Source organism: Triturus cristatus, chromosome 4_1 (genome assembly GCF_964204655.1).
Source record: "Triturus cristatus chromosome 4_1, aTriCri1.1, whole genome shotgun sequence".
NCBI lineage: Eukaryota > Metazoa > Chordata > Amphibia > Caudata > Salamandridae > Triturus > Triturus cristatus.
In genome coordinates, this window is record NC_140585.1 from 355197363 (window position 1) to 356230651 (window position 1033289).

General features: G+C 45.6%; 2 protein-coding genes across 7 annotated transcripts in view; both read right to left on the reverse strand.

Moving 5' to 3' along the window:
* Positions 1-30156, reverse strand: part of IPO8 (importin 8) — a 557903-nt gene extending 527747 nt beyond the window's left edge. The window contains exon 1 of the mRNA XM_085652356.1: positions 29941-30156. Coding sequence (XP_085508482.1) covers positions 29941-30024 — 84 coding nt within the window. The 5' untranslated portion in view covers positions 30025-30156. The remainder of the gene's footprint in view (positions 1-29940) is intronic.
* Positions 30157-213350: 183194 nt separating this feature from the next.
* On the reverse strand, positions 213351-913286 carry CAPRIN2 (caprin family member 2). 6 transcript variants are annotated; one of them, XM_085652358.1, is made up of 24 exons: positions 913174-913286; positions 897736-897961; positions 877152-877214; positions 818281-818367; positions 815561-815799; positions 812903-812985; positions 793808-793957; positions 757819-757865; positions 724212-724829; positions 682576-682617; positions 632882-632923; positions 600655-600696; positions 561471-561602; positions 521240-521318; positions 521003-521058; positions 487755-487859; positions 487160-487270; positions 439761-439916; positions 409634-409814; positions 375756-375824; positions 301375-301563; positions 294795-294898; positions 267551-267614; positions 213351-214197 (listed from the first exon to the last, which is right to left on the reverse strand). In XM_085652358.1, the coding sequence occupies exons 2-24, from the start codon at positions 897946-897948 to the stop codon at positions 213632-213634; spliced, it is 3438 nt and encodes a 1145-aa protein (XP_085508484.1). In that variant the 5' UTR covers positions 897949-897961; positions 913174-913286; the 3' UTR covers positions 213351-213631. The 6 variants fall into 6 exon arrangements, with proteins under 6 accessions (XP_085508484.1, XP_085508483.1, XP_085508485.1 ...); XM_085652357.1 differs by having other exon boundaries at positions 301375-301578; XM_085652362.1 differs by lacking the exon at positions 213351-214197 and adding an exon at positions 257235-257473 and having other exon boundaries at positions 301375-301578.
* Between the last annotated feature and the right edge of the window lie 120003 nt (positions 913287-1033289).

The window sequence follows — 1033289 nt, forward strand, 5'->3', positions numbered from 1 at the left end:
TTAAACTCTGGCTAACACATCGTTATTCCTTTTTGTGAATGCCATCTCTTGTTTTGAAAAACCTCACCAATGCTAGTTAACACACTTGCAGTAGTTTTCCAAACTCCAACAGAGTTCAAATGTCAGCAGGATTCGGATTTCTAGCTCTTGAGACAGAGCAGACGACATGTCTATCAGTATGTAGAAACAGTTTAAACTGGGTGAATCTTTTGATAAATGCCTTTCACACCATTATCCATCCCCCCCCCCATCTTCTCCCCCTCTCGAGACCTGTAAAAAAATGGATGGTTTGCAAATGGCGTACCTAGTAATCACAATACCCTGCTTTATCAGTAATTGACAGGTGCACAATGGGCACTTGCAAGCAAGCACATGAGGGTCAGAATGTAACTGTTTGTCCACGTAGCAATTAGCAAGATGAAAACATTGGTTTAGAGAATGATCCACATTGCATTAATTGGTTTTATAAGAATGAATAACATCAGTCATCTAATAGAACTGTAAACCACTTAGACAAGTTTGTATTTCCTAAACCTATATACAAATGATTTATACATTGTTAAAAAAGGCAGAGCCAAAGCAGTCCAGTAATTAGAAGACATCATTGCTGTGTGACTGAGCAAGTGTATTATCATTAGCCAATTACTCCAATGAACCTCTGCATCACATTTGTTTTTTCTAAAAAAAAGACTGCAGATTTACCGTCTTCCGCAGGTGGACACTTATATTATTGAGAGGCAGAGCTGAAAGCACTGTATAGATCAGTGTTCTTTGCATTACAAGTAACTGCAAAGATGTGCTATTGTCAAGGCATTTGCGCAAGACGACAAAAACCAGAGACTAGCTCAAGTTCATACACATCTCTCTGACCTTCTGCACATTGATTGTGTACTACGTTAATGTGCAGAACTTCAGGGATACATAACAGTGCTTTTACCATTTAGTCAGGGCTTCCTTTCGAAGTTCTATTCATGCCCAGATATCAACAGTGTTCCCTAAGCCTCAAGTTTACAACTATATTTACATTAATTCCAATGTAGGTGTCCATATAATTGGGGTATAGGTTAGGGGAAAGTTTTTAATTTTTGTCAATGATGATGTGTGTGCCTTTTTTAAAATATCTTTCATAATTTTAGGTTCTGCTCGAGACCTAATGATAGATTAGATCTCTCTTTTGGTCAGCTTCCTTCAGCCATTTGCAGTTCTATATATTTTTTTGAGACTTTGCCATTTGATCATTGGGCGGCCCTTAAAGCTATAGCACTTCTTAGAAGGTTACATGGGGTTTGAATTAGTGGTGTGTGGTTATCTCCACAGCTTTGATACCCCAACCACCCCCTCACCCAGAGTGCAGTATGTGGCCATAGCTGACCCCTCCACTGCTAGCTCTCTTGCAACGGCACACTAATTTGTTGTCTTTGCCAGTGCTTGTTGAATTGCTTCACAAGCATTGGCGGACCATGCTGGGGCCTGGGGACCAGCATCTTTTGACCCTCTGTTCCCGTCTGCTGGGTCACTTCACAGATCATCCTCCTGCCTAGCTCGACCATTTCTTCAGCAGAACAGGAGACGCATCTTTGGACTCTCTTTCCTTGGGCGAATGAGTGAGTCAGTCTGCGGCTGATAGAAACCACACAGGGCTACCCCTTTTTAGGTCTCGCTGAGCCAAAGGCTCGAAGAGACATTTTGTATGTGGGATTTTCGAAGTGCTACCCACAGTCTTTTGGCTGGCCTAAACCTTGAGTGCACGATCACATGCACGTGCACAGCTGCTCCCACTCCCCCCTCCCTTCTCTATAGCTTTGGCTCCTTTGTTTTTTATTACACCCTCCCTTCTCTCCCCGCTGTTTTCACACTACCCCCTCCCTTCTAATCAGTTTACTTTCTGCTCGCTTGATCGCGTCTCCGATCACTTTAACTACTTCAAATGCAGCGCGCGCACCCCTGTCTTTATTTGCTCCTCTCTGGAATTCCATGCACCTTTCCCCTGACTTGGCTTTTTATAGATCTTATAGTGGTCCGGGGAGCCGAACAACCTGCGCTTGGTTTTCCAATTGTGTCCATACAGTGCGTGTTATGTGTGACATGTTCCACAATATCCACATATGGGCGTTATTTTATTTGCTTTGACTTCTGAAGATGTTACATTTTGCTCCAATTCATCGAAAACCGGTGCGATCATGGACCACGGGTGTCGTCGTTAATGCAAGGCGGAATTAAAAGTTTCTAGTCGGCATTTTGAGCGCTGTCCAACTCTTCAACTTTCGAGAATGGTTTAATTGGAAATTAGTGCCAAATTATCATGAATAATTTTGCAATTAGGGGCCTAGCCTAGAAAGCTCCTAAACTCATTTTACAGTCATCAGTTCCGAATGGCTTTCCATTTCTTTGGTCTGGGACAGAATCCAAAAGTCGGTCTCTTAGGTGAGGCACCGATGAGTCGGGCTCAATCTACCCTCTGCCTTCTTGATTATAGCTGGTTGTGAACGTTAGTTAAAAGCTATGAGGGATAATACCTTCCTGTCCTTGTTACCGTAGTCTCTCAACCCCTATAAAGCCAAGATGTAAAGTTTCGAACGCTGGCTGCGGGCCATCGGCAGCCACCTCACGAAAACGAGTTTTAAAGCGCAAAGAATCTAGCTTGAAATATGGGCCCTACTGTAGGCGCGTAAAGGTCCTGGCACCAGGTTTGGCCGCAGCGGTGGTTTGCAATTTAAATAAGATAAACACAGAAGAGGGCGCGTGATCTAAGCCCGACACCATGGCGTCACTTTAATCTTAGAGACTAACGCCATTACCCGATTGGCGTCAAACACGTTGACGCACACAAAGGGCACAGCGCGGCTATGCCAATGTCACAGACTCCTTGGCAGGGGCGGCACCGCAGAGCCCTGACTCCCAGCTCCGTGTACCAGGGAACTGCGCCATCTGTTTGCAAACGATAATGAATTTGGCACGATAGCGATCTCAGCAAATGACCACAGCAAGCAATCAGGCCAGCAACTCCAGGGATTTTTTTAAACCACCCTTCAACTCCAACAAGCATTGGCATAGCCAATAGGTCTCGCCTTTGGGACCTTATAAGTGTTTAGCCGTGCAACAGTTGAAGTTGTTGCACCAAGGATATTGTGCTGGATAACTAAACACTTATAAGGTCCCAAAGGCGAGACCTATTGGCTATGCCAATGCTTGTTGGTTCTGCGATCTGACCTGCACCACAATGGGTAAGCATAAGTCTAGCCAACAGTGATTTGAACCCCCGCTGTAACGGCTCAACAATCATGTCTTTTCTTACTTCAGCTGTTCGGGTGATACAGGATAGGTTACAGCTGCCACTCCATTTAATACAATGTCACAAAACAAAGACAGCTTAAAGATTATATTTAATTCTGATGTGAGGTTGACTTGGAATATACTTGCGACTTAAGTGGGAGTTCATAAACCTCATGAATGTGGCTGGGCTTGTACCCCTCTACCAGCGGAAGAAAATAGGTCAGATCAGGAGTCTCCAACCTTTTTAGTAATAACAGCTACTTATGTTCAATGAAAATCATCCAGAGTTACGAACATTATCACTGTTGTAATAGTGACCACGTCAGACAAGAACATTACTGGCCACCATATACAAGTTGTGATCATCTCCGTGCATCAGACAGGGTTGCCAACAGTAATGTAAAAAAGGTGTTGCTAATTTTGAATGCATGCACTTGAATAATACTTAACAACTATGGCTGCAATAACGGTAGTTATAAGTCATGCTAGCGCAACATGATTTCTCACTCCAATACCAGCTTTTAATACATTTTGGAAATTTGCTAGTGTTTTTCCAAACAACGCTTATGAGTTCTAAAAATACACCTATTTTCTTCTTGACTGCACTCAGTTTTGGTATTGTTATATTAATTCAACCATGCATAAGCTTCTAATTTAGCAGGGTGTACTGTACACAGTAAAGCTACTTCCAAGTAGCTGGAGAGCTACCAGTAGGACACCAGCTACTCATAGAAGAAGCCAGAGTCAAATTATAGTATATGAATTGGGGTGGTTAACTCCTTGGAAGAGGGTGTTGGGGTCTGCAAGCATACGAAGAAATCCTTGGACATTTTATCTGCTAAATCTTTTAGGAGACTGAAAACTCTTGTAATTAACTCTTTTGACTCATGTAATCAGAGATTGACGAAGACTGAAAGTGCCATTTCGAATCTATCGAAGGTTGTTACATCTTCTACTAATTTAGATGCTCCTTTACCTCAGGTTGTAACAAATGATATTGATAGCCTTCGTCACACCAAGTCTGATATACAAATGCAACCACCTGTTCCCTCCCGGGCTCTTACTTTGCTAGTCCGGTTCTGATGACTCCTGGAAGAATACAAGCAGTGAGTCTCTCTTAAATGGAGTTCATGTTAAATGTTATGTTAAAAAGAATTTCTAAAGCGCACGTACACCGGATGGTTTCATGGCGCTGGCTCTATCATGTGTCGGGCCTAGGTTGGTTTACTCATGTGCCTGCCCAAACAGCCATGTCTTGAGCATTTTCCTGAACCTCAAAAGGTTGCTGCAAGACCGGATCTCCAACGGAAAGGAGTTCCACAATTTTGAGGCCAGGTATGTAAATCTGCATCCTCCCTGGCGTTTTAGCTTGAAAGTAGATGTATTAAATAGCTGGATGTGTGCTGAGCGCAGGTTGCGGGAAGGTGTATACCTGGATAACAGGCGATTGATGAATTTAGGGCTCCGGCAGTATAGAGACTTAAAGATTAAGCACCCTGTTTTGAAAGCCGTGTGTTGGGAATAGGGAGCCAGTGGAGTTTATGGAGTAGGGGTCCGGCAGATTGCCATTATGGTTGCTTATGGAGCAGTCTCGCAGCTTGGTTCTGAATCAGCTTTAGACGTCTAATTAAGTAAAGTGGCATGCAGAGGTAGATTGAATTGGCGAAATCTAGGTGTGAAAGTACCAAGGCAATCACTACCTGTATCAGAGCTGCGTGGGTGAACAGATGGCTGATCTTTTGCAGCTGGAAAAGTCAGGTCGAGGCCACTGCCTCTACTTGAGATTTTAATGAGAGATTGTCATTAATGATAACTCCTAGGCTTTTGACCGAGGGGGGAAGGGACGGGTGGAGAACCAAGTTCCGTCGGCCAGTAGTGTGGGCCCCAGAGGATCTGGCTGTTCCCGGGCAGAACTAGCACGGTCTTGCCTGGGTTAAGTTTTAGATGGTTTAGATCCATCCACTGCTGAATATGGAGCATGGTGGCCTGGAACTCCTTGATAGAGGAAGGGCAATTATCAATGGCAAAGATTAACTGAAGGTCATCAGCATAGTTGAATGTGGTTACTCCTCTGTCCTTCAGGGAACGGATCAGGGGCAGGAGATATAAATTAAACAGATGGGGGGATAGTGACGATCCCTGCGGAACCCCACACGTGGTCGCGATTTTAAGGGCGGTGAATGGGGTCAGGCAGACTGCTTGGGTCCGACCCTCGAGAAATGATCTGATCCAGTCGAGGGCTGAGACTTGAATGCCGGCCCGTCTGACATGGTCCACCAGAATTTTATGGTCGACCGTGTCAAACGCGGCCGACAAATCAAGAAGTACTAGGGCCTGAGGGGTGCCCTTGTCAGCGTTAAGAGATAACGCATCCAGTACTGCTAGGATCACTGTCTCCGTAGAATGGGCAGAACAGAAGCCAGCTTGATGAGGGTCTAAATATTCAGAGTGTTCTATGAAGTTGGATAGGCACTTAGCTACATGCCCCTCCAAGACCTTGGCCAGGTAGGGGAGCAGGGAGATGGGGCGATAGGTAGATAGAGTCAGGGGGTCGGCTCCAGGTTTCTTTAGGAGGGGAACCACTATGGCATCCTTGAATGCACTAGGGACCTTGCCCTGTGAGAGGGACTCGTTCAGAAGAGGCAAAATAGTGTGGGGCAGGACAGAGAGGGTATCTTTTAGAATGTGAGATGGACAGCAGTCCCTGGGAGAGCCCGATTTTACTCTGGCCAACAAGTCCAGGAGGGTCTGAGTGCTGATCTCAGGAAAGTGGTCTAAGGTGGACGGGTTCCTTATCGTGGTGTCGGGGGATCCCATGGAGCTGGAGATAAGGATGCTAGCTTTAATGTTTGAAATTTTGTCCACAAAGTAATTGTTCAGAGAGTTACATAATTCTTGGGTGGGAATCTGTTTAGGTAGTATTCTCTCTGCATTGCAAAGATCATTGACTACAGAGAAGATTTCCTTTGACCTATTGTGGGAATTCAGGATTCTATCAGAGAAGTGGGCAGCTTTGGCAGCGGTAATGGCATTCTTATATTCTTTCCGTGCTTTCTGATATAGGAGTTTCTCTTCAGTCTTCAGGGAAGTAACTGGACCTCCATCCCCATTCTTTTTGGCGGAGAGCTAACTTCTGGTTTTTTAGCTCCCTAGAGAAACATTTCTGGGCAGTTCATGAAACTGCCTGACTTCTAGATATGGATTTCATCATTGCAAATGCACAACGGCCTATAGGGTGACATTCGGCCTGTATTAACTCTCAAGAGAAAGCTGGCGTAGTTGGGGGTAGGTTCACGGATATTTCAAGATCATCCTCAGTGTGGTCACTCCTCTTGTTCTGGATCTGTTCCACCTCTCAAACATAAGTCTTCTGAAAATGTTACACAGTTGAAAAAAATAAAGTTGTACATTGGATAGATGGGCTATTATTGTATAGTACACAACTGTTTAGACAAGTTAATATGGTTTGGAGAGTCTCTTGGGTTGGGAGGGATCCTAGGGGTTATGTAGGCAATTGCCTTGTGGTCAATGTTAATAATGCAATAACGACTGGCAGTCTGTTATCTGAGCTTTCCTCAAGGCAGGAAGCGTATCCTGGTATTTTGCCCTTAACTTTTTTCTTTTTCATAAGCCACGTCATCTTTCTGGTCTTCGGTCGCGTCCCGTTCTAGTGACAAACTCTGCAGAAAGCACAAGTAAAGCTATCTGTAATGTTACCACTGTTCATAGGTTTGAACCTTTACACCATTTGGGCAATAATTATTGACTGGCCCAATTTACTAATTTTCACTCAGGCCTTACACTGGATGTTGCCCCGCTTGATTCTGTATGACAGAATTCATTGGACTATCGAAATTGGAATAACACTGGTAAGGAAGGGACAAGAGATGTAAATTGGTGAACCTATAAAAAGAAACTGAACATCATTTGCTTTCAAGAAACTTAAGATGTAGGTAATAGTTTTTTTCTAGGAGGCGTTAGCTCTTACTCTGTACCTGCGATTCGTTCTTCTTCAGGGAGGGATAAGGGTGGCTTACTCATACTAATTGCTTTGTGCTTAAAATTTAAAACTGAGCTGCTTGATACAGGTTCCTCTAATCTGGCTGTGGTTTTATTACTGTTTTCTAATTTGTTGATTGTTAATTATTAATTTTAAAATTTGTATCATTTGCAATGTTTACTTAACCACATCAGTTCCCTAAAAGGTTTCTTGGAGAGACATACTATTTATAACAATGTTTACACTCCTTTAATGCTGATGGGTGATTTTAATTTGCATCTTTATACTAATTGTTGCCACATTCTGTGAGAGTGCAACATTAAATGATTTGCACTTTCAACACACAATCGAGGGTGAATTAATGAACTCCATTTGCCATGACTCTAATCTTTATTTTTATTGAATTTAGTGTAAATCCTAGGTCTCATTTTGCTATACTGACCTTTGCAGGTAAAGGGAATTATACAGTGACAGATTTCCTTTTTAGGTCTCGCGAGCCAAAGGCTCGAAGAGACATTTTATATGTGGGATTTTCAAAGTGCTACCCACAGTCTTTTGGCTGGCCTAAACCTTGAGTGCACGATCACATGCACATGCACAGCTGCTCCTCTGCTCATTGCATTCCCCCCTCCCTTCTCACCCAGCCCTTTGATGCTCTGCTCGATTACTTTCACTTTTGCCGCTTTGATGTTTGCTCGCAAACGCGATCACTTCCGCTTGTTTTTTATTCTCTGGACAAGCATGGTTCCTTTAAGACGTCCAGATGGCTTTAGGAGGGCGGACTATTTTATGGCTACTCATCATTATTACCTCGAACAAAACAAAAAGAAAACATGCTGCCCCTTAGGTGGGCTTTGTCATTTGTCAGCCTAGCGCCATTTCTGGTAAGGACAAGTTCGGGGCGAGTGGGGTACAGCTGCCTTCTTACTAAAGTTCGTGTCTCCCTAGTGGACACATGCTATGGGAAGGACGCTTTAATGTAAAGATTGCACCTACAAACGCCTACCAATATTGTACCGATTCTCGGAGATGCTTTCACGTAAGAGCAGATTTCCGAGCACGCTGACACCTGATATATGTGAGCAGCCTGTGTTTTTCAACATGTGCACCGGCGGGTTTACAGTACTAACATGCCGCTGCCTCTGCATGGGTGCCGCTGAGTGACACTGCTGTGACCTCTGCTGACGAAGAGTTTGTTGACAGTGCACACTCTTGGTATCATCCTGAAGCACTGATAAGAGAAGGGAAAACAAACAACCGAGAGACCCTCTAGCACAGCGTGACCAGGTCACAGCAATAAAAGCCGGGCGCTGCATTCCTGCACTGCCACAGCTTTTCACTGCCTCTCCTTGTCCGTGTCCGCCGGGCACATAAACAACCAGCCCGCGGGAGTGTCCCCAGACAGCTTGCAGGACACAAATCTCCTATTTCTTTGTTCGTGTGCTTGATTGTCATGTGGCACATTACGTAAACTTTGCACCAGTGCAAAAGAATTGCACATTGATTTTACACGATATTTGTTCCTTGCTTCACTCGGAATTAAACAAAGAGGTTTTCCTGCAATCATGTTTTTGGAAAGATGTTTGCATTGGGCCAAAAATGGAGTAAAGTGTTTTGCTCTATTTTTGTTACTTGTAAGATGGAAATGTGCAAACAGGAGGCTAGCCATCACTGGTGCAGACACAATTTTGACCCAGTCATTTCCAGATAACATAGACTGCAGGGGTGAAATGTAGCCATTTACACTTGCACCTGGACACACGCTAACTGTATAATCTGTAAATATCGGTGAAAAATTGAACCAGAACCATTAAACCAACATCACTGTAATTCGACCTAGGTTTTACGCCATATATTTTGCTTGTTATTATATGCATATTTCCACCAGGACAAAAAGCAAATGAAATAAATAGAATGTTCTCATTTTTTTGATTTTAAATAAAGAAGAAGATAAATGCATTTTGCTCCCATTTTGAACTGTAAAAGATGAGACGATGTTTGAGGGAAAAACAGTTTGCATTATCTCAGATTGCATAAACTCCTTTTTGTCTTAAGCAAAAAGATTTAATGAAATAACATTTTGAGTCAAATCTGCTTTTCTCCAGTCCCTGCTATACAAGAAGGAAAACGGTGTAAGTTGCTTGCCACACACTGCTGCACGCCGCACAATGCTACACGAAACACTGCTGCACGCCACACACTGCTGCACGCCGCACACTGCTGCACGCCGCACACTGCTGCACGCCGCACACTGCTGCACGCCTCACACTGCTGCAAGCCTCACACTGCTGCACGCCTCACACTGCTGCACGCCTCACACTGCTGCACGCCTCACACTGCTGCACGCCACACGCCGCTGCACGCCACACACTGCTGCACGCCACACACAGCTGCACGCCACACACTGCTGCATGCCACACACTGCCGCACACTGCTGCACGCCGCACACTGCTGCATGCCTCACACTGCTGCACGCCGCACACTGCTGCACGCCGCACACTGCTGCACGCCTCACACTGCTGCACGCCTCACACTGCTGCATGCCTCACACTGCTACACGCCTCACACTGCTACACGCCTCACACTGCTGCACGCCACACACTGCTGCACGCCACACACTGCTGCACGCCACACACTGCTGCATGCCACACACTGCTGCATGCCACACACTGCTGCATGCCACACACTGTTGCATGCTGCTGCACGCCACACACTGCTGCACGCCGCACACTGCTGCATGCCGCTGCACGCCACACTGCTGCATGCCGCACACTGCCGCACGCCACACACTGCTGCACGCCACACACTGCTGCACGAAACACTGCTGCACGCCACACGCTGCTGCACGCCACACGCTGCTGCACGCCACACGCTGCTGCACGCCACACACTGCTGCACGCCACACACTGCTGCACGCCACACACTGCTGCACGCCACACACTGCTGCACGCTGCTGCATTACTCACTGCTGCATGCTGCACGGCACTGCTGCACGCAGCACACTGCTGCACGGCGCACACTGCTGCATGCCGCTGCACGCCACACACTGCTGCATGCCTCACACTGCTACACGAAACACTGCTGGATGCCACACACTGCTGCACGCCGCACACTGCTGCACGCCGCACACTGCTGCACGCCGCACACTGCTGCACGCCACACACTGCTGCCTGCCACACACTGCTGCCTGCCACACACTGCTGCCTGCCACACACTGCTGCCTGCCACACACTGCTGCACGCCACACACTGCTGCACGCCACACACTGCTGCACACTGCTGCATTACTCACTGCTGCATGCTGCACGACACTGCTGCATGCTGCACGACACTGCTGCACGCAGCACACTGCTGCGCGCAGCACACTGCTGAACGCCACACACTGCTACACGAAACACTGCTGCACGCCACACACTGCTGCACGCCGCACACTGCTACAAGCCTCACACTGCTGCACGCCGCACACTGCTGCACGCCGCACACTGCTGCACTCCACACACTGCTTTTATGCGAGTTTATGCTACTGACATTGTAAATGACAAAGCCTTTTATTTGTTTTAAAACCAAAACATAAAAGGCATTGTAATTTTACAATGCCAATAGCTCAAACTCTTATAAATGCGAGACCTATTGCATTGCAAATACTTGTTTGTTTCTCCTACTCTGCTCCAAACACTCAAAAATCATGGGATGCCAGTAGCAATCACAATCTGTCAACTGCCACTTTTATATTTAGTGAGTGCTCCTTTAATTGTATAGCTTTCTTAGATGACAGCCTTCTAGATGAATTAATGCGTAACTCTCATAAGTGTAGTTGTGCCAAAGTTAAATTAATTTTGACTACCTTGGGTAATCCTCGCGAGTTAATAGTCCTAGATATTTTGATCATTGGTGTTCTAAGGCCCACAGTGATTTGGTTAAAGCCCTAAAGAGAAAACCAAGGGACAAATCAATGGTAGCCTCCTGCCTTTATTTGTAAAACAGCTCTCAAGTATCAGAAAAAAATCTTTAAGTAAGGGTGGTGGGAACAACTTATCTATGCCAGTAGTCGGAGGGATAGCTCAATATTTTGGGAAATTGTTGAATCACCCACTGTTCAGTCAAAAGGTATGGTACTCAATATCCTCGCATCTCTCTCCTAGTACTTGGGTTGGGAATTTTTAATTCATCTATGATGTACCTAAGTCTATAACTGAGAATCTTGGCCATCACTTGCCTATATGTGTAGATCACCTTCTTGTGCAAAGAGGTTAGGGATGCAATCAACACATTACCAGACAATAAGGTCCTGATGGGGTACCTGTGACTTGTTTGTCTAATCTAGAACTCTGTGCCCCTTAATTTACTTTATACATCAAAGCAGCTATTAGGCATGATCTTCCAGTTTCTTGGTCTCCATCTGTGATTGTACCTGTATTTAAGAAGGGAAATAAGAAAGACCCCTGTTGTTATCAGCCCATATCAACAATAGACTCTGTAGGAAAGATTGTAGGATAGATCGGATGATGAAGTGGGCTAATGAACATCAGATGTTAAGAATGGCTTTAGACCTGGCCTTGAGACTGCTGGCCAATGTTTAAATTTACATCCGATTATTACAAAATATGCTGTGGCCACGCACGGAATCATACACTTGGCGTTTTATGGATCTCAGCTAAGCTTTCGATAAGGTCAACAGGAACAAGCTTTGGGCTGCGTTGAGTGATACGGGGTTTGCGATAAACATGGTCTACTTTTTGCTCAACCTGCGGAAGACAGTAAACCTGCAGTCTTCTTTTCAAAAAAACAAATGTGACGCAGACGTTCATCGGAGTAATTGGCTAATAGCAATACACTTGCTAAGCCACATAGCAATCATGTCTTCTAACTAACTGGACTGCATTGGCTCTGCCTATTTGACAATCTATAATTCATTTGCAAAATACAAACATGTCTAAGTGTTTACAGATGTATTAGATTACGGATGTTATTCATTCTAATAAAATAAATGAATACAATGTGGATCATTCTCTAAACCAATGTTACTAGGTGAGCAATTTGTTCACCATCCAGTTTTTTGCATGCCTCGAGAGGGGGAGGAGATGGGAGGGATAATGGATCATGGTGTGAAAGGCATTTATCAAAAGAATCACACAGGTTGTACCATTTCTACAAGCAGATAGATTTGTCATCTGCTCTGTCGGAATCAAAATCCTGCTGCTATTTGAAATCTGTTGGAGTTTGTAAAACTACTGCATTTGTATTAACTAGCAGCAGTGAGTTTTTCAAAACATGGCAGGGCATTCACAAATGGAATATCGATGTGTTAGTGTTGTGATTTACTTTGTCATTAAATTTGCCAGCTCGTGCCTGGAATGTTATGGTCTCAATGGGAATGCTGGAGACCGGTTATTGTATGGCGAGCTGCATAATCTGTTTGGAAGCGGAATAAATACCTTGAAACATACACTGGATCAGTGCTTTAATACTGGCGACGAGGGCATGAATGGGGACAGGCATCGTGAACAACCGATTGCCCTACCGACAGAGAACTGGACCCACAATATCAAGCACAGAGGAAAGAGATTGCCTTTCAACTGTGTTAACCCTTTTAATTGCAGACACCATAGCACTGTGGAGGTGAGAAGGTGCCCTAGAATCGATAAAATGTTATAACTTACTTTGGCCTATTCTTCAAGGTGGAAAAGTTCCCGCGGCAAGTTTACCGTTATTTGAGCAACCGCGCGCGCCCTACCTCGCGCTTGCCTGAAGAATCAGGCCACCTCCAGCTTATGTCAACATTGTTTGCCGCCGGTGGACCTCCCTGTCATAGCTCTACTCTTACGCCCAAAGCTTTACGCACACGTCATGCGGCGTGCAGTCATTTTAGTTTTTGGAAATCACTTCAACTAAGTACGGAGCAAATTTTCTGAACATATGGTGAGATTTGATACTTTCTAAAAACAAAAACTTTCCGTTGTGCGTTGTTGCTGCTCCTGACATATTGAGGTACACGTCATATTATTTCAATTTTGCAACCCTCATTGTAACCATGGCTACCACCACCAGCATGCCACAGCTTCCTGCTTTCCCCTCAGAAAAGGCCAACCCTACCCTGGAAAAGATAGAGGAATCTTTTCAAATCATATATAGTGGCAATTGGTAGGAAAAATTCTCTGCTTTAAGAAGCAAGCCATTTTACTACACAATCTAAATGTTTAAGGAAGAAACATCTATGATAGTAATGAGTTAATACCGGTTTCTAACAGTGATGGGGAACCATCAGATGTATATGAGATGTCATTGACTATGCTAGAACGATACTTTAAACCCCGATTCTTTACAAGAGTGCAAGAGCCTGCGGAAAGAGTGAGCAGTTCTGTTGCATCCTTGAAGACACTAGCACGTCCATGTGAATTTGGGGCGTTATCTGACTCTTTAGTCAGAGATCAGTTGGTGAGGTGCACCAACAGTCCCAGAGTACAAGAAAAATTATTATCAAAGAATCCATCGTTAGCAGAGGCTATAGCCATTGTTGAAGGGGTCAAAAATACATCAAACGGGGTGAAATAGATGAGGAAGAATCTTGAGGATAAGAAAGATCTGCAGAGTGATATTCGTGCATTGACAGATACTGGTGCACATCAACCTTACGCTGATAACATTGCCAAGATTTCCTCTAATGTGAGGGGAAGAGGTACTGAGCGTGATGCACAATCATGTAGTCCTGAGCATGATGTGCAATTGAGTGGTCCTGAATGTGACTTTCAAGAGCGGAACAGTACAGTTTCACAGAGAGTTAGATGGTACAGATGTGGAGGTTTTTTACATTTATCCAACAGTCCAAATTGTTATGCTAAAGGTTCAGTGTGTAAGAAATGTGGTATTAAGGGACATTATGCTCATGTGTGTAGATCCGCTGGAAAGAGCCAAGTGGCAGAGAATATGTGAGAAGGTGGCCTGGTATATGATGTCCACTAATTCAAGTGGGTACCCTGTACCAGTCCACATGACCCTTAAGATGTATTAAGTCAAAGATAACCTTTAGAAAGCTATCCTAGTGGTAGCAGTGGAGAGCAGCCTTCAGGCTTAATCTTGAAGGAATGTAAAGCTGCTTGTTTTACCAGAATATCACCTTCTAAATGACTAAATGAAAGGAGAATCACACAGTAGTTGTAAGGCGTAGAGTGTCTGGTGGAATCCAAGCATGGAGTCTAGGTGAGAAGAACCTGAAAGCAGAGGGGACAGAGTCTGGGTCACTTCAGGTGACCAGGGGCTCAGTAGTCGAATGCCCACCGATGTCAAGTGCTTCAGGTGCGAAGAAGAGTTGCTCGACTCTGCAGCCATGGGGAACAGGAGACGTCGAGGACGACCAGGGTCCGGAGGTGAGCTGTCCCATGAAGGTTATCGAGTGCTGAGGTGTCGATGTCCAGCTGGAGCACCAACAAGCCCTGGCAAATGCAATCCACGCGGTTAGAGTAAACAGGTTACAGTGTGAACAAGCAAGGTCCAGGGGCCTCTCCAAGCAATGGAGAGTCAGGGCACGTCTGTAGCAACCAGGTAAGCCCAAGAACAAACATGACGCCAGGACCCAAAGGCCCACGGACGAGGGATAACGAGGAGACCTTAAGCAAGTTTGAAAAGTACAAGCCCACAGGACACTCAGTGAGTGGAGGCCTGATATCTTCGTTGCAATTACTGCTCGGGGTCAGAACTACACGGAATCCAATGCACAAGCTCGGGAATCGTCAATAAGCATATGCAAGTGCAAATGTACATGGTGCACAGGGGTTCGGATTGCACGGACCCCACAAGAGATGCTGGTCTCAGAATCGCTGAGAGGTCAGATCTACCTCAGGGACCTTCGGGAACCCACCTCCTGTGTTGCTGAAATCTTCGGAGTCCTCAGGAGCTCTGGAGATGCAAACCGGTCAGATGCGTTTATGTGCCTACTTTTGCCGGGTAGTAACTCCTTTACTCCAAGGGAGATTCTTCAGTCGTCCAGCGTCATGCAGGCGGTCAAAGTACTTGGTTTCTTCTTAGCAGAATCTTGTCCAGTTAAAAACTAAAGTGCTGTAGTCAGGTAACGCACTTTATACCCATGGGAAGGGGTGGAACAATTCTGTAGACCCTCCTAGGGGAGGGGCAGGACAGAGGGGTGGCTACACCCATGTTCTTTGTCCTGTTTCGCGCCAGTGCAGGAACCAATGGCTCCCAGAACTGTTTTGAGCTGGACTATGTACAGGGACCACCTCAAGAGTTTGGGGTTTTCACCCTTCATCTGTTTTAGCCATAAGAGGGGCTTATGGTCTGTCTGAACAATGAAGTGAGTGCCAAACAGATATGGCCTCAACTTCTTCAGAGCCCAAACCACGGCAAAGGCTTCCCTCTCAATAGCTGAACAACGTTTCTCTCTGGGGGTAAGCCTTCTGCTTATGAAAAGCTACTAGCTGATCCTGACCCTCTTCATTCAATTGTGATAACACATCCCCTACCCCCAATTCAGATGCATATGTTTGAACAATAAAGTGTTTGGAATAATCAGGACTTGGCAGAATGGGAGCAGTGCACATGGCCTGCTTCAGGTCATCAAATGCTTTTGACAGCTAACGGTCCACTGAACCTTCTTAGGCATTTTCTTAGAAGTTAAGTCCTTCAAAGGGGTCACTATGGAGCCATATCATTTGACAAACCTCCTGTAGTACCCAGTCAGGCCCAAGAAAGCTCTGACCCAAGTCTGGGTAGTCGGAGCAACCCAATCCATGGTGGTTTGGGTTTTGCTGCAATGGTTGAACCTGTCCTCCACCCACAAGGTGGCCTAGGTATACAACCTTACTCTGCCCTGTCTGGCACTTTGTGGCCTTGATAGTGAGGCCTGCCTTTTGCAGAGCCTCCAGAACATGTCTCAGGTAGACCAGGTAATCCTCCCAGGTGGAGCTAAAGACAGCAATATCAAGCTGCACAATAGGCCTCGTCCTGTGAGAACTTTATTCACCAGTCTTTGAAATGTGACAGGTGCATTGTTCAAGCCAAAAGGCATCACCATAAATTGGTAGTGCCCACTAGGGGTTGAAAATGCTGTTTTTGGCTTAGCATCCTCAACTTATATGAGTTGCCAGAAACCAGTTGTCAGGTCAAATGTACTTAAGAAGTTGGCTGAGGCCAAAGTATCAATTAGTTCATCTGCCCTTGGAATTAGATGAACATCAGTCCTAGTGAGTCCCCTGTAGTCAACACAGAACCTCATCTCTCTCTCTTACCACCTCATCTCTCTCTCTTACCACCCTGGGTGTGAGGTTTTAGTGCCAAGACTACTGGACTAGCCCAAGGGCTATCTGAGGACTCAATCACTCCCAGTTCCAACATCTTCTGGACTTCTGTCAGGTCAGGTTGCCTGTAAATCTTATATTTAACAGACAGACTGTCACCTGTGTCCACCTCATGGGTACACCAGGAGTCAGTGAAAACATGTGTCTGTACTGATTGAGGACTTTCCTACAGCAGTCTGTTGCTGTTCAGTGAGGCTGCCTGCCAAGGCTACACCATCAACTGAACCATCATCAGGGTTCTGTGAGAGGAGGTCAGGGAGTGGGTCACTCTCTTCCTCCTGTCCCTCATCAGTAGCCATGAGCAAGCCCATGTCTGCCCTGTCCACATATGGCTTGAGCCTGTTCACATGGAGCACCCTATGGGAGCTCCTGGGAGTGTCAAGGTCCACCAGGTAGGTAACCTCTCCCTTTTGCTCAAGAATGGTATGGGGCCCACTACACTTGTCTTGGAGAGCTGCTGGGGCCACAGGCTCCAACACCCATACCTTCTGTCCTGGCTGATACACAGTCAAAACAGCCTTTTGGTCATGCCAGGCCTTTTGCAATTCCTGGCTAGCCTCAAGGTTTTTGGATGCCTTCTTCATGTACTCAGCCATCCGGGAGCGGAGACCAAGTACATAGTCCACTATGTCCTGTTTAGGCATTTTGAGAGGTAACTCCCATCCCTCCTTAACCAAGCATAAGGGACCCCTAACTGAATGTCCAAACAGAAGTTCAAAAGGGCTGTAACCAACCCACTTCTGAGGAACCTCTCTGTAGGCAAAGAGAAGGCAGGGCAAAAGGATATCCCATCCATGCCTAAGCTTTTTAGGGAGACCTTTTATCATGCCCTTGAGGGTTTTGTTGAGTCTCTCCACCAACCCATTGCTTTGTGGGTGATAGGGTGTGGTGGATTTGTAATTCACTCCACTCTCCTTCCACATAGCAGTCAGATAACCAGACATAAGGTTTGTACCTCTGTCTGATACTACCTTCTTAGGGAACCCCACCAAGGAAAAGATTCACAGGAGAGCTCTGGCCAAAGCAGGAGCAGTGGTAGTCCTATGGGGAAATGCGTCTAGATACCTAGTGGAACGGTTCACCACCACTAGTATGAATCTGTGCCCAGTTGCAGTTGGAGGATCCATGGAACTAACAATGTCAATCCCAACCCTCTCAAAGGGAAACCCCACCACAGGTAGTGGTATCAGGGTGGCCTTTGTAGTACCATCTGCCTTACCACAGGCTTGTCAAGTGATACAGGAGCGGCAAAGCTCCTTTGTGTCTTCTGACATGTGAGGCCAGTGAAAATGAGGGACAAGCCGGTCCCAGGTTTTACTTTGGCTTAAGTGTCCTGCTAATGGGATGTCATGTGCCAGTGTTAATAGGAAGCCTCTAAACTTCAGAGGTATAACCAAACTCCTGGTAGCACCAGGCTTGGGGTCTCTACCCTCTGAATACAGAAGTCAACAAGCATTTGCAATGCAATAGGTCTCGCATTTACGCGAGTTTAAGCTATTGGAATTGAAAATGACAATGCTATTTTTTTAACATAAATAAAAAGCATTGTCATTTACAATGCCAATAACTTAAACTTGAGTAAATGCGAGACCTATTGCACTGCAAATGCTTGTTTAGGAGAGCCGAAACAGCTATACAGCTTGTAGCCACTTTGAAAAACTGATATATATACAGAATTTCCACATTTGTGTAGTGCTTCCCACCCTAATATGGGGCGCCGAAGTGCTTATCCACAGAGAGAGCTTACTACACTGTGTGGGGTTTGTGGATGAAAATGTGTTGCCTTTGCTTTGAGGCTATGTAGCATTTCCATGTCTTGTGTAGTGATCAATGATGTGTGATTATGGTGTTAAGGGACAGAGGGCTTGACATTGTGATGAATGAAGGCCCCCACACCGCAAAAGGTCTCATCCAGAGCCTGAAGAAATATGACCACAACAACACCATCCTGATGGAACACCATTGGCTCCCCTTCCCAGCTTGCACCATATTCAAAACCAGCAGCATAATTTACAAAGCCATCACTACCAGCACCACCGCTTGTCTTGCATATAAGTCCACCATCTCTGGTGGTTTTCGGCACGCCCTCAGTCAGGACACCAGACTTCAGACTAAAAAGTGTAAAAAAAGAAAAAACAAGACACAGGCCTTTTCCACCTAGGATCTGGAACAACATCCACATATCCATCACGACCTCTTCAGCGCCCCTCAAATTTAGGAGACAGTTGAAGACTCACCTCTTTAAACAAACACTTCATCTAAATGCATTAACCATCCACAATCCAGTTTTTTTTCCTCTTACTTGCCGACTTTAGGCATGGGGTTGACCATGTACAGTGCTCCACTGCCTTTTGGGTAGGTTCGAGCTAAAAACAGTGAATACATACATACAAGGTGTAGGAGAGCATGATGCGTTTACAGCTTCAAGTATGCTGGCATTATTAATTTATAATGTTAAAAATAAAAATATAAGTACCAAAATACAAGGTAAAAATTAACATTACGTGAGCTACTCATTCGTGACGAGGGGGTACCTGAGAGATCTGAGCTAGCTGAAACATACTGAAATAAAGCAAAATACACACATACTAAAAAACCTGTCAGAGATGGTTTGTGGATTGGGGCATTGTAATATTTTTTCTATGTCTGTAAGTTCTGTTCTTCTAGTCCCATATCTATGTTTACGATTAATTCTGGTTTGGTTTTGTGACTCTCTTGATCTTGTGTGGCCTGGTTTGAGCTGCCAGTCTCAGAGTCCTGCACTCACTGTATAACCAGACGCTTCTTTTGTCCGGGTCTACAGCAGTGAGCAAAAAGCCTCTCTGCGTACCAGTCACAGCTAAATTCACAACACTCAGTTCTCATTTCCCACTTTTGGGTGGTTGGCACAACACTCCTGCCTTGCAGCACCCTGCACACAGTACCCTCAGATACCTCAAGCTTCGTTCATTGTACCTGAGCTTGACTCTACATGCATTTTGCTTAGTGAGGTATAGAGGGAGGGGGTGGGGGTGCAGGGAATGTATGGCTGCTGTTTAGTGGGGTTCTACGTAGACCATGTGGTGTTCATAGTGAGTGCGGTTCAATTGAGCTGCAGGCTGGGATCATGATGTACACAGTGAGACTGTGTGTGGTTTAGGGAATGCTGTTGGCCAGAGTGAGCTGAATGAGGGCTAGTGGCGCCCCACTCTATTGTGGTCATGTACATACTGAGTTTGAGTGAGGTTCAGTTGAGTGTGAGGTGGAAGTGGTGCTGTGTATGTTGAGTGCGAGTGGTGATAAGAGGAGATCCAGGTTTAAGTGGTGTTGTTCAGAGTAAATGTAAGATAGAGCCAGGGGAACTCTAGACAGATGTTGGGTTGTACACAGCGAGGTCAGACTAGTGCAGTTAGGTTTCAATGTGAGGTGGTGTTATCGAGAGTTACTGCAAGTGAGTCTCAGAGGCACTCCAGGCTGAAATGGTGCTGTACAGAAGGACTATAACTGGGCCAGTGAAACACAGAGGTGACAAGGTGATCAACATAGACTGTCTATCCAAGGATCATGGCCCGTGGGGCCGAGATGGTGTTGTACAGTGTGAGTGTTATTTGGGTGCACTATAAAGAGATACTATATAGGACAGATGTGAGTAATCCATGTTTTCTCAATTGCCCCCACTGTGTGACCCTGGGCAAATCGTGTATCTAGCTGTACCATAGTCTTCTTGTCTGCTTAAATCTAGAAGCGCTTACAAACTGCATTCCTACAAAATATTACGCATTATAGCAAAAATGAACAGTACTCTGGACCGCAGATATACTCTGCTTGTGCCCAAACAGGTTGGGGATACACTCCGACTACCGGCATTGAAAAACTCAATTACGCCCCTCCCCCACTCCCTGAGACAGAAAGAGCGCGTTTGACTCACAGGATGAATAAACAGCTCTAAAGCTAGCAAGGAAAGTGTGTCCTTTGTCCACGTTGGACCGTAAAAGACAGCCACGTCTACAATACCTCAGGCCCCTAGCACCCCTGGGCACCGGTGCCACTGCACCTTAATCAGTGGCACTGCATGGGTTGCCAGCGCCTGGGGCAAGCAAAGTATCCTTCCACTTTTCTTTTGACATTTTGCGCCCCTAACAATTTTCCACCGGGGCAACTGTCCTTGTGGCCCCGCCCAAGTCACTGACTTTAATAGCTACGCCCCGGGATGGGCTCACTGAACATTTAGGATGCATCAGTGATCACAATGTCTTGAATTCGCACAAATCAAAAGCAGTGGAATTGCAGCTCATGAATGAGGTACACCTGGAGCAGTGCCACAATTTGGGAGCATTTCTGCGATTTTATTAGATACTTTACGAGGCATCAGTGACTGCAACCTCCTGTCGTTGGATGAATCAACCACGGTAGAATTCCAGAGTCGCTCGATATAGTACAGATTTCGCTATCATGACTTTAGGTGAATTCACAGCTCTAGAATGACAGAAAACTCTTGAGTATTCATCGCCACAAGTTTGGATGAGTCGACAGTGATGGAATTCCAGAGCCTGTATAAATTCTCACTAAATCCCAATGTCGCGACATTAAATTAATCGACTGGAATAAAACAGAACCTTTATGCGGCATCTGCTATTGCACATTGATGAAACACACGTGACTTCAGATCAGTGGGCTCGACTGAACGTTTATTAAGTATCAGTGGTCGCAACGTCACTACATGAACGAGTCAACAACGAGAGAATCACATCAGCTCTGTGGTGTATTATTGTTGATCGCAAATGTCACGATTTTGTTTCAGTCAACAGCGTTAATAAAATCATAAGCTGACAAGCTTCGCAACTTTGGCAATCCGTGATATGAGTGCCTTTCACCTCTGAAAGCAGGTTACTGAACGTCCTCACATGGCTGAAACTGGTCAATGACATTCAAATGCAAGTGCTATAAAGAAGTGAATATTTGAGCCCACTGTGAGGGGGAGGTGGCAATGTACGTTGTATAAAGCTTTCACAAGAGCATATTTTTCGCATTTTATTTGTCATGAGCAGACTTAAATCCAGGTTGGTGTAAGAGGGTTTGGAGACGGTCACACTTCAGCGCCGTCAATTAGCTAGCTGGGTTTCCAGTCTGCAGTGCTAGGAATACGTTGCCATCCCTGAAGCCCAGTGCTTGTCAATCACTGATCATAAGAGAACTTTTCATCGATGAAGGGGTGCACTTTACCTAATCCACCCGGTCCTTCCCGGGGGACGTTACATTTGGCACCAACATGTTCCAACACCGGTTCTTGTCCATGGGGCGCCTAGGGAAGCCTGCTTCTTTTCCTGCTGCTCCTGAGCTGGATTGGACACCCACAGCCGAGCTCCGTGTGCACCCTGCAAATCAAAACTTCCAGTTCTGGTGGGGGCAGAGTCACGCTTCCCATGAATGAATGCGTTAATGAGGTCATGAGTTTCTAAAGCGCAGCTTGAACCAGGAGGTTGCTTCAGTGCGCTCGAATTGCCGGCCAGTGATGTATCCGGACAGGGGTAATGGAGGAAGTCCGATTGGGGTCAGGTTGGTAGTCGGTTGAGGCGCCACACCAGAGCCTGACCCCGGGAGGGCAGTGGGCAGACCATGGGCTGTCTGTGCTGGCAGCCGACACACGGCTTCTGGATAGAGTACCCAGGCTGTTAGGTGGTATAAGTTATGCAGACTGTCGACGGATTATTATTGTACAACAGATAGGTATCCCCTGTTATCACGGAGCCCTGAGCACCCACATCGTGAAGCCCCCTGCGTGCATTCCAGATTCCGGGACCCAGCAATGGTGCCAGGTCCCGGACATTCCGAACACCACAGCAACGCTGGTGGCAGCGGTCCTCGTCCAGCTAGTCTTCCTTCAAATCGGTTTGTAGTCTTTTGTGGGCTTCCCCGTGGCACTGTCCTGCTGCCAGAAGCTCCTATTCTGGGGTTGTCGGATCACTCTGTACCTGCTCTTTAAGACCAGTAAACTATGTATGCCCTGCTTCTTGTCCCATCACGTGTTCGATGTAAGGTATCCGCTTTTCAGCACACTTCAGTTGACCAGAGGCCCAGTAGTCGAATGCCAACCGATGCAGAGTGCTTCAGGTGCAAAAAAGGATTGCTTGACTCTGCAGCCACAGGGACCAGGAGACGTCGAGGACGACCAGGGTCTGGAGGTGAGCTGTCCCACGAAGGATTTTGAGTGCTAAGGGGTCGATGTCCGGCTGGAGCACCAACAAGCCTTGGCAAATGCAACCCCCATGGTTAGAGTAAACAGGTTACGGTGTGGACCAGCAATGCAGGCAGTCGAAGTACTTGGTTTCTCCTTAGCAGAATCTTGTCCAGGTTAAATCTAAAGTCCTGTAGTCAGGTAACCCACTTTATACCCATGGGAAGGGGTGGAAAGATTCTGTGGACCCTCCTATGGGAGGGGCAGGACAGGGGGCTGGCGACATCCATGTCCATTGTCCAGTTTCGCGCCAGAGCAGGAGCCAATGGCTCCCAGAACTGGTTTGAGCTGGACTTTGCACAGGAAACCAAATGTGCCCCCAGTGCAGACTTTCTGGCACTCTCAGAGCGCACCCACCCAGCCCCAATACACTAAACCCTGCCTGGAAGGTGGTCACACCTCCCTGTGACAGGATGCTTATTTTCCTGCCATCCTCTGCTTGAGCTTGGCTCAGCAGCAGGAGAGCAGAATTGTGTCTGTGGCTGGCAGTGTCTATTTTGTGCTGTCCAGGTCGATAAAGCTGGTACCGGCTAGATCGGTGACCCACATATGTCCCTTTGGACGGGTGGAATCATACCTCCCACACCAGTTACTGGTGTGGGAGGTATGATTCCAAGGTGTTTGACACAAAACATGACATGTTTCTAAGCAGCCGTTTTAAAGTTAGCATTTACCACGAGGTTATAATGCACTTAAACATACATGTCTGGCTGCATCACAGACAACCCCGGAGAATGGTCTCCAAAGGCTGCAGAGGGGCTCTGCTCATGTAGGGGCACCCTCTCACGTAAATCCCAGCACCCCGCCTTCAGGACTGATAAGGCCTGCCATAAGGGTGACTGATGGGTTTTTAAGTGTAGTAATTCAGATAGCTATAGTGAACCTATATATTAAGTAAGTGGTGCAAGCACCAGCTTACACAGTCTGCTGTAGCAGGCTTGTCGTGGCAATTTGAATTACCTCTCAGGGGTGGCATAGTACATGCTTCAGTCCATGGGAGGCCTCTGGGTACCTATGCCCTGGGTACATGGTGTACCATATACTAGGGACTGATAGGGAGTATCCAATCTGGAGTGTACCTAAAGTACATACATAGCAATTTTAAGGGAGAAAGCAGATAGACTGGGGTCCTGAATAGCAGGATCCCAGTCAGACTAGTCCAAAAACAGTGTGTCATCAGCAAAAAAGTGGGGGTAACCATAAGAAGCATATACTACTTTCTTACAGAATACACCTCAGACAGAACGCACCATCGTTTTGCATGTGAATGACAAGGATGGGGAGGTGGATTCTGGGATGGTGGTAATGCCTGAGTGTGATATTGAGGTGGATGGAAGAGAATTTGTTGTGTTGGCCGGCTCGGGTTCACCTTTCACTATGATTGGAAATAAAAAGTGTGATGAAGGTGTTGGCAAAGTTAATGTAGAACTGCTCCCACATGGTATCAACCCAGTCAGCTATGGGGTTGGGGTAACGTATAAAAAGGGTATGTTGTTGCTAAAATTGAGTTCAAGGGCAGTCGAACTGTTGAAAAGGTATGTGTGGCTGAAAGAGGTGACAACTTGTTCGGGTGGAGGCACCAGCGTGATTTGGGTATCATCCTAAACCCCGGCGCCAGTGGTCCAAAAGACCTTGTTATGCTGGTTGATAATGTGGGAAGTTGTGAACAATATTTTAAGGATTTTCCTGAGATGTTTGGTGATGGTTCAGGACTTATAAAGGGTTTTGAACATCAAATCATCCTGAAGAAGGGGCCAAGCCTTGCGTACATAAAGTGTGCAGGGTACCTAACATGATGGTCGAACCACTGAAAGTGGAGCTTAAAACACTTTTGGATTAAGGCGTTATAGAAGAAATTAAGGCGTTATAGAAGAAATTGAGGCGTCAGAGTGTTTGGCCCCGGTGGTTTTGGCACCCAAGGATGGTGGCACTAGCGTTAGGATGTGTGTGGACTTGCGAGGGTTGAATGAGTGGATCTGGGTGGACCGTCAACCTCTTTCGAGTCCATTAATATGTTAAAAGGTGCAAAGGTTTTCAGTGTTTTAGACCTTTCATGTTGGAGATGTTGGGTGAGAAGGGACTCACGGTGAAAAGACAAAAATGTCGCATTGGTGTGACATCAGTTACCTATCTTGGTGATGTCATATCTGGGGAGGGTATTCAGCCGAAACTGGAGCTAGCAGAAAGCATACTGAGAGTGCCTACACCCAGAGATAAGGAGCAAGTCAGGTTGTTTCGGAGGCGTGCAAAGTTTTACTCCAAATTCGTCATGGGATTTGCTAGTGTGGCGGAGCCCATCAGAGTTTTGCTGAAGAAGGGTGTACGATTTGATTGGTCTCAAGAGTGTGAGAGAGCTTTCACAACCATCAAGTCTGAAATTGGAAAGATGCCGATGTTAGGACATTTTGACGTCAAGATCAAAACCATTCTAACTACTGATGCCAGTCTCAAGGGTTTGGGTGCAGTGCTCTCACAAGTTGTTGAAGGGGAAGAGAGGGTGGTCGCTTTCACGTCTAGAGCAATTAGAGATGCAGAAGTACACTATTCTTGCATTGAGAGGGAGGCTTTGAATGTGTTCTGGGTAGTGAGACATTTAAAATGTTATCTGTGGGGTATTCCTTTCTTAGCCAGGCCTTATCACCGGCCGTTAGTGTAATTTTTCTCTTGCCATCATAGTGATCACATGACTCCCAGACTCAAACGTTGGAGTGAAGAACTCCAAGAGTTTAATTTTCATGTTCAGTATCTTCCTGGTTCGGCCAAAAATCTGCAGACTGTTTGTCGCGTTTGCTTTTGGAGTGCGAACAGTGTGATGAGGAGGTTGAAAGTGTGAATTGGGTCATGGAACCAACCTTGTCGAAGGAAGAATGGTCACACAGAATTGTTGAAGACAAAGTGTTTTTTACTCTCAAGTTCTTTATCACCAAGGGATGGCCTGAATACAAGACCCTTGATCAAGATTTGAGGTCCTTTTGGTCGGTAAGGGATGGTTTGACTTTTTGTCAGGTAAATCTCATGAGGGGAGATAGGGTGGTTCCACTGTGTGATTTGTAAGACAGAATTATGAATCTTGCTTATGAGGGACATCTTGGTCGAAGTCTCACAAAGGCTTGTGTAAGAGAGTGATATTGGTGGCCTGGTATGGACAAAATGATTGAAGGGGTCGTTAAAGAGCGTCATCTTTGTGCAATCAATGACAAACCCCATGTTGCCAATCATGCTCCTTTGTCTTGAGTTGAAGTTCCGGAGACAGTGTGGTCCAAGTTGGATTTGGACATAATTATTCAGTTTGAACTTATGCCTTTGTGTGAAAGATTTGTGCTCCTTTTGGTAGATTACACCTCTAAGTGAGTTGTGACTAAATGTGTGAGTGTTGTCAATACTAAAACAGTGATTGAGTTTTTCAAAGATGTTTTTGTGAGTGAGGGTGTACCGAAATACTTGGTCACTGAAAATGGAGTGCAATTTGTGTCGCAAGAAATGCAAGTTTTCCTCAAAGATTTGGGGATTGTTCACCAGAAGACGGCTCTCTATGCACCTCATGCTAATGGTGCAACGGAAAGAATGAACAGGGTGGTTAAAAGTTGTGCACAGAGAGCGTTTGAATCTGGGTTATCTTTTAAGAGTGTGTTGAGGGAGACATTGTGGGCTCATTGTACTGCTCCCAATGTCATCACACAGAGGTCTCCATTTGAGGCTTTAAGGGGAAGGATGGCTAACTCTAAGTTAAATCCTGTATGGTTGCCTATTAAAAGCAAATGTGGTACTGATGACGAATTGAGGAAACCAGACTTTTGGATTATCAACAAAAGTACAAATTGAGGTATTATGCTAAAATGTCTGTTAAGGTAAAGAAATTGAATGTTGGAGACCAGGTTCTTGTGAAGAAAGCGAGACATAGCAGTAAGGGAACTTCTGGCTTTATGGGCCCCTACACCATTACAGCTATTAAGAAAAATGTTGTGACTGTTAATACTGGTAGTACTTGGAGTATGTCAAGACTTGTCAGATTTGCATGAGGGTTTTCCAATGGCAATGTTCATGAAGGTAGTGGTGGTGGAACGGACGTGTTGTGTAGACCCTCCTCGACGAGATGTAAGAAATTACCAACTAAATTAGAGACTATGTTGTACACTAAATCACATTGTTATGAATGCATAGTTTCTCCCCTTGTTGCAAGTTTCCTTTTCCTTTTGTTTTTTTTCCTTGCTTTTCTTTCTTCCATTCTGAAAGGGATGTGTTGTGATTTATGTTGCCTTTTCGTTTGCCAACTCGTGCCTAGAATGTTATGGTCTCCATGGGAATGCTGGAGACCAGTTATTGTAATACAGGCTGGCGAGTTGCATAGTTGGTGGTTTGGAAGCAGAATAAATACCTTGAAACCTACACTGGATCAGTGCTTCAATAGTTACCCTTAGAGTTTAACATTAGAGGTAGCTTTGGTCCCCTATAGTTCCTCAATAAGATACGCTCCCTGCTCTGCCCAAGTCCTAGGGCCACAGTCATTTCAACTGCTGAATACAGCTCAGATCTCCAGGCAAAACAGCAGCAGGGGATGAGAAATTACTGGATGCACCAAACAAATGATACCAAGAAAACGCCCCAATAATCTACTCTTATTTCTGAACACGTCTACATCTACAAACATCTATAACCATCCCGTCTTCACTCCTAGATTAACCAATAATTACTTGACCAGAAGTTTGCTGTTTTCCTTTAAAGTGTCTGATCCCCCTTGTCCCCTGAGTACCAAGTATTTATAACCATAAAGCAGGAAAGGAATTAAAGTAATGAGAAGAAACACCAGGAACACCCCTATGACCCAATACCATAACAAAGAGTTTTAAACAGCTATCAAGCAGGAAAAACACTTCGAAGAACAAGCACTGGCTCTTAAAAGTGGTCTTCAAGCTTCTTAATACCAGGCCATCTTTGAATACAAGAAACAAGCATTGACAAAACCAATAGGTTTCGCCTGGTAGAGATATTGGCTTGGGCAATGTTGTTTAGCAATGCCGCACAGCAGCATGGATGCTTAGCAGTATAGCTAAAACTAATTTTAAAATGATGTGCTATGACGTAGCCAGAACAAATGCGCTTTTTTTCTTTTTTTTTTTAGTCCATTAGCCCTGGATGCATTATAGTCCTTTTTATTATTATTTTTAGCAATACTACACAGCAGGGCTACAAATCATTGCCAAAGTCGGCAATGCATGTGCTGTACAGCACGAACAAAATGCAATGGCAGAGCCAATAGTCTTGAAACGAAACCTGTTGACTTTGCCAACGCTTGTTAGGTCTCAGTACAACACCCCTGTGAATCTGTGCAAATCAGTTAGTCTCCCAAGGTGTAAAAAAGAGAAGAAGAAAAAATTGACAAAAAAAAGTGTATCACATAAAGAAAGCTATCTCATCCATGTCTTAATGAAAATACATTTGGAAATAGATATCATCTATTGTCACAATAAAAGCAGATAACTACTGTCACGATTAAACATCAATTTCATAGGAGAAAATGGCTTCTTTGAAGTGTGTATGTGTGTGGCATAGTAAAACAGGCACAAATGCGATGAGGCTAAATAGGAAAGAAGAAATAATAAAAGCAGAGCCTCATTTACAGCATGATCAGCTGAAGGGCAGCAATCAACCTGAAGCAATCAGTACTTGGTCCACAATCCAGCCGAAAGAAGAGGAAGTGAATCCAGCTTGAGCTGGTCAATTGGAAGTCAGCAAATAAGAGGGACAATGAAACCAATTAATGCTAAGTAATGAGCAGGCAGCAAGCCACTTGTTGAACACAATACCTCTCGTAAGCAAGAACGCATGCAGCGCATGTGCTGTTGGAGGTAAGATCTAAATATTAGTGGGACATCCAAACCAAAAACACAATAAAACGATGGTTTAAAAAGCAGAAGTTCTTTGAAGTCACATACATCAAATTAGGAAGATTTTACTGTACATTTTTAACACGTGTAGGGCATTTTGAATGTCTTACTCCACACAGTCTTGATTCAGACACTAACACACAACAGACATTGAACTACTGAGGGTTTCGACCGACGTGTTGCTAAAACTGAAGGTGGGCCACTGAAACACTACAGTTAAATTGTTCTTGTAATGCGCTGCACCATAAACTACTGGACACTTTTAGATAAGGTATTCAGAACAGATCTATATCACTAGCTGCATCATGGATCGGATGCTTTGAGCATCAGATTTCAGAACAAAAAACGTGTTTTGACAGAAACTGCTAAGTTTAACATGGAGATTTCAAGAGGTCCCCACTCTCCTCCATCATTCTGAACCATATTTGCACTGCTACAGGATCTTACATTATTTGCGAGTCATTAGTGAACTAGAAGCATTTTAAAGCTTTGCTTTCTAAATATATTTTAAATTTAGATTAGGTTTAACTAATGTAAACTGCAGTAATTCATTGCAGTAATTTAAACTTCAGTAATTTACTTCCTCTGGAAATGCAAAATACTCGGACCCCCGCCTGTTTTCAGTGGATCACTGGCAAAAACATTCATAATCAGAAAGGTAAGGGTCCTTAATAAGCAGAAATTTGCATTTCCAAACTGTATGTTGAAATGAAAATTAAAAAGTGGATTCGACCAGCCAAGACGTGGTATTCACTCTTAGGTGCTAAGCTTCATCGTATTCCTGACAAGATACTCAGATCATGCTGTTCCAATTTACACTGCCAGTTCACGTTCTACAGTTTGCATTGCAAGTGGCATAATTCCCTCCACAACAGGGAGCTCGCTCTAGGGGGGAAAGAGGGGAGGCACAATAGTAAGAAGCGACTCATTAATGATACAAGCGAGTTATGCGGTGCCAATATGCCACCGGGGGCACTTTCTAATACTGAGAAGTTAACCTGGTTGCAGTTGATAAAGGATATCATGTGCCTTAAAATGATCAATGATGCACAAGCCTGGGATGGATGAGCGACAATAGGACATGAGGGAGTGGGGGGTTGTTTCGCCGTACAATCAAGAGAATGGGGAAAGAGAGTATACGAAGGAGCTAAAGTGGTGACGGGCAATGAGTAGGACAGCAGAACACAATCCCAGACCTCATCCCGAACCCCTTGCCCGCTAGTTCCTGTACGTTTGCTGCTTTCTCCGCTCAGTTCGCTACCTGGTTAAGTTCATTCTCCGCGGTTATCCGTAACTTGGGGTCTATGGTGCCCTTGAGAGCCTGGATGATCCGGTTCGGGTCCATGGTGATGGGAATCTTCCTGACCTGTGACCTCTGACAGATCGAGACTAAAGGCCAAGAGACCGATCACCTGCGCACCAGCAGCGGCCCGGGAGTACTCAGCACAGTCAGATTCACCGGTTTACGACACCTGCGTCAACAAACCGCAAAGCGAGAGAAACAGCAGCGCTTTACGATCGAAGCCTTGCAGGCGGCTGACATGTTGTACGATTGCACGCAGGGCGATTTTGCCCATGGATTTTAGTTAACAGAACAAGCAGCCACAGAGCGTAAGAAGTGCATTTGCTGCCGGGGGCAGCCATGCTGTACGGAAAGTTGGGGCTGTAGAAGACGACGAGTATAAACAAAGAGAGTGCTACGTCACCATAGATGTCAGTCCTATTGAGAACCTGCCTCTCTCTCAGTCTCATTCAGAGTATTTTTTTTCTTCATTTTTCGTAGGACTCGTGTTCAACTTATATACTGTGCCAAGTTATCATTTTCCTTTTTTATGTGGCATTTCCCGGTTTGAAGTCTGTTTATCAAAAAGAAAATATGGAATAAGTGCCAGAGCTGTCGACTGGGGAAGCTGATTCGAGTCCCGCTGTGAGCTCAACATCATGTGACTCTGGGCAACTCAATATCTCCTCGCCTATAAAAATGGCATTATGTAATGTAACTGGTGCGCGGTGTAAAGTGCTCAAATGTCACTGAGTGTTTATCTCACCTCTCAACCCCATTAAAAAAAAATCGCTTTACTGTGTCATGGAGCACGGCGTCACACCAGGCATAGTTAAGTATCAACCGAAAAACTTCTCAGCAAGTGCTTCATGAGATACAATCTGGAGCACTATAGCAGATAGATCTTTCCTACACTGTGTCTGCATTGAAGTGCTCTTTGGCAACTTGTGCTGCGCAACTCGCAACCCTTCTTCACACACTGTAATAAAAACAATTTTAATGATTTTATTTGATGAAGTGGGTGGCGTTATTAGGGCCTCGTACACAGAGAACGTTAATTGTGGGATGGAGACTAAGAAGGAAGGCACTTACACTTGCTTTTCATACTGGATAGTAGTGATAGGAGGGAAAGGCTGCGTGACGTTTCAACCCAGGCACACAGAGCCAGAAGTTTAGCACGCTCAGTTCTGCTAACTGTTCTATGCAGCAGGTCACACATGCTGTCAGCTGTTGTTTATGGTGGCCCTAGAGTTACCAAGTCCAACCGCTGTGGGGACATTATATCTGCTTATACATAGTGCTGATATCGGCAACCCCCCGCTTAGCAGTAATTGGTCGTGCTGCTCAAATAATCAGTCCACACAAATTTTGTTGGAAAACAGTTTTGCTGCAGATTTATTTTATACGAGAAGTATGCCAACGTGGTGGGTTAACTTATGGGCGATCCAAGGCTAAACTAATCTGCCCTGCCCGCCTGATGAGCCAAACTGCACCGTGGCCAACCCAATCAGTGCACCCATTTATGTGGGGATTATCCCCGTTTCATTCCATGGTCCATAACTTTACTCACGCCTTTTAGGAGTAGAGCGTTGCAAGGCCAGCCCTGGTTGCTCAGGCTTACAGCCGCCCGAAAGACTAGTAGGGTGCCAATGTTTTCATCCAGGGTCCTGCCGTAAAGACTCCTGGGGTTTGGCAAAAGGCACCACTCTGTGCTCCTAAAAGAGTACATCTTTGTACCAATCAGCCTTTAGATCGCCCTGTAACTCTGCCAATGCCCAGGATGTGGCCACTGTCATATCCGGGCCGCCCCACCATGGCATGCTTCACAACCACCTGTAACCTGCCGTTAGTCCTTCTAGGTAGACATCTCCTCATCTACCTCTGACAGGTGTGCCCCATCCCTATCGGGGTACCATGTGTGTTACACGAAAGAGGCCACGCCTAATTTACCCAGCCCTTCTTATTTCATATTGAAATTGAGTTGAACCATGCCCTCCTGCTAGGTGGGCTTGTCCAAGGTTATTTTTTTACTTTCTGTCGGAATGTGATGGCATCCCCGAAAGGAGGATCTATTGTTCTTTTCTTTAACCACAGCTTTATTACCCTTCAAGTTATTGCAGGCTCCATAACCTCATGCAACCTGCAGTTACCGTCCTTCTTTTTTGACCATGTCCCTATCTACCTCTGATAGGTGTGCCCGTCCCTATCGGGGAACTGTGTGGTGTTTGCGCAAAAGAGGCCATCCCTAATTTACCAAGCCCTTCTATTAGATTTGAATTTGAGTTGAACCAAGCCCTCCTGCTTGATGGGCTTGTACATGGCTTTATGTACCCTTCTGTATGATGTTTCGATGGCATCCCCAGAAGTTGGAATCTACTGTTCTCTTCTTTAACCACAGCCTTGTTCACCCTGCAAGTTATTGTTTGGGGCCACTGACCTCTAATTGTATGGGAGTGCAGTGCCAACAGGAGATAGGACCCCAAGAACATTAAAAAACTACTGCTCTTCTTTGAAACCATAGTCCTGTGTGATATAATCCATTGTGCCCAGTGTGCAAGGATATGCATTTACATTTGGGGGTGATTAAGCCATTGTTCAACCACCCCCTACTTGGCAGGTCCTACATTTGAAGGTTCAAACTGATAACCAACTGCTGCCCCAGCAAGTGATTATGGACCCCCTGGAGAGGGTAATTGGACGAGGACAGGGTGGAGTCTTGTGACCGATGGTACCACTCCACCCCGCCACCTGAACTAACACCTTGGCAGGGCCCTCTCCCCCATCTGAAACATATGACCTTTATAAAATGTAAGCTTTGCCATGCCTTCTTAGGACTTCAGGTGGACCTTCCCACCTAACCAAGACAAAGGTGGATCTAATCACGGAGGGGTGGGTCCTGAGGTCCCCTAAGGGTACTCCAAAAATTCTGCTACTTCTCATGTCCTTCTTGCCTGCACCACCCAAAGTCTGACTGTGATCTTCAGATGCTGTGTTGCCATGCTGGTGACCCCACCAAGCATATATGGCCAATAGCCAGCTTTTGTTGCAGGTATCCCAAGTGCCGCAAAAGATGCCAATGCTTTTGGATTGTGAGGACATGGAGTAAATTATATGAGCATATTTACCTTCAACTCTTAGATAGCTGTGCAGTATGTGCTCTGGATTTGTCAGAATTTGCGCTCCAAACCCATATTTCTTGACACTCTTGGAGCCACGACACTCTTTCTGGCATAACCAACTAATGAAACCCACCTGGCTGAATGACCACTGCGAGATTTGGATCTTATCCCCTGTTAGAAATAGGGGTCTCTAGTTGGCAGAGGTACCTACCTCTGCCAACTAGAGACCCCCATTTCTAACATTGGTGGTCAGCGATGAGGATTTGAACTTGTATTTGTACTTGATCCACTGTGATTGGTGTACATTACTGGACTAGTGCAGACCACTATGCAACCACATACTGCGTTTTGTTTTGGGGAACTGACACAGGGGATCATATTCCTAGTGATGGGAGGGACACTCTACTGACTCTAGATGAGAGGCTCAAGGAGAGGGGTTCCCCCATGGTAGAAGTCCTGGTGTGCGAGTGTGGAGACAGCCCAGAAGAGTGTGGGTTGAGCGACAGTCAGACACTGTCTTGCCAATCTCAGGAGAGTGGTGTGGGGTACTTGTGTGAGGCACTGGATGGTGAGGCAAAGGGTAGTTTGGTTAACAACTGTGGGGGGCTGTGTGATTCATTTGTCGGAGAGCATATTTTAAGTCCCTGTTTTCCAGAGCTATGCCAACACCCGGTGGAGTGTGAGTTCTCTGATTCCAGGGAGCTTTTGCTGGAGGCATACCTCTGGCTGTGTGACAGAGGGTCTGAAGAGGCATTTGGGAGTGATCCTGAAAGAAGTGTCCCAGGTATCTTCCAGACCTTTGTGGTGGGAGAGGTACAGAGTAGCCCAGCTACGTCCCGGTGTAGTGAGAGGGGTGTAGGGGCTCACGTCCTGTCTCAGCGGAGAAGGAGTGAGTGTGGGCTGTGTCCCAAAGTACCCAAAACCCAGTCTCAGGGCCTGGAGGGTTTCTAAGGGAACACCTTGTGGGAAGCCTAGGCTGTACTCGTAGGCCATTTGAGGGGAATCTCCTAGTTTCAGGAAAACCTGGAACATCTGTAAATGAAGCTCCAGTGGTTCTGGTGTCTGGCGGTGCCGCTCCTAAGTGGTGGGTGCAGAAGTCCAGATGGAGTGGTGAGAGGGGAATGAGTCTCCAGTGGAAGAACCAGTGGGTCAGGGGTCAGCCATAAGGGCTGGGTCTCCTAGGAGTGACCATGGTGACACCACTTCTGTCCTGGGGGATCTTTGCACTGTCAGGTGGACAGGGGTTGGGAGATCTGCACCAGGTGGACTGTTACACAACACATGAGGTATGTGTGACCCTGGTGGGAGAGTTATGTTCTGAGGGTGCCTCTCCTGGGAGGAGAGTGCGGGACCCCAGAAGGAGAGGTAGGGGGAGGAGAGCCTTGCCCGTGAGCTCTGGTCAGCCTGAGGGTACAGACCCTGGGCTGGCGGGCCAGTGTCAGGATGCCATACCTGACTTGGCAGGAGGGAGAGTGGAGAAAAGGTGCCAGGCACCTGGGGCTACTGCCCCCACTTTCTGACGCCACAGAGGTTAGAGAGACCTGACAGGCATGAGGCCTGGCTCTCATCACTGACAGCTGTCAGTAGCCACTGTGGCTGGTTGTCCTGGTGGACAGAGTTGCCCCTGGGAGGGGGGCTGGAGTCACGCCCTGGGGGTGGACTGGGCTACACCACTGTGTTGGCCAGGTGGGTACTGTCTACCAAGCTTAGGCACTGCACAGATGGGGTCCCCAGGTGACGAGAAGTGTCCCCCATAGTTTGGCTTAGTGGGCCCTGAGAGTATGAATAGAAGGATCCAGCGGGGTTCAGGAAGGCGTATATCAGGAATAGACCTCTGCTATTTGGGCCAGGTTCCATGTTCTGTCACCCCAAGCAGGGAATCCCATTGAGGTATCGATTGGTCTACCCTGGCTTTATGCTGGAAGGGGGTTGTGTTGAAAATGGCCCTTTTCGCAGGGTTAGCCCCAAACTGTTTGCTTCTTCCTCCTATTTTTTCCTGGCCTGTGGTTGTTGGCTTTAGAATTCTGGGCACTTTACCACTGCTGATCAGTGCTAAAGTGCATATGCTCTCTGTGTAAATTGTTATTGTGATTGGTTATCCATAATTGGTATATTTGTTTTACCAGTAAGGTCCTAGTAAAGTGTACTAAGTGTGCCAGGGTTGGTAACTCAAGTGCTACTACTGGGCTTGCAGCACTGATTGTGCCACCCGCATGAGTAGCCCTAAAAGCAGTCCCAGGCCTGCCACTGCAGTGCCTGTGCGCAGTTTGTTAACTGCCATGTCGACCTGGCCAGTGTGCCCACTTGCCAGGCCTTACCCTTCCCTTTTCTTACACATTGGACACCCCTATGGTAGGCCCAAGGTACCCCCCTGGACAGGGTGCAGTGTATGTTAAAGGTAGGACATGTACTAGTGTTTGTAACCTGTCCTGATAGTGAAATACTTCCAATTTCGTTTTTCACTTTTGAAAGGCTAACTTGCCCATTGGACAGAATGGGGAATGCTGTGTAACAATTTTACCAGCATATCTTCCCATAGGAATGAGATGGAAACTTGGAGTCTGGTATCCCTGAACTCAGAATTTAATAAAACATCTTTTAGGGAGGATGGTTTTTAAATTCTGTGTTTGAAAATAGCACTCTTAAAAAGTGGCTATTTTCTTTTTCAACCTTTTTGTGTGCCTCTGCCTGTTTGTGGATTGACTGTCTGGTTTGAGAGTGACAGGGGCTGGGGTGGCTCCATGAGTCTGAGTGAGTCAGCGCTAGGCTGAATAGGCCAATCTGCATTTGGAGTGGTGGGAGGAGTAGCACCTGGGCCTGAATAGGGCTGTGCCTGCCTTCCACAATGCTGGCTCCACCTCCTGCGGTTTGTCTGATGACCCTGGCCCACAGTAACAAAGGAAGAAGTTGTGCACTGGCAGAGTGCACCCAGAACTGGTTTGGACTGGGGCCAGGACCCCTCACACATAGAGAACAAAGACTTTTGGGGTATAAATATTAGAGCTGAAACCCCTGTAAGTTAGACTACTTCGTGATCAAGAGGTACCTGTTTCCAAAGAGAACAGCTGAAGAGACTGAGAAGTACTGCCCTTGCTGTGTGTGTGGGGCTGACCTGCAGTTTTTTGTTTCTACTGAGAGGACAAAGGGACTGTGCTGTGTCCCCTGCTTGAAGAAGGACTATGCTGTGTGCTGTGTCCATCTGAAGAAAAGTCTCCTAGGGCCAGAGAAGAGCTGGCCTCCTCTTTTTGAAGTCCCCGAAACAAAAGGACTTCACCCTCAGCTTCCCTGAACTTCTTTGCTGGTAGTTCTGACCTGCCAGGAGGTGCCTGTAACTGTGTGTGAGGCCCTTGCTGTTGGGAGCTGGAAGCGCGACGCAACAAGGGAGAAGTGTGTCGCCACCACAGCAGCCACCGTCACATCGCCGAGGAAGCGTGCCACCGCTTCCGCTGTCCGCCACCTCATCACCAGAGAAGCATCTCGCAGGGCCCGTTGCATTGCTGAGGAAGCGTGCCACCGCTGATTGCCGTCGCATCACCGGAGAAGTGTGTCGCAGGGCCTGTTGCGGCTCAGGAAACCACCGATTTGGCCACACGGCCATCGGGCGTGCACGAATTGCTTCCACGGAGTCGCATCGCATCAAAGACGCCATTTTCTCGCACCGCTCCAGATTGTCGCAGTGCATCGAGGCGCCATCTTGTTGCATCGTAACCCGAGCACAGGAAGAATCGAAGCATCGCCTTCTCTGCGACCCTTTTGTTTGTTCTGCGTTACGCATCCAAGGTACCATCTACAAGTTTATTTTTGCAACAATCTGTGTGGTGTCCATTTGTGGTGTTTCACTGTGTTACTGTGGGGGTTGGTGCAAATACTTTACACATTGCCTTGGGGATAAACCTGTCTGCTCATGCCAATCTACCAAGGGGGTGAGCAGGGTTATCTACAGTGTGTTTCTCCCATACACTGACTAGAAGCAAGGGTCCTTATTTCATCAAAGGTACCTACCACTGCCAACTAGAGACCCCCATTTCTCACATCCCCATACTCTCATGTTTACCTGGTGCACATCTTCTATAGGACTGGCCCCCACTCCATTTACACAGATTCCTGCAATGTACCCTTCTGCCCCTGTATGAGCGAATATAACACCTGTAACATTGTGAATCCCACCGCCCTAACATGATAGTGCGATCTGGGGGAGGAGAGGGGTCTGTACCCTTAGATTCTGCTTCATTACATGGCCTCATCGCCTGGAAGCACCCCTGTCTGACAGCGATCTTTATATGCTGTGTTTCCCAATAAATGTCTGCATTGTGGCGCAAGTCATCCAGATCCATACTTCTGCTAAAGGATACCCTAATGCAGACCTGATGAGAAAGCTTTTGGGCTGGTGGCCAGGCGGAGAACACTATGTACAGATACCTGCCCTTTCATGGAAATGGGAATAATCAATGTGTTTTGATAGTTGTGACCCTATGTGCTCTAATCAAGTGTTTCCCAGCTTTGGAACCACATCCATGTTAAGTAACAAACTTACGCAACCCACCTGGCTGCAAGGGCGATAAAGCAAGTGAAATTTAGCTTAACTGAAGCACCACTAACACGCGCTGGTTTACGGAGTCACAATTTCTGTTAGGAGACCAGACATTTGCCCAGTCATATATATTGATAAACTATGGTCGTGTCTAGTCTGCTTCAGTGAACGCTTGTAAGTTGTGCATCTGTCACCTTGATTTGCTTTCGCTGGGATAAAATTATTGCTTCCGTCACACTCCGGATTGTAGCAATGTGCTAGCTCTTTCGCTTTCTTCACTGCTTAGTGTGCCTAGTCTGTTCACAGATACACATTATGTGCTAACCAGATGTGACCCATGATGCTTAATCGAGCAATAGACCTGGTTCACTTGGTTTATCCCCGGAATTGATTGCTCTCCACCAGAATCAAGCCGGATTCAACTTACCTTCTAGTAACTTTGTAATTCAGGTTCAAACATTTTTTTCCAGCATAGCCAGGCAGTCGTGCGTATTATATTCAAGTGACCAAGTCAGGATCTAAGATTCCTAGTTTCAAGTTCAGACGCAGCGCACCTGATGTGGGTCTACTGGGACCCCTCTGCCTCGCTGCAAGTGATGCAGCGGAGTTTACCAGCTCTACACATTCATCCACACAACACTTATTTGGGCCCATATACATTCATACACACAATGAGCTGGCAAATATCCACTGGTCATCAATTTTATTTTACCCTAGGAAACCTTTAAACCAGTCTTCTTACCATTCCTGTCTCCTGAGTAAATGAACATGCGATAAGATCTAGAAGTAGATTAGAATAGAGAGAAAAGACAATAATACATTTAACTTTAATCTAAAGAACCACAGACTCAGGGGGAGTTTTAAAAGTTTATCTGAATTAATAATTTTGTGAGTCAACTCAAGATACACATGAATAGACCAGAAATCTCCATCAGGTAAATAGTACAGTTAGCTTATAATCCGTTTGCATCAATAAATTCTTGCAATGACAGCACCCGAGGAGAGAAAGGACAGAGAGCAAGTACGGAGCATTTACCCTACAGATATATTTACCTAGAATGGTGTAAGGACCCCGACATCAGATCGTCAAGGATTCAGGACAGGTTCGGGACAGGGAAAGGTGACCCCTTCTAGTGCAACGCAAGCGTTACACCCCTCTCTGGTGCTACTCTCTCCGGCTCGGGCACGTCTGGACCCCTTCCTAGATGTGCCTCCTCGGTTTCTTCAGCAAATTTTCCCTAGTGTTGGATTCTTCAGTCAGATTGCAGCAAAATCGGGCAGCATCTCAGCATAGCATCAGCATCTCCGCATAAAATGTGTCTAACTATCTAGAATTTACCTCTGTTATACCAAATTCAAGTGTATGATCCACCCCCAAATGTTTCAATTACGATGTTCACCCGCAATTTGATTGGGCCAAGTAGTGGGGTGCGGACATCACACCATACCAAGTGCAATATTTTTCCTTAGTCTATTGTCTAATCCCCCGCCCCTTAATTTTAATACCCACAAGCTTTATTCCCACAAGAATTTCATATGTGGATCGGAAAGTCTTTATACATTGTTGCCTCTTTTCTTCCTCTAGTAGGGTCAGGAGTTTGGGTTCTCATGTCCTTGTCGGCTTAGGGTTTGGCACTCAGTCAACTTTCATCACTTGTTCCAGGGCCAGCAATTGTTTGCGCATGTGTAGAAATCACAAGAGAACAGAGACATGGTCACCTTCCGAGGCCCAAATGCGAACTATTAATAAAGTCAGAAAAGAACACATTAGAATGCAATCTTAAATGAATTCACTGTATACCACTTACTTCTACTCTAACCCCATTTACTTAATAACTCTTTTGCATTAATAGCTTAGTAGAACTTGCATCGGTTAGTTTCAGCTCAACATGCGCATTAGTATGTTACTTTGAAGCGGCCATATTAGAAGCTATTGCGCAGCTGCAAAGATTTCCCCCCAAGCGACAGAAGAACGTCACACCACGTGATGTGGTAGACGCATGCGCAGAAGATTTCCCGCGTTTTAGCGGCCATTTTTAGGACACTCGAGTTACTTTTTAAGACAGCACATAGACAAGCTTCCCCTAGATATGGTTATATAAATTGTGGTGCAAAATTAGTACTCACGGACAGATTGGTTATTCGAGAGGATTGCATACGAGCAAGTTTCTTTAGATGTGTAACCTTGCTCCATTAATCCCCTCTCTGATGGCATTTTATGCCATCACTAAATTCTATTAAACCAGATGCCAACTTAACATTCTACCATTTCGATATCTTCAAATCTTTTATTCTTTCTCTAATCTTTCTTAAATTGTTATCCTTTAATTTTTTTGTAGATATTTCCCTTTAATTCTTCAAGCCGTATTTCTTCTAATTTTCTTTTCCTACCTTTCTCATTCACTTTGTACTTCTTTCTTTTCCCACTGCATTTACGACAACACATTATCATCAGAACTAACACAATTCTGCCCATTATTGGCAATAATATTTGACCTAAAATTCCTTTACCCGCCGTCGCAATCCCTGTGCGACTCCCTTGCCACTTTCTTCCACCGCAAGATAGCAGACATCCACGACAGCTTCAACACCCAGACAGCCCCAACAGACTCTCCTCACATCATCGACCACGACCCCCTGCTAGCCTGGGCCAGCGTGAGCATCGATGACACCATCAAGACCATGAGCACAATCCACTCCGGCTCTCCGTCAGACCCATTCCCGCACCACAGCTTCAACAAAGCAAGCAGCTCCATCGCACCCCACCTGCGCAACGTCATCAACCTCTCCCTCGAGACTGCAACCTTCCCAGAGAGTTGGAAACACGCCGAGATTAACGCCCTACTCAAAAAACCCAAGGCAGACCCAAGAGACCTCAAGAACTTCCGGCCCATCTCTCTGCTCCCGTCCCCGGCCAAGGTCATCGAGAAGATCGTCAACAGACAGCTAACCCGTTACCTCGAAGTAAACACAATCCTGGACCCTTCCCAGTCAGGGTTCCGCAGCAACCACAGCACCGAGACCGCCCTCATCGCCGCCACCGACGACATCAGGACCCTGCTGGACATCAGTGAGACCGCAGCACTCATCCTCCTAGACCTCTCCGCCACCTTCGACACCGTCTGCCACTGCACACTACGCGCACGCCTCCACGCCGCAGTGATCCGAGACAAGGCTCTGGAATGGACCACATCCTTCCTCTCATGCAGAACCCAGAGCGTCTGCCTCCCCCCATTCCGATCCGAAGCCTCCAAGATCATCTGCGGCGTACCCCAGGGATCCTCCCTCAGCCCGACACTGTTCAACATCTACATGACCCCGCTTGCACACGCCGCCCGACAGCACGACCTCAACATAATCTACGCCGACGACACACAACTGATCCTCTCGCTCACCAAGGACCCCATCACCGCCAAAGCCAACCTCCACAAAGGAATGAAGGCCGTAGCCGACTGGATGAAGATCAGCCGCCTGAAGCTGAACTCGGACAAGACGGAGGTCCTCATCCTCGGCTCCAACCCTTCAGCCTGGGACGACTCCTGGTGGCCGACGGCACTGGGGACAGCCCCGACACCCACCAACCACGCACACAACCTGGGAATCATCCTAGACTCAACGCTCTCAATGACCAAGCAAGTCAACACCGTCTCCTCCTCCTTCTTCAACAGCCTCCGCATGCGCCGCAAGATCTACAAATGGATCCCAACAGATACAAGAAAGACGGTCACCCAGGCCCTCGTCAGCAGCAGACTCGACTACGGAAACGCCCTCTATGCGGGAGCCCCGACCAAGCTCATCAAACGACTACAACACATCCAAAACGCCTCGGCATGACTGATCCTCGATGTACCACGCCACAGCCACATCACCCCCCTACCTGAGAAACCTGCACTGGCTCCCCGTCAACAAGAGAATATCCTTCAAGCTCCTCATCCACGCACACAAGGCACTCCACAAGACCAGCCCGGCCTACCTTAACAGACGACTCTCCTTCTACATCCCCAACCGCCAGCTATGCTCCGCCGACCTCTCACTAGCCACCATCCCGCGCATCCGAAGAACTACCACCAACGGGAGATCCTTTTCCCACCTTGCCGCCAAAACATGGAACACCCTCCCACTGAGCCTACGACAGATCCAAGACCTGCTGACCTTCAGGAGAACACTCAAGACCTGGCTGTTCGATCAGTAGCAGCCCCCCCCCCCCAGCGCCAATTGATTGATTGACCTATATTAGCAAACCAGCTACTTATGGTGGAAAAACTATTTGTTATTTTCTTCCATACACTGTCAACCTCCAGTGGTTTCAGTTCTTCTTCCAAATGTGTAATATTTTTAATATATCTTCCAATTTTTACACTTTTACCAGGTATATACTTGCAACAATGTTGTGCATTCAACATTTTACAGACTCCACCCTCCTTTGCTAATAGGATATCAAGGGCAAGTCGATTTTGCAAAACCATAGATCTGACAGCAACTAATTCTGTATTGATCAGTAGAAATCCTCCAGCAGTGTCAGTGGATAACCGATCAACTACTGTTGATAATTGACAAATTTTCTCTGCTCTGAATCTAAATTCCTACTTGAGGCACCTAGAATTAAAAGGGCCCGATTGGGGGGCAAGTCCCTTTCTTATCTGGGTCCCCGTTACTGGAATTCTCTTCCTTTACAGCTGAGGCAGTGTACGGATCATCTCCTCTTTAGGAAGCAGCTTTCTCTTCTGTTTTCAGTCTATAATGGACTGCTGTCACAAGCCGCCCGTCCCAGCGCAGAGATACCCCTTCAGGGGTCGATTCTGGCGCTCAATAAAGAAATAAACCCCCACTGAAGGTTGCAATGCACCAAATATATCACCTACTATTTCAGAAAAACTAGCTCTTTTATATCTTGTTAGTTCCCTATTGTCGTTATTGCTTCCAGTGATTCTTTTAACATGATAGACTTTAGCGTACTATTCCAAAATAGCAACTCCCATACCAGTGATCAGGCAACCTAAAATAGGCTTTGTTTCCACAAATATAATGAATTCCCGGAAATTCCTCCTTTTAGTCCCCAACCTCCAATTACTAAGAAGTTGTGTTCACATTCACTGGAACAAATAAATACGTTGTTATATTCTGTTTTAAGTCTATGGAGACAGATTTTCCCTTTCTTTTCAAAGTCCAGGGACATAGTAGCATGAGTCTTGCCAGTTACTAAAAGGTATTCCCTTTCAGCCCATTTAGGTATTTGAGGTTTCGGTTCAGAGGCTCTTCTTTGGAAATCCTGTCTCCTATTTTCTACTAAATTAAAAAATATCTTTTCTTCTTCATGGAATTTACAGGTTAAGTTGCGTTTATGTGCATCAGCTATGTTTATTGTCTTCATTGTTAGAAAATATTCACTCATGAATTGTGAGTCTCTAGTACTAAGGACAGGGTTCATGCTCTTTCACATGGTAACTTCTGAAAATATTACATCTACATTTGAATAATAATACTGCAGCTTTCTAGTTCTATCAAATAAACTAGCTAATACACTACATGAAATACCATAAGTCAATGGTAAATGATGATAAGTTACTCCTTCAGCTACTGAGCTTGGCAATTTCATGCAAACATAGCAATCACAAACTTCCATCGTGTCTACATAATGTACTAAGAGATTTGCAAATACATTTAAATCAGTTTCGTTCTTATCTACAGTGTGGTGTAAATATAGCTCATCTGGTGTTTCTAAGTCTACTCTATCTCCTTTAAGGTTTGCAACTTCTGTGTGTGTGTTAGTACTATTCTGTTTGTTAGTAACCATCAAATAGGGACTAGCTATTGCTAATACCACCCATATTATGAGGACTAATATTAAACTACATATACAGATCCTACAACACTTCTTTATACAGCTTTGTTATGGTTTTCCAGCAACATTATTATCAGACATCTTGGGTAAGAAGATTATATCTTCTTAACTTCAGAACCTTGTATGAGATAACACCTTAGGTACCTTTTTCTCTTTCAGGTCGGTCTCACTTCTTCTTTAACTTGTTCAACATTCAGTTCTTCATCACTTTCTTCATTTAAATCGAGATTTTCAAAGTCTTCAAGAATAACATATGTTCATTCAGGACCCTTGAACTTGTTATTCAATGTCTTCAATCTTTGACTTCTTCACTTTGGTATTACTTTGGAAGGTCCAGATTGACTAGTTGCTTCATTTACTTGAAAAGGTTCTTCATTGACTGTCTTAAGTCGATATCTCAGTCTTTTGATATTTCTTGGCCAATTATCACCCTTTTGACCTGTTCTTAAATTTCACTACCCTGCCAGGTTCTTCAAGACTCCTTTTATTTTCTTTAGATCTTGGCACAACTTGATCAGCTTCGTCATCGGATTTCCTCACTATCTGACCTTGTCCAGGGCTTATTATTTCAGCCTGTTCTGCCTGGATGGGTTCATCTACCTCAATCTGACCCTGTTCAGGATTAGTGATGTCTGTTTTTTCTTCTGTATCCTGAACTTCTATGCCTATCTGGTCCTGTTCAGGACTTTTTACCTCTTTACCTTCTTCTGCCTGAACGATTTCTCTAATTCCTGACTGTTCCTCCTCAGTCTCTGGAACAGTGCTTTGGGTTTCTTCTGTCTGAGTATATTGTTCCTGCTCAGGTTCCCTAACAATCGTATCCCTACTTTCCTGAGCGACTTCTTCTATACCCGTCTGGTCCTCACTCTTTTCCTGTCTATCTAACTATGTTTGACTTCTAGTTCTTATAAGTACTTCTGGTATGTCCACCACTGGGATCCAGTCGTCCTGATATGTGCTCAATTGATCTTGGGCAGCTACTTCAGGATCTTATATAGGGAGTTCTTCAGCTGCACAACCTTCAGCACCATCGATTTCTTGTTTCAATTGTATTTCTTCTTCAGGAGCTGGCACCCTTTTGGTATGGCTTGCATAAATCCAATTAGGCAACCCTGCACACTTTACAGCTGTTGAGGTAGTCAGAATAACTTGATGAGGTTTATCCCACCTTGGTGCTAGGCACAATTCTCGAGTGTGATTCTTCACAACTATCCAATCACCGGGATTCGAATTATCATGTGAGTGGCTCAGCTGTCTGTTGAAAGCGTCTTCACCAACCTGATGAGAGATGGATCGTACTCTGTCAGCCAACTCTTTGCCATATTCCAAAACCAACTCATCAGTTATATTCGACAGCTTGTGTCCTGGTACACATGCTTGTCTCATTGCTCTTCCCATGAGTATTTCATGGGGACTCATTCCAGTATTTCTGTCTGGAATACTTCTAAGTCCCATCAGAACAAGAGGCAAAGCATCAGGCCATTCCAGTGGGGTGGATGCACACACCTTTCCGAGTCTTGACTTGATTGTGCCATTCAATTGTTCTACCACTCCAGAAGCCTCTGGACGGTAAGCGCAGTGCATTTTCTGTTCGACTTTGAATGCTTCATAGATTAGTCGAATTATTTAATTATTAAAATGGGACCCTCTGATTCAGTCGTTACTGGAAAACCAAATCTAGGAAGGAGTTCTTCTCTTAAAAAAATTTTGCCCACTGTCAAGCTGTCATTTCTTTCGGTCGGGTATGCTTCCACCCACTTTGAAAATAAACAAACTATGACAAGTATATATTTCAACCCTAGACAAGCAGGCAGTTGAATGAAATCTAACTGTAGTCTCACAAAAGGACCTTCTGTCTTTCCTATCTTTCCCATGCAGACCACAGTTTTCCTGCCAGGGTTCATTTGTTGGCATATTAAACATCTCTGGCAAAAGCTCTCTGCTACATTCCTGAACTTTGCTTTAAACCAATCTTGTCCAAAGAGTCGAATCATTGCATCCCTGCCCACATGTGTATCTCCATGGTACATTCTAGCCATTGGTGCAAGCATACTGTCTGGCCTGACTGGTCTGCCATCATAACAAACCCATACACCATCTTCTGCCCTTCTCTGACATCCTATTTTCACCCACTCTTCCTTTTCTCTCATGTCTACTGCATCCTGCAGACCTTTCACCTCCTCCCAGGTTTCCACTCCTGCAAGTAGCATAAGTTGGCAGCTGATTCCACAAGTTTCGATTTCCTTGTTTAAGGCAATTTTATGCCTTGCACAGTGTTGGGCAACCTGGTCAGCATATATGTTACTGGTTGTCACAAAGTCATTTCCTGATTGGTGAGCAGCACACTTAACCATGGCTACCTCTTTTGGTAATTGAATTGCCTCCAGTAATTCTTTCACAAAAATTCAATTTTTAATAGGAGTCCCTGAACAAGTCAGGAAATCCCTCTGCATCCACAGTTGGCCAAAATCATGCACAACCCCATAACCATATAGACTGTCCGTAAATATGGTTACTCTCCAATTTTTCCCAATTTTGCATGCCTTAATTAAGGCGATCAATTCAGCAATTTGTGCAGATTTGACTTCTGGTAAATAGGATGCTTCGACGAATTCCAGTTAATGTACATACAGCATAAGCATCACTCAATCCTCCTTCCTTGTGTCTCATGCAGGAGCCGTCTACAAACAACTCATGTTCTGCATTTTTCAAAGGTTCTGCTTGTATGTCAGGGCGTGGTTTGGTGCTCAGTTCAGTCATATCAAGACATTCATGCTCAACCTCATCTCTCACTTCCTCTTCATGTGGATCAGGTAGTAAGGTAGCTGGGCTAAGAACAGTACACCTTACTATTGTCACGTTTTCAGCCCCTAGTATTATTCTTTCATATTTTGTCAGCGTACTAGGAGTTAGGTACTGTGTTGGGGTCCTGGTCAGTAGAATCACCACTGCATGAGGAACATACACCTTGACAGGGTGTCCCATCACAATTGACTCACTCTGCTCTATGCTTACACAAGTTGCAGCCACAGCTTTCAGGCAACCTGGTAATGCACAGGCCACAGGATCCAAGGTAGCAGAAAAATAGGCCACTGGCCTTCTCGTTAATCCAGGTCTCTGTGTTAGGACTGAAAGTGCACAATTACCCCGCTCATAGCAGAATAATGCAAATTCTTTCGAATAGTCAGGCATTCACACAAACATTCCCGCAATTTTCTAAAAGCTCCCATGCTTTCGTTATCCCACTCTATGGGATCTTTCTTTCTTTTTCTGGTCAGTTGTATCAATGGTTTAGCTAGTAACGCAAACCCCAGGATCCACTGGCTACAGTACCCTACAACTCCAAGGAACATTCTTTTTTTTTTTTGTTTTTTTTTTTTTTTGAAAAACCTTTATTTAAAAATCAGGACACAGCTATTCAGCCGACAACCCGGAGGTTCGGCAGCATCGATGATTAGAAACAGTGATGCGTCCCCAGTAAAGTACAAAGAGAAGTGCTAAGGTTCAATTTTAAACAAACACAAAAAGCACAGCAAACCCCAGCAAGGCAAGAACACTAAAAAACCATGGTGAGAGCCCCCAGGGGAGGCCGGACCCCACTCATCTACCAGTTACAAGATAGTGTAAGGAGGAAGAGGGGGGACGGCAGAGGCCCAAATAGCTCACAAACCAGTCTGTGCTGGAAAGAAGGTCAGGGGGAAAGCTGTTCCTCGGGCGGTTCCAGATCAGGGGCAAGACATATTCCCCCCCTGTATTGATTCCACCGCCCCCAGATGGCGTGCCACTTCCGGGGGCGGCCTCTAGAGCAGTAGACTGTCTTCTCCCTAAACATGCTCCAGTCCATGTTCTCTTTCCACGCAGTCAGTGTGGGGGGCCCCGAGGAGCCCCACAATCGCGCGATATCCCTCTTAGCGACCATGTTACCCAGTGTCACCCATTGGGTCCGCGCCTCATCGAGGTCAGTGGGCCCCCAGATATTCAGGAGACAGCACCGCGCCTCCGGCTGCAGAGCAATGCCTGTCACCTCCCCCATTACTGCATGGACTCCCTTCCAGAATTCCACAATGACACCACACTCCCAAATGATGTGCAGGAAAGTACCCACCATACCACACCCCCTCCTGCACAGGCCGTCCTCCGAGAACCCCATGTGGACCAGCCTTGGCCCCGTCACATACACTCGGTGCAGTATTTTAAGCTGCACCAGCCTCAGGCGCGACGGGATCGCGACCTCCTTAGGGGAAGAAACAGCTGACTGCCAATCCTCATCATCTAACTCGAGGCCATCCCTAGTCCACTGGTCCCTCAGCCCCAGAAGCATGTCCGCCCGGACGTTTATAAGTTTCTTATATATGAGCGAGATCGTGCTTTCGGGCATGTGGCCATCAAGGACCCAGTCCTCCAAGGGAGAGGACTCAGGCACCTTCTCACCCTCCACGAGGACTGATCGGAGGGCGTGGCGCATCTGAATATATCTGAAATACTCGGAGGGCCCCAGTTCATACTCAGTCTGCAACTCCTCAAAGGACTTCACCTTCCCCTTATGCAGCACATCACCCACCCTGGAGATGCCAATCAGGTCCCACTTATCAAAGCCTTTGGAATGCCAAAGCCTTCCCAATCTCTCCGATTCAAACAACGGGGTAGCGAGGGTGAGCTTATCCTTCCAGCCCAGCGAGTCAGTTGCCATCTTCCACACCCGCACTGCCACAGCGGTGGGCCCCGTGAGGGACGAGTCTAGGGATCGCGAGTACAACGCCCTGTAATAGTTACCACCACGCAGCAACCACCTGTCCATGGCATACCCAGGGCTGAGAGCAGGGCCATAAAGCCCATGATTGATCGCGCTCAGCTGTGTGGCCCAATAGTACCGACGGATATCTGGGAGCGCAATGCCCCCGTCGTACCATGGAAGCGTCAGTTTTGCAATAGCAATTCGTGGCCGCCCATCCCACAGCAACGTCCGTTGGAGGCCCTCGACCTCCCGAAAGTATTTGGCCGGCACCCAATCCAAGGTATTCTGTAAGGCGTAGAGAAAGCGGGGGAGAGACATCATTTTGAACAGGGCCGCACGCCCAACGAGGGAGAGCGGCAGCCTCCGCCAACCTTCAACATCGCGCCTCAGGCGTGCCAGGGGGGGGGAGCAGATTCTTCTCATAGCGCACAGCCGAGTCCATGGAGATAAAGATCCCCAAGTACACGAAACCCTGCTGGGCGATCTGTATCGAACATGTTCTAGGGATCGGGGGAACCTCGCCACTAAGAACATACAAGTACGATTTGCTCCAATTGATGACGAGACCCGAGTTCCTACCAAAAGATGTGAGTACGTCACAGACCACTATAAGTGACTTCTTGGGTGAGGCAAGATACAACAGGATATCATCGGCATAGAGCGAAATACGGTCCTCGTGTTCAGGCGACCACCGAAGGCCCCGTATATCCGGGTGCCAACGTATCCACGCAGCCAGCGGCTCAAGGGCGAGGGCGAACAACAGAGGCGACAGGGGGCAACCCTGCCGAGTACCCCTTCCAAGCTGAAACGGAGTCGACGCCCGACCATTCACCACAACACTAGCTAGCGGCTCCTCGTACAGCAACCTCACCCAGCTCACAAAACCGCTGCCAAAACCGAACTTGGCCAGCACGGCCCACAAGTATGCCCACTCCACCGTGTCAAAGGCCATCGTGGCATCAAGAGACGCCACAATAGCCGGTTCACGCAACGTGCCCGCCCTGGCGATTACGCCATGAAGACGCCTAAGATTCAGCGCTGTGTTTCGGTGCGGGATGAAGCCGGATTGATCCGGGTGGACTAAGTCGCCAAGTACCCTAATCAAACGGGTCGCCAGGAGTTTAGCCAGAATTTTCGGCTCCGCGTTAAGAAGTGAAATAGGCCGATATGAGGCGCACTTATCGCGGGGTTTACCCTCTTTGTGTATGACCACAATCGACGCCAGTCGCTGATCCAACGGGAGGGCCCCACCCCCCCGCGCCTCCAAAAACATGGCGCGCAGGTGAGGGGCGTCCCTATCCGGGAACAGCTTGTACAGGTCGATCGGCAAGCCGTTCGGTCCCGAAGCCTTACCCGAGTTTAACGCGCGGATAGCCCCCGCCACCTCGTCGACCGTTATGTCACCATCTAGATCGTCCCTATCTATAGCAGAGAGGCAGGGCAACTCGATATAACGGAGGAGGTCACACGAGTCCTCGGTCGGCCTATCCGACGCAGAGGCATAAACCTTACAGAAATAGTTCGAGAAGCTCTTCACAATCCCCTCAGGTTCCACAATCGCCTCTCCCCTCTCTCCCGTCAACTCTGGCACCACTCTATTGACCCGGTCTTTTTTGTCCAGCCACGCCAGGAGTTTCCCTGCCTTATCACCAACATCATACAGTCGGCCCTGCTGTTCCCTACTGAGGGTCTTGGCGGCGTTCGTCACCAGGTCTTTATACTCAGTTTGCTTCAAACAAAGCTCATGCAGTGAGGACTCTGTAACCTCCTCCTCCATCGCTCCCTCCAGAGTCGCGATCTCCTCCTCCACCTGCAGAATCTCACCATCTCTACGCCTCTTGGCAGCCACTACTAGGGAGAGGGCCTCCCCCCGAAGCACGGTCTTAAAAGCTTCCCACAGCGACACTGCCGAGTCAACGGTTCCCTGAAAAAAATTTCTACCTTCTTTACCAGAGCGCTGCGCATCTTGGGGTCTCGGAAATACCAAGGGTTGATAGGGGCCACCCTTCCTCCTCCCTCCCGACCTAGATCCAGCCGGATCCACACTGGCGAGTGGTCAGATATACCGCGCGCCATGTGCCTCGCCTCGGATACCAACGAGGCATGCGCGGCCAGAGTGAGCAGGTAATCAATCCTGGAGAGGCTACCATGTGCCCCGGAGTGGAACGTGTACTGGCTCTGTGTGGGGTGCCGGAGCCGCCAGCAGTCTATCAGACCAAGCGTGTCTAGGAAGTCTGGAAGCCATTTCTGAGCCCCCCCTGTGTCTCTGGGCGGGTGTCTATCCAGCAGGCCGGAGCAAACAGCGTTGAAATCCCCTCCCACCACAAGCATTCCCCCCGGGAGACCCAGCAGGGCCCCACCCAGATCTGCAAAAGTGGAGGCCTGCAGGGCCGGCGGGACATAAACCGAAACTAAAACCACAGTCCGTCCTTCCCACCGCCCCGCCACCGCCACAAACCTCCCCCTATCATCAACAATGGTGGAGTCCACCTCAAATGGCAACAAAGCTCTAACTAGGATGCCCACACCCCTGGACCCAGATGAGAATCCTGAATGTGCAATGAATTTATACCCCTTCCTATTCAGGGCATAGCACGTATTTCCTATAAGATGCGTCTCCTGCAGCAGGGCAACATCCGGAATTGATCGTTTCAAAAATTGCAAAACAATCCCCCGCTTAATGCGATCCCCCAACCCATTAACATTCCAGCTTATAACACTTAAGCCCCTACCCCCCATCCTCAAACGGAAAGAGGCCCACCCCACACCCGAGGAGCCACCATGGAACAGCCCTGGATATAAGCATCATGCCTTGCAGAAATAAACCCCCCAACAACAACCCCAAAATCCCTAAAACTCCCCCCACCCTGCACCCCTGCTGCAGCTTACAAAGCCCCCCCAACTTGCAATGTGCCTGTCGCCCTACAAAAACAAAAAGTCTACAAAAAGTACCCTAAGGGAGGAAAAGAGCAACCCTCGTCCCCCCGCAACCCTCCACAGTTACTGCACTCTATGCAAGTCTTCAAGTATAGTCAAATCAAGTCAGACCGGCTCCGAGATGTCAGCCCTGCCCATCCCGGCCACTGTCTCCATCCTCGGCTGTGTCGTCCCCCGTCCGTCGCCTGGGCAAAGCGTCCAGCCATTCGTCGGCCATAACAGGAGAGTCAAAAAAGAATGTCCGATCGTCGTGCACCACCCGCAGTCTGGCAGGGAAGAGCATGGCATACTTCAGGTCTCTTTCCCGGAGCCGCCGCTTCACCCCCAGGAAGCCCTGTCTCTGCCTCTGCACCTGCTGGGTGAAGTCCGGATAGAGATTCACCGACGCGTTCTGGAAGGGGACCGGGCCCGTCACCCTCGATGCTTGCAGAATAGCGTCCCGACCTCGAAAGTGAAAGAGCCGGGCCACGATCGGCCTCGGCGGGGCACCCGCCTTAGGCCTCCCGCCCGGCACTCTATGGGCCCTTTCCACCGCAAAGAACTTCCCAAGGCCCTTGGGCTTCAGATGGTTGAGGACCAAGTCTTCGACAAGCAGGTCAACCGAAGCCTCACCCGAGGACTCCGGGACCCCGATAACGCGTACATTATTGCGCCTGGCCCGGCTCTCAAAGTCCTCCAGCCGGCGGGCGACGAGATCACTCTCGGACCTCAGCTTACGAACCTCGGTCTGCAGTTCCGTAACATCATCAGTGAGGCCCGTGGTCTTGAGGTCCAAGTTCTTAACCCGTTCATTCGTTTTGCCCAAGGCCGCACGGATCAGGTTGACATCCACCAAAATGGCATCCACCTTATGCGCCAGGGCCTCAAACTGCCTCCCAATCGAAGTCTGCATCCCTTCGAGCGCGCCCATGACATCCTGCAGGGAGAGCTCCGGGGCCACAGGCGAGTCCTCCTTCTGGGCATCCGGCACCTGGCTCGATCCACTCGGTGATCCCTTTTGCAGAGCATATCGGTCCATGCTGTTGACTTGGGTATAGGTTCCCCGCCTGGTAGACTTAGGCTTCTGCCGATCCCCTTCTGCTTTGCCCGACATGGTTGACTCCAAGCAGGTTGGTTCAGTTAAGATGGGTCCCTCTCAAGGAGAGGAATAAGGAGTGATCAGTTCTACCGTGGACCGCCAGAGTAGCCTGCAGAGCGTCCCCGGGGTAATAAAGCCATCCAGAGCTCTCCAGTAGCAGGGCTGACAAAGGGAGCGAAATCGAAAGTGAAAGTGCGGGGACCTCCGTCCGACAGTTCACACCTCGCCTGGCCGTTGTTGTTCAACTAGGAGTCGGGCATCCAGCCAACTCTAGCCCCTGGCTTCCCCGGGAGATAGGCCGCAATCTTCCGCCAGGTGTAAGTCCGGTTCCCGGTGGACGATCCGACCGCGGGTAGCATCAATCGCCTCCCTGACCAATCATCTACACGATGCCGTGCATGCAGACAGGATTAGAGACAGGATAGTCGACGGAGGGCGCGAGGGTCTCGGGAGCTCTAAGCTCACGCGGCCATCTTGGTCAAGCGCTAGGCTCCTCCCCCCCAAGGAACATTCTTATTCTTTTTGAGTTCGTGGCAACTGCATTTGACTTTTTATTCTGATTCTTTCAGAAGTCACCCTTCTAACTCCTCTCTCTATTTGATGTCCCAGGTATTTAACAGAATTTTTACAAAACTGGAGTTTTTCAGGGGACACTTTATGTCCACCTTTTCCCAAATGATTTAACAATTCAATTGAATCAGTAACACAGTCTTCTCGAGTGTTTGACGCCACCAATAGGTCGTCAATATATGCACCAGGACTGGCTCTCTGGGCAATACAAGAGATTCAAGTCTACTTTTGAGAATCTGATTAAAGATTGAAGGGCTTTCTGTGTACCCTTGAGGCACACGATTCCAAACATAAACATGCTCTTCAAATTTAAACGAAAATAAAAACTGGCTATCTGGATGCAGTGGAATGGAAAAGAATGCATGACATAAATCGGTCACTGTGAACCATCCTTCTTTCCATGGTATCTGATAAAGAATCACAGCTGGATTAGGCACCACTGGGCAGCATGGTACAACAATTTTGTTAATTTCCTGAGGTCTTGAACCACCCTGTATTTTCCGTTAGATGTATTAATACCAATTATAGGTGAGTTACACGGGCTACTCAGTATTTCCTTCAGAATGCCTTGTTCGACCAATCTCTCTATCTCTGCTGCAACACCTGCCTTTAATTCTGGACTCATTTTGTATTGTCCAGCACCTTCTTTTACAGTCACTTTTACGGGATCTACATTTGCCATTAATCCTATCTCTCTTCCAGTAAAATCCCACATTTCTGCAGTTACAGTCAGTTTTACTTCTGCAGGTAATTCATTTTGTGTCATCATTGAATATAATTCATTTACTTCTGTTCCCTGTTTAGCTAACATGAACTTGTAAACTCCATCTTCATCTGGGGTTTGTATTGCAACACCATCCGGTGTGCAAAATATAGTGCAATTCATTTTGCACAACAGGTCTCTTCCAAGCAAGTTTACAGGGCTTGAATCGCTGACCACGAACATATGCATTTCTTTAAATTTTCCGATTCGCACCTCCATGGGTTCTGTGATTGGAGTGCTAATCCGCTTATTTAAAACGCCTACTACTTGAATCTCTTCTCCCGAGAGGGGCAGGTTAGGAATGTCTGCTGTTCTCACAGTAGACCTGGTAGCGCCAGTATCTAACAAGAAGGTAATATAATTTCCCTTTACTTTACCCTCTATGTAAGGCCCTGACTGATCTACCGGTAGGGATGTGCCAAGTACGCACTCCCCTTCCTCCACCCTCGGGCACCGTCATTCTTGATCATAATCAATCAGTGGGTTCTGCAAAAGAAACTGAGATGTTACAAAATTTTTCTTAGGACTTCCTTCTGGAAATCCGGCGTCAACATTGTACTTGGCTTGACTCACAAAATTTGATTTAGGGGCAGGTGGCAATTGACTCTGCAGCTCTATACCCTGTTGCTGATGACTCATTAACACCCTATTCTGCGTCTGTGGATCTAAATTTTGATTCAGGGCATTATTAACTTGTATGGCTTTACACTCATTCTTCCAATGTCCCAACTTCCTGCACCGTGACAAGGGAATTTTTTCTTTACCTCTTCCCGATTTAATCTTCCCCTTGGCTTTTCCCCATTATTATCATTTTGACCTTGTGCTCTTCCCTGATTTTCTGATTGTTTAGTTAATTGGAGCTCTTGCTGTTCGGCTAATTTCACTTGAGCCCACATTACTTTTTCTTCTAAAGTTTTCCGTTTGCTATCAATTTCGGCCCCACAATATTTTGCATATTTTAGAATCTCATCGATGGACTTTGACTGCCAGCACAGCATGTGCAGCTTAATCATTTGAGATATATCCAATCTCAGCCCAGACACAAATCGATACACAAAATGAGTCATGTCTTTATTTCCTAAACTCTCAAACCCACTATACTGTTTGAACACCTGTAAAAGACGTTCATAGTAGGCATGTACGAACTCATCCTTTTCTTGAGTTTTTCTGTCTATCTTTACCCAATCAGTTTCTTTCGGGGAATTATACTCTTCAGAAAGGTAATTACCTGATGATACTTTTTCATTACATCCTCTGACGGGGCACCTGTTTCTGCATCTCTTGGATATTCCTCACTAGGCCAATCCACAATAATTTTACATTTTAGCAGGTACTACTATTTCAAACAAACCATCCAGATCCTTCAATAAAACTTTCGATACTTTCACAAACCTCTCAACTTGTCTGTACCATTCCACTGGTTTCTCTCTCAATTTAGGAAAATCATTCGTAAAAGACAAAATATCTTGTCTAGTCCATGGCACATGTACGTACCCCCCTCCGGGTACTTCTCTCATCGGATATAGCCGCTCAGCTTTTTCTGTTTCTCTCATGACATATTCAGATGTCGTTTGATTTACCTGTGCTTCTTCCTTTTTCTTTGCCCGTCTAACTCTCCATCTTTCAAGATCTCCCCGTTTTTGTAACAAAAATAACAACTCTCTGATCTGCAACTTTCTTCCCGACACATTCATGTTTTCCAAATCCTCATCAGAGAATTCTGCTCTATATGGTTTCTGCAACACCTTTGATTTCCCTATGTCAATTCCCATTTCCGATGCCAAATTAGTCAGCTTTTTTCATAAAATGCCTTTGTATTTCGTGTAATGCTTCTACAAATAAACAGTAATTCTTCCTCACTGTATATTTTTAGCCTGTCCAGACCCACATTTCCGGCAACCATTTCTTCCAATTCTACCCTCAATTTAAAAATGTCTAATATTTTTGGCTGTGACTTTGGCTTCTCTATTTCTTGAGACCATCTCTCTATATCTTCTGGAGTGACTATTGTGGCACTTCTAGTTCCTGACAATGTCTCTATTCTAACTTCCTTTGAACAACTAGGCAAATTTCTTTTCGGGGTTTCCATTATTGGCTCTCTTATAGGCAAATTCATCAATGATATTACTGATTCACATTCGCTGGCTTGATCATCGATGATTACCTTTTCTTTTCTAGGTTCTATGCTTGGAGTAGGCATTACAGGAACTTTAGGACAATAACATTTTTCTACATATAATGGAACTACCGGACCTATGGTCACTGGAATGGTCAAGGCATCAGGATGTATATTCATCTGAGTTATCTTCTGTATCGGTTCATCTTTATTCTTATTTATGGCTTTCATTTCTTGAAGCACCCTGTCTGCGGTGTCATGTACTATCCGTGGAACCAAAGGTGTTCCTATCATCAGGGCACTAGGGGTCATTCTATTAAATCCTTCATTATAAGGTGGAGGACTTTTCATCAATACGTCCTCTAAATACCCTTCTTCTGTTTCTCCGCTATCTATCATGGTTAAGTGCTTGGTCTTCTCTGTACATTTACTTCCCATCTGCTCTTCTGATGTTAATACAGGATATAACCCTTCTGCCACCATGGCCTGTCTTCATTGTTTCATTTGACTATCTCTAGTTTCTCGGAGAAATTTCAGGTAATATTTGCTTAAATGTCTGTTACTTCGGGGCCTGTCACGTTCAAATGCTTCCATTTCCCATTCTTCTAAATCCTCATATTGAGTCAATCTAGGTCTGCACTCTAACTCATTCATTCGTGTTCTTAAATTGTACAGTATTCTTCCATTAATATTTCCATACTCAGGAAATGCTAATATATCATCATCCTTTGTGTATTCTACCCAATTCTAGAACCACACACAAGTATGATAGCCTCTGTCTACCATCATGTATGATGCAGGCATATTTGGAGGACGAATGAGAATCCCCTCTCTACTCTTAAAGGGTTTGTCCTTTTTGAAATAATTCTTAACCTTTTGCATGAAAGTCATTTTTCTCTTTTCTCCGTACATTGTGTGCTTGTGCTGGTTAAGGTATTGCTCGTACGCAAACCCTACAAATCTTCTATCTGGTCGAGTCCCTGTTAAGGTTGGATCATACATGCAAAATCCACTATCTAGTATAATTCTCTGGATCTCTATTTTGATGACCAATCAAACGCTTTCTTTAATTCTAAATATTCTACAATACCAGTGCGTCTTCTAGTCTATGGACCAATCAACTTTTACTCTGCTCGCTCGCTCAGCCAATGCTTGCGTGGCTTTTCTGTGACATCAATGTCACTCCTTACAACTGACCCCTCCTTTACAATTTTCGCATCAATAATACGCCCGCTGTTTCAACCAATCCCAACGCGGCTCTCAGTGACGTCAGTGCAGCACCCGCAACTGACCTTTCCTTCACAAGGTAATGCGAAAACTTATTTTCTCACAAACTTTTCACACAATTTTTCCGTTAATTAACAATGTATAAACATTCGCTATTGTGTCTGACCCACTAATTTAAAGAATAGTAAGATTTCTTTCACTGCAAGTAAAACCCTTCTGCGTACTCTTCACACACTACGAGTAAAACCTTTCCGCTTACTCTTCACACAAGCATCCGAGAACCTGCTACTCCTTCAGTATTACCCTTTCTAGGTGATATAATACCAAACTTTCACCAGCGAACTCCTCGCTATCAATTATTCTCACTAACACACAAGAAACTTTCCCTAACTTAGTGCTTCCAGTCCTGCGTAACTTTCAGCACTTTCTCGATCCAGACCAATAACCTCACTGCAGTGTGGCTTCCATTTACCACCCGCTATTCAGTATTCCCGGGAATTTCCAGACAACGAAAAACAATACTAAACGGGTTTTGATTAAAACATAAATTAATAATTCAAAATTTCAAACACAATCCTCACCTAACTAACTATACTAACCATGCCTCTGCTACCAAGTAAAACTGATTCAGCGGAGTTTACCAGCTCTACACATTCATACACACAACACTTATTTGGGCCCATATACATTCATACACACAATGAGCTGGCAAATATCCACTGGTCATCAATTTTATTTTACCCTAGGAAACCTTTACACCAGTCTTTTGACCATTCCTGTCTCCTGAGTAAATGAACATGCGATAAGATCTAGTAGTAGATTAGAATAGGGAGGAACAACAATAATGCATTTAAATTTAATCTAAAGAACAACAGATTCAGGGGGAGTTTTAAAAGTTTATCTGAATTAATAATTTTATGAGTCAAATCAAGATACACATGAATAGACCAGAAATCTCCATCAGGTAAATAGTACAGTTAGCTTATAATCAGTTTGCATTAATAAATTCTTGCAGTGACAGCACCTGAGGAGAGAAAGGACAGAGAGCAAGTACGGAGCATTTACCCTACAGATATATTTACCTAGAATGGTGTGAGGACCCCGACATCAGAGAATCAAGGATTCAGGATAGGTTCGGGACAGGGAAAGGTGACCTCTTCTAGTGCAACGCCAGCGTTACACCCCTCTCTGGTGCTACTCTCTCCGGCTCGGCACGTCTGGACCCCTTCCTAGATGCGCCGCCTTGGTTTCTTCCACAAATTTTCCCTAGTGTTGGATTCTTCAGTCAGATTGCAGTAAAATCGGGCAGCATCTCAGCATAGCATCAGCATCTCCGCATCAAGCGTGTCTAACTATCTAGAACTTACCTCTGTTATACCAAATTCAAGTGTATGATCCACCCACAATGGTTTCAATTCTATGTTCACCCGCAATTTGATTGGGCCAAGTAGTGGGGTGAAGACATCACACCATACCAAGTACAATATTTTTCTTTAGTTTATTGTCCAATCCCCGCCCCTTAATTTTAATACCCACAAGCTTTATTCCCACAAGCATTTCATATGTGGATCGGAAAGTCTTTATACATTGTTGCCCCTTTTCTTCCTCTATTAGGGTCAGGAGTTTGGGTTTTCATGTCCTTGTCGGCTTAGGGTTTGGCAGTCAGTCAACTTTCATAACTTGTTCCAGGGCAAGCAGTCATTTGTGCATGTGTAGAAATCACAAGAGAACAGAGAAGTGGTCACCTTCCAAGGCCCAAATACGAACTATTAATAAAGTCAGAAAAGAACACATTAGAATGCAATCTTAAATGAATTCACTGTATACCACTTACTTCTACTCTAACCCCCATTTACTTAATGACTCTTTTGCATTAATAGCTTAGTAGAACTTCCATGGGTTAATTTCAGCTCAACATGCGCATTAGTATGTTACTTTGAAGCGGCCATATTAGAAGCTATTGCACAGCTGTAAAGATTTTCCCCCTAGCGACAGAAGAACGTCACACCACATTATGTGGTAGACGCATGCGCAGAAGATTTCACGCGTTTTAGCGGCCATTTTTAGGACACTCGAGTTACTTTTTAAGACAGCACATAGACTAGCTTCCCCTAGATATGGTTATATAAAATGTGGTGCAAAATTAGTACTCACGGACAGATTGGTTATGGTATTACAGGTTATTTGAGAGGATTGCATACGAGCAAGTTTCTTTAGATGTGAAACCTTGCTCCATCACAAGTAACCTCTTTAATTAATGCAACTCCCCTAATGCACTTGCCTGGCACTCAAAGACACCTAGCACAACAAGACGCACTGCAGCGGGTGAAGGAGATTCAAGGCCAAATGTGCCAGTCTGTGTTTTCAGCATATACCTTATAGGGTTCCAGTTCGTATAAATGTGTGTCAATGAGATGACCAGGCAGACCCAATAGCCCGTTCTATGATGGTGACCATCCCCCAAGGTGAGCAATGGCTCAATTATCAGATGGGCTTAGAAATATGTGAAATTCAGCAAGGTGTCCTCCTGTATTTGGCCTGTGTCCCTCCTATCTTGCAGGAAGCTTGCATGATTAGTTGGATCTGTGGTGTTTTGCCCCCAGATTTCCCTGGATACTTAACTGCTAGCAATGTGAGGAGTGCAGACCTAATGGGGGGAATCTAATGGTTATAACTTGAAATTGCGATTCTCCTATTACCATGACCAGATTATCTGGATTTCATTAAAGACACGGAGGCTAACATTATGCATATTCTTTTAATACAACTTCAAGCAGCCATTTTAATGATAGTACATCACAAAGCAAAGCTCTAGAATGTTCATAAGTTGCGATGGCAACAGGGCCGGATAGATCTGCCTCTTTTAAATGCAATGAGAAACAAAGTTCAAGTATTATGAAAAAAGGTAAAATTCTTCTTTAAAAAGTGACAAATTCCAAGGAACAGAAGTGTGATGCCAAAAAACTTCCTCTGTTAGAATTCCAAGGAATAGGAAGGCGCAACGTCGAGACTTGCTTGAACTGTATCTTGATGAGGAACCAATCAGGTTGAATTATCTGAAAAAGGATAAAATATTAGGAATTGTACTTAAAGCCCTATGTAAAGGGTAGACTATTGGTGATATTAAATAGTGCATAATAAATCTAATCTTCAAACAGATGCAATAAATTATTAACATGTTAGAATCCACTCCCGGGAGGGAGGGTTGGGATAATGTTAGCCTCCGTGTCTTTAATGAAATCCAGATTCTCTGGTCATGGTAATAGAAGAATCGCAATTTCATTACAAGACCGGAGGCTACCATTATGCATGTTGGTAGTCTAGTAAAACTACATCAGACATGTGCTCGACAGGTTTGCAGTAATGTTTTGCAAAGGTATAGGAACAGGACCAGTCGGCTGCCTTAAGAATATCATCTAACTTACCTCCTTTTTAAACATAGCACCTCTTATAGAATGTGCTTGAAATCTTTGGAGATCAATGCCTGCCATTTGCATAGCTAGTTTAACCCATCTAGCTATGGAAGAAGAAGAGACGGGTTTGAAGGGTTTAACAAAGGAAATAAGAAGCTGGTTTACACCAGCGGTGCGATGTTTCTTCATCCTTGCATCATACTCCTTCATACAATCTACTATGCACAATGTTTTGCAAGCATCGAATCTAGGGTAAAAAATCATGTCAGACATGGTTTTCGTTCTTTTAATAACTTCAAATCTAACACCAAAGGCGTCATATGATCTATTAGTTATTTCCAGTGCTTTGACATCCAATACCCTCCGGACGGATATTAGACATAGGAGAGAAGCTAATTTAATATAGTTTTTATTATCTAGCAGGTTATTATTGAACCAGTTACAAAAAATGTCAAGTAATAATTTTACGTCCCATAGTGTTTCGTATTTAGGTTTAGGAGGTCTTTTAAGCCTGATGCTTTTCATAATTCTGCATATTATTGAATTCTTACCAATAGTTCTACCATTAAAAAGGGAGTGACTCGCAGAAATGGCCGATCTATAGCAGTTAATTGACCTATAGGAAAGACCTCTTTCAAATTGTTCAACAAGAAAGTTGGATACGTGTATGATAGGAGCTTCCATGGAATCCAGGTTCCTTTCCAGGCACCAACGAACCCATCTTTTCCAGATGCCGTTGTATCTATAGTGTGTACCGGGGGCCCATGATTCTTGGAGGAGAGAAGAAGCCTGCGCCGAATGGTCAGAGATTTCATTGGCTCACCTGACACTTTCCAGTCAAGAAGGTTCAAAGTACCGCTCTGAAGAAGGGAATGTTTCAAACCGTCTATGTCTCCTAGGAGCCCTGGTGAAGCTGGAAGTAGAAAGGGTATTTCGTAAGCTAATTCCAAGGTCATTGGAAACCAAGGTTGGGATGGCCAAAAGGGTGTTATTAGGATTATCGAACATTGTTCCATCCTCAACTTCTGCAGGGCGCGCTGTATCATTGCAAAGGGGGGGAAAGCATATCCCCGAATTCCTTTCCAAGGTTGAAGAAAGGCGTTCACTGCCAGAGCACCCGGGTCTGGCATCCAGCTGAAGTATATGGCTAGTTGGAACCTGAGTCTGCTTGCAAAGAGGTCTACTTCTAAGGGACCCCAAAGGTAATCTAGTCTTTTGAACACGTTTGAGTTCAGTTTCCAGTCAGTGTGATCTACTATTAATCTTGAATTCCAATCCACACAAACATTGTTTTGTCATGGAAGGTATTCTGCTCTTAACAATATTTTGTGTTCCAGGCAGAACATCCAAGGCTTTTTGGCTAGGTGAGAGAGGTCTGATGACTTGGTGACCCCTAGTCGATTTATGTAAGCAACGGCTAACATGTTGTCCATCTTGAGAATGACTGGCCTCCCATGAAGTGATTGCTTGAAATTCATCATGGCATAAAGCCCGGCAGTTAATTCCAGAAAATATATGTGGTGCAAACTCTCCGAATAGGACCATAAGTCTCCTGTGTTTTGATTCTGAAAGCAAGCACCCCAGCCATGAAGGCTGGTGTCTGATTCCAGCACAAATTCCGGGGAAATGACAAATATGGCTTTGCCATTCCATGTGTCCAGATTTTTTAACCACCAGGTCAGTTTTGTCTTGGCTTCTATGTCTAGGTGAATTTTGTCTCCGTACCATAGGCCAGATCGGCGGCTCTGCCCTTCAATCTTTGAAGGTCCCAATAGTGTAAAGGACCTGGGAAAATAGCTTTGATCGACGATGATAGGAGTCCCAGGAGTCTGGCTAGTTCTCTTGAGGGTAATAGATTGAGTTTCAGAACATGACGTATCTCTTTCCAGATCTTGGATATTTTTTTGGGGAAGTAACAGCAAAGACTTCACGGAACTCTCGAGACCTTAAGGGAGTCATGATCCATCTTTCCCTGTTTATAATAAAGCCTGTACTCTCTATTAATTCTACGGTAGTATTCAAGTCTTTCAGAATTTGAGAGTGGTCTTGAGACATCATGAGGATGTCATCTAAATAGATTATAAGGCGGATACCTCTTTCCCTCAGAACTGTGGTAATGGCCTTCATAACTTTGGTGAAGCACCAGGGGGCAGACGATAGTCCGAAGGGAAGCGCTTGGAACTGATATAAGTGATTGTTCCAGGCAAATTGTAGAATGGACTGGGATTTTTCTGCCATTGGAATTGTAAAATAGGCGTCCTTTAGGTCTAGTTTCACTAACCAGTCTTTTTCTAAAAGCATGTCCCTGAGGAGATGGATACCTTCCATCTTGAAATTTCTGTAGGTGAGAGATTTGTTCAGTTCTCCTAGATTTATTACCAGTTTTCACCATTTGTCCTTCTTCTCCACCAGGAAAATATTGCTCAGGAAATTCAGGCATTCCCAGGGGACCTCTACAATTGCTCCCTTCGTCAACATAAAGTTTACTTCCTCTGCCACAATAGACTGTTGCTCTAGGGTCAGATTTAGCACTTTGGGTGATGTAAATTGTTTGGCAATTTCTATAAAATCTATTTTGAAACCCTGAACAGTTTCTAGAACCCAAGGATCGTGTGTAATTTGCTTCCAGATGTGTAAGAAGTGTTTTAGGTGACCCCCCACTTTCTCTGTTGAAAAGGAAGGACGAGGTGAAAAAGTATTTACTTGAAGTGTTAGAGGAGTTCTGACCTTTTGCTCTGAAGCCTCTTGAGCGGAAGGGTTGTCCTCGTTGAGGAGAGAAGGAGGGGTTGGTCTGGTAGGGATGACCAAACCCTTGTTTCCTGAAGAAGGGTCTTTGGTAGGGGCGGCCGGCAGAGCGACCCCTTCTGCCGGCCCTAGCAAAAACACTCGGGTTAAAGACTCTGCGGATGTTAGCTTGCGCCTTATCCAGTGCCGTGAATGTTGCCACATATATACCTAGTCCCTTGAACATGTCCTACCCAAAATGAAGACCATTGGGGTTGAGAGAGGGTTCCTTCTCTGCCATGTCACAGAGCTTAGGATCAATTTTGGATAATACAACTTTCCTTCTCTCTGTATTAATTGTAGCATTAGTGTCTTCTGGCTCCATCCCCTCAACAAATCGATGTTTGGTGAAGAGCCGTTAATGTAGCTCTCTTCAATTAAATCTATCATTCTGCATAATGGGCCAAGCATGTCGAGCATGCGATCTTGGCAGGTTTTGAGTGAGCGCTCTATCCCCTTCCTAGGGTCCTTGCCCAGTTTAAATAGGAACTTGATAAGTTCTGGGTCCAGATTTGGGGTGAAGCAAATTTTATCTTGGACCATGGGTCTTGGGCATTCAGCTTTTAGGATACTCCTTGTGTCTCTTTCAAGGGGTTTCCTTATCCAACTCTTGATAAACTTGGCCATGTGGGTCTGAGGCCACCATTGGGAACTCCTAGTGTGTTGAATATTGTAGGGGGAGAACACTTCCCCACCTAAGGGATCAATGTTGATTTCTTTTGAGGAGGAGGGGAGTTCCTCCTCTGAGAGTTCAAATTTGGAATCATTTTTGACTTGGTCCAGGTCAAAGATATAGTCATCCAAGGACTCAGTTGTTCCTTGATCGTCGTCAGTAAAGAGGGGATCAGGTAGAGCACTTGGGTAAAGTGAGCCGCTTAGGGTATCCGGATAGGATGTGCTGTTATGGGCACTTGATCTTTTTGGGGTGCTTAGGCCTCCCTTAGTATTTGAGGTGCTTAGTCCTCCTTTAGGTTGTGAGGTGCGTATGCCTCCCAATAGGTTCGAGGTGCTTGGACCTCCCAGTGTGCTCTCTCTTTCCAAATTGTTGCTTTTCCTTAATCTTTTACCCCCACATTTTATTAAACTCCCCAAAGTGCCCTCCGTGGAGAGCAGTGGAGTTGGTTGGTTCGGGTAAAGGTCTCTTACCGGCAAGAATTTTGCTTATAGCCTCCCTCATGGATGAGTGCATTTCTTTTTGAATAGTTTTCTTAATAAGCTCCTCATTAGGGATAGGAGCAGGGGCCTGGGTCTGAGAATCGTCAGATTTAACATCAGACATAATAAATAAATAAATGAACACCGGTGGTTAAGTTATATAATAAGTAAATAAGCCCTAAGTTGTTGTCTAAGAGGGGTTAAATACTGATAAAAATATTTACTCAGAACTCGATTGAGAAAGCTTGTTTTCTTTGTGAGAATATTCCTTAAATGTGGATTTAATGTGGTTAGGAAACAGAGCAGGACCCGACCTTGAACACATCGCCACCTCCCTGGAACTTGAGTGCACCCTGTAAATAACATAGGCTGTGGTTTGCCAGACACTGTGCATGAACATGCCCTGTAAACAACAGGTTCCTTCCCAACCCCCTTTGCTGGCACCATGTAGCGTTACACATTTCTGCTATTCCTACAACTGCGACTGCTCCGCCAATGCCGCACAACGGGCTCCTACTCAGGAACCACCGGCAACAATAGGCACTTTGGGGCAAAACCCTTTAAGGCAGGGCCCACTTAGGGCATTACTGCAGAGAACACATCTCATAAGTTTCAGAACCAATAAAATGTTGCAATGTACACAAAGTTCACGCCAACACATCCACAGTACACTTGGCATGTACCAGCTGAACACACGTAATGCACCCCCTAGTGAGAGCCCGTGATCCCCCAGTACAAATAATATTTCATATTGAGGTCTCCATTAGCCCTTCAAATGAATGGCATTGGTGTGTTTACATAATGCCCTGAATGCCCCAATTATACTTTAAAGGAAGTCCCATACTCGCCATAATTGACACCCTATTAAGGCGCTGATAAACATCAGTGTGTGGACTTCAAACAATTATACGCCAAGGGGTCAGTTTTCTGATTGTGCCACACACCCCGTTGTTACATTGCGATACCAATTAATTTATTAGGCTTTGTAATGCTGTGTGACCAGACTTATCGCTTCCCGTCTGCATGCATTACCCCAAACAGATACGCATGGCCATGAATGGGCTGACTCAGGGGCTGCCAAAGCCACCACCTGCCCATGACGTGACCTGATGACTCCTGGCCTGCCCCCGAACACAATTCAGGCCCAGGGTTTTTAAAACTGCCTGAACCGCCAATAACCATCCCTTAACGCGCATGAGCCCGGCCGAGCCGCAAGCTCATTTCCCTACCAAGTTGGAGCCTGGGCAGACAGCAAGGCCGCAGGCCATCCTCAATGTTGAGCGTGCATGCCACACAGACCTTGGGCCTGCCTCCTGGGTGGACTCCGACTGCTTTGTGCACTGCTCACAGAGGCAGCTCGGCCGCTACACATTCACTCTTTCTTTCATGTCCGTCGGGCTGTCTGTGTTCAGACTCGCACCGAAGAGCACACAGAAACTCGTGAAAAATGCCTTTCCTTGAGCCCGAGGCCTTTTTCTCACAGGAGGAGTAGGATGGAGGGCCTGGGGTGACTGAGGGCACAGTGAAATGTGAGGGGGGAGCGTGGTGCTGCAGAAATCAAAGGGCCACTGAGTTGAAACAGAACTTCATAAAACAAAACCTAGGAAGTGCTATACAAAAAAACATAACTAGTTCCCATTTTTATGTCCTGATCAACTTCACAATGTAACGTTTACTGCTCGTCTCATCATAATAGGACTCTTCACTGTAAGGAACGCATAATGCCAACTTGTGACAACTTCTAATTTTAATTCATAATTGATGAGCGCCTTTTTTCAATATACATTATCTATAGCATTTATCACGGGCAGGTATTATTACAAAATCAACTGTACTAGCATTTCTGAATGATGACACATTGCAACCCGATTCCCTTCAAAAGGAGACTCCAGAGGGGCCCGCGACAACAATCGGCAAAACCATGCCTTGGAGCTGCCACTCGGCTCAAATTGTTCACCCCCACAGCGCCCGGCACCCCATGGCACCTGGATGTGGGAACCGTTGGCTCAAAGTACCTGCCAGCAAACCACAGACACTGCTCCACAAATGGCCAAGGGGGCACGACTCACCGAAGGCAACGGTTCCAGGGGGGACGCTGTCAACGCCCTCGCACTCACCACAAGAATACCAACACACGAGTCGCCAGACCAGGGGGCGCGAACCTGGACAGCATGTTCAGTGGGGCACAAAGAGGCTGGGCAATAGGTGGGGGCAGGTATAAGTACCTGTCCCCAGCACCAGAAATGATGCCGCAGAGGCCCCGGACATAGGACTCCCATGGAGAGGGGGTTCAACCGGCAGCTGGTTCGCAGGGATGTGCCTAATGTGGCACTAAGGGGGTCACCCTCTTACCATTCCCACTGCGCGCGCCGTGGGCAGCCGCATAGCCATGGTACTGCCAGCTCTGGTTGTCCTGCTAATAATGTCCAGTAACTTACAGGTAATATTCATTTCTCTGAGTCCTTGTCTTCCTCGTCACAGTCCTAATGTCGGAGTTAACTCCATTCTGCAGAACCTCGCCACTAAACTTGACTTCACTGCCCATTCCAAGATGGCCCTTGTACTCCCTCAGTACAAGTACCTCACAAGCAGGGAAGGACTTCCTGAAATAACTAAGCAAGACCACTAGTGGGGGAGAGGTGGGTGGGAACTCAAGACTGTGATAAGGAAGACAAGGAAATGGAGTAATGAATATTACCGGTGAGTAACCAGGCATTACCTCCTCTGTCTTACACTCACAGTTCTCACGTTGGAGTACACACCCAAGCCCACCACTGATTGTGAAACAATACCATACAACAAAAATAAGTGCAAAACAGAGGAAGATTTAACGACACAAAGAAAACAGAATCATTCCGCTGGAGAAACAGCAGAACTCAAAACAGCTGTACCAAACTCAGGAGAGACATCCCCTCCATCTTAATGGTAGGGGGACATGAATGTGTGGGGCTGAGCCCAAGTGGCAGCAAAACAAATGTCCTAAATGGAAGACCCTTTGAAGGATGCCCAGGAGGCCGAAACACCCCAGCTAGACCACCCCGAGAAAGATTCAGGGAGAGGCTGACCACCTCCAATAGGCATGCAAATGGCCAACTTAATCCAATGGGACAAGATGGAAAGGAAGGGCTTACAACCCCGCCGGGCTAGACCATGGGAGACAAACAAGGCATCCGACCTGTGGAAATCTGCAGTGCGCTGCAAGTAAATCGAAGGAGCCCAGTGGACATCTAGTGAGTGCAAATGCACCTCCTCAGCAAACACAGGAGAAAGACAAAAGGTGGACAAAATAATATCCGAATCCAAATGAAAGGAAGACACCACCTTTGGAAGAAAACCTGGACTAGGCTGAAGCATCACTTTATCAGGAAAAAAGACTGGAGGACAGTAAAACCCAAGTTCCCCAACTCACCTCCCCAAAGAGATGGCTACGAGAAAGACCACCTTAGCGGAGAGGAAGAGGTATTCCATGGAGTCTAGATGTTCAAAGGGAGCCCCTACAAACCATACAACACCAGCGGCAAGTCCCACAAAGGCACAGAGGAATGCACCACCGGCCTGCGAAGAGAGCAACCATGCAGCAAACAAGCCGTCAGAGTCGCCACCGACTGGATAGACTCCCCCCAAAAGGCAACAACAGCAGTCCACTGACTACGGAGTGTAGAAACAGCCAAACCGAGCTGAAAACCATTCCAAAGGAATTCCAAAACAGCAGGAGGTGCACAGGATGAAGAGGCGAGACCCCTATCCTGACACCAGATTGAGAAATTCCACCAGTGACGGTCATAAGCCTTAAGAATAGATGGCCGCCAAGTCTGGTGGATTAGCCCAGGAACATCCAATGAGTAACCCTGCCCTAAGAGAGACTGCCATTCAAGTGCCAAACTGCCAGCTTCAGTCTGCGAAGAGTGTCCAGGGGAAGAAGAGGCAGATGCAGGAAAGACGGAGGAACGGGCCACACCCAATGGGAGGAGACACAGGCGGAGAAGACAAGGAAACCAAGGGCGCTGAGACCAAGCAAGGGTCACCAGAAAGATCTCTGCACAGTCCTGGACCGCCTTATGGAAAACCCAAGGGAAAGGGGAAGGGGCGGAAAACAATAAAGGAGATCCAGAGGCCATAGAACAACCAGGGCATCCATCGCCCTAGCCCTCGAGGAGGAAACAAGACAACAAAAGCAAGGAAGAAAAGCATTCTCCTTGGTGGCGTACAGGTTTAGCCAAGGGCAACCTAACATGGACTGAAGGGAGCGAAAGACCTCTGGAGCCAGACACATCATCACCGGGGAGGGAAGCCTCCAACTCAGAGCATCGGCAGGCCCATTCTCCCGCTCCATAAGATACACTGAGGACAGAGCCAGAAGATGGGACTCCGCGCAAAGGCAAACCTCCTGAACCAGGAGAAAGAGAGAAGGACACATACTCCAGTGGCAGTTTAGGTTAGAACGGAATACTTGATTGTCTGTCTGCACACACACCGAGGAACCCACTAGCAGGGGACGAAAGAACCAAAAAGCCCGCATGCCAGCCGCCAATTCCCTCTAATTTGAAGACTAACGCACCTCCATCAAATCCCACAGGCCCTGAGCTGCGGCTTCCCTCTGAGTGGCACCCCACGCCTTCCCACTGGCATCGGTTGTGAGAAACTGGGCAGGCCAGAGTATTAAAGAAAAATCCCTGCCCAGATGAGCGGGGTCCAGCCATCACTGGCGATCCTGACAGATCTGAGTGGTCACAGGAATCAAAGCCTTATACAACTGGGGTAGCGGATCCCAATGTGCCAGCAGATGGTGAACAATGGGATAAAGGTGCAGCCTCCCTAAGAAACCGTAGCCAAACTAGAAGACATCTCTCCCTGACTGGGAAGCCAAGTCTGGGCCGAGGCCCGAAGAAGTAAAGAGGACAGATGGGAGCAGAGATGAACACAATGTTGTACTGACACCATGACCTCCCCAGGTCCACCTGGAAGCGTACCAGATGAACAGGAGATCTTGACGAGCCTGGAGCTTGGTGAACACCCAAACGGCAGGACCTGGAACTGTGAGTGATTGCCCTGGAAGGCGAATTGGAGATATCGCTGCTGGGAGGGATGTACCGGGAGCAAGCAGGTATGTGTCCAGGAGATCGATGGAGGACAGGAACTCGCACTGGCACAACAGGGGCAGAATCTGTTGCAGAGAAACCATCTTGAAAGAGACATGGGGAATGAAGTGATTCACTCTTTTGAGCTGCTCCCCAGGAGGCAAAGGAACAATGGCTGCCTTCTGAAGAAGCAACTAAATCTCCTGAAGGAGAGCAGACAACTTTGCTGGGGAATGAGGAACAGGAGTCTCGAAAAAATAAGGTGGAGGACCTTGCTGAAATGTATTTTGCAACTGTCAGAGACCACTTGGATAGCCCAGGCATCGGAGATTGACTGAGTCCCAAACTCCTGAAAGTACTGCAGACGCCTCCCCCTACTGAGTGGAAGCTGGAGCAGTCATGCCTTGGGAGGGGCGGTAGAGGAGAAGGCAAAGGAGGGCCGGGATTTTGCAGCCTGAGGGATGTCCTGGCCATGACCCCCTACCGCGAAAGGGCTGGTGTTGCAGGGTCTTACCCCCAGCTGCAAAAGCCCTCCAGAATCCAAAACCTCTGCCTCTAGAAGCAGGACGAACCAGAGTAACCAGCTTCTAATTCTTCACTGACTGCTTGATCATGTCCTCCAAGTCACTGCCAAACACCTTAGAACCTGCAAACGGCAGTTTAAAAAGGACGGCTTTCTGGGCGGCATCGGCCTTCTAAGACTGCATCCAAATGTTGCGTGGGGGGGGCAATAGCTGCGCTAGAGACAGTTACAGAGGTGCAGAGGTTATCAAAAGCGACATCAGGAAGAAAGCTCACCTGTTGCTCCATCAATGCCAACAAGGTAGAGAAATCTGTATCATCCTGTACCTTTTCGGCAAAAGAATGGAAGTCCTTAAGGAGGGACTGAATGGTGTGAGTAGAAAAAGCATTGGTCCTAATGGCAAAGTTCGAAGCCGCATAGGCACGCCTCACAGCCCCTTCCACCTTCTGGTCCACTGGATCTGAAGGCAAAGCATCCTCAGACACCACAGCCCCCTGAGAAGAAAACCCAGCCATAATGTTGTTAATTTTAATGGAAGAGGGAAATTCCTCCCCAAAGGCCTCCAAAGGGTAACACTTCAGCGAGAAACGGGGAAAAGCCTGCTTCTCCACATCTTTCCACTCATTAGCCAGCACCATGAGAATAGATGCATGCAAGGGCAAGGAGTCAGGCTGAGACCACGGATACTGGGAAAAGAAGTCGTCCTCATCAGGAACTGGAGCGGCCACAGCAAAGCCCAAATTTGCCCGCACATGTTGGAGCACCTCAGCCAGATCTCTATCCTGCACAAACCGGCCCTTCACATCCTCATCCTCCCCATCCATGGAAAAAGCAGAGGACACCGGAACATCAGAGGATGGCCTAGTCACCACTGGAGAGGTCTCGAGATCACTCATAATGGGGCTGGTAACAGGCCCCAGACACGGGCCAGATGCGATTCACAGACACCAGAAAACAATACCCCAAAGCCACCAAAGCAGGAATAAGGCAAACCGGAGCCTGCAAAAAAAAGCAAGCCTGAAATAGAGCCGCCCGGGACTGGAACATGCCTCCCTTGCTGTAAGAAGGGTCTGGCAGAAGTGCCGGGTCCCCCCGAGTCATCTTACTGCCAGACACCCTGATAGAGTCAGACAGGTGCCTTGCACTGCCTGATACAACCAGAGAAAACCACCAGGACGCTGCCTGAGAGCCCTGCACTCAGGGACAGTGACCCAAATGCAGGCAAATAAATAACAGTGCCAAAAAAAGCAAAAGAGCGCTCACCGTAAACACCGAGAGGAAGCCATGCAGCAGCCCAGCACACCCAGACTCCTGTCATGACCACACCGCCCCAGCCATTTGTGCGATCATAAAACAAAAATACAGGAACCCCCTTGCAGACCCAAACACCAAAGAAAAAAAGGAAAACATAAAAAATAAAAAAGTAAACTACTGGAAGCCAAAATGGCACCAGTGTAGGATGAAGAACACAGGTAGTCCTTCTCCAGATGTGAGGTACTTGTGCTCTGGGAGTACGGAGGCCATCTTGGAATGGGAAAGGAAGTCAAGTTTGGCGGGTTGGTTCTGCAAAATGGAGTTAACTCCATTGTGAGGAATGTGAGCGGAAACTAATGGAGGTGCAAAGTCCCAAAGGTGACTTGGACTGGACAGTGCACAGCTCTGGTGGACGTTGTGTCATTAATTAAACAAGTGTGAGGCCCAGCAACAGCAGATGTCGTTTATAGATATTACCCCCAATATCATCAGTTATGTGCAGAAGAATTAGTAGGGGTGAATAAGGGATGGCCCAACCCAAGACCTGCGACAAACATGCAATGACTCCGTGCCAAAATCTTGAGAGAGATGTGCACAGCCATGTAGTATGGAGGAAAGTCCCCCCGGCCGCCAGGCATGGCAAACAGAGTGGTGAGGCAATAAGTCCAGCCCGCCAGAGTCGATGCCTAGTATAATATACTTAAACAGTATGTATCAGAGCCAAGTCGCTTTGGCGGCACTTTGAGGGGATGCCAGCGCCTCGGTCCAACACCAGTCAATTTTTGCATCTCAAATGTAATCCCAATTTTTTTTTTCTCAAACCATACATTTTATAATTTAAGTAAACATACAATACAATCAGTTAATCGACGGAAGGTAAATTGAAGCCCAATGCATTTCAGGCTGGTGGTCCCTCCGTCAGGGGCATAACCTGTGAAAGAAAACAATTTTAAGTACAAAGGGGTTAAACGCAACAAAACATTCACATGTGGCCAATATCACCTTGAGAAGTGTTTGCATAATGCAATAGTTTTAAAGCATGTGTTACGTTATAGAAGCACTTAAAGCGGTGCACTCCCTTGTGAGAAAACGAACTGCCCACACGTCACAACGTGGATTTTAAAAGCCAGACCATTACAAAATACAATCTGCCAATTGAGCACGTACACTTTTAATAGTGTGCATATTCATAGTGTATCTAAAGAAGAATCCATTGCTGCTCGGACAGAACCCGTAACCACAACCATAACACTAAGGGTAATGGAGAGAAACAGCCAACTACTTTCAGACGGCAACTATAACAATTCTGTGAGGAAATTTGGACGGCGCACTGATGTAGCCTCGTATATCTAGATTGAAAAAAGACGATATGAGAATAGCATTCCAACAGTGTCATAAGAAAGCAGTCATGACCATTGGGCACAAAGTTACTTGTGCGTAACAGCTATTCAGTATACAATGCTTCATCCATCCATATTCTTGTTCCAATTGTTCCCTGGCAAACAAAGCATAACGATGTAAAAAACTCGGACTAAGCAACTCGCTCTCTACTTCTAGACATATCTTGTGTCTAATCCTTACCTAAAACTTTAGGCTCCGATGCGGAATTGACTCTCAAAAACCGGCGGCAGCTCGGTCTAGCGGAAGTCCTGCTTTTAAACATATCAACGCGAGACCGTGCAACGATTCTAACAACGCCCCTAACCACAGTCGCCATCTGAAAGTGTGCCTAACTTACTCTTGTCTACCAATTGATAAACAAAAGGAAGTAAGACATACACTAGCCTATAAACATTATGTGGATTCCCCGCGATAACCAAACAACATGCCATTAAGTGGTGGAATGGGGACCCAGGGGGATCAGGGCGCGAGCCGGTGTCCCCCTGTTTTTTTTCCCACGCGGTGGGATAATCCATGCTGCGTGATAGGTTAGGCAGGTAAAGGGGGCGGGGCTTATGGGTAGTTTATTTATAGGAGTGCCTTTGGCGGGAGGGCATTGCGGCGGTGAAAATTAATGGCGGACTGCTTTGTTTGAGATGTTCACCTTGTATGTCAGAAGTTTAGTCGTGGTGTGTTTTTGGTCGTTATTAAGGTAATGCTGGATATTAACATGGCGGAGGGGGTGGCAGTGAGGGAAGTGCTGCGGGTTCTCTGTGCAGCGGGAAGGGAAGATTTCTTGAGGTCCGGTGTGTCCACTGCGGTGGGGGTAGGCGCTTCGCCCCCGAGACGGAAGGCGGCGTGGGGGTGGCCAAAGCAGTAGCGGCGTGTTTACCGCCAACTGGCAGGGTTCCTTTAGCGCCAGTGCATTTGGACGGTGAAGCGGCAGTAAATCAGAGCTGCGGCCATTCTCACCTGAAGCGCAGAGGCGAAGGGCTGTTGCGGGCACGCAGTCTCTCAGCTCATGTATGTGAGGCGGGGCAGTCTCCGTCTCTCGCCGGAGCTGGGTGTGCAGAAGGAGAGCTTCTATGAAGGGTGTTGCCGCCACAAGGTAGTCATCCGCATTACCTCTTAGCGGAGGGTTGAAACGGGGCGGGGTTTTGTCTGTCAGGTCGCCATCCTCAATTTCTTTGGCGGCGAGCCCCTCCCCTACAAAGCGGGCCAGGGTACAATTAGCTACCGGCTCAAAACTCATGGAAGGTGTAAAAATCAACATTGCACCTCACGTGGTTTATGGCAGGAGCTCTGCTTCTCTGGTAGATTATTCCAGTGACAGTTGTGAAGAAGTTATAGTAGAACAGATACTGTTCCCTGCACCTGAACAGGGAAGGAATCATCAATTGTTCATTGTTGGTGGGGGATGATTCTGTGGTTTCACTGTCCCTGGTGCCTGGATTCATTGTCAGCCATACATATTGAGGGAACAAGGTCTGCGGGACAGGATTCTTCTCATAAATCTTTTGATGTCTTACCTCCTTTTTATCATAGTGCAAGTATTGAGCAGCAGTCTGAACAGCTTGGGGTTTCACCTGGGAACGAGTCTCTTTTTCCCACACCTCGTCCACCCCCTAGTCAGTACACATCTGATTTTGGCTCATCTTTTGGGCCTCAGGCGGGGCAATGGGTTTGGGTGGAGCACTCGACCCCCCCCCCTGATTACAGGTGTCAGCTCTGTAAAGGGGGTAGGGGGAAAGAGTTTGGACTCATTATCTTCCTCAGGCAAGAGCAGCTTGAAGGTCCAAGCGTCGACAGGAATATGGTCTACGGCTGGTGTCTCCAGTTCTTCGTCTATTGACCAGGTTGCGGCTTGGGGTGAAAAACCGGACAAGCAGGGCGGATCACGAGCGGATCTTCAGGCAGCGGCCGGACATTCGGAGCGGATGTCTGTGACCAATTGGAGGTTGTATGATGGGGCGGTAGGGGATGGGGAACTTCCTGGACATATCAGCCATGATTTGGAATTTTGTGATGATCAATTGGATTATGGGGAAGATTATGATGAGTTTGAAGAAGTGGGTTTGGGGAAGGAACAAGGTGATGGGAATGAACAAATTACGCTTCATGAAAATGTGGTTTCGAGGGGTGTGTTGGGGGCAACCAATGTTTTTAGTCTGTTGCAGAAGTCAGGAGCAGACAGCGCAACGGACCAAGAACAGCAGCACGGTCCTTGTAAGCGTGATAATCCAAAAGAATTTCAGAAACGCTCCGCTCAGTTTCCTAAAGGTAAGCCACATTGGTGGGTTTCATGGTCACAATTGCTGTCAACAAGCGCAATTCTCGTTCTGTGGGGGTTAGGGATGCTGTGTTGGCTCCTGACTCTGGGGTGCTTTCTGAGGAGGGTGTGGGGACTGGGAGGGGGCAGGTTCTAGAAGTGGGTAGCGTTTCTGTGGTAGGCAAGGATAATAGTCAGGGTAAAAAAGCTGATGAGGCTAATGGCTCTGTTAATGTGAAGGTGAGTGAAGACAAAAATATTCATAAGAAGCTCCCTTATATGGGTATAGCAATGCCATTGGGGAAAAGACAAAAACTAGAATTTGGAATTCATGAGCTCGTTGATGTGTTTAAGCTCTTACATAGAGATATTCAGGCTAAAGAAGGGCCCAAAGAAGAGGAATGGGAGCTTGCCAAACGCCCTAGGGTCCCTAAGAACATCGAGATTTGGACATTTACTTTCTTGATACACGTGAGTGTTTATTGAGAAAGACATCAAGACAGAGCTGTTGCAATGTTCAAATACATAGATATAATTCGTAAGGCCCCAATACACTTTGGTGGCTACGTGTGGCTTAGCTATGATGAGGAATTTAGGGCCAGGGCCAGCATATTCCACGACAAACCTTGGGGTGACGTTTTAGCAGGGCTTTGGCTTCAGTGGATGTCATCTACACAAGCGCCGGCAACGACACATACAGCAAGTGGTTTTCCAATTACATACCGGCCCTTTCAGCCCTGCCCAAATCGGGGAGGGTTGGTTTGGTAGAGGACAATTTCCAGTATCTGGAGCCTGTTGGAATTTCAACTGGGGTTTTTGTGCCGTAGATTTAAGCATGAGTGTTCACAATGTGGGGGTAAACATGCCATCACACAATGTTTCACTAGCCAAAGGTTTGGGGAGCAGGGGAGATTTCAAAGATGAAGGGGTGCAACATTTCAGCCTGTCCCAAAGGGCTCATACCCCAATTAGGCTGTCAATTCCTGAATCCTGGCTGAATGAGTATCCGGATGTTGAAGGGGCTTCGAAACTCTATTGGGGATTCAGGAATGGCTTCAAGGTTGGTTATCAGGGGCCAAGGTATAATCGATGGGCTGACAATCTTAAATCTGCTAAGGAGTTACCTCAGATTGTGCAAAAGAAATTAGATTCAGAACTGCAAGTGGGCAGAATTGCGGGTCCATTTTGACAAATCCCGTTGGAAAACCTGATTGTATCACCTTTGGGTCTAGTGCCAAAGAAAGTGGCTGTGGAATTTCGTTTGATCCATCATCTCTCCTGGCCAGAGGGTCATTCCATTAATGATTTCATTTCTCCAGATGATACTAGTGTGTCCTAGTAAGAATGGTTGGGTCTGGAGCTGAATTGGCTAAGAGTGATATTCAGTCAGCTTTTCGCTTATTACCGATACATCCATCGGATTTTGAGCTTTTAGGCAAGTACTCAACAGCACACATTTACTTTACTCACAACACAAACCTCTGTATTCCTACAATAGAACACGAGTGCGGTTGGCTCTGTTTTTCATTGGTAATATTTTTTGTCATTTTAAAGGCAATAAGATTTCTAGCATCCATTTATTAGCTGTGTTAAGGAAGGCCATGGTTAGGATTGAAAAAGAACCTTTAGCATTTAGCACACACTCTTTTCGGATTGGGGCGGCTACTGAGGCTGGCAGAATGGGTTGGGCTTGGGAGGATGTACGGAGAATAGGGAGGTGGAAATTGGCTTGTTGTAATCGCTATGTCAGGAAATGAGAGCTCAAATTGTCTACTTTATTCCTTCCTAATATTTGTTTTTTCTGTTTAGCTTGCATAAAAGGTCCACTGGCAACAAAATGCACACCTGGATAGCGGGCCACTCTTTCATTAAATAGGCAGCGATCTTTGCGGAGCAGCAGATATATGGCAGATCACTCGGACTTCCAGGCAAAGGGCATGAAGTATTCTGGAAGGGAAAAGGTGGGATGCGGTGGGCTGGGTTGTTTCCCACTTTAACGGAGCAGTCTGCTGCACAAGGTTTTCCTGGCTTGTTAATTATACATTTAGGAGAAAATGACTTAGTGCATTTGTCGGGTCTCTCCCTTATTAAACAAATGAAGTTGGACCTTGCAGTTTTAAAAAACAATTGGGCGAGCACTTGTGTGATCTGGACAAAGTCCATCTATAGAAAACAGTGGAGAGGGGCAAGGAATCACGCAGCTGTTGAAAAGGCCAGAAGGAAGCTCAGTCGAGCGATGAAGGTTTTTTGCCAAGCAATGGGTATTAAAGTTTTATCGCATGATAATATCACAGGTTCTGAGGGTCACCTATTCAGAGAGGATGGAGTGCATTTATCACAAATGGGTCAAGTGTATTATCTATTGGAAGTGAGGGATCTGCTTGCCAATTTTTGGAACGAAAATTTATGGTGTAATAAAAGTGTTTTATAAATGTTTTTCTTTTCAGCAGTCAGTTGGGTGGGGCCAAGAAAACTCTCTGGTTTTCCTGGGTGGCGTTTTTTGGGGTTTTTGGATAGTCTGGAGTGGGCTTATCCATCCCTCAGGGGTGGGGGTGGAGGGGAAAGGTCAGTAAGCAAAGGAGGGGAAAGGATGTGATGGGATTTTTGCATTACATGGGGGTTAGTTATGCAAGTTTTGTAGGAACTATTTGGGGTAATCTCATGCTAAATGTGTTGGGGTTGTTTTCAAAGCATAATGCAATAAAGCGTTTGATAATGTCAATAATTGTGTATAGTTGTACATAAAGAAAGTTTAAGTCTTACCTGTCTTAATGAAGGTGGCCTTTTCTGCTAAGATAACAACAGTGAGTGGATTGTATCATTGCGCGATGGGGACACAGCGGGATGAGGGCGCAAGCTGGTGTCCCCCTGTTTTTTTTTCGCGTGGTGGGAAAATCCAAGCTGCGTGATAGGTTAGGTAGGTAAAGGGGGTGGGGCTTATGGGTAGTTTATTTATAGGAGTGCTTTTGGCAGGAGGACATTGCGGCGGTGAAAATTAATGGCGGACTGATTGTTTGACCCACCCACCCTTTAAAAAAAAAAAACAATGTCACTTTAAGACAGGTGAGATTCCTTATAAGTTCATTGCTATGTAGCCGTTTTTGGGGGGTTTTGGATAGTCTGGAGCGGGCTTATCCATCCCTCGGGGTGGGGGCGGGGGGAAAGGTCAGTAGACAAAGGAGGGGGAAAGGAAATTATGGGATTTTTGCATTACATGGGGGTTAGTTATGCAAGTTTTGTAGGAACTATTTGGGGTATTCTCATGCTAAATGTGTTGTTTTCAAATCATAATGCAATAAAGGGGTTTTGATAATGTCAATAATTGTGCATAGTGGTACATAAAGAAAGTTTAAGTCTTACCGGTCTTAATAAAGGTGGCCTTTTCTGCTAAGATAACAACAGTGAGTGGATTGTATTATTGCGCGATAGCCAATGAAATTCTATCACATTAATTTTGTGGAAGAAACTGTGTTGACTGTAAAACTTTATCAATCCATCCTAAGGAACACAACATGTTCATTTTCTTAATCCAGAACACTTCTCTCTGCAAGAGTCTTTTAGAGTTGTCAACTCCATCGGAGATCGCTACTCTTTCTATGATTTAAAATTTGAGTTGGGCTATCGTATGCTGGGATTGTTCCCAATGTGCAGCCAAGCTTGAGATGGTATTTTTATTCCTGATTTTACTCTTGTGTTCTGTCAGTCGGATCTTCATTTTTCTTTTGGTCTTGCCTATGTATAGGAGACCGCAGGGACATTTGATGGAATAGACAACGTTGGTAGTGTTACAATCTGCACTGTCTCTACGTTTTATACGTTCTCCTGTTCTGGGGTGTAATAATGTATCACCCACAATAACATTATTACAGTGAATGCAGTTGAAGCACTTTTTCGTGCAAGTTTTCCCGAAAAACAGGCACATGCATCAAGCTAAGATTTTGTGAGTCCTTAATTGCGAATATTAAGGATTCGCAATTAAGGACTCGCAAAATCCTATGCATGTAGGAATCGCTATAATAATAGCGATTCCTACATATTCCTTATTTGCGACTCGAAAATAGCGAGTCGCAAATAAGGAATAGCTTCCCAATTGGTACTCGCAAATTGCTCATGCAATTTCAAGGGTGTCAAAAGGACACCCTGTTGCACCCCTGAAATTTATCTGTGCACAAATGTTGCGCACACACATGTCCCAAGGACGTGTGTGTGTAACCTACAACTTTGAAAAATGCACAAAAGTGCATTTTTCAAAGTTTTTGCAAATTACCATGAAGTTCATGAAAATCAGGTTCCTCCATCAGAAGTTTCCATCAATGACAAATGATGCTCTTTATCTCTTATGCTAATGTGGAATATCGAGCAACAAAAACCATTCTGTTAGCAAGTCTTGTTTTTTTTTTTCCTGCGAGAGGAAGACTGATGAGGAGGTAATGATGTTCGGGTGAGCATAGCACACAAACACATCTCAGTTGGTTGTAGTGGGGTCAAGTCCAGGCTCCACATATCGGCGTGCACTAGTGTACCTGAAGAGAATAACCCACAGATCCATTCCAACCATCCAGCGCCAGTCCGCAATGGCGATTTGACCATTCAGAGCAATGAGAGGTTGAGACTAAGGGGCATATTAACAAGGGCCGGTGATAAATATCGCAAAGCACGCTTAGCGCTTGCATATTTTTCGCCGGCTATCTCTGGAATTTATCGCCCGGTTAGCGCGTTATTACCAACGCGCATCGCCAAGGCGATAAAAATTCCAGAGAAAGTGTGGATATTGCCGTTTTCCTTTTTTTTTTTTATAATTTATTTATTACCACGGAAGTTCTGATGGCAGCTACAATTACATTCATGAACTGACAACATACAGTAAATATTACATTTGAATTCATATATTTAAGGTAATTACAAAAACTAACAGAAACCGCTGAACTCATCCCACCTCAAGGTAATTTGTAAGAGCACCCCAAATTAACAATCCGATTCGTTTCTTCCTAACCCCCTTCAAAGCTTACAAACTCCATTCTAATTCATAAATATTGTAAAGCTTGGCTCTCCAGAATTCAAATGTCGGAGCCTCAGGTGATAACCATTCCGTTGCAATACATAAACGTGCTATATTCATTGCAAGAAACAAGAAATATTTGTGCTCATTAGATATGGAATAATTACCGATTTTTTGATCTATTCCCAATAGCATAAGTGTAGAAGAAATCTTATACGGGCGTTGCAGTACCATTCCAATAAATACTTCAATACTATTCAGAAAGTGCGACAACTTAATACAATTAAAAAAAATATGCGCCATATCAGCATCCAAATCCCCACAACGAAAACATTTCCCATCGAATTTATTGCCCCAAGTTGCCATCCGTTTAGGAGTATAATATAACCTAAAAACCGTCTTATAGACTTGAGCTTTTAAATTAGCAGCCAAACATAATTCCTTAGCAAGACATAAGGTTTCTTCAATATCCACTTTAGACTCTCCTAGCTTATTTTGCCAGTAAAGGTTATATTTTGAAATATCATCCTGTTTAAACTCCGTCAAAATCAGATAAAGTGAACCAATCCTTTTTTGGAGGCGAATCCCCTCTACTAATATATTAGGAGAGACCTTAACCTGATTTTTTAAACAAAAGTCTCGAATTTGAAGATATTTAAAAAACAGAAAGTGGGGCAGCTGATATTTGTCTACCAGTTTTGCATACGTAACAAATGTAGCATTAGCATCATATAAATCACCAATTTTACTTATCCCATTTCTTGATTAACCCTTTGCCGTGTTATCCCAAAAAATAGAAGGGAGTATTTTATCAGCCCCAAAAGGGGTATAATATGTGATTTTGCTCAAATTTATCAACTTTCTGATCTTTCTCCATACTTTAAAAGCTGAAGCTAATACCTTGAAACGGGTGTGCTTGTAGTAGTTACCCTCCAGCTCCTTTAATAAACATCCTTTTGCATGTTCTCCTAATAACAGAAAAAAAATCGAGGGGGCTTCCGCTTCAACCTCCGGAGGCTCACCTGTCAGCATAAGCCTCATTCTTTGTAAAAAACCAACATAATAGTAAGTTAAAAAATCAGGTAAACCGCGTCCCCCTCTTTCTTCAGGTAACGTCAACCATTTCATAGCTCGTCGAATTTTGCCCGGAGCCCAAAAAAATTTCCGCACATAAACTGAAGTTGCTGTATATATTTACATGGAAATTCCAGTGGAATGCTCCGAAATAAATATAAAATCTTGGCGAGAATATTCATCTTAATAATGTTCCCTCTTCCTATCATTGATAATTGCAATCGGCTCCATCTCTCTAATGATTGCTTAACTTGATATATAGTCTCTTCCCAATTGCTGTCAACTATCTCTTGCATTTGAGTTTTAATTTTGATGCCTAGATATATAACTTCATTTGTTACCCGAGAATCATTAAATTGAATATTCTTTGTACATAAGACTTGAGTTTTTGCTGAGTTTAATTTATAACCTGACATGATTCCAAAGTCTCTAGCTAATAATTCAATTTCCCCTATTGCCTCTCCTGGATCAGTTGTTATTATTGCGATATCGTCCGCATATGCGAACACTGAATATGGAATTCCTTTAACTGAAAAGGGCTTAATATGAGGTGAATTTTGTAAACTGATAATAAAAGGATTAATAAATAAAGCAAAGAGCAAAGGGGAACAAGGGCACCCTTGCCGTGTCCCTCTCGTTATATTAATCTTTTCAGATTTTAAACCCATAGCAGCGATTCTAGCATTGGGTGTCTTATATAAGACCTAAATCGTAATTAAAAAAGCGTTCCCAAAACCCATCCTTCTCATCACTTCCCATAAATATACCCACTCCACACGATCGAAGGCCTTCTCCGCATCAAGCAACATCAGTGCTAGATCCTTCTTTTCTGCCTCTGCTATATCAAATAAAGTTATAACTATTAATATGTGTAACCGTACCTCTTTTTGGGATAAAGCCATGTTGATTTAATGTAACAAGTGGTGTTATAACCTTAGATAAACGATTCGCAATCATTTTAGAGTAAAGCTTGCTATCACAATCAAGCAAAGATATTGGACGGTAAGATCCCTGTAGCTCCGGGGGTTTCCCTTTCTTACTGAATACCACTATTGAAGCATCATTCCATGTGGTTGGAGTAGTTCCCCTTTGTGCCATCCTAAAAGCTTCTAGCATGACCTTTTTCAAAGATTCAAAAAAACATTTATAAACTTCTCCGGGAATTAAATCCGGTCCAGCTGCCTTACCATTCGGTATACTTCTGACCGCAACCTCCAATTCTTCCATGGAAAAAGGGCTGTCCAAAAATTCCGACTCACTATTATTTAATTGATTAAACATACCCTCTTCCCATGTCTGATCTAGTGTAGAGTTTGGCTGTTGGGTATATAGTTTTGTATAGAATTGATGAAATATATCTAATATTTCCCTAGGTTCTTCATGAATTACCCCATATTGATCCTGCAATTTGGGGATCAAACGAGAGGTCGTCTTCATTTTCAATCTTAAAGCTAAGGAGCAACCTATAGATTCTCCATATTCATAAGTATGGTGTCTATTTACTAAATATTTGCAAGCAATCTCCTCAGCCCATACCCGAATTATACTCGCTCTACATTGTGCAATTTTGGCCTCAACTTTAGATATTTCCAGTAAGTTATCTTTCCCAATTTCTTTAATCAGCTCTTCTTCCGCAGCCCTGAAATTATTATATAGCCCCCCCATATATAACCAAAATTCTGTTATCCATTCAATCATATATGTTCTATAATATTCATCAAGACAGAGCTTCCGATCAAATGAGAAGCTCCTTAAACATCCTTTCTCTTTTAAAATTGGACACTCAATTAAAATTGGGGAGTGGTCCGATGAAACTCTAGGAAATATCTGTATCTTTGTCCCGCCGTGGATAGCACTAGATGTAAAAAAGTAGTCCAGCCGGACACATTTCTTATGTGGGACAGAATAATAAGTTTATCCTGGAAGTGTAGGATAGTTTTTACTCCAGATATCAACCAGGCCATGGTCACTAACCAAATTGTGTAGAGCCTTAAAAACTCGAGGTTTACGCCCCTTATAATTTTCAAAGCCGGCCTCTAACTCCATAGTACTTAAATTAATATTCAAATCTCCACATATGATTAGCGGGGATCTCCACTTAGCAAGCTCTAAGTTTAATAATTCCAAAACTTCAGCCTCATCTGTATTAGACCTATATATTGAGCAAATTGTGAAAATTCTGCCTCCAAATTTTAATTCTGATATTGCCCATCTACCCCATTTATCGGTTATTTTGCGACCAACAGTACAAAACCCAGGTCTAGACAAGATCATTACCCCTCTAGTATTGTTAGTTTGTTGAGACGCAGCAATTAAAGTATAACCTAGCTCTGCTATGAGTTTCCTTTTGTCCCATGCCAAATGTGTTTCTTGTAAACAGAGAATATCTGGTTGAATGAAGCGGATTTCAGCTGCTATTCTCCTTCTTTTATTGCCGTTATTGAGCCCAGATACATTAAATGAACAAATTCTAATATTTCGTGACATGACTAACTATCAGGATTCTCAGATCAAAATTAATTCTTCCTAACCAACTATATATTAATTCAATAACATTTACAATGATATCTTTGTACCAAACAAAAATTTCCTTTACGGCATTGACACCTAGAATCCCCGTGGATTTTCTTTGATTTACCCCCTCGCCCCCCAAAACCCTCCACCACCTGTCACCCCCCTACCCCTCCCTGCCCCCCCACCCTTCAAAAACCCCCCCATTACCGAGGCTTTAGGACTCAGGTCCTATAGATGGTAATGAGCGACAAACCCCCTCTGTCACTCCCCCACAGGTCTAGCAAAAAAAAAAAAGATTGTATAGTTTCTTTCTTTTTACATATTCATTCGGATTAAAAAGAAAAACCTTAACTGTCGTTCCGCCAACTCAAAGAGTAACTTATTCAAGCTACACTACAATCCTGAGCAGAAATAGAACCAGCAATGCTCTCATAGTAATATAAACCAAGTGATTCACACAATCAACACTTAACTTAACAAATGTCCAGTTAATTTTAAATCTGAAAATTTAAAGGTCCTTCATAGACTGCAAATATTCCTTAGCTGCTACAACATTAGTGAAAAACCGGACTTTCTCCTTGTATATCACTTTAAGTTTCGCCGGATTCATGATATACGCTTGAGCGCCTTTTATTTGGAATTGATTCACCAACTGTCGTAGCTGCCAGCGAACATCCATCGTATATTTGGAGTAGTCAGGTGTGGCGAAAAAAGTGAACCCTTCCACCATTAATTCACTGTTAGGCCGAGTTTGCATATAAATATCTTCCCTGGCACGAAAGTTATTGAAGGCCACAAGAAACGGTCTGGGTTTAATAGGATTCTGCCCTTGTCGAGGTTGAATACTAAAAGGGTATCTATGAGCCCGTTCAATCTCTCGCTCCCAGTCCCATTTACTCAAGCCTGGAAACGCCTTCTGAAATAATTCCACGATAAATTTCCGCAGATCTTGCCCTTCCTTGCCTTCGGGAATTTGCATCAATCTTAAGTTGTTGCGCCGAGCGCGATTTTCAAAATCAGCCATCTTCCATAGTAAATCAACTTTATCACTGCTTAAAGTCTCTGTAACCGCTTTCTGTTTGACCAGTTCGTCCTCGACATGAGAAATTCTAGTTTCAACCTCGGTGAATCTCTCTCCGAAATCAGATTGTGCCTTCACTAACCTTCTAATAGAACCTTGCAGTTTGCGACAAGAGTTCTGAATTTTTTGACTTTCCAACGCTGTTTTATCCATATGGCTCAAAATAGTTTGATATATCATGACAAGAGTAATATCACCCGGTGAATCTCCTTGAAACCCAGTTGCTCCTTCTATCATAGGCGTATCATCTCCGGCTCTCACTGTAACCGGGCTATCCTCTTCGCCTAATTCGCCAGGTGTAGCCAAATCATCGTCACATTCACTCTCAACCTCCATACACATTTGTTTAGAGTATTGTATAGCCAAGTCTTCGCATGAGGAGGCTGAGTTTTCTGAGACTGAATAAAAATCCCCAGACTCAGCCTCCTTAGATAAAACGACAGCAGATTTTTCTAAAGACTCAGGAGAGTTTAACCTACTGCTTTCCTCTGATCCAGTATGGCAATATTCTTCTGGGATACTACGTTCTACATCTCCCTTTTCATTCATCAAATTAACTGCAGCAACAGTGGTGCTCTGAGGCATTGTTGAAGCGCTACCTGTTTGAGGCTCTAATTGACACGTTAACCACCTTCCCTTTTCGTTTCTGTTCCATAGAGGTGAATAAGACAGTTATAGTCTGTTTTGCTCTCCCATCCTTCTCACAAGAAGCCCCAGTTCCGAGTTTTAACAAAGTAGCATCATTTAAGTCTTTCTCACCTCCATTGGCAGACGCCAAAGCGGTAGTGAAACCCAACTTCGCCTCATGACCTCGTTTGCGCATATTTTTCGGGGCCATTACTACTTTCACTGTTCTCTCCACCCGATCAGGGTCGGCGATCAAACGCTGTTCACCGCGTAGCCAAGCCGCTGCACCTGTGAAGGTTACCGCCCACCAGGCTCTGCGGAGCCTCACCAGCGCCGCAACTGCCTCCAGCATTGGCGTTTCGGCGTTCCTTATGTTTTCCTTTTCTTCTTTCCGTAAAGAACTTAAGCCTTTAAACTAGGCACTGCAAAAGAAAGACTTTTTTTTCCTCTTCAAGGATCCTCGCAGATACTGAACTACCAAGATCTTTAAATTAAATCACGGTGGACCACGGCAGCACCACATCGTAGACCCGTGGAGCAGAGAGAGAGGTCAGCTCACACGTCCGACACGGCCAATCGCGCGGGCGCCATCTTGCCTCCGGCGGATATTGGAGGAAAACGGCGATATCCTAGATGATAGGGCCTGTGGTCTTAGCCACAGAATCCACTCCCCATGTTAAGTATGCTTTAGTCAGGAAATGAACAGACGTTAAATTCCTGCGTTAAGGCATACTTAACGCGATTTAAAAAATTGCTACCCTTCCTTGTTAATATCGCGAAGCTGCCTTCGCGATATTTTCCCTGGGTAGTTTCACAGCCACGCCTACTTTGCATCTCATTAGCGATGCAAAGTTAGGCGTGCTGGAAACGAGCGCTAGGTTAGCAAGACAGGTAATAGCGTGTCTTTGCTGATAAGGCGATGAAATTATCGCCGCTATTCGCCCGAAAACAGACGCAAAAGCGGCGATAATTTCATATTGCCGCCTTGTTAATATGCCCCTAAATTTCTATGCTGTGACCAGGGACTCAATATGACCGGAGGAGAAGTAGCCTACTCTTGTGTTGAAGGATCTGTCTTGAGGGCGGGGGAGGGGCTAGGCCGGACTGGCCATAGCGGGCACCGGGCGATTCCCGGTAGGCCGCTAGGTTAGGAGCCGGTTTTGAGCCCCTGGGGGGGCGTTTTTGTTACAGGGGGTCGGCAATATCGGCCCCCTGTAACAAAATCGGGGAACCTGGGATAAGTTGAGGTTGTTGACATTGTATGACAAGCACGGATTTGCAGAAATCTAGAGACAGGTGGTAACAGTGCTTAGACAGGGCCCTTCTGGACTTGGAATGGAAGAGTGAAGGAGTATACACAAAACATCTCTAGAAATGCGCAACTTAAATATGTGCAATTTAACTTCCTCCATTCCACTTAACTCACTCCCAGACGCTTAGCCCTAATGAAGTTCTGTGGTAGTACAGGGGACAGATTTTTGCATACTTGCACACTTGAACAAACAGGGACTCAGTTGCACACCGGCAAACATGTATGTTGGGGCTCTTTAGGGCAGATTATTGTCAACCTACATGCATGCTTATCTCTGAATGAGAAAAGATGCACAGTTATCAGCGCAGTCCGGTTGCCAGAGTTTCACTGCACTGTAAGACTTCCTGTCATCACTAGAAATGCATATCACTCTTCCGTGTTATTAGTGGCTCAGAGTGAGCACATGGGGCCTTTCTAGCATAATATGAGCTCAGTTTTCTGGTTGGTCAATCTTATCCAAGGAGGCAGAGAACGGTATATTTAATAATCGGAGCGTATGTAGTTCTGAAGAACATGCTGCCTGGCCAAAGTTGATTATTTGTGTGACAAATCCTTAGCCTTGCGGTGGTGCGAGAATGTTTCTAAAATGCGTCATCTTTATTTGTGATGCGTAGCGTTTGGTAGGCCTGTCTATGATCACCCAGAAATATGCAGCAAGAAGGTTGATCGGCATTCCGATCTGAAATGATCTTTGACAGCTTCGAAACGTAGGTGTGGTGGGAGTAGGGGAAAGGATGAGTTATGATGGCTTGAGCACCTGTGGAATCGAGTATGGAACCCTGAATGTGTGTATGCGGCTTCAGCTTGTGATGGAATGCGATGGGATTCTGAAGAGGGATGGTGGAGAGCTGATCTGGGTAGAAGTCAAGTTGGAGTAAAAGTGCCTTTGCTACTTCAGGTTGAAATAAACTTACTTTTATTATGGGTCTTCTTTGATGTATTGCTTCGATTCAGTACAAACAAGCATTGGCATAGCCAATAGGTCTCGCCTTTGGGACCTTATAAGTATTTAGTTAAGCCGCACAGTATCCTTGGTGCAACAACATCAACTATTGCATGGCTAAACACTTATAAGGTCCCAAAGGTGAGACTTATTGGCTATGCCAATGCTTGTTTAATATAGAACACAGGCTTTCTTTTGGATGATACTAATGTCAATCGTGAGTAATAGGACAATAACTGTGTAGATTGACAGGTAGGGGAGTTAAAAAACAAATCCTAATTAAGCTTAAATAACTGCAGCAGTACAGCGATTTAAGAGGTTCTACAAAGCAAATGTTTTCAAATGACTATTATACTGCAAATAGCTACAATCCATTGGACACTCAAACATGAGTAAACATTTGACAGTGAAAGCGGAAATGGACCCACTACAGCTTCAATTGTTTCACTAACCACAAAATAAAGATGGATAAATACAGACAGAAATGTCAACAAAATAAATACCATAAAATCGGGATCACTAGGTCTATAACCGAACCTCTGTGGATAGGAGGCGATATCAGATATTGGACTGTTTTCCTGAAGCAGAGCGAAGGGATGCTGGAGTCATTTCTCACTGAGATCTGTGTTTTATGATGCAGCACGACACCATGTTATGGTATGTTATGTTATAATGGACTTATACCGCGCACAAATACTCAAGAGTGTCCTGGCGCGCAAAATAACAGTGACCATCCCACTGCAGCACGGCCTAGGTGTCGCGGCAGACGCGTGGAGGTGCTGCAGGAGGGGACTGAGGTGAGGAGTGCTGCAGCACATGACTGAGGTGCATTGGAAGCGCTCTGGGACCACAGCACTGAGGCTGCAAGAAAGACCACTCTGCGCTGCTGCGGAAACAGTTCAGCGATGCTTAAGTTAATGTTCATATCTAGCACAGACCTCTGGATAAGCAGACTACAAAAATCGCTCATTACCTGGAGCAGGTGACAACTTTACTGAGTCCATCGGGGACACCCGCCTGAGCACGAGCACACAAAGGAACATGTTTCGGCTCCAGCTGCCAAAACTCCCCACATAAAAGGCATGGGACGGCACAAGCACAATTATTATTACCAAAGGCACCTTTCGCACACCCCACTCTGCAGAGCTACTCCCCCCTCCTCCTGTCTCAGCCAGACACTTCCAAGATGTCAGGCAGCAGCACCAGAGCTGTGCTTAGATAGCAAACCTGCAATAGATGGAGAAAACATCAAATACTCCCGCTAGAGCTGCACAAAGATGGAGAAAGCACCAAATACTCCCGCTAGAGCTGCACAAAGATGGAGAAAGCACCAAATACTCCCGCTAGAGCTGCACAAAGATGGAGAAAGCACCAAATACTCCCGCTAGAGCTGCACAAAGATGGAGAAAGCACCAAATACTCCCGCTAGAGCTGCACAAAGATGGAGAAAGCACCAAATAATCCCGCTAGAGCTGCACAAAGATGGAGAAAACACCAAATACTCCCGCTAGAGCTGCACAAAGATAGAGAAAGCACCAAATACTCCCGCTAGAGCTGCACAAAGATGGAGAAAGCACCAAATAATCCCGCTAGAGCTGCACAAAGATGGAGAAAACACCAAATAATCCCGCTAGAGCTGCACAAAGATGGAGAAAACACCAAATACTCCTGCTAGAGCTGCACAAAGATGGAGAAAGCACCAAATAATCCTGCTAGAGCTGCACAAAGATGGAGAAAGCACCAAATACTCCTGCTAGAGCTGCACAAAGATGGAGAAAACACCAAATATAATAATCCTGCTAGAGCTGCACAAAGATGGAGAAAACACCAAATATAATAATCCTGCTAGAGCTGCACTCAGTCTACAGAGGTGAGAGAGGGCAGAAAGACAACAATGCAGAGAAAGGCTCACTATAGAGGCCATTCAAAGCGACACCGGCTGCCACTAGCCTCGATGGAAACAGAGGAGCTGCAGTTCACAAAAAGTCCACACAGCAGTCGCACACTTAAAAACTGGAAACCCAGATACGACCCAAGACTCCCTAGATCAGGACTGACTACAAACGCAGTAGGGCACTTTTCCAAAGGACCACTAGGAACGTGCACAAAATTGCTGTGAAATCACCATAATAACAAACACCGTGTTGATTATTTGCTGCCACTTTGTTTGTGCGTGTTGTGTACAGCTTATATTGCTTTCCCACTTCTGACATTTAACTTCACCTTCACCCTTGGCACGGCTGAGCGAGAATTCACAAACGACTAGCTCAGTATGATAAAGTTTACATTCCTTGAATCTTTTCAAGGTCCTCTTTCGATCTGCCCCTTCTGTTAGTTTTGGTTTCTGTTTTGGGTACTCTCGTTTGAAGGATTTATTAAGAAACCTATGAAATGGTCATGAAATCAGATAGGTTAGCATGAGGTGATCACAAGAAATGCGGGAGAACTGCTGCCGCTGTGCACAGTGATATTACACTGTTTTCTATAACAAACATGAACAGATCCTACATGGGCATACAAATAGGCCGTGTTATCTTTGGCACCAAAAAAAGGTCAGAATGATCATTGCATTTGGGATGACATATGAAATGTTACAGTAAAAATAACAGCAATCATAACAGTCTTGTAACAAACATCGATAAAAAAGTAATTTGTTCTGAAATATGGGGTGTGTCATAATCTACTGATTACAAGCATTTTGATACTGAAACTGTTGGACCCCAGACTTTGCTCAGCAAGAGCCAATTAATGCTCACCAACCCTGATCCGGTTTATTTTTGCTAGCCACAGCCTGCTCGTGCCCAGAGGTATTACCCACCTACACCTGACAGCTAGTAAATCCGCCACTTTTTTTATCGCCTATCTGCCTGTGACACACACCAACAGGAAGCAACTCATCCTAGCCATCATTCACAAAGATTAAACATGCAGACCACAGACAACACTCCCCCTGCTTTTCCCTAAGCCTGACCGTGCATCCCACAGCCATCACATTGCTTGACTTGCAGTCTATTCCTACTGAATGTGGGCAAACAATCACCCATCCGGCCTACCTTTAGCACAGACCACAGAAAGCACTCCCTCTGCCTTCGCCCAAACTCCCAAGCCTGACCCCCGCATCCCACAGCCATCATCACATTGCTAGAGTTGCAGTCCCTGCTGAATGTGAGCCAACAATCACCTACCCGCCCGCCTTCAGCACAGACCATAGATAGCACTCCCTCTGCCTTCTTCTAAAATCCCAAGCCTGGCCCCACATGCCACAGCCATCATCACATTGCTAGAGTTGCAGTACCTCCCTGCTGAATGTGAGCCAACAAACACCCACCTGGCCTTGGCACACAGCGCCTTCACTTCGCTCTCCTTGATGAGCTCGCAGCGTCTCAGTTGTTCTATTTGTCGGTCCAAATCACTGATATTGGCCATTCTCCCTCAGCCGGCAGACAGCACCACTGAACAAGCGCTCGCCATGATGTTTTCATTTGCCTTTTTCTGCCGTCCCACTTGGACAGCCTCGCCTGCTAAAAGGTTTCTTATCTTTATGGGGCCATGTTTTTGGCCCCATAAAGATAAGAAACCTTTTACTTCAGAAGGAAAGCAGGCGAGGCCGTCCAAGTGGGACGGCAGAAAAAGCCGAGCGAAAACGTCACCAACAGCTCTTTCCCAATTGCTGGCCGCCATATAGCATAAACGGTGACGCCGGCCAATGGGAAAGAGGGGCGGGGCTTAAAGCCTTTTACTGAAAAATCCCCAAAACATTAAATCTCTCCAGCGAGACTGCGCATGTGCGCAGCCTACGCTAGCAAGACCTAAAAATGTGGTGACGGCTTGTGGAGTAAATCAAAATGAAGACTCCACAAGTGCAGTAGAGAATCTTTTTATAATGTTTGCAGTTGAATTCCTGTTGAATGGTCTGAAAAAATGCAAGAGCTATTGGCTTTCCCAATATGTTTTAACAATGTTGTACACCGGAGTGGCTGCTGTTCAGCATGGCTAAAAGTTAGTGGGGTAAAGGAGAGTGGTGTGGAGTGTCGTTATAACGAGTAGAGTGGAGTAGAGTGGAGTGTAATGGAGTGGCATACAGTGTTATGGAGTGTCGTGGAGGGAGTAAAGTTTATAGAGTGGGAGGGAGTGGAATTGAGTGGCGTAGAGTGGAGTATAGTGTCGGAGTTTAGTAGAGTGGAGTGGCATAGAGTGTCCTAGAGTTGTGTAGAACAGTGTGTAATGGTGTAGAGACTATTGAGTAGGCTGTGGTAGAGTCGAGTTTCGTAAATCGGAGTAGATTGTCATAGAGTGGAGTAGAGCGTCATAGAATAGAGTGGAGTAAAGTGGCATGGAGTGGCATGGAGGGCATTACGTAGAGCATTGTAAAGTTGCGTAATGTTGTAGAATGGCATAGAGTGGAGTAGAGTGCTGTAGAGTGGAGTGGCATAGGGTGGAGTAGAGTGTCATTGTAGCAGAGTTTAATGAAGTAGAGCATCATAGAGTGGAGTATCGTGGAGTGTGGTAGAGTGGCCTAGAGTGAAGTGGCAAAGTACAGTAGTGCAGAATAGATTGGCATAGAGTACAATGGTGTACAGTGCATTGGTTTTGAGTAAAGTGTAGAGTGCAGTGATGTAGCGTAGCGCAGTGGCATAGAATAGAGCTGTGCAGAGTAGATTACAGTGGTGTAGAGTACAATGACGTGGCGTAGAGTGAAGTGGCACAGAGCAGAGTGGTGCATGGTAGAGTCCTTAGGTGTAGAGTGGTGCAGAGTGCAGTGGTAAAGAGTGTATTGGTGTACAGTGCAGTAGAGCTGTGAAGAGTTAAGTGGTGGGGAGTAGAGTGCAGTGGCATAGAGTACAGTCATGCAGTGTCACTGTGCAGGGACGTAGAGTGATGCAGAGTAGAGTGGTGCAGAGAGCAGTGACGTAGAGTACAGTGGTGCAGAGTAGAATCGAGTGGCAGAGTGCAGTGATGTAGAGTGCAATGGTGTAGGGTGAGGTAACATGCAGTGACAGAGTAGATTGTAGAGTATAGTCATGTAAAGTGCAGTGTTGCAAAGTAGCTGCCATAGGTACAGTGGTGTAGGGTGCATTGATTTTGAGTACAGTGGTGTTGAGTGAAATGTCAGAGTGCAGTGGTTTAGAGTACAGTGGCATAGTGTTGACTGCAGTGACAGAGTGCTGTGGCATATAGTGCAGTGATGTGGACTAGATTGTTTCAGAGTGGAGTGGTGTAGGGAAGAGTATATGGGAGCATTGTAGAGTATGGTAGTGCAGGGTAGAGCACAGTGGTGTCGAGTAGAGTGGCACAGCATTGATTGCAGTTGCATGGAGTGGAGTGGCGCAGAGTCAAGTAGAGTGCATTGGCGTACAGTGCAGTGGCATAGAGTAGATTGTTTCAGAGTAGATTGGTGCAGGCTAGAGTGAAGTGGTATAGAGTAGTGGCGTAGGGTGCAGTGGTGTGGAGTGGTGCAGAGTGGAGTGGCTTAGACTGGAGTGGTGTAGACTGCAGTGTCATAGAGTGCAGAGGTACACAGCAGATTAGAGTGGCGTGGAATGTATTGGCATAGTGTTCAGTGAAGGTACATAGAGTGGTGCAGAGTAGAGTGCAGTGGCATAGAGCAAATTGGCGCAGAGTACAGTGGCACAGAACAGAGTGGCATAGAGTTAAGTGGCAGAGAGTGCAATGCTGCAGACTAGAGTGTCGTAGAGTGCAGAGGTGTAGAGTGTAATGGCGTAGAGTGGTGAAGAGTAAAGTGACAGAGTACAATGGTGTAGAGTGGCATAGAGGGCAGTGTCATAGACTAGTATAGAGTGGCGTACAGTGCAGTGGTTCAGAGTAGATTGGTATAGAGTGCAGAGGCATAGTGTGTATTGGTTTTGAGTAAAGTAGTGTAGATGGCATTGGTGTGGAGGGTAGTGGCATAAAGTGCAGAGGTGTAAAATTGAGTGGCGTAGTGTGGAGTGGCATAGAGTGGATTGCGCAGAGTGGAATAGAGTGTCAGGGACTGCAGTGGCATAGAGTAGATTGTTTCAGAGTAGAGGGAAGTGGCATAGGGTTCAGTGGTATAGAGTATGGTAGGGTGCAGTGGTGCAGAGTACATTTGAGTGGCTTAGAGTGGATTGGCGACGAGTGGAGCGATGAGGAGTAGAGTGACCGAGAGTTCAGTGGCGGATAGTGCATGTTGCAGAGTAGAGTGGCATACAATGAAGTGGCATAGAGTGGAGTGGTGCTGAGTGGAGTGCAGTGGTATACGAGTGGAGTGATGCAGAGTAAAGTGGTGTAGAGTGCATTGGCATAGAGTAGAGTGGTGTAGTGGCATAGAGTGTCATAGAGTGAAGTGGTGTAAAGTGCAATGGTGTAGAGTGCAGTCATGCATAGTAGTGTCATACAGTGCAGTGTCTTAGGGTGGTGAAGAGAGCAGTGATGTAGAGTACAGTGGTGCATACTAGAATAGAGGGGCATAAAGTGCAGTGACTTAGAGCACAATGGTGTAGGGTGACAGAGCGCAATTATTTAGAGTGACATAGCGTACAGTGCCATAGAGTGCAGTGACAGGGTAGAATGGTGTAGAGTATAGTGGCATAAAGTGCAGTGGTGCAAAGTAGTTGGCATAGGAACAATGGCATAGGATGAATTGGTTCTGAGTAAAGTGATGTAGAGTGAATTGGCATAGCGTGCAGTGGTTTAGAGTAGAGTGGCATTGTGCAAAGTGGCAAAGAATGCAGTGGCATAGAGTGCAGTGGCGTAGAGTAGATTGTTTCAGAGTAGAATTGAGTGGTGCACGGTAGAGTATAGTGGTGCAGGGTAGAGGGCAGTGGCATCAACTAGAGTGGCGCAGCATTGATTGCAGTGATGTACAGTGGCGCAGAGTGGCGCGGAGTGGAGTAGAGTGCAGTGGCGTAGAGTAGTTTGTTTCAGAGTAGAGTGAAGTGGTGTAGAGTGCAGTGGCAAAGAGTGCAGGGGTGCATCGTAGAGTGCACTGGCATAGAGTATAGTTGTAAAGAGTAGAAAAGAGAGGCGAAAGTGAAGTGGTGTAGAGTGCGGCGGTGCACAGTACATTAGAGTGGTGTAGAGTGCATTGGTGTAGAGTGCAGAACAGTGGTGCAGAGTAGAGTGCAGTGCCATAGAGTAAAGTGGTGCATAATAGAGTGGCCCAGAGTAGAGTGGCAGAGAGTTCAATGCTGCATATAGAGTTGTAGAGTGCAGTGGTGTAGAGTAGAGTGGCGTAGAGTCCAATGTCATAGAATAGAGTATAGTGGCGTACAGTGCAGAGTAGATTGGCATAAAGAGCAGTGGCATAGAATGTACTGGTTTTGATTAAAGTGGTGTAGAGTACATTGACAGAGTGGTGTGGTGCGGAGTGGCGCAGAGTGCAATAGAGTGGCATAGGCTACAGTGGCAGAGTAGATTGTTTCAGAGTAGAGTGAAGTTGCATAGAGCGCATTAATATAGAGTAGAGGGTCATAGAGTGCAGTGGTGCAGATTAGAGTGGCTTGGAGTGGATTGGCATAGAGTTCAGTGGCATAGAGTGGCATAAAGTAGAGTTGCAGAAAGTGCAGTATTGCAGAAAATACTGTTGAATAGTGGGGTGGTGTAGTGTAGAGTGGCATGGATTGCATTGGCGTAGAGTGCAGTGGTGCAGAGTAGAGTGTCATAGACTGCTGTAGCACAGAGTAGAGTGGCATATAGAGCAGTGGTGTAGAGTGATTTGGTGCAGAGTAGATTGACAGAGTGCATTGGTTTTGGGTAAAGTGGTGTAGAGTGCAGTGGCATAGAGTGCCGTGTTGCAGAGTAGGCGGACATTACGTTGGAGTGGAGCGGAGTGGTGTAGAGTGCAGTGATACATAGTAGAGTAGTATAGGGTAGAGTGCATTGGCATAGAGTAGAGTGGAGTGGTGTAGAGTCGAGAGGAGTGGAGTGGTGCAGAGAAGAGTGCAGTGAGGAGTAGAGAGGCGTAGTGTGGAGTGGTGGAGAGTTGGCTGCAGTGGCATGGAGTGGTGCAAAGTAGAATGGGGTAACATGGATTATGCATGGTAAGGTAGCGTACTGCCATTACAGACAATACATCTTCAATCAAAATGACTATCACATTTTGCACTCACATACGGTTTTACTGATAAAAGTATTCAGCGAACAAACAATGTGTGGAAATGTCATCACCCAATGTATTGAAGTAAACATCCGTACAGTTAATTTACAGACATTTAAATTTGTTGTGTGCTAGGAAAAAAAATAGAATCTGTAGAGCATTACTCAAGGAGACCCCCACTAGCCAGCATGGTTGTCTCATAAATCCTCTCAATTTGAAGCTAGAGAACGAAAACTACATAACAAGTTCCCTGAAAGACAACGCCTGACATTTGACCTCTGTCTTTGAATGCACAGCAAATGTGAAACGATAAGAACAAAATTTAAAGGCCTGTTAACAGAAAGCTAGTTTGTGGAAGAATACAGTAAACAAGGTTTGGGCAATGGGATGGACGAACTTGTGCTGGATAGCCTAAAGAAAATAAAGCCAGCAAATAGAAAGACAGAAAATGTGAGTTACAAACCACAAAGGCACTGGTAAGCAATTGGCCAAATATATTCCTAGGTCAATTTTCTTGAATGTCCCTAAGATGTCTTTGGCAAACCAGACAGCTGTGCTGTCTGGTAGGCTGTGACCTAAAAAGGAGGCCGGTGATTCTGATTACGCCAAATTGCACCCCTTATATTCCTCACTAGATTTGGCGCAGATGGTCTTTTACATACCTACTAAAAGTGGTTGAGGGGAGCAAAACAATTCAGGATTATACTTTCAATATAAACATGCCTTAAAGGACCACAGACTCAGAACTTCAGTTTTGTCGATGTATTATAAGGCCAAAAACAGTTGGATGTAGACACAGCAAAGAATCAAGGTATATAGATACAAAAAGATCAATACAGAGCCAAGTCTACGAATATAGGTTATTCGGCACAAAAGGCATAAAATGGTAAACTCCAAAATCAGAATGCAACAAAGAATAGATGCAGAGTCTAGGTCTCTTTTCATTAGGAAGAAATAAAATATCTTTCCCTACACTGCTCTAAGGGAGGTCCTACCTAATTCCCTTCCATCATTTCCCAAAGGTGTCAGCACGTGTTGACTTCCTAAGAAGTACTTGCATCAAATGGGTTGATAAGCTTAAGGCTTTGGAGCTCGCTTTAAGATGCTCCTTCTCCTCCGAAAGCTAGCAGAAGTCTGGTTTCACTATCCCTGCGCATCATACAAAAACATGCGATTCAATTGGAAATACTTCATCATAAATTTTCCATTACAACTTTGTCTGTGTGGTAAATTTCCAGGAGCCCTTTAATTAAACCTTCTTTGTTTAAATGGCCTTGGTTCCCAGATAGGCCAGACACGAAAGGCATCCTCCCTTCTTGCTTTCCAGCCATCTTCAAAGACATTCCGAGAATCTTCGTCAATCTGAAAATAACGAGTTTGCATTCCTGCACCTGCAGTAGGATGAGAACACTGTTTTTCAAACACAACATGCATTTAATTATTTATTTCTTGAGAGACCAAGAAGATGCGAAACTAAAAACAATCTGTGATTTTGAGCCTAGACTCGGGCAACTTAAACTGATCACAATTACATTATATGAATATAATATCATCCTGTACTTTGTGCATTTAGGAATTTCAATACATATGCGGTCCTACTTGAATGTATTCACTACGATTAATGTTTAAATGATTCCACAAAATACATCTTAATGATCATAAAACACTGCAAATGGTAAACTACGTGTGAGTGCGTCTTAACCATGAATATAGTGCACCCACACAATATAGAGTGCTGAAAGCGCTCCATCAGTTCCCCCCTCTTATGACTAGTGTCATAACACCAACATTATATTCTCTGACAGTTTTCTCCTTGTAGAAAAGACCGACTTAAACAGAAGCTGTAGCTTGCTGTCCCTGTCTAAATCTTTCTAACCGCTTAAGGTGCTGGTAATGACTGTCCTGCAGTCGTTCCATTTGCTGTTCCTGCTTTTTCAGGATATTTTCGTGACGTCTGGCCTTTTGTCATTTGTACGCCTTTATGGCTCCCAGTAGGACAATTGTACAAATGACAGCTATTATGATGGGTTTGAAGATGTATCCCATTATTCCTTGCCTCAAACTTCCAATTTGGTCCCAGAGTCCCTCAGCAGCCAGACTGCATAACTCTTGATGTAGATCTGACATATTATTAATATATTTCCTTATATCCTGACTATTGTCCGGTATACAAGTGCAGCACAGTTGGACTCTCAGTAATTTGCAGACTCCTCCGGCTTTTGCTAGTAACACATCTAAAGCAAGACGATTTTGAAGAACCATAGCCCTTATCAAGACCATCTCTCCATCAACTAATAGGATAATTTGGGCCATATTCACAGAGAGTTTATCTACTAATGTTGCCAACTTTCTGATTTTCACATCATTCAAAATCACACCCATATTGGGTAGCATAGCTCCAAACACATCACCAATGATTTCGCCGGCACTTACACCACGTTTTCCTCTATGGGGTCCTTTCCCTTCCAAGGGCCATAAATCATCCACATGGAAGATTTTGGGAAATACTACCGCCAAATAACACGTACCATACCAATTCTTGGGCCACTTCACATAGGCATTCTTTCCGCACACAAAATACACATTGGGCACTATGGTTAACTTATCCAAAAGTGCTTTTCTAATGGATTCTTCAATCAGGAAAATGTGTTCACAATCACTCTCACCCACGAAAATCTTGTCATAATATGTTGATGGGTGTCTAATGCACAGCTTGCCCTTCTGTTGGAAATCTAAAGCTATTGGTCCAGAACTCCCTTTTGCCTTGTGATCCAATTCTTCTTTGGTCCATGGAATAACTTTATGCTTAGGATCTGGTGTAAATACGGTCTGCCTATGCTGATCTTCTATTTGATCTACAAACTTCTTTTCAATGTCTGTTAACATGCAAGTCAAATTACGTCTGTTGGCGTAAGATGTGTCTAAAGTAAAAGTAGGCACAAAATATGTAGACATTCGCTCTACCTGTTTATAATAATCATATTTGTTCATGCACTTAAGAACTGGGACTTCGGAGAGTACCACATCATAATTTGAGAAATAGTACTCAAAGTGTGTCTTACTATAAAACATGCTACATGTAATGCCATAGGTCAGCGGCAAATGATGATATTGAATACCTTCTTCTACTGATGCTGGCAGTTGCATACACACAACAATCTTTCGCTTCCATGGTGTCCACATACTCATACATTAAGCGAGCATATGCATTCAACGTGAAATCACCTTTTGACAAATCTACATGTAATTTTCGATTCGGATTCTTGATCATCTCTCTATCTATTATGAATGGACCCTCTTCTGAATCTGAGATGGGTGTGGTAAATGTAGTGTGTTCCCCATTTATTTCAGCATCGCGAGACCCAACCAATGAGGTAACAATCACCTCAGTTATGACAATAAACACTACTACAATAAGGGTACCAATTATACACTTCTGCTTGCGTCCTGATTTTTCAGAAGCCATGTTCCACTGTTCGGTTGTGAAGTGCAAAGGAAAGTAATAAAGCCTCTTTTTGCTTTCTCTTTTCTTTGCTTTATTCTGCTATTCACAATGTCTCTTTTGATCTGCTTTATCCATTCGATTATTGCAGTATTCAGTCCATTAATACTAAACCTATTGAAGAGATGTAGTCAGCCCTAACCCTCAATTCTTCTGTTATGTGAAAGTCCCTAAATTTAAATCTTCTTCCTCTTGGATCTAGGTTATCTTCTTTCTAAGACCTAATGTGCTCTTTATTCACAGTTCAAGCTTCATCTGTAATAATTTTCGAGCCAAGTATGGTAAGGACGAATTGAAGAATCTCTGTCACGGTCTTCCGGTTCTCCTCAGGATCAGGGCGATGCTCAAAGGGGTCCACCTCCTGACATCCCCAAACTCTGATTCAAGATACCCAGAGTGTTGAGGCGATCAGGCGAGGGAAGGATAGGGTAGGGGCAGCGTGGGAAGGGACACCTGAAAAACAAAGTACATGCAATTAATAACCTCTCACATGCTATCTACTCTCATAGGGTCTCACTAGTTCTTCCTCCTACCTGCCAAGGCGTCTCCCTGACGATAGTTCTTCTAGCAGATACCAGTCGTCACTCAGAGACTGCTGTGCATTAATCAACTCCTACCCCCCCATTCTCTTTTATCCAGAAACCGATGAAGGAAGGAGAGGTTCAAAGAAAGAAGACAAGAGAACCCTTTTTGTCAGGGCTCCTCTACTTGTCAGTTGAGGAATCCTTTCTGTCTCTTAAAGTAAGTACCCAATGTTCGCCACACTCTTAGAATGTCTCGTACCCTATTAGCGTTGGGCCCGGCTCCACCTAATTGGCTGCCAGAGGGCCGATGAAATCAAAAACTCCCAAACGAAAGGAAATGGCCGGCTTCACCCACATGGCTGCCAGATGGCCGTAAACATGAATCCAGCTATAACAAGAAACGATACTCAAACACGTATGAATAGACACCTGCCACTGTCTGGGCCGCCGTGCAATCCCTCACGGCTTACCTGCCACTGTTTGCTGGTGTCCGCGCAATGCTGCGCGTGCAGCGGGTTTGCGGTGAATGATTAGAATCACCGGCTTCTTCACCTCGCGTGCTCCGTTCCGCAGTTCGCAACGAAGACGAGACCTGCTCCGCTGTGCCCTCTTCGGAACTCCTGCCGATCACCCACGGCCGTACCGGGAACTGTTTACCTCGTCTCGAGGCTCTCCTCCAATACCGGAAGAGCAGAAAAGTTGAACAGCCGCTCGAAAGCCTTCGGCTGCTCCCAGGTTCCAGAATCACGAACAACGTCCTGACGCGTTGTTCGTATTGATAAAGTCTTTCGCCCCTCCCCTTGTCTGGGGTTGCTGGGACATGTAGTTCCACTGGTTTCATCAGCGCAACTACGTAGGCGCCCTGGCCCTCAAACCCTGACAATTTCTGCATGGATTTCTCCTAATTCTTCTTCAGTGAGCTGTCGACCAAATGAAGGGAAAACAACCTGGTTGAGGATCAAAAATCGCAAACCACTCAGTCTGGGTGGAATAGGGACTGTCAGCATTAGGGTTCCAAAGGCTTCTACTTCGGGGACAAGTAACTGAATGTCAATCGAGAGGATGTCCCCTCCATAGCTCATTATTCCAGTCCCCAATCTCCCCGAATTCTTCGGTCTCTGCATCTGTAACCAGATGCATACTTTTGAAACGGTATCCTCTTTCTTCTGGATCATCTCAGACCATCTGGTCCTTCTTCTGTTTCACTTTGATCAGATTCAGACGTTTCAGGAATTGGAGCAAGATCTTTCTCAGATGCAAGCTTTATGTTCCGCCTTTCTTTTCTTGCTGACCACTTCTCTGCTCTAGCATCTGCTCTCTTCTCTTCCTCTTTCTGACCCTTCTGCGCCAAGCCGTTCACTCGGGTCTGGTTCAAAGTGCACATCCGCAATCTCGTCGATTTCAGGTTCTGTACTTAACTCTGGGGCAGTTTGCTCTCTTCTTTCCTGCTCGGTTGACTGTTCAGCCTCTTCAGAACTATTTAGAACTTGCTCTGTTCCTTCAATTTGTGTTGCATTTTCAGTTGTTCTTCTTGGAGCAAGGGAAGTCGTTTCTTCCACGGGCTCTGGAACTCAGCGAGTATGGGAAGCCTGGATCCAGTTCAGTAATCCCCCACACTTCACAGCTGTACTCGTGACCAATATCACCTGATATGGTCCTCTCCAACGAGCATCAAGGCAGCTCTTCCTCACGTGCTTTCGAACCAGCACCCAGTCACCAGGGTTAAGATCATGCAGCAGGTCTCTCGAGGTGGATTCAATTGCAGCCTCGACCTGGTGAGATACAGAACTAACCACATCAGCCAGTCCCCTACAATAATCCAACACCAGATCATCTGTAATGTTTATCAATGCCGTAGCTGGCACCATAGGCAATCGCATAGCTCTTCCAATTAATATCTCATGGGGGGAGAGCCCGGTCCTCCTGTCAGGAGTGCTACGCAGACTCATTAAGACTAGTGGCAATGCATCTGGCCATTTCAATGCAGTCGACGATCAAACCTTAGCCACTCTCATCTTGATTGTGCCATTTACCTGCTCCACAAGACCAGATGCTCCAGGCCTGTAGCTACAATGCAACCTCTGATCAATATTCAAGGCGGCACATAACAATTTCATGAGTTCACTATGGAAGTGTGTTCCTCTGTCTCCACAGAGGTCGGAAATCCATACCTTGGTATCAGTTCACTTAATAGCAGCTTTGCCAATGTGAGACTATTACATCGTCTAGTTGGATAGGCCTCCACCCAACGCGAAACGATACACACCACCACCAAAACATATCCCAGCCTGTTATTACTGGGCATTTCAATAAAGTCCAATTGTATTCTATTGAAAGGACCTCCTGATCTCCCAATGTGACTCATTGCAACCACAGTTTTCTTTCCGACATTCATTTGCTGACACGTAACACACCTGTGACACACTTCTTCAGCATTCACACAAAATCGTGTGTTAAACCACGCTTCTCTGAACACTCGCACCATGGCATCTCTTCCCAGATGAACTGCTCTGTGAATCTGCCGTGCCATCAGGCTCAATAGACCATTGGGTAATACTGCTCTGTCATCGGGTGACACCCAAATGCCATCCTCTCTCTTTTCTCAGCCTGCTCTCACCCATGAAGCAGCTTCGTCCTCTGAGACCTCATCCTGCAACCGCTTCACCTCATCCCAAGTATCAGCTATAGCTAACATCATTCTGAGCTCGGTCTCTTCTGTGCTCTCTCCAATATATTCTCCATTGAAAACACAAGCATGTATAGCACAAAAACGAGCTACTTCGTCTGTGTAATTGTTTCCCTTTGTAACAAAGTCCTCCCCACTCCCATGAGCAGCACATTTCACTACAGCAATCTCTTTGGGTTTCTATAAGGCGTCCAATAATTGGCGCACATATTCTCCATTACGGATTTGGGACCCTGAGGACGTTAGAAATCCCCTCTGTGACCATAACTGATCAAAGTTATGAACTACTCCAAACCCATATTGGCTGTCCGTATAGATCGTCATTTGGACTCCACTTGAAATGATACAGGCACGTATCAGAGCAATAATCTCGGCTACCTGAGCAGAGTATACTCTATTCAAACAGGCAGCTTCCACCACTCCCATGATGGTGCACACTACAAACGCTGCTCTCAAATACCCTTCATTTGTCTCTGAGACATGAACTATCAACAAAAAGGATCAAATTAGAGTCGGGCAAAGGTTCATCAACAGTGTCAGGTCTGGGTTTGGTAGATAGTTCAGTAACATCGAGGCACTCATGCTCTTCATAATCCTTATCATCTTCCTCTTGCGGAATGGGAAGCAATGTAGCAGGGTTCATGGTGGTACAACGTTTCAAAGTGACATTTTCAGAAGCCAAAATAACCTGCTCATACTTAGTCAGTCTGTTATTTGTCAGATACTGTGTCTTTGTTCTTGTCATCAACAGTTCTACTGAATGTGGCACATAAACAATAAATGGATGACCCATCACTATGCTTTCACATCTCTCAATGCTGACACCTGTTGTAGCTACGGATTTGAGACATCCGGGCAACGCAGAAGCTACTGGATCTAATGTAGCTGAAAAGTAAGCTACTGGTCTACGGGCACCCCCATGTGTCTGTAAAAGGACCGCTAACGCACATCCCTCCTTCTCACAGCAGAAGAGCGAAAACGCTTTGTTATAGTCTGGCATTCCAAGAGCTGGGGCGCGACATATGCTTTCTCTCAGCTCACAGAAGGCTTTCAAGCATTCTTCATCCCATGGTACCGGATCACTAATGTCTTTTCGAGTCAGTCTCAACAGTGGCTTTGCTTGCAACGAAAAATTTGGGATCCACTGTCGACAATAGCCGACCATTCCCAAAAGCATGCAGACTTCTTTTTGTGTTTTCGGAGTTCCCATTTGCAGGATCGTCTCTAAACGATCCGATGACACCCTTTGTTTTCCTTTCACAATCCGATGCTCTAGATACTGTACTTCAGGCAAACAATACTGAAGTTTGTTTGTGGACACTTTGTGTCCATTCTCTGCCAAATGGTTCAGCAAAGCCACAGTGTCAATCCTACAAGCGTCTTCGGTCTCTGAAGTGACCAGGAGGTCGTCAATGTATTGGACCAGGACTGACTTCTGAGGCATCACCAGCCCTTCAAGATTCTTTTTCAAACACTGGCTAAAGATTGAGGGGCTTTCTGTATACCCTTGAGGGATTCTACACCATGTTAAGACACGGTCGCTGTTCTGCTCGATTTTCCCGGCCTTCTTGTGTTAACAAGTGATTGAATGTGACTTCAGTCTCTTACCATTCAAGCCTAAGGGTTAGAGTAGTGAATGGAGCCTATTTACTAGGCACTTCGACAGGATTCTGTGCTCTTCCCCATAGATCAGGGCTTGCACACATAGCCTAGGGGATAGATTCGTTAGTATTAGGGATAACCTGTCCTGTAGTGAGGGTATTTCATGGAGCTGTGCTGAATTCAGGCCTGGTAGGCCTCAAACGGGAGAGACTCCATCTTTCTTTCTGCTCCGGCAGCTTGGGATTCTTCTAGGTCAAGAGTAATGTTTTAGTTATGAGGTGTTATTCGCTTGGAGAGAACCGGTTCAGGCCGGCCCTTATCGAAGGATTGTATTTTTCTTCATGCCGAAGACACTACATCAGGCCGGCCGGCTGGGAACGTGTCCTTGGTACGGGGAGGTACGAGAATTTGGTGGGCGGCAGGTTACGGGCCGGAATTTTCCATGAGGAAATGCACCTCTATATTAGTGAAAGTCTGAGGCAGTTACATGTTCAGTCCGTAGGCGGCATCTAGCCGTTAGCAGTAAAGCTACTACTTATTCCAGGGAAGACAGACGCCATCTTGAAGGCGGAGAAGAACTGAGAGACAGATGCTTTCCTAACAGAATAGCCAGAGAGGAGAGAGTAGCCGATAAGGAAGAGGTCCCAGTGACTCGGAGAAGGGTGATTCCAGGCGAGCCGAGGCACAGACGAGAAGGGAACCTAGATGACCACTGAGTGCAGGCTACATACTACTAAGGTGATGTCGACCCTTTCTTATTAGAGTGTATAACTTAATCTTTCACTTTTCTTTGCAGGTTATGTGTTATATCGTAATGTTATGTGATTGTGTATGTAATGAGTAATAAAGTATCCAGTTTGTAGTGAACCGACATGTGATGCGTGTTCTTGTATAAGAGGGTAGCCTATTCTAGTCAGCTGTGGCTACATGAACAGATGTTAACCCTGATCAGGTAAGTGGTAACTGAATAAAGGAAAGAGGAGCCCCTCGAACCTGAGAACAGGCTATGCCCGAACTGGCAATCCTTGTGTGATCTGATGAATAGTGAGACTGATTCCCTTTTTGTATGTTATGGTGATCATAGGATGAACTGTCATATGAGACTGCCGTCAAGGTAGAGAGGTCTGGATTCGTAGGGGATCGCGAGGCCGCCGATTGTGCTGATACTGTCGTATGGGCAGAGAGGTCTGGGTTCGTATGGGACCGCGAGGCCGCCACTTGTGATACTGTCGTATGGGCAGAGAGGTCTGGATTCGTAGGGGATCGCGAGGCCGCCGATTGTGCTGATACTGTCGTATGGGCAGAGAGGTCTGGGTTCGTATGGGACCGCGAGGCCGCCACTTGTGATACTGTCGTATGGGCAGAGAGGTCTGGGTTTGTATGGGACCGCGAGGCCGCCACCTGTGATACTGTCGTATGGGCAGAGAGGTCTGGATCCGTATGGGATCGCGAGGCCGCCGATTGTGCTGAGACTGCCGCCTGGGTAGAGAGGTCTGGGTTCGTATGGGACCGCGAGGCCGCCACCTGTGATACTGTCGTATGGGCAGAGAGGTCTGGATCCGTATGGGATCGCGAGGCCGCCGATTGTGCTGAGACTGCCGCCTGGGTAGAGAGGTCTGGGTTCGTATGGGACCGCGAGGCCGCCACTTGTGATACTGTCGTATGGGCAGAGAGGTCTGGGTTTGTATGGGACCGCGAGGCCGCCACCTGTAATACTGTCGTATGGGCAGAGAGGTCTGGATCCGTATGGGATCGCGAGGCCGCCAATTGTGAGGTCTTGGTATACATAGTAGGAATCCCCTGTCCTTAGGTGATAGATATATGTGGTTGCAGGATTGTAAATAGGTTCTAGGGAGGGGGTAACGTTCTGGCTGGGTTAGTGAGGCTCTGATGAGCGGGTTCTATCTGATCCGAAAACCCAAGCAGAACAGTCGCCCATCCCAAATGCAAATAAATACTGGCTCTCTTCCTGTACTGGTATGGAGAAAAATGCCTGACATAAATCTATGACTGTATACCATTCTGCTTCACATGGTATCTGGAATAGAATGACCGCTGGATTCGGTACCACAGGACAACATGGGATCACAATTTCATTAACCCTGCGTAGGTCTTGCACTATTCTGTACTTGCCACTAGGCTTCTGCAGCCCCATGATAGGTGAGTTCCTCGTATCTCCTTGAGAATGCCTTGTGCAATCATGGACTCAATGACCGGTCTTTTTCCGGCCTCAGTATCGGGAGTCAATTTATACTGCGGCGTTCGTGGGAATTCGTCATTTGGTTTGACCTGTATCTTCACAGGATCAACCCCTCGGATCAGACCTATCTCTTCACCTGTGAAATCCCACACTTTTGGGGAAATCGAGTCTCTCAAGTCATGTGGTAATTCCTCTATGTTGAGGACCACAAACTCCTGCACACATGCAATATTTGCCATTTTAAAATCGGAGTCATCATCACAGGTCTGCAAACTCCACACCTCTTGGAGTACACGAAATGGTACAATTTAGCTTACATAGAAGGTCTTGCCCTAATAGACAGACTGGACTTGTGTCGCACACTACGAATTGGTGTTTATCCCGAAACGGTCCTGTTCTCACAGGTAACTCATTCATCAATGGATTTGTCATTTTCTGGTTACTGACTCACACTACTTGAATCGATTGTCCTGAAAGGGATACATTTGGGACCTCTTACTGTAGAACATGCAGCTCCAGTGTCTAACAAGAAAGTAACAGGATGTCCATTCACTTCTGCATCTACAAACGGTCCACTCTGACCTACTTCTAGAATTGCACCCAAAGTGCAACCTTCAAGCACCCCCCCTGGCATTTCTGAGAATCCTGATTCTGATCAAATCTGTCTTGTATTTCAAAGTAAGGCATCTGCTGATATGTCTGATTATACATAGGTATTCTTGGAGGCTGAGGTATTTGTACTTGCGGCTCATACCCTCCAAACATGGACCTAAGACTAGTCACGGTATTCAAAGTCTCGGACATTTGTCCCTCTCCCTCATTCTGTAATTAATTTGCTGGATTCAATCGACATTCGCGCTTCCAATGTCCGGTTTTGTGACAATAATGGCATGTAGTGACCTTTCTTTGTTGTGCCACCCACTCGCTTGTACTCATGTCAATGCCTCTTCCTCTTCCCTGACCAGATTGGGTCACCATCTGTTGACCCATTCCTCTACCACCTCCTCTGCCTCGACCCATTCCTCCTTGCATCTGATCAGGCCTTTCGGCATTCCTCAACTGCACCAATATCAACTTGTCTTTCAATTTCTTTTGTGTCGATTCCACCTCATCACTACAGTATTTTGCATAACGCCGAATTTCAACCACCGTTTTATTTTGCCAACTTATCAAATGTGTCTGTATCATCAAGCTATTATCAGATCTTAATCCCAGCATAAACTTTGAGACAAACTGTCCCATATCTTTCTGCTCAATAGTGTCCAGACCACTATGCTGTTTAAAAGCCTCTAACAATCGCTCATAATAGTCATGTACCGATTCTTTCGGATCTTGAGTGGTGCGATCAATCTTGAGCCAATCAACAGTTTGGGGAGATACCTTCAATTGTAACCAAGTAATCACCTGCTCATATTTTTTCATTACCTCAGGTGAAGGACCATTATTCACTGGGTCTCTAGCTGGTTCTGCAGCTGGCCACTCAATGGCAATTTTACATGCAGCCCACAAGTCACCTGGAACCACTATATCAAACAAGGTGTTCAAATCAATCCATAACACCTTTGAAATCTTGACAAACCGATCTAATGGTTTGTACCAGTCAGCGGGTTTCTCCCTCAGCCCAGGAAAATCATTAGTGAATTCTGCCGAATCACCCCTGCTCCATGGCACATGTACATACCCTCCATTCTGTACTTCTCTCAGAGGGAAATTTCCTGCGGCTCCCGTCCCTCCAACCGGAGGCGGAGTATTTCCTGTCCCATTCTTGGCACTTCTCTTTTTAGTCCATCTCTCTTCCCATCTATCTAGTTCTTTCCAACCTTGCATCCCTATCACCAGTTCCTTGATGTGTGCTTTTAGTCCTATCATTCGCTCCTCTTCCAATTCCTTATCTGTGTAATTCAATTGGCAGGTTCCTTGCATCATTTTAGTCTTTGTCAAATCCACCTCATACCTTCGGGCCAATTGTGACAAGGCATCATGAACTCGCTTTGCCTTTCTTGTAATATCCTTAGCTACAAATAGCAGTTCACCTGGGTCATATGTCTCAATTATATCCAATGGCAAGTTCCCTTCAACCACCTCATTTACTTCTATCTTTAATCTCACCACATCTAGCAATGGTGCCTTCATTGCAACCTGTAAAACCTTCTGACTTCTCTCACTCCCTGAGTGCTATCTGTTACAACTTTGTGTTCTCCTTGGACCCCCACTTTCTTCCATTCTCACAATTGGGCGACTTTCTCTCTCCCAGCTTCGGCTTCTCCAATGATTGCCTGGACACACAAAATTTGGCCCCAACAGTGCTACTCTAGGTGCTTCTCGTCTCATCTCTTTCTTCATGCTGTATCATTGACTCCCTCACCGGTGGAGCCCACATTCTGATGTCTGATCTAGAATTTGCCAAAGCTCCTGTCCGTCTTCGTTCTGCCCCGCCTTCCATCCTTGATGGATCAGCCATAGCTGGCAGTGGAGTAATAGATTCAACTGGCACCTGCACTATGCCTGTCCCATTCATTGCAAGACTCCCTCCGGATATAGTCTCTTCCCCTTCTCCTCTATGCTGTTGACTATCGCGTGCTCTCTCTCTAGAGTTATATATTGAAAGCACTGGTCCAATAGTAACTGGTACTGACAGAGAATCTGGTAACTGCATATTTCCTGTAGATTCTGTTGGCTCAGAATGTGGATACCCTATTCCTCCAGACCCTCCTGGGATTCGTCTTCCCACTGGAATTCTCCCTCTTACTTTGATTGGCTGCTCCTCTGAACCCGCTTGTCTCACTCCAAGAGTTTCTTCTGTTTGTTGCGTCCTCTCTGCCTCGGACCTAGAGCACTGGGTGGAGGACGTTCGGCTAACAGTCTATCAAGAAGTCGGTCATCGGTATCACTGTCCTCTTCAGTCTTACTCTTCCCTTCCGACCCACCTTCTAACAGCCTGAATGGATACAATCGTTCTCCTTCTATGGGGTCTACTCACCATCTCTTCAACTATGCGTCCCATCTAGCATCCTGATATGCCTTCATCGCTTTCTTCATTCTTCCCTGTGAAGTCTCTCTTCTCTTCCCTAATGCTGCTCTCATCCAAGCATCTAATGCTTCGAATTGGGTGGGTCTAGGTGGAGGTTTAAGGGCAGACATTACCCCTCTCAGTTGGTACAGCACCTGCATACGAAAAGATCCATAATGAGGGAAGGACAATTCACCCTCTTTCTCTGTGAGTTTATGCCAATTCTGAAGCCACACTATGGTATGGAGTCCTACATTCGTTGCCATATAATGTGCCGGTGCGTCCTCTGGCAGAGCTTCTTCTCCAACCCGAGTCACCACCCCTGTATCACCTCTACATAAATCTCGCAACACCTTAAAGCATCGCATTATGAGAATCTATCAATTCACAACCCGCAATCCAATATTCAGCTTCAGACGAACGTCGACCAATCCCAGCGCGGCGCACACCAACCGACCTATCCCAGCACGGCGCACACTGACGTCACTGCTCACTCTTTGCAGCGGCTCACCCGCCTTTACAATTTCACTTCATACACTCGCTCGCACATTCGCACTACCAGTAACTGGATATCCAAAAGTTATTCAACCAAGTAACTGTTCCTAACACAGTCACAATAACTTAGAGTTACATAAAACAAGTAATTGTCTGTCCGCTAAAAGATCGATAGAGCATACATACAAGAACGTTCATCTGCTGTGACCCCCGACCTGTGTTGGTCACTCAATCGCCTTAGTCCACCCCGGTACCTGGGGCTTCCTACCGCGACGTATTCCCACACTTACACAAAGTTCCCTGTCACAAGTGAATCATCGATAGCGCTTCACGACTCTCACAATTCTGATCAGACAATTACAATACAAAACTATCCCGGATTCTTGGACTTCTCTTGAGTCCGTTCACCGAACCTCCTGATCCGCACGTGTTCGGACCAGTACCAATAACCACAATCACTCAACATACATTCCAACTCCGCAAGACATCACACGCTTAATTCATCACCGCAATCTAATACACCACAAAGTTCTTTTCATACTCACGCTACCACTGTTTCCTCTGCACCGTCAATGTCCGCCGGTCTTCGCCAATCTTTGCCGTTGTTCACTCCGCATCAGAAGCCGCTATTCTTCCTACTCTACACCTACTTTCTCTATACTCTCCTCACCTTTAGAGGAAAAACAACCTCTGCTACCATTTGATTACGCCAAATTGCACCTCTTATCTTCCTCACTAGATTTGGCGCAGATGGTCTTTTATTTACCTACTAAAAGTGGTTGAGGGGAGCAAAACAATTCAGGATTATACTTTCAATATAAACATGCCTTAAAGGACCACAGACTCCGAACTTCAGTTTTGTCGATTTATTATAAGGCCAAAAACAAATGGATGTAGACAGCGCAGAATCAAGGTATATAGATACAAAAAGATCAATACAGAGCTGAGTCTACGAATATAGGTTATTCGGCACAAAAGGCATAAAATGGTAAACTCCAAAATCAGAATGCAACAAAGAATAGATGTAGAGTCTAGGTCTCTTTTCATTAGGAAGAAATAAAATATCTTTCCCTACACTGCTCTAATGGAGGTCCTACCTAATTCCATTCTATCATTTCCCAAAGGTGTCATCACATGTTGATTTTCTAAGAAGTTCTCACGTCAAATGGGTTGATAAGCTTAAGGCTTTGGAGCTCGCTCTAAGATGCCCCTTCTCCTCTGAAAGCTAGCAGAAGTCTGGTTTCACTGTCCCTGCGCATCATACAAAAACATGAGATTCAATTGGAAATATGTCATCATAAATTTTCCATTGCAACTTTGTCTGTGTGGTAAATTTCCAGGAGCCCTTTAATTAAACCTTCTTTGTTCGAATGGCCTTGGTTCCCAGATAGGCCAGACACGAAAGGTGTCTTCCCTTCTCGCTTTCCAGCCATCTTCAAAGACATTCCGAGTATCATTTTCAATCTGAAAATAACGAGTTTGCATTCCTGCACCTGCAGTAGGATGAGAACACTCTGTTTTTCGAACACAACATGCATTTAATTATTTATTTCTTGACAGACCAAGAAGATGCGAAACTAAAAACAATTTGCGATTTTGGGCCTAGACTCAGGCAACTTCAACTTATCACAATTACATTATATGAATATACTATCATCCTGTACTTTGTGCATTTAGGAATTTCAATACGTAAACGGTCCTACTTGAATGTATTCACTACGATTAATGTTTAAATGATTCCACTAAATACATCTTAATGATCATAAAACACTGCAAACGATAAACTACATGTGAGTGTGTCTTAACCAGGATTATAGTGCACCCATACAATATAGAGTGCTGAAAGCGCTCCATCAATACCAACTCAGCTTAAGTGTTTTTGGATTAGCCATTTTAAGCTGTTTGTGGTGCCTACGCGCAAGTGGTGGAAGAATGTGCATCAACTAAGAGAACACAGAGGGGTATAACATAATTCCCCATCGGCATGATTACGGGTTGCGTCATGTGACCTCACGTGGCAGCTATATTGGATTGGCAACTCAGCATAGCAAATCACAGCTAGCCTCAGGAAGGACACACACCTGCAATGTTTTTTATTAAGAAGTGACAGATTCTTTAAATTGAACTAGAATGGGTTTGCGTATACATACTTACACACCCACAATGTGGGAGAATTGTTTTAGTTTTTAAATTCTGAGATTTAAGTGCATAGGAGACATTTTGAGCACAAACTGAAATTTGAAGTGCCTGTTTAAGGTATAAATATTAAGACTGATGTGAGAATTTATATCCTATAGAGCAAAAAAAAAAAGTAAAGGTACTGGAGATTTCAGGAGCATTAAGTCTGCGCTCAGGTGATTATTCCAAATGTAATCTGCCACACTTTACAGGAGTATGTATTATCAGCCACAGTAATTTGGATGTAAGCTCATCAACTCAGTTGAAAGGACTTGCACTTTTATTTTCTGCGGGGTGTAAACATGTGTGCCCAAAATTTTACAATTAGTCCACAAGGTTTTTGGGCAGCTGTGGAAACACATTTCATGAGCTGGATTGAATGAAAGTAGTATTTTCTCAATTACATCACCACAATAGAAGAACGTGGCCCAACGGCTAGGGCGGTTGAACTCGGAGCTGGGGAACCAGGTTCGAGTCTCGGCAGGGACGCTCAACGTGGCCCAACGGCTAGGGCAGTTGACCTCGGAGCTGGGGAACCAGGTTCGAGTCTCAGCAGGGATGCTCAACGTGGCCCAATGGCTAGGGCGGTTGACCTCGGAGCAGGGGAACCAGGTTCGAGTCTCGGCAGGGACGCTCAACATTCTGTGATTCTGGGCAAATCACTTATTCTCCCCGTGCCTAACAAAAAATGAATGTGCCTGTAACGTAACTGGTGCTCATGTAAAGCGCTCTGATACCTTTGGGTCTAGTTCCTGCTATATAAAACTCCACAAATAAAAAATACTATAGCTAGTGGAAGAGAAAAAGGGAGTTTTATATTCGTTGGGTCAACAATGTTTAAAGACTTACAGCTGGATACTAAAATAAGTTATTTATTGGGGATACTACTGTTTTTAATTGTGCTTTAGTGGATATGAATACCTATTTTGCACCAAAAGTGAGCATTGGAATAACTCAATATACATTTTTCCAAAGGAAAGAAATGAAAGCGGAGCTTATTGATGATTATTTATCTGTGCTTAAAAAACTTGCAATAGATTATAAATGTTGAGTTTTATAGGATTATTTAATCCATGACCAAGTTGTGATGCATATAAGTGAACCTTATATTCAAGAGACGTTTGGGTGAATGAAATTCAAAATGAAAGGATATTTTGCCAATTGGTAGCGAGGCAAAGTTGCCAAAAAGATGCACACATGTTTTGAAACATGAGTCTGAGTGTACTCCCAGTGATGTAGTAGGAAGGGTAATAAAAAAGCCTCAGCGGTGCATAAGAGACGGAAGTGTTGCAGGAAAACGAAAGAAATATTGAAGGAAGTGCTATCATGTCATATATGTAATGGGAAAAATCATTTGACTTTTAGCAAATTATGTCTTGCTTTGAGACAAAGATGAACTGTTTGTGGATCTACAGGACATTTTGCTAAAGTTTGTGAATGAAGATGTTAGTGGAAATAGCCATTCACGGTGTGAGGAAGAGAATTCTAAAGTATGTGAGGTGACTTGTAAGGGAAATTTGTAATTATGAGGGGTTGCAATCTGATAATTATGGGAAATTCTGGATGGTTGTTCGGGTCTGAAGTGAACCGTGGGTTAGTGGAGGGTGTGAGAGAGAATATTAAAGGCACTAAAGAGAAATCTAAGGCAAGTAAAGCCTGTGAGAATCCATTAAGGGGATTGGCTTCATGTGGAGAAATCTGGGAAATTGTGCAAAGGTGAAAGTAAATTGTATGAACCTATAGAAGTTGTGAAGGTTTAAAAAAATGCGAACAAGGTAAATGATGAGTGTGGAATCTTAATAGGATTGCATTGTGAAACACAGTCTGCTATAAGATGGTCATAGGACAGGAATAAGTGAAATGGTTTAATGATTCAGACTATGAGGAGAATGAGTTTGCTGGATTTGATGGAAAAGAGAAGATTGAGGGTGAAGTGTTGGGTGATCTATTGGAGGAAGACTAACTAACTAGATGGAATTGAATAGTGATAATTATTCTAGTAATACAAATAATGAATTCACATCACCTTAAATAATAGAAATGGACATGAAAATGTTGTTTCTGGAAGTGAAAATTCATATTTCAACCACAAAGAGGTTAGTGTAATATTCCAGCAGTTATGGGAAGATGTCGAAGGCAACCAAAGCGGATAGACAATTCTAGTACATGAGTAGACTTTAAAGAAGCATAATACTTTTGGTGTTGTTTTTGTTTATTTCAGTATTCTGTGTTGGGGAAATGATGTGTTGTGATGGCTTGAGCCCGTTTGGAATGGAGCATTGAAGTATGTGTATATGGGTTTGGTGTGTGAGGTAATGGCATTCTGAAGGAGGACTGTTGAATAGCTGAGCTGGGTGGAAGCCAGGTTGGACCAGAAGTGCCTTCACTACTTTAAGGTGTACTAAACGTATCTTAAATCTAGATCCTCGTTGTTGTTTTGCTGTGATTCAACACCATAGGCTACTGCATGCAATCCCAAAATTTAGAGTCGCAGTTTACTTCAAATTTATAAAAACGTATTTGACAAGCATTTGAGAGTTATTCTTAGATGCCCCCCAGCTTGTTGACATTATTGGACTGTGATATGTTGTGCACTCTCGGAAGTATGCAACAATGGATTTTGTCTTTCACCAAGACCAACCACCCTGGTGGAGTTCTTCCCACAACAAGCTCCCCAACAGTTGACATCTATTTCAGTCAAGATGTCACTGTTGATTCCACACCTCCATGTGGTCCAGCCACCATTCCATCTCCTTCCTGGCTTTCTCTGACAGTGGAATTTCCACTTTGTATGAGAGTTCCTTTTGTAGATGTTTGATCTTAAATCTCTGATAGTGTTTTCACTTTTCTGAGGGAAGCACTGGCCGTTTGTTCACTTTTAGATTCTGCAAAGCCCCAGATATGACATCTAAATAGAACTTTAAAGAAAATCATGTGTATTTATTTTAATTTGGCTTTTCTGTCTTTGTTTACTTTCATTTTTATAGGGAAAATTAAGGCAACTCTAGAATTTTATTTTTTTACAATCAAGTTTATTTGCATTTGAAAAAACAAAGTCACAAAAGGAGGCATACAATTGCAGAGTAAATCAGAGACTATCTCTAACAAACAACAAAAGCCACAGTCATGATTGAAGTACTGGAACAAGCCACCCCATTTAAAAGGCAGTATAGTGATGTATGAGAAAATCAGAACAATTAATGCAAAACAGTAAGTTCAGCCATTTGCCCCTTACCTTGTGGAACTTCCCAGGACATCCCCGGGCCTCGAAGAGAGGGTCCTCCTGGGCTGCGCACCAGTCCACCCCCGTCTCCATTTTCGCAGGGTAGGGGTTGGGCCTGAGCCCAGGCCGCCGCGATGTCTTGCTTGGCTACTGCCACGGCCATGCCCAGAAAGTGTTTGTCGGCTCTAGAGCCGTCCAGACCATCGAATACCCCCAGGAGAAGGCGTATGGGATCATGGGGAACCGGCCAACCCAGAGTCTGCGTAAGCTCAGATTCCACACCCGACCAGGACAGGGCAATACCAGGGCACAACCAGACCTTATGTAGGCACACAGGGGTAAGGTAGGCCACGTGGAGATAACGTTGGATGAGACGGAGTTTAGAGGAGGTCGTAAGAGTTTTGGGAGCCATAAGGTTCCCTAGTGAATAATGGCCCCACTACCCTAGACTCACTGAGAACCCGCTGGGAGGGAAGCGGGTTCTCAGCGAGTCCAGGGTAGTGGGGCCATTATTCACTAGGGAACGGTAAATTCGCGACACTCCTCCTCTGCCCAAGTTTCCCATCATTACCTGGGCCTCCAACGGGCTAAACTCGGGAATCGACGTACCTGGTGGAATTTGTGAGGTGAGGGCGTGGCGGATCTGCAGATACCTATAAAATTGGGAGGTGTGAAAGGAGTGACGATGTAGCTCGGGGAAGGCCCCGACGTGGTCTCCCACCCAGACATCTCTAAGGAGCGAGATCCCGACACAATCCGATTGCCGAAAGCCTGCAAAGGTAGATACCTCAGCCACATGCCATGACACAGAGGTGTATGTTGAGTAAGTCGCTTGTCCCAGTGTGCGTATCGCAGGGCAGAGCGCCAGGCTACTAGGACCGCTCTGGTGATAGGTGGGATCGCCTGTGGAATGGGAGTCCCGTATGAGTAGACTTGGATTTGCGGGAAGTCCATGGTTCTATGCTCAGTCCAATAGGCCGGGTCAGACCACCCCTAGGTGAACCAATCATGGATGACAAGGAGTCTGGTAGCCAAGTAGTAGAGATGAAGATTTGTCGTTCCCATGCCTCCATCAAAGGGCGGGATCCGGCAGGGTGCCAGGGCTATTCGCTGCCTCCCACACCCCCACAGGAATCTAGTAATTACCCCGTCAAAGTCTCGGAACCAACTACCCAGGAGATGAGAGGTGGTATCCTGAATGATGTAGAAGAAGTAGGGGAGGATCATCATTTTAAAGAGTGCCCCTCTTCCAAGGGGGTTAAGTCGGAGGGTTTGCCAGCGCTTAAGGTCGTTTTTGGCTTTCGTGACCAGGGGTGCAATGTTAAGTGCCCATTCCAACTCTGGGAGTAGAGTCACCCAGATCCCAAGGTATTTAAATGATTGTCTCCTGATAGAGATGCTAGATTGCCAATCAAAGCAAGCCCTTGAGAGATGGAGGGGATCAGAGTGGACTTTGCCGGGTTGAGCCGCAGGCCCGAGATGTTCTCGAAGGCCCGGAGCACCTCCAAGCAGCGTGGGCTGGAGCACTCCAGGTCAGCCAAGAAAAGCAGGACATCGTCCGCATATAGAGCGATTTTATCCACCTGGTGGGGATCCCAAGACCACCCTCGGATTTGGGAGTCATTACGTATGAGGCAGGCCAGGGGCTCCATCGCCAGAGCGAAAAAGAGTATGTACAGGGGGTACCCCTGACGTGAGCCTCTTCGGATTTGAAATGCCTCAGAGAAGGCACCGTTGGTCAGGACCTTGGCTTTGGGGTTGGAATACAGGACACGGATGAGACGTCGGAAATTGGGGCCGAAACCCATCATCACGAGGACGTCCTCCAGGTACTTCCAGTCTACCGTGTCAAAGGCCTTTTCAAAATCTATAAGTAGGAGGGCCAGGTATGGTGTGAGGTTGTGGCGATGGGCCAGAGCAAGGTGGAGGCGCCGTAAGCACTGCCAAGTGCCGCGTGCCGGCATGAAGCCAAAGCGGTCCGGGTGGACCAGTTTGTGCAACAGGGGGCAGAGGCGCTGGGCCAGGGCTGTGGCAAAACTTTTCATTTCAGTGTTGATTAAAGAGATCGGACAGTAGTTCGCACAGGAGGGAGAAGGTTGTTGGGTCTACGAGATGACCACTATAGTAGCCACGTCAGTCTCGGGGGGGGGGGGGGGGGGGGGGAAGGCCTCCACGGCCACGTGCTGTAAGAGGTCCACCAAATGGGGCACCAATAAGTCTCTATAGGCGACATAGTACTCCTGTGGGAAGCCATCTGGTCCTGGTGTCTTCCCAGAATTAAACAGGGAGATAGCCCCATGTATCTCCTCTGGGGTAAAGGGGAGATCGAGGCCCGTCACCTCTGCCCGGGCAAGGCAGGGGAGCCGGACAGCCGCCTGCCCCAACAAGTCGACCAGAGAGGCCCCAGGCGGGGTGGGCTGAATACAGCTGGGCATAGTAGCCCGTGAAAGCCTGGGCAATAGCCTGTGAGGTGCAATGGTGGGTTCCAGCTGCGTATCGGATTTCGGGGATAATTCTGTTGGCCTTGGGGTATGAGACTAAGTTGTGAAGCAACTTTCCATTCTTGTCACCCCATCCATAAACACGGGCCACAGAGGAGCGTCACAACATCTTGGCAGAGTCAAGGGAAATCTGACGGATCTCATCCGGGATCTCTGCAAGCTGTCAGGCGGGTTGAGCTTCGGCCGTATTTGTGGGAGTCCATTGCAGCCGCGTGGCTTGCGCCTCAAGCTGGGTCAGGCGAAGAGTCTGCGCCGCACGTTTCGTGTGCACTAGGCCTCTGGCTACGCCACGTAATGTGGCCTTACCGGCCTCCCAGAGTTTGCCCGGGGAGGGGACCGATTCCTGGTTGATAAGGAAATAATGCTGCAGCTCCGCTGCGAGCGCGTCCTTAATCTCCGTGTCCTGCAGAAACCACGCATTCAGTCGCCAGACCATCCACGTCCCATCAGTGGCGCCTCCCAGGCGCAACAAAATGGCTGAATGGTTTGAGATTCCACGGGGGAGAATAGAGATGTTAGAGACATGTTGGCAATTGGTGGCAGACAGGAGGAGCAAATTGATGCAAGAGTGAGTATGGCGGGCCGCTGAAGTGTGGGTATATTGTTTCCCCCGGGGATTCCAAATCCTCCAGGCGTCACACAGACCAAGGGCAGCTGACCAGTCCGACAGCCTCTTGGAGTGAGATAGGCGCAACGAGGATGGTTCTCCTGTTGTGTCAAGTGACAGTTGCACAACTGCAATAAAATCGCCCCCAATTACTGTCTGACACAGGGGCAGAGCGGAGGCTACAGCTGTAAGGTGAGTAGAGGGGAGTGTGGCGGGTGGGATGTATGTTGATATTAGGTTCAGGACTTGACCCTCAAGCCTACCGGATATGGTCACATAGCGGCCTTGTGTGTCGGTCGTCACCTGTGCAGGGGAGAAGGGAAGGCCCCTCCGGGTTAGTATTGCCACCCCGAGAGCCTCGCGTGAAAAGGGAGTGCCACACCCTGTCAAACCCGTATCATGCTAGAAATGGGCAGTGGGTTCCCATGAGGTGAGTCACCTGAAGGAGGAGCACATCGGGAGCGTGGCGTTGGGCGTATTTGAGGACTGCTGCACATTTGATGCGATCCAGCAAGCCATTCACGTTCCATGACAGAACGTGGAGAGATCTACCACTGGTGGGCATCTGGACAGTATGTGAAGTGAGGACAGGGAGCACCAAAGGGGCCCGAGTCCCAGGGGGGGGAGGTGTATCTCGGCCTGGATAGACAGGTGTGGCATGTGCAAGGTGATATGCGGTCTGTCGATGGCGATGTTGTGTGCAACTGGTAGGCTGTCGTTAAAAACAAAGCAATGGCTCAAACAGATCCAGGGCAAAAACAATTCAGAGGACAATGGCCCTCCCCCCAAACCCCCCACCCCCCACCCTATACTCACAAAACTGAAGCATCTGTCGACCTGAGAAAAACAAGATAACAAAAAGCTAAGCTAAAACGTTTAGCAGGGCAGTTCGTGGCAATGATGGACCCCTCCATATTGACGGATGTCATATTGTCATCAGCTGGTTATTGACATAAAATATCGCAAGAGTTCTGCCTCAGTTCCAGCCTCCCTGGAGTGCGGGGCTTCTAGACAGATCAGAGTCTGACAAGGCGGGGCGCAATGCCCCAGATGGGTCCGGACCACGGCTCAGATCATTCAATGAACTGGCTCGGCTGTGGTGGTTAAGAGCCGGGAGATGCCTCGGAATAGATTGATCCAGCGCAAACAACAACTCGGGGAGAAGTGAGAGCACAACTATCCTCGCTGCGTTGCAGACCCACCGTCACTCTAACTCATTCACTCATGCATTCATTGGTGGGGCCCATAACACCAACACTCGCACGTTTCTCTTTCACAGGTCTGCACACAGGAGGGGGAATGATGCGCCGGACATGTGGGTGGGAGTACCTTATAACCTATAGGGAAAGAAAAGTTATCTTACATCATATACATTAACATTCGCCACCTATAGATTCCTAATCCTAAACATCAAGGCACTCCACCCACTTGGTCGATTGGACCAAATAGTTGGATTGGTTGATGGTGATTTAGAACCAGCTAAAACACATTTAAGACGCAAAATCCTCTATTCTCTTTAACGAAGAACCACAAACTCATAATTTCTGTTAATCAATATTTGTTTATCTAAAATTTCATTAAATTAGCATTTGTCTCTTCAAATCTTAGATTTTCTAGATCAATTTAATTAAATCGCAGAACACCATATTTACCTATTCTGGCTATCTGGGTTTTCTCTATTTCATTGGCTAATTCGAATTTTGACGTTAAATTTTCCAAAGAACAGGCCAGATCTCAGAGTCCGAAAGTCCTTTGCTCAGCACGTTACAGTCCCAAAGATCATCAAAGGACCAGAAATCGTGCCAGCATCCGTCATCGCCTGTGGGGTTAAAGAGGGTGTGCAGTCATAATAACCGCTGAATGTGATCGAAAAGGTCTGGAAAGAATAGAGAGAGAGAGAATAGCCACTCCCTAATCTACTACTCTTTTTATAATAAATTTCGGGATAACATGAAACATTTTTGGGCAGAGAAAGGTTCCAATTGGTCAGGGAAAAACGTCCGATTTTGTATAGTCCAGGTTCACATGGATTTTGCTGATATGATTCCGGTTAAGACCAAATTCCGATTGTTGCAATATTTCGACTTCTAGTTTAACAGGTCCATTGTTCATTTATACCAGATTCTAATATCCGGGGTCTTTTTGGCAGTCCACAAATAACCTATCCTTGACAGGAACGGGGTGTACAGAGGTCGTTAGGAAGTTCACAGAGCCATCCGATTCTGCGCAGTGGACTTCGCGCTTCATGAGACGGTGGCCACTTCTGAACTCAGTCTCTGCCGCCATGTTTTCGATAGGCCAAAATGTCAACTTAAGTGAAACAAACACAAGAGAGTAATTAATAAAAAGAAATGATGTCTCTAACGTCTCACTATTCCCTTTTTGTATTAGTATTTTCCTAGCATATAGCGACATTTAAAGCAGTATATTCACCTTTACGGTCCTCCACGAAGGTGCAAACGTCACAAAAGCAACATAAAGCATGCGATATCTAATTATTACATGTACTACTGTTAATATGCGTACGTATTTTAGTTATTAGAGTTATTTTGCCATGCAAATAGCAAGTTCCCACGTATAATTTGTGTATGCACGTTGGTTAATTTTTATATATCACGGCACATTATTAGTAAATTATAATAAGTAGGTTATTCAATTAATACTTTCATGCAAAATAGAGGAGGTATACAAAATTTTGCACTACCTACTCCATCAATCCCCCCTTTGGTGATTTTTAACATCACCACACTACCTCTTCTTCTCTTGTTTTTCTATACATATTGTCTTTCCACTCTTCTAATTCTATTTCTTCAAATTCTCTTTCTTTTCTTTCTCTTTATTTCTTACAGTTTCTCTATGTGTTTTTGTAATTTCCTTTTCTTGCTACATAAACATCCTAGTCTTAGAATGAATACTAAAATAATTACACATGTTACTGGAATTAATATTTTACCAATAAAGGTACTAGCTAGCTTAAGTAAGAATTTCTTAATAGTAGAAAACTTTTTCCCAAATACCTTCAACCTCCAGTGGAACAATTTCCTCATGCAAATCAGTTATATTCTTAATGTATGTCTTCAAATCTCGACTTTCATCAGGAATGTAGGTACAACAATGTTGAACTTTCAGCATTCCACAGACTCCACCCTCTTTTGCCAAAATTATATCAAGGGCAAGTCAATTTTGCATTACCATGGCACGCATGGCAACCATTTCAGTATTTACTATTAAAAATCCTCCAGAGGTGCTTGTTGACAAGCGATCCACTACTGTTGATAGTTTTCTAATTTTGTGTACATTCAGAGATATTCCCACTGCTGGTATCAATGCTCCAAAAAGGTCTCCTACAATTTTTGACCAAGATTCTCTTTTCCTATGTGTTAGTTGACTACCTAACTCATGTGCACCATCTTTCCCTCTTCCTACATGGAATATCTTTGGGAAAACCAGGCCTAGATAACATGTGCCATACCAATGATCTGGTAATCGATAATATGCTTTATTCCCACAGATAAAATATAGTCCAGGGAAAACTGGATCATTTCCTCCTTTAAATCCCCATCCACCCATGATTCTATAAGTATCATGGCAATCACTAGTGCCTACAAAATAATTATCATAGGCAGTCTGATTCCTTCTAATACACAACTTCCCTTTCTGAGGCCAATCTAAAGCCATTGTTGGACTAGCTTCTCCTTTCAAATGTTTTTCTCTTTCAACATCCCAGACTGTCTTTTCTTCTTTTCCCTCAGATACCTTCCTTTGCATTGTCAATCTCCTTTCTTCAACCATATCCAAGAAAACCTTCTCCTCCTTCTTTAAACTGCAAGTTAGATTATTTCTAAATATTGATTCTAATGTTAATTCTTTAGTTTCTAAGAAAAATTCACCTAACACTTTTGCAGGTTTTACTTTATTCAACTTGTTAATTACAGGTACTTGTGAAAATACATTATCCACGTCTGAAAAATAATATTCTAATTTCCCTATTTTGTAAAACAAACTTGCTATTACACTACATGTTATTCCATATGTTACTGGAAGGTGATGGTAAGTCACTCCCTCAGATACAGACGCTGGCAACTGCATACAGACGTAGCAATCCCTCACGTCCATCGTCTTCACATATTCGTATAGTAACTTTGAAAATACATTGTTAGAAAAATCAGTTATAGACCTATCTTTATGTAAATAATTTCTATCTATTTTAGTCGGATATACCTTCTGAGTCTTTTCTACATTAGTTTTATTCTCGCTATGTCCATCTATTGTTTCTAGTGTAACCTTAAATGAAACCATTAGAGCTAACGCACTCCACAGAAGCATTAGTAATCCTGTACAACAACAACACATTTTGAACCATCTTCTAAGGAACACACATTTAGATTTTCTATTTTCTGTGTTTGCCATTTCGAAAAATGGTCAGTGTCTTTTGACTTAGCCTCTTCTACTTCACAACTAATTTTGTCTAACCCAAGGCTCTAAGCACCTACTTGATTCTTTCAGTTTTATGTCTTTTCCGGTAATTTATTGTTTCTCCATTTTGAACACTTATCTTTTCAATTTGGCATTTGATCGTCTTTCACTTTTCTTTCGTAGGCTTGTTGCAGAATTTCCTGAACATCCGTCTCTTCTCCGATGTCGGACAAGATAACTCTCAGGATTTCCGATTCTTCGTCTTTCTCAACCACTCCTGGTACAGTCACCTCTGGATCCCCTTGGCTGTCTGCCTCTTCTTTTATTTCAGGCAATGCCACATATGACCATTCCAGCGACTTATACTTCTGGTTAGGTTTTATCGTTCTTTTAATTTCTTCTAATGTCGTTTGTTCCACATCTTCCAATTTTTCTTGGCAAGACACTTCATTTACCTGTTCAGCCCTAGTTGAATTCACTCGTGTCAATCTGTATCTTAACCTTTTTATCTTGTTGGGCCAAATTTCATCTCTTGCTGGCCTTTTCAACTTACATCCTTTTACATTTTTCTCAGTTCTCCATGCTCTCTCTCAGGACTCGACCTTCTGGTACTTCATCACTGTCCTCTGATTCAGTTCCAACTTGACTTTTACTTTCAACTGTTCTTTTTTCCACCACTTCTGTTTTATTCCCTATTTCTGTCCCTCCTCGTGGTTCTTCCACACAATCTTCCTGCAGACTAACCGTCCCTTCCTCTAACTGGATGCGTGAGTTCCCTACAACTCCTCGGGGGTCTTCCGCAAAAATCTTTCCTTCACTCTCTGTATCTGGTACCTTACCGTCTAATTTTATTACTTCAGGTGGAATTTCTCTTGAATTTTCATTCGGAACTGTCTTATCAAAAATGTCTTTTACAGTCTCTTCACTAATTTTACTCTCTCTCTTTTGTGCTTGGACGGGTTCGGTGTCTGATTCTGAGCTGGTGTCAGAAATCTGTAACTTTCTTCTTAAAGGAAGGTTCTCTGGTGCAATAGCTGGACTTTGTTCTGATTCCCCCTTTCAGGAGTTTTCTCGTATCCGATTCAGAGCTTGTGTCTGATTCTTCAAAGTATTCTCCCTCCTTATTATCCACGGGGTTAGGAATTCACAAGGTGTGACTAGCATGAATCCAGTTCTTCACTCCTGCACATTTTACTGCTGTTGTCATGGTCAAGATCACCTGACGTGGTTTTCCCCAACGAGGGACCAAATAGTTTCGTCTTCTGTGCACTTTTATTCTCACCCAGTCCCCTGGGCTCAAATCATGAGCTGGCTTTTTTTCAAGAGTGGTGGCATCCGATCCAACCTGATGGAACACAGAATGAACGGAGTCAGCCAACCCCTTGCAATAATCCAACACCAAGTCATCAGATAGAGGCAATAGCTTGTTGACTGGTATGAAGACATGTCGCATTGCTCTTCCCATGACAATTTCATGGGGACTCAGACCTGTATTCCTATCTGGAATTGATCTAATAGTCATGAGTACCAGAGGCAAGACATCAGGCCATTTCAAACCTGTGGCTAAACACATCTTTCCCAGCCTGTTTTTAATGGTGCCATTTACTTGTTCCACCACACCAGAAGCCTCTGGGCGATAGGCACAATGTAGTTTCTGTTGTACATGCAATGCTTCACAAATCAACTGCATGATTTCATTATGAAAATGTTTTCCTCTATCTGACTCAATTGTGACTGGAAAACCAAACCTAGGAATGAACTCTCTTAATAATAGCTTGGCTACTGTAATTCCATCACTTCTTCTTGTTGGGTGTGCTTCCACCCATCGTGAGAACAGACAAACCATCACTAAAACATACCTCAGCCTGTTACAGGGGGGCATTTCAATGAAGTCAATCTGCATTCTGGTGAAAGGACTTCCTTCTCGACCTATCGTTCCCAGACTTACCACTGTCTTTCTTCCAGGATTGAACTGTTGACATACAAGACATCTCTGACAAAGACTATCAGCTACAAGTCTAAATTTAGCATTGTACCATGTCTGTTTAAAAAGTCTGATCATTGCATCTCTTCCTACTTGTGCTAGTCCAGGATACATCCGTGCCATGGCAGACACCATGCTATCAGGCATAACTGGTCTTCCATCCCGATAAACCCACACATGATCTGTTTCCCGTGGTGCACATCCTGCTTTTACCCACTGTCTCATTTTCTCATCTCCTGCTTCTTTCTGCAACTGCCTTACTTCCTCCCATGTATTCACAGTGTTAGTAAACAACAAGGGACATGAATTTGTTTCTCTTTCCCTTCCCCTATTTATTGAATTCTGATTTTGTGTGCAATATTGAGCCATATTGTTGGCAAACTGATTGCCAGCCGATACAAAGTCATTGGACTTTGTGTGGGCTGCACACTTCACAATAGCTAATTGCTTAGGCAGCTGTATCGCCTCAAGCAATTTTCCAACCACTTCAGCATTCCTTATGGGAGTTCCACTCGATGTCAAAAATCCTCTTTGTGACCAAATTTGGCCAAAATCATGCATTACACCGAAGACATATTGACTATCGGTTATCACAGTCACTCACACATTCTTTCCCAACTTACATGCTCTTGTTCAGGCAAATAGTTCAGCAACTTGGCTGATTTTACTCCTTTCAGACATGATGCTTCCAAAACAGCTGCTACTGTGCATACTGCATATGCTGCAGTCAGAATTCCCTCATCTGTTCTCAAACATGATCCGTCCACAAACATCACATAGTCACTTTCTGTCAAAGGCACATCTTTTATATCAGGTTGGGGTTTGGTACAGAAGTCAAGCACTTCCAAACAGTCATGATCCACATCATCGCTGACTTCCACATTCTCAGCATCAGGCAGTAACGTTGAAGGATTCACATTCAAACATCTCACCAAGCTCACATTTGTTGCACCTAGGATAACTTTCTCATATTTAGTCAGACGACTGTGCGTCATGAACTGGGTGCTGCTCCTTGTTAAAAGGATTGCCACATCATGAGGTACAAACACTCTCACAGGAAATCCCATCAGAATTCCTTCCCTTTGTTCCAAGTTCTTGCAAGTGGCTGCTACAGCTTTCAGACAACCTGGCAATGCTACAGCTACAGGGTCTAATATAGCTGAGAAATATGCAATTGGTCTCCTCAGTTTTCCATGTTTCTGTATTAATACAGAAAGTGCACATCCATTTCTTTCGCAGCAATAGAGTTCACATTATTTTTCATAATCAGGCATACCAAGTGCTGGTGCTTCACACAAACTGTCTCTCAATTGTTTAAAAGCCGTCAATTCTTCTTTATTTAATTCAATGGGATCTTTTACATCACTTCTGGTTAAGCGTACCAAAGGTTTTGCAATCAGGGAAAAGTTACTTATCCACTGACGACAGTATCCAACCATTCCAAGAAACATTCTCACTTCTCTTTGGGTCATTGGGGCTCTCATTCCTTTTATTATCTTGATTCTATCAGCAGTTACTTTTCTCAGTCCTTTTCCAATTTTATGGCCTAAATATTGTACTTCTTTCTGACAGAATTGTAATTTCGATGGGGATACTTTAAGTCCTCCATCTGCCAAATGATTGAGCAGTGCAATGGTATCCACTACACAAGCTTCTCGAGTTCTTGATGCTACAAGCAAATCATCTATATATTGTACTAGAACTAAACTTTAGGCATTTTTAAATCTTCTAGAGACGTTTTCAATATCTGATTGAATATTGAGGGACTCTCTGTGTACCCCTGTGGAATTCGGCACCATGCCAAGATACGTTCGCCAAACCGGAACGCAAAGATTTGTTAACTATCACAGACTCCACCCTCTTTTGCCAAAATTATATCAAGGGCAAGTCAATTTTGCATTACCATGGCACGCATGGCAACCATTTCAGTATTTACTATTAAAAATCCTCCAGAGGTGCTTGTTGACAAGCGATCCACTACTGTTGATAGTTTTCTAATTTTGTGTACATTCAGAGATATTCCCACTGCTGGTATCAATGCTCCAAAAAGGTCTCCTACAATTTTTGACCAAGATTCTCTTTTCCTATGTGTTAGTTGACTACCTAACTCATGTGCACCATCTTTCCCTCTTCCTACATGGAATATCTTTAGGAAAACCAGGCCTAGATAACATGTGCCATACCAATGATCTGGTAATCGATAATATGCTTTATTCCCACAGATAAAATATAGTCCAGGGAAAACTGGATCATTTCCTCCTTTAAATCCCCATCCACCCATGATTCTATAAGTATCATGGCAATCACTAGTGCCTACAAAATAATTATCATAGGCAGTCTGATTCCTTCTAATACACAACTTCCCTTTCTGAGGCCAATCTAAAGCCATTGTTGGACTAGCTTCTCCTTTCAAATGTTTTTCTCTTTCAACATCCCAGACTGTCTTTTCTTCTTTTCCCTCAGATACCTTCCTTTGCATTTTCAATCTCCTTTCTTCAACCATATCCAAGAAAACCTTCTCCTCCTTCTTTAAACTGCAAGTTAGATTATTTCTAAATATTGATTCTAATGTTAATTCTTTAGTTTCTAAGAAAAATTCACCTAACACTTTTGCAGGTTTTACTTTATTCAACTTGTTAATTACAGGTACTTGTGAAAATACATTATCCACGTCTGAAAAATAATATTCTAATTTCCCTATTTTGTAAAACAAACTTGCTATTACACTACATGTTATTCCATATGTTACTGGAAGGTGATGGTAAGTCACTCCCTCAGATACAGACGCTGGCAACTGCATACAGACGTAGCAATCCCTCACGTCCATCGTCTTCACATATTCGTATAGTAACTTTGAAAATACATTGTTAGAAAAATCAGTTATAGACCTATCTTTATGTAAATAATTTCTATCTATTTTAGTCGGATATACCTTCTGAGTCTTTTCTACATTAGTTTTATTCTCGCTATGTCCATCTATTGTTTCTAGTGTAACCTTAAATGAAACCATTAGAGCTAACGCACTCCACAGAAGCATTAGTAATCCTGTACAACAACAACACATTTTGAACCATCTTCTAAGGAACACACATTTAGATTTTCTATTTTCTGTGTTTGCCATTTCGAAAAATGGTCAGTGTCTTTTGACTTAGCCTCTTCTACTTCACAACTAATTTTGTCTAACCCAAGGCTCTAAGCACCTACTTGATTCTTTCAGTTTTATGTCTTTTCCGGTAATTTATTGTTTCTCCATTTTGAACACTTATCTTTTCAATTTGGCATTTGATCGTCTTTCACTTTTCTTTCGTAGGCTTGTTGCAGAATTTCCTGAACATCCGTCTCTTCTCCGATGTCGGACAAGATAACTCTCAGGATTTCCGATTCTTCGTCTTTCTCAACCACTCCTGGTACAGTCACCTCTGGGTCCCCTTGGCTGTCTGCCTCTTCTTTTATTTCAGGCAATGCCACATATGACCATTCCAGCGACTTATACTTCTGGTTAGGTTTTATCGTTCTTTTAATTTCTTCTACTGTCGTTTGTTCCACATCTTCCAATTTTTCTTGGCAAGACACTTCATTTACCTGTTCAGCCCTAGTTGAATTCACTCGTGTCAATCTGTATCTTAACCTTTTTATCTTGTTGGGCCAAATTTCATCTCTTGCTGGCCTTTTCAACTTACATCCTTTTACATTTTTCTCAGTTCTCCATGCTCTCTCTCAGGACTCGACCTTCTGGTACTTCATCACTGTCCTCTGATTCAGTTCCAACTTGACTTTTACTTTCAACTGTTCTTTTTTCCACCACTTCTGTTTTATTCCCTATTTCTGTCCCTCCTCGTGGTTCTTCCACACAATCTTCCTGCAGACTAACCGTCCCTTCCTCTAACTGGATGCGTGAGTTCCCTACAACTCCTCGGGGGTCTTCCGCAAAAATCTTTCCTTCACTCTCTGTATCTGGTACCTTACCGTCTAATTTTATTACTTCAGGTGGAATTTCTCTTGAATTTTCATTCGGAACTGTCTTATCAAAAATGTCTTTTACAGTCTCTTCACTAATTTTACTCTCTCTCTTTTGTGCTTGGACGGGTTCGGTGTCTGATTCTGAGCTGGTGTCAGAAATCTGTAACTTTCTTCTTAAAGGAAGGTTCTCTGGTGCAATAGCTGGACTTTGTTCTGATTCCCCCTTTCAGGAGTTTTCTCGTATCCGATTCAGAGCTTGTGTCTGATTCTTCAAAGTATTCTCCCTCCTTATTATCCACGGGGTTAGGAATTCACAAGGTGTGACTAGCATGAATCCAGTTCTTCACTCCTGCACATTTTACTGCTGTTGTCATGGTCAAGATCACCTGACGTGGTTTTCCCCAACGAGGGACCAAATAGTTTCGTCTTCTGTGCACTTTTATTCTCACCCAGTCCCCTGGGCTCAAATCATGAGCTGGCTTTTTTTCAAGAGTGGTGGCATCCGATCCAACCTGATGGAACACAGAATGAACGGAGTCAGCCAACCCCTTGCAATAATCCAACACCAAGTCATCAGATAGAGGCAATAGCTTGTTGACTGGTATGAAGACATGTCGCATTGCTCTTCCCATGACAATTTCATGGGGACTCAGACCTGTATTCCTATCTGGAATTGATCTAATAGTCATGAGTACCAGAGGCAAGACATCAGGCCATTTCAAACCTGTGGCTAAACACATCTTTCCCAGCCTGTTTTTAATGGTGCCATTTACTTGTTCCACCACACCAGAAGCCTCTGGGCGATAGGCACAATGTAGTTTCTGTTGTACATGCAATGCTTCACAAATCAACTGCATGATTTCATTATGAAAATGTTTTCCTCTATCTGACTCAATTGTGACTGGAAAACCAAACCTAGGAATGAACTCTTAATAATAGCTTGGCTACTGTAATTCCATCACTTCTTGTTGGGTGTGCTTCCACCCATCGTGAGAACAGACAAACCATCACTAAAACATACCTCAGCCTGTTACAGGGGGGCATTTCAATGAAGTCAATCTGCATTCTGGTGAAAGGACTTCCTTCTCGACCTATCGTTCCCAGACTTACCACTGTCTTTCTTCCAGGATTGAACTGTTGACATACAAGACATCTCTGACAAAGACTATCAGCTACAAGTCTAAATTTAGCATTGTACCATGTCTGTTTAAAAAGTCTGATCATTGCATCTCTTCCTACTTGTGCTAGTCCATGATACATCCGTGCCATGGCAGACACCATGCTATCAGGCATAACTGGTCTTCCATCCCGATAAACCCACACATGATCTGTTTCCCGTGGTGCACATCCTGCTTTTACCCACTGTCATTTTCTCATCTCCTGCTTCTTTCTGCAACTGCCTTACTTCCTCCCATGTATTCACAGTGTTAGTAAACAACAAGGGACATGAATTTGTTTCTCTTTCCCTTCCCCTATTTATTGAATTCTGATTTTGTGTGCAATATTGAGCCATATCGTTGGCAAACTGATTGCCAGCCGATACATAGTCATTGGACTTTGTGTGGGCTGCACACTTCACAATAGCTAATTGCTTAGGCAGCTGTATCGCCTCAAGCAATTTTCCAACCACTTCAGCATTCCTTATGGGAGTTCCACTCGATGTCAAAAATCCTCTTTGTGACCAAATTTGGCCAAAATCATGCATTACACCGAAGACATATTGACTATCGGTTATAACAGTCACTCACACATTCTTTCCCAACTTACATGCTCTTGTTCAGGCAAATAGTTCAGCAACTTGGCTGATTTTACTCCTTTCAGACATGATGCTTCCAAAACAGCTGCTACTGTGCATACTGCATATGCTGCAGTCAGAATTCCCTCATCTGTTCTCAAACATGATCCGTCCACAAACATCACATAGTCACTTTCTGCCAAAGGCACATCTTTTATATCAGGTTGGGGTTTGGTACAGAAGTCAAGCACTTCCAAACAGTCATGATCCACATCATCGCTGACTTCCACATTCTCAGCATCAGGCAGTAACGTTGAAGGATTCACATTCAAACATCTCACCAAGCTCACATTTGTTGCACCTAGGATAACTTTCTCATATTTAGTCAGACGACTGTGCGTCATGAACTGGGTGCTGCTCCTTGTTAAAAGGATTGCCACATCATGAGGTACAAACACTCTCACAGGAAATCCCATCAGAATTCCTTCCATTTGTTCCAAGTTCTTGCAAGTGGCTGCTACAGCTTTCAGACAACCTGGCAATGCTACAGCTACAGGGTCTAATATAGCTGAGAAATATGCAATTGGTCTCCTCAGTTTTCCATGTTTCTGTATTAATACAGAAAGTGCACATCCATTTCTTTCGCAGCAATAGAGTTCACATTATTTTTCATAATCAGGCATACCAAGTGCTGGTGCTTCACACAAACTGTCTCTCAATTGTTTAAAAGCCGTCAATTCTTCTTTATTTAATTCAATGGGATCTTTTACATCACTTCTGGTTAAGCGTACCAAAGGTTTTGCAATCAGGGAAAAGTTACTTATCCACTGACGACAGTATCCAACCATTCCAAGAAACATTCTCACTTCTCTTTGGGTCATTGGGGCTCTCATTCCTTTTATTATCTTGATTCTATCAGCAGTTACTTTTCTCAGTCCTTTTCCAATTTTATGGCCTAAATATTGTACTTCTTTCTGACAGAATTGTAATTTCGATGGGGATACTTTAAGTCCTCCATCTGCCAAATGATTGAGCAGTGCAATGGTATCCACTACACAAGCTTCTCGAGTTCTTGATGCTACAAGCAAATCATCTATATATTGTACTAGAACTAAACTTTAGGCATTTTTAAATCTTCTAGAGACGTTTTCAATATCTGATTGAATATTGAGGGACTCTCTGTGTACCCCTGTGGAATTCGGCACCATGCCAAGATACGTTCGCCAAACCGGAACGCAAAGATTTGTTAACTATCAGGATGCAATGGTATAGAAAAGAACGCATGATACAGATCATTTACTGTATACCATTCCGCATCATGAGGAATCTGATACAATGGGACAACATGACAACGATTGTTTATTCTTCTCAGGTCTTGTACTATTCTAAATGTTCCATTAGGCTTCTTCAGACCCATAATTGGTGAATTACATGGACTGCTAATTATTTCTCTCAGAATACCTTGCTTGATAATTCTGTCTATTATAGGAGTAACTCTTGCAATTATCTCGGGTGTCAATTTGTACTGTGGAATATTTGGGTAACTTACTCCTTTTAGAGCAACTTTTACAGGATCTACATTCTTCATTATTCCCACATCTTCTCCTGTGAAATCCCATTCCTCCGGCTTCACTGTCTTTTTCAACTCTTGAGGCAGCTCTTCAGGGTTAAATACAGCAAATGCCTCAGTAATCTCAGGTTCCATATTAGCCATAGTCATTTTATACAGTACATCTTCATCTGGAGTCTCAAATGATATACCATCTGGAGTATAAAATATGGTGCAATTCATCTTACACAGTAAATCTCTCCCTAACAAATTTACAGGGCTTGAATCGCACACGACAAAGCGGTGCATTTCAGAAAATTTCCCTATGATAACTTTTACTGGATCAGTGAGATACGTTTTTATCTGTCTGTTGGATACTCCAACTACTTGGATCGTTTCATCCAAGAGAGGTAGATTTTTAACATCAGCTGACCTAACAGTTGAGGGAGTAGCACCAGCATCAACTAGGAAAGTAATGTTTTCGTTATTTACCTTTCCATCCACAAAGGGGCCTGTCTTCTAGAGTTGCTCCAAGTACGCACTCCTCTTCCTCCCCTCGGCACCGTCAATACCCTTCTTCTGACTCACTCTCATCGCGTCGTAGCCAATAATGTTTAACAGCACTAGCACGCTGCAGTTTAGTTACCTGTTCTTCGTTGTAGAATCCTGTCTCATTACTGTATTTCTGAATGATTTACGCTCTGTGGAAAAGGCGGTTTTGGCCCCTGATTCTGTTGGGGAACAACCTGCTGCTGTGGTTGACAACTCACCTCTTTCTGCACCTGTGAATTCAATGCTGCATTAGCACTCGGGGGAAATTTACACTCTGATTTCCAATGCACCATTCTTCCGCAATTATGACATGGCCATTTCTTTTTTGCTTCTTCTATATTAAATTGTCCTTTCCCTTTTCCAATATTGAATTTTTGTTTCATACCTGTACCAGTTGCTTGTTCAATCAATTGTGCGTCTTGTCTTTCTGCTACTTTTACTTGAGCCCACATGGCTTTTTCTTTTAATTTACGCTGCTTTGCCTCAATTTCATCACTAAAATATTTTGCATGTCTTAGTACTTCATCGATCTTTTTATTTTGCCAATGTACTGTATGCTGTTTAATCATTTCACTTACTGCAGGTCGCAATCCATACACGAATCGATATAGAAATTGACTCAAATCCTTTTCACTCAAGTTTTCATCACCACTATACTGTTTAAAGGCTAGCATAAACCTTTCATAGTACGCATGTACCGATTCTTTCACTTCTTGATGAGTTCTATCAATTTTACCCAATCAGTCTCTTTAGGAGGTACTTTATTTTTCAGAAAGGTAATTACTTGTTCATATTTTCGCATTACTTCTGGATCAGGGGCACCTGTTTTTGGATCTCTAGGGTATTCTTGTGTAGGCCAGCTAACCATTACCTTGCACTCTGTCCATAAATCTGCAGGTACTATTATGTCAAAAAGACTGTTCAAATCAATCCATAGGACTTTTGATAATTTCACAAACCTGTCTACCTGCCTGTACCACTCAACCTGCTTTTCGCGTAGTCGAGGAAAATCATTGGTAAATGACAAAATATCTTGTCTAGTCCAGGGGACATGTACATATCCTCCACCTGGAATTTCTCTCATGGGACATTCAGTCACTACCTTTTCTTTTTCTCTTACTGGGTAAGCTGCAAACGTTTTATCCGTTGCATCGTCTCGTTTTCGAAACCACCTACTCTTCCATTTGTCTACATCACCCCATTTTCGCAGTAATATGATTAAATCTTTAATCTGAATCATTCGACCTGTCGTGTTTAGGTTTTCAATGTCTTTTTCAGAAAAATCTACTCTATGGTTTTTGTAATGATTTTACCTTTTCAAAATCAATACCCATTTCATTTGCCACTTCTTCTAGTCTCATGTAAATTTCTGGCTCTCCAGGTTATGCTTTTGCATAGAAACATTAATTCTTCATCCTGATAGTTCTTTAATTTTTCTGTAGGAATAGTCCCACTATTAATTCTTCTAATACTATTTTTAATTTGGATACATCCAAAGGTTTAGGCTCAGCATCTTTTTGTTGTAAACTTCTTAGCCAATCACTTAATTCATCAGAAGTAGGACCTACAGGAATCATCTCATTTCGTGTTTGTTCTATTCCTTTTAGTGATCCTGGTACTGACTGTCGTCATTATTGCTCTATTTACTAAACTCTGATTTACTGTCAAATTGTTGGGAGTACTTTGTTCAGAAATTCCTACCGCTGGGCCCCACAAATTTTCTCTTGTATCTCGTCTTTGTATTTCATTTTCTCTGTTTCCATTATAAGGAATCGTCAGACAATGCTCACTATCCTTTTGTTTATCAAAAATCGGCATTACAGGTCCTATTGTTACCGGAACAGTTACTGCTTCCATATTTTTAGTTAATTCTCTAATCTTCTCAGTCAATTCTAAAGTAGTAGTCTCTGCCGCCATGTTTTCGATAGGCCAAAATGTCAACTTAAGCGAAACAAACACAAGAGAGTAAGTAATACAAAGAAATGATGTCTCTAATGTTATACCCTCACTAATCCCTTTTTGTATTAGTATTTTCCTAGCATATAGCGACATTTAAAGCAGTATATTCACCTTTACGGTCCTCCACGAAGGTGCAAACGTCACAAAAGCAACATAAAGCATGCAATATCTAATTATTACATATACTACTGTTAATATGCAAACGTATTTTAGTTATAAGAGTTATTTTGCCATGCAAATAGCAAGTTCCCACGTATAATTTGTGTATGAAGGTTGGTTAATTTTTATATATCACGGCACACTATTAGTAAATTATAATAAGTAGGTTATTCAATTAATACTTTCATGCAAAATAGAGGAGGTATACAAAATTTTGCACTACCTGCTCCATCAATATCAACAACTGGGACCCGAGTCCCGGCGATCGCGCTGGCCCCCCTCACTGATCCCCCCTTCTGCGGGTCCGGGTGTGACTCGGCTGTGGCTTGGGAGGAGATGAACATGTTTGTGGAGAATCAGGCAAGGTGAGAGGGGAAGCAGATCGGGTCCGCAGAGGTGGTTCCTCAGTGAGCCAAGTCCAGGCAGCCTGCGGGGTGTCAAAACATATTGTCTTGCCTTGAAAGACGACTCTGAGATGAGCCAGGAAGAGGAGACCATATCGCATTCCCAAATTGCGGAGTTTTTGTTTGACATCTGCATACGTGCGACGCTTGGCCTGCACTTCTCTCGTATAGTCTGGGAAGAGCATAATAGTGTTGTTTTGGTATTTCAGGGGACCCTGAGCCTGGGCCTCTCTAAGGATAGCATCTCTGTCCCGGAAGTTGAGAATCCTGATGATGATGATGGGACGGGCCCCAGGAGGAGGTTTAGGCCCAAACCTCAAAGAGAGCGTTTTGGGTATCCATGACTTCACCCAAGTCTCCACAAAGGTGTCCGCCCATCCCTGCTCGACCTGTTCGGGGAAACCTACTAGACGTAAGTTGTTTCGTCGGGAGCGGTTTTCTGCATCTTCTGCTTGACGGTGTAGTTCCGAGGTTTGATTCTGCAGGCAGGCCACTTGGGTTTTCAACTGTCCCAGTTCGTCCTCAGCCGTGGAGAGATGTGACTCCGCCTCTAAAATTCTCACCATGGCGTTACGAAGGTCCTGGCAGATAAGGGCGATGTCCACCCAGACCTCGCCGATCTTTGTCTCAACCGAGGCCTGGGAGGTGCCGATAGCTTGCAGGATGGTCGAAAGGTCTCCCCCAGCAAGAAAGAGACGTATTCCTCTTTCTAAGTGTGCTACAGAATGCAGCACACTTAGAAAGAGGAAACAAGAAGGAGAAATTAAGATATTTTGCCTTGTTGCGCCTCATTTGGAAATGTTAAAATTTTGATGCATTCCCAGGTTTTCCAGTCAGTCTAAATCTGAGAATGTGCCGAAATACATGGGTGGAATTGTGGAAACACCCATGTTCCACCTATATAAGGCCTTCCTGATACAGAGTAACGCAAAGCAGCGACTTGCACTGCCTTGCCGTTACTTTTAGATTTACCAAGCAATGCAAGGCCATGCAAGGTGGCCTTGTGTGGCTTGGTAAATCTGGCTTAAGGATTGCGTTGCCGTTGCGACACCCGGCGTGATGCAACGGCAACACAAACCTTTGATAAATCTGGGCCTATGTCTTGCCAGATAAATTGCAAGAAACATCTGTGAGGTGAAAATACAGGGGCTGATAGCCAAGCATCCTTCAGGTCGAGATGAATCATCCAGTCGTCTTGCCTGAGAAGATCCCTTAAAAGATGGATACCCTCCATCTTGAAATGTCTGTGGACCGACAGCTCATTGAATTCTCGTAACTCAATTAGTGGTCTTTCCTCTTTCTCCTTCTTCACTAAGAAGAGGTTGCTTAGAAACCCTCTCAGATGAAGAAAATATCTTTCTACCATTCATTTGGCCTTGAAGTTTATTACTTCCTGATCTATCTACTTCTCCATTTCCTCAGAGGAAATAATGGGAGTCGTTCATACTGTCTGAAATGGAGGCCTCAAAACTCAATTTAGAACCCTTTCTTGGTCTGGAGGACCCATGCATCTGATGAAAATTCCTGCCAATTGCAAAAGCTTTACAAAGATTTACTAGGGAAGAATACTGAACTCTATACAAATAGTTACAGTTTCCTCTGGTGCCACTTATGCCAGTTGGACTCCTGCTGAATTTGCTTCTTGCAGATATGAAGAGGGTGAACAAACATTGGTCCTCCCAGTTTGCTCCTCTTAGGCCTTGACCGCCACCATGACCTTGAGTAAATATATTTGGATGGGCAACATCACCTGCCACACCTAGCCCACACAAAAACCTGTGGAGTGAAAGCCCCTTCTAAGGAATATTCTGCCTTATTCAGAACTATAAAGGCTTGAAAAAAGTTTGAGAGATCCTTGACAAAATCTTAACCAAAAAGATAGTCTTTGGTTTTGACCCCCACCTCCGAGGAGGCAAATTATTCCAGCTTAGTTTCAAGTCCCAGGAGGATGGAGCACCAACTTTCCATGGATAATGCACAGTTCATGTTGCTCCACATGCAGCCGCCCACTGGGCCCAACCTGAGAGGATCCGCTTTCCTGATTCTCTGTCCACCTCTGACCTCTTGATAATTTTTATCAAGGGCCCTGCCATGCCTAAATGTTTGTCCTGACAGACACGTCCGATTTTATCTAACTCTATCTTAGAATCCTTAGTCAGTTTCCCCAGATAGGTAGCAATTATGCTGTCCATTTCTGCTGTGGCCATCACTTTGCCCACAGCTGGTTTCTCACCTCCTTATCTAAAGGTTGGTGAAGTCTGTTTCAAGAAGTAGGACACTTTCAATGGGGGCTCCCACTCCAAAGAGCATGGGTGTTTTATATTTTCAGGATTCAGTAGGCCTCCTTAAGACCCTGACCCTTAGAGGGGTTTGCAAGCTCATGTTTGAGTTTTTTCTTGCCCTGCCCGAGGGATACCAGTCCCTTGTTCTTTTGAACCCTTGGTCTGAGTCATCTGAAATCGCAATATTGGTGTTCCCAATGTCCTAATCTGAGAACTAATCTTGGTCAGTGGCTCTGTGTTTTGCAACAGCACCTCATTTGGCCCAGTCATTTTGTCTCCCTGGTCATCCCTAGCTGCTCAAGTCTTGTGCAGCTTATCAAAGGGGTTTGTCTTCTTTTGGGAATGCATGGAACCCTGATCCCATCTGCGCCCAGTCGGTGCTTTAGCGCAGGGTCACTGTCTTAGCCCAATGGGGTTGCGGTAGGGGTGTCCTGCATCTTCTGTAGTGCTGTGTATATGGCTGCTTATACTGACCTTTGCTTATGCTGCCACACTCGAATTTTGAACATTGTAGTTTGTATATGGCTGCTGTGAATTTTCAGGAAAAACAGCTAAGCATAATGTGAGCATCTGTCCGGTCACATAATTCACTCCTGGTAAGAACTTGAACCAAACCTACAGACGTAGCTTTGCTTAGCTTAGACATCCGGGGAAATATTGATGACCCAGTTTGCGTCCCATTTGCACCACAAAACGTGGTACATGCGAGACGCAAATCTTAAGTGAGATTTATGAAGCCATGCAAGGGCCACTTTGCGTGGCCCTGAGTGGCTCCATAAATCTAGAGTAAAGCAATGCAGTGCAAATCACTGCTTTTGCCTTACTTTGTCCTGAGAAGGAGTTTCATGGGCCTTGTGTGTGTGTTTCTAACACAACTTCCATGGTTTTTGATGCATTCCCAGGTTTACCAGAATTCGCAAACCTGCGAATGCGCCAAAAAGATACGCCATCCCAAGGGAGGCGTAATGAAGAGAAATATCTTTATTTCATCTCATTACTTCCTCTTTCTATGTGTGCTGAATTCTCCTGCACACATAGAAAGATAAATATTCCTCAAGGGATTATTCTTGTGGAGGATGGTGCCGTTTCCTTCACAAAAACAATCCCGCATGCAAGGGAGACACCTTGGTGCAAGGGTGCATGCGTGGGCAATAGGCTGCCAAAAGGGTGCCAGCGCAGGGATAAATGCAGGAATGCACCGTATTGACTTAAATACGGTGCATTCCTCCCCTTTCCCGGTCAGGCAGTGCAGCGCAGCAAGTTGACTTGCTGCGTGACATTTTCATAAATATGACCCCTGTTTCCAAAGCGGACCTAGCAGCTTATGAGGTAGGAATAAATCTTTCTACTAACGTGGTAGCCACTCTTGAGCAGCTGCGCTGCACACACCAGGTATATACTCTGCATTTTGGCAATAATATAGTTTCATTATTTAATCTGGACACTTACAGATATGATCAATTCCGAGTGATTTTCTTCGTGTATCTAATCAAGTAGCGTTTAATTGTTATTGTATTCATTATACATTTAATATCTAAATTTAAGGGTTACCGACCTGTCATTGGTGCCAAGTCATATACACAGATGAATTATCCATGTTACATCTAAGAGGTACTGGAAATGGTAAATAAAAATAAAAAATGTACTCTAATAAACTGGGCATTGTGTGCCACGGGTGGGTAGGAAAGGTGGAGTCGCTGATGAAAAGGTGGCACCAACAGAAAGGTAGTGGAGTCATGAGGGGATTAGTCATTATTTTTAGCAAATTCTGACCCCCAAAAATACTAACAAGGGGAGAGTATAGCAAAGCTACTCTACTTTGAAGATAGACACCTGCTGGGGTGTGGTTTGGGACATCAAGTTGGCGGTCGCACTCTAAGAGTGCTCTGGACCCCACCGACATCCGCCTCCATCTACCCTCGACTGACACAATTTCTGCTGTGCTGACCTGATACACCAGTACTGCTGCTCATCCCTGTGGTCAGATTGCAGCCAAGAATACCGAAATAGGCCCCGGGAGATATGTGCCGCCACAGGTCCGGGCCATTATCCAAGATGGTGGCCCAGCGATGATTGTTGGCCAGCTGCCCCCCCTTCAAAGCTTAGGGCAGTAGAGGTCCGGGAGGGACCTGTCTGGACATCCCGGCAAGTGACCCACATCGGGGAGGAACCTCAGATGCCCTGCAATTACCAGTAAGAGGTGCGGGCGAAGAACCATAAGTAGGGTGTTCGCTCCTGCTGTTGCGCCTTCCATGAAGCTGGGTGGCGGCGAGGTGGGCCGCTTGGAGTTAGTGCCTGCAGCAACTGAGCCCGTGAGCTCCTCTACGCAAGTGCTGCACCCCCAGATTGGATCTGTCTCCTTTGATTGGTATGCGGGAGAGTGGAGGCCTGGTCGCCTGTGGTGGAGGCTCTACATAAGGCCGCTCATCTTGAAGCGCTGGTGCAAGAGAGAATGAGGGTGCCCCCCCCCCCTGACATATGTTCCACGCTGTTGTAGCCTGAAGAGAGCATGAAATCAGATGACTACTCCCGAGCTGTGTCTACCCTTAATATCCCTGACGGCAACTAGCTGCCCGACGTGCCGTGTTGCTACACTTCGCGATGGGGCCTCTATGTTCCTGGGACATGCACACAGTCTGTGCTCTTCTGTATGAGTATGGTTCTGGTTTGATGCTGCGTGATCACGGCAAGCGTGCACAAGCTGTGGTCTCCTGCTGCAGACATGGGGAAAGACAAATCCTTGAAGCCTCACTCCTCCCTTCCTCGCATTGACCAATACACCATGGGCCCTGGAGCAACAGGAAGTGAGGTGTCAGATAAAGGTGTGCTTACTGAGGGAGACTTGGCCAAGATACTGCAGGCCATGCAGACGTCAAAGAATGCAGTTGCATCTAAAACGGGAGTGGTGCCCGTTGACGTGTCACTCCTACGTCAGGCTCGAAGAAATGCCACTAGTAGAATTACAGAGGCAAAAGGGCACCTCTCTACAGTTGAAGATGAGGTATCTGACCTCAGCTCTCCTCCTCTCCCATACAGGTGAGCTACATCACTGCACGGAAGATACTGAAAATTGCTCCAGGTATATAACCTCATTTTAGTTCGGTTTCCTGTGGGTACGTAGTCTACACAGCACACCGAGTTTCTGGAACAATGGATTAAATCCTGGCTCACAATAGATAGACTCTCCCCCTGTTTTATATCCCTTTTTTATGTTACTTGTCCTTCTGTCAAGAATCTCTCATCTTTTAAAACAGCTAGCATTAAAATTCTAGTTTTCTTATGTTGTCCTTTATTCTATTCAGTGATTACTGTGACGGAGTCCTGACGAAGGCCTAGCCGAAACGAGCATAGCTTGACAACAAACCGCGAATCTCTGCACATCGTTTTGAGATTTGGATGATGCATCATGTTTGATCAATGATTATGTATTCCATGGTGTAATGAATTACTAGTTTTGCATACATGCCTGTATTATGTATCACTGTTTTGCATGTGTTCACTGAGAAACATGACAGCATAAAACCGTTTTAAAATACTCCCAAAAACTACACATATATAAAATAAATATATCTATTTATAAGATAAAAAATGTTTTTAAATTTTGAAAAAAAATGAAAAATAAATAACATTTGGATATCAGTTATGATAACAAATGTTTGTTCTTTTTAAATTGTCATTGTCTTAGAGTTTTTTTTGCCCGCACAATTTGTCAAATACCGTGCCCTGGTGTGTCTTTACATTCTTTGCAGTGGAACATGCCCACATGCGCTTATGCCTAAGCCCCCATCTAGAGCACCGCATGGGCCCATGATTGCTCGATTCTTCAACTTAAAAGATGAGATTGCATTCTAAAAGAGGCTCGGGCCCTCCCAGAACTCTGCTACCAAGACTCCAAAATCCTGCTATTTACAGATTACACCAAGGAAGTCCAAGCAAAGCGAAGGTCCTATGAAGAGGTTAAACAAAAGCTCATCTTTCATATGTGCTTCTGTTCCCAGACCACCTTAAAGTGATTTAGGCAAACAAAATGCATGTCTTTGAGATCCCAGAATATGCTTGGGACTGGCTCACTGAAGAGACGCAATGGGATGCAATGTGCTGGCCAATTCACCCTCCCCAAGCTCTGGCTCGTCGGTGCCTCCAACCCAATGTTCTGATCAGTCGCTTGACATCAGAAACGATACAGCTACATCAAACCTGCATGGGGACAGACAGCGTGGATCACCCCCCCCTTCTTTGTCCGCTGTCAGCTCTGAACCAAATAAAGTCTGGTTTCAGCGATGCTGTTGAACCCTACTCGCAGGGAAACCTGCGAGCAACCCGCACAGTGGTGAACTATTGAAAGTCAATGACCCTGCAATATGGAGGGATCCACTACTCCACAACTAAAGAAATGCTGATTTTAAGTTTTGTTGCAAGTTTCAGGGCGACAGATGCTTCTCCGTGGGAAGTAAGGGGTGGTGGGGGAGGGTTTTTCTTTGAGAATTTGTTGCTGAGGTTATGTTTTATTACCTGTCATTGCATTCCTTTCCTTTTCATTCAGGGCATCACATCACACTCACACAGCTGTATCCAATGGTCTATCACTACACCTTTCCAATAGCGCACTACACCTGGGTGCCGACCACTCTGACTATCCCCAATGGTGCACGAGTAGCATCCCTACAACCACTTACTGATGCAACATGACATTTTACCACATTATGTCGTGGAATGTTCTTCTAGAACGTGTTAAGCGCTCTGCAGTGCTGCGTTATGCCCACCGATTCCTACCCTTGGTCCTGATGCTGCAGGAGATGCATCTGATGGGTACGAAGTGTCTGTTCCTGGTGCGCCAGAGTTACGATAGAATTTATCATGCTGTTTATGCCAGGGGGTCCCGAGGAGTAGCGATCCTCCTGCGCTGTGTGCTCCCTATGGTGGTCACCCAGACCTGGTCTGACCCCCAGAGTAGGTACCTCGCTGGTGTGGTTGAAGGAAGAACACTGAACCTCCTGTGCCTGTATGCTCCTCCCACGGCGCTTGACTCCTTTCTTGGTGCGCTCACAGTAACTTGCAGGTCTTAAACTTAAAGGGGGTGACTTTAATGAGGTCCTCGACCCTGCAGCTGATTCCACCGCCCTCCCATCAGACCACTGCCGTAGCGGTGACCAACATTTGCTCAACTGGTTAAATACTTTAGATTTCTGTGATGTTTGGAGACTCTGGCACCATAGACAACTACAGTATACACACACAAATCAGCGGCCCACCACATTCATGCACGCATTGACATGATTTTCATGCCCACCGCCGACTGTCTACTGGTCTCCCAAGTACAGATTCTTTCACGAGGGATTGCTGATATCACGCATCTGTTCTTCTGCAAATAAGTGCAACAAGCGATACTCAGTGTCTCATGTGAGGGCTCAATGCATGGTACCTCCAAGACAAGACCTACTCGCACACCGTGGAACAAGAAATTAAAGCTTACTTTCAAACTGATAGTGGCACACTGTGATCTGCAGGCACCTTTTGGGCTATGCTGAGAGTATCCCTAGGGAGAGAGAAAAGGCAAGACACCACCACATTACTCAACTTAAGTGTGCACCTGCCGCTTGGAGACAACTTCCTACAGAGCCTCAGGACAACACTACCCTACAGCTGACACTGATTCAAGAGGAGATTTGGCTCCAATTGCTCGAGATGGCAAAACAGATTTGGTGTGCGTCCCCTGCACAGGTGTATGGGTGGGGGGTACAAGAATGGTAAATTGCTATATGGGTTGCCATCCTAGCCTTTAACCAGTAGATGTATACCAGAAATAATGGACCAAAATGGCCACCTCCACAATACCTCTCACGCCATTGCACAGACATTTGCTGCATATTATACTATACGCTGCAGTCCCTTCGACTTAGACCACCTGCGCCTTCCTCATTGAGGTACCTCTCCTGCAACTCTCTCACACTGAGGCACAAGACCTAGAACAAATCCTCATGATCGAGGAAATGAGGGCTGCTATTTCGGCCATGGCAGCTGGTAAGATGCCAGGCCCTGACGGCTATCCCATGGAGTTTTACATGGAAATCCTTGCACCCCCATTTACTAAACCTCTAAAAAGAAGAGGCTAAAATGGGCTAGTTCCCGCCAGATCTTGACCAGGCCACTATCATGATCATACCAAAAGTACACCCCCCCCATTCATCTTGTGTGCAGACTACCGCCCCAACTTCCTCATTAACAATAAAGTTAAATCTATGCAACTATCCTGGCCTTACGCCTTTGACATGTCCTTCAGACTCTTATACACCCATCCCAAATGGCATTGCTTCTCATTGATTTCCAGAAGGCTTTTGACGCGGTGGACTGAGGGTATCTCTCTCAGGTCCTACAGAGGGCCGGGTTGGGACCCTGATTCCGCAACCTTGTCCACGTGCTCTACTCTAACCCAACCGCCTGTGTCCTGATTAATGGGGGGGGTCTCGAATGAGTTCTCCATCTGTCAAAGGACTCTGCAGGGATGTCTCCCATTCTTTTTTCGCTAGGAATCGTGCCCCTTGCTTGGCTAATACGGCGTGATGCATAGGTCAGCGGTTGGGAGAGGGACACAGGTCATGAGAACGTATCGCATTATACATGGATGATGTCCTCTTGTACCTTTCAAACCCAGATAGCAGTGGCCCCTGTTGTCTCCAGCTTTTGCGGATATTTGCCCAGCCAAGTCTATTTTGGTGCCAGTCGCCACTGTGGAGCTGTATGGCATGGCAGGCTACTATTCCAGTGAGACACCTGAGTTTCCACTACCTGGGCATTTAGGTGACATTTCACCCTGAACTGACATGGTCGCTTAACATTACTCCCTTGACCTGTACAACCAAAGCTGACCTCAAGAAGTGGCAGTCCCCCCTGTTAAATGTATTGGGCAGGATATCCCTGTATAAAATGATGGTTCTGCCACGGTTTATCTTTTTCAAAACATTCCACAGATGCTGCCCCTCCACTGGTTTCGAGAGATGCACTCAGTGTCTATCTTCTTTCTATGGCACAACTCTAGACCGCACCTGGCCTATATCAACTTTCAACATGCTCCATACGGTGGGGGCCTTGGTATGGTTAACCAGCATCTGTATTATCTGGCATCATAGCTCCTGGTAATTAATGACTAGCTCACCAGAGGTTGATCTGACCCGGCCTACAGAGTGGAGATTACCTCACTAGGATTCCAACGAATAGTGGAGATGCTTTTATGGCACCACAGTACCTGCTGCCCTACCGGAGGTGACTTCCATGGTCTTTTTTGGGTGGAGGGCTGTGCTTCACCATACCAGATGGAGCACTACACTTACTCAGCAGGGCATATGGTTTAGGGAGGCAGTGACACTAGAAGGAGTTAATATTGGTATGCCATCGGCTTCACACAATTGGGAGATGTTTTGTCAGGGACACATGCACTCCTTTCAGGATCCAAGCAGAGTACGCATTGTTCACAACACAATTTTCATAAATATCTGCAATTACTTAATTTTCTGCGCACGCATAACTCACAGGGCACATCACCCCTGGAATTCAGCCCTGTTGAGGCAATGCTCATGATGGGTGCACTGGGGAAAGGTAGTTTCTCACAGATATACTGCACATTAATCATCATGCCCGATACACTGAGCCTTCTTAGACCTCTGTGGAAGGGCTGGCTGGAACCCTAGAGAACGCGGATTGGTGTGATGTGATGGTCATTACAGTCATCACAATATCCTTCAGACCCCCACTGGTACAAACGTACTATTTTTACTGTGCGTATCTCACTCCTGACTGTCTGTTTAAGGCAGGTCTCCATGAAAGTCCATATGCCATCACTGCTCCCAAGCCCCAGTAGTGCTAGAGGCACTTTTGTGGTCTGATACCCTGTGATGCCCTTTGACTACCTTCATTTTAATTGACTTTGGTGTGTTATTTTATCCTAGACTGAATGTACGACGTCCTGCATATGCCTTGTTTCTCTTCTTGCAGTCTTACAGTGGGAGCTGTCACACAGTAAAACAGCCTTGCCAAGAACAGAACTTGTGGGATGTGCATGCATTTGAAAGCATGAGAGAGAGAGAGAGAGAGACAGAGAGAGAGAGGTGTGGAATGTAACTTTTTGGCCTCAAAGTGCATTATTATGAGCAGTGGTGCACAAATGTGCACTGTGTTGTACATTGAGAGATACAGTATGCGATGCTATAGGCAGTGGTGCGCAAATGTGCATTTTGTTGTACATTGGCAAGAATTTTGAAGTTCTTACTATTGGCTTTGATATGGCCTCATGTCATCCTGAATTCTGACTCTGCCTTGCTTGACCTTTTTCTGCGTTCACAGACAGGCTTGCAAGTTGTTTGGGTTAATCACGTTCGAAGATTGTTTTTGTGAGAGATTGTTTAATGTACCCTGGAAGGCTTTCGTAAGCTTCGTTAAGATAAAGGCTGAAATATGCGAGAATGTAGAGGGAACGTGGGAACTGCTTCCTGCCGTGGAATGCTTGCCTGGAAGTTGGGCAGTTACAGTAAGTTTTTTTGGAGCAGAGGGGAAGACTCTTGAACCTTATAGTGTGTGTTTTGAGACTATAAAGCTGAGGTTTGACGACAGCCAAGGTTGAGAGCTCACTTACAGAGTAGACGTACTGCTGTAAGACGAACAGAACCTGAGTCCCCGTCGAGTGTCCAAGCCCAGCTGTGAACGGGCCCCCCAGCTTGAGTTGGCAAGGATGTCAAGTGAACGATCGGTTAAGGTGATTTGTTTCTGACTAGTGCCTTTGTGATGCATGGTTCCAGTGGCTGTGGTCATTTGAGGTGTTTTCATTGTGATGTGTGAATGAGTCAGAGTCCACATCCAGAGTAATCATTTGATGTATTTAGTGTATATATCTTTCTTATCTCTTGCAGGACGTCCAGTATATTTTCTTGAGTGTTTTCTCATATTATTTGCTGCTTGTTTATTCATTAGTATTAATCATGCATTTAACTGTTGCATTTACCAAGTGTGTTATTATTGCTTGCATATAAATATACATCTCTACATATATTTGAACACGCTTCATTTAGCATCTGGGAAAGCCATTCTGTTAGAGAGCATTGAATAAATAAAATCCCGTCTTATTTTAAAAAGAGAGTCTTTGCATTTTGTAAAGAGAAACCCTTTTCTATGTGTTGTTTGGTTTATGTCTCCTGCTCCGCCGTGTTTGAGCTACTGTATGGAAGTGGAATTTGTAGAATTCTGTATTATTTGAAAGGCGGAGCAAGACAGCCCCTGCAGACTTCTATCACATGGTTTGGTCCTGTTCCACCATAACACGATACTGGGAAGCAGTGGTTGCGGAACTATCAGAAGTACTGGGATGGGAAGTGGAGCTTTCCTCGCTGCCGGTACTGTTGGGGACCCCTGATAAAGTGAGAGGCATGCAAACGGACCGGGTTCTCATGCGTACAGCCATTATGGTGGCCAGACGGGATATAGCATCCCACTGGAAGGCTTTCAAGGCTCCTACATTATCTCAGTGGAGACGCGGTGTGGACTGGTGTGCCCTGCAAGAGAAGCCAGTGTATGAGGCCAGAGGTTGCCATGCTAAATATGACAAAATATGGAGCAAGTGCTGGGGGTGCGGGAGAGGGGCTTTTGTACTGAAACTGATGCTCAAATGTTTCTTTGGTCGATATGTGGACTTTTTGGGGGATGTACTACATGCTTTATTAAATGCAGGTGATAGTGCCGCTCGTTGCAGTAGGAAAATTCTGGTGTTTGTGGACTGTTTATACTCACGGGACTGCGAGGACCAGCAGCCCGGTTTTCAGCACAGCTGGGTCCTCTTCCTTGTGTCTCCGCCCTTGCCTTCTGCTTAATACTGCTCGCGGCCTACGCTTCGCGGGTGCCGCTTGTTGCAGTAGGAAAAGTCTGGTGTTTGTGGACTGTTTATGCTCACGGGACTGCGAGGACCAGCAGCCCAGTTTCCAGCACAGCTGGGTCCTCTTCCCTGTGTCTCCGCCCTTGCCTGCTGCTTAATACTGTTCGCGGCCCCCGCTTCGCGGGAGCCGCTCGTTGCAGTAGGAAAAGTCTGGTGTTTGTGGACTGTTTATGCTCACGGGACTGCGAGGACCAGCAGCCCGGTTTCCAGCACAGCTGGGTCCTCTTCCCTGTGTCTCCGCCCTTGCCTGCTGCTTAATACTGCTCGCGGCCCCCGCGAAGCGGGTGCCGCTTGTTGCAGTAGGAAAAGTCTGGTGTTTGTGGACTGTTTATGCTCACGGGACTGCGAGGACCAGCAGCCCGGTTTCCAGCACAGCTGGGTCCTCTTCCCTGTGTCTCCGACCTTGCCTGCTGCTTAATACTGCTCGCGGCCCCCGCTTCGCGGGAGCCGCTCGTTGCAGTAGGAAAAGTCTGGTGTTTGTGGACTGTTTATGCTCACGGGACTGAGAGGACCAGCAGCCCGGTTTCCAGCACAGCTGGGTCCTCTTCCCTGTGTCTCCGCCCTTGCCTGCTGCTTAATACTGCTCGCGGCCCCCGCTTCGCGGGAGCCGCTCGTTGCAGTAGGAAAAGTCTGGTGTTTGTGGACTGTTTATGCTCACGGGACTGCGAGGACCAGCAGCCCGGTTTCCAGCACAGCTGGGTCCTCTTCCCTGTGTCTCCGCCCTTGCCTGCTGCTTAACACTGCTCGCGGCCCTCGCTTCGCGGGGGCCACTCGTTGCAGTAGGAAAAGTCTGGTGTTTGTGGACTGTTTATGCTCACGGGACTGCGAGGACCAGCAGCCCGGTTTCCAGCACAGCTGGGTCCTCTTCCCTGTGTCTCCGCCCTTGCCTGCTGCTTAATACTGCTCGCGGCCTACGCTTCGCGGGTGCCGCTCGTTGCAGTAGGAAAAGTCTGGTGTTTGTGGACTGTTTATGCTCACGGGACTGCGAGGACCAGCAGCCCGGTTTCCAGCACAGCTGGGTCCTCTTCCCTGTGTCTCCGCCCTTGCCTGCTGCTTAATACTGCTCGCGGCCTACGCTTCGCGGGTGCCGCTTGTTGCAGTAGGAAAAGTCTGGTGTTTGTGGACTGTTTATGCTCACGGGACTGCGAGGACCAGCAGCCCGGTTTCCAGCACAGCTGGGTCCTCTTCCCTGTGTCTCCGCCCTTGCCTGCTGCTTAATACTGCTCGCGGCCTACGCTTCGCGGGTGCCGCTCGTTGCAGTAGGAAAAGTCTGGTGTTTGTGGACTGTTTATGCTCACGGGACTGCGAGGACCAGCAGCACGGTTTCCAGCACAGCTGGGTCCTCTTCCCTGTGTCTCCGCCCTTGCCTGCTGCTTAATACTGCTCGCGGCTCCCGCCCACTGCCTACGGGTATTATACCATCTCTATACCCGCTTCGCGGGACGCACGCGGGCGCACACCGGGCGAAGCCCGGGCCAAGGGCGGGCCCGTTTTAGCCCGTTCAAGACAGAGAGAGACCGGCCCGGGCCATTCCTCTTTTGTTTGCTGTAAGTACGTACTCTATATTCTGCAGAACCTAAGAACCAAGCGAGCGAAAACTTCTCACTATTATTATCATGGCTCACAATTTAAGGAACAAAACTTCTGCTGCTAGAGGCCAATTAACAGGAACTTTGGATAACTTCATTACTAGGGCCAATTCAGTGATTGATCAGGGGATAACCCTTATGGAGATACGAGTGTCGCAAGATCTTGTTATGGCCAACCGCTCTTCATTGGGTCATTATGCCGCTGCGCGTACACCGGAGCACGACGGCTGCACTAATCTGACTCTTGCCCAGGCATTTGTTCAATCCCCCCTCTCTTCGCAAGACAATGAGATTACAGCATCAATCCTGAGTTCAAAAACAACGGAGCCCTCAACGGACAATGATGCCCCTACTCTGGCCAGCTCCTCGGAGAACCTAGGTATCCGGAATCCTAGGGAGAGACATACAGGTGCCAAGCCAAAATCTAAGAGGTATATACCCACAAGTTCATCTCGTACTAGGAAGTTGAAACTGGTTAAAGGGTCGGGTGAAAGCGTTGTAATATCACCCACTAATGGGTGCAATGTCCTCAGTGATTCGACTAGGCACGCCCTGTCAACACCAATCGCATCGAGCTCAGGGTCGAAGGAGGCAGATGTCGCTCAGCTCGCTAGTGGAATATTAACGACAGAGGATCCTTTGTTTACAAAACTGGGCGCCCTATAGAGATCTACACTTGGACCACTAGAAGAGAGACTTGGCCGAATTGAGAATCAGCTTTCTCAACTAGAATCTGCCTTAAGTGGTATTCTGGCCGACAAAGTCAACTGGTCCGAGAGTGGATAATATTGTAACTAATCCTGTGCCCGAAGCAGCTAGATTAGATCATATCCAGTCCCAATTAGAGCTGCCCTCCTCAAATGTCAACAAAGTCCAAATTCCAACAAGGGCCGATCTCACGCCCCCATTACCCCAACACTTAGCTAGGCAGATACCGGCTCAGGTGGGATCTCAGGGGGCTACCATAATTGATTTACCGCCGCAAACCAGTCCATATCTGGTTGTTCTGGCGGGGATCCCTGAGATAACTAATTCAACCCAGGAATCGTTTGCATCATTAAAAAATAAAGTAACTCATTGGCTTAATATTAATAGACCATTACCCCTCCACATTACTAGTGAAATTCTGATGGTACGTAGGGTTTCTTGGGTGGGCCGCAGCCCCAAAACTATCACAGGTGACTGCGTGCTGATCAACTTCAGGGATCCCCGTACTGTGGAGCACATTTGTAGTTGGAGTCCAAATATCATTGGGTCAACCATCCATTCCCTTCCTCTGTCATTCTTCTATCCTGAATCACTGGATGATGGAGGTGGGTGGTCTTGGGTAACACATGCAGGTAGAAGAAAATCAGGGAGGGGATGGCAGGGGCGATTAGTCGACCAGTGTAATGTACCCACGCATAACCGGTTTAGTAACTTGGAAATGGTGGATTGACTACGGCACACTAAGTTGAACATCTCCTGCCCCATCCTATATAGGAGTTTTTCAAACTCAGATGGAATACCAGAGCTCTTTAGCATCGGTTCACTTACTTCTACCATTTCCAAGGATTTCTCTACCCAATCGCAGGCGTCCAACATGTTGTTGGCTCCCGATGTACCATGGAGTGAAGTGTTGCCTTCCATGGTACAGACCCCAGAACTGAATATTCTGGGAGAAGCACATGTGGGCAGAATTGCAATTGGTAGTGATGTAACTGGTAGTGATCCAATTGTTAACAATGTTACTCCTCTGAAGCCTCTAAAAATTTTATCATGGAATGTGGCAGGTCTGACGAATAAATTACACTGCACAGAGTGGGGGGCCCTGGTGGACCAACACGATATTTGCCTTTTCCAGGAGACCTGGGCCAGGGAAGAACATTTCAGAGTAGGATTTGCCACTTACCATGTCCCTGCTAGGTGGGGAGGGAAAGGAAGACCCTCGGGCGGTCTCACTATTTGGGTCGCACTCCACCTGGGTTGTACGGCGGAGTATCTGCTCACATACTCCGATTATGTTCAATGCATAATTATCAAATGGTCCAATTCTTTCAAGTTAGCCATTGTGAACGTGTATTCACGCCCTGTAATTCTGGCCTCTGAGTCGCCTACTATAGATGTATTATCTAATTTTCTTAGTTCACTGTTAGGTGACCGTCTCCTCTTGGTAGCTGGTGATGTGAATTGCCACTATGAGCCCCTCTTGGGAATTAACGAAGGGGCTCTCATGGGAGAGGACGACTATTGGGCTATTCCACCCTGCCAATCCCCCCCGACCAAAGATATGGTCTCCGCTGGCGACCCAGATCTTGGCCCTTACCTTAAATAACTCTTTAAGGGCTTGCAACGGGCGCACACCGTCCGACATCCCGTCGATTTGCACTTTTAACAAGAGGGGCCAAGAATCACGCCTGGACTATATTATGGTCGAAACAAGGTTGTGGTCTAGAGTTGTTGACTTCAGGGTAATCCAAAGGTCAGATAGCGATCATAATGCATTATGCTTGGAAATGAAACCTTTAGGCCCAACTGAAATTTTAAGCCCGGACTCGAATGACCCAGATGAAGGGCTGTTGCTCTCTAATAACAGACGTAGGATAAAATGGGGTAAACTATTGCAATCACGAGATGATATAGGCAAACTATATGATATTGTCCTCCTCAGATTAATGGAGGTCGAGGTCCTAATCACTAAAGTCCCTATCCCAGATTATAATGAAAAGCTAAGGTCTATTCATTCGGCCTTAGTTTCAAATCTAGCTGAAGTTCTTAATCCCCTGGCTTCAGCAAAGAAGAAAAGAACTCCAGCTGTGTCCTGGTACAACTCCACTTGTAGAAAGGCTAAGTCGAAGTTGATTTTGGCAGTCAAATCGGCAACATGCAAATCCCAGCTCAGGGACTTGCGATTACATTATAAGGGGGTAATGGCCAATGCAAGAAAAGACTGGGACATGGATAGGTGGACTAACCTAACCACTGCTCTGGAAGCTAGGGACGCCCGTAGATTCTGGTCATTAGTCAGTACAGGTTCGGGGGATCTCAGATCAGCAATAGAACCTAACATTGCTCCAACGGCATGGGAAGCACACTTTGAAGCCCTATATTCAGACAATCAGCCTAAGGATGTTGTGCTGGCACCTTTAGTCTCATCCACTTGTCCAGAGGTACTTGTCAAAGCCCACACGAAGGGGGCTCAAGGAACACTGCCAAGTCGCGCTCGAGCGCGCGGTGCCGGGAAGGAACTACAAATCCCATGAGCCTTGGCGAAGCCCTGACGGCGGTGACATGAGGACGTACGCGCAAGGTGCACACAAAGAGGTTCCGGGGCACCGTGCGAGTGCCGCTTACTCTATGTCGAGAGCTGCGCTGGACGTCGCGGAGGCTGGTAAGGGTGCTCTGAGCACCACGCTAATTTCTCTGCAGTCTTGCTCAGCTTTGTTACTGGTGGCGAGTGAAGGGGGCAGCCTTTTTTCGCCCCTTCAGGAATGAGACTCGGTTCGAGTGTCTCAGTGTGACGTTTCCCGTTGGAGTCTATGGTCTATAGACTCGAGTCTTACCCTGTTCAACCTGCTGATCAAACCATAAGAACCAGTAGAGGCTGATAACGGGAGATCTTTTGTGAATGAAATTCCTGGGTGCATTCTTCCTTCGTTGGTGAACTCTGAGGCAGAAGTTCATGCGGGGAAGAGGGGCACCATTAGTAACCTTGTTTGCAGTACTCCGTAAAAACACGCTGGGTACTGAATTGCTAAAACACTGCGCTGCTACGACTTATTGTTTGTCTTACCATATCATTTGAAGTGATTTGACTTATAGCACTACACGAGTAAGTGCCAGAACTTACCGAAGCTCGTTGTGGTTGAAGCGGATGTTTTCTGAATGGCATAAAGCACTGTGATGGAACCTAGTCACTGTCTCATGAACTAATGCAGATGTGTGTCCGAATTACACGTGCCTAATAACTAATTATGGAATGATCAAGACCTACGGAATTATACTGTTTTTTTTTTCTTTTCTCATATTATGCAGCAGGGGTTCCGAGAGTGAGCAGGAGGTCGGCTCTTCCGCTCCCCTGTCTTCTCCATATTCTTTATCTCCAGGGTAAGGGTCTTCCTGGCAATAGGGTGCTGTGAGGTCAGCGAGAAGTAAGGGTATTCGAGCTAATCCTACATCCTCTTTTACTATAGATCGCTGAGAGTACGTCCTTAAGTGTTGTGGGTTCACTGTCCGACGCTGGGTGTTTTCTTTCTTTACAGGTACCGTTCTTTTCCCTAGTATTGGGTGGAGCAGGGTAGAGTAGGAAGGAAGATAGGCAGGGAGTTACTGATTGCTGTCTCGTTCTGTCTCCACAGGTCTCCCTCCCTGCTGTCCCCATCCTTTCCTTCCCCCGCTGGACCACTCCATGGAGTCTGTAATTATATATCAGACCGTGGGGGTGTCGAGAGGTGGACCCCTATAGAGCAATGTACGATCCTGAGGATTCCGGCCACAACAGTACTTGAATTCTCCCTCGAGGAGGTAACTCGTGTGATTGGCAAACTTGCTGTGGGTAAGGCTCTGGGGCTGGACAAACTCCCGGGGGACTTATTCAGACACCAACCAGGGATTTGGGGCCCTTATTTTTTCATCCTCTTTAATGCAATCCTTAGAGGCATGCAGGTCCCAGATACTTGGCTGGGAGCAGAGATTGTCCCGATTTTTAAGAAGGGCTCTCCCCTGCTCCCAGCCAATTATAGGCCTATTAGCCTCATAGATGTCCCGCAAAAAATGTTTGCATGGCTGGTTCTGGATCGTTTGCTGGCGTGGATAGAGGAAAATGATATTCTAACTCCTCTTCAAGCAGGGATCAGGAGGAACACGTTCACCATGGACCAGATCTTTCGCCTGATACTACTATACTGGAAAACGGCAAAGATTGAGGGTGTTGGAGGAGCCTAGCGCGCAACCAAGATGGCCGCGTAGGTGCGAGGCTCCCGAGGACCTCCGCGACCTCCTGAATTAATCCTGGCGATATCCTGTCCTTGTTGAGGGGACTGTGTCGGTGAACCCGAGCTGAGGCGCCACCCGTTTTTTGGGCTCGAATCGGACCCCGAACACCGGTGGGAGCATCGATTGCGGGTTGCGGCCTTCTCCTCGCCGGCCCCCCGGATTGGAGTAGTGGGGCGATCCGGGGACGAAGTGAATAACAGCGGCGAGCGGGGCTGGGCGACTCGCGTACCCCGCACTTTCACTTTCGCCTTTGCGCCCTCCTTGCCTCAGGCGGGGTCGGGCTGCGGAGCGGGGTGCGGTGGTGTTGCCTTGTCCGAGTGCCCGGCTGACCCGCCGGCGGTGGGTTGACCCGCGGCCCGGTGGTCGCCCCCGCCCCCCCCCCTGACACCCGTGATTTGGTGTGGCGGCCCGTTTGGAGATCTTGGCACGACGGTGGAAGGGCCAGCATGTCCACCAAACAAGATGGCGACCGGGCGAAGATGAAGACAACCTGCCGTGGCACGGCGCACCAGGCCAATAGTATGGATCGCTATACGCTCCAGAAGGGTTCTCCGGAGACATCGCGGTCATCCCTGGTGGGCCCGACGGAGGCGCCTGCCCAACCGGTGGATCTGACCCTCCGGGACGTCATGGGCGCCATCGCAGAGATGAAGGCCTCAGTGGACCAGCGTTTCGATACCTTGGCGCAAAAAATTGACTCGGTCCTGGTGGATGTGGGCCTTGTGAGGGCAGACTTGTCAAAAACGAACGACCGAGTTGACTCCCTGGCCCACACCACAACGAGCCTCACTACGGACGTGGTGGCCCTCCAGAGGGAGGTGCGCCGGCTTGGCCAGGCGAGCGCCCTGATGGACCGGCGACTGGAGGATTCCGAGGGTCAGGCCCGGAGGAACAATGTTCGCATTATTGGTGTGCCGGAGGGCCGAGAGGCGGAGGCGGCAGATCTCTTCGTGGAAGAACTGATCCTGACCCATCTCCAGCCCCGGGGGCTGAGTAAGCTTTTTGCGGTGGAGCGTGCCCACCGGGTCCCTGGGGGCCGCCCTAAGACCGGTGCCCCGCCGCGGCCTATTATTGCCCGGATTTTTAATTTCCGGGACAGAGACACCATCCTCCAGACCTCCAGGCAACAGGGACCGGTCAGGCTGGACAACATGGATGTACACTTCTACCCAGACTTTACTCCGGCGGTCCAGAAGCAGCGACAGAGCTTTCTTGGTATCAAACGTCGCCTAAGGGACCTAAACCTCAAGTACTCAATGCTCTTTCCGGCTAAGCTGAGGGTGGAGGTGGATGGCCGTACGCACTTCTTCGACCGGCCCGAGGTGGCTGGGGACTGGTTAGATACTTTGCCTGGAGATCGGGGTGGGGGGGCGCGGCTGGCGGGGAGGGCCCGCCGGATCAGAATTGAGGGGTGACTGTATGGGCCTTGCTCTGGATATTGTTCCTTTACCATATATTGCTTTCGTATGTTCCCCTCCCATGGAGGTCGGGTGGGGTCTGCTGGGGGCTTCCCTCCTCCTCGGGGGGACTAGTTAGTACTTAGCTATGGGGCGACAGGCACACTGCACTTTGGGGGGGCTGTCTGGGCTCATGCAGGGGTGCAGGGAGGGGGGAGTTCTGTTGGGACCGGGGGGTGGGGGGGGTGTGTTGTTTGTTCGCACCGCAAGGCAAACCCGCAACTGTTTTGTTGTTTTTAAGATGCTCGGTGGGGGGCGACCGATTGTTTTGACTTATGATGGGGGGTAGGGATTTGACTGTGTTGTCATGGAATGTTAACGGCCTGGGGGATAGGATTAAGCGTGGTGTGGTCCTGCAGTATTTAAAACGTATTTCTCCAGATGTTGTCTTCCTGCAGGAGACACACCTTATAGGCAACACCTTTCATGCAATGAATCGGCGGGGATATCGTTTGGCGGCCCACTCCGGCTTCACTTCGGGCTCGCGGGGGGTGGGTATTATGGTCAAGAACTCGCTCCCGTTGGAGATTGACGAGGTGCGCCATGATGAGAGGGGACGTTACACTGTTCTGGTGGGACGAATGGAGGGTAGAGTGTTTATCTTTATATCAGTGTACGTCCCGCCTGGGTTACAAGCCACTACATTTGCGGACCTGGGGCGCCTCCTTCTGGACCTTCCGGGTGGCCTGTTGGTGGTTGGAGGGGATTTTAACGCGGTTGCCTCTGGGTCTATGGATCGCCATCCCCCTAGGGACCTCCCCCGGGCACAGGCGTGGCTGCCCGGCCTTTTAGACACGCTGGGCCTGGTGGATTGTTGGCGCTTAAAGCATCCCGTATTGCAACAGTACACCTTCCACTCGGGGGCCCATGGTAGCCTCTCGCGGCTTGATTACATCCTTGTCCCGGCGGCCCAGGCAGGGAGGGTGGGGGAGGTGCGCCATTTGGCACGGGGTATCTCAGACCACTCCCCATTGTTGTTGCATTTCGATGTCTTCCCGAGGGGGGATGGCAGAGTGGCCCCGATCAATGCATGGTATTTGCGCGACCCCACCATTCGTGCTGACTTGATCAAATCCTTACAGCGCTATTTCGATGAGAATGTGGGGTCGGTCCCGTCTGCCATCTCCCTGTGGGAGGCTTTCAAGGTGGTTCTTAGAGGGGAGGCCCTCTCCTTTATTTCCAATGCCCGGCGGCGCGAGCGGGAGGAGGTGACCCGGGTTGAGGCCGAGATTGCAGAACTGGAGGGTGACCTGGGGAGCGGGGTAACAGACGCCAAGTTGCATGTTTTGCACTTAAAGCAGGCGGCCTATCGGGCCCTCGTCGCGGAGGCGGCCAGGGGCCTCAGTAGAGAGCAGCAGGGGCGATTGTATGATGTGGGTGACAAGGCTGGCAAATTGATTGCGTGGTTGGACAAGAGGGAAAGAGCGAGCCGCGTGGTGCCTTTGATTGAGAGCGTGGATGGTGTGTGCGTCACTGAGCCGGAAGCCATTGTCTCCTGCTTCGCGGATTATTTCCGCGAAGTCTACTCCCCGGTTTCTCCCTGCTCGGAGGAAGATTCCCATGCCTTGCTTCGGGACATCGCACTGCCCTCCCTTACGGTGGAGGACAGGGACTCGCTGGATGCCCCGCCCACCTCGGACGAAATTGCCTCGGCTATTCGCTCGGTTGCATCCGGCAAGGCCATGGGCCCCAATGGTATTCCCATTGAGCTATACAAGCTACGCCCGGATGTGTTGGCGCCCCACCTGCGCGCGATGTTCCTTGCGGCCCACTCGCAGGGCTCCCTCCCGCCGGACCAGCGTCTGGCTACAATTGTGGTGATCCATAAGGAGGGGAAGCCCCGTGAGCGGGTCACATCCTATAGGCCGATTTCGCTTCTGAACGCGGAGCCCAAAATCCTCGCCAAGGTGTTGGCCAACCGGTTGGTTGGCGTGGTGGGCGATTTGGTCCACCAAGACCAATCGGGCTTTATACCACACCGCAACACGGCGCTTAATCTGCGGCGCTTACACGGGGTGCTCGCGCGTGTCCCATTTGTGCGGGAGCCGGCCATCTTGGCGTCCTTGGACGCCACCATGGCGTTCGATACGCTCGAATGGCCATATATTTGGGCGATGCTGGCGAAGTTTGGGTTCGGCCCGGGTTTCGTCAGCTGGGTCAAATTGCTATATTTGGGCCCGTTGGCACAGGTGGTGGTGAATGGGCGAGTATCTGCCCCATTCGCGCTGGGGCGGGGCACGCGACAGGGTTGTCCCCTGTCGCCTCTCCTGTTCGCCCTGGCCATGGAGCCCCTGGCGGAGTGGTTGCGGTGGCACCCTTCTATCCGTGGTCTCCGCTGGACCCCCGAGCATGAGGACCGCGTGTCCCTCTATGCTGACGATATCCTTTTGTATCTCGCCTCCCCGCGCAAGTCACTGATCGTCCTGGTTGATGTTTTGCGCTCCTTCGGTCGCAACTCAGGCCTGGTCATCAACTGGGCGAAATCCTGTGTCTATGTGCTCTCCGGGGAGGCCCCGGTCTTGCCACGGGACTGTCCGATCCAGATTGCCTCCCAGGGTTTCCGGTACCTGGGTATATATATCACTCTTGACCCGGAGGCCCGCTATGAGCGGAACTTGCTGCCCCCCCTCCAGCGTCTGAGGGAGGACGTGGTGCGCTGGCGGCGTCTGCCGCTCTCGCCGCTCGGCCGAGCGGCCTTATTTAAAATGATGTCCCTGCCGCGCTTCCTCTACGCCCTCCAGAATACCATGGACCTGGTCCCTGCACGCTACTTTCGCGAGGTGGAGGGCCTCCAGCGGCGCCTGTTCTGGGACGGGAGGCCGCGTATTGCTCTGGCTAAATTGACGCTCCCGTGGTACGATGGAGGGCTCGCCCTCCCGGACATCAAACGGTATTACTGGGCCTCCCAACTAGCTGCAATTAATCATGGCCTTTACGGGCCCGCCTTGAACCCGGCATTTGAGATGGACAGGACGCTTCTGCCCGGTGGCGATTATAATCGAGCGCTCTACTCTGGCGCGCCCGACTCCCGTTTGACGGGACCGACGCGTGTCATGGTGCGTGTCTGGCACGCGGCTAATGCAGCTATGGGGTGGAAGGACCGTTTGACCCGAGCGTCTCCGCTGTATGCATCTGAGAGGTTGGGCTCCCTGTGGACGTCGAAGGGCTTCGAGAAGTGGGACACGATCGGAATCAGCACGGTGGGAGATCTCTGGACGAGGGGGGGATTCAAAACTTTTGAGACGCTGCAGGCGGAGTTTCAGCTGCAGGGCAGTGAGTACTTTCGGTACCTACAGGTCCGCCATGCGCTGGGCTCCGTCTTCCCGGATGTTGCATCCATTCCGGAGTCTTCCCCCCTGGAGGACAGAGTGCTAGATGGCCATGTCCCGGACAGCACGATCTCCCTCATATACAAAAAATTGATTAACGATAGATCGTGTCTGCTGACTAGTCTCCGCGAGGCTTGGGTTGCCGACGGGCTGGAGCTGGACGACGAGGATTGGATCTCCGCGGTGGCCTCTCCGAAAGAGGTGGCCATCCCGGCTCGCCTTCGTTTCGTCCAGCTCAAGATCCTTCACCGGGTCTACGTGACGGGGCCAAGGCTTTTACGTATGGGCTTTGCCGGTGATGGAATGTGTAAGCGTGGCTGTGGTGCGTTGGCGACTTTCATGCATATACTGTGGGAGTGCCCGAAGGTGGAGCGATTCTGGCGTGGTGTGCATGAGGTTCTACGAATGGTTACGCGTGTCGCGCTGCTGCCTGAAGCGAGGAGATGCTTGCTGAATGTCTGGGAACCAAATGACTACTCGGTCCCGCAGGCGCGGTGGGTGACTTTGGGATACATGATAGCCAAGCGTGATATTGCCCAATTGTGGGGATCCCAGAGGCCCCCTGCGGTGTCGGCCTGGAAAGAGCATATGGATTGGTGTATGTTTCGTGAAAAGGTGGTGTATGTGGCGAGGGGTAAGCCTGGGGCGTGGATGAAACTCTGGGGCCCCTGGAACGCCTACCGCGGGGGTCTTTGTGAGCCGCCGCTGCTATCGGCGGCCTCGCCGGCTCCGTCTCCCTAGATGGCGCCCCTCCCTTGGCCGCGGGCGCGCGGTCCCCCAGTCCCTGAGCTACTCCCGTCCCCCTCTTCAGAATTTTGCTGCTGGTTTGGATCCCCCACTTATGGAGCACGTGTTGTCACTTTGGATCGAGGGTTGCCTTGCGGTTGTGGTTTGTTTACGTTGTTTTGCTTTAAGAAAATGGAACCGTACTGTGGGCATGGAGCTGTGAGGCCTGCTCCATTGATCACTCCTGTCTTCCTACTGTGCACCGCTGAGGAAGTTTTTTGCTGTATGTATGTAATATGCTTTTGATGCTCTAGCGGCCGGCCGTGTGGTTGTAGGCCCATACCTGTAACTTCTATAAACTGCAATAAACGGTTTCAAAAAAAAAAAAAAAAAAAGATTGAGGGTGTTAGCCTATACATGGTGTTCGTGGACCTCCGGTCCGCATTCGACCTAGTCCAACGGGACAAACTTTGGGGGGTCCTCAACAATCTTGGTGTTCCGCAACAAATTCTGCAGGTACTGATGAGACTACAGGAGGGGAACTTTGCCCAGGTTAGATACGGTAGGAATGGGGCATTGTCATCAAGGTTCCTGGTTGGCAGAGGTGTGAGACAGGGTTGTGTCTTGGCACCAACCCTGTTCTCCCTCTATGTCAACGGTGTAATTGCTCATCTGGAAAATGTACCAAACAATGATGCCCCAAGGTTGGCAGGTAGGAGGGTTCCGGCGATCATGTTCGTCGACGATACGCTCCTTCTCTCTAAGTCCCCCATGGGAATCCAACGTATATTGAATGGCTTTGAAGATTTTAGTCGAATTCGTGGTCTGGACATAAATGTCAATAAAACAAAATTCATGATATTTAATCCTCCAGGTTCCACCCGTGCTAGCCCGACCCTGGGAAGTGTAAGGCTGGAAAGGGTCACGACATTTAAATATTTGGGGGTCACTCTGGAAGAGAATCTCTCCTGGGGTCCGCAACCGCTCAAATCACAAGTGAAATCGTCACAGCTGGTGGGCGGTATCCTTAAGGTCTCAAACTCATCGACATACAAGCCAGTAAGCCCAGCCCTGGAGATTTATAAGACCCAAGTAAGGGCTGCAGCCCTCTATGGTGGGGAGTTGTGGGGGCATTTAAGTGGTTCAGCCATTGCGAAAATAGAAACCAAATTCATTAGGCAGCTCCTGACACTCCCTCAGGGCACTCCGCTCCTCCCCCTCAGGTTAGATCTGGGACAAGGACCAATAGAAGACGAGCTAGCACTAAAGCCCTTAAGATTTTGGTGCAGGCTATGGGCAACACCAGATTTGTCATATTACAGGCAAGAGCTCAAGCAGATATTAACTTATAGTAGCTCTGGGAAAATCCCCTGGTTGGCATTTATTAAACATGAATTCTTAAGATTGGGATTATCGCCCTTATGGGATAGCCCGGAAAGTTCCTGTTGCCAAGTCTCGAGTAAGTCCCTTACTACCAAGGAAGATGGAAATGTATTAGAGATGATAACACTGGTTACATTGAATACTTTGTGTGTTAATAGGTGTTGTATTGTTCGCTAGAGAGCAGAGCCCCCTAGGCTTTTACGAGGTGCAGACCTCTTTTGCTATTCCTCTCACTGTGAGGCTTCATGCTATACATCCTATAGATTTGGATTACGTTGCGCAAGACTCCATGATGCTGACACCTGTTATTTGCTTACCTTAGGTTAATCAGTATTTTTCTATTTTAGTATAGAGTAGGATAAGTTGGATTTCTTTATACTTATTAATGAGTAGGCAGGAGGATAAAATCTTTTAGTTTAATCTTCAGATCCTTTTCCTCATTGTTTGTATCACAGCCACTGAGTTCCTGTGAGGAGCAAGATTAGTGTCGGAGTGCTGTGCTGAGATTGGTTGGTGTAAATCTGCGCTGTTATTGGTCAGTAGCTTGGTATGAGAATTGTGGAGAAAAATATTGGTTTTGGGTTGAGAATAGTCTGATTCTATTGGTAACAAATTGGCTGAAAAATGAAATGTTTTAAAAATATTACATGATTTGGTGAAGGGAGATGTGACAATACCCATCAGAGAGAGAGAGAAGAGGCACCACCTGATGTTACAGCAGTGATCAATGTAGGGCTTCACACATGTAGTTGGCTTAGTCAATTGCACAAGATCATAGAGAAAGCAGGTACACTGACGTTTCCACGCTATGGTACATTTAATGTGAGAATCATTGACAATTTGAGAATAATTTTATATGAGATGAATCTGTTACCTAGACTTACACAGATTGAAGTGCTAAATGCATGGGAGCGAGCAGTACATGCCAGAGAAAAGGAGAGATATCAGGGTAGAGCTAGAAAGGCAGTGCGTGCATATGTTGATACTAGATGGGATGCAGAACAGAAAAGGTGGAGAACAGTTATGATAGAGGGAGCAAAGTTGTACCCTGCATTGACCGGAGAAGAAAGTGGGACAGGGAGAAAGGAGAAGAGACAGGTCAAAAGGAGCAGGAGAGAGGATAGTGACTTGAGCAATAGTCTTTTGGATGTGTTATTATCAGAACCTCCACCTCTGTACAATGAGCCTCACATGATGAGTGGGGAAAGAATAATGTGAGTGGTCAGACGGGAGTGGCTACTGCCCTAGCAAATGTGAATTCCAATGCCATGGGGCCTATTCCTGTGAATGTGAATCAAAATATGATGGGAGCTTAGGGATGTGTGCACCTAGCACTTCTAGAGCTCTCAATGCTCCAGACGCCCTTACTGTTCCGGTTGCTTTTGGTCCAGTGGTTCCTGTATACAATCCAAATTTTGTGGGAAATGGGAGACATAATCTGGCTCTTTCAGCTAACCCACACTTTTCAGGGAATTCTCCTACAAGTTCAGGAGTGAGAGGATTTGTTTCTTTAGTTCCAATGAATGTGAGTTCTCCTTTAGGTGCGAGTGCAGTCCCATCAATGAATCAAACTGGAATTGGACCTATAAGGACATTCCAGGGATAACCAGACATTAATACGATTACATGGGACCTAACTCTAAATGCAAATAGTAGTACACCTAGAGAGGGAAGGATGCCCAAAGCTCTTGGGAACAGTCTACTTTAAGTGCCCAAGAATTGGATGAGTTGTTAAAAACTTTTAAGGAAGCGTCAAATAGAAGTGGAGTTTAGTTAGGAATCAACCAGGCCAACCCTGAAGATAAATTTGGTGGATATAGTCATATTGAAACTGCAGCTGGATGATAAGTGGAAGTCATGAATTAACCCGAATAGATGTTTTACAGCCAAATGAACCCTTGTTTATAAGCGAGGAAGTTGCGAGTCAAGCTCATAATAAACTAATCAACTTAGTCAAAAGTATGAAGTAGATTTGAAGTGGACAAAGTCTTTACAAAAAAGCCACCGACTCTTTCTCTGATCAGGATATAGAGAATATGAGAATACCAGGGTTGAAAATGAAAATTTGAGAGTTGTGACAGAGCATTTGGATTTTGGATGCATTAGATAAATGGGAGGACAACTGGTCAAGGAAGAAGGGTCCCAAAAGATCTATGGGAGAACCTCCTCCTTTAGGAGAAAAGGGAGCAAGTACCACAAGTTTCCCCTTACGGGAAGTAAGTACCTAGCGAAGGTTATGTTCATGTGCCTTGGAGTAGAAGTGATCTTGCATCATTCGCAAATGATTTTCCGTGATTGAGAGAGAAGGCTGTGGAGTAGTACAAACAGGTTGATTGATTTGTAAAGATTTCAAAGGTATTGTGGACTTATTTGAATACCTTGTGTGACATTGTTGCTCCAATTGGTTTGTGGACTGCATGTCAAATACCCACAGAATGGTCTGAAAGGGAGCTGGAAAGAAATGCAGAGACACATGGCCCATCAGCTATGATAATGAAAAAGTATGATCAAGTGATGACTTGGTCGAAAGCTGAGGTGCCGCCACAGGATATTGACTGGGTTAAGATTGATAGGACGACCCAAGAATCTAAAGAGATGGTTCATGCATTCTATGAGAGATAATTGCAGGTTTTTAAGCAGTATAGCAGAATGGAGACGTTGGAACTTAAGGACATGGGACAGTTTGTGTCCAGATTTGTGACAGGACTGAGATCGGAAATCAGTATGATGACACAACAGCATTTAATATGCTGGTAGAATAAGTCCATTTATGAAATTTTATGCTATTTCATATACTGGCATGATGAGATTGAGATGAAACAGAAGAGGCTCAAGGGAAAGCTGATGACTGTGCAGATAAATCAGAACCAGCTCTTTACGAGAAATGTGACCGTTATGCAGGGTGTTTCTCAGCAGGGAGCTTCTATTATGCAAGGTGGAGGAGATTTTCAGTCACAGTGTAGAGGTGGAGGTATTCCTAATGACCCGAGTACTGGGATTGATGTGGCCACCTTGAAAAAGACTAATCCATGCCACTATTCAGAGCAGAGGTGGCTATACCTACATTTTACTAGACAATAGCAGTATTTAGGGAAGTACAAAAAGGGGTGGTCTTCCAGCATGGCCGGTTGTAGGCGCCAAGTGGGGATCGGGGTAGGCCCAGTGTCCCATGTGATATGCATATATTGTGGAATGTGGTCAGAGTGAGTACGGCCCAAATAACCATTATGAACAATGGAAGGTAGTAAATTGGGCATGCCCAGTATCTGATCTATTCTAACGTGCAGTTTATGTGAGTAGGAATAGAAAGAATACACTTGTGTTATGGGATTATGGGACCTCCATATATCTGCCAATCCCCATTGAAGTAACCAGCGCCGAGGCATTGGTAGAGACTGCTGTACGTTGTAAAGGAGGAAAGGAGCGGTCCAGACTTGTATCCAAGACACTATTAAAGTCACCTTCTATCAACCCCGGGAGGTCACACCACTTGTAAAGTATCTTCGAGAGCAATCGTAGAAAGGAACCTTGATCAGCATTAGGTGCATAAATATATTACCTAACAAAAGGCAACGCCCATCAAGACTTCCCCAAATGAAGATGTACCTACCCTCAACATCTATCACAACCTCTTCACCAGGAAAGGAGTCCCCGGGCAAACTCAGATTAACACTCCTTCGGGCACAAGAGGAGAAGTTTGTGGTGAAAGCCAGAACCCTCCATTTGCATTGCAATCTGTCCGCTTCTGAAAGTGTTACGTGTGACTCCTGTAATAGAGCAATGTGAACATTGTGGCACTTAAGATATGAATATACTGCATAGCAACAAGATGGGGTATACATACCGCAGACATTCCAGGTATTCATTTACGGATGTTTCATATCATGGTTGGGTGAAAGTGTATAGTACTGAAATCTGAGAGTGTACATGTGACTACATGGAAGAGCAAGGTTGGGAGCCCTCAAGGGGCGGGCACAGCATAACCAATGCAACATAAAACTTAAACCTGGTGCCAACATGGCTTATCGTCAATACCAAAAGGGCAGACCTTAGGGTTAGGCTTCCCAAACTGAGACACAAACTATGTCTAAAAGAGTGAACCCTCAGATGTGGGTGTAGGGGTATGACACTTCACAGGTCAGTCAGAGTATCATCCCCTGACATTGCAGAGAGAAAGGAGGATCCCAGGGAGCCCCCCAATATCAACCCAGCCTTAACTTCTACCTGAGCATGGCACCCATTATTAACTCAGAGACGCAAGATCTGCATGCAATAGATCATGAAAAGCAGGGGGAAAAATAATAGGCCAGCAAAAGGCATTAGACAAACCAGGGCAGTGAATAAACCAAATAATGTAATTTAAAATTTGCTGGGGGCTGTCTGGCAGGATCGTCAAATTGGTATGCGATGGAACGCTACAGAGGACTCCTCGTCCCCGGATGATCAATCAGATGATGCATCCTGGTCAGAACTAATAACGGTATTGTTAATCTGTGCGGCCTCTTGGATAGACCATCGACGTTCAGTTATAATCTGTTCCAAATTCGTCACGGCCACCGAGCCAGAGGGATGGCATTTGACGTTGCCAACCTGATTCAGGTGGGTCTCTTGTAGAGCCCCGCTCCTCTCCTCTTCTGCTCAGTTGGGGACCGGAGAACAGTCCAGAGGTCTCCAGGCATCCTGTGGCCTATCAGACAATCTTGTTTTATTAGCAGAGGCCACACGTGGCCGCACGGGGAAAATAAGGAATATTTGCTATCCAGTGTTCAAAGTTGCTGTTTTACTGCTAGAAAAGAACTGCTTTGGTGTTGCACTCATATGGTATAGTCCGGGAAGAAAATTACCTGTGTGTTCTCCAGACTGACATCCTGCAGCTTCCTAGTTTCAGGCAGTATTGAGTCTCTGTCACAATAGTGTAATACTTTAAAAATGAACGGTTAAGGGCTGGTGTCCGCAAGGGCATTTGGTGGGCCCACTCTATGGTGAAGTAAGATGACAAGGAGGATTCCGGTAGCAGCTCCCTGAGCCACCGTTCAGTGAGTGCGACCGCATTGTAACCCTTCCCTCCCTTTGGGGAGGCTAATAGGGAGGATATTGTTGTGCCTCGAGTAACCCTCTGCATCCTCCATTCTATACTCCAGGCTCTGAATTCTAGTGCCATAGTCTCATATTTGTTGCTTGCTCCAATAGTTTAGTGGAAGGTTGGATCTCCAAAAGAATTTGTTCCATGGCCGTTACTCAGTCAACTAATTCCCCTTGATCTGCATGGAGCAATGCAAGATCTGCAACCGCATTATCAATTTTGGACTCCTCCGAAACACAAGAATGTTCTATAGCCACTAATACTGCATCAAACCGGTCTCCAGAGAGTGAAAGCTGGTTCAGGGGATCTGCCTGATCAGCTCCCATAGTCGACATGGAACGTGAAGAGGCCCTGGAGATGGTATTCCGAATATGGCCCATCTCAGCAATACCGGCATCAAGAAACCTACTGCAGTGTAAACAATCAGGGCAAGAGAAAAAAGGATCCGTTTGAATGTGCAACAGTTCAGAGACCCAGTATTTGTGCCAAGGGTAGGGCAGGTGATGAGTGCAAGCAACAGTCATGTGGCTCACCTTTATTTTCCTCTGCAGTTAGGTGAGGAACCAGCTTCAGGACACAGGCATCAGGGAGGATGGCACTGACACCCAAAGATCACAGGCCCACCCGCAGTTGCACACCAGCAGTGTGGCGCACAATGCAGCACTTGCAGCCCAGGGTGCAGACGGCCTTAGCAGCAGAAACGTCTCAGCATCCTAGAGGTGTAGAAACAGTGAGGATGAATGAAGGCATTGCACTTAAGCCAGACTTCCAGCAGAGGAGTCAGGAGTCTTCAAACAGTGCCAGCCAGAGAGCCTGTGATGCAGCAGTTAGGCATGAGTGAATTGACGCAGGGTAAAAAGAACCAAAAGGAACAAATGATGATCGAAATGCTGAAAAATGCAAACATTCATCTACAATCACAAAGATCTGGGTTTAATCCATCATTCTTTTGATCACCATGCCACCCCAGTTTGGACCGAGCCATATAAAAATCAGTATTGACCCTGTTCCTCCTGAGAAAAGTCCAGCCCAAACTGCCAAGCCAGGTCCTCCCTGGACCGGAAACAAGCATCCTGGGACCGGTTTGGGGGCATCACACCTCATCAGCCAGACTAGCTTGAAGCCCAGAAACTAGTCCTAGGATGCTTGTTTATGGTCCAAGGAGGACCAGGCCTGGCATTTCGGGCTGTACTGTTCCCACGAGGAACATGGTCAAGACTGATTTGCATATGGCTGGGTCCAAACTGGAGTGGCTTAGTGAGCAGAAGCCTGATGATGGATTCAACCCAGATCTGTGACTGGGGGCGAGTGCCTGAAACATTCCAGCACTCCATCCGTTAACTTATTGTGTTTGCTATGTTCGCCCTAAGTGGCCAGGGTATGCCCAGACGTGGGTCCCTTGCTCACTTTGCCACTGGATTCAAGCTAGCTTGGCTGATGAGGGGTGATGCCCAGAAACCTGTCCCGGTATGCTGGTTTTCGGTCCAGGGAGGACCTGGTCTGGCAGTTCGGGCTGGACTGTTCCCATGAGGAGCAGGGTCAAGACTGATTTGCATATAGCTGAGTCCAAACTGGGGTGGCTTAGTGAGCAGAATATGATGGTGTATTCAACCTAAATCTGTGACTGGGGGCGAGTGTCTGAAAAGTTTCAGCACTCTGTGGAAATATGAATTTTTATGGTCAATTGTGTCCCCTATCTTAGACCCCAACGGCTCCATGTACATGCTATAAGTACATGTATGTTCCCTCCAGTTCCAGCTATAAAGACGCAAATACATGTGCGTCCAACGTCAACATGCCCTCTTTCAGATCCGCCATGAATGGGTCGAATATTCCATTCCTAAGTATGAAAGGCCACCGACTTTATGTGGTTCACTTTTCTAGTTTTGTAGTTCAGGCGAGTAGGCCCTGAATTCTGCCATCAAGCCTTTTTCTGCTTCTGCCTCTGAAATGCTCCAGCTTGGACCTGCATCCGTGTCCATGAACTTTGTCTTACTCCCTGCGCGGCTAACGGTGCCTGACGCGGCCTGTTGCCTGCCAAAAACTGTATTCAGCCTTCAAGTTATCTGCTCCGCTCCTCATCCAATGCATTCCTGTCTAGTAGTTTAGGTAAACATCCTTCCAGCTACCGAGCAAAGAGCCCGGCCTCGCTGTCTTTTTGCAAGTAATTCATAGCCCCTGTTACTATGGAAGATTCCTGCCCCCTCGCATCGCATGTAGACACAGACGCTTGTACACGCACTAACAGTCAGTATAGAATAGGATCTGTCCGAGAAGACCTTTCCTTCCAGATAATATAGTTCCTTAAACACAAGATATCAGATATGATTTAGGACTAGGTTGTCCTGACACCCCAGACTTCTGTCTCCACATGTAGGGCCAAATGTCAAGTTCCCTTCACCCTCTAGTTGTACGTCAATCACACGTCATGCGGCTGCGCGCGCATCTCTGCCAAATATTTCTGCTGACACTGCAGGATTCTCTTATGGATCCACCCACTTGTGACATCATTTTAAATGACGTTTCTAGTATACGCCTGTATTTACGCCTATTTTCATTACGTATGTGTATTCTTATCTGTATTATCAGCTGTTACGCCTCCTGCATCTGTCTTAATGCAATGCTTTTTATATATATATTGTTACTTGCCAATAATGTATTGCCTATCCCTTCCTGAACCTTCGTGGTGATGGAATAAGATTGCCTGGTTCGAACTATAATTCCTTTGTAAGGAATAAAGTCCTTTTTAGAACCTCTAATACCACGGATTCTGCCTCTTATTTTGACTGAGTTATTCTTACTAGACTTTACCGCATAAAAAATAGTACAGGTAATTTAAATATTTACCACATAAATTGGCGCCCGAATAGGGACACTTTCTCATCTCACGCGCCGGAGGTGCGTTGCAGGCCCGGTCTCCTGCCACAGCTGGACGGACAAAAACGCGTACCCGCAGGATTTCCTGTATCTCCCTCCGGCCAAGCGGGGGTGACTGAGGCTGCGATCAACACCCAGACGAGGCGGTGAGAAGTGCGAAGTATCCCGACCAGAGCCTAGCTGAGAGAGCAAGATCCGAGGTATACAGAGGCCCACCAGGTTCCGAAGTTCCGAGTCGAGTCGAGTCCAGTCGAGTCCAGTCCGGTCCAGTTCAGTTCAGTTCCGAGGCCTTCCGTTCCGTGCTACCCGGTGAGTACCGTTGCTGGGGAGGCAGTTAGACGTGCACATTAATTCGTGCCGGTCCTGACGGGTTTGGGTACACAAATCCGGTCTGCACTGTTTTAGCAGTGTATCTGTACTGTTTAGCAGTATATCCAGTATGTTCATGTATATAATTCAATATCATCTAGTATTAGTATTATGTCAGTAACTAGTTTTCTTCTAATTATCATTGGTCGTTAAAAGTTAAATGTTAAATGTTAAATGTTTTACGGTGTTCAAAAATTGTGGTATGAATGAGTGTTTATTATTGTGTTTATTGTATTCATTGTGTTCAAGTCCGGTTCAAGTAAGAATCAAGTAGCAAGGTTTAAAGATGCCGTTCTTTTCAAAATTAAGACAGATCAAAACTAGAAAAGGAGTACTCGAAGAAGCTGTTCCCATTCCACCTAGGGACACTCCAGGGTATTTTATGTATCATAAACATGGCCTAGATGCCGTATTATATCTTGACTTATGGGTGGACTACACCAAGGATCTAGCAGAAAGTCAGAGGTGGCCCGCAGCTGGGACATGGGATGCAGATTGCATCATGAGAGTAGAAGAAGAATTATGGAAAAAGAAAGCCAGACAGTCACAGAAAGATGCTATTGAGTTCTGGCGTAAAGAATCGCATAGGCGCACAGAGAAAGCGCTCAGACTGGAAGAGAAAAGTAGGGAGAACTCAAATAGAGCCCGAGAAAACGTATTAGTTGAGGAAGGTATCCGAGTAAAAACAGAACAAGTAGACAGACAACGAAACACTCTTATGAATGGTATGTATCCTCTTTTGGCCGAAGGTTTACCTAAGGCCACCCCGGAAGTACCGAAAGATTTGCCAGCCCCATTACTCCCGATTAAAGCACATCCCAAGACCGCAAAAGATATTTTCCTTTCCTCCTATTTAGACGATGTAGCTCCAGAATATGTTAATGGTCCACCACACACGCCACCTGTCGATGGTGCTCAACGCCGAGATCATCCGCCCCCACATCCGCAACAACAAACTCCTCCGCACAATCCCACAGGTCCATCTGTTTCCACCGCTTTTCCTGCATCCACAGTCTCTACCTTACACCCCACAAATCCTTTTGTGCCTAGCACCTCAGAAGGTGCGACAGCAATTTTTGCCACGCCACCATCACGAAGTAAATCGTCTCTTAGAGATTTAGCAAACCAACGTACACCCCAAATAGCAACGTCCGACATGTTTAAGGAACATCTTGTAGATTGTAGATATGATCCAGTGCCCGGTAAAAATGATAGAATGCTGCTATCATCACTACGTATACGACGGGCTTCACTATATTTAACGACGCTACCAGGAATGATTAAACATTTAGACAATATATATCGCTTTGTCCAAACAGGGCAAGGCCCTGAAAGTATTGACGAAGCCATGGAATACCAGAAAGCGGATATACAGAGACAACTGTTACGTTTCTTCATAAACTGCTTGATCAGAGACAGAGATAGGTCCGAGGTAGACCAGGATGAAATGCAAGTACTTACCCGATGGGGTCAGAATATATCCGAGGGAAAACATGATAAACAGATATGTATAGCAGCTATGTGCCGAAAGATCCGCAAAGAAGTAGAACGAACACATAAAGCCAGAATGGAGGCAGACAAAACTGAATCAGAGGGAGAGGAGGAGGAAGAATCAGAAATGCCCACAGGACAATTAGAAACGATAGCCTATGTAGGTAGGGGAAGACCTTGTAACAATACCAGATACTTTAATGACCCGACACGTCCGATACGTCCAGAATATAACAGACATTTTCAAGCCCCTATGTTAAATACTAAGTCCCCTGAACACTTATTCCAGGCTGCTGATAAATTACTCCGAGATCGAAGGGGGTATCATATGCTCGATTCTATGGATGAACAAGAATTAGCCAGGTCAGCGGTACAATGGGCTGACAGTTCTGAAAAATACAGTGATGATGCGTTGGCACACACGTTTTTGAATCTTACCCCAGACGAACAGCGTTTAGCTGGTATATACATGATACAACACCTCCTTATATTATATAGAAGCCAACACTCCGATCCTGGTCCCCTACCTGATATACTGATAGAATTACTCACGAATAAATGGAGGTTCAGGTACTGATTTAATTAAAGAAATTCTAGAATATCGACATCAGTACATTGTCTTCGTATGCCCAGAGCATGTTTCAGTTCCCCCCAAGTTGGAAAGAAAAACGTATCACATAGACAGACAGAATCCCTTACGCGAAGTGCACCCAATAAGAGGTGAGGACAATAATTTTAAACGCGTGTTTGTGTACGCGCCCATAACTAAAATTGAATTATTAGAAATGAAGAAAGTAGTACCTAGCCATGACAAATACCCAGCAGGTTTCCACCGTGAGATAAAAGACATGTTACTCATGGGAGAGTATACTTACCCTGACATTATGAAAATATTAAAAGTCCTATTACCCGCCGGTATTTACGAGAAACTCAAAGAAAAGGAATGGGAGGTGGGAGACCAAAAGATAGATTGGACAACATTAGAAAACGAAGAAAAGGCCCGAGCTGCAGGTTCAGGGCTTGGGGAAAGGACTACAGCATTACCAGGATTATTAGTGCAGGTACTACCACGTTTATTAACTACGAAAAAGGAAGATTGGGGTGCAATCTCAGCCTGTAAACAAAAACAAGATGAAGACACTAGTGATTTCTATTCCCGATTTGAAAAATGTTTTGGTATTAATAGTGGCATAAAAGCAAGTAGTGAGTCGTATCCACATCTGTTTGTGACAAAATTAGTTGAAAATTCCCTGCCCCAAGTTAAGAGTAGAGTATTAAAATTCGAGAGTACTTGGCAAGGTAACACACCGTCACAGATGTTACAAATGTTACAATATCATCACAATAGAATTAGAGAAGAACAAGAACATGAACAAAAACGTATGAAAGACACGAAAATGAAAATGCTTGTTGCTCAGTCAGTTCCAGCTGACGGTCATAAAAAGGGTATGACACAGTCCAATGATTCAGTAGGTCCTGTTAGAGGGACATGCAACTATTGTAAACAGCCAGGTCATTATATACACGATTGCGCAGTTTTGAAACATAATATCTCTACGGGTATAACAAAAGAGAGACCACGTCCGCCTAGACAGGATCAGATCCAACAACAAGTACCTCAGAATATACAGCCTTTGCCAGCTGCACAACAGACCGAACCACAACAACAGCCACAGCCTATTGCTGCAATACAAAACACGACACAACAAATGTACCAGTATGCACAAAATGACTATCCAGAGTATCAACGCTACACATGAAATAGCCTAGAGAGGGAAGTTGGCCTACCCCTTATCGAGGTTCCCGTAGATCAAGAGGGTCCTTACGTACAGAGTCAAGTATTAGGGAAAGACAGAAAGTTTCTACTCGATACAGGGGCAAGCAGAACCACTATCAGTCACAGCGAAGTCCCAGGGGCACCCCTCTCAGGCTCACAAAATATTTCCCTTGGTTTTTCAGGAAAGCCTACTATTAACGAAGTATCGCAACCACTTGCATTTACAGTCGGTCCATTAACACGGACTACAGATCTATTGCTTACGAAATCATGTCCAGAAAACTTGTTAGGTATAAAAACATTGAAGGCTCTAGGAGCTGTAATATGTTGTTCTCCGGAAGGAGTGCGACTCTTTTTGCGAGACTTTAAGGGTCACTACGTGTCTAGAGACATGGATCACCGGTTACAGAATCTACCTGCACATTTATGGGCACAAGGCCCCACTGATGTAGGTTGTATGCACATTACACCATATCGAGTCACACTCAAAACAGGAGTGGTACTACCACGAATGCGACAATACAAATTACCACCAGATGCTGTTGTGGCTTTACTGCAAATCATTGACGAGCTCATCGCACAAGGAGTGGTTGTAGAAACCGACTCCAATATATGCAATTCCCCGATAATTCCGATTCTTAAACGAACTGATCCAAAAGCACCACCAGTATATCGATTAGTTATTGATCTGCGAGAATTAAATAAATGCATTGTACCACAATACCCCGTGGTCCCAGATATCTCTTCATTATTAACGGCCATAGATTCAGAAGCAACGTTCTTTACTGTAATTGATCAAGAACGCTTTCTTTAGCGTCCCAATTGATCCGGAAAGCCAATATTTGTTCGGATTCAGTTTAAATGGACGAAGTTTTAAATTCACACGCGCACCTCAAGGATTCACAGAAAGCCCCAGCATCTATAGCCAAGCACTGAAAAGAGAACTTGACAGTATTCACATGCCAGCTAACACTGCCCTGCTTCAATACGTCGATGATCTGCTGATCACCGCACGAAGCGAACCTGAATGTGAAAAAGCATCACTGACGGTTTTACATTTCTTAGCCTACAAGGGGCACAAAGTGTCCCCTTCGAAACTACAATTCTGTGTCCAGCAAGTTGTGTACCTAGGGCACTTGCTGTCCAAATGGGGGAGACAGCTCACACCTGATCGCATCCAGTTAATTGTAAACATGCCACCACCCAAGACACAAAAGGAGGTACGGGCCTTCATAGGCCTCACTTCGTACTGTAGGCAGTGGATCCCCCAATATGCATTTTTAGCTAAACCACTCATTCAGTTGACAACACAGGAGGCAGCGACACCGACTGTCCTCCCTTGGACTCAGGAACATACACAAGCTTTTGAAAACTTAAAGAAAGCTTTATGCCAAGCACCTGTTTTAGCAACGCCATGTTACAGCAAACGTTTTACACTTTTTGTTACAGAACGTGAAGGTACTGCTTTGTCAGTACTCACGCAGGAACAAGCAGGATCACACAAGCCATGTGCTTATTTTTCTAGTACATTAGATCCCGTAGCTCAGGCTCTTCCTGCGTGCCTGAAATCAGTCGCAGCAACAGCTTTAGCAATCAGACAAAGCGACGCCATAGTGTTAGGACATCAATTGACAGTACAAGTACCACACGCAGTAGAGGTTCTCCTGAACCGGACCCAAACACAACACTTGACTATAGCAAGACTGACGGGTTATGAATTAACATTATTCCAGCCACACATAGAAATCAGACGTTGTAGTACATTAAATCCTGCCACACTTTTGCCATTAAATGGAACAGACCCATTGGCACATGATTGCATTGAAGTTATTACTATTACGACGAAACCCAGACAAGACTTGACAGATATTCCATTATCAGATCCAGACCTGACATTATATGTAGATGGTTCATGCATGAGAACAAATACAGGAGAGTTAGTGGCCGCTTATGCAGTCACAACAGATACTGAAATTATTGAAACAAATTGTATCGATACCTTGTCAGCTCAAGCAGCAGAGCTCATCGCTCTGACACAAGCCTGTATTCAAGCCAAAAATAAGAAAGTCAACATATACACAGATTCACGTTATGCATTCGGAGTCGTCCATGACTTCGGCGTACTTTGGCGAGAGAGAGGTTATTTAACTTCTCACGGTGCCCACATCCAGCACGGTCCTCTTATTCAAGCTGTTAGATGCAATACATCTGCCTACTTCAATATCTATCATGAAGTGCAAAGCCCATACGAAAGTGACGGACATTATTTCTCAGGGTAACGACCTAGCTGACAGAACAGCTAAACAGACTGCTCAGAATCAGACTCATCCAACTGACACGACAAAGACAATAGTTCAGACACCAACACACTGCATGACAGTTAAGGATCCCACCCTTGATGTAATTGACATACAGACACATGCTACACCAGAAGAAATAAAGAGATGGACTGAATTAGGAGGGATCCAAACGGATCAAGGATGGATGACGAAGGGAAAATCTATATGGTTTCTCCCCGACTCAATGGTTCAGGTCATCATTAACACAATACATAGTCCAGCGCACCTAGGAGAGAAAGCTATGCTAGACAGTATTCAACACATTTGGTTCAATAAACACTTGCGAGCAGAAGCTAAACAGAAAGTACGTACCTGTATGATTTGTTGTCAGTTCAATCCAGGAAAAGGCGTACCTGTAGACCAGGGTGGATTTCAACCCCCCGATCACCCTTTTGAAGTCCTCCAGATGGATTATATCCAGATGGAACGTTGTCGAGGATTCAAATATGTCCTCGTAGTTGTATGCGCTCTTTCCCGGTGGACAGAGGCGTATCCCGTCTCAGATTACACTGCCCCGACTACTGCCAAACAGTTAGTTCGAGAATTCTTCCCACGGTATGGTTTGCCCCGTATCGTGTACTCAGATAATGGCCAGCCGTTCTCATCCGAGCTAATGAAACATGTTTCACTTCTGTTAGGCTACCAATGGAAATTCCACTGTGTCCGACATCCCGAGGCAGCAGGTCTAGTGGAACGACATAATCAAACTCTGAAAATTAGACTGTCCAAAGTATGTAGAGAAAAAGGTGTCGACTGGATAGTAGCCTTACCAGTTGCGCTCTTTTACATGAGAATGGTAGCACATTCTCGAACAGGGCTATCCCCGTATGAGGTGATCTTCGGCAGACCACCAAATATGTGGGGGACGCCTATACCTCGTAAAATCACTGATGTTGACTGTAATATGCTGACAGATTACCTGGCTTCCTTGATGTCTGCACTACAATCTTGTCGTTCACAGGTAGCTGCAGCTTTTCCCGACAACACTGAGGTGAAGCCCCACGACGTGGTTCCGGGGGACCTCGTGTTTGTGAGGAATTTTGACAGGAGGAGCCAGCTGGAGCCTCGGTGGCAGTCGCCGAAGCTCGTCTTATTGACCACAAGGACAGCCGTGAAGATTGAGGGACGTAAAGGGTGGTTGCACTCGAGCCACATCAAAAAATGTTATGGACTACCGTCCGACGTGAACCCTCAGCCCTGCATTCCCTCACAGACTGATTCAAAACTACCCCTGGTTGAAAAAACCAAGAGTGAAAACTATAAACTGAAACTAAGGTCTAGCAAGTCAGACAATTTGATTGTTTAAGTCCTCTCCAAGGTGAATCGGTTGAATTTGTCTCTGACATGTATCCTCTAGACCGAAATAGAGAGAGAAATAGACAGAAACATGCGTACTGTAAATCACTTCGTAGTCACTGCATAGTGACATTGTTAATTATGTTTTTTCTAAGTCTTCTGATTATTATTTCCAGTATATTATTACACATGTATTACCCTATTTCCAAGCGTGCTTTCAATGCTACTGCCGAACATTCTTTTAGCGAATTACCCCCGCATGAGTTGTCCTATAGATTTGCGCTGCGCAACAACACCTTCATTAGTATGTTACATCATTCTCATCAGATCAGCAATGCTACAAATTGTTGGATATGTGGCCGACTTCCTCCCTATCAGAAATACAAGGGAGTTCTGCCCCTCTTTCCGTATCCATTCACACACAATGGCTCCTGTGGAGCATGGTTTAGTTTGATTAATTCCCTAGATTCAAATACAGTAGTTTATCAAGACAATTGGGTATGGGGAAACCTGAACCTAGTTTTACTTAAAGTCTGCTACCCTAACAAGGAGGGACTTCCCAAAAGAACAGGAACTGATCTAGAAAATGAAGTATATGGATTAGGTAACTTTACACTTAATCTCATGATCCTGAATGTTGAATCCGAAGCCACATCAGTCTTGCCCACTATGTCAGTATTTCCAGTTAGAGGCGAATTATGTGTAAGAAAGAATGGTTCAATACACATGGGCCATAGTAAATGTACCACTGTAATAGAATTCAGTGATAAAGGCGAGTCTACATTTAGAGCTTCTCGTCACTCCTACTTCATCTGTGGTCACACCGCATACATACGCCTACCCCTAGATTGGGATGGTACCTGTTACATTGCATTCCTTCTGCCACCTGTTTTCCTAGCCCCGCCTGATTATCATAGGAACACCCATTTAGTACACAATAGACAGCAGAGAGATCTCCCGATTGTCGACTACACTGAAACAGCATGGGAGAAATACACAGATTTCAATAAAGGTTTCTTTCCCTACATAGGTACAGTCACTAATAGTAAGCTGATACGTAGATTAACTAGAACCCTTGAAGCAGTAGTGAATGAAACTACTTCCGCCTTGGGCAACTTAACAGAGGAGCAGTCTGCGATGCGGATTGTTGTTCTCCAAAATCGTCTTGTCCTTGACGTCATTCTGGCCGATAGGGGCGGAGCTTGTAGGGTCATCGGATCAAGTTGCTGTGTTTTCATACCAGAAAACGCACCGTCAGTATATAAAGCCATAACTCGACTTCATAAGATCGTAAGCCAGATACACCAGAATCCAGGCACCTGGACTTGGTCCGGTTGGTTCTGGAGCGTGTTGTCAGCCTGGGGATGGAGGATCCTATCCTTCCTAGGTATTGGCTTTCTCATACTATTCAGTTGCTGCTTGTGTCTACAATGTGGGCCAGCGATTTGTGGTCTATGTGCCACATCGTGTATCCCACCTTCAAATTTTAATTCGAGATCCCGGAAGAAGAAAGAAGAACAAATGATGCTATATGAACAGATTGATGGATTGATGAAGATGGATATTTCATGAGGGTCCGTAGGGGACAAGGAGGGAATGTGGAAATATGAATTTTTATGGTCAATTGTGTCCCCTATCTTAGACCCCAACGGCTCCATGTACATGCTATAAGTACATGTATGTTCCCTCCAGTTCCAGCTATAAAGACGCAAATACATGTGCGTCCAACGTCAACATGCCCTCTTTCAGATCCGCCATGAATGGGTCGAATATTCCATTCCTAAGTATGAAAGGCCACCGACTTTATGTGGTTCACTTTTCTAGTTTTGTAGTTCAGGCGAGTAGGCCCTGAATTCTGCCATCAAGCCTTTTTCTGCTTCTGCCTCTGAAATGCTCCAGCTTGGACCTGCATCCGTGTCCATGAACTTTGTCTTACTCCCTGCGCGGCTAACGGTGCCCGACGCGGCCTGTTGCCTGCCAAAAACTGTATTCAGCCTTCAAGTTATCTGCTCCGCTCCTCATCCAATGCATTCCTGTCTAGTAGTTTAGGTAAACATCCTTCCAGCTACCGAGCAAAGGGCCCGGCCTCGCTGTCTTTTTGCAAGTAATTCATAGCCCCTGTTACTATGGAAGATTCCTGCCCCCTCGCATCGCATGTAGACATATAGACGCTTGTACACGCACTAACAGTCAGTATAGAATAGGATCTGTCCGAGAAGACCTTTCCTTCCAGATAATATAGTTCCTTAAACACAAGATATCAGATATGATTTAGGACTAGGTTGTCCTGACACCCCAGACTTCTGTCTCCACATGTAGGGCCAAATGTCAAGTTCCCTTCACCCTCTAGTTGTACGTCAATCACACGTCATGCGGCTGCGCGCGCATCTCTGCCAAATATTTCTGCTGACACTGCAGGATTCTCTTATGGATCCACCCACTTGTGACATCATTTTAAATGACGTTTCTAGTATACGCCTGTATTTACGCCTATTTTCATTACGTATGTGTATTCTTATCTGTATTATCAGCTGTTACGCCTCCTGCATCTGTCTTAATGCAATGCTTTTTATATATATATTGTTACTTGCCAATAATGTATTGCCTATCCCTTCCTGAACCTTCGTGGTGATGGAATAAGATTGCCTGGTTCGAACTATAATTCCTTTGTAAGGAATAAAGTCCTTTTTAGAACCTCTAATACCACGGATTCTGCCTCTTATTTTGACTGAGTTATTCTTACTAGACTTTACCGCATAAAAAATAGTACAGGTAATTTAAATATTTACCACAACTCCAACCGTGATCTTATTGGGTTTGCTGGGTGAAAAGAACTTGCAGCAAACCGCATTCAGAACACATATTGCAGTGAGGAGGATCGTAGTGTACCTGCCTCTGAGAGACTAAGCACCACCTGGTGCAGATTGACAGATGAATGCAGTGGCTAGCTCATATAGTATGAGCTTCCTTAGGACCGCGGGGAAGCCCAGGAAGTCTTTGAACGGGGAGCGGAGGTCAGTTCTTGTGTCTCAGGGCTCATGTGGTAGACCCCGCCCCAGGCCTCAGACCGACGGCAGTAACTCTCGCGGCGCCGGCAGTCCACTTGGCAAGCCCCATGCTGCAACAATGCAGGTAAGAGGGCTGCGAGCCAGGAGTCGCGACACGCATGGGGTCCAGCAGCAAGTATGGCTTCAGTAAATGGTGGGAGGAGGGCCGGCAGACGGGAGTGATCTTGCAGCGGGCCCCCCAGGTTACCTCATCACCCGCAGCAGGTTTTGGATCCACTTCAATACGGCCCAACGATCTCGCCTCCAAAGTACTTTGGATGCATCTTCCATCCAACGCCCTGGAGACACCACGTTGTCTCCAGTGTCCGTCACTGGCCAGCCACCAGCGCCACAAGCCTTCAGTGGGTCCTCTGGTCAGCCACTCCCAACCCCGACATTTAACTCCTTTGCCGCCACACACAGCCCTGCAAAGCCCCAGATTTGCAGCAGCTGTACACGGGTCACCATAGGCATTGTGATCGTCTCACAGAGGGGGGCATTTAGACAGCCTGACAAGATCTCTTCAGTGTACGGATGCCGCCCCTTGGGGTATAAAGATGATGGGCATGGGTGGCGGAGCAGTGTTCAGACGCATCTGCCGTCTTGGCCCTGAAAGCCAAGCCCAACCACTTATAGCATTCATATAGCATTACCTTCTATTAATCTTGCTCATGTCTGGGTACTGTCTGCATACAGTTGGCATTTTCATGATCTGTCTATACAACATTTTCAACGCATCGCAGTCTTCATCAAAGAGGATCATCCTGACCTCTTAAACAGACATCCTGAAGTTTTTTTTTAGGCAAAAATATTTTAATTATTTAACTCCTTCTGTTATAATAAGGGAAATCCCATCATACTTTCACCAAGTGAATTAAATATTTAGACTTTATAGTTGAATTACCCAACTCTCAAGGGTATACTCCACTTTTGGTGGTCGTGGACTACTTTACTAAACTGAGACAGTTATTTCTGCTCCAGAAAATACCATTCACAATAGAGCTGGCTAAAGTTTTCTTAGATCAGATGTTTAGATTATATGGATCAGCAGACATTGTCACAGATAGAGGAGTAATCCACACCACATTTTTGTGAAGAGTTACTCTCATGGTTAGGTATGGTACATGTTTGCTCCACCATTTACCATCCACATATATATGGGCAGACAGAGACCGAATCAATCCATCAAACAATCTCCTCCCAGTTTCCTTGAACCATCAGACCCAGTGGTGAAAATGGATTGCTCTAGCAAAATTCACTTACTAAAATTCCTTATATAATTGTATGGGATGCTCTTTTTACTATTATACCTTTGGCATTCATCTTCAATTGGTATGATCTTCTAGCTATCTTTCTTCTCTCCCATCTGTTAATTTGCTTTTACACCACAGCAGGGCCATATGACAGTCAGTTAGTTTTTCAACATTTAGTGAAGGCCAAACTAATCTACAAATTCCATACTGATTGTCATTGTCAGATGGTGCCATCTTACAAGCTAAGAGACATGGTCTGGCTTCCCAGGTTGTCGTCCCAAATTCTTACCTAAATTTGAAGGTTCCTCAAATCTTGGTGTAGGATTGGCCAGTGGCTGGGAAGCTGTGTTTACCTCCTCAGTGACACATTCATCCGGTGGTCTATGTTTCGCACATTAAAGCTGCCAAATCCACGACTAACAGTCACCCTCACTCACCTTGCCTGATGGTACTCCCGAGTATGATTAGAAGTTATATTAACTTCTAGGTAATGACATGAAGAATAATAGCATGACAGGGATCTGATGCTTCTGAAAATCAATTGGAACTTGCAGCTTTTGTTCATGTGGTCTGTTTGATTTAATGCTTTCATGACTACTTCCCTCACAAACCTAGGGGTGGGGAATCTGGGAGTGGCACTCACAGTTCACACAAGACAGACCGAATGGGAAACCACACACACCCTTTTGCATTCATGAAGGTGATCTATAGGAAAAGGGTCTTCAGACCTCAGCATTCTAATATCGCTTTTAATAATGAGGCAGTGTTTAAATATCTCATTGAGGGCATGGGCCCCACTCTTCACACTGTGATTCAACAAAGGTTATTTTAAAATGCAGGTATATTTGCACACAAAATTAGGTAGTCAAGATAGAGCATCAGCTGTGTCATTTTTAGGACCTGGTCTGTAAATAATCACAAGATTATAATCAATATGGGGTGCCTAGGATTAAATGCTCAGATTTCAGGAACTGCAGGTGTCTCATCAGTTTACTTGTGTATGTTTTTGTCTGCAGCAAGTAATGGATCCACTCCTCAAATGATCACTCTAAAAGCCAGAAGTTCCATTTCAGTGACTTTATAATTTGGCTCTGCTGGAGAATAGCAAGGTAGGTGATCCTGTTCAGTGCTTTGATTTCTTCAAGATAAAACACTCCTTATGATGATACAAACAACAATAAGAGAATCTTTTATATTGGATTCTGTGAGTGACTTATCAATTACAAGGTATAAGTGAAAACAAGTTCCAAATCATTGTAACAATCATAATGTCTACACAGAGGTAACATAATTGCTGTCTTCTTGTCAGAAACAGCACTGAACCCTTCATAATAAGAAGGTATTGAAGTCACACATCCTGCAATGGAAGGTATAGCAAATCCTGTTTTAACCCAAGACATTAAACATGAATTAAAAATACTAGTTTAACTATAGTTGGAATTTAATTGTGCTGATATACACAGCAGTATAACATTATTATGGTGCCCCCCCGACCCCCATCTCATTCATGAATTTGCTCTTTTCCATATTTTGATCACTGTTTGTGTGCTCTGGCCGTACCGTCACAATACATCACTATTACAAGACTTCTAGGCCTCATGCCCCGTCTATGCCATCACTTATGATTCCTATTGTTGAGCATATTCCTAGTCGTTTAGTACAATTAACTATGATGCCCAGTAATATTTAGGAAGATATAGAAGAGCGATCCCCTACATATACAACTCCCTCTGAAGTGTAGACTGCGCAATTCAGCACCCCCCTGTCGTCGTCCCACACAAGGTTCTAGTTATGCTGTCTACTTTGTGAAATGAAGTATCAAGGACTGGCGTTTACATATGTTCATCAACACTTCTTCACTATTAGTAAGATAACTACATCAAGCTTTGCAACTACGTGCTTTCTTGATGAAGATAAGCTTAATTTCTATTTTACATGTGTGCTGAGGAAGTAGAATTGCGAGTTTCCATGTCTTAGAGACATTACTTTTATTATGTAAATACTAATGCTTATGTATTCCTTAAACAAGTACGGATACATTTTATTACTGAATTGTAATGTCCTTTTAAGGTCAAGCCTAGAGTCCGCGCACATGCGCTGCTCTGCGAGACTTGGTGCACTGGAGTATGGAAGAGAAGCCCCGCCCACTCTCCGCCCATATTTTTAATTGACTTGTGTCTTTGTTCTTCGTAAATGCTGGCTTCTGATTCAGTATTCTGCTTGTTAGTCCCTCTTTAGTGCTGCTGTGTCTTCATTTATAACCTCCCATGGCTACTGGCCCTTTAACTTCGGTTCTTACACAGTACGTCTTTTTAAGTCTGCAACCACTATTTTCTTTAATGAGTTTTTACTACTGCAAGCATGACATGCTTTCCTGCAACATTCAGCACACTATGCACGCTTTCATTTTCTCGGGGGAATGCATGACATTGTTCTGCATTCTATTCATCAATTGTTCTTTTTGCCGGTCACCCCAAGTGGGACGGGTATGCCCAGACGTGGGTCCTGTGCTCTCCATGCCACTGGAGTCAAGCTATACTAGCTGATGAGGGGTGAAACCCCGAAATAGGTCCTAGGATGCTTGTTTGCAGTCCAGGAAGGGCCTGGCCTGGCAGTTGAGGGTGAACTGTTCCGATTGGGCACAGGGTCAAGACTGATTTGCATATGGCTGGGTTCAGAGGCGCAACTAGAGCCAAATTTCGGGGGGGGGGGGGCTACTAAAAATTTCAGGGGGGGGTGTAATTCTTCCAGTAATATGTAGAGGCTATAAGAAGGAGTGAAAAAACAACACAGCCTTGTTAGCAAGTAAATGGTCTCAGGTGCAGCGGCAATATGACGGAAGCCAGACAAGCCAGTTCAAGCTTACACACATGAAGGGGGGCTGAAGTCCTTTGGGCGTTGTGCACCTGGCTGGGTTCAACTGGAATGCCATGGGGAGCAAAAAAACAATGGATTTAGGCCCAGATCTCTGTACTGGGGTGAATGTATGACATTGTTCTGCATTCTGTCCATCAATTTTTCTTTTCAGATCTGCCTGAAATGTTTGTCTTTTTAATATGGCGCCCGCTTTACATTAACATGAGCACACACAATCAACAATGGCACCCGCGTTTTGCTGCCATCATTCCCATCCTGCCCCAGGGCGCCACGCGTAATGTTTCAGGACGGCGCCCGCTTTTAATTTAACATTGGCGCACACAATCAACAATGGCGCGTAGTCTACATCCCCGTCCCGCCCCCTGTGGCAGCACTTAATATTTCATCACGACAGCCGCTTTTACTTGAGACACCCTATCAACCTCGTTCAGTGAGCGGCCCACGTAAGAGTAAAGTTAAATGCAACTTGAGTGTGTTTATACTATATTATACATTCACTGAAATCAGCACAGCAATTACAAAGCGCACTGAAGATAACTCTGTCCGAGTAAACACAAAGCCAGGATAAAAACGTAAAAGTATTGCTGGCGGTAGTACTCCCTTGGCTGGAGACGGTGGGGAACTGGTCTCACGCCGCAGGGGCGACATCTGGGGCGGGGGGCGATGCCATTGAAAGGGCAAAGAAATTGATGGTTGAGCTAGGAAAGGGGAGGTAAAGTGAGGTGCCGGCAATACCGGCAGTGGGTGCAACACCAGTTGCCACAGCACTGGTCCCCAGAGACGAAGGTGTCCTGGTAACAGTCAGCGACACGAAGAACACAGAGGCGGGCAAGACGACTGATGCGGCAGCACCAGCAGGTACAAAGGAAACACTGCCTCCACTAGGCTTGGGAGAGATGAGCTCCGGGAGGGAACAGTTGGGGCAGCATTTGTCTAAAGAGACTAAGGAAAAGATTTGGAAGGGGGAATGTGTTAGCATGTTTTCCCTCTTGATGGACGAGGCAGAAAGGGAAGAGGCTAAGAAGAACAAGGAATGGACACATTACAAAGAACGGTCAAAAACAGTCCTGAAATACAGAGTAGATGAGAACCTGGCCAATTGGATACAGGGCTTCACTATATTCATGGCCGTCATGTTAGAGCGCTTCCCAGATGTTGGATCTGAGATGGCATGTTATCAGAATAGGAACACCGTTGCCCATGCTACACAGGGAGGTGATGGGTGGAAAGAATATGATAAAGAGTTTAGGAGGGCAAAAGCGCAGGATCCAACTCTAAGATGGAGCCAGACAGACATGTTTATTCATTTGAGACATTTGGTACAGGGAGCAACTGATATCGGGCGGGGGCAGGTACCTGATAACGTTCGGTTCCAGCCCTTTAAAGCAGGCCCCACCGGTAACATGGGGGGGGGGGGGGGGTCACGGGGAAGACAGGGAACACTGGTAAAAAAGGCGTCTGTTTTGATTTTAACAAGAGAATTTTCAGTAGAGCGCCAGGCACATGTAGGTTCAAGCATTCCTGTGGTTACTCTGGTAACGCATCCCATCCCGAGTCCAGGTGTCACAAAAATCCAGGGTCAAAGGGGGCAAGAAGCAAGAATAGCAATGTACACCTAGGAAAGGCCAGATCCCCAGTTAACGTTAGCGCTATGATACCTTGGTTAGAATCATACAATTGCCCCGAAGCTGCCAGGACGATCAGGGAGGGGTTTGTTGAAGGTTTCAGGATACCAGCCCAGGGCTACAATGGGGTGGCGCACTGCCGGAACCAGCTGTCAGTTAGGTCCAATGTAGACATAGCAACAGCAAAAATTCTCAAGGAAGTGAGTCTGGGTAGGGTGGCAGAGCCATTTGATGACGTCCCGATGAAGGATTTTGTTTGTTCACCTCTAGGGGTAGTGCCTAAAAAAGCGCCAGGCGAATTCAGACTGATACACAATCTTTCTGCACCAAGGGGCAGTTCAGCGAATTATGCCATCTCTGACGCACTTTGTAGTGTGAAATATGCATCGTTTGACCAAGCGGTTGACATGCTAAGGTCGCTAGGTCAGGTAACTTTGCTAGCAAAGGCAGACATTGAGTCCGCGTTTAGATTGCTATCGGTCCACTCTGTAGATTTTCACTTACTGGGTTTCCAATTTCAGGGAAAGTACTATGTCGACAAATGTATGCCAATGGGTTGCTCAGTGTCCTGCGCCTACTTAGAGAAGTTTAGCTCATTTTTAGAATGGGCATTCAGGAGGGAGTCGGGGCATCAATGGGTGCTACATTACCTGGATGATTTTCTTTTTCTGGGGGCGCCAGACTCTGGGGAATGCAGGGCAGCATTGTCAAAGTTTTGCACCTTGATGCAAGAGTTCGGTGTGCCCCTGGCACCCAGTAAGACAGTGGGACCAAGCACAGCAATTGAATTCCTGGGGATTGAACTAGATTCTGTCCAAGGGGTCTCGAGATTACCAGCTGACAAAGTCAAAGATTTTGGGGTGGCATTGCAACACTGCACCAGTTACAGCAGGTGGTAGGGCAATTGAATTTCGCATTATGCATAATCCCAATGGCGCACCCATTTTCCCGCACCATCGCACATGCCATGTCAGGCCTCAGGGAGAAGCATCCTCACACCAGGCTGTCCGGCGAAGTCAGGCAGGACATGTTGATTTGGAAAGCATTCCTGCGTGACTTCAATGGGAGAGTGGTGTGGCCCAGCCCACCTAGGTCCAGCCCAGAGCTGGGCCTAATGACTGACACTGCAGGTAGCGAGGGATTCAGGTCCATCCTGGGGTGCGAGTGGGTAGCTCAGCGATGGCCAGATTGGTGGAAGAAATCTGGGCTCACCACTAACATAAGCTTCTTAGAGCTTTTTCCAATTCTAGTAGCGCTGACTGTATGGGTGGAGGGACTAAAAAACCAGTCTGTAATATTCTGGTCCGACAACATGGCAGTAGTACAATGCATAAATAGCCAAACGGCTAGATGCGGCATGATGCTGCGTTTGTTGAAGGAGATTGTGTTGCAATGCATGAAACTGAATGTCCTTTTTAAAGCTAAACACGTGCCAGATATTCTGAATCACGCGGCTGATGCATAGTCTCGTTTTAAAATGCAGGCATTCAGGTCACACATCCCAGAGGCAGCAATGCACCAAACACCTTTCCCAGAACAGCTGTGCCAGCTTGGTGCCCCAGAGTATCGAATTTCGTGGCAGCGAGCCTAGCAGCCAGAACCAGGAGTGCTTAAGAAGGGGCGTCTGGGTCTTTTTGTTTGTTCTTGGGGGGGAATAGTGGGAGCACAAATGGCAGGATCATGAGTCAGTAGTTGAATATCTTGCTTTCATGAGGGAACAAGGGCGCACAGTGTCAGGGGTGAGAAGACCTATCTCAGCCAAATAATTTTTTGCAAAGTTAAATGGAAGAGGGGATCCCACAAGGAACTTCGTGGTACGCCAGGCACTGAAAGGATGGCAACGCCTGCAGGGAGGGCAGCCGGATGTCAGGAGACCCATAGGATTAGAAACACTAGGGTAACTAGTAGGGGCACTGCCGCAGGTTTGCACTTCCCCAGGCGAAGTGGTCCTTTTTCAAGCAGCATTCTGCCTTGCATTTTACGGCACATTTAGGGTAGGTGAGCTAGTCGCAAAGAATAAGAAAGATTGGCTGGGGGGCCTGCAGTTAGGACACGTTAACAAAGAAGGACTCAGTGCTGATTTCCATCCAAAAGTCAAAAAACGATCAGGATGGTTGGGGAAGAGAGCATAGTATTACACAGAGCAGGGCGTTCACTTCATGCTGCCCAGTCTACAGGCTTGAGGCCTTTATGGCCCAACGGGCACAAACCACGAGAGAGCCTCTCTTGATACATGGGGACAGGTCACCGCTCACGGTGTTCCAGTTCAGGAGAGTCATGCTTCTGGCATTGAAGAATGCCGGGCTAGACACTGCCGACTTCGGGACTCATTCGTTCAGGATAGGGGCAGCCACTGAAGCAGCAGCAAGAGGGCTGGGGGGCGAGCGTCTCAAGAGGATCAGTAGGTGGTCCTCTAACTGTTACAAGAAATATGTGCGGCTGCACATGCTCTAGCACGGTGTGACTGTCCATGTTAAGTGCGCAATGGGTTTGTTCCCTTCTTCCTGTGACTCAGAGAGAGGGGTACATTTCACTATTAGTTAGTGCTAGGTGCAGTTTTTGTGGTGTTTGTGTGCTGCATGCCAGCGTGGCAAGGCATTTACCTTGGCTCTCTTGTTTCCACGTCATTCGCAGTTTCTTCATCCTGTGACTCAGGAGGGAAGCCTGCACTCGTTCGCACTCACAAACCACAGGCGCAAACAGGCACGTCGGACGACGAGCTTCGGGCAAGCAACAGAAATGGTGGCGCAAGTTCACTCTTCGCACCAGGAAGATCAACATGTTTGGGTGATAGGGCACTCATATGTTACGCCGTTTGAAGAATTTCTTTTCAGGGCCTGTCAGGACTAGAGCCCATCATCTAGGGATAAGATTATCATTTATCGGACAGGGTGGCTTGTGCGTAGGTCAATTCAGGGAGTTGGTGAACCGAACTTTGAAAGCAAGCATGGGACCACCGGCGATCTGGATCCTGCACCTGGGGGGTAATGACTTGGTCCGATTAGGCAGGAGAGTACTAGTGGAAGATCTGCTCACAGAAGTGGGGTGGCTAGCGAAGCAGTGTCCTCAGTCGACAATAGCATGGTCGCACATGATCCCCAGGTTCCAGTGGGGGGGGGGGGGGGGGGGGGGTAGTCAGTTAGGGCGTTGAACTATGCGGTAAAGCGGATCAACAACAAATTTGATGAGATATTCAGGACCCCTAGATTAAGGTCCATAGGACACAGATACATCAAGGGAGAACAGTTTTTTCTGCAAGACGGGGTGCACCTCTCACAAAGGGAATCAGGCTTTCATGGAGGACATCCTAGCTTGGGTTGAGAGTATGAGGTGCAGTTCATGACCTTCCTAGTGAGTGAGGGGGAGACCAGGTAGTCTGGCAACTTCGCTGGCCTGTGGCGGTAGGGTCATGATTGGTAAGCATAGTCTTCGGTCCTTAGCGGTCAGCACCATGTAACTCCAGGGGTAGTGACAGCTGGAAAGTAGGCTGTCGGGGCGCGGAGGCCGGTGGAGTCATCCTTCCCAGTGGGCCTGGGGCCACCCCCGCACGTGCATGTGCATCAAGGCGCCATTATGCAGAAGTCTGCAGCCTCCCCGTAATGGAGTTTAAGGCACAGGGCATAGGGGGGCCCGGGGGAAACTATCCATCCAATAAGCTGTACCCCCTGCGCAACCTTATTACAGGGGTAGTATTTGCTAGAACACTGGGACCGGGTGAGCTGCCAGTCATTGACTTTGCCGTAGGCTCTAGATGGGACACGCAGAAAGTAAAAACATGCATTGATAGATTTACGGTAGGAGTGTCTTGTGTATTAGACTGTGTTAAGGTTAGCCCTGGAATATCGGTCTATCAAATGTATCTGTACTTTCTGCGTAAAGTTCTGTATATAATGTTTTCCAAATTGTTTGTTCATTTCAATAAATACGGCCGGGGGGGTTACACCACAATCAAGCGAAGGAAAATAAAACTGGGTGGGCTATATTTAACGAGGTCCAGTATACAGGCCCTGAAGTAGTTATGCGAGAAGGGTATACCGTTCCTCTAGGTGTGCAGTAGTGTGAAGAGTACACTAGTCCCTGGGATTGAGACAAAGTGGGGAATAATGTCTAGTTAGCCTGGGAGCTAATAGCATATGATGGATGGGGGAACCCACAATGGTGGAACTAAAACCCTCACACACCCAGCAAGCTAGGTGTCATGCTTCATCATCTGGGTTTTGCTCCTCGTCGGGTCGGCGCTGCAATTCCCGACGGGCACCCAAAGATGGGGCTCTTTAGCGGAGATCTTTTGTTCCTTGCCGAAGGTGAGTGCAAGTGAGGGCCAGGTAGGTGTAGACGTTGGTGAGTGTATTTTAAAACAGGGTTGGTTAGTCTGAATAATAAATTTTATTCGGTCAGTAAACCACCCTATTAAAAACGAAACGAGAGGCGGTGGTCTGGACACAATGGGTCAAGGACTACTCTGCTCTACTCAGATGGTCAACATGTTTCTTGCCTCAAGGTCAGGGGGATCCAGCGGCAATTCATCAGGACCGGTGAAAGGTGAACTATCTACAACACTGGGACCGGGTGAGCTGCCAGTCATTGACTTTGCCGTAGGCTCTAGATGGGACACGCAGAAAGTAAAAACATGCATTGATAGATTTACGGTAGGAGTGTCTTGTGTATTAGACTGTGTTAAGGTTAGCCCTGGAATATCGGTCTATCAAATGTATCTGTACTTTCTGCGTAAAGTTCTGTATATAATGTTTTACAAATTGTTTGTTCATTTCAATAAATACGGCCGGGGGGGGTTACACCCCCATAATCCCAAAATTATATCATTTTGGTGTGGTTTCCAAAAGTGTGACGCTGAAGGGAGGGAGGTGCCATCCATAACCCCAGAGTCTGTAGTTGGTGTAGGGGACATAAGTGAGTACCAGACCATGTAGGGTTTCGGCTGTGCGCACTGTCTGATCATGTATCGACTCTGCCTGTATGCCGAATGAAACTATCAGGTTATTATTCCGAGTAGTGACGAACAAGATTTGACCGGAGTATATTGGGGGGGGGGGGTCGGGGGAGTGGAGAGGTGTCTATAGCAAGGCAAGGCTGCGGCCTCCCTGGAGAGAGTGCGGTTTGATCCAGGCAGGGGAGAAAGAGACAAGGAGGCACCCTGTGCCGGTACCCACAGCTTCTGCCCTGCTTCATGAGTTGTTTTAGCAGGTACAGATCCCCGCCCACCAAAATCCAATAGAACCGTTCAGTTTTTTGACAAACCTCGTCATTTAGACTCCTGAAACATCCGAAATCACTCCAGCAGTATCTTGTTCCATTGCAAAGACAGTCACTTCTATACCATTTGCGTCAAATTCGTTTCACTTTGAGCACTATTGCCAGCGCCTAAATTCAACCTTTTGGCCTGTGCCCGAATTACCTTATCTCACTCATCAGACTAGTTTCACCATTTTCCTATTTCACCTGCATACTGACCCACGTTTTCAGATAGTGGTTTCAATATTTGAGCTTATTTTTAGTATGGATGGTTTTATTAGTCGCCTGGTTTGATTTCTTAGTTTCCATTCATTGTTGTATCTGCAAGGAAGAATTGTTCTAATCTTGTTACCAAAATGTGAGCCCATGTCACTTTAGAAAGCTCTGGTTCTACATTTGCAGTAGTAAGATGGACTTCGACACCCGTGCTCACTCCGACCGAGGCTCAAAGGCAGCACTGAGCTGAGCTTTACTCCAACTACTTCGACGGATCCGAGATAGAACGACTTATCAAAACATTTTATTAAGATCAAAAGCGGTCTAAAGCTCTGAATACGGTTGAAGGGAGTTTAAATATAGCTCACATCAATTGAGAGCATTTTTGTAAATCTTCTAAACCGGACAGTTTTCAACGAACTGTAGAAATGTACACGTGTGCCATTTTTAAAGCACTTTTCCGCTACGCCATACTTATGGAGCCGACTTTAACCCTCAAGCTGCCATTTCCACACCATTTGTAGGCCATTATAATTCAAGCTGGATACTTCTGGCAGAGGCGTATTTTTTACTTACAACTTCAGAATTCACCTAACTACAATATGAATGTATCCATTTTAACAATTGCTAATTTAGAAAGAGGTTGTGGGTGCGAAAAACAACGAGCATCATTATGCATACACTGGCATTCCATAACACTGTTCTTATTGGCAGACACAACCACACATAATTGCCTTCCCTGCTTCCCTTCTGTAACTTATGTTACAATAGTTACCATACTCACGAGACAGTGATTTAAAAGCAGTCATTCACCTCATTTACCATGTCTTATTGCCATGACTATTTAAGCTATGACTTGTGACCACAATGTGTGGAATTATTTTGAAATTCTCCACATTTGATCTGATCTGACTAAAGAAAGGATGTTGATTAAAGAATAGGCACCGTGCAGCATGAAAGAGGGTCAAATATTCAAAAGAAATGTTAACTAGCTTGAAAAACCTTCACAGAGAATTAGTACTGAAATATGTTTGCAGAAAAAACATTTTCTGATAACTTCTTTATATTTATAGACCCCGACAACATCTACATATATCACTTGGGTACACAATTAGAATGCAAGCAGCCAGTTTCGAAATCCTGAGTTACAGATAAAGGGGTACCATACATTTTCATAGGTAAATTCCAGGATGGCAACAGATTTTGTGGTGGCTTGTGTTTGGGGAAAACATGATTTATTCGAGTCGAAAATTGTTTTCCAAGTGGAGATAAAAATGGGGAAAAATGTTCGAATGCTTTTATTTCATGAAAATAAACTTTAGGGATATCCGTCAGCGAAAATTCTGAGGTATAGCTTTGAGGAAAACAGATGTGCTTGGAAATGTATCCATAATGGCATGATTTACGTGAATTCCAAAAAATGAATACCATGAAGAGAATAACCTATATATTTATATATTTTTTAATTGATCCCTTGGCATTTTAATGATATTTATGGTGCAGCTTTCTTGCTCAACGAAAATGCTATTGAGTCAACAGTTCCTGTGCTTTCCATCCAGTTTTGAGTAATGCATATTTTCAAATATGTCTGATCCAGACTTACGATTGCAAAAGCGATTTACTCCAATTTTGATTTTCGTTACTTCTGAGAAGCTGCACGAACAGTTTATATAAACCCAACATAATAGCTAACATCATGTTGAATCTGGTGCATTTTGGTTTTCATCATCCCCATGTTGTATACATCTTCATGTTTGTCACTTTCAAGCAGAAATTCATAAATAACTAGCTCAGTGTTTGACAGTTTACATGTCATGTCTATTTTTCAATGTCAATTTTAGGTCGAGCCTAGGCAACACATGCACTGCTCTGTGAGGCATGCTGTATTCGAGTATGTATTTGAAAACACGACCACTCTCCACCCATATTTGTCATTGGCATGTGTCATCGTCCTTCGTAAATGCTGGCTTCTGATTCGTTATTAGGCTTGTTAGCCCCTCCTTAGTACCACCTTATCTTCGTTTGTAACCTCCCACGAGGACTGGCCCTTTTACTTCCGTTTTTACACAGTAGTTCTTCTTTAGTCTGTAAGCACTATTTTCTTTAATGAGTTTCTCTTACTACAGGAAGGTCTCTCATGCGCAGTTGTGACCACCAGCTTGTTTAACTCGTATCCAACAGGGAGCTCTTCAAGGGTCATGGGAGACAGAAGGGAGCAATTCAGCATGCCTTCAAGCATTTGCAATTTATATATTTTATTTTCAGAGTTTTATATAGCATGAACTTGACCCGAAGGTTTCGGGTACCAGTTGCATTACATGAGTACCAGTTGCATTACATAAGGACACATTCATTTTTGATAGGAACGGGGAAATTAAGTGATTTGCCCAGAATCACAGGATATCGAGCGTTATTGCCAAGACTCAAACACGGTTCTCCAGATTTGAGGTTGACCACCCTAGCCGTTAGGCTACATCCGCTTCCCAACAGGTCTCGCATTTGCGAGAGATTAAGCTAATGGAATTGTAAATAACAATGCCTTTTATGTTTCAAAAACCAAAAATAAATAAATGCCATTGTCATTTACAATGCCAATAGCTCAAACTCGCGTAAATGCGAGACCTATTGCATTGCAGATGCTTGGTTATATTCATTCATGCTTAGTCTAGTAGGTCTGCTAAGTTCCGGTGTCTCTAACGTATTGGAGCCATTTTATTTAGTTCTGTACAATTGCACATTTTCAGTCCTGTGCAGTAAGTGAAGCCTCATTTTGAGGATTGTCCCCACGAAGCATGCGTTTTAGAAAGTAGTGGAGCCAGTGCTTATTTCAGTCTCGTAAAATCCTGACGCATATTCATTTTTTAGTTTCATTCAGTTACAGTATCAGTCACATGCTCTCATTTCTGTTCACTTGTATTGAGAAATAAAAGGGTAAAAGGTGTTCTAAACATGGATTTTAGCATTATATGCCACAACTGATTGAGGGAAAGAGCGCTGGTCTTCTGAAATGGCAACTTAAGTGAATTCTCTCATCCTATTATTGTATTAATCGCATTTTAGACTTTCCCAAGTGTTGCACTTTTTTTTTTTTTTTTTAGAGTGCCACTGGAAAAGTAATTAACAGGCATTAATAGTCTGTGGTTCCTGTGATTAGCAGTTAATAGATCACTTGCTAAAAGCCTGACCCTCGTACCTTACACTTAATCATACTTGCATATCATGTGACACAATTATCTTGATGTGAGAATTCTTCCTGGTCCTTCACAGGATTATCCCCAATTTCAAAATTCAACAATTCCTAAAAGTCTTTAGCAATGTTTAAAGTCAAAATAGTTCAGCGTTCATTTCTCAATGCAACTTGATTTGCCGAATACTTCTCAGCATCCAACAACTGTCCTCCAATAAGCTCTCAAGGAAGCAATAGTTCTATGCAAAACAAAACCCTGAATCCAAACAGGGAGATCCTGGCTGTAGCAACACAGCAGCGTGATTGCCTAGCAAAGATGCAGTGAAACACAAAGGAAGTATACCCAATGGTCTAATATAACCACCCTCATCTCCAAACAACATGAGAGTTCAGAGACTGTTTAGAAATGCAATTCCTCGTGGTCACGTAATGCAGTCTCCACATGCCTGAAGCCTCACACCATTGTGCTGACACTGAACACTGCCGGCCTTTCCTTCTCTGAAATGACCACCACACAAGCACGTTTGGAGTATTGTATCAAGTCATAAGCGACACGGTCTCCTGACACTGGTGAGCCTGAAAACGGCCATCTTCACTCCGTGGTCATTACTTGTCTTTCCTAGAGAAGGCCTCTCCTAGGTTCACTAACTGCCAACTTTAATGTCCCTTTTCATTCCTGAAACTACAGTCCATCACTGGATCTTGGCGCAGAGAGGCATGGCCTCATACATGCTTGTTGTCCTCAGGGTATAGGTGAAATTGTTGATGCTTCCAGTGTTGATCCCCTGGAGTTGTACAGGGTCACAGAGATCTCCTATTGCCTCTGTGGGAGGTGCATTTAACCTGTTTCCATAGCGTGGGTAAGTTAACAGAGCACTTTAAAAGGAGTAGAACTGTGCAGTTAACATAGGATAATAATAAAGGTCATGCGTGTAGAGCCCCCCCTTGGAATGGTGGTCTGTACAGAGCCCTTAACCCCAGACACCAGGTATTTGGTGGGAGTTTCTTTGGATCCTTATTCCTCAGTTAGGTTCTGTTTCTTAGGTTAGTAGAGAAGTATATAGTAGAATTTGATTTTACATCAAGATTTTACTAAAGTTAAAACAATCCAGAGAACAGCCAATAAATCTAAAAGTGGTGGTGAAACAAAAGTGATTGTATTTCTTCCGCTCTTTTTTTAAACGCTATGAAGGACTGTATAATTCTGACGGATGATAGAATGGCATTCCAACCATTGCATGCTTCCAGAGAATGACTGTGTTCTAGAGTTCGTACTTTTCTGAGGTTCCAGAAAGAGACCTTGACCGCTTGAGATTTGGGCACGATATGCAGGTTTTCCTGAAATAATACTTTGTGTGTGATGCAAGCAAGGATGGCGATGATTCTCAGATCAATGGAGAGTCATTTTATAGATGAGCAAGGCGAGATCCCCTCATGCTTGTGGCCAACCTGGCTGCTCTGAGAGGGGCCAAATGTAGAATATGGTTTCAAACTAGCAAGGAGATATGATAATGAGGTCTTCACCTGTCTATCTGCCTCTTTGTAACCATAACAAAGTCCCTTCCTTTCTCCCAAATATGTGAGGTTTGGCTGCATTACATTGTGATATGGACAGAGACCGCGAGATATGTGAATACGGGCTTCCTGCAAGATAAATCTCATGTAGCATAAGGTGGAGGCTCACAGCTTTAGGGTTAAGGGTGTCCTGGCTTTCCTGTACATGGAGGCGCTTCTAGGGCCTGCACCACATAGATCACATGGCCCTTTCTTCAACACATGGTACCCGGACTGAAATCAGCATTCTTCCTGGCATCTGCTCTCCAGCAGTACCTGCTTAAATCCAGTTCAGCAGTCCGAGAAGAGCAGGCCCCTGATCAGCCAACCACAGCTTGGCCACAGGTGGGCCGCCTTGCCTATCCCTTCTCAGAGGGGAGAGGGAAGAGCGAGAGAGGGAGAAAAGGGCCAGAGAACACAGACAGACGGATGAGGTGGCAGAATACGAGCTAGGGTCAGAGTAGAGTCAAAGGGCCGGATGAGAGGGAGAGAATTCAAGTTGGCTGGAGGGAACAGAATGGGTAAATGACAGCAAGGAAGTAAAGCTGTGAATTAAATGGGCAGGCACTGGCTGGTACTCAGTACCCGCACTTCTTTAATTTGAAAGAAGTGCGGGTACTGCATTTCTCAGCACTGCTGCAATACATTTGACGGGAAAGTACCAGCCCTTCTTTGGAGCCAACAGGTATTTTAAATCACAGGTATTTTAAATCGCGAGTACCTGCACATCTGTATTTCCATTTTAAGCACTGGAGTAAAGGAAGGCTGGAAAGAAAGCGGCAGGCAGATAAACAAGGGAGCGGCTGCACTTACTATTGTGAAGACTTGGTACACTGAGATTCTAAAGCATCACAAAATAGCAAAAGCATGATCAGCTCTGAAAAGGTGTGGGGGAAGGACATGAGCAGTGGCGGCAAGAGCAACAGAGCAGACAACTGCACGCCGAGCTGTGTCCCGCAGCAACCCAGGCAGAGAGCAACAGCCCCGGAGTCAGAATCCGCACAAACTGGTTCCTGTTTATTTTACAAACACTACATTTGTGTCACACGGTGTGTTCACCATCGTGTGAACGGTCACCTGAGGGGCCTCGATTGTGCCGCACCACTTTTTAAGTTGGAAGGCGAAGGGCAGGAGGAGGGACGGGCAGGGATGTGAGAGGAGTGGCTGTCGAGAGTCTGAGGGGTGCGGGAAAGAGTTGGAAAGGGGGGAGAGTAGAGACACAAGGGAAGGGGCCAAGGAGCAGGATGGGTAGCAAGGGGAGAGAGACAGCAAATCAACGAGTGAGAAGGGGCTGCGGGGCACCTAAAAGTGAGGATAGGGGAAGGGAGAGAGAATAAAGAAGATGAAAGGAGCTGGACAAGTAGGAGAGAGACAGCCAGTGTGAGAGTTAGACTAGGCAAGACCTGGATAGGCAGGAAAGGTGCAGGACGAGGGGAGAGAGCAAGCTTGGGAGACACCGGGTAGAAGAGAAGAGGAAACAAGCGCTCGCGCCTCATGCTGCAAGTTAAAAAAGAAAAAGGAGGCACGTCTGGCGAGTGGTGTGCAATGTGTGCGCACCATGACGAGAGAGGAAAGCCAGATGGCACCTCTGCTCGTCATTGTGCGCGTAACCACACACTCTATGCCACCCAAAAAGCTGTGGTCGGCTTTTTAAAGCCCACTAACTAAATGTCTCGCCAGAGCAGGCCATGTGCTGGCTCAGGCGAGACCTAAAAAGGCATGATATTAGAAGGTAGACACTAATACACACGTTGTAGGAACAAATTGTTTATTGTAGCTATATGCAAACGTCAGCCAGATTACTACAGCTTTGAGAGTTCAAGAATTCTTAAAGGAGCACTGCTATATACACCTGCCCAGTTCGTCAGCCATCCGTGGTCGGCCTGCCTGGTTCCAAACTTCCATCACCCTGCACCTCATACTGCTGAACAAGAGCATGAAAAGCATACCATTACCAGCATGCCAGAGGACAAACTGTCATGACAACACTGCAGCTCCTCCTTGCTTGGTTAATGACTCAAACATTCAGTCCAAACTGAGGCACGATGTGGAAAATGAGGGACTGGGATGCGGCGCAGAGTAACTGCCACAGATTAATTCAAGCCCACCATCCATCACTTTTTGTATACTTCAGTATGATGTCCTGAGTGGGACAGGTATGCTTAGACGTGGGTCCCATGCACACTATGCCACTGGAACCAGGATATACCCCACTGATGAGCCCTAATAAGAGCAAAAGTAGCCCTCGTTGCTTGTGTTCTGGTTCAGGGAGGACCTGGCTGGGCAGTTCGGGCTGGACTGTTCCAAGTAGAGCAAGGTGAAGATTGATTTGCATATAGTTGGGTCCAAATTGAGGTGGCAAGGTATGCAATATAATGGACTGGGATGGCGCTTGAGTAATTACCAGTGGCTGAGATTAATTAATGCATTTCACCCATCACTTTTATGCATACTTCATTAGTGTACTACTGCACCCATTGTTCGATCCACTATAGTCATAATGGAAGCATGACTGCCGGCCTAGTCTCTGTTCTCCGCTCATGCAGCTTTAAACTGCAAATTCAACTAGTCAAACTAACCCCTACTACCAGGCCTAAATCTTTGTTTTACATATGAATGAGTCACCCCTACATACGCCTTAGTGCCCATAAGGCAGGGTGCATGGTATTTAAACGTAGGACAAGTAAAATATTCAAGTTAAACATGTTCTTATAGTGAAAAGGTCCCAAACTTTATTTTCACTGTATCAGGATTAGCTATACTATATGAAAGCATTGGGTAAGAATGCCAAACTTAATAATGTTATCTCTGGCTAGAATGCCTAAAAATTTAATTCTTGGACATTTTGAACTATTTGCAATAAGCCCAATTCACTAGTGGAGTCATTTTTAATAAATATTTTAGATAGGTACTTTTAGAAAATTAGCTTTTCAACGACTCTGGATGAGATCAACTGTCACCCCAGAGCTGAAGAGTCCCCTTAATGAGGTTGCACGTGCCCCCAGAGTCGAGACAAAGGCCTTGGGTGTGGGGAGGCATTCTGTTTCTCTGGCAGCATAACCATCTTATCTGTGCCCAGAAACCTGATTAACTTCAAAGACATCTACCCTGTCCCAGGCAATTTTTAGCTGCCACTTGGCAAGGTCCTTCTTTGTTTCCCCAATTCGGCAGGTACCAATCCCAGAGGGAGAAAAGTGCCCCCAGAACTGGTTTAGAGTGAACAGAGGGGATGGGGTTGCTCATTTTCCTGGCTACACCTCTGGGGTGGGCACACAGGCTCTGTGTAACGGAAGAAGGGTTTCACCATCTTGGTTTTAGGTAGGGAAGGGGACTGTTTGCACTAGGGCACGCAAGAAGTGCTGCAAAAGTGGGTATGGTTACCCCTGGAAACTTTACACTATTGGTTCGCATGGGGCTAGGAGCCACCACCACTTACAGGGTGGTGCCAGGCACAAATGAGGCATCCCCAGTACCCTCCTCAGAACTTTCAGGACCTGGGGAAGACCAGAAGAGGACTAGAACTGCTGTATGAGAAGAGCCTAGAAGTCTAAACATGCTCTCCTCCTCCTTGTACCCAGGACAAAGAGGTGGACTCCTAGGCTGATCTCCTGTTCAAACTACAGGGACACAACAAGCTACAAAATGCCATTCCTGCCCATCTGACCAGTTTCAACTGTACCTGCTCTGGACCCTGCCGCTAGCCTCTGCTGGAATGAGTCTCGACACCCCCCAATGCTGTCCCTAAGGTCTTGTACCTTCAGCTGGTGTCAAAGTGTACTCCTCCTAACTTTTGCTGAAACATAGAAACGTTTTGGCTCCAAGACCTCCGGAGGACCAGGACTACCAGCTAAGCTGATCCAATGAAGTTGCGTTGTCGCTGCACCAAGGATACAGGTTGCTGCTGCTCGGATCTTTTCCACAGCAGCAAATCCAGTTTAGTGGAACCTCACAGGGAAGATATTGGGCCTCGTGGAGCCCTCTTTGGCTACAACCTGCGCCTTGATCCAGTAGAAAAATCCGAGCTCCAAAAAAGTAACTAAGTCTGAAGGTTGAAATCTTCACTGGGCAAAAGCACCCAAAGTATCCTTGTCAGGGAGCGAAATCCAAATATCTCCCACTCAGAGCTTTACCTCTAAAAGCCAACACCTTCACAGAGACCTCATCCAAGCAGCTATCGGACGATATGGAGCCGTCTTCCTCACAGCCTGTTGCCTTGCCCCACTCAAGATTTTCGTTTTCCATTTCAGAGACCAAGTCCGAGGGTAAAACTTCTGACTGGGTTGAACCTGGTTTTTGTATCCAACCCATACGCCATCAGTCGTCCTTAACGGTGCCAAAGTACTGGTCAAGCACAACCAAATGACCATGGTTGCTGCTTAATGCTTTTTGTGCTATTTTCCCATTTAAGCTTTAAAAATTCATAACTTTAGTTACCTTTTGGGGATTTTTGTTGTTTTGGCATCATTAAAATTGACTATTTTTCCAAATTAGTTTACTTGTGTTAGGTTTTGACTTTATTAATGATTTGGTACTGTATAATATTTACACCTTACCCCTAAACTAGACCGGTCTGCTCTGTGCTATAGCTACCAGGGGGCTCAGCTCAGGTTAATTTAGTGCCCCAGGGTTCACCCTAAACAAGGCAGCTATATGCTGGGCAGAGGAACCTAACACTGTATAAGGTGAATGCAGATTGCCTTGGTCTGTGCAATGTAATTTACCTTGCACAGTGCCTTAATGTTAACAGACTTGTTTTCTAAAAAGCGTTCGACTTGGTGAAATGGAAATTCATCTGTCAAATTGTAGCAAATCTGAAGTTTGGCTCTACATTTATCGCATACCTACATCTCTTTTACAGTAATCATGGCCACAGTTCAGGGCGAATGGTGCCTTTTCATTGCCATTCCAGATTAACAGGGGCACCACACAGGGTTTTCCACTATAGCCTCTTCTCTTTGCCTTAGCAATAGGACCACTGGCATCCCATGTATGGATTGACTGTCTTTCCCAGACTTTCGAGTAGGAGGGTGCAAATTAAACTAGTGTCTTCTGTTATGCTGACCTGCTCCTATTCCTTAGGTAGCCAAGATGAACTAGCCATGGGCTGATCAATTCAATTAACAAATATGGGGAGACCTCGGACTAGTGGCCACATGGGACAAAACAGTCATTGTTCCGAATCAGGGGGGTAAGGTGGCAACAAATTGGCAGACGCAAACAAATACACAAACTAACAGTTCTAAATATCTGGGGATACAAATTACCACAGGACCAAGCTTAGTTGGAAACTCAATATACTTTCACTTTTAGAAAGTCTAGACAAGGATATACATGGCTGAACAACCTTCTCAACCATCTTTGGTACAATAGCCTTATTTAAAAAGCTTGCACTCCTGACAGGTCTCTATGTAGTACAGAACTACTTATATGAGCTCCCTTAAACTTCCTTGATACAGTGGAGGCCCTTCCTCAGGAGTTCCTTTGGGCCGATATGCAATTCAGTGTTCAATAAACTAATGTGTTCAATCAGTACACAATAGTGGGTTAGGTGTTGCCACTATACAATTGTTGGGCAGCTCAAAAACTGGGTAACGAGTGGGTGTTTGGCCCCAAAAATTGAATAGCATTTAGACTGGAGTTGGAAAGGCCAGGAAATAACTCTTTACCAAGATTTCTTTATGGATCACGGCTGCCACAGACCTTACATCATTTCGCACATGGTATACTAAATGTCATGCCTAATGCGTTGTGCTGGACAAATTGCGACAGCAAACCAACACAAGTGACCTGCCTGTGGCAGAGGTCCCGGCCTCCTAACATACCAACACAAGTGACCTGCCTGTGGCAGGGGTTCCGGCCTCCTAACATACCAACACAAGTGACCTGCCTGTGGCAGAGGTCCCGGCCTCCTAACATACCAACACAAGTGACCTGCCTGTGGCAGGGGTCCCGGCCTCCTAACAAACCAACACAAGTGACCTGCCTGTGGCAGGGGTCCCGGCCGTATAACATACCAACACAAGTGACCTGCCTGTGGCGGGGGTCCTGGCCGTATAACATACCAACACAAGTGACCTGCCTGTGGCAGGGGTCCTGGCCGTATAACCTACCACCACAAGTGACCTGCCTGTGGCGGGGGTCCTGGCCGTATAACATACCAACACAAGTGACCTGCCTGTGGCAAAGGTCCCAGCCTCCTAATATACCAACACAAGTGACCTGCCTGTGGCAGAGGTCCCGGCCTCCTAACATACCAACACAAGTGACCTGCCTGTGGCAGGGGTCCCGGCGTCCTAACAAACCAACACAAGTGACCTGCCTGTGGCAGGAGTCCCGGCCGTATAACATACCAACACAAGTGACCTGCCTGTGGCAGGGGTCCTGGCCGTATAACATACCAACACAAGTGACCTGCCTGTGGCAGGGGTCCTGGCCGTATAACCTACCAACACAAGTGACCTGCCTGTGGCGGGGGTCCTGGCCGTATAACCTACCAACACAAGTGACCTGCCTGTGGCAGGGGTCCTGGCCGTATAACATACCAACACAAGTGACCTGCCTGTGGCAGAGGTCCCAGCCTCCTAATATACCAACACAAGTGACCTGCCTGTGGCGGGGGTCCTGGCTGCATAACATACCAACACAAGTGACCTGCCTGTGGCAGGGGTCCTGGCCGTATAACATACCAACACAAGTGACCTGCCTGTGGCAGGGGTCCTGGCCGTATAACCTACCACCACAAGTGACCTGCCTGTGGCGGGGGTCCTGGCCGTATAACATACCAACACAAGTGACCTGCCTGTGGCAAAGGTCCCAGCCTCCTAATATACCAACACAAGTGACCTGCCTGTGGCAGAGGTCCCGGCCTCCTAACATACCAACACAAGTGACCTGCCTGTGGCAGGGGTCCCGGCGTCCTAACAAACCAACACAAGTGACCTGCCTGTGGCAGGAGTCCCGGCCGTATAACATACCAACACAAGTGACCTGCCTGTGGCAGGAGTCCCGGCCGTATAACATACCAACACAAGTGACCTGCCTGTGGCAGGGGTCCTGGCCGTATAACATACCAACACAAGTGACCTGCCTGTGGCAGGGGTCCTGGCCGTATAACCTACCAACACAAGTGACCTGCCTGTGGCAGGAGTCCCGGCCGTATAACCTACCAACACAAGTGACCTGCCTGTGGCGGGGGTCCTGGCCGTATAACCTACCAACACAAGTGACCTGCCTGTGGCAGAGGTCCCAGCCTCCTAATATACCAACACAAGTGACCTGCCTGTGGCGGGGGTCCTGGCCGCATAACACACCAACACAAGTGACCTGCCTGTGGCAGGGGTCCTGCTCGCATAACATACCAACACAAGTGACCTGCCTGTGGCGGGGGTCCTGGCTGCATAACATACCAACACAAGTGACCTGCCTGTGGCAGGGGTCCTGGCCGTATAACCTACCAACACAAGTGACCTGCCTGTGGCAGGGGTCCTGGCCGTATAACCTACCAACACAAGTGACCTGCCTGTGGCGGGGGTCCCAGCCTCCTAATATACCAACACAAGTGACCTGCCTGTGGCGGGGGTCCTGGCTGCATAACATACCAACAAAAGTGACCTGCCTGTGGCAGAGGTCCTGGCCGCATTACATACCAACACAAGTAACCTGCCTGTGGCGGGGGTCCTGGCTGCATAACATACCAACACAAGTGACCTGCCTGTGGCGGGGGCCCTGGCCGCATAACACACCAACACAAGTGACCTGTCTGTGGCAGGGGTCCTGCCCGCATAACATACCAACACAAGTGACCTGCCTGTGGCGGGGGTCCTGGCTGCATAACATACCAACACAAGTGACCTGCCTGTGGCAGGGGTCCTGGCCGTTTAACATACCAACACAAGTGACCTGCCTGTGGCAGGGGTCCTGGCCGTATAACCTACCAACACAAGTGACCTGCCTGTGGCAGGGGTCCCGGCGTCCTAACAAACCAACACAAGTGACCTGCCTGTGGCAGGAGTCCCGGCCGTATAACATACCAACACAAGTGACCTGCCTGTGGCAGGGGTCCTGGCCGTATAACATACCAACACAAGTGACCTGCCTGTGGCAGGGGTCCTGGCCGTATAACCTACCAACACAAGTGACCTGCCTGTGGCAGGAGTCCCGGCCGTATAACCTACCAACACAAGTGACCTGCCTGTGGCGGGGGTCCTGGCCGTATAACCTACCAACACAAGTGACCTGCCTGTGGCAGAGGTCCCAGCCTCCTAATATACCAACACAAGTGACCTGCCTGTGGCGGGGGTCCTGGCCGCATAACACACCAACACAAGTGACCTGCCTGTGGCAGGGGTCCTGCTCGCATAACATACCAACACAAGTGACCTGCCTGTGGCGGGGGTCCTGGCTGCATAACATACCAACACAAGTGACCTGCCTGTGGCAGGGGTCCTGGCCGTATAACCTACCAACACAAGTGACCTGCCTGTGGCAGGGGTCCTGGCCGTATAACCTACCAACACAAGTGACCTGCCTGTGGCGGGGGTCCCAGCCTCCTAATATACCAACACAAGTGACCTGCCTGTGGCGGGGGTCCTGGCTGCATAACATACCAACAAAAGTGACCTGCCTGTGGCAGAGGTCCTGGCCGCATTACATACCAACACAAGTAACCTGCCTGTGGCGGGGGTCCTGGCTGCATAACATACCAACACAAGTGACCTGCCTGTGGCGGGGGCCCTGGCCGCATAACACACCAACACAAGTGACCTGTCTGTGGCAGGGGTCCTGCCCGCATAACATACCAACACAAGTGACCTGCCTGTGGCGGGGGTCCTGGCTGCATAACATACCAACACAAGTGACCTGCCTGTGGCAGGGGTCCTGGCCGTTTAACATACCAACACAAGTGACCTGCCTGTGGCAGGGGTCCTGGCCGTATAACCTACCAACACAAGTGACCTGCCTGTGGCGGGGGTCCTGGCCGTATAACCTACCAACACAAGTGACCTGCCTGTGGCGGGGGTCCTGGCCGTATAACCTACCAACACAAGTGACCTGCCTGTGGCAGAGGTCCCAGCCTCCTAATATACCAACACAAGTGACCTGCCTGTGGCGGGGGTCCTGGCTGCATAACATACCAACACAAGTGACCTGCCTGTGGCAGAGGTCCTGGCCACATTACATACCAACACAAGTGACCTGCCTGTGGCGGGGGTCCTGGCTGCATAACATACCAACACAAGTGACCTGCCTGTGGCGGGGGTCCTGGCCGCATAACACACCAACACAAGTGACCTGCCTGTGGCAGGGGTCCTGCCCGCATAACATACCAACACAAGTGACCTGCCTGTGGCAGGGGTCCTGGCTGCATAACATACCAACACAAGTGACCTGCCTGTGGCAGGGGTCCTGGCCGTATAACCTACCAACACAAGTGACCTGCCTGTGGCGGGGGTCCTGGCTGCATAACATACCAACACAAGTGACCTGCCTGTGGCAGAGGTCCTGGCCACATTACATACCAACACAAGTGACCTGCCTGTGGCGGGGGTCCTGGCTGCATAACATACCAACACAAGTGACCTGCCTGTGGCGGGGGTCCTGGCCGCATAACACACCAACACAAGTGACCTGCCTGTGGCAGGGGTCCTGCCCGCATAACATACCAACACAAGTGACCTGCCTGTGGCAGGGGTCCTGGCTGCATAACATACCAACACAAGTGACCTGCCTGTGGCAGGGGTCCTGGCCGTATAACCTACCAACACAAGTGACCTGCCTGTGCAGTCTGACTCAGGACCCCATTAGGATCTTGGCGGACGGGATTCTCTATCACAAACGTGATGGATATCCTGTCCACTGTATTACAAGTTCCATAGGATATAATGGCGCTTGTGATACAGTGGACCGGATATCCGTAACGTTTGTGATGGAGTATTCCATCGACCAAGATCGTAATCAGGCTCTTAGTAGCGAGAATGATCGGTTATCTTTAACGGGAGGCTCAAAGCTTCTAATTGCCCTGTTTAATCTCCACACATGCAGACGAATTGTCCAAGATTTGGGTGGAGGTCCCGATCACCGTGCTGTGAGATTTCACAGCTTGCTGCAAAAGTAGATCTGCTGCGTCAAGGAGGGGAAGGGACGGCAAAATACTCCGGTCAAACAGATCTGCCTACCAGATCCTCCTCCCCAGACCAGGTAGATGAGTCCGCTACACGCAAGCCAAAGAGGTCCTTCAAAGAACCACGAGGTGGGAAGTTCAGGGCATTTCCTATTCAGAGATATGGTTCGGAAAAAATAAACCTTGTTATGGATTTCCATTTACAGTAGCGTAGCCCGTGTGTTATCAAGGGCCCTGTTGCAAAGAAGGAAGTGGATCCCCCTGTCTGCTGTTTGAAATTAAAAAAAGAAATTGCTAGCGGTCAGTGGGCCCCTCAGGCCTCTGGGCACCAGTGGAAGCTCCGCCCCTGCCCATTTGTGAGCTTTTAAAGGGCAGGCAACTCAATGCATCTACCTCGCAGACAGAGTACCCACTAGATAAGCTGCACTTGGAGACTTCCTCGGTTTTTAGCCCACTGCCACAAAAACAGGGCATGTTGAGTTCGTTTCAGTGTTCTTTAACACTACTGCTGCACACTGAGGGAAGAAACTCCTTCAGACCTACCTGAAAAGTCAGTAGCTACAGCATAATTATGTGCAACAAACTCACCATCATCTCACCGTTTGATTACCCCAACCCAATAAGGTGGTGTTTGTAACTACAGTGACCTACAACTGCACAGGAACGACCCACGTGTGGTAGGGGCACATCCACCAATCGGAGTACACAAGGATCGAAAGCCCCGATTCTGAAACCTCTCATCCAAGGCACTACTAGAAGGATATCATCTGCAACTGGGTGTGGGGCAACAGGCCGTCGAACCTAAAAAGATGGAGAATTTTAGAACTGGAATGGTCACTGTAATACGGAACATTAAGACGATATACCAATGACCGAGAACGTTAAAGGCAGTAGAAAAGCCATCATGCAGGTAGTGGACAGCATCGCTCGATTGAAGGCCAGCCTCTGAGTTGGGCTATGGTATTCAACTTCTGCTGGTTGATTGAGAACCTCAACATTGGTAACAGGTTCATGGGGCACACTAACTGGTCCAGACCAAAACTAGCACAGAACTTTCACTAGACATTCGTCCAATTACAGAATTATGTTGGCCCCAGCCTTCTGAGGTAGGCTATTACAATAAGCAACTTAGTGAAGACTCAGAGCAGCCAAAATCAAAAGGCATTACAGTGACTTGGTAGAGTTTGTGACCCGGAAATCAACAGACACCATCCAGACCTGCACATTCAAGACCAGGGGGACCTGACTGACAGAGTTCACAAGCCACAAAGAACCCAAGGCCTCCATCCTTCTTGAGGACCAAGGGGTAGAGAAACTGGATTAGTGGCCTGCTCTTCCAAGGACACCATTTGTATGGCCACTTTCTTTAACAAGACCAGGACTTCCACCTCTAAGATGGAGACGCAAGAAGGGATGCTCCTCCTGATGGACACAAGATCTTCTAGAGGTGAGGCCAAAAGGGAAGGCTGTAATCCCTGGGCACCCAGTAAACCATGATTAACGATGTCACTGGATTAGAAAATGAGCACTCCTCCCCCCCCCCCCCCCCCCACCAAAGTTGATGGAATAGGTAGGGCAAATCAGAGTCTTTAATTCGGTATAACCAGCCAAAGAAGTGAAGACTCGAGCTGCTGCTTTCCCAGGTCTTTAGATCCACCACTTCTGCAAAAGGAGCAGAAGAATTTCTGCATGGTATGAACTAGCTGGGAAGAAGCATTTCAGTGACAAGTCCACTTTTTCACTGAACAGCCTCTTGCCATCAGATGGGAGTATGAGGTCTCCGAAAAACCTGTTTTAGCATATTCAGGCATGATCGCGCAAAGTACCAGCAGTAGCCCTATGGAGGACAAGGATATTAGTTTGCAACATCAATAGGGTTTCAACCGTGATACTTTTGGAAGGGACATATGACCTAGAATGCTGAATAAGTGTCACTAAAATTTTAAAGAGCACCGGACCGGCATCAATAGGGCACAAAAAAACCAAACCGGTGCCAGCGTGTCAGGCTGGTCCATATACAGGCTGGTGTCACTTCTTAGGTGGGCGAAACTGCAACTAGAGACATCTGGGGGCACTGGAGAGCTATTGCTTTTCTGGATCCAGCCTGGTGTATAAGGATATTCATAAGAGGAGAAATATGTAACAAGTATCCATCAGAAGCACGTGCTATCCTCTAGACAGCAGGCACATGTTTAAAACATTTTCCAAACCTTGCAGAATTCTAGGCAAAAATCTTATAGACCATCGGGGGCATGGTGAATGAAGATTTACTGTCGGATACTCAAACTATATTCTTGGCAGCTCTCTCGAAAAACTGGTTTTGTATGCAAGGGCGATTACTAAAACTAGACTAGCCAATAACGTGAAAGATGAAAATTCGCCATCATATGGGAATGGTGGATGCGGGTTAAGGAATTTCACCCCCTTGGAGTATCAAGTAGAGTGAAGAATAGCTTTTGTTAATTTCAAATGGTTTAGGGGAAACTATGCAAACATTAAATGTAGGCATATTAATTGATTTTTTTGTGTGTGCATATTTCTATCTTCTGCTGTGTCTCCCTTGACTTTCACCTATGAGTGGATGTATTAGGCGATCTACCACCAATGTGTGGTTTGTCAGTACCCATAATCCCCAATAAAGTGGACTATACAAAAAGCAATGCATGGAGTAAATACTAAAATGTGTACTGTATGTGTTTGACCTACACCTTCAATACACTAAACACAGACCAGGTATTCCTTGTAGTCCCTAAAGTGGACATTTAAGCCAAACAATCCATCCTCAATTTGAGTCTTTCAATTCATCAAGAGTATCTTTTAATTTGATCCTTGCCATTTTTTAAAACCGGACAAACTCCTCAACTCAGACTCCATCAAAAGACCTCTTCCTGATCAGCGAGTTCAACTCCAATTTCTTTATACTTCAAGCTCCGCCACCACACTGCTGAGAGAACACCCTCCACATTCCCAGGGACAGCAAGAGGATGCAGTGACTTGCCAGCTGTGACAAATGAGGGTCTAGTCCTCTTTCGCTTACCATTGCTGTCCACGATTGGACATATTTAGGTCAGGGCCAATCTCAAAATGTGCACACAACTTATAACACTATCTACCCAGGAAGACTTACATTGGCCTGTTTAGGTGATTTTCCCCCTTCTTGAGACTAACTCATGGAGCTCATTTAATACCTTCAAGCGTGGACGTCTGGTGATCCCTTGTTCATCAAACGGCTAGGCGTAAGGAACGAGGTGGCCTATGACCCTTCCTTCTGGCCAGCCAAGGGGGTCAGCAGGCAAATGTAATGTGGGGCCAGCCTTAGATTATGCGCTGAAACGGCCAGCTTAGTCATTAAGGCCACTGTTGAGATCAACTAATGTGCCATTGAATAAACAATTCCCATGGAGTCTTTATCCCAGTTGTTTCGTGTGACTATAGACGGATGCACGAGTTTGTGAAAAGTCATATTTATGTTCAGCGAGTCATTCAAAGTGTGTTGTCAGCAAGTCATTGACCGCTAGGTGCAGGTATGTTTGAACACTCATTCAACCTGCACAAGTTTGTGTGACCTGACAGTGTAGAATATATACGGGGTAATAAAGGGAAGAACTCGTTTTTTTAAGCTTTGAACCCATCTAGTTGCCCATGTATGGTGCAGCTGCAAGTTAAGATTGTGGCCTACAATTTGATACTGAAGTTGAGGATCCAACAATATTTGGTTATTTTTGTGACGGAGAGGGACAGCAAGGACTTGTGTGGAAGGCGTCTGATCCCTTTCTTGGAGGATTTGTGTTCTGTAAACAGGTATAGGTATACCGCAGAGGGCTCTGGAACTGGTGACAGGTAGCCAGGATAGGAAGCCGGACAAAGGAACTACGCAGATGCTCATCCAGGGGTGCCGTCAGCAAAGCCCACTCGGTCTACGTGCTGGAAAATCTTCCTTTTGAATGTCAGATTTAAGGAGGATGGCTTGGTAAGGAGCCGACCTGTGGCATGAGAACTGGGAACCCCTGGTTACTAGGATTACAGTTTTTGGGGGGCTGGGGGCGGTGGGCTGTGCGAAAAGGAGGGGGGCTAGGAAAGAGGCGAGGTGGTCAGTGATGTGACCATTGTAGAATCTGTATTGAGTGGGTTTATGGGATTGCCTTCTTGAGCAGCAGTTTTACATGTCTGGTATTACATTTTGGAAAGCGATCTTACTCTAGCACGGTCAACAAAAACAGAAATCGGAGTGAAAAATATCAGAAGCCTCTAGTATTCAACTGGTTATCAGAAGACAGTGTGGAGACCACAAGTCATGCAAAGTGGAGACTACTTTGAGTCGAGTGATGAGATGGGGAGGCAAATGTTGGCCGTTGTTGATTATAGTCTGAGTTGGCAGTCACTCGGGATAGTGGCTGGCTGTAAACGGACATACTCGGTTTACAAGGGACTCATTCACTCTGCAGGAGTGTTGTGCCTTTTTTGCAGCTCGAGGATTTGGTGTTTGATCGTTTTAACATTACAGGCAATAGCCACCGCCTGTCTTGGACAGATTTTGTTTAGTGTCAAAGTTACTGCTTAGTATTGTCTGGTGTAGACTATATATATATATATTTTTTTAAATAATCGTAATCCTCACCTTTTGCATTCAAGGTGTCGTTACTGTCAGTGCGCTAAGGGGTTTTGGAACCATTGTGCATTTTTGTGGATCATGCGAGGTCTTTCAAGGGGGGGTGAAGGGTTAAAGCGACCTGTTAATACAATACTTAAGGAACTGGTGAGTTTGCTAATTTTGGCTTAAGACTCATAATAGTTAGGATTCATCGTCCGATTCATATTAAATACGATTCAAGGTCCTTTTGTTCAGTGCTTGGGTTGGTGAAGGACAAAGTATATAAACTGGTGGTTCTCCAGTTGCAGGGGAAATGGGGGGGGGGGGTACTACAAATGATGTGGTCTTAAGTTTGCGTCACTGGTTCAAATGCATTACATTGCAGGAAGATTATAAGGCAGGTGAGTAAGGAGAACAGTGAAGTGTCTTACGAACATAATCGGCAGACACTGGGTTGGTTTGTAGTGGGCTGAAGACTATGAAAAAAATATGGTGGATTTCGAATAGCTACTGCACTCAGACAAAAGGAGTAGCAGTCTGTTGTATGCATTTATGTATACGTGTTGTCTGTAGACCCATGCAACTACTAACAAGGAACACAACATGTGTCTGTTTGAGTATGGCAGAAGGGTGTTATTTTTGTTTTTGGGGGGGTTTGATACAAGACTGGAGTTTTGCAATGTGGTGTGGCGATACTGAGTGTGTGAGTACCAGACGAGTTTGTTTTGGTGGAGAGGAGGAGCTGGAGTAATTTGGGGAGAAAAAAGGAAAGTCTGTCTGGTGAGTTTAGAAGTGGGGCTCAATGCAAATTTTGCAAGTAGACAAGAAGGGGATGCGAGTTGAGTGGCATAAGAAGGGACCTTTGGGTATAGGCTTAGAGTGACATTGAGCGCGTGCCAGGGTTGTTTGTGCAGGTTGGAGCACAGGGGGGAAGCAACCGGTTTTTAGGTTCTGACCATTTGAGCAGGGCTGGTCCAGGTTCTTGTACAAGGATGGTGTGTGGTCTGAAGATGGTTATGCGTTGTGCAGGCATGGGGATTTTCGAAATTTTAATAGTGTGGTAAAATTCATTTAAGGTGATGGTTTTTGGTAGCTTAAGGTAAACGAGTGTCGTGTGTAAGAAGTTGGTGCAATTTGCATAGTTGGATGCGAATGTGTCATGACTGAAGAAAATGTAGCCTGTGTGGTCGGTATCGTTGGGCTGTTCGGTGTGGCCACATTTAGTGTTATTGTGCAACTGATGTGCATGGAAACGCTGCAAGTTTCGACTAACATTAAAATCCAAGTACATTCACCAACCAAGTTATGGGTGTTGAGGTCGGTGATATCTTAACTATTATTGGGGCCCCTGGCAAACATTTGGGGCCCTCCAGTTCCTCACAATGTTCAATGTATTACCGATTGTCCGCGAATTCAAGCCCTCGTGATACTAAATAAGGATTCATATGAGACTTTCAGAAATGGGGGCCCACAAACACAGCCAGTGGCTCAAGCTGCCCAAAGTCTAGTAGCCAAATGCTACAGAACGCCAGCTTGAACAAGCACTGGTAAAGCGATTTCTTTCTGCACTTTGAGCTACACTCTTGCCTCGCAACAGCAATATTTGACATGGAATGCAGGGTCTAACTAGGCTGTTCCTCTCATTGTAGGAGGGACACCAAAGATGGCTCAGTGGCTATTTCATGGTCTAATATACATAATAGTAAAATAAGATATATGAATTTGACATTTTAGGCTTAATTGCTGGATATTCGTATTCACCAAATTCTCCTTCAGAACAGGCATTCTTGCTGCAACAGTAAGTTCAAAGGCCTGCTCGAAAGATTTCCACTGTTCAGTGAGGTGAAATCTGACCATTTTCTCATTCTCCTCCCCTACTTTGTCCTGCCTCTTTCTAGGAGTAAACTTCTGCCTATACAGTGACCTCCTCCACTTCTGAGTAAGAGAAATGGGAGGATTTGGGTAAAAGGAGTATAGAGAATCAGAAGAGAAGCAGAGACGGGAGCTAGAAATGAGCAGACAGGTGAAGTAAGGAGACAAGGTGAAGTAAGGAGACAAGGTGAAGAAAAAGGTGATGTCGCAAGAAAGATACAGATAGGCAGAGAAAGATGGCTAAAATTTTAGAGCAAACTAAAATTAGAGTTAGTTAGAGAAAACAAAATGTAGGGAGGAGGTGGGTGCACCGAAGGAGGAGTTCGAGGGAGGTAGGAATGGGAGGATAGGACAGAAGCATAGGGAGCTGCATGGTAAAGATGAGTGTAGGCGAAAAAAGAGAAGTGAGGTGTAGAAAGACAGGCCAGGAAAAGAAAACAGTGAAAGACAAAGGTGAAGGGGAGATTTGTTTGTAGTGAGATTAAGTAGAGGGACAGACGTCAGGTAGAGAAAGAGCAGTGGTTCATACAGTCAGAGTGGAGAGAGTGGAGAGAGTGCTGAGGAGCAGCAGAGGTACACCGGTGAGAGAGATCTGCACAACGATACAGCGGTGAGGCGGTTAGGCAGAGCGTGAGAACTGCATTAGAGGAGGTCCAAAGAGTAAATGACAGAAAGATTGTGAGTAAGGCTGAAGGTTGTGAGAGATGAGGTAGAGGAAACAGAGAGTGGTGCAGGTGAGGTGGTGAACAAGTGGTGAGGTAACTTGCTAGATCAGATAGAGAGAAAGGTATGCCGGGGTAGAGAGGTGAGGTAGAGTGAAATGAGGTTTAAAGAGTGTAGGGGGAGAGAGGTGAGGAACAGAGATTAAGCAGATGAAGGAAAGTCAAAGGGAGGTGAAATGCAAACAGTAGTGATGCATGAGGTAGAGTTAAGACAGAGGGTAGATGTAGAGCTAGGCACAGAGTAGTAGAGGCGCGAGAGTCAATCAGAAGAGGTGTAGAGCGAGGTATCAAAAGACATGCGGGTAGACAGAAGTAGTAGAGTGAGAAGAGCTGTAGACATAAGAGAAAAACCTACACAGCTGTGTAGCGAGGGATGTGGTAGAAAAGGCGAGGTGAAGTAAGGAGGGGGCTATGACCGGCAGAGAAAGAGGCAGAGGGTAGTAGGTGATCGAGGCAGTCAAAGGACCGCTAGAAAAGCGAAGCAGCGAAAAGGGGATGCATTTAGCGACTGAGGTAATGCGCTGAATCATGAATAAATGAACATTTCCAAGGCGCACAGCTACCTCTGCGGAGGTGTCCGGGCGCTGGCAACGAACTAGTGCGTGGGTCATGCAGGCTGTGATGTCTGCTTGAAGAGCCAAGTTTTTAATGCTCTCTGAAATTCCATTTCTGATTCCAACAGTCACAGGTGAGGCAGGAGGAAGTTCCAGAGGTTTGTAGATTGTACCGCGAAAGAAAGATCTACCGCCCAGTCTGGCTTTGCGGAAGCGTGGAACTTTTAGGAGTCGCAGAATTTCAAGACCCGATTTTGATGGTAAAGATGCAGCCTCTTCCGGAGGTATATTGGTCCCTAGTGGCTCTAAAATGAGAGAGAGGAATCGAAGTAGAGAAAGGCAAAGTAGAAGTGCAGAGAGATGGAATGAAGGTAGAGAGGGAGGAAAAAGTAAGCTAGAGGGAGGTACAGAAGGGTGAATAAGGTTGGAAGAGCAATACATCGAGTGATGGGGGGAGGTAGATAAAGAAGATCAGAAAGTGAGGTGGGGTTAGATGGAGAGAAAGATGGAGAGAAAGATGGAGAGAAAGATAGAAGCAAAGCAAGGGAGAAAGAGTGAAAAAGGAGATTGTATAGAAATAGCCCGGATCATTTTACTATGAGGCACTAGAAAAGTAGGGGTCTTTGACACTTACCTACTTTACTCGTGCCTTAATGTCCCTGGATGAGGGGACACTGTTGCATGTTCATGTGGCACAGTAGTAGGTATTTATTGCATGTACAGGTGAGGTTGAGTTTGAAGTTGAGGTGTTTATGTTATGGAATGCAAGAACGCCTAACCCCTTTTGACGTGCTGCTGGGCGCCAACATACTCCGCTAATTATTGTATGTCCTTCGAACGGAAACCTGAAACAAATGTAACGAAATCACTTATTTACGAATAATTTTCTATAGTGCACATTTGTAGTGGAATAAGGTGCAAAATACCTGGCAGATTTGTTGAATTTGCTCAAGAAGTCTGTGCTGAAAGGACCACACGAAAAAGAAACTGCATATTACTTTTATTGAGCACAAACAGGATTCTGATTTAACGAAAGGGGTTTATCAAAAGTAAGCTGTACTAGAATACAAGCGCTTTATGCAGGTGCAATACATAACATACATTCACAGCTTAACGAATGCCACATCATATTTCATGATGTTACTAATAAGTGCAGATTACCCCAAATGGTAAAACAGACATCTACTGTTTCCATCCAGAGTTAACCCTTGAGTGTAAAGCACCATGGACCCTCCCAGCAAGTTCTAGCATATACTCCAGTATATCAGTCCTGATATAGGAGGTACCCTGAAAATGTTGAGTATTTCCAACTGCTCCCGTAAATGGCTCCGCGATGTAGACGAAGCCATATCTGGTCTCCTTGGAAGAGCTGAAGGACAGCATGGTTACTTGCCGTCTCATGGTCCGGTGCTCCATCGTTGGCATAGGCAGATACCAGGACCTCGTCATTCTTCATGAGGTTGACATACAAGGGAACGTTCACTGCGAGCTTTAACATATGGAATATAAAGACATACGTGCCGTTCACAGGACAAGCAAATCTACCAATATGAATGTCAAATGTTTCGCCAAGGTTGTTAAGCAGCAGATCAAACACAATTGGTTGGTCCAAGGTCCCAGGGGCAAGGTTCGAGGTCCTGGCCGCAGAGAAAGCCACTCGCATCTGTTGAGGAAGTGGATAGACGTGGACCGGTAGTATAGTAGCAGCTTGGCTGGTCACTGGCATGTCCATTGGGGTCATGCTGCGGGAGTCGCCTTGTCCAGAGTCCCCGCAGTTGAAAGCTTCATGGTCTCGTTCTGGACTGCTGACCTGCGAGGAGTCGCTCCAACCTGTTAAACATGATTTTTAATGATACATTGTTACTTAGAAGCATAATTGTGAGGCCCTTAAAGCATGATTTGGAACAACTCATCTGTGCTTGACATTACATTGGAAAAACAATGTATACAGAGCTTAGGAACACAAGTGATACATGGTACATCTACACTAAGATTGCCATTCTGAACTATTAATGTGGGCTTCAACAGTAGGCTGAATGTGCAGATCACACTCCGTACAATCTACAGAAAATAGCAAAATTATTTACTTGTATGGAGACCATTAAAATGGCCTATCTCCAGTTGTATGTCAAACAAATGCCTTATAAAGGAATACGTACAATTTACACAACAAATCATTAACACAAATGCTTGCAACATCTGAATGTTCAGAGCGCCACGCGAGACAATGGAGCAGTACAAGGAGGACAATGGATGCTATGAGCAAATTGGGAATTTTTTTTGTTTCTCCCTTTTTAATTGAACACTCTTGCTTCTCTGGGATATTGTCCTTCCTTCAGCTAGGTCTGTCAAACAAAGCCCCCTCTCCACTTACAGGTCCTCTGAGGAGGCTCAGGCCTCGGACTCTGGGAAAGGGCATTTAACAACCAGCACTGCCATCAGCAGTGAACTATATTAAGGCCAGCTATAAGTCACAAACCACTAGAAGTAATCACTAGTGCAGGGTTACTCAAGTTAGGTCCTACGCGAATGATGAAATCAAAGGAAACCATTCAACATGATAGAAAACATTCATAGGAAGATAATTCAGGGTTATTGGCCGCACATAATGGCTACTAATTACACATCCCGCATTTCTGTTGCAAGCCACATGCTCTAAAGCTTTGCAATTACTCTTGTGCAGACCCCCAAAACACTAAACAGTAGGCTTGGTTGAGCCTAGATCATCTAGGAAATGGATACTCAAATGGCATGGACGAGGATTTTGGATGGCGTTTATAAGAAAGGTTGCTGAGCTTTCGGACAAGGGCTGTGCAACTATCGGGGTTGATTTACTATTTGAAGTCCCCAGGGAAGCGATTAAACACTTAGCAACAAAAGTGCTATTTGGACATGGAAAAAGTATATGATATACATCCCTACGACGTGGTGGGAGCTGGTATGTGGGCCCGTAGCTCCTACTAGTCACTCTTAATTGATGTTGGATGTCCAGGGAGGTGATTGCTGACCTCTGGTGCCCTGATGAAATTGCCAATAAATAACTGACAATGAAACATGTTGACCATCATTAAAGTGGTTCACAACATGCTGTGTTTTTAATTTGGCACAGACTCACAGTTCGGAATAAAAGTGACCAGTTTGTGAGTTTAGTCCAATTTTAAATTGAGACTTCTTGAGTCTCATTGTTTTCACAGGGACTTTATCTTCTTCACTTCCTTTCTACTGGACACATCACGGTTTCCTTTTTTGAGAAAGTTATCGATGATGATACAAACATGGGCAAGCTGGTGAGAACCTACCAGTAGCTCCTCTGGTGGTGCGCACGTGAGATACTTTCTTTCCTTTACACATTTTTTAGCACATATACACTTGAAGCTGGGGGTTATGTGTTGATTTGAGTGTACAGACTGACTACTCTTCTCTTTTTCTTTGCTTTAATTGTTTTAAAACTAATGGGCACATAGGATTTGCCCATATTTTACTATAGGATAGCTGGGTGTGGATTTAGATAAAAATATCTTTCTTCACTATATATATATATAAAATATTGAGAATGTGCCTGTATATGCCAGACTTTTGTTGTATGAACAACTATCAGGGAAGCCATATGCTGTACCCAAGGAAAATGCGAGTGCAAGGTAAACATCTACAGTAACAAGATAGTCTGTTAGGACTCAACATCTGGGACGTGGTCATGCAGCCTACTAGAGTGTACAGAATCTTAGAAATCCTCCAAAACATAAAATCAGGAAAGGACCAGGTTAGAGGAAGTTAATTGGTGCTCACAGCAAGTACCAAGAGCCATAAAATCTTACATTTAATACAGCTCACAAAGGACGTATGGTTGATAAAGGAAAGAATAGTGGGAGGGAAGTGCCAAAAGGTGATAACCACACTTTCCTGTTACATGACAAGTCTCTAGTTCATCATAGTACTCTTCTCCTTCCACATGGTAAACCAGTAATCAGTTTCTTGAGAATGGGAGCAGAGGGCCGGTAGGTGGTTTTATTTAACTGTGTTGTTGGCTAAAATCTTCAAACATCAGCCTGGAAACATAGGAGGGTGGACTAAACAAACCACTTATCAATCATTGTTGAAATGGGCACCAAAAAGTAAAGTCATCCAGGGGCCATAGAAGAATAGATCTTGTACCAGGGGGTGGGGCGAATTGTCAGGTGAAGGGGGATCCCTTGCTCCTGGATCCAAAATCTTGCACACTGTATACAATGTGTACCATCAGGGTACTTTTTTTTTTGTACCAGCAGTGAGAAGACAATTTGCGCCAAGTTTATGTTCAACTACAAAATATTTTATAGACTGAGCAGTATTTTGTGGGACACAGGCAGCGAGTGTATAGCAGTCCCACAACCACAGCTGGGAAAACCCAAAGCTATGGAGGCCTCGGTTGAAAGCAATGAATACACCTCCACTGATGACCACACTGGGGAATACAAACTTCACTGGGATTAGACTGCCATCTCATGGCCCCAGAACAGTCAGTTAATTTACATCTGTCGCAATAAGCTTCACAACTCTCAGGAATTATAGGACAGAACATAAAACGTCGTGCATTCTGGAGCGATAGATCTGTATCCAACGAGCCAGCTTTTAAGAGGTTTATTACACCACGAAGGGATGCATCAGCTCCCCAGGGATGGGGTGGTTGGTCAGTATGCCACAATTACTACACGAAAAACACTTGAAATAAGTGTCTGAAAACTGTGCATAAGGTACAGAAGCCAAGCTAAACAGGGATGTCACTAGTTGCAAAATAAAAATTAAGACTTCTGTGATGGGGCGAAGAGCGCCAGCTGTGATCACCCACCAACTCTGGGTTTACTGCTAGCATTAATAAGAACTGATGAAAAATGGAAATAAATCTCCAAGCATGAGAAGTCACTTCTGGTGTGAGCATCTAACAAAGGAAAGTACAAGCATCTATCAAAGGTCTACAGCACAAACCAAAATGCTCACTTGAAAGGAGGACAAGATCCACATCAGTCATCTTGAATGTCCCATTTGAGGGAAAAGCTGAAAATGTTAACGTCCTGGATAGTACAAATCTGTTACTTTGTCTATTGCATAGAAGTGAATATGGAAGGCCTGGTTTATCTCCGCATGAGCATTTGGTCTTTGAGACAGGTGGTTCTTCACCTAGAAAAACCAAAGGGGATGATGGACGGAGTGTTGGACATTGCAAGCACTCACACCCAGTCAACTGATCAAGTTACTCCATCATTCTTTAGCTCACTCCGCCACCCCAGTTCAGACATGGCCAAATGCAAATCAGTCTGACCCTATGCATCATGAGAACAGTCCAGCCCGAACTGCCAAGCCATGTCTTCCCTGGACCGGAAACAAGCATCCTGGGACCGGTTTCTGGCTAATCAGCCGTCATCAACCAGGCTAGCTTGAATCCAGTGGCAAAGTGAGATAGGGACCCACGTCTGGGCATACCCTGCCACCTTCTGGCAAACAACGCAAAACCAAAGGGGATGATGGACGGAGTGTTGAACATTGCAAGCACTCACCACCAGCCAACTGATCTGGGTTTAATCCATCATCATTCTTTAGCTCACTCCGCCACCTCAGTTCAGACATGGCCATATGCAAACCAGTCTGACCCTGTGCTTCATGGGAACAGTCCAGCCCAAACTGCCAAGCCATGTCTTCCCTGGTTCTTCACCTAGAACACCACCTCTAAAAGTGGTGCTAAGAGTGTAGAACCAAACCCAACCCCCAATAGAACCCAAGGGTGATAGATGTCTAAGAAAGAGACCAAACACCTTTATCCAAAACCGGTTGGAAAGGCTTACCATAGTCGGCTGAGAACTGTACATCTGATCTTTTAAGGCTGTCAACTTATGATTTTGATCCATGTGGATGATATTGTGGTATACTAGCAACAGTACTTACAGGAATCAAGAGGTTCAGTGATTATTATGGCTTGAATATCAATATGCAGACGTTTGAGGTCTTTCCACTAATGGGTTGACTAGTAAAGGTGATAGAGTTCCAACTAAAGTGTACAGGGACCTGCTGATATTAAACCAGAGGTTTTTATCCAGAGACAAGAGACCTTTGGTGATGGTGCTTCTGTATGACAGCAGGGGCCTTCCAGTGGGTTATTACTCGTCAAGTATGTTATGGAACATACTTCTTTCTATTTACCCTCAAGGGAAAAAAGGAACAGGTGATAGCTGCCACATATCTTCGATGCAAGCAATGCTGAGGGCTAAGTCAGAAGAACAGTGATGCAAGCAGATACAGTAACAAGCATTGACAAAGCAAATGGGTCTCACCTATGACAGTGATTGGCTTTGCCAAGGTCTTTTAGCCAAGTTGTACAGCAGCGTGGCTACGGTTCACCACAGCTAAAAGTTAGTGGCATGGCATAGAGTACAGTGGCAGAGTAGAATGGCATGTTCTAGAGTAGCATGGCACAGAGTTGTACAGTTGTGGGTGTAACTAAAGCGCCAATAGAGATGGCAGATAGGGTGAACACAAAATAAATAGGAGGCCGTATGTCTGTTTTAAAATTAGGAAAGAACATTACACATCCTAGAATATAAAAAAAAAAAAAAAAAATACCTTGCAAAAAGACTAGGAAATACAAAGACTATGAAGAGCTACGCAATCGAAAGATTGCAAATGAGTGATAACGAAAACAACTAATGGTATACTGTGGGCGGTTTGTAAGCCCACTGAATTCGAAACAATTAGTCTCAGCACAGCGCATGTGCTATGTAGGCAAGACCTAAAAAGTACAGGCAGTCTATCCAGGGCTTTAAGTGGGCCGGGTCTCACCGGGTCTGAGCACCGGCAGTTTAAGGGGGCCTCGAAACGGGTCTCTATCGGGCTCTGTTTGTGCCTTGGCACAGGCGGTCTGTTTTTCTCAGGACTGCAGTAACAGCAGTCTGCTGTCACTGCAGTCCGGAAAAAAGTGCCAGGGCACAAAACAGCAGGCACATCGATGTGCGCGTGCTCACACTGCTCACTTCTCACTAGTGGAGAAGTTACGGCATGACGTCATGCCAGGTGAGCGTTGTAGGGGACGGGAAATCCTTTAAAGAGTCACTCTCTTTAGATTTCCCTTCTCTTTTTGAAACTCGGGAGCAGCAACAGTGTCGTGGTGTCACCAGAGCTTTAAGTGGAAGCTTTTTCAATATTCTATACAAGCCATAGTTGCTGCTTATTTATCTTATAGAACTAACAACCATTGACAAAGCCAATAGTCCTGCCTTGTAGGTATGATGTTACATGTTGTATCGTATATCTGGATGCAATGACAGAAACAGCAAAATACAAGACGGGGGCACATTATGCCAAGCACAGATTTTTAGCTTATGTGTTTTAAGCCACGCCCTTAATTACATTGGTCACGCCCCTTTGAAACCCCCCAGTTTTTTCATCCTACTTAAAGCCCTGAATGATCGGCAACATTTTAATGGCCATTCCATTTAAACATAAATCCAATCCAGAAAAAAACAGGACATACATCTTACCTGAAAACTAGCATTACGTCCAACTTCAGAGCAAGCTAAAAAATGCTTAAGATCCTCATTGTCTGAGACTTAAGGGTAAAAAGGTCCGGAGACGAAAGATGGGCCTCGCCTGTTATTGTGAGGGGATGCTGTAGCCTTCTACCCATAAATGAAAATGTCAGTTGTCTGGGACGAGTCTGTGGTCTACCAGACTTTTTGCCTGATATTTTCTTTTGGAAAAAAGTCAAAACGAAGTATTCATGTTTTACTGCATGTTGACTTCCGTTAAGACCAAAAACAGTATTTGAACAGTCGAAGTTTAATTTTTTGAGTTTTTAAAGGCTCTTTGTAAAGCAGGTGCTTTGGGATCCACCACAGAAATTCTGTGTTTATGAATATTAATGAAAATCCCAACATGGATAAACGCTGAATCGCTCCATCCCCTGGCCTAGAAGGTCCCTGGTGCTGCATGGGGCAGTTTGTTCTTCAAGGGGCGGGCCTCGTGACACATGTTCGGCTTCCGCCATTCAGGTCATGTAATTGGCAATTTCATGTGACAAGGAGATATTGCACCAATACTCTAGTGCCGGATACCGGAGTTTAAAAACGATGTCCATTTCCTTTGAGCAGTAGCTGCATCCGCACTTCTTTTAACAGCAGCATCTGGACCACACTTTGCTGCTTCCTCTGTAGATGACCGGCTAACAGGCAATCTCTATGCGAAATAACCAGACAAGACACCTTTGTGGAGAAAATTGCTGCAGGTTTATTAGCATTACACAATGCCAAGACTGGTGGGTTAGCTTACGGGCGATCCCAAGGCAGGCAGCCCCTTGCCACCTGATGAGCCAAATTACACCGTGGCCAATCCAAATCGGTGTCAGTCAGATTTGGGGTAGGGGCAACCCCTCCCACCGGTGGACCGCCAGACCACTTCCTTGCTCACACCCCAGAGGGGGGCGGAGCCTTCCAGGCAACCCCCGGTTGCTCAGGTCCACAACCGCCCATAGGACTAACGGGGCGCCGTCGCTCCTCCAGGGTCCAATGCGAGGACCTCCCTGTGGATATTTGGCTTTAGCACCCTTACTGTGCTCGTACAGAGGGTACCCTTCTGTACCTTACAGCCTCTGGATCGCCCTGTAACTCCGCCTGCAACACAAAATACATTAGATAAAACCCAACCCCCACACCCTGCCTGAACGCCAGGTATGCGGTAGGGCGGGAAATGGCGTCAGGGTAGAGGGCAAAGAGGGAGCCCAGTGGGTGGGGAGAGGTACATGTACCTCACCCCCCCTCCACCCGGAAGTGACGCAGCACGTCAGACCCGTGAGGGTCCTTACCACTGGGAGGCTGCCTCCTGTGCCTCTTGTGGTACTAAGGCGGCCGCCCTCTTAGCGGGTCTCCTTCGTGGACCCCGGGCAGCCAGCAGCAGTAAGCCTCACATGCTCCCAAGCAACCAATCTGCACCACACAGAGTGGAATTGGAAATTACACCATCATTTACAATCCTTCGCAGCATAAATTTCCTCACTATTTCATTTAAGCCTGGACGTATTTTTTCGGCAGTAGATGTTCTGAACTATATTCAGTTGCTCGTTTTGAGTGGTGGGGGACACTAGATAACAGTGGCCACTGTACTCCTACCCCAGGGCAGAAGTTGCACAGTGAGAAGAAAGGAGCACGTTTAAGGAGCCACACATCTAGATAAAAGGTTAATTATCAGTAAGTGAATTTAGCCCAGCCCTACGTTCACATTTCGCAAGCTGGGGCCCTCGTGATATTTGGCTTATATCTCGACTAAAAAGGTGTTTAAGCTTGGGAATGATGGCAGTTTTGCATCATGCGCTGGCACCAGCAACAATGGTACAGTTTCTAGCCATCCTGTCCTGCTAGGATAACCCGCAGGCATCAATGTTGGGGCAGTCTGCTGCTAGGCACAACAGTACGGACAGACGAGGCGGCCGTAGGCAGTGAGTAGCGAGGGCGCCATGTTCTGATGTCAGTGCCGTTTGGTTGTTACTGCTACACCTCCTTGACGCTAGGAATAACGTGTCTGCTTCAGTTTTGAGGCGGGGACACATTTCAGTTACACGTGAATGTGCCTTTACTGGCTCAAGTTTAGAAACTCTTTTCCCCTTTCCTGAGCAGCTCCTTAGTGAGGTAACAGACTAGTACCTTTCTTTGCTAACACGTATTCGCCTCACTGCTAAGGGACTTGAGCAGGACATGCAAGTTCAGCGGCTAACCAGTGCACCCAACATGTTTAATAGGAGTTGTGAACTTTAGAATAACGCTCGGTTACTCACTGGTAATCTTTATTACTCCGAGCCCTGGGCTACCCATTCCGCTCCAAGGCCCGTCCCTCCCTAGTTTCTGGTTCTGGTGATTGTTTTTGGTTTTATTTGGGTTTCTGTGGTATTCTCAGGCTGTCATGGTGACGTACTTCCCCCTTTATGCATGCTGGGTAGGCACCATACTAGGGCAAGTGTTTTTTTTTTACTTTAGCTTGGTAATACGTTTCTGTGGAGCAGGCGAGCTACTCGCGGATAAGGAATGTGACAGGTAGACAGACGAGGAGGTAATAAAACCTGAATCACAAGCAAGGTCCCTCTTGCTAGCAGGTGACTGTAGCACACGACTAGGCGGGCCAGAAGCAGGCTCTGCTACCAGGCAACCCCCATGCTTGGAATCGAGCCTTCCCTGACCCGGTGATCGCTGCCTGAGTATACACAATCTTACCATCGAGCAAAACACCATTTTAATCACCTGTACCGAGACTTCAGGCAAGTAGCTTAACTCATTGGTACACTGCTATGCTTTGGATGTTTTTTTTAACTATGCTGATTTGAGAGGCTTTCTACAAACGTGTAACAAAAAGAATACAAAACATGAGGAAGACCTGAAGCCACATTCTAAAAGAAATAGATCATGAAATATAAATACTAGTAACCAACCAGATTACGTACCATGTTTGCATACGAGATAATGAAAGCATTACATTAAAAATACTTGTAGGCACCCAACTCTGTTCGCTTGGACTCTGCAACAAGGCGGCTTGGACTTATGACTTGCATTAATGGTATGGAATCAAAAGAGTTAAGTGGGTAAATTCGGAAATAAATTGGATCATCCACCACTGCTGGGTCCCATCTAAGAATCAACTCCTATGTGATTGGAGTAAATAGTCTTTCCCAAATTTCTAGGAAAGGGCAAACAAAAACGTTGCCAATGATAGAAAAGGCTTCACGTCTCATCAGTATTTGTGCATCATCCCAGTTGCCTCATCAGCAACATAGACCTTATTTACTTGTAGATGGAGGCCCAATTTGATCGAATTATATATTTTCACGAGAGGCACCTTAGAAGTTGTTGGTACACGAACTGCCTTTACAATGCTGCCTTTACCACAAAGCCTTTACTATGCAGGCAAGCTTTTGTGCCTTAACCATGCATGGTAAATATTGGGAAGTATATCTGCTCTCCATCCAAACTTGGGAATTACCCAGAGTTCCCTGCTTCCTCTTCACGCATAATTTATATGGCACCCTAGGCTTGAAAGGCATATATATATATATATATATATATATATATATATATATATGGCTTAGGGGAGCAAATTAAAGTGATTCCTCCATTTATATATACACATTTTATACATTTATTACTTCCTGGCAGTTGCCACTAGGTAGTTAGTTAGGATCATGTTTAGATAGATAAAGTGTTTGACTTGCCTATATCTTTGGCGTTGTTGGACTAATCTTCACCAAATTTTGCAAAAAAAGTGTCAGACAGTCTTGTTGTGCACGGAAAGTTTCAGGGTGATCCATCAAGCGGGATCCTGTGAAAAATGGGGATGATAAAAAAAAAAAGTGCTTTTCCCATGTTAATCCCCACAGGAGCTTTGAACACTACTACAGCCCGAGCCACTGGATGGAATTACACCAAATTTTACAGAAAGGTAGATTTCGGTACCCAGATTCTGCTTTATTTGGTTTAAATCCACTCAGTAGTGGAGTAATTTCAGGAAAATCAAATAAGGATCTCTGCGATCGTGGCTACTTCGCAAACAATAAAGCTTGTGCAGGGAAATTGTCTGCCAACACTTCAACCAGGAAGTGTTGGCAGTCATCTTGGTACTCAGCACCCAAAAACACAGGGCAGGGCAAGATTATCCTGACCCCCAAGCCTTGGTCTTGGGTGTCCTCTGGAGCCTTGCCACAGCATTAAACCGTTTGCTTTTAATTCAACGCGATTTTCGCAAAATGCTTGTGAATATCTCTGTAAATAAAAAATACATTGAAAAAGCGTAGGCTCCCGTGCTGGTTCTAATTGTAGCTGTCGGGTGGGCAAGGACCCAGGGTTATGTAGGGGATTAAAAATAAATAAAAGTTAAAACAAAAATTAAGGGTGGCACATGGGGCCCCCTCCATCCTGGGACCACCATGTCCCAGGAGCAAATTATATTAAGCGGGAGGTGGGCGGACACCACAGGCCCACCACCTCCTCTAGGCTACATATTAAATGTTTGGGGAGAGCCTTGTGTCCCCCCCCCCCCCGAGATAGACCACCACCTTCCCGGGGCTAACCAATATAATATGGAGCGGGGGCCGTGCGGACACCCTGGGGACTACCACCTCCCAGCCTACATATTAAATATTTGGGGGGACCCTTGCGGTTAATGTGTACTCATGTAACGCAACTGGTGCTATGTAAAGCGCTTTGATAGCCGATACCGCCGGGTCAAGTTTGCGCTATATAAAACTCCGTAAAAAAAAATGTTTAGCAGCTTCTTGTCTGAGAGCAATGCAGTCTCCGGTATTAGACAGGGAGCCAGCAGGGACTGCGGGGCCTTGAGGCTCTCTTCTCGCTGTATCGGGGCGGGGAAGAGAGCAGAACGAGGCAAAATAAAGGTCAGAAGGGAGCATAAAGAGTAATAAAAAGGGCAGAAAGAAGCAAAATATAGGTCAGAAAGAAGTTTAATAAAGGTCAGCAACAAGGAGAAAGGCAAAATAGAGGTCAGTGATGAGCAGAAAAGCAAGATAAAGGTCAGGAGTGAGCAGAAAAATGGCAGAAAACAGGTAGAGAATGAGGCAAAAAGGTCAGCAACGAGCAGAAAGAGGCAAAATAGATCAGAAACAAGCAGAGGCAAAAAAAAGTCCAGAAAGTAGCAGAAAGATGCAAAATAAAATTCAGAACTTAGCACAAAAAAGGCAAAGAACGAGCAGAACCCACAGGCACTCATGCACCTGTAGTATGGGTGGTGGGTTCATTGTCGACATTGCTAAGTTAGCATGATCTTCGCTGCCATGAGGCTGCTTTTGCGCACAACACTACATGCGTTTATTTTGCAAGACTTTGTGCCTTTCACATGAGAACGGCCTGCTTTTCACATTCTCTACTGTGCTCTGAGGTCTAGTCTGCACACGATGTACAAGGTCGATAAACAATGCCCCTTGTTATTCTGTTCTGGTCAGTCCCTCGCACCTAGACATAACATGATACACAGCTGCACTACTGAAAGTCGTATGCGTTAACATTGCAAGCGAAGTATTTTGTTCAGGCAGTTGGAGAGAGACCTTTCCAGAGATAAGAGCTGTGCTTGTCCTGAGATGTAAACCTTTGATCTAGGCCTTGAGGTATGGGGTCTACGACAAAGCCCAGAGGTCTTTTATATAATAAACTAGTTCTTACTGCGGGGAGGCTGGTCAGACAATGTAGCCCTTTTCCACTGCCTTTATAAAAGGATATCCCCATTTGTATTCTATGGAATTGTGACAATGCGGACTATATTGTGTTTATGCATTTTGCTGCTAGTAATGGCACGTTTACTGTGCCATAGAGCACGTTAGTTAAAATAAACATTTTAAACTTTACCGTGACGCGGATTACTCTTATTGTGGATAAGTATGAGTGAGTGAGCGAAAGTTTTCTTGTTCCCGCGATTCCTGAGAGAGTCTGGAGTGTCGTGTTCTGGGTTGTCTAATCATTGGTAGCTCCGTGGATATGTCGGAGAACGAATGAGACACTATCGTTAGTTGGTTTTTGGGATTTTTGGGCAATAAGGGGATATTTGGTACACCACTATACATCGAGGTACTGGTTTCCTGCGCATAGTTCTGTATATGTGCAGAATCCCCGCAACATGGCACTGCCAACGTTTGTCTGTTCTTATCAGCGAGACGCTGGAGTAGTGCTTGTGCTTGTCCACAATCCCCTCACTTCTGTTTCCGGAAACAGCTGTGACGGTGTAACCTCCTATATTGATGTTTTTATAGGTTCTTTCAAGCTTGATCTTATTAAAAGGTTTTTCTTTCTATTCTTAACCAGTTATTGCGGTGCAGCGCTCTGAGTTGTTAAATTGTGTTTTCCGTGATGCTGTAACTATTCCGGCTCATATCCGCGCCACACTCAAGGCTTATTTGGCTCCGTATGGAGTGCCCGACGTGAGTGTCATGCTAATCTTTGTGGTAGAAGCGAATCCAGCTTACCACTTTGAGGTGTTTTATTCTTGGGTCACTTTTGCCGGGTGGATGGGACTGATAATTTGTTCCATGAATACACTGTCATGACCCTACCGCATGTTTATCGGCCTTATAAGTCTCTTGAAGTTCCACTTGCGGCTTGGCAACACCAAATTTGGTTTAATGGTCCCCTTCCTCACCCAGTATCACCAGTCCGTTTGGGTCCTTTATCGATAGATGGGGCCACTTGGCCTGTTTTGGATGGGTACACCCCACACCCACGTTATTTAACTGTGGCAGTTGCAGACCTTCGCGTCTTACATACATCTTTAATTCACATACATAGGGCTGTTATTCAGTACGTCACACCCAATATCCAGGTGGGGCCACCTGGTGTTGCTGCGCAACTTGCTGGACCTGGCGGTATAGCTATAAGTCCCGTCATGGTTAATTCAGTAATGGGCAAGCGTCCACAGAGTACAGATGAATTGCCTTATTGGCTTGCTGAAAAATGTGGACAACTAGAAGCTGTTTTTCCAAATACCTCTCCTGTGGAGATACACAGGATATTGACTATAAGTTTGCCTGAAGACTTACTTCCCAAGTTAGCTAATTGTAACACCTGGGGCAAGGTGTTTGCAGAGGTATAGTCGAAGTGTTTGGGCACTCCCTTCATGACCGTACTCGCCTCTGTGATTAAGCGTGTTCAAGATGAACATGGTGTCGAAGCGGCTGGGGATGAGACTGGTGGGGTTGTTTGACGTGGTTGCTGATATGATCCTTGCTAACATCAAGGGCGATGCGGTAAGCTTTCAAGTGGCAAATAACTTGGAGGCTGTCCCAGATGCAGACAAGCCATGCAAATTACCAAAGATTATTGCAAAGGCTTCTAAAACCATTGGCCGCAAAAATTTGGGAGTTAAGCCTTTTACTCAAATGCGCAAACACACTCAAACACAACAGAAAGCTCAGCCTGATAAAGACAGGCGTCCGTTCTTCTCTAAAAGAGCGTACTTATGAATTGCGTGACTGCGCGAAAATTAAGTCTCATGATAGATTTCAAGTCCCTGATCAGCGTTCTTACCGTTCTTCACAGGGCACATCTGGCTCCCAGGTCGGTGGTGGGGAACGCCAGGATCGTGCCAAGAGTCAACCTGCGACACAGGGACGAGATCAACCTTGTCAGTTTGAAGGCAAAGGAAAGTAAGAGGTTCTGCCTCGTTTTTTACCTGTGTTTCATAAGAAATAAGTTGCCGCTTTAACAGCAAGGTATGCCTCAGACGGTGAGAACACAACTACTGGTTTGGACTTGGGCCGTGACTCTGCTAGACAGCGCAGCGGAAGTTACTATAGTTCGGGAGGCACTGCGTCCTTGTTTGGAGACGACAGCAACTGACACTTTCATTACTGTAGAGACGGCGGACACCCGAGTTGCCCCCCCCGATGGACTGTATAGAACAAGTTACTTACCTTCGGTGACGATGTATCTGTAAGAAACATTAGTTAGTTAGATTCCTCACCTTAGAATATCCCCAAGCGTCAGACTGGATCCGGAAGATTTTTCGTCAGCAATACCCCTTGCGCGTCGCTAGGCGTCGTCTGCGGCTCCGCGTCCGTCGTCGGCGTCGTGCGCCGGAATGACGTCGGAGTACTTAGACGCCGCCCTCGCGCGCTGACGTCAGTTCTTGTACATAGCTTTCCGCGCCAGGAACGCAGAGCCATGCAAAGACCGACACTGGTGCCAAAAAATTAAATCTAGGGGCCTGAAAAGGACAACCTTAACCCTAGATGTCAGTTCGCAGAACGAGGAGGATGGGTGGGTCGGTGAGGAATCTAACTAACTAATGTTTCTTACAGATACATCGTCACCGAAGGTAAGTAACTTGTTCATCTGAAAGAAACACGTTAGTTAGATTCCTCACCTTAGAATAGATACCCAAGCAATACCATCCCCGGTGGTGGGTCTGCGAACCAAGATCACACCAGAAAGTCCTGGAGGACAGAACGGCCAAAGAAGCCATCCCTCCGGACTTGGCCGTCAAGGCAATAATGCCTGGCAAACGTGTGTAATGAAGCCCACGTCGCCGCCTGACAGATGTCCTGCAAAGGGACTCCCCGTCCCAAAGCAGTAGTAGCCGCTGTGGCCCGAGTAGAATGGGCGCGCAGCCCAACAGGAGGGTCCTTTTTTGCCAAAGAATAGCAAATTTTGATACACAAAACGACCCACCGAGAGATGGTCCGTTTGTGCACAGCTTTCCCCTTCTTAGCGCCCACGTACCCAACAAAAAGCTGGTCGTCCACCCGGAACTGTTTTGTGCGGTCCAGATAAAAGGAGAGCGCACGTTTTGGGTCCAGACGGTGGAGCCTCTCTTCCTCTTTGGAAGGATGCGGAGGCGGAAAGAAGGTGGGCAAGGTGACAGACTGCCCAAGATGAAATGGAGTCACCACTTTCGGAAGAAAGGAGGGACGAGGCCGAAGGACAACCTTGTCCGGATGAACAGACAGAAAGGGAGGCTTTGAAGATAGAGCCTGGAGCTCACTCACCCGTCTAGCCGAGGTGATGGCTACCAGAAAAGCAGTCTTAAGAGTCAGAAGACGAAGAGGACAATTGTGAAGAGGCTCGAAGGGAGCGCACATCAGGAATGTCAAGACCAGATTCAAGTCCCACTGAGGCATTACAAAAGGGACAGGAGGGAACGTGTGAGTAATGCCTTTTAGAAAACGTGTAACCACAGGGGACTTGAAAAGAGAAGGCTGATCAGGAAGCCGCAAGAAGGCAGAGATGGCAGCAAGATAACCTTTCAGGGTGCCCAGGGCAGAGCCCTGCCGGGCCAGAGAAAGAAGAAAGAGGAGAACCTCAGAAGGAGGGGCGGAAAGGGGATCCACAGCCTTTGCTGTGCACCATGCCACAAATTTGTTCCACCGGCAGGCGTATACCGTCTTTGTGGAGGGACGCCTGGCTGCCAGAATGATATCACAGACTTCAGGAGGCAAGTCAAATGGCATCAACTGCCGCCGCTCAATCTCCACGCATGGAGGTGGAGGCTGGACAGGTTCGGGTGGAGGACCGTCCCCTGCTGCTGCGACAGAAGATCCTCCCGAAGGGGCAGACGTATCGGGGGATCGGTCAACATACTGAGTAGCTCGGGATACCAGTATCTTCGTGCCCAATCCGGAGCCACCAAGATGACTTGGGCCCGGTCGTGCCTGATCTTCTTCAGCACTCTGGGCAGAAGTGGTATAGGCGGAAAGGCGTACAACAGACCGCAACTCCACTCGTGACGAAAAGCGTCGCAGAGCGAGTGCCGCCTTGGAAATTCCAACGCGCAGAACTGCTGACATTGCGCGTTCTCTTCGGTGGCGAATAGATCTAACCAAGGCTCTCCCCACTGCTGAAAGACCTTGCGCCACTTCGGAGTTCAGACGCCATTCGTGATCCATCATGCACCGGCGGCTGAGTTCGTCCACTCTGGCGTTCAGAGAGCCCGCCAGATGTTGAACCACTAGGGTGACGCCCTGGTGTTCCAGCCACGTCCAGAGGCGCAGAGCCTCCTGACAAAGGGTCCACGACCCCACCCCGCCCTGTTTGTTGCAATACCACATGGCGGTGGTGTTGTCCGTGAACACCTGCACGACACGGTCCCTGACAGAGGGAAGGAAGGCTTTCAGTGCAAGTCGGATCGCTCTCAACTCCAACAGGTTGATGTGGAGACGAGACTCCGCCGGAGACCAGAGGCCTCTGATCTCCGCCTCTCCCATATGGCCACCCCATCCCAGGATGGACGCATCCGTCACTACGACATGCTCCGGTTGGGGAAGGGAGAGGCTCCTGCCCATGACCCACCACTGCAACTGTTGTGCAGTGCCCTCCGAGATCAGACATGGTCGGACAGGTTGCCGTGATGCTGGGCCCACTGAAACTTCAGGTCCCACTGCAGAGCCCGCATGCGCCGCCTGGCGTGATGCACTAGTAGGATGCAGGAGGCCATCAGCCCCAGAAGCCGCAACACTAGCCTGACCGAAACCCAGGATAGAGGCCGAAAGATGGGAATCAGGGCCTGTATATCCCGGACCCGCTGTTCCGGTGGATAGACCCGGAACTGCGCCGAATCGAGAACTGCTCCGATGAAGAGGAGCTTCTGAGAGGGACTCAGGTGTGACTTCGGCACGTTGATGGAAAATCCCAGCAAATGCAGGAGATCCGCCGTAGTCTGGAGGTGGGAGACGACTGCCTGGGGCGAGCCCGCCTTCAACAACCAGTCGTCGAGATAGGGGAAGACTGGAACCCCTGATCTGCGCAGATGAGCTGCGACCACCGCCATCACTTTCGTGAACACCCGAGGGGCACTGGTGAGGCCGAAGGGGAGCACGGTAAACTGAAAATGCTCTTGGCCCACCGTGAACCGCAGGTAACGCCGGTGGGCCGGCAGGACGGGGATATGGAAATATGCGTCCTGCAAGTCCAACGCTACCATCCAGTCTCTGGGGTCTAGGGCAGCTAGAACCTGAGCCAAGGTTAACATCTTGAACCTTTCCTTTCGGAGGAAGGCATTGACGTTCCGGAGGTCCAAGATGGGGCGTAGGCCCCCTTTGCCCTTCTTGGGAACCAGAAAGTAGTGGGAATAACAACCACGACCTACTTCTGGACTCGGAACGCGCTCGACGGCCCCCTTGGCCAAGAGGGCCGAAACTTCCTCGCGGAGAAGATTCAAATGATCCCCCGAGATACGGTGGTGCTGCGGTGGCATGGCTGGAGGGGTCGTCTCGAAGGGGAGGGAGTAGCCCCTTCGGACGATTTGCAGCACCCACCTGTCCGATGTAATGGACCGCCAGTGGAGCAGGTGATGGCGAACTCTGCCGCCCACTGGCGTGGAATGGGCCTGAAAGCTCGGACTAGGAAGGCTTTGAGGCGGATGCTGCCGGGGTGGATGTGGGCTGACCACGTCGTCCTCCAGATCCGCCACGGCGGAAACCGCGACCGCGCGCAGGTTGGTTCTGCGGCTGGTGGCTTGGCGGACGTGAGGAGGCGCCCCTTCCTTGGCCACGAAAGGGGCGAAAAGCGGAGGTGTGCGCCCGCGGAGCGGAGAGGCCCAAGGACTTGGCCGTAGCCCGGGAGTCCTTAAAGCGGTTCAGCGCACTGTCCGCCTTCTCACCAAACAGGCGAGTGCCATCAAAGGGCATGTCCATGAGGGTGTTCTGGACATCCCCGGAAAATGACGTGGACCGCATCCAGGCGTGGCGGCGGAGCGCCACCGTGGTGGAAATCGCCCTACCCAGCGAGTCCGTGGTGTCAAGCCCACATCGTATGGCGTGCCGCGCTGCATCCCTCCCATCGGCCAAAGCCTGGGTAAGACGTGTCCGGACCTCCTCCGGACACAGGGGCAGCACGTCCTCCACCGTATCCCACAGAGAATGGGAATAACGGTCCAAGAGACAGGCGGTGTTCAAAGACCGCAGGCCCAAACTAAGGGACGAGAACAGTTTCTTGCCAAACTGCTCGAGTCTCTTGGAATCCCGGTCCGGCGGAGCGGTCGGGAAGGAGGATTGGGAGGTAGAGGCCTGGATAACCAGACTCTCGGGGGTGGGGTGTTGGGACAGGAAACTGGGGTCGCCCGGAGCAGGGCGGTGGCGCCTGGCAATGTTCCTATCCACAGGAGGAACTGTGGAGGGCTTGGACCAGGTGCCCTGCAGAACGTCAGTGAGGGCCTCACTGAACGGCAGCAGAGGCTCAGTGGAGCTTGCTGCGGTTTGAAGCACCTCAGTGAGGATGTTAGTCCTCACAGCCACGGCAGGCAGCTCGAGCCCAAGGGCTGCGGCCGCCTTGCGCAGCACCACAGAAAATGCTGCACCCTCCTCCGAAGCCACAGTCGGAGGAGAAGTGAATCCAGTGTCTGGCGAGGTATCCAGACCACTGGCCTCCCCCAGTTCATCTGCCCAGTCCTGTGAAAGCTGCGACTGAACAGCCATAGGGTCCTCGAACCCCTCCCAGTCGCCCCCGTCTTCCGATTCCTGATAAACAGGAGAAATGATCGGAGCCGGACTGTAGAGATGATAGGTCTCAAGCGGCGCCGGACGCGGCGTCGGTCGACGCCGTTGCGGCGCCGGGTCCGGAATAGGGCTAAACTGGGGTTGGACGCCGTCCGGAGTCGGCGCCGAAGGCGTCGGCGGCGCCGGAGGTGTAGGCGTCTGCGCCGGCGGCGGCGTCGGTGGTTCATTCGCCGGCGCCGGTGGAGGAGTGATTAGGTCAACAGGCGTCGACGGGGGCCCAGGCATGGGCCCCGTGGGGACCTGCGGCGTCGAGACCGGAGTCGTCGACGGCGCCGGGGCCGAAGCCGCCGGCAGGCAAGGTCGCCCAGTCGAGTCCGCGGGGCCCGAAGGCGCGCCAGCGGGCGTCGACGGCGGGGCCAGGCTCCTCATGGCCGAGAGGAAGGCACTGACCTCCGCCGGCGTCGCGTTAGTCCCAGGGACCGGAGGGTATGGGGACGGGCGGGGCACCTGCGGCTCCGCCGGAGCCACGGGGGTGGAACCACCCGGACCCTCGGCCGAGTCGCGCGAGGGGAGTCTGAAGAGCGATGACTTCTTAGAGCGTTTGGACTTACCCGACGACTTGGAGCCCGACGATCGATGGTGGCGTCGGCTAGGGCTCCGCGAGCGATTCTTGGACCTCCTCCTGGACCGGGATCGCGCACGACGCAGAGCCGAGTGGCGAAGCTCGAGAAGGTGGCGGGACCGCTCCCGCCGAGCCTTCGAAGTCAGGGCCTGGCAATCGGAGCACGACTCCGTGTCGTGGTCGGGGCCTAAACAGTAGAGGCACCGGCGGTGGTGATCGGTCACCGACATCAGTCGATGGCAATCCTCGCAAGCCTTGAACCCAGGCATCCTACCGGCACCAGATGTCGACAGACAAGGATCAAAAGTGATCAAAAAAGATTTAGTCAAAAAAGACTAAAAAGGGGTAGCTCTCCCGGATCTGCGCTTACTGGCGCGGAAAAAAAGAAGAACCGACGTCAGCGCGCGAGGGCGGCGTCTAAGTACTCCGACGACGTCATTCCGGCGCACGACGCCGACGACGGACGCGGAGCCGCAGACGACGCCTAGCGACGCGCAAGGGGTATTGCTGACGAAAAATCTTCCGGATCCAGTCTGACGCCTGGGGATATTCTAAGGTGAGGAATCTAACTAACGTGTTTCTTTCAGATACAGTTTTTCAAATTGAATGTAACATTGAGTGTGTAATCACAGGGATTTTTTGGGAGAATCGGACCTCTTATTACGACATTTTGTTAGCGGAGGGGGATTGGCCCCCACCATTTGTTCCGGCTGCGAAGGGGGGAGGACGTGATACTTTCGAGTTTTTTGCTTTATGTCCCCAAGGAGCATGCAGAGGCCTTTGCAGCTGAGTGGGCTTTGGCCCAAGCACCGGCAGTGTACCATAATCAAGTGGGCAGGTATAAAGATTCTCCGCCACATGAGATTCCATTGTGGTCTATGCCACAACCTCAACCCCCAATATCCCATTCGGCGGGAAGCTAAAGGTCCCGTTTCAGATGTTCTAACTGAGTAGGAGTATCAAGGTGTGATTGAGACGTGTGTGCCACCGATGAATAATCCTGTTTTTACTGTATCCAAAGCCAATGGGTCTTATCACAGTGTTAGATTACCGGCATTTGAACTCTCATTGTTGTACTTTTGCGATACAGAATTCCCATAGTTCTGCACTTGTAGACAGAATTGTTCGTAAGAAGTATAAAACCACACTTGACATTTCCAATGGCTTCTACAGTCATAATCTGTCCCCTGAATTCAGTCAATGGTCAGCATTCACGGCGGGTGGAAAACCCAAAAAATTGGCGTTTACCTACGGGGTATAAGAATAGCCCCAGGGTTCGTCGTGCATGTTGTCTCTTAGTTAGACAGCATTGACCCAGATGCATACTCAAACGTTGTTGATATTTATCTCATGGACGATGAATTATGGCCACATCTATGCAGTGTTGACCGCATCATTGTAATGTTTGCGGACTATGGTTACAAATTTAACTTTGCTAAATCACACACCGCATATTATGCAGTGCTCTTTTTGGGCTATGAGCTCAATAATGAAGGTAGGGGCTTGGCTCCCCACTTTCTGGAGAAATGCGCACGTTTGCAGTCTCCGTCTACTCTGAAGAAACTTCAGTCTTTGCTCGGATTTTTAAATTTGGGGCGGTCTTACATTCCAGATTATGCCCAGCGTATCAAGCCTCTTTATGCTTTGATACAACCTACATTTTCAAAAGCCAGCTGGCTTCCGGAACATTCAGCTATACTGCAATCTTTGCAGTCTAATCTCCTTGAATCTAAGTACTTGACACGTGATAATCGCACAAACCTTGGGATGCGAGTCGTCCCTGGCGCAGTGAGTTTCACTTACTTGACGTACAATGAAGGTGACAGTACCTATTGTATACAAATCACATTTGTACACTTCGGCTGAAATGCGGTTTTCCACTGTTGAGAAAGTTTTGACAGCTGTGCAGATGGCGGTCCTGAAGGAACGCTGACTGTCTATGGGGAAACGCATTTTGGTGGTTACACCATTCCCTGCTTTATAAGCAGTGACCAAGGCAAGTGTGCCGAACTCTAAAGCATTACATTCCCGTTGGATACAATGGGCTACTTCTTTGACGTCTCCTGATGTCACGTTTATCTTTGACCCCTCGCTTCACACACAGGCGTTCTTGCAGTATGAACACGTTCATCCCCATCCTCTGTCTTCCTTTAGAGGAGTACAAATGTATTATTTACACCAATGGATCGGCGCAACCGGCCACCGGTTCTAAACATGCTTATTCAGCGGCTTGTGCTAATGTGGCTGGTACAAGAGTGAATGGAGAATTCAAGTCTAATATAGTGCATACACAGGCGCTAGGTGACTGTACCCCCCCAATTGGCTGAGCTGCGCACTCTGGCTCTTGCTCTTGAGTTTGCTGATTTAAATGTATCTACTCTCATGGTTTGTGATTCTTATTACTGTGTTCAGTCTTTTGGTTGCGGTTGATTCGTTCACTAGATTCCTTTGGGTTTGGCTACAACACAGTGTTGACGCTTGAAATGTCATCAGGGATTTGCATGTCTTTGTAGGGATCTTTGCCTGTTGCACCTTTCATTCCGACCAAGGTCCAGCGTTCGCCTCTAAGGCCTACATGGATGCGATGAAATCTTTGGGGGGTGCTGGTGCAATTTGTCTCCATACAGGCCTGAGGCATGAAGCAGGTGCTTCTAAAATGATAATATACTTGAAAAAATGACACCCCCACCCCAAGTCAGCGCCCGGTGCGGTGGCACCGATCGCACCACCCTAGAGCCGGCCCGGTCTTTACCTTTCTCTTTGTTTGAATTCAGTTCTTGTATGAAACATTACACACTAGGCCGCTTTAAACCTCTGGGTAGCACTCTTCTGCATGAATTGTGGTCTTTGCCTTTCACATACAGATTTTTACAGGAAGAGAAGGAGGTTTACCTAACAGGGGAGGCCTGTGATTCTACAGTAGGTCATTCCCTTGTTTGCAAAAACAAAGTTACACGGGGCTTGTAATGTGTCCGCTCCGAACCTTGCCTGTGTTTTAAAAGGTAATCCAGTTCCCGCAATAATCCACACATTCACTCTGCTTGCTAACAGTAGTTATCTTATTTTAAATAACCAAGAAAGCCGTGGTTTGCTTGCTGGAATACCTTACATTGTAACATTTTCATAGTGATTTGTTGTAAAAATGTACTTTTTCCTCCCCGTGTGTGAAGCTCGATAGCTCAATTTGGCCTTCCATACCAACTTTGAAAACAGATTTCAACAAGTTGAGCAGACTAAAAATGCTTTTATTCCAACAAGAAGTCCCCTTTTTTCCACACACGAGACCTTCACCCTGCAGGTGGCCAGCACAGCTAGCGAAATTCAGCCCCTTCTGAATACTAACCACCCACTACATTTTGGGGAGCTTATACAGCACATTTTTAATACGTCGGATACACACAGCCTTCAACATTTTTATTTAAAGCGGTCGGCTCTGGCCGTGACTTCTTTTCAGACAATATCTGGTGTAATACCTGCATTCATTCATTCTTTTCCAGCATCTTTGGTGGATTCCCTTTAATACTGGCTTTAGCTGCTGGAATCCTGCTTCTGCTGTGCCTGCTGCGCAATGGCTGTTCCGCTTGTAGTTCTGCACAGACCGGGCCGGCTGCAATTGCTCTGTGACCGTATGCATGGATGCTTTGGTACACTACAACTGGCAACTCTGTCTTATCGGTTGTCCTTCTGCTTTGCATACTTCACTTGCGTGCAACCAGTCTTTTCATGTTTCCGATGTCCGTTTACATAGGTGTTGGATTTATGCCTCTCCAATACGTCATGCTCACACCTGGATTTTGACCAGTTAATGGGTCCCTTAGTGGCCCATGAGCAGGACTGTTCTGGGATTGGCCTTATGATGCGTGCAGCTGCACTTGGAGTCTTGGCTCAATGGGATATCTGTGAGGCTGCACAGAATCTCCTACTTCAAAATTGCATTGAATATCACGCACGTTATCCAGCGATGCTCATGGAGGCACCCGACTGAGGAGCACGCTTGTTCATTCAGCTTGCTGAATTGGATGGCATCTTTTTTTTTTTTTACCAACAATGATGTCCTTTTGGAGGGTGTTGCATTCTGCTCATACTCTGATGGATTAACTTTACTGATGCACCCCGAGTATCTCTTCCGATTTTTATTCTCCTTACAATGTTTTTTTTTATCCCTGTCCAATTTTATTTCTCTCAAAATGTATCAACTAGACGCTTTTGAACACTGTTCACACTTTTGAACTCTGTTTTCGTCCTATGTCTATATACTATGCACTTACCAGGGGGAGGGTGTAGTATGGGTGGTGGGTTCATTGTCGACATTGCTAAGTTGGCATGAGCTTTGCTGCCATGAGGCTGCTTTTAAGCAAGACACTGCATGCGTTTATTTTGCAAGACTTTGTGCCTTTAACATGAGAACTGTCTGCTTTTCGTGTTCTCTGAGGTTTAGTCTGTACACAATGTACAAGGTCGACAAACAATGCCCCTTGTTATGCTGTTCTGGTCAGTCCCTTGCACCTAGACGTAACATGACACACAGATGCACTACTGAAAGTCGTATGCTTTAACATTGCAAGCGAAGCATGTTGTTCAGGCAGTTGGAGAGAGAACTTTCTAGAGAGAAGAGATGTGCTTGTCCTGAGATGCAAGCCTTTCACCTAGGCCTTGAGGTATGGGGTCTGCTGACAAAGCCCAGAGGTCTTTTTTATAATAAAGTAGTTCTTACCACGGGGAGGGTGGTGAGGCACTGTAGTCCTTTTCCACTGTCTTTATAAAATGATATCCCCGTTTGTATTCTATGGAACTGTGACAATGCTGACTATATTGTGTTTATGCATTTGGCTGCTAGTAATGGCACGTTTACTGTGCCATAGAGCACGTTAGTTAAAATAAACATTTTAAACTATTCCGTGACGCGGATTACTCTTATTGTGGACAGTTGTGAGCGAGCGAAAGGAGAACAAATTAGACACTATAGCCAGTTGGTTTTTGGTATTTTTGGACACTAAGGTGATGGGTTGGTACACCACTATACACAGAGGTTCTGGTGTCCTGCGCTTAGTTCTGTATATGTACAGAATCCCCGCAACACACCCACTCACAGAACTCAGGCACTCACAGCCACTCACAGACCCAATCAGGCACTCATGCACCCACTTACATAATCTGTCTCACCCACTCACAGGAACAACCCAGACCCTTTCACAGCTACTCACAGACCCAGTCAGACACTCATGCACCCACTTAAAGAATCACTCGTACCTCTCACCCACAGACCTACTCAGAGACTCCGACTCACAGAGCAACTCACTCACACATCCACTCACAGACCTACTCAGTCACACATGCACAGCACTCACTGACTGACTCAATCATGGAGGCACTCAAACTCACCCAGACACTCACACCCACTCAGACACAGATTCATGCGCTCTCAAACACATTCTCAAAGGTTACAGGTTTCAGTTAGGAAATAACATTTCAAAAAACAGAAATTCACTGAAAAATCCAAAGGTTACAGTGATGTTCTAGTTAGAAACTAGAATTTAGAAAACCTTAGAATTTCACGAAAAAAAGAAAGGTTACTGGGACATTATAGTTCGGCTCAGATTTTACTCGTACAAAACCACAGAAATTCAGCAGTTATAGTTACCTGAGCTAATTGTAATTTTATTGCAGTGCTTATGACCTCACATATTACATCACTCATGACATGGTCAGTGACCTCTTAAATGATATCACTGACTACATCATACACAGAACCACTCACACACGCACTCACCCCATACCACCTCTCATTCACCCAGACAACCACTCGCATACCCATTCACAGACCCATACAAGTACACAACCACACACTCATACATAGTCACTCACACACTCACTCATACAGCAGAATAAAGGTGGAAAACGAGTAGAAAGAGGGAGAATAAAGGAGAGAAACAAGCAGAAAGAGGCTGAATAAAGGTCAGAAACAAGCATGAAGAGGCAAAATAGAGACCGACAATCAGAAGAAAGAGGCAAGATAGAGGCCAGCAACGAGCAGAAAGTTGCAAAATAGAGGCCAGCAACAAGAAGGAGGCATAAAAGAGGTCAGCAAGGAGAGGAAGAAGCAAAATAAAGGTCAGAAGTGAGCAGAAAAAGGCAGAAAACGAGCAGAACCCACTCAGGCACTCATTCACCCACTCACAGAGCAACTCCCAGCCACTCAGACCCAGACACTCATGCGCCCACTTGCAGACTAATCCCACATGTACACCCACTAACAGACCCAGATACTCATGCACCCACTTATACAATCACTCATACTCTCTACCACCCACTCTCAGACCAACTCAGACTCATGCACTGACTCAGAAACCCACTTACAGAGCCACTCAAACACACCTACTCAGACACCCATGCACTAACTCACACTGACAAACTCATGGAGGCACTCGCAAACCCATTCAGACACACACACAACCACTCAGACATCCACTGAGACACTCATGCACTCACTGACACAAAGGTCACAGTTAGGAAATAACATTAAATAACCCTAGAAATTCACTGGAAAAGAAATGGTTATGTATGAGTGAAATCTGAGCCTAACTAGAATATCCCTGTAACCTTTGTTTTTTTCCGTGAATATAAATAGTTTCAATAGGAAAAGCGTTTTTTTGTTTTAACAATAACTTTGGCACCATTTGACCGACGTTCACGAAAATTTCTAAATTAGTATGACAGTCAGTTCAAGTTTGTGTTGAAAGTTTCAGGTTTATTCAAGTGAGGGCTTACAAAAGGGCCAGTTCCAAAACACATTTTACCCATGTAAATTTCCATAGGGATTTTAGACAAGACTATAGCCCAAACTGCAGAAAGGAATTACACCAATTATGTCAGAAAGGTAGCTCTTGGTCCAGAAAGTGACCTTTTTGCGAATTCGTGTAAATCCGTTAAGTAGTTTGAGATACTAAGGGAAATCCAAATATGTATATATGGACACGAAGGCTCCACGAACCCTACCGATCACGTGCGGATATCGGATTGGCTGCCAACACTTCAACCAGGAAGTGTTGGCAGCCATCTTGGGACACTGCTTCAGTTGAGTTCCAGAAAAAAAACTGTTAAAAATAAAAAAGAAGGGGGCAGGGTAGGAATACCTGGACCCCTAGCTGTCAGGGCAAAAAACCCTTTTTAAAAAGAAAATGTGCAGAAAAATCACGGAGCCACGTATCTGTGGCAAAAAAAAATAATATAAAATCAATCAAGCATGCTCTTCCGCACTTTTTTTTTTTTAATGAGTGTGCCAGGTCCCGGTGCATGCAAGTTTAGGAAATGGATGGTGTTGGGGGCGCATGTGGCCTGCCCCAAGGGCAATTTATGTCCCGTGGCCCACCACCTCACTAGGGTTACATAGACAATTAGAGGGTGCCGTGCACACCTCCACCTTCCCGGGGCTTTTGTAACAAAAAACCCCCAAAAAAAGAAGGGTCCTCAAAGACCCCCTCCTAGGGATTTTAGAAGCCCCAGAAACCCCCACCTCCCCAGGTGGAAATACAAAAATTTAACATGAAGGGGGCCGCCCTTCCCCCAGGGACCACCACCTCCCTGGGGCAGGCCAGTGCAAAACAAAGGAGGGGGGCGCTGAAGCCTCCAACCTGGAGCCATATATGTACCTGGGGCCCGCCACTCCTGCTATCTACTGTGGTGCCCACACTCACGAGATAGCAGTTTGATGGCGGGAGCTGTGACAATGGTACGAGTTCTTATATTTTTAATTGTTTGATTCTAGAACTATTGCAGATGAGCATTTATGCACAAATCATTCACTGTCAAACTGGGATAAACATCATGGTCCCCTTCCCTGCCTAGATCATTCCCCCACTCCTTACCCCTACCTCCCACTTTGAGTCCCTCCTCCCTCTGTATACTTATAATTGTTGAATTGTTCTGTATAGATTTATATGCAAATAAATAAAACTTAAAAAAAGGGGCGGACAGAAATTAAAGCAAAATAATAAAATGCCCATTAACAGACAATTTGCTTTACATCCTGCGTATTTTGAAACAAATGAGCAAAATCACAACAAACCCAACAAACTTAACATTGGGTTAAAAAGCATAAGCAGATATGCTGCTCAGAAACATTTCACCTTTTCCCCTTTTTGAAAGTGAGGACTATAAAAATAAACTTATCATAGGCATACAGCCTAGCAAATTGCTTCCCAAATGTTTTAGAACCATGACCCACCTTTCAGTACGACAAACCTTTGCGACCTACCCAACACTTTAATGGACGAGGCGGGTGATTTATGAATGTACCTAAAGCTTTGTGCAATAGTGCATTGTCATTCATAGACAGCACATTTTTCATTGAAATGGTCACAAAATTTGCAAAGAACGTTTAGAACAATGGAATGTTGGGAGCTCCATTTAAGACAATGAAGTGGCTGAGAGCTTATAATGGCTGGTATTAGCCATCTGCTCCAACTTTCCAATGATGGTCTTTCAATCTCTCCCTTACTAATTGGTAACATTCTACCCTGAGGATCTGGTCAGGAGGCCAGCCAACTAGACCTTGGAGTCACTTTGGTAGACCTGGATTCAAGATGCAGGTTAAGTCCTTAACTCCGGCAGCAGGGCAGCACAGCAGTCCTTTTGAGTCTTCAACGGGTACAGGGGTGTACTGAAGTTTGTCATGAGAAGGTTCTAGAGGATTCCACTGCCAGAAGTGCTTAGAATTTCCTGCCTCCCTGCCTAAGCCCCAAATTGTCTGGGGTCACAATCGACTAGTATCAAACCCTGTGCGAGTGTGTTCAGGCAGATCCTTCGTGATGTGTAAGTCAATTAAGTGACAGCTCGTCACCCTCATCGAGTCAGATTGCCCATCTTGCAAACACCTAAAGCCCTTTGTTTTACTGTCTAGGAGCAATAAACAAACACCAACTGCCAGCTACACCTAGTTATTCGACCCAGAGACAGGCTGCAGGCACTAAATGGTAAGGACAAGAAAATGTAAACTTTCTAAAAGTATACAGGTAGGTAAAGATGCCAACAAGGGATTTACTTGGAGCAAAATTTCATGTAACTTATTTTATTTTTTTATTTCACAGAGTTTTATATAGCACAAACTTGACCCGAATGGGGTATCAGGGTGCTTTACATAGCACCAGTTGCTTTACATGAGGACACATTCATTTTTTTTGTTTGTTTGTTAGGCATGGGGAGATTAAGTGAATTGCCCAGAATCACAGGATGTTCAGCGTCATTGCCGAGACTCTAACCCGGTTCCCCAGATTCGAGATCGACCGCCCTAGCCGTTAGGCCAACACCTCTCCACTTATCAAGGATGCTTATGAACATCTCAAATTTATAAATTATATACTTTCTATAGAATAATTCAAAGAAAAAAAAAATCAAATTAAAATGTAGGTGTATGTACTTTTTAAAGTTTGAAAAAAATGTGATCAAATAGTAACAGGGGTTCAAAGCAAATTTCATTGGACAAAGACAACGTTTGTTACAATCTCTTTACAAGTGTTTTGAACAGATATCAATGTACCTGTTGCCCATTTGCTTGCATACAGTTAGAGACTGTTTTTACAAAACACAAGACTCTTAGAAGGTGTTCATTTCTAAAAGTAGGTTTGTGTGACTAAGTTTCAGTTTCAATTGTTGTAGATCTGCGAGACTATCCAGAACAGCATCTTTGAACGAGGCCAACAAGTTGGTATTTGGCTGGGACAGAGCTGTAAAGTGCAAGTGATGTGGAAACTTAAAACAATTCAGAAATCCATAAAAACTGTGGTCCCAAACCAAACTCAGTAATGTTCAGCAATATTTTCATGCAGGGTAGATATTGGTAGTTCTTCAGCATAAATATGAGATCTCATTAATTTTGGAATTAAATGAAAAAGTCACTCTCAGAGCTATTCAATCATGAAGTAAGAGCTCAAAGATTCTAGGGTGTGCTGTCAAATACAGCGACTTGAATATACCTTGGTGAAAAATCACCAAGATTTTTTTTTGGGGCAGAAGTGTCCCCGAATGAAGAGGTTCTCTCAGCTTCTCTCTCTCAGCAGTACCTGCTTTTGGGTGCTGCCGGTAATGCTGAGACAGAAGCTGAGTCAATGAGATTGGTTAAGTTGAAGAACTCCCAATATGTGCCTGCACTTCTAAATATTGCTCAACATTACTAAGTTTGCTCTTGGACCACAATTTTAATGGGTTTCAGAATGTTATCAGTTTTCATATCGCTTGTGCTTTACAGCTATCTCCCAGCCAAATACCAACTCGCTGGCCTCATAGGGGGTCCTTCATTTTAATTCAAAGATACAGTCCTGGAGATGGTCTCACAGATGTGTAACAATTGAGACAACCATCAAAACAACAACCCAACTTTTATAGAAATTGACACCCAAGAGTCTTTTTTGTAAAATCAGTCTCTAGGTGTATGCAAGAAAGTGGGCAACAAGGGCATTGCTATATGTTCAAATAACTTGTAATGATTTTGTAAAACACTGTCTTTGTACAATGAGATTTAGGTTTTGATCCCCCGTTACTATTTGATCCAATTCCAATACAAACTTGGAAAGAATGTATACACCTGTATTTTAGCTCAATTACATTTTCTTAGAATTATTCTATGGAAAGTATCTAATACTTCATTAATTTGAGATGTTATTCATAAGCATAATTGTTTAATAATTATACTTGAAATTTTGCTCCCAAGTAAATCCTGTGTTGGCATCTTTACCTACCTGTATACAGTTACCCAAGCCCACAAGGGAATACCGAGTTCCCCTTTTGTGTAGAATAACTTTCTAAAAGTGGCCTTTTTGGAATTGTGAATCAAAATCAAACTACACCATTAAAGATGGCTTGATTACAATTCTTAAGACCCCAAACTCGACATCCCTACCTACTTCCAATTGAACGTTATCACTTATTAAATGTAATACGTTAACCCAATGTTAGCCTTGCCATAGACATGTAAAACTAAAAAGTACATTTTCAACTTCTTAAATGCACTGCACCCTGCCCTATAGGTTTAGGGCGCCTACTACCCAGGGGTGAGTTGTATTTATTAACCCCTTTGCTGCTAGGCCTTTTCCCCCTTGTGAGAATCCTTTTTTTGGCTATTTGGGGTAGTTTGCCCTTAGGCCCCTGTAACTTTTTGACCACAAGGTATCCACGCCAAATTTGCGTCCATTTCCTCCAACATCATGGGGATTCTAAAGGTACTCTGGGTTTGTGGATTCTCCAGTCTCCCGAGTAAAATGATATCTCACTTCTTTGGGTGGGGCAAGGGCCTGTGATGGGGAAAATCCCAAAACATAGGGATTAAGGGTATAGCACCAGGAATTCTAAGCTCCTAATTTTTTTAAAAATAAGTTTTTAGCCAATTCTGCATTGGACACCCACACAAGTGTGGTACAATTTTACTCTGGGACCGAGGGGGAATGCTGTGGGATAGGCCATTTGTGCCAGCACGGTGAGTCCACGCAAAAATGTGGAAAATTTGATTTTTTCTGCTAAATTGGAGGATTGCAGGGGATTCTGCATCAGAAACCGTAGGGGGAGGCCACGCAAGCTATACCTCGCTGGACTCCCCCGGGTGTCTAGTTTTCAGAAATGTGTGGGTTTGGTAGGATTCCTAAGAAGGCCACCGAGCCCGGGGCCAAAAACCCAGGTGACCCCCCGTGCAAAACCAGGTTGTTTTGTGATAGGTAATTTTGATGTCTCCTCAATACATAGTAGGCCCTTTCCTGTCCTGGGTACTTGACCCACCCATGCGAGTGAGGGACCATTTTTATCGGGAGAACTGGGGGAACGCTGGGTGGTAGGAAATTTGAGTATCCACACAGATTCGAGAACTTTCCACCACAGAAATGTGAGGAAAATGTGTTAAAAAAAAGTTTGAGGTTTGCAAGGGATTCTGGGTAACAGTACCTGGTGAGAGCCAGACAAGTCACCCCATCCTGTATTCCCCTGGGTGTCTAGTTTAAAAAGAAATGTATAGGTTTGCTAGGTTTCCTTAGGTGCCTGCAGAGTTAGGGTTCAAAATCTACTGCTATGCACTTTGCAAAAAGAGGGTCAGTTGTCACTGTGAAAATGTGGTGTGTCCATGTTGAGTTTTGGGCCATTTGAGGTACCATTTTTCTCTGAAGGCTTTGGGGGATGCAGGGTGGGTGGAATGTTGTGGATCCACGCAGATTCCACAACTTTCCATCACAGAAATGTGAGGAAAATGTGTGTTTGACAAAGTTTGAGGTTTGCAAGGGATTCTGGGTAACAGAACCTGGTTGGAGCCACATAAGGCACCCCATCCTGTATTCCCCTGGGTGTCTAGTTTTAAAAAATGTATAGGGTTGCTAGGTTTCCTTGGGTGCCAGCTGTGCTACGACCCAAAATCAACCAGTAGGCACATTCTGAAAAAAAGTATGTGCCTAGTGCGCTTTCTGGCGCACTAGGGAGAGGGGGAAATCGGGGGTTATTGCCCAGATATGCCCCCAAGGGGGCAGAAAGACTGGCCAGATGTTTGAGTGGGAACATTGGGATGCCCATTCTGGGCTGCCCCCACCCCTACATAATCGCTGGCGCCTAGTGGGCTCTCTGCCCCCATTTGCCTCTTGGGGGGGCAGAAAGACCGGCATCTTTTATTGGGTGGGGGGCATTAGCATACCCATTCTGGGCAGCCCCCACCCCTGAATTTTGAAAAAATATACTCCTGGTGCCTAGTGGGATTCTTCCCCTGGTGGGGCAGATAAGGGGCTACTGCCCCATCTGCTTCCCGGGGGGGTAGAAAGACTAGCATGTTTTTTTTTTTAGGTGGAGCATTATATATATATATATATATATATATATATATATATATATATATATATATATATATATATATATATATATATATATATATATATAAAATCCCTGGGGCCTAGTGGGCTTTGTGCTCCCCCCCCCCCTCCCCAGGGCGTCAGATCAGGGGCTATTGCCCCCATCTGCCTCCTGGGAGGGGGGGGGAAATGTCTTATGCCTTCTTTGGGGGGTAGGGTGGCGGCATTGGCATGCCCATTCTGGGTAGCCCCCACCCCTGGCCTATAAAAAAATCCCTGGCTTCTAGATGCTTTCTGCTCCCCGGGGGGCAATTTGGGAGCTAGTGGCCCCCATCTGCCCCTCGGGGGAGGCAGAAAGGCTGTGGTAATTGTTTAAGGGTGGGGGCATTGGCATGCCCATTCTGGGGCTACTGCTCCCATCTGCTTCCTGTGGGTAGGGCAGAAAGGCTGTGGCATTTTTGGGGGGGGCTGGAGGCATTGGCATGCCCATTCTGGGCAGACCCCACCCCGAACTTTGAGGGAATTAAATCCCTGGTGCCTAAGGGGCTTTCTGCTTCCCCCCCCCCCCGGAGGGCAGATCAGGGGCTACTGCCCCCATCTGCCTCCTCGGGGCGGGGGGGCAGAAACACTGTCGCTTTTTTGGGGGAAGGCATTGGCATGCCCATTCTGGGCAACCCCCACCCCCATGTATAAAAACAAAATCCCTTGGGCCTAGTGGGCTTTCTGCCCACCCAGGGGGGCCGATCAGAGGCTATTGCCCCCATCTGCCTGCTGGGGGGGCAGAAAGTCTTATGCCTTCTTTGGGGGGGTAGGGTGGGGGCATTGACAAGCCCATTCTGGGTAGCCCCCAACCCTGGCCAATAAACAAAAATCCCTGGCTTCTAGGCCACTTGGGCAGATTTGGAGCTAGTGGCCCCATCTGCCCGGGGCAGAAAGGCTGTCTGGCAAAATTGTATGCGGGGAGCAAAGCCCCTTGCCCAAGGGTGCTGCTCTCCCCTCCCTGGTGGCTATTGGGTGGATCCCTGCTTAGGAATCGCCCTCCTAGGGCAATCCCCAAGCAGGGATACACTAGAGAAAGGTACCATTGGAAAGGGGAGATTCTCTCCTTTCCAACGATACCCCTCCCATGTTTTTTGGTGCTTGGGCAGCTGAGATAGCCCACAAGCACCAAATTTGTTGTAACGACAAAAGCGCGCCATGCGCGCAATCATTGCAATGAAAACCCTAAACCCACCTCCCAAAGCAAAAAAAATGAAAAATTGGGAAATCCCTCTTTACAGCAGAGGATTTTTTGAAAGTGTGCTCATGACAGAATGGTTCTGTCATGAGCACACTTGAACTTGTGCTCATGATGGAACCATTCAGTCATGAGCATGGAAGGGGTTAAAAAGGAAGATTTAGGCCTGGCATAAGGTTTATTTTGCTAGGTCAAAATGGAAATTTAAAACTGCACACAGGCTGCAATGGCAGGTCTGGCATAATCAGTGTTGAAGGCCACTAGAAGCATTTAATTTACAAGCCCTTGGTTACATGTTGTGCCACTTCACTAGGGGATTAAAAGTAAATTAAACGACCACATTGGGTGTAAGCAGATTGTACTGTGTTTAAAGGAGAAGGCACAGGCACTTTAGTACTGGTTACCAGTTGTAAAGGGCACAGAGTCCCAAGGACAACAAAAAATTAGATCAGCCAAATGGAGGGAGGCAAAATGTTTGAGGGGGGAGGGGGTGGAAGACCACCCTAAGGGGGTCAGGTCTAACAACTTTAGTCTCAAGGGGTTTACTAAAGACTTTCATTAGTTAAACAATTGTCACAACTGTATAAAGATAATCAAAAGTCTTAAAGCCAAATTAAACTGATGCCATAGGCTATCTGGAACCCCCCCACAGTTTTATATGTTAGAAATAAGGAAGAAGGATGGCATTTGAAGATCTTTAGGTCCATTCATCTTTGATGACACCACCATGTTACGAGCAGGAACATGTTGCAATTCTGGTAATAGCCAGGTTTCTAACTATCTCATGTCCTCGAGCACTACAAACAATGATCGCTGACACTATGCAGAACATATACTCCATTATGTCCTAATTGTATACAACTTGAATATGCATTAAAATTTAAATACAGCCATTTAATATTCAAACAATCTGACTGCAACTCATAGGAAATGTAATTTTTGAATTGCCTTTAAAGGCAGACTGATCCATAGCCCCTAAAATTTAGAGAGGTAGGTTACTAATTCAACCTCAAATCCTACAGTACAGGGGTCTTTAGGGACAATGGCACATGGAGACATGGCTGTGTTGCATCTATTTACAACAGGCAGTCGTATCCAGTTTTAGTGGTACCTCCAAGGAAAATAGATGCTGTAGTCCTTTCATTGGTACCTCTACAAGGACACAAACTCAGAAATGGCTATGACCTTTTTCTCTCAAAATCTTACATTTGTGGAGAAAAAGCATTTTTCTAGCTCAGACAAAGTTGCAATTTAGGGAAATCAGGGAGAATACATAAAGATTCAGCCAAAAATCCCTAAATCTGCTACTGACCAAAATTCCTGACTGAAAAAGGAAGTCTCCATTGACTTATAAAAAAGGAGGAAAAACAGTAAGACTGTGCCTAATTTCCTTCCAATGGACATTTGGCTACCCGAACTGCCCAATTAAAACAGCATTGCAATTTGAGTTGGCAAAATAGCCTTGGATAGGGTGGGAAGGTGCGCACCGGCATTGGAGGTGAGGCGGGGTGTGTAAACCTTCCCTTTGAAAGAAAAAAAAAATAATCATAACTGGGCAAACACCAGCATCTAGAGTGTGTTGGTGTTTGCCTCGTGGTGAAATGCCTGTGATTCAAAACAAAAATGAGCTTTAAAGCAACTTATTACAGAAAAAAAGTCTCAAAACACAAATAGGTAAAACACATTGAGTGAAGCACAAAATATGCCACTGAGAAACATTTTACTAGATACTTCGAGATGAATGAGCAGAGCCCAGTGTTCTGGGCTTCTTCTCACAGAGGCCACCAAAAGAACTAGGGACTAACTCAGTGTAGCTGTTGGGATGGAAAAGACCTCCGCATGGTAAAAGTGTAACCCCGCCCTGAGTGACCAACAATACTGTTGTCTGGCTCAGTAAAGCAGTTTTTTTGGTCAAACTAACATGGATCATGCATGTGCACCATGATATTGGCCTGTCTCACAGACTGCGGCCTTGTTGGGCCAGGAAAGTCACCCAAAGTGCTACCCTCTGTGGTGTAAGGCTACCGCCTTCACCATAAGTTAGGCAGCACAAGCACCGTGGTGGCAGCATACCGTGTAAAGAACAGGACGTTACCATGGAGTGAAGCCTAAAGGCTCACTCACCATTTTAAAAGTTCTGCTGCTTTGTGCATAACTCCCATCAGGTAAGCTGTGGAGTGCTGTGCAGCACAGGAGTGGTGACTGCATTGGTTGTGTGTGTGCCTGGGGAAGGGTACAATACAAGGATTGAGCAGTACTGTGCAGTGCATGTGTGGTTAGTACATGTACTGGCTGAATGTATGCCTGAGAAGAATACACTGCAGGAGAGAAATAGTACTGTGCAATGAGTACGCTGGGAAAGCAGGTGTGCTTGCGTGTAATACAATAAATGAAGTGTGAAGTGTTGCGCAGCGCACACATAGTGAGTGTGTGTACTGGCAGTGTGTGTTTGTAAATAACCCCATGGTTTAGGATAGAAGAGCTTCAGTGCTGAACAGGGAGCACAGATTGAGTCTAATTACCAAAAGCTTGTGTACATGTAAGGGTACAATGCATAGAGGTAGAGGTAGCAGTGCTGGACTCGCAGTGTGCTGTGAATGTACACTCAGTGAGTATGCCTGCAAATGTACATTGTATTGATGATCCTGGTTTGTATTCTGGGAAGCCCAGGCCAGCCTGGTGAAGACATGAGGCGAGGAATCCACCCCCCTCCCCCCACATTGATGTGTATTGCTGTGTGATCGCTGTGCCAGGACTCTTATACACATGAACGGTGACCCCACTTGCCAGGAGGGGCCACCGTTGTGTGGGCGATTGCACCCGAGAAGTCTATGTTGAGTCCGTAAGGCAACGCAGCAACCCTGTATGCCAGGAAGGGTTGCTGGGACCAAATCAAAGACTTCAGTCCCGGTGATGGTCTAGACTGAGGCTTCTAATAGAAGGTCTAGCTGCACCAACTGATCTGCCCTGACTGACCCCTGTGGATCATGAAGACGACGCGCCCTTGTTGTACTCCAGTCGGCAGCCATAGGACTGACCTACCCCCTTGCAGAGAACTTGACTTACCGGCGTTGTGAGCTAGAAGCAGCCACACCATTCTAAACTGAGCCTGTGCCCACCTGCTGCTGCAGTGTGTATGACAAATAGCTGAACTTCTCCAAGCAGAATCTGATCTTGTGAGTGCCCATGCTGAGAGCAACCGCTGTAATGCTGAACGCTTCCATGCTGTAGGAGCGGGTAAAACCAACTCAGGCCTTTGGGACTCCAGGGGATTTGGTGCTGCAGAACTTTAGAAATGTTTGAACAAAATCCCGAAGAGTTAACAGGAATTAGAGTATGGTCTAATAGCATGCATTCCCTGGATGCTACCACCAGTGAAAGGGGAATAACCCAGAACACGTTAAAAAAAGGCGGGTGGGACAGAGATTTGCCCAACAACTACTACAGCCCCAACCTGATGGAGGATTGGGTTTCATTTGAATGTCGCATTTCTTTGCTTATGTAGAGTTAGAAATAAATACTTTTTCTAATCAAAGCAAGGACTTGGCTGGAGCTGTTGTTCGTACTGCTTCCACTTTGAGTTTAGTTTTGTTCACTATCCTGTATGTACATCACCCAAGAGACAGCCTTGACTGCTTGATCCCAGCGAGTGCAGAAGGGGTACTTGGCCCAGTTGAGCAGGATCCATAGTAGGTCAGTCCCTGGGACATCAGAAGTAAAAGGCCTCAACCACCAGTCGGGCCAAACAGCCGCTTGCTTGCCCCATGGCACTCTGGAACGGGTTCTGACAGTAGCATGCCGTGACTGTGGCGGTCTAACAGCAGCCTTTTAAACACCAGAATAGTTTTTTCTCTCTATATTGGATTCTATGCCTAGGACAGTTTTTCATTTTTTGAAAAGGGCAAAACACAAAGGAAATGTTGCTTGTTCCTATGGATTTAAATATTTTGCTTTGCTGGAGTTTTTCAATTCAGTGTTTATGAATATTAAGATTCCTTGACAAAACTGTCACATCTTTAACAAATGTAAATATAAGGATAGCTATATATTATAGAGGTCCACCATAATGGATTTAAAATCAAGTATTTCTTCAATATTGTAATTTCTACAAATCTTGTACCACTTCTCTTTTTCACCTGTGCAGCCTCAACTGCTAAATACCGCCTGCAGGACGTTGCATCCTGGATGAGCAACAGCTGCCTGAAGCTCAACTCGAAGAAGACAGAAGTCCACTTCCTCGTCAGCATGGGACAACGCCTGGGGTGGCCAACCGCCCTCGGCAGCCCCAGACCCCCACAGACCACGCCCGGAACCTAGGCATCGTACTCTACTCCTCCCTCTCCATGAATAGACACGCCAACACAGTCTCCTCCATCTGCTCACCCTCCACATCCTCCGAAAGACCTTCAAACGGACCCTCGCCCCCACACCGAGTCAAGGAAGACCATCACCGATGCACTCGTAACCAGCAGACTGGACTATGGAACGCCCTCAATGTCGAGATCAATATGTCTCTACTCCACAAGCTCTAGACAATACAGAACACCGCAGCCCGACTCGTCCTTGGCTTCCCCCAACACCTACGGAATCTGCACTGCCTCGTCTTCATTTTACTTAATTTGCTGCCTGTTACTGTACTTAATTGTATTGTGCCCTGCGCCGATGCGGGCCCTACCGTCTCCCATTCCCGCCTCCCAGCTGCACGTCCCTCCCCCCTCCCCTACTGAAAGGCGACCGCACAGCTGGCGTGCCAAAGGCAAGCCTATCTGTGCCTCTTTGCAACCCGAACACGGCCAGCACCAGGGACCCTGGATCTTCAACCTTCCACCGCTACGACTCAGCTGCCCTCCTCGCACTCCACGCCGGAAGGAACAACTGCCAGCTGTCCACGCCGAAGACCACCCACGGCCAGTTCTCGTGCCGCCAGCCCATCACCACTGCCCCAGCCAACACCGCCGACGCCCTCAGGTGCATCCTCCTCAACGTACGATCCCTGCACAGATATGCCATAGAGATCTGGAACCTCCTGGACACCCTCTCACCACACGTCGCCTTCTTTACAGAAACCCAGACCAATGCCCATCTACCACAGAGCCGCTACTGCACTAGAACTACGTCGCACCATCAAGACCGGCACTTTCCCCGATGACTGGAAACACGCAGAAGTGAGACTCCTGCTCAAGAAGCCCCGAGCAGAACCCACAGAGCTCAAAAACTACCATACCATCTCTCCTCCCCTTTGCAACAAAACTTAGCCGAGAAGATAGTCAACGCACAACTAACAAGGTTCACCGAAGACAACTCCATCCTCAACCTCTCCCAATCCGGATTCCGCAGCAACCACAGCACCGAGACCGCCCTACTCGCCACCACAGACTACATCCGCACCCTCCTCAACCCAGGACACTGCAGCCCTGATCCTACTAGACCTCTCAGCAGCTTTCGACACCGTCTCCCACCGCACACTCGCCACCAGACTCCACCACCCCGGCATACAAGGAACCGCCCTCGACTGGATCCGCTCATTCCTCACCAACGGAACCCAAAGAATCAGACTGCCACCATTCCTCTCCAAACCTACAGAAATCAACTACGGAGTAGCCCAGGGATCTTCGTTCAGTTCAACCCTTTTCAGCATCTACATGGTCCCCTTTGCCATCGTCAAACAGCACAGCCTCAGCATAGTGTCCTACGCCAACACCCAGCTCATCCTCTCCCTCACCAAGGACCACAATTTTGTTCCACCGACTGGCGTATACAGTCTTAGTGGAGGGACGCCTGGCTGCCAAGATTACATCGCAGACTTCAGGAGGTAGGTCAAACGACGTCAACTGCCGCCGCTCAATCTCCACGCAAGGAGGTGGAGGCTGGACAGGTTCGGGTGAAGGACCGTCCCCTGTTGCTGCGACAGAAGATCCTCCCAAAGAGGCAGTAGAATCAGAGGATCGATGGCCATGTTAAGCAGCTCGGGATACCAGACTCTTCGTGCCCAATCCAGAGCCCTGGAGACAAAAGAATGACTTGGGCCCGGCCGCGCCTGATCTTCAGCACTCTGGACAGAAGTGATATAGGCGGAAAGGCATACAACAGACCTCAACTCTACTTGTGACGAAAAGCGTTGCCTAGCGAGTGCCGCCTTGGAAATTCCAACGCGCAGAATTGCTGACATTGCGCGTTCTCTTCGGTGGCAAATAGATCTAACCAAGGCTCTCCCCGCTGTCGAAAGAGACCTTGCACCACCTCAGAGTGAAGATGCCATTTGTGATCCATCATGCACCTGCGGCTGAGTTCATCCGCCCTGAGGTTCAGGGAACCTGCCAAGTGTTGAACCACCAGGGAAATGCCCTAATGTTCCAGAGGCACAGATCCTCCCGACATAGGGTCCACGACCCCACCCAGCCCTGTTTGTTGCAGTACCATATGGCAGAGGTGTTGTCCGTGAACACCTGCACTACTCTGCCCCGGACAGAGGGAAGGAATGTCTTCAGTGCAAGACGAATCACCCAGAGCTCCAGAAGGTTGATGAGGAGCCTGGACTCCGCTGGAGACCAAAGGCCTCGATCTCCGCCTCTCCCATGTGGCTGCCCTATCCCAGAAGGGACGCATCCACCACCACTGTGATGTCTGGTTGAGGAAGGGAGAGGGATCTGCCGTTGACCCAATCCTGGTTCGTGAGCCACCACTGCAATTGTCATGCAGTGCACTCCGAGATCTGGATGCAATCGGACAGATTCCCCCGATGCTGCGCCCACTGGAACTTCAGGCCCACTGCAGAGCCCGCATATGCCACCCGGCATGATCAACCAGCAGGAGTCCATGAGGCCCATCAGCCTCAGGGTCATTCTGACCGAAACCTGGGATAGAGGCTGAAAGATCTGAATATCCTAGACTTGCTGTTCGGTAGGATGGACCTGAAACCGCTCTGATGAAGAGGAGCTTCTGAGAGGGAATCAGGTGTGACTTCAGCATGTTGATGGAAAACCCCAGTGAATGCAGGAGGTCGGCCGTAGTCTGGAGGTGGGAGACGACTGCCTGGGGCGAGCCCGCCTTCAACAGCCAGTCATCAAGATAGGGGAAGACTGACACCCCTGATCTGTGCAGATGAGCTGCGACCACCGCCATCACTTTCATGAACTCCCTAGGGGCACAGGTAAGGCCAAAGGGGAGCACGGTAAACTGAAAATGCTCGTGGCCTACTGTGAACCACAGGTAATGCCTGTGGACCAGCAGGACGGGGATGTGAAAATAAGGGTCCTGCAAGTCAAATAATACCATCCAGTCTTCCGGGTGGAGGGGAGACAAGACCTGAGCAAGCGCCAACATCTCGAACTTCTCGTTCCGGAGGAAGCGATTGACATCCCTGAGATCAAGATAGGACGCAGGCCCTTGTCCTTCTTGGGGACCAGAAAGTAGCGCGAACCACCACCATGACCTACTTCTGGGACAGGAACGCACTCAATGGCTCTCTTGGCCAAGAGAGCCTTAACTTTCTGCTGGAGAAGGGTCAGATGATCCTCTGACATGTGGTGGTATCGCAGTGGCTTGGCTGGAGGGATAGTCTCGAAGGGGAGGAAGTAGCCCCTTTGGACTATTTGCAAAACCTACCTGTCCGACATGATGGTGTGCCAGTGGGGGAGGTGATGGCAGATCCTGCCCCCCACTGGCATTTGATAGGCCTGAAAGGTCAGACTAGGAGGGTTTGGAGGCTGCTGCAGAGGGGGGAAGGGGGGGTTGGTGGACTGGCCCGCCCACTGGCCCCCGGAACTATGGCTGTTCCCACGTCCCCAGCCGCGCGAAGGTTGGGTAACTTGCTGCGGCCTGTGGCTCTGGGCGTGACGTAGCGGGGCACCCCTTCTGTAGCCACGAAGGGGGCAAAAAGCAGATGGCATAGGGTGGGTGGAGAGGCCCAAGGACTTGCCCGTGAGTCCTTGAAATGCTCTAGAGCATTATCTGCTTTGTCGCCAATAAGGCAACAGCCATCAAAGGGCATGTCCATCAAGGTATTTTGGACATTCCCCCGAAAAGCCAGTCTATCTCATCCAGGCTTAGCGACGCAGCACTACTGACGTTGAAATGGCCGTGCAAACAGTGTGCGGTGTCCAGCCCACAACATATTGTAAACATCACCACATCCCTCCCGCCGGTGACAGCATGGGAGAGCACTGCCTGGGCCTCCACCGGACACTGAGGCGGCACCTGCGCAACTGTATCTCCCACACAGTGGGAATAACGGCCCAAGAGACATGCGGTGTTTACCGACAGCAGTCCTAAGCTGGCAGAAGCAATAATCTTCCCAAGATGGTCCAGCTTCTTGGATTCCCTTTCCGGTGGAGGGGTAGGGAAAGCGCCCTTCGAAGTGGAGGCTTGGACCACCAACTCTCCGGGGTGGGGAGTTGGGTAAGGAAAGTGGGGTCGCCCGGAGCCGGGTGGTGGCACTGGGGAATCATCCTGTTGGGCCTGGACCACATGCCCAAAAGAACGTCAGTGAGGGCCTTATTAAATGGCAGCATGGGCTCCTAAGAGCTCACAGCCAGCTGAAGCACCTCTGTCAGGAGGTTAGTCCTGACCACCAACATAGGAAGCTCGAGAGCCTCGGCCACCCTACACAACACCACTGCATATGACGCTCCCTCATCCGTAGCCACAGTAGGAGGAGACATGCCAAGGTCAGGAGAGGTGTCAAGACCACTGGCATCCCCCAGTTTCTCTCCAGTCCTGCTCAGAACCCATTTGATCAGTTAAAGGGTCACCGACCCTCCCAGTACTTCTCTTCCTCCAGTTGTCAATCTGGGCGAAAAGGGACCCCGGGAGTGAACAAGGGCACAAAAACCCCTCTCGACGCTCCACACTGGGATGGAGGCCTGGATCGACAAGACCAGCGTCGGTTGCGGTGCCAAAGGAAGCGGCACCGGTGGAGGTGTAATCAGGTCAACCGGCGCCAATCCGGATCCCGGCCTGGATCCATGGGGACCTGGTGGCACCGGAGCCGACAGCGGAGAAGGCCTAGGTCCCCCAACTGAGTCCGCGGGGCCCATAGGTGCTCCGGCGGGCTCGGGTCGTCCAAAGATGGCATGCATTGCTTCGTAGAACGTACGAAGTTGGGCGGGAGTTGCTCCGGGTCCCTGGAAGGGAGGGAAATGCGGAGCAGACTCCTCCGGCTCTGCGCGCGGAGCCGTGCCACCCACATCCCTTGTCGAGTCAGCCAACCGACGGAGAGAAGTCGAAGAGCGATGAAGCTTCTTCGACTTTTTTGTGCTTCGACTTACCCGACCCAGCGTGCAAATACTTCGATGACTTGGATGAGTGGTGGTGGCTCTGCGATGGGTCCCTCGACCTCCCTCGCGATCAGAACCTCGTACGGCGCGGAGCCGACTGCCGGCGCTCAAGCAGCTTTCGGGACCGCTCCCGCAAAGCCTTCAGCACCATCGACTGGCAGTCGGAGCACGACTTGGGGTCGTGGTCACGCTCCAGGCAGAAGAGACACGCAGTGTGGATCCGTAACCGACATCAGTCGGGTACAGGAACCACAAGCCTTGAACCCGGGCATCCCTCATGCACCAGATGTAGATAGCCTCAAAAAAAGCTGACAAAAGTTTAGAAAAAGTTAGTAAAAAAAATGACTTGGGTACCGCTCTCTCCGGATCTGCGCTGGCTGGTGTGGAAAAAGAAAGAACTGCCGTCAGCGCGTGAGGGCGGTGTCTAAGTAGCTACCGCGACGTCATGCCGGTGACAAGATGCCAACGACGTACGCGGAGCTGACCGACGCCACCTTCTGATGCGCAGAGGTACTGCTGACGAAAAACTTTCCCGATCCAGACCGACGCCTGGGGGTAATTCTAAGGTAAGGAATCTATAACTAATGTGTTTCTTTCAGATACTACTGTACTAGATTTCACTTTTTTTGTTATAATTTGGTGGCTACCTTACTTTCAAATTAATCACATTTGACTAGCCCTTCTTTCCCACTACATGGAAGGTCCTCAAATCCTGGTGATTAGACAAATGCTGAATTTGATAGTTCTTAGATCACCTTCTCCTAACGCAAACTAAAATTCAAAAAGAAAAACAATACTTATTTGCAAATTACAATGAACTTATTTTATGGAAAATGTAATTATTAAAATCTTGATTGAATTAAGGTGCACACAACAGTAGCACCAATATTTACTTTGGAAATTGCAGGGAGCCTAATTAAAAGACAAATACAGTTCAAATTAATCAATATAGAAGAGAGCTTAACCAAACGGTTTAAAAAATAATTTAAATCGTCATTTTATTGAATATTACTTCCAACACAATCCTCTATATATAATTGTTACTAAACTAGGTTGATACATCTCCCTCTCTGTGCTTAGGGGTGTTTAATCTTCCGCTGTACTTCTGTGCATCCCATTGACTCTCAAATGGAAAACGTGCTTTCCTCCATTCCCTTCTTCTGAAGTACCCTCTCTCACGACCTCTATTTGGCATCCACTGATCTTCCTGACTATTTCCACGATTGGCACCTAGAATATAGCAACACCTTTAGGACAAATTGAAATTTATAGCATGCAATCTCATCTATTGAAACATATGCATTTCTTTTGAAAGGCAGAAGGATTATTATATTAACAGATCACATTTTACCTAGGAAACTACAAGACCTAGCTAAACAATTAAACCAGTGTCAGTGCCCACAGAATAACAGGTGGGCTTTAGCAACGTTTATTGACATGCTATACTTTCAAGTAAGGCCAAGAAACTGCTTTTGGAATCCTACATCCAGTCAATACGAAAATATTGAATTTTATTAAGAACCTAACAGGGTTTTCAAGAATGTTAAGATCAGATAGACGATATGGTAAGTGTCTAACAAACGCCAGTGTGTGGATACATGCCAGGTTTCCTGGATAACCAAGGAACATTTATCCAACTTTTGGGCACACTATATATAATGTATGTTGCAAATAACTGAAAATATGGTATGGGCCTAGCTTCTAGGACCTCTCTTGTTAAGCCCTGCAATCTCACAGTGTTTCTCCTAGTAACTACATAACGTCTCAGATAATTGAGAAGTTATACTTACCCATTATATGACATTTAAGACTGTTCTGACGTTATCAGGCTGGACTACCAGAAGTCAAAGGAAAATAGCAGCCACTTGGGATATAAAAAAAAATATATACATGCAGGTAATAGGGCTACAGGGATAAACTCAGCTGTCCCTTATAACTGCCTGCAAATGTATCTTTAAAACAGAACAAGATAAAAGTGCAATTTTGCTTATTACAAAAGAAATGGGTTTATTAAGGCTTCATATGCAGGAATATGGATGTTCCCACTGGTTGTGATGAGAATGTGTATTTGTTTGTAATTCCAATTTATGAAATTGGTTAGTTTGTGATTTTTTTTACTTGGTAGTTTTTGCATATTGTTTTAATTCAGTTTACGCAAATTGATCGTGTATTTACAGCTTTCTCCTTTACATCATGGGTTTTCAGTGAATTTCTCTTGTTGAATATCTGCAGAGTTAAAGCTCAAAGCTCTTTTGAACGGGATCTCTGCAGCTGTTGCTTTTGATCAGGCGGGAGAGCAAGGGTGTCTTCAATAGTAAATAAAGCAGCTAAAGATGCTCATAAGATTAGGCACAATAGTTGGTGGCTTATTAGTTAAAGCCCATATTTATTCTTTATAAAGAGCATAGCACAAGGAAGATTTAAGAAATCTTACCAGTTTTGACAGCCATATTGAATTGGGTTTAACCCAATTATTAATGTATGAAACACAATTGTGCGATAATACTGGGATGGTCTTTAGTGTAGGTGACAGGTGACGCCAATTGAGTAGGCTTGAGATAGCTTTGAGGATACAGCAAATACTTCTGGATATTGTCCAAGAGAACTTAATTATAAGAGCTGTCCACAGACAAGTACAAAAATCTTAAGGAAGCAATACGCTCTGACCAAGAGGAGATCGGATGACCCCACTTGATGAAAAGTATTGGACCCTTACATAAATTGACAGGGAAGAACAAAAGAAAGTCGATAATAGACTGAGAAAAGAGAAACATTTGGAGAAAGGTGCAAGAGAAAAAAAAGAAAGACGTGGATCGTCACAGCACCATCAAGCAGTGGTGTTCCTTCGCAGCACTATGGTGGGTGTCCTTAGCAGCACAAATGAGAATCCAAATGATTTTGAGAACGCATTATAGCGATTGATGAGTATATTTTAGCTCCAAAGGTGAAGGAGGGAATGAGAGTTTAGAAGGTGATGTAGTTACTAATAAGGAGAACATGGGTGCCATTAGAGATCCTTTAGGTGAAGTAATGTGTAATCCTAATCTTCATCCAAAAACTGCTGAATGGCGGCCTTTGTAAATTAATACATTTCTTTTTGGATGAGAAGGTCTGTGAGAAGTTGGCCTGATATATGATGTCGCTAATTCTAGTGTACACCTTGTATCAGTCCAAACAACCCTTATGGTGATTGGTTGTAAAGTCAACCTAATAGACCAGCTATCCTAGTAGTAGCATGGACAAGAGCAATTTTAAGCTAAACTCTGAATGGCATGTGAAGCCAGCTGTTATACCATATGTAATCCCTGCAAAACCAAATGAAAGGACACCACAACAGATATATATATAAAATAAAGTGTATTTATTCTAATCAAACCCTCAGCACCCTTTATGAGATTTGAGGTAAGTACAACAGTCTTATTTAAGCATACATTAAGTCACACAGGTAAGTAATACAATTAGGCCCTAGGGGCCACGCAAACCATATACTAAGTAAGTGGTATAAGGACCACTGTCACGAACACAGGATAGGCCTAGGCCATCACTGGGGCTACACTACCCTACCAACAGTTAGGAAGTGGGAGGCCCACGGGATTCAGGTGCAGAGTGGAAACACTCATGCGTAATGCGTATAATCGATAGAAATAGTACAGCTTAGAATTAATAAGATTTAGGACACTTCTGGAGTAGCTAGGAAGTCGAGACTTGAGAACTAGACACTAGGATAGTCAATACCCTGATGAGCACCGGAGTACCCAAGTTACCTAGCCCACGGGCTGCGGGTGCATAGGTGTGAACTTGCGTCGGATTTCGTCGTCGACTCCTATGGATGCCTGAAGGAAAGATGCTGACAGGCAGTCAGTGAAGAGTGTCCGGTGGATCCCAAGGTCGGGATCAAGAAGGAAGGATACCTGCAAGCAGAAGGGACAGAGTCTGGGTCACTAGCCAGTGACCACGTGGAACCAGGAAGGAACCAGGCGATGTTGGGAGATTGCAGGTGAAGAGGTGAAGCTTGTCGCAGCAGCCATGGGTACCAGGAGACGTCGAGGACGACCAGGACCAGGAGGCGAGCTGTCCCACGAAGGCTCGTGCTGTCGGCGGCGTCGAAGTCGAACTAGGACTCACCAAGCCTTGGCAAGCGGAACCCACGAAGAATAGAGGAATTGCTTCTGGTGCAGACCAGGAAGGTCTGGGGTGCTTCTCTTTTACAGAGGAGCAGGAGCCAGTCTGGAGGAGCCAAACCAGCAGTGGAAAATTGAAGGTGTGTCGTCGCAAAGGTTACTAGCCAACGGGCAAGCAACCGGACAGATGCGGCAAGCAGGAAAATGCAGAAGGTCCCCACGCAGGACTCGTGTAGTGTGGGGGGCTGATCTTCGGTGCAGATGGTGGTTGGGGCTTCTCAATCCCCGGTGCACAACCTCGAGGGTGCCTCAGAAGCTGCGCTGGAAGATACTCGCCACTTTTCCCAGGTAGCCGGTCCCACGTCTCTCGTCGCCGCCACGGATCTCAGCTCGGATGTGGATGTGGATCAGGGTCGGAGAAGTCTGGAAGTCAAGGCTCTGGTCAGGCTCTGCAGTCGGTCCCTCGTAGAACTTCAGCAAAGCAAAGGGTAAGTCTCTTGATGGTGCCTGTTCGCACAGGGTGACCACTCCTTGGCCACAAGGGACATTCTTCAGTCTTCTTCTTTCGTCGAAGGTCCAGAGTTTCTGTTCAAGTTGCAGTTTCAGGATAATCTAATCTCCTGGGGCCCAGCTACCACACTTGTACTACTCTGGGGGGCTGGGTTGCCTGCTAGGTCACGCCTTATGGGTGGGACCTGGGAGGGGGGTGGTTACACCCCCTTCCCTTTGTCCAGTTTCGCGCCAGGACTGGGGCTGGAGTGCCCCAGCACCGGTTTGAACTGGACTATGCATGGGACACCTTGTGTGCCCCAGGCAGTGTCTAGTTTCTTTCATCCCTCCCTGCCCCAACACACTAAGGCCTGTCTGGGGTGGTGCTCGCACCTCCCAAGGCAGGAAACCTGTTGTCCAAGCCTCCCGTGCCGGGATCACTCACAGTAGCAGGAGGTCAGACTTGTGTCGTGGCAGCAGCATCCATTTTGTGATGCTGGGGCTCTGGTTAACTTTAACCGGGTAAGTAGGTTTCAACATGTCTTCTCCCTCTAAAAGGGAGGGATAATATCCTCATCAACAGAAATGGGATGGGGGTATTATTCCAAAGTGTTAGACACCTTACACAACATGTTTTGATAAAGCCAAACCATAGTTACCATAACCGTTTAAGATTATAAGGCACTTTAAGAGTATATGGTAGGCTATATCATAGAACAGCTATAAGGACATGGTTCCGAAAGCTGCAGACAGGCTCAGCTCATGCTAGAGCACTATCTCACATGTTACCAAGCACTCTGCCTCCAGGATTGTTAAGGCCTGCCATAGGAGTGGCTGATAGGTACACATGTGTCTATATATAAGGTAGGTATAGGAATACTACACCTAAGCAAGGGGTGATTACACGACCTTGCCCCAGCTGAGTGATCAGCCAGTTGTGTCATAATGGAAGGCCAGGGGTGGCATAATACATGCTGCAGCCCCTGGTAGGCCTAGAGTACACCTATGCCCTGGGTACCTAAGGTACACTGTACAGGGGCCAATAAGGTGATCCTATCCAATTGGGTTATGCACCTAAAGTACATAGTATTAATTTAGAGAGAGAACAGCAGGGCTGTGGGTCGGATTAGCAGACCCACAGCCACATCTAAGTCGAAAACCAGTAAAGCAAAAGCAAAAAGTGGGGGTGGACATAGAAAGCAGACCCTACTCTCCTACAAGGTCTTTAAAGGGAGAGGCAAGAAAGATAATGAAGGCAGTGTGACCAACGCCAGTTGTGGAAAATTAGGTATGTGTGACTCCAGATTTAAACCCAGATCTGGCAAGTTTCCTTTTTAAAATGAGACAAAATCCAGGTAAAAGACAGGAAAGGGCTCTAAATCAATGGCACGATTGAATTCTGGATGTGACAGAACTTAAGAATCTTTGATATGGCAGAAAAGGCATATTATAGGCATGTGGTTGTGAATCTCCTGCACAGCTGGAGCTAAAAGGCTATAGGTTTGTCAGGGTTGGTTATGCTGATTTCATTTCAGAAAGGTGTAAGGCTGATTTACTGAGCATTAGTCGGAAACTAGGTGTTTGGCCAAAAGAATGTGAAGTGTCAGAGGGACTTATTTCGAGAGGAAATGTGAGAACTATTGGCAAATATGTTTCAATGTTCACTACACTGGATTAAGCACAAAGCTGTATCAGAAGAGTCTTTGGTGGCAGTGAAATCTTTAGAAGGACTTAAGGAAGGGGCCGATCCTTTAGCCAGGATTACCGAAAGTCCCATAAAAACCTGTAAGGAAGTTGACATTTACAGGAATTCCAGAGTAAGAATTCATTATGGAGATTGGATGTCACAATCTAATTCATTCTGAGGCAAGCAACTGTTTTTCCCCCAAAGAAAGCTAGGTGGAGTGTGTGGGGAAAATTTGAGATTAATTAAAGATAACCCTTAGGTACTGAAGAGACTGTGAAAGGTTTTGGGACTCAATTTGTGAGGAAAAATTACAGTATTTTCTAAGGAAGAGAATTCTTTGGTGAATGCAAACGTGTCAGATGTTGATCTAAGATACAGTTATACAGGTGCCAGAAGAGACAAAGACCTTTGTAAGTTTTCTATTTTTAGTACAAAAGGAGGCCCGGGGAAGGCTTCCAGCAATACATTTAAGAGATCTAAATTGACTTATCGGTCATTCTCGAATTGACCCGCCATGCTCTTCGATTGCTCATCACTGCCCTTTCTGTATTGTACAAGACCACATCATATGAAAAGATCATTTATAATTTAATGGACCAAGCAGATACTTTTCTTCTTTTATAGTCCCCCTTTTTGCAAGATGCCCCCCTTACAGTTCACTTGGACTCTTGCTTCTTTACCATCATTGTACTCACTACCTCTCCCTCCCCTCTTTCTTCCCTGCTTTGTAGTTTGTCCTTCTTCCCTTCCTCCTTGCTTTCTTCCTCTTATAGCTTATTCTCTTCCCTTTTCTATCTCTCTTCATTATTATATAGAAGTATTTTTGCTATTGGTGCATGTATCATAAAAAACAAGTTACTTACCTGTACACTGTGGTTCTCCAGTATTGATATATTTTATAGATCCACATGCTTGAATCTTCTCAGTTAAATACAGGTCTGTCGCAGCTTATCCGACCTCCATTTTACCTGGTGCACAAATGAGGGACGAAGTTCTTTTCTTGGAAGGTGGCTTCTCTCTTAGCTATCACGTCAGCTAGACGGATTAGTGAAATCCAGGCGTTCACCATAAAAGCCATATCTTCAGTTTCTGCCAGACACTGTTATCCTGCGTACTAATCCTTCATTTATAACTAAAGTGCCTTCAACTTTTCACATCAATGAACCTATATTTCTGCCTACATTCTTTCCTAATCCGTCCTCTGCAGCGGAAAAAGCTTTGCATTTGCTGGACATTAAACATTGTTTGAAGTTTTATCTGCAAAGAAGAAGGTTTTTCGTAAAGCCTCAATTACGGATATCCTTCGCTGCACCTAGTAAAGGACATTCCTTGACATGGGCTAGTATTGCTTGTTGGGTCACTCAGCGATTGTCTTCTACCATGAAAAGGCTGATCGTCTACTGCCTGCAAAGATGCAGGCTCACTCTACGAGAAGTGGTAACATCTTCAGCCCCGTTTGGAGGTGCACCTCTACCTGCAGGGCAGCCAAGTGGGCGAATGCTCATACATTCAAAAAGCATTACTGCCTCGACGGTTGGAAAAAGGCAGATATAGCGGTTGGGCAAGATGCACTTCGATGCCTTTATTAGCCTTTTTTGCTTTTATATATTTTGTTTGCTGTCTGGCATATTATATACCTATTTTGATACATCTTCTGCCTTACGGTATATTTCTTTAACTTCATGGTGGGAAAGTTCGCCTACCCACCGCCATTCTTTTCTTAGTTCTGGTGTACTGCTTATCAGTCGGACTCTAGCATGTGAATCTATAAAAGATACAATACTGGAGAAAAAAGTAACTTATGTGTACACTGAGGTTCTCTAGTATTGATATATTTTGTAGATTCACATGCAACCCTCCCTCCTCCCAAATTAGGCTCCTTATTTATATATGCACTTGTGCTCGAAATCTGATGTATGGTGGCCCTGTAGGGGAAGGTTACTCCGAGGTCTCTGCTCTAATTAGCTGAACTTTGGATGTTTAAAAAGGATGTTGAAAGGTTACTAAATTGTGGTTTCTTTTTCAAAGGATATCTATGTTTATGTTTCAGTACTGCTACTTTTACTATTAACGTGATACTCCCACCATGACAACGGGGAAGATTCAAGCATGTGAATCTATAAAAAATAAAAATACTAGAGAATCAATGTTTAAAACTCTACATGGGTATACCCTGGCCTTGCATGTCATTGTATTTGCTGTTATTTCTCAATTCTTAAATGTTATCAATAAAATAAATGATATAAAAAAAATCTCAATTGGTTTGCAGAATATTTCAAGATGTAAGGAATCCACCTGCTAAGAGATGAGCTTCAAAAGGACGTTTGGTTAGTAAAATTAGGCCTGAAAGATGCTTATTTTACAATAACTATGGATCTGGAGAGTCAGTTACCTTGCCTGGCCTTGCTTCAGCGCCTTGGTGTTTCACGAAGGTGATTAGACCAGTGGGAAGGTGATGAAGAGAAAGAGGTACATCGAAATATGTATATGCATGATTTTGATTATGTCTCAAGATTCAACGGAGTTGGGGAGTCACTTGAAGAGGACTATGCATTTGTTGGAGATGTAGGCTTTTTATTAAATTGGGAGAAATGCATTTTGGTGCACTTCAGACAACTAGAGTTTCTAGGTTTTCAGATCAATATTTTAAGGACTTTGTTATGCCTTCCTTTGAAAAAGGTAAGTTTATGCTATACCAACAAGAAGCAATGCAGTGCCCGAATCTTTTTTGAGCAAGTGAAAGGCAAATCCTCCCAATCGGTCTTCCCCAACCTGCCCCCCCCCCTCCCCCCAAGGAGTTTCCTATATAACAGGCTTTGAACAGACCAACATGGAGAGCCTGGTGATAGGTAAATCAGAAATCCTGTATCCACCCTTTTTGCAACCTTCAGGTTCACCACTATACATCGAATTTATAGTAAGCAACTTGGGAATTTCTTTTGGTGCAGAACTCTGTTCCTCACGTCAGTAAAGTAGTTAAAGAATCAAACTAAAACCTACCCTTCCTCAGACCGTTCTCACCCGAACAGAACATTGTGGAGTGGACAGGTCACTTAATACTGGCATGATTAGACTGGTGCTGACAAAACAAATTGCCAAAATGCAAAGGATTCAAAAACAGTCTGTTTGGCTTATGTGACCATGTATACTTCGAGTCAGGCAGTTGGTCTTGACAGTGCAAATTTATTTTTATTAGTCACTAGCAACTTACTTAAAGCACTGTACACCAGTAACAATATAGGCAAAGGTCCAAGATAACGAAAAAACTAACTTCCTCCAACATGTATAAAGGGATCCTGTACATCTAATACCTTAAAGAGCATTCAATTGAACATGGAGGTGGGACCACTGACAGTCAAGGTTCTACAGTTAATCCAAGACTCCGGTCTGAGTCCAATTACATGTGCTTCAGGAGAGGCATGAGGAAGGAATTATTCTGGCTTAATTTTCAGCTTCCCTTCCCAAGAATGACCTACTTCAGGATGATAGCACATGCTTGCACCTGGAGGCATCACACTAAATATAGCCTGCTTTGTTAAACTAAAATTAAACAACAATCGGTTTGGCACAACTGAACATTGTGTACCTTCAGATTTTTATTTAGGACACACCCTCGAGTAGCAGATTGAACACTCATGGCTCAGCCAAAGTGCACTTAATTCCCATTAAAATTTCTGGTAGACATTTGTTTACATTCTTTTTGGTTTTCCATTTTTAAAGCAGCATTCCTAATACTGATCAATGGTTGATTTTTTTATTTTCCCCTAACTTTCTGAACCAAATAACTTTCACTACGGGTTTGCTTTATATTGCTTATACGTTTATATTTGTACTTAAGCTTAGTTTGGACACGGAGCTTTATTTCTTGGTGTACTGGTATAATGGCTTGTTTGTCACATATACATTCTTGGGCTGCCTTGTTGCTTAACCAAGCTGCCAAAGGTTGGGCTCATCAGTAGTCTGGAATGTAAGGCCATCCTTAGAAATATTTCTTATAGGCAAGAACCAGAACCGTTTTACTATATTTTCTTTAAAGCGTTAGACTGAAGGACACAAGTTTGCAATGGACACTGCATATGCTCTTCGTTGTGACAACTGTGGAACTGGCTGCATTTTCAATGCACAAGTACAATTAATATACACTTTCTTTAAACCTGGAAACACTAAGTCACCTCCACGTCCTTTAGAGAGTATCCAAACGGAAACCAATACCACTGGTGAACAAAAGAGCTGGGAGGGCATTACAACTAACTGCTCATTGGTACTAAAGACTGGATAGATGGAAGCTGGTTAGACTTCGGGATGCAATATTACCCCAATTATCAAAATGCAGCAGGAATGAAAAGAGTACAATTTAGATAAAAATCAGTGAACAAATGTTTTCAACAGAAACACCTTATCAGAGGCAAAGCATCACTCGAACTCGAAACAACATACTTAAAAAAAAATATATAAATTTTATCTTAACAGTATTCATCTCCTCCATCCCAGCAAATCTACCCCCTGCTAGATACACAAGAATAGGCTGCTGGATTAGCAAGACGTGAAGTATGACAGCCTATCGTTAGTCCATTTTGAAAGAGCCCTCTTGGTACCCAATGCAACACCAGACAGTTCTATAAGCATACAGAGTCCAGGCAACTTAATAAAAAAAACTGTGGACCTTTTAAATGTGCCAATACACCGATATGTTGATCCTTGTGAGAGCACACATTTATAGAACTTCTACCATCCTCATGCAATGTATCTCACTAGTTTTTACACATCGGTTTGCGATATAGTTAAGGATAGTTTAGGATATGGCTTTGGGAGATGGAAATCTAGAACTGCAGCCTTTAACTTGTATCATCCTCTCTCTACAGGTTGTGATACTGGATTTTAACAATATACAAATAGGGAAATCAAACAATTCATGCATCTAATATTGGAGCAATAGGACTTTGGAACACAAAGTACAATAAGTAAAAAATACAAAATATAGCAGTAACAGATTTAACATAAGATTCTAACCTCTAGGATTTGGTCGCTGCCCACCAGATGTTCCACGTTTATAGCCCTGTTGGTAACTTGCATCCTACGAAAACAAATAGTATGTTTTTGTTAATCATGCATTCTGGCATAGTAGGTCTTTTTTGCAACAGCATGATCTCATATATAAATATACACAAAAATTAAGGTGATCAGAATTTTAACCGTTAAATTATCTGTTTAAAAAATTTCTGAAATCTGCAGCTGTTTGAACAAACACACTAGTGGAACATTTAGCTTAAACTTTTTTTTTTTTTAACCGCAAGCCACCAAAAAAGACCACAGCACAAGAGAATAATACAGTAAGAACACCAAATAGCCATCCAGCAGACACCACAAATACTGTGCCTAACAGCGAAAAAAACGATTCTATCAGACCCAAAGCTAGGAAATCACAAATGTGACCAACAAGTTCTCCTGTTTCAAGTTGTATGCCAGTTTACTCCTGCTAAAGATCCAGATAGATGCAGCTTTTGTGTATTTATGATGCATTTCAAAATCTCCTTAACTTGCACATGGAGACCATTTTTAGGTCTCAGCTAGACCACACATGCGCGGTCTCGAAGACATGGACATATTTTGTGGGCTTCAGTCCATCCATAGGCTTCCCATTTGCTTGCTCCATTGTTTCTCCACATTTGTTAATGCGTCATGCCTCTTCCTGTGTTTAGCCCTCCTCGAAAGCATGGACCATTTACTACTATCCATCAAATGCTCCCATTTCAGCCAATGTTTTAGGAACTACTTTATTTGATTTTGAGCACTTCACACTCGCTCAGAGTGCTGTTTCTGTAAAAGGCCTGTAAATCTTGTTCTCATCTCATGACATTTGCTGTGCATTCAAAGACTGAGGTCAAATGTCTGACGCTCGCTTCCGAGGGCACCGGTTACCCTTCTTTCTCGGACAGCTTTAAAACGTTTTATGCCATGAAAAATGTCACAAACGCAGGCTGACTCAATCATTTGCATGTTTAGGTATTGTGATGATTGCAAATTCAAGCCATTGCATGCCTGATGCATTAAAGCATTAAAGAATTTGAGTCATATCTGGTGCAGGGAACATCATGGACGAATACATAACACCATCTCAAACAAGGAGTCATCAGTGCCGGCCATAGCGATGTCAGCAAGAGACTCACAAAATACTAAAAGCATGAAAAAAATGTCTGTCGGGCATCGTAGTCTTACTTTGCATGGCGCGCCGCGTGGCTATGCATGTTCGCAAACGCAGTGTTCGGAGAGATTCATTTAAATGCAACAAATGGCTCTGCTTCTGAACTGAATATAGCCAGGCAGCTTCAACGAAAAATTCTTCACAGTGCCTCAATGGGGTGTCTAGGTTCTTCACACCCGACCCAAGGTCCGCGATATTGTTCCAGTTCATTGTAGAGGTTTGTTTTCAAAATAGCAATGAACTGCCGTCATTTGAGCAGTACAGCCTTTACCAAAATAGAAGGTTTTGACATGATGTACATATGCATCACTTAAGAAATTGATTTTTCTTATTGATCTCATGCTTTTTTGTCTCTAGTTCCTAAATGTTTAGTAACTCATTGTAGAGGTTTGTTTTCAAAAAGGCAATAAATTACAGTCATTGTGCCGAACAGCGTTTGCCGAAATTGAAGGTCCTGCCACGATGTATATATCTATCACTTACGACATTCTATTCGTATTGTTGCCATAATTTTGTCTTCATTTTCTTAACGTTAAGTATTTGGATGTTTTTTTTTTTTTTATTACTGGACAAGGGGTGACTACAGACGTTTAACACATTTATGTTCCTGTTTGAGGGCTTCCTCATACAACACAGCTGTATTAAAGTATCCTGCACTGGCTGGATCATAACGCTTTTTTGTGAGTTTTAGCTTTGCTGAACAGGAGAGGTGCTGCTAGATAACGTGGCTAAAAGACATTCACATTGACAGGGCCAATAGCTCAGGTAACTGCAGAGACCTATTAGCTTTGCCAATGCTCGTTTTACATGCAGATGCCAGATCTTCAGGTCAAACCCAAACTACATTGTAGCACCGCAGTATATGCTGCCCTGTATTTAGTTACTGGAGACTAGTGGCCACCGTCTTTTAAACTAACCAACCGTACAATCTCAAGGTCAATGGAATTATCAGTCATTAAAAAGACAAACGTCGTAGCTTACTTGAATTACATGAACACATGAAGTGCTAGAAAGCAGACATTTGCCCACCTGTTGGGCAAGGGCTATTTAATGTTTAACGGAAACTTCAAAATACATTGCTTTTATGGTTTCTTATTCGAGGGTCTTTACCTCTCAAAAAGAAACCAGCATCTGCAGAATCAGCTGAAGCTACGTACTCCGTAATAGAACGTGAAGCGTTAGCCTGTTGGTAGGGCATTGTTCACTTTAAACAATATTTATGAGGCTCCATGTTCACTGTAAGAGTGGACCACAAATCTCTGGTCCAGCTTTTCACTACGAAAGGAGGAGATAAAGCCACTCCTTGGCTTGCCAAATGGTAATACAGGCTTTTAGAACACAATTATGATGTTGAGTATATTCCAGGTATACGAAAAGTTTTAGCAGACTGTCTGTCCATGTTGCCCAGTAGTGCGCATGAAGTGAGTGATGAGGACGATAGGAATTTTGATTGACATTTTTTGTTACGTTGTGTCTTACCCAAATGGAGCCATTTTAGAGAGCGAAAGGAGAGATGCGTGTGATTCAGATTTAGACATTAAGAAACTTATGGAGGTGGTTCACACAGGTTGGACAAGAGAATGTTCTTACGATGATGAGCTCAGTAAAGTCAAGCATGTTTGTGATGAACTTACTGTTAATGGTCTTTTGTATCGCTCTTCTTTACTGGTGGTTCCTGTGAACATGAAAGACAAAGTTCTAACCCTAGTTCATGAAGGCCACATTGGCATGCGTGCCATGAAGAGCAGAATTAGAGAGCACTTTTGGTGGCCTGGTTTAGACAAACAAGTAGAGCATTTTGTGAGAGACTATGTCCTGCGCTGTGAGTGATACATCAAGGGACAGTTCCCAGTCCTGTTCAAGCTGTAAGCGTGCCTTCCAAGCCTTGGTCAAAACTTGCTGTGGACATCATTGGTCCTTTAACTCTGTCCGATAACGGTGTGTCTGTATATGGTATAGTTCTAATGGATTACTACAGACGTTGGCCAGAGTTGAAATTTGTTAAAACCCCAACCACGGTCTGTGTGGTAGAATTCCTTGAATTTCTATTGGCTAGAGAAGGTTTTCCCGATGAAATAGTCCCTGACAATGGTTGTCAATTTACTTCATCAGAATTTGAGAAGTTTTTAGACTTTATGGGAATAAAACACACAAGAACCTCACTTTACCACCCTAGGAGTAATGGTCTTATTGAGAGGTTTAACAGGGTAATCAAGGACAACATACAGTTATCAAACGCCAGTAGTTTAAATTGCAAAAATGAAATTAAAAATTTGTTGTGGGCAGTACGCACCACTCCCAACTTGGACACAGAGGTTTCCCAGTTTATTTTACTTAGGGGCAGTCTTCCTTCTTTGAAGTAGTTAAGGAAGTGGATGGGCGTGTCTGCATTACCAGCTGATAAGATAAAAGTAGTAAGTAAGAATAGGGTGATAGCCCAGAACAAGTATGTCCAACATAGTTCAAGAGAGTTGAATGTGAAAGTGGGTGATCGAGTTAGAGTCAAATGTTCTCGGATTTTGCCCAAGGGCGAATCCAAGTTCTCTGATCTCAAGTCTGTTGTAAGAGTGCTGTACAATTGGAAAACTGGAGATGGTGGAATAAAAACAAGATTTCGGTTTCCAAATCTTCCCATGTTTTGATGTCTGGTCGTTCTAGTCAAGGTAGGATGTGTCAAGATCTCAATAACCGTGTTCCTATTTCCAGAACAACAAGATTACCCAATAAATTCCATGACTATGTTATGAACTAAAATGTTATGTACCAGCATGTTTCGCATATATTTATACTTGCCATTTGGTTATTCTGTTATGAATTCATGTATTATGTTTATTTTAATTTGGTTCTTCGATTTTATTTTATTCATATAGGGGAAAGATGTGTTGGGTTTTACATAAGGTGGTTATTCCGTGGCCTCATGGAATCCTCACCCCGAGAGGTTCCAGAACGAGAGGCTCGGGAAAGTGGTTACCATTGTGCTGCTGTGCCGTCAGGTCCAGTGTTCCTTTGCTCTGTCCTGTCTTGGTGGAAATAAAGTTACTACTACATACCAGAAGACTGCATATCATCTTTTCACTATGCCAGAGCTAGTGGCTTTGCCAATATGCTTGAGCCATGTTGTACACCAGCATGGCTGCTGTTCAGCATGGATAAACGTTAGCTGGGTAAAAGAGTGGCATGGATTGAAGTGTCATAAATAATAAGTTACTTACCTGTAAGAGACCTAGATTAGTTATAGATTCCTTATCTTCGAATTACCCCCAGGCGTCAGACTGGATCCGGAAAGTTGTGTCAGCAGTACCCCTGCGCATCGAAAGGTGGCGTCAGTCGGCCCCACGTTAGTCATTGGCGTAATGGTCGCCGGGATGATGTTGCAGTAGCTACTTAGACGCAGCTCTCGTGCGCGGACGTCATTTCTGTACACGACTTTCAACGCCAGAAGAGCAGAGCCATGCAAGACACGGACCACTGATGCACAAAACTAGGGCACTGAAAGGGAGTCCTTAGCCCAAGAAATCAGTTCGCAGAACAGGGAGGATGGGTGGGGCGGTAAGGAATCTATAACTAATCTATGTCTCTTACAGACATATTGTTACCAAAGGTAAGTAACTTGTTCATGTTAAAGAGACAGTTATAGATTCCTTACCTTAGAATAGATAACCCAGCAATAACAACCCCGGAGGTGGGTCTGTGAACCAAGTTCACACCCAAAAGTCCTGGAGAACAGAACGGCCTAAGAAGCAGTCTCTCCGGACTTGGCTGTCCAGGCAGTAGTGTTTGGTGAACCTGTGTAGCGATGCCCACGTAGCTGCCTGACAGATGTCATTAAGGGGGACTACATGTCCCAAAGCAGTGGTAGCTGCCGTCGCCCTGGTGGAATGGGCGTGTAACCCCACTGGAGGCTCCTTCTTTGCCAAGGTATAACAAGATTTGATGCACAAAACAAACATCTAGAAATGGTCCATTTGTGCACAGCCCGACCTTTTTGGCGCCCACGTAGCCAACAAAGAGCTAGTCATCCACCTGGAATTGCTTTGTGCAATCCAAATAAAAATAAAGCGCACATTTTGGATCCAGACTGTGGAGCATTTTCTTCTTTGGAAGGATGTGGAGGCAGAAAGAAGGTGGACAAAGTGATGATCTGTCCAATGTGGAAAGAAGTAACCACTTTGGGAAGTAAGGACGAGTTCGAAGGACAACTTTGTCCGGATGAACAGCCATAAAAAGGAGGTTTGGAAAAAAGAGCTTGGAGGTCACTCACCCTGAGCGAAGAGGTGATGGCCACCAGAAAGGCAGTATTTAATGTCAGAAGCCTGAGGGGACAGTTATGTAGTGGCCCAAAGGGAGTGCACATAAGATACGTAAAAACCTAGTTCAAGTCCCACTGTGGCATTAGGAAGGGAACAGGAGGAAAAAAAGAGTAATGCCCTTAAGGAAGTGATTTACAACAGGGGACTTGAAAAGAGAAGGCTGATCTGGAAGCCTAAGAAAGGCTGAAATGGCCGAGAGGTAGCCCTTGATAGTGCCCAGAGTAAAGCCCTGCTGGGCCAAAGAAAGGAGGAACAAGAGAACCTCAGAAAGAGGAGCAGAAAGGTGATCCACAGCCTTTGCTGTGCAGCATGCCACAAATTTGTTCCATCTGCAGGCGTAGACCGTCTTAGTGGAGGGAAGCCTGGCTGTCAAGATAACATCACAATCTTCTGGAGGAAGGTCGAAAGCTGTCAACTGCCGCCACTCAATCTCCACGCAAGGAGGTGGAGGCTGGACAGGTTCGGGTGGAGGACCGTCCCCTGCTGCTGCGACAGAAGATCCTCCCGAAGATGCAGTCCAATCAGGGGATCAATGGCCAATTGTAATAGCTCGGGATACCAGACTCTTCATGCCCAATCTGGAGCCACCAGTATGACTTGGGCCCGGTTGCGCCTGATCTTAAGCACTCTGGGCAGAAGTGGTATAGGCGGAAAGGCATATGGAAGACCGCAACTCCACTTGCGACGAAAAGCGTCGTCGAGCGAGTGCCGCCTTGGAAATTACAATGCACAAAATTGATGACATTGTGTGTTCTCTTCAGTGGTGAACTGATCTAACCAAGGTTCTCCCCACCATTGAAAGAGACCTTGCACCACCGCCGAGCGAAGACTACATCCGTGATACATCAAGCACCTGAGGCGGAGTTTGTCCGCCTTGGCGTTCAGCGAACCTGCCAGGTGTTGAACCACCAGGGATATGCCCGGACGTTCCAGCCATGTCCAGAGGCGAAGGGCCACTTGACATAGGGTCCACGACCCCCACCCTGCCTTGCTTGTTGCAGGACCACATTGTCGCTTTGACAACATATGTTTATGCTACTTAAAAAAAGAAAACTAGTTACTTACCTGTAACTTTGGTTCTCCATTATTGGTAACTTTAATAGATTCCCATTGCTTGCCTCTTTCCCCGTCGTTGAGATGGGACTCCCCGGTAATAAAAAATACCATAGAGATAGGTACAAAAGAAGAAAAAAGGCCTAGGCCTCATCTCATTTTGTAGCATATCCACCTCTTTTTGTAAAAGAGACGAAATGAAATGAACAACCAATCAGAACAGCCTCACCCCATAGAACCTTCCTGAGAGAGCCTCAGATTTTCGTAGCCGTTGTGTAACAGTATCACAGAATATGCTGAAGGCTGAGCTTTCCCAGGGGAGGAGGGCGGGCGCATGGGAATCTATGAAAGTTACCAATACTGGAGAACCAAAGTTACAGGTAAGTAACTTGTTTTCTTACTCCAGTATTGGAACTTTCATAGATTCCCATTTCTTGTATCAGAATAGCTAGCAGTAAGAACACGTACATTTTGTGTAATAATACTTTGTTGAAACCTTGCGAAATGCATACAGTCAATGCCACAAGATATCAAAAAAGTAGCCAGTAAATAACATGAATTACAAAATGTGCTCATAACCAATAAAAGGAAGGAGGGTTAGAAGGGAAAGCTCACTACTTATTGGAAGAGGTTCCTCAGGACTGCTTGTCCCACTGCAGCGTCACTACATGGAGGAGTCTAAGCACTAATGCTTCGTGAAAGTATGGGCAATGCTCCATGTTGCTGCCCTGCAGATGTCTTTAATAGGCACTCCTGCGAAGAGAGCCGTCGAAGAAGAAATGGATCTCGTAGAGTACGCCCGGACCCGCCCTTCTAGGGGCTTGCCAGCCACTTGGTGACAGTATTGGATCGCGCTGGCAATCCATCGTGCAACCCCTTGCTTTGACAGGGAAACCCTTGCGAGGGGCACTGAATGCAACAAAGTTGTGTAGATCTTCTGAAGTCCTGGGTGCGCTGGAGATAGAACTTTAGACACCTTTGAATATCCAAAGAGTGAAGAGCCCGTTCCGGTGGAGTAGTAGGTCGAGGAAAAAAGGATTTTAGGATGACCGGTTCATTCAGATGAAAGTCAGAAGGAACCTTTGGGATAAATTTGGGATGAGTCCTCAGAATCAGGGTCCTTTTTAAACTGCAAAAACGGATCCTTGATCGTGAGAGTGTGTAGTTCACACACCCTACAAGCTGATGTTAGAGCGAGGAGGAGGGCCACTTTCCAGGAGAGGAATTTAACATCCGTCCTATGAATTGGCTCAAAGGGTGGCCTCATGAGTTGAGTAAGGAAAAACCCTAAAACGTCCTTTTAAAAATTGCTTCACAATTCTCGCCGACCAGAGGGAAGGTCCAGAAGAAGTCTGTCTGAATCTAGAGATAGCTGCCAGGTGCACCTTGATAGAAGGAGCAAGACCTGACTTAGCCAAAGTCAAAATGTATGGTAAAATTTGGTGAGGCGCAGAGGAGTAAGGAGGAATGTTCTCCTGTTGGCACCACAAGCAGAAACACTTCCATTTCAAGCAATAGGTTTTATTCGTACGTGGTGCACGGGCCTGAGCTAGCACCTCTACATTCTTGTGAGATATTTAGGCTTTGAAATTCTCTGTGCTCAGGAGCCATGCCGTTAACTGAAGCGATCTCGGACGTACAACTTGGCCCTGGGACATCGTCAGAGGGAATCGGGTGCAGATGAATTGAATGATCTAGGGAGAGCAGGAGAAGCTCCGTAAACCAAAACTAGCGTGGCCATGCCGGGGCCACCAGTATCATTCTTCAGGGCTCCACTTTGAGCTTCTTGAGAAGCCTTGGAATTAGTGGGATCAGAGGAAACGCGTAAACAAAGGCGCCTGACCAGGCCATCGAAAGCGCATTCCCCAATGATCCCTGATGGTGTTCCCTGCTTGCGTAGAATCGGCATTTCTTGTTCTCTGGGGTGGCAAACAGATCTATGGACGGAGTGCTCCAGAGAGAGAAAACCCTGTCCAGAGTGCGATTGTCCAGTTCCCACTCGTGGCTCACCGATTTGAGACGACTTAAGAGTATCCGCCGTCTTGTTGAGGGCACCTGGAAGATGCTCAGCCGAAAGATCTGATGTTGGATACTCCACTCCCAAAGCGCCTGAGCTTCCTTGGGTAGCAGACGAGACCTTGTTCCTCCCTGTTTGTTCTTAGCGGTCGTGTTGTCCGTACGGACTAGGCCGGTGGACCCTCTGATCCACGGAAAGAAAGCTTGCAAAGTCAGACTAATCACCCTGAGCTCCAACAGATTGATGTGGAGAATGCGGTGCTCGGGCTGCCAGCGACGCTCACCTGAAGGTCTTGTAATACCGCTCCCCAGCCTTCTAGCGAGGCGTATGTTTTAAGAATTAGAGGAGCCGGGGTGACCGTAAAGGTGAGGCCCTGAGAGATAGTGTCTGATCATCCACCAGTTGACAGCCTTCTTCATAGGCTGAGTTACCATTATTTTGTCGTCGAAAGAGCCTTCTGCTTGGCGCCATTGCAACTCCAGTTCTTGAAGAGGGCGCATTTGCAGCCTGCAATGCAGAATTAAGGGAATACAGGAGGAGATATATTCTAGAAGGGATTTGTATAGGTGAACTGAAAGTGACTGTCGTCTTTGGAACCGACGGGCAGAGGTCATCAGATGTGCCTGCCGTTCCTCCGATGGAAACGCTTTGCAACAAGTCATGTCCAGAATAGCACCTAGGAACTTGGCCGATGTGGACGGGCACAGGACTGACTTTTCCCTGTTGAGTTGAAGTCCCAGACTACTGAAGAGGAGAGTGCCAGTTTTGACTGCCTCTGAAGCTGCTCGGGAAGACTGTGCCTTTATCAACCAGTCGTCCAGGTAAGGGAAGACTTGTAGAGTCTGTCTCCTGAGAAACGCTACGACTGGGGATAAGACCTTTGTGAATATCCGCGGTGCGGATCTGAGTCCGAAAGGCAGTACCTGAAAGTGGCTCTTGGCTACTGTAATTCATAAAAACTTCCTGTGGGCCGGGTGAATGGGAACATGGAAGTATGAGTCCTCGAGATCCAGGGTGGCCATGTAATCTCCTGGATTAAGGAGACGCAAAACGTCCTGTAGGGATATCATCCAAAAGGAGAGCTTTATGAGATCGGTGTTTAGCTCCCTCAGATCTAAAATTGGGCGCCATTTTTCTACCATCTTTTGAACAAGGAAGAACCGGGAATAGAATCCCTTGCCCAGTTGGGATAGAGGCACCGGCTCTATAGCTACCTTGAGGAGGAGTTGGTGGGCCTCTAGACGTAGAAGGTGTAGATGTTTGGATTCGGTGGAGCGAGGTGCTCTGGATGGTGGATGGTGTTGAAATTCCAGTGTATGTCCTGACAAGACTATGTTTAGAACCCACCGCTCTGATGTTATAAGTTGCCAGTTGTGGAAGTGTTTTATCCTGGTGTAACAGGGGACGAAGGAACAGTAGGAAGAGCCTGGTAGCCGCTATTGGCGCTTAGAGGAATCCCTTCCCTGGCATCCCTGTCGTCCTCTAGTTGGTCGAGAGAAAAGACGATTGGCTCCGACGCTGTGAATATTGTATCCTGTAAGACTGCGAAGGCTGCGAGGAGGAATAGCGCCGCTGTTGGTATCTGCCTCTGTATGAAGAGCAACCCTTTCCTCTCGCTCCATGGAAAGGAACCTTGCGGTATTGCAAAGTCCCAAGAAACTTAGCATTCTCCGTGTCCTTCTTTATGTCCTGCAGCGCATCGTCAATGTGCTTTCCTAATAGCATCCCACCATCGAACGGAAGATCCAGGATTTTGTTTTGGACCTCCGAACGAAACCAAGTGGCCCGAAGCCAGCTTTGCCGTCGAAGAACTGCCGCTCCTGCAAAAGAGAGCGGAAAGCCATAGTAGCAATGTCCATTGAGCAATCCATTATCTCAGAGGACGAACGTTCTCCCTCCTGCAAGATCTTTTAACCTCAGTCTTTGCTTCCTCGGGTAGCTGGTGTAAATACGGGGATTGATCGCACCACATCTGGCGATCATATCGTCCCAGAATAGCCAAAGCTTTGGCCGCTCTGACAAGGAGGCTGGACATGGAAGAAAACTTCTTGCCGATATTATCTAGTCGTCTTCCCTCCTTATCAGGTGGCGTGGTAAGAGGTGCCGCCGTATTTTTAGATTTTCTTTGGGCCGCTTGCGAGATTACAGAGTCCGGCTTCGGCTGGCTGACCAGACAAGCAGGGCTGTCTTCCGGAGCTTTGTATTTCTATTCTAGACGCGGAACACGCATGGCCGTTGCCGGCGACTTCATGAACTTTATTCCCTTCATCCCAGACATGGCCCACTATAGGGATAGAGCGAACAGACTTCTTAAAAGGTTCTTTTAAGTCGTAGAGAAAACATTCCGATTGTACCGATGGAATTGGTAATTCAAAACGTTTAGACACCCTCTCCTTTAGATTGTGGAAGACTCCAATATCAGCTGGGGGAGAATCCACTTGATCAGGAGTTGGAGAGGCGGGATCCGGAATAATGTAATCATCCCATTACCTGTCCGGAACTGGGATTGACATAGTGCCCTGGTCATCATCCGATGAGTAGTCTTGAACAGTGACCACATTCTGTTGCAGTCCAGATAGCTCCTGTACTGGAGGTTGAGGGAGCTGAGGTGGAACTGGAGAAGCCAGATGAGCTGGAGGCTGAGTTGGAAGCATTTGTTCTGTCTCTTGGCCAGAGGACAGACGGAAATCGTCTCCTATAATCCGACGGCATGGATTGGAGGTCTGTAATTAGTGAAGATGGTACACAGACCATGTCCGGCTGATACCGATCCTGGGACCTAGATTGCGGCACATTGCTGATGTTGCTCCATATTTTAGTCCTCAGAGCCCTAGTTCTGATATTTTACATGCAGTTGTGATGGACTATCTGCATCCCCAGAAGGACCGTCATCCTCAGAAAGCTCCTCTTCCAAAAGGAGTGCAGGAGGCAGGGGTGTTACTTTCCTCGAGGAAGTCCTTTCTGGGGTAATGCGGCGCCTCCTTATAGATATAGATATATTTTGTATCGTCGACAAGGTCGTCGACAGAGCCACCGGCGACGAAGATTGGATCGTCGACAACTAAAGGTTCACCGTCGACGGGACCGTCGCCGAGAATGTTGTCAATATGAAGCTGGGGACGTCGTAGTCGACGGGGTCGCCGTCGACATCCTCGTCAACGTGGAAGTAGACATCATAGGCGTCGACAACATAATCAAGGGTACCTTTGTCTGTGGCTTTGCCATCTAAGTCGCCGTCGACGTAGACACTTGCGACGACAGAACTCCCATTGACGAGCCCGTCGACGAAGTTGTCGTCAACTGAGCTGATGTCGTCGTCGACTAATACATTTTCTTCTCAGCTTTTCCTTCAGGTGGAACAGAAGCTGGTTTCTTGAACATCTTCTGTTTCTCAGAGGGTGGGGAAGTAACAGAAGACCCATGGCTTGTCTTCTTACCCAAAACCACCTCAGTAACCAGTCCTTCCCTCTCCTTTACACCTCTGTGAGGAGATTTGATGGGACTACGCCTGTCTGACCTATCCAAGGTCTTTTGCAAGGCTTTGGCAGGGGGGGTCAGAAAAAGTTGAAGGTGAGGACCTACCCCTTTTTTGTGATCTCCTCGAGGATGTCGCAGAGGAGCCATCATCACTGTCACTTGACACAGGATCCTTCCGTGACTTCAATTTATGTAACTAGATGAGCAGACGTCCCCCACGGTCCCGCAAGGTCTTTGTAGAGAAGGTCCTGCAGATCTTGCAGTCAGTAGGCTTGTGGTCAGGATACCAACAAATACAGTCTTTATGTTGTTCCTCCACATAAAGCCTCTTCTTGGAGCAGGTAGCACAAACCTTGAACAGAGCTTTCTTTTCTTTCTCCGACATAAGGAAGATTTGAAGAGTTGAAATACCAAAAAGTTGAAGAAAACTGAGCAGAGCTCAGTGGAGACTCCCTTGCACAACGTGCAGTAGAAAATCTGAGGCTCTCAGGAAGTTTCTATGGGGTGAGGCTGTTCTGATTGGTTGTTCATTTCATTTGGTCTCTTTTACAAAAAGAGGTGGATATGCTACAAAATGAGAGGAGGCCTAGGCCTTTTTTCTTCTTTTGTACCTATCTCTATGGTATTTTTTATTACCGGGGACTCCCATCTCGACGACGAGGAAAGATACAAGCAATGGGAACCTATGAAAGTTCCAATACTGGAGTAACAGGCATTTCAAGCACTGACCATTTTGCATTTTCAGGTGACCGTAATCTTTAATCTTGCATGATGCCCTTGGTAGTTTTTTAGAGACCACATTTGTTCTCACTGCCAACAAGTACAGTAACTTGGGAATGCTCCTTAAGGAGACAGTGTATCCTTCTCACAATCACTTGAGGGGAAAATGCACTAACAATACCTTGTCTATGCTTCATTGTCACAGGTTTAATTGCAGGTCTTGTGGGACTTTATATTTAGGACAATGTAATGAGACTGGTTTGATCTTAAGACCACATACATTTGTGCCCCACACACGTCTCGACATTCATTAACTGAGGTTGTCTGAGCAGGTGTAGCTAATTATGGGCTACTCAGTCCTCATGAAATGCCACAGACGAACAAAAGTTACTTACCTGTAAACTGTGGTTCTCCAGTATTGGTGTCTTTCATAGATTCACATGCTTGAATATTCCTCGAAGTGGGAGTCCCACGGTACATAACATAGCAATGTAGCAATAACACAACCATAAATAGGTAAGAAAAAAAACAGAGTAGCATTGAATCAGAGCTTTTAGATAGAAAAAACTTGTCACTTTTATAACACATTACAGTCATTGTGAATAGTCCAAACTCCTGCAAATCAGGTGCCAGCACCCTCCAGAATGCTCTCCTCAGAGGCTCAGGCCCTCAGATTTTCATAGCACAAGAGTAACAAAGAGTCAAGGAGAAGAGGAGAGCCTCTGAGGGGAGGAGGGTGGGTCGCATGTGAATATATGAAAGACACCAATACTGGAGAACCACAGTTTACAGGTAAGTAACTTTTGTTCTTCTCCAGTATTGGGGTGTCTTTCATAGATTCACATGCTTGAATAAGAAAAGTAAGCAGTGATACCAAGATAATGCAAGGTACATATAAAATCATCATAATACACAGTACAAAGAGATACTGAAGCATAAAGACAAAAAAATTGTATCTTGTATACAGGAGGAGGGAAGCAACAGAGGCTCACCCTACGTAAAGAGATTACGTAGGACCGCTTGCTCCACGGCTGAATCAGCGTTGTCAGCAGCTTCCAGACAGTAATGTTTGGTAAAGGTGTGCCTGCTGAACCATGTTGCAGCCCTGCAGATGTGTTGAAGAGGCACACCAGCAAATAGCGCAGTAGAAGAGGAAACCAGTCTTGTAGAATGCACTCGAACATTTGCAGTAAGTGGCTTCCCAACTTGCTGATGGCAAAAGGCAATTGTAGTCGATAACCAGCGTGCAATAGTCTGTTTGGTGACTGGATGTCCCTTTCGCATCCGCCCGTAGGCCACAAAAAGTTGATCAGACTTACGGATACTAGCTGTCCTTTGAAGATAAAATTTCAGACATCTCTTGATATCTAAAGAATGGAGAGTCCTCTCTGACGTTTGAGGATTAGGAAAAAACGTTTTTAAAAAGACTGGCTCATTAAGATGGAAAACCGATGGCACTTTGGGGATAAAGGCCGGATTTGTGCAGAGCAAGACAGAGTCCTTGGTGAAATGAAGAAAAGGCGGTTTAAGAGTAAACGCCTGTATGTCACTGACTCAACATGAAGAAGTGAGAGTCAACAGCTGCGAAGTCTTCCACGTAATGAATTTTAGATCGACTTTATGGATGGGCTCAAATGGTGGATTCATGAGTTGTGCCAATACAATGTTTAAATGCCAAGGAGGAGGCGGTCGACAAATTGGAGGAAACATTCTAAAATGGCCCTTGAAGAACTGCTGAATTACTCTGGAGGAGTAATGAGAGGTGGAACCATCCTGTCGAAATCTTGAGATTGCTGCCAGAAAAACTTCAAGAGTAGAATGCGAGAGGCAAGATTTTGCTAGATGTAAAAAGAAAGGCAAAAGATGGTCTGGTGTGGAATGAACCGGATGTACCTGAGCAGCGTGTCACCATAGACAGAAAAGTTTCCATTTGAGCTTGTATGTTATCACAGTGGAGGCTGCTCTAGCCTTAGCAAGAACTTCTCTGCAGTCGGAAGGAATGTTTAGATTGGCAAACTCAGTTCTCAGGTTCCATGCCGCTAAGCGAAGAGAGGCTGGGTCGGGATGACAAACCTGTCCCTGATCCATGGTCAGGATGTGCATTAGTGGGCGGAGCAGAATCAGGTCGCACTGCGATAGGAGCAGGAGTTCCATAACCAGACTAGTCGAGGCCACCTGGCAGCTATTAGAAGAATGCAGCAAGGTTCTTTCTTCATTTTCTGAAGAACCCTGGGGACCAGAAGAATCGGCGGAAAAGCGTAGGCATATATTTTTGACCAGTTCATCAAAAAGGCATTCCCGCACAACTCTGGTTGGGGAAGCCAACTTGCGTAAAATGGGCATTTGCGGTTTAGATGAGTTGCGAACAGATACACATTCGGGAGGCCCATAACCGAAAGATGTGATACAGTGTGGGTTGATGAAATTCCCACTTGTGATTGGACGAGGTTGACCAGCTTAGAGAGTCCGCTAGAATGTTGGACGCTCCCGGAACATGCACTGCCGTCAGAGTGATTTGATGCTAGACTGCCCAATCCCAGATTTGTTGAGCTTGAAGAGATAGCAAGATGGACCGTGTGACCCCTGTTTGTTTATATAGTGCATGCATGTTGTGTTGTCCGTCCGGATCAACACCGAAGCTCCCTGGATGATGGCGCAAAAAGCCTTGAGCGAAAAATGGCAAGTAACTCCAGAAGGTTGATATGCCAGGTCCTTTGTTGGGCATCCCACCGTCCTTTTACGGTGAGGTCCTGAAGGTGTGCTCCCCACCCTTCGAGAGATGCGTCCGTTGTGAGAGTGAAACTTGGAGTGTCTACCAGAAACGGACGATCGGAAGAGAGGTTTGTTTCGAGAGTCCACCAGAACAGAGCCGTTTTCATCTAAGATGCGACCTTGATCATATCATTGAAGGATCCTGAAACTTGAGCCCATTGCTTATCGAGTTCCTCCTGATGGGTCTCATTTTCAGGCGGCAGTGAGGGACTAGGGGAATTCAAGAGGACAACATCCGTAGGAAGAACAGAAACTGACTTTTTTTAACCAGAGGAAGACTGCTAGGTTGCAAAGTCGTCGATGCCTTTCATCTGACAAAAAGGCTTTTGCCAGTTTGGTGTCCAGGATGGCCCCCAAAAACGTCCTGAGTTGAGTGGGGTTAAATTGAGACTTGTCCATGTTGAACGTAAGGCCCAGAGACTGGGAGAGGGACCTGCAAAGCAGAGTGTGTCGGGATGCCAGTTCAAACAACCTTGCCTTTAGAAGGCAGTCGAGATAAGCAAAAATTTGTACTCCTTGTAGACGAAGATAAGCTGCCACCGGTGCGAGGACTTTGGTAAACACTCAGGGTGCAGAACGCAGTCCAAATGGAAGGACCTTGAATTGGAAATCTCTCCCAGCCACTCTGAATCTGAGGAATTTTCTGTGTCTGGGCAGAATAGGAACATGAAAATAAGCATCTTGAAGGTCCAGTGTGGTCATGTACTCTCCTTGGGATAGTAAAGGAAGGACCTCCTGATGAGACAACATGCGGTATGTTTGCTTCTTGATGCATTTGTTTCGGGCGCGTAGTTCCAGAATAGGGAGCCATTCTCCAGACTTTTTCTGTATAAGGAAGAACCTCAAATAGAATCCTCTGCCCCTTTGTAAGTTGGGAACCACTTCGATTGCGCCTTTTCTCAATAAGCTTTTCAGTTGACCTAAGAGTTCCTCCAGAAGGGCAGGAAGAGAACCTCTGGGCGGAGAATTGGTAGGGATCTTTACAAACTCTAGAGGGTGCCCCCCTGCGCACAATATCTAGAACCATTGATCGGTAGTAATCAGTGACCATTTGTATTAGAAGAGGGAGATTCGACCTCCAACCTTTGCGAGGGTGGGAGGCATCATGAATGGCAGATGGAAAAAGTAGTTTTTTGGAGGAATCCCTTCCTCTATAAGAGGATTTACCTCTGTACTGTCTGTAAGATGCGGCTGGCGGTTGTCTGTACGATTGTTGAATCTGGGAGGAGTAACGTTGTTGGCCTTGAAAAGAATTGTATTGTCGATATGGATTGGAACCTCCCCGAAAGGAAGAGCATGAGCCACGACCCCTCGCACCCCGAAAGGGCTGTTTTTTAAATTGAAGTGTAGCGAGAGCACGAGCAGTGTCGGTGTCCTTCTTGATCGTCTGAAGGGCATAATCGATGTGTTGGCCAAACAGTGATTCACTGTCATAAGGCATGTCCAATATTTTCGTCTGCACCTCTTGACGGAAAGAAGTGGCTTTTAACCAGCCCTGCCGCCTGAGGACAGCAGCACCCACCAGTTGTCGGAAACCAGTAGAAGACACGTCAACAGCACAATCACTCTTCGAGGAAATCCTTTCCCCTTCTTGAAGAATCTTCAGCGCTTCTGCTTTAGAAGGTTCTGGTAGTAAATCTACAAGGGAAGCAACCACATTTGTTGGTCGTAACGGCCGAGGATAGCTAGAGAATTGGCCGCTCGGAACGTAGCTGCCGCCATAGTGGAGCATTTCTTACCAATGGCGTCAAGGCATCTTCCCTCATGATCCGGAGGAGCCGATACTGGAGAAGAGGGATTCCTGGCACGACATTGTGCTGCCCGAGTAATAATGGAATCCGTTTTCGGCTGTGCAATAAGATAAGCAGGCAAATTTTCCGGGGCCTTGTATTTTTTATCTAGTCGTGGCAGGACAGCAGGAATGGAATTAGGGTGTTGCATGAGCTTGAGACCCTGTTGCCAAATAAAATCTATGATGAGAATAGCACGCACTTGTTTCTGTGGCTGATCTTTAAAGTCATACAAGAAACAATCCTCCTCTCTAGAAATCATAGAGAGGTGAAATCTCTTTGCCGCCCTTTCCATGAGAATCAAGAGGAGCTGTAGTGGTGGCAGACAGCATTTGAATTTGATAACTGTCCCATTCCGTGAAAAGGGATCCATCATCCAGTTCACCCTCCTCTCTGTCATCATCATCATCATCCTCCTCCTCCTCAATGACATAAGCCTCTTGGTGTTGTAATCTGGACGCCAAAGTAGAAGGCGTAGAAAGCTGTTCTGTAGTAAGCGGAGGTGGAAGAGGCGCTTGTGGTGCTGGAGAAGCCTGGACTGAGTTTGGAAAATGTCTAATAGTCATCCAGCATGAATTGAAGGTTGTAAATAAGGGACATAAGCATCTGCGCCATTGGAATATCTGGTGCATGCTGGTTGGCAGGGTCTGAAAAGTACTCGTACTCCTGGTCGTCATCAAAATCCTGACATTTGATTAGAAGCTCAGAAGGATGCGAGCAGCACTAAATGTGTCCTCCTCCGATTCATCGTCACCAGCGTCAGAAGAGAAAAATTCTGCTGGAGGATGAGAAGCAGTTTGGATTGGCGTCAAGGTATCCAAGGTATCCAAAGAAGACAGTCGCCGTTGAAGCAGAGAACCTGAAGACTTCAAAGGAACCAGATCCATGATGCAGCCATCAACGCTGTCGCCATCGACGAGAGACGTTGCTGTTGAGCCACCGTCGACAAAGCCACCATCTACGAAGCCGCCGAAGCCACCGTCTACGCCATAGTCGATGAAGCCGACCCTTTCGTAGACTAGGAAGTGCGTGTCGATGAATGCTTCTTCTGCTTGTTAGACGCTGTCGACGAAGTCAAAGGCACCGTAGACGACAGAGGCCTCACCTTCACGGACACCAACGTAGACGGTGATGTCGCCGACGACAGGAGCATAGCCGGCATCATAGATGAAGTTGAAGTTGTAGAAGCGACGACAGCAGTCCTAGTCGACGGAGGAAACTACGACGAGCTCGTCGACGAGATACAGACAGTCTTGGACGCCTGAGAGTCAGACCTCGGGGGTGTAGATAGACTCTGAGGGGAAGGAGACACCCCTTTAGAAGTTGAAGGACGGTCAGTGGACTTTACATGATGTTTCTTAGCCACCTTGGTCTTAGGGGAAACTTTCTCCAAATCACTGGCTCTCTTCAAAGATGAAGTAGTCCGGACTGAGGAAACACTCTCCACATCGGATAGGGGGTTATCCATAGTCTTCAACTTCTGTAGCCACAGAAGGAGACGCCTCTCCCTGTCCTTAAGGGTCTTTTGAGAGAAAGTCCTGCAAATTTTACAATCCTTTACCTGGTGGTCAGGGTAGAGGCAATAAATGCACTTCTTATGAGGATCCTCAGAATGAAGTCGCTGTTTTCCACATGTCCCACAAGGTTTGAAGAGGGACTTCTTGGTTGCAGACATGACAAATAATTCTTCTTTGAGAAGAAAAATGAGAAATTGAGCAGAGCTCAGGGAGACTTCCTTCACATGACGTGTGGTAGAAAATCTGAGGGCCTGAGCCTTTGAGGAGAACATTCTGGAGGGTGCTGGCGCCTGATTGGCTGGAGTTTGAACTATTCACAATGACTGTAATATGTTCTAAAAGTTTTTTCTATCTGAAAGATCTAGGATTCAAAGCTACTCTATGGTTTTTTCTTACCTATTTATGGTTGTGTTATTGCTACATTGCTATGTTAAGTACCGTGGGACTCCCACTTCGACGACGGGGAATATGCAAGCATGTGAATCGATTAGACACCCCAATACTGGAGAATCAGACCTACACTAGGCTTGAAACATGCCAATTAGTAGACATTAAGGGTTGTAACTTGCCCTCTTGTTTTGATACTAAAGGGCCCATTAAAGCAGTTCTAAAATACCTACCTTACAATGTGTTAGGTCTGGGTGCGAGACACCACAAAAGAGGCATCAAAAGGTAAAACCAAAAATTAAGAACGACAGGAGCTCAACCCTTTGCAAACCTTGATCTTGTCCACTTGAGGCCTCAAACCATTTGATGAACCATTCCACCTCGCATGGGCAAGGTCACTGCATCTTTTTGTATTTAAAAAGGTTATTTTGAATAATACTTTTTATACAAGACAGAATCCCTCTGGATCTATTGAGACCCTGTCCGTACTATATACTACCTCCTGTCGTGCAAAGCTTCTAGTTCGTTACTGTGATAGTCACACACAGACTAAGAAGCAATGTGATTTGCTTCTTGCCTGGGATTGCTGGGACCGCTGTGCTCTGTGGACTGTGCACTCGGGGAGGCCGCCGCTTGACATCGCCATCCGGGACTGCGAAGACCAGGGTGCTCATTGTTCTTTGATCGAGCACACCTGTGAACTCTTCCCGGCTCCTCCCCCTTTCTAAATATTCGCGCAGCATAAGAGCCCCGCCCCTACGCGCCAGCGGAACGCGTCCGGAGCGAAGACCGGGCAAAGAGCGGGCCCTCTGAGGCCCTCAGAGGCACAAGGAGACCGGACCGGGGGAACCCCTTCTTCCTGCCAGTAATCGTGAGTTCTGATTCAGACGATTGCATTGTTAATCATGGCCGAGACTTTGTCCACAAATATGCCCATAATTACTGGTGGTACACACAAAAGGTACATTGGACGATTATTTTATGAAGGCTGCTGCGGCCATTGGGAAGGAGACTATGTTAGCTGAACGGAGGGCTGAGCGACGTCGGTCCATAGAATGTATAAAAAATAGGATGCCTATGGATAGCTTGCTTCCTACTACCCCTTTTGAGCTAAGTTCTCTCACTCTTACTCAGGAGGCATTAGCCACTGACAATGTTCCTATGTTGCTCCGAGACACTGATTCTCCACCTGATAAACCTAATGGTCCGTATGTTCCCACTGATTTACTTCCCTCTAGCACTTCTACTAAGGAAACTGATACGATCATCGTCTCCTCTCAACCCGAGGTTAAAGCCACTAAAAAGAAGGTGGGGAGGGTTGCGGTGTCTAAAGCTCCAAGGCCCCCTCCCACCAAAAGAAGAAAGAGGTTAGGTGATCCGCCAAGGGATAAGATTAATCATTCTGATTTTGGCAAAGGACCCATTCATATTCTAGAATCTGTATCCTTGCCAAAAGTAACACCTATTTTATCTACAGTGCACACCATGGCCACAAGTACCTCTACTCTATTGGTACCCTCCTCTTCTGACCCGATCTGTCCCCCGCATTGCCTAACCAACGAAGGTTCGATGGTAGCCCCTCTCGAGGGCATCGAACAACTGTTAAGGTCATTCGTTTTACCTATAATTGAAAGATTAAAAAACATTGAGCAACGTTTGGGGGATTTAGAATTGGCTTTCACTAAACACGCGGGGGTACCTAAAGACCACGTACATCCTGTTCTGCCCCCCCCCGTAGTACCAGTGTCACCCTCTATCTACACCAGGAAAAACGATATGGTTGGTCTTGATAGCCAGCCTATGGCCAAATCTTCCAATATAGCCCATTACCACCAAGTACAAAATGATGTGGGTGAAATGATAAAGGAAGTACCAGACCCTATCCTAGGAATGATTCCAAATGTGAGGGGTGGCATTCATCCCCCAGTTAGGGCAATAGACCGACCAAGGCATCAAGTTGACTTACCCCCAGAAGCAGTCCCATATGTGGTAGTGCTCACGAGAGTCCCGCTTCTGGAAAAGGGCAAAAAGGAAGGCTTCTATGAGCTTAAAAATAAAACCATGCATTGGCTCATGCTAAACAGGCCCCTTCCCTTTAATGTCAACGGGGAGATACTACACGTTCGGAGACTCCCTTGGTTGGGTTGTAGATCTAAGGATATTGAGGGGGATATAATCATCATTAATTTTAGAGACCCCAGAGCAGTTACCCACATTCTTGATTATCCTCTGGGTAATACCTGTGGGTCCATTAAACCCCGCGAACTGTTATACTTTTATCCAAGACCTCCAGTCTTTCATAATGCACATCCCAGGGCCTTAGCCCGAATGCCGACATACCCCCTTGCATTCTCTGTACCCTTTGATAATCATCATTATACCTATGCACCCACTCCGGCGGCCCACGAAAACGTACCAGATTGGGTCACAGTACCGCCCGGGAGGCACCGACACGGCCCTGGGAGGGCCAACTTCAGACCACCATTTACCCCCCTGGAAGTCGCAAATAGATTTGATGCCCTATCAGGCGCTGATGATTGCGATTGACAGAGGAGTCTTTCTACTAACGGGCCTAGTACTCTGGAGTACCAGGCTGTGGACACTGATCTGACTCCCTTACTGCAGATTTATTCCCCGCAACAATTTACTCCTCCTAGGCTAGCTCCATTTTCATCTGCCCCCTATGTATTGTCCCATGAACATGTTTCTGTGTCAGCAGAGGGTCTAGCTGCAATTACTGTCCCCTGTGGTTCTTCGCCCCACGATCAAGATAACCAAGTTCCTTTGACTGGCCATGTAAAAATTCTTTCTTGGAATGTGGCGGGCCTTAAGAGCAAATTGCCAATTTATGAATGGGGCTCTTTCATGGCCCTCCACGACATTTGTATGCTCCAAGAAACTTGGGCATTAGAAAGTTACCAAGCTCAGGGTTTTGCTACATTTGATATCGTGGCTAGCAAGGGCGAGAGGGGTAGACCGATAGGGGGTTTGTCTATCTGGGTTGGTACGCACTTAGGAGTAACTGCGTCACAAATTAGCACTAACTCGCAGGACGTCCAGTGTGTATTGTTGACTACACTGGACGGGCAAAATATTGCACTGTTTAATGTATATTCAAGGCCAGTTAGGCGGGGCTTTGTCTCAGTGGCCATTGAGACTCTGTTGTCCCTAATTCACACAATGGATCCATCTACTGTGTTAATTGTGGGCGGCGACTTCAACTGCCACTTTGAGCCACTTATGGATTACTCCCTTGACGATCCAGATGACATTGATTCACTGTGGGCAATCCCCTGTCCATTGGTCTCCAGGGTCAAAGTTTGGTCACCGTTAGTTCTACAACTGCAGTAATTTGTATTAACAACTTCACTTCGTGCCTGCAATGGAAGGGTGGAACCTGATAGACCGGGAAATGTGACATTTAACCGGTACAATCAATCCTCTTTAATTGATTATTTATTCTTAGAGGCTAGGCATTGGGACAAGGCGCATGAATTTAGAGTCATTGAAAGAACTGATAGTGACCATAATGCCTTGGTACTTTCACTTAGGATAGGGAGCTTCGGGCTTAAATGCCAAACTGTGGCTGAACATTCTGCCACCGTGCCTTTAATTGTCTCAAACTGTAGGCGAAGAGTTAAGTGGACGGTTTTCCAGCTGTCAGACGTAAAGTTAGCTGCCCTATACAAGATAGTTATCCCTTATATTGAAGCAATGGAAAAAGTTGGACACCTAGACAGGGCAACGGATATCCATGTTAATTTGGTGGCAGCAATTAAGGATGTTCTTTGCCCTGTGAGGAGGGCTAATCCATTAAGGACTTCGTCCCCTCAGTGGTTCAATGCTTCCTGTCGAGCCTCCAGGAAGGCTCTTTTTAGTGCCATAAAAACCAGAAATAGGGAAGACATTAAGCTACATCGCTCCGCGTACAAGAAGGTGCTCAACGATGCTAAAAGGGCTTGGGAAGCTGCCAAGTGGGAGAATCTGGGCTCTGCACTAGGCTCCAACAATTCAAAACTGTTTTGGACTATTGTAGCATCTGGACTTTAGCGGCCATAGTTTGGCCCCTGCCCCTAATATTGCCCCCTCTGTCTGGGAAAGCCATTTCTGCGCCCTTTATGGCATTTCTGAGTCTGGTGATACGGCCAATAATGATATTGAATCCCAGCAACTCCACACCTTTAATATGCCTGAAGAACCTACCCGGTCAACTGTTGCTAGTCAATGCTTTGCCCATGATGAATTATTTACCCTACGGGAGGTTGAGACTGCCCTGGGAAACTTACTCCCCGAAAAGGCTCCTGGTTTGGATAAACTGCCTGGGGACCTTTTTGGGACACAACCAAAAATCTGGGCTCCTTACCTAGTTACCCTTTTTAATGGGATTTTGTTGGGTAATGATTTACCGCCTACTTGGCTAGGAGCCGAAATTGTGCCGATCCTAAAAAAGGGTTGTCCTCTAACCCCCTCAAATTACAGACCCATCAGTTTAATCGATACTTCACAAAAACTGATGGGGAGGGTCATCTTGGATAGGATTCTCGGGTGGATTAAGGAAAAGGGGATTTTATCCACTCTGCAGGCAGGTTTCAGGTCCGGCATTTCCACCTTAGATCAGATATTTCGCCTGCAGGTCCTGTATTGGAAAACAGCTAAGGTCGAGGGTGGCAGCCTCTACCTTGTATTTGTGGACCTGCGGGCAGCTTTTGACCTGGTCCCGCGTGGGAAACTTTGGAAAGTCCTTGCGGAATTGGGTCTCCCGCCGTATTTGTTAGCCATTCTTATAAAATTACATCAAAACAACTTTGCTCAGGTTAGGTCTGGAAGGAACGGAGAACTCACAAATCAATTTCCAGTCTTGAAAGGAGTTCGCCAAGAAACGTCTTGGCTCCTACTCTTTTCAGCCTTTACATTAATGGCCTTATTGAACATCTGAAGGGTGCTCCTAATATCGATGCCCCTAGACTGGTTACAGGTAGAGTGCCTGCTCTGATGTTTGCGGACGACACTCTTTTGTTGTCCAAAACATCATCAGGCATTCAAAACATCCTTGACGCATTTGTAGAGTTTTGTCACCTTCGGGGGCTGGAAATCAACATAGGAAAAACAAAATTCATGATTTTCAACCGACCAAAACGTACCCGTCCTAATCCTGTGCTCTTTGGTAGTCCTCTGGAAAGGGTTAAAACGTTCATTTATTTGGGCGTTACCCTTACAGAGAAATTTGAATGGCACAAACATATTGCTAGATCAACACTCAGGCTCACCCAGCTAGCAGGTGGACTAACCAAAGTCTTTAGGGAATCCACATATAGGCCGGTCTCTCCTGCCCTTACTATATATAGTCGTCAAGCAAGGATGTCAGCAGTATATGGGGCCGAACTCTGGGGGCATATGCAGTCCCAGTCTGCTGATCTCAAGAGGGTGGAGCAGTCTTTTGTTAGGAACCTGATTGGTCTTCCGTCTAGTACTCCGCTGATCCCTTTGAGATTTGATCTTGAATTTATTCCAATAGAGGAGTTGATAGGCGCAAGGCCAATCATGTACTGGAAGAGGCTATGGTCTGTCCCCGAATTGGCTGACTATAGAGCTGAATTTATTGAGATTTGGCCTACTCTTAGATCCAAAATGATTCCCTGGCTCAGAAATATTAAAGCAACTTGTATCCGGCTTAATTTTCTTGGACTATGGGTTACACCGGAGATTAACTGTACTGGTTTATCCAAGAAAACACTCCTTTCCTACATTTATACGTCAAATCTCCAGACGTTAATGAATTCATCTTCTGTGGGTAGGTTATCGTCTGAATTCCTTTTAATAAAGACAGAGCCCAGGGCTGAGGCCTTTATGGACCTAATTGAACCCCCAGTGGCCCGCAAGCTGTATGTCCAATTACGCTATGGCACCCTTCCTATTAGATCTTTCACCTCTAAGTGGACTAAGTCAAATATTTCAGCCTGCCCTGCATGTTCTTATCATACTGAGAATATTTCCCACATTTTATTTTTCTGTCCCGCCTAGTCTGTACCCAGAAAACGCTGGTTGATTCCTATTTGTAGGATTCTCGGTTTTTTGCATTACACAGATGCTTGTAGGATATTAACTTACGATACCCATCCTCCCATTGTGTTTGCTGTTTCCCGTTATTTGTTGTACATGTGGCGCATTAGGCAGAACTTTTTTTTAACTTAATGGTTTTAAATGTTTTTTTCATTCTCATTTTATTTATCTGTACTTTTAATGGTCGTTTGACCGAAATAAAGTTATAACAACAGCAATGTCATTTTGTAACTTGAGGGTCAAATAATGTGATTTATTTTATCACATGTCAAAGTGGAAGAGTGCACATTAGCCAACTTTCTAGAAAATTGAAAAAGCTATTGATAATCAATTATCAGTCCACAATTCAATCGAAAGATACAAGGAAGAATTTGGTAAAACAGTTTCTGGAAAAGTACCATAATGTTTCACACTTAAACCATGATTAAGACCAGCACACGAGTGGGCTTTTAAACTGAGTGCTAACAGTCTTCTTCGAAACAAAAATGAACAAAAGGAGCAATGAGTATGAGCATTCCTTATTTCCACGATGCTGCCTCCAAGTTTCCCCACCTTCCTCAAGCCCCCTGACAAACGTGAATGTATCAAAGCTAAAACATGCTAATGACATAAGCAGGCCAGCCACTATGGAGGTTATTAAAGAGCATAGCAAATGCTATGACCCATCCCTGAGCAAACACATAGAAGGTTTGATATTCAGTCATGACAAACTTTTGAATGCTGCACTGGTTGTTTAGTTTGCTGTATAACTTTTGTTTCCTTATTACCTTGGACCTAGCAGTACTTACTGGGCAATACAGGTATAAAAGGTAGTCATACAATACACTGCTGCATTGTAATGGAAGTATGGATTACATCAAGTTTTGAAAAACCAACAAAGATACCTGAGAAAAAAAGTTTCACACATGAAATTCAAAATTAGCAAAAAAGTTAAGAAATCATCAAGAAGAGATGTAACAATTTGGTTATTACAGCATGAATGTTGGTGGATTAGTCTTCTAGAATCAATTAAGAGGATTGGCTTAAAAGGATTATCAAGATTACAGCTGAGTTGTTTAAGACCTGAAAGGCGTGGAATCTACCAAGATGGTGGCGAAAATGGAAGTGAGAACATGTGTAGATGGTATCTGAGTGTTTGGCGAAGATAATTAGTTAATTGATGATTTTAAAGTCAAGTAAGGCTCTTATATGAATAAGATAGGAGATTAACTTTATGGTGGATATGAAGTACTGAATGATACATGTGTGCTATTTTTTTTCCATAATACATTACTCCCAAGAAAGGTTCTTAAACTGTTCAAATGGTGAGAATTAGTGCAGGATCTAGTGTATGATAGAAATGCATTATATGGACGAATCACTAACTATTGAATTATACAGTTTGATAGATAGTGAAGAAATTTGATTAAAATCGATTAGTGAAATACGGTGTGTGAGAGCCCTTAATTTAAGGTGGAATTAAGCAGAGGTATGTATTACAGGATAGGATCCAGAATAGCCTAGGGAATTTTAAAGCGAACCAGCAAATAAGCAGAAAGGGGACACCTTGTGTGCAAGTGCTTCATATTTATTCAGAACCCAGATGTTCATATCCATGGACACTACACTAGCAGCACTGGGGTAGGAACAGCCACTGCTGGTGCCTAGCTATGGGACACTCAGTACCCATCAGAAACTTGGAGCTGTTAACTGGTTTATAAAGCTTTGCAAGATCTTAGAGGGATAACATGCACTTAGGTATTTACAGTTGTAGAACAGAAAGCACTATGTCCTCCATCACAGTCTGCACTCATCTTATTTCCAAGTATAGTATTAAATTGTAGCAAGGAAATACCATGTTATAATTTGTTCAGGTTTTAAATTTAAGCCACAGAGCAATCTCAATTTAGGATACTAGAAGCATTTTGACAAAGTCTAACTTCATAAACAATAGAAAGACCAGTACTCACCCTTTGCACATACTGCACTCCTGGATACTCTCGAGCAGAGTACTGCGGCTGACCACAATTCCCATTAGTCACTAATGGAGGCCCTCCTCTGTAACCATCAAAACCTAATAGAAAACAAAAACTGAAATTTAAGTCACATTGTGTAAAAGCCCAGGGAATGCCTAGAATGAAATGTGCATCTATAGTAATATCCTGGGCAGCATAAACAATATATAAAAAATGATCACCAAAATTATCATCTTTGAAAAACAGATGCCAGGCACAACAAATCAAATTGGCACAGGCAAAAAATGCTTACTATGACTGCACACAACCAAGAAAAGAAAACATTTGAGAGGCCATAAGCAGAATGTTCATGGAACAAAAATAACACATGCAGCACTCTTGCAGGGAACATATATGACTATGCGTCCAAAGTCATGGTTGCTGCAGTGGCACTGCTATGCAAAATGATAAATGCTGAATGGGGATGACCTCTTATAAAGAATATCAACAAAGAAAAAGGTCAGTTTTGGTTGACTGTTCTTTGGAAAACCATAGTGGTCACCCATGGCAATAGGACTTGGACAAAGCCACCACTATCAACTGATGTGGTTTCTTTCCAGGTCAGCAGTTTAACCTCAGTTGAGGCATGGTAACAGACTGCGAGCCAAAAACTATCGGAGAAATATTTAACCTGATTACACGGGGTTGGGAGGCTGTGAGATTTCAAGGATTTCCGTTTCCAGACTTCCTCAGCTAATATAGGTTAACTGTAAAAGACAACTAAGGTCAATCAGTAGCTCAACATTTCGACGCTGTGTCCCCTTGCCAAACAAGAGACTAATGGAAGAAATGAAAAGGGATGCATGAAGGGGGGTAAAAGAAGAAAGGTGATGAATGCTTCCTGCAGACATCAATACCCATCAAATGGCCATATTCTTTGCCACTCCAACTGCTTCCAGTCCAGTGTTACTTGCACAGTGAATGATCGCAAGAGCATCTCAAAGGCAAGCTACCATAATTTATTTTACCACTGAAACACCTTGAAATGCATAGGAGTTTAATCTTGGTCTTCCTTAAAAAATTTCAGTGGCCTCTTCTATCAGAGGATGAATACAGGTCTTTCTCCACACCTATTTGTTTTGTTTTAAAGTTGCATGGAGGCCAGCACGTTCATCATGTTTAAGTAGAGTACATCTCTACAACTATTCATTAGTCTAGATGGATGTTGACGGCCCTTATTGTGTCCAAGATATGCATTTTACAGCATTGGCATACAACACAGGTGCCCTCACATCAAGAATGGCTAGTTGAACGTTACAGATTAGCTACATAAGAACGTCGAATTTACAGAGTTCAAGATCCAATCCAGGTACTGGACGAAATTTGGGGTCCACTTTTGAACCTATGTGAACGCTAGCTGTTTCTCTGGCGTGAAGTATACTTCTTCATCCACTTAACTGTGATTGTGAGTTGTGTGCTTTCATCTGTGATGAGAGTCTGGGATTAAGTGTTTCGAGGTTCATGAAATTTGAGGATGGTGACTTTAATCATTTGTTTGTGGGGTGCATGTTATATGTGGAGAAAGGTTATCTTCGATATTGCTTAAACTTAAGCGAGAGGGCCCTTCTGTTACTTATTGGATTTTATTTATACTATTTTCTTTCATTCTTCAATTTTTGTGTTCCTTTTTGGGATGGTATTTAATATAATCTCTATGGCAGAGCGGAGTACTTTGTGGAGAACTTGGTATTTCATTACATTTGCTTTTCATGTATAATTAACATTTCAATAAAGAAATGTATAATATGCGTTTTAACCTCTTCTGTGCCCATGACGAGATGGTCTCGTCATGGAGCACAGTCGCGCTGTGCCCACGACGAGACTATCTCGTCATGACACCCACCCACTAGGGAATCGCCAGGCACAGGAGGGGAAAAGGCCTGGCACCCAAAGGGTTAAAGTACATCTCTTCAACTTTGTTGGCTGCCAGTGTTGCAGGGATTCTGCTCATGCACAGAACTATGCGCAGGAAACCAGGACCTCAGTGAATTGTGGTGTACCAAAAAACTCACCTCAGTACCCAGAACCCCTATCCGACTAGCATCAGTGTCTCATTCGTTCTCCGTATCATCGCGAAGCTACCAATGATTAGACAACCCAGAACAAGCGACTTCGAGTACTCTCAGGAATGGTGGGAATCAGAAACACCTTTTAGTTATTATTCTCATATCAGTCCACAACCAGAGTAATCAGAGACACGGTAAAGTTTAAAATGTTTATTTTTAACCACGTGCTCTAAAGTGCAGTGCTTTGGCTAACATAAGCAGACAAATGATTAAAAACAAAACCATCAGCATTGTTACAATACCATAGAAAATGAAGGGAGAAATCATATTACAAATGATAGTAGAAAACAACCACCCTCCCTCCGCTAGTAAACTAGTTTTATGAAGCTAATAGAAGGTCTCTAGGCTTGAATGGGGAACCCCATACCTCAAAGATCAGCTTAGGTGAATCACATCACAGGATCAGCTCTGCTCTGTGTCTGGAAAGGTTTTCTCCAAGTGTCTGAATCATGCATGCAAATGCAATATTAAAGGCACCCGAGTTTCAGATATTTGCAGCTGTGTGCGTGTTATGTTTAGAGCGTGGGCCGATCAACCTGAATTCAAATGCATACATTGTTATTTGACCTTGACGGCTTCTGCACACAGTGTTCAGACTAAGGTCGCGGTGCACGTCTAGGGATGTGAACAGACCGTTCTCATGTGAAGAAAAAGCAAGCAAGCAGTTTTTCTTGTAGTAACAGCTGCCTGTAGTGTTGTGTGCAAAAGCAGCAAAGTGGCAAGATGGCGTTTTACAACTAAAGCGCTTATGTTAACATAGCAATGTGTGCACATAGAACCCCATCTCCACTACACCACAAGGCAGGAAAACTGAATACACAGCTCCTGGACAAAAGCAACAAGTTTCATCATTTACAACTGCTCAACCCTGGTTTCAGGGTCCCTCAAAGGGGCAAGTTTGGTTTTCCGAATATATTCAATGTTCTTAGTTATTGATGGGGTGCAGTGAGGGGAAAGAAGCAAGGTAATATGCTGCAGCTTAGTCCCAAAAAACAGAAAAAGAAGAGAAAGATCTGAAACATCTAATTTCGATCATATGTGGCTCTGGCCACATCTAAGGACTTGTCAGCTGTGGTATGGTCAAAGGCCCACTGCGACAACAGAGGGGCCGACTATCGAGGGTTTATAAATATGGTGCTGGGCACCAATTTTACTGCACAAGTGACAAGTACTAAGTAGATTATGTATGTGATCACCCACAATATACCTTCCCACATTTGCCACCACTACTCAATTGCTTTGTTGCATCTTTGATGGCCTGCTTGGCACCTCATACTCACCATGCAAACCTGTAGCTGCCAGCTGCCCTTCACAGGAGGCCCACTCCCGGCCTTATACCTCACTCTTGGCACCTGGCTAGGTTTGTACCTCTGGCAGCAAACCTTTGTCCTTGTTTGCAGAGATAAAGGAGAATAAGAGTTTAAAGATGCAATATTGTACCGATGCACCCCCAGGGCATTCCTTCTGTCTTTGGAGAGCTTCCAAGCCAACTCTTGTTTGGTCCCAGTCAGAGTTCAGATAGTGTTGTCAACCTATTAAGGAGCAGTTACTAACTTTTTAAGAACAGCCAGTTCACTAGGCCTCATTTTCAGGGAATGTAAATGTTCTTTAGAAAGCTAATGAAAGATTAAGAGTCCAAATAATTTCAAGAAGCAGCAACCGAGAATTATTACATTATGAACTTGCATAGAAATGCAAAAGCGTTTACGTGTTTTCCAGTCACTTAAAAGCCACTTTTCAGCTACTCTTTACCATGCAGACAGAACAGAAATTTCCATCTTGGAATTTGGATCCATCTCTGGATTCTTGGAAAAGACAATTTTCAACCGTTGGTGATGGTTTCTGGAAGTCATTCAGCATGTAGTATTTTGTTGTGAATTAATCAAATTCATTTTGGGATCAATGTTTCTGCCTAATGCTCAATGTTTTATGAATTAAAGCACTATGTTTTATATTTGAATAATGTTTATTTTGACCTCTCCATTAAATTAACAAAATCGGGTTTGTGGGGTGTGCTATGATAAAGTGACCTCTTCTAATGGAAAACTAATTTTGCCATTCACAAAAATACTGTTGCTAAAAACATTAAGCCAAAGCATTCAATACATCCCAAAAAAGATAATCCCATAACAAATTAAAACCTATTACCCATGACATTTAATTAGGATGCCCTTGATAACAAGTCTGCCATAACTGAAGGGAACTTCAGAGTCTTACAGGCTCAGCAACAAATAGCACTGCCTGACAATTCCTACTGATCCCTTATCAAAGGAGCTTAAACAGAATTTTTCTCAACCCTCTGTAAGAACCACCGTTTTATATAAAGAGGAGTAGATCTTCACATACCCTTAACTCTCCACATTTGTTGCAATTTTGAGTGGCTACCTTCACCAGTAAGATCAATTCTTGTTAAAGTGAATTTAATGTTAAATGTGTTTGCTTTACCTAGATTCCTGGGAGGCTACAGTGCTTAGTTACTCTTCTTAGCGTTGCATATTCCACATCCGCAGCTTCTGCTGAAGTGCCCACTGCCAACTTTGAAAAACATCCCATCTCTCTCAAAGCATTATGGTAGGTTTTTGAAACTAATAGATCACATACAATGTCTTTAGATTTGAAGATTTTACAGGCATGTTCAAGCTAGGAAAACTTGTAACAATTTTCACAGTTCCAAGACCATTATTCATGAATTTAAGATTTCAGAGATTAAAGAGACAGATTTCACAATCAAACTATTTATGGTAGTATGCCAACCCCGGAGTGTCAAACCCATGAGAGCTGCTTCACCAGCATACATCACTGAAAAGCAACTGCGATCCGTTGGATGACTTCATCCTACTTATTTCCATCTCAAGTTCTGCATGTAGGAAGGAGGATAAATTGTGTAGTTAACCTCTTCATGAGAGAATAGTCCCACAGTGGTACTCAGCATTACTAAAACCAGCGTGCCCAAAGAATGAATGTCCTCTAACACTATCCAGTCATTTTGCACCATGTTAATGGGGGATTGCAGGCTGGTTCCAACGCATTGCCCGACTTGAAAATAACAATATTCAAAGCGATTGTGTTTTCTCTTTTGTTTTTAAAAGATGGCTTAAGGAGGCATTTAGGTAATGTACAAAACCGATCAGTCTAAAATGTCTGAAATGCATTGAAATAGATGGAACTTACGAGTAAAGATGGAAAGAGTTTAGGGCATCCTTCTGTCAAACTTATTTCAGAGTGTTTCTCTATAGCAAGTATTTCCCACATGAAAAGCACCGTTTCTCAATTATTTACACTGGCAAGTTCATGTCCAGTGAATTAGTTTTTCACCGATGTCTTTGCATGTGTGCAAAAATCATATATATATATATATATATATATTTAAGTGCCTTGTCAACATCTTTTGCATCAAATAGCCAACTAAGCTTGTGTGCCTGAAATTAACTAGACTGGCAAGGAGTCCTCTGCAAATGTGTGTGTAACCTAGAGAGATGTAGATAATAAAGGCTAGGTGCCAACAATTAAAATGACAATGCTTAATCCTTTAAACATTAACCAGAGAAAACGTGTTCTGTATGTGCACGTTTAAATAATTTATGACGACCACCAGTCACTGAGTCAACTTTCCCAATTTTGTTTCTCCTGAAAGCAGCTTTTTTAATGTGTACTCCAAGATGTCTTAGTCAAAAAAATATTTCAGGAACTCACTTTAAATTTTTAGTGCAACATACTTCGCACTATATAACCAATAACTGATAATTGGCCAACCATTTATATTTCTTTAAGCTCGTAAGTCACATTAACCCCATGGATGGAGAACTTCAGCTTTTGGAAGGCACAATGGTATGAGAAGGTCAATATGAACCCCCATAGTCTTTCATCCTTCAGAGATCAATAAAATGAGTTGAAGTGGGAAATAACTAATTTTATTCAGTGCTTAGAATCTTCATATTTTAGCATTAAGCAGTATGTATAAATGTTATTTCATCATTTTAAAATAGACTTAACAGACTTAACAAGAACCACTGAGTAGGCAAATACTTCCCAGGTTATCCAAGCTCCTTGATGTGAAAGTACTGCTAAAAACGTTTTTTCTTTATTTAAAAAGTATATGTACCAAATTGTTTTTTGCCCACGTCTCATCAAGGCTTTAAATCGGTCCACAGTCTTTGTGCAATAGGATTTGCAACTGAAAAGTCATCCTATAACACTAAGCACAATTTGGGAATATGAGGACCTTCTCACAAGGTAGGTCTCATTTCTCAAAAGTTTTATATGAGCACTAGGGAAAAAAACGGTTATGTCTAAGACGGTTAAACACATACAAAAAATGTTAAGGTGCCCAGTACAAGAAGTCATGGTATGAATTGAAGGAACAAATTTATGCCTCAAAAAAATCTACTTAAAGAGTGATAAAACAGATCAGGAATGGTTCGCTGGCTCATTATTAAGCAACACATTCACCACTTACTTCTAAGTCTTACCTTTGTATCCACTTGGGGAACGGTATGAATTGACTAAACCTCTCCCACCTCTCGCAGCTCCTCTGACTGAACCACGGCAATTTATGTAAGGTGCAGTGTTCCTACCAAAGGTGCTGCCTTGTGCTGGATAAAATAAGGCGTTTCCATTACTCATCTGGATCGTTCCATCAGGTTGATAAGGAAGAGTTACTAAAAAAAAAATGCCTTTAGTATGATCAGATACACTATATACATTAGCAATGTTAATATATTTCAAGAGTACAGAACAAAGAAAAAGGAACTATACAAAGCATTACAATCACAGTGAACAGTATGCAAGTTATTAGCTTGCAACCAGCTTGGTCTCTTGCTTAAACGCACCTTCCAGCATGAATCAGGACATCTGGCAAGCCTGCGAGTCCAAAGTCCTACTACCACAAATAACTTTTTCTAGCGGAGTTTGAGAACTTTTACTTGAAGGATTCTAGTGCAAATTACTGTTATACTTACTATATTTCAGTGTCGCAGCAAAAATCTGTCACCACACCAAGATGGATTAATAGGCATGAAAATTCATGCAGCACTTCACGATTGAGGAATCCCTTATCAAGGGACTGGATGTGCTATGATTTTTAAAGAAGTGTAAAATAGTACAAAGTTTGGCATTTTCAATCTGGCCCGATTTTTGGAACATGAAATCATTTTAGACAAATTAAATGCATGTTAACTTGCACATATTTACAAAATGGCACATGGAAATGTCAATTGGAATCTCTCCTACAGGGCCTTGCAAATTAACCTGTTTGCAAAATGTCCTCCCCAAATAAAGGTCCCAGTAGTCAAACCCCCAAATCGAAACTAGACCAATTTTGTTTTATGCACCCCTGTTTTGGCATGCCTGGGGGGGGGGGGGGGGGGGGGGGGTGTTCTTTGAAGGGATAGGGTCCGCTGGAGCACAAAGGTATATCCATTAAAAAGGCAGCCTTGCACCCCGCGCTAGAAGGCCACCCTTGACGGTCCAGTCCGGGCCAATGGGCGAATAGAAGGAAGTATGTAACATCGACACGCCAGGTGTGGCAGAGCGGGGACCTAGGGCTGCGACCAAGAATGCGACCCTAGAGGCAGCGGTGGTAAGGGGCACCACAGCACCCAGCAGCCTGGTATACCTGTGGAGTATGCAGCGGTAGCAGGGGGACTTGAGGCCAGGACGGACTGACCTCACTTAGCCGCGGAGCCACTGGTTACAGCACAGACTAAGCGTTGAGCGAAGGTGGTTGTAACTGAATCGGATGAGCCAGGTGCTCTGTCGCCCCTGTCCCGCGGTCCCTCAAAGTGCTCCAACTACCGCAGGCCAAGCTGGACCACTAGGTGCCCCAAAAGGACAAGCAACAGGGGCGCGGACCAGCAGACGGAGAGGCCCCTCTGCAGACACCCGGACTATCCTGGAGACGCACTGGGAGAGTCCAACGGCTTTAGCTCGCCCGCTAATTGACACCACCAGAAATAGGCTAAGTCCTCCACCAGGGGAAACAAGGACAAGACCGTGAAGGAGCTCTTCGCACGTCCAAGGGGGAACCCCCATGGACCACCCGCCCCTGGATGACTGCTGCGGCACAGACAGAGGACGCCAAGGAGGAGCCGGTAACACGAGCCTTCCTTAAAATCGCTGTTCATGACGCTTCGTGAGGACCTACAAACGGTCAAGAGAGACCTCACCTCTGAAATTAAGGACATCCGAAGAGATGTGTACGATATTGGCGAGCGGGTCGCGGCTCTAGAAGACAAGGGCGAAAACGGGGACACAGAATTTTCGTCCCTACAGCAGGAGGTCATCCGCATTCATGAGCAACAGGTGGACCTACAAACGCCCCTCGAGGACCTGGAGGACCGTTCTCGCTGACATAACATCAGAATCAGAGGGGTGCACACCAACGAAAAAGCCGGCGTTGTATTCAACTACGCAAGGGAGCTCTTTAATCACATCCTGGGCAACCCACCTAACACGGATCTTAAAATGGACGGAGCGCACAGGGTGGGCTCTCCCTCCCACCCCCCGGGCAAATAACGCTCCACCCGCGGACATTATGGTCTGTTCAGCACAAAAGAGGATCTCCTCCACAAGGCTAGATCCATGCATCCGATCACCTTCCGAGATCAGACCCCAATCTTGTATCAGGATCTTGCTGCGCTCACTCTGCAGAAACGCACGGTCTTCCGCCCCATCACTACTCACCTACACCAGCAAGACATCTCATTCTTAGGGGCACCCGTTTAGTCTTCTCTTTGGACTGGATGGCAAATTGTATCATCTCCGCTCACTCTCAGAAGCCAGCCAACTGCTGGGTGTCAACATTACAGAGGACGAAGAGGGAGGTCGCAGTCCCGGCCCTGGCACAGGAGATAGGCAGCCGAGATGGTGACAGCAGGGACGCTGGCGCTGAAACAAATGACCGGACACAGAGATCACAAAAGGGCAACAGGCAGTGTTGGAGGCCCTCCCGGAGGCCTTGGCGAAGACGCATGCCTCAAACATCGCAGGGGTCTTCTGTTCTCTCTTCCTTGCATCTGAGGTGGGCGGCGGGGAGGCGGGACACACACACTTGGCCACACTATGGACCCCACGAAGATTCCCTACCGATCGTCCTTGGATGGCGGACTGAACTTTGAACACTTATCTTTTCTCCTTGAGCTTGTCGGGTTTGTCTATGTAGGGTTTTATGTTATTTGGGTGCCCCGTCCACTGCTTTAGGCACGTATCAAGTTGGGGTTATCATATGGGCTGCTCGCCACACATACACACTAGCTCATACATGCGAGCCTAGCCTCAGGTTTCACATTGCATGCTATGCGCCAAGACATCTAGAGGTCTCCTAACAACCTCAAAGTCCTCACGCTTAATGTGAGGTGACTTAACGCAAATCAAGTGCAGAGCGATCCTTTTGTACCTGGAGAGCACTAGGGCAGATATCTGTCTCTTGCAGGAGATGCACCTCCTTTTAAAGGATAGCGACCGACTGAAGTCTCGCAAGTTTCCCACTCAATTCTTCTCGCCTGGCCCTTCAAAGACAGCAGGGGTCGCGATTCTAGTCTCCCAGGCATTTCAAGGGAAATTAGTGCAAAAGGTTGCGGAAATCAAGGGTAGGTTACTCTCCTATCCATTCACGATCGGGGGGCATATGCTGGTCATTGGGTCCATATACGCGCCTAATGAGGGTCAAGAACAGTTCCTTCATGAGGCTTTGATCGAGGCCACCGCTACAACAGAACACATGATCCTCCTAGGGGGTGACCTTAACCTGGTTTTTGACAACGCACTAGATAGGTTGGCCCAGCGATTTGGTCAAGTTGGCGCGCTCTCACAGAAAAGACTGAACCAAATGGCGGAGCTCAGCGTGGTGGATCTCTGGCGGGGCCAAGACCGGCAGCTCAGAGAATACTCGTACTACTCTAACACCCATAAGACTTATGCTAGACTTGACTGCCTGATAGGCTCCTCAGCACTCCGCGACATCACGTCTGCGGTGGACATCCTCGTGGCATCACTATCGGACCATGCGCCAGTAGTGGCCACTCTGACCCTACCTCCTCTTTAACGACCCACACGACAGTGGCGCCTTTGGGACACCCTACTGCAGCGAGCGGACGTGGTTGATCAGGTACAGCGCGCGATAGACTAATATTTATTACACAACGATAACCCCTGCACCCTCCTGTCCACCAGATGGGAAGCACTGAAGGCTGTGATCAGGGGCAAACTAATCGCTATCTTCTCAGCAGACAACTCTGAACGCAGGTAAAAACAGGAAGATCTAACACAAAAAGTCAGGGAGCTAGAGCAAACGCACCATCGAACAGGGGCACCCCGCACTTGGTGTCAACTGTCAGGGCAGAATACGCAGCGCTGCATTTCCGCCATTCTTTTTATGTAGGGGGGCCACAGATGCAGGCGTCTGCTCACCCACAAACTACGCGAAGCTAGACTACTGCAGGGGGTTCAGGAAATCGAGACCAGACGGGGAGGATAATCACAGAAGACGTGACTATCGCTGGGACATTTAGGGACTATTATGCCCAACTATACTCTGAGCTGAGGCTGGACGCTGCAGATACTGACGCTTATCTGATGCAGGCACATCTCCCTACACTGCCTCCGGAACAGGCGGCACACCTGGAAGGGGACATACAAGTGGAAGAGGTCATTGCGGCCATAGCACGACTCAAATTAGCTAAATCCCCTGGCTCAGCCGGTTTCACTGCAGTCTTTTACAAGCAGTTCTGCTCCACCCTAGCTCCCCGACTCACCAGGCTATATAACACTTTGGCGTCTCCTGGGGCGATTCCCCGATCTATGCTTGAGGCCGCTATTATGGTAATTCCCAAGCCAGGGAAAGATAAAACAAGTTGCGGTGCATACCATCCCGTTTCCCTTCTAAACACAGATTTGAAATTATACACTGGGATATTGGCGAGTAGGTTGGCCCCCTACATGCTGCGCTTGATCGATCTCGATCAGGCAGGATTTATCCCCCAAAGACAAACAAGCGACAATACCAAGAGGGTCTTACACTTTATAGAGAAGGCATCATGAATCCCCAGGGACTACATGCTCCTTACCATCGATGCGGAAAATGCCTTTAATCGGGTCCATTGACTGTACCTAGAACAGGCGCTGATCCGAGTTGGCCTGGGAGAGAAACTGAGGACACAGATTCTGAACTACTATCATGCCCCTAAGGCATCCGTAAGGGTCAACGGACATACCTCAGCCCCCTTCCCCATCAGCAGAGGCACAAGGAAGGGGTGTCCTCTGTCACTCCTGCTCTTTGCAGTATACATGGAACCACTGGCCCAGATAGTTAGGGCTCACCCGCATATTATGGGCATCCGTTTTGAGGGCGATACAAACACCATTAGTTTACGCAGACGATGTTCTCATGAGCTTGGCAGAACCTGCAGTAGCTCTGGGGGGCCTTTTTGTCATAGCTGGACTCCTTCGCGAAGGCCTCTGGGTTTAAAGTCAACATTTCAAAGTCGACCGCCCTCAACCTTTCCCTGTCCTCACACACGCAGGCATGCCTCCAAAGTCAGCACCCGATGCAGTGGTCTGGAGACACGGTCCCATATCTGGAAATTCTCTTAGTGCTCACTCTGCAATCCACAGCATCAGTTAACTACGCTAAACTACATGCTCAAATCCATTCCGACTTGCAGCGGTGGAAACATTACCCTACCTTGTGGCTTGTGAGGATAGCGGCTATCAAGATGACAGTCTTGCCCAAAATCTTCTCTTCCAGACACTCCCTCTTCGGCCACCCGATGGCTGGCTTATTCGGGTGCAGGGAGAACTTTCCCTTGCAAGGGAGCAAGCCACGAATGAAGAAACTAGTTAGCACCCTCGCACCCAACGAAGGGGGACTTGGGATTCCTGATATCCAACTCTATTACAAAGCCACGCAGTTACGGCATCTTGTGGAGTGGAACCGCACTGTGTCAGAGAAACATTGGCTATTTCAGGACCGGGCGGTGGTGGGTACATCCCTCAGGAAGATTCCTTTCCTCAAGAAGCTACATAGATCCCCCCCTCCCCCCAACCTCTATACTTCCCATATCACACGCACTACCCTAACAACATTGGATCAGACTAACAGGAGACACGGGTTGATGATCTTTCCCTTCCCCTCTTACCCCACTGTTTGACAACCCAGCCTTCAACCCAAGGGTAGGTGAGACCTCCTTCGCACATTGGCGAGCCACGGAATGCAGAGTATTGGGTCATTTATTTGATGTGCAGGGGGTGATCCCTTCCCTCAGCTTCAGTCAGATTATGGACTTCCTGAGTCCGAGCGGCTCCATTATCTGCAGCTTCGACGCTGGGCACTTCACCCTGACTATAGGCCACATCCGCAGAGACATTTCACCCCCTAATGAACGATGGCTACTTACACGATCATCTGAGAGAAAACTGATCTCAGATCTATATAACATGCTTCTCTCCCGATACACACATACAATGCGAGCCGGGCAAGGTGGGAGAAGGATCTGAGACGCGAATTTAGCAGTAAAGAATGGGAGAGGGTGTACTACAGGGCTCGGCACACTAAGCAATATGGGCAGCTCAAACATTCACCAAACTAGTCACCTACTGGTATTACACCCCGGAACGCTTGCATCACGCTGATCCCATGCAAAGCACGGACTGTTGGAGGGGTTGTGGGAAAACCAGAACGTTGGCCCACCTCCTGTGGGAACTTGAACTCCTACAACAGTACTGGTACCAGATTCTGGACGAAATTGATAAGCATCTTGACACAGAGTTCCCCAGGTTCCCAGCCTACATCCTCCTAGGAGTGCCGAACCCCCTAACATATCCTCTCAAGTCCAGAAGAGGCCGTCCGATAGAGAACGCTGGGCACGGCCACCCAGAATGTTCTACTTTACTGGAAGACCTTCCGGATTCCCACTCACACAGGCTGGCTCCAATGCCTCTGGCACATACTGGGGATGGAAAATATAACCCTTACACTAGCTGGGAAGGGTTTGACATTTGGAGAGCTCTGGCAACCACTCTTGGCCATCCTAGCCCAGGAGTTTCGGTAACTTACTTGCCCCAGATACCTACACCTCTTACCCCTCACCTCACCTGACACGAAGACTCCATGAGCTTCGCCTCGACTGTCAACGCTACACTCCCACCACACTTTCCAACTTGCAGTGGACAGGGGGTGGGGGGGGGGGGACTTGTTACCTTTTGTTACCTTTGTTATTTTTTTGGTTTTAGCCCGCTCAAATGCCCACTACATACCAGGGCTCTGCGTAGCCCATGATTCGATGCTTTGTGCATTACGCTTTGCTTGATTGGCTGTATACCAAATAAAAAGAGTTAAACCATAAAAACGCAGCCTTATTTGCTTAGTAAGATTGCTCAAAATCATAGAATAAGGTTACCCCTTGGCAATACAGGTTATTTTTATTAGAAGCCAATAACCCATTCTATTAACCACATTTGCCATTAACTGTCAGTAAGCCTTAAATATTTGCTAGGACAGCTTTTCACAATAGAAACAAAGATTGAATATCCTGTTTTTTGGGGTTTTGTTTTACACTAGGTTTCCTAGCAGCCACTTAGGATACACTACTGACAAGGCCCTTCAAACGCTCAGCTTATTTGAAGCCTCAGAGTACAAAGTTGATAGTAAAGTTGTACTTGTGGTCTTGTGTTCTTTGGGCTCCTCCACCAGCCTACACTTGCTGCTGGAGCTAGGTGAGGGAAGCATGTTTTCCACCCACTTCCTATTCAGCCTGTAGAGCAGGGAAGAATAGAGCACGGTGCTCCTGTTGCATCATGTGTGCCCTCACCACAAAGGGCCACGAGAGGTCAAGTCCCTCCCTGAGGCAGGAAAGGATTTTGTTCTAACACCCAACCCCCACCTCTAAAGGGATCAGGGAGGGAGTAATGTAGTTATGTGGCAATGTGCCGAGATTCCCAAGGGCACCAACTCAACAGAGGCTCCTTGAAGTGGTCCTTAGGATCACACTTTTGTTATCCTCGAGACTACATGTGCCCCAAAAATTCAGGGCACCAGTGGCAGATATTACATATGTCACACAAGCAGCAATGTGTGGTTTTAAACTAACTTGTGTCTTTTGGAAGCACTGCAGCAGGGAGTATTTAATAACATGCCGACTCCCAACATTATACTTGAGGATTTCTTGCTGCTTTCCAAAGCATCTGACACTGCTCTCCTCTTTAGCAGCAGCCTAGCTGTGGGGGGCCTGCCCTCTAGTCCAATCCAGGAGCTCTCCTGACCAAGGGGCTCTTTTGCTCCTTAGCAGCCCTCAAAAGGTCCTCAACTCTAGACTCCACAATCTAGTCTCTTAGGTCTCTCAACCTCATTCAGGTGGTCTACAGTGCTCTTCCTCAAGGGACTACAACAAGACGGTAGTCTGAGGGAACCCCTTCCTTGGGGTCTCAGTTCAGTTCAATAGAAACTTTATTCGGTCTTTTAAAACCATAAATGTATACAAACTAGACAACATACCATTCGTTAAAATGAGTAGATAAAAATAATAAAAACATCCTACCCTGTAGTTCATAACTGTCACAAATACAATCCATTAGGTTCAGCAAACTGCATGTGCAAATTGTAATCTATGCAGAAGGTGATATCTCCATATTCAATAAAAATTATTTGGGCCAATAGACCTGAAAACGTTTTAAAATTATTTTAAAAAAAGCTCTAAAAGGCACAAATCATTTTTAAGCTCATAAAAATTTGTATATTACCCTCCGCGTTACTTTTACCCTTTCATGGCTCGTTCGCCACGTAGGACTATAAAAATAGGCGGCAAAAAACTCATTACATTTGAGGAACTAACTTTTTTTTATACATTTCCCCAAGGCACAGGCTAGGTCTAAATTAATCATTTCCACTAAAAGGTTTACTGCTTGCGGCCTATTTTTAATATACTTTTTAAAAATCGGACATCAACTCTTCAGATTTCTAAAACCTTCTGGAAATCCAGTCATATATGTATATCACATCACAGGTTGTTCCTAAAGTGCAGGTGCATTTTCCCTTACTATCAGATCTTTTTACCCCTTTATTCGCATAACATGGGTTTACCCAGATTCTTAACCTTAACACTTCTCGCCTTAACTGGCAACAAGGTAGCCTGTCAATATAAGGAAAATGTAGTTCATTTTGCCATGCTAAGGCCATATAGAGAACTGAGCTTTTCCTCAAGAGGTAATCTTGGTCCTGTGTTCAAGATATTTCTTTTCCCAGGATCATAAGTTCCCTCTTATTGATCTTAAGTTGGCGGGACTGGGGGCAGAGCGTAAGCCTTATCATACGACACGCCTTATTGATAGTGGCTCTGATCCCTTTTGCCCACGTTAACTCACTGTTTACAATCTCCTTTCTGCACCATTGTAAGATTTTATGATCTCCTGATCACAAGCGCTGCCAGAAACGTAATAGAGCCATGCAAGGTGTTATACCCCATGAGAGGATTCCTAATTCTAGTCTCACTGCCTGTACCATTTACGATTTAGGCAAAGAGAATAGATTTTTCAGGGTGTTTCCGTCCTCTACGTCCCACCCATTTTTGCCACTCAAATAAAGCACCTCTGCGCCATACAAAAATTGGGGTGGTTTTGCAGAGTAAGCATTTAGGACCGGTCTATCGGACATTTCGCCATACGCACTATTAAATCTTTTTAATCTCTTCACTGAAGCCGATGCCCTCAGTTTTAGTGCATCAAGATGGGTAAGTCATTGCAGGCTTCTCTCGAACCACATCCACAGGTACCTATATTCCGTTACCTTTTCCAACTTCTCGGTGCCCAGGAACCAAGAGAACCCCGTTTTCCTTCTACCAAAACATAAGATCTTTGTCTTATCCATGTTAAGATAGTGTTTTAACATGGCAGTATTCATTAAACTTGTTTAATTTTCTTTGTAAGCCAATCTCCGTCTGGTCCTTAATTAGCAGGTCATCCGCATAAAGTAAACATGAGATGTTTCCCGTCTTGCTTCAGGCTTGCCCCTCTTGCATTACCTAGCGTTGAGGGCAAGTCTGCAATAAACCAGGAAAAAAGCAGGGGGGCCAATACACACCCCTGCCTCAGCCCATTACCAATATGGATTTTTCGAGAAACTCCCCTCTACATCTAGGATTATCTGGGCCCAATTTTCAGTATGCTGTGCTTGAATCAGGCCCAGTATATCCCCTGGGATGTTATACCCTATCAAAGTCTGCCACAGCTGATCCCTGTCCACCAAATCAAATGCTGCGCGGAAGTCCACAAAGCAGCAGAACAGACTTCCCCTCTGCTTGATTGACCAGACCGCAAAACAGTGGTCTATCGTTGAGTGTCCCTCTTTAAACCCTCCCTGTTCTGGGGGCACAATCAGATTTTCTTCCAACCAGTCCTTAAGTAATCCCAAAATTACTTTGGCAAAAACTTTCACCTAGGTCTAGAAGGTTTATTAAACTGTAATTTTTGGGGGCGTTTAAGTCTCCTTTTTTATAGATTGGCCTTTACGATAAGCTCCTCTCCAGTTATTTGGCACATTCCCTGTATTAAGGATCCCCTGGAACATATTCCCAAAGAACTCAGAGCACCACTCAGGCTTAGTTTTTATAATTACTGATGGCAAATTATCTGGACCAGCCGCATGGGTTGGGTTTAGGCTAGATAATATTTTCCTAATGTGGCTGGAGGTAAAGTGTTCCTTTATCTCTTCCCTCACTCCTGGCCGTGCTATTGTACTTGTTTTATCTAACATTGGCCACTTCCCATAAATTTCCCCCAGATAATCCGCCCATTTTTCTTCGGGGACCGAACAATGCAGAGACCCTAATACTTTACCGGAGCTTTCTTGTACCAACTTCCAGAAACCTCTCACATTTTTGGCTTCAATTACCACTAGCAAACTTGCCCAGCAACTGTCTTTGTAGGCTCTTTTTTTTATTCCTAATGATAGTTTTATATTTTCTCTTTAGTTTCTAGTGGGTAGATAACAGTCCATCATTATAACTTACTCCATGTCTTCTTTCCTTTTGCCTTATACAAGCTTTTACTTTGTGGCATTCCTCAACGAACCATGGTTTGTTATTTGTATGGGATCTATTATTACTGGCTGCCCCGGGTTTACCACATTTAATTTTTACCCTTAGACATTCTACTAATTGACTTATATTGTTTTCATTCCAGGCGTTATTGTCCTCAGATGGAGCGCTCTTTTAAGGTTCAAGTGATGGTGTCTGTTTAGAGCAGTGAGGTAGAGCATAGAACACCAGCAGGGTGATGGTTTGATGTACATGAAATTTAACAGTCTCACAACTTTCGGCAAGAAAGCTGGTGGTAGCATCGCCAGTTAGTCTGAAGAAGGTGACGTATGGGAGATTGATGCAGAGAGCCTGAAGCGCTCACACTTGCAGCACTGAATTTAAGGTGATGGGAAAAGTCTTAAGAGTAAGAAGCCATAATGGGCAGCTGTGAAGTGCCTCAAAGGGACTATACAAATATGATGACCAAGATAAGGTCCCACTGTATCATGATAAAGTGAGCACAAGGAAGTAAGTGTTGCAGGCCTTTCAGAAAACGCACCACTCCAGTGATTTAAATAGTGAGTGCTGGTTTGGCAACCATACAAATGATGAAACCGCCAAAAGGTACCCTTTAACTGCGCACAATGCAAAGCCTTGCCAGTCGCGACTCAAAGCAATGTCAGATAACATGGCCTAAAGGAGTGCCACATCACACCACAAACTTGTCCTAATGACAGGCGTATACAGAAGGTGGAGATTGCGAAGGCCTAGGTGCAGAAATTGTCCCACTGCTGGGAAGGCAGGTCCTCCCGGCAGCCTGATTTGACAGATTTTCAAGCCCAGCTGGATATCTTACTCTCCAAGCCCAATCCAGGGCCACTAGGAGGACTTTGGCCTGGTCAATCCAGATTTTGAGAACCAAGGGCAAAAGAGGTATCGGCAGAAAGGGTAGCGCTGATGAGCCCACAGGACAGGTATATGAAAATAGGTGTCCAGTGTACAGGGTCAAAAGGAGACCAGACCTGGGCCACTGTTAACAGTTTAGATTTGTCCTTCCAGAGAAAGGTGCTGAGGGGACAGGTCTAAAATAGCACAAACACATGGCCAAAGAGGAAGACCTGATGCATTGCCACGAGGAGGCAATAGTGGCCTGGTTACGACTGATACAACAGAAACATTTCCACAGTGTGTACAGGGTGTACATAACCTAACTAGGGCCAGACTAGCTAAAATGGGGAAATTCCCAAGGCTGACTGTTAATGTGGGGCCCCTATATATTTGAAATTGATGTTTTGTTCCTTTGGCCCACTGGTCTCAAAGAGATTGCACAGATATTTGGTGGTGGTGGTGGGGGGTGGGGGGGTAAGAACACTGCCTACTAAAAAACAATGGATAGCAGGAATGTACATGTGCATGAGGGTAGAAAGAAGTGTATTCATCCAGAGGATGTCCTCTGAAATGTATGTAAGTTTGGGGGCTATGGATGTCATACTATGGACTGGGAACAGATGATCCTCTGGTGAATCAGGCTGATACACTAGACTTGGATCTGCCACCCTAAGAGCCTGAGAATGTGTGTGGACATTGGGCCTTTCCTGTCCCTCTCCTGGCAGACCGAACGGGCATAATTTACGTCCCTTCGTACTTGACTGTCCAGGCAATAGTGTGAGGTAAACGTGTGCAGAGATGCCCACGTTGTCACCTGGCAGATAAAGGAGTGGGACTCCGCGTGCCAATGCAGTGGTTGCTGCCGTAGCCCTAGTGGAGTGAGCACGCAACCCTTCTGGAGAATAGCAGCCAGGCCTTTCTTGGCACCCACATAGCCCAAAAAGAGTTGATCATCCACCCGGAAGTCTTTGGTGCAATCAAGATAGAATGACAGCGCACGTTTAGGGTCCGGACACTCTCTTCCTCCTTGGAAGGGGACGAGGTGGAAAAAAGGTGGGCAAGGTGATGAATTGTTCTTCATGAAACAGTGAAACCACTTAAGGAAAGAAGGCCTCGTTCTAAGCACCACTTTGTCTGGGTGCTCAGAGAAGAAAGGGGGTTTGGAAGATAGAGCCTGAAGCTCACTCACCCTGCAAGCAGAAGGGATGGCAACAGGAAGGTAGTCTCATGAGTGAGGCGTCTGAGAGGACAGTTATGAAGAGGCTCGAAGGAAGCACACAAGAAATATGAGAACAAGATTCAAGTCCCACTGGGGCATTATGTTGGGAGATGGAGGAAACAGATGAGTAATCTGTTAATAGGATGCTTTAACAAAGACAGCTGCCGAAGAAAATCAGAGATGGCTCCAAGATAACCTTTGAGATTGCCCAGAGCAGAGCCCTGCTGGGCCAAAGAAAGTATATACAACAGGACCTCTGAAGGGCCAGAAAGGGGATCCACAGCCTTTGCGGTGCACCGTGCCACAAATTTGTTGCATCTAAAAGGCGTATAAAGATTTAGTGGAGGGACGCGTGGCTGCCAAGATGACATCACAGACTTCGGGCAGAAGGTAAAAGGCGGTAAACTGCCACTGCTCAACTTCACGCAAGGAGACTGGACAGGTTCGGGTGAAGTACCGATCCCTGCTGTTACGACAGAAGATCCTCCCGAAGGGGCAGTCAGATCTGAGGATCGATGGCCATGCTCAGAAGCTCAGGGTACCAGACTATTTGTGCCCAGTCCGGAGGCACAAGAATAACTTGGGCCCGGTTGCGCTTGATCTTCGAGCACCCGGGGCAGAAGTGGTACAGGCGGAAAGGCATTCAGGAGGCTGCAGTTCCACTTACAACAATAAACTTCGCCGAGCGGCGCCTTGGAAACTCCCATGCGCAATACTGCTGAAATTGCGTGTTCGCTTTGGTGGCAAACAGATCTAACCAAGGCTCTCCCCAGCGATTAAAAAGACCTTGCACCACCTTTGGTTGAAGACGCCCTTCGTGATCGACCGAAACCGACAGTTGACTTTGTCTGCCCGGCCCGGGTTTCAGAGAACCCACCAGGTGTTGAACCAGCAGGATCATGCCCTGATGTTCCTGCCATGCCCAGAGGTGGAGTGCCTCCTGTTTGCTGCAGTACCACATGGCAGTGGTGTGGTCTGAACACCTGCACCACTTTACCTTTGAGGGAAGGACTTCCTTCAGTGCCAGTATGATAGCCCAGAGCTCCAGCAGGTTGATATGCAGCCTGGTCTCCGCCGAAGACCAGACTCCTCTGATCTGTGCCTCCCCCAGATGGCCACCACATCCCAGGAGAGACGAATCTGCCACTACTATTAGATCTGGTTAGGATAGGGAGCGGGATCTGCCTCTGACCCAATCTTGGTTTGTTAACCACCACTGCAGCGGTGTCACAGTCCCCTCAGAGAACTGGACATAGTCTGAAAGATTCCCCAGATGCTGTGCCCACTGGAACTTCCGGTCCTACTGCAGAGCCCACATATGCCACCTGGCATGATCCACTAGCAGGATGCAGGAGGCCATTAGGCCCATCAGCCTCCGTAATTCTCACCGAAATCCGGGATAGAGGCTGAAAAATCAGTATCATAGCCAGAATATCCCAGACTCACTGTGTTGGAGGATAGGCTCGAAGCTGCACTGTGTCCAGAACAGCTCCAATGAAAGAGCATCTGAGAGGGAGTACGGTGTGACTTTGGCACATTTATAGTCAACCCCAGCAGATACAGAAGGTCCTACTGTAGTCTGAAAGTGGGAGAGGACAGCCTGGGATGAGCCTGCCTTCAACAGCCAGTCATCAGGATTGGGGAAGACTGGAACCCCTAATCTACGCAGATGAGCTGCGACCACATCCATCAGCTTTGTGAACACCAGAGGAGCTCAGGTAAGGCCTAAGGGGAGCACGGTGAACTGAAAGTGCTCGTGGCCCACAGCTAACTGCAGATAGAGTCTGTGGGCTGCCAGGATGGGAATGTGGAAATAAGCGACCTTCAATTCCAATGCCACCATCCAGTCTCTGGGGTCGAGGGCAGACAGGACTTGAGATAACATGATCATCTTGTACTTATCCTTCTAGAGGAAGTGGTTGACGGACCATTGGTCTAGAATAGGACGCAGGCCTTTGTCCTTCTTGTGCACCAGAAAGTAGCAGGAATTGCAACCACAACCTACTTCTGGCGCAGGGACACTCTATAGCTCCTTTGGCCAAAAGAGCCGAGGCTTCCTCACCGAGAAGTGCCAAATGGTCCTTGGACATGCGATCGTAAGGCGGCGGCATGGAGGGAGGGGTATAAGGAGAGTAAGTAGCCCCTTCGGACGGTGGATTGCCAGTGGAGGTGAAGCTGGCGAATCCTGCCCCCAAGATGGCCGTGGAACGTCAGACTAGGAAGATTTGGAGGCAGTGGCGCGGGGCTGGGGGAGGGGGGGAATGGTGGAATGACCCTGCCCACTGGCTCCCAGACCCGTGAGGATGCTGGGTCCCACATCTGCAGCCATGCAAAGGCTGGACAGCTTACGTGAACCGGTGGCTAGCCCCATTCCGTAGCCACAAAAAGGGACAAAAAGGGACAAATAGCAGATTTGAGTGTATGGGAAGGCGCAGTGAGGCCCAATGATCTGGCTGTAGCTCAAGAGTCTGTAAAGCGCCCCAGCGCCGAATATGCTCTATCGCCAAGACAACGAAGGCCATCAAAGGGCATGTCCTCAACCAGGCATTGCGCCGAAGGGCTACCGACGTGGCAATCATTCTGCCCAGTGAGTATGTGGTATCCAGTCCACACCGAATGGTGAATTTGGCTGTCTCTTCCATCTGCAACTGCCTGGGAGTGAACAGCCTGGGCCTCCTCCGGGCACTGAGGCACCACCTGTGCAAACGTATCCCAGATCTTATGAGTAGCGGCCCAAGAGGCATGTGGTATTCACCAACCCCAGTGCCAAGCTGGAGGAAGAGAACATTCGCTTCCCATGATGGTCCATCTTCTTGGATTCCCTATCTGGAAGAGCAGAAGGGAACGCGCACCTGGAAGAGGCATGGACCACCAAGCTCTCAGGGGGAGCGTGTTGGGTCAGGATCACTGGGTCGCCCAGGGGTGGGTGGTGCTGGCGGGCAATTGTCCTTTCCACAGGAGCCCCTGTGCTGGGCTTGGACCAAGTGCCCAGGAGGACATCAGTAAGGGCTTTATTGAATGGCAATAGGGGTTTAGGGGGAAGACGCCGCAGGCTGAAGCACCTCTGTCAGGAGGTTAGTCCTGACTCACCAAAGAAGCTCAATGTGAAGGACCTCGGCCGCTCCTCTCACCACCACATCATACAATGCTCCCTCCTCTATTGCCATGGTAGGGGGAGAAAGCAAACTAGTGCCTGGAGTGGTGTCCAGACCACTGGCATCACCCAGGTCTTCTTGCCAGTCCGGTTCCTCCAGCTTGTCAGTTAAAGGGTCCAGCGACCCCTCCTAGTCCTCGTTACCACCCTCTGGTCGATAGGGAACGCCAGGTATGAACAGAAAAGTACCCGGCCAACGTTGGTCCGGCTGTGTGCACAGCCGGTGTGTCATCGTTGAGAAAAGTCGAGAGATCAACTGGCAACGATCCTGATCCAGGCCTGGATTCACAGGGGCCCTCCGGGGCCGGGACAGGAGCCGTCAGCATCGAAGGCCCAGGACCCCCGGCCTGCTTTACGGGGACCAAAGGCACGCTGGCAGAGTCGGGCCTCGTAAAACTGTCTGAGTTGGGCAGGGGGCGCTCTGGCTCCCAGAAAGGGTGGTAGGTGCAGAGTCATCCCGGAATCATGCACCAGAGACGGAGCCTTCGAGCCACGGCGCTCTGAGTCCCGCGTCATGTCAGCCGACCGATGGGGAGAAAGTGAAGAGCGCTTGTGCTTCTTCACCTTCTTGCACTTTGATTTAGCGGAGGACCTCGATAACTTGGTGTGTATGGAGGAGCGGGGGCTCCGTGAACGGCCTCGTGACCTTCCTCTCGAACGAGACTGGGAGCGACACGGAGCTGACCGCTGGGCCGCCAAAGACTTCCGAGACCGCTCCCGCAAAGTCTTCGTGTACATGGCCCAGCATTCGGAGCATGACTTCGGATCATAGTCACGCTCCAGACACCATAAGCACACGAGGTGTGGATCCATCACAGACCTCTTGTGTCAGGAGCCGCAGGGCTTGAAGCCGGTCCAACGTTGGGACATCCCTCACGCACCAGGAGTCCAAGACTCAAAAAGACGTTGACAGAAAATTTTGCCAAAAAAAGGCTAAGGGGTAGCTCTCTGCGGATATGCGGTTCGTTTGTTCACTGATACCACATGCATTAGGACCCCATAGAGTAGAAGTGAACGTGACCAGTTACAAGACATAGCCCACAGCCCTGTACCTCTTCAATGATCCTAGCGAGATTCAAACCTTGTTAGATAGAATGAAAAGGTGGGGCACCAAAGGGAAGGATACTGGTTGGCTAAGAAAGGAGATTCTTGGAGGTAGCAAAGCTACTGCACCAGTGGACAAACATCCACTCCCTATCAGTCTATAGTCCAAGGGTGGCCCGTAGCATGTCTGATGCAGTCTTTTTATAACAAGACGCCAGACATGGAGTTTCAGTGTAATGCCATCCACCTCGATGACACGAGGGGAAAGAAGTCTCGTAAGGGAGGGTTGAACTGCTGATTATTTTGGCTGGGCTTAGTTCAAGGACATTCCGAAAGAATTCAGATACAAGTCGGGGTCCATGCCCTTCTTCACATTGCAGATAAAAGCAAACGCCCACTGGTTGCAAATAACCAGATGGGATATGATGAAAATGATGAACAGTCTGAGCTCTGCCTTAATGCAATCAAGGAAGAACTAAGTCATTCACCTCATGGTGACACAACTTGACTGTGCACGTCATTGTATGTATGTATGGCATATTTGTATAGCGCAGACTGTCACCCGAAGGGTATCCTGGCGCTTTAGACAACTATACCAACACCACGCATAGCAGTCAGATGAAATTAAGCAGGCCTAGGGAAAAGAAACGTTTTTAATTCTTTCTTAAAAGAGAGAAACTCCCTAGAGCTTCTCAACAACAAAGGGAGAGAATTCCAATATTTGGCCGCCACGAAACCAAAGGCTCGGCCGCCCATGCGAGCCCTCAATACCTTTGGGACTACCACAAGATGTGCTGACAGTGACCTAAGGTCATTGCCACCTATTCTCATTTTTGTACTTTTTTTGTCTAGTTTCCTACAAGTGGGGGTTTCCCGCTGTAAACACGCAGTCCAAGTTGGGTAGAATGCAAGTAAATAGGGAAGTAGTAATAGTTAAAACTGAAACACAACCCCCAACAATGACTGTCATGAAGTATGGGGTAAATGATGCAGTTTAAAATTCAACTGCGGAGATGTTAATATTGATGTATGCAATGATACATGTATGTACAAAAAAGAAATCAAATCACGGTTGTCGAAATCCCCCGATATGACCTCTCCATCAACCCAGAGTCAGAAATACGTGGTAAGGCAGGCACTGTGCCCTAGGCCTGAGGCTATTGATTGACAAATCACATGTGGGGTGGCACATAACCAGCACGACGAAAGCGAGAACAGGAAAAACCAAGATTAGTCCCACAGATAGGCAGCAACACCACAATGGTCCTGGGAGATTGGCCCCAATAAAATGCACATGGCCAGAGGAAAGCGGGTCCCCAAAAAGCCTAAAAGTTAAATGCCATATGATGTTAAAGCCTCAGCCAATCAGAACACAGCACACACTAATTATGTGCTCCCCATGCAGGACATCTGGGCACATTACTCAATGGCCCTTACTGTGTCCATGCAAGGTCGAGACACACCTGCATTTGCCCGTAGGTGGTGCCTCATGACAAGACGCAAATTTCACTCAAAACAGGATCTATGAATTGTTTTGTGATGCTTCAAGAAACTTATAAAAAGACATTCAAAACAATTGTAATTTGAGTCAGTCCTCTGGCCCATTTCTGTGTGCTGCACTACTGGCCACAGTGTTTAATTAAACCAACATTTACTGTTTTGCCAAACACCTCTTGTCTTTATTATTTCAAGGTAAATTCATAGTCGAGCAACTTTTCAAGGAGAGGAGTGCTGAGACAAAAATGCAGGGTCACCAGGGTCAGGGCAGTGGTGTCTTGCAATTTGGCAATTTACTGGGGAGGTGGTTTAGCCCAGTCCACCGACAGGGTGTCTGTCCGTGCCTCATTAAAAGGCAGCAGGGGTTCAGTATTGGACTGCCCTGTCTGGGGGACTTATGTTGGTACATTTCATTCGACCTCTAGAGTTTGTAGCTGTAGGTCAAAAAATTAGGCTGCCCTCAGCATGCCTAAAGTAAAGGATGTATTTCCTCAGTGGCCTGGTCTGGCAGCAAGATGAAGCCAGAATCAGGATAGGTGTCAAGGCCACTGGCATTGTGTAGGTCATACTAGTTTTCCTTGTGGTATGGTTGGCCAAGTTCATCACCTGCATATTGGTCATTATCCGAATCAGTTCCGAACAGGGAATGTAGCGTGTGGGCTTGCCTTGTGCCGGTTTTAGGGAAGGGGTATGGAAGAGGAGCACTTAGCAGTTCAAAGGCAGCAGGGTGTGTTTCAGCAGAAACCGAGTGTGGCCAAGGTCGTAGCGGTGCCACTGGAGTAGGTAGCAAATTGGGCACTGCCTCTGGCATCTACTGAGTCGGCGTGGACATTCTGGGAACCAGCATGGTTAAGGGAGCCAGCATGTGTACCAGCACCAGAAGAGGCCAGGTGACTGGTTTGGACGGCCCAACTGAATCGATATCCTACATAGAAGGCCTCTCGGCTCCATTGGACCTGTATGGACAAGTAGGAGCATGGTGTTGCTGAACTCTTGGATCTGCCTCTGTGTTAGACTACTTGGGTTCTGGCAGGACAAGTTGCAGTTCAGGCTCCAATGTCAACTGACTTCAGGAATGAGATCAAGAGGCATGGCACCTCCAGCGCAGCTTCTCAGATTTGTGAGGGGTGGGACAAGGCAGAGTCTTGTTTGAAATTATTATATGTTTTTTTAAAGATGGACTCCTGCGGCTCCTAGACCACGATCAAGACCAACCTTTGACTTCAAAAGGTCAATGTGGACTATGTTTGGCAACGTACAGCTTTGCCTTGTGTTGTCATGTGACCTTAGGGTTAATTGGTGCAGTCACTCCAGGCCGTAAGAGTTGTGGTTCAACCCCAGGCAAGCCTGAGGAGAATCTTTCAGACATTTGCTGGCAAATGTCCTTACAGGGTTTGAACAGATTCCTCATAAATACACACAAGGATTTTCAATGGTGGTCCAGGAGGACTCCATCTAGGTCAGGTTTCCAGGATATCCCAACAAATTAGATACATGCACATACAATACATTCAAATATTAAGGAATTAAAAGTTGGTAGCATGCAGGAAAAACCAGCATGGATCAGGCTCTCCAGGACTAAACAGGGACAACTGTGCCCTACATTAGAAAAGTCAATAATTATAAGAAATAAGGCCCTTTTTGGGGCCAAAAAGGGACCAAAGCAGGAGGAGATCAACTGAATTTACAGTTTTAGAAACGCCTATAAAAAAGTGTGCTCCATATATCCTAAATACATCTTCACCTGCTACATTTAAGTGCAAAACCGGTTTTTAAGAAGTTATAAATTTATTTTTCAAACTTTTGCTTCGAATGTAAAATTAGAAAAAGCATATTAAAACGTTTTCAAATACATATTATTCACAAATGAAAAACAACAAAACACTGAACTTTGCAAAGCTGTTTCCATGCAGATCCTTTAGTAGCTCAACTACTGTACTGCCACACTCAATTTAATTTTCTCCTCTCATTCTGGAACATATATACATACACACATATATACATACACATACATATTTACATACATACACGCATATACATACACACATATATATAATTCTAGCTCAGCATGGATGGCTAATCCTATGCTTAAAAACTGCTAGAAAACCACAGACATTTGAGGTGAGCAGATTCAGAGTCTCGCTGGTGTTGCATGGTGTTATGTAGTAGTTGCTCTCCACCTAAATTTGGGAACTACCCAGCGTTCTGGTTCCTATTTTGCATATATATACATATATACACATATACACATATATATATATTCACTTACAAAACCATAGGTTTCACACATGTTATAGTTAGGTGGATATTTCACTCGTAAAAAACCAATGAAATTCCCCCGTTATAGTTAGTTCAGATAACTAACTCTCGCGCCCGCAATCCACTGCTCATGACGTCACATATTACATCACTCATGACATGGTCAGTGGCATCACTCATGACATCACTGATGACATCATCCTTGTGATAGAGTGGCGGTCGCGCGAGTTATAGTTATCTGAACTAACTATACCGGGGGAATTTCATTGGTTTTTTACGAGTGAAATATCCACCTAACCATAACATGTGTGAAACCTATGGTTTTTTTAAGTGAATTTGCAAGGTTTTTTAAACGCTAATTCCTAACTATAACGTGTGTGAAACCTATGGTTTTTTCAGTGAATTTGTACGGTTTTTTAAATGCTAATTTATTTATGTATTATTTTTTTTTTATATATATTTATTTTACAATAAACTACGTATTACAAATTAATATATTTTTTGGTGGGGTTTTTCACCGTGCGCGCACCCCTGCGATTTAAAAAAAAAAAAATTAAAACTTTCTTTTCTGCCTTCGGGGTCCTTCAGGGACCCCCTGACAAAGGCTAGGGGGTCAGGAACTCTACCCTGCCCCCTTTTCACATTCGACACCTTCCTTTTTCACTCTCGCACTGAAAACAAACAAAATGGCGGCCGACACTTCCTGATTTCGACCGATTCGAACGTTGACTAACATGTAACCACCAATCAGAATTACGCTCGCGTACGTTAGGGTGCTCGCACGGTGCGCGCTTATAGATATTTATATGCTTTTAAATGCTATTTTCTCAGGAACTACTGAACAGATTAACACCAGACCTGCAAAAGGCACTTCCCTGACCTGAGGACTACCTCTCTGCCAAATTTCAAGTAATTCTGTTCAGCCGTTCAGGCTGTACCTTCAACTAAAGGTCCTATGGAAAAATGCATGGGGAAAACGCGTTTTGGGACCCCCCTTTTTTCCCCTCGGCCCCCGCTTGACGAATCACCCCGAGACTTTCAGGGTAGGAGCTGAGCGGAGCGCCCCATTAGTTTTGAAAATTTCGCGAGGATTCGTCAACCGGCGCCAAAGTTATTCAAAATAGAATTTTCAGATTTCCTATGGAAACTCGGTCCTAACTATAACATTATATATATATAATATATATATATATATATATATATATATATATATATATATATATATATATTACCTACTGGCGGTCGCCAGTAGGTAGTTATAGTTAGGACCACGTTTCCATAGGAAATCCGCAACATTCTATTTTGAATAACTTTGGCGCCGGTCGACGAATCCTCGCGAATTTTTCAAAATAGGTGGGGCGCTACGCTCCGCTCCTACCCTGAAAGTCTCGGGGGGATTCGTCAAGCGGGGGCTGAGATAAAAAGGGGGGTCCCAAAACGCGTTTTTCCCATGCATTTTTCCATAGGACCTTTAGACACAGCTACAGCCCGAACGGCTGAACAGACTTACTTGAAATTTGGCAGAGAGGTAGTCCTCAGGTCAAGGAAGTGCCTTTTGTAGGTTTGGTGTAAATCTGTTCAGTAGATTCAGAGAAAATAGCCTTTAAATCAATATATATATCTGTGACAGCTTACGGTGCGCTTACCGTAAGCGTACGGTGGCGTGCGCGAGCGCGATTTTGATTGGCTCTTAGATCTTAGTAAACATTCGAATTGGTCGAAACCAGGAAGCGGCGGCCGCCATTTTCTCTTTCGCTCTCTGAGTTGGGCAGCAAAAACGAAGCCAAATAATGTCTAAAGAGGCATTTGTGAGATCCTAACCAACCAGCATTGATATAGGGGTCCCCAAACAACCCCCAAGCCCCTAAAAATGATTTTTTATTTTTTCGGAAAATCGCCGATTACGCTTACCGTACGCGTACGGTAAAAATTTAAAAAAAAAAAAATGATCCACATTCTCCCCACCCCGTGTGCAAATGTTGCCCGAGGTGCACCATTTGGGCATGGCATATTAACGATATGAAATTATCAAAAAATACATTTCACAAAGATGCGCCTAATATGTCCCCCATGTGCGCACGGCGCGCGAAGCGCATCGTGCGTACACGGCCCATCCCGCATAACGTGGGCACGCGGTGCGCTGCGCGCACCGCGTGACCACCGTGCGTGCACGGCACTAACTGCGTAAAGTGAGCGCGCGGTGCGCGAAGCGCACCGCGTGCTCACTGTGCGCGCACGGAACGAACTGCGTTAACTGGGCGCGCACGCCACGAATGGCGTAAAGTAACTTAGCATTTAAAAAACCGTACAAATTCACTGAAAAAACCATAGGTTTCACACACGTTATAGTTAGGAATTAGCATTTAAAAAACCTTGCAAATTCACTGAAAAAACCATAGGTTTCACACGTTATAGTTAGCTGTACATTTCACTCGTAAAAAAACAATGAAATTCCCGCGTTATAGTTAGTGCAGGCAACTATAACTCACGCGACCGCAATCTTCTGCTGATGACATATGTGTCTTTATGAAAAAAAAATATTTGTAATATATGTATACCTAAAATTTAATGGAAGAAGACATGGGCAAATAAGTGTCGAAATACAGTATTGGCATCAGCAGAGGATTGCGGTCGCGTGAGTTATAGTTGCCTGCACTAACTATAACGCGGGAATTTCATTGGTTTTTTACGAGTGAAATGTACAGCTAACTATAACATGTGTGAAACCTATGGTTTTTTCAGTGAATATATATATATATATATATATATATATATATATATATATATATATATATATATATATAGTCTGTGTTGATCTCTGAGAGGAACTTAAAGTTTCAAATAGAAAATTCTCTTCAAAAGCCTCTTTATGTAATTCCACCCCATGATATTGAGCAGCCCTATTAAGTAGCTCTATATACCCTATGTTGTCATCAGGTGGTGAGTGTTTGGAAGGGTATAGATCCGGATCATTGTCCGTGATCTGATCTGTATTATAGTCCTCCTTGGGGTCATTACTGTCCTGTGGCCTATCTTCATCCCCAACCACTTCATATTGTAGATGAGGCGAGTGAGGTTGTGGAGAATTTGTGAGTGTAATGAGCAAATTTGGGTCAATGGGTGAAGGAGGTGTAATGGGAAGAGGAGAAGGGTTAGTACCCACATTGTGGCGTTTTAAAGGAATGTAGTAATGCTCTTGTAAGCCCATTTTCCTTTTCTCTGGCAGTTTCACATGAATAGGTCAATTATCTGGATGGATAACCAGTTTTTTGTTTCGGGTCAGTGTTTGCAGGCGGAACGTCGAAATGAGACTCTTTGATGGGACAGTCGTTTCCCCTGTGGGCACCGTACTTTTCTGCGTTGAAGGTTTAGGCTCCAAAGATTTACTCTTCAGTAGCGAGGGAATGGCCAAAACATGCTTTGATTTTGATGCCGAAGGTTTCGGTTCGGCATCGACATGGGGCCAACTCTATCCCGAGCTGGAAGGCTTTGATTTGTGTTTCATACCTGGACGGAGGGCAGGGCGTCTGAAAGTATTTCTTGGTTCCGATCTAAGCCCGGGTGCAGAGGAAGGACCGGAGCCTTTTTCTTCGACAAATGTTGGGACAATTGGGGGTGTCTGTACTCCCGGTACGCTGACTACGTGTCATTTGCTCTTGTTCTTCCATGTCAGATTTGGCTTCGGTCACAGTGCTGTGTTCCCCCTCTTCTTTGGCTCCTTGTGCGTGTAATTCTTCCTGGTCGGAATCTTCACCGAAGATGTCCGGTGCGGAGCCGCTTTATTGGTGTATTTCCTGACATCGAGCCCGACGGTCACAGAGCGTCTTAGTGGAGTGAACCAATCGGCATGGATCGCAGCCTTGTTCACCGTGTTCCAGGGATAGACAGAGATTGCACATTTCATGCAAGTCTGTGCGCGGAAACTTAGCGCGACACCTGGGACAGAATTAGAATGGAGTCTGTTCCATCGACTGCTGGCGAGCCAGACGCGGGTAGGCCTAAGAATCTTCCTATCGAAGACTGACTGGAAACGATACACGGAGAATTGGAAATGAGATCGAGAATACAGTCGAGGGTAGTGAATTGCGTGTTGAGGGGAACTCAAGAAACTGTGTCGAACCGGAGCGCCGCAATTCACATCCAAACCCGATGGCGGAAAAAAAAAATCTAACAATGGAGTCGATGCCCACGTGCGCAATCACCGAAAGGAGGAGTCACCTACCTCGTGACTGGAAAAGACTTCTTCGAAGAAAAACAAAGTGCAAACATCCGGACCCAACACTAGATGGCAGGATATGCAAAGCATGTGATCTACAGCTCACATGCCACGAACAAATACTTTTTATGCCAAGCTGGAAGCGTGTGTCATTCCTCATCACTACCATGACCTCTCATCTCACATTCCTGCCTACCTCTTAGCACCACACTGACCTTCAGGACTATTTTTGCTTTTAGTGCCGACTCCCACACCTCTACCTCACAGAAGAACTTAATTTCACTGTAAGACCTTTAAACAGGAGATGGAGACAAACCTCTCCAACTGTTTACATAGTTTCCAAACGACTACCAATACAATCTCAGCACTGCATAAATTAATGTTCCATGATGCATGCCCATAACATGATAGGTTGGTATTCTTCACACACAATTAAGTAGTCATTTCCACTTTGAATTTTTCTTGGTTTCTGGTTTTTCTTTTTTTTCAATTCACAAATTTTCAGTATCAAAATATTGCTTAACATAATTAAATTGCAATTATTTATTTGTCACACTTAATTTTTAGTATGGGGGCTATAACATTAAGTTTAAGCATTCCCCATTAAGCCTTCAATGCTACTTTATGTAAGGGTTTATAGTGTCCACACAGCTGTAAACCTATTCAGGAGTTCCAAAATAAGTGGTTAAGCAGCAGGTTAGATAATTCGGGAGGGAGAATATTAAGCATTGAAGACATTGGGCCATCTAAAAGTGACCAACTAAGGGTCATTGTGGTCGATATGCAGAACAAGCAGGTTGGTATCAAGGCACTTGTAAATGTTGTGGTCAGGTTACCAGCAGAGAGCACAGGTGTTTCTATGAGGGGCCTTGAATTTGCAGGGATCTCCTGCAACACCCAATCCGTGTTTTACAGAGTGACCGCAATTTCAAGAATGTTGTTCCTAGACATCTAGCAGGGTAGGTACGCTCAAAAAGTCTGGTGTCCAACTGTTAGGCCGGGACAGGGTTCTGATGTGCACTTATCCCATGAGTAGACCGGGATTTCCCAAGCAGCAAGTTAAAGATTAATCGTATACAAAGTTTTCCCTCCCTTGATTTTTTTTAAAAGTGTTTTTCTGGGGCATTCTTTTATAGATGCAGTTACAATAATTAAGGTTGACACCAGCAACATTTGGAAAAAATAAAGACCTTTGCAGTGGAAAGCCCTTCACAAGCACATGCTAACTTATTTAATAAAAATCAACATTATGTAGAAATTCCAGATGTTAACCTAACATTTTCTTGGAAGAGTTGCACCTCTGGAAGATTCCCAGCTGACCAGCATGCGAGGATGGAGTTAATGATCTACTGATCTAGAAAGAAAAAAGCGGACTGTTGGATTAAGACAATTCAACAGCATCCAGCTTTAGCAGCTCCATCAAGGTTTCTCCGTGTGTGGTCTGACCCTTACTTGATCACATTTTCACTAACTGGACTGCTTCACAGAAAGCTTCTTCCCTGTCCCGGAAGTGTCATTGAGAACCCCGAGTATAAAAAATAATATTCTCAATTTCACTGATAGAGCTATTTCATCCTAACCTGTTCCTTAGCCTAGTCAAAGTACCTCATTCAAGGAAGCTATACCTTGTCTAAAACTGAAATGTATTGTCCCATTTCCCTACTACCCTATTTAGTGAAAGTAGTGGAGACATTTTGCTCCAGACCTCTGCTCCTTTTTGGAGGAGTCCAAATTTCCCAATCCCTACCAGGCAGGTTTCTGTCTGATTCACTCCACTGAAGCGGTCATCCTCTGTGACAGATGACATGGATAAAGAATGTGACCGGGTATACACCCAGGCACATGGTTGACCATAACCTCCCAGGGCCGCATTATACATGCGGCGCATTTTACTTCATTGTGCTGGGTGGACTTTTTAAAAGGAGCGCCTAGCGCAATGAAGGAAAATGCACCGTATTATGATGATCCCTAAGGGCAGCCATGAACTCATGCGGCCCGGAGGACAGCACATTAGTGTGAAAAACAGATGCTGCTTTGAAGCCGCTCAGTATTTTCACAGTGCAGGCAGCAACTCGCCTGCACTTTGAAAGTGCAAGTCTGGGGGGGTCCATAGGACCCCATTTTCTCCCTCCCGAGGGCTGCTCTCATGGGCAGCACTGGCAGTGCGCCTCCTGAGAGCTTCTTTGCCTCTGCACCTCTGTAATATGGTGCGAGCACAGAGGCAAGGGATGTGCTCATTTGCATGGGGCAAGCCCCATGCAAAAGGATCGCCCCCTGAAGATTGTATGGGGCCACACAAGCGTTCTTTAAGAAAGAAATTATCCAATCTATCTGCCCGACTCCTTTCAACTCACCCAAAGTTCATCTAGATTGTAGAGTACTCTAGGAATCTTTCTCCACATCTCCTTAATATGTTTATATACTCTCTAGTCCACACTCAAAAATGAAGGTCAAAATCTATAATTATGCAGATGACGCGCAACTGCTCTTTAACATTGACAACTCATCTGAATCAAAGGAGGTTTTCCAAAATATAATGCTGTTCATCCGTGACTGGATGAACGGCAACCATCTCAAATTAAACTCAGATAAAACAGATTGTCATCACCAGGAGTAGGCTTGACTTTTGGTATGCATAATTCTGGCTTTCTATGGTGGATGCCCCTTCCTCCCCAAAGAAATCAGTAAAACGTATAGAGGTCCTCTGACAAGGAACTCTTTGAAACCCCCAACTTTGAGTGGTGATCACTTCATGTTTTCAACTACTTTGCAGAATCCGGGAAATTCCACATCTGAGGCCCTTAGTCAAGCTCTAATTGCCATGAATGCATTATGCCAACTCCCTCTATTTGGGCCTCCAAAGATGCCTCCATCGCAGGTTTCAAATAGTTCAGAACAAGGCAGTCCTGGTCACTGACACATCACCCCTTTGATGTCAAACTCCACTGGCTCCTGGTGGAACAAAGGACACATTTTAGAACTGACTGCATTATTTTCAAAACCCTCAATGGAGAAAGCCCAGCCTTTATCACAGCCCGAATTCAAAATTACACTCCTCAAATGAACTTTAAAATCCGCTCATATGAACTACTGGACACTACCCAAGTTCAAAAAAGAAGAGAATGGGTGGCTCCAGATTCTCAGTAATAGCACCCACATCTGGAACTCCTTTTCCCTCGAAATTAGAAAAATCTCCCAGATATATGAAATTCAGACAACCACTAAAATATGGCTTTTCAGACAGATATGACTAACGTCCCTCCAGTAGCTTGATCAGTTCCTATTACCCTTGACCCAAGAAACCGACTGGTGAACGTGCGCTCAACAAACCCCAGTAAAGTATCACTCTAATAAGAGTCTGATGTGGATTTGTAATTCAGTGGCATAGATCGGGTAGGCTGGTTGGTTGGTGCAAAGCAGATATATCAGGGATGTCTGTACAGTGTCCATGTACTGGATAAATTATTTCTGCACAGCTGCAAATTATGGGACATTTGACACAAAATAGTAAAAGATAAATGAGGTAGGTTTGCCTGAGTGATGCAAGAATGGAATAGGATTTTCAATACTGCAGATTGTGGGCAGCGCTGTAAGCCATTAACTGTTTGTATGAGGACCACCAGGTTCAATATTCCTGGTGCAGGAAAGCAAAATCAAAGTTTGACAATGAAAGGGCATAAAACATTTCCTTTGGAATTTAGCATCACTAATGCAAACTTGCCTTGGCCTTCAGAAATAAAACTGCATTTAAAAAAAGTGACAGACATTTGCTGCTGCAAAACAAAAACATGATGCTTTGATATTCACACTGGATCAGGCATGTCAGGGGCTGTAGGTCAATTATCCGTGAAGATATTACCAAGGTCAGAAGACTGTCTCATTACACTAGCCAATCTGATTGTATTGAGCTTAAATTCTCCAATAGTATTCTGGCCGAGAATCTGGTGCTCCTAGAATATCGTACCTTAGCCCCAGACCACTCCGGTATCCAGATAAGGCGTACCCCACTTTGGTTTCCAAACGATCCTGTACCAGAGGGTAGAAGGAGGATTTCTAGCAACGATTCTAACTTGAATAGGGTAGACTGACTGGTCCACAATCTTTCTCCTAAGGCTCGCTCTATGGAGCCGGTTACTATTGCTCTTAATCACATTACTACACCCCCTGAAAGTCCATCTCCCCTCTCATTGCCCTCTTTGTCTTGTGAGATGCTCCCTAATATCCAGCCCACTATTACACCCGTCAAGTCTATGCCTCTTCTTAATCTTGTGTTTGGAATGTCGCGGGGCTTCCCAAAAAGCTCCTGATTCCGGAATGGCACGATTTTATTGGCATATTTGACGTATGTGTATTCCAAGAAACATGGAGCACAATCCCTCTATACAAATCGGGGTATTCTACACACTATATACCGGCCCTAAGTTCAGGGAAAGGTCGCCCATCAGGGGGATTACATGTGTGGGTAAATATCAAGCATAATTGGCTGGTTCAGTGCCACAAGAATGTTTCCCCTGATCTTCTACATTTGACAATAAAAGGTTCACATAGTGGTCCCACCCTAGATCTTTTCAACATCTATGCTAGAGGTTCGACGGGTGGACAGACGTCTCAAACAGTGTCTGCCTTGGAGCACGAACTGACCCTCATTGACCGGAACTCTGTTATCATCTGTGGAGACTTCAACTGCACCTTTGAACCTCTAGCCTCAGAAGATTTATTGGGGTCCAGTGAATTAGATCTCACCTGGGGAATCCCACCCTTAGAGCTCACTCTGATTAAGAAATGGTCACAAAGGGCTTTTCAATTGAATGCACTCACTCAAGAATTTAATCTACGTGCAGTGAATGGCAGATCTATATCTGACAAGGGCGGTGCCTTCACCTTTAACAGGCTAACTTCACCATCACGCATCGATTATATCCTTGTCGACATCTACTCTTGGGGGCTTATCACAGATATGGTTGTCAAAAACACAATAGATAGCGATCACAACCCACTATGTTTACAAACTAAAGATCTCTGGATGACAATACCCAATGTGGACAATGAACCTCCTTTAATGGCAACCAAGGAAGTATCATTGGCAGGGTGTAGTCGACGCCTTAAATGGCATGGGATCTCACAACATGAGGAGAAGCTCGTTTCAATCAAAGAGCTCCTAGCTAGAAAACATACTGAACTTTGTGATGCTAGCACCAAAACGGATGATCCCCAACTTATAGCTTCTGTTTATCTTGATACCATCAATAAAATAGGGGATTTCTTTATTCTGGGGGAGAAAACTTGTTCCAAGGTGGACTCCACGAAAAGCGGAAACCCTTGGTACTCTAAAGATTGCAAAAGGGCCAGAGTCACTCTGTCCAAAGCCCTAAGAAAACAGGATAGAAATCTAATTAGCAAGGCCAGACAAGACTATTCGAGATCCCTGAAAGTCGCCAAACGGGAATGGGAAGAAAACCACTGGCAGGAACTCAAGGAGGCGGCCCTAAACCAGAACTCTGCAGCCTTCTGGGACCTCTTGAACAGAGCCAAAAGGGCTAAAACAACAAGCATCCCAAACCATATAGCAGAGCTGCAATGGTTCAACCATTTCTCTGCCATATATGCGGGTGAGACTGTCTCTGTTGCTCCGGTGGTGGATGATTTTCCCCCTACTGTTGAGTTCCCAGCGGAGACCAATTTAGGGACCCACGAAGCTATTTTGGCCATTAAAAGTATTGCCCCCGGTAAGGCGGCTGGGCCCGATGGCATACCAGGTGATCTTTTACACGACCCAATTCCCTGGGCCTCTTTTATCTCTGTTGTTATGAATGCCATAGCTAAGGGTTCTATAGTACCTGAGTCCTGGAAAGCCGCGATGGTGATTCCAATCTTTAAAAAGGGTAATAGGGAGGACCCTGCCAACTATAGACCCATTAGTCTAATTGACGTAGTACAGAAAGTGGTTGGCAGGGTTCTCCTGATGAGACAGATGCTGGATTGAGAACGGGGATGTTTTATCACACTTTCAAGCAGGTTTTAGACAAAAGGTAGGCACTATGGATCAAGCTTTTAGGTTTATGATATATTGGAAAACAGTAGTTTTAGGCAAGGGAACCTTATATTTAGCTTTTATTGATTTAAAGTCTGCTTTCGACTTAATCCCTCGCCAACGTTTGTGGCAGGTCTTATTCCAACTAGGTGTTCCCCATGAGATTCTTGCCTTTTTAAAGCTTCTGCATGAGAATAACCATGCTAATATTAGATGGGGTGCCCAGGGCCAGCTTACAGGGAGTGTCGCGGTGAACAGGGGGGTACGCCAGGGCTGTGTGCTGGCCCCCACTCTGTTCTCTCTATACATCAACGGGGTGGTGGATTTCCTTAGAGAGGTCCCAGCTGATGCTCCAGTCCTGGCCGGTGAAAAGATCCCCACTCTCCTGTTCGCCGACGACACTCTCCTGATCTCCAAATCCCCGGCTGGCCTACAAAGAATTTTAAATAGATTCGACTCTTTTTGCAAGTCCTATGGGCTTATTATAAACACAGAAAACACCAAACTAATGGTAATAAATCCCCCGAGACGTTTTAGATATAATTTCACTCTGGATGGCACACCCTTAGACATTGTGGATTCTTTCGATTACCTAGGCATACGCATTGCAAAAGGGATGAAGTGGAGTTCGCATCTGACCAAGATGCTTCTGTGCCACAAGAGGGTATCCGGTGCCATTATAAGAGAACAATATCTCTCTACTAGTCGACCTGTGGCACCGGCTCTTGTGGTATATGAAGCCCAGGCACTGTCTAGCTCTATGTATGGGGCAGAAATCTGGGGCCACGAAAATATTAATGATCTGGTCGTCGGAGAATAAATTTATGAGGAATCTCATCTCTGTCCCAACATCATCTCCTCTAAAACCCTTGCTGTATGACCTAGGTAGACATTCTATTCAGGATATTGCACGTTTACGACCCTTATTATTCTGGGCAAGACTGCGACGGACCCCAGAACTTGCAAAATATGCAGCAGGCTTAAATGATCTCATATCAGCAGACACCGGGAGGTGGCTAAAATGGATTACTTACATAAAACAATCATTGAAATCCATTGGATATGAAGATTGTTGGGAATCCCAGATACCCCCTTCAAAACAGGATCTCAAGAAGGCATACTGGAGCTGGGTAAACACAAGAGAGCTGACCAATCCTAAGTCGGGGAAGCTGAGCGAAGCTTTTTTCGAACATAAGCCTTTCCGCAAATTGGAAGCATATCTCGACTTTATCCAGTCGCCATTGGATAGATCCCTGTATGTACGTTTTAGACTTGGGTCCCTCCCCCTCAACTGTGTGACTGCTGGCTGGAAGGGATCTTTACCTTCATCTGTTGGTTGTCCGAGCTGTACAGCACCCAAAGAGTCCATTCCCCATTTTCTATTTGCCTGCTACCACTATCGAAGACCAAGAGCTAAATGGCTGCGTCCGATTTGTAGAATGCTCGGATGCCGGGACTATCGTATTGTGCTACGCATTCTGCAAACTGATACCTCGTCTCTTACCATTGTCTGCGGTATTGCCAAATATCTGGGCTGTGCTTGGCTGTTGCGAAAGAAAAAAATTTCCCCTTAATTGCACTGATCTACTTCTGTGATCTGTTCTTATTGCACTTTAACGAACTCCTGGCCACCAAGCACCTGGTCTTTGTTTTTTATATGCTGTTCTTAACCATCCTTTTAACCTTTTTAGATGTACCTATGATCAATTGTTTTTTATTGTCTAACTTGATCCTTTTTTATTACTGTATGTTGTGCTTTTATGATATTTATCGAATAAAGCTTTACCTACCTACCTACCTACCTATTCACAGACTTTAGTCAGATGCTTTTCACTTAGCAACCCATGCAAAACATTGCACAATTCATAGCTTGATTTTAAAATGGGTAGTTTAGGGGGCCGGCCCAGATGGTGGCGAGGTAGGACGCACTGTTCTCGGCTCCTGCCCGTCACCCGCCCGTACCAGCACAGCACGGCTCCCTTGGGGCCCGAATAGCCCGAGGTGACCCGGTGGAGTCCTGCAGTGGGCACTGGACCCGGTTCGTGCCCGAAACCCAGACTGAAACAGCCGGCGCGAGTCCCTGGCGGGAGATCGCACCAGCCGTCCCGTGACGGGGCATCCTCACCAACAAGGTGGTTGGCGGACTTAACCACTGAGGCCAGCTCCCTGTCTCCCGGCTCCCTCATTACTGGCTTCCCGACCTGCTGATCCGCCCGGTGCTGGGACCGCCGTTCATCGGGCGATCCACCGAGAGGGCTGTGCCTGACGCCACTGGGGGAGGTCGAACGGCGGCCCGCGCTGCGGGAGGGAGTCGCTCCAACGCTGCCCTTAGCGCCTCTCGACGCCACAGGAGTGAATTGTGGGGCCCCCGCTGAGCACGAACGACAGGCAGAGAGCGGACTTCGGGTCTTGCCAACGCCCTAGGCCGCAGAGATCCCCAGTCCGGAGTTCAGTCAGGCCCACAGATAACACGCAGGCCCCGGCGGCGATCTACGCAAGCCCACGGCCTTCGGGGTGCTCGATCAGGCAGGCCTGGAGGCCCCGCACTGCCCTCTGGGAGGCCATTCATCGGAACACACAGCCTGCGGCACCGCCGAAGGGGAGCCCCCGGGGGCCATCAAGGATTGAGAACGTAAGTGTGACAGCCCGGGATTGCCTGCAGGACACAAGGTGAGTGACCTCGGCGTCACTGTTCAGCGATAGTGGGGCCTAGCCACGCGGACTCCTGGGCCCGGCCTGGGCATCCCGAGGGCGGAGTGGGGGCAAATCCTGGGATCCCCCCTAGCACACCGGCACCAACAGCAGCGCCTGTCCTGCGTGGACCTGAGGGGCTGTGAAGGTATCTGGGGTGCCCCTAGACTTGACAGCGTGGCCTCCCCTCCGCGGGATCCGGCTGGGACTCTGGCCTGCAGACGCCCGGGGTGAGGCTCTACTCCCAGAGCGGGCAGCGGCAAGGCCATGGCTTCTTGGGGCGTTGAGAAAGAGGGGGCGCAGAGGAACACGACACGCACTGATGCGAATCCCCCTCTAGCAGACAAAAGCGGGAGTGCATACACAGATGGCAGTATAGAATAGGGCAGCTCGTGGCCTGAAGGGAATCCACCCCCACGGAGAACCAGTCTTGGAACCATGGCCATGGATGTACTGTAATGCCCAAAAGGGACGGAGCAGGGTGCATGCGGGATCGTCAGTGCCCCAGCTTTCCATCGAGGCATCTGCCGGTTTAGCAGGTGTCCCCTCCTTCCATTCCTCGCATGAGGGGTTGATCGCCAGCTCACTACCAAACGCCAGGAGCTCCCGGGCACATGCACAACTTTGGACATAGGTAAGCTCTCCCCATAATTGGGGCATTCAGCTTGCTGTAGAGAGGGGAGCCAGGGGAGGCCACAGAGAATACTCGCAAGCCCGACAACGCGCCAGGTGCCCCTAACCCACTGGCCCTTTCCCTGGGGGTAGCTTGTGTGATCGCCGGCTCAACACGGCACACACCAGACGGAGGCGGGACCGTATGTCCAAAACCAGGATCAATAAAGCAAAACCCCTTCAAGACATCTTTGATTTATCACTATCCATACCAAACATGGCTACTGCGACTCCCTAAGCTGGAACCTCGAAGCCCTCCCCGGCCACCGGAGATTAAACCATCACGAAAGCCTTCCTGGAGTTACTGTTCCTCACTCTTAGGGAGGACATACAATAGGTGAAGACGCAATTCGCCACGGAAGTCAGAGAGATTCGCAGGGACATAGATAGTGTCCACTCTCGAGGAGAAAAGCGACGCTACAACATCTGAAATAACCCTACTCCAGCAAGAGGTCATCCGACTTCAGGACCAGAACAAGGACATTCAAACTCACATGGAAGACCTAGAAAATCGGTCCCGAAGACACATCAGGATCCGTGGAGTAAAGTCCTCAGAAGACACCCGCGATCTATTCACATTTACACAGGGCCTCTTCCGTCACATCCTGGGGGAATCCCAGGACGCAGACATTGTTTTGGACAGGGCGCATAGAGTAGGGCCGCCACGCGCCCCCAACACTCCACCGGCAGACATCCTGGTGTGCATCCAGGACTTCAAGATCAAGGAAGCCATCCTCGCTAAAGCAACAACTCTCCACCCTATCTCGTTTCAGGCCCACTCTCCTCTGCTGTTCCAGGACTTAGCCCTGATCACCTTGCAACAACGCCGGCAGTTCCGCCCGGTGACTGAGCACCTTCGGCAGCAAGGGATATCGTATTCTTGGGGACATCCTTTTCGCCTTATCTTTGGCCATAAGAGAAATCTCCACCAACTCCGCTCCTTAGCGGAAGCATGCCGCATATTGGGCCTTGCGACGCCGAGTGAAGACTATGACGACCGTAGCACCTCCTCAGGACCCGAGAAGTCTCCATCAGGATGGCAGCGCCAAGGCAGACGGCGGAGTCACCGGCGACCGCACAACTCAGAAATTGCTAGAGGTCGACAAGCAGTCCTGACCGCAGCCACGGAGGCCCTGGCTGGAAAAGACCACCGCCAAATGATCAGCCTTACAGCGCTGAACCCTCTACTTGCCCATTTGCTGGATCTGGGGGGGCAGCGGGGGATTGCACCCTTCTCTTGATTCCACGATAGACCCCAACTTGTTGACTGACCAGTCGTCCCAGGACGGCGGACTATTTTAGCTCATTGAATTTGTTCGAACTGTTCTCAGTTTGGGGTGGGTTTTTTTTTTCCAAAGGTTTTTTTTGGGACGGTTCCCCTCGTAAGGGGGAAGGTGGACTTTACTGGCGCGGATCACCTGCTAGCGTGCCTCGATACTCTCCTCCTTGCGCTGCACTAGTGGAACGCTCCTATTGCGCAAGACATGGCCTACACCTCTCTCAAACGCTAGATGACAAACCACTCAAGATTCGAACACTCAATGTACAAGGCCTCAATAACCCAACCAAACGCTGAGCTGTCCTCAACTATCTGGAACACTCCACTTCCGACATTTGCCTACTACAGGAGCCACATATAATACCCAAAGACCACCATAGGATGAAATCCTGTGCCTTCCCCACACAGATGTTGTCCTCCAACTCATAAATCAGCAGGGGTTGCCATACTTGTTTCCCGCTCCTTCCAGGGCAGAGTTCTCCAAAAGGAGGCCGAGATCAAGGGGCGCTTGCTCACATATCAGTTTCTGGTAGCTGGGGTGTCCCTCATAATAGGCTCAATATATGACCCCAATGAAGGTCAGGACAAATTCTTTCACAACGCACTCACTGAGGCGACTGCTAACACAGAAAGACGTCTATTGTTGGGGGGAGGGGGGGGGGGAGGAGACCTGAACTTATTCTTTGATAATCTCACCGATCGCTCCTGTCAGCGCACAAGCCAGGTAGGGGCTCTCTCTCGGTCAGGGCTGGTCCGTGTCCGGGAGCTGGGTCTTGTAGATCTATGGCACCATTTCCATCCCCACAGCCGAACGTACACCTATTACTCAGGGGCCCATAAGACCTACGCCAGACTGGACTATTTCCTTTGCTCCGCCCCACTACAGGTGCTAGCCACTGACACCAAGATACTCACTCCGTCCTTATCAGATCATTCCCCAGTTCTGGCCTCCTTCCGGTTTCCACAACCACAGCGACACTGGCGCAACTCGCTATTGCACCACACCTCCAACATTGACCAAATTAAAACTGTAATTTCGAACTATCTCGCCCTTAACACCAACCCAGACACTTCACTAACAACGCAGTGGACTGCTCCTAAAGCTGTCCTGAGGGGGGAACTCATAGCCATCTCTACGGCCAGTAACAAAGAACGTAGCCAGAAAAGGGCAGAGCTCATGCAGCGGGTCGCAGAACTAGAGAGGATGCACCAACGCACTGGGGTGGCCAGGGCCTGGCGCCAACTCTGCTTAGAGCGGAAACAGTTAGCGGCACTAGATCAGGATAGAGCCGAATACGCGGCTCTCCGTCTCTGCCATTCCTATTACACTGGAGGTGACCGGTGCGGCCGACTTCTAGCTCACAAGCTGCGGGAGGTCAGACAACGTCAAGGGATACAAGCTATCCGACCCTTGGGGGGGGGAGAACCTATTGAGGACGATGTGGCCATCACGGAAGCCTTTCGAGACTTCTACGCTAGGTTATACTCGGGTGACTCTGGACGCTCTCCACAGCTCCGATTACTTGGAGGCTGCATCAATACCCACTCTTAACCCGGCACAGGCCGCCCACTTAGATATAGATATAGGGACGGAGGAGGTGATCGCGGCGATACCCCGGCTCCGGCTCGGTAAATCGCCTGGGCCGGATGGCTATTCAGCAGCCTTCTATAAAACCTTTTGCAACCAGGTTGCCCCTCTGTTGCGGGAATTGTTCAACAGCTTCACACAACAAGGAGCGATCCCTGAGGAAATGCTAAAAGCATCGATTGTAGTCATCCCGAAGCCCGGGAAGGACAAAACTCTGTAGCTCATACAGACCAATCTCCCTCCTAAACAGATATTAAACTTTATACGAGCATCCTTGCGACCCGGCTAGCGCCCTACATGCCCCAGTTGGTGGAACCAGACCAAGCGGGCTTCATACCACAAAGACAAACCAGTGACAACACAAAGAGTACTGCATCCTCATTGAGAAGGTGTCTCGCACGGATGGGGAATACATGCTACTGGCCATCGATGCCGAGAAAGCCTTCGATAGGGTGCACTGGCCCTATATCAAACAAGTCCTGCAGCACTTTGGTCTCGGAGAGAAACTGCGTACCCGCATCCTTAATTGCCATCGCTCCCCCACAGCCACAATCAGAGTTAATGGTCAGACATCATCCAGATTCCCCATGGGTAGAGGTACTCAGCAGGGATGTCCCCCCATCTCCCCTCCTTTTTGCGCTCTACATGGAGCCACCGGCACTGAGAGTCAACACCACCCCCTCATCACAGGGATCAAATTTGGTGGGGATATACAAACAATTCGTTTATATGCGGATGACATCCTGCGCTCTCTCAGTAGTCCGGCCCAGGCACTACGGGCTCTCTGTCGAACTACACTGTTTTGCGCAAGCCTCGGGTTTCAAAATCAACATGGACAAAATCGACTGCTCTTAATATCTCTCTCTCTCCGACCACGTTAGCCTACATACAGGAAGAACATCCTATTCAGTGGTCCTCCACCACGATCCCATAACTAGGGGTGCAATTAGGTTCCACCATACAGGCCACTGTCACCGCCAACTACGACAGGCTCCGCACCCACATCCGCAAAGAATTGGGCCAATGGAAACACCACCCCCTCTCCTGGCTGGGCAGAATAGCAGCTACCAAAATGACAATACTCCCCCAGATCCTCTATCTCTTCCAAAACCCTCCCACTACACCCTCCTGCTGGCTGGATTCAGCAAACCCAGTCAGACCTGGCACAAATTATATGGCAAGGTCGCAAGCCGCGATTCAAGCATGCAATCGTGATCCTGCCCCCGGAGCGGGGAGGAGTGGGGATCCCTGACCTACAGCTCTATTTCTACGCTCCGCAGCTCCGCTACTTGGTGGAATGAACCGTCTGGACTCCAAAAAGTACTGGCTGTTCCAAGACAAGGCGGTAGCGGCCAGGCCCCTGCAATGTATTCCCTTTCTCCAGAAGACGCATAGGCCACCCAATCTTTATGAATCTTACAACACGAGCACGACCATGGAGGCCTGGGACCGCATAGCTACCACCCACGAACTGACGTCATTCCCTTCCCCTCTAACGCCGCTGTTCAATAATCCAGACTTCCACCCAGGCGTGGACCCCAAGGCTTTCACGAACTGGCGCCCCACCCAGTGTCGATCCCTTGGACACCTGTTCGACCTAGAGGGATTCATCCCGTTCCCACAACTCAAAACACATCACGGCATCCCAGAAACCGAGCGACTGCCCTATTCACAGCTCAGACATTGGGCCCTTCAGCCGCAGGTTAAACCTGGCACCTAGCGACTCTTAACCCCATATGAGAAATGGCTGATTACCTGATCCTCTGATAAAAAGCTAATTTCTGATCTCTATAAACATTTATTAACAACTTCTGCACTCACATATAATGCAGGACGGACGCGCTGGGAGCGGGAGTTGGGTAGGACACTATCCCGCAAAGAATGGGACGGCATCTATTATAGGGCTCGACACTCCGCATACTAAGCAGGCCTCACTGAGACACTCAAAGTGGCCACCTATTGGTTCACACCAGAGCGCCTTCACCAGTTTGAACCCCATCTCAGCGCTCTGTGCTGGAGAGGTTGAGGGGAGGTGGGCACCCTAGAGCATCTTTTGTGGAACTTTGACTGCATCCAACCATATTGGACCCCAATCCTTGATGAAATAGATTCTCACCTCGACACGCAGCTCCCATGCTTCCCGGCATACATCCTTCTGGGGCTCCCCAACCCGATAACCTATCCTTTGAAATCCCGAAGGGGCCGACTAATTGCCATCGCCCTGGGAGCGGCCCTCCAGAATATACTGGCGCATTGGCGCTCTCCCCAGCCTCCGCGACACTCAGGCTGGCTGCAGAGACTGTGGATGATACTCGGAATGGAGAAGCTCACTCTCACACTAGCAGGCAGGGGGGCGGAGTTCCCGGAGCTGTGGCGTCCCTTCCTGACTCTGCTCGTAACTGAATTCCAGGAGTTGACATACCCACGATACCTCAGGCTTCTCCGCCTCGCAGACACGCAAATCCCACAGGAGCGTAACTCCAAAAAGCCACGATTACACCCCGTGCTTTTCCCTTTTTTCCTATTTTTTCTGTTTGGTGGACGGGGGGGAGGGGTCGACAAGGTTTTATATGTTCTGTTTCCTCAGCTCCTGCTGAATGTTTTCTCCCGCAGACCCGCTCCATTTTTTTTTTTTTTTAAAACATGTTTTTTATTGCAACATTTTCAGCAAAATAACCATCGGGGCAACCGGCACCCCCTACAATCTCCGATCACATTCTTCGGTTTAGCAATGCACACAGCCATTCAGCCCACATCCCGGGGGCCGGGCGGCATATATAGACAGTTAAGCATTGTAACACAACTATCGCCTCATAGCGGTGCCTGGATCATGCCCCATGGGAGCCTCTGCTTTTCTGTCCCAACAGCTACATTCCTCATCCAACTCAATATAGCATTAACCTCCCACCTCAGGAACTCCCCCCCCTCCCACCCCACCCCCCAACTGCTGCTGTTGTGGGCCCCTCCAGTGGTCCCTAACTCTAAGTCGTGCCATCCGTCAGGGGTTACATCTATTGTCCTCAGCCTCAAGGAACTCCGTTCTCCTCGCGCTCCCGTTCCGCCCGCTCGAGCCGGCAATCCTGCAGGGCCTGCTCGATCAGCTCCCATGCCCTTACCCACTCTAACCCCTTTTCATTGTCCGCCTTAATCGCTTGCCGCCGTCTGACTTCACTCTCGCATCTAGACCATTTTAATAACTCGGACATCCACCGCCCGATTGATGGACCCTCCCGGGACTTCCAGTGCCACGTAATCTCTCTCTGAGCCAACATAAGCCCCAAGTCAATAAATTTACTCGTCACTTTTGTCTTTGCTGTGTGAGGGAACCAGAGCAGCAGGCACGCCCCCATATCAAACTCCACCTCCCGGTCCGTTATAGTATTCAAGATCTCTCCCACCTCAGTCCAGTACGACCCAAGCTTCGGGCACCCCCACAGCATATGCTCTAGTTCAGCTCCCAGTGTGAGGCAGCGCGGGCAAGCGGCCTCCTGCACCTTAAAGTACCGGCTAATCTTTCCCGGGGTCAAATACGCCCTGTGAATGATGAAGAAGTGCACCTGCTGAAAGCGGGCATTCCCGCTACCCTTCCATGTCCTCCGCATGATGTGGCTCCAGATCGTGTCCGGAATGGGTTTGCCTATGCTTTCCTCCCACCGCTCCTTTAATGCCGCAAGCGGCTCCAGCCCCTCCTGCAGCAGTCTAGCCTGTAGGCATGTCACCGCCTTAATCGTTCCCGCCGCCATTGCCACGTACTGACAGGTTAGTGCCACAGAGGGCTCCTCCAGCCCCTTTCTCCAGTGTTTTTGTATTGCCGCGCTCACCGCCGCGTGCAGGAGATAACTCCCATCCGGGAGGCCAAACTGCTCCTGCAAAGCCCCGAAGGGGGCCAGCACCCCATCTATATAGAGGTCCCCCACCATCTGCAACCCCAGCTCCTCCCACTCCGCTAGCGGGGACCAGTCGCCTCCATGCGGCAGCGCCGTCAGCATCCCCAGCGGGATCTCCGGTGCATAAGGTCTCACCGTCTTTGCTCTCCGCATGCCCCTCTGCCAGCATAGCCGGAGAGTCCGCTCCTCGATGGACAAATCTCTCAGGTCTAATTTCTGTTGCATGACTATGTAAGACAGGACATGTCTCTGGATGCCCGTCCCTCGTCCCAGCTCCGGGCCCCGGAACACCCTGGCCACATTCTGTGTCAGCACTTGTAGCTGCGCCGCCAGGTAGTACAATTCAAAATCGGGGACCGCCAGTCCCCCCTCTAGTTTAGGCCGCAGCAGAACCGTCAGGGCTACCCGTCGCCGTCCCGACCCCCATAGGAAGCTGATGATCTGCGACTTCAATTCTTTAAAGATCCTCTGCGGGATCCATATCGGCAGTGTGCGGAAGTAATAGAGCAGTCGGGGCAGAGCCACCATCTTCAGCAACGCGACCCGGCCCAGCACCGAGAGCGGGAGGGCAGCCCAGAAGGCCATGCATCCCCTCAAAGCCCTTATGCAACGCCCTACATTACCGTCCAAGAGATTTTCGACATCGTGGTATATCCGGACTCCCAGGTAAGTAAAGCATTTAGCTTCCCATACCACATCCCGAGTGGGAGGGCAATATGGGACATCTGCCCGCAGCGGGAAAACGCAGGTTTTGGTCCAGTTGACCCTGAGGCCCGAGAGCTCGCCGAAGCGCGAGAGCATCTCCACAGCCCCCTCCAAGGCGTCACCAGAGTCCTCCAGGTACAGCAGGAGGTCATCCGCGTACAGGGATATATGATGTTCCTCCTCCCCACAACGAACCCCGCCGTACACCGCTCCTGTCCGCGCTTGCGCCGCCAAAGGCTCCATCGCCAAGGCGAACAACAGGGGAGATAACGAGCAACCCTGCCGTGTGCCCCTGCGTACTGGATATGCTGCGGACACGACCGCTCCCAGCCGCACCCTGGCTGTAGCAGAGGAGTAAAGGACCCGTGTCCAACGTCCGAATCCCTCCCCCAGGCCGGACTTCTCGAGCACCGCGTCTAGGTATCCCCATTCGAGGCTATCGAAAGCCTTTTCGATGTCCACGGCGAGCACTGCCGGCCGCTGTGCTGGGTCCCAGACGCTGTCCATGATACGGACCAGGCGGCGAATATTCCAGGCTGTGCTCCTGGTGGGGATAAAACCGGCTTGGTCCCCGTGAACCAATTTGGTCATGTGCGGTAATAATCTAGTGGCTAATATGCGACTCAATATTTTGTAGTCGACCGTCAGCATAGACAAAGGTCGATATGATGTCACATCCGAGGCATCCCTGCCGGGCTTCAACAACGGCACCACCAAGGCCTCCCTCATCGACTGGGGGAGTCTCCCCAGCTCCATGGCCTCAGTGTAGACCAGCAAGAGCCTGGGCGCTAAGGCATCCACAAATTGCGCGTAGAATTCGATCGGCAGGCCATCGACCCCCGGCGTTTTGTTTCTGGCCATCTGCTTAATAGCCACCCGAATCTCCTGCAGCGTAATGGGGCCTCCCAGCACCATCGCCGTTTCCGCATCTACCCGGGGGCCGCAGACCCGCTCCATGCATATTACTGGGTAATGCTATCATTAGACTTGGTGTCTGCATTGCAACGACTCTGGAGTTGGGGGTCTTGTAACTCTTTCCTCTGTCTGAAATCAATAAAAGATTTAAACCATAAAATGGCTAGTTTAGATTTTGTTCTCACTATAGAATGTGACTTTATTTGGAAAATGTTAAATGTGTGCATTAGAATATAAATTGTATTAGAAAATGTAGAAACACAAACGGTTCATGATTTAGCTCTTGCTCTGTAAGCTTCAGTTGACCTTCCAGATAAGCAAAGGAATTTCTCTCCATGTGAAAGACGACGCATGGCATAATTTACAGCATGCCTCCGAGCCTCATCTAGTTTGCTGGAAAAAGTTTAAATAAAGCCTCATTAATTCTTTGCTTTAGTGACAATAGAAAATACGTATTTTAAAAGTGCATTATCATGTTATGTTTAATGTTTCTTGCTTAATTAATAAGTTCTTTGCAGCTATTGTTATGTGATTAGTTAAAATAAAATGTTTCTTTAGAGGAAGATTAGGAGATGTTTATCAAATAAGATTCAGATTGTTGGGGGAAGGATTTGCGCCTGTCTGATGGATGACGTATGCAGACTGCCAAGGGGTAAAGGTGTCTAATTGAAGAATGCTGGATTCCAGTTGGATGCAGAATGAAAATCACGCCACATGCATTGTAATATTTGATATTAAGGCGTTCCGAGTTAAGAGACCTTTGCGAGAGACCAGCTCAAGCAGATTTAGAGATGGGAGGCTGCAAAGGAGGTCTCAGACTTCGATGCAGAACTGAAGGGAGCAGAGCAGATGTGATTTGCAGATGCAGGGAAGGAGAGGACAGACTGATGGAGAGCTGAACAGAGGCAGACAAAGGCAGATAAGATGCAGGTTTTGTTCCAGTCCGACTTAATAAAATCCCCAAGCTTTATGCTTTGGGTAACTGGCTTATTTGCTGTATGCTTTATTTCTCCTAATGGGAGATTCTGCAAATATTAATTGTTTTAGCTTCAAGCTAATCTCAATCTTGCTTCAATTCTTGAACTCTTCATGAGTTCTGACTGACATCACTTGTGCGTAATTTTCGTAGAATAGGGATTCTTTCCTTTATGGAACACGCAGTATGCAATTTATTATATGCTCGGCACTAACTTTATTTTTCTATTATCAATTCTGGAACCCGATTGATACCCTACTAATGAATGAAGAGTCAGAGAATCAAATTTTAATTAGAAAATAAATCCTTTTAAAACAACTCACAACTCTTGTTATTGGCTAAAATGTTAATTTGCAATTGATTAATTGCCTATGTTTATGGAGGAGCTCTTTTGGTCAAAATACGATGGCCAAGATCCGTAGCCTTGAGCGGAAACAAGGGCAATTAAAGGTAATGGTGCCACATTTTCAAAATTTCCAAAGAGATTACCCTGAGATTTCCGCGTTAACTTATTAGTAGAAATAGACCCTTCGGTTAGCAGAAGTTTTCTGGGACTGAGCTGTAGAGGAGGTAGTCTTTTTGAATTACATCAGACACTGTCAAGTGCCCGGGTTAAGCCTGGTAGGGATTAGTGCCATTTTACATGTAGACAGTCTTTTCCTAAAGTTGCCTTCACTTTGTATCGACTTTTCACACATTTACATTCATAACACCTGGGTTACTTTCAAAGAAACGGTGAGACAAAAGTTTGTGATAACATACTGCCTTGTCATCATGTACAAGGCCTTTGCGCGCTTAATACAAATGTGTTTATTACGTCCATATGGCAATTCAGCATTTAGTGTAATACCAATAGGCAACCTAATCACAATCACAGCCCGAGGAAAGGATACCCCTTTCTATATATATCCTTTTGTTACCCTATACAATCGGGGGAGACTTCTGCTGGCTTCGAGGGGTCCCTGCATGCTGAAGCTTTCGCCTAGCAGCTGATTGACATCGCCATGAGGGGTGTCCAGTTCGTGACCAAGACGGGGTCCTACATTTTTGCTCACGAGGTAAAGGAATTAGATAATCCAGAATGGGGTTTCATGGCAGACCATATATTCATACCCCAGAGTTGTAGGTTAGGGTTTGCATCGTAGGAGTATGCTAATTGTTATAAATACTGTATATGTATGCATATATCCAGTGTCTCAACAAGATGGTAGAACTCTTCGTCTGCTTCTATCACTGCAGCACACATTTTCTATACAAGAATCACTATGGGTCAATCATTGAAAAACGTCCCTTTGTATATTCTTTGTATATTTCTTGGAGCGAAAGAGCACAACTTACTGAGCAAAATGTTCTAGGTCTGTCACCATGATTCCTGGGGGAGCAGGGTTGTCATGTTCAGTAGTTGCCAGAACGGTTTGCTCCCAGTCTATGCTTAGGGGGGCTAACAGTGGCATTGTGAGCTAGATGGTCCAAGGGACAACATATCCTGCGGGGTGCATGGAATCAGTCTGGCACCATCCAGTTTGGTCATCTGCAAATGTGCAGTTCCTACCGATTAGTGGAAACTACACTACAACACTGATAATCCAAATTATTTCAAACAAAACAATGCTGTATGGTTCAACTTTATTCTATTGTAAATGTGTGTCACTAGGCAGTCCTGCCAAGTACCACGCATCAGGAGTTAGACTGACGTGAATGTTAGTACTGGTGTCCACATCACTGCATTAAAATGCATTAGACATGCATTTATAGCTTCCCAGGGACCACCCTGAAGCATGCTCTAAAACAAGGAAGGCTGCAATGCATTTAAGCAGCGAGCGCCCTGTCCTACCCCACCATGAGCTCTGCTCTCAAAATACTGCCTGTGTTGCTCATTTACTTATTGACTACGTCAACTACTTCTGCATAGGACCCCGGCTGGGTAATAATCACTGACCAGGAAGTTTAAAGGTTCAGCTAGTCAGCACCAGCTGAGAAACATGGAGGTTTAAGTCAAAGAGGATTGACACGGCCAACATTAGAGCCAGTAGACTGAGGGCCTGTGCTCAGGAGAAGGAGCACAAAAGTCTTGTCGCTTTCTGGAGAACAGCTTTTTAAGTTTAGAAACATAAAAAAAGAAAGCAGTCTCCTCAGCCAACAGTACCGGAGGCCATGCCAAACTTGTGCCCCCCAGTCTACAGAGGTAGTTCACTTTGTAATACAAACTCAGTGTTTTTTTTGGTGTATGAACATTTGGTAATATACTGCGTTGCAAATTTGTAAGTTGCTCAATGAACCAGAGTCCGGGTCACCCATCCTAGAGTGAGCATATCGCAAGCTCAGTTCTGTCAGCGAATGAAGTGGTAAAATAACAATTATCCGGGCTGCGTTATTGGCAGAGACCATGCCCCTAAATGTACTCCCAGGCCAGAGCCTTGTCTGTTGTCTTCTGGCAACACACCTCCGCCCAATGTGTTGTGCAGTGTCTCGTTGCCTGACAGAGCAGGCACTGAAACAGCAATATTGTTTTTCCTGCCATGCACAGTACCACCAGAGTGGTACCCCTTCCATGTGCAACCATGAGTTGGTCGCGCTCTCAGGATAGGATAGTTTGAAAAGTCAAATTAACACCGGCACGGTGATTAAATGAAAATATCAATCTGTTCTCACATGAACAATGCCTCTGCAGCATCAACCACAAGAGGCTGGCCAGCCAAGCAGCTTGCTCCTCAAAACACATTGTACCAGTGAGCAACAGACCATCACCATCTGAGGCTAGGAGAAGGCTTGCCAAGCAGGCCCTCAGCCAGCAATCTAAACAGTCTTCGCCCAGTCCAGCACACTAGATTTCAAGACGTTTTTTGCTGTCTCAACCTGGTTATCACAGGCGAGTCCAGCAGACGCGAGGACAACTATCTTAAGTGCTGCAATTGGGGCATTGTCAGACTGATTGGCAGGGTCAAAGACGTGGCTAAAAAGGGTGAAATATTTTTATTCTGTCACTATTTTTGTTGGCCTTCACCTTCAGATTTGAAATAATGATGCATACTTAAACCGAAAGTTAAATGCAAGCTTAAGTAATCAGTATGAAATATACTCTTACATTATGAAGTCATTGGATAATCGGATCACTGCATGTGTGCCTAAACAGGAGGGAGACTAAACTGGCTCGTGGTGGGTACAGCAGGCATTACTGAGTGGGCTATGAGGTCCCAGCCTGTGACTATACAATGCAATTTAAAAATAATGCCTTTCACATTTACTCTTCAAAGTATATACGATAGACTGCCGCACAATGTGCAAACAGATTTACTGTTCATCATGTAGGTTAGTGGTCTTCCATTTTATGAAGTTTGACAGTATCAATATCTTTAAATAGCTGCTCACTGCTCTGAAGGGTGCAATTTCTGATATTTATCCGTTTTCATGGATGTCATTGGTTTGTTTTACTGGCAAGAAAGTGTCTCTCCATTTAACAGCTTAATGTCCCTCACATATACAGTGGAACCATGGAAATGTAACAGAAGTAGCCTGAAAACGTGACCGCTATGATTAAGAACAAACAACCATTCTATTGTTACATAGGCCAACAAGGGGTGAGTTCTTTAAGGAAGGTGCCTCTAGCTCTCCTAGAAACCTTATCTCTGTGGTTTTCTCAAGGTGGTTAGATTCTAGAACCTTCCCCATTTCTAACAGAACTTGGTCCCACATGTCCTGTGTCCATGGTCATCTGAGCTAGGAAGAGGACCACCTCATCACCTATTTAGCCTCTGCCCATTTCTGCGTTGTCATCTGTAAAACATCGCCATCTGGTGTCAAGGCTGGCTTCCAGGACATGGTTATACTATTATCAGGGTTAAGTCTGCAAACTTACATTAATATTTCATCTTTTTGGGTCCGGGAATTAGGTCCAATATGCACAGCATTGGGATACAGTGTTTTATTGCCCAATAATTTAGCAATTATCACCGCCACTTTTCCCAGTAGGATAGAAGATCATGTCCGCTCATCTTTAGCCCCCACATATTTTGCTAAAATCTCTATAGGTAACCACAGATAAAGTCAATATTAATTTCATATTGTTTTCAGGGACTTTATGATGCAGACCAAATTAGCAAGTCACACACAAAATAGACAACATTTATTGAAATGCATGTCACATCGTGTTTACTAATGGCATCCCAAATGGATAATGTGTTGACTTTTTGTATGTTTAACACTAATGTAGTGATGCTATGTTTTTATTTTCTACAGACAAACAAGTGTTCGCCCTGGAACTCTGGGAACCTGGGCAATGCATTAATAGTACAAAGGCTTCTTCGGAGAGATCTTACAACCTACGCTCCCATGGCAAATTCTTAAATAAAAAAAATATTGTACACAATCAATTGTATGTTAACTATGTAAAATCTTTACATTTTTACAAACAGATATTGATACAGGTGTTCCAAAAAACAGCGTGGTGCAAGTGATTTGTGACAGAAGGGGACATTAGTCCACGATGGATATTTACAAGAGAGCTCACTGCTGACAACTGATACATTACTACAAGCACAGAACTCATACATTCACTTAACTGTACAAGAGAGCCAGCTTCCTGACAGGCAACAGTGGTATTTGTCAATGTTTCGACCCTGAAAACGGATTGCTATTGGGTCGTCATCAGGGTTAATGAACAATGGAAGTAACCATAAGTGTCCAAAAAGAACCTGTAACCATCAGAGTATTGACAGTTGGAGAAACAATTACTCCTAACCTGGAGGAGCTCCCAGCATTGGCAGAGAGGAGAGCATGCGCTGCAGCCGCGAGAGTGTGGTCTCGTCACCAATTTATTTTGGTGCAATCTGGTTAGGAGCAATTGTTGCTCTACAACTGGCAATACCCTCATATTTACGAGATCATTTTGGGACACTTCCTTATGGTTGCTACCATTGTTCTTTTGTCCCGACGAAGGCCTTGTAAGCAATCAGTTTTTGGGGTCGAAAATTCAACGAATTCCACTGTCACCTGTCATTAAGCTTGTTCTCTTGTACAGTGAGATTTATATATTTAGGAGTTCTGGGTTTGTAGTGATGTATACATTGTCAGTGATCTATCCCTTGTAAAAATCCATTTGCACTAATGTTCACTACTGTCATCAATCACTTGCACTGCTTTTTTTAGGGGGCAGCTATATTGAGTTCCATGCTTACATTAATTCTGAATATTGTAAAGTTGGTCTATAATGAGCTTTATGGCCCCCAAAACTTGCAACAATCTAAATAAAAAGCTAATTTCAACAAGCACTGCGCAACTATGAGCATATATAGAGGATTTGGGAAGCCAATGGGAAAATTAATACTTCCACCTATCTCGGTCAGTTCCCATCAGATTGCCCCACTAATTTTCTGACGAGCAAGGGGACGTTGGAAACGCACCTTACTATTCCATTTCAGAACTGACAGTAAAATATTAATTATGCTTCCCGCTGAATTTTAAGAGGAATCTTGGTGCTAGTCCCTGCCCTTTGCGACCAAAAGACAGGTCAGTCAATGCTACACATTTCTTTCTTTTGTAGATTTTTATAAAAAGGTACACAAGACCCTTTTTAATCCTGTTTTTAAAAAAGTAGTATTATAACATTAGACAGTTTACAGTAGCTTCTGAATTACAAATGTATGACCGTCATTTTGCACATTGTCTCCTTTTTATGATGGCTGTACGTGCCCATAGTTCTATGTGTGTATAATCAAGCTGCTACTATTGTCATTTTATTTATTTTAATTTCTGGTATTCATAATTTTTAGCTATTCATTGTAGGTTTCATTGTTTTTGGGGTGTATGTTACTTTTATGGGTGCTTTTGCATCCAAATAAAGTTTGAATTGATTCATTGATTGAGATCCATGTACATAAAACCATAAAGCAGAGGCTGAAAACTCTTTGTACTACTAATAGTTTTATCTGCTGCTGACTAATCGGCATGACCAACAACTTATAGGGGGGGTCACGCAAAAAAACAGATATGTGCCAAAATGAATGTCTCATGAAAGAAAATATTGTCATTGGCATAGTCATCGAATGCAGTATCCAGTCCCGGGTAAATAAGGTTGTAAAATCAAACCCCATGTATTTTAATGTGCTCATTGCTGCATTTAGTGTACGATGAATGTGCTTTTCTTTTATCTGCTACAACCAAAGAGAAATCTGGCAATTGCAGCTGCAATATTGTTAGTAAAATAACAAAAGGATGTATAGGTTCTTTGTAACCTGGTAAAGAATTGAGACTCAGTGAAAGAGCAGGGAACACATTAGAACTACTACTTACATTACCAGCATTCATCATCAGTAAATCAGCTAGTAGGCAACTAGATAAATGGTAGCTAGCAACAGGGCTATACGGTCTGAAAATATAAATCTCACTGGACTACAGGTATGTGCAAAATATTTCTAAAGCCTTGGAAATGGAAGCCAAGTCTTTCTTCCTTTGGACCTTCATTTCAAGCTCTAGCCTCCTCATCCAAAGCTCTTGGTTACAAGCTGTTGTAGCGCCAAAGCACTGTATGTTTAAAGTTAGTTCACCACTTCACCCAAAACATAGCTATAGCTTCCCTTAACTGGGCTCAGTAAAACGCTCTCCATTTTCAGAGAAGCAACCTTCCTCAGGGTCACCGGTCTTTTCTAATTCAGCTGCAGAAAAGACAACCCAGAGACCAATCGTGACCAGAGTCCTTGAGTGCTACAGGACATGCTGTGTTCCAATTATCATCCACTATTTTAAGTAAAAGCCCAAAGGAGTCCACAATCTTTGAAAACAGAGTAACACTTTCTGTATTACACATTTTGTGTCACGGTTTGACTTTCTTCTGTGTCCAATATAGAATCTTAAGACTATAGCTCTATAGATTTTTCTGAACTGGTTTATTTTTTGGTCCTTTCAATTTAGGTTTGTCTAGAACAAGGTGTGTGCAGATGGAGTACATACCATACCCTTGACAGTTGCACGTTTTTAGCTCACCACAATGTGAAGCGCTTTTCTTGTAAAGAGAATTACTGCTTTAGTTAACATTGCAATAATCGTGTAATGCCACATTTTTGAGACTTGAGTTTAAAGTATAAAGACCCAAAGACAACACTGGGGAGGCACTACTAATGGGGGGTTATTAACCATAATTTTGGTTCCTGTGAGCAATTTGGTGTACACCGCTGTACTGCCTATGCCCCTCAGGGAGTGAGTACAGGGGTCTTAATTACAAATATTAGTACGAACCAACAGCACCCTGAGATCTCTCAATCTCTGCAAAGAGCATGGATGTTGCTAAAATTTAGGGACCACTAGCAAGCATGTCATCAGTAGTATGACTCCGGGAATCAGACCAGCAAAGGGCTGCGGTATTGGAACTGTGCTGAGCAACAGGCACTGTGGATGTAGAAGAGGCATTTTCATGCTAAACCTCATCAGCCTTATAGGTATTGGACTCCATCACCTTTGGCGACCACTCAATTAACCATTCACTCAACTCTACACTCCATTTGGACATCCCTGCCAAAGGAAAGTGGCCTCCTTCCCTATCAGACAGAAAGGCTAATACCACAGGTTGATGCAACAGCCTTACCTCAAATCCTTGGGAAGCTCAGATCTATTGTGGAAAACTTGTCCTGCTCGCGCGAACTATTATAATATGTTACCTGTGAAAACATTAGCCTTTAACTTTATGCTGAGACAGGCATCTGAGTTAGGACTGTAAAAAACAACTGTCAAACAGTTTACTGGAGTCCATTATGACTGCATCTTCTTGCAATGATCATTGCTCATGTATGAATGAATAACATTCGATTTATGAAGCTCGAAAACAGCTGCTAGAAGGCATCAAACACTCTAAAGAACAAGTTACTTACCTTCGGTAACGCTTTTTCTGGTGGATACAGTATCTGCCTGTGGATTCCTCACCTTGTGAATATCCCCTGCGCCAGCAACATTCTGAAACTTTTGTAGCAGTCCACGCCGATGAGGTCGAATACGACGTCACAGACACGGCTCCGCTCGCGACTCCGCTGACGTCACCGGCTCCATAAGAAGACCTCGCCGGCGTGATGACGTCAGTTCCGCCCTTTTTTCCGTGCCTTCGAGGCACACGGACGGACTGACAGCAATATATACACAGTATACACAGTACATAATATACAAGCAACACAGTGTGGAAAAATAAACAGAAAGGCAAAAGCGATAACACACTGCCTTTGATAGTAACAAATACATTTTGAAACACCATCATATACTTAAGGTATACAAGGGTGGACAACGGGGAGGCGGGTGGGTCAGTGAGGAATCCACAGGCAGATACTGTATCCACCAGAAAAAGCGTTACCGAAGGTAAGTAACTTGTTCTTCTGATGGATACATCTGCCAGTGGATTCCTCACCTTGTGAATAGATTCCCACAGCAGTCCCACTCCCGGAGGAGGGTGTCCACCCTTCTATACCAGAAAGCCCTGAAGGACAGAACGAGCAAAGTGTCCGTCCCTCCTCACCTCAGTGTCTAAGCAATAATGTTTTGCGAAAGTGTGGAGGGAGGCCCAAGTTGCCGCCCTACAAATGTCCTCCACAGAAACACCCCTAGACAAATCAGAAGTGAAAGACTTGGCTCTAGTGGAATGGGCCCTTAAACCCTCTGGAGGTTCCTTACCAGCCAAAGAGTAGCATATCTTGATGCACAAGACAATCCATCTGGAAAGGGTGCGCTTGTGCACCGCTCTGCCTTTCCTGCAGCCAACAAAGCCCACGAAGAGCTGGTCATCAACTCTAAAGTCTTTTGTCCTGTCCAGGTAGAAGCTCACCGCCCTCTTAGGGTCCAAGCGGTGAAGTCTCTCCTCCTCCTTAGAAGGGTAAGGGGGAGGATAGAAAGTAGGAAGGGTAATGGACTGCCCCAGATGGAAGGGAGTTACCACCTTAGGCAGAAAAGCAGCCCTGGTCCCGAGGACCATTCTTTCAGCATGAATGGTCAAGAACAGGGGTTTCGAACTCAGATCTTGAAGCTCACTTACCCTCCTTGCCGAGGTGATTGCAATGAGAAAAACCGTCTTGAAAGACAACAATCTCAAGGGACACTTGTGTAAGGGCTCGAAGGGAGAACCCATAAGATAAGTCAAGACAAGGTTTAAGTCCCATTGAGGCACAATAAAGAGAGTAGGAGGAAACCTGTTTGCAAGGCCCTTGAGAAATCGTAGAATAGGTGATTTGAATAATGACGGCTGATCCGGCAAACAGAGGAAAGCCGACAAAGCCGATAAGTATCCCTTTAAAGTGGCCACAGCAAAGCCGTGCTGAGCAAGAGAAAGGGCAAACTGCAGAATGTCAGATAAACGAGCCTTCAAAGGATCAATTGACTTCCCTCCACACCAGAGTACAAATTTAGACCACCTAGATTGATTTGGTGAAATGACGTCTGGCAGACAAAATTACATCTACCACATCAGGCGGGAGAGAAAAAGAATTCAGGTTGCCCCGTTCAATCTCCAGGCATGAAGGTGTAAGCTCTGGAGGGGGGGGGGGGTGTAGAACATGCCCCTCCGATTGCGAGAGGAGGTCTGCCCTGAGAGGGAGACTGAGCGGAAGGCACGAGGAGAGGTGGAGAAGATCTGTGTACCAGACCCTTCTTGGCCAATCCGGGGCGATCAATATAACTTGGGCCCGGTCTTGGCGAATCTTCCTCAGAACCCGATGAATCAAGGGTATGGGAGGAAACTCGTAAAGGAGTCGTGAGCCCCAACTCAACTGAAACGCGTCCCCCAACGCCCCCTGCATCGGAAACTGCAGAATGACGGGCAGAGCGCGCTCTCGTGGGTGGCGAATAGATCTATCCGAGGAGTCCCTCACGTCCGAAAAACGTGACGAACCACCTCCGGATGGAGCCTCCACTCGTGGTCGGCGGAGAACTGCTGACAGACTGTCCGCACACACGTTCAGCACCCCAGCGAGATGATTTGCCATCAGACAAATCTGATTGTCCTGAGCCCAGGACCATAGACGCAGAGCCTCTCTGCAGAGACAGAGACCCCACTCCTCCCTGCTTGTTGACATACCACATCACGGTAGTGTTGTCCGTCAGGACTTGAACAGACTGACCGCGAAGGAAAGGGAGGAAGGCCTTGAGTGCCAAGCGAATCGCCCGCAATTCCAGAAGGTTGATGTGAAGCAACCTTTCCTCTGGAGACCAAAGTCCTTTGATCTCCAGCTCCCCTAGATGCGCACCCCACCCTAAAGTGGATGCATCCATTATCACTGTGGCCACCGATGGAGGTAGATGGAAGGGCTTTTCTTGAGACAGATTGCCCTCCACGCTCCACCAAGACAGATCCGCCGCAGCTTCTCCGGAGATCCTCACAGACTCCATGAGATCTCGCTTGTGCTGATACCACTGCCTGCAGAGGCACCACTGGAGCGCCCTCATGTGCCAGTGTACATGGTTGACCAACAGAATGCAGGAAGCAAACAGACCGAGCAGGCGAAGGACCTTCAGGACTGGAACGACCGCTCCATTGCAAAATAAAGGAATCATTTCCTGTATGTCGAGAATCCTTTGAGGAGGAGGGAATGCTCGACACACAGTAGTGTCCAGTACCGCACTTATGAACAGGTTGCGCTGAGAGGGCACCAGGTGAGATTTGGGCACGTTTATCGAGAAACCCAATTTGAACAACAGCTGAGTTGTATCCTGCAGATGATGTAGCACCTTCTCGGGCGACTCCGCTTTGATCAGCCAGTCGTCAAGATAGGGGAAAACGGAAATCCCCGACCTTCTGAGATGGGCTGCCACCACTGCCATCACCTTCGTGAAGACTCGGGGTGCAGTAGTAAGACCAAACGGAAGGACCGCAAACTGATAATGTTGCGATCCTACCGTAAACCGGAGATACTTCCTGTGCGACTTCAGGATGGGTATGTGGAAATACGCTTCCTGCAAGTTGATCGACACCATCCAGTCCTCCTGATTCAGCGCTTGAAGAAGCTGCGCAAGGGTGAGCATCTTGAACTTCTCTTGCTTCAGATAAAGATTCAAGATCCTGAGGTCCAATATCGGACGCAATCTGCCGTCCTTTTTCGGAATCAGGAAATACCGGGAGTAGCATCCCTGACCCCTCTTCTGCTCTGGAACCACCTCTATCGCACCTTTCTGTAGAAACTTCAGGACTTCCTCCTGTAGGAGAAGACAGTGGTTCTCTGAGCAAGCCCCTTGACAAGGAGGGTGTACCCATTTTCTACAAGATCTAGAACCCAAAGATCTGTAGTAACAGATTCCCAATGTTGTAGAAAATGGGTAAGCCGGCCCCCCACAGGACCAGCATGATCCAGAATGGCGGCTCTAGGGCTGCTTTGCGGTGGTGGGAGGGGCTGTGGAAGAGGAAGAGGAGGAGGAGGAGGAGAGCTGACGGCCACGTGTGCGACCCCTGATTCTGCCTCTGTATCCCTTGTACAGAGAGCCTTGCTGCTGTTGCTGCTGTTGCTGTTGGGTCTTCCTGTAGGAACGAAAGGTTGCCCTTCCGAAACCCCTGTATCTTTTAAACGATCCCCTTGACTGGGATTGAAGGCCCAACGACTTAGCCGTAGCCTTGCTTTCCTTAAAACGTTCAAGAGCAGCATCTGCCTCCTTGCCAAATAAACCAGAGCCATCAAATGGCAAGTCCAACAGTGTTGACTGTACATCCGGGGAAAACTCAGAAGACTTCAGCCATGCACACCTAGTGGCAACAGAAGACCCCATGACTCTTGCCACTGAATCCGCCGTGTCCAGCCCACTTTGGATCACCGGACGTGCTGCTGCATGGGCATCCGTCAAGACCTCATTAAAACCAACCCTATCCTCCTCAGATAATTTTGGTGCCAGTTTCTTAGCAGAGTCCATGAGCGCATGAATATAGTGTCCCAAAAGGCAAGTGGCATTTGTTGATTTTAGTGCCATGCTGGCCGATGAAGACCTTTTTGGCCGACTGGTCCAGCTTTTTAGCCTCTCTGTCCCCCGGAACCTGAGGAAAAGCACCCTTAGATTTTCCTGAACAAGCTGCCTGAACCACCAGGCTCTCAGGCGATGGATGTGATGTTAAGAACTCAGGGTCCCCTGGAGCTGCCCTATGCCTCCTAGCAACCGTCTAGGAGACTGCGGGAGCAGAAAAAGGCTTACGCCACACCTTCAACACAGGGTCCATAATGGCCTCATTAAAAGGCAATAATGTCTCTGAAACTGTAGTAGGAGAATGCAGTACTTCTGTCAGAATATTTAATTTAAATTCAGTAGTAGGCAAGTGAAGAGTAACAGTTCAGCTGCCTTCCTAATGACTGCATGATATTGAGCCACATCCTTCGAGGGTTCATCGGAAGGTGGAGTAATTTCCCACTCAGGAGACAAATCCAATCCACTAGCCTCTTTAAGTTCTTCAAAAACTTTGTCAGACTCCACCAGCTCTACTTCTTCCAAAAGGTACCTTCGCTCATCAAGCACCCTTTGAGCTTCCCTCCTGGACCGGATTCGTACAAACTGCGTCGGTGTTCGAATCAGACAGCGCCGGCGAACGTGGATCCACAGGAGCAATCGGCGTCGAACGAGTTTGAGCCGTCGCCGGTGAAGAAGGGAGCGGCAATGTCTTCGGCGCCAGTAGATGCAAAGACGGCGTCGCCGGAAAAAATGGCATGAAAGGGGCCTGTGGATATACTTGAGGCACCCCCATATTGAAGGCAATTGGACCCATCGGACCCGAAGGTGCACCAGTGGTGTACATGGCTCTCGAAAATACCCCGTACATAGCATTTAAATAATGCGAGGGGTCCTGACCTGGTCCAGGGAACGCAGGGTACTGATCAGGCATCACCGGACTCGGGCCAACCGGCGCCGACGGTGGAATTAGAGGCGTCACAGGCTCACCCGGTGCTTGAAGCTCCTCCACCAGAGACGGAGCCGGAGATGAACCCGGGGCCGGAGATGGAACCGGCGTCGGAGATGGAACCGGAGCTGGAGATGTAGCCGGAGCCGGTGAAGCCACTGGAGAAGAAGTACCAGCAGGCGAATTCAGCAGCAGGAATTTGACGCCGAACTCTTGTCAGAGTGACGTCGAGAAGAATGTCTCCTCTTCTTTTTGTGCTTCTTGGATCTTGAAGCATGCCCCGAAGTAGACTTCGACACAGACCTCGATCGTGACCTCGACCTCGTTCTCGACTTCCTTGTTCCTCTCTTCTCCTTTTTCATCCTTGCGATGAATTTCGCCTCCCTTTCCTTGAGAGCCTTGGAGCTCATCTTGCGACAGCAAGAGCATGCATCCATATCATGATCAGAAGATAAACACCATACACAGTCGTCATGTGGATCCGTGATCGACATATGTTTTCCACATTCACGACAGGGCTTGTAGCCCGATTTCTTTGACATTTTTTCAAAAAAAGGAACAGAGAAATCCAGTAGAAACACAAAGTAACAGTGAAGCTACAGATAGAGATTCCCGAAATCCGTTGGCGTCGATGGCGCGGCAAAAAAAGGGAACTGACGTCATCACGCTGACGAGGTCTTCTTATGGAGCCGGTGACGTCAGCGGAGTCGCGAGCGGAGCCGTGTCTCTGTGACGTCGTCTTCGACCTCATCGGTGTGGACTGCTACAAAAGTTTCCGAATGTTGCTGGCGCAGGGGAAATTCACAAGGTGAAGAATCCACTGGCAGATGTATCCATCAGAAGTAAAGGTTCCAAAGTAAGTGATCTAGATGCACGGTGATTATGGCAGCTGGAAGACCCAGGATTTCAGTTCTTCTGAAGGGAAGATGGTTGGCAATTTACTTAAGATGAGGAGGCAGGGAGTTCCATAGTTTAGCTACAAGGTAGGAAAATGCTCCACCACCAGGTCTAATTTTACTTATCGTTGGAATGATACAAGATTTAAGGAGTCCAATCATGTCAGTTGGTCTTAACGGAGTCTGATATAGTACAGTATAAGGTTGTCAAGGCTTTTATGCATAAGGCAGAGTGCCTCAAACAGGCTGCGCTTGTGAACAGGTAGCCAGTGTAGGACTTTTTGGTTACTACAGATGGATACAGTTTTAGGAAGGAAGAGTAGCTCCCTGTCTAGGCTTTGAACAATTAGGAAGTGGTGAATTTAGTGTTGTGGGCGTCCTATATAAAGGAAAGTTCCCTTAGTCCAAGTGTGAGATGAAGGCCTGTAATCACGGTTTTGTGGGTATTTTCCAGAAGGAGCAGGAGTATTTTCTGTTCAAACCTAATTATCACCAGACCGGTGGAGGTGACCTTGTTTATCTTGGCTGAGAAAGATAGTTGTTAAAGATTATACCCAGTTTGTTGACTGAGTTAACAGGTGTAGGTGAGTAACCCAGGCCAGTAGGCCACCAGGATGAGGATCAGGCAGCATTGAGTTTTCCAAGGAGAAGGATTTCAGTTTGCCATCGGTTTAATTTGAGGACGTTTTTCCTCATCCATTCAGCCACTTTGTGCATGCATTCTAGAAACTTATTTCGGATAGTCTTACAATCAGTAGCTATCATAATTTGTGTGTCATCCACATAAAAAATCCCTGAACCCAAAAGATCTTACAATATCCGCCAGAGGAGAGATGCAGCGTAGTTCTACAGGCTACATCGGGCTCTTGGATGAAGCTTCTAGGAAACTGCAGCAGTTTGGGAAGTTGAGTCCTGTTAGCCAGGAAAGAAGCGAGCCACCAAAGGGCAGAAGCAGGATCCCAAAGTCATTAAGTTTATAATAGGATATTGTTGAGTGGGAGACCATGTCATAGGCCACTAAAAGATTGAAAAGGTCAAGAGCAGCAGATCCACACTTGTGAAGAATCATTCTAAGGTCAATGATGGCAACCAGGGTGCTTTCCATACGGAGGCCTTGCTTGAAACCAGATTGGGTACTGTCTAGAAGTTGGTCAGTCTCTAGGTAGTTGTAGAGTTGCATATTCACTCCTTTTCTATGATTGTAGCTGGGAGTGGAATTGGGATTCGCTGAAAGATTTTTTCCAAAAGTGGCCTGACCATAGCGGTTTTCCAGCAATGAAGAACGACTGCAGGGGAGAAAAGAGGGGTCGCACAGACTGATGTCGTTAGGCCGCATTTTACCTATAAACATACCTAGCATATGTATCAGATTGCATATCCCGGGTACGGCTAGAGATGAAATGAGACGGATTTCACTGCATTCAGGCTGTTTAATACTGTTGAATCATGTGATGTCGGCTAGGTAGAAACTGAAGAGTTTGAATGGGGGGCCCTGGGAGGATGTCTGGAGATAAAAATTCAGATAAATATTTACTATTTTACGTTTGAAATGGTATGCAATATCATAGCAAAATTATTTGAAGATAGATGAGCTGTTGGTTTCAACTATAGGTTGTCAGATTTTGGATTAATATGGAAAGTTCACGCGTGCAGTTTACTTAAGTAAAGAGATAAGCATACTATCCAGCTCTGGCTTTTTAGCAAGGCTTTATAGGTTGCGATAGCCCCTGTTTGTATAAGATTGTTGTTTCATGATTATAGTTTTTTCAAAATGTCCTTTCTAACTTTTTTTTTCATTGTTTTGGTTTTCCAGAGTTCATCAGAAAACCAAGGGGCAGAGACTTTTGGGGTGCTCTAGTATGTAGCTTACAAAATCCAGTTCTTTAAGTCGATGGCAGCCTTGTCAATAAGTCCCTAGTTCCAGTCTGTCTGCATGGTGAAATGTAAAGAAATAGCTACATGATCAGATGAGGAGTCAGGTTATGGTTGTAAAATACTGGATCTAGCAGATCTATTACCTGATGTGTAGATGGGTTAACCAGTTGAGAAAAGCGGAGACCACTAAATGAGTCTATATGCTACCAGAATTTGTGGTCTGCCTGATTGTCAATGTGCAAATCGAGATCTGCTAACCTCCTTAAGTTAGAAAGCTTGGCTATTTAGGAGGCTATAAAGAGACAGAGTTCCTGAAAGTGCTTTTAGGTCACGGAGGTCTATAAATGAGTGCCCCAGATACACAAATGGACTTCATCTTTATAAGGAAGATCATGCCTTCAGTGTCAGGAAAAGCATCTTCCAGTAGTGAACATGCAAGACTTTTTGTATGTAGGTGCAATACCGAAACCTTTTTCTATGAGCGCAGTCTTGTCTGTTGATTTTTCCAGTTTTCCAGAATGCGCACAGAAATGTCAGAACCTGATGCTTTATGTAGCCATATTTCCATCAAGAATAAGTCGGGGGCAAAGTCGGAGATTAAATCAAGAATTTCTATTTTGGTTTTAGATAGCAATCTTACACTTGAATTTCGTTTGCAGGGCGAGGTACTGATTTTTGTCCAGATTCGGGAACTGTGCTACTGAATGGGGGGCCTTTGATCTATTGGAGGGGATGGGGGGGGACGGGTTGAGGCTGATGTCATGGAACGTCAATGGGTTGGGGGACCGTATCAAACGGGGTGTAGTACTGCAGTATTTGCGCCGTCTGACTCCTGATGTGGTGTTTATCCAGGAGACGCATCTGGTTGGTAATGTTTGTCATGCAATGAACAGGGGGGGATACCGCCTCGTGGCCCATTCTGGTTTCACAACTGGTTCCAGGGGGGTGGGCATTCTCCTGCGATCCTCACTTCCGTTGGATATCACTAGGGTAATCTCGGATGACAGAGGGCGCTATGTGTGTCTGACTGGAAGGTGGGAGGGGCAGCCCCTTTCCTTGGTCTCAGTTTACGTCCCCCCGGGCCTCCAGAACTCCACCTTTGCGGACTTGGGTCGAATGCTGCTTGAACTTCCGGATAGTCTTTTGCTTATGGGCGGGGACTTTAATTCGGTGGTTTCGGGTGACCTGGATCGTCACCCACCCAGGGCCCTCCCCGCTGCCCAGGCATGGCTTGGTGGACTGCTGGAGACCTTCGGTCTGGTAGATAGTTGGAGATTAATGCATCCGACCCAATGTCAGTACACCTTTCACTCTGGGGCGCATGGGAGTCTTTCTAGGTTAGACTATTTCCTTATGCCCGCGGCACAGACTGGTCGGATACGAGAGATTAGGCACCTGGCGCGGGGTATCTCCGATCATTCCCCGCTGTGGTTGCTCTTTGACACCGAGTAGCGGTCTGCAGGGCGGATCGCTCCCATCAACCCGTGGTACCTGCGAGACCCTACGACTCGCGACAGTCTGGTTAAGGCTATGGACCAATACTTCCTTGAAAACGAGGGGTCGGTGTCGTCCGCAAGGTCCCTGTGGGAAGCCTTTAAAACCGTAATCCGCGGACACGCCCTCTCCCAGATAGTGGTGGCTAAGAAGCATAAGAGTGAGGCAGTGGTGAAGCTGGAGACTGACATCTCGGGGCTGGAGTCGGCCTTGGAGACGGGTGTCACTCCGGACGGGCTCCATGCCCTCAGCCTGAAACAGTTTGAATACAGGTCTCTTGTCACTGACGCTGCCAAAACGATGTATAGGGAGCAGCAGGGTCGATTGTATGATGCCGGGGACAAGGCGGGAAAGTTGATTGCGTGGCTGGATAAGAAGGAGAGAGTGAATCGTGTGGTCCCGGAGCTGCGTGTCTCGGATGGAGTGTGTCTGACTGAGCCTGGCGAGATTGTGGAATGTTTTGCTGACCACCTCCGGGCCGTGTACTCCCCGGTGACTGATAGGGACGAGGAAGACTCTTGCCTTCTGCTGAGGGATATTGCTTTGCCCTGCCTGTCCGTCGAAGACCGTGAGCAGCTGGACGCCCCCTTGTCTGTAGATGAAATTGCATCTGCGATTCGGTCCCTTCGTTCGGGCAAGGCGATGGGTCCCAACGGTCTGCCTATTGAATTATATAAGTTGCGCCCGGATAAACTCGCGCCCTTCCTCCGTCGTATGTTTCAGGAGTCCCTTGAGGCAGGCTCCCTTCCTGACGACCAGCGTCTGGCTACGATAGTCGTGATCCCCAAGGACGGTAAGCCACGAGACCGCTGTGCCTCCTATAGGCCTATTTCACTGCTAAACGCAGAGCCTAAAATCCTGGCCAAAGTCCTTGCCAATCGTTTGTTGAGCGTCATCTGCGATCTGATTCATCCTGATCAATGCGGCTTCATCCCTCACCGTAACACCGCTCTTAACTTGCGGCGTCTTCACGGCGCCCTCGCCAGGGCGGCGTACCTCTCCGAACCGGCCGTGCTGGTTTCTTTAGACGCCACGATGGCCTTTGACACCATCGAGTGGCCATTCCTCTGGGCTGTCTTGACCAAATTCGACTTTGGGGAAGGATTTCTTGGCTGGGTGAAGCTTCTTTACACGGGACCCATGGCTCAGGTGGTGGTTAATGGTCGGGTCTCTCGGCCCTTCGCTCTCGGTAGGGGTACGAGGCAGGGGTGCCCGTTGTCCCCTCTGCTCTTTGCTCTTGCCCTGGAGCCGCTCGCTGCTTGGCTCCGCTGGGAGCCCTCGCTCAGAGGGATCCCGTGGGCCCCGGGCTTCGAGGATCGGGTCTCGTTGTATGCAGACGATATTCTCCTGTATCTCACCTCGCCGCGGCAGTCGCTTAATGTTCTCTTTGATGTTCTGACTTCCTTTGGGAGAAATTCGGGTCTAACGATCAACTGGTCTAAATCCTGTGTCTATCCTATCTCCGGCGACCCTCCTCTCTTGCCGCCTCGGCTTCCGATCCAATTATCTCTGTCCGGCTTTAAATACCTGGGAATATACGTCTCGATGGACCCGGTGGCTCTCTATGAGCAGAATCTCCTGCTTCCACTTCGGCGTTTGAGGGAGGACACGGCTCGGTGGTGTAAGCTGCCCTTGTCCCCGCTGGGTCGGGCAGCGCTGTTTAAAATGATGTCCCTTCCCAGATTCCTCTATGCACTTCAGAACTCCTTCGATGTCATTCCTGTGTCCTACTTTCGGGAGGTGGAGAGCCTGCAGAGGAGACTGGTGTGGGACGGACGGGCTCGTATCGCTCTGGCAAAGCTTACTCTCCCCTGGTATGACGGGGGCATCGCGCTTCCCGACATTCGCAGGTATTATTGGGCCTCACAGCTATCGGCCATTAACCATGCCACGTATGCGCCTGGCTTGAATCCGGCGTATGAGATGGATAAATTCCTGCTTCCCGGCGGAAATTATAACAGGGCACTTTACTCCAGCTCGGCTGGACGGACCCTTACGGGCCCTACTAAGATTGCGGTACGGATCTGGAGGGCGGCCAATGTAGCCATGGGCTGGAGTGAGCGATTAACATGTGCTACTCCCCTGTTTGCCTCCGACCGACTGGGAAGCCTCTGGACAACGAAGGGGTTTGAACGTTGGGACACGATTGGTATTAGTAGAGTGGGAGACTTATGGATTAAGGGTGCGGTTAAAACATTCGCGGCGCTCCAGAGCGAATACGAACTTACGGAAAGGGAGTTCTTTCGCTACGCCCAGGTTCGGCATGCCCTGCTCTCTGTTTTTGGGGAGGGGACCAAGATCCCGGCTTCTTCGCCCCTCGAGGACCGCATACTCGATGGTCATGTCCCCGACAGTACTATCTCTTTAATTTATAAAAAACTTATCAATAATCGGGCTGACCTCTTGGTGCGCCTCCGGGAGGCGTGGACGGGGGATGGGGTGGAACTGGACGACGAGGACTGGCAGTCCGCACTGTCGTCCCCCAAGGAAGTGGCCATTCCGGCCCGTCTCCGCCTGGTCCAGCTTAAGATTCTCCACCGGGTGTATGTGACGGGTCCCCGTTTGGTCTCGATGGGATTTTCTGAAGACGGGCTCTGTAAGCGGGGATGTGGGCTCAGTGCCACCTTTCTCCATATCCTTTGGGAGTGCCGCGAGGTGGCTGAATACTGGCGCCGGGTTCATGTGGTCATGGGACAAGTCACCGGGGTTGCGCTGTTGCCAGAGGTGCGTCGCTGTGTCCTGAATGTGTGGGAGCCCAATGATTATAACGCGGCTCAGACTCAGTGGGCGGCCCTGGGGAACATGATTGCCAAGAGAGATATAGCGCAGCTATGGGGTTCCCAGCGGCCTCCCACCGTGTCCGTATGGAAGGAGAACATGGACTGGTGCATGTTCAGGGAGAAGACTGTGTATGTGGCTCGTGGTAAACCGGGGGCATGGGGTAGAATCTGGGGGCAATGGAACACGTATCGTGGGGGTATCTGTACTCCCCCCCTAGTGGACACCGATATTGCTTTGTCCCCCTGACCCTTGATGGTTCCTTGCGACTTTTGGAATAACCGAATATAGACGTTCCTCTCCCGTGACCCCCCCCGACCTATCAGTACTCCTTCCTCTTGATAGCTATTTGAAGGTCTGAAGTAGAGTCCCCCGGAGGTAGCCTGACCCACACTTTGTCCTTATGCCTCGCCTTTTGTTTTTATTTGTTATTTATGTTAAACCTATGTATCCTGCTTCCCTAGGACTATCCGGAGCCGTGTACGGGACTGGGCCCCGGGAGTCGACTACTGCCTTAAGAACTGTATGATCCTTTCGGAATCTAGCGGCCGGCCCTGGTGGTTGTAGGCCCATGCTTGTAATTGATTTATTGTTCAATAAAATTTTCAAAAAAAAAAAAAAATCTTACACTTGAAAAGAAAAACCTACAGGCGGTCTTATGTTTTTGTCGGCTAACAAGGGGGTAATGTACTGTGATAGAAAGGTGGGAATAGTCTGAGTTTGTTAAAGGCGATATAATATGTGAGAAGCCGAGAGGTCTAGTGGCATACAGGTTTTAGGTAACCTATTGTAGGTCTGTAGGGCGTGAAGTTCAGTTGCAGAGTATATTTTACATGAAATAGAGGAGTCTAGCAGGAGAGCCAAGGTTACTGGTGCTGGGTGCAGTCTAGGCCCAAACCATCTTGACTGTCAAGACAGTCGTGCCAGCTATGCAAACCAAACTAAGCAAGGCCGGATAAAGCCCACCAGCGTGTGAGGAGTGGTTTCCTCAGTGAAGCACTTGCATTACATTAAGGATTAAAAAACAAAAGGGGAAGTGAAATTGGAGAAATTTAAGCCCAGTCATTCCTGATTTACCCAGAAGGCTTTCCTTCTGGTGAAGACTACTGGGAAAATAATATAAATTAAAATAAAAGGTGAGAAAAGCACAAAAAAGACAATGCAGATATTGAACGGTGGCCCTTACAAGGTGGTGCTCAATTAGACAGAACGGAGCCAGGCACCTCCAATAAACGAGCGTGCGGGCTCTGTACAAGGAAATAAGTATGCCCTTGTAGTTTGTGTGGTAAAGCCAACATCCTTGATGGCTGAATCTGGCACAGTTGTGTTATGCAATTTAGGTTATTATATGGTATGTCTATAGCACAAACCTAGCCAAAAGGTCGCTGTACATGGTCCATCAGTGCTCCAGTACCTGTCATTTTCTGTACTATCCTCCTCTGTCCCACACCCAGCAATATGTTTGATAGGACCTCTAACTTCCCTTTCACTGAATTCACTTCAGATGCAATACAATCAAAAATTTGCTTTATTCGACAATACAGGTCGTAAAAGCATTGAGCATTAAACACTGGTGAGAACAAGGAGAAACATTTATACAAATGATCTTGAATAAAAGACCAATTTATCCTGATGCATTATGATACATCAAAACCTTAAAATAGAAGGCAGGAACTGAGATATAATTAATTAATAAACATTAAAATTAATAGTTGCACAACAGCTCAATAATAAAAACTAATTTCTCAGCCACAGATTGAATAATTCCGCATTCAATCATTTACAGTCATTAATTGAGATCTTATAGACCACATCTATCTCAAAAACATTGCTACTGGAATTGCATAGCAGAGTGATGTCTGCGCCGGCCATACTTTCCAAGGGCCATTATAAGCGGGGCAGACAAACAATACATGTGAGTAGGTTTCTTCTGAATCATTGCAATTAGTACATTTATTGTCCCCTGATGTAGTCCATTTAGCAGTAAAGGACTTTAGTGGTGGACAACCCACTCTAAATTGAAAAAACAATTTATGAGCCAGGGGCTTTGAATTGCATCCCTGTAATACTCTAGGCTCACCCAGGATTTAATTTGTAAAAAGCTTCCCATCAATGTTGTGCAACCACTTCTATTTACATCTTTTTCAACCAGTTCTTAGTATCTTTCCTTGACTGTATCTCTTGGTGAGAACTGGGAGCTAGACGGAGTTTACCACAGATGCGACAAACCCATGGTGACCAAGAGACTTCTGCACGAAGCCAGCTAACTTTATGAAAATAATCAACCTCGATCATATCCCTAAGACCTTCTGCAAAGGTAGCCAGTTCCAGCGTACACCAGATTCTGCACCCCAGTATAAGATAGGGTAAAGCCTAGCCAGATCTACCAGTGATTTTCTGCCTAGATCATTCCGTAGAGGTACCATAGGCGTACTTTGTGGTAGACATGTAATCAAAAAGGAAGAACTTCTCGGATAAAGCTAGCTGTGTGAGGGTTCTCAAAGCCACATAATTCTGCCCCATATAAAACCGAGCTTTCCTTTGCATTGTAAATCTGCAACAGCGGGCTAAGAGGCTTAGTCAAAGATGTTTTAAATCAATTACTTAAAACCCCAGCTAATTGGCGGTGCTTTAGTGTCACGGTCAATATGTGGCCTCCACCTCAGTTCCTTCTGGAGAGTAATACCTTGGTAAATAAATGGGTCTAACTGTTCAAGGGGAGACCCGTCCATTACTATGCTACCCTTGAACGATCTGTGCGGATTAAAAGTCATAAACGTAGTTTTGCTGGGTTTATTTTTAAGCCCCTTAAAAAGCAGAAATATTCAAAACGCTACTGCGCACACTGACCACTGTGTGCACACTGTGACCAGCTAGGTTTAGAAATAATATGCGTGTTGTCTGCGAACATTAAAATCGGGATCCTTTTACCTGCTAAAACTGGGGCATCAGTGGAGGTGAAAGATCAACATTTAGAAACGCCATTAATAAAGAGTGAAAATAGTGTGGGTTCCTTTACATAACCTTGGCGAACTCCCTTCTCTACAGGGAAGGGGACAGTTTTATTCCCCTGTGCTCCAGAACGAATTTGTGCGAAGTTTTCCTCGTGAAGACGGACAAGTCAGGTCACAACTTTTTGGATCAAGTCTATTGGACTTACTGGCCTATAATTTCCTGGCAGGGACTTGTCCCCTTTTTTATATACAGGGATGATCTACGCCCCCGCCAGGTATCGGAATGGGGGCACCAAGGGCAATAGCATTTGCTAACATTATTATATGCCAGCTCCATTTAGCCATATCCTGCAAGAAAATGTCTGCGGGAACACTGTCCATTCCTGGCGCTCTCCCACTTGTGATGGTACTTAGGGCTGCACCCACGTCCGCTAAGTCAAATGCTTGATCAGTTGAGTAGTAAACAATCGGGATGGGCTCACAGTCCTCTGAATTATCAGCGGCATATTATGAAGCAAACTGGTTTGCCCAAGTGTGGGGATCTACATAATTTTGAGGGGAGGTGCAACTCCACCTCTACCCCATTTTACCAGGTTCCAGAAGCGTTGTGTATTATTCCTGCTACAAGGTAGTTTTAAATCCTGCCACCTATTCTCATCCCAGATTTATTTCGCATTTACCCTCACCTTCTGGTAAGTTTTTCTAGCGTTTTGCACTCTAGCTGATTTACCTGATCTAATAGCCTCCCCCAGGGATCCACAGGCTTGTTTACACCCATTGTACCAGTGGTGCTATGGCTGAGTACCTTTCGTCTTGGCCCTCATTGGTCTTTGGAAATATGAGCGCAATTGACAAATAATGCATTATGCAGTAATGTTATTTCTTTAAGAGGCTGGAAGATGAGGAGTGAGCTCTCCAGCTCTGCTAGAATATTTTCAACATCGCTGGTGATAGCAGACAATATTTCCGGCCTTTCTAAAATCATAGGCTATTTTAGTCACTGCATGTCATTGGTAGGTTGCAAATCACCAGCGGTGAATGAATTATAGGTTGTTTGTGCCTGTAATTTCCCAAATTCAAACAGAGCATAATGGATTGTGGTCACTCTCCACACGGTCCAGCGCAGCCAAAACTCAAGAGTGTGCCATAATGTTTAACTAATTAAAAGATATTCTATACGACTTGAGTGGTGGCCGTTGGTAAATGTATTAGCCCCTTGCCCGTCGGAGGTGGTTCTACCGTTGGCTGACCTTAAGCCCTGTTCTAAGCATATAGCTTTGAGTTGATTGCTACTTCTGTCCATCTTTTAATTGGAGATATTTTCAGGCATGGGATTCCCCACAGTGCATATTCCTCCCCCGTCATTTTCCTCAAAGTCAAGGGGCTCAAAAGTCTAGTTTAAGTCCCCCGCTATAACAGAGGCAGCCCAGGAGATATCTAAAAACTCCCCTAAGGCATGTATAGTTTTGGACCTTCGCCCCCCGCTATGTCCTCTTGCATATACAGGGCAATATATCATTACTCTCAATCGGAAGTGCCAGCATCTTAAGGCCAATATCCTGTCTAACCCTTATTGTTAGACCCAGATGGACGACCTTTTTCCCCTTGAATAGCTGGGATAGAATAGTTACCACGGATGACAAAGTGGTTCAACAGACCAAGTTTCTTGAAAAGCACACATCGTGCTTTTCAACAAAGGTGTTCCAGTCAAGGGAGAAAACCTTGGACCTCAGCTCTCTTTTAGCCCCAATAATGTCATTCTTTATTACAGACCGGCACCCCCTCACCCGCCGGATCCAATGAATGCCCTTATTTTTTAAGGTGTCCTCGTCCTCTTTGTGTAAACTGGGGAGGAGCTTTGGTATATTTACCAGGTATACTTTTCGTCTTATATCTGGGGTCATGGCGGAGAAGTGTGGTGCTGGGGTCATGTTTGCCTGATGGTAAGCAGAACTAGGTAGGGAACCTCGGAACTTACTAAAATTAGTATCAGTAGATTGCTGTTTTGAGCAACTCTACTAGGATGTCTAGAGTCTGGGTAAACTAGGTTAGCACTAAGAGTTAGGTTTTCACCACCTGCTCTACTTATATTATGGCTTATGTGACCCCCACTGTGACTGCCTCACACAGTCCAGCCTCCTAGATAGTTACCTGTGTAGTTAGATTGAGAGCCCAATTTTTTCTTAACATACTGCACATTAGTAAGTACCTTGCTTAGAGAATCAGAAAGACTACCAACAGTTGCTTAAAGCACTCTAATTTCCTGCACTAGATCTAATATTTGCAGGGATAATGATCTTTGTATGGATGCCTCATCTAACAGGTTTATTTGATTTGGTGGGATGTTTATACTATTAGTGTCACGACTATTTGGATGCAAGACTGGGCTTGCTACTAATTGAACGTCCTCAATTGGACGAATAATCACCTCTGTGCCCAGTTTTTGCACCCCACTGCCTGGGCTAATAGGCATGACTAGTGGATCTACATGTTCTCAAATTTGAGAAAAACTGTTGCTGCATGGAAAGGCGGACAGATCAACTGTGGGCTCTTGAGCTTCTGTGTCTCCGCTAGCAGATCTACTAGGTTGCGAGTCCGAGGTGTCAGGAACTTTGTTCCTGCTAGCAGCCCTTTCAAACCTAGCTGGTATACGGCCAGTGTGTATATGGTTTCTAGATACCTGTGTGTTGGTATATTTAGGTGAAGTATTAGGTGAGGTATTGGTGAGGGTTGGATCAAGAGGACCCTCGCATTCTGATAACAGGCTGTCAATTCGGTCTAATACTCCTCCCCCAGAGCCTGGGATTAAAGACAACATTGTCTTTCGCCTTCCTTTTGAAAACTTCCTTCAAACCTCCGTCAGAGATTTTGTGCTTTCCCATCACAATATAGTCCCACAGCACACAGGGGAAAAGAACAAGAAATGGAACACAGTAAACAGGTGGCACAGAAAAGGAGGACTGATAGTAATTCAAGCACAGTACCTTTTCGTCGTGAATGATAGATCGTAAACTGCTGGTGCGAGATGTCAAGAGGGTTGCCAAGCGCAGCCTCTTCTGGGCTGTGACGGGCGTGGACGGGCCCGCCCTTAGCCCGGGCGTGTCCCGCCAGCAGGGCCTTGCAGTCCGCTTTAGCACCTCCAGGCGCATGAGGAATGATGTGTGTGCACTCGTGTCGGCACTCGCGGTGGAGCCTGGGGTCCATGGTTCCTTCGCCCACCCGGCTCGTCAGGCAATAACCTTTGTTTAGGTCTCGCCTGATCCAGCGCATGCGCTGGTCTGGCAGAGACATTTAGTGTACGGGTTTTCCAACTGCTGCCTGTGGTCTAAAGCTTGCGTGCACGTGAGCCGCCATGTGTCTTTCCTCCACTGTGCTTGATCGCGATCACTTTCTCAGGCCGCGATTTTCATGTATCGGTCTAACATTTTCTCTTGCTCGGCACTGCTCTTTTATTATCTCTGTTTTGCTTTATCTTTTCCTCTTACTTTGTTTCAATATAGCATTTCTTTTTTATTTGTGCTTTCTATCATTTCCTGATTCTATTTCACTCGTATTCTCTTTCTCCACCTCTATCATTCCTTCCAAGGCCCTGATTACAAGTGGCCTGGTTAATTGAGTCTCGCTCAATCATTCCCTCTTATTGGGTCTTTCTTCCGTTCCATCTTTGGTTTTCATTCTGTTTCACTCGAGCCTACCCTCTTTGCTGGTTTCACTTTCATTCGCTCTCGTTCTATCATCCCCCTCAGCTTTGCTCTTTCATTCCCTCTTTCTGCATCTTGTTCTGTCGCTCCCTCTTTCCCTCTCGCTCTTTAAGCCTTTCTCCCTCTCCTACTGCCTTCTTGTTTCCTTTCCCTCTGTTCCAGCCTGTCCTCTCTGCCCCCACAGTGCTCACCAAGAGGCTGCTGCAGCCCCGTCTCCTGCAGCCAGGCTCTGCCCAGGGCCTCTCTGGGGGGAGATGTTAAGGCATAATCAGACAGCTAGGACCACAGGCAAGCCTGAGCCTGCTGCAGAGAAGGGTAAGTGAATTAAGGCTTCATAAACTGCTGCAGCCTCTAAGCCACAGTTATAGCCAGAGGGGCGCCCTCGCTGGCTCCACCAGGTGCTTGTGTGTGTGGGGGGGGGGGGGGAGGGGTGGGGGCTGCTAGTGGGGCTATGTCTGTTCCCTGTCTTACTGTGTTCCTATATTTGGTGTTTTTGATGGACAGATGCACGTTTCTCCATGCTCAGGGGTAACAGAAATGCCGGTTTACTCTGGCAATTATTGCCTCAAATAAGACGCAACATTGCTTCTAACGAACAGGCCTTCTGCAGGTTTACAAGGGTTTTTTGCTATGCGCGGGTCCCTTTGGGAATAGTATTTATCAAGAAGCCGTCCGACAAACCCAATTTCTCTCTGCTCTGGTGAAGGCCAGACTAGTACATGTTTGACCTGTTAGCAATCTCCGTTTGCCAGCATTGATTTCTGTTCTGGTTAGAGCGGTAGCTCGTACATCATCATTCATTATGTTGTCAATATGCGTAGCTAGGGCGATAGATAGCGACGTGCCAACAGATTTTGGTTTTGAACTTGCTGACCTGGTGACTTCCTCTATTACGCATGTATGAATTGCTGAGTTCTACCTTTTGTGTTACGAGAAGGATATGCACGTTGATGCACTTACGTCATCAATTCGAGTTTTCCTATTATACAGTTTCTGCAGAAACAAAAGGTTTTTTTCACCTGACTGAATGTGCGTAAAACCTGCATCTTTAGTTTTTAAATTTTTCCAGGAGCTCATAAAGACCATAAAAGAGTACATAACACAAATCAATAATATGCAGGCATTCAAATTTAGCAGTAACTTGGATAAAGGTTGAATAATTAGATCCATAAATTGAGTAGTGCATGAAAGGGAAGTAGTAACAACAACACACGAGTAATCCGGCAAATAATGCATCAAATCATTCTTATGTCTGACAAGAATTAAGACAGTTAATTCATAAAGTGACTTGTGCGTAAAGAGGAGTAGTATTAAGGCGACTAATAACGAATCCAGTTCCTTGTACATCAAACAACTCATTTATATGTACCTCTTTAAGAATACTAAAATAAAACATTTCTTGCCCACCAAATTTCGCAATCTTACAGCAGACCAGAATAATTTATGAAACATTATACAAATTAGTTCTGATTACAGTAATTGGAGAAGTAAAGCTGGCCTGCATGTTCTGATGTTCAGGAACCTAAGTAATGGGATTAAAAACAGTTCACAGACACAGTGTACAAATTACAGAAAAAAAGCAATGTAGCATTGATTGTGCTGATTGTGAATCGCAAGGCGCTAGGACCTCTTCTCCATTAACGTCTTTAGGATTAGAGACCAGAAGGGCTAGATTTGAACCTAACAAGGTAATATCTCTGGTAGTGATGTGGTAAAAGACACATAGGACTCCATGCGGTCAGTGGTAATTAAAATGTGGTGGATAGCCACTGCCTTCTTGCTACACTCTAGCGCTTCTCTTCTTTCCAACATGATAAAGAATTCTGTTTTAAATTGAGCGTATTCTAAAGCACTGATATTCCGTGGGTTATTGGAAAGTTCAGGGCTCCCTACCACGCTGAATTAGTCCTTTCTATATTTCAGCCATGGACTATTCAATGCATAGTCATGTGAAGTCAATCAGTGATTACATACTGGCTAGGAAGGGTTTCAGATTTTGACCAGATGGAAGGCCATAGCATAAGTGGTGTTAACCTGACATGATCTTCCAAGTACGGTAAACCTAGTTCTGAATGGCAGGCATATGTGGGCACAGAGAAGGGTCAAATGACAGTCTTCTCAGGAACACATTCTCACTAACCTGCATGTGTGTTGTGTTACAATTCTCCCACATCAGCACAGAAATACAGTGTGCTTTGTTGATATTAATCATCGCATCTAAGGGGTTAGAACCTAACTTTGCAGGGAACCTAAAACTTGTCTAAATGGTTAGATCAAATTCGGCTTTCATTACTTTCATTAAATTCACCCAATGACACTTATAAACATGTAACCCCAGGTACGTGAAAGGTGGTGGATGCAGATGTTTGGTCGAGGACTCATTTTGCCTGTTGAAAACAAGTACAATTTTCCCCAGAGGAAAAACTAATGGAAACCTGCGGAAATAGGTGTGCAAACTTACTTCCTGATTAGTGGGATTTGGCTGTTTGCTTTCTCTAGGTTTAAAACCAGTGGTGGAAGAGGCAGACTGCTAACATCACGTGTATTTTGATCACTCACATTACAACTTGGGGAGATTTATCAGACAGAGATATTGGAATGAATGAGTCTGCAAGTTAGTGAGTTTATGATATGGGTAGGTGCACAATTGGTAGACCGTACATCCATACCCATAATAGACTAGAGCTACAAAACTAATAGATTGTAAGAGTTTTATAAGCCTTTCTAAAATTAAGATAGTAGTTCAGCGATTTTAGTGGGACGTGAGGGATATGCATATAAATCCGCTTTCGTAATGAATGAAAAAATTATTAATTATGGCTGAGTCTGTACAATGATACGTCAGAAGACCACAGAACAATTACTATATTTCTTCTTTCGATTTTTAACATTGGTTCTCTGCAAGGCCTGTGTCTATTGAAAGCCTTTCTGCAACTTGGCACATAGATTTGTTTGCTATTCCAAATATTAGAAGCGTTGTTTAATATAATGTGCCCTTGTTTGTGTTCAATTATGGTTCGAAAAAAGGGATTGGTGGAATGCTTGAATAAATCTTAGCCCCAGGTATTGACTCAGGGCGTAGTCAGTTCATCGTTCTTTTACCCGCCATGCCACCTCAGACAAGAACCAGACACACGCAAATCAGTCACGATTCTGCTCCACTAGGTTCAGTGCAGTTTGAACAGTCAGACTAGGCTCTCTCTGAAAGGGATTACAAGCAATCTAAGACCTTATAAGTATTTAGTTATGCAGCATAATATCCTTGGTGCAACTACATCAACTGTTGCATGGCTAAACACTTATAAGGTCCCAAAAGCAAGACCTATTGGCTAGTGTAGGCCATACTGCTCCCTGCCTCCACAATGGTGTTGCTAATGGGTGGAGGAGCTGAGGGCCTTTGCCAATGCCTAACCTCTGCAGCATGTGCATGCCACACCTCGCTCCACAAGCAGCTGGTTGAGAAGGAGAGGCTGCAGCAAGTCTATCACTATTCACCTTCATTCTAGCACCAGGAAGGTCTCCCACCTCGGAGTACTCTACTTCTCCTCAGTCAAATTCATTAACATACGGAAACCAAAAAATAAAGACTTGTGCATACTGGAACACACTGTACATCATGAATAAAATGATAATTCAACCTAATCTGAGAGCAGGTAACCGGTCTCAATTATTAAAATACAAAATTCAAGTTATAGTTCAAGACTAGACTATCAAACTGACCATTTAAACGTTTAACAATTTTGCTATTAAGCTCCCAAAACCAAATAAAGCACAAATCCCTAGACCAGACATGTGAACTCTAGAGTAAGGTCAAAGTGTGAGACAGAAATTGGTCAAAGAAAACAAGTATCTTCCAATGGCTAAAAATCACATTGAGTTTAAGACAAACCTCAACTTTGCCAATGCAGACTATTTGTTATCTAATTCTTTATGACCTTTATGAAGCAAATATTGCCCCAGACAACATTTTTTTAAGGGGCATTTATGTTCTTGGTGTGATCAAAACTGTTTAGCACTACATGAGGTCAGCGCAACGCCCGAGACATAAGTGGCATGAAGTGGCATGATGTGGCCACTGTGAGCATGTAAAAAGCTTCCCTGGATCCCTGCCTGAGGCTGGGATATTTCAAAGATTATGAATCTGCGAAGAATAAAAAAAACACTGCCGCAAGAGTAAATTATATTGAATTTAAGCGGAGACCTCATTCTAGCTGTGTAAAAGACAACACACATTCTCAGATGACCGCTCGGAGATAGTTAGCTCAGTGGGTGAATACTTTGGTAGACTCACCATCTTGGTCCTCCTTGGACCGTGCTCGCTGACTCCTGCTTCCTTCCACGTGGTCTGGTGCTCCAGGGCCTGTAATTGGAGTAGGTGAAGTCATGAGGACGACGGGCTGATGCCATTTAGGTATTGAGTTTGACAAGCAGATCTCTACAAGCATCTACACAGCATATGTTTCTAGGTTCTACACTTGCAGGGTTATTCCTAGTGAATGCACAGCCAAGGCAGTGGTCTTTCAACCTACATTGTATCTCTGGCCTTTGTCTTTTTGTGAACAGGTCTGAAGATGGCTTAAGCCAAGGAATGGCATGATATAGACAGTTAATGCCAAACATTGTTAAATGAAGTACTTTATTTGATGCACATCTTACAACATTCAGATTTCATTTACAATTATCCATCAGTGCTCTGGAACACTCCAACTGAACACCAGAGTCAGGGAGCAATTTTAAACTAACAAAAAAACGGTACTGAGCAGAAAAACAGAAACACTTCACTTTGCCAAATCAATTTTCCAGTTTATCCCCAGCAGGGGTCTCCAACCTTTTCTACCATAAGAGCTAATTCTGTTCAATGAAATTTATCCCAAGCTACTTTTATTATTAGTGTTCATTAGTGACCCCATAAGAAAAGATTACATTAGTGACCACCATATGCATGATTACCAGCAGTGATCACCTTGGTGAGTCTCGCCAGTATGTAAAAAAACAAAAAACGGTCAATTTGGAATTCCCCCATGAGGGATATAGATATATATATATATATATATATATATATATATATCAGCACTTCCCTATGCTCCAAAGGGATACTATTGGTAATAGGTCCACCCAATGCTGCATTATTTATTACTCAAATATAATTTTCTCCAAACATCGGCTTATGACTTCTGAAAATGCACACATTTTCACTACAAATGCATGCTTTTTCAAGTTTGGTACATACATTCGAACAGCAACATCTTCTAATTTTGTAGGCTAGGCTGCACAGGTGAGAGATACCTACAGGTAGCTTGAGAGCTACCAGTAGATGACAAGGTATTCGGAGAGCCCTGATCCACAGTAAAGGTGTCGTCATGCTTCCATGCAGTAAACTTCAGGTCACTCCCTTGAAAGAATGTATGGAAACATGCAAGTATAAAGCGGCATAAAACAGAGTAAAAAAACAAAACAAGAGTTCAGTAAATGATGCAAGCATGAAAGTGTACACAATCCACACACGTTCTGTTTCAGTAAGGCGGACATTGAGCAGCTAGCATGCATCTAATTGAGAGGTGTGAAGCAGAGGTCTTCATTTTAAGGAATCAACCCAGCCCTGGGCTACGGAGGAGAGGTCTGGATTGGTTTGGGGCACTAGTAGGCGATTCGAATTTAACCTGGGACCACATTGGTCTGATGGAGCCAAAAAGTTTAAAGACGCTTGCCTCTATCAATTTTCACTATTAAATGAGATTTACAGTACTAACTTAGACAAAATGTGCAAGATCGAATGAAGATGAAAAACATGAGATCCTTCACTGCATCGTAAAAGCATTCAGAAATGTTTTGAAACGTAAAAATGTGATAAACATAGAAAAGAGAGCAGAGAAATAATTGAATGCTCATGAAAAGTATTAAGAAAATAAAATGTGGTTAAAGTGCTGCTGATTACCCAACGTGACATAGGGATAAAAATGCTTATAGTGAATATAAATAAATGCGCTTAAAATGTTTAGCTTAAAGATGATTAGAAAAGTTTTGTCACAATGACATAAAAGTACGTAAACCATAAGAATAAAGGTGCTATGCATATTAATCCTTTTGGAAATTAAAATGTGTGAAGAACAAATTACTTACCTTCGGTAACAATGTATCTGTAAGAAACATTATTTAGTTAGATTCCTCACCTTAGAATATCCCCAGGCGTCAGGCTGGATCCGGAAAGATTTTGTCAGCAATACCCCTTGCGTGTCGCTAGGCGTTGTCTGCGGCTCTGCGTCCGTCGTCGGCATGACGGAGTACTTAGACGCCGCCCTCACGCGCTGACGTCAGTTCTTGTACATAGCTTTCTGCGCCAGGAACGCAGAGTCATGCAAGAGACCGACACTGGTGCCAAAAAAGTCTAGGGCCCTGAAAAGGATAACCTTAACCCTAGATGTCGGTTCGCAGAACGGGGAGGATGGGTGGGTCGGTGAGGAATCTAACTAATGTTTCTTACAGATACATCGTTACTGAAGGGAAGTAACTTGTTCATCTGAAAGAAACACGTTAGTTAGATTCCTCACCTTAGAATAGATACCTCAGCAATACCACCCCCGGTGGTGGGTCTTTGAACCAAAATCACACCAGAAAGTCCTGGAGAACAGAACGGCCAAAGAAGCAGTCTCTCCGGACTTGGCTGTCCATGCAATAATGCTTGGCAAACGTGTGCAGCGAGGCACACGTCGCTGCCTGAGATGTCCTGCAAGGGGACTCCCCGACCCAGGGCAGTCATCGCCGTTGTGGCCCGAGTGGAATGGGCCCTCAGCCCAACAGGAGGTTCCCTTTTAGCTATGGAGTAACAAGCTTTGATGCACAAAATGACCCACCGAGAGATGGTCCGCTTGTGCACCGCCCGCCCCTTCTTAGCGCCCACGTAGCCAACGAAGAGTTGGTCATCTACCCGGAACGGTTTTGTGCGGTCCAGATAGGAGAGCGCATGTTTTGGGTCCAGCCGGTGGAGCCTCTCTTCCTCTTTCGAGGGATGCGGAGGCGGAATAACGGTGGGCAGCATAACAGATTGCCCGATGTGAAAGGCAGTCACAACCTTAGGAAGGAAGGAAGGAAGGGCGAGTGCGGAGCACAACCTTGTCCGGATGGATAGAAAGTAAAGGAGGCTTAGAAGAGAGGGCCTGGAGCTCACTCACCCTTCTAGCAGAGGTGATGGCTACCAGAAAAGCAGTCTTAGGCGTCAACAGACTAAGAGGACAATTATGAAGTGGCTCAAAGGGAGCGCACATCAGATATGTCAAGACAAGATTCAAATCCCACTGAGGCATTACGAAAGGGACAGGAGGAAACATGTGATTAATGCCCTTAAGGAATCGAGAAACAGGGGATTTGAAAAGAGAAGGCTGATCAGGAAGCCGGAGGAAGATAACCTTTAAGAGTGCCCAGAGCAGAGCCCTGCTGGGCCAAAGAAAGAAGGAAGAGAAGAACCTCAGAAAGAGGGGCGGAAAGGGGATCCACAGCCTTTGCTGTGCACCATGCTACAAATTTATTTCACCTACAGGCGTATACCGCTTTAATGGAGGGACGCCTCGCTGCCAGAATCACATCGCAGACTTCAGGAGGAAAGTCAAATGGCATCAACTGCCGGCGCTCAATCTCCACGCATGGAGGTGGAGACTGCACAGGTTCGGGTGGAGGACCGTCCCCTGCTGCTGCGACAGAAGGTCCTCCTGAAGAGGCAGACGGATCGGGGGATCGATTGACAGACTGAGTAGCTCGGGATACCAGTACCTTCGTGCCCAAACCGGAGCCACCAAGTTGACTTGGGCCCGGTCGCGCCTGATCTTCAGCACTCTGGGCAGAAGTGGCATAGGCGGAAAGGCGTACAATAGACCGCAACTCCACTCGTGACGAAAAGTGTCCCCAAGCGAGTGCCGCCTTGGAAACTCCAACGCGCAGAACTGCTGACATTGCGCGTTCTCTTCGGTGGCGAATAGATCTAACCAAGGCTCTCGCCACTGCCGAAAGAGGCCTTGCGCCATGTCCGAGTTGAGACGCCATTCGTGATCCATCATGTACCGGCGGCTGAGTTCGTCTGCTCTGGCGTTCAGAGAGCCCGCCAGATGTTGAACCACCAGGGTGATGCCCTGATGTTCCAGCCATGTCCAGAGGCGCAGAGCCTCCTGACAAAGGGTCCATGACCCCACCCCGCCCTGTTTGTTGCAATACTACATGGCGGTGGTGTTGTCCGTGAACACCTGCACCACACTTCCCCGGACAACGGGAAGGAATGCCTTCAGTGCAAGTCGGATCGCTGTCAGCTCCAAGAGGTTGATATGGATCCAAGACCCCGCCGGAGACCAGAATACTCTGATCTCCGCCTCCCCCATGTGGCACCCCCCATCCCAGGAGGGACGCATCAGTCACCACTACATGCTCCGGGTGGGGTAGGGAGAGTTATCTGCCGCTGACCCAATCGCGGTTCGTGAGCCACCACTGCAACTGTTTTGCAGTGCCCTCCGAGATCAGGACATGGTCGGACAGGTTGCCCAGATGCTGGGCCCACTGAAACTTCAGGTCCCACTGCAGAGCCCGCATTCGCCACCTGGTGTGATGCACTAACAGGATGCAGGAGGCCTTCAGAACCAGAAGCCGCAGCACCAACCTGACCGAAACCCGGGATAGAGGCTGAAAGATGGGAATCAGAGCCTGAATATCCCGGACCCGCTGCTCCGGAAGATAAGCCCGGAACTGCGCCGAGTCCAGAACCGCCCCGATGAAAAAGAGCTTCTGGAACGGACTCAGATGCGACTTCGGCACATTGATGGTGAACCCCAGCGAATGTAGGAGGTCGTCCGTAGTCTGGAGGTGGGAGAAGACTGCCTGGGGCGAGCCCGCCTTCAATAGCCAGTCGAGATAGGGGAAGACTGGAACCCCTAATCTGCGCAGATGAGCTGCGACCACCGCTATCACTTTCGTGAACACCCGAGAGGCACTGGTGAGGCCGAAGGGGAGCACCGTGAACTGAAAATTCTCCTGACCCACCGTGTACCGCAGGTAACGCCGGTGGGCCGGCAGGTTGGGAATGTGAAAATAAGAGTCCTGCAAGTCCAACGCTACCATCCAGTCTCCAGGGTCGAGGGCAGCCAGAACCTGAGCGAGGGCAGCCAGAACCTGAGCTAGGGTAAGCATCTTGAACCGTTCCTTCCGGAGGAAGACGTTGACGCTCCTGAGGTCCAAGATAGGGCATAGGCCCCCTTTGCCCTTATTGGGAACCAGCAAGTAGTGGGAATAGCAACCACAACCTACTTCTGGACCAGGAACGTGCTTGACGGCCCCCTTGGCCAAGAGGGCTGCAACTTCCTCCCGTAGAAGATTCAAGTGATCCCCCGACATGCGGTGGCACTGCGGTGGCATGGCTGGAGGGGTCGTCTCGAAGGGGAGGGAGTAGCCCCTTCGGGCGATTTGCAGCACCCACCTGTCCGACGTGATGGAACGCCAGTGGAGCAGGTGATGGCGAACTCTGCCTCCCACTGGCGTGGAATGGGCCTGAAAGCACGGACTAGGAGGGCTTTGAGGCGGATGCTGCCGGGGTAGATGTGGACTGACCGGCACGTTGACCTCCAGTACCGCCTCAGCAGAATCCACGTCCGCGTGCAGGTTGGGTCTGCGGCCGGTGGCTAGGCGGACGTGAGGGGGCACCCCTTCCTTGGCCACGAAAGGGACGAAAAGCGGAAGTTAGCGGGCACGGGGCCGAGAGGCCCAAGGAGTTGCCGTAGCCCGGTGTCCTTGAAGCGCACCAGCGCACTATCCGGCTTTTCGCCAAAAAGGCGACGGCCATCAAAGGGCATATCCATGAGGGTGCTCTGGACATCCCCTGAGAAAGACATGGACCGCAGCCAGGCGTGGCAGCGAAGAGCCACCGTGGTTGACATCGCCCTACACAGCGAGTCCGTAGAGTCTAGTCCACATCGGATAGCATGTCGCGCTGCATCCCGCCTGTCGGCAAGAGCCTGGGCGAGCCGTGTCCGGGCCTCCTCCGGACACTGGGGCAGCATGTCCTCCACCGTATCCCACAGGGAGTGAGAGTAACGGTCCAAGAGGCAAGCGGTATTCAAAGACCGCAGTCCCAAACTAAGGGAAGAGAACAGCTTCTTACTGAACTGTTCAAGCCTCTTGGATTCCCGATCCGGGGGCATGGTCGGGAAGGATGACTGGGAAGTAGAGGCCTGGATAACCAGGCTCTCGGGCGTGGGGTGTTGGGACAGAAAGCTGGGGTCGCCCGGTGCAGGGCGGAGGCGCCAGGCCACGTTCCGATCCACAGGAGGTACTGTGGAGGGCTTGGACAAAGTGCCCTTCAGAACGTCCACGAGTGCCTCATTAAACTGCAGCAGAGGCTCCGAGGAGCTTGCTGACGGTTGGAGCACTTCAGTGAGGAGGTTAGTCCTCACGGCCACAGCAGGCAACTCCAGCCTAAGGGCTTCGGCCGCCTTGCGCAGCACCACGGAAAATGCAGCACCCTCCTCCGAAGCCACAGTCGGAGGAGAGATGAAGCCAGTGTCAGGGAAGGTGTCCAGACCACTGGCATCCCCCAGCTCATCTGCCCAGTCCTGTGATAAGCTGGCCTGCAGGGCCAGAGGGTCCTCAGACCCCTCCCAGTCGTCACCGTCATCCGATTCCTGGTAGACAGGTGGAATGATTGGAGCCGGGCGAAAGAGGAGATTGCCACCCATCTGCTTCTGACGTGGCGCCGCTCCGACGCCGGGCTTGGACCGGGACTGAACCGGGGAACAACGTTGTCCGAAGGCGGCGCCGGAGGTGGTACCAGAGGCGACGCCGGCGGAGGGGTCATGAGGTCGACCGGCGTCTCCTGGGAACCAGGCCTTGATCCCGCGGGGACCTGCGGCGTCGGGACCGGAGTCGACGACGGCTCCGGGGCCGGAGCCGCCGGCCCGCTAGGCCCCCCCAGTCGAGCCCACTGGGCCCGAAGGCGTGCCGGCAGGCGTCGACGGCGGAGCCAGGCCTCTCATGGTCGAGAGGAAGGCACTGATCTCCGCCGGAGTCACGTCAGTTCCAGGGACCGGCGGGTATGGGGACAGACGCGACTCCTGCGGCTCAGATGGAGCCGCGTGGGTGGTACCACCCGAGCCCTCAGCTGAGTCACGCGACCGTCGAGGGGAGCCCGAAGAGCGATGCCGCCTCTTGGACTGCTTACCATGCTTCGACTTACCCAAAGACTTGGAATCGGACGAGTGGTGGTGACTGCGGCTCCGCGACCGGTCCCTCGACCACCTCCTCGACCAGGACAGTGAACCGCGTGGAGCAGACTGCTGGTACTCCAAGAGCTTGCGGGACCGCTCCCGCCTAGCCTTCGAAGTGAGGGCCCGGCAGTCGAGGCACAACTCGGAATCGTGGTCGGCCACCAAGCAGAATAGGCACCGGCGATGATGGTCCGTAACCAACATCAGTCGGTTACAGGAGTCGCAGGGTTTGAACCCGGGCATCCTACCGGCACCAGAGTAGAGTCGACAAGAGACCAAGAGAGTCAAAAAGGTTTAGTCAAAAAATTACTAAGGGGTAAGCTCTTCCCAGATCGACGCTGTCTGGCGCGGAATAAAGAAGAACTGATGTCAGCGCGCGAGGGCGGCGTCTAAGTACTCCGACGATGTCATCCCGGCGCACGACGCCGACAGACACGGAGCCACAGACTACGCCTAGCGACGCGCAGGGGTATTGCTGACGAAAAACTTTCCGGATCAAGCCTGACGCCTGGGGATATTCTAAGGTGAGGAATCTAACCAACGTGTTTCTTTCAGATAAATGATATTCATGGGCAAATTATAGTTTTGAGTCATTCTTGGTGTGAGGTCCTTATCGAAAATGTGCTTACTAAGGTTATAGGAAATGATGTATGCATGAATTTGGCATTTTCTTATTGCAGGTCCTCAAGGATTTGCCACATGTCCTCTTAACATCCGAGCCGGTTAGCTCACAAAAGATTCATCGGAGGTTCTATAGTTTGTATGTAGGTTAGTTTGATATTGGGGCCAGAGAGAAAATAAATTGAACACTAGGATGATGAAAGTAATGTGTATGTAAGAATTTTATGTAGCTTTCGCTGGGTCAGACTATCAGACAAGTTACTTACCTTCGGAAATGCATCATCTGGCAGAGACAGTAGCTACAGATTCCTTACTTTAGCATTCTCCCCAGGCGCCAGACTGGATCTGGAAACTTTCCAGCAGAACCTCTGCGCGCCAGTTGAGGGCATTGTGCAACTCCGTAACTATGTCGTCCACCGGATGAGACATCAATGGAGTTCACATAAGCCCTTGCCCGACACACTGACGTCAGTTTCTTCTGTGACTAATTTCCACGTCAAAAAGCAGAGCCACCATACAAACTGGCTATTGACACAGTGTACGCGGCTGAGAAAAAGGAGTATGACTTTGTGGAAGAGTGTGGTGTCCTCCAATGTCGACCCACCCACATACTTGAGTCCCTGTGGGGTGAGTGCTTCCATAGGGCCAGCCCTCTGCGGGTCCGATCTAAGGAGGCATCTAGTACCAGGTTAAAATCCTCACCCCCCCCATCCGGACCTTACTATCTGGTGTGGTGAGACTCATCCCAACCGCCTGACAAAGGATTCCTGGTGGTCATTAGGAACATAGAGGCATCCAACTGTGAAAGTGTATTGGTGAAGGGAGATCTGCACAGACAGTATGCAGCCCACAATTTCAGAATGTCCTTGAAGGACCTGGCCTTGGAAGTGTGCAGATACTAGGATGGCCAACCCCGCTTTCTCACAAGGCCCAATAGACCAGAACGGACAGTCAAACCACTGATCACATAAGGTTCCAATCAAACAAGCGGACCCGATCGGCTGCATAGGTGAACACGCCTTATTTTCCGCTGCCAAATGGTCAGCTTGGGATACTGCAGACCGATCGGATCTCAGAGGCATAACTTACTCAGAGTCAATGTACTCCGATCAGAGGTCTTGTGAGTAACAATCACAACCCACTACACTCACAGCACACTTTAGGGTGTGTGCTGATACTTGCACCCCACGTGGCCTCCACTTATTTTTAGGCCACGTATTTACTTTTGGTCCTGAAGAAAGCCTAAAGAACCATCTTAAAGGCTGAAACTAGTAGACCTAAATATCAGGGTTACTAGGGTACATATCACACCCTTGTAATGATCCCGATCTTGTTTTTACTCATGTCCTAGGACCCTTCTATTAAAATGTTTTCAAAAGGGCATTCCTAAGAGACATTTTTAACTCAATCACTTTTCACATAGCACGCCACTTTCCTCTCACCAAACAACCTGCTCCGCTGTAACTCAGGCGTTGTAGCACAGCTGGATTACATTAGGTAATCCAGTTGGGCCCCAATGATGAAGCATGCCACCTACTAGGTAGGTGGGTGAGGGTTTTTTTTTTTTACAACAGTTGTTTACTCTCCTTCTCACTTCCACATAAGGTAACAGCAAAAAATTGTGTGCCTGAAGATACCTTGTCAAAAGAATGTCCATTTTGTTTCTTAAAATACTTGCTGGGGAAGAGGACAAGTTACTCTTTTTTCCTTGCTCTCTTCTTGATTATATATCCAATCCTTTTACAACAAGTGGGTCTCCTGTAGGAGGCGTATGTCACACTGGATTGCCTTCAGCTGGTACAGCAGCACCATTTTCTTTGCTGGTGAGTTTAGGCCACAGGAAACCCCAGAGCAAAGAAAAGCATTTTTGTTTTCTTTAAAGAAAATTTGGCGGTAGTCACGTTGGGTCTGGGAATCCTGATGGGAAATAAACACAAATAATGAAGCTTGGGTTGCCGGGCTTCGTTTAATTAAGCCCAAAAGTGGGCCTTGGCTTGCTAGAGCGGCTGAATTTCTCTGGTTTTGTATGAGTAAAATCTACCCCCAACTATAATGTCCTTGAAACCTTAGGTTGTTTTCAGTGAATATATATGAATACATCTGAATACACACCCACCCACATACATACATACATACACACACACACACACACACCCCCCCACATACACACCCACACACACACCCCCACATCCACCCACACCCCCACCCACATCCACACAGAAAAGAATCACGCTGACGTTCCTGAACATAAGTAGTACGAGGCGGAGCAATTAGCAACATAGCACAAGAAATGGGGTAAAATATAGCAAGGGGAAATCATACCCCTCAACAGAAAAACCAGCGAAGCATAATGAAGTTTAGCTAGTTGATTAGAAGCTTGAAAAGAGACTGGTAAAAACCACACCCTGCAGAAGGCAACAGGAAAGGGAACCTTCCCACACAGAATACAAAGGTGAACTGGACCCAAAACAGGCTGTGGTGAATAAAGGTCAATTATTGGAAAATACACTGTCAAAATGAACAAGGCCATCCAACACAGAAGCCAATGAAAGTCAAAAAACACTGTCCCAAAGGGAAATTAAGCTACATAAAGCATAAGGTCCAAAATCATGATTCAACAATTAAAAAGCCAATTGGAAAGAGCAGCAAATTAAAAACTATATACTCATATGAGGAACAGCAGTTCCACAAAAAACAGGATTCAACAAAATTGAAAGAATGAGAAGGGTAACAGTTGTAAGCCCAAGGTGAAAGGAAAAACAAGCACCAGTCCTGTGCATGATATGGCAAACGCAGTAGATCTAAGAATTGATGCAACTTCAGTAAAAAGACGAAAAAAATCATTAAATGAAGACGGAACTCCAAATGTGAAACCCATGGCAATAATAGAACCCTTGAAAATCCGGCTATACGAAAACGTACATCACAAACGTAAACAAATATGAAAGAACACCAAAGATGGACCCATTGGTTAGAAACCTATAGTAAGACCAAGAATCCATATGCAGATGGATGAAGCCATTAACTTACAGAAGGAACATGACAAAAGAAGGGAAATATAAACGTCCTGATGTCATGCAACAAGAGGCAGCAAGTTAAATATGTCTCATATATGTAACAATAGTACGCAGTACCTGACAGAATGAGTCTGAACAGTAATACAAGACTGATCGTAAAAAGAAAGATCGAAAATCTGAGACTCATGCATGACCCCATCAGATAAAGAATGTGGAATAGACCACCATAAAGAAAATCAGCAGGATGAAAACCGTAGAAGTAAAGAAAACAGGGACATAAGGGAAAAAGATGCCCTAGCGGAAATCACTGGTCAGGCCCAGAACGTTGATTGCCGAGTAGAGACCCTACCAGACATTCCACTGCTCCCGTGGAAACTTCTTTAGCATAAAGGGTGCTCCCTGAGAGAACCAGGAGAGGACAACCGTGCACCAGTAGTGGCATCTCAAACTACACAACCTTTCACACGCAGAAAGCAAGCCACAGGATTCCATAAGGGATAGCATTTAGTAAAAAGAATGGCAATATGCCTACCGCAAGTGCCCCTAAGAGCAGTTAACAGGTGAATGATCTTGATCGCAAAAGAATCTCCATCAAAAAAAGATCTTGACCTAGGTGTCCTTCAGCAGAGAACAGAAAAACCTATTCAATAGGTAGTAGACCCACATAAGGTCACAAAGAAAACCTGTTGTTGACAATGTATATACAAAGAAGAATAAGACATGCAAAAACAGGAATACCACAGAGTGACATGCTATACGGAGGCGACCCACATAGGGGCCCTCCAGGAAACTTAACAGAACACAGATGCTTGTCAGTGACAACACAGAAAAACAAGCTGAACAACTCAGCTATAGAATAACAGTTCTGTTTCTCTTCTCTCAACCTTCATCAAGTGTTTGCAGTACCCCTACTGTCTCTGAAACAGCGTAAAGCAGGTTCAGCTAGGGCGTGAAATAAATGGAGGCCATCAGCAGTCATGTCAACTAAAGTGGATTGGACTGCTCCTGAAAACCCAGTGGTAAGAAGTAAAGCCAGCTGGTGCAAAGCCACAGAAGAAGAAATGGCACAGCCAATGGTGGTGTTCATTTCACCCTGAATGATTAATTTAGCAGCTTGCTGCCTATTCGAAATCCACTGGGCCATATCTTTCAGATTAGCATCCGGGAGCAATGGCAACATTCATGCCAACGAATCCCAAAAGGCATGAGAAAAACAGGAGGCAAGATGTGTTAACGGAAAGTAAGCAGCACTGGTAGAAGATAAAACATGCTTTCCACAAGAACTCGGTCTAGCGAAGTATGAGGCAGACCATCCTAATCATGAGAACCCGTAGCGACCTGTACCACGAAACTGCAGTGGGTCAGGTGGTGAAGGAGAAAAACAGGGTCGTTGGAGGCAGGGAGGTGCTTGTGGGCAATAAAACGGTCCAAAGGAGCACCAGTTTCTGGCTTAGACCAGGCGCCTAACAAAACATCATGCAGCGCCTCACCAAAGGGCAACACCTGATTGGCCCGGTTGAAGAACTCCAATGAGGGGGGGACCATAGACTTTGCCACCAAAGGAAGAGACAAATCTAAAACTACAACCACCCTTTCCAACACGTTCAAAGAAGAGCAGTCCTCCCTGGCCAGGCCAGGATGTGAAAGAAGGCCAGGAGGGGGAAGACTAACCTGCTTGCTTCACCCAAATCAGCAATACAACTATCCACCATAGGAGGATCCAAAGACATTGGCTGCACAAGTTCAACCCCCCCTCTCCTCTTTCTCTCAAAAATTGTTCCACTGAACACTCATGCATTAGATTTGCACCAGACTGATCGATGCAGATCCGGTGTTGTACCAATGTCTGAAGACAACAGTGGAATGGCCTCAGAGTGCTGTGGACAGAATGATGGGATGGTAAACGTCTCAGGAGTGAACCCCGAAGAGTCGTGCACCAGCACAGTGTCTTAGTCAATAGGCGCCGCAGAAGCTAGCCCCAAAGCCAAGTCTGAGTTGCTCTGCACCGCCGTAACAAGCCCCGTAGCCAAGTCGGAGTCGATCTGAAATGCAGGTGGGAACCTGGAAGGACTGTGCTTCGGCATCGATGTGTTAAAGGGCTTAACTACAGCCTAGGGCATACCCACCAGAACGGACACAGTTGAAGCAACCGTCACCATCTTAGGGTGTGAAGGTACTCATGGCGAAGGTGAAGACCCAAAGGTGGCATGTAGAGCAAAGTAATTATCTCTCATTTGGGTTAAAGTCACCCCAGCCGTAGGAAAGGCAGGGAGACATGGGAGAGACTTTTGCATGGAGTCCTCAGCTTGAGGGCGAGGAGCCTTGGGAAACCACATCATGAGACAATGAGGCCGAGAGATGCCGCAACCTTGACTGTTTGCGATGCGACTTACCACAGGAGGCAGACTGTAAGCAACTTCTATGGGAATGGCTCAGTGAAGGGACTGTTGATTGCGAAGGAGAGAGAGATTGTTGAGATTCAGCAGATTAACAACCGCACCATCAGGAGCTTCATCTGTTGCTCCTGCAACACCTTCGGCTTTATTTGTTGACAGGCGTCGCACTCCTTAAAGTCGTGGTGCTCGCCCAAGTACCACATACAGACAGAATAAGGGTCCATGCCAAACATCTGTTGAGCAAACTACTCACAAGGTTTAAAACCCAAAGCCACAGAAAAAGGCATACTGTTCCAGATGAAAAAAAAAAAAACATCGCCAGAGGAAAAGCCAAAAACGGCCAGAGGAACCGCTTCTCCGGATCAGCGTTATAGCACGGAAAAGAAGAAACTGACGTCAGCGGATCAGGGAAGGGCTTACATGACTCCATCGATGTCACATCCAGTGGACTACGTCGCTACAGAGTTGCATGACACCCTCAAACGACACGCAGAGGTTCTGCTGGAAAAGTTTCCGGATCCAGTCTGGCACCTGGGAAGAACTACCCACTGACCTATTGGAACATAGAATAGGACCGTCCTAAACTGGTTCACCTTGTTTCTCCAAAACAGAACTAAAAAAGAATATTAAAAAAAAAAAAAGAAAAAAAATCAAGGTTAATCAAATGCTGTCCAAGTCTGCGCCTGTCACCTTAGGGGTTCCGAGGGTTGCTCCCTCTCACCCAATCTTTAACCTGTTCATTGAGTGATTAACTTTAATTCTGATCTCATCCAACATCCATTATCACGTATGCCAATGACACCCAACTATACCTGAAAGTTTCCTCCACGAAAGACAAAACTCTTAACCCTACATAAAACCCAAAAATGGGACATGCAACCACCTCAAACTAAACACTCAACTGAATTCCTCCAAATACCCCCACCCAATCAGTCACCTACCATTAATGAATGGATGAAGCAACTAACAGCCTTCAAATGTCTGCCTCAGGTCATTGACTCAGCAAGATCACTAGGAATAACTTGACAAGAACTTTAACATGCAGAAGCAAATTAGTGCTGCCACTAAAGGAGCGAATCTCCAAATGAACATCTTAAGAAAACAAAAACCCTTCCTACCGCCCCCCCCCCCAAAAGTACTTCAACTCTGCTGAAAATTGCACGCATGACCCACAAAGCCCTACACTTCAAAACCCCAAGTTATCTTGCTCAGAAGATGGAACTCTACTTTACTGCTGAAACCAGATTCTCTAAAAAAGAAAACCTACAAGACAGCCTTCTCTGGCATCGCCCTGAGAATCTGGAACTCCCTCCCCCCTGAAACCAGATTGAATCCCTCAACGGCATCTTTCAGTCACAGATCCTTGGAACTCTGAGCTTTTCAGGACTCAACTTTGTGTGATTATGGCTGGCTTGTTATATTACTGTTTGATTTATCTGTCCTACCATTGTGGTGATCCCACCCTCATTGGGGATTTGCCATATCTTGTAGTGTTTCTCGACTATTATAATATTGATTGTATAGGTCTCTGTTCTTCAACATGTATAAAGTTCTGATACCCGCGAGGGTCTGGTTTGCACTATATAAAAGCTTCAACTATATAAAATATAATTCTATTTTAGAAACCATCATGGTTGAGTTGCAATAATTGCGGATAGCACTTGAAGATTACTGCAAACAGTACTCTTGGGAGCTAGGCGTCAAACACGAAAGTTAAGATCGTCTGTCAGCAGTTTTTGGGATTAGGCGTTTAGTAAGTACAAACTTGAGAGTTTCCAATTGGAAATATGTGGAAATAGTCTAGTCTAGTTAGGGTAAGGGGGATACACTCCTAAAAACTAACTAGAAGCATGAGTCCCTATTTGGACAAAGGTGCAAACCATTGCCAACTAGAGACCACCCATTTCTAACAGGGCTTTTCACTCTGTGAAGCTTAAACTACAACAGCTTAAAACATTTATGTTATACTATACACCTGATAAAGAAATTAATGAGCTGGATTGCAAATTTGAATGTGGACACAACTAGATGCCCTAAATGTAAGTTACAATCAGCAGATATCTTACATATGCTGTATGCTTGCCCTGTTTTAATACAATTTTGGGAAGTGGGCCGGATAATATCGGAGTAGTATACGAGCTACAACTAACTCCCAAGGAAGTTATGCTACAGAATGGAGGGCAATGATTCAGCAAATCCACGATCCTGAACTTGCTTTTGCTAGAACAATGGGGATCCAATCACTTATGCGAATCAATAAAAACCTGGTCACAATTGAATTGGGAGCCAAAGGCATGGGTCTAATAAATTGTGCAATAGTAAGGGTTTGCTCTCTCTGGCATATTAATTATCAGATATGTTATTTACTTTTTACCCCCTCTTATACTTATTTATACCTGTTGTGTGACTGTCTTTTTTTTTTTAGTTTTTTCCAACTTGCTGTTGCTTTTCTTTTTTGGGGATGCTAAAATTGAATGTACAGCATATAATAGTATTTAAGCTAACTTTCATGAAATGTATGTTCAGATTAAGATTGATAAAGAAGAAAAAAAAAAAAGATGTAGACTTTTTTTCTCTGTTGTGTTGTAATCTTCTGTTGTGTTGTAATCTTAAACAGCTTTGTAAAATTGCATTGAACGCGTTTTCTGAACAAATCGTATTCACCAGAGATTAGACTTTTCTTAAATTAGGGATGTTGGCAGCAAGCTGTCTTTTTATAAAATAAAAATGAAAGCTTTCTAAAATTGCCTCCAACGTGCTTTTTAACCAAAAAGCGTTCATACTAGTTTTCGTTTATGACTGTTTTAGGAATGTAGCCTTTTCTTCCTCAGTCGCGTTTGCTTTTTGATCAAAATGTGCTCACCCGATGGGAGCCCTAATATTAATCGGCTCTTCTGAAGCAATGCTACGTAACAGACTCTGCCCTAGTCTTATCAGCCATTTAGAAACTTTGATCTATTTTGTAAGGTCTCTGGTTTCTGCCCCAATATTGTCAGCATTTTACCTAAAAAGGTGCTCACCTGATGGGAGTTTTGTTAAATTAGGATATCTAACATCAAGCATTGCAGTGTTGCTTTTAAAATAATGTTGTTAAAGTTTTGTAAAGATGTATTGGAAGTGCTTTTTCAACAAAAACGTGCTCGCTAGAGTTTTGTTAAATTACTGACGCTAACTCAGAAGCAACAAACTGACTTAGGATTGCACTTTAGTTATGTTAAATAAGGTTATCTAATATCAAGCATTGCCGTACTGCTTTTGAAATATTGTAAAAGCTTTGAAAAAATGCAAACAGGTTAACCACAATCAACGCCTCCTTAACAATTCAATAAAACAACATAGTATACTGCTTTTTAAATACTAAAATTAATCCGATTTCAACAGCCATCGTAGTACACCATTTTTTTCCTAACATCCAACATGCATTAGGCAGTAAGACAATAAAGCTTATTTTAGTAACAAAAACACATACAATGTATACTATAAACTACTGTAGAACAGAAGATATTTTTTTAAAAAAACTCTTGCAAGGGCGAGACCTATTGGGTTTGACAATGCTTGTTCTCTTTATTTCGTTTATTTATGGCTCAATATTGTAGGAACAAACTGATGGATGTCATGAGGCAGTATGACAGTCTTAAACGATGAGTCTCCATAAATCATTTTTCGAATTCCTCTGTTTGTGGTATACGTAGAGATGGTGCAAATTAAAAAATCTTTCCAATTGTCTTTATAAAAATAAAAATAGTGCTTTTCTCAAAACAATATTCCTAAAAATCACCTAAAACACCAGTCAATTAAAAAAAGTGAGTATGCACTTTCACCAGGCCTATTTATACAAAACATCTGCACTACACTTTTTTTGCTTTTGCCTACAGCCCCTTTCAAGAATCAAGAATATATTCAGTCATATGCGACTTAAAGGAAAAATCTTATGATTCCGTTTACAGACCAAGACCGTACAGCAGGATTGATTATGAATTAAAGATATGGATGATTAGACACCTAAACTTGAGTAGCCTCTGGCACCAAGAAAAAATAGCAAAAGAAATACTCATCTTTAAAGCTCACTATTGAATATACCTAAATAAGCGCTAAATTAATTTTATATTGGTGTTCGTTTCAAGAAATACAGTCTTTTATCAAATACGATCTCGTTATTTTAGATTGCAAATCTATTTCCTTCCAAAGATAAGCTGGCGCGAAAACGCTAACTTAATTTTTAGTGAATAAAAATGTGGTTTCTAAACATCAGCTTTTCCCCCGCATTGTACAAAAACTACTAGCACAAATAGGCATATACTAACTTGTGTCCTGTCTCACCACCAAATGCCATGTGCTACCCATTTCCACTATAACGCCCGGTAAGGCCACAGATATGTCAAAATGTCAACAATATGTAAAGTATAGGGGCAGTGATGCCAGTGATAAGCTCATAACACTAATGAACACAGTATGGCAACAATCACCACCATAATGGCAGGGCTGGTATTCAGTAAAGCCTTATCCATAATGTCTCTGAGGACCAAACCATGCCAAACAATCCAACCTATGCCCAAGGCTTGGGCTCAATTATCATATTTAACCGCTACATGCCAGGGAGAGGAGTAGATGTCAGTGACAAATGCTAGAGAGGTAAGGCTTCTAAGAGGGTAGGGTCACTAATAGGCCAGAGATGCGCCATGCTCAGGAGCATGCACGCACATGCAGGCTCATCGAACAGACCTACCAGAAGGGGTCACCCGTAAGACACTATAAAATAAAAACTTCCCTATACCCTCAGCTCACAGCGTACCAGAATTACACCTTCTCCTAATGAGCAACATTACGTCCTTGTTCAGTTTTCCTGAGGAGGCCAGATGAAACACTTCATGAAAAGTCTGTCGGTCCTGAAACAAAAGGGGGCATACAGGGCTCCCTGTTGCCAATTTGTGTGTGGGGGTTGGGGGGGCACAACATGTGTGCCTGCACCCCAGTTCATGCATGGCATGGACTTTATACTGTGCAGGAACTTTTTTCGGTGTTCCCATTGCGATGCCAATTATCAGAGATACGGCCGTGGGACCGCCACAAAAAGCCCACCAGACAAGAGCAAACTCATAATCTAGCAGGCGCACAGCTTTGTCGGTGCAGGTCGCTGGCGTGGCAGTCCGCTTCCAGACCGCCAAACTTAATGAGTCCCTAAGTGTTGAAAGCCTGTAATGCCAAGTGGGAGATAGTAACCATTTACATGACAGCATTCCAATGTAAAAGTTTCCAGAAAAAACACTTCTTTCAAGTAATTACATTTTTTAATATTTGGTATTTAATATTACAGGACAATGACTGAACGGAAGTAAATGATTTCCTATATGACAAAGTAAATCGCATAAGACTACTGAAATAGTTCGAGTTGCAGGGCAAAGAACGTTCCAAATTATGTGGGAGGCTTAACTAAATAGAAGGCAAAGGTAGCAACTCAGCATTTTTATGCTGCAAAATGCGAATTAAATAACACATTTTGGAGTATTCTTACTTAACTGGTCCAACTTGCACCGACCGTAAAGGATTCCAAAGCTACAAAATACATTGGGTTCTAAAAAAGTAAACAAATATAGTAGATTCTTCCAAAAAAGTGATTAGACAACAATTAACGATTCGCTTGTACAGCACAGGGCACACATTAACACTGTCCTTGTTACCTCTCATATACATTGGTCAACTCAGCAGCTACCAAGCCGACAAGCACACACTTTATGTAAGAAAATGGGGCTTATTCTGTGCATACCAGTTAGGTTTCAATTCTACCTTCAGGGGCAGATTCACCCAGTGCTGCACTACAACTCCGCTTGCAGCTCATCTTTTCAATAAGAGGCAGGCCTGGAGAACTGTACTCCACACACCAGCAGGCTTCTCCAACAAGCAGCTCGTGAGTTACTGGTAGGTCTTTAGCTACCTGCAACTAGATCTCCTGTGTTCAGCCCAGCCTACTAGGTCATGCAGAGTTGGAGTGACTGATGACTAATATAACCTTTGTGTTAGGGGTATTCAGGCTATGGCTGTTATGTGCAGCATTCCACATTGAATAACAGACTAACATGCCCACCGCTCAAATTAAATTAATTTAATATTTCTCTACAGTAATTCACCACTAATCCTTCTTGGGTTCCAGAGTAGTGAGCTACTCGCCAAAAAGTGCTTTAATACATCAGGGGTAGCAAACGCTATATAATGCAAACCCTTTCCAACAGCCACTATCCTTTTTCAATCCAAATAACAGACCATCCACTGCTCAAATTAATTTGACATTTCACTTCACTAATTCACCATGAATCCTTTTGGCTTTGAGTGGCGTGCTACTCGCCAAGAAAGCATTTTGATGCCTTGTCAGGGGTAGTAAGCACCACATAAATGCAAACCATTCCCTCTTCTATCCCTCCACTATCCTTTTTCAATACAAATATCAGACTAACACATCCACTGCTCAAGTTAATTTCATATCTCTCTATACTAATTCAACACTAATCATTTTGGGTTTGGGAGTAGCATGCTACATTCCGAAAAAGTGCTTGGCCACCTCGTCGGGGTAGTAGACGCTATATAAATGCAATTACAATGAAACAATACAATTGACTGCTATTGGTTGAAATGTGTGGCATTTAAAAATGGTGGCTTATTATTGGTGCATCGGTGGAATTGTCCCTCCTTTGTGTGCTGAGTTCCCTCCCTGGCCGTTTTACTCAGAGAATGTTTGTTGGCCATCACACTGTACAGCGTGTGATGGCCTCTCCTGCTGTCTGGTAGCTGGTTCCTGCCGCACTCAGCGCGGCCACCTGCATTCCTGAAATAGCAGTCTGGTAGCAGAGGTATGGTTAGGTTCTAGCTAGTGAGGTAGGGAATATTGTAATTGAAAATATTGTAATTGAAAATATTGTAATTGAAAATATTGTAATTGAAAATATTGTAATTGAAATTGAAATTATTGATAAATGTTTTAACATTCGTTGTTGTCATTGTTATTCATTTTGTCTGAAGTTCCCGGGAATATTGAACAGCGGATGGTGAATGGAAACCATACTGCAGAGAGGCTACTTGCCAGGATTCAAGAAAAGTGCACAAGGTTAGGTGAAACTAGTAGCACTGTTTTAGGGATTTTCTGTACGAGAGTAATTGGTGGCTAAAGAGTTCATTGGTGAAACTTTGGTCTTATATCACCTAGAAAGGGTAATACTAAAAGAGTAGCAGGATCTCGGATGCTTGAGTGAAGAGTAAGCGGAAAAGTTTTACTCGTAGTGTGTGAAGAGTAAGTGGAAAGGTTTTACTCGCAGTAAAAGAAAAAACTGACTATTTTTTGGAATTTAGAGAATCTGACACAGTAGCGAATGTTTTATGTCGATTTATGCAAAATCTGTAGAAAATATTGAGAAATTTAAGTTGCGCATTACCTTGAAAAGGAGGTGTCAGTTGCAGGTCCTGCACTGACGTCACAAAGAGCAGATTGGTAGGACAGCGGGGGTGTGACTTATGTAAGTTTTGTAAAGGAGGGCTCAGTAGGAAGGAGTGATACTGACATCACTTTAAAGCCACGCTAGCACCGGCTAAATGCACAGAGTACATTGAATTCTAATTGGATATGAAAATAAGAAACGTACTCTTATTGGAGAAACAGGATTTAATTAAAGTATAAACATAGAAGTACCAAAAAATAATAATAGACAACTGATTGTATGTACGATCCCACTAACTGGGAATCGCCCAGATAGAAACTATTTAGGGTTTGCTTACCAGCAATACTTAAGAGGAAGATCACGAAAAATGTATGGTGAGAAAAGAAAAATGTTTATGCAGAAAATAAAGAATTATTTCAAGAAAGATAAGCTTGTTAAAACTAGAGAAGGAATTCTCTATCCTCCTCCGAAAACTCCCGCATCCTACATGATGGTAGAGAGAGGTTATACATGTGTATGGTTAGGAAATTGGATCGAAAACAAACTATGATGGACTTTTGGCTTTCCCAGAATATGGAACATTTAATGGGAGAATTTTACATAAGAAGAATGGGAAACAGGCATTTGAACGAGATAGACCAAGGTGTAACAGGAATTTGAATAATTTCTACCCAAAATTTCCGTGTGAAACTCAAGACAAACAAATGAAACAATGGAGACAAGCCATTTTAACTGAGGGATTATATCCTGTATTAATGGCTGATGAACAGACAGGAAGTAAACGTACAGAGAAGAAAAAACACTTAATGACCGGTGGAGGAGAATCTGATGAAGATTATTTAGATGAGATATTAATGAAAACAGAAAAAGCTGAAGGGTTGTACCCAATGAGAGAAGTTCCAGGAGGAGGTTATGGACATGTCCCATGGACAATACAGGATATTTTGTCGTTTACAAATGATTTCCCAAAACTGAGGGAGTGGAATGGTATAGACAAGTCGAAAGATTTGTGAAGTTTTCGAAAGTTCTGTTGAAAGATTTGGATGGTTTGTTTGACATAGTGGTACCAGCTGATTTGTGGACTGAGTGTAAATTACGGTTGATTGGCCAAATGAGGAGTACCCGAGAGACAAGAAAATGGGAGCCCCGGCTGAAGTAGTAATGAGAAAATATAACCAAGTCACACCATCCTTGAAAGGGAAAATTCCCCCAAAGGAGACAGATTGGGTAAGGATAGATGGAACAAGAAAAAGATTAATCAGTCCATGAGTACTATGAGCGCCTTCTACAGGTGTTCAAACAGTACAGTGGGATGAAAAGCATTGGGAATAAAGATAGGAATCATTTTGTGTATCGATTTGTCAATGGATTAAAGAAGAACATTTCTGAAATGATTAAGCAACATAATTTGTGTTGGCAAGCAAAACCCATAGAAGAAAATTTAAAATATGCAAAGTACTGGGGACATGATATTGACAATAGACAAAAGATTTTAGAGGAGAAAGTGATGTGGGCTCAAGTTAAATTGGCAGAACAACAAGAACTGATTTGCATATGGCCATGTCTGAACTGGGGTGGCAGAGTGGGCTAAAGAACGGTGATGGATTAAACCCAGATCAGTTGACTGGGGGTGAGTGCTTGCAATGTTCAACACTCCGTCCATCATTCTTTGGTTTTTGCTTTGTTCGCCATAAGTTGGCAGGGTATGCTCAGACGTGAGTCCCTTGCTCACTGTGCCACTGGATTCAAGCAAGCCTGGCTGAAGACGGCTGAAATGCCAGAAACCGGTCCTAGGAAGCTTGTTTCCGGTCCAGGGAAGACATGGCTTGGCAGTTCGGGCTGGACTGTTCCCATGAGGCACAGGGTCAGACTGATTTGCATATGGCCATGTCTGAACTGGGGTGGCAGAGTGGGCTAAAGAACGGTGATGGATTAAACCTAGATCAGTTGACTGGGGGTGAGTGCTTGCAATGTTCAACACTCCGTCCATCATTTCCTTTGGTTTTTGCTTAGAACAACAAGAACTCCAGTTAAATAACATGGCAGAGAAATCAGGAAAAGGGCAGGGAAATGGCGAAAATAATGGGGGAAAACCAATAGGGCGGTTGAGCAGAGAAGAGGCAAAGAAGAAATTCCCTTGTCACGGGTGCGGAAAATTGGGGCATTGGAAAAACAAGTAAGAATATACAGAATAGCCCAAATCAAAATTTAAATCCACAGACGCAGAATGGGGTGATGAGTCAACCACAACAGGTTGTAAACCTGCAGAATCAATTGCCATCCGCCCCTATGCCAAAATTTGAGAGTCAAGCCAAGAACAGTACGGACACCGGATTTCAAGAAGGAAGTGGTAAGAAAAATTACCCAACATCACAGTTTCTTTTGCAGGACCCTTACTTCGAGGAGCAAGATCAATGACGGTGCCTGAGAGGGTGAGGGGAGAATGAGGATTGCGTACTTGGCGCATCCTTACAGGTAGATCAGTCCAGTCCGTATTTTGACGGGTAGGTAGAGGGAAATGACATTACCTTTTTGTTGGACACTGGCGCTACCCGTTCTACTGTGAGAACAGCAGACATTCCAAACCTACCCCTCTCGGGAGAAGTGATCCAAGCAGTGGACGTTTCTAATACGCAAATTAGGACCCCTATTACAAAGCCAATGGAAGGATGCATTGGAAAATTCAAAGAAATGCAAAAATTTGTAGTGTGCGACTCCAGTCCCGTGAATTTATTAGGAAGAGATTTGTTGTTCAAAATGAATTGCACCATATTCTGCACACCGGATGGTGTCGCCATTCAAACCCCAGATGAAGACAGAATATATAAAATCATGCTAGCTAAGCAAGGAGCCAAAGTAAATAAGTTGTATGCAATAATAACCCAGGATGACTTGCCAGAAGTAGTAAAATTGACAGTAAATCCAGATATGTGGGATTTTACTGGAAAAGAAGTAGGATTAATGACCGATGTAGACCCTGTAAAAAAAGACCGTAAAGGAAGGTGCAGTTTTTCCAAACACCCGGCAATACAAAATGAGCCCTGAAGTTAAAGCCTGTGTTGCAGCAGAAATTAACAGAATGGTCGAGCAACGCATATTAAAAGACATGGAGTAGTCCCAGTAACACCTATAATTGGCATTAAGAAACAAAACGATAAATATAGGGTCAAGATTTGCGAAAGATTAATAAAAATCTTGTGCCCTGTTGTCCGGTGGTGCCCAACCCTGCAGTGATCCTGTACCAAATACCATGGAATGCAAGGTGGTTCACCGTGATGGATTTATGCCATGCCTTTTTCTCCATCCCATTGCATACAGATAGCCAGTTTTTATTCTCTTTCAAATTTGAGAATCGTGTGTACGTTTGGAATCGCGTCCCTCAAGGGTACACAGAAAGCCCATCGATTTTTAACTAGATTTTGAAAAAATGTCTTGAGACTTTAATGCCTAAGGACTCTGTCCTCTTACAGTATATTGATGATCTGTGTGACAGATTCCATAGCCTTGCTGAACCATTTAGCAAAAGGTCGACAAAGTGTCCCCTGAGCAGCTGCAGTTTTGCAGAAAAGAAAGTGAATGTCTGGGACACATAATTGGAAAGGGAGCTAGAAAGGTGTCACCAGAGAGAGTGGAAATAATTCACCAGATGAATCCACCTCAAATTCAGAAAGAAGTCAAAATGTTTTTGGGAAATGGTTAGCTGCTGTAGTGTGTGGTTACCAAACCTTTCCCTAGTGGTTAAGCCTTTACTGAGGCTGACACACAAGGATGTGTCTGATCCGCTTTCATTGGACAACAATTGCACAAAAGCATTTCTATAGTTGAAAGAGAAAAAAGTGTTGCGCCCCAGCACTAGGAATGAAAGTTTATTTACAAGAAAATACACCAATTTGCAGTGAGAGGGAGGGCTGCGCTCTGTGCCAGTTTAAAAACATGAATGTGTTCAAGGGTCTGTGATGTATTTCCCAATGACCTTTGACCCCAACATCAATGAAACAATATGAGTGTCTAGATGTCCTGAAAATATGCATAAAGCCAAGATCAGACTTTAAGGATGAACTTCTGATTCGGCCCAACAATGTCCATTTGTAGATGGCCCATATTTGAAAGGTAACAATAACACATTAAGAGCAGCACATGCTGTGCTTCCTATACATTAAGTTGTCAAGGCTTCATGGCTTTCAGTAGTTACCTCAGCCCATAATTCGAAAGTGATTGCCCTTACCATAAAATGCAGTATAGCTGCTCAAATGGGAGTCACTGTTGTCATGGGAAGAGAGAAATGCTAATTCAGTTGCACAAAATTGTGTTCTGTTAGCGTATACATTCAATGGAATCTTCACAGGCGAATTAATAGAGGCTCAAGAAATTGTTTCAGAAGCAGAACAGGGTTGTATCAGAACTTTTTTTTGAGAAAAGTGACAACTGCATAGTAGCAGATGTGTTTTTGCAAAAACTGATACCCAGGTACAGATTGCCAGTTTCTCTGAAATCAGATGATAATGAGGTCTCAAAGATGTGTGTAGAACCACAGCTTGCACAAAGATTCGATTGTAGCCATCAACCTGAAGTTTCAAGCATAATAAAGCAAATAAAGCAACACAAAGACAGTACAGAGTTACACTTTGCAAAAGACTGTTTCAGCATCTCCAAAGTGGCTTGAAGATGGACATGCAAATACACTTGTGAAAAACACAGATGAAAAGACTAGCCATTGCTGTGAAGGTCTGACTGATGTGGAGCGTGCAGTTTCTCACCAGATTGCAGCTGCAACACAAGATCTACATAATGAATGGTGCCAAAACTTTGATCTGAGAGATGCTGTGAAATGGAAAGGCCTGTTCCAAAGGATCCTGGTAAAGACTGTTGTGACGGTGGTGGCCTTCCAAATTGGGTGCATGCCTCTCACACGTATGGTCCTGCGTCCCCCTGATAAAACAGCTCCTCTTCAAGAAGATATGCCAGCAGTGGTCAAAAGTCCACAGAAGAGGGTCAGCCAAGCTGTAAGGGAACACAGAGTCTGAAGCAGCACTAGAGAAAACTGAAGTGGCACTGGAAAAACAAAGTGGAAACTGACTCAGATGAAAGCAGTGTCCAAAGGGTGAAAGAGTCAGATGCAGCCTCTGAAGAAGAAATTAGTGCTGTGGGCCTACGAGTGGAGGTAGGAAAAAGCTGGCTGAAAGGGTATTCAAAACATCTGCAGTGGTCCCTTGAAAAATCATTTGCACCCATAGCTGAAACATCTGAATCTGATCAAAGTGAAAATAAAAGTGAAAGGCTTGGATTGAAAAAGTGCAGAGAATGGATGGTGCTCTGTCAGTTTCTCAGCACCCGAGTGGTCAAATTTCATGGAAAAAGTACAGAATGCCACACTCTTTGAGCCTCCCTCAAGGCAAGCTAGTGACCAGGAGAAAAAGAAAGGCTGAAACAATAACTGAGAATTGTCAAGAGCTGGAGAAAAGAATCTTTGAATGATTAAAGAAAAAGAAAAGAAGAAAAGTAAAGAGAAATGAGAACTGTCCCGTTGAATTTTCCTTTTATTATTTTAGTTACTTATTTTAGAGAAGACTAACAGTTCCAAGAAGCTACTTACAGAACTCTGCACTAAACTTTGAGCTTGGCTATATATGATCTGATTACAGACAAGACTTATGTTTGCCTTAGAAATAGAAGTAAAATTGTTATATGCTCATCTTTTGCAATAAAAATGTTACCTGTGAAATTAAATAAGTGTGATGATTTACAAATCATTTGAGGTATCATGATTTGATATCCTCAAAAGTGAGGATTGATGTAGCTCAGATTTCATCTGGAGTCAGGCAGTGCTTTATTTTTGTGCTTCAGACAGACTGCATTTAAAATGATGCAGAATTTGGTGCAAGTGGTAAACACATGGCACATGAAACACGAAACACGAAATGAGGCCTAGTTAGATGCTTATTCAAAGTCGCACTTTTAGTGCAAAGCAAAGTGAAAGACATAAAATGAGGCCTGGTCACAATGCTTTCAGTCTGAAATGCTTGTGCTGAATTAACATGTGTTTTTGCAGTGTAGAGAAAATTCGTGATTTCAATGGATGTTTTTGCTTTGAGGATAATCATAGAATGTGCGTTCTTTCTTCCCAGCTTCTTTTTCCTTGTAAATTACACTCCTTGTTCCTGTCTCAAAAGACTTTGGCTTTGTTGCATATTTAGACAATACATAATCAGTTCATTACACCTTTTTATAATGTGTATTAAATTAATCAACCAAGCATCATCACTACACGTGGGGCATTTTGCATGAAAAGCTATCTAAAACATTAGAGCATGTTGCTATGAGTATGTATTAACACTTGCGCTTTGAAAATGTGCACTGGTGCATGTTTTATGCTATGTTGTACATTGCACATTTTTGCATGTTGTGCACAAATTATAGAATAGCTGCTTTAAACTAATACCTTTTGCAAGGTGATAAATAATACAAGGTATTAGTATGGGGAAGGTAAACAGAATGGGTTTTATTTAATAAATTAATACTATTTTTGTGTTTATTTTATTTTTGGGACTAAGATAAAATGGCTGCCATGCGCAAAATCAGCTACATGCAGCCAAGTGCCTAGAGTGAAGACCTGGTTCAAGGACACTGAACTTAAAATTCTTGTAGTCCTGCCAATGTACCAGTGTTTGTGGAATGTGCTTATCCTGCGTGCGATGTGACAGGAAAAAGGAAATGGATGGAAACATTTTCCCTGGTAAATGTTGCCAAAACTTATAATTGTATAAATCATTAACGCTTCTTTTGTTAACACCGGATTTGCAATGAGAACAGGATGGCAAGACCCTCATGTCAACTATGCTAACCAATCGGTGCAAGCTTTACTGAAAACTGCAACATTTGTGTAGTCAGCCAAGCATTGGAGTATAAATGACCTCTTTGGAGGCGTGTTGTCTGCTTTTGCTGCTTTTAGGAGGAGAGAGGAGAGGCAGCAGATGAGGCCAGACATCATATGGGTTAGGTATGTGAACGTCGCGGGTGCAGACTGGTAGGAGATTTCGTCCGAGGAGAGTGAGGAAAGTGGGGGGGAGGGGCCTTGGCTCATATTTTTCAGAGAGTCCTTGCACGTCATTTTTGGCAAGTCAGATCACATTCCTCTGTGGTCTGTGAAGGAGGGACCTTTTCAGGAGCAGCTGCTCTCTGTAAAGCACAGAGAGGCAGACTTGAACAAACGAGGGCAGAGAAATGCAGCTGATAGAAGGTTGGGATTTAGATGCTAAAACTAAGTTTATGCTTTGACCAATTAATTAGTTTTGAAAAGATTTGTCTTATGCATTTATTTCTCTTTATGGGATATTTTTGCCAATTATTATTTATTGATTAGCCTTGCAAAACTCACTCTTCAATTATATTTTCCTGAACTCTTTAAAGAATTCCGATTGACATTTGATGCTTCATTCCCTTCCTTTATGGAATGTTTTGTATGCAACCTATCATGTTTTGTATTTCTATTTTTCCTATTTTCAATTCTGTAACCGGATTGATATTTGACTAAATGAATAAAAGGTCAGAGAACTAACTTTTAACAAAAAAATAAAACCCATTAAAAATACTCCACTCTTTTGATTTGAATATTAAATGCATTTTTGATTTTTCATGTTTATGTAAAGTCTCCTGAAGGTAAAATACAGTGGCAAGGGTTCAGTACCTTTACAGCGGTACATTAGAGGTAAATGAGATTTTGCATTGAGAAATCACCGTGAAATTACAGCTGCATCAGCAGCAACTGAGATTGCTGGCGCACATGAATGCCCTGCTTGCAGTGAGAATAGATTGTGTTTGGTTCTCTTCCCTTCGTTTTGCCATGTGCTTAATCTTTCCTGCTCTGGAAATGTAAGTGTTTGGGCAGAGCACAGATAAACAGTATTTTTTTTAATAGATTTTCCTTGTAAGCTTGTAAAGAGGCACAGTCCAGCACAACTGCATGAGCAGCGGTGTGCATAGAGGCCCTCAGGTGCCTGGCTCAGAGGAGAGGGTTGCAGCATGGTTTTACTTTCAGCCGAGAAAACAAAGCAACCGAAGAATGCCCTGCCAGTGTGATCACTGGTACTGTGCGGCCTGGCTATGTAGCGCCACACAAAGCACCTCTCGTCACTGTTAGCAGGAGCATGGCCGGTGTTGGAAAAACACACTCCCACACCGGAAGGGTGGTGGTGTTCTCCCGGACACACTGTGGTAGCTTGGCTCGAGTGGTCAGGAATCAGGCACCGTGCTAAGCATACGATATACCCATACAATAACCATGCGTGCATCCGTTCCAAAAACGACTCTACACCGTAAAAATTATGAAAATATCTTTCTTTATCTTCTTTTTCTCTTAGTTGCTGATTAGATAAATAATAAGACAATCACAATATACAAGGCTTATTAAATAGTGCAGGTCAAATAAATACTGTCTTAAGGATTCAATAAATAGGGGTGATCATAAATAACTAAGGCATAAATACAAGTGCAATACATACAGGCAATTAAATATTCTGAGGCAATAAATACTGCAAACCAATAAATACTGTGCGACCATAAATACTGAGGACCAATAAATACAGGGAAGCAATAAATAGGTTAAATACAATAAATACAGTGCACTCAATAAATAATTAAAAGCTGACAGTGACACTTATAGAATCAGATCACATTTAGATTCTTATGGGCTGATTTGGCCCAGGCACAGCTTGTGGTTAGGTGGATGGCTTGAGGGTGTCTACTCCCTGGCTTGGACAAGGCTGAGGCCTAAACTGAGGTAGATTAAGGGGGGGTTCTAGAGATCTGGCTCTCCCACTCTACACAACCCCACTGAATTAGTCTCAGCTCACCCCTGGCACAGTCCAGCTGGTTCCAGCACCTCCCTAGCCCCTTAGAGTTGTCTCTCAGGTCTCCACAGGGCCTTAGGCGCCCTCTACTCCACTTACTGCCCTTTTTCTGAAGCTCCGACGCCGCTGGAGTCGTGTCGACGCCGTGAGGCGGTTCCGGTTCGATGTCGGCGGCCTCGGCGCAATGTCAGTTCTTGACGACGCCGGTAGGCGGTTCCGGTTCGATGTCGGCGGCCTCGGTTCGATCTCGACCTCCGATTCGATGACGTCGGGCAATCTTGGCTCGGTGTCGACGTCGGGCGGCTCCGGTCCGATGGCGACCTCGGATTCGATGACGTCGGCCGGCCTTGGCTCGATGTCGACTTCCGGCGGCTCCGGAGTGCGATCTCCACTCCCGACCTCCGGTGCTCCTCTCCTCAGGTTTCCGGCGACTCCGGAGTGCGACCTCCACTCCCGACCTCCGGCACGATTCTCCTCAGGTTCCGGCGACTCCGGAGTGCGATCTCCACTCCCGACCTCCGGCACGCTTCACCTCGGTCTCCGACGACTCCGGAGGGCGGACTTCACTCCTCCGATGACGCCGCTCACTCGACCTCTGGTGACTTCCTCCTCGACCTCTGGTACTCTACGACCTCCGTCGGCGCCCTCTCTCGACCTCCGGCGGCTCCGGGTACGACGTCTGCTTTCCAGTCAGCACCGCTTCTCCACCTCGGGCTCCAGGTCTCAGGCTACTCGACGCCGGACTCCAGGGAAACCAGTATCCAGGTCAGGATCTTGCTGTTCTCTGTTTCTAAGGCCTGTTCCTGCTGTCCAGGTCCTTAGGATGGTTTTTCTTGCTTCTTCCCACACAGGGCTCCAGGCTGGGCTCAGTCAGTAGGGACTAGTATCAAGGGTGGGTTTATGAACCCCACTCCAGGCACAAGTTTCCACCCCTGCTGCTTCACTCCTTCCTCCTTCAGGTTTCTGCTGCTCTCTCTTCACCAGTCAGGTGCCAACTGCCAGCTCCAACTGCCAACTCTGTCTTAGCTTCCCAACATTCTAAACCGCCTCCAACTGTCACAGGGCTCCAGAATGTTGCAGAAGGTTCTAGTAGGTTCCAGTGGGTTCTGATGTCACAGGTGGCCACCATTTTGTGCTCCAGGCTCTCAGACAGAAGTTTCAGGGGTAAATAAAATGGCTCCCTGAATCTGCATCAATATTAAAAAAACGAAAACAAATGAGGGAAAAAGGGCCAAGTCCTACAGCCGGTATTGCGATCCTTAGAGGTTTCAGTGAACAGCAACATCAGTCTTCACTTTGTCACAGGAGTGCACAGGAAGCAGGTGTCATTTCTCTGCAGCAAACCTACTCCTGCAACGCAGGCCGAAGTCCACGTAGCGCTAGCAAAAGGAGAGCTTCGGCAGTGTTTACTCCAGTAAGAAACGGGGCACGCATATTGTATAATGTTGAAAAGAGGAAAACACATTCCCAACAGAACTATTTCTGTACTACAATGTGCAGAAAAAGGCTTATGTCAAACGATGGACAATGTGTGGTCTATTTGGGCAAGCCCCCTTGTGCACCAGTAAGAGGCAAAAGACCCATGTGTGGAAGCCAGCAGCTGATCCAGTGACATGTACTGGTGCATGCCGATGTGTGCGTATGTGTGCATCTGTGTGTGTGCCCTTGTGCGTTTGTGTGTATCTATGTACGTGTGCTCGTGTATGTCTGTTACTGTCCAGACCAGTGAAATGTTTCTGCCAACGAGGGGTACATGCAGGGAAGAGAAAAGCCCCAGTGCTTCGCCAGCCAGATAACTTTTACACCTCTTTTGCTTATTTCACTGGAAATGTAAGTGTTTTGGAGGCGCACAGATGAACAGTATTTCTTTTTTTTTTTTACAATAGATTTCCCTTATAAATTCCAAACAGACTTTATCTCTATTGGTTTTAAAATTTTCAAATTACACAAGTGCGTTATGAAGATCATTTTGAAGATTAAGTGCAGTATTTACTTAGCTCTTTAGCCAAAACCTTCATGTAATGTAATGTGGCATTTATATAGCGCACCTTTAACTCCAAGAAGCAACTTGGCGCTGTGTGGAACCCGGAGAGGCAAATTAACCAGTTAACTGCAAACGATAAAGGCAGACAGGGACCTGAGACTTGCACAGGGTGTCGGAGGCGGTAAAGAACCAGATTTTTAAGGCCTTCCTAAAATGGGATTCAGATGTAATCTGACGAAGATGAACAGGAAGGTTATTCCAGGCCTTTGAGCCTATCACTGTAAGTGATTTGCCTCCCTTCAGATTCAATCCAAAAGCTGGTATTTTCAACAGATTGGCATTTGATGATCTTAAACTACGAGAGGGAGTGCATCGTTTAGATCTGGTTTGAAGACATTGAGGGCCCATGGAGTGGAAGGATCTAAAGGGGATAAGGACCTTGAAGAGGACCCGTTCATGAATTGGCAGCCAGTGAACTTTTGGCAACGCCGCCAAAGCGGATGACCTCCTTGGCTACCTCAGTGCTGCAGCATGCTGAACCATCTGCAGCTTGTGCAGGACTGACCTGTTGGTGCCTGCATACAAGCTATTGCAGTAATCTCGCCTATAAGCAATTAAGGCTACAGCAACTGTCTGCCTAGCTGAGTTGGGCAGCAAATCTAGGTAGAGCCATGTTACGGGATAGCATGTATTCCCTGGTGAGAGCCTGTTCTGACAGCACGGAACCAGCATATCTGGCCCTAGGCCCGGTCCAGGCACGGATGGGCACAGACTGGCTTGCCTTTGGCGCACCCGCTGCGTGCATCTGTTGCACGTTTGCGCCATGACTGGAGTTTATAGACACTGAAAGAAAAGGCAAGTGAAAGAACTAGACCGTCCCTTCACCCAAAATGGCCCCGCTAATGTGCTGCCAGAAGTGATTGATGTGAGGCACATCGCAATTAATCTCTCTCCACTCAAACAGCACAAGCTGTGGTGGAACGAGGAGAGAAGCGGCGACCACAAAAGTATTTGAAATAAATTCAAAGCAAATCCAATTAATTACAATGGTTAAAAAGGTTAAAAAAAAATGCCCAGCATCCAGACAGCATATGGCTGTCATACATACACATGTATTTATTTATTGTGCACTGGAAAGCGAAAATTGTGTTTGAGTCGCTGTATGTCGTGATCCGACGTTCTCCTTTTATAACATTTCTGGGTGGGTGTTTAAAAGTATTAATTGAGATGGGTGTATTATTTTCAACCTCTGCCGAGGTTATAAAACTCTTTAAGCCAGCAAATATTTGCACCGGTTGCACTGCGCCCTGTTCCCATTAGGCCTGGACTGACCTATGCCCCGTTCCAGGAGCGGAATTATCCCCAGCAGGAAATCACATTACAGTGTTATTTAAAGGGGTTGCTGCACAACAGGGCTGGCTTATCGAGTTTACAGAGCAGTTGTTACAGAGCCTTCTTTCGTCAGGAAGCAGACTGGAGCAAGGTTTTTTCATGTAGCGCACTTCTATAATAATCACCTGTTTTATATATATAGCGTGTTGTTCCACGCCTCTGCGGATCCTAGGTGCTGTAAGCAACAACCGTTCCTGTTACCCAGTTGATTTATGAAAATCAGAAGAATGGAAGATTGAGTTACCCTTGCTGGAATTCTAACTTGAGATCTGCAGATAACAGCAGTGAGCGTTTAAACCACTGAAGCCTTGCTGTCTTTCTTGCGCCTGTGCTGCCCTTCTGCTCCTATAGCAGGCTTTGCAACCTAGAGGATGTGGCGGGATAGAAGAGTAGGAGAAGACAAAAACTTACCGAAGGAGGGTTCCGTACATTGATTCTCTTGTTAGAAATATTTATATGATCTGGGAAATCTGCATGGTGCATCCCTTCCTCGACCTCTAAAATAGTCCTGCAAATGAACCGCCACTGCACTCAATACCACATACTTATTATCCACATAATTCCACTGCACACCATGCCACATCATTCCATTACACAAATCCACTCTACACCACAAAATTCCTTGCCACACAATTCCATGCCGCACAATTCCACAACTATCAATTCCAATTCACATAATTCCACTATATACATACACTCCATAACACATCGGTAAAAGACTCATTTACAACGCCAATATCTCTAACTCAACCAAATGCGAGACCTATTGCATTTCCAATGCTTGTTTACATTACTTCAGGCAGCCATGCCTGATAAACCGAGGTGCTCACTGCTTGTCTAAACTGCTTGTCTGATCTGATCACTATTACAAAACTAAGTGGCTCGGGATGCATGTCATTGAACGGAAGCAGCTCTTGTTGTGGACAAGGTTGGAGACCCCTGCACCATGGTGTGTAGAGGTCTGACTAGGAGGTGTTTTACAATTGAAGACAGAAGGCAATAACGTGGAGCAACATTTTGGTAATATTTCAAACTTTGGGTGCACTCTTGAGAACTGCATCTCTGAACACATCCTTTCTTAAAATCGGTTACTTACGCAGCAGATGACGGATTATGCAGCAAATGCAACAAATCCTGATTCAGTGAAAACAGTGCCACCACAGAAACCTGCAATTCCAGTGACCCACGATAATTAGAAAACAATGTACCCAGATGCAGACCTCAGCTGTTGCAATATGCGGCCCACCACTCTCACCTGATAGAGACTCCTGCACGAAGGAGGCTTGGTCTCCAATCTGACCCGGCTGCAGGACACTCGGAGGCCCGGTCTGTGTGCTGGCGGTGGTGTAAGACTGGTTGTAGCTCACAGGGTAAGGCGGCTCGTCTTTCAGATCGAACTCCTTTCGTGGTGGTAAGGGCGCATTCACTTTAAAGACCTGGAATCACAACAATTCATTACTGAACGTCCAGCAAATGTCCAAGGGGGACAACTCCGCTGATTTACAATAGTAGTAGAAAGCGGCGAGAAAAAGGAAACCAAACCTTCATTAGTCTTCTTTAATAGCCATTACCGTTACATAATGTAAATAAGTACTTAATACAACATGGACGCTTACATTCAGAGGTATTACCAAAACATCACAGGATCTAGATCAGTAGTGCATATAAGCAGATTTGTAGAATAGGTTTACAAATTCAAAATCATTCATTTGAACGCCTCCAATGACGTCTCTTCCAAGTACCATCAGCAATAGCACCACCCGTACAGCCAAAACCTAATAGACAGTTTTACATGTTTCCTAGTGGCCTGCCCAGCAATTCGGTATTAAAGACTTCAACTCTCCAATAGAAATTACATTGCATTACAAAACTGAGTGAAATCTAGGAGTAGGCCATAGCAAATCTGTAGGCAAACCAAACTTGAGTGTCTTGGTCCGACTACCAAGTGTTTGGAGAGACCATTTGAGTTCTGTAAATCTTTTTTTTCATGAAAAAAATAAATGCTTTACACTTTGACCACTGTGCAGTACGAGATCCCCTCAAAGTTTCACCCACTGTAGTAAACTCGAAAGTAAAATGTGGCCTGGAGCTGTAACCGCCAATGTCCACGTTTTAAAAATCAGCTGTCAAGATGGGGTAATGGTCTCTGAAGGTTGTGCATGTACAAGGATGGGGAGAGGGACTGCTAGTTTGCCTCTGCCCTAAATCTGCACAAGCAGCTCTGTGCACAGGGTAGGTAGACTACAGTGGATATGGCCTGCAAAAGCCTTATGATTGGGTGCACGAGAAAATAATGCCCCATTGGTTCTTGACTTAAGTGCTTATCTGTAGGGGTTAAACTGTTGTGCACTCTATATAATGTGGCTAATGTCTACCTATTCATTGAACCCAACAATCAACATTGTTCCACATGCCAAACTTTGATCAAGAGTGTTTTACTTTACAGGAACTCTAAATTGGGCAGATATCTCGAAACCAGCTTTAATGAGATTCATGCTCTGAGTTACCATGCTGAACCAGTTAATATCTCTGCTGCCTAGCTAACAAATCCAGGACCTCTGAACATAACCGGCCCATCCCAGGGAGATGAGGATTTCCCTTTTAGAAGAACTGGGTGCAAGTAGCAATCTCTTCGTTGTCAGCTGCACCTCCATGTATATTGGCTTGAAGGATTTTCCCACTTTGTAACTGAGATCTGCTTGTCCTCAATGTATCCAGTTACCACAGGTTTTGAGTACTTAAGGAAAGAATCAAGTCCAGAGGTGTTGAGGCTTTATTCTGATAGATGAGCCCCATTTGTGGAGGGAGTTGGCATTTTGAAACTTTTCCAGAGTGCATGATAAAGGCGGGGTGGGCAGTTCATTTTTTGAATACAACAAGGCAGTAGACCAGATATCACTGTCCCCATTGACAAAGGAGCCAATTACGATGGGGTAAGGTTTGGCTCCGACCCTCGGTGAGAGCCATCCTTACTGCATCATAATGACCAATTCGGATTCCGCTCCGACCGAGCCATTACGATGGGCTCGGATGGAAGGGTATCAGAATCGGTCTTCCGGTTGGCTTACGACGGGCTCGGAGAGCCAGTCTGCCATCTGGAAGGCCCACAGTAATACCCCGCCCAGCTCTTTCCAGCTGAGGGATTACGATGGCAGTTTTCCACTGCCTTTTTGTGCCGGCCTTTCCAGCACAAAAAGGCATTGGGAAACTGCTTTGGGGGCCCCCAGCAGGCCCCCATGGGTGCCAGGCCACCCAATGGCAGCCTAGGGGGCACCTATGATGACCCTCTGTTAATCCCTGCACCCAGTGGCAGGCACCTTGGGGTGCCGTTCGGAATGCATGCTCCCATTGTTAAATATGGAATTCCAACCGAACACGGTTTGATCTCATCCTAATTGCAGGCCTGGAATTGACAATAGGTCATTTGGTTCCAGTTTCTAAACTGTGTCGGAGGGACCCCAGTCCTTCAGACATCGTAATCCGGGCCAAAGCCAATAAACCAGATTTTTTTTTAATGTCGCACTGCACTGAAAGGCTTTGACTCCTAAAACAGCAATACCACCTCTGCCTGCGCACCTATATCAGAGTCTACTGGTGCATTAATGGTCCAAGGTACTTCAAAACCACAGGCTCTAGCACAGATTGAAAGTAGCTCGCTTTGACACTTTTGGGAAATGAGATGCACACCCATGTTAGTAAGGCCTCTTTAGGAGAAGCTCCAACTAGTCTTGCACCTATCTGTGCATTTTTGAACACTGCATTAAGTTTTGTGTTAAAGATTTCCTTTTCAAAGAAAAAGCACTGATTGGACTAGTGTGAAAAAAGAAAACATGCCTTCAGGCCTACCATTGCTGCCTGACTGCTGCAGTTTGAAACCTACAGTAAGACCTGTAAAATAAGGGACAGATGAAAACCTCCCTTTTACATATTCATAAATCACTAATATGCAAGCTTTGTAAGCCACATCTTAGAGTGCGCTGTAACATGTAGAAATATGTTAGCATGCCCCTACAGAGAAAAGTCTCTACAAGCCATTTTCACTACAGAGGGTCTAGCTATCCTATGTAGAAAAAAAAGTACAGATTAAAATACTAATACTGTTTCTCAGGAATGGGCCCAGCTAGAAATATAATTCAACCACTATTTAATAGTTATTAAAATATGAGGTATGTTAGGCATGTATCCTTTGAATAAGGGTGCTGGCGGAGGGATGGAGACACCAAGTGAAGACATGTTGGGTCTGTTTTGCTTTCTGTCAATAACTCGAAGGCCTTGCACAGATTACCAAAATCAATTGTCATTAACAATCAAATTCACTGGGGAGTCAGATGGTTATTAAATATTAAGGAAAAGTACCTTCTAAGCTACCATTTGCCTGCCTGACTGGTCAGAAGGGTAATTAGCATTCACCCCTGCCTGCTCCCAGCCTTGTGCTCAGACCTGGAAGTTATGTGAAATTCCTGCCAGGAACACAGTAGGCTGACCTGAATGAGAAGAGTACTCCTCTGAGCTCAATAGAATATGCAGGGTGGAGGCTGTGGAACTTCTGTTAACAGCAGTGTCAAATCCCGCCTGACAGGTTTGTTGAGGCACATATAAATTCCTGCTTCAATCTGAATTTTAATGCAAGTAGGAAGATACTAAGATTACCATAGTACACTCCGCACTCACACCCCAGCCTCAAAGCCCACGTTTATGGCGGCGGAAGAATTTGCCCATATTGGAATTGCGCAAACCATGCATTTTGGGTTTGTTTGCACTAAAGCAAACCGGAACTACAACACATGTAATTAGAAATGTGATTGCCTGGGAACATTTATTCCACTGGTCAGAGGATCTAGGAGGGCCTTAGGTTGTACCCTACCCACTGCCTGCTGGGCACAAAACTGGACCCTACCCAAGCCTTCCTCTGAACACTACTGGACTTGCATAAGGATACTCTGGACTGTACCTTGTGAACTCTGCATCTGATTTGATTTCATTTAAAAATCAGGGCAAAAGATCTCCAAGGATTATAAAGCTAATTAGCTGGGTAGTTCCAGGAACACAAGAGGGCTGAAGAGTATATTCCTGTAAAGAATCCCAGCTGACCACTGGCAACTGGACTTTGCAGTTGCCCTCTAACATCCTGAGAGTCCCTAAGTTCTCTCCTTGAGGTTTTGCTAGTGAACACCTTTGGCTGTTAGAGCCTGAAAAAGACTCAAAACGTTTGATGCAGAGCTCCAAGGGAACCAACCGCGAAAAGTATGAGACTGGCAGGTTCATGGCATTGGAATGAATTTCCAGTTAGCCTTTCATGTGGTAACATTTTAGGCCTGGGTAGAAACACCATTTTACATGCTCATGTTTTAAGCTGCCTTCTCTTAAACACAATGACATTTGACACATTAGTTTGTGTGCCTGGGTAGGATAATATTCTCTGAACTGAGCTTTGCTACATTTCCACTTCGTAGGCACATTATCAAATACCTTGAACATTATGTACAAGTTCATTCCACGTATTGTTATTGGCCAATAGAATTCTCACAATAGTATAAGCATTTGCAGCCTGGCAGACTGGCATGGCAACATCGATGATATCTATATTTATTTAATAGATTACAAGTAAGCCTGGGCGGAGCAGCACTACGGGGAGGTCCACGGAGTTGGGGACCAACTCCGTGGAAACTCCGCTCCGTCGCCCGCCTCCAACCCCATAGGAATAATTTCATTAAATTTACTTTAAAGGTTAAAAAAAAAAAAGAAAATCAACACTTGCCTTAACAGGGGAGTCCCCGGGCTGCCATTCTCCTCTTCCTCGGTTTCACAATGATGTGCGCATGCACGTTGGCCCGCGCGTGCACGCGCATTTCTCGCAAGGAATGTGCGAGCGCGCAGATTGTGAAACCAAGGAAGAGGACGGCAGCCCAGGGACGCTACAGTTAAGGTAAGTGTTCCTTTTTTTAACCTTGAGTATATTTAATGTAATTCTCCTGGGGGGGAGGCGGCAGGGGCTGGGCAACTCCACTCCGCCACGGAGTGTGTCGAGTTGTGCCTACTCACAACTCCGCACACTCCGCGGGCAGTGCGGAGCTCTCTGCCCACGGTTAATTACAAGTAATCCAGAACACCGCAGCTCGTTTGGTATCCAATGCTCCTCCCCAAACGGCCTCCCTCCCTCTTCTGCAACAATTACATTGGCTTCCGGTGCGGAAGCGGATCAGATTTAAGATCTGTTGCATTGTGCACAAATCTCTAAATTACCTAGGTCCCAGTTATCTATCAGATAAATTCACCAAATATCTACCACCTGGGTTTCTTTGATCAGGTTTCAAATCTCTACTTATTCTACGTTACAAAAAAAAAAATCTAGCTTTGGTGGTAAAGCTTTGTTCCACGTAGACCCGTATTATTGGAACCAACTGCCCATCCACCTGCGTCAGTGCCCAGACTACTTGAAGTTCAGATGGCTGCTAAACACCTCACTGTTCTGATCCGCTGCTGTTCCTGCTTGGCTGTAGTAAATATAGCGCGAAGATACCCCTGCTGGGGTGATTTGGGCGCTTTATAAATTAATAAATATAAAATATATCAAATATAAACATCACTCCCTTGTTTAGACGGAGGAGCATTTAGCTGGCTCAGAGTGGTCACCCATGCCTGAAATCCAGCCTAGCTGATTCTGGTTAACCTCATTCGAGGGATGCTGCCCAGCTCTCCACCAAGACAGGCAGCCTGATGACACTTACTCACAAGTAGAGGGGAGTTATATCACCCTACAGGGATTTCGCAGAATCACTACCCCTCCACCCCCCACCCTTGGCACATTAGGTTATGGAGAGCTAGGTAGGAGTACAATATAGAAGAGCACATATACTCCCGCATGTATTCTCTGTTACTGCAAAAGGGTTGAACTATCTTTCATCATTGTCATAATGCTAATCACATTATTCTGTTTCCTTCTATTGATCATTGCAACGCACGTATTTCACTCAAGAATCTCAATTCTACAATAAATATTGAGATGCTTTACTGCGCATTTCTTGTGTATCTCTTTGGGTATGCATAATGAAAGGGTTCTAGATCTGTTCCCACAATTTTATTAGGGAGTCAAGTATGCCATGTTGTGGGGTTGCACAATCCATTTGCTCCCTTGTCAGGGTAGGGGTACATATGGTGCACTGTGAGCAAGCAGGACGAAGGCCAACATATCCTGTGTCCTTAGAATCAATTTTCAACAGTTTTGACATTTGTTGTCCAACAAACGCAGTTTTACTTGGGAATGTATAAGCTGCATGACAAGGTGCTGGAGATATTCTACCTTGGGTTCTTATTTAATGGATTGCCCAAGTAGTTCTCTTTTGTATACCTAAAGAACCCTACTCACCTCTCAACCGGAGAAGTCTGTTAGGTGAAAATTCTCCCCTGCTGAGTAAGTAAATCCTATGGATTGGCTGTAGGTTGTTCAAGCTTGAATCTTTCAAAGGATGACCCCATATAGGTACCATCTCGGATTCCACATATTCATATGGTTGAGGACGAAGCAGCAAGTAACATATCAGTGAACTACAGACATGTGGTTATACAAATTCTGTTACGTGGACTGCCCCTTACGGGCAGAGACGTTACTTTTGTGGTTGAGGCCCACAAAGCATTTAGGGCAGAGGTATTCTACTCATGGGTTACATTCCCAGCAGCACAAACAAAACAGTTTCAAACATACACTAAGTCTGCAAATCTTAACTAAACAGCTTATAAATGAACTAGAAATACTGGTAACTTACCAAGATCATCAAAATTGGTTTGAATGTGCCCTACCACAAACACAACGTTGGACAACCTTTGCAATGAGTGAGCAACATGGCTAATCTTTTCCAGTTAGACACACTACCCGCCCAGATATAGAAAATCTGTCCGCTCCATAACTACATATACTATATATAGATCTGGTTAGAACAGATATTTGACACAATTGGTCATGAGAACAAGGACAATAAATCCTGCAAGCTGCACAACCACAACTGAAATTGCCTGGAATTATTCCAGCGACTATCAATGCAGTCATTGGTAACATTCCCATCAGACGGGAGGAAATGGTCTAGATTTCACAAAAAACTAGCTAGCTTGAAGCAGTGTTTAGCCCATACGGAACCTCAGTAAAAATAATCATACGCCTGCCAATGGGGATGGCTCCCTCAGTGGAAGACTGCGCATCTCAACGGAAGTAAACTGAAAAAAGGATACAACATGCATAACTGTGATATTAAAACACAATATACTGATGTCAGCGCCCCCTGTTCCTTTCAGAAGTCAACCGAAAAACTCAGAGGTTGACGATCAGAGCGCAGATCAGTGGAGTACGTAAAACTAAAGGACTCAATGCTCACTTGATTTTATACCACAGGAAAACAAACCTAAACAGTCCAAGCCTCATTTAAAAAAAATAAGGTAGCTGGCATCAAAATTAAGTATGTCAAGGATATTGAGGACACTGCTTCTGGCTCAGACCATGTTAGACAGCGCGGCAGAAGTCACAATAGTTTGCCAGCATCAAAAATGGACTGGCAACAGTAGCAACGAATAACTATCCAGGTGGAAACACCGGATAGGAGGGTGAGTGTCCCGCATAAACTATGGAGGGGGTATACCACGTACCATAAATGCGCTCTTTTGGGAGAACTTGTCATTCGGCTAGGACATTCTCTTGGCTGAAAGGGATTGGCCACCAGAGTTTGCCATGGACTGCCCATTGGGAGAAACCGTAATTTTACCTGCTTTTTCCAACCTCGCCCAAGATGCAGTTAAACATTCATACACAAAGGAGTGGGCCTTAGCGCAAGCTCCTGTGTTATACCGCAACAATGTGGGGTGGGATGACGGTCCCGCTTATTACATCATACCAGTAAAGTCAGCCCCACAACCTCAAAGAAAATACCCTACTAAATAAAGCTAAAAAACAAGTTAGAGAAATCTTCACACAACTAGAGTACCAATTTGTAATTGAAACCTCCCCTATGAATAATCCTTTGTTTCCAGTAATGAAACCTGGCCATTCAGACATTCCCTATACATAACATGCACAGTGCGGCACTAATGCACAACATAGTGCATAAAGACATAAAACCACTTTAGATATTGCCAATGGATTTTTCTGCCAATATAGCACCTGAAAGCAGGTACTTGATCGCATTCAGTGCGTTAGGCTCTCAAAAGCAGGTCAGTCGATTGCCACAAGGCTATAAAACAGCCCAGGGTTGCTTTCAGCACAAAATAAATAACTTTTGCAAGATTATGATTACCAGGCATTGTCCTATGTCAATGACATCTAACGGAGGATGACCTTCTAACTCACTTGACTAGATTGCATAGTTTTGTAACTTGTTCACATGGGAGAAATGCATTAGTCTAACGCCCGATGCATGATACTTGGCAGGGTGGGGCCGTTTTATGGTCTGCTTGGGCTGGTTTTACTGTTAATTTCCCCAATATACAGTGAACTGCCCATACTTTATTTTTAGAAAAACAGTTACCCCCACTTTTTATGAAAAGGCAGCCCTCCTGGGACCGTTAATTCCAACAGTTGAAATGCTTCAGCTGCAGTGTAAGGCAGGGAGTCTCCTGCGCTATGAAACACAGGGAGGGGCAGACAGGTGAACAAGCATTCTTGCAAGGGTGCCTGCGGCCTGAATGAAGTGAAAATGTGAACTGGTAGATCTGCAAATGTAGAGGGTGCTTCAAACGTTTGATTGATGGAGTGCCTGGAAGCCTCCTGATGGCACAGGTTTATTATTTTTGAGTGTTATTGCAAGGGAGTTACAAGTTGAGCTGTGAAGTGTGTGCTTTTAATGGACAGTTATAAAAACACATTGCACTATGTACAGTCTAGGTGTTATTAAAATTATATTTTAGCAGCACTATCTTAAACTTTTTTTTTAGATTTTGTTGCAGCCTATCTTATACTGTGGGTAATGAAAGTTTAAAATAATGACTTACATATTCACAATGCTTTGTCACAGACTGGTACTTTAAAGCACTAAACCTACACAAGTCACTATTCTCCACTGCATCATCCAGGATTCAATTTTGAGGGTCTCCAGTTACACACAGACTTCTGTAGTGAATTAACTAAAAGAGGCTTCATAATGTATAAAAGTGCATTTCCCACGGCTTAACTTGCATTTATTTTTCATTTAAGTTGTGCCTCATTTTACATCTAGTTACCTTACGGGAAAGCCCAAAAAATGTTACACAATATTTAGTATTTTTGCCATGCCTTTGACCTAGTCAAACTCACTCCACCCACTTTGCACACACCATCACAGTTACCATACTTTTTTTAATGCAATTCAACCACTGCCGATATTAAATAAAATTGCCAGCAGAAAGCTGAAATCCACCAAGTCTTCATTTCACTTTCCTTTTTAGGTCGAGCCTACAACGCATGCGCTGTCTGCAAGACCTTTTGAAATTACTTGCACTACGTTCATGCCCACCTGCTGCTTGCCATAGGTCCCCTCCAGTGCCCCTCTTAATTGCAGCATTCAGACTTATTCTGGCAGCCGATAGCACACTTCCAGTCAAGCCAGAGGAGCACCGACCGATTACAGTCTCCTTCCCGTTCCATTCCTTATGTGTTTTGCTGCTTTCTGGCCGTGGCTGCTTGTTATTAGCCTGACAGATTAAACGTCAAAAATCGCCTGTTCGCTATCACCTTACACTGTTTGAGTGCAATTGCTGAAGTCCAGATATAAAAGTTTGTAAGTGGTTTCTCGGGGCAGTATTTCTAATTACTTCCACTCCATATGTTATATCACTCGGTAGGGTATCCGAGTTTTAATCTTGCAGGGGGGCGTGGAAATATTTTGAAATGCAAAGCTACATTTACTTCACAAAATTGTGCCACCCTCTTAATTATAGGATTCGCTGATAGGCTGGCCATTTGCTTTGAGCGCAGTTTGTCGCAGATTGCGGGATTTCTGTGGAACTTCATTCTCTTCATGTCTGTTCTCTCGAAGTCACTCATACCACAATGATGCTGCGTCGTTCTCGCGCATCTGAATGGCGCGGACAACAGGGGGTAAAATCTTCCTGCTGTGGGTGGAAACTTGGGAACGTAAATGTCATCTTAGTTCTGCTCGATTCCGTCCTGTGAGTCAGATGTCATGCTTGACCAGTCGCCTGCCCATGTCACCCTGGGTGTATTTAGAAAATGTAAAAAATGAAATTAAACACGGTCCTTCCTTTGACCCACACGCTCACATGTGGATACAAGCATTTGCAATGCAATAGGTCTCGCATTTATACGAGTTTGAGCTATTGGCATTGCAAATAATGCCTTTTATTTTTGTTTTAGTTTTTCAAACATAGATAAAAGGCAGTCATTTACAATGCCACTAGCTTAAACTCGCGTAAATGCAAAACCTATTGCATTGACAATGCTTGTTTTCAATAATCAACGAGGATCCTTTTAAAGATGAGGTGGCTTCCAGAAGTGAACCCCTTCTGATCATCAAACTGACCAACTTTCACTAACCGGTCACACTCACAGGAGACCACAAGGACTAAGGACAGAGCAAAGAAAACTCACTGAGCCGTGTGAAACGGGTGCAGTATTTCTAAAACGTTAGCAGGTCCTACAAGTGCCAGGAATGCACTTTACAATTGAGGGTAACATATAACCTAATCAACAAAAATAACACCCAGTTCACAACAATAATGAAGAAACCAATGTTCTGTTTTATTATGTTATGTTATTGATTGTGTAAAAGAGCTCACTTTAGCATGTTTAGGTGCCCTGCATTCTCTTCTTGAACATAGGTGGCAGCATACATTATAGTTCAAGAGGATTAGCTTGCCGGAGTTCATATGTCCTGAAGTCTATGCTTCCACCAGCAAGAGTCACCATACAGTATAGTAAAGCCAGAGCCCCTGGGATTATGTGATTCTGCAGCTGTGGCGTTTTCTGCATAATTATGAATTTGAAGCATTTGCAACATAATTTATCATCTGCTGCACAATCTACAGTTTAAAACAAAAAATGTTTTTAGCTCAAACAGATCAAAAGTTATTGAAAAATGAAGCAGCACATTTTGCTGAGGAGTGGAAAGCCCTGCCCAAAGGATGGCTGGCCATTTTTCAGTTACTTATCGCTGTATTTGGGTGCTAAACTGGTACTAATGAGGTTAAACCTTTGCCCACACAATGTTAACATGTGTACAAATGACAAAATAATGAAGTAATGCTATTAAAAATATGTTGCATTACGCTGCATAATTAGCCTTTTGTTACTGCACAGTTTAGTCAACGGTGCCACTACTTTTGAACAGCCTGTGCGCATGAACCCAGTTCTACCCGAGTACTGCGCACAAGGACTAGCTGTGGTTGTTCCCATGTCCTGCAGTCTCCGCTTCCCTCAGTGGTAGGAATACCATGGTTTGATGCTTGAATGCAAGTGTTCATGTCTCCAACAGTCACTGTTTCCAAGTAGCAGGCGTTGTAGGAAATTGTGCACAGTGTCTCTCTATAGAGAATCCACACGTTTTGCAATGCCTGCTTCTCACAGTAAAAGGCACTGTAAGTGATTGTGTAGTGAGTGATAGCATGCCCTGTATCCTATGCTTTTCTTAATAGCAGTCATCATATGGAATGGTGCATGTGTGCCATGAGTCTGACTCTGTTTCGCTCCTTAGGTAATGGTGCACAACTGCTTTCTGTGGATAGTTCACAAGTTTTGCAGTGTCTGCTTTTCACAGTAGGAGGCTGACTGATGTATGATCAGAGCCACTACAACGTGATTGCACAGTTTTTCGCATAATTACTGATTTGCTGCATTTTCCACATAATCTATCGTCTGCTGCATATTTTAGTTTTTTTTACATTTTTTTTCTGCTCCAACTGAGAAAAAGTTACTCGAAACACTGTTGCGCAGAGGAAGGCCCTTTGCTAAGTATGACTCGTAAACGTTCTTCTGTTTATAGCTGTTTTGGGGTGTCAACTAGTACTAATGAGTTGAAACCTTTGCCCAGATCGTGTTAAAAAGGGCAAAAATGATAAAATAATTAGGTAATACTATCCCAAATTGTGCCGCATTATGGCGCACAATTTGACTTTTCTTGCTGAATAGTTTACTCAACACTGCCATATAATTTGGTCCTTCTTTGCCACATAATTCCAGTTGCCCAGGTATGGAGAACAAGCAATAGCATCTCCGGCCACCGCTGTTTCCTCCAGCGGAAGGCACCATATGCTGTGGTATTTTTAGATTAAATGCTGTGAGGGCACATGTCCAGCAATCTTTGCAGTTGCCAGTGTGAGCCATGGCAATCCAGTAATATGCGCATGACTGCAAGCATGGGAGGCACCATATGGTCAGGTCATGTGCGGGAAGTTCAAAGTCTCGGCTTTTCACAGAGAAAGGCACAATGAACCCAGTTATGGTGCATCAGCCCTAGCTGTGGGGAGTAAAATTTAAATTAGCTAGCTTTCGTATTTAGCACCACAACTGTCTGGAGCGGGTAGAAGCATGCCTGCATTTTTGGTTGGGTAGTGTAAGGTTGGATGCAGTGTGCCCTCTGAGTTGGGTGGGGTGCGTGAGCACCAGACACTTGAAATCATGACCTAAGGTCTCTACTTCCCCCACTGGGTGGCACCTTTCATGTAGTGAATCAGGACCAGCTTCAGTGAGTGTGTGAATGTGCCCAACAGCCTATGCTTACCAATTTGGGAGACATAATAACGGAGGATTGCTATGGTCATCTCTGGTGTCTGTTTTTTTTCGCAGATTTATATATCACAAACTCGACCCGCAGGTATTGGAGCGCTTTACATGATGAGCACCAGTTACGTTACACAAGGACACAATTTTTTATTTTTGGTGGGCACGGGGAGATTACGTGGTTTACCGAGAATCACAGGATGTGGAGTCAACCCTGAGGCTCGAACCTTGGTTTCCCAGCTCCATAGTCAGTCTAGCCATGAGAAGCCAGTGGGAGACACTGAACTATACGGTTTCTAAGCGCTAATTGTGGTGAGTTAATGTGTTTAACAGTCTAGGCTTTTCAGCGGGAGACACCGGAGGCCAACACCATTGGGTGCAGTGTGTTATTGTATGTAGGGTATGTGTACTCGCAGCTCCGCGCCTCCCCAGTAGGGGGCGCTGTCAAGAATGATACTTGAGAGCTGGACTGGTGGAGGTCACACTCTGTAGCCGTTGTTTTGTGAGCTGGCAATGGCTCGCTGCCCGGTTCTATAATACCCTATAATCGCTGCAGTATTTAATCAGAGAACGTCACCGGAGACATTATGAAGCAGCCATGAGCAGGACTGAACGTTACCGCATAATGAGGCATTGTGAATCCTGTTTGCACCCCCGCCTCTCCTAGTTATCATAATGCGCCCTTTGAAGGCAGGCAAATAAAATATTTATGGTAGTAAAAGGGAGGACTGAGCTGAGAAAACATTGGTGCTTCAAGTGAGGCGCTGCCGCGGGTTTCCACGTTGGAGGACACTCGCGCATTGTGGCAGGTAAGGCCCTCCACCTGGGATGAAAGGGCACTGAGGGGACGAAAGGGACTAACAAAAGGCGCCTGTCTCTCTGAGGGTGAGCAGCAGACCGGATGCATCGGTAAACCGGTTCTCCTCACCTGTGGAGCCTCTCAGTCACCATTCACCCAGTGATTTCCTTCGACCATGGCGAACAGCCTCTCTCTTCCCAACGCGGCCCTCCCCTCTCTATTTGACTCACTGTAGTTCTCATGGTCACACTTCTTGAACAAGCAAAGCCAATAGGTCTAAAAAACGAGACCTATCTTGGCTTTGTCAATGTTTTTTTCAGTAATGCTAGCATTGCAACTGAACAAGCATCAATCTTAGCTTTATGGGGCCATGTTTCTCCAATTAGAAACACATGGCCCCATAAAGATAAGTGCTTTGCTACAGCAGCAAAGCAGGCGTCCCAGTCAGATCGGAGGCGAAAGGGCGTCAACCAAAACCCTCATTTCCAATGGCATGCCACCGTTTAGCTTAAACGTAGACGCCAGCCAATGGAAATGAGGGGCGGGGCTTCAAGCCCCCTTTTGAAATCCCTCTCTCAAAATCTCTCGCCGAGGTGAGCAGCGCTTTGCGCTGCAACGCCGCGCGAGACCTAAAAACGGAGTCAGTTTCTTTACCCTGCCTAAATAACTGTTCGAAATACAAATCTGTTCTTGTCCTGAAAAGTGTTAGTTGTTTTGGGCAAATGCCCCAAAAAAATAAAAGAAAACAAATCTGCCAAAGTGAAGCTGCTCAAGCCAAGGAAGTTGGTATTTAACAGCTGAACCCATTTGGTCTTAAAAACAGGCAAGTAGGTATTCCAACCCTTGTGGAGAAGGCCCGCCTACAGATAGGTGATACAGCTGAAAAATCATGCGTCAGTGTGCAAACAAAACAAGCATTGGCAAGGTCAATGGATCTCGCCTATGTGAGAGCTATAGGTTTTGCCAGTCTTTTAGCCATATTGTACAGCACCGTGCCTGCTGTTCTGAATGGTTACGGGTTCGGTGCGTGGAGTGGCATGAAGTCTAGTGGAGCAGGGTAGAGTAAAGTCACTTACAATGGTGTGAATTGTAAATATCTCTAATATCTCTTGCTGTAAACTACATGTACTGTGTAGGACAAACCTAAAAACAGGTTACGGGGCACTGTTGGGTACCTGAAGCCCATCATGGACTGAAAGCATCTACCTTGGCCTGAGGCCCACTGGGGAGAATTGCTAATGAGACTGAAAGGCCAATACACCACTGAGGCCACGCACAATTCACCTCCTCCTAAAGTAAATTCTCCCTTTTTTTAAATCAAGAAGTGGTTATCTTAACAGCAGAAAACTAAGCCGGTTTTTCTCTAGAAAGCTGGCTTAACGAGTCTCGGGGAAGAGCTTTTTAATGGAGGGTGAAAACTGTAGTCTGAGACCGAGGGTGTCAAGGGTGCAGTACACAAACTAATTGACTAATTAAATGCAGTTCCAAATTGTGCTGCTGCCCTCTGTGGCATTTTCAGGGCTCTTGTTGGCGCGCACGGTCTTTGGAAGGCTTTCGGGGACATGTCACTGTTTAGTGTTGCGCGGTTGTTAAAAATAGCAAATAGTACTTGGCCAAAAATGTGGATGTTTATAAAATCAAAGTGTCGGAGGCTGCTCAGAAATCAGGAGGTGTAGGAGATGTAAATTGACGCCTTAGTGCATTCAGGATGGTCTCGATGCGGCGGCCGAAAGCACAGCGTCTTTCCACTGAACAGTTGTGCACTACTTTCCAACAAGTGGATTGAAAGGTGTTATTCCTTATGGCGGAGATGTGGTCTGTGGCCAAGGTGTTAACTTTGCCACCAAGCCAACCCGTGTTCCAGTCCTTCCTTCACCCTTCGCTAAATTACATGGCCTTTTACGCTTGCAGCTTTCTCTAACTTTGTGTCCATTTCTTTAGCCACAGAAACTAGAAGTGCATAATGCCTGGGCAATCTCAAATCTACATATTTTCTTTCTACCTTTCTCTCATTCTGACCCACCAGTTCTTTTTTTTCTTCCTCTTTCATTCTGTCCTCGTTTTTATTTTTATTTTCCGCCTCCATCTCGACTTTTCCCCCCTTATGTTGTTTCTTTGTAACCGATGTTGTTAGAGTAGTCATCAGAGCACCTTACAAAAAGGCTAAAAACAGTACGCTGTACAAAGATATTTACGTTCAAAATAGTTTGATCAACAATTCCATTCGAGAACATAGTTGAGGCCTAACGTAATCAATAAAGAAGTCAAAGATTTTTTTTTTTTTTTTTAGAGGCAGATGGGGTTGGGAAAAGAAGCAATCAAAACGGGCGCAGAAGGAGAGAGGGAGAAAACTAGAGTAGAGGGTAGCTATTGCGTGTTATAGCTGTGGAGAAGAAAGGTCAGAGGTCGGGGAGCAGAAGCAAGTTACTACCCCATCAGAAGATATGAGAGGTGTGCAGATACAGCTACTTCAAAAGTAGCGGCTCATTCAGGTTGTATTTGAATCATCTAAAAGATGGGTCTAATCTTCACATCCAGTTGGATAATAGGGTGACTCAAAACTTGACTCAAAACTTGCACAGATGTGGCATGACGATATTGTTTGATACCTAAAATTTCTAGCAACCCTAAAACCTTAAAGCCTGTAAAACACTGTAAAGTGTTTCAAAACAGATCCCTTAACAGAGTGTTTGTTCTGTACATTATTAAAAGGTGAACAGCGCATTCACCTCCAGACAATTGAGTGAATTTATTAAATGTAGACATATTGAGTGTATACTTAATGAGGGCTAAAGTGGTCAGCAATTGCGAATTATGTTTTCAAAGATTTTACTGTTTCTACCAAAAGTAACTGCGTTTTGCTAGGACCGAAGTTTTGCAAGGACTGAGACCATCTACAGCCTTTGCTTAGCGAAACAACAAAAACTTAAAAGATTAAGTCAAAAACTCAATTTTTTGTGGACTGCGTTTCACCTAGGGCACGGCATTGCCAACAGGCTCTTTAGGAAGCGGCCTAGAATGTGTACTCTTTATAAAAATAACTCCGCGATGGTGTTTAACCATAACATCTGAGCATCCAAGGCTTTTTAAATCACTTTTCTTAGTTAATCTGGTGTAAGGCAGTTTATGATTAACTTTTCAATTTACCTTATGCTACAGGCTATTGTGGATCACTTTTTTTTCTGTTGCAAGTAATTGAAGTTCCTTAGTATTGACTTTGGCAGGACTTCACAGGAGTGGGACACAGTATTATATTCAAAGTCTGATCGTTAAATCCACACTATTGAGTCATTTGTGCGTTACTGTTGTGTGTCAGCGGTGTGAAAGACAAGTCAGTCTTGATTTGTGGAGCATTTTTCCTTGTGGATACCTCCTACAATAGTCTGGAGACATTCAAGATCAGGACTGTAACATTATGTAAACTAGGCAGATATTGTTGGGATGGAGTAGTTAATGGGTTGGGCTACATTTAAACAATCAGTGGCACAGCCAATAGGTCGCGCCTTTGGGACCTTCTGGTATGCGAGTGCCTTTGGCAAAACTTGGGCATTGGGCAAGATACTGTGAGCATGGGCAAAATAAAAATAAAAATTAAGTGTACATGTGCTTAGCATTTATCTCAGGACATAACAAACCCACTGTGCTTCTACTGAAGAGCAACAAGATAGGGTGACGCTGGATTTTAAGCAATGGGACATGATGCTGCCAACACTGAGAAGGATTCCCAGTAGAAAGATAAGCTTCGTGTGCATCCAGAGAAACATTTTCAAGCTGGAGCACTGAAAATAATTTGACGGTATCTGCTGTCTTGGAACACAAATAACCAAGTATTGTGTTCTGAAGAAATACCTTTGCTGCATCTCTAAATTTAGGGAGTGGTTATCCAAAGATAGGTTAAAACCCAAAGTGAGATCAAGGGAGACATGACATCACAGTAAACCTGTATTGTGAAATTGCATGCAGTTGCAACCATACAATCAGCCCCTGGAGGGCATAACCTTTTCTGGCCTTCTACAATGTTACCATGCACAGGACCCTTAGAGAGCAAACCACTCCCAGATATAGAGCAAAAGCTCCAGCCCTAAGAAACCTGAAAATGCATTGGAAGGCAGGGAAGGTGAATATTTTGGGCCACCCCCGGTGAGGACCTGGAAGTTGGCAAGAAAAGCAAGGCCATGTTGTGCTAAACAATTTGGTGGTGGTCTAGTTGACAGGGGGCCACCACAGGCTGAGATATGGACAAAAAGGCATTTTAAAGGCAAGGTCACGCAAAGCATTACGGGGCGAGTTTGCTGCAAGCAGGTAATTTTAGAATAGTGTTTCTTCCACTGTGCCAGCTAGGGCCAAAGTGATTATATATTTTTTTTAAAGAGCGCAGCCTCGAGTGTACCGAAGCAGTCAATGCTAGTTCTGGTATCGGAAGTAACACCAGGACATGCACACACACCACAATCTACACAGACTTTAAAACAAATATTCTATGTGAGGAGACAAAAACAATGACAGCAGTATTTACAGAGGATACCTGGGGTGAGTACTGCAGAGATGAGGGCGTGTGTGCTAGCGGCTGGATGCCTTTAAGCTGCCAGGACAAAGACGAGCAGGAAAGGATTTAAAAAAAAAAAAAAAAAGTTCCAGTCATGAACAGATAAGCACTAAAGAGGAACGTTACCAGTAGTTGGCAAAAGACACACAATTGATAGACGGAATGCAGAACAAATCAAAACATTCACCCCCAGTCAAGAGATCTGGGTTAAATCTATCATTCTTTTGCTCACCATGTCACCCCAGTTTAGACCTGGCTATATGCAAATCAGTCTTGACCCTGTGCCTCATGGGAACAGTCCAGCCAGAACTGCCAAGCCAGGTCCTCCCTGGACTGGAAACCAGCATCCTAGAACCGGTTTCGGGGTTTCACCCCTCTTCAGCCAGGATAGCTTGATTCCAGTGGCACAGTGAGCCCAGGATTCATGTCTGAGCATACCTGGCGCACTTAGGGCAATAAAGCAAAAGACACACAATTGATGGACGGAATACAGAACAAATCAAAACATTCACCCCCAGTCAAGAGATCTGGGTTAAATCCATCATTCTTTTGCTCACCATGCCACCCCAGTTTAGACCTGGCTATATGCAAATCAGTCTTGACCCTGTGCCTCATGGGAACAGTCCAGCCCGAACTGCCAAGCCTGGCTGGGTCCAAACTGGAATGGCATGGTGAGCAAAAAAAACGATGGATTTAGGCCCAGATCTCTGTACTGGGGTGAATGTATGACATTGTTCTGCATTCTGTCCATCAATTGTTCTTTTTGCAGTTACCAGTAGTTGGGCTGTGCTATGTGGGAGTGAACAAAGCACAGAAAGGAGGGACAAAGAAGGGATTAACCAATAGGAAGCAAGTTTTTGGGAAGGAGTATCAAAGGGATGGAGAAAAAGGCAATGGGTGGGCTGTAAGCCCACAGAGTGGATGCAGCATGTCTCAAAGAGACAGTGCATGTGCTGCCTAGGCTCGACCTAAACAGTGTTAAATCAGTGTTCAATAATGGCCTTGCCTGTAGAGAAGGGAGACAGTGCTGGATTCGGTTGAAGTGACAAAGATTTGAAAGGCATACATGTTCTAAAACATTTGAAAGAAAGATGGCAATTCATGATTATCAGTTGCAGTTAAAGTGGGTTCCACGGTCTTGGAATCTGAACTAATTTATGCTTGAACATAGTTTCATATAGTTCAGTGAGGCACTGGACAGATATATATTTGGTTATGTCGAGGGTTGGGACAGAGCTTCATACTTGTTAGGTGTGTGTGTGTGTGTGTGTGTGGGGGCAGGGCAAATGTACAGGTCTGGGTTTGGATGTTCGTATACACACTTAATGCAAGTTGGCTACATATGTGTACACCTCTGCATGGAAGTGTGGATAAAGATGCTAAGGTTAGTACTTCATACACGTGGATTATATATGTGTGCTAGCCAGACGGCATGTGTGGATCAACAAATGGGATATCACTTCGTATAATTGCGCAGTATGTGTGCACAAGTCATTTGAAATTGTGTGGATAGCATTAGCCACATATGGCCCTATATTGCCATTGCGGGATTCTTGTGATTGCGCTTCATATAGATCAGATTTATGAGTGTACTTTTTTACCTTTATTGATGCAGGCCAGGTGTGTGTGTGTGTGTGTATGTGTGTGTGAGAACGTGCATGCAAACAGGCACTTTGGGTCGGGTTTTATGTTTGTCAGTTATGCCTCTGTGCACCAAGTCCATTCTCATATTCTGCACTCGGCTAATCCGTGATGAAACGGTTGATAGATTAATGTGTTTTTGAAGAGAATGGTTCTTAACTTCATGTCATGTGGAAAGCTGCTGGGTATCCCAATAGGCAAGGTATTTCTTTTCTAGGTAGCTACTGTCCTGCTAGTCGCAAAGCACAAAATCAGGAACTGGTGCGCCTGTAAAGCGCTTAGGGTACTCAAGCTATATTAACAAGTATTGGCATAGCCAATAGGTCTCGCCTTTGGGACCTTATAAGTGTTTAGCCATGCAACAGATGTTGTTGCACCAAGGAGGTTTTGCTGGAAAACTAAACACTTATAAGTTCCCAAAGGCAAGACCTATTGGCCATGTCAATGCTAGTTTTCTTTGGTGTGGGACTCTACTTGCTAAAATAAGAGACTTTCCAGTTGAACGGAGCCAGTATTTGATCACGTTTAGTCGTCTGTCGACATTGGTGCTTTCCTTTCCTGATGATTAATGCAGTTGTCCAGGTTTGGTGCTTGTCTCCTGCACATGTATAGGCTTTCAACGTATGCCATTTACATCACCCCCTTCCTTTTACCAAATTAAAGCCACTAGTTAATTCCCTCCACATTTGTTGGTATATTATAATATATATATATATATATATAATTTTAAATTGGTGTGTCTAAGAAGGAACATTCCATGCCGCAGAGGTGACCTTAAAGGTGTTCTGGAATTTTATTATTAGTCAGTGATACAAATGGTCACAGGTTTGAATCCTGATGAATCAACTCCTCATCCTTTCTAGGTCGATATTAAGTACCATACACCTCTTATTCAGCTCCAGGAACCCAGAGGTGAATGTTCATTTTCACAAATATACCATAGGTATGCCAGTAATACCGCATGTGTTTTTGTTTGCATATCAGTAATGTGAGGAGTAATATGATTTTATTTTCCGGTGTAGCCGACATGTCAGAGACAGCCTCATATGGCCAGAAGCCACTGTATAATTTTACATTTCAACACAGGAAAGAAGCACCCAATAAACCCATGAAGATTGACCTTACTTTATTTGCTTTTATTTCAATAGCAAAATGATACAGCGCTCTTTTTCAACTGTAATTTTTTTTTTTAACCCACAATGGTACCGGATAGTGAAAATTGGAAACGGAGATTTGGGAGGAGACGTGCTGGTTACAGTGTACAAGAACAACGTGAGCATTGATAAAACTTCAGACTGCTTGGGGGACAGTTTTAGAGCATTATAAGCTTTTATGGATTGGTCTCTGTGCAGCTCTAGCCCTTCCTACTCTTTGCAAAGCTGGGTTGGGTGATTTTTTATGAAGTCAAGTCCTAATGAGTAACCTATATTTTACTGGTTTTTACTATATTTTACAAGGCAGTACGCTAATGTCTTAAATATCATGGTTGCTGTAATTACTTTCGGAAACACCTTAGAGATTGGGGTTGTCATAATTGCAGGTCTGCGGTGCAGCAAAGCCTTGTGACCTACTATTGATCATTGTGCAAGTCTAGGTGTGGAAACAGTGACTTTGTAGCTTACTGGATGATGACGACTGGCCCGGATTCAGAAAGATTTTGCTGTGACATTTTTATTGATGACTAAGACAGGTACACCTGACTTGCCCCTGCAATACAGGATTATGGTAAGAGTATTTGCTACAAGCACAATCACACATACAGCAAAATCTTTGGGGATCCAATCCATTTAGAAGCTGAACACTCAATGGAACAATAGGTCCAGCCGTGTACGTCGTGTTTTTGGTCTAATAGGGTCATTGAGTTATGGCGGTTGGTTCTTGATTGCCGGTCCTTATAGCTTTCTAGCGTTCCAGGATTGTGTATGCTTTACATCGGTGCATAATTTAGTGAAGTAGTATCTCCATTGCGTAAAAGCAGTGTCCAGTCTTGAAATGGAATGTTTCCAACTGAGCATTTGGAACATCAGTAACCATTGGGAATCTGTACCACCCTGCACTTTGGCCAAGCTCTATTTTTGAAGCGGATGTTCTCACTCTTATACCTTATTTATTAACGCTAGGAAAATACTTTCCATAATGATTGCAAATTTAATGAGTGCAGTTAGATGTACGAGATAGCCAACCAGGGCCCTTTTAAAAACAATTCGGATTCATGAACATAAGCAACACTCTTGGAATGCTTTACATGTGCTTGTCATTCAAGTTTGTGACGGAGTTCATCTATGAATCGTAAAGATAGTACTGCTAAAACATAATGGAGCTAGTGCTGATAAAACTGCTGATTGTGGTGCACAGGATCAACGGCCAGCAATTTTCAAGCGTGTTCTCCTAGCTCATCCTCAAACTTGAAGGTTTCCCCGATCAGGTCAGGCTTTTGCGTAAAAGCTGATCTGTGAATTTCTGGGGTCGTCTACTGCGGCTGCCACATTGATATCCAAACAAAATGTTTTCTGACATTTCAAATCATATCAAAATGGGATTTGTAAAGCGCAGCTAATCACCTGTGAGGGTATCCAGGCGCTGCTTTAGTACATGGTTAAAATCGGCCATATATACACATACATCCCCTTGACAAAATACCGTCCCTTGCGCTTAGCTTGCCATTAACAAATGCTTAAGGTGCATGACAATTCCTTATTTGTTGTCCTAAGGGAAATCCATTTTTTGTGAACGATGCTATTCCCTTAAAATTCAAGGGTGACTGTTTTGTTTGACTTTCTAGATATCAGTCATGTGTTCTTGGTTCGAAATTAGATGCAGTCTTACTCATTGTTTACATGTCTTCTACCTCTGCATCAGGAGGTAGCCCAGAGGGTGCCTCCATTCCAGAGTCACATATATTGTCAAGCTGTGGTGGGTGCTTCAGTTAATACACCACTCAACATTGTAGAATCTTCCTGTGGTTATTTCTGCATGCAGTGTGAGACGAACAGTGTCAAGCAGCCTGGTACTTTCTCCTTAACAAGCACACTGGCGGAGAGCAGTAAAGTAGAAGGAAAATACATTATGATCAAGCCTACAAGACAGCGCATGCACTGGCTATTGTGACGTGCCAAGAATATGGAGGGGCTTGGAGCACGCCCATTGGTTGGCTTTCTAGTTGCTCATTTGTCTTCTTATGCATGTCCCAGAGTGTCAGTCTTGCGTTTGTCCCTCCTGTGGTGCATTCCTGCTTTACCATCTCTTCAATTGGCTGTAATCTCTGCTTTTACTGCTTACATTTCAAGCACTATTTTTTATGTCGAGCCTAGTGGCAGCATGCATGCGCTGCTCGCTCTGCGAGACTGCTCTAGTGGCTTGCTGGAGTTTAAGAAATTAAGCAGCGTGGGTAAAGGCTATTTATTTACCGATCCTAAGATTGAGCCCACAGACAAAAATGAAATAAAGTTTGCACTGTATGCACTCTATAGTAAAGAGAGACTGGAAGTGGAACTAACTAAATCAACTGTCCAGGCCTATGTGAATAAAGACCTGTATAGACAACCAATTCCTTTGTATCTCACGTTACCAATGACAAATCGGGAAAGATCACTGTTGTTCCATCAAAGGGCAGGTACTGTTAGATTTCTATTATGTTTCCCATTAGGTTACTTTTTATCGAAATCTGAATATATGTTATGCCCATGTGATGAGTGAGTCTACAAAATGATCTACACTTTTTCTTCACTTGTAAATTTTATCTTAAATACATTAAATGGTTTTTATTTCCATATTTTAAGAAACAAAGACCGCTCTCCCTGGAGCAGTCCTATCTGATGTTGCTTACTCTGCACACTGATGAATTGATTTTTCGCGTTAGCACTTGAGAGTGGTTACTCATGTACGTAAAACAATGGAAAACCCTTGAAATAATTTTTGTTGCTAAATATGTAATTTTGTAATGTGTGTTGTTTTATTGAGATTGTATACATGCGATTGCTTTTATGGATTTGACAAAATTCGAATAAAGATTATGAAATCGAAATCGACTGCTCTAGTAGAGTATGGGAGAGAGGCCGCACCCTCTCCGCCAATATTTTTCATTGGCTCATGTCATTGACTTTCGTAAATGCTGCCTTCAGATTCATTAATAGGCTAGTTAGTCCCTCTTTAGTACGGCCTGGTCTTCATTTATACCTTTCCATGGCAACTGGCCCTTTTATTTCTGTTGTTACAAGGGACCTGTTATTTAGTCTGTAAGCACTATTCACTTTGAGTTTCTCTTACTGCAGGCCGGACATGCACTGCTTCAGCTGAAACCACTTGCGTTTTTTTAAGCAGCATGGCTGCCCTGTAACACGGTGCCTGCTTTCAATCACTTTAAAGCGCCATTATCTTTAGTGTTTCAACCCCACCCAAGTAAAACTGATTTAGAAATAAGCAAATTAAGTCATGTGAATTCCAGGTAGCACATAATCGTGTGCTAATGGGCTGAAGCTGACAACAGCAAATCTGTGTTACATGTCATCTGCACTAAAGCCACCTGATGGGTTGTTTTAAAAAGCCTGTTTTATTAAAACCACGAATACCACCACAACCAATACCTCCTTCACCCCAACCAATACCAATACCACCACCAGTACCAATACCACCACCAGTACCAGTACCACCACCAGTACCAGTACCACCACCAGTACCAGTACCTGTAGCACCACTACTACCATCAGTACCAGTGCCACTACCACCACCACCAGTACCACCAATACCAGTACCACCACCACCACCAATACCCGTACCACCAATACCCGTACCACCAATACCCCCACCATACCCATACAACCAATACCCCCACCACCAATACCATCACCACAAATATCACCATACCCATACCTACACCATCAGCATACCACCAATACAAACTCCATACCACCAATACCATCACACCCATACCACCAATACCAACATCACACCCATACCACCAATACCCCCCCACCATTAATACCAGCACCACCACCAATTCCAGTACCACCCCCACCAATACCACCCCCAATACCAGTACCACCACCGATACCACCACAACCAATACTGCCACCAATGCCACGACTAATACCATCACTACCACCACCTCAGCGCCTCTCGCTCACAATAGCAAGGGCATTGTACGAGGCCGGAGCTGCAGCTGAGATCAGGTGTTGAAGCGCGTTGTTAGTGTTTATAGCTCGGATCCTATGTAACTCACTTCACACTGTGTGTAATTTGCGACACTTGCACATCTTCACTGCACTATTTATTTTGAAGACGTCACAGGCCGGTCTCTTCCTCTGATATTCGCAATCTAACAAGCGGTCGAGAAAGCCCTTTATTGCAATGCAATAGGTCTTGCATTTGCGAGAGTTTAAGCTATTAGTACTGTAAATGACAATGCCTTTTATTTATGGGTCAAAACCCAAAACAAATAAAAAGGTAGTCATTTACAATGCCAATAGCTCAAACTCGCGTGAATGCGAGACCTATTGCATTGCAAATGCTTGTTTCTTCTATTAAGTACTTAATGAGTGTTTAAGCTGACTCCCTCTTGTACTTCTATCCCCCTGCACTCTTCGTTCTCTCCGTCCCCTCCGTGTTGTTTTCACCCCACCTGCGTCCTTCTCCCCTTTATTTGGCTACCCACCCATACACATTACTTTACCCCAATTCCCATGTTGCTTTTTTACCTCTCCCATCCTCCTAGTGTTGCTTTGGTGTCGCCCCTCGCCATTCAATGTGTTGCTTTGGTATCCCCCAACTGCCATCATATTGCCTAGGCACTCCCTTCTGTGTTGCTTCTGTCGCCCCCCTCGCTCCTCACCCCACTGTTTCCCTGAACCCCACCAACGCTTGTTCTCAACTGAAGCCCTCTATTTGTGCTCTGGTGTCTGAACAGTGCAAAATGTGAGTGTTATTGTGCCAGCTTTACATGCAGTAGATGCCATTGTGAACTCAATGTTAATAGTCCTTATACCTTCTTTCCTGTCCTGGGTAGGTGTGTTATTCCTATTGATTTAATACGCTTGCCTACCACTTCACAGGTTGATCGAGGGATAGAAAAAGCAAGCATTTCAAAGCAAAAAATTAATATATTTGTGATAACAGCATAATAATGCGGGCAGCTGACATTACTGGAATGATGTGTTTTTAATTAATATAGCCCAAAACTGCAAGTCTTTAGTACACTTCTTATCAAATATATTGACATTTTTTGAGTGCACCACAACCTCATTATGTGCTCCAGGCTTTCTCCGGAAGGTAGCTGATGATTATGAAACCATTTTCATTAAATTAGTTTTAGGTTTTGTGATGCATTAGGCAGTCCGATTAATTCATTCAGCACTCCATGATTCAGCACTCCATGGCACACTATAGGTTAAAAAGAACGCCTTTAGGCTCCACCTAGGCACGACATATTGTAAACCCTGGTTAATAACTACTTTTTATTCATCATTTCATTTGCTTTAGGTTGCGGACTTGCGGTCATGAATTGCATTTCCAGTGTTTATTAAATTACAGGAAAGCCAAACCTTGGGTGTGTGGCCGTTCACCAGTGGCATGTGAAGTAACTGTAAATGTTGTAGTACCCAGCATAATGTGCTACATGGCTAAACAATATGAAGGTACCAAATGCGAGGCCTATTGGCCATGCCAATGATTGTTTTCTGTTATCCCATTACTTCAGTTCACATGTGTAAAATTGAGTGGTATTGAGTGGTATTATTTGAAGTGGCACTGACCACACAGCATTTTTTGGGAGCCAAATTGAGTTTACAAAGCCAAAATATGTAAAGTGTGAGCAAATAAAACCGCACCATTTAACTCTGTTAAACGCTTAAGTGCTCTGTGCTCAGTCACCACAAGACACAGCAGCACTACACCCTTCTGCCTTCCGTCCTTTTCCAGTTTGTGCCTGCATCAAGCAGATTACCGCAGGTCTTAGAAGAGAAGGCCAAATGTTTTACGAAGGACAATAGGACAGGAAACCTCACATCTACAGGGCTCAATTCAAGATCAACATCTCTCCCTCTGAGCACCGACATGTTTGTGGATGGGCAGATTTTGATGGGGCTTGTTAGTAATGGGGATTCTGGTTGGCTAGGGTATACACCTAAGCCAAGCAGAACCCACCACTCCAGTCAGGATAAGGGAGTTACAAACCCAAAATAACCCCTGGTCACCCCCTTGGTAGAATGGCAGGCAGTCAGGCTTATCCAAGAGGCAATTTGTAAAGCGTTTGCGAAACACACACACCAGTGACACACTAGGCACACCCCAAATAGAGACTCCACACAAGGGTATATAAAAAATATCCTTTGTATTGCACATAAAAACACATTAGACCATAACTCACTTTGTAGCATTAAAAGCACATTAGACCACATAACAAATCACTGCGCCACTAGACGTTTGTCATAAAGGTGCACATAAGACCACCATTACATGATTTACTATGCCACTAGGTACTAGTCTTAATAAGGTAATCATAACTTTACCACTAGGCAATAGGAACAACATTAGTTAGGTAATGTAAATCAAGAAATGACTGGTAGGTAGCACATATTATAAAAGCACCCTCCTTGCACATATTATGCAGGCCCAGAAAGCATACATAAGTAAGGCATAGCACCATTTGAATCCCTCCAGGGCCATAGGGCACATCATACCCCTCCTCATAGAAGGTCTAGTGAGGTGATTCAGCCTAAAGACTTAAGGCACAGATCTCTGCGCACCTACTACCAGTGTGCGTGCAGCTCCGGTGGAGGGTTTCCTTCCCTGACTGCTCAGGGGGCACGGCGTCAGTAAAGGACACAGGGGCCGGGCGGGACCACCGTTGAGGATTAAAACCTGCTCGGCAAAGAGGAGCCAGATACTCTCCCTCCTACCCCCCCCCCTCCTCAGTTTTCTTTCCAGGACCTTGGCAACGTGCGGGGGAGTTACCTAGGCAACGCTTGGCGGTCCCGCTGCGCTCGTTTTGCTAGTGGGCTGTCGCCTTTGCTTCCCTGATTACTTTGCGCCTCAACAGGTGGCTTAGCCTTGAACTCAGGCAGCGCCCTTAGCGAGTGGTTATCCAGGGAGTGCCAGAGAACCTCCCTACTAACGAACAGCCCTGGTAGGCTTACCCGGGCAATACAGTCCCACTGATGTAAAGCAGCACAAACAGTTCCAAAGAACTAAAAGCACAGGAACTTCCCCTCATTAAAGTACACAGAAGCTTTTTCAGCAAATAAAAGCCCCTCAGGTAATTCTGGGCAAAGTAAAAGCACAGTGGAACTTCAAGTGCAAGGAGTTTCAGTAAAGTAAAAGCACACAGAAGACTTTGCTATCCCTGAGTCTTCCAAAACAGGAGGATAGCACCCCCAAGCCCTTGGAGATTCTCCACAAGTAGGATACCCCAGCAGGGCAAAAATAATCAATCCTTTTCCTCCACCACGGACAGAAGCAGCAACTGCAGGCCAACCCCATGCAGCAAATTGGCAGTACTCCTCCCTACAGCTTTCCAGCTATTATTGGCAGGGTCCTCTTGTTCTTGGAAGTAATTCAAAGTCTTTGTGGTAAGGATCTCTGAAACTACTCCAAACCAGTTCTGCCCTCACTGGTGCAGCATGACCACAGGGGGTGGAGACAGCATTGTGCAAAAGGAGACAGCCTATTTTGGTGTAATTACAACGCCTCCCACTACTTTAAATGCAGACCTGGTCTATTCAGGCCTGCGACGAGTCACCCAGGCAAGACAAGGCACACCTCAAGCCCCTCCCCTCCAGTGAATGTCTACAGTGAATGCACATTTCAGCTCCTGTCACTCACACCAGACACTGAATACAAAAACAGCCGGAGCCACACAGAATGGTAAAGTAAGAAAATGCCCACTCTCTAAAAGTGGCATTTTCAAACACAGGATTTAAAAAACACCTTTACCAAGAGGTGCGTTAATACATTCGGAGTTCAGAGAGTCTAAACTTAATTTTCCTATCTTGTCCCAAATGCAAGTTACACATGTGAAAATGTTGCAAGTGCAACTCCAATGATAAGCCTATGGCACAGATAGCCTTTCAATAGTGAATATCGATTTACACAGTATTTCACTATCAGGACATGTCAAACACACTAGTGCATGTCCTACTTTCCCCATACACTTCGCCCTGCCCATGAGGGTACCTTGTGCCTACCTTATGGGTACCGTGCATGTAAGGAAAGGAAGGTTTGGGCCAGGCAAGTGGGTGCACTTGCCAGTACAACATGGCACTAAACAGCTGCGTGCACAGACACTACAGTGGTGGGTCTGAGATACATTTACAGGGCTACTCATGTGGGAGGCACAACCAGTGCTGCATTGCATTGGATTTACAGGCCCTGGCACACATCGTCCAATTTACTAGGGACTTACCAGTAAATCAAATATGCCAATCATGGATAACCAATCAAAGTCACTATTTATACAGAGAGCATATGCACTTTAGCACTGGTCAGCAGTCGTAAAGTGCTCAGAATCCTATAGCCAACAAAAACCGGGTCAGAAAAACAGGAGGCAAAAGGCAAAAAGTTTGGGGATAAACCTGTCAAAAGGGCAGGGTCTAACAGGGCTGATCTGGGGGCTCAAGTTAGCCATCAAAAACTGCAACCAGCTGTCATGATCAACTCCCATGGTATGGGACAGCAGTGCCACAGACCTCATCACAAGCCTCTAGTGTAAAGAATGCAGGAAGCTAGAATTTCTGCGCAGTACGCCAGGCGGCTCCAATCAAAGTGCTTCTCAGTTGGAGCGAGGCAACCGGACATCCATGTAAGATCTTAGGAAGAGGGAGAGCGAGGGGTGCGTGGTCAATCACATACATGGCTGTGAACAGCCACTCCATTAGCTGCCTCTGGCACGGAGAGACAGAAAACTAAGGAAAACAGCAAGAGGCTGAGGAATGTGAGGAAATTACCAGATTGTGTTAGTCTAATCCCTGATGAATGATACGGCTGTAGGACTGGTTAAACAGCATTGCCTGCAAGCTCTGCAACTAAGCTTGTTTGGAAAGACTGAATTAAAACGAGATCATACTAAATAAAATGTCCACAGAAAGTTAAATAATTCATTTTCAGTACACATCACAACCTATGGAACACAAGCAAGGTAGTGGCCAGAAAAATTCCAGAAAAATCTGACGTTAAAACATATCCCAAAACCATTGAGGAAACAATTCCACTTCTCAACTGCTCAAAAGAAACTGCGGTTTAAAGGCACTCGGAGGTTGTTGACATTTCTAAAAACTGTGCAGCAGATATGTGAATACACTGTAGCAATGTCAAATTTATCTATGAAACATACAAATAACCATTGATACAGCACTTACTAATAAGTATTCACACAGTTTCAACCTGTACATTAATCGCCACAGTTCTTTCCCCTGGAACTTGCTAGTAAAATGATGTACTCTTACCAAATAAAGCTTCAACATATTTACTATAACACTGGCCTTTGTCAGTTTATTGAGGAGCAGAGTTTTTTAAACCTACTTGTACACGTTGGAAGACCTAGAGTATACCTTTTCTGACCCTCGTGACTAGGCTTCCCTTTCTACCATGCCCTTAACTTCGATTCACAGGATCCAGGAAAGTTTTTTTCCATTTCCAGCACTGCATAAAAATAAAAACACTAGAGATGGATTCTACCTATATCACTTTACAACTCATAGATGGAGTTCACTTACTGTCTGCACAGCCTGAAACGGTGCTGTACTTGTGTTCCCAGAGCTGCCATTTGCCAAGGGAGGCTGGAACGCAAGCCCTTTGGATACTGGCGACAGGGAAGACGGCGAGGGCGCCTGTGATGTCGGATGTTGGTCATTTGACAGAGGAACACACGCCTGAGAAACAAAAGTTGCAAACCGTCAAGAGAAAGTCAGTCACTTTCCCCAATATCTAATCCACAGTTTTGCTTAGCTACAACTCTGAACATATTATAGAAACTGTTTCAATTAATTGGGAAAACAGAAAAGTATAAAAAGCACAAAACTGCACCATTTGTAGCAAGCAGGACCACTCCCCCTCATGCACTGCTGATTACCTCAGATATCTTAAACGACAGCAAAGACATCATCACTAAAAGAGGTAAAAGTACCATCCCCAGAATCCACAGGTGGACCTGGCCATACCAAGAGGCGTTCAGTGAAAGGCCTGCCCATGGAATTTGGCCCTGAGTGAGCATAAAAGGATGCGGTGCCCAAAGCCTTTTCCTGGCAGTGGCCAGTGGGCTCTGCTTTTAAAACTCACATTCCTATGTTGCCCAACACCGGAGAATATGGCCTTCAACCTACCCAGTATTTTCTGGGTTTACCCTGTGTCAGGCGTTTTGACTCACCAGGCCCTGAATCAAGAGTTCATTTTGCACATCCTTCACGACTGTACACAGCAAGGTTTTTTTTTATTTAAGCTTAAAACAAAAAAAAATCTGTTTATCAGTAGTAGTCCCACATAACCTCCTGCCCTTACATCATCCTCATAGAACATTTTGATCCAGTATGCATCTACATATGCGTCTTTATGACCATGGCCTCCCTCCCCCACCCATCCCCCGCACTACTTGACATTCCCTGAGGACACATGACCTCTTTCCTGACAGCGGAGTCCGAGGATTATGTCCGATGCCCGGTGGAGCTGCTCTGTTCAACTAATGAGGAGATCGGACTTGGTTCACCCGCTGACCGTCACCTGCCCAGCTGGACCTTGGGCACAGTTTTCTGCCCTTCTCCCTGTCTCGCCCACCCTCCCCCTCATTGTATTCATGCCGTTCTGCTTTTGCCTTGTTCTCCTTTCTATCCACCTGTCTGACCGATACCCATTGGTGCTTCCTTGAGTGCTATAGGGGAGACTGGCCTCCGACTACCTCACTGGCCGTAACCTACCCATTCGGTCTTTGGGCTGACTTTACCTCTGTCTCTTATTCCTTCCTCCTCCTCCCCCTCGTCCTCTCCCCCTTGCCTCTCTACTGATCTCTCCTTCCCTCCCGTCAATGTGTCTCATATTTTGATGTAACGTAAAATTATTGTTGTAACTTTGCTGACCTTATGTAAAGCGCTCTGATACCTACGGGTCTAGCCAGCACTATATAAAACTCTTTAAATAAATAAATACATATGTATAAATATCCGGTGAGGGCACGTCCTCATGTAGGGGTCATTCCAGAACTACGTCCAGCCCCATGCTATCAATGGGTCCTGTCTCAAATAGGACCTTCTCTCGCTTCCCACCATGAAACCCACATTTTCTCAAACTTGCGTGAGCTGCCGCAGGCCTGATAGACCAGCTTTACAGCCCTATGGCACCAGGTGTGTCACCTAATCAGCCACTTTTGGAATTGTGTCGGCCACCCCAGTATCGGATTAGGTCTGAGCCACCATCAGATTCACATTCCAGAATAACAGGGCATACCTGTCCGGAGTATATTCCCCCCCGAATACCAATTACCACCAACTGGGGTGTCAGAACTAGAGGACAGTCAACGGCCCGGGATATCCTGCCGTGCATCCTTCCCCAGTAATCTTTAACCGCTGGCCAGTCACAGTGTGTGTAGAAGGGACAGATTCTGCTGACACCCCCCAAGCACAGGTCATCACTAGACCTCCCCATCACAAATGGGTGTGTCCACGTGAAGTAGGACCTGTGAAGTATTTTTAGCTGTATCAGCTGGAACCTCGCACACCTGGCCACCTCTATAGGATAGCAGCAGGCCTCGTCCTAAGCATCATCATCCCAAACCCCCAGGTGACGTTCTCATTTGCTCGTAAGTATGTAGGGAGGTGGGAGGGAAGACTAAGCAAGAAGGGTGGCATAGATTTTATAAAATTGTATGTTTATGTAGTGTGTACCCTATACGTCTAAATTCCAGTAGTGTCTTCTACCACCTCACATATTCAGGATGTAGGGCCAGTTGTGAGAGTGCTAGAGCCCCCATGGCAGCTTTCATTGGATATCCCAATGCCATTTGTGAATTCATTTGTGACATGTACAGGGTCATGAGCTGTACATGGGAGGGGTGGGTCTTGGCAGGGGGAGAACAGCCACATTGCTCAGAATAAATGGCAGTCAGTATTTTAAGCTTTCAATCTTAACCATAGCTGCCACTTCAATATTTTAGGCCATGTTCTAGGTTAATAGCAAAAAAATAAAATGTTTTTAAAAAATTTGAATTTAAATAAAAGGAGCATGCCTAACATTGTTTTCAGTTAATCGGCTAATTTATTCTTTAATGATTTACTTTAATGGTGGCCACAAGAGCCTGTTGGGGGTGGCCATCACCAGTAGGTCACAGGTACATGGCGAGGCCAGCCCTGAGGACCGATTGCAGATAGTCAATCTCGTGCTCTGTGACCACCCCCATGCTAACAAGATGTGGTGCCCAAAGTCTTGGTCTGTTTCAGTTGGCCTCTAGGCACATCTTTCATCCCCTCGTATAGCCAGCCTCAGGGGTCATTTGGGTATCAAGGGCCTCACTTTTATTTGTTATTTATTTACATCTCCAGTTTTCCAATGAGTTCTAGGATGGTCAGTGCAATCTTGTTAGGAATTTGTCTGCCAGGAAACTAGATCATTGTGAACCAGGATCGCTCTGGCATCATTGAATCCCTAAATGGAAGGGGAGTGTAAATTATCTTGTGCCATTTCACTTTTATATATTTCTTTTTAAATTGTAATCTTCAAAACCTCTGCATATTCGTGAAGAATTTCAAAATGAATCTTCCAAAAATACAAAAAAGCCCTTCAAAGCTTACCTTAAAGAGAATCTCAAAGCAATGAACATTGAAGCACAATTACGGTCTCATAACCCTGTGAAGAACCAGAACCCATACCCCTCGATGCAGCGCTAACTTTTCTATACAAATCATAAAAATCTTTAAAAGAACAGAATATACAGATTATTCTATACAATAAGGGGGTAGCAGATAAGGTGATATTGTTGGGCACCAACTACAAAGATAACACCACGCATTCTCCTTAAAGTAAAATTGACCGCCAAGGAGTATGAGCACCTACGAGGAGCTCCTGGTTTGGGGATCAGCTAAAGATTTTTATCCCTGTTTAAACCTCCGGTCCACCCCGTCCCTCGCTGGAACTAAGCTTGCATTTGCAGCCACTTCAAATCGACCTACCTGTGGAGGGACGACCGTCGAGTCTTCCCGCGCCGACTCCTCTCCGCGTCCTCACCCCCGGGATCCCGCCGGACTGCAGACCGGCTCCCTCGCCGCTGCTGATGTGCGCCAACCGTTGCTGCGAGCCACCTGCGCTGGTGGTGTCTGTCCATCAGAGACCGACGACCACGACCTTCTCCAGGGGCCGGAGGTCTCTATCTATCATCCGAGACGCCATTTACTGGGCGCCCTCCCCTCCGTAGTCTACGGTTGCCCCCGCCTTCCCCCACGCACTGCCGTTGGGCCGTGAGAGATCCCCATGCCCAGTCGAGTGCGCCGCTACATGCCCTTCGGAGGAGTGGTGCCGTCCTATTTTTCGGGATCACGGCGCACTGGTACACCGTACAGCCGCCAAGAGCCCTGCACGGTTCCTACTGAGACCGCGACACCAGCTGCCGATCCCTGGGAGGGATTCCCGCCTCTCGAGATGTCCCGCAATCCCCCTGATGCAGATTTCACCAGCCCCAGTGCTCCAGGTACGATGCTCTGGGAATCAATTTAAGTGCCCTCACCTCGCCTGCTCCTGCTTCCACCCGTGAAAACTCCTCGCAGCTTTTGCCCCGGATCGCCTTTCCCCACTCCTTTCTCCGTTGCTATGGATCTACAATTGACCAGCATTCCTGCTCCGCCCTGACCTCCACTATCGAGTTGGCCAGGGAGCCCCCTGCACAGATCCTACCGAACCAAGACCCTCTCGCCTGACTCCAAAATGGTGCCCGTCCAGGACATCCTCACTAGCCCCTCAGTGCCTGACCTTAAGATGGCGCTACACCTTAAATATGCTGCTCTTCCCTTATGATCCCTACTCTTTTGTACTACACTGCTACCCAGGACATACCACTGCAGCTAACACTCACACAGATACTAATCCTCGTCTCAACATTACACCCTTCGACAGACAAAAATAGCCTCGACCCGCCCCACAGTACAGGACCCCAGCGCTGGCTCTTTCCTAGATTATCCTTACACCCTGATCCTGGGCCAGGCCCGCAGATGCGGCTACCTATGAACCGGCACGCCACTTCCTCATATCGCTCCTAACTACACCTGCGTCTGCGTTAGCCCTGCATTACCTTCTCATACTCTAGGGTCCTCCCTACGTACGCCGGTCACACGGGAATCCCTCCAGCGAGCCCTGCTGCTCCCAAACCTGCCAACCGTGAGGCCCTGCCCTACCGCTACCCCACTACTCTCATCCCACTTCAGGTCCCCTCCCCTGCCAACATGTCCTGCCCGGCCATAGCGAAGGCGGGGGACAATTCCTTTACCCTGGTCTACCCCCCCCCAACCTTTCCAAAACCGCTGCGAAGTCATTCAAACACACCACCCTAAAAAACCACCCTGAGACACTGATATCAGACCTTCGCGTCAACTCGGGCAGTGGCACCTGCATAAATGACCTGATCTTCTACTCGAAAAACACCGCCGCCTGGCGAAAAACCCTAACACACCTTCTTAATGTTCACTCCTCTAAAAACATTCCCTATGGCACCAAACTCACTATTATACCCTCTTCTACCCTCAGAGCAGACCTCACCATCACCCTCTACAAAAGCGGCATAGTCCTGATCCAAGCCACAGCCAATAACCTTAACAAATTCGCTGACCGTTTCACCCTCCTCAGAAACCACGTTCACGACACGGACAGGAGAACTGATTCCACCGCCAGTAGCCCTCCGTCCTACCCGCCCACTATGTCGTGCGTCCCGCATACTCCCATTACAGCCCCCACCATAGCCCCTCCTTCCCCCCCCAGCATACTCTATGACCCCAAACAGGGACCACCCCCCTCTCCATCACCGGCTCCTATTCCCTCGCCCCCCTCCCTGCCAACACCCCCAGCCCTCATCGATCTCAAATCCTTGCACTCCAGAGCGTCCAAGCTAACTCAGAGCATCCATTGCTCCATTCTTGACCTTATGAACCTCCTGCACCTTGCTGAGCTCTCCCTCTCAAACCTCAAACTACACCCACCCTCCCCCCCACAGTCAAATGAGCCCCCCCATGCTCCCTCTCCCGCTCCCCCCAACACATCTACACCCGCGCAAACAACCCGGACGCATCTCGGAAGAGGAATCCCGAGCTCTGGCACTCATACAGCCCCCCCCCCTCCTCCCCTACCCCAGCTGACCTTACTGAAGACGAAATCCTCACTATCCTCCAAGACTACAACACTGCCCCAGTCAACTCCTGCCCTCTTGACACAGATCATGCACACCACATAAGCACCACGGTCACCATCAACCCCAACAGGCCAACCACAAGACGCAATAGAAATGTGGTTAAAAGCAATCTTGCGCCCATTCTTCCATCCTCCCAGACACCTGACACTCCCCCAGACCCCCCCACTATCGGGTCTCCTAATCAACTGCCGTTCAGCAGTCAAACATGCAGCCGATATCGCTGACCTCATCCTGCTCAAAAACCTGGACTTAGCCATTCTTACTGAAACCTGGCTAAATGAATACTCCTCCCCTTGTTTGGACTTATTAGTCCCCCCCTAATTACAACATTGCCAGGCTAGATAGGCAATCTAGCAGAAAGGGCGGAGGCATCGCCTGCATCTACAGATCCTCCCTGCTGGTCAAGGAACTCGGAACGCTCACTACTGACTCCTGCGAGTACCTTGCCCTCTCCCTCTCCAACAACGCCCTACATCTTGGTAACTTGCACATCTTTTACCACCCCCCAGGCTCTAATGACTTTCACCGATCACCTACTGGAAGTCGTCACCTCAAAAATTTCCTCTAATTCCAAAGAGATCTTCCTCGGTGATTTCAACCTGCATTGGAATGACCCCAATGACCCTTACGTCAATACCATCAAAGACCTCCTAAATGACCAAGCCCTTACTCAATCCTGCTCTCTACCAACTCACTCAAAAGGAGCCACCCTGGACTGGATCATATCCAAGGAGTCAGTAGTCAAAATCATCTCGATAGACCCTTGTGACTGGTCCGACCACCACACCATATCCTTCATCTTACCCGGATCACTCAAGACTAAGCCCCCTTCAACCGATGATTCCCAAACGCTGGATTAGGGACACCAAAAACCTGGACCTTACGAAGCTGGAGACTCGCTGCAAACTTGACCTCTACCCGACCTCGAACACAACCTCAATCAATGACCTCTATGATCACTACTCGGCATCTATGTCGAACATTCTAGACGACCTTGCCCCTCTGAAACTAAAGAGAACACAAATCAAAGACAGATACCCCTGGTTCTCCGCCTCCCTCAACTCAGAGAGGAGATCCCTACGTCAAGCCGAAAGAATCTGGAGACAGCACCCGTCTACTGAGCACCTTAAACTTCTCCAACGGGCCAGAAACTCCTACAACAGACATATCCTCAATTCAAAAAAAGAATACTTCAGAGCCGAATTGGGCAATGCCACGAATAGACCCCGCAAGCTCTTTGAATTGGTTAAACACCAATCAAACAAGCTGGCCAAAACCCCTAAAGAATCCTCGATACCTCTTATATCTTCGGATGAATTCTCCTCCTACTTCGCCGAAAAAACTGCCTCCCTCGGAATCTAACTCAGCACCATCTCTTGCTCTCAACCCCCCCATGACCAACTGCCTCCTGCTGCACTCTGACCTTACCCAAAAACGAAGCTTGCTAGACTAACTTCGAAGTCTATGACGAAGACTCCATAGCTAAAATCCTCTCTACATTAAACCCTAACAACCACTTCAGTGACCCGCTACCGTCCAACTGCCTAGCTGCGGCCTCCCGTGCCATTGTTCCCTGCTGGACCGCGATGATCAACGCCTTGAAAGCCGGCCAAGTCCTTCCTATTCTAAAAAAACCAACGCTTGACCCAGCCTCACCAGACAATTTCAGACCCATCTCCAATATACCCTTACTAGCCAAAGTGTTAGAGAAATGCGTACAATACCAGCTTAGTCAACACATCAACAACTACCATCTTCTGGATGACTTCCAATCGGGATTCAGACCAGGGCACAGCACCGAAACTACCATGCCCCACATTGTGGACGACGCCCTCCAAGCCCTAGACCAAGGCAAAACATGCCTCCTAATCCTTTTAGATCTATCTTCCGCCTTCGACACGGTCAATCATGAAAAACTACTTGAACGCCTTAAATACAGGATGGGTATGAATGGCGTTGTCCTCGAATGGTTCAGGTCCTTCCTCCACAACCGATCTCAAAGATTCCTCATTGACGGCAACCTATCAGCTCCCACCCCGGTCACGGTTGGAGTCCCTCAAGGCTCAACCTTGTCTCCTACACCCTCTTTAATCTTTACTCAGAGCCTCTCACTGAAGTTCTTCGCTCCGCCAATATCTCCTACCACATGTACGCGGATGACACCCAAATTTACATCAATATCTCTTCACTCAAGGAGGTCCTTGCCCTGAACGAAACCCTGAAACTAACCGTTCAGTGGCTCGCCACTAACCAACTAAAACTCAACGCCAAGAAAACTGAATTTCTCCTGATCTCCCCCCTCCAAAGCCAACCCGGAGCTACAGGAGTGGTTCAAGGCCATCACAGCTCTAAATTGCCAGTCGACCATCGTGGACTCCGCCAAATCACTGGGCATATTTCTGGACTGCAACCTGAACATGCGTGACCACATTAATTCAATGGCCAAGGCAGCCAGATTCCACCTGAGCTACCTCTGGAAATTAAAACCCTTCATCGAAGCTCCGGATTTGAAAATGGCAGTCCAAGCCCTAGTCATATCCAGGCTGGAATATGGATGCTCCACCCTCACAGGCCTACCCAAGCGCTCCCTGGCACCGCTAAAAGCCTGTCTCAATGCGGCAGCCAGACTTCTCACCGGCACCAGGACATTCGACCACATCTCTCCACATCTGAAAGCCCTAAACTGGCTCCCTCTAGAGGCCAGAATACAGTTGAAACTGGCATGCATTACCCACAAGGCCTTATACGCAAACTCCCCTGCTTACCTGTCACAGAAACTGGTGCTATCGGGAGGAAACAGGAACTCTCGATCCACTAACAGTCTCATGCTCCGGCCCGCCCACTTTCGTAAAAAAAGAACTTACAATAGGGCTTTCTCCGGAGCAGCACCAAGAATTTGGAATTCCTTCCCGCCCGATATCCGAAGAATACCCTCTCTAGCTCGCTTCAAGAAGAAGGCCAAAACCTTCCTCATGGGTAAATTCCTGTACTAAGACCCCTTCTCAGCCGCTATGACTCACTGCCTGAGTCCAAGACTATTGCGTCTTCCGCTTTTAGAGACTTCTGTTTCTGCTGTTTTTTATTGTCTTGTTTTCTTCCCTGTAACCATGTGAAGCGCTCTGATACCCGCACGGGTCATGTTCGCGCTCTATAAAACATTAAAATAAAATAAAATACTGTGATGAAGTCCAATCAGGATGCTCAAGTCACCTTTCGTTCAACCAAAAATAACTAGGAGCCCTTACATCATGACACAGACTACTTTACAAAGTTATAATCTGTTACTGAAGGAAGGAGGACTAAATCTGCAAAACATTTAACCTCACAGCAAGTGTTACCCCCAGAAAAAGCCTATGGCCATTCACAAACTTGGCACCACTTTTCACTCAAACCAACAGTACCACTTTGATATTCATGTCCCATTCCATGCCTTGAGTCTGAATACATCTTGTGTCATTTTTTTGGAGACTGAAGCTATGCTTACACTTCAGGTTTCAAATGACTTAAGGGACCCCCGCCAATCATAATTAAAGTAGGCCAGTACACAGTCATGTTGCTAAACAGCGTCTGCCCAGTTGCTCTGTGTGGAATAACTAGATATGCCCATAACATCCATTTCATTCTCAACCTTTTACTCATAATAGGTAAATATAATGTACCCTTGATAAACTTATTGAACCTCTCAACACCACCTTCACTATTTTGGTTGTACAGCCACACTGCTCTGTGTTTAACCCCACTAAATTGCATTTACTCCACTATTCTGACTTTGGCTGAACTTCTATATTCAGCCACTTAGAAAGCAAATCCAATAGGACAACTAGATACCTCCGTACACACGACTCTAGCTTTGTCAGTCTATATAATTCCACACTACACTTTTCTCCTTAAGGTCCATCCCTGGCCACCAAGAATACATTTCCATTACCCTTCTGTCAGGCCTCAATTACCATGTGTCCATCATGCCTATTAAATAAGATACTCTTTAAATACGGAAAGAGAAACAACCATTTCACCTCATACCAGGTAGAGTTCGTCAGTAAACTCACCATGAATTACTCCAAACTGTGTGTATATATATATATATATATATATATATATATATATATATATATACACATACATACATACACACACACACACACACACACACATATATACACACACCCACACACACATATACACACACACACACACACACACACACACATATATATATACACACACACACAAAATTGCCAGTTTCCCCCCCCGGATGCCCCATTATATCAGCTATTTGGAGCATGAGGGAAAATACATTGATTTCTTCTTATAACCACACTTGTCAAATCTATCATCTTATGTGAGGGACAGTGGTGACTCAAAGATTTAGGACACACCAATGGCACATGATTATGTATTAATAGCACTTGATATAACATCTTTGTACACCAGCATAGCCCATACTGATGGGTTGAGAGCAATGTACCACTTTTTACAGGCAGGAGAGACCTGCAGGCTTGCTCAAACATACCCAGATGCTAATGTCTATGGCAAAGAGATGCCTGGAAAAGATAATTTCTTCTTAGGGGGGGGGGGGGGGGTGAGCTAGATCAGCAGCAACTGGGAACTGCGATGGGCACCTGCTTTGCCCCCAGTTACATATTCCTGCATGTGGGCTGGTAGGAGGAACAGGTGCCCTGCAGGGAACACGCACAAGTATGGGACAAACTCCTAATCATTTGGATAAGAATAATTGATGATTTGTTTGCAATTTAGAGGGGAACCACTGAATCTGCAGAACAATTTGTTAATCTCTTGAATTACAATCTGAATTTTAAGTTCACCCACACCAGCAGCAAGAGTAGTATAAAATTATTGGATACGAAAGTATTTGTGCAGGCGGGAAAGCTAGAGACTAAACTCCACAGGAAGGAAACGGCAGGAAATACAACGTTGCATGCCACTAGTTTTCACTAGACACATACTAAACTCAGTATACGGTATGGAAAAATGCTGCAAGCTAACTGCAGCATGGACACAATTAAATAAATGCCAGAAATAAATGAGTCCGAGATTCCTAGAGAGGGGCTACAGTAAAAGAGCAATAAAGGAGGCACATAGGGCGGACAACAAAAAGAAACCAGAAACGATCCTATTCTCTAAGAGTATCAAGGGAGGAGGAATGTAAACCCCAGGTGAGGTTCCTAACTACCTACAATACCAAGCAGAGAATTTAGGGATCTGTGCAATAAAAATTAGCACGTTCTTAAAGGGGACCCTGTTATAGGTAAGATACTTCCCAGACACCCTCCTTTAACTTACCGGAGAGCTCTATCATTGCGGAATGCAATTGTGAAAACTTGCCCAGAAACTGAACACAAAATAAGTTGGGTGAAAGCACCCCCGGGCTTTAACTGTAATCACTGCAGGGCTTGCAGTATAGGTTAGGATACCACTTATTTTTCGACCCCATTTGGAGGAAGAGTGACAAAGATCATGGTCGTATAAATGTAAAACTGAGTTTGCGGTCTATGTGCTGACATGCACTTGCTGGTTACAATATGTGGGCAGCATTACGCTACATATCCACAAAAGAATCCTACAACATATGAGGGCCATAAACAATGGTGATCGATCTTACCCAGACACTGAGATGGTGCACCAAAAAGACCCAACGCGTTAGATATTTTGTCATCGATGCAGTGCCAGTTGATAGAGGTGGTGACCACACCAGGAAACTCCGGGAGCTAAAAACCAGGTAACACGTGACACGAATCTGGCTTCTGTCAAGGTCACAGCACTCACATTGTTGATGGCATTAAAAATGCTTTACGAGAATGAATCGCGTCTTCTTATACTACTTGACTTATCTTCTGCATTTGACACTGTTAAACAAGACGGTCTACTGAACCTACTTGAATGGAGGATGGGATTATCAGAGTCTGTCCTGCATCAGTTAACGTCATTCCTCCACAATAGAACACAGAGTCAAGGTTAACCAATCCCTTTCTCAGCCCTCGTGGTCACCCTTGGGGTACCACATGGATTTGCCCCCTCACCTATTCTCTTCAATCATATTTTGAAACCTATTGCAGACTCCTTGAAAGCTGCTAGTGTTAATTAACAAAACACTTCGCATTGGCTCACTAGCAACCATCTTAAGCTCAACACTGCCAAAACAGAATTCCTCCTCATTACTCCTAACATTATCAAGATTGAGCTCTGGATGATGCATCTAACTGCCCTCAAATGTTCTCACATTATAGACTCTGCTAGATCTCTGGGAATTACTCTAGACAAATACCAGAATACGCAGGAACACATCAGTATTGTCACCAAAGGAGCAAACTATCATATGAGACTGTTAGGGAAACTAAAACCTCTCGAAGAGAACGACCTTAACATTTTTGGTCCAAGCTCTTGTGTTGCCCAGTCTGGATTATGGAAGTGGCCCACTATTGGGCCTGCGAAGATACAAGCTATCCCCTCTAAGGGGCCTCCCTTAATGCTGCTGCCAGACTTGACCAAATCTAAAAGAAATAAGCACATCTACCCAAATCTAAAATCCCTGAACTGGCTCCTTCATGAGGCAAGAATTCAACTAAAGATGACCTGCCTGACTCAAAGCCCTACATTTCAATACCCCCAGATATTTGGCACAAAAGCTTCAACTATCAGGGGGGGCACAGATCATCACGAAGTACTAGTACTCCGCTTTTCAAACCACAACTTTTCTGTAAAAAGAAAACATGCACTAGAGCCTTCTCGGGTAGTGCCCCGAAGATTTGGAACTCTCTGCTTCTGGATAATGTCCTAATGGAGTGAACTGGAACTAGGGAATCCCGGTCACGCCTAAGATTTAGTGTTATTTTATCAAAACACAAAGTGTAATCAAATGCGGGGCTCAAGGGGAGGGGAATCACTCTAACCCTCGAAATGTAAGACACTGATGTTGTTACTTAATTCGGACAATGGTCCTTGGCTCACACATGCATCAAGTGTAACAAAGAAATTACAACGGTTTATACAAAACAAAAGTGTGTCATTTTTTCAGATCTTAGTCTTTAATTCTTTTCGCCCAGCCAAAACAGGTTTCCTCGATAGGGGAACACCCAGCAACTTCTTCAGGGCTGTATGGCTTGTTAATCTCTTCATATCCTCCTCCATTCTGCCGGTTCTACTTCCGACCCGGCTGGTCCACTTAAGAGTATAAAGCCCCTCAGTAATTACAACCTATTCATGGGTATATAATCCGGCGAGTTAGGTCCCAGTAAGTAAAAATATATATTGCTATACCGTATCATCTGTACCTGGAGCGAGTGCATTCCCACGTGTACTAGTTCCTTAATCGTACCTAGATATTTGGCACAAAAGCTTGAACTATCAAGGGGACACCGATTATCACGAAGTACTAGCACTCTGCTTTTCAAACCACAACTTTTCCATAAAAATAAAAAAATATATATAGAACCTTCTCGGGTAGCGCCCCGAAGATTTGGAACTCTCTGCTTCTGGATGTCCGCTTGATTTAGTCGACTGCGTCCTTCAAAAAAAGTGAACACATTTCTGAAGTATTTGCCGTAAGAGTTCACCTTTCATTTATTGATTTTATACGACTCCCTTTGGTGGTAAAGCTTATTAAATTGTTAATCCTCAATGTCTGTTCCTCGCTCGCTCATGTAAAGTACTCTGATACCCACTAGGGTTTTGTTAGTGCTATATAAAACGTTATAAATAAAATAAATGTAAAGGCTAAACTGTAGGTGTGTAAATGAAATAAGTAGCAGACAAGGTCTCGTACCTTCGCTGCGACAGGATCAATGTGCTTGGAATGACAATAGTGAAGAAATCTCTCATTTAGCAGCATAACAGGCCAGTGTGGTAGGCCTGCGTGCCTTTTTGAGAATGTCCATGCACTGTTGTAGGAGATCGAGGTAACTCAATTCCAGGACTTCTGGAGCCAGATCACAAGATTGAGGGATCTAAGGTCCAGGTGTCAGATTAGTCCACAGTTCTCCGTGAGAAGGTCCTGCTTGTTCGGCAGTGCTTTGTGAGGAACTACTGAAAGTTTCAGGAGTTCGGTTAAATATGGTTGTCGTGCTCATGTAGGAGCCAACAGGATGAGGGTGAGATGTCTGCCGAAGTTTGCGGACCAGAAAAGGAAGGAGTGGGAGAGTGGAAAAAGCGTGCTCAAATATCCCTGACCAACTCATTCACAGTGCGTTGCCCTTGGACTGTGGAAACCTTGAGGCAAAGTTTAGGCATTTTGCATTTCCTGCAGTGGTGAGGAGGTCTATTGGTGGTTTTCCCCAATGCTAAAGGTATTGCAGGCGGACTTGCAGGTGGAGTTTCCCTTCGTGGACTTTTTGGCACCTCCTGTGGTGAAATCTGCAAAATTGATGGCCACTCCCAGTAGATGCTTCCATAACAAGGGAATCTTGTATTGGGGAACCCAACTCTAAATGGTCTGGGCTAAATGAAAAAGTGGGGGGGTGAGACTTGGTGCCCCCCCCCCCCCTTTGCTTTTGGGCTAATACATTGCTGTCCTGTTGTCCATTTTAAGGAAGACTACTTTGCCAATTAGATGAGGAAGGAAGACTTTCAGCGCTAGGTGAACAGCTAGTCACTCTAGGTGATTTATGTGGAGATCTGAGTATCCAGTAGCCCTGGACAATGAGATCCTGGGAATGAGCTCCCCATCGTGTAAGTCAGTGGTTAGGCTTCTCTGCAGAACTGGGTCTAGGAATGGCCGTAGTTGTAAAAGATTGTTGATGTTCCACTATTGCAGAGAGTGGCAAGGTTGATGGCGTACCAACAATAGATTTTCCAATTGACCCTCCACTTGAGTCCATTGTTGCACTAAGTACTCCTGCAATGGATGCAGGTTTAGTCTGGAATGAGGTAATATGGCTATACATGGAGCCAAAAAACCGAGGTCACGCTGGCTGTCCTCACTGTTGACCTGGTTGAAACTAGGGAATAAGTGTTCGGAATGATTGTATCCTAGCAGCATTATGGTAAGCTATTCCGGAGTTAAGAACAGCTCCTAGGTAAGGTTTGATTTGAATGTGTTAGAGGTGGAATTGTAAGGCATTGACTGTAAACCCTAGTTTGTGCAGAGGGTTAATGGTAACCTGGGTGTTGTTAACACTTGACATGTGCTTTTGATAAGCCAAACGTCCAGATATGGAAAGACATGTATGCTTTGTCTGCGCAGGTGAGCCGCCACTACCAAAACTCATTTGGTGAAGACTGAAAATGATAATGACCCTGAAGGTGAGCACTTCGAACTGGAAATGTAGAACATAGAACCTTAAATATCTGCGATGTGCTGGGTGAACAGGAATATGAAAATAGGCATCCTTGAGGTAGAGTATGGCCATGAAGTCACCTTGTTTTAACAGAATGATATCTTGAACAGTGACCAAGATTGGTCTGAGGGACTCGTCCTTTTTGAGAATAAGTATAGTGAATAGACCCCTGTGTCCTGTTGGTGGAGTGGCACAGGTTATACAACTCCTTTGTTGAGGACTGCTTGTAGTTCTTCCCTTAGCAACTGTTGATGTGGGGAAAGTTTGTGCTTGTGAGGTGGAATGTAGGGAGGTGTGGAAGTGAGCTCCAGATAACCATGTTGGATAATATCTAACACCCACTGGTTGGAGGTGATGCTCCACCAGGTGGGTAAGAACCTTTGTAGTAGACTCCCAATAGATTGTGTGATAGGGAGGAATTTGTGACAATTCAAGGTTTGGTGGATGTGGCGGATGGTTTGGTAAATCCACCTTTGGAGTGGTTACCCCAATATGAGCCTCTGTAGTACGCTCTAGGAGAGGTGTTATTGAGCTTGTGGCCACTGGTATGAGGTGGAAGTTTTAGGAGAGTTGTTCTGAGACCCTTCACAGTACGATGAGCTGCAAAGGAAGCCACGGTGAGAAGCAGTTTGAGGCGCTCCTATGTCTTTAGCAGTCTTATTTTTAATCTTCTCTAGGACATTGTCTACCTGAGGGCCGAATAGATGATCTCCATTGTGGATGGGAAGGCCAGGAGATGAAATGTGTTACTTACCTGTAACTGCAGTTATCCAGTATTGGTATCTTTCATAGATTCACATGCCTGAATCATTCCCCATCGTCGGGATGGGAGTCCCCGGTACATAAGAAAAGTAATGTCTCACTAGACAGATAGACCAAAAGCCTCACATTAGTAACATATCCAGGTCCTTTTGTAATTAGGACCAAACTCTAGAGAACAACCAATCAGCTATCACCACCCTCTGGAACCTTCCTGGAAGGAGCTCTAGTCCCTCAGATTTTCGTAAGCACAGTGCTAAGTAGATGTATCACTGAGAGAACCAGGTGAGTCCTTCCAGGGGAGGTGGGTGGGTTGCATATGAATCTATGAATGATACCAATACTGGATAACTGCAGTTACAGGTAACGCATTTCTTATCCAGTATTAGGGTATCTTTCATAGATTCACATGCCTGAATCTGAATAGCAAGCAATGATGGGCACATTTCTGAGGGAACAGAATGCACAAATTCATCAGATAATAACATATCAATGTGAAAGCAGAGAAGTAACAAAGTGCAATCAAAAGAAAACAGTAGAAAACACAATGGAGAAATGTGCATGTAAAGGAAAGGAGGGTGGGATGAAAAGAAGGCTCACCTCTATCGAAATAGATGACGTAACACAGCCTGTCCTACTGCAGCATCCTTCATGAGTTCCATATCCAAGCAGTAATGCTTGGTAAATGTAGGAGGCGTCTTCCATGTTGCCGCTCTGCAAATGTCCGATAGGGACACCCGCAAAGAGTGCCATGGAGGTAGAAATCGCCCTAGTGGAATGGGCGTGAACTGTCTGCAAGGGATGGTCGGCTTGCTGGTGACAGAAAGTAATAGCGGCAGAGATCCACCTAGAAATACTCTGTTTAGTAAGTGGAAAACCTTTTCGAGGTAGACTGTAAGCCACAAAGAGTTGGTTGGATTTGCGGAACGTCTGTCGGTAGAATTTAAGGCAGCGTTTAAGATCCAGTGAATGCAGAGCCCTTTCTGCCGCCGTTTGAGGATTCGGAAAAAAAGGTTCGTAAGACTATAGGCTCATTGAGGTGAAAGTCTGACGGGACCTTGGGAACAAACTTGGGATTAGTCCGAAGTATAACCCTATCATGTTTGAATTGAAGAAAAGGGTCTTGAATTGAGAATGCATGAAGTTCGCTTACTCGCCTTGCAGACGTAAGGGCTAGAAGCAGTGCCGTTTTCCAAGAGAGAAACTTGAGGTAGGCTCTGTGCATCAGCTCAAAAGGGTGTTTCATAAGCTGAGCAAGAACGATGTTGAGTTGCCAAGCTGGAGGTGGAGACTTCACGGGAGGGAAAGTCCTAAACAGACCTTTGAGAAATTGTTTAATCAGTATATGTGACCAAAGAGAAGGACCCGTAGAAGATCTCCTGAAAGAGGATATCGCTGCCAGGTGAACCTTAATAGAGGCGTGAGCCAGACCTGAAGTCACCAGATGGAGAAGATAAGGCAATATTTGTTCTGGAGAAGTGAAAGGATGTATATTCGCAGACTTACACCAGATGAAGAATCTTTTCCATTTTAAGGAATAGGTTGTGTGTGTACTGTCGGCTCGAGCTTGAGCTAGCACCGCCCTGCAGTCTGGAGGACTGTCTAGGCCATGGAACTCAGAACTCAGGAGCCAAGCCGATAATTTGAGAGATGCTGGATCCGGATGTCGGACTTGTTCCCGGTCCATTGTGAGGAAAGAAGGAAAAGGTTTCAACGGAATTGGCGGTTCCAGGGAGAGAAGATGGAGCTCCGTGAACCAATGCTGGTGAGGAAACGCTGGCGCGATCAGGATTAGTGCGCAGGGTTCTGCCTTCAACTTCCTGAGGACCCTGGGAATAAGGGGGAATCGTTGGAAAAGCGCAAGCAAAGACGTTGAACCATGCTATCGAAAATGCATTCCCTAGAGATCCCCGTTGGGGATGCCAGCTTGCAAAGTTTTGGCATTTGGTGTTGTGCTGGGTGGCAAATGGGTCAAAGAGGTGTGCCCCATTGAGAGAATGTGCTGTTGAGAACCTGCTGGTTCAATTCCCATTTGTGACCGGTTTGTTGCCTGCTTAGTGAATCGGCCAGCACATTGTCTGTTCCTGGAACATACTCCGCTGTGAGGGAAATGTGTTGAAGTAACCAGGTCCAGATCTTTTGAGATTCGGGAGAGAGTGGAGTGAATGAGTACCCCCCTGTTTGTTCAGGTAGTGCATTGTTGTAGCATTGTCCGTCCAGACAAGCACCAGAGAACCTTTGTTCCCGCAGCTCGAGGAGGTTTATGTGAAGTTTCCGTTCGGAAGGAGACCACTTTCTGCTGATCCGAAGTTCCTGGAGCAATGCTCCCCAACCTTCCAAGGACGCATCCTTTGTGATGATTTGTGGAGAGGCTTGAAGCAAGAAATGCAGGCCTTGAGAAAGATTCCGTGGACGAATCCATCGGGGGGGGGGGGGAGGGGGGGAGGGGTGTCACCTGAACAACGAAGGATCCTTCGTCTTGAATCAACTGATCAGATAGCAACTCCTGGAGAGGGCGCATGTGGAGGCGACAGTAGGGAACCAGCAGAATACAGGAGGACATCCCGAGAAGAGATTTGAACAGGTGCACTGTGAGAAATTTCCTGGATTTTATGCAGTTCGCCAAGTAAAAAAAGAAGAAGTTTGCAATGTCGCTCTTGTGACGGGAAAGCTATCCTCTGGTTTATATTAATAGCACAGAGAAAAGTTATCCGTTGAGACGGTTGCAGGAGGCACTGGAGACGCTGGAAAAGGGATGACGTAGTGGATTGGGAATCATGAACCTCTCCTTCCTCTTGTTTGTCATCCACCTCATCATCCGTGGAAGGGGGAGGTGGTATTGTAACAGGCATAGCCGGTGGAGGTGGAACCTGTAACCGTGGAGGTGGAGAGAGAACTAGAGTAGAAGATGGAGCAGAAGTAGGGAACCTCTGCTTGTAGTCAGAAATCAAAAATTTGAGGTCAGAAACCAAAGACACAGGGAGACAAACCATGGGTGGTTAGCAAGGATGGCTGTCATCTAGATAATATGCCTGATCATCTGCGTCTTGTTCGTCATAGTCCGAGTCCTCCTGGTACTTGACATGAAGTTGAGGTACTTGTTGCAGCCCTGAACATGCTGCCCTCATCTGAATCCTCCTCGTCCAAAAGGTGAGACTGAAGTAATGGCTTGACCCTGCTTGGTGATGTAAGGGAAGGCATCCGCTTTCTTTTAGTGACCTTGAGGTGAACATATGCACTGTCCACCGTTGATTTATATATGGATATATTATTTATATGCAGATGTGTTGCTATATCGGTCCTCCCCGCGACGCTCCATACGACATTGCTTAACATCTGTAGCGTCTTTGGAAAAGCGTCAGGATACACCATAAACTGGTCCAAATCAATAATGTATGTGTTGCACGGCCCTCCACCACGACTCACGGCGGACTTCCCACTTCAGACAGTGGAGGGATCATTTAAATATTTGGGTATCCATATCACTGCAGATCCAACGGACTTCCTCAAACGGAATTTGCAACCCCCAGTGGACCGCTTCAAGCGAGATGTGCGTCACTGGGGTGCACTACTACTAACTCTGCTGGGGAAAGCAGCGCTATTTAAAATGATGGCCCTGCCCCGCTTTGTGTATGTACTGGAAAATACGCCATATCACATACCACCCACGTACTTCCGCACAATTGCCACGCAGGTAACTAGCCTTCTGTGGGGTAACAGGCCGCCACGCATCACAGAGTCCAAATTGACCAGCGGCTGGTATGATGGAGGGATAGTGCTCCCCAATATCCAACTATTACTGGGCGGCGCAGCTGAAGGTAATCAATCAATGTCTTCATGCGCCACAGTCGGACCCTGCTTTTAAGGCAGATAGGGACGCACTGGGCACGAGGGGTGCGCTGTCACCCCTGTATGACGGAAAATTGGTTCCAGCGCTCGTTGGTCCTCTGCGGCAAACCGTCACCATCTGGCATGCGGCCCAGGCCAAGCTAGGGTAGCGCGGGTTCGTGACCCAGTTCACGGCTCTGTGGGACACAAAGCAATTTGGGAAACTCAGGAACAGCAAGGGCTTTGACAATTGGGACAACATCGGGATCTCCACGGTGGGCGACATGTGGTACAAGGGTGAAGTAGTTACATTCGCACGCCTTCAACAGTATGACCTGGCGCCCTCAGAATGGCTCCGATATACGCAGATTAAACATGCCTTACTGTCAAAACTACCACCCGGCACTGGGGTGCCAGAGGCATCGCCCATGGAGGATAGGTTATTGACAGAGTATATGCTAAAGGCGGCCACGTCACTCACATACCGCAAGCTAGTGAACAACCTACCGGACCCCGATGGGTCCTCTCCAAGAGAAATGGTCCCGTGATATAGGAGAGTTTGATGAGCCGGAATGGCAGGAGGCATTGGCTTCACCGCGAGAGGCGGGCATACCCTCAAGGCTTCGGCTGGTACAGCTCCGGATTCTACACTGCTCATATTACACCAGACACATCTGCACAGAATAGGTAGAGCACTAAATCCATTCTGTCTGCGCGGCTGCGGGGAGGTGGAGAATTGTTTCCATACCATATGGGAGTGTACCGTAATCCAAGAATACTGGAAGCGGGTGATGCGGCCATTGTCACAGTCGGTGGGGGGGTGGGGGGGGGGGAAAGAGTGTCATTAGTGCCGGAACCTAGATGCTGTCTGCTGAATGTATGGGGACCTAATAACCTCACTCGTCTAGCTCAGAGCTGGGCTACACTGAGGATTAGGATAACTAAGCGAAACATAGCCCAAAAATGGGGGACGCACCATCGCCAACCGCATGGGTAAAGGACATGGACGGGGCCATGCTAGCTGAACGATCGGCGTTTATTAGACAGGGATGCCCTCGTAAGTGGGGTAAAGTGTGGGGGGTATGGAATAAATTCAGAGGTGACATATGTGATCCACCATCGGAGCAGGAAGATGAAACCTCGGACACAGACTGATGGGGAAGACTTCAGAGTGGACATACGGGGCGTTGATATCAGATGTAAAGTTGCAGGAAGGTGATTTCAAGGGGTTGACTCCGACATCCTGTATTGTAATGTTCTATACTGTGAGAAAACTGCATATTCAACTGCTATTCTGTACTACTAAAATAAAAAAATTTTTACAAAAAAGCAGTGGAAAAGTTTTTCAGAGGCCCCCTTGGCTAGGAAAATCAAGTCTTCCCTAGCTACCAAGTCTTGCTCCAATTCAAGAAAACTGGAACAGAAGGAAAAAAGTTGGATAAGTTAGACATTTGCCATTTAAAACCTTCAGTAGGGATCTCATGTGGTCATCATGGATCCGGAAATCAGGAACAAAGGTAGATATAAATAAAATTAAAAAAAATGCAGCAGTTTAAAATCTTTGTTTACTGCAGCATGTGTGAGTTGTAGCAACAGAAATCAAGAAGCCATTGGACGGAATGACTCGGAGTAGATCACTGGCATGTTATTCATCTTTAAGGTTTCAATTCTGCCCCTTTAATTTAAGTACTTTGGTACTGTTCATCTTGGTGATTATCACATTTACTAAAGGCCAATTCTTTTATACCATTGTTAGATTGGATGACGTAATTTAAAGAAGGACTGGTTATAAAAGTCAGTTCACACAACCATGCTACTGACTACTGTAAGGTACTCCACTACCTCATACCCATACAAACACAACTCCAAGATAATCACCGTTTCAAAATCCGAATACAATCTTTTGTCTGTGTTTTACAGATATACCTGTGAACCCACAAAATCTGCTAAAGAGAGATCCAAGTATGAAATCAGTATGAAAGTATACAAGATATGATTTGGGTAGATCAGCAAAACAAGTCTATTTGATTCTCAAATAATTTGCCACCATCTGAGATGCCAGATTGACCCTCCCCATGATTGTCCTCTTGCCCCACATTTTTTTTTGTTTGCAAATGTGCTGGTGGTCAATACGATCATCAGGGTTTTAAACATATTAGATTTTATCTGGAAAAAGGTGGTGACAGAGTAGCTCTGCTTAAGCTCCCAGTGGCAGAAGGAGGGAAGGGAGGCTAGGAGCTGCTGGCTATGAAAAGGATTATATTGCAGCTCAACACCAATAGGTTGAGAGGTGGATGGATACCCTGAAAGGGGAAGGATATCATATGGGGGAGCCGGAAATTGGTTAGATATTTTATCATGGGTACTAGATCTAGGTAATTGGCTAAGAGCACTGCCTACACTGCTAGAAGTGGCCAAATTCAGCTTGGTCATACTAAGGCATAAGAGGCATACACTCCCACCTCCCTCTATGGCTGCACCTCAAACTTCGTAAAGTAGGATCAATCTAGTGGAGTGCGCTAAAGCAGCACACACACTGGGGGATTCATTTGATAACCATAAACTATTAGCATTCAAAGAATGAAAGCAAAACACTCAGGTTCCAGTAGGCCAGTTTCTAACAGTTTTAATTTATTACATTTGCATAGTTACTTAAAACCATTGCAGTACGAATTTCAGATAAGACAGTAAAATCATAATGAGATAATTACACATATACAAAATTCATTTATCATTAAAAGCTTAACACAGTTAAAATTACTATCAAATAAAAATGCTTTGATCTTCAAACACATGCTCTCAATATAAATTGTACGTTCTGCCCGACATGTCTGGGCAGTGCTATTAACCAAGAGTGGACGTTATTGAGAGTCCAGTCCAAGTGCTATGGAGACTTCCCAAGTCGACCTTATTGGAGGCAGTCTCGTGTCAGTTAAGAGTGCACACAGTATCCCCAGCTACCCCCCCTTAGCCTGGGTGGAATTTAGGTGTTCGATGACATTTTCTTGGCTGCACCTAGGAATCTCACTAGTCTACAGTTTAATTGAGGTGTTGCTGGGTCAAAGCATGCCAAATCTGCTGGTCTCCTTGAGCGAATACTCCTTTGATGGATGTTGCCCCGGCCATTTTTGCACAGACAAGATGTTCGAAATGGCTCCCTCTTCCATGGTGGAATGTTCCGAGTGCAGGGGATCAAGCCAAGGCAAAGTTTTAAGAATTTTAATTTCTGTGATTTCGGGTAGCCCAAATTGAAATATTTTTGAGGAGCTAGGACTTTGCAATTGTTCAGTCATCCAGGTATGCGATCTTCCTGAAAAGGCTGCTTTATCCTCTACCAGCACCAATTTTTTCAAGGATTTCCACACTAATTTCTTAAAAGCTGAATGGTGGGTCTGCATGTTCTAAACTGCCAAGAGTCCAGTGCATCCTAGAGCCTCCTGAATATAACTTCTTGCAGGAGAATCCTCCCTCTGCTGAAGAGCTGATTTAGAGTTTTAGGGCCTGATAGTCTGATTTTGTTCCAGCAGTTGATATATGTGCCGTATCTGGCCCATGATTGTTTCAATAGGCCTAATTCCAGCCTAGTTTGTACCGGGGGAAGTATAGTTTGGCAGGTTAAACGTGGTTCTGTATGCTTTTACTAAAGTTGTGTCCAACAGTTTTGCATCTCTCCCTCTTAAGGCTTCACTACCTTAAGTAATTGTGGGTAGGATTTTGGCCTGTGCTACTTTCAGTAGGGGACTCCAAGTTGGACCTGGTCATTTAGATGTTCAGCTTTTCATGGTTAATGCTTGTACCAATCCCTTTCTTTTAATTTCCTCTAGGTGTCAAGAAAATGTTCCTTCTTTATCAAAGTAAACACCTAGGTACTTATAGACTCCCGCTGAGTCTATTCGTGTACCGCCCAGCTGCCAGCTTCTCACTGCCTTCCTTTTGTTGTTAATTGACATAGTTTTGGTTTTCTTTAAGTTGATTGACAGCTTGGTTGCTTCAGCGTAATCCTGCATGCTGTTGAGATGTTGCAAGCCAACTACTGTGTGGCTGAGCAAGATTACGTCGTCAGCGTTCAGGAGATTGGACAGAGTTGTGCCCCCCAACCTGGGTGCATGAGAATTACTGGTATTAATTGCGGTAGGTCTGCCATGAATAAATTGAATAACATGGGTGCCAGCACGCAGCCCTGTTTGAGGCTCTTCGTTGTTTTTACTCTCCTTGTCAAATGCGTCCCTGTGCCAAGTTTGACCTGTACCCAGGTATTGGTATGTAGGAGCATTATCATTTTTAAAAGAGCATTTGGGAAACCCCCAGCTTGCCAGCTTCGCCCAGTCTCGATCTTTCCACATTGTCAAAGGCGGCACTAAAATCGATCAAACAAAGGTGCAGCTGCATTTTCTTCAAAATTGTTGCATCTAAGCAGGGATAATGTCAAGATGTTCATCCACCCGTTTTCTTATGGAAGCCTGTCTGATTTAGTGGAATTATATCATTCAAGTCCGCCCAGGCGGTTAGCTCTTCCAACAACGTGCCCGCACAGTATTTGGCCTCATCGATTAGTGCCACCAACAATGATTGCCAGGCAAAGCCTTGTCACCACTTTTGTGGCTAGGAACGATCGTGGAGCCTTTCCATGAGTCAGGGATGACGCCCCGTTGTCTCACTTCCAGGAATATTGGATGAAGTAGTCTTGCCCACTCTGTCGCCCTCTGTTGAAACAAAGTGGGCGGAATTCCATTCGGGCCAGGCACCCCTTCCTTTCTTCCCTTTGTGATCTGCTGCTTAATTAGCAGTTGCGCAGCTTCATCAGACGTTTCCTCTGGCAGCTGATTTGCTTCTAAGGATTTATATGAGACTATTGTTTATTTGATTAGCCACATCGCGATCAGTTGGAGCGGTCCAGATCTGGTCCAGATGAAGGGAGCCCACTGTGAAGTTGTTGAAGTCGGTGTACAGATAATTGCCCAGGTTTCCTCTAATAGGTGTGATGATATTCCCCCCATGTTGCGGGTTAATGAATGTGTTCACCATTTTCCAGAAACGACCACTGTCATTTTGTTTTATGCTTTGGAAAAGTTTGGCCCAGGTGTCCTCTTCATGATTTTTGTTAATGCCCTATTTCAAATTCTTTATGTTCGTTCTTTGCGGACGCAAAGAGGAGAGTAGCAAGAGGTTCCCAGGGTTATGACGCAAGGATCTTATTAAAAAGTTTATAGTTCTTTTGAGACTTTTAATTTGCGTGCCTTGTGTCTTGCAGTTAACATTTTCGCTTGCTCGAATGGCAGAGTGAGCTTCATTTTTATTTGTGACGTGTGAAGTTCTGAGCGTCTTGGTGAACTGTTCCCAGATTTGAATGTAGTCCATGTTGGTTGGATATGAGTATATGAGATTCAATGCAGATTCTGACAGGGATTCGATGTTATTTGCCGTGAATTTGATTCTCTTATAGTCTGACATATAGATAGTGCCAGAGACTGGGGCAGGCTGGATACCAGAGGGAGCAGTTGCGGCTAAGGTAATTTCTTATGGCCGATGATCACCATCTCCCTTGTCCCTCATTCTAAAAACAATGATAAATGAAAAAAACGAGAGACTAGTAAAGGTATAGTCCAAAATCGAGGAAGTTGTTGCAGTATAGTAACTGGCTACAGGAGGAGTGTCGCCTGCGAATCTTCAGTTAAGAGCCCCGAGATTGGAGTGTTCCAGATCCTCAGGAAGGCTTCGGTTTACCTTGTTGGATTTCCCGTGGGTGAAGACGCCTTGTGTTGGTATATTGCAGTATCAAGTTTGAAATCTTGCTTCATATTTGTCTGATCCCAGTAAGTATTGATTCAAGTCCCCCGACAGAATGATATTTGATGATTCAGTGCTGCCTATATAGGTGGTTATTTGGCCAAATAGCTTCACCAAATCTGTTCCTACACGTTTTGGGTGGATGTATGCCTTGCCAATCGTTACTACTTATTGTGCACGCGCCAGAGAGCGAATGAGTTTGGTTGCGAAGGCAACCTCTGTTCCCGGGTCGACTGTGGCTGCTGTAGATATGGTGGTTGTCGATATACAAGTTGCCAGCCCGCCTTAACAGTGACTGGTTTTTCTGCCTTTTGTAGCTGGTATGGTGAAGCAGTGGAACCCGTGTATATGTAATGGTTCAGTCAGCCAAGTTTCCTGCAACAGGATTATATCAAACGTTTTGAAGTATTGCAGAAAATCTGGGCTCAGAAGCTTTTGAGGTTAGACCATTGATGTTCCATGAGCAAAAGCACAACACTTCCTTTTTGTTGATTGTTGCCTGTGTCCATTTGGCTATGTCGTCATTGAATTGCTGGATAGAGGGTTAGAGTTCTTGTGACTGGCTCAGCAAACCGAAGACCTTCTCCAGGAGCAGCTTCACCAAAAGGCGCGCGGTTAGAACCCCTGAAGAGAGGCCTTAATTGAGGAGAGTAGCCCAGTGCCCCTTTAAGGACGGAAATGGGGGGCTTTGGGCAGCGATTGAGGCCAGGCCTTGGACTGGGGTTTAGGAGAGGCGCTGGGTAAGCTGGATTTTGGTAAGAGGTAACCTTGATTCCCCAAGCTTCGAAAATGTGGTGCTCGTTTAATACTCTGGGCAATAGCAGCTGTTATCCACGACACCCTCGTTGCCTCAGGCATTGCGGAATTTTCCAGTGTAAGGAACTCTATTGCAAGAAGATCAGTTTTATTCAGATCTGCTAGATTGGGAATGGCCATCAATAGTTTCAAGACATTACCCCTTTTTAGTATATCTTCATGCCCTTTTGATGTGTACTTGGGTTTGAGCAATGCGAGACTCAAGCTGATTGGCAATCTTTTTGAGTCCTGCACTTGATTTGGAGATTCTCCAGCGTACAAGGAGCAGTCTTGCTGATTAAGTTGTGCATCCTCCCTTAGTTTCGGTAGCTGCACCTCTTTGTGGGGGGCTGTAATAGGTTACTTTGTCAGTGTTAGTTCGCTGGGTGGCCTCAAATCCTGCTGATAAAATGAGCCTTGAGGTAGCTCTGGGTAGATCTGGGGCCTTCCATATTTGTCTGTCATCACTCGGTATAATACGTTTTTCGATGTTATGGTTAAAGCTATTGTTTGTCTGATCTTTGACGTATTGATTGAGGATCGTTAACCCGAATGCGTCTGTTCTGGATGCCCTATTTTCTTCTGACGCAGGATCGGTGCTAATTAGAGATTCTTTGCCAATCATGCCAGGTTGGATTGTTTTATGGCTTTTGTGATGAAGATACAGGAATTACACTTGGGTTGGTGTAAGCATTTCCTCTGTAAAGAGCAAACATTGCCTGCGGCGAGTTCCTGTTCTTTATAACAGCTAGAGACCTTTCGGTGTTAGAAGGCCCGGGACATGTTACTGTGTTTTGAAGGATGCTTGTTTGAGCTGGAGCTATGTGTTGGTTGCCCCCTCTTTGAGGGTCAGACTGATTTAGAGCACTGTTTGCCGAAGATTGAGTAGGTAGCTGCTTGATTGAGGTGAAGTGATTTTTGATTTCCTTCTGTTTCTGCTGGCGGCATTGTTTGGCATTTGCTTTGGTAATGGCTGAGTCAGTTTGGACTGTCTTGAAACATTCCTTGGCAGTGCGTGGAGACCCCACTTTATGCTGGGTGCAAGAGTCGCTGCCATTGAAGTTCTGATTAGTTGAGCTGCCACATTCTCCTTCCTTGTTTTCAAGGGCTAGGGGTTCTTAAGTTGCGGCGCCAGCTGGAGAGCAGACAGCGTTGGCTAGTGATGTGTTCGTCAGCTCGTTTAGCACCGTTGTGAGCATTGTTGGAAGGGTCATTCGTTTATCCACGATCTGACTACAGCCGCATCTGAGGTGTACCTCCGTCTGTGCTCTAATTAGACCATTGAGGTCCCCCAGTTTCTCATCAATGCCTGCTGTGAACACTGCCAGGGTGCTTAGTAGGTTGAGCTGTATGTCCATTTTGTCAGACTGATATTGGAGCGCCTCCACCGACAGGTGCATGGTATTTAGGATGGAGGCCCAAACACTTCCATCTTGTTCTTTTGGCCCACTCATTTCCTTTCGCTCCCCTAAGTCCCTTGGGGGCTGGCTGTCAGCTGAAGGATTGTAAGACTGCTTTGCAGGAGGTATGCCTATGTGAATGTCTGGAGAGTATGCTGCTAACATGTCCTCCCATTCTTGAGTGCTCAGATAGAATAAGGCCGCCCTTCCTTCTACCTGCACTGACTCGTTCATGATCGCTGTTGGAGTCAGCGTGTTGATACTAGTGTGGCTAAGATCCGAGATACTGATGTTAGTAGTGTCTGCAATGGTAGGTGGATGCAGGCTGCAAATGCCTTTCCCATAAGGTGCCGATGGATTGCGTCCCGCTTGTCTCATCCGCTGAGGGGTTTGTGGGAGCTGTCAGAAGTCGATTATTCTGGTTTCTCTTTTCAGTGGGCGTTGATTGACTTGCTCCTGTTGGAACCATGGGTGTAAGCACTTGCTGAACATCCCCTGCTGCTAGGGGCGGGGGCATTGCTGTTGCAGAGTAGTCTGAACTATCAAAAGCCTGGTCTGCTGATAGTTGAATTGGCTGGGTCCCTGAGTGACCCTCTGAAGGCTTTATTAAGTGTGCAGCGGTCGCCAGAAGTCCGATATTTTGGGCCAAATGATTCGTAGGCGCTGCTACTGTTGTGCTGGATAAGGTGGAGACTGCCCCCGGTGCGCTTGAAGTTGGATTCCTGTTAGAGACCGAGTTGGTGTGATCCACTGATGGAGAAAAGCTCGGCTCACTGGCGTGTATTAAGGCTGTAGTTAATTGTGGCGAGTAAGGAGTTTGAACCAGTTGAAGATTGGGGGGTGGGGTGGGAAGGGGGGGAACTGAAGGTCTTTAAGTGCTGCGTTGCTTGCCAATGTCTTAAGAAGTTGAACTTTGTGTAAATTTTAGGCTGGGTTGGAGAGACATTAGATTTGGAGGAGGTTCCCTTCCTTGGTGGCACGGTGTTCATTAGATCGACCTTGCTGAATTGAGGGAGATTTGGTCAAAAGATTGGGCTGTGGGTGGGCCGGATTTACACTTTTCTCTTACTCCCTGCTTGTCTGGGCTGGACGGCCCCCGAACACGCCCTGATATCATGTCTTGATTGGTTAGTGGATTTCGGCTCTATATTAGTCTCTGCTTCCCCTCCTTTTGCAACTGTTTGATGTTAGTGTACGGGTCGCCCCCTGTTTTTATTTGTGTGCTTATTTATGTGCTTATTTCTTTCTCTCCTTCAGTGGCTGGTGGCTTGATGCCTTGTTCTCTCTATGTTTCCTTGAGGTGAAGTTGAGGGGGGGGCGGGGGTGAAGTTGGGGGTGAGGTTAGGGGTGCTTAGTTTGTATCTTCCTTGCACTCCAAGAAGTTGTTGGTGATTTTATTCAGGTCCAATTTTCTGTTATATACGAGTGTGAAGAACTGGATTAAAATTGAAGACTTGAAGGTATTTTGTTTATTTGGTTGGTTGTGTTTGTATCTGGGTGATTGTGTAATTACCAGGCCCCTGCCTAATTCCGAATGCTCTTCACTTCACCACTGGGGAGGGAGGGGCAGTGGTCGTTGTCGATTTTTGCTGCGCTTGTTCTGCTTTGCTGCCTTACTCTGCCTAACTCTGAGCCTTCTCAGGGTGACTTTTCTTTACCTTGCACCTTGTACCGTGCCTCTGGGCGTTGTCCTGCTCCTTGGGGATTTTTGTCCCCCCTTCTCCTCTGATCACCACCAGCTTCCCCGCCCTCCTCCCTCTCCACTACCACTCGCTCACAGATGCTGCTGCTGTTGTTGGAGGTATTGAGTGTCCGAGTGGGCTCAGTGTGGTGGGGCGAGGGGGTCAGTTCAGGGGCTGCTGAGGATCTTCTGTGAGCAGCTGGCCCCCTTTGATTGCTGCAGGCAGAGGAATCCAAAATACCAAAAATATCGTCAAGGGAGTTGTAAACAACTGCGGGGTGGCAGGACTTTTATTTTACATTATTTTAAGGTCCCTTCCTCAATCGCCCTGTCTCCTAATGAGGCTTCAAATGAGGCTCTAGCACAGGCACTGTCACGGCATTAACGGGCATTTCAGGCTACTGCTGCTCAATCAATCATTTGTAGAGCGCACTACTCACCCGTGAGGATCTCAAGGCGCTGGTGGGGGGAGGCAGCTACTGGTCGAACAGCCAGGTTTTTAGGAGTCTCCTGGAGGTCAGCAGGTCCTGGGTCTGCCGCAGGTGGGCAGGGAGAGTGTTCCATGTCTTTGCAGTGAGGTAGGAAATTGATCTGCTGCCGGTGGTCATTCGGCGGATGCGTGGGACGGTGGCGAGGTCGGCGGAGCAAAGCTGGCGGTTCAGGATGTAGGACAGTCGTTCGTTGAGGTATGCTTGTCCAGCGTTGTAGAGTGCTTTGTGAGCGTGGGTGAGTAGTTTGAAGGTGATCCTCTTGTTGACCAGGAGCCAGTGCAGATCTCTTAGGTGGGTGGTGATGTGGCTGTGGCAAGGGAGTCCGAGGATGAGACGTGCAGAGGCGTTTTGTATGCGTTGGGAGTCTTCTGCGTAGAGGGCGTTGCCAAAGTCCAGCCTGCTGCTGACGAGTGCTTGGGTGACCGTTCTCCTGGTTTCGGTGGGATCCATATGTAGATTTTGCAGAGCATTCAGAGGGTGTTTAAGCAGGAGGAAACATTGTTGACTTGCTGGGTCATAGCGAGCGTGGAGACCAGGATGAACCCCAGATTGCGTGCGTGGTTTGGGGGTGTCAGGGCAGCGCTCAGCGTGGTCGGCCACCAGGAGGAGTCCTATGCGGAGGGGGTGGAGCCAAGGATGAGGACCTCCGTTTTGTCCGAGTTCAGCTTCAGCCGGTTGGTCCTCAACCAATCTGCGACGACCCTCGTTCCCTAGAGAATGTTGGATTTGGCGGTGGCTGGGTCTTAGGTGAGGGAGAGGATAATCTGTAGGTCGTCGGCGTACGAGACTATGTTGAGGTGGGGTGCTAGTACGATGTTGGCAAGCGGTGCCATGTAGATGTTGAAAAGGGTCAGGCTGCGGGATGATCCTTGGGGTAATCGTGGTGGCTTTGGATCCGAACCGGGGGCGGGGGAGTTGGGGGGTGAGGGGGAGGCAGACTCTCTGGTTTCTGCCGGTGAGGAAGGAGGTGATCCAGTCCAGGGGTTTGCCTCGAATTCCTGCGTCGGAGGTGTGTGCGCAGGGTGTGGTGGCAGACTGTCGAAAGCGGCCGAGAGGTCCAGGAGGATAAGGGCTGCGATTTCGCCCTTGTCCAGTATGGTCCTGATGTCGTCAGTGGCGGCGATGATGGTGGTTTTGGTGCTGTGGTTGCCGCGGAAGCCGGATTGTGAGGAGTCCAGGACATTGTTCTTCAGGAAGTGGGTCAGTTGTCTGTTGGCGGTCTTCTCAATGACTTGCCAGGAATGGGAGCTGGGAGATGGGTCGGAAGTTCTTAAGGTCCTTTGGGTCCGCCATGGGTTTCTTGAGGAGGGCGTTTATCTCGGCGTGTTTCCAGCTCTCTGGGAAGGTGGCGGTCTCGAAGGAGCTGTTGATGATCTTTCCGAGTTGGGGTGCGATGGAGCTTGCCTTGTTGAAGATGTGGTGGGGGCAGGGGTCGGAAGGTGAGCCGGAGTGGATGGTGTCCATGATTTTGATGGGGTCTTCGTCTTTGACGTTGTTCCAGGAGAGCAGAAGGTCGGTGTTTGTTGGTTGCTGAGTCAGGGGGGGTCGGCGTCTCATCGGTGACTGGGTGTCGAAGCTGTTGTGGATGTATGATCTTGCAGTGGAAGAAGGTAGCCAGGGAGTCGCAGAGTTCTTGTGACGGCGGTATGTTGTTGGGGCTGGAGCTGGGGGTGGCAAATTCTTTCATGATGTTGAAGAGCTCTTTGCTGTTGTGAGCGTTGTTGTCGATGCGTTCCTTGAAGGAGGTTCTTTTGGCGGACCGGATGAGCTGGTGATGTTTGAGTCTGGTGTTGATGCAGTCGATCAATTGTCTGAAGTTGCGGGCTGCTGAGTCCGTCTCGGAGTGCTCGAGTGGAGGGTCTCGGGCGAGTGTGGGAATGAGCTGGTTTGCAGTTACTTTTTTCGAGTTGCGGTGTGAGATACGTTGCGGTTGGTTGTGTGCAGTGTGTTTCTCGAAGGAGAAGTGGATGCAGTGGTGGTCGGTCCAGTGGAGTTCGGTGGTGTGGCTGAAGGTGACAGTCACTGGCGGAGAAAATGGAGTCAAGCGTGTGTCCAGCGGAGTGGGTGGGTGGGTGTGTGTCGTGACAAGGAGTTTGAGACAGAAGTTGGCGAGGTTATTGATCAGTGTTGGAGTTGCTGTCATTGGCATTCGAGATGGAAATTCAGGTCTCCGAGGAGGATGTAGTCTGTGGAGGCGAGAGCGTGCGTGCTGATGAGGTTGCCGATGGATTTGCCGAGCTGTGGTCGGGGTCCTGGAGTTCTGTAGATGAGGGTTTCTCTGAGGGTGGAGTTGGTTGAGATTCTGATGGTGTTCCTGTGGACGATGGCGATTCTTCCTCCTTGTTTGTTGCTGTTCCGGTCCCTGCGTGTGATCTTGTAGCCGTCTGGGATGGCTATGTCTATGTCCAGTGCTGAGGAGGTGTTCATCCAGGTCTACGTCAAGGTCTACGTCAGGAAGGCAACGTCTGGGGCAGAGGTGTCAAGCAGGTCCGAGAGTTCGACGGAGTGCTTGTGGATTGAGCGGGTGTTGAGTAGTATGCAGCTGAGATGTTTGTGGCCTGCAGTGTTGGGATGGGCAGGACGTGCTGGTGTAGCTGCAGTTTCGGCAGGTGAAGGGTCCGTGGGTGAGCTTCGGGGTGGCCTGGAGGCAGGTGGAATTCCGGCCGGGGTTGAGTGCGGAGGTTGTTTGTGTCGTAGCGGCGTCGGGTCCTGTGGAGGTCACGGGGGTCAGGGGATCTGGTGCTGGGCACAGTCCAGGTACGGATGGGCGCAGACAAGCTTGCCTTCGGCGCGCCCGCTGTGCGACCGCACATTTGTAGGGGAGGGACGAGCAGCTGGGAGGCAGAAGCAGGGCGGAAGGGGAGGGGAGGGGTTAGTGGTTAGCGGCAGGAACGGAGGGAAGCAAGAATACACAGCAAGGGGGGGGGGCGGGGGACAGAAAAAAGTTAAACAGTAGCAGGCACAATTCTATTGAAAAACTAACTGAGACAGTACCAGACAAAAGTACAGTAAGCAATCACTCGGAGTGGAATCCGGGTAGGCCCGAACCCTGCAACGGAGGCTGGTTGGAGACAAGGCGTCGCAGAGCACCGCTGAGATGCCGGGGAGAGTGAGGTCCTGGGACCAAGGTCTGAGGACTGCTGGAGGGGGCCGTAAATAGCAAGGGGAGGGTGGGGGCGGGGTGAGTAGGTAGGTAGTTGGTAGAACCTCAACCCTGTTCCTGACCGCGGCTCTCCTGCCCCCGCTCCCGTGCTCCGCGGAGCACCAGTGTCACTGGTGGCTCCTGCAGATCTTGCGGTTCTCCCACAGCTCTAATGGCTCGGCTGCCTAGCCTTTCTTGCCAGTCTCTCGGCAGGACAAAGCCCTTGGCTCATGGCTCGCACTGCAGTGAGCCTCTCGCCACTCTCAACTCGGAACTGGACGTTTGCACGCAAGACTGGGCTCAGGACAACAACAGATCTAGCTAGACAGAATCCACATGGAATCAGGGAGGTAGAGTCCCTACTAAAAATAACTCTGTACTACACCAAGACTTGGCTCTACCAGGAGGCCAGTCACCACACTCTAGACAGCCTTCCGCAACCATCTAAAATAGATCTCTCCTCTGTGAGGAATACTGGAATGTAACAAATAGCAATTTATCATCTATAAAAGGTCTATGATATTAGAGTAACCATCCATAATACTGTATAATGCAAGGTTTGAATAGATTCAATTCAAATTACCATACACAGCATCTCTCACCCTCTAGGCTACAAGAATATATGCAACCACCTCAAGTGCTTAACTAGGTATGCGGAAGCAAATATTCACGCGTTTTGGAGCAGCCCAGTTTCAGCTTATTAGTGGGAGTCAATTACGGACATGGTGCAAAAAGTGACGGCCAGAAACAACTCCCTCAAGACTCAAATACTGCATTTATAGAAGAGTGAAAATCGGGACAGTAACAGATTTGCAGATATAGCATGGTTGCTAGCTAAATGACATGGGTCTGTCCTGAAAGTCAACACAAGCCCCATACATTCAAATATGCTTGAAGGAGCTGTTGAAATGGTCCAGGGCAGAGGGAGATATCACAAATACTTTACAAAGTGTGAAAAGATCAGCCTGAATCCAAAGTGTAGGATGAAATTGAAGAATAAAATGAAAGACAATTCCAGGAGTAATGTTAATGTATTGCACTTCAAATGGTAAACTTGAAAGAGGATTCATGATCCATCCCTCCCCTGTGGGTTTTACATAACTGAGCTGGGTGTGGCACCCATCTCCTGGTTTCTCCCCTAATTATGATAACACATAGCACAAATTGATAACACTTCAGTTAGTTGAGATCCCGTTCAGTCTGAATATCCAGTGGCAAAATGGATGGCATGAACGATGGAGCCTATATGCTGAGAGACATGATGGATCTACACCATCAATGTCCGATGAGGATACATCTACAGATTAATGTGTTTTAGTTATTTACAATGGTTACTGTTAAAATATTAACCCTACATTTATTCAACAGATTGTAACAAGTACTCATTTGTTTGTCTCGTGGGAATGTTACTTTTAATTCCAGTTCTGCAATGTAGCAATCCTCAGTTAAATAATAAAAGTACAGTCTTCCTGTCAATGTACAGGGTCCCCGGAACGCTTTTTCCACAGTAGGTTATAAAAAACTTAATCGAAGACTGGCAATTTAAAGTAATTTAAAGTTCTCCCTCTATAGCATTAAATAGGAAGGTTTTGAATTCGTTTTTCCTCACTGGAATAACCAATTTAGGATAGTAAAAAGGCTACATGGCAACACAACGTAAAGAGTGTTAGCTTACCAGGATAAAAAAAATGTGCAACTCTGCTTTTCAGTAGAGAAAAATGAAGAAAAAGAATACCTGCTAAGTGAAACTGCATCTGTTCAAAAAGAGGACACCATTTCTTTATGGGCTGAGCAGCTTCTCTCTAGCAATATGCCTCACAGCCCAATTTATTTTTGAATGGCATTATATAATTTAAGATATTAAAAGAAAACATTGGTATTTATGAGGAGGTGGGTGGCTTACTTAGGACATTATGGCTCTGGAGGGGTAGGAGCAGGGGGTGGAGGAGGGGGTGGTGGTGGAGGAGGAGGTGGCGACGTGGTGGTGGTGGTGATGGTGGAGGAGGGAGGTTGAGGAGGCAAGACCAGTAGTACTATCGGCGAAGATAGGGAGTAGGCTCTCGAGTACTCTGAATCCGGTGATAAATATATGCGTCTCCTTTTTGTTTTCTAGACATCGTCCTTTGTAGAAGACTAATTAATCTGCTCGCAGACGGTGACCTCCTCAGACTTTCAGCGTCAAACTGCTCCTCTTCGAAGTGTCAGCATGCCTAGACGTCAATCTTAAAGTGTGCTTCAACAGCATATGGGTTCTACCTTGCCTCAACGTCGATCGGAGTCTTTTCTTCGATGGCAAACCAGCTCTCAACAGTGAGCAAGTGGGTGCTGTACCTGGTCTCTACGTCGACCCCTTTGTCAACCCGGAAAGAAGCCGTTTGAGCTGGCATCCACTCTTTTGGACCTTCCACGTCCCTCAGAGGCAGATGTAAGAGCCCTTGTAGACAACTGACTCTCCTCACTCTGAGGTCTCACCGTGAACCTGGGCTTGTTGTCTATCATTTTCCATACCATGAAGGAATATCTTCTCCCTCTGTCTCAGGTTGAGACGTGAAAACATCTCGCAGTGTTGACACTGCTCTGGAAGATGACTAGAGGGAAGGCTGAGTACACAGACATTGTGAGGGTCTGATTTAGCCTTCTTTCTCCCTCAGGCAGGGAATATATCAAATAGAGAAGGCATAATAAATGGAAAGAAATGCCTCACATTTCTGTCAGAAAAAGCCTTAAAAGGGGAGTGTGATGAAAGGCGTTGAGTGAATCAGCTTAAACGAAAATTCACAGGTGAATTTTTTAAGAAAAAAGTCTAAAAGGTCGATCTCAGTGCTCCAGGATCCTGTCACTAGGTGCTGGAAAAAATGAACCGAGGCAAATGCCACCTGAACATAATGGGATATTGGTGGTTTTGGGGTTCTTAAAGCCACAGTCAACTCGCAAAATAGCAGCTTATAAGGCTGCACTGTCTTACTATCCTTCATCTCTAATTTTTTTAGAAAAGGGTTTGTGAAAGATTTAAGCGGTTTTGTAAAAACATTTACCTCAAATTCTACATTTATATGGGTACATTGACCTTTTTCTAAGTACAAGCTGAAGAATTTCACCACTGTAGCCTTTTTTCTGGGCAGCATATTATGTTCTTAAGCATTTCTGCAGGACTTCCTGAAGAAAAGCGAAAATCTACACTTGTATTACATGAAGAAGTGCTCTGTGACTCCCGTATGGGGGTGGAACTATTCAAATGCTTAGGACTTCAATGGATATTCCCCCAAGAGAGAACTGTATTTTCCAGTGAATTTCTTACATGGAGTACAGTCTGAAAAATCCCATTACAGCACCTTGACAAGCCATAAATACAGCTTTAGTGTCCTTCTCTAAACAGTAATGTCTAGTGAATGTGTGGCCTAATTTCCATGTAGCAGATTTCTCATAAATTGTGCTTTTGATCTACCAGGAAAAGGCTCATTAGCCTATTGATAACATGCTAAGCAGAACACTAACCTTCTAGAAATGGAGAGGCCCATAACTGACAAATGTGTATATTTGAGCATGTCCTTGGAAATAAAGCGGACACTCTTTAGATCTAATGTGTAATGTTTTCTGCTGGGTTAGAATGTTTTTTTTATAGAAAATAACTTGTCAACTTGTAGAGAGCTTGATGGATATACAAATCAGAGAAAAAGGAAATGTGGGCGTTTTCTAAATAATAACCTATTGTGATTAAACAGCACATGGTTCAAGAGTAGATGGACCAGTCGGCTTACTGACCTATCTAGCAGAAGTGATCACAACCAGCAAAGTTGATGCAATGCTGCCTTATGGATAGTCTCAAAAAGTGGAGCTATTAATTTAGATAACACCAAGTTAAGTTCTCATGCAGGAGAAGGCTGCAATCTTGGGAAGTAGGTTTTTTTCAGTCCTTCAAAAAAAATCTTTTATGAATGAGATTGTGAAAAAGATCTTTGACTTGTTATTTTATGTAAGCAGCGGTGGCAGATTAATTCACATTTGCCGAAGAAAACTATATAGAGTATGAAATTTTCTTGGCATCAAATGGGATTGGGGTTGTTCTGCAAATTTGAAATAGTTTCCACTTAAAAGTGTAAGCCTCTCCTGTGGAAGGCTGTTTCGCTCCTCACCCCCTTGGTAGCTTGGCACGAGCAGACAGGCTTATCTCGGAGGCAGTATGTAAAGCTTTTGTGAACACATACAGTAACCCAGTGACAATACAGATGAACACCACACAAGTTGTAGTATAAAAATAAGTATTTTTATATAGACTTAACACAATACCACAAACGACAAAAATCCACAAAACTGTACTTAAACAAATGGTAGAAATAGCTTTGTTCTCTTAAGATGTAAAATGAGACACTGAGTTCAATGTACCTTAGGATGTGTAACGCTATACAACGAAAGTGTTGCAGGGAAGGTGATGCGTTGGTTCCTTACACGCAAGAACAGTGATACGTCGGGTCCCTACTGATGCGCAAGGGATGCGTCGGTCCGTCTCGGTGAGAGGAGGTGATGAGTGTTTCTTACTGAGCTTCCGTGGCGATGCAGCCGGCAACACCTTAATGCGATGAAGATCCGGTGCAATGCGACAGATGGAGTCTTCTTCTTGATGAGACATGATACATGCACGCCCGACGGAGACTCAACGATTCTTCTGACCAGCAGCAGGCCCTGTGACACACTTCCCAGTGATGCGGCGGCATCTGATGCAACGTCGATCCTCTTCTACGGCGATGCAAGGTGCTTCGGCAACGATGCGACAACTGCAGCAGCGACAGGCTTTCCCAGCGATGCGACGACAGCGGCTGCAGCACGCTTCTCCGATGATGCGGCGGCATCGGGTGCGACATCAATCCTCTTCTCCGGCGATGCGAGGTGCTTTCGCGTTGTGAAGCGGCAGCTCGACGACCTGCTGCTTCTTCGTGCTTTCAGCCCCTTGCAACACGCAGTCTCTCAGAAAGCACAACACAACTGCAGGCACTTCCAAGGAATTCTTGGACAGCTGGTGGGTGAAGATTGATGTCCGAGACTTCAGCAGGATGCAAGCTCTTTCTAAAGGGCTTGGAGATCCTTTACAAGTTGATGAAAGTACACAAAGTTACTATCTCCTTTCATTGGCAGTCAGTCAACCACTGCAGGCCAATCCCTCATGCTTAGGGATAGTCTCTCCTCAGTCTCTCTGGTTCCTCTCCTCAGCAAAGGTTTCTTCTTGTTTCCCAAAAGTGATCTAAAAGTTCTGGGGTCTGGGTCCCCCTTTTTATACACAGTTTGTCTTTGTTCTCTGAAGGCAGAGAGTCCAAACCAGTTCTGGTCAGTCCTGGAGCACTTTGTTGACAAGACTCCTTTCCTTTCACAGTGCAGGCCAGGGACAGACACCACAGGAGGTGGAGCCAGCATTGTGGAGGGAAGGCAGAGCCCTATTCTGGTCCCAGGTGCAACTCCTCCCTCCCACCCATCTACATGCCGATCTTTCTATTCAGCCCTGTGCTGACTCACCCAGTCTCCTGGAATCCCCCAGCCCCTGTCACCCAAACTCCAGACAAGGAATACACAACCTAGCAGAGGCAGGCTTGGATAGTTAGACAAGAAAATACCTACTTTCTAAAAGTGGTATTTACAAACAGAATGTTAAAACCAACTTCACTAAAAGATGCATTTTATCATTCTGAGTTCAGGCATACTAAACTTGAATTTCTACCTAGTTCCCTGAGTCGGTTAGGATTATAAGATGTAATAATCAAACTGCCCATTCTGGCCTATGGGGAACAGTATGCCTTGCAATAGTGAAAAACGAAAATGGCTGTAATTCACTATTAGGACATGCCACACACCAGGGCTTGCCCTACCTTTTACCTACAATGCACCCTGCCCGTGGGCCTACCATAGGGGTGACTAATATGCAGAAAAGGGAAGGTTTTGGGACTGGCAAGTGGGTGCACTTGCCCAGTCAGCATGGCAGTACCAGACTGCACACAGGCTCTGCAATGGCAGACCTGAGACACTTTTACAGGCTGCTTCTGTGGGTGGCACAACCAGTGCTGCAAGGCCACCAGCAGCAATTGGTTTACACGCCCTGGGCGCATTCAGTGCACTGTACTAGGGTCTGACAAGTAAACCAAACCAGCCAATCATGGAATCACTAATCCATACATCAATTTACCATAGGGAGCACTTGCACTGTGGCACTGGACAGCAGTGGCACAGTGCCCAAAGCATCTATAACCATCAAAAACACATGAGGCAACACGCCAAGGTGCCAGATCTAACACCCAGAAAATGGAACCTCCTGTCTGGGTTCACTCTCTCCCTCACAGCTCCGCAAGCAAGTAGCCTCGCCATGGAGCTCAGCCCTCCTCCTGGTGAGGGTTCGTGCCTGCAGCCTACAGCAGTCCACCCTCCAGCCTCATCGCGACCTCCGCTACCCGCCCACCTTGAGTCCCCTCCTCGCCCTCAGTGTACTCCTCAGGCTCCCTTTACGCTCCTGAGCACACTTGAGCCATTTATTTTTAATTAAGCTTTCTTGAAGCTTACTTTATTTTCATTTAACTTACTTGAAGCTAAATCCTCTCGCCGGTTTTCCAGCTGCCGCTGCCCCTGCGGCCCCTCCCCCGCTCACACACCGCTCCCGTGTCCTGCCCCCCACCACCATGCCTAAGGCAAGCCTGTCTAAGACCGAACGCGGCCAGCACCAGGAACGCTGGATCTCCGGCCATCCATCGCTACGGCACCACCCTCCACGCACTCAACCCCGGAAGACAGACTGCCAACAAGCCTAGCCGGACACGACCCACGGCCAGTTCTCCTGCTTCCACTGCTGCCACACCTTCACCACCCCCCCCCCCCCCGGACTCCAAAGCCACCGATGCCAGCAACGGCAACTCCCGAAGATGCATCCTCCTCAACGTTCGCTCCGTACACAAACGCCATAGAAATCTGGAACCTACTAGACTCTCTCTCGCCCGACATCACCTTCTTCACGGAGACCTGGACCAACACCTCCTGTGACTCCGACAAACACCGCCATTCCGGACGGGTACAAGATCCAGAGGAAGGACCACCTTAACCATCCGGGAGGGGGCCTCACCATCACCCTCACGAGCCCCCTCTGCCTTTCCACCTTCAGCGAAACCTTCCCCTCACTGAACACCTGCACCGGACCGGCCTCAATGCCACACTCTGAGGAACCCTCGTCTACAGACCCCCATCCCCCGGACACTCTTTGCCACCACCCTCACCAACTTCATCGCCCCCCACGCCATCACCTCAATGAACTACATACTCATTGGAGACCTGAATTTCCACCTCGACAACCCCAGTGACCCCCAACTCCACCATCCTTCGTGACAACCTTGCAAACATCAGACTCAAACAACTAGTCACCACACCGTCCCACAGAGCAGGACATATCTTCGACCCCATCTACTCGGCAGGAAACAGCGTTCACTTCAGCCGCACAACACGACCATGGACCAACCACCACGGTGTACACTTCGCCGTTGACAAACCCAAGGCACCCAATCCGGCCCTACGCCCACCACAAAGGTACTGGAGCAAGGTGACTGACCAACAACTCAACTCCACCCTCACCCAAGACAACCACACCTCGGCATCAGACGCAAACATCGCAGCAAGAGAAATCCACAATTGGATCTCCAACTGCGCAGATGAGATTGCCCCGCTACGCAACCCCGACAAAACGCCAGAGGAAAGCTGCCTGGTTCACCACCGATCTCCGAGAAGCCAGGCACACCTGCAGATGCCTGGAGAAAACACCAAGACAACTGAAATCTACTCCACATACACGGATGCCATGACGGACTACCACAAGCAAATCATAACCACCAAGAGGAATTTCATCCACAACAAAATCCTGGCCAACTCCACCAATCCAAGGAACTTGTCAGTCATTCAGGAATTCACCAACCCACACAGCGAAGCCACAGACATCACCCCAACCCAAGACCTCAGTGACAAACTCGGAACCTACTTTCACCTCAAGACAACTTTGTCAGCCACCCTCCAAATGCCACAGCCAGCCCCCCGCCCTCCAGAGACACCAGCCAGCCCACCATCTCCAACGGGACTCAGATTACGACCGAAGACACCGCCTCAACCATGAAAGGCATCCACTCATGGGCCCCCACCGACCCCTGGCCCCCTCACATCTACCACAGAACCGCAGCTGCCATCGCACCCGAACTACAGTGCACCATAAACACCACCCTCCAAACAGGCCCATTCCCAGACTACTGGAAGCGCGAAGAAGTCAGGCCCCTGCTCAAGAAACCCACAGCTGACCCCACCAACCTTAAGAACTACCGACCCATCTCGCTCCTCCCCTTCGCAGCCAAAGTTGCAGAGAAAACAGTCAACAAGGAACTGACTCGATTCATAGAAGAGAACGCTGTCTTCGACCCATCCCAATCCAGATTCCGAAGCAACCACAGCACTGAGCCCACCCTGCTCGCTGCCAAAGACAACATCCGCACCCTCCTGGACCAAGGCCACTCCACAGCCCTCATCCTACTCGACCTATCAGCCCCTTGCAGCCATCGTATAACAAGGCCTCAACATCGTATCCTATGCCGACACCCAGCTCATCCTCTCCCTCGACAAAGACCCCATAAGCGCCAAACTCAACTTCCAGAAAGGAATGCAAGAGGTCGCAGCCTCGATGACCAACAGCTGCCTGAAGCTCAACACCGAGAAGACAGAAGTCCTCATCCTTGGAACCACCCCCTCAGCTTCGGACAGCACCTGGTGGCTGACCACCCTCGGAAGCCCACCTACCTCTTCAGACCACGCCAAAAACCTTGGCAATGTACTCTAATTACTCACCATGAACCGACAGGTCAACTCAGTCACATCCAGCTGTTTCAACATCCTCCACAAGACCTTCAAATGGATCCCCCGCCCCCCAAGTCAAGGAAGACAGTCACCCATGCACTCATCACCAGCAGACTGGACTAAGGGAACGCACTATACGCCGGCAACAAAAAGTCCCTACTCCACAAACTCCAAACAATACAGAACACTGCTCCCAGACTCGTTCTCGGCATCCCCCAGCACGAACATATCAGCAAACACCTACGAAGACTCCATTGGCTCCCCGTGGAGAAAAGTCACCTTCACAATCCTCGCTCACGCCTACAAATACTAAAACAATGGACCCAAATACCTCAACGACAGAATCAACTTCCACGTACCCAAAAGGAACCTCCGATCTTCCAACCTCGCACTAGCCAAAACACTGTGCATCCAGAGCCAGGGCAGGCGGAAGATCCTTCTCGTACATTGCAGCCAAAACCTGGAACAAACTTCAGACGCGCCCCCTCCCTGAACACCTTCAGGAAGGCCCTCAAGACCTGTGTCTTCAACTAACAGATCTGCGGTCCCCCTCAGCACCTTGAGACCCTCACGGGTGAGTAGCGCGCTTACAATTCCCCTGATTGATTGAATGGAAGCTTTATGATTTTCAACTGGGTGTCAGGCTTCAAGAATGTCAATCTCAACCCAGATGCCCTCCACAGAGATATGCCATGGCAGAAGCGCATAGCCAATAAATCTGTAGACTATATAGCTGCGCTTATGACTTGGTTGTTTGCCGAGTGACCTCTGTCAATCACCTCCAGAAAATTTAGCCTGTGTTCTCGGTGCAGGTCTTGCATAAAAAACATATTCCCACAATTAACAGCTATATCTGCCAAAGAAAGCAGTATCACCAGCAGTCTTAAGAACAAATACTGCTAGGTCATCCTTTGCACCCTCAGTGCCCATGTTCTTACTCTGGGGGAGAATTTTCCAGAGCAGATGGACGTTTTTCAAACCACTGAAAAATTACACAAAATCAGATTTCGGCACTTGACAGAGGAAAGATCTTGCTCCGATACATTTCATTTCTTATGCAGTTGTTGCAAGGAGTTGCCATTTTAATGATCGCAGGGGAAAGGAATTTTTCCTCCACTAATCCTGCAAAACCTGGAACCAGTGGTAAGGTAGTTCTTGGAACTTCTCTAGTGTTAGTTCTTTCCATAATAAACTGCAGGTTGTGATGTTTCAACGTTTGTTTGCACCTCTTAGTACATGTTGATATATATTAATATCCATGAGAGATGTGCGCATGGGAGCCACTGCTAGCAAAATAGGGTGCATATCATAAGATTCCAACAATGTACCAATAGCGATCCGGACAGTGCTCTCCTTCTTTGTCTGCCCAGTGTTATTGGATGAGGTGGTGTCAGTCCACAGATGGGTTCTGGGGGAGGTTCGTCATGAGCATTTTTTTAATTTAAATCAGATATTGATATGCTCCTTTGAACCAATCGTGGCTTTCATGGGAGATCCACATGTGGTTAAGGATCCTGAATAGGATCAGCAGCAGGAACCACTATCCTTGGAAGCTTCACTGGAAGAGGCAAAATAGACTTGGAAAGCTTTCTTGCTTTTGGCTCGGCTTATGAAGCAGTCCAAGAAAGGCAATATCTAATCACAGAAATGTCAAGTAATGCTTCGACAATAGAGGATTTCTCAACAGCAATGATGAGTCTCAACTGCAATGTTCGACTGCAATTTGCTCTGCTTCTGCGATAGTACTGTTGGTGAAATCACAGCAGATGGTCTGGAGTCAGGCAGTTCTTCCTCGATGTCAAACTCTGGGAGCACACATGTCTGGGCTAAAACGTGCCTCAACATCTACTGGTGCACCTGTGACTTCCATCCATAGCAAATGTTAGTGATGGAATCTGTACCTGCCATTTGTGCTTTTTTCTTTTTTGCTCAAGGTTAGAAATGGTCTTCCTCCAGGGTCATCCCCAAACATTTAGCCTTCCACCTCCCTTTTTCGCTGAATTAGTTTTTGTTGGCTTTAAGACTCTGGGCACTTTATCACTGCTAACAATTGCTCAAGTGCATGTGCTCTCTTTAAAACATGGTAGAATTGGCTTATACCCAATTGGCATATTTCATTTACGTACAAGTCCCTAAGCAAGTGGCACTACAGGTGCCCATGGCTTGTAAATTAAATGAGACTAGTGGGTCTGCAGCACCGATTGTGCCACCCACTTAAGTAACCCTTTAAACAAGTCTCAGGCCTGCCATTTCAGAGCCTGTGTGCGCAGTTTTAAGCTGCCTTGTCGACTAGCCAAGTTAAGCCTTTCACCCAGCCTAAACATTGCTTTTAAATACATACAGGTCACCCCTAAGGTAGGCCTTAGACAGCCCCAAGACCAGGGTGCAATATATTTAAAAAGTTGACATGAACGTTTAAGTTTTACAAGTCCGGATAGTGAATAACTCTTAAATGTGTTTTTGACTACTGCAAGGCCTGTATCTCATAAGGCAACACTTATTACCTCATTACATTTTAGAAGTGCCATTTCCAAATGGGACAACATGACTGGTTTATGTTTGGGGTCTCTGGAATCCAAATTTAAATCCTAACTTATGGGGAAGTCCTATTTTAAATAAACATTCTGAAAAAGCCGCTTTTAGAAATTTGCCATTTTCTTGCTTTAGTCATTTGGTGCCTGCAGCCTGTCTACGATCACAAGACTGGGTGTAGTTGGGCTTTGTGTATTCCACCTACACAGAATGGGAGCTTAGGTGTAACTGAGTGGGCTATCCGGACAGTGTAAGTGAGGCTGTGTGCAGCTCCTCCCTCTCATCCTAAGGCGGTGTCCTGTGCCGACACAAAGGTTTGCATAACCACTGTAGTTAGTCTGGATCCAGATCTGGCAGAGCATCCGTACACTACAAAGGCATGTCTCTAGAAGTTTCCCCCCCCTTCAAAGGCACAACTGTGAACAACAGATGGACCTCAGACACCACCACTTCAGTCCACCCCTGGACCTGTAGATACTCTGCCAGGAAGGACTGCTGCTGGAGCCACACTCTGCTGAACTGCTGCTTTGTAACCGGATGCCCTCTTGACTGGGTGAGGAGGACTGGACCTGCATCTCTTGAACCCAGAGTGATTCCAATGGCTAGTTTGCTGGCCTCCTGATCCGACGCCTCAGGGACATAAAAAGCTTCCAACAACCTTGCTTCTGCACCTGGATTCTGCTACCTGTGAGTCTACTTTACCAAGTGGTGCCACCCACGTCCTGGAACCTTGGAATTGGGTCTAAGGTGCTAACCAGCAGAACAGATGCATCTTCACCGCTGAGCCGCACCTTCTAGAACAAACGCATCTCCTTGGCTCAGCAGCGCATCCTCGGACAGAAAAGACGCATCACTGCTGCTGCATGGATTGGGTCTGAATCAACCTCGCAGTCCTCAGAACTGATGCATTGATGAAAGGCATGGCGAATCTCCGACTCAAGTCCTCACATCTCTCTTGCAGATAGCAGCTTGATGACAGCCTCCGCATTGCAACTCCTTGGAACAGAAATTACTAGCTGTGCACTGCATCATCAATGCCTGGACTTCACATTGCAAGCCCCGTCAATGGGATCCTCAACTGCAACGCAACAGGACCTCACACAGCAGCCTTGCGGCATCTCAGAGCAGAAGCATCGCTTTGAAGGCGCAACGCTTCTTTAACTCGAATCCACCCAACACCCTGCAAACAGGATTTAAGGTGCTTTGTTCAGCAGGATTAACCTGGTCCCTGTAGCCAGCCTGTTCTCCATCGCAGTAGGCCTGAACTTGTGACTTTGTCCAGGTCCGGCACAACCCTTGTTGGCGCTTTGAGGTTTTTGGTGGTATTTTACCCTAATACAATGAAATATTGTTGGCTTCTCAATTGGATTTATTGTTTTATTCTGGTTTTATTTATTAAAATAAACTCTATTCATTAAAACCTTACATGGGATCTTTGTGTGGTGTGTTCACTGTTACGGTTTGAGCAGTTCTACAAATACTTTACACATCGCCTTCAAGCTACGCCAGACTTCTCTGTACCAAGCTACCAGGGGGTAAGCACAGGTTAATTTGGGGTTTGCTGGTGCCTTACTCGGACTAGGATTGTGGTTGCTGCTTCTCCAGGGCCCACAATACTAGTCAACCAACAATCCAATTTCTAATGCTCAGCCTTCAGAACTTTAAGCTGCTTCCCAAGGCAAATGTCTTCCTTATTTTAAGGGTTCTCTGGACATCTTTTGGCAGAATCAAGAGGACTTCACTGAATGTATAAGTAAATGACTACACACAAATTAAGAAAAGATAATTTTGATCAAGAGCTGTAAAAGACGAGTGAAATGGGAAAAATGATTTTGAAAACAAAAACCTTCAAACGTGGGAGAAAATCTCTCAGAAGTGTTCTAGTGTCAAGTCACCACAAGCCAAAAAAAGAACAGAGGCTGTGAAGCAAACTGTCAAGACAAAGCATGCTGGGAGTGGGAAGCAGATGACCCCTAAATAAGTGTCCTATTTTGACCTGGTAAACTTTAACCTAGCAGGCATTCTTTTTCTTCATTTTTCTCTACTGAAATGCAGGGTTGCACATTTAACCTTGGAAGCAAACTGTTCAGCCAGGTGCTGCAATAGTCTTTTTTCCAGTTGTATAAATTGGCTGTTCTAGTGAAAAAAATACACTTCGCAAAAACCCTACTGCTTAATTCTGAAGGTGAAATATATATGACTTACTTTAACCTGTCTGGCTCCAATAAAAAAAAATCTTCTAAACTAGAAAAAAATAAGTGTTCTGGACTCACTGCACGCTGGCAGGAATATTCTAGGTGTATGACTATCAGCAAAGGATTGTACAATACAGAAACGTCACTTAGGAAAAATAAAAGCTTTTATAAAACAGAATATGGACATCTGGACTACACATAGCCACTTCAGTCTTCCTGTTTAGTTATTATGAAAAAGGAATAGCTATCTGTTGGTTCAAGATTCATTGGTCCACCCCCACTTTATACAACAAAGAAGTCACTTGACTCTCCCCACATGCATAGGAAATAGTCCAACCATGCGTGTACCATCCTGGATAACTTCAGTTATCTGGTTAGAACGGCTCTCGCCCATTCGGTTTATACAGCTATAGTACAGACCATTCTACCAACAAATCAGTCCACGCCTCCAATTGGAAACACAGGCTGCTCTGGGGTGCAGTCGTCAAGCTGCGGATATTGAAAACGTCAGATATTTTAGTTTAAGTAAACCTAGCCTTTGACTTCAAGGATGCTTACTCCGCAAAGGATACCCCAATGTCAAATTTCATAATAATTCCAGGTTGAATTTAAAAATAGCTTTATAGTTTTAAAACTGCAACAAGTATGTAAAACTAAATGTCCAAAAACAGAAACAGACAGCAGACCTGTGTTTTGGGATTTGGCATAACCCTTCACAAGTGTCACGGAGAGGTGCCAATGCAAAACTAGTGTACATTTCGTGTGTGTATTACAGAAATACTTGCATCTAAGCCCGCAAATGGTCTGGGTACAAAATTGTAAGTGTACAAGTTGGCAACTTCTTTAAAGCAGCATGTGCCAGTATTCCTCACTGCCCTCAGCACACTGCACTAATGGACCGTAAAAAACAAACAGTTTACATTTAAATTAAAAAAATATATTTGCTTGGGAGCATTTGTTGTTACTTCACATCAACTTACTTTGGAATTGTCCTCGTTTTTTGGCTCAGTTTCAGACATGTCCACACTTGTAGTATACAGTGCCTTTGCTGGAGCATGGTTCTCAGTCTCTCCTGGCAGAGAGAGGACATCCTATATGGGAAAAGGCAACAAACAAACGTAGGCAACAGATCTGGAAAACCAGCATGCACCAATTGTGAAGCAAAGAAGAATGCCATCAGCTAACACCATGGTCAATGGTTGCAACAGCAATACAGGTTTCACAAACATGGAATAAAATGTCAGGTTCTATACAATGGTGCTGTGCACCAACAGCTAATGGTGCACTATCACCGAAATATAGCTTCCGTGCAAAATGTTCTCACAGCATGGAGTTTTCAGCTGAACGCGCATATAGATAATTTTACAAAATGCACAATATATTCAGTTTACGCAGCTCCTAAACACGGTCCTAAAACAATGCACAGGCTAACAGAGTGCTTAGCAGAAGGGACAGTTTGTTGCAGTTCATGACATTGTAGTTTAGTAATGAAGCCTCATCTCACTTTGTTACATAATCGCTACTGTAAAAACAAAAAACACACAGATGGGGAAAAAAGCAATTCTTAGCATCTACCTCAGCAACTTGTTCCGTGGTGGAAAGATCCATTTCGGACACAAAGACCGTGTCTTCGATTGTTATCAAGGAATCTTCTGAGCCATTCATAGTACCCAGGCAAATCTGAAAGATGTAATCTTAGTTTGGACTCAATTTGCATTTACAATGCAACAACTACAAAACTATGCAAGTAGATGTAGGTAATTGTGTTACCAGTTGTTTTCGAAATTATGTCCATGATGGACCTGGTCTGGAGGCAAATCCATTTGTTTAGCAACTTTATAAATCACAGATCAAAGAATACGCTCATGGAGTTTCAGCATATTAGGTAGTGCATTGGGTATAAACTAAAGTAAATGGTTTGGTTGAAATATCATGTCTGTAGTTTTTTTTAAACTGTTGTCAATGCAGAAAGGTGCTAAGAGCTAGACGGAGACCATTACAGAGCTTGCTTGTTAGGAACAAGATTATTGGATCCACTTGTTTTTCTGTACGATGTAGGACTCTGGAGAAAACCAATAAGTGGCTGAGCCAAGAGACCATCTCCAGCCATATTTGGAGTAAGCTATTTGAGAAGCTAACAAACGCTCAGCGGTTCAGCGTATAAACACCTCCAAGGATAGTCAGTGGGACAGAAGTCATATCGCTCATTTCTCCCAGGAAGGGTGAGAGTCCCGGGGAAGTACCAAGTACCCTCTCCCAGCGTGGGCGGCCCCACTCCTGCTGTGGCTGGGTCTGTGGTGAGCAGGAAAACACTTGCCATTTTTTCTTCCCACCCACAATGCAGTCAGCTCGAGGGAGAAGGAGACCTGCCTGTTGGCTGTGCTGCTGCACGTCAGACAGCTCTTGGAAAGGGGTGTAGTCAGTTAGGCTGGGCAAATCGGACATCCCTCAGAGCCGCAGGCGAAAAAGGTGGATTCCCCCACAGGAGGGGCAGGAGCAACAGTAACAAAACAAAAAAAAAAGTCTACATTAATTCAGGGAAAAGACTAAGAAAATTAAAAGTTACACAAATAAAACCTAATGTAGCAGAAAGCTCACCCATAGCCTAGAGGACTAAAAATAGATTTGCACATTTACAAATTATGCCTCAACAGGTGCAGAGGCACCACCGATGAAAATAGTTGGCTCCGGGGTCTTCTTGGAGCGCTGAAAGAGCTACACCCAGGAAAGGTTTGTCCACAAAATGGAAAACCCTCCGAGGACCGAGGTGTAGAACCTTTGTTACTAGTTACTTCAAGTGCTTTGCAGCCAGGTTAAAGCTAACAGGATGACTCTCGCTCTATTAAGGTAAACACTGAAAACTTAGACATGTACATGGTTTGTCTTAGGTTACTGAAAGGTAGAGACACCCCGAATTGTTTATTTATGTGCATTGCGCTTTACTCTATATTACGCCTTTAATCAATTTGGTGACACCTGGATGAAGACTTACGATCCCCAGAGATGTAGAGCTCGAATTTCTAACCCCATGGTGCCAGAACACCCTTCAATGCACCAACACAAATTAGAAATCCAGTTTGACTGCGACCCACACAACATGAAGCGGTGTTGTGTAGGGAGAGCACTCCGGTAACAATCAGCCCCTCGAGAGGAGTTCAGGGGCACAGTGGAACTCTGAACGAAGCACAATTAAAACCACACTAAGAAACCGGGGACGAACTTTAAAACGCTTATTTATAAAATTCAAGTCTAGTGCATAACCTATGAACAGAAGGAGACAATACATCAGCACTGTATCATGGTTAGCAGGGTCCTAACATCCTATCACGACTTCTGGGCGCTATGCTAACACTTAGCAAGCCTTTTCATCGAGTTTAAGATGGTGAGCACTGCACATCATTGCTGTAAAAAATAACTTCATTCTCGATCACCTTTTGCTCAGGAATGATGAGCAGTGCAAGTCGGGAGGCCTTTTAGAGCACTTGTTGGCAAAAGTTATCTTTATAAAAAGGTACTTGCAGGCACCAAAGCATCATCAAGAGTAAACAAATAAGGTGATAAATAATCTCGAATTACATATAGATATTATGACCCTTTAACTAAAATATGTGACGTCAATTAAAGGGCATCATCATAATATGCCTTTCTTAATGTAATTCCGTATGTATTTGTTAATTTTGATATAGTTTTTAGCAGTGTCCAAAATAAAGGGCTTCCCGTTTTTTAAAAGAAAAACGGCACATGGGAGAACAATTTACTGAATGGTGTTTATGCGTTGCTGAGGTGTGAATCTATCGTTGAGCGATCTCTCTAGAATATGGGAGCAGAGAGTCCTCAAAAAGTTGAAGAGCTCGCAGCTTAGGTGGGACATAACAGGTATGCGCGGTTTGGGAGAGATGAGTGATAAATGGTCGCCAAGTAGGAGTGAATTTGGCATCTCTATGGGCAAGGCAGGCTGTCAGGAGTTACATTGTCATGACATGCCATAAACGTAGGAACCAGGCAGATACCAAGGGGAGGAGAGGTCTTCCGATGTAGGGCTATAGTTTGTTTCGCAGCCCCCAACATCTGCATGATAAGGCGCCAGAGTGCAATATGGCCTTGAGTTGCGCTGGTTTCATGCCCAAGGGACACCAAGGAGGAGTTTGGGATAGGGAACCCCACCGTCTTTGATGTGGCTTATAATCTCTTTCCAGAACACCGTCACAAGTGGGCACGCCCACCAGATATGGATAAAGTCCCCTGCAGCACATTGGCATCTCCAGCAGAGGGCAGAGAAAATTCTGTAAAAGTGCAGGGATGTAGTACCAGCAAATCATTAGCTTATATGTCGATTCACACCGAGTAGTGCTTTTATAAATTCTAGGGATGTCGCGCCATAGTGGTTCCCAGTTCTGCTGGGAGGGTTCTTCCTCTGTCCATAAGCCATTGTATTTGGTATGTATGAAGACAGTGGTATTAAGCGTGTTGCAGTACTTGATAAGCGCTAGAAATTAGACCGCGTGTGCCTTCAAAAGGTGCAAACTGGGGACTCAAAGGCCAAGAGCGGTCTCGTGGCTTCCTTAATGTACCTGAGGGTGAGCAACCAGTGGCAGAGTAGATAGTTTTGAAGTCTACTGGCCTCGGTGACATTGACCAATGTAAAGAATCTTTCTAAGGATTTAAATTTGTCACCTTCAAAGAGGTCTTGGATAGCTCGGCACTCTCGCTGATTCCACTCAGGAAATGCATGTGGTTGTAAGGCCGGGGGAAACAGAGGATTTCGGGCAATGGGTGTGTTAGGTGAAGGGAAGGTTATTAGGCCTCTGGATTTTGTCCCATATCTCAATAACTGTTTTAGTGGGGGTCTGGCAGTTTTGGAAAGTCAAGCCAAATCCCACAGGGGTCTACAAGCAACTGCCCTGTCCATGTGGAACCAATGAATTTCACTCTCCCGTACCAACCATTCAGACACGTATCAAAGATGGACTGCCCAATAGTATTCTAAGAGAATAGGACATGCGAGGCCTCCGCGGTCCCGGGGCATCACAAGCACTTTGTTCGAGATGCACAGACGGCCTTTACCTCAAATAAAAGAAGTTAGGTCACGCTGCAGGCTTTGGGCATCTTCCCGAGGAATAGGGGTAGGCAAGTTTTAGAAGAGGTAGAGTATCTTAGGGAGAAGTGTCATTTTTACTACATTGAGACGACAACCAGGAGATAGGGAGTTTTTTTGAAGTGTTGTAATTCTTCTCGAATTTCTCTACGACAGACTGGCCAATTAACCATGGTCCATGTGGAGAGAGACTGGGTCAGATTGAGGCCCAAGTAGAGAATGGATTGGTCTGCCCAATGTATGGGAGTAAGGTGTTGAAGTCTCTAGATCCGAAGTAGGGATGGTGAGATTTAGTGAGTGAGATTTAGACATGTTGATCTTAAAACTTGAGGCTATTTCAAAGGAGTGGAGAAGCGAAGATAAGGCTGGGACAGACTTGGCTGGAGCGGTAATGAAGAGTATTAGATTGTCTGCAAACAGGGACAATTTATGATCATGGCCCCCAAAGGGTATGCCCATTATGTCTGATGCTTGGCGAATGGCAATTGCTAGGGGTTCCACTGCTAAGGCAAACAAGAGAGGGAGAGTGGGCAGCCCTGTCTGGCACCACTCCGGATCAAGATTGGGGGGGGGGGGGCGTAAGTTGGCCATTAATTAGGAATCACGCTACAGGAGAAGTGTAAGGGGCCATTAGCTTAGAGATCATGGTTGGTCCTAGGCCTATTTTATGGAGTACTGCACGAAGAAACTGCCAGTCAACGCGATTGAAGGCCTCCGCATCCAGGGATAGTGGACAGGCCGGGATGTCTCGCTTTAGGAGCTTTTCATTAAGATGGGTAATTCGCTGAATATTGTCAGCTCCCTGAAGGTGGCGGATGAACCCCACCTAGTCCTGATCGATCAGACCTGGGAGGTAAGGCTCAAGGTTGCTCGCTATTATCTTAGTGTATATTTTGGCATCAGTGTTAAGTAGCGCAATGGGCGGGTGGGAGGTGCATAAAGCAGGATCTTTTCCCGGTTTTGGTATAAGCACTACTTCAGCTTCTGACATCGTAGGGGTAAGTCCTGTGGTGTCGGAGAATGCATTAAAGAGGTGAAGCAGGTGCTCCTGGAATTGAGGGAGAAAGGCAGGTTAAAAGACAACCAGGAGGCCATCCGGTCCCAGAGTTTTATTTAGAGGGAGTTGTTTCAATGCTCTTTGAATTTCGTCTAAAGTAATTTGGTCCTTCAGCAATTTCACATACTGAGGGTCCAGAGGGTCCCAGGGGCATGCTTTAAGAAAGGAGGAAGCCTTGTCAGGCAAGTGGGGACCTGCCGTGTATATTTCACTGTAAAATGCAGCAAAGACCTGACCTTTATCCCGTTCGGATGTGGCCCAGGTGTTGCCCATGCGCTTGATTTTAGAGACATGAGCTTTAACAACCTGGGCCCTTACACCACATGCCAGTACAGCCCCCACCTTGTCTGCCCCCTCAAAGAATCTTTGCTCAAGGGACATAAGAGTAGATTGTGCTTCATTAGTGCAAAGTAGTCTCAATTGACCCCGGAGCATGGCAAGTTGTTGGAGTCATTGAGGGTGTGACATGATCCTTGCGTTCCAAGGCCTTTATGTCATTAGTTAGGCTATGTTCAACCAGGCGGGCTTTTTGGGAATGGGCGATGGCTATAGGAGAGAACACCTCGGATGGTTGATTTAAAAGCATCCCACCCTATGGCTGTGGGTGGTTCCGGGGGGGGGAGGGGGGGTGTTCACCTCAGAGTAACCCTAGATCTCCCGACGGACTCCTGCCAAGACAACTGGATCTCGTAAGATGTGGGGGTGAGGCGCCATCTACCGGGGTAGTCCGTCTACCCAGGACACACAAGGTCACCGCCACATGGGCGTGGTCTCATGGATACGTCTGAGATATTTGCTGAGTCTAGGGATTTAATCAGGGAGTGCGAGAAGAAGCAATAGCGATTGAGTAAGAACGGTGCACATGAGAAGGTAGAATCACGTTTGAACCTGGGGAGAGTAATCTCCAGGCATCCGTCAAACCAATCTCTGTAAGGTCCCTCCACAAATCAACTGACATTGCCCCTGTGGTCTGATGTGAAGCGGCACTACGGTCTAGTGTGTGTGGTCCCACGCCATGTTGAAGTCACCCCCCAGAATCACTGCATATGCTGAAGTGTAGGTGAACTTTCAAGAAGGATCGGAGAAAGGCATCTTGCGCCTAGTTGGGTGCATAGAGGTTTAGGGTCAAGGGCTGCATGCCCAATTGGGTTTGGAGCTTTACATATTGTCACACAGTGTCCCACATAACTCAAGAAGTCGCCCCTGCCAGTCTGGATCTAATTAGTATGGCAACCCCTGCAGTTTTGAAAGTGGTGGATGCCCAGTATTGGTGATGATATTTCGGGTGAGCCATGACCTGGATATCTGTAGAGTAAATGGGTTTCCTAGAGGAAGATAATATCCGGGTCCTGGAGGAGTAGGTATCTCCAAATCTGTAGTCTTATTAGGAGAGTTGAGGTACTTGACATTGAGAGTAAGAATTTTAATTGACTGGTTTGTGCTCATAGTGTCACAGGGAGTGTCCAGGGAGGTTGTTTTAGTCATAGGTGGAACACTGGTACTCTCCTAGGAAGAAGAGGTAGAACTTGAGACAAGTGGTAGGCATTACCAGGGGAAAGATCGTGGATGAAGAAGTGTAAGAGGATGAGCATGTTGGGCTCTCCCTGCCCCCAATGTAGGAACGGAAGAACAGGTGGGAAAGGAACAGGTAATGGCAAACAGGGCCTGTAGAATGTACTGCCATTTCTGGAATGGCTCTAAAGTGGAGACTGAGCCCATTCCGAGGGAGGGTGTCACTCCTCCAATAGGCACTACATGTGTGGGGGCATAGTATGAGCTAATGTGGATGGCGCGGGCTCCGCACTCCACAGCAGAGGTTAGAATTTGCGGCTGGGATCACTGAGCAATTGGCTAGCAAGGAGAGGAACTAGTGAGGTAGTCAACAGAGGGAGGTGAGCGGCCTCTAAAAGCTCTCTGTGGCCCTGTGAGGGAGTAGGGGTCTATGCCAGCTGGCAGAGTGACTGTAATGTTGAGGCTCAGGCTGTGGAGGGAGAGCATGGGTTGCTTCTGAGAACAGTGAGCTAGAGAAAGTATTGAGTCGTTTACACAGGTGGACGAATTATTAGTTAGAGTACGGTAATCAGAATGAGGATCGTAACAGTTAAAACAGCAGAGGATCTTCATGAATGATTCAGGGCGTAACTGGTACATTGGTGTGAATGTGCCTCTCCAAGGTCTCAAAGTTGTGAGTCGGTGAGTGCGGAGAGCTCATGGTGTGTAGGTGACAGATGATTTCCTGTTTTGTTTGAAGGGAGATCTGTTCCTTGGTGCGTGACCTGCATTTGGGGACAGTATGGTGGACCATTCCGGCCACCTCACCCCCTGCAGGGGGACCCTAGTGGAGAAGGTCCCTACTCGTCCTAGTCTGATGAGAGGAGCCATTTTGCTTCATGCAATGAGCAGAGAGCTTGGCGCTTGCCTTCCCATGAGAAAATCAATGCGAAGGGGTGGCCCAATAGATATTTTTATTTCGAAGATCCTACAGTTTGTAATAGGCTTGAATTCTTAACGGTGACAAAGTGACCGGGGCAATGTCCTAACAGACTTGAATGGGATGTCCCTTGTATGTCAGATTTGTTCACCACGTATCTTCTGAAGGATGGCTTCTTTTTCTACAAAGCAACGTACTCTGGTGAGGATGTATGGGACAAAGCCAGGATGGTCCCTGGAGCCAGTGACTTTGCGCTCTGTCAAGGGCCGGTGGGGAAGCATCAGCATCTGATTGTGTATAGAATGTCAGCAGTGAAGGCTATAATATCTTGGCTCTGTGCTCTCTACGGGATCCCTCTAATGTGGGGATTACTTCTCCGTCTATTTTCTAAATCTTCTTGCTTCAGTTGCAGGTTAATATGCTGGTCATAGTATGAGCTGTGAATGGGACGGATCACAGCAATCTGATCGCACGCATCACAGTGATGACAAAAATGATTCATGAAAAACTAACAAGGGAAGGAGTGCATCCTCAAAAATATGGTTTTCTGGTCTTCCAGTTCATCCATTCCACGCCAAAGGCTCTCATGTTCTTACGCGCAGGTTTCCAATGTGCACTCGAGGTTATCCATCTGAACACCAATTTCGGTGACCTTGTCGGATTTCTCATAGGCAGGATTTAAAGTCGCTCTTGAGCAATCAGATTTCAGCCTTGATTTCTTGTAGAAAAAGGTCAGGAAAGACTAATCTGGGCCGCCACCGGTTCTTCGACCGAGGTGGAAGCATTCGGCAGGTCCAAGGTAGGCTGCAGGTGGGGGGTGGATTTCAACCATAGGGATGCCAGCAGATTGTCTTTAGCTGGAGTAGGTGCGGAGTCTTTGCCCGCTTTGGAGCGCGGCATGGCGGAAGACCGCTTTTCCTGCATATTGCTGATCATAGGAGAAGACCCAAGAGGGCAGGGAAGGAGGTGCTGACTTTGTGGCCATTAGACCTCCCTGGGACGGTATGGACTAGCCACAACAGAGTAGTTGAGGGTTAATACCCCATCTGTAGCCAATGAGTGGTCTTGGGCACCCTAGGCTGTCCGGAACCCAGCCACGTCTGTGGCAGTGTTAATCCTCAGAGATCCAGCTGAGGGCCCAGAGGGAAGGCGCCAAGATACTGAGCAAGGGAGAGATGAATACAGTCAATGGATGGGCTCTATAGGTGAAATCCCTAGACCGGGACCCAGAGGATAAAGCACAAGTATGGAGGCACACAGGGTCTAGGGGTGCAAGTTGTTTTAAGGCTTTGCTAGGTTTCAGCCCACAGGAGGAGATCAAGAGGCCAGAGCAGCAGCGAATATACATAGGCATAGTAAGAGATCCTTAAGCTCAGCACTGGATCTGCCACTCCTCACAATGCTCAATCCCCCCCCCCGTGCTGCCAAGAAATCCAACAGTTTGAGTCTCAAGGCGGTTACCCACCTCAGACAGGGTCCTGCCATGCAGTCTCCGCAGCCGGCTACTCCAGCCCCCGAGAGGGGCACAGCGCTGCACGTGACCCACCATTCCACAGGCCACAGCCAGCCCAGGGAGCCTCAGTCACAGCCAGCAGCAAGCTCCGGGCAGTGCGCAGAGGGCAAAGACAAAAGCCGCATGTGGGCCCTCGCAGTACACAGTGGTCAAGAACCTGGGAGTGCCGCAATGATATTTGTTCGATTGGAGTTCCGCGCAGGGCACTCTGTAGGGCCTGGGCCTAGATTAGGAAGTATCCCCAGAGTGCCTCAATAGTTATGCAGCCGGCAAGTTAGTTGAACAGGGGCAGTGTGGGCCCTGCAAGTCGAGGAAAAAAGGTAGGTGATCGGGCCCAAACCGCAGCACCACAGGCCCAGCAGGTGAGGGCAGAGGGACAAGGGCCCACCGCTGCACGATCCGTGCAGCCGATCTCCCCACTTTTAGGCAGCAATTCAACAGGGCCCCACCGTTGCGCGATTCCCCCAGCAGCCGAACTGCCTACCTTTAGGCTGCTATTCGTCCCTCCACCGTCGCACAGCGAGGTGGCGAGCTCCAGCTTTCTTTCATCAGCAGGCAGACCCAGTTCTCCCCTGCAAGGTTGCCCATATAACAAAGGCCCAAGGCGCAAAGCACAGGCGGCGTGGACAGGAGGGCGGGCTCCAGGTCAAGGTCAGAAGCAGGTCCGGGCTTAAGGCTGGCAGCAAGGGGACCAGGGAACGCCAGGCAGTTGGGGAGAGGGGGGGGGGGGGGGGTTGGAGGCCCCGCTGCCTGATTGGCGCATCCAATCCCTCTTTCCCGTGGCAGCAGCCGGGCGACAGATGCTGTGGGAGGGAAAGAGCCAGGGGTGTCTGTCCCAGTCGAGCGCCGTCACTTCCCCAAGGAGCGGCAATCTGCAGGCAGTGGACCCAGAGAGTAGGCCACCCTCTGCGGGTGAATAGGCAGACTGGCTTCCAGGGCCAGATCCGCTCTGGCTCTCTGGGCCCTCCGTCAAGGGGAGCAGCCCCTCAGCCCCCGATTGGCCCCCCCTTCCCAAAGGCTGGTAGGGAGAGAGAGAGCGGATGCCAGGCCTCCCAACAGGGCCCAATATGGTGGCCACTTCAGGCGTAATTGCGTCCACCCTCTGGATCAGGAGCAGTCTACGATTTGATTTATAGATTTGTATAGCGCGCGTATGCCCAAGCGCGTCTTGGCGCTGGAATTGGCAGGACGTTGGAGTTTGGCAGGACCAAGTGATGCTGATACGAGAGGTTTCTGTGGCCTCGTGGGCCCTCTGATGCACTCACGGGGCCTCTCCCCCACAGATAAGCCTACCAGCTCTGAGAATGTTGAGCTTTACAGCTGTAACAGGCCGTGGAGTAACGGAGCCCAGGGAACATGCGTTGTAGTCCATTTGTGACTTGGCCATGCCTCCACACAGATTTTTTTTACATTTTCTTTTTTTTTGCAAAACTAAACCGTTTAAATGAGTTAAAAATAATAGAATCTATATGATGAACCTATAAGCTGTCCAGGTTAAGTACAGTGTAAATGTATTTGGGCAATTCACCGTCAGACGTTTAATTCAGATTCCCTTCAGTAACAAAGGGTAATAAAGCAAATAAAATGGAAATTAAGTCATTATGGTTAGTGCCCCAAAATTGGACTTTGTATACATGTGATGACTGTGGTAAACCAGTTAGCTACATATGGGTATGGAGGGACAATCACATTGAGCAAAAGAAAAGCAAAACAAAGTAAAAACTTCAGCTGTTCACCTCAGTTTCTTTACTTATAACATACATTTAACAGCAGCTAGTCTGAACTGTCCAAAGTTAGATCATCAATAGATAGGGTCTATTACAACTGTGTTTTTTCAACAGAAACATTAAAGAAATTATGGTTATGTGCAGCCTCTGTAAGTGCCCTATCATAAGTGCTCACTGTTCTTATAGTTCAGCATTGATAGTTCAAAAACTAAGCACCAGTGCAAAACTATAGCAGGAGGGTGGGTCTCAAACAGGAGAGGACCCCATGTACCTAGACCAACTGAGCAATCAAAGTATTGTGTCTCTTCCCATCTGCTCTTCCATTACTATACACTAGGAAGACAGTGAGTTTAAGATGTGGAAATAGAAGATTGCTGAGTCCAAGCTTAAGGTAGAGGTTGTATAGTACAGCTTGGGCAAACCATGCATATTCATGTAGCCATTATTGGAGCTCTGCACATTTCATCAACAACAAATAGAAGCCCCACCTTATATTCACCATTCACATGCATGGCAATTAAATCATAACACAGTTTTGACAAACATTTTACAAGGAAACCAGAGAAGTCCTCACTGCACAAAAAACATATGCGTTACATTATGCTGGTGGTGAGACCGACTGCTTTAGTCGCCTTAATCAGCTGTATGTAACCCATTATCGTTCGATAGGACAAAGCAAAAATACAAGCCTTGGAATAGCTAAGTTGGGCTTTGTGTAATTCACGCACAAAAAGGCCCATTTGCATTAAGAGAGGCTGGCTCAATATATGATGTGCACTTATGAAAGTGGACACCTTGCACTGATCCAGACAACCCTTATGGTGATTTTAGTGGTCTTAGCCAACCTTAAAAAGCTCTCCAAGTGGTAGGTGTGGAGAGCAGCCTTCAGGCTTAGTCCACAAGGAGTGTAAAGCAGCTTGTTTTACCAGAATGCAAATTTATAGTGTAGATTAAGTGTAAAATAACCACACAAGGTATTTATAAAAATATGTATTTATTATAAGACACTAACATGCAGATATCTCCTAGCCGGACATATGCACAATACACACAATACTTTACAAAACAGGTACGTTGCACAGAATACAGAGTGGTCCCCAGGGAGAGACCAAACAATCTACTTAAACAGTGGTATGTGAGCCATGACTCGAGTCAAGACAATATTCGGAGGACGTAGAAGTGCCAGGAACCCAAGGAATCACCCAAGGTGAGTATCAAGGAGCCCCACGGAGGTCGTGTGCAGTGTAGGAACACGATTGCGTTCTCCGAACAAATAAACGTGTAAGTCATGGTTGCAATTTTAAAGAAAGAGGACCCTTCCCAGTGGACCCTGAAGAAACCCAGTGGAAGAAAAGTTTGGAGAGCCACCCTACCCATGGATACCTTAGGAACCAGGACACCTGTCCCAGGAAGGCCGGGTGCATAGGTGTGAAGTGGCATCGGGAACAGTCGAACTCAATGGGAGACTTCAGGAAGATGTTGCTGCTGGAGAGGTGAAAGTGTCCGGTGGAATCCAAAGGTGGACTCAAGATGTGAGGAACCTTCATTGCCCAGGCCTACCTGCAAGCAGAGGGGACAGACTATGCCACTCAGGAGTGACAAGGAGGCACGGAAAACGAATGCCCACTGATGTTGAGTGTTGCAGGAGAGCCGACAGTGACCTTGGATTTGCAGCTGTGTGGACCTGGTGATGCTGTGGAAGACCAGGAGCCATGCACAAGCTGTCCCACAGAGTGTGAAGAGTTGAGGGGTTGGTGTCTGGTGGAAGCACCAACAAGCCTTGGCAACTGCAACCAACGTGTTAGTGGAAGAAGGTGCAATATCAGGACCAGCAAGCTCCAGGAGACTCACCAAAAGCAAGGGAGTCAGGGAAGGCCCCGAGCAATCAGGGGTGCCCAAAGAATTCAAAGGTGACCCTCGATAGGACCCACAGGCCGGAGGTTCTGGAGTCACAAGAGGACCTTGAGCAGCTCACCAAAGAAGGAAGCTCACGGTGCAAGCAATGCAGTGTGGTTGAAGATTATGGGCACTGGAGATGCTGGAGGTTGGGGCGTAAGGTTGGGGCTGAAGCCTGAAGATCTTGGAGGAAGGAAGCCAACAAGCCTTAGCAACGCCAAGTCGACGTGGTGCACAGGGAGGCTCCAATGCGAGATACTGCCCTCAAACATGGTGAGAGGACAGGGCAGGCCTCGAGGGATGTGAAGAACCACAACCTGTGTTGCTGAGCCCTTTGGAGTCCGTAGGAGCCCAGGATCAGCAGACCGGTCAGCTTAGTTGCGGTACCTGCAGATGCAGGGAAGAGACTCCATTTCAAGGGAGATTCTTTCTGGTGTCTTGGATGTCCACCAGCCCAAGACGGGTTCCTGTATTGAGCACAGGCACGGATGTGGCAGCAGACTAGCAGGGTGAAGAGATCAGGAGCAGCACGAGTCTTTTCGGTTGCAGCCTTGATGCCCAGAGCGAAGTACAGCATGCCCAGACAGTCGAAGTTGAAGCGGTGTCTGAACTGTATTGTGTCCCACGACGAATCTAGGGACCCACCCACAGGTAAGCCCTTAAATACCCTAAGGAAAGGGTTGGGGCGATACAGGGGTCCCTCCCTACAGAGGGGCTGGACAAGCGGTAGGATACTCCCCTGTCCTTTGTCCAGTTTCACACCAGTGCAGGAGCCAACGGCTTCCTGAACTGGGTTGAGCTGGACTATGCATATAATGTGCCCTGCACGCAGATTATGTGGCGCTGTAAAGCACTCCCACCCTGCCCCAATTCACTAAACCCTGTCTGGGAGGTGGTCACACCTCCCTGCGACAGGATGCCTATTCTGCCTTCCCCCTGCTTGAGCTTGGCTCAGGAGCAGGAGGGCAGAATTGTGTCTGGTCGGCAGCAGCCATATTGTAATGTCCACGTCTAGAAGACTGGTACCAGGAGCACTGAGGGCCCAACGCAGGGCCATTACAGTGCCTCCCACACTTAACAGTGTGGGTGTATAATTTCAACATGTTTGGTATCAAACATGACAGGGTTCATTGCACCCAGCTTCGAGATGGTCATCGCATAATGACACGGTGACTCGGTTATATGACTGTCTCAACCCGGGAGAATGGACTCCCAAGGATGTATGGGTGTCCTGCTCATGCAGGGGTACCCTCACACTTCGAATCAAGCACCCTGCCTTCAGGATTGAAAGGCCTGCTCTGGGGGTGATCTATAGGATTTAAGTGCAGTGACCCTAGATATAGAGGAACAAATATATTGTGTAAGTTATGCTAGCACCAGCTTACACAGGTTGCAGGCCTGTAGAGATAGTTTGAATGGTCTCCCATAGGTGGCATAATACATGCTTCAGCCTCTGGGAGACCTCTGGGCTACCTATGCCCTGGGTAACTTAGTACCATATACTAGGGACTGATAAGGGTACCCCAGTATCCAATCTGGGATGTACCCAAGTACTTACCATATCAATTTTGGGGGGTGGGGAGAGAGACTGGGGTCCTGATTGGCAGGATCCCAGTCAGAATAGTCATAAAACAGCATTACAGCAAGCAAAACGTGGGGGTAACCATAGAAGCAGATCCTACTGTCCTACATGAATGCACAGAGACTGCCATTATCTTATTTCAAATTAGTCCAAGCAAGCTCTTACAGAATCTTTATCCACAAGCAGCTTACAAAATTGAATATATTTTAAGTGTTTCAAATAATATTAAGAAATCTACAAATAATTAGAGGAGTAACTGAAATATACTGTTAGTTCAAATATCCAATAGAAAGGTGTCCATTCTGCAGGCTTATCCTGGAATTATTTTCTGAACCCTAATTTGCAGTGGTAAAGTGCTTATTCTGCACATTTCAATATGGTAAACATGTTAAACGCCTGACCAGCATATTTAACTTACCTATAATATCCTAGTATATGGTACCCAGAGTGCACCCAGGGCCTGTACGTTAAGTCACTAGTGGGCTGCAGCACTCATGTCACCCACTGCAGTGATGATGCAAACAGGACTGCAGGCCTGCCACCCATAGCCTGCAGTCATGTTTGCCTGTCAAAAAGGGGTTAGATTGACAATTGAAAGCTACCTTTTATATATTTATAAGCCACATCTAAGTAGGCCTGAACACCTATAGGGCAGGGTGCATGGTATTTAAAAGTAGTACATGTATGTGTTTAATGTGGAGTATGTCCTTATAGTGAAAATGCCCTCAAAGCTATTTTTACTGTATCAGGGTTGGTTATTCCATAGGCAAGCATTGGGCTACAATATTAACCTTAAGAAATGTTATCTCTGCCTAGGAAACGGATACAAATCCGATTTTTGAACTTTTTGGAATATTTATTACAAGCCCAATGCATTGGTGAAGTCAGCCTTCTAATTAATATTTTGGAAAGATGGCCTGGGAAGGCCTATAGCTAATGCAAAATGCAGATGCCAGGGGGAGTTCAGGATATCGGTTGGCTTACTGCTTTTCATTGCAGGTGCTATATGGTGAGATGAGGACAAAAAAAAATATATATATATATTTTGGAAAGATGACTTCTAAAATGTCACCTTTGCCCCGCCCCGCGTCCCTGGAAGCAAAAACTGCATTTTACTTGCTCCTTTCTGCCTGCTAGAAATTAGCATTTTGATGGGAGTGAATGAGGTATGAACTTGCTCCCAGGAAATGGGCAAAGGCCTTGGGGTGAGGTGTTGTGCCCTTGAAAGGATGGCCTGTGAGCTGGGCCCAAGGACTTCATTAACTTCAAAGATTACTACGCTATCACAAGTAGATGTATATTTAGCTAACAGCCGGGCCTCCACCCTTCTATTGTTTTCCCAGCCAGACCTTTCTCCATCACTGGGTCTCTGGTCAATGTCCAATCTTGTTGGCGTGTCAAGAGACCTGCTTGACAGGTCTGCTGGAGTTTGTCATACGGCACTAGAAAGGAGGGAAACTGAAAGCCAAATCAATGTGTGTATACACTGTCTGGTTGCTGAAACCTCACCTTTGCACTACCAGACACCTGTTCAAGTTTGCTCAGGTTAGAGGGACTGCCTAAAACTAGCTTTTAGTTTTAGAAGTGAGTGGACACTAGGATTAACAGGGTACACTCCAACCGTCCCCCAGTGCTAAAGTTTAGTGTGGCCGAAGAATCTGACCATCTTAAAAATGATTAAATAGGGTAGGGTTAGCCCTGGGAACCTTTACCCCATTGGTAAGGCCATCCCCAGGATTCATTCCCACCTTCTTGCTAGTGCCAAGCATAAGTGTCATTTCCAAGCACCCATTTCAGGAAACTCCTGGACCTATGGAAGATCAGAAGAGGACAGAACCTGCTGTCTATTACCGGAGAAAAGCCTTCAATACTGGAACTTCCATTCCTCTTGTGCCCAGGACAAATAAGTGTACTACAAGTGTCATACGACTGATGCCCTGTTAAAGCTATAGGGACACAAACAAGCTATGAGAGGCCTTTTCCTATTTCACCTGTGGCAAGTGAATCTGGACTGGTCCATGCTGTGGCTTCTGCCCGACACCCTGCGAGTCTGAGTGTCTCCTCTGAGGTCCTGGGGGGGCTTTTGATGCATACTCCCATGGTGAGTTGGAACTTCAAGTCAAGTTCAAGTCAAAACCACTTTATTCGATTAATTAAAATCATAAAAGTATACTACACAATTAAATAAATAAAATCTTGCAATTCACAGATCTACAATTAAAAACAATTCCTGTTAAAATGTCATAATAGACCATAATCAACGTGAATTCTTAGTGCAGGTTCGAATTCCGTATGTCAGATAGGATCCACATCTTGTATTAGTTTTAGTCTGACCCTCCTTTCTCTGACAGCTGCCACTAAGAAGCTAGCAACACAGAACATAGTTAATGGACATTCAAGCATGCTTAGGAACAATAGAGCTGGCTTGTACTGTGTAAAGTTCCTACTTTTTAACAAAGGAATAATAAACTTCTTCCTGGCATATTTGAAAAAAGTGCAAAAGAGCATAAAGTGCGTGGTGTCTTGTGGAGAAATATCATCGCACTTGCAAGGGGCAACCTCTTCTAGCCTATTCCAGCCAGCCACATCCCAAAGAACTATATGTACTTGGTTAAACCGGAATTTAGTCAACAGCCATTTATGAAAAGGGTTGGTTACCACTGCAAGATATAAAGACAACCCTGAAAGCTGGGATACCAGGACATGTCCCCTGACAGAGGGTTTACGAAGTTCGTCTTCTTCCCGCTCGGCCTCCCTTAACTTCATAAAGTTAGATTTTACCCACTCAAGATCTGCCTTACAAAGAATTTCAGGGTTAAAAAAGATTTCAGGTCTCCCAATGTAGGCAGATAACTTCTCAATATTTGACAGCCATTGAATTTTATTCATGTTGTCAAGTCGAGTACAGTCCTTTAGGATTTTATGATTTAAAGTAAGATTCGGGTTTAGCCATATTTTGATCCATAGCAGCAGAGGGGCTAATTTAATCATATCTGCTATGTAACCTATCCCGAGTTCCAAATGGACTGAATAAGAAGCGGTTGATTGAGGGAGGCCAAGGAGGGAGCGCAAAAATTTGTTTTCCTCCGTTTGGATCGCGTCGTGTTTAATGTAACCCCAGATTGATGCCCCATACCTTACAATGGAAACAGTTTTGGCTTTATAGATTGTTAATATTGCCTCTGTCGGCTTTCCTCCCAACCTTTTTGCAAAACCAAGTACTGCCGCAGATGAGATTCTTGTGGAGTTTACCTTTATAGAAAGCTGAGGGGACCATGAGCCTTTGTCATCAAAGACTACTCCCAAGTAAGTAAAAACCTTCACTCTTGAGATTTCAGCACCCCTACAGAAAAAAGGCTTTACCTTATTTTTCGCGTGACCTAACGACATAGCATGAGATTTGCCGTTATTAACCACCAGGTCCAGGCTATGCATGAAGTCCCCGAACGAGTCCAGCAATCTTTGTAGCGCCAGGGGGGTCCTGGCCAGCAGGACCGCGTCATCCGCGTATAGGAGGACCGGAATCGGGGTACCTCCCATACGCGGAATGTCCTGCGTAGCAGCCAGCAGGTTTTGCTCCAAGGAATTTATGTATAGGGTGAACAACATGGGAGCTAGAATGCATCCCTGTCGTACCCCTCTGCTAGACTTAAAGCTGGACGTACACTTCCCATCAGTCGTCATCCTTATCGAGGCATTCAGATCTTGGTGGAGCTCTGAAAAAAGTTAGTAACCATAACCCAGTGGTAATTGAAATGTTAGATGGTCTTTCCCTTTTAAATACCTTAACCTCACATATGATGGACACTGAAGTTAGGGCAAAGGATCAGGGAAGAAGGCTAAACTGGTCTAAGTTAGTTCCGGAGGAGTTTTTTAATTCAATTAAGTTAGAGGCGGCCCTGGACCTGGAAATCTGTGGAGACCAACATTCTACGGGGAAGGAAGTAATTTCCTCGTTTGAAGCCATATGCTCCATAGTGGCAAAGGACCTAACTAGTAAAAGTAGACCAGCACCTAAGAATGTAGTTTCCGGCTGGTTCGATCACAATTGCACCAAAGCTCATAATAATCTTAAAAATGCGCTTCAGGCCAGTCCGAGGAATAAAATTCTGGTGTCGCAGTTAAGAAGCGACTATAAAAAAGCACGGATGGTCCGGAAAAAAGAAATTAAACACAATGCCTGGGCCGATCTTATGGATAAAGCAACCTTAAAAGACAGTGCGAAATTTTGGTCTATTATCAATACTCCTCTTTTTTCCGACGTTAAAAACGGAGTGTTGGAAACTAATATAGCAGAGGACGACTGGTTGAGTCATTTTAAAAACATATATGGTAGCCACCTAGATTTAGAATCCTTAAATGGGAAAGTCTCGGTTTCTACCTTAACACCAGTTAGATTTCATATAGGAGAAATCACTAAAGCAATTGAAGACTCTGCAGGAAAGAAGGCTCCTGGCCCGGACGGTGTCCCCACCGATCTGTACAAGGCAAACCCGGTGTTTTGGGCCAATATACTGACTAATGTATTTAACACCTCGGCTACTGTGGGTTTTCCTAAATCCTGGACTCGTTCTATCATAATACCGGTGTTCAAGAAAGGCCAAAGGGCTGACCCTAGATGCTATAGGCCCATATCCTTGATAGACTCCTCTATAAAAATCCTGGGGAAAGTCATACTTGCTAGGATAACGAAGTGGGCCTTGGAGTTGGAACTTAAAGGACTAAAGTCAGTAAGTAAAAATATGTGATTAGGATGAACTTGCTTAGTGTATTGAGCCCGTGCTCCATAGCAGTCAGCAGCAAACTGCACCTAGGTCCGTTCTATTACAACCATTGAATAGCATTAGAACCTTGTGCTTCTTGGCTCTATTTCTAGCTATAAGTTAAGATTCATATATTTGGTCCCCCTTATTGAATTTGTCACTTTGGCGTTATTTATTGAATTGTATTGTTTTTCTAATTTGTTTTGGAATTTTTATTGCTTTGCATTTCGGCTATTACTGTTTTAGCACTGCATAAATACTTTACACATTGCCTCCCAGTTAAGCCTGCCTGCTCCTTGCCATTGCTGCCGAGGGTGATGGTGAGGGGAGGGGCGGGGGGTGTAAGAGTGGGGCTCATATTTAGTGATTCACCCTCACAAGGATTTACAATACTTTAGGTGGGGCTCCCCCCTCAACTAATCACACAAGTTCTTACATCCACTGGACAACCCACTAATGGTACAGGCAACTGCTCTGCATAGCTTGTGCTTCTATGTTGATTGTCAGTAAAGAGCCCTACTCATTGTGCCTCTGCACCACTGAAAGATTGGCATGAAGAGGGAAGATGAAGCGGTGATTAAGAGAATGGTTTTCTCCAACAAATGCTAGCATGATGGCAACATCGACCTTTGGCATGATAGCTGGAGAGAATTACAAAGAAAGGGACAAGGGGGGGCTATTTCCGTTCACAGGGGAACGGGAGGTCCAGCAGGAAAAAATGCCCCTGGGATACACAATCTCAAAAAGGAAATTTCCGCTGTTCCTCAAAATTGAAAGAAGGGAGAAGAGTCAAGAGGAAGGCTAGGACCAATTGTATCCACTGTGTGTTGGAAGTTGGTAATCCATTTGTCGGATAATAATGCCCTCACACACCCTTGCAGGTGTCATGCTTCATCATATGGGCTGCTCCTCGTCGGGCCGGCGGTGCAATGCCTAACGGGCTCCCTTAATAAGGGGCACTTTGTCGGAGATCTTCAATCTGACTGCCGTATGGTGAAGTGCGGGTGAGGGGGCCTAAGTGGTGTAGATGTGACTAAGTGGTATAAAACAGGGTTAAGAGTGCCAGCTTGGAATCAATTTTATTCTGGGGGGCCTCCTTCCCTGACTAAAAACGTGAAGATGTGGCACTCAACGGAGTATAATGTCTCATGTGTGAGTGAACTAAAAAATGGTCAACATGTTTCTCGCTATGAGTTTGTACACTCGTGATTCTTCAGGACCTCAGAAAAAACACTATCTACAACTAAAGAGAATGTAGTTATAACAGTATTCTAGACTGGATAGTGTCACGTCGGTTAGTGACTTATTTAAAATACCTGTCAGTGTCTGGTATTACCTGTAAAGGAAAAGGTGAATGATGCCAGTTAGAACAGTATACTGTTGACACATTGGTACAGGGAAACAGCCAAAAACGTGACTCTTCAACCATGCTAAAGGTAAAAACAGTGGTGGTTTCTAATGCTAAAAACGCATCAGAGCAAATACATTGGTGGTGTATCCCCACGGTGAACTAGAAGTGGCTATTCACCTATGTGGACTTCATAAAAATGCAGTGGGAAATACTAAAGAAAGGACTTACCCTATTTAGTATCAGTTTAGACAGCAACAGTACTCGGTGGGTGTACATTGAGCTAGAATTCCTCATAAAGTAGAACTGTACACGGGACCAAATAATGGTGTGGGTAAAGCAACAATGAAAGACAATGCATAGCAGCACGATTTTGGTATAATGTATTAGCAAGCATGTAGCAATAAAATAAATAAAATAAATTAAAGTAACAACTATACATCAATAAACGGTGTGAAAGGAGATCATCCTCTATGGTGCACCAAATATATACGGTATGTACAGAAATGAATAAGCCCGACTCGTGGGCTGTAAGCAAGGAGCGATTAACCTATCACCTGAGGAGTCAAAAGGTTAACTGTGCTTAAGGCGGTTGATAGAAATACCCTCGTGTGTGTGGAGCATGAGGTGTCAGTCGTGCGGCTGTACGGGGATCCTGAGTAAAGGGATCATTGAATGGGTAGCAATGGAAGTTAATATACCCAGAGACAAGTCCCGTTAACCAAAAGGCGCAATTCGGCAGTCTCTAAGCCGATGCAAGTCGGTGGAAAAAGTCACGGAAGTTCAGCACAACGAATCAAATAGGCTGAACTAGTTTAAATTAGTTAGAGGTGGCACGAGCTGTCAGGCAATGACCTAAATGTGCTAAGCAATCCTAACTCTAAGGCTCATGCGGGCCGGGTCCCCAGTTGAAGAGTGAGGTCAGGAGTTAGCAGTATTGTGCTCAAGGCGTGAATCTACTTACATTTCACGTCGCTAATGCCATCAGTTTTCACCTACCCTCTCCACCGAGTCCGGAAGGTGACTTGTTCGTCAGAGAGGTAGGACTAAAAAGAGGACATCTTAGTCAGGTGACTCCGGGCGAGGGTGGAGCAAGCGTCTGTGTGGGTAGTGAAATGAATTGGCGGCCATCATGGATTGGGATGAAATTTTGATCAATTGACCAAAGGTGTTCATAACTGTGGCGGCCATCTTAAAACGGAGGGCTAAAGAATAGCTACATAACCGAGGCTACAGTAAACCCAGTATAAGGATGTTCAATGTGGGAACACTTATCATGATTGTTGGAGACACTCCTAGAGAGGATAATGTAGGTGGTGCACATAGGGTCTAGGACTGTATGCCAATTCGATGTAAGTCTGATAATAGGGCTGTAACGTCATCTAACATAAGGGTCAAGCTACTGGTATAATGTGGAATAGCTCAGGTTTTTAACAAGCCCCAAGGGATATCATCGTTGAGGCCCCCAATGTTAGAGGATAGACGGTGTATCCATCTCGGTTCTCTTGCGAACAGACTGTTTGGTAAGATGGGAATTGGCTTCTAGAATTAGCCATTTTACCGAGTCCGGTGAGTGTCCCTTCTCATGAAAATGAGCACATAGTTTGGTGTTGTTTTTATGGCAGCGGAAACTACTGCGATGCTCAGAAACGCGCACTTTGATAGGGCGAGTCGTCATCCCCACGTAATAGAGATCGCAGGGACAGATAAGCAGATAGATGCAATTAGATGTATTGCAATTTGTGTGGGACCTCAATTCCCAAACGAAGGTGCTGTTAAGTGTGAGTTTTATGTACAGAAGTAAAAGTACAAGCACTACAAGTCCCACACACAGGGATAGTGTCCCTTCACCGGAGGTAATTGCCAAAGTGTGTTTTGTAGTGACTGTCTGGGGTTTGGGCCTGGTTCGTATGAGCATATCCTTGATGTTTTTGGATCGCTTGTATGCAAAGCGTGGTGTTTCAAGGTGCAAGGTTCCTGTATTGAGAATGTCCCAGTGTTTTCTCAACACACGGGTCAATTGTGTGGAGACGGGTGTAAAAGTAGTGACACAAGTCAGTGTTTCTGAAACACTTGGCTCATTTCTATGTTCCAGGAGTCCTTCTCGGTTGTTATTGCGGGCACGTTTGTTAGACAGAGTGATACTCCTCTGTGGATAGTTTCTTGCTTTCAGGTTCTGGGCCAGGATTGCTGATTCACTTTTGTATGTATCTAAAGTGCTGCAGTTTCTCCTGACTCTTAGAAATTGCCCAAAGGGCAAATTTTCTTTGAGTGATCTGGGATGAGGACTCTGGAAGTGTAACAGGCTATTACGATCAGTCGCCTTCCTGTACATAGTAGTTGAGAAGTGACCCTGTGTCAGCTTGATGGCTAAATCAAGAAAGGCAATCTGTGTAGGGGATGCTGTTATGGTGAAGTTTAAGTAGGGATTGAGGTTATTTATCCATGTGAAGAACTCAGTGTAACTTGCACAATCTCCTGTCCAAAAGATGAGAATGTCATCGATAAAGCGCTTCCATAGGCGAATGTTGTGGCGATATGGATTAGTGTCACAGAAGATGTGTTCTCCCTCAAAGGAACCCATATACAAACAGGCTACACTAGGAGCAAAGATACTCCCCATGGAAGTACCTTGTGTCTGGTGATAAAGTTGGCCCCTGAATTCAAAGAAGTTTTCAGTTAGTGCTAGTGTGGCACAATCTGTAATGAAAGATGGAGGGGTAAGTGACTCCCAGGGGATTGCATTCAAAATCTCCTCAATGACCTCCAGAGTGGCCCTTTGGGGGATATTGGTGTAAAGGGCTACAACATCTAGGGTGATGAGAAAATTGATTTCATCAGTACCCTGAATCTGGTCAAGTAGGCGTAGTACATCAGTGGTGTCCTGTATGTATGACGGGGTATCTTTCACCAAGGGTTGCAGGAAATAGTCGCAGAATTGCGAAAGGGGTTCGAGAATGGAATCAATACCTGACACTATGGGACGGCCTGGTACTGGTGTGACCCCCTTGTGGATTTTAGGTAAGACATAAAAGTAGGGGGTCTTAGGTTCTTTCTTGATGAGAAAGGAAGCCTCATTCTCGCTAAGCCATCCTTGGCTTTCAGCTGAATCAACCAGACTGGTAATGGTTGTTTTCAGACGTTCTGTAGGATTTTTAGAAATAGGAGTGTAGTATTTCCTATCCCCCAATTGTCGTAGGCATTCAGTGTCATAATCTGTTGAGCTCATTATGACAGTGGCCCCACCTTTGTCGGCTTGTTTGATAGTGATACTTGGGTCATTGGCCAGTGTCTCAATAGCCAATCTTTCTTTGTTGCGGATGTTGTTGAAGGATTGGCGTCCTTGAATTGTTTTCACTTCCTTAAGTACTGCCTGTTCGTAAGTCAGGACTTCATTTGGTACCATCCCAGCGTGTGGGGTGAAAAGTAGAAGGATTGCGAAGACCCGAATCAGTTTCGGGTATATTTGCTTTTCCTTCAAAGAAAAATCTGAGTCGGATCTTGCGGAAAAATTGGTGTAATTCACAGGTCTGCATGAACAGATCAACACTGGGGGTTGGGACAAAGCCTAGTCCTTTTTGGAGGATGTCATCTTCTGTCTGTGTCAATTGTCTGGACGACAGGTTCACAACTAGGTTTGTTTCTTGTTGCTGTGGCTCCTGGTCTCCATTCCTCGTTGGGGTTCTTCCCACTGTACTCTTTTCCCTTCCTGTGAGGCCCCTCTTCTTCGCCCTCGCCCTCTGCCCCAACCTCTGCCTAAAAAAGGCTGGCTCATGCCTTTGGGTATAAATGGGGGTGGGCAGTGTGGACCAAATTGTGGGGGGCCTTGCTGGTACATAGGGTATTGCCAAAAGGCAGGTCCTTGATATAGAGGCGGAGGAAAGGTATTGTATCCTTGTCTGCACTTCTTCCCTCTATATTGATTAGTTCTTGAGTATTCAGTACTGGAGTCACTGTTGGTGGAAGACCCTCTTCTGGAAGAGTTGGTATCAGTATCAGATGAATAGTTAGTGTTGGGTGGGACATAATCAGCTTTAAGATATGGGTACACTTTCTCTTTCTCAAAGCGTTTAATGTCCTTTTGTAACTTCACAACTTTTTGTTTCATCAGATACTCTTTATGTTCGGCGATCTCATTATTGAGTTCAGTCAATTTGGACTTGAAACTAGAGCCAGGGTTGGATTGTTTCAACGTGCTTTCCGCTGCTTGAATCCGTATCAGTAACTCGTCCGCTAGTCTTTTGGCTGTGTTAACAATGAGGATGAGGAGATGGAGATTTGGGACCATTCAACTTTGAATAGTCCATCCTCCCAGAAAATCCTGGGGAAATTTTTAACTATCAGGCCATTAGGTGAAATATTGGCCCTAAAGTACTCAGTCATGAGGGCACCATGTAATGTAAACCGTACCCACTCTCCTAGCCTTCCTCTTGACTCTTCTCCCTTCTTTCAATTTTGAGGAACAGCGGAAATTTCCTTTTTGAGATTGATAGCTGGAGAGTCTTACAGAGTGTAAAGTGGACAGTAACAGTGAAAGGCAAGGCAATGAAGTGTGTTCCATGGTCAAGCTATATACCTGTGGGGAGAGCAGTGGGAGAGACTTCATGTGCTGCACTGTAGTATTTACATCTCCACACAAAGACAGAGGGGCACACATTCTGATGGATGCAATCCTTTAGAAGACATATGCAAGAGATGTGCTGCACCGTTGTAGTAGAGATTATTTTAAGTGGCACCGGGTTACCAACACCTATTGCTGTGGCTCAAGCAGTGGAAGATGTCTAAAGTCAGGATGGCTCTTGGCGAAATAAAAATGAAACCATTTATGATACAGCAGGGCAGTAACTCAATGTGGGCTAAAAATGCATTTTTCACCAGAGGCACATTTGTCTGCACGAACCCTTGCAAGGTTTGCCTACAAGGAACATAGATGTTAAAATTGTTACGACAATATAAAAAAATGTAAATGATCAGACTGGGGGACATTATGGAATACATACACAAATAGAACCTAATATGGGATGTTTTGTTGATCTGTACATTCTTGTCCACAATAAAAGTAACACAACAAACAACGCATTGATGCAACAAGTACATTATAAGGATGCCTCTTAACCTAGAGTACTCCTAACAAGCCAGTAGATAGGAGTGCCTATCCAAAACAGTCCATACAGTTACCAATCTCAGTTTGCTAGCCACATCCTGTTAGGTTGCCAAGATTCAAGCAAGGAAGGCACTTTGACTCCAGTGCCCATGTCAGAAACAGCATGCCTTAAACTAGGGCTTGTCTGAAATCAACACTTGCAAAGAAACATTTGAAAGTGTTCCCACATGAAATCTTGAAAAATGTTCCCACAATAAATCTAAAACCATTTTAAGAAGCCAGATCCCCAAGAGGATAAAGAAGGTCAAGTTAGAAGCATTCAACTAATTACAAAGTTGTCACATCTCTGCCAGGAAGGAAGGGCAAGCAGAATTAAGGTTAACTCAAATGTTTCAGAATACATTCAATCTTATATCCAATTCCACTGCCAGGAGGAAAGGCTTGGTGGATTATAGACTAGAGCAGGATGGCATGAGATTTAAACTACTTTTAATAAAGGTTTTAGGTGTGCAAATATCCGCATGAGTCCGGTCGCTTAATAAGCGAGCAAGCAATCTTCTCTGCCTAGAGTGTGAATACCAAGACTTGAAAGGTTTTCCAAAAATAAAATCAATTTGAGGCCTTAATCGAAGGGGGAGAAATTCATGTAATTGCAGTTTGGTAGGAAAAGGATCTTTTTCACGGTTGTGTTTTATTTTAGGAATTTGAAGCAAGAAACTTCAAGAGTGGACAGTTCTGGAAGGCGATTAGGAGGAGACCAGAAGCTTGAGGACAACAGGTCAACAGCCATGCAACGTTTAAGATCAAATGCGAAAGATTATACGTTACTCAACTGGAACTCAGTATAACTATTGCAAATGACCAGAGACCGGCGCATGACCTAGTACATTGGGAGGCAGAGGAGTTGCACAATTATGCACCAGTCGGAGACATTGGAGTGCATGCTTCAGAATTCTGAGAAAAGGAGCCAAGCCGAGCTTCTATTAGAGTGAATTGTAGGGAAGTGAGCAGATTCTGGCATACAAGGAAAAGTTTTCCTTAAATTCTACAGATCATGCAAACAAGAAACTGCTATGTTCTCAATACGCATAAGACCGTAGTAAGGAGTCCAGCAAGAGGGGGGCATCTCGAAGTAGAAGAACTTGGTTTTATCTAAGTACAGCTTTGTTGAGTTCACAGACAACCAGTCCGCTACTATTTTAAGAACCTGTAGAACGTTCACACATGCTGTAGCACTATTTATGTCCAATGTTAGGTTTTTTTTGGGAAATGATCAGCACGTACAGGACAATAGAAAGTCCTGAATCAATTTTATCGGCAGGGCTGCATACAAATTAAACCGAATAGGACACAGATGACCCATGTGCGACTCCACACAATAAAGATTTAGTAGAAGACCTAAACGGGGGCATGACTACTTTGCTCTGACCAACAAGGAAGGAGCACACCCAATTCATAGCATACCCTCTACTGTCCCACTGTCACCAGCCTGTCTGTTAGTATGGAATGACAGACCTTATCAAAGAGGTCCGATCCACAGCCTATTTTGTACAGCAGCAAATTCAACCTGCATATGTTGCAAAGGGTAGAAGCCTGTGTGGACCGGGTTCAGTGGATCAAGTTTTTAATGAAACTGATAGTTGTACATATTGATTATTTTCTTGGTAATCTTGGCATAGAATTACAAAACTGAGATGAGATGACAATCACCATGAACAGGTAGATCTAAGGAAGGTCCCCCCACCCCCCATAACCAATAACACATGACTGTTTACAGTCAAGCATCAACTTTCCTGACCTAAAGGAAACAGCGAATAACTGCCACATTACAGAGTAAATAACAGACGCAATCATAAAGAAAATAAGAGCAGAACAAGAGAAGTTAGGTGATCCAGACTTGGTAGTATTTACGATTTGTAATACCATATCTGAAGAGCTAGGACTAAATTCAGTTAACAAATGAGCCAAGCCTAATGAAGATTTTGGAATACTGGACAAGTTAATTGCAGGACCAATTGCAGACTGTTGGTCCTACTCTACATATCCAATCCTAAGAGATGCTAAAGACCATTCTGAGACTGTTTGAGGACTTCAGAGAGGTTTCGTGATATGAAGTGAATTGGGATAAAAGCAGTGCCCTTTAAAAATGTGTGACTGGGTCCTGGATATGAATACCTCCAACCCCCTAAGGATGGCATCCGATGGTTTCCAATACCTTAGGATTCACCTCCTTGCACCTAGACAGGCTCCTGGGAGAAAGAAAGAGCAGCCATATTCAAAATCATGACACTCCCAAAATGTCTATACATGATGTAAAATGTACTCTTCACGATACCCAAGCATTATTATTTATTTATACCTGAATAGATAAAGAAATCAGACTGCTGGTCTAGGATAGCGCAGCTCCATGGATAGCAGCTCTTAGGACCCTCTACAAAGAGATACAAAAGGTGAGGGGGGGGGGGGGACTAACGCTTGGATAGATGGCGCATGATTGCACCCAACTCGGTGCAGTATTTGTATGGGGGGAGGGAGTTAGGAAGACCAAACCTGGCTCCTGCACAGGCAGCCTTGACTACAAGGGATAAAGCTATAACCCACACTGGGTTGAGGTGTAAAATCATGCTAGAGAAACAATTGTAAGGATGCTTTGTGGAAAGAGATCCAAAAGTTACAAGGTTATCACCAACAGGACTTGCTTTGCATCACCAGAATAGGAGATATACAAGAGAAAAGGTCAGTTAAATCTTTTGAGCAGTTCTAGGAGAAGCATGGGCTATCGCATACATAATACTATAAATATAATCAGTGTTAACATGCCTTACACAGAGGACATTGACTGAGAATATGTACCTGCCTACGCTTCACTTGAAAGACCTAATCCAATTTATCTTCCTGAACAGAATGAACCTAGACAGGGTGAAACTGCACAAAATTGTGAAAGTCCAAACATCCACTTGTATGAGATGTAACATCAGGAAAGGTTCCCTCCATCATCCAATATGGGCCTTCGGTAAAATACAAAGGTACTAGGACACGACCCTGAAAGACCAGTGTGTAATGGATTACCAGATCCCACACAATTCCCAATTTGTTACTTGGTCTCCCCCAGGAAGTAGGGGCCTACCCTAGAATCAATTATTCTGTTAATTAGGATTGGTAATGGCTAAAAGGGATATTGTAAACACAAGATGATGGATGGAGTGCTGAAACCTTTCAGACATTCACCCCCAGTCACAGATCTGGGTTGAATCCATCATCGTTCTTTAGCTCACTTTGCCTCACCAGTTCAGACCCAGCCATATGCATATCTACCATCTGGTGAGGCTACAGTGGCCAGAATCCTCACTACATCCTAGTTTGACCTACAGAAAAACGCCGAGCCAGGAAGCTAAATGTGTAGGAGTAACCGCTACATTGTAATTTTCCAGTTAGACACCCCATTGTATGTTGAGTGAGGTGTGTTCCTTGTAAGCACGCCACATCGATTCATTGGTGTTTCATGTAAGCTAAAACATTACGAGACTTCTTGCGGTCATTCAGGCTCCTAATATTACGGGTCAGTAATTTAAGTGTAGAAATAGAAATATATTTTAATCAATCTGCAATGTAGATAGTTGTACATTCTGTCCGTTACCTTAAGGCAATAGCCCAGTGTATTTGTAGTCTTCCTTACCATACTTTGTCCAATAGTATATGCTCTGCTCTAAGTTACCGCCTTAACATGCTACCTCCACCCACACTGCAATCCCCAACAAATGGTGACAGACCTCCCCGGTACCCCCCACCCTCCCCCAAGAAAACATCTCCACCATATACAAAAAGGTTGGGCAAATGCAGTGGGCAGGAGTTTGCAGGCTATATAGCCCATCAGTAGACAGTGGTAGCCAAAATTCAGTAAATACACACAATATCCTGCCGCTCTATAACATTCACCGACTGTAACCCATGCCCAAGTATATTGTATCATAAACGTGCCAAACAAAGCAGAGCGATCAATTCAGGTACCCCACCTTCATGATTGCATACAGTTGTACATTTGAGCAATGAACAATTGAAATACTTATCAGTAATATGCCTATGTCCAACGCCAGTAAATCTAATACTCTAGTGAATGAAGTGATGCGCTTGAGGATTTGTGCACTTGCGGTTATCATACAGGGTACAGTCTTAACTAAAGGTGATTTATCAGTCATTCGCATCCATCGACGAGTGGCTGCCGCAGCAGCATCCTTCTCCGTGCCATTCGGGTTAGGTAGTTTGAGTCTTGATAGCAAGCTCGAGATCAGTAAATGAGTGAAATGTATCCCCCATTTTAAAACCGAGCAGAGCAAGTTGGGACATGCTGTTGTCCAAAATTATCTCAGAGTCTTTTCTTTACAAGGAGAAAGTCACCGAGATTTTTGTACATGAAGAGTGAAATTTGGGTAGGGCGAGACAGAAGATCCGGAGTAGCTTAGTGTGGAGTACATGTCCCTTACTGAAAGCTGCATCTTGGGCTCTGTAATTAAGCAGGCTGGCTAAGATGGGATTGGTCTTGGTGTTAATGTTTTGTGTGCTCCTTCCAACACAAATAGAGACAATAAGGTAGGGTGTCCTAGTAGGTCAATAAGTAGTAGTTCTACAAAAGTTTCCATGTTCACTGTAGGAGTGGACTCGGGGACAGTGACTATTCTTATATTCCATCCATTTGATCGATTAAAGCGTTGATCTTATCTATTGTGTGGAGGCTTTGCTTTGAAAATTGTACGGATGTCATATTCACCAGCAACAGCATCCACTTGTCAGTTTGCTCTGTCTGAGTCGCATCCTGCATGGGTCCAAGTGGTTCATCTGGCATCTAAGTTCAGCTGGTCTGCAAGTGATTGAGTTGCTCGTTATACAGTGTGACAGGACGTGGTCATGGCAAATGGAAGTGTACACTTGTGACTGAATCATGCCTTAATGTGCACCGTAGTGTATTACAATCAGGATCTCTGCGAGGGATCACTCAGATCACACAGTGTCACAACAGTTATGCGTGATCCATGTGCTTACTTTCTAGTCCATGAGAAACATGTCCTCAATCGCAGCGAGACCCCCCCAGAGCGACAGGCCTTGCCCTGGAAAGAGTATTGGGAGCCCCAGTAGGTGCCCGTCAAGCGATATTGAGGTCCAGGCTGCCCCTTTCAGACATCATTGGCCCTAAACATAGGTGTAGCCAAAATATATTGTGTGATCAAGCACTAAGTCCGGCTGGTTAGGCTCTCAAGATGGTGACAGTTTGGGCTGAAAGTAGTATGTTCAGGGATTCCGTTGCACCTACTTGCAATAGTATTACACAACCAGTCAGTCTCGGGTCCAGCGTCTACTGCTGCCAAAATCTGCCAGGCCAAGGTCGGACCAGATCAAAGCCAGGAGGGCACCCGGGACAGCACCCACCCCTCTGCAGCATCCTCCACTCAGCCAGAGTGTGCCACTGTCAGGCTCCGGTTACCTCTCCGTGGCTCACCACCGCTGACATCCAATCTGCAAAGGTCTTCTCCATCCTCAGAGCCACAAGCAATCTCAGACTCCTGCAGCTAAGGAGTAAGCTGCATCTCGTGAAATGCCTGGGGGGAGTGGAGGAGTCATTCTAGTAGGGTTGGTCTGTCTTCATCTGTTCCCATGCTGGTGTCCACTTCCTCTGGCGTCCCTGACAGTCTGGCAAAGTAAGCATTTACAAGCAGGTACGTGTTTGTACCAACCAGGATACATCTATTCTTCCACAGCCAACTTACTAGTGGTACCAAAGTTCATAGGCCGAATTGGGGATTGCAACTTCTCAATATGCTTGGCCAGCCTATGGTACTTTCTATCTAAAACAGTAATGACTTTACCCTTTCATTAGGACATTCTCAAAACCTGGCTTTCTCATCAAGCTCATGTATAATCGTAAACCCTACTGCCACTGCTAGGACTTGCCGGTCTACTGCTATGGAACCATAAGTGAAAGTATACAGTTGATCATTAAACAGAGGAATCTGAAGATAATTTACATTATGGCAGTATTTTTGAGTCTGGCCTTCCATGGAAAACACTTGTTGAATTGAGTTACAGCTTGAAATCCTCCTTAATGCATTACATTTAGAGGAGGAAGAATTTAGTTCGCACTAATGAGTTAATCTGCATGAGTTCCTACCAGCCATTCTTGCATATTTGCCCTTAACCATCACTAGGTCACACAGTAGTATGCAGCTATGTACTTGTTCAGGGAATAGCAGCAGGATATCAGAAGTGAATGACCCTATGTAGTGTTAAAATATGTAGCTCGTAAATGTACAATTCCCAGACTCATTTCAGTGTAGATTGATGAAGCAGACTTCAATAATGAGGGTTACCAGTAAGGAATCTGGTTATTAACCCATATACTCAACAGTCCTTTATTATATTATCCAGTGGCAGAAAAACAAATCAACAAAAGTGTCAGCAGTTGCTGCCCTGCTCTCAAAATGCAACACTTTATGGACATGCTAATTTTCAAAAAACACAAAAATATGAAGATAAAAATAAAGAAATCCCCGATTAAGAAAAGCAGACTCTTCAGGGAAAAAGAAAGAAAAAGTAGTCATGCTACAGATATTAAATCAGATAGCTCAAATCAAACAGGAACCCAAGATCAACCTTGAGATAAGAAACACGTATAATACTCTGAAATTAGTAAATCTCAAGATCCTGAAGCATTCTGGGATTCTTTTGGAGGAACATATTTTCAAAGTAACTGGTTTATTCACTGAAAACGGTACATTGAAAGCAAAATTACAACGCAAAGCAATTAAACCAAAAGGTAAATGGATATACATCGATAAATGGATATACATTATAAAATCAAAATTGTACTCTAGGCTCTGAAGATGTAAGACTTCATATTCCAAGAGAGGATTTGTTTTCTCTATTCTTAACCCTGTATTACTACTAAAGCCCCACAAAAATAAACAAAACAAGACAGCAAACCCTAACAAGTAGATGCCCAGTGAGTTAACAGTAAACTCACTGTACAAAGCTTACTCATACCAACAGGCAATTGCATAATGCATTCAAGTGTAAAGTTCCACAAAGCAGCACCCAACAACGATCCAGTGCAGACATATGGTGATACATAGCCTTGTCCATGGAAGCTAGCTTCATATTTTATATATGATATATACATATAGTTTGTCAGAGATGGTGAATAGTTCAATTCCACAATCCCAGAGTTAGAGTAAACTGCAAGAGCCCCTGCTCATTGAGGAGAAGAAGAAAGTCCTGATGAAACAAAACCACAGATGCAGAGGATTTGACATTAAACTGAAAAAACGGGCCAATTCAATACTTCTGGTCCAAATCGTCAAAAAACGAAAACATTCAAGTTACCGGACGTCAAAGCCAAACTTCCATGCAGGCAGATGTGCAATATACATGACCCATTCAGTTATGGTAAGCATAAACCAAGGTTCAATTTGACAAGAGATCACTGACAAATTATAACCCATTCCGAAACTCCTAGAGGCATTTACAGCTCCAGTGAACAAGCTTAAAACATGAGAGCAAATTTTAATAGTTTGTACGGAAAGTATCCCTCCTCAAAAGCAGAAAAGAAGCTAAAATGATTGGTTTAAGACACAAATCTCATTTCTTTAGGATGTGGACAAAGAGCCTAAGAGCATCAGGAATATTCACTGAGTTACAGCTGGATCTGCTTTTACACCCAGGGAAAGGATGGCCACTTGCATGGCTAACTCACTAATAAGAGTTTGACAAGTTTCAAATACTCTCCATAATGCTACCCCTATTTAGAATGAAACAGACTGCAGTTTAATTATAATGGTTTCTGTAATACCCTGCCATTATAACCCACAGGTGACAGCAACTCAAGGTTTTCAGATTGCTAGCCTGAAATCTCCTTCTCTAGGTCTATGAATTTTTTAAGATAGCAAACATCTTAATGAGTTTAACAGATCCCTGTAGCTCAAATTATTCTTCCCTGAGAGCTCAGTCTACACTGCTAGTGTATTTGAGATGCTATTCATGTATTCATGTATAACATGAAGGAATGTCATCACTAGATGCCTTCAAAACATCTAGGTGTCCCTTTTCCACTGGTCTACAGAAGAAACTATCTATGTAAAAGGCTTTCTATGAAGGCAGAGGGTTAAGAACTGAAAATAAGTCCATGACATAAAATAAAAACAAATGTATTTGGAATCTGAAACTTATACAAAGGAAAACACTAATTTATCCTACCACCACACAAAGAAAGCTTCCACTGTTGAGGAACATTAGGCACTAAGCCCAGGGTATGGGCCTTACCTGCTCAGATTGCAGTGAAGAGCCACACTGGTTTGTCAGTTTCTCATCTTTAGGAACTACAGAAAAGAAAGGATTCAGGGATCAGGAAGAACAGGCATGTACACTCACGTTTAAAAGCACTTGCATAAGCAGTGATGCCAACTCAAAGCATGACACACTGCATTTAGGTTATTTGTCACATTGTCAAGTGAAAAACGGGAAGATGGTGCTTTAGTTGGCAATATAAAGCACACTTACCAGAAAGAGGACTTGCCAATATTTGCAGCGATGAGGCAGTTACATTTTGTGAAAGTGTATCAAAATCCAGAATGGACTCCTGCATTTTATTTTTAAAACAAAATATGGCACCATTAATATTAGTGATTAAAAGCATACAGTTTTCTAAAACTAAAAGCTGCATATCACATTCAAATGCTACTAGTTCAAAACCCATGAGCTCTTTATTACTATCTGGTAAAAGTACATGTTAAGTATCCAAAAACGTGACTTCATAAAAGTAAACAAATTTAAGGGAGATGTGCTTGCACAGCTCATCGTGTCACAGAAGGATAGACATTGCATGTATTTGGTATCCGACTCAAGTAATGTGGAAATTTCACTTAATGTGAAAATATTACTTTGTCATAAAACAGTATATAAGGACTTGAAAAGGCATTTTTTTTTATATCTAGACTTTCATGAAATCGGAGCTCACTGCATCTCCTGCCTCCATAAAAGAGCTAGATTTAAGAGCTTCCACAGTTCAGCGCTGTGAAAGCCTTAAGAGCTTTAGTAAGCATTTAAAAAAAATATACATTTTATTTAATTTTATTCTGCGAAAATTAACATGTCAAACCTTGTGGTTCCATTACATGAATATTCACTTGAACATATCCATACATGTTACATCATCTCATGCAACAATGACATTAGCATGAAAGTCATTTAACGGACATCTGCTGGTCGTCCGGGGCTAGGCGTCCTAGAAGGGAACTTTCACAGTAAATAGAAACAAACATCCTATACATTCAGTACAAATGTCAGTACGGTGCTAAGCGCTCTCCCCCAATAATGTGCACTCCAGAACAAACATCGCAATGAGACACTAACTTGTGACAGAGGCAGGCACCAGTGGGTGTTCAATGAGGTATATAGTGAGGGGGGCCCATATGTCTCATGGTCTGGAAGGCGCTGGCAATAATTCGGCATATGTATTTAGTTGTTCCTCCCATAAAATCAGATCTGCAAGCCATTCCTTAAATTTGGGCGCTCTGCCTCTGCCCCACCTGCAAGACCCTGCGTCTGGCCAATACCATGCTAAAGGCAACAAATTTACGCTGGGCAGCTGGTATCGCCTCCACATCCCCCAATAGTGCAAGTAACAGGGACATCGCTATTTCTAGGAGAGTCATGTGTTCCAAAGCTTCAAATACTTGTTGCCAGTATAAGTGTACTGCCCCACAATCCCATGAACAGTGGAAGAAATCAGCTGCTCCTGCCTTGCATCTATCACAGCGAGCATTGTCGCGCAGTCCATAGCGGTGCAATCGAGCAGGTGTATAATATAACCGGTGCAAAAAGTTAGTGTGTAATGCATAGTCGACTGTTCAAGGATATAGTTTCGGTCTGTTTGCAGCAATAGCCCCACTGTTGGTCTGTGATGTCTTCCCCAATTCCGCGCTCGATTTGGCGCGTGCCGGACAAGGAGTGTAATCTAGTTCAGCGTATAGACTATGGTATAAAGTAGACACAAGGTGTGCAGCCTCAGATGTGTGCAGCATATGATGCAATGGGGCTAATGTAGGGGGCTCATTAGGGTATTCTGGTGTGTGCGCCTTTATACCCTGCCACAAACACATACAGAAAAATATCCATAGTGAACACCAGTGCTGTGTGAAAAAGTTGTGCCATGTCTTTGAATTTCGCATTGATATAAAGGTCAGCCCAGCAGGTGAGGTGGAACTTCGATTTGGTCTTGGAAAATATTCCCTCCAGGTCAGCTCTCAGGAATTGACAAAATCACCCCGTCCAGCGGGATAGGATGTGCCAGCCAATGCTCCGTGGCCACCTGGGGCGTATATCTGGGGAGGTGAAACCAAAAATTTGCAAAGTGGGCCTGAGCACACAAATCCAGATCAAAGCTGGGCACGTCAAACCCTCCACGGGAATAAGGGCGAGTAAGTATATCCCATTGCAGACGTGGTGGTTTACCACCCGAAATCAACCGTATAAGTGCCAATCCGACCGTATTAAAAAAAGCCTTTCCAGGAAGAGCGGTATATTTAGGAAGAAATTTAAGAATTTTGGGGGGGGGGGGGGGATAATCATTTTTATAAGCGATATACGTCCCGCCATGGTAAGTGGGAGGGCTATCCATCTAGTGATGCAGCCTGTAATGTGTTTGAGCGCGCTACCGTAATTACAGCGTAATAGTTCCTCCCGATCATTGGTGACTTGCACCCCTAAGTAGTTCACACCCTCGATACACCACTCAATAGGGTTAATCAGTAGAAAATGGCACCGCCGAAGTGAGTGGGAAGATCTGGGATTTAGCCCAGTTAATAGTAATTCCAGAGTCCACCAAAACGAATGAACTCACGCAGTAGCGGATTGAGATTTTGAACCAGGTTTAACATATAAAGTGATATCATCCGCATACAACGAATTTAACATGGGACGTAGGAAACATCTAAGGGCTTTTTCTTGGTGAGGTCTCAGTCTCGCCGCAAGGGGTTCGACCGCAAGGGCAAATAACAGTGGGGAGAGAGGGCATCCTTGACGGGTGCCTCTCGTAAGCATGATGGAGGAGGCGGTATGACCATTTATCCACATCCGAACAGAGGGATAAGTTTAAAGAACGCGTATCCACGAAATAAACCTAACAGGGAATCCCATGCATTGGAGTATGGTGAACAGGTGGTCCCATTCAACCGAATCAAAGGCTTTTGTGGCTTCTAAAAAGACAGCCACTCTAGTGCCAGCTGGGGATCAATATTATGCATGACAGAATAGCGTGCGCAGGTTATGGGAAGTCGCCCATCCTGGTAAAAAGCCTGCCTGATCGGGTAACACAAGTTTCTCCATTTATAGGAGAAAGCGATTTGCCAGAAGTTTCGCGAGAATCTTGGCATCTGTGTTAAGGGATAGAGGCCTGTACGAATCGCAGTGAACCGCAGGTTTGCCTGGCTTTAAGAGGGAGATAATGAGTGCTTTCCTCAGGGTCCGGAAGAATTTGAGCCTCCAGAGCCTCTTCATAAACTTCACACAATATAGGTAGCAACTGTTCAATATAGGACTTCTAGAAATCCACTGGTAGGCCGTCCAACCCCGGGGCTTTTCCGGATTTCATTTTCATAATCGCCTCACGGAACTCATCTTTCTCAAAAGGCGCAGCCAGAAACTCTCGTTGGTAATCACCCAGCCAGCCCAGAGCAATATCATTAAGAAAGGGGCTAAAGTCCAGAAGGGTCGTTCGTCGGTGGAGTACAGGGTCTCATAAAAGGAGGTAAACATGTAAAGAATGTCACGACTATCTCTGTGGTGCGTGCCCGATGCATTGAGAACATCTATAACATAGTTAGAGAACCTAGGTTTTTGTATATCCTGGGCTAGTGGTCTACCTGGCCTTTCCCCTTCCCCATATCAACGTGCCGTGAAATGTTTACCCCGGAAACAAACCTCCCGTTTAGCAGTATCAGTGTACTCTGTAAGTTTGTCCCGTAGCGCGGCTCTCTGCGTACTAGAAGATTTGCACCAAACATCCGCCTCTAGTTGTTTGAGCTCACCCTCCAGTCACCTCAAACTCCGTCGGATGTCTGAGCACTCCAAAGCTCTTAGTCATGCAAAATCAGCGAACTGTAACTTTAAAAGCTTCCCAGAGCACGCTGATACTAGCTACTGAACCCTTGTTCCGGTTAAAAATAAAAGGAAATCCGTAATCTCTTCTAACTCCTTTTGAAAGAGCATATCCAGGAGTGCGTCAGGCACCAGTCTCCAACTAAAGGGGGAGGCTATGGAATTTGGAGGAGAGACCTGCAGGAGGACGGGCGCATGATCCGAGAATGTTCTGGCCATGTGGGTTGTGGCGGCGATCCATGGCACCACTCCACGTGAAATAATCGATTAGTAAAGGCGAGACCAAGCAGCGCGGGCCGTAGTGTCGTACGTGCCCTCCCTGCACCCCAGATGGTCATATCTCCACGCATCAATGAGCCCATGCGCCGAGAGAAGTTGATAGAGTCCCCTGAGCGATCTAGAGTGGGGCACAACACAGTATTAAGATCCCCACCCCAAAGAACGTGTGTAGAACCCACCCGTAGAATCTGCCCCTAAAGAGTAGTGTAGTAGTCGGGATCGTTGATATTAAGCCCATAAACATATGCCAAAGTAACTGATTGCGTTCCCAGGACTACCCAAAGCATGCAGTGTCTACCAGATGAGTCGCCCAGTGAGCCGCCCAAGACAAAGGGAGTGCCTTTCTTTACCAGAATCAGCGTGCCCCTGGAGTATGTCGAGTAGGAGGAAAAGACTGACGCCCATCTGTTACCAAAACAGGGCAACCTGTGAGGGTCTATGTGTGTCTCCTGGAGCATTGCTATATGTATACGATGTCTGTTGAGATATGCCAAAATTTGTCGACACTTACGTGGATCCCCCAAACCTCTGACATTCCATGTGAGCAGATTTTTACATACGGGGTCAGCGTTCACTGCCATAACACTGCCTTAGATGAGTATCAAATGACGTCACATAACTAAATGTGTATGTACATGGTACCATGTGTGTCCGTGCAAACGACGGGCTATGCTCAATGTTGGAACCTCTATAATGCAACAAGAAACCCCCACCCACAACAGCACCCCAATCGTGCTGGGATCGTCCCACCCATTCAAGTCCCAATGAAACCATAACATTGCGCACCACAATGAAACTGAGCGTATTGACAACATAAAAAAAATAAAAATTATAAGGGGGATTACCCATGGGGGGGGGGGTCGCCAGGGCAACACGGTAAGCTCTCCTCCCACACCCCTGATCAGTGGTGGTTGTCATGGTCCAGTAAGGAGAGAACTGTCCGGGGAGGGGGGGGGGGGCGGGGGTAGTGGAGAGGGTGCTTGGCACTTCTTAAAAGCATACCATCTACTATTATGGAATACACTTACAAGCAAAATCAATAAAGAGTGTAAACCATGTCCACATCATAAACAGTCACTTATCTGAGTTCAGCCGGTATGCTCCAGTACAATGACTCCAGGTCAACACATTTTCGTCAACCATTCTGAGCAAACTGCCCGTAGATATGTGAAGTGAAGCAAAGATACGCTTCAATCCCATAAGGGCAACATAGTTCGCAACACAGACTGTGCAGCTGGAAGGGGTCATCAAGCAATTGAAGGTCAATCCCCTAGGGAGCCACATAGCTCCCAACATCATTTGTGTGCCTGAAAGAAGTCATCACTCCACATGAGATCTAGAAGCGTGATCATTGGATGCACCTCCAGGAGAGCGTCGGTGAAGTGCTTTTAGAAATTCTTCCAACTGGTGTGGAGTCGTGAGGATGGTGCTCTTCCCTCGATGGGACACCCTCAGGTGAGCCGGATACAGAAGGGCATACTCAACCTGGGTTTTACGAAGCTTTTGCTTGATGCCAATGTATTTCCGGCGCGCCTCCTGCACCGCAAACGTAAAGTCGGGAAAGATGGTGAATTCGACCCCCTCGTATCGCAAAGTCTTATTTTCACACGCCAGCTTTAGGGCCGCATCCCGATCCCGATAATTGAGGAGACTAGCTACAATCGGTCGAGGCCCTAATGAGCGATGTGCGTCCTTCACATTGAATTGGGAGGAAAATGGATCCTCCTCGCTGGCTCCACGCAACAGCTGCACAACTTACTCCTCCATGAGTCCCGTGTCGGTTCTTTCCCTGACAAATCTGACAGGCTATGTTGCAGGGCCAGAAGTAGCGTCTGGACTTCATCCTCCTGCGCAGGAGGCGGTGTGTGCGACATCTCACCAGGCACCAAGCTTGAGTCCTCCGGGTTCGAGCGCGTGGCCACCCGTTTTGCCTTGAACACCAATTTAGGCTGTTGACCATCCGGCTTTCCCATGACAGCAGCAAAGAGCTGTAGCACCGGCTACGTTACCCTCCCCGGGTATGAGCGAGAATAGCAGCATGCAGAAATCTGGTAAGGCAAGGGTGGGGTCCAAGGATCACATGCATACTGCCACGGCGCATCGTGTCCCCAAACTCCTCAGTCTCCCGATGATGCTACCGCCAAACCAAGCCACCTGATTAGTCAGAGCAAGAGGAGGTCTGCTCACCAGCAAGGGACATGCCGCCAGTACTTGCGCGGCTTATTTGCAGGGATGCCTCTCAAATATCGATGTGCAAGCCACGTGCGGGTCCACCACGCAGCCCCGGAGGAAAAGAAACTCAGGCCGCCAGCAGGTCCGATGCAAGTCCAAGCAGCACAACGTATACTACACTCCAAAATACAACCAGTGTACTCCCGCCCAGAGGATGTACAGGTAGCGGTCAAGCAGAGGGTGTCAGCGCTGCATTCAAGTACTGCCCCAAACATGAAGTATGAAAGCACCTCTTTTTTGTTGTTTTTATCGGTTTGTTTTTTTCCTGTGTGTTTTTTTGTGTGTTTGTTTTTAAATGGTAGCGTGAAAGATAGGCTGGAGTGAAGGTGTCAGGGCCCCTCTCTTTGACGCAGGCCGCAGCGGTTATGTAGTGTCGGATCCAGTCCCACAATTGGGAGTCCCACGATATCACACTAGTCCCAAGGTCTGAATGGCACTGGTCAGGGGCTTAATGGCTGGGCACCGGGGTAATAATGACCGTGTTAGCAGGGGCCCACCATAGGCAATAAGTACTGCCTCCTCTAGTCGCTGCAATATTCCCTAAGGTCGGGCAGGCAAAGAGGCCCGGGCTGCAGAGATCTGCGCCGCTATTCCCCACCTCTGGCACCTGTCAGTGAGAGCCGTGGCTGGATGGCAAAGCGCGAGCTCTCTGCACTCACCACCTCTCCTCTGCCGCAATGCCATCTCCGACACCTGTAAACGAGAGCCGCATCTGGATGGCAAAGCGCGAGCTCTTTGCACTCACCGCCTCGCCTGTCGCAATGCCTTGGAATGCCAGCGATGTTGGGCGCTCAGTCCGTCACAGTCGCGTCTCCTCTCCGCACACCACTGTCTGAGTGAGGCCCACCAACCACGTGGGCACAGTGGCACTCAGGTGATGGGCACAGCTGGGCCGCGCTCCAGGCAGATTGAAGAGTGCGGCAGAGAAGAGCTGACAACCCTGCAGAATGCCGCTGGCAGCTGAAAATAACACCAGAGGTAGCTTGCGTGTTGGGCTATACAATCCCGATGCACTCTTGCGAAAGATGTAGCAGTGGCAAAGGATAAGTGAAAGGATCAGAGGCAAAGTAGGCAGAGCATCACAGGCGTGCGGCCATCTTGGTCGTGCACCACCTAGCGCCCCCCAGCTTTAGTAAGCATTGTGTCTAAAAATAGTACCATGTCTAGAAATACATTTTTTCTTCTGAAGGTGTCTACTTCAATTTGCATTCTGCATGGCATATTCATATGGCAAAGTCAAGATCACCAATAATCATCTGTGTCTTTAGAAAAGGTGATAAATACATTTAATCTGACAAGGTATCACTTGTCAGTAACTTATCTAGGACCATGGTATAACTAGTACTATAGGTGCAACTGTACAGAAGGAAGAAGCTATATATTCAACAATGAAGGAAAGGTTCCTTTCTTAGGACAGGAAGGAATTAACTTTTCCTTCATACTTGAACATGTAGATGTTCCCATCTTAAGTCACACCTGGCGCACTAGTTGTCGCAGTTATAGGTTGGGGAAGAACTACTCTTGAGTTTTTCTCCCCTCTGCCCATATTAATTTGTTAGATCTATGACCAACAATGACCAACATCTTCCTTCAGTGTGTACTCACCACAGATGACTTATTTCATACTCTCCAGTTTGACCAGTCTACAAAATACCTTTAGGCAGGGCATTGGTATCCCCTTGAATATTGGATTCGATTCTCTTGTTTAAGTGATACTGAACCATTGTTTCAGAAATAAATTAAACTGTCTTCAGTCTAATTTTCCAAAAAAGGAGTTCAATCCTTGTAAGAGATCTTTATAGAACAGCTCACACACATGGACTACAGAATGAGTTTTCCCACAGAGAATGCATCATTAAAACAGATGTTACTCATGCATAGCTATACCAAGACCTAATGAACAAGTTACTTACCTTCGGTAACACCATATCTGGTCGAGACAGTCTAGCCGCAGATACATTAGAGCCAGACATGATCCGGAATATTTTCCAGCAGAATCTCTGCGCTTCGGGAGAGGGCATTGTGCGACTCCATATTGATTTTGTCCACCGGATGAGATGCTGGAGTCCATATAAGCCCATCCAGAATGTGTCGACATAGGCTTCTTCCGTGACTAGTTGCTGCCCCAAAACGTGGAGCCACCATAGAAACGGGCTATGGAAACAGCGTGCCAAAAAGATAGCTACATCTTTGAATTAACCACTGCAAGTGGTAACTTACTAAATATCAAGAAAAGGATCTTGTAGTTAAGGAGAAAACAGTTCACAGAACTGGGAGGATGGGTGGGTCAGTAGGGAATCTGCAGTTAGACTACGTCGCTACCAGAGAACACATTACCAAAGGTAAGTCACTTACCATCTGATAGACATCTAGCTGCAGATTCTGTACCTTAGAATTAGCTACCATAGCAACACCATCCTTGGAGGTAGGTCTGCAAACTGACCTTACCAAAAGAATCCATACAAAGTAGCAACCGGTCTAATGGGAAACACAAAAGGCCAGCGAAGGGTGAAAAATCAAAAAATCAGGAGGGAAAAAAAAAAAACGACACTGCACCATACGAAACGTGGAAGAACCACAAAAAATAACAGTAAAAAAGAGATTGGGGGGGGGGGGGGGGGGGGGACATGGGTAAACAGAACCCATGACAATGGAAAAACAATGTGTCTAAAGATACCAACCACTAGGATCCGACATATTACACAGACCCAAGGTGAAAACTGGAACCATAAATAGCTGAAGCTCTGAAGAACAGGGCCATGTGAACCGTAACAGAGCAAAGCTCCACATACCTGCAGCAATTGAGAAAAATCTGGGGTGAAAACTAAGACATCGCAAAAACATACAGTAGAGGAAGCATGAGGAATGCTACCACTACAAATCCGCGACAAGACAAGCATATGAATTACACGTTTGTCGTGGGAAAAGTCCCGACAGAGTAACACCACTAGAATCACCCACATGGAGAACACAGATGTGGAGGAGAAAAGCAGTGCACACAGGACTCTCGAAAAGAGGACACAGTCAGTGTTACGAAAAGAGATATATATATATATATATATATATATATATATATACACACACACCTATATCTAAGACGTACACATGTCCATAGAGCATTGACATACCAATAGATAACTAGATATATAGATACACACCAACACAGGCACAGATGTATACATTTATCCATAGATAATACAGCAATATATAAATTTATATTGATGAAAGGAAGCAGCACAATGCGTACGTTCATGAATAGAAGTAGTATGGGGCTAAGCAAAGAGCAACATAGCAGCAAGCACCAGAGAGACCCATTGATTACGGTGGGCTCGCTACCTGAGAACACTTCCAGGTTTCTAGACCTTTTCTTATGCCAATATGTGACAAGTCTCTTATACAGGATACCAATGATTATGTAAAATCAACAGCATACCATGGTGAAGTTAAATCATGGTTACAATGGACGTTAGCTCATTATACCCACCAATAATACACCAATTTTGTATAGAGGCCTGCCAGTATTTTATGGGATTAGGACTGCTGGCATATGCACACCACACTACCATGCATTTGACTAAACCGTCCTTGTGCCTTACCCTTAATATTTTATCTTTTTTATAAGATCTACATTCAAAAACAGGGTACGGCAATGGGGTCCTTTTTTGCCCCCACATAAAGCAACATATATGGGCAGGTGGGAAAAAGAGGCGGCATGGGCAGACCGCAATGCACACTATATGAACAGCATTTTATTATGGGTGTGCTTCATCGATTATCTTTTTATATGATGGTATGGAGAGGAGGAACTTTTATGGAAGTAAATTGCTGTCCTGAATAATAATCAATTCAATATAGAACGAACAGCCAAATGGAACATACAAGAAATGTAGATTCTCCTAGTATGTGAAGAGAGAATATGGATTTCATTAAAGACACGGAGGCTAGCATTATGCATAAATACTTTTATTGCACTACTCCTTGCAGCCCTTCAAAGTAGTACATCACATCTAGAACTTAGAACGACCAACATTATATATTCCAACACACCGCAGCCATCTTCCTCTTTTCAAGCTGCTCCTGAAGCAAAATCCAAAATAGATTCCTTTTGCTGAACTCAATTTTTCTCCAAATTCATACAAAAACATGAACAAACCAAACTTTAACATGTTAATATCCATATCAACTATCAATTTTCAAAACACACCAACCCTCCTCAAACAGGGAGGGAGGGAGGGAGGGAGGGATAGATAATGCTAGCCTCCGTGTCTTTAATGAAATCCAGATTCTCCCTTCACATACTAGGAGAATCTACATTTCATGGCAAGACCGGAGGCTAGCATTATGCATGTTCAAAGCTGTGATAAAACCACAGACGAAACAGGACTCATAGGCTTTAAATAAAACTTTGCAAAAACATCCGCACTTGACCAATCTGCAGCACGCAAAATCTCCTCCAAACGTCCACCAGACATAAAAACCTTACTTGCCATAGCACCTCACAGAATGCGCGCCAAATTGTTTCAAATCCACACCAGCCTCAGACATACAAAACCTCACCCACCTTGCAATAGAGGCTGAAGTAACCGGCCTAAAAGGACGAACAAAAGAAATCAAAAGCTGATCATCACCATGCAACCTAAATTCACTCATTCTACCTTCATACTCCTTCAAGCACCTAACCACACATAATTTTGGATGCTCATCAAATTTTGGATAAAAAAACGACTGACATACATTTCGTCCTTTTTGTTATGTTAAAAATTACTCCATCTGGTGAAAAACATCAACCACTAATGTCTAAAGCCCTCACGTCCGATACTCTTCTAAACGAAATCAGACATAATAGACTTGCCAACTTGCCAGACAACTGCTTCAAACTCAGAAATGTATTACCTGGCCATTCTTCAACTAACTTTAGTATTTTACTAACATCCCATAATCCATTATATCTAGGCTTTGGAGGTCTCCTCAACTTTATCCCTTTCAAAACTCTACAAATCAACAGCTCTCTACCTACCGAACAACCTCCAACTAAACTATGCCCTGCTGCAACAGCAGATCTATAACAATTAATAGTCCTGTAACTTAAACCTTTCTCATACAAATCAGACAAAATATTTGCCAACTCTATGGAAGATGCCTCCACGGGATCCAAACCCCTTTCCATGCACCACCAAAACCACTTCTTCCAGGCTGCCAAGTATCTTTTTCTAGTACCTGGAGCCTAAGATTCTCTGAGCAATTCCTGAGCCTGATCCGAAAGTTCTTTGAACTGCTCTCCTCCCCTGAAATCTTCCATACAAGAAGGCTCAAAGCCCCCTCTCGAACCAAAGGATGAAAGACTCCTCCCTCTCCTAGAAGGACGTCTTCTGAATCTGGAATCAATAAAGGCTCCTCCACCACCAATTCCAACAGACCTGGAAACCAAGCCTGAGATGCCCAAAAAGGCGTCACTAGCACCACCTGACACTTCTGACGTCTGACCATCAACAGCACTCTCTGAATCAATGCAAATGGGTGAAATGCATAACCCCGTATCATTCTCCAATCCTGCTGAAATGCATCCACCTCCTCCGCTAAAGGATCCGGTCTCCAACTGAAATAACGATCCAGCTGATAAGTCAACCTCGACGCAAACAAATCCACTTCTAAAGGACCCCACATTTGATCTATTCTCTTGAAAATCCCTACATTCAACTTCCAATCGCTGTAATCCCTCAGATACCTCGAATTCCAATCCGCCACCATATTGCACTGACCCGGAAAATACTCCCCCTGCAAACCAATTTTCTCCTCCAAACAAAAATTCCAAATCTTTCGCCAACTGCGATAGATTCCTCAACCTGCTTCCACCCAAACGATTTATGTACATTACCGCAGACACACTGTCCATCTTCAACAAAACATTGAAACTCCTTAATCTCTTTCCAAAACTCTTCAAACCATAAAGGCCTGCCATCTCCAATCCATTTATGTGTACTCCACTCTCCTTTATGGATCATCTTCCACCTGTCTCCTGACCCTCTAGATATGCTCCCCAACAATAAAGGCTTGCATCTGTCTCCAACACAAAATCCGGACAAATCCCAAAAATCGCACAACCATTCCATGCTTCCAGATTTTCTAACCACCAAACCAATTCCTCCTGAGCCTCTTTCGAAATTAATACCAGATCTCCATACCATAAACCTTCCCTGAGAGCATTTGCTTTCAATCTTTGCAAAGCTCTGTAATGTAGAGGCCCAGGAAAAACAGCCTGTATTATAGATGAAAACAAGCCAATTACTCTTGCCAAAGATCTCAAAGTCACTCTTTAACAAACCTTTGACTTCCGACTTTATCTTCTCCTTCCTTGCTGGTAAACTTAATGACTTTTCCACAGTATCCACTTCAAAACCTAAAACCTCCACTCTCTGTTTTGGATCCATAACAGACTTTTCCCTATTCACTATAAATCCCAAACCTTCCAAAAGATCCACTGTTAAAACTAACTGATCTTTCACTTGATCCAATCCCTGCGACATTATCAGAAAATCGTCTAGATACATTATCAGACGCACTACTCTCTCCCTGAGGAATTTCGCCACTGGTCTCAGCACCTTGGTGAAACACCATGGAGCAGACGCCAGACCAAATGGAAGAGAAGTAAACTGGTACAATTGATCCATCCATCTGAATTGCAAATACTTCGACTTACCTCCTCTATCGGAATTGTAAAATAAGCATCCTTTAAATCCAATTTTACCATCCAATCTTTTTCCTGCAAAATATCCCTCAACAGATGGATACCCTCCATCTTGAAATGCCTGTAAACCACATAATGGTTTAATCCCCTCAAATTTAACACTGGTCTCCAACCCTTTCATTTCTTCTCCACCAAAAAAAAGTGTACTCACAAACCCCTTCTGATCCTCTGAAACCTTTCCTATCGCTCCTTTTTTTAACATTTCTAAAACCTCCGATTCCACTACCTTTTGAAATTCTCCAATACAAAACCCTTTACAGTATTTAAAACCCATGTGTCTCCTGTTATCTTTCTCCACTTTTCCTCGAAAAACCTCAGCCTTCCCCCTACCTTTCCTTGGGAAGAACCAGAAAAAATCCTCATACTTACCTTTTGATCCTTGAGCAAACTGCGCTCTTCCTCTTGGATAGCGTCCTCTACCGGTAGATCTCCCTCTTTGGGGAAAAAATCCTGTTGCGGATTGAAATCCTCTAAAAGCAGCTCTTCCGCCTGACTGGTATTGCGCCCTAAATGAAACTCGGCCAGGGAAACGGGCTCTTGCCCCAGCCCTCTCAAAAACACCTCCCAAAGACTCGTCTAAGGGACGATTGAGCCTTATCTAAACTTGTGAAGGTATTAACATACTTGCCAACTCCCTTCACCATACTCTCTCCAAACAGATACCCTTTTGGATCCTTAGTAGGCTCTTTCTTAGCGAAATCCCCTAACTTCGGACTAATCCTCATTAGAATTGATTTTCGCCTTTCAGAAGAAATTGCATCGTTGGCATTTCCCAACATACAAATTGCTCTCTGCGACCATCCTCTCAATAGGTCAACATCCACATTTACTTTCTTCATCTTGGCTTCCTCCGCCATGTCTACTATTCTTTCCACAGGTCTCAAATTATCAAGTAACCTGTCTTGGCACTGTTTCAATGCCTTTTCAAGGCCTTTTTGTGGGTCTCTACCCATCTTAAACAAAAAACTTATTAAATCTGGATCCAATTCCGGTATAACACAACACTTCGCCTCAATCACTGGGCGAGAACACTCAGCCTTCAACACAGCTCTTGTCTCTTTTTCTAGGGGTCTCCTAATCCAAAATTTTATGAAATTCAGTAACGTGTGGCAAAGGCCACCAATCCGCGCTTCTCGGATGCCTTATAAGATCGGCACCGAACATATCCTCTCCCTGAGGATCCTTCACCAAACCTTTCTCTCTTCTCTCCTTCTCTAACTTCTCTATCCATGTCTCAACCATCGTCAAAATAATTATCCAGGCCAAACTCATCATCTTCACTACCCTTGTCTGTGCTATCATCAAATGATAAATTTATATCCTTTGTGCTGCTTCGGGCACTCTCATTTGTGCCGCGGTGGACACCTTCATCCTTTGTGGCGCTTGGCTCACCATTCCCTCTTTTCAACATTCTAATACCCACTTCTACATTTTTCACCTTCCTTGCTCTCTTCCTTCCTTTTTTACTCTCAACTTACTCTTCCTCCTCCATACTGCAAAATTCTTCCTCAGAATATTCTTCTGGCTCTCCCTTTAATACATCCTTTAAAACTCCCTTCATAGTGCTTTTTATCTCCTCTTGCACCATCCTTCTCAGATCTACTTTACCTGACAAATTCCTTTCCACCACTTCCGGATCCATCACAATTATATCCTTTTAAATATATTTCCTTTTCCTTCAAAATTAACTTTATCTCTAATCCTCCTTTTCCACAAACTCCACCTAATTCCTCTCTCTCACGAAACAAACTGCCGTCTAGCGCGAGCGCTATTTTACATTCCGTTCGCTAAACACAATTCATTTAGCGCACTAGACTCCTTTCAAGATGGCCGCTCTGCGTCCCCACGCTCCATGCGTGATGACGCAACGCGGCCACTAGACTCCTCTCCACCGGAGCATCGAGACTTCGCGTGCACTCTACTCTCGATTCTCCCTCTTCTCGCGCCGCAAAAGCCCCGCTCGAGACCCAGTTTCAAATCATAACGGTAAAATTCTCTTATTTTATCAACGCATCCTTCCACTTTTTTTTTTTTTTTTAAATATCGACAAAAAAACTCGTAAATACTTACATCTATACTTCTACTACCCTACTTTAAAACCCATAAATTGGGTTACCCAAAACACATAAGTAACTCAACACACCTCTAATTCCATTCTACTTTATACATATATTATAATAATTTTCCTTCATTCAAACCTCATTTCAACGAGTTATATACCACAAAATCCACCAACTGTCATTCTGCTCAAACACAGTATACTTATCTGCAAGGAGCAGCGAACAAAAGAGGAAGATGGCTGCTGTGTGTTGGAATATATAATGTTGGTCGTTCTAAGTTCTAAGTTCTAGATGTGATGTACTACTTTGAAGTGCTGCAAGGAGTAGTGCAATAAAAGTATTTATGCATAATGCTAGCCTCCGGTCTTGCCATGAAATTGATTTAGATGTTAAGTTGAAAGTTCTAGAAGATTCAATTCATAAAAACATTCTGTAATAACACATTGTGCAACTCCACCCTACATGGAAAAAGTGGGTATCCTTCATCTGTGAAATGGAGCATACCCTATAGTCAGTTATTCAGAGCATGAAGAACATGGTCCACAGATGCCCTATTCCAAATTGAAGCCAGCGTAATGATCCGCAGATTTTTGGATAGAGGATACCCAAAAGGAATTTTAAGGGAAGCCCATCAAAGACTATCCTTAAAAAACAGAGCGCTAAATTACTTTTATTTATTTATTATCAGGAACATAACCAACAGAGGGACTTGTCACAGGAATAGAAATCAGTTGATAAAACCATCAGGTTGTTTGAGAACAAATCCGATCCCTTTTAATGCGCAACTGGCATGTGTCGCAACACAATGAGCATCTTAAACATCAGCTTGGCCAATATCCCAACTTCACATACCGCAAAGCTCCATCAATAGGAGATATTTTGACGAAATCCATGTTTTTTGGAATTGATGGAACAGAATGGCTCCCTGATAGGAATTTGGGTTTTTAAGAAGTGCAATAGCTGTAAAGAACAAGTTACTTACCTTCGGTAACGCTTTATTTTTAATAATTTTTTTTTATTATTCGCCATTCACATCTCTACATCTTCATCACATTAGTTGCCTTCCATACACATATACAATTTGCTCTCTCCTTCCCCCGCACATAGGTGTCATATTGTGCAATCATAAGATTTACATTATTCCCTTCCTTTCACTACCGACCTTCCGCAAGCTCCAGCCCTTCAGCACCCCCTCATATCCCCATCCCCTAAATTTTCCAACCCCAAAACTATCCCTTCCCTCCCCCAACTGTACCCTCCCCACCAGTGTGCTCCCCCAGCAGTCGTCAATCTCAATGTATCTTGATCTTTAGGTGTACGCCCACTTTGCGCCTTCGCTGTTGCTCGGCCTCTCCCCTCTTGCTACCCCGTGGTCTCTCCTTCAGCTGTATTTGCAGTCCCTGCGTTTTCCCCTGTGCTTTCTATTACCCGTGATCTAGTGGTGGAATGGCTCATCCTCTTGGTCTTCGCCAGACCCGCGCATTGCCTAGACTAGCGCCTCCCAGGCTCGCGCCCCTTCCAACATAGTCTTTCTGTTGCCTATGCGCCAGTCGTAGCTTAATCACACATTCACTCGCTGCCCACTTAAGGAATTCGTGTTTCCACCTCTGCACTCTAGTACCCTGACTATCCTTCCAGTGGCTGGTTATTTCTCGTTTGACTAGTATCAATCCCAGTTCTATGAATTTGCTGGTCAACTTGTTGCGCTTCGTGCGCGGGAACCAATGCAACAAGCTCACCGCCATATCTTTATTAAGTGTTCGCTCTGTTGCCAGTTCCAACGCCACAATCACGTTGTCCCAATATGCAGTCAGGTTCGGGCAGGACCACAGCATATGCTGGAAATCCGCCTCATCCGTTCCACATCTAGAGCAGCCAGCCTGTTCCCCCCCCCCCCAAAGATCTGTTTAATATGCTTCGGGGTCATGTATGCCCTGTGCAGCACACAAAACTCTATGAGCTGGAACCTAGCATTTCTCGCGCTCCTCCACGCTCTACCAGCCTGGGCCAAGTAGTGTCCGGAATGTCCCTTCCTAAATCTCCTTCCCACTTCCCCTTTAGACGATCCAGCGGCTGCCTTCCCTCCTGCTCCATTCTCCTATTAAGGCACGTGACAGCCTTGAAGGTACCAGCCGCCATAGCGACATATTGACAAATTAACGATGTCGTGGGCTCTGATAGCCCCATCTTCCACCTGCGTTGAACCGCCGCTACCAGGGCCGGATGCAACAGGTAATGTCCCCGCGGTAAATCAAACCGATCCCGTAAGCTCGAGAACGACATCAATACACCATCATCATAGAGGTCGCCCAGCATAAATTATCCCTGCTCTTCCCACATCCCCAATGCAGACCAATCTCCACCATGGGGTAGCGCCGTGCACGCCCCTATCGGAATTTCAGGTGCTTAAGGGCGCTCCACTCCGTGCTTTTTGTTACTCCGGGTCCAGCAGCGTTGCATTGTCCTCTTCATTCGTGATGGTACCTCTCCGCAGGCGTTGCCCCATCAGTATAAAAGAAAGCACATGTCTCGGTACCCAGCAGTTCTGGTCCGGGTTGGGCCCTCTAAACGTCGCCGCCACCGCCTGTGAGAGCCATTGAAGCTGAGCTGCTAGATAATACCTCTCGAAGTCCGGCACTGCCCAGCCCCCTGCCTCCCTAGGTCGCATCATTGTGTCTAGTGCAACCCGCCTCCTACCAGCTCCCCACAGGAAGTCTCCCACCATCACTTTCAGCTGCTTGAACATCGCCCCGGGTATCCAAACTGGGAGCGTCCTAAAAAAATATAACAATCTTGGCAATACTATAATTTTAAGTAAGGCCACCCTCCCTGCCACCGACAGTTTCAGAGCAGCCCAGAACTCCATACTCCCCTTAATTCCCCGGATTACCCGACCAATGTTCCCTTCCAGGAGCCCATCCTAGGTATGGTAAACTAAGACTCCCAAATAGGGCAGGCACTGCGCCTCCCATCTGATCCGTTGCACCTGGGGCAGCGCTGGTAAGCTTATTTCGGGCCATTTGATGTATGGCTGACTTAATTTCTCCTAGCGATACCTCGTGTCCCAGTGTTAATGATTGTTCTTCCTCCAACTGAGGCCAATCCAGCCCCACAAAATACTCAACATCAACTTCCCCCAGGCTACTATATAATGTTGCGTAGTAGAGTGCGAACATGCTATTGATTCCCCGTTGGGTATAGTCCATTGTTGTCATCGGTGTGCGGAGCCCCAGAATTGGCCCCCTCCCATTATCAGGACCAACAAGCCGCGCTAAAAGCCTGCCTGTCTTATCCCCCTCATCATGCATTCGCGCTCTGTATGCTTTATAATCAAACGCTCTGAGCCTTCCAACCTGTCGCGCTACCTCTTCCCTCGCTCTCGCCACCTCTCGCTGATCCCTTCCCCTGGTATGACTACGCCGTTCTGCTTCTCGCAGCCCCTCATCCGCCTTCTGGACCTCATCAAGTAAGATTTTCCGTACCCCCACCTTCTTAGAGATGCACATCCCTCGGACCACTAACTTGAAAGCCTCCCATTCTGCCTCTAGTATTGTTGCTGTGTTTTCATTCTCACTGAAATAAGTGAGGATCCCCTGCCGGAGCTCATCCTTAAAAACCGGGTCCTCCAGTATTTCAGGGCTCAGCCGCCATGTCGGAATCAACGCTCGTTCTTTGTACCATCCCAAGTGGATCAGCAGGGGATTATGATCCGAGCTTACCAGCGCTGCCCCTTGCACCTGGGGCAGCGCTGGTAAGCTGCCGCCGTTCTGGGGTGCCGGTTTAGTCACTTTATCCAGGATATTCGGCCGGGCTCCGGCGGAGCTACAGGCTCACACGTCTGCCCGCATTCAGACCTCGGCCACGCCCCCCCTTCGGTAACGCTTTATCTGGTGGATACAGTATCTGCCTGTGGATTACTCACCTTGTGAGTATCCCCTGCGCCAGCAACATTCGGAAACTTTTGTAGCTCTCCACGCTGAGGACGACGTCACAGAATCACGGCTCCGCTCCCGGCTCCGCTGACGTCACTGGATCCATAAGAGGACCTAGTCGGCATGATGACGTCAGTTCCGCCCTTTTTTCCGTGCCTTCGAGGCACACGGACGGACAGCTATAGCTATATATATATATATATATATATATAAATAAAAACACACAGTATACACAGTACATAATATACCAACCAACACACAGTGTTAAGAACAATGCAGGAAGGCAAAAGAAATAACACTTCGACAGTAATAAAAACATTTTGAAACATCATCACTATTGTAGGTATACAAGGGTGGACAACGGGGAGGCGGGTGGGTCAGTGAGAAATCCACAGGCAGATACTGTATCCACCAGAAAAAGCGTTACCGAAGGTAAGTAACTTGTACTTCTGTTGGATACATCTGCCAGTGGATTCCTCACCTTGTGAAAAGATTCCCACAGCAGTCCCACTCCCAGAGGAGGGTATCCACCCTTCTATACCAGAAAGTCCTGAAGGACGGAGCGAGCAAAGTGACCGTCCCTCCTCACCTCGGAATCCAAGCAGTAATGCTTCGTGAAAGTGTGGAGGGAGGCCCAAGTTGCCGCTCTACAAATGTCCTCCACAGGAACACCTCTAGATAAGGCAGATGTAGAAGACTTTTCCCTGGTAGAATGAGCCCTTATACCCTCTGGAGGTTCCTTACCGGCCAAGGAGTAACATATCTTGGTGCACAAGATAATCTATCTGGAAAGGGTGCGCTTGTGCACCGCTCTGCCTTTCCTGCAGCCAACAAAGCCCACGAAGAGCTGGTCATTCTCTCGAAAGTCTTTAGTCCTATCGAGGTAAAAGCTCACGGCCCTCTTAGGGTCCAAGCGGTGAAGCCGATCCTCCTTCTTGGAAGGGTGAGGGGGGAGGATAGAAGGTAGGAAGGGTAATGGACTGCCCCAGATGGAAAGGAGTTACCACCTTAGGCAGAAAAGCAGCCCTGGTCCTGAGTACCATTCTTTCAGCATGAATGGTCAAGAACGGGGGTTTCGAACTCAGAGCTTGAAGCTCACTTACCCTCCTTGCCAAAGTAATGGCAATGAGAAAAACTGTTTTGAAAGACAACAACCTTAAGGGACACTTGTGCAAGGGAGAACCCATCAAGTAAGTTAAGATTTAAGTCCCATTGAGGCACAATAAAGGGAGTAGGCGGAAATTTGTTGGTAAGGACCTTAATGAGCCGCAATACAATAGGTAACTTAAACAAGGACGGCTGATCCAGCAAGCAAAGGAATGCTGACAAAAAGCCGATAAATTTCCCTTTACAGTAGCTACAGCAAAGCCCTGCTGAGCAAGAGAAAGAGCAAACTGAAGGATGTTGGACAAACGAGCCCTCAAAGGGTCAATAGACTTCTATCCGCAAAGAACAAATTTAGACCACCTATAGGAATAGATTTGGTGGAATGACGTCTGACAGACAATATTACATCTACCACGTCAGGCGGGAGCGAAAAAGAATTCAGGTTGCCCGTTCGATCTCCATGCATGAAGGTGTAAGCTCTGGAGGTGGGGGTGTAGACCCTGCCCCTCCGACTGAGAGGAGGTCTGCCCTGAGAGGGAGACTGAGCAGAGGGCACGAGGAGAGGTGGAGAAGATCTGTATACCACACCCTTCTTGGCTAATCCGGGGCGATCAATATGACTTGGGCCCGGTCTTGGCGAATCTTCCTCAGAACCTGAGGAATCAAGGGTATGGGAAGAAACGCGTAAAGGAGATGTGAGTCCCATCTCAACTGAAACTCGTCCCCCAACGCTCCCTGCATCGGATATTGGAGACTGCAGAATGACGGGCAGTGAGCATTCTCGTGAGTGGCAAACAGGTCCACACGAGGAGTTTCCCACGTCCGGAAGACGCAACGAACCACCTTCGGATGGAGCCTCCACTTGTGGTCGGCAGAGAACTGCTGACTGAGACTGTCTGAACACACGTTCAGAACTCCGGCCAGATGATTTGCGATCAGACAAATCTGATGATCCAGAACCCAGGACCAGAGACGCAGAGCCTCTCTGCAGAGGCAATGCGACCCCACTCCTCGCTGCTTGTTGACATACCAGATCGTGGTAGTGTTGTCAGTCAGGACTTGAACTGACTGACGGCGAAGGGAAGGGAGGAAGGCCTTGAGTGCCAAACGTATCGCCCGCAACTCCAAAAGGTTGATGTGAAGCAACCTTTCCTCTGGAGACCAAATACCCTTGATCTCCAGATCCCCCGATGCGCACCCCACCCGAAAGTGGATGCATCCGTTATTACTGTGGCCATCGATGGAAGGGCTTTCCTTGAGACAGATTTCCTTCCACGCTCCACCAAGACAGATCCGCTGCAGCTTCTCTGGAGATCCTGACTGACTCCCTGAGATCTCCGTTGTGCTGATACCACTGCCTGCTGAGGCATCACTAGAGTGCCCTCATGTACCAGCGTGCATGGTTGACTAACAGAATGCAGGAAGTAAACAGACCGAGCAGACGAAGGACCTTCAGGACTGGAACGACCGCTCCATTGTAAAACAAGGGAATCATTTCCTGTATGTCGAGAATCCTTTGAGGAGGGGGAATGCCCGACACAGTAGTGTTCAGTACAGTCCCTATGAAGAGGTTGCGCTGAGAGGGCACCAGGTGAGATTTGGGCATGTTTTCGAGAAACCCAATTTGTACAACAGGGTGGGTTGTAACCTGCAGATTAAGCACCTTCTCCGGCGATTCCTCTTTGATTAGCCAGTCGTCCAGATAGGGAAAAACTGGAATCCCGATCTTCTGAGATGGGCTGCCACCACTGCCATCACCTTGGTGAAGACTTGAGGTGCAGTAGTAAGACCAAAGGAAAGGACCGCAAACTGATAATGTTGCGACCCTACCGTAAAATGGAGAGGCTTCCTGTGCGACTTCAGGATGGGGATGTGGAAATACGCATCCTACAAGTCGATGGACACCATCCAGTCCTCCTTTTTCAGCGCTTGAAGAACCCGCGCAAGGGTGAGCATCTTGACCTGCCATCCTTCTTCGGATTCAGGGAATACCAGGAGTAGCATCCCTGACCCCTCTCCTGTTCTGGAACCACCTTTATTGCACTTTTTTTTTGTAATGTAAGGACTTCCTCCTGCTGGAGAAGGAGGTCCTCTGAGCAAGCACCTTGGCAAGGAGGATAATTCAGACGGAATTCCCAAAAGCATACCCATTTTCTACAAGATCTAGAACCCAAAGGTCTGTAGTGACCAATTCCCAATCTTGTAGAAAATGGGTAAGCCAACCCCCCCCACGGGACCAACATGATCCAGAATGGTGGATCTAGGGCTGCTTTGCAGTGGTGGGAGGGAGGAGGAGAGCTGTCGACCGAGCACGACCCCTGATCCTGCCCCTGTAGCTCTTATACAGGGTATTTTACTGCTGCTGTTGCTGCTGGGGCTGCCTGTAGGTCCGAAAGGACTACCTCCCAAAACCTCCATCTCCTATAAGAAGAACCTCTAGGCTGTGCCTGCAAACAGATTTGGCCGTGGCTTTGCTGTCCTTGAACCTTTCCAAGGCTGCATCAGCCTTTTTCCCAAACAGCCCAGAACCGTCAAAAGGCAGGTCCAGAAGCGTTGCCTGCACATCAGGGGAGAACTCAGAAGATTTCAGCCAAGCACTCCTTGTGGCAACTGAGGAGCCCATAACCCTGGCAACAGAGTCCGCAGTGTCCAGGCCACTCTGGAGAACCGGACGCGCAGCCGCCTGTAAGTTACAGGACTTCATTAAAGTTCGGCCTGTCCTCCTCAGATAACTTAGGATACAGCTGTTTAGCAGAATCCATGAGAGCGTGGATTTAACGGCCCAAGAGACAGGTATCATTTGTTGACTCTAAGGCCATACTCGCCGAAGAGATTACTTTCTTAACCGACTGATCGAGCTTTTTAGAGACCCTGTCACTAGGAACCTGTGGAAATGCCCCAGAAGACCTTTGAGCAGGCAGCCTGAACCACCAGACTTTCCGGAGAAGGATGGGAAGTAAAAGTCTGGATCACCTGGAGCCGTCCTGTACCTTCTAGCTACAGTCTTAGAAACTGCAGGAGCTGAAAAGGGCTTACGCCATACCTCCCTGACTGGTTCAGTGATGGCCTCATTAAATGGAAGTAAAGCCTAAGTAAGGATGTTAGGTTTAAATTCAGCAGTTGGTAGTTGTAAATCCAAAAGCTCCGCTGCTTTCCTAATGACCGTGTGGTATAGAGCCACATCTTTAGAGGGAGTATCAGTTGGAGGAGTAATCTCACATTCTGGTGAGAAATCAAGGCCACTAGCCTCCTTCAATTCCTCAAACAAGTCATCTGACTCCATAAGCTCACCCTCTTCCATCTCTTCAACCTGGTACTTTTGCCCCTCCAGAACCCTTTGAGCTTCTCGCCTGGACCTAATTCTCAGGACCGGCGTCGGCGGCACCACAACCGACGGAGCCGGCGTCGAACACGGATCCGGAGGAGCAGCCGCATGAGGTCGAGCTGGAGCCGGAGAAGATTGAAGCGGCATCGACGTCCTCTGCGCCGTGAAATGCCAAGACGGTGTCGCTGGGAAAAAAGGCATAAATGGAGCCTGAGCGTAGGCTTGAGGAACCCCCAGATTAAAAGCCATTGGACCCAAAAGGTGCTCCAGAGGGGTACATCGCTCTCGTAAAGACGCCATACATAGCATTTAAATAATGCGATGGGTCTTGTCCCGGGCCTGGAAAGGGGGGGGGGTAAGGCTCACATTGAGGCATTACCAGACTCTGGCCAATCGGCGCCGGTGGTGGATCCAGCAGAGTCAAAGACTCATCAGGAGCCGGAGCTTCTTCAACCGGAGCCGGAGAATGCATCGGCGTTGGTGATGAAGCCGGAGCCGGAGAGTGCTCCGGTGAAGCCGCAGGCGAGGTCAGGCAAACAGGAGAAGCAGGATTTGAGATAGGAGAGTGAGAAACAAAGTCCTTACGACGTCGAGGAGTAGGTGCAGTCTATCTCGGAGCCACCTCCTTATCTGAACGGCGTCGAGATCCATGCCTCTTCTTTTTATGCTTCTTGGACTTAGAAGCATGACCCGACGTAGACTTCGAGCCCAACCTTGACCTCAATCTCCAACGTCTTCGACCTCTCCTCTTTTTTCATCCTCGCTATAAATAACTTAGCTTCTCTTTCTTTTAAGGCCTTTGGCTTCATCTTGCGGCAGCAAGAGCATCACTCTACGTTGTGATCCGACGACAGGCACCAGACACAGTCCTCGTGTGGATCCGTGATGGACATGTGCTTACCACACTCCCTACACGGCTTTAATCCAGACTTAGTCGACATCTTGGAACAAGAAGCAAGAAGAAAGAATCACCAGCAGAAGCACAAAGTAACCAGCCAAAGCTACGGAGAGTCCCAGAAAACCGTTAGCATCGACGGCGCGGAAAAAAGGGAACTGACATCACGCCGACGAGGTCCTCTTATGGATCCAGGGACGTCATCGGAGCCGCGCTTCTGTGACGTCGTCCTCAGCGTGGAGCGCTACAAAAGTTTCCGAATGTTGCTGGCACAGGGGATATTCACAATGCGAGGAATCCACTGGCAGATGTATCCATCAGAAGCCTGCAAATATGAAGTCAACAAAACATATGACACATTTGAACGTAGAATGTGTGCCATCAGAGAAAGAATCACATGTGAGACAGAATTTGTTGTATATATTTAAGGCTCCATGTTTTCCATTTTTACAGATAAAGACATAAAACAATGTATTTTCTGTATGCATTTATTTTTAAAAGTGGATAAATACAACAAATTGTGCTCCTTTTAAGTGACTCTCCAAGCTGTCTTTCATGAATTATAGTTAAACAGAGAAAATAGACAGCATGGGAAATAAAAAAATGGGATGAAGGGGCGTGGCCTGAGGCGTCAATGTGGCAGTCGCACTCTACGAGTGCTCCGGTCCCCTCAGTCATCCGCCTCGAATCCAGCTGGCATCAGCACCCATCCGGGCCTCCTACCTGGTCGCTGTGTCCCCCTCGGCCCGTGGTGCTGTCCTCCTGTGCTTCCGGTGCCGTCGCGGGGCTTCAGAGGCCTGCTGGAGACTGCGGCCCATTGCGGCTTGTCTGTCCCCACGTGGGCGGCCCCTTGCTGGCAGTGCCGAAGCACTGCTCGAGTGTTGGTGGGGTAGAGGGAAGCTGGGTGACCGGCGGCATCCGGAGAGGCCTGAGCTGCACCCGCTGACCTTATCCTGAGCGAGGCCCTGCAATAGACGGGCGAGACCGGCCCGGAAGCGTTCGGAGGGCTCCAAAGTCGGATCGGCCGGCACATCAGCCAGCGCCTGGGGTGCGGCTGTAGCAGCGGTGAGGAAGGCCTGTGGAGCGCGGGGCCGGGTGGGCCTCTAGATGTGGACACCGCCGCGGACTCTACTGGTGAGTGGGGGCAACCGGCTGTAGGACCGGGCAGCGGCACAGGTGCGGGATTCTCGCCCCCCCCCCCCCAACCCTGATGGGCCTAAACCCACGGGACGCCCTGTGCATCCCTCCCGCATCAAGGCTGACTGGGGCGGGGGTGCTCCGAGGCATAGAAGGGGCCTTTCCTGGCTCGTCTGGGGTGCCTGAGGCAACGAGGCCTGAAGCGTGGCCCGCAATGACTGTGGCGCCGGGCCTTCCCCTGAGTGACACACCCCCTGCCGGGTCATTGGGTGACTCCGCTCCCTCCAGTGCCTGGGGTGGGGATTGGCTGTACTGTCGGGCAGCGGCACACGTGAGGAGCTAAGCGTGCCCCCTCCGCTCTACTGCTCTGGGCCCGAATGGAGGCCTTTCCCTCATTAGCTTGATGAAGTGTGGTCAAGTGTGGCTCGCAGTGGCGCTGGGCCAGTCCTTCCCCTGAGTGAAGAACCTCCTGCCGGGTCATTGGGCAACTCTGCTCCCTCCAGTACTTGGGGTGGGGGAAATAGACTGCACTGTGGCAGCGGTGCGCGTTCCCCCCCCCCCCCTCCTACTCCAGGCTCGAACGGAGGACTTTTCCCTTATGAGCTTCGTAGTGCCAGGGTTCCAGGGGTCTGGACTGTGGCCTGCAGTGTTGGTGGAGCTGGATCTGCTGTGGGTGAATTTGGCCATCTCGCCAGATGGCGGAGGGCGCTCTCAGAGCGTGGGTCCCGGACATATCGTCTCATTGGCAGGGCTCTGGTGCGTGTTCGTGGCCATCATCCGCCCTTGTGACCGAGCTGGGGTCTGCGGACTCAGGACGCCAAAGGGGCTAACCTGATGACGTTTCTGCAGCACTGGGCTCTGCTTTCGGGGATGGGTGGTTCCGGCCACCACATCAAGGGGCGGTGGGGAACATTGTTGTGGGTGTCCTCTGGACTGTTCGCCAGCGGTGGCCCCTCGCACCGGTTGGTCTCCTGTCGCCTAGGGTTCAAGCTTGCGGAGTGGGGGCACCGGGGTACTGTGGACCGGTTGGTGGCACAGGGCCGGGTTCACCTGATTCGGGCCCAGTCGGATCCTGAAGCTCTATCGCCCCCCCCCCGCCCCCCGGACCTCAGTCGGTGCTGCTGGTACCGTGTTGCTCCGGTGGGTGGGGTCCCCTAGCTACCTGCATTTCAGGAGGTCCACTGACTGCGAACGGACATTCCGTACTCCTGCGGGTCCCCGGCCTTCACAGACTTCCTGGGATTACTGACTTCCCCCACTTCTGGCCCCAGCTATCTGGAGACGCTGGGATTTGCTTTCGGCCATGGGAGAGACAAGGTCCCTAGGTCTACGCCGGCCCCCACGCAGACCAAAATGGACCAATTCACCACTTCTGATACGGAACCTCGGGGGGGGGAGGGGCGTGGCGGGGTGGGGGGAACCGATCTTGAGACCATCCTTCAAGCCATCAGTGCCTCGCAGGCATCCGTTGAGGGGGAAGATCCTGGAAATCGAGGTGGATGTGTCCCTCCTCCGACAAGACCTCCGCAATGCAACAGCTGACAGAAGCAGAGTCCCGCATATCGACGGCCGAGGACGACATCTCAACTAAAGGAACAAGTGGCCCACCTTCGCACTCACACCAGGGAGCTCCATAGGCATGCTGAAGATGCGGAAATCAGTGCACGTCGCAACAGCCTCCGCCTGGTGGGGTTTCCCGAGGGGTTGAGGCAGGCCAGGTGGCCACCTTCGTCGAAGGTTGATTTACGTTGTGGATGCCTTAAGACGCCCTTTTGACATGGTTTGTGTTTGAGAGAGCACACAGGTCCCTGGCACCCAGGCCTCCTCCCGGAGCCCTGCCCTGTCCTATCATCCTAAAAGTTCTCAACTTCAAGGATCGCGATGCCCCTCAAGTTCCAAAACCACGTCAATGATATTCCCGGACTACACCAGGGAAGTTCAGTATCTCCGGTGCTCATACACAGACATTAAGAAAAAGCTGCGCGCCTTGGGCCCACAATACCAGCTCCAATTCCCTGCACGCCTTCGGGTCATTTTTCAGGACAAAACGCATTTCTTTGACTCACCCCAGGCAGCATGGATATGGCTGATGGGAGAACGCCCCCTTCCCCTCTAGCGTGAACTTCAAACCGGGCGCGTGGGTACCCAACCTGAGGAACCAAGGTTACCGGGACGTCAAAGCTAGCGACGCATGAGGTCTCAAAGGACGCCGGTCACAGGTAACAGCACTCAGATCCTCGAGTGTGGCGGCCCTCGGACTTCGTGACTCCTCCAGCCAATCTGGCTCTCCACCCCGCAACAGGCACCGCTCTACCAAGAACTTACCAGGACCATCCCCACCACTGGCCCAGATGGGTTCGCTCGAGATGGCCTCTGACCTTTCCCGCACTCCCACTCTTTAAAGGCCTACGGGGTCAGGTTTGTTGCATGTCCGCCACCGGAGTGGGGCGCCTCACCGGCGGGGTCCTCTGACACTGATAGACTTCTATGTTTACTTAAATTGTCTTACTGCCGATCCATCGACTATACGTTCTTTTGGAGGGGTCCTCCACGCAACCAACCCGAGCATTTTAGTTTGGTCATGTTAAATGGGGGGGGGGAGAGGGGGGGGGGGGGGTTTAAGGTCGACAGATTCTTCCGTTCTCGAAATGTAGGGTGGGGTAAGGATAAGGGGAAGGGGGACGTTTGGGACTCTTCCCCCCCCCCCCCCCCCAAGTTTTTTGTTTTGGTATTTCAGCTTCCATGGACTGGCATATGCATCTTCTTCAAGGGGTGTATTAGCTCCCGGCGCATGCGATCACTCATACACCCGTGGGCTCCCACATGCCTTTCACACTTCTGTGGGATGACCTGCCTTCAACCCAGATATCGCCTGCCATGACAGAGAACACCAGACTCGGGGCATCTCTCTATGTCCTGTCATTGAATGTTAATGGTCTCTTGGACCGTCTTAAGCGCAAGGCAGTCCTGCGCTATGCACAATGCCTTCACATAGACATCATCCTGCTCCAAGAAATGCTCCTCCTGGGTAATTGCTGCCCCTTTCTTGCTCGCTATGGGTACAACAGAGTATGGCACTCCGGCGTCTCCAGAGGCTCCCGTGGGGAGGCCATCCTTATGAAGCACAATCTGCCTTTCGTCCTTTCCCAGGTGACCCGCGACCCCCATGGTACATTCGTGGCAATCTGTGGCTCCTTGGCTGGCTCCCCCCTCAACCTCGTGTCCATGTATTCTCCCCCCCCCCCTCGCTGCTCACTCCCACACTGGCACAGACCGCAGCCCTGCTGACCACTCTCCCTCTAGGCACCACTGTCATTGGCGGCGACTTCAATGCAGTCTCCTCCCCAGCCTTAGATACAACGGGCCCGCCCTCAGCTTCCCGCATGGCGCAAGCGAAACAGCTAAGGACCTGGTCCAAGTCATTAGGACTCTGCGATGTGTGGCGCCCGTGGCACCCACACACACTCCACTTCCGCAGCCCATCGCACACAGGCACGCATAGATGCAATCTTCGTCCCCGCCAGTGACTGCTCGGTGATCGTGGATACTCGCATCATACCTAGAGGGATATCAGACCACTCTCCGGTGCTCCTTAGTACAGAGGCTCCCCCTCCCTCAGCCCGCCAAACATGGAGGATGAACACGTGGTTCCTCCAGAACAAAGACTTCAAGAAATGGGTAGGGAAGGAACTTGAACAGTATTTTCTTACCAACGAGGGTTCAGCGTCCTCCCCAGGTACCCTGTGGGAGGCGGGAAGGCGACCATACGATGCATCACAAAGAGGCAGCTTATGAAGAGACAGGCGCAGTTGCAGGAAATTACCCTGAGGGAAGCGCAGGCGCTTCGCTTGGAGCAATCACTCTCCCTGTCTGAGGACGCAGCCCAAGGCCGACAGCTCGCCCACCTCCGGGCAGAGATTAGGCAGTTATCCCTAGATGCAGACAAGCTTCTATGTAGGTCAGTTGCGAGAGTATATGGCTGGGGAGACAAAAACGGTGCAATTTTGCATAAGTTAGCCACTTTACCCAGGGCGAACAGCATAATTCCAGAGATGGTAGACGACCAGGGCACGGTGCAGTGTGCCCCACTAGCGATGGCCCGCACGTTCGCCGGTTATTATCGGCATTTATCCGCAGCACAAACCCCTGAACTACCGCTTCACGTTCTCCTTGAAAGAGTTAACGTGCGTCTCCCTCGATTGGAGACGGCCACCCAGAAAGACCTGGACCGCCCCATCTCTAGGAAAGAAATTGAGGAAGCAATTTCCCTCACATCATCGGGTAAGACTCCAGGACCAGACGGCCTTCTCCAAGAATATTATGCGTTGTACCGTGACACTCTTGTGCCCCATCTGTCCGGCCTATTTCGGGAAGCTTTGGAAAAGGGCTCCTTTGCGGCAGAGACGGATATTGCCACTATCGTGGTCCTCCCGAAATCCCAGCCTCATTCCCGTCATTGTGTGGATTATCGTCCCATATCCCTCCTCAATACGGAGATCAAGTTGTACGCCACCATCCTGGCCCAGCACCTGAAGCCTTACTTGCCCATGCTGGTCCACCCAGATCAATAGAGCTTTATGCCCGAACATGCGACCCAACACTGTCTTCGGCAGTTACAGATGGCTCTGGCCCATCGACACTTACTTACCCCTTACCTTGCCCTTCTCCTTATAGACTTTAAAAAAGCTTTCAAGTCGTCTGATTGGGCATATCTACACAATGTATTGGCCGAGATGGGGTTCGGATCCCAGTTCATGGCCCTGGTCCGTGTACTCTACGCACAGCCATGCACTGGTCAACGGCGTATTGTCCGAAGCCTTTCCCATTGCTAGGGGTACAAGGCAGGGATGTCCCCTTTCACCCTTGCAGTTTGCCCTGGCAATGGAGCCCTTGGGGTTCCTGGTGCAGGCTGAGGACCGCATTAGGTGCTGGGAATGGCCAAACACTGAAAGACAAGATCACGTTCTACACAGATGTCTTGCTCTTTCTGTCCGAACCCGCCTCCTCAGGACCGCATTGCCTGCAGATTCTACAGGCATTTGGGCAAGCTTCCAGTCTTCGATTGAATCCAGGGAAATCGGTGCTGGTCCCCCTCCACTAATTGAGAGTGTTACGACTGGCAGTCCAATATACCACTTCGGCGCAACTCCTTTAAGTACTTGGGGATATGGGTCACCCTGCTTCCAGAGTTGGGCTGGTCCCTCAATGTCACCCCATTGGTTAACAAGGCCAAAGACTACCTTCAAAAGTGGAAGACGTTACCCCTAAACCCTCTGGGTAGGGTTGCTTTATTTAAAATGATGATCTCCCCCAGGTTTTTGTCCTTTAGAATACGCCCTTCTGCTTCCCTAGGACCTAGTTTAGGGAATTGGACAGCTTAGTGACAAAATGTCTCTGGGGCGGGGGAAGGGCGCGCCTAGCCCTGTCCACATGCTGGATCCCCTCCTTTGACGGGGGCATGGGGATGACGCATTTGTACCTGTATTTTTTAGCAGTGTGCCTACTAGTGGTCCATGACTGGTTTAATGGGGGATGGTCTGACCCAGCCTACCAGCTGGAACTGAGCAAGCTGGGACTATCCAAAGTCCAGGCCATGATGTACAGGGGGCCTGTCCCCTCCCACCTACCAGATGTGACGCGGTCCGTATTGTTGGCCTGGCAGGCATCGCTACGTCACACTGGCTGGTCGGGCAAATTGACCCAATGCACACCCCTCTGGCATGGGGCTTGGCTTCGGGAGGTTAGTGGTCTGCGGGGTTCAAAATATAGGATCTGATCGGCATCACGCAACTCTGGGACGTATATGCTCTTTCCAAGACATGCAAGCCCGTTATTCCCTACATCCCTCCCAATTTATAAGTATTTACAACTATGACATGCCCTCCAGGCACACATCACAGACTACACTCTGCTCCTGGAATACAGCCCTACCAAGGCTCAGACGCTGTTAGATCTGGGTGGAGGGGGGGCGGGGGGGGGGCATCTCCCACATACATCGCACCCTAGTCAATAACACTCCCACCTCTCTGGACAAGTTGAGGGACCAATGGGTGGAGTGGGTGGGCCTCCTGGACGAGGTGGACTGGCGCTATGCCCTTATGGCACGCAAGACATTCATCGTCTCCACCAAGCTTCAGCTAATCCAACTATACTACTTACATGCTGCCTACCTTACTCCACTGCGCCTCCACCGAGCGGGCTTACGCCCTTGATGCGTCCTGCGCTAGGTGTGGCTGGATCCTGGCAGACTTTTTTCATGTGGTCTGGTCCTGTCCTCATTTGGAGAGATTTTGGGGGGCTAGTGAGGAAAAGCTTACAGAGGTCTTGTGATGGAGGTTCCCCATGACCCACGTCACTCAATATTAGGTGTCACGGATGGGCTGGATGGGTCCCGAAACTATAATGTATTTTTTAACACAGCTATGACCGTGGTCGAGCGTGACATAGTGGCGGCATGGAACTGTCTCGATTCACCGGACCTTGGGAAATGGCGCAAGGGAGTGGACTGGTGCGTGACCCAAGAAAAAGCTTTGTACACGGCTCGAGGATGCCCTAAGAAATATCGTAGGGTGTTGGGTAAATGGCTGGGCACTGTGGAAGTTAGAGTGAGTTGTCAAACCAATTTGCCAATGTGTATCTCATGGGGTGTGGAACTGTGGGATGAATTGTTCTTAAAGATGTAATGGATCTACTGTCCTCCATGTTTTTGCTGATTCGCTTATTTGTTCTAAAACCAATAAAATTTGATTATCCCCCAAAAATAATGGGATGAAAGTTCTTTAAATAAAAGCATGTTCCAATATACATATTCATACTCCATGGCCAAGCACTTTTGGGAGGTGTATCAAGGAAATTTGAGTAGCCTGCAGTATTATGGTATAAAACATTTCAAAAGGCATAGAGAATTGGAATTGCGATGCTATGAATTGAAAATAATTTTATTAGGAACAGAAAGACCATAGGGACACAATTTGGATGCTGAATTACATGTGCATATATAGGGGCCCTTGGTCATTACGATGGAGCAGCCGCGGTCCATGCAGGTAACAGCAGTGGAGCCATGTAAAGGGATTGAGGGACGATGCAGAGGGAAAAATAATTAACTTATACTCTGCATCGTCCCTTGAAATCACCGCTCACTCGGCCCCACCGCTGTTACCTGCACGGACCATGGCTGCGATGGAGGCACTAGGAACAGAATGGAATGGTTGTCTTTAATATCATATGGTGTTGCTTATAACTGAGCCATTAGATAAAATGATAGATTTGGTGTAATAGCATGACTGGACTGTGACATTGAGCTCATATGGGGGAAGAATGCTGGAATTATCAGACTGTTTTAAATTGGTTTTGGTGGCTTTTTTCAAAATATAGTAATTGAATTTTAATGTGGATGGATTTTACATAGCCACACGTGTTTTAGTCATAGCATATTTGTCACATGTACTTAATTTTAGGAGAGGATCCTTCTGCACCAGCTCTTTAGATTAGAATCTGATGAGTGAACTAGACATTTGTGATTGAAACAATGACCCAACTCAGGAATGATTGCATTTGCACTTTGATCTGAATTAGCACTTTATCGGGTCAACTAAACATTAAGTACTGGGAAGTGTTCCATATATGAATAATAGTTTGGGTTTCAGTCTGTGTCAATTATCAGATTGTGAATTGTTTACATACAACATGGATGTAGACATTTATTTAAACTATCTGGTTTTCTGAAAATGACAGTGGAACGCCTTGGATAAAAGACTGTTCACTCGTCGGAGGCGACGAATGAAGCACTACAACTGCATATTTAATGAGGCACTTTAATTGCGTATACAACAGTGTGTTTATTAGATGTGAATAGAATATAGCACATGTGCACTGTTCCCATCAACGTGCGCACGGGCGCGCACCTATTTCACTCCCAGTGCGCAGTGGCTTTTAAGTGCGCGCACACAGCACAGCCATCCCCCTAGAGGCAAGTACTCATGTTGATCGCCGCCACCTGTAGAAGCATGACGGGCGCTGCGATCAACAGGAATACTTTAACAAAAGCAGACAACCTGCCCCCAGCTGCGCTGTATCAAGAAAGGGCATACAGCAAGCCTAAAAGCGCAACATGTCCTTTTACAATCACGAATATATATTAGAAACTAATATATATTAGTGATTGTGAAATGAGTGCTTTCACAATCACCATTAGATATTAGTGATTGTGAAAGTAAAAATCGTGCTTTTAGGCTTGCTGCATGCCTTTTGTTAATCTAGCGCGGCAGATTGCGTGCCTTTTTGAAAGTTTTGTTAATTGCAGCCCGCGTATTAGCAGGTCAGGCGCTGCAATTAAAAGAAAACTTTAAAAAAGGCACGCAGTATGCTGCACTATATTACCAAAAGGTATGCAGCAAGCCTAAAAGGACGACGTGTGCTTTCACAATCACTAATATAGGTTAGTGAGTGTGAAAGCACACGTGGTGCTTCTGGACTTGCTGCATGCTTCAGACCAGTCCCAAATATCTGCATTTCTCCTCCGATGTGTCACATTTTTGTTTTTTGATTATTGCAGTTTTATATTTCTCCAACTTAAGTGATTTGCTCAGGATCACAGGATGATGAGCCACGCTGAGACCAGGGCCGGACTGGGAACCACAACCGGCCCTGGCAAAGTGCTCGGCCACCCTCCCCCTGGGGAGCAGGGGGTTGCCGCCGAGCTCTTGGCCAGGGCCGGTTTTTGGCCGATTTTGTAGCTATGCTGCAAATCGGCCCTGTAACAAAAATGGCCCCCAATGGCCCAAAACCGTCCCCCCACCCTTGAGGCGCACTGGGGGATTGCCCGGTGCCCACTACGGCAGGTCCGGCCCTATCTGAGACTCAAACCAAGTTACCCCAGGTCCAAAGTAGGCAGCTCTTAGCCCTTATGCTGAATCCTCTTCATAATCACTGCTCTGATCCGAAAAACACCAAGCGCAAACCCCTAATCCTTCTACCCCGCGTTTCCCATAGCCTGAACAGAAGGGTTAAAGGAGTGTTTCAAACAGAGGGCGGGTCATTCCATATGCCAAGTATTCATTGGACTTAAGTGAGGCGCTTCCAATGTTTGCTGTGATTATGTGACGCTATTGTACAGATGGGCCATGGATATTCGAATTAAGTACGTCATATTTTATTCAGAAATACCCTGGGACTCAGCAGAGGCATCTGCTCCGTGTGCAGCCTTCATCCAACGGTCTAACGCCACGTATGACAACCCAATACCACGGCACCCCTCCGGGCATACAAAATACATGACTTTCAAAGGTGTACTTACAACACAACACTAAAGTTTGACCCTTTGAGTGACATTTTATTTCGAGTGGCGCAAACCGGTCCTGCCAATGTAAGTGAATGCATTTCACGAATGACCCCTTTATGTGCACTGTTGGCCCCTATTAAAAAGGTACTACTACAGCAGGAGACACGTTTCCCTCATTAGCATGCAATTCAGTTTATGCACCATAAAAGCACGATCTTTATTGATATATAGTGCTCCTTTTGATTATGTCAAAAGTACTGTGTGCAGACAAACTTCGTAAATAATTATGACCATTTTTATCCAGTACAGGGCTTACTTAGCATTCTGGGACTAGTAGTATTGTAAAACCAGGACCACAAATCCCAGAATGCAAGGGATACATCTATCATCACTACTCGTGACACAAGTAGCTGGGAATTGTGGAAGGTATGCTCATGCCTCCACCTTCCCAGGTGTGAACTAGGCCTCTCCTTCTCCAGGTCTGTACCAACGTTATGTCTCCACAACAAGGGGAGTTCTCAGCCCTTCTCCCTGGCTTGCATTTCTCTTCCAGTCTGAGACTGGCCCAGATTGTTCTCTGGGGCAGAACTGGCAGCTTCTTTTCCATGATCAGTCTCTACCCTAAAGTTGACCGAGTGTTTTTAGGTGTCGGACTCTTTGCTCTTTGTCCACCACTCAAATTAATTTCATATTTCCCTATACTAATTCCCCACTAATCCTGTTTGGGTTCCGGAGTAGCATGCTACTCACAATCAAGCAGGAATCCCCATGTCAGAACACCTGTCGCTGCACCCCCACGGACGGTCCGGTTCTTGACGCACATCGCCTTGGCTTCAGCGCAGAGACCTTACACTGCCGCACACAGAGGAAAAAACTGCACGTGTGTCATTAGGAACATGACCGGATATGCATTTGTGTCATGGACTGCACTTTAGCATATATTGCACTGCTTTGGAAATTACGAGATATATATACACATTTTCTTGAAAACGAATTGAGGATATTGATTTTATCGGATTTTCATCTACTGACCATCTAAAATGTAGCACTGAAGCACTTCATTTCGTATGGTTTAAATAGATTTAAAAAAACTATTCATACTAGATGCAAATATACATTTTGAAAGTAAGTATGGGCAGTATGTAAAATGTTGCTTATTTCCAGTTTTGTATTGCATGACAAATGAACTCCTGTAGTCCAGCACCATGTATAAATGTAGAGATGTAAACACAAGGAGATGGACGGAGTACTGAAACTTTTCAAACACTCACCCCCAGTCAAAGATCTGGGTTGAATCCATCATTCTTTAGCTCACTTTGCCACCCCAGATCAGCGCCAGCTATATGCAAATCAGTCTTGATATTGTGCCTCATGGGAACAGTCCAGCCCGAAATGCCAAGCCATGTCTTCCCTGGACTGGAAACAAGCATCCTGGGACCAGTTTCGGGCTAACAGCCCTCATCAGCCAGGCTAGCTGGAATCCAGTGGGTCACTGGATTCAAGCTAGCCTGGCTGATGAGGGCTGATGAGGGCTCTTAGCCTGAAACCGGTCCCAGGATGCTGGTTTCCTGTCCAAGGTGAGGCAAGTTAACTAAGAACATATATTCAGAGGAACAGAAGTTCCACAATAAGCAGGATACATCAAAATTGAAGGAAAGAAGGGCAATCACTTATAAGCCCGAGTGAAAGGAAAAGTGCCAGTACTGTGCAAGATATGTTAAACAGTGTGCCAAAGAATTTATGCAACTGTAGTAAAATAAAGTGAAAATCACCACAGAGTGGGAAAGAAATCATCCAATGAAGAATGGAATTCCAAAAGTGACACGTGCAATAACAGATTGAAGACAAGGCTATAACGACACCGCGTAGCACAACTAAACAGAACAGTCTATGAATGAACAACCAACCTTATAGGAAAGAAAGCCCAAAGACTGAACCACTGGTTAAAAAGAAGTGGTAAGAACCAAGAATCCATATGCAGATGGAGAAAGCAATTAACCTACAGAAGGAGCATTGCAAGAGAAAAGGAATATAATCACCTTGATGCCATACAAAATAAAAGCAGCAAGGATAAATAAGTCCCATATATCCAACAATTGTACTAAGAACCTGATGGAAAGAGTCAGCAAGGACACAGGGCTGGTTGTAAAAAGAGCAAGAATGAGACTCATGCATGACCACACCTTAAAGAATGTGGAATAGACCACAAATAAAGGAGGTCAGTAGGATAGAAGTAGAATAGAGGAAATAGCACTCCAAATCACAAGGAGGGAATGGAAACCTGGGCACCTTGCGTAAGAAAGGTTGCCGAAAGAAAATGGGGAAACAAGAGAAAAGGCTGTCCCAACGGAAATCACTGGTAAAGCCCAGAACGTGGATTACCAAGTAGAGACCGTACCAGATGTTTCACTGATCCAATGTAAATTGCTTTAACGCTACTCCCTGAGAGAATCAGGAGAGACTAACGATGCACCGGCAGTGGCATAAAACTGTACAGCACCTTCGCCAAGAGGAAAAAGAGCAACAGAATCCCTTAAGGTATAGCAAATTAGTATAATGAATGGCAATATGCCTACAGCAAGAACCCCAAGAGCAGGTAATTGATCTCATACGAGAAAGGAATACCATAGAAAACAAGATCTCTTGGGAAAGAAGCCTTTCAGCAGCGAACAGCAAAACCTACTAAATAGGTTGTAGACCCACATAGGGTCAAAAATAAAGACAACCTGTTGTCAACAGTGAAAATACAAAGAATAATAAGACCTGCATAAGCAGTAACACCACTCTGGGTGACATGCCAAATGAAGCAGACTCACATGGGGCACTCCATAAAGTGTAATAGAGCACAGATCGGATTCCGTGACAACACAGAATAACGCGCTGAATGCAAACACAGCTATAGATTAACAATGAAGGTTGAGAGAAGGGAAACAGAGCCAAGGGTCTGAACTACCTCAAATGTCCTAGAAAACAGCGCGAAGCAGTGTCTGCATGGCCATCATATAAATGAAAGCCATCAAAATGATTGGACTGCCTCCAAAAACCCAGTGGTACGAAGCCAAGCACACCGACACAACGTCAATGAAGAAGCCATGGTACGGCCAGCTTAATCAGGGGTGTCCATTCCACAATAAATTATTAATTTAGCAGCCTGCTGCCCATTCAAAAATCAACTCGGCTAGATCGTTCCAATTAGCATACAGGAGCAATGGCAACAGCAGTGCCAACTAATGCAATAATGCATGAGAAAAACGTCCAAGGACGCAAGATTGGTTCAAGGAATTTAAAGCAGCACTGAAGGAAAATAAAATACACAAGAGTCCTGTCTACGGGAATCGGTCAAGCAGAGTATAAGGAAGACAATCCAAATCATGGGAAGCTCTAGCGGCCTGTACCACAAGACTGCATCGTGTCGGGTGGCGGAGGAGACACACTGGGATCGGTGAGGGCACGACGGTGCTTGTGGGCAATAGAGCAGTCTACATGAGCAACAGTATCAGGTTTAGCCCAGGCACCTCGCAAAATATCATGTAGCACCTACTCAACACCTATTTGGCTCGGGTGAAGAACCCCAATAAGGAGGTCAGTAGACTGCCACTGAAGTAAGAGAAATCTAAAATAAACAGCCACGCTCCCCAACATGTCCACCAAAGAAAAGCTGGCCTCTGTAGCTAGACCAGGAGGAGAAAGAAGGCCATGAGGAGAAAAAAGGTCAGCAGAGAAAGACTCCAACCCACTTGCATCACTTAGTTCAGTTAGTCAACTATCCACCATAGGAGGATCTGCAGACATAGGCTGTACAAATCAGACTCCTTACTCATTATCTTCCAAATATTGTTCACGTGAAAGTTCCGCAGAAACATGATGCATTGGCTCTGCACTCCACGTCGATCTACGCTCATCAGATGTTGCACAAACATCGAGAGAAGACAGTGGAAGGGAATTAGAAGGCACCAACGGCACTGTGGTCAGAATGAGGGGAGGTCTAAGCCGCAGGAGCGAGCCCTTTGGAGCTGTGCACTGGCGCCAAATTGATCGGTGTCGTAGGTGTGAAACTTGAAGGGCTGTGGACCAGCGTTGATTAGGAAAAGGGTCTGACTGCAGCCGAGGGCGAACCCACCAGCTTGGGCACAGGCAAGGCATCCATCACCTCCTTAGGGCTCAAAGGCACTCCAGGGAAAGGTGAGGACCCAAAGATTGGGTGGAGAGCACAATCTCATTTGGTAAGTCTCGCTTCAGCTCTAGGAAAGACAGGGAGGGGCAGGAGCGACTCTTGCATGGTGTCCTCTGAGGAGCTGTGGGAAACCACACTGAGGCGACAAAGCCAGGTGATGCCACGACTGACCTCTTACAAGAATTACCGCAGGACGTCAACTGGGAGCGACGTCCATGGGAAAGACTTCTGGAACACTCTTAACAGATCGCAGAGCGGGAAGGAGACACAGGTTGATGAGACTTGGAGGGTTGCAGCAAGTGACCAGACAGGAGCTTCATACGTTGCTCCCGCAGCACCTTCCGCTTCAATTGTTGACAGGCGTCGCACTCCTTGGAATCGTGTTGCTTGCCCAAGCACCACAGACAGAATGAGGGTCCATGGCCGGGATCTGTCAAGCACAAGACCCACAAGGTTTAAAACCAGAAGGCATAGAAAAGAGGCACACTGTTCCAGATGAAAAACATTGTAGTAGGTCAAAAAGAAAACTGCCAGAGGCACCGCTTCTTTAGAGCTAAGTTGTAGCGTGGAAAAAAAAAAAACTTACATCAGTACGTCAGGGAAGGGCTTATATGGAACTGTCGACGTCACATCCAGTGGACGACGTAGCTACGGAGTCGCACAACACCCTCTACCAACACAGAGGTTCTGCTGGAAAAGTTTCAGGATCCAGTCTGGTGTCTGTGGAGAATTCTAAAATAAGGAGTCCAATGTAAGGCATCTGTAGCTAGATATCCCTATCAGATGAAATCCGCTACCAGCATACAGCCTTGAAAAAGCCCTAATTAATCGTCTGGTAAAGGAGCATGCAAAGTGGTTCAGGCTGAGAGAGCGAAGATTATGCATGGCAAGAGGAATATATGGCGGTTCATAGGCAGCTTCCTATAAATACCAGCCTTCTATTCCCCATAACCACATTAGCCCATGCGTAGCAATAATAACCAACAATCAAAACTGTAGCAACATCCCCAAGCTCACCATTTACACTTGACTAATGAACAAAGACAAAAGCAAGTTAATCTTGCTAATCTGAAAAAAGATTGACCACTCCTGTAATCCATCTTGCTGGATGCAGTGACATGGATATGAACTGAATTGCAGCCTTACTGCTTTCCATCCTATCAGAAAGCTTGTAACAAGAGTACAAACCCGGGCTGCCACTGCTGAGAGCTGGTCACTTAAGTGCAACCAAACAGTTCTGAGCTGCTATTTCAAAAACTAAATCAGTCTGGGTGTCATGGTGTCCAAGCAAGCTAAAATGGAAACTTGAAAGGGGTGTGCAACCTTTTGGGCAAACGTGAACTTCTTACAAACATTAAGCAGGCAGATACGGTCTTAAAACATACTCTTTTTGGGAGGCATTACACAGCAAACTGCTGCAGTGCACACTAGAACAGATATTGTCTTACAAACAATAAAATAAACATACTTGCATAAAATGATATGTTCCTTGTATTTTTGTCATCAGATCCTGAAGTTTTTGTCTTCTTAATACAGGGTCATCGGGAAGACTAGAAGTGGAGCAAAATTCTGCAGCTGCCTGATGAACACTTTTTACAGACTGGCCCAAAAAAAAAAATTAAAAAAAATGTACTCTAATGAATGCAGTATTTCAAAAATACAAATGCAGATATAGAAATGCAAACTGTTGACTCAAAATGCACATCCTGGTTATTCACTTGCTCTCTTCCACACGTTCTTGATTAATACTTCTAGACATTATTTAAAACACTGACAGAACACTCCCATCAAGGCTATACTCGTGTCCAACTTTGTGCTACCCCCAACACAGCCAGCATATCCGTAAGCGAAGGCAGCATCCCTTGAGTGAAACCTAGCAGTTTTGCAAAATCCTTGAATAAGCCAATTAAGGACTATTTTCAATGTGCAGGGCAAAATATAATTTAGCTTGGAACGCTCACAATACTTGCACCCTCCATCATAGGAGCTAACTTAGATTCTGACAGGAGGAGGTAAGTCAGTGTAGCAGAGTACTTTACTCCCGCCATGCAGAGGGTCCCCTGCCTACAGAATTTGAGTCAGGGTACAGCTCTACATGTTGGCAGGAACTACCATGGTGGTCCTATCAATATTCTAAAACTTTGGACAGCTTTTTCAAACATGACCTCCTGGCAACATTTTACAACTTTTTATTTTTTCCGAAAAGAAACTTCTAATGCAGGAGTTTATTTTATAAAAAAAAAAAGTTAAACAAATGGCCCCCTACCATTGGTGTGGTTTCATGGTTTGGTATTTTTTTTTTATTGTCCCTGGTGGTGACTAACTCTGATGGCCCATACTCTGTTGGGCAGTTGGAAGAGTAGGCCAGTGACTGAGCCAGAGTAGCCTCGGTCACCGACAGTAAATCAGGTGGGCAGATCTTCAGTTTGGTGGACAGGTACTGAGTCCTCATTGCAAAAAATTACTATCCCCGCCAAACTCTAAATCAACCCCTTCGTTTTTCTTGCCTTCATTAATCAAAAAATCAAATTTGCTAATCACCCAGGAGTATGCAGGCGCTGGTGTTCTTGCTGCTGAGACTAAGTCGAACAGCCAGGCATTGATTCCTTTTATGAATTCCAACAGAGGGGGTGCGGTCCGGATTAATTCACCAATTTGTTTCAGGTATCCCTATGACCGCTTCAGTGCATTCTATAAACCCATAACTGAAAAGGGCAGCTCAGCAGTCTCTGTAAAGACCCATTGCCAGATTTCCTAACTGCAGATAAAACCTTTGGGGCTTTCATTGGCCTGGTTAGGTTTTAGCCGATCTGGGAACAGCCATTCAAATTGGAGAGAGAATCGATCTGAAAAGCAGAAAGGGGAACTACGAACCTAGAATGAATTGCAAAACTATACCCATTTATTGTTAGGCTGATTATCTAAAGAACAAGTTATTTACTTTCTGTAGTGAACTTTCTGGTGACTACTCTAAATACAACTTCCTCACCTCTTGAATACCCACAAGTGCCAGACTGGATTTTGTCAGCATTGCTCCCCTGGCGCTGTGCGTCTTCAACCCGTGGTGGAAGAGACATTGCAGCTGCATAAAAGCATCATCCGTGTGCACCGACATCAGTTTCTTTCTTAACTGTCCATGCAGTCAGACACGGAGCTGAACTGAACAGATGTGCCAGTGTGATCACCACTTGATTGGGTCCTGTCATAGATTAAAAAACAGAATATTCTGCAGGGGGAGCGAGAGGATGGAGAAGAATCTGTGGTTAGAGTTTTCAACAGAAAGACTGACCAAAGTAAGTCACTTGTTCTGCTGAAGGATATTTCTAACCACAGACATTTCACTATGTGAAAGGATACCACAGCAGTGCCCCCAAGGTGGTTGGTCTGTGGAACGGCTCAGACAAAAACGTCCTGCCAGACTGAGCAGGCAATATGCCCTTCCCATCAGACCTGGCTATTAAGGAATAGTGCTTCCAGAATGTGTGGATGGACAGCCATGCTGCAGCCTTATTAATGTCCAGAACGTACACCATGCATGCCAATGTAGTGGTAGCCATTCCCCTGGTGGAAGGAGACCTCACCCCCCTGTGAGGCTGCTTCTAAGCCAATGTAGAATGGATTGCCTGACATGAAACAGTCACGACTTTTGGTAGAACCTCCACTCTGGTCTGCACCACCAGTTCATCCAGAAAGAAGGGGGCATATGGAGACTGAACGGACAGAGCATGAAGATATCACAATGAGAGACTTTCACAGGTCATACACTCAAATGTGGCACACAAGAAATGTGAGACACAAATTAAGGTCCCACTGCAGAATCACAAAAGGTTTGGGTGGAAGCATACAAACTAGAATTTTTTTTTTAAAAAAGGTACCACAGGAGGAAATTTAAACAAGGATGTTTGGTCCGGAAAGTGCAAGAATACAGATAGGGCAGATAATCAACTTTTAATGGTGCCCAGGGCATGTTCATATTTAACCTACTGGTAGAGGCCTAGATCACAAGGCTCAGGCAAAGAATGCTACAAGAGAAAGGCAGTGTCACCTGGGGCAGGTCTACAAAAGTCAGCAACTTGGGCCAAGCCTTGCTTTTGCCTGCCGGTAATCGGGCAAGTGTCCATTTGCGTGATAGTCAGCCTCACTGAAAGAGGAGGCATTCTAAGGTAGTCTGTCCAGGCTGCAGAACCTCAATCAGTACGTTAGTTTTGACCTCAATAGATAGTAGCCGCAAGTAAAGATCTTCATCTGCACGCTGGATGACTATAGTGAATGATGCAGATTCTTCTGTTGAGGGCCAGGCATGGATTTATCAGACCATCAGAGGTGGTGTCCAAGTCACTGGCCTCTTGCAGGTCCATTGGAAGGTTGTAATCGTAGTACAGAGATGTGTACTCCTAGTCTTCTGCGTTGCCATCACACAGACCAAGTTGACAAAGTACTGAATCAGAGCCAAAAAGGATTGTGTAGTGCTTTAGGGAAACTCTTGGGCAATAGTTTGGACTGGCCGTGTAAGAACATGTATAGGAAGGGACTTCGGTTGAGGTGGTTTTGCCTCTGAAAATATTTCAGTCCTCCTCTGGCATCATTTCGAATGCGAGGAGGATCTTTCCAGGACATGGCCTATAGAGTAGGAGTAGGTCCCTACCATCAACTTTAAGCAGGAGTAGGTCCCCATAATCAACTCCAAGCGGAAGCAGGTGTTAGGCACCTTCCTTCAGTGTTCAAATTCATATTTACACTCAGATCGCCTTAGGATTCATCCATGCGCAGTTCTTGCATGCCTACAGTTGTGCGACAACCCTACATACAAGAGACAGACCTCATGGGGGTCTGTCAGACGCCAGTTTATTATCTCTACTAGGCTCAAACCCTGTAGATTTTGGTGGCCCCCTGCACACTGGGGAAAGAATTTTGGAAGAAAAACTTTGTCAGAGACAACGTAAATGTTTGGAAGTGGGCTACAAATAGCATCAGAAGGCACAGAAAGAAAGGTCTGACATCGCCACAAATTTATGGTCCTTAAATGCTGCTCTGAAATTACTATCAGGGTAGGTCAAGACAGAGCCACATGCCACCGGCTGGTACGCGGGAGGAATACTGAGAAAAATCTCCAAATCCAGTTTGGCACCTGTGGGTACTCACAAGGTGAGGAATCTGCAGATAGAAGTGTCCATCAAAAATGAGGTTTAAAATGTAAATAGATTTTTTGAGATTGTCCCGAAGAAGGGGCTTGACCTTGGATATGGATACAATGCACATGCTCCCACAAACAGTTAACAGCAGGGTCATTAGAGATAGATAAGGGATTACATTTTATCATAGTTTTTAATGCTATTCAGTGTAGGGTAAAAATTATATGTATGCTACACTTCGTAATGGACTAGTTACTGCAGTGTGAGGCTATGTTATGTTAATTATTTTTCTAAAGTGCTCGATTACCAAAAAGGCATCTTGGCGCTGGCAGAACTAAGAGGACCTGAGGGTAGCCTATCCAGAAGTAAACAACCATGTTGTCAAGGCTTGCCTGAAAGCCAGACGGATGGGCATTCTGTAGAGAAAGAGCATTCCATGCTTTTGTTGCTACCAGCACAAAGATTCTGCCTCCCCAAGCCATGTGTTTGAATCTGGGAACTGCCACTGATTTGGCAGAGGCAGATCATAAGGACTTGCCTGGAGTGTACCAAGTGATACTCTTCTTCAGGAAATCGGGATCTAGGTCATGTAGTGCATTGTAGGCAATACAGAGTGCTTTAAAAATGACCCTCTGCCTAATAGGGAGGCTGTGAAGGCTCTTCATTGACTTGGAGACCAAATTATATCTCAGGACTTTTAGCAGCATCCAAGCTGCCGCGTTTTGCAAGGTTTGCCCATTACAGTAGTCAATCTTGGATAACACCGAGGATGTGACTGTTTTCTGAAGATTAGGTGGAATAAAAGATAAGACCCTCCATTACCCGGAAAGTAAGGACGGCGGCAGAGGTAACAGCATTTACCTAATCCAAATAGGTAAATTCATCATTGATTAGGACTCCCAAATTCCTGGTTTTCCTAACTGGTGTTGGGAGTAAGCCTAAATTTGGTGGCCACCACGAAGAGAACCAGAAGGACGACTAGGCAACTAAAAGCAAAACCTCAGTCTTTCCCAAATTAAGATTCAGGCAGTTCTTGGACATCCATAAACTGACGGCCTGCATACAATCACAGAATCTCGCCCCAATACCAGTGTCCTCAGGAGACAGACTATTTGCGTGTTGTCGGCGTAGGATGTCTGGGAGAAACCAAAAGATTTTATTAGCTCGGCCAAAGGAGTGACCGACATTAAAAAGTTCGTAGGGTTAAGAGAGGATACCTGGGGGACTGCGCAATGTAGACAGTAGGAATACAAAATAAATGTACCCAGTCAGACTGTTCTCTGCCGAGAAAGGAATTAAGCAAATCCCAAGCTGTTCCTTATGTTCTTTAAAAAGGCTTCTCTTCAGATCTTTGCTAAATTGAAAAAAAGGCCGGATGACTACAGGTATGCCGTTCCAGATCCCGAGTACATGGACTAAGGCCTGTTGACTTGTTTTCTTATACTTTGTAACCAGTTTAAAGGTGTCCTAGCTGCAGGTGATCTAAGCGCCACAAGAGGCGGTGAGCTAGTCAGCAAGATAGAGGGGGCTGCACATTGCGATGGCTTTGCTGATGAATGCAAAAAGAACAATTGATGGACAGAATGCAGAACAATGTCATACATTCACCCCAGTACAGAGATCTGGGCCTAAATCCATTGTTTCTTTGCTCACCAGGTCATTAGTTATTCCAGGTATGCCCAGACGTGAGTCCTGGGCTCACTGTGCCACCGGATTCAAGCTATCCTGGCTGAAGAGGGGTGAAACCCCGAAACCGGTCCTAGGATGCTCGTTTCTGGTCCAGGGAGGACCTGGCTTGGCATGAGGCACAGGGTCAAGACTGATTTGCATATGGCCAGGTCTAAACTGGGGTGGCATGGTGAGCAAAAGAATTATGGATTTAACCCAGATCTCTTGACTGGGGGTGAATGTTTTGATTTGTTCTGCATTCCGTCCATCAATTGTGTCTCTTTGGCCTTGCTGATGAAGCAGATGGTTGTTAAGGTGCAGTCTGGCAATGGGAGCCAGTGGAGTTTCGTCAAGGTGAGAGGAATGTGGTCATTTCTTCAGAACATTGTGGTGGGCTGCAGCACGCAGGGTGTCATTACGGTGTGGCAATGTGGAGAGGCATGGAGGCTGTGAAGCAAGGCACCACCACCATCTAGATGAAAGAGTATAGGAGCATGTATAGCAGTTCTGGAGTCACGGTTTGGGAGGAATTGTTTTACTTTAATAGAGAGCAGGCATGAGGTCCCCTTGGTGTTCTTGCTGATGTGTTGCTTGTGAGAGGTTGGGGTCCAGGGTGAATCAAAGCAACCTGGCAATTGATAAACGTTGGGGTTGAAATCAGTCTAGCTTCCCATCATGAAACCTGGTTTGGACTAGTTCTTTTGTTTCTTGGTTTATAGCATGAATTCTGTAGGTGCTGCATATTCAGGTCTGGATGAAAGGCAGGCAACATTTGAGGGGCTGGATGTGTGGAGCCGAGCCAGCTTTCAAACAGAGCTGTGTCTCAAAGTAATAGTGACTTTTGATGTTCTCAGAGAAGACCCAAGGTACTCTATGCAAAGACTGAAGATGGCAGGGGAAAGATGAAACCCAGTGGTTATTGTGTAACCAGGAGGTGCCCTTGTGAATGAACAAATGGTGGTTTGGTACGTAGGAGCACCAGTGAAGCTTTGCCACTAACTTTCATTTGAGAAAATGGGGTAGATAAGGATGTGATGGTCCATGGTGGTAAAGAACTGCATCTATGTCAGGAGGAAAGGAGTCATCTGAACAGTGTTAAAGCAGGAATAGGCAACAATTGTTAAGGCAGCACTCTCCGTGCTGCAGCATGATCAGAAACTAGAATAATCGTTCTGTAGGAAACTGCAGTTAATTTCATCTACGGGTTGCATGTAAACAGTTTTTTGATGATCTTGCTCTAAAGTACAGGCAAGTGACTGGCAGGTAACTGGCAAGATCAGGGTCTAGAGTGGGTTTGAGGAGTTGGAGGATTCGGCTCGTCTTGAGACCTTCTGGGAAGATGCTTTGAGTGAGGGACTGGAGTGGAGAGGTCCTACAGAAACATTTTTAAGAACAAGGGTAAGATATCCCATCACTTCTACTATTCCCCCACCACATTCAAACTTTTCCACTGAGTTTTATTTACAATGTTGTCTGGCGTAGTTCAATGAACTAGATTTGCCGAGAAACTAGTGGTTTCTAAATTAATCATTAAGAAATGTGTTACTTTAAAGGACAGACACAATGCCCCTCTCAAATATTCTGACAATGCAGCTTTACTGGTTTCTTAAATCAAAGTCTAATAATTTAGATTGTGATTTTAATTCATAGGAAACCATAGTTCTGAAATGATGAGACTTTGCTACTCTTGTTTTAATTTAACTACTCTTGCGCTGGTCCAGAATGACAAATTTAAACCAGCAACATGCACCTGAGACTTCCAGTGCGATAACTTGTACATTAGCTTTAAGGAAAGTGTTTCATTATATGTTGTGGTTGTGCAACCTCCACGTGTAGTAAAGAATCACATATCAGGTCCAGTCAGGTTGGTTTGTAAAACCTTACCTCAGTCCTGGGTAGCTGTGGCTCATAGCAGTCAAGCTTTATCAAAGGAACAAGTGTAAAGCATTAAGTATCGAAAGTGATTAATACGACGCAATAAAAATTCAACACCAATTTAGAAGAATAGGTTGCATTTTTATCTTTAAATACATATAAATGCTCCAACACAGGAGAACTGCCCCGCGCCTCTTGCAAGTTTTTATGCACTTTCCAGAACCCAACTCACTGCACCGACAGCACCCAACACACTACTCGGACACTCACACAGTCCTGTAACCAAACACACACACACACCTCTTCACACTTATATCCATGCTCAACACCAGCTCACTCAAACACTAAAGGGGTCTGGGTCCAGCTGTATGACAATGTCCTTGACCTACTTTCTCATGGAAACCTGTGAACCCTGCATCAGCATCTTGACATCGCCACAGCCATCCCCCTAGCTACAAAACTGAGGCAAGACAGACTTCACAAGCCCAGAGGCAGGAATCACCATCAGACAAAATCAGCTACACCACCTCCATGAACAAGCCATCCGCCAACATGAACACCTGTTATTCAAGCTACATATCATAGCCAAATTCAGCCAAAGCTGCAATCCTCAACAGAGCAGGACCACACACCATCTTCAACACCATCACGGACTTAGTCTCACTACTCATCCTCAATACTAGCAATTTCATCCTAGTCTGAGACCTGAACTTCCACCTGGAAGACCACACCAGCCCAAACTAAAGAATACTTACTATGGCTACCCCTCAGCCCACAAACCTAGAGGGTGACTTCAGCAGTCAGGGGTGATCAGGAGTTCCTGGCTACCATCTCTCTAAGGCAGGCTTCTTGAACTTTTATGGCCCTGTGTCTCTAACAGAGTCAGTCAAATGACTCTGAGTCACCTTCTCAGTCTGGGGACGACTTTTCCTCGAGGGGGATACCTCAGGCACAGTCCTCTTATTTGCTAACGCAAGGTGAAGTCCAATCTTTTGCTGGATCCATGGTACAGCAAGGCAGTTCATTGATCCGCCCTCTAGTACAGACGTGATCTGCTGTCTAGGTGCCACATTTATGGTTGTTTGTCAGCGGGAGATGTGGTGACTTGTAATCAAAGGACCACCAGGTCCCTTCCAACCTATTGATGAATTCCAGCAAAGTGTGACATTTGCTATACCAGAATACACCATTCTGCTCACTCAACATGGCAGAACCCTTCTTTTGGTGTGCAGGACTCCCTAGCTCATCCTAGAGGTGTGGCTACCTAGGGGCTACATGCCACACACAGTTTTCACAATAGCTTCTCCCTTTATGTCCTAGATGCCAGCCAGTCTGCTGAAGCATAACAGCAGACCCCTTGTGTGTGTGTGTGTGACTACCATTTGCCTTTCAAAGGCTACTTCCCCTTTGAAGCTCACCTTTAGGCCCACCCCTTGTTTGGCCTTCCTGCCAGTAGGTCACAACTCTTTCCTTGGCAGAACCTTTGTGTTCCTTCTTGAGAGTTGCTCACACGTCCCCCCCAGGAGGGCAGATGGTTGTTTTGAGGACTGCAGATGGTGGTTTTGAGTACAGCAGCTTGCGTGCAACCGTAAACAGCCATTGGAAACATTTGGGTCAACAAGGTAGCAACTTTCCAAAGTTGTCACTTGTGAAAAGGTTACATTAAAATCAACTTGAGCAACACATCTTGTATAATGCAACAATTAATTATAAACAGTTATCAGCAGGTCAATTGGGCTACTTGCCTTTTAGAGTAAAAACTACAATGTGGGGTTTTTAATGTCAGGACATGTAAAGTTGAAACCGCACATTCATCTTTTTTTACTATCATGTACTCTCACTGTAGGGCTTAGTAGGCCTGCATTAGGAGTGACATTATTTGTTTTGTGTGTTGAAATTTTTTATTAGCATTTCATAAATATAGTACAGAAAGAATATAAAGTAGTAAATTCTATAATACATAGAAGAGAAATATTGATAAAAACAGTTATATATTAAAACAAATATATCAGAAAACATAAGAGTAGTGTAGATGCAGAAGCATGGCCAGCTTGGAAGACAATTCCTTTAAAGAAAGATATGTATTTGGTTGCCAAGTTAAAAACGGATTCAAAACGAGATTGATTTCCACAGGACAGAATAACGAGGTTCCGGAGGCAACGACAACCGGATACCACGCAGAAGTTTGCAGACCAACGGATGTTACTCTACTGGAGATCCATCTAGCAGGGCATGTCCTGCCAAAATTGCCGACCTGATAGAGTTTATGGAACGATACGCCAACCCTTCTGACGCCAAGTCTGCTAAGAATTTCAGGATGGGAACGACCATGGGATCCAAGCTCCCTCGAAGACACCAACGAACCCATCTCGTCCAGGCGGACCGGTAATGTTTTGTGGTGCTATCTGCCCAAGCCTTTGACAAGAGGGTCTCAGCCTGTCCCCAAAGACCCGGCAGCGACCATCGTTGCCTGAAAGTCGCCACACCATGAGGCGGAGCATCCCCTGTGTGACTAGGTGATGAGGCACTCCGTCCGGGTTCAGAAGCATGTGAGGACACAGGGGGAGTAGGATTGGAAAATCCCAGTAAAGTTCCAGAAGAACTGGAAACCAAACTTGAGCCTCTTGCCGGCGGATCTGAGCCGCCGTACTAGTCATCATTGAAAAAGATGGAAATGCATAGCCCCGTTCTGCGCTCCAATCCTGAAGGAAGGCGTCCGTGGCCAGAGCCAACGGATCCGGTCTCCAACTGAAGAACCGAGGGACCCGATGGTCCAGCCAAGAAGCAAAGATCCGCCGAAAAAGGACCCCATAGATCGCTCAACCACCGGAAGATTTGAGAGTCCAGCTTCCAAAGGCTGGAATCGTAGAGATGCCTCGAGTGCCAGTCCGCAAATTGATTGTTCTGGCCCGGAAGGTATTCCGCCGTGACCGAAATATGATGATCCAGGCAGAAACCACAAAAGTATTTTGCCAGATTCGCCAACGCCTGGGATTGGGGACCTCCCAATCGATTGACATACCGTACCGCGGAGATGTTGTCCATTTTCAAAAGGACACAGGATTGCATTTGGTCCTTGGTCCAACATCGTACATCAACAGAGCCCGCTAGAACCTCCAAACAGTTGATATGAAGGTCCTGCTCGTCCAAGGACCAAATTCCTCCGGTGTAAAAATCCCTGCACCGTGCGCCCCAGCCTGACCTGCTGGCGTCCGATTCTATGACTAGGTCTGGAAACGAGCCGAAAATCGCACGTACGTTCCATGCCTCCATATGGGACAACCACCATGCAATCTCTTCCTTGGCCTCTGCCGAGAGGGAAACTGAATGGTCGTACGACCGCCCTCTCCTCAGATGATACACCTTGAGGCACTGGAGAGCCCGATAATGTAGGGGCCTGGGAAAGATCGCCTGTCTGGCTGGAAGTCGTAGAGAGGTGTAAGGTCTGGAAACTGTTTGCCGTAATTCATGGCGAATTTGCGCCATCTTCCGCGACAGGAGACAGTCGCATGGACGGAGTCCACCACGAACCAGAGAAACGCTACAGATTGAGAAGGTCTGAGAACTGACTTGGTCTCGATGATGAACCCTAGATTCTGCAAAACAGGCACCGTCTGTTGAATATGGCTCGATAGGGTCGGAGGACATTGCCCAATAAGAAGATAGTCTAAATACACAATCATGCGAATGCCCTGCGCTCGGAGGAACTCCACTGCGGGGTGAAGCACAAAGGGGCTGAGGAAAGACCAAATGGAGGGGCGGTGAATTCATACACCAGATCTCTCCAACAAAATTGTAGGAATAGTCGATGGGGCGGGTGGATGGGAACCACCAAGTCCAAATGTGCCATCCAATCGGAAGGCAGAAGGACGTTGGAGCAGGTGGATTCCCTCCACCTTGAAATGGCAGTATATCAACCATCCGTTGAATTCCTTGAGGTTGATAACCGGCTGCCGACCTCCGTTGGCCTTGTCCACCACAAAAATATTGCTGAGAAAACCGTGAGGGTGCAAAGTTGATCGACAAATGGCTCCTTTGCGGAGCAACTCGGAGACCTCGATCAACTGTGCTTCTTGGGAATTGAATGCCAACGGTCGAGGCCGAGCCTCCTGCAGAGGGTTTTCATAAAATTCTATATGTAAGCCTTGAACGGTCTGAAGCATCCATGCATCTGAAGTTATGCCCGCCCACGGACCTCGAAAGGCCACTAGTCAACCCCCGATGCGAACCTGTGAGGCTGGAAGGACACTTACTGCTGGAATTTCCACCGCCGAAAATGGCCTTGAAACCTCCGCGGCCTCTGAAACGCTGTCCTCACGTTGGATAGAAGTTGGTGTAGTTCATGGTTGAATTATACTGCCCGCGACCAGAGCCTTGTCCCCTTGAGGAATTGTGTTGGAAACCGCGGCTGGGCGAGTGGCCGTTGCCTCGACTGGTCCCGCGGAAAACCCGCTGGTTGAAAACGCTTTTAATATTGGACTGGGCCTTGTCCAGCGAAGTAAATGTTGAGACAAATTTACCTAATTCCTTAATAAAAGGATCGCCGAAAAGGCCCCCCTGGGGCCACTGCTCCTGCCTCTGAAGAGGCCAGATCTCCAAGTTCAGGATTAAGCTTAATTAACAGCGAGCGACGACACTTGGTTGAAAGGGCGCAATTAACTTTGCTCATGAAGATAAGAGCTCGCGGGGCCCAATTTGAAAGGACTTCTGGGGTAATGAGAGACCCAGAAACCTTGGCCTCCTCGGCCATGTCCAAGATAATCGTCATTGGTCCGATAGCGTCGAGAAGCTTGTCCAGACAGGACCGCCAGGATCTATCTATACCCTTCCTAGGGTCTTTTATGTACCTAGCTAGAAATGTGGCCATTTTAGGGTCCAACTCCAGTGTGAAAGCAATTTTGACGGACAAGGATGGTCTTGGGCACTCCGCTCGCAAGCAACCAGAGCCTCCTTCGAGAGGCTTGCGGAGTCGACCAGCGACAATCTGGCTACCTTGTCGCCGGGAACCCAGGCTGCAGAACAGGGATGCACGATGTCGTCGGGATTAAGCATGTCAGAGTCCTCCTCAGGGGCCGTGGAAGTGGAGGGAGTAGTGGTCGGGCACCAAGGTCGTGAGGATCCCGCCGCCTCGTCCATGCCCCCTTGGGTGTAATCATTATCTGTCCCGGGGAAAGGAGGGTCTGGAATATCCTGAGGGGCGTCCGCCGGTGGGGGGAGCGGGGCGGTCGGTGATGTGCAAAGGCATCCACGTCCACCCCTTCTAGGCGTTGTTTCTTGGACGATGGGGGCCCTCTCCAGTATGCTCACCTGGGGGCACAGGGGGATTTGCACGCGCCGCGGCCAATCTATTGCACTCCTATACTATTCTATCAGAAAGGCGCTGCTTCATAGGGCCAACTACCTCGTTAACCACCCGGTAAATGGAGGAGTCCACGGCCTCGTAAAAATCATAATCCCAGGGCATGTACTCCTGGACCTCCTACTCATAGTACGCAGTCTGGCTATCCATATTGCCAAGGGAAGGTGAGTAGCAGTGTAAATGAAGAAATACTACCTTTTCAAACGTGCTGCGCACTGCAAGCAACCGGTCTGATAAACCAAATAGGGGAAGGCTGAAAGGCTGCGCAGATATGGGTAGCCCCAAGGGACACAGACAGGTTTGCACCAACCAAAACGCACAATCGCCCTCCGGAAAGCCTGACCGGGCTACTGCCTCCCTCCACGTTAGAAAAACTTTCCAATGTGCCCACAACTGCGTGCGTTTGTAAACAGCCATGTCCAACTGTGCAAATACAGCGCGAGTTCGCACGTTTACCGCGGGTAAACCTGCAATACGGATCCCCACCGGGGCGTTATTATAGAAAAATGCGGGGAATACAACCCGTTAAAACGTGCGTCAAAGGTGAGGCAGAAGGGAACAAGGCTCGGTACTCTCCTCTCCTGCAGCGAGGCTCCTCGTCGGAGGAGCCGTGACTTGAGAGCAACGAGACGAGCGAGTCCCTCTAGTGGCCTGAGGCAGTGCTGCACCAGCAGGGGGCCAGCCGCAAAAGGAGCGGAAAACGTTCCCGCGGCCGGCTTGGGGATCTGAAAAGGAAATTCAGAGAAGGCCTGCAAAGCTGGTAAAGGCGCACAAAACAACTTTAAAACAGCGCCTGTACGAAACAATTAGATATCATGAATCAAGAAAGAGGGAAAAACGACAACTGGCTGCTAAGCAGCAAAGAAAGAGGAAGGGAGGAGACAAACATGGACTATGTACCGAGGACAATGGAAACAGATGGACTATGTAATTTGATTCCTCCCTAGTTGTAGTAGTTTGTAATGTTTATTGATTTCTTTGAAGATCTTACTGGCTGCTACGAGTTTCTGTAGTAATAAAGCGAAGAGAGAAAGCATAATCTCAAGCCTCCGGTCCGGACATAGAATCTGGGGAATAGATTTGTTTAGTGTTGTCTGTGAAAGGGAAGATTAATTTCTATAAAACATTCAAACAGCCAAATCTACTAAATACAAGAAAGAAATCCAAAGAGCATTCTGAGGATATACACTTGTCAGTGTTCTAAATAGGGGAGAACATTTCATGCTTAAAAATATAAAAACATCTTATTTATAATAGATTATATTCACTGCCATAAACATTTAATACATTTATAGAAAAATTACGAGTAGAGAAGATACATTTCAGAGGAAAAGGTGAGCAGATAAAGAAATTTAATCCAATAAAGAACATCAATAATGAATGCAATTAACTTTTATCCTATATGAAAATGCTAGAAATAGTTATGCAGAAAAATTACAATCAAATTTGTAACTAAGAGGTACTACTAACATTCAGGAGGTGCTAAATAACTTCAAGGATTGTTTGGTTCGGGTAAAACTGATGGAAAATCACTTATGAGAATTTAGGAACCATGACAAATAATACAGAGGAAATATATCTCTATAATAATTATAAATATGTTGAGTAAATTTCAGATCATATGATGTACATAAACAAATATATAAACATTTCCTTTGGAACTGGCAACAATAATGAGGAAATATATAAAGAAGTAGTGTAGACAATACTTATCTTATGCATACGAGAAGATAATCTTCCTGAGTCTTAAATATGGAAGTAGTAAACTAAAATTGTTTTTAATGATGAAAGAAATAGGACGTTAAGGACTATTCTCCATCTGAAGCAGATTTTAAGGGAGAGCAGAATTTAGCCCCGTATTGGTCTTGAGTAAAATTAGAAACTGTCTGTAGTGCTGAAGTTATCTTCCTGCATTTGATTCGGCCTCTCCAGCTCTCTGCCACGATGACCAACTTCACCCATGTTTCGACATCTGTTATCTGAGAACTGGGTAGAAGGTTGAGGAGTAGAGGCATGCTGCGTGTCCATATCCTGTAGTATCATGTCTTCTAAGAAGCGCAATTCTTCTGGATTGTAGAAGTCTCTTGAGTCACCATTTTTAGTGACACGAAAGCGAGCTGGATCAAACAAATCATATTTTATGCCCATTTTACGTAGTTGAGGCCTCATAGCTAAAAATGCTTTCCGTCGCTCATTGGTTTCACGAGAAAAATCAGCTGCCAGTCGAATTTCATGGCCTTGATACCTGAAGGAGCCTTGGGTGCGTGCCACCGTAAGCAGTTGTCTAACCTGTTTTTGCCTCAAAAAACAAGCAATGATAGGTCTTGGACAAGTATCTGTGCCTTTGCATGGGGGACCAAGACAATGTGCCCGTTGAATTTCAAGCATTGAGTCAAAATGAATACCAACCAGTTTTGGAAGATCTTTCCAAATAAAACTGGTATTTTGACCTTCAATTTTTTTCTGGAAACCAAAGAAACAGATATTATCTCTTCTACTGCGGTCTTCCAAATCGACCCGCTAGCTATGGAGAAATAATAGTTCTTGATCTCTATTTTGCACTGAATCAATTTTATTCTCAACTATTTATAAGCGTTGGTCCAGACCTTCTGTTTTAGTATGAAATTGCGCTATGTCAGCTCTTATTGATTTAGTCTGTAGTGCAAGAGAGGACATGTCCATGGCTGTCAGACGACAGCCAATTGTCGAGAGTTCTTGAAGACGATCCATAGAGTCCCCTTGTATTGCAGTTGCCGTAGTGTGGGACTTAGTAGATGACGGTGAAGCAGAACCCTTCACGGACATGGTGCTTGACTGGTTAAGTATGTCAGCAAAAAGTAACTGCTTATTAGACTGGTTTTGGTTCTTGGTAAGACATTTGAATGTGTCCTCATATTTAAAGATATAACGAACAATGTGTGACAGACTTGTCAGTAGAGATAAAGTAGCTTGTAAAATGATCGTTTTTCTTGACAAGATGTAGAGTATACAGATTATTGTCAAGTCCCGTTGTGGTGGCGTAAACTAGTAAGTGGTCTATTCAAACGGATATGATGAAAGACTAGGTACAGATAAAAAGGAGTCGCCTGTTTAAGGAGGTGTAAGCAAGAGAAAAAGTTTAGAGGAATAGAAGACCACTGACTCAGTAAATGCTATTTTTTGCAATTTGACAAAAGTTATATAAACCACTCCTCATAAACGTCACATAAATTGGCTCTTATATTGATGAAATAAGCAGCATTAAAATGGTAACAAAAATCCTTCACATTCCATAAAAAATATGATGAAATATCATTTATTCATTAGCTGCGGATTTATTATGCAGCTGGCTTGATAGAAAAGCATTATGTAGGTGACAAGTCATATAGGAGTCAAAAGTCAATATTAGAGAAGAGTACTTGAAAGTAGAGTATGGACTGAAAATATCACCACTCAATAAGACGTAGAGCAGTCACCTACATTTGTATTTCCTCACAGATTATAGAAGTAGTAGCAGGTCTGCCAATCAATGAGTCTCTGCATGTAAGGCGAGAGCGTAAAGAATGCCACAGAGAACCACTTCAGTGTGAGAAATACTGATGCTAGCTAATGAAGCGTATATGCTTTCAGGAGAAATATTGAGAACAAAGTTCGCATTTTTGCCATGGTCAAAGGCAAAGTAGGTAGGAATTATTCAGGGCTTAACAAATTCCTACCAATTGCAGAGAGTAACCGGAGATATCGCCTTCTGCCGAAGTTACCTCACGTTGCCTTCAGGAGGTCCGAGATTAGCAGCGCATCACAAGGCCTGACGTACTTCACCTCAGATGCTTCTTTGGCTCAGAATGAGCCCGAAAAGAGGACGCTAGCCAGTGAAACTCACACCAATTATGGCCCCAATATTGAACAAGCTCTAACGCCGTATTGACAGTCCTGGACACTCTGGGGAGATTGCTGCCTCCATATGGATTCCGTCCTGGAGCAGAGCCCCTCGTTTAAGCGGCCATCTTCCTTCGTGGCCAGACCACGCCCCATGTGACATGATTATTAAAAAGGAAGGCTTGCACTTTGACATTACTATAAATGACAAAGTTGAGGTAGCAGTTTAAACTGCTCTGACACCCAGCAAAGTGCAAACTGGGAGCCATGCTTTTCATGGTCACACCTGCGATGGCACAATATGTTTTGCAGTCCATGAGGGAAACTAACATACAGGCCCTGCGTGACCCAGGTACCATACACTAAGGGCTTCAAAGTTAACTTATGCCAATTGTGGGTGAGCCAATTAGGCACATACCTTTTAAAGAGACCGAACACTAGCATAAAGGGCTATTTCAGTGTCTAAAAATCAGCAGCAGTCGTCTAAACAATTGGGCGCGATCATGCAAAAGAGGCCTTTACTTACATTAGCACATGTGAAAAGAAAATGACAAAAAATTGCCTCTGGCATGCATTACTTATCATTAAATTGTAAAATACATGAATTTAATAAAATGGTTTTACGCAGTGCAACAGTTCATCTTGGCACGTGCCCTTCCCCATCTGACGCTTAATCAAATGAGTAGATCAGACGGTGATGTTCAGTTTGAGGCTTGCATATTCAGTCCCGTTACTCAACTAAAACAGATACATTTCATACCTGTCCTAATTGTCCCGCTTATGATTCACAATTAACAGGCAATTAACGGGCAAAAGGTGTGCAGGACATGGGTCATGGTTGCCAATTTGCCTTAATAGCTTGTTCTGTTGGATGGGCTGTCCAGCGCTTGATCTCCAGTTCTGCAACATTCACTACATTGGTAGCACATTCTCACAAACAAGAACATTTTAGAAATACCTGAAAAGACAACCCTGATAGATCTTGAAGCGCTGTGATTCAATACCTGTGTTAGATTGTGAGCTAATTAAATGCCAACAGCTCTGCAAGTAAGATGTTCTGAGTATACTAATGCCACACAGCTTACACATTTACTCCTAGTTGCACCTTTGATCTGTGCAAATTTCCTAGGGCACAAGCAAATGGTCCATCCACACATTGCTATGATCAATTGAGTGCAGACTGGTGCTTACCTTCAAAGTGTCATTTAAGTAGGTAGCATCTCCACACCTGCACAAGGACATGGTGTTGGAGGCTTTTTAATCAGGCAAACCCAGGACTAATGCTCCATTGAGGAGATTTTTTTCTATTGGGCCAGGCTGCAGATGCTCTTAAGCCAAAAAAGGATCCAGATTGGGGATATTGTGCTAGCAGGGTGCCAGAAAGATAGTCCAGCATAGTCTATGAACGGCAAGGTGGGTGCCTCTGCTCCGAATAACTCGCCCCTATCTGAATGAGTATCTGAAATGATGAACCACTGTAGCAACAACACTACCAAGTCTGAACTGCCCAGTAACACAATTTGGCACCAAAATGGAGTTATAAGTTGGCCTCCACCCCAGAAACACAAAAGCCCTAGCCTTGGTCTTACTTCCTGCAGTTAGACTGTACAGCCTGCATGGCTTAGATGCATGAAGCATCTCGAATAGATAAACCTTCACACCCACCCCCTTGCCCTACATCCCCCCCCCCCCAGCAAAAGAACATTTAGCAGACAGATGTACAAAGAACGGGCATATAGCAACCATGCTCACTTTCCTTTGCCAAAAATCATAGCCAGCCATCAACCGTTACCACCCAAGGCCTCAAAAGTAGTGAAGTGGGTTGCTCTACATCAAAGTCAAAAGCGGGGGTGGTTCGCATGCTCTAACAAAAGCAGTGCCCAGGGAGCCAGTCCTGTGAAGAGTTGTCACTTCTGGCCCACATGACTCCTGACCTGTAAATCCTAACCCCGGAAAGGACATCACCAATGTGCCAGCTTTGTTCTTGTAATGTTTAACTGATTATTGCTTGTCTTGTGATGGTGCTTGTCAAATGTTCGGTGAGTTGTACATATGGGTTTTTATATGTTGTTAACAGCCCTGAAGAAGTTCAAGAACTTGTTTTAAACAAAACACGTTGGCTGGCTACTAGTGTATTTATAGGTCATGAAAATATATTACGATCATAAAGAAAATAAGAAATACATTAGCTATTTTGAGATACACTGTCTGTAATATCATTTGAATCTGAACATTTTCTTGGTGCACCATTTCATTTGAAATATTAGTTTCTATCTGTGGAACAGCTGTACCAATCAACGGCAGGTTCAGGAATTGCAGTGCACAGGACCATGATTTGTTTTAACATGGAATGAAGAGCAGGATCTAAGGTCCACCGTTGTTTCTTCGAAGTTGGATTATTATTTATTTTTTGTTTTTAGCAACTTTGCCTGTGGGGTAAATTTTCCCTATGGAGAACTGGGACAGTTTGGTGAACTAACGCGGTTTACTTCAATATACTCAGGCCTTCGTTGAAAACCCTTGTGCTCGACATACTCACCAATATATTGTTGCCTTGTGGTCTCGTTGATATACCAGTCTTGAATTTCTGGTGCTTCCTGATTACCTCCGAGATAATTTAATATACTTAGAAAAAGTCAGTCTGCTCAAAATGCCACATGTGTATTTTTTCAACCTTGTAACCTTTCTTCAAGGATGATCGTACCTCTATACTACACATAGTACCAGTGATTGACCTTTACTCATCAGAATGTCTGCATTTTCTTGGCTGTTGCTTTCAGCACATATCCAGCTTGGGGAATGGGTGGGCGGGTTAATTAACCCCCAACTGTGTGAAAAGGAAAATAAAGTCTCCTAGAAGTGTACACCCGACATTTATTCAAGCTGGAGTAATCATTCAGGTATTAAAGATCCTGACAAATGATTTGCAGGTGTCCTAACGGTTCCGTTCCATCTTGTTCATATAGGAGTATACACTTGCAAAATTGTAGTGTATTTTGTTGCTACCAACCATTCTTGTATAACTATACACTATTAACCCCAAACAAGGCATCACAGGGCTCAAGAAACTCCAGAAATTCCTTGTTTTCAACTAAGTTTTACATTAGATCTTCGCATATCTAACCAGCTGTGCATCCACAATGATCTCACAATACCGCAGTTCTCAAATGAATGCGCCTTTGACAATGTCCGGCGCTATAGCTAGTCAAAGCTTGTGTCCAGCAGACTATTAAACCCATAAGATTTGTAGCAGTGTGGAACATCTGTGCTTAAAACTGTTCATTTCAAAAGCAATTGGTACACCATTAACTAAAGCACATCCAGCAACGAAGTCTAGCCCCACCTTATATTCACAAACTAGCAGTTAGAATAAAGAGGTCTTTTCTGAGATGTACATAAACCATTGAATGGATTGCTTTTGTATACCGCTGTATAAATCAGATGGCACGGGCGCCATGGTAAAGTCACACATTGAAGCCAGCATCACATATTGAAACGGGTCTTTATGCATTTTACTGTATAATCAGTGTTTGGCTGTTGAAAAGTCTTGTGTTACCATCCATATGACACTGCCACTAGAAATGTTAAGCTTTCCTTAAGAAAAATGCATCTTCTTGGCAGTATATTTTCAACTCTGCCTGAAAATCAAAATACCTTGTCATGGTTGTCAGTGTACCATTTTAAAATGAATTTTCTCATCCGGCATCATAAAGTCTACACAGTAGCATTCAGGCAATGGAATAGGTACCAGTTAATTTTAATTTGCTGAGGTGATAAAGTATGGGAAATAACCCTTAGGACCCAAGGCATAAGGCATAAAAGTCTTTTGGTAAGGTCATGGTTAAAAAATTCAACTAATCTTAGTCTTAGTGACATCTCCAAATTGGCGACTTGAGAGATGAGTTTCATCTCCATTTTAATAGTTATCGTAAGGTCAAGAAACCTTTACACAAGACTGTCCTGCAAGATCGTTTTTAGCCGACCATGCCACCATAGACATGGTTCGCAAAATTACTGTACCCGTGAGGAGCAGGGTCAAGACTAATTTGCACATCACTGGGTCCAAACTGAGGTGGTGTGATGGGCAAAAAAATGGATTGGGATGCAGCCAGAGCAACTGCCAGTGGTCGAGATTAAAATCAAGCATTCCATCCACAACCTTGTTGTTTTTGCATTTTACCGTGCATGTCACACTGGTGATTACACTTCGTGTTAATGATATGGCATGGCAACAATGAAACCCCATTTTATCCAGAATTCTTTTTTTAAAGTTGAATATGCCACAGAAATGCTTCTCATTGTGTAAGATATACAGGGTTTTAGTTCTCAAGAGCGCTCAAGACATGAAGTACTTCTAAAACCTGCCTACTTTAGAGAACTTTAATGGTCACAATGTAATTTTCAAACAAATCCCCAAACTCCCCAAAGTATACCACATGATCAGGGGATAATTAAACAAACATGGGTTTGCAATGCACTGGATAGTATAAGTGCGTTCTGTTATGCTACTTTGAGAGCAACCCAATGATACTCTGCAAGGCCGGTTTTATTTTCAGTCTGGTTAAAACTGAGTATCCAACAGTTTTCTTTGAATGTTTTAACTATACAAAGTACTCTAAGACACCTCCCTCTCCTTCAGACTATGAGAGATACTATTCTGAAGGTACTAAGGTCTGGGATTTCCCTATCCTTACATAAAAGGTTTGCATTTTTTCAATAAATTCCACAGCAAATACATCTTGTGCTGAACTTCCAATAAAGGACTTAAAACCTTGTGTGCTGAAACTGAGCTGGAAAAAATCATGTTGCAGACATTCTATAAGTGGTTTACACAGCTTTAAGGATAACTACAAACCCATGATACATAGTCCTTATTCTCTGTTAAAACAACAAAATTCTTCATAGAACTCTGTAGCATAAAATCTGTGCACATTTCTCAGATTCCTTCCTATGCGCTCTTAAAATACTCACTAAAAGACTGGGAGTCTGGAGATGATGCAAAGCTCATCAGTGGGGTGCTTAAAAGTGGAACTTGCAAAAACAGTTGGACAGAATGCAGAACAATGTCATACATTCACCCTAGTACAGAGATCTGGGCCTAAAACCATTGTTTTTGTCTCGCCATTCCAGTTTGAACCCAGCCATATGCATACATTTTGTGTGGAATTCTCCAGAGGCTGTGTATAGGTGCTATAAAGTCACTGGCTACAGAAGAAGTGTTTAGTGTGTCTCTTTGGAGCACTTTGCTTCAATAAATGGTTTAATATTGGTGTGTGGATCAGAGTATACCTAGTAAAGTTGCTGTGAAAATGGGACGTCTTTCAGCTGTGTGCTACATTTAGCTCACCATTTCCAGGCTACTTGGCTAAACACTGGGTTACTCTTGCATGGTACTTTTGTTCCGGAATATTCATACAATGGTTTCTCTTGATTTAAAATGCTCTTCAGAAGCTAAGGATTAAACTAACCGAACATGTACTAGGTGCAAAAAAGTACTAGAATAGCTCTTGGATTTCATTATAAACAATTTAGACCCCAATAGGTTTTTAAAAAACATAGAAGGAAATCATAAAACTTTTTAAATCAACCGGTTCAAATGGATAAGTCCTGCTTAAGAAGAAATGTTAATAGCAGCTTTTTTTGTTTTTTTTAAATACCTATCCCTAAAAAACTTTAATTGATGTGATGCAAGTTACTTTTCTGTTGGTCACACTGCTTAGGTGTGTTAAAATTTTCATTTATTTACAGCGAAATTGCAATCTGTCATGATTTTTAGGAATGTCATACACCGGTGTGTTTTGATCTTTTCCATCTACCTGATTTTTCGGAGATCTATGCAGGGGCAGAAAAAAGGAGAATATATAATTCCACACTGCACTCAAAACAAAAAAATAGGACGTTAAGTTTTTTTTTTCTTCAAGCAGGAACTTTTTACTGTGGTGATTAAATAGTCAGATAGACATTTTAAGTTGGGTCTAGAATATCCAAAATATTGACATTTAGAGGTGGATCACACGGATGAAAGTCCAATTCTATTAAAGTTAAAAAAACATGAATAAGTGGGCATCATTTGGCCATCTGGGACCCTCATCCCCTTAATGCATTGAGATATATATATATATATATATATATATATATATATATACACACATATATATACATACATACATACACACACACACATACATACACACACACACAAAACGAGCACACCACACTTTGCTAGCTGTTTAGTTTGCCAAGGACTCCTAAACGAAATACTTGAGCACAGACTTGGAATATGTTTTCCAATATACTTTGAGAGTACTGACTAAACTGTATTTGAAACAATTTTAAAAGATTAACATGTGACTATCTATATTCCAGTCCTGCAGGCCTTCATACAGTCCTAGCTACATATGGTATAATTCGTTTGCAGGTGATGTAGCAAGGACTCGTAGAGAAGAAACTTGCTCGGAAGCAATCCTCTCATTCAGCTGCTAACATTGTATTAACTACATATTGTGTAAAATTAATACGCACCACATTAAACACAAGAGACAGAGAAACTTGCTTATGTGTTTACTAATGAGTAACTCGAAAGAAATTCTAAAATGGCTAACGTGAAATCTTTATTGCGCATGCGTCAACTGCATCTACGCAGTATGACGAGCTGTCGCTTGGATGGAAATTCTCGCGCATGAGCAGACGCTATTAAAATGGCAGCTTGAAAGCTCACATGCTTGGCATCTGCTTTGCTGAAACTAAACTATGCTATTTTACTAATGCTAATGTGGGGAAAGCATTATTAAATACATGGGATGGGAGTAGAGATAGGTGTATACAGTGAAACCATTTATTTTTTAACACATTTGTCTTTCTGACTTTGTGTGCATTTGGGCCTCTCGTATGAGTCCAGAGTCTGTTAGTTATATGACCTCCACGCATGCCTGGTGAGATTGAGCCGGAAGAGTGATAACACTTGAACGCGATTCAAGGACACAAAAGTTACATACCCTCGAAACAAGCACTAAAGACCTCTGGATGAATAGATGTTCATGACAAAAATACACAAATGTTTCTAATAAGATGTTAATACGGGTGGGAATAAAAAATTTGAGTACAAATTATGGGGTTGGATCTTTGAACAATGGAATGAGACTAAGATGAGGTATGAGCATGGTGTGATGATCAACCCCCCCTTGCCTGTCCAATCAGATTTAGTATTTTCACGATATTGAAACAATGGGTGGTACATGAATATTGAAAGGTATAATTGAGGTAGTTCTAGTTAGTCAGACAGAGGTTTTCTGAATGCTGCAGAGCTCGGGATGCTTTCGGAGTGACTAATGAGTAATCAAATGCAGAACCATCTATCCTAAATTAAAAGAAGATCGAGGAAGAATCTCGAGGAGGAAGAGTATGTCAGAGAGGGGTGCTACACAAGCGTGAGTGTTAGAGGTCAACTATCCTGTCCTGAAGCCTTTGTCGCCTGATCTTTCCAGGAGTACCCTTACCAGCCCTTTGGCCAGGGGGTTGGTTTTCACCATCCTAGGTAAGTATTATTTCCGTGAATGTGTAGATGTTCTTTTCTCGGTGTCCTCTTTCTGAGCATAAGTCATTGCAAGATCTAAAGTATGCAATTGATTATTGCATCTCCCTTCCTATGAGTGACGGAGACTACTTTGAAATGTTCACATGAAAATAATTTAGATAAAGATTTAACATTTTCCGAGTCTGTGGTCATTTCATTGTAATAAGAGAAATAATTTGTCATTTCAACATCAACTAGTTCAACTAATGGTCCACTGATCAGAGGAAAGGACTTTTTGATTAGTGCAGGAGGTGACTAATCTTGAAATGTTAGGAAATCAAACATTGATTCAAGCGGTTTTACTGGACAGAGTGTATGTGTGTTTATGGGCCCAGGTGATTATATGGTATTCGAGTACCTGTTGCTGGTGAGCCGCTGGATCAGTGTTCTGGTAGCAGAGGATGGTTATTATTGACTAGTTTGATAAGAATTGATTTTTGATTTATGTCTAACAAAGAAGAGTTAGCATCTTGTTTTATGTTGTCTGGAAAATTACCAGGGAATGAATAGCGGATGGTGATAAAAGCCATACTGCAGTGAGGTTATGCGTCTGTTGGAATAGTACTGAGAAGCTACGCAGGGATGGCAGTGTTAAATTGGGGACTATTTTGTATAAAAGTCTAGTGTGAGTGGTAGCAAAAAGGTTCGCTGGTGAAACTTTAGTATTATATCACCTAGCAAGGGTAACACTGAAGGAGTAACAGGTTCTTTTGAGCTGGATTGAAGGGTAAACAGAGGTTTTACTCGTAGTGAAAAGGGGAGCAATTCTGAGACTCTAGGAATAAATTAGAAATCTATCCTTTGCTTTAGCGGAACAGGCAGAGTAGCAAATGTTTTTATGTTACTAACGAAATTCAGTTAAAGACTAGTAAAGAAATAGGTTTTCGTATTACCTTGTGAAGGGAGGGTCAGTTGCTGGAGTTGCACTGATGTCGCAGAGAGGTTGAAACAGTGGGTGTGGGACTGACGCAAATTGTAAAGGAGGGGATAGTAGTAAGGAGCAGAACTGACGTCATCGAAAAGACGGCGCTGGTATTGGTCAGACCACGAGCGTGAGCTGGAACCTGATTGGGTGACTGAGTGAAAGCTGTTTTAGGATTGGTTGAGAAGATTTGTAGGTTTGATTCTCATTTGCCTTTTGAAGTGAGTCGCCCTGACAGAAAAACTAGAGGATTTTCAGATTATAGTTTCCTACATCGAGAATCTAGAATGTATGGTGAAAAGAGGAAAATGTCATTTATAAAGAAGATTAAAAATGTCTATAAGTAAGATAAGCCTGTGTTGACTAGAGAGGGAATTCCTATTCCGCCACCTAAAACGCCTGCTTCATTTATGATGGAGAGAGGATATCATACATGTGTATGGATGGAGAATTGGATAGAATATACAAAGAGTGATGGTGTTTTAGCTTTTCCTGAACATGGTACGTTTAATGGGAGAATTCTTCAGAATTTGAGGATGCGGATGAATGATTTAGACCCGAAACCTAGGCTAACGCAGTATGAGGCATTAGAATAATAGGAGACTGAATCACATGAACGAGAGAAAAACCAGAGTGGAACACATACGGGTCATTTTCCTAGGTATCTGCATGATTCCCGTGAGGGTCAGATGAAGCAATGGAGAACAGCAATGGTATCTGAAGGTTTTTATCCAGTGTTCATTGCTGAGGAACAGTCAGGGGGCAAGAGTAAAGGGAAAACAAAACACCTGAAAGTGACAGGATATGGGGAGTCAGATGATGAATTATTAGAGGACATTTTAACTAAAAACCCTCCACCATATCAAGAAGGACCAAGTAGTCACCGCAAGTGCACCAGTACTAGGAACACCCTCGTTTCCACAAATCTTACATGATCCATCAGTTAAAAGGGGACTTCAAGATAAGGAAAAAGAAGCACTAAATAAAAAAATAGAGAGGAATTGCAGAAAATAGGCCAACTAAATTTGAAACCTGAAGCATTACAATACCAGTAACTATAGGTCCCATTGTTCCTTTGTATGGAGACAAGGTAAATTGCCCGAAAACACAAGCTGTAATGACTCCTTTAAATAATTCTAGAAAGGAAATTGTAATAACGGACGATCAAGCAAGTGAGTGAGTGCAATTCAGTGATTTCATTAATGGATCTACCAATAAGAGAATCAGTAAGTGAAGCCCTAACAAGAGTTATGCCCAGCAGTTCAAGAGAATGAGGGTCTGTGGTATCCCCAATAACAAGAAGTTCATCAGCAGTAACTCCAGAAGATATGGAGAGATGGGCACAAGTAATAGAAAAGCAAAGTTCAACCCCAAAGATATTAGATATTTACAAACTGAAAGTGGAATTGGAAGAGTTGATAGCTGGACATGAGGGAATAGAACAATTGAATACTTACAGTGAGGAAGAGTTGTTTATATGTAGGAGTATAACAAATGCAAAAATGTTTCATGAGAAGTTGACCAAGCTCGCTTCAGAGATGAGAATAGATCTAGGGAGATCAAAAGTGCTACAGAAACCATATCCAGTGGCGTTTACTGACAAAGATTTAGAAAATATGAATGTGTCTGGAAAGAAGTTACAGGTAAAGGAGTTGATGAATATTTTGCAAAAGTGGGGAGACCTTGACAAGTGGAGAACAAGGTGGACAAGGAAGGAGGCAGCATAGGCGAAAGAAGCGTCTACTGCATATCTGTTAAAAGAGACAGGAAAAGTTAAAAGATTGTGTCCTATGAGAGAGGTACCTGGTGGTGGATATGTTCATGTTCCATGAAGTCGACAAGATATTTTGTAATTTACAAACGATTTCCCTAAACAGAGAGAAACCAGTTGAATGGTACAAACAGGTTGAGAGGTTTGTGAAAGTTTCGAAGGTTCTGTTGAGATTTGGATGGTCTGTTTGATATAGTGGTACCTGCCGATTTATGAACAGAATGTAAGATCACAGTTGATTGGCCAAGTGAAGAGTATCCAAGAGATGCGAAAACAGGAGCACCCTCAAATGATGTGATAAAGAAATATCACCAAGTAATTACTTTCTTGAAAGGGAAAATTCCTCCTAAGGAAACAGATTGGGTAAAGATAGATAGAACAACCAAGAGCTAAATGAATCTGTTCATGCATATTGAGAGCGATTGTTACAGGTGTTTAAACAGTATAGTGGCTTTTAGAACATTGCAGATAAGATATGGGTCATTTTGTGTACGGTCTGAAACCAGAAATTAGTCAGATGATTCAAAAACACATGTTGTGTTAGCAGGGAAAGTCTATTGATATTCTGAGATACGCGAAATATTGTGGGGATGATATTGAGGCAAGGCATAAAAAGCTAAAAGAAAACGATATGGGCACAAGTGATATTGGCAGAACAGGAAGTTGAATAGTCAGGCTGATGGTCAGATGGAAGAACAGAATCAGAGTGATCAAGTGGCGAATTGTGGTAAATCAAGGACGAATGAATAGAGAGTATGCAAAGAAGAAATTTCCTTGTCATGGGTGTGGAAAGCTTGGACATTGGAAAAACAAGTGTAAGAATATTCAGAATAATAACAGGCCAAACCAAAATTTAAATCCACAGACGCAAAATGAGGTGCTTATGAATCAGCTGCAGCAGGTAGTTAATAAGCAGAGTCAGGTGCCACCAGCCCCTATGCCAAATTTTGTCAATCAGCCAAAGTACAGTGCGGATGCCGGATTTCAAGGAGGAAGTTGTAAGAAAAATTCTGTGATTTCACAATACCTTTCACAGAATATTGACGAAAGTGAAAATGAGCAATGACGCTGCCTGAGGGGGGGAGGAAGAGGAGTGCGTACTTGGCGCATCCTTGCCGGTAGATCAGTCAGGTCCATTTATTGATGGGAAAGGGGAAGGCAATGATATAACTTTTCTGTTGGATACTGGTGCTACCCGTTCTACTGTGAGAACAGCAGACATCCCAAACCTACCCCTCTCGGGAGAAGCTATCCAAGTAGTCAGTCTCAAATCAACAGATTAGAACCCCAATTTTAGAACCCCAATTACAGAACCCATGGAAGTGCACATTGGAAATTTAAGAGACCTGCATAGATTCGTAGTCTGCGATTCTGGTCCAGTGAATTTACTAGGAAGATATCTGCTGTGCAAAATTAATTGAACAATTAATTGCACAACGGATGGTGTTGCTCTTCAAACCCCTGATGAAGATATTGTATATAAGATAATGCTTACCAAACAAGGTACAGAGGTAGATGAGATGTATTCTTTAATAACTATAGATGACTTACCAGAAGATTTGAAAACCACCGTGAATCCAAAAGGTATGGGATTTCACTGGAAAAGAAATAGGGCTAATGGCAAATTTAGACCCAGTGAAGGTGAATGTGAAAGAAGGTTCAGTTTATCTGAACACTAGACAATACAAAATGAGTCCTAGCAGAGGTCCCCCCGCATCCGCAGAAACCGAACGGGGAGAGCCTTCTCCTACATCGCAGCCAAGAACTGGAACAAGCTCACCGTGAACATCAGACGTTCCTCGACCCTGCACACGTTCAGGAAGGACCTCAAGATCTGGCTCTTCGACTGATCGGATCTGCTACCCACCCAGTGCCTTTAGACCCTCATGGGTGAGTAGCGTGCTTTACTAACCCCTGATTGATGGAGTCCAGAAGTCAAAGCAGGAGTAGCTTCAGAGATTGACTGAATGATTAAACAGGGCATCCTAAAAGAGATGAGTAGTCCTTGTAATTCACCTATATTAGGACTTAAAAAGCCTAGTGGAAAATATAGGATAGTACAGGATTTAAGATTAATAAAATTGTAGTGCCTTGTTGTCCTGTCCTGTAGTGCCAAATCCAGCAGTGATTCTTGATCAGATACCCTGGAATGCAGGATGGTTTACCATAATTTATTTATGTCAGGCCTTTTTCTCTATTTCTTTACATCCAGACAGCCAGTATCTTTTTTCTTTTAAATTTGAAGATCGTATCTTGGCATGGAACCGAGTTCCTCAAAGGTATACAGAAAGCGCCTCAATTTGTAATCAAATACTAAAAAAGTGTCTTGAGAAGTTAGTTACGCCCAGAAATTCAGTCCTAGTGCAATATATTTTTGACTTGCGTGTGGCATCAAAATCCCGAGAAGACTGTTACTGATTAATTTGCATGTCTAAACCAGTGTCAGAGAAATTACACTTCTGTCAGACAGGAGTAAAATACTTGGGTCACAAAATAGAAAAAGGAGTGAGAAAAGTGACCCCTGAGAGAATTAAAATAATCAAGCAGATGCAGTTACCACAGACACAAAGATCAGAATGTTTCTCTGAGTGGTGGGATACGGTCGACAATGGATTGTAGGTTTTTCTTTACTAGCGAAACCATTAATTCAGATGACACGAAAGAGAGTGAAAGATCCAATAGTCTGGGATGATGAAAGTGTGGAAGCATTTGTAAAATTGTCTATGTGAGGCCCCTGCCCTAGGTAGGCCTGATGATACGAAATAAGTTGCACTGTTCTGTTGTGAAAGAGTTGCGCGCTTTCAGTCCTGACCGGAGACATTAATTAAGCAGACGTCCAGTCGCATATTTTTCTGCTACTTTGGACCCTGTGTCTTCAGCATTACCTGGCTGCTTAAAAACAGTAGCTGCTACCTGTAGGAGTCTGGAGCAAAGTGAGTCGATAGTGATGGGACATCTAGTAAAGGCCTATGTTCCACATTCAGTCGAGATTCTTTTAACAAGAACTCAAACACAGCACCTTACCCCTAGTCGGATGACTAGGTATGAAAGAACAATTATGGGAGCAGAAAATGTGAGTGATTAGGTGTACAATGGTAAACCCTGCTACTCTATTGCCAGATCCATGTTGTGAAGTGAAAGATGAAACCGAACAGGATTGCTTAGATGTGACTGAAATGCGCACCAAGCCCTGTCCTGATATACAGAAAGAGCCTGAACATGAACTATTTGTCAATGGCTCTTGTTTAAGGATTAAAGGAGGACTGAGTGTAGCTTATGCAGTTTGCAAAATATCTGGGGTCATTGAAGCATCCTGTTTACCGGGAGTCAAGTCTGCACAGGTAGCTGAATTGGTGGCCTTAATAAAGGCATGCAAAATGGGGAAAAATTGGAAGATAACCATATTTACAGACATTCAATATGGTTACGGGGTTGTGCACGACTTTGGCCAGCTCTGGATGCAGAGGGGATTTCTGACTTCAGGATCCCCCATACGAAATGGGAAATTTGTGAAAGAATTGTTGGAAGCAATACAATTGTCAAACAAAATAGCAGTGGTCAAGTGTGCTGCTCACCAGTCAGGAAAGCACTATGTGGCAGCCGGTAATCGATATGCTGACCAGATTGCTCAATATTGTGCAAGAAATAATGTGGCATTGAATAAGTAAATTGAAACAAGTGGAATCAGCTGCCTACGTATGCTATTCTCATCTTTTGAAACATGGGATGAGGGGAGACAGTTGCATGATGGAGTAGAAGTAAGTGAAAAGGAAAACTGGATAAAATCAGGCTGTGAAAGGAGGGCAGAAGATGACGTATGGGTGTACCCTGATGGCAGACTAGTCATGCCAGACTGCTTACTTTCTCAAATAGCAAGAATGTATCATGGAGACACTCATGTAGGAAGGAATGCAATGATCAGACTATTTAGACAAGATTGGTATAACCCAAGGTTTAAGGTTGTCGCAGACATTCTGTCAGAGGTTTAGTCTGTCAACAAATAAATCCAGAAAGAAAGACCGTGCTCAGTTGGGGAAAAAATTGAAAAGGAAGAAGGACAATTCATAGGATCACAGCTTGATTTTATAGAGTTACCACCAAGCAGGGGAATGAAGTATATCCTTGTCATTGTGTGTTTGTTTTCACGATGGGTGGAGGCATACCCCACTAAGAGAAATGACAGCATAACAGTTGCAAAATTATTGTTAAGAGTTAATTCCAAGTTTTGGTTTTCCAGTAACTTTGGAACCAGATAGAGGACCTCATTTTAATGAAATATTTCGATAAATCTGTGAAGCATTAAAAATTGAACAAAAACTGCACTGTGCAAACCGCCCAGAGGCTTCTGGAGTGGTCAAGCAATTGAATTGCAAAATAAAGTCCAGATTGGCAAAAATGTGAGCATCTACATCACTGAGTTGGCCAGACACATTGCCCCTTGTATTGAGGGGACTCCAAAGTATTCCTGACAGAAAAACAGGATTGAGTCCTCATGAGATACTCAGGGGAAGGGCAATGAGACAAGCATTTATACCAGGACATAAATTGCTGAATAGATCTGATGATCTGGTATTGGACTATTGCAAAGGATTGGCTGACCTAGTGCATTCTGTCTCACCAGGTTGAAGACTCAGTTGCCAGGCAGCCGGATCAGACGCATGATTTGAATCCTGGAGACTGGATGGTAGTGAAGCACACCAGAATGTCGTGCCTAGCACCCAGGTGGGATGATCCACGTCAAGTCATACTGGTCACTACTACCGCAGTGAAGTGTGCAGGTTTGCCCAATTGGATGCATGCAAGTCACACAAAAAGGGTTCCAGCCCCTACTGAAGAGACCACAACCAACTAAACCAGTTGAGACTGCTGAAGGTTGTGCAGTCGAAGAATCCAGAGTGACAGATTCTGAAGTGACTGACAGAACAACCGAGCACAAGTCAGGAAGGCTGGATACCAGTGGTTGACCTACCTGAAGTGGTTATTCAAACATGAAGTAGAACAAGATTAGAAAGACAAGAAACTAGTGACGACCAGATAGGTGTAGAGTAGCAGAACACGCTCAGGAAAAAGTGAACCAAACTACTGGAAATACTGAGCAGGACCAGACGGGGAAAGAAGAACATACTCAGACAAGCAGATCAACCAAAAGACCCGATCAGGGACAGACAGGTATAGAAGAACACGTTCAGGCAGCAGAAGAACCAATTGTAGCAAGACCTGAAAAGGACCAGTTAGGAGAAGAACAAGTTCGGGCGGAAGAATAACAGTTTGAAATAAGACCCAAACAAGAACAGATAGAAGAACAAGTTCAGGCAAATGAAGCCACAACAACAAGACCTGAACAAGGACAGATAGAGAGAGACTCTGAAGAAGGGAAATCAGATTATGCCACAACATAACGAGAATAAAAGAGCTCTTGAGAGAGAAAAAGAAGAAAAAAGTGCAGTGCAAGTTAAAAGGGTCAGAAAAGATGATAACTGGCCAGGTGGAGTCAAAAGGTTAAAATATCATTTGAAATAAACAAGTGAAAACCCAGAACAAGAGAATTAAGTTACTAGTCAGTCTGAGCAGTCAATTGTAAAAAACACTCGAAGTCCAAGACAGAGTCTTGAACAATAAGTTCAAGGGTCCTGAATGGACCTACGTGATACTAGACGAATGAGAATCTAGATTGAAACGAAGAGACAGATAAAGTAAATGCAGAACAGATTGACGAAGGGGAAGTGAGGCCTCCTTGAAGTACCACATATTTGAATTCACAAGTAAAGAAAAAGAAAGGAAGAGGAATCTTCTTAGACTAAAATGACTGAAGATAGGGTTGCTGAAAGACCAAAACGAAATTGCACAAAGAAATACTGTAGGGCTTGCATATGTAGCATTTTATTAGTGGTCATAGTATGGCTATTTCTAACAGTAGCAGTCCCTTATCTCATGAGAACAGACAAATAGAATGAAAAACACTAATGAAAAGACAGCTACCATGAAAGATAAGATTAGAAATAGAAGCAGCAGATGATAGATTTACATCAAACAGTAACAGATAATGACACGTCTTTAAATTTATTCACTAAATTGTTGTTCCAATTTGTAGACACAATGGAGATTAGTGATGGTTAGGTTTGTATGAAATAACCAGCTTCGGTAGCAGGAGCCGTCACATACCATCATTTACCTTTAACGTATGGTATTTCATGTAGCATACTGACAAGTCTATTCTATAGAACAGGAAAACTTCAATATTATTCAAACTTAGATGTAGTATTTTCAGAAATTCCTATTCGAAAGAATATGAATCCAGTGCTTAGTAGTCCAGAGGCACAGTTTATGAGTTAATTTTTCTTAACCATGAAGTCAATAGATATAGTGAAGGCACATACGAATAACCTAACATGTTCATTACGTGAAGAAGAAGAGAAAGTGTTTTTTAATTCAGTTGAAGAAAGGAGACCAGATTTCCAGAGAGAAGCTGCTGAACAGAAAACACATACCACCATGGGCTGAGAAAGAGGGAATATATACAGCTGGCAAAGCACATGCTGCAATGTCCCTAGACTTTGTGAAGACAGGGAAAACATGCCTCCATAGATTAAAGCCAGACTATAACAATGTATTTATTGGTTTCAATGAGTGTGAACATAACTTCCTAATTCTGGGAGGTTGGGGACTAAAAGGGGGAACTGATCCAGTATTTCCTGGGGTTTGCTGCATGTGTAGAAATAATGCTTATTATAAGCTGGCTGAAAGATGGTACAGGAGTTGCTACTTTGGAATATTATGTCCGAAGATATATGTAGTAAAAAGAATCACTGGAATCAATGAAAACACTAATGAACTAACATGAAGAAAGAGCTAGTTTTTCAGAAATAATAGCTGACATTTTTGGTGCACTGATACCTTCAGTGGGAGTCATTCTGAATTCGCATAGAATCTGTTAATTGTCAAAAGTAGTTGATCATCTTTCGACTGATACTGCTGAAGGTTTCTTGATGAATACAGAAATGATTGCAATTAGGTCTATGGTTTTACAAAATCGACTTGATATATTATTGGCAAAGGAAGGCGGAGTCTGAAAATGCTGAAAGTGCACCATTGTTGCACTTACATACCCGATGAAAGCAAAGAAATCAAAGTATATATTAAGAATATTATAAAACTTCAAGAAGAATTGAAACCACTGGAGGTTGACAGTGTATAGGAAAGACTAACAGTATTTCTTCAATAGGGACTTGGTTTACTAATCTTTGGAAAGGTATTACAGGTCAAGTAGTCTTTCCATTATTTGGTATAACAATAGTTTTACCGATAATGATGTGTAAATGCTGCCGAAAAAAGGAAAGGAAGAAAATATGAAGTGAATAGAAAGGGAAAGAAAATTAAGTATGAAGAGATCCAACTAGAAGAAATGAAAGCAAAATTATACAAGAGAATGAAAGATTTGAAAATTCAAAATTAGGATAAGGATGAAAAGGGTGGAAAAGAAATTGAGACATGCTAAAGTTGCCATCTGATTGGGATGGGTGATTTTGTGATGGCTCAAAAATGCCATCAGAGAGGGGATTGATGGTGCAAGGACTCGTAAAGAAGAGACTTGCTCGGAAGCAACCCTCTCATTTAACTTCTAACATTGTATTAACTACGCATTGTGTAAAATTAATAGGCACCACATTAAACATAAGAGACAGAAGCTTGCTTATGTGTTTACTAATAAATAACTCAAGCGAAATTCTAAAATGGCTGCTAACAGGAAATCTTTATTGCGCATGCGTCAACTGCATCTACGCAGTATGACTAGCTGTTGCTTGGAGGGAAATTCTCGCGCATGAGCAAACACTATTAAAATGGCGGCTTGAAAGCTCACATGCTTGCCATCTGACTTGCTGAAACTAAACCATGCTATTTAGCTAATGCGGGGAAAGCATTAATAAATAATTGGGATTAGAGTAGAGATAAGTGGTATACAGTGAAACCATTTATTTTTAAAACATTTGTATTGTATGTAGTATTTATAAAGCGCAGTTATCACCCAACGGGCATCTTGGCACTATAGTACGTGAATCAATCAGTAGAAGGTATTGGGAGTTGATTAAACAGGGTATCCCCAGAGCTGTCAAGCTCTAGGGAAAAACCATGTTTTGATCATGTTTTTCCTGAACTGCAGAAGATCGTGGGACTGTAATTTCCAGAGGGAGGTTATTCCAGAGTTTGGCAGCGGCCGAGCTAAACTCCCTGGCTCTTCGAATTTTGGGAGCTATCACCAAACAAGCAGTGGCGGAACGAAGACACCTTGATGGAGTATACCATGTAAAGGTCTCCTGAAGAGGTTTGGGTCCAAAACCATGAAGGGCCTTGAAGGCCAGGCAGAGAGACTTGAACTGAGCCCTCTGCATTATTGGCAACCAATGAAGCTCTGCAAGGGCCAAGGAGCCTGACGAGCGGCGTGGTTTCATCAGTGCCAATTTGGCCACCAAGGTTTGGACTCTTTGAAGACGTTCAACCAAAAGTTTTGGGGCCTCCAATAGTAGAGCATTACAATAGTCCAACCTGCTGAGGAAAATACTTCCAACGACCAGCGCTCTGGCCTTCTTTGGCAACAATGGGAGTATCTTCCTCAAAGCTCTGATCAGGGAAAAGCAATTCCCCCACCACCTTATTTACATGTATTTTCAAAGTTAAATTAGCATCAAGCATAACTCCTAGATTACGTACTGCTTTAGCCGGAACCAGAGTAGACAGTTGAAGGCCAAAAATTATCAGGAAATGGGGGAGGGACTTTCCCCACAGCACAATATAAGACTTCAGTCTTATCTGAATTAAATTGAAGTGAATTGGCTCTTAGCCAATGGCCAGTGTCCTGCATGCAGTCATGAAATGCTACCAGAGGAATTGACTGATTTCCCTCTAGGGAGAAGAGGAGCCGAGTCATCGGCATAGTTCACCAATTTCACACCATGCGCCTTTATGATTTCAATCAAGGGTCTCAAATATTGAAGAGAATAGGGTTTATCGCTGATCCCTGAGGAACGCCATGATGAATGTTGGAAAACTTAGATTGATACGGCGGGAGGGAGACCACCCGACATCTGCCAGAAAGATAGGAACGGAACCATTCTAGAACCGTCCCTGACACCCCAAACTCTTCCAACCTGGTCAGCAAAATATCATGGTTGCCCGCAGTCGAAGATCGTCTAACACGGTCACTAGAGCAGTCTCAGTTCCATGGCCAGGTCGAAAGCCAAACTAAACATCTAGCCTGGAGTTGGACTTCAGGAACTGAGAGAGTTTTGCTGACCAGTCGTTCAATGATTTTGATCGGATATGGTAAGAGAAATTGGTCTAGTTACCAGCGCAGGATGGGTTGAGTGTCGCTTTTTTCAAAAGTGGAGTGACCACAGCCCGTTTCCAGCATGCTGGTACTAGTCCAGAAGTTAGAGAACTATTAGTCTTTCTGACTTTATTAGTGTGCATTTGGGCCTCTCGTATGAGTCCAGAGTCTGTTACTCATATGACCTCCGTGCATGCCTGATGAGATTGAGCCGGAAGAGTGACGATAACTCTTGAACGCAATCCAAGGACACAAAAGTTACATACCCTGGAAACAAGCACTAAAGACCTCTGGATGAATAGATGTTCATGACAAAAATACACAAATATTTCTAATAAGATGTGAATACGGGTGGGAATAACATTTTTGAATACAAATTATGGGGTTGGATCTTTGAACAATGGAATGATAGACTAAGATGAGGTATAAGCATGGTGTGATGATCACCCCCATTGCCTGTCCAATCAGAGTTAGTATTTTCACGATATTGAAACATTAATGGGTGGTACATGAATATTGAAAGGTATTATTGAGATAGTTCTAATTAGTCAATGAGAGATTTGCTGAATGCTGCAGAGCTCGGGATGCTGTCGGAGTGACCGATGAAGAATCTAATGCAGAACCATCTATTCTAGATTAATTCATTAGAAGATCGCGGAAGAATCTCGAGGAGGGAGAGAGTGTCAGAGAGGGGTGCAACGTAAGAGTCGGTGTTAGAGAGGTCAACTATCCTGTCCTGAAGCCTTTGTCACCTGATGTTTCCCAGGGGACCCTTACCTGCCCTTTGGCAAGGGGGTTGGTTTTCACACCATCCTAGGTAACTATTACTTCCATGAATGTGTAGATGTTCTTTTCTCCGTGTCCTCTCCTTTCTGCGCACACGTCATTGTAAGATATAAAGTATGTGTTTGATGATTGATTATTGAAGTTTGAATCTTCCTTCCTATGAGTGACGGAGACTGTACTTTGAAATGGTTCACATGAAAATAATTTCCCGAGTCTGTGGTTATTTCATTGCAATGAGAGAAATAATTCATGTCATTTCACCATCAACTAGTTCAACTAATGGTCCGCTGACCAGAGGAAAGAACTTTTTGATCAGTGAAAGATTAGTTGAGAGCAAGAGGTGACTAATCTTGAAATGTTAAGAAATCATAAACTTTGATCCCAGCAGTTTTACCGGATGGAGTGTAGGTGTGTTTATGGGCCCAGGTGAGTATATGGTATTAGAGTACCTGTTGCTGGTGAGCCGCTGGATCAAAGGCATCACAGTAAAAGGCTTTTTTAAACACGCATCATAAAACAGGCTTATCAGCACAGTCCAGATGTGTGCCTCATGCTACAAGCATCTAAAAACACCACAGTCCAATGACAAACCTTCTAAAACACCACAACCCTGATGTTTTATTTGAATGTCTCTAAAACCTCCCAATACATGTAGCACAAGCTAGCAAGAAACTGTACATTGGATGGCATGCATCTGTAGAGGCACATTTTAAAGCTTTGCCTTTGAAAGCCAACTGTGACCCGGGCTGTCAAAATCCAGATCGGCTTTCAAACAAAACCCAAATACGTTCTATTTACTGCAGTTAAAAAAAAAAACACACATTACAAAAACAAAGTGCTCATTACAACAAAACAAAGTGGCAAATATGTTTTCTACAACATAAAACTAAAAGCCTGAAGACACATTACATGTAGTCTCCATTTGCGTTCATATATGCTTTATAGACTGCCTTGACGTCTATCATTTTATCACAACAACCACAGAATATTTTAAGACACTCCAGGTTTTATGTAATGACATGCTACATTAAGCTTCACTGAAATCAAATAGGGGCCTAGCTGTGCATAAGTCAGTTTGTCATACACAATATACATGAACACACACAATGTACTAATACAAACGTGAACAATGAACCTGGCATATAAAGGATATGTAACATCTGTATATAGAAAACATGTACAAAATAAACATTGTTAAACGTAATATAAAGCAATACTTATGTTGTTACATTGAGCATACAGATTTAACAATGTAAATTATTTACCAGCTCACTGTTAGTGGTGGAGTCCATTCTGAATTTGCAGTCTTGTCTCTCTGCTCCTCTGGACTATCTTCCGAATAGCGGCAACATTACAAAAGCCTGTGAAGCTCATTTATTGTTCTGGGGAGTGCCACGTGTTGTGAAGGTCAACAAGTGGTATTTCATGGGTGGTAAAGACACGTGTGGTAACGTCGTACAACTAAATAAAGCCTTAAAAATAGACCATTTTTGTCCTGAACCAGCAAACAAAGTAGAAGTAGATTTCCTGTTTTCATACTAAAAGGCCGTTTTTTGTGCTGAACCATGGGTCTTCTCTGTCCTGGAGTTCTTGCTTTTTTTTGTAACCAATATAGTCATCCAGGGCAGCTTAAGGTTAAAAAAGGCCTAAGCTAATTTATTTTTCTTGCACCGTTTAAATGAGCCTTATTTCCTGTATGTGAAAATGAATATCATTTTCTGTTTCTTGAACAGTTAAACACAAAAAAAAAAAAAAAGACCTGACCTCAGTTGTAATTCTTGCAGTTTGAAGGCCTCATTGCTATGCGTGAAAACTTTTCCGTTTTTTTTGCACTGCTACAGAAAACAATGTGGTAATTTTGTCAAGCCACTATAAAAAGCCATAATGCTACTCACACATGCAGACAGACACCTCCTCACACACGGCTATGCACAAATTGACCAACGCACAAATGCACGTGCATGCCTGGATGCAAACACAAGTGCAAATACATGTCTGCATGCACACAAATATTACTGTCCTTTCATAAAGGCCATTGATCATAATTGGTAAGCACCAATCGTCAGACTCCTAATAGTTGTGCCCAGTTCACAAATAAAAAAATCTTACCCACACATGTTCACACATTTTAAAACATTTGGTCTTCGGAACCACTATGATGAAAGTCGCTAGTTCCTACAATTTCATGGTAGGATGGGATTAAAGGTTGGGGGTTTGGGAGTTTGTAGGCTTTGTGGTGGACATTCCTGGTCATAGCGAGCTGTAAAATTATGCGAACCATACCCACTTGAGTTTGATGAGCGGTATCCCACTTTATTACTGGCATAGATACAATCTAGTGCGAATGCACAATAAGTCCTTATCTCTTTATGCTAATATTACTTACATGATTCACCTCCGGTTCAAGTTTTTGATGGCGCTCTATTCTCTAAAACAAAATAAAGATAATAAATTAGGTGCAGAGAATGGCCTGCTGAGAGCTTTAGCTAGGGATATGTAAGCATTTGAAGCAGATGGCAATGATATCTATAATTTAACATGTTAAAATAATTTCATAAAGCACAGAAGATTGACTCGCATTTTCACCCTTGGGTGCCAATATAAACACTTGATGCTACTTTAACCCTTGCAAAAGTGCATTATCAATAATCACTTTTAGTGCTTAGATGCACATTAAAACAATACCATTAAACCTCGATCCTGCCTTTTTTACATTTTTTCCTATTATCCTTTGCCATGTTAGTCTACATAACCAACAGACTCCTTGGTGACGTGCAATTTCTTTATAATATATGGTGGTTGTGCTTTCTCATGTACACACATTTATCTATAAATAAATATACACTGATTTATCATACACCTTAATATTACAGTGTGGTGGTTGGCACTGGGTAGTTGGATCAGTTTCAACAGAAAGCTTTTTCTGTTTTGCTAATAACTTTGGTGCAGTTTAATAAATCCGCACACAACTTCAAACCCTCCCTCCCCCCTCCCCCAATAAATAATCATCCTAATAAACTCCTTTGTGGAAAGATTTGCCCTGATCTGTCATGTGGGGGCCAAGAAGAGGTGCCAAAATATTACTACTCCCAGGTTAATTCCATAGGAAACTTTGCTTTCCGGTACAGAAAAACATCTGAATGGATTTAAACCAAATTTGAAATATAGTCAGGTCTTTACTATGAAAATGTTTTTTTGTGATTTGGTGGAAGCTAAAGCTTACTTACTTATGCCTGCTACCCCACCTAGGGCATAGTACTACAAACAGTACTTGCCAGCTATCTGTCTTGGGCTTTTCTTTGAGCCTGACTCCAGGTGTTACCCATCTCTTTGCAGTCCGCCTCAAGGCCTCAGCACCAGGTGTATCTTGACCTGCTTCTTTTCGCCTTGAGAGTTCCCTGGAGGTATACGACGCACACTTGCAGAGGCTGTGACCTATCCAGCCCTAGTGTCTTTTCAGGATTTCTTCATGAGCAGGGAGATTTGGTGCCACAGGCCATTGTTGCTAATGGGGTATGGCCAGCAGATTTGAAGGATTTTCCTCAGACAGGTGTTGAAGGTCTGGACTTTGTTGGTAGTGTGTTGTCCTCCAAATTGTGGCTGCATACAGAAGGGCGGATTACACATTGGTGTTAAGCAGAGTTGGGTCCTTGGAGCTTCACAACTTTAGATGAACAAAGGCAGCCTTGGTTTTGCAGATTCTTTCTTTGACATCAGAGTCTGTGCTACCCTGCTCATTGAGTGAATGTATGCAATACCCAGAATTCCCAATCTTGGGGAAGTCTGTGCACAGCCATCCACATCAAACATGCTATTGTACTAATGCACGAGTGGTATATGCAAAGTTTGTAGTATTGTCTGCTGATATTACAGAAAATATCAAGTTAACTTTTTAGCTTTAACTATACAGGTGTTGTCTATGTCAAGGCCCATTGCAACTAGCACAGGTATTAGGAATGTTACACCTTTAGAAGTTGCTTCTAAATAAATATTGAGGAAGCCAATATTCTTGTTTCCCCTTGAGCTAGCGGTATCTTAAAATTGCTGTTTGCACAGCTATCAGAATTTGCTCTGCTCCTCAGCAGCTTGACTTGCATGCATTGTAGGTTGTTTATTCTTCATTGCACAACCTCAAGCACTAGGGACAACCCTACTTAATAGGCTTTATTTATTGTTATTTGTCAGATATTTTGTTCCCAAAATGTCTGCCTGTAGATCATGCAAAACAGCAGCGTAAACATCCATTCAATTATTTTCTGAAAAAGTAGGTGTTACCAAATCCTAACCGTTTCAAATGCGTTGCATAGTCTAGGCAGTTACACACCTTATAACAACCTAATCTCTTAAGAGACTTGTAATTTTCATAATGTATTAAAAGGCTGTAAGGTGGTATGTTTCTGTAGAGAAGAAATACAGACACCCATTTCTTGATATCAGTATTGGAATTTCAAAAATATAAAAGGAAAGGCAATCTGATTTTCCAAAGTACATTTGCTATCAGAATTTGGATAAAAAAAAGTCACTATCCTAGATGCCCTCTCTAAATACTTAGTTAAGTATTGGTCAGTCAAATCAATATTGTCATACAGGACAGTACTTCATGATCATCCTGTTGGCATTCCAAACTGGATACTACTAAATCCAAAAGGCGGTAATATATTGCGGTTCAGGCACAACCTATTGATGGAAAAAATACTTGCCATGTCTAAAGTCGCTTAGCCACCAAGCTTGCCATGAGCCCCAGAACATGGGCTTTTTGCACCAGATCAGAGTGAGCGGGATTTATATAGTGCAATACTAAATAGTACGAGTTTTCTGTTTCAACCACTGGAAAAAGGTTTTCATCGTCAAGTAAGAGTACTTTTACTCACTAATGTAACTGTCAGGGTAGCTTTTATATCACTCTTGGCTTCTATCATTAGTGAGTTTTGGGTCTGAACCTTCAGTTTACTCCAAGAGGAACCACATTCAAGTTTGAATCTTACAGTCAGTCAAATAGAACTTTATTTTGGCAGCAGCCTTAAAAGAATACAATAAATAAATTATACGAGATATAAAAACATCTCCATGGTACCAAAACAATCACAGTTAGCAGATTACGTAAGTTTCAAATTACCCAGGAGATTCTTAAAAATTCCATATAAACAAGCACAATTGCCAAAGGGCTCATATTCCAATGTGCTACAATATACAAACACATAATTGGGGTAACAGCCCTTCTTTTTGCCTACATCAGTCCTATAAAATTGGCCACTGCTGAAGCAAAGAAAGAGGAAGATCGGCTCTTAAAACCCTTAATGCTGCAGTGACTTGAAGTGCCCAACTGCCTACAGACAGGTGCAGTCCTAGAAGAGTGAGCCTTGGCACATGCAGGACATACAAAAAGGCATGTGGTATGGACTCCGATTGGCCTTTGCAAAAGGGACAATCCTCCGAGGCTGCACCCACCCACCTTGCTGTGAACTTAACAGGGAGTGACCCCACTCTAAACAGGTGATCTAACTTCCTGTCTAGAGGAAGTGAGATCAAGTCCCCAGTATCACTCGGGACCATATGATGACTTAAATTATAAGACGTTCCTGTCAGGGTGGAACCCCTCACCTTATATTCCTCCCTCTGAAATGTGAAAGCCCAATAGGGTTTGGTCAACGCACCCTTTAAAGGAATTTTGTCTATAGTAGGAGGAGGCCAGAGACCACCCAACCCCAGAGAGGTCAACAGCTCTTTGATTAGAGACAGCCATGCGATATTAGACCCATCAGCCTTGATTATCTCTTCTAGGGTAGCTGCATTGTGCACCAAGTCCACCCAAATTCTCTGCCAATAAAGCAGAAAATGCAATAGTGCCTTAAGGGCTACCTTTATTAGATCCATGAACAGAAAGAAATGGGGGGTTACAGCAGGGCGCTGGAAGGGAGTGATGTTAAAGATCTTAAAAGTTTGTTTTCGGATTTCTCCAGATCAGCAATGTCCCTGGGGCTCCAAAGCTCGGCGCCATATAAAGCTGCTCCTAGGGCATGGACTTCATAGACGTTTAGTGCTTGAGCAATAGGCTTTTGGTTGGAAGTACGATATACTTTTAAAATTGCACCAACTACCCGTTTGTATTTTATGGTTGCCGTGATATGTGGGTGCCATGATAAATTGGACAAAGTTTGATTCTAAAATACGTAAAGGAATCTACTCTAAAACCTCGGCCCAAACACTGGATTTCCCTTGTATTTTTTGTGATGATTAAATGCCATTAATTTAGTTTTGGCTACATTAATCTCAAGACCTCGTTCTGCACAAGACACTAAAGCTGGTTAGTTTTTGCAGACCACTCGGTTTTCGAAAATAATGAAGTGTGTCATCTGCAAACCATATTGGTGTCCTGGCATTAGCTTACAGAACGGTCATCGGCTGCTACCACAGAGAGATGATGTGAAAGGCTATTTAAATATAGAATAAACAGGGTAGAGGCCAATACGCATCCTTGGGGTATGCCCTTCATCACCGGAATCTCCGTCAATTGGCATTGTGAACCCCATCGCACCCGGGCAAAGTTTGTCATTCAACCCTAGTCACCACCGAAGACACCGTTTTGACCATGAAAAGCATCCACTCAGGAGCCCCCATGGACCTCTACCGCACATTTTCCACAGAGACGCCATCGTTTCCGAACTACAACACACCATCACTGCCACCTTCGAGAACGGTATCTTTCCAATTATTGGAAACACGCAGAAGTCAGACCCTCTGCTCAAGAAGCCCTCAGCTGACCCCACGGACCTCAAGCATTACTGGCTCATCTCTCTCCTCTCATTCGCAGCCAAAGTCACAGAGAAGACCGTCAACTAACAAAATTCATTGAAGAAAACTCCATCCTTAACCCCTCTCAACCTGGATTCCACAGTAACCATAGCACAGAGACCACCCTACTCGCCGCCACAGACTACATCCGCACCCTCCTCTACCAAGGACACAGCGGCCCTGATCCTACTAGACCTCTCAGCAGTAGTCGACAGTCTGCCACCGTACACTCACCGCTAGACTCCTCAACGTCAGCATACAAGGAATGGCCCTCGACTGGATCTGCTCATTTCTCACCGACAGAACCCAAAGAATCAGACTACCTCCCTTCCTCTCCAAACCCACTGAAATCAACTGCAGAGTACCCCAAGGTTCATCGCTCAGACCCATGCTCTTCAACATCTACATGGCCCCCCCCCCCCCCTTGCTGCCATCGTTGGACAGCACAGACTCCGCATAGTATCCTGTGCGGACAGCCAGCTCATACTCTCCCTCACTAAGGACCCCACCACCACCAGACTCAACTTCCAGGAAGGAAGGACGTTGCATCCTGGATGAGCAGCTGCTGCCTGAAGCTCAACTCGGTGAAAACACAGGTCCTTACCCTCGGACCTTCCCTCTCTGCATGGGACAACACCTGGAGGGACAACACTTGGTGGCCCACCGCCCTCAACAGCCCTTCCACCCCCACTGACCACACCCAGAACCTCAGCATCATACTCTACTCCTCCGTCTCCATGACCCGACAGGTCAACATGATCACCTCCAGCTGCTTCAACACCCTCCACATCCTCCAAAAGACCTTCAAATGGATCCCCCCCGAATAAGAGACAGTCACCAACGAACTCATACCCAGCAGACTACTACGGAAACACCTACGCCAGGAACAACAAGTCTCTGCTTCACAAACTCCAGAACATTCAGAACACCGCAGCCAGACTCATACTCTGCATCCCTCGACACAAACACATCACCCAACACCTGTGGAACCTCCACTGGCTCCCCATTGAGAAGAGTCAATCTTAAAGTACTTACCCACGCCGGCAAATGCCTCCACAACACCTTTCCCCACTACCTCAACGAAATAATCTCCTTCCACCTACCCTAAAGACACCTCCGATCCGCCAACCTAGCCCTCGCCGAAACCCAGCGCATCCCCTAGCCAAAACAGGTGGAAGATCATTCTCCTACATTGCTGCCAACGCCTGGAACAAGCTCCCTATCCACATCAGACACGCCCCCTCCCTGAAAATCTTCAGGAAGACACTCATGAAATGGCTCTTCGACTGAACGAAGCTGCGCACCCCCTTATCCCCTCCCCCCCAGCGCCTTGAGACCCTCACGGGTGAGTAGTGTGCTTACAATTCCCCTGATTGATGCAATGGAATGAACAAGGACAATATATCAAGAGGCACTCTAGACTCCAAGGACCAGCGATAAGCTTGCGCGTGGGACCAAATCAAAGGTGGATTTAAGATAGACAAAGGCAACATATAGGTTGGCCTTGCCAATCAATAAAGTCTTCCAATAAATTGTAGCAATTCATAAAACCTTGTCTATGGCTGATGTTTTGTCACAGAAACCGGCCTGCAATGGGCTCACATGCTCAGTTCCCACGATCGAATACTGGATTTTCACTAGGGCCATACGGCTGAAGCCTAATGGGCCAATAGTTGGCTGGAATGCTCTTGTCACCCTTCTTGTACACAGGGACTACCTCGGCTCCCTGCCATGATTCAGGAATAGGAGCACCCATTGCGATTGCAGTTGCGAGGATTATTACATATTCAGACCAGACCTCTAAATGGATGAATACATCTAATGTGAGACTATGTAGGCCTGCAGCCCTACCTTTGGTGAAGCTGGTCTAGGAATGAATGACATCCTCTAGAGGAAAGGGTGGCGTGTTAAAAACCACAAAAGGGACGTTCAAAGATCCCTCAATTGGAGCTACAATGCTATCTTTGTATAGGGCAGAGACGTGGTGAAACCAGTCATTAGATGAAACAGGTTTCTGGGGTTCAAAGCCTGTTTAATTCTCCCCTCTGGCCAACTTCCAGAAGTGTAAATAACCTTTGAATGTACACGTCTACTAGGTCGCACCATGTCTTCTTGTCCCACTCTCTTGGCGCCATTTATACTCGGCTTGTAAGCCTTTCTAATAGACAAAATCAGGGGAGTATTTTCTGCCTTTATAACCTTGACTAAAGTACACCTTCCCTCCCTACAGAACATTAGAACAGCTATTACTTATGGTAGAAGACTTCTACTAATAGCAGGGAAGATTAAAATATGCTGTTACCCTATCAAAAATGTTTTATATAGCTCACTAATCTCCAATATATTCTTGTACAATTTCCTACAGTCCCTCAGCTTAGGCAAATATCGCTAATGTCATTCCTGATATTTAGCAAAAGTTCAGGTTTCTCTGCCCCCTGTTGCCAAATGAGGCTGCCTTTGTCAGATGTGAGCTCAATGTCACTTGTGTGAGTAAGGTTGGAAGGATCAACCACAAACTTCCTGAAAAGATTAGAAATAGGACAAAGGATTGTGGTCGCTCTCGGATTTTCAGATCTTCGACTAGACGTCATAGCCTTAAGTCTACAAATATGTAATCAATGCAGCTTTTGGACACTATTGTTAAAAGTGCAAGCCTCCTCGCGATCTGATTTAGCCCACCCATTAGTGGTCATGACTCCCAATTTGATTGCAAGGGCTTTAAATTGGACAGCAGCCTGTGTCCACTTTTCACTGGGGCGAGTTCCAGCTGGGGGAAATCGCCCATAGTTCGTCGTCCACTATTATGATTACAAGATCATCTTTATCTAAGGGCTCAAATGTAGTATTGAAGTCCAAGAATAAAATGTGCGCCTAAGTGATACTTATCCAAGAGGACCTCAAGGGATTGGATCGTTGGCGAGGCGACCCTTCCCTTTCACTCCAATCAGTGAGCTGCAATTTCGCTTTAAACACAGCTACATTCCAAGAAATAACTGAAGTGAAAGGTGGTAGGAACTTCACACAAGACGTTGCAGGAAGGTTTATTGATACCCTCTGTAGCATTAACTTCACTTGTGATGGCCAGTTCAACTAATTAATTGCTAAGACATATTGGATAAACTAGACCCTCCTTATTTCTTGCCTGGGAAGAACTAGAGTTCTCAAAAGATGGTTGGATGGCTACAGTACTAAGATTTGACATCAAGTGAAGATGCCACACTGTCTACATGAGAAGGGCTCTCCAAGTCTGTCCTATGTACGTTTGAGCCTCAGTACGACGTTATCAGGGGAGGATGTTGAGACTGCGCAGTAAGTGGAAAGCTGGCGTCAATCAGATGGATGCCATGTATGGTACAATCTCTGGAAGAGGGTGCAGTGGTCAGAGTACGCAAGTCTTTCCACAAGGGAAAACACCATAGCCTTTAGTTAAAATTGGTGCCTAAAGATGGCACCAGGACCAACCCAAGTCAATCATTGCTATCCAGCCCTGATGTGGCTAATAACCGATCAACTAGATTCCCCTGTACATAAGGCCTGCTGTGCCCTGATGGAGCAAGGTTTCGTATTTAAGAAACTTGCTTGTATGCAATCCTCTCAAACATGTAACAACGTAACCAACAAGTCTTGTAATACTAATATTGCATTACATACAAACATACTGTATCTAGGGGACGCTTGCCTATGTGTATTACTAACAAATAACCAGAGTGTCTAAAAAATGGTCGCAAAAAAATGCGGGAAAGTCTTTACATATGCGTCTACTGCAGCTACATAGTAGGAGTTTTCGCTTGGTGGGAAAACTTTGCAGCTGCGCAATAGCTTTAAATATGGCCGCTTGAAACTCACATAATGCACATGCTATCGCTTAAACTAAAACCTATAAGTTCTACTAAGCACGAATGCGAAAGATAAAAATAAGTAAATGGGGATAGTGTAGAGATAAGTGGTATACAGTGAAATCATTTGTCGCATTATAACGTGTCTTTCTGACTTTATTAGTTCATATTAGGGCCTCGGAGGGTAACTGAAATCCTTACCACACCTGATCTGCGCGCATGCGCATAGAAACATGCCGGAAACTATGATGGCACACTTGAATCACAGCCAAGGCCACATTGGGCGAAAACGCCTGGGAAAGCAATCGAATGAACCGGACGAGAGCAACAATTTTGAATAAAATGTATAACTTGTATTGATCAGAATGTGAAATGCGGGTGGGAATAAAGCAATGGGAAAGTAAATTAAGGGGCGGAAACAGAACAAATATTACTTTTAATATGGTGTGATTAACGCACCTCTTCGCCCTGACCAATCGGAATAAGGGAAAACACGAATATTGAAACTTTTGGGGGTGGTACACGAATACAGAATAGTATAATTGAGGTAAGTTAGCTAGAGTCTGTCAGATCGGTCATTCCAACTAGTCACCGACACAACACGTATGCTGCTACAGATTTTGTCCAAGACACTGTCTCAGACCCTGCTGCTACTAGAAACTCTTCTTGAGAAGGAGATACTGATCGATAATCTAAATCAGCTAGAAGGGGATTCCGGAAGAGGGAGACCCGAGGAGAGTAGTACCAGAGAGGGGTGCGACGCTGGCGTTGCACTTGGAAGAGGTCACCTTCCCAGATCAGAATCTGCCCAATCCTCAGTCTGCATCCTGTCCTGGCAGATTCCTTCTGGCCTATCTTCAAAGAGTTGGGTTCATCATCACCTTAGGTAAATATAATTCTGCGAAAACGGTCATTGCACCGGTTCTCTTTTTCCAGGTACCGTTTATTGATCATTACTATGACATTGCTATATTTAACTTTAATTTGCTTCTTGGAAGAATGTGTTTAAACTGTAATTGATTCGGACTCACAAAATTATTGATTTAGATGAAGATTTTGAAACTTTTGAGTTTGTGGTTATTTCAAGTTTAAAGTTAAAATGTCATTTTCTACCTTAAACTATCTCAGCAACCCGATTCATTGAGTAAAGGAATTATTAAGGAGATCAAATTAGTAAGACTTCGTAAAGGTGAAAATCAAATTACAGGTAAAACTCAAAATTGATGACAGCAGGGTTTACTAGCACATCTGTGTGAATGTTTTGGGCCCAGGTGAGTATTAGGTATGTGTGTGTAACCAGAGTTGGTAACCCTTTGCTCTATCAGTTTTCCTTTGGTAGCAGAGGCATGGTTAGGTTCTAGTTAGGTAGAAAATATTGTGGATTTAATTATTTGATTTATGCACCAACGACTGCTATTCGTTATTTGTTATGTATTGTTTCATGTCGTCTGGAAATTCCCGGGAATATTGAATAGTGGATGGCTAATGGAAGCCATACTGCAGTGAGGTTACTGTCTGGATCAGGAAAGTGCTGAAAGTTATGTAGGACTAGGAGCACTGGTTGCTGGAGTTGCACGGACGTCGCAGAGAGGTTGAAACAGTGGGCGTGTGACTGACGCAAATTGTAAAGGAGGGGATAGTAGTAAGGAGCAGAACTGACGTCATCGCAAAGACCGCGCTGGTATTGGTCGGACCACGAGTGTGAGCTGGAACCTGATTGGGTGACTGAGTGAAAGCTGTTTTAGGATTGGTTGATAAGATTTGTAGGTTTGATTCTCATTTGCCTTTTGAAGTGAGTCGCCCTGACAGAAAAACCTCGAGGATTTTCAGATTATCGTTTCCTACATCCAGAATCTAGAATGTATGGTGAAAAGAGGAAAATGTCGTTTATAAAGAAGATAAAAAATGTCTTCAAGTAAGATAAGCCTGTGTTGACTAGAGAGGGAATTCCTATTCAGCCACCTAAAACGCCTGCTTCATTTATGATGGAGAGAGGATATACATGTGTACGGATGGAGAATTGGATAGAATATACAAAGAGTGATGGTGTTTTAGCTTTTCCTGAACATGGTACGTTTAATGGGAGAAGTCTTCAGAATTTGAGGATGCGGATGAATGATTTAGACCCGAAACCTAGGCTAACGCAGTATGAGGCAAGATGGCGGCCGTGGCGCGGGCTGTGTGAGCAGCTCCTCACTCTGGCTCCGCACTCTGGAGAGAATTTGAAAAACGCTAGCTGAAGTATCGCCCTCGAAACAGCTTTTTATCGCGCAATACGATGGGGAGATGAGATTCACAACATACGAGCCTAAAAGGAAGGGATACATTATAACCAGCTGCAATACATCGGGCGGTGCAGACCTGGAGACTAGGAGACTCAGAGGGAAAGCCCGCGTCCTGGATTCGGGCTTGGACTTGGATTGTGCTTCGGAGGTCTGGCGGTACTGGTATCCAATTCAAGTCTTCGGAGCGGTTTCCTTGCTGAGCAGCCAGACTTTCCCACGTGAGTGAGCAGGGGATTGTTACATTGTTACTCACCACGGCATATCGGCTGGCGTTATCTGAGAGATAAAAGTCTACTTTTCGGATTTGGATTCGTAGGCGAGATGGTGATTGTGAGCCGCTTTTCATTTTTTGGCTTTGCGCTCCGTGTTCTATTGAGTAAACACGGGCGGTGCCGATTGAACTACGGCTTTAAGCAAATTGGTTATCATTGTCTGATTCCAAGTGGGGAAGAGAGACTAGTAATATATAATTGGAGTAAGGATACATTGTGACCCGCTGTTACGTACTAACTGGCTTTGATTCGTAGGAAAAGCCTGTGCTCGCTTTGGATACAGGACTCAGGCTTTGAGATTTTGTTGTCAGTGCAGAAGTCTTCAGAGGTCCAATCTAATTACGATATCAGCTATCTAGATTACTAACAGATGCTGCTTATTGTTTTTGAATATCGTAACCGTCTCCCGCTTTGGCGCTAGCTTGGGCTTGTGGGAGCGCATTGGTCGATAGTACGGGAGGTTAACGGATCTTAGAAGCCTCAAAATATGCCGCAAAAAAACAGCCAAAGGCTCAAACCCGGAGTGTGCGGGCAAAACAACCGGTTGAAGGAAAATCTGTACAAATAAAAGAAACTGAGTGAATCTTTATTTCAGAGTCTGCTGATAAAGTACTGAGTATAACGGGTGCAAGCGTCTCAGAGAAAGTTTCTCTGCTACAACCTACGGTGAAACAAGGTATTCTCCCGCTCCATGGTTTCTTTGGAAAAAAAATAGGGAAACAGAGAGACACTGTTCCTAATATATCAGAAGTATCTACAAATTTAGATTCACAGGCGTCTGGCTTGCAAAGGAGTATGGGAGATAGAGTCCTAAATAACTCTCTACAACCTACAAGGCCTGTTGAAACCTTTGCGAATTCGGATTCAAATATTTCAGATGGAGCTGAAACTCCTCAAGAGGGGGGTGAAAATTTCTACTCTGATTACACATCGGATGATAGTCCAAACCATAGCAGGGAATGGGCGGATTATACTGCAGAGAGTAGTCTCTTAGGAGAAGATGATGATGGAGCCTCACCTAGTACAAGTATTGCCACAGTCAAAAGACGAAAAAAAAAAGGGGTTCTCATAATCGCATTTCAATTAAATCTAGAACTGAGACTGTTGGAAACCCTTCTGCTGTTTGTGTCTTTGGGTGATATTCCTGTGGCAATAACTAGGACTGAAACTGAAGTCGGAGAGACATTGGCTAATACTCAAGATGAATCTAACTCGTTTGAAATCCCTGCTGAGATCACGTTAACCACCATCTATAACACCATGATGGCGCATCGGGCAGAGAGTTAAGCTGAAAATCTCCGTACTCAAGCCACTTGTACCAAATTGAAAAATTCCATTCGTCGAGCGATCAAGGTCTCTGCAGAGACCGCTGATAGAGTTACTGAAGTCGAGGCTCGTATTTTGGTTTTGGAGGAAGAATCTCGAATTCAGAAAGCAGAACTTGAGAATGTGAAAGCACATAGGGATGAACTCTCCTATAAACTAAGTGGTCTAGAAAATCAGGCCCGAAGAAACAACTTACGATTTTTGGGTATTCCCGAAAAGAAAGAAGGGGCTGATACTAGACAATTTATTATTGAACTTTTAAACAAGGCCTTTCCCGACTTAAAATCATGGGATTGGGCAAAGGAAATCCAAAGAGCCCATCGCTTTCCATTCTCCATGAAGAACTCGACAGGGCGATCAAGTATATCCTCGAGCAATTCTTGTTGGTTTCAATAATTTTCTTGCTAGAGAAGAAATCTCATTACTAGCTAGACCGGAGAAAAAAGCATCCGCTAAAGGGTGTATTTTTTTTGTGCGGCCAGATTTCTGTCAGGCAACGGTGACCCAACGTTGGCATCTTAGACAGTCAATACCTCAATTTCAAGAGAAGGGGGCCACCGTTTACCTCCAGAATCCCGCCAAACTCAAAATTATGTGGAAAGGTCAGACTAAATTCTTCTTTTCAGAGATCAAAGCTAAGGAATTTCTTTATACACTATAAAGTATGGATAATTGTTAGATATCAGATATTTTCTTAGCTTTTAATATCATACTATCAAACCTAATCTATGAACTAATAAGGTGGTGATTGATCGTACCTTTCTAGGGCCATTTATGCTTTTTATTTTTCCGTTTATATTCTCTGATTTTTGTTTGGGGGCAGAGCCAGAGAGATACAGCATTCCATACTTTACAGGAACTGCGAGTTCCTGAGCCTCATATGTGGGGGAGGGGCGTTCGGTGGGCGGTTCTCAACCTGGGGGATGAGGTTGTGGTGGTGGTGGTGGTGGTGGTGGGTGGTGGGGTATAAAGCAGCACTAATGATTGATCTGGGCTTTGCAAGCTTTAATAGGTGGACTTCTAAGTACTATAAGAGCCTTAGTTGTCAAAAGAGCATTATGATCCAATTGTATAGATTATTGTTTTCGGTGTTTTTCTTTAATTTCTAAAAATGGAGAGAAAAATTAAAATTTGTTCACTTAATGTTAACGGTCTGAACGACTAAAAAAATGGGGATTTTGCGACATCTGATTCAATTTTTGCAATTTGATATCTTATGTCTACAGGAGACACATATGTCTTGGTCTGAGAGGAGTTTGCTGAAAAATCTTGGTCTAGAGCTGCTAATCTGCTCTAAACAAATGGGAACAACAAGAGGTATCGCTATTCTCATAAAACGTGGAATTGGTAAATGTATTAGATCTTTAGGCGATAAATGGGGGATAGCAGAAATTATTTTTGAAGGAAATAAATTTACTATCTGTTCTTTAAATGGCCCAAACTTAGACGATCAGGAGGTATTTAATACAATCAATTCTGAACTAGCAGCTTGGAATTATACTATAATCCTCTGTGATTTCAATATTAATATTAATGCTGATTGCAATATTAGAAAAACCTGGAACCATAAAAATCGCAAACCCCAAACGTTTAAAGCTCTGAGAATTAATTTTAAGCAATGGATCGATAAGACATGTGGAACAAACTTAGACCTACAGAACCAGGCTTTACTTATTTTTCGGCTCCACATCAAAAATTTGCTCGTTTAGATTATTTTTTTTATCTCCGCTCAGTTTGCCGGTAATACAAGTATTGATGTCTTACCCCAAATCATCTCTGCTCACAATCCTATTGTTTTAGATTTTTCACTTTCTTCTCAGGTACACATTCAAAAAAGACCATGGTCATTTCAAAGAAATCTATTGTTGAACTAGGATTACTTAGCTCATATGGCTTTGACAATTAAGGATTTTTTTCTGAATAATAACTGCTTCGATACAAATTGTTTGGGACACTTTCAAATCAATGATAAGGGGCGAGACCTTGAGTTATTCAAATTACCATAAAAAAAAAACAAAGCTGCATTTAGGGTGAGTCTGGATCAAATAAGGCAAGCAGAATTGAAACTAGCTTCTTGTGTTAGGTTGGGCCTGGAGGTATAGGAAGCTCAAAAAGCTTTGGCAGCTGAGCGATTGGTCGTTTATTCCTTTCTAGCTGAACAGGTAGCAGCAAAGTACAAAATATTTAAAAAAGAATGTTATTAACTAAGTGAACAAACTGGTAGAGTACTAGCTCAAAGATTGAGACAGTAAGCCAGTGCTACGGAAATAGTCCAAATTACGGATATAGATGGTGTAAACCAAGAATCTAGGTCAGGCGTACTGAAAGCATTCCGAGATTTTTATCAATCTTTGTATAATCAATCAAATGACGGTACTAGTGTTAGAAATGATGCAGCTAATTTTTTAAATATCGATCATTCTTCCTCTTTTATTGAAGATCAAAAATCAATGCTAGCTGTCCCGGTCACTTGGGAAGAGATAGAAGGGGCTATTCTTGGTCTGGCTTCTGGTAAAGCTGTCGGACCTGATAATATTCCTTTAGAACTCTATCGAACGTTTCGTAAAATCTTGCAACCAGAGCTGCTGAAAATCTTCCAAGAAGTATTTAATGGTCGGCCGCCTCCATCATGGTCACTAGCTACTATTGTTGTATTTTAAAAAAAAGGAAAAGATCCCATGGATCTTGGGTCATACAGACCTATATCTAATAACCTCTGATAGCAAGATCTTTTCCAAAATTCTAGCAAACAGACTAAATGATCTAATGCCTAAATTAGTGGCTAAATCACAACATGGCTTTATTAAAAAGAGATGCAACGGATCATGTCAGACGGATTATTACCATATTAGACTGGGCGCAGGCATCAGGATCCTCAGTCGGAGTAGCCCTACTGGATGCTGAGAAAGCATTCGATAGGGTCGACTGGGGGTTCCTTTGGCAAGTACTGGCCTGGAAAAAGTTTCCTATAGAATTTATAATTACTTTAAAAGCTTTACATAGACAGCCTAGGGCTGTAATTCGAATAGCCTCTGAAACATCTACTACATTATCAATAACGAGGGGGACTAGGCAAGGATGTCCTTGCTCCCCTCTTTTATTCGCGCTTTATATAGAGCCGTACTTGCAAAAATTAATAAATCAGGAAAGTATTCCCCCGGTCAAAATCCATCAAAGAGAATACAAAATTTTCGCCTACGCCGATGTCGCGATTGTTACCTCGGACATTAATTCAGCATTTCCTAAAATTAGAGGCAGCTCGGGAATTTGGTCTATACTCTGGATATAAATTAAATATAGCCAAAACGCAAATAATTCATTCTGCTGTTAGCCCACCAACCGATTTGACATACTCTACTACAGCCTTTTATCTAGGTGTGAAACTTTCTGCCAAGGTTGAAGATATTGTAGGTCTTAACCTCGATCCACTACTTGCTTCTACTAATAGATCTCTTGAAAGTTAAATAATCTCCATCTTTCCCTTTATGGTCGCACTAATGTTATTAAAATGCTCTTTTTTCCCCAAATTTCCTTATTTTTTTCGTACTATACCTTTATTATTTTCTTCTAGTTTATTTACCAAAATAGATAGAATAATTTCAAGATTTTTATGGGGACATAAAAGAGCTAGGCGATCTCTTAATTGGTGCTCGCTTCCTGTATGTAGAGGAGGCTGGGGACTACCAAATTTTCGTTTATATTATCTGGCGGTATCACTTAAGCTCATGAGTGTTCTAATTTTTCAAGAAACACCACTAATGGATCCTTCATATCCATCAATCTATGAAATGATTCTAGGTGCTCAGGCACGACAATGTCTGGTACGTTTTTCAGAACCAAGCTATTATAAAAAAACAAGATTTAAAGTTATATTGACAGTCTATCAGATATGGAAACCAGTCAAGAAAAGATATAGTCTTAATAATCTTCGCTATTATACACCACTATTTCACAATCCGATTCTGCCATCAATATTCTCAGATCAGATTTTGCAGCAATGGCAAAGGCTTAATATACTTCGATTAGGTGATCTTTATCAAGAAGAACAATTTGCCCTATTTTCGCATTTGCAACAATATAATGTACCCCAAACAGATTTCTTTAAATATTTACAAATACGCAGTTTCTTAATCACAAAATATTTATTATATACTAATAGAATTAAGAAAATTGATATACTTGAATGTTGCAGAAAACAAAATAGAATTGGTATGACTTATCAAAGCATGTTAACTCGGATGGAAGATAATAGAGTCATTTAATTTAAAATGGCAAAATGATCTGGGTATAGAGTGTTAATGTATCTGATGCTTTGTCTTTATCTGATATAGTACTAATTAATGGATCTTTAAAAAGCCAATTTTTTATGAGTATATTTGATTTATATTATACTCCTTCCAAATTACTGAAATGGAAAGTTAATAGAGGTGATAAATGTAGCCGATGTAAACTTTCTGGCGCAAATTCTGTTCATATGTTTTACCTTTGTCCAAACTTACCCAATTTATTTCTGAAATTCAAATGTTTCTAAATATTATGAACTCATCTGTAACACTCTCTGCTGAACTTGTTATCCTTGGTGTTCAATCAAATCCTGTCAAAATGTGGACAATCGCTGAAGAAGGCTTTCTATTTATATCTAGGTCTATTTTCAGATATTGTATTACCTCTCATTGGCTTGATGCTGGATCCTCCATTTTTTCAATGGCAATCGAAATTGCTAAATATTTATCAATTAGAGCAATCTGTGTATTGTTTAAAGGGGAGGAAAAAAAAGTCTTTGGTCTAAATATTTGGGCCCCTATTCGCAATTGGATCCAATCTTAAAAGGCTAATTTGTTCTTCTATTTCAACGCTTTTGAAGTGAAGTCCGGCTTGAATTAATTATTTTTGTCAATTCTTTGTATGATTTGCAATGCTCAATCAATTATTATTGATGTTGTAAAAACTTAAGATATTTAAAAAAAAAAAAAAAAAAGGAGATACTGATCGATAATCTAAATCAGCTAGAAGGTGATTCTGGAAGAGGGTGACCCGAGGAGAGTAGTACCAGAGAGGGGTGCGACGCTGGCGTTGCACTTGGAAGAGGTCACCTTCCCAGATCTGAATCTGCCCAATCCTCAGTCTGCATCCTGTCCTGGCAGATTCCTTCTGGCCTATCTTCAAAGAGTTGGGTTCATCATCACCATAGGTAAATATAATTCTGCGAAAACTGTCATTGCACCGGTTCTCTTTTTCCAGGTACCGTTTATTGATCATTACTATGACATTGCTATATTTAACTTTAATTTGCTTCTTGGAAGAATGTGTTTAAACTGTAATTGATTCTGACTCACAAAATTATTGATTTAGATGAAGATTTTGAAACTTTTGAGTTTGTGGTTATTTCAAGTTTAAAGTTAAAATGTCATTTTCTACCTTAAACTATCTCAGCAACCCGATTCATTGAGTAAAGGAATTAAGGAGATCAAATTAGTAAGACTTCGTAAAGGTGAAAATCAAATTACAGGTAAAACTCAAAATTGATGACAGCAGGGTTTACTAGCACATCTGTGTGAATGTTTTGGGCCCAGGTGAGTATAAGGCATGTGTGTGTAACCAGAGTTGGTAACCCTTTGCTCTATCAGTTTTCCTTTGGTAGCAGAGGCATGGTTAGGTTCTAGTTAGGTAGAAAATATTGTGGATTTAATTATTTGATTTATGCACCAACGACCACTATTCGTTATTTGTTATGTATTGTTTCATGTCGTCTGGAAATTCCCGGAATATTGAATAGTGGATGGCTAATGGAAGCCATACTGCAGTGAGGTTACTGTCTGGATCAGGAAAGTGCTGAAAGTTATGTAGGACTAGGAGCACTGGTTGCTGGAATTGCACTGACGTCGCAGAGAGGTTGAAACAGTGGGCGTGTGACTGACGCAAATTGTAAAGGAGGGGATAGTAGTAAGGAGCAGAACTGACGTCATCGAAAAGACAGCGCTGGTATTGGTCAGACCACGAGCGTGAGCTGGAACCTGATTGGGTGACTGAGTAGTGAAAGCTGTTTTAGGATTGGTTGATCAGATTTGTTTCTCATTTTCCTTTTGAAGTGAGTCGCCCTGACAGAAAAACTCGAGGATTCTCAGATTATCGTTTCCTACATCGAGAATCTAGAATGTATGGTGAAGAGGAAAATGTAAATTATAAAGAAGATTAAAAATGTCTTCAAGTAAGATAAGCCTGTGTTGACTAGAGAGGGAATTCCTATTCCGCCACCTAAAACGCCTACTTCATTTATGATGGAGAGAGGATATCATACATGTGTATGGATGGAGAATTGGATAGAATATACAAAGAGTGATGGTGTTTTAGCTTTTCCTGAACATGGTACGTTTAATGGGAGAAGTCTTCAGAATTTGAGGATGCGGATGAATGATTTAGACCCGAAACCTAGGCTAACGCAGTATAAGGCATTAGAATAATAGGAGACTGAATCACATGAACGAGAGAAAAACCAGAGTGGAACATATACGGGTCATTTTCCTAGGTATCTGCATGATTCCCGTGAGGGTCAGATGAAGCAATGGAGAACAGCAATGGTATCTGAAGGTTTTTATCCAGTGTTCATTGCTGAGGAACAGTCAGGGGGCAAGAGTAAAGAGAAAACAAAACACCTGAAAGTGACAGGATATGGCGAGTCAGATGATGAATTATTAGAGGACATTTTAACTAAAAACCCTCCACCATATCAAGAAGGACCAAGTAGTCACCCCAAGTGCACCAGTACTAGGAACACCCTTGTTTCCACAAATCTTACATGATCCATCAGTTAAAAGTGGACTTCAAGATAAGGAAAAAGAAGCACTAAATAAAAAATAGAGAGGAATTACAGAAAATAGGCCAATTAAATTTGAATCCTGAAGCATCAACAATACCAGTAACTATAGGTCCCATTGTTCCTTTGTATGGAGACAAGGTAAATTGCCCGAAAACACAAGCTGTAATGACTCCTTTAAATAATCCTAGAAAGGAAATTGTAATAACGGACGATCAAGCAAGTGAGTGCAATTCAGTGATTTCATTAATGGATCTACCAATAAGAGAATCAGTAAGTGAAGCCCTAACAAGAGTTATGCCCAGCAGTTCAAGAGAATGAGGGTCTGTGGTATCCCCAAGAGCAAGAAGTTCACAAGCAGTAACTCCAGAAGATCTGGAGAGATGGGCACAAGTAATAGAAAAGAAAAGTTCAACCCCAAAGATATTGGATATTTACAAACTGAAAGTGGAATTGGAAGAGTTGATAGCTGGACATGAGGGAATAGAACAATTGAATACTTACAGTGAGGAAGAGTTGTTTATATGTAGGAGTATAACAAATGCAAAAATGTTTCATGAGAAGTTGACAGAGCTCGCTTCAGAGATGAGAATAGATCTAGGGAGATCAAAAGTGCTACAGAAACCATATCCAGTGGCGTTTACTGACAAAGATTTAGAAAATATGAATGTGTCTGGAAAGAAGTTACAGGTAAAGGAGTTGATTAATATTTTGCAAAAGTGGGGAGACCTTGACAAGTGGAGAACAAGGTGGACAAGGAAGGAGGCAGCATAGGCGAAAGAAGCGTCTACTGCATATCTGTTAAGAGACAGGAAAAGTTAAAAGATTGTGTCCTATGAGAGAGGTACCTGGTGGTGGATATGTTCATTTACCATGAAGTCGACAAGATATTTTGTAATTTACAAACGATTTCCCTAAACAGAGAAAAACCAGTTGAATGGTACAAACAGGTTGAGAGGTTTGTGAAAGTTTCGAAGGTTCTGTTGAGATTTGGATGGTCTGTTTGATATAGTGGTACCTGCCGATTTATGAACAGAATGTAAGATCACAGTTGATTGGCCAAGTGAAGAGTATCCAAGAGATGCGAAAACAGGAGCACCCTCAAATGATGTGATAAAGAAATATCACCAAGTAATTACTTTCTTTAAAGGGAAAATTCCTCCTAAGGAAACAGATTGGGTAAAGATAGATAGAACAACCAAGAGCTAAATGAATCTGTTCATGCATATTGGGAGCGATTGTTACAGGTGTTTAAACAGTATAGTGGCTTTTAGAACATTGCAGATAAGATATGGGTCATTTTGTGTATCAGTTTGTGTACGGTCTGAAACCAGAAATTAGTCAGATGATTTAAAAACACATGTTGTGTTAGCAGGGAAAGTCTATTGATATTCTGAGATACGTGAAATATTGTGGGGATGATATTGAGGCAATGCATAAAAAGCTAAAAGAAAACGATATGGGCACAAGTGAAATTGGCAGAACAGGAAGTTGAATAGTCAGGCTGATGGTCAGATGGAAGAACAGAATCAGAGTGATCAAGTGGCGAATTGTGGTAAATCAAGAGGACGAATGAATAGAGAGTATGCAAAGAAGAAATTTCCTTGTCATGGGTGTGGAAAGCTTGGACACTGGAAAAACAAGTGTAAGAATATTCAGAATAATAACAGGCCAAACCAAAATTTAAATCCACGGACGCAAAATGAGGTGCTTATGAATCAGCTGCAGCAGGTAGTTAATAAGCAGAGTCAGGTGCCACCAGCCCCTATGCCAAATTTTGTCAATCAGCCAAAGTACAGTGCGGATGCCGGATTTCAAGGAGGAAGTTGTAAGAAAAATTCTGTGATTTCACAATACCTTTCACAGAATATTGACGAAAGTGAAAATGAGCAATGACGGTACCTGAGGGGGGGGAGGGGGGGGAGGAAGAGGAGTGCGTACTTGGTGCATCCTTGCCGGTAGATCAGTCAGGTCCATTTATTGATGGGAAAGGGGAAGGCAATGATATAACTTTTCTGTTGGATACTGGTGCTACCCGTTCTACTGTGAGAACAGCAGACATCCCAAACCTACCCCTCTCGGGAGAAGCTATCCAAGTAGTCAGTCTCAAATCAACAGATTAGAACCCCAATTACAGAACCCATGGAAGTGCACATTGGAAATTTAAGAGACCTGCATAGATTCGTAGTCTGCGATTCTGGTCCAGTGAATTTACTAGGAAGATATCTGCTGTGCAAAATTAATTGAACAATTTATTGCACAACGGATGGTGTTGCTCTTCAAACCCCTGATGAAGATATTGTATATAAGATAATGCTTGCCAAACAAGGTACAGAGGTAGATGAGATGTATTTTTTAATAACTATAGATGACTTACCAGAAGATTTGAAAACCGTGAATCCAAAGGTATGGGATTTCACTGGAAAAGAAATAGGGCTAATGGCAAATGTAGACCCAGTGAAGGTGAATGTGAAAGAAGATTCAGTTTATCTGAATACTAGACAATACAAAATGAGTCCTTGCAGAGGTCCCCCGCATCTGCAGAAACCGAACGGCGAGAGCCTTCTCCTACATCGCAGCCAAGAACTGGAACAAGCTCACTGTGAACATCAGACGTTCCTCGACCCTGCACACGTTAAGGAAAGACCTCAAGATCTGGCTCTTCGACTGATCGGATCTCCAACCCCCCAGTGCCTTTAGACCCTCATGGGTGAGTAGCGTGCTTTACAAACCCCTGATTGATGGAGTCCAGAAGTCAAAGCAGGAGGAGCTTCAGAGATTGACTTAATGATTAAACAGGGCATCCTAAAAGATGAGTAGTCCTTGTAATTCACCTATATTAGGACTTAAAAAGCCTAGTGGAAAATATAGGATAGTACAGGATTTAAGATTAATAAAATTGTAGTGCCTTGCTGTCCTGTCCTGTAGTGTCCAATCCAGCAGTGATTCTTTATCAGATACCCTGGAATGCAGGATGGTTTACCATAATTGATTTATGTCAGGCTTTTTTCTCTATTCCTTTACATCCAGACAGCCAGAATCTTTTTTCTTTTAAATTTGAAGATCGTATCTTGGCATGGAACCGAGTTCCTCAAGGGTATACAGAAAGCGCCTCAATTTGTAATCCAATACTAAAAAAGTGTCTTGAGAAGTTAGTTACGCCCAGAAATTCAGTCCTAGTTCAATATATTTTTGACTTGCGTGTGGCATCAAAATCCCGAGAAGACTGTTACTGATTCATTTGCATGTCTAAACCAGTGTCAGAGAAATTACACTTCTGTCAGACAGGAGTAAAATACTTGGGTCACAAAATAGAAAAAGGAGTGAGAAAAGTGACCCCTGAGAGAATTAAAATAATCAAGCAGATGAGACACAAAGATCAGAATGTTTGAGTGGTGGGATACGGTCGACAATGGATTGTAGGTTTTTCTTTACTAGCGAAACCATTAATTCAGATGACACGAAAGAGTGAAAGATCCAATAGTCTGGGATGATGAAAGTGTGGAAGCATTTGTAAAATTGTCTATGTGAGGCCCCTGCCCTAGGTAGGCCTGATGATACGAAATAAGTTGCACTGTTCTGTTGTGAAAGAGTTGCGCGCTTTCAGTCCTGACCGGAGACATTAATTAAGCAGACGTCCAGTCGCATATTTTTCTGCTACTTTGGACCCTGTGTCTTCAGCATTACCTGGCTGCTTAAAAGCAGTAGCTGCTACCTGTAGGAGTCTGGAGCAAAGTGAGTAGATAGTGATGGGACATCTAGTAAAGGCCTATGTTCCACATTCAGTCGAGATTCTTTTAACAAGAACTCAAACACAGCACCTTACCCCTAGTCGGATGACTAGGTATGTAAGAACAATTCTGGGAGCAGAAAACGTGAGCGATTAGGTGTACAATGGTAAACCCTGCTACTCTATTGCCAGATCCATGTTGCGAAGTGAAAGATGAAACAGAACAGGATTGCTTAGATGTGACTAAAATGCGCACTAAGCCCCGTCCTGATATACAGAAAGAGCATGAACTATTTGACAATGGCTCTTGTTTAAGGATTAAAGGAGGACTGAGTGTAGCTTATGCAGTTTGCAAAATATCTGGGGTCATTGAAGCATCCTGTTTACCGGGAGTCAAGTCTGCACAGGTAGCTGAATTGGTGGCCTTAATAAAGGCATGCAAAATTGGGAAAAATTGGAAGATAACCATATTTACAGACATTCAATATGGTTACGGGTTTGTGACCGAATTTGGCCAGCTCTGGATGCAGAGGGGATTTCTGACTTCAGGATCCCCCATACGAAATGGGAAATTTGTGAAAGAATTGTTGGAAGCAATACAATTGTCAAACAAAATAGCAGTGGTCAAGTGTGCTGCTCACCAGTCAGGAAAGGACTATGTGGCAGCCGGTAATCGATATGCTGACCAGATTGCTCAATATTGTGCAAGAAATAATGTGGCATTGAATAAGTAAATTGAAACAAGTGGAATCAGCTGCCTACGTATGCTATTCTCAGCTTCTCAGGTTTTGAGGTGAGACAGTTGCATGATGAAGTAGAAGTAAGTGAAAAGGAAAACTGGATAAAATCAGGCTGTGAAAGGAGGGCAGAAGATGACGTATGGGTGTACCCTGATGGCAGACCAGTCATGCCAGACTGCTTACTTTCTCAAATAGCAAGAATGTATCATGGAGACACTCATGTAGGAAGGGACGCAATGATCAGACTATTTAGACAAGATTGGTATAACCCAAGGTTTAGGGTTGTCGCAGAAAGTCTGTCAGAGAGGTTTAGTCTGTCAACAAATAAATCCAGAAAGAAAGACCGTGGTCAGTTGGGGAAAAAATTGGAAAGGAAGAAGGACAATTCATAAGATTACAGCTTGATTTTATAGAGTTACCACCGAGCAGGGGAATGAAGTATATCCTTTTCATTGTGTGTTTGTTTTCACGATGGGTGGAGGCATACCCCACTAAGAGAAATGACAGCATAACAGTTGCAAAATTATTGTTAAGAGTTAATTCCAAGTTTTGGTTTTCCAGTAACTTTGAAACCAGATCGAGGACCTCATTTTAATGAAATATTTTGATATATCTGTGAAGCATTAAAAATTGAACAAAAACTGCACTGTGCATACCGCCCAGAGGCTTCTGGAGTGGACAAGCAATTGAATTGCACAATCAAGTCCAGACTGGCAAAAATGTGAGCATCTACATCACTGAGTTGGCCAGACACATTTCCCCTTGTATTGAGGGGACTCCAAAGTATTCCTGACAGAAAAACAGGATTGAGTCCTCATGAGATACTCAGGGGAAGGGCAATGAGACAAGCATTTATACCAGGACATAAATTGCTGAATAGATCTGATGATCTGGTATTGGACTATTGCAAAGGATTGGCTGACCTAGTGCATTCTGTCTCACCAGGTTGGAGAAGACGCAGCTGCCAGGCGCATGATTTGAATCCTGGAGACTGGATGGTAGTGAAGCACACCAGAAAGTCGTGCCTAGCACCCAGGTGGGATGATCCACGTCAAGTCATACTGGTCACTACTACCGCAGTGAAGTGTGCAGGTTTGCCCAATTGGATGCATGCAAGTCACACAAAAAGGGTTCCAGCCCCTACTGAAAAGAGACCACAACCAACTAAAACAGTTGAGACTGCTGAAGGTTGTGCAGTCGAAGAATCCAGAGTGACAGATTCTGAAGTGACTGACAGAACAACCGAGCACAAGTCAGGAAGGCTGGATACCAGTGGTTGACATACCTGAAGTGGTTATTCAAACATGAAGTAGAACAAGATTAGAAAGACAAGAAACTAGTGACGACCAGATAGGTGTAGAGTAGCAGAACACGCTCAGGAAAAAGTGAACCAAACTACTGGAAATACTGAGCAGGACCAGACGGGGAAAGAAGAACATACTCAGACAAGCAGATCAACCAAAAGACCCGATCAGGGACAGACAGGTATAGAAGAACACGTTCAGGCAGCAGAAGAACCAATTGTAGCAAGACCTGAAAAGGACCAGTTAGGAGAAGAACAAGTTCGGGCGGAAGAATAACAGTTTGAAATAAGACCCAAACAGGAACAGATAGAAGAACAAGTTCAGGCAAATGAAGCCACAACAACAAGACCTGAACAAGGACAGATAGATAGTGACTCTGAAGAAGGGAAATCAGATTATGCCACAACATAACGAGAATAAAAGCTCTTGAGAGAGACAGAGAAGAAAAAAGTGCAGTGCAAGTTAAAAGGGTCAGAAAAGGTGATAACTGGCCAGGTGGAGTCAAAAGGTTAAAATATCATTTGAGATAAACAAGTGAAAACCCAGAACAAGAGAATTAAGTTACTAGTCAGTCTGAGCAGTCAATTGTAAAAAACTCGAAGTCCAAGACAGAGTCTTGAACAATAAGTTCAAGGGTCCTGAATGGACCTACGTGATACTAGACGAATTTGAGAATCTAGATTGAAATGAAGAGACAGATGAAGTAAATGCAGAACAGATTGACGAAGGGGAAGTGAGGCCTCCTTGAAGTACCACATATTTGAATTCACAAGTAAAGAAAAAGAAAGGAAGAGGAATCTTCTTAGACTAAAATGACTGAAGACAGGGTTGCTGAAAGACCAAAACGAAATTGCACAAAGAAATACTGTAGGGCTTGCATATGTAGCATTTTATTAGTGGTCATAGTATGGCTATTTCTAACAGTAGCAGTCCCTTATCTCATGAGAACAGACAAAAAGAATGACAAACACTAATGAAAAGACAGCTACCATGAAAGATAAGATTAGAAATAGAAGCAGCAGATGATAGATTTACATCACACAGTAACAGATAATGACGTGTCTTTAAATTTATTCACTAAATTGTTGTTCCAATTTGTAGACACAATGGAGATTAGTGATGGTTATGTTTGTATGAAATAACCAGCTTCGGTAGCAGGAGCCGTCACATACCATCATTTACCTTTAACGTATGGTATTTCATGTAGCATACTGACAAGTCTATTCTATAGAACAGGAAAACTTCAATATTATTCAAACTTAGATGTAGTATTTTCAGAAATTCCTACACGAAAGAATATGAATCCAGTGCTTAGTAGTCCAGAGGCACAGTTTATGAGTGAATTTTTCTTAACCATGAAGTCAATAGATATAGTGAAGGCACATACGAATAACCCAACATGTTCATTACGTGAAGAAGAAGAGAAAGTGTTTTTGAATTCAGTTGAAGAAAGGAGACCAGATTTCCAGAGAGAAGCTGCTGAACAGAAAACACATACCACCATGGGCTGAGAAAGAGGGAATATATACAGCTGGCAAAGCACATGCTGCGATGTCCCTAGACTTTGTGAAGACAGGGAAAACATGCCTCCATAGATTAAAGCCAGACTAACAATGTATTTATTGGTTTCAGTGAGTGTGAACATAACTTCCCCAACCTCCCAGAATTAGGACTAAAAGGGGGAACTGATCCACTATTTCCTGGGGTTTGCTGCATGTATAGAAATAATGCTCATTATAAGCTGGCTGAAAGGTGGTACAGGAGTTGCTACTTTGGAATATTATGTCCGAAGATCTATGTAGTAAAAAGAATCACTGGAATCAATGAAAACACTAATGAACTAACATGAAGAGCTAGTTTTTCAGAAATAATAGCTGACATTTTTGGTGCATTGATACCTTCAGTGGGAGTCATTCTGAATTCGCATAGAATCTGTTAATTGTCAAAAGTAGTTGATCATCTTTCGACTGATACTGCTGAAGGTTTCTTGATGAATACACAAATGATTGCAATTAGGTCTATGGTTTTACAAAATCTACTTGATATATTATTGGCAAAGGAAGGCGGAGTCTGAAAATGCTGAAAGAGCAACATTGTTGCACTTACATACCCGATTAAAGCAAATAAATCAAAGTATATATTAAGAATATTATAAAACTTCAAGAAGAATTGAAACCACTGGAGGTTGACAGTGTATAGGAAAGACTAACAGTATTTCTTCAATAGGGACTTGGTTTACTAATCTTTGTAAAGGTATTACAGGTCAAGTAGTCTTTCCATTATTTGGTATAACAATAGTTTTAACGATAATGATGTGTAAATGCTGCCGAAAAAAGGAAAGGAAGAAAATATGAAGTGAATGGAAAGGGAAAGAAAAGTAAGTATGAAGAGATCCAACTAGAAGAAATGAAAGCAAAATTATACAAGAGAATGAAAGATTTGAAAATTCAAAATTAGGATAAGAATGAAAAGGGTGGAAAAGAAATTGAGACATGCTAAAGTTGCCATCTGATTGGGATGGGTGATTTTGTGATGGCTCAAAAATGCCATCAGAGAGGGGATTGATGGTGCAAGGACTCGTAAAGAAGAGACTTGCTCAGAAGCAACCCTCTCATTTAACTTCTAACATTGTATTAACTACGCATTGTGTAAAATTAATAAGCACCACATTAAATATAAGAGACAGAAGCTTGCTTATGTGTTCACTAATAAATAACTCAAGCGAAATTCTAAAATGGCTGCTAACAGGAAATCTTTATTGCGCATGCGTCAACTGCATCTACGTAGTAGGACGAGCTGTTGCTTGGTGGGAAATTCTCGTGCATGAGCAGACGCTATTAAAATGGCGGCTTGAAAGCTCACATGCTTGCCATCTGACTTGCTGAAACTAAACCATGCTATTTTGCTAATGCGGGGAAAGCATTAATAAATAATTGGGATTAGAGTAGAGATAGGTGGTATACAGTGAAACCATTTATTTTTAAAACATTTGTGTTGTATGCAGTATGTATAAAGCGCAGCTATCACCCAACGGGTATCTTGGCACTATAGTACGTGAATCAATCAGTGGAAGGTATTGGGAGTGGATTAAACAGGGTATCCTCAGAGCTGTCAAGCTCTAGGGAAAAACCATGTTTTGATCATGTTTTTCCTGAACTGCAGAAGATCGTGGGACTGTAATTTCCAGAGGGAGGTTATTCCAGAGTTTGGCAGCAGCCGAGCTAAACTCCCTAGCTCTTCGAATTTTGGGAGCCATCACCAAACAAGCAGTGGCGGAACGAAGACACCTTGATGGAGTATACCATGTAAAGGTCTCCTGAAGAGGTTTGGGTCCAAAACCATGAAGGGCCTTGAAGGCCAGGCAGAGAGACTTGAACTGAACCCTCTGCATTATTGGCAACCAATGAAGCTCTGCAAGGGCCAAGGAGCCTGACGAGCGGCGTGGTTTCATCAGTGCCAATTTGGCCACCAAGGTTTGGACTCTTTGAAGACGTTCAACCAAAAGTTTTGGGGCCTCCAATAGTAGAGCATTACAATAGTCCAACCTGCTGAGGAAAATACTTCCAACGACCAGCGCTCTGGCCTTCTTTGGCAACATTGGGAGTATCTTCCTCAAAGCTCTGATCAGGGAAAAGCAATTCCCCACCACCTTATTTACATGTATTTTCAAAGTTAAATTAGCATCAAGCATAACTCCTAGATTACGTACTGCTTTAGCCGGAACCAGAGTAGACATAGTTGAAGGCCAAAAATTATCAGAAAATGGGGGAGGGACTTTCCCCACAGCACAATATAAGACTTCAGTCTTATCTGAATTAAATTGAAGTGAATTGGCTCTTAGCCAATGGCCAGTGTCCTGCATGCTGTCATGAAATGCTACCAGAGGAATTGACTGATTTCCCTCTAGGGAGAAGAGGAGCCGAGTCATCGGCATAGTTCACCAATTTCACACCATGCGCCTTTATGATTTCAATCAAGGGTCTCAAATATTGAAGAGAATAGGGTTTATCGCTGATCCCTGAGGAACGCCATGATGAATGTTGGAAAACTTAGATTGATACGGCGGGAGGGAGACCACCCGACATCTGCCGGAAAGATAGGAACGGAACCATTCTAGAACCGTCCCTGACACCCCAAACTCTTCCAACCTGGTCAGCAAAATATCATGGTTGCCCGCAGTCGAAGATCATCTAACACGGTCACTAGAGCAGTCTCAGTTCCATGGCCAGGTCGAAAGCCAAACTGAACATCTAGCCTGGAGTTGGACTCCAGGAACTGAGACAGAGTTTTGCTGACCAGTCGTTCAATGATTTTGATCGGATATGGTAAGAGAAATTGGTCTAGTTACCAGCGCAGGACGGGTCGAGTGTCGCTTTTTTCAAAAGTGGAGTGACCACAGCCCGTTTCCAGCATGCTGGTACTAGTCCAGAAGTTAGAGAACTACTAGTCTTTCTGACCTTAGTGTGCATTTGGGCCTCTCGTATGAGTCCAGAGTCTGTCATATGACCTCCGCGCATGCCTGATGAGATTGACCCGGAAGAGTGACGATAACTCTTGAACGCGATCCAAGGACACAAAAGTTACATACCCTGGAAACAAGCACTAAAGACCTCTGGATGAATAGATGTTCATGACAAAAATACACAAATGTTTCTAATAAGATGTGAATACGGGTGGGAATAACATTTTTGAATACAGATTATGGGGTTGGATCTTTGAACAATGGAATGATAGACTAAGATGAGGTATAAGCATGGTGTGATGATCACCCCCATTGCCTGTCCAATCAGAGTTAGTATTTTCACAATATTGAAACATTAATGGGTGGTACATGAATATTGAAAGGTATTATTGAGATAGTTCTAGTTAGTCAATGAGAGATTTGCTGAATGCTGCAGAGCTCAGGATGCTGTCGGAGTGACTGATGAAGAATCTAATGCAGAACCATCTATTCTAGATTAATTCATTAGAAGATCGCGGAAGAATCTCGAGGAGGGAGAGAGTGTCAGAGAGGGGTGCTACGTAAGCGTCGGTGTTAGAGAGGTCAACTATCCTGTCCTGAAGCCTTTGTCACCTGATGTTTCCCAGGGGACCCTTACCTGCCCTTTGGCAAGGGGGTTGGTTTTCACACCATCCTAGGTAACCATTACTTCCATGAATGTGTAGATGTTCTTTTCTCTGTGTCCTCTCCTTTCTGCGCATAAGTCATTGTAAGATATAAAGTATGTGTTTGATGATTGATTTTTGAATCTTCCTTCCTATGAGTGACGGAGACTGTACTTTGAAATGGTTCACATGAAAATAATTTAGATAGATTTAAAATTTCCCGAGTCTATGGTTATTTCATTGCAATGAGAGAAATAATTCATGTCATTTCACCATCAAGTAGTTCAACTAATGGTCCGCTGACCAGAGGAAAGAACTTTTTGATCAGTGAAAGATTAGTTGAGAGCAAGAGGTGATTAATCTTGAAATGTTAGGAAATCATAAACTTTGATCCCAGCAGTTTTACCGGACGGAGTGTATGTGTGTTTATGGGCCCAGGTGAGTATATGGTATTAGAGTACCTGTTGCTGGTGAGCCGCTGGATCAAAGGCATCACAGTAAAAGGCTTTTTTAAACACGCATCATAAAACAGGCTTATCAGCACAGTCCAGATGTGTGCCTCATGCTACAAGCATCTAAAAACACCACAGTCCAATGACAACCCTTCTAAAACACCACAACCCTGATGTTTTATTTGAATGTCTCTAAAACCTCCCAATACATGTAGCACAAGCTAGCAAGAAACTGTACATTGGATGGCATGTATCTGTAGAGGCACATTTTAAAGCTTTGCCTTTGAAAGCCAACTGTGACCGGGGCTGTCAAAATCCAGATCGGCTTTCAAACAAAACCCAAATACGTTCTATTTACTGCAGTTAAAAAAAAACCACACATTACAAAAACAAAGTGCTCATTACAACAAAACAAAGTGGCAAATATGTTTTCTACAACATAAAACTAAAAGCCTGAAGACACATTACATGTAGTATCCATTTGCGTTCATATATGCTTTATAGACTGCCTTGACGTCTATCATTTTATCACAACAACCACAGAATATTTTAAGACACTCCATGTTTTATGTAATAACATGCTACATTAAGCTTCACTGAAATCAAATAGGGGCCTAGCTGTGCATAAGTCAGTTTGCCATACACAAAATACATGAATACACAATGTACTAATACAAACGTGAACAATGAACCTGGCATATAAAGGATATGTAACATCTGTATATAGAAAACATGTACAAAATAAACATTGTTAAACGTAATATAAAGCAATACTTATGTTAGTTACATTGAGCATACAGATTTAACAATGTAATTTATTTACCAGCTCACTGTTAGTGGTGGAGTCAATTCTGAATTTGCAGTCTTGTCTCTCTGCTCCTCTGGACTATCTTCCGAATAGTGGCAACATTTCAAAAGCCTGTGAAGCTCATTTATTGTTCTGGGGAGTGCCACGAGTTGTGAAGGTCAACAAGTGGTATTTCATGGGTGGCAAAGACACGTGTGGTAACGTCGTACAACTAAATAAAGCCTTAAAAATAGACCATTTTTGTCCTGAACCAGCAAACAAAGTAGTTGATTTCCTGTTTTCATACTAAAAGGCCGTTTTTTGTGCTGAACCATGGGTCTTCTCTGTCCTGGAGTTATTGCTTTTTTTGTAACCAATATAGTCATCCAGGGCAGCTTAAGGTTAAAAAAGGCCTAAGCTAATTTATTTTTCTTGCACCGTTTAAATGAGCCTTATTTCCTGTATGTGAAAATGAATATCATTTTCTGTTTCTTGAACAGTTAAACACAAAAAAAAAAAAAAAAAAAGACCTGACCTCAGTTGTAATTCTTGCAGTTTGAAGGCCTCATTGCTATGCGTGAAAACTTTTCCGTTTTTTTTGCACTGCTACAGAAAACAATGAGGTAATTTTGTCAAGCCACTATAAAAAGCCATAATGCTACTCACACATGCAGACAGACACCTCCTCACACACGGCTATGCACAAATTGACCAAGGCACAAATGCACGTGCATGCCTGGATGCAAACACAAGTGCAAATACATGTCTGCATGCACACAAATATTACTGTCCTCCATATTCACATTATTTCATAAAGGCCATTGATCATAATTGGTAAGCACCAATCGTCAGACTAATAGTTGTGCCCAGTTCACAAATAAAAAAATCTTACCCACACATGTTCACACATTTTAAAACATTTGGTCTTCAAAACCATTATGATGAAAGTCGCTAGTTCCTACAATTTCATGGTAGGATGGGATTAAAGGTTGGGGGTTTGGGAGTTTGTAGGCTTTGTGGTGGACATTCCTGGTCATAGCGAGCTGTAAAATTATGCGAACCATACCCACTTGAGTTTGATGAGAGGTATCCCACTTTATTACTGGCATAGATACAATCTAGTGCGAATGCACAATAAGTCCTTCTCTCTTTATGCTAATATTACTTACATGATTCACCTCCGGTTCAAGTTTTTGATGGCGCTCTATTCTCTAAAACAAAATAAAGATAATAAATTAGGTGCAGAGAATGGCCTGCTGAGAGCTTTAGCTAGGGATATGTAAGCATTTGAAGCAGATGGCAATGATATCTATAGTTTAACATGTTAAAATAATTTCATAAAGCACAGAAGATTGACTCGCATTTTCACCCTTGGGTGCCAATATAAACACTTGATGCTACTTTAACCCTTGCAAGTGTGCATTATCAATAATCACTTTTAGTGCTTAGATGTACATTAAAACAATACCATTAAACCTCGATCCTGCCTTTTTTACATTTTTTCCTATTATCCTTTGCCATGTTAGTCTACATAACCAACAGACTCCTTGGTGACGTGCAATTTCTTTATAATATATGGTGGTTGTGCTTTCTCATGTACACTCATTTATCTATAAATCTATAAAAAAAAAAAATATACCCTGATTTATCATACATCTCAATATTACAGTGTGGTGGTTGGCACTTGGTAGTTGGGTCAGTTCCAACAGAAAGCTTTTTCTGTTTTGCTAATAACTTTGGTGCAGTTTAACAAATCCGCACACAACTTCAAACCCCTCCCCCCCCCCCCCAATAAATAATCATCCTAATAAACTCCTTTGTGGAAAGATTTGCACTGATATGTCATGTGGAGGCCAAGAAGAGGTGCCAAAATATTACTACTCCCAGGTTAATTCCATAGGAAACTTTGCTTTCCGGTACAGAAAAACATCTGAATGGATTTAAACCAAATTTGAAATATAGTCAGGTCTTTACTATGAAAGAATGCTTTTTTGTGATTTGGTGGAAGCTAAAGATTACTTACATATGCCTGCTACCCCACCTAGGGCATAGTACTACAAACAGGACTTGCCAGCTATCTGTCTTGGGCTTTTCTTTGAGCCTGACTCCAGGTGTTACCCATCTCTTTGCAGTCCGCCTCAAGGCCTCAGCACCAGGTGTATCTTGACCTGCTTCTTTTCACCTTGAGAGTTCCCTGGAGGTATACGACGCGCACTTGCAGAGGCTGTGACCTATCCAGCCCTAGTGTCTTTTCAGGATTTCTTCATGAGAAGGGAGATTTGGTGCCACAGGCCATTGTTGCTAATGGGGTATGGCCAGCAGATTTGAAGGATTTTCCTCAGACAGGTGTTGAAGGTCTGGACTTTGTTGGTAGTGTGTTGTCCTCCAAATTGTGGCTGCATACAGAAGGACTGTTGGACTTAGCCCTTCTGGCAGGTTCACCCCTGAGACTTTTTGCTTTTTATTGGTGACTTGGTGTAGTGCTTTTTAGTTTCTGCGCACTTTACCGCTGTGTCCCAGGGTAAAGTGCGTGCGTGTTGTGAGGTTGGCCTGCCCTCCCATAGGAATGCATGGGGGAATGTATGTGTCCTGGTAGTTCCTGATGCGTGGGGCGTGCAGGCCCGAGTTTGGTATGTGCGGACTCGTGTGATTGAATGCTGCGCGATGTGTGCGGCGTGCATGTACCTAGTGTGGCAGTGCCACTTCTAGAAGTGGGCACTTCAGTGTGCAGTATGAAATGTGTGGCTTGTCTGGCGATTGGCTGGTGGAGGTCATATGACGGACTAGGGAAATCCCCAGAGTCAGGAGGAGTCACCCAGTGGTGAATGGGAGTTTAGCATACTGATGGCTGGGGAGGAGTACACCTGGGTCCTGAAAAGGACAGGGCTTTCCCCACACAATGCTGGCGCCGGCCCCTGTGGTGCGTCTGATGACCCTAGCCCTGCCAGTGAATAGGGAGAGGGGCTGAGCAAAACAAAGTGCTCAGGAACCTGTTGTAACTGGTTCGCCCCTTCCCTGCACCTTCAGACAAAGACTTTTACTGTATAAAAAGGGGCTGTGTCCCCTTACGATGGGTACTCTTGCTGATCCAACTTGAGGGGGGCCTGCTGCTGCTGGGCGCCAGGAGAGACCGCCACTGGGGACTGCCTCCCTGCTGGAGGGCCCTGTGAGCTGGCCCCTGGGCCCAGTCTTTGCCCCCCCCTGCTTGTGAAGACCTTGTGTTGCTGGACTTTTACTTGCAAGCGCCTGGGAGCGCTTTTATCATTGATAGCGCTAGGAGCGCTTATTTGGGACGTTGCGGAAGCCTCCAGTGCCTAGAAGCGCTGGACTTGCCCTTGGCGCACAGAGCGCTTTTCCCTGTGCCCTCAGCGCCGGGAGCGCATTGTTTCTGATGGCGGGTGCCCACCCCGCTTGTTGCTGCAGATTTTTTCCTTAAAACGAAGGCGGGAGCCCACCCCGCGCTTCGGTGAAAGCCGGAGGAAAATCACCGCTGCAGCCCGGATCGGAAGTCAGGCACCCCCTGGGGGCGGGCCGTGTGACGGAAGCTGTGCAAAAAGCAGGAAGCAGGCGGGAGCCTACCCCGCGCTCCTGCGTAGGCGGCGGGTGAGGTGAGGTGTGCTGCAGCAGGAGACTCCCCTCCGTACGGAGAGTCCCGCAGGTGCCAGTGAAGCGGAGGGGGCTCGAGGCACATTGCCGGTTCCTGCCCCCGCCGCAAAGGAGAGAAGCCCCGTGTGCAGCCCCGCGAGAATCCGAGGAGGAGCAACCTGCACGACGAAGAGCCCGGTGAGTGGGGACAGCCCTTGCTGTAAGAGTCCCCCGAGTGGGACTCCATCGTGCGGGGGGCAGTGTTCACGAGCCCCGTGAGGCTCCAACGAAGGGGGCTGCATGTGGCAGAGCCTGTGAGGCTCCAACGGGGCGCACTGTGTTAAGAGTCCATGGGGACTCCAACGAAGGGGGCACCAGTTCAGTGATGGAGCGGCCCCAGAGGGGAGCGGGCCTTTCCCCCTTGCCCCACAGTAACGTTTAGGGCCCTGAAAGGCTCTAGGGGGGCATTTTGTGTGATTAGAGAGCCCACGAGGCCCCACGTGCCAGGAGCGCATTCCTTTGTTCAAGAGCCTAGTAGGCTCCCACGCCGTTTTGGGGGCATTCTTCTCGTAGAGCCTCGGTGGCTCCAGTACTATATGTTGTTTGGAGAAGGCACAGTGGTGCCCAGGCTCAGTTCTACAGCTGCCCAGCACTTAGTGGGCAGCTGTGACGTTTAGGTTGGGATATTTGCGCTTTTTAGCTTGCGCAGCTGACGCAGCTTGACTGGGACAGGGTGTCCTAGCCCCGACAAGGCCAGTTGGCCTAGGGACTGCCACAGGTGGTGGCTCATGAGTTTCTCGCTAATGTTCTTTCCTAGCACCTCTGAATGTTTTATGCATCATGTGTTTCCTTTTATGACACCGCTGAATGTAGTTTCTGCATCATGTGTTTTCTTTCAGAACACAGCTGAATGTTTTATGCATCATGTGTTTACCTGCCCGGCACCTCTGAATGAGTTTATGCGTCATGTGCCATGTTCTGCACCTATGAATGTTTTATGCATCATGTGTAATGTGTGTTTTCCCCTACAGGTATTGTGATACTTAGGTGATTGTGTTCCCCTGGTACCGGTGGTGCTAGGGAGGTTCTGAGTCCCTGCGTGATAGTCTCCTAAGGTGGTTAGGGTTGCGTAGGTGGTACTTTCTTGTTACCAGTAAGTACTGGTTGTGTGCTATATATATGTTATTTTTGTGCTACAGTAATTTTATATTTGGTGCTAAGTGCTAAATATCTAAAAGTGCTAATTCCTGACAGTGGTCCATGTGGTCCTGTCCCCTGTACAAATAACCCCTTGTAAATTCTGCCCGTGCCTGTTGGCACATTGTAAATTGTGTGTTTTTATCTAATGTGTTTTACTATAATACAAAGGCCATTTTTATAGAATACCTTGTGTGGAGTTTCCTTTGCGGTGGGCCTTGGGTGTTGTTGCTAGTTGCGCGCGCAAACGCTTTACACCTTGCCTCAGAGATAAGCCTGACTGCTCGTGCCAAGCTACCAAGGGGGTGAGCAGGGGTTATCTTTGGCGTGTAACTCCCCAGCCCTGACTAGAGTGGTGGTTTCTGCCTGGCTTTGGCGCAAGCCCTAGCCAACCAGAAATCCCAGTTCTAACAAGGACTGATTACACATTGGTGTTAAGCAGAGTTGGGTCCTTGGAGCTTCACAACTTTAGATGAACGAAGGCAGCCCTGGTTTTGCCGATTCTTTCTTTGACAGAGTCTGTGCTACCCTGCTCATTGAGTGAATGTATGCAATACCCAGAATTCCCAATCTTGGGGAAGTCTGTGCACAGCCATCCACATTAAACATGCTATTGTACTAATGCACGAGTGGTATATGCAAAGTTTGTAGTATTGTCTGCTGATATTACAGAAATGATCAAGTTAACTTTTTAGCTTTAACTATACAGGTGTTGTCTATGTCAAGGCCCATTGCAACTAGCACAGGTATTAGGAATGTTACACCTTTAGAAGTTGCTTCTAAATAAATATTGAGGAAGCCAATATTATTGTTTCCCCTTGAGCTAGCGGTATCTTAAAATTGCTGTTTGCACAGCTATCAGAATTTGCTCTGCTCCTCAGCAGCTTGACTTGCATGCATTTTAGGTTGTTTATTCTTCATTGCACAACCTCAAGCACTAGGGACAACCCTACTTAATAGGCTTTATTTATTGTTATTTGTCAGATATTTTATTCCCAAAATGTCTGCCTGTAGATCATGCAAAACAGCAGCGTAAACATCCATTCAATTATTTTCTGAAAAAGTAGGTGTTACCAAATCCTAACCGTTTCAAATGCGTTGCATAGTCTAGGCAGTTACACACCTTATAACAACCTAATCTCTTAAGAGACTTGTAATTTTCATAATGTATTAAAAGGCTGTAAGGTGGTATGTTTCTGTAGAGAAGAAATACAGACACCCATTTCTTGATATCAGTATTGGAATTTCAAATATATAAAAGGAAAGGCAATCTGATTTTCCAAAGTACATTTGCTATCAGAATTTGGATAAAAAAAAGTCACTATCCTAGATGCCCTCTCTAAATACTTAGTTAAGTATTGGTCAGTCAAATCAATATTGTCATACAGGACAGTACTTCATGATCATCCTGTTGGCATTCCAAACTGGATACTACTAAATCCAAAAGGCGGTAATATATTGCGGTTCAGGCACAACCTATTGATGGAAAAAATACTTGCCATGTCTAAAGTCGCTTAGCCACCAAGCTTGCCATGAGCCCCAGAACATGGGCTTTTTGCACCAGATAAGAGTGAGCGGGATTTATATAGTGCAATACTAAATAGTACGAGTTTTCTGGTTCAACCACTGGAAAGAGGTTTTCATCGTCAAGTAAGAGTACTTTTACTCACTAATGTAACTGTCAGGGTAGCTTTTATATCACTCTTAGCTTCTAGCATTAGTGAGTTTTGGGTCTGAACCTTCAGTTTACTCCAAGAGGAACCACATTCAAGTTTAAATCTTACAGTCAGTCAAATAGAAATTTATTTTGGCAGCAGCCATAAAAGAATACAATAAATAAATCATACGAGATATAAAAACATCTCCATGGTACCAAAACAATCACAGTTAGCAGATTACGTAAGTTTCAAATTACCCAGGAGATTCTTAAAAATTCCATATAAACAAGCACAATTGCCAAAGGGCTCATATTCCAATGTGCTACAATATACAAACACATAATTGGGGTAACAGCCCTTCTTTTTGCCTACATCAGTCCTATAAAATTGGCCACTGCTGAAGCAAAGAAAGAGGAAGATCGGCTCTTAAAACCCTTAATGCTGCAGTGACTTGAGGTGCCCAACTGCCTACAGACAGGTGCAGTCCTAGAAGAGCGAGCCTTGGCACATGCAGGACATACAAAAAGGCATGTGGTATGGACTCCGATTGGCCTTTGCAAAAGGGACAATCCTCTGAGGCTGCACCCACCCACCTTGCTGTGAACTTAACAGGGAGTGACCCCACTCTAAACAGGTGATATAACTTCCTGTCTAGAGGAAGTGAGATCAAGTCCCCAGTATCACTCAGGACCATATGATGACTTAAATTATAAGACGTTCCTGTCAGGGTGGAACCCCTCACCTTATATTCCTCCCTCTGAAATGTGAAAGCCCAATAGGGTTTGGTCAACGCACCCTTTAAAGGAATTTTGTCTATAGTAGGAGGAGGAGGCCAGAGGCCACCCAACCCCAGAGAGGTCAACAGCTCTTTGATTAGAGACAGCCATGCGATATTAGACCCATCAGCCTTGATTATCTCTTCTAGGGTAGCTGCATTGTGCACCAAGTCCAAGGTCACCCAAATTCTCTGCCAATAAAGCAGACAATGCAATAGTGCCTTAAGGGCTACCTTTATTAGATCCATGAACCGAAAGAAATGGGGGGTTACAGCAGGGCGCTGGAAGGGAGTGATGTTAAAGATCTTAAAAGTTTGTTTTCGGATTTCTCCAGATCAGCAATGTCCCTGGGGCTCCAAAGCTCGGCGCCATCTAAAGCTGCTCCTAGGGCATGGACTTCATAGACGTTTAGTGCTTGAGCAATAGGTTTTGGTTGGAAGTACGATATACTTTTAAAATTGCACCAACTACCAGTTTGTATTTTATGGTTGCCGTAATATGTGGGTGCCATGAAAATACGTAAAGGAATCTACTCTAAAACCTTGGCCCAAACACTAGATTTCCCTTGTATTTTTTGTGATGATTAAATGCCATTAATTTAGTTTTGGCTACATTAATCTCAAGACCTCGTTCTGCACAAGACACTAAAGCTGGTTAGTTTTTGCAGACCACTCGGTTTTCGAAAATAATGAAGTGTGTCATCTGCAAACCATATTGGTGTCCTGGCATTAGCTTACAGAAGGGTCATCGGCTGCTACCACAGAGAGATGATGTGAAAGGCTATTTAAATATAGAATAAACAGGGTAGAGGCCAATACGCATCCTTGGCGTATGCCCTTCATCACCAGAATCTCAGTCAATTGGCCTTGTGAACCCCATCGCACCCGGGCAAAGTTTGTCATTCAACCCTAGTCACCACCGAAGACACCGTTTTGACCATGAAAAGCATCCACTCAGGAGCCCCCATGGACCTCTACCGCACATTTTCCACAGAGACGCCATTGTTTCAGAACTACAACACACCATCACTGACACCTTCGAGAACGGTATCTTTCCCAATTATCGGAAACACGCAGAAGTCAGACCCTCTGCTCAAGAAGCTCTCAGCTGATCCCACGGACCTCAAGCATTACTGGCCCATCTCTCTCCTCTCATTCGCAGCCAAAGTCACAGAGAAGACCGTCAACTAACAAAATTCATTGAAGAAAACTCCATCCTTGACCCCTCTCAACCTGGATTCCACAGTAACCATAGCACAGAGACCACCCTACTCGCCGCCACAGACTACATCCGCACCCTCCTCTACCAAGGACACAGCGGCCCTGATCCTACTAGACCTCTCGGCAGTAGTCGACAGTCTGCCACCGTACACTCACCGCTAGACTCCTCAACGTCAGCATACAAGGAATGGCCCTCGACTGGATCTGCTCATTTCTCACCGACAGAACCCAAAGAATCAGACTACCTCCCTTCCTCTCCAAACCCACTGAAATCAACTGCAGAGTACCCCAAGGTTCATCGCTTAGACCCATGCTCTTCAACATCTACATGCCCCCCCCACCTTGCTGCCATCGTTGGACAGCACAGACTCCGCATAGTATCCTGTGCGGACAGCCAGCTCATACTCTCCCTCACTAAGGACCACCAGACTCAACTTCCAGGAAGGAAGGACGTTGCATCCTGGATGAGCGGCTGCTGCCTGAAGCTCAACTCGGTGAAAACACAGGTCCTTGCCCTCGGACCTTCCCTCTCTGCATGGGACAACACCTGGAGGGACAACACTTGGTGGCCCATCGCCCTCAACAGCCCTCACCTCCAGCTGCTTCAACACCCTCCACATCCTCCAAAAGACCTTCAAATGGATCCCCCCGAATAAGAGACAGTCACCAATGAACTCATAACCAGCAGACTACTACGGAAACACCTACGCCAGGAACAACAAGTCTCTGCTTCACAAACTCCAGAACATTCAGAACACCGCAGCCAGACTCATACTCTGCATCCCTCGACACAAACACATCACCCAACACCTGTGGAACCTCCACTGGCTCCCCATTGAGAAGAGTCACTCTTAAAGTACTTACCCACGCCGGCAAATGCCTCCGCAACACCTTTCCCCACTACCTCAACGAAATAATCTCCTTCCACCTACCCTAAAGACACCTCCGATCCGCCAACCTAGCCCTCGCCGAAACCCAGCGCATCCACAGAGCCAAAACAGGTGGAAGATCATTCTCCTACATTGCTGCCAACGCCTGGAACAAGCTCCCTATCCACATCAGACACGCCCCCTCCCTGAAAATCTTCAGGAAGACACTCATGATCTGGCTCTTCGACTGAACGAAGCTGCGCACCCCCTTTTCCCCTCCAGCGCCTTGAGACCCTCACGGGTGAGTAGTGCGCTTACAATTCCCCTGATTGATGCAATGGAATGAACAAGGACAATATATCAAGAGGCACTCTAGTCTCCAAGGACCAGCGATAAGCTTGCGCGTGGGACCAAATCAAAGGTGGATTTAAGATAGACAAAGGCAACATATAGGTTGGCCTTGCCAATCAATAAAGTCTTCCAATAAATTGTAGCAATTCATAAAACCTTGTCTATGGCTGATGTTTTGTCACAGAAATCGGCCTGCAATGGGCTCACATGGTCAGTTCCCACGATCGAATACTGGATTTTCACTAGGGCCATACGGCTGAAGCCTAATGGGCCAATAGTTGGCTGGAATGCTCTTGTCACCCTTCTTGTACACAGGGACTACCTCGGCTCCCTGCCATGATTCAGGAATAGGAGCACCCATTGCGATTGCAGTTGCGAGGATTGTTACATATTCAGGCCAGACCTCTAAATGGATGAATACATCTAATGTGAGACTATGTAGGCCTGCAGCCCTACCTTTGGTGAAGCTGGTCTAGGAATGAATGACATCCTCTAGAGGAAAGGGTGGCGTGTTAAAAACCACAAAAGGGACGTTCAAAGATCCCTCAATTGGAGCTACAATGCTATCATTGTATAGGGCAGAGAAGTGGTGAAACCAGTCATTAGATGAAACAGGTTTCTGGGGTTCAAAGCCTGTTTAATTCTCCCCTCTGGCCAACTTCCAGAAGTGTAAATAACCTTTGAATGTACACGTCTACTAGGTCGCACCATGTCTTCTTGTCCCACTCTTTCTTGGCGCCATTTATACTCTGCTTGTAAGCCTTTCTAATAGCCAAAATCAGGGGAGTATTTTCTGCCTTTATAACCTCGACTAAAGTACACCTTCCCTCCCTACAGAACATTAGAACAGCTATTACTTATGGTAGAAGACTTCTACTAATAGCAGGGAAGATTAAAATATGCTGTTACCCTATCAAAAATGTTTTATATAGCTCACTAATCTCCAATATATTCTTGTACAATTTCCTACAGTCCCTCAGCTTAGGCAAATATCGCTAATGTCATTCCTGATATTTAGCAAAAGTTCAGGTTTCTCTGCCCCCTGTTGCCAATTGAGGCTGCCTTTGTCAGATGTGAGCTCAATGTCACTTGTGTGAGTAAGGTTGGAAGGATCAACCACAAACTTCCTGAAAAGATTAGAAATAGGACAAAGGATTGTGGTCGCTCTCGGATTTTCACATCTTCGACTAGACGCCATAGCCTTAAGTCTACAAATATGTAATCAATGCAGCTTTTGGACACTAGTGTTAAAAGTGCAAGCCTCCTTGCGATCTGATTTAGCCCGCCCATTAGTGGTCATGACTCCCAATTTGATTGCAAGGGCTTTAAATTGGACAGCAGCCTGTGTCCACTTTTCACTGGGGCGAGTTCCAGCTGGGGGAAATCGCCCATAGTTCGTCGTCCTCTATTGTGATTACAAGATCTTTATCTAAGGGCTCAAATGTAGTATTGAAGTCCAAGAATAAAATGTGCGCCTAAGTGATATTTATCCAAGAGGACCTCAAGGGATTGGATCGTTGGCGAGGCGACCCTTCCCTTTCACTCCAATCAGTGAGCTGCAATTTCGCTTTAAACACAGCTACATTCCAAGAAATAACTGAAGTGAAAGGTGGTAGGAAATTCACACAAGACGTTGCAGGAAGGTTTATTGATACCCTCTGTAGCATTAACTTCACTTGTGATGGCCCGTTCAACTAATTAATTGCTAAGACATATTGGATAAACTAGACCCTGCTTATTTCTTGCCTGGGAAGAACTAGAGTTCTCAAAAGATGGTTGGATGGCTACAGTACTAAGATTTGACATCTTCAAGTGAAGATGCCACACTGTCTACATGAGAAGGGCTGTCCAAGTCTGTCCTATGTACGTTTGAGCCTCTCAGTACGACGTTATCAGGGGAGGATGTTGAGACTGCGCAGTAAGTGGAAAGCTGGTGTCAATCAGATGGATGCCATGTATGGTACAATCTCTGGAAGAGGGTGCAGTGGTCAGAGTATGCAAGTCTTTCCACAAGGGAAAACACCATAGCCTTTAGTTAAAATTGGTGCCTAAAGATGGCACCAGGACCAACCCAAGTCAATCATTGCTATCCAGCCCTGATGTGGCTAATAACCGATCAACTAGATTCCCCTGTACATAAGGCCTACTGTGCCCTGATGGGAGCAAGGTTTCGTATTTAAGAAACTTGCTTGTATGCAATCCTCTCAAACATGTAACAACGTAACCAACAAGTCTTGTAATACTAATATTGCATTACATACAAACTTACTGTATCTAGGGGACGCTTGCCTATGTGTATTACTAACAAATAACCAGAGTGTCTAAAAAATGGTCGCAAAAAAATGCGGGAAAGTCTTTACACATGCGTCTACTGCAGCTACATAGTAGGAGTTTTCGCTTGGTGGGAAAACTTTGCAGCTGCGCAATAGCTTTAAATATGGCCGCTTGAAACTCACATAACGCACATGCTATCGCTTAAACTAAAACCTATAAGTTCTACTAAGCACGAATGCGAAAGATAAAAATAAGTAAATGGGGATAGAGTAGAGATAAGTGGTATACAGTGAAATCATTTGTCGCATTATAACATGTCTTTCTGACTTTATTAGTTCATATTAGGGCCTCGGAGGGTAACTGAAATCCTTACCACACCTGATCTGCGCACATGCGCATAGAAACATGCCAGAAACTATGATGGCACACTTGAATCACAGCCAAGGCCACATTGGGCGAAAACGCCTGGGAAAGCAATCGAATGAACCGGACGAGAGCAACAATTTTGAATAAAATGTATAACTTGTATTGATCAGAATGTGAAATGCGGGTGGGAATAAAGCAATGGGAAAGTAAATTAAGGGGCGGAAACAGAACAAATATTACTTTTAATATGGTGTAATTAACGCACCTCTTCACCCTGACCAATCGGAATAAGGAAAAACACAAATATTGAAACTTTTGGGGGTGGTACACGAATACAGAATAGTATAATTGAGGTAAGTTAGCTAGAGACTGTCAGATCGGTCATTCCAACTAGTCACCGACAACACGTATGCTGCTACAGATTTTGTCCAAGACACTGTCTCAGACCCTGCTACTAGAAACTCTGCTTGAGAAGGAGATACTGATCGATAATCTAAATCAGCTAGAAGGGGATTCCGGAAGAGGGAGACCCGAGGAGAGTAGTACCAGAGAGGGGTGCGACGCTGGCGTTGCACTTGGAAGAGGTCACCTTCCCAGATCTGAATCTGCCCAATCCTCAGTCTGCATCCTGTCCTGGCAGATTCCTTCTGGCCTATCTTCAAAGATTTGGGTTCATCATCACCTTAGGTAAATATAATTCTGCGAAAACTGTCATTGCACCGGTTCTCTTTTTCCAGGTACCGTTTTCATTGATCATTACTATGACATTGCTATATTTAACTTTAATTTGCTTCTTGGAAGAATGTGTTTAAACTGTAATTGATTCTGACTCACAAAATTATTGATTTAGATGAAGATTTTGAAACTTTTGAGTTTGTGGTTATTTCAAGTTTAAAGTTAAAATGTCATTTTCTACCTTAAACTATCTCAGCAACCCAATTCATTGAGTAAAGGAATTATTAAGGAGATCAAATTAGTAAGACTTCGTAAAGGTGAAAATCAAATTACAGGTAAAACTCAAAATTGATGACAGCAGGGTTTACTAGCACATCTGTGTGAATGTTTTGGGCCCAGGTGAGTATTAGGTATGTGTGTGTAACCAGAGTTGGTAACCCTTTGCTCTATCAGTTTTCCTTTGGTAGCAGAGGCATGGTTAGGTTCTAGTTAGGTAGAAAATAATGTGGATTTAATTATTTGATTTATGCACCAACGACTGCTATTCGTTATTTGTTATGTATTGTTTCATGTCGTCTGGAAATTCCCGGGAATATTGAATAGTGGATGGCTAATGGAAGCCATACTGCAGTGAGGTTACTGTCTGGATCAGGAAAGTGCTGAAAGTTATGTAGGACTAGGAGCACTGGTTGCTGGAGTTGCACGGACGTCGCAGAGAGGTTGAAACAGTGGGCGTGTGACTGACGCAAATTGTAAAGGAGGGGATAGTAGTAAGGAGCAGAACTGACGTCATCGCAAAGACCGCGCTGGTATTGGTCAGACCACGGGCGTGAGCTGGAACCCGATTGGGTGACTGAGTGAAAGCTGGTTTAGGATTGGTTGATAAGATTTGTAGGTTTGATTCTCATTTGCCTTTTGAAGTGAGTCGCCCTGACAGAAAAACTCGAGGATTTTCAGATTATCGTTTCCTACATCGAGAATCTAGAATGTATGGTGAAAAGAGGAAAATGTCATTTATAAAGAAGATTAAAAATGTCTTCAAGTAAGATAAGCCTGTGTTGACTAGAGAGGGAATTCCTATTCCGCCACCTAAAACGCCTGCTTCATTTATGATGGAGAGAGGATATACATGTGTATGGATGGAGAATTGGATAGAATATACAAAGAGTGATGGTGTTTTAGCTTTTCCTGAACATGGTACGTTTAATGGGAGAAGTCTTCAGAATTTCAGGATGCGGATGAATGATTTAGACCCGAAACCTAGGCTAACGCAGTATGAGGCAAGATGGCGGCCGTGGCGCGGGCTGTGTGAGCAGCTCCTCACTCTGGCTCCGCACTCTGGAGAGAATTTGAAAAACGCTAGCTGAAGTATCGCCCTCGAAACAGCTTTTTATCGCGCAATACGATGGGGAGATATGATTCACAACATACAAGCCTAAAAGGAAGGGATACATTATAACCAGCTGCAATACATCGGGCGGTGCAGACCTGGAGACTAGGAGACTCAGAGGGAAAGCCCGCGTCCTGGATTCGGGCTCGGACTTGGATTGTGCTTCGGAGGTCTGGCGGTACTGGTATCCAATTCAAGTCTTCGGAGCGGTTTCCTTGCTGAGCAGCTGGACTTTCCCACGTGAGTGAGCAGGGGATTGTTACATTGTTACTCACCACGGCATATCGGCTGGCGTTATCTGAGAGATAAAAGTCTACTTTTCGGATTTGGATTCGTAGGCGAGATGGTGATTGTGAGCCGCTTTTCATTTTTTGGCTTTGCGCTCCGTGTTCTATTGAGTAAACACGGGCGGTGCCGATTGAACTACGGCTTTAAGCAAATTGGTTATCATTGTCTGATTCCAACTAGGGAAGAGAGACAAGTAATATATAATTGGAGTAAGGATACATTGTGACCCGCTGTTACGTACTAACTGGCTTTGATTCGTAGGAAAAGCCTGTGCTCGCTTTGGATACAGGACTCAGGCTTTGAGATTTTGTTGTCAGTGCAGAAGTCTTCAGAGGTCCAATCTAATTACGATATCAGCTATCTAGATCACTAACAGATGCTGCTTATTGTTTTTGAATATCGTAACCGTCTCCCGCTTTGGCGCTACCTTGGGCTTGTGGGAGCGCATTGGTCGATAGTACGGGAGGTTAACGGATCTCAGAAGCCTCAAAATATGCCGCAAAAAAAACAGCCAAAGGCTCAAACCCGGAGTGTGCGGGTAAAACAACCGGTTGAAGGAAAATCTGTACAAATAAAAGAAACTGAGTGAATCTTTATTTATTTCAGAGTCTGCTGATAAAGTACTGAGTATAACGGGTGCAAGCGTCTCAGAGAAAGTTTCTCTGCTACAACCTACGGTGAAACAAGGTATTCTCCCGCTCCATGGTTTCTTTGGAAAAAAAATAGGGAAACAGAGACACTGTTCCTAATATATCAGAAGTATCTACAAATTTAGATTCACAGGAGTCTGGCTTGCAAAGGAGTATGGGAGATAGAGTCCTAAATAACTCTCTACAACCTACAAGGCCCGTCGAAACCTTTGCGAATTCGGATTCAAATATTTCAGATAGAGCTGAAACTCCTCAAGAGGGGGGTGAAAATTTCTACTCTGTCTGATTACACATCGGATGATAGTCCAAACCATAGCAGGGAATGGGCGGATTATACTGCAGAGAGTCTCTTAGGAGAAGATGATGGAGCCTCACCTAGTACAAGTATAACCACAGTCAAAAGACGAAAAAAAAGGGGTTCTCATAATCGCATTTCAATTAAATCTAGAACTGAGACTGTTGGAAACCCTTCTGCTGTTTGTGTCTTTGGGTGATATTCCTGTGGCAATAACTAGGACTGAAACTGAAGTCGGAGAGACATGGGCTAATACTCAAGATGAATCTAACTCGTTTGAAATCCCTGCTGAGATCACGTTAACCACCATCTATAACACCATGATGGCGCATCGGGCAGAGAGTAAAGCTGAAAATCTCCGTACTCAAGCCACTTGTACCAAATTGAAAAATTCCATTCGTCGTCGAGCGATCAAGGTCTCTGCAGAGACCGCTGATAGAGTTACTGAAGTCGAGGCTCGTATTTTGGAGGAAGAATCTCGAATTCAGAAAGCAGAACTTGAGAATGTGAAAGCACATAGGGATGAACTCTCCTATAAACTAACTGGTCTAGAAAATCAGGCCCGAAGAAACAACTTATGATTTTTGGGTATTCCCGAAAAGAAAGAAGGGGCTGATACTAGACAATTTATTATTGAACTTTTAAACGAGGCCTTTCCGGACATAAAATCATGGGATTGGGCAAAGGAAATCCAAAGAGCCCATCGCTTTCCATTCTCCATGAAGAACTCGACAGGGCGATCAAGTATATCCTCGAGCAATTCTTGTTGGTTTCAATAATTTTCTTGCTAGAGAAGAAATCTCATTACTAGCTAGACCGGAGAAAAAAGCATCCGCTAAAGGGTGTATTTTTTTTGTGCGGCCAGATTTCTGTCAGGCAACGGTGACCCAACGTTGGCATCTTAGACAGTTAATACCTCAATTTCAAGAGAAGGGGGCCACCGTTTACCTCCAGAATCCCGCCAAACTCAAAATTATGTGGAAAGGTCAGACTAAATTCTTCTTTTCAGAGATCAAAGCTAAGGAATTTCTTTATACACTATAAAGTATGGATAATTGTTAGATATCAGAAGCTCAACTCGCAGCCCTGATCACTCACCTGCTGGAAAGGGAAGTTGCTGGTGTCCTGCCCTGCTGACCGTGAGCCCTGCTGTTCCGCTGCGTGTATCCCTGCCGCTGCCGCCCCATTACATCGCGGTCTGGTGCGGGGAGACTACAGCTCCCAGGTGCCCTAGCGCACCTCGACGTCATCCAAGCGCCCGGAGGCGCACAAAAGAACGCTGCCCCCTCGGTGGAGCGGGAAGCTCAACTCGCAGCCCTGATCACTCACCTGCTGGAAAGGGAAGTTGCTGGTGTCCTGCCCTGCTGACCGTGAGCCCTGCTGTTCCGCTGCGTGTATCCCTGCCGCTGCCGCCCCATTACATCGCGGCTCTGGTGCGGGGAGACTACAGCTTCCAGGTGCCCTAGCGCACCTCGACGTCATCCAAGCGCCCGGAGGCGCTCAAAAGAACGCTGCCCCCTCCGCGTCGCGGGACGCGCGCAGGCGGGCGCCGGGCTAAGCCCGGGCAAAGGGCGGGCCCTCTGTAGCCCTCAGGAGCCGAAGGAGACCGGGCTGGGCCTACCCTTTTGACTTTGGTCAGTACTGTTGTAACTTTATTTGTGCTGTTATTGTTAGCGGTCTGTTATTAGTCCAATCTCCTTGTGCTTCAATACATTGACGCTTTTAAGTATTTGTAATTTGATTGTTGGGGTTGGGGTATTCATCGTATCATCATGACTAACTATTCTAACAAGGGTACCCTTGATAGTTATTTACTGAAAACTAACTTAGGGTCAGATCGAGAAGCCACTCTTACAGAATTAAGGGTCAGGCGGCGCAACTCGATAGCGCTTATTAAAAACAGGTCTTTAAATACAAACTCCCCTCATGAAGTAACTCCTTCAGACAAGAGTGCCCCTCCCCATCAAGAAATTTTAACTCTCCAGGATAATAACGATTCCCTAATCGACCCTGGTAACACAAACATGGTTGTTCTATCTAACCATTCGCCTTTACCTATTTTATCCCCTCCCATTGACATAACTAGTGAATCACTTACATCGAGTCATACATTACTGCAAATCACGGAGCCTTTATCTCAGAATGTTATCCCCCCTAGGACACCAAAATCACACCCGTTGCCCAGGAAAAGGAGGAAGATAGACACCGTGCTATGCAAAAGTAAAAACAAATTCAATAATAATTCGATACTGGCTCATACTGATGTAGGCTCTACTCCCCGTCTTGACAGTACACCTCTTCCTGGTACCTCTGTATCTTGCTCTGTAGACGACATTACTATTGCGGATCTAATGGGCAGTATAGATCAATTATTTAAATCTCATATGCTACCCATTGTCGACAGTTTAAAAACTATTGAAAAAAGGTTGGAGAGAGTGGAATCTCTAATGGGTGCCAAATGGGATACATTTATGAATCCTATGAAGCCAGCAATGGAGATTTCCACTACTTCAGCATCTGTCGTACCACCTTCCACTTTACCATCATCACAGGAGATAGCCCTTCAAGTTGACCGTAGTACAAATAATGAAACTAATAACTACGTTGAAAGAATTACCATCCCAAAGCCAATTCATTTAAATAGGGTCTGTGATTCCCGGGAGGGTAATATCCCATCACAAGGGGGTTCAATGCCTGTCAGTAAAAGCTGTAATTTGATTCCCATGGTTAAGACGCGAGGGCCTTTTTCTATCGACCTTCCACCGGAAGCTGTCCCTCTTGTAGTGGTGCTTGCGGGTGTTCCCACTCTAAAGGACGGAACCATAGAACGATATTCACAACTAAAAAACAAGGTTATCCATTGGTTAGGTCAAAACCGCCCTCTTCCCTCGTATGTCAATGGGGAAATTTTACATGTTAGGCGACTACCTTGGTTGGGTAAAACACCCAAAAATATTAATGGGGACATTATCATAATTAATTTTAGGGACTCCAGAGCTGTTAGCCATATTTTAAATTGGCACATGAAGAATAGGAGGTCTTCCATTACCACTTGGGAACTAACCCATTTTTTTCCTAGATCTAGGCCAGGTCCCATCTCCAACCCTGGGGTTCCATTTTGTATACAACCTAACTCTTTGATCCCGTTGAGTAATCGATATGAGGTGTTAGATAACCTTGAAGATGTAGATTGACTTGAAAACAACAAGGTTATGATAGCGAGTCCCGTTGAGCCACTATCTGATACATTACTTTTCTGTAATGAGCCAAGATACCTACCTTTGAAAGCAGGTACAGATATCTGTCCTAATGATCACACTGTTTCTGATCCTCCACTTTCAGTTAATAGCCCGACCAATTTTCAGGGAACTATGGGGAACTTATTCTCCTGGAATATTGCTGGGCTGACCTCCAAACTGGAATCTGTGGAGTGGACATCTTTTGTCAATAAATTCGACCTATGCATATTCCAGGAGACCTGGACATGTGAACCCCGTTTTGTCCAGGGTTACCTAAATTATTATGTACCCGCTTCAAAGGGCCCAAGGGGTAGACCCATGGGTGGCTTAACAACATGGGTTCGCCAGTGTTTAAAGATGGTCATCAAAGTTGTTGATACTAAAAACCATGATATCCAACTGATCAGATTGGTTTTAGATAAATTAGGTTGCTTAGATATATACAATGTTTACGTTCGGAGTAATAGGGGAGGGAGGTCCGAGGTTTTAGTTGCCCTGGATAGTCTTCTTGAAATTCATTCCCCGAACAACAAAATTGTCATCGCGGGCGACCTTAACAGAACATTCGAACCCCTAATTAGTGAAGAGGATTTATTTTGTGATGAGGAAGATCGACAATGGGGTGTCCCTAAACTAGAACTCCCTCCGGTTGTGCGCTGGACTGCTGATGTTATTGGGCTAAACACCCTATGTTTTGAAAAGGGTCTAAGAGCTCTAAATGGCAGGACTAGTGGTGATAGGAATGGGGCAAGTACATTTGATAATGGCCGACATAACAGTAGAATTGATTACGTGTTATGTAGTTTAAAATTAAGGCCTATGATTTGTGACATGGAGGTTGTAGTAAGGATCGAGAGTGATCACAACCCCCTGTGCGCAACCCACAAATGGTGGTCCCATACTACCCCCCCTTTAGGCTCTTCTGTGACTGTCCCTCCTCGGATTATCCCCACAAATGATATGCGGAGACTAAAATGGGAAAGTGTAGCAATTAATCACCAGGCTATTGTTGATATCAATGGTCAGGTCGATATAGCAATATTAGCTATAGAACAATCCACCGCTCTTGGCATTGGCTTAGACAAGGTTGAGGAGTTACATAATTCTCTCTTTTGTACAATTAAAAAGTATTTCCTCAAACCTTTGAAAAACAAAGGTAATAGAGCCTTTAAGCCTGCTAAGTGGTATAATGAGCAGTGTAGGGATGCACGATTAGCCCTAAGCAAAGCTATCAAGGGGGGGGGCAATCTGTGCTAATCCAAGCTGCCAGAAAGAACTATAAAATTAGTATATCTAAGGCTAAAAAAGCTTGGGACGAACAGCACTGGTCCGAGTTAAAGGCAGCTAGTGATAGCAGGGATTCCCGGTTATTCTGGCACATCGTTAGATGGGGAAAATCGGGTTTTCCCGAGCCCCATCATAACAATGTGCCTGAGGAAGAATGGATAAAATTCTTCAAAAACCAGTATGCTGCACCTAACAATGATAACTTGGCCCAGGAAACTAGTGTAGATTTCCCCAAAGCAAACCCCTTTGGAATAGCCGAAATTTTGCTGGCCTTGAATACGGTTGCTCGTGGGCGTGCCCCCGTTCTGGATGGTGTGCCAGCTGATCTATTTATAAACGATAAAGAGCACTGGAGTCAGTATATCCACCTTATTAATGCTATTGCTTTGGGTGCAACAGTACCAAAATCTTGGCAGGGTGCAGTAATCATTCCTGTCTTTAAGAAAGATGATCGATCCTTGCCGGGTAATTATAGTCCAATAAGTCTTATAGACACCATTCAAAAGGTTGTGGGACGTGTAATCGTCAATAGGCTCCTGGATTGGGTGGAAGAGATTAATGCTCTTTCACCATTTCAGGCTGGCTTTCGACGATCTACAAGTACGGTGGATCAGGTTTTCCGTTTTACGTTGTTACAATGGAAGACGGTTGTGCTGGGTAAAGGAAGCCTGTATGCGGCCTTTGTTGACCTACGGGCCGCTTTCGACCTTGTCCCCCGATCCAAGTTATGGTCAGTCCTTAAGAAGCAGGGTCTCCCTAGCGACCTATTATCTTTAATAATGAGGCTACACGAATCCAACTACGCTAGAATTCAGTGGGGGGGGGATTAGGTTCGGTAACCTCAGACTTCCCTGTTGAGAGGGGAGTCCGACAGGGATGTTCGATGGCTCCCGTTCTTTTCACCTTATATATTAATGATGTTGCGCGCATGACTTCTGCACAAGTAGACGCACCCTTTTTAGCTGGGATTAAAACCCCTATTTTAATGTTTGCAGATGACACGCTCATCCTATCTAAAACTCCAAGTGGATTACAGTCTGCCTTGTCTATTTTCGACCATTTCTGTGGGGAGTATGGTCTAGAGGTTAATACTGCCAAAACAAAGCTTATGACTTTTAATCCCCACCATAGCTTTAAATCTAAAATCATTTTAAATGACCGTCCGCTAGAAGTAGTGAATACCTTGACATATCGGGGCATGCACATATCTAGCGAGAAGAGTTGGCGGCATCATATTGACATTGCTACGTTGAGACACAGGCAACTGGCTGGTGCTATTTGCACAGAGCACAGAAAATCATTAACCAAACCTGTAAAACCTGCCTTACAGGTTTACGAAGCAAAAGCTCTAGGCTCTGCTCTTTACGGTGCTGAGCTCTGGGGCTTTGAGAAGGTTGCTGCTCTTCAATCCTCAGAGAATACATTTTTTAGGGCAATAACAGGTGTTCCTAAAAGCACCCCACTGTTGCCTCTTAAATATGACCTGGGTAGAAAAGCAGTCTCAGATTTGGTCCAACTTCGTCCGATCCTATATTGGCGTAGGTTATGGACGACTCCTGTGCTTTCCCACTATGCAGAGGGTTTCTTAGATATTATACGATCTGATGTGTCCCACAAAATAGGATGGTTAAAATCATTGAGGACATCCTTGGTTGAGCTTGGTATGAGCACACTTTGGGACGATCCGGCGAGAGCCATTTTTCCATCCAAAAGCACTCTTAAGACCATCTATTGGGAGATGGTTGCCCACCGGTGTTGGAGCAACCCGGATACTGGCTCTATGACCGGAGAGTTCCTAGTGGCCAAGATGTATCCCTATCTAGAACCATACTGGGACATCATAACAAACCCCAGAGAAAGGAAGCTCCTTTTCCAATTGAGAGCAGGTGCTCTCCCCCTCAAATTTTTGTCATCTAAGTGGGTATAGGGATCCTGTGATAGATGTCCTGCTTGTGGTACTAGTAAAGAAACCATCGGTCATTTTTTATTTGTTTGCAGGTTTTACGCAACCCCACGGCGTATCTGGCTATCCCCAATGTGTAAAAACCTGGGAACAGCCAGTGGTACCGTGGCCCTGCGTATCATATGCACTAGCACTTTGCCTTGGATTTCAGTAGCCACTGCTAAATATCTAGGATGGGCGTGGATGATTAGACAGATTGCTAGTTATTTGACTATTCTCTTGTTTTGGAAGAGACTGCTAGTCCTTCGACTATTCTCTCCGATGCTATTTTTTTTTTTTCTGCATTCAAAATTTTTATACCTTGGTTTTTAATCTATTTTATCTAATCATTTTATCTCTTTAAAAGACCATCTACCGCTAATAGTACAGTATGTCTTATACATGAAATAATTAAGTCAGTAATTTGTAGAAATATGCTTTGTATCTGTTTGTAATTTAATTGTCTTTTAATCCATTGTATGTAATTGTTAATGTAATTGTATTTTGCTTTTATGAATGAAATTCGAATAAAGCATACTTTGACTGAGATATCAGATATTTTCTTAGCTTTTAATATCATACTATCAAACTATCAAACCTAATCTATGAACTAATAAGGTGGCGATTGATCGTACCTTTCTAGGGCCATTTATGCTTTTTCTTTTTCCGTTTATATTCTCTGATTTTTGTTTGGGGGCAGAGCCAGAGAGATACGGCATTCCATACTTTACAGGAACTGCGAGTTCCTGAGCCTCATATGTGGGGGAGGGGGGTGGGTGGGCGGTTCTCAACCTGGGGGATGAGGTGGTGGTGGTGGTGGATGGTGGGGTATAAAGCGGCACTAATGATTGATCTGGGCTTTGCAAGCTTTAATAGGTGGACTTCTAAGTACTATAAGAGCCTTAGTTGTCAAAAGAGCATTATGATCCAATTGTATAGATTGTTTTCGGTGTTTCTTTAATTTCTAAAAATGGAGAAAAATTAAAATTTGTTCACTTAATGTTAATGGTCTGAACGACTTTAAAAAAATGGGGATTTTGCGACATCTGATTCAATTTTTGCAATTTGATATCTTATGTCTACAGGAGACACATCTCTTGGTCTAAGAGGAGTTTGCTGAAAAATCTTGGTCTAGAGCTGCTAATCTGCTCTAAACAAATGGGAACAACAAGAGGTGTCGCTATTCTCATAAAACGTGGAATTGGTAAATGTATTAGATCTTTAGGCGATAAATGGGGGAGATGGGGGATAGCAGAAATTATTGAAGGAAATAAATTGACTATCTGTTCTTTAACCCCTTCTGTGCCCATGACGAGATGGTCTCGTCATGGAGCACAGTCGCGCTGTGCCCATGACGAGACCATCTCGTCATGGGACCCACCCTTGGGGGAAGCGCTGGCGCTCCCCCCGTGATTCCGCGATCTTTTTTTTTTTTGCTGGGGAGGCAGGGGAAGACCTTCCCCTGCCTCCCCCCGCCCGCGTCATCAATGACGTCAGCGCGCGAGCCGCGCTGACGTCACCGGAGGCTTCCCCTTTGCTCTCAGAGGCGCAGGAAGCCATTTGCTTCCTGCGCGTCGGAGAGTAAAGGTCAGTTTTGGGGCTGGGGAGGGGGTGTTAGTGCATCTGTGGGGTAGGTAGGGTGGGGGCACAATGTTGGGGGGTTGGAAATGTTTGTTGGAACACTCTTTGTTCCTGCGCTTGGATCGTCCAAGCGCAGGTGATTTTATGTGCAATTTCATTAAAAAAAAAACGCTCGTTTTCGTTTTTGTCGTTTGAGCTTAGGGGTGCTGCTAGCGTGGGATGGGGGGGGGGCTAAATAAAGTAAGCATTAGGGGTTGCAAAGTGGCCAGATTGATTTTATGTGCATTCAAATACACCAGATTTATTTAGTTTTCCAGTGTAGTGCTACTTTCGTTTTCTGGTCTTCTTTTGAACAGCATTGTTGTTCCCCGGGGGCAAAATGAAGTTAGACAGAGGGATTGCAAAGTGGCCAGATTTATTTATTTTACATCTTGTGATCGGTGGGTGCTGGCAGGGGGGTGGGGGGTGAAACAAAATAAGTCAGAGGGGTTGCAAAGTGCCCTGTTTTTTTTTTAGTATGCAAATACACCAGCATCACAGAGTTTGCCAGTGAAGTGCTACTTTAGTTTACTCGTGTAACGTTGAAGAGCATTGTTGTTCCCAGGGGGGTGAAATAAAGTGAGACAGAGGGGTTGCAAAGTGGCCAGATTGATTTTATTTGCATCCAAGTACACCAGCATCAGAGTTTGCCAGTGCAGTGCGACTTTCGTTTTCTCGTCTTCCTTTGAACAGCATTGTTGTTCCCAGGGGGGGGGGCGAAATAAAGTAAGACAGAGGGGTTGTAAAGTGGCCAGATTGATTTTATTTGCATCCAAGTACACCAGCATCGGAGTTTGCCAGTGAAGTGCTTCTTTCGTTTTCTTGTCTTCCTTTGAACAGTATTGTTGTTCCCAGGGGTGGCGAAATAAAGTAAGACAGGGGGGTTGCAAAGTGGCCAGATTGATTTTATTAGCATCCAAGTACACCAGCATCAGAGTTTGCCAGTGAAGTTCTACTTTCGTTTTCTCGTCTAACTTTGAACAGCATTGTTGTACCAAGGGGGGGTGAAAGAAAGTAAGACAGAGGGGTTGCAAAGTGGCCAGATTGATTTCATTTGCATCCAAGTACACCAGCATCAGAGTTTGCCAGTGAAGTTCTTTCGTTTTCTCGTCTTCCTTTGAACAGTATTGTTGTTCCAAGGGGGGCCGAAATAAAGTAAGACAGAGAGGTTGCCAAGTGGCCAGATTGTTTTTATTTGCATCCAAGTACACCAGCATCAGAGTTTGCCAGGGAAGTGCTTCTTTCGTTTTCTCGTCTTCCTTTGAACAGCATTGTTGTTTCCAGGGTGGGAGAGTGTACTATTTCTGGAGGTACTGCAATACCTGGTCTGGTTGATGGGTGAATTGGAAAACACAATGTGCACCATGGTTCTGTGTTTATGGATGTGGTCTACCATACTGCTTGTTTTGTAAGGATGTAAGCAATGGACAGTGAAACGGTTCCCTTCAGGGCCCTCTAGTCATGTCCATAACTTTTCCGGTGAAACCACTCGCTGATTTCTGAATAGTTAGTGAGAGATCGTTTAGGTAACCATGTTGTTTCTGCTTACATTTCACATGCTTTGCATTCCCTAGGAGTGTTTTTTGTTTTTTTAGGCAGCGTATTACTCTTATCAAGTGCATAATTTGAATTGAGCCACATCCAAGTGTTTATAGCGGGCACAATTAGGTTATAGCTGAAGGCAGTGCGAGTTTCTCTCAGTGGGCAAGTATGGTGTTCAGTGGGGATGTGGCACTATGGCCGGAGCTGTTGAATTTGGAAATGGGGAACCGGGTTCAGCATTCATGACCAGTCCACCACACCACTGTACTGAGGGAGCACATTCCCATGCTACACCGTAGAAGGCCCCACTGGACCTTAGAAGGCTTGATGTCTTAGCACAAGCAGTTGTACTGTAGTGGTGTCAACTTACAAAAGAGTACAAGTAGAGGTATAAAAGTGCAATAAATGGCAGACACGCAAAACACAGGAACACACTGGGTAGGCACTTCTACGGGCATGGAGAACAGAATTTCCTATAATGTAAAGACTTCCTTCACACAATAGAGAGGGTGTGAATTAAGTTTGGAAGTGTCTTTGCAGGAGGAGAACTTGGAGGTTAGTTTTGAAGGACTGGGAAGAGGGAGGGGGTGGTCCGGAGCTGAGGCTCAGTTCCAGATTCTCGCCGCGTTGCTTGTAAAGGATTGGGCCATCGATCTTTCCTTTTTGAAAGTGGGAGGGTCAAGCAATACATTTTGCGCAGTACGTGATGGTCTAGAGCATTATATGCATATGTTACAATAAAGTTTTTTTTCTTCTTTTTATTCTAGTCTAAAGCTTTTCGACGGTGGCTGTTCTGCAGTTTTGTGTAGTTGCATTGTGTTGGTAAGAAATTTTTTGTTGTTGTATTTACACCAAATGAGTAATACAATGTCTGAATGAATTTTTTTGTAAGTGATGTCATAATGGCGGCATATTTAGTTAGTAGTTTGAGCATGAAATTCTTTGTGATGTGTTTTGCATAGTCTTATGTGTAATTGCTTTTCTCTTTCTTTTTTAGTGGGATATTGTTGATCCATACTGTGTCTGTACAGAGTTGGTGGTGGTGAGTAGTTTAGCTGCCTCTGGCAAGTGAGTGGTATTGTTTTGGAGTATATTTGAGTTTTTGATAAAGGTGCTTTTTGTTTATTACTTATTTTACAAAGAGTTTGTTGTTGTTGACTTGTTTGACAAGTTACCTTTATTAGTAATCAATATGGCTAGCCGTAGAATGACTGCTCAACAGGTGGTCGGTATGCTTCTTGAATCTTCCTCTGAGCATGATTATGAGACTGACAGTGCGTCTGAGGGAGAGGAGGGAGGGAAAGATTCTGGCAGTGAGTTTTCTCTCAACATGGAATCATCGGATGATGAAGGTACTCTCAGTGCAGATGAAGGTACTCTTGGTGTGGATGAAGCAACTCTCAGTGCGGATGAAGTGCCTGTTTTAGAGGAGGAAACTGCTGTGCCGATTGTGCAAGAGGCATCTGGATTGCAGTCTGAGGCTGCTAGGCTTCCTACTGGAAGTGCTGGACTTTGGGTTGATCCAAACATGGTGCAGCCGGTGTTGCCTGCCTTTAGCGGTGATGCAGGGTGTACAGTGAATTGTGAATTTTTTTTGCCTATACAGTTTTTTCAGTTGTTTATGGATGATGTATTTTTGGGTGAGATTGTTGAGCAGACAAATTTGTATGCTGAACAGTTTTTGAGGAACAACAGCGACAAACTTAGGCCCCAGTCTAGAGCTACCCGGTGGACTCCCACATATCTGGAAGAGATGAAGAAGTTTCTGGGTTTGACTTTATTGATGGGTGTGGTAAGGAAGCCAACCTTGGCTTCATATTGGTCTACTAGCCCCTTGTTGGCAACTGCCATATTTCCTGCAGTTATGACTCGTAATCGGTATTTACTTTTGCTACGTATGCTGCATTTTGTTGATAATTCTATGGCGTTGCCACGAGATCACCCTGACTGTGACCGTCTTTTTAAGATTCGGCCCGTTCTTGATCACTTAGTGGATCGATTTTCTGAGATCTATACTCCAGGGAAAAATATCTATTGATGAGTCTTTGGTCTTGTTCAAGGGCCGTTTGGTTTTTAGGCAGTACATCCCTAGCAAGAGGGCACGCTATGGAATTAAGCTGTATATGTTGTCTGAGAGTAGGACAGGATAGGTTTTTAATTTTCGTGTGTACACTGGTAGAGATTCTGCTATTGACCCCCCAGGTTGTCCGTCCACTTTTGGAGTTGCAGAGAAAATTATGTGGGATCTTGCTAGGAGACTGTTTAACAGAGGCCACCATTTGTACCTTGATAACTTCTATACTGCTGTGCAATTATTTAAGGAATTGTATAAAGTGGACACTTTTGCATGTGGCACAATCCGCTCTAACCGTAAAGCTTATCCGAAAGAGCTTGTTTGCAAAAAACTTCAGAGGGGGCAGTGCAGTTCCTTGCGTAGTGATGAACTACTAGCTGTAAAATTTGTGGACAGGAGGGATGTGTACATGCTGACTACCATCCATGATGAGAGAACTTCACCTGTGACTGTTTGGGGTCAGGTTGCTGAAGTGCGCAAACCTGTGTGCATTCTAGACTACAATAAGCACATGGGTGGTGTTGACAGAGTAGATCAGAGGTTGGAACCTTACTCTGCTATTCGGAAGGCTTATGTTTAGATAAGAAGTTGGCCATCCATTTCTTCGAATTAGCAATGTTCAATGCTTTGTGTTCAAGGAGTGTTCTCCTGCGTCAAAGTTGACATTTCTTCAGTTTCAGCACTCTGTGATAGCTAGCCTTGTTGTTGTGGAACAGGCAAGTGTTCCTAGATTTGGAGTGGTGGAGGATGTGGTTCGATTGAAAGATCGCCACTTTCCTGATTTCATCCCTCCCACACCGGCAAAAGATTTTCCCACTAGGAGATGCAGAGTCTGTTGGCGAAGAGGTACGCGGAAGGAGATTCGTATGTATTGCCCCGACTGTCCATCTAAACCTGGGCTGTGTCTCCCTGCTTGTTTTAGAGCGTACCATACTCAAAATAATTTTTGGGAGCATTCATGAGTGGTAAAGTTAACTGATTGGTTTGTAGTCTTTGAAAAATTTGATTCTGTTTCAAGGTTGCCGTTAGTGCAATGTGTTTAGTTTCTGATTTTGTGTTTGTAGATTTGTATCTATTTGTGATTTGTTTGTGTTTCTATTTTTGTCTAAAAAAATCCTAAATGTGTTGGCAGTGTGTGTGGACTGGCACTTCTTTGGCGGTGTACGTGGAGTGGTGCTTGGCTGGCGGTGTGCGTGGACTGGTGCTTGGCTGGCGGTGTGCGTGGACTGGTGCTTGGCTGGCGGTGTGCGTGGACTGGTGCTTGGCTGGCGGTGTGCGTGGACTGGTGCTTGGCTGGCGGTGTGCGTGGACTGGTGCTTGGCTGGCGGTGTGCGTGGACTGGTGCTTGGCTGGCGGTGTGCGTGGACTGGTGCTTGGCTGGCGGTGTGTGTGGACTGGTGCTTGGCTGGCGGTGTTGGTTGGACTGGTGCTTGGCTGGCGGTGTTGGTTGGACTGGTGCTTGGCTGGCGGTGTGCGTGGACTGGTGCTTGGCTGGCGGTGTGCGTGGACTGGTGCTTGGCTGGTGGTGTGCCTGGACTGGCGCTTGGCTAGCGGTGTGCGTGGACTGGCGCTTGGCTAGCGGTGTGCGTGGACTGGCGCTTGGCTAGCGGTGTGCATGGACTGGCGCTCGGCTGGCTGTGTGTGAGTAGTGACTAGCTGCTGGTCACTACACACACTGCTAGCTGAGTGCCACTCCACGCAATCCATCTGCTTGTGTAGTTGCTGCGTCAGGAATGTGGGCGTGTGAAAGTGATGGGCCCTTGAATGGCGCTGTGTGCTGGTGTGAGTTTTGTTATGTGATGGGCCCGCGGCTGGCGGTGTGAATGGTTTTGTAGGTCTCACGCGTATGAAAGGTGTATGAATGGCCTGTAAAGAGGTTGGTGCCTTGTCGTGGCTTTACAGCTCACGAGCTGTGAGTCAATGGTTCAGTTTCTCGCCCTTTCAATTATTAACAGTGCATTTCAATTTTGTGAAATCACTTGCTAATACAATTGTATATTCTGAACCATCACTCACCCTCGTGCCAAATCCAACCAGTATGTGTGTGTGCTTGAGGATTAGATGGCTGTGCAGTAATATTTGCCTTTCTGAAGCAGGGTGTACCTTGTCCCTTTTGTGAATTTTGTAATGTTTTTTTGTGCCTGATGGTGCGAATGGTCTTGTGTGTATCACGTATGAAAGATGTGTGAATGGCCTGTAAAGCGGTTGGTGCCTTGCCGTGGCTTTACAGCTCACGAGCTGCGAGTCATTGGTTCAGTTTATTCTCCATTGAATTATTGACAGTGCATTTCATTTTTGTGAAATCTCTTGTTAATAAAATTTAATATACTGAACCATCACTCGCCCTCGTGCCAAATCCAACCAGTATGTGTGTGCGTTTGAGGAATAGGTGGCTGTGCAGGATTCTTGGTCTTTAGTTTCTCTGCCAAGGTGTATGTTCCATGTAAAAATAACCCACCAACTGTAGATATTGTCGTAAACCCATGGGAGTTCATGGTGGTCTCTCTTGTGCATTACAAAAAAGTTTTTTATCCTCAATGTCCTGCAAACCTCAAAATATCTGTCACATTGTCCATGCAATATTGTGCCGAAATTCTCACGTTGTAGAAACAATGTCAAAACGTTCTGGTTTTGCAAGGGGGTCATCTGTCTTTATGGCCTGTGCTCGGCGGCCATCTAGGCAAACCTACCAAACCCATACATTTCTGAAAACTAGACACCCGGGGGCTTCCAGGGAGGTATGGCTTGCGCGGATCCCCCAACGTTTCCTTACCCAGAATCCCCTGCAAACCTCAATTTTAGCTGAAAAAAAATTCACTTTGTTCACACTTTTTTGTGTGGGAAAGTTGTGGCATCACCGGGCTCACTCAAATTTCCCACCTCCCAGCGTTCCCCTGGGTCTCCCGGTAAAAATGGTGCCTCACTTGTGTGGGAGGCCCAAGTACCCGCGACAGGCAAGGGCCCCAAACGTAGTGAGGCGACATTTGAGATGGGCAATGTTGATGTCGCCTCACTACGTTTGGGGCCCTTGCCTGTCGCGGGTACTTGGGCCTCCCACACAAGTGAGGCACCATTTTTACCGGGAGACCCAGGGGAACGCTGGGAGGTGTGAAATTTGAGTGAGCCCAGTGATGCCACAACTTTCCCCACACAAAAAAGTGTGAAAAAAGTGATTTTTTCAGCTAAAATTGAGGTTTGCAGGGGATTCTGGGTAAGGAAACGTTGGGGGATCCGCGCAAGCCATACCTCCCTGGAAGCCCCCGGGTGTCTAGTTTTCAGAAATGTATGGGTTTGGTAGGTTTCCCTAGATGGCCGCCGTGCCCCGGGCCAAAAAGCCAAGAGACCCCCCTTGCAAAACCAGGTGGTTTTGAGATAGGCAATGTTGATGTCGCATCACTATGTTTGGGGCCCTTGCCTGTCGCGGGTACTTGGGCCTCCCACACAAGTGAGGTACCGTTTTTCTCGTAAGACTTTGGGGAACGCGGGGTGGGTGGAAATTTGTGGATCCACGCAGATTCCGGAACTTTCCACGACAGAAATGTGTGGAAAATGTGTTTTTTTTGCAAATTTAGGTTTGCAAGGGATTTTGGGTAACAGACCCTGGTGGGAGGCAGTCAAGTCACCCCATCCTGGATTCCCCTGGGTGTCTAGTTTTCAAAAATGTATAGGTTTGCTAGGTTTCCCAAGGTGCCCGCAGAGCTAGGGTTCAAAAACTACAGCTAGTCATTTTTCAAAAAAGGTCATTTTTCACTGCGAAATTGAGGTGTGACCAGGTTGCGTTTTGCGCCGTTTCCTGTCGCGGGCACTAGGCTGACCCACACAAGTGAGGTACCATTTTTATCGGGAGACTTAGGGTAATTCAGATTTGTAAAGGAACTGTTATTATCTATTGACTTTCCATGCATTTCTGCTTTCCAAATGAAAGATAGTGTAAAAAATAAGTCATTCTAAAAAATGACTGATAATTCTCATGCTAGTATGAGTATTCCCAATTTCAGAAATGTGCAAATATCTACTGTTTCTAAACTCTATATTTTGTTCCCATTTCAGAAATACATAGGTGTCTTTCATACCGATTTTTCCATGTACACTTTTTTACAGAATAATTACTATATACCCGGTACATAATAAAAAACCATTGCAAGTTACTACTCAGTTTTTGGCTCTGGGTTCGTCGGGTTCTTGGTGAACCTACAAGTCCTATATATCCCCACAACCAGTAATGTCCAGCGGATGCAACGGTATATTGCTTTCAAAGAGCTGTCATAATTAGAAGAAGTTACAGGTGAAAACGTTGACACAAAAGGCTGTTTTTTTCAACTAAATTTCAATTTATCCTACATTTAACGGTTTGTTTCTATAAAGAAACCTTGATGGATCTACACAAATGACCCCTTGCTGAATTCAGAATGTTGTCTTCTTTTCGAAAATGTATAGCTTTCCAGGATCCACTATTGCTTTTGTACCCATTTCAGCCACTAACTGGAAGGAGGTCAAAAGCACAAAAAATTGCAAAAATAGGCGATGTCCCAGAAAAATGCCAAAACGGTGTAAAAAATGTTGGGTTTCTGACAAAAGTCAAGTATCCCCGAAAAGCTGGGAAAATGGTGATTTCAACCCCACAAACCCTTTTTTGATAACATTTACAGGGAAAAACCCAGATGCTTTCATTTGCAGCCCGTTTTTCCAATTTTTCAAAAAAAAAAACAAAATTTTGCTGTATTTTGGCTCTTTTCTGCGACCCCTCCAGGGGAATCCACAAACCCTGAGTACCTTTAGAATCCCCATGATGTTGGAAGAAAAGGACGCAAATTTGGCATGGCTACCTAATGCGGTCAAAAAGTTACAGGGGCCTAAGCGCGCACTACCCCAAATAGCCAAAAAAAGGCCTGGCACAGGAGGGGGAAAAGGCCTGGCAGCGAAGGGGCTAAATGGCCCAAACTTAGACGATCAGGAGGTATTTAATACAATCAATTCTGAACTAGCAGCTTGGAATTATACTATAATCCTCTGATTTCAATATTAATGCGGATTGCAATATTAGAAAAACCTGGAACCATAAAAATCGCAAACCCCAAACGTTTAAAGCTCTCAGAGAATTAATTTTAAGCAATGGACTGATAAGACATGTGGAACAAACTTAGACCTACAGAACCAGGCTTTACTTATTTTTCGGCTCCACATCAAAAATTTGCTCGTTTAGATTATTTTTTTTATCTCCGCTCAGTTTGCCGGTAATACAAGTATTGATGTCTTACCCCCAAATCATCTCTGCTCACAATCCTATTGTTTTAGATTTTTCACTTTCTTCTCAGGTACACATTCAAAAAAGACCATGGTCATTTCAAAGAAATCTATTATTGGACTAGGATTACTTAGCTCATATGGCTTTGACAATTAAGGAATTTTTTCTGAATAATAACACTGCTTCGATACAAATTGTTTGGGACACTTTCAAATCAATGATAAGGGGCGAGACCTTGAGTTATTCAAATTACCGTCAAAAAAAAAACCAAGCTGCATTTAGGGGGAGTCTGGATCAAATAAGGCAAGCAGAATTGAAACTAGCTTCTTGTGTTAGGTTGGGCTTGGAGGTACAGGAAGCTCAAAAAGCTTTGGCTGCTGAGCGATTGGTCGTTTATTCCTTTCTAGCTGAGCAGGTAGCCGCGAAGTACAAAATATTTAAAAAAGAATGTTATGAACTAAGTGAACAAACTGGTAGAGTACTAGCTCAAAGATTGAGACAGAAAGCCAGTGCTACGGAAATAGTCCAAATTACGGATATAGATGGTGTAAACCAAGAATCTAGGTCAGGCGTACTGAAAGCATTCCGAGATTTTTATCAATCTTTGTATAATCAATCAAATGACGGTACTAGTGTTAGAAATGATGCAGCTAATTTTTTAAATATCGATCATTCTTCCTCTTTTATTGAAGATCAAAAATCAATGCTAGCTGTCCCGGTCACTTGGGAAGAGATAGAAGGGGCTATTCTTGGTCTGGCTTCTGGTAAAGCTGTCGGACCTGATAATATTCCTTTAGAACTCTATCGAACGTTTCGTAAAATCTTGCAACCAGAGCTGCTGAAAATCTTCCAAGAAGCATTTAATGGTCGGCCGCCTCCATCATGGTCACTAGCTACTATTGTTGTATTTTAAAAAAAAGGAAAAGATCCAATGGATCTTGGGTCATACAGACCTATATCTCTAATAACCTCTGATAGCAAGATCTTTTCCAAAATTCTAGCAAACAGACTAAATGATCTAATGCCTAAATTAGTGGCTAAATCACAACATGGCTTTATTAAAAAGAGATTCAACGGATCATGTCAGACGGATTATTACCATATTAGACTGGGCGCAGGCATCGGGATCCTCAGTCGGAGTAGCCCTACTGGATGCTGAGAAAGCATTCGATAGGGTCGACTGGGGGTTCCTTTGGCAAGTACTGGCCTGGAAAAAGTTTCCTATAGAATTTATAATTACTTTAAAAGCTTTAAATAGACAGCCTAGGGCTGTAATTCGAGTAGCCTCTGAAACATCTACTACATTATCAATAACGAGGGGGACTAGGCAAGGATGTCCTTGCTCCCCTCTTTTATTCGCGCTTTATATAGAGCCGTACTTGCAAAAATTAATAAATCAGGAAAGTATTCCCCCGGTCAAAACCCATCAAAGAGAATACAAAATATTCGCCTACGCCGATGTCGCGATTGTTACCTCGGACATTAATTCAGCATTTCCTAAAATTAGAGGCAGCTCGGGAATTTGGTCTATACTCTGGATATAAATTAAATATAGCCAAAACGCAAATAATTCATTCTGCTGTTAGCCCACCAACCGATTTGACATACTCTACTACAGCCTTTTATCTAGGTGTGAAACTTTCTGCCAAGGTTGAAGATATTGTAGGTCTTAACCTCGATCCACTACTTGCTTCTACTAATAGATCTCTTGAAAGGTTAAATAATCTCCAACTTTCCCTTTATGGTCGCACTAATGTTATTAAAATGCTCTTTTTTCCCAAATTTCCTTATTTTTTTCGTACTATATCTTTATTATTTTCTTCTAGTTTATTTACCAAAATAGATAGCATAATTTCAAGATTTTTATGGGGACATAAAAGAGCTAGGCGATCTCTTAATTGGTGCTCGCTTCCTGTATGTAGAGGAGGCTGGGGACTACCAAATTTTCGTTTATATTATCTGGCGGTATCACTTAAGCTCATGAGTGTTCTAATTTTTCAAGAAACACCACTAATGGATCCTTCATATCCATCAATCTATGAAATGATTCTAGGTGCTCAGGCACGACAATGTCTGGTACGTTTTTCAGAACCAAGCTATTATAAAAAAACAAGATTTAAAGTTATATTGACAGTCTATCAGATATGGAAACCATTCAAGAAAAGATATAGTCTTAATAATCTTCGCTATTATACACCACTATTTCACAATCCGATTCTGCCATCAATATTCTCAGATCAGATTTTGCAGCAATGGCAAAGGCTTAATATACTTCGATTAGGTGATCTTTATCAAGAAGAACAATTTGCCCTATTTTCGCATTTGCAACAATATAATGTACCCCAAACAGATTTCTTTAAATATTTACAAATACGCAGTTTCTTAATCACAAAAAATGTATTCTATACTAATAGAATTAAGAAAATTGATATACTTGAATGTTGCAGAAAACAAAATAGAATTGGTATGATTTATCAAAGCATGTTAACTCGGATGGAAGATAATCGAGTCATTTAATTTAAAATGGCAAAATGATCTGGGTATAGAGTGTGTTAATGTATCTGATGCTTTGTCTTTATCTGATATAGTACTAATTAATGGATCTTTAAAAAGCCAATTTTTTATGAGTATATTTGATTTATATTATACCCCTGCCAAATTACTGAAATGGAAAGTTAATAGAGGTGATAAATGTAGCCGATGTAAACTTTCTGGCGCAAATTCTGTTCATATGTTTTACCTTTGTCCAAACTTAACCCAATTTATTTCTGAAATTCAAATGTTTCTAAATAATATTATGAACTCATCTGTAACTCTCTGCTGAACTTGTTATCCTTGGTGTTCAATCAAATCCTGTCAAAATGTGAACAATCGCTGAAGAAGGCTTTCTATTTATATCTAGGTCTATTTTCAGATATTGTATTACCTCTCATTGGCTTGATGCTGATCCTCCTTTATTTTTTCAATGGCAATCGAAATTGCTAAATATTTATCAATTAGAGCAATCTGTGTATTGTTTAAAGGGAAGGAAAAAGAAAGTCTTTGGTCTAAATATTTGGGCCCCTATTCGAAATTGGATCCAATCTTAAAAGGCTAATTTGTTCTTCTATTTCAACGCTTTTGAAGTGAAGTCCGGCTTGAATTAATTATTTTTGTCAATTCTTTGTATGATTTGCAATGCTCAATCAATTATTATTGATGTTGTAAAAACTTAATAAAGATATAAAAAAAAAAAGAGAAGGAGATACTGATCGATAATCTAAATCAGCTAGAAGGTGATTCCGGAAGAGGGAGACCCGAGGAGAGTAGTACCAGAGAGGGGTGTGACGCTGGCGTTGCACTTGGAAGAGGTCACCTTCCCAGATCTGAATCTGCCCAATCCTCAGTCTGCATCCTGTCCTGGCAGATTCCTTCTGGCCTATCTTCAAAGAGTTGGGTTCATCATCACCTTAGGTAAATATAATTCTGCGAAAACTGTCATTGCACCGGTTCTTTTTTTCCAGGTACCGTTTATTGATCATTACTATGACATTGCTATATTTAACTTTAATTTGCTTCTTGGAAGAATGTGTTTAAACTGTAATTGATTCTGACTCACAAAATTATTGATTTAGATGAAGATTTTGAAACTTTTGAGGTTGTGGTTATTTCAAGTTTAAAGTTAAAATGTCATTTTCTACCTTAAACTATCTCAGCAACCCAATTCATTGAGTAAAGGAATTATTAAGGAGATCAAATTAGTAAGTCTTCGTAAAGGTGAAAATCAAATTACAGGTAAAACTCAAAATTGATGACAGCAGGGTTTACTAGCACATCTGTGTGAATGTTTTGGGCCCAGGTGAGCATTAGGTATGTGTGTAACCAGAGTAGGTAACCCTTTGCTCTATCAGTTTTCCTTTGGTAGCAGAGGCATGGTTAGGTTCTAGTTAGGTAGAAAATATTGTGGATTTAATTATTTGATTTATGCACCAACGACCGCTATTCGTTATTTGTTATGTATTGTTTCATGTCGTCTGGAAATTCCCGGGAATATTGAATAGTGGATGGCTAATGGAAGCCATACTGCAGTGAGGTTACTGTCTGGATCAGGAAAGTGCTGAAAGTTATGTAGGACTAGGAGCACTGGTTGCTGGAGTTGCACGGACGTCGCAGAGAGGTTGAAACAGTGGGCGTGTGACTGACGCAAATTGTAAAGGAGGGGATAGTAGTAAGGAGCAGAACTGACGTCATCGAAAAGACAGCGCTGGTATTGGTCAGACCACGAGCGTGAGCTGGAACCTGATTGGGTGACTGAGTGAAAGCTGTTTTAGGATTGGTTGATAAGATTTGTAGGTTTGATTCTCATTTTCCTTTTGAAGTGAGTTGCTCTGACAGAAAAACGAGGATTTTCAGATTATCGTTTCCTACATCGAGAATCTAGAATGTATGGTGAAAAGAGGAAAATGTCATTTATAAAGAAGATTAAAAATGTCTTCAAGTAAGATAAGCCTGTGTTGACTAGAGAGGGAATTCCTATTCCGCCACCTAAAACGCCTGCTTCATTTATGATGGAGAGAGAATATCATACATGTGTATGGATGGAGAATTGGATAGAATATACAAAGAGTGATGGTGTTTTAGCTTTTCCTGAACATGGTACGTTTAATGGGAGAAGTCTTCAGAATTTGAGGATGCGGATGAATGATTTATACCCGAAACCTAGGCTAACGCAGTATAAGGCATTAGAATAATAGGAGACTGAATCACATGAACGAGAGAAAAACCAGAGTGGAACCTATACGGGTCATTTTCCTAGGTATCTGCATGATTCCCGTGAGGGTCAGATGAAGCAATGGAGAACAGCAATGGTATCTGAAGGTTTTTATCCAGTGTTCATTGCTGAGGAACAGTCAGGGGGCAAGAGTAAAGAGAAAACAAAACACCTGAAAGTGACAGGATATGGCGAGTCAGATGATGAATTATTAGAGGACATTTTAACTAAAAACCCTCCACCATATCAAGAAGGACCAAGTAGTCACCCCAAGTGCACCAGTACTAGGAACACCCTCGTTTCCACAAATCTTACATGATCCATCAGTTAAAAGGGGACTTCAAGATAAGGAAAAAGCACTAAATAAAAAATAGAGGGGAATTACAGAAAATAGGCCAATTAAATTTGAATCCTGAAGCATTAACAATACCAGTAACTATAGGTCCCATTGTTCCTTTGTATGGAGACAAGGTAAATTGCCCGAAAACACAAGCTGTAATGACTCCTTAAAATAATCCTAGAAAGGAAATTGTAATAACGGACGATCAAGCAAGTGCAATTCAGTGATTTCATTAATGGATCTACCAATAAGAGAATCAGTAAGTGAAGCCCTAACAAGAGTTATGCCCAGCAGTTCAAGAGAATGAGGGTCTGTGGTATCCCCAAGAACAAGAATTCACAAGCCGTAACTCCAGAAGATCTGGAGAGATGGGCACAAGTAATAGAAAAGCAAAGTTCAACCCCAAAGATATTGGATATTTACAAACTGAAAGTGGAATTGGAAGAGTTGATAGCTGGACATGAGGGAAGAGAACAATTGAATACTTACAGTGAGGAAGAGTTGTTTATATGTAGAAGTATAACAAATGCAAAAATGTTTCATGAGAAGTTGACCGAGCTCGCTTCAGAGATGAGAATAGATATAGGGAGATCAAAAGTGCTACAGAAACCATATCCAGTGGCGTTTACTGAAAGATTTAGAAAATATGAATGTGTCTGGAAAGAAGTTACAGGTAAAGGAGTTGATGAATATTTTGCAAAAGTGGGGAGACCTTGACAAGTGGAGAACAAGGTGGACAAGGAAGGAGGCAGCATAGGCGAAAGAAGCGTCTACTGCATATCTGTTAAAAGAGACAGGAAAAGTTAAAAGATTGTGTCCTATGAGAGAGGTACCTGGTGGTGGATATGTTCATTTACCATGAAGTCAACAAGATATTCTGTAATTTACAAACGATTTCCCTAAACTGAGAGAAAAACCAGTTGAATGGTACAAACAGGTTGAGAGGTTTGTGAAAGTTTCGAAGGTTCTGTTGAGATTTGGATGGTCTGTTTGATATAGTAGTACCTGCCGATTTATGAACAGAATGTAAGATCACAGTTGATTGGCCAAGTGAAGAGTATCCAAGAGATGCGAAAACAGGAGCACCCTCAAATGATGTGATAAAGAAATATCACCAAGTAATTACTTTCTTGAAAGGGAAAATTCCTCCTAAGGAAACAGATTGGGTAAAGATAGATAGAACAACCAAGAGCTAAATGAATCTGTTGATGCATATTGTGAGCGATTGTTACAGGTGTTTAAACAGTATAGTGGCTTTTAGAACATTGCAGATAAGGATATGGGTCATTTTGTGTATCAGTTTGTGTACGGTCTGAAACCAGAAATTAGTCAGATGATTCAAAAACACATGTTGTGTTAGCAGGGAAAGTCTATTGATAATCTGAGATACGCGAAATATTGTGGCGATGATATTGAGGCAAGGCATAAAAAGCTAAAAGAAAACGATGTGGGCACAAGTGAAATTGGCAGAACAGGAAGTTGAATAGTCAGGCTGATGGTCAGATGGAAGAACAGAATCAGAGTGATCAAGTGGCGAATTGTGGTAAATCAAGAGGACGAATGAATAGAGAGTATGCAAAAAGAAATTTCCTTGTCATGGGTGTGGAAAGCTTGGACATTGGAAAAACAAGTGAAAGAATATTCAGAATAATAACAGGCCAAACCAAAATTTAAATCCACAGACGCAAAATGAGGTGCTTATGAATCAGCTGCAGCAGGTAGTTAATGAGCAGAGTCAGGTGCCACCACCCCTATGCCAAATGTTGTCAATCAGCCAAAGAACAGTGCGGATGCCGGATTTCAAGGAGGAAGTTGTAAGAAAAATTCTGTGATTTCACAATACCTTTCACAGAATATTGACGAAAGTGAAAATGAGCAATGACGGTGCCTGAGGGGGGAGGAAGAGGAGTGCGTACTTGGCGCATCCTTGCCGGTAGATCAGTCAGGTCCATTTATTGATGGGAAAGGGGAAGGCAATGATATAACTTTTCTGTTGGATACTGGTGCTACCCGTTCTACTGTGAACAGCAGACATCCCAAACCTACCCCTCTCGGGAGAAGCTATCCAAGTAGTCAGAGTCTCAAATCAACAGATTAGAACCCCAATTACAGAACCCATGGAAGCGCACATTGGAAATTTAAGAGACCTGCATAGATTCGTAGTCTGCGATTCTGGTCCAGTGAATTTACTAGGAAGATATCTGCTGTGCAAAATTAATTGAACAATTTATTGCACAACGGATGGTGTTGCTCTTCAAACCCCTGATGAAGATATTGTATATAAGATAATGCTTGCCAAACAAGGTACAGAGGTAGATGAGATGTATTTTTTAATAACTATAGATGACTTACCAGAAGATTTGAAAACCGTGAATCCAAAGGTATGGGATTTCACTGGAAAAGAAATAGGGCTAATGGCAAATGTAGACCCAGTGAAGGTGAATGTGAAAGAAGATTCAGTTTATCTGAACACTAGACAATACAAAATGAGTCCTAGCAGAGGTCCCCCGCATCCGCAGAAACCGAACGGGGAGAGCCTTCTCCTACATCGCAGCCAAGAACTGGAACAAGCTCACTGTGAACCTCAGACGTTCCTCGACCCTGCACACGTTAAGGAAAGACCTCAAGATCTGGCTCTTCGACTGATCGGATCTGCTACCCCCCAGTGCCTTTAGACACTCATGGGTGAATAGCGTGCTTTACAAACCCCCGATTGATTGAGTCCAAAAGTCAAAGCAGGAGTAGCTTCAGAGATTGACTGAATGATTAAACAGGGCATCCTAAAAGATGTGTAGTCCTTGTAATTCACCTATATTAGGACTTAAAAAGCCTAGTGGAAAATATAGGATAGTACAGGATTTAAGATTAATAAAATTGTAGTGCCTTGTTGTCCTGTCCTGTAGTGCTAAATCCAGCAGTGATTCTTTATCAGATACCCTGGAATGCAGGATGGTTTACCATAATTGATTTATGTCAGGCTTTTTTCTCTATTCCTTTACATCCAGACAGCCAGAATCTTTTTTCTTTTAAATTTGAAGATCGTATCTTGGCATGGAACCGAGTTCCTCAAGGGTATACAGAAAGCGCCTCAATTTGTAATCCAATACTAAAAAAGTGTCTTGAGAAGTTAGTTACGCCCAGAAATTCAGTCCTAGTGCAATATATTTTTGACTTGCGTGTGGCATCAAAATCCCGAGAAGACTGTTACTGATTCATTTGCATGTCTAAACCAGTGTCAGAGAAATTACACTTCTGTCAGACAGGAGTAAAATACTTGGGTCACAAAATAGAAAAAGGAGTGAGAAAAGTGACCCGAGAGAATTAAAATAATCAAGCAGATGCAGTTACCACAGACACAAAGATCAGAATGTTTTTGAGTGGTGGGATACGGTCGACAATGGATTGTAGGTTTTTCTTTACTAGCGAAACCATTAATTTAGATGACACGAAAGAGAGTGAAAGATCCAATAGTCTGGGATGATGAAAGTGTGGAAGCATTTGTAAAATTGTCTATGTGAGGCCCCTGCCCTAGGTAGGCCTGATGATACGAAATAATTTGCACTGTTCTGTTGTGAAAGAGTTGTGCGCTTTCAGTCCTGACCGGAGACATTAATTAAGCAGACTTCCAGTCGCATTTTTTCCTGCTACTTTGGACCCTGTGTCTTCAGCATTAACTTGGCTGCTTAAAAGCAGTAGCTGCTACCTGTAGGAGTCTGGAGCAAAGTGAGTAGATAGTGATGGGACATCTAGTAAAGTCCTATGTTCCACATTCAGTCGAGATTCTTTTAACAAGAACTCAAACACAGCACCTTACCCCTAGTCGGATGACTAGGTATGAAAGAACAATTCTGGGAGCAGAAAACGTGAGTGATTAGGTGTACAATGGTAAACCCTGCTACTCTATTGCCAGATCCATGTTGTGAAGTGAAAGATGAAACAGAACAGGATTGCTTAGATGTGACTAAAATGCGCACTAAGCCCCGTCCTGATATACAGAAAGAGCTTGAACTATTTGACAATGGCTCTTGTTTAAGGATTAAAGGAGGACTGAGTGTAGCTTATGCAGTTTGCAAAATATCTGGGGTCATTGAAGCATCCTGTTTACCGGGAGTCAAGTCTGCACAGGTAGCTGAATTGGTGGCCTTAATAAAGGCATGCAAAATTGGGAAAAATTGGAAGATAACCATATTTACAGACATTCAATATGGTTACGGGGTTGTGACCGACTTTGGCCAGCTCTGGATGCAGAGGGGATTTCTGACTTCAGGATCCCCCATACGAAATGGGAAATTTATGAAAGAATTGTTGGAAGCAATACAATTGTCAAACAAAATAGCAGTGGTCAAGTGTGCTGCTCACCAGTCAGGAAAGGACTATGTGGCAGCCGGTAATCGATATGCTGACCAGATTGCTCAATATTGTGCAAGAAATAATGTGGCATTGAATAAGTAAATTGAAACAAGTGGAATCAGCTGCCTACGTATGCTATTCTCAGCTTTTGAAACATGGGATGAGGTGAGACAGTTGCATGATGAAGTAGAAGTAAGTGAAAAGGAAAACTGGATAAAATCAGGCTGTGAAAGGAGGGCAGAAGATGACGTATGGGTGTACCCTGATGACAGACCAGTCATGCCAGACTGCTTACTTTCTCAAATAGCAAGAATGTATCATGGAGACACTCATGTAGGAAGGGACGCAATGATCAGACTATTTAGACAAGATTGGTATAACCCAAGGTTTAGGGTTGTCGCAGAAAGTCTGTCAGAGAGGTTTAGTCTGTCAACAAATAAATCCAGAAAGAAAGACCGTGGTCAGTTGGGGAAAAAATTGGAAAGGAAGAAGTACAATTCATAAGATTACAGCTTGATTTTATAGAGTTACCACCAAGCAGGGGAATGAAGTATATCCTTTTCATTGTGTGTTTGTTTTCACGATGGGTGGAGGCATACCCCACTAAGAGAAATTACAGCATAACAGTTGCAAAATTATTGTTAAGAGTTAATTCCAAGTTTTGGTTTTCCAGTAACTTTGGAACCAGATAGAGGACCTCATTTTAATGAAATATTTCGATAAATCTGTGAAGCATTAAAAATTTAACAAACTGCACTGTGCATACCGCCCAGAGGCTTCTGGAGTGGTCAAGCAATTGAATTGCACAATCAAGTCCAGACTGGCAAAAATGTGAGCATCTACATCACTGAGTTGGCCAGACACATTTCCCCTTGTATTGAGGGGACTCCAAAGTATTCCTGACAGAAAAACAGGATTGAGTCCTCATGAGATACTCAGGGGAAGGGCAATGAGACAAGCATTTATACCAGGACATAAATTGCTGAATATATCTGATGATCTGGTATTGGACAATTGCAAAGGATTGGCTGACCTAGTGCATTCTGTCACACCAGGTTGGAGAAGACGCAGTTGCCAGGCGCATGATTTGAATCCTGGAGACTGGATGGTAGTGAAGCACACCAGAAAATCGTGCCTAGCACCCAGGTGGGATGATCCACGTCAAGTCATACTGGTCACTACTACCGCAGTGAAGTGTGCAGGTTTGCCCAATTGGATGCATGCAAGTCACACAAAAAGGGTTCCAGCTCCTACTGAAAAGAGACCACAACCAACTAAACCAGTTGAGACTGCTGAAGGTTGTGCAGTCGAAGAATCCAGAGTGACAGATTCTGAAGTGACTGACAGAACAAACGAGCACAAGTCAGGAAGGCTGGATACCAGTGGTTGACATACCTGAAGTGGTTATTCAAACATGAAGTAGAACAAGATTAGAAAGACAAGAAACTAGTGACGACCAGATAGGTGTAGAGTAGCAGAACACGCTCAGGAAAAAGTGAACCAAACTACTGGAAATACTGAGCAGGACCAGACAGGGAAAGAAGAACATACTCAGACAAGCAGATCAACCAAAAGACCCGATCAGGGACAGACAGGTATAGAAGAACACGTTCAGGCAGCAGAAGAACCAATTGTAGCAAGACCTGAAAAGGACCAGTTAGGAGAAGAACAAGTTCGGGCGGAAGAATAACAGTTTGAAATAAGACCCAAACAGGAACAGATAGAAGAACAAGTTCAGGCAAATGAAGCCACAACAACAAGACCTGAACAAGGACAGATAGATAGTGACTCTGAAGAAGGGAAATTAGATTATGCCACAACATAACGAGAATAAAAGCTCTTGAGAGAGACAGAGAAGAAAAAAGTGCAGTGCAAGTTAAAAGGGTCAGAAAAGGTGATAACTGGCCAGGTGGAGTCAAAAGGTTAAAATATCATTTGAGATAAACAAGTGAAAACCCAGAACAAGAGAATTAAGTTACTAGTCAGTCTGAGCAGTCAATTGTAAAAAACACTCGAAGTCCAAGACAGAGTCTTGAACAATAAGTTCAAGGGTCCTGAATGGACCTACGTGATACTAGACGAATTTGAGAATCTAGATTGAAATGAAGAGACAGATGAAGTAAATGCAGAACAGATTGACGAAGGGGAAGTGAGGCCTCCTTGAAGTACCACATATTTGAATTCACAAGTAAAGAAAAAGAAAGGAAGAGGAATCTTCTTAGACTAAAATGACTGAAGACAGGGTTGCTGAAAGACCAAAACGAAATTGCACAAAGAAATACTGTAGGGCTTGCATATGTAGCATTTTATTAGTGGTCATAGTATGGCTATTTCTAACAGTAGCAGTCCCTTATCTCATGAGAACAGACAAAAAGAATGACAAACACTAATGAAAAGACAGCTACCATGAAAGATAAGATTAGAAATAGAAGCAGCAGATGATAGATTTACATCACACAGTAACAGATAATGACGTGTCTTTAAATTTATTCACTAAATTGTTGTTCCAATTTGTAGACACAATGGAGATTAGTGATGGTTATGTTTGTATGAAATAACCAGCTTCGGTAGCAGGAGCCGTCACATACCATCATTTACCTTTAACGTATGGTATTTCATGTAGCATACTGACAAGTCTATTCTATAGAACAGGAAAACTTCAATATTATTCAAACTTAGATGTAGTATTTTCAGAAATTCCTACACGAAAGAATATGAATCCAGTGCTTAGTAGTCCAGAGGCACAGTTTATGAGTGAATTTTTCTGAACCATGAAGTCAATAGATATAGTGAAGACACATACGAATAACCCAACATGTTCATTACGTGAAGAGGAGAAAGTGTTTTTGAATTCAGTTGAAGAAAGGAGACCAGATTTCCAGAGAAGCTGCTGAACAGAAAACACATACCATCATGGGCTGAGAAAGAGGGAATATATACAGCTGGCAAAGCACATGCTGCTATGTCCCTAGACTTTGTGAAGACAGGGAAAACATGCCTCCATAGATTAAAGCCAGACTATAACAATGTATTTATTGGTTTCAGTGAGTGTGAACATAACTTCCTAATTCTGGGAGGTTGGGGACTAAAAGGGGGAACTGATCCAGTATTTCCTGGGGTTTGCTGCATGTGTAGAAATAATGCTTATTATAAGCTGGCTGAAAGGTGGTACAGGAGTTGCTACTTTGGAATATTATGTCCGAAGATATATGTAGTAAAAAGAATCACTGGAATCAATGAAAACACTAATGAACTAACATGAAGAAAGAGCTAGTTTTTCAGAAATAATAGCTGACATTTTTGGTGCATTGATACCTTCAGTGGGAGTCATTCTGAATTCGCATAGAATCTGTTAATTGGCAAAAGTAGTTGATCGTCTTTCGACTGATACTGCTGAAGGTTTCTTGATGAATACAGAAATGATTGCAATTAGGTCTATGGTTTTACAAAATCGACTTGATATATTATTGGCAAAGGAAGGCGGAGTCTGAAAATGCTGAAAGTGCAACATTGTTGCACTTACATACCCGATGAAAGCAAAGAAATCAAAGTATATATTAAGAATATTATAAAACTTCAAGAATTGAAACCAATGGAGGTTGACAGTGTATAGGAAAGACTAACAGTATTTCTTCAATAGGGACTTGGTTTACTAATCTTTGGAAAGGTATTATAGGTCAAGTAGTCTTTCCATTATTTGGTATAACAATAGTTTTAACGATAATGATGTGTAAATGCTGCCGAAAAAAGGAAAGGAAGAAAATATGAAGTGAATGGAAAGGGAAAGAAAAGTAAGTATGAAGAGATCCAACTAGAAGAAATGAAAGCAAAATTATACAAGAGAATGAAAGATTTGAAAATTCAAAATTAGGATAAGGATGAAAAGGGTGGAAAAGAAATTGAGACATGCTAAAGTTGCCATCTGATTGGGATGGGTGATTTTGTGATGGCTCAAAAATGCCATCAGAGAGGGGATTGATGGTGCAAGGACTCGTAAAGAAGAGACTTGCTCGGAAGCAACCCTCATTTAACTTCTAACATTGTATTAACTACGCATTGTGTAAAATTAATAAGCACCACATTAAATATAAGAGACCGAGAAGCTTGCTTATGTGTTTACTAATAAATAACTCAAGCGAAATTCTAAAATGGCTGCTAACAGGAAATCTTTATTGCGCATGCGTCAACTGCATCTACGCAGTATGACGAGCTGTTGCTTGGAGGGAAATTCACCCGCATGAGCAGACTATTAAAATGGCGGCTTGAAAGCTCACATGCTTGCCATCTGATTTGCTGAAACTAAACCATGCTATTTTGCTAATGCGGGAAAAGCATTAATAAATAATTGGGATTAGAGTAGAGATAGGTGGTATACAGTGAAACCATTTATTTTTAAAACATTTGTGTTGTATGCAGTATTTATAAAGCGCAGCTATCACCCAACGGGTATCTTGGCACTATAGTACGTGAATCAATCAGTGGAAGGTATTGGGAGTTGATTAAACAGGGTAGCCCCAGAGCTGTCAAGCTCTAGGGAACAAACATGTTTTGATCATGTTTTTCCTGAACTGCAGAAGATCGTGGGACTGTAATTTCCAGAGGGAGGTTATTCCAGAGTTTGGCAGCAGCCGAGCTAAACTCCCTGGCTCTTCGAATTTTGGGAGCCATCACCAAACAAGCAGTGGCGGAACGAAGACACCTTGATGGAGTATACCATGTAAAGGTCTCCTGAAGAGGTTTGGGTCCAAAACCATGAAGGGCCTTGAAGGCCAAGCAGAGACTTGAACTGAACCCTCTGCATTATTGGCAACCAATGAAGCTCTGCAAGGGCCAAGGAGCCTGACGAGCGGCGTGGTTTCATCAGTGCCAATTTGGCCACCAAGGTTTGGACTCTTTGAAGACGTTCAACCAAAAGGTTTGGGGCCTCCAATAGTAGAGCATTACAATAGTCCAACCTGCTGAGGAAAATACTTCCAATGACCAGCGCTCTGGCCTTCTTTGGCAACATTGGGAGTATCTTCCTCAAAGCTCTGATCAGGGAAAAGCAATTCCCCACCACCTTATTTACATGTATTTTCAAAGTTAAATTAGCATCAAGCATAACTCCTAGATTACGTACTGCTTTAGACATAGTTGAAGGCCAAACATTATCAGGAAATGGGGGAGGGACTTTCCCCACAGCACAATATAAGACTTCAGTCTTATCTGAATTAAATTGAAGTGAATTGGCTTATAGCCAATGGCCAGTGTCCTGCATGCAGTCATGAAATGCTACCAGAGGAATTGACTGATTTCCTTCTAGGGAGAAGTAGCCGAGTCATCGGCATAGTTCACCAATTTCACACCATGCGCCTTTATGATTTCAATCAAGGGTCTCAAATATTGAAGAGAATAGGGTTTATCGCCGATCCCTGAGGAACGCCATGATGAATGTTGGAAAACTTAGATTGATACGGCGGGAGGGAGACCACCCGACATCTGCCGGAAAGATAGGAACGGAACCATTCTAGAACCGTCCCTGACACCCCAAACTCTTCCAACCTGGTCAGCAAAATATCATGGTTGCCCGCAGTCGAAGATCGTCTAACACGGTCACTAGAGCAGTCTCAGTTCCATGGCCAGGTCGAAAGCCAAACTGAACATCTAGCCTGGAGTTGGACTCCAGGAACTGAGACAGAGTTTTGCTGACCAGTCGTTCAATGATTTTGATCGGATATGGTCAGAGAAATTGGTCTAGTTACCAGCGCAGGACGGGTCGAGTGTCGCTTTTTTCAAAAGTGGAGTGACCACAGCCCGTTTCCAGCATGCTGGTACTAGTCCAGAAGTTAGAGAACTACTAGTCTTTCTGACTTTATTAGTGTGCATTTGGGCCTCTCGTATGAGTCCAGAGTGTCATATGACCTCCGTGCATGCCTGATGAGATTGAGCCGGAAGAGTGACGATAACTCTTGAACGCGATCCAAGGACACAAAAGTTACATACCCTGGAAACAAGCACTAAAGACCTCTGGATGAATAGATGTTCATGACAAAAATACACAAATGTTTCTAATAAGATGTGAATACGGGTGGGAATAACATTTTTGAATACAAATTATGGGGTTGGATCTTTGAACAATGGAATGATAGACTAAGATGAGGTATAAGCATGGTGTGATGATCACCCCCATTGCCTGTCCAATCAGAGTTAGTATTTTCACGATATTGAAACATTAATGGGTGGTACATGAATATTGAAAGGTATTATAGAGATAGTTCTATTTAGTCAATGAGAGATTTGCTGAATGCTGCAGAGCTCGGGATGCTGTCGGAGTGACTGATGAAGAATCTAATGCAGAACCATCTATTTTAGATTAATTCATTAGAAGACCGCGGACGAATCTCGAGGAGGGAGAGAGTGTCAGAGAGGGGTGCTACGTAAGCGTCGGTGTTAGAGAGGTCAACTATCTTGTCCTGAAGCCGTTGTCACCTGATGTTTCCCAGGGGACCCTTACCTGCCCTTTGGCAAGGGGGTTGGTTTTCACACCATCCTAGGTAACCATTACTTCCATGAATGTGTAGATGTTCTTTTCTCTGTGTCCTCTCCTTTCTGCGCATAAGTCATTGTAAGATATAAAGTATGTGTTTGATGATTGATTATTGAATCTTCCTTCCTATGAGTGACGGAGACTGTACTGTACTTTGAAATTGAGTCTGTGGTTATTTCATTGCAATGAGAGAAATAATTCATGTCATTTCACCATCAAGTAGTTCAACTAATGGTCCGCTGACCAGAGGAAAGAACTTTTTCATCAGTGAAAGATTAGTTGAGAGCAAGAGGTGACTAATCTTGAAATGTTAGGAAATCATAAACTTTGATTCCAGCAGTTTTACCGGACGGAGTGTATGTGTGTTTATGGGCCCAGGTGAGTATATGGTATTAGAGTACCTGTTGCTGGTGAGCCGCTGGATCAAAGGCATCACAGTAAAAGGCTTTTTTAAACACGCATCATAAAACAGGCTTATCAGCACAGTCCAGATGTGTGCCTCATGCTACAAGCATCTAAAAACACCACAGTCCAATGACAAACCTTCTAAAACACCACAACCCTGATGTTTTATTTGAATGTCTCTAAAACCTCCCAATACATGTAGCACAAGCTACCAAGAAACAGTACATTGGATGGCATGTATCTGTAGAGGCACATTTTAAAGCTTTGCCTTTGAAAGCCAACTGACCGGGGCTGTCAAAATCCAGATCGGCTTTCAAACAAAACCCAAATACGTTCTATTTACTGCAGTTAAAAAAAAAAAACACACATTACAAAAACAAAGTGCTCATTACAACAAAACAAAGTGGCAAATATGTTTTCTACAACAAAAACTAAAAGCCTGAAGACACATTACATGTAGTATCCATTTGCGTTCATATATGCTTTATAGACTGCCTTGACGTCTATCATTTTATCACAACAACCACAGAATATTTTAAGACACTCCATGTTTTATGTAATGACATGCTACATTAAGCTTCACTGAAATCAAATAGGGGCCTAGCTGTGCATAAGTCAGTTTGCCATACACAAAATACATGAATACACACAATGTACTAATACAAACGTGAACAATGAACCTGGCATATAAAGGATATGTAACATCTGTATATAGAGAACATGTACAAAATAAACATTGTTAAACGTAATATAAAGCCATACTTATGTTAGTTACATTGAGCATACAGATTTAACAATGTAAATTATTTACCAGCTCACTGTTAGTGGTGGAGTCCATTCTGAATTTGCAGTCTTGTCTCTCTGATCCTCTGGACTATCTTCCGAATAGTGGCAACATTTCAAAAGCCTGTGAAGCTCATTTATTGTTCTGGGGAGTGCCACGTGTTGTGAAGGTCAACAAGTGGTTTTTCATGGGTGATAAAGACACGTGTGGTAACGTCGTACAACTAAATAAAGCCTTACAAATAGACCATTTTTGTCCTGAACCAGCAAACAAAGTAGAAGTAGATTTCCTGTTTTCATACGAAAAGGCCGTTTTTTGTGCTGAACCACGGGTCTTCTCTGTCCTGGAGTTATTGCTTTTTTTTGTAACCAATATATCATCCAGGGCAGCTTAAGGTTAAAAAAGGCCTAAGCTAATTTATTTTTCTTGCACCGTTTAAATGAGCCTTATTTCCTGTATGTGAAAATGAATATCATTTTCTGTTTCTTGAATAGTTAAACACAAAAAAAAAATAAAAAGACCTGACCTCAGTTGTAATTCTTGCAGTTTGAAGGCCTCATTGCTATGCGTGAAAACTGTTCCGTTTTTTTTGCACTGCTACAGAAAACAATGTGGTAATTTTGTCAAGCCACTATAAAAAGCCATAATGCTACTCACATGCAGACAGACACCTCCTCACACACGGCTATGCACAAATTGACCAACGCACAAATGCACGTGCATGCCTGGATGCAAACACAAGTGCAAATACATGCCTGCATGCAGACAAATATTACTGTCCTCCATATTCACATTATTTCATAAAGGCCATTGATCATAATTGGTAAGCACCAATCGTCAGACTCCTAATACAAGTTGTGCCCAGTTCACAAATAAAAAAAATCTTACTCACATATGTTCACACATTTTAAAACATTTGGTCTTCGGAACCATTATGATGAAAGTCGCTAGTTACTACAATTTCATGGTAGGATGGGATTAAAGGTTGGGGGTTTGGGAGTTTGTAGGCTTTGTGGTGGACATTCCTGGTCATAGCGAGCTGTAAAATTATGCGAACCATACCCACTTGAGTTTGATGAGCGGTATCCCACTTTATTACTGGCATAGATACAATCTAGTGCGAATGCACAATAAGTCCTTATCTCTTTATGCTAATATTACTTACATGATTCACCTCCGGTTCAAGTTTTTGATGGCGCTCTATTCTCTAAAACAAAATAAAGATAATAAATTAGGTGCAGAGAATGGCCTGCTGAGAGCTTTAGCTAGGGATATGTAAGCATTTGAAGCAGATGGCAATGATATCTATAGTTTAACATGTTAAAATAATTTCATAAAGCACAGAAGATTGACTCGCATTTTCACCCTTGGGTGCCAATATAAACACTTGATGCTACTTTAACCCTTGCAAAAGTGCATTATCAATAATCACTTTTAGTGCTTTGATGCACATTAAAACAATACCATTAAACCTCGATCCTGTCGTTTTTACATTTTTTCCTATTATCCTTTGCCATGTTAGTCTACATAACCAACAGACTCCTTGGTGACGTGCAATTTCTTTATAATATATGGTGGTTGTGCTTTCTCATGTACACACATTTATCTATAAATAAATATACACTGATTTATCATACACCTTAATATTACAGTGTGGTGGTTGGCACTGGGTAGTTGGATCAGTTTCAACAGAAAGCTTTTTCTGTTTTGCTAATAACTTTGGTGCAGTTTAATAAATCCGCACACAACTTCAAACCCTCCCTCCCCCCTCCCCCAATAAATAATCATCCTAATAAACTCCTTTGTGGAAAGATTTGCACGGATCTGCCATGTGGAGGCCAAGAAGAGGTGCCAAAATATTACTACTCCCAGGTTAATTCCATAGGAAACTTTGCTTTCCGGTACAGAAAAACATCTGAATGGATTTAAACCAAATTTGAAACAAAGTCAGGTCTTTACTTTGAAATAATGTTTTTTTGTGATTTGGTGGAAGCTAAAGTTTACTTACTTATGCCTGCTACCCCACCTAGGGCATAGCACTACAAACAGGACTTGCCAGCCATCTGTCTTGGGCTTTTCTTTGAGCCTGACTCCAGGTGTTACCCATCTCTTTGCAGTCCGCCTCAAGGCCTCAGCACCAGGTGTATCTTGACCTGCTTCTTTTCCTTTTGCCTTGAGAGTTCCAGGTCAAGGCTTGCCTGGAGGTATACGACGCGCACTTGCAGAGGGTGTGACCTATCCAGCCCTAGTGTCTTTTCAGGATTTCTTCACGAGCAGGGAGGTTTGGTGCCACAGGCCATTGTTGCTAATGGGGTATGGTCAGCAGATTTGAAGGATTTTCCTCAGACAGGTGTTGAAGGTCTGGACTTTGTTGTTCTCCAAATTGTGGCTCCATACAGAAGGACTGATTACACATTGGTGTTAAAAAGCAGAGTTGGGTCCTTGGAGCTTCACAGCTTTAGATGAACGAAGGCAGCGCTGGTTTTTCTGATTCTTTCCTTGACGCAAGAGTCTGTGCTACCCTGCTCGTTTAGTGAATGTATGCAATACCCAGAATTCCCCATCTTGGGGAAGTCTGTGCACAGCCATCCACATTAAACATGCTATTGTACTAATGCACGAGTGGTAAATGGAAAGTTTGTAGTATTGTCTGCTATTACAGAAATTATCAATTTAACTTTTTAGCTTTAACTATACAGGTGTTGTCTATGTCAAGGCCCATTGCAACTAGCACAGGCATTAGGAATGTTACCTTTAGAAGTTGCTTCTAAATACATATTGAGGAAGCCAATATTATTGTTTCCCCTTGAGCTAGCGGTATCTTAAAATTGCTGCTTGCACAGCTATCAGAATTTGCTCTACTCCTCAGCAGCTTGACTTGCATGAATTGTAGGTTGTTTATTCTTCATTGCACAACCTCAAGCACTAAGGACAACCCTACTTAAGGCTTTATTTATTATTTGTCAGATATTTTATTCCCAAAATGTCTGCCTGTAGATCATGCAAAACAGCAGCGTAAACATCCATTCAATTATTTTCTGAAAAAGTAGGTGTTACCAAATCCTAACCGTTTTAAATGCGTTGCATAGTCTAGGCAGATACACACCTTACAACAACCTAATCTCTTAAGAGACTTGTAATTTTCATAATGTATTAAAAGGCTGTAAGGTGGCATGTTTCTGTAGAGAAGAAATACAGACACCCATTTCTTGATATCAGTATTGGAATTTCAAAAATATAAAAGGAAAGGCAATCTGATTTTCCAAAGCACATTTGCTATCAGAATTTGGATTAAAAAAGAGTCACTATCCTAGATGCCCTCTCTAAATACTTAGTTAAGTATTGGTCAGTCAAATCAATATTGTCATACAGGACAGTACTTCATGATCATCCTGTTGGCATACCAAACTGGATACTACTAAATCAAAAGGCGGTAAAATATTGCGGTTCAGGCACAACCTACTGATGGAAAAAATACTTGCTATGTCTAAAGCCGCCAAGCTTGCAATGAGCCCCAGAACATGGGCTTTTTGTACCAGATAAGAGTGAGCCGGATTTATATAGTGCAATACTAAACAGTACGAGTTTTCTGGTTCAACCACTGGAAAGAGGTTTCATTGTCAAGTGACAGAGTACTTTTACTCACTAATGTAACTGTCAGGGTAGCTTTTATATCACTCTTAGCTTCTAGCATTAGTGAGTTTTGGGTCTGAACCTTCAGTTTACTCCAAGAGGAACCACATTCAAGTTTGAATCTTACAGTCAGTCAAATAGAACTTTATTTTGGCAGCAGCCATAAAAGAATACAATAAATAAATCATACGAGATATAAAAACAACTCCATGGTACCAAAACAATCACAGTTAGCAGATTACGTAAGTTTGAAATTACCCAGGAGATTCTTAAAAATTCCATATAAACAAGCACAATTGCCAAAGGGCTCATATTCCAATGTGCTCCAATATACAAACACATAATTGGGGTAACAGCCCTTCTTTTTGCATACATCAGTCCTATAAAATTGGCCACTGCTGAAGCAAAGAAAGAGGAAGATCGGCTCTTAAAACCCTTAATGCTGCAGTGACTTGAGGTGCCCAACTGCCTACAGACAGGTGCAGTCCTAGAAGAGCGAGCCTTGGCACATGCAGGACATACAAAAAGGCATGTGGTATGGACTCAGATTGGCCTTTGCAAAAGGGACAATCCTCCGAGGCTGCACCCACCCACCTTGCTGTGAACTTAACAGGGAGTGACCCCACTCTAAACAGGTGATATAACTTCCTGTCTAGAGGAAGTGAGATCAAGTCCCCAGTATCGCTCCGGACCATATGAGGACTTAAATTATAAGACGTTCCTGTCAGGGTGGAACCCCTCACCTTATATTCCTCCCTCTGAAATGTGAAAGCCCAATAGGGTTTGGTCAACGCACCCTTTAAAGGAATTTTGTCTATAGTAGTAGGAGGAGGCCAGAGACCACCCAACCCCAGAGAGGTCAATAGCTCTTTGATTAGAGACAGCCATGCGATATTAGACCCATCAGCCTTGATTATCTCTTCTAGGGTAGCTGCATTGTGCACCAAGTCCAAGGTCACCCAAATTCTCTGCCAATAAAGCAGAAAATGCAATAGTGCCTTAAGGGCTACCTTTATTAGATCCATGAACAGAGGGGAAATGGGGGTTACAGCAGGGCGCTGAAAGGGAGTGATGTTAAAGATCTTAAAAGTTTGTTTTCGGGGGCGTGGCTTGCGACCACCGAAGATGGCCGCGCACTAACAGAGCTGCGCTAGCAGCCAGCTCATAAACACCCGAACTCCGACATCATCCTGACCGCAAGCGGGTCCCAGTGGCATCCGAAGCCGTCGGGAGGCGGCGCGACCCGCTGCGGTTTCAAAGCGGCACCTGGGGGCTCCTCGGCGCTTGTCTGTCGCGGCCCGGCCGGCCGCGCAGTGCATCAAAATGGCGCCTGCCAGTTAGAGCTGACAGTAGCGGGCTGTGCAGTAGGCGTCCCCCAGGTCTCCCGCGGGGTGTACAGCAGCGGCAGACAGCAGGGGACACGTGGTCCTGGCGGAGAGTTGTTTGGTGCGCCCGGCCGACATCGGAGTTGCGAGACAGCCCCCCTCCCCTGGTTAATGTGCATCTTCTATGCAAGACGGCGGTAGAGGAAGCCTGCATACCAGACACCAGTGGCTCCCCCCGTGGCAGCTGGGGAGCCTAAACCTGAAGGCTACATAGGGGCGAGATCCCTGGGGAGTCTGCACTAGAGGGCTGTGAGCAGGACGGACGGCGAGCGGTGGCTGGAGTGGTGGACCTGGCGGCTTCCCCGAGTCCCCTGGATCCGGGGCATGGATTGAGGGCAGTGGCCCGGGCGAGATCGAGAACGCCAGGTCGGACCCCACAGTGAGAGGGCCGCGGAGGCCCCCGACCGGGCACCTTCCAGAACAGGAGCACGAGACAACCGGTGTGAGGCGGCTGGGGTGGTGGCGAGGGCCCCCTGCGGTCTCGGGTGGGTCCGAGTGGGCCTGCGGTGGTAGAATTTTCCAGAGCACGCAGCCACTGACTGATTCACGCCCCATTCTCGGGCGTTTGAGGGGCTTGTGTGACACCCACGACCGCACACTGGAGCGGCCGGCCGTTCCAGTATGGGCCGCACGAGACCGCCTGGGCAAGGCCAGTCTAATCATATTGATAAATACACGGTGGCCGTGGGCAGGGAGCATGGAACCCCCGGTGGCAGTCCTCAAAGGGAACCAGTAGACACCGACCCAGACCCGTCGCTCAGGGACATCATGGGTGCGATCAGAGACCTGCGGGGCACCTTGGAACCCAAGCTGGACTCCGTGACGGAGGAGGTCAACCTCCTGCGGGCCGACTTTCGTAAGATGTCCGAAAAGGTTACGGCGGCGGAAACCGGGATAGGCAGTCTTCAATCCAAAACGAAGAGACTGGAAGACCAAGTGGCCGCTTTAACGAGAAATCAGTCCGACATTCAGGCCCGGATGGAGGACCAGGAAGGTCAAGCACGGCGGAACATCCGCATAGTGGGGGTTCCGGAAGGAATGGAGGGGCAATCCACGGACTGGTTCGTTGAGGACTTCATCCTTAATCATCTGAAACCAAAACGACTCAAATTTTTTCTCTGTTGAACGGGCCCATCGAGCACTTGGAGGCAAGCCTAAACCAGGGGCCCCGCCACGCACAATCATCGCCCGGATCCTGAACTATAGGGACCGAGATGCCATTCTGCAGGCGTCTAGGGTGGCTGGGAATCTTCAGCTGGATAACGCCACCATCCGTTTCTTCCCTGACTTCACGCTCCACGTTCAGCGCCTCCGCCGGTCCTTTGAATGTGTGAAGAGAGCTCTCCAGGAGCAAGGTGTATAGTATATGATTCTCTTTCCTGCTCGTCTCAAGATCCTAGACGACCAGATGTCGATGATGGGTAATCAGACACGTATTACAGTTTGGACGTCAATGGGTTGGGAAACAAAATAAAGCGGACGTTAGTGCTCCAATATCTGAAACGACACTCGCCGGATGTCGTCCTGCTTCAGGAGACGCACCTGCGAGGCAATAGATGCAGGGCCGTCGACAGGTTTGGGTATAAAATGGTGGCCCACTCGGGGTTCACGTCGGGGTCCAGAGGTGTGGGCATCTTAATCCACAACGCCCTGCCCCTAATAATATCGGGCACCTGGGTAGATGACTTGGGGTGTTTGGTCGCAGTGGCAGGCAGGTGGGAGGGACGAACCATAGTACTGGAATCCTGCTACGTCCCGCCTGGACTTCACTCATCAACATACACACGGCTGGGTTCTTTCCTGACTGGCCTCCCATGGGGTACCCTCCTGCTGGGTGGGGACACCAACGCCGTAATGGACGCTAACTTGGACCGATCGAGCGAGGGGCGGGGTCCCGGGGGAGAGTATGGGTTGAGGGACTTCATCTCTTCGTTGGGGCTCAGTGACCTATGGTGTACGCATCACCCCACACGACAATACACATTCTTTTCGGCTAGACATGGGTCCTTCTCCCGGCTGGACCACTTTTTCACGAATACCGCCCAGCTGGGCGACTTTGTGGAGCCCCGCATCCTAGCCCGGGGAATTTCCGACCATTCACCGGTGGGGTGATGATTAAAGGGCCACTGATTAACAGGGCCTCCTTTCCGAGGGTGGACCCGTGGCGCGTCCGAGATGATACTATCAGTGCTCGGCTCCGCAAGGGCTCCCAGCTGTATTTGGAGGAAAATAAGGGGTCGGTGGAGTCTTGCATCACGCTCTGGGAGGCCTTCAAAACCGTTCTAAGGGGACAGGCCCAGGCTCCGATAGGGGCAAAAAAGAAAGAAGAGTCCCTGCAGGCCACCCGGCTGGAGGGGGAGATTGAGGAGATGGAGAGGGAGAGGGAGGCCGGTGCATCGCCTGCGCTGGATGCCAGTCAACAGTTGGCTCTCAAACACAAGGAGCTCCGAGCCCTAGCGGAGGGTGAGGCGCGAGCCTACTCTATCGCAACCCAGCATAGAATCTACGATGTGGGGGATAAGGCTCTCAAGCTGTTGGCTTGGCTTGAGCGAAGAGATAGGCAGCGCTCATGGGTAGCAGAGGTGCGCAACCCTGCAGGCTCACTGGTCTCCAAGAGTGCAGAGATAGCAAAGGCCTTTGCATCCTATTACAAAGGGGTATAAACCCCGGTTTGCACCCGCACTGAACAGGAGTGCGCGCAATTCTTGCAGGACTTTGCGCTCCCCACTTTGTCGACTGGAGGCAGACTTTACGGGGGAAGAAATAGGAAAGGCCCTCAATTCCCTCCAGTCTGAGAAGGCGCAGGGACCCAATGGCCTCCCGGTGGAGCTTTTCAAGCAACAGTCCAATATTATCATAGACCCGCTCCTCCGGATGTACCTTGAGGCGCGAGAGGTGGGCAGGCTTCCGCCTGACCAAAGAGGCCACGATTGTCGTGATCCACAAAGCGGGCGAATCAGCCGATCTTTGCTCGTCCTACCGCCCGATCTCACTCATTTATGTAGAACCTAAGGTATTGGCTAAGGCCCTGGCAGATAGGCTGCCATCGGTTCTGCCAGATTTGGTGCACGTGGAGCAGTCCGGTTTCATGCCCCGTAGGAGCATCTGACAACTTACGTCGCCTCTTTGGAGTGCTATATATGACAGAGGAGGTGGGGGCCACCCAGACAGCATTGATGGCGCTGGACGCCTCAATGGCTTTTGATAGTATCGAACGGCCCTATCTGTTTATGGTGCTCCGCAGAATAGGATTCGGTCCCGTATTCCGTAGTTGGGCTCGGCTCTTGTACGAACAACCAATGGCGAGGGTGAGAGTGAACGGGGCGGTGTCTAGAGCCTTTCCGCTACGAAGGGGCACCAGGCAGGGGTGTCCTCTAACCCCCCTCCTTTTCGCATTAGCCCTGGAACCGCTGGCACACTGGATCAGGAGGAATATGTCGTTCTGGGGCCTGGCATTGAGTGATGAGTGGGAGGAGCGCATTTCTCTACACGCAGATGACATTGTGTTATACATGGCCAGGCCCTACCACTCGATCGCACAGGCGCTACACCTCTTTGATTTGTTCGGTAGCTATTCGGGCTACACGATCAATTGGGGAAAGTCAGCGATTTTCCCGCTCTCAGGCCCTCCACCGAGAGTCCCGACTCGGTGTCCCGCTTCAGTCGCCGTAGACTGATTCAAATATCTGGGACTCTACATTACATGGGACAGGGCCGAGTTCTTTGCCAGGAACCTGGAACCCCAACTATCGAGTCTTAAAACTGACGTGCACCACTGGAGGTCGCTGCCTCTCTTCCTGATGGGTCGGGCGGCAATGTTTAAAATGCTTGCATTGCTGCGCTTGCACTACATCCTGCAAAACACGCCATACCAGATACCAGCGGGGGTGTTTAAGAAGATAGCGCAGGATCTACGGGTCCTGCTCTGGGATGGTGGCAGTCCCAGGATATCGTTGCCCAAGCTGACGAGGGGGGTCTTTGATGGGGGGGCTGGCCCTTCCGGACATCAGGCTCTATTACTACGCCTCCCAGTTACAGGTGGGTCTACGTGGATCGGTCAGAACCGGCCTACAGAGTGGACCGATGGGTAATGCAGAACGGTAATTGCGAGCCCGTTGTATGCCCGTAAACAGGGTAGGGATTGGCCGTCACACACCAGAGTGGTGATTCAATGTTGGAGGGAGGCCAATAAATATTTGGGGTGGTCGGACTCCTTGAGGGGAAGAACCCCTCTATGGCACGGGGACCAGCTGTTGGATGTGACTCGTTTGACAGGGTTTCGGGGCTGGAAACTCATAAGAATCGAATACCTGGGGGACGTCTGGAATGGAGACGCTCAGCTGTCTTTTTCCTACCTTTGAAAAAAGAATATGATCTACATGACTCCCAACACTACCACTACCACTACCTACGCCTCACCCACGCCCTGCGGACTCACATAAGGTGCGGCATGACCATCCCAGAGTACTCCCCTCTGGAGGATACGCTGCTCCTGGACCAGATAGCAGGAAAACACACCTCTACAATATACCGCAAACTCCTCAATAACATGACTGACCCCCTGGTGACATTGCGGGAGAGATGGGTGGGGGACATAGGTGAACTGGATGACGAAGACTGGCAGCATGCCCTACAGAGCCCAAGGGAGATTGCAATCCGTTGTAGGTTCTGGTTAGTACAGCTTAAGATTTCTGCACAGAGTATATTACCCCCGCACCCCTGGGGGAGGAGCCGATCGGCCCTTTGTGTACGGGGATGTGGGGAGGAGAGCACCTTCTATCACACCCTATGGGAGTTCCCGCAGATAGTCTCGTTTTGGACCAAGGTAGTTGACGTAATGACGGCAGTGGTGGGCTCAGGGGTCCCACTGGAGCCCCGATGGCTGCTATTAATGATTAGGAGCGACTCGGACTGGACTAGACACAAGGAGATTTAGCTGGCCCTGGCGGCGGGGTAGTGAAGAGGAATATCGCGAGGGACTGGGGCTCATGGACCCTGCCCCAATGGGACCAATGGGTACAGGACATAGTTTCTTCGGCCCTTTGGCACCAGTCTATCTACAAAAGCAGAGGTTGCACCAAAAAATGGCGTAAGGTATGGGGGCCATGGCGGAAATACAGGCAGACTGGGGGGATGGGGGGGGGGGGGGGGGGGAGGACTAGGACCCTAACGGCTATTATTTGTCTCATTTGTGTCCTTGAAGGTCAGTCATTGTTCAGAGGATGGGTAATTCACCGCATGTATCATGCTAAATGTCCTGTATTGTTTGATGGTCTGAGCAAAGTTAATAAAAAGAATTAAAAACAAAAAAAAAAAAAAGAGTTTGTTTTCGGATTTCTCCAGATCAGCAATGTCCCTGAGGCTCCATAGCTCGGCGCCATATAAAGCTGCTTCTAGTGCATGGACTTCATAAACTTAGTGCTAGAGCAATAGGCTTTTGGTCGGAAGTACGATGTTCTTTTAAAATTGCACTAACTACCCGTTTGTATTTTATGGTTGCCGTGTTGATATGTGGGTGCCATGATAAATTGGACAAAAGTTTGATTCTAAGATACGTAAAGGAATCTACTCTAAAACCTCAGCCCAAACGCTAGATTTCCCTTGTATTTTTTGTGATGATTAAATGCCATTAATTTAGTTTTGGCTACATTAATCTCAAGACCTCGTTCTGCACAAGACACTAAAGCTGGTTAATAGTTTTTGCAGACCACTCGGTTTTCGAAAATAATGAAGTGTCAGCTATAGAAAGGTCATCGGCTGCTACCACAGAGATGATGTGAAAGGCTATTTAAATATAGAATAAACAGGGTAGGGGCCAATACGCATCCTTGGCGGATGCCATTCATCACCAGAATCTCAGTCAATTGGCCTTGTGAACCCCATTGCACCCGGGCAAAGTTTGTCATTCAACCCTAGTCACTACCGAAGACACCGTTTTGACCATGAAAAGCATCCACTCAGGAGCCCTCATGGACCTCTACCACACATTTTCCACAGAGACGCCACTGTCCCAGAACTACAACACACCATCACTGCCACCTTCGAGAACGGTATCTTTCCCAATTATTGGAAACGCGCAGGAGTCCGACCCTCTGCTGAAGAAGCCCTCAGCTGATCCCACGGACCTCAAGAATTACTGGCCCATCGCTCTCCTCCCATTCGCAGACAAAGTCACAGAGAAGACCGTCAACTAACAAAATTCATCGAAGAAAACTCCATCCTTGACCCCTCTCAACCTGGATTCAACAGTAACCATAGCACAGAAACCACCCTACTCGCTGCCACAGACTACATCCGCACCCTCCTCTACCAAGGACACAGCGGCCCTGATCCTACTAGACCTCTCAGCAGTAGTCGACAGTCTGCCACCGTACACTCACCGCTAGACTCCTCAACGTCAGCATACAAGGAATGGCCCTCGACTGGATCTGCTCATTCCTCACCGACAGAACCCAAAGAATCAGACCACCTCCCTTCCTCTCCAAACCCACTGAAATCAACTGCAGGGTACCCCAAGGGTCATCGCTCATTCCCATGCTCTTCAACATCTACATGGGCCCCCCCCCCCTTTGCTGCCATCATTGGACAGCACAGACTCCGCATAGTATCCTGTGCGGACAGCCAGCTCATACTCTCCCTCACTAAGGACCCCACCACCACCAGACTCAATTTCCAGGAAGGAAGGACGTTGCATCCTGGATGAGCAGCAGCTGCCTGAAGCTCAACTCTGTGAAAACACAGGTCCTTGCCCTCCGACCTTCCCTCTCTGCATGGGCCAACACCTGGTGGGACAACACTTGGTGGCCCACCGCCCTCAACAGCCCTCCCACCCCCAGTGACCACACCCAGAACCTCAGCATCATACTCTACTCCTCCGTCTCCATGACCCGACAGGTCAACGCAGTCACCTCCAGCTGCTTCAACACCCTCCACATCCTCCAAAAGACCTTCAAATGGATCCCCCCGAATAAGAGACAGTCACCCACGAACTCATAACCAGCAGACTACTACGGAAACACCTTCTACGCCAGGATCAACAAGTCTCTGCTCCACAAACTCCAGAACATTCAGAAGACCGCAGCCAGACTCATACTCTGCAGCCCTCGACACAAACACATCACCCAACACCTGTGGAACCTCCACTGGCTCCCCATTGAGAAGAGTCACTCTTAAAGTACTTACCCACGCCGGCAGATGCCTCCACAACACCTTTCCCCAATACCTCAACGAAATAATCTCCTTCCACCTACCCCAAAGACACCTCCGATCCGCCAACCTAGCCCTCGCCAAAACCCAGCGCATCCACAGAGCCAAAACAGGTGGAAGATCATTCTCCTACATTGCTGCCAAGACCTGGAACAAGCTCCCTATCGACATCAGACACGCCCCCTCCCTGAAAATCTTCAGGAAGACACTTATGATCTGGCTCTTCGACTGAATGCGCACCCCCTTATCGCCCCCCCCAGTGCCTTGAGACCCTCACGGGTGAGTAGTGTGCTTAAAATTCCCCTGATTGATGCAATGGAATGAACAAGGACAATATATCAAGAGGCACTCTAGACTCCAAGGACCAGCGATAAGCTTGCGCGTGGGACCAAATCAAAGGTGGATTTAAGATAGACAAAGGCAACACATAGGTTGGCCTTGCCGATCAATAAAGTCTTACAATTTATTGTAGCAATTCATAAAACCTTGTCTATGGTTGATGTTTTGTCACAGAAACCGGCCTGCAATAGGCTCACATGGTCAGTTCCCACGATCTAATACTGGATTTTCACTAGGGCCATACGGCTGAAGCCTAATGGGCCAATAGTTGTCTGGAAAGCTCTTGTCACCCTTCTTGTACACAGGGACTACCTCTGCTCCCTGCCATGATTCAGGAATGGGAGCACCCATTGCGATAGCATTTGCGAGGATTAGTACATATTCAGGCCAGACCTCTAAATGGATGAATATATCTAATGTGAGACTATGTAGGCCTGCAGTCCTACGTTTGGTGAAGCTGGTCTAGGAATGAATGACATCCTCTAGAGGAAAGGGTGGCGTGTTAAAAACCACAAAAGGGACGTTCAAAGATCCCTCAATTGGAGCTACAATGCTATCTTTGTATAGGGCCGAGAAGTGGTGAAACCAGTCATTAGATGAAACCGGTTTCTGGGGTTCAAAGCCTGTTTTATTCTCCCCTCTGGCCAACTTCCAGAAGTGTAAATGATCTTTGAATGTACACGTCTACTAGGTCGCACCATGTCTTCTTGTCTCACTCTTTCTTGGCGCTATTTATACTCTGCTTGTAAGCCTTTCTAGTAGCCAAAATCAGGGGAGTATTTTCTGCCTTTATAACCTCGGCTAAAGAACACCTTCCCTCCCTACAGAACATTAGACCAGCTATTACTTGTGGTAGAAGACTTCTACTAATAGCAGGGAAGATTAAAATATGCTGCTAACCTCTCAAAATGTTTTATGTAGCTCACTAATCTCCAATATATTCTTGTACAATTTCCTACAGTCCCTCAGCTTAGGCTAAATCGCTAAAGTCATTCCTGATATTTAGCAAAAGTTCAGGTTTCTCTGCCCCCTGTTGCCAATTGAGGCTGCCTTTGTCAGATGTGAGCTCAATGTCACTTGTGTGAGTAAGGTTGGAAGGATCAACCACAAACTTCCTGAAAAGATTAGAAATAAGACAAAGGATTGTGGTCGCTCTCGGATTTTCATATCTTCGACTAGACGTCATAGCCTTAAGTCTACAAATATGTAATCAATGCAGCTTTTGGACACTATTGTTAAAAGTGCAAGCCTCCTTGCGATCTGATTTAGCCTGCCCATTAGTGGTCATGACTCAATTTGATTGCAAGGGCTTTAAATTGGACAGCAGCCTGTGTACACTTTTCACTGGGGCGAGTTCCAGCTGGGAAAATCGCCCATAGTTCGTCGTCCTCTATTGTGATTACAATATCATCTTTATCTAAGGGCTCAAATGTAGTATTGAAGTCCAAGAATAAAATGTGCGCCTAAGTGATACTTATCCAAGACGACCTCAAGGGATTGGATTGTTGGCGAGGCGATCCCTCCCTTTCACTCCAATCAGTGAGCTGCAATTTTGCTTTAAACACAGCTACATTCCAAGAAATAACTGAAGTGAAAGGTGGTAGGAAATTCACACAAGACGTTGCAGGAAGGTTTATTGATACCCTCTGTAGCATTAACTAGACCCTGCTTATTTCTTACCTGGGAAGGACTAGAGTTCTCAAAAGATGGTTGGATGGATACAGTACTAAGATTTGACATCTTCAAGTGAAGATGCCACACTGTCTACATGAGAAGGGCTCTCCAAGTCTGTCCTATGTACGTTTGAGCCCCTCAGTACGACGTTATCAGATGAGAATGTTGAGACTGCGCAGTAAGTGGAAAGCTGGCGTTAATCAGATGGATGCCATGCATGGTACAATCTCTGAAGGAGGGTGCAGTGGTCAGAGTATGCAAGTCTTTGCGCAAGGGAAAACACCATAGCCTTTAGTTAAAATTGGTGCCTAAAGATGGCACCAGGACCAACCCAAGTCAATCATTGCTATCCAGCCCTGACGTGGCTAATAACCGATCAACTAGATTCCCCTGTACATAAGGCCTGCTGTGCCCTGATGGAGCAAGGTTTCGTATTTAAGAAACTTGCTTGTATGAAATCCTCTCAAACATGTAACAACATAACCAACAAGTCTTGTAATACTAATATTGCATTACATACAAACATATTGTATCTAGGGGACGCTTGCTTATGTGTATTACTAACAAATAACCAGAGTGTCTAAAACTGGTCGCAAAAAACGCGGAAAAGTCTTTACACATGCGTTTACTGCATCTACGTAGTAGGAGTTTTCGCTTGGTGGGAAAACTTTGCAGCTGCACAATAGCTTTAAATATGGCCGCTTGAAACTCACATAATGCACATCGCTTAAACTAAAACCTATAAGTTCTACTAAGCACTAACGCGAAAGATTAAGATAAGTAAATGGGGATAGAGTAGAGAAGTGGTATACAGTGAAATCATTTGTCGCATTATAACGTGTCTTTCTGACTTTATTATTTCATATTTGGGCCTCGGCGGGTGACTGAAATCCTTACCCCACCTGATCTGCGCACATGCGCATAGAAACATGCCGGAAACTATGATGGCACACTTGAATCACAGCCAAGGCCACATTGGGCGAAAACGCCTGGGAAAGCAAACGAATGAACCGGACGAGAGCAACAATTTTGAATAAAATGTATAACTTGCATTGATCAGAATGTGAAATGCGGGTGGGAATAAAGCAATGGGAAAGTAAATTAAGGGGCGGAAACACAGAACAAATATGACTTAATATGGTGTGATTAACGCACCTCTTCGCCCTGACCAATCAGAATAAGGGAAAACACGAATATTGAAACTTTTGGGGGTAGTACACGAATACAGAATAGTATAATTGAGGTAAGTTAGCTAGAGACTTTGTCAGATCGGTCATTCCAACTAGTCACCGACACCACGTATGCTGCTACAGATTTTGTCCAAGACACTGTCTTAGACCCTGCTGCTACTAGAAACTCTGCTTGAGAAGGAGATACTGATTGATAATCTAAATCAGCTAGAAGGGGATTCCGGAAGAGTGTCACCCGAGGAGAGTAGTACCAGAGAGGGGAGCGACGCTGCCGTTGCACTTAGAAGAGGTCACCTTCCCAGATCTGAATCTGCCCAATCCTCAATCTGCATCCTGTCCTGGCAGATTCCTTCTGACCTATCTTCAAAGAGTTGGGTTCATCACCACCTTGGGTAAATATAATTCTGCGAAAACTGTCATTGCACCGGTTCTCTTTTTCCAGGTACCGTTTTCATTGATCATTACTATGACATTGCTATATTTAACTTTAATTTGCTTCTTGGAAGAATGTGTTTAAACTAATTGATTCAGACTCACAAAATTATTGATTTAGATAAAGATTTTGAAACTTTTGAGTTTGTGGTTATTTTAAGTTTAAAGTTAAAATGTCATTTTCTACCTTAAACTATCTCAGCAACCCGATTCATTGAGTAAAGGAATTATTAAGGAGATCAAATTAGTAAGACTTGGTAAAGGTGAAAATCAAATTACAGGTAAAACTCAAAATTGATGACAGCAGGGTTTACTAGCACATCTGTGTGAATGTTTTGGGCCCAGGTGAGTATTAGGTATGTGTGTGTAACCAGAGTTGGTAACCCTTTGCTCACCGTTTTCCTTTGGTAGCAGAGGCATGGTTAGGTTCTAGTTAGGTAGAAAATATTGTGGATTTAATTATTTGATTTATGCACTAACGACCGCTATTCGTTAATTGTTATGTATTGTTTCATGTCGTCTGGAAATTCCCGGGAATATTGAATAGTGGATGGCTAATGGAAGCCATACTGCAGTGAGGTTACTGTCTGGATCAGGAAAGTGCTGAAAGTTATGCAGGACTAGGAGCACTGGTTTAGGGACTATTTTTCTTTTGTGTAAAAGTGAGAGTAATTGGTAGCAAAGGTGTCCGCTGGTGAAACTTGGACTTATATCACCTAGAAAGGGTAAAACTGAAGGAGTAGCAGGTTCTCTGATGCTTGTGTGAAGAGTAAGCGGAAGGGTTTACTCGCAGTGTGTGAAGAGTAAGCGGAAGGGTTTGCTCGCAGTAAAGTGGTTGACTATTCTTTGAATTTAGAGGATCAGACACAGTAGTGAATGTTTCTATGTTGTTGATTAATGAAATATTGCATGTAAAATTGTGAGAAAATAAGTTTTCGTATTACCTTGTAAAGGAGGGGTCAGTTGCGGGTGCTGCACTAACGTCACAAAGAGCTGCGCTGGGATTAGTTGAAACAGCGGATGTGTGACTGAGGCGAGAATTGTGAAGGAGGGGTCAGTGGTGAGGAGTGATACTGACATCACTGAGAGCCACCCTAGTATTGGCAAAACGCACAGTGAAAAACTAACTTTGATTGGTTGCAAGACGAGAAGTCGCTATACTATTGGAGGAGTGTATTAAGAAAAAACGGACATTTGAAATCGCTGTAAACACAGAAATCTCAAAAATAATAGATAGTGGATTTTTCATGTACAATCATACATTAATAGGGAAACGCCGAGACAAATCTCGATGGAAGAGACAATACACAATACCTCCTGCGGAGGGAAATACATTGGATAAACTTTGAGTTCAGTTCATCCAACAGGACTCAATGATCGTTTTGACTTAAGTTGTTTTCTGTGACCTCATAATAATTTCCTTTCAAAGTGTTTTGAACCTGTTAAAATCTAGATGCTATATGTTTTACCAACAGGAAAGGACAGACCATTTATATTCTTTTCTCCATGCATAACCGCTGACTCAAATACCGAATCATGATACTTACCCCATAGTATTTATGGTTTATGTCTCAATCTCAAATTTTAAACTTGTAACACCAGAGAGTAACATGGCATTCAGAATTTTTTGCAGTAGGGAAGGATACTTTATTTGCAACATCGCTTTCATGTACAAACCCTGACGATGTATCACGTGTTATACAGGAGTACTGAATTTTGTCATTTTTTGTCACTGTGTAGGATCTCGGGCGTATGTTTTAGTTATTAATCTCAATTCGTATATTTTTTTTTTTTTTTTTTTTGAAAACCTTTATTTCAAAATTCAGGACACAGCTATTCAGCCGACAGCCCGAAGGTTCGGCAGCATTGAGAGTTAGATACAGTGATGTGTCCCCAATACAGCTCAAAGAGTAATGCAAAGGTCCAATTTTTAAATAAACACAGAAAAAACTCACAACAAACCCCAGCAAGGCAGAACATTGAAAGCCCATGGCGAAAGCCCCCAGGGGAGGCCGGACCCCACTCATCTACTAGTTACAAGACTGTGTACGGAGGAAGAAGGGGGACAGCAGAGGCCCAAAACGGTTCCTAAAACCAAACTGTGCTGGAAAGTAGGTCAGGGGGAAAGCTGTTCCTCGGGAGGTTCCAGATCCGGGGCAAGACATATTCCCCCGCTGTATTGGTTCCACCGCCCCCAGATGGCGTGCCACTTCCGGGGGCGACCTCTAGAGCAGTAGACCGTCTTCTCCCTAAACATGCTCCAGTCCATGTTCTCCTTCCACGCGGTCAGTGTAGGGGGTCCCGAGGAGCGCCACAATCGCGCGATATCCCTTTTAGCTACCATGTTACCCAGAGTCACCCATTGGGTCTGCGCCTCATCGAGGTCAGTGGGCCCCCAGACGTTCAGGAGGCAACACCGCGCCTCCGGCTGTACCGCAGTGCCCGTCACCTCCCCCATAACTGCATGGACTCTCCTCCAGAACTCCACAATGACACCACATTCCCAAATGATGTGCAGGAAAGTACCCACCATACCACATCCCCTTCTGCACAGGCCGTCCTCCGAAAATCCCATGTGGACCAGCCTTGGCCCAGTCACATACACCCGGTGCAGTATTTTAAGCTGCACCAGCCTCAGACGCGACGGGATCGCAACCTCCTTAGGAGAAGAAACCGCTGACTGCCAGTCCTCATTATCCAACTCAAGGCCATCCCTAGTCCACTGTTCTCTCAGCCCCAAAAGCATATCTGCCCGGACGTTAATCAACTTCTTATATATGAGCGAGATCGTGCTCTCGGGCATATGACCATCAAGGACTCGGTCCTCAAGGGGAGAGGACTCCGGCACCTTTTCACCCTCCACGAGGACTGATCGGAGGGCGTGACGCAGCTGGATATACCTGAAATACTCTGAGGGCCCTAGCTCATACTCAGTCTGCAACTCCTCGAAGGACTTCACCCTCCCCTTATGCAGCACATCTCCCACCTTGGATATACCTATCAGGTCCCACTTATCAAAGCCCTTCGTATGCCAGAGTCTTCCCAATCTCTCCGATTCAAACAATGGGGTAGCGAGGGTGAGCCTATCCTTCCAGCCCAACGAATCAGTCGCCATCTTCCATACACGCACCGCCACACCTGTGGGCCCCGTGAGGGACGAGTCTAAGGACCGCGAATACAACGCCCTGTAGTAGTTGCCGCCACGAAGCACCCAGGGCTGAGGGCAGGGCCATAAAACCCATGGTTGATCGCGCTCAGCTGCGTGGCCCAATAGTACCGTCGGATGTCTGGGAGCGCAATGCCCCCATCGTACCATGGGAGCGTCAACTTTGAAATAGCTATTCGCGGCCGCCCATCCCACAGCAACGTCCGTTGGAGGCCTTCGACCTCCCGAAAGTATTTGGCCGGTACCCAGTCCAAGGAGTTCTGGAGGGCATAGAGGAAGCGGGGAAGAGACATCATTTTGAACAGGGCCGCACGCCCAACAAGGGAGAGCGGCAGCCTCCGCCAACCTTCAACATCTCGCCTCAAGCGCGCCAAGGGGGGGGAGCAGATTCCTCTCATAGCGCACAGCAGGATCCATGGATATAAAAATCCCCAAGTACACGAAACCCTGCTGGGCAACCTGTATCGAACATGTTCTAGGGATCGGTGGGACCTCGCCACTAAGAACGTACAAGTACGATTTGCCCCAATTAATCACAAGCCCCGAATTCCTACCGAATGATGCGAGTACGTCACAGACCACTATAAGTGACTTCTTAGGTGAGGCAAGATACAGTAGGATATAATCGGCATAAAGCGAAATACGGTCCTCGTGATCAGGCGACCACCGAAGGCCCCGTATATCCGGGTGCCAACGTATCCACGCAGCCAACGGTTCAAGGGCGAGGGCGAACAACAGAGGCGACAGGGGGCAACCCTGTCGAGTACCCCTACCAAGCTGAAACGGAGTAGATGCCCGACCATTCACCACAACATTCGCTAGTGGCCCCTCGTACAGCAACCGAACCCAACTCACAAAACCGCGACCGAATCCAAACTTGGCCAGCACGGCCCATAAGTATGCCCACTCCACCGTGTCAAAGGCCATCGTGGCATCAAGAGATGCCACAATAGCCGGTTCACGCAGCGTGCCCGCCCTGGCGATGACGCCATGAAGACGCCTAAGGTTTAATGCTGTGTTTCGGTGCGGGATGAAGCCAGATTGATCCGGATGGACCAAATCGCCAAGCACCCTACTCAAACGGGTAGCCAGAAGTTTGGCCAGAATTTTCGGCTCAGCGTTGAGGAGTGAAATGGGCCGATAGGAGGCGCACCTATCTCGGGGTTTACCCTCTTTATGTATCACCACGATCGACGCCAGCCGCTGATCCAACGGAAGGATCCCATCCCCCCGCGCCTCCAAAAACATGGCGCGCAGGTGAGGGGCGACCCTATCCGGGAACAGTTTATACAGGTCGATCGGCAGTCCATTCGGTCCAGAGGCCTTACCCGAGTTTAACGCGCGAATCGCCCCCGCCACCTCGTCAACCGTTATGTCACCATCCAAATCATCCCTATCTATGTCAGAGAGGCAGGGCAACTCGATAACACGGAGGAGCTCAGACGAGTCCTCGGGCGGCCTGTCCGACACAGAGGAATAAACCCTACGAAAATACTCCGCGAAACTCTTCACAATCCCCTCAGGTTCCACAATCGCCTCTCCCCACTCCCCCGTCAACTCTGGCACCACTCTATTGACCCGTTCTTTCCTGTCCAACCACGCCAGGAGTTTCCCTGCCTTATCACCAACGTCATACAGGCGGCCCTGTTGTTCCCTACTGAGGGTCTTAGCGGCGTTCGTAACCAGGTCCCTATACTCCGCCTGCTTCAAGCAAAGCTCATGCAGTGAGGACTCTGTAACCTCCTCCTCCATAGCCTCCTCAAGGGCCGCGATCTCCTCCTCCACTTGCCGCACCTCGCCATCCCTCCGATTCTTGGCAGCCACCACCAGGGAGAGGGCTTCCCCCCGAAGCACGGTCCTAAAGGCTTCCCACAGCGACACCGCCGAGTCCACGGTTCCCAGATTGTCCTTAAAGTAATTATCCACCTTCTTTACCAGGGCGCTGCGCATCTTGGGGTCTCGGAAATACCATGGATTGATGGGGGCCACCCTCCCTCCTCCCTCCCGACCTAGATCCAGCCGGATCCACACTGGCGAGTGGTCAGAGATACCGCGTGCCATGTGCCTCGCCTCGGATATCAACGAGGCATGTGCGGCCAGAGTAAGCAGGTAATCAATCCTGGAGAGGCTGCCATGCGCCCCGGAGTGAAACGTGTATTGACTCTGTGTGGGGTGCCGGAGCCTCCAGCAGTCTACCAGACCAAACGTATCCAGGAAGTCTGGAAGCCATTTCTGAGCCCCCCCTGCGTCCCTGGGGGGGTATCTATCCAACAGTCCGGAGCCCACAGCGTTGAAATCCCCTCCCACTACCAACATTCCCCCCGGAAGAGTCAGCAAAGCCCTGCCCAGTTCAGCAAGTGTGGAGGCCTGCAGGGCCGGCGGGACATAAACCGAAACCAAAACCAAAGTCCTTCCTTCCCACCGCCCCGCCACCGCCACAAACCTCCCCCTATCGTCAACAATGGTGGAGTCCACCTCAAAAGGCAACGATGCTCTAACAAGGATGCCCGCACCCCTGGACCCAGAAGAGAATCCCGAGTGTGCAATGAATTTATACCCCTTCCTATTCAAGGCATAGCACATATTACCTATGAGATGCGTCTCCTGCAGCAGGACAACATCTGGCAATGAGCGTTTCAAAAATTGCAAAACAATCCCCCTCTTGATGCGATCCCCCAAACCATTAACATTCCAGCTTATAACACTTAAGCCCCTACCCCCCATCCTCAAACGGAAAGAGGCCCACCCCACACCCGAGGAGCCACCATGGAACAGCCCTGAGGATAATCATCATGCCTTGCAGAAATAAACCCCCCAACAACAAACACAAAATCCCCAAAACTCCCCCCACCCTGCACCCCTGCTGCAGCTTACAAAGCCCCCCCAACTTGCAGTGTGCCTGTCGCCCTACAAAAACAAAAAATCTACAAAAAGTACCCTAAGGGAGGAAAAGAGCACCCCTCGTCCTCCCGCAACCCTCCACAGTTACTGCACTCTGTTCGAATCTTCAGGTATGGTCAAAACAAGGCAGGCCGGCTGTTAGATCTCAGCCCTGTCCATCCCGGCCACTGTCTCCATGCTCGGCTGTGTCATCCCCCCCGTCCGTCGCCGGGGCAAAGCGTCCAGGCATTCGTCGGCCACAACAGGAGAGTCAAAAAAGAATGTCCGATCTTCATGCACCACCCGTAGTCTGGCAGGGAAAAGCATGGCATACTTCAGATCCAGTTCCCGAAGTCTCCGCTTCACCCCCAGGAAGCTCTGTCTCTGCACCTGCTGGGTGAAGTCCGGATAAAAATTCACCGACGCATTCTGGAAGGGGACTGGGCCCGTCACCCTCGAAGCTTGCAGGATAGCGTCCCGGTCTCGAAAATGAAAGAGCCGGGCGACAATCGGCCGCGGCGGGGCACCCGCCTTAGGCCGCCCGCCCGGCACCCTATGGGCCCTTTCCACCGCAAAAAACTTTCCAAGGCCCTTAGGCTTCAGATGATTGAGGACCAAATCCTCCACAAGCAGGTCCGCCGAAGCCTCATCCGAGGACTCCGGGACCCCGATGACGTGCACATTGTTGCGCCTGGCCCGGCTCTCGAAGTCCTCCAGCCGGCGGGCGGCGAGGTCACTCTCGGCCCTCAGCTTCCGAACCTCTGTCTGCAGATCCGCAACATCATCAGTGAGGCCCGTGGTCTTGTGGTCCAGGTTCTTAACGCGCTCGTTCGTCTTGCCCAGGTCCGAGCGGATCAGATTGACATCTACCAGGATGGCATCCACCTTATGCGCCAGGGCCTCGAACTGTTTCCCCATCGAGGTCTGCATCCCGTCGAGCGCGCCCATGACATCCTGTAGGGAGAGCTCCGGTGTCCCAGGCGAGTCCTCCTTCTGGGCATCCGGTGCCTGGCTCGATCCACTCGGTGATGCTTTCAGGAGGGCATAGCGGTCCATACTGTTGACTTGGGAATACGTTCCCCGCCTGGTGGACTTAGTCTTCAGCCGATCCCCTTCTGCTTTGCCCGACATAATGGACTCCGGGCAGTCCAGTGCAGTTAAGACTGTTCCCTCTCAGAGAGAGGGATAAGGAGTGAGCAGCCCGCCGAGCGTCCTTGGGGTAATAAAGCCACCCAGAGCTCTACAGTGTCCGGGCAGACAGAGGGAACGAGATCGAAAGTGAAAGTGCGAGGACCTCCGTCCGACAGTTCACACCTCGCCAGGCCGTTGTTGATCAACTAGGAGTCGGGCATCCTGCCAACTCTAGCCCCTGGCATCCCCGGGAGTTAGGCCGCAATCTTCCGCCAGTCGTAAGTCCGGTTCCCGATGGGCGATCCGACCGCGGGTAGCATCAATCGCCTCCCTGACAACTCAGCAACACGGTGCCATGCATACCATCAGGATTAGAGACAGGATAGTCGGAGGGCGCGAGGGTCTCGGGAGCTCTAAGCTCACGCGGCCATCTTGGTCAAGCGCTAGGCTCCTCCTCCAATTCGTATATTTTATTCCAATTCCAATCCTAATTAATTCTTTAATACCGAAGGGTGATATATTATTTATAATTTCTTTGCAACCTTGTTTTACAATTATAATAATTCTTGAAGTCACGTTTATCTAACTTAACGTGATTTTCTGCTTTTTTCTTCTTATTTCACACGACACATAGTCTGTCTTCGTTTTCTACCAATTACGGGTCACGAACTTGCGGAAGTAAAAAACTCGCAAATATAAACATGGCGTCCGGTTCCGATGCAATAAACGCCGAAACGGAGAAACCTCCATGTGGAAACATTAGGCAAGAGGTTTTTGTTACAATAGTGTACCCGCTATGAGCCAATAAGCAAACAGACACTGCTATTGAATACTCTATTTCTCTCCTTTTTTTTGATAGTCATTCACGTGTTTGTTCCTTCTAATGTGGGACCTATTGACCAAGCATTGATAAAGATGTAAGTTGATTTTATTATCCGTTTCTTTGTAGTACACACACTATTCAGTTGCCCCACTTCTGGGACGACATACAGCTACTGGTTTATTTGTTTACCGATTTACAGGTTGATGCGAAATGTAGGGTAGACGTTTCGAAATACACCAGTGTTTAAACTGGTTACAATCCACGGCAATTTTTGATCTTGACTTATTCTTCGTGCTTTATACCATACGCTTGGGACTTGAAACAGAGGAACGGACACACGTTTGGGTGGTTGTAATTTTTTATGCAGATGCTTTATGGTATACGTGCATGTTAAAATATTCCTGTTTTTCGTTACAGGTATTTATTTATGTTATTGTGAATCAGGGTCAGAGAAATATTTATACGTTCGTGATTAAGCACTTTTACTGGCATAATGGTGTAACAACAGGGATATAAGGTATTAATACAATAATCTTGAGAAAAAAGTTATGTATTATAAACGCTGTTTGTTTACTCATTTACAGATAAAAAGTCCCCTGACGAAGGGCATTGCCCGAAATGCATTGGGCAGATCATTAAAAAATGTAATGAAAAACTAAAGAAACTAGAAGTTAATGTTTGAAAATGAAAGAAATTTAAGTTTTAAAACAAAATAAACACAGCATGAACTCACATCAACTGGTTGTAATGTAATTAACATTTCACAGAGTGCACACGGGGGATGTTGTCCTCAATTAAGGACAAAACGCGGACTTTAATTTATGTAGTACCCTCAGACTCAGGAGGTGCCACCTGGATGCACCTATTTACTATTAGTACCCAACAATACATTTACAGTAATCTCTGGAGTGCGTATGCCCAGAACATTTACTTTTCATTATATACTATTTCTGAGTGAATCAGGACACACGCACCCACCAAAATATAATGTCATACGAGGACATATCCAACCTAACGGAAGCAAGAGCCGACACATTTCGTTATACTGAGGAGGACACAGTGGATATCTTCACTCATTGCAGAAACGGAAGGTATTAGCAGTAGTACAGGATCAAAAAAAAGCAACTTAAAACAGCGGTTGTACATGTCGAAAAGAATAGTAAACCAACGATTATATGCCAGTACTCTCATCAGATACCACAAAGCATACCACGGGGGTTACGCATCTCTCTCAAATCAACACTATGCAAAAATAATCCTCGTTTCACGGAAAAATGGTATAACATCCTTAATAAATGCTCGTTGGATTTAATCTTATTAATAATTGAAGAATTGGCAAAATTAATTGAAGATTTAAATAAAGAGACTATGCAAATTAAACAGGAACTCAGTCAAACTATGACCAATGAGGAATTAAAAGTAATATTGGAGGATATCAATAAACCGCTTGATACATACACAAGAAATTAACAAAAGAAAAATCGGAAAATTCAAAAGAGACGCACTGGATTATAAACTAGGAGACGTCTATAATTGGGCAGAGATCTATGCAAAACGCCGTCAACAAACACATACAGGGGGGGTCAACTGACGACACCTCTTCCTCTGAAGATGTGCAATTCAGAAAAAGAGCACCAACTGAGAGAAGAGAATTGAATAGGAGAGTTGAAACACCTTCCACATCCAGTGGACTACCCCCAGAAACACTCAACAAAACCACTTATTTTTTAGCAACAGAGCATATACCAGAAGAACAAGGGAAAAACAAAATCACAAAATCAATCGGACACGATATTGAATAACACGAGGAGTCAAAAAACCTAGTAATAAACATTTCCAAACAAACCATAACCGACCTACAATTGAGAGTTTTACAAAAGGGAACATCGTACGTATCCACATACCATTCAAATCTTTTGGAAACTAGGATTTGTATATACAAATTTCTTCGATCATTAAGACTAAAGCATTTTCTTTATGAATATTGTGGAACAAACCAAGGAACCACCAAAAGACACCCTCATGGGGCTAAGAACCAAAAGTAAATTCATGCCACCAATAAGTCACAAGGTTCTGGATGCCTTTGAAAAAGTTATTACTAAAGACATAGAACAGATTTTCAAACAGCCTAATCCGAAGACCACCATCCGGACTCAAAAGGAATATCAAGCAATAAAACATTTGGCAAAACAATCAAAATATTACCATCCGCCAAGCAGACAAAGGTGGCGCCATGGTAATCATGGATACGGATTACTATCTGTCCGAAGTCAATGAACAGGTCAATGACACAAACATCTATACTAGAATCAGTACGGATCCTACTAAAGAATTCATTAAAATTCTCAGCACCATCATTGAAAAAGCAATAGACTGTGGTACTATCGGTACAAAAGAAAAGGAGTTCTTACTGAAGAAAAATCCAGCACTTCCGTATATATACACATGATTCCCAAAATACATAAGCACCCTACAAAACCACAGTGTAGACCAATAGTTTCAACCATAAATACCATACATGAACCTATAGGAAAATACCTAGATAAACATCTACAACCCATCGTTCAATCCATGTCAACATCAAGGATACTACTAGTTTTTGGGATATCCTAGAAGTTCACAAAGTCGAATACACTAAAGAAATGATCCTATGTACAATCGACGTTAAGTCACTATATACATCTAATCCCCCATAATCTGGGGCTGTAAGCAGTGGAATCTTTTTTAACATTGACTGATAAAGATCATGACTTAAATGTATTCTTAATGGAACTTCTTCACTTTTCGCTTTACCATAGTTACTTTATGTGGCAAGATGAATATTTTATTCAAGCTTCAGGCACTTCAATGGGAAATTGTGCAGCACCAGCATATGCAAATATCTTTATGTATCGGTTTGAATTGGACAACATCTTGTGTGAACCTGAATGGGTGGAGAATTTGATCTTGTACAAAAGGTACATTGATGACATTTTTATTTTATGGAAAGGATCTAAAACCGCATTGGAAATGGTGATAGAGAAATTAAATAGAGTAAACGACAGAATTGGTTTCACTCATACCATACACAAAGAAGAAATTACCTTTTTGGATGTAAAGATTTGCAATAAAGACGGCATACTGAACACCACCGTATATACGAAGCAGACCGACAAACAATTTATTACACTACATAAGCTTTCATCAACCATCACTGATGCGCCATCTTCCATTTTCGCAACTGTTACGATTAAAAAGAATTTCTTCATCTGACAAACTATTCAAGGAAAGCATGTTGAACATGGTGGATAAGTTTAGAGAGAGTACCCCGATAAAATTTTACAGGATGCGGTAAACAAAGCAGAAAAACTCAAGAGACACATTGTTAACACAAGACAAAATCATGAAAGAGGCAAATAGAATGGTATTTGTATCCAAATTTTCTACCAGAAGTCAAAACATCAAAAGAATCATATTAAAGCATTGGCCATTAACGTTAGAAGAAGATTTCCGGGGAATTTTTTCAAGACCTCCAATATTCGCTTATTCACGCACGCGGAACATTAAGGAAATATTAAATAAAAAGGAGGATCGTTTGGATAGCACATATAAGGGAACACTGCCGTGCCACAATTGCGGGAACTGTAATGCAATTATCAAGGGAACTCAGTTCCTACATCTCCTAAAGGGTACACCAATAAAGTTGGGAGTTACGGCTACTTGTGACAACTGTAACTTGATTTATATGATAAAGTGCCCATGTGGACTGATCTACGTGGGTGGAACGGAAGATCAAGACACGTTTGACAGAACACAAAAGTAACATTCGAACTAAGAATCCTAAATCATCTTTAGCGGTACATTTCAACTCACACAATCATAACCCTAGCCAAGTACGTTTTCTAGTTCTGGAACTAACAGAAAATCTCCCTGGAAGAGACAATACACAATACCTCCTGCGGAGGGAAACACATTGGATAAACTTTGAGTTCAGTTCATCCAACAGGACTCAATGAACGTTTTGACTTAAGTTGTTTTCTGTGACCTCATAATAATTTCCGTGAAAGTGTTTTGAACCTGTTAAAATCTAGATTCTATATGTTTTACCAGCAGGAAAGGACAGACCATTTATATTCTTTTCTCCATGCATAACAGCTGACGCACTGCACTACACTCAAGTACCGAATCACGATACTTACCCCATAGTATTTTTGGTTTATGTCTCAATCTCAAATTTTAGACTTGTAACACCGGAGAGTAACATGGCATTCACAATTTTTTGCAGTAGGGAAGGATACTTTATTTGCAACATCGCTTTCATGTACAACCCCGACGATGGATCACGTGTTATACACGAGTACTGAATTGACATTTTGTCACCATGTAGGATCTCGGGCGTATGTTTTAGTTATTAATCGCAATTCGTATATTTTATTCTAATTCCAATCCTAATTAATTCTTTAATACTGAAGGGTAATATATTATTTATAATTTCTTTGCAACCTTGTTTTATAATTATAATAATTCTTGAAATCACGTTTAACTTAACGCGATTTTCTTCTTTTTTCTTCTTATTTCACACGACACAGTCTGTCTTCGTTTTCTACCAATTACGGGTCACGGACTTGCGGAAGAAAAAACTCGCAAATATAAACATGGCGTCAGGTTCCGATGCAATAAACGCCGAAACTGAGAAACCTCCATGTGGAAACATTAGGTAAGAGGTTTTCATTACAAGAATAGTGTACCCGCTATGAGCCGATAAGCAAACAGACACTGCTATTGAATACTCTTATTTCTCTCCTTTTTTTTTGATAGTCATTCACGTGTTTGTTCCTTCTAATGTGCGACCTATTGACCAAGCATTGATAAAGATGTAAGTTGATTTTATTAGCAGTTTCTTTGTAGTACATGCACTATTCAGTTGCCCCACTTCTGGGACGACATACAGCTACTGGTTGATTTGTTTACCGATTTAGAGGTTGATGCGAAATATAGTGTAGACGTTTCAAAATACACCAGTGTTTAAACTGGTTACAATCCACGGCAATTTTTGATCGACTTATTCTTCGTGCTTTATACCATACGCTTGGTACTGGAAACATAGGAATGGACACACGTTCGGGTGGTTGTAATTTTTATGCAGATACTTTATGGTATACGTGCATGTTAAAATATTCCCGTTTTTCGTTACAGGTATTTATTTATGTTATTGTGAATCAGGGTCAGAGAAATATTGATAAGTTCGTGATTATTAAGCACTTTTACTGGCATAATGGTGTAACAGGAATATGAGGTATTAATACAATAATCTTGAGAAAGAAGTTATGTATTATAAATGCTGTGTGTTTACTCATTTACAGATAAAAAGTCCCCTGACGAAGGGCGTTGCCCAAAATGCATTGGGCAGATCATTAAAAAATGTAATGAAAAACTAAAGAAACTAGAAGTTTGTTTGAAAATGAAAGAAATTTACGTTTGAAAACAAAAGAATAAACACAGAATGAACTCACATCAACTGGTTGTAATGTAATTAACATTATTTCACAGAGTGCACCTGGGGGACGTTGTCCTCTATTAAGGACAATACGCGGACTTTAAGAAAAATTATGTATCGCAGTTTCTTTTGCAGGACACATATTTTGGAGATCAAGATCAATGATTGTGCCTGAGAGGGGAGGAAGAGGAGTGTGTACCTGGCGCATCCTTACTGGTAGATCAGTCAGATCCACACATTGATGGAAAGGTAGAAGGAAATAACATTACCTTTTTGTTGGACACTGGTGCTACCCGTTCCACTGAGAACAGCAGACATCCCAAACATACCCCTCTCGGGAGAAGCGATCCAAGTAGTGGCCGTTTCAAATAAACAGATTAGGACCCCTATTACAAAACCAATGGAAGTGTATATTGGAAATTTTAAAGAATTGCACAAATTTGTAGTGTGCGATTCTAGTCCTGTATCTTTATTGTGAAGGGACTTGTTGTGCAAAATGAATTGCACCATATTTTGCACACCGGACGGTGTTGCCATTCAGACCCCTGATGAAGATGGAATATATAAAATCATGTTAGCCAAGCAAGGAACAGAGGTAGATGAATTATATTCAGTGATGACCAAAGACGACTTACCTGATGAAGTCAAAACAGTGAATCCTGAAGTATGGGATTTTACAGGAAAAAAAGTAGGGTTAATGACAGACGTAGACCCTGTTAAAGTGACTGTGAAAGAAGGTGCAGTCTATCCAAATACTCGACAATACAAGATGAGTCCCGAAGTAAAGGCTGGTGTTGCAGTAGAAATTGATTGAATGGTCGAAAAGGGCATCTTAAAGGAAATCATGAGTAGTCCCTGTAATTCACATATAATTGGCATTAAGAAACCAAACGGAAAATAAAGATTAATTAAAGATTTAAGAAAGAAACAAGATTGTTGTGCCGTGTTTCCCTATAGTACCCAACCCTGCAGTAATTCTGTACCAAATACCATGGAATGCAAGATGGTTTACTGTAGTTGATTTATGCCATGCTTTTTTTCTCCATCCCACTGCATCCTGATGGCCAGTTTTTATTTTCCTTTAAATTTGAGGATCGTATCTATATTTGGAATCGTGTTCCTCAAGGGTACACAGAAAGTCCTTCGATCTTTAACCAAATTTTGAAAAAATTTCTTGAGACATTGGTACTACCTCGAGAGTTAGTCCTGGTGCAGTATATTGATGAACTATTGGTCGCGTCTAAAACGAGGACTGTAACTGATTCCATTGCCCTATTGAACCATCTAGCAAAGGGTGGACATAAAGGGTCCCCTGAAAAACTAAAATTATGCAAAAACGAAGTAAAATATTTGGGACACCAAATAGAACGAGGATTAAGGAGTGACCACAGAGAAAAATAATGAAGCAAATGAAACTACCACAGTCACAAAAAGAAATAAGAATGTTTCTTGGTGTTGTGGGATATTGCAGGCAATGGATTGTACGGGCTTTTTGTAGATGGCTCATGTATGCGCCATGAGGGAGGGTTGAGTGCTGCTTATGCTGTATGTACATTGGCTGGACTAGTCGAAGCATCCTATTTACCAGGAGTCAAGTCTGCACAAGTAGTCGAATTGATCGCTTTAATTAAAACTTGCTAAAATGGGAAAAATTGGAGAGTAACCATTTACACTGATAGCCAGTAGGGTTACGGGGTTGTGCAGGACTTTGGCCAACTCTGGATGCAGCGAGACTTCCTGACTTCAGGGTTTCCCATTAAAAACAGGAATTTTGTGAAATAATTGCATGAAGCAATACAATTACCAAAAGTGGCAGTGGTCAAATGTGCCGCACATAAGTTAGTAAATGACCGTGCGACTGCAGGTAATGGATATGCTGACCAGGTTGCCCAACACTGCGCATAATTTCAAATGGCAGTAAACAGGAAAGTTGAAAATTGTGGAATCGGCTGCCAAATTATGCAGTCAGGATTTCAAACATGGAGAGAAGTACGAATTCCAAGATGAAGCAGAGGCAAAAGAAAGAAGAGTGGGAGAAAATTGGTTGTCAGAGAAGGGCAGAATATGGTGTATGGGTTTACTTAGATGACAGACCTGTATTGCCACACTGTATGCTTGCACCCATGGCTAGGACGTATCATGGAGACAACCACATAGGCAGAGATGCAAGGATTAGACTCTTCAGACGAGATTGGTTTAATCCAAGGTTCAGGAACATTGCAGAGAGTCTTTGCCAAAGATGCTTGACATATCAAACAATAGTCTGTACGGGGAAAATTGGAAAAGCTGAAGGTCCCTTTTTAGGACTTCAAATTGATTTCATTCAGTTGCCTGTTTGTCGAGGATTGAAATATGTACTTGTCATTGTTTGTCTATTTTCAAAGTGGGTGGAGGCATACCCCACCAGAAGAAAGGACAGCTTGACAGTACCCAAACTCCTTTTAAGAGAGCTTATACCGCGCTTCGGTTTTCCAGTAACTATTGAATCAGACCGAGGGTCTCATTTTAATAATGAAATAATTCGATTAATTTGTGAAGCATTCAAAATTGAACAAAAGCTGTACTGTGCATACGGCCCAGAGGCATCTGGATTGGTGGAACAATTGAATGCCACAATTAAGTCAAGGCTGGGAAAGGTGTATGCATCCACTCCACTGTACTGGCCTGATGCTTTACCTCTTGTTCTGATGGGACTTAGAAGTATTCCAGACAAGAATACCGGATTGAGTCCCCATGAAATAATCATGAGAAGAACAATGAGGCAGGCATGTATACCAGGACACAAGCTGTTAAATACAACTGATGATTTGGTACTGGAGTACTGCAAAGAGTTGGCTGATCAAGTGCGTTCTATATCTCACCAGGTTGGAGAAGATGCAGTCCCCAGGCAGTCAAACCAAGCACATGATCTGAAACCCAGTGACTGGGTTGTAGTGAAGAATCATACTCGAGAATCGTGCCTAGCATCAACTTTGGACAAACCACATCAGGTTATATTGGTTACAACAACAGCAGTAAAATATGCAGGTTTGCCTAACTGGATTCATGCAAGCCATACTAAAAGAGTACCAGCACCAGACGAAGAAGAACCTCAATAGACTCAAGCAAGTGAAGGGGCTGAAGGTTGTACAGCTGAAGGATCTCTAATAAATCCTGAAGTAGCTGATCACGAACCACCAAACACCAGTCAGGATGATTGGATCCCAATAGTTGAGATACCTGAAGAAATTGTAAGAACAAAGAGCCAAAATAGAGTAGTCAGGAACAGAATGGGGACCAGGTAGGAACAGAAGAAAGCGCTCAGGTAAGTGAAACCACAATTGTTAGAGAACCTGAGCAGGACCAGATAAGAAAAGAATTTACTCAGACAGACTAAGTCGAAGTCACAGCCCCAGAGTCTGAGGAGGGACACATAGGTCTTGGAGAACACGTTCAGGCAGAAGAAAATCAAGAAACAGAAAGACCTGAACAGGACCAGACAGGAAAAGTCAAACAAGTTCAGGTAAAAGAAGAAAAGCCAATCAAAACTGAACCGGGTCAGATTAGGGAAGAACGACGCATCCAGGTAGGTGACATTAACATAATAAGCCCTGGACAAGGTCAGGTAGAAAGGAATTCGGAAAACAAAGAATAGAGTTGTGCCACAACTTAGTGAAAATAAAAACACTCTTAGGAAGTGAAAGCGCAGTGCAAGCCAAAAGAATTAGAAGAGGCGATAATTGGCCTAGTGTTATCAAAAGAGTGAAATACCGGTTTAAACCCATAACAGAAGAACCAGAACAAGAAGACGAAGTATCCAGTCGATCGGGACCGTCAACTGAAATACCAAAACGAAGAAGTCCAAGATTGAAATTAGTAAATAATAAATTGAAAGGTCCTGAATAGACGTACATTATCCAGTATTTCCTGGAATCTATTATGTGTAGCAATAAAGTCTATTTTATGCTGCCAGACCATTGGTATGGGAGTTGCTATTTCAGAATAGTATTCCCTAAAATTGATCATGTAAAGAGAATCACTGGAATCAATGAAGACAATGAACTAAAACGTGTAAAAAGAGCTCGTTTTTCAGAAATTGTAGGTGACATTTTTAGTGCATTGATACCTTCAGTGGGAGTTCTAAATTTACAGAAAATTTGTCAATTGTCTACAGTAGTTGATCGGTTATCTATTGACACTGCTGGAGGATTCTTGATAAACACTGAATTAGTTGCGGTCAGATCTATGGTTATGCAAAATCGACTTGCTCTTGACATACTATTGCCAAAAGAAGGTGGAGTCCGCAAATTATTGAAACCGCAACATTGTTGCACATATATTCCAGATAAAAGTGTTGAAATTGGGAGATACATTAAAAATATTACAAAATTAGAAGAGTTGAAACCACTGGAAGTTGAAAGTGTATGGAAGAAATTGACAAATAGCATTTCTAACTTAGGTAGCTGGTTCTCCAACATAGGTAATGGTATTCTAGGTCACATAATACTGCCCATAATGGGAATAACGATATTAGTATTAGCAATAATGTTTTGGTACAAATGCTGCAAAGGGAGAAGGAGATATGAAATGAATGAAAGGGGTAAGTAAAGAAAACTCGAAGAAATACAACTACAGGAATTAAAAGGTGACTTTTACAAAAGAATGAGAGGACTACAATGTAAGAAGGAGAAGGAAAGAAATGAAAGGGTTGAAGAAGAAACTGAGATGTGCTAAAGTTGGCATCTAATTTAGTAGAGATTAGTGATGGCATTAAATGCCATCAGACAGGCGATTGATGGAGCAAGGTTTCGTATTTAAGAAACTTGCTTGTATGCAATCCTCTCAAATAACATGCAACAACGTAACCAACAAGTCTTGTAATACTAATATTGCATTACATACAAACCTACTGTATCTAGGGGACGCTTGCCTATGTGCATTACTAACAAATAACCCAAGTGTCTAAAACTGGCCGAAAAAAAACGCGGGAAAGTTTCTGCGCATGCGTCTACTGCATCTACGTAGTATGACTTCTTTCGCTTGGTGGGAAAACTTCGCAGCTGCGCAATAGCTTTAAATATGGCCGCTTGAAACTCATGATAATACACATGCTATTGCTTAAACTAAAACCTATAAGTTCTACTAAGCACTAATGCGAAAGATTAAGATAAGTAAATGGGGATAGAGTAGAGATAAGTGGTATACAGTGAAATCATTTGTCGCATTATAACGTGTCTTTTTCTGACTTTATTAGTTCATATTTGGGCCTCAGGGGGGTGACTGAAATACTTACCCCACCTGATGTGCGCACATGCGCATAGAAACATGCCAGAAACTATGATGGCACACTTGAATCACAGCCAAGGCCACATTGGCCGAAGACGCCTGGGAAAGCAAACTAATGAACCGGACGAGAGCAACAATTTTGATCATAATGTGAAATGCGGGTGGTAATAAAGCAATGGGAAAGCAAATTAAGGGGCGGAAACATAGAATAGTCTAAAGAGAAAATATTTCTTTTAATATGGTGTGATTAACTCACTCTTCATGTTTTCCCTCTGTTCCGATTGGTCAGGGCGAAAATTGAAACTTTTGGGGGTGGTACACGAATACAGAATAGTATAATTGAGGTAAGTTAGCTAGAGACTTTGTCAGACTTGTCAGATCCGTCATTCCGACTAGTCACCGACCCAACACATATGCTGCTGCTAGAAACTCTGCTCGAGAAGAAGAGATTCTGATCGATAATCTAAATCAGCTAGAATAGAAGGGGATTTAGGAAGAGGGACACCTGAGGAGAATAGTACCAGAGAGGGGTGCGACGCAGGCTTTTCACTTAGGTCACCTTCCCAGATCTGAATCTGCCCAATCCTCTATCTGCATCCTGTCCTGGCAGATTCCTTCTGGCATATCTTCAAAGAGTTGGGTTTATCTATCACCTTAGGTAAATATAATTCTGCGAAAACTGTCATTGCACCGGTTCCCTTTTTCCTTTTTCCCAGGTACCGTTTTCATTGATTACTATGACATTGCTATATTTAACTTTAATTTGCCTCTTGGAAGAATGTGTTTAAACTGTAATTGATTCCGACTCACAAAACAATTGATTTAAAGATTTTGAAACTTTTGAGTTTGTGGTTATTTCAAGTTTAAAGTTAAATGTCATTTTCTACCTTAAACTATCTCAGCAACCCGAATCATTGAGTAAAGGAATTGTTAAGGAGATCAAATTAGTAAGACTTGGTAAAGGTGAAAATCAAATTACTGGTAAAACTCAAAATTGATGACAGCTGGGTTTACTAGCTCATCTGTGTGAATGTTTTGGGCCCAGGTGAGTATTAGGTGTGTGTGTTCCCAGAGTTGGTAACCCGCGCTCTATCACCCCCATACCCATATATTTGAACTGAATACTTGAATTATTAAGAGGGCTAGACCGAATATCCAAAGCAACAAGGCCATCAGAAATATGACTAACCTTAAAGGATAGTGAGATCAAATCAGGGGGTAAAGCTTTGTCAGAGCATCTTCTAGCTCCAATGATGTCGTCCCTAATGACAGCTCCCATTATGCTTTATACAGTAGATTACTTTATTTTTGATGGATTTCTCATCTTCAAATCTTTGGGTCAGTCAATTTTCGGGACATTTATCGCTAGTCTGAAACCCAACAGAAGGTCCTTCTTTGATTTGCCAAATAGTTATAAACTGGTAGGGGGATGAGTTGTGATTGCTATGGCTAACGTTTGCCCTGGGGATGGCGTGGCTGTGGGGGGTTAGGTATGGGCCTAGCACCCTCAGAACCACTAGTTGCCACTGGAGTCAGATAAGCTGATCTCAAGAGGCTCACACTAGGGTATTTTAGAGGCCTAGCCAATGAAGCTTCTGAGGCAACTGTACTAGTGAAACCCCCTTTATGAGTGCACGATTCCCCAAATGTACTTCCTCCCCTAAGACAGCACCTGGTTCATGAGTATATCTAGCATGGATTTCAACTTCCCTACATGCGCCTTAAGATCCACAAGAGGGACATGTGAAGTCAGATCTGTAATTAATGAAATTGGCAATATTCATGTGTGGTCTCATCATCAATGGTTACCAACTCCACATTTTGTTTCAAGGGAAGAAATAGATTTTGGCATAGTACCGGTGAGCATAAATGGGAGGCTACCACCAAGACCGATGCATGCTGCGCGGACCCTAAGCATTGGTTTTGGATAACCTGTATTGCAGGTGGTTTGTTAAAGTAACCAGAAATGTTTTGAGATGGTTTATGTGTTTTACATTTTGCATCATTTTTAGAAACAGTGACTGCACTTAGTGGACTCCACCTCCTCAATTAACAGGTCTATTTCATTCAAAGTCTGGTTCCCAAGACGGCCGGTTGCCTTAATGTATTTGGCAACACCTTGTGCCGGTTAGTTTGTTTTGCCATGTTGTCTGGCCACAGCAATTTGTCTCAAAATCACCCAGGACCCAATTGCTAGCCACCTCCCTAATAGGTCCATTCTAAACAGCACCCCAAAACAAATCTTATCCCCCCCCACCTTGAGGGCAGAGTGCCTACACTACTAGGAGCTATTGAACAAGGATCCAATTAGCAACGACCCCGTTTAAACACAATATTTATCCCCTGCCCCCATCCCCCCCATGGCACAGCAGCTCAAGACAGGGCCCTATCCATCCACCGTCAATCGCTGATGGGCCCACCTTGCAAGGCTAGCCAGAATAAGCTGGTAAACCACAATGGCGTCCACGTATCAGACGAACAGTGTGGAAATTCAAGCGATGTCCGCGCCCGGTTAGCTGAGCCCCTGTTGGCTGCAGTTCCTGCTCCTCCTTTCAGATGCAGTTAGGAGCAGATAACTAAAGGAAGAAAAGGATCTCAGTAGCAGGTAGTGTATGTTCAATAGTCACCTTACAGGGAAAGGGGCTTTTTGTGTAAAAATAGGTTTGCATGCTTAATAAAAAAACAGCAGAGGCTTACCAGCACCTGAGTGACATCCAGTCCAAAACTGAAGGGGTGTGGACCTGCCCTGGCTCTTCCCAGGAAGGGCCCATTCCCATGCAAACTACTTGCTTCTCGTGGGAGGAATTGGTAGCAAAGGGCAGAGGCCAAACCTCTGCTAGGATGACCAAACCAGAAAACCATGTTTATAGAGTGCAGTATGTCCCCACTTAATTTCATATTCTTAATCTGACCAGGAAAAGAGTGGTTGGACCACCTTCAATTCTAGTGAAGGTCTGTTCTTCTAGGGCACCAAGTTTATTTTAATTAGACAGTTCTTTATTTTTTAAGGAGAGTCTTCTGATCGAAGTCCTTTATATCACTATGACCAGAGTCCAACTTACAGGTGTTTCCCTATATTAGTACTCCCTTCTCCTAGCCTCTGTTCAATTGCCCTTTCCTCCATCAGAACACCTTTAGTGTCTGTAATCCTCACTATCCTGTGAAGGATGATTGCAGGCATGGAAATATTGGTTGGGCTGTTTCATAGTTTAAAGGTGCATCAATTGATAGCCCGCGTTTTTCCCCAGCAACTCATTGTGATTGCAATTCAGTCTCATTTCTAAATATCCTTTTATTTCTTCTCATCTTCCCGACCTTTATCTTGGTGTTTCATCTATCCGACTTTGGCTCGAGTTAAATGTCGAATGTTAATAACCAAAACTATATATTAAAACGTGATGCAATTAATGAGAAAAATTAAGGAGTATAAATGAAATACCAAGGAAAAAGGCAGTACAACATTTTTTGTCTTTGAACTTTGGGTTGGTGCACTCAATACTCTATTTACCATATTGGATGGTATTTAGGTTGACAAATTTAATTTCCCATGATGTGCACTACTCAAGTGGCCAATTCCATGGAAAGAGCCTGTATTCTATGGTTGTATGTCAGAACGGAATGCTATTTCCACGCACAACCTTTACCACGAATATTCCTTTACCACGCATACTTGCATGGTAATGGAATACTCTTGTTAAAGGTTATACCCCTTTCCTGTACCCTTACGTGACCCCCACCCCCAATCCTCATTATTACCCCTGCCCGTTACCCTCAATCTATATGTGTATATATATTTTTACTACTTTTATTCCCCTTACCTCTTCACGTCTTCTCCTCGATCTTCCTTGCTGACGTCCTACGTCGTAAAGAGGAAGCATCATTCAGTTTCCTCTAAAACGACGCAGATTGTCAACACTTCTTGATGTTTTAACATGTTCTTTTTGGGGGGGGGAACCCCCCTTTTTTTCTCAAGCTCCATCTGATGATGAGCAACAGTTTTTATTGTCACGCCTTTGCTGTTCCAATAATTTGGTGTCCTGTAGGTGGTGTTGGGGCAGAGCATTAGTATCTCACAGAGAGGCCACCACTGAGGTCTATTTCTCTATAGTTAGATACGTTAGGGGTGTGGAGTCCTGTAGGACTTCTGCACAACTGACATCATGATGGCTATTTGCTATAAAGCAACAATATATGCAGTGTGGGCGGGGGTATTAGCACAGGGCAGATGTTCCATGGCCTTTGATTCTTAGCTGTATACTTCTTTTTGGGCTCATAGGTGCACCTAAGGAAGAAGTTTTCACCCAGTCTGGGACATGGGGCTCCCCACATAGTCGTTGGATCGGGAGGGGGCAGCAAGACCACCATATTTTGTCTTACCCTGTAGCACTTTTCTATCTCCCAGCAGGGAGCAAAGGTGGTGCACATGGAGGGCTTTGTTCCTGGCCCACAGCAGATATAAATGAGGGCCTCGCTGTGGTTATTCTTTTATTGCTGGCCGCTGCAAGTTTCTATGCTCGGGTAAGTCTGGCAATGGTGTTTATTTTAGGCGGAGTACTCAGAACATGTTTATTTTAAAATCGGGGATTTTACTGCCCTTGGCACCCCCGGATCACCACTTTTGGTATTAAGTGGGTTTGCAGTCTTTTGGCAGGCCTGCACCTCGTGGGCCTCAGTCGCCAAGAGCAAGATCGGGACTCCCAATTTCTTACTGGCAAAGAGCATTAAAGTTACCAGCTCCATGAGGCATCCGTTCCGTTTTTGACACCAATCCCTGCTACTTCTTTGTCTAGAGTCAGAGGGAGTTCAATTTGTGTGCACCCTCCCCTCCAAACCCCCTGGTGCCCCACAGCCACAATCCTTCACTCTGGTTGGGTATGGATGTTGCCATTTCAGCCTCGCCTTTGCTCTACAGGCCGCGATATTCATGCCCCACCTCTGAAGCACAATTTGGCAGTGTTACATCATGGACGGAGTAGAGTTGTGGCCTATGACTGCAAGAGCCTTACTACAGTATGGACATTTGGTGTGCAGGCTCTCTTGCGCGGCAGACGTAAAGGTGGCTAATGGGTGTTTTCAGTTAAAATTTCTGATGTAAAGTTGCATATTTGACTGCCTGCAAAATGATTGAAACGTGCACTATCCATCAAAAATCCAACCCAGGATATGTTCCTTATCCACTTGTATTGGCAATACTCCAGTCTAGCCAAGGTAGAGGCAAAGGAGGCTGGATTGACAGGACCTAAGAGTAGGAGTTCAGTTTTTTTGTAATTTAGGTATGGTCAATTATTCTGCATCTATGAACTTTAGCGAGTTAGTCTGAAGTTGAGAAGACTGCCAGGTTCATCTTGAAGCTAGGAATACAACTATCATTGGTATACATGTGATATCCTCTCTTGAAGGAGACCAAAATATCAACCAAGGAGGTTCATGTATGCATTAAATAGTGTTGGTGGCAGGGCAGATAATTACATTTGATGCAGACTATCCTTCGGAGGAACGGGCCTAGTCTGGCTTGTGCGTAGGTTTTGCACAGATTCACTACAAAGCTATACCTCTGATGCAAGCTGATCTGGGCTGCTTTCCGCTAAGCACCTGGTGATCTACAGTGACAAAGGTGACAGTACAAGTTTAAGTATATGTTGGAGTTGCCCTGGGACTGAGAAGTTCGGCAATATTTGATGGAGCATTATTTGTACCACTACAGGTCTGAAGCCTGTCACTTAGATGATGATTTTTCTCCAGGTGAGAAGGCAGTTGGTGGGTGACTGTTTCAAGCATTTTTATGCCTGAAGGCAAGCCCATGACTTGCCCTTAGATTGATTGTCAAGGCCAAACAGCTAGATTCTTTTGAATGGATATGCTGATTTTATGAAGCCGGGATCAATTCATGAGATCGCAAGGCTCATTAAGTGGGCGGTGATCACTTCGGTGCCATCTGGTTTGTATTAAAAGCAGAAGAGGATTTATTTTCTTTCTTTTCTTTTAAATTAGGCTGGCACATGTTTGCAGAGATCAAATAAGAGCAACGGAAAGCTTCTGTGACTCATTGGGTGATAGTGGTAAGAAACATTTAGAATGTCCATTTTAGAGGTAAACAGAAGATTTTAACAGTTGTGATGTGGGCGCGAAAGTATTCTCCTTGCCTCAGTATAAGCTGATGAACAACCTCAGTGGGCACAGCAGTCTGTGCAACTTCTTTCTAGAGCTCAACTGGCATAGGCTGTCAGTATACTACTGGTTACTTGGAGCAATAGGTGGACTAGACTGTTTCAACTAGAGAAGAATCCAGTATTACAAGCAGCAGTTGGTTAAAGGTCTACATTTTTTTTACCCAGTTTCACAATCAGACATGGGCAATCTCTGATGTAGTCTTAGATTTACTATAAAGCTTGATTTGTATGAAGATGTCTGTCCATGATTGGCTGTTGGATCTCCTGGTACTCAAATGCTTATATCAAGGAGAATTGCATATCTAGGGCAGTCTCCTCATTAACAAATGTGGTAAAGCCAATGGAGCCTGCATCTTTAATTAGGTGCTGGATACTTAGATTTATCAGCCAATATAGTCAAGCTTCCCAGAAGGAGAGCTCACTCAGATGGTCAGATTTTTTATGCATTTCAATGCCTTTAAGCATACTGAAAATATCACGAGGAAAACCAATTCTATTTTAGTTTACTTAAAAGGTAGTGTAAGGCCAAAACCATGTGGTAAGACACCATATACTAAAGACTGCATACAAGGCTTACATACATAGTACATCCAAGAACCAAATAAAGGACCTACAGGAAGCAGAAAAAAAATGCAATAAAACAAAATAAAAAATACTCCGCTCGTACAACCAATCTACTGCTAGGCAGAGAAAAAGGGCAACCATTTTTGCCATTCCCCAAGGTAGGCAAAGGAGCACTGCCACACCGGAGTTGAAGCAGGCCTGGTATCCGTTCAGACTACTGGTTTTCGATGCTTGTAAAGCATGAAAGAAATTTAGAAATCAGGTCTGCTCCCAGAACTCTGTAAAACTGTGCCGTCACTAATCAGTATAATAGCTTGGTTAGGAATTTGATAACCCAGGAAGGAAACATGGAATAAGGATTGATAAGTGGTGAATGCCTGTTGAACTTTTACTTGAAGCCACATGTCCCACCAGCACCCACCTCATGAACCCTAGAGGCCTCAGATAAACCTCTACTCAACAAGGATTATGGTACGGATTTACCTACGTCACTCAATATCATTATGTTATTTATGTTGCAACCTGCAATTCCACTATTGAATCCATAAAGTAAGAAACTGAATTTCTGAGAATCGCAGAAGCCTTGCATGATTTTTAGGTAATTAAGAAATTCCATATACATATATACAGATCAATCTCAGTGATTTCTTTACATAAGAATTATGTTTTTCAAATCTTTGACAATCCCATTTATGAGGTATTGCCACAGAGGAATGTTCAAACATTAAAAAAAAAAAAAAAACCTTTAAAAAGTTTGGTACAAATCGCTGCACACAGCTCCATGTAAACCAGAGTAGCTGTTGGATTATTAATTTAACCTGCTTATACTGCATAAACCTAAACATGAAATGGGATGAGAAACAATATTGATAAAGGATATGATCTTTACTGAAGTTTTAGCAAGTGATGTGTTAGTCAAGGTGTACTGAACATTTACATTTCTGTGTTTGTACCCACTTAATGACATACTTGTGGATTTGAGACACCAAATATAAACCAAGATTTTAATAGGTTGGTTGTAGATGTGTATGTGTCCTGTACTTCAGAGCACAGTCGATTTCAATCACTGTCAAAATAATAATCTACAGTATACCTTAAACTTATTGATGTTTGAGCAGAAACCAAACCGCATGAGCGTTTGCTGAGCTTGAATTGAGATTGGTGAGTTGGTACGTTCCTAGCCAGCAACAGGCACTCCTAAAACCCACCCATCTGTGGCCACCTAGATCTCGTTGGTTCCAAACTATGAAAGGCACGGTCTACTCATTCTTAACAAAATTCGGCATGGTACAACCCTTCCAAAACATTTGTTGTAAACTGAACAGCTGAGCTACATTAGAATTGAATTTACACTTGAATCCTAATAAAGGAATGCAGTTGACCAAAAACTGATAAATGTGCATTTTTAATGTAATGAACTTGAATTTCCTAGAAACAAACCATAATGAAGATGTCAAACTAACCTACCTCTTTGGGTGGGAACTCAACTTTCGGTCTTAGAACTTCCTTTGGTATAAGATTTACTGCTCCCCGTTGCTTTGGTGCCTGCATTGCTGGGACAGATGACTGCCGGCCTTGAACTGAAGACTGCGGGCCTTGAACTGAAGACTGCGGGCCTTGAACTGAAGACTGCGGGCCTTGAACTGAAGACTGCGGGCCTTGAACTGAAGACTGCGGGCCTTGAACTGAAGACTGCGGGCCTTGAACTGAAGACTGCGGGCCTTGAACTGAAGACTGCGGGCCTTGAACTGAAGACTGCGGGCCTTGAACTGAAGACTGCGGGCCTTGAACTGAAGACTGCGGGCCTTGAACTGAAGACTGCGGGCCTTGAACAGGTAATGGCAATTTTTGGCCAATATTTTCTTCCCATGATTGTTCCTTTGGAATGAAATTCATAGCTCGTCTCTGCTTTGGAGGATTTTGAACTGGAGCTAGCAGATGCATCTTCGGGTCCATGTCCTTAGTAACTATATTCCAGGCCTGCAGAGCTGGAGGCTTTCCAGCAAAATCAGAGTCCCATGGTTTTGATTTGACAAGCTCTTTTCTAATGCAGTCTCCTTCTGGCAAATATCTCCTGTTCAGAAACTGAAAAATACTATAATCATGAATGAGACAATGATAGATTAGCAATTTGACAATATATGCAACAATATGGTGCAATATGAGGGGCATAGTGAACATCAAACTGATACGACCTGCCTTCCCTAGTCCCACGCCGAGTAGCGGGGGGTCAGATTTCTAATCATTCAGTGCAAGGACTTAGTCAGTGCACCAATACTAATTCGAAATCCGGCTGGACTACAATCAGGAGCAATACTACGCAGCAATTGTTTGTTGGCAATGATCAGTACCAGAAGATCAATTCTGGGGCACAGTGGAACTCCAAATTCTTTCATAAATGAGCACTCAAAATAGCACTAAAAAATAGGACATACATTTTAAGTATGCATTAGAAGCTGTTAGTATAGTGCATGAAATATGAATGGGAACCACATGCAATACAATAATCAATATAGCAAAACCAGTTATGATCGGCAAAAACACAGCATGAACATTTCCAACATGGTTATTGAATTGTTAGTATTGTAACACCATTGAGCTATTCTAACCATTATAGCAATTTTAGGTGAAGCAGCAAATTGCAAGAAAATGTTAGAGTTTCTCAAGATGGAAGACCATGTCTTGCCCCTGGTGTCGCCTCAAGCTAAGGCTAGTAGGCACTGCAAACCGGTGTTACCTCCGACATTATGGTCCTAGTGCGAAGTCCCTCTCAGATTATGGTCAAATAACTGAGTTTTTGTAGTATCTGGGTTTATTGTAACAAAAACAAACGCATGTGCTTGCAAACCCGAAAGCATCAATAAGACTAAATCATTTCAATTATCAACAAAAACATATCATCCTAAATTGTAAGTGAACATAATACAAGCATTGCTACGCAGGTCTTGAAAACTGCTCCCTTTCTTTGAGAGATAAAAAAGAGGAGACATAGAATAGAAATAGTATGAATAATCAGATGCTGGAAATAAAAGAGCTAAAACTGGAACCATCAAAGTTCACAACACTCCTGGAGTGTTAACTGAGATAGAAGAATTTAGGCACTTACAATACAAAAGCATATACAAATGTACCTGGAAAACAATATACTACATAAATATATTATAGAAGGGCCGATAAAAAAATTAAAACCAGGCAAATCCTTCCTGCTAATGCCACAGGGAGAGTTTAATTGTATACAGCTTATTTTCCCCAAAGTTGAAATAGAAAAAAATACAAGGGAAGATATCTAGTTTCATTTGGGCATCTCGGGGGATACGCCTCCTGGAAAAAACTCAGAAGTCATCTTAAGAAGGGGGTTGGCACTACCTGATATTATGTAAAAAAGAGAGATTCTCTTGGGTGTATAAGACCACCTAGGCTACAATCATGTCAAGTTCACTCAGAACATGCAAACCAACTCAACTAAGGGTCTAAAGTACCCACAACAATAGCCGCATATATCTCAAAGACAAAGAACCAAATTGAGTAAAAATTAATATTGTGATTTATTAATAACAATTTATCCACATATCGGTGATTGTATACTCAAATTCATATAAACAGTCAAAAAAAGAACATAAACAATGTCTAAAAACATAAAAGTTAGAGAGCAAGGGTACGATGTGAAATCAATACATTCATCACAGAATGGTATAATTCCAGTGTACATTAATATGTATGTGTGTATCACAGGTCCATTTTTAATACAGTAGATCCAAGTGTGAGACAGTTTCTGGATTTTAGACCAATTCTGAGTGGTACAGGCGTCGACGCGTTTCGGTGGTAAATTCTAATTAAAATCCACCTTCTTCAGGACAAAGATAAAAGCTCTCCAATATTTTTGAGCAATTTAAAAACCCCTATTGCGGGTGCGGTCCACTTTGAAGAACAGATGTATGAATATTATCTGTTGCAAGAAAGTTCTTAATGTAGTCCTCAAAAAGTCCCAGTTTATTCAGACTATAGGGATCTCAATAATTAAAGGTTACTGCGGAAAATGGGGGACTCTGCCCAGTAGGATCCGGTCCACTCATGCATCAAGATACTGCATCGATACTGCACGGTTGCCACTGTCCAACGTTAGCTCCTCGTAGGGGAGTTTATTCCAAATGTACACCTTCGTAAATTGGCGGTGTCTGCTCGCGGTGCGGCGTTCTACGATCCTTTTTGGATATCGTGCCGTCTCCCCGGATTTCTCATCCCCCGGGTCAGTAACCTGTCTCTTGGGCAGTGGGGTCCCTCCCATGTTTTTTACATACTACCTGATATTAGACTGTACTTCATGGCCTTTCAATTTAAGAATTTCTGTATGTTAATGGGTGACCCCATCAACACAGGGAGCAAAAATAAAAATATACAAACTGTTCTTTGGCATACTTCGTTTTGTTTCCAAAAAGCAAGAACAGTCCTTTCCCCTTTTTATACTGGAAATTAACTGAAGTCCAGTTTATTTAACACCTCTTTTCCCCCTGCCATCAGTGAAAATGGCAAACTCCCATGATATCCGGGTTTGTTTTTCCCCACAGGAGATATTGAAAAGTTTTATATAGCACATGAATGCCCAATGGTGTCTTGACGCTGGTATCTGCTAAAAAAACTAACACTGAGGCAAGAACATAAATCTGAGCATATCACCGTGTGCGAGAAGACAGCCAGACTCGTCTTAAAATGTTTCCTGAAGCAAAGCAAGTCAGCTTGACCCCTCAGATGCACTGGAAGATTGTTCCAAAGATGGCACATAATGTGGGCAAAGCTTCTGCACCCCATTCTTATTTTGTTAATTTAGGAACTTCAACTGTTCTGGAGGTGGCAGAGCGCAAGGTTCTTCTGGGAATTTACTAGGAGAACTTCCTCCTAATGTAAACAGGAACTCTGCCATGCAGAGCCCTGTGAAACAAACAGTGCGCCTTGGAAGGGATTCTGTTCTTCACAGGGAGCCAATGAAGCTCCACCAGAACCTTTGAAACAGACACCAACTTCGGGACCCTCCTAAGTAGTCAGGCTGCTGCATTCTGCAGAGTTTGAAGTCTCTTTAGTGCTTGTTGAGGAATGCCTAAATATCAAGCATTGCAATAGTCCAGCCTAGATAAAACCAGCACTTTAACCATAACTTCTGTAAATCGAGGTAGATTAGGGAGAACCTCATACTTCATAGTAAGAATAAAAAGATGAATAGTTTGTTGATTAGGGCATTAAAAGAGTCACCCAAAGAGACATGGGTATGGTCAATGGAGCAACCTTTCATTTTTGGCTTGACGACTGCGGATGAAAGATGGGCATATGCATTGAAACAGATCATGCAGATCCAGATAACCTAGAGATTGAGACATTTCTTTTGGTCGATTCCAGTTAGAACTGATGATTCAAGTGTGGAGTTGTTGCTGGCTAGAACACTGGAAAGTTAGATGGGCCATCTTAAGGAGCATATTTTACTACTGCCAACAGAGGTGCCTGACCGTCTGTGAATCAACAGTGGCCGAAACAGCAGTTTCCTATTGGGAGATGCTACTGGAGACATTTCCAATGAAACTTCCAAAATGGTTTCTTTCAGTTTATGCACCAAAAGACTGGTCTTACTTGTGAAGGATCTCATTTGTGGAATGACGCTAACTCTGGGTTGTCAAATATTTATATCCTAAATAGTAAGCCAGGTTTTCCAGGCACTGCTTTTCAGTGTTATAATCGAAATTAATGTAGTTAGTTTAACAGGTTTTATTTCTTAACTAGAAAAAAGGATAATGCCACAACCAATGAATAGGACAACTTTCACGAATCTTCCCGTCTTGAAAATAATGAATAGAAGAAGGTATTAGTCCAAAAACAGTCTTGAAACCCGTCAACAACCCATATTTAATGTTCTTTAAGTGTACTATGCCAGTGGTATTTGATGAACAGAAGATATTGTGCATGAGATAGGCAAAATTAGGAGGATAGAGTTAGCAAGAGATTTAGAATCTCTTAAGTAGTGAAAAGGTTTCTGCCGCAGAGATTAAGGGAACCTCTTTATACATTGATATCACAACAAGTTTGTAGGGCAGCACCCTTTTTGTATGATCCTACCCCTCACCCCACTTTGTGCTCCAATGCGGATGTATATGACTGATAGTACTAAGGAGTCTGCTGCCCAGACCCCATTCCTCTCTCGCTAAAACGATTGTGTACATTGGCATCCCCAATTGACAAGGACTTTACACCCCCCTCCCCCTTATAAGTCCCTAGTATATGGGACCAGGGGTACCCAGGGCAAGGGCGGTAAAGGGGTCCCCAAATCCACTAACTGCAGACTGCAGGAGCAGTGCAAATTGCTAGAACTCAACTCTGTCCTCACCATGCATGGCAGTCAATGCACTACCTTTAATAAACATCAGTCACCCCTAAGGAAGGCGTCCTAAAGACCAGGAGACAGGATGCCGTGTATGAGGTGTGGACATGTAAGTGCAAGCTTATATGTCTCTATAGAGCCCTTTACTATTTAAGGACACTACAATTTATTGATGGTCCATATGATAAAACAGGCAGGCCCACAGGCAAACCTGAGGTTGGAAGCTTCATTATGGTACTGCCTAAATAGGTCCTGTTTGGTATCAAACATGCCTTCCAACCCTTGACACAAATCTCATGTTGAGGGCAATGTGGCATGCACTCGGGTGTCTACCTTAATGGTTGCTCAGCTGGTTGACCCAGCTTCTGTGTTCTGGCTGGTAGCCCATACTTGCTGCTGCCCAGACAGGATTCTGACCTCGATCAGGGTAGTGTCATTACACCCAGGAGTCAGGAACAAAGACATGGGCAGGAAGGTCACACCTCCTGTCTCCCAGGAAGGCTAGTGAAGTGGCACATCAAGGCAGTGAGCTTCAAAAGCTCCACCACCTCTGATGTGAATCAGGGCTAACTGATGAGGAATCCGCCCTCCCCCTGTGTTAACATTTGCACCCAGGCAGGAAATTAGATAGCCAATGAAGTGAACGCCTCCAGAAGTCCAGCCACACCGCCAGGGTGGGCAGCCCAGTCTGTACACTATGAGAAGGGTTCTGCAAATTTTAGAGTGGCAGAATAGTCTGTTCTTTGTTGAAACTGTGACCTACACCCCCAGATGTAGTCACCTCAGGGGCAGGTTACCACTAGGGCAGCCCATTAGCCACTTGCACCCACAGCCCTAAATCTAGTATTTAGGATTAAAGTGGACATCGCTTGTTGGGTGCCAGTCCAGCAAATGACCCCTTCACTGGACGCTGCACCTAGAGGAAACTCCATTCGACCTTCGATTATTAGCAACGACCCAGTTGAGTTTGTCTCTTGTTCCATGCAACACTGTAAGCAGTAAAAGCAGCTCTCCTGCAGCTCCCATTCAGCACCAGGGACAGCCAGGACAACTCCGCACCTGGCTTCACGAGCCAGGTAAAATGTAACTGTCTTGGCCTGGTCCTGGAACCTGCATCACCTTCGCCCTGCAAAGGTATCATGCATCACGACCAGCAAGTGACTAATTGTCGGAAGTGGTTTTTCCCATTAACCCCCAATGTCAAATGTTCACTATTATTTTGCACTGATTTTATATTGCTTCTAAAATCTATTACTCCGGTTATTTGTGTGCTATTTCGTTTGTTAATGTGCCTAAATTAAGATTTTTTTATTTTTATAAATTGGTTTTGGATTTCGAGTCGTGTCAATTACTCATCCTCCATGTTGGCACTCTGAAAAGCTCAAACCATGTTCCTCTAGTAAAGCCCGACTGCTCTTTGCCACACTACCAGGCCTAAGCTAAGGATTAGTGCGAATCCAAGGACCATCTTTGCGGTCTGAGAGAGTATTGCATGGTGAAGCCTAACTAGCCTCACCACATTATACTCCACCTTTCTACAAAGTTTAACTTAGAGGAACATATTATCAAGGTCTACTTTAGGCCAAGGAACATCATTAAAAACCTTTCAGGGAGGAGAATAGATTATACCCTGGCATTTTATGGTGCTTTCTACTGTTGAGGCAAGGTGCCAGAGTTCATTCTGCAACACTTACTTGTGATTATCAAGTTAGAACAGTTATTCAGGAGTGTTTGGTAAGCAGGTATAACAGGAACAGATCTAGCTAACAATGTACAGCTTAAACCTGGCTTCAAAGGGTTTCAGTCTCTGTGCAGAGTGATGGAATTGCAGGAGTAAAAGAGGAGTAGAATACTCAGCTGTACTTATGAACTCAGGAGTGTCTTGAGTGTTAGTGTAATTCGAACAGAAACTTCAATGTGTGATAAAGTGTTGTGCGTTTTTTCAAACCAACCCAAGGACATGTATTGACACTCATGGAAATGGAGATGCCTTCATGTGAGAGTCAAGTAATATGGGGGTTTCTGCCATAGAAAACTCTGTACATTCCATCTCCTCAATACTGAAGTATTAAATGACATCTTTAGCTATAGTTTTTTGGGTAACAGGTAAGGTTCAGATATGGCACTCATTTATGAGCTGCCAAGGCACTTTATAAGATTTTAATGTTTGCAATGTCCAATTCAGCTGTGGAGTAGCTCACCGCTGAGCCTGTCCATATTGTAAAAGACTTACTTATTTTAGAAGGGTCACAGGCTGATGACCGAGCTTACAGCTGACTCATTTGCATGCCATTTTCAACAGCAGTTTCCCCAATTCTTTCTGCAGTTTATATTTCAGCATAAATTTCAATGTCATTATAAATTATGCCTTTTTTTGTTTTTGTTTAAACGTTCAGCTTTAACAAGATGTGGGCCCACGAGGAAATTGACGTTCATTTTTGCACTGATTGGGGACAGATGCTCCATCACAGTTGCAAGCCTGAAATATGCTAGCCAATGTTGGCACAGCTTGCCCACACTGTATGTGGTAACAGTTACAGGTGTATGTCTTTTAGGTGGGGTCTAGGTGATTATCTAAAATGCCAGGAATCTTGGAAAGAACTCTGTGCATATATACATCAGAATCAATTGGTCATATGGCTATCCCATTAGGGTGTAGCATAGTTGAATTGCATGTATCATTTTGAACCATTTAATTTAAAATGTAAGAAATATATCCTTTCTACTACCGATTTGAAATCTGAGTCAAATACATTTAAGGAATACAAGCTGTTTAAGTATCCAAGGATTTAAAATTCATGCAAGCAGTCTGTGGCAGTTTAGAAAAATTATTTCTCCGGGTATTATTCATGTTCTCTTTAGAGCCTCTGTACCCTGGATCTGCCTAACTTTTGTTCCCCAAATACTTTTCTTGTTAATATTTTCTTTCCAATATCCACAGCCCTGTATATCAAGGTTTTCAACAAATTCAGTTTGTGATAGTAATCAGATCCTTCTGGAGTTGTTCTGGGTTTGATCTGCCAGAACTATTGGAACAAGGGAATCTTTCATAAATTTCAATGGCTATTTTTGGGCGGAATCTTGCAGTTTTCCCATGGTCTATTTTTATACATTTCTGAGACCACTAATTCTGTGAATCCCATAATGGACAAAATAGTTCAAATACATTCAGTTACGATTGTTAGCATTTACATAGATCTTCATTGTTTAGCTTAGTTTGTGTTTACAAATCTTTAATCATTCTTTAAACAACTTTACTGTCTCATTGATCTGAAAATAAACCAGAAACTCCTATATAGTCTAATATTTAACACAGTTGGAATAACTGTAGGCCCCAGGATTTGATGGAGAATATTTTCAAACCACTGTTTCGTTTCCACCAATAAGAAACTGCATGTTTGCAGGACGACAAACGTAGGATGGTGCCATACGGATTCTATACATCCCATATAGGATATTTTGTCTTTTAGATCAGCTAGCTCGCAGTGGCACCATTAGCTCCCCTATTCCTAAACTGGGAACAAACAGTTCTGGCAACCACTGAACATGACAACTGTTCCCTCAGGAATCGTGGTGGCAGACTATAAACTTTCACTCGGTCACTCATGCTTTCCTTTGCTCAGAGAAAAATACAAAGAATACACAGAGGGGAGTTTTCAATATTTATTGAACCAGAGTGATTCTTGTATAAAATGTGGACTGCGATAATTCGAGAGAAGCAGATAAAAGTTATAACGAGTGTCATCATAGAAAATAAAACATAGAGCTCCACCATCTTGTTGAGAACGTTTATATAGACACTAAACATACTCCCTCGTGGCCTATCAAATACGCAAGAGACTCAATCTCTCCTGGGCTACATAATACATTGAATCACAACAGTGACACTTAACATTTCAATACTCATTTCTATTATTATTTCAATTCTTCATATACTTTATAAAAATTCATATTCACTCTTTTTTCACTATTTTTTATATAGCAAAAGACTAATTATCAAAATATGTACATCACAAAAACAAAAATCATTCCTATAACATCAAATACACATAATACATATATATATGTAGGTTTATTTAAAGAGAAAAGCAACAACCACCCCTGGATTAACTCATAAATACATCCATATCGCAACCATTCAAATACATTCAATCTCATACAGACTTCATACAAACCGCATCTGATCAAGGGGGAGGTTATGAGTGACACAAAAGCCTCCACTACCAGGTTGAATCTTGTGCTCAAAACACAGAGCTGAGCATAGGGTCGATGCGCGTTTCGGCAGTATATGAAGAGTAGTTAGACCACCTTCATCAGGACCTTTCCAGATGCCCATACATATTTCACAGCAACCTGGGGACGTAAAACATGAGAAACTTCACTGTTATATGGCCATAAGTCATTTTATTTTTCATTGATTGGACCAAGCATCAAAAAATACTATTTAATCACAAGAAAGAAAACCCAAACCACCATTTTTCCTTGCCCCCACTACTAACAAATGGGGGCATTGAAATCATAAGTACGAACATTCACAGAAAAATAATGTCACAATAATGAAAAAAGGAAATACAAAAAAAAAAGAGAAAAAGAAAAGATGGAAAAAACAGTGCCATCCACCAATATAACATTCCGTGACAAAACTCCATGCTTTGGTGTAAGAACACTCACCACAAAGGAAAAGTGTAACCAACCCCACCACAATAGACCCTCAGAGCCATGCACAGTCAGATAATATATTACTGACCATATCATGATTACTTACAACGGAAGAAAATCATGTAAACTCAAGACTAATGGCCAATATCCATATGTTCCACTTCGTGGTTGAAGCACCTTCCTACTTCTTTAGGGAAATGCAGACGCTTAATCTATATGGACAGGAAATTATGCCTTCATCAATATATACGTGGGCAAGAGCTCTCGAGAGATATTTTGTGGTTACAACCAGAGTTCCCTTACCCAGAGCAATTTCTCTTGGTGGTGCACAATTCACCGGATTTATTCTCAGAGACCTGTACGCGGTAAAGAGTATTCTAAATAAAGGAAAAGTTAAAAAAGTATATTTTAGTGACGCACAGGAGAGTATCCAGAAAATAAGTTCAATTTTAAAGGCCTGAATTTTCCAACTTCATGAATCCAAATATACTAACCAGAGGCCTATATTCGAAAGATATATGTGGGAGCCTCTCTCTCCTCTCTCTTCATAAGTCTATACTCCACGTTTTAATTTCTCACTGTTGTGTACATTTTCTGTACAGCAAACTTTCTTGCTAAAAATGAAAACGAGACAAAACATCCACTTAAGATTCTCATATCAGTAACTAAGCGTTATACCCCTGTTGTCACAGTATCGTTCATAACAATATTCGGTAGTATTACACCATGTACGTCCGCTCGCCTCATTTTTGCAACTTCTAACTACATGCGCCCTCACTACAAAAGGACCATTCCTATCCATATCAATCCCGTACCCATCATGGGATTTACGCACAGAAAAAGTGTCATATGTCCTATTCATATAGGATTGAACCTCAGGTGGTTTCAATAACGACTCGCCGCTGAAATCCTCGCAGGGAAAGCTTACATTAAAGTCAGAAGAAACCCTTTACCCCATTACTTTAATATAGAGATTTAAGCCATGTCATTCCCTAGCGAGGTCTAAGGAAGTCACATAGATCCCCACATAAAATAAGTTAAACGAGCAGATCTCCAGAATTCCCACCTATATTATGTGCTCACCTGTCAAAGAGTACGATTGCCCTGCTCGGGACGCCTCACGTTTCTCAGTCGAATGTGCAATGAACCGACAAAACCACGATCTATAATTAGCTAGTGCCCAATAGGAAAAAACGGCGCAAAAAATGAAGCTGTGTCTACGACAATGAGTCAATGCGTCATAGTCATCACTATAGAAATCGGACTGCACCAATTCCAGTTACGGGTGCCATCTTGCACTACGTATATTTAAACTGGTAGCTGATAAAGGGCTGTACATACGCCATATATTGCATAAATTTACTAGCCGAGAGATGGTAAAGGGCTATCACATAGGCCAAATATAGACCCATCCAAGATATTATTTACATCAACCTACATTTTTTGCAATTACACCACATTCACAAGTTCAACAGTATCAGAAGATAATTTGTCTTCCTTATATAAAACAGGAGCAAACACTCAGAGCCCTGAGTGAATGCTACATCTCTGATCTCATCAGTATTCAAATAAAAACATCCCTGCTATCATCCCAAAAAGTATTCAACAGACAAGATATAGGGGCATGGGAAAAAAAATTAATAATTTTGTAATGTGCCACGCTAGGTCTTCATTTAAACCCTCCTTTATACAATTCATATGGAAAATCCAGAAGGTTTCTCGTTTTACGTGTCAATTCTGTTGGTTGGCCTGGTTTACTCGTTACTTTTTCTATGATGCACCATCTCATATCAATTTCTGAATGTGGTTTATCCCAAAAATGCTGTACTAGTGGTGGTGGTGCTTCCGGTTCTTATTGCAGATTTATGTTCACTAAATTTGAGACGGAATTCACGTCCAGTCTCACCGATATATGCCAGGCCACACGGACAGATTATATATACAACATTGCTACTCCTGCAATTTGTGAAATGCCCGAGTGGCATTCTTTTCCTTATAACTAAAAGATTGTTACTAGCGCTGCGTCACAGGCATGACACGCCCCACACTTATGGTTTCCCAATACCAAGGGTAGTCCAGTAATAGTGGTTTGATGCAGAGTATTAGGGGATTTATTTCTGGTATGAACCAGGAGATCTTTTAAATTACGATTCCTCCTATATGCCACCAACGGTTGCTGCAGTTGAATCTCGTTCTCATCCATGTTAAAGATCCTCCAATTCTTGTTGATCACATTTTTTATTTTATAATTCAATGAAGAATGATTGATAACACATGTGATCTGATCGCGTGGTGCACGTTTGGTGCCTTGCAACAGAGCATCTCGATCATAGTATTTAGCTCTTTTGTAGGCATGTCTTACGAAGCGATGTGGATAGCCACGATCTAAAAGCCGTTTCTTCAAGGCATCTCCATATTTATGGAAATCCTCCATATTCGTGCAATTTCAACGGACACGAAGGAATTCCCCAAAAGGGGATTGAATCCTTCTGGCAGGTAGGATGGAAACTACGATACTGTAGTATAGTGTTCTTAGCCGTTGGTTTCCTGTACAGGCTAACCTGCAGGATACCATTTGATCCAAAAATTAAAATGTCCAAAAACTCCACCTGCTCAAAGCTGAATTTAGCAGTGAATTTTAAATTCTCATCACTGGCATTAAGCCAGAGAATATACTCCTGCAGAGTCTCAACATCTCCTCTCCAAATAAAGAAAAGATCAATAAAGTGCTTCCACAAAAAAAAAAACTTTCAAAAAACGGTGCTGCTTCATTAAAAACATCTCAACTCCGACTCACCCATATAGGGGTTTGCTACGCTCGGCGCGCAGGAAGCACCCATACTGGTGCCCTTAATCTGCTGATACAAGGACCCATTAAAATAAAAAATAAATTGTTTAGTAAAACTATTTCCAAGCATTGTAAAATGAAACCATCCGGTCTCTCACCTTGGGATCTCTGAAGCAGAGATGCCACCGCCTGTAACGCTTGACATTGAGGAATGTTAGTGTACAATGCCTCAATGTCAAGCGTTACCAAGAGGTCAGTGCCTGGATTATAGGGATTATAGGGTACCCCCTCTATTTTACTGATGATCTCGCCTGTATCACGAATGAAAGAGGTGTAGCTTTGTGTCAATGGACATGAGTAAGAGTCCACATACTTCGATACGGCTCTGTGCTGGAGCCAATAGTTGAGCATAATAGTGAACATAAATCTGCAATAAGAACAGGAAGAACCACTGCACCACTAGTACAGCAATTTTTGGATAAACCACATTCAGAAATGGATGTGAGCTGGTGCATCATAGAAAAAGTGCAGAGTAAACCAGGCCAAACAGAGTGGACACGTAAGAAACGAGAAACCTTCTGAATTTTCCATCATAATTGTGTAAAGGATAGTTTAAATGAAGACCTAGCATGACACATTACGAAATTTTGATTTGTTCCCATGCCCCTATATCTTGTCTGTTGAAGAATACTTGTTGGGATGATAGCAGGGATGTTATATTTGAATACTGATGAGATCAGAGATATAGCATTCACTCGGGGCTCTGAGTGTGTGCTCTGGTTTAATATAAGGAAGACAATCTTGAGAAAACTTGTGAATGTGGTGTAATTGCAAAAAATGTAGGTTGATGTAGATAAAATCTTGGGTGGGTCTATAATATTTGGTCTACGTGATAGCCCTTTACCATCTATCGGCTTGTAAATGTATGCAATATGTGGCGTATGTACAGCTACCAGTTTGAATACATGTAGTGCAAGATGGCACCCGTAACTGGAATTGGTGCAGTCCTATTTCTATAGTGATGACTACGATGCATTGTCGTAGACACACAGCGTCCTTTCACGCCGTTTTTTCCTATTAGGCACTAGCTATTTTTAGAACATGGTTTTGTCGGTTCATTGCGCATTCGACTGAGAAACGGGAGGCGTCCCGAGGAGGGAAATTGTACTCTTTGATGACAGGTGAGCGCGTAATATAGGTGAGAATTCTGGAGATATGCTCGTTGATTAAATGTTATTTTATGTGGGAATCTATGTAACTTCCTTAGACCTCGCTAGGGAATGACATGGCTTAAATCTTTATATTAAAGTAATGGGGTAAAGGGTTTCTTCTGACTTTAATGTAAGCTTTCCCTGTGAGGATTTCAGTGGCGTGTCGTTATTGAAACCTCCTGAGGTTCAATCCTCTGTGAATAGGACATATGACACTTTGTGCGTAAATCCCATGATGGGTACGGGATTGATATGTATAGGAATGGTCCTTTTGTAGTGAGGGCGCATGTAGTTAGAAGTTGCAAAAATGAGGCAAGCGGACGTACATGGTATAATACTTCCGAATATCGTTATGAACGATACTGAGTGACAGCAGGGGTATAACGCGTAGTTAACGATACAAGAATCTTAAGTGAATGTTGCTCTCTTGTTTTCATTTTTAGCAAGCAAGCTTGCTGTACAGAAAATTTACACAACAGTGAGGAAAAAAAAAACATGGAGGATAGATTTATGAAGAGAGGAGTGAAAGGCTCCCACATATCTTTCGAATATAGGCCTCTGGTTAGTATATTAGGATTCATGAAGTTGGAAAATTCAGGCCTTTAAAATCAAACTTATTTTCTGGATACTCTCCTGTGCGTCACTAAAATATACTTTTTAACTTTTCCTTTATTTAGAATACTCTTTTTTTTACCGTGTATGGGTCTCTGAGAATAAATACGGTGAATTGTGCACCACCAAGAGAAATTGCTCTGGGTAAGGGAACTCTGGTTGTAACCACAAAATATCTCTTGAGAGCTCTTGCCCACGTATATATTGATGAAGGCATAATTTCCTGTCCATCCAGATTAAGCGTCGGCATTTCACTAAAGAAGTAGGAAGGTGCTTCAACCACAAAGTGGAACATATGGATATTGGCCATTAGTCTTGAGTTTACATGATTTTCTTCTGTTGTAAGTAATCATGATATGGTCAGTAATATATTATCTGACCGTGCATGGCTCTGAGGTTCTATTGTGGTGGGGTTGGTTACACTTTTCCTTTGTGGTGTGAGTGTTCTTACACCAAAGCATGGAGGTTTGTCACAGAATGTTATATTGGTGGATGGCACTGTGTTTTTTTCATCTTTTCTTTTTCTCTCTTTTTTGTATTTCCTTTTTTCATTGTTGTGACATTTTTCAGTGAATGTTGGTATTTATGATTTCAATGCCCCCGTTTGTTAGTAGTGGTGGCAAGGAAAAATGGTGGTTTGGGTTCTCTTTCTTGTGATTAAATCGTTTTTTGATGCTTGGTCCAATCAATGAATAATAAAATGAATTATGGGCATATAACAGTGACGTTTCTCATGTTATTTTAGGTCCCCTAGTTGCTGTAAAATACGTATGGGTATCTGGAAAGGTCCTGATGAAGGTGGTCTAACTACTCTTCATATACCGCAGAAACGTGCGTAGACCCCATGCTCAGCTCTATGTTTTGAGCACAAGATTCAACCTGGTCGTGGAGGCTCTTGTGTCACTCATAACCTCCCCCTTGTTCAGATGCTGTTTGAGATTGAATGTGTTTGAATGGTTGAGATTTGGATGTATTTATACGAGTAAATCCAGGGGTGGTTGTTGCTTTGCTCTTTAAATAAACCTATATATATGTATTATGTGTATTTGATGTTATTATAGGAATGATTTTTGTTTTTGTGAAATACATATTTTGATAATTAGTCTTTTGCTATATAAAAAAATACAGAGTGAAAAAAGTAAAAATGAAATTTTATAAAGTATATGAAGAAATGAAATAATAAAAGAAATGAGAATTGAAATGTTAAGTGTCACTGTTGTGATTCAATGTATTATGTAGCCCAGGAGAGATTGAGTCGCTTACATATTGGATAGATAGGCCACGAGGGAGTTTAGTGTCTTTTGGTTCTTTCCCCTTTTCTCCCTGGCTTGAAATTGCAATTTTTAGAGTGGGTCCCTTTTTATGAGAGAAAGGTTATATATCCATATATAAGATTATAACAGAGCATGCCCCTTCGATGCTAACCCTAACCTGTGTGTCTATGATGTGAATATATGGTTTGCCAAGAAAATCCCCGGCTGGATGATCCAACCCCTTTACTTGATTGGTAAGAGTGCATGACTTCGTCTTGGCCACAAACTGGACACCCCTCACGAGAAGTCAGTCAGCTGCAAGGCAGAAGCTTCAGCATGCAGGGACCTCTCGAGGGCAACAGAAGTGTCTCCTCTGATTAGGTTAGGAAATAAGAGGCTACATATTGAAAATGGCATCCTAGTCTCGGGTCGAGATTGTAGTGGGGTAGTCATTATTTGTTTTACAGATAGAGGTGTCGCCATAGGGATGTAATAAAACACATTTGTATTACACAGGTGAGATGCCTTGCACCAAATGCCAAGGTAGTGTGATCAGATTCTTACTAAGTGTTCTGTGTCAGCAAGGTCGATGTTTCTACAAAACCGATCCAAGAGTCACCAACGCAAAATGTGTGTCAAACGTTAATGTGTGAAAGAAGGCAACATTAGGTATAAGGAATCATTTTTATGCAAAAATGACTAATTTTTACCAAGCCTAACTCTGGCACATGACACCACACCCTCCAACACAGGATTTCCTATGATGTTCACAGCATGAGGATTCAGACGTGCTCCGAGAAGAAAGCGGTTGCAATTCTGAACTATAGGAAACTGCACTGTTTTATCAGAAATATGTCCATTTATAAACAACAAAATTGCATCAGCAGGATGGTCCACAATAAGAAAAACGTTCCACTAGCAATCCAGAAAAGACCATGGTGGTATTCAATATCGGTCTCAAAACTAATGACAAACAAAGCAATGGAGGACACTGGAGAACTGTGGAGCATATTGGCATATCATTAGTTCAAAACCTGCATCAGAATCTCTATTACAATGCAATTTTTTGCAGCTGTAACATCTCAATGGAGGTCAGCCCAGGAGCTGCTTATAATACACTACACCTATTAATTGAGATTGTTGAAACTGCAGCAACGGGTTCCTCAGTGAATTTGGTAGTTGGTGCAAAGCTGGAGAAGCAGCTGGCTTTGTAGTCTCCAGAATGAACTCAAGACTTCAGTGCAACCGTGCACTTCTAGGGGAAGTTTCTTCAGAGTAGGGAGATGCTCAGAGACCCATTTTGGGGTGAAAGGGGGTGGAGGGTAGGCTAAGAAGACTGAGTCGCTTAATGCTTTAATTTTTAACAAGATTAATGCATAGCTTTCGTTTTTTCTTTGAACCAGGCTTTGGAGGCAGGATTACAGTTTGTGGGCCTTCTACCCCACAATCTGAAATGGGTGGTCTGTAGGATGGGCCAAGCCTTAGCTTATCTGGGATCTTTTTTGGAACAAGCTCTCCCACTCTGGAGAGCCATGAGTTGGAAGCATTAGAAACCATATCTTCACTGGTGGTGTATGGAATGCTTCAAGTTAGATAGCTTTCTTTCACCTCTTGGACGTTCTACTAGACAGTTAGATGGTTGTCCACGTAAAACTCTTCTGCCACCTTTCCAGGGCTATTAAGATCAGCTCCATACAAAGATACTCAGAAGAACTTCTCATATGAAGCGCGACCACCTAATAATTCTCTAGGCAAATTCTTTATTGCTCTTTGAACTGTATGCATATTATGTAGCCAACTCAGTCCTGTACTTACTATCCTAGTGGCCAAGGCTTCTTAAAGCATACAGTTGATGCACTATTTACCAGTTGCTTTCTGGGGAAAACTGATGTGTATTGTAGTCATACTCCCAGAGCAGATATAGCATCCCTAAATGCTTTTGCGCTTAATGCAGGACCATTGTTTGAGTGAAAGGTATGAGCTGCTCCGTTATTGTTACTAAGCACTGCAAGTATTTAATAACCGCTTAGGAGTCAGCATTTGTTTGCTACCAAACCCACACAAATCTGAAGCCTTATTCAATAGAATCAACATGTACTTCTATTGTTTTACTGATCTGATTGGCACAATAAGGTTGAGAAAAGTTACCCAGTAAGATTGCAAGTAGAGGCTGTGCTGGTCTCCAAACATGTTTTTTTTTGTTGACAAAGACTACCTCACATATTTCTTAGTTTAGGTATTGTCACCAGCAGCTTTGCTGAAGCATGGCTACCCTCGGACTCATGCCAGCATGGGTAGAGGCTAACCGTTCATGAGCTGCCTTAGACTTGTTCCTAATGAGCAGGTTAGATCCTGTCTAGGTATTACTCTGGGCATAGACCACAAAGGGATCTCTTGAATGGAGGTGAAGGAGTATTTACAAGGAAAGTCATTAGAAGGCTTTAGCTGTTTGAATCACTGCCACAAGAGTTTAAGACCTGGTTCCTACAGCCACCCTGAAGGTATGTACAGCAGTTTTTGCAGCCAAGTTACCTGCACAATTATCTTCAGCGTGAATTCATAGGCCATGGTGTGTGAACAAGTACCACTGGAAGTTTCTCATAAGGCAGCCACATTTCCTCAGATCAGTTGATGGATTTCCCTTTTAAAAACGTAAAACCCCTTCAGTTGCCAATGTGCTAAATCAACGTTGTACCCTAACAGAGAAGAATAAATCCAACACTATTTGTGTGAGAAGAGAGATCAGCCCTTTAGTGCAAGCAACAAAGAAAACAAGTTACTTACCTGTAACTTTGGTTCTCCAGTATTGGAAACTTTTATAGATTCCCATGCTTGTATCATTCCCAGTTGTCGGAATGGGAGTCCCCGGTAAACATGAAATAGCAATAGAAACCATTACCAAAACAGAAACTAGTCCTAGGCCCATTCTTGTTTTGCTATCTAGCCACCTCTTTTTGTAAAAGGCCAAAAAAAAAAAAAATGAACCAATCAGCCTCATCCCTTAGAACCCTCCTGAGAGAAGCTCAGAGCCTCAGATTTTCGTAGCCGTTGTATAACTACACCACTGAAGATGGTAGAGGCTGAACTTTCCCAGGGGAGGAGGTTGAGTCGCATGGGAATCTATGAACGTTTCCAATACTGGAGAAACGAAGTTACAGGTAAGTAACTTGTTTTCTTACTCCAGTATTGGAACTTTCATAGATTCCCATGCTTGTATCAAAGTAGCTAGCAGTTATCGGCAATTTTTTTGGAACCATGACTATCATAAAACAAAGAACAAAGCAATAGTATATTCACCATAATGACAATTTCAATGGTCAATAACATACTCCGCAACTTTAGAAAATATAAACACATGAGGTTCAAAAATGTGCAAACGCTGAAAAAACAGTAACATGGAAGGAGGGATGAAAGGGAAAGGTCCACTACTGAAAGAGGTTCCTCAGGACTGCCTGGCCGACTGCTGTGTCACTCTGCGTTGCAGAATCAAGGCAGTAATGCCTTGTAAACGTATGGGTACTGCTCCAGGTCGCCGCCCTACAGATCTCCCGGATAGGAACTCCAGCAAAGAGGCCTGTCGAAGAAGAAATCGCCCTCTTGGAATGAGCACGGAGCCGCTTTTCCAGGGGCTTACCCGCTGCTCTACGACAATACTGGATAGCGCTGGTGATCCACCAAGCAATCCCCTGCTTGGAAAGGGGAAAGCACTTACGAGGGTCGCTAAAGGACACAAATAGTTGAGAAAACTTCCTGAAGTCCTTAGTACGTTGGAGATAGAATTTTAAGCACCTCTTAATGTCAAGTGAGTGAAGTGCCTTTTCTGCCGGAGTAGCTGGTTGAGGGGAAAAAAGTTTTTAAGTATAACCGGCTCATTCAAATGAAAGTCTGAAGGCACTTTCGGTATGAACCTCAGGTTGGTACACAGTATCACTGTACCCTTTTTGAACTGGAGAAAAGGTTCCTGAATTGTGAGAGCCTGCAGTTCACCCACTTGCCTAGCCGAAGTCAAGGCTAGCAGAAGAGCTACCTTTCAGGTGAGGAATTTCAGCTACGCCCAGTGAATAGGTTTGAAGGGAGGCTTCATGAGTTGGGTGAGAACCAAGTTAAGAGGAGGCTTGACTGGAGGGAAAACCCTGAAAAGGCCCTTGAGAAACGGTTTAATTTTTCTTGCCAACCAGAGGGAAGGATCTGAAGATGTGCGTCTGAAGCGAGAGATGGCTGCAAGATGCACCTTAATGGAAGAGTGAGCCAGTCCCAATTTTGCCAGTGAAAGAATATATGGAAGAACTTCATGCGGTTCAGACCTAAAAGGATGGACAACCTTTTGCTGGCACCAAATGCAGAAATGCTTCACTTCGTCTTGTAAGTCTTGTTAGTACTTGGGGCTCGTGCCTGAGAGAGAACCTCTACATTCTGTTGAACGGGTCAAACCAAGAAATTCGCTGCTCAGGAGCCATGCCAAGAGCTGCAGAGATTGCGGATCCGGATGCCAGACTTGGCCCTGGTACACCATCAGCAGCGAAGGAATCGGCTGCAACGGAAGTGGAAGGTCCAGGGAGAGAAGGTGAAGTTCTGTGAACCAAAACTGTTGGGCCACGCAGGAGTCATCTTGCAGGGTTCCGCTTTGAGCTTCCTGAGAAGTCTGGGGATCAGAGGAATTGGGGGGAGTGGGGGGGGGGGGGGGGGGGGAGTGTAAACAAATGCGTGGTAAAGAGATCTATAGAAGGCCTGCCCCATCTGCGAAAGACCTCCTGTAGAGTGGAGTGGTCCAGTTCCCATTCGTGGCCGACCGATTTTAGTCTGCTCAGCATGTCCGCTGCCTTGTTGAGAACACCTGGAATGTGCTCCGCCTTGAGTGATACTTCCTGCTGGATTGCCCATTCCCGGATTGTCTAGGCTTCTTGTGACAAAAGTCAAGATCTGGTGCCGCCTTCCTTGTTTATATAATGCATGGCTGTCGTATTGTCTGTACGTATCAGAACTGCAGACTGCTGTATTCACGGAAGAGCCTGCAAGGCCAGGCGAATCGCTCTGAGCTCCAGCAGATGGATATGTAGAAGACTACGTTGGGGCAGCCAACTGCCACTTGCATGAAGGTCTTGTAGGACTGTTCCCCAGCCCTCCAGCGAGGCGTCTGTAGTTATTATTTGGAGAGCAGGTGCCATCCTGAAGGACAGACCCTGAGAAAGGTTGTCCTCGCTCGTCCATGATGCGGCGTCCCTCATGGCCACGGTAACTGAGACCTTTTCGAAGGATCCATCGACTTGGCGCCACTGCAAGTCCAACTCCTCCTGGAGGACGCATCCGCACCCTGCAGGGGATCAGAGAGATGCAGGAGGAAATGGACACTAGGAGGGACTTGTAGAGGCGAACTGAAACTGACCATCTTTAACAGCAGACATGCCATGGCCATCAGCTTTTCCTTCCTCTACAGGGTCGAAAAAGTTGATGGACGTTTCCAGAATGGCTCCCAGAAATCTGGCTTTCCTGGCTGGACAGAGAGTTGACTTTTCTGTGTTGAGAGTTAGACCGAGATTGTCAAACAGACGTGTTCACGCCATGACGGATTCTTTTGCTGCGTGCTTGGTAGGAGCCTTCAGCAACCAGTCGTCCAGGTAAGGGAAGGGAAGATCTGATGCTGTTTTCTCAGAAAAGCTGCTACCGGAGCGAACACCTTTGTAAAGATCCACGGAGCAGATTGGAGTCCAAAGGTAGGACCTTGAACTGAAAGTGGCTTTTGGCTACTGTGAAGCGAAGAAACCTCCTGTGAGCTGGATGTATGGGTATGTGAAAATAGGCGTCCTCTAGATACAATGTGGCCATGTAATCCCCTGAGTTAAGACAAAGGATGTCCTGCAGAGAAACTATCCGAAATGATTGCTTGATGAGATAGAATAGGGGCCACTTTTCTAAAGTCTTCCGGACCAGGAAGAACAGGGAGTAGAAACCCTCTCCCCGCTGAGAGGTAGGGACCGGTTCCATCGCTCCTTTGAGGAGCATTTGATGGACTTCCAATCTAAGAAGACAGAGGTTTTGACACAGTGGCGCGAGGGGGCTTGGAAGGTGGTGCTTGGACAAACTACAGAGTATGGCCACATTGAATGATCTTCAGCACCCAATGGTCCGATGTTATCCGTTGCCAGTTGTGGAGGTAATGTGATATTGGGCCCCCCACTGATGTTACAGGAGGAGAAGGGACAGTAGGAAGGGCCAGCAAGCTGCTATTGATGCTTCAAGGAATCCCTCCCTTGGCGTCCTTGGAGGATTGATTTAGTCGCTGGCTATAATTCGGCCGGTAAGATTACGAATTCGATGCATATGAGGAATACCGTTGTTGCTGGTACCCGCCTCTATATGTGCCATTACTTCTCCCTCTGCCTCCACGGAAGGGAACCTTGCGGTACTGCAGAGTCCCTAAGGATTTTGCGGTCTCCGTGTCTTTTTTGATGTCCTGGAGCACATCAATATGTTTTCCCAAAGAGTGCTTCCCCATCAAAGGGAAGATCCAGGATCTTGTTCTGGACCTCAGGAAGGAACCATGTAGTCCTCAGCCAGCCTTGACGCCAAAGGACAGCAGCACCCGCAAGGGAGCGGAAAACAGTGGTTGCAATGTCCATTGCACAGTCAATCACTTCAGCGGACGTTACTTCTCCCTCCTGAAGAATCTTTTTTGCCTCTTTTCTCGCATCTTCAGGCAATTTGTCCAGATATGGGGAAAGATCGCACCACATCTGACGATCATAGTGACCAAGTATCGCTAAGGCATTAGCAGCCCTGACCAACAGACTGGACATGGAAGAAAACCTCTTGCCTGCGTTACCAGGCGTCTGCCCTCTTTATCTGGAGGTGTCGCGAGGGGAGTTGAAGGATTTCTAGACTTTCTTTGGGCAGCCTGAGAAATAACAGAGTCCGGTTTAGGCTCGTGACCAAGCAGGCCGGACTATTGTCTGGAGCCTTATAATTCTTCTCAAGGCGAGGCAAAACTGGAATCACCGTAGCAGGATTCTGCACCACTTTCAACCCCTCATCCCAGACGTGACCAACAATAGGAATAGAGCGAACAACTTTCCTACAAGGCTCTTTGAAGTCAGAGGAAGCATTCAGACTGCACTGTGTGCATGGGCAGCTCAAACCTCTTTGAGGTCCTCTCCATCAAGTTATGGAAACCCCCTATGTCTGCAGAGGGGGAATCAACCGGTGCTGGTGCAGGAGAAGCTAGATAAGGAATGATAGTCATCCCACTCTGCGTCTGGATATGGTATTGTGCCAGTGTCCTGGTCCTCATCAGAAGTGTCATCGTGAATGAGAGACAACAGGTGGTGCGTCCTGAGCCATAAGCAGTGGTTGAGGCGTCGGCCATTGGGGGGTAGCAGGCTGAGCAGGAGGAACAGCCGTACTCTGTACCACAACTGGAACTGGCGGTTGCGTTGCAAATCTCCTTCTATAGTCCGTAAGCATAGATTGCAAGTCTGCCAGTTAGGAGGAAGGCATGGAGACCATCTCCTGTTGGTAGCCCTCTTGATAATCTGAGGAAGGATCATATTGTTGCTCTTCCCCATAATACCCCTCAGAGTCTGTATCCCGACACCTGACGTGTAATTTAGAAGGGCTATTCGCATAGGCAAAAGGACCATCATCCTCCGAGCCCTCTTCTTCCAGGAGGAGTGCCGGAGGTAGAGGAGTCACCCTCCTAAGGGATGTCATGTCAGGCGTAATCTGGCGCTTTGAGAGAAAAAGTTATTTATTCCACCGTCGACGATGTGAGAATTGTCGACGATTAAATGCAAGTCATCGACGCAGCCGTCGAGACAGTCGACACCCCAGCAGTCGTAGTAGCTGTTTTCACCCTCATCGTCAACATCCTAGTCGACGTACTCCGCACCATCGACGACAACACAGGCACCACTGGCATCAAAGTAGTCGACGCGGAACTCTAACCGCCCCGGAGACGATCAAAGTCGACGAGCCAGTCAACGGAGCCAGAGATGAAAGAAGACTGGGACTGTACCTTGGATGCTTTCGACGGAGTCATTGACAGCGTCAAGTGAGCTCTCTTCATTGATTTCACCTCAGAAGATAGTGAAGAGGGCTTTTTTAAAGATTTTGGAGCCGCAGGAGGAGAAGATTGAGGAACAGAGCTGGATTTCCTCTCAAACATCACTCCCTTAGACAGTCCTTCCCTCTCCTTTACACTTCGGGAGATTTGCCAGGACTGTACCCTCCAGACCTATGAGAGGTCTTTTTTGAGGCCTTACCAGGACGTTCTTCAGAAGGCGAAGGACACTACCCCTTTTTGCAGACCTTCTGGACGATGTTGCAGAGGCTGTGTCGTCACTGGATCTGTCCTTGACTAATTTTTCACAAAGCATTTGCAACTGGTACAAACCATAAAGGAAGATGTTGATACATTTCCAGTGCACATCACACAATCTTTATCAGCAGTGTAAAACTAAACAAAAAAAACAAAAAAAAGAGAACAGATGATGGATGGAACGCTGAACCAAACATTAACCCCCATTCACAGATCTGGGTTAAACCAATTGCTTTTTTGCACGCCATTCCAGTTCAGATCCAGTCACATACAAATCAATCTTGACCCTGTTCCCCATGGGAACAGTTCAGCCTAAACTGACAGGCCTGGTCCTCTCTGGACCGGAAACAAGCATGCTGGGACGGGTTTTTGCATTTCACAACTCAGCCAGGCTAGCTTGAACCTGGTGGTGTAGCGCACACGGGACCCATGTCTGGGCCAAGTGGGCAAAGGTATGCAGAGACGTGGGTCACTGGCTCGCTACGCAACTGGATTCCAGCTATGTATTTTAAATGTTTATTTTTAAAATACTAATTGAATGCAGAAATTAAGGCAACTGCCATGATCAGCAAAAAGGCATGAACATTTCTAACATGGTTATTGAATTTTTAGCATACTAACCCCTCAAACTTTATATGCACTTGCTAATTTTAGATGATGTACTAAAAAGAAAGCCTGTGTCAGTGGTTTGAGATGTATCACAGAGCATACCTGTGTTTTTGTTGTGAAATGGAGTCATTATTTTCTATCACAACTTGCTCACGTCTGGAAAATAAAAAGTGACAAGCTGAAGACCACTTCTCACGGTCTCCGATGTTTCCTCAGACCTAGGCTGGCTGTCGCTGCAAAACTGTGACCACTGGCGTGACAGTCCTAGCACAAAGTCCCTCTGTGATTATGGTCAGATACCAGAGTTTCTATATTATTTTATCACAGATTTTGTCTGATTAGAAAACAAACGCAAGGCTTGTAAACACTAAAGCATACATAAGACTAAACTATCATTAAGACAAATGTGTCATCTCTATCCTGTATTATAGATAACCAGCATTATAAACAAAAACTTGTCATACTAAACGTAGATCTTGAAAACTTCAAATTGTCCAGGAAGTTGGCCCCTTCCAGCACTGTAGGGACACGGTGGGCATGTAGGCAGGATATGCAGCTTGTGAGTTGCGACGTCACAGCAGGGCTGGAACTACAGAAAGTAAACTCTTTAAAAAGCTAGGCCATCTTAATCCAGCAACTCTTCCCAATGATTCATCCTAGACCAGATGTCACAGAAAGTGATTGTCATCTCGCCCCTTCATGAGCACTGGACTGCTTAACTTCTGTGGAATTGTTGACTTGGGTGTCACTTTGTAACTGGTCCCTGGACAGGGATGAGCCCTACACCTTGGTTGGGTTCTTTTTGCCTGCATCTGATCCATGGACATTCTCTCAGTGGCTTTACTTTACATTCCTTACCTGGATGTATTTTTATGATGCTTGGACTTGGGATTCAGAAATAGGTCAACATTTTTGCAAGATAGGAACAGGGCAGGTGTGTGATTGGCTCTATGGGTAGGACAGCCATAGACCCATTTTGACCCTGTTGTGAAGTTTCAACCAGTGGAAAAGAAAGAAAGTTAGGGTTCTACAAAAGTGTCCCCTTAATCCTTTTCCCCCTCTAGGTTTGACGTTTGTTGCATATTAGGAAATTCTTAATCTACCACTTTCAGCAAAGCGTTAAGTGTTCGAGCCGGATAAACAGTTACATTTTGACAGCATCAAGTCTTCGTAACCATGACAAGAATAGCACTGCCCAGGTCAGTATCACTTTGTAAGGTCAAGTAGAGCCAGGCACTTGATTCTGTAATTAAACGCTGGCCAGGGATGTTACTTTGATCTCCAAGTATGTAATACACTTCGCCGCCCATTAACAAACAACTTGTCGTATCTGGTCTACAATCTCTGAATCAAGAGTGATACCAAGGATCTCTGCCTTTTCATCAATTTAAAAGAAAATTACTTGCCTTTGGTAACAATATTTCTGGTGGGTAGTACACCCTGCAAATTTCTCAATTTAAGACTAATTAAAGGTGCTAGCTTATCTTGAGACCTTTCCTAAGCACCAGAAAAATCATACCAATGTGGAATAGTACACATGGTCAACACTTCCCTCTTTGTTCCTTTAGCAAAACATACAAAAAGCTGGACATTCACCTAATCATGTCTAATCAAGTCAATCTAATAGGAGGCAATATGCCTATGGTTCAGTCTGGGTACCGGTTCCTCCTCTCTGGAAGGGTGCGGGGAAAAAGGAGGAAAGTGTTATTGAATTGCACATGGGGAACGCAGACACAACATTCTGTAATAAGGATACGGAAGTACGAAGGGCCAGCTTTTCTGGGTACAAAACTGAAAATGGTGGCTAGACCCACAGGCCTTTTCAGTGGGCTGACAATCGCCACCAGAAATATAGTTGGTAGGCAAATTAGCATCGGTTTGTACAGTGACGTCATGAGAAAGGGCAACCGTAAACTGAAGACCCCCCAGGAAATTAGAGGGCATGGAAGTGAAAAGGAATACCTTTAAAAGTCATCGCGCTACAAACAACCTGAATACTAAAGGTTGATCAAGAAGACAAAAAGGCAGATTAGAAAAAAAGGAGCAAATTCTTTTGCAGTAGAAACTGACCACTCTTACTGAGCAAGGGAAAGCTCGAAGCACAGATCAGAAAGTAAAGCCTTAGAAATGTTAACACCGGAGGGCTTGGATAGAAATTAACTTAATCCAACAGCCCACATAATCTGACTTGGTAGTAGGTTTTGGTTTTCAGGCAGCCATGACGACATCTGCTACCTCTGCTGGCCAGTAGAAAATCTCACTTGAGAGCCCAGTCTTGACCCATAAATACAAAAAGCCTCTGGATTTTGGTGGAGGGTCAGACCATTGTGCGACAAAAGCAGATCTGTTCTGGGTGGAGGTGAGAGAAGAGAGGACAAAGCGCTGAGTTCCAACAGATCAGCATACAAATTCTTCCTTGCCCAAGTCAGGGTGATAATCAGTTGACCTATTCTCTTGGCCCTTCTGCAGAAGCTTCAAAAACAGGGGAATGTCAGAAATGCAGAGAATGCCCTGTAATCAACTATCCTGATCATGCACCAGGAAACCACATGGTGGGTAGTAAAGGGCACCGAACTAACCACATTTCCAGTTCAGACCCATGGTACAGAGTTCCACACAAGTACCTCCCAGTAGTAGAGAAGGTGTGTCACTTGTGCTTCCATTTATGATCCTCCAGATAGAACATACTCAAAGCATTAGGCTTCACACGCAATGTGCTTGCCAAATGGGCTACCACTAGGAAAACAGTAGGGGTGCTCAATTTATGCAATATGCTTTTGGATATTTATACAAGCCATCATTTAGCACTATATTTTATCACAAAATACGTCCTTGTGTCATGTTATTTTACTTGAGGTTGTATTTTGTGCTAAAAATTTAGCACAAAACACTATTGCTATGAAGTGCCACACGTTCTGGTTGTTTGAGATGCCCCCATACTAAAATTCTGTGAAAGGCAGTGCAATTATACAATGTGGCATATTTTCAGGTATTTCGCGTAAAAAGCAGAATGCCAAATTGAAGGTTATTGCTGCTAGGAGAGTTGACCTCTGGAATAGACCTGAAACAATGTTGCTGGAACAGTTTGGCCAGGGATGGTGGGCTTAGCAGCAGAGGGAAGGAAGCCTCAACATCTTCTAAAAAGCCTCTGGAATGCATCCAGGCAAGCATGTGGTGGGGGGGGGGGGGGGGGGGAGGGGGAAGGGTTATACGCTGAAGCCTATTAAATCACACAATGGATGTAGATCACATCTGTAGAAAAAGGGTTAAAACAATGTCTAAATACCCTGTCCTGCAACTTTCCCTTGAACATGAAATCTACCCTTCCTTTTCCAGTCCATTATTTGGAAACTAGTACTGAAAAAAGACAGCTAACACATTGCAATTAGATGAAGCTGAAAAGAGGAAGACTAGGAAAAACACATGCTGCACGTCTTATCAGTTTTACTTATTGAGGAAGGTAAGGACCTTACCACTTTTTTTTTTTTTAGGTCAAGCCCAGACATGCTGTACATACTTTATGGTCTTGCAGCCCGCCCATTGCTTTTAAATTGTCAATTTGAGTGTCTTTTAAAAATCCATGCTTTCAAGTTGTTAATCTTCCCAATTTGTCCCTTCTTTTAGTCTGTTGTTCACTCCCACAGAACAGCCCTCCATTACTTGTAGACTTCCACTTGTCGCCTTTGTGCATCCGTTTAAGTACTACTTTTCCTTTCTCGAAGCGCATATCACACAAGGGGTCTGTTTTCAGAGGCTCCGAGTTTTGTAAACAGGGCCGTAATTCGTGATCTGATCTCATGACACAGAATGTCAGATGCTGTTTAAGGGGCCTGTTTAATTTACTTTCTCTGACTTAAAAGTGACAGAATTTCACCCATCCTACAACTCCCTCCAGCATTGCGGATTCAGCCATCCGGCCACCCCCTCCCTTTGTGTGCGTTTGTTTGTAGTCCTACAATTAGGTCTATTGCCTATCCCAGGTTTGTGAGAACATCTAACATGGCACAGAGTAAAGAGAATACAAGATTTGTGTTGCTCTGGGTCTTAAAATGGCCTTGGTGCGGCTGCTTTTTAATAAACATCTTGTCAAAAAATATGGCACTTCATGTTTCTGCTTACAGATGCACCAGTTTTAGCACTCTAATGTTAATTGGTCAGAAAGTTTAAAGCACTGGTATACTTTTATTTTGCATGTTTTATAGCGTATGATACTGCCATTTGCGTAGCCTCTCGAAAGCCTTCTGCAGATTGTTTCTGTATGGTAGAAAACCTGCTAACATTTGCTGGGGGTGGGATCTGACGCAGTTATCCTTAGTACCAGTGTTCGTATTTAGTGGGTCTTATTTAGTTATTGCTTGTCTTTTTGTTATTGCTGTTTATGTAGTGCAAACTCAACCCGAAGTTACTAGAGCACTTCACATGAGCACCAGTTACTTTACACATGGACACATTCATTTTTGGTAGGCACAGGGAGTTTAAGTGATGTACCCAGAATCAAAGGATGTTGAGTTGATGCAGAGACTCAAACCCAGATCCAAAGTCCGCAGCTCTGGCTGTTACGCCACATCTTCTCCTTAAGGAGAACTATATTGACCATTACAACTCCATAACAAACACTATTTTTACTGCCAACAGAATGACCAATGCAATATATAGGATTCACAAGAAGGTCAAGATACACACCTAGAACAACTAGCAAAAAACTAATGAAAACGCCAACTATATCCATTCTTCCTACAAATCCAAACAAAACCGAAGAAACTTGGAAAATTGTGAGGCTAATCTTCATAAAGAGGAGAAAGAATGCTTAAGTGTGATGGTTAAAGCAAGACCCTCCAGCAGGTGAGCCCCAAAACAGACTGCACCCAAGCACTGGGAATGTAACAGGGGAATCTGCCAAGCTCCTCCCCATGTGAGGTAAGAAAATTACAAATAATTAGACAAATCAAGTGAGGCACATCTAGTTCCAGCTCATCTACATGTTACAAGCAAATGAACACCACATCACACCATTCAGAGTACACATCAGGGATTGTGGTTAAATGAATTAGTACCGGAGCCCACAACTCAGTATCCATTCACCAACCTAGTGATCTATCCCCAAACTTTTTTTTATAAAAACTTTATAACAGCTGTATAGAATCAACAGGTCGACAATAAAGGATCAGGCACCTTTGCCTTCAAATATGCTCTCCATTTCTTAATGAGTTCAAAGATGCATAATATGGATTTCACCTGTATCAGTAACAGCCTTTTGTTACGAGGAAAAGGTAGACAAAGTCATATTTATCTTTCATTGTTGGTTTGGGTGTAATCAAGGATGGGGAAGCAGACGAGTCATTGAACAGTCGGAGGCCTAGTGACCATCAAGAGGTGTTTAAGATATGAAGGCAGTAGTGAGGAATTGTCTTCATTCGCTCAAAGAATATCTAAAATATTCCTTTTGAAATTGTGTAAGAATCCCAATTCACAGGTTACTTTATGACCAAAACAGAGCCTGTGTTCCATGTTGTCTAAGGTATGAGGCATCACTGACATGTTTCATACACCTTTGATCAGAGTGAGGAAGTAGAGGCACAGTATGCGTGGCTCCTCTGTGTAAATCTTTGTCAGCAGTTTTTACAGAGACTACTTGAAAAGCACTGATGAAAATGTACACCTCTCCTCCAACCTTGTGGTCAAACCTCCAAGAAAAACTAAAAGATTGTAGGAAACTGGAGGATTGATAACGGAGTCTAGGAGAGGCATTGGTCTTAACGAGAGCTATGCATAAGCGAAGTTAAACAATCTAGCACCAAAAAGTAAAAGCAGGTTTCAGTGCAAACCGTCACGCTCAGAACAAGCAGATAGGATTCTGATGGGAGAAAATACATTGTATTTAATAGAACTAAAATAATAAAGACAAATAAATCCGATAAAATTCCCCAAGCCAATTTAGTAAAAAATGGTCAATGGAATCAAAATGGGACCAAAATTCAATGCAAGTCAAATAGACTGCGTAGACCTAGGCATCCACTGGGGTTGAACGGTGAAGGAGCATTGCCCTAATCAAGTTCTCTGTGGGACTGACATTTAAGAAGTGCCTGCCTTTGGGCCGGACCTCAATGAGTGAGCATCCAGTAACAATTAGTTTGCCAAAGCTAGATTCAGAATTCAAGAGGTAAAAATCCTTCACCAAGGCAAAGCTAACTCTAATCGAGGCAGGACTTCAGAAGATTCAGTCCATTACATGCAGTTCAAAAGCTAAAAGAACAGATGAAGGGACGGAATGTTGAACCAATCAAACATTCAACCAGAGTCCCAGATCTGGGTTGAATCGATTGTTTTTGCATGCCACGCCATTTCAGTTTAGACCTAGCCATATACAAATGAGGCTTGACCCTGCGCCCCATGGGAACAGCCCAGCCCAAACTGCCAGGCCAGGTCCTCCCTGGGCCCGAAACAAGCATCCTGGGACCAGTTTTGGGGTTTCACCCCTCAGCCAGGCTAACTTAAATCTTTAGGCTGGACTGTTCCCATGGGGAGCAGGGTCAAGACTCATTTGCATGTGTCTGGGTCCAAACTGGGGTGGCATTGTGTGCAAAAGAACAATGGATTTAACCCAGATCTCTTGACAGGGGGTGAGTGGTTGAAAGTTTAGCACTCCATCTTGTTGTGTTCAAAAGTTTAAAGCATGATCAACCTGAAATCCTAGCCCATTGAGGACAACTTTCTTGGGGAGCTTTTTTTTTTGTAGTTTTTTTATATAATGAGAACTCGACACGAAAAGGTATTGGAGCGATTAACATGAGCTACAGTTAGATTACACAAGGTTGCATAGTATTTTTTTTTTAGGCACAGGTGATTAAGTAATTTGCCCAGAAGAGACTTGGTTTCTTAGTTCCAAAGTTGACAGCTGTCATGAAGCCACATACTCTCCCAGCCTTGGTTCCCACAGTCCTCTGAATTCTAATGTGTTCCAAGTCTCAAATTTACTAAAATCGAATTACTTATTCCAGGAATCACAAAACATTTAGGTGCAATTCTCGCAGCACAAAGTCCTACATTTCAGTAAGACATAAGCTTTCCTAACCACTTTTTTCCAAGACCACCGCCAAAAAAAGTATTCCTTCAAATTCTTCGAATGGCTGTCTCAAGGTCAGCACAGTGCACTTCTGTATGTACAGTACACTAGTTGTCGGGGGAATACTTCAACAGCAGTAGGCTTTCCTGAACCGGACCGCTAATTTGTTATTTTGGGCTGTGGGAAGCCCGCTCAATAAGCTCTGAGATGAACTCTTAAAAACTGCACTTCAAAGGAGGGCTGAAAATACTCCACAATACACTTCCTAGGTGTTCAAGAATTCCATCATGCAGGAATCCTATTTTCTGCGTACCTGGCAGCATTTCAAACGTAAGGTGGTATGAGCAGACTTTCATAATGTGGACAGACTATTGATTACTTGCAGCGCTTCCTGCTTTATCATAAAAGCTATCCAATGAGAAATTTTAGTTTTCAAGATGGCTGTGGAGAAGTTAAATCATGTTCCCAATCTTACAGATCTCTAGTCCCACCTTCATGTCTGTCCATGCTAATTAGGAACATCCTCTGGATCATAAAGAATCTCATCCATCTAAGGCACATGTAACCGCCACAGCATTAAGGTGATGTGCTTGTATGCCTCCGGTGCTCCTTTGATTTTGGCATCGGCGAGAAGACAAGGACAAATGTACATGTGGCTGGGATGACACCATTTCAAGATTTTACAGAACACATGCTTACTGAACACATGGCAGAACTGACCTGTCAGTTCTCAGGCCTTCACTCTAACCCTTAACATGGCTGATACTCGGAGGGGAAGGGATCTGTGACAACTAATTTGTCTCTAGCAGAGAAATATTTATGTGGAAAGGTTATCCTTCAATCTTGGATGCCATACTGAAGCCAGGTAGAAATTACTGCAGACAACCACCTGAGAAGAATTGTTCGAACATCAGTTCATGAAAAAGAGGTTATCAACATTTCTAAAAATCGTTCTTGCATTTTTTTGTACTAAACTTAAAGTTCAAATATTTATATTTTAATGAATTAGTACAGTGTCTCGAAAAACGTTTTAGGTGTGTAAAATAGATGTTAAACTGACTACCAGATTTTAAATTCTAGCATTATCCAATGGGCTTTATAGCATTATGCCACAATTGCTAATACCTTAATTCGATTTTCAAACATTCAATGACAAATTGTTTGCTTTAACTCTTTAAATTTACAGCCATGTTACCAGAGTTAAAGGACTGCCTTGTCTGCCAGTCTATCATGTTTGCAATAACTCATGTGGGTGCTGGAATGTTTTGATGAGTCCCATGCGGGGTACTGTATGTTCATGCCAGTTAAGCAGTTTGAGCACACTTACCATGTGCTGTCCTAAAAGTCAGACAATGTCATTTAGTAATTAGCAGCCAGAAAAAGAAGAAAAAAAAAGTCAAAGCTCGCCGGGCGGGTTGAGAGGGTGATATTTTCGTAGTCTCCTCTCTAGAGCTGCTCAGAAATGTCACTTCTGAAGACCTCCTGAATTTCTTTCACCAAGGTACAGTAGAAAATCTGAAGCTATGGAAAGTGGAGCTCAAGGCCTATCCTTTTCATTGACCAGAGTTTGGGTCAAACTATACAAATATTTCTATGTTAAAGCTAGTGTTTTGATATTTACCACTACTAAAGAGACAACTCCTCACCTCCCCCCGCCCCCCCATCTGACTGGGAAATCTAGCAATGAATTTATCAAAGCTTCAGTGCATGAAATCGAAGGCTCTTTACAAATGCTGCATTAAAGGCCTACTTAACAGGAGATTCATCGATGTAAATGAATGTTTTATTTAGATGGTTTACTTGGTCATCAACTAAAATTAACCCTATTTCTCCAGGGGAATCAAGGTGTGAAAGCAAAAACAAACTTCACAATGGATTAGGTTACTAACCTGAACATTACCCAACAAATCAAAAAGGGCTGCCCTTTCCATAATGCATCTAAAGTAAATGCAGTTTCTATAGTCTGTGATAACCACCCACCGACTTGCCTCATTTGAATCCAAATTATCACATTGGAGTTCTCTCCTGACTTTGGACATCTGTGCTTTAAACCCTTCACTAAAACCATCAACTTTGGTCCTTTCTGGAACGTCTTTGCATATGTGATCAGATGAATCTGCTCGCCATGTAAGTATTGTACATCATACATTTACATAGATTAATAGCGGTCAAAAATATATTTTTTTACATTGATACACATTTCCTACCTCACATGGGTGAATATCGTTTGACTGCATACACTTCACAGAAGCTTCTAAAATATATATAAAAACACAAGTCACTCTGACCATCCTCTAATTATTACAAGCAAACCAAATGAACGTTAACAAAACATTGCAACATTAGTTCTTTTTTTTTTTAAATACATTTTTAAACAACTTGACAATACAAGCAAAACAATTCATACTTATCCCTTTAATTTCCTATTAAATGAAAATAATGTAACTTTTTAGAGTAGATGCAAATAAACAAGACAAACAACCAGTACCTTAAACATTCTAACATTGACAAACAAGTTACTTACCTTCAGTAGCACTTTATCTGGTGGATACAGTATCTGCCTGTGGATTCCTCACCTTCTGAATTACCCCAACGCCAGCATTCTACGGAAACTTCTTTCTTAGCTCTCCCACGCTGATGAGGACGTCACAATGGCACAGCTCGGCTCGCAACTCAGTTATGACATCACAGGAGCCATAAGCAGACCTTGTTGGCGTGTGGACGTCAGTTACACCCATTTTTTAAGTTCCTTCGTGGAACAGGAAGACCGCCAAAATTGAAGTATACACAGAATACAATATATACACTAATACACAGTATATAGTTAAAGGAAAAGACAAACAAAGCACTTCCTACCAATCAACAGTATGGCAAGCAAAAGACCTAGGAAAACAACCATGTCAAACCATGAAAACCTTCGGTATACGAAAGTGAACAGGGAGGAGGGTGGGTCAGTGAGGAATCCACAGGCAGATACTGTTTCCACCAGAAGGTAAGTAACTTGTTCTTCTGATGGATACATCGGCCTGTGGATTCCTCACCTTTTAAATTGAATCCCACAGCAGTCTCACTACCAGAGGGTGTCCACCTACTCATACCAAAAAATCTTGTAACACAGAACGAGCAAAATGGCCATCCCTACTCCCCTTAGAATCCAAGCAATAATGCTACAGGAACACCTCTAACCAAAGCAGAGGTGGTACACTTGGCTCTAGTAGAATGAGCTCTAATACCTTCAGGAGGCTCTTTCTTGCCAGGTTGTAGCATATCTTGATGCACAAGATGATCCACCTGGATAACGTTCTCTTGTTGACAGCTTTGCCCTTCATCTCCCCAACAAAGCCAACGAAGAGTTGGTCATCCAACCTTGAGTCCTTGGTTCTGTCTAGGTAGAAACTGACCGCCCTCCTAGGGCTCAGGCGGTAAAGTCTCTCCTCCATCTCCTTGGATGGGTGAGGGGGAGAACAGAAGGTAGGCACTGTAACAAACTGTTCCAGATGGAAAGGAGAAACCACCTTAAGCAAGAAAGCAGCCCTGGTCCTAAGAACCATCTTGTCTGCATGGATAGTAGTGAAAGGGGATTAGAACTGAGCCTGCAGCTCACTCACCCCTCCTGGCCGAGGTAATACCCACCAGAAAAACAGTCTTAAAAGAAAGCAGCCTCAACAGACAATTATGAAGAGGCTCAAAAGGAGACCCCATTAGAAATGAAAGAACTAAATTCAAAGCCCCCTGAAGCATAATGAAGGGAGTGGAAGGGAACCCTTAATGAACCTCATGACAATGGGAGACTTAAACACGGCTGGTCCGGAAAACAAAGGAAAGCCGACAAGTAGACCTTAACCGTCGCCACAGCACAACCTTGCTGGGCCAAAGAAAGTGAAAAACTAAGTACATCCGATAAACAGGCCTTCAAAGGATCAATGGACCTCTGTTAGTTTATGGACCACATCACGGTTGTGTTATCTGTTACGACTTGAAATGACGGACTGCGAAGGGAGGGAAAGGAAGCCTTGAGATCCAAACGTATCCCCCTCAAATCGAGAAGGTTGATGTGAAGCAACCTTTCTTACGGAGACCAAAGACCCTTGATCTCCAAGTCCCCCAGAAGAGCACCCTACCCTAGAGTGGAGGCATCCGTGATCACTGTGGCCACCGGTGGAGGAAGGTGAAAGGGCATCCCTTGAGACAGGTTGCCCTCCAATCTCCCCCAAGACAGCTCCGCCACAATGTCTCTGGAGATCCTGACCATCTCCCTGAGATCTCCGTTGTGTTGTGTAGATACCACTTGAGTGCCCTCATGTGCCAGCATGCATGGTTGACTAACAGTATGCAGGAAGTGAACAGACTGAGCAGGCGTAGCACCTTCAGGACTGGAACAGCTCCATTGTGAAACCAAGGAATCATCTCCTGAATGTCAAGAATCCTCGACAGAGGCAGAAAAGCTCGACACACAGAGTCCAGTACTGCCCTAATGAACAGGTTGTGCAGAGAGGGCACCAGGTGAGATTTGGGTACATTTATCGAGTAGCCCAAGTCAAACAACCGTGCTGTTACCTGCAGATGATGCATCACCATCTCTGGCGACTTTGCTTTGAGAAGCCAGTTGTCCAGCTAGGGGAAAGCAGGAAACCCTGACCTTCTGAGCTGAGCTGCCACCACCATCACCTTTGAGAAGACCTGAGGCACGGCAGTAAAGCCGAAAGGAAGGACCGCAAGTTGGTAGTGCTGGGACCCTACCGTAAAACGGAGGTACTTCCGATGCGACTTCTAACGCGACTTCAGGATGGAAATGTGAAAATACGCATTCTGCAAATCGATACACACCATCCAGTCTTCTTGCTGCAGCGCCAAAAACCTGAGCTAGGGTCAACATCTTTAATTTTTCTTGCCTGAGGTAAAAATTCAAGATCCTGAGATCTAGGATGGTCTTAACCTGCCGTCCTTCTTGGGGGATCAGTAAATCACAGGAGTAGCAGCCCTGACCCCTTTCCTGCTCCAGAACCACCTCTATCGCACCTTTCTGTAGTAAAACATCCACCTGCTGCAGAAGCAGCAAATGGTCCTCTGAACACCAGCCCTGGCGAGGAGGGTAAGGAGGTGGAAAAAGAGTTGTCGAGAGGCCCCCCACCCCTGTAGACGACCTCTACCCTTTCCTCTGTACGATTTGTACAGAGGGTTCTGCTGCTGTTGAGGTTGCCGACGGCCCCAAAAAGAAGCAGTCTTCCCAAAACCACAGTACCTCCTATATCCATAACCCCTAGGACTTTGCAGTAGCCCTGTCTTTAAACTGCTGTAGAGCCGAATCCGCCTTTGCACCAAAGAGTCTGGACCTATCAAACAGCAAATCAAGAAGAGTAGCCTACACATCTGGGGAGAACCCCGAAGACCTGAGCCAGGCATGCCTACTGATAGCCATGGAAGAATCCATAACCTGAATCCGCAGTAGTCAGACCAGACTGCATTACCTGACGGGCTGCAGCCTGCGCATCCACCAAAACCTCCAAAAAGGAACCATGGTCCTTCTCTGACAAATTAGGAGCCAACTGCTTGGCTGAGTCCATTAAGGCATGGATATACCTCCTCAACAAGCACGTGGCATTAGTAGACTAACGCCATACTTGCAGAAGAGAAAACCTTGGAGATAGCACCAATTTCCTAGAGTCCATGTCCCCCGGAGTTGTAGGAAACTACCCAGCCTACTGCTTAGAACATGAAGACTGCACCACAAAGTTTTCCGTAAAAGGATGGGCAGTAAGAAAGGCAGGATCTTAGGAGCAGGCTAATACCTTCTTGCCACAGTCCTTGAAACAGCAGGAGCAGATAAGGGTTTCTGCTACACCTCCAGAATTGGCTCTGTTAAAGCCTCATTAAAAGGCAAAAGAGGTTCAACAGAAGATGGGGAGTACAACACCTCAGTGAGAATATTTAGCCCAATATCAGCTATGGGGAGTTGAAGGTCTAAAAGATCAGCAGCCTTCCTGATGACAGGATGGTATGGTGCAACATCCTGAGAAGGGAAGGCCTTTGGCGATGAAAGCTCCCACTCCGGGGAAGTGTCTAAACCACTGGCCTCCCGAAGGCCCTCGAATTCAACAGAGTAGTTAATTTCTCCTTCTGCCTCATTCTGCTGGTATTCTTCCAGCAGCCTTGGACTTCCCTCCTTGACCGCATCTTCAGGATCAGCGTCGGTGGCACCAGGCATGGCGCAGGAGACATCGGCATCAAAAGGAGGACTCTCCAAAGTGGAAATAGCGTCACTTGAAGTAGAGGATGACAGCCCACAAGATGGCACCAGAGACTGAAATCGGCGTTGAAAACCTTGGAGCTGGAAACTGCCAGGACAGCGTCATCAGCATAAAGGGCACGCAGGGTGCCTAGGCATATTGTTAAGGGATGTCCAAATTAAAGGCAAGCAGACCCTTGGGGCCAGACAGTGCACCGGTAGGGTAGAATGCCCTGGCAAACATGCCGTACATCACATTGAGAAAATGCGACAGATCAGACCCTGGCCCAGGAAAGGGTGGATAAGGAGCAGAGACTAGATCCGCTCAAGGCCGCTTTGAAGGCTGATGCTGCGGTGCAGAGGACAATGGATCCGGTACAGACAGACACAGGAACAGGAGAAAACTACCTGGTCTCCGGAGAATCCCTTGGCGCCGGAGAAACCCTGGGCGCTGGAGAACCCCTCAGCGTCGGAGAGTGAGTCGGAGTCGCTGGAGGAGAAGGAGAAGGCAACATCTTTAGATCGCTGAGCCGGAGAATGCAACCTAAAAGCCCTACCCTTCAAAGATAGATGTCGAGATCCATGCCTTCTCTTAGGTTTCCTCGACTTAAAAGTATGCGAGGTAGACTACTTCGATTTTAATCTCTTGCAACACCTCTTCTCCTATCTCGCTCGCACCATGAAGAGCTTAACCTCGCACTCCTCCAGTGCCTTCGGAGTCACCTTCCAACAACTGGAACAACCTCTGACTTTGTGGTCCGATGAGACACCAGCGACAGTCGTGGGGGGTTCATGATTGACATATGTCCCTCTCACTTCCTGCAAGGCTTGAATCCAGACTTCTTCAAAGTAGCCATCGCACTGCTACTCCAGGAGAGAAGAAGAAAAGTAACGAAACCAATTGGAGAGTCCCAAAAAACCATTACGCGTTGATGGCGCAGAAAAAAGGGACCTGACATCAGCACGACAACGAGGTCTTATGGCTCCAGTGACGTCATATGGTGTCATGAGCGGAGCCGGGCCATTGGGAGAGCTAAGAAAAAAAAAGTTCCCTTGGAATGCTGGCGCAGGGGTAATTCAAAAGGTGAGGAATCCTCATGCAGATGTATCCATAAGAAAAACATTTGACTTGTGCGGGTGTTTTCACTACACAATGCAGTGCTATAGAAAAACCCACACAGCAGACATCCAAGAAATGTAGACACGTGTGTTTAATAGTGGTTGGCTGAAGGGAGGAGTGGCTTGCCGCACACCAATATTGCCGCAAGCTGAGCAAGCTCCGTAAATCGGTAGAGACTCCGGATCCATGCTGCAGTCTAGGGTTGTCCTGCAAGCACCTATGTAACAGATCCTGAGTGGGGAACAACGGTGGTGGCTTTGATGGAGCAAGGCAAGCTCCCGAGGGCGATGAGCGCCAGAAACTGGAAGGCCTTCGGGTCGAGACGCAGCTCCTAAAATGGTGGATGGGTGGGCTCCCGAGTCAGTCTGGCTGCTCCGTCCAGCAATTGGCCCCAGGACCTCCCCATCATACCACATCAGAACAGCTCCATAGAGCCTGACAGAGGGACAGAACACCTGTGAGGACAGACATGGAGGATCAGCATTCTGCTGCTGATGGGGACACAGACACGCCACAGCTCGAAAGATGGCAGCCTCCAATGTCCATAACGGCCCAACTGGCTGCCAGGACCCGGGCTCTGTTTTGCTCTGTTACCCTACTGCTGATGGGTGATCGACCCAAAGACTTTCCAGAGGAAGTTTAAGCACTGCCCGCCTGTTCTGCCGGAGCGGTAACCTGGAGCCTCCTGTGGTGCGGCGGCAAGCAGGCTGGAAGGGGAGTCAGAGATATCTGAGGTGTTCCCACATGGACAGAGCCCATTGGACCTACACCCTCCCCTGGATGGGACGCATTTCAATTGGCAAATGAGACCTCCCCCCACCCCCCCACCCCCACCTTGACCCCTGGTGGGGGATGGAAGCAGTGGGCTCGATTACTTCTAGAGGACCCAACTAAGTTAGGCAATCAGCAGTATTCTTGAGGAGGGCCTAAAGGCCTGGGAACTAAGAGAAGCCTGGAGAAACTTAGTTTCACCTGAGAAGGTCCCTGGCGATAACCTGCAGTTGAAGGACAGAGGTGGAATACTGAAGTACTATGTGCTGCATCAAATCTTAAGGACATGCTGGCAATAGCTCACCTGGACAGTCTATGAACAGCAGCAGGGAAACCCTGACCAACCTCTGGGCCTTCCTCATTGAGTTGGACTTAATGCAGTAAACACTACGCGAGAAGTACTGGAGTGCAAGATAGATAAGGTATTTGTTGCCCTGGCGAGTACGCAGAGGGCAGGAATCACTGGAACATCAGAATAGGTGGTCTGTCGAAGAAGGTGGAGGGGAACAGACATGAGGACCTTACTAGAGACCTGTCTGGCTAAGGAGGTTGATGTATATATTTATATAAATTTTAAAAAATGTGTAAGTCAATATAGCTCTTAAGTCCCACATCATAATTATGTAATCCAATACAAAAGGTCTGCTAGCAGGATTAACAAATCTGTGGATCCATAAGTGGATCTTCAAATCCAGAGGGGGTAAAAGAGGGGACCGGGGGGAGCATAGAATGACATTTTATACATTTTGAAGCAAGGTTGGCCCCTGTATCCCCACCCAGCATCCTCCCAGGATCAGGAGATGCTTCTGTTCCCTTATACCCCGAACACTTCCAGGCTTCATTGCCTGGTATCCTGTAAAAGTAGGCAAAGCTTCAGTTGCAAATCAGTTCATACATATATGAGGATTAAGAAATCTCACATGGGCAAAGCAAATATTGTTAGGCATATAAGGGGATTTGTTTTCAAATTCATTATTTTCCGACAATTTGAGGATCTGAATCAGTAAATGATCTGTGAAATAACCATCAAGATATCCCATTTGAATCGCTTCATACCTTTTAGTAATGCAAATAAAAGCTAATTTAATGCAAACTACAAAACACTAGTTCGGGTAACAATCTAGTTTGGTGTAATTGTGCTCTACAGTTTTTGCTACAGTGGTAATAACCAAACTCTTATGGGAATCAACTTTGGCTCATCTTCCTACAACTTAGGACCCCTGAGCATCTGCATGAAACTTACCATGCTAAAGATTAGTCAGAGGGACCCACCAAGTGAAGAATGCCATGAAATGTAGAAATGTGTCTTAAGTTGGAAGCAAACCAAAAACATTTTCAATAAAAACAAACTTCAGCATAATGACATACTGATACACATGCATAAGTATTTAGCTACAGCCAGAGCAACAGCTACATCAAAGCTCTTGCACCTTAGTTCTTATATACCCATATCACTTATTAGTGATGCTAAAATCTGTTCAAAGGTTTTTGCGATGCGATTAAGTGGGGTCGAGGCCAGATTAGTTATGCAATGGCAGCATGGCTTTGTACCAGATCGCAATACAATAGATCATATTAGGTGGGTAATTATGTAATTTAATATAGGCGAAGACTGACAATGATCCCACTCTACGAGTGAAAAAGGCATCTGATCGGGTTACTTAGATTTATCTATGGGAAGGGCTCACTAGGGTGGGCTTTGGCCCCTGTATTTAACTACCATATGGATACTGCATAGTAGCTCAACGGCTAAATTGTACATAAAAGGAAAATAATCGGATACTGTTGCTATTACTAGAGGGACGAAGCAGGTTGGTACATGTCCCTCTTCTCTGCATTGTACATCGTCCGCTTGCAGCAAAAGTTAGTGAATACAGCAATCAGCCTGGTGGTGACAAATGTCTATACAAATAAGATACAAGCTTATGCCAATAATATTACCATTCTAACCACGGACACAGAACAAACTATCCGTGAGATAGAAATTAAGGCTGTAGGAGATAGCAAGTTATGGAGTTACTACTTAAACAAGCATAAGACCCAAAACGTATGCAATGATGAAATCAGCTTTTAAGATAAGACTGATAGCAATGTGTACTTGGCAGTTATCACAACCCGGGTAGAAAATACAATCCCATTAAATGGGCATCCCGTAGTGTAAAAAAAAAATCAAGAGATCAGGTACGGATACATTATTTTCATTTCACAAATGTTGTGCGGTGTAATGTTATCAAAATGTTTGTTTTACCAAAGGTCTTACTTCTATCTACCCCAATTCTTTAAACTATAGGGCAGGCATGGTTCAAGAAGCTGAATGCCATCTATAATAACTATTTGGGAATATAAGAAGGTAAGAAGAGCCCTGAAATATCTAGTGCTGCCGTAAGATATGGGTGGCCGAGCAGTGTAGAATTTCAAACATTGGGCATCAATGCTTAAATATATGGACATAGTTATTACCAGCCAACATAACCGGGTTCTCAGTCTAGAGCAGTGTAGTGAATGAGCCACTTTTGTGGTCTGACACCCTATGATGACCCTCAACCACCACCATTTTGTACGGACTTAAGTGTGTTATGTTACCCTAGCCTTAATGTAGGATGGGTTTGCATATGCCTGCTTCTATTCGGTCCTGTAATCTTGCTGTCTTTTAGTAGAATAGTCTTGCCAAGAATAGAAGGTATGGGATGTTGAGGTGCAGTGTTGTGGTTGGTGGTGCTCAATGTTGTATACTGAGGGATAAAGTCTATAGTGTTATCTGGGTTAGGTGAATTATGACTTTGACCTATTGGCTTTGACGTGGTCTAATGTCATTCTGATTTCTGACTTTACCTTGCTTTATGGCAGTGCTGACTATTGCCTTTGACATGGTCTCATGTCATCCTTGCTTTTCTGATTCCATCTTGCTTTGGGCCTTTGTGTGCATGGCTTAACTAACTCCATTTTCATGACTGAAGCTATTTTCTGTGCCTGCACGAAGCTACAGAGGTGGGGAGGGCATGTTGTGCTCTTCTCCTGTTTTTCACACTTTACTGACTAGAGAGAACTGGTTCTTATCAGAGGAATGCACATGGTCTGTCTCTGAGCCATAGCAAAGGCCCGATCAACCGATGCAGTGGCCTTGGAGCAGGCTGGTACGGGCTCTCATGAGAACGAGGGGGCGAGGCTTGCTAGAAGCTTCGTTGTGTTTGAATTTGTATTACAAAAGGGGAGCCTACACTGGCATGGTGGAAGTTCACGCCGTGGAGCAGACATGTTGCCACGGAAGAGTGGTGTCACCTCTGAGCTTTCACCCGGTTCAAGCAATGGACTCCCCTCGAGCAAAGTGGGGTGAAATGATGAAGCAGTAGGTGAGGTGTCTCTGCTACTGTCTCGATTCTTTTTTGAATTCTTTTCTTTCCTTATTTTCTGATTCTTATATCCATACATATACATTTCTACATATATATTTGCTTTGATTGTGTATTTCAATCATACTATTGATATGTTAGAGTCTGCTATGATAGGTGCATTTGGCTTACCGTGTGGTGCCATTTACTAATAAATACATCGTAGATATACCAATTCGTCCCTTCCTTGTAGCAGGAGGTGTGGACCCTTTTTGGCCAAGTATTCTGTTGTAGAAGGATGGGTGAATTCACTTCTAGCAGGTAATTGTGTTATAGGAAGTTGTTCTACTCCTGGCAAGTGATGTGCAAAGTATATTTCGCTCTAGAGAAGTGCTGTGTATATATTGTTATCTTGCCTTGCCTTTGGGGGAGTGTTGAAAGTTTGCCCGCCTTAGGAAGTGCTGTGTATATGTTATATTCCATACGTTTGGAACGGATTCTCTCCCTGGGAAAGTGACGGTACACACCTTGGTCCAGGGGAGATCTGAGACCTTTCATTACAAACAGAGGTCTTCAATCTGGGGGGCGTGACCCCCGGGGGGGGGGGGGCGGGGGGGTCATAGATTTCCCAGCTTCACTTCTCTGCAAAAAGACAGGCTAATTTAGATCATTATCAGCTGCTTCACTGAATGAAAGGTGAATGTGTTTTATTAGTTCATCTGCAAGTGTAAAGGATGCTTAGGAGCAGTTCTGTCACTGTCTTTTTTAGTGGAAGTTCGAAGAGCTAAATGGGTTGGGAAGTTTTCTTTTCATTTTAACTGTATTTACACAGCCTTTCGTGCCCATAAAGAGGTGTTGAAGGGACAGCTTTGTAAAAGAAAAATTGCATTACATACGCTCTGGTATTATTAATATCTACATTTTGAAAGCACCAGTTTTTCATAAAGCTATTTGCATGTTTGGCAGCGTTCTATCTGTATGTAATGCAAGTATAAAAAAATGACTTCCTTATTCACAGTGCTTTCTGTCACAGGTTGTGACTACCTAGCACTAAAAATACACATCACTATTCTCCAATGCACCAATCAAGGTTTAATTCTGTGGTTCTCTTGTTACACACAGACCTCTGCAGTGCAATAACTAAGAGGTTTCATAATGTACTACAATGCATTTCCCACTAAGCATAAACGTTTAAAATTTATTTTTCATTCACGTTCCTGTTATTTCATATGTAGATACCTGATGGTAAAAGACCTAAAAACGTACAGAATAGTTTGGGCTTATTTATGAGAGGCTTTCATCACCAGAGCATCATTTTTGTTATGCTACGGTGGCGCAAGTGTCAACCATAACTATGAGGCAGTGCAAAGTCACCCTGCATGGCTTTGCATGGCCTCAGATATGGAGTATGACACATCAGCGCAAGTCATTGCGTTGCCTTACTCTGCATCCAGGTGGTGTTCCATGGGCTTTGCGTAGGGTTCTCACGCAAGACCCATGGTTTTGAAGCTGTCCTATATTTACAAAATCACTTAAACCTGGGGCAGCTCCATAAACGGACGCCTCCCCAGTAGAGGCGTAACAAGGAGATGTTTTATTTCTTCTCGTGTTTTCCTCTTGCCAAGTGTGCTGCAGCTCACATAGGAAGAGGAAAACGCTCCTCAGGATTGTTTTGGTGAAGGAAGGTGCTCCTTCTCGTACTAAAACAATCCTGCCTATGTTGGTGCTAGGCAGCAATTTGTGCACCAACGCAAGGGAAAAGGACTAGCATGCACTGTATTTCAGAAATATGGTGCATTCCTGCCCTTTCACATTGGCATAGGGCAGTGCAGCAAGAAGACTTACACGGTGCCCTACGCCAATTCCTCATAAATGAGGCCCTTTGTATTTAGCTACACCCCTATGCTCACTGACCTTTGGTTTGCTAAACACTGTTTAATATAATTTCCCCACCGTAAAAATTATTTGCTGTGGTAATTAGAGGTTGTTAGAAATGGGGGTTTCTAGTTGGCAATGGTTTGCACTTTTGTCCAAGTAGGGACCCTTCCTTCTAGTCAGGGTAAGAGGGATATACTACTGAACTAACACCTGCTCACCCCCTTGGTAGCTTGGCACGAGCAGTCAATCTTATTTCAGAGGCAGGGTGTAAAGCATTTGCACATAACCAACAGTAAGACAGTGAAAACACTACAAAAGGACACCATCCCAGTTTAGAAAGATATCCAATACTTTATATACTCAAAACATGACCAAAACATTACAAATCCATCATACAGTACTTACAAATATGCACTTTGCAAGAATAACCTTAAAAACGTAGTTCCTTGAAGTTGGTAGGTACGCCCGGTGCTACAGCGGTGCTCAGAACAGAATCCAACAGTATCATCTGACCACATTGCTCGGGGTGTCAGCAGACTCGTAAACAGTACCTTTTCATTGCGGCTGCTCACATTGGTGTGGGCCGGTTGCGGTGCGGTGCCTTCAAGTCGAGGTGCAGGCAGTGGCTCGGTGACAGTAATCCAGCGGCATCAGTGAAACCAGGGATGCGGTGCGGAGTGAAGGCTGTGCTCGTTGCGGTGCTGACAGATCACAGTGCAGGTGACCGTGCTGGTTGTGGGGAGCTGACGTCGGTCCGGACTGTAGTGTGGAACACGGCGGTGCGTCGCAAGACTTACAAGCAGTGCCCCCAAGCTATGGTGCGGTCACATGTGTCGAAGTCAGTGGGCAGCGACAGCGTCGGTGACACAAGGGCGGCGAAGTGAAGCGAGGCGGTGCGGAGTGCTGTGCCCACAGGTCACAGTGCAAGCAGCAACTCAGCAGCGGCAGTCATCGGTGAGACCAGGGTTGCAGTGCGAGATGCGGCAGTGCCCTCTGCGGTGCCTTCAGGACATGGAGCCAGCGACGGATCCGGCAATGGAGTCGGTTGCTTTCCCCCCTCGGTGGCAACTGATACAACAGTTCCAGAGGTCGGTGAAGTCTTTGCAGTCCCTGAGATTTCAGAACAGGAGGCAAGCTTTACTTTAAGCCCTTTGAGATACTCGGCTACAGGCAAAGAAAGTCCAGTCCTTTTATTGCCCAAGGCAGAAGCAGCAACTGCAGGCCAACCCAACAAAGCAAAAACACAGCAAAGGGGGTGTACTCCTCTTGGCAGCTCTTCCAGCTCTTCTTCTTGGCAGGTTCCTTGATTCCAGCCAGTTCTAAAGTTCTGGGGTTTGGGCCCCAATATTTATACTCCGTTTCTCTGTGCTTTTGGGCAGAGTGTCTGTGCCCAGCCCAAACCAGTTCCATCCTCCATGGCCCAGCTTCCTGGTAGGAGGTGGAGACAACATTGTCCAAAGCAGACCAGGCCCATTCAGGTGCAAGGAAATCTACTACACTAAATACAGCCCAGGTCTATTCAGCCTGGCCCTGACTCATCCAGGAAAGGCAGGACACGCCTTGACCCCTCTTCCCCCCCCATCCCCCTACCCCAGTGGCTGTCTGATGAGAATGCACATCCCCAGTCACCGTCACTCCAAAGCCAGACAGTCAATCCCCCAAACCCAGTAGAGGCACACAGGATGGCTAAGCAAGAAAATACCTACTTTCTAAAAGTGGTATTTTCAAACACAGAACATAAAAATAATCTTTACTAAAAGATGAATTTTTATATTCTGAGTTCAGGCATACTAAACCTCATTTCTGTCTTGTCCCAATGGGAAGATATGCTTATAAGAGGTTATAAGTAAACTCCCATTCTATCCTTTGGGACAGATCGCCTTTCCATAGTGAATAATGAAACACTCTAATTCACTACCAGGACATGTCCCACACACCAGTACATGTCCTACCTATAATATACATGGCACCCTGCCCACATGGGTACCGTGGGCCTATCTTAGGGGTGACTTACATGTAAGAAAAGGGAAGATTAGGGCCTGGCAAGTGGGTGCACTTGCCAGTCCGACATGGCAGTTACAAACTGCCCGCAGACACTGCAGTGGCAGGTCTGATAACACTTTTCAGGGCTGCTTGGGTAAGTGGCACAATCAGTACTGCAGGCCCACCAGCAGCATTTGATTGAAAGGCCCTGGCACCCTCAGAGCACTTTAGTATGGACTTACTAGTAAGCCAAACATACAAATCATGAAAACACCAAACCGTAATACAATTTAAAATAGGAGCACTTTAACACTGAACAGCAGTGAGAAAGTGCGCAGGGACACTAAACCAGCAAAAACGGAGTCAAAATTATGAGGTGAGAAAGCAAAAAGACAAGGGAAACATGCCAAAAATTCCAGGTCTAACATGGGCATTTATGGTTGTCGATGACTAGGTGTACCAGTTTCTAGGAAACTTTATCAGAAGGGGGGTCCTTACACCTAAAAAGGTTTGAAAAGGGGGTCTCGGCATCAAAAAGTTTGAAGAACTCTGGTCTAGAAGGACTGCCATTCACATATGAATTAACTCTGGGTAAAGACGTTAGAGGTTGTTAAAAACTCTAGAATAGAGTGAATTAAAAAATAAACCATCCAGTTTAAGACCATCATGGCAGCAAGCACAATTTAGACTAGGCTGAAAGGTAATTTGAGCATGGCCCAATATAATTATACCCGCTCTGAAATTCTCTGCATTTCATGATAAGTAGCAAGCAGGTACAAGGAAAATAAAGACTATGTTGATCTGATCAAATGTGCTCAGTTATGAGTTGCAACAAAAGCATAGTTTGCCTAAGCATAGCATTTTAACATTTGCAGATTAGCAACTTTTGCAAGCTTGCAAATAGTCACTAAGGAGGGCTGCAATTGTTCAATCCTTGACCTCTTCCGGGGTAGTTAACATCAGGATAATATACAACTTACCTTCTAGCCTAAAAATAGAGGACTGCAGTCTGCAAGTGGAGAATTGGGCTAGAAGATTGGATACTAATCCAAGTAATATATTCTTTAACAATCATTGGATTTGGGCCGGCAGACCTTGCTATCTGCAGGGCTGAAGAGTTAACAGTACAAGACTATATACAATTTACACTACACCCCTTCAAAGAGGTTGCATTGGGGAAAATGAAGGAACTATCTGCCCGTGCTGCAGAGCTAGCAAGACAGGCATGGTCCATGTTTTATACATGGTCCACATGTTTACTTGCATTAAATTAAGTTAGACATTTAAGAATCAATGAATCTTGGAGTTCTACTATAAATTCCCAGATTTCATTACATCACACTAATTCTGTTGTTGATAGACACGTTATACAAGGATAAGCACAAACTGCATCCAATTTGTCGCCATAGCTGGACTGCGGTATGGTTGAATCCAAAACCTCCATCTTATTATCAATCGCAATCTAGAGTTTTGTCAATGTACTATCTTGAGGGGAGCTTGTACCAATGTAAAGGTAAAAGGGCAAAGATTAGAGGACCTAGGGGTATGGAATCCAGGTGCTAATTGGTTAGACTCGATAAAATCTTGATCAACGTCAATCTAGTTTCCAATCAGACTGGATTCATAGATATTTGTTTACATTAAATTTCAGTGTGTTTTTTTACTTTATGGTATGATGTTGTAAGGGCTGCCGGCAAGATGAACACCAGAACCATAGTTTGCTCCTGGTTTGTTAGGTTATTTTTTTTAAGGAGTATGAACAGTTTTTATTGGTGCGTGATTTTTGCCGTAATATAATGGTCTGTATTTAATTTAATGATTGCAGCTTTTTCTTTAGTATGCTTTGTGCCTCAATAACAAATATAAAAAACGAAGCTCTTGCACCAGTTTCTGTTCTCATCACAGCAGCACAAGACTCTGAATCCACACAAGCATAGCAGACATCAGTTTATTAGCAGTAACAAATATTTTAGACCAGTCCAGCACAATCTGAACAAATGTCTCTGCTGAGCAGGCTTACAGAAAATACATTTTGCCACTTTAACATTATAAAAGCATATCCATTCTTTGTAACCTAAAGCCAAACTATCACAGATCAGTTCATGTCAGCACTGGTCTATCTGAGAAGTGTGAAGGTTGATACATAGAAGTTTGATAGATAAGATTTAAAAAGTAGAGTAATATATTTGGATATAAAGTTGTTTTTTTTTATCTCCACCAAGCAAACACAGGCAATTACCAAAGCAAGACTTCAGATTTTCACATCTCTCTCAAAGCATACTTCACATTTAACACAAGAGACAAAATCTTAATCTTTCTAAAGTTTAAGTGCATGTTCAAGGTATATTGCATATAATGGCAAGGGAATTTGAGAGAGTTCACAAAATGACAGGTGGACCTGCCTAGTAATGCCTACAAACCCATCCTTGACAATTATGTTAGAGCAAATGCCATTTACCACTTCTAAATTGCAGATTCTGGAAATAAGGAAGGGGATTTTGCCATATAAAATGTAGCTATTGAACTTGACTTTATGAGTAGGATTACAAGAATGCAAAGTCAGCCACTGACTAGTTCATTGAAGTAGTTCCATGCCTAAATACTCTAGAGGAAATGCAGGATGTCCATTTCGGTATTTGTTACGAAGACACCATGTTGAATGCATCAAGGGCTTTATGAACCGAATTTGTGGATGGCAAAAGACACAGAACAGTAAGAATGCAAGTGTTTAAAAACAAGTACAGGTAGAGAGTATTGGACAGGCTCTGTATATCACCATATATCAAAACGATCGCCTGACAAAATATAAAATGTTTGCATTTAAATATATGTCTTCACTAGTTGCAAAACTTTTTGATTTCCAAATTGTGATCGTATATATCACGATTGGTTAATAACCCTTTAATAGGTGTTCATAAACTTGGGTCCTTGGAATTAGGAGTACTGCACTAATGCAGACAGTGACTGCAACGTGTATGGGTGCATGGAGGAATTTCTTTTTGCTTATTTAGGTCTCATCTTGCTAAGCAAAGATGGAATAGTACACGAGGCTTTGAATATCAGTAGACTAGCCTAATGAAAAGGGGATCTGGCAGACGAAAATCCTCCCAACCTGTTGAAGGCTAGGCAGTCTCAGACAATGATGCCAATAATTTTGGAAAGGGCTCATGTCATCAAGAATGCCACAGGCCGCACTGGTGATTGCGTCACTCATCAATAATTAAGGATCATGATCAAGTCAGACAGTTCGATGACAGGAACCATTTTTGGTGGGCACAGAGATGTACAAGAGAGCATCTCCAAATTTCCAAACACTAGTTAAGATGGACTCATTTAGCTCCATTTCATACTTTACTAAATTGTGACAACCTGGTGCCACTATTTGGAAGGATTTTATGTGGTTAAACTAAGTTCTAATGGCATTGTAAATATGAAAACTTCGATGCATGCCAAACAAGGTACTCCTTGTTGAGGGAACCACTCCAAAATTTTAAGACATGAGGTACTCCTAAATGTTCAAAATAATTATCAATACTTGTTACTTTGAGCACGGTCTTTCTGAAAAACAATTTTTTTTCTGGACAATCAGCGTGAGTTGACACATTTCGGAGGCTGATCACCTCATGAGGGCCCAGCTCAAATAAGATACATTTTTGGCTTAGTAAAGAGATCCCATTGTAGGCTGAAAGTGATCATTTCCAGTCGTGACAAAACAACGTACAATTGTTTGGGCTAGATATTGGTACCCACCTACATGTGGGAGGGACTTTGGAATTTGCATAACCATTGTTGATTAAACTAAGCATGATAAGACCAGGACTGAACTGAGTGTCAAGATTGTAAATCCTTCCTAATAGTAAATCACAACAGTCTTGCATACATAACAAGGTGGAATATACATTTAAAAGTGGAATAGATAAGCTGAATGTTTGAAGCACTTATGGTAGGTAATATGCGTTGGGGTCAGTTGTTGGTCTTTCATTAATACAGTAGGTCCAGACATTAAGTTCAGTAGCAGGACTTACCATGGCAAGTCAGTAAGATTAGGTAAATAACGATTCAACTTCAAGCTTTGGGTTACTGAAGGATAATTTAAAGGAAGGATACCATAGCTGCACACAAGAAAGCAGTCTAACTGGTGCACTCTGAGAAGCTGGCTTTTAGTCACATTAATCGAGATGTAGTTTATTGCCTAGTACAATGTTGATTTTGCATGAAAGACCACATCAGTATGAATGGACAATCAAAGTGTTAAGTAGATCTGTGGAGAGCCAGCATAGGCGTAAACATTGTTTCAGCATATTACATTAGTGTAACATCCAGTTCTGTCATGGTGTTAAAGGGACCTTCCTCTTTTGAAAAACGGGGTATGCTCTGTACCATTCGCATAGTGGTGCACACAGACCCAGGCCTCCAATTCACTCACTGGCTTTGGTACATATTTAACAATATTCTAAAATTTTCAGGGGACTCAGTAGGGCACTGAACTTAGTGGCTACCTAAGGCTAAAGTGTTTGTCATGTTTTGCAGGAACCAAATAAACCACTAGTCCAATCTATTCAGATGCAGCATTTCACCATGTTTAGCAGTTTGAGCTACTGAGTCAAATGTGGTTGTAAATCAGTACCATGCAATACACTTAACATTCATTCATTCATTCACTTCAATGACATTTACCACTACAGTGCATACCACAGCAACTCACTTATATTAACATACACCCACAAAGCCACATATATACACCTACATACACAGATCCACACGTCCTAGTGGCAGTCCCCACTAGGTAGTTATCGTTAGATCTGCTTTTCCATAGATCAAACCTTTTTTGGTTTGCTAATAACTTTGGCGCCTTGAATGAATTTTCAAAAACATTTCCAAAAAAATAAAAGTTAATCTACCTCATCTCCTTCCTGGAAAGTTTTGGGGTGATCCGTCAAGCGGGGGCCAAAAAGGCAAAATCACAATTTATTTTCTATAGTTTTACAAAGGGCTACAGCAAATCCCGCTGAACAGAATTACACAAATTTCGGCAGGAATCTAGATATTGGTCTGGAGATTGTGCTTTTTTTGTGATTTGGGGGGTAATTCCTGTCAGTAGTTTGAGAAAGTTAGGGTAAAAAATATTTGTATATTTTGCAGCTGGGTCTGGAAGTTGACACTTGCGGATCGCCAATTAAAACATAGAACATCCTGATTGGCCCAAGGAGTTAATTTCCAATGGGCCACCTCGCTCCTGCAAGATTCACACCACAGTGAGAGCGAGCGCTCCTATCGGCGTTAATGTGGTCAATGACAAATTCACCTAACTACAACACTACTTTAAACTTTTTTCAGTGAATTTCTAGGATTTTTTTTTTTTTATGGGTATGTATGGTAGAATATCTGAATAATATATCCTGTGTGCTGACATTACTCTGAAAGGGAAGTAATCTACTTTTATTTGATTTCTTAAAATCATAAAAGGGTGGAACATACCGCCATGAGATTTACAATGTAACGCAGTTGAACTAGATATAAAAATTAAAATACATTTTTTTTATAAATAATGACCCACACATGATGTAATTCCAAGGTCCAACAGTTTGTGATAAAATATCTCGACCACAGGTCTTTAAAATGAATTCTAAACATGTCTATGCCTCCTGCTTCGGGTAAAGAGCTTGTGCTGAAAAGGGGACGGGGAGAGAAGGAAGGTGCAAATTAAAAGTTCTGGGGAGGGCTCAGCCAGACTGCATGATGGAGTACTGGTCATCTGCCCTTCTTTCCAAGTTTTTGTTGCAGAGTCCTTCTTTTCAAGTTCTTTTGCTGCTAAATTCAAGAATTTAATTGTCTTGCAAGACAATTGAAAAGAGGAACCACTGAGACATTTTATGACTGCCGCTCTGCAAGTCCTTATTTGTTCTTCCCTTAAGATTGGCTGTAAAAGGATCTTCCTCGTATAGTTTAGAGCCGGACAGATGCATAGTAGGTGTAATAGAGACTACTCCATTACCACAGAGGCGGCAATCTGTGGTTGACCAGGTCCGTAGCCATTTTGGTGTAAGATCTTTTGTCGTGAAGGCCCCCAGTCTCATATGGTCAGTTTCCGCTTATAGTGATCTGTGAAGCCCTCTTGTAAATATGGTTGCAGTTTCAGCTGTTTGAAAGTAGGCATCGCCATCCATGCATGACTTTTGCCGGCCAGTAAGGCTTTATCCGTTTGCAACGATAGTTGTTTGATTGCTTTATTAGTGATTTGTTTAAATGCGGAGTATGGCATTTATGCCTGTCAGGCTTCCGAGGTTTAATGTTAAAAGAGCTAGTTTTAAAATTCGAAATATGGACTTTCTGCCTTGAATGTTTTTCAACCTCCTCCCAGCAATGATGAGCTAACGTGTTATCTTCAGCTGCCCTCATTCTCCAGTAGTATTTGACCAGGACTCCTGTAATTCTGAACAAAGTAACAGATTACAGAAATTGATTAGAGTAATAAAATTCATTATGATTTGATCCATTGAATATATGAAGCAATAATATTTTTACGATCTTGCAAGATGCTCGCAGAGTTGAACACACAAACCCTTGTGTGGACTCAGAATGGGCTGTAACTTCATGTTTAGCTCTTGTGATCGATCTGCGAAATTGTGCATTTGGAATTAGGTTAATAACAGTGTTTTCTTGTAATTCTGTAAAAATTAAGACGAGATGTTGATTAGCTTGAAAAAATTGATTATGAATTATTCCATGAAATATATAAATGAGATAATATTTTTATGATGTCGCAAGACGCATGCACGCATCTCATGGAAGGTCAGGGAGGGGAACCACAACCAAAGGAAGGACTGGTTCATATGTCTATTTAAAAGATTCCATTCTTGTTGCTTCATTTCACTATTGGATTTTGAGGTGAAGACCCATTTGGCTTGCTTGCCTTTCCTGTTTGAAAAGAGGCCTTCATCTGATTCAGATTAACAGCCAGAGGCTTCTTCACCAGCTCAGCCATCTGTGCCACCCAAGGGATCCTTGGTGTGGCAATTCTTTGAAATTAGGCCAGGTGCCAAGAACGTTTCTGTGAAGTACCTTACCTTTGCAGCAAAGAGCTCTGCTGGGTGGGGGGGGGATGGAAGCAAAAATGAATATAGCAGGAGTACCACAGGGATGTGGAGAGACCGAGGTCAATGCATCTGCAAAGGCTTGGATGAGCAGAGTTGGCTTGTGCTGTGGAGCTAGACAACTCTAATTGGGAAACATCATTCGGACCTGGAGATACTGTGACTGCACAGATTCCAAGTGCACAGGTGGACAATAGCCCTGCCTTTTTTTTTTTTTTTTTTTTTTTAAATAAACCGCTATTTTGCTGCTTGTGTAAACAGATTATTTCATTAGAGACAGGCAGGTCTGCCCAGGAGAAACTTGTCCAAGAGCATAAGTGCCCCAGTAGTGTTATTTTTAAAAAAGTTTCTTCTTTTTGTTCAAGGTGATGCTGTTGCTGTTTAACACTTAGACTTGAATGTTTTTGTCGTACCCTTTTAAAAAAAAATGTATAGTACCCAAAAATGTTTTAAATGTTTGAAAACACCGACAATTTTATAGTAGTTGAAAACGGTTACCAAAAACAGCTTTTCAGAGCTACCCTATGAATTCATGATTTATGTATCCCGTTTCTTTACTTATCTAAAGCTCTTGCGAGAGCCAGGAAAGTAATCCCTCATGTGCAGTCTGAGGGGGCAGAGCTTTCTGGTCTACTCCCGCGAGATCGTACTTTTAATAGACTTTACATTTACAGTGAATATATCCTGTTGTAGTATGTATAACTTGTATACAGTTAGTAAATAGCACACATTGATGCTCATTTAGTTACTTTAAATCCATTAATTATTCAAAAAGATAAATCCCTTTATGATCCAGAGTCTCGCAAGATCATTAACTTTTTAGAGGAACAATTTACACGTTCCTTTATTACAGTACTTGGGCCTTAACCCCTTCGCCGCGGCGCGAATTCCGCCGCGGCGCTGGGGTTTCTTTTCGGTGAGCGCGGCGCCGCTGTGCTCATGACGGAACCACGCCGTCATGAGTCACGGGCGAGCTGTGCTCATGACGAAGTGGTTCCGTCACGGCGCCGCCCACTTACGTTACACGCCCGCACAGACGGGGAAAAGGCGCCGCGTGGGCGGAGCGGCCGCCAACGGCCGCAGCATGACAGAACCACTCCATCATGAGCACAGCGCGACCGTGGCTCATGACGGAGTGGTTCCGTCATGAGCAGGGAAGGGGTTAAAGTCCCCATTAAGGTTTTGAAATGAGACCTATTCTCAGTATGAAAGTGCATAGTAGGGTGTAAGGAGACACTGGGATCTCAATGACACCTCTCCACAGCCTACCAACTGTATTATAGTACACTATGGGGAGAGAATGGCCTCTCCAGTGAGACCGTGCATGAAGGTACCAATGTGTTGAGTAGACTCTCCACTCACATCTTTCCCCCAGTCTCACCAGCATGCATAGTATAGTGGGGAAAGTACACACCTCACATGTATGGCCTTACTATTTTATAGTTCATATAACAAGTACTGACCTCTCCACTGAGAGCTCTCCTCAGTGAAATAACCATATGTATCAGAGTGTGGGAACAGATTTGACTGTCTAGTCATAGCTGTCCCCAGCATGACTGACATACATTAGTGTGTAGGGAAACATTGTCCTCTCCATTAACACCCATCTCCAGGACAACATGGATGAGCAGTACAGTGTGGGCAAGAAGTGGCCTCTGACGCCTCTCCCTAGAGCAACAGGGATACTCAGTGGTGTCTGAGAAGGGAGTGACCTGTCTAACACATTTTACCAGGGTGAGAGGGGTCTGTAATAGGCTTTCAGAATAAGTTCTCTGCTCATTCCTCTTGCATTGCTGACAGGCATGCATAGTAGGCTGTTGGGAGGAACTGCCCTGCTCGCTCACCTCTCTTGCATAAGTCTGCGTAGTAGTGTGGGGAGAGACTTGCCTCTCCTGTGATGGGTGTCTTGGATGATGGGTGTGCAAATTAGGGTGTGAAAAGAGGCTTACCTCTCTTGTCACAGCTCTCCTCAAGATGGATGAACAAGGTATGGGGAATAATTACCTCTGAGGAGTCTGCCTTCCATGCAACTACACAGACGGATATGGAAACGCACTGCCCGGTCAGATGAGACCTCTCAGAGTAACACATGTGCAAAGTAGGACATGAGTAGAGACTGCTCTTTCTGCGGATCTCTCTTCATAGTGATGAATGTCCATAGTAAAGTATAAAATGGAGCATCCTCTCAGTTGTAACGTGCTAGCTGTACTCAATATTGCAATACTATAATCAAATGAAATTTTATAATCAGTGTTAAACAAAGGAAACAAAATTAACTTTAAACTGGTTACAGCAAAACAAATTAATACAAAACTACAACTATATTAAACTACACCAACAACTATAAACAAACAAGAAAAGCAACTTTAGTAATTTTTAAAAATTCTCTTATGCTCATCAACAGGCAGTAATGCCTACTGGATTTTGATGTAGGCAGGGCCGGCTCTAGGGCGGTACGATTAGTGCCACCGCACCAGGCGCAGACTTGGGGTTGGGACTCCATGTGTATTGTTTTGAAAGCACCCGATGCCCCATTCCTTGTCCCAGCAATTTTAAAGCATTAATAAACATGACAAGATAACTCCTGTGTTCTTCCTGTAGAGAGACCAGAGCTTTTTCTGGTAGTGGAAGTTTTGACTAATAGCGCAGAGGGTTAATATCAGTTCTGCAAATAACATGTCCCATTCAGTTCACAAAGTGCATATACTACAAATGGGTCAATAGGTTATCGCTTTTGTCAGAGATCCTTTTGTTACGCGAAGTTTAAAAGTTAAAACCCTAATATAGAGCAGTGAGCTATCGTCAAAGAGCTGCATGAAAACTGCAAAGAATATATTACAGCTACATGTTATTGTCCCAGTCTTTCCTTATCCTAATATTGCAAAAAGGGTTTATTTGGATAGAAATCAATTCTGATTTTTAAAGAAAATCCCTAACAATAGGGTTGCATTTTAAATTTGTGCTTTTCCAGACCAAGGACTCTTAAAACTATACTGCCTACCAGTATGAATGACATGCGACTCCTTACACTTTGTAGGCCTCCGTCTTATGTAACATTTCCTATATACTGATTTATAGCAGGCAAAATAGTTCCGGCAAAGTAACATCTATAAATTAGTTTTAAAAAATAGGTCAAACCATAGCTCGTGCAGAGTTAGCTTGTACTGCTAAACTGGACAACTGTTCAGGAACTTCAACAGCCGTCCAACCTGAATACACAGCCTGAAATGGAACTTATTGCTCAACAGTACAATAATCTTGCTGGTCTTAATAAGGCTCTAGCTGCGTAGGTAAACAAATAGACAAGTTTATTTTCTGCCTAAAAAGAGACATTAGCTAAAAGGTAAAAGTTAAATACTGATCAATAATTTATAACAGTGATACATCACCATACTGTTTAACTCTTTCTATATTTGACCTACAAGACTAATATCTAGTACACTAGTAACTTGTTATTCCTTTCTCCTGAAAAGTTCCACACCCAGTCCATTTTCATATTTTTACAATTAAAGTCTTAAGTGCCATTATAAAGTAACATTAATCTTGACACCTTTGTCAACACTCAACACAATGTTTCACTCTAGAAATAGCAATATCACCACTCAAAAAACCCACTGGGTTAAAGCAAATACACACATTAACACATATACATACATACACATACATACACACACACACACACAATAACGGTCATAAAAACACTAGGGTTTGTATTAACACATTCCACAATCTTTCCTTTAAAGTTTGAGAAACACTGCTTCCTTTGCTTACAAGCATATACAGTTGGAACACTTCATTTTTCAACAGAATCTGTAATTCTTGCTGATATCGGTCTACATTCTAATGCCTACCTCTCAAAAGCTTTAGTAAGATTTACAACTGCCCAAACAGCTTTGCACTCTGTAAACATGGTGTAGAATAGGTTTAACATACGAATACTTCAACAAAGATTATAATTATATTATTAAATACTTTAACTTTTAGTTCTTCCTTAAATGCATATGAATACACCAGTCTTTCAGCTCCACAAAAATGTGCTTCTGTTTCAGTTGTGCTCAGCAGACTTTGCCCTCCAAAGCACCAAAGGCAAACAGCCATCTATGGTTCTGCAGCCAGTCACATCATAGCATTTCTTCAATCATGTATGACAAATGGTAACTATTAGTTGAGCCTTAGACTTTTTTTTCGTAACTTCCCCCCTACAATCTCGTGAGCGGGATTGAAGAACACCTCATGGCAAGCCCATTGCCAAAATGTACAATTATTTTTAAAAGCCAATATCTTAAACACTACTGATAGGATTGCTTCAATCCCATTGACGTCCAGCTTAATCGTTGGTTCACTAACTTTTTCGAGATGGTAACTAAGACTTAAAACCCTGTCGTTATCCGAAACAACTTAAAATACTTCATGTGTAAAATTAATTCCCCATCTTGTTTTAGTTGCACTCACATTTTAATTACCAAGCCTCCAACTTGGACAATGGACCTGGTTAAGCTGTGTCATCCGACCTGGGAACTAATGGCAGTCATTGTCAGTCAGTACTACCTGCGCTATAAGAGTTTATGAGAACTTCTGTTAAAAACAGCTAAATTAGGAATATTTCATTGATGATCCTTCTTTTATGTTATGTTGCGCATTTATCTGTGTACAATGGGAATCTAAGTATTTGCAAAGATTTTAATTAGTCAAGCAAAACAAATGTTATCTTACTGATAGGATGTACACAAAATGTATAATCAGCTAACTAATATCTAGCTTCATGCCAAATTTGGTGTAATTTAGTTGAGCATTTTTTGCTGTAGTCTATTATAAAGAAGTCAATGGAAAGTTAATGTGGATTTAGCATTTTAGGACCCCCCACCACCTTTTTCCCCTCCGTCCCCACTGGATGGATAACCCCAAAATTTTCCAGAAGGGAGCAGAGGTAGATAATTGTTTAATGCTTTGTGAAGATTCAAACATCGCCAAAATTCTTAGCAAACCAAAAAAACACCCCATCTATTGAAAGGCAGACCTAAATGGAACTACCTAGTGGAGACAGCCACTAGGATACAGACAGTCTACCCTAAATGCCACCCTTCCCTAAACTCTCCTCCCCCTCCGCAGCAAAAGTCCCATCAAAGCGAAGAGCCATGCCCCCCTAAGAGGCAACGGTAGGGAAAACAAATGGCATGACAAACGAAGGACAGTTGGCAACCACAGGATGAAACTGTATGAAAAACAGTCTAGTCACAGGATGGAACTGTAAAGGACCACAAGACTGAACATCATGACTCAAGACAAGTGACCAGAAGTGAACAACCAGAGTTAACCACACCCAGTGACCCATGAATTGTAGCACAGTCAAATAGAATCGCAACCCAATCAACTGAAGCGTAGGCCAGAAGACCCCAAAGCAATGGGAAGAAACAGACGAGGGCGGAGGGAGGGTAGGAAAACATGAGAATCTCAAAGCTGGACAAAACCCAGGTGGAGAAGCATTGAAAAGCACAGAACCGAGCCACCCAAAAAACAATAATGGGTGGAGGACCAATGTGCCCAAAACAGAATGACACCCTGCCCCAGAGGTAGGTGACGAGAGCACCTCTCAGGAAGACCAAGGCCACCTGTAAGGAGGCGTGGTGGTAGAACCCCACTTGGAAAGGTCCTGGTAGAGCGGGGAGGATGTGTGGGCGTTAAGGAATCTGACAGTCCCAGAAAAAGGGATGCCATCGTCAGAGTATACCCATTGAACATACCCACAGAGGATGCCAAAAAATGAAATGTGAGGGGACAGATGTCACCATGCAGAGATATACAGAGTCCTGACTACCAGGAGACACAGGTATGTGGATGATAGAATACACACAAGGGGACAGTGTTACGTGAGAACCACACCACAACTAAACGAAAGCCCAAGGAATGGGAGTACCAACAGCCCGCATGCGGTGGCAAAGAAGCGGGCGCATCACCAGGTAGTCAACCAGCTAACCGTACCAAGAGGTACAAACTCCTAAGTGAAACAGGCAACAGAGTGCTCTTTTCTATATGGGGGAAAGAGGAGAGAAAGAGGGGAGGAGAAAGAAAGTCCGGGGCTAAACCCCCCCCCCCCCCCCGATACTAGGGCAAGGAATCCCTAGTACAGATACTCTTACTGTGCGTATAAATCTTAAGATTTATACCTAGGACAAAGACACTTACATACATATATATATATACATATACACAATTGAGAATACAAATAATGTTCTGGAGGATGCCAGGATGGAGAAGGATAATCCTGATACCACTACAAGGTCTGAAGTGGAGGGGGCATTGCCAGTAGCCCAAAATGAAAACGAAAAAGAAAGTGAAGGAGTAAAAACCAACATTTTAAAGGAGTTCTCATTAATGGTCCAAGGCAGACAGGGTACAGCAAGTCCAGGATCACAAGACATGCCAAATCAAGGTGGAGGTCACGGCACCAGAGGAGGAAACAGAAGAGGTTCAAAGAAGCAGTGATCATTGGACGCCTATGTGGAAATGACAACAAGGGGCAAGACGGCTACAAAATGAAGGACACCCTCAGTGGTAAATCTTTCCAATATTCAGTTAACTTTAGACCAAATATAGGTTTTATCATTAGGACTAACATGTTGTCCGACCGGCAAGTTCAACTATACACACGGGAGAATTGACTTATTCCATTTTATCAGAAAATTGAAGTTGAAAAAATGGTTCGACACTAAAATTAGAGAAAAAAAATGACTCGCCCATTATTAGCAGCCATTTAACTATTGGCGATATTGATTTGTTAAAATCTAACCCTTAAACAATCTATAGCAGTTAAAGAACTGCAGGAAGATAGTCATAAAACAAAATCGGACAAGGGTGGGAATGTTGTCAATTGGCCGAGACAGATTTATTTGGATGAGGGAAATCGACAATTGGAAGACGCAATTATGAGAAAAGTAATGAGGTCTTTTTTTCCCAATTGTTACGGTGGAAAAATAAACTGTTAGAGGATGAATACAAATATCTTAAGTGTGATCATCCCAAATTGCCAGTAATGTACCTATTGCCGAAAATACATAAGGATAACAAAGTACCAACAGGGCGTCCAATTGTGTCCACAATTGGCAGTACATATGAGAACACATCAAAATATATTGATTTTTTTTCTACGCCCATTTGTACAGGCACTTCCGTCTTTTATACAAGACACTGGGGATTTCCGGACGGTGACCGAGAAAGACAATTAGACTGAGGGAATGTTGCTGATGACATTAGGTGTCAATAGCTTATATACCTGCATACCACACACTTTGGGAATTGCAGCTAACAAACATTTTTTAAAACAGAGGAGATGCAGTCTATTTCAAACACACTGAAATACTGCTCGCTATGATGAACACTTGCTTGACCAATCACTACTTTCTTTCCAACCATGTCTATTGCCAAACCCGGGGAACCGCGATGGGAACTTGCTTTGCCCCCAGTTACACAGGTCTTTACCTGGGCTGGTGGGAGGAGCAGGTGGCCAGTAACATCATGGCCTTTACCCATAATGTGGTCCTCTGGGTGAGGTATATAGATGTGTTTTGTGTCGGGAAAGGAACAGAAGTAGAGGCAGCACACTTAGTGGATACATTAAACAATCAATACAATTTGAAGTTTACCAGTACAGTACACCAGGAAAGTACTGAATTATTGGATGTTAAAATTAATGTACTTGACAATAAATTAACCAGCCGACTGTTCTGCAAATCAACGACAGGCAACAGTCTGCTCCACACTAGGAGCTGCCATCCGAAAAATCTGATCAACAGCATCCCTTACGGTGAGCTTTTATGGGCGAAAAGAAATTGCAGCTCAGATCAGCCCTTTAAATTGGAAGTAGAACACACGATAGATTTTTGGCAAGAGGCTACTCTAAAAAAAACGGTCAAACAAGCAGAGCAGATAGCATTGATAGAGCAGACACTGAAAGTGAAGAAATTTGATAAAAAATGTTGAAGAACCCTTAAGATTCATAACCTCCAATAAGAATAAAGCGTGGGAGGTTAGAAGAAGTTTAAGTAAATATTGGCATGTGTTAAGAACAGACATCATTAAGCAAATTCGTAGGTACCCAACCACAAATAACGTACAGAAAATGCACTGCATTAAAGGATGTTTTGTGTAGTAACACTTAAAGATGAGGGAGATTGCAATTCTGTACAGGGCTTTTTTCCTTGTAGGTCTTGCAAACCCTGCAGACAGCTCCAAACGCTTGGAAATTGTTTTATCCAAAGAACAGAAACCATTTGTGATAACCAAACCTCTCACTTGTAAATCGGATTTTTGTATATATGCACCGAGTTGTCCATGCTCACTTGTATATATAGGTAGCACTATTCATCCAGTAAAAACGCATCTTGGAACACACGAGGGCAATTGTTAAGGAGGATAAACAATACCCTGTGGCAAGACACTTCAAAGAGTTCCACAATAAAAACACCAACTTGTTGCAATTCTGTGCTTTGGACAGAATCCCAAAATCAGAGAGAGGAGGGAACAGAGTAAAAGAACTGAGGTGTCTTGAATCCAAATTTATCATAAAATATGACAGTACACCCTAAGGGATTAAACAAGGATGGGGAGATGTGGGTCCATTTGGATTAAGGTTGTTTTTACAAATCAGGTCAGATCTATTCTACTGTATAGGTAACATGTATATTGGAAGCTTTGTTTCTGGTATTTTTTACACTGTATAATATTCATTGCACTATTTTACATTTTTCGTAGGAGACGGAATTATCAGCTTAAAGTGCATCAGAGCGTTTAACACCACTGAAATTTTTTTAAGCCATCTGACAGGATGCTAAGGAGACTATTTACTAGACATCTGTTTAACTTGAACAGAATGCAATAAATTCTGTGATTAAATAGATGGGAGTGTTTTTATCGTAGCCCACTGGGGCAGAATTGTATAAGGACAATGAAGGCGAATTGATTGAAGGATAGAAATAATCAATTGCTAAAAACCACTAGGTAATAGAAATTATGTTGTATAGTTGCCAATGGTTCACAACGAATGTAGATCAGTTCAACTAAACGCTCCATGGATCTAGTTATTGTTTAGTTTCATGAAGTGATGTGGTTATTTTTGCTAGAACTTGACATGTGAATAAGTAGTCCTACATTTATTTTGATGAAAATTGCACTATATGTTTAGTGATTAGACAAATGTTTGACCTGTGACCAAGGTGCGGCTGCACCGAAACGCGTCTGGCGTTTTGCTTGCTTCATGTTTATTTATATAAATACTTTCATGCTTGAAGAATCTGGGCTAGAGTAACTTTCGGTGGATGCACTAGAGTTGAGACGCATATAAAATGTGGAAAGCAAATGTAGAAAACAAACAAGTAGTCGGTTTTCTAGTTTCACTAAAAGAAGAAAAAAAGCAAAATGAAAAAAATGCACTTGTCAATTTAAAAATTGGGAGAAATGGCATGTCATGTGATCAAGAACCCTTGGAGGTTCGAAACGCGTCATGGCGGCCATGCACTGAAAATAAATTCAATTGCACAGATAAATTGGAGTTTGTGCCTTTTTTCGTTCTGAAGATTGGACCGTGGTGGAAAAGGGAACATGCATACATATATATATACACACACACACACACACACACACGCACATATATATACATATATATACACACACAAATACAAATATGAAAAAACAAGGGGGAACCCAAAGGGCACACCCTAAACAAAGGGAAGTCACACATTAGGTACCAACGGAACCAGTGTAAAGCATAGCAGGACACAACAGCATCAAAATCACCAAAAAGCTACAACATCTCCCCCTGACGGGGACGGAAGCATGGTCCCTCCCGAGACTGGCGGGGACACTGACCACTACACTCACGAGGGAGGGGTGAGAAATACACAGAGGTCTGTCAGAAAAAGGGCTAATAGAGTCTCCAAGACACTGTATAAGGAAGACTATCCTGAAGAATACTCGCACCGTAACATACACAAAAGAAAGCAACAGTGCCGTTCGTCATGAGTGGTAATGCACAACCAGTGAAACACCTGGAGCAGAACACAGAACCGTGGAATAAGTGACAGCCCTGAGCCACTAGGCCACAGTGAATCAGAAAACATCCACTGAGGCCAGGAACGGAAGGACCGTTCCCCTGTGTATAACAAGCAAAGGGGTCGAAGTCCCTGGCAGGGAAGTGCATAAGGAAATAAGTTACAAGGCAACACGCAGCAGAAACGTAGCTGGTGAAAACTCCACTGCCCATAGGCAAAAGCCCCACAGGGCCTGAGCTATGAGACAAGACGCAAGCACTTGCCCACACCAAGAATTGAGAGAAGAACGCAGTCAAGACCGGGGCGGAAGGTACACCGCCAGTGCCCTGCGACAGCTAACATATCCTGTGTGTACACACACACACTGTCTCCACAGAAACGGGAAAGAGCTACGGACCAACCATAGACTACAACATAAAACACCCAGGAGAGAACCACACCAAGTCACTAGAGAGGATGTCCTACAACAGCAGGAAGAGCGTTGACAAAAGAGAAGTAGCCAAAGACTCCGCAGGAGCCGTTGAAACTTCCCATGCCAGGAAGAGCAGCTAGACAATAGCCAACAAGTAGCCCACATAGGGTATGGCACATCCCCATAAAAGCAAGAGACACCTCTTTGAGCCGAGCTCTTAGAGGGCGTAAAAGAAATGTAGAAACAGCCAGCCAGCTGCAACAAAAGAAAGACAAAACTGCGAAAAGCCACACAGTTTGGGTAATGTCTTGAACCCAGAGACAGAGCACCAGAAAAAGCAGTGACAATACTGCAACTAAAAGCCAAAGTCCACAACAAGGACTACAAAACATGGAACTCCTGGAAACCCAGACATAAGACGTTGAACCGCCGAGTCAGCATGTCTGTTGAACAGGGTGAACCAATCAAAAGGCAAATCCCTAAGACACTCCAGGAGGTTTGCAGGGAAACAGCCATCACATAGCCAGGCATGGAGGTGCAGAGCAACTGACCGGGCAATAGCTCAACCCACGAATCAGTGGTGTCCATGGCAGACCAAATAAAAAAATGGCGCCATTTCCCAGCCATCATAAATCAACCGTGCCAGGTCAGTCCTGGGGCTTTCCAGAAGAGAGGTGTCATGGTTAGGGACTGCAGCTCTAGGGGCGCCAACACAGGTTCCTTAGGACATGGCATTGGTTCTGCATCTCACGCATTTGTCCATTTTCAGAGGTGTGCAACGACACGAACTATCTGTGGCAAAATGCATGACCCCATCTGCTCAACACGTTACTGGTGGCATTGTAAGCGTCTCTCCCACAACACTCGTGTTTGCCTCCTCCTGTGAATTGTAAAGGGCATTCCTTTGGTAATTTACCAGGCTGCATGACATTATTGCACAAATAACTTTGTATTGATGCAGATAGCAGCGTTTGGCCCCGCCTTCCAGAAGCGCCAAACGTGGAGGCCATCTTGGGCAGAGCTCCCCTATAAAAGGGGGCCACACCAAACCTTGGCTGCTCGTTATACTCGTCGCCTGGAGGGAACCGCTTGCGGAGCTCTGCAGGTGGAGATGAGGAGCCCAGCTGATCCCGGTTTAGAGGTAACGGAGCAGAAGTTCCAAAAGCAAACACCAGAGGTCGTGGCAGGTCAGAAGGTGTGACGCACGTTTTGGGAAATCGGGTAACCGTCTTTATTCACTGCTTCCTTTGACTTTAAGACAAGACAAAACAAAGCTGAGTGCTTATTTCGAAAATGAGGCGTGAACCCATATTGTTTAGCTCTTGGAACAAAAGACTTGAAACACGCATTTAATGAGACTTTACTATTTTGAGCTTAAAGAACCCTGATTGTAAAGAAGGCGCATAGACACTTATATTTGAATACAAACATCGCTTTTGAGACCTATAAATATATTGTACATAGTTGCAAGGCTGGTCCCGCTCTATTTGGAAACCGTGAACAAAAGAAGACTGGCTTAACAAGGATACTCTTCCTCTTTTCTCATTACGCCGCCGACTATGGAGCTGTGTATCCCCTGAAAACATAGAAAGAGCTATGGTAGGTTCTCTCAGTAACCTCTTCATACAAGAGAAGTGTGGAAAGATTAGAGGTAGTTTCAGGTCTCCTTCCCTGCTGTTCCATTCCCACACCCTTCCCTCACCTGGCCACGCTAAGAGTCTGAACCATAACGGTAAGCAGACTTTGAGCTGCCTGGATGTGGAACTTTCTAGCATCAGACAAGCTCTGGAGGAAAACAAACACTCAACAAGAGGGAAGGAGGCGCTTGGCGGAGTGCCAAAGGGCAGAAGTAGCCCGTGCAAACATGCAATACATGTTCAGGGATCTAAGGTCTGCACTGGTGGACACAAACATGGCGGCTACATGACTCCAACCATCGAGATTCCCAAGTGGGAGAGGGCAATGGAGATGGGGCAGAAGGCAGCGAAGCTGAAGCTGCCTGAATCACCAGCCCCTGAGTCCTAGGGTGGAGGGACAAACAGACAGGGGTTTCTGGAGCCGGGCGATGTCGATGTGAAATAGCACGATCCACCAAGTCCCCTGAAGACCTCTCCAAAGTCCCCAGAAGAGCGTCCTACAACGACTCGCCAAAAGGAAACAAGGGCTCCACTACCACGGTGCCCTGGTGGAGTAAATCCAGCAAGGGATCAGAGGGCAGAGAGACTGAGGGTGGCTGCATTTGTAAACTGTCCGTAACCCTGCTAACCGCCCTCGCAAAAACCACACTAGCCACCGTGGCCATTCAAGGTGGCGACAACAGGTCATCCGTAGGCGACGGCATGACTGCCACCAAAACATTGGGGCTCTAGAGCCAGAGGACGTCCAAAGCCCTGCCAGTGCAAGGGGTCCTGCCCAGGACGACAGCAAAACAACCCTGGGGGTGGAAAACCTACAGGGGCCTCCTCCGATTCGGCCTCAACATCCTCCACAAACCAATGAACGGCAGGGGATGGCACTGGGATAGAGACAGCGTTGACTCACAGTCGAACTCCGAAGGGGCTTAGTCAGTCCGGCATCGGACCGTGTCGACACGACCTCCACCGAGGTGGGAACCTGTCGAGAGGAACGGGTCGACTCGAAGTTGAGAACTGTGCCGCAGCCTCATCTGGCGTTGGCGCAGGGAGCCTCCCAAGGCTGTGCAGAGACCACATGGAAGGCTTGGACGTCTGAGGAGGATGACCCTCAGAGGTGCGTCCCGACGTCGCAGCAACTCCAGAACCAGAGTCAGAGTGCTCGACCAGTACAGAGGGCGATCACGCTGGGCGAAACCATGATCTGAGCCCCTACCCCCTCTCTATGGGGCCCGAAGGCAAGCCAGGGAGAGGGGGTGACCCAAAGATGGCTAACATGGCCTGAGAATAGGCCTCCATCTGGGCCAGAGTCCCACCCCAGCTTCAGGAAATGGCAGATAAGTGTGGGTCGACTCCTGAGGGCCCGTGTCCGGTGGAGACCGGGTGGAGACCGGGAGCATCGATCCCAGTCGTCGCGTGAGGTAGACCTCTGCAACTTTTTTCTTGTGCTTACCTGCATCAGGAGAGGGACGTCCGCAGGAACGATTCCGCGACCTGTCCCGAACCGACCCACCTGCCCCCAACACGAGAAGGAGACCGGCGGCATGAGGACCCCGAACGGGACATCCGGGCGGACAACAACTCCAAGTGCCATTCCCGCTGGGACTTCGGCTTCAGCTGGCAGCAAGCGTCGCACCTTTCGGAGTCGTGGTGCTCTCCCAAGCACCACATGCAGATCACATGTGGATTAGGCCTGGGCTAAAATTCCGTTCCGCTCAACTTGCGATAATTTTACATTTTCGCGTTCCGCGGAGAGCGCGAAAATGTCAAAATTTCCACAATATGCATCTTTCCGGAAATTCTTTTCTTGCTCACGCTGTAAAAAAATACACTCGCGTGCGCGCGATCGCCTTACCTGAATCCCCGTTTTCGCCGACAAGTTTTCCCGATCCTGTCGCGTTCTCTACGAGATGTTGGATTGTTGGTAGCCATTTGCGCTGTCTTGCGACAGTTCGCGCCTGCATTAACGTCATTTGTCGTGCGATCAAGTCTTTCTTCTTGCGATCATGCGCCGCGAGTGTATGAGATGATTGAGATCTCGCGCCCGTGAGCAACCGCATGGGTATGTTGGCGAGCCGCGATCACGCAGAAAATACTGCGAACTGGCGAGAAAAAAACGTCTGCATCTTCGCGATATTTCTGCGTGTTTGGAGATTTTTAATATTTTCGCGATAGTTTGCTTAAGTGAATTTCGCACATTCCGCCCACCCCTAATGTGGATTCGTTGCTGACATCTGCCGCGTACAGGATTCACACGCCTTGAAGCCAGAAGGCATCACACACTGTTCCCAGATGCCAAAGGCGTCGAGAAAGCCGGAAAAACAAAAACAGGACAGAGGTAACCGCTTCTCCGGAACCGCGTTGGGACATGGAAAAAATAAAACTGACGTTAGTGGGGAGGGGTTTTATATGGCTCCATTGACATCACTTCCGTGAACGACGTCAGGATGAAGCCTGGCAACGCTGCCCCCTGGCGTGCAGAACGTACTGCGGGGGGAAAAGTTTTCCAGATCCAGTCTGATGCCTTGGGATATTCCAAGTTAAGGAATCTTCGGCTAGATGTCTATCAGATAGGCTTGACAAAAAAAACAGGAGAGCTCATTTTACCCTTTTGAATCATCCCAGTGTCTCGAGCTTCAAATTATACAAGTCAATAAAATATAATTCAAAGGTATTAGTGAGTGATATCCAACAGTAGATCGAGTGCTGCTCGCTACAAAAGGTTACTGGGCGTTCATGGAATAACTACAAGGTGGATGTCACAAAGTATGCTATGGTGGAAAAACCATTAATCATCAACTGCTTACTGGTAGCAGGCAAAGCTGTACGAAAAAGTCAGGTAAATACAGACCTGCTATATGTGGCTTAGCCCCATAGTGCTTGGAACCTGAAGCTTTGTAAGCAACACTCCCCAGCCCCTTAAAAAGAAAACATAAAATCCCACCCACCTTGGGTGCCTGGAATCTGAAAGCCATCATACTTTGGGGTGCAAGCAGAGAGCTTGAAAAGTTATACAAGGAAGAAGGTACTAGGAACGCTAAAGAGACCTGAAAAGGTGACAGTGGAAATTTGTATCTGGCATGGAACAGGTATGCTGCATTCAAGTCCACATCTCTGGGGAGTGCCACTGAAGACTCATCTCCCTTCATAGGGGAGAGGTACTTCATCTGTTTGGCCAGCGTGCCTAGGACCGCAAGAGGAGATGGAGTAAATAGGTATGTTCATAGACCTGGAACAAACCTCCGACCCTTCACCTGGAACAAACCAACACCCACCCATTTCACTAAATTATTCAGATCCAGTAGTATTAGGAGAAATGGGACTAGATTTTCCATTCAACCCTTTCGGCTTCATAGCATGTTAGGTTCAACATTGGTAAATGAAAAACAGGTATGGTAATTAAAAAATCTGTACAAATAATGCAGTTAAAAAACAAACAATTACAAGAACTATTTGAAATATGAAGACACTAGTAATCTCCACTCCACTTTTACAGAGTAAATTAAGAGCCTGAACATTTAATAAATTACTGTTGTGCAAGAACAGTATACTGATCATTTGCTACCATTATAAACAAGGAGTAGCCACTTTCAGCTTCTATACACTACAGAGGTCTTTTTAGTACAATCAAATTAAATCTAGTATCTAAACATTTCCTACTAAAACTCAAGGGTGCTCACGATGGAAGCAGAGAAGTCAAAAATATGACCTGAAGTTTTGTCCGCCTTGGTCTTAGATGGAGCCTCTGTTTTTTTCATATCCTCTTTAAAATCAACTTTTTCGTTAGCAATATGTGCTGGAATACTTTCAAAATATCCACAGTTCAATATTTTAGCCATTATGTCCTTGAGGTTTTTATCTAAAAGGTTGAAAAAACAAAATTGGTAGAAATAAACAAGTAGGATTGGTACATTTATTTCCATACTAAAATATTATATTAATAGGTCGTAAATGATCTTACTACACTGAACTAAAATGGGAATGCCTTATGTTTGCCCAATTAAAATATAGAATAAATTAAGCACACGCTTATGTCATGTTCAAAAGTACAATAGCAATGGTGCTACATTTAATAACCATAATATGTTAAGTGTTACTCAAACAAGAATCTTCAAACTTCAAGCTGGTCAATGCATATCAATACATTAACTAGCCTTGCATTTGCCCCACCTATACTTCAAACACAGCTATCCTCTTTACTTCTTTCCCCCTTGTAATCGGGCCTATCCATGGTGTAGTATCTGGATGTCAAATAAACCCTGCATTTTAGCTGGCACGCTACAGATTTTACTGTCAAGCTTACCTAGAAACCGAGTGATGCATGGTCATGTTAACTGTTGTATATACTATAAATTCTAGGTTATTAAAGATTCCTTTTCTTTGCACAGTCTGCTGAGGTTTACTAAAGTCAGAATAAGCAATACAAAACCCAAGTAGTTAAACTGCAATGCATTAGAAGTAAAAAAATATTGAACCATTATAAATTCTACAAAACGTAAGCACACCAGGAGACTACAAAATATAATATTGCAGTGTTGATATGTTGATCTGAAATGACAGTCTAAAGCTGGTTGCGAACAAGCCTTTTCCCAACTAAGTGTTAAACAGCAAAGCACAGCTAACATTTGGAGGAAGAAAGTCCCGTTTATTTGGGTTTGAGCCTGATTTAAAGCTTCTAATGCCTTCATCTCCAAGACATTCTAGCAAGGGAAGTCTTTGCTTTACACTATCATGACCCTCATGTGAGAACTTGACCCAAGTTAATTGTTTGAAATGTAATTCAGAAGAATTTTAATTTTATGTATGCTGTCAAACATCCAGTGAATTTGCATAGGAAGCGGAACATATGGACCGCCCCCCCCCCAACTACCCAAGAATTCTCTGTATTGTCAAATGAAAGATTCTGTTAGCAGTAGTAAAGCACAGCTAAGGCGGCTTGAACAGCTGTTAACCCTGAAACAGGTGTAAAAGGCTCAAACTTCAACATGAATAACAGCCAAGTTACTGAACTGGTTATGTTTGAGGCACGTCTGCTTTCTAGAAGGATTGATTTATACTAAGGCCTATATGTGCACCCCTTGTTGACACTACCATAACTGCTGCGCATGGGGTAGGCACTTTTTATTTAATACAGCATTTGAATTTATTAATGTATACAACCGATACTAAGGAATAATTAAGTTTCTTTTGGTCAAGGAATTGCACTCAAAGAAACAAAAAAATGTTCTCTATTCAGGCAGCTTGTAGCAGAGGGTCTGGGGAATAAAATTTTTAGGGACAGACTGAATAATGTAGGGCATTTGTTATGCATTATTGCCATGCATACCTAATCCTCTGTTAGCTGGGCACAATACCCCTGAGGCACAAGGTAACACTGTAGAGTTTTATTTGCATACACATAATGGGATGGTTGGAATTGCCCTGGGAGAGATTACCTTATGATCTAATTTTTTTTTTTTTTTTTTTTTTTTTTTTTTAGAGGCCAGTTACTACAGATACCAATTTCACTTTCCAGGCCAGTTGCGGTGTGGCAGATACAATGCATTTTCTGACCTGTCGCTAGCCATCACTGGATTCAAACTCCAGCTGGGTGGATGAGATTGGTAGCGACTTAGTTCGATCCCTAAGCTGGTTATAGTTTCCTCTTAAAGAACCTGGTCTATTCCTTTTAGTTGCTTCTCTCCAAAAAGGCAGTTGGGAGTTCAAGCCAGTGTGGAATAGAAGAGAAATACCACAGATCCTTGGCTACTGCTCACTATGCAGAGTCTGTGAAAGTGTGGACAAATTTGCTTCTAAAGGAGCTTCCACAATACAGGTTTTTGGTTCAAGAGAAGGCACTGGTTTGAATAGCATTTCAGGAGCTTGCATGGATTGGTTCCGTACAGAAAACGGACAGTCTGGGAACTCCATCTTTGTCAAAGATTTGCAAAAGACTAGATTTGGAACTAAGATTTAAATGTTTAACAGATGGCAAATATATGGGCACATCAAAATGGCAGGGATTTGTTGACACTTAGTAATTGTAGAAGACTGACTGGTTTGCAAGGATTTGAAAGTTGCATATATTTTAAGATTCCTTACATTAGGCCTGTCACAAATTCTTGCAGTTAAGTTGAAGAGCAGTGCATGGCAGATTACTTATCTTTATCAAGTGCTACTGCTCTAAATCAAGGCAGTAGTGTCTTTGAGGCAATATTCTTTTGACAGTTCAGGATGTTAAAGTGGTGTAATAGCACTTGTAAATTGACCAAGTGCTGAAGAGGTGGGCTAGTGGGCAAACCCAAATAAATCGGTTTTGGAACATCTCAGAAGGTGGAAATCCTAACTTGATAATGGATACAGAGACCATACTAATTTGTTTTGCTGCAGAGAAGAAACTTGAGGCTTTTAAGGAGAGAAGTGGTTCCTCAATGTAAAAACTTAGATGAAAAGGTTGCTGGAATCATCAAGTGGCATTACGTGGTTTGCTGGCTAAGGAACATGAACAGCAGAATTGTTGGAGTGAAAGCAATTTGTAGTGGCATCAGATGTCATCTATGTAGTTTGGGGAAAACCAAGTGGACAAGAGGTGGTCTGGCAGGAACATCAACTGCTTGAAGTTGGTAGAAGACCCACTGACAAAGAAAAGACTGGTGTAAGCCACTTTTACTAAAGATGGACAGTTTTTTTGGTGCAGAAGAGAGGTCAGAGGAGACCTGAATAAACATAGACTAAGCAAGCTAAGAAGGTTTAGAAGTCGTTGTCTTGATCAAGTGCCAGTTGGGGCAGAGTATGCGCCAGATTGGTAGACTGGAATTAAGATGCATTAGGGATGTCATTAAGTGGAAGTTGGTGTTCAGGTGGGGCCCATTTTCATTTGTAAACTGGACCAAGAGGCAAAAGCAGAGGAGGCCTTTAAGTGTGGCACAAGGATGAATTTATGCTTGCCCCTCCTCTTAATACTTTGCTAAGACTGTACAGGTCTTAAACAGCCACCAGGACACAAAACAGTGTTTTGAGACAAATTTAGTTGAGATCCATGATGGACTGAGCAGAGGACAGGGACCTGGCCTGAAAGCAGATCCCTTTTAGGCGGATGTTACATCGTGTTTCCTTCTAAAGAGATTTAGACATGAGAGCTGGATAAAAAAATAAATACATTTTTTTAAAAAGACATACTTTGAGACTGAATGTTTAATTTTACATTAGCAGTCCAAAGTGAGGTGTATGTAGGTGTAAATGTGAATTTGAAATGAGAGCTTTATAACTGCATTTGTCAAATCAGTATTTAATTTGAAAGGCAGCTTAAGGCAGGGTCTGCTTTGACAATTTTCTAAATTGGTATGCTGGATTATGAGATGCTTGAGGTTGATGCATTAGGAGCTCGTGAGTTACAGGGTCAATGGCATCTAAGATTCATGATGGTAAAGAATTTGTTTGACTGATTGACCAAATGCTTCCACCTTCACAACCTTCTATTTTACACCTATTACACATAGGAATTCATTTTAAATAGGTTTGGCATTCTGCTTTTAAAGGTTTTCACATTTATTTTCAGCGAGTTTGCTAGCAGGGTGTATATAGCAGTTTTCAGCTGGTAAAATGCATGTTAAACTGAAAACGAAGGACCTTCAATTCAGTGACCGGCTATTAAGAATCTAAGGGTGTTGGCACTGGCATGACATTGTAAACTGACCGTAATAATTTCTGTTGCTAGTTTACAGATTTTTCCATTTTAAGATTTTAGGAAGTAACATTGTTTGTTCCAGTTTATGAAAAGTTAGCTTGTTAAATATTATAATTGCCATTTTGAGAGAGCGATCTAACTTCAATACATTCAGAAACAGGTTCACAGAACCACTTCTAGGTTTTAGGAAGTTACTCAGGAAGAGGATGAACTCTGAGAGTTTCGTATTAAGAATATTAACTGTTGGATTGCTGCCACCTGTTACTATAACCTCTAGTACATATATTTATCACCACAATAGTGAAGAATGGAAAGTTCCAGTCCAGCAAATGTTTCTCCCTTGTACACAATGTAGAAGGTAACCATTATGATATATGGTCAGCTCCAAGGAATTCCACAAGCACAACTCAGTGGATGAGAAATCTAGATGCAGTGGCCCTATATGTGGCAAAAACAAACCACACACTCAAAATATTGATTGTTGGTTTGTGGAAAGATTAAGGGCAAGGAAAGAGGCACCATTATAACCTTCAGTACTAGGACTAGTATTTGCATACACTGGGTAGTGCTGGACAATGAAGCATGGCCTCAGGTGCTAGAGGCATTAGATAATGTAAGAAAAATGACTAGTGCGTAAGAATTAAGCTTTCCTTTTACTTCAAGGTACGAAACCTCTATCCAAAGGAATATGGCTGTCTCTACTCGAGTTGTATGGAGCCACTACTTCACTGGACATACAGGTATACTATACATTCTAGTTTAAAATTACTATGGGTATTCTGGATACCATTACACATTATGTAGGTTTATATTTGATAATTCCAAAATTAAATACTGTGACCAGACCAAACCATGGTTTGATCGGACTTTAGGAGGTTTAAAAAAATTAGTGTAACTCTATGCCTAGTACCGATCTGTTCTATGTGATATTCCGATTTCTAGAACCAAAAAGCTGCGGAATACCAATTTCAAAAAGGCTATAGAGGAGATCAGAGACTAGCATCTGAAAAGTAAAATGAACTCAAGTGTAAATCAGTATTTTATGGCGTTTAGGACTGATTTATCTACAGTATTATACTTGTTTCACTACTAGAATCCATGGCAAAGTCTGGTAATGGAAATTCATGTTGAGCAAGGTGTTTGCAAAACCCTTTATAGTATTCCCTATGTGCACTCAAGAACTTTGATCTCTTCCGCTAACTCTCACGAAATGCACAGAAAGCAAAATAGGTATACTCTTCACCAGTTCATCTCTGGGTGTAAAATGTGTGGCCCCATGAATATGGAGAATTGAGAGGCAGCATCAAAAGATGTAGAGAAACTGGTAAACCAATTTAGTGGCAACTAAAAAACCAGAGTCAAAGCAGTAGCCCAGACATGCTTCACTCCGATATAAAGATGCTTTCACTTTTATGGCTATTTTGATGCATTTGCATTTCCATAGTTGGTCTAAAGCAATGCATTTTCTTTATTATTTATATCAAAAACCTTCAGTCTGGTTTTGGAGCACAGTAAATGCACTGCAACACCATTGCTTTCATACAAGTCAATCTAAAAATTTGCTATAAAACTAAAATGAGTGCACTTAAATAGATTAGGTGGATTGGAACAGTGATGCCTTTTACTACTCATATGTTATAAATCTTTCAAACTACATTCAGCCCATCCTGTATACCCAAGTGGGTCATCATGTATCGATGTGGCAACATTAGTTTAGTAATTAAGTAAATTATACAGTGCTAACAAGCGTGTAAGCAGATGTTTCACTCAAGAAAGGTACAATTTCAGATAATCCCAAATTGTTTCTACATGGTGCAGGCATCCTTTTTTTTTTTAAAGTGAGACATTGACAGCACACCCTTAAACTAATAACATCTATTAGGAAAATTAGATGTTCATTATCTACACATTTTTCCACGTTTCAAATTTTTGCTCTGTAGAGCTACAATCCTCATATTGGCAAAGACACTAATTGTAGGAAGAAGGAACATAGGCGGCATGGGACAGTTGATTTGGTTTCATCCTTTATGAAAGTGAATTAGAACTTGGTCAGTCTTCCATGCAGTTTGCCACTCATCAATGTATAACTAGATTTTTTTTCCTGTCTTCATATAGTTGCTGCCATAAGCGTCATGCACTTGGAAAATATACTTGGGAACAGACTTCAGCCCGAAAGGGAGAACTTGGTATAAACAGACTTTCCCCACGGTGATTCACAGATACATTTGGTATTTTTGTATTAGGAGTTACAAACATCCCCAGAGATCATCCAATCCCATCATACGTTTAGAATAAGTTTGGTGGAAGGCTAACACCCTTAAAATAAGTGCTTTCCAACGTACTTGCAGGCTTGTCTCAATTGCAATATGGGCTGGAATTCTTCTTTGGGAACTTTTTTGGAAAGCATAAAATCTGAGTAAACACCTTTCCTTCTGTGTAATGGATGGACAGTTTCCATTGCTGGTTTCTGAAAGAGACACGTTACCTCCTTTCTTCAAGCTTGAACCTGATGTTTAGGCATTTTTGTGGGAGGTAGAGATTTGAATTGGATTGCTTTGTTTTTCATTCTTCAACATTCCTCTGAAGGTATCTGTCTAAGTGTCTCTTGATACATTCCTTCCCAGAGCGGCAAACAGAGGAAAGGAAGAGGGCCTAATTATTTTGGTGTCTAGATTTTCCAGACAGCTGGGAACATTGATGCTATTGACGCAGTGTTCAGTTCGCTAATCGCCTGTAATATGGGTCTTGCCGATGTTTCCCATGCTGACCGCATGCAAACTGAAGAATGAACCCTTGGCTTGTGCTGAAAGGCGTAGTCTTGACGATATTGGAATCTGAAAAACATTTGTTCCTTGAGCCCTACAGCCTTTTCCTTTGTATTTTCTTATCATAATCTTTTATATCAAGCAGTACTGACCCGCTGCCGACCTTACGGACCTAAAGAACTACAGACCTATCCCTCTGCTCCCATTCCCAGTCAAAGTCAGAGAAAGCCCAACTCAGAGTTCCTCGAAACAAACATCCTGGACATACAAATCGGGCTTCAGAAGCAACCACTGCAGAGAGACCGCTTTCCTCGCCGCTACATACATCTGCACCCTCTTGGACCAAAGCGAGACTGCTGCCTCCTCCTGGACCTCTCAGCCACCTTTGACAGTCTCCCACCACACCCTCTGCTCAAGACTCCATGACGTCAGCACCCAATACAAAGCACTAGAATCGAACCACTCCCTCCTCACCAGCCAAATGCAGAGTCGAACTTTCACCATTTAACTCGGAACCCACAGAGGTCACCTGCGGACTCAACATTATCTCCTATGCTGACAACACCCAGCTGATTCGCTCCAGCATAGACTAACCCACAGCTGTCAAGTGCAACTTCCACAACGGGATGAAGGCAGTCACCATGTGGATGAAGGACAGCTGACTATAGCTTAACTCCGACAAGACAGAGTCCTCTCCTGGCCTCCTCCACCTGGGACAACTCTTCAATCAAGCAAGGATTTTAAAGTGCACTACTCACCTGTGGGGGTCTCAAGGTGGGGGGGAAAGCAGCTCCGGTCAGTCAAAGAGCCAGGTCTTGAAGGTCGTCCTTAAGATGTGCAGGGTGGGGGCACTTCTGATGTAAATCGGGAGCTCGTTCCAGGTCTTGGCCGCGATATAGGAGAAGGTTCTCCTACCAGTTCCTGCTCTGCAGATGCGCGGGGGTTCGGCAAGGTCAGTGGATCGGAGGTTTCTCATGGGTACGTGGAAGGAGATTCTATTGTTGAGATATTGAGGTCCGGTCTTGTGGAGGAATTTGTAGGCGTGGGCGAGTATCTTGAAAGTCATTCTCTTCTCAATGAGGAGCCAGTAGAGGTTTCGCAGGTGTTGGGTGATGTGTTCATGTCGAGGGATACAGACGACTAGTCTGGCTGCGGTGTTCTGTATGGTCTGGAGTTTGTGAAGCAGAGACTTAGAGGACGTTTCCGTACTTTAGTCTGCTGGTTAGGAGTGCGTGGGTGACTGTCTTCCCTGATTATGGGGTGGGGGGGTGGAATCCACGTGAAGATCTTCCGAACGATGTGGAGGGTGTTGAAGCAGGTGGAGCAACGGCGTTGACCTGTCGGGTCATGGAGAGGGAGGAGTCTAGTGCGATGCCGAGGTTCTGGGCATGGTCCGTGGGGGTAAGGGGTTGCAGAGGGCAGTGGGCTACCAGGTGTTGTCCCATGCAGACTGGGAGGGTCGAAGGACCTCTGTCTTTTCAAAGCTGAGCTTCAGGCAGCTGCTACTCATCCAGGATGCGACGTCCTTCATTCCTTCCTGGAAGTTGAGTTTGGTGGGGATAGGGTCTTTGGTGAGGGAGAGGATGAGCTGGGTGTCGTCGGCATAGGATACTATGAGGAGTCGGGGATGTTGGACGATGGCGGCAAGGGAGGCCATGTAGGTGTTGAACAGCGTAGGGCTGAGCGATGATCTTTGGGGTTCTCCACAGTTAATTTCTGTGGGTTTGGAGAGGAAGGGGAGAAGTCTGATTGTGGGTTCTGCGGTGAGGAAGGAGCGGAGCCAGTCGAGGGCGATTGCCTATATGCTGGCGTCGTGCAGTCTGGCAGCGAGTGTGCGGTGGGAGATGGTGTCGAAGGCTGCAGAGAGGTCGAGAAGGATCAGGGCCGTGGGCGTCTTGGTCAAGGAGGGTGTGGATGTAGTCTGTGGCAGCGAGTAGAGCGGTCTGTACTGTGGTTGCTTAGGAATCCGGATTGGGAGGGGTAGAGTACTGAGTTCTCTTCTAAACATTTCGTTAGCTGGACATTGAGTGTTCTCAGTAACTTTGGCCGTGTAGGGGAGGAGGGAGATGGGTCAATCAACAATTTGTAGAGTACACTAAACACCCGTGAGGGTCTCAAGGTGCTGGGGGTGGGGCGCAGCTACTGATCGAACAGCCAGGTCTTTGAGAAGTCTCCTGAAGGTCAGCAGGTCCTGTCACAGCGGTGTGGGGAGGGTGTTCCATGTCTTGGAGGAGAGGGAGAAGGATCTGCCGCTGGTGGAGGGCCTGTGGATGCGTGGGACGGTGGCGAGGTCAGCGGAGTGAAGCTGGTGGTTCGTGGTGTAGAAGGGGAGTGGTTTGTTGAGGTAAGCTGGTCCGGTGTTGTGGAGTGCTTTTATGAGAGTGGGTGAGGAGCTTGAAGGTGATACTCTTGTTGACTGGGAGCCAGTTCAGGTCTTTCAGGTGGGATGTGATGTAGGTGCGGCGGGGTATGTCGAGAACGAGGCATGCGGAGGCGTTCTGTATGCGTTGGGAGTGTTTTCAGGAGTTTGGCCGTGATTCCTGCGTAGAGGGCATTGCCGTAGTCCAGTGTGCTGCCGACGAGAGCCCGGGTGACCATCCTTCTGGTTCCGGCAGGGATCCATCTGTAGATCTTGCAGAGCATGCGGAGGGTGTTGAAGCAGGAGACTGCATTGACTTGCTGGGTCATTGAGAGCGAAGAATCTAGGATGAACCCCAGTTTGCGTGTGTGGTTGGTGGGTGCAGCTCCCAGGGTGGCTAGCCACCAACAGTTGTCCCAGGCGGAGAGGGTGGAGCCGAGGATGAGGACCTCCATCTTGTCTGAGTTTCAGGCAGCTGTGCTGCATCCAGTTGGCGACCGCCTTCATTCCTTCGTGGAGGTTGGCTTTGGCGGTGGCTGGGTTCTTGGTGAGTGAGGATCAGCTGTGTGTCAGCGTAGGAGATTATGTTGAGGTTGTGCGAGCGGATGATGGTGGCGAGCGATGCCATGTAGACGTTTAAAAGGGTGAGGCTGAGGGATGATCCTTGGGGCACGCCGCAGATCTTGGTGGCTTCAGAACGGAATGGGGGAGGTGGACCCTCTGGGTTCGGTCAGTGAGGAAGGAGGGGGTCCACTCCGGGGCCTTGTCGCATTTTCCTGCATCGTGTAGACGTGTGTGTGGTGGCAGACTGTCTAAGGCGGCTGAGAGGTCCAGGAGGATGAGAGCCACGGTTTCGCCATTGTCCAGTAGGGTCCTGATGTAGTCTGTGGCAGCAGTGAGGGCGGTTTTGGTGCTGCGATTGCTGCGGAATCCAGATTGGGACGGGTCCAGGATTTTCTCCTCGAGCAAGTGGGTAAGTTGCTAGTTGACGCTCTTTGATGACTTTTGACGGGAACGGAAGCAGGGAGATGGGTCGGAAGTTCTTGAGGTTCTTTGGGTCTGCTGTGGGTTTGAGTAGGGCGTCGATCTCGGCATGCTTCCAGCTTTCCAGAAAGGTGGCGTCTCAAAGGAGCTGTTGATGATCTTCCGGAGTTGGGGTGCAATGATGCAGTTTGCTTTGTGGAAGATGCATTGAGGAGAGGGGTCGGATGGTGAGCCGGAGTGGATGGTGTTGATGGTGTTGTGGTCGTTGTGGTCGTTGATGTGGGTCCAGGAGATCAGGTGGTTGGTGAGGCGGGGGAGGGGTGGGGGGTTTGCGGTGAGTCTGCGGTGTCAGCTGTAGGGAGGGACTGGGCATTTAAGCAGTCATGTCTGCGATCTTGCGGTGAAAGAAGGTGGCTAAGGAGTTGCAACGGTCTTGCGATGGCAGGATGTCGCTGGAGCTGGGGTTGGAGAGTTCCTTCACGATGTCAAAGAGCTCTTTGCTATTGTGTGCATTGTCGATGTGTTCCTTGGAGGTCCTTTTGGTGGTTCGGATGAGTTGGTGGTGCTTGCGTTCTTTAGGGCTGCGTGGTTGTCTGGTGTCTGTTCACGACGCCACTTTTTCCTCGAGCTTTCGGCAGGTCCGCTTGGATTCCTGGAGGTCAGTGGTGAACCAACTAGCCTTGGTGCATCTGAGGGTTTTTTTGATCGGGCGAGAGTGTTGGTGCAGTCGTCGATCCATTGCCTGAGGTTGCGGGCGGCTGTGTCGGTGTCTGTTGGTGGGTCTCTGGAAAGGGTGGTGATGAGCTGGTCTTCGGTAACCTTGTTCGAGCTGTGGTAGGGGATCCGTTGTGGGTGGTGGTGCAAGGTGGGTTTCTAGAAGGTGAAGTGGACGCAGCGATGGTCGGTCCAGTGGAGTTCGGTGGTGTGGCTGAAGGCGATGTGGTTGCTGGCGGAGAGGATGGGGTTGAGTGTGTCCGGCAGTGTGGGTGGGTGTCATGACGAGCTGTTTGAGTCCGAGGTTGGGGAGGTTATCAAGCAGAGCAACGGAGTTGCTGTCATCTGCGTTCGAGGTGAAAGTTCAGGTCTCTGAGGAGGATGTAGTCTGTGGAAGCGAGAGCTTGCGTGCAGACTATGTCGGAGATGGCGTCGAACTGCGTCCGGGGGCCAGGGGGTCTGAAGAGGAGTGTTTCTCGGAGGGTGGTGTTGGTCCGTGTGGATCTGAAAGTGCAGGTGTTCGGCGGTGCTGGAGGTGTCTACTGTGCAGGTCGAGACTGAGGGTGTTTCTGTAGATGGCGATTCCTCCTCCTGGTCTGTTGGTGTGGTCCCTTCTGGTGATCTTGTAGCCATCGGGAATGGCTATGGCGATGTCGGGTGCAGAGGACGGGTTCATCCAGGTCTGTTTGGAAGGCGACATCCGGGGAGGCTGAGTCAAGTAGGTCCCAGAGTTCAATGGCGTGTTTGTGGATGGAGCGGGTGTTTAGTATGCATCTGAGGTGCTTGCGTTCTGCTCGGACGGGTGGGGTAGGACGTGTAGATGTTCGATGGCTTGTGAAGCTGCAGCTACGGCAGGTGAAGGGCCTGTGGGCTAGTTTCCAACTGGCCTGGAAGCAGTTTGATGATCGGCCGGTGTGGAGTTCGTGGAGGGTGTTGGAGTCCTAGTGGCGGCAGGCAGCGTGGCGTTCGTGGGGGCCAGGGGGTCTGGTGCTGGGCACGGTCCAGTGCAGACTGGCTTGCCTTAGGTGCACCAGCAGCGCGACCGCGCAGCGGTCTTCATTTAAGTAGGGATGGGGCTGGGAGGGAGGAGCGGGGTGGGTTGCGGCAGGAAAAGCAGTACCAGCGTCAGCCACTAGGGGAACGCAGGGGAAAATAAGCAGCAACCCAAGAAATACATGCGCAGTAAGCAATAAGCAATAATAAGCAAAGTAGGCAAGAATCATAAGAATTCCAGGCGCAGGACCCGGCAGGGAGAGATCTCGAACCCTGCCTGGGTGGGACCGGAGACTAAGCGCAGACAGACTGAGCTGCTGGGGAAGAGCTGATCACTGACCAAGGGTCAGGGGTCTAGCTCACGCTCCCCACAGCGGTCATTTAAGTAGGGGAGGGGCGAGGAGCTGGGAGGCAGGAGCAGGGCGGGTTGCGGCCGGAAAAATAGACGCAGTACAAGAGTCAGGGCCACAAGGGGAATGCAGGGGAAAATAAGCGAAATAAGCAGGAACCCAAGAATTACGGGCGCAGTAAGCAATAAGCAAAGTAAGCAATGTAGGTAAGAATCAAAAGAATGCCAGGCGGAGGACCCGGCAGGGAGAGGTCTCGAACCCTGCCTGGGTGGGACCAGACACTGAGCGCAGACAGACGGAGCTGGTGGAGAAGAGCTGATCACTGACCGAGGGTCAGGGGTCTAGCTCCGTAGTTCTTGAGGCCCGTAGTATCTGCAGAGGGCTTCTTGAGTAGGGACCGGACTTCTGCCTATTTCCAGTCATCAGGGAAAGTGCCGGTCTTGAAGGTGGCATTGATGGTGCGTTTTAGTTCCGGTGCAATGGCGGCTCTGTGGAAGATGTACAGAGGGCAGGGGTCCGTGGGGCCTTATGGACGATGCGGTGTCTTCAGTGGTGACTGGGGTCCAGGAGGAGATGGTGGCCTGGTGGGTGTTGCTGGAGGCGGGGGTGGTTTCGGAGTCTGGTGCCTGGTCGTTGAAGTTATCGTGGAGGCACTGGATTGTCAGATGGAAGTAGGAGCAGAGCTTGTTGCACAGGTCCTGGGAGAGGGTGATGTCCATGGTCTGCTGGCGGGGGGGGGGGGGTATGGTGAATTCCTGGATAATGCTGAAAAGTTCCTTTGAGTTGCTGGAGTTGGCGAGGATCTTGTTTTGGATGAAGGTCCTTTTGGTTGATCCGATGCGTAGGCATTCTTGTAGGTGGTGCGATCTTCAAGGATTTGCGGTTTCTCCAGTTCTTGGAGATGTCTCCAGGTGCGTCTGGATTCTTGGAGGTCAGCAGTGAACCAGGTGGCCTTTCTGGGGCGCTGTGTCAGGGTTATGTAGGGGTGCGAGCTCCTCTGCACAGTTGGTGATCCATCTGTGAAGTTCTTTGGCTGCGAGATTGGAGTCGGTCAAGGTGGGGGGGGCATCGCGGTTGAGTGGCGATGAGCTGTTCCTCGGTGACCTTGCTACAGTTCCTTTGCGGAGGATGGGGTGGAGGTTTGGGGGCATTGGGTTTGTCGACGTGGAAGTCTAGATAGTGGTGGTCCACCTAGGGGGTATGCGTGTGGTGGCTGAAATGGAGGTTATCTCCTGCGAAGATAGAGTGTAGGGTGTGTCCTGCCTCGTGGGTAGGGATGTTGACCAATTGTTTCAGTCTGAGGTTGGCGATGTTGTCCAGGAGGGTGGCGGAGTTGGGGGCCAGGGGGGGGGGGGGGGGGTTGCTGAGATTGTGGAGGTGGAAGTTGAGGTCTCCAATATGTATGAAGTCCATGGAGGCAATGGCGTGGGGCGCGATGAGGTCAGTGACGGTAGTGGTGAACGTGGTTCGAGGTCCAGGAAGTCTGTAGGCGAGGGTGCCTCGTAGGGTCGTTCTGGTGCTAGTCTGTATCTGGAATAGAAGGTGTTCGGTGGGAGTACTTGTGTGCGATGGAAAGTCCTCCTTCTGGCTTGGCAATTCGGGCTGGACTGCTCCCATGAGGCACAGGGTCAAGACTGATTTGCATATAGCTGGGTCTGAACTGAGGTGGCAAAGTGAGCTAAAGAATGATGATGGATTCAAACCAGACCTGTGACTGGGGCAGAGTATCAATCGGGGATGGTGGTAGCGATGTCCAGCTGGAGGTAGAGTTGGTCCAGGTTTCCGTGAAGGAGACGTCTGGCGCAAGGGTGTCTATGAGGTCCCAGATCGCTACAGCGTCTGTGTAAGAAGCGCACATTGGCCCCGGACCTGGAACCTCCCGAGGAACAGCTTTCCCCCTGACCTGCCTTCCAGCACAGTTTGGTTTTGGTAACCGTTCTGGGCCTCTGCTGTTCCCCTTCTTCCTCCGCACACAGTCTTATACTTAGTAGATGAGTGGGGTCCTGCCTCCCCTGAGGGCTTTCGCCATGGGATTTCAATGTTACTGCCTTGCTGGGGTTTGTTGTGTGTTTTTCTGTGTATATTTAAAATTGGACCTTTGCATTACTCATCGTACTGTATCTGGGACACATTACTGTATCTAACTTGCAATGCTGCCGAACCCTCGGGCTGTCGGCTGAATAGCTGTGTCCTGAAATTCGAAATAAAGGTTTTCAAAAAAAAAAAAAAAAAAAAAAAAAAGAAGCGCACATTGAGGAGGATGCATCTCAGGGCTTCAGGGGTGCTGGCATACGGTGTAGGGGCAGCAGCTGTGGAGGTGCCGAGGGCGGTGCAGGTTTGGTGGCAGAAGAACTGGCCAGGAGTGGTGTTCAGCGTAGACAGCTGGCAGTTCTTCCTTCCAGGGTGGAGTGCGAGGAGGGCAGCTGAGTCGTAGCGGTAGGTAGTCAGATCCAGGGTCCCTGCCGCTGGTCAGGTCGCTGATGGGTGCAGAAGGGCTTTACTTTGGTGCGTCTGTGGCGCACCCGCTGCTCATGTTTCGTCTTTAAGTAGGGAAAGGGGAGGGAAGCGCAGCTGGGAGGCGGGAACGGCAAGGCGAAGTGGCAAAGGGGGCCACAGAAGGTAAGGGAACGGGCAGAAAAAAACGGGCAAAAGAAAAGCACAAAACTAATCAAAAATACAGAGGCACAATAACAGCAAGACTGAAAATAGGCACAACAGCAAAGCAAATAACGGGCACTATGACAAAAACACAGAAACCGGGCACGATGAAAAGACAGCAATTGGGCACAACACAATACATCCCTGGACCACCAGGGATGAGGCGCAGGCAGGAGCCTGCGTGTGGAGGAGGGCCTTGAACACCTACCTGCACAGGGCAGTGGCTGCAGCACAACAGCGGAGCTGCTGGCGGAAAAGAGCAGGTCTCAGACCAGGATATCAGAAGTCTTGCTCCTTGGTCCGCAGCGCTCTGAATCCACCCCCCACTCCCACGGGCCAGGCACAAGTCCTCTGCATCATCCTTGACTACTCGCTCTCAATGAACCGCCAAATCAATGCAGTCTCATCCTTCTGCTTCCACGCGCTCAACCTCCTTCATAAGATCTTCAAGTGGATCCCCGCCGAGTCCAAGCAAACGGTCATCCAAGCACTTGTCAGCAGCATACTCCACTAAAGCAACACTCCATGCCGGCACCACCCACAAGGTACAAAAGAAACTGCAGACTGTCCAGAACGCCTCCACCAGATTAATCTTAACATCCTACACTGCAACCCCACCACACGGCACCTGAGAGACCTTCACTGGCCTTCAAGCTTCACGCACACCTACAAAGCAGTCCACAATGCCAGACCTGCATACCTCCATCACTGCCTCTCCTACACTCACCAGACATCTCCGCTCAACTAGCCATGGCCACCATCCCATGGATCCTCAAGAGCACAGCTGGAGGAAGATCCTTCAACTACATCACTGTGAAGACCCAGAACTCCCTGCCTCTTCACCTCAGGCAATCACCATCACAATTCAGGCAGGACCTCAAGACCTGGCTCTTTGACTGAACCACGGCCTCCCCCCTGCCCTCCGCTCCCCTCCCCCCCCCAACTCAGCACCTTGAGATCCTCACTGGGGTAGTTAAGCTTTGTAAGATCACCGATTGATTGGCTTCAGAACTGTTCGGCTGTCGGGAGCAGCACTGATGACTTGGTTGCTTACCAACGGTTCTTGGAGTACCTCCAAGTATTGTCTGCATACTCTGGGCACATTTTCCACAAAAGCGGACAGGAATTCCCAAAATAATTGGTTATGCCTGCCCAACAAAGCTGTTTTGAGAGCTACTGTACCGCTCATGTTCACCCCGCAGCATTATTTTTCTTACTATCATGATGCTAGGAACGGATTCAGAAGTACAGAGGTACAATTTTCCTGACAACTGAAATTCACAGTCAGGTTCTTGAAGGTAGGATAGCTCTTGCTCAGACACCTTTTACTTCTTTTGAAGCTTTGGTGTAGCCATTTTTATAATCAAACACATGAGAAATTTCTATTCCACCAAAACCTGGAAATAGCTGCAAAGTTGGTCTTAGAGCAACTCTAGGCTGAAGTGCCTCCAAAATGATGTATTCAGATGTCTATGGCATGTTCTGCTAAATATTACATTTATTTGTTGCTCTCTAATACATCTGAAAGGTGGTAATCTACCAGGATATGTACAAAGGAGACAGTGCTGGTGAAGTCTGAGATATTGATGAAATGGAGTTTGACGAAGAATATGGCTAAGGCGGTAATTGGGTATCCAACTTTACTTTAATGCCCGTCTGGTGTTATTTTTTAATTTCAAGTTTTAGTGTTAAATGCGTTTATAGGACAATTCATGCAAACCATGTCATTTCCACATTACAATATAGTCTAACCAGTACATACAGTTGCAAGAACGTCACATTTTTCCTTTTTTCCTTTTCTGTGTATATAATATAGATCACATGAACTTTAGTGGTATCCCAGAAGGTTACATTTAAATAGTTTTGTCCATCCACTGTATTAACATATCATACATATTGTAGCAGAGCCGTGGTGCTGCTGCGAGTCTTTTTTGGGTCATGAGCTGGGACATTTGGTGAAGTAGGCACAGTCCTCCTCTTAATTGAAGAAAGTAATGTGCTTTTATGACCAATCATTGGACTTAGTGGAAGATTTAAGGAGGTAAAAAACAGAACAGGATCACTGGCACAAATAGTAATTTTTGTTATCCTTTCTGCAAACTGCAAAAGCGGTGTAGAGAAAGACAAACAGGTTGATGAAGTTCCAAAAACTGTGCAACAGAAAAGTACAGTAATGTAGGATATTTGTCAGATGTAATACGGGCGAAGTCCTCACTGTCAATGTCCCGACATCAGCTGGGGCTTCGTCATCAGCCCCACCTCAGAGCTGCCTTTCGATGGCAAACATGTCCATGCAAAAACATGCTTCCATGTCAACCAGGTGCTCCATGATCTTCGGAGTGTTTCAAGTGGCAGTGCTTATGCCTCATTTTTTAATCTCCCCTTCTGGGAAGAGCACTTGAAAATAAAGGCATTGTGAATAGAACTCTCAATGTAAGAAAACAATGCTTGACCAGATTAAGTGACTTTAAAGATCAAGAAGCCCAAAAAACGTTACATTGAAGAATCTAGCCTCAGCAAATTATTAGAAAATCTCTGAAATGCACAGTGCATGCTCAGAGAGGAAAGCTGGTGAGCCCTTTTAGGAGTAGTGTTCTGTTTTTGACCAGGTGCAAATAACTCCGTATGCATTTTTCTTCAGTTCACGTGTTGAAGAACAGGGTTGCACATGTATCCAACCTGTGGAGCTAGGTGCTGCAATGTAGCAATTTTGCTATTCCTTGAATTGGCTACTTAAATGAGAGAAAAGTAATAAAAGCTATCCTGCTCAATATTATGGAGGTGACAACCAACTTATGTTAAAATGTCTACCGTCAATAAAGTTTGTGGCTATTCTATGGAAAAGAGGCGTTCCGAAGGCATACGTACTCTACGTGTAGGACCATAAGTGACGTTCCTATGATGCAGAGCTTTAACCTGATTTCCACAGAGGTTAGATCCACAAATTTATCCAGAGTGCTGCCACATCTGAGAACTATCTAGTAAAATGCTGCTCTGAAAGACACCCTGCCTGAGTTTGAGCAATGTTACCAGCTCTTGAGTCTCTAAAACCAGACCTTCTCTCCAGGTCTAGTGGTACATGTGTGGTGTCTAAAGTGTGAAAATATCCAAAAGGTAGTAGACTAGCGTCTAATTGTACAAGTCTAAGAGGACATCCCTCTTCCATCCTGCCCTCCCCCACCCAGGGTCTGATTCAGGAGATTAAGGTCCAGACATAAAAGGCAGCTTGCCTTGTGCAACTATTCACCTGGGTCCAGAGACTACAAAAACGGACGTTATTGGAATTCCCATGTGAAATCAATACCTTACCTAAGGTACTGAAAAAGGCTTTTGGAACTAGGTATAACTAGACATTTTGCTGTGGAGATGAAGGGAGCCTTCATGCAAAGTCAAATCACAGCCTGGTGTCAAAAAAACACCTTTCCTGAATGACTGGAAACTTCAGGAAGCACTAAAAAGGTTAGGAAATTGTGATGCAGTACTGTTTAAATCTGTGGTAGACTTGCCTCACTATATTTTGACAGTCAGCCACACTCAGCTAGGGAGTTTCAAGATCAGAGCTAGTGGGATTGCAAAACAATAACGTTTCATGAAGGCCTGCCAGGCTGTAGCTTCCTGCCTTGAACCACAGAAGATCTGAGCTCAAGGAATTTTCTTAATCATTAAATGTTTGGCCAGAGTTTAGTACATAACTGCAGCCCATCGCAGGTTGGCCATGACACCGGAGGCACTAGAATAAAATATATATTTCCCACGGTTTCCAAATTTAGAGATTAAGTTTTTTCAATAACTCCTTATGAGGTTATCCTATTTGTTTCAATTTGGGTCTAATTTCATCCATTATATTTCTGTTTTGGTCCAACTTCATCCATTAACTTTGTCACATTGGTTGGGCTTTGGAATGTTCTTCACTTAACCATACATGGTTCCTGTTGTACATATACTGCAAGCTACCAAATGGAAACCAGGTATTATTCCACACAAAAAGCAACTCACCCAATAGGAGTCTGCTTGTTTTGGCTTTTTAGTAGCCAGAAGCCCTCTGCCCTACCTCCTGCATCCACTTCCATAGCTTAATCTGTTTTCCTACAGCTGTTTTACAGTACAATGGACTCTCGCAATATTGATACCATTCCTATTCAAACTGACATTTAAAGACTAAGGGGTTGGATATATTGACAAGTCAATGATTAATCTAAGGTCACACTGATTTAATCCCAACATTAATTGCAGCAATGAAAACAGGGCAACGGGTATACATAATCCGAACTCACAATTGATGTACTTGCTATATACATGCATATATTATACTTACAGGTGGTGCCTGCAACACTTTTCTCACTGCCTTCCAAAAGGTCCCAGTAGTACAGAGACAACTGTTCCATTTGATCTTCAAGACTTAAAGAAAAAAGTCTGTGTCAAAACTTCTAAATATTGTCATGGCAGTTCACAAGCCATATATGCCAAGAGGCACTTTACTATTCTGAACTTTTAGGCTTATTACCAACCTTATAAAACAAACAACTGCATAGCCACAAATATTTGAGCAAAAGAAATAAAATGCAAGTTACCTCAGTTGATACAGCTTAAGTGAAAAGCAAGGTCGGCCAATGATTTGCAAAAGAAAGCATGGGTCTTCGGATTAGCCATATGCTTTTCGCTTTAGTTTCACAGTTCTATATAGTACCAGTCTAGACCTTCATAGTCAGGATGAGATGGGATAGAACACAATGAAATGCGTTGCAGGAGGTTCAGAGGATGTCGGATATCAGTTTCCTTGAGGCTTAGTAAGATCAGAATGTAGACCAGACAATGCTATGAATCCCAATTATGAAAACATAGGATCTGAAGGGGATAAATTTGGATGAGCTTAGGGCTCAAGTGAAAGCATTGCACACCAACAAGGAACACTATTCCGGATAGACCAGTAACTATAGCAGGGACAATAAGGGCCTCTGAAACGTGCCTATGCAGGAATGCAGGGTGCAGTTAGTGCTCTTAAGAATGAACTTTATCACGATTATGAAATAAAATGGTTGTGTCACGCTTCAGGCGTGTCATTGTTCTTGTTTATGTAATAAAGTTTAAATTAAACACTTTCATTAAAAAAAATGAATGGGCTAAATCATGCACAAGATACCTCCTCTTACTACCCATCTGAAGCAGTCAAGAGTACAGAAACATGAACAAATAGCCAACCTTGCCCATCTGATCAATGTGGAGGAGTTGATCAGAAGCACAGCAAAGCTGAAGACTGGTAAAGTCTCCCAGCTAGATAGTTACAATCCTGTTTTATAAACGTTCTGCAGGAGACTTGCAACTACTTTTTTTGATTTTGGAACTTTTTTGCTGTCAATGGAGCCATCTTCCCCTCCTCTATGATAGAGGCTACCATTACACAAAAGGGAAAGTATCACACCCTATATAGCAACTACAGAATAATATTCCAAAAGGATGCAAAAATCAATATTGGTATCCTGACAGACTGGGCTCCCTCTTGGCAGAACTGAGACCCAGATCAACCTGGGTTTATACGCAGGAAAAAAAAAATGTACAACCGTTTTAAACAAAGGAAAATATCGATAAGTAAAGATAATATAATATTAGGCTGTAATGCGTTATAAAAAGATAGTGGAAAATTTCACATTTGATGACAACTCCTATAGATATATGATTGATGTTTAGATGATATACATTTGATAATAAAATATTTAAAGGGACAGGTTTTTGGTGAATACCGCAATTTGAAATATATTCTATATTCAGATTTTTGTTTTTAAGTGCTGGTTGAGTTGATATGTGGTACGTATGCATTTGATTAAGAATGTGATACCATAACAAGACAATGAGAAAATCGAAAATGAGTCAGTTGGTACTACTTATGCTTTGACTATTACATGAATTCATTCTCATTTTACAACTTCGTATAATAAACTAAACATATTATGTAGTGAAATTAGAGATTTATTTTTTGTGACCGTATATAGCAAAAAAAGGCGGGTGTTGGATTTGTTGTTTTCTTTGAGTTTTCCAGTCCTGCTCTCCTTTAAATCAGGGGACCCCTTTTCCTCTTTGGATATTTATCACAAGTATGAACTTCCTTCCTTACCTCCAAGTGTATTCTTCATCTCTCCTTTGCTAGTTTTCTCCTCATCTTTCACAGATTGATTCAGATTCGGTGGTTTGTGTAACACTAAGATCTGCAGACTTTTGCCTGCTGCACCCCATTCCCTATCCAATTTTCTCACTGCTTTTAAATTATTTAATACATCTAAACAAATTGGCAATATAATCTCGATTTGTCTGAAATTAACATAATCAAGTATTGTTTTCAATAAAGGATCTGCAAGTTGTTGCACAACTAATTAGGGTTTTAAAAGCTCCATTTGCTTGAATTTCTGCGTTACTTTGTCTGCAAACTTTTCTTCATGTAACACTTACACATGTACTGCTTCACACAGCTTCATTCACCAGTGTACTGGGAGGGAATGTCAAAAATTATTTGCAGGGCAAAATGCTGCACGTAAGTAAACTTAGCAGGACTCCATTTTTAAAATCATTTGAAAAACGTTAAAGTATTCAGACCAATTCACTTAGTACTAGCGAGGTTGACTCCGGTTTAGTATTTTTATGAACAGGGAGGAGGGAGAGATGCAGAAAGGACTGCACTAGCTCGCAGACATAAGCAAAGTAAGACTGCTTCACTACACTAGCATTTCTGGTTTAAAACAGCACCACGGAGCAGTTCTAGGTTGATTTGAATGTATAAAAGTCAGGTGCCAACCATCCTCACAAAGTGCTACTTCGTAGCTATTGTGTGTTCCTATCTAGGCAACAAGATGTATTCAGTTGTAGGGATTACACTATTAGATAAGAGGTTGGCTGGTTGCAAGGGACACGCATCAATTTAATATTGCAAACAATGTGGTCTGTGGTACAAACTACTTTGTCATAGGTAAACCAAAAGTCTTACCTCAAGCTTTCATCTCTTTTTGGGTAGGTTAACTTTGAGAACTTGACCAGCCAATCCAATTCACTTGTAGTTAAACACATCGCTCCCTTTGCTCCGGCTCGGAAGTCTTTCTGCACCTGCTCCTGGCTCAGGTTTTTGAGTATGTACTGAACTTGAAAGACCGTGCACAACTTCTTCTTTTCAGCCTCCAGCTTAACCAAAGTTTCACGCCTCAAAACTTTCTTTTGTGCTTTTAATAACTAATTGGGATAAACAAAAAGTAAAAATTGCCGTATGGTCAGTCATCATTCTTTGAATTATGTAGCAGGCTGAAGAGGCAGGAGCAGTAAGTTTACATTGGCGTGAACTGTCCAACCGTAGGATATCCAGAGAAATCTGCGCCAGTCTATTCTGTCTGAAAATGTATCCTCGTATATCATTTCATATACTGACCTTTGGCAACTTTCAGTATACACCGTTGCCTGTGTATATCATAATGCTATGCCATATAATATTATGCTATTGCTATATTGTTTGGGTACACTTTCCGCTAATACTTTTTGCTCACTTCCCGCCAATATTGGCAGGTATCTACGCTGTTGGTTTAAATGTCACATCTCTCGTACACACCAATGTAAAGTTTTCATTTTGTGTTTAGATGCATGTATGTTTCGCATCTTGTATGTAATCCAGGTACTCAGAAGTAACTGGTTCTATTGTAAAGCGCTCTGACACCATCGGGTAAAGTATGCGCTATATTAAAACACAAATAAATTGATACAGGTAGATGCGGTGGAATATTCTGAAAGTAACGAGTAAAGACAGGACTGCTGTAGTATCAAATACCAGGCAAGGGACAAAAAGTGAAATCTCCAAAAATTCAGTTACTGTAAAAAACTTGAAATTTATATTATGGCGGTGGGGAGCAGAGAGGGAATGACGTGGTGAATCATTTACAGTGAAATGATGACACCGTGGAAGGGGTAGAGGCAAAGGCATGAGGAAATACAATATTCTAGGACAAAAGCTAGAAATGTAAATTTGGCCTCCTACCATCTACACAACAATCTCCTGCACAGATGATAACTAGAAACCATAAACTAGGAATATCTAGAAATGAGGTAGTTGAGGGGTAAAAGAAAATTGAAGCAAAACCGTGCTAGGAAAGTGTGGGGTTCAACAAAGGAGGGTGTAGAAGATCAAAAGGAAGAGGGGTTTTAAGGTATCGGAATGAGGAATGTTAGAGATAGATCGGCCACCCTGTAAAAGCAAACAGTAAAATAAAATCATGTTGCCTTCAACTCATACCCCCGACATACTCACAGGCCTGGCTAAATTTCACCTTTGCACCAGATAGGGTGACTAATCTGATGAGGTTGCAGCATTCTCAAGCAGGACAGAACATAAACAAGGGGGTAGGGCCGACAAAATCAATTGCGCCTCAACTGCACCACCATGACTTCTGATGCGAATAGCAGGATATAAAAAAGCCCCTCTTCAGACGCCGCTCCATTACCCTTCCTGCCATGGAAGGGATTCTCTTGTATCACCCCTCTGGGCCAACCATCAAGGATACTGTGCAGCATGGCTAAACCCATCACCACAGTCAATTAGTCCCAAAAGTAAGGCTTCGTGAGTTTGCCAATACCAGTTTTAAGATGACTAAATTCCAACAATGGGATCACCCCTGTAACTCCTTGACCAACAAGATCTCCTTCATTTAGTCTTGAAGTTGACCACCATGTTCACCACTAAACTGAATGGGTATTTTTAATCTCAACACATATTGAAGCCCCGAGATGATCTTAATTAGTGGGACACGAATGTACTGACCTAAAGGTTACAGAACCAAGCAGCCCATACACACATGGGCCACATTCTTGCCAGTCACTCTATGCTATTATATTCCAATAGCACCCGTGGCGGAAGCCCCACTGTGTTTACTTTTGCATTTTGGTATCTAATTGAAGTACTTCTCACTTTCCATAAAGAAAAGCATTTATCTGAATATCATTTATTACTTCTTAACAGAGTTCAGTCTCTACCCACACGCCTAACCTCCTAAGAAGCCCTGGACTGCTCGCTCTCCCTACCTTGAGAGTCAAGCGTGGAAATGGCGTACAGAGGCGGTATTGCAAACTTTCAGGCTGGAAGTAAAAAGTCTGTAGGTACCCGCTACATGCAACCTGACTGTTCATATATCTCCCTAAAGAAAGTAAGCAACCTAAAGTCAATCACCTGAATTCAAAGTTTATTTGCAAAGTGATTAAAGCTTCAGTGTAGCAAAATTAAGAACAAGACCATGTTAATGTTGGAATGATTAAACAGTTCCATCTTGGTTTTAAGTTTTAAAAACTGAACGATTTTACTTCAAGCTTTCTTGGAAGGAGCCACACAATCTGAAAGCACCGTGGATTGTGGGCACTTGCCATGGCAACCCAAAGGAAGCATTCCTTCCTGCATTCTTTATTAATAAACAGCCCTGCATCCTTCGTCCCAATGAGTCTTCCTAAGCATGCCGAGACTGTCAGCATGGAGCAGTCTTCCAAATATGCACACAGGTGCGTTATGAGACATCACCCATCGACAGACCAAATAGTGGGACAGATCGGATTGAAATATTGACAAAACGCTGAGGAATGCTCACAGAAAGCCCCATCTACCTGTCGCCATCGCTGCCCCATCACTTCAGTGTTTACAGTTTTCGTAAATGGAGGCGATCCCCAGCAAATGTTTCTCACCTCTTGGCTCAGTGCAGCAAATGTTTTCTGAAGTTCCTTTGCAAACTCCAAGTTGTGAAGGATTTCGTCATACTTCTCGACTGCCTCCTGGGTTAGTAAAATAGATCCATTTTAATACTACAGATGTACAGTATTTCACAATAACCCTTCAGGGCACGGTTTATCACAGCATTTCTATTTAAGTGTGCGTCGTGCAAGACACTCAAAATGAAGGACAGCATGAGCATGCGATGCATATTGGTACAAAGTCAAAAACTCCGAGGCACTGAGGTAAAAGCATCGACATTCATCTCAAAATCTGGTATACGATTTGCACACTGCACAAAATCACACTCTTAGTTTAATCATTTTGATGAACATGCAAGAAAACAGAAACGGATACAGTATACAGATACAACACAGACGCAGTATCCAGAAGGTCTGAAACGGAAAATTAGGGATGCCACGCCTGAGCTGAAGGTTGGACACATCAACCCTCGAGTGCAAATCAGTCACACTCAGCGTGACGGATTACATTTGCTGGCCTCAGTAGAACAAGGTACTTACCTTCGTAATGCTCTTTCTAATGGATGGTTCATCGCAAGTACTCCTTTTTTAGCCCTTTGAATCAGGACGTTGTCTGCTGCATAGCTTCCACATGGTGGCGCTGTTTTTTAGTATTTAGTATTTATGTCCATATCTGCGAGGCCTTCGATTGTAATGCTTAGCAGTTTGTATGAGCCACTTTAGCATTAGTAAAATAAGTTCCAATTTAACCTCTGCAACAAGCTCAGGTGCAGCACACCAAAACTGAAGTAAACTATTTTTGCTGGAAAATAAAACAGGAAAGAAACCCTCAAATGAGGCAGTAAAGATCTGAGAGCAGAACAATTTCGTGTTCCAATGAAGGCAAGCTCCCTCACACTGCTCACAAGAACTACTGCCAAAGCTGTTACACAAAACAAAACTGGAGGAATAGCCCTACTGAAATATGATTTTTTTCCCTCTACCCTTAAAATGTAAGGTTCATCAAACAATGCACGGAGACTAAAGTGAAATGCTAAAGGGGTGTACTTCTTAGTAAGTTTAGGTTCAATAGTATTGAGGACCGAGACACCAGAGATTAGGTACTACACTGGTCATAACCGAAGCCCTGTAACCCCAAACTGCCCAGGGGCTTCTCAACCAGCCGCCCTTTTAGGGTTTTTCATTTGTTTTTTAAAAATTTTCTTAGGATAAGAATGTTAAAGATGGATCTATTCGAGGGGCGTGGTCTGGCCACAAAAGAAGTTTCCCACCCGATTTGAGAGCTCCTCACCAGGACGGACCCCTGACGGAAGTGGCGCTCTCCTCCACTTGCTCAGGGTCAAATTATCGACATTTTCCACAACATTAGGAAATAGACAAGATTGGCTTGTATTCCGGGGGAAAATAATGACCAGTATCACCTGAAACCAGTGAGGAGTCGGCACTTCTATAGGCCTTGAATCACCTCAGGGACCTCGACCCTTGAGAACGCCAGGGCTCAGAGCTCCAGAGAAATACAAAACCGCCCCTTTTCACAGCACCATTTCCACAGCGGAGGCCAAATCCTGGAGACCGCGATCTGTGTGGGACGGTTCCTAGATGTAGGACAATTCTCAGCCTGGGATATCGCCTTTTTACCTCATGAAGTCCCACGCTTTTGAAAAGTGGCACTTCTGACTGAATACAGCACCTGGGACTACAGAAGGAGGTGCGCAGCTGCATAATTCCAAACTCGTCGTTAGCAGGGCTTTAAGTGGGATGAAAAAACTGGGGGGTCTCTCAAGGGGGCGCGGGCAATGTAATTAAGGACGTGTCCTAGAAACACGTAAGCTAAAAATTTGTGCTTGGCATAGTGTGCCGTCCGACTGGTATTTTGCTGTTTGTCATTGCATTCAGATATATGATACAACAAGTAACATCATACATACAACAAGTCAATGGTTGTTAGTTGCGTAAGATAAATGAGCAGTATTAATATTGAAAAAGCTTCCAGTTAAAGCCCTGGTGACACCACAATGTTGCTGCTCCTGAGTTTCAAAAAGGGAAGGGAAATCCAGAGAGAAAATGTCTTTAAAGGATTTCCCTTCCCCCTACTATAACGCTCGAAAAAACGGACCGCCTGTGCCAGGGCACAAAACAGAGCCCGATAGAGACCCGTTTCGAGGCCTTCTTAAAAAAACTGCCGGTGCTCAGACCCGGTGAGACCCGGCCCACTTAAAGCCCTGGTCGTTAGTACGTGAACAATTTATGAGGTTACTTATGAAGCGGAATCTGCAAAACATTTTAGAATGCACCCGGCGGTCTCCCTCATAAGGTCTTTGTTCGCCACGTTGCTGGGACACACTCTCCGTTCTTGAATAGTGATGAGCATTTAATGGGCGTTTCCATATTTTTCCTGACGTGGGATTATTTTACTGTTTGGACTGTCAGTTTGTGGTGCCTACATTGTAAATCCTCTTGTTGGTTCCTGTACATATTTAGAGGACAAACTAGGTGATAGGTGATTAGTGTGTGACGTCAAATACCAACTGACCTTTTCAGGTTGGGAAAGAACTCAAATGACAAGCTGAACTGAGATCAGACTAAGGGCAGAAGCCATTGTGTTCACTTGATTGACTCGATATTTAGCACTGACATTATTGGGGCTCTTTGCTAGACCGGCTACATCTTTTATGTACCACTGCAAGAATTCTAGTTGGCTAAGAACCAAGACTTTCCATCTCAATTGGTCTGGCAAAAAGTAGCACCCACAGCGGAGCACACGGGAATTCATATAAATGATAATCAAGGAAACACAAAATTAAAATGAAGAAATAAACAGAAAATCTTTACAACGATTCTCATTTTGTGCATCTATAGAGCCGCGTCAGGAACTTTACCAGCACTGTCCAAAACCTGTCAAAGTAAAATAAGTACAACTGAATAAGATCATGTTAAAACGTAGAATATCAACTGTGTCGCTACATCACATTGACCTGGGGCAAGGACGAAGGTCTGGCAAACAGAGTCAAACCTCCTAAACAGCTTCTCTTTGCAGAAGTTTTTAAACAATATGCCCACGAAAGGAAGCACTCCTTCTGTACGCAGCTCGCCTCAGGTCATACCAGCTACCACTGGCTCCATACAAGTGGAGACCATGGACTGCATATTGCAGGACATTTCAAGTGTTAGTTGCAGACTAGAAGGTATGGATGCCAATAGATCATCTTTGGCAGCAGAGACCAAGTCAATTGGGGCAGACATTGTGGGTTTTCACACTAGAGCAGAAGGATTGGAGTGGTGGACGGAAGTCTTGACTCAATGCAAAGAAAAGATCAAGAGCTCCTATTCCTCCACAGCAAAATAGTGGATTTAGAAAACCACAGCAGAAGACAACGTTCGCTTCTTTGGATTTCCGGATATTATTGAAGGTCAAAATGCCGGAGCTTTTCTACGCGGTACTCTTCCGAAATTAGATGGGATCATCTTTGACCCACCTCTAGAAATTAAACGAGTCCACCGCATCAGTCCTCCAAGTAAAGACCCTACAACACGCTCAGGACAGCTCACTGCCTGTTTCCTGAGGCACGAACAAGCAAGACCGTTATTGGCTGCAGTGCGCTCACAAGGCTCACTCATGCAAAGGGCCTCATTTTTTCAGGGAAATCAATGAACGGCAAAAAGCATTTCTCTACGTGAGGCCTCAACTGCAACAAATGGACATCAAATATGGATTTAAACCGGTCAGTTTCCTCATAATCAAGAGCGGGGACTCAAAGGATTTCTATGACCCGAAAGATTTACAGAAATTCCTAGATTGTATGACACCACAGGATATGGACGTACGACACTCAGAAGGATCAAATTCAGAGAGGTCCTAATCTTTCTCAGCAGCTATTAGACAACAGGCCACGTAATGCTACCAGCTCTCGACACCGTGGCAGAGACCTTGAAATATCTAACCGTACTCAAGAGGACAAGACTTAAGCCCTACACACTGCTCATCTTAACACGAGAACAGGCAAATCCCGGTCCCATCTTAAATTCACCTCAGACGCAGATTGAAAACAAAGATATGCGAAACTGCAATTAGTAACTACACTTATTGTTTTGGTTAAAGGAAGTACCGTAATAAGATTCTGGTCTATTAACACCAGAATAAGGATTGAGAACGAATTACATGACAGGACAAGAGAAGGCGCTCAAATTGTTTAGCAGAGTATGGTCTTCATTAGGTTATATTATGCTGAAGTAGGTTATATTATACTTAGGCTTTCCTGTTTTCAGTTTCTATTTTTGGTAAATTCTGGTGGGGTTTTTTCAGTGTTTTCAAGTGATTTCAATACCCTAAAAAACAGTTATCAGTGGTTACACATTTTCGCGCCACTAAAAACAGAAAAAGTTTTTTTTCCGGTGTTTATGGAACATTTTGCTTTTATTATTGGTTGCTTTCTGCACTGATAGAACATGGTATATAGACAGTGTACATATAGTGTATATGAGGTCCAAATAGATTTTTGCAAATTAAACTTATTGTAGTACAACACAAAATACTTCCATCAGTGAGTCTTTGGTCAAGTGTGCCTGCTCTTTCCTTCCCATGTAAACTTCTGTGAAAAGGCCTTCTCAACATTGGCACTTGAGAAGGACAACGCCAAAATGCTAGCACACAATTTCTTAACTCTGGCCAGTGACATAGCTTTCCATGCCAATACTGGTGCACTTGAAGACTGCCATTCTTAGGGCAGGTTCTACAACATTTGCATTGAGCTGGGCGCTTATGCCCTGAGTTATTGAAGCGGTCAAAAATGAAGCAGCACTTAAGAAACTACGGAGGAAATTCCCCTTTACTGAAGGTATCTAGAACTTGTACCGAGTACCACAGTGAGGTTTCATTGACTTCAAATGCCATTTGTGGTGAAGGGATATTTCTATGCATCATTGCAAGCCATTTCTCATACATTGTAAAAGAAACGTTCCTGAATTGCTTTTCAACATTGCTTTGCTTACCAAGTGGCAAGCACTCAAACATGAAACATGCTGCAGTGCCAACTCTCAAGGAGATGTTTCACATCTATCCAATTATGCTGAACACTTGGCAGACAAGGGTTTTTTCAGACTTTTTTTTTTTTTTTTTTATGTCCACTACAGCAGTTATGTTTTCCTGTAAAAATCTAAGAATGCAGTAGAGTGTACTTTTTTCACATCACTATCAATATGCGACCAAAAATCCTCACATTTCTTGCCTTTGGCATCATCACTCAGCACAAAACTGTAAACTGTTGCAACATGGATAATATAGCATTCTTAGCCCCTTGGACTAAGAACCATCAGCTAAGGGACACAGTTGGGATGACTCTTTGATTTCACACAAAGCATGAAATGATAAATATTTGCGTTGTAGTTGCTGTGAATAAGAAACCAGTGCACCAGAATGAACTAAAAAGTCAATAGCATCCCTCATTAACACTGAAGATTGTAAAGATGCCTTCAGCATACCATCTAAGAAGTGGCAAGGATCTCCTACAGGGAATCACTTCAGCTCGGGTATCAATTTTGACAGGTCATCACACAACTTTTTCATATACATAGCTAAATCACTGCAAATACAAAAAATATCACTCCAATCTTTGTTGAGCTTGGAAAGAACCTTTTTTGGCAGACCATTCCAAGTGACACGGTGTTCCATGTTTTCCAAATGTTTGGTGTCATGTTTTCACCACTATCCCAGATGCTTGGTGATAGCGCTCTTTATACATATACTTGTCACTATACCTTGCATTGAATGTTTAAGCCTGAGGCGTTGGCAATTCACCTACTATCAATACTGACCCACTAGAAACTGTGGGCTGATGTATTAAGGGTTTTTACCCATTCTCTGTGGGTAAATATGATGACACATATTAAGAAAGATTCTTATGAAACCAGCCATTTTACCTATCAGTTAAAGAATCAAACAGTCAAAATATCAAATATGATTTTGATATTTCCTGATTCTCTACAGTTTATAAAATAATTCAACAAGACCTAAAACATGCTTCGAAACTCTACATCTTCAGACCAAAGAATACAAAACTGAAAAAAGCAAAAGGAAGAAGAAACAATATTTTAGTGGCATCCCTAAACAACAAAACTTAAGCAGAATAATGTTAACCCAGTCTTTCTTACTGCTAGCTTGTATAACAAAGTTACATTGTATTGACCCCTTCAGGAAGAAAAAAAAATGACTCACTCTTTTTCCTTTCATTGAATGGCATTTAGTTTGCATTTAGTTTGTGGTTGTGCAGGTGTTTTTTCAGTGTTTATATGTTTTCACTGGTGAGGGCTATTGCTCTTTCAGTGGGGTTTTATCAGTTATTATAGGTTTAAACCTAAAACCCCACAGCCTAATTACACTATTTAATATTTTAACTTGTATAATGTATTATCTTCAATGTATTATACTTCTCATTCTTGATGCACTCGCTCTATTTAAGCACACCTAACTGTGCATACAGTATATACCACTCTCAGGTTTAGTCCATGAAAGTATTAAGTTATGTTTTGTAGTTGTAACATAACTAATGTATCTTGCAATGTTGCCACTAAATGCATCTCCCCTACAACATTGTTTCATCTTGTACTTTTGGACATGAATGATACATTAAGCAAACATAAGGAGATGGACAGAGTGCTGAAACTTTTCAAACACTCACCCCCAGTCACAGATCTGGGTTGAATCCATCATCATTATTTATCTCACTTTGCCACCCCAGTTCAGACACAGATAAGCAAATCAATCTTGAGCCTGTGCCTCTTGGGAACAGTCCAGCCTGAACTGCCAAGCCAGATCTTCGCACTCCGTCGATTATCTCCTTGCGTTTGCTTTGTTCGCCCTAAGTTGGCAGGGTATGCCCAGACGTGGGTCCCTTGCTCACTTTGCCACTGGATTCAAGCTAGCCTGGCTGATGAGCACTGTTAGCCCGAAACTGGTTCCAGGATGCTTGTTTCTGGTCCAGGAAAGACATGGCTTGGCAGTTCGGGCTGGACTGTTCCCATGAGGGGGTGAGTGTTTGGCAAGTTTCAGCACTCCGTCGATCATCTCCTTTTGTTTGCCATGAATTATATATCATAGGATTTGATACTCAGCTATCCCACACCATATCACATTTTATCTAGTTGTCAGTTTACACTGCTAATATCACATTCTGGGATACATCTTTTTAGGTCTTGTCTAGCATTGCAGCGCGAATGCGCTGTCATCGCTTTGCGAGGCATGCAGTATACACTATAGTGTGGAAGCTTTGTGGAAGCTCCGCCCACTCCCTGGTCCATCTTCTGCATTGGCTTAGGTTCTAAATGCTGCCTTCCGATTGGTTAAGCTTGTTAGTCCCTTGTGCTTAGTCGCTCGCACGCATTGCTATTTGCAAAGCAATAGGTCCTGCGTAAATGCGAGTCCTATTGCATTGCCAATGCTTGTTGGTATTACTCTAATCTGTTTCACACAGTGCTTTAGGGTCACAACATTATATAACCTACATTGTAGATGAGACAATATCTGCAGTTCAGCAATTAGACAAAAGAAAATGTATGCTCTCCAGCTTTCCCTTATTCGCCGTGCCAATGTCAGTGCCGACAGAGCCCACAAAAGGGCTGCAGAGCTCCAAACAAAATTACTTTGCAGCAATTTATTTTCAAGACAATCAAACTGTCCATCTCAGAACCATCATTTCAATATATGCTGCAGAATATGAAAATTCTCTATTTCCATACATGTGGGTCAAGTAAAATTCAGCAATCCAACAACTTAAGAACTGATTTCAGACATTTTCAATTGTGCGCCCCAGGGAGTATTGTCCTCTTGTTCCGATCACGATATTGCTTCAAGAGGACAGGTTTATCCATTCATTAAAAAGAGCGGCTTAAGTGTTTTTTACACTGGAAAATAAACATCCGGGATTTAATTTAAAAAAAAAAAAAAAAAAAAAACAGATTTAAGTACTCGAACATTCCTTGCCGAGTACAAACCTGTACCCTACCTCTCCTGGGCCAACCAGTCTCCTGTATGTGACAATCTCTTGGGGCTCCCAGATATTTCCCAGGTCACAGCATGGGCAAGATGTACTCTGCAGGAGGAAGAGAGGCTCTGCTGCAGGGTGAACCGTGCGTAGCTTGTTCTAAAACCCACGGCATAGCAAATATGCAGGAAGTAGGTTTTAAAAATGACTTAAAAGGTTTCTTTGCTACAGAGTACATGCAGTTCTTTTAGTTTGACTCGTTCAAGTGAGTGAATTGTGTAGCTGGGTGCGCCAGACCCCTGGACTGCTCACTTCACTGGTGTTACATTTTGAAATAATACAGCCTGCTGTGACCGCTGTGTGCATCTCCCAGCCTCTCCTGAGGCTTGCCCGGCACCATGCTGTCATGACACTGCTAACAGTACCAGCGAAGTCCACGAGTCAGCTGACTAATGAACGCTATAGGCCCGAGGCAGCTGGGCTCTGTGTTGGGGCCTCTCACACCCGCTTAGGTGGTTCTGCAGTATAATCGCAAGTCCTTGCTCCTTTTAGTGTTAAATCTTAGCGGAGCCATGTGACCTGCTTTCTAGCTGTCCACTTTTCTCCTAGTGGTGACATCTGAGGCTAATATTAGTAGTTACTTCATAAGTCTTACTTTCCTGCTTACAGAATTCGCTTATGAATAAGGTGGCCCCTGCAGAGACAGCTTTACCGACTTAGTTCACCTCACTACAAGTGAAAAACCTTTTCCCATCACATTAATCTTGGACAACAACCACCACCTGGTAAAAGTGATTTATTTTATTCTCCTTGTTTTACCATGCTCCTTTTCTTTTCTTTTTGTCTAATTGGCATGGTTTCTGCCTTTTTATTCTTATTAGTCAATACATTATGCCAACCAAAATTCACAAGTTTATTATATGATCAGCATTGTACAAGAGAAACAATAAAAGTGCAATAGAATAAAACTCATACTTCCTATCACTTTTATGAAATATTTATGTAAACAAGACTCGGTGTCAAGAACAGAAGTATGGGCATGGTCTTCAATGCTATGTCATGTGAAGTGATGCTCACCCTCTTTCATATCTGCCAAGGTTTCAGATTGCTATGTATGATATTTTGATAATTTCGTTGTAATTAGGACTCAGCCACCTCATGAATTTGCAGCAGTTTTAAGATCTTAGAGTTTCTTGTTGCCCAAATGATTCAGATTTCTGATATTTATGTTTGTCATCTTTTTTTGGTTGATTTTGCTGGCGAGAAAAGTGTCACTCAGTGGTTCTAATGGCACTCATAATTACACAAATTATGAAAATCACATAGCAATCTAAAACCTTGGCAGCTATGCTCTCAGGTAATTTCCACGTTTCCTGCCTTGTGCTTCAGCTGCTCGGTGTTTCTCCCACCGGAGCAGTAAACCCCGAACCCTGCTGTGCACAAAACTTCACTTCCATTACAGTCCATTAAAGGAGCAGAGCACAAGCCAAAAGCACTTCCACTCGCGAGGGTGCAGGAGCCTGCGAGTGGAATGTGAATAGGAAATCCCTGCACCACAGTGGGATGAGTGCTGTGTGCATCGTCTAAGAAAAGTATTTTTCAGATGCGTCAGGGCTTATTTGTCAAATGAGTACCAGTGCCCAAAGCTCTGCTCAGAAGCCCTATTAAATAAGTGTCAGCGACCGAATACCAGGGCTCTAGAATTGAAACCACCCCAGGCCTCTAATCCAGTACCAGACACCCTTGGCTCGTTTATTCCTCTTGCGGGTTCCCTTTGTGATGGTACTTAAGTCTCTCATCCTCCTTCTTTCCCGTGTGTGTTTAGGTCAAGCATTCAAGACCTCTTGTATAAACTTTAGTATACATTTATTATATACTTATATGTGTATTTACTATGTGGGCTCTGGAGATCATCCCTAGGACTTGTCGGCTTCCGCTTATGGACTTTTTTTCTGTTCAACTGCCTCCATTTGTCTTGATAGAAAACGACCAGCAGAGGTCAGTAAAATACCAGAATCCCTTTAACATGCTCTATATTACAGTCCATAGAAATGGTCTTCCACGAGCACCCGTGGACAAAAATCATTTTTTCAAATCTTGTATTTTCAGTGATATGACCACCGAAGGCCCTGATTTTATATTCAAAACAAAGCTTTGGACTATACCATTTCCCGTTGAAAGGCAATATTTCTCTCCCTGTGTTCCCATACATGGCGTGTCACGCAGTTTGGTGCTTACTCTCCCTCAATTTTAAAGAACTGTAGATGTTCAGCACCCAGGCTAATGTGCTGCATAGCTAAATACATATAGGTTCCCAAAGGCGAGACCGATTGCATTGCAAATGCTTGTTTCAATTGCTCTTTTCAAATTACTTCAATCTTCCTGATCGGGCCTCTACTAGAGGCGGTGCTCCAGTGAGCCCAGACCCGCGGTCAAAAGTCTAGGATTTCTAGCATTGTTGCATGGTAATTTACAAATTCCATTTCAAATTTTTATCCCACATCCCCATCTCCTCTTCAGTGTTCCTTTTCTTATAAACCAACATATTATATGGTCTAATATATTATTAATCCAGACTCTACTCTAACGCTTTCGGCAGGGTTACATAGCCAGACTTTGATGCCTTTGTGTGAGCCAGGGTCCCCCTCTCTTTCATATACCTTCCCTCATCCTCCAATCCTCTTCTTTCCCTCTTCCCCTTGTAGCTTCGAAAAGGGCCTTATTCATCTAACTATCTCCCCAGTTGGTCTTTTCAGCATATCAAGTATTCACCTTCTATGTGCATTAACATGGAATGTCCATGGTCTCACAAATTACATTAAAAGGAAAAAAGTAGTTTATCTCCAATCAAAACATGTAGACATGGCATTACTTCAGGAGACACATTTAGATGCACTAGAATCTGATAAGCTATGCAGAGACTGGGTGGGAAATGGGATTCATAGTAGTATACTAAAAAGGGAACATCTACAGACAGGTCCCATTCGCCAATGTGGAGAAGTAATCCTATTTTGCAAATACCTTCCAGTCACAGTGTCTAAAACAGACAGATCCAGATGGACGTTATGCGTTCACCAAGCTACATATAGGGGATGTTCACATTTGTGTGGGATCAGTCTATGCCCCGACAGGAAGGAAAAAAATAATTCCTTCTTCAGTTGAACCGTTTTACTAACAGAAATAGGCGCCTTGCAGTACATTATTGGTGGTGATTGGAACCTAGTAAGATCCCATTTTAGATAAAATAGGTCCATTAGACAAAGACAATGGTGCAGAAAGAGCACCAATGGATGATATATTGATGGATAATGGGCTAATAGATCACTGGCGTCTTAGCCATCCGACTGATGCTGAATATACATGCTCTTCTCCCGCCCATTGCACATTTTCTCGCTTAGAATATTTTTTGACATCACAAAAAATGGTTCAACTGGTTAGGGAATCTCACATTTTGGAGGCAGCATTATCTGACCACTCTCCGGTCCTTTTATCCCTGGAGCTAGGACTCTCCAGACCAGGACACAAGCCTTGGGGCATGAATATTCAATGACATAAGACTCCCAACGGTAAATCCCAATTACAAACACTCAGGATTACCTTTCCACCCATCAGGCATCTGTGACCTCCGGTAGGATTATTTGGGCTGTGGCTAAAGCTACCATCCGGGGCCAATTAATGCAAGATGCAGCACTTGTCAATAGACGGAAAGCTGCATGACAAAAGGAGCTAGAACAAGACATTCAATCTTATACCCGATTAAAAGCAGCAACACCAACTTTACAGAATCGCAAGTAAATAGAACAAGCTTGCATGTCAATAACAGCCTTTTTACATCCAAAGCTGAATACGCACTGCAGAGAATGAAAAGTAGATATTACGAACAAGGGGAAAAGGCAGGGAGATTATTGGCTGCACAACTACGCCAAAGAGAAGCAGCTATGGCCATACCAGCCATTCGATCAGCACAAGGCAATATGCTCACGGAACCCCAACATATTGTCAATAAATGTGACTCTTATTACCAATCTCTTTACACTCCAGGTACACAGGTGGATTTGAATAGTATGTCTACCTTTCTTACAACAGTTGACCTTCCCAGTCTCTCCGATGAGTTTAGAGCGTTCCTTGAAGGTGATACAAGTAAGTAGATTTCTTGTGCAATAACTAACCTGCCCTACCATAAAGCCCCTGGGGAAGACTGATTCCCAGCTGAATTTTATCATTGGGCAGGACACAATATTATTGATACATTACATGCCGCATTCCGAGAAGTGGATCATGAATCCTCTCTAGGACCCCTTTCTAACAAAGCAGTCATTGCCGTTCTGCCTAAACCCGGAAAGGATGCCTTGATTTGTAGCAGTTATTGTCCCAGTTTGTTACTGAACTGTGATTTTACAATACTGGCCAGTATTTTAGCGTCACGTCTTCGTAAAGTTTCACCTTCCCTGATACACCAATCTCAAGTGGGATCCTCTAGGAATCATTTACGCACTTTAGCCCATACGCTGTGGTCTGCTAAATGCCCTTTACACGATGCATTAACACTTTCACTTGATGCAGAAAAGGTGTTTGATCTCATCGAATGGAAATACCTTTTTAAAGTAATGGAACGATTTGGATTAGGGGACCAGTTTATAGCCAAAGTATGATTATTATATGATCAGCCATCTGCTCAGGGGCATGGTCTGGCCAAGCAAGAAGATGGCCGCTTAGAGCCGGAGCTCCGCACTGTGGGGAGCCCGTGGCGGAAGTTGCGGCTCTTCAGTGGACCGGGGTGATTTCCAGGTTACGATGCCGCACTCTTGGACGCCACCCTCTGCCTCACGAGAGGCACTCCTAGTCTCCCTCCCCTAGCCGGATAGAAATAAAACAGAACTGGGGTTGTATAGACCGCTAGCAATGCTTAGCGCAGACTACAAAATCTTAGCCAGCATTATTGCGGCAAGGCTGGCTCCCTTGGTCCTATCTCTCGTTCATCCTGACCAGAATGGCTTCGTACCAGCCCGTAACACTAACTATACGGCAGTGCTTCAGACTCCAAGAGTACGTGCCTCAGATCTGGCCTCAATCGGGCTGCCTGGTCCTTGACCTGGAAAAAGTCTTTGATTCGCTGAAGTGGCCGTACCTATTCTTGGTTCTCTGTCAGTATGGATTTGGGGACTGGTTCCAGCAGCTCACACGGTTAATATATACGAATCCTCTCATCCGGGTTCACATCGGCCAACAAATACCTGAGCCTGTAACAATTGGCAGGGGCACAAGAGGGCTGTCCGCTATCGCATTTGTTATTTTCATTGGCGATGGAACCCCTAGTGGCAGAACTACGAGGCAGGGGAGAGGACTGGGGAATTGGCTTACGAGACTGCTTACATGTTGTATCACTGTACCCAGATTACCTTTTATTATATCGGAGGGATGTTCACAGTGTGCAGAGTACGGTTGCAGAGATCGTGCAGGGGTTTGCTAGGCTGTCAGGGCTTGGAGTGAAGGGGGTGGAAGAGTCCTGCCTATATCCATTTAGCATGCACACACAGGACCTGGGACTCATGGTCACTCTGCACAAATATGGCAACGGACGTCATTCCTGTATCTAGGTATTTACATCTATCACTACTGATGATATTTTAGACTCTAACCTTAACAGATCTATCAGATCTCAAATGAGATTTTGGCAAACATTACTGTTGCCAGTCATGGGCCGAATTGCACTGTTAAAAATGATAGTACTACCCAGGATGTTACAATTTACAAACTTACCGGTATACATTTGATCCAAAACATTTAGAGAGTTAGAACAGTGGACCAGAGACTTCATTTGGAACAAGGGGTGTCACAGGGTGGCATTACAAAAACTATATGTACCGGTAGAGCAGGGTGGGTTAGCTGTTCCCAAATTGGAGTTATATTACTTAACCACACAATTAAAGTGGGTATCAAAATGGCTGGCAGGATTGCTGCTAGAAGCTATGGCTACGCTACTACTGCCATGGTTACTGGCCAGCATACATCACCTATTTCACCCCAAGGCCAAAGCACCCACACCACAGCAGAGACTGAAGGCTCTTCACTGCTATAGGCAGAGACTGCATCTTACTCGGGTGACGGTCCCGTACGCACCGGCACTGCACCGCTTTGAATGCCACGGGCAGGGTGGTCACAACAAGAGCAGAGCTTGCACCCTGGCACACTGCAGGGATACAGATGCTGGGTGATTTGTTTGAGGGAACACTACTGACGTATGAGGGTTTATCCTGGGGCAAGGACCTTCCCCCGGGCCAGTTCCGGTTATACAACTCACTAATAACCGCACGGTCGCTGGCCTGGGGAGACCTGGACACTGAGCCCCAACTAGTTATACAATATCTACATGTAATGGGTGCAGGCAGCTGGTTAACTGCTGCGCTACTAGCACATTCAAGAGACCCACCCATATGCCTGCGTAGTAAGTGAGAAGTGGACAGAGGCAGGCCATGGTACTAGCAGGCCCTACGCAAATCCCAGGGGACGCGAGATTCCGCCTTATACAGCATTACATTATCCACAGGGCATACTTATTGCCTGACAATTTGAATAGGTACTTTTAGTTACACACCGCAGCCTGCCCCCTTCAGCCTAGTGAGTGCCGACCTCCTCCATAGGTTGTGGTCCTGTCACATTTTACTACAATACTAGCGGGAAGTAACGTACTGCTTAGTTACATGCACAGACCGAAAGGAACTGCATACCTTGGAGTAATGTGCATTGAACTATTCCCCCAGATCCAAGAAGCACAAAGTAACTTCCAGATTACTACACCTGGGACTAATCACAGCCAAGCAACTAATCACTTGCAGGTAGAAACACCAACTTTCCCCCACCACAAGGTATGGAAACAATCTCTCCTAGTGGGACCACAAGCGGTAAGTACAGCATACAACAGATGATGCGCTGGGGTTAAGAAAATACCCCATTGTAAAACACTGGGATTCCATACTAAGGGTCTTACAACTTATTACACACCCAGTGGTAGGAGACTCCCCAGCCAGGGACACGGTACAGGAGTCTTGTTGGGTACACTCTGGTCCCGTGCCAGCGACTATCCGTTGTTGGCCCAGGGACTCGGACTGCGCCATACAAAAATGCACGTGTACGCAGCTCGCTGCTGGGATGCCTCATGTGGGGTGGTCCATAGGGGTCGCTGAAGCTATGAACTGAGAATGGGCTAGGCAACTTTGTTATATTAATGTTTGAATTGCAAGACAAAAACAATCTCCGGCTTGCAACTGGGCTGGTGCTGAGCTAAGTTGACTCAACTGAAGACCTCCAGAGCGCGAATCTTTAGTAGGGGACGAACCAGGGGCTTGCAAGCTTGTTATGTACTACAGAGGTGATTACTTTGAAACATGCCTTACTGGGAACTAATTGATGCATACTCATGTAAGATGTTTGAATATGGTTTATTGCTAGAAGCTGAACTGTTAATTCTCCTTTTTCATACCCTAAATTGTATGCAAGTATAAACACAAAAAGCCACTAAAGAGATACAAATAATATTGAGGTGGATTCTAACTCACCTACGTTTCGGAGCTGGCTGCAGAAAATGAGGAAGGTTTGTTATTTGGAACATTGTTTGGCTAAGCACAGCAGCAGATGTCACTTTCAAGCAGGTATAGACAAACTATAAATTGGAAAATTGAATCCAGACATCCAGACTGCCTGTTCCCATTTCCCTAAGAGGGAAGATTAGCTGTTTTTAGAATAGATGATTCACCTTAAAGGCCTGTACTGCCCTTAATTAGCAAATACAAATAAGTTGGACTTTAGGTTCATACTAAAAGTTATGTATCATGCTTGTGGTAATCACAATAGATTGTAATATTCTATTTAAGTAAAATGTGATAATAGCAAAGTTATTTGTTTGCCGGGTTTATGCCAAATAAAGGATATCATTTTTTTAATCTTATTTGTATATACAATCACGTGTTTTTCTGTTAGTTAGGCAGCTTGGACGTTTGATTTTTGATTGAAAAGATACTTCATTTAGACACATTTATATGTGGTATAAGATGTACAAATTCCGAGAATAAATTAGCCCTTGCGGCAAGAAGTTCTAAGATCACTTTGTGTGGAAAAAAAGGATAATGTTACTTACCCAGTAAGCATCTGTTCTTGGCACGTACAGCTGTAGATTGACATGCTTTGCATACTCTTGCCATCTATCGTTGGGTTCAAGTGTTTTTCTTCGAAAAAGTCTTTCCAGTCACGAGGTAGGTAACTCCTCCTTTCGGTGATAGTGTGCATGGGCATCGACTTCATTGTTCGCTTGTTTTCCCGCATAGGGTGAGAATGGAGTAGAATAGAGAGGTGTATGTATGTAAAATAAAAACTGCAGCAGCTACAGATAACCGGGGAGGCGGGTGGGAACATGTGAATCCACAGCTGTACATGCCAAAAACAGATGCTTACTGGGTAACATCCATTCGAGGCATGTGAGCTGTAGATCACATGCTTTGCATAGAGTATACAGCAGTATTCTCCCAAAGCGGTGGCTAACCTGTAGCTGTTGGAGTTGTCTGAAACACTGCTCCAAGTACTGCCTGGCCCACATTAGCATGTTGTCTTGCTAACACATCTACACAATAGTGCTTGGTGAATGTGTGTGGTGTAGACCATGTTGCAGCTTTACAAATGTCAACTATGGGTATGTTTCCTAAGAAAGCTATAGTCGCCCCTATTTTGTGAGTGGAATGTGCTTTAGGGGGTACAGTTAAAGTCTTTTGCTTTTGCATAACAAGTTTGAATGCATTCAACAATCCACCTTGCAATACCCGACTTGGAGATAGAATTGTCCTTGTGTGGTGGTGCAAAAGCCACAAAAAGTGGTTTGGTTTTGCGAAATGATTTTGCTCTTTTAATATAAAAGGGCTCTGACATCAAAGGTGTGTAGAGCTTGTTCTGCCACAGAATCAGGTTGAGGAAAGAATACTGGCAATTCAACCAACTGATTGATGTGAAAGGCAGATACTACCTTAGGTAGAAATTTTGTGTTCGTACGAAAAACCACTGTCTGTAGTTGGAAAAAAGGTTCTTCTATGGTTAGTGCCTGTATTTCACCCACACTCCTCAGTGAAGTGATTGCAACGAGGAAAGCAGTTTTCCAAGAGAAACTGTGGTTCACATTTATGCATGGGTTCAAAAGGTAGGCCCATTTACCTTGTGAGGACTATGTTAAGATTCCACACCGGGGCAGATGGAAGTCTCGGTGGTATGACTCTTAAGTCCTTCCATGCAAGCTTTGATTACAGACACTTTCAAAAGCAATAATGTTGAATATTCTGTAGATACGCAGCTATTGCAGCGAGATGTAGTCGGATAGAAGTGTAAGCCAATCCCGACTGCTGCAAGTGTATCAGGCAATAAATGAGGGTTTGAATTGAAGCATCAAGAGGATTGATGTTCTTGCAATAGATAACAAAACTTTTCCATTTAGCTGTGTAACAGGCTCTTGTAGTAGGTCTTCTGGCCTCCCTGATGTTCATACAGTCTGGTGGAAGATTTAGATAACCAAACTATGACTTCAGGAGTCAGATCGCAAGATTTAGTTGTTTGGGATCTGGGTGTCTGATTTCTCCATGGCTCTGTGTGAGGAGACTGGATGTGAGGTGCAGCTTTTGATGGGAAACCAGAGACCGCTCCAACAGGGCTGTGAACCATGGTTGACGGGCCCATGTGGGAGCTACTAGGATCAGTGGGAGAGATGTTTGCCTGAGCTTCCGAACCACTAATGGCATGAGTGGGAGAGGCGGAAAAGCGTAGGCAAACATCCCTGACCAGTTCATCCATAGTGCATTGCCTTTGGAGAGCGGGTGTGGGTACCTGGATGCAAAGTTTGGGGATTTTGCATTCTGGTGTGGGGCAAACCGGTCTATCTTAGGGACTCCCCAACTTTGAAAGTATGGGAGGAGAACCTGAGGGTGAAGTTCCCATTTGCGTATTTGCAGTCTGTCTGCGGAGTGGTTGCCTCTAACCCCCTCTGAAGTAACCCTTAGACACAGAGGGTCGATTGTTGCCTTTAAACATGGTGGTGGTAGTATCAGAGGAGGTATTTTAACATCCTCCGCAGTAGGAGCGTCGAAAGGAACCACGTCCTGGTGTTAATTGAAGGGCTCTCATGGATTTGGCCACTTGTGTCCTCCATTTTTTCCAGTGAGGAATCTACCACAAGAGGTGTTCCTTATCGAATGGTGTTTTTAGGATAGAAGTCTGAACTTCTGGTTTGAATCATGAAATACAAAGCCAGGCATGCTTTCTTAAAAGGACGTGTCAAGACTGCGGCACCAATATCTTCACGGAGGCAGAATGATGCTAGCTCCTCTTGCCCCTTCTCCGGAACACACTGCGTATGAGCAGCTGCTCCAGATGGGGGGAAAGGGGAATGGGACAGAGAAGAGACACTCGTGCTGGCCTGGACTCCCTCCTCAGTCAGGTGACGATTTCCGGAGGATTCCTAATGCACAGATGGGAACATCATTTCAACTTAATGCCTCAACTTACCCCCTAATCACTACGGTTCCAGTTTATTTCCTTCCCCCCCTTTGCCTACCAGGTCTCTGCAGGAGTTTTGCTTCTCTTCTTATGATCAGAGGTCCACTTCTGATTAGATTAAGTGGATGACCTAATGCACAGAGGGATAAATACAGGTTAAGTGATCCTATTCTAAATCTCTATGCTCTCTGCTTACAGTATCCTTCCTTCTCTTCCCTCTCTCTTACCTATTCTCTGATCTTCCTATCGTTACCTCCTTCTGATAATGCTTGGTGTAGTCCAAAAGAAGAAAGTTTAGTTCAGGAGAGCTTTAGCTTTTGAAGGATTATCCCTGCTCCACTGTAGCTCTGCTTCACGGCTTGAAATCGCGCAAAAAGAGACAGGGAAGGAAAACAGTAAGGAAAGAATAGGGAAAGCGCAAGGGAGGCAAGGAATTCCGTGCTGCAGGCGTAAGTACTTTCAGTCAAGAACGAGGCATGCGCTGCAACAACAGTCTAGTGCTTACTTGCTTCTTGTGACAACTGGTTGGCTGACAAACTTCGGTCTCCTTCTCTCGACGGTAAGCCTACCGGAGTAAAGGAGACACGAGATATCTTGTTCTCAGTAGCTAGACGATAATCTGTGGATCTGGATTCTGCTACCCTTTCTGACTCAAGAAGGGCTAACGGATTTCTCTGACTGGAAACGCTCTTCTTTTGACGTGCTCATTCACGACCTCCCACTTCATGAGTGTAGGTCTGGGACAAGAGTTCCTTCCGCGTGGTTACACACGAAGGTACAAGACAGACGCTCTGACTGGAATAACTGAGAGCCTTCCGCAAACACAACCTCTCTCAGACTTAGGCGAATTGAAGCGCGCAGTGGAACGTTCTTCCACGGCGCGCGAAATCTCACTTCCCGCGAGACTTCCAACTCCCTTCAATACTGGGGTAAACTAGGCGGCCATCTTGTAACGGTCGACCTACAAGGAACAGCTGACCAACAGTTGCAAAGAGATGGCTTAACGATGACTCGATGTCTTTTCAGAGAGTGATTACTTAGAGTCATGGCGTTCACATAGTTCCTGACAGTACCCCCTCTCAAGGACCGATCCATCGGTCTCGGTTTTAGAGGATGCTGCATATGGAATCGTCTTATCAGTTTGGGAGCATGAACATTCTCAGCTAGTTCCCAAGACCTTTCTTCGGGTCCATAACCTTTCCAGTCAATCAAGTACCATAACTTTCCCCTACTCTTCTTTGAATCCAGAACCCCTTTTACTTCATACTCTAAATGTTCGCCCAACATCAGAGGGGGTGGAGGTTTCAGTAATCGGAGATTAGGAACTGTTTTCTTCAAAAGGGACACATGGAACACGGGGTGGATCTTTAACTGAGTAGGTAATTTCAGTTTGACAGTGACTGGACCCAGTATTTGTTCAATTGGAAATGGGCCTATGAAACGAGGCTGAAATTTTCTATTTCCCTTCAGTCTAAGATGTTGTGAGGACAACCATACGGAATCTCCTACTTGATACTGGGGTGCCTTTCGCCTGTGCTTATCTGCCTGTCTCTTGTATCCCTCCTTAGCCTTCAATAAATTGGACTCTGCTGACTTACGAGCTGAATTTAAATCTGACAATAAATTGTTGACTGCTGGAACCCTAAAATCTCCTTGACTACAGAAAGGATTTGGGTGCTGCCCATAGTTTAGGAAGAAGGGAGAATATCCTGTGGAAACATTTTTTGCATTATTATGTGCAAACTCCGCCATCCATAACATTTCTGACCACTGGCCACCCCGATCCAGAAGGAACAGACGTAAATACTGTTCTAACTCTTGATTCACCCTCTCCGTCTGACCATCTGTTTCGGGGTGATAACTGGTAGAATGTCTGACTTCCACTCCCAATCCTTTCAAAAATGCCTTCCAAAAGTGGGACACAAATTGGGGACCTCTGTCGGAAATAACAATCTTTGGGACACCATGAATCCTCACTATGTTTTCCCGAATGAGTCTGGCTAACTCGGCAGCTGAAGGAACCCCTTTTACAGGTATGAAATGACTTATCTTGGTAAAGGTGTCGACCACCACCAATACTGTGTTATACCCCTTACTCAAAGGAAGGTCGGTAATCAAATCCATTGTAATAGTATGCCAAGGTTGATTGGGTGTAGGTAGGGGTTGCAAATACCCTTGAGGAGCCTGCCTATCTGACTTTCCCCTGGCACAGAGTTCACAGGCTGCCACATACTCTTTGATCTGAGAATTCATGTTGGGCCACCTAAAATCTCTGAATTAGGTCAATAGTCTTCGAGATTCCCTTATGGCCTGCTAGAGGATGGTCATGGCAGTCTCTCAACACTAGTTCTTGAATTTTCGTAGTTGGTAGATACAGCGCTCCCTTTCGATACGGTAACGAATCCTTGATGTTTCTGCCTTCTTCTTGGCTAACCCACTCTGCCATTTCTGCTGCAGACATCTGTTTCCCGACTTCTTCTTTGAACTCAGTCAGAGAGAAGGTGCACACAAATTTAGATGCTGGAATAATAGGCTGCGGAGTAACGGAATGTTCAGAACTTTGTTTGAATCCTGGACAAGGCATCTGCCTTACCATTCTTGTTTCCAGGTCGATAAGTAATCACAAAGTCTGCGAAGTACAAGGACCAACGCGACTGACGCGGAGTTAAGGTTCTTGCAGATTTGAGGAATTGGAGATTTTTATGATCAGTATACACGGTTATAGTGTGTTTCGCCCCCAATAGATGGTGCCTCCATTCCCCAAACGCATCCTTTACTGCTAACAGTTCTTTTTCGGCAATGGTATAGTTAATCTCAGCAGGATTTAATTTGAGAGTGATATGCCACTGGATGTAACTGTCCAGTTGATTTGTGGCGTTGGGACAAGACCCCCCCAACTGCTTGATCTGAAGCATCGGCTTCCACAAAGAAGGGTTCAGTGGGATCCGCATGGAGTAAAATAGGCGCAGTAGTAAAGCTGTTTTTGGGGAAACGAAAAGCTTGTTCAGCCTCTTCTAACCACTGGAACTTCACTCCTTTCTTGAGTAGTCTGGTAATTGGAATGATTTTCTGAGAAAATCCCTGGATAAATCGTCGATAGAAATTAGCGAATCCCAGAAATCGTTGAATCTCTTTGATATCTTTGGGGGAAGGCCAATCAGCAACTGCTTGCACCTTTTTCTTCTCCATTGTAAGGCCTCCAGGAGACAGCACAAATCCCAAGAATTCCACAGTCTGTACGCTGAAAGCACACTTTTCCAGTTTTACATATAGTTTGTGCTTATGTAGTCTTTCAAGAACTGTTTTGACATGCTGAGGATGTTCCTGAGGATCCTTAGAATAAATCAAGATGTCATCCAAATACACTACAGCAATTCGATCCACCAAATCATTCATGATGTCATTTATGAAGTGCTGAAAGGCCGCCGGGGCATTACATAAACCAAATGGCATCACTTGGTACTCAAAGAGCCCATACTTGGTCCTGAAAGCAGTCTTCCATTCGTGACCTTCCTTCATGCGAATAAGATGGTAAGCACCACGAAGGTCCAATTTAGTGAAGATCTTGGCGTCTTTCAGCTGATCTAAAAGGTCCGAAATTAAGGGCAGAGGATAACTGTTCTTAACCGTGACCCGATTGATTGCTCGATAGTCAATACATGTCCTCAGTGATCCCTCCTTCTTAGGAATGAAAAAAAGTGGGGATGACACTGGGGACTGGGAAGGTCTGATAAATCCATTAGCCAGGTAACGGTCCAGGTATTCTTTTAGATAGCTGTTCTAGGCTTCAGTCAAGGCATAAATCCGACTACACGGTAGCATGGCCCCTGGTTCCAGGTCAATGGTGCAGTCATAGGGACGGTGTGGTGGGAGCCTCTCTGCCTCATGCTCACTGAAAATTTCTTGGTATTCTATTGGAATCTTCGAGGTGTTGACCACTCCGATAGCTCCTCCACCAAACGATAAAGTGGATAAAGAAGGCTCCAAGGCAGAAGTAGGATCAGCGAAACAGTGTTCCGTACAGAATGACGAGTCCATCTCCACAATGCGATCCTCCCAATTGATTGTAGGATTATGCAAGGAGAGCCAAGGAAGCCCCAAAATGATCTGAAATTGTGGAGCATCAATTAAGTTGAAATGAATGGTCTCACGGTGACCATTGGATTGAATTAATTCCAATTCTTCTGTGTGATGGGTAATTGGGCCAGAAGAGAGATTAGTTCCATCGACTGCTCGAACTGATTCTTTACATTCCTTGCGAATTGCTTGAATCCCCATCGCATTTGAATACTTGATATCACAGAAGTTGCCCGTGGCTCCAGAATCAATCATAATGGCCACACCAGTAATCTCCTTTTCTCGAAACTTAAGAACCATTGATAAAATCAAATGCGGGGTCTGAGTCTGCAAGGTGTTCATGATATGATGAATCTTTGGAGCCGAATCTACCTCTTTCACCACCTGAGCGACTCCGCCTACAGATGGTTTTACAAGTTTCCCGAATTGGACAGCTTAGGCCTTTTTGGGCACTCTCACAAAATGCCCTGCTCCTCCACAGTACATACACAGTTTCTTTAACCTCCTCTGTTCTTCCTCTTCTTTGCTGAGGGGCCCACGAATTGACCCAATCTGCATTGGTTCACTTTCTGCACCTCCACCCGGAGATTTGCCAACTTCTGCTCTTGTTCGCTCGAATCGTGGGAAACTCCAACGAAAATCCTTGGTCTTCTTTTCTCCTCTTCTCTCGGAACTTCTAAAGTCGATCTCTAAAACCAAATCCACCAATTCAGAGTAGTTGGTGGGTCGATTGGGAACCTGTGCCAAGGTGTCTTTTATATCATCCCTCAACCCCCGATAAAATAAGGCTGCTCTTTTCTCCTCAGGCCAATTAGTCTCTACTAATAATTTATTGAATTGTGTTAGATAGGTGATTAAATCCCTATTCCCTTGGCGCAATTCTAATAATTCATTGTCTAGCCTGGGACACTCTACGTCTATCAAAAATCCTAAGGAATTCTGCTTTAAAATTGTCCAAATTATACAAAAAGGGGTCATCTCGGGCAACTAAGGGCATGGCCCAATTTGCTGCATCCCCTCCCAGGTAGGATAAGATAAACGCAACCCGTGACTGAGCATCAGGAAAGAGATTTGCTCGACACATGAAGTGTAAAGAACACTGAGTGAGGAAAAGTTGGGCCTTTTGGGGATCTCCACTATATCTTTCTGGGGGAGCTAAAGGAATAATGGGAGAAACCGAATGGACCACCTGAGCTACTGTGTGAGGGTCTTGATGTGGGAGTGAACTACTTGAAAGTTTTTGAGCAGGTGACGCCCCGGCAGAAATTTCACTAACTCTCTGAGCTAATTGAATTGTTTCCTGTCTAGACATTACTACATCTTGTCTTAAGGTCTTATTCTCATCCTTCAGGACCCCTAGATCTCTCTGAATTCCCTCCAACATTTCTCCCAAAGCTTTTAAACTAAACCCCTCCGCCATTCTACCCGGGTGAAGAACACTCTTTAGGGCACTTCAATTTGTCAAGACTGCGGCACCAATATCTTCACTGAGGCAGAATGATGCTAGCTCCTCTTGCCCCTTCTCCGGAACACACTGCGTATAAGCAGCTGCTCCAGATGGGGGGGAAAGGGGAATGGGACAAAGAAGAGACACTCGTGCTGGCCTGGACTCCCTCCTCAGTCAGGTGACGATTTCCGGAGGATTCCTAATGCACAGATGGGAACATCATTTCAACTTAATGCCTCAACTTACCCCCTAATCACTACGGTTCCAGTTTATTTCCTTCCCCCCCTTTGCCTACCAGGTCTCTGCAGGAGTTTTGCTTCTCTTCTTATGATCAGAGGTCCACTTCTGATTAGATTAAGTGGATGACCTAATGCACAGAGGGATAAATACAGGTTAAGTGATCCTATTCTAAATCTCTATGCTCTCTGCTTACAGTATCCTTCCTTCTCTTCCCTCTCTCTTACCTATTCTCTGATCTTCCTATCGTTACCTCCTTCTGATAATGCTTGGTGTAGTCCAAAAGAAGAAAGTTTCGTTCAGGAGAGCTTTAGCTTTTGAAGGATTATCCCTGCTCCACTGTAGCTCTGCTTCACGGCTTGAAATCGCGCAAAAAGGGACAGGGAAGGAAAACAGTAAGGAAAGAATAGGGAAAGCGCAAGGGAGGCAAGGAATTCCGTGCTGCAGGCGTAAGTACTTTCAGTCAAGAACGAGGCATGCGCTGCAACAACAGTCTAGTGCTTACTTGCTTCTTGTGACAACTGGTTGGCTGACAAACTTCGGTCTCCTTCTCTCGACGGTAAGCCTACCGGAGTAAAGGAGACACGAGATATCTTGTTCTCAGTAGCTCAACGATAATCTGTGTATCTGGATTCTGCTACCCTTTCTGACTCAAGAAGGGCTAACGGATTTCTCTGACTGGAAACGCTCTTCTTTTGACGTGCTCATTCACGACCTCCCACTTCATGAGTGTAGGTCTGGGACAAGAGTTCCTTCCGCGTGGTTACACACGAAGGTACAAGACAGACGCTCTGACTGGAATAACTGAGAGCCTTCCGCAAACACAACCTCTCTCAGACTTAGGCGAATTGAAGTGCGCAGTGGAACGTTCTTCCACGGCGCGCGAAATCTCACTTCCCGCGAGACTTCCAACTCCCTTCAATACTGGGGTAAACTAGGCGGCCATCTTGTAACGGTCGACCTACAAGGAACAGCTGACCAACAGTTGCAAAGAGATGGCTTAACGATGACTCGATGTCTTTTCAGAGAGTGATTACTTAGAGTCATGGCGTTCACATAGTTCCTGACAGGACGCTGGTGTTGACTGCCCTAGCAGCAGTGTCTGCAGCATCTAGGGCGCACCGGATTGAGTTATTAGAAATGAGCTGTCCCTCCCGCACTAGCTCTTGCACTTTGGACTTGTGCTCATCAGGTAGAAATTGGAGCAACTGCTCCATCTCATACCAGTGTGCCCTGTTGTACCTAGTTAACAGAGCTTGTGTATTGGCGTGTGAGGCTACCCTTTATCCCGGGGTGTCTAGCAGCTTTGATTCTTTATCCGGGGGGTGGAGCATCTCCGGTTTGCGAATTGGCCCTTTTAGCATGCGTTGGAAACCACCAAGGAATCCAATAGTACGTGCCCACTTATGTATGCTGGATCAGATAGTGGCGGCTTATACTTCTCTACCCTAGAGGTGAGGATACGTGCCCTGACGGGGTCATTTAAAATATCGTCCACGTCCTCAATCATATCCTTGAGCATGGGAAGTGTGCGCGAAGACTTGTGTGGTGCCAAGAATCTCGAAAATGAAATCCTCTTCTAGGGATTCCTTATGCAGCTGAACCCCATGGTAGTTAGCAGCTCTACCCAGCAGTTCTATATAACATACACTGTTGTCCAGTGGAGAAGGCTTGGTAGGGTACAGGTCAGGATCATTTCCTGTGGGGGAATTGGTGTTATATTCTGTCCAGGGGTCTGTGGGTATTGGCTCATTGTCCCCATCATCCTGATCTTAAGGTGTATGTGGTGGTGAGTGCTCAGGTGAAATTAGTAAGGGTTGAAACTGAGAAGGAGGTGATGGAAGGGGAGGAGGAGAAGGATTAGTACCAACATTTTTCCTTTCTAAAGCAATGTGGCAGGCCTCTTGGGTCTCCGGTTTCCCTTTTATTGTCAATTTTGTGGTGATATGTCCAGTAGTTGGGTGTATATATAGCTCCCTTTTTTTGGATCCGGTTTGGAAGGCGGAGCATCGAAATCTTGTTCCTTAGACGGAATTGGCACATCAGTTTGTTTCAGTGCTGAAATTCAGTGCCAGTGTTTTGAATGCTGGCGTTTTGGATGCCGAAGATTTTGGACCCTTAGATTTTTTTTGGCATCAAAGGGATGGGCGAAGCCTGTCTGACTTCGATCCCGAAGCTTTCAGCTTGGTGCCCGTTTTTGAACTGCTCTGTTTGGAGCCGGAAGGTTTATGAATGTGTTTCGGTGCAGAGCCAGAGGGCGGGCGTCGGAAACATGTTCTCGGTGCCAACCGTGGCCCAGAGGCAGGGGTTGGACCGAAGCTTCTTTTTGGGCTGAAGAGAACTTTGGGGCAAGGGAGGATCTGTACTCATGGTACGCTGCCCTTGTGCGATTTCTTCGCCCCCTCAGAGCCATAGTCCGAGATTGAGATGGGTTCTTGTTCTTCCTCAGGTCCCATGGCGGCTCCGGCCTCTTGTTCCGAATCTTCTCGAAAGAGGTCTGGAATGGAACTTGTGTAGGCTCTGCATGTCCCGACATCGAGCCAGACAGTCACAAAGCGTCTTTTTCGACAGAACAGCCTTACACGTGCTGGTCCTGTTCTGTGCTCAGGAGACATGCATAGGTTGCACACTGAGTCGGAGCGCGGAAATTTCACGTGGCACCGAGGGCAGAATTTGAATGGAGTCCATTCCAAAGATTGCGAGGCGGACCGACGCGGGTAGGTCAGACGGCCTTTAACGAGCTACCCGATCAAAAGAGTTTGAGTAAATATAATACACGGAGAATGGGATTACGCGATCGAAAACAACAGTCGAGGGTGAGTGTCTTGCGCACCGAGGGAAACCGAAGAAACCGTGTTGAACCGGAGCACAGCAATTCACGTCCGAACCCGATGGCGGAAAAAAACTAACAATGGAGTCGATGCCCATGCACGAAAGGAAGAGTCACCTACCTTGTGATTGCAAGTTTTTCTTCGAAGAAGTCTTTCCAAACATCCGGACCCAACACTAGATGGCAGGAGTATGAAAAACATGTGTTCTACAGCTCACATGCCTCGAACACTAAGTAACAAAGTTGGACCCAATGATTGACGTTAACGGTTTTAGACTACTTATTTCCTCCAAGTGAGTACTAATATTCAACATGAAATTCGGACATGTTGCAGACCCCAGTTTAGTGGTCTTAAGAGAAACACTTACCTGCTCATCAGGGGTGCATTCTAAGAACAAATCTGGTAGGACATTTAATTAAGTTTCAGCATTACAGATCTAAAAGGGGTAATTATTATTTGCAGACAAATCAGCGATATAATGGCAAGTTATGCTCCCATTAAAGACACTAGCTAGGTCTAAGCATTTGCACTTACTGAGGTGCCAACTGCTGGAGGAGCTGGCCTACAGAAGCACAGCTGCTGGGAAGGTCCTGGAACCAGAAAGCTGCAATAAGACTGGGTTCTTCATTGGAATATTTGCTGATCAACTAAAGCTGCAGGTTTTGGAAAACTGCTTATTTCAAATCTTAGAATCTGCAAGAAGAGCTACATCCAGTCAGAAGGACTTTAAAAATGTCAGTCAAGCCCATACAGACTTTTTGCCTCTGAAAGTCAGCCTAAACATACGACACCTCAGCAGGGCTGCTGCCTTGAATTAAGTTTAGTCATAGTTCTACATTTGAGCCAGAAGTCCAGAGGACGTTGGCCTGACCTGCATGAGACTTCAACTTTGCAAAGCATCACATTCTTGTTCGGCAGGAGCCCCATCCAAGACCTTTTACAAAGAAATGGCAAACTAGGTGCTAAAGTTTAAGGTATAACCACTCAGAATAAATAAGTAGAGATTATTGATGCTCACTCAATTGTAACATGTAATAGTTGAAAAGTAGCTAGGATCTATAGTGCAACTAGCAGCAACCCTGCAAATTGCAACTCAGACAATAATTGCTACTGCTTGCTGTGAGTATTTTGATTTCACCTTTCATATAAAGGTTTTGGCATGGAGTGTACATAGCGGTTTAATTTTGTCCTTATAGACAGAGGGTTTAAAGCAGAGTGTTAAACTCTTCATTCTGCAGGGCAAGCAAATTCCTAGAATAGATGATTGCCTGATTAAGTTGTGTTCCTTACAGTAACTCCAAAGAGGGAACTCCAGTTACAGGCCAATTCCAAAGAATAAATCAAGCACTGCCACTTTGTAATATTGAGCAGTTCTGGATTTAAGGTAGGTCCACATAGAACTGACACCATCTTATGTAATGGACATGTTTTCTTAAGTTGCCTTGCCCTTTGCACAATAAACTTTTACACGTGTTTCTCTGAAACTGCTTTGCGTACAGATTCTGCTCCGCCTAACATTATCACAATTCCTTGAACATTTACAAGGTCTCAACATGCATTGTGCAAATGCCGATCTATTTTTTCATCCTTGGGGCGACATGGCTACCTGTAGACCAAAACAATGCTGGCCTGCACAGAACTAGTAGGATGTTTTTCTTTATAAATAAAGAAGTATTTCCGGGTTTAGGCAGAGGAGTGCTTTGCTGATATTGGCGAGGTCTCTACACGCTGAAGCTTTGGCTGAGCAGAGGCGATTGTAGTACCCTTGCTGAAAACCGGAGTAGATGCTAGTGCTCGAGCGGCATATCGCCCGCTCTCCATGTTGACGGTGGACTACAAAATCCTGAGTAAAATATTAGCATCGCGCCTGTTAACCCACATGACTGCCCTGATTCATTCAGATCAGGCGGGCTTTATTCCCCGGCATAGCACGGCCACCTCCGTTCGACGTCTACTGCGGGTGATGGAGGTGGATCGGGACGACTACCCAGAGGCCTTAACGCTTTCGGTCGACATAGAAAAGGCCTTTGACAGTGTAGAGTGGCCATACCTATTTAGAGTGTTGCAGGCATTTGGTCTAGGGGATGGCTTTGTACGCTGGACCACCTTGCTCTATAATGATGCCACGGCCCGCGTGAGGACGGGGGTTACTATCTCAGCCCCCTACCGGGTGCGGCGGGGGACGAGGCAGAGCTGCTCGCTATCCCCATTGTTCGCCTTGGCCATCGAGCCATTGGCGGCTCATGCCCGACTGGGGCGCTCCTACGCTGGAGTACGGCTGAGGGGGGAGGCCCACTATATATCCCTTTATGCGGATGATCTGCTGATGTTTTTGGCAGACACAGATGGCGCACTACGCGGAGAGACCGCCTTGTTGGAGGTCTTTGGTCGCCTGTCGGGGCTCAAAGTAAACTGGGGCAAGACCTGCTTGTTCCCGTTGTTGCCTAATGGACAGGCCCCCCCAATCGCTGGGAGTGATACGATGGGAGGGTCGCTGTCTGCGTTATTTGGGGGTTAATATCTATCACACCCAGCCTGATCTGCTGGAAGGGAATGTCGGCAGAGCAATCCGGGGCTTGCGTGGCAGCATAGGTTTTTGGAGTACGCTCCCACTTTCCTGTGCTGGGAGGGTAGCGCTGCTGAAGATTGTGGCGCTGCCACGCCTCCTGTACTTTTTTCGTACATTGCCCATATGGATACCGGCATCGTTTTTTTGAGCGGCTTCGCGCGCGCGGTCTACGGGCTTCACATGGGGCCAGTGACGGCGGCGGGTGGCTTTGACCACACTGCGGCGGCCAAGAGCAGAGGGGGGCCTGGCGGTCCCGGACTTCGAGTGGTACTATCTGGCAGCACAACTCCAATGGCTCACACAGGCGGTGGCTAGGGAGTATAGAGGCCCAGAGGGCCCGCAGGGCAGGTTGATTCCTCGTCATGTGCTCGCTTTCATAGTCCTCCAGCAACGGATGGACCTCGCCCAGCTCACTCTGGAGGAACGCACCCTCAGGCTGTGCTGAAACCGGTGTCAGAAGAGGGCCGCCATAGTTCACCCTTATGCCCCGGTGATCCCCCTGGGTATGTGCACGGCGCTCCCGCACGGGGGTGATTGGTCGGGACTAGCCGTTTGGGAGGAGCTGGGCATACAAGTAGTGGGCGATTTATTTAGGGAGGGGGTGCTGTTGCCCTTCCAGGACCTGCAGGACTCTTATGGGCTCCCACGGGGAGACTATTTACTTCACGCTGCCTTTGTAGCGGGCCTCCAGAGGCATTGGAATGTGGGGCTCTCGGAGCCGCCGGTCGCCGCGGGTTGCCAATACGTGGTTATGGCGGTGGGGACGTCCAAGGCTATTACCTGCCTCTATCGAAGGCTGTCGACGGCATGCTTGCTGCCCCTAGACACGTTGAGGGATAGGTGGGAAGCGGACCTTGGGAAGCCCATCCCCGAGTCAACATGGTCAGCGCTGGTGCGGCGGGCCTGGAAGGGAACGCGTAATGCCCGGTTTCAGCTGGTCCAGTTTTTTACTCTACACAGGGCTTACTTGACGCCAGTTAAGATATTGGAATATTTTGGGGGTGCACACTCAGTGCCCGCACTGTGGGGGGGGGGGGGGGGGATAGGGCTGATTTTCGACCTATGTTTTGGTCATGCACGGAGTTGGGTAACTACTGGGAAGACGTCAGACTGCCTGAACCAGGTGACAGAACGCACCATTGCCTCGGAAATGGGGGCCTGCCTGTTGCTTTGGTTCCCCCACACCCGCCGAACGAAGGTTACCAGTAAGTTCTATGACTTAGGGTTGATTATGGCTAAGAGGGAGCTAACCATGCATTGGAAATCACGGGTGGGCCCTAGCTTTGAGGTGGAGGACGGCGTTTGCGAAATGGGCAGGCGCAGAGGGCACACTTCGGTTGCAATTAGCGCATAGGAGGAATGACGAAAAGGCATTAGCGACGGCCCGTGCATGGGAGGCATTGGTGGTGGAACTTCAGGGGCTGGTGTCTGACATGGGAGGAGAAGGGAGTATACCCGATCGACAGCAGGAAGCGACAAGTGGGGAGTAGGAGGGGGGCCAGGATGATGGGTGGACACGTGAGACGCGGCTGGACATGGGGGAATGGGGGAAAGCCCAAGCTGCCAGAGATAGGTTTGAGTACCCATACACGAATCATAGTAATGGGGGGGGGTCACATCAGGGGGAGGATAGGTAGATGGGGGCACACTGACATGGGTTGAGGGAGGGAGAGGGTGGGGCGAGCCCAGGCGGGAAGGGTGACTTTTCTTATGCACAACTAGTTGCAATGTCATGTGTAACACTCTCCGGTGGCGGGCTGGGGCTGTTGTGGAATTGTATTGGGGTGTTGGTACGAAAATAATAAAAAAATGTTTCAACAAAAAAAAAAAAAAAGCTTTGGCTGAGCAGCTTGCAGATTTCTCTGCAACTGTGTCCAGCCAGCGACCAAGACTGGGACTTGCATGCTTTCTCATCTGCATCTGGGACTTGCATGCTTTGGATCATCCAGTACAGGGATTCTTGGCTATACACACACTTGTCCTTCAGTTAGGGCCAGCATAGTAAGAGTAAGACTAATTTTCTATATTGTACTTTATGCCTGCATATACACACCGTTTTACCACCATGGTGGCGCTTTCTATTCTGTTGACGGTTCTGGTGCTTTTAGTAAATTATTTGCTTCGGTCTATTGATAACTGCAGCACATTTTAAACAAGAATCACTTTGGTTCAATAAAATATTGAAGGGGCGCTAGTGTGCCGGCAGCAAGATGGCTGCTTTCTTGAACAGCTCTGCTGACCGAACAGCATTATTCGACCACAATCCTGACAAGCGTTGCAGATCCGCGCACGCCAATTGCAGATTTGTAAATCGGAACGCAGCACGTTCAGTACGAGCCCGCCGACACTCACAGCAGGTGTCTAGAAGACAGGCATTGGCGCCCACAGCTGAAGATAGAGGGCTGTGGCGATGGTGGCCGCCTGTGAAGCGCAGTAAAGACGGTGCTGCCAGTGTTCGGAGCCGTGGGGTGGGTCATATCGTGCTCCGTGCCTGTGCAGAACAAGCTACTGAGGGAACCCTGAGGGCCGGAGCTTCACCACGCTAGTTGGTGTTACAATTGTGGGCTGCAGGTCGACATGCGCAGAAGGGACAAGATGGTGGCCGCCAGGGACATGAGCTGAGGTGGCAGTTGCAGAGCGGATGTGGTGATGATCAGAGCCCCCATCGGCTGGTGATTAAGGTACCTGAGTCGCAGCGAGGGCTGAGAGGGCTCAGAGGCTCAGTCTGTGGATAGTGCGGTGCACACACTGAGCGGAACCTAGGGCATGCAGAGTGACAATGCTCAGACTGTGACCTTGGCAGGAGTTGCGTCTCTTGTCGGACTGGGTAGACTGGATCTACAATGATATGCGCTAAGGGATTACATTGGAGTCTGGGCAAGTAACCACATACCAGACAGGTGACTGGAGGAGGCGGCCTGTGTGCATTCACCTTACTGGATAGGCAAGAGAGTTCCCATGAGCCTGCACAGCATGGTTGCCTGGAGGCATATGGTGTAGAATTGGACCCGAGACACTCTGCTACGGTCAGAGAATACCCGTTTAAGAGGGGCGTCCTACATTGAAGCTGCAGCGTAGGATAGCATAACCTGGTCAGTCCTGTTGGATGCGGGGCCTGTGACAATTGGAACAGTGGGGTGAGAACTCTCTAGGAAAGTCTCTGTACGCTTAGGGCACTGCTGGGAAAAGTCTGTGACGGCACAAACTTGAGCGCTGGGTTGGTGGAAGCCGTAATTCATGAGTGGCCTAGACTCGCATGTAGCCTCTGTTAATTTGCACTCTGTGCTTCCATAGTGCGCAGCTGTGAGCTATACCTTTTTTCACAATGGGGAAAACAGACAAACAGCAGTTGTGCCTCACCTTTGAGGCACGGAAGCCATCTAGGTCCCAGAAGCATGCTGTATCAGATTCTAAGCAGGAGCTCGCATAGAAAAGCCCCACAGCTCTGGAGACTAAATTAATGGCAATGCAAAACAGCTTGCAGTCGATGGATGGCAAGATCGATGCCCTAAATATGCGACTGGATCATTTTACCACCAGGCTGGATAAGCGGGGGCACGACTAGGTGAAGCGGAACAGCAGATTTTCACTACTACAGTTGTATCCAAAAGCCTAGGTATGGAGAAGGTACTTGTGGTAATTCAAGCAAAAAATGAGGATCTCGAGGCGAGATCCCGCCGCAACAATCTCCGCATTCTTGAGCTGCCTAAATCCAGCAATACAAGCAAGATGGAGGTCTACATTGAGAAGATGATCAGGGAGGTGTTCTGGCCAGAGAACCCATCTACTGTGATGCTGGTGGAGCGTGCGCATAGATCACTGGTGGCCCGTCCAGTTCCAGGGGCTCCGCCATGGCCAGCGATTACCCGGCTTATTAACTATCATGATAGGGACACAATACTACGCTTGGCAAGGGAGAAACAGAAAAATGATTAGGATGGTAGTGCGATTGAGTTTTACCCAGACAGAAATTGCATGGGGAGAAGACTCCTTATGCAATGTTATACCAGGCCCAGCTAAGAGTGGAGGTGGATGGTAAACAAAAGATCTTTATGAACCCAAAGAGTGCAATGGACTTCGTAAAAACGTGGCAGAAGAATAGTAAAGTCTCCGAAGCTCCAATGTCGGACGCGGACTTACTGCACACTTGTGGGTTGGTAAGATGGGAGGTGCGATACTGTTCTCACTGGGAATATGGTACTGGGTATATCTTGATTTTAGATGGGTATATGCTCAAAGGGATCGTCAGAGCAAGTTTCATTATGAATATTGTACGTTATCTTTGCCAGGGCATCTGGTTGGCTTAGCAATCTGTGCAGGACTAAAACAAACTGTACTGTTTTGAATTTTACAACAATCCCTTGAATCAATTTCAAACAATGCAAGCGTACTAGATGCAGTGCTATGCAACTCGTTCAGCCACCTCCCTCTATCACCGGGAGGCAGTACCTGGAGCCTGCGACCCCCCCCCCCCCTCCCCATTGGGTGCACCCCTAATGTGTATTGGGGCTTTCAGGTTAGGGTAGGTCTTCGGCCACTTGGGGAAGCTGAAGTGGGTGGGGGGTTGTGAGATGCGGTTTGGGTTGCGACTACAGTACATGAAATTTGTACACGTTTGGTGGGCTACCTGGCTGATGGGAAGGAGCTAGGTCATCAATGATTGAAGTACGCTCATGACATCTAAGGGCTGTATGATTAAAATGAGGACATGGAATGTACAGGGCCTCAATAACCCAAAGATAAGGCAGGGTTTTGCATATTTAGATAGGCATGATAAAATGGATTTGTTACAGGAGACCCATCTGACCAAACGCACAGAATTAAATGTTGGTAAAAGGTGGGCGGATACTGTTGTGCTTCATCATACTCTGCATACTCCAGAGTTACAAAAAGGTACCCCGTTTAGGGTCCTCCACGCTGAGATTGACTAGCAAGGTAAGCTCGCACTAGTGCAAGGCTCCCTAGGAGGGTCGATGGTGATTTTGGTAAACAGTTACAGGCCAAATGTGGATGACCCTGCTTATTATAGTGATGTGTGGAGGCAGCTAAAGGCACTCGGTCCATCGCAAATCATTTGTGTGGGGGGGGGGGATTTGAATATCTATCTGGACCCATGGATGGACGGATCTGCTGCTACAGATTGGCATGGCAAGCAAGCTGGGAACATTGTCAGAGAGATCATGAATGCGGAATGATTAATGGATGCATGGAGGATGAGAAATCCAGGCATGAAAGAGGGTACCTTTACGTCAGCTGTCCATAACTCTTGGTCCAGATTGGACTATTGGCTGATTTCTAATACGGTAGGCTCTTGGGTGGAGAGAGTGTCGCATCTAGCGAAAACGTTATCTGACCACGCGCCGGTGGTGTTGGAACTGGCCGTGCCGACTTGTATTAGGCCCCCTTTTCAGTGGCGCCTTCAGCCTGAGGCATTGACGGATCAAGTCTTTTGCAACATGATCGGTGCAGCCACCAACAATTTCATTCAAGAAAACACTGGATCGATCGCTGACTCTGGAACATTGTGGGAGGCTTTTAAAGCTACAATAAGGGGAGCATGCATGGTGGTGCAGGCTGGGGTCCTGAGATCACTCCGTAACAGAATGCAGGATATTGAAAAGAAACTGCTGAATCTAAAGCGGCAATTCGGCTAGCTCCAGAGCACTTAACGAAAATAAGGGTATTAAACACTGAATATGGTAAGCTAGCTGATCAAGAGGTGCGATGGAAAGTTAGAACCTTTGGGGAAGGGGGAGAGCGAGATGTACCTTAGCTGCTAAATTAGCTGGACAAAGAGGGCCACATAATTGAAATTGTGAACCAAAACCAGACACCGCGATATACCACACCAGAGATTGTATTGGTATTTGCTGATCTCTATGCTGATCTATATATGCAACGTCCAGTGACCGCAACAGACGAGATCATCAGCTACCTAGAGGATATTGCGTTGGGCTGGTTGCCTTTGGGTCGGAGGGATTACTTGCTTCAGTCGCTGTCTGTACACAATGTGAAAGAGGCTATACAGAAATTACGTACGGAAAAAGTGGCGTGTACTGACGCCCTGCCTACTGAGTTTTACAAAACTTACATGGATCAATTGGCCCCAGAACTGGTTAAAGTGTATGCCGAAGCATACAATAGCGGCGTATTGCCTCCCACTCTACGAGAGGATCCGATTGTTCGGTTATTAAAGCCCTAAAAGGAACCAAAAAAGTCCAAATCGTATTGTCCGCTGTCCTTAATGAATATTGATGTGAAAATTTTAGCCAAAAAAGCGCCAAAACTCCAGCCTCTGGTGCTAGCTCTGGTGCTGCCAGATCAGTCTGGATTTGTACAGGAGCGCTACACAATGCACAAGGCAAGGGTGCCTGCTGTTACCAGGGTTATTCTCTCTTATGCTAGTACCGCTAGCTTGTAAGATTAGACCGTAACATAAGTATGCATCACTGGGGTTTCGGCAACGGCCACTAGCCATCTCCTTGTATGCAGATGATATGCTGCTGTATGTTCATGAGCCAGAGGTCCATCTTGAACCCTTACTTACGGAGTATATCAAGTTTTGTGGTCTCTCAGGATTGAATATCAATTGGGGTAAGTCTAATACTGCCCCTCACGCAAGGTACAACGGCGCACGAGTTGGAATTCCCTTTGCAGTGGGCCCAGGATCTTGTTAAATATCTTGGTGTATGGATACACAGGGACCCAGAAGTTGTGGTTCAACTGAACTATGGCCGTGCACTAGCAATGCTGACTGAACGGGTAGCCGGGTGGATACGTCAGCCACTTAATCTGGCGAATCGGATCGCGGTGATAAAGATTACGATTTTGCCTAAGTTTCTGTATTTATTTGTAAACATCCCCATTGTGCTGAATAAATAGTTTTTCGAAGCCTTACAGTCAACCATATTGACTGACGTGGGCAGGTAAGCAGCTGCGCTGCAGTTGGAATGTTATGGTACAACCACATGAGGGGTGATTTTGCAGCACCAGATTTGAGGCTAAATCATTTGTGTGCACAGGTGCAGTTTACGCATTACTGGAAATTCCTGCAAAGTTTCTTGCCCTACTTAGCGGTGGAGGCGGACAATGCCCACTTAATCCCACTTCTAGCTGTGTTACATCACTCTCTAGAGTCCACATTAACACAGTAACATGCACTACCCTAGCATGGAGGGAACTGCAGATTAGAGTGGGCAGGGACCGTTTGTATGCACTGGCCTGGTTAATAAATGCACACCCGGACATTTCCATTACTCAGGAACAGAGCGTTGGATATTTTGAGGTCGGCTGGGATAACCACACTAGGGGATCTTTAGCCAGGTGGAACCTTTATAACTCTTGAGGCTCTCACTGCTAAAACGGCTTAAACTGCCATGCTTGGGTTTATATTTGTGAGGTTACGTGCAGCAGTAAGGGTTGAATATTCTGAATACCCTGAGGAGCCGCAGGTTTTAAAGGCACTGCAGGCGCTATTGACTAGCAAGGACAGAGAGGGCTTGATAAAGCTGTATAGTGATTCATTAGTGGAAAACCAGATGGACACATCTAAGGCATATGAAAAATGGGCTATGCAGTTAGAGGAGCCTTTGTCATGGGAGGTTTGGACAGTTTGCTGTGCAAATCGTAATCTCAGGATTATACTTTTCAAATTTCTACATCAAATGTAGTACACGCCTGATAAGCTACATCGCTATGGGTTACCGGGGGACTCTGTGTGAGGTGTGGTGTGGCAGGTGAAGACTTTAGACACTTAACTTGGGACTGTGCCCCTGTGTCGCAGTACTGGGTTAGTGTCAACCAACACCTCACAAAGATGATTATGGAGACGGTGGCATGCACTCTGAAAGTATGCTTATCAGGTCTATGTACAACACTTAAGCCATGCAATCGCAGATTGGGGGTAGTTACTCTACTGCTAGCTAAAAGGGTGGTGGCCAAGCATTGGGGAGGGAAGACTGCGCCTACTGTTACCGCTTGGTTTAAGGACATAGCTTATTGTAAGGAGCAATAAACTATATATGCTGAAGATCTGCCAATATCTTCCAGACCAAAGGATATCTGGAGCTCGGTAGAGGTTTATCTTGCACAACAACCGGATATTTTGACATTATGAATATCTCTAGGAGGCTGGGGACATAACTAGGATAGTGGTGATGGCTAAAGGAACTCAGCGGGATGGCCAATAAGAAACAAAGTGTATAACATGTACTGTGGTACTGTTGATCTGTACTGTTAATTCTTTTTCCTTCTTTACATCTTTAACATCTCACACTGAGTTTGTATACAAATGCAGATGTTTGTAATGCGAAGTAGTATACCAAAAAAACTAAATAAATTATAAAAAAATACAAATATTTAAAGTGTCCCTCTGTTTATTTCTTGTATGTTTCTCTGAGAGTACTAAATCAGGAGTGCAAAAGGGTACTAGATGTTACCATGCTTCCTGGGGATCAGGGTTGTCATGTTCAGTGGTTGCCAGAAACCATTGCTGTCCGACTAGATTTAGGGGGTTTATGGTGTCAACGTGAGCTAGCTGTCTATAGGCAACATACTGAGGGGGGCATAGAGCCAGTCTGGCACCATAGCAATGTCTATGTGGTACACAAACACGCAGTTCCTACAGTAGGGTGGAAACTACACAACATGGCGCCACCAATGATGGTTAAGTTCTTATTTAATGGATTGCCCGAGTAGTACAATTGTACCTTCTCAGACCCCATACTTACCTCCAAACAAGAGATGTTCGTAGTGGTAGGGAACATCTTCCCCAGCTGAGTAGATGACACCTATGTTAGCGGCTGTAGGTAAATCAGTTTGAAAGGATTACTACAATGCATCACCCTCTTTGTAATTGATTTTGCAAAGCATGTGAAAGCAAGAAATCTGGCATTAAACATTGCAGAGAACTGCAGACATGCGGTTACTCAAACTATAACAGCATAGTCTTCCTGCAAGGGGAGGAGAGTTTACCTTCGTGGTAGAGTCACACAAAGCATTTAGGTTAAAGGTGTTCTATTCTTGGGTTACATTACCAGCTGCAGACACCACCACACGAAGGATGAAATACCAGAAGAATACACACCCTATGAAAAACTCACTTAGAAAGAACGCAAACATTTGTTTAAAGGTGCCCCCCCAACACAACAGAAAACGTTCGACTGTCCGCTCAGTAATCAAAGAGCAACGTGGCCAGGCTTAACTGGATACACACCACAAACCTAATGTTGATAATTTACCAGCAGCAGAGTTGCAAGCACTATTTAAAGACTAAGTAACAATATACAGGAGTCTTACATAGGTCATCATGTGAACATTGACACTTAACCCTGCACGGGCTGCTCAAGCTGCACAACCACAATTGTCTACCCCGGGCATCAGCCCACAAACTCTAAATTGCAGTCAGGCGGTAGAAGATTCCGTTCTGGATTGTCCAAAATGCAAGTCAGCTTGAAGCAGTTTGTCCCCATACTGACCCACAGGAAAAACACAGAATACTAACAATTTGCTTGCCAACGAGGATGGCTCCCCTGGTGGAAGACTGCACCACTTGGGGTACATCTTTGCTGAAGTATATACCAGAACACATGGTATCTCTTCTGGCTGTTTTGCCAGAGGTGCTGAAATAGCTCCAGAATGAGTACGGGGCAGTACCGGCCTGGACTTGGGGATGAAACGGATGGGCAATTTTTGCGCAGTATCCGCTAATATGTTAAGCAACATAAAGGGGAAGCAGCAGCATTGGCTTGTGTATGTGGATCATTGCGGCCCCTTACAATCAGATGGGGCTTACAAGTACCAATTGGTGGCAGTTGAGTCCTGTTCTAGATTCCTGTGAGTATGGCCACAGCGGTCGGATGACGCTTTAACTGTTATAATGGATCTGTGCGTCTTTGTTGGGACATACGCAATTGGCACATTACACTCTGACCAGGGTCCGGCGTTTAGCTCCAAGGCTTACAAAGAGTCCATGGTAAGTTTGGATGTGACCTTGCGATATTCCTTACCCTACTATCACAAGGGAAAATCGGCAGTGGAGAGGAAAAACCGTGACAAAGCAGTATTTATCAGCAAGGGTCATTGGCTCAGGTCGCAGTTTGGTCTATCACACATATGGGGGCCAGAGGGCTTTAAATACATGCCAAGAAAGCCCCTGGGTGGTTGGACTCCCTATGAGATCCTGTTTGTGCTGGGATTATCGAGGTCTGGGACCCACATCTTAACCTCAGTGGCAGCAAAATCACCAAATTACATCAATGAACGAGACAAACAAAGCAATGTCCAACTAAAACACACTGCCACTGCAGAAGTGAAGGTAGTGCTGGCAAGACCTGGCTGGGTCCTGAAAGTTGGGGATCTAGTCAGGAAGAAAACTGGACAGAAAAATAATTTTGGCCATTCTACTTTTCTGGCTTATTAAGGTACCAGAACTGTACTTCTTCCGTCCCTTGCTGGTCGCAAAGACAAGCGATTTGTCTCCATTGATCTGATCAAACCACACTATGTGGCCGATTTTCAACAGTAAGCCAAGTGGGCTCCTGGGCAGCTCCCCGACTCCTCTCGCTACTGTTCAGAAAGTTCAGATGAAGCTTTGATATCTCAAGATGCATCCTATCTCGCACAAGAGAGGAACAACAAATGTTATCTTCCTGTTGCAACTATAACTGTTTAGTCGACTAGCACAGAAACAAAAATGTTGATTCAGAAACCAGACAAGAATAAAGTCTACATAAACATACCACAGAGTCATTATGCAGTTCTGCAAATCCTGCTGAGCTGCCAAAAATAGATCAGATGGCCACTGGCTATTTCATCGACTTTGACTTCTCATCGGATTCAACTGATCCACCACCTACTCTGCTACCACCACCTCTCCCTTTCAGGCTGAAAGCGTGTTTTCTATCTTTGGATGAAATTGACATTTTTTTTCTCCTTGGTCACATCTTTGGATTTCAATTGGGTTACTTTTTCTGGTCCTCTGGGTTGGTTTGGTAACTGTCTTTTTCCTGCTTTTAAACAGCCATAACCTTCCAGATTGTTCTGCAGTACAACTGGTGAACGTGGTACTAAAATCATATGCATCATCACACCGTGAACAGAGACATTTCCCTGGTGAACATTACAGTGGTTCCAGTTGGGATTGTATGATGTATATGGTCCCACTGAACTGTCACAAATTCTATATTTGTTCCAAATCTCTTAAGTATGTAATTACCTCAGTAATGTTTGATGATTGCAACAGTAAGAGTGCATTAATTGCTAGAGCATTCAACTGTTTTCTGCTAAGGCACTGTATGAGGATACAACTAATTATGATGACCTGTTTATTTTTCATCATTATGGTCACGATTTTCCTGCATAAAGTCAGTGTTCTGCATGCGGTTTATAATTGCGCTCAATGGGAATATTGCCCTACACCACCACGGGGTAGTTCAAAAACATTTGCACAGAAGTTCGCTTATTTTTGTTATGACACATCTGACCCAGTCTCATATTGCAGGCTTGCACCAACACCTGTAAAGAAAAATATGCGAACCGATACCCAGCTGCCCGTACAGTGTTTCGACTTCTGAAGGGACACTTTGGATGTAAAATCTATTTGAGGGGGACAAGAGACTGGGAGGTTCAGGAAACTGAGGATTTGCTTAGAGCATGCCTCAACATAGGATTTTCCTGAACAAGACTGCAACAAACCGGTCTTGGAATAGCTAAAATGAAATACTTGAACACACCGCCGATTCCCCTATTTGCAAATTTCTACAATTGACAAGCTTACACACTATAGTGAAGATACATTGGATGCCATGCTATGTATTGGCACGTACAATTCATCTGACCACAATTGGAAGGGATGGTTGGATTGGCCACTTAATAACTGGTGTCAGGCGCGATTCCTAGGTAACACAAAGGGTTGCAAGACTAATAGACCTGACATGCTTTATGCACAATCTGAATAATAAGGGTAGTGACAACTTAGTTTTAGGAAGTTGTGCTTTGAATGGCTAAAAAGCTCAACACTTGTCTCTTGTCTGATGACCTGGATCTTTGGGACTTATTGGGTCCCCCAAAGCCACTTCAAAAGTGCTTCTTGTATGCAATATACAATCAGATATGGAAGGTTTCTCAGCAGGATGCTGCTGAAAGACTGCACAAAATTGACATGGTTAATTAACAAAAGGCTTTAGCAGTGGTAGACAACTGTATGGCCATCTTACACTCTAGAATATACTATTTGGGCGACAGTGTGGTCTACAATAGACATTATGCATAAGGTCATCTCCGCATTACAACATGGGTAGTTACAGCTGAGGTCTATTATGCTATTGAGCTGGACTCTTCAACCATTACATTCCAGCCACGTGCCATGGCAATATCAATACCACTAGCTTGATTTCCCCTTATCAACTAACGGTACAACAGATCCTCATGGCACAGAAGGATGCTAGGTACACCATGTTACACATTGAAAAACTAGAGAAATTTACTTCACCACTGCAGAAACGCAGTTGGGAGATTGTATAATCCATTGGTATATTACTTTGCCAATTTTGATATTCCATTTCCAATATATGTCTGCAACACCATAAAGAAGGCATATATGAAGCATTAGAGGAAGGGTATGTACATGAGAATTAGGAACTACCTTTCAAGTATTGATGTAGGAATGGGGAGGCTGAAGTCTCAGTGGTTCAAACTGAGAACACTAAGTGGGTCAATGGCCTGCAAGGACAGTAAGCTCCATAAAGCTTTTATTGAGTCTGTCAAACATGTCCTGTTATCTGAACGGTTCCCCAGCAGCTGTGATTCAATCAGCTTTCACATTGTTCTCTAATGGGAGCTATATGATGCTAAATAGTCAAGGCTGTTGTGGGATGAAACCTGGCATTGCCTATCTTGTAAGAGTACATTCCACAGTTACTTATTGTACTGATGTTCTGTTTCCAACAGCCCGCACAGTTTTATTTATTTATGCATTTACAAAAGCGCGCAGCTACCCAACAGGGAGGCAGAAACGAGACAGCAGGCAAAAAGAAGCAGAAATCAAACTGGGTCACTAAACAACAGTGTCTTTAAGCTCTTACGGAAGGCTAACAGAGAATGACAGTTCCCAAGGTCATTTGGGAGAGCATTCCAGAGCCTAGGGCCAAAACAGGAAAAATAAATTCCCCTCATACGGGTACATCAAAACCTGGGAAGTGAAAACAGTGAGGCTGGAGGATCTCAGCTGTCGAGCCGGAACACAAGGAGTTACCAGACTTTGTATGTGAGAAGGGGCAAGGCCACATTGGGCACAAAACATGTAACAAAGGGCATTGAACTCAATGCGCTTATTGACTTTAAGCCAGTGGAGTTGGTGGAGCAAAGAAGACGCAGAGGCATATCTAGGCAGATGGAAAAGACGAGCAGCTGCATTTTGAATGACCTGCTGCAGATCTATTGAAGCTTTATCAGCACCCAGGTACAACACATTACCGTAGTCCAGCCTTTATATCACCAAAACCTGAAGAACCATTCGCTGAGCTGCCGGTGGAATTCGCCAGAGGATTTGTTTAATCCATCTAAGAACAGCAAAACCGGATGCCGCTACCCTGGAAACCAGAGGTTTAAGGAAGAGATTTTTATCAATAATAAAAACCCAGGTTTTTGACTTTAGGGACAGACGCAGGCACAAGGTCCAGAATATCAGGCCAGCGTTTAATTCCACAAAGCTCAGGGTTATTAGCCAGAATAAGCAGCTCAGTTTTGGTGCTGTTTAGCTTCAGAGCCTTACTGGTCAGCCACATGGAAACATCCCTCAGGCCAAGCAGCAGGGAAGGATCTAAGAGTTGGGCGGCGGTAAGGAAGAAGATAATCTGGGTATCATCGGCATAGGAACAATCGTCAGGCCCGCTTCTCAGCAATGTCGGCCAAAGGGCGAACATGTATATTAAAAAATAAAGGGCTCAAAACAGAACCCTGAGGAACTCCTGAGGTTAGAGCTAAAGTGTTCATTTGAGCAGACCTGAAAGGTATGGTCTTTAAAAAATAAAAGATCAGCCACCTCAGAGCCAGACCCACAATGCCAGAGGCTTCGACGCAGTCTATCGGAATGGAATGTGACACTGTATCAAAAGCCACACTCAAATCCAGCAGGATGAGGGCGTAAGTACCTCCGGAGTCAAATTGTACCCCGAGGTGATCAGTAACCCCGAGAAGAGCAGACTCTGTATTATGGCCAGGTCTAAAGCCAGACAGAGGGGTGCAGCAGATTGCAAGTAGTGACAAAAGAAGAACTGTTGAGTATTAATGTATCGTTCCAAGATTTTTGAAAACACAGGCAAAAGAGAAATAGGACATAAATTAAACCAACAAAGAGGGTCAGGAACCTCCTTTTTTTAGTAGAAGGATGAGTGCATGTTTTCACCCTTGAGGTACCAAACCTGTACTCAGAGAAGTATTAAGATTAAGAATCACAGAAAGGGCTGCCTTGTCAAAGAGACTGAGTTTAGAAGGGGAAGAGGATCAAGAAGTGAGCCAGACCAGTTGAGATTCGTTTTGTCTTGCACTATGTCTCCCCCCCCCCCCCCTTTTCTTTTCCACACCTTCATTGCATATTCATTGGACAGAAAGTCACATTACTATACATTGTATTTGCAACTTACTATTAATATGACTGTACATTGCCATAAAATGCCTTGTAATATGTAATGATATTCTATGATGTGAGATGTAGATCTGTATACAGACTATTCTATTAGGTTTTGTTTTAAAATTCTAAGAAATACCAATAAAACAAATTTAACCAAAAAAACAAAAAAAGTGAGCCAGACTTAATAGATCTCAGTGACAACTTCAAGGAAGGTGAATCCAAAAGAGGCCATGAACTACTCTGAATACTCATACCCAGGTGCCTGGGAGTAAAATTCAGGGCACCCTGCCAAGGGGCTGACAGGAAACCTTAGATTCCCTTCTTGTGGGGCATCCCAGCAAGTTGGTCATGAATGGACTTGATTTTATTGTAGAAGAAGTGTGCTAGTTCATCACATTGAGGTTGGGAGAGCGAGGGAGGGAACAGAAATGCACTGGCGGCTGAAAGTTTCATGACCACCTTAACGTTTCCTGACAGTGTCGGGAGCTAGAAATCTTCTCAATAAAGAAGGCTGCACAAGCCGATCTGCAAAGAGCATGATATCTCTTTAATGCTCCCAAATACACCAGCTTAGCAACAGACAAGTAATGTTTCCTCCGTTGTCTTCCCAAGGCTTTGCAGATTTTTTTTATCTTGTTTAAGAGAATCAGTAAAACAAGGGACAGGAAGATGGGTTCTAAACTGTGGCTTTATAGAAAGGTAGGGCAGAATCAGTGGCAGCTGTGACACATTGGTGCACGGAAAGCTGGGCTAGGACAGGGGAGTAGTCAAGAGAAGGGAGGCAACACCATGGCCTCCGACAAGCATTTCCAACATACGCTTTGAAGCTGTGCAAACTGAAAGCCATGCTGTTTCAAAAAGATCTTGTCTTAATATCCGCTAAAGAGACGTTTGACATCCTGATTGCAAGGTCCTCTTCAGAGGTACAGGCGCTACTTCATACCAAATTCCCACTGCATTTTGGGGGGGCTGGTCCATTGTATTTTTAAAATGACTGATGCAAAGGGAATAGCACTTTTTTTTTTGCGAAAACCTTTATTGTACATAAAAATCAATACAAACATGGGCCTACAACCACCAGGGCCGGCCGCTAATATATACATGGTCAACAACATAAAGGCAGCAACAGGCCCCCTGGGGCCCAGCCGAATTAACAAATTACTGAGTGCACCTCAGAGGTTATCAGGATACATAGATTTTAGAAATACAAAGAAAAATAAAACACCAAAAAGCAAGGCGGAAACCATCAAAAAAGGGGCGTCTAACCACATCCGGGGAACTACACAATACATACTCCACCCTCAGGTGGACAATGAGGATGAGCAAGGGGGAGGTGGGGGCGACGGGAGAGCCACAACCGTCTACAGGTAAAATGTAATAGTCCGGGAACCTCAGGATCAGGGGGACAAGGCAGCATCAGATGTGTCCACGAGGGGGGGCGTGCAGATGTTCCCTCGGTACGCGTTCCACTGACCCCAGATTCTACCCCACGCCCCCGGCTTACCCCGAGACACATACACAGTCTTCTCTCTGCACATGCACCAATCCATGTTCTCCTTCCATACTGACACGGTGTGAGGCCGTCGGGAACCCCCAACGCTGTGCGATGTCCCTCTTAGCAATCATGTTCCCAAGGGCCGCCCACCGAGTCTGAGCCGCATTATAGTCATTAGGCTCCCACACGTTCAACAAACATCGGCGAGCCTCGGGCAACAAAGCGACCCCAGTGACGCATTCCATGACAGCATGCACCCGGCGCCAATACTCCGCCACCTCACAGCACTCCCAGAGAACATGGAGAAAAGTGGCACTGAGCCCACAGCCGCGCCTACAGAGCCCGTCTTCAGAAAAACCCATCAAAACTAAACGAGGGCCCGTCACGTAGACACGGTGGAGAATTTTAAGCTGGACAAGACGGAGACGCGCGGGTATGGCCACTTCCTTGGGGGAGGACAGCGCAGACTGCCAATCCTCATCGTCCAGTTCCACACCATCCCCGGTCCACGCCTCTCCAAGGCGCACGAGGAGATCCGCCCGAACGTTTATTAGTTTTTTATAGATAAGGGAAATAGTACTGTCAGCTAAGTGACCGTCGAGTATGCGGTCCTCGAGTGGCGAAGACACAGGGACTGCAGTCCCAGCCCCGAAGGCCGAGAGCAAGGCGTGCCGAACCTGGACGTACCGAAAGAACTCCCTCTCACTCAATTCGTACTCACTCTGCAGCGCAGCAAAGGATTTAACCGCACCCTTCACCCAGAGGTCACCTACTCTACTGATGCCAATCGTGTCCCAACGCTCAAAGCCCTTCGTCGTCCAGAGGCTTCCCAATCTTTCAGACGCAAACAAAGGGGTCGCACCCGTCAAACGCTCATTCCAGCCCATGGCCACATTCGCAGCCCTCCACAAGCGCACAGCAATCTTAGTGGGATCGGTTAAGTTCCTCCCAGCCGATCGAGAGTAAAGGGCTCTGTTAAAGTTGCCGCCAGGCAACAAAAATCTATCCATTTCGAAAGCCGGATTCGGACCAGGTGCGTACGTTGCATGGTTAATAGCAGATAGCTGGGAGGCCCAATAGTACCTCCTGATGTCCGGGAGCGCAATGCCCCCGTCATACCAGGGGAGAGTCAGTTTTGCAAGAGCAATACGTGCACGACCGTCCCAAACAAGCCTCCTCTGTAAGCTCTCCACTTCCCGGAAGTAGGCCGCCGGAATAATATCAAAGGAGTTCTGAAGTGCGTAAAGGAATCTGGGAAGAGACATTTTAAAAAGCGCCGCACGACCGAGGGGAGACAAGGGAAGCTTACGCCAACGGGCCACGTCTAACCTCAATCTCCGAAGTGGAGAGAGGAGATTATGCTCGTAGCGGACCGCCGGGTCCAATGAGACGTACACCCCCAGGTACGTAAAGCCGGAGTGGGACGCCTTAATGGGAAAACGAGAAGGCAAGAGAGGAAAGCCACCGGATATAGCATAGACACAAGATTTGGACCAGTTAATAATCAAACCAGAGTTCTTGCCGAAGGAAGTAAGGAGGTCAAAGAGCACATTGAGTGACTGACGTGGTGAGGTACAAAAGAATGTCATCCGCGTACAACGAAACTCGATCCTCGAAGCCAGGGGCCCACTGGATCCCTCTTATCGACGGTTCAACGAAGCCAAGCAGCGAGCGGTTCCAAAGCCAGAGCGAAGAGCAGGGGAGACAACGGACACCCCTGCCTAGTGCCCCTCCCAAGAACGAAGGGCCGGGAAACCCTCCCATTAACGACAACCTGAGCCGAACGGAGCAGCGTATAAGAGTTTAACCCAACTAATAAATCCCGCCCCGAATCCAAACTTTGCCAGGGCGGCCCAAAGATACGGCCATTCTATCGTATCAAAGGCCATCGTGGCGTCCAAGGAAACCAAGATGGCCGGCTCTGAAAGATATTCCGCCCTTGCAAGTACACCATGTAGGCGCCGCAAGTTAAGGGCCGTATTCCGGTGCGGGATCAAACCGGATTGATCCGGATGCACCAGGTCACAGATAACAGTAAGCAGGCGATTAGCAAGAACCTTGGCAAGGATTTTTGGCTCGGCGTTCAACAGAGAAATAGGCCTGTACGAGGTGCAACGGTCCCGAGGCTTACCGTCCTTGGGAATCACGACTATAGTGGCCAGACGTTGGTCAGCAGGGAGAGAACCAAGTTCAAGCGACTCCGAAAACATACGACGGAGAAATGGCGCAATTTTATCCGGTTGCAGTTTGTAAAGTTCAATAGGGAGTCCGTTGGGGCCCATAGCCTTGCCTGAGCGAAGGGAACGAATCGCGGTAGCAATCCCGTCGACCGATAACGGGGCATCTAACTGCTCACGCTCATCCACCGACAGGCAGGGCAAAGCAATATCCTTCAACAAGTGACGAGAGTCAGCCTCATCTCTGGCAGACACCGGGGAGTACACAGCACGGAAGTAGTCAGCAAAACACTCCACAATCTCACCAGGGTCAGTCACACTTACTCCCTCCGACGTCTGAAGCACGGAGACCACTTGATTCACTCTCTCCTTCTTATCAAGCCAAGCAATCAATTTACCCGCCTTATCCCCAGCATCATACAGCCTACCCTGCTGTTCCCTATACATTGTCCGAGCAGCATCCGTAACAAGGGACTTATATTCGAATTGCTTCAGGCTGAGGGCGTGGAGCCCGTCCTGAGTGACAGCCGTCTCCAAGGCAGCCTCCAACCCCGATATCTCAGCCTCCAACGCAACCACCTCCCCGTTCTTAGCTTTCTTGGCCTCCACGATCAGGGATAGGGCGTGTCCTCGGAGAACCGTTTTGAAAGCCTCCCACAAGGACACTGAGGACAAGACAGACCCCTCATTCTCAAGAAAATACTTGTCAAGCGACTTAATGAGACCCTTGCGGATCTTGGGGTCACGCAAGTACCAGGGGTTAATGGGGGCGACCCGCCCGGCGGATCGCATCCCGGTATCGAAGAGGAGCCACAATGGGGAATGATCGGAAATGCCCCGGGCCAGGTGCTTAACCTCCCGGACCCGGGTGGTCTGGGCCGCTGGCATAAGAAAATAATCTAGTCTGGAGAGACTCCCGTGAGCCCCAGAGTGGAATGTGTACTGACTCTGTGTCGGATGTATTAACCTCCAGCAGTCCACTAGGCCAAAAGTGTCCAAGAACCCGCCGAGCCACGCCTGGGTGGCAGAGAGGGCTCTGGGAGGGTAACGATCCAACTCGCCAGAAATCACGGAATTAAAATCCCCACCCACAAGCAAGAGACTATCAGGAAGTTCAAGTAACATACGACCCACATCAGAGAAAGTGGAGGTCTGGAGGCCCGGGGGAACATAGACCGAGACCAATGAAAGAGTCTGACCCTCCCACCATCCAGTCAAAGACGCATAGAGCCCTCTATCATCAAGAGTAACTTTGTCAATCTCAAGCGGGAGGGAAGATCGCAGCAAGATGCCCACCCCTCTGGATCCAGTGGTGAAGCCAGAATGTACAACCAGTCGGTAGCCCCCCCTGTTCATGGCATGACATACATTGCCCACCAAGTGAGTCTCTTGAAGAAATACCACATCAGGGGCCAATCGGCGCAAATATTGCAACACAACCCCACGTTTGATACGGTCCCCCAATCCGTTGACGTTCCAAGACATAAGTTTCAACCCGTCCCCCCCCATCCCAACACAAGAAGCTGGAGTCCCCGGGCACGCAGCCAGACACCTGAAACTGAAAGGAAACAAACACCGCCTTGAAAAGAAAAAACACACAACCCAACAACCACTGTCCCCCTCCCACCCCCACGCCATTGCAACTCCCCCCACCCTGCACCCCTGCGGACTATACAGCCCCCCCAACTTGCAGTGTGCCTGTCGCCCTAACAATCCCATGCTACAAAAAGACACTAGAGGAGGAAAGGGACCCGTCCCCGCCCGCATCCAAACAGAACATTAATAGACAAAATATACAATTGAAGTAGAACCTGGCTGGGCACAGAAGGAAATGTCAAAGTAGAGGACCAAGAATCATTCCTGCGGAGGCCCTCCGCCCTCAGCACCGCCAGTACGCCCAGATCGTTCGCCCCGGTCCGGCAGGGAGTCTAACCAGTCACTCAGTCACTCAGGGCGTTCAAAAAGATAGTCCGATCTTCATATTCCACACGAAGCCTGGCAGGGAAAAGCATAGAGTATTTAAGTTCCAGATCTCGAAGACGGCGCTTCACCCCCTGAAAGCCCATTCTCTGTTTCTGAACGAGTTGGGTGAAGTCCGGAAAGAAGTTAACGGAGGCATTCTCATAGTTAACTGGGCCGTGCACCCTCGAGGCCTGCAGGATCGCATCCCGGTCTCTGTAATGAAAAAGTTTTGCAATAATAGGCCTCGGGGGAGCTCCTGGTCGAGGCCTACCGCCCGGGACATGATGGGCACGCTCCATGGCGAAGAACTTGCTCAGGCCTGCAGGAGCAAGATGATTGAGGACGAGATCCTCGACCATGAGGTCCACCGGACGATTGTCGAGAGTCTCAGGTACACCTATGACGCGGATATTATTGCGTCGTGCCCGACCTTCGAAATCCTCCAGCCGCCGGGACATCGTGTCGTTTGCCGACTTTAGATCGCCAAGAGTTGCCTGGAGGTCTGATACATCCGTAACAAGAGTGGATGTCCTCAAGTCCAGCGATTGAACCCTCTCGTTAGTCTTAGAGAGATCCGCCCGAATTAACGTAACAATGGCAACCGTGTCAATTTTACGGGCCAGAGCCTCGTACTGCCGGGCGATGGTCTCCCTTATGCCGTTGATGGCGCCCATAACGTCTTGCGACAATTCCATGGGCACGGACGGGCCACCACCAGAGTCCTCCACGGCGGCACTTGCTGGCCCGGGGGATCCTTTGCCCTGGGTATAACGATCCATGATGTTACTCTGGACTGGTCCCCCACGGTGGGATGTCTTGGTCCTCCGTTTCTCGGGATCCCCCTTGCCCGCCATGTTGAGCGATGCTCACCGGAGGGGTCCGCCAGGACCGATAGCAAAGGGGTGCCAGCAGATCAGACACAGACTGTCCAAGAGCCCGCTCGGAAGAGTGGAGAAAAAGGCACAAATCAGTCCAGCACAAAGGCCGGAGGACGCCCCAGCCGCGCGAAGTAGCTCCTCGATCAGGCCATGCAGAAGTGCAAAAGCGAAACTGAAAGTGGGGGCGCGGTCATTGGCAAGGCTCCGATGCCGTTGTTCAACTACTCCCCGGCCCCACAGTTCACCAAAGCACCGGGCACAGCTTCCAGATGGGCCTCCAAAATGCAAGACGCTGTATTTCAGGTCTCCCAGGTCCGATTTACGTTCTGAAAAGAGTAATCAGCCAAGGTTCATCTTCCAGAATCCGTCCACAAATCCAGGATAATGTCAGGATAAGTTGCGAGGAGCGGCAAGGGTCCGGGGAGCCCTGTGCCTACGAGTCCATCTTGGTTGCGCGCTAGGCTCCTCCCCAAGCACACTTTTCTAAGTCTATAAACTCTGGGTTGGTCAGTACCTTCCAGGCAGTATTTCATCTTTCATACATTGCATAATCAGAAGCCTTTGAGGTCTTCTGCTTGTCCTGCTGCGGATTGCCAGGACTGATTTGAATATTTCTCCTCCACCATGGACGTCCCATCTCAAATCATCATGGAACGAGTCCTGCCAAAAATTGTTTTGCAGTGAATGATTGATACATTGCTTTGGCACACCTCTGCTTCAGGAACTGAACAAGAATTGGTTTTTGTCATTTTGGCCTGTCTGGCTGCATTGCATGCAACCTGTATTCCGCGGTCTGCTGTGCACTTTCAAATGTGCTCTGGATTTATGCCTCGGATCACAATTGGTTGAGCCATTGGACATTCATGTACTAGTGGACCCCTTAAAGGCCCATTTGTATAATTGTCCCCAGCGTATTCCATTGGTGCTGAACACATTTTTCAAGACGTCCTGGGATGCTTCAGCTCCCAGTGAATTGGATCTTGGCTCTGCGGACCTTCTACAGGGGTGGTCACTCCCTCAGTGGCTGCTGTGGGGGCTGGATGGGAACACATTTGCTCCATAAACCTGCTTCGAGGTACACCTCAGGGAACATGGTTTGTGGGTACTGGAACGAGAAAGGTTTCATCTACCACTCAAAACAAATAATTGGCTATTCCATTTGGTGGGGAAAATTCTGATTTGGCCTGGCTTTTACACACCGACATACACTTTCTTCACTTTTATATGTTTAAGCAAATGGTTCTGTGTGTTTTGAGTGTTAAACTTGAATGATTGCCTTTTTCAAGTTTGGTTTTAAAGTACTTGTGTAACAAACCCTTTTTATTTGCCACAGCTTTACTATAGTGTTTAGTCTGTTGGATAGCTTCTGGGTTGTCCCTTTGTCTGAGAAGTGGGTGCTGTGTCAGAGGTAGGCCCACATGGAACAGATGCCATCTTTTGTACTGGACATTTTTTCTTAAGTTGACTTCCCCTTTACACAATAACCTTTTACACACATTTGCGTGTAGGACAATGTTGGATTAGTTTCTCTGAAACTGTTTCGCATACCATTTCTGCTTCATCGACACATTGTGCAAATGCCGTTCTATTTTTCATCCATGGGGCAACTTTGCTAACTATAGCTCAAAACAATGCTGGCCAGCACAGAACACAAGGATTTTTTTTATTTTTTATAAACAAGCAAGCATATCTGGGTTTAGACAGAGAAGAGATTTGCTGATATTAGTAAGGTCTCTGCACGCTGAAGCTTTGGCCCAGCAGCTTGCGGATTTCTCTGCAAGGGTGTCCAGCTTGAGACCAAGACCGGGACTTACATTCTTTCCCCATCAGGTAACCGGGGTTGGATCATCCAGTACGGGGATTCTTGGCTAGACGCACACAGACACTCACCCTAGACACTTTGATTAGGATGTGCATAGTAGTACGACCAATTTTCTATATTGCATTGTATGCCTGCATATATAGGTTTTACCATCATGGTGGAGCTTTTTATTCTGTTCACCATTCTGGTGCTTTTAGTAACTTTCATTTGCTTCTGTCTGTTGTTCATTGCAGCACATACTTTATACAAGAAGCACACTGGTTCAATAAAATATTGAAAGCGTTCTGTGTGTTTCTCAGCACAAGTGTCTGAGCAAAAGGGTTCTAGATCGGTTTCCATGCTTCCTAGGGGACCAGGGTTGTCCTGTTCTGTGGTTGCCAGAAACATTTGCTGCCTGACTAGTAGAGTAGTATATAGTGGGGTAGGTCCCCTTCACCCCACCCCCCGACTGCAGGCCTCTGCAGTTGAAGATCACATCTTTAGATATGCCATCTTTGATAATGCTCTTGAATATCAAGAACTTAGGTGCTCGGCCTCCTCTCCCCTGGTCGAATGGGAGGCCTTTAAGGTAGTAAGAGGCCTCTACATCCACACCAACATAAGGTAACGCAAATCAAGACTTCGGGCACTATATGCAGTGGAACTCACATTGACCTGCAGAGACTAGTCGTTGAGGATTACTCTCTGCGCCATTCCATTACCCAACAATGAGAGGAGGAGGCCAGATTGATGGAGCGTTTACACTGTCAGGACTACAGCCCTTACATGACCCGCATGCACACAGTGATATCGGTTGGGCAGCCTATTAGCACAGCTCACCAACAGGGAATCTCACCACCCTTGGTGGCCTCCATCTGTGCACCAGAAGGCACACTATTACACACACAACAAGCAATCCTCGGTGCCTTGTAGCCTATTACACAAATATACAGTCCCCCAGTGAACGCACCACAAGATGCTATCCGAGAGTTTGTAGCTGCTTTCCAAACTCAGCAGTGAAGTGAGAGGACTTCGATGCCCCTTTTACGGTCCAGGACATGCAGGCAGCACGAGCCTAGTGAATGGGAAATCTCCTGGTACCAATGGCCTACCAGAAACATTCTGTAGGGCTGCGCCATCCCCCAACTTCAAACTATATGTGGCAACTTGACGCTGGGACTCTCGCAGCCACACTCCTATAAACTTCATTGGTTTCTTTGTTAAAGCCTAGGAAGGACCCTGAGGACTTAGCCTCATCACCCCATAGCCAAACTAAATATGGACTATAATGTTCTTAGTAAAATCCTGGCATATCGCATCAATCAGCCTGCCAGGTCCGTATGGACCAAAACAGCTTTGTTCCAGGGAAATCCAGATTGTTGGAATCAATCAGAATTTATAAAGCATGGCTAGTCACTCAATAGGCACTTACAGGTCTCCGAACAAATTTGAAAAGCCAGGTCTTGAGGGCCCGGTCAGAATTCCAGAAGTGAGGCGATTGTCTGGAGTTACATGGGGAGGCTGTTCCAGGTCTTGGCTACCATGTGGGAGAAGGAGCGTCCTCCACTTCTGCTTGTGTAGATGCGGGGAGTCTGGGCAAGTGAGAAAGAGGCAGAAAGTAGTCCAAGGTTGGTGGAAGTTCAGGCGGTGGGTAATGTAGGTGGATCTTCACTGTGTAGAGCCTTGTGTGTGTAGGTCGGCAGCATGAATTGGCAGCTCTTCTGTATAAGGAGACAGTGGAGTTGCCCGAGGTGGGGTGTGAGGTCAGTTCATTGGGGGAGGTAGAGGGTGTCTGGCTGTGGTATTCTGTATGGTCTGAAGCTTCTGTAGGAGGTAAGCGACAATTAGTACGTAGAGGTTGTTGCTGTAGTCCAGTCAGATGGTGAGGTGAGCATGTGTCACAATGCTTCATGTGTAGGAGTAGCAACTTGAAGATCTTACGTAGCATGCGCAGAGCGAGTAAGCAGGTCTGATGGTCACCACGAATCATTCAATTTGTTGCTGCTGTTGCAGAAGATCAGTACTTCCATCTTGTATGTGTTCAGCTGCAAGTAGTTCTTCATCCAGTCAGTGACACTTGTCATGCATCTGTGTGAGTTGGTTTTGGTGGAAGGGGGGATAGGGTGGTCTGCAAGAGAGGAGTTGGGGGGGGGGGGGGGGGGTCGGGGGGGGTCGGCGTTGGAAATTATGTTGAGACCGTGGGGTCTCACAATGTTGGTCAGCGGGGTCATATGAGTTGAAGAGTGTGGGGCTACAGGATGAACCCGGGGGGGGCAGGGGCAGGCGATCTAATTGGGTTTGGAGGTGAAAGGTGGGAGGTAGATTCTCTGGGTTCTTCCAGTCAGGAAGGAGGTGATCCATCTGTGCAAGTATCCTTGGATGCCAATGTGGAGGAGGCTTTCAATCAGCGCGTGGTGGGATAGGGTGTTGAAGACGGCCGAGAGGTCGAGGAGGATCAGAGCTGCTGTCTCTCCATGGGAGAGTAGGATTCGGATGTCCCTGGTGGCTGCGATCAGGGTAGTTTCGGTGCTGTGATTGTTGCAGAAGCCGGATTGGGAAAAGTCAAGTTTCTGGTTCTGCTCTAGGCGTGTCAGGAGTTGCCTGTTGATTATTTTTCTAGTACCTTCACTGGGGAGGTGAGCAGATAGATTATCCAGTAGTTTGTCATTTTTGAGCTCGCTAGCGCTTTTTTTTTTTTTGAGTAGTGTTCCGACTTTGGCGTGTTTCCAGGCATCGAAAAATGTTGCAGTGGTAATAGAGGTGTTGAGCTGGGCGGTGAGTTTCTGGCTGATCTTTTGGTTTCCGAGGTTGAACATGTGGTGCAAGCATAGGTCTGTGGGAACTCCTGAGTAAATGGATTTCATGGTGGAGGTGGTGTCCTGAGCAAAGAGGAGGTTCCAGGTGGTCAGTCTGTATTTATTGCAGTGGTGGCACATTTGTCAAGGTAGTCTGTAGGTGTAGGTTGTGGTTCTAAGTTTCTGTATTTGGCTGCGATCTCGTCATGGAAGAACTCTGCAAGGATGTTGCACATCTCCTGTGATGGGTGTGATGTTTTAGCTGGCAGAATTTTTTAACGTTAAAAAGTTAATTGGTGTTGGTGGTGCTGGTTTTGATGTGTACGGCTAGGGCCATCTTTGTTGCCCTCAGCAGTCGGTGGTAGAGTTTGAGGGAGGCCTTGAAGGCTACCCTAATGAGGTGTCCTTGCTGGCATGCAATTTCTCTACAGCCATTTTCTGTCTTGTTTCACTGTTTTGAGTTCTTGCGTGTACCAGATGGCCTTTCTGGAGGATTTTCTCGGATGTTGCTCATGATATGGACAATGCTATCGGCGCAATTGGTTATCAAGGCATTGGAGTTCTTCACTCCGTTTGAGCCTGGTGGTGATATCGGTGTTAAGGGTGTTGAGGGCGTCCATCTAACAGGTCTCTGAAATAGTGTTTTACCTCCGTTGGGGGCGCTGGTCATCCTGGGTGACAGTGCTTGGGCTGGAGATGCTGAAGTGGACGATGGAATGATTGGTCCACATGAGTTCTGTGACATGGCTGTATTTGACGCAGTTGCTGGAGGTCAGAATGAGTTCCAACATGTGTCCTGTGGATCTGTAGGGTCGTAGAACTGGATCAATCAGAGGCTTCTCATACGGTCAAGGTGTGCGGTGTTTTTGGCATTGGGGTTGATTTGGAAATTAAGGTTGCTGAAGATGTAAGCCTTGGAGTCTAAGGCTAGGGGCACAATGAAGTCTGATGGTGTTGCAGAGACTGGAGCGTGGGCCTGGGTCCATATGACAGTATGCCTCCGATAGTGGTCTGGTCTTCCGTGTGGAGCTTGAAGTTGGGTTGTTCCATGAGGGTGGTGTAGTCTTTGGTGGTGCACTGTATGGTCTTTGTGGATGATGGCTGTTCCGCCACCTCCTGGCTTGTTGGAGCGGTCCTGGTGAGTGATTTTATTTAAATTTTAAACATATGTTGCCTTTATAGACTACTGGAGGCCACCCCAATAACCTTGCTATGAGCTGCAGCACTAGTGCTATATTTGCATAAAGCATTTGATAGCCTCAGATGGAACGTCCTATTTGAGGGACTTTTGGAGTTTGGCTATGGAGTTTGCAGTGTTGCACTCATCCATCTTCTTTACTCCAACCATACAACCAGAATGCGCTACGTCATCCTTCTCTCAGATGCTATTCTGGTCAGCAGAGATACCCCCTCTCTCCCAAACTCTTTGCGCTGGCAATGGAGCCATTGACAGCTGGGCTCCGCATTGCAGCCATGAATGGGGCATCCCATGAAAGGCCATACTCGCATCCTCTCGCTTTATGCAGAAGACATCCTATTTTATCTGAGGAACTTCAACTATTGCAGAATGGCAGAGCTCCTACAGTTCTTCAGTACTCTATCGATTCTTAGGGCGAGTTGGGATAAGTCTGCTTGCTTCTATCTCCAGGTATGGGTCCAGTACATTTAGACATCGGGAACGGACCAGTGAGTTGGGAGCCCACATCTTTCAGGTACTTGGGGATCTATATCTACCACTCCCACTAACACCCCCCCCGCCCCCAACAGGTCCTCTGAGAAGGCAACTTCATTGCAGCAGTTTAGTCTCTAATCACAAGTATTATTCTGGCGCCCCCTTCCCCCATCAGTGATGGGACATATAGCAGTCTGCAAAATGGTGATGTGACCCCTCTTATCATTACTATGTGAATCTTCCACTAGTCCTTCCACCACTGACAGAGCTACACACTCATGAGGAGATCTAGTTTGGCATAACTTATGTAGGAGGGTGGCCCTTCAGAAATTGCAGCTCCCACCCGAACTAAAGGGCCTCAGTGTCACGAACTTTGAATTCTATCACCTGCCGACCCAATTACAATGGCTTTCTTATTGGTTAGTAGACCAATATTTGGAAAACATCAGGGGCAGTTGGGTGGGTTGGAGGAGTCGTTGACAGAACCCCTTCCTCACTCAGAGGGACTCACCCAGTCTCTCCCAGTGGCCCATTCCAGACAACTCGGTGTCTCCTAGGATTAGCTTTAAAGTTCCTCACCAGGGCCCATCAGATTGCTGACAGCTTGACAACCCTATGCTGCCACCATCCCCCTTACAGGCCTTCAGACAAAGGGGAGGGGGGTGGGGAGGTGGAGGAAATTTGCTCACCATACAAGACTTAGACCCCTGGGAGCAGGTGAGCATTTCCATCATGGAGGAGGAGGGTGGAGGAGGATAAGGGCCAATTCCTCCTACATGCTGCAATGGTTGAGCCACTCTACGATAATTGAGCGATCCAAGACGCACAACCAGACACCCATGGTCTCATCCAGGTCCTATATATAGAGGACGGCCGACAGTTGAACAGTTGGATTACTAGCGCACTGCGGGGCCAATCCCTCTGTGATCCTTATGGGAGGAGGAGTTTAGTAGGTCCCTTCAGGAATGGACCTGGGCACTAGAAATGGCCAATTTAAATTGATTCAATTCTATATATGGCATACCTTTCTGCCTACAACACATTGCTCGCATATTCACGGGACCCCAGTACATATGTGCCAGATTTAGTACGCCAGCACTGGGGTTATGACATTGTCCCCAGATCCGTCCTTTCTGGGATCATATACGGACGCGCCTAGAGGGATATCTCATTCCAGGAGTAAACTCATGGGAGCTAGGAGCCTTATACATCTTAAAACGCCCCTGCAGACGTAGGGTAGACACGTTTTTGATCTTGCTCTCATCCTAGCCAAGCACTCCATCACCATGAAGTGCAAGCTTCCCCAACCTTCAGCTACTGAAGCCTGGACCCAGGCCCTGATCGAATGTGCAACTGCTGAGGCCAAGGTCTTGCACAGGACAAGGAACTGACACTCCACCTCATTGCCCACACATGGGAACAGCCATTGTCTTGTCTGCCGATCCCTGGACAAATTCGGAAATGGAAATTGGGGCTCCAACATAGAACCAAGACCTAACCTGTCCAACAGAAATGAGTTCCCGCCATGCCACAAAATGTTATTTTATAATTTTTTTAAACTGTCACCCTCTGCCCGGGCACTATACACCGAAGGTAATAAAGATCACTACAGTGAGCAGTGACATGCTTCCTTGGACTGATGCAACTGTGCGAGAAACACTCTGCAATGTTTGATCTACAAACTAGCCAGAAACAAGGAAGCTTGGACACTAATCCATTCCATTAAATGTTTCTGAACATGTAATCATGGTTACAAATACATTTACAAAACGTTAAAGCAGAGCATACCTACCAATTGGTCTGGATTTAGCATTTCTCCATTATTCATGCGATCTCTGTAATCTTGCAATTTTATCTAAACACAATCAGAAAAAATTAACGGCTAAAGGATTGCAAAATGTAAAATCTTTATGAGCCGACAAACTAAATTACAGTAGAAAGTGTTAACAAATCTCAACATTCAGAGCTCTGATTCAATAAAGGTAGATATTAAGAGGGATACTGTAAATTTATAAAATTTCCATTGATGCTATCTTACTCTCTCCCTCCTGGGCCCTCTTAGAACAACTGTTCCTAGTGTCACTATCAACCGCTCTACCCCAGAAACCGTAAATATCAAGGCATATGCATTCTGCAGGAGGGCAAAAGAACCATGAAAGCACAGGTGGATAAGTATCCCAGTTACACAACATGCAAGATCACGAACTTACCCATGAGGCAATTTATTTCAATGTAATAGTTTTTGGTGTAACACTGTTTGACCAAGAAGGGACAAAGCGCTTTGCTACTAAAGCACATTAGCATGCGTCCTAAGCATTGGTGTATGTATAACAAGGAGGTTCCACCTGTTAAGCAAGTGGTGAATATATACAATATAAAAACATATGTAGAAATAGGAAATGCGTTACTTACCTGTAACTGCAGTTATCCAGTATTGGTTTCTTTCATAGATTCACATGCCTGAATCATTCCCCATCGTCGGGATGGGAGTCCCCAGTACATAAATAAAGTAATGTCCCATTAGACATACAGAGTAATAGGCCAAAGGCCTCACATTAGTGACATATCCTGGTCCTTTTGTAATAAGGACCAAACTCAAGAGCAACCAATCAGCTGCCACCACCCTCTGGAACCTTCCTGGAAGGAGCTGTAGTCCCTCAGATTTTCATAAGCACAGTGCTACATAGAGGAACAACTAAGAGTACTAGGTGAGCCCTTCCAAGGGAGGCGGGTGGGTTGCATGTGAATCTATGAAAGATACCAATACTGGATAACTGCAGTTACAGTTAAGTAACGCATTTTTCTTTTCCAGTATTAGGGTATCTTTCATAGATTCACATGCCTGAATCAGAGTAGAAAGCAATGATAAGCACATTTCCTTTTGCATAAAGAACATGAAACACTGGTTAACAAATACACACATTACAACATTAAAAAGCAAAGCAATAAGTTGCAAGTGTAGCAAAAGGTATAATAGTGATATGGAAATGTGTGTGTAAAATAAGAGCAAGGTTGGTGGGAAGGAAGGATGGCTCACCTTTATCGAAATAGATGGCGCAACACCGCCTGTCCCACTGGAGCATCCTTCGTGAGTTCTGTATCCAAACAGTAATGTTTGGTAAATGTATGCGGCGTCTTCCATGTTGCCGCTCTGCAAATCTCCATGATGGGCACACCTGCAAACAGTGCCGTAGAAGTATAGACTGCCCTAGTGGAATGGGCACATATCCATGATTGTAAAGGCTGACCAGCCTGCTGGTGACAGAAGACAATAGCACCAGAGATCCATCTGGAAATGCTTTGCTTTGTGAGAGGGGAACTCTTCCTGGGTAAGCTGTAGGCCACAAAAAGTTGGTTGGATTTGCAGATAGTTTTTGTTCTGTCAATGTAGAATTTAAGGCAGCGTTTTAAATCCAGAGAATGTAGAGATCTTTCAGCTGCTGTTTGAGGAGTTGGAAAGAAAGTTTAAGACAATAGGCTCATTTATATGAAAATCCGATGGTACTTCGGAATAAATTTTGGATTAGTCCGGAGAATTACTCTGTCATTTTTGAATTGTAGAAAGGGATCTTGTATCGTGAAAGCGTGAAGGTCACTAACTCGCCTTGCGGATGCAAGGGCTAAAAGGAGCGCAGTCTTCCAAGATAAGAACTTGAGGTCAGCTCTGTGTATCGGCTCAAAAGGGTGCTTCATCAGCTGAGCAAGTACTGTATTTAGTTGCCATGTTGGAGGCGGAGACTTTACAGGAGGGGAAGTCAGAAACAGACCTTTGAGAAACTTTTATTAATATGTTTGACCAGAGAGAAGGCCCAATACAAGATCTCCTGAAACGGGATATTGCTGCCAGGTGAACTTTGATCGAAGCGTGGGCAAGACCCGAAGTAGCCAAATAGAGGAGATATGGTAATCTCTTCTGGAGAAGACGTGTAAGGATGCACCTTAGCCGACCTGCACCAGATACAGAATCTCTTCCATTTAAAGGAATAAGTCCTGTTTCTGCTATCTGCTAGAGCGCGGGATAGAACAGCCCTGCATTCCGGAGGAATGTTCAAATCTTGAAACTCGTGGAACTCAGGACCCAGACCGATAATTTAAGAGATGCTGGGTCCAGGTACTGGACTTGTCTCTGGTTCATTGTGAGGAAGGATGGAAACAGCGGCAATGGAATTGGTGTTTGCAGGGAGAGGAGATGAAGCTCCGTGGCATTGAGAAGTTGTAGGACTTCTTGGATAGTGACCATGCGAAATGATTGTTTGTTCAAGTATTTGTTTAGACTTCTCAAATCTAGGATTGGTCTCCATTTCTTTTCCTTTTTTTGCACCAAGAAGAACCGGGAGTAAAAACCTTGTCCTCTTTGATGGACAGGTACCCGTTCTATAGCACCCTTCCGGAGCATCGCTGATATCTCCATGAATAAGAGGTGCAGATGCTTGTGATTCATAGGTTGAGGGGGCGTTGGCGGTGGGGTTTGGACGAATTCCAGGGAATGTCCGAACTGCACCAGTTGAAGAACCCAACGGTCCGTTGTGATTTGACTCCAATTGTGAAGATAATGGGAAATTTTTCCTCCCACTCTGGAAGGTGGAAAAGAAACAGACTGGCGGTAGAGAGGAATCATTGACGTCGCGCGGAATCCTTCTGCCGTACAGCTTTTCGGCGAAAAGAAGACTTGTTGTATGAAGTTGCTGAAACTGCGGCTCGTATTGGTTAGAGGAGGAATATGAAGACCTATATTGTTGGTAACCTCCTCTAGTAGAGTATAGTTCTCTACCCCTTGAGCCACGAAAATTAGTGTTCTTATATTGAAGGGTACCCAGGGCTCTGGCCGGATCTGTCCTTTTTAATACCTTGGAGGGCCTCATCAATATGGTTACCAAAAAGGAGTTGTCCGTCATAAGGCATAAAGGATTTTGGTTTGCATTTCAGGTCGGAATGATGTTGCCTTAAGCCACCCCTGGCGCCACAGAACTGCCGCCCCAGCCAGTTGGCGGAAACCAGTTGATGCGATGTCCATAGCACTGTATGATTTCAGAAGCCGACCTTTCGCCTTCCAGAAGCAGCTTTTTTGCTTCGTCTTTAGTGTCTTGCGACAAGGACTCCAAATATGGTGCAATATCTGACCACATTTGTCTGTTGTAGCGTCCTAATAGTGCCAGTGAGTTGGACGCTCGGACTGTAAGCGCTGACAGAGGAAAACAGTTTCTCAATATTGTCCAAGCGCCTGCCCTCTTTATCCGGAGGAGCTGAAAGTGGGGCAGAAGGGTTTTTTGATCTGCGTTGCGCTGCCTGAGTAATTACTGAATCAGGTTTTGGATGCCCAATGAGACAGGCTGGAGCGTCGTCTGTAGCCTTGTATTTCTTGTCCAATCGTGGCAGAACTGGAGGAACTGTAGACGGATTTTGCATGATCTTGATGCCTTGATCCCAAATGTAGTCTATGATGGGCATAGACCTAACAGACTTTAAAAGGTTCCTTGAAATCGTAAAGGAAACAGTCTTGTTGGTGAAACGGCATTGGTAGTTTGAATCGTTGGGCGGCTCTCTCCAGGAGATTATGGAAACCTCCTAGATCCTCCGGAGGAGAGTCCGCCTGAGGAGGTAAAGGCGATGTGGGAAGAGGGATAACATAGTAGTCCCATTCGTCATGGTGAGGCTGCGTATCTTGAAGCTCCCCCTCTTCCTGTCCGTCATACTCATAGTCCGTAGATGGAAGGGGAGGTACCGGCACCTCAACAGGAATGGGAGGTGGTGGAGGAGGTGGGACGTGCACTCTGTGGCGGTGAGAACGCTGGAGCAGGAGACGGCACAGAGGTAGGAAACCTTTTTGCAGTCAGAGATCATAAATTGCAGGTCAGAGACCAAGGCTGAAGGAAGACAAACCATCTGCAGTTGTCGCTGATTAATGTCCTCGTGATAACAGTCCTGCTCATCCATGTTCTGATCGTCAATCAGAATCTTTCTGATTGATAACATTAAGTTCAGAGGGACTTCTTGCAGCCCTAAACATGCTGTCATCCGAATCCTCCTCCTCATCCAACATGTGCGAGGGTGGCAAAGGCTGAACCCTACTGGGTGACGTAAGAGAAGGCGACAGCCTCCGTTTCATATTTTTATGATGAAAATATGCACTTTAGTCCCGACGTAGGCGTCGTTGACGAAGCCGACGTCAGTATAGACTTAGTCGACGAGGAATCGTCGACGAGGAATCGTCGACGATTGTAACAGACGCGGCTGTCGACGAGGTACTTTTTGTTGTCAAAGAGGTCGACGGTATATCCATAGTCAACGACTATGCACTCGGCGTCGAGTCGTCTATGCTGCAGTCGATGATTTCTTCATCTTGATTGTCAAAGGGATACGTGCCGTCGACGACGAAAGAAACGCCGCCGAGACTGATAACGTTGAACTAGTCGTCGTTGACAAACTCACTCCATTGGCAATCTGTGGAGATTGTCGTCGTCAATGCCATTGTCGACGAGGTGGTAGTCAACGGGGCTGAGGAAGGCTTTTTGAAAGTGTGCTTCACCCTCGGCGGTGGAGTTAGAGGGTCTGGAGCTGGCTTCTTTGGTCCTGGAAGGGGAGAAGACTTTTGCAGGCAAATCTTTAAGCTTCGGAGCCTCTGAAGACGGTTTGCATCTTTTGAGGTTGCTGCATAGAAGGACCAGGAGAAACTTCTCTGGGCATTTTGAGGAGTTTTTGAAGAAGATTTTGATGAGGTCTCACTCCCCTCAGAGGACAAGGGGTCTTTTGTCCTTAAGTCTCTGCAGCCAAGTCAAAAGCCTTCCCTCACGATCTTTTAAAGTTTTCGTAGAAAAAGTGCGACATACCTTACAGTCCTTAGGAGAATGATCTGGATAAAGACAGTAAAGGAAGTCTGTGTTGGTCATCAACGTGCAATCTCTTTTTGCAAGTCTCACAGGGCCTAACAAGGCCTTTTTTAGGGGTATCCGACATGGACAGTAAAGACTCCACTCCGATAGAGAAATATCCAAAGAAAATACCTTAAATCCAAAGATATTGAAAGAACCTGAGCAGAGCTCAGTGGAGACTCCCTTAGCACGACGTGTGGTAGAAAATCTGAGTGACAAGAGCTCCTTCCAGGAAGGTTCCAGAGGGTGGTGGCGGCTGATTGGTTGCTCTAGAGTGTGGTCCTTATTACAAAAGGACCAGGATATGTTACTAATGTGAGATCTTTGGCCTATTATTCTGTTTATCGAATGGGACATTACTTTATGTATGTACCGGGGACTCCCATCCCGACGACTGGGAATGATTCAGGCATGTGAATCTATGAAAGATACCCTAATACTGGATAAATATACAATGATCAGGGACATCCGGTTTGCAGTAGAGAAGGCATTAGCCCAGACACCTTGTAGAAAAGAGATGAACCAATAAACATAATACAGTACAAATATTCTTAACTATCATTAACAACTGCATACCACCGCAACAAGGAGAGGAATATGGAAGCCTTATATGAACCGGTTAGGACCAACAGTCAACCGTTAAAGCTCTTCAAACAAGAACATTTCTGAATAGTCAACAGATTTCCAACCTAGACAAATCTAGGAATCCTCAGAATTACTGCTCATTGGATCAGCAAAAACAAATACTCAAAAGTCATGCATGCCCATGAGAGGAGATGGAAGAAACTCCCTTTATCTAACTAAGGCATTATGGAAAGAAAGCCAAGCGTACAGAGCTCTACTTCTGCCCATTTCTCTGCCCAAAACTTTAGAATGCTACGAGTAGTCATGGAAGCTTATCAAAATATTTCACAACTAATAACATGTCGCTAACTATCACTCCCCCAAAATAATTACGTAATGTATTGGCTATAGCCAATCAATACTCCATAAGCTTTGGAGCAACCAGGGAAGACCTCAACCTTCACACTCCTCTATTGGAGCCTGAATAGCCTTCATTGACTATTGAAGTAGCTTCAGTCAAATAGTTTACCGGAGCTCAATCTCAGAATTGGACTCTAATATGGTTCTTTCAAACACCAAGCCATTGCCATATTCCTCCCACCTTTCACCCCACCTCTCCAAGCAAGCAATATGTTTAAGCCCTCCCGTCTATCCCTGGACATCAAATGCCTCTGATCTCCACTCCTTCCCAGGCGCTATTAAAATAGGCCATGCTGGCAATATTCTTAAAATGATGTTCCATATAGAGTCCTTCAAAGATCCTTTGACACCAATCCAATATTTATAATTTCTCAGCTCTGTGGAGGTCACATATGAACATGCAAAACACTAATTACCTTCTATTCACAATTCTAATGTCATTTCTCCAGATTTATTGATAAATTACAGATGCTGAACGAAAATAAAATCAAGCACTGACAAAGCAAACAGATAACGAAAGCGCAGACATCCTTCACACACTAACAGACTGCACCCATACAGAGATCAACAAACGCATACAGCCAAGTGCAAAGATCAACACTTTTAGACTCCAACAGCCAGACATACCCAAACACCAGCAGACATGCAGTCACCTATGCACTAACCCATGCACAGAAACCCACAACTGTCCCTCACACAGCACACTTGTGTCTGATGAAAAAGAGTACTGGTCAACAACATTCAACCTTTGGCCTCCCATTAGGTGACAAAAGTGTATCCAGTCTGCACACATGCTGTGGTCAAATTGTTATTTCGAAAGAAAAATAAAACATGAACACTGCAAAGGTGGAGCTACCAGAGTGCATTTCTCACCAGTCCCCAGTCAATTCTTGTCAACTAGAGACAATCTCACACCTTAGGGATCATCAAGTGACTCCATAAGTGACGGTTGGCAGATCTGAGCAATCACTAGAGAGTTCAGCAATTGGGCACACAACTAGACATGCGATAACTATTACCAATACAGTAATGAAGACTGAACCGTCACCCAAAGTGTGTTCCTAGAGTTGTATGCCCAATACCAAACACAGGATCAGGAGCAACAATGCAATTGAAGTGAAAACTGTGGTCAAGGTATATTGCAGCCACCCAGGAGCAGTGGTAAGGATAAAAAGTTAATGTAGCTTTTAAAAGGTACTCTGAAAGTAAAGGTAAAACTAAAATAAGCCATCAATCCTAAATAATTTTCAGAGTTAAGGAACAGTAACTTTAGAGGGGCCGAGGGATGTTCAATTAGTGGTGGAAGCAGCCATGCTTCCTTTCTCCTACACTTAACTAATCTACAAAGGGAAGTAACATTTTAGGTTAAGGAAGTAGCGAAGTGTGAAAACCTAGGGGGTTTTCCCTAGACATTTTTATTACGTGAGGAAGTCTGCACACATCCAATCTTTGCCTTCATTTGAATGACTGCCTTAACTTTTTATACTCATTACAATTACTCTCTGCCACAAACCTGCACGTCTATCACTAAACTCCAGAACCAGCATTATTCTGGTACAAACAGGTCATATTTAGGGTTCGTAGAGGACGTCATGGATCTGAAACATTTTAACAGAGAATTGGTCGCCCAATTGGCAAGCTCAGGGTTACATGCTGACCCCTCAGCTGAGCTACCTCCTAAACGGTGTGACCAAAGTGGGCACTCCAAGGTATCAAACAACTTGTTACATTAAGCCCTTGTATCTAAAGTAAATTTAAAAAAAAATGTATTAAAGCGTTATTTATATTTCAAAAGAGGCATACAATTAGTTTCATTCCAATACAATAAATTTGTGATATTTAATTGCGAGGGCTAGTTAGCACAAAAACTTAATAGCATAATACACAGCAGTACATATGATTATTTTAAATGTAGTTGGGATGGGTAGGGAGTGGGGTCAACTGTCATATGCCCCCCGGCGACGTCATGCTATCATTTCCAGCCAGGTGCCAGTGAAGTTTGCATTATATTTGAGCGCTAGGGGAGCATGAGTTTGTTTCGGCATCATCAACTTGGCGAAGATAGTTTATAAGTGGATCCCAGATATTGTGTGGGCGGCTTGCTAGGGCATGAGATGCCAATATGGGGCTAGTTGAGTGACAGTGTGCGGCATCTGCAAGCCACACTTTTACCGATGGTGCTGGTTTGCGACCCCAGTGAATTGCCACCCTACGCTTGGGCAGCAGTAGCATCGCTATTAATCGTTGGTGTGTCTGGGAGTTCCTCCACATAGCCCAGTAAACAAATAGAGAAATCTGGTGTTTGGGGTTCTAGTGTGATGGCACTTATTGTCTCACATACAGCGCACCAGTAGTCGGTCACCCGCGGGCGCGTCCAGGCCAGGTGCGTAAATGTGGCTTCCGGTGCAGAGCTCCGTAAGCATCTTGTGTCTTTAGCCAGGCCCATCCTATGGAGACCTACTGGGGTGCTGTATAGCCTATGCAGATATTTGAAGTGTATTAATCGCAGTCTGTAATTTGGGGAAAGGTGTTCAATTTGGCTACAGCAATATTACCATTGGTCCGCGGACATGGCCATGCCCACCTCCCAGGCCTGCCGAGCCCACACAGTGTCCAGTGGCGAGGTACTAGTGTTAGTGAATATAGTCTGGTTATTAATTTGCACGGTGATGAGGCTGTATGGACATATTCAAGTGCTGTGTTGGTCGATGGGGGTCCAGGAATCCGCAGTTTGTTTCTGCAGGTTGCTCTAATTTGATAATATAATAGTGTTTAGGTGCGTGGTTTCTCTTGTAGCTGTATTAGTGAAGGGGAGAAGAAACTGTCCATCTGGATACAAGTTAGCGAACGTATGTAAACCCAATGCCCTGGCTCGACGTGCCATTCCTTTGTTATGTAGTGGGTGAAGGGAGGGGTTGTCTGCAAAAGCAATGGATGGTGCGTGTAACATGTTGGAGCCTGTCCATCTATGGATGCCCTCCCACGCCCAGCACACACTCCATGTTTATATCAACCTTGTGGGCTGAGCACGGCTGGAATAATGCCATTGTTAGGGGCCAAGGGGACGACTGGTCTGCCTCCACTGCCAAATGTGGCTGAAACTGCGTGGGATGCAGCCAGAAGTGGAGGAATCTTGCTTGGGCGCAGAGCGCATACAGCTTTAAATCTGGGGCTCCCAGTCCTCCGCGTGTGGAGGGCAGTGTCAGTGTTTCATAAGCAACCCTCGGTTATCTGTCTTCCCATGTCAGCATTGTCATGATGGAGCGTAACCTTTTAAAGAACTGTGCCGTGAGGGCAGCTGGACATTGAGATAAATATTTTGGCTAGACTACCATCTTAGCTATCACGAGATGCCCGGCCATTGAAAGCAAAGTATTTCCATATCTGGACTTTAGATTCAAGCCAACCTACTGCACGTTCATAATTTGCCCTCCAAAGTTCTTCCAGGTCTCTGCTTAGCCATATTCCCAAATATTTGGTGGGTTCGGTTGTCCACTTTAGTGGGTACTCTGTTTGGTAAGGGCGCGTGACTTCAGTAAGGGAAAACAGGATAGACTTATGCCAACTAATGTGGATCCTCGAGTGGCCACCAAAACGAATCACCTCTTGCGTCACAGGTTCCAGATTCTTGTGTGGTTCGCAAATATATAGGGCGAAATCAGCATACAAAGACACCACTAGTCCTCTGGCCGTGAAGCCAATACCATGCTTTGTGTGGTGTTGGCGCAATCGCGCCTCAAGTGGTTCCATAGCTATTACAAATAATAGCAGGGAGAGTGAGCATCCCTGCCTAGTGTCTCACGCGATCGTGATAGGCCAGGTGATTTGACAGTTTATTTTAATGCGTGCCGAGGGGAGAGTGAATAACATGCAGTTCTTGTGGATAAAGCCAGAACTGAAACCCAGACGACCGAGAAGAGGAAGGGCCACGCCAGAGAGTCAAATGCCTTGGTGGCGTCTAGGAGAGCCCACACTGCTGGCAAGGAGGGATTGATTTGATGCATAACCGAGAATATCGTGCATAGATTGTGTGATATAGCTCTTACCGGTATTAAACCAGATTAGTCGGGTGTACAATTAGAGGCATGAGTGGAAGTAGCACATTCGCTAATAGTTTCGCATATATTTTGTTGTGTATGTTGATTAGCGAGAGGGGGCAATAGGAATCACAAAGCTCAGGGACTTTGTCTAGCTTGAGTATAGTGGTGATCAGTGCTTCCCGAAGGGAGGAGGGGAAGTTAGCTGACTGACACGGACTCGTACATCTCTATGAGATGAGGTAGGAGTATGGTAGCATACTCTTTGTAGAGGCGTATGGTAGTCAGGCCAGGGAGGCCTGCAAGGACTTGTGCAATTTCCTCCTCTGTAAAAGGCACATCCAGCTATTCTCTGTGGCCCGGATCTAGCCATAACAGTTCAATTGACTCAAAATATTGATGCAGGATGTCCGGATTGCTCGCCTCCCCGGCCTCCGAGTTAGGAGTAGGAGGAGATCACTGTTTATCTCTGCAAGAGATGCAACTCTGCAACAGATACAGTTGAGTAGTTCAGTAACATAGGAAGAGGCTTATGGTCTCCTCAGCAGACCAGCCAGTGTCTTAACGGGCATATCTCCTTCCCCGTATTGCCAAGCCTGGGCCTCATATCCCAAGCAGTTTACCTCCCATTCTGCCTCAGTCTGTTATTTTGACATTCTGGTTCTAATCTCAGCTTATGTGTCAGATGTGGGATTGATGCTGTATATTTGATCTAGTGTTTTGATTACCGCTTCCAGCACTTCTAGAGTTCCTCTGATCGTCCAGAGCACCCCAGATTGCTTAGCGATGCACACCACGGATTACTACCTGGAAGGTTTCCCAAATGTGGAGGGTGAGATGCCCAAGTCAGTGTTCAATTAAAACAAATTCGGAAATAGCTCTGCAAATTTCTTCTTTAAATGCCGTATCCCTCTACTCATGTGGAGGGAGACCCCATGAGAGCATACTTCTTAGGGTTTGGAGGATCTGAAGTACCAGATATACAGGGAATGATCGGACAAGGTGCGCGCAAGATGGTCGACAGAAGACCAGGTGGCTACGTCCCTAGACACCAACCACAAATCAATGCTGAACCAGGAATTATGTGAGGAGGAAATGCAAGTCCCCTCAAGTTCCCTGGGGTGGGCATGCCGCCATGCATCTATTACAGCGTTATCAACTATGAGGGAGTTTAGTGTTTCCATGGCTTGTGGGTGATGTAGTCTAGTGGCTTAACGATCCAGACTTCATTGTAGTGCAACATTGAAGTCACCATCCCAGACTCGGGCAGAGGCTATGTTTCGCTATCAAACTCTAGATGTGGAGGAAGAAACTGGGATAGTCCGAGTTGGGTCAATATATGTCCGCTATAATCAATGGTTGAAAATAGAGAACCTGCCAATACGGCATATCTGCCATCAGGGTCTATGTGAGTGTGGCAGTCATCCCAGGGAAGTCCCTTTTTAAAAGTAGTATAGCTCCCCCTTAGCATAATGGGAGTATATAGATGAGTAGGAGTCACCCTACCAGAGGGCGCAGAGCTGGGCCGTGTTAGTAGTGAATAAGAATCTCTTGCAGAAAACATGTCTACGTTAGGTCTCGACGGTAAGCATGCGTGAGGTGGGATTTGAGATGGTCGTTGATACTCCTAACATTCCATGTTAGGAAAGTTACATCAGCAATGGATCAGTTGTGTGTGTGCACCTTAGGTCTCTGTCTCCACCAGGGAACTGTTCCATTGGAAATCCGATTGGCCGCACTCTGCTAGTCCTACCAGCGTGTTACCCCAAAGAATTGTGGTCCATGAAGTAGCGTCGGCGGGTACGCCTATGCCAAAAGTTTAAAATGAAAATAAGTGTTGCGTTAGCCATCCCTGGACACGTGTTTCGAGGTAGTTGCCTCTCGTCAGCAGGGAGTAGGTATGTGTGTAGGGTTGCTGCGTAGGCTGCCAAAAATATTCTCAGGTAAAGTACCACTCAAGGCGCGCAGGTGCGTAGCCATAGGCTCGTCAGCCCCACCGGCTCAAGGGAGCCTGAATGTAATCAAAAATCCGATTGGCCGCACTCTGCTAGTCCAACCGACGGGCTGTAGGTTACGCACCTGCGTTGCTACGAGAGGTACCAGACCTGATATGATTTTAGCAGCCTACACATGCAACCCCACACTCTTCCTACTCCCTGCTGACGAGCGGCAACTACCGCGAAACACGTGTCCAGGGATGGCTAACGCTACTCTGACTTGCACGCACCACTGAGCATAGGCGTACCCGCCGACGCTGACTACAGGGACCACAGTTCTTCGGGGTAAAAGGCTAGTGGGTGGAGCAGTGTGCGACCATTTTGTTTAGTTATTTAGTGGCTCCCTGAGCCCAGACAGCCGACGGGCTGTAGGTTACGCACCTGCGTTGCTACGAGAGGTACCAGACCTGATATGATTTTAGCAGCCTACACATGCAACCCCACACTCTTCCTACTCCCTGCTGACGAGCGGCAACTACCGCGAAACACGTGTCCAGGGATGGCTAACGCTACTCTGACTTGCACGCACCACTGAGCATAGGCGTACCCGCCGACGCTGACTACAGGGACCACAGTTCTTCGGGGTAACACGCTAGTGGGTGGAGCAGTGTGCGACCATTTTGTTTAACTGTTCCATTGGGAATAGTGATGTAGCCTCTTAATACAGCAGTTAACAACTTCCTGGGATAGCTTAAACGACGAAGCAACATACCCCAGAAGTAACACGCCCCATGTCCAGCGCCCAGCCCAATCCTCCCATGTCCACCCCCACCCACTCCAATCCCCCAATCAGGTTGAGATGCAGCACCCTCCCCACCCAAAAATCCCCAACTTTGAAACATAGTGGACATTTAAGGGAATTATCCTGTTGGGGCACGTGGACTCTCCAGGAATACTCCCTTGCCTAAGGGCAGGGTGGTCGAGCATTGTAGTGCATTTGAAGATAGCAAAGGGCAATATAACATTATGTCTAGACGTTTATATTGAACCACGTTTCATGCAGCATGCTATTTCCATGTTGGCAGAACAGTCTAATGTGATATTAGGATTCAAGACTGTTTTGTAGACAGCCCTTGTATGCAAGCCCAAGTCTGTCACTGGTGAGGCCATCTCCAAACAGGCCGGGTGAGTTGTAAGGGTGCAATGATGTTCTGCTTAGTTTTTTCGTATAAGACATGGCTGCCTTGGAGTCCGTGAAGTAACGTTCTTTGCAGTCTGTAGCGAAGTTTCGCTGGATACATGACAGTATACTGTATTTGCAGTTGAAGGATTAGTTTTGCTGGTAAGAAATTGCGCCTCGCCATCTGTACCACCAGGGTGAAGTCTGGGTAGAAGGAGAGCGCATTACCCTGATGCCTGATCTCGCGCATTCCGCAAGATTATATAGCAGTCATGATATTTCAGTAAACAGGCTCATTTTTGGCCGTGCGGGGGTCCCGGAGGGCGGCCGCGGACCAAGAGATTGTTGTGCCAGCTCTACAATGAAGACCCGACAGTATTGAGCCAAACAGTTCCGAGTAGGGTCTCCAGGTAGTCCTCCATCCTGGAGATGGCTGTGGACTCTGGGATTCCAATAAGTCGGATATTATTTCTTCAAGAGCACGATTCCAAGTCTTTGTTCTTGGTGCGGATGAGTTCCAGTGCCGTATCCATTTTTAACAAGCGGTCAGTCTTCAGTGAGGGTGTTCGTCAGCATATGAAACCCTAGATTCCAGGCGTGCAATCTGAGATTCATGCAATCTACGCACTGCTTCACCTGATCCAGTCAGGCAGCAAGATGGTCTACTTTGGAATCAATCATCTTTAGGATGGATTTGCCGAGTGGTGTCAGCACCTGGTGATGGTGACAGGGCAGCCGCACTATGGTGGTCTGGAAAAGTGTAGATCTCCTCAGATCATTCGCTCGACCGGCAGAGCTCACTCAGGGTGCAGCCATCTTGCCACCAGCTAGACCACGTCCGCATCTCAAGTCAAAGTGTAACTTGTTGCTGTGTGCATCTTTAGCAAAGCTGCCACATTGTTATCTTTAAAACTCCTGTACCTTTCCAGGCACACATTAAGCCTGCTCCACGAGAGCTTTCTGATCTCATGGAGAGACATGTTAACGACTCCAGGAAGGAGAACAATGAGGGATTACAGGCCAGGAAGGTGTCACCTCCCTTCTGCAGGAATGCTCTTGGGTTTTAGCCCAAAAGGCAGGCTTAAAAGCTGAAGCTGCCTTTGAAGAGCAGATGTGTAGCACCAAAGGGAAGGAGCGCCCCATGGTTGAGGTAGACAGGCTGGCACGGGAAGTAGAGAGGGCAAGCCAGTTGCCAAACCAGTTTCCCCAGGGGCATGGAGCCCTGAGGTAGCCACAACCCAGGGGTGGGCTAGTGAGGTCTGTACACCTGAAGAGATGTCTCGTCATCTTGGTAGTGGGCAGAATGGTGCATCCTGGGATAGCCAGATGCTGCACTAGACAGGAAGTCATCAGGTGGGAGGGAACCTGGTGACCCATTGGCTGCCAACAGCATCCTGCCCCGAGAGCACTTTCAGAGCATAAAGAGGGCACCTCTGCCTCAGAGACCTCAGATGGACCTAAGGAGGACTGCCCTGCTGCACGGAGGGACCAGATAAGAGTTTGCACTGAGTTGGACTGCACCTGCTGGCTAGCAAAGGGGAGTGTGCCTGCCATGTCTTGCTCAAGGAGAAGCAGTCTCCAGAGTGCAGTCAAGCCACGAGATCTCCAAGGGCCAGCTGACTGGCCTCCTGTACGCAGCACTGGGATACAACCGCTGAAGAAGTCTGCTGGGGAAGGTTGGCAGCTCGAAGTCTTCAAGCCACTACCACCGCCACTGTGCAGCACCGAGGACAAAGAGCAGACACAAAGAGTTGCACCAGAGTTTGTTGAGCAGGAAGTGCTATTGGAGAGTTGCTAGGACCTTCAGAAGGACAGTTATAGACTCAGGAAGGATTGGCCTGTGACCGTGACAACAAGCGACTTGTGGTCCAGCGGCGACTGAAAGTCGACCAGACCAGAGAGCATTTCGTGGACATCAATCCTGCAACCAGGACTCCCTCATCACCTTTGTGGATAGAGGAATTCCTAGATGAAGAACCCTGTTGCCCACGATGCATACATAGCATCCTTAAAGCATCTCCAGCAGCCTACATCCCTTGCCTCAGGACCACTCCATAGGAATCGATTGCAACGCGGATGGAGTGCCTGGAACTGTAGAAGGATTATGTGAAGGCAACTGTTCTTGAGGACCAAGCTGGTCCCACTGACTAGCTCACCTGAGTTGGTCAAGTACTTTCAACAGACCACATTAATACTTACCCAACTTTTCCTTGAAACAGTTTCTGAAAAAGTTTCCAAGTTTACAATTCATGGACTTTGCCAAGGTGTACATGTTTGACATTTAAAAATATATAAATCGAAAAAGTGGTTAGCATTTGAAGCACATTATCGTGTACTCAGTCAAGGGTAGTCGCCCAAGTTATGGGTGGAGAATGCTAACTACGAAGGTGTGTACACAATAACCGTTGTCATCACAGCATTAAAGAATACAATGCAAATGCCCTATGTTGCCGAAGTGAGGTGGAAAGAACTACTGTACATGCATAAGTGGAGGAACCAGCACAACAAACAAAAGTACAACATGGAGTGCAACACTATGCCCTCGCCAGGGGGGCGAGGAGAATTAATGCGCAACTCATGTTCTCTTAAGTGGTAATAAAGGATAACGCAGTACATATAAAAGAGGGGTGCTGGTATTGCCCCCGGTGCATTTATTGGAAAGCCAGGGAGGGGGGCAACAGGGGACAGGTCTATTACTTGTAAAATCTATCTTTAGAACCCTCCAGTTGATCTTTTTCATTCTAGGGTCTAAACTCTTATGAAAATACAGCCTATTTTTATAAATTTGTGTCAGAATGGAGTGCTGTGTCATTTTCTTAAATTGTTTTGGTGCTGTTTAAATGCTTAACACGTGTTCCTCTGTGTAAGCCTTGCTGCTCAGTGCCTCAGCTACCCAGGATTGAGCTGAGGGTTTGGAAGACGAAACCCAAGGGTCCTAATGGGGTTGGGAAGTGTATTACAGTGCGAGGTTGCACAACCACATCATATAATACACCCCATTTCCTCACACTCACCATCTGAGTGCCTTAGAGATACAAACACTTCCTAGGCCATCCACTCACAATCTTACACCATGCACAACGTGACAGTCTTTCAGTGGCACACGTATGCCTCAAGAGCTTGACGCAATTGCAATATCCTCAGATGAGGACTGAGAACATCATGATTAGACAGGAAACACAGGATCTTTTGTATTATCCATTACAAAGACTGTCACAAAGAAAAAAATTATATTAAAAAACGTTTTTTAAAGCTGCATTTTTTCCAATTTGGCATATTCAATATCATTCCTGGTCTGTTTAATCACCAAAACCCCATCTCTTAATAGACATGATAGAATATGCTTTTTACAATATATTTTATATAATGTACCATTTCTACTTATTGCTTGAAACATGCCAGGCTTTGAAAAAGGTTTTCATGCAAAACTTGTAACGTTATTTTGCGCCATCATATCTTTCATGATACTTTACATACGCATTTTATGTTTAAGCCAAATTTATGGATTCTTTTAGCTATAGAAAATGATATCTTATTTCTGAAATTATAAAATCATATGTATATATTTGACCCACCTACATCATTCAGACAAAAGACCCTAAGGCCAGACTCAATTTTCTGCTTGTCTACCTTTGACGTTGTGTGGTTATTTTACAAGTGCTAAGCAACAGGATGAGCCTGCTGGAATAAAACACTTTTCCATGGTAATCAACCTCTACAACGAAACTTTTACGCAAGTACCATTACCCCGCAATACCATTATAACGCATGGAATTTACATATTATATGCTTTTACCACGCATGCTTTTACAACGAAATTAGTTGTAAATTAATGAATGGTAAAAGCATACGTTTTTTAAATTTAAGTTTAAGGTAAGTATATGGTTTTGGAGTGTAGGGCTATACGTTTTGGGGTGCAGGGGGTATTTTTAAGGTTAAGGGTGGGTTTGGGTTATGGGGTGTGTTGGACCTAAAGACCTTTGGTAGCTTGGCTCAGGTGATCAGGCTTCATTCCGGAGTATTATGTCGTGCTTTCATTCCACTCAACTCAGCACTCCAGCGTACCACCACTAAAAACGACACTACACCAAGGAATTTAGAGAAATTAGAAAAGCTTTATCTTCTCTTTTATCATTCTTTTCCTTTCCTTTCAAATGGCCCTAATTAGCTTTTATCCGCTTCACTTTAGGGTCTAAACATTTCTTCGTGACCAGATTGGCATTGCATAGACATTTTAAATCTGTTACGAAATCAAGCACGCCACCTGATGATCAATCACAGTACTGCCAATTCAATAGTGCTTTGGACAGAGACATTAAATATAGCACTACCTATAACGATTTCATAGCGCCTTAAATAGAGGGTCTAAACCTAGCACTTCACATAGCGATTTCCTACCACTTTAGAGTCTTTAGACATAGCGCTTTACTTGGCAATCACATAGTACGTTGAGCAGAGTCATTAACTATAGTGCTTCACTTATGGATCACATAGCACTTCAGGTAGAGACATTAAATATAGCGTTTCTCTTAGCGATCACATAGTACTTTGAGTAGAGTCATTAAATATAGCGCTTCACTTATGCTTTTCATCAAGGGGACCAAGCGCTGAGCATTGAACTGGCTACCTCCGTAGGGGACTCATGTTGACTGGGGAGGCAGTTATTTCCACTCTAGGGGCCAACGTTTAGTATTACACTGGCACGAATTCACTGGGCCATGGTTCGACCGCTTCCCCACTCTGGGGTAGTTCCAGGCCAACCAGGCCCGGCGATCGGATTCCCCGAGGGAGGGGCGTGCACTGGGCTTCTCCCAGGCCTCCCGCCCTCCTCCTCAGGGTTTACCTCAGACTTCGGCCTCACCGGCCCTAGCGAAGATCCTCCGTCAGCCGTGCAGGTTTCCCGGCGATGTCCGGGTCGGACACACCTCTCGAGGCTCCGCACTGACTACGCACCACAGCCAGGGCGCACCCGCAGCCGCCAATGACAGTGCGGCCTACGGGGGCGCGGCCCAGTCAGCGACAGGTGAAGCGGCGGGGCGGCGCTTGACAGTCCGCCCCTGTCAGATGACAGGAGACACCGGCTTCAGGCCTACGCGGCATCGATTAGTCTGCTCGGCCTAACAAGGCCCTCCCTAAACTCTAGCGGCCTCCTCAGCCCTGGGGACCACGCAAACTCAGCTGTGACGTCAGCGACAGGGCCCCGGGCTTCTCCGCGGGCTCCAGCAATAGCAGGGACAATCTTTCTGGCCCCCAGGCCACAGTGGTGAGTTCTTTAAGGATCTCTTCAATGGGGGGTGTAGAAATTAAGGTCAGGCCCACAGTTTGAGGGGTGGTGAATTGTTTGACACCCAGCGCCTCCTACTCTCACAGGGTCGCTTCAGCTAAGCAAAGTCAGGGAAATGGTGGATAAGGTCGGTGAAGGTCACTCTCACTCAGTTCTCTTCAGGGGTCCTGACTAGGCGGGAAACACAGACTGATAACGTGATCCCAGAGTTAGAGGTTGAAGGCAAGGCTAGGTCACGAGGTAGGGGGTAGTATCAACTGTGGGGGAAGAAACAGCAGGCCCTAAGAACAGTTAGTTCTCCCCCCCCCCCCCCGCCCCTCCAGCGCACCTACCTCCCCACTCAGGTGCCTTGCTCCTGACCACCTCACTTCACACCTTCCACCCCACCTAAAATGGCCGCCGCAACTCACCTCTATATATAGCCTGGGCCCGGACTATCCAGAGTGGTGCAGAAGGTTCTGGAACTCCTCATGCCAGCCTATGGCCCAGGTTCTGAGGTGACAGTTTTAGGCCACCATTTTGTGGAAGAGCTCTCTCCCTCCCTCCATTTTAGGGAACCACCTTGCGCCACACCATCAATTAGTGATAATGGGGCGCCCAGAGCCTCTAAGTCAACACCCAAAAAAAACTAGTGGACAGAAAAATTAGAGGGTAAAGGAAGAAAAAATGAGGAGGGGACAGCCAGAGGACTGGTAGGTCTAACAGGGTGCATAGGGTAATTTTAGGGTATAGGGTGGGTTTAGATTTTGGGGTGCTTGGGTATTTAGGGGTATTTAGGATTGGGGTACAGGGGCATTTTTAGGGTTCAGGGTGGGTTTAGGTTTTGGGGTGAAGAGGTATTGTTAGGGTTAAGGGTGGGTTTGGGGTGGTGGGATATTTTTGGGGTATTTAGGATTTGGTGTACATGGGCATTTTTAGGGTGGGTTGTGGTTTTGGGGTGCAAAGAGCAATATACATATACACATACATATACACACACACCCCAATACATATATATACACACACACACATATATACATATCGGGTAAGTACTTTTACTAAGTTTATGACTTCGCCATTTGCGTTGTAATGGCATGCGTGGTAAAGTCATGTGGGGTAAAAGTTTGCGGGGTGATGGTATTGCTGAGTAATTGCACCCGCGTTGTAAAAAATGCGGGGTAATAGTTAGCGGGATAACGTCATATTCCTTTTCCATATTAGGAGTCTTATCTCTTGGTGCAGAACTGGTGTGTGATATTTTAAAAAACAAAATTGGGACAGTTCATAACACAGAAAGCACAGACACAACAAGTATCTATCCAGTGGGGTTATGTGGGGCAATAACCTGTACTTTCACGTTCAAGCGTTTGTGCACTGAGCTAAGTTCAGGCACCTGTGGCGGGAAAGTCAAACCTTGTAGAGCTAAGCTAAAGCCTTAGTTTACGCAGCGCTAGACAATACTGAACTTCAGTTAGGGAGTGTGCCTGCACAATATGGTCCTTGTACCGTAGATGACAGAAGGAAATGGGTTTAGCCGCAAAGGAGCCCGCTGCACACCAGGCGAAAATGAAGTAAATGACTTTATTCTGAAACTGTTAGGCTCACAATCTAAGGCCAAAAATAGAAGAAAAAAAAATCACAGCATGGGTTGCCCTTTAATCTAGGGTTTCTGTTGAGATGTTGGAGAGTGTTAAGTAACCCATTAGGAAACGTAGAGATAAGCTCTATTTTCAATCGGGTCAGCCTCCACAAGGAAAGGTGTTTATTAATGCTTTAATCTGAACGCTAGATAAGAAACATTTTTTATATTAACTGGTTACTGAGCAATACTATATTAAAATGGCTGGAAATAAGTTCTGTAAAAAAAATGGTTGATAAAATCTTAACATTGAAAAGCTCATAGAACGTTTATTCACATACATACATCAATACAGTCAACTGCATAATTATAAATGTGAAAATCACAAGGTTAACGGTATCCCAAGTTGGTAACATAATTGCATTTCACATATAACTTATTAGAACAGCTTCATTCCACAAACTGAGCAGATCTAGTTTACCCTTACACTAGTTGCGCTTAAAAAAGGAACAAACTGCACATACTACCTTCTTTTTCTCTATGTTCCTGATTTTGTGCTTGAGGCATATAAGGCCATTATCAATGTACGTCTCGTATGCCTGGTATTGAGTGTTCGCAGAGGACAGCACCACAGGGAGGGCTTTCAGTAAAGGAGGGCTCCCATCGTCCTGCTGCCTACTCAGCTTCATGCTCTTCTCTATAGAGAGCCGGCGGCACGGGGACTGGGAAAGCTGCACCATTGAACTGGTAGATCTAGAAAGAAATATCAAACAAAGGTTTTCCATTAGGATTAATAAGCCAGAACTTTCTTTGCTACCTCACAAACCACACTGGAAGTGGAATCTAATACTTTAACTACAGAAGTTGAATACCAAAGAACAAAAGCCCTAAATATGGACAATTCCAACTCTAATTAAAACATCACTTCCACCAGGTTAACTGATGCAGAGACTACTTGTTTAAGACCCAAACCATACATGTATACACACATGCATAAGATCATTAGAATGACTGCCATGATGCATACATATAAGGAGTGCTGGCTTTTTTCTGTTTTTTAATTTGAAATGCTTAAGATAATAGCCTGTAAAATGCAGATACTCCTACAAAACAGAATCCGTCACCAGCAAGAGTGGAACAGTTGGTAAAATAATTGCATGGCAGGAGCTTGGTAATTAGTTTCACAAACCACAACCTAAAGTTTATAAAAATCACTAACTGTAGGCAGGAAAGAGGAAGGATTGGCAAAATGTGGATCCATCAGCCATGCAAAGTGGCTAACTGAATAAACCAAGACCGCACAAAAATATGACTGTGCGGAACATTTGGTACCACAGGCTTTAACAGTGATGCACGATCATATCCCTATATGAAATCTGCAAATTAAACCAAGACGAAAGTATACATAGTAATATATCAATTAAGAAATACCTTTATACACGAGGCCAAATGTAGTTGATCATTCTCCAGTAGGATGTCCCACTAAATGCACTTTTGTAGCTGAGCAACTGAGAAATGCATTGCTGAACACGAAAACTACTTTTCAAAATTAAGATATTAAAACCATCGTGGATTATACTTGAGGATTTAAAGTATCTGAGCACCCATTTTCGTTTTCGAGACTGAGTAAAGGATATCAAAAGCAAGTAAGGTCTTCCAATCTTAAAGAACAGACTTGAACAGGTGTTTGAAGATGTGATTTACACAATCTGGAGTTTACTGTTCGGGATTTTTTCAGTTATTTTGCATACTGAATTGCTAGTTGTGTCCTTTATCGCTTACTTAAAAACTAAGACAAGTTTTTTCAATTAAATTTCATCTAAAACAGAAGGGGAACATCTCTGTTCATTTGAGTGATTCTGTTAAGATTTTGATGTGTTCAATACATGACTTTAGATGTGGCGCTAAACGGATCATACTCTTAATGCTTTATTATGTTATGGGCTTTTAAGGGTGTCACCTTTTAAGTTTCATTTCTGGTCCTTTCTGGTGAGTAACTGCATGACTATTAATGTTACATTTGTATCAAAGTGAGGCACAAAACGTTCCAGTAAACTAAAAAAATCCATCTGTTACATAAACTTGGTATACTACAGGGTTACGCTTTTTCTAAACTCTGCAGAGTAACAAGTTTAATATAGGAGTACTGTGCAGTTCATTTTAAATGGAAGCGCCAGAATCAACTCTGCAAGGCACTGTTTTCACAATCAAGGTCTAAGGCATGCCACAACTTCCACCAAACATTCAAAAATGTGGGGGCATACTTCTTGTATTTGTGAAAGACTGTTCGATCCACGAACCATGAGATCATTGGGATACGAATAGCTTATAAAGGTATTAGAAAGGGTGTCTCCAACATTCAGCTACGTTTGGATCCATTTGAAATGTATGCCTCAATGAGGCTAGGCAAGTAAGTAGGCTTAGTAATGTCTCAGTTACATTCAAGCATGAGCTATGGCATCGCTGGGGGCTTGGAGCAGCCTAGGAGAATAGATTATTTTTTAGACTGGGGAATGCTTAACCAAAATAGGATATGCTAACCAGAACAGTTCTCTTTACAAGATATTTTTGGATTCAAATTAACCATATTTCTGCCCTACTGGTGGTTGCCAGTAGGTAGCTATAGTTGGACCTAGTTTCCATAGGAAAAGCTTTTGAGTTGCCTAGTTGCCAGTTGAAGGATCTGGATGAAATTTTACCCAAAAGTGCGCGGTGGGTCTTATTGTGTATGGAAAGTTTTGGGCTGATCCGTCAAGCGGGGAGCGTAAAAACGGGGTGGGGTAAAAAAAAGTGTTTCCTATGTTAATTTCCATAGGAATTTTAGCCCCAGCTCCAGCCTGAACTGATGGGTTGAATTGCACCAAATTTGGCAGAAAGGTAGCACGTGGTCCAAAAAGAACCCATTTAGTTATTTGGTGTAAATTCATTCATTAGTTTGAGATATTTAAAGAAATCCAAATTTGTACAACTAGAAGTGCAAATACTTCACAAATATGGATGATCTCCTGCAGAGATCTTATTGGCTACCGACACTTCAACCAGGAAGTGTTGGCAGCCAGCTTAGGACTCTGCCTCAGCTGTTTTCCAAACAAAACGTAAAAATAAAGAGAAGAGGGCAGGGTAGGAATACCCTGACCTCTTAGGCCTTGTACTGGGGATCCTGGGCACAGCGCCATGGCAAAAAAACATTTTCAGGCCTCGAAAAACCAAAACTTTTACTAGGCATGCAGGTCTCATGACAAATAATCTACCCTACCTATTTGTAATGTTCTTGTCCAATACATGGGTTTCAAATAATGTGATCGTGAGCAAGTAATTACATTTATTGAGCCACCATTTTCTTCATTATCGCATATGAGGTCACCTTCAAACTTGAGTTCAGCATATCTGCTGTACAAAAAAACTTGTTTGATTTAATGGACTAAACTTTTTATCCATATATAATACAAATCTAGCCACATAGGATACATATGACCCCTGACTTCCCTCTTAGTTCATTAACAGTATTTTCATTCAGGCGAGGGCAGTAATGTTTCTCCAATTAGGTTTAAAAATTATCACTTTTAATAAATACATAACTAAAGCATGAAGCAGTAGCACACTCATTTGCAATCTTTAGATTTTACATTGAAATGGCCACAAAATTGCAGGTCTGGGCGATGTGATTCATTCGAAGAGTCAGGTCTTGAGATCCTTACTGAATTGTTTCAGACAGGAATAGCCTGGAGTAGAGAGGCATGGCGTTCCAGGATTTATCACCGAGGTAGGAGAAGGATGCTCCTCAGGTCCAGGTTTTGCGGATCCGAGGGTTAGTGGCAAGCACCACTTGGGCAGAGCAGAGGTGTTTGGCGGGTACATGGAACGAGAGTCAGTGGTTCAGGTATGCTGGTCTGACGTTGTGGAGGGCTTTCTAGGCATGTGTGAGGAGTTTGGGGAACAGGTGTAGTAGGTAACACTCCTCTGTTTAAAAATGCCAGATAAAGCTCAGGTTGAAATGGGATTTAAAAAATGCACATCAATAATTCGCAGTTTGATGAATTATGCCTAATCATATACAATGTGTGTATTAGCACAGTTTCATGTGTTAAACATCTAATTTGGGTTTCCCTCTTACACTTTTAAAACCATGTGAGAAGAAAAAATACCCAGGACGTGTCCTCTGGACTTAATTGAACCAGGAGACCCGTGTAAGAATCCAGACTACTCTACATGCACAAATTGTGTGACTTTGTGCATGTCGCTTTCTCTTCTGGCTTCACAGTTCCCTTACCTGCCAAATTGTTGGCGCACCAATCAGTCTTGGTAACTTGCATTGCTCTAAGTCTTCTGTTAAGTAGAGAAGGTGCGCTGTACACCTCAAAACACAAGTTTCTGCTCTGCGGACCGAAACTCACCTATCACAAGCAAGAAAACTCCTCCTGCGTAATCTGCTACCAGGTGCAATTTGGATACAAATCTTGCGTCCAGCTCCATGCTTGTCTTAGTCTTAAAATGGCATTAAATTCAGAAAAGGTGATGTTCTGCTCCTCATCTTCTCCTCGCGTCAAGGCTGTGTGCAGGCATGTGCAGCCAGCTCTCTGTGAGGGACAGAAATAAGGGAGTAGGACGAGCATTCAAGGTAACTAGGAGGAGGGTTTCAGTCATCCCTGCGCCCAGGGGTGGGGGTGTCTTTGGAGAAGAGCTGCACTACTGAAGCTGAATGCAAGGACCCACCCCCGAGGGGGAAGCCCCTCTCCTCCAAGCACTAGGTCCTTCCAGGGCTCAGCTACTTCTCTTTTTTCCGAAAGTATGTCCAGGAGTGGAGGCTCCATGTACTTTGGGGTGAGGGAGGGGGCAGGTTTCCTTATTCCCTTGGACACCACTCTGGCAGTATCTAGGAAGAGTGGGTCTTGTAGACATGGCTACAGAAACAAGCCAGAGTTTGCCCGGAGGTGGCAGAAATAAGTGCAGGGCAAATAAATGGGATGGATGGAGGAAGCTAGGATGACCAGATTTTGAGAAATAAAACTAGGGCCAGGCAGAAGTAGGAATAGATGCTGACAATTCTCAATCAAGGTGTATATATTTGACCCGATATATATATATATTTTTTTTAAACCTTAGAAATTCACTGAAAAAACTAAAGGTTATAGGGCCATAGTTAGGCTCAGATTTCACTTGTACAAAAACAGTGAAATCCAGCAGTTAGTTGACCGAGCCAACTATAACTTACACCCCCACAATACACTGCTTATGACCTCACATATTACATCACTCATGATATGTGCAGTGAGATCTGATGACAAAGTGATTGTGAGTTTTCTAAAGATTTATGACTTAACACATAACATAACACATAAGAAGCTACTACAAAAGTTACATTTGTGTACTTCCAGTACTAATAATGAGTAATACTACTTCTAACATTATATGAGTAGCTGTGTAACTATGTGAGTGGGTATGTCAGTGGCTGTATGGGTGAATGTGAGAGTCGCTGTATGGATGGTTGTACGATAGAGTAACAAAGGTAAAGACATTATATGCCTTTACTACGCATTTATTTACCACACGTTTTTAACACAAACGTGCTTTTACAACGCATGCCATTACCAAACATTGTTTTTATATATAATAACAATGTAGTTGTGGGGGGTGGAGGGAGATTTCCCCCCCCCCCCAACTTGCATTACATTTGTGGTAAAGGCATGCTTTGTAAAGGCATGCACGTGGTACAAATGTGTGCTAAAGATGTGTGGTAAAGGCACAACAAGGAAAAACCTTGTAAAGGCTGTTTACCGTAGGGGTGGGTGAGTGGCTGTCTCTATGGGTAGGTGTGCAAGTAGCTATGGGTGAGTGAGTGGGTGTAAGTGTCTGTAGTGGTGAGTTGGTGTAGGAGTGGCTGTATAGTTGAGTGAGTGGCCGCATGGGTATGGACACACGCACGCCCCTGTGTTTGGCTGTTATAATGGAGAAGAATGGGAACATTGGATCAGACTTTAGCTGTTTGCCTTACGTTTTCGGTCATACACAAGGGAAAAAATTATTTTTCCCTTTACTTTGACATTTGCAGTGGATCCTGGGTAACAAGACATATTTGTAGTCATTCAAGGAATCTCACCGTGTACTCCCTTGTGTCTCTAGTTTTCAGAAATTACTAGTATAGATAGGTTCTCTTGGGTGCAGACCAGTGGTCGAAGTAAGCGGGATCGGCAGGGCACAGCATGCCCCTTCTTTAATTTCACAAATTGCGTTCCTTCATATTTTAACCATGCGTCCCCGATGGCAGAAATCGCCAAGGCCGATAGTTAAGGCTCCGCTTTTAGGGATGGGCGGAACAGGCAGAGCAGGAAAAGGATTGTCTTTTCCTTCGTGCCCAGAGAAGACAAGGACAGTGTCCAGTTCTCTTGCCACTGGCAGCTGCCCCCCTCTTTGTACCCCCTCTTCCCTCTCTTTCTGTCTCGCTCCTCCTCATTTAGTGAAAACCAAGACTTCAAGAAACTGGTATTACCTTCTCTTTCCTCCTTTCGTTTATTTGCTCCCCTGTGAAATGGACCCAAAAAAGAAAAACACTTTAGCTGGAAACGTCGTCTTTTATGACATGTTTCAATTTCTAAGTGCAGCCTCGGGGTGGAGAGAAATAAAACATTCAAAATATGAAGAAAAAAAATAAGTAACTAAAGCAAAACAGAGTGGTTGCAAGGTGGCCAGATTGATTTATTCACACCTAAACACATTATCTCCACTTTACAGTGTTTGCCAGTGAAGCACTACTTTGGTTTTCTCATCTTTGAACAACATTGTTTTTCCTGGGTGGGATAGTGCACTATTCCTGGAGGTACTGAAATACCTGCTTGATGGGTGAATTGGAAAACAAAATGTGTACAGCTGCTGGGGGTTCGTGAATGTGGTCTTTTTAAACCACACTGCTTATGTTTTGTAAGGATATAAGCAATGGCCATTGAAACGGGTCCCTTCTGGGCCCTGTAGTCATGGCCTTAACTCTTCAGGCAAAAGCAATCAGTAATTTCTCAATGAGTGTAAAAGGAAAAAGGTAACCATGTTGTTCTTGCTTACATTTTACACGCTTTACTTAATCTTGCATTCCCTGAGTGTTTTCTTTTTCTTGAATGTTATTTTTTGTCTAGGAAGCATATTGGTCTTGTCTAGTACATAATTTGAATTTACTCACATCCAGGTGTTTATAACGGATCAGTGCAGTGCAAGTTTCTCTCAGTGGGGCAGTATGGTGCTCAGTGGGGGAAGAGGATGTGGCACTATGGTCAGAGCTGCTGAATTTGGAACTGGGGAACCAGGTTCAGCCTTCATGACCAGACCACTCCCCCTGAGGGATCACATTCCCATGCTAGACCTTAATAGGCCCAGCAAGTTCTTAAAAGCCCTGGTGTCTTAGCACCAGCAGGTAGACCCTAGCAGTGGCAATTGTGGGTTAACCTTGAAGGCCTGTCCACCACAATTCATTCTGAAGTTCACCTACAGTTTTGCAGGCAGGCCTTTGAATCAGCACACCGACAGTGACTGTCATTGAGGTCACAGAACCCTTGAGCAGGGTGGCTCTAGGACAATGCGACCGCACTGGGCACGGCCATCGTGTTTGCAAGTATAATATGGTTTTAAAAGCACTTGCTGCCTCCTTCCTGGCCCCCAAAATGTGTTGGCAACAATAAAAATGTCAGGATAACTCCAGTTATTAATGTTCTTAGTTGAGAGAGAAGGAGTTTTGTCTAGTGTACGTTTTGACTCATGGAAAGGAATCACAGAGGGTTAATGTGCCTGCTGCTAAGAACATGTACCATGCAGATCACAAAGTGCACATCATGTAAATAGGTCAGTGGGTTACTGCTTTTGTCAGTGACCCTACTGTTACTTGCAGTTAATATGTTAAAATCCCAACATAGAACAGTGTGCTATTAACAGTCATGCAAGAGCTGCATGCAAACTGCAAGGTATAAATTAGAGCGTTATGGTTTTTTCCCCAGTCTTTGATTATCCTAATGTTGCTAAAAAATCTTAATTTGGGTAGAAATCAATTTGGATTATTAAAGAGAACCCCCAACCCTGGTATTACGTTTAAAATGTTAGGTTTGTGTTTCTCCAGACCAATTACTATTAAACTATGCTGCCTACTAGTATGGTCGTCATGTGACTCCTACACCTTGTAGTCCTTTGCCCTGTGTAACATTTCCTATACAGTGATTTACACACGTATGATTGTCTGTGTAATGTGTGATGTGTGATGTAAAGTGCTCTGACACCATACACTGGTATTAGTGGTGCTGTACATTTTCTGATACTTTGTTTTGACATTTTTAAACATGCCAACAGTCTCGGCAAAGATTTTTCCTTATTAGTACCAATGGAACATACAACAGCCACAGGGAGAAAGGTGACCAGTCAACCTTTGCAAACGGCCCTCCACTTCACAGCAGCACAAGTCACATTTTTTAGTGACTTTTGATCTGTTTGAGCCATAAAGATGTATTAGTTAAAATCGTCAGATTATGCAGCAGATGATGTATTGTGTGGCAAATATGGCAGAGCCATAATTATGTGGAAAACATTTGAAAACCAGGATATTTTGTCATTCATGTTTGAACTGCTCTTGTGGAAAAAAAGAAGTGCTGATGACAAACTCCATTGCTGGGAGACAAATGGCTTGCAATTCCACTTTTAAGGATATTTGGGACATTCTGTGATTGGAAACGTATCCCACTTTGTGAATGTATTTTAATGTCAATAACTAATTTTAAACCTTAAACATGTGTATCCCTTGAGTTAGTGAAAGGGGAAACAAATACTAAAAATTGGGATATTTTGCTTTCTGCTACACCCGACTCCGCCCATTGACCCAATTCATGGGTTAGTCCACCGTCTGATTCTCCACCCGCAGTACCCCTACTCCCTTCCCACCCCCCCACTTCGACCATTGGTGCAGACTAGGGGAATGCAGATCAGGGTTAAACCTTGGGAGGGATATCTTCCTGTGTGAGGAAAACTAAAAGGAAACTACTGTGTTTTGGGGGAAACATGAGAAAAATAGAGCAAACGTATTGTTCAGCTAGGGTAATCTGCCACACGGCAACAGCAATCTTATGTCTACATGATGAAGTTACGTGGCTAATTTAAGGTTTCCATATAACCTAGGGGTGATGCAACCAAAGGTCTGGTGGGATAAAGTGGCATTTTGTTTTCAGATGCTTTCCAAATTTCCCAAAAGAAAGTGCAACGGAGTGGAGGTTAGGCCTTTACAGAGATCTGTTACTATGCAAGGGAGATGGAGGGGTGATGGGGTGAGTAGTGATTTACCATGTTTTTGGAAATAAATGCTATAAATCAGTCAATGAGCGCATTCAGTGTAATCTACCAACCAGCAAATCAAAGTGAGTGAGGTCAGGGACCCAGTAATAGAAACTAATATTATAAATACGGTTGTGGTAGGTGTTGTACTGGTCAGCCATTCAGGTCTATGAAGGTTTGGCTTGCACCAATAGGCTCCTTCAGTTGTACTGAAATTAAAAACATACTTTACATTTTACAGCTGGTCTCGAGTTTGGCATCGGTCTTCAAATTAAGAGGGCACCATAACTAGAGATTCAGCCACAATTTTGTTATTTGCACTAATATTTTATAGGTGTTTGACTAGACTACTTGCCTAGGAAAACATACACATTTCTATAGACTCCAGACAGTCATGGCAACATATCCTTGGTTAATGCTCTGAATTCATGTCTTTCTTTTTGAGAAAGGGTTTTTGGGAGACAAGGGTACCTAGATATGTGAATCTGGGGTGATAATGGAATTTTTTAAAGCACAATGGTTCAGGGGTGGCCTAAAAGGTGCAAAAGCAAGAGAGGTGACCCAGGAGGGGGCACTGTTTTTTTCAAATGAAATTAATTCAATAGGGAGCGAGAAAAAGTCTGTAAAGGGTCAGGTAGGTCAAAAGATGACATTTATTCACACACATTTTTCGTTTTAGAGTGCTCACACAGTAAGTAAAAGAAAGCGTGGTGTGAAATAGTGAATTTTAAAAAGACATCACGTTGACAACAGTATAGTTGAACTCCCTAAATGATTTATACAAATTATGAGTTCATGTTGTAGGGTGGTCGACGGCGTTTCGAACCCAATTATTGGGGTTCATCTTCAGGACAATGGCGAGTTGGATATCGTAGGCACTGGTGGCAAGTCAGAAGCAAGGGAAGGAATGATGATTGATCCGAAGCAATTGAATTTGGCAGGAAACAAAACAAATTTAATGATTGGCAGAGCAGCTAGGCAGTACATAGATCCACCTGGGCAATATCAATTTATTTAGTTTAGGCGACAGGGCATTGAATGGGTGCCTGGAGCCGAGCAGCCGGAGATGTCCTGCTGATGCTGTAGCTGGCTGATGAATGCGGGGAGACTGCGTGCCTGACGTTCCATTCTGTTCGAATTTTCCCAGAAATAAGACGCTCTCTGCAGGAAATGAGTTACAACCCCTTTGAGCCAAGCACTCTTATGCATTTCGGGTCATGGGTAAGAAACATATCACAAATGCAATTACAATTACCCGACAGTTAACACCGAACTAAATTGCACAGAACGCCTCGCATGAACTCAAACATGCAGTTCAGTGTCCAAATTAAATGCACCGCTCTTGCACCATCACCACCAGCCTTGCGAATGCTGAACTGTCGACTTCTCATGATTACCCATGAGTGATATGAATTGTGCGTTGCCTGCACATTTGCATCAATCTGTTTGTATTGTGGTAAGGTGTTGATCACACCATTCATATCGGGTGTGGTGTATTTGACATGCCTTGTGGACTGCCTCCTTTTATTTGAAACATTACCACCAAAAACGGGCTATGCACACAACTGATTTGTGTGCTGGTACCATATGTATCAACCATAGGATACGCAGCTCAGGGTATGATGAGCAATGGGCAAACAGTGTGAAGGCAGCAGCCGGGGGAGTGTATTTTGGTATTCAGCCTTGGGGGAACCAGTAACTCCGCCCGCTTGTGGAACTCCACAAAATTTGGCAGAGTTTTTAAGTAACACCGCGGATTCTGTGGAGCGAAACTGCTGCAGGTGCCAATGGAATTGGGAGCAGGAAAGGTGGAATTGCTCTGGTAGTTCTTGGAACGTCAGCAAGCCACTGCCTGGCCAAACGTTTCCAAGGTGAGTAAATGCATATTCTATCCCAACTAGCAAACCCCTCCAGCCGTATGGTGCAACCATGTTCTTGCCACAAGGGGTGGGTTGACCCGGTGAGTCTGATCCCAACCAATAATCCAAGTACCACCCATGTACAAGCAGGGAGGTTCCTGGAAATCGGGGCCCCATAAAGCAAGCCCAGCAGCCTGTCCACGCCCAGCAAAGTCAGTTCCACCCAGTAGGTCGGGTCATCCTACTCTCCATTGAACCATTCATTAAGCATAACAAGCTGCGAGGCCAGGTAATAACCATAAAGGTCTACCATTCCTATACCTCGGTCGTAAGGGGAGTGAGCCATTGACAAAAACCCCATGAGAGAAACTCCCCACCCAGAGCAAACTTATCTTTCAAAGCAAGGGGAAAGTGTTGTGTTCCCGGACACGGAACCAAAATTTATCCAGATATTCTTAAACACAGGACTTGCCTCAAAATAGCGCTGCGACCTGGCTGAGTCCAGGTTCAACAACCTTATCCAGATCTTGTTTCTTTGCTTTTACCTTTACTAGTGCAGAATTATCCTTAATGTTTACTGTAATACCCAGAACCAGAGGATGTTCAAGGGCCCAATACCCGCCCTGACTTGATTCAATCGCTGCCTTTTCTCATTTCTTTTGCAGAGTCACAGCATTTCTATGCATAGGGTGACAGGAGGGAAGAGATTGTACCTAGAACTGATCCTCGCTCACCATCAGGCCAGACTTTGCTCCGAGTACCCAAAATCTGAGCAGAGTATTCCATGGCACGGGTTATCATCACCCAAACACTTAGCGAATTAGAGTGCTAACTTCATAGCCTACACAGACAGACAAACATCTAGGATCTCTATGCACAGATGCCTCTCCTCTCACAAAAATCAGCTCTTATCTAAGACCACTGTCTATAGAACACCATTTTTTTTTCTTTAAGGTTTACATAGAGGTACTTGCGTTGAATAATGAATATATGTTGTCCAACAGGCCAAGCATTGTCCTTTCCGTACAGTCTATGACCACTATGTCGCCCTAAACACCAAACAAGGTACTTTGAGAAGTTAAAAGGGACTACATTAGGAGGTTTACGATAGGCAAGGTAACCATGGTTGTTTTTGGGGTAAAACCAATGGTTGAAGTTCATTAAAAAAAAAAGTGTGGAACTGTGAGGCTAAGCGCAAGAGTGGAGGGGGCAGTTGAATGAGTGCAGGGACATGGTCAAAGGCATGGCTACAAAACCCATGTCCGGGCTGTATGCGCCCCCCATGTCGGCAATATTATAAGGCGACTCCATCATACCCACTCAGCCCTCTATGCTCCACTAGATGCTTAAGCCCAGCGACTAATGTTTTTGGAGCATCACTGCAGTCATCACGCCCGACACTCAAACACAACAACGGCCACATCTTTCAGCCTATCACGGCCTACGGTGCAGCATGCTGCCTGTCTGCTAACGAGCTTTGCTTCATCGACTGGGATACAAAGCGATGCAGAAATGCAGCTACTCTATAGCGCAGCCGTCTTGAGTGGCATTGACAATAAATGTATTGCATTCAGTTGTGGTGTTCTCATGGCCTGTGCCCTGCAGCCCACCTTACTACTTTCCTTACACTAACACTCAGGATCAGAGGTTTGATAATCACTGCAGGCAGTTCGTTATTTTCACATGGGACACACTGGAACGGGTCCAGCTTCCTGCAGTGTTTTCCTTCATAATATGCACAAATTGAATTCTGAAGCTTTCACTGGATAGTTGTGATTGGACAGAGATCTGAACGGAGGCCAGTCGTGTTCACACATCTGGCTGCTTAGGAATGGAAGGATGTTCTTGTTGCAGATAGAAAAGTTAAAAATAACCCACAGATGTGTGCAGCGCCCACTGAGTAGCGAGCTAGAATGGACATACATTTGTAATTGGGAAGTCAGGCTGCCATGAAGTTGTTGTTTAATGTGCATTATTCTAACCACTTTAAATGTGCTTCACTGTATTTCTGTTTTCAGCGCCCCAAGCGCACTTTCACTTTCCAAGCAGCTGGGATAATGGCTGTTGCTTCTTTGAAATTAAATCGGTCTCGTGTTTACAAGAGTTTGAGCTATTGGCTTTGTAAAATGATAATGCCTTTTATTTATGTGTTAATTATCGAAACCGATAAATAAAAGGCATTGTCATTTGCAATGCCGATAGCTTAAACTCTCGCAAATGCGAGACCTGTTGCATTCCACCTGGAATGCGCTCCCCGCCCCCGCCACAGCATGCCGAGAGATTGTTTCCTCATGGCGCCTCTCACAACTGTCCCTCCCCCACCACAGGGCTAGTCTCACAGACGCATTGCTATCCATCGATTTCACTTTCATGCCCGTGTTCTTTGCCTTTCAGCACACAGCCCGCCCTCCCCCCTCTGTGTTTTCTTGCAGCTTTGCCCAGATCTGAGTCTCAAACAACCAACATAATAAGTTTGCCCTGCACGCTTTTTGTGCTTACAAAGTTAAAGATATGCCGCGCTCATTCCCTTTTCATCCTTCTAAGGTCGATAACATTAGCTCCATTAATTCTGCGTCTAAGGATTTAAATAACCATATGTTTTCTTGCAACTTTAGGCACTTCACACACACAGCCCCACTGCTCACACAAAAGGCATCAAGGCAGCAACAGAATGCTCTGAGCCCCACCAGTGTTTGCCACACACACATGCCTCTCGCATCTCGTGTTTTCTTCCAGCTTTGGCCCGTGTTCTTTGCCTTTCAGCACTCAGCTTCCCCGTAACCACCATTTAACTAACATCCTGCCACACTCATTCCATTTTCATCCTCGCTTTCACTTTCATGCCCGTGTTCTCTTTGCCTTTCAGCACACAGCTTCTCCGTAGCCACCATTTAACGACCATCCTGCCGTAAACACCATTTAACTACCATCCTTTTAGTAAAAAAACAAAAAAAAAAAACAAAAAAAAAAAAAAAAAAAGAATTGCCTCTAAGGGTTAAAGGAACCATAGAAATACAAGGCAACATACACTCCGAATGCCACTCAGAGCCACATAATTACATGCCACATAACTACAATGCACTCAATACATCAGACACTCCAAAAACCAATCAGTGCTACATAGTTACACCACATAATTACACTACTCAATGCCACGCACTCCAAATAACTCTGTGCCAATTAATTTCAATGCAAACAATGCAAGATACACTCAAAATAACACTCAATGCCACAATTGCACACCACTAAAATCAACATACACTCCACACAAAACCACTCAGTGCCACATAATTATATTCTACATAATTACACTCTATTCTATTCTAATATATCTAATCTATCTATCTATCGCATCACCACAGCATCACTCAAGGTCACCACTACATCACTATGCGCTACCACAGCATCAATTAACCCCTTCGACGCTTATGACGGAACGGTTCCGTCATGCACGTCGGTTGGGCTGTGCTTATGACGGAACCGTTCCGTCATGGCCCCGCCCGCGCTCAGAACCTTCAGCACTGCGCGGAAATCCACGCAGCGCTGAAGGGGTTAACGCCACAGAATCACTTGACACCACCACAACATCACTCACCGCCACCACCACAGTATCAATCTGTACAACCATTCAACAACTGGCTCTAATATGTTCTCTCAATATTTAGGCTTTATTACAAATGGCACAAAAAAAACGATAATATTTAACTTCTGTTCTTGGATTTTAGGCGCAATTAAATACACTAAACATAATCTTCACCAGAGTTATAAACAAAAGTTTAAACGATTGCCATTATAATTTACATTAACTTTTATTTAAGTATTAATTATTTGCAAAAATGAAAAGCCATTGTTATTTGTAATATCAATACATCTAAGTCACGTAAATACAACACATATTGCATTACAAATGCTATAGGTGTCACATTAGCAACAGTTAAAATTATTGACATTGTACATGAGAAAGCTAGTAATTTCAATATCTTCAATACCAACACATAAATAAAAAATTAGTCAACTTACAATACAAAAAGCTCAAACTTTCCTAATGCGAGACCTATTGCATTGCAAATGCTTGTTGAGCTACCAATCATTGTTTAGAAGCGGGATACGGTACCGCGCTGTCCGAGTGCGGGGCACTGCAATACCGTTTGGAGGAAACTTCGCAGGGATTGGTATCACACACCATTGTGAGCAGCAAACCGGATGATAAACGTCTCACACAAGGTATGATTTTTGTCCAGTGTGAAGAGAAGTGCAGGCATGTACCTTTTTTGTTATAAGGGATACCTGTGCATTATTATTGTGGGAAATGGGTCTAGTGCATTTGCGGTGAAATACCGCATTTTCTTCATGTATGCTTGACAAAACAGGTGACTTCAGCCGACGAACCTGAAAGGATCCAAGTCCTCCGCTGGTATTTTCGAGGCGAGAGTGGAAAGTGACAGAGTATTCTGGACACAAAAGTTACTTTCGGGGAAACGTTGATGTTTTTACGCTAAAGAAATATATGGATTGGGGTTTTTTGGGCGAGCATGTTGTGCATTCAGCGACGATTATTTCTGGCTAACAGGCACACGTAGACTTTTTCCTTTTTAAGATACGCACCTGCGAGCAATCATTCTGATACATAGTACAAGCAAGACTGAACAACTTTAGTGATATTATCTGGGTCACACAGAGTACTTTAAACACCCTGCCTTTCAGAGGACACGGCGCAAGGCAATATTGTAACCCTGTTCCGCACGGACCCTTGCCATCCACACCCCGCCCGATATCGATGCTCCAAGGCAGGCTCCACATACAGACAGTTACCTTCTCCGCCCGGCTGGGGCTGAGTTGCGCGAGCCGTGCAGCTGCTGCTCTCGTAACTCCACCTCTACCTCACACCCGCCTCCAAAAGACCCGCCCCCTGCCTCCACTGCCCATCTTTATATCTTCGCTACGGCAGGGCCGGGACTGAGCCCCCGGCACAGGGGCGGAGACCGGAGGGCGGGGAGGAGTCCAGGAAACGCCCAGCTCAAACCAGCCTCCGACAGTCCGTTTTGATCCATTGTGACGTGAACGCGTTAGCTACCGCTTCGAGGGGACGTAACCAGGGTTCTCGTAATTCTAACACAGCACAACACGTGTGTGGGCGGTGCTTGGTAGGCCCAGGTGTGATTATCAGTATCCTCTGCCAGGAGCGGAGAGATGGCGGGCTAGACTGGTGTTATCTGTATTACTTTTTTATTGCCGTCAGGTGCTGACATTTTGAATTAAGATGTTTTGTGAAATTAATCTTATAGACTATTTTGTAAAACGTTGGGTTTTCCCTACAACCAGGCAATGTATTTAGAATAGTAATTTAGATGTATCATCGTCTTTACACTGAACTGCCTGCCCCGAGGGTGCGACTGAAGATAAGCATCTCAAGGCAATGATATTAATGTCTGTTAAGAATGCATTGCTGGCATTCAGGCTATGGTCAGTGGTTGAAGTGGGGGAAAAAAAGTAGGGGAACTGTGGGCGGAGAATCAGAGGGGTGGCCAGAATGCGCAAATATCCCAATTTTTAGTATTTGTTTGGCATTTCACTACCCAGTTTAATCAACCAATGGATACACATGATTATATAAGGTTATAATGAGTTATTGACATTAAAACACATTCACAAAGTGGGATATGCTTCTAATCACAGAATGTCCCAAATACGATAAAATGTGGAAGCACAAGCAATTTTTCGCAGAGCCATGGTGTTTATCATCAGCACTTCTCCCTTTTTCCACAACAGCAGTTCAAACATGAATGGCAAAATATCCTAGTTTGCAAATGTTTTCTATATAACTCTGGCTCTGCCATATTTGCCTCCTAATGCAAGATCTGCTGCATGATCTGACCATTTAAACTAATAAATTGTTTATAGCTCAAATGTATCAAAAGTTAACAAAAAATGTGACTTGTTTTGCTGCAGAGTGGATGGCTTATTGCAAAGGTTGACTGATCATCTTTCTCACTGTTGCATTTGTATGTTACACTGGTGCTAATAAGGCAAAATCTTTCCAAAGACTGTTAGCATGTGTACACGTCAAAATAATAAAATATCAGAAAATATACTGCATTACGCTGCAGCCTTTTTTTAAATGCATAATTTAGTCAACACTGTGGCATAATTTTGTCCTCCTTTGCTGCATATTTAATTCCAGTGACCCCACAGCAAGCAGCACATGTTAAAAGTGCCTGTGAATGAAGCAGAGAGACTGTGAAGTTTGCGAACTTAGTTTGGTGTGCGTGCCAAATTCTGCATTGCCAATCCCTGGTGAGTTGCAGCTACTACTTCTGAAACAAGGCCAATGGAGCTAACTATGGTTGAGGCAGATTGGCCTCAAGGGCAGGGCCGGTCTTAGCACTGGTGGTGCCCTCTGCATTAATGTTTGTTAGTACCCCCCAATGACCACCTCGCCATGGATACCCTCACTACCACCCTTTAACAGTGCCCCTCAAGTCTCCATAACCACACTCTCTCTCAGATGCATTTAATTTGATTTACAGCGCAACTCATACCAGTGTAGGGTGTCAGAGCACATTACATCACACACATTACTCAGAGACAATCAATATGTGTGTAAATCACTGTATAGAAAATGTTACATAAGACTAAGGACTAGAAGGTGTAGGAGTCACATGACAACCATACTACTAGGCGGTATAGCTTAATAGTGATTGGTCTGGAGAAACAAACTCAGAATTTTAAAACATAATACCATGGTTGGGGGTTCTCTTTAATAATCAGAATTGATTTCTGTCCAAAAGAACACTTTTTGCAACATTAGGATAATCAAAGACTGGGGGGAAAAAACATAACGCTCTAATCTATACCTTGCTGTTTGTATGCAGCTCTTAGATGAAAGTTAATAGCTCACTGTTCTATGTTAGGATTTTAACTTTTAAACTGCAAGTAACAAAAGGATCTCTCTGACAAAAGCAGTAGCTCACTGACCTATTTACATTATGTGCACTTTGTGATCTGTGTAGGAAGGTGGAATCTGACTACATGGTTGCCCCCACTTTTTTCCGGGTGTTTTGCTGGTTTTCGACTTAGTCTGGCTGGGATCCTGGTATTCAGGACCCCAGCCTATCTGCTTTCTCCCTTAAATTGATTACAAGTACTATAGGTACACTCCAGATTGTATTCTGGGGTACCCTTATAAGTCCCTATATGGTATACTATGTACCAAGGGCATAGGTACCCCAGAGGCCTACCAGGGGCTGCAGCATGCATTGTGTCACCCCTGGGAAGCCTTCCAAAATGACACCACATGTCTGCTACTGCAGCCTGGGTAAGGTGGTGCATGCACCCCTTACTGAGATATAGGTTCACTATATCTCTCCATATTACTGCACATATAAACCTATCAGTCACCCCTATGGCAGGCCTTACCAATTCTGAAGGCAGGTTGCTGGGTTTTATGTGAGAGGGTGCCCATGCATGAGCAGAGCCCCTCAGCAGCCTTCAGAACCTTTATTCTGGGGTTGTTTGTGATGCTGCCAAACCATACACTCTTAAGTGCATTATAACCAAACGGTAAATGCTAACTTTGGAATGGCTGCACGGAAACATGTTGTATTTGGTGTCAAACACTTTGGAATCATACCCCCACACAAGTAACTGGTGTGGGAGTATGATCCCACCCTTCTAGAGGGAGAGACATGACAGCACCGGTATACCCGGTACCAGCTAACAGAGCCCTGGCATCACAAAATGGATGCTGCCAGCCACAGACACGAGTCTGCCCTCCTGTTGCTGGACGAAACTCCGGCAGGGGAGGCCTGGACAATAGGTTTCCTGTCACAGAGAGGTGTCACCACCTCCCAGAAAGGCTTTAGTGTATTGGGGCTGGGTGGGTGCACTCCAAGAGTGCGTTGAAGTTCAGCACTGGGGAAACATTTGGTGTCCCTGTGCATAGTCCAGCTCAAACCGGTTGCAGGGGCTACCAACCCCTGCTCTGGCGCGAAACTGGAGAAAGGAAATGGGTGTAGCCACCACTCTTTCCTGACCCTCCCATAGGTGGGCCCCTAGAGTTTGTCCCACCCCTTCCTTGGGTATAAGAAAGGAACCCCTGGCTACAGGACTTTAGATTACACCTGGACGAAACTCTGATACTGAATCCTGGAACTTCGATGATCTAGAATTAAACTAGATAAGTAAAGAATCTCCCTTGGAGTAAATTACTCCCCTGCAAGGCAGGCACCAAAGACAGATCTGAACGGTTTGCAGCTCCGAAGCTCCCGAATTTTGCAACACATGAGGTGGGTTTCCGTGGTCTTAGAGGTAGAACAGTGCCCACAGCAAGTCTGAGGCCCATATCCCTCGTGGCGACCGTGCAAACGGAACCCCTGGACACCACGTCACTTTGCAGAAGCATCAGCTTTCCAACAACTCCTGCAGCTAAGCTTTGGATTACTTATAGCCCTTACCCCGAGCAGCATTTGCACTGAAGATTGCCCGCCTACACTCCACAAGTGTTCCGTGAGCTGGCTCTTTGTGTTTTCTCTTGAGGTCCCTTCGCGATCCCTAGTCCGTAGACTGGTGGGTCCCTGTGAAGGCAACTTTACCTCTAATTAGGCTTACCTGATTGCTCCAGACGTGTCCTGACTCTCCATTGCTTGGGGAGTCCCCAGGACCTTGCTGGTCCGCACCAAAGCATCTTTTCTCTTTCTGCGTGGGTTGCTGTTGCCAAGGCTTGTTATGTTCAATACGAGGACCGACACCCCAGCACTCGACATCCTTTGTGGGACAGCTCAAATCCAGCTTCTGGTTGTCGTCGAAGCCTCCTGGTCCTCGTGGCTGCAGAGTCAAGCTTCGCCTCTTCGCACTTGAATCACCCAACATCGGTGTGTTTTCATCTACCGTGCCCCTGGTCATTGGCAAGTGACCCAGACTCTGTACCCTCTGCTTTCAGGTTCTTCTGATCTTCGATCCAGGCTTGGATCACACCGGACACTTTTCACCTTCCCGGCAGCAGCCCTTTGCAGTAGATCGCCATTGATATCAACGACGATCCCCGACACCATTTGACACCTTTGCACCCGGCTTCCCTGGGTGAGGTAACTCAAGTACTCCAGTGCTCCTGTGGGTGCTGGCCCTAGAACCCCCTAAGTCTAAAGGGGTTTTCTCAAAGTCCTCTCCTAAGTGTCCTTAACTTCTAAAATTCCAACCGTGACTTTCCCATAAAATAGTACGGGGCTTGCGCCTGTGTTCTCACACTGCACACGTCCCCTGTGGGTCTCCTGTGTCACTACCTTGGGTGGTTCCTTGGGGTCCCAGCGATTCTACGTGCTTTAGGCACTGTGTCTAGTGAAGTTGTGGTTCTTATACCACTTTCTTAATATATGGTTTGGTCCGCCCCTAGGGCCCATTATATATTGTGCGTATTATTGTGCATCTTGGACTCTAATCTCATAAAGAGATTAGTAGTGAGTGTTTAGAAATAAATACATATATTTTATATATACCTTGTGTGGATCTCCTTTCATTTAGTAATTCAAGAGGTTATAATCTGGTAAACCAAGCTGTTTTACACTCCTTCAAGACTTAGCCTGAAGGCTGCTCTCCATAGCTACCACTAGGATAGCTTTCAATAAAGGTTGTCTTTAAACCTATCATCAATATGGGTTGTTTGGACTGGTACAAGGTGCCCACCATAACTAGTGGACAGCATATACCAGGCCAACTTCTCACAATCTGTATGGTACATGTTCTTTGCAGCAGGCACATTAACCCCCTGAGCTACCTTTCCATGAATCAGAACTTCCACTAGACAAAATGATCTCTCTCTAGGAAGAACATTAAACACCAGAGTCGTCATGACATTTTTATTGTTGCCGAAAATTGCTGGAGGCCAGGAAGAAGGCAGCAAGCACTTTTAAAACCTTAATATACTTGCAAACATAATGCCTCCACCCAAAGTCAGCACCCGGTGCGGTCACACCGGTTGCACTGCCCTAGAGCTGGCCCTCCTCAAGTGTCCTGTGACCTCAGTGACAAAGTCACTGTCGCTCTAGGGTGTGCTGCTTCATAGGCCTGTCTGCAAGACTGGAGGTGAACTTCAATATGGATTGTGGTGGACAAACCTTGAAGGTTAACCCACATTTGCCACTGCTAGGGTCCACCTGCTGGTGCTAAGACACCAGGGCTTCTAAGGTCTTGCGCAGCCTTCTAAGGTCTAGCATGGGATTGTGCTCTCTCAGGAGAGTGGTCTGGTGGACTGGTTATTAAGGCTGAACATGGTTCCCCAGTTACAAATTCAGTAGCTCTGGCCATAGTGCCACATTCTCTCCCCCACTGAACACCATACTGCCCCACTGAGAAAAACTCAGACTGCCTTCAACTACAACCCAATTGCTGCCGGCTATAAACACCTGGATGTGGCTCAATTTAAATGACGCAGAGCAATATGCAACCTACAAAAAAAGTGACAACATCCTGGAAAAAGCAAACACTCATAGGGAATGCAAAATTTAGCAAACCATGTGAATTGTAAGCAGGAACAACATGGTTACCTTAATGCGTTTACACTCACTATTCAGAAATCAGTGAGTGCTTTTGCCTGAAAAGTTAAGGACATGACTACAGGGCCCTGAATGGACCCATTTCAATGCCCATTGCTTATATCCTTACAAAACGTAAGCAGTACGATATAAGGACCACATCCCTGGACGCAGAGCTGCAGTACACATTTTGTTTTCCAATCCACACATTGCAGTACCTCCAGGATTGGTGCACTAGTTGCAAGCCCAGGGAAAACAAAGACAAGAAAACAAAAGTAGCGCTTCACTGGCAAACTCTGTAAAAGTGGCGCTAATGTGTTTGGGTGTGAATAAAATCAATCTGGCCAGTTTGCTACCAGCAGGCGCGCAACACCCATTGGACTCAAAGGGCTTCAGCCGCCCCCTCCCCGTGTGTGGCAGCCCGGGATGAGACAGCTTCCCGGGCACCCAGACAGGCGCACCCGAGCACTTCACAGGTCTTTTAAAGACCATTTGCATGTTAATGAGGCCTCGCTGTTGTTTCACCCCTTTCAAGAGCCCCTGCAGCTCCACTCTGCCTATTGCTTAAAGATTAAGCACCTCCCCGAAAAAAAAAATTTCTTTGCCCTTTGGCTACCAGTCTGTCTTACTTTACTTCGTTATTTTTCCTATTTTTAACTTTTTATTCCAGATGCTGCACTTTGGACTTAAAATACGACATTTCCAGCAAACATTATTTTCATTTTTGGATCCATTTCACAGGGGAGGAAATAAGAGAAAGGAGAGGAAAGAGAGTGAAAACCCCGTCTTGAAGTCGTGGTTTTCAGTAAGAGAAGAACTGCTAGACAGAAAGAGAGGGGAGGGGGAAAGAGTTGGGGGGAGGGGGGAAGGCAGCTGAAGCTACAGAGCAGAAGCGGACACTGTATTTTTCTTCTCTGGGTAAGAAGAAAAAGACTGGGTTCTGTTACTTCTCTGCCGTCCGTCCTCGAACGCCAGGAACGCCGAGCTTTATAGGCCATGCCGATTTCTTGCGTCCCGGGACGCATTTTCAAATAAAAAAGTAGGGGGACGGAATCACTGGAATTGAAGAAGTAGGGGCACGCCGTGCCCTGCCGTCCCCCCCCCCACTTCGACCACTGGCTATGGTATAGCTTTCACTTACATTACAGGTGAAACCTTGAACCAGGTCAGGCTTTTTCAACAACATGACTTCAGAGGAGACAGCGCAAAATAAAGCTGGGGCACCAAGCAAAGCGCCTCAAAGGCTGCTTTATTAGGACAGGTCTGCAAGCTAGATTTCAAAACCTTCATCGAGGACTTATCTGAGCACCTGACACAATTCTCAATATCCAACTCAAAAAACCTCTTGGAGATCTTAACCTCCATTGGAATGACTCAGATGATCATACTATCTCCTCAATAATCTACTTGAGATCAATGAACTCAAACAACTTTGCCTATCCCCTACTCACAATAAAGGAGCCATCCTTGACGCCATCCTTTCCAACGAAGATTTGGCCTCCGTGACTAATATCGTCCCCATTGACTGGTCTGACCATCACCTTATACTGTTTACCATTGCTACCACTGCAAATCTTCCTACCACCAAATTCAACAGACCTAAGAAATTGACCAGGAATCTAAAATGTATCCCCCCTGGTGTCCTTGAGTCTAAACTTCAAGCTCAACTTCTTCTCATTCCCCCCTCACAAAATGCCAATGAGCTCACTGAACACTTTAACAATACAGTCACCGGTATCTTTGACCAATTGGCCCCGCCTAAACTCAAAAACCAAAGAAACACTCCCTCTAACTCTTGGTTTACTACCGAGCTTAATAACGGAAGACGGTCTCTCAGACTGTCGGAAAGAACCTGGAGACACCATCCCTCTCCCTCCTATCTTGCACTCCTCATATGTGCTAGATCCACGTCCAAAAAACACATCTACAAGGAAAAGGCATCCTTCTTCTGCACTCAACTTGATCGTACCAAAAACAGACCTAGGGAACTCTTCAAAATCATTTGAAACCAAACTTCCACCGCACATCCAAATCTGATTGCCTCCTCCGCCAGTTGCGAAGAAATTTCCCACTTCTTCTCGGAAAAAATAACTAAAATTCATCAATCCTTCCTTCCCACACAGCTCCCCTCCAACTACCAATGCAAACCTGTCTTCACCACTAATTCCTACGCCACATTCCCTCCACCTGTTGACCCCTTCTCTATTCTGCCCGCTACCCTACCGCTCCCCAGTGACTTTCCTCACCTACCTACTTGCCCACCCCCCCCAACCACTCCTACCACATCTCCGGAATCCAACTCCCCTAACTCATAATTAAAGAATAATGCCTCATTGCTCAACTTCCTCCCCATGACTGAGCTAGAAGTCCTTAAAATAATTGGTAATCTTAAACCGTCCTCCCAAACAAAAGACCCCTTACCCTCTAACCTTATTCCTGCCCTTAAGCACATCATCACCCCATACTGTACCACAATCATCAACATCTCTCTCTCCACTGGCTGTGTCCCTACCTCCCTTCAACTTGGACAAATCTCTCCCATAATCAAGAACCCCAATGCTGACCCCAATGACCTAAATAATCTCCGCCCCCTAACCAACCTCCCACTTCTCTCAAAAGTCCTTAAAAAACGTGTCCTACTACAACTAGACAAACACATCGAAAACTTCAACCTACTCGACCCCTTCCAATCAGGCTTCAGGAAAGGCTGAAGCACCGAAACGGCAATGCTCAATGTTATCGATGACATCCACCACTCACTCGATAATGGCCAGACTTGCCTTCTTATCCTCCTTAATAATCTCCGCAGCGTTCAATACACTCAACCATTCAGCCCTCCTTAACATGCTCAGGACCTGCTTCGGCCTTAATGGTACTGCCTACAAATGGTTTGTCTCCTACCTACAACACCGAACTCAGCAAATCAAAATTAAAAACTGTCTTTCTAACCCCACTCCTGTCTCCCTGGGAGTCCCCCAAGGATCTATTCTCTCTCTCTCCCTCTTTAACCTCTTCTTGGAACCCCTCACCCTCATTCTTAAACAAGCAGGCATCAACTACCACCTCTACGCCGATGACACCCAAATCTATTACAAGATTTAAACTCATAATGACATCCTACACCTGAACAACAACCTCACCAAGATCCAAACCTGGATCCATTCCAATAATCTCAAACTTAACCCTAATAAAACCGAAATCATTCTCTTCTCCCGTAAAAATAACCCTCTGCCCGTTCACTCCTGGATCTCTGATCTTAACACACTCAACTGCTCACTCACCTTGTCCAACTCCGTCAAATCTCTTGGTATTTCTATCGACCACACCCTAACCCTCAACATCCACATCAAAAACTCCGCTAAAGGAGCCCTCTTCACTCTCCGTCACCTCAAGAAAATCAAACCCTTTATACCTACCGATGATTTTAACTTGTTGTTCAGTCACTTGTTCTTTCACGTATTGATTATGGTAATGCCATCCTCAACGGAATCCCTAAGGTCCACCTTGCTCCAATCAAAGCTGTGCGCAACCTTGCAGCTAGGCTCATCATAGACTGCAAACGTTTCGATCATATATCCCCAGCTCTCAAATCTCTTAAATGGCTCCCTATTGAAGGCAGATCCGCCTACAAAACTGCCTGCATTACTCATAAAGTCTTTCACCAAAACACTCCGCAGTACCCCTCCAAGAAACTCCTCATTGCAGGCACCACACGAACCTCCTCCTAATCCCACCACTTCATAAAAAGAAATCCACACAATCTGTGGTAATGCCCCCATCATCTGGAATGCCCTCCCAAAAAACCTGCACTGTAACCCCTCCTATTCCAGCTTCAAAAAAGACCTCAAAATCCACCTCCTCAATTATTATTGGGGATCCTAACCTGTGACCTGCACTTGATCTCCAATCACCATGTTATATGTGGCCAATAAAACCTGTCCATTTCCTGAACATCATCTACCTAATTACCTGAAATGTATAGCTTTTGCCCCTGTTTACCTATTTGATTTGTATATCCCGCATTTTGTCTTCATTATTCCTTATCTACTTGTATGCCATGTTGGCCCAATTATTATTGGCGGTCCTAACCTGTGACCTGCACTTGATTCCCAATCACCATGTTATATTTGTCCAATTATTTGTCCATTTCCTTAACATCACCTACCTAATTACTCGAAGTGTTTATCTCTTGCACCTGTTTGTCTATTTTTTTTTTTTCTTAGTCCTCATCTCACCTTAAGCGTCTGCAATAAGAACAAAAAGCCTGTTACAACCTGAAAACGCCCTCAGGCTTCTGTTTACTGCTTTAGCTTAGACCAGACCAGGCCAGCTTCTTAGTATATGGCTTGGTGATGTGGTGTAATCATTGTACCGGAAAGGAACTTTAAACCAACCTCATTTCAGTACCCCAAGATAGGAAATATGACCAGATATTTTGATCATTATCATTCAGGCCACTCTGTCCCAAACGGGCAATGCTGAGTGCGATTGCCAACCACTTCTCATACAACGGGGGCATTGGGTCTTTCCAACATTTACATATCTCCCTCCGTGCGATTATGATGAGACAGAGGAGCAGCCCCTTTTGGGAGTTAGAAAGCAAACTTAATAAACAGGTGTCTACCCCAAAGAAGACTATTGCTAAGTTTAGTTTAAACTCACGTCTAAATATGGCCGAAAGAGTATTTTCAACGTTGTGCCAAAAGCCAGATAGAGAGGGACACTCAAAGAACATATGTAAATCATCTGCCTCAAGAAACCCACATCTAGGACACTTCGGTGATGAACATGAGGCGAATCTCACTATCTTCTTGGGGGTATAGTAGAGCCTATTGATAACAAAGAAATGTTTTTTTTTTAGAGAAGCTGGCCTAACATACCTATATAGAGTTTGAAGAGACAGGGGGTAAAAGTAGATAGCTATTTCGCCCAATACAGACGAATTCCAGATGGAATATGATGGAGGGGTATCAGCATCATCGGCATCCAATAGGCTCTTATACCATAGTCCGACTTCTTTTGTAATCGGCTTTGTATTTTGTAGGCAGTGTTCAATTTCCCAGTTACCTCGTATCATTTCTTTCTCGGCTTTATACCAGGAACATAGTCGTATATATTTGAATTTGGAAAAGGAACTGCCTATTTTAGATCTAAGGATCTCCCAGGGGAGAATACCGTCTAATGATAGAAGGTCGGACCAAATCGTTATTCCTGCCTTTTTAATTGATGATGCAAGACTATCTTGTAGGCATAATGGTAAACCTGGAGAGTCCCAAATAGGGGCAAAATCCGAATAGTATCCGATCCCCCATCTCTCTCTAACTCTATACCATAGATTTAATGCCATTTTTAAGCATTTTAGGCGAACCTTCTTAAAAAACCTAGGGGCCCCGAACTTGTACAAAAATCCGACCCCACCTCCTTCGAAGCTGACCATTACACTCAAGATCTTTTCCCAGCTGGTTTCACCTGAATTAATAAGCAGAGAGCGTATATTCTTAAACTGAAAGGCAATAGAATACCAAGAAAGGTCGGGGAGAGCCAGGCCTCCCTTAAGGAGCTTTCGTCTCAACTTCTTCCATGAGAGCCTGTCTCTTTTATTAGCCCAGACAAAGCTTCCAATTTTACCTTGTATCTTGTCCAGGAGCTTTCTGGGGAAGTCAAGAGGGATAGTACTGAAAATAAAGGTTAATTGTGGCAAAATAACCATCTTAACAAGATTTACCTGGCCATATATGGTCAGAGGCAGATTCTGCCATCTGGAAAAAAGATGGTCGATTTCCTTAGCTACTCTGCTTAAGTTAATGGTTGGAATGTCAGCTAAATTTTGAACGATTGCTATCCCCAGATACCTGAATTCCCTACTACGCCTTCCAGTCCAGTTGTCCACTCCCCAGGACATTATCTCCGTCTTGGAGGAGTTGACTAGATATCCAGAGTGCAGGCCAAACTCTTACAGTGTTGCCTCTACCTTGGAGAAAACCACAGCGGGGTTGCTAGTGTAGACCAACAGGTCATCAGCATAGAGGGCTAACTTACAGCTGTAGTCCGATACTTGGAAGGGAGTAATCTGATTGTTCAATCTCAGAGCCTGGGTGAGGGGCTCGATATAGATGTCAAAAAGCAGGAGTGAGATAGGGCACCCCTGCCTGGTTCCTCTGGTGATGCTAAAGCTGGGGGTCATTCAAGAGTATAGCTGCAGTCGCACCCTCATAGCATCTGATAAGTGTTTGAGTAAACATTGGGCCAAATCCCATTGTTCTTAAGGTTTCCCATAGAAAGGTCCAATTGACCCGGTCGAAAGCCTTCGCTGCATCGTAGGCTGCCACAGCCAAAGGCTCCGACCGCGCCAATGCCAAATCGATGGAACCAATAAGTTGTAACGTTTGTCCTGTTTATCTATTTTGATTTGTATACTTCACATGTTGTTTCATTATCTTTTATCTACTTGTATGCCATGTTTATCTTACTCATGTAAAGCGCTCTGATACCACTGGGTCTAGCCACCGCTATATAAAACTCTTACAATAAAATAAAATTATAACCTCTATTGAAGTCTCCACCTTCGAATACAGAAAATTTACGACCCCCCCCCCCCACCACCACCCTGAAAGATCTCCCATGGTTGTCAGCTATTCCCAGCAATCAACCACAGCATTCACTCCAACCATGTCTCCTCCAAATGTTGCATTCCCATGCACTATTCCTTTCTTAAACATCCCTCATGGACCGTTCTTGATTTTTCTGCCCGCACTCTCTCCCCCATCTCTTCTTTGTTATCTGCAAGTGTCCCCCTGTCAACATCCCCAACCATTCCGGACTAGTGCATCAAGTGATAGAATTGGGTGGGATCTGAGGGGCATGATGTGCCTTTTGTGTTCACGGCCTGGCCAACACGATGAGAGGCCCTGTGCGCTAAATATGGGTCACACACAATACTCTGATTGTAACTCTGCAGTGGCCTCGAGTGACCACCGTGCCGTTTATATATACCTTTGGGCCGAGCTCTGCCCTCAGGGTGCATATAGTTACATTGTACTGTAGAGGCTGGGTGGCACTCTACAGTGCCCATACTTTTATAATTTAAGAGAAGCCGTTCCCCTACTTTTAGTGGAAAGACAACCATCCCAGGACAGTTAATTGCGACATTTAAAATGCTTCAGCTGAAGCGAAAGGCAGGAAGTCTCCTGTGCTGTGAAATCGAGGGACGGCAGACAGATAAACAAACGTTCCTGCCAGGGTGCCTGCTTGCCTGAAATAAATTTAAATGTATACAACTGGTCAATCTTCAAATATATAGGGTGCTTGGTAGCTGGTATTGGCTTTGATTGATGGAATCCCATGAAGCTTGCTGATTAAACAGATTTATTCTTTTGAGTGATATTGCAAGGCTGACCTGTGAAATGTGTGCTTTTAAAGGACCGTTAAAAAAACAAATCCACTGCGTCCAACTATATTTTGAAAGCAATTTTTAAAAATCTTAAATTATTTTGTAGCAGCCTAACTTATACTGTGTGTAATGCAAGTTTAACATAATGACTTACATGTTTACAGTGCTTTCTGTCACAGACTGGGACTTCTTAGCACCAAACATACACAAATATCTATTCTCCACTGCACCAACTAGGATTCAATTCTGTGGCTTTCTGTTTACAGAAACAGACCTCTATAGTACATTGACTAATAGCGGTTTCATAATGTACGATCTGAAGGTGAAAGACCAAAAAAAGTTAAAGAACAATTTGTTTTTTTAGCCATGCCTTTGACCCTGCCCCCACACTCACACTCACTCACCACACCCCCATTGTGCGCAGCATCAGATTTCCCCCCTACTTTCTTTTTATTCACTTCGACCGCTGAGTGCATCGGTCTTGTCTTTTACCACCAAACAGAAAAACCTTGCATAGGTCTTTTCCTGACTCCCCAGTAGGAGGGTGCTCTAACAGCCTCCCTTGTCAACCACCTATTCAACACGCATATCTTTCTCCGAACCTTCTGGGCAGAAACTCACAAAGCTCCAACCAGTAATGCTCATTAATTAAAAAGGAAAGGTGCACACCATCAGGCCTGAACAGCTACAAATCATCCTGCACTATATTGCCACGCTGTACCAAACATAATACTTTACTTCATCAAACCTGCTTCATTTCCCTTTTGTTTTTACCTATTTCCCTCACCACCACTGTTTGCTAATACACTCCATGCCTGACCCACCTTTGCATTAACTCTCCCCACATAAAAGACCACGCCCGCATCCTAAGCATCATACTAGAAAGCGAACTGTCCATGAAAGGTCAGGTCAATGCAGTTGCTTCAGCCTGCTTCCACGCGATCCACATGCTCCAAAAAATCTTCAGATCCATCAGCACCAGGAAAATGGTGATGCAGGCCCTCATCACCAGCCGGCTCGACTACGGCAATGCACTCTATGCCTGCACAACCTCCGAACTCATGCAAAGACTCTAGACAATCCAGAACGCAGCAGCTAGGCTGATCCTCAACCTGCCCAGGCGGACACACATCACCCAGCACCTGAAAGACCTCCACTGGCGCCCCGTCCAGAAGAGATGCCGGTTCAAGCTCCTGATTCACACCTACAAAGATCTCCACAACTAAGGTCCTCACTACATGAAACACCGCATGACCTTCCACCAACCATCCAGAAACCTTCCCTCCGCACACTTCGCCCAGATGCCATGCATCCACCGCACCAGAGGACGCTCATTCTGTCACCTCACCTCACCTCCAAAGCCTGGAACACCCACCCTCTCCACCTCCGCACTTCACCCTCGCTGAACCACTTCAGGAAGGGACTCAAGATCTGGCTCTATGACTGAGACCTGCAGCACAGGTAAGGTAAGGCACAGTGCCTGGATACCCTCCGGTGTGATGAGCCGCACTATACAAATACTATTTTGATTGATTGATTTTGATTGACTCCACCTATGTCCCCCAATTCAAGTTTTCCAGGTCCATGCGTGATGTGCTGCTCCAGTTCAGGTTTTTTTCTTTTAATTGTGGGACTTGAAGTCCTGTTTTATGTAATAAACAAGACTACACATCCAGGGAATTCTAACAAAAAACCTGGACTGGAGCAGCACTTCATGCATGGACCTGGAAATCTTGCAGGGCTGTGACCACAGAGAGCGGAAATGTTCTACATCACACTTCTTTGCTTGTATTAAAATCAAAACAGACCAGTCAACCATAAAGCAATCTGTTCTTAAGCCGAAACATTTTCCAAATGGTCGATTGTCTGCTTGTTTGAAAGTCCAACAAACAACGAATACCAAGTGATCTAAATTGTCACCTCCGCTGACCATGGACCTGCAGCCAGAAAGAAAACAGAAATAACTTATATTAGCACTCATTCAGCAGTTTCCATTCGCAGATCTATGTACTTGACACAACAATTGGACCACCGCTCTCCATTGACAAACACAACCTGCTGGCTTCTGTAGCCACCCCAATGCGAAAAAAGTGAGTACCAAATTGATCTGCCTCCAAACCCATCATCTTCAGTACCTACCACATGACCGCTAGCAACTTTAAAGCCGTTAACCAACTGCTGTCCACACGGCATAACACTACATCCCCATGCCCACCACCTGTTTCCTTCTCACTTTCAGATTAGCCTTTGACTGCCTCAGCTACAAGAGCAGATCCTTTTCTTGCATCTGACTCTCCCTCACACATATACCTTTCTTCCCTTTCCCACCTAATAATTCAGAAACCCGAAATACATCAAAAACCAACCACACTATGTAAACACTGAATAAGTGCAGTTCAAACTCTGATGCACATATGCATGCAAGAGTTTGAATAAGTGCAGTTCAAACTCTGATGCACATATGCATGCAAGACCTCGCATCATACTAGACAATTAGGAAACCATTACAGATCTCCCAGCCTACCTTCCTTAGCCCAACTCATTTGCCCAACTCATCAGTATCCTTTTCCCCCACCAATCAGCTGCCGGCTCAGAACACCAAAAATACTTCCCATTAAATACAATCCCTGACAATTTGCTCACTATGGTCACTGCTGACATGCCCTACTAGATCAGGGCCATAATAATGGTCACTACAGCCTTCTGTTTCACTGTCAGTATGCTCTCGGACCAACCAAGGCACAAAACTCCACTAGCCACAAATCCCACACACAAGACAAAACATCAGTTCTGTTATTGTTCACACCTAGCGTGATGTCTTGCCCCAAAAACAATGTTATGCTGCAAGCAATGAAACAAAAAATTCTTTAACAACCAAAGTAATATCACATTCTTTGCCCTTTCACTAGAGCCACTACCATTTGATTGTCTACATTGATTATAACTTTCCTGTTTGCAACACATCAGAGCGAGCAACAATGTGAAAAAGTCTGAAAAAGTTATACCTTTCTCGTATTTCTGCCCTTTAAGTGGCCACCTTTCCAAGCATCATGCGCCTCGCCAAAGGAGGCTAAAGCCATTAGCCCCTCCCACTTTAGAAAAAAATTGCCCTTGCCATATAAACTCATCATCCAGCGACCACATACTGACTCCATTAAAATTTCTGATAAAACAGAGGCACACTTTTACGCCCACTGCCACTACTGGTAACAACTTCACCCTGTGGTACGGAAGTGTCACACTTAACATCGCAATACCAAGCCACCTACAAAAAGCCTGTCCGACGCAGACTACTCTGCATGTAAAATTAAGGTGTCTCAGTAGCACAAAGCCAGCTTCTTTGTTCCCACTGCCTTTTGCAACAATTTGATCAGTTCATGTATTTTAGCCTAGGGAACCATAGACTGCACGACCACCATGTCCAACTCTGTACCCAGAAAAGTAAGAGCTGTGGAAGGGCTCTTTGTCCTCTATGGAGCGAGTGGTGCCCCCATTTCATCTGCCAATCACTGAAAGTGCTTCAGTACCTAACCACAGCCAGCCGATTCTCAAGTGCCGAAGAACAAAAAAATAATTTAAACAATGCGTGACATATTCTTAGTCAAAACTTTCCACAGAGCACCACTGCCACAATGAACTGAAGGCCTCAAACAAACAGCATGAAATTGTGCAACCGATAGTCAAAAAAACTGAACCTCAAATTGAATTCCCAGCAAAGCAAAATCAACTTGATGCAAGGTTATATTCTTCTGAAGCTTTAAAATAGCATTTTGTTATTTTTACCCCACTTGCAACACCATCTCACCAAATCTCTGGCCATGTCCACTGACTCAAACTACACCAGCATCTCCTCTCTAGCAATGAAGCTAGTCATTCATACACTGACCTTCCGGCAATGATAAATGATGTATCATATGCAAATCCCCAGACACTTTTTTGGGTACAACCCTATAGGAGAAATCATCAAATCCTCCAATGGCCAGCAGTCGAATGGGTCTGCCATCCCACCCTCCGATACCGCCTTAACAGCTTCTGTTGCACCACCTGTGGCCTCTCCTGAGCTGACTTTAGATTGTTCGAAAATGTCCCACTCCTTGGCCACTGATACATCAGTCTGAACACCTCCTTAGATCCCCACTCCTACAACAACGTAGCCTCCTTATCAGGATAGTAGCACAGACAATGGACCATCTTTTCAATTTTATCGGGTGTAAAAACCCTTTACCCCAAGCTGTTGTTGCTGATTCCATTATCTCCTCTCTGACCACTGACCTGGCATTGCAATCTGTCCCAAACATTGTAAAACCATGTGTTCCCAAATCACTCCCAACATTCGTTAGTATTTGCATGGTTTCCTGTTGCAGAAACCCCAGCCCTCTCCCAGGCATGGTACACACCAGAAAGGGATTATATTGTATTGGTAATCCTTTAGCATATGCAATGTCAGTGCTGGCCTGATGAGGGCCATCCATTACAACCACAATTTGCTGTTAACCCCCCACCCATAGTGTCTCATGGTACACTCCTAACAGTGCTATAAACCTCTCTTCATACCTTAACTAGGCTCATCCCCGAAAATGAATTTGTGTTTTTTTTTAATGCTGCCCATGTACTTGAAGATAGCCACGGTCCTCTGAAATATGCTTACAGTAAACACTTGCTTATACAAGGAAGGCAGATGTCCAGTTTTCAGCGTAGACCAGAACTCTGGGCCGACAAACCAGTTCCCACTCCTCCTCTTTTGACCCCTGTTTGGCCTGTATTTCTCTGTGCAGCAGCTCATATATGCCTATGAACTCTCCCGTCCATATTTTCTCTTTTATCACTGAAGACAAATGTAACCTCATATAAAGCACTTTCTTTTTGAACTCCTTACCCTCTTTTTTCCCCATTATCTGGCGCCACATACTGGTTGGAGCACCACACCATGCTTGGTCTGATAGGAAAGAGGATGGCCCACCCTGGCACTGCAGAGCCTCCTTCCCCTACCCACAGCTGTGCTCATGCTTTCAGTGTGGAGGACCACACCACCAGCCTTCAACTTATCTCCTGCTCCAAACATGCCCGCCAGAGCCTTTGAGCCCTTGCATTGAAGCTCAGCCATTTGGCCTTGCTGTGGGCTCTACACGGACGCGGGGCCTGTTAGCTCCCCCTCCATATCTCCTCTTTGCCATTGATACTTGGCCCTCTGATCATTCTCTAGCCCTCGCCCAAGGCGTATTTGTAGTATGGGCTGAAAATTCGTAGGCCTTCATTATGAGTTGGCCATTCAGTTTCAATATGTGCTTTAAGTACTATTACTGCACATATTGGAATTAGGAATATTGTTTTAAATATTGCATAAACTGCAGATCAAACCTGCCACTATTTATCAGGGGGAAATGGGCAGTAATTACCAAGACATGTGAATTTTAGAGCAATAAGCACCAAAATCCCCTGTTACTCATTGTTGGAGTAGAACTCATAATTTACTGGCCAACCCGTAAGAAGGTCCTATGGTTTCCAGGCTAAAGCACTAGTACAGGCTGAAGAGGTATCCTCTGTAAACTCCAGAGAGTTCACATGAATGGTATATATATATGCATGCACCTCTGGAGAATCTTGCATTTCGTGTGATGGATAGATGTCTTCAGCCAAATAACCTGGAAGTTGATGGAGTTTTGCCCAATCATCTTATTCAACTGCTAACAATACAGTTGTCTATTGTTCCCAGTAGACACCACCTCACCTTGTTTCCTGGACCATTCGTTTTGGTTTAACGCTCGAAATTGGTATGTGGAGCCATCTGTTAACCGTAAAGTTGCTCTAGTCTCAAGACATAATTCTGCAGTTACCTCTGCCCTTAAAAGTTCCATTGGTAAACACATTCCTGAATCTACCTGCATTAGATACATTGAAAAACACCTTAAAATAGATCCCATTGGCCCAAATTTTTAATGAACTGGTTAATTTGTTCACCCTTGTCAAATCGACATAATTGAACTCACTCGCATGAAATAAATAATAGGTAACCTCAAATCACCCTTACCTGAATACTTCCATCACCCATGGTCACTTTGAAGTGATACATCTACTCTTGTCCCCTCAAAATAGATATCATTGCATGCATTAATGATGCTTATGCCAAACGTCAATACTTCTTTCCCCCGCCTAACACGTACTGACATGACACACACTGAGTTGACATGATAATGATGCATACTGACTAATATGGTTTCCACAACATAGTGAAATCCAAGTTCTCCCTTAAAATTGTGTTGTAGTGTAATTGTATTTCTGTAGCATTTACCATCCCTGATGAGGCTGTGAAGGGCCTTACTGCGGGGAGCACGCGGTTAGTGCTTAATCCAATGGCTGTGGTTGGTATTCGGTACTTTGATTAGCATTGTGATCACAAGGGAACCATTCCATGCATGTACTCCAGTTTCTTTGTGGTAGATTAAATTAATAGGAAATTAGTAAAATCACCTTGAAATCATACAATCGCCCCCAAATTTCCCTAAAGTTACAGCCAGTCATAGACAATTCCTCAGATGATACAGTTACCTCTTAACTGAAATTAAAATAAAGAGCAACTCATTCGTTGGGTGCTTGCAGCAGATCTGGGGACCCCTTCACCATTTCATTGTAAATTAATTTTCCACTGCATTACAACCTCCAAGAGGCTCCACACAAACTTGAGAAATGTGAGAGTCAAGGCCGCTACACTTACTACTCAGTTTAGATAACTGGACAGCATATTGTCTCCACCACATACAATAGTGTGTGCAGGATTTGGGCACTGCACTGTGCAGTTTCTTAAATGTGCTAAAATATCTGTACAATGCAACGGCTTAAGCACATGGCATTCTCCCAGCCTTTAAGTATGGTTACCAGATCACTTTGTGTCATGAGGGGCACCATTTTACAGTCTTTGAATTTCCTATAACAACCTAGTGCATTCTGGGAGTTGTAGTTTTGGAACATTTCCAGTGAAAATGCTAAACTAAAATACTCGAAAACAAAGACCTGTAAAAGACAAGCCCTGATTGGAATGCGGGGTCCCTGGTGACATGGAGTCATCTTGTACTCTCGCTATTAAGTGGCCTTCATTTAGAGGCACTGGCCTGCACTTTCCCATCATTTTAAAGTTCCACTTAAGTGGGAAAATAACTTACTTATGTTGTGACCCTCCAATTAAACCGGTCTAATTTCTTTCTGGATCAGCAGAACTGTACCATCATTTCACTGGGGAGTTGGTTTTGCTTTTTGTGTTTCCCAGGCAGAGGAGACTACGCAGTACACCAATGTTTACGGCTTTCTCTCATGACAGCCTCCCAATAAGCAAAGCTGTGTAGAAATCAGAGCCGCCAAGTCTTCAAAGTCCATTCGTGAGTACCTTATACAGTCCAGGTTTTTGCTTCACATTGTGAGGCTTGAAGTCCTATTTTATCTCCTTACAAAAATTGAAACTGCAAGTTCCAGAATGCAAAGCAAAAAACATTGACCGGATAAGCTACACACGCATGGACCCAGGAAATTTGAAACTTCTAGAGTGTTTCTCATCTCTTTAATCTCCAACTATTCACAGTGCCAACTTATCCGGTGTTAATGTGCCGCAGAGGAAACATAATATGCAGCATGTCCAGGTTACTTTTTGAAGCGAGTGCATTTATACTTCATGTGAAAGATGGAAAGTCATTTCCTTTTTTCCCGTTACAGTATTAACCATTTTTAGGTGGAAGCATACCAGACAGCTCAGCTGTCTGGTTTCCTGAAGACATCATGGGGACATTAGCAAAGCTTCCCTGGGAATGCATTCTGCACATTGTTTACCCTTGACTTTGTGGTTTGTAAATCATATTTCCTTGCTCTCTGTTTGATGGTTATATTTATTTTAAGCTGTCCAGCTTGAGTTCATCCCTTCCCATGTCCAAATCTTGTTTACTTTATTCTGCCGAGATCTCACTTTCTGTTAAAAGGCCTTTACATCTTGTTCTTATCTTGTCACATTTGCTGTGCATGTAAGCACAAAGGTCAAATGCTCAGGCTCCTTCTTTCAGGGAGCTTGGTGTTAACTTTTATTTCTGTGCCATCAAAATGAGAGCGTTTATAGGAAATCAAAAGGGATGGAGATTACTCTCCCCACGGAGCCTGCTCCTGCCTCTCTTGTGCTCCAGTTTACGAGGCTGTCACACAACCCTTAAAACAGGCCTGCAGGGAGAAGGTGCACGCACCTCCTGTGGCAACAAATATTCATGTTGAGATTCTTCTGTCAAAGCACTGTTGGCTTTTGCTTATGTGACCTTCTAGTGAATGTCTAATGAGCTTTCTGTTTACAGTCAGAGTCAGAGTACCACACCCTTTTAATAATAACACACAATGGCAAGCCAAAAGGTGTAGCCTACACAACTACACTTAATGTGCAATAGCCTCAGTATGTGCAACAAGTTCAGTAGCACCGTGCCATACAAACCTAGACAACACAGATTACTGCCTTCCAGAAAACTATAAACGGGAGCCTAGAAACAACTAAATTATCTACACTACAGCCTTAAACATCCTGCCTAGTTTCTATACTATTTGGTAGGTGTGTGAGTTGTCAACAACGAAATGGGTGAACATGTTCTACTTAAACAACAATGGCCTACCACCAGGGCCTGCTTTAGTACTGCTGGCATCTGATGCAGCACTCTCTGTCACTTCACTCTATGTCTCTGTACTCTACCCTGCACCACTCTACTCTATGCCAGTACACTCTACCCCAGTCTACTATGCACCACTGCACTCTTTGCCACTGCACTATTGTGAGACAGGCGATACCCCGCTCCCCCTCCCTGCAACCACCCTGTCACCACTAAGGAATCAGAGCACTATAGCAAAGACCGCTCTTCACCTAACCTTTTTACTTCAGCACGACGGACAGGACGAACAGTGCCAGCAACTCCTTCCCTACGAAAAAAAGAACAAAGAAAGGGTTAACGGTGACCGCAAGAAGCAGCTGACGGCAGATGTGGTCAGAGCGCCTAACACTAAGGACTAATCACAGGAGGAAGAGGGAAGCAGGTGGCTGACAAAGGGATTGGCCGAAGAAGAAAGGCGCGGCACCCGGAAGACGGGGAGGAAAGTAGCGTGGACCCAGACGGCGTGGTGATCGACCAGACTAGAAAGGGAAGCCGAGAGAGAAGACGGAGAGATGAGTCCGCTCCGGGAAGACGACGACACACCAGAAACCTGGAGTGAGGAGTGGTGGTCGCCCGGGAAGCCTGACTCCCCGCCGCTACTCAGGAGAGTTGCGGCCTGAACGGAACGTGTAGGTACTGGGAGGGAAAACTGAGACAACAGTCTGGGAGGAAGAGGGGAATGGGCTATACGGGGGAGAAACAAAGGGCCCGACATGTTGCTTTCGATGGGAGTAGCTGAAACTTCTGAGTGTATCCCATAGTCCTTTATTTTTGAAAGCTTCGCTGTTATTACCTTTGCTTTATTTGCCCCGTCGGTGCTAATTGCATTTTGTTCTTTTTTCTGTTATTGTTTTCTTTCTTGAGTATTAAGGGGGGGGGCGGCAAAGATAAAAGGTGACAGAGATAAAACAGACAACCCCTAAAACGAACCCTAAGAGCGCGCAAACAATCCAGAAGAGAGGGGCATAAAGTGACAGTAGCATTGGGGACAAGATGCACATATTCACTCGCTCCTCCTGAGCACTTCCCCCATCCCTCCCACAACTATACACAAGTCCAGTATATGCCACTACACTCGACACCACTCCACTCTACACCAGCCCACTCTATACCACTCTACTCTGCAACACTTCACTCTATGCCACTACACTCTGCACCACTACTGTATGCCACTGCACTCTACCTTGTACCACTCCACTCTACCCTGCACCACTACCCTCTGAAACAATCTACTCTATGCCACACCGCTCTACTCTACTCTGCACTACTCTATGCCACTGTGCTTTACACCACTACTCTATGCAACTGCGCTCTACCCTGCACCACTACACTCTACCCTGCACCACTCCACTCTATTTCACTTCACTCTACTCTGAAGTAATCTACTCAACACCACTGCCGTCTATGCCACACTACTCCACTCTCCACCGTTCCATGTCCCTACACTTCATGCAGCGTCACTCTACTCTGCACCTCTCTACTCTGAGCCACTGCCCTCTACGCCAATCTAAACCACTGCAGACTACGCCAATGCATGCTACGCCACTCTAGTCAACTCTGCACCACAGCAATGAGCGCCACTAAACGTAACACAACTCTACTCTGCACCACTACACTCCACTACTCTACACCATTGCACCCTATGTAACTGCACTCTACGCCACTCAATTCTACTTGCATCACTCTACTCTACGCCACTGCTCTCTGCATTACTCTACTCTATGCTGCTCTCCTGCACTCTAAGCCACTACACTCTGCATCATTCCACACCATGTATTCTGCAACATTGCACTCCACACCACTGTACTCTACTCTACACCACTGCACTCTACCCTGAACCACTCCACTCTAAGCCACCACTCTACTCTGCACCAATCTACTCTATGTCACTGAACTCATCGCCACTCTACTCTGCACCACTGCACTCTACACCACTGCATGCTACGCCCCCCCCACACCATTGCTCTCTATCACCGCACTCTACTCTGCACCACTGCACTATGCTCCACTGCACTCCACACCACTCCTCTCTATGCCACTGCACTCTACTGCACTCTAGCCACTACACTCTGTATCACTCCATGCCACTGCACGCTACGCCACTCTACTCTACACCACTGCATGCTACGCCACTCTACACCTCTCCAATCTACCTTTCACCACTCTACTGTACTCTAAACCACTCCACTCTGCTCTGAAAACAATCTGCGCCACTGAACTATACTCTGTGCCACTCTACTCTACATCACTGCACTCTACATTAATGCACTCTAACCACTTCACTCAAAACCAATGCACTCTATGCCACTGCACTCTACGCCAGTCCACTCTGCGCCACTATACACTATTACAACGCATACCTTTACAACGTGGTTTTTACAATGCAACTTCCATTACAACGCAAGCCATTACAATGCATGTTCCATTACAACGAAAATGACTATTCTAACACCGCCGGGTTAATGGCATGCGTTGTAATGGAACTTGCATTGTAATGGCTGCGTTGAAAAGGCATTGCATTGTAATGCCTGCGTTGTAATGGATGTTTCCCCTCCACTCTACACCACTCCACTCCAGCAACTCCCTCTATGTCACTCAATACCACTTTATTCCACTCTATTGTACAACACACTACTCATCTCTACTCCACTCCACAATACTCCACTCTGTGCCATTCCACTCTCCTACACTACTCCACTCTATGCCACTCCAGGACAAACTACTCTGCTCTATCATACTCAAATATCCAACACTCTCTTCCACTCTATGCAAAACCCCCTATGCCACCCCACTCAGCTTTACACCATTCCATGACACTGTGCCACTCCACAACACTCTACTCCACTCTGACACTCAGCTCTAGTTCACTGTATGCCCTTCCACTCTACTTTCTCCTTATCAATGCTGAACATTAGCCATGCTGGTGTGCAACATGGCTAAAACATTGGCAAAGCCAATAACTCTTGCATACGCAAGGCCTATTGGCTTTGCCAGTGCTTGTTATCTTAGCCATGAACCACATTCAGGTTTGTGCAACAAACGTCATGTAAAATATGATGAGTCTTTAAAATCCAAAAACACTTCTTTCTTTGACTCGTGGAAGCATTTCACTATAGAGCATTACACTGTATCGCTGCCCTGAGAGGCATTTTAGAAGTGATAGTTTCTAAACATGAAGTGAGAAATTTTCATGCCCCCCTCCCTAACAATGAAGTCATTAGTGAACCAAGAGGCAAGTCACTTGTCATGTGTATCCTATAGGTGGCATAGGTTATTACAGATGAAGCAATATTAAAGTCTATTAAAATATATGTAAAGGGAGATTTTTATACAGCACATTCGTGAACTATGTATTTTAAGGTTCTCTGAAATGAGATGATAAAGAAAAAAGAGGCACCCTGAAATAATGTACTTAGAATTACTCAATTTGATCAAATATGGAAACCAGGTTTGCTCCCAGGGTTTTCTGGCTGTGCAAATCCACCACTAGATAGGTAGCTCTCTCACCCTTTTTGCAGAAAAGAATAATGTTTTGTCTTTAATCCTTTGAGAAGCTAGATGGGTAAAATAAATACACATATTACATAGCAAATCAAATTAAAACAAAAAGGTTTTCTAGAAAATAGTGACTAAATTGGGGGCAGGGGGGAGCAGAAACCACATAACAGCTCGCCTCATTTTTGGTAGGCCTGGGGCATAGTTCATGGAGTTCTGCTATGCAGAACTACGCGAAGTGACCAGAAAGTTCTGCTGCGCTACGCGGAGTTCTGCAATCAGTGGAGTGCGCTTGGTCGCGCCGTTGCACTGATTTTTAGTGCCAGGTGTTTGTCCCGCACTGGAAAATCAGTGCAAACGGCACCATGTACAGTGCAAGTGGGCACTGCTTCTTTCTACTGCTCGAGTAGATGTTTTACTCGAGCGGCAGCTTCTTCAACCCGAACAGAAGGTTTCTCGACGCAAGTGGTCGTGTTGAGAAATCTCGCTTGAGAAGTGGTTTAGCATTGGAGTTTCCTCGCTTGCCAATGTTCACTCGAGCTCGCCAAGTTTTTGGGAACTCCGCATGCTCCGCCTAGTGCGAAAAACTCTGCAAACTCCACGAACAGAGCGTAGTTCTCCACCGGGAAATAAGTTTTGGCCCAATGTTCTAAGAAGACCTTTCAGGTGAGCCAGAGCCAGGAATCCGGCTCAAGCCTAGCTTCCACCTTCAGTGGTTCGCCCACTTCTATGCTTTGCAAATTCAAAGTGGAAGGAATTTGAGGGGAACCACGTGCCCATACTTTTTTTTAAAGTGACAAAGACACTTTCCCTGCTTTTTCTCAAAAAGCAACCATCCAGGGACTGTTAATTCCTAAAGTTAAGATGCCTCAGCTGAAGTGGATGGGAGAGAGTCTCTAGTACTCTGAAGTCGAAAGAGGGGCAGAAAGATAAATAAGGAACGCGTCTTCTTGTCAGGGTGCATGCTGGCTGAAAGAAATGTAAATGTGCACAATTGGTTCATCTGCCAATGTAAATCTACCTGTGAGTTGTATTGGCTTTACTTGATGGAGTTCTCTTGAAGTTTCGTGAGGTATTCCTATTCTTTTTGAGTGGTATTGCAAGGGTGTTACCATCTGACATGTGGAGTGTATGTTTTTAACAGTTATAAAAATGCTTACGTTGGGTTCAGTGTATTACTAAAATCTATATTTTGGAAGCACTTTGTAAATCTTATCCCTAAATCTTTTTTGCACATTTTATAGCACCCTATATAAAAATGTGCATAGTACAAGCTAAACATAATGACTTACAGATTCATAGTGTTTTCTGTCACATAATACTAAAAACACACAAGTCACTTTTCCCCACTGCACCAACCAGAATTAATTTCTGCAGCTCTCTGTTACATACACGAACGTGAGCAGTGTCACATTACCCAACAGAGGTTTTGTAACCAAAAAATAGTGCATCTGTCACTAATTAGTTTAATTTGCATTTTTTTAAATTGAAGGTGTGCATTAGTTTATATGCAGTTACCTTAATGTGAAAGACCAACAGAATAGTTACAGAATATTTTGTTCTTTTAAGCCACGCCATTGGTTGGCCCCCATGTTCACTAACCCCGCCCCAATTAGGCTCAGGATCACAGTTCCCATACATTCTTTTTAATGCAATTCCACCACTGATCACTGCAAAAACATGCCTGCAGGTAGGCAGGTTGTAATAGGCCCTGTCTGGCTCCGATGATTCCCATCTATTAGCCTGGCGTGTGCTCTCCAGTGGGTACTGTCTTTTTCAATCCAAGCCACCAGCTCCAGTATTGTCCCCTCCATTCTGCTGCTACAGTGCGCCTGACTGATCTGAAATGCTTCTCTCTGCAGACTTGATGTCCGCGAATTACTTATTTTCTGGGCACTGCCAGCTTCATTCCTGTCAGTGTATATACGACTACCAGGCCCAGACCAGCCTCCAGCCTTTCACTGCCCAATATACTTGCCTTCTGCTTATGTGCCATAATCTAGCCTGCATGCCTCATGCCTATAAAACCTACTGCCTGAGCTGAAAAATATGCTTGTCCACCTCTCTCTAACTCCATTTCCTCTGGACAGTATCCCAGCTTTCTCTCATTTCATCTCCATCCACTCATGGTTTCCCCCAGCTCACTTGTTACCTGTTTTCCATGAACATGCCCTCTGCACATCCATGTTGAGAGAGGCAGAATACCTTGTTGCTCAGAGTTTAATTTGTAGAAGAATATGAGTTGAGCTGAGACAGAAAATAGGCTTTGGCACCAAGATAAAAGTGGCCTCTATTAGTTAATTAGAAAACCAAGGAAGTGGCCCATGTGTGCAAATTGGGGCAGTTTTGAACTTGTAAAGAAATGCTGTATAAGTGTTTTGCAAGGTATGGAAGACTGCATGGAGTTGAGTTTGCTGTAGGCAATGTTTGTTTTAATATCCGTATCTGAGAAATCAACAGTAAAAACCGTTCCAAAAAAAGAGTGCCGGTGGCTTCACCTGCAAACACCAGCTCAAACTAAGTAGTGTTGTTGTATTTATTTCGAAGTTATTTCCATGGATCATTTTGTGGGCGATGTAAAGGGCCTTGGAGGTGACTGGCATAGACGGGGAGCCAGTGTAACAATTTTCTTATTGGGCAGAGAGGGTTTTTTTTTTTCTTTTTGTTTTTTTATAGAGCTTTATATAGCGCAAACTTGACCCGTATCGGGTATCAGAGAGCTTTACATAGCACCAGTTGCGTTACATGAGGACACATTCATTTTTGTTAGACACTGGGTGATTTAGTGATTTGCCCAGAATCATGGGATGTTCAGCGTCACTGCCGAGACTTGAACCCAGTTCCCCAGATTCGAGGTCGACCGCCCGAGCCGTTAGGCCAACTCTTCTCTCCTTGCTTCCTACCCACAGAGCAAAACTGCAAGTCAGTCCCACTAATGGTGACGGGATGTAGTTGCTTTTTTATTTTATATTATGAATAATATGAGATGTCAATAATAATGTTCATCATTTTGATACACAAGGTTTGTGAGCTGATCATACATAATAAAAAATAAACACCAACTGCTGAGCTTGTCTGCTGCTTTCAGGGGTCAAAATGTGGGTTCACACAATTACAAATAACCCTTGCAGACAACAGCTTATGTGGCAGGGTTGTCTGACTCCTAACACTCTAATTCTAGATGAGACTAACTCTTTATAAAGAAGAGTGAGGGGCTGTATCTTTCCCTTTGTCTCCGAAGAGGGTCATAAACAACTCCCCCTTAGGACTAAGGGCATCTTTGCTGGTGTTCTCTTCGATTTGGGAGGATTCATGAAAGTGGCATAGTGGAAATGGCTACACAATTTTACATCAATGTGAGACTAATATCAAAAAGTCATAGTTCCATAATTTGTAAAGTTTAAAAAGAAATTTAAAGTTCAAGTTTACTGCACGAAAGAAAGATGTGGAAATTTACTGTACCATAACAAATGCTCCTTCTGTCATGGACTGTTGCCCACACTACCATTTCTTGCAGGCTAAGGTATCCCAGTTGGCATCACGTGCTTCCCCACCAGACACACTGGTGCTTAGCTTTGGACTAGCAACAAAGGTTACTCAAAAGCAGCCGCGGCCCGTGCAGGTAAGAGCAGTGAAGCTAGGTGGGGGGGGGGGTATTTCGACGGGCGATGACAAGGGAAAATTAAATAAATAAGTAATTTTATCTCGTCACCATACATCAAAGTCACCCCCCTCCCAACCCGGTGCCACCGCCCCACTGCTCTTACCTGCACGGGCAGCGGCTGCTGAAAAGCATAGTGGAACAGAAACACTGATCGTAACTCGATAGGATTTAAAGGCTATTACCAGTGGCGGCTCCTCCGCTAAGGCCCCACTGCCAGTAGCAGCAAAGAAAGGAAAAAATAAAATGATAATAAAGGAATGTTATTTTTTCCTCCTGCTGCGGCAGTGCGTGAGAGTGCGGGACGTAGCTGTAGGGGTGGAGTGGTAGACACTCCTGTGCGCAAAGACTGTTTGGGAAGCTCTCTCGAGGGCTGCCCAAAACAGTAATGTGCACTCCCCTGTTCTCCATGCAGGCTGCATGGACAACATGCCCCCCCTCCCGTTAAGCCCCTGTCTGAGCGTCGTGTCACGGCGCTCAGACCAATCACAATGCTCCATTGGAGCGTTGTGATTGGGTTAGGAGTGGGAGCCTGTCTGTCTGCTTCCTGTTCCGACCTGGAGTCAGACACAGGCAGCAGGAGAGAAAACTCGAGACCCGGGGTGGCGGCCGCAAGGTAAGTTTTATTTATTTGTTTCCTTTTTTTTAAGGGTATCCGCGGTGCACATTATATTGCTCACAGAGGCCAAAACGGGATTCAAATTAAAGGTAGTTTAATTTCAAAAAGGGGTTTGGAGCTTCTCCCCAAGGAAATCCTTCGGCAAGTTAAAACAAATGGTCCATTTAAAAGTACAGTGGCCCAACAGTAGTTGCTACAACTGGATAGGACTTAAAAGCAATTTTACACGAGCGGCGGGTGGCAATAATTCTCTTCCAAAGATATTTTAGTAACATTAGTGGTGCTAATGGGACCTTTAAAAGCGAACTGGTCAATTAGCATCAGTCAAAACAGGGTCGCATTTAACATATTTTTAAGGAGGGGGTTGAAAATCCCGGATTTTTTAGCTGTTAAAGAGCAGCCTTTTTGTATGGAACTCGGAAAGCCTTTAATTGAGTGTGTCTGATATCTGTTAGTGTTTGACTGTGATACATTATTAGACAGTCGGTTTAATCTTTAGTTTAGTGGTTTGTGTAGAGTAATTTGCATTCGAACTTGGAAGATCTTTGGTAGTCTTTTGGATATAGATGGAGGCGCCGAAGGACTCTCATGTTTTTCTGCATTGGTGATCTGTTGTCTATTGCTGGATTGGGGTAACATCCCTGCAGTAGACAGTTCTGTTATATAAGTGTGATGCAATTTATCAGAGTGGTTTTATAGTATATGTTACTGTGGAGAGTGCATTGCTGTTGGTTCGGCTGCACTTTGCCAACTATTTGGCTTAGGTTATGTGTTATGCACATGTAAATGTAAGGGTTATGGCTAATGTGCTGTTTGAGGATGTTGTAGTTCACTTTACTTATGATGTCCTCAGCAAAGTATGGATAAAGATCAGGTTGTGGGCTATGTGGGGTAACCTTAAAGTCACTTTAACTATAATTTTTCAAATTAACATACTTTGTTAAAATTCCCCACTGTCTCTCACTACCCATGCCTTCCGCCTCTTACAAAGTCAGTATCCAATTTTGATCGGGTAAAAACATTCAAAACACATGGGAAAATGCGTTAACCTGACTTTGAGATGCTATGAGGGTGAGGACCCTCGCTAGCAAACAAGAAAGCACACCACATCCCTTAAGGCATTGCTCGTGTTCAAAAGGGCTTTCTCCAGCTACATGCCTTTCAGACCATTCACTAAAGAGTGCTCTTCGATTCCACACATGGTGGGCCTGGGTCTATTCACAACGTCCATATAAAGATGATTGTTATCCCCAGAAGTTTCATAGAAAATCACTAGATAATTTCATTAGAGACATACTACAAGATTTCTCCTTTTGTACCGATCCTCAAATAGGTGTTTGCTGTTCTATGTACATCCCATACATGGTCAACATGACTTCCTCTTTCCTAGTCCTTCTCTTTTGTCTATGGTTTTCTTAATTTTTATGTTTTTGTTTCAAATCACTGATTCTCTAATGTCCTCGCTTTGTTGCGTTTTCATGTAAACAGATGCTTCTTTCTGCATGTTCATCCTCACATTTTTGGACTGATGCTGCTGGTTTTTGGATCCTGAGAGTGCACTGGGGCCTGCTAACAATACATCAGTGCCAGTGTTCTAACCTCTTACAAAGTGTATGTCAAATTGACTACCCCCAATTGGCAGAGACTGGCTTATTTATAAGTATCTAGTACATGGTACCCAGGGCATATAAGGCAAAGTATCCCCCAGGGCTGCAGCACCTGTTTGTGCCACCCTTTGTGTGACAAAGTACAAAATGGCTCCCAGTATTCCTCTGCAGACTGGAAGGGCAGTGATCACACTGATACATTTTTCCATTCAAGCCAATGGCAAACCCCCCACTTTCCATGACAATGTATGTACATCTCCCCTAAGCAAGGCCTATTGAATTCTAAGGCTGGTAGCTGTATATTATTAAGTAGGACATGTATTTCATATGTATATGTCCTGGCAGCAACATTTCCGAATTGTATTTTTGCTGTGGAAGAGTTAGTAGCCCCCGTGGTTTATACAGGGTTAACATCTGACCCCTCAGTCTAGCTAATATGTGGATGGGACTACTGTAAGGTATCAAGTTAATCGTGGCATTAAACCCGACTTGATGCCCAAGTCGAATTTGATGCCACCATTAAAGATCTGCAACTTTTAGAAAGTTACCACTCTGTGACCCAGTTTCTCCAGTGGCCTTGCACGGTCACTGACCTCCAGACAGCTTTCTGCCCTCCTGGGGAGTAGTGTGAACCACTCTCAGGCTTAGGAACAATAGCAGCCTGATACAAGGCGAGGTGTTACCTCCCTTTCAAAGGAAGCTACTCAGGGTGTTAGCCCAAAAAACAGCTTCAAAGGCGAAGCCGCCTTTGGTGGGCAAATGGCGATCACACTCTTGAGGGGCTGCCCTTTGTTCAGGTAGATGGGCTGGCAGTGAGAAAAAAGAGGGGAGATCAATGCCCAACCGTTTTTTCCATCAGCATGTAGTCCCCAGATAGCCGTACCTCTAGGGTGAGCTACCAAGCTCCTAACATCCGAGAAAGGGCCCCAACATCTTGAGAGTGGGGAGAATAGTGTACTCTGGGATTACTAGATGCCAAACATAGCCGGAAAGCCATCACCAAGACGGAAAGGCCCTGGTAGCCATTGGCTAGTGACTGCATCATCCCTCCAGGAAACTTTCTGGCAATACATATGGCACCCCTGGCACCCTGAACCTCAGATCACGTCGGAACTGGAAGAAGGAGGACTGCCCTGCTAACACCTGGTCTTGGCAAAGAGAGGATGCATTATCTGCTGGATAGCATCTGCCGCACCTGGGACTAGTGAAGAGAGGACTGTGTCTGTGGCTGCTCGCTTGGGGAAAAGTCGTTCCCAAGCCCCAGACCAAAGAAGTGGCTCCAAGGGTCAGTTGGCTGACTCCCTCAAACCAATTAATAAACAACAATACTTATTTAACTGAGGCTTATTTAGATCTGGGCTCCTATCCCAAATGGTGATAAAGGCCAATAAACGTATTCCATTATTTCATCTATCCAGAATTCAATCAGACAACAATTTCTATATTTCTATAATGGTAGTACAATTCACAAAAAGAAGCTGAACATATCATTGGGTTTCATCAGAAATGAATGTATATTGGATACAATTATTGGTCACGTATCACAAAATTAACATTAACAGTGTGTGAGAAAGTGAATCAATAGTGCAGACGATGCAGTGCTCACATGAATATACACAAACACATCTAGACAAAACATCACAATGGCACATAGCACATATCCCAAAGGTGTTGCCAAGATCGTAAGTCAGTTGCAAAGCCTGTATGTCGAGACTATTCCCTTAACTCATACGTCATCCTTAACCACATGGGAAAGAGTTGTAGACGTTTAGACCCCTGAATGCTTCACAGGGTGTCCTCAGTATACCGTCGTCCACCTAACACACATATTAACCAGTTGAGTAATGATGGAAAATGACCCCACTGATAGATAGTGGATATGTCCAGCTTCTTTTCATGAATTGTGTTACCATTATAGCAATATAGAAATTGATGTCTGATTGAATTCTGGATTGATGAAATAATGGAAAAAGTTTACTGGGCTTATTCACTATTTGGGATAGGAGCCCTGACCTACATAAGTCCCATGTGACTATTGTTGTTTATTAATTGTATTCACCCCAGTCCCGTAGGCAGAACAGGTGGTCCATGTTGTATTTTTGGACATCCTGGAACCAGCACTAAGGGCACCAAAGCTGAAGTAGCCCAACTTGGCAAGTCAGTAGACACTTCTGGAGAATCATCATTGACTGCCCCTGGGCGCCCCAAGAGACTGATCCTCAATGGCCAAAAGTTGTGCCTGAGTCAGCGGGACCCAAGAGTGTTGTCTAAGTCCAGATTGGTCACCCAAGGAGGACACCAACGTCCACCAAAGGATATCGCTGGGACTGCTGTGCTCGGAGACCGGTAGCCCACCCACAGCTGCCCTTCTACTGTCTTAAACAGGACTTTGACCTCTGTGGCCAAAGTTGCCTCACCTGACCCGTGGACTGAGGAATAACTGCAAGGCACCCACGTTGACCGTACAGCAACCAGAGCATCCTTGAGCATCTTCCATCTCCTGCATCAGCAGGTACAGGGTCTCTCTATTGAAGTCTATGGCAGTCTTGCGGTAAAAGTTGGAACTGGACTGGAAAATGCTTTTGTGGCCAGGTAACTGTCCAAATACTAATTTTGGGCACCCCTAGATCTTCTAACTGCCAGATTTGGTTGGCGAAGCCGGGCGGCAGTAGTCAAACTCAACTCTTACAAATTTTTAAAAAGTGAACAGTTACCAATGCTTGTTTGTGGTTAAACTGAGATTTAAGTTTTCTTTAAAAATCTGTATCGCCAGACCTTCCGGTGGATTTTGCTCATCATAGACTCTAAAAATTCATAGAACTATAATCTATTTTTATAAATTGGTGTCAGATTTCTTTAGTGTAGTGTGGCTATCTTATTCCGTTGTTTGGTACTTTGAAATGCTTTACACTAGTTCCTTTGTTTAAGCCTTTCTGCTCACAGCTACCCTTGTTTGAGCTTAAGGTTTTATAAATGAGCCTGACTGGCCCAATACAATTTTTGCGAGTGGATTACATGGTAAAGCCACACAGCCATACCATAATATACACCCAAATCCTCACATTTCATAACATGTATTTTGTCAAATCTTATAAGCTTATTTATACACTAAATCTGAAGGCAGCTGCTAAGGAGTATTCAGAAGCCTGCCATAAAGCACGGGCAGACTATTACTCCAACAACTCTAATGCTCCTAATTTTTTAGAGATCTCTTTGAGATTGTGAAATCTCTGCTAGACTCTGTCAAAGCTTCCTCGCCTAACTCTTTTTCTGAGAATAATTGCGAGGATATTGTTAATTTTTTAAGATCTAAGATCGCTGATATCTATTTTTTCTTGGCCGCCAATAGTGGCCTGGAACAAGTTGGCACAGACATATCTTGCAATTCTAGTTTATCAACATTTAGCCTCATAAATCATGAGATGCTAGAGTTATTATTAGGTTCCATTGTCGTGTAGTTCCTGTAAACCTATATAGGATCTGCACGTTTAGACAACATACACTGTAGGATTGGTGTCCAGACTGATTCTAGACACCCCTACCGGGTAGGTTCGCCTGTATACCAACTAGCTCACAGGTCCACTAGAAACCCCTCTTACCAAGGAGAGAATAGTTATTGGCAACTATCGAACATAACAACCCTGCTCCTTCAGGATCGTGCACACAGTATATTACCTTTCTCTCAGTCACTCATGCTCACTTCGTCTCAGAGAGATACACAATAAATGGTGGAGACGTTTTTCAATAAGCTTTTATTTAACCAGCCTCATTCTCGTGTAAAATAGGTGTGCTGAAACAACCACTAGACAGTAACATATAAATGATTATAAGCACTAACAGACTAAAAGGATGGTAGATTTCTACCATTGTGCTAAAACAATTAATACAGGCAAGTATATAAATACATGACAGGAGAATGGATACTCCTACGATGAGACACTAACTAGATATACCTAAGTGTACCTAGCATGTATGTAGGTTTAGAGCCAAGAACCCCTCTAGGATAAAGCCAACCCCATTACCTGGAATGAGAGACTGTGGGACCCCGTTTTGGTCTCGAGATGGACACCCCGCAAGGGATGTCAGACCACTGCGAGCTGGAGTGTCTGCGTGCAGGAGCATCAGCTTCTCGCGTCAGTGTGTCAGCATGGAAGTCCTTTTCTCCTCTGACTACCTCAGCAAGGTATGCTGGCACATGCATCAAGCTAGCATTTTGCGAGTCCTTAATTGGGAATATTAAGGATTCGCAATTAAGGACTCACAAAATCCTACGCATGTAGGAATCACTATAATAATAGCGATTCCTACACATTCCTTATTTGCGACTCGCAAATTGCGACTCGCAAATAAGGAATAGCTTCTCATTCATTCCTGTGGGTCTACAGGTCCATAGGAATGAATGGGAAATTGCAAGCGCAATTTGCGAGTACCAATAGGTACTCGCAAATTGCGCATGCAATTTCAGGGTGCAAGGGTGTCAAAAGGACACCCTGTTGCACCCCTGAAATTGACCTGCACATATGTTGCGCACACACATGCCCTAAGGGTTTGTGTGTGCGTAACATGAAACTTTAAAAAATGCACAAAAGTGCATTTTTCAAAGGTTTTGCAAATTACCATGAAGTTCAACTTCATGGTAATTTGCACCCCCTATTAGCGAAATCGCTAATTTTATTACTTTAATGCATTGCATTTAAGGAATCTCAATTTGCGATTCCTTAAATGCAATCGCAATTTAAGTAATCTCTAAATTGCGATTTTTGCATTTGGAATGATGCATCCCAAATGCAAAAATACCAGTCGCAAAGGGGCAGATTCTGAGAATCTGCCCATTTGCGACCGGTTTTTCTTTTGATGCATATGCCTGATGGTGTTTATATACCCAAAGTGGTACCCTCGGGGGTTCTACCTTGCTGTATCATGGCGGACTTAGGATGACGGAAGGAATGACCCTTGTACATAGTTATTGTGCAGAAGATAGTGGTCCTGCTGAGTTTCCAATAATCCTCATGCATAATGGATGAGGCTAGTTTTCAGGGAAAATCCCACGTAGGTGAAAGGTTAGGTGACTACCTGAGCCTATATTGGGGTACCTATATTGAACATAACACCTACTCCTCATCCGACTGGACGACATACTAAAAACTCTTAATGTACGGCTAGGTGTTGTAAGCAAACAACTAATAAGACCATTCGAAATAGTACTTAAAAATGTAAAACTCTTAAAAATGCTAAAAGAATAAAATATATTGCATGCAATAGAAGTCTGTACTAAATGTGTTCATATATAGAGTTCGAAGAATGAGTGGCTGAAAACCATGCAGTTTAGCAAAAGTGTCTCTTGTTTAAAATTACAAATTTGGTTGTTTAGAAAAAGGCCACATTTTTTCCAGCACACGATGAGCCAAATGTTTATGTGTCCTGGCTGGGAGAACCATCATCACTGTTGCCTGCATTCGCAGATGACGGTCCCTGCAACACCTCGCAGATCTGGTCAATCGAGCACAGATGTTCTTCTGCATCATCCACAGCCGATGCTGGGGAAGCCTGTGTGCCATCCAAGGCCTAAGTATTTGTTGAGGAACCTCTATCCATTCTGACAGAAGCTGAAGCATCCTGTGGTGGCTCTAAGAATGCAGACATCAACATTGGAATACGCTGAAGACCCTTCAGAACATGGGCTGTTATCGGGTCCAGTAAAGCATCAACGTCCGGTGGCGCAACTGATGGAAGTGTTAGACAGAGGTCCAACATGCATTCTTGTCCGCAGAACAGGCATCGAAGGACAGGCAGAGTACAGTCGATCGAGACTGGTCCAAAAGATAAGAACCAAGATTCACATAGTTCGCGAAGGCGAGGTGTGCCCAGATGGACTCCCATGCGATCACGGTGTTGGCGCTCCAAGAGCGTTTTTTCCATCTCCTTGGTGACTGGGACGTCCATTGTGTGGCAGAAAAATGACAATCAGGATACCTGCTATTAGTAACAGGATCAGCAGAAGCCCTCCAAAAATGGTTCAGAATGCGGCGTGTATAAGTTGGGAATAACTCAGAGGATTGTCTGAAAGGTGATTAACAGTCCAGAACCAATGGTCTTAAATAGGTGGACTATACCTGTAGTATCAGACGTGTTAAAGATACGTTGTACCATTTCTGTGAAATGGAAAGGGCAGTTTGTCTGTACTAGTGTGTGTATCTCAACCGAAGACCTTGCAACCTGGACATCATAAATTGCTCGGGCGGGGGTTAAGAGCACGGTTTGCTGTAAAAGCATGGCTTTTATTCCGCTCAGAGTATCAAACCATATAAAGGACACATCCAACGAAGGCCATAAAGGCGCCTCCCTGACTGTATGGGTCGGTGGAAACAATACTTGCAAACAGCAAGTAACCCTAGAGCTTACAGTGACAAGATATGCGATGCCCGGGAGCATCCCACAACAACCTTGATCATTCAGCATCAAGTAAATCCCATTTGAAAGCAACCTGAACACTGGATTAATCACGGCATCTGGGGATCCTTTTCAAGTGACAGAATAAGTTAGCAACTGAACCATTACAGGCCCCGTGAAGTATGATATCTTGGCATATGAGAGATCCACTTAAAGAGTTCTCACAGTTTGTACCGCTTAGAACACTTCTATCCCGATTCCTGCATCAAAATCTGTATGGTAATTCCGAAGATTCCTTGATGAATTCCCTAACCATTGCTTCATATCTGACCGCCTGTTGCTGTAGGCAATACTGAAACTGGGAAGTTGTGACTGGTAATGTTATATGGCCATGGATTAACCACTGTGGACGGTGACTCTGTCACAGCAAAAGGTAATTTGGCAATTTTTTCAATACGTAGAATTGTATATTTTGCTCCCCTTTGTGCTATCGTTATCTGCTTCTCAGTTAGATTGTTTGCAGAAAATAGGGACGTGCTGTTGATAAATCGCCAAGGCACATAACCAGCGCGCAATAATTGCAGCATCCAGCTTAATAGCATAATAGAACGTAACTGAGATTGTCTGTGCTGTAGTATGGACAAGTCTTGTTCTAGTATATCTATAGCAGAAGATACAATGTTGCTGAGTAAATAAATCCTGAATGGTAATGTGGTCATACCGTTGTCAACTACCCCTAACGCCTTTTCTAGGTTCGTTTTATCTGTTTCATGGAGTCTCTCCGCAGCTTCTTGCTGAGAGATTTTTCCAGATTTCACTATAGACAGCGTAATAGAAACATTTCTGACATGGCTTTCGGGGATCTAATAAAAAGTCCCTTAGATACACCTTGTTTGAGAGTAAGGATAAGTGCTGTTTCACCTGGGACAGTGTCGAGGTTTGTAGCCAATCGAGGCACAACTTCCCAACACTGTATGATGTCACTACCCCTGGATGTTCACGTTGTAAATAACATTGATCTGGCCTATGGATTCTAAACCCTTCTGTGGGATCCTTGAATCTTGACTGACATCTGTTGGTGTCTGTGGGCCAAACTAACCATCCCTTCCAATTGGGGTCCGAAGTAGTGTACCGCATGATGTCATCTATTGTATACCCTCCACGTGATGTAAAATTGATGTGTGAAGGTGTGGGAATGCGAAGTGTGTTCAAATCCTTGTTCTTGGCTATCCCAAGACAGGAAGTCTGTTGCACAGTGTCATTCAGAAATATTATCTGTTGTGGAATGAGGCACACTCTAAAAAGTGCTTCTGTTCCCTAAACCTGCTATTCCTTTGAACTTCAGACTGATTATATGACTATATTGTCCCTCCATAAGTCGAAACCGTGTTCAGACAGTTGGGAAATAAAGAATGCAGAATAAATCTGTTTTGTGATAGTCAGCATATTTTTCTGTTCAGGTGTAGGTGAAACCTTATAGTAATATGAGGTTGGGTCAGAAGTGTTAAACCCTGAAAAATAAGAACATTTCTGTGCAAATGTTTTCAAACTACCTTTTGGTGGTGTCGGGCAATGTTCCCATTGGTGGTATGTAAAGATATTTCGTGAGATACTGGATTTGTGTAAAAAGTGATGAATATAATGATGGTAACAGTACATAGTGTTATAGTCTGGTGTGTCTTCTAACATTTCAGTGCATGAAAATGCAGCGGATTGTTTCAAATCAGACAGCATATTTTTTACAGTTTCAAAATCCCAATCCTCAGAAAATGAACTGGAGGTAATGATATAATTTAGAGAAATTTTAAACAAATGTGGTATTTTCAAACGTTCAGTGAGGCCAAATAAATCCTAATCAACTTTGTCCCAAACTATACCATCAGGAATTGGAACAGCTGTAATGTTCACGGAAAACAGGTCTCTTTGTTCACGATGAGATGATGTATGAGGTTTCAGAACCAAGTTCACATTTGATACTGCAGAGCGTTCTGGGAGATATTTTCCATTTATGAGTAAGCAAAAAACTGTCACAAGGCCATTCCAGAACAGAAAAAAACAATATTCCAGTTATGATCCAGAGCTGGCACCGAGGTGAAAAACAAAATAAGTGTTTTTTTTAGAAAAGTGTAGAATTTACAAATGTGTTGCTTACGGGAAACTGGAGCTGGAGTTGTGTCAGGTTCACTGGGATCAAGAGAGAAGGTATCAAAATTGATGAAGTGGCCAGATGCAGTTAGATCTATCTTTGGTAGCTCAGCAGGTTTTGTTGAACTGGTAGGCGTCTCTTGTAGAGGCATATTGATGTAGACATAGGTGTTAGGCCGATTTAATATTTGTCTTTCATTTGGTCTTGAAGTTCTGTTTCCAGAGGAACTAGTTCCATTTCATTGTTGGAAATGCCATCATTTTGTATTGGTGACTCTTCAAATGTTATGAGTCTTTCTGTCTGAACTTCCTGTATGGAAGCGAGACGGGAGCGTCGGCTACCCAGGAGCCCACGAGGCCTACTATTCAGTATCGGCCACATAGTGTGGTTTGATCAGAACAATGGAGACAAATCTCTTTTTTTTTGTCTGGCAAGAGGCGGAAGAAGTACTGTTCTTGTTCCTTTGATAGCAAGGACAGGTACAGGCTTTCTGTATGATGGCCCAAATACTTTCTTGTTCTTGATCTTTTCTCTGACCAGATACCTGACTTTTGGGATCCAGAGAGGTCTTGCCGTGACTGATTGGACTTCCCTAGTGGCGGTGCAATTTACTTGCAGGTTGCTTAGTAGTGCCTGGGATTCATTCAGATCCTGTAAAACAGCCAAATGTTTATTGATGTCAAATGGTTTTTCATCCGCCACTGTGCTTTCATAATTGAGATCAGGTACCCACATTCTCGTCCCAAACAGGACCTCGTAAGGAGTGACACCCCCTAGAGAACTTCTTGGCATGTTATTTAGGGTTCGTCTTACGCCATATAAGTGATTGACCCAACTACCACCCGAACCCAATACTCTTGCTGTTAAAGATTGCTTTAAGTCTCGGTTTTTCCTCTCCATGACTACATTTTCCTCTGGATGATATGGAGAGGAGTACCGCAATGCTACACCCAAACCTTCCATGGCTTCCTTGTAAGAGCTAAACGCGGGGCCACGCTCAGAATGTAATGTGCCAACTGCGTATGTCCCTATAAATACTCGCAAATCTTTTATAACAGTTCGAGCGTCAGCCGAGCGCTGAAGCCATCCCAAAAGAAATCTAGAGCACGAATCCACTGCCACCAAGATATACTTGTAAGCCCTATTCGATTGTAGGGGGGCGCAGTGGTCCTAATAGACACATGCGAGTGGTCTGTCTGATATCAGTAATGGTGTCTGCGCTGGATGCGTCACGGTGGAGCCCTTCATCTGCTGGCAGATGTCGCAATTTAAGACAAAATTCTTTGTCTGTTTTGTTAAACCAGGCCAATAGCATTGTTTCAGTAAAGAAACAGTCGCAGTAATCCCCGCGTGTGCAGAACCTAGACCCTCATGTGCAGCTAGTATTAAGCCTAATCTGCGATCCATGTTCGGTATTACTCTATCCCCACTCCTGGAATATGAGCATACGGAATGTTTATGTATCTGACTTGTAGGAGTGGAAAACCTTTAGGTTAGGCTGTGCTGTTTTTGCGTGAAGCAATGACAGCTACCATTATCTGTCCGTCTATTCTCGTTTTTGAACTAGTGATTGCAGCTAAGGCAGCAGTACGTACTGCCCCCTTTGTGGCTTCATTGGCCAATGAATTTCCTTCAACGTGAATGCCATCACATTGATGACTCAGCGTGTGTATCATATGAGTTCTTAGTAGTTCGTTTTTCAACTCAGCTACCTGTAAGATCCACTGTGACTCCTTAGGATCCGGGCGATGCACAAAGGGGTCTACCTCCCGACGTCCCTAACTCTGAATAATGCAACACAGAGTATTAAGGCAATCAGGCGAGGGAAAGGAATTAGGGTAGGAACAGCGGGGATGAGGAGACCTGTAACAAAAGAACACACGGTTAACACAAGGCCTATATACTTCTGCTACACTCATATGGTCTCTCTACCCCTGTCTATTACTTGGGGAACCGTTAGTCAATGATACAACATTCCAGTGTATCAACATAGAGATACATCTCTCCAGTAAGATTGCTGCATACCTACAACAAGAAAGCAAAGATAAGTCAAATCCCCATCATTCATGCTTGCAGCCAAATCATGAACATCCTGCCTCATACATACCCATAGTTATTCCTTTCATAAAAAATATATATGAAAATAGTGAAGTCTGCTGATGCATCCCCCATCAGCCTTTCAGTAGTCACGGACACAGAAGCAAGAAAACAAAGTAATCCAAAATAAGACTCTCCCAGGTTTGCGGAAAAGGTCACATGAACAACTGTTCCTTAGGAGTGAGGAGGACCTAAACCAAAGTACAGAATGAAGTTCCAAAGCACAATCCAGGTTAGACAAAAAACCAACTACCTTATTTCTGCAGAGGAGGGGAGCAAGGGAAGCCGGGCTAGATAGTGCTTACGTCAGCGCCCTCTAAATGCCCTGAAAAAGAACCAAAACGCCAGGAGAGCCACAAGGATGGCAGCGCTTACTTCAGCGCGATGCCTTGGAACGGGCTCCCAGTAGCAGAAGCGCTTTCAATAGCGCTGTCACATGAATGAGTTCAGGTTCCCTCGAACAGAGTCCAGATGCCAGGGTTTCCTACAGCAGAGACGGCAGCGCTTACCTCAGCGCGATGTCTCTAAACAGGCTTCCCACAATCACAGCGCTTACCTCAGTGCGGTCACTGGATTCAGTCAGGCAGCGTGGGGGATGCCTCCCGAACCACCGGAGGCGCTTGGAGACGATCCACCGCACAGGAACCAGGAAGCCGTGAATCCTCACGGCAATCCGAACGGCCAGAATTACGCACACTGACGTCTCGCGCTGCCGGGTGATAACAAGGAGGCCCTGCCCATCCAAAGGCATGGTGTCTGGGAGTTGTAGTCTTTCTCCCTACGTGTTGGTAGGCGCCTAGGCTCAGCGCCTGACAGTACCTGTTTCCATAGCATTTTATGTTTAATTGTGTCACCTTTTAAGTCTTTAAATCCATTTTCAACCCAGTAGTGAAGATACTCGTATGACTGGACACAATAAAAAGAATCGCACACAATCAGTGTGGGGAATTCTCCATTCGTATTTATTAGTGCCAGTAATAGGGCTTTTAGTTCTGCCAGCTGTGCCATGCAGTCTCCTAGAGACTGTGTCTTCATATCGCTTGGATGGAACTTGAAATCCTGCATACAACCCTTTACAATCGCACATGCGGCGCTGTATTGTTGTTTACTTCGTATGGCCGGCTGAGCAGATGCGTCAGTGTAAGTAATATATTCATACTGATCTAGAGGCATTATTTCATTTGAAAGCGGATATTCTTGTTCATATTGCAGAAATACTTGTGTCTTTAGACTTGGGTCGGATCTGTATTCAACATCCATTGCAGTGAGATAATAAGCCCATTGTATCCATCTTGGATGTAAGGCTTTAACATTAGGAACGTCTGACATTGTAGCAGCCGCTAAGGCTGGTACCGGAGTTATGACAATTATTTGTTTCCCCTAAGCCGTTGCTCTTTCTCTTACTACAGTGGTCTGTATTGCCGCCAGGATTTTTTCTGTAGGTGCAAAATGCATTTCAGCATTTGTGTACTAGTGTGATTTGTAAGCTATGGGTACCGTTTCTCCTTCGTTGAAGGTTAGGTAAGTGTACCCAGATTGACCCGCTATAACACGGATCACCAGGTTGCGGACATTTACGTGTGTCTGCAAGTGTTTTGAAGCTATCATGTCAGCTTGCATGCAACGAAGGATATCTGTATGTTCCTGTGCCCAATGCATAACTGAGAAGTCAGATCTTATTAAGTCGTAGAAAGGTTTTACCTTTTCTGCATAATCCAAAATGTATGTTCTGCCAAAATTTAAAAATCCCAATATGGATTGTGAGTTTTTTAACAATTTAGGAGGTTGGAGCAGTGCACACTTTTCTAAAAAGTTAGCTGCCAAGCTTTTTCCTTCACTTGATAACTTGTATCCCAAAAATAGGACATAGAGGTGGGCTATTTTACATTTTTTAAAGTTGAATTTATAGGCCTCAGCGGTGAACCCCCCAAAATATGTTGCTTACCCTAGTCAAGTAATGCTTTAAATCATCATCCATCAGATAAATATCATAGGACAATGCCACCTCATCCAAATTCTGATGTAAGTCTGTAACCCTGGCGCAGGACAACCCAGGGCTATTCTTATACCCTTGGGGGAGTCGACATAATTGATGTCTAGAAACTAGCACGGAAAATGCGGTTAAATACCAGCTTTCAGGTGCTATATTTTGCCAGAAATATCCATTTGAGATATCTAGTGTATTTTTTCTGCACAATGTTATTCATTAATGTGGCACTCTGTACTGCAAATATTTTTGTGCATGTGTTCAGATGTCTGTAGTCTAAAACTAGACGGTATGAATTATCGGGTTTAATTACCTGAAACAAAGGATTATTCATTGGAGAGGTGCAACTTTCAATTACACCCTGGTATTCAAGTTGATCTAAGATCTCCGTGACCTTTTTTCGTTTCTTGTTTTATTGGGTACTGTCTCTGTGGAGTTGGAGTAGTTTTTCCTGGGATTGTATGGTGAGGTGACTCAGTATCCCACATATCATGATTGCGATATAATGCTGGAGCAATGGCTACTGCCCACTCCTGCACATATGTGTGTTTTAAGTATATTGGAACGTGGTCGGAAAAAGCTGGTAAAATTACCATTTCTCCCTTTGGGCAATCCATAACCATTTCAGGCGGCCAATCTTTTTCAGCTAAAAGGATGTCATAGCCAAAAGTTTGGTTCTCCCAAAAGAGACCTTTAATTTTTCTGGGTTTGTCCCCCTCCATTTGTAGTGTTATCTCATGTAACGGATGTGGGACACTTACCCTTGTATCAGGTGTTTCCACCGTGATATGCTCATTCAACTCCGCTGTCACCAGAATTCAATCAGGTTCAGGCGAGCTATTGTTAGTTCTGCTGCGCTGTCTAGCATCGTCAGAGCCCATTCCCCGTTCAGAAGTTGAGTCCTCAGAATTCGGGCATGTCTAACTTTAAGATCTGCTACTTTCTTCTTTTTAAATTGAGGTTTTGATTTTGGCTTCTCTTCTTTCTTGGAAATATAATCTGATGTGCCTGGCGTGTCTCTGGACTGTGTATGCTCTTCTTGTCTGTGTTATGACCGTCCTTCTCTCTCGGAGTTTCTCGGTGAACCCAGAAAGGTATGAGAGGAACATGTATCAGTATCCTGATACCTGTCAGGTTTTTTAGTGTTATCTCTATTCCTAAGGTTGTATCTCCTTTCGGATTGCTTCTGTTGAGGAGACCCACTCCTGGATTAAGATCTATTTTCTCTAAACTTTTGTTTTTTATTGTTGTTATTCCATTTCCTCTTGGAAGAATCAGATGCTTGCCTGGTGTTATCCTTTTCAGTTCTTGGCAAATATAGAACATGACGACCCTGATCCCTCAGGATCGTGGAAACAGTATATTACCTTTCGCCCAGTCACTCGTGCTCACTTTGTCTAAGACAGATACACAGAAAAAACGGTGGTGATGTTTTTCAACAAGCATTTATTGAACCAGCTTAATTCTAGTGTAAAATAGGTGTGCTGAAGCAACCACGAGACAGTAACAGGTATAAATGATTATAAGCCCTAACAATGTAAAAGGATGGTAGTTTTCTATCATCGTGCTAAAACAATGAATACAGGCAAGTATATGAAAAATACATGACAGTAGAATGCGTACTCCTAGGATGCAACCCTAACTAGATGTACCTAAGTGTACCTAGCATGTATGTAGGTGTATAGGCAACAATCCCTCAAGGATAAAGTGAACCCCATTACCTGAAGTGAGAGACTGTGGGACTCCATCTTGGTCTCGAGATGGACACCTCGGAAGGGATGTCAGACCACTGCGAGCTGGAGTGTCTGCGTGCAGGAGGTTCAACGTTTCACATCAGTATGTCTGCATGGAAGTCCCTTTCTCCTCTAACTACCTCAGCAAGATATGGGTGCCAATTACGATCCGGTAAAAAAAATTCCCGTACGACTCGTATCCGGTCTTTTTACCGTACGAATCGTACAAGTGCCGTACGAACTGGCAATCACGATTCGCATGGTAAAAAGCCCATACGAGTCGCATTGGGAATAATTCCCCACACGTCCTCGGGTCGAAAAAAGTGTCCGACACGTCCTCGGACGATTTACCGTACAAACGTGAAAAGCGAAGTCCGACCGGGGAATCACGATCCGTCCCGGGCGTCCGAATGTACAACCGTATGGTTAAAAGACCGTCCGCACCGAACTCCAATAGCAACCATGGAGACGTCCAAACAGATGCCCGGTACGCGCCGTACCCCCCCCCAGCCCCCGCATGTACGCGCCGTACCCCCCCCAGCCCCCGCATGTATGCGCCGTACCCCCGTGTATGTACACCCGAGTACGTTCGAGTCGAACCCCCCCGTGTATGTACACCCGTGTACGTTCGAGTCGTACCCCCACCCGTGTATGTACGGTGCGTACCCCCGACACGTACAGTTCGACACGTACTCGGGTGTACATACACGGGGGGTATGTACACCCCAGTACGTTCGAGTCGTACCCCCACCCGTGTATGTACGGTGCGTACCCCCGACACGTACAGTTCGACTCGTACTCGGGTGTACATACACGGGGGTATGTACACCCCAGTACGTTCGAGTCCTACCCACACCCCAGTACGTTCGAGTCCTACCCCCACCCCTGTACGTGTCGAACCCCCACCCATGTATGTACACCCCAGTACGTTCGAGTCCTACCCACACCCCTGTACGTGTCGAACCCCCCGTGTATGTACACCCCAGTACGTTCGAGTCCTACCCACACCCCTGTACGTGTTGTACCACCATGTACCCACACCCCAGTACGTTCAAGTCCTACCCACACCCCTGTACGTGTCGAACCCCCACCCATGTATGTACACCCCAGTACGTTCGAGTCGTACCCACACCCTTGTACGTGTCTAACCCCCACCCGTGTATGTACACCCCAGTACGTTCAAGTCCTACCCACACCCCTGTACGTGTCGAACCCCCACCCGTGTATGTACACCCCAGTACGTTCGAGTCCTACCCACACCCCTGTACGTGTCGAACCCCCACCCGTGTATGTACACCCCAGTACGTTCGAGTCCTACCCACACCCCTGTACGTGTCGAACCCCCACCCGTGTATGTACACCCCAGTACGTTCGAGTCCTACCCACACCCCAGTACGTTCGAGTCCTACCCACACCCCAGTACGTTCGAGTCCTACCCCCACCCCTGTACGTGTCGAACCCCCACCCGTGTATGTACGGTGCGTACCCCCGACACGTACAGTTCGACACGTACTCGGGTGTACATACACGGGGGGTTCGACTCGTACTCGGGTGTACATACACGGGGGGTATGTACACCCCAGTACGTTCGAGTCCTACCCACACCCCAGTACGTTCGAGTCCTACCCCCACCCCTGTACGTGTCGTACCACCGTGTACCCACACCCCAGTACGTCAGAGTCGCACCCCCAACACAACCTCCTAAGTACGGAGCGCACCCCAGGCCCCAACATCACAACCGCATGTACGAGTCGTACCAAGCCACACACAAGGCCAGCACCGCACAACCAAATGGCCCATGTACACACCGTACACACGCTCAAAACGCACGTACACAACCAGGAAAAACCAAAACAACACAAGAATACACTATTCGAATGGCACAAAGCCACTAAACATGGCCAACAAACACTGAAAAAACACATACACTGACCTGCAACTGCCAAAAACAAACAGAGGCACTAAACACCACCACTCCTTATAACACACCCACCCAAACTTCAAACACAGCCACACCCACCAATGGACCACTAAAAAGGGCCCACACACACAAACCATGAGCCTTTGCAACAGACACACTGCTGCTAGACACCACAGACAACTACCAGCACCTTACTACAAGCTTCACCACACCTTACACTTGCACATCTCCACACAACCACCTTCACAAACACACCCTCATCACATTCACACACACACACACCTGCACAACCACACCCACACACCCACAACCATCCACACACCCCCCCCACCATCCACACACACACCCCACCATCCACACCCACACCCCTCACCATGCCCACTACCAAGAATCCAAAGTTCAGTAACCGAGAGTTGGAGGTTCTTGTTGATGAAATCCTCAGAGTCGAGCGACAGCTCTTTGGAACATTGGTCAGAAACACCAGCATGGTAGCAAAAACAGCCATGTGGCAGACCATCATTGATGCTGTGAATGCTGTTGGGGACACCAGAAGGACCAGGCAGGAATGCCAGAACAGGTGGTACGATCTGCGGAGGAGGGTCAGAGCCAAGAGGCAGGAGGAACACGACCAGGCCAACGCCACCGGAGGAGGGCCCTCCCGCAGACCCGTACAGTACCAGCCCTGGGAGGAGAGGGTGATGGCCATACTGCCGGTGGAGGCAGTCGAAGGATTAGAAGGACTCCGAGACCCGGGTGAGTACACAAACAACGCACCTCACATGGGGGGAACGGCATCCACAACCAAAATCACTAACAGGCACGCAACCACCCCAAGCCATTGCATGACTCAACCACACTCCATGAACACGCACATGCCACTGCTGCCACCATGCCCCATGCACCCAGCTGGACAATGTCAAGTCACAGGCCACAGAAGACACCAACACATGACACGGTAACCCGGATGGCGGGAGGCTGGGCACCAAAAATCACATAGTGCAACTCCGAAGCAGACAACAATGCCCACTGCCCATATGGCCTAGGTTACAGCCAGACAAACAGTGTGTCCCAACACAGGAATGACTTGCCAGCAAATGGCGGACGCCTTGCATCAACACATGGGGGTGAAGGCACTGTTTCGCACATGACAGCAGCTAATGAACAGCCAACATTGTGAAAGAGTGGCAGCACACACCACCACAGCAGCAGCGCACACACAGACACTACACCCAATGGGTGCCTGGAGATCAGAAACAAACTCACTTCAACAAGCCAAGGCCCATTCAAAGATCTGCTAACAGTGTGTGCCCAGGAAGCTGGCCTGAGGTGACAGAGGGTGACACACAGAGGGAGGGAGAGGGGGACAGAGAGGGAGGGAGAGGGGGACAGAGAGGGAGGGAGAGGGGGACAGAGAGGGAGGGAGAGGGGGACAGAGAGGGAGCGAGACACAGGGAGAGCAAATCAGCCGTGTGGCGTGTGCGAATGTCTGCTCGTCAGCAGGTAGACTGCGTGCATGTAGACAAGGGTGGCCAGTCCCAGAACCCCCACTCTTCCCCATGGCAAAACACAGGGCTATGTCACAACCTGTTCACGAGCACAACGACAGCTTCCTGGATCATATAAGTGAGTGGATCCACTCCATGTGCACATGTACAGTGCTACACGGAAGGCGCCAATGCATGGCTCGCCACACCTGCCCACTCCACTGCTGACTGCAGTCACACTTGACGCAGCAAGTAAGACTGTGCCACACATAGTTAAAGGGGCCAAAGTGGTTCCCAAGGGACACACCCATGCACAAGTGCACTGTGAGTGGAATGCAAGACAGATCCCAATTCCAAGAGGAAATGTCCCAACTTTGAAACAGATGAAACATGGATGTTGCATGGACCAAAATTAACATTGTCTCTCTCACACACAGGTCAACGTCGTGGTTCACCCCCCAACACTGGGGGGGAAGACTCACAGGACCCGGATCTGCGGGAGCCCGATCCCACCGGCAGCGACCACTCTCACCACTCTGTGGACGACCCCGACCGACCTGGCACCTCTGGTGTCCAACCACCTGCAGCACCTGCGTCAGGTACAACTGTGCCAACCACCACCCCCACTCCTGCCACATCCCAGGAGACACCCAGGATCCCTGCCCCAACACCACAATGCAGCCAGGCTGGCCAGGAGGGACACGGTGTCCCGGGCACCCAGGAGGAGGCAGGCGACAACGCCAATGCCACCCCTCAGGGGTCCCGGAGACCCGATGTACCCACAAGGGCAGGCCAGGTGCAAGTGGGCAGGGGTGGTGGGAGTGGAGGACGGCGGAGGCGCGAGCCTGACGAGTTGGCTGGGGAACCGGTATTTGCCCATGTCCGTAACATCCTGGACACATACCGGCAGGACACCACGGGCCTGGCCCAGGTTGTGTCCGTCCTCGAGGGGATCAAGACCCAGCAGGCCCAGCAACATGCGGAGCTACATGCCTGTCTACTGCGACACCAACGGAGGATGGAGGACAGACAGGCTGAGCAAGTGACGGCGTTCCAGGGGATTCACGATACACTCCGTCGGATGGCCGACAACATGGCCGACCCTCCCTGTGCCAGAAGGCGGAGAACATCACCACCCACAGGGAGGGATCAGGAGGAGGAGGAGGTAACATCCGATGGAGCATCCCAGACGTCGTCACGGCCTGCTGGTGAGGGTCCCCGCAGGAGGCCGGGTCGTCCACGGAAAGGACCGTGAGGGTTGGCGCGACATCACCATCTCCCAGGACACCTGGCCTGGCACCTGGGCCACTGGACCAACAGCATCACAGCATCAAGAGACATTCTCTGCCACATGGCCCTGCTGGTCACTGTCTGACCAATGTTGACAAAGACTGTGGCATGGACTCTGAGGATTTCAAATGGCAAGGACACCAACTCCCCTACTGAACTTTGGATTCCAAACTCCCGGAAAGCCCTTCACTTTGTCCCCCCCCCCCCATAATAAATCACATTATGAAGAGTAGATGCCTGCTGGTTGCATAATTAGCTAACATGTGTCTTGTAAAGTCTAAACATGCCTGAGTCATCTATTGTCTTCAACCATCCACACCCTGGGGCCTGAGTCTGGCACAGGACACATGGGTCACAGTGTATTAGGCAAGACAGACATGGAGCACCATACACACCCGTGATGGGCCCAACCAGCTGAGGGGGTGGCCGAACAACCGTGCTGACAGACACATTGAGTACAGCAACAGTCATGCGCAGAGGTCAGGGATCCAGTCCAGTGTCCTGGGGGGCACCCAGGTATGTGTAGACAGGTGGCAGAACCATGTCCTGCAAGCTTGAGTCCGGTGGATGCAGAGAATGGGGTCATGGACAACGTTGGATGCATGGGGATGGCACATGTCACAATACCCACACAGTCATGGACATCATGCCCAATACACAGTCTCAGCACACACACACACAGCTTGCATCTTGCTACTCGACACATAGACACATAGCCACAATCAGGGAATACCATGCCAGACATGCTGGATGCACCGTGGCAACACACCAGCATTGACTGAGAAGAGGCACCTTGGAGGCATAGGGACACCTTTATTAGTCATGTTTTCGGGAGTGCAGAGGCTACTTGAAGTACACATGAACACATCATGTGGAGTAACATGTGGGTCCAACACTGGAACCTCCCTTCTGCAGCACAAATGTGTGTTCGCCATGGAACTGGCACACAAGCCTCGGCTAACAGCTCAACACCCACAGCTGCTCACGGAGAGACTGCCATACACCATTGATCCGCTGATGTGGAAGTCCCACACCATGTCAAGCCAATGCTAACCGTATGTGTCCGAGGGCAGTGTCACACACATTGATGCCATCATCACAATCCCCTATCCCATCACTGATCACTGTCTACCAGGCAGACCATCTATTCAGGTGTACACAGCTGCATGTCATGTCCCATGCTGATGCCACATGGCTGCAGAGGAACCAAACATCGACAGGGCCAGTGTGCATACATCGTGAACACCTGCCACACCCAATACACCCCTGATGCATCCCTTACCCTATGGAGACTTCCAAACGTGTCCGTGCCTGTAACGCTGAGTCAGCCCACGATGTCGTGTCCAGGAGGAATAGCAGTGCCACAACAATGCAAGCAGCAGACGGCATGCGCAAGTACCTGGGGAAGAGAGACACACAAGAAGTCAGCCACAAAAAGCACAGCCACTTGCATGTGCATTGACTCGACACATGTATGGATGACAACATGCTAGGTCACAATTATGACTGGGGAAATACTACCATCACGGCCACCATCACTCCAGTGACACACCCACACACACCTCTGACTCACGTGGCATACCTGCAGGTGGACACACACATCACAACACATGCCACACGGGGACCAATGCGTGCACACTCAGACACTAGTACTCACCACTAAGCAAAGAAGTCGCGTATGAGCCGAGTCCGGATGTCCTCTTGTGGTTCCACATCCTCCACATCACTGGCCACATTGCCAAGCCCTTCGTCCTCCACGGGTGGATGGTCCTCGTCATGTTGATTCAGGATGAGTGGCACAGCTCTTTCAACTGCCATGTTGTGCAGCATGCAGCAGACCATGAAGATCTTGCAGACCTTCGCCGGGGCATATGGGAGTGCGCCACCGGTCTTGTGGAGGCACCTGAATCGGCTCTTCAGCAGGCCAAACGTCCTCTCGATCACTCGCCTTGTCCGGCCATGGGCGGTGTTGTAGCGGAGCTGGGCCGGCGTGATGGGGTTGCGGAGAGGTGTGAGCAGCCAAGGCATGTTGGGATAGCCAGCGTCCCCTACATGGGAAGCACATGGACATCGTTAGAAGTGGTGAAGCGGTAGTGCTGGTAGGTAATGCAAAATACAGGACAGACAGACTGTACCCACCAACAACACATGCCCGTTCGTTGCGCAGCTGCATCATCATTTCAGGCATCCTGCTACGCCTCATGATGTAGGCATCGTGTGCTGATCCTGGAAAACGAGCACAGACATGTGAAATCACCATGTTGGCCTGACACACCACAAGGGCATTAATGGAGTGGTAGTGCTTGCGATTGCGGTACGCCACCTCCCGTGCGTGTGGTGGTACCAAAGCTACATGTGTTCCATCTATGGACCCAATGACATGGGGCATCCCTCCCAGGGCATAGAATCCACGCTTGACCTCAGTCATCTGTTCAGGGGTTGGGAACTTGATGAAGTCATCCAGGTGAATCAACGTGGCCTCTAAGAAATCATGCAGCACACGGCAGAACATGCTCTGGGACATGCCACCAACATGAGCTATGGTATTTTGAAAGGTACCCGTGGCAAGAAAATGTAGGGCAGCCATTACCTTCAGCTGGGGTGTCAGTGCCGTAGGATACCTGTGCTGCGGTTGCAGATGTGGTGCCAGTCTCGCCGTCAACTCCACAATCAACGGTTGGGTGAAGCGGTAGAGCCGGATGCTGTCATTCTCCTGCATGGCAGCCAAGTCCGGAATAGGTCGGGCAAGAGGCGGCGCTCTGCATTAATTAGGAAATGACAAGGAAGAGTGAGGGCACTACGACAACAAATCATATGTACTGAGCACATGTTAATCTGTCAATACACATATGCTACATAGGGAGTCAGGTATGTGCTACATGCCCAGGACACGTATGGCTGCCAGGTGACCCTCCTACCAAGACCCAGCTACACACGGAGATTGAGAACCTCCCCATGCCACGCCATGGGAATAGCTGTGTCCCAGTGCAAGTGAACAGCCAGACGCAAGACAGGAGTGACATACGCCCACACATCAGCAGCAGTAGGATGCCGATTGCAGAGACTGGTAGCGGAACACTGGATCCACAGGTCACATGACATTCCACAAGGACAGCCCACACACCTTGCCATGAAGGTGCACATGCCATGACTCACCACACATTCCTTGTGAGGATGCTGACATGTCCTTGTTACGCTACTCCGTGTCCCATGCATACATGTGCACCTCACTTCCGATACCACATGTGGCATGGTGTGCGGAACAGTGTGCAATGACAATCTACACACAGACACATGTTGGTTGCTGCAACGGCTGCAGCTTTTGAGGGTGCTCCAACATCAACCTGATGGGAAGCCCCCACACATACATGACATAGTCACATTGTGCACCGTGGGTAGTGAAAAGGCAGGTGTGATAAACCCTGTACCGGGCATCAGGGGACACTTCCGTGTGTTGGTGTCCGTGCCATGCCAGTGACGCCAACCCCAAGTGTGCAGTACGACATGCACACATGTCAAAGGAGCCAAGGCCATGGCTGGCACACATTGCACCATCACACTGTACATCTGTACACATCTCATCATACATCTGGTGCCTTCTCCACTCAGGAGTCATGTGCCACATCACAGGCCGTCACACCTGTGCCCCACACATGTAGTAATGCACAGATGATGCCTTGATGTCAATCAATGGACAAGTATGTCCATCCATGGACAAGTATGTCCGCCCTATCCCTACCTGTGTGCCGCCTGTCACCACTGTGATGTGTGAAAACCGCTGTACTGCTGCGAAGAGGGCCTGTGTATGTTCCCATATCACTATGGGAGTGCTGCCGTATGTGTACCCATCGTGATGCCGAGCGTACAGGCGTGTGTACGGCCCGTACCACTACGACTACGCATACGCAAGGACACCCATAGTGATGGGGCCGTACACACGCCTGTACGCTCACTATCACTATGGGTGGCCTCGCGTATGCGTACTCGTAGTGATAGTGAGCGTACAGGCGTGTGTACGGCCCGTACCACGACGAGTACGCATACGCGAGGACACCCATAGTGATGGGGCCGTACTCACGCCTGTACGCTCACTAGCACTATGGGTGGCCTCGCGTATGCGTACTCGTAGTGATAGTGAGCGTACAGGCGTGTGTACGGCCCGTACCACGACGAGTACGCATACGCGAGGACACCCATAGTGATGGGGCCGTACTCACGCCTGTACGCTCACTATCACTATGGGTGGCCTCGCGTATGCGTACTCGTAGTGATAGTGAGCGTACAGGCGTGTGTACGGCCCATACCACGACGAGTACGCATACGCGAGGACACCCATAGTGATGGGGCCGTACTCACGCCTGTACGCTCACTATCACTATGGGTGGACTCGCGTATGCGTACTCGTAGTGATAGTGAGCGTACAGGCGTGTGTACGGCCCGTACCACGACGAGTACGCATACGCGAGTCCACCCATAGTGATAGTGAGCGTACAGGCGTGAGTACGGCCCCATCACTATGGGTGTCCTCGCATATGCGTACTCGTCGTGGTACGGGCCGTACACACGCCTGTACGCTCACTATCACTACGAGTACGCATACGCGAGTCCACCCATAGTGATAGTGAGCGTACAGGCGTGTGTATGGCCCGTACCACGACGAGTACGCATACGCGAGGAGACCCATAATGATAGTGAACGTAGGCATGCGTGTGGGGGCCGTTGCAATGCATTTGGGGTGCCCTTGGGCCCCGAAACGCACCGTACCTGTGTGTGACGCTGAAAATTACATAGGGGACAAGTATTAAGGCCTATATGCATGCTGGTTGTCATGGAGACCAAGTTCAAATTTCGAAATTGTTCTGGAAGGTGCACAGCAGAAGTCAGTTGGAATTCTTCTACTTTGTTGCAATGTGTTTGTGGGGCTGACATCATGCAGGAGAATGAAACCGATAGAGTACCCACAGACTGCTAGGTTTGAAGGGATTGGAGGAAACATAGGATGCAAATGTGAGTGACCAATCACTCTGTACCCCTGTGCATGAGATGGGCCAGCAAGGCTGATATAAGGCAGCCAGGTCCCATGAGGGAGCACTTGCCTGCACATCTCTGTATTCCATGACCCAGCTGCTGCTACTGATTCCCTGGAACCATGTCAAAGGCTGTGGAGAGGTCACAGCCATTCACCCTGGAGGAGAACATGGCTTTGGTGGATGTGATCCTCCCACAGTACCCCATGCTGTATGGGCGACCAGGTTATCAGGTGAGTGCAGTGTCCACTGGCACAGACTGTGCCCCTTTTTCGTGACTGTGACTTCTGGCATTGTGTCCAGGTGTGACCCACATGCTATGTACTGAAGGGGGGTCCCTGGGGTGGGAATGCCTGATGTCTCCCAGCAGTGCCCTGAGACAGGAGGGGTGGGGGCCTATCACTACCAGCAGTGCCCTGAGACAGGAGGGGTGTGTGCAGAGTCCTCCCAGCAGTGCCCAGAGACAGGAGGGGTGGGTGCAGAGTCCTCCCTGCAGTGCCCTGAGACAGGAGGGGTGGGGGCCTATCACTCCCAGAAGTGCCCTGAGACAGGAGGGGTGTGTGCAGAGTCCTCCCAGCAGTGCCCAGAGACAGGAGGGGTGGGAGCAGAGTCCTCCCTGCAGTGCCCTGAGACAGGAGGGGTGGGGGCCTATCACTCCCAGCAGTGCCCTGAGACAGGAGGGGTGTGTGCAGAGTCCTCCCAGCAGTGCCCAGAGACAGGAGGGGTGGGTGCAGAGTCCTCCCAGCAGTGCCCTGAGACAGGAGGGGTGGGGGCCTATCACTACCAGCAGTGCCCTGAGACAGGAGGGGTGGGGGCCTAACACTCCCAGCAGTGCCCTGAGACAGGAGGGGTGGGTGTGATGCACAGTGTGAGCCTGGATCATTGATTGTGTAGTTGCCCTCATTCCACCTGTGTCCTTTCAATGGCACGTACTGCTTTTGGCCTTCCCCCAGAGGATCATGTCCCTATGACAAAGGTGCAATGCGTTGGATGCATACTAGGCCTTGTTGTAAACAGTGAATGTGTTCTAATCTGTGTCCCTGTGACATGTGCCAGGTGTATTGATGTAGTGTCACTTGTCCATCCTCACAGGTAGACGCCTCTGCCAAGGAGAAGATATGGCTGGACGCCGTCAGCGCCGTGAGGAGTGCGGATGGTCGGAAGCGGCGCCTGCCCCAGGTGAGGAAACGCTGGCAGGATATCCGGTGCTGGACGTGGAGGATCGCACGGCTCCTGCTGGGGGACTCACCTGAGAGCCACAAGAACCGCGGGCGCCGCCGTCTCTCCCACATCCAGAAACGTGTGCTGGCGGTGGTCTTTCCTGATTTGGACAGGCGTCTACGGGAGATGCAGCAGCCGGAAAGGGGTAGGTACATGTGTGTGTTTGTTGTGTTTCACCAGCATTTGTATGTGCACTGTTCCATGGATACACTTCCAGGGTTTATGGTGCTGTGCAGATCATGTTCCCCTCAGTATTGCAGTGTTCTCCTGCCTCCCTTCCCATCCTTGCAATGTGTTCCCTGGTCTGTGTGTAGTCACTCCATCACAAGGTTATGTTGCCTGACACCAAGTGTACAATGCCTGCAGCATCATGTGTGGGGGTGGTGTGTAACAGGTTGTGTGACCTTGCCTGTGCCCTGTCCAGTTCTGGACTTGTGGGTTCCATGTCAGTTGGCACTAATGCTGTGTCCAGACATGGGAGTTAATCTCTCGAGTGGCAGGCCTTCCAGCAGGCATGTCCCATGTGGTGGCCTGTGACATGATGTGCATGATTGTGCGTTAGGCCTAGTGCAGGGATGTTAGCGTGTGTCGCAGTCATTCCCATTCAGGAGCATGGAGTTGTGTGCCCACTACTGTCCCCAGGGGCATATTTTCCTAGGTCTCATGTGTGTAATCCGAGAATGTCGACAATCGCTGTGTCTACAGCATAGGTTGTGCTCTGTGCCATTGTCCCCTGCAAACATGTATATTGACGTGAGGTGTATTACAAGTGTCCACTGTACAGCCTGACCTGATTTTCCTATTACATACTCACGGTGGCCATTGCCTTTGTGTCTTGTTGCAATCATCTGATGCTGCCCATTTGTACATGATAATTTGCACTGCCGCACCTTGGGTAGTTTGTGTGCAATATAGAAGTTTAGCATCCCATGTGTATTTCACCCAGAGTAAGAGATGTACGTGCTTCCTGTGTCTCCATTGATTTGTCTTATGTAGGGGGTGGGTGGTGCGGGCATGTCCGACATGTCAAGACCTGATTACTCCTTGCTAGGACTGGCCAGTGTGTGATGTTTGCCTGGACATACACTCAAGGTGCAGTGTGCCAGTCAGGGTGGCCATGTTCTCAGTATTTCCTATGCTGCATGTGCCTCTAGTTCCTGGATTTTGTCCCTGCTCATCCCAATTTCCTGCCACGCTGTGTGGTGCAGATGCAGTGCTGGATTGTCCCCAGGGCCATGCTCCTCAGTCAAAATTCCATATCATCTCATTTGCTATTGTGTGATGCTCTCCATGGATTTTCAATGGCATGGTGGGTCAAAAAACGGTGTCTTGCATGCCCTACATATGTACCTTGTGATGTAGATATAACTCTTCCTTTGTTTCAGGCTATGCACTGTTGCCTACGTAGATTTGACTCATGTGACTTATGTATACAGGTGTATGATAACTTCTTGTCTCTTCACCCTGCCCACAGCATCGTCGGGGGACACGGAGGGAGACATTGACACAGACGGCGCGGAGGGACCGAGCACCAGTGCCAGCGGTGACATCAGTGCTGGCATTTCGAGTGGGACAGAGGTGGTGGAGAGTGACCCCGGGGACCTGTCGACTGGCACAACAGACTACGAAGCTGACGGGTCCGAGGGTGATCACTCCGAGTGGGCGGTGGCTGCACCACCATCTGACAGCAGCCCTACATCTGGCACCGCCCCCTCCATTGGCATCAGCCGCCTCCCACGTGCTCGTGTCCCTTCCCAGCGTGCCCGCTCCCCACATGTCTCCTTCCTGCCAGGCACCGCACCCCCTGCCCCTGTCTCCACTGCTGCCGCCAATGCTGAGTCTGTGGACATCCAGCGGCAGTTGCAGATTGGTCAGACTGCGATCCTTAATGTCCTCCATGGCCACAGCCAGGTCCTCAACAACATGGAGGCATACTTGGAGGGCATTCATTCATCGCAGGCTGACCAACGCAACTTGCTGAGGTCCATAGACTCCACACTGACTGCAGCAGTGGGTCTCCTGCAGCGCTACGTCCCACCCCCTACCCCTGCTCCTTCCACAATTCCCACTCCCATGCCTGTCCCACATACACCCAGACGTAAGCATGCACCCACCACAACAGACACAGGCACCACACCAGCAGGGAAGGTCCGCCGCACACCTCCTGACACGCACACACAGGGTGCAGTAGGCACACCCACTGGGTCGGGGGGCAAACGTGTGACACGCAGCCAGAGTGGGAGTCCGCATTCCACCCAATCCACTCCCTCCAAATCCCCTCCCCTCAGCTCTCCTGGCCACATCTCCCCCAAAGACTCGTTCATGGCCGCTCTGTCCCTGAGCCCCACAGTGACACCACCCCGCAAGCGGTCAAGGAGGTCCCCGGTCAGGGTGCTTGAGTCCCCCCCCCTGTCCACACCCTCCCCCAGTGGCGCTGCGACCCATCCCTCTGACCCCCCCCCTCCTTGGGGCCTGTGGTTCCTTCGGGTGCAGGGGAGTCCCTGGAGGACCTTGCTAAGGTGTGCAGCGAGATACTGGCCTCCGCCTTTGGCCCTGCCCCACCCCCTGTGGTGGAGTCCTCCATCCCTGCACCCACGACGCCTACCCTTCACCCTCCTGTCCCTGCGGTGCCTGTTTCTTCCCCCCCACATGATGCCCTCACCCCTGTGGAAGACGATGGATTATAACTGTGCAGGCAAGCTAGGGGACACGCATCCCACTGTGTCCCCCATCCAGCTGGGACTCCTGGACTGCCCTATGGGCCTTTGTTCTAATTGGACTTACGTCATACTACTTTTTTTCTAATGCTGAATAAAGCTCTTTAATTTTGGCCTTGGAACACTCCTGCTTTGCTGGCATTGCTGTTGGTGGGGCTGCTACATCGTTGTGGGTGTTGGTCATGTGTTGGGTGTGTGGGAAATGTAGTAGTGTGCTGCTCATAGGGGGGACCCTGGGATCTGTGTGCCATCACACGGTGTTAGCTACCTTTGTCCATTCATGTAAGCAGTTGCTGCATGTTGCAATAGTCCCAAGGTGTATTCCTTCCTCTGTGTACCCAGACTTCTTCCCTGCAGGGTGTCCCCTGACTTTGGGACAGAGCTGTGTGTCCATTAGCTGGGTGTGTGACGCAGTCCTTCACCTTTGCACATGCATGCTGAGCGATGTCTCCACCTGCATCATTCGTGGCATCCTTGGTAGTCATTGTACTTGTGTATGTGGCCTATTGACATGACTTCATGTGTACATGTCTTCTTTTCTGCGCTATGCATGCGTATACTCCCAGCATCGTACACATGTGGTACATGTACTGCAGGGTCTTTGTGCACCTGACTGACATTTGTGGGCATGGTATCTGTGACTACTCCACCCTTTGCGTTCCATGGGCACTGCTGGGAGTGTTAGGCACCCACCCCTCCTGTGTCTGGGCACTGCTGGGAGGACTCTGCACCCACCCCTCCTGTCTCTGGGCACTGCTGGGAGGACTCTGCACACACCCCTCCTGTCTCTGGGCACTGCTGGGAGTGTTAGGCACCCACCCCTCCTGTCTCTGGGCACTGCTGGGAGGACTCTGCACCCACCCCTCCTGTCTCAGGGCACTGCTGGGAGGACTCTGCACCCACCCCTCCTGTCTCTGGGCACTGCTGGGAGGACTCTGCACACACCCCTCCTGTCTCTGGGCACTGCTGTGAGTGTTAGGCACCCACCCCTCCTGTCTCTGGGCACTGCTGGGAGGACTCTGCACACACCCCTCCTGTCTCTGGGCACTGCTGTGAGTGTTAGGCACCCACCCCTCCTGTCTCTGGGCACTGCTGGGAGGACTCTGCACACACCCCTCCTGTCTCTGGGCACTGCTGGGAGGACTCTGCACACACCCCTCCTGTCTCTGGGCACTGCTGGGAGGACTCTGCACACACCCCTCCTGTCTCTGGGCACTGCTGGGAGTGTTAGGCACCCACCCCTCCTGTCTCTGGGCACTGCGGGAGGACTCTGCACCCACCCCTCCTGTCTCAGGGCACTGCTGGGAGGACTCTGCACCCACCCCTCCTGTCTCAGGGCACTGCTGGGAGGACTCTGCACCCACCCCTCCTGTCTCAGGGCACTGCTGGGAGGACTCTGCACACACCCCTCCTGTGTCTGGGCACTGCTGGGAGGACTCTGCACTCACCCCTCCTGGCTCTGGGCACTGCTGGGAGGACTCTGCACCCACCTCTCCGATTTCACAATATGTACGCTCATGACATACACGGATGTGGATGCGCTCCATGCATTCGAGGTGAGGGTACGTGTCTTACTTACACTGTTGGGGTGGGGGTACGCTCCATACGTACGCGGGTGGGGGGTACGAGTCGTACTTACACTGTTGGGGTGGGGGTGCGCTCCATACGTACGCGGGTGGGGGGTACGAGTCGTACTTACACTGTTGGGGTGGGGGTGCGCTCCATACGTACGTGGGTGGGGGGTACGAGTCGTACTTACACTGTTGGGGTGGGGGTGCGCTCCATACGTACGTGGGTGGGGGGTACGAGTCGTACTTACACTGTTGGGGTGGGGGTGCGCTCCATACGTACGCGGGTGGGGGGTACGAGTCGTACTTACACTGTTGGGGTGGGGGTACGCTCCATACGTACGCGGGTGGGTACGGGTCGTACTTACACTGTTGGGGTGGGGGTACGCTCCATACGTACGCGGGTGGGTATGGGTCGTACTTACACTGTTGGGGTGGGGGTACGCTCCTTACGTACGTGGGTGGGTACGGGTCATACTTACACTGTTGGGGTGGGGGTACGCTCCATACGTACGCGGGTGGGTACGGGTCGTACTTACACTGTTGGGGTGGGGGTACGCTCCATACGTACGCGGGTGGGTACGGGTCGTACTTACACTGTTGGGGTGGGGGTACGCTCCATACGTACGCGGGTGGGTACGGGTCGTACTTACACTGTTGAGGTGGGGGTGCGCTCCATACGTACGCGGGTGGGGGGTACGAGTCATATTTACACTGTTGGGGTGGGGGTGCGCTCCATACGTACGCGGGTGGGGGGTACGAGTCGTACTTACATTGTTGGGGTGGGGGTGCGCTCCATACGTACGCGGGTGGGTACGGGTCGTACTTACACTGTTGGGGTGGGGGTACGCTCCATACGTACGCGGGTGGGGGGTACGAGTCGTACTTACACTGTTGGGGTGGGGGTGCGCTCCATACGTACGTGGGTGGGGGGTAAGAGTCGTACTTACACTGTTGGGGTGGGGGTGCGCTCCATACGTACACGGGTGGGTACGTGTCGTACTTACACTGTTGGGGTGGGGGTACGCTCCATGCATACGGGGTGGGGGTAGGGTCCGTACATATCCGTCCCCACGCTGTGTGATGCTTGTGCGGGCCGTACCCAGGCCTTTGCCATGTGGGTACGAGCCGTCCCGCCATTGTTGGGGTGACGTGGGTGTGGGCGTGGTTCGACTCGTACCCACGCTCTTCAGGCGTGGGTACGGGACGTACATGTCTGGTTGTGTTGCCGGTTCGCGTCGTGACGGACTTCCGTTGTGGCGGTCGCTGGCTTATCTGGACACGCCCCCACCCCCTCGTAGTGACCAGGGTATGGGAGTCAGGTATGTCCAGGGCATGTGTGCTGTGTGACTTTGGTGGGGGGTTTGTGGCCAGCCCTGGTCCTGCCACTCCCACCCCACCCCACTTTCCCCCCTCCCTTAGTTGTTCTGACCTTCTGCGGCGTCTGCGTCCGAACCTGTAGAGGAGGTCGATTGCTATGAGGGCCGGGATGACTCGTAGGTTCGGGTCCATGTCTGTCCGTCGCGTACTGGTCCTCCTTGTTCGCATCGTCCTGTGTGTCCGTCGCGTACTGGTGGTCCTTGTTCGCGTCGTCCTGTCGCGTACTGGTCCTCCTTGTTCGCGTCGTCCTGTGTGTCCGTCGCGTACTGGTGGTCCTTGTTCGCGTCGTCCTGATTTCCCGGCAGTTTTTGGCAGCCGGAAAATAATCACCGTGCGGGATGACGTCGGTGCGAATCGTAATTCCTGGTTCGTGAATGGCAGGCTGCGAGCGTCCCGACGTCAGGTCGGCGATTCCCGGATCGCATTTGTATGTTTATTTTGTTCGGTCGGGGTTTTTTACGATTCGTACGGAAATGGTGTTCCCGTGCGAATCGTAATTCCATGTTTGTATATTTTGACGACTGGGTACGCGTCGGACGGAGAATATGCTCCGTCCGACGGTTCGTACCCGGTTTTTACAGGATCGTGATCGGCACCATGGTGTTTATATACCCAAAGTGGTACCCTCAGGGCTTCTACCTTGCTGTGTCATGGCTGCCTTAGGATGACAGAAAGAATAACCCATGTACATAGTTATTATGCAGGAGATGGTAGTCCTGCTGAGTTTCTAAGATCCTCATGCATAATGGATAAGGCTAGTTTTCAGGCAAAACCCCACGTCCTTTGCAGTATTGTAACTAGGTAAAAGGTCAGTCCCAAGAACCGTTATGTAGTGTAATGGTAGGGAGAATATAGGTGAAAGGTTAGGTGACTACCTGAGCCTATTTTGAGGTACCTATATGGAACATAACACCATTAGATCAGTCTCACCCAAGGATCCCTTTCCTTCCAAACAGATGATTAAGATCATCAACGTGCTCTCTCCTTAATTAATACTACTTCTCTGGAAGAGTGTAGTGTCCCCTTAGGTTGGAAACATGCCATTGTTAACCCTATACTAAAACACAACACTCTAGATCCCAACGTTTGGGCAAATTGTTGTCCCATTTCTCTTTTACCAAACACTGCCAAGATAGCTGGAAACCACGTGACTAGCCAGTTCTCTAGATTTCTAGAACCCTCTGGGATGCTACACCCTTCTCAATTGGGCTTCCGTGCTTGATTTAGTACAGAGATTACCCTTCTCTCTGCTGTACCGCATCTTAGAAAAAATTTGATCTTGTGGGCACAGCTGTTCGCATTCTCTTGGATCTTAGTGCAGCATTTGACACAATATCACATGCAGCTCTGTATCCAAGGCTGAGACACTGGCCTCCAGGATTCTGCTCTTTCCTTCTTTTTTACCGTACTGTACCTCTCACGTCTCTTGCAAGCCGCATGAGTCTACAATTTCCATCTGTTGTGCCGGGTGCCACAAGGCTCCTCATTAAGCCTAACATTGTTTAATGTATATGTCATGCCTCTTGCTGATCAGGTTGAGCGTTATGGCGTAACTATCTTTATGTATGTGGACTTCAACTCTGCTTGTTCGATGCAACTGGGTGAATAAGGCGTAATTATCCTAAACTAATAGTTGTAATTCAACCACAGCTTAGGGGTTCTCAGTGGAGGCCAGCTGACCTTGGTCTGTTACCCACTCCTTGCAAGGCTGCAAAATACCTGTGTATGTAGGGGCTGGATGATAAGCTCACTATGGATATTCTAATCCCCAAAATTGATGCCTACTGTTTCTGGCACTTAAATGCCTTAGAAAATGTTAAGGCTCCTTCCACTGCTGGCACAATAAAATGTGGTCCAAGCCTTGGTTATATCTAGGCTGGCCTATGGTAATGTGCTTTATTTGGGTGCTCCGAAAAAAACTTTAATAAGTCTTCAGCTGGTGCAAATGTCTGCAGATCATCACTCTGCCGTGTGCCACAGCAGTTGTCGCTAGCCTCCCACCTTCAATCTCTACATTGGCTGACAGTAGAGTAGCACACACACTTTAAAGCATTAGGCTTTATGCATAAGGCTTTATATGGGAATGGCCCGCAAACTCATAAAAACCTGGTGCATTGCTACTCTCTTGGACTTAATTTTTGCTCGTGATATCAGTACCTTGCTACTGTTCCCCACTATCAACGCTTTTAAGGTGGCAGGTCTTTTTCTGTTTTGGGTTCAGCTCTATGGAACTCTCTTCCTTGTAAAATTTGTAGTTGCTCGTCATTTGTGGAGTTTCGAAAAGTGTTAAAAACCTGGTTGTTCGTCACTCATACCAATGACTACTGAACGAATCTTTCCATACTATGTAACTGTCTGTATTTCTACAAATGTAACATTTATACAGTCACTGGGATCTAGAACTGTCTGCACTATGTTCATGTTGTTCGAGCTGCAAGTTTCGAGGAGTTGCAATTGTTTAAATGGTATGGTACTCCTGACTTATATTATCTCCTACAGGTACTTGTAGGGCTATGGCCCAGACTGTATCAGGAAAACCAAATAAAATGTGTTATTAAAAAAAGAAAAACCTGGTTGTACTAGCTTCCTGTCCTGTCCCACCTTTATGTTTAGCACTGAGAAAGTCTGAGTAGCCATTCGCTTTGGAAATTCGTATTGTATTGTACAGTATATGTAATTATTAGTGAGTCCTTGTAAACTCTATTAAGATATTGACCATGACGTCTTGTTCACTATTGTTTTAACAAATTGTACTACTCACCTGCTCAAGATGCTTGCAATACTCCATAGTATAACACAGTAATTCCTTTAGTCCTTTAAGCATGGTATATCATTGTTTGTGTTGCTTGGGTCTATAGTTTCACTTTGGTGTTTAATATTTTCGGCGCTTTTATATTATTTCTGTTATAAAAATCTAAGAAAATGTCTTGAATTTATTTTTCTTCGACATATATTTAATTCTGAAGTTGGTTTTCAATGTTTTCAATGTTTCCATCAATAGCTACTTTGTAGGAATGTTTGTATATGATAAAAAAAGGCTGCTGAGCGCCTTGCAGTGTCAAAGACAACCATTAAGTAAAGGTGTTATAGGAGAGGTAGCAGGGCTGGACTGGGAAATGAAACTGGCCCTGGCAACCTGCTCGGCCACCCCCCTCCAGGGGGCAGGGGGTGCGGCCGAGCTGTTTACTAGGGCCGGTTTCAGCCAATTTTGCTACAGGGGGACGATATTGTGGGCCCCCGGTAACAAAAACGCCCCCCATGGGCCCAAAAACAGGCCCCGGCCCTGGCAGCCCACCGGGGAAACGCCTGGTGCCCGCTACCGCCAGTCCGGCCCTGAGAGGTAGCAGATATGCGAAAGGTTAATGCATTGTGATGTAGTGTTCTTTAACGAGGTAAGCCTTCATATATTTTCTAAATTGGAGCAGCACTGAGGAGGTGGATACTGGGTACATTGGTGGAAAAAGCCTGCTGCGTTGTTTTTATTTTTTTAAACGTAGTCTCCAGTCTGATGCAAGTGTGCTGAGAACCACCAGTAATTGTGGAGTAACATTATAGTCCATAAATACCATACAGGCATACTTTACATGTAGTCCTCCCTGATTCCTTCAGTTACAACACTAGGTAGACATGCCCCAAAGGCAGGATGTTAGCAAGAGAATCTCGAGTTTTGACCTCCAAAGCCTACAAGCCAAACAAATTCCCAAAATAATAATCAAAATCACCACAATAAATTCAGCATTTCTAAAGTGTACTGAACAAGCACCTGCAGTTGTTTTTTCCCCCTTTAAGTTAATGTACCTTTCAACAACTTAAACGTTCCATAGTGTGTCCTCTTTGTCCTTCACCTCTACCCCTTAACATCAAATAGGCTAATAAGGGTAGAGAGGCTACGGTCAGTTGTCTTGCTTTAGCCTTTCAGAAAATAATCTCCCACACGGTGGCTCAACACTTGGCGAGTCAGAAGACATTAACAAAAAACAAATAACACCTTTAGAAAAGGGTTTTATTGTACAAAATGAAAGGACTCTCTTTTTAGAATAAGGCTTGGGGTTTTAGTTTACACAATGCTCTCTAATAGAAAATACTTTACCAGATGCCAAATGCACAAAATTAAAATACGCAAAGAGATATAAATGTTTATATGCAAGCAATAATAATACACTTGGTAAAGCAACAGTTAAATGCATGAGAAATACCATGAATAAACAAGCAGCAAATAATATGAGATAACACTCAAGAAAATATAATATGGTGGACGTCCTGCAAGAGATCAGAAAGATATATACACACTAGATATATCAAATGATTACCTTGGATGTGCACCTCATTCAGTCACACATCACAAAGAAAACACCTCAAATGATCAAAGCCACTGGCCACACATCACAATGGCAATAATCAAAGCTCAAGCACCTCAAATGATCAAAGCCACTGGCCAAACATCACAATGACAATAATCAAAACTCAGCACTTCACCTGGTGCAAACACCGCATCTTAGCTCACTCCTGCCCAGGGGAATTAAACAGCCGTGGTTAAGAGCCTCAGCAACCAGGGTTCCGCACCGAAGTAGACGCATCCGTCCCCGTTCGGATTCCAAAAGCCCGGTCTCTAAGTCAACCCTCAGCTTTATAATCTCAAAACATACTAGAAGGTTCGAGAGAAACCTCCCCCGACGCCAGAGGAATCTTACCAGAACTGGCCAGCTTCCAAGCAAGCATTCCAGTGGCAGGAAGGAGTTCCCACGTCCCCTTCTCCAATCTCGCATGTTTCAGCCTTTATCTTGATGAAGCTTACGAAAGCCTTCCAGGGTATATTAAACAATCTCTCACAAAAACAATCCTTGAACGTGATTAACCCAAACAACTTGCAAGCGTTGCTGTGCGCGCAGATAAAGCTCATGCAAGGCAGAGTCAGAAAACAGGATGACATGAGACTATGTCAAAGCCAATAGTAAGAATTTCATAATTCTATCAATGTACAACACAGTGCACATTTGTGAACACACTGCTTATAGCATCACATACTTCATCTCTCAATGTACACCACATTGTACATTTGTGCACCACTGCTCACAACACTGCACTTTGAGACCAAAAAGTACATTCCACACCTTTCTCTCTCACGCTTTCAAATGCACATCCCGCACGTTCTGTTCTTGGCAAGGCTGTTCTACTCCATGACAGCTCCCACTGAAAGACTGCAAGATTACAAGAAACACACTTTTAAGAGAAGCAAGGCATATGCAGGACGTTGTACATTCAGGCTAGGATAAAATGACACACTAAAGTCAATTAAAATAATGTTGGTCAAAGGTCATCACAGGGTGTCAGACCACAAGAGTGCCTCTAGCACTACAGCAGTACAATGAGTCAACTGAGTGATGGGCTACATAGTCACTGGCTTACGATTTATAGGTAAAAGGAAGATATATTTCAGTTTAAGTGATTGGGTGGAGTGGAGACTTAAGTGTGTTGAGATCATATGAGAGCTGTTTTTAAAGAGGATAGCATGTGCTAGATGTACTTTCTCTTTGCATCCTTCACACCAAGCTGCCATGTGATCTGGACCAGACTCTCATACTTTTCTGAATCAAGACTAAAGAGTGCTCACAACATGGAATTGCCCCAATGGTAGTCCATAAGCACTTAAGGAGGTAAAACAGACATTATCACACAGTGTTTACCACATGAGGTCTTTACCATAAAGTCTTTACCACACATGTGTTTTTACCACGCATGTGTCTTTATCACACATGCCTTTATGTCACATGCCTTTACTATGCATAATGTAAGCATGGTTTTCTGAGCATACTGTTTTTAAATAGAACACTTGAAAATATTAGGGTTTTTTAAAGGGTATTTGTTTTTTAAATAAGAATAATATATAATATACATTTTTGGGCATTGGGTGGAGAAATGTATTGATACTCAGGCATCAATTGTAACACATGGGTATTCATTTTATTTATAAATTAATAATAATTTAAAGTATAAATAAGAAATTATCAAAAGGAATATATAATAAAAACATAATTAAGTTTTAGGGACAGAATGCAAGGGATAGAGGGGGATTGGGTGGGAAAGTGTATTAATACTGATTTAGTAATTACAATGTTTGGGTATCGTTTTTTAAATTCATATTTTAAAGTAAAACCAAAATTATATATTTTTTTTAAAAACATTTAATAAGCTTTAGGTACAGGATGCAAGGGATATAAGGGTATCGGGATGAAGGTGTCCTAATGCTCATGCATGAATTAAAATACCTGAGTATTGATTTTTCAAGTTTCAAAATAATATTGATGTTAAAATATACATGACAATTTAGTATTGGCTTTTTAAAACGAACATATCTAAGTTTCTGGGATGGGATGGGATGGGATGGAAGTGATATAGGGGTATTGGATGGGACAATGCATTAATATTCAGGTATTAATAAAAATACTTAGGTATTAAATATTGAGTTAAAGAAGAAAATAAAATGATACAAATATATTTAAAAAGATGAAATTTACACTTCTAAAATGTTAAAATATATTTACCCTTTAAAAATATATATACCATTTAATTTGTACTTTAATATAATATTTAAAAAAATGCTAAGCAGTAATAGGAACACAAAACAATATGTAAACATTTTGAATAATTTTTTAAAATGCACTAATTAAAAGAAATCTTTGAGGAATGCAGTGAAAGCATGTTTTGAAGGCGGGGATGTCCTGCTAGCCTGCTGCTTCATCCAATTTTTATGTAAAGCAGAATAAATGCTAAATTTCAACTCTCAGCTGGCCAAGTGGACCTTCACATTAGGCACTGAAGACTCTGCCACCGCCATGTTTGCATCTAAGAGAACTGGCACCTACTCGCCTCAGCTGTGATGAGCCACACTCTGCCCCTGCTGTTTCTGAACATATTACACAGGAGGACAAAAGGCTGAAATGGCAGGGCCTACAACCATGTCTTGCAACATCATTGCTGGTTTAGCGTCTTTAATTTCAATAAATTCCTTTAAATTATTGTCAGAACATCGATCAGGCTAAGTTGAACTGTAAATTCTGGCATATAATTAATGGGTTTCAATTTGGAAATTTTTTACCATTTTACTTATGCTTAATTTAAAATGTGGTTTTAGAATATGGAATAATTTAATATGATGTTTTACAGTTGCAATGATTATAAATAATCACGCAAATAAAGAAATGACTTACTTACCAATTAAAAAAAATCCTTTATCAATATAAAAATCGAACTTATTTTAATATATTAAATTCCTAATTTTAAACATTTAATATACTATTAAAGTACACTTACAAAAGTTTTTCCCACGCATTTAGTTCAATTGGAGAGATTGTCCTTTTTTAGTTTTTACTTTTTTATGTTGACGTTCTTGGTTGTGCGTCTGCTTCTGCAGTCGGTGGAGCGTTGCAGTCAAGATCGAAAGCACGGTGGAGCTGCGGTCAAGAAATATTGAAAGTATTTAAAAAAAATAACTATAGGTTAGGCACTTTATTGTGAGGAGAGAGCAAAGGAGGCAGTTTAATGTTTAATGATGTTTAAATGAATGTATTTCTACATTTATACAGTTTTTCATACCCATACAGGTTGTGTTTGTAAGCGCACATTGGGGATAGTTGTTAATTATGGGTTTAAAAAAAGAATAATTAAATTGAAAATACTTCTTTTCTAAACCTAGATGAAAAAATAACAATTTTTTAATTGTTTTTGTCGTGTTTTTAATCAGTGTTTTATTTTAAATGTAGAAGACAACAATCAAGGTGAGAGAAGACTTTCATTCTTTTTTATCATGGATATAGTTTTTGCGAAATAGTTTTAATTTTGTTTTCGGGATTATTTGTGTTTGAATGGTGCATCGAAGATGGATTGTTTTACAATTTTTTATTTTTACGGGTTTTGGTCAGCAGTTACATTTAAAAATTATTCAGACTACCTGTTAAAGATTGTGCATGTTTTATTTTCTGAAAACTTTGTTCCTTTTTCAAAAGTTCCAGGAAATTATAAAGATTGAGGTAATGTGTACCAACGGAACTGTTACAAAGAATTATGGCAACCATTGATGGCGTTGATTGCCTTCGCACCTCCCTCTAATCAGGTCAAGCAACAGCTCCACCATTCAATCGAAAAGTACAGTTTCCTCCTGTGACCCAACCTTCTTATATGGGCAATCCATTTATTTAATTTTGACGGGTGTGCCAATTTTTGTTAATTTTGTGCAAAATAATCAGATTGCATGATGGCTGAGTAAAAATCATACACACAATCAGGAGGTACAAGATAGAAAGCTGTTAGTTTTCTCAGTTCGAAATGTAGTTTACTGTTTGACACTTAAGGGGTGATTATGATGGCGGGCACTGACAACCCCTCAGTCAAACCACCGGATTACAATACCAGCGATTGGATCCACAGCGTTCCGGAGGGAAGACCGCCGCCTCTGCCAGGATCAGTGATCCAGACGGGTGGCGGTTGGATTCGCAGTCCCGAATGGCAACGCCGGCGGGATTACAATATCCCTTTCCGACAGCTTTTTTATGCTGAGAAGAGCATCATGAAAAGGCTGTTGGAAATGGATTTTAGGTAAAGTGGCCCTGGGAGCACATGTAGTGTCCCCACGCACCACCATGCACTGTGTCATGCACCACATGTTGCATAGCTAACAGTCCATGGGCGTCCAGGTGGTGCTCCTAATCACAGAGGCTTGTGCTGTGACCCTTTTCTTGGGCCGCAGCAGAAGCTGTCGTGAAAAAAGGAGCACTTTGCAACTGCCAGTCTGACGGTCGCATCGTAATGCGGTGGTCGGACCGCCACATGTTTGTTAGGCGGTCTCGAGACCGCTGCGGTAGCTGGCAGTGGTCTGACCGCCCGCTATCTTAATGAGGGCCTTAATCCTCAGTTATTGATGTCTTTTCATTTTTTTCCACTTTACCTGGGAAAAATGAAAAAAACTTTCTTGAATTTAGGATTATGGATAAAGTTTAACAATCGTACTGTAATTTTAAGTCAATTATTATCTTCTTAGGGTTTCGGTCAGCAGTTACAGTTAAAGAACTATTGGATTACATGAGACCCTTGATGAGTGGTTTGTTCGAAAAACACCAAGGGGCAGATTCCGATAGCCGGTCGGACAGCTGTCCGTAGCCTTACCATGCGACTGACACGTACCCGGAGCCAGTCCGTCCTGTAGAGTAAGTACAATGCGCTTAACTGCCAAAAACACGACCGACACGTAGGCTGTGAATCAAGCTCCATTCTCCGTCCGAGCCGTAACTCCTAACGATGAACCGAGTCGCCCGGAAGCAGTATCCATAGCAGTTTCCGGCATGACAAGTACGATGCATACTTCCTACGCGCCGGACGGGTCGTCACGTACGGCTCGTCACAGCATCCGGAAAACAAGCATATCAGCTACGATTCGTGCCACAACTCAATACACGGCTACGAGACAGACCAGCTTGCAGCGGGTACAAGACGGAGCAACAAGCAGCGTGTACGACACGAACACATCATGAATCCCATCGCGCAGGTCATACCAGTACTCTACATCTATGACCAGATCAGGAACCGACGCCGACGGCGCAGGCGGTAAGTCAGACACCTACCACATAAACAAACGACACGTACCCGCAAAATGGCACACACACACAGGGGATCCACATCCTGGCCACTAACAATAGCCCACCATAGGCGTTGCATGGCCAGCACCACTAACACCCCCACCCGTAGGGCTCATGTTGCCCATCACTACAGCCACCCCCACCCATGGGGGACCTGTTGCCCATCACCCCTGCCACCCCCACCCATATGGCTGATGTTGCCCATCACCCCTGCCACCCTCACTCATAGGGGACCTGTTGCCCATCACCCCTGCCACCCCTACCCATAGGGCTCATGTTGCCCATCACTACTGCCACCCCCAGCCATAGGGCTTATGTTGCCCATCACTACTGCCAGCCCCAGCCATAGGGCTTATGTTGCCCATCACCCCTGCCACCCCCACCCATAGGGGACCTGTTGCCCATCACCCCTGCCACCCCCACCCATAGGGCTTATGTTGCCCATCACTACTGCCACCCCCAGCCATAGGGCTTATGTTGCCCATCACTACTGCCACCCCTAGCCATAGGACTTATGTTGCCCATCACCCCTGCCACCCCCACCCATAGGGGACCTGTTGCCCATCACCCCTGCCACCCCCAGCCATAGGGCTTATGTTGCCCATCACCCCTGCCACCCCTACTCACAGGGGACCTGTTGCCCATCACCCCTGCCACCCCCACCCATATGGCTGATGTTGCCCATCACCCCTGCCACCCTCACTCATAGGGTACCTGTTCCCATCACCCCCGCCACCCCCACCCATAGGGCTCATGTTGCCCATCACTACTGCCCCCCCCAGCCATAGGGCTCATGTTGACCATCACTACATTCACCCCCACCCATAGGGGACCTGTTGCCCATCACCCCTGCCACCCCCAGCCACAGGGCTTATGTTCCCCATCACTACTGCCACCCCCAGCCATAGGGCTTATGTTGCCCATTGCCCCTGCCACTCCCACCCATAGGGGACCTGTTGCCCATCACCCCTGCCACCCCCAGTCATAGGGCTTATGTTGCCCATCACCCCTGCCACCCCGACTCGTAGGGGACCTGTTGCCCATCACCCCTGCCACCCCCACCCATATGGGACCTTTTGCCCATCACTACTGCCACCCCCAGCCATAGGGCTTATGTTGCCCATCACTACTGCCACCCCCGCCCATAGGGCTGATGTTGCCCATCACCCCTGCCACCCCCAGCCATAGGGCTTATGTTGCCCATCACCCCTGCCACCCCGACTCGTAGGGGACCTGTTGCCCATCACCCCTGCCACCCTCACTCATAGGGGACCTTTTGCCCATCACTACTGCCACCCCCAGCCATAGGGCTTATGTTGCCCATCACTACTGCCACCCCCGCCCATAGGGCTGATGTTGCCCATCACCCCTGCCACCCCCACCCATTGGATGGGTGATGCGCAACACATCCAGCATACTCCAACATCAGGTATGTCCGCAAAATACATCCCCCCTAACATCATGTCAACAGTGTGTAGTCTGTGACGAATGCCCACAACAGTGAATATGGCTACGAGCATACAATGTAAGTAACAGCACATGTGTGATCAACACATGAGTGTGACATACTCAAGTCAAGCATCACCATAGCACTGTGGCAATGTATAAAGAACACCGCCTCACTGTGTAGAACATAAGTGAATTGGGGGCTTCCCAAATGCAGCAGATGTTGAGCATGATGGGGACTAAACCCCCCTCATCACAGTGACCAAAAGGTAAGTGTCATCATGGTCAAAGCTGCTAATAACAAACACCATGTATGATCCCTACTCCCAACACATCAAACACTTCTGGGGCAAACTAGTGGTTGTGTCCCATACACACAGAGATGTGGTGAGGCTAACAGTGCTGTGAAAACATAACACTCTCGGCCATGTGCAGACAAGCACCACACATGAGGGCTGACAATGCATACAGCGTACAATGACACAACAGCAGAAGTGACCATCATCAAGCATGCACACATCTACGCCACTGGAGTCAAGCTAACCTGGCTGAAGAGGGGTAAAACCCCGAAACCGGTCCTAGGATGCTTGATTCCGGGCCAGGGAAGACATGGCTTGGCAGTTCAGGCTGGACTGTTCCCATGAGGCACAGGGTCAAGACTGATTTGCATATGGCCATGTCTGAACTGGGGTAGCGTGGTGAGCAAAATAACGATGGACTAAACCCAGATCTGTGACTGGGGGTGAATGTTTTGCCAATGTGCAACATTCCTTCCATCATTTTGTGTGTTTTGCTGTTTGTCCTATGTGGGAAGGGTATGCCCAGACGTGGGTCCCGTGCTCACTACGCCACTAGAGTCAAGCTATCCTGGCTGAAGAGGGGTGAAACCCCGAAACCGGTCCTAGGATGCTTGATTCCGGTCCAGGGAAGACATGGCTTGGCAGTTCGGGCTGGACTGTTCCCATGAAGCACAGGGTCAAGACTGATTTGCATATGGCCATGTCTGAACTGGGGTAGCGTGGTGAGCAAAATAACGATGGACTAAACCCAGATCTGTGACTGGGGGTGAATGTTTTGCCAATGTGCAACATTCCTTCCATCATTTTGTGTGTTTTGCTGTTTGTCCTATGTGGGAAGGGTATGCCCAGACGTGGGTCCCGTGCTCACTACGCCACTGGAGTCAAGCTATCCTGGCTGAAGAGGGGTGAAACCCCGAAACCGGTCCTAGGATGCTTGATTCCGGTCCAGGAAGACATGGCTTGGCAGTTCGGGCTGGACTATTCCCATGAGGCACAGGGTCAAGACTGATTTGCATGTGGCCATGTCTGAACTGGGGTGGCGTGGTGAGCAAAATAACAATGGATTAAACCCAGATCTGTGACTGGGGGTGAATGTTTTGCCAATGTGCAACATTCCGTCCATCATCTTGTGTGTTTTGCTGTTTGCCCTATGTGGGAAAGGTATGCCAAGACGTGGGTCCCGTGCTCACTACACCACTGGAGTCAAGCTATCCTGGCTGAAGAGGGGTGAAACCCCGAAACCGGTCCTAGGATGCTTGATTCCGGTCCAGGGAAGACATGGCTTGGCAGTTCGGGCTGGACTGTTTCCATGAGGCACAGGGTCAAGACTGATTTGCATATGGCCATGTCTGAACTGGGGTGACGTGGTGAGCAAAATAACGATGGATTAAACCCAGATCTGTTACTGTGGGTGAATGTTTTGCCAATGTGCAACATTCCGTCCATCATCTTGTCTGTTTTGCTGTTTGCCTTATGTGGGAAGGGTAGGCCCAGACGTAGGTCCCGTACTCACTACGCCACTGGAGTCAAGCTATCCTGGCTGAAGAGGGGTGAAACCCCGAAACCGGTCCTAGGATGCTTGATTCCGGTCCAGGGAAGACATGGCTTAGCAGTTCGGGCTGGACTGTTCCCATGAGGCACAGGGTCAAGACTGATTTGCATGTGGCCATGTCTGAACTGGGGTGGCGTGGTGAGCAAAATAACGATGGATTAAACCCAGATCTGTGACTGGGGGTGAATGTTTTGCCAATGTGCAACATTCCGTCCATCATCTTGTGTGTTTTGCTGTTTGCCCTATGTGGGAAAGGTATGCCAAGACGTGGGTCCCGTGCTCACTACACCACTGGAGTCAAGCTATCCTGGCTGAAGAGGGGTGAAACCCCGAAACCGGTCCTAGGATGCTTGATTCCGGTCCAGGGAAGACATGGCTTGGCAGTTCGGGCTGGACTGTTTCCATGAGGCACAGGGTCAAGACTGATTTGCATATGGCCATGTCTGAACTGGGGTGACGTGGTGAGCAAAATAACGATGGATTAAACCCAGATCTGTTACTGTGGGTGAATGTTTTGCCAATGTGCAACATTCCGTCCATCATCTTGTCTGTTTTGCTGTTTGCCTTATGTGGGAAGGGTATGCCCAGACGTAGGTCCCGTACTCACTACGCCACTGGAGTCAAGCTATCCTGGCTAAAGAGGGGTGAAACCCCGAAACCGGTCCTAGGATGCTTGATTCCGGTCCAGGGAAGACATGGCTTAGCAGTTCGGGCTGGACTGTTCCCATGAGGCACAGCGTCAAGACTGATTTGCATATGTCCATGTCTGAACTGGGGTGGCGTGGTGAGCAAAATAACGATGGATTAAACCCAGATCTGTGACTGGGGGTGAATGTTTTGCCAATGTGCAACAATCCGTCCATCATCTTGTGTGTTTTGCTGTTTGCCCTATGTGGGAAGGGTATGCCCAGACGTGGGTCCCGTGCTCACTACGCCACTAGAGTCAAGCTATCCTGGCTGAAGAGGGGTGCAACCCCGAAACCGGTCCTAGGATGCTTGATTCCGGTCCAGGGAAGACATAGCTTGGCAGTTCAGGCTGGACTGTTCCCATGAGGCACAGGGTCAAGACTGATTTGCATATGGCCCTGTCTGAACTAGGGTGGCGTGGTGAGCAAAATAACGATGGATTAAACCCAGATCTGTGACTGGGGGTTAATGTTTTGCCAATGTGCAACATTCCGTCCATCATCTTGTGTGTTTTGCTGTTTGCCCTATGTGGGAAGGGTATGCCCAGACGTGGGTCCCGTGCTCACTACGCCACTGGAGTCAAGCTATCCTGGCTGAAGAGGGGTGAAACCCCGAAACCGGTCCTAGGATTCTTGATTCCGGTCCAGGAAGACATGGCTTGGCAGTTCGGGCTGGACTGTTCCCATGAGGCACAGGGTCAAGACTGATTTGCATATGGCCATGTCTGAACTGGGGTGGCGTGGTGAGCAAAATAACAATGGATTAAACCCAGATCTGTGACTGGGGGTGAATGTTTTGCCAATGTGCAACGTTCCGTCCATCATCTTGTGTGTTTTGCTGTTTGCCCTATGTGGGAAAGGTATGCCCAGACGTGGGTCCCGTGCTCACTATGCCACTGGAGTCAAGTTATCCTGGCTGAAGAGAGGTGAAACCCCGAAACCGGTCCTAGGATGCTTGATTCCGGTCCAGGGAAGACATGGCTTGGCAGTTCGGGCTGGACTGTTTCCATGAGGCACAGGGTCAAGACTGATTTGCATATGGCCATGTCTGAACTGGGGTGGCGTGGTGAGCAAAATAACGATGGATTAAACCCAGATCTGTTACTGTGGGTGAATGTTTTGCCAATGTGCAACATTCCGTCCATCATCTTGTCTGTTTTGCTGTTTGCCTTATGTGGGAAGGGTATGCCCAGATGTGGGTCCCGTACTCACTACGCCACTGGAGTCAAGCTATCCTGGCTGAAGAGGGGTGAAACCCCGAAACCGGTCCTAGGATGCTTTATTCCGGTCCAGGGAAGACATGGCTTGGCAGTTCGGGCTGGACTGTTCCCATGAGGCACAGCGTCAATACTGATTTGCATATGTCCATGTCTGAACTGGGGTGGCGTGGTGAGCAAAATAACGATGGATTAAACCCAGATCTGTGACTGGGGGTGAATGTTTTGCCAATGTGCAACAATCCGTCCATCATCTTGTGTGTTTTGCTGTTTGCCCTAAGTGGGAAGGGTATGCCCAGACGTGGGTCCCGTGTTTACTACGCCACTAGAGTCAAGCTATCCTGGCTGAAGAGGGGTGAAACCCCGAAACCGGTCCTAGGATGCTTGATTCCGGTCCAGGGAAGACATCGCTTGGCAGTTCAGGCTGGACTGTTCCCATGAGGCACAGGGTCAAGACTGATTTGCATATGGCCCTGTCTGAACTGGGGTGGCGTGGTGAGCAAAATAACGATGGATTAAACCCAGATCTGTGACTGGGGGTGAATGTTTTGCCAATGTGCAACATTCCGTCCATCATCTTATGTGTTTGCTGTTTTCCCCTATGTGGGAAGGGTATGCCCAGACGTGGGTCCCGTGCTCACTACGCCACTGGAGTCAAGCTATCCTGGCTGAAGAGAGGTGAAACCCCGAAACCGGTCCTAGGATGCTTGATTCCGGTCCAGGGAAGACATGGCTTGGCAGTTCGGGCTGGACTGTTCCCATGAGGCACAGGGTCAAGACTGATTTGCATATGGCCATGTCTGAACTGGGGTGGCGTGGTGAGCAGAATAACGATGGATTAAACCCAGATCTGTGACTGGGGGTGAATGTTTTGCCAATGTGCAACATTCCGTCCATCATCTTGTGTGTTTTGCTGTTTGCCCTATGTGGGAAGGGTATGCCCAGACGTGGGTCCCGTGCTCACTACGCCACTGGAGTCAAGCTATCCTGGCTGAAGAGGGGTGAAACCCCGAAACCGGTCCTAGGATGCTTGATTCCGGTCCAGGGAAGACATGGCTTGGCAGTTCGGGCTGGACTGTTCCCATGAGGCACAGGGTCAAGACTGATTTGCATATGGCCATGTCTGAACTGGGGTGGCGTGGTGAGCAAAATAACGATGGATTAAACCCAGAACTGTTACTGTGGGTGAATGTTTTGCCAATGTGCAACATTCCGTCCATCATCTTGTGTGTTTTGCTGTTTGCCCTATATGGGAAGGGTATGCCCAGACGTGGGTCCCGTGCTCACTTCGCCACTGGAGTCAAGCTATCCTGGCTGAACAGGGGTGAAACCCCGAAACCGGTCCTAGGATGCTTGATCCCGGTCCAGGGAAGACATGGCTTGGCAGTTCGGGCTGGACTGTTCCCATGAAGCACAGGGTCAAGACTGATTTGCATATGGCCATGTCTGAACTGGGGTGGCGTGGCGAGCAAAATAACGATGGATTAAACCCAGAGCTGTGACTGGGGGTGAATGTTTTGCCAATGTGCAACATTCCGTCCATCATCTTGTGTGTTTTGCTGTTTGCCCTAAGTGGGAAAGGTATGCCCAGACGTGGGTCCCGTGCTCACTACGCCACTGGAGTCAAGTTATCCTGGCTGAAGAGAGGTGAAACCCCGACACCGGTCCTAGGATGCTTGATTCCGGTCCAGGGAAGACATGGCTTGGCAGTTTGGGCTGGACTGTTCCCATGAGGCACAGGGTCAAGACTGATTTGCATATGGCCCTGTCTGAACTGGGGTGGCGTGGTGAGCAAAATAACGATGGATTAAACCCAGATCTGTGACTGGGGGTGAATGTTTTGCCAATGTGCAACATTCCGTCCATCATCTTATGTGTTTGCTGTTTTCCCCTATGTGGGAAGGGTATGCCCAGACGTGGGTCCCGTGCTCACTACGCCACTGGAGTCAAGCTATCCTGGCTGAAGAGAGGTGAAACCCCGAATCCGGTCCTAGGATGCTTGATTCCGGTCCAGGGAAGACATGGCTTGGCAGTTCGGGCTGGACTGTTCCCATGAGGCACAGGGTCAAGACTGATTTGCATATGGCCATGTCTGAACTGGGGTGGCGTGGTGAGCAGAATAACGATGGATTAAACCCAGATCTGTGACTGGGGGTGAATGTTTTGCCAATGTGCAACATTCCGTCCATCATCTTGTGTGTTTTGCTGTTTGCCCTATGTGGGAAGGGTATGCCCAGACGTGGGTCCCGTGCTCACTACGCCACTGGAGTCAAGCTATCCTGGCTGAAGAGGGGTGAAACCCCGAAACCGGTCCTAGGATGCTTGATTCCGGTCCAGGGAAGACATGGCTTGGCAGTTCGGGCTGGACTGTTCCCATGAGGCACAGGGTCAAGACTGATTTGCATATGGCCATGTCTGAACTGGGGTGGCGTGGTGAGCAAAATAACGATGCATTAAACCCAGAACTGTTACTGTGGATGAATGTTTTGCCAATGTGCAACATTCCGTCCATCATCTTGTGTGTTTTGCTGTTTGCCCTATGTGGGAAGGGTATGCCCAGACGTGGGTCCCGTGCTCACTACGCCACTGGAGTCAAGCTATCCCGGCTGAAGAGGGGTGCAACCCCGAAACCGGTCCTAGGATGCTTGATTCCGGTCCAGGGAAGACATGGCTTGGCAGTTCGGGCTGGACTGTTCCCATGAAGCACAGGGTCAAGACTGATTTGCATATGGCCATGTCTGAACTGGGGTGGCGTGGCGAGCAAAATAACGATGGATTAAACCCAGAGCTGTGACTGGGGGTGAATGTTTTGCCAATGTGCAACATTCCGTCCATCATCTTGTGTGTTTTGCTGTTTGCCCTAAGTGGGAAAGGTATGCCCAGACGTGGGTCCCGTGCTCACTACGCCACTGGAGTCAAGTTATCCTGGCTGAAGAGAGGCGAAACCCCGAAACTGGTCCTAGGATGCTTGATTCCGGTCCAGGGAAGACATGGCTTGGCAGTTTGGGCTGGACTGTTCCCATGAGGCACAGGGTCAAGACTGATTTGCATAGGGCCATGTCTGAACTGGGGTGGCGTGGTAAGCAAAATAACAATGGATTAAACCCAGATCTGTGACTGGGGGTGAATGTTTTGCCAATGTGCAACATTCCGTCCATCATCTTGTGTGTTTTGCTGTTTGCCCTATGTGGGAAGGGTATGCCCAGACGTGGGTCCCGTGCTCACTTCACCACTGGAGTCAAGCTATCCTGGCTGAGCAGGGGTGAAACCCCGAAACCGGTCCTAGGATGCTTGATTCCGGTCCAGGGAAGACATGGCTTGGCAGTTCGGGCTGGACTGTTCCCATTAGGCACAGCGTCAAGACTGATTTGCATATGTCCATGCCTGAACTGGGGTGGCGTGGTGAGCAAAATAACGATGGATTAAACCCAGATCTGTGACTGGGGGTGAATGTTTCGCCAATGTGCAACAATCCGTCCATCATCTTGTGTGTTTTGCTGTTTGCCCTATGTGGGAAGGGTATGCCCAGACGTGGGTCCCGTGCTCACTACGCCACTGGAGTCAAGCTATCCCGGCTGAAGAGGTATGCAACCCCGAAACCGGTCCTAGGATGCTTGATTCCGGTCCAGGGAAGACATGGCTTGGCAGTTCGGGCTGGACTGTTCCCATGAAGCACAGGGTCAAGACTGATTTGCATATGGCCATGTCTGAACTGGTGTGGCGTGGTGAGAAAAATAACGATGGATTAAACCCAGATCTGTGACTGGGGGTGAAGGTTTTGCCAATGTGCAACATTCCGTCCATCATCTTGTCTGTTTTGCTGTTTGCCTTATGTGGGAAGGGTATGCCCAGACGTGTCAGGATTGCCGATTCCAGCGTCACCGAGTGGTGAGTGACTTCCCCATAGCGTCTAGCTATCGCGCATGCGCGATAGCAACGAAACAGTAGAAAAGCCTGCCGTTCAGGAACCTCGGGGCTTCGCGTTCTAGTGTTGCCCCGCAGGCGGTTCCCTGAACTTCCTGTATCCTGTTTCCTGGTTTTTCGCTTGGCGTTCGTCTCGGAGGACCGGGACATTCTACACTACCTGCATCGCTTCGAGTGTTTGCAATCCCCTTCTTTTTTCGGTCGTTTGTATGAGAGCCGTCTCTCATATTTCAGAGCTCTGTTTCCCCTCCTTTTTTGTGCGTTCGTTATATTGGTGCCGAGCCTCTGTGTTGGCTGTAACTGGACGCGAGCTGCCCCTAGTTTCGGGACTTTGGTGTTTTAGGGTCAGAGCGCTCCGCCCACCTTGCCGGATTTTGTCCCGCGGGCCGGCCGGGTGTCTCTGCCCTGTCCCCTTCCTCCCAAACTGCTCCCGTGGACCTGCCAGTTACCCCCTAAGGAGGCTCTTGTTCACCTTACGCCGCATTGGTCCTGACCTGTCTTCCTGAGTTCCTTCCCTGCTGCATCTTCCAGATTCTAGCTGTAGAATCCTCTACAGCATTTGATCGGACTCCTTGTTCTGTGAAGACATCTGGATACCCTTGTAAGATAAGTGGTCGGAAGGGGGAAGGGAAGTAGTGTTTTCAGATGTTCATGTGGGTGTATTACTATATGGTTGCCTTTATCTATCCTAGGGACATCCTCCTACAGTCCTGAAGGGAAACTACGTCTAGCCTGTACCCTTTCCTGACCTCTTCAGTCCTTCTGTGCAACTATCTAGAATAAGCAAGCTGTTAGTTATAGGTAACTAGATAGCAGAGCTATACATTAAAGAAGGGTTAAACTAGGGGTATTGTAGGCCCTTATTTAGGACCTTATATATAGTTCTTCTTACCTTTTTCAGAACCTTGCTCCAAGAACACAGACACAGTTCCACAGAAAAGGAAGCAAGAAGATTGCAGCTCCTGTGTTTTTCCCCTCTATCCTTGTTTTGTTTCCCCTCTTTCCGCCACCTCCTCTGCGCTCTAGAGTTTGATAGACGCAGTAGGGTGGGGTGGAAGGTTGGGACCTTCCTACGCCTGAAGTTGGGATTCCTTGACGTCCCTGCAGAAATTCGACTGGGTAAGATCCTTACAGAACGCGAAGCCCACGTGGTGCGTTCTGCCCGGACGTCATGGAATTACAACAAGTGACCTTGGCGGATCTCGCCAACATGATTGGGAATCTCCAGGCAGAGACCCAGGCATTGGCCTTGCGGGTAAACTCTATACAGAGGGAAACACAAGGGGAGGGCAGTTCAAGGGCTTCCGCTCCCGTGATACAGGTCACTACTCCTCCCTCAATCCCTCTTGCACCGCCTGAGAGGTTTACAGGCGATTCCTCCAAATTTAACACATTCATTAGCCAGTGTCAATTGCATTTTACTTGCAAAGCTCCCTGTTTTCCCACTGATCAAGCTAAGGTAGCCTTTGTGATATCATACCTAGGGGGTCCAGCTGCCAATTGGGCCATGCCGTTAATAGAAAGAGACGACCCTCTGCTACAGAATTATGGGGCTTTCAAGGATGAATTTAAGAAATTGTTTGATAAGCATACTTACACTCTCACAGCTGATACGGATTTGCTCTCCCTCAAGCAAGGGACCGCTGAGATTGCCACCTACATCACTTCTTTCCAGCGACTAGTAGTAGAGGCGGGTTGGCCAGAGGAAAAACGAGGTACTCTGTTTTATAGGGGACTGAGGGAGGAGATCAAGGATGCTTTGTCTCATATAGTGGATCTCCCTCGTTCTTGTAAGGATCTCATGGACCTAGCGGTACAAATAGACCATCGTCTGCAAGAACGTAAAAAGGAAAGAGGAAAGACAGAGGTCAGGGTAGTGACAGTCAGGGAGAAGAAACCTGATTTCCCATCTACTGGTGAGGAAGCAGAACCCATGCAGATTGGGATTGTGAGAGGACCTCTGACTCCAGACGAGAGACGCCGGCGGCGAGAAAACCGACTATGTCTTTATTGCGGTAAGGCGGGACACTTTTTGAGATCCTGTCCCACCAAACCGGTGCCCAGCAAGAAGTCGGAAAACTAGGAAGCCCGGAGACCTGCGAGACAAGGACTTCGGGTTATTCAGGTTTGAGTGTCTCCTCTTCTGATCCCATAGCGTCTTCTTCTGGTCATTTCTTTATCCCAGCTAGATTGTTCTGGAAACAAGGACAGGCTAACACTCCCATTATGCTAGATTCAGGGGCTACGGGGAATTTTATGGACAAGGCTTGGGCCCAGGAACATCACATTCAACCACTAAACAAGGGGTATGGAGAGACAGTCACCACTATAGATGGAAGTGTGTTAAAGTCAGGACCCATCACACACAAGACAGAATCTATCAAGGTTCTCCTAGAATCTAATCATGTGGAGCAAGTGGAATTCGATCTGATCCAGTCACCGCAGTTTCCTGTTCTCTTAGGCTTACCCTGGTTAAGGATGCATAATCCCCTTATAGACTGGCATAACGCCACCTTACGGTTTCGTCCAGAGTGTTGTCAAGCACATACCCTATCTCTGAGTCCACACAAGGAGATTATGATGACGGAGAAGGAAGAAATGTTGCCAACGGTATATCAAGATTTAAGTTCTATTTTTGACCCAAAGGAGGCCACTTCCTTACCACCCCACAGACCCTTTGACTGTCGCATCGACCTTCAAGCAGGAGCTAAGATCCCATTCAGTCGAGTCTATTCTCTGACTGAAAAGGAGAATCTGTATTTGCGGGAGTATTTGGATAACATGCTTTCCTTAGGGTTTATTCGTCCCTCCAAATCCCCTGCCTCTTCCTCTCTGTTTTTTATCCCTAAACGCGAAGGGGGTCTGCGTTGTTGCATAGACTACAGGGCCTTAAATAAAATAACCATAAAGAACAGGTACCCTCTTCCACTCATCTCTGCTCTCCTAGATAGAGTAAAAGACGCCCGTGTGTTCACGAAATTGGACTTACGGGGGGCTTACCATTTGGTACGTGTGGTAGAGGGGGATGAGTGGAAGACGGCTTTTTGTACCAAGTATGGACTTTTTGAATACTTGGTTATGCCATTTGGGCTTTGTAATGCGCCCTCCGCTTTTCAGTTCTTCATAAATGAAGTGCTTAAGGACATGTTAGACGTCTGTGTGATTGCCTATATCGATGATTTGTTGATATATTCACAGTCACTCAAGGAACACATACCGCATGTCAGACAGGTGTTACAGCGCTTGCAAGACAATCAGTTGTACTGCAAGTTAGAAAAGTGTACGTTCCATGTACAGTCTGTTCCCTTTCTGGGGTTTATCATCTCTCCCCAGGGGTTGCAAATGGATCCACAAAAGGTGGAAGCCATCTCAAGGTGGCCTGCCCCACAAAAGATCAAAGATATCCAACGATTCATTGGGTTTGCCAATTTTTATCGGCGCTTTATCGATGGCTTTTCTAGGTTAGTGGCACCGATTACACGGTTGCTCAGAAAGGGGACTCCATTCTTGTGGTCAGATGAGGCTGAGAAAGCATTTCAAACCCTGAAGGAGGCATTCACCCAGGCCCCAGTACTTCAACACCCAGACCCGAGTTATCCATTTGTGTTGGAGGCAGATGCCTCACAAGTTGCGGTAGGTGGGGTCCTGTCACAAGCAGATAAGCACACCGGAGAATTGCACCCAGTAGCCTTTTTTTCACACAAGTTAAACCCCGCGGAGATGAACTATGCGGTGGGAGATAAGGAATTACTGGCCATTAAGAAGGCTTTCGAAGAATGGCGACAATACCTACTAGGAACCAAACATACGGTGACTGTTTATACAGATCACCGTAATTTACAATTCCTAAAGTCAGCTAAAGCCTTGTCAATGAGACAGCTCCGTTGGGCCCAATTCTTTAGCGAATATGATTTCACAATCCAATATCAGGCGGGTAGAAAAAATGGCAAGGCAGATGCTATGTCCAGATTAGGTTTCGAGGTCCAAGAAGAACAGGCAGAACCTCCGGCAATCATTTCGCCAGACAAGATCATAGGAGTATTATCTGAAAAGGAGTTCCTCCTGGAAGTAGTGAGGGAACAACAGAGTGAGGAAGGGCAGGAGGTGATCCAGACGGTAGAACCTGAGAGTCGAGATGGTATTCAGTATGTACAGGGGGGGATAGTCCTTACTACTCCGAACCTGCAAAGACAGGCTTTAGAATGGTGTCATTCTCATCCTTTGGCCGGGCATCCCGGGATTAAGAAGACCCTTGATAATGTGCGACGCCATTTTTGGTGGTCTACCTTAGGCAAAGACGTTGAGCAATACGTCAAAACCTGTCATGTATGTGCTCAAAGTAAAACATCTCATCAAAACCCCATAGGGCTGCTCCAACCCTTACCCAATCCTCCTCTTCCGTGGCACACGGTGTCGTTAGATTTTATCGTAGAACTCCCTCCTACGTCTAAGGGCCATAACACACTGTTAGTTGTGGTGGATTTGTTCACAAAGACTGCCCACTTCATTCCCTTAAGGGGATTACCCACGGCAGCGGAGCTTGCAGTTGTTTTCTTACAGCAGGTGGTCAGGCTACACGGGTTCCCTTCGGTGGTAATTTCAGATAGGGGTGCCCAGTTTGTTTCTCGTTTTTGGCAACAACTCTGCTCCTTACTACAGATTGATGTGAGACTATCTTCCAGTCACCATCCGCAGACGGATGGGCAGACTGAAAGAGTCAATCAGTGTTTTGAACAGTATGTGCGGAGTCAGTCCTTACACTCACACAGTGATTGGGATAAGATGGTGTGGGTGGCGGAATTCGCATATAATAACAGTCAGCATGCTTCCACAAGATACACCCCTTTCTTTTGTTCATCAGGGTATCATCCAAAGGCTTTCATCTCTCCGAGGTTATCATCTTGCACCGCACCGGCAGTTAGTGAGTTCATTCAAGAGATCCAACAGATACATCAGCTGACACATACCAATTTAGACAAAGCTAAGGCAGCGTACAAGAAGGGAGCAGATAGACATAGACAGACAGAACCAGAATATAAGGTGGGGGATGAAGTATGGCTGTCAACCAAATACATTCCTTTGAAGGGGTCTTGTAAGTTTCGACCTAAGTTCCTTGGACCCTACCCGATCTCTAGAGTCATCAATCCCGTGGCAATGGAACTAAAACTCCCTGAGACCATCAAGGTACACCCAGTTTTTCATGTGTCACTGATCAAACCTGTAGAACCCGGTACTCGCCTGCCTTCTCACCCAGCTCCGGTGTTGGTAGACGGTGAAGAAGAGTACGAAGTGGAATCCATCATTGACTCTCGAAGGAGTAGACGCCGTTTGCAGTATTTGATACACTGGAAGGGGTATGGAATTGAAGAACGTACATGGGAACCTGCCAGTCAAGTACATGCTCCTCATTTGATACGTTTGTTTCACAGGAGACATCCACACAAGCCCAAACCCGTGGGAGGGGTGTTGGGGGGGATGTACTGTCAGGATTGCCGATTCCAGCGTCACCGAGTGGTGAGTGACTTCCCCATAGCGTCTAGCTATCGCGCATGCGCGATAGCAACGAAACAGTAGAAAAGCCTGCCGTTCAGGAACCTCGGGGCTTCGCGTTCTAGTGTTGCCCCGCAGGCGGTTCCCTGAACTTCCTGTATCCTGTTTCCTGGTTTTTCGCTTGGCGTTCGTCTCGGAGGACCGGGACATTCTACACTACCTGCATCGCTTCGAGTGTTTGCAATCCCCTTCTTTTTTCGGTCGTTTGTATGAGAGCCGTCTCTCATATTTCAGAGCTCTGTTTCCCCTCCTTTTTTGTGCGTTCGTTATATTGGTGCCGAGCCTCTGTGTTGGCTGTAACTGGACGCGAGCTGCCCCTAGTTTCGGGACTTTGGTGTTTTAGGGTCAGAGCGCTCCGCCCACCTTGCCGGATTTTGTCCCGCGGGCCGGCCGGGTGTCTCTGCCCTGTCCCCTTCCTCCCAAACTGCTCCCGTGGACCTGCCAGTTACCCCCTAAGGAGGCTCTTGTTCACCTTACGCCGCATTGGTCCTGACCTGTCTTCCTGAGTTCCTTCCCTGCTGCATCTTCCAGATTCTAGCTGTAGAATCCTCTACAGCATTTGATCGGACTCCTTGTTCTGTGAAGACATCTGGATACCCTTGTAAGATAAGTGGTCGGAAGGGGGAAGGGAAGTAGTGTTTTCAGATGTTCATGTGGGTGTATTACTATATGGTTGCCTTTATCTATCCTAGGGACATCCTCCTACAGTCCTGAAGGGAAACTACGTCTAGCCTGTACCCTTTCCTGACCTCTTCAGTCCTTCTGTGCAACTATCTAGAATAAGCAAGCTGTTAGTTATAGGTAACTAGATAGCAGAGCTATACATTAAAGAAGGGTTAAACTAGGGGTATTGTAGGCCCTTATTTAGGACCTTATATATAGTTCTTCTTACCTTTTTCAGAACCTTGCTCCAAGAACACAGACACAGTTCCACAGAAAAGGAAGCAAGAAGATTGCAGCTCCTGTGTTTTTCCCCTCTATCCTTGTTTTGTTTCCCCTCTTTCCGCCACCTCCTCTGCGCTCTAGAGTTTGATAGACGCAGTAGGGTGGGGTGGAAGGTTGGGACCTTCCTACGCCTGAAGTTGGGATTCCTTGACGTCCCTGCAGAAATTCGACTGGGTAAGATCCTTACAGACGTAGGTCCCGTACTCACTACGCCACTGGAGTCAAGCTATCCTGGCTGAAGAGGGGTGATAACCCGAAACCGGTCCTAGGATGCTTGATTCCGGTCCAGGGAAGACATGGCTTGGCAGTTCGGGCTGGACTGTTCCCATGAAGCACAGGGTCAAGACTGATTTGCATATGGCCATGTCTGAACTGGGGTAGCGTGGTGAGCAAAATAACGATGGACTAAACCCAGATCTGTGACTGGGGGTGAATGTTTTGCCAATGTGCAACATTCCTTCTATCATTTTGTGTGTTTTGCTGTTTGTCCTATGTGGGAAGGGTATGCCCAGACGTGGGTCCCGTGCTCACTACGCCACTGGAGTCAAGCTATCCTGGCTGAAGAGGGGTGAAACCCCGAAACCGGTCCTAGGATGCTTGATTCCGGTCCAGGAAGACATGGCTTGGCAGTTCGGGCTGGACTATTCCCATGAGGCACAGGGTCAAGACTGATTTGCATGTGGCCATGTCTGAACTGGGGTGGCGTGGTGAGCAAAATAACAATGGATTAAACCCAGATCTGTGACTGGGGGTGAATGTTTTGCCAATGTGCAACATTCCGTCCATCATCTTGTGTGTTTTGCTGTTTGCCCTATGTGGGAAAGGTATGCCAAGACGTGGGTCCCGTGCTCACTACACCACTGGAGTCAAGCTATCCTGGCTGAAGAGGGGTGAAACCCCGAAACCGGTCCTAGGATGCTTGATTCCGGTCCAGGAAGACATGGCTTGGCAGTTCGGGCTGGACTGTTCCCATGAGGCACAGCGTCAATACTGATTTGCATATGTCCATGTCTGAACTGGGGTGGCGTGGTGAGCAAAATAACGATGGATTAAACCCAGATCTGTGACTGGGGGTGAATGTTTTGCCAATGTGCAACATTCCGTCCATCATCTTGTGTGTTTTGCTGTTTGCCCTATGTGGGAAAGGTATGCCCAGACGTGGGTCCCGTGCTCACTACGCCACTGGAGTCAAGCTATCCTGGCTGAAGAGGGGTGAAACCCCGAAACCGGTCCTAGGATGGTTGATTCCGGTCCAGGGAAGACATGGCTTGGCAGTTCAGGCTGGACTGTTCCCATGAGGCACAGGGTCAAGACTGATTTGCATATGGCCCTGTCTGAACTGGGGTGGCGTGGTGAGCAAAATAACGATGGATTAAACCCAGATCTGTGACTGGGGGTGAATGTTTTGCCAATGTGCAACATTCCGTCCATCATCTTGTGTGTTTGCTGTTTGCCCCTATGTGGGAAGGGTATGCCCAGACGTGGGTCCCGTGCTCACTACGCCACTGGAGTCAAGCTATCCTGGCTGAAGAGAGGTGAAACCCCGAAACCGGTCCTAGGATGCTTGATTCCGGTCCAGGGAAGACATGGCTTGGCAGTTCGGGCTGGACTGTTCCCATGAGGCACAGGGTCAAGACTGATTTGCATATGGCCATGTCTGAACTGGGGTGGCGTGGTGAGCAGAATAACGATGGATTAAACCCATATCTGTGACTGGGGGTGAATGTTTTGCCAATGTGCAACATTCCGTCCATCATCTTGTGTGTTTTGCTGTTTGCCCTATGTGGGAAGGGTATGCCCAGACGTGGGTCCCGTGCTCACTACGCCACTGGAGTCAAGCTATCCTGGCTGAAGAGGGGTGAAACCCCGAAACCGGTCCTAGGATGCTTGATTCCGGTCCAGGGAAGACATGGCTTGGCAGTTCGGGCTGGACTGTTCCCATGAGGCACAGGGTCAAGACTGATTTGCATATGGCCATGTCTGAACTGGGGTGGCGTGGTGAGCAAAATAACGATGGATTAAACCCAGAACTGTTACTGTGGGTGAATGTTTTGCCAATGTGCAACATTCCGTCCATCATCTTGTGTGTTTTGCTGTTTGCCCTATGTGGGAAGAGTATGCCCAGACGTGGGTCCCGTGCTCACTACGCCACTGAAGTCAAGCTATCCCGGCTGAAGAGGGGTGCAACCCCGAAACCGGTCCTAGGATGCTTGATTCCGGTCCAGGGAAGACATGGCTTGGCAGTTCGGGCTGGACTGTTCCCATGAAGCACAGGGTCAAGACTGATTTGCATATGGCCATGTCTGAACTGGGGTGGCGTGGCGAGCAAAATAACGATGGATTAAACCCAGAGCTGTGACTGGGGGTGAATGTTTTGCCAATGTGCAACATTCCGTCCATCATCTTGTGTGTTTTGCTGTTTGCCCTATGTGGGAAAGGTATGCCCAGACGTGGGTCCCGTGCTCACTACGCCACTGGAGTCAAGTTATCCTGGCTGAAGAGAGGTGAAACCCCGAAACCGGTCCTAGGATGCTTGATTCCGGTCCAGGGAAGACATGGCTTGGCAGTTTGGGCTGGGCTGTTCCCATGAGGCACAGGGTCAAGACTGATTTGCATAGGGCCATGTCTGAACTGGGGTGGCGTGGTAAGCAAAATAACAATGGATTAAACCCAGATCTGTGACTGGGGGTGAATGTTTTGCCAATGTGCAACATTCCGTCCATCATCTTGTGTGTTTTGCTGTTTGCCCTATGTGGGAAGGGTATGCCCAGACGTGGGTCCCGTGCTCACTTCACCACTGGAGTCAAGCTATCCTGGCTGAACAGGGGTGAAACCCCGAAACCGGTCCTAGGATGCTTGATTCCGGTCCAGGGAAGACATGGCTTGGCAGTTCGGGCTGGACTGTTCCCATTAGGCACAGCGTCAAGACTGATTTGCATATGTCCATGCCTGAACTGGGGTGGCGTGGTGAGCAAAATAACGATGGATTAAACCCAGATCTGTGACTGGGGGTGAATGTTTTGCCAATGTGCAACAATCCGTCCATCATCTTGTGTGTTTTGCTGTTTGCCCTATGTGGGAAGGGTATGCCCAGACGTGGGTCCCGTGCTCACTACGCCACTGGAGTCAAGCTATCCCGGCTGAAGAGGTATGCAACCCCGAAACCGGTCCTAGGATGCTTGATTCCGGTCCAGGGAAGACATGGCTTGGCAGTTCGGGCTGGACTGTTCCCATGAAGCACAGGGTCAAGACTGATTTGCATATGGCCATGTCTGAACTGGTGTGGCGTGGTGAGAAAAATAACGATGGATTAAACCCAAATCTGTGACTGGGGGTGAATGTTTTGCCAATGTGCAACATTCCGTCCATCATCTTGTGTGTTTTGCTGTTTGCCCTATGTGGGAAGGGTATGCCCAGACGTGGGTCCCGTGCTCACTACGCCACTGGAGTCAAGCTATCCTGGCTGAAGAGGGGTGAAACCCCAAAACCGGTCCTAGGATGCTTGATTCCGGTCCAGGAAAGACATGGCTTTTCAGTTCGGGCTGGACTGTTCCCATGAGGCACAGGGTCAAGACTGATTTGCATATGGCCATGTCTGAACTGGGGTGGCGTGGCGAGCAAAATAACGATGGATTAAACCCAGATCTGTGACTTGGGGTGATTGTTTTGCCAATGTGCAACATTCCATCCATCATCTTGTGTGTTTTGCTGTTTGCCCTATGTGGGAAGGGTATGCCCAGACGTGGGTCCCGTGCTCACTACGCCACTGGAGTCAAGCTATCCTGGCTGAAGAGAGGAGAAACCCCGAAACCGGTCCTAGGATGCTTGATTCCGGTCCAGGGAAGACATGGCTTGGCAGTTTGGGCTGGACTGTTCCCATGAGGCACAGGGTCAAGACTGATTTGCATATGGCCATGTCTGAACTGGGGTGGCGTGGTGAGCAAAATAACAATGGATTAAACCCAGATCTGTGACTGGGGGTGAATGTTTTGCTAATGTGCAACATTCCGTCCATCATCTTGTGTGGTATGCTGTTTGCCCTATGTGGGAAGGGTATGCCCAGACGTGGGTCCCGTGCTCTCTACGCCACTGGAGTCAAGCTATCCTGGCTGAAGAGGGCTGAAACCCCGAAACCGGTCCTAGGATGCTTGATTCCGGTCCAGGGAAGACATGGCTTGGCAGTTCGGGCTGGACTGTTCCCATGAAGCACAGGGTCAAGACTGATTTGCATATGGCCATGTCTGAACTGGGGTAGCGTGGTGAGCAAAATAACGATGGACTAAACCCAGATCTGTGACTGGGGGTGAATGTTTTGCCAATGTGCAACATTCCTTCCATCATTTTGTGTGTTTTGCTGTTTGTCCTATGTGGGAAGGGTATCCCCAGACGTGGGTCCCGTGCTCACTACGCCACTAGAGTCAAGCTATCCTGGCTGAAGAGGGGTGAAACCCCGAAACCGGTCCTAGGATGCTTGATTCCGGTCCAGGGAAGACATCGCTTGGCAGTTCAGGCTGGACTGTTCCCATGAGGCACAGGGTCAAGACTGATTTGCATATGGCCATGTCTGAACTGGGGTGGCGTGGTGAGCAAAATAACGATGGATTAAACCCAGATCTGTGACTGGGGGTGAATGTTTTGCCAATGTGCAACATTACGTCCATCATCTTGTGTGTTTTGCTGTTTGCTCTATGTGGGAAGGGTATGCCCAGACGTTGGTCCCGTGCTCACTATGCCACTGAAGTCAAGCTATCCTGGCTGAAGAGGGGTGAAACCCCGAAACCGGTCCTAGGATGCTTGATTCCGGTCCAGGGAAGACATGGCTTGGCAGTTCGGGCTGGACTGTTCCCATGAGGCACAGGGTCAAGACTGATTTGCATATGGCCATGTCTGGACTGGGGTGGCGTGGTGAGCAAAATAATAATGGATTAAACCCCGATCTGTGACTGGGGGTGAATGTTTTGCCAATGTGCAACATTCCGTCCATCATCTTGTGTGTTTTGCTGTTTGCCGTATATGGGAAGGGTATGCCCAGACGTGGGTCCCGTGCTCACTACACCACTGGAGTCAAGCTATCCTGGCTGAAGAGGGGTGAAACCCCGAAACCGGTCCTAGGATGCTTGATTCCGGTCCAGGGAAGACATGGCTTGGCAGTTCGGGCTGGACTGTTCCCATGAGGCACAGGGTCAAGACTGATTTGCATATGGCCATGTCTGAACTGGGGTGGCGTGGTGAGCAAAATAACAATGGATTAAACCCAGATCTGTGACTGGGGGTGAATGTTTTGCCAATGTGCAACATTCCGTCCATCATCTCGAAAATAGACACACCAATCAAAACAACCTGTGTAGACTGTAGGTGTCAGCTCACAAACTAACATTCCATGCCAGCAATGGCACCTAACAACCAGGATGAATGTGCACAATGATGTGATATGACTCACAGGGACAGCAGGCAAAATCACAGAAACACCATCCAGACAAAGGCCCACAACAGCAATACCAATGCACTGGTGCAGATGCACAAACACAAACAGGCAAACTCACACTGCACATCTGACACAGCATGTGTGTGTCACAGTATCCCCAGGTAACTACACAACACATAAGGAGGGCAGAACCACAGTGACACAGATGTGGACACAGTGCCATACTAAAGTAAACCGTCATTGGGACACCCTCAGTGGGCAATCAGGCATTGGGAGATGAGAGGGAGCACAACAGACACAAGTGACACAAGCTGGAATGAACACAAACTAACACAACAAGAGACTGACACACAACACCACTACCCCCAGGGAACAGGCATTGGGTTGACACAAGCATGCATGACACCTCCACTGTGATGCTAAAGGCAGATGTCGTACAAACTGGCAAACCCAGACATGTGTCCTGTGCCACAAACATACATCACACATAAACGAACACAATTCACTCAGCCATCCATGGACAAACGGGAGCTAGGGGACCACCCATGCAAACATTCACATCAGTCCACCCTCAACACCATACACCCTGAACTGCAACAATGTGTTTCTGTGAAGCCCACATGGACAGGTGACATTGCACATGCACCCATGACAAACACAGGAATGTTGGGAGGAACTAAGGTGCACAGACACATCACACAAGGACAGTTCACAACCCTGGGGAATGACAGACATACTGCACAGTATGCGGTACATGGCCATGACCTCAAAGCTCACGTAACCTTCAGAATCCCTGCCGCAGTCCCAGGACAATGCAGATACCAAGGAGAACCACAAGGCACACATGCTGACACCTGCCAGCATCGCAGCCATGAACCCGACAAGTAGGAGCAGTCACACACACATACAAATGTCTCAATCACTGAAAACTACCACCTAGGGACAAGTACATGATTTAGCAAATAAACAGGTGCCTTGAGGAACCCCGACTGTGTCCCATCTGTGTCTGACAACATCATCACCACTCAGAACTGACAAATCCCAATGATGATACACCAATTAACAGTAGTGTGTCATGCACCCACACATCTGGTAGCCCATTGGAAAAGTAGTGGGATTAACCCAGTACCACTCAGCAAGCATCAACAACAGGAACATATCAAGGGAACACTGTGTATGAACAGGGATGTGGACACACACACATGCTCATACAACACGCACCATGGGCCCAGGCCATGTCACTGGACAACACACTTACTTGAGGGGACCCAACTCCTGTGGGAGCCCAGCTGTGCCAAACATATGCACTGCAAGTCCGACTCATGTCTGCAGCCCACTTGGTCAGTCAGCCATCAGTTACCACACAATGAAGGCTCTGGTCACAACAACCTGGGTACGTGAGTCTCCCCTAAGTCATCTGCACATACCCAAAACATATGTCTAGCAAGTTGCACAGAGGACCCAGTTGCTCCTGTTACAATGATGCCCACACCTGTTGGTCCAGTGTTGATGAGCACTAAGTCTGTGGAAGTGACAAATTGGACAATGTGAAGCACATCATATGTGCAGGGGTGCAAGCCACAGATGTGACCATGCAAATGAAATGCTCACAGAGAGATGTCCACAAATAGTTGATCCTGACACACCAGGTAGCTGCAAAGGATGACATGGATACCCACCAGAATAGGATACATATCTCATGGACCACAGGGAGTCCCTCACAGCAACACATCAGAATTCAACATTGTAAACAAAGCATCACAGGTGCAAGGGCATGTTAAACATCATCAACATAATGTACCGCGAAAGTTCGCAGGGAGAAAGAGAAAAGCTTTATTCAGCATTTCAAAAGTTAAACGTCTGTGCAAACAAAAGGCCAATGGCCAGTCCATGTCCAAATGCCAAGGAGTGAAGTAGAGTGACAAATGTCACACCTTGCTTTGCCTGCACTGCTAAGGACTGTGGTCATCCCCTTAGAGGGGCATACATGGGGGCAGGCCAGGCACCGCAGGGACAGGATCAGGGTGCAGCAGAAGGAGGCAGTCAAGAGGTGGGGGATGCAGGCGAGACACTTGCAACTGCAGTGGAGCTGACTGAAGTGGTGGTTGGTGTCACAACTGTGGGGCCCAAGTCAAATGGTGGGGGTGCCGGCACAACTCCAGTGGGTAGGTCAGATGGAGTGGATTGGCTCACCACTGCAGTGCCCAAGTCAGACGGGGTGGTCGTGGACTCCAAAGCAGTGCCAACATCCCTGGGAGCGGAATGGGGGACAGGTGAGGTCGGCAGGGCAGGGGGGGGGACACGGTACCCACATCAGTGGCACTAACTGTCTGACCAGGTGTGGAGGAGCAAGTGCTAGGGGGGGGATGGCCTTAGCATTTTGGGTATGGTGTATCTGTGGGTGGGGGAACCCGGGGCAGGGAGTGGCGGGGGAACCTCTGGAGTGGTGGCCTGGGGGATGGAGGACGGAGGCTTTGCCTTGGAGCTGCGTGGTGGCGGGGGGGTCTTGCTCTTCTGGTGCCGGGGGGACTTGCAGGTGGGGGTCTCTGTCTGACTGCGCCTGGGGGAGGGTGTCCGGGTGTGAGAGGCACTTCCTTCTGTGTGTGGGGACTTCCTCTTCCCCTTGTAATCAGGATCTGCAGGGTCGGTGGGGATAAGGCGAAGGTCACAGAGGAAGAGCTTCTGGGGGGATGGGGTTGCAGGTGAGGCAAGGGAAGGGGGCTGGGAGGGAGAGGTTTCGGAGGACTGCGGAGTGGTTGTGGATGACTGTGTGTGTGTCTGCAAACCAGCCCCTGTGAGTGTGGAATCAGTCCCCTGCTCTTGCTTGTGTGCACGTCTAGACCTTGGTTTGGGGGTTTCTGTGCTTGGGACAGGTAGGGTTCTAGGAATTGTGGGTGGTGCAGGGGTAGGAGGGGTGCAGGACTGTTGGAGGAGGGACACTGCTGCCGTCAGGGAGGAGGCCACGGACTGATTGGTCCTCTGCAGGGCAGACATGCCCGAGGAAATGCCCTCCATGAATGACACCAGTTGTGTCAACAGACCTGTGTGTGCATGGAGGACCTTCAGCATCGACGTCTGCCCTACATGGATCTGTCGAAGTAAGTACACAGACACCTCACTCAGGGCAGCAGGGGACACAGGGGCAGGGGGTGCAGTGCCTGGCACAAAGGAGACATGCTCACGAACACGGGAGCCCACAGGGGCCTCTGAGAGGGGAGCCGATGGGAGGGGGGGTGGTGGTGGTGGGGGCGGGGACAGCCTCACTAGCTGGGGTTTGGTGGCTGCTGACACCCGCATCCACAAGGGAGTCATCCTTAGAGCTGCTGTGGCCGTCAGCTGGGGGGATGGTGCTGACGACTCCTCTGTGTGGCTCCACTCGCCCTCCGTGCCACTGGGTCCACCCGACTCCTCTCCTTCTGTCCCTGTAAGGCTCTGTGGCTCCTCCTGGTCCGTGGAGCTGTCCCCTCCTGTGGCCGTGGATGTATCTGGATAGGAATAGGAAGTAAGAGAAAAACATCAGTCACCTGCACCGACTTCACACACCACAGTGAGTACATCACATCACAGGGCAAGCCCTGGCATCATCAGCTGAACACAGCTCAAAGTGCCAACACTGTTTAGGATAAGACAATTGTCATTCTCAACATCAACCATGGCACACATATCCCTCCTTGACTTTCACACATAGGCCCGTTGCATGTTGGATGCTAACACCCCAATGTGCCAACATGCACCACCCACACATTAGTTGTACATGCAAGTGAACATGTAGGAGTATGTCACTATACACACAGCACATCTCTTGCTACTGACTCAATACAGGTGTCCGGATGAAGGGCTGGGCAGAGACTCATTTCACATGCTTGGGATGCATGCCAGCAACACACACCATGATGTACTCATGTCCTGATGGGTAATGCCACAATGGGGTGCATGGTGCACACTTGAACACAATGCAGGCTCACTCATAGTAAGTTAAATGCCATGGCACTGGGATGCCCTAAAAGTCAGTCAACACTGTCTCCTGTCAAAGGGGAAGGGCATCCAGACAACAACAATATGCACTGACTCACAATCCTAGCTCAGGGGTAAAGCTAACTCTGCAGATGACCGGCGCACTTGCCCATCCCATGCAAAAAACATATCCAGGACCCACAAGACTCCACATCTTGCAAATCATACATATGAGTCTAAGCAAACACAAATCCATGTACATTAACACATCACAGTCTGCCATGCATGTAACCCAGCTGCATGAAAGACACAGTTGCATACACCGTTGCATACACCATTGTGCGCTGTCAGATGATCACACACCTATGTAACACAGGTCTTGTCTCTCACAGTCACATCGCAGATGTCATGCTGACCCTCTGAATCATGGACATCCCAGTTGTATGTAACAAGCCACACCCTAATGACATAGAGGCAGACACCTGAGGGCACATGTCACTAAGCACAACCTGCAATTTCATACACAGGAGAGGGATTACAGAGTGTTTCTAAATGCCCTTGAGGGGGCATAACTGGCCTGGACTACGTGAAACAGTGTTTGGCCCTGGACAGTAGTCAGGTGGCTAAGCAAGTGTGACATACTTGATATACATACTCCTGAGGCCCAAAATTTGGAGTCCCCTGCTGCATGGGTTTGTTTGGAATACCCCAGCCACATGTTGCGAGTCAGACCAGCAATTGGTACACATCTCAAGGGCACACACAGATCGCATGTCAGATCTCAGGCATTGTGTAAACAATTGACCCACCCATGAAACACACAACAGAGTCACGGGAACTGATGCTGACCGGTACCTGAAGCATAGCTGACTGCAGGGACACAGTGCCCTAGTGACACAAGCAACAGACTGGAGGGGCCACACCTGTGGAACAGATGAGGAGGGTGCATCACACAATTGAGCGACCTGAGTTTTGGACTACAAGACCTACGTAATGTGGAAGTGTGACCAGGACAAAAGACTGCTATTTGCATGTCAGACATAGTACACAGATCAGACATGGACTCACCCCCTTCCTGCTGCTGTCTGGCCTTCAGCTGCCTATCCAGGTCCGGGAAGACCACTGCCAGGATACGGAGCATGTGGGGAGTCACCCCACATGCTCCGCCCACATGCTCACATGTCCACCCCTCATGCGTGGAGGTGACAGCTTCACCTGGACTCTAGCTATCCTCCGGGTCCAGCCCCGAAGGTCCTGCCACCTCTTCTGGCAGTTGCGGATCCGGCGCTTGTAGACCCCCACAGAACGAACAGCCCGGGCGAGCCAGATCTCCTGTTTCTGGTGGGCATCAACCTGTGAGGAGGACAAAGTGAAAAGTACATTAACACACATGCCCCAGATTTGTGCAGCACACATTTGGATATACATGTCATCATCACAAAGGGCAATAAATTACACAGGTAGTGCAACCATGGGGAAGGAAAAATCACCTGCATGTCTGACATGTTAACAATGCCTGGATAGTTTAAGCTTGCAATAATGCACATAGCAGCAGGAAAACTATTCATTACATGTACCTACACACTTAGGGGGATGAAAGTAGTCAGTGAGAATGCTTGCCACTGGTGTACACACTGCTAGAACTGCTAGTCAGACAACATACATAATTAGGAAGGCAGTGGACTGCACACTCACCTGCTCCCCTGGTGTCCCATAGAGCTTTCTGTACTCTGGAAGGAGCCCGTCCAGTAGGGCCTGGTTCTCCTCCTCAGTGAAGGCTGGGGCCTTCTCCAGAGTACGTGCCATAGCAGCAGCCAGAGGATGCAGATACAGCAGCAGTGGTAGCAGGGATGTGGTCCAGTAGCATGTAGTGCAGGCAAGTGAGCTCCCTGGGGGCCAGACAGCCTTATATCTGTGCTGCAGAGGCAGACTCTGTGCCATGTGTCCCAAGTGATAGGTCCAACACGGTTGCATTCTATGAATCTGGCAAATCCATTTAAAAGTACAACTCGTACACGCCTTCCGCATCGTTCAAATCTTCACCTTCATGGAACACTTGAAATTGCAACATTGTTGTAGGCATCCAACTGAATTTCCAGTGCACAACTCGTACAAGTTTTGAATCGGCATCCGTCTCCATGACAGTCAAGAGCCAATGGGTGCACCCGGCTCATTCAACTGGCTGTACAACACGTATTTTGAATATACACATGCACTCGTCTCCATACGATTCAATGGCCAAGGCGTACGCCTGTCTCGGACCATGCCTGTCCAACGCGTATGCATGATAGTCACCCGCGTCGGACCTCATTGCATTCAATGACAAAGCGTACGCACGGCTTGGACATGAGCCGTGCAATGCGTACGCATTGTCACCCGCGTCGGACCTCATTGCATTCAATGACAAAGTGTACGCACGGCTCGGACATGACTCGTGCAATGCGTACGCATTGTCACCCGCGTCGGACCTCATTGCATTCAATGACAAAGCGTACGCACGGCTCGGCCATTTCCAGTGCAATGCGTACGCATTGTCACCCGCGTCGGACCTCATTGCATTCAATGACAAAGCGTACGCACGGCTCGGATATGACCCGTTCAATGCGTACGCATTGTCACCCTCGTCAGACCTTATTACATTCAATGACAAAGCGTACGCATGGCTCGGACATGACCCGTGCAATGCGTATGCAGTGTCACCCGCGTCGGACCTCATTAGTGTGACTATTATACGGATGCAACACACATATGCTAGCCAGGGACACCTGTGCACACCTACCACACTACAGCGTCCCATGGCATGTAAGGCTGCATTCCCTGGGTGTTTGGGGGGCCACATATGTTTTTTTGGCTGGCACTTTGTGCAGCCACTCCCAGGCTGTGCACGTGTACATGGGGGCAGAATCCTTTGTGTGTTGTGCACATTACCACTGAGATGTGCAATTGGAGAGTAATGGGCATGAGTCACGGCCACAGTGTCAGGTTGGATATGTTTAGGACAGGTCACATACACCCTGAGTCCTGGGGGTGATGGCATGTATGTCACAGTGAGACCTGTAGCCACAATACTGATGTGCACACACAGTCTGTGTGCATGTTGTGTCTCAGATGTGTCTGATCAAATATTCCCAATTGGTGACAGTCTCCACATCCATGTGGTATATGCATCAACCTTGATGGGGTGTGTGTCTAAGAGACGTACATGTAGGGCCGGCAGGAACAACAGTGGCCACTATCTGTGGGACTTACGCTTTTTGTGGTGTGTACGTGCTACGCCATGTCCATTGCTGTGTTGATGTGGCAATACAGGGAGCCTGGGTTTCTGCATGGCAAAGATCTGTGATGCCTGGGAGACATGAGGCCTCAATTGTCACTGTGGTGTGTTTTTGGAACGTTGCAGCAGCACGTAGTTTGGGTGACACAGCCAGATGATTGGCCATTGCACTACATGGAACTCATGTGGACATGTGGAATTGAGATGTGAGGTGGTGGTCTTGTAGGTGACATATGTGTCCATGACCAACAGCACACACCTCAGTACATTGTGTAATGTCATGAACTAGCATGTGATAGTGATCGTGGTCATGGCCACATGGGTGGATGAACTGACAATCGTCCTTTGTGCATCTCTGTACTGCGGGGCACCAGCTGTCCATCGTCCGTTCCCAGACCTTGCAACCATGCAGGAACGCGAATGCATCAGACGGTACCACTTCACCAGGCCACTGATTGCGGAGTTGGCGGAGCAGTTGGCGCCACATCTGCTACCAGGCCGGACATACCCTACAGCACTGACCCCAGAGGTGAAGGTGATGGCAGCCCTGCACTTCTTTGCTACAGGTACCTTCCAGTACACTGTGGCTACTGCTGGTGGGATGTCGCAAACGATGTTTAGTCGGGTGCTATGCGATGTCTTGGAGGGGATGTTGCAATTCCTCCACCTGTATATCAAGTTCCCGAGCCCAGCTGAACTCCCTGAAATAAAGGATGCCTTTTATACACTGGGGAGGATGCCGAACGTCATCGTATCTATTGATGGGACACATGTTACCCTGATACCACCACAGGCACATGAGCAGGCATACCGGAACAGGAAGCACTACCATTCGATCAATGCTCTGATGGTCTGTCTTGCTGACATGTCAATCACACATGTGTGTGCACAGTTCCCTGGTTCTGTGCACAATGCCTACATTATGGGGAGTAGTTGCATTGCACCGCTGATGTCACAGATGCCAGCTCAGCATGCCTGGCTTGTCAGTGTGTACTGACTGTTTCTCATTGTGTGTGTTTGTCAATGTTGTATTCCGCACGCCGACAAAACTCAGCTACTTGTTCATTTTGGTGTGTGTAGGTGACTCGGGATACCCCAACATGCCGTGGTTGCTGACACCCCTCAGGAACCCTGTGACACCAGCCGAGTTGCGCTACAATGAGGCACATGGTCAGAGCAGGAGGGAGATTGAGCGGACATTCGGCCTCCTGAAAAGCCGCTTTCGCTGCCTGGACAAGACCGGAGGGGCCCTACCATATGAGCCTGCAAAGGTGTGCAAAATAATCCTTGTCTGCTGCATGCTACACAACATGGCGGTGCGGAAGGAGGTGCCTCTCATCCACGATGACGATGACGACGACCAACGTCCGGCACCTGTGGAGGATAGGGTAGTACTGCTAACTAGTGTTTGTGTAGGTGTCTTGCAACATGTTTAGTGTATGTGTATTGCATTTCTCTCCTGTTCTTCTGTGCTTTTGACTGTATCTTGTCTGTCCTTCCCAGGGTACTTTGCCTGTTGTGTGGTCAACACAGACCCCCAACACCCAGAAGCCAACACCAGTGTGGAAGTTGACAATTCCCATCAACTGATGTACCACACATCCCTGGACTTCTATTCTCCAACACATTGGGAGCGTGTGTCCACTGTTACGTAGAATTACCGTGCAACTATTGTGGAATAAACGTGTTGCTGATGTGTAATGAACCTGTGCTACGCTTTGTTATGTGCGTTGTCTGTCTTCCCACATCTGAGTGACATCTGCTTACCTCACCTGTGGACTTGTTACCACTGACTGGGCTTGGTGTTGTGTCTGTGCTTGCCAGTGTGTTTCAGGTCAACATCATTGTGTGTGATGAGTAACATGGCCATGGTGAGTATGTTTTGTGTTGCCTTAGTGGTGTGTCTCCCTCACATGTGTCACATCCCCATGACTCACCTTACGTTGGTCACATTGTTGCAGTGTGTGGCATGCACTGTGTTGTGTAGCAGATCAACATCTCCCTGAACATGACAAGCTGGAATCACGACAGAGGCAAGTATGGTGTACTGGTGAGTTTATTTACAAACATGTGTGAGGGAAGTGCACGGATGGTGGGTGCTGTACAGCGGTTTGGGAATCCAAAGTTCACATTTGAGTTGGAAGTGCTGGTAGATGACATGTCCAGAGTAAAGTCCACATTTATCTGATACATTGGCCCAACATGAACCCTCCATGTCATGTGGGCGAGTTGTGTGCGATTGGACAAGGTGAACGGGTTGCGCACAAAGGATATTGTCCAGAAAAGGTTTAGAGGCCCTGGGGGATGTGCTGGGACATCTGCCTCTCACATGTCCTTCTTCGGACGACCCCTCTTCTTCCGGGGGGAAATCCTCATGTGCAGGCCTCTGCGGTGCAGGGGACTCTCTACCAGAGTCCTCCTCCCTCCCTGTGGCACTGGCAGATGGTGTTGCGACAGATGTTGTGGGCACACAGGGGGGTGTGGACAGGTTGGTGTTGATCTGGCGGAGGCATTGTAGTGTGTCCCGATGCACTGCAGTGATGTCATCCCACTTGGCCTCCATGCGGGCATGGTGGGTGACCTGCTCGTGTTGCATCTCCTTGAGGATCCCCACTACATGGCCAAATCCTCCGGTGCTATCCTGGTACGCATCTAAGATGCGTGCCAGGTGGGGGTCATCATGCAGTCCAGACCCCTATGCAAGGCGCGCCCTCTGCCTCCCAGCACCCCTCTCCACACGGGCAGGACCAGTGGCGTTACGCACATGTGACACTGTGACCCCTTGGGTGGTGTTGCTGGTGGTGTTGGCTGTCGCTTCTGGGGGGTCCTGTGTCCCTGTGCTGTGGGTGTTGATTGTCCTTGGTCTGTCTGTGTTGGCGGGGGTGCCCTGTCGGTGTCCAGATACTGGAGGTGTGGGTACAGGGGGTGCAGATGTTGATGCTGCTGGTGCTGCATGATGGCTCACACCGGAGGAGCCAGGTTGGTCGTCGTCATCCGAAGAGGACAGTGAAAGAGTCAGACCAGAGAGCTCAGTGTCCACCAGAGTCTGGGACTGGGTATCCTCATCATTTGGTGCTGGGTGCCCAGCACCACCTGTGTTTGGAAGAGAAACACAATGTGATTTATGTTTCTACATGCATCGTTGGTTCACAAACATGACATTTTCTACTTTTCGAACAGATGCCTGCCTGTACACTGCTTTTTCCCAGCTTGTCACGGGCAGAGTTTGATATTGTTGTTGGCCATTTCCCAGCATGGCCTTGTGCTCCCCACAACAGAGCCCAGTGTCAGACATCTTGTCAGTCCCTTCCCACTCCCTGTGAGGCAAGTATGGTTCAGTTTGATCTTGCTGGGCCATGTGGGTGGGTGTAGGTTGTCTGTGACTGCAAGTCCCATCATACTCTTGGCTACACCCCCCTTCCCAGCATGCCCATACTTCCTCCCTCTTGACTCTGCTTCCCTGTGAGGGGGTGTGACAGCAATGGCAAGATGGCTGACTGTGACGTCCTGATGTTTGTTGTTGGCCATTTCCCAGCATGGCCTTGTGCTCCCCACAACAGAGCCCAGTGTCAGACATTTTGTCAGTCCCTTCCCACTCCCTGTGAGGCGAGTATGGTTCAGTTTGATCTTGCTGGGCCATGTGGGTGGGTGTAGGTTGTCTGTGACTGCGAGTCCCATCATACTCTTGGCTACACCCCCTTCCCAGCATGCCCATACTTCCTCCCTCTTGACTCTGCTTCCCTGTGAGGGGGTGTGACAGCAATGGCAAGATGGCTGACTGTGACGTCCTGATGTTTGTTGTTGGCCATTTCCCAGCATGGCCTTGTGCTCCCCACAACAGAGCCCAGTGTCAGACATCTTGTCAGTCCCTTCCCACTCCCTGTGAGGCAGGTATGGTTCAGTTTGATCTTGCTGAGCCATGTGAGTGGGTGTAGGTTGTCTGTGACTGTGAGTCCCATCATACTCTTGGCTACACCCCCTTCACAGCATGCCCATACTTCCTCCCTCTTGACTCTGCTTCCCTGTGAGGGGGTGTGACAGCAATGGCAAGATGGCTGACTGTGACGTCCTGATGTTTGTTGTTGGCCATTTCCCAGCATGGCCTTGTGCTCCCCACAACAGAGCCCAGTGTCAGACATCTTGTCAGTCCCTTCCCACTCCCTGTGAGGCGAGTATGGTTCAGTTTGATCTTGCTGGGCCATGTGGGTGGGTGTAGGTTGTCTGTGACTGCGAGTCCCATCATACTCTTGGCTACACCCCCTTCCCAGCATGCCCATACTTCCTCCCTCTTGACTCTGCTTCCCTGTGAGAGGGTGTGACAGCAAAGGCAAGATGGCTGACTGTGAAATCCTGGTGTTTGTTTGGCTACAAGTTCCAAGTGTGCCCCTGTGCATCACACAGCAGCACCCAGTACGGGGTATCTTTTGCTGATATTTCAATGAGGTGTGTTTCAGTGCATTGTACCCAGTGAGTTGTGTGGAGTTTGTTTTGGGTGGGTGTCTCCCCATGCTGATAAGTATGGTCAGGGCTGTCAGTCCTCCTTCCCATCATGAAACGTGCTTCCATTGTAGGGCGTGCAAGTTGTCTTTCAGGATGTCAGTCAGTGGTGTCCTGCTTGTGATTTGCAGACAAACCCTAGACGGGCCTTGTGCTCCCCACAGCAGGACCCAGTGTCAGCCATCTTGTCAGTCATTTTCCACTTCCTGTGATGTGGACATGTTTCTGAGAGGTCTTGATGGGCCAATCAGGAGGGGGAGCATTATCTGTGACTACAGGCCCCATCATGCTTTTGGCTACACTCACTTCACCTGCATCCCCACTATTCCTTCCTGACAGTCAGCTGCACTGTGAGGTGGTGCGTTTGTGGTGTCAAACTGTCTGGCAGGGTGTATTTTGCTTAGTGCCACTGGCTTGCTCTATTTGTTTCTAGGTTGGTGCATGTCACGACACAGTTCCCAGTCACTCTGTGATGGCAGGTATTGTGTTTGTGTGACTGGCATACACATCTTGGGCTGATTACTATTGGTTAGTGTAGCTTTGCTTGCGGTGCATGGTTTCACTGTCCCCTTACCACATAATCTTGAGTATGTTGTTTGTGTACTCACCAGGCTCTGCTATGTCTGTAAGGCCATGGACGCTCTCTGGTGGTAGGATGTCCGTACCTTCTCCTCCCAGGTCCTGAAGTAGACTGGTTGGCAGGAGGGCCACCGCCGGTGCACTGACTCGGGGCGTGATCTTTTTCGATGAGTTTCTTGACCCTCCTGCGCACGTCATACCACCTGTTCTGGATGTCGTCCTTTGTGCGCCTTGCTGGTGCTTGTGCGTTCACCTTGTCCACAATCCTCGCCCACATCTTGGTTTTCTGTGAGATGGGGGTCCTTTGGACCAATGTACCAAACAATTGTGGCTCTACTCTCATGATCTCGTCTACCAGCACTTCTAACCCACTATCTGTGAACTTTGGATTCTTCTGTGGAGGCATGGTGAAGGGTGGTGGTGGTGAGGGATGTGTGTGTGAGGGTGCAAGTGATGGTGGGTTGGTGTTGGTTTTGCTGGGTGTTTGTGGTTGTGCTTTTGTATGAGGTGCTGATGGTGTGTGAGTTGTGTGATGGGTGAGTTGTGAGTGTGTCTGTGGTTGCTGTGTAATGGTGTTTGCTGCTGGCTGTGTCTCCTGTTTGCAAGGGATGGTGGTAGTGATTGTAGTCCTTTATATAGTTGGACTGGTGGTTGTGTCTTTGTCCCATGTTTTTTTTGGGGGGTATTTATTGGCTTTGTCATTGCTTGTTTGGTCCTTTTTTGTCTTTTTTCTTTTGTGTTTTGTAGGAATGAAGGAGACATTCATGTGACGGAAACGGATGGTGCTGTTGTGTCGTGCGGGCTTCTCCGTCTCGTTCACGCTGCCTGTCTTCTGTGTTTGGTACGCGTCGTTCGCAGCGGTCTCTATTGCATGTGTGCCGGGTGGTCTGTGCGTGTCGGTCGTGCGGCTTGTTCTCCGTGCGAGTCGGTCTGATTTTGCACGCATTGCATCGTACTGCGCAAATCGTACATCGCGGGGACGGGTCGGTCGGGTTCATTACAGGTTCGTGTCGGTCGGTGAAATTCGCGTCGGTTTTCCGGCCGGATCACTATTTTCCCTACGGCTCGGTCGTACGGCTTGTATTCCGTACGTGTCGGTTGTGATTCACACACGTTGCATCGTACTGCACAGGTCGCACGGCGCTGGTCCGTGTCGGTCGGTGTTCGGTCCGGATCCGTGTCGGTCGGTTCGATTTGCAGCCGGAATCGGAATCGGCCCCCAATTGTTAAAGAAAAAAGAAAACTTCAGGTAGGAGTTTTCAAAACTCTACTTTGTGATAACACTTTAAAAATGGCAAATAATCTACAATGTTTTGTAAAAACTGGAGAGGAACAAATGTTAATATTTAGAAAGTTGATGAACTTCCCAACATACAAAAATGTTAGAATTAGGGCAAAAGTTGTTCAGACATTTCTTTACTTTTTTCTTTAAACTCGAGCATTCATACTACTTGTTAAAGATTGTGCATGTTTCCTTTTCTGAAAACTTTGTTCGTTCCGTTAATAAGCTTTAGATTTGACAACCGATAAAAATTCAGTGTAAGTTGAGGATTGCTTGTCAGGGAGTAAACGATGAATAAGAGGGCTAGTACCTTGATTAATGTTAGCATGTATAGTGTAAATTTGGCTGATTAGATGGGATGCGGATTTAAAGGTGCCATACATCATCCAAATGTCATTATTTTCAAAGGTAACAGTGTAGCAAATATTAATACACTCTTTAGGGTGTTTGTTGTCATAAAGAAGCAAAGGTTCAGGGATGAAAGACTCATGTAGTCCTGTGGATTGTAATATCAGAGTAGGTATGAGGAATTGATAATTGGGGTAATGCTTGCCTGTTTTTGACATGGCACCATTCTCCTTAAATGTGGGACTGTTGCTATACTACTTGCAACATACCAGGGGATGGCCTGTGCCACCCCCCTCAATTCTGAGCCACAGGCCACTTTAATGGTTGCAACAAATGTTTTAATGAGCTGAACATTTTCTCTTACTTCCAACTCTGTTGCAGAGGCAGATTGGTGATGCTTTGTAGTTTTTTCAACTATATAATCAATTTTAACAGCTGTGCCTTTGCAACAGGTTGAGATGTAGTCCACACTTTTTCCTTCAGTGACTCCTGGGCTCAGTATGTCTCTCCTCACAATAACGGTAGCCATCATATTGAGATTATTTATTTGCCCCTGTTAGATCAAAGGTATTGTGCTTGTCTTACATTTTCCCTTTTGTTGATCTGAAAGAAAGAAAAAAGACAATATGTTAATATTATATTAATAAAATGTGTTATATGCTGTGCTTTATCCTGTGAAAAGAAAAAAATTGGTTAATTTGTATTACGTTGTCCTAATGAAAAGAAAATGTTAGTTGCTGGGATTCTAGATTTTAAAGTTTGTTTCTTTCATGTTTGTAGAAGAAAAAAATATTATCGTGCTGTTGTGCTTAAAATGTAGATATGTTTACCTGTTGGATTTGAGTGTAGGTGTTAGATGAGAATTTTGTTATAGAGTCTTCTATGGAAGCTGTTTTTCCTGTCTTTTTAGGAGGATGCTGTTCTGAAATATTTGAAATAAAAATGTTAAAAACTTGTACAGATGTTTCAGATATGCTAGTTATTCCAATAAAACGAAACATAATTTTCTACTTGCAACCACTGTATAAAAAGAAAGACTTTTTAGATTGGGTTTTTATTTTGGTTGAAGTAAATTAATAATGGTAATTCTTTGCCCGTTTGGAGTCAGAAAAATGGATCAACATTTTTAAAGCACCTGTTCATAAAGTTGTTTACCAAATGATTCAGCGATTTGCTATTTGATTGAAAGTTTATTTCTTTTCAATGTTGGATTTCTCAATATTTATCTTGAAGAATTTGACCCTGGGTGAGGATGGGAATAGTAAATCTGCCCCTCCCTACCAGAGTCCGGCATCTTCCTGAGTTAGGGATGGTAAATCTGTTCCCCCACGAGTCCAGTACCCTCCGCGCTTTGGCCCTGGGTGGAGTTGGGAAAAGTAAATCTGCTTCCCACCAGAGTCCAGCACCTTACCCGAGTTGGCCCTGTGTGGTGTTGTTGTTGGGAATAGTAAATCTGCTTCCACCAGTGTTAAGCGCCTTCCCTAAGTTGGCCCCAGGTGGAGTTGGGATAGTAAATCTGCCCCTCCATCGGTGTCCAGCACCTGACCTGAAATGGCACTGGGTGGAGTTGCGAATGGAAATTGGCCCATTCCGCCCACCAGAGTCCAGCATCCGCCCTGAGTTTGTCCAGAAGGAGTTCACAATAGAAAATCTAAACCCGTTTCTTTTATTAGAAGCTTCTCTGAATTTAGATTTGTTGCTGGTTAAAGACGAAAATCTGCTTCTTACATTGTTATCTCTTTTCCTAAATAATTTTTTATTGAAAACAATATGTATTTTTGATATATGTATATTTACATTTATATTTTTACAAATTTAAAAATTAACTTACCAGTAATACGATTCTTGATTAGGTTGTCAATGTAATTTTGAAGTCTTTTGGTAAGGACCAGTTTTTGAGGGATATTGTATGAAGCACTAGAAAGAAAATTATATTTAATGTTACAACTAAATATTTCGAAGAATTAATGCAATATTGATCGTTTTTACAGCAGCAATACTTGTACACAGCAATAGGTGACATTGTGAGAACAAAGTGTCAAGTATTTTCTGCTGTTCACCTATGTGTGGAGACTTCACAGGGGTTACTGTCACGCTGATCATAATATGGTGGACACCTGTGTTTAGAGTATTTTTTAGGTAAAAGTTTCAAATAATAATAAAATATGTGTTTTTTAAAATATTAAATATATGACTGAACCTATAATTTGAATGCTATATGAAACTTAGGGGCCTATTACGATGGAGGGCGGACAAAGTCCGCCCGCCACCGTAATGGTGTACGGGATCGTCCGCCAGAGGTGCGGCAGTCCCGCTGTGGCCATCAGGATGCCACCCCCACGTGGCGGTAGCATCCCCCATTCACAACATTGTGGCGGGTGGTGCTCGCAGCACCGCCTGCCTTAATGCTATGAATGCACGTTGTGCATTGGCATGCACAAGGTGACAGGCACCGCGCGGTGCCTGCCACCTTGTCCATGCCAATGTAGGGGGTACCATAGGTACCCCCCATGTGCACCCCCTACCCCCTCAACACCCTGGGGGCCTGCTAAGGGCTCCCAACAGCAAAGACTGCAAGCCTTTCCATGGCGGGAATGCCGCCATGGAAAGGTGAGTCACCGCCTGCATGTTAATATGGATGGCGGTGTCTTGCAGACACCGTCACCATATTATGGACTTTTTCCGCCCGGTCGACAAGTCGACCGGCTGAAAAGCGTCGGATGGTCTTCCGGTCCGCCGCTGACCCCCCAGCCATACTAATATGGCGGTGGGTCAATCACGCAAGGATGGCGGGCGGATTGCCCCCGCCGGGCCAGCGGTGGCTACCGGCGGGGGCGATCCGCCCGTCATCCTAATAGACCCCTTAATGTTTTTATCGTGACCTTCTCAAGTACAGTGGTCTGCCATCTTGGTAGGGGCACATTTTAGTATTTTTACAAAACTGTCTTATGCTTTCACGAAAAGCCCATTTTAGCTATCTTAGAATCAGGCTTTGCATCAAAAACTATCAGTACATTCGCTAATCTACACAGTATACGCACAAGCAACCACCTTGATCCAATGTAGTGCATGATGTAGAGGTCGTTCCACGCTTTTGGAGCGATGTAGGAGAAAGCTCGTCCTCCTGATCTGGTTCTGTGTATGCGTCGGATGTGTGCTATTAGGAGTCTTGCAGAGTGGACCTGTCTGGGTGGTTGGTGGAAGGAGGACTGTTGAGGAAGGTGGGGCCTGAGTTTTGTAGTGCCTTGAATTAGTGTTTAAGGAGTTTGAATTGAGCGCGTTTGTATATCGGGGGCCAGTGAAGTTCCCTGAGGTGTGGTGTGAGTTCTAGGTGGGAAGTTGAGGATTAGTATGGCTGCTGAGTTCTTGATGGTTTGTAGTGTTCTAGTTTGGTGATCCCGGCGTAGATGGTGTTCCCATTGTCTAACTTGCTTGTGACTAGGGCATGAGTGATAGTTTTTCTTGTGCTGCTTGGGAGCCATTGGAAGATCTTCCTCAGCATCTTCAGTGTGTGTAAGCAGGATGCAGTGATGGCGTTGAATTGTGCGTGTCATGTCCAGTTTGCTGTTGATGATTATTTTGAGGTCAAAGACACATAACGAAGGGGGAAGAGGGCACATTTCTACCTCAACCTCCCCAAACAAACTTCACACACACAAAAGAGAGGTAGGAATGTAAATTTCACACTTATTTAGTTTAAGGGGCATGTGCTAGATGCGAAAAAACTGCTCTCACCCACAAATTGTGGCATGCTTCATCATAGGGCTTTCTAACTGACACCCCTGCGCAGACCATTGCTTGGGGTGGAGCAAAGGGAAGGGGAAGACGATGAAAACATGAAAATAAAGGGTTCCTGTCGTGGGTTCTGGGTGTGGATCTCAGTTCATCTAGCCACCAGCTGGGAATCCCATGCCCAGGGTGACGTGTTTTTGCTGAAGATCACTACTTCTGTATTGTCAGCGTTGAGCTTGAGACAGTTGGCTTTCATCCAGTTAGTGACTTCTGTCATGCAGACAGTGAACTTGTTTCTTGTGCTGGGGGTTTTGTCTGAGAGGGAGCAAATCAGTTGCAAGTTGTCTACATAGAAGAGCAAGTTGATGTTGTGAGCATAGCTGACTTTGCCAGAGGGATCATGCATATGTTGAAGAGGGTGGGGCTGAGAATAAGCCTTGACGCACTCCTAGATAACTTTACAGGTTTGCGAGGAGTAATGTGCCGGGATGACTATTTGTGTTCTATCAATTAGGAAGGGGCAGATCCCGCGGAGGGCAGGTTTTTGGATGCCAATCTTATGTAGGCACCTGATGGTGATGCAGTGTGAGACCCCGTCAAATGTTGTAGAGAAGTCCAGGAGAGTGAGGACCTGTACTGTGGTTGGGCCTGAATCTGGACTGCGTTGCATTGAGATGCTGGAGGTTGCTGAGGGGGTTGGTGATGCATCAGTTAATATGTTTCTCCAAGACCTTTGCGGGTGTTGTAGGAGAGTGTTGGGTCTGTAGTTGGAAAGCGTGGCTGGGTCAGGCGGATGGTTTCTTGAGCAGTGGCATGTCGATGACATATTTCCAGGTGTCCGGGAATGTGGTTGAGTTGATGGAGGCATTGAGGGTAGGTGTTAGTGCTTCACTGATCAGTAGGAACCCCTTGGTGATGGCGTGGTGTGGACAAGGGTAAAATGGAGCCCCCGGGTGGATGGTCTTTATGGTAGCAGTAATTCTAATGGTGGTGAGAGCAGGCCACGAGGTCAGTTGTGTTGCGACTGTGATAGGGTTTGGTTGGTCAAAGTCGGTATATATGGAGGTGATTAAATTACAGAAGAATTCAAAGAACCTGTTGCAAAGGTCTTGTGAGGGGGTGATGTTGTCACGGCGGCTCCACGCTCCTCAGGATCAGGGTGATGCTCATATGGGTCCACCTCCTGATTTCCCCACACTCTGACTAGACAATTGTGAACAGAGCATAGAGGTAATCAAGCGAGGGAAAGGTAAGGAAGGGGCTGCAAGGGAAGGGATACCTGAAACGAGAGAAACACACAGGTCAACAACAGTTTATTTCCCTAACTACTCTCATTTCATTCTCGCTAGGACCTTATCGTACCATCAGTCTTCTCTAGCCCTGACGGTAGGATGTGTTTCAATCACGGATGAGAAGAACCGTGCTGCCCACACCGAAAGCATATAAGAACTCTGCCAGCATCAAGCAGCAGGAAACAGAACAAACCAAAAAGGCCCCTCACCGGGGAATCAAAGGACTGCAGCAATGTTCTGACGCTGGAGTACAGAGTACCTCACTGGTAGCACTGAAAACTCGGTTGGCATAGTTTTGATAAACCCCGTTGTCCCTGTGCACAAGTTCGAACAAGGCCCTGGAATATCAAACGAACACAAGTCTCGTGCCTGATTTTTGCCCCTAATAACAAAGAAAAACGAGCCTCTCCACTTCCTCCCTGGAAGCCTAGAGGCGGTGGCCAAATGTCTCGAAAGCAAATGAGAACAAACTACTCTCAACCTCCGCTCCGGGGGTCAAGAGTCTTACCCCTCTGGTCGTCGGCAGACCCAGGTCTCACGGAGTTCGACCGGGAACAGTCCTGCCCAAAGCCCTGTCTCAGGGAGACACCGGGAGGGTCTGATGCACCGCTACGAGTCCTCCCGCCTTCGTGGACGGTCCGCAGCTGATCCGTATCTTCGGCTCAAGGTTCCTGGACTCTAACTCACGCTCAGCCGTGTCGCGTAGTCAGAAGGTGGGTCCGGATAGAACCCGGGTTGGGCGATAGCACTCGCCTCGTAACGCGGAAATCACCGTGCCAAGCGTCCGCTTGGCAAATCTGGTCAGTATCACGTACGACGCCAGGAGCGTCGTACGCGACTATATTCTCATGGCTCCTCCCCTTCGGCAAAGGCCGCCGGGAATTGCAGTTCCGACGTGTTGTCGGGAGTAGGCGCGGCTCGTTACCTCACGGCCTGACAGTACGCCCCCCTCCCATGCGCCTCCTAGCGCCAGGTTTGGTCGGATTTCGGGCATAAAACGATCGCACCGCACGGGGGGCATGGACCCCTGAGCACGGTTCCCACGAATCGTTCTCCGCAGTGTAACCCTTCCATGACACCAAGTACCACAGGCATCCTTGGCGGTACTTGGAATCCAGGATGCGTCGTACCTCGTATTCTCTTTCCCCGTCCACTATCACGGGTGGCGGTACTTTGTGGGGTTTGCCTTTTGCTGGTTTCAGCAGGCTGCAGTGGAATACTGGGTGGACTCTCAATGACCCTGGCAATTTCAGTTTATAGGCCACTGGATTTATTCTGCGCAGGACGGTATATGGACCTATATACCGTGGGTGGAAAATGCTTCGATAACGGAAAAGTAGGTTCTTTGTAGAGAGCCATACTCTATCGCCTGCTTGATATGTGGGACCCTCTTGTCGGTGTTTGTCTGCCCATTTCTTGTAGGATGTCTTGGCTTGTTGGAGATGTGCTTGGATGCGGCGATGACCTTTTAGGAGGGCTTTCATCTGTGCCGAGACCGTTGGATGGTTTTGTACTTCCCTAGGAATGGCCACTGGTAAGGTGTTTGCATGGAAGCCCGTATTGGCCCGAAAAGGGGTTTCTCCTGTCGAACAATGCCACGCATTGTTGTACGATAGTTCGGCCAACCATAACAGGGATACCCATGATTTTTCTGCTTCGTTGGCATAGCATCGTAGATATTTCTTGATGGTTTGGTTTAGTCTCTCCGTTTGCCCATCGGTTTGCGGGTGGAAGCTGGTGGACAGAGCGTCTTCCACTCGAAGAGCCTGGCACCACACGTGCCAGAACCGTGCTATGAATTGGGGGCCTCTGTCGGAGATTATGACCCGAGGGATTCCGTGTAGCTTCACTACATTCGTCAAAAGTAGTTGCGTTGTTTCGCTGGCCGTAGGCAGGTTATTGCAGGGAATAAAATGGCCCATTTTCGTCAGACTGTCTACGACTACTAATATGGCGTTACATCCCTGATCCCGTGGGAGACCCACTATAAAATCCACGCTGATAGATTGCCATGGTTGGGAGGGCGTGGGTAGAGGCATTAACAGTCCTTTGTTCTTGTTCTGTTCGCCTTTTGCCCTGGCTCATGTTTCGCATTGTTCTATCCATAGTTTCACGTCCTTTGCCAGACTTCCCCACCAGAATTGCCTTTGCACCAAGTGCATGGTCTTTTTTACTCCTGGGTGGCCTGCTAATGTCGCATTGTGACACCAATTGAACGCCTTCAAACGGAGGGCGTGGGTAGGTAGGTATAGTTTGTTGTCGTGCAGCGGGATTCCATGTTTGAGAGTCCTACGAACGTCTTGAGATGCCCATTTTTTCCACTGTTGTGGAGATCGGTTACCGGTCACGTGTTCCATGAACTGATTTGCAGATATGGTACATACAATTCTCTCGGGGGGTATGATTGTTCTTGGTTCATCCTGTATGGCTTCTTCCGCTTCCCCCTGCCTAGACAATGAATCTGCTTTTTTGTTGTCAGCTCCTGGTCTAAAGGTGATCACAAAGTCATATCCTGCAAAAAACAGCATCCACCTCATTTGCCTTTGTGACAGGTGTCTGGCCGTTTTCATATACTGCAAGTTTCGGTGGTCCGAGTATACCGTTATTGGATGTTGTGCTCCCCAAAGGTAATGCCTCCACTCTTGGAAGGCAGTCTTTATGGCCAGGAGTTCTTTCTCGGCCACCGTGTAATTTGCTTCAGCTGCATTTAGCTTTTTAGATAGGAACGCCACCGGGTGCAATTGGCCTGTGTGTTTGTCCCTCTGTGATAGCACCGCCCCTGTGGCTACATCCGAGGCGTCCGCCTCCACAATGAATGGGTTCTCCATTTGGGGATGCCGCAAAATGGGGGCGTTACAGAAGGCCCTTTTCAGTTGTTCAAATGCCTCCGTGGCCTCTGAGGTCCACAGAAACGGGGTAGCCTTTCTCAGCAATCTAGTGATGGGAGCGGCTACTTGCGAGAACTGAGGGATGAACCGTCTGTAGTAATTTGAGAACCCCAAAAAGCATTGCACCTCCCTCACGCTTTTGGGAATGGGCCAATTCTGGACTGCCTCCACCTTCCTTTCTGCCATTCGAAACCCCCGGGGATTTAATATTACTCCCAGGAATTCTACCTCTGTAACGCTAAACTCGCACTTACTGAGTTTACAATAGAGGCCATTGTCCTGTAGTGCTTGTAGGACGTGAAAGACGTGACGGGTATGTTGTTCAGCTGTGACTGAATAGACCAATATGTCGTCGATATAGACGATTACGAATCTGTCCACGTATTCTTTTAAAACATCATTAAGGAAATACTGGAATGCCGCCGGGGCGTTACACAGCCCGAACGGCATAACCAAGTATTCAAATAAACCAAAACGAGTTTTAAAAGCCGTCTTCCACTCATCTCCGCCTCGGATCCTCACCAGGTGGTACGCCCCTCTTAAATCCAATCGGGTATATATCTTGGCCTCCCTGACCTGATCCAACAACACGGGGATGAGTGGGAGAGGGTATCGATTTCTAATGGTGTTTTTATTCAGTTGTCTGTAATCGATACACGTGCGAAGTTCCCCATTGGCTTTCGCCGTAAAAAAAAGGGGGGATGCCGCTGGTGAACGAGAAGGGCGAATAAAGCCAATGGAACAGAAATGGTCTAGGTAGGCCCGTAGGTGTCTCGTTTCGGGTTCCGATAAGGCATATACCCTACATGATGGGATGATGGCGCCATCTATGAGATCAATTTGACAATCATATTCGCGGTGTGGAGGGAGTTTCTCCGCCTTGGTTTCACTGAACACCTCTCGGTATCTCCGATACTCCGCGGGCAACGCCACGTCCTTTTCGGCTGCTGTGGCTACCTGGTAACCCTGAATCATGGATAGAACCTGCGAGGTATGTGCTTTCATGCACGTGTTCAAACAGTCTGGAGAGTTGAACGCAATGGTTTTTTGTTTCCAATCCAGGGTGGGATTGTGATGCCAGAGCCATGGCATGCCCAGAATTATTTCGTATTGTGGTGCCTCAATGATGTTCAGCGCGAGGTTCTCCACATGGTCTTGTGGTGAACCTTCGAGCACTAATTCTATGATATCCGTATGCTCAGTAACGGGACCGGATTTCAACGGTTTGCCGTCTACTGCTAATACGGTTTCTGGTTTTTCGCTGGGCACTCTTCCAAGTCCCAGTCGCTGCACTAATCCGTCATCTATAAAGTTGCCGGTGGCCCCGGAGTCAATCATCGTCCGAACCAGATGTTGTTTCCGCCCGGTTCGGAGGGTCATTGTCAACACTATGTGAGCGGTAGCTCCCTGTACCCCTGAAAACCCCAACGACGGAACTATCCATTTGCATTCAGCTACCTCCTCCCGCCTGAGGTCTCCGGTCTTTGGTTCGACAGACTCCGTTTGTGCGGTGGCTACTTGTTTCCCTGGATATGAAGCACTCCTTTTCTTGGGCTTCACAGGGCACTCCCTTACGTAGTGACCCTTCTTCCCACAGTACATGCAGAGCCCCTGCACCCGCCTGGATTCGCGTTCGGATTTGGACAGTGGAGGCCTTATAGCTCCGACGTCCATGGGCTCGGGAACGGCCTCATTCGAGGCCTGAGATGGTCGGATTGGTCTCTCTACGCCCCCCGTTCCCCTTTCTCTTCCTCTACGGTCCCCGCCCCTATCGGACATTCGATGGTCTAGTCTCAGGGTGAGGTTTATGAGATCCGTACAAGTGTTGGGCTGGGGATCAATTTGGGCCAGGACGTCTTTCAGTTCGTCCCGAAGTCCTTGGTAATACAGGGCCATTCGTTTTTCCTCAGGCCATGCTGTTTCTCCCACCAGTCGGTTGAAGGAGGTCATGTATGTAATCAAATCCTTCCTACCCTGCCGCAGTTCCAACAACTCCCGATCCGCACTGAGTGTGGTGGCTCTCCTATCGAACACCCTCTCGAATTCCATCCGGAAGGCTGTCCAATCGGAGAGTAGTGGATCGTCGTTTCTGACCAACGGAACCGCCCAATTGGCGGCGTCCCCAGTGAGATATGATATAGCGAAGGATACCCTAGATATGTTTGTGGCAAAAGAGGCAGGTCTACAAGAGAAATGTAGTGCAATTTGTGTCAGGAAATTTTGTATTTTATGGGGGTCGCCTGCATACCTTTCCGGACTAGCCAAGGGAATCGGCGGGGGGACATGTACCTGGATCTGTGAACTGCCTGAAGACACATCAAATGGATTTCTGGCTTGTCTATCAAGTCTATCCTTCAGCACCGCATTCTCTGCGCGAGAAGCGGCGACTTCCTGTTGGACCAAATTCAAAGCTTGGATAACTTCCTCTAACGTAGCCATCACTGAGCCGAACCCTGACCGGGAGGAGACTGTTTTTGTGGGTACGTGATTCTGTCACGGCGGCTCCACGCTCCTCAGGATCAGGGTGATGCTCATATGGGTCCACCTCCTGATTTCCCCACACTCTGACTAGACAATTGTGAACAGAGCATAGAGGTAATCAAGCGAGGGAAAGGTAAGGAAGGGGCTGCAAGGGAAGGGATACCTGAAACGAGAGAAACACACAGGTCAACAACAGTTTATTTCCCTAACTACTCTCATTTCATTCTCGCTAGGACCTTATCGTACCATCAGTCTTCTCTAGCCCTGACGGTAGGATGTGTTTCAATCACGGATGAGAAGAACCGTGCTGCCCACACCGAAAGCATATAAGAACTCTGCCAGCATCAAGCAGCAGGAAACAGAACAAACCAAAAAGGCCCCTCACCGGGGAATCAAAGGACTGCAGCAATGTTCTGACGCTGGAGTACAGAGTACCTCACTGGTAGCACTGAAAACTCGGTTGGCATAGTTTTGATAAACCCCGTTGTCCCTGTGCACAAGTTCGAACAAGGCCCTGGAATATCAAACGAACACAAGTCTCGTGCCTGATTTTTGCCCCTAATAACAAAGAAAAACGAGCCTCTCCACTTCCTCCCTGGAAGCCTAGAGGCGGTGGCCAAATGTCTCGAAAGCAAATGAGAACAAACTACTCTCAACCTCCGCTCCGGGGGTCAAGAGTCTTACCCCTCTGGTCGTCGGCAGACCCAGGTCTCACGGAGTTCGACCGGGAACAGTCCTGCCCAAAGCCCTGTCTCAGGGAGACACCGGGAGGGTCTGATGCACCGCTACGAGTCCTCCCGCCTTCGTGGACGGTCCGCAGCTGATCCGTATCTTCGGCTCAAGGTTCCTGGACTCTAACTCACGCTCAGCCGTGTCGCGTAGTCAGAAGGTGGGTCCGGATAGAACCCGGGTTGGGCGATAGCACTCGCCTCGTAACGCGGAAATCACCGTGCCAAGCGTCCGCTTGGCAAATCTGGTCAGTATCACGTACGACGCCAGGAGCGTCGTACGCGACTATATTCTCATGGCTCCTCCCCTTCGGCAAAGGCCGCCGGGAATTGTAGTTCCGACGTGTTGTCGGGAGTAGGCGCGGCTCGTTACCTCACGGCCTGACAGATGTGGCTGGAGGCAGCAAGAAATATGATGAAATCTTTAATGATGGCAAATATTTCCTTGCTGTTATTAGTTTTGGCGTCTCTAATGAGATGCAAAGTGGGCGTCACTGGGCAGGACAACCTTGTAAATATCGCTGATGTTCACATCGTGATATTTACAAGGCTGCCCCAGCATTTTAGCACACGTTAGTTTTTGGAGAAAACCGCTGTTTTCTCCAAAAACTAACGTCTGCTAAAATGCAGACATACCTATCCCTAACATTGGGGTGGATTATGCTGATATGACCCTGTGGGTCGTATCAGGAAGGTTATCGCCGTTTTGCAGGGAACATCGCTGGAAAACCAGCGATGTTCCCTGCAAAGCAGCGATAACCTCGCTATCTCTGGAATTTTTATCGCCCTGGAGAAACGCGTTGTTAATAACGCGCTTCCAGGGCGATAACTTCCAGAGATAGCCTGTAATAACAAAATTATCGCTACGCACGGTCAGCGATAATTATCGCTGGCCGTTGATAATATGCCCCCACATTGGTAATTGATATTGTGTAGCTGGTAGAACAGCTACACACAGGAGTAGAATATCGGGTGTTCTGCTGTTCTCTCTTCAGACTGGGCCTAGGAAGTGGGACACCTGCAGAGTCAAAAACACAACAGCATGCCGAGTTTATAGTACTATATCTGTAAAATTAATGAATGCAGGAGACTCCAAAGAGTCCTGTGCCCATTAAATGCACACATATAGCACTATTGACCCAGGCATTCTGTTGTGTTTTTGATTATTATTGTTGGGAGCCGATACCGGCTCGTCTCAAAATCTCCTTAGGCCCTTTTCGTGTAGCAGTATACCTGCAGAGTCACCTTGATGCTCTGACCTCTAATAGCTTACATGCAGCAGGAAGAGCTGGACTGTGCATATCATCAGACCCCTGCAATACAGTTGTGACAAGCTGCATCAATGCCCCCCACCATTGAAAGAAGTGAAGCTTCACCTTCCCAACATCATTCTGTTCCTGTAGGGCGCCTGTACCCACCCTTCCTCAACCACAGAATAACAAGGAGAAAGCTGACCTTCAGACCCTTGCTAGCAGGAGGACATCGCCATGGAACTGTTGTAATCTTTCTAGCCACTATAGTTCCAGAGATATTGAGCTCTGAAGTCGCAGTCAGGGCTCAAGCGTCCAACATGGAAAAGTGGCTTCTGTAGGTGTGACCTGTCCTTTGGGACCACGGGAGAATCTTGACTGTGACCAGTGGATTTCGAGATACAGGCCTCTAAGAAAAGACTTCCTCTGATCCACACAGTGGAGACTAGCCCCCTAGTACACCTGGTTCTTTTACAAACGATTACAACTAGTTGGATCATAGACTGGTTCTAGGACCCTGGGGTCACCCATGACTTCACCTCTAAGATATATATATATAAGGAGCACCCTGCGCTGTAATGGATGGGATTCTTATTATTTAAGTGGTCACGTTTTGGGGATGACACTTTTTATTTTTTGGTCTTGGGTGAGCTCCCTTGAATCTAATGATATGGAATATACTTTAACAGAATCTTACCCGAGGTAAAATCCCCCATTGTGTTTACTATTTCCTCAACCATCAGAGGTGCTTTCATTTTTTTTTGTTTGTCAGGCCTCAGTACGTTTCTCCTACCAATCTAGTTCTGTGATTTCCCTATCTGCCTCTCATCAGTCTCAGTGCACATTATTGTTTCTTACTGAATGAATGTCGCGCATGTAATCCTTTTTATCATAAGCCAAAGCACGATTCATCGTCTGTAGCACTTCACAATTATTCAAAGCCTCTATCTTTGAATATCCATGCTAGTGCCCAGACTGGTCCTTTTGCTTTGTTCTAAGAAATTCATTCCCATGGTCAGTCACCTAGT

Bases quoted from the DNA above. Each gene is read 5' to 3' on its own strand.
- CAPRIN2 (XM_085652357.1), bottom strand. From the start codon at position 897,948: ATGGTGCAGCTTTCCCAGTCCCCGTGCCGCCGGCTCTCTATAGAGAAG. The intron at 793,958-812,902 runs GTAAGTATAATA...TCAACCTTTTAG, and splicing joins AAGTGTTGCAGGCACCACCT to ATAAAAACCTCAAGGACATA. The intron at 521,319-561,470 runs GTATGTTTATTT...AATAAAATGCAG, and splicing joins GAACATATCATTTTATGCAA to GAGTCCATTCTGGATTTTGA.